The 1,142,712-nt window shown below is 41.8% G+C and overlaps 4 protein-coding genes and 1 pseudogene across 7 annotated transcripts; 3 read left to right on the top strand and 2 right to left on the bottom strand.

The window, feature by feature from the left end:
• The first annotated feature begins 42,392 nt into the window (after positions 1 to 42,392).
• Positions 42,393 to 450,199, top strand: KIF26B (kinesin family member 26B). 2 transcript variants are annotated; one of them, XM_033099718.1, is made up of 15 exons: positions 42,393 to 43,045; positions 43,822 to 44,223; positions 196,257 to 196,793; positions 241,763 to 241,929; positions 336,135 to 336,318; positions 383,175 to 383,381; positions 388,180 to 388,273; positions 389,502 to 389,764; positions 392,673 to 392,856; positions 400,669 to 400,828; positions 432,007 to 432,169; positions 433,165 to 436,579; positions 445,119 to 445,321; positions 445,838 to 445,988; positions 448,640 to 450,199. In XM_033099718.1, exons 1-15 carry the CDS (start codon positions 42,983 to 42,985, stop codon positions 448,786 to 448,788), a joined length of 6,342 nt encoding a protein of 2,113 aa, XP_032955609.1. In that variant the 5' UTR covers positions 42,393 to 42,982; the 3' UTR covers positions 448,789 to 450,199. The 2 variants fall into 2 exon arrangements, with proteins under 2 accessions (XP_032955609.1, XP_032955608.1); XM_033099717.1 differs by having other exon boundaries at positions 445,838 to 446,048.
• LOC117018418 (heterogeneous nuclear ribonucleoprotein A3-like) lies at positions 207,606 to 210,702 on the top strand (annotated as a pseudogene).
• A 25,773-nt stretch (positions 450,200 to 475,972) lies between the features above and the next one.
• Positions 475,973 to 1,024,971, bottom strand: SMYD3 (SET and MYND domain containing 3). Its single transcript, XM_033099342.1, has 12 exons — positions 1,024,708 to 1,024,971; positions 916,932 to 916,995; positions 904,640 to 904,747; positions 902,991 to 903,048; positions 900,364 to 900,500; positions 602,690 to 602,757; positions 601,053 to 601,155; positions 592,795 to 592,905; positions 562,572 to 562,659; positions 557,022 to 557,196; positions 490,564 to 490,672; positions 475,973 to 476,277 (listed from the first exon to the last, which is right to left on the bottom strand). The coding sequence occupies exons 1-12, from the start codon at positions 1,024,869 to 1,024,871 to the stop codon at positions 476,176 to 476,178; spliced, it is 1,287 nt and encodes a 428-aa protein (XP_032955233.1). The 5' UTR covers positions 1,024,872 to 1,024,971; the 3' UTR covers positions 475,973 to 476,175.
• A 4,426-nt stretch (positions 1,024,972 to 1,029,397) lies between these two features.
• On the bottom strand, positions 1,029,398 to 1,046,247 carry TFB2M (transcription factor B2, mitochondrial). Its single transcript, XM_033099883.1, has 8 exons — positions 1,045,805 to 1,046,247; positions 1,044,964 to 1,045,052; positions 1,042,480 to 1,042,633; positions 1,041,994 to 1,042,142; positions 1,039,049 to 1,039,138; positions 1,036,187 to 1,036,249; positions 1,033,592 to 1,033,752; positions 1,029,398 to 1,032,149 (listed from the first exon to the last, which is right to left on the bottom strand). Exons 1-8 carry the CDS (start codon positions 1,046,112 to 1,046,114, stop codon positions 1,031,972 to 1,031,974), a joined length of 1,194 nt encoding a protein of 397 aa, XP_032955774.1. The 5' UTR covers positions 1,046,115 to 1,046,247; the 3' UTR covers positions 1,029,398 to 1,031,971.
• Positions 1,046,248 to 1,046,436: 189 nt separating this feature from the next.
• CNST (consortin, connexin sorting protein) lies at positions 1,046,437 to 1,122,190 on the top strand. 3 transcript variants are annotated; one of them, XM_033099881.1, is made up of 12 exons: positions 1,046,437 to 1,046,605; positions 1,062,265 to 1,062,313; positions 1,073,885 to 1,074,313; positions 1,087,170 to 1,087,375; positions 1,093,683 to 1,093,713; positions 1,095,870 to 1,095,956; positions 1,096,417 to 1,096,531; positions 1,098,666 to 1,098,687; positions 1,098,865 to 1,098,961; positions 1,105,047 to 1,105,942; positions 1,115,729 to 1,115,864; positions 1,118,729 to 1,122,190. In XM_033099881.1, exons 3-12 carry the CDS (start codon positions 1,073,935 to 1,073,937, stop codon positions 1,118,932 to 1,118,934), a joined length of 2,175 nt encoding a protein of 724 aa, XP_032955772.1. In that variant the 5' UTR covers positions 1,046,437 to 1,046,605; positions 1,062,265 to 1,062,313; positions 1,073,885 to 1,073,934; the 3' UTR covers positions 1,118,935 to 1,122,190. The 3 variants fall into 3 exon arrangements, with proteins under 3 accessions (XP_032955772.1, XP_032955771.1, XP_032955773.1); XM_033099880.1 differs by lacking the exon at positions 1,062,265 to 1,062,313 and having other exon boundaries at positions 1,046,438 to 1,046,605; positions 1,118,729 to 1,122,189; XM_033099882.1 differs by lacking the exons at positions 1,046,437 to 1,046,605; positions 1,062,265 to 1,062,313 and adding an exon at positions 1,046,709 to 1,046,730.
• Positions 1,122,191 to 1,142,712: the final 20,522 nt, after the last annotated feature.

Raw genomic sequence — 1,142,712 nt, 5'->3', positions numbered from 1 at the left:
TGTAGCGTTGTTAACGTGTGTGCCGGTGCCTAATGCATAAGCCCAGGCACGGACTTGTTTGAAGCGCAGGACAGCCCTGAGCTATTTTCTGTAAGCCCGTTACCCTGCATCACCCTGGTTCTGCCAAAGAGATACAGTCTGGTGAATTAGCCCCAACCCCTTCCAATGGTGACCTCAGATCAAGGTCTCTTTCATAGGAGAGGCTCCATGAGAGAAGGGTGCCTCAGGGCTGGGAACCCCCAAGGCCTGCTGCCTTCTAGAATTCTTCCAGAAGTTCTGATTGATGTCCAGTTTCACACCCTGTCTCAAGGAAATTCTATCTCTTCATGAAGAATTTTAGCTTCATGGCACATGATTAAAATTTTATCTTGAGCACAAATTTGTTGGGTTTTTAAGGCCACCAAAAAGTGCAATACAGGCTTCCCCCAGAAATCTCATTTTATCTCCCAGTTGCAGAATAAATGTAGCCTGTTTACAAAGGGAACATTTTTCTTTACTCTCAAAATATTTCAGGTCATATTTTACCCCTCTCACTTACCTCCGTAGCCCTCACCATCCAGTTTAAATCATAATGGCACTTTCCTGGCAGGAAGAATGCTTGGTCTCTCGTGTAGAAAGTTCGCTTATCCTTAGGACTCCGCCTTCTGCAGAGTCTGCCGTGCCCCGCAGCTCTACCGGCCTGTGGGAAGAGGGCTCTGTTCTCACAGCTGGGGCTGGTGACGCTGGGACTTGGCCTGGAGCAGCGGCCTGGCAGTCTGGAGATCCTGGAGCTGTCCTTGCTTTGCCTGTCACTCACTCTGGGTCAGGCACTGCTCTGCTGCGCACCTCTGTCCTCCCACCTTCCAGAAGCTGTGCAGATGCAGGCTCCATTGTTGGCACCAGATGTCCACGTGCCAAATGCTAACAGACAGAAAGAATGTCCAAGACGGCAGGCTGGTCGGGATTTTCACTGGCAGAATTATATTCTGTGGAATGGAATGTGCTTAAATCTTTCTCTCCTTCCTTCCTGCTTTTCTTCCTTCTCTTTTAATAACTGCTGCCAGATAAGAAAGTGCCTTGTTTATACAGCCAATTCCTATAGATCAATGTCACTACATTGCCCTTTCTGTACGGCTTAAATCAGCAGAGAGCTTCAAGGTCACATATACCCCGTCTCGTGCCAGGCATGGCGGCTGGCTTCTAGGCTTGTGTGTTTCTGAAGTGTGCTTACCAGTCACCTGCTTCAGAAGCACCTGGCAGGGCGGGGTGGGGGTGGGGGGCGGGCATGTTAAAATTCCAGATTTCAAACCCCTAAAACAGAATCTCCAGAGGTGGGGTCCAGGAACCCACATTTTTAACAGACATTCTCAGAGGAGTGTTATGCACATTACAGAAGAAGAGCCACTGTCTGGGGCAGTATTCTATTGTGAAATGTGGGATTTGGAGCTGGACTTGGCCACTCTGATTAGGTGATGGGCGGATTAGACTTGAAATATTGCTGAGTCTCTGTGTCTTAATTTGTAAAGTGGAAAGAACACCTACCTTGCAAGGCTGGTGTGAAAACTAAAGGAGGTAGTAAAAGTGAAAATCCTTTAAAGGTTATAAGGTATGACACAAATTATTATTTATAGGAAACCAGCTAGGGAAGAGGGAAGGAAGAATGGGTGAGGGAGGTGAAGGGAAAGGAGGAGGGGGAGAGAGACCCAGGTATGGACAATCAGAGAGTGTGGGGAGGTGGGGAGGTAATAATTTAATCTATGGAATGTAGGCAGTGAGCCACCCAAGGTACTGGTGGAGAGAGATCAGGAGATTTGCTGTCATGGTGCTATTGATTATAAACTGTTAAGTCTATTTCTAGAATGTGAAATTAGGAGGTGTTTGTCTTTTATAAAAAAAATGTGGTAAAAGAGATAGCATAAAATTTACCACCTCACCCATTTTTAAGTGTACAGTTCAATAATGTTAAGTATACTTACATTGTTGTGAAATAGATCTCCAGAACTTTTTCATCTAGCCAATCTAAAATGCTATACCCACTGAACAACTCCCGTTTCCCCTGCCCTAGCCCGGCACCCACCAGTCTCCCTTCTGCTTCTGTGAGTTTGACCACTCTAGGTCCCTCAGGTAAGTGGAATTATACAGTATTTGTCTTTTTGTGACTGGTTTATTTCACTTAGTATGTCCTCGAGGTTCATCCATGCTGTAGCGTGTGAAGGATTTCCTTCCTTTTAAAGGCCAAATAACATTCCATTGTATATACACACACCACATTTTGTTTATTCATTCATCCGCTGGTGGACATTTGAGTTGCTTTCACCTCTTGGCTGAAATAATTGTGAATAATGCTGCTGTTAGCATGGGTGTACAAATACCTTTTTGAAACCCTGGTTTCCATTCTTTTGGATATGTACCCAACAGTGAGATTGATGGATTGCTCTCCTTTTTGAAAAATTTGCTATCAGACATAGTGCTTTTAGCGCAGCATGGATTATTCACCTTGCCTACTGGAGAAAACTTTTATTTATTTGAGGAAACGGTGTTTTATTTTTCTAAAAAAATTCACAAAGTTGAAAATTTGGGCCAACTCTAGTTGTCTGGAGAAGGAGGTAAAGATAAAATAGCACATTCTGAGATTCAGGTCATAGTTTTGTATGAGTCACTGTACAAAGTGCCAGCTAGCTTTTGGTGCTTCCCTAGTAAGTCTTCAGCTCCTCAGTAAGAAATGTAGAAAGAGGCTTTGTAACCGTTTATCACTAAGTTTATGAAATTTATTAAAGTATGGATTGAGTATCACCTGACTTTAAGTATAGCTAAAAAAATGTCAAGGTGTGGTTTTGTTTTCTGAATGCTTAGTTTTTAAATGTCGTGCTAGCTGTGTTGGCTCCAGGCTAAGCCTGGTTACCAGCTCAAGGCATGGTATTCACTCAGGCAAAGTTCATCGTTCGTGATGGTAACGGTAAACCTGTTTTCCAACTAGTCTTCTTGATAACTTACAATATTTTTCAGTTACTGCTCACCAAATCCTATCAGACTATTATTATTTTCACATGGCTGACACAGAGCTCCTACTAGAGGTAGAGTTGTTCGCTCCACCATGTTCTTGAAGCTCACTTCTGCTGACAGTATTATATAATCTTCAAGGTTACTTTGTAGGAAGCTTTTTAAGCTTCTTATCTGTTTCTGAGGGCTCGTTTCATTAAAACCAGATAACATCTGTGAAATGCCCTGCTTAATTGGGCTCCCATCAATTTAGCAATGACCCTGCACTAAGCAAGGTGAAAGTGTGTATGGGACGGAGGGCACCTGCATGCCACCCTTACACACCTGCCTGCCTTCCTGACACGTGTCTGACACATGGATCCAGGGAAGATGTTAGTGTCCATCCATATTATATATTTGTAAGATCTAATTCTCATGATTCTAAGTTACAATAGAAATTCTAATTTTCTTACTGCATCCTAACGACTTACCTCACTTTCAAGATGACTATTGTAGAGAATGTCCAGAGGAAATGGTCTTGTGGAAAAACAATGTAAAATGCTCTAAAAATTATCACAGTATTTTAAAAGCAATGCATAGCTATGAAAGAGAAATTGGAAAATACCAGTAGGCAAAAAAGAAGAGAAAACCCAAGAATATGTTGTATCTCTACATGACTTCTTCACAATACCACAATGGGATTGATTGGTCGGGGTTCTCACCTGTAAAGACAGAAACAAACCTGCTTAACAAAAGCAAAAGGGGATTCACTGGAAGGTACCTTGACTGAGGAAGGGGTGCTCACGGAGTCCAGGGGGGGTGGGGGAGACTCAAGGAGACAAGAACCAACAGGGCTTCTTGGGGCAAAGAAACGAGGAGCAAGACGTAGCGACCAGCTCATACCTGGCACAGCCTGTCAAGGGCCACTGCTTTGGGAGATGGCCTTGTACCTACTCAAGTCAGAGTCTGGGGAGAGATGGCAGGGAGCAGGAGGACCCACTTCTAGGCATCTGCTGTGGGAAGGAGGGATTATCCCAGCAATAATCCAACCACCAGCCACACCCAGCTGGGGCGAGAAAACACTCCAGTAAGAAGTCAGGGTGCTACTGGGATGACGAAATAAACACAACAAGTATTTATTATAGGTTCATATTACACATCTACTAAGCTGCAACCTGCAATTTAAGTTAATACACCATGAACAATCCATATTAATGTATATGCACCAAAAATATAAATTTTTTCTTTTTTTAAAGATTTTATTGGGGAAGGGGAACAGGACTTTATTGGGGAACAGTGTGTACTTCCAGGACTTTTTTTTTTCCCCAAGTCAAGTTGTTGTCCTTTCAGTCTTAGTTGTGGAGGGTGCAGCTCAGCTCTAGGTCCAGTTGCTGTTGTTAGTTGCAGGGGGCGGAGCCCACCATCCCTTGCGGGACTCGACGAGTTGAATCGGTACCTTGTGGCCCTTGTGGGAATCGAACCGGCAGCCTTTGGAGTTAGGAGCATGGAGCTCCAGCCTCCTGAGCCACCGGGCTGGCCCTCTAAAATATAAATTTTAATATCCGATTAGTATCTAATTGTTGGGCTGTACCTTCATTTGTACCTAGTTCTTTATTCCTGGTCACTTAAATAATTTTCCATTTTTCTCTATTATAGTAAGTTGTTATGTATGAACATCCAGGTAGTTAAATTTTAATTTAATTATTTGGTTAGAATACATTCCTAGAAGTGGAATTTTTGGGTCAGCTTTGAAAAGCTGGGGTCCCATTTTTAAAAAAAATTTTATTAAGTTTATTGGGGTGACATTGGTTAGTAAAATCATATAGGTTTCAAGTGTACAATTCTATAGTACTTCATCTGTATATTGCATTTTGTGTTCACCACCCAGAGTGAGTGAGTGAGTTCTCCTTCCATCACCATATATTTGACGCCCTTTATCCTGTTCTACCACCCCGCTCCCTCCTTTCCCTCTGGTAACCACTAAATTATTGTCGGTTTATTACAATAGTTTTTGTTTGTTTGTCTTGTTCATTTGTTGTTTTCTGTTTTATATCCCAAATATGAGTGAAGTCATATCGTTCTTGACATTTTTTGTCTGACTTATTTCACTTAGCATGATAATCTCAAGATCCATCCATGTTGCCACAAATGGCATTATTTCATCTTTTCTTATAGCTGAGTAGTATTCCATTGTATATATATACCACATCTTCTTTATCCAAACATCTATTGAAGGACACTTTGGTTCTTTCCATGTCTTGGCCACCATGAAGAGTAACCTTGCAGGGGCCTTATTTTAAAGCCTATTGTTAATAATGTGTTTTCAGGCTATGTTGGAGAAAGATTGTTCCCATATCCCAAACCCTCATCAGCATTTTTTGGTTTGTTTTTAATTTTGCCAATTTGATAGGCAAACAATAGTATCTCATTGATTTTTTAAAATTTGCATCCCGTTGATTAGTTGAGGTTTCTAAAGGCCTGTGACAATGTATACTAGAGGATTCATTTGGATTAGCTAAAGGAGGTTACCAATTTGAGCCTCACAGATTGTTTCTTGTCAGACAGAAATAAGAACACCTCTGGCTGCTGTGAAATGGAGCCCACAAAGCATATGACAGAATCTAAATTCAAGAGGTACCTTGTCACACAAGAATCTGGGTGGTTACATGGTACCTCTAAAACCTAACAATACTTACCAAGAACATGACAGGTGTTGACATCAAAACTGGCTTCAGTCATTTTCATCACCACCTGAGAAGTCACCTTCTCAGGTCACTGTGTGGAAAACCAGAATGACCCTTGTGAAAGGAACCAATGGGAACCTAAAAAGGGGGCGCTTTCAACAGATTCTTAAAGACAATATATTGACATGATGGTTGTTAAGACTAGAGTGAAATTGTAGAAAGCTGTTAGAAAGAGAAAGCCAGGTGAAAGCCAAATGCTCCCCCTTGCCCACCAGCCAATAGCAGAGCCCCCAGTCCCCCCCATGTGAGTACCAGGGTTCCTTGATGAGTCATAGGTCTATCTCTCCTGAAGGCCCACCGCCCACTTCCAAGACCCCACTTGCTGTCTCTAAACAATTCAGCTGTTTGGTTGTTTGTTTGTATAAAGGCTTTTGAAAACAAAGGCCTTTTGATTCAGCCCTGTTATCACAGGAAGCCCCAGTTCGCCCCCTTGAAGAGGTGGTTGGTGAGGAGGAGAGGAGGAATTACTTTTAATGGTTTTTCTTTTGTAACAGCAGTAAGAATAATACTAACAATAAAATAGGAACTCTATAAATGATCCTGTGAAGCAGAGAGGAGCCTCTCATTTTCAAGCTGCAATATACATGTTTTTGTGAAATGTTTTAATATGGAGAGTTAGTAGGCAAAGGGATCCTGAGTCCCATGTAGCGTTTCCTTCCTCAGCTGCCATCCTCTCAGTCCCATCTCCGTCTCCAGGTATCGCTCCCCTCCATTATTCTGAAACAAATCCAAGACATCATTTCATCCATAATTTCTTCGGCATAATTGTTCATTTTTCCATTCATAATGTTTACATAAAATTTCCATGTATATTTAAAAGAAAAGGATTCATTTTTTGAAGCATAACCACAATATTAGTATCACCCCTAAAAAAAAATAGTAATTGCTTAATGTCATCAAATATCCAACCAGTGTTCAAATGATCCATTTTCCCATAAATGTAATGAGTGACTTAAGAGAAAAATACTGTTTGATTGAACTGGAAGTCAACCAAGATTGATTGTATTGTTATTGGTTATGTTTTCTAAGTTTCTGTTAGTGTATCATTTTTCGCCTCTAACCTTTTCTTCCCCCTCTTGACACTTGAGTAGTGAAAAAATCAAGTTGTTTGTCCTGTAGAGTTTCCCACAGCCTGGGTTTTCCTGGTCGCAGTTCTATGGTGTATGTAGTTGAACGTGTTCCTTTGTCCTCTCTAGTCAGTAAATTGGCAGTTGAATCCAGTCTTGATCAAATTCAGGTTTGATATGGGGGAGCAAGATTACTTTATAGGTGTGTGTCCTCCTGTCAGGAAGTACATGGTATCTGGTTGTCTGTCTGACGTCAGTTCCGTTATTGATGAACGCTAGGTTTCTTAATACACTAGGGGCTGCAAAGTGCTGATAATCTAATTCTATCATTCCTTCTTCATTTATTAGTTGAAATTCTTTTTTAAAAAAAACTATTCCTCATCTACTAGTATTTGGTTACCCAGTGGTACAATCATGTCAGGAAGGCAGGATAAGTGTGAGTATTTTCCAGTTTTCAAAATAAGGATTTGGTTTCCTCGCATTCTCTACCAGGGACCAGTTAGTTTTTGTTTGTTTTTTGGTATCATTATAGACTTATAAATGATGTTTCAGGTCACTGTAGTTATTCTGATGGGTGCGCACAGGGTCCCACCTTTGGTTAGTGGAATCTTCTTCAGGTTAACTTCTGACAGCTTCTTGGGCACATGGTATAAGATATTTTAGGTTCATCTTGTACAATTCTTAGTTTTTAAAGCCGTGTTGTCAGTCTTTAGTGACCTGAAGTCAAGGTGACATGAGCTGTTTCTAATGATGTGTTTACTAGGCAATAAGCAGAGGAAGAAAAGTTCAGTTTGTGTTAGATTTGCAGGTGCTGTTACCTGCTTTCCACCACAGTTCCACACAATAGTGCACAGACACAAAACTCACTGGTGAAATGGAGATCAGAGAAACTTCTAGGACTGTATGAACAGCCTCATATCTCCTGACTTTAGAATCTAGATGGGAGAATGCAGCTGGAACCTGAGGCCAAATTGTGGGTCTTCTGTGTCTCGAATCCAGACAGGATTCATCTGTGGGGAGAGCAGTATATATAGAACCTCTAAATCCATTGTTAGAATCAGTGTAATAAGTGACTTTTAAATCCCAGTTCCAGAAGGATTTATGGGTTGCCTTAATTTCCCATTTGTTGGTGGAACAACAACAAAAAATTCCTCGTAAAAAAGTGGTAAATGAAAAGTTCACCGCATCTCCTTGTCTGTGACCAATCAGCTTGGTCTACCTCATATGGGAAGGACCAAGTAAACGGTTGGAGAGGGCTGGAATTGTTTACTCTACCCCTCTGTTGTAAAGGAGGCTCTTGCGTGTTTTTCTCTACAGTTAGGGGTGAGACCACAGTAAGGAGGTCTTGGCTTGGAACTCCCTGGTACCAGGTGCTGGATCCATCGAAGAAAAGGTGGGGAGAGGAAGAGTGGCTGCATATTGAGTGGGCTGCAAAAGGGTGTCGGGTGATTGCAAAAGAAGTCACATTCTTGGTCTAAAATCTGTAAACGTGGAGGGAGGGTGCGTTTGGGGAGAGGACAGTAAAAAGAGACAGTAGACGGAATATCCGGAGCCAGAGACAATGACCAACTGGCTCAGTGTCTTTTGGTGGACACTGGAAATAAGAAGGGGTGCTTGCTTTGATGGAGAGGGTGGGGACATGAGAAAAACCTATGGATGCAGCACTACCAAGCTTAAGTTAGTTTGGAACTACCTTGGCAAGGCACTAATCACCAGTTTAGGCAGTTAAAAAGGGACTTTCTTTTTCTTTTTTTTTTTTTTTGATTTTTTGGGGTGACAATTATTAGCAAAGTTACATAGATTTCAGGTGTACAATTCTGCATTATGTCATCTATAAATCCCATTGTGTGTTCACCACCCGGAGTCAGTTCTCCTTCCATCACCATATATTTGATCCCTCTTACCCTCATCTCCCACCCCCCACCCTCCTTACCCTCTGGTAACCACTAAACTATTATCTGTGTCTATGAGTTTTTGTTTTTCTTGTTCTTTTGTTGTTTTTGGTTTATATACCACATATCAGTGAAATCATATGGTTCTCTACTTTTTCTGTAAAAAGGGACTTTCTATTAAGAAATTTCAACACAAAAAGAATAGGAACCCCACGAATCCATTACTCATTAACATATGGCCAATCTTTCTTATCTGTTCCCTGTCCACAGTTCCCCCTACCTCCACCCTCACCCCTGCTGGATTATTTCAAAGCAAATTACAGGGTAAGGGTTTTGATATCTTTTTAACAGGTAAGGACCCCCTTCCCTTTTTTCCCCACACAATCATGAAACCATGATCATAACTTTAAAAAAAATTAACAATGATTCTTTACTATTACGTGGTACACAATCATTGTTCAAATGTCCACAATTGTCTCATAAATGTCTTTTTACTATTTATTCCAATCAGGATTCAAGCAAGGTCCATATACTGCATTTCGTTATGTGTCTTTTAATCGATAACACTCCCCTCCCCTTTTGTTCTTCCCATTTATTCGATGAAAGGCTTGGTCATTGTTTGTATAGAGTTTTCCACATTTTGGATTTGTCTGATTTCATTTCTGTGGTGGTGTTTGACATATTCCTCTATTCTCTGTGTTTCCTGTAGTCCAGTTGTCAAAACGAGAGGCTTGATCAGATTCAAAGTCAATTCAGGTTTTGATTTTGCTTTTTTGCAAATCACCTTCTTCGAGGGTGGTGTATTTGTATTGCTTTCCTTGCGGGGGTACATTTGTATTCCCTTCCTTACGGGTGTCTGAACTGTCTGTATTCATCAGTTGCTCAGATTCGATTGCTGTCAGCCTGCTCCAGCCAGAATAAAGTTCCCCATCAGCCTTTCCCTCAGACTTGCCTATGAACATTATTTTATTAGGAGTTGCAAAATCGCGATGTAAAAAATTCTATCATTTCTTGTGCATTTATGTGCTGGAGTCCTTCTATTAAGGATAACTTCCCTTCACGGACTGTTGGATTTCTTTGAATTGCAGTTCGTACAGCAAGGCAGTTTGCTTGGTGCTTTTCTTTAATTTTTCAAAAGAAATGTTTCTTGATTTCTTTTAAAAACACTCCTTTTATTTTTAGAATAATGTGTGTTACAGGTGGGGCTTGAAATTGCCCATGCCCTTTTCAGAAGTCTCAGCCCCCATTTGGCATGTGTGCTAGCCAAAGCTGCACTGGGCGACATTTTCTTGCCTTGTTATTTGCCTGTGATTCACAGGGCTTGCATTAGCAGTTAGCACTGCTATTTTTGTCATGGTGAGTCTATCTTTTATTCATGTGGTTGAAAGTGGCATGTTTGGACTTGACTTAATTTAATAAAGGTGTTGCAGATTGATAAAACAGGTTTAAAGCATCATAGGGTTATAAGGAAAAAGAATATTTAGAATAACTACCTATGTAAATAGTAAGAATTCATAATAATTCTGAATATAGTTCTCTAACTAAACATTAAATAACCCACTAATTCACACATTTTGGTATACTTTGATATTAATATATTTAAATTATGCACTTAAAATAACAAATATTTTAAATAAGAAAACCACTCACGACTCATACTTGCAACTTGTAATTTCTATGTTACTTTCATTTTAAATTGGGTCGTTCAACAACACACATCAGTTACCATTGAGTTTGGAGTTGTAACCCAGGTAGAAGTTTAGTTAATTTGTGCAATAATCAGGAATAACCAGATAATTTCAAAATTCTCTTAATCTGTGAATTAGAAACTCGTATGATATAGGAAATACAACTATTTCCAAACAGTTGTAACTTAACTCCAAAGAAAGGTTGCATTTCTAAATCCCTGATGGACGTTATCCAAATACACGGAAGGGCTGGGAGGCCTAAGAGCAATGAAGCAATAGAGAGGCGGAGTGGGCAGGCACCAGCACTAACTACCCAGACAAGTGGAAACCATGGACCTGGCACAATCACTAATGGTCGGAAACCACGTGGAGAAGAAGGTGATGGGGGAAGTTATCCCATCAACTGGATATGGAAGCCCTGAAACCTAGAGGGTGCCATACCGAGGAAGGCCAGCAGAGGGCGTTGTATTGGCTCTAGGTCTGTGCTTGCTTGTTGCAAAAGGAGGTGGAGCCAAGAGTCAAGATGTGGAGAAAGATGTGTGTGCTTTCAGGTAGCAGAGTTTACGGTGCCGGGGGCTCAAGCTGTTCACTGGCCTAGGCACCGTGAGACTGCACACTGCACCTCATCACTGACCTCCTTTCACACAAAAAATTAACGGCCGCAGCTGTTCTTCAAGTTCCTGCCCCACCCCAGGGCCTTCTGTTCCTATTGGAGGAGCTGGTCTCTTACTTGACAGAGAACGTAAACACCTTTGGGCTCGCACAGTCTCATATCTCTGTTGCCAATGACCAAAGGACATCTTTAAGATCCAGGGCCAGGAGATGCAGCTGCGGGGCGCAGCCAGAGCAGGGGTTGTCTCCCGGAGTGTCTGCTTCTTGGGGTTGGCATCAGCTCCTGCCTCCACACTGCCCTCTCCTGGTGCTCAGTCTCCCTGTGTTCCCAGGCCTGGCGAGTTGCCTCTGTACCAGCTCCGGCTCCCTCTCAGTGCAGCCGTTTTCAGAGCTACACTCTAAGTCAGGACACGCTGCGTTACCAACCTCACGCCACCCCAGATTCCGTCGGTGTGTAAATGTGCAGCGTGCAGAAGTCTTAATATCTAAACTTGCTTATGTTTTTCACCATCCTTACCTCCTGACCTCGAGTCCTGGAAGTCCCGGACTATGCCCTCTCCAAAGTAACCTCCTCCTAAGCTGCACTTCCTACTCCCAGCCGCCTCACTGCTGACGTTCCTCTCAAATATTCCCTTTGTCCTTTGACCTTTACCTTATCCGTGTGTTTATTTCTCCCAGGTCATAATTTTACTCTGGTCTACCCCATCTTTTACAAAGCGTCTTCCCTTTCCTTAGATGTATCCCCCTTTATCAGTGGTCTCTCCCTGTGTCCTTCCACTACCCCGCGTTTTGAAAGAGGTCACTACTGCCTGAGCTCACATCGGCTCTTCCCCTCCATCCCTCAGGCTCCTGCATCGGCCTTTCGCCGACACTACTCTGCTGATGCTGCGGATGGGGTTGCCACTCACATGCCAGCTGCCAGCGCCAGCAGCCTCGTCCCAGCCCTTAACCTGCCTGAATTCACTGCAGCCTTTGACGCTTGTTGGATTTCAAGGTACGCTCTTCCTGGATTCTCTCCTTTCTTGCCTCTGACTGGTGCCTCTTTCTATTCCCATTCTTAAGCATTAGCTTCCGCCAGATTCTACCCTGAGCTCTTCCTTTAATCCTCTCTTCACGTGGCCTCTTTCATCCCCATGATTTCATCTATCACAAGCCCAGCACTTCCAGATCTAAACCTTGGGATCCAAACTTCTGCTGAGACATTTGCCTGCTGAATGTTCTGTAGGTCCCTGTTCTTTCTCCTCCAAACCTACTCCTCTCCCTCCACTGTCTTGTTTGCCCAACTGCGACCGCCTGTACCCATCACTGAGAACCTGCCTCAGTGTCTCGGGATCCGTCCCTTCCACTTCTCTAATACAACATGGCTCAGTGCTCGTCATCTCCCTCCTTGACAGTTGTGGGGTCTCTGGACTCTCAGCCTCCAGGCTGTGGTTAGTCCAATTCATTCTTTATCTGCTTCCAGAAGTATCTTTCTAAATAGATATGGTCATGACTCATGTCTTTGTATGGGTTTTGCCAGAAATGAACCCTAAGCGAAGGGTTCTGGTGTAGTTGATTTATTTGGGAGGTCATCCTGAGAGACAATCCTGTGGTAGTAGGGAAGTGAGATGAGGAAGGAAAGCCAGCCAGTGAAGGTGTGTTATCAAGTCAATGACCAATGTGGGTAACTGGAGCGGAATCCTTGTGCCGGGGAGCTGGTGGAATCATTGTGGGACATATGCCTCAGATTCATCCTGCCTGAGGGGCCAGGGAGCTGGGGGATTTGTACTCCAACTCTCGTCAGGCATTGGTTGGGATCGTGTGTGTGTGTGTGTGTGTGTGTGTGTGTGTGTGTGTGTGTGTGAGTTCTGTAGTGGTTCATGGCCCTCTTGCAGTGCTTGGAAGCAGGGAGCCAGTGGAGCCCTCAGGTGATAGAAGTCAGGCTAGCTATTAAATTGTTAAGGACCAGGGGACTATAGGAGGGGCACAGATAATGTCATCGTCCTGCTGCTTAGAAACCTCCACAGGTCCCCTCTACCCCAGCCTGTGTTTCCAGCCCCCTCCCCTGCACCCCTCCCTGCAAACCTTTCCTCCACGCACACAGAGCTCTCTGCCTTTTCCTGGAGAAGACAAGCGCTCTCATACCTTGGCTCGTGTGGTTCTTGCCTCCACACCGCCCTTCTCTTTTACATTCACTGGCAGTACTGGTTACTGGTACCCGGCCCCTGCTACCAGGGTCATTGACCTATGTTAGTTTATGTAATGTAACCCTTACAATAACCCCAGAAGTTGACTTTTAAAACAATTATTCTCTCCATTCTACAAGTAAGGGCATTGAGGCTCAGAGAGGTTAACTAAGACACCTCGGGCACAAAGCTAGCAAGTGCTAGGGCCATGTTTTGACTGCAGGTGGCTTGGCTGCAGGCCTGTGTTGTGGGTTGACCACTAAAGTGAAGTGCCTCCTGCTTCCAGACTCAGCTCAGCGTCCTCACTCCTTCTCACCCAACGAGATGTCCTCTCCTCGTCTTCCCGCAGCATGCTGTGCCTTTTTAGATATGTGTCTTTTTACAGCATGTGTCATTTTGTAGCACAATTATTTATTCATCTGACTTTCCTTTTAACCTTTGAGCCCCTTGTGTTTCATCTGGAGTGCCTGGCCTAAGGCCTTCAGTAACTTTTGAAATTAAAATTAAGTTGAATTAATATTAAAAGTAGACTTTTGTTTTAATATCAGTCATGCAAACACTGATGAATGAAACCTCTTAAATAAGACAGGAGCCAGTTTTGACTTTTCCAGATATATTTTGCTGGGCAGGAAAGCAATAAGCATATTTTCTCTAATGGTGCATGATTTGGGTCCTCTTGAAAGCCCACCCGAAATAGATCTAGAGACAGAAGGGACAGATGCAAGACCCTGACTCAAATCAAGGTAGAGTCTATCCATTGTTTCTTCTCAGTTTATACACAGAAAACCAAAACATTAAAAACAAAAATTCCTCACAGGCTCTTAAGGCTCCGATTTGTGGCCTATTTTAAAAATTATGGTTAAAAACATATAATTTGTTGTCTTAACTATTTTTAAATGTACAGTTCAGTAGTGTTAAGTATATTTATATTGTTGTGAAACAGAACTCTGGAACTTCTTTATCTTGCAAAATTGAAATTCTATACCCTTTACGATACCTTCCCTTTCCACCGCCCCTAGACCTTGGTAACCATCATTCTACTTTCTGTTGCTATAAATTTGGCCATTCTACCTAACTCATATAAGTGGAATCATACAGTATTTGTCTTTTCATAACTGGCTTATTTCACTTAGCATGTCTTTGAGGTTCATCCATGTTATAGCATGTGACTTTTTTAAGGCTGAATAATAGTCCACTCTACGTACACACCACATCATTTATCCATTCACCAGTCAATGGACAGTTGGTTGCTTCCACCTTTTGGCTATTGTGAATCATGCTGCTATGAACATGGGTGTGCAAATGTTTCTTTGAGATTGTGCTTTCAGTTCTTTTGAGTATATACCCAGAAGTGGGACTACTACTGGATCATATGGTAGTTCTTTTTTTTTTTTAAGAGTTTTATTAAAATATAGCTAACGTACAATTTTATATTAGTATCAGGTATACACCATAGTTATTCAACATTCATATACCTAAAGAAGTGATCATCATGATAAGTCCAGCAACCATCTGACACTGTACCATGCTATCACAATATCATTGACTATATTCCCTATGCTGTACATTATATCCTCATGACTTATTTGTTTTATACCTGGATCTTTGAACATCTTATTCCCTTTTACCTTCCCCACCTTTTTTAAAGTTTTTCAATTACAATTGACACTCAATATTATTTTATATTAATTTTAGGTGTACAGCATAGTGGTTAGACATTTATATAATTTAAGAAGTGATCCACCTGACTAGTCTAGTACCCAGCTGTCACTATACATAGTTATTACCATATTGTTGACTATATTCCCTATGCTCTACTTTACATCCCCAAAACTATTTTGTAACTACCATTTTGTACTTCTTAATCCCTTTCCGCTTTTCACCCCCCAATCCCCTCCCATCTAGCAACCATCAAAATGTTCTCTGTATCTATGAGTTTGTTTATTTTGTTCTTTAGATTCCACATATAGGTGAAATCACATTGCATCTGTCTTTCTCTGACACACTTAACTTAGTACAATATCCTCCAGGTCCATCCATGCCCTGCAGATGGCAATAACCATTCCATTCCATAGTCGAGCAATATTCCATATATATATATATAAAATCTTTTTTTTATCCATTCATCCATTGATAAAGACCCAGGCTCCCTCTACATCTTGGCCATTGTAAACAATGCTACAATGAACATATAGAGGCACACATCCACTAGAAGCAGTGTTTTGGTTTTCTTTGGATAAATAACCAGAAAGGGGATTAATGGGCCTTTCTTGGTCTCTTGTTATAGCCTTTGTTCTGAAGTCTATTTTGTCTGGTATAAGTATTGCTACCTCAGCTTTTTTTTTGTTTGTGCTTTCATTTCCATGTTGTCCCAGAGGTCTCTTAAACTATCCTCATTTTTTTGGGATTTTTTTTTCTTTTTGCTGTTCTGACTGGGTGTTTTTTGAAACCTTGTCTTCCAAATTGCTGATTCAATCCTCTGCTTCATCTGGTTTGCTGGTGATTCCTTCTAGTGCATTTTTCATTTCAATTATTGTATTCTTCACTTCTGACTGGTTCTTTTTAATGGTTTCTATGTCCTTTTTTATGGTCACTATCTCTTTGTTGAAGTTCTCACGAAGTTCCTTGTGCATTCTTATAAACAGGGTTTTGAACTCTGTCTCTGGTAGGTTGCTTGCCTCCATTTTGTTTAATTCTTTTTCTGGAGTTTTCTCCTATTCTTTCATTTGCGACGTATTTCTTTGTTTCCTCATTATGGCTGGGTGGCCTTATGTAGTAGGTGCTCTGAGGGGTCCTGGCACAGTCTCCCTGGTTAACTGCTCCAGGTGCTCCAGGAGTGTCCCTTGTGTGGGTTGTGTGTGACTTCCTGTTATAACTGAGCCTTGATTGCTATTGTCACATCAGCGGGTGGAATTGACCCTCAGGCTGATTGGCTGTGGGGTTTGGCCATGTCCACAGCTTATAGAGTGCTGTGTGGGGGCTTACCTCACTGAGGGGGATTCGCCCCAGTGGGCTCTGGTACCCGTTGAGACCACCCTTTGGGTGTGCCACTTGTGGGGCTAATTTGGTGGTGCTCTGCTGTGGTCTGAAGCCAACCTCCAAGTTTGTTGGTTCTGGGACCTCTTGGGAGGGTCTCCAGTGCAGGTCCAGGTCATCCACTGCCTGTGACTGGCCAGCGGCTGCCTGGTAGAAGCTACAAAGCAATCTGTGGGTTGTTCACTGCCTGTGCTAAACCTGGAGGTGCGTGGGAGAGGCCACACTGTGAACTGAGGACGTCTGCCAACAGTACTGGGCCTGGGGTAGCTCTGCAAAAAGCCAGGACACCTCGAGGCCTACTGCTACCCACTGGATTTCTTAAGGTTCAGCCACTGATAAAGCCTTGTGTGGTATGAAAATTGGGTGAGGCAGAGTCAGGGAATCACTAGAGTGGGAAGAGTTGTGGTTACCAGGTTAATGTAGATTCTTGTTTCGTGAAAGTGCTAAGCCTGGAGCTACTCAGCAGAAGTCTCAAAGCACACTGAGGTCAGTCGCCATCTACCTAAGGCCTGTGGACTCTGCTAGTTTTCCAAGAAAGAGTGCAATATGTGTTAGGATGGCTGCTCTCAGAGAAAGTGCCTCCATTGTTCGGGGAATTGGGTAGGGTGGGTTCCCAGTGAGTCAGCAGGGTGGAGCAGTGGAGCTCACCAGACCAATCAGATTTAGATTTGGCTGTGTGGGGGAGGGATCAACACAGGAAAGATGGCACCTGCCTGCTGGTTGCACAGGAGGAGAAGAACCTCACACAGGGAAAAGGCCTACTGTCTTCTAGTCCACGCCTCGAAGCCACACACCTCAGTCTGCCCCCTGAATTCCTCTAATACTGCCCTAGTCACTGTCGCTCTGCTGGAGCCCAGAGTGAGTGCCTGCAAATAAGTGAATCTGTGCCTGGGCCCTTTAAGAGGATGGGTTTGTTCCCTTCAGCCTTTCATCCCACCCGGATGGTTGACATTGCCACTGTTTTTCACAGCCAGATTTTCTGATGTGGTCGTGAGAGAAGGCAAGCACAGTGTTTGCCGCTCCACCATCTTGACTGGAATTCTGGTAGTTCTATTTGTAATTTTTTGAGGAACCACCATACTGTTTTCTATAGTGGTCAAACCATTTTACAATCCCACCAACAATGCACAAGGGTTTCAATATTTCACATCCTTGCCAACAATTGTTATTTTCTGGTTTTCTTTTTTTTTGATAGTAGCCATCTAATGGGTGTTTTGATTTGCATTTCTGTGATGATTAGTGATGTTGACCATCTTTTCATATGCTTCTCGGCCATTTGTATATTATTTTTTGGAGAAATGTCTATTTAAGCCTTTGCCCATTTTAAAATTGGGGTATTAGATTTTTGTTGTTGTTGAGTTGTAGGAGCTCTTTATATAGTCTGGATATGAATCCGTTGTCAGATATAAGATTTGCAAATGTTTTATCCCATTTCTTAGGTTGCCTTTTCACTCTGTTGATTTTGATGCACAAAAGTTTTTAAGTTTTATGTAGTCCCAGTTGTATTTTTGCTTTTGTTACCTGTGTGGGCATGCTTATAGGGCATGTTTGAGTCACGCTAATCAGTGGCTTGAGGGCCAATAAGAGGAAGTGTTAGTGGACAGCTCACCCTCTGGAGCGCCGCCATCTTTGTTCCTTAAGAAGCTATTGACAGAGCCAAAGGGGCTTGCTAGGTTTTAGTGTGGATTTATCAATCCTAAAACGGGAGAGAAAAAGCTTCTTACTGAGAAGAAACTTCCATCCAGGTTTGCTATAATAGATCAGCATATAGCGTGTTGAGAAAAGGATACTTTTCCTCCTTAGTAAAAACAACAGAAATACCTGAGTGTACAAACTTATAAAAACCTGGTTACACAATTAGAGTATTGACCCTACTAATAAATATATCCTAGGAAAGCAAAAGCCAAAACATGCATATTTTGCTGCTAAAAATTAACTTTATCCTTTGCTTTTTGGCACCAAAGACACAAAAAAGGCAGCGGGGAGACGGCCTTCCCCTTCTTCCTTCACCCTAGTCCTGGGTGTTTGTCTAGTGCTCATGTGCATGGAGTTGAGACCACCAAGTGCATGTGGGCATGTGACCGACAGAGGACAGGGGCACCCAAGCTTCTGCCCATATGCTGACTACAGGACAAAGTGTTTTATTGTAAAACACCAGTATGGCTCCCTCACTCCTCAATCTCCCACAAGCCATTTACAGTAAAGATGGCGCTAAGAACAATTTCTTTACAGTGCACTTGGGCTTTTCTAGGGCTGCAAAAATTACTGAACTTTTTTGCAGTAGTTTTTGCTGCAAAAACGACTGCAGCAAAAACAGTAGTTACATGAATATCTTGTAGTTTGATGATATCTATTTGCTTTCTTTCTTTTTTTTAATCTCTTGAAAAACATTTCCGCTGTCTAATGTCTTTGTCTCTCTTCTCTTCACTTCCATAAAAGACGGACATTTCCTTCTGACTTTGAAATTTCCTGTATAAACAACATAACACCTTTTATACCTGAGCCCATCTAAGGAACACTGCACGAGGACTGGGGACTTCTTGCAAGCCCTCTGATAACATCAGCTTTGCTGAAAGATGCTACTACTATTGTTTTATCTGCGTGATCCTTATTTAATTATATCATGTAAGGTCATCTTTACGATTATTGGAGTTTAAAAGAGCTATCTATAGCTGAGTGAGAGAAGGTTACTGAAAATGTTACTATATATCTATGTTTATGTTTAGAGAACTGTGTGTAAGCATGTGATTTTTTTTCACTTCTTTATACTTTTTTTTTCCTGTGATAAAATATACATAGCACAGCATGTACCATTTTCACCAGTTTATACAGACAGTTCAGTGGCATTAAGTACATTCACATTGTTGTGCAACTATCACCACCATCCATCTCCAGAAGTTTATCAACCCAAACTGAAGCTCTGTACTCACTAGACAGTAACTCCTAATTCCCTCTTTATACTTCCTTCACTGTGATTTTTATAATAAAATTTGTATTTTGAAAAAGAGGATATATCTAGCTTGATCCTTAAATAATGTTGACTCATTCTGCTGTGCTTTCAAGATTGTTTTTTCTGTGAAGTCTTTCCCCACAAAAGCTCAGTATCTTACAAGTGAGTCAGCCAAATGAGACACAATTGAAATGCTAATTTTATGAGGTTTCCAGGTACTCCTCCTTGAAGATTCTGAGAAAGCTATTAAGAATTTATCTAGAGTTACTTCCAGTGATCTTATTAAAGTAGACGTTGTTGACCACAGGTTATGTCCAGTGTCTGGACTATTTCCTTGCATGATGCTGCTGTCTTTTCATTTTCTTATATTTGATTTTTACCATTTTGTAAGGCCCACTGTTTGCTCCGCGCTGTACCAGGCACTGTGGGAAAGATACAAACGTGAGCATGTGATAATCACTTGGAATAATAATACCATTCCTGGGAAAAAATGCAATAGAAGGAGGGTATTCCTTCATTTTAGAGCTGGCTACAGAAAACATGGTGATTTCCAGTCTAAAATTGATCTGCCACTTATGAACATACAATATGAACATCAATATATTCAAATATGAAAACAGAACCGAACTCTAGAAATATATCAGAATAATAATATGATGATGATGTTAATACCTAACAGTCATTAAGCATTTACCGTGGGCCAAACACCACACTAGGCACTTTACTCACATTATCTCATTTAATCCTTACAAACACCCTGCAGTTAGTTACTGTTGTTATCCCTATTTTTCAGTGAAAAAAGCTGGCACACAAGGAGATTAAGGCACACATGGTACTAGGAGGTGAGGAAATGGGGTTCCCAGCCCAGATCTATCTGATCATTACATTATTCAAAATGTCTAGTCAGGAGATAAGAGAGAGTTGATTTTGCAGTTACATTTAATTTTTCATTGAAGTGAAACTGAAAAGCGTGCGATTTATTAAAAGACCATTTAAAGGTTTTAAAATGCTTGGTCTCTCCTACCAAGTCCCTCATTGGTATGCATGCCAGGTTCTTTTTTTAAAATTTGTCTTCCTAGGCCATCTCTAGATCCTTTCATGTATGCCTTCCCTGTGGAAACCACCATGCAAAGCTCAGTGGCTGGCCGGAGGCCCGTTTCTGCCATTCTTCATGTTAGGTCGAGCATTCATTCAAGAGGAAGTTCAGTGATGCTTGAAGAGCCTGCCTGAGTGTTTGGTAAAATATGTATGGTCCAGTTTTTTATTTGTTAAAAATGTCTTAAAAGGAGATGCTATCAATCAACTGATTTAAATGATGAGTTTTTTAAAAAATGATTGCTCACTCTTGAGCGATGAGGAAGGAAGAGAGTTATTTCATGGATCCTCAAGTGTGGCTATTACACCTGGGAAGAGTTGTCCCCAGAGAGACCAGGGGCATGCTCTTAAGGCAAGAAAACAGTAGGCAGGACCTGGTGACAACTGATTCATCTTTCCCTAGTCAGCCGTCCGCCGACTCTGACCTGTCTGTCTCATCTCATTCTTTTACTCACTCACTCATTCATTACTTGTTCATCAGTAAGTTCCTTCCCTGAGCGAGGCACACCAAACTATGCAGCAGGGCTCAAAGATTAATCCACAGAGCCTGCCCTCACAGGGCTTGCAGTCTGGCGAGGAAGAGAGACACGTGCACGGGTAAATCTCAATACCAATGAAGACAGAGCCCAGCCCTGGCATGGGGAGTCTAGAAATTAGGAGGTGACATCTGAGCTGTGTCTTAAAGGATGAACAGGATATTTCCAGACACGTGGTGGGGGAAGGAGTTTGTGTTGGGTGGAGACAGCATCTGCGAGGGCACAAAGCCTGCTGCGCCAGCTGGCTTAGGCCTCCTCCAAAATGCAGGTGTCAAAACAAGAAATCCTCCGGGGAGCAAGAGGAAGTGCATGCGTTTCTTGTTTTTATTTTGTACCATATAAATAAAATCTTTATATGTTTTTAAAGCTTGCAGCCACCTTGAATATCTGGCTAAAACCTTTCTTTGTCTTAAACGATAGACACAAAGATTAATGTTGTCAAAGTGGTGTAAAAGCTGGTCTTGTAGAAATATTTTATCAACTAAACACACGGACGAATTGTGTACAAAAATCCTGGCTCCTTAGCTCTCGATTGCATGCTATGTGGTACGAAGTGTTGTTTTTTTTTTTTTTTTAATCTCTCTTCTTGTGGCTAATGCATATGAAGGTAGCAGTGATTTTATCTGACATTCAGAAATAGTGTAAAAACTGCTAAGTCCTGTAAAGAAGATTGCTGTTTTTCTTCATTCTTCTCACCAATATTGAGATGCTCCCAGAGATACCCAGTGTTAAGCAATTTGCATTCAGCTTGTTCCCGAATCTGGCTTCCTTCTATAGGAAAGTAACAGCAAAATGAAAGCACGTCCACTTAGTTTTAAATACGCTTCCGGTAGGAAATAGTGACTAGCAGGCAAGCCGATGGTCACCTAGCCGCAGTCATGGTACGGGAGGATTATCAAAATTTGAGTAATTGGGAAACTATGGGATGGGCCTGCTTGCTCCATATGTATGTTATATTGGCAACTGAAAGATCTTAGAGTCAAAAATATTCAAGATCTGCTTGTGAAAAACAGATAAGAAGGGAATTAGAATGAACTATAGTGCCTATAATGTGCCATAGATTTTGAGGTTAAAACTGCAGACTAGTCTCTTCCAGGAAGCCACTGGTAAATCTTGAAGGAAAGAAAAGGGGCCAAAAATAATGTGTGGGCAGGTGGGGCTGGGTTGTGCTGGTGAGGAAGCCAGGTGAGTGTCCTTGAATGTCCTTGAGGTTCACCCTACAGCTTCCTCCAGAGGACTGGAAGAACCCTTCTTATCACCCTGCAGGGCATTTTCGGAGCATATGAGAAACTCTTGGCTTTATAGATGCTACATGCTATAAAATAATGATAATAATAGTTGGTGGAGTGCTTTAATTTCTAGCAGACATTATATAAAGAGAAAATTGTGCCTGCATGGGGAGAGCTAATGAGCTCCTTAGCTAGAGAGAGGGGCATGGCTGACTCATTGGATGAGGAACTGGGTGGTGGAGAACTGGGTGTTCTCTGGTTACTGATGGCTAAGAGATGTTGGCAGAGTACAACACATACCTCTGGCTATTTATTATGTAGGTCGGGGGGTGGGAATTCTAGTTTGCTGGAACCATGAATATTCTAGTGACCTATTGGTAATCAGAATAGAAAGTATGGGTAGGTTTACAGTTTATTATAGTAAGTACTTCTAATTAGCAAATAGGAAAAAAATGAATGAATGAATGAATAAATAATGTGAATTCTTGATGAAGACATAGTCATGATTTTCAGGTAAAAGAATTTCTGATGACTTTAATAATGATAACGAACCACAAATTTAAATGTACCATTAAGGACTTATTAACCAAAATTTCTTCCATTAGAAAGCAACGCACAAGAAATTGAAGAGTTGATTTCTTTTCCGTAAAAAATGCCCATTATGAGTAAGGAGCTGATCCCAGGGTGTATGCTGAGGACTCGGGGAAAGTCTGATGGCCATTTAGTTAAAGAAATATGCATGACCATAACCTAGTGAATGTAAAAATAATAAATTATTTATTTTTTGAATGAATAAAAATGCACTTGGTACAAAACCCAAGAGGTGTAAAGGCTGATAGAATACAAATGAATTCTTCCTTGTGAACTTGTCCCTTAGCCGCTCAGTTTCCTCTCCCCTGAGTTCACCAATTCTGTGGAGTTCTGTGTAAGCGTGTGCGTGGATAGCATACTTTATACATCACACTCTTTTCACTTAGCAACAGATCTTGTATGTTCAGTTCATAAAAATCATAAATATTCACGTAATTCATTTCAATACCTGCATAGCATTCTACTGCATTTATATACCATATTTTATTTAACCAGCCCCCTTTTAAAGAATGTTGAGGTTGTTTTCAATCTTTTAGTAATTCTGAATTAAATTGTGGTGGATATTCTGGTCCATATATAAGTAGACCCTAGCCTTTTCCTTATTTTCATTTGCCTGTTAGGTTTTTGCTCATCTCATTATTTTTTTTAACATTTTCCAAGCATTTTGTTTTGGGTCTGTCTCTTGTAGACTCAAGGAGTGATTGTAACATTTCCAGCAATTGCTATAATTTCCATTTTAGATACAAAGACACCTGTCACTTCGTATATTACATGAAAAGCTTCTGAGCTAATTTCTGAGATGGGAAGGCACCTAGTGGTTGATACATGAATAGTGTGGAATAATGCAATTTGATTGGATCAGAGGTGAGGGCAAGGCTTGGCTTGGCCCCCTTAGGCTTGCAGTCTACTGAGCTCCAAAATAATATGGCACCTGGCCTTCTACAAAAACCAAATGGTGGATGTGTTGATAGGTATGGTGTTAATCCAGCTCTAATCTGGGTTCATCAACCAAAGAGATCGATTTCCAAAACATTTAGGGCAAATATAAATCAAAATGAATTTTGTCAACTGTATTTTTCTTTAGTTTTGAAACATTTATTGATCTTTATTAATTATCATGAAACCCATGCAAATATATTTTTTAATCTCTTAAATTGTTTAATTTCTTAATTTTTTTTAATGTATTGGGGTGACAATTGTAGTAAAATTACATAGTGCAAATATTTTATAAGTAGAATTTTCAGGAAGTTTCATGCCCTTTTTACAAACCTTTAATAAACAAACAAACAAATAAATAGGGAAATAATGAGGTGTACTTTGTACAGTGTATATAGACTCTCAGGCATTTTCACCTCACTCCAGAAGTGATTTTTTTGTTGTTGTTGTTCCAAGAGACAGAAAGCTCAACCCATAAAAAGGAATTAATTGTGGCTCATATCACAGAACAGCCCAAGAGTAGGCATAGCTTTAGATGCAGGTTGATCTAGGACTCATACGCGTTTGTCGTAATTAGTAGCTAAGTCTTGGTTCTCTTTCTTTAGGTTGGCTCCATTTTCAGACAACCCCTTCCCGCATTTTCTCAAAATGGCTGAGAGAAGGCAGTTCCTGGAGTTTCCCTTGCAGAGATCGATCACCAGGAAGCAGTGTTTCTATCCCTAGCCCTGCGACAATAGTTGTGGATTTTTTTCTGACGTGACTAACTTATGTAAGTCCATCTTGGAACCATCACTGATTAGCTTAGGCCTGAGGCAATGCCCCACCCCTATAACCAAAGCAGAGCCCACTTTCCATGAAATGTGTAAGCTGGGGTGTCGGGGAGAGTGTATATCTGAACAAAACTTGGGACTGAAGGCAGGGAAGAAGTTAGAAAACATCTCTACAGCCCGCATGCCCCTAACAGTAGGAAAACCAGCATGTCCCGCCTTCCAGTACCCCCTACCACAAATATCCCTAGGAGCCTCGCAGGTCTTAGACTTCTCCTAGTTATTTCTTGATCTAATTCTGCTTCCTTAATTCTTGATCTCCTCTCTGCATCTTACCTTGCGTGGCTGTTCACTTCTCTCCATTTTCATTCAAACAGAGAACATCACCCTTTTCCCTCAATTTGCTCCAAAGTACTCTAACACGGGGCAGTATATGTGGCAGTTTTTAACTGAAGGTTGGCATAAGAGTGAGATACTTAGTAGCAAATTACAGCACACAATTTAAATGTAATATTAGCCCATTTAATAGAACAGCTTTATAGATGCAGTTTGCATGCCATAAATTTCACCCTTATAAAATGTACAATTCAGTGGCTTTTAGTATATTCACAGAGTTGTTCGACCATCACTACTGTCTAATTACATACCATTTTCATCATCCCAGAAAGAAACCCTGTACCCATTAGTGCTCCTCTCCATTTCCCCCTCTCCCATCCCCTGGCAACCAATAATTTGCTTTCTGTCTCTATGGATTTGCCTATTCTGGACATTTGATATAAATGGAATCATACAATACATGGCCTTTCATGTCTGGCTTCTTCTACTTAGTATAATGTTTTCAAGGTTCATCCATGTTGTAGCAAGTGTTAATTTTGTCCTTTTTATGGCTGAATATTATTTCATTGTATGGATAGACCACATTTTGTTTACGCATTTATCAGTTGATGGACATTTGTATAGTTTCCACTTCTGGGCTACGATGAATGATGCTGCTATGAACATTGGTGATATTAGACTGTTTTAAAAAGCGTCTCATCGCACCTGCTGTGGGGACTTTCTCGCTGACCCTGTCTGCTCTCTGCACCCCAGCCTCCTGCAGGTTTTTCACCTGTGCCACTGTAATGATAGCAGAGATGACGTCATCAGCAGAGATGACGTCATCAGCAGAGATGACAAAGCCTGCAGAGGAGCAGCTTCGGGACAATCAGCTGGAGTTTGGTGTGGGATGTGTTCAGTTTGGGGTGTCTGTTAGGCATCGAAGTCAAGAAGAGAGTTGGACATGTAGGGCTGGGAAGAGGTCAGGGCTGGGGCTTTGAATCTGGGAGTCATCAGGAAATGGACACTGTTTGGAGCCATGAGCCTGGATGAGACCACCAACTGGGCAGAGAGTAGATGGAAAAGAGGAGAGGACCCAGGATTGAGCCCTGGGTGTGCCATCCCTAGGAGGCCTGGAGAAGGGGAGGAAGCAGTAAAGGTGACTGAAAGGGAGTGACTGGTGAGGTGAGGAGCCAGAGGGGATGGCGGGTTGGGATCCTGGGTGCTAAGTGAGGGACACTCTGAGTCACAGAGGAAAGGGTGACCAGCCATGCCCAAATGTAACAGTGCCTGGCACCTAGGGAGAGCCCCATAAATATTAGCCTGCTCTTGTTGGGAGGAGGGAGAGAGCAGAGAGTGTGGTGAATAAGAGCTAAAACTTCATGCATCACAACGTAAACAGCCCACGTCTGAAATGGATAAATCAAGAATGGCAGAAATAGTGTGTAAGCACATTTAGAAAAATGGAGGTAAATACCTTGAAAAGTTCGAAATGATTGCCCCAGATGAGAAGGGCACAGGTGGGGAGGAGAAGAGTGGGACAGAGGATTTTGAAAAATAAGACTTCTGGTATTATTTGATTTTTAAGCTATTGTATGTGTATTTCTTTGATAAAGAAAATTTAAAGGACACAAAAAGAGGACTTTTGTGCACACACACACACACACACACACACTCACCCCCACCTAAGGTGATTTCTGATGTGTTTTGTGGGGTGATTGCAGAGCCCAGCTGTGGCTGTGGGGCCTGCGGGGGTGTAATCTGCCTCCCGCCAGAGGACCCCTTGTTTAATGACATCCTACCTGCCCTTCTAGGACATTTTACTCTTTATTCACTCAGCTCTTTTCTGGCTCAGTGAGAAAACTCATAGCCTGGGGAGGGTGGGAATAACACAGCCCACAGGGGAAGAGGAGCGCCTGGGAAGGAAGTAATTAGAAATCTCTTCTGTGTCCCAGGGTCTATTTCCTCTGCTTGCTCCCTTCTGCCAGGGTCAGTAGAAAATGGGGTGACACCTTCCCACCCCCATCCGTGTCACACTGTAATCTCCGCAGTATATCACTCCCTGCACCTCCCAGGCTCGTGACAGATGGTGTGGCCTTTCTACTTTGGAAAATGCGACTTCTCAGAAATGTACGTAGAAAAGGATGGAAATTATTGGGTATCAGGAGAGATGATGACCTAAATGAGAAGATGGGGGAGGAATCGCTAGGGGGGAAGTGGGCTAAGATTCTTATAATGACATGATATGTAGCTATTTGCTTATTTTCTGTGGCTTCTGCTCCAAATAAGAGGTTTCTGCTTTCACGTGGTGAAGTGTGCAGTATAAATCCAGCGTTCATTATGGGGACTTCCAGGGGGGTGGTCCAGAGGTCCCACTGGCATGATGGAGGGAGCTTGGGAATAGTGGTATGCAAACCAGAAGGAAGCAGAAAGAAAACAAAAATGGGACTGTTATGGACTGAATGTTTGTCTCCCCCGCAATCCGTATGTTGAAATCTAATCCCCAATGTGATGCTCTTAAGAGGGGGGGCCTTTGGGAGGTGATTAGGTCATGAGGGTGGGGCCCATATGAATGGGGTTAGTGCCCTTATAAGAAGAGGCCAGAGAGCTCCCTTCCACCATGCGAGGACGCAAGGAGAAGGCAGCCGTCTGCAACCCGGAAGAGAGACCTTATCAGCACCTGACCTTGTTGGCACCTTGTTGGCACCCTGATTTTTTTACCTCCAGCCTCCAGAACTGTTGTTTAACTTCACTAAATGTCTCTTCCCCTTGGGGCTGGGGAAGCTATAGCTGTCCCCCATCTCTTCCTGACTCTTGCTCCTTGGTAAAAGGATCTTAAACCAAAAAAAAAAAAAAAAAAAAAAAAAGAAAGAAAAGAAAATAGGTAAGTTCCAGGAGGGCAGGCCTTCTTCTGTTTGCTTTGCTGCTGTATTCCTAACACCCTGCTAGTCTCTGGCACTCAATTAATAATTATTGAATGAATGAGTATGTTGAAACATCTCACTTCTTAGGCAATGAATCAATCAGGAAAACAGAAGCTATGGTAAATATTTCAAACAAGAAGAGATTTAGTATGAAGAATTAGAGGCTTGTACAAGCCACTGGAAAGCTGGAGGTGCAGAGGTAAGAAAAAGCCATCACTCGTTCTCAGGCTTACAACAAGTGTACAGAAAAACAGGAAATTTCAGAACCTGCAGGTCCCATTGCCAGTGTCACATTTGCCTGCTCCTGAAGGGGAGCAACAGGATGGCTTGTGTCTTTTCCATTTTCAAATGGCACCTGCGTGCCTCTCGTCGGCACAATCTAACCTGGAATTCTCCTGATTGGGATCCTGGGAAACGTGGTTCTCAGGCTTCTGACCCCTGTAATTACAGGGGAGTATTCAAGAGAAGAAAATGGGGTTGACAGAGGTTTAGTACTCATGGCAGCAGTTCACAAATTGTAGCACAATTAAGAATCCACTTGGAAGGCTTATTACAACCCTGATGTCTGATTTGTTGGTGTCGGGTAGAGCCCAGGAATTTGCTTTTCTAACAAGTCCCTAGAGGATGCTAAAGGGGCTGGTTGTGGGTCATGCTTCAAGGACTACCAGCCTGGGAACTGGGGTGTTGACATTTTCTCAAACTAATGTGGGCTCCTGAAGCTGTTCCTATTTGTTGTTCTAGATATGTATCACTTAATTCTAAATTTGTGTGGGGCTCATTACCTACGTCAGGCTAAAATACTTTAATTATATTATCAGTGGGGTCCTCTATACAATATAATTTATTGTCTGCAGTTGCTGTCATAAAATGATTAGACTCAAGATTGGAAGGAATCGTTCATAAACTGATCTAACACCCTAATTCCAACGGTGAAGAAATCAAAGTCCAGTGTTAGATTGAACACATCTACACAATTGTGATTTCCAAATTGGGTTTACTGTCAACAGCCCTTGAAGAATGGTCTATGAACTAAACAATTACAATAGCATATGTTCATACAATAATCATTACTATTCTTTTGTTTGTCATATAATTATTTTTTTTTTTCTTAAACTATAAAGAAAAGAAATGAGGAGAGTACGGCATAGGGAGACAAATGAAATCCTGGGTCAAATCATGAAAGATCTTGACCTCCGTACCAAGGAGTTTGTGACTCCTTTTGGGGGCAATAATAAACCATCGAATCATTTGAGCAAGAGAAGGACATGGCAAGACATGTGATTTGAAATCATTATTTGGGAGCAAAATCCTGAATAGATTAAAACAAACACTGGTTCTTGGACACAGATTCGTTAGGATGATACAGTAATAGTCTGGAATTGGTTTTGCAAACTGGACTCTAGGGATGTATTTCGGAGCCCACGTGTTCTACACAAGTGCTTTAATTTTGTTTCCTTATTTGGAAGATACCCTAAGAATATATTTTATCAGTTATGAAGGCAAAACTCTTTTGTGAAGACAGTACTCAATGGAGAGATTTTTCACAAAACTGAACTTAAGCTTCTTAAGTCAGTATTTCTTAGTCAGTAGACATACTGTTTAAGAATTCAAGATTAACTTTTTCTTTTTTCCTGTGCAGAGTCAGTATATTACATGCCTCTGAGATACAGTGATCTAAACATGGTAATGAAATTGGGGCAGCCTAAGAGACATATGAGTCAGAATCACTAGGTCCTCCCAACAGCATTTTAGGAGGAAGAGGAAATGAAAAATTAAAAAGATATTGGGGTCTTTGAGCTAGTACTTCAGAGGATGATAAAATGATGGAATAAAATCAAAAACCTAGGCAAGGCGACAGTTGTATGTGAGGCAGGGGTAGGGAGACAAAGCATTCGTGGCGAAAGAAAGCCTACCCATTGGTCATAACCACGAGAACCAACACCACTACCCACCCTGGGTCGGGAATTTTAGGAATTAATTATGTTCACAGTTTAGCCATGTTGCAGACAAAACCCAAAAAAAGGTCACAATAGTATTTTTGAGTTATTAAGGCTTAAGGTAGAATAAAAATGTTTTCTTTTAAAAATAAAAAGCCATTATCTGTTAGTAATTTTAAAAGGTGATCTGTTAGCAGAGTAATTTATAAGATAAGAGGGAGATACAGACATAGGGAATAATTCATTGAAAATTAAAGCTTCTGAATTATAACACACACACACACACACGCACACGCACACACACACACACAGAAAGAAAGTGGGACTGAAATTCCATCAAAGGCAGTAAATGTCCACTCTCTTTTCTCTTGCTTTTTATACACTTTTGCCAGTTATACCTTTTTGGTGGAAGAATTTCTCCAAGAAAGACATCAGTGAAGCAGACTGAGTGATTTCAAGGATGGGGGTCTGTCAGATTTTGTTGTCCCAAATAGTAGGAATATCCTGCCTCAAATTATCAAAAGGTAATAATTATAAACTCAAACTGATGGAGCTGGGTCACTGTATTTGGTTGGTGCAAAAGTAATTGCAGTTTAGAAGGTTAAAAACAATTGCAAAAACCGCAATTACTTTTGCACCAACCTAATACTGAGCCTCTTATGTAAATCACCGAATTCAGCCCATGAGGTAAGTGTTATTATCCATCCTCTTTTTATAGACGAGGAAAGAGGAAATGGAGGTTAAGTAACTTGCCCAAGGTTGCATAGCTAGAAAGCTGTGGGGCCAAATTGGAACCCAGGTCATCTGACTTTGGAGACTGAGTTATTATTACCTATGCGATTACACTGCCACCCCCACCCCACAAGGTGTTGAAACACCAGTGCCAGGTATCTCAGCTATATGACGGTGCACAAAAAGGGAAGGGTTTTGTGAGTCTGGGTAAACTTGTCAATAACATAAAAATAAAGGTACCCGAATATCATGCTTGGGAGTTGAAACATAAGTTGGGAGTAGATCTCAGGAAGCTTATCCCTCTGGGTCAGGGAATCCTGGAAGAGCAGAAATATCACCTGCTCACGGGTAGCCAAGAGATAATTAGAGACGCGTGGTTTGTGATTTGGAATTGTAATCTTTCCCTTGCCATTTTAACTTCATTTGTGACCTTAGGCATATTGTTTAGCCTTCTTTTGTTTGGGGGCTCCTCATATGCCCCCTTATCTGAGGGGCATATGTTCCAAGACCCCCAGTGGATGCCTGAAACTGCCGAGAGTACTGAACCCTGTACATAATGGTGTTTTTCCTATACATGCACACCTATGATAAAGTTTAATTTATAAATTAGACATAGTAAGAGAGGAGCAATGACTAGTAATAAAATAGAACAACTTTAACAACATACGGTAAGTTATGTTCAGAGAGAGAGTTATACCTCTCTCTCAAAGTATCTTATTGTACCGCATTCACTCTTGTGACGATGGGAGATGATACAATGCCTCGCTGATGAAATGAAGTGAGGTGGCCACACGGGAACAAGGGATGATTCATGTCTCATGCAGGACAGAGTGGGGATGGCATGAGATTTCACTATGCTACTCAGAACGGTGCTCAATTTAAAACTTACAAATTGTTTATTTCTGAAGTTTTCCATTTAATAGTTTCAGAGCATGGTTGATCGCCTGTAACTGAAACTGCAGAAAGCTGACCGCAGGTAAGACGGGGCCGCTGTCACTATGCTAACCGTACCCATAGAAGAATTGGGGGAGGAGATTTTAATCAGTATAAATAATTCTGAAAACCCAACTGCTAAAGACTAATGTTCTATGCTGGCATGGGATTGAATATTGAACTAGAGGATCACCCAGGTATCATTTAAAATTCCACAGTGATGGACTTGCCTTCAGTAGCTAAGGAAGATGATTACTTAGTCTGCTAGATTTCGCAGTCATGATTTTTACCTTGAAAGCTTACCTACACTTTAGTTTTAATTTAAATCCATCACTCCTAACACATTTAGAACTAGATGTATTCCTGTCTTTGTTCTCACCCCTAGAAATGGACTTACTGAAAACAGTCTTGTTTTATCATAGATATTTTTGCACTTTATACGTATTCCAGTTGCTTTGATCTTCCCTGTGAAGCAATCTCTCCTAGGTCCTTTAATTACCTGTGATCATTCACTACATTTGTCTTTTGAGCTATAGACATTCAGAACAGAATGCAGTGTTTGAGATTAAGTTTCAAGGGAGCCATTTTACACGAAAAGCCAAACATCGAAATAATGATGTACATTCATTTCCACCAAAAACTTGTAATAAGAGCCACATTCAACGCTGTGCTGGGTATTAGGGACATAAAGATTAAGAATGTGGCCACTGGCCTCAAGGAGCTCAGTCTAATGGGCATCTTGCACATAATTTTGAACCATTAAATGGGTGTCCCAAATCATCAGTTGGGCAATCAACAATCACTTCACACCTTAGCATTGCACAGTGACTTTCAAACTTTTTAGCAGTAATCAATTCACAGGGAAAAGAGAGCAAATGAAGACAGATACATGGACAGCTCAGGCATAGCTATTTTGTTATACAGCTCGGTATAGGGGTGTTGGGAAGATAAGAGCGCAGTTCCAGAGAAGGCTCTGGGAAAAGCTTCCTGAAGGAAGTGAGTCTGCTCTACTGCAGCAAAAGCTTATATTAATTTGGAACCTCTTGTCTTTTGCCTGTCTTTTAGGGAAAACTCCTGTCTACCATTCAGAGTTGGGGGTTCAAAATCCATCTCCTTGAGGTAGGAAGTTTGATTTTTTTTTTTTGGCTCACTTTTTAGAGACTTTGCATTTTTACACACACTATTTCACTTCCTTCTGGAGGTTTGGCAACATCTCTCAGTTTAACTCCTCTCTGCCTTTCATGTGTTGCTGCTCACTCCTTAATGAGCTTCCATCGAGATGACGATGAAGGCCAGAGCTCATGCTGGTCTCTGGAATCCCCACCTCGGGACCGTGGGCCACACCACATATTTTGGGGCTAAGGGCCTCAGGTCATGCTGTCAATTCACGAGCCCATGTTCATCTGAGAGATGAGATGTGCTAAGATTTGCTTCAGCTTTACTGACACAAATAGCTGTCACCTCTGGTGGGCCTCTTCCTCTGTCAAATAAGTGAAACTATTGGAAGGTAATCTTGCATGCTGGGCACGGCTTCTGTTCTGGAAGACCTGGGTGTTTATTGCTTCTCATTATTTGGAGTCTCCTTCTCACTGGAGGAATTTTTTTCTTTCTCTTATACATGTTTGTGGTTCTGGGCAGGGAGGGAAGTTGGTCATAGAGAGACCCGTTGAACTGAGGCCACACAGTATTTCCTCGTGTCCTCTCTTCACGTGTTCTTTGTCACGTGGAACACGGAAGGCTCCAGTTTCCATGAATGCTTCCTTTGGTGTCTGTGACTCAGTACTCATCGGCGGGGGTTTGAAAAAACTAGTGCACAGTAGGCACGTAACAATGATTCATTGTCTTCGTGTACTCCGCCCAACCCTGCGAGTGACATTTCGCCCTGCTGCCGGCTGTGCCCTGGAGTTAGATTAGCCGGCTAGCCACCCGGCTGGGGTTCTCTGAACACATCCTGGGGCTTGATATCCTCTTCCTTCATGTGGGAGTGAGAAGGCTGCCTCCCTCACAGGTGGCTGCAAGGAATTATAAACCAATGGTGTGATGGCTTAGCATATGGCTGAATGTCAAGGGCAACACAAGTGCTTAATTGCATTTATTTAATAGTAGTTGGGTGGCCATATGAATGTTGCTGTGGAAACCATAACTCCTGAAATTCCCTGACACTTACCTATATTGTTGTTTTTAAATGAGGCTTTAAATGGAAATCCTGTGATTTTTATTTTTTTATGTTACAAAACTAACCGAAAGGATCACAGCTTGATCTCAATCACAGCCTTTTTGTAAGAAACAGTGTGAGCTGCCATCATTCCTCCACCCAGGAGCATCTATTGTCCTGTTAATCTCACTTAATCCCTCTTTTTTATTTTTAAGGTCATGTCTCCATCCATCCATCCATCACCCATCCACCCAGAAACCCTGCATTTCCAACTTAGGAGGTACATGGGCCAAATGTGAGTAGATCAGAACCATTGATTTTCCAGTGAGTGTGTAGAACGGCGAGGGCGTTCTTTGGTGATGAAGGTGTGTGACGGCAGATCCGGTGTAGCTGGTGAGATCAAGGGGAAGGAAACGAAGGGAATGGTTGCTGCAGTGAGTGTGGAGGCCTTTAACAATTCAGAGGAGGCTTTCCATGCTGGTACCCAGGGCTCAGGTACCACACAGCCGGGGGATCCCATCACAGGTGTGGGCAACACCAGCACTGGCTAGAAAAATTGGTCTTGATTCTAAGCCCTCATTGGAGGAACCCCTGGAAACCCACACTTCCTGCAAGTTCCTCTCAAGCAGGGTCCTCGTATGGTTACCTGTCCTCCACTGTGGCCTTCGAAGCTCTTCTCTGGGCTGCATGTGTGTCTCTGCCCATCAACCTCGGTGGCCGACAGGTGGCTCTCACTCCCAGCATCTGTTCCCAGTCCTTGCTGTCTCTGGAAGCTCATGTCACTTAGGTGGTGACAGCCATTCCCTCCTCTGAGCCTCTGGCAGTTCCTCGCAGAGATCTTCACATCACAATTTTGTTTCTTAAGCACACCTTCTCAGTTTTTTGTTTTTTAAAATGACCCTCGCCACAAGCAATCAGCCAGTGTTTGTTGACACTCCTCCCAGTGTTGGGGTTCACTCTGATTGACATGAAGATAGACCCGATGGGATTCCAGCTGGACATGCCAGAATTCCAGAAGTGGGCATGCAGGTCAGCCTTCTCTCTGGGCATTTTGTTTCAGTGGGAAAAGGCAATTAGATTATTGTGGTTGGATCTTTTCAAAATCAGACATATCATCTTCCTTTTTCCTTATTGAAAAAGCTATTTCCATTTTTCTTTTTCTTGTTCGGCTCACATGCCTGAAAAATCATCCTTGACTCCTCCAGTGTCCTCCTCACATTTGTTTAGTCTCCAAGCCTAGCTGATTTGAGTGCTGAGAGTTCTGAAACGGATCGCTCCTTTCTTCTAGTGCCTCACTTTTAAACAATAGCTGTATTTAGACATATTTTGCATATAAAAGAATTCACCTTCCTCCCGTGCAGTTATTATTTTTTTCTTTTTGTAAACTTATTGAGTGGTGCAGCCACCACCAGAAATCAGTTTCTGAACTGCAATGAGCTAGCTCCCGTACGTCCTTGGTTAATCCCCGCTCCTAGGCCTAGCCCCAGGCAACTGCTACCACTTCCTGTACTTATAGATTTGCCTTTTCTGAATATTTCAGGTAAATGCAATCATATAATGTGTGGTCTCTCACGTTTGGTTTCTTCCCCTTAGCCTAATGTTCCTGAGTCCATCCACACAGTACCAGCACTTCCTGCCTTTTTATTGCTGAATAACATTCCGTTGCATAACTAGGCCACATTTTGTCTATTCCTCCACCGGTTGCTGGGCTTTTAAGTTGTTTCCACTTTCTGGCTCTTATGAGTAACGCTGCCATGAACTTTTGTGTGCAAGTCTTGGTGTGGACATCTGTTTTTATTTTTTCTTGAGTAGGTACTTCAGAGTGGAATGGATGGGCGGTATAGTAATTTTATATTTGACTTTTTGAGAAATTGCCAGACTGTTTTCCAAAGTGATCACGTCATTGTACATTCCCACCAGCCATATTTGAGGAATCCTATGTCTCCATATCCTCACCAATAGCTATTGTCTGTCCTTTTCATTATAGTTGTTCCAGTGGGTATGAAATGGTATCTCACTGTGGTTTTTAATTTTCATTTCCATGACTAATGATGTGGAGCATTGTATCATGTGCTTGTTAGCTTGTCTGATGAAATATCTGGTCACATCTTTTGCTTTTGGATTAGGTTGTTTGTTTTCTAATTATTGGATTGTAAGACCTCCTATCACTTTTTATCTCCTAAATGGTGTGCCTACTTCCGTGTATTGCTGCTTCAACTTTTTTTTTTTTCCAATAAAGTGCTACCAGATTAATGTCACTTCATGGCCTTGGCACTGTCCCTCAATGATGCAAAACTCCTCAGTGTCTTCATTGCCTAAAGTTCAAACTCCTAAACGTGACATTCAAATTATTACATGATGTGGTTCCATCCCTCCATACTCTCATAAGCACTCTGCGTTCTGGAAAAATGGCTCAGTTGTGACCTCTTGTCCTTTTCTTCTACGTTTCTGTCTCTTGTCTGATGTCTTTCCGTCCTTCCCTAATCTCTGATCAACCCTGCAAGGTGAAGTCACTTTCCCCAATGGTCTCTCGCTGACTCCTTCTGGGGGAATAGCTCTCCTTTCTCTGACCTCCTCTAACTCTTTACCTGTTTCCATTGTCCTGTCGGCCTATTTATTTGACCTGCCTGTACATTTTATTTTTTAAATACATATAAATGTTTTCTGGCACCCCCCACACGGTGACACTCTGCTCTAGTTCTGTTCTAAGTTCATTGGAGCAGTCATCAACTAAACATGTAGTGGTTTGTTTTATTTTATGTCTTGGACTTTTACAGTCTTCTTATGTCTCACCTGTCGCCAAGAGATGCTGCACCTCAGATCTGGAGACCATGTGTGTGGCTCATGGTTGGGGATCAAAGACAGGTCTGTCTGTGTCCCCCCGGCCCCCACCCCCCGCCCCGTATTCTCCCTGGATGGATCTGTGTCTTGGACAAGCCGCCTCACCTCTAAAGAACTCAGAGTCCCTCTCTTACATCCCTAACTCCAAATTTAGGAAGTTGTAAAGATAAATGAAGTATGATTAGGGGTTTTTGGCGGGGAGGAGAGTAAAGTGCTTTAAAATCCTATTTTATTGTGAAATATTTATTTTTATTCACCAATGCTCTCTACCCATTTCCTCCTCCAGCTTTATTTTTTTTTGTATGATCGCCCTGACTGGGCATGCAGGTGTGTGTGTGTGTGTGTGTGTGTGTGTGTGTGTGTCTGGGTATGATGACCATGGACACTCGTGGGGCACCCATATCTTTATCCTCTGGCTCCTAGTGATCCCTTTCCTCAAATTTGAAACTTGCTTTAATTTCCCTTTTTATTTTAGTAACCTTTTAATAATAATAAATGATAATAATGATGATGTTAAATTTGTCTAAGAAAACAAAGACTTAGAAACTCCCAGAGTGCTGTTATACTCTTAATATTTTGATGTTAAATTCTAGCCCTTTTCTCCTGATGCATATGTAATTTTCTTTTGGTTTCACTGAATTATCATCATACTGTACATACTTAAATTTTTTAATACTTAACACTCATATATCATCAACGTCTTTCCATGATTTCCATAAAGTTATTGTGTTATGAAAACATTTTTAGTGGCTGCATGGTATTTCACGATCTGACTATACAGTAAGTTATTAAACCCAGCCTCTATGACACACATGTAGGTTGTTTCTCTTCCTTCTCTATTATAAATAGTGATACACAGGACACCATGATCCCTTCAAAGGAGGCTACTTCCTGTGACATGTGGCAGCACAGTCCACTGTGGCCACATCTGGTACCCAGTGTCAGTGGGCTGAGAACTCAAGGTCTGACCTTTCTCTGTTTTTCATAACTGATCTTTTCTCCCCCAACCTCAAAGCAAAATAAAAACACCCCATCCCCCAAAAAGTATGACTCTAGCCACACAAATTTGGTTCACACCCTGTCTCTTTCTATAACTTTATCTTCTGAACTGTCAACTTTGGACAAAATCAAGACTTGGAATTTAGCATGAAAGGAATTTATGGGGATAAAATGATTAAGGCTTTAAGTGAGAGTTCTAGAGTGGAAAGTCTTCCTCGGCTTGCAGTATAACAATCCTCCTCTTAAACTACAATAGTGACTAAGTCCACAAATTAAAGTTACCAGCTTGCTGATGACTCTGGCAGTGCACATATGATCATCTGGTCCCCAGAGCACCAGTAGATCATATGCAAATATTATTTGCATATTCATCAAGATACGACGTGGACAGTGTAAGCTGGTTTAATTATCTTTTAAGGAGAAACACAGCCGCCTGTGGCACACTGGCTCTGTTGGCAACCAATATAGAAACTATTTCAAAAGAAAAATATTAAAGAGGAGTGGAATCTGTTATAGTCTGCCCTCTGCTTAGCAATTAGAAGTTGCCAGCTTGATTTTTGTATTTCTGATTTATACTTTTAGACTTAAAAAACACAGTGACACAATATATTTTAACTATAAAATTTATGAGCTATTCACTCCTGAGGTATAATGAGATAGCTAAATTGCATTTTATGAAAATATCAAAGTCTCACGAAGCATTCCCAAAGAAGTTATGCTTGTTTAATAATTAAGCAACAAGGAATATGGAATAAGAATTCTTAGTTCGGTAATGGACCTTAACTTTTTTGCATTTTGTATTTACAGATATAACAGGGAGATACTGTTTTGCACTCAGGGATATTAGTGGGATCGTTCATTGGAGTTTATAGAAGCCAGTATGTAATTTTTTTATTCATAAAATGAGTGGGTTTTTTTTACCTAAATCTTGAAGTAATACTGTTAATATCCTCAAATGTGAAGACATGAGAAATCTATTATCTATCTATCTATCTATCTATCTATCTATCTATCTATCATCTCTCATATATCATCTATCTATCTATCAGTGAAGAGTTTGGTTGCATCATTGGAATCCTTCAGTGTAATAGAAGATAAAATTATAGCTAGTCTCTTTAAAGAGTAATTCTTTAGGTTGCTAACTCACAGAATAAAAATTCTTAAAACTACACGAATTCAAAACCTAACATGGGCTTTGAAAAAGCCACAATTAAAACTTTATATACAATTGAATTTCCCAAAGAAAATAATTAAAAACTGGATAACAACAACAAAAAAACCAATTTAGAGGCACTGGAGAATGTCCAAAAGCAGGCAGAGACTGGAGGGAATTCAAGGATTCAGTCCTTGAAAGAAGGATTAAATGGGTTTTTCCAGTCTGCTGGGCATGGTGGCTGTAACTCAAGGAGAAGGCTGGTCTTATTGGTTTGAGGTAGTACATGGTGGAGTTCAGGGCTATAGCTGGAAAGGGAGGATGGAAATCCTGGAAAAGAGACAGCCAAAGTGAGGCAGCCCAAAAATCAGTATTAAATTTCCCTCAAATCCTTGGGTATCATTTTTGAATTTTGCACACATGGAAGAGTCCAGAGGAAAGCAACATCTAGAAGCTGAAAGAGTTAAGCAGAAATTTCAGCCACTATCTCTGCAGGGGAGCAGAGCTTAGAGTTTAAGTCCCAAGTTATAGGGGCTTGGCGAACACTTCAGGCTTTCCATTGAAACCCCAGAGTGTCATACTTTAGGGGTAAAGAACAAGTCCCTGAACTAAGGGGTTTTTCTTAAACCTAAGGGCAAAAACTAAATAGAACTGATCTAACAAAGCATAAAGCCAAGCCCCTACAAGTTTAAGGTGATCCACCACTAACTTAACTGCCTGCTAAAACAAAATCAATCCTCTTCAAAGGAAGAGAATAGAATCTAGCTTCTCTATGCTGTAACATTCACAGTATTCAGCATATGGTTAAAATTGACTGGATCTGAAAGAAACAGGAAGATGTGATTCAGAGTCAAGAGAAAAATCACTTAATAGAAAGTGACCCCCAAATGAGCCAGATCTTGGAATTAGCAGAGAAGAAATTTCAAGCTGCGATTTTAACTATATTCAAAGATTTAAAGGAAAACAAAGCAGAGAAATAGAAACTATATGTATGTATGCATATACTGAAAAAAGTACAATATCTGAAATGATATCTGGATAGGCTTAACAGAGATTGGAGATAGCAGAAACAAGGATGGTGTACTTAATAAAGCATCAACAGACATTATCCAATCTGAAGAATAGAGGAATAAAGACTGAAATAATGAACAGGTCCTCAGTAACTTATGAAACAATATCATGTGGTATAATAATATACATGTAATTGGTGTCCCAGAAGGAGAGGAAAGAGAGAATGGATCAGAAAAAAATTGGAATAAATAATGGCTGATATTTCTCCAAATTTGGTGAAAAACTTACAGATTAACTTATAGGTCCTAAAAATTCAGCAAACCATAAGCAGAATAAATATATCTAGGAACATCACAGTCAAATTGCTGAAAACCAATGGTAAAGAAAAAATCTTCAAAGAATCCAGAGAAAAAGGACACATTACATAGAGGAGAATTCTTGTAAGAATTATGGCTGATGTTCAAGGAAGGCAATGAATGGCATCTTTAAAGGGCTGAAAGAAAAATAACTGTCAACGAAGAATTCTACATCCAGTCAAACTATTCTTCAAACCCAAAAGTGAAACAAAGGCGTTTTCAGATAAGCAGAAGCTGAAAGAATGTGTTGCCTTAGAACAAGAAATGCTAAAGGAAGTTCTTCAGTCTGAAGGGAAATGACCCAGTTGGAAAGTTGGAAAGTCTATAGGGCAAAAAAGAGAAGAGTTCCAAAAATGGTAAAACTGTGTAAATATAAAAACAATATAGTTAAAAATTTCTAGAGTTACTAAAAGACAACGTTGTTTAAAGTAAACTTGATAGGATTGTACTATGGGTTTTATAATGTATGTATATATAAAATACAAAAAAAAATAGCTCAAAGGAGGGAGGTAAAATGCAATTATACTTTTGAAAGTTTCTTACACTTTGGGTGAAGTGACACAATGTTAAGTATAGCCCACGATAAGTTAAATATGCATATAATAATCATTAGAGCTAAAAGGCCAATAGAGGAATGAAAGTAGAATACTAAAAGAACATTACAAAGAAGGCAGGAGAGATAGGAATGAACAACAGTACAAATAAAAAACAGGGATACCAGCAACAACGTGAAGCTCAAAAACCTTATATTAAGTGAAAAAAGTCAAACACTAAAGAATACATACTGCATGGATTTTATGAATGAAGACTAGGAGATCAGGCAACACTAATCTATGGTGATAGAAATCAGAACAGTGGTTGTGAATAAGGGATGGGGATAGCTTAGGAAGAGGCAGGAGAGAACTTTTTGGCGAGATGGAAATTTACATTTTGATTGAGGTGGTGGATTACCTGAGAGTATAAGTTTATCAAAATTCATAAAACTGTACGCTTAAAATTTGTGCATTTCACTGCATATAAATTTTACATCCATTTTATAAAAGCCTCAAATCAAACTCTTTTGCTGGGCCACCGACTGTAAGTTTTGATCAACAGAGGGCGCTCCGAGCTCATCAAACAAGCTTTGGGAACCCAGGTACTTGGGGATGCAAATCAGACAAGCTCTAGTCTCCTCTGTCTCCAAGGTGTATCCCCCAGTAGCGCTCCCTGGACATCCCACCTTCCCCACCCGCGGTACGTCCATTTCACCTGGTCATACGCTGCTTTTCAGCTGATAAACAGCGCGTAACTAATGGCGATGCTGTTTGCCGCCGCACCTCCCCGGAATACAGATGCTGTTGGGAGCTGGCGTGGCCTTCCTGGAGGCGTACCTGCCCCCCCTAAGGTCTTCTCTTGATATGATCCCTTTTAAATTGGAAGTATGAACGTAATGGAAACTTCCACACTGTTCTCGACATTTTCACTTTGACCTTGTTACCTCCCTTTGGTGGATGTGAAATATTCCCACGCAAGGGCTGTGGTGGGAGGGAGGGTATCTGGATGGTAGCACGAGTGAGGCACACAAGAAATTTTCCCTGAGGAAGGCGGAGGTGGGGTCATGGGGCGTCGACCCAGGGTTCCAGATTATTGTTTTCCTGCCCCCTCCATATCTCAGAAGGAAGCTAGCGACTAGAAAGCCCCAGATGTCCTTTGCGCCCTCGCCTATCCCCAGGCCAGGTCTCTCCTGGGCGCGGAGATGCCATTACACCTCACGTGATCCCCGCTCTGGGCCGGTCCTTCCAGAGGCGTCTCGCGGGGTGTTAATTAAAGGTCACAACAAAACAGACCTGCCGGCTCACCAGAAGAAATGTCCTCCCGGGAAATGAAAAATGACACCCCGGAGCAGCCACGTGTGGAGCCCGGCATACGCCGGCTTCCTGCGCTCCTGGGCGCTGCGCGGGGGGTGGTAGGGGGGTCCGCCAGGGGGCGATGACTGGTGCTCCTGGGACTCCGTGGGCCCAAGGCACGGGAAGAGTAGGAAGGATGGGTGCCGAGAGGACCGGCCCGGGCACGGCGAAGCCAGGGCCAGCTCGTATACACCCCCTCTCCAAGCCCGCGCCGTCCATGCTGTGCGTGTGCAGCGCGGCGAATCCCTCAGTTTCCCCTGCCCCACGGCAGCCCTCTTGATCCCGGGCTCACCTGTCCCAGCGCTGGGCGGCTGGGCACCTCGCTACCTGGGGCTGGGCGGGTCGGGGAGGGGGCGGTCATCGGGCTTTGGTTGGGAGGGTGGCTCTCCAGACGCCGGGGGGTCGGTAGGGCCATTCCAGAAAAGGTTTGCAGGGCAGGTCTAGGAGAACAAAGGGCGGGGGGAGGACCCGGCATGTTTGCAGACTTGTTTGTGACTCAATCCCTTTTACCCGGCGTTTCAAAGGCAGAACTGCAAGCCTCGCCAGGAAGAGAAAGAACTTGGGGGCGGGGGAGGCGCGGGCTCATTTCTGTCCAGCCCCGCGGGCTCGGCGCGGCCCCTCGGCTCCAGGCGCGCGCAGCGGTTTCATTAGAGCACTGGACGCGGGCCACTCACCAGGAACTTCCCCGCAAGGAGCGAGATTTACGATCCTCCACCCCCTATCAGGCTCTTGGCCTCGCAATGTCAGGCAGGAGCGCCGCAACCTAAAATGGAGCCCTGCCAGCGCGGCGGCGGCAGCCAGGCGGCGGGCTCCCGGGCGGCGGGGCCGCGGGTCCCCAAGCTCCGCGCTGCGCCCCGGCGCACACGCGCGCCCTGACCGCGGACTGCGCCGGCCCGCCGAGCCGCCCCTCTCTCAGCCCTCGCACAACTGTCAGGCAGAACCGGCCGGCGGATATTGGCTCGGCGACACGCCGAGGCTCCTCCCAGAGTCTGGATCTTTATATTTTGGGAGAATTTCTTTGAACTCAGTTACAAAGCTGCGTGAAGGAGACAAGTTCCCACAGCCGGCTCGCCGGCGGGGGCGAGGCGAGGGCTCGCCCACTTTCTCTGCAGCGGCCGCGTGCCCTGATTGTACTCCTCGTTTCCCTGGTGGAGGAACACGGACTTACTTGGCTGAGGAAAATGCTAATTATCTGGATGTGACCGTGAAAAGAGAACTTGTGACTAGAGGCAGCAGAAGAGGATGAGGAAAAGCAGTATTTGAAGAAAGAATAAACCACCCACTCCGACCCTTTCTGCAAATTGGTGCTATTACTTCTGGGGTCCATTTGCTTTTATCTCCTCCCCCCATTAAGAAACCTTGACTTGAGGGCCAAGAGACAGCCCCTTACAACTGGGGGACCCTTCTGGTTTGGAAGACCTTTTGGATGCAGTGCTGGTGGAACATTTAGACACTCTGTTCTGGAAAAGCCACCATGAATTCGGTAGCTGGGAATAAAGAGAGGCTTGCAGTCTCCACCAGGGGCAAGAAATACGGGGTAAGTTGTGACGGGTACAATGCATCCCCAGACCCACGTCTGCCCGGGTCCCTCCTTTCCAGGTACCGTGCGGCGCGGCAGGGCGGTTCCGAGATCTCCTCCGGCTGCAGAGTCGCGGCGGCCGGGTGTGCGTGCGTGGAGGCGGGTCTGCCCGCGGGGACTCCCGCACACTCGCCTTGCTCTGGGAATTTTTTCAGTCCTCTCGTGCTGTCCCTTCCCCACACCCCTAACTTTTGCAGCATTCCTGCACTTCGAGGCAGAGTTATGCGGGACGAGAGGTTTTTCCATGAATAATCTGCCGTTCCTTAGGATCATTTCCCTGGAGCCGGGATAGCCTTTCCTGTACCTTCAGAATCCAGAGGGCTGTACCCCGAATGAATAAAAATCCAGAGGTCACAGCCACCCCCCCCCATAGCGTCTATCAGAATCTTGAACCTGGGGTCTTGCTGGGATGGGTGCCGGGTTCAAAAGCGCGGGGCGCTGAATCTATGGGTCCCTCCTGCAGAAACCATTGAGGCCTCCTGAGCAAGCCTTTTCCTCTTCCCGCAGCGCTTGGGAACCAGCGCAGGGGGCACCCAGGCGGTGGGGACTCACTTAAGGACCATTAACGAGACAGATGGAGGCAGATTTGGCCGCAGGGCTCTGAGAAGTCAGTCCCTAACGCCCGCTATTGGTGCTCGCCTGGGCCCGGGCAGATTCCCGGGAAGGCGGGAGGGCGCCCCCAGCCCAGCCCGGCTCCGGGGGCGCCCCTGCCACCGCTGTGTCTCTTCCCGCAGGTGAACGAAGTCTGCTCGCCCACCAAGCCCGCGGCGCCCTTCTCCCCTGAGAGCTGGTACCGGAAAGCGTACGAGGAGTCGCGTGCAGGCAGCCGGCCGACCCCCGAGGGCGCGGGCTCCGCGCTCGGCTCCTCCGGGACCCCATCCCCTGGCTCGGGCACCTCATCCCCGAGCTCCTTTACGGGCTCTCCGGGCCCCGCCTCCCCGGGCATTGGCACCAGCTCGCCGGGCTCCCTGGGCGGCTCGCCGGGCTTCGGCACCGGCTCCCCGGGCTCCGGCAGCGGCGGCGGCTCCTCCCCCGGGTCGGATCGCGGCGTCTGGTGCGAGAACTGCAACGCCCGCCTGGTGGAGCTGAAGAGGCAGGCGCTGAAGCTGCTGCTCCCGGGGCCTTTTCCGGGCAAGGTGAGCATCGTGCGGGGGGGCAGCCCGCGGCGGGGAGGAGCGGTCGGGCCCAGGGTTTAGGCAGCCCCGCAGCTCTTGGCAGCTGTCCGGCCCGCAGCCGCCGCGCGCCTCACCGCGGCCGGTGGGACCCTGGCGGCACAGAGGGCTGCTAAGCGCCCCAGGGGGCGCTGGCTCGGCGGGGGCAGCCCCAGGCCGGGGAGGGGGGCGGACCCCGCGCGTCTCCCTCGCCAGGCCGCGGTGGGGCGCAAGCTTGGATAAGGCGCCGGCGGTATCAGTCCTCACCACCCACGGGGATGCCCCCGGTTTTTTGTCCCGCGGTCCTCCAATCCTCAGAGCCCCTTTCCGTGCTCCTGGTACCCGCCGGGTCATTCTGTTGGACCTGCGCGGTGCTGCCTTGCCCCGAAACCCTCTCCCTGCACTTTCGCAGACCTTTGCCGTGTGGCAGGCTGGGGATACAGTGACACCAGCTCCTGAGGTCCTTTCCTTTCTGCCAAGCGCCGGGACTGCTGGCCCACTCATTAGATTTTCCTCACCAACCCCACCCGTGATCCTTTACAAAATGTCGGTGGGAGAAGTAGAAGCAAGCTGACATTCAGGAGTTGGCTGTTTGTTGTCCTTTCCCTGGATTACAAAAACAGAAACACGTATTGGGAGCCAGCATTTCCCCCTACCATTCTGAGTGTCTGCCTGAGGAAGCTGAAGGGGCGGGCAGCTCCTTGGAACAGGGCTACCTCGGGCCTGCTCCCCAAGCACGCTGGGTCCTCCATGGCAACCCTGCCGGCGGGGTGTGTGCCAGGAGTCCCCGGAGCGGAGCACAATGCAATTGTGTTTGCACTGTTGGGTCCAAGTGCTATCAAACGATAATATTTACTCTTGCACTTCAAAGAGTTTTTATCAGTGGTTAGAGAGAAATCAAGAAAACAGAGTGGATTGCTGTGGAGATTTCTGATCGGGTTTATTCAATGGCATTTTCTGATTTATATTTCTGTGACTTTTGAAATGACATATTGTGATTTTTCAGTAGTGGACTTTAGGAAAAACTACATCTGCTTGCCTCATCTATTTATACAAATGCACACATTGATGTTTTCATAGGCAGGGGTTAAATTAAACTAATACCCACAGAAGATATAAAATTTTAAATGTAGAAAATTACCACTGAGAGAATTGGTTTTATGAATCCCGAATTCATCTCAAGAATAATTAACTTGTGGATTGTTGTCAGTATGCCATTTTTGTAGTTCGATAATGGAACCATCAGGACACCCCAAGAATGAATATCTCAGGGATTCTAAAAGCTTCTTTCACTCCTTCAATTTTACACTATTTCTTCACTCACAGATTTATTTGCTCTTTTGATCATTTGTCAATATTCTTCCATTTCCTTTGGCATTCAAGGTGTTAGGCACAGCAATGAAATAGCAGATACCTACGGTCCTTGTCCACATGGAGCTTATTTTTTAATGGATGATATAGCCATTAACCACACAATGCACAATTCATAATTTGTTCTCATTTGTGGTGAGTGCTACCAACAAAGAGTGTGTGGTGCTGTGAGGTGGTGTAACCAGACTAGACATGTGATAAATTTTGAAGAATCTTAAAGATATAACATCTGGGGCGGCCGGATGGCTCCGTTGGTTAGAGCGCGAGCTCTGAACAACAGGGTTGCTGGTTCGATTCCTGCATGGGATGGTGGGCTGCGCCCCCTGCAACTAAAGATTGAAAACAGCGACTGGACTTGGAGCTGAGATGCACCCTCCACAACTAGATTGAAGGACAATGACTTAGAGCTGAAGGGCCCTGGAGGAACACACTGTTTCTCAATATTCCCCAATAAAAGTTTTTAAAAAAAGACACAACACCTGATATTTGAAAATCTTAGTAAGTTGTAGCTTACCAGATCATTCTAGAATGTTCTTGAGGAGCTGTTCTTACAATGGCTTCTTAGTGTTGTCGTTTGAATGCTTTGTGTTGTCGGTTGAGTGTTGCTTGAATGTGCAGAGATAAATCAAAATACACCCTTTTCACGAAAATGGAGAAAGGGAAGAAAATCTATAGGAAGAAGAAACAAATGTTGAAAATTAAATCCATCCATCATGTTTTGGGGAGTCATGTGACAAAGGAGATTTTGGTCTTGTTGAAGCAGCCTGGAAAATCTACTCACGGTGTTATAGGAGGCAGCTCAATATATTTGCCAATTGTATTTCTGTGATGAAATAAAAGTGATGCTGGGAGCTGATCATATTGTCAGAGAGATGGTTCTAGGAAGAGATTGGATCTGCTGCACCTCAGCGCTCTACATCATCTTCCAATGTTCCAGGCACGTGGAGAGAAGAGCTACCAGTCATGGGGACAGTCACACAGGATCACGTTAAGTGCAGAAGGAATATCACACAGTGCCACAGTTGCCTGGAGTTTTATAGGTGACGTCGCACAGTGCAACATGACATTTGGCACAAGGGAGTGCACACAACTTAGTGAGAAACAATGGTGATTTGGATTATCTCATTGTTAGTAACGAGGTATGGGGGGGGGCTCAATTTTAATTAAGAATATTATGCATGTCTCTGGGAATAATAATTTTAGGTTTTTCTTCTTCTTTTTTTTTTTTTTTTAAAGCATTGGTACCCTTAGATTAGGTACAATTTCCATTGCATCTTTGAAATTTGCAACATTTTAAGCAAACAAATACTCTGTTCTCTGGAGCACCATGGATGGAGCCCATGTAACTCGGAGACAAGGCCTTTTTTCTTCCCAGAGCCGGATTTATGAGCAAACTGTGGACTTCTGTAGCCCTCAGGCACAGAAGGAGTTAAGTTTCATTAGAACAAGAGATGTCATTGTGACTCCAGCATGTAGTTAGTTCGCCCTGGAGAGTAGGAGTCTGGGAGATAAAGACATGTTTTTGAGGGGTAATTTGCAAAAATCATCTTTGTAATTTGCTTAAGATGCTGAACCGTATTTGGGGAATATTTTCTTAAATAAAGTATTAAATTCTGCTAGGTGATATTAAACGTCTCCTAGGGTAGGCATTTAAAAGTCAAACGCAGAATTGCACATCCAGGAACCTTATTATTTTAGGATGAATTTGGTTTAGTTCCTTCTACACGACGGATTTATTTTGTGATATAGAGTAAATCAGTTTTCCTTTGTATATTTCACTTTCCCATTAATATATTAAGGAAGAGAATGATTCAAACTGTTGGAATGTCATAAAAATGATATCAGGAACAGTTTGAAAGGTGCTTCATTCTTTAGAGATGGGCGTGAGGGTCGATGATTATTAATTAGACGAGATTCTGTTCAATTTATGTTTTACAGAATTTAGGGTTTTTCTTACAAAGCATTATCCACTTCCAGTTTCTAATTTTGTCATTACGTTTCCCACGTATTATGCTGCCATATGAGTTCTCATGCTACGGCCATTGGTAGGTGGCAAGCGCGGTTGAATTCCCCCCATTTGTCTCTGGGACAGTTGTTTAAACAGGGGAGGTGAAGTGCTAGAGAGCCCATGCAGGGGTGCCTGGCTGGTCCCAGGAGTTAGACAGCGACTCTGGTGGCCTGAGGAGTGACCGCCCTGTTGTGAGCACTCTCAATAGCCTTGTGGCCTCTGGAGAAGGAGGGTTCATGGCAGAGGTGACATGACTTGGAAGTTTCTAGCTTATGTAACTGGGTGGATGGGGCTTGTATTAACTGACGCAGAAAACGAGTGGAGACACAGAGTTGGGTGGCGGTCAGAGAGAAGGATGCTATTTGGCTTAGTTTTCCATGCATTGAGTTTGAGGTTTCTGAAAAGAGGTAGAAAGGAGAGACAGATTTAGGAATAAAACAGACTCTGGAATGTAGAAGTGGCACTGTGAGCTCACATCACCCTTAATAAGCCCCGGATTCGTCCTTTCAAATAGCAATTTACCTGGGTGAGTCAAGATTTGTGCCTGGTGGCAGGTTATAAAACATTCGGATTGATTTTTATTACCTCAGTCAGTAAAAAAGTACTTACTGGGTTTATATCATTTCTTTTCTAGGGCTGGTAAGTGGAAATGGTCAGATAAAACAAAAGAATGTGGATTTGTAAAGTGTTGGGATTTTAAGTAAAGCAGTCCTTTTACCCATGGTAGTGTTCCAATGTGTAAATATAAGGCCATTTTATATCCACTGGCAAGAGTATCTTTCCTGTTTTATACACACTCGAGGCACCAAGCCAGAAATAGGGGCCAAGGAATGAATCTCCTGTTTTGGGGCTATCCTAGATCATTCTGAGATCTGTGACAGAACTTTTGAATTGACAGTGTGAGCTCCATGAAACAGCAGCCCAAAGGAATTCCCTGGAGTAAGCAGAAATGTTCCAGCTTGGCAAAAGGTTATCAGACATCTGTTCATTTCCATATCAATAAAAGAAAATCTTCTTTTATGTAAAAAAAGGTCCAGAACAACATTCCTATCTGATTTTTTTCTTAGTCACATATTCTGGGTCCATTTATGCCCCAGAAATATCAGGAAGATTAGCCAGACATGCTGAGAAGGGTGGCCGGGAATCACAGAGATGAAAGAAAGGAATGTGTCACAGGGTTTAAAAACAGCAAACGTAGACTCCAAATAGCCAGAGCCCAAGTAAGTCTAGACTTGGAGATTTTATATATATGTTTGTATTTTCCCAGCTCCAAAACAGGGGTATGAAAAAATAACTCTATTTAAAAGGCCTCTACTAGAAGCCATTGTAAGACACTTTATAAATAGAGAAAGTGCATTTTAAATATTTATTAATTATGAGAAAATTCTATCTGAAGTCTTCTAAGAACACATGGCTATCTTCAGAAAGCTTCATTTGAGTCTTTTCCATTTTAGAAGTATTTCAGATTAAGGATCAGTAAGGAAAAAGTCCTAGAGCATTTGTCAATAAAAAATTTCTGAAACCTTTTTGGGGAACACTACAAAAACCTTCCCAGGAGAGACACGTAAGCAGTAATAATCTCTTCTTTAAGGCTTAGCGAGCTATGGAATGATGGCATTGCTTTCTACCGGACTTTTAATTGTGAACCAACATGGTCAGTTTTTATAGCGTCTTAATTCACTTTGTTAGAATCCGTGGCCTAGGAGTATTGCATTAGAAATGTGATTTTTAAATGGCTGAGGCTAGTAATTTGTCAGCATTTGGAAGGATTCAGCCAATAAAATCTAGGCAACATCAGTTGCTCTTTGGCCTTGTGTCATAGATCTCACCATTCATCAGCTAATAATAATGGTGATGGTAATAATAATGATGATTATAAATGGCTGACAATTATCGCCATTAGTAGGTGCTGGGCGATGTACCAAGACACACACACACACACACACACACACACACACACACACGCACATGCACACGTGCATACATAAACTCTCATACAGCACAGTGAAGATGAACCTGATTCCTTTTCTGTAGCCTGGAATTCCTGATAATTGACATGGCGCAGGTCAGAAAAGGAAGCATGACTAAAGGTGCAAGGAACAGAGAAATCCAAGGACGCTTTCACCCCCAAAGCCATGGAGGGTCACTATTAGTATCACTGCCTGAGTGAGAGTCCGCTGCTCCAGGGAGAATGTTATGATTATATTTCCTGGGCTCTCAGATGATAACTTTCCATTCAGGGTGGGGGAAAATATGTGAGGTTGTCAAGATTCTGCGCTGAGTAATTTTCTTGGCTGGAATGTAATAGAGGGAAGACAGGAAGCTTCTCACATTTATATTCACTCAGTTGAGACTCTGTTATCAGCCCTGCGTGACAATCGTGCCGGAGGGCCCTCTGCTGACCTACTGAGAGGAAGGGACCTGGATGTTTCTGTGCCCTGCCAGCAGGGCTGCCAGACTCCCACTCTGTTCTGTCCTGGCACAGATTGCAAGTCGGCTGGTATCTGAGGGTTCACGGTCTCTTTTCAGGAATACAAAACAGATTTCCTTTTTACCACTGTCGTGAGCCACAGGCTGATCATTGCGTCTTTACTTTCTTTTTTTTAACCTCCTATGTGGTCTTACTGTGGCCAAGAAACACCAGAATGGGCTCCCACTGACCGCTCACACGTACGTGCACCATCAGAAATGTCTTAAAGTACATTTGCATAAGTGCAAAGGGACTGGGCCTACACCAGTGTTTCTAAATTACTTTTGACGTTTTTATCAAAATAGTAAATCAGTATCCGTCTTGCTTATTGCCTTTGGGATGCTCCCGAACCCACCTCCATCTAAGAAAATTGGATTTTGAGTCATGCTTAGAAAGGTGTTTGTCTACCATTTCCAGGTTTTAAAGGAATTCACCTATGTTTCCTTAGAGTATGTGTATAGTTTCCTTTTTAATATTTAGATCTCTGATCCATTTGGAGATTCTTTTGGTGTATAATGAAAGGTATAGATCAATTTTATCTTTTTCTAAATGTCTATCCAGTTGTCCTCTAACCCTTTATTAAAACATTCATCTTTTCTCACTGATTTGAGATACTACCATTATCGTTAATCAGATTTTCAGTTGTACTTGGGTCTGTTTCTGGACCTTCTGTTGTGTTCTATTTATCTGTCACTTCATGTACCAGTTCCACACTATTTTAATTACAGAATCTTTGTGGTATGTTTTAATATTTGGTAGGGCTAGTCCTCTTTCTCTGAAACAATGCTTTTCTTTTCTAGATGTCTCCGGGCTATTTTTCCTGACTATTTTTCCATACGAACTTGAGAATCACCTTGCCTAACTTTAAAGATATTTTTAAAATTTGTGACCATGTTAAATTTATATATTAGCCTGGGGGTTATTTGGCATCTTTATGATGTTGAATCTTTCCCGAGAACATGGAATGTCTTTCCATTTGAACAAGTCTACTTTTCAACAATTTTAAGGGTTCTTCTCTTACAGGCTTTGCATATATCTTGTTCAATTTGTTCTTAGGTATTGTATCTTTTGTTGCTGTTATAAATGTTATAAACTTCCATTATCTCTTCTAATTGATAATTGTTTATATATAAGAAGGATATTGATTTCATTTATTAATATTATATCCTGTTACCTTATTACATTTTATTAATGTATTCATTAGTTTTTAAAAATGGTACTCGGATTTTCAAAAGAATTTATCTCCCACAAACAGAGATATCATTACTCTTTTTCTTTGCTATTTTTATTCCTCTAATGGTTTTCTCTCGCTTGTTACATTGATTAATGCCTCCATTACAATATTAGTGATGTAGTGGTCATGTGTATAGTTTTTCCTGTTTATTAAGATGTTGGCTTTTGGACTGAGGCCTACCTATGCTTTTAAAAGTTAAGGAAGTAACCATCAATCCCTATTTTATTTGGTGTTTTTAATCAGGAATGGGTGTGATATTTTGCCAAATGGCTTTTCAGTATTTAAGGAAATGATCATATGATTTTCCCCCTTAGATCTCCTAATGTTGTCAATTATTACCATTAATTTCCTAATAATGAACCATCCTTGTATTCCTATAAAAAACCCCACTTGGTCCCAATGTATTTTTTAAATATGCTGCTGGATTCAGTTTGCTAATATTTTGCTTATTGCTTTTGCTTTCCTATTCATATGCCAGTGAGTATTGTTAATTCCCACTCATGTACCAACTACAGTACTCTGCCACAGACATAAAAAAGACTAAAATTCTTGCCCTGGAGTAACTCCCAGTCCAGTACTAGAGACAGGGAACCAGAGAGCTGGAGTGTAGTGTGCTAAGTGCTGGACCACAGGCTGTGCAGTCCGCTGGGGAGCACAGACAGGTGAGGCTCGAGTGGCTTTGGACGGGTGAGCAGGGATTCAGCGTTTGAACAGGACGACGCACCGACTTTCCAGGTGGAGGGAATAGTGGGCACAAGGCACAAAGAGGTTACATGTGCTCAGTAAACCTGGGGAACTGCACTGGTATCTGGTCACCATCGCACGGTGTGTGCATGCGTGAGTGAAAGGCTGGGAAGGTGGCAGGGAGAGGATGAAGGGCCTTGCAGCCCAAAGAGTCTGAATATGATCCTGTAGGCCATGGGCAGCCAGTCAAGGGCTTTCAGAAAGGGAATGAAGTGATAAGATACTCAGTTGAGAGAGATGGCTCTGATAGCGACAGAGAAGATGGAGTGGAAGAATGGTGTCACGACATCCAGGTAAGAGGCCTCCCTGGCCTGAGTGGTGATCCAGACGTGAGCTAAGGCAGTAGCAGTGGGAATGAAGAGGCTGCTTGGACCTGACAGATCTCGTACATAGAAAACCCATGACGGGGGAGTAGCTGAGATACGGGGTGGGAGGGAGAGGAGGAAGATGAGGAATTGTCCCAGATTTCTGGGTAGGGCAAGTGTGGGACAGTGCTGCCAATTTTTGAGATGGAAAATACAGACAGAGGGAGGGGTTTTGTTATTGTGGATCTGATTTTTGAGGATGGTCGTGGATAAGAAAATTGGTTTGAGCTCTGCAGAGCTTGAGGTGGAATGTTCCAGAGGGGTTCAGTTGGGACTCTAGAGTGGATTCAGCGCTGAGAAGTGGATCTGGGAGGTGTCGGTGTGAAGGAGGAGGTGGAATTCACAGATGGGGTGAGCTCTCCGTGGAGCATGTGTAGAGTGAGACAATAGACAACTGAGCATGGAGTTGGAGACCCATTGACATTGAAGGTGCAGGTAGCTCAACAAGCCAGGAAGACAGATCAAGAAGGAGAGGCCAGAAAGGGGGAAGGAACATAGGAGGAAGTGGTGTCGTGGAGACTGAGGGAGGAGCGAGCTGCAGAGGGTAGAGGTGATAAAATATCAGATACCTTGGAGAGATCAAGGCGGTGAGGACTGAGCTTTCCAGTGAATTGACAAATAGGTCATTGGGGATCTTGGTTAGAAGAGACTCTGGCCCCTTGGAGAAAGACAAGCCATGACAGTGTGGCTAGGAGTGAATGGAGAGGTGAGGACATCTGAGACAGCATTTTGAATTGTCAAGGACTGTGGGAGATTAAGAGAGATCCATTTTTCAGGCTCTTGTGACATTAAAAATGAAGATCTGGAGTCAACACACTTGGGTGCCAAACCAGACTACATCACTAAGTGTGTGTGACCTTGGGCAAGTCACTTAGCCTTTCTGAACCTGGTTATTCTCATCTGTACCATGGGGGCAATGATAGGACCCCACTGGGGTTGTGGAGAGCATCAAGTGAAATTGTGAGCTATTTCAACCATCATTTTCTGTGTTTATTCCAATGAAGATGAATTTTATGGAAGGCTCCTTCTTCACTCCTTTCCTTCCTCCTTTCCTTTTTTCCTCTCTTTCTTCCTTCCTTCCACCCTCCATCCCTTCTTCCCTTCCACCTTCCCTCCTTTTCTCCCTTTCTCCCTTTCTCTCTTTCTCTCTCTTCTCCTCCTCCTTTCTTTGCTTGCCCGGCCTTTTTTTTTGCCACTGGTCTGACACCAAAAGGGAAAAGCAGCTGTCAGAGAAAATGGAGCCATCCAGCTCATCATCTCTTGTTCCCTTTCTTCACCTGCAAGTGAATAAAGCATCTCATACTTATTTTACTCATTTGTAGGGTGGCTCCACAGAAAATTTAGGAGAGCTCAGTGGACGAAAACAGCTACTCCTTTTAGCTGAGATGCCACGAGTATGGATTGAGATTCTCCGTCACAGATGGAACCCCCCTCTTTAAGCCCTGCCGCTCTCAGGCCCTGCAGGCAGCATTGCAGACGGCCTTCGGCATTTCGGCTCTGGTGCAGGAAGGAGAACAGATTTCCCAGTGGCTGCGCATGTGAGCTGCCGATCTGAGCACCGCCAGGGACTTGGGCTTATCTGCCTTCCAATCCAGGCTAATCGTTCTCAGACAGTTTTCTTTGCAGTTATACTTTGCTGATCCTATCACATCGATTCTGACCAGACCCTGTGCAGAAGTCTGGAAATAAAGCCACCCTCCCCCACCGAGAAATATTTCCTGCACAAATCTCAGCTGCCAGAGCTGGGCAGAGAGGGTTCTTGTAAACTCAGATTTAGGAAGAATTGATATTCTCATGCTGCTACCGAGGTGAACATATCAGAAGACTCGGGTAGAGAGGTCATGTGGTAAGCAGAACTATATCTAAATATATCTTCAATGTTATAGACTCAAATTATAGCTGAGGGTCTGTTTTTATTAATCTTTTCTACTTGATGGAGTTTAAGCTCAGTATTATTGCCAACTACAAAAAGTTGTTGGAAAAAAGTTTTAGCTCTCCATTCAGCACGGTTTTAAAATCCTTGATAGTTCTTACACACAAAATGGCTTTATTTTTAAAGCACGAACTGCAAATAATAAGTTAAAGTCCGCTCTGCCACCACAGGGATGACAAATGTAAACTTTTAATCATTCTTTATCTAATCGGAGTGATGTCTGAGATTTGTAATTGCTAATTCGGGATTGTTTTCTAAGATAACATAGGAACTCATACAGTGGTGTAATTCTGTCTTTTAATTAGCAGTGACAAGTGGCTATGTTTTCCCAGGAAATGCTATCATCTTATTGATAGCGGTTGCTTTCCTTCGACTGGTAATCACTCCTTCCCGACATCCTGCTCCATCTAACTGCTGGTTTCCTGCAGCCATCAGAGACTTACTTCTTAACTGATCAGAAACCAGCACCACCACCATCAACCCAAAGCTGCCGACCTACCTAACCAAATGAAGACACAGAAAATAAACAGTTGAATTCAGGCAAACAACCAGCAACCACTATTGTTTAAGAAAGCGAATCAGATGCCTGGTTCAGTTGTGTGTCTTTCTGTAGAGGGGTGGGTCCTGAGCATGGCAGCTTGAATGTCTTCTCTGTGGTCCCACAGCAGTGAACTGGAGCGTCGCTGGTTCTCCACCATGCCAAGCGATGGGAGCTGAGGAATAGATGAGAGAAGGATAGAAAGGAGAGGGATTAGAGGGGAGGAGAAGGAGGAAGGACGAGAGAGGAGAAAGAAACAGAAAATAAAGGGTTGGGTGGTTGGTAGGCATTGGGGGTTGTCTGTCGTTTAGGTAAAAAAGAACTATCCTTAGATGAGGACACGGGCAGTCATGCCCCCAGCACTAATAAGCATTGCGATCTTGGGCAAGTCACCTCTTCAGCTTGTGCGTTATTTCTCTTTTGTAAACCGAGAGAGTGGGAGTCAGTGGTGTCTAGACTCCTTCCAAGCCTGCATGTCTCTGAAGGTAGAGAGGCCCCAAGACTTTATGGAGCCCGGTCCTTACCCCCCAGGCCCAGAGCGATATGCTTGCCAAAGCCCGTGATGAATTTCTGGCTGATCCAAGAGCCCAAAGCTGTTCCATGTGCTGCCACGTTTGTGGGCCTACCACGCTCAGCCAGCCAAGGTGTGTCCCTTTGTTTGCCACATCTAAACGAAGGTACTGGTGGCACCATCACTGCCAATGATTCTGCTTTTGGAATTTGGATCATAAATTAACTGACAAAATCCTTCCTGTTTCTTAATATAGCTGTTTACTTTACTGTCCTCTGTGTTTGTAAGCAGAAATAAACTTGGGCAAACAAAAGGACAATTGATTTTAGAAGAGCAATTTGGTAAGGAATGTTTGAGAAAAAGTATTGCCTTACTTATAAGACTGCTTATACCTAGTTAGGTTTACATTTTCAAAAGTCTGCCATACTGATTAGGATTTGGAAATAATTTGTGGGGAGTTCATCCTGGGTACCAAAATAGGAACACTAGAACTCCAAACATTTTGTTCCTCATTCTTAAAATAAATCCTCCATCTAATTTTTTTCCAAAACCTTTTTAGCCCCCTTTGATTTCTCCTTTGCTCAGCTCTCCTTCAAATATCTAGATGGGGACATAATTGTTTTGACGGATATTTACATATCCCATGACTTGGGTGTAATCGCCCTGTAGGTTTTGAGACTGTGGTCTGTCTGCAAAGCAGATAGCAGGTAGCTGACCACTGAGTCGGCAAGGTCCATTCGGTTATTACAGCTTTTATTTTTCTTCTTTAACACTAGCCCAGGTGGCGTCTTTCCTGTGAAAAGATTTCCCTAACTCTTATTTCAACTGTTAAGAATTTATATTTGCATCTTAGTCTAAGCACAACTCGGAGACCACAGATATTAAAAGCATAACTTCATTTAGCCTTTACCAGCCCAGAGCTCATGAGGACACTTGAGAACAGGCACAGAGCAGCAGGAATGCCACATGTCACTCATTCTTGTACTCAGATCTCTGCACTTACTCTGAGGGGGTGTGGAAAGAGCGTTCTGCAGCCATGCACCCCCAAATCAGCATTTTGCCTTCAGCGCAACAAACCTTCCACATATTTTCGTTAATTATGTTCTCAGATACTATCCCTTATCTTCTCTTGTTCTTCTCCCCTAAGTTTGCTCATTTATGAAATTTCTAAGGAGAAGTCTTTCTAATGGGCTGTGCATGTGTGTATGTGTGAGTGTGCGTGTGTGTACGTGTGTGTGCACGTGTGTATATGCGTGCACTTTGCAGGAACCCTGAAGGGAGCACACAAGTAGGTGACATGGGAGACATCCTGTCTCAGGTTTCAGACATTGTGAGGCTGAAGCTTTTATTGGAGGTCAAGGCAGCTAATAAAGTGGGATGTGCAATTAAAGGGCATTCAGCGAGAAGGATGGCTAACTGTCTCAGCAGGCTGAGAGTAGAGGAAGGGTTGACAGCTGCAAGTCTGCTAATGATGGCTTTACGAGCGTTTTTTGCAGCCGGGGTGGTAAATGTAATACAAAGGGGGCATGGTTTTAATATGCCTAATCCGGCTCTCTGCTTCCTGTGTGAGGCAGCCACTTGGGGAAGGAAGTGGCTGGTTGTGGCCTTTTGTGGTGGTCGTTTGTACTAATTGACATTTTTTTAAGGGAGTGCTGGTTGTCGTTATTAGTAATTCTCCAGAATGCTCCTTTATGGTGGTCAGGAAGGAGAGAACGGAATGATGGAAAGGTGGAGGAGGCTGGCCCAGGGTCACCCAGAACCCCTCTGGTTCCTGACTCTCCCTCAGAGTCTCACCGGATTTCTTTATGCAGTTGTTTTGCCCATGTGGGTCTCCTGGACTCTGAATCCTGGCAGCATAGTCACCATAGCTTATTCATTTTATGTTTTGTTTGGTGGCTGTGCACCAGTAGAGAGTAGTTATGTTTTGAATACATGAATTCTCCAAGGGTTTCTGGCCTTTTGAAAGGAAAAAGTCTCCTTTCCACAGCTGGGTAATGAAACCGTCACTGGGGATGAGAGAAGAGGCTGAGGAGGGGACGCTGGCGGTGTGTGGATGGGTAGGGGGGTGATGTCTGGGCCAGTCCTGGGAAGTGGCACGACGACATCCCACTGACATGGCCTCCTGTTCCCTGAAAGAGTGAAATCCACAGGGATCAAAGGGTGAGAGTGGCTCCTTCACCTGGATGGATCTCAGTTTAGGTATTTGTGGGTTGGCTCGTTTGGAGGTCCTTGCCTTTGTTGTTAGTTGATATGTCCCTGTTCTTGCTCAGTGTAATGCAGTTTTATTTTATTTATTTATTTTTTTAGAGATTTAATTTTTTTTTAATTGGGGGAGGGGAACAGGACTTTATTGGGGAACAGTGTGTACTTCCAGGACTTGTTTTCCAAGTGAAGTTGTGAAGTTGTTGTCCTTTCAGTCTTAGTTGTGGAGGGCGCAGCTCAGCTCCAGGTCCAGTTGCCGTTTAATCTAGTTGCAGGGGGCGCTGCCCACCATCCCTTGCGGGACTCGAGGAATTGCACTGGCAACCTTGTGGTTGAGAGCTCACTGGCCCATGTGGGAATCGAACCGGAAACCTTCGGAGTTAGGAGCATGGAGCTCTAACCGCCTGAGCCACCCGGCCAGCCCCTGTAATGCAGTTTTATTCACTTCTCATCTTGCAGAATAACGGGCTGGGGGAATGCTCACTGGATGCTTAGAATGGGGTCCTAGATATCCCAAGGAGGAAATTTATCATCACTGGTTGGAACTAAACTGAGAGGGCACGTGTGAGGCCACTTAACCCAGACACTGGCCCCTCAGATTTCATGTCTCCCGACATCTGGGAGGTGATACTGCACAGTGGATACTGCACTGCCTCTGTTATTTGGTGAGATGGTGACATGTGATCACATCCAGCATGAAGGAGGGTCTGGAGTCATAAAGACATCCCTCTCCCTGTGAAGGCCCCAGAGTCTAACATCGGAGGAGAAGTGCCTTAGGCTGGTTTCGCGCCATTCAGTTCAGAGTAAGCAGGAAGCAGGATGGTTTTTCCATCGACATTACTAGGGTTGTGCTAGTTCTGCAAAGAAATGGAGTAGAGCTCATGGTTCTGTCTAAGAGCTCCCTTTGGTATCCTTTTTAGTAGGATCAGGGACTTTCCAGACCCGCTGTATAATTCTTCCATAGGACAAAATTCAATTTCATATGTCAATTTAAATGGACGTCATTAATTTTTCACATTGTCCATCACCTTTATTCCCGGAGCCCTCAGAATATCCTTTTCAGTCATCAGCATTTGATAATTGTAGAACAAAAGCACAGAAGGAACCTTTGAGGTTATGCATTGTTGCATTACTTTTGAGATTAAAAGCATGGTTCCTGGAGCAAAGCCATCTGGGTTTGAATCTTTCCTCTGTCATTTACCAGCTCTGTGAACTTAGAGAAGGACTTACTGTTTTCTGCCTCAGTTTCCTCACGTGGATAATGGTGTTAATAATAACTGCTTCTTTGGCATGTTTTGTCTGGCATATAGTAGGCATTCATTAAATGTTAGCCTCCAAACTGCTGTCTTTGAGAAAAGGAAAACTTACATGTCTAGATGGTGACCTCCTGGCTCTAGGATTCGTTCGACACAATTAATGTTCAGTTTTATTCACTTTTCATTCTCTCATTATCCATTTTTCTATCCATCTACTTGTTCATCTGGCTGTCCAACATTTCTTGGTCTTTACTATCTATGGATGTGGTCGCTGGCTTTGGTGCTGGGGAGAGAAAGAAGATGGAGACACAGCCCCACGGCCTGCTGGGTGGGGTGGAAACTGTACTGAATGTAGTTAGGGGCACACACACAGGAGCGGCCTCCACTGCTCAGGCCACTGTCCCGGGCCGTTGCCACTTCTTTGTCACAGCACCCCTTTAAGGAATTCATGGCTGGATAGGGAGCAGGATGAAATGGTTTCGTAGAAGAGGTGACAACTGAGTTGAGACTAATAAGATGAGCAGGAGTCGGTGAGTGAAGGGGGAAGAAGGTGAGCCATTCCAGAGGAATCTCATGAACAGAGAATAGGAACGGCCTTGGGGGTCTGCACGACCCCTCAGAAGTGCAGTCTTGCCAGAAAGCAAGTGTCCAAAGAGGGTAGCCCCCCACGTTGCCTTCACAAGAAGTTAAAGGATAATGTAAGATTTATACACTAGTTTTAACAAATGATGAGACCATTAATACATCAAGATAGCAGTACCGCACCCGCATTTGTGACAGCATTATTCACAGTAGCCAAACGGTAGAAACAACACAAGTGTCCATCAAAGGATAAATGGGTAAACTAAATGTGGTATACACACACGGTGGAATGTCTATACCACTCAGCCTTAGAAAGGAAGGAAATTCTGACACCTGCTACAACATGGATAAACCTTGACATTATGCGAAGTGAAATAAGCCAGACGCAAAAGGACAAATCCTATGTGATTCCACCTATATGAGGTACCTAGAGCTGTCACATTCACAGAGACAGAATGGTGGTTGCTGGGGGCTGGGGGAAGAGGGAATGGAGAGTTGTTGCTTAATGAGTAAAGAGTTCACACACACACACACACACGCACACACACACAGCACAAGCTGTGTCACAGGTGTTCTAAGGGAAGAGAGATCTCTATGGGCTGCCTGATCAGGGAAGATACCATCCATTAATGGTAATGAATGGCTCATAAAGGGAAATGGTGGTAACAACTGTTGATCTAAGCATATGATGTGCAACGTCACATTGAATCCTCGTAACTTGGGCACATTACTGTCCCCACTACGCAGGTGAGGAAACTCAGCCAGCTTGGGTCCCTGGACCAGCGTCCTCAGGGAGGGATGAGGATTTGGCCCTCACTTACTGGGGTTCAGTCCTCCTCACCCCCGCAGCTGTGCTGCCTCCCTGCCTGCCTCAGTACGGTCCCTCAAGAAGGAAAGGGGAAGATATTCCAGAAATGGGTTGGGTGAGGGATGCAGGAATTCCCCTACCCTTTCTCTCCTTTCTCTTATTTCCACTTACCTTCTGAGAAGACTGGCCGTGCCGGCCAGGAGCCCGTCAGCTTCTCCCTCTGCATTTGCTGTGGGATAGCATGTGTCGTGGGCAGGGTGGCGTGTGTCACGGGCAGGACCTGTGTGACTCGGTTCTGCAGGAACCAGTGCAAGGCAACTGTTTTCTTTGTGACTGTACTGGTTCGAAAAGTTTTCATCACTGAGTAAACACGTTAAGCTGACAAATCTTGGGGAGGGCAGCACATTAAATGGTTCTCTGCATAACAGTTATTAATATGCTACTGTGATTACATTGTACATTTTGCAGTAAACTAAAAAAAATAGACTTATTAGCTCTTGGGTACTTGACAGCGGTAGGGTCGATGGCGGTATAACTTTTCTAAATTCGTTAGCCCATTTTGTGTGTGTGGCTCTTTTGGAGTTAGACCAAATGGACTCTTTTTAAACAGCAAAGTTGATACAACCTTATATTTATATAGCTGCTTTCTTCAGGTTACTGTATTTGGCCGTTGCCACTTTTCCCCTGCTTTCTCACAGCAGCCCTTTAAGGAATGTCATGGCTGGATACAGGCTAGTCTGCCTTAACTTTATTTAAGAGGCAAAAGAAAGAAAGAAGGATAGAGAGTCCAAGAGACTTATTTTTCCTTCCATTCAACAGCTATTTCTACAGCATCTGTTCTGTGCTGGTCACTGTACTAGGCCCTGGACTCTCGATGAAAGTCACCGGCAGGCTCAGGTCAGAACCTAAGACCCTGCCTGCCCTTTCTGGAGCTGTGCTACTCTGAGCTTGTAAGATTTCAGGGGTTATTGAAATACCTGCCTTTTTATGGGTGTCTTGACACTTTGTAGGGTGAGGAAAGGGACTTTTAACGGAGTGTCACATATTCTAGGACTCTGCCCACAGAGGAGGTGCCACAGCCATCAGACCATAAAGCTCCCAAGCTTTTCTTGCACAGCCTCCTTCAAACCATTCTTATGGACTCGGGCTAATTGGGGTTTCTTTCGGGCCCATTGTTCATTCCTTGCTGCCTTTCCTGGTTGAGACTCCCCACAAGGGTGAAAAGCTAGAACAGTGGCTTTTGTCTTAAGCAAGACCATAGATGCTACAGTAACTGCTTTCAGATGCTGTCGCTGCGGCCCATATTCAGTATCGTGACCCCGAGGTGAAAGGCTACATATTCCATTACAGCTCGGAGCCAATCAGCCTCCAGACTCCAGTGCATTTCAGCGGAGAAAGGGAGATGGATAGGGTGACATACACACTAGATCGCAGCTAGAAAATCTAAGAAAGGAGCTTCAATTGCTAGAGATGTTTTTGTAAAAGGCAGTACCTATGTTCATACAAAAATAGCAATGATATCCTATATTCCTGGAATATAGGTAGCATATGACTAAAATCAACAGTATGTGCTTATTGTATGTGAACACATGTAGTGGAGGTATCTATCTATCTGTCATCTCTAGATCATCTATATCTATTTCCAAATTACAAAGTGCTAGGTTAAGATCCAATTTTTTTTTCTTTCTCTGCTATAGTTTTGAGAAAGGATGAAATCTTAGTTACATCATTTAGCTTCACCAAAAATGAGTGCAAGTCTGCAACATGAATCTTAGAAGGTTGAAACTCACTTCCTTTCCAGGTCTCAGGGCCCAGTGTCAATCGCATTCACTTTGGGTGGCTAGTAGGTCATATCTGTGCTGTGAGCACGATTATGACTCAGCTGAGGTGGTGACAGGAACAGAATGGGGAACTTGGAGGAGAGAAAGTAAATAGGAGACAGGGCTGCCTTTTTATTTGGAGGTACCATACCAATGCCAGCCAAGGGCAAGTTTCCATTGTCTGAGATCCTTCTAGAGTCTATCAAATAAGATTTGAAAAACAAACAAACGTACAAAAAAATTAGAAGATAAAATTTTGTGCAAGGTGTAGAAAGCCACTGAGTCCAGCTTTGATTTAAAAATCACAAAGAGGCCATAATCTGAGTTCTAAGATCTCTTTTATTGTATTAATGTTTCCTCAACAGCCTCTTTTTTTTTTTTGTTCCATTTCTAATTGTTTCCTCTTCCTGTCTACAGTTAAAAGGGAAGAGACACAAACATGGAAGCGTGCTTTATTCAGTGGTGACATTTTTTTTTCTGAGGACTTAGTCCCTGTGAGACATTGGCATTATGTTTCAAAAAAAAATTTTATTTAGGAAGAAATAGTTTCAGATCTATGATGATCATAATGGAATTCATGAGGTAGAAAATCACATTTCATTGAAGGGGACCAGAGAAATTCAGGAAAGATGCGTCCTTTGGGTCTGTCATGGGATTTTATGTCTTTCTCTTTCTGCATCCCACGTGCCAGCTGAGATGCCTTCCCAAACTCCATCTCCCTGTGTGTTTGATACAGCTGGGCCTGCCCCCTGGAACCAAAAGACCCTGGACTTGGCACAGTCTGGACCCACCACTGTCGATTTCCTTTGATTAAGCTGCACACCCTTGATTGTGAGGCTGGCAGTTGAAGGCATAGACAGTGTAGAAGGTGCTGAAGGTTCTGATGGGTGTTGTGGAATATACCATGTGTTAGCTACTCCCCACAAGACCCAGGGAGGCATGGAATCTAGTTCAGCTCTTCCATGCTCAGTGTAAGGGCTCAGGGACACCTGTTGGGTCAACTCCTCCTGTGAGCTGTGCCTTTGGCTGCAGAGGAAGGAATATGGCTGACAGGATGGGCCAACAGGTGATGGGTCCTCTGAATTTCAGAAGATTCATTCTGTGACTTTTGTAGGTAATGTTTACTTCTGAATAGAACCTGGTAGGAAGCATTTAACTCCCTCTGGTACTTCTGAGGGTCGGTGGTTTGTGGAGAGCTCTGCAGGCCATTTGCCACAACTTCTGCACCACACGTAGGGGTGTGGCCATTCTCCCTAGTTTTTCAATAAAGACAACTGTGTCTTTATCGATCCCTAATTCTCTCTAAGACCACACTATCTCTTAATAAAAGAATAGTGCTAAGTAACCCTATTTAGATCTTTTTTGGGGGAATGGACTGTGGAGTGTCAAACTTATGAAGAACTTGGGCTATTGTGGGTGCATTTTAGCATGACAATGCAAATGGTGACACTGATGAATGGCTCATCTGAGCAGCCTGGAAGCATATGGCGAGAACCAGACGACTTCCCGGCCTCTTCCACCCTTGTCTGAATGCAGTCTCTGTGGAGCCCTTATTTCCCTCACTGTGAAATGGAGGGGTAGGATTCATTGCTTTTTGCTTTTACTTTTACTTGTCTTGTGTTTCCCCCTTGCCTTGTGGTGATGGATGGTGGTGGTGGCAGTTTGGGCCTGTTTTTGATTAGTACAATGACCCTTCCAATGAAGCTAAGAGAAAAATGCTCTCCTGAACCTCCGGAACCCTGGTTTTTCCTTTCGTAGGTTTAATGGCCTCAGGTCCTGGGTTTCAGCTGTGAAAATGAAGTACCTGGAGTGGGGGGGGTTACAGCTTTGTGCAGAGAGAAGGCAGAGGAGTTACATTAAGAGTTGGCACAGGGATGAACGAGGATCGGCTTCCACTCAGGGAGGAGAAACCTGAAGGTAGAGGGCTGGGGGTGCAGCAGGGGGTGCTGTCTGTGGCGGTCACATGAAGGAGTAGACGCCATCTGGTGTTTCTGGGCAGAGGATATTGTGTCCCTCAGGAGAGTACCACACCGAGGTCCAATCTCACCACCACTGCTCACTGGCACAGGAGAAAGGCCTGTACCTCAGAGCCAGTCTTAAGCCTTGAGCAGCTTATTCAAGCGATTCTAGAACACTCAGGATATATTTAGAGCACCTACTATGTTCCGGGCACTGCATTAGGAGCTCAGAACCTTCCGGCACGACCAAATCACTGGGTGTGACCTTGGTATTATCATCACGGGTTTGGGGCTGCAGTTTAACCTAAGAGGGGTGCTGTCCTGAGCCTTTGGTTTCTGTCCAAGTGCTTTTTTCTTAGTCCTTTCAGAGATCAGATGCCTGGGCTGTCCCTTTAGTCAGTTGTCTCTTGGTGGTCTATAATCTAAGTTTCTCCTTTTTGAGTGGTGGTAAAATGTATGTAACATAAAAGTTACCATCTTAACTATTTTTAAGTGCACAGCTCAGTGGCATAAATACATTCCTACGGTTATGCAACTCTCACCACCATCATCTCTAGAACTTTCTCATGATCCCAAACTGAAACTCTGCATCCATTCATGAACTCTCCATTCTCCCCTCCTCTGTCTAAAAAGTTATTTTGAAATAAAGTAGTATTTGAAACACTCCAAAGACTGCTTTAAGGAGAAAGGCCCACGTGACTTCATTAAATCACTCATTCACTTGTGAATTCCTCAAGCATGTGCTAAGCTCCTAATGTGTGCCACTCTCTACAGATTCAAAAAAAAAAAAAAAAATGAGGCCCAGACTTTGGTCTCCAGAGCTTTGCCCACTCATAAGAGAGACAAGCGTATTAACAAACAAGTCCCCAACCCAGTTAGGAGGCCACAGGGCAAGTGTGCAGGGTGGTGTGGGGGCAGACCCTTCCCTAGCGCCTTGATGGACAAGCAGGTGTTTGGACAAGCCATGGCTACATGGACAAGCCATGACTACAGGGGGCGGGGAGGGCAGATGGAGAGCTGCAGCTGTGGGAGCAAAGGCCAGGCAGCACCTGGAACCAGCGAGGGGGCCTTGGTGGGAGGGCCAGGAACAGGGGAGCATAAGGTGCAGGGCCCGTGGGCCTCGCCAAGGACTCACGTCATCCTGACAAAGAATTGTGACTGGGGGACCAGATCTGTGGTCTAGGAGCGTCGTTGGCGGCAGCAAGAAGAATCGGAGACAGACAAGACCCCAGGAGACAGGCAAGAGACTCTTGTGATGCTTTTAAAGCAATGTCTTGCCTTTGAAACACTTGGTTTCACAGGAACTTTTGTTTCCCTAGGAAATATGTCGAGGAGCTCAGATTCTCCCCATTTCCAAGTGTGGGAGGGACTCATGTCTCTCCTTGGTTTGAACATTCAACTTGAGATGCGGAGGTCGGGGAGAGGCGTGGCTAAGAAAGGGAATTTGTAGTCCCTTTAAAAAAATGTGCAGATCTGTTCATGCCGCCCTGAGGCCTGTGTTAATTTTTCTGTTTCTATCTGAGATAGGTGTGCAGTTCCTGCGCCTGTGGGGGTGGGAGGGGGGGGACTGTGGGAATGGTGAGAGGGCGGAAACAGGAAAAACCAACCTCAGAAACTGCCGCACATTTGTTCATGACCAGAGCGGCATTTGGGGTCCTTCTAGAGTCGTTGAGCAGATTCCCGGTCTCTGTTGTGGGGTAAGATAGGGTGGGGGGGCCGCCTGCCTCCCCTCCCCCACCCCAGCTGGTCAGACACTGAGAGGCTGCCAGTTGCCACGATTTTTTTGTGCCGGAGTTCTCAGGATCTTTCCACAGTAAACTTTCCTCTCTTTATCTCTTTCACACACAAATTCAAGCCCTTTCTCCCCTTTAAATCACTTTTGTGCTGTTTAACCTCTGGACCCTGATTCCTCTCCCTCTTTTCTTGCTCCTTTTGTAATAGTTTTCCCGCTAATGGATCACCTGGATAAAATTGCCCCCTGGCTTTGTGAGAGTTGCAATTAGCGCTCACCCGGAGAAGAAGGCGGCAGGCTCTGTTGGAGGATGGAGTGGGTCTGACTCTTTTCATTTGAAAGTAGGTTATCGATTAGCACGGATGCCAATTTACTGCACAGGCTCTTGCCAACCCCTCTTGATCTCGTTATGGTGTAAATTTTCAAGATTGTATCACATGAGCTCAGGAGAATTCAGGAGAGAAAAATGTTGTAGTAAAGGGAAGAAAAGAAAAAGCCACAGGGGAAAAGAAAGGAATATTTCTTTTATTATAACTCTGGGAAGAATAAACATAGCTCCACCTGGCTCTTTTGGGAAACTGTGGTGGTGTGTGTGTGTGTGTGTGTGTGTGTGTGTGTGTGTGTGGAGGTGGGCTGGTTAAAAGCAATGTAACACCCAGCGACAGGTTTTAAAGTGCTTTCCGGTTTGAGCTGCTTCTTTGGATTCCTTTGAGGATTGATTTTCTTGGGAAATGATGATTTCAGAGAAAAGATGAGACTGTTGGCAGTATTGCTGTGGCAAATCCTGCCAGTCTCAGCCTTGTGACATAGACGAAGGAGGCCGCGACACCAAGATGGCCAAGGAGGATATGATGGACGCTACAAGCTGGCTGATGCCGATTTTGTAGACCAGATAGATTGCGTAGGCCAAATTGTTGGACAAATAAGAATGTGACATTGTTCTTTTTAGATAGCTTTATTGAGACACAGTTGCCATGACATAAAATTCACCTGTCTTAAATGTACAATTCAGTAGGTTTTAGTACATTTCCAGAATGTTGCAGCCATTATTATTATCTAATTTTAGAATATTCCTGTCACTCCAAAAAGAAATGTGCCCGTGAGCAGTCACTCGTCCCCCCGCTTCCCCCACACACACAGTCAGAGGGGACCACTGATCCACTTTCTGTTTCTGTAGATTTGACTGTTATGGACATTTCATATACATGGAATCAGAGAATATGTGGCCTTTTATAACTGGCCTCTCTCTGTTTGCACAGAGTTTTCAAGGTTCATCCATGATGTAACATGGACCAGAACTTCATTTCTTTTTATTGACAGATAGTATTCCATGGTGGGGATATACATATGTCACATATCCATTCATCAATTGATGGATACGTGGGTTAGTTCCAGTTTCTCGCTATTGTGAAAAATGCTGTGATGAACGTTTATTGTATCAATCTTTGTGTGGACATATGTTTTCACTTCTCCCGGGTAAATACCTGGCAGGGGAATTGCTGGTTCACATGGTAACTTTATGTTGGATATATTGAGAAAGTTCCAAACTGTTGTCCAAAGTGGCTGCCCCATTTATATGGCCACCAGCAACAGACAAGGATTCGTCTCTCCACATCCTCACCAGTAGTTGTGATTATCTCGTTGATTCAAGCATTTGTGAAGTGGTGTCACACTGTGGATTCAGTTTCCATTTCACTAATGACTAATGAGGTTGAGCATCTTTTCTTTTGCTTACGGAATTCATGTGTTTTCTTTGGAGAAATGTCTAATCAAATCTTTCGTCCATTTTTAAATTGGGCTTTCTGGTTATTGTTTTGTTTCTGAGCTTGTCTGAGTCCTATATACTCTGAATTTAAGTATTTAAGTTCCTTATCAGACATATGATTGGCCAGGAATGTCTCCTGATCTGTGAGTTGGCTTTTCACTTTGTTGATGATGTCATTTGAAGCACAAAAGTTTTATTTTTGATGAAGTCCAAATTACTAATTTTTCTTTTATTGTTGTGCTGTTGGGATCATATCTAAGAAAGCGTTGCCTAATCCAAGGTCATAAAGATTTATTCCTATATGTTCTTCTAAGAGTTTTATAGTTTTACCTCCAAGTTAGGTCTGAGATCCATTTTGAGTTAAGGTCATTCACTTTTCCTGCAGTAAAAAATTTTCCCAGACTCGTGTAGGTTTCAATAAGATAGGTTTAGAATTCCATTGTGGATTTTCTTTTCTGATCTTTATTTTTTAACAAAACATACATAGTTACCATCACATGTTGGGTAGAGTCAAGATTACAGAGATTGACGTGAGAGTTGGCACGTGAATAGGCAGGGGTTGGAGATCCTGCCAAAATCTCTACCAGGTCTTCGGAGGGGTAGGGAACCTGCACACAAGCTACTTGGAGGCAGAAGGTGGACTCCAGGACTTTGGCATTAAGCAGAAGAAAGCTTGACCTCTTGACCAGCGTCAGAGGTGACAAAGCAAACGAGCCATCAGAGAGAGGCCTGGTGGTGTGGCACAATTAAGTCATTGTGGCAGCAGGGCAGTCTGCCAAGCAAGCTGTCAGATGGGCCGATGGTGGTCAAGTTTTTTGCTGGGGTGCTATCATGTAGTTGTTTGATAAAGCTGTCTCTCCATTCTTGCTTTCAGTGGGGATTTTTAACACCCTGCCCCTCACTCTCCTGCAAAAGGCTCAAGAGCTTTCTTAAACACACCTCTGGTTTTCCTCCCAAGGCCCCCAAGGATCAGATATGATTTTAGGGGAAAGTGGGGGAAGGTCAGATGCTGGGCTTATTTTTTTACCAAAACCATGACTAGTGACACAAGATAGAAGTTGCTAGATGTAATGGCTTCCCTGGATGTTCCCTCTTGAGGCACAATTGCAAAACCAAATTGAGTGGTAACCTGTCAAGATGAACTTTAATACTTTGTAACTCGAGCTCCAGGCCAGGTCTCAAAACACTTTGGGCTCGTTGCCAGAAATAGCTCAGCTGTACAGCAAATTGAGTGATAATGGAGAGGGATTGTGGGTTGGTCTTAGGTGCTGATCTTGTACATTTGTACACACACATGCGACCCATCATGTGTACACACAAGTACACGCTGTGTGCACATACTCTCTGGGGAAGCTCGTTCATGTCTAATGTTCTTCCATCCACCATTTGATTTTTAAAATCTTGGGGGAAAGTAGTGAAAATCAAATGTATTTATCTCTCCTGCATAAAAACAAGAAAAGAGCCAAGGGGCTGGCCCCGTGGCTCAGGCAGTTGGAGCTTCGTGCTCCTAACTCTGAAGGCTGCCGGTTTGATTCCCACATGGGCCAGTGGGCTCTCAACCACAAGGTTGCCGGTTCGACTCCCGCAAGGGATGGTGGGCTGCGCCCCCTGCAACTAGCAATGGCAACTGGACCTGGAGCTGAGCTGCGCCCTCCACAACTAAGACTGAAAGGACAACAACTTGAAGCTGAACGGCACCCTCCACAACTAAGATCGAAAGGACAACAACTTGACTTGGAAAAAAGTCCTGGAAGTACACACTGTTCCCCGATAAAGTCCTGTTCCCCTTCCCCAGTAAAAAATCTTAAAAAAAAAAAAAAAGCCAATATGTACAACTCTGAGTTTATACAACATATTGACTATGGACCATCAGTTCTCATTACACAATGATTTATCCATGGTTTACCTTTAGACAGCAGTTTCTCCTTGGTGCAGTTGAAATGCACTTTGCAGGAATTCTTTTATGACACATGAGAGCCTCCACCTTCTATCTCCCAGGGAGCAGAGGCTGTGTAATGAGTGAGTGGTGGATTACTTTGAGCAAATGTGGCTGTTTGGTTTCTTCCTCCTAAGCCTGAGAGCACTGATGTAAATTTATTACTGTGGCAGCAGATAGAGATGTATTATTGACTGTGTCTGTGGTTTGCACTGAGAAAGTCTGTCCGGAGCACTTACTGAAACCTCTCTTTGGGTATTTACATCCCAGTACAATGGGAAACCATATGATTCTAGATTGAAATCTAAGATTCTCAAATCCATAGTTAATTTCCAGAGCCAAATTTTTTGTTTTGCTTCTCTGGGATTATGCTAATCATCCAATTCAAATTCAGTTCAACTCACAGTTTTGAGAGCCTGCTGTGTGCTAAGAAGATGTGGTTCCAGCCTTCAAGAATAGCGTCATAAGGGGAGAGTCTGGACAATCTCCAGAGGTACAAGTTGTGTGTCTAAACTAAGCGGCGCCCAACGTCCTTTCTTTGGTTGTCTTGTTTCTCTGAAAGTTAGCTTTGTTGTCTGTCAACCAACACTGTGGTCTCTCTTTTCTCTCCTGGAGTCGGGGGGGGGGGGGGGGGGGGGGGGGGGCAGGGGGCGGGGCACATTGCAAGTCTTATGTCACACGAATGGGCAGTCATCGGGTGACTCAATGGCCGATGTCAAGAATTCCATTTGCTACCAGTTTGCTTGTACTACTTGTGTTTACGTTTTTCTCAGAATGGCTTCCCCTTCCAGACATGCTAGTTTTCTAAGGAACAGCAACAAGGACAAAGTTCCTTGTCAATAAGTCACAGACTGAGTGGGATTCTGGAGCTGCTGGCAGCATCCCCTGAGAGTTGTGCTCAAGCGGCTCTAACAAAGACTGGCGCTCGCTTCCTCAACCTCTGATTAAAGGTCATCCCACCAACACCTTACTGTGTTCCTTCATTTTCTGCTTTATTCGGGTGCACCTAAAACCAGCTAGACGGCCTTAATAAGTTACCCCTTGGGGTAAAGCAGCCTCACTGTCTGTGAGGTAAGAGGAATTCCAGTAAGTATATTGCTGACGGTTATTTTTTGAGAGTGATCCTGAAAGGTAGTAGGAGTTGAGAGCGGGAGGTCACGAGGGCGGGAGTCAGGACGTGTGGGTTCTGGTCCCACTTTCTGCTCTGGGAGCCATGTGGTTAAGCAGCTTACCCCCAGTTTGGTCTTCTGTAAAAGTGAGGGTCTTCATACCTGTCCTGCTTACCTTTTAGACCAAAATCAAATGCAATAGTGGAAGTGGGTACGAAATTAAGGTGGCATCATTATCACCATTGTCATCACCAAAAGAGCTATGATAGTATTAAACACAAGGTCCAGTGCTTTTCTAACAATTTAATTCTCACACATAAAAGAGAATAAGGCCTTTGGATAACTGGTGCATTGGCTAATGACGTGGACTGTTTCTATGGTCACTTGCTTTTGACCAGCCTGAGAGACAGTCCAAGAGACGATCACATTCCTGTCTTGACCGACGGCTCAATACACCCCCTTGTGCTTTGGGAGAACGTGGATTGGAAGGCTCTTGGCTTTTCCCATTTGTGAGCGGGGATGTATTATGTTGGGAGGTGATGAGATGGCAACTCTGTTTTCATGGCTTACAAGGTAATATTAAACAGTTATTAAAACAGTTGTTAGTCACATGATAGGGCAAGGTGATTAATGGCCTCAAAAACTAGGCTCAGGCTGTGGAAGTAATTCATGTCCTTGAGCACAAGACTGAGATAATGATTGTGATTGAGGATTACGTTTCCGATTTTGGCACAATTTGAGTCTGAATGATGAGAACCTGACTGAGGACGGCAAACACTGCAATAGGAACCAAGGGGCAGACTGAAGAGCCTGTAGAACATCGGTGCGGTGGGGGAGGGGGTAGGGAGTGAGGCCCTTGCAGGGACAAGCAGAACCCATGTCTCTCTCTGCCAGCCTCTGTTTGTTCCAGGATCATCTTTTCATACTGTTGTCTTTGGGTTTGATTGAATGGCTCAATTTAGGAGAAACATTTTAACTCTCCCTTGATGCTCTGCAAACTAATGACAAGACAAGTTTTGAGAAAGTAGCGCCCAAGTCAATTCCACTCACAAAAATATTTAAATTTTGAAATTGTGAACTGTGGTGCATTGCTGGTGGGAAATGTCAAATGGTGCAGCCACCATGGAAGATGGTATGGCAGTTCTTCAAAAATTAAACACGGAATTACCATACGATCCAGCAGTCCCACTCCTGAGTGGGACCCAAGAAAATTGAAAGCAGGGACTCAAACATATGCTTGCACACCCATGATTGTAGCAGCAGTGTTCACAGTGGCCAAAAAAATGGAAGCAACCCAAGTGTCCGCTGATGGACAAATAGACAGACAAAACGTGATACATATCTTATTCAACTGTAAGAAAGGAAGAAAATTCTGAAATGCTACGATATGGATGAACCTTGTGGACGTTTTGCTAAGTGAAATAAACCAGTTGCAAAAGGACCGACAGATAGTGTATGATTTCACTTACATGGTGAGATACCTCGACTAGTCAAACTCAGAGACAGACAGTAGAATGGTGGTTGCCAGTGTCTGCGGGGAGGGCATTGGGGAAGTAGGGTTTAATGGGTTTAACAGAGTTTCAGTTTGGGACGACGAAAACGTTCTGGAGATGGATGGTGTTGGTGGTGGCACAGCAAGGTGAATATACTGAGTGCCAGTGAACTGTACACTTAAAATTGGTTCGTTGTATATATATTTTACCACAGTAAAAAACGATGTGAACTGTTATCTTGCATTGGTGATTTTTTTCTGTCAAAGCCTGGAAAATCTAGATTATAAAATTCTCTTCTTATGGTCTGCTGGTTCTGGAAAATTAACTATGGTTCTCCTCTTCTTTTCAACGTCGTTTGTTCTAAGAAAACAAAAGATAATCACGTTTCCTAGGCCAAACACTCCTGGTTAAATGTTTTCATAACAAAACAGCAAAGTGAAATTTAAAGCTTATCTCTCCCTGTTACCTTGTTAAGTCACAAAGGAGCAATGTTCACATCAGGTTTTATTCTAACAACTGGGGTGTCTTTAATTGTGTGTTTGGGGTGCACTAGGGGCTTTGTGGACCTAAGGCTATGGAAGTGTTCGGATTCTAGATGTCTGCTGAGAGCTGTCTTTTTGAAGGACCCCTAAATTAAAGGCCAACCTCATCCCTTATGTGTGATGCTCAAGAAGTTAGAACTTCAGAGTCTCTCCACCACTGTGCCAAGTTTCTTGACAATGTACATGTACTTGATGAAGGAATTAACTCACGTGTGGCTAGGCCATGGATGGAATCTGATGAAGCACCTGGCACCTCCATGTCAGAGAGAGATTTGGAGAAGAGACAGGCCGTGTACTCTTACCATTCGAGAAACTGAGCTTTGGGAAGCTGGAGAGTTACATCTGCACTTGAAAGTTTCTTCTTGCTTTTGAATGAGCATTTATGAGTTTTCCATGGACTTTAGAGAAGAGTACACAAATAATACTAATATGATTGTTAAAGCATTCCATGCAGGATGCTGGGTAATTTAATTTTTGTAGTAAGAGAAATATGGTAATTCCTTCTGGATAAAGTTTTGATCTCCTCTTCTACCTTCGTTTCTATCCCAGTTTAGATTTGGAGAAGGCCTAATTCCTCGACATCATGGCAAATGCATTTTCAAGCTCACCGTCTTGTTGAGCAGTTGATTTGGAGTTTCATTTTGCACAGATTGCTTGATGCAGGCGACAGTTATGGAAAGGGAGGCCATCTCTGAGCATGTTGCATGGGGTTAGAATTGCATCGATTTTGGTGAAACAGTGACACTGTGAACTCAGGATATGGAAACAACAGAATGTTTTGTTTTTCACTTTTGAAACTGGACTTTTTAGCCTGTTAACCCAGCTTAACTGGCTCAGGAGAAAAACATTGGCCTGGGTGCCTGTATAGCCAGAAAAATAAAGATGCTTGTAATTAAGTATTGGTGTTTTCTCAAAGAGCCAAAATCTACGCATAAGAGAAATATCAGTCATCTCCTCACTCTGTGGTGTGTGTTGGGAGAGAGCTGTAGATTTTAACAATTGTTTGATCATGGTTATTATATAGTCTGAACATAATATATAAGGCTCCAAGACATTTAGCATGTGGGGGAAAATGAAAAAGGGACTAGTTATTAAAGGCAACTGCTGGGGAGGCCTCAATAACTGTTGCTTTTTATGGGCTCCGCTAGGATTTCATGTAGGAACCAGTGTGATCTGGGGAGATTTCTTTACATGCAACCTTTATAAAGCTGCTGTTGCACTCCTGTAGTTGCATTTGACGTATATCCACCATAGGTTTCCTTCCCTCACCTGCAGTCTAGGCAGATAATCCACTGTTTTTGCATGTTACGTTTACTCAAGTGAGCAAAAACTTAACACTGGCATTATCTTCAAATGATGTCTCTGTTTTCCTACTGCTTATTTGGAGCCAGTTTGGGGAGTCTTCCTCTTTCTAGGGGAATAACATTGTCCTTCTGCCCTGCCTCCTTTGTACCATCATTTAAATAGGGGATGTGCAGAGGTGGGGAGTAACTTTGTCTCCACCCATGTTGTGAGATGTGCTCAGGGGGTTACAGTCTTTCAGCTGCACATTGCTGGAATTCCTTAGAAGAAATGGGTCATATAAACATGAACCTGTGATTTTTTTTTTTTTTTTAAGGATCTAGTGCCTGCATTTTCACTTCTTAAATCCTTGCCTTTGATCTTCTCAGGCAGACCTTCTTTGCCCCTTGGGCTATCCTTTAATGCAGAGAGAAGGAGGCAGCCTGTGTAGGTTGCCCTGGGGAAGAATCATTGGCTTGTCAGGCTCCTTTGTGGGAAACGGAGCCCTTGTCTGGGACCTGAAGGTATCTTTTAGGTCCTTTCAGGGTGTCTTTCTGTGGAAGGAGGATCCTGGGATTATTTCCGTCTAGTGTTCTTTTTGCCAGGTTTTAGGACCTTGTGTATTATGGTTACAGAAAGCACACGATGATGACATGCTGCTTTTATGGCAAGTCCCCTTTTAACAGAACCACTGTTCTCCTAGTCTGGCTGAATCTGAAACCTGTCAACTCCCACTGTGCTATGATCAGGATGTTAGTAACTGCCTCTTTGCCTGGACCCTCAGCCCCCTACCTGGCCTCCCTAAGTCCATTTTCTTTCCATTCCTAATGGCTCTACACACAAGTTTCATTGTGTTTTCCAGGTATATTTTCAAGTATAGCTCTTATGTTATCACCAATCAGCTCAAAGACCTCCACTGACTCACCATTGAATGGTGACCTTGGTGTCAAGGTCTCCTCCCCACCTTTCTGAGGTTTATCCCCTGCATGTGGACTGGGCACTAGTCAGGTTGTTTTTAACCTTCAGCTTGTTCCAGAGTCAGTTGGAAGACTTGTTCAAACATAGATTGCTGGGCCCCACTCCCCGGAGTGGGTCTAGGACGGACCTGAGAACTTGCGTTTCTAACAGGTTCCTTTGAGAACCACGGTTCTAGCCAAGTTAGACATTTGTCGTGTAAGAGACCTCCAATTCGCCCTTAAATTTCTTTTTAGTGCTTCTTCTTTCACTTTGAATACTCTCCTTGGCTCATTCTACCCATCAAAATCCTGAACGTGCATCAGCACTTTCCCCAACGCACCACCCTTTTTAAGGAAGTGATTGCCCACCCCTCCCAGCAGCTCTGAGCACACCCTCCTTTGGCCACAATCCTATTACCGCTTTCACGGAAACCTACCATGTGCTATAGTTACTGATAGTCCGTTTTAATTTCCACTTCTGCATGGTAACCTCTGGGAGGAACACAATATAACTCCAGTGTTTGGTGGAAAAACAATTTTTTAGATAAGAAACCCTACTTCTAGTTGATTCTGTTCTGCAGTTACCGATTCTGGCAAGTGCTCTGAGACTTAAAGGGCGGGATTATATCTTTCTTATTCACATTTGAAGCCTCTGCAGCGCCTGACTAATTCCTTGCCCACAGTAGGCACATAATAAATATTTGTTGAATGAATAACAAGCTTCAATACTCAAGATGTTGCAGGCCTGAGACATAAGGAGCCACCCTACTTCTGGGCCTGTCATCCTCTTATAAACCGTGGGTCTTCTAGGAGAGCATTTATTATTTTTAATGGACTGGTGTGTGGCATAGTTTAAACCTATTTATTATCTCTCAACACTTAGCCGTGAATAGTGCCCATCAGCCAGGCAGATCAGAGGCGGGGTGGGGCATGCTGCATCCCCAGGTTATTACTTTTCCAGAGCAGAAGACTTTGAAGAGGGCGGTGAAGACGGATCTTTTATTTTACCTCAATATAATTAGAGTAACCTTGTTCTTTAAAACACACGCACTTCAGAAGTTGCTTGTGGCCAGTGACGGTGGCTGTGCATCTACCTCTCGGGAAGGTTCGAGAAGCAGGGACAAGCAAGGGAGAAGAGGTGTATATTTTTAAGGATTTATTTTTAGTACCTGACTTTTAAAATATATAAATGTTAATTCATGCTCATTGTAAGCAATGAAACAGCACAGAAACAGATAGAGCCCAATGTTCAAATTCCCCTGGGGAAGCATATTTTTATAATTTAAAGTGAATATGTAGAGAGATTTTGATGTTTTAAAGCCTTGAAAGGGAAGTAAATGACATTCACAACGTAGACAACAATTAGCTGCAGTTTTGTTTTTCAGGGTGATCACCGTATGTTTTTTTTTGACATCCTCACAATTGTCAGCACTCCCATATATACCTGAAGTTCACAGGTGTGTTTCAGCTTCACAGTGGAGTATTTCCCAGTGTTTTCTGGACTCAGCCAGCACTCTCTTGAGCAGATACCCTTAATCGGGCTATAGGCAAGAAAAAGCGAAGGAATGAAATCTTTTTTGGTGATTCCCCCCGCCCCCTTCTTTCCTTCCTTCTCCCAGCGGGTACCAGTGAGAGCTTCCAGAGTGCAGCCTCACGTAGGGGCTGGCTAGGCATCAGGAATACAGCGGTGGGCAAAGCAGACCCAGGGCCCGCCGTTCGGGGGGCTTACATCAGGATAGTGGTCAGGGCAGTCTCTGGAGCCAGATGGCCTGAGTTCAAATTCCAGATTAGGCACTTACTGGCTGTGTGACCTTAGACAAGTTACTTGTGGTTCTGGGCCTCAATTCCCTCATCTGTAAAATGGGAATGATAAAAATACCTACCTCAAAGGTTATGGTAGGGATTAAAAATAGTAATGCATATAAAATGATTAGAATAGAGCCTAATATTTGGTAAGTGCTCAATAAATGGTCGTTATTGTTTACAATTGGGGTAGGGACAGACATTAAAGAATAATGAATGCATATGAAGTTATAAGCAGATAAATTCTATAAAGGAAAGATGAAGGATGCTATGAGAGAGTATAACGGGATCCTAATTTTGAGTGGGAGTCAGGAAGCATATGAGCGGCTGGTGGTGAGAAGGAGGCTTGTGTGGCAGGGGACAGAGTGTGAGCTGAGGCTAGATTCCCAAGCAAGGACAGACCATGCGTGGTCCAAGGTCACCGGTTCACTTCATTCATGTTAGAGATGAGGAAATGAAGGCCCGGAAAGATTATTGCTTTTTCCAGGTCACAAGACTGGTGACAGAGCTAAACCAAAACGCAGGTCTCCTTCCTCCTAGAAAATCCTTTCCCCTCAAACTTTTATCATTTTCAGTTCTTATCATATGCAAATCTAAATGTCCTTAGATTTGTGACTGGTAGAGTGGCAGGTCCTCATACCAACAGAGGGCAAAGTGTTAAGTGAATATAGTATACTACCCCCGACCCTCATGCATGTACATATGTACTTTCCTCTCTCCTTCTTTCCTTTCTTCCTTGAGGTGGTGGAGCCCAGAGCTGTATGTTGGATCGTAGTGGATAGCTGAATTAGGGATGACTCAGGCCGTTCCTTTGTTTTAAGATTTAAACGATCTGATCCGTGTGTCTCTTTATGCATGTCCCATCCATCCATCCATCCATCCATCCATCCATCCATCCATCCACTTGTTCATTCATGCAATCCACAAGTACTTATTGAAGGGCAGCTATAAATCAAGCATTTATGCAAAATATTTTTTTTTTTTTAAAGATTTTATTGGACTTTATTGGGGAAGTGTGTACTTCCAGGACTTTTTTCCAAGTCAAGTTGTTGTCCTTTCAGTCTTAGTTGTGGAGGGCGCAGCTCAGCTCCAGGTCCAGTTGCCGTTGCTAGTTGCAGGGGGCACAGCCCACCATCCCTTGCGGGAGTCGAACCGGCAACCTTGTGGTTGGGAGCCCACTGGCCCATGTGGGAATCGAACCGGCAGCCTTCGGAGTTAGGAGCATGGAGCTCCAACCACCTGAGCCACCGGGCCGGCCCTATGCAAAATATTTTTGATAGTCAACCAACTGAGCCTGGTCTCTGCCCTTGTACAGTTTACAATCTATCAGTAATAAACCGACAGCCACTTATCATGTGTCTATATGATATGTGCTCTCAATGTGCTATGGGATTCCAAAAAGTGTGAGAGGTGGTCCAGCTCCCACGAGGAGTGTACAGTCTTGTCGATCCCACCAGGCTGTTTCTTTACTGGCTTATTTACTTTTAATTACCAAGATAAGGGCAGTGACAATCCCACATCTCATCTCCTAAATCCCATGGTCACAGATGCTCGGTGAAGGATTGGGACACTATTACAGCAGCACATGGCATCCAGTGAGGAACAGAATTTCAGGAACCATTTTTTTTTTTTTTAATTTCCCTTTTGGTCTCTTGAGTCTGGTTGATCTTGTCTAGAGCCCTGATAATCTCCTAGACAAAATATTTAAATCTTCTCCACCTCCAGGGACTTTGAGCAAGGAATATTGTGGCTGAAATCCTAAATATTTTGGAGTATAATTAATGCAAATGTTACACAGCAGATGCTGTTTACCACAATCTTTATCCCAAGAGAATGTGTCAGTATCTTTGTATATGGAAATGTACATGTGGACTCATACGTTTCTCCAGTTTCCTAATTCTGTATTCCTTTCCCCTTTGAGGCTATCCCTTACTTTCCTCCTTCAGTCCTTGGTTTCCTGAAGATATATTTTTGTCTTTGATTTCAGGAAAGGGTGAAAAATTGTCACTGCCTGACTGATACAGACTCCAATTTTAATTGTTATTTCTTCCAGTGGAACATGCCTTTTTATAGATATCAAAACTTTAATCCAAAGGAACGACTATCTAATTGTTGAATTTCAGATGTGTGCAGGGCTGATTTTGGGGCCATAGGTAGGATATCCCATGCATTTTTGATGTCACAGTGTATAGGTATCAGCATAACACTGGCTGCATTGGTGAGACTGTAATGGCTGGACATTTTTTCAAATAGGGTGAAGGCCATTGTGCTACCTCAGTTGATGCCTCTTTATTCTTATTTTGTGGGAAAGGAAACCAAGTTTAAAAATATGTGTATTCATCCCACACCATGTGCCCAGTACCCTCCCTACAAGAACCCCCGAGAAGGAGTCATTGCTATTCCATTTTACATGTGAAGCAGCTGAAGATCCCAGCAGTTAAGGTACTTGCTAAAGGCCACATGGCTAAGAGCTGGTGTTGGGCTTGAGACCTGGGCTGTTTTGTCAGTATCACCACTGCCTCACCTTGAATTTCAAGTTATTACAAGTGAAACATACAAATAGGCCAGGTCGGTTCCATCTTGAAATAACACAGTGGTTAGGATATAGATAATATTATGGTAGAAATAAAACAATGCTGACAAGAGAGCAAGCACAGTTACCTGCTGTAGTATTTGTTGGTAGAGAGGAAATGCAGAGACCTTTTCAAGTGCCTGGACAGCGTTGGTCCTGGGTTTTGCATCCTTGGTGTTTTCAGATTTGTCCCATTTGCTGTCTAACCGTCAGCCCTGCCCAGGGTTTCCTCTGTGACCACTGGAATTCTGAATTCAGCAAAGGTTATTAGCCACCTGGATAATTGCACCTTTCCAACTTTTAAGACAAGCAGCTAGAGGCAAACTACCATAAATGACTTGTAATTCTAGGTCTTAGATCTTTGCTTGAACATAAAACCAGCTTTCCACTTCCTTAGATTCACAACCTGAAGAAATCAAAGCTAAACATTACCAGAAGTCATTATCTGCTATTTAAAGCGTGTTGTAAAATGGAAACATGCTGTCTCCTTTTTAAGGGTGAGTGGGGTAAGGGCACCCATCCCTCATTTTGCCAGGCTTCCGTAGGGACTTTTATAAATAGGGATCCATGCTTATCCCTAGCTCTTTCTCACCACAGGGCTGGGATTGTCTCAGAGGAGACAGCTTGACTTTGTGCTGCAGGGAGAAGAAGCCTTGTATTTCCTGTTGGGGTTTTAAAGTTGCTCTTGTGTAGGTTGCTGCTATTTTATAAACCTGTCTGAATATTGAAAGGCAGGAGGCCTGTTGGTCTCTGTTATGTTGGCCGTGGGGCATTAGAATGACAGAGCAGCTTTATTTAGGATTGCTAGGCAGGCCATATGTACTCAATTATCCCATTTTGAATGCCTTGGTCCTTTGTACTCCATCACCCCTGCAAGCCCTTCTGTGCAGGCTGCCACTCACTGTTATTGCTAAGACCTGAGAACGGTTGTCGGCGGGGAATGGTCGCTTTGTATCACGGGTCCCTCCAGCACTACCCACCATCCTTCCTGCAGAACTTAACTTCATGTGCACTTCTGTTGTCACTCAATTTGCTCCAAGAAAGTAACTAAGAAGTTCATTTACACTGACGTACACAGACTAATACGGTTGAGTGGAAGGAACTTGGGCTTTGAAGTCTGGCCGACCTCGGTCCAAACCCCAATCTAGCTGTTTGAGCTTGGAAAAGTTACCTCACTTTTCCGAACCTCAGTTTCTCCATTTGAAAGTGGGTTGAAGTTCCAAGGAAGCTGATTTTGGTGTCTTAAGGAAAATGGTCAGGGTGACCGTCGCTTCGTGTGTGGGTTGCCGTGAGCCTGGCTTCCGACACAGTAGATGTTTAATACATATCCATTGTTTTCCCCTCTGCCTATTTTCTCATAGATTTTCACTCAACAAACATTGATTGATCATCCTTTGGTGTTTCAAGATGCGTACATTTGAGTTTTATCTGGGAAAATGTCCTAAGAGTAAGGATTTCAAGCTGTCACCACATACCATGGGGTAGATATTTACTGTTGCATATGGGATGCATTACTGGGACCCCCAAGTACCACACGGCAGCCATCTGCACCCCTTTAAAGGTTTCCTTACCTGTATTTTATATTAAGTCAGGAAGTGGACTTTTTATATCCTCTCATAGTTTCCGTGATGCACGTTTTCCTTCTTCGTTCTGGAAGAACAGCGTGAAAACCCCTTCCCGGGGGCCTAGCCTGACTCTCCACACCCCAACTTTTGGCCTCCCCTGCTCGTGTCATTTATTCCTGCGACTCTGAAAACATTCTGAAGGTTTGGTGGCCATGTTCATATTCCGGCAACCAGAGCCAAAAAGAAGCAGAGGAGGGTTGCTGCGTCCATGTGACCTCAGGTAGTAAAAGAGCTTCTGGGTGAAGCTTTCATGGGACCTGATGTCAATCAGAGCTTTTTGAATGTAGTTAGGGAGAAGGTGCAATTCCCCAGGGGAGTGTAATCCCCAAGCTGTTCATGACCGTATATGGGTCGCTCACAGGGAGTCAGCAATTAGCTTACATCTTCACACAGAGAGATTCCAGGTTTATTTCACATATCCTTCTGCAGTCGTTGTCACACCTCGGGTGCCAGTGACACAGGGAAATAATGTGTGGAGACTTGGACAGTGGTCTCAGGAGGGACTGGAAGATACCTCAGGCCTGGGAAGGAGGGATAAACAAAAACCACACTAGAGCCTTATGGATGATAATCGTTCGCATATGAAATATTCCATCTAGAGTATAAATACTATTTGGAACATCACCCTAGAAACTGTACTAATTTGAAATCGTAATGAAATGCATCTTTTATGTTGTAAAGATCTCTTAAATTCCTCTTATGGCTCTGTTTCAACCTCCAAGCAAATAATTCCCCTTAAAATTTCAAATTTTTATCTTTTTCTTATAGAGGACTTTATTTGCTGAGGTATTTCTTAATTGTTCATTAACAGCCCTGATTGGGGCTATAAAAGGGAGTCAACATATTTAGCATCCTCTGTAAATTCAGGCCTCTTGAGTACCTTCTAGCACACAATCTCCCTAATATACTGGATTTTTGTGCACACCCGGGTATCAGATTCTATTAAAAGGACCATTACTGTAGCTTATTGTTTTTGTAAATGCAGTTTATTTTAAGCAGAGTATGCCAGGATTATTTCTATAATTCATAGTTGTTATTATCATGAAGGTGTGTGCAAAGTATACTAATTCCTGTTCCTATAAGGATAAAACATCTAAGGCACAGAAATAAGCTGCTTTCTTGAATCTTCTAAGAATCTAGGGGAAATAGTGCTTGAAGTGCATAATAATAATGTAACAACAACAACTATAATACATGTATGTTCAACTAGCAGCTCTAATCACCAGAAGAATGACGTAGTCACAAACTACATTTTCACAGTAGTTACAACACAACTGGTACGTTTGCTTGGGAAAGCAACACAGCCGTATGATATTGCTGGGGTACCAGCCACCCAAGCTTCCTGTGTCACTACTTCCAAGATGGCTGCCACCGTAGCTTGTTCTGGGCTAATGGAACAGAGCAGCCTTCCTGAGGAAACCATTCCGATTGCCGGCCTTTGCTGTGCTCAAAGAATCAAGGGAGGCCTCCAGAGTTGTTGACTCCTACTGTGAGCTCTTGCATTTACTCAAGCTCAGTGTCCTGGGGTACCCGCGCCCTTTCTTCTTCTCCAGCTCCCTGTAAAGGCTGAAGGCATAACTCTGGGAAAATCTTTTGCTCAGGTGCAGAGAAGTGGGGTCACTGGGTATAGAAATAGGATGTAAAGCCTGGAACCTTCGTTATACCTGCACCAGATGATCCCCACTTCTTCCCCTGTTTGCGTCTGTCCTGGGCACCCCCATCCCCACTATCTTTGTACAAAGGATGATGAATTTCATGTGATATGTCTTAAGTTGATTTTTTTTAGTGAGTGGGGAAGAAGAGTGGGACTAAAAGACAATTGTCAAATCAAATACTGTTTTTCCTATATGCAGTAATGTGTTCTCGACATTAAAAGGACAACTTCAGGCTGTGGAGTAGCCTAAGGCACAGCTGCACATAGCGATGTAGGCAGTTATTGGTCTCTGGAATTAACCTCAATGGCTGCTTTGAGGAATAAGATGCATCCTTATTGAAGGAAGCGAGGAGAATCCTGGAGAGTATATCTGGACACCAAAGCTCTCACCCTGGGGTGCGAGGCTGCCCTTGGCTGCAGCTGTGCCGATTTGGTGTGCCTCGGGTCCAACCATCGCCAGGTAGGACCCTCTGACCGCAGGCCACTTCCTGCTCCCTCTTGGTTTGCTTTTTTTTTTTAATGATTTTATTGGGGAAGGGGAACAGGACTTTATTGGGGAACAGTGTGTACTTCCAGGACTTTTTTCCAAGTCAAGTTGTTGTCCTTTCAATCTTAGTTGTGGAGGGTGCCGTTCAGCTTCAAGTTGTTGTCCTTTCAGTCTTAGTTGTGGAGGGCGCAGCTCAGCTCCAGGTCCAGTTGTTGTTGCTAGTTGCAGGGGGTGCAGCCCACCATCCCTTGCGGGAGTTGAGGAATCGAACTGGCAACCTTGTGGTTGAGAGGACGCCCTCCAACCAACTGAGCCATCCGGGAGCTCAGCGGCAGCTCAGCTCAAGGTGCTGTGTTCAATCTTAGTTGCAGCGGGCGGAGCCCACCATCCCTTGCGGGACTTGAGGAATTGAACTGGCAACCTTGTGGTTGAGAGCCCACTGGCCCATGTGGGAATTGAACTGGCAGCCTTCGGAGTTAGGAGCACGGAGCTCCAACCACCTGAGCCACCGGGCTGGCCCTTGGTTTGCTTTTTAAAAATTAAATATCTTATATTAGTTTATAAAAAGTTATATTTTAAGTGGTAAATTAAGTGTGTTTATAAAAGTATATATGTGTGTGTGATATATATATATATGTATATCTATCTATCTATCTATCTATCTATCTATCTATCTATCTATATGTATATCAGGGGTGCCAAAAAATGTATACAAGTGGACACTTTGGTCAATGTTGCTCAAGCAGTTGTTTGTCGTAATCAGAAGTGTCTGGACGCTGATGGTAACCACTTTGAGCACCTCTTGTGCAGGAGTCAAACGTGACTTGTATTCATCTTTTGTTATTGGTGTATATTGAGTATTACAATTTTAATACAGTTTTGTTTCTTAAAAATGTGTATACATTGTTTTGGCACCCTCTGTATGTATATGAGATGTGATTAAACAATATGGAGAATGTTTAAATAAAAATATGTATTACAGTAAAAGACACATTGCCATTAATCCCCCTCAAAATACTCAGCCTCGCTTGGAATACAGTTATCTCATCGTTCTTGTCACTTTCTGAAGCAGTTCTGGAAGTCCTCTTTTGTGAGTGTCTTTAGTTGTGCTGTCATGGCTGCCTTCATGTCCTGAATCATTTTGACTTTTTGGGGAGAGCCAGAAGTTGCACGGTGCCAGATCTGGTGAATAAGGTGGGTGAGGACACACTGTAATGTTTTTATTCGAAAGTTGCCATATACGAGAAGCGATATGTGACATGGAGCGTTGTCATGATCGAGGATGATTTACAGCACACTTTAAAACACACGTTCTCTAACCGTAGCTCACAGCCGACTGCATTGAACAGTTGAAACTTGTCACACACTGTTACTAAGGTTTGACACACCACTTCTCATATTGAAGATCCCTGCCTTTCTGTTGGGTGGCACTAGGCCTCAGCATTCACCGTATGTTTTGATCACAATGGAAAGCCTCCGTGTCACACATTGCTTTTGGTTCGGCAATTTCTGTCAAATAAAAATGTTACAGTGTGTCCTTATCAACCTTTTTCACCGCATCTGGCACCGTGTGACTTTTGGCTCTCCCCCAATGTCAAAATGACCATGAAAGGAAAATGTTTTGAATCGATTCAGGACATCAAGGCAGCCATGCCAGGACAACTAAAGACACTCATGAAAGAGGACTTCCAGAACTGCTTCAGAAAGTGGCAAGAACAATGGGATAAGTGTGTCAAAGTGAGGGAGATTAATAGCAATGTGTCTTTTTCTGTAATAAGTTTTTTTAATTTAAAACATTCACCATATTTTTCAATCAAACCTAGCATATATATTCAATATAGAGCATATGGAAAAGTATAGAAAGAAACCAAGAATATACAATCATCTATAATCCTGCTGATGCAGAGACCACAGAATTAAGAGTCCAGGTGATTTTGACCGGTGGACCAGTCATGTCTGAATCAGCACGATGATGTTTAAGGTAGGTGTGTGTTTTGCTTTGAGGGTCTGAGCCCTGCTCATCAGAGGGAGAAGCCTGTGGCTCTGAGGCCGAGCACAGTGCTGGCCCAGAAAAGGAAGAGCAGAATGTTGCCGAGGGAATGAATGAAGCAAATAGAATAGAATGCACGGAGTTAAGGCGCGACTTGCCATAGGAAACATGGTAGAATTTCTGGGGTGTTCGTGTTGAATGAAACCATAGGATGATTGTATTCTAAAGAGTGGGGGAGCTTTTCTGTCCTCTGTGCTAAGTTAATAGTTTCCAGTTTCCATTCCCCACCTTCCCACAATTCCTCCAAACACACATCCACATCCATGTCGCCCACCATCACCCTTTGGTAAAGAAAAGTGTACATTTCCACCATGCAGTCGTCATTTCCACACCAGGTGCAGACACCATCAGGTCTGCTGACAAATGTAAAGCCAAAAGGAGCGGCAGCAGGATGCTGCCGTGGGGAGACATTTGAGGGCTCCCTTTTGAGCAGGTTTCTTTCCTCAACAGATAATTCTCTGTTAGCTAATGAAGGGCTCCTCACATCAGACCTCCCTCTTCTCTTCTCACCTCTGTGCCAGGGACATTTTCTTGGCAATTGAAACCAAAATGATAGATTGGCAGTGGGACTCGACGTGGCTTGGGGTAAAATAAGCAATGATTGCACAAAATTGCAGAAAACAGTTTTGAATTTTATTAGCGAGGTGCTCTCAACAACATCCTTTAGCCCGGAGTCCCGCTTCACAGCGAGTTCACGGGAGTTCATGTGCTGTTGTTCACATTTATCTTCCCACACGGACAGCATCAGGTGCTGTATTCCATAACTGACATACGTTGGTCATTTTCACGGGTGACTCTCTCTCTAAGGATATAAAATAAACAGATTTGTTGGAGAGCTGCACTCATTGAGCCTCATCCAGGGGGCCAATTGGTTGCTTCTGCTGAAGCTTTTCTTTCCTGAGGACCCGTGACACCTGTACAGAAAGTCCTTAGGCGCGGGAAAGTGAAGAGGAGGCTGGAGGAGGAGGCAAGGGAATATCTTTATTTACAAAACGATATGTCTTCTCCTTTCATTTGCTTTCTCCCACCCAGGGTCCAACGTTTCCATGTTGAGCTGATTTTAGGGTACACAGCAAGGTTTCTAGGGTAGGTCAGAAGGAATGTGGGGGGAGGGTTTACTGGTGTGGCTACAGGGCTGTTTCCCTCAGTGTCACATCTCAAAGTTAGACGTTTGTGTCACCAGCACAGATCCCTGGGAGCCTGGCTGGCCCAACTCCGACCTTCCTGATAGGTTAACCACAGAAACCTGTGACTGTTTTCATGTGTTTATTTAACATCTTGTGGCCATCTGCTCCCTGTTGGACACACAGGGAGTATGAAGATGCAACCAGTCGTGGCCCTTGGGGTATTTATTAGATGCTGCTCCTTTTATTTATTTCCCAGCCAGATTATAAGCCCCTCCAGGCCAAGAACTTGTCTTCCCTGTTCTATCTCTGGATCTTCTATAGAACCCAGCACATAGCAGATACCTAGAGAACATTAACAAATGGATAACTCTTTACACAGGAGAGAAGACAAGTACAGGTGTACATGTAGAACTGGAAAAAGAAAAAGCACATAATGAGACATCTAGAAGGTACAGAAAGGGCAGTGGGACTTAGACAACAAAGGGGCCCCTTTTGTCTGGGGGGAGCCAGGAAGGCTTTCTGGAGAAGCTGGGCTGGAGGGTGGGTGAGAGTCTGAGACGGGGAGAGCGGAAGTTGGCATTTCAGAGGTGCATTCAGAGAACAAGTGCACATGGGAGAAAGAATGTAAGGTGCCCTTGGCTCTGACTTGAGAATTAAATATATGTGTGAGGAAGTAGTTGGAGATCAAAGGGGAAATGCAGTTTGGCGGTAGGTCATGGGGGTCTCGAACAGCAGGGTAAGGATGGGACTTGATTCATGAGCCATGAGCGTTTTTAAAGATTTTGAATGTCAGGTCATGTGAATAGTCACACAGCGAGGCAGAGCCAGTGGCTTGTGGAGGATGGAAGGAGAGATGTGGCTGCTCCATCTGGCCATTGGACCTTGTTCGGAATATGCGAGAACACAAGAAGGAAGACAGTCCTTAGGCAAGGCAGGGCAAAGGAACCCTTAGAGTCGTATCTTCAGTGAAGGTCCAATATTCTCTCATTCGAGGCATTTTATTTTCTTCCTCAGTGGAGTTCAGCATGATCTCATTTCCATTCTGAGGGCCCGGAGTCTGCATTGTTACTGGTCAGGCCAGTACGAAAGCGGGCCTCCTCCACTTTCCAGAGGAGGTGGTCATCCAGGCTGCACTCACAGAGCCAGAGAGTTGGGAGCCCTCGGGCGTGCATCTCAGGTCTTTGGTCACTTCATCCTTGCGTGGGAAACTCAGCAAACTGCACTGTGGGCACTGAGGGTAATTCCCAACTTGTTCTCAGATGCTTCTGTTTGATGCAGAAACCAGGCTGTTCCTGAACAGCTGTTTGGAGCAGCCAGGTCTGTAGCTTTCTTCTTCTGCAGAGAACCCTCCTTAAGATCCCTTAAGACACAGAAGCCTGCCCACAGCTCCACCCTCTCTTCTTCCCCACCTGTGACGTTTGGTTGTCCTTGGGTTATCACAGCCTGATTTGTTTCTTGAGACCAAAAATATATCTTGAGGAAATACGGCATTTCTAAAACTCTCACTGAGGGAATGTTCGTCTGGCTTTGTGTTTTCTTGGAGTGATGTCTCCCAGTGATGGGCCTGAAGAAAAAGACTAGCCATGTGTTGCTAAGCTCATATTCCCTTGTGAAGAAAAAGGCCCAGCTTCCAGCCAAACGGGGTCTGTCTTGGCTGGGCATGGGATGGCAGCAGCCACCGCAGTGTCCCCAGAGATCTGGCCGAGGCCCTGTGTGGCCTTAGTCATGCAGTAGGAAGTCTCTCCTTCCTGGAGACCAGCAGATCCCCCATGCACAAGGGTGGCGTTGTCTCCAGCCCCACCACAGCCATCTAGCTTTCTGCCTCTTGATGGGACCAAAAATGATCTAGCTTTGGAGTTCTGCTATGAAAACCCAAGGCAACTGGCAAGCGTCGTACTCGTGGGAGGAGGGGGTGGGCATTTTCTTGTCCTGTGGAATCCTGTGGTAGGTCTGAACTTGGGCTCTTCTTGATGTACCTGCGTCGGGGGCCTGCCCAGGACCTGCCCTCCACCCAAAGCCTTCCTATATGACGGTCATGTTTTATTTGTTAGTCCAGATTGTGGATACACGTTGTTCATGATAATCTTCTTTATGCCCCTTTGTGTTTCTGAACAAGTTCATGGTAATTTTTTATAAAGAAAAGAATCCTCTTTTTTCTTCTCTTTTTCCCTTCCTTTACCCACTAACAATGAAAGAACTTTCTGTCAGGAGCCATTTAGTTCCCTCTTGGGCGCAATTTTTTCTTCTCTGTTTCTTAGAAAATGCAGCCTGACCTGTTGGTGCCACATCATATCAAACACTTTTATTTTCTGTTCGGCACAAACTCCTGCAAGTGGGCCACTCAGGTTGTTCCTCGTAGCGGGGGGACCTGGGAGAGAGCTCGAGGCCGGGGGTCAGTGAGAGGCGCTGCCCCATGGACACCGCTCCTCCTTGGCCCTCCCGGGCCCTCCAGACAAGACGGTCTGTCTCTGGGTAGAAATGGGAGATGGGAGTGGACTCCAGTTCAGTGCTCGGCAGATGACATTTGAAGCCTTCCATCATAGAAGCACCTTCTCAACATCTTATTTGGAAATGAGAGAAGTGTACTATTCACCTCCATTTTGAAGGTTGGGAATTGGAGCCTAGAAGGATTAAATGGCTCTCTCATAATAAAATAGGAAGGGGTGGAGCTGGGGCTTGAAATTCCTGCCCTGGCAGGTCACCGTGCTGCCTGTCCAGCCCTGCTCCTCTCCTGTGAGGGGTACAAACCCTTGAGGTTCCTGTTTATCTTCTGCTTCTTTCTCAGTGATTTGATTGCCCTCTCCTATTCACCCCCTCCCCCATTGACCGATAGGTTGTGATGCCGAGGATTAGAGTGCAAAACTAGTGCAGGCTTTCCCTCCCCGCCCCAGCTGGGACAGAGCATGGCCCCGAATCCTACTGGGTGCTCTGGGCTTGCCTTTCTCTATAATACCACTGAAGAGCAGCAGCCCGGGGGGCTGTCGTCAGCTGTGCTGCCGTGTGACTTCAGTGTATCCCTGGCATTGCAGCCAAAGTCTGTGCACTTGGTGTAACTGCCTGAAGTCACATGAGCGGTGCCACCGTGGCGGGACTGGCTGCCCTTGCATGCATCGTCCTACTTTTTACCCCGTTGCTCTTCCTCATGGCCGCTCTTTAGTGGAGTACCGGCACTTAATGAGTACTTAATACCCGTGAATTGAATAACATTATTCTACAGCTGGCGTTTTCCATCACTATAATTGCAAAAAGATTCCAGTCATCATTTCTGGGTGTTCTCCCTGAAGCTAACACCGAGTGAGAACTTAACCCAGTTAGTTTAAAGCTCAAGTTAATCAACAACATAAATGCATTTTTAGGCCTATTGACTGATATCCTTTAAACTCAGTGTGGTTTTCCAAGGGAGGGAGGACCCCTAATGTAGCCAGAGCATTGTTTTTTTCAATTAGCCTACTTCAATTTTGATTTCCTTTTGGTTCAATTTAGGTCAATCTCAGATTTTTAAGAATGAACCTCTGGAGGGAAAGCAAATTAACTAGGCCCTAAGGGGGCCCGGTTACCACAATTAACCCCAAAGACAGACTCTCAGGCTGATGGGGGCCTGGAGAGGGGCCATATGACCCCTTCCGGCCGTCACCTCACATGGAGACACTGGGGGGAGCGTCCTCTTTTCTTACTTGCTGCCTGGTTAAGTAAGCATTGCATGCTGCAGCGCCTACTGAGGATTTTCCAATTTCTCATGCTCTTTCTGTGTTTTAGAGTGGTCTGTGTTCTCTCTTCTCCTGAGTCGAGGGGTCAGCAAGCTTTCCTCCCAGGGCTCCCTGGTGGGGTTCAGGCATGGGAGAAACGGCCTCAGGCAGACCTAATACAGGGCTGAGGAGAAGGGAGGGGAGGACTGGGGAAGAGGGAAGTGGCTGGGGTGGCAAGACAGAGCCAGGCTGCCTTTTAGGTGGGGAGCAGGGCTGTCACTCCCTGGACCCGGGGCTGTAAATCACCTGCAAAAAGTCGTCGTTGCCTCTCGTCATCATTAGAAAGCATTTACGCCGTGTGCATGCACATGTGGCCCTGTGCTGGACCTTTTGATCCTCCCATTCCTCACTCCTGATTTAGATAATGAAGGATGCAGTGTCCCGACTTAAAGTTCCACTCCGACTGCAGAATTTCCTGATTGAGGGTGGAGCCTGGGGCTACCTTGCGGGAACCATGGGATAGTCATTATACTTGGAATGCAAATTTTTCTAAAATTTGAAATCTAAAACGCAGTTTCCTCCTTTCCATGTAGTGAGACTCCCAACTCCTTCTGTGTCCCTCCACATGACATTGTTTTTTTTCATCAAAGGAACCAGAAGTTGAAATTCTGTTACCAGGGAAATCTATTTCACAGGAAGAAAGGACACATAGATGGGACCTGAACTTCTGAGTTTATAATTTGGTGGAAACCTGATAAATGAGAGGCCTCTTTGAGACAGGTATTCCGTGGTGGATGGTCACTGGTAGACCTGGGTTTAACACGGCCCAGTGCACCTTCAGGGTCTCCGAGACTTAGCTAAAGCTGCTGTTCTCATGTATGTAGTCCAGACAACAGGTGCCCCAGCAGTGCCCACACCCAGAAAACTGCTCCCTGGGCAATTGATTTGTAGTCTCCAAAAGGTCTGGGCATTTTTCTTTCTGGAGCTTGGTACATCTGCCGATATTCCTGACACATTTCCAAAACCCAGACCTAAGTTAGAGGCCAGACACTGTATTTCACAGGAGCAGTTTTCATTTCATTGTCTCAGTTTCCAGGGGTTAGAATACGGCGGATATTCTGTATGAAGGAAGGAGAATGCCCATCAGAGGCCAACCTTTTTATCTTCTCCGTAAAGTAAAGGAGCTCAAAGAATATATAAACACAAGAGATCGCAAAACCTTTTTGCATTCACAGCAATGCAAAACTTACCCATCATTTAATTCTAACCCAAGCATAACATGTTTTTGCCGCCTAGTAGAACTCCCAAAACAAGTTATATTTGAGCAGAATTGACCAACAACTAAAAAGACATTTTAAGAGAAAAGCCTTTTCCCAGCTATGATGTATAGTGCTCGTATGTTACCAAAATAACCCGTTTTACTGAATTGACAAATGCTGCTCTTCTTCCTATTGTCAGATGATATTTCAAATTTCTCTTCTCTGGTCTCTGGGGCCATGTGGAATAGAAATCTTTGATATTGGTTCATATGGGCTTATTTTGATATTCTGACATGAAAATGAACAGTTCAATTTCCTCCACTTTCTGGTTTGATTTTTGTTTTATCCTTTTCTTCTTCATTGGGTGTATCTTGCCTTGATGTTTTGTTTTCATTCTTCCATATTCCTTTAATTCTTTTCTGAAATTATTGACATATAGCTTGAGTCTTATTTTCCTAGAATTTTCTAGACTCTCTTGGAGTTTGTAATTTGCACCTGTCCTTCTTTCACCCTCAATTTTAACTTAAATCAAAGAAGTATATTCTCGGTGCCAATCATGTTCCCACACTAGCCCAGAAGCTCTAACAAAATATGAAGATGAGTAAGATGACGTCCTGTTCCTAGGAAGCTTATGGTCTAATAGGAGTGCGGGAGAAGAAAGCAAATACATAAATAGCTATAATATAAGACAGAATGTGGTTAAAAGAGAAATGCCGACCAACAAGATGCGAGTACTTGGGAGTTCAGAAGAGGGAGGTACCATCTTTGATGGGCTGAATAAGGAAAGGCTTCATGAAGGAGGTGACATTTAAGTTGGACCACTTTGGAAACTAATGGGATCCCCTATTCTTTCCTACTTAAATCTTTTTTCTTATCCCTTCCCTTAAGTTTCTCTTCCTGTTCTCAGACTAAAACTCTTTACCTGCTATTTATACTTGTCTCAGGCTGAAATGCAAGACATCCTCAGGTTTGGTTTATGCTCGGTGCTAGATGGCAGCATCCATGGAAGGAATGGTGGCCGAGTAAGAGCCCGGCTCCTCTATGACCAGCCCCGTGCCACAACGTGACATGGTCCGAGGAACCTCACTTCACTGGAATGTTATGAGGATTTGTGGAAGAATTCCTGTGGCGTGGATTCAGTTCCTCAGAAGGACAGAGCCCCCTGATTTTGAGCGTGCCTCTCTGAGCCTAGGGATGGTGCTTTGTCACAAAGGACATACCCCTCGTCAGGGAATGCAGGGACAGAACTGTGTTCCCTCCATTCCTGAAAGCCAGTGGAGGCTTTTCCTCCTGTGAGGAACCATTTCATTTGTTAGTTCATTCGTTAGTTCGTCCGTTCATTCATTCATTCAACACATATTCATTCAATGCGTGCTCCGTGCCAGGCATCGTGCTGGGGCAGGACCACAGGGGAACTCAACCTAGTTTCTGCTCTGGAGAGTCTCACAGTCCTTGAAGGATGTATTTGGGCCCCAGGAACCTGGGATAATAGAAATTGCACTTGTGTGTATCATCTCCATATTTTTGCATTTCTGTAGAGACTTACGTAATCAGTGTCTTTTTGGACTCATTCTGTTAATTCCTTGGATAATTTGAAAATGTACCCTTCATTTCATCATTTAGAATGGTGTCACTTTGGCATGACCTAGTCTTCCTTTCAGGATTTCGTATTTCGTGGTTGTATTATCTGTGATTTCTTTTAAGAGACTTTCCTTCTCCTTGAGTTCCATTTTTATTGGTATGACTTGCTTAAAAAGAAAACTAGAACTCCAAACTACCAAGCATTGCATTGATAACCTAGGACGATGAACCACCATTTTTTTTCTTCTTCAGTGAAGCTCCTTGCAAGAGCAGAGTATCTGTAACAAAGAGAAAAAAGCAGGAAAGGGATCTTGCACTTACACTCACCGGCAGGGTGAATTCAGAAGAGGCAGACACCCCCTCTACCCCACCCTAACCCCATTCAGTCCTTTAGAGCGCCCAGAAGAACAAAAGGCAATTCACATCGTAGAATATTTCTTCTGTCACCACGACACCAAACTATTAAAAATAAAACTGTCCCTCAAGGCAAAACATTTCATTTATTTTCCTTTGAATCAGTAACTTGTTTATTAAGATGAACTAAGTGGCTAAATCTAGATTGTACGCAGGCAAGAAAAATTGATTTATTGCAGCCTTTTGGAAAGTGTGCTTTATGTTCTCTGGAGTCATCGTTGGATTTTAAATGAAGGAGAATGCATTTAGTCAGACGGGGAACCGTTCATTCTGGAAATCGGCATAAGCTGGCTCTGCAATGTGTGATGTAGTAGTTTGACCTTTGTTCTTTTGCAGATTGGTTTTTTTGGACTAAGCCAGGATGCTGAAAGGTTTAGCTAGGTTTAGTGATCTTTAGGGAAGACTATATTTCTGCCTCGACTGGAACGATAGTTTTTTGTTTTCTGTTCTTTTTTAAAACTGTTTAATGGGAAAATGTTTCACGTTTGCCTTTGTTCATATTTGAGACCACATATCACGGCATCCATCACGGTGCTGAGAGAGCTGGGGCTTCCTTGTGTCCTGACCCAACCCAGAGGCATTCCCGCCCCTGGGGAAGGACGTTTGTCTCAGTAGGGAGGTCCCCCATTGCTGTCCTCTCGGCTGGGGACAGAGATGTGACTGAGGTCTAATTCCCCTCTGATTGAGGCTCCATTTGCTCTAAACCGATGGAATTTGAATGGGAAAAAAAGAGGTGTAAATGGTTAAAAAAAAAACCCAAAAAACCCAAAACCTATACCCAATGCGGCAGCAAAACATGGGAACCCTTGTGTTGAGAACTAAAAAAAATTTTAGTTCTGAAATTTTTTCCCTTTAAAATTTGGACAATGAATAATAATTCTTACCCTCTTTTTCAGTTATAATTGTTTTAATGTTGCAACACATATTATTTCTGACAGGTAATCTTGGGACGCCCCTTGGATCCCCAAGAATCGGAGTGGTAGCCTGGTAAAAATTATTAACTGAATTTTTCGGATGAGAAAACTGAACTTCAGAGTGGCTTTGTGACTGGCCCCGGGGATGCATAGTAATAGCGATCAGTAATTGCACTTCTTCATATCTCACCTGGTCCTCACCACCCTGCCAATTAGGTTTGAATAGCACCCAGGTTTTACAGATGAGGACAGACCAGAAGCACAGGGAGAATAAATGAGCTGCTCAAGTTTAACCAGCTGGTGGCAGAACTGGGACTCGGTCCGGCATCCTTTCCAAAATCCCACGTTGGTGTCACAATATTTGGCCATTTTGATTGGTCCCTTTTGCAAGGTGCCTCTGAAAGAGAGCCCACTTGCAGTTCAGTACACGTATATCCTATGCAGTGGTCAGAGGGCAAAGGCCATGGCTGGGACGCCGGAATTCAGGTTGTGAGTCCCAGGCGGTCCAGATTTCTGTCTGTGTTCTAGTGTCACCTGAGTAGGGAAATCAGGCCCTGGGGGAAGACCATACCCGTGGCTTCCTGGTGGGGTGCATTATGGTCACCTCAGCTGGTGGGGTGGCATCCGCTTGGTCTGGTTTGCAGGAGGTGAGCAGATGCAGGATCAACAGCTATCACCCCAGGAGCTCACGTGAAAACAGAAGGGACTCCATGGCTCCTTCTGCTCCCTGCTTACCTTTCTGCACATCTGAGATAGGAGAACAGAGGAGGGTGAGTGAGAAAGAGCAGGAGGGTATGGCATATGGGGCCTGATAGATTTCATGCAGTCCGCCGGGAGATCTGAATATTGACTATTGATGGACGAATAAGATCGGGGCTCCCTTTCAGCCCCGTTTCCAGCCTGGGGTGACCCCGGAATTCCCACAGATGGGGACGCCTGGGAATGGACAGTTTCATCTGATTTCACATGTGCATCTAGCTCGGAATTTTAATAAATATCATTGTGCCTTGCTCTGGTGGGGTGGGGTTATATTTCCAAACCTGTGAATTAACAAATAGGATGAACCTTTTTAAAGGGGAGTCTGGGGCAGAAGGAACCACTAAAACCTTATTGGCTTATAACTGAGGCTGTTTGTACATCTTGACAAGCTCCTCTCTGCCAGACCTGAAATCCTTTTCCTGGTTCCTGCTGGTGTTTCTGACGTTGCCGTCGCTGTTTGGTTTACAGGGGTCCTTCCGAGACCACGTGGAGCGAGCACTCTGCACCCACAGTGTTTTCTGGGCAGGTCGTCTTTCCTGAGAGTCACGAGCGTCCTATTTGGGCCTTGGGTTTCTTCTCTATGTCCGTCTGAGAGGTGAAGGCTTTGTTCCTACAGGAGGCACCGAACACCTACTTACATTAGAAACTGAAGCACTCGCTCCCTTTTCCCAGAGCTGGTGGCGGGAAAGAAAGCAGTGACTCCCCAGCTAGGCGACTGGGCCTGCCTCTCTAGGTCTCTGAAGGCTTTTTGGGGTTTGGTGCAGACTCCACCTCCTTTTACTCCTCAGAACAGCTCTGAACAGCCTGAACTCTGGTGTGCTCCATCATTAGTCTTTGTGGGAGACTTCATGGGGGATGAGAAAGCAATAGGACCGCTGGCCCTCAGAAAGGCCCTTGCCAGGGGCTTCCTGGAGAACTTCTGGCATCTGTCTCAGCACCATGTTGTCCAGCTCACCTGAAGACTGGTGGGGAGGTCGGGGTGTGGGAACCGAAGGTGAGAGTCCAGGGCGGTGTTTTCCTCCTTGACACTGACTTGTCTTCCCCTTGACAGTGTAGGTGAGCAGTAATAATAACCACCAATATTAAGTCGCCCTGACCTCTTTCATGGATGTTCACATTGAATTCTCATGGTAACCCTGTGGGGTTTTCAGGTGAGAATGATTATTACTGGCTCCATTTTTCACCGACACAGGAACTGAGTCTCAGAGAGGTTAAGGGACCAAAGGATCAGAGTGTAGCATCCACTGTCTTCACATCATCCGCTCCTTCCATTTCTCCTCTAGCTTTCGGTTCAGGAAGCCTCATCCCCCAGCTTGACTGGTAATTCCATTGTTTTGGCGTGAGAGTGGTGGGTGGTAAGGCACCAAGTGGAAAATCTCAGAGCAGTTGGTTATCTGCAATGGTAGCAGGAGGGTGAGGATTCCCAAATGAGCAGCAGGCCGAGATGGAGAGCATCCCTCACTAGTCATTATCCCGAAGGCTTACGATTGTGACTGTGTCATGTTCCAATAGTGTGTGTGTGTGTGTGTGTGTGTGTGTGTGGTGTGGGCTGTGGGCGAGGTTGAGATATATTCTCAAAAAATACTGTCTCTTGCAAAAAAAGGTTGAGATTTTGCAGCTGGTTTTCTTTAACTACCAGCAACACCAGCATTGTTTCAGAAAGCCACAGAATTTCCAAAAACAATGGAAATTCCAAGAGTATAGGGTGTGGGTTTTGGGGACTCGGGTGGGTGTGGACGGGCTTGGGAGGGGGGAGCGGACCACAGTCTGAGCCGTTTTGTCCTTCCTGCTTAACGAATTTCACATGGCTTCAGTGTCCTCAATTTTGTCTTCAGGACACTCAAGTTTAAGCCTGGGAAAGAAGGGGATCAGGAAGGAGCAGGCCCCAGGGACTAGCAGTGGCCATAAAAACCAAACATCAGCCCAGGACAGCCCCGTTTGGCGTGACTTTTAATGATTGCCTTCCCATCAGCTGGTGTCTGGGGAGGCACATGGTATCAGTTAAGCTGCAAAGTGACATTTGTATAAATAAGTTTGTTAATGGGAAATTAATTTTTTTCTCTCCCATCTTAAAAAATGTGCAGTCTGTTCCCAAATATTTTCAAAATAGCAGCAACAGTAACGGCACACAGGGAGCCAATGCCGCCACCAAGATGTGTGGGGTCAAACCAAAGCAAGGAAAGGAAGAAAGCAAAGCCAACAACAGCCTCCTTGGAAATAGTTTCCATGTCCCCGAAAGCACCCAGGGGTCAGAGGTGGCCGACTTTCTCTGAAGTTTGAAGGGAAGCAAAACAATTTTGTCTTGCTCTTCTTTTCTTACTGCTCCTACTTTCCACTTTACATTTGAATTCAACTTTTCATTGGAGAAACTCAGTCAACCTTACCAAACAGCTCAGTAGTTGTGAGAGTCAATTCTGGGGTTTGAAGTAACATCTTAAAAATGCCCTTTTCATGCTTTGAAGCACACGGAGGTCAGGAGCCCTGGGTTCTAGATCTGGCTGTTCTATGAGCTAACTGGAATGTCTGTCGGTCTGGTCAGATGTGTGTTGTGTACAGGAAGAGCTTTGGTGCAAGGTAGAATGTTGTGAAGGCTGTGGGAGCTGAAAGAAGGTGAATAGTAACTCTTCCAAGTTGTGAAGAGTATAATTCTGGAGAAAACACTTAGTTCTTTCATCTGTGTAGGACATGCATGTTGTGATGGTTAAGAAATATTACATGCCAACTTAGCGAGGGGAGAAAGAATCTCTGAAGTGAACAACGCTAGATACCAACATATACTCTGGAGGGATTAGATGATTAATTGTAGAAAATGAACCTCTGAAAGGACTAGAAGAAAATACAGGTGAATTTTTATTTGATCTCAGAGTGGGGAAGCCTTATCTAAATATGACAGCAAGGGAAGCAAAATCAGTGAGCAAGACTGATAGATTGAGTTACAAATTACATATACAGGCATATTCATAGCATCATAACAGCAGAACCTTAAAACAACCCAAATGTCTATTGAGAGGAGAATGGATAACTATGGAATTTTTCACACAGTGGAATTTTTGTAAACAACAGCCCAAATTAATAACTACGATGACATGCAATAATATGTATAAATCTTAACAGTGTAATATTAAGTGCAAAAAAGATTACTTGCAACACACCATTTTAAAATTATTTACTTATTTTTAAATGGAGGTATCATTGATATATGTATGATGTTACATCATACATGGGTAAAAGTCCCACTCCAAATGTAAACAGACCACTGGATGTCCATGTAACAGAGTATGAAAGTTTATTGATATAGTTTTAGGTTCCATATTGCAACTAAGCTTTAAGAAACTACCACCTGTGGGGTTTTGGTTTGTATCAAAGATGAATAGCCATTATTATCTGAAAAGACTATAAAATACTCCTCCATTTTCACATGCATATCTGTGTGAGGCTAAATTTTCTTTATATATATAAACCACAAAAAATTATCACAATAGATTGAATGAAGAAGATAGGCGATCCAACCTATATTCTATTAAGCCAAACATTAAAGAGATTTACAAAACTTAAAAAAAAAATAAAACCTTTTTTAATTTTTTTTTGCTTGAGAAAATATAATTCTTTTTCTTGGAAATATGTTGTTAATTTGTAATAGCTTTATTTTATTGTATTTAAATGAATTAATACATTTTTGGAATTTCCTTATTTTAATTTCTATTACTATAAAATGTAACCCACACAAAAGCTTTTGAATGTCCTCAATACTTTAGAGTATAAAGGGGTCCTGAGACCATGAACTGTATCATTGAGTTCTGATATGCACTTACGATATACCATTTTACTGTATCAGTACTTTATTCCTTTTTATTGTGAGTTTTACTTCAGTGTATGGATACACCACAGCTTGCTTACTCTCCTATTGATAGACATCTGGCTCTTTCCAGATTTGGGTTATTATGAATAAAGCTGGCATGTTCATTCTTGTACAAATCTTTCCTATGAACATGTTTTTATTTCTCTGGGGTAAATACCTAGACATTGAGTTGGACTCATCATAGTGTAGGTGTATATATTTATTGTGCAAGAAACTTCCAGAGGGTTTTCCAAAGTAGTTTCCCATGTTACCTCCTCACCACAATGTATGAGAGTATAACAGCCTTTTTGTAAGGTTCAAACAGCAGATCACACACACACACACACACACACACACACACACATAAGTTCAGAATTCATCTAGATGAGATAGCACTATATAAAAAGGAGAGCAAGGGAGGGACGAGCACACAAGAGTCAAGATGACAGTGATCTTGGAAGGAAAGCAAGTTAGATGGGATGGGGAGGACGGCATAGCTAGATGGAAGACACTGGAAAGCTCAGTTAAAGCACTGTTTTATAAAACAAGGAATACCAGCCAGGGGACTCTTTCCAATAGAAAAACCACTTCCCAGAATATCAGTACCTGTGGCAACATGGCCACGGGCTATATTTTACTGTCCAGTCTCTGTGTCCAGTCTTCTGAGGCTTCCGATTTCTACAAGGAGCAGGGAATGACCTTTTGCAGGAGGGCTAATGGAGAAAACATGCTTTTGCTGCTTATGTGGCTGGTCAAAGAAGCCGGAGGCTGTTGCTCCCGCCGTCTAATAATTCCTATTGGAGTTGACAACCCCTTTTCTGTTGGCTTCCCTCACCCACTTGAATCCTGGCTTTCCTTACTGGGAGTCTCCCGGTAGCTTCTAAGGCCTGTGCAAGTGGCTTGAGGCCAGAGAGAGGCCTCACTTAGTTCTGATCAGAGACCACCCCCCATCCCCCATCCTTAAGGGAGAGAAGGATTTAAGCCGGAGTTTATTCACCCTTAGCAAAACACAACTAGCTTTTATTATTATTATTATTATTTTAGGACTTGGGATAAAAAGGCCCATTAAAATGAGAGCATAAAACAGCTCTTACTGAACAAACATTATGCTGATTTATTTGTGAGTGAAATCTGAACCATATGGTCTAGTTTCCCTTAAAACGTGCGAGGGGTTCAGGATTAAGGAAATAGGCACTTGGCGAATTTGTTTTGTGTTTCATTGAACACGTTGTGTTAAAAAGATAGAACAAGGGTGCTCGGTGACCCCACAAACTGAGCGCGTCCTGTGTGCGGGGAATTGTGCGCAGTGATTTGTATCTATTACCTCACTTAAGTCTCACCACAGCCTTAACCCGCCGCACATTCCCCACAAGGTAACACCAGCACGGAGCTCGGGCCCTTTGGACCCGTAGGAAATGGGGGCAAGACAGGGAAGATCTGGAATCCGGGCTTTGTCCAACAGTGGCAACGTTTCCTTCTGAAATGCCCTGACTGTGAAAGAGATGGAATTGAAAACCGCGACTTGAACTTGGGGCCTGCAGATGAGCTGATCTCAGATTCTGGAGAGCCAGCCGCACCGTCTCTTTCACACGCTCCGAGAGCACGGTCTTCCTGACCATCAGGGGGCGCGTTTTCTCTCTTGGCCACGCATGCCTGGGAAGCTCAGCCCCCTGTAGTCATGTATTCATGGGGTGTGTGCATCTGTCTGAGTTTTGGAAAGAACGGGGTATTGCTGAGTCACGTGCTGCCCGTAAGGATCATGGTGATGTCATTCTCATTCACGGGTTGAAGCTTCCAATTTGCTGTAAGAAACCTCAGAGGACCTGGCCTTTGCCCATGAAGGTGGCGGAGGTAAAACCAGTCTGTTTGTTTCTGCTGTCTTCTAAGAACCCTCACAGACATCCAGTTCTGTGTCACTGGTTTGCCAGGTGGCATTTTTCAGATTCTTGAAATACAGGCAGTTTGTTCTGAATGAACTGTAGAGAATGGCAGGCTATGAACTCAATCAACCCCTAGAGTGGGCCAGGCCTGTGCCATTTTCTGACATATTCCAGGGAAATTGCCCTTTTAGTATTAGGTGACGTTATTATCGAGATCCAGTTGCAGAGGGGCATGCATTTTTGGTTGAGCTGAACCATGGACAGGTCAGAAAGGCAGGAAGGATATCTCAGTGCTGGGATAAGTCACCATTTGCTTGCCTGTTTGGGAGAGGAAAAAAAAAAGAAAAGAAAAGAAACAACCCTTTTATTCCACAGCCAGAGGACTTCAAGTCCTCTGAAAACTCTCTAACGTTGCTAAAATACAGCAGAACCAAACCTTCCACGTAACAATGGCACCCGGCAACAGGGTATGTCATGTGATAGGGAAACCCAGCTGCATCTTTGCATCCTGGCTTAAGGCTGTGGCCCCCACTCTGCCCTCCCTCAATGGCCTCTCCTCTTTCCTTCTTATCACTTTCACACAGCCTGAGGATGACGGTTCTGTGTGGCTTGGATTTCTCATGTGCAAAGCTGCTGCCCTCTCACCTGGCTCCTCTCTTCGCTCCAGTGTGTGGAATTTAAAATCAATAATGACAGGAGAATGGGATGAACACAGTTAAAATTTTAGACTCATTTCCCGAGCCACTAAATGTAGCTGACTTTGTTATGTTTGGGTTATTTTTCAAAAATCCTTTTGTAGTTTTTTTTTTTTTAATATTGATGTATTTAGCCATGGAAACAATGACATAAAATTCTTAGACCTACCTTCGAAAGCCATCTGTACTAGTAGGGTCATGTAAAGTGCACCTACCACTTACAACAAGTGAGGACACGAGGAATACGTCCCCCTCTTGACTTTCCCTTGCTCCTTCTACCATCCTGGCAGCTCCTTAGTGGACCCTCATTCAGAGTCTTGTCAATTCTCTTCACCTGTACTTTTTAATGACTGAAATCACCTTTGTATCTTGATGTTGTAAGTAAGAGCTACCTCTTAAGTCCACATCTGATGTGTTCTGAAGTAAGAAACAAAGGTCAGTTTCCCCTTTTGAATTATAAAGTTTCCTCTAGTTATAATTAGGACTAGAGGGAAGAAGAAGAATAGTAACGCTAGCAACAAAACTGCCCCAGTTGTTGAGTGTTACTGTGTGTAGGAATTAATACTTCGTAATTCACGTCTATTATTTCACTTAATTCTCACATTCATGCTTGTAGATAATAGTATCAGCCTCGTTTTACAGCTGGGACTTAGCAAGGTTGCTTTACCCCTGGAGGTCCCACACCTACGTACATAGTAGAGGTGGACCAGGGACTGAAGCCCAGGTTTGTCTGACTCCAGAACTTCTTCTCCGACCACCACAGGATACTGTTTCATAGTAGCTGGAAAGCTTTAACAACAGTAAATAAGGTTGCATTCCAGCTATAGGGATTTAGTTTACTCATGTCTCTGGATATATTGTCAAATTCCAAAACTGTATTTTTAGGGAAGTCACAAATTCTCTTTCCAAATGATCTTTGAAGAGCAAGATACTCTCTGCCTAGAGTACAATCCCTAAAGTGGCTACCATTATGGTTCATAACTCCCTCTGATAAGGAGCTCACTGCTTAGTAACTTTCAACTTGTGAACTTCAGCAGGTTAGAGCAGAGCTATACATTAGGAGAAGATCCAGTCTGCTCACTGATGGTGCACAGTAACTTAGGTCTTGCCATCCTGTTGTTCATTAATCTGATGTATACTTACTGTGTTTGTGTATATTTTACTAACTTATTAGCCTCACCATGGTCTATAAGTGATGAGCCTGTGACTATTGAAAGTGATAGTTAAAGAAAGTGTTCGATTATTCTGTATCACAGTGTTACTTTAGACTTTAAACAAAGGGACTGCCACCTAAATCTAAAGTTCTGTGATTGTCCAGATTCTCTATTCATTCTCCTGTTGGTCTGTATAAAGAGCAACAAAGAGAGCAAATAAAACCATTCATAACTCTCAGCTAAAGTGTAACTAGGACACAGAGAACACTTTAAAACTTCAGTTACATGTAAGTGGGGAAATAAACATCCCAAATCAGCAAATCCAACTCCCCAGCCCCCACCAAAAAAGAGTACCATTTGTTGAGATACTGTACTTTACTGTGCCAACAAAAGAGGGCACTCTTGAGTTAAGTAACTTAGCCATCCAAAAGATTTTTAGAAACACCTTATTTAAGAATGATTCAAAAATTTCAAGTAACATCCTTAAAAATTTAGTATAAAAAGAAAACAGAAAATGAGAATAAAACTTTTCAGTGGAAGGAAGAGAATACTCCCTCTGAAACAGCAACAAAGCAAATGAAAACCATCAATAGCACCTCCACCGAGAACTGAGTATCACTGAACAAGCATGTGAAGAAATGAAACAAAGCCTCAAATAGAAATGTGAAAATCCCAGAATAGAAATAAACAAAAAACTGGAAGATGTAAAATGAGGGATTATGATAGCAAGAGAGAAATTGAAGAAAAAGACAAATCATCTCAGAAATGAAGACAAAATTACAAGGTGTCCGTTTTGATACTACTGAAAATATAATAAAGGATATTGAGAAGAGGAGCAAGACCGGTCAAGACAACAAAAATGAGATCAGGAGCTGAAAAGGATCAGAGAGAACATGATATATAGAAGACAGGCAAAGAAGATCCAACACACAAACAACTGAAAAACAAAAAGCAGATCAATGGAGTAAAACTAATTTAAAATTACAACCCAAGAATGCTTTTCTGGAAACAAAAACAGATGAGAATCTACATATTTAAAATGTATATATGTGTCCGGGAAATTGACCCAGAATTCTTAAATTCTAGACATATCCTAATAAACTTAGAGGTTAAAAATGATAAAAAAGGAGGGAAAGAAATGGAGAAGGAAGGAGAAGGAGGATGAAGACATCCCTCTGGCCTCCAGGCAAAAATACCAACTCACTTAAAAAAGGAAGGAAATTAGGTTGGTATCAGACTTGTCAACTGCTACGTGCAAAGCATGACAACAATGTGACAGTATTTTTAAAAAGCTTGAAGAAAATGTGGGTCAAGGACTTTATATCCAGCTAATCTGCCCTTTAAGTATCAAGGTTATAGAAAAAAAAGTTTAACCGTACAAGAACTCAGGGAATACTGTACTTAGCCACATCTTCCTGAAGAATACACTAGAGGACTGGCGTCACCCAACTAAAACTAACGGGAGACATTTGGCAAAATAACTGGTGATTTGAACAAAACAAATCTCAAGCTACTTGAAAGAGGACCTCAGGTTTCTGAGATTAATTGGATGTATTCATTCATAAGATCCTTGTGAAGCACATTTGAATAATAAAATAATGAGCCAGGTTGGAATGTTTTCACCAAATCCAGAATCTCTGCAGAGAGATTAGGAGATGGCTTTTGAGGTTCTGGGTGCCAAACGTGAAGCAAAAGAGGGAGGAAGTGGACGTAATTAATGAAGCTTCTGAAAGACTTGAAGCAGTCACTACAGGTGGGATTCATGGAAGAGTTTTCTAGAAAGAGAAAAAAGTTTTGGATTTGGTAAAATTTTAGTGAGAGAAGGCACCCAAATGCATCTGAGTTTGCAGTTCTTTCAAATATCACATATTTTATGGTATTCAGGAGATAATAGTCCTTAATTATAACTTAATTGTGTATATTATGGAGAAAATCTATGCATACTGTTACCCCCTTTTGTTATCTAGACTTGGGAAGATCCTAACCTAGAAATGGCAGCAGATTCATGGCCCACATGCTGCTTCTCTTTTCCTCCCGAGTCATGTTGCACATTAATGATTGATCTTGGCGAGGGCTTTCTATTTCTTGGAGCCCAATGAAGGCTCAGAATTCTGCTCCACCGAGCACACCAGGTAGCCCTCACCATTCTCTGCATTTGTTATAAGTTGAGATATATTTGCTATCCCTGCCCTAATTGCAGGTCTGTGGTTTGATTACTTAGCATCTTCATCTCACTTGTGGCCGCTACTGGGATAACGGAACACCGTCTCTGCAAGCATTTATTAGCCGCTTAGTAAATGTGAAGCACTATTTTATACACTGGACATAACAAAATGGTTAGGACGCATGTTCCCATCCTCCAGGAGGTTCCCAGAGCCTAGGAGGAAATGAATGATTCTGTAGGATTTGCCTTACAACTGTGTTACACTTAAGTTACATTCAGCATTTGCAGTGGTCATGAAATTTTCTACTTTGTAGAAAAATCGTGGACTCATATTGACCTCTAGTTTTAGGCACGGCCGAAGTGTGGTGCCCACCTCCTCAGGTGAAGTGAATTTCCTTGCCCTCTTTCTATAATACCTTGTTACTCAAAGTGTGGTTCGAGGATCAGTGGCATGGCTTCCATCACCTGGGGGCTGAACAATGCGGAGGGCAGATGCCCAGGCCCTACACCACACCTCGTGAAACAGAATTGGCATTTTATTGACATACCCAGGGGATTCATATGTCCATGAAAGTTTGAGAAACACGGGTATGTATTCAGCGAGAGCAAAGGTCATTATTTCTATCTGCCACTTTCGTTCTCCTCAACCACACTTCGTTTTAATCTCCTCCTAACGAAACCACGGACACATACTCCAAGTGTCAGTTTCTCTCTGTGCCATAGTTTTGTTATGTGTACGATGGCAGTACTGTTATAAAATCTCAGTCCTGTCAGTATCCGTCTCGTAGGACGGCCGTGAGGATTTGCTGAGGTTGTGCACGTGTGCTGTCTGGAGAGTGCTGGCTTAATAAATACACATTACTTTGTGAATGACAGAAGTCATACTAGTTTAATGGAAAATTGGGGAATTAAAAATAGCCCTTCAAGACCCTAACTTGTTTCCTCAGTGGAGGAGCTTGGGAACCTTCCAGTTGTTGGTTCTTGCTTGATGCTTTTAGGTAAGCACCCAATAATATGGTACCTGAAGCACCTCTGCAGGGCTGGGGGGAATCCACACTTGCACTCGCATTCACACGCCCACACACACATGCACACACACACGTCACGTGTGTACAGGGTCACAGCCCCGGATGAGCTGGGGGAGGAGCTGTGCCTTATAAATGCTCCATGGAGTACTCCCAGGTCCCAGGGCTACTTCGCTGCGCCTGCTTGTTTCTGGGGGCTAGTGCACCTGGCAGGAGAGCCTTCCCAGCACGTCGGGGCTGGGGGGGGGTTGGGGGTGGTGGTGAGTGGTGAGCCAGCAGTGTTTCCTGGGCACGTGTGGGCAGGGGACAGCCTGGCACTCTGGTGCTCCAGTCGCAGGTTGAAGGTCCTCTTTTGGTGGGCTCGCGATGCAAATAGGGAAGTGGGGAGAGGGCTCTGATTTATTCTGCTGGGACTTTCCCCGGTTTGACAGAAAGCTTCTGACTCACACGAGCTCAGCAGGGGGGCTCCTTTCCCAGGCCTTGAGACACCAGCCTGCTATTAAGTGTTCCTAAGAGAATAAAAGCCTGTTGTGTTAAACGCAGGGCCCCCCACCAACCGGGTGGCCCCTTGGCCAATCTGTCAGACACCCTGTGGCACTCAGGCTGGCTCCGCAGGAGGTCGCGTGGCCCCCCCTGTCTTCAGAAGTTAGGGTCTTCCTGAAGAGAGAGATCTATTTCCCCGCACTCTTGTCTGTGAAATAGCAGCTCTCTTTGGTCTCCCTACTGTGCTCCCCGACACTGCCTGTGGCGGGGAGAAGACCCCCTCTCTACCTTTCTTTGCAGGGTTGGTGTGTTCAGAGCAGTTGAGTGGCTTTCTGTTGTGCTATTTGAATAAAGACAACTGGAGTACAGTAGAAAGCTCCTCCAGTAATCTCTGTGCGAAATGGGAACCATGTATACAGTTTAGAGGCATGTAAGTGAAACACAGGGTTTGTCACTTGGGTAGGTTTTTGAGCGGTTAAATACGAAAATGCTTATCTCCTTCCCCAAAACCCACCACTACAAGCTGCTTGTACACACGGTATAATTTGTTTTGCTGGACAAGGTGTGAAGAGTAAGGAAGTTAACCATATAAGTGCTGACTTCATAGCTTGGGTCCATTATGTACCAGCTGTGGGTCTTGGGCAAATTAGTGTTAAACCCCATTCAGCCTCAACCCTTCTGACTGTAAAATGGGAAGGAAATGTTACCCTACATCATAGGCTTGTAGTGAAATGAAAGGATATTGAATATGAAGTAGCTTAGCCACAATGCCTAGGATATAACTAACACTCGATAAATATTATAATTGTTAATATGTGAGCTATAGGATTGTCATTGGAAAGAACCTTGAAACAAATTTCTTTATAAATCTACTGGAGGTGCCAAAAAATGTACACAAGTGGACACTTCGGTCAACGTTGTTCAAGCAGTAGTTTGCAGTAATCAGAAGTGTCTGGACACTGATGGGAACCACTTTGAGCACCTCTTGGAATTGCAGAAGTGAAACATGACTTGTATTCATCTTTTGTTATCAGTATATATTGAGTTATACAATTTTAATACAGTTTTCCTTCTTAAAACGTATATTCATTTTTGAAAGGCACCCTCTGTATATGCTAACAATCAGCTCTGAATTAAATTGTTTTTATAAATTAGGGGTTTGGTATAGTGAGTTATCTTAAAGGGTCTTGCTTTGTATAACGTGTGATACTTGGCGTTTTCTTTTGCTTTCTATTTTTGGTTAAAACAAACTAAACCTAAAAACACTGGAGGATAGAAGTGGAAGTACACGATATGGAACCCCAGAATGGAAAATTTGGGGGCGGGAACACCGAGTCTACTTGGCGTGAGCCCACGAGGGCAGGGGGTGTGTCTGTATGGCTCATAGCACGTGGTAGTTGCCTGTGATAACTATGTGTTCCTAGAATAAACACATGAGATCACATAGCTCAACACTCCCATTTCACAGATGGGAAAAACAGGGTATAGAGAAGTGAAGTGGCTTGCCCAATATTCCTTATGGCAGAGGGAGCGCCGGGGCCTCTGGTCTGTTCTGATGATCACAGATGCTTCTATGGCTCACACAGCAGCAGAATTCCTCTGAAACGAAGACTGTGGCAGCTCAAGTAACACGCTGGCTGAAGGCTTATCTATTTCCCTCCTTCCATCTCTTCACCCCCTTCTTTCTTCTTCCCAAGCCATTGCCCCGGCTGTGTGCTTTGCCAGTACCAGGTCTCGGACAAAGACAGATGTGACCCACAGGTCCCTCTGATACCATGCAGCCTTCTGCAGTCCGTCTTTGGGCCAGCTGGTAGCAGATGTGGGTGTTTCACCTCCCTTCTTTATGGACGGGATGGTACATTCCTACTTCTGTCAGCAAGCCTGCTCTACTGCTGCTGATTTCAAGGTGCTGTTGACTCCCGCAGGCCACTTGGGTGGAGTTTTCATCACGGGAGGATGCTCCTCCAGCATCCAGGAAGCCTTGGGTACCAGTGACCCCTCGGCCGTAGTGAGGCTTGGGGAATCCGTGCCCTAGTGAATGGCGCTGCTGGAACTGGGGCCCGAGGGCCCAGAAACATCACAGCAGAAACACCTCATGGGACCTCTCAGGTCACTCAGTTGTTTGGAAGCTGAGACATTTTCCCCCAGTTTTTGCTAGCAAATCTGTCTTTTGAACACAGTGCTTTGCTTTGGATTGTTCTAGGGAATCTGCAAATATCTGTGCAAACAAGAAAATCATTATTTGAAAGCCATAAAACACTTGTCTTTTTAAATACACAAGTCATAGTGAGCAATTCTCAAACTGTGATGAAGGACTAATTTTTAAAATTTCCAATATGTTGCATATTGACACAATATAAAGTAGACTGAAAATGAATTACTGGAAAAATTAAATATAATAACCTAAAGACATATAAAATATAAGCCCCGATTTTTTAAAATTATTGGAAACAACAGGTATGTTTTATATTCAAATTGCTGCAAAAGATTCTAAATGCTTACTCATAAGCATTTATACTTATTTCTGGGCCTTAGTATACTGTCTGCAGACTTGACTTGAGTAGCCCATAATATGGAGATATGGCTTCTTATCTCAAAGTTTGTTTTCTGCCATATACTAGAAAGCTTTTACTTTCTGCCCCACTTCTCTTCCCCCTCCCAATCCATTAGATTACTCCCTAATCTTAGAATGACCTGTGTAACCCGGAAGCCCTTAGTGAAGATGGAGCGTGTGGGGGAGGCCGAAATGCTGCTGCTTCTGGCTGCAGTCGTGTTGTCCCCACTGAGAATGAGTCCCTGTTTCTTCAACGATGCAGATTTTTAGCTCAAATCCTACAGAAAATGATGCTCTTATTGCACACAGCAGAAAAGCAGCTACCGACATGAGGCCAATAAAAAGAGCATGAGCTCATAAAAACGATCCTCTGATTCACTCCTAGAAGTGCTACATTTTGGTGATTTACTAGAAAATGAATTCTTTCTTTGCATTGACTTCTCTCAAAAACTTAAAGGAAATGCTGTAATAGGTGTCTAGAACTTATTTTTGATCCCTTGTTTAGGATTCTGGTTAGTACAATGATCTTCTGAATGTTTTTGTTTTTTTTCACCCAAAAGTTGTGTTTCCTGACAGTGTATTTTTCCTTGCCACATAAAGAGTCCCTTCCTGTGAAAGTCACATCCTTCTCCAAGATACCTAGGAATTATTCTGATGTCTAGTGACTTCCTGAGTCTACTTTTGCAGCTTCCATTACCACGTTTTCTTGTATTTTTCCCCCTGGGGAGGGAGGAAAGCATGGTGTCATCATCGTAAACTTATAGAGTTGGGTTGCAACATCGCACCTTATTAGTAGGTCCCCCTTCAAGGCTCACTCCTGACCTGCCGGCCTCACCTCCAGCCACTTATACCTGCAGGCGGTCAATTGCTCTTGAATTTGTCTTGCAAAGTATTCTAGAACCTCTGTGCAGAGAGAGAGAGGAGAGAGAGAGATTCTCAAATCATAGATTGCACATATTTTCAGCTTTACTTATTATTGCCAAGTTGATCTCTACGTTGATTGTTCCAATGGACACTCCCATCCTGTTTCTCCCTTGCCAACACTTTTTTAAAAATCAAAGTTTAAATTTTTGCCGGTCAGTCATTTAATTAGCATTTCCTTGACTCCTAGTGAGATTGGTCCTCTCTGCATATGCTTATTAACCACGTGAGGTCCCTTCTATAAACTTCCTGTTCATGTCCTTTGCCCACTTTCTCTAATAGCTGGTGGTTTTGTCCTTATGGATTTAGAGGTTCTTTGTATAATCTGCATCGTAATCTTTTCTTGGTTATGGTTATGCATGTGGCTTGTTTCTTCTCCCAGTCTGTTGTTTGTCTTTTCACTGTGTTTGAAGAGTCCTTTGTTGTACAGAAGATTTAAACTGCAATATAGTCCAATTTACCCATGTTCTTCTGTATTGTTTATGCTTTTTTGGAATGTTTTATCTGAGAACTGTTTCTAAATATCATCCTATATTTTCTTCTAGAAGCCTTTTTATTTCATTATTCTGAGAAAGACAATTCAAGGTACTTCAGAGTCTCTTCTTGAGAGATATGGAATGGCATCGTGAATACCGTGTTTTCCCGAAAATAAGACCTAACCGGACCATCAGCTCTAATGCATTCCTTTGGAGCAAAATGAATATAAAACCCAGTATTATATTATATTATATTATATTACATTATATTACATTTATTATTATATTATATTTATTATATTATATTATATTATATTATATTAAAGACCGGGTCTTATATATAGTAAAATAAGACCGGGTCTTATATTAATTTTTGCTCCAAAAGACGCATGAGAGCTGATGGTCCGGCTAGGTCTTATTTTCGGGGAAAAATTGTGTTATCATCATATCTAGTCGACTATAGAATCAGTAAAATCCATGAAAGCTTGAGCATTTTGCTTTTTTAAGTTCTGTGACTATGGATGCAGCTCCACAGCGTCAGTCACAGTTGGGAAAGACTTTGGTTGTAGGCCGCCGGCCGAGTCTGGACCCCTCCTATTGTGTTGGCCGAGTCACAGAGGGAGGCAGACACAGAGAGTGAGGGGACATTTATGGAAGATCAAGGGCATGGAGAGGCCCGCCGCTCCTCTGACTTCCCGTACAACTCCCGTCCTGTCTGACTTCTCTTCTCACACTGCTGTGCTAAGTGTTCCTTAGAAGCAGACTCCAAACTGCATAAAAGTGTTTGTGAGGGACACGCGCACACACATGTACCCCACTGTGATTTGCTTTAGGCTTGGGCCCTCCTCATCCTTCTGTTATTACCAGTCGTGGTCCCTGTGTTCTCTCTGCCCCTTCCACAACTTGGTCCAGAGAAGGGCTTACAGTGAGGGTTCCCTCATTCACTACAGAGTAAAATCAGGATGAAACGTTAGCTCTCGAGAGTTTGCAGTCACCTCAGGACTGAGCTCCGTGGTTCCTTTTCACATGTTTGGTGCAGAATTCCACACGGAGCACAGACCCTCAGCATGATCAGAAGGCAGGAGTAGTGGGTCGATGGAAGACAGGAAAGGAAGTGGACTTGTGGAGAGAGTTGACTGTTTAGTATGTAGGGTCCGAATGTACGACTGGAAGTCTGCAGAAGCCAGAGCTGTCCATAGCTGCATCTAGGGCCTGCCCGAGCTCTCTGGCCTTTGTTCCTAACTGCCATCTGTCTGTCCATCATGGTCTGTGTTCCTGAGGCACCACGTAGCCTGCCTGCTGCAGATCAAAGCCCGTGACCATGTGCACTGCCGTCACCCTGGGGGACGTCACCCGATGGGGACTGATGGGGACACTGGGCCTTGCTGTGCTTTCCTGATGAGGCGATGCTGGGCCCGAGTCCTATTTCCTGGCACACGTGTCACTGGTGCTCAGGAGAGGGGATGGCTTTGGGAACTCGTAATTTACACACCTCAGTCCATACCGCAGACCGTTGAAAGGCTTGTAGAGTAACTTTGTGTAGTTTTCTGGATCAGTCCTGGGTGGGTTAAGATTTACAGAAGCATAAAGGACTGGAAGGTGCAGCCTTGGACTTTTTGTTCTTCAGGTGTCACTTTTGAGAAGACACCCCTCCCCCCCAGTGAAGTTCGGCCTTTGAACATTAGCCCAGGCCACTCAGATGCCACCTGACTCAAAACTCTGCTCTTGTGTCAGGTGGCACCTGAGTGGCCTGAGAATCATCAGAGCTTCCAGGGATGGGCGATGCCATACTCTTCATCATCCTCATCTTCTATTGCATCAGCACAGGCTGCTGTTTACTGGTGGGCATACGGATGGCCACACTGGTTGTCACAATAAATAATGGGAACACCTACACACGCGGTGATTAAAGCTGCTGTCCTGAGTCCACATCCCACCACCACCCAAGCCACTCTGCTAGGATTTCTGGGACCTCCCCACAGGAAAGGGTTAACACCAGATACAGCAGGGGGTCTCCACGACCCTGCTGAGGACTCTGGCTGGTTTACAGTCCAGTAGAGAGACAGGCAGGAAGACAGACGCTCCTCCACACCCCCACACACGGTCACGGACGAATCCATTTTGATGCATAGGTATCCATGCCACAGAAGTTGTTAAATATCGCAACTATCAAAACACCATAAACAAAATTGGGGCCCTTTGCTATGGTTAGTAAAGAATTTCCTTGTATGCAGAGCTGTGTGCAGGGTTTTTGGGAGACATTATAAATAGATGGTGCGTGAAAAACTTGCTTGTCAGGGCAGAGCACACACGCACACGCACACACAACTTAGAAAAGCGATGTGTCACCATGTTGACTCTGATGCTGCAGACGGTGCTGAGGGTTGGAGAGTAAAGACACGGCCAGACTGCTCCCGAGTGTGAATGATTTTCCTTCTGTGTTCCTTGCCTGCCACTGGCGCTGCACAGGATTTTGGTAAATATTTTAAAACGTAATTGATGGGGGGAATATCCAGTAAGTGAATTTTTAGGCAGGATGGGTCGATGGAGAGAGGCGGATATTGTGGATGAGGAGAGGGCATGGCGGGGGGTGCAGCTATTGGCCGGCATGATGGTGAGCTGGGCTGGGAGGTGGGTTGTGCATGGGCCCGAGGGGTCGACAGGGGCGCTGGCAGGTCCCTGAAGACTGGACATTGGGTTTTGGATTGAATGTGAAAATTGGTAAGAATGCCACAGTGGACAACCATCAGCCATTCCGTGTTATACCGTGTTTCCCGAAAATAAGACCTCACCGGAAAATAAGCCCTAGCATGATTTTTCAGGATGACATCCCTTGAACATAAGCCCTGATGCATCTTTTGGAGCAAAAATTAATATAAGACCCGGTCTTATTTTCGGGGAAACACAGTAGGGCAGGCGCCTTGGCCCAGAGCAGTTAAGACTTACCTTTTTGGAGGGCAGAGCAGGGTAGAGGGAGGAGCCCCTTCCTTGTCCAGTGTTTTATTACCATATCCTGCAGAAAGCTTTGCCCTTTTTCCTTTCGCTCTGGGTGCCTTTCGGAACTTCTCTGCACAGAGATGTCACAGCAGATGGCCACAGCGCGCATCAGAGCCCACATGAGCCCTGGTTCCAATGCTCAGTGTCACTGAGGGGTGGGAGAGAAGGGGAAACCACTTCTATCAGTCACGCCACTGACAGTGCCAATACCGCTGTACACATTCAAATGGCTTCATTATTCTTTTTACACCCTGGGTGACTCTGAGGCTTAGAGCAAAGATGCATTGCTTGCCCCCCCTGGGATACCAATGCTGGTCGTATACTTTTCTACCCCAAATAACTGAGCATATTGATGGAGGTGCTGTGACCTACTTGGGAACTCCACTGCTGGCTTGGCAGTGGACGGACCCTCTGCAGGGGCTGCCTTCAGCGGGCTGAGAGCCAGCGGTCATCACTGACTCACCGCAGGCAGTGGCACTCTCTCGCCTGCCTACCAGAGGGCAGACTTCTCTGCGTGGTTGCTCAGATTCCTCCAGATTCTCCAGGCGTTTCCATGACTGCTTTAGAACAGCTTTTCACATATGAAGATACATACGTTTGGCCAAAGATTGAACTCAGGATGTTTCCTGAACTTGAGAACAATATTTAGCAAATTCACTCAGTTTTAATGATTATCAAAGAAACATGCCTGCTTTTCTACGCGTGGGAACGTTGTTAGCTCCAAGAACGAAATCACAGTCAGCGTGAAAGGTTCATGTGAGCTTCACAGCAGGATCGGCTTAGATAATACCTTGTCCTGTTTTTGGTTCAACCCTCTGGTAAAAAAAAATCTCTCTTTAAGCTGATTATCCCCCACAGTAGTTCAAACTGAGCTTGATTTGTGAATTTGCTTATTTTCTCTGTTTGGAGTGAGCTATTTGTCAATATCTCTGACATATCTTCTCCTATAGAAATAAAAACTATGTGACCCTTCAAGGAGATAAAGTGTAAATCAGTTGGGACCCCCAGTGGAAACCAGTTGTTGGGATGTGAATTAATTTCATATGTTCTATTTTCCTTTTTTAATTGAAGAAGGCTTTGTGGAGATTTTATAACTTTGGAGAAATTCCTGGTGGTTACTATGGAGAGATGTGTTTGAAATTAGAACATGGAAGGTGATGTTGCTTCAGCTTAGTAAGGTAAGAGGGCCAGGGGAGTGGAAAAAGCAGCTAAGGGCTGTCCAACACGGATGCAGCAAGATGAGATTTAATGGCCAAACAGAATGTCTGTCTTGCAGCAATGACATCTGTCAGCTCTCTGCTTTGTGGATAGAGGTTCATAATATTTAATTTAGATTCAACATGATCGGGAAAGGAGCACTTTGTTTTGGAGTTTATACAGGACAGGTTGAGAATAATACTAACATTTGGTCTGAAGGCAGGCAACCTTAACTGGTGTATCTATAAAATGATACCCTGAGACATTGAAGAAATCCTATGTTCCTACCTAATAGAAGGTCCCATAACTGTTAGTGTTGAACATTATCCTCTGAATGTCTACCATTTTTAAAAATTTTGAAGTATTTCAAAATATTTAAATCTGCAGGAAATAAAATAACATGACCAGTAACCTTCATCCATATTTAGCATGTTGCCGTATCTGCTTTCAGATGCATTATTTAATGTAATAAAACATTATTATCGAAGACCTCTCACTTCCCCTTTTTTCTTCTTCCACTGCCCGTTGTCCTACCCTAGCGATAATGGAAATAAGCCTCATCTGTGTTTTCATGGACACTTACATAGCTTTGTATGTAGGAGTATTAAACAATACTGTATATTTAAAGTTATTCACAATAGTAGCACACTCTACGTATTCTTTGAGAACTTGCTTATTTCAGTTAACAGTTTCAGGATTTATCTGCGGATTTCGTTTCTTTTCACCGCCGTGAACTTCTAATGAATGACTATTGCATGATTTATTTAGCCATTCCTCTTCTGATGGACACTGACGAAAAGTTGTTTTGAAACTTTTCACTGTTACCATTCTTGTACAGGACTTGTGCATGTAACACTTCACACTTTCCTTACGACTTACAGGCTACACAGGACTTCAGCTTTGCTAGATGTAGCCGATTATTCTACAAGGTGGTTTCTCCATAATTGCACCATCACTCTATATTTTCAGACTCTGAAATTTTGTTGGTTAAATGAGGATAAAAGGGTGTTTATTGTTTTCATTTGCATTTCCCTGATTACTGGTGAGATTGAGCATTTTTTTCATAGTTTTATTAATCATGGGATTTTTCTCTTCTAAAATAGTCTGTTTCCTTTGCCCATTTTCCTCATTACATTGTTTATCTTTTTAATATGCATTGTTGTAATTGAATTTTAGGAGGTTTGAGCATGTCTTTGTTGGTTATTGCATCAGGGGTCCCTAAGACTCCCAGGTTCGGTGATTGCCTAGGGAGCTCACAGGACGCAGCACATAGTCATACAGCAAAGATTCATTATAGCGAAAGGATACAAAGCAAAATTAGGAAAGGGAAAGGTGCACGGGGTGAAGCCCAGAGGAAACCAGGTGCAAGCTCCTAAAAGGCCCTGTTTAGTGGAATCACACAAGGTGATGTGCTTAATTCCTCCCGTACCAAATTATGACAAGTGTGAAATGTTATCTACCAAAGAAGCTTCTTAGAGACTCTGTTCCCAAAGTTTTTATTGGGGGCTCATCATGAAGGCACCCTCTACATAGCACATACCAGAATTCTGGACTCCCAGAGGGAAAGCAGATATGGGGCATAAGCCACAGGGTTTGTGCGAACAGATTACGTGCAGGGAGAGACTCTTACCAGTTCTGGGGATGGTGGGAACTCACCTGAAATCCAAGTGCTCAGATGCCAGCCAAGGGCCAATCTTGCAAGCAGGCCTTTCTGAGGACGGACGTCTGAAGTCTGCAATGTTAACTCTTCTACACAGTTATAGTCATTTCAAATATCTTCTCCTAATCTGTTTTTATATTGTCTTTTGTCATAAAGGAGTAATGTCTATTTTTAATTCAATCCTTTATAGTTTTAATGTCACGCCAATAAAACAAAAACAAATCCTTGCCCACCCCGTTCATAAACGGAGCTCCTTTTTCTCTAATAGATTTGTATATATTAATGAGATAGGCAGCAAACAGGCTGAACTCTTTGATTAAGTGTAATACTTTGTGGAGTCGCTTGAATTTTCTGTGAAGATTATATTATCTGCAACGATGGCCACCCTTTTCTTTTCAATCCTACTTATTGGTTTTTCTTGTCATACTCTTTTAGTTAGGTTCTCTAAATAAGGGAATGTGTTTATCATTTGATGATTAAATATGATGTTTGCTGTGTGATGTGGGTAGATTTTCCTTTATTAAAGTAGGAAGTTTTTGTCCCCATTTGCTAATATTTTTATAATTTTATGAATGGGAGTTAAAATTTATGAAGTCCTTTTTTTAACATCTATTGAGGTGATCATAATTTTTGTCTTTAATATGTTAATGGGGAGCTACATTAAGATATTTTCTAATGGTAAACTATTCTTACATTGTTTGCATTAAGGATGCTTTGGTTGTTATTGTTGTTATTATTATTATTATTATTATTATTATTATTAAATGCACTATGGGGTTTAACTTACTAACATTTTGTTTAGGAGTTTCACACCTCTGTTCATGAGTGAACACAGCCTATAATTTTCTGTTCTTGTACTGTCCTTATCTGGTTTGGTTTCAGACTTTCAGCAGCTTTGTGAAATGAAATGGGGATATTTCTTCTTTTTCTGTTCCCTGGAAGAGTTTTCATAAGGCTGGATTGATAAAATTTGGTAGAATTTGCAAAACTATTTTGACATGCGGATTGTTGTTTTGTTAAATTTTTAACCACTAATGTAATTTTTTAAAAAGACGATAGGACAGTTCAGTCTTTCTGTTCATTCTTAAATCATACACAGATTGAAAAATTTTTGATTATACTGTATATGGAATTTTCAGCCCTGCTTTTCCCCTTTGACATTATGGGCATTTCCTACATCACTAATTGTTCACGGAGAATATGACTTCATTACTTGAACAATGGTTTTATTTGTGTTTAACTTTATTTCTAGACGTTCATAGGGTTGCATGTGTACCACACATAAGGCAGCATAACTAGCCGTGTTGGGCACGCAACAGGCCCACAATAATTCCTGATGGACATTGCACCCAGAACTAACCAGGTCCTGTAACTTTCCAGAGCAAAATGTTAGCATTTCCTCATGTTTTACAGCGTGAGGGTAAAGGCAATTCTATGAAAATTAACAAGAGGTGAGGGGGTAGGGCTTTCCTTTTTGCTAAAGGAAAAATAACACATTCCTTTTGAATGATGACTCAGTTTTGAAACGCATCCTGCCTAAGCTGAGGAGCTCATATTTCTAGGCTTGAGCAATTCTTGTTGAAAGACATTTGTAGTGATTTCTACAAAGTGCAGATAAAGATGGCAGGTTCTTAGTACTGGGGGAAGAGGAACCTGGAGAGGAAATATTTTTTCCCTTTTGTTGATCTCAGTTCATATGGCCTAGCATGTGATTTTTCTTGGAGCTGTTTTTGTACCCCACATGGGGCCAGTGCCCTTGGCTGCAAATGCATTCTGAGAGATGCCACACGCTGGGGGCTACCAATGCAGCCGCCCTTGGTGGATGTAGGCCATGCCTGTTTCAGGTTTGCAACTGTTGGACCCTTTGGACACTTGGCTTGTGACATAGCAATTACGTGTCTTAACAAAAACAAAACACTCTTCTCAGGTTTAAAGGTCTAAAAGCTTTCCCTCCACCTCTCCTGCCATGCGCCAAAATCAGGGAAGGGTCCAGCATCACTGAAGCCAGTATCCTTTGGAGGAGAAGCCTCTGAAAACTCATGTTGAGTTTCCTGATTGGAGCTGTGGGAAACCCATTTAGATTGAAATCAGAAACATGGTCAGGCTTGTAAGTTCTCCCTTTAAAGAGCCCTGGCAGATCTTCACATACTCTTTCTCAAAAGCACTTTATACACCCATGTCATGTGTATGTTTCCTGCTTGGTGCAATTACACAGCCTTTTACAACCCACTGCCCACATGGGAGTGGACCGGGTGGCTCCATGCTATGCAAGCGTGCAGAAGACAGTGCTGCCAAGCTCGCTTATAAAAAGCAATTTATTTTCTTTTGAGACATTCTTGTTCTGGTTAGTTTAAAAAATTTAATTCTTTAAAGCACCTGCAGATTATATATGTAAAAATCTCATGGAGCAAACCATTAAAAAAAAAAATCTGGGAACACGGAAAAATTCCTGTTTCCTTTTTAACAAGAGGGCATGTCTGAGGCTTTCTTCTCAGTTTTTGCCCACAGAGGAGCAATTTCTATATGGTTAGACATGGTGCTTCTTTGGTTTCGCATAACCCGTTTTTTCATGGTCCTCAAAGTTAGTGAATGGTTGAAATATTTCCTTGAGAAGTAGAGAAGTAGACATGGGGAAACATAAAGAGAGTCAATGAACCACTTAAAGTCATTCTATGACAAATTTGGGCCCCAGGTCACCATTGCTGTAGGCCAGGAAAATTACCAACGTTTTGGGATCTGCTGTAAAATCCTGATTGGACTTCGTGTGTCCTGTCCTGGGTCCATGAGTGCACTGCATGACATGTGTTAACTGCAAACATGTAAGTGACATACTCATTCTCATGACACTTCAAGGCAGGTGTCAGTGTTAAATTTGGAAGAGACCTTTGCTTTCACCCAGCCCAAGGGCCTCATCTTCCTGAGGGAGAGTCGAGTCCCACGCTTAGTCTCTGAGGGCTGCAGTGCTAAGGTGAGTCATCGCAATTCCTTGCCTGGGCTTCTCAGCTTCCCCCACTTTCTAAGTCTTTGGGGAGGTTGCTTGACTTTGCACAGGTCACGTGTGGAGTCAGAGAGTGTATCTCCCACATCCAGTGAGTCCAGGGGTGAGTGTCTGAAATATTGTTTTAGCTCACCTCTCAACCAGTGGGAAGAGACGAACTTTCTTTTCTTTGTCCTTCCCCAGCTGCTCTTTAGGGGACCGTTGTCTGAATGGCATTAAGACATCACTGCGGCTGTGTCCCCGATGGCGCAGGACAGGACTAGCTGTTTGTTATCGAGGCTGTTGGTCAGAGGGTTCTGTTGTTCACTCGTTCTCTGGAGGCAAGTTGAGACCTGGGGTCCCAGGGACCGGGGCGGCTGCCCTAGACTCTGCTGAGTTTTCCTCTCCTTGTTTTCATTGTCATTTCCTCACGTTATCGTCACAAGTGCTCACTGAATAGCCACGCACGAAGCTGTACGACAGAACCCCGTCTTCTGGGAGGCTGGCGTCCATCCAACTGACAGGCAGGACTAACAGGTAAAAGATAAACAGCTGCACTAGGCTGCCTGGGCCAAGTGAACCATGAGATTCAGGTGACAAAGGGCACGGGAGAGGAGTCTCGGGGCCCCTGGGTTGTTGAATGGGGCTCACTCCTGCCTTGCGAAGCTCGCCCGGGCTTCCTTCGCTCAACACCGCCGTGGGCAAATAGTGGTGTTGGTGCTGGAGCGGGATCAAAGCTCATTCCCCACTAACCTGCAGACGTGAGCAGGTAAACAAATGGGAACCATAAAACCCGGAGAGACTGAAATGAAAGTTTGTCTCCCTGTGATTGGCGACTGGCTCCTGTCCAAATTCCACCTGCTCTCTGTGTGGAGCTGCCGCGTCGCGTTCCAAGTATCTCCTCCCAGCGTCTGACCCCGGGCCGCGGGTAACAATACAGCGCTGTTTGCCAAGGATAACAGTGGCAGAGCAGCTAGAGCAGCGAGGCTTCGGGGCAGCAAGAGATCCGAACAAGCAGGGTGGGCAGAGGCTGCAGGGAGGACCGCTGACTCACTCTGAGACTGGAAGGTTACTTAACCTGTCTGTGCGCCAGCTTCCCCGTGTGGGAACCAGCTTTGGCGTTGGCATATTATTGATGGGCCCCCCTGGCATAAAAGGAAAAAGCAAGGCTGCATTGAAATCACAGGTGGCCCTCATTCTATGCCACAGCTACGTGTCAATCATATTACTGCAGCCGTCCTCCAGTTGCCAAACCTATGCAGCCTCGAGGGCAGGGCAGGTTGGGGGACAGAAACAGTAATAATAGATGAGGAGATAGTAGATCCTAAGCTCCGCCACTAGCCGATGAGTTTGAGGAAGCTGCACAGCGATCCAGGGCCTCACTGTGCTTATCATGAAAAGAAAAAGTGCTGGTTTGGGTGGTTTTTTTTAAGGGCTTTCTCAGCTCAGGACTTCTGGTCTGTGTGTCCAACCTTGTTGGTGTGTAAACCCAATCAGTGCCTGCCCAGCTGATGGGACCTGAGGAGTAGAAAAGGCGACACATGCCCTCAAATGTCCTCTTTCCCTGGCCTCACTGGGCTGCCACCTGTTGGACAAGGGTTGGGTCTGTCACCAGAATGCACAAGTGTTACCAGGCAGGGGAGCAGTTAGGGTCAGTTCTCATGAACATAAACTCTCTCATCAGATTAGCTGTCTGGAGTCTAGAGAATAAGGCCTCGGCAGCAAGCACATTGAGACTGAAGAGTGGGTAGAAAGCCCCTGGGCTTTCATTGAACCTGGTTACGACGTGCACATGCCACCTCCTGAGACCCTGGTAATAAATCTCTCATAATGTTAAGAAACATTGTACCATGTTGTTAAGAACTGGAAAAGGATCTGTTTAAAAGGGATGCGGTTTCTCTCCTGCGTTTTCTTCAAGTGCAGCACGCTGGGGTTCAGTGTGACCCCAGGATAGGATGCTGTTTGTTTGCTGTCTGATGGGTGAAGGGACATACCTCCTGCTGCTTTTTTGGTGGGGTGGGGGTGGGGGTGGGGAAGAGCATGATGGACTGGTGAGAAGATGAAATAAAAGTGTTGATGGAGTTGACTTTCAGGGTTGGCCTCTCCCAGCGGGTTCTTTGCCTGCCCCAGGGAGTTCACTAGAAGCTCAGCCTGCAGAATCAGGGTACCATGCAAGGTGATGTCTAAGTATGAGGCATTCTTGGTGGTTACCGTCACTGAAGAACATAATGTGATCCAGGCCACGGCAGGGGTGGGGTGTAGAGTGTAGCTAGGGGCCATGGCAGGTGCTTGGAGGTTTATCTTAGCTTTTATGTCAGCTTACTGTGTGGCCCAAGGCAGGTCACTCAGCTTCTGTGGGACTCAGAGGTCACTCAGGTCACTCAGATTCTCTGGAAGAAAGGAAATGAGAATGTTGGACTCTCCCTAGGGAACCGGAAGGAACAACCAATAAGAACATTTTGATGTTTTATGAGGTTTTTAGCATAAGCCTTTCCATGAGGCCAGTAGGATTAACAACTTCTAAGGCTTGTGTGCTAGTTAACTGTCACACGACCTGGTGGAATTTCCTTCCTTTGAATGGCAAAGAAGAGGGAAGTTCTTCTTACATATCTGTTACCTTCTGCCAAGTAAAAGTGTTAGGCTGGCACCTGCATCTTAATCATGTCTGTGTCCCCATGTTCTGGGCCTGGGTGGGGTCGGTGCTCAACCTAAATAAACACGGACCCAAGCTAAGACTGTGGAGATATACACAGATATATACATATGCATGCACACACACACACACACGTATGTACGTATGTATACTGGGGCTGCAAAAAAAATGTGTACAAGTGGATACTTTGGTCAACGTTGCTCAAGCAGTAGTTTGCTGTCATCAGAAGTGTCTGGACGTGGATGGGAACCACTTTGAGCACCTCTTGTCGTTGCAGAAGTCAAATGTGACTTGTATTCATCTTTTGTTATGGGTATATATTGAGTCCTACAATTTTAATAGTTTTTTCTTTTCTTAAAATGTGTACACATTTTTTGGGCACTCTGTAATTTGGTTGATGGATTTCAGATGCAACATTTTTGTGATTAGATTATTAGCTCAACAGCTAACTTGTCTCCTACTCACCCTACTCTCCTTTCTTATATTCTCCATGGCTCTCCATAGATACTTACTAATGACTGATGGATAGAGCCTGAGCTCTTAACCCTTGAATTTCATGATGGTTCTTTACGTGCAAAGTCTGAAATCTGGCCACCACCAATCATCTCTGGATCTCACATTAAAATCATCTTTCTTCACAGCCGCTTGCCTTATGCTCCTTTGGTCACTGATAAGTGTGGTCACCATATTTTTCAAATGTCTGAACTGGGGTGAAAAATACTCCAGGTGGGGTACCTTATTCCCACTGCTTCCCATGTTGACACTTTGGTTATGAGTTTATATTTGTCTTTGGAGAGCCTTAGTTTCCCCCTATATAATGTACATACCTAGATGCACAGGAGTCAAGACTGAAAACTCTTGAGACAGCCAGCTACCTATCAAAGTAACTGATCGAAGCAAAGACCCGGCGCTGCTACATTTGATGACTTGCTGTAATTTTGCTTTGCGTACAATTTTATCTCCTGGGTGAGAGCTACTTCATTACTTCCTTGTTGACTCTTCAGAGAAAAAGGGAGACACAGGGAAAATCTTTTAAACATCTGTCAGCGCTTCACTTTTTAATTTCTTTTCCGGGTACAGTCTCTAGTGAGGGGGTAACTAATGGGACCCTCTCAGGAGTCCCACTCTGGAAGTACAGTGGAATTCTTAGAAGGCTGGAAGACAGATGCTCACTTCATAGACATATATACCATCAACCACAGTGACATTTCGAGGCATGTTTAGAGTTTAGTCAGGAAGAGAACCTCATCCCATTAACTCATGTATGTGTATGTTAAAGCCCTTAGAGCCATACCTGGCACAAAAGAGAAACTCTGAGTACCTTTGTTTTTGTTATTATTAGTATCCTCCTTTACTTTTAGTCAGTGTCAGTGTTCGTGGCAGGCTGCAGACAGCAGTGTCATGTCAAGGGAACCTCCAGAGCCATCAGCCCCCTGCTTCTGCAGCCCCCGTAGGCAGGAGAATCGTTCATGGGCAAGTGGAGCCCTTATTAATTGTGCTGAGTAGATTGCCCGTGCCCTGCGTCAGGTACCACTGCTTCTGACCCGTTCATTCCTCTGAATTACCCGTGGGCTTCCTCCAATCTGGAGAGAAGGTGGAGGGGCCGGTGTCTGATGTTCTGCCTCTGTCATATACGCTCTGTCAAGCTCTAGGTTTGTGCTCTTGGCATGTTAGTGTTCCCTCCCCGCTCTACAGGCATAATGTTAACATGTTTGATGAACTGACGTGCTCTCAGGAGCAGTTCTCCGAGTATAAATCTTTGCAAAGACAAAAGCAGATACAGCTCCTACACTGATGAATCTTTAGCACGTGCTAGGCCTGAGGTCGGCGCTGGGGCCAGAAAGCCGAGAGGCCGCTCTGATGTTGATTTTATCTGCATCCTGCCCTCCTGAGCTTGGGTTCACGGGTCCAGGAGCTGACAGACTATTAGGCTTCCTGGACCCCTTGGGAGACACGTGACTTGTAAATCCTAAAGTGACTTGTAAATCCATTTCCTAAAAATACGTAATAATTGTGGAGGATTCTCTTCCTAGGATCAAGTGTCAGTCCATGAACCAGTCTGGGTGATCCCAAAAAGTTCCTTTGGAAAAAAGGAACGCACAGTGAGTTAACAGATGTCGTAATGCTCACTAACAGGTTTGGCCAACTTGACTGACTGATTAGGTTGCTCGTCGTCTTGCAGCCTCAGTCTGCGTGTGTCTGCTTAGCCTTCTTCTGCTGAGCTTTTCCCTTAGGATCAGCATCAGATTTTTCCCAGTACTTAGATGATTCAACTCACAGATGGTGGTTTCTGAGTTATTATGCCACTGATTAAAGAATTGTGAAGGCAGATTTATTTCTCTAAACACAAACAAATACAACCCTGAGATGTTGGCCGAAACTTTGCTAGACACAATAGTGCATTGTTTCTCTCTTCAAGATGTGTTTCATTATGTCCTTGTGTTATACAAAGAGCAGTGCCTGGCGTCTATATTTTGATGTCCATCTCCAAAGAACTCTAAGCTCTTGACCTCAGTTTTAAAAAGACACTCAGTCTTTCCAGTTCTTTTTCTTTCTTTCATTGTCACCCATACTTGGATGTGACAGTGCACGTAAAGCCCTGCACCGCAAACAGTGGGTGTTCCCTGAGTCTGATGGTCACCTTATCCGGAATCCAACAAAAGTAGTGGTGAACATGCACGGCGCTTGCCCCACAGTACTGCATCTTTTCTTATTTTGGGGGCCAGTAGAGACCTGGGGTTCACTGTGATCTCTTCCCTTTGTCCTATTAATGTTTTATGCAAAGAAAATGGAAACCACTGGTCTTGGTCTCATGCCAGCTGGTTTCAGATTATATTGTTCTTAAAAAAGTAAGAGCCCTATTATTATTCGCTGATCTGATTTCGTATGCCAAACCCTCCCCTCCAATATATAAATAAGTTATTAACTTAATAAAAGAGTTTTTATCAAGGTTTCTAGATACAAAGGCAATATACCGAATTAAGTTCTATTTATTTATTTCACCAATAGTTTGATAATGACGAGGTACCCAGGAATAAATCTAACAAATGGTGAAAAAACCTCTATGTAGAAAATTATAAAACTTTTTCAAAAGACATTAAGAATTCTAAGTAAATGGAGAGCTCATACCATGTTCACGATAGGATGAGGCGATGTTGTAACAACATGTCAGTTCTCCACAAAATGATCTCAAGATTCAGTGCAATTCCAAGCAGAATTGCAGCAGGCTTTTTGGGAGAAGAGGATGTGATACACTGCTTCTCAAAATTATGAAACAGTTGAGAAATTGTGAAAGAGTTGAGAGAGCTGATGACAAAGCTATAAATACTTAAGACAGTGTGGATGCAGCACAGGGAGAAGCAGATGGACCAATGGGACAGAACAGAATCCTAGACACAGACCTGTACCTGAGGAAGCTTGGTTTACGACACGTAGCATTGCACACAAGTGGGAGAAAGCAGGCTTAGTCAATAAATAGTGAGGCGACAACTTAAAAATATCACACAGGACAGTAGTGATGGAGTCAGGCTCCTACTGTCACCATGTACCAAAAAATTAATCCCAAGTGGATTCATGTCTGAAATGTGAAAAGCAAACTCTAAACTCTAAACAACAGGAACAACTATAGGAAGGTATTTTTATGAACTTGGGGGGTAGGGATTGACTTTTTGAAGAAGACACTAAAAGCATAAACCAGGAACTTAGAGACTGATTAATTTGATGAACTTCAGTTCATAAAGTAAAAAAATTGAAAAATTCACAAACTCAAAGAAGTTACTTGCTATCTATCTGTCTATCTATCTAATCTACATATCTACATAGCTGAAAAAAATGTTAGTGCTCAGAATATATATAGAAACACACTACAGATACATTTTTAAAAGACAGATAATTCAGTAGAAAATGGACAAAGGACTTGAACAGGCATTTCAGAGAAAAGAAAACAGGAATAGCGAGTAAATATACGCAAAGGTGCCGAACCATCAGAACTTAGGAACTCCAAATTAAAGCCATAGTGAGACACTATTTTATACCAGCCAGCTTGGCAAAAATGTAAGAGCCTGATGTTATCAAGTGTGGGTGAGGATTGTGGGCCTGTGGCAATTCTCAGACACCGCTGGTAGGACTGTCACTTGGCCTAACAATTTTGGAAAGGAACTTGTTTTTACCCTGTTATCCGAGTAACTGTTACTGCCCACAGTGCAGATAGTAGGTGGGCAATAAAGGTGGGTTTGATTTGGATTGCAGGGTCTCCACTACCTGCCCGACTTATATGATATGCATTTAATTCTACACAAACCTCCTTACCCGCTGCCACCTCCACACCACGACACAAAATGTTCTTCACAAGTGAAATTCCCCATGCCCTGTTCTCATCCCGCTGTGGGCATCTCCTCTGCTGGAGTCGGCTATAGCACTGACCTTCAGCCAGGAGTGGGCACCTTCAGAACACAAAGGGTTATTACACTGGGACGATGTGTTGTTTCTTTAGCCAGGAGTGGGCACCTTCAGAACACAAAGGGTTATTACACTGGGACGATGTGTTGTTTCTTTATTCCTGGCTGCCTGGAAGGCTTCTTGAGAGTTACAAAGCCGATGCTGCAGAGAACGGTAGAGAGCACAGGGCTGATGGATGGAGTCAGGGGACACCCCCGTGACCCCCTCTCGGTGCAGCAGTTTCGGAGATAAATTTACTCTCTTCTGAAATCTCATTTCTTTTATTGGTGTGTGCAGAAAAGCTCAACTATAGTTACCTGCAAATGCGGGCATATGCCATTTCTGTGCTCAGCCATATATCAGAGCCAGCTAAGAACAGACGCTACTGGTGACATCTAAGTACTGTACATCAAAAAAGGAGGAAAATGATAAAGAGGCAGTAATTCCAAGTGGGTTTCCGATTCCAAGGGCTTGGCAAATTCTGAGGAATTCTTAAATCGACCCTTTCAGATGAGAATAAATATTTTGACCGCTAAAATGTTTTGGAGTGAGGTATTGTTAAGAGACATTTTTAGGGAGTTTAAAGAATGAATTCAGGAGATCGGGCCTGATGCTAGTTGACTAGTTTTGAGACCTTTCTGATTTCCAAGCTTTTTATTGCCCAACAAAGATTTCAAAGCTCATCCTCATGACTGTGAAGATCCTTAAAGAGTGACAATCAAAGCAGAAACTTTAGACCAGTGAGAGGGAGATAAGAGCGTAGCCCTTTGACCATCCTTCCTACCTCACAAGCTGGGCCGTCCCATCTCTGGCCACTGTGACGCCGTTTCCAGGTGCACTGTTAAGACAGCTGTTTAAGTCCAAAGGTGCCAGTCAGCACTCAGAAATCAGAGCCCAAGAGGGTTAGAGCCAACATTTGATCTGGTCTGGGCATTCTATCCAGGTATCTCCTTCAGTCCTCCAGCCTCTTCTGACTTGACATTTTAATTTCTCCTTTGCAAACGCCATATTATAAACCCAAGTCTTTCTGAGCCAACACTAGCGTGTCCAAGCATTCATTTTGCCTGTGATAGAGGGCCTTCCAGGAACACAGGACTTTCAGTGCAAAAACTGAGCTAGACCTGAGCAAACTGGAGCCATTGGTCACCCCAACTTTGTACATCTGCTGCAGGAGAGCCAAGGCTGTGTGTCCAGGTGTAGTGGCCCACCAAAAATGATGTGTCCACCAGGAGCCTCAGGATGTGACTTTATTTGGAATCAGATGTAATTAGATAAGGATCTTGAGATGAGAACATCCTGGATGGGGAGAGGGGTCCTAACTCCAGTCATTGGTGAGTGTCCTTTGGAAGAGACAGAAAAGGAGATGACAGAGAGACACAGGAGGCCATGTGAAGATGGAGGCAGAGACTGGAGTGATGTGTCTGTAAGAGTAAGGAACACCAAGGATTGCCAGCAGCCGCCAGAAGCAAGGAGAGAGGCATGGCCAGAGTCTCAGAGACTTCAGAAGGGACCAACCCCACCGACACCGCGATCTCAGACTTCCGGCCTCCCGAACTGTGAGAGAATGAATTTCTGTTGTGATAAGCCTTGAGCAAGTTTGTGGTCATTTGTTGTGGCAGCCCTAAGAAAGGAATGCAACACAAAAAGTGAGTCGGGGTCTTGCACTGCAAAACCTGGGAGAAGAATTTTAGACGTTTTTGCTGTCGGCAGCCCAGCCTACCGCTTGGCTCGAAGTGAGCCAGCTCCGTGGGTGGCTGTGGTCCGCATGGCTGGTTTGGTGGGAAGCTTCTGTTCAATTATACCCACCTGTTTCCCTTCGCGCCCCCAGGATCCCTGGAGGTTCCCTGGGGCCTGCGTTGTGGGGAGTGTGCCAGGCTGAGGCTGTGGGCTGCAGATCTCTGACCTGCCTCAGCCAAAACCACTCTGTCTTAGCTGAGTTATTTTTAGGGGATTTAACATAGGAGTTTGTTGTGAGAGGGAATAAAAAAAAAAACCACTCTGCCGCTTAAAACAGAAAATAAAAGCAAAAGAAAGTTCATGAAATCTCGTATTCTCTCTCCTTTCTCTTCTAATGCCATTCTTAGCCCTGCCATTCTCGGCCCCTTTCCAGGCAATGCCCTTTATGGGTGCAGCAGCTTTTGCAATCACGGGGACAGCATGCGGCTGTAATTTGGAAATGGAGGGGCTTGGAGCGGAGTCTCTGGGAAGATGGGAGTTTGAAGAACCCCCAGTTCTTCAGATAAAATCCCAAGGAGTGGCTGCCTCACCCCTGCCCGTGAATCTCTGTTATAGATTCTCACCCCCTCTCGTGACCTCCTGCAAATATTCCCATCCTAGGCCGGTGCATGAAGGGAAAAAGCGTGGGGAGGGGGGTGAAATTATTAAATCCTGAGGGTGGGGGAAGGTGGGCAGGCAGGAAAATTATTTTAAAAGGGTTAGGGGAAAAGGGAGGTAGGGTAATAACAAAAGAAAAATCTGCACCTACATTAGAGTGCTGTAATTTTCTCCAAGTATTGCCATAGAAATCACACTTCAGACTCTACGCCAGGCGTACATTTGAGGAGAACAATTTACCTGTATTGTTCACTCCGTGTCATCAGCTTCCTCTTTCTGGAGTATCAGTCAGCAAGACTCATTTCATACATTATCATCTGGTTCTGTTGAGTATTCATTTCTTTTCACTGATTTGGCTGCCAAATGTCTTCTTTTCAAGTCATGGACATCATTAAGTGTACTTTTTATTTTACACCGCTTATCATTTTCAGAGCTCCTTTATTTCATTACTTTGCATTCAGAATTCCAAGCCTAAATCGATCACCTTGACACAAAGGCGGGTCCCTGCTTTCTCTGCTTGGCATTAGTGAGTGCTTTCCTGAATCAGAGATGTCTTTTTCTCTCCAGAAGTCCAGGGTCCCCACCCTGGACTTAATAGCATGCTTAATAAAAATCTTAATTTGTCTGAAGGAATGACAAAGGTAAAAATTGGTCTTATCCTAGCCTCCTAGCCACTCCTCGCCTCAGCCTTCTGTGCTGTTTTCAGGGTCTTCCTTGCATTTTCTTCCTTTCTTGCAAGGAGGGGAAGCTGGTACTCGGGATTGGTGGGCTGGGTGGTGAGAAACAGCCCCAACTCGGTCACAGGCTCACCGCTCAGCTCTTAGAAAGTTAGCCTGTCCTTCTGTTTTCTCTCCTGTAAAATGGAGACTCACTGGATCTTTGGAGAGTATTTTGACGGACGAAGGACCAAGGAACCATCATGAGACGCACCCCGTCCTGGGCCAATGAGTGAGCCTCAGAACAGGTGCATGTGAAGCCCGCAGGTGGCTCAGGCTCTCCTCCTATCACTTCTGTTCGGAACCCATCTTCTTCTCCACATGTCTGATGGCCGGCTCCACAGGAGGCCTCTGCCATGCTCACAAAGGAGATGGGAGAACGCTACCACTGATCCCATTAATGGACCACGTTGGCAAATAAGATGCCCCAGGTAATTTCTGAGCTAGAAAGAACTCCTCATTAGCTAAAGCCAAGAGAAGGGGTTTTCTTTCCTCTTCTCCTTTGTCTCAGGTACTCATGGTCATCAGAGGACAGAATGTGTCCGCTTTCTAGATGACACATTGAGCCGAAGGCAGTTAGAGGTCAGTGCCCTATGCTTTCATTCATCTGAATGGAAGTGGCCGCATGGACCTTTGCCAAAAGCTGGCTGTTCTCATTTCACCCCAGGGAATCAGTTCTCAACATCCCAGATGCTTTCTTGTTAGCGAACCATTGATGGCAAGTCCTTAGACCATCTGCTTTTTACCCCCTTGGAAAAGAGGAAGGCCACCTGAGAGCCCACTGTGACACTTGGTGGCCGTGGTGAGTTAGTTTCAGCTGGGAGAGTGCCCAGACGTGGCCTGTCGGCACTCTGGGGCCTGTGTAGTCTCTCTCTCTCTCTCTCTCTCTCTCTCTCTCTATTGGAAAATATGGGTGCAAAAAGTGTATCTAGTGGAAATATAAAGTTTAAAGAATAGTAGTAAAAAGAACACCGGTGTATCCTTCACCAAGCTTAAAAAATAGAGTATGATGTAGGACTTTGGAGGCTCCATATACAATGCTCTTTCCTTTTTATATTCCCTCAGTAGTAACCTCTATCCTGAATTTAGTGCCAATCAATCCCTTGATATAACTATACTTTTTTTTACCACATATTATGTATTTAAATAATAATCATATTGTTTAGTTTTATGTCCTTCTGAACTTTATATAAATGGAATCATGCAGTATGTATTTTTATGCAACTTGCTCCTTTTATAGACATTTTGAAAAAGATTTGTGTTGACTTAGCTATAGTAATTTTTTATTGAGATTCATGATTCTTATCATTTTATCTTTGGGGAATCTTTGAGTCATGGCTTTCAATACCTTCTTCCAGAAAGTATTTGTGTTTAATTTTTCTAGGTACCTGGGGAATGGTAGGAAGGCTAGGGCCACTTACAATTAGATTTTTAGGGGGATTTTTTTTTTTTGCACAGGTGGTGTAAATTATGACTCCATCCCTAAATTTAGGTGAAGCTTTCTTCATTTCTTCATTCCACCTGGAGCCAAGTCTGAGAGAGGTGTGCATGTCCACAGTTTTCTTCTGTGGGGCAAAATTTCCTTCTAGTTCACTCACTGAGGGTGTCTACCTTTGGAGAATCCTGTTTTCTGTGGACTTCTCTCATTTAGTTTTCTACACTTCTAAAAATATTAGGTGAAGACCTGACATATGGCAATAAAACAGCAAAGCAGATGTTGGTTACCGTGTTGTCACAGTAGTGTCTCATGACAAGCCACCACAAAACTCAGTTCCTTCAAATAACAGTCATTTACTCTTGTTCCTGTGTCTAGGAGTCAGCTAGGGTCTGCTGATCCTGGCTGGCCTCAGCATAGCTTGGTGCCCTGCTGTGGGATGGGGTCGGTCCATGACACATGTCTGTCATCTGCCTTGGGACATTTTCTTCTCATGGAAGAAGGGCAAGAGCCCTGAGTGGAAACATGCCTCTTATGTCTGAGGCCTTGCACACTTCATTTCTGCTAGAAATTCCAATAGCCAGAGCAGCCCACGTGGCTCCCAGTAGGGTAGCAACTATATTCTGTCTCTCGGTGGAAGGAACTGCAAAGTCACATGGTAGATAAAGGTAAAGAATTTGGAAACAGAATTCAGTTCCTCAGAGACATAGCTCTTCTTTGTCTACGTGTATGTTTGTCAGTCTGTGTGGATCTGTGCTCACTGGGTTTCATTCTCAGAAGTTTAAGTCTCTTGAGGATTAGGCTTATTAATCAGGTATGTTCATGTTTTACCCCTGAGGTTTCCCAGATGGGACATTCCATATGGGATGTTTCCTAAAATTGAAAAAAAAAGAAGAGAACATCAGAGGAAAGCTCACTCAAATGGACCACTGCTTTCTCCTGCGTTATTGCTCACTAGGGTTAGGGCTCCTGAGAACAGGGAATCGTGTGCCAGCTTCATCCCTTGCAACTTGCTCATGACAGATCAAGGTTGTCACCTGGTCTGTGGAGTACCTGTGGATTACCTGTGGCTTCTTAGGTGGGAATGGGGAGGAAAAGGTAAAACAAAATTCAGACCCACATGTTTTAGATATTGCTTCTTAAGCCACTGGTGAACAATATCATAATTCTGCAGACAATGACTACAATACAATTTATCTCATTTTCAAGATATCTAGATACCTGGCATACTTACAAAAAAGATAAATTAGCTTGTGGCTATTCATAAATTAGATTCATTACTTTATAATTGGAGTTGGTGCAAGGTAAACTTAACTAGCAAAAGTCCAAAACCATGGGAAATTTCAATTAAAATTTTTGGTTTTCTTACAAATTATCAGAAGTTTTTGTTTTGTTTTGTTTTGTTTTACATACACCAGGGAAATCTTTGCAGATTTGGAACTATTTTCTTTCTCTGTGGTGATCACTGTATATTTTCAACTATTTCCTTTAATTTCTATTTGAAAAAATGTTTAGGGATTCATATATGGTTCATTTTATACACTTGTTAATTTTCATTACTTTAAATCACCAAATTGTCACATTAGCAGAATTTATATGTCTTAAAATTGGCCTGTGTTTACGTGGTACTTGAATTATCTCCAGTTTTTCATAATCTCTATAAATGTGTTTTTTTCTTTCTCTTATTGGAATTTGGCTCTATTTTCAAGGCTGATTAAGAGATTATTGTAACCTGCTTTTTGATGGACTGATACTTTAATGAATTACAAAGATCACATTATTTTTAAGAGTCTCTGATCTGAGGATCTCTGAATGCCTTGTCTTTTACTGATACATGCCCACAGAAGAGGAAGGAATTCCTAACTTTAATGAAATGAAGGAATGTCATTGAAAAGTAGCTGCTGCTTTTTATCGCCCCATCTGTACTTTTTCCACCGGCTTCTGCGTTTTGAGAATTATCTCTTGAGGATCCCAATCATACTATTAGAGGTTTTACAAAAAATAAAAGGAATGATAAGAGAAGGAAACAGCTAGACATTCCACCGATAAAGTCAATTTATAGGTCCCAAATTATTTTCTTTCACCGCACTATCCCTTCCTCCCAGTCTATTGTCGTACTGAGCATTCTTCCTGGGAAGAACTTTTGTATTTTCTAGGAGTCCATCTGCCCTTACAATTTCTCTCCCACCTGGAGCCATAAGGTTCCATTCTGAGCCTCATAATTATTTTCACAGCAACTAAATGGGACTTCACACACAGCCGACTATGACTTCTGTGGAGAGTGAGCCAGTGTAAAATTATTAACTCCTTAGGCCTGGGGCCCCATTTCACACCCATCTCCTTAGCAACCAATCTAAGACAGGACAGTGAGCAGCGTACATGGATGGAGGCTAATATAGCATCCATTTTAATAATCTGCTCTACCTGTCTCCAGAACATAATCTCAACCAGAAATTAGAGCTGACACCAAAGAGTGTTGAGCAAAGTTTTCTGGCAACCATGGCACTCACGTGGAGAAAGGACATAAGGAGGTGTACCATAAAGACGGAGGAGGATTGGGTCCACCAAGGATGAAGTCTTACCCTGCAGTGATGGACCACGGCCAGTAGGACGCGTAGAGAGACAGCATCAGAGGGTGGACAATGGAGTACTGAATAGATTAGGTCTCAGTGAGTCAGTGCGAATTTATTGGGTTGCAAGGAGGAACCTAGGCGTAAATTAGCAACACGTAGAGGTAGATCTGTGAATTAATGCTATAACCTCCCTATGATTAACAGCAACAAGAATAACCCAAAGGTCTTGATTTCTCACCCAAATGCCTGTAACTTCCATGACACTTGATGCCCTCTTTTCAGTTAACCGTTGCTCTTTCAAGGAAGGGAGTTTTTATGGACAAGAGAGTCACTCCAAATACTTCAAATATTTTTTCGTACCTGCCGTATATATGACACAAGCAACTGATGTACTGGACACCCTTGTATTTGATGACCTCTGAGATGTGTGCTGCTTTTTAATACATGACTCGCATATAAAGGAAAGCTGTTAGAATTGGCGATGAAACATTGCTCAGAAGAAAAGTGTTTCCTTCTGAATCACCAGTAATTTTTGAATCCTCACCACGACTGATTGATCGAGTCAGGCAACCTTCTTCATCAAGTGCCATGAAATTGAATTTTGGTTTAATCACAGATGCGGTTATAGGGTGGGATTTGAAAGCCACTTCTGTCCCTTGAATGGAAGACTATCATCGAAGAAATTACTGACACGTCGTAGGAATCCAGACATTGTAGAGCCCTTCTATTACACCCTTCAATTATTATTTTTGTGATTTTCTACTCAGCAAGTGTATTGACTTGAAAAAACCATCTCATAAACATTTATTAGTAGCTGCTTTATGTCTGAGAGCAGAAAATTAGAAGGAACCAGATGCATCCACTTTAATTAATTGGTGTAATCAGGAATGGTATGCAACATCAAGGGTGAAAATCGCTAACTTAAATTGTGGCTTTGTGGCTCGAATGAGTATTTGTAGTCTCAAAGTCTTTTTCTTTTTTTGCCCCTTGAATAACTATTTAGTTAGAGCTTCTGTGTTTTCCTTCGCCATGTATCTGATTTTTCTTTCCTTTTCTTTGGAGGGTGGAAGGGTGTTCAACTAAAAACTCTTTATGGAATGATAAGCTCCAAATTGCCAATTATTCTGCAGGAGAGTTGGGAGTTTATTCCCTAAGTTTTCTCAGTTCATTCAAAAGACCAACAAAGAGAGGACCAATGTCAGGAGATGTGCCGTAAACAATACGATATATGTTATTCTCCTTTTGACAACAAGTAATCTAGATTGGAAATACAAGTAGTAACCCTCTGCCTAGAATAATCTTTTCTGTTTTTCCTGGTTAAAATTACTCATCCTATAGGTCTCTGCTTAGACATCATTTTCTCTAGGAACCCTCCCCAAACTGCCCCTACTTCACCTTCAGTCCTACTTCCAACTCTATTCAGCTTCCTTATCCCTGTCGTAGTACTTATACACTCTGTGTTGACTGTATTTTCTTTTATTTGAGTTATGGGATTGTCTCTTGTTACCTGTATATCTCTAGCATCTAATGCAGTGCCTGGCATTCAGTAGGTGCTCAATAAAACCTGTGTTGAATGAATGAATCAAAGAAAGTAGGGTCTGTCTCACCAATGTGGTGGGCTTTTCCATAATTCATTCATTTCTGCCTCCCCAATGCCTACTTGGTGTATCGGTTATCTATTGCTATGCGACAAACCATTCAAAAACTGAAGGACTGAAAATAGCAGTCATTTATTCAGCCATGAGTCCGTAGGCGGGCACGGTAAGCTGGGCTCTGCTGGGCAGTTCTTCTGGTGTCACCTGGGCTCCCTCTTGTGTCTGTGGTCAGCTTCCAGGTCAGTTGGGGACTTGTGGTCTTTTATCTTCCAAAAGGCTAGCCGGGGCTTGTTCAAGAGGCAGCTGAGCAGAGTTCCAAGAAAGTGAGTAGCAATGTATCTGCTCTTGAGGCATCAGCTTAGCACTGGCACGGCACCACGTCTGCTGTATTTCATGGCTAAAGCAATCATGGTGGCTTTAAGGCCAGTCTCGATTTAAAGGGAGGGGAAAGAGATTTCACCTTTTAAAGGGAAGAGCTGCAAAGTCACACTGCAGAGGGGCAGGAATACTGGGAAGAGAATACTTGAGGACATTTTTGCAAACAATCTACCATGCTTGGCAGAGAGCAAGTGGAAAAAAAAAATGCTTGAATTGAATTGAATCTGAGAAGTATTAGATTTAGCCAAAATCTGGGAAAGTCTTCCAAAGAAGATAAAGTTGCTCTTTGGTTCCACTTTACATTCCTTTTATCATCCTTCTCCCACTTCCTCCTTTACTGTTACCCAAGTACTCAGGCCTTTGTGTTGCCTTGGTAGGTAGGGCCCAAGTCTTAGTCGGTTGATGAGTGTCTATTGGGTACCTGCTATACGACTGAGCACATAGGAGAAGCCAGACTCTATGCTAGGAATAGAGCATTGGGCAGGTAAAACCTAGTTCTTGTCCTGTAGTGGTAAAGATGGGTAGTTTGAGTAGGAATTACAAGTGTGATTAGTTACGAAGACCAGTAGGATTGAGGAGAACAGATAACATCTGACCTGCTGAGGATACCTGTTTCAGCTGAGACTAAATGGAGATGGCTAACCCAGGAGAATTTATGAGACAGAGAAGGCGGTGTGCAGCGCTTTCCGGGGAGGGAGAACATGGGTGAAGGGAGTGGGAGGAAGACAGCGTGCTGTTTGACGAACTGGGAGAAGGACAGAAGGACTGGAGCCCAGGGGGCGAGGGAGGGAGGGAATATGTGCAAATCAGGTCTCCCAGGGCTGGGCAGGCCGTGAAGGCCGTGAAACGTTGTTGACGTGTTTTAAACAGGGGCGAGATAGGACCCAACTCACTTTTAAAACTCTTCCCGGGCTGTGTAGAGAGTAGATGCGAGGTGTGCAAGACTGGAGCTAAAATCCTTCCCATTCCCAGTCATCAAAACACCGCTGCCCAGCAAGGTGTTAGGAAGAAGGCAATTCGCCTAAACTGAATTTACACTAAAGTTACAGATACCCTTGTCAGTAATATTTGTTCGATTAAATCTTTAATGTGCACTTTACCGTCCCTCTGAACCCAAGAGGGGACAGAGGAGGGAGCGGTCACTACCCATGCAAAGATCCACCCCATTTATTCTGCAGGGGAGGCGCCGCGTGGCTCCAGGAGCTGCATAAATCCTCCAACAGGTCTGGGTGTGGCTGATCTCTGTGTGGGGACAGGGTTCGGGTGGGGGATGGTGCCTGGTGCCAGCTCTCCTTGGGGCCACTTCTCCCTCATGCCTGAAGGTTGTCCACTGTTTTTTGTACCCTTTCGTAGGGTGTCATTTACAAAAGTTCTCAACTTCTCAAGGCCTTTTACTACCTTAGGGTACCTCGTTTTAGGGACGAGCCGAGGTCTTCCTTCTGGCCTGGCCTAGTTGGAGCATCTTTAAGCCCCGCTTCACAAGCCTCACGGTGTTGTGGGAATAACTGACAGACCTTTGCCGATGGATGGAGTCAACCAAGTGTGTGTCTGCAAGCAGATGACCCCTTTTCGCTCCCCTCGGTGGTCAGTGGGTCCCAGAAGCAATGTGGAAACTGCCCAGCTTCTTCCTAATGAAAATGCCCCTGTCCTGCCAGCAGTTCATTTACCGGGTGGCCCGAACACCTTACCCTGAATTGAGACTTTTCTTTAAAGCTCAGGTCCTGCTTATCAATCATGTTCAATATTGGGTTACTCGCAGAATGGAGTCATTATCTTTAATGTTTAATAACCGTGCCACAAAGATAATATAATAAAATCTGAGAAATGTAATTTAGCGAGGCTTTTGACTCAAGCCTTATGGGGGTGTGTGTGTTTTTAATCTTTCATAATCCTTTCCCCAGGGCTAAGAAAAACCTTGTTTTCTCTCTGTCTTCTGCTTGGGTTGTGCCTTTTATTTTGTTCTTGTTTCTGTTTGGCAATGTCCTTCCTGATTGCTCTGTGTCTGTGGTGCCTCTGTGTGGGGAGCTGGAAGCAGAGGTGACGCTGGAGGCTGATGGTGTCCTGAGCTGGGTCTGTGCTGCAGAAGTCTGGGGACGATGGCTGGCTTGGTGTGTTGCAGGGCTGGACTGGACTCTTGATCCAAATGAACAATGCGCCGAGGTCTTCTGGGTGATTTTCCTGATTCCCCCAAGCTGGGCAGCTTTAGGGCCATTCCAGGTAGAACCTAGCCTCACAGCACATGGGTGGGTCTTAGCAGTGAAGAGATTCTTGGGGTAAAAGCCTGGCACTAAAGAAGGGAGATTCGTTCTTTTTTATGGTTCTGTTTAGGAGCGTGCGTAAAATTGAATGAGTCATTCTGATCTGTCTTCTTGGAAGAAGCCTCACTTAGGATTTGCAAGTTAAAACTCTGATTTCCCCTGGGCAGCCTCCCCTTGACAAGTAAGGCAGTTAGACTGTTTTGAGTTCTTCCTTTAAGGAATATAGACCATAATGGTGGCCCTGTTTTGTGTCCTGAGGGGCTCTGGACAGGAAGTCTATGGCAAGGTTCATAAAACACTTAGAGCTTTTTTCAGAGAAAGGAGCCATAGAAATGTAAGGCCACAGAGTCTGTTGGAAACCTCCCACAGAGCTCCAGGCTCTCATTTCACTCCAAGTCATAAAGGGATAGGATCTATAACAAGCTTCCCCTCCCCCCTTCCCTTCCCTTTCCCTTCTCCCCTCCCTTCCCCGCCCTTCCTCTTCCCTCCTACTTTGTTGTCAAGGAAAGAACCAGAGAGGATCAGAGTCCAACTAAACATGAGAATCCCTTCACTAATTAAGCCTCATAGTCTCCGTTTTACACCTTTGAAGGGGTAAGGTAACTCTTCTCTCAAAATTTTATAACTTTTCTTTTCCTTTTAATGAGTTGCTTTATAGTGAGCTGACTTGTCTTCTTAAGGAGTCACAGTTAACAAGACTACCCTTGAACAGCATAAAACTGAATCAGGTACATAGCAGGCATCTGCTTTTTCATGTAAAGCACGGGGTTTCTCTTTCAGGTCTACTTATGCTGGGAAACAGGAGGGGAGATTTGCTTTCAGAGGAGGTGAGGAAAAGGGTTGAGACCTGTTCTTAAAGGAAGTGTTGTTCACAAGCCCAGGTTTGAGTTCCACGGATATTCTGGTTTTTGATTGCTCTGATGTCTTCTTAACTATTTCCTAGTCTCCTCCCACTCATGGGGGAAGTTCGCAGAGAGTTAGAGTCCAAAGCAGTACATCATACCAATCAAGACATAAATAATGAAGCACAGGCATGTTAAAGACCTTTATTTGAAGGGCAGAGAAATGATCCCTCTTCAAACATTAGATACCACTCCATATATTCTAGGGGAATGTTTATACACATCATTGGTTTAACATTGTCACTGAATTAATTAGACACTTCAGTTCCACACATGGTCAATTCAGTCAGTTTCTTAATTGATTTTTAACAAAACTGAACCAGTCCACTGCTTGAATCAACTGGTCATTAGTGGGATAGAGGCACAGGCCTAGAGTGATGAGGGCAAATTGACCTGAGATAAATGGCTATGGTCAGACTTAAGGAAGATACAGAGAATGCTAACCAGGGTGCCACAGGCGTATCTCCTGAAGTAATAAAATGAAATCATAATCCCCACCCCTCGACATCTCACCTGATTTCACAGTAAGTGGTGTTTTCGATCCATGTTGAAAAGCACAGGAAAAGATGTTGACAGATTGGAGCGCATGAAGGGCCACGAAGGAGGTAATGAGAGGGAACTTTCCAGATGCAGTCTGCACAGTAGAGAGGAGGACTCTACTTAGTGTTTTTGCAAGTCCGTTTTGGAAACTTGACATTTCAGGGACTTGAACTCATGGAAGGAAAGATATCCGTGAAGTATGTGTAGAAAAAAAAATTCCATCTAGTTTTGAGTATACCGGATTGGCCTGAGAGACTTTTTGAACTTCACTCTGAAAATGGCTTTGCTCTGACTTGGTAATGGCTTTGGGGTGTAAGGAGACCTGAATGAGTGTGAAGCTGTTTGGGAAATGTAGGTTTGTCTAGAACAGCTCTGGTTCAGACTTGAACTTGTGGAGATTTTTCTGCCTCTCTGTTACTCATCTTTATGCACCCCGGCATTTAGCCTCATTGTTGATCACAAGGTAGGTTGTTTCGTTTGCCTATAATAAATCTGAATTTGGTGTTTGCCAGCCTAAGACACTTGAGTTTATTCATTGAATTGGGGCGCCATTTACTACTAGGACCTCTGGCTTTCAGGGAGGAAGCTTTAGGGTCCTGAAAGTTTTGATGCATTGTCATTTGTTTTGTTTTTTTCCTAATGGGCCGGGAAATTTACTCTAAGATCAAAGAACAAGGAGGGCAGGTGTTGGACATGGCGTTCCCCACTTAGGGACAAGTGACTAGAATCTATGTTACTGACTGAAGCCTCTCCCATCAGGCTCTGTGCTGCAGAACCATCCCAGAGCTGTCGTCTCCTATTAAAAACTTCCGAATCTCCATGATTACAGGGTAGCACCATTTCATAGCCGAGGCAAGCAGAACAGTTAGAGGTGTGGGTAGCCATCTGAGTGGGGATAATAAGCGTCCAGAGAAAGGGACAGCCAGGAAATCGGTCGGATCTGTGCATGTGCACCAAGGTTAGTCCTGGGGACTGTTGCCTAACGGACCTTCCCCAAAGCCTTTAGACGAGATCCTCTGCTGGCCCCACACGTCATGGGACAGTCAGGAAAAATACCCTTGCTTAGCAGCCAACCTTACTTGGCCCTGTCCAGCTGCTGGCTCTCGCTTCTTCATCTTTATCAACTTTCTGTCACTTGCGCAGAATTCCATTCCCTCTCCTCCCTGTGAATTCATGCCCATCTCTCTCCTAAAGGGCCCAGTCAAAGCTCAGCTCTTCCAAAACCTTTTTATGGCCTCGCCGTAGTACTATATAATTTTGTTATTTTTCCGCAGAGAACTTGTAAGTGCTCTTTAGTGATTTCACTTATATTTTGAATTCTTAGATAGCACACTGTGCAGTATCTGTTTGCTGAAGCAAGTGGAACTGACCTATACAAACCAAATTGTGTGAACCATACTATAGTAATGTTCAGTTTTGGGGTTTTATTGGGTTCTCAAAGTAACTCTGTGAGAGCAATTATTATCATCTCCATTTTACAAATGATGAAGTTCAGAGAGCTCCTCTGATTTAACCAAGGTTACACAAGCTAGGTGAGGGGCAGAGTAGGATTTGAACCTGTAAATTCTGACTCTACCTCCAGTACGCTTTCCATGACCACACACTGCCTCTTAGCTTGGCTTTTCAAATAAATTCGGTCTTCAGAAAATTAGACTCACCCTAAAGAGAATGGAAAGCTTCCTGAGCAGGAAATATGCTTCTGAACAGTATGTTTTTTCTAGAAAATGACTCAGAGTAAAAGAGTAGGCTCAGCCTACAGAAGTGGTATTCTCAAGATTTACTTAGTCCTTTATGAAGAAGTTATCAAGTGCTTATCCCGTGCCAGGCACCGTGCTGCTTGATGGGAATGAGAAGTGTCCAGGGAGCACGTGTTTCCTGTTCCCCCCCCCCCCAGCACACGGCCTAGTGGCTGGTTTCCTGTGGTCTGTGAATCTGGAAGACGAATGCCTAATGTTCCAACTGATAGGCCAATGTGACCTTCGTTCACTACGAGTGAGCTATACTATATAAAAAACTCATTCCACAGAGCTCTAATTGGTGGATGGGTGAACAAGTACATACAATGGAATATTCATCGGTGATAAAAAAAAAAAGAATGAAATTCTGAGCATGCTACAGCATGTAGCATGAACCTTGAAGACGTGCTAAGTGAAATAAGCAGACACATAAAGACAAATATTGTGTGAGTTCGCTTATATGATAGGCAAATTCATAGAGACGGAAAAGTAGAATGGAGAGATAAATGTAAAAAAAGTAGACTGGAGCTTCCCAGGGGCTGGGAGGAAAGGGGACGGGGAGTTATTGTTTGATGGGTGTAGGGTTTCAGTTTGGGATGATGAGAATACTCCGGAGATGGATGGCAGTGATGGTTGCAAAACAATGTGGATATACTTAAATGCCATTGACTTGTCCACCTAAAAATGGTTAATTTGGTAAATTTCATGTTATGTATATTTTATCACACACAGAACATTATCCAGAACACTGTCAGCTATACATATAAACACATTTAAAGCACGAGAAAGGTGGAAATGGTCATAGCAGTCTTGGGTAAAAAGTAGAGACCCCACAGGCTACCGGCTGGGTTTCAGAGTGGAGAAAGCATCCGGGGAGAACAGGCATCTCATGTCTCGCTGGTGTTCAGAGCCATCCTGGCACCGGCGGAAGAACTGGACCAGGACCTGGTAGCGCTTTTACAGTTGATTGGCTAATGAGAAGAGCTGTTCTCAGAGAAACGAGAACATGTGTATTGGAAGGAAGCCTTTGCTTAACGTTCCACACGATCCAGGAGGCCAGATGGCATTTTGTGTGGTTTTCACAACTGTGATTTTGGATTGATTACTCAACCTGTTTGTGTTCCTAGCCCAGCTCCCTGCCTCCTGCCTGGCTTTTAGCTTAAGCCTCCTTCCCAGAGCTGGGTTTGAACAGTCCCAGTACTTTTTTCTTTTTATTATTATTATTATTATTATTATTATTATTATTATTATGACGTCAGTGCCAGCCTCTACTATCTTCAGACCTATTTGCCTGCTCCAGAGTCTAGCATAGAAAATAAAATCCTTTTTCCGACAGGTCTGATCAAATGAATAGCTTTCACTTTGCATTAATATTCAATTCTGGATTAATGTTTTTCAAGTTTGGATCACCAACTTGATGGGTTATGAGAGGACAGGTTTTGATCCCATGTTGGCTTTTCCTTACCCAGCTGATCTTTCACCATCAGATGACGTTATTATAGGAAAGGCAAATTAATTTTACATATAATGTAAGAAAACAACATCAAATAATAAAAAAGAAATTTGCAAAACATTTTAGAATTTTCAAAATACTTCCACATAAATAATCTCTTTCGATTTTTACAACTATCTTGAAAAGGCATTGAGCAGGTATCCCCACGTCATATGAGGAAAGTGAGGTACAGAGAAGTTAAGTGGTATGCCCAAGGTTGCCCAGCTAACATTGGTTAGACCGGATATGGAGATCATATCTTCTGGGTCCACATCCAGAATTCTTTCCACCATCCCACTGTACCTACTGGAAAAGAAAACCCAATTTAGTGTAAGTAAATAATTTCAGCACTTAGCTACTTATCATTGTTGTCCTTTATTAAGTCAGTCATTGTGACCATTTGAACTTGGCAAGATCCTTTTTCATCCTCTTTGTCCTTTAGTAAACCTTGTGACAAGGGTCTATACTCGATCCATTTTAAAAGACTGGCAAAACAAGTCGGAGATTCAGCAGCACGTGAGGAGAAACCCTGAGACAGAGGACTAGCTTGGGGATAGAAAACATGCTTTGGCCTCTGGAACTGGGATCCCGCTGTCCCATCAGGGAACTGGAGGCTATCAGACATTGCAAAGTCTACTTCCATGAAGGCTTCTGGAGACTTTTAGTAGCTTTGGTGAAAGTACGACATCCTGTTGCCCTGCATAGATTCTGTTTTGGCTCCAGAGTGAGCGTATCTTCTTTATCTTTCTGTTTCTGGTACGTATGCCGAGTACTTGATGTCACAGGAACTCAGTAACTGTTTAGCGGAACCTCTGAAGATATCAGTTTCTTCTTGTGAGCAATCACCGTCTATTAATTGGCTCCATGAAAATGTATTTTATTTTGATTTCAGACATAGCCCGTTCATTACTTCTTCTTCCCCGACTTTAAAAAAGGTTCTTTGTGTCTTTTAGTTCAAGTTCCTCTTAAAACACAACCTGTCATAGTTGAGGCACAAATGAATTAAAATCTCATTGAAATGGCATTGAACTCTGATGGCTCTAATGTGACTTCTCCACTGTGGCTGCTCTGTGCCTCACCCTTCTCCCCCTTCCTGCAGGTGCAGAGGTGAGGCTGGGGCTCCCCGGCCCAGCTGCTCACGGTTATTACAGTGATATATCTTGGAACTGAGCTTGAGCAGGGATCATCCTGTTTCCTGTTGGAATTGATTTTCTGTCCAACTTTCATTTCCTATCGTACATTCCTTTGGGGTGAGAGCGGCTTTGTCTGACAGAAGCAGGGCTTTCTCCTTTGGACATAGGCCTGGATTCTCTTCAGCTGTGTGTTTCTGTAAATGGACAGCCAGGCAGTGCAGTAAAGTGGCTGCCCGGCCACACTCTGGTTGTTCTGCCTGCTTATACTCCAGGGGTTGGACTCATGCTTCTAAGACTCCTGGGCTGGAGTCCCAGGTCACCCGGTCACTTGCCCTGTATCTTAACTTGTAGGCACTTCTTCATGTGTTAGTTGGGCTGACTTCTCTGAAGTCTGCATTGGAGAGCTCTCCAGAAGAGAGGAAATGTTACATTGCTCTTATCATTTCAACTGTTGGCTGCGCAAATGAGTCTGGTTCAAAGCTTAACAGTCCGTTGGTGAACCACGAAGCTGAATCAGACCTCAAAGAAATCCCTAATCAAGCTGGCTGCCTTCCGGTGCCTGATTATTTACCAACAAACATTAAGATTACAGCCTCCAGATTATTTCACCAATGTCTGCATATGGGAAAACATAATCCTTAACACCTCGAGATGCTAAGTAGAACCAACCCAGTTGTCACTGCACTTTCTAGGTCCTCAGTGTCCACTTCTGTTTTCATTGTTCCATGTCTTTCCCACGGTCACTGAAAGGGCTCTGGGATGCTTTAACCAAGTGGAATAGCAGTGTCAGTAAGATGCCATTTTATCAAGGTCACCAAGGATAAGGAATTTTGTTTGATCTGTTGTTATTGTGACTTACGCCAGTACATCTTCAAGGCATTATTCTCCAACCCATTCCTTGGGTCTATGCTTAGTACCCTACATCAGTCCATTTGCTACTTCACAAACAAGGCCCTGTTGGTTGGTGTGTAACCATAGCAACCGGATTATATCTGTCAGCATGTTATTATCAGTAGTAGTCAGAAAAATCTAATATAAATTTGCTGTAATAACATAAAGGGTGCCAGCCTTTGGGGCCTAAGTAATCTCTTATTGGGAGAGAAAGCTGGTGACGTGGTAATGGCATTGAGGGACGTGTTTTGGAATTATCTCTAACACATGATGGTTGACAGTGCACAAACATATCCCAGCGAACTGGGTCGTGTGAAAGCATCCAGTTTTATTTAACCCCAGATTTGGATAGCGTATTATCTGTACGTAGGATTGAAGGAAGGTGGTTTTGTAAGTTCAGCAACAAGGAAGGCAAAGGCTCGTTTATCACTCTACTCCACTCCTTTTTATGTCCTGGAAGCAGGAAGAAACATTGAGGATTTTCTTGGTCTATCAGGGAACTGTGGTTATTTCTTCCAGAATGTGAAGAAGTATGTGGTGGCAGAGATAAACCAAGAGATTTGAGTTCTGTTCTCAGTTCTGCTCCTAACACGTCCCCTGAGCTCGAGCAAGTTTCTTTACCTCGCTGGACCTAAATGTCCTTATCTATAGAAAGAAATTGTCAGGCTAAATGTTCTTGAAGTACCTTTCCAGTTCCAACGTTGAACTCAGTACATCAGCTTACTTGCGTCTTTATGCAATCTTAGCAGAATTAATGTGGATTTGTGACTTGTTTGCATCTGGATAGTTATTGCTAGCACACCTGAAGACTATCTAGCAGTAGTGGTTTCTTAAGGTGTAGTGAAGGAAACGTGCAATCCCCAAAAAAACAAAACTAGAAGCAACTTCTCTTTTAGAGCAATTGCTGTTACAATGTACCTAAAGGCACTCTCCCCACGCTGGGCCCTTCTGCCCACTTTATGAAGTCCTGAGGTTTCAGGGTTACTACTGGCTCTTGTACCATGAAATGACATGCTGTTCAGCTGTGTGACAACATGCAAAGAGGGGACGACGGGTGAGGCTGTGAAGATAGTCACATGAGGTGCTGGCTTCCCCACAGAGTAAGAGTGGTGCTCCTCAAGTTGATGACTTCATTGGAAAGTTGTCCAATTCCACAATCTTTCCTACTCCAGTGAGGATCCCTGGAGAAGCTACAGAGCAGCAGACCCCCCCCGCACTAAGGGAAAATAAAACAGCATTCCGGTTCGAGGAGTTAAACCAGCCACATTATCTCGGGGCGGGGGCAGTTTTTGCTCTGTAGTTTGGAGAAAGGAAAAATACTGACAACAAACAAGTTTGATGGGCTTTCAGATGGAGTTTAGTGTCAGTCTTTTGTGGTACCCGAGAGCTGAGTTTTGATGTACTCCCTTGGGGCTGGTTCCAAACTGGAGGCCCATAGCTATGGCGGCATCTTACCCTCGTCTTTGATGAACCCGGGTACTAAACAAGACCAGGAAAAGGCCCGATAGTTGATGGCAAAAATGATGGAGAGTCAGGAGGATGTTTTTCTTCAGGAAGGTGTATCTGATTAACGATACGAAATGGAGTTGGTATCATTTTAGGTTCTGCTCTTGAATCCTCAGAAATATTTGCTTTCACTGGCCATGAGGAAGAAGTATTCCTTCTTTTCTTCGCTCTTCCCTTTCTTGCTCTGGATATCCTTTTCTCTCCTTCTTTCTCTGAGAATCTGCTCTATCTGATTCTTCATCAGTTTGCAGACAGGCCCAAGTTGAAATAAAAATCAAGCATCACCTAATCTCACAAGCCTCTCTTATTGTCCTAACTCCCTATCCACTGCTCAGCTTTTTGAAAGAAAATCTATACTTGCCACATTCGTTACCTCACAGCGAACTCACTTCTTAATCTTTTGCAATTGGTCGCAAATTCTTTACACTATCCTGAAACTGCTCTATGAACTGTGGCCATCCACTTTCTGGTCGCCAAATCTAATCACCAATTCCTAAGCTATTTTGTGACCCCTCCTTGTTTTTGATTTTTTTCTTTAGAGCATCTGATAGGATTGATTATAGTTGCATTCTGGAATTTTTTTTTTTCCTTCTTAGGCTTTCCCTCAGGGTGTTGTGATGAGTCTTGAATCAAGTGATGCATGTGAAGCGCTTAGAAACTGTTCATATGGACTTAACACATATTAACTGCTACCGTTGTTCTTCCTCGTTTTCATGCTACTTGCCTCTTTTTCTTTCCTGTTGGCTTTATTTCTTCTCTGTGCTCCTTAAATACAGAATCTCCTTGTGCCTCTGTCCTTAGCTCTCTCTTCTCTTTTAAAATGTGCCCAGAGAGGATTTCCTGTTAAACTGATGAAGTTTACGCTTCAGAACGTCTCACTTGCACCAACTGCTTCCTAGGTGTGCAGGACCCTTGCTATGTGTTCCCAGGGCTGTATGTTTTTCTCAGATTTTCAGAGGTGAGCGATGGAACCGCCGTTGGTTAATACCACCCCTCTTTATACCTTGCTTTGCCCTCCCTCAGAGTTCTGTCAGATGGTACTGGCGTAGCTGTGGGCATTTTTGATGTTCTGTCCTGCAGAAGTTGAGCAGGAGACCCATTTAGTTTCCATTTTGTGGGTTATATTTATGTGGTTTTCAGTCATTTCTATGTTTAAATGATTGCAGGGGGTCCCTGTGTAGACATGGCCCTGTCCTGTCCAAGGTGCCAGCTTGCCCAGGTGCAGAAGTTGCATCATGATATGAATATATTGTCTGGCACGAGAAGTTTGAGCAGAGTGGAGGAGAAAGGCACAAAGGCAAAAGCTAGGCTGTGGAAACTTTTCTAAACTATCAATTTAAAAAATCATCATCAATTCCAGAAAAAGGACTGAATCATATTTCTATTCTCGCTATAAACACTGATATTACCAAATTGTTGTCACATGAAGAGAAAATAAAAAATGTACTGACAAAATATATAGGAAAACCAAATGCACAAATGAGGAAAGACAGATAAATTGGCTATATGAAAATGAAAAAAATTTGCCCCAAATAATACCATCGAGAAAGTGAAAACTCAACCTACAGGATGGGAGGAAATTTTGTAAATCATTTATCTTATACGAGACTTGTATCCAGGATATGTAAATAACTCTTACAGCTCAATAGTAAAAAGACAACCCAATTAAAAAAAAAAAAAGAATAAGGATTTGGATAGATATTTCTCCAAGCATGATATACAAATGGCCAATAAATACATGATAAGATGCTTAACATCATTAACCATCTGGGAAATGCAAATCAAAACTACAAGGAGATACCATTTATATCCACTAGGATGGCTTGAATAAAAAAGATGGACAATATGAAGTGTTGGCGAGGATATGGAGAAATCGATTCCTCATGCACTGCGGGTAGGAATGTAAAATGGTGCAGCCACTGTGAGAAACAGCCTGACAGATCCTCAGAAAGTTAAACGTGGAGTTATCGTATGACCCCAAAATTCCACACCTTGGTATATACCCAAGAGAAATTAAAAACTATGTCCACACAAAAACTTGTACACAAATGTCTTTGGCAGCATTATTTATAATAGCCAAGAAGTGGAAACAACCCAAATGTCCATCCACTGATGAGTGGTTATGCAAAATGTGGTGTATCCACACAATGGAATATTGTTTGGCAATAAAAAAGGAATGATGTAGAGAGTGATACATGCAACAACATGGATGAACCTTGAAAACATTCTGTGAAGTAAAAGAAGCTAGAAACAGAAGACCACATATTGTATGATACCATTCTTATGAAATGGCCAGAATAGGAAAATCTGTAGAGAAAGTAAGTAGATTGGTGGTTAGGAGGGGCTGAGGTGGGGAGTGACAACTGATCAGTATGGGGGGGACGAAAGTGTCCTAAAATTGGCGACAGATGCACAACCCTGTAACTACGGAAAAACATAGACATGTGCACTTTAAATGGGTGAATTATACAGTATATGAGTTATAGCTCAATAAAGTTGTTTTTAAAATATTTAAAGTCGTTTGAAGTTGTTTTTAGAAGTAAAGTATTACATATGTGTATTTGTACTGTAAAATTTATCCGTTGCCTTCTAAATAAACTCCAAACTCCACAGCTTGGCTTTCAAGGCCTGTTATTTATATGGAGCATTTTTCTTCCTTCATCTATACATTTGTAAACCTTACACATTATTCAAATGCCATAATTCATTGAATAGGATGTGTCTTCCCTATCCACATAGACACTCCCTTCGTCCCTCTCTGGCAGCCCCTAGCATAAGGGCCTTGTGTAGTATATCGTTCTGTAGTTGTTGAATTACCTACATCTGATTGAGGGCCATTTCAGGCCAGGGTGCATGCTTACCCATATAGCATCTCTCAGAGCAGCTGGCCCCTGTCTTCTCTGGCTGGTACGTGATACATTTTTATCACTTGATAGAATGAATGGATTGTGACATTATTAGAAGTGATCCTGGATGTGGCACGGTCTTTACCTACCTCTTTCCCAAGGGGTCTTTCAAGAACAATGCAAGCTCAAACGCATAAAGACATTTTTGCAAACTCTTAAAACTCTTAACTGTGCAGGGTATTATTATTATCTGTCACCCTGGTAACTATTCAAATTAGTGCCAATTAACTTTTGGCGGCACGCTGAAGATTCCTTATCATCTACGTTAGTTTGTCAGATGAGGTAATGCACTTTTTTGGGTACAGTTGTCACTGAAGAGATTGGCAGCGTTTCATAGTTGTAAACAAAACTGTCTCGTGTGGGGGACCATGACAAAGAGGGAATGGGATGCCAGAAGCTCTGTGAAAACACTTAAATCCATTTTCGCAGGAAGGAATTGTGATCTGGTGAGTAAATTAGTGCTCTGCTCTGTTCCTCGGCTCCTCTGCTAATGAGTGAACCCCAGAGGCTCTTGGTCCTGGGTGATAAACCCGATAGCTGGTCAGATTCAGCCAAAAGCTCCTTGTCTCTAGGGATCTTTGTTTAAAAACAGAATTCTTTCATTAAATGTATTTATCAAAGGAAAAAGATTTCAAATCTACAAAAATGCACAGAGAATGATATAAGAGACGCAACACCCATGTTTAAAAACGCTAGCTTTTTGCCTTACCTGCTCTGGATGTTTTCTTTTTAATGAAAAACATTTCAAAGACAGTTAGTTGCATCTTTCTTTCCCCTCCGAAGCCCCTTTTCCTTCCCCCTCCTCAGACATAACTATTCTCCCACGAATCTTGAACTTGACTAATCTTTCAGTCCAGCTTTGATATCATTGTTAGCCTTTGAGGCCAGTTGCTACTTCAAAACTGTGCGTCTCCCTTGTTTCTAGGATTAAAAATCCACGTTCGAGCCCATTAAATGGGAGTGTTCCCTGTGTCATTTTAAATCAACCTCCGGATAAGGGGAGGACGTCACTTCTGGGCCTTTTGGCTGAGATCACGGGCAGGAATGGGAGGATGGTTCCAGACCAACACCCCTCACCGTGTTCCTGGAATTCTGGGAAGAGGAGGCAGGAGGTGGGGCGGTCTTGTCTTTGAAATATGAAAGTTTGGTGACACCTAGGACATTTTGGACATGGCAGGTATGGTGCATATTAAGAGACTATCAAAATGCAGATTAATCCAATTCAATAATAGTTTTTGGGAAATGACAGTGTGATGGGTATGGAAGAAAGGAAACTGGAATAACCTATGGGGGCCTGTGTGTGTATACACCGATGTCTTATTTGCATATATACCTGCGTCATCCAAAAATAAACTTGAAATGTCTTTTTAAAAGACATGCAGTGGAACATCGAAAGAAGGACGAGGTGAGGAAATGAAGATGAGGATTAGAATAATAAATTCAAATCTAAGGGAAGATTAGCATATCAAATACAGGCTGTTAAGTGTGAAGTTCTCTCTAGAAGTGGCCTACACATGTGGTCACGAGCTTCTAGACGGTGAAAGAAGGTAAAGGATCAGTGACACGATTTATGGCCTCTACGATAAAGCACACTGTGGCCCACGGGAAAATAGCTATTTTGAGCACAGATGCTTGAGAGCCGTTTTCCTGAGAACGTGGTCCTCACCTTTGATGGGATGGGGAGGGGAACTGACCAGGACATTCTAGCAAAGTGTACGATGTTCTGGAGTGGTTGGGCCATGTGCAGGGAGGACAGCTGAGGGACAGAGTGCTTCTGTGCATCAGGAATGCCTGGTAACCAAGGGTTATTAGTGCCAATGATGCTGCCAATGACGTTGTGATGGTGAATTTTATATGTGAACTTGATGGGCAACCGGTGCCCAGGCATTTGGTCAAACATTCTTTAGGTGTGTCTAAGAGGGTGTTTTGGGATGAGATTTGCATTTGAAATAAGTAGACTGAGTAAAGCAGATTGCTCTCCTCAGAGTGGGTGGGCCTCATCCAATCAGTTCAAGGCCTCAATAGAACAAAATGCTGACACTCCCATGAGTAAGAAAGAAATCCCCCAGCTCGACTGTCTTTGATCTGGGACTTGTTTTTTTGTTGTTTTTTTTTTCTGCCGTCGGACTAAAAATGAAACATTGGCATTTTCTGGGTCTTGTGCTTATGGGCCTTCAGACTGGAGCTACACTGTTGGCTTTCCTGCATCTTCAGCTTGCCAACTCACCCTACAGACCTTGAGACTTGTCAACCTCTATAATCACATGAACTAATTCCTTATAATGTGTCTCTTTTATAAGAGAGTATGAATCGTAAGTATATGTGAGTCTATGTGTGAGCCCTGTTGGTTCCTTTTCTCTGTAGAACCCTAATACAGACATTCTCTATGCAAAGAGAGATAGCATGGACCTCAAGCACTAGTTGTAAAGTTTCTTTGGGATCATAGGTTTTCTAACTGATATCACTGGATAGTGGGAGGATTTCGTACTCTCTTACCTATTCACCTTAAGTATTCTTATAATAGTAACAATATCAGCAGTAATGTTTATGGCATACTTCTATGCACTGTACATCGATATTAGCTCACTTAAGCCTCAGAACAATATTCTAAGGGAATTGAGGCACTCAGAGGTCAGGGAACTTGTCCAAGGTGACACAACTAGGAAATGAATGTAGCATTTCCAGGGCCCTCATCCGAATAAAGCCAATCTTCCATTGACTCTTCGTGGTGAAAATAGGCGAAGGTCCTGTAATGGAAGCAGCTAGTGCCTCTTCTGCACCGTAAGGCTTCTCTGTGTCTGGGCAGGAAGATACAGATGTGTGTGGCAGAGGCTGTTTGTGTATGTGGCGTGTGCAGGTGGCCGCAGCACGCCAGGGTGGCGGTGAGAGAAAGCTGTCGGGCTGGGCGGGAAGGCGCCCTGGGGAGCTGCTGTGACATGGGGGAAGGACTACAGCAGAGCAAACGCGAAGAGGTGACAGGAACCACTCATTTTCCCATGGCCGCTTGCAATTTAGAAAGCACTTCCTGGGGTCATGTGTAGGCCGCGAGGGTCAGAACAGGGCCTACAATTCCAGTGGTTTGACACTAAATTTTGTGCTTTCCTCGCTACGCCTCGCTCCTGCCCCAGTCCCGCCTGTACCTCGGGAATTCCTGTTGAGAGCTCTGTCTTCAATCCCAGCTCGAAGCTGAGGCGGGAGGGAGGAGATGGGGTAGGAGAGCACACTCACAGCTTCTTGGAAAGCAGAAGTGCGAGAGGGACAGTCTTCTCCTTGTTTGGGAGTCATTCTCACTGCCTGATATTTTCTTTTCGATTATCCGCTTGCCTTGATCCTGACCTCAGCTCAGAAATCGCACGTGTGACTGTAAGGCCAGAGTATCTTGTCACTGTGACAGGATGACCCACGCTGGGCCTGGAGGGTAGTTCTCACAGCCTTTCATGTGTCGGTCTGTGGTTAATAAAGCTGTGGCTGAAGCTTAGGCTGGTCACCCTTGTTTTCGTCTCCTCCTTTCCACAATTTTCCATCAGCCCCTTGGGGGCAGTTAGCCTTGTTTGCTCTTGCTGGAAATCACCCTCCTAAGTCAGAATCAGCCAAGCTGGATGGGGGTGAGGTGATAAGTATATTAGATTGGGGGCCTCCTGGGGTGGTGGGCTGGGTGGGTGCTGGGAGACACCTCTTGTTCAAGGCAGAGAGAGCCCAGTCTCTGCCTGCACAGGTAGGTCTACCTCCCGAGTGGAGACGGCCGTCGGCCGACAGCGGGCAGTGGGATGGGAGGATCCTCATGAACCTTCCGGGCCTGTCGCTTCTGCCGCCTCCCTTCCCACAAGGTAAATATTACTTAGACACCCAGCTTCTGATTAAAGCAACAAGATGGAACTTGTATCAAGGATGTAACTGATGGCCCGTGTCAGGTTGTTGGAGTCAAAAAATATATTTTAATTCGTTTAGCTCTCTGGGGAAATTATCTGAGCCTACATGTGATAATCAACTTTCACATGAGCTTTCAAAAAATCCTGAAATGATTCGAGCCACAAAATGAGATTTTTAATCTACATAAATACAGAAGTCCTTTGCTCCGCCCCTCCCTTTTTTTTATTTTTTAGAGGAGAGAAGATGAAAAGAACTCTAATTCATTTCTTCTCCCCCACCACCGACACGGTCGTTAGCAGTGATCATCCTACTAGCATCTTGTAGAACATTTTTCACATACATTTCCCCTTTTTATTTAAGCTTTACACCAACTCTTAAGGTTGGGGGTGGTGGTAAGTATCGCTCCCCCTTTTTATAGAAGAAAGTGGGCCTCTGAGAGGTTATATTTGCCCAAGCTCATGTGGCGGATGGGTTGCAGAGTCAGGATGAGAACCCGGTTCTTCTGGCAACAGGTGTTCTTTTTACCCGGCTTGGCTTATCGCATAGTAATGATAGCAATGTAGTATTTATAAGGGAATGGAGTTCAGGCTGAGGAAGCTTCATATTGACCCCACCTGCAACAGTCAGGATAAGCTAGGTTGAGTGGAGGTAACACCAAAACTCCAACGGCTTAACTTGGGTCCAGGTGGCTTTCCAGGGTAGTTCCCCTCCACGTCTCCGAGCTGCTTTCATCTCCTGATCCCTCCATTCCCATGTCAGCATGAGGCTTCAGGGTTGACATGGGCAGGGACAGGGGGACTAAAGAGTTGCAAGTCTGCTTTTAAAGGATTCAGCCGGAAAATGACAAAACTCAGTGTAAGTTGCACGGCTTTGTCCAGTTGCACAGGGAACTGGGAGACCTTGTCTTCTGTGTGTCCTGGAAGTGGAGGAAAACCAGCAATATGGGTGACCAGTAGCAGTGACTGGTGTACCGTCCACAGTCTAAAGGTCTGGACTATAGAGCAGGCCCCCCCGCCTTGAACAAACACTCTTGTCACAGAGCCCGAGGAAAGTCTTTGTGCTTCTAGAAATCACTTTGGAGGAACATCTAAGTATTTGACAGGAATGGAACAGATATAAACCATGAAACATCTCCTAAATGTCTGTGCGTTATGATTCCAGGATGGTGATGCCAGTTTCACAGGTACCATTTTCCTGATTAACCTTCAGTGGGTCCCCCTTGTCCTGAGGGAACAGTCAGAACTCTTTAAATTGACTGTGGCCCATCCTGAGTTACCCCTGACACCATCCCCAGTCTCATCTCCCCCGATTCCTCATGCTCTAATCCAGGATGGACCGCTTTTCAGTTTTCCCAGGCGAGCTCACTGTCTTTTGCCTCCTGGCCTCTGCACAAGCTGTTCCCTCTGCCTCACAGTATTTTCCTTCCCACTCACTTCCTCCTGGCTGACTCTGACTCTTTATCCAGGTGTCAGCTCAAGTATCATTTCTCAGGGCAGGCCTCTCCTGACTGGGTTAAACCTCTTCTCTTGTGCTCTGTCAGCCCCTCTAGGTAGCTGTATGAGCTATTGGATTTTTGTAACGTAGTATCCTGTTCACTTAGCTGAATCCCCATGGAGATGCCAGCCTCCTGGGGGTGAGAGACAGGGATTGAGGGCAGGCTTTCCTTTAAGAGCTTATACTCAGCTCAGGGCTTAGCCTGCACACAGGAGCAATTAAATACATATTTGTTAAATAAACATGAATGGACGCCCGAATGGATGCTCAAGGCCTGATTAAGCACGGTGAGGTGATGCATCTCCTGGGTCTCACACTCTTCTCCATTGGCTGTGAGGTAAGCCATCGTCAGGATGGTTATTTTGAGCTTTGACCACTATTACTCTTGCTTTTGGGGTCAATTCCCATTTGTATGGTACCCTTGATTCGTCAGTTGCCTTATGCCCTACCACCCTTCCTTAAAAGTGGTAGAAATCGCTTACATTTTTATTAAATAATTTTCTAGTTCTCTAGCAAGGTTTACATTCAGGTGATAATACGTAAGTAATGGCAAAGTGTCATTGGATACCTGTGTTATCTGACTATCATTCTTATTAGCTGTTGTTGAATGGGTATGGAGTTTCGTTTTGGGAAGATGAAAAGTTCTGCAGACGGATGGTGGTGATGGTTGTACAACAATGTGAATATTCTTGGCCCCCTGAACTGGACACTTAAAAAGGGTTGAAATAGTAAATTCTGTATTTTACCACAAGAAAAATAAGATTCTCATTATAATGTCGATCATTAATTCCACAGATTCCACCAGAATACCAGTCAAAATAAGTACTCCAAGTATGACTGTGGACTGCACAGTCTAGTGGCACCTACCTAGACCGTAGCCTGTTTCATGTCACGCTAATGTGTAATTGTACTGCAAGGAAGATTGCTGAGACTGAGTACATCTTGTCTCCCTGGCTGCTGCTTATTTAGGAAAATTATTCCCCTAATCAGACTCACTTTGGATCAATAGAGAAATTATCCCACTTCCCCCCGCCCCAAGATGTAAGCCCAGCTCGATGATTTCCAATTCTTTTTTTTTTAAAACTATTATCATCACCCTCTGTTATTTCTTTTCTGATAGAATTTGCTTTAAAAAAAAAAAGTTTTAAACTATTTCCTACTCCTGCACTTATTAAGTCACAACTTATTTGTCTCCTGCACACCCCTTAAAAATATCTAGACTCAGAGAACCACCACCCAGCAGTGTTCCTGTTGGTTTAGACGGCCAGTTTCTCCCCATTGATTTGATATAATTGCTGCATTTGATATAATGCTGAAGTACGAATCGAAGAGTGATTTCCATGGGGCTTTTGACTTAGCTCAAGGACCCCTGTTACCACCTTCAGGGAAACAAGGTGGTCTGCATTGCATTTGTTCCTGGCATGTTTCCTTTAAGAATTCCGGCGCCCGGCTGTCCAGCGTGGTGGAAGGGCTCCTCAGGCCTGGTGATGGATGCCCTAGTCAGGAGTGAGCATTGGCTCTGCTACCTGGCGGTGATGTACGATTTCAGCATTTCAGGGGCGATCGGGATTTTCCGTGCTCCCTGACTGGAATTTTGCGGCCATGTTGTTTTATGCTTTACTGTTCAACAAGAGGAAAATAAATCTAGAAACCTGCTTAAAAATGAACATACTGTATCCAATTCTATGTTATTAAAAGCTCTTAAAGGCTAAGCCTTAATTTTCTTACCTGTAGAAGGAAGAATGTCCTTTCCAGCTCTAGAAATTCTAAAATTCTAGCTAACTGTAGCAACATTAAGGGGGCCTAATAGCCCTTACATTTTTCTCTTCCAGCAAGCCCAGAGGGCTCATTGTCTGCTGGTTTTCAGGGGTTGTTACTATCCCTCAGGGTTGATCGATCTGTTTATTCTGAGCTTGAGGCCGGAGCTGGAGAGGAGGCTGTTTGTTTTGGGCACTGCTGAGAAAAACAGCCTAATCACCTAAATACCACCTTGGGGAATGAAGTGACTCTGGGAGAAACTGAATGGGCTTGTGCTTTGGTTTGGAATGAGGAAGATGAAGGAATGGGGGAGGCTGAGGAAAACCTGGAAAGTGTAGCTTGAGGAGGAAAAGCAGGAAGCAGCCAAAAGGATGTGATTTCCTTACCTGTCCAGGAGCGGGACCACTATGCCTGAGGCGGGCTCCTGGCTGCTTACTTCTGGTCCCTTTCCCGAGCTCCTCCAGGCCCTGGTGCTGGCTAGAGGCTGCTCTGGGGCAGGTGACTGGGCAGAGACCTCAGGGTGTCCCCTTTCTTGCCAGCAATCGGAAGGTTTTAGATCCATAGAATTAAGACCTAAAATAAGAATACTTTGCTAAAGTAGAATGGCCACCAGATTTTATCTGTCTATCTTCAAGGGCCCTGAAATACAGGACAAGCATGGAAGTTTAACACTTGTAAGCAAGCTAATGTCTTTAAATTTACAGATTACCCTCCACCTGATTTCCAGCTTAGAACAGCGCCTGACCTCTCTCCAGAGGCAGACTAATTTAGAAGTAGAGGTGAGACAAATTGCTTGTTCCTCTTTTTGGTTCATATTGCCTCCGTCATGAGGGCTAAGAACTCTGAGAAGAAATCTAGGAGATCCGTAAGCATATTAGGGTTTGACTCTGAGTCAAATCAGCAAATATTGATTAAGTACACACAAGAGACAGGGCACTTAATAAGACAAAACAAATCAATTAATCAATATCAATACTTGTCACTGGTTGGGAGGAAAGACAATACAACGAATGGCTGACAAATACAGGTGTGAGTTCCACGTAGTCTCAGCAAGATGAAGGAAGAGGAAGCTTCTGGAAAGGGAGAGTTCTGCCAATACCACTCTGAGTACCTCTCAGGCACCCCAGTTGCTCCTCCAAGGGGCTCTTTTTACCCTGGGAGCTGTACCACCTGGTAAACCGACTTGACCACTGGGACCTGCTTGGCTCCTGAGCTGTTGATCGTGGGCCGTGCTGGAATCATCTTGGAGCTCAGTATTGCTATTTCTGGATGCTGACCTTTCACAGAGGGGATGTTGCTCAGACTCCTTAAGGTCACAGGGCTAAGTCCGAAAGCAACGAGCATGAGTTTGGGAGACGCTGGCATATGCATTGGGGTTCCAGGGTGAAAGGTCCTGAAAACTCTGTAAACTGTGCATAACTTAATTCCTCTGCCTGGTGATGTGTCTGTCATTCTTGAGATTTAACATGGCCAGAGTAGGTCAACGTGGGCTAATGAGACCACAGCCAACCAAACAAGGTAAAGAGAAAAGGATTTCTCAATAACAAAGGCAACTTGTACTACCTGCGATCAGCCCAAACTAAGACTGACCAGGAAAGAAAAATGGTATTTTATTCCTAGAAAAAAAAAAAGGATACTTTTGTAAATAGAATACCGGGATATTTGGATTGTGGTTCTTTGGAAGATTTATATTAACTCCTATCGTTCTCCTCCTGTTAAGAAGCATCTTCAGCTTAGAGGGAAAAAATCTATATTCATGAAGAATCATGCACAGGAAGAAAGAGCTTGGGGATTTTGGCAGGAGTGGGGAGAGACAATACAAAATGGAGTCTACAGTAATTCTTTTATAGGAGGATGCATTCTGAGGTGCTGGGAGACTCAAGGAGAGGATGACGCTTTCCTTTAGAAGTTAGAAGTTCTGGCAGAACCATACTCTTCCTGCAAGAGCTAAGAACTATGTAAAGGTCTACAGATAGGCCAGTACGAGAGATGGGGGTCGGAAAGTCAGGAGCCAGGAGGAACTAAAGATGGTGGTTATTTCTGGAGACTGTAGGCCCTAGCGAAGGTAGGGCACTGACAAGATTTTTTGATACCTACGATTTTGAGTGTCCTGCTACTAAAGAAGTCGACCCAAGGAGATGCATTCAGTATAACCTTGAGTATTCTTTTCCTTTAAGTTATCACTTTCAGGGTGTAAGCAACAGAGAGCGAATCACAAGCTGTGTAATAACACGTCCAGACCCAGTTCACTTAGGTACTTGGTCTTCGAGGACCTCTGCCCTCATGCACTCGTCTGCTGGGTTTCTGACTTTGAGACTTTTCACAGCTGTCATCATTGAGTATAAACGACAGCCTGCTGAGAGTGGGTGACAATGTGGCATTTTGCTGGGCCACTTCTTGCTCAGCATTCCTCATGTAGTCTCCTGCCACGGGCCACGTGCCAGGCCTGACAAACAGCCGTGAAAACAACTTGGCGTAAAGTGATTTTTAAAAATGATTGTTGAGCTAACTGCATGATTACATCTTTCGTGCTTGGCAAAATAATTGCTGTGCTTTTATTAAATCAAAGGAAAACATTGATAAAATGTTTTTCTATACGTGGATTACAGGCTATTCAGTGATTTCTGTGCTTTGTCGTGTGTGTGTGTGCATCTCATGCAATCTCTGGCCTTACTACAAAAAAGTGTATCCATAAATTACTGGGGATGAAGCCTGATGAGAGTTGCAAGTCGTTCTCCAAAATTTCTGTGAATAACTTTAATACTCTGACTCATTCCTTCCGGGGTCAGTGGTCTAGTTCTGAAGTCCAGTTAGAGAAGAAAAGACTGTACATGACCACGCAGCCTTGTGGCTCTGAGAGTATGTGAGTGGAAGTATTTGGAGGGGCGGAGTTATGAGTCCATAATATTTTTCTGTGGCAGCTTAGGTGTGGGTTTGATTGAGGAGCATGTGCGAATGATTTAGGAGCATGAAAAAAGACAGGCTCAGTGTTATCATTTGTCTACTACTACCACTTTGGTAAATCTACAAGAACTTTTCCTAAGAATGAAATGATACTGCACTTTTAGAAATAAAACCATAGCTTAAATTTATTCAGGATGTTAGTGTTCACAAAGTACTTTTACGTATCTTATTTTATTTGATGCTTATGACGGTCAGCCCTGGGGGGTAAATCAGCTATTGTGACTCTGATTTGTTCCAGGTAAGAGACTGGAGGCTCAGGACAGGAATGGGACCTGCACACTGCCTGTCCCTAGTGCTGAGGGCCAGAGGTAGACAGGCTGGAACCCACAGCTACGTCTTCAATAATGTCTCTACCATCTTTTAATTAGAAAAAAAAAATTGATACTTTTGTAAAAGCAGTTTTGGATTTACAGAAAAAAGTGAGCAAAAAGCACAGCGAGTTCCCATATGCCTCCTCACGCCATCCCCAGCTTCCCCTTGCATTACTGGGGTGCATTTGTTATAATCAATGGGTCAATATTGGTATGCTATTATTAAATGAAGTCCATAGTGTACGTTAGAGGTCATTCTTGGTGTTGACCGTTCTGTGAATTTGGATAAATGTGTAACGACATGTGCTCACCATTACAGTATCATACAGAATATGTAATGGTTTTACTGCCCTAAACATCCCCTGTGCTCCACCTGGTTGGACGTGAGTCTGACTTGTTTTATTTAGTCATTCCTCTGTCCTCCCTAATGCCCAGCAACCACTGAACTTTTTACTATCTCCCTAGTTTTGTCTTTTCCAGAATGTCACATAGTTGGAATCAGATAGGATCCTTCTACCACCTTTTAAACTCTAATATTTTCCCTTTTTTGTTTATATCAACAATAACAAAAATTTGCTATGATTCTTTCTGAGTTAAAATCTTTTTCATGAAGACATGTGCATAAAGAAGCCTCTTTTTTTTTTTTTTTTTTTGACCGTCCTGTCCTATGCCTGATCTGCCATTGGTTGGAATATGGTCAATAGATTTATCTCTTGGTTAAGATGTCCTTGCTTCATACCTAGCTTTCGGCATATGTCAAGAATTTTACTCCTCTGAGGAAAATCAGCAAAATCTTCTAGTGTAGCCTAACCATGGTGTACTTCCTTGTAAACCTATTTTATACGAGAATCTTACCTATTGTGATTGAGGAAATTGAGGCATTGAAAGAGGAAAAGGCTCGCCCACATAAAGGCATTAGGAGAACAGAAAATAAAAGCCAGTTAAAAAGCCAGGGCTTTCTTCTACCCATTTGCGATGCTGCTGAGTTTAGCCATGATTGGCCAGTCCCCCAAAAGAGAGACCTCGAAAGGAGAGACCATGCCAGTGAGTCCCGCCATTCAACACCGAAGCTCTGACGGTTGTGGCTGAGGCCGTGGGCTTGGTCTTCATGGATGTTAGTGAGCTACCTTAGAACTCACCTTTACCTCCTGGAAGCTGAGGGTGCCTGTGTGGTACCACTGGACTGTAAGGGGAACCAACACAGTAAATTTAGATCTCACCTCCCTCTCATCCCAAGCCCAGGAATAAAACGAGTCAAACACATGTCCTATTCGACACAGATCAAACAACGTGATTTTTTTTTTTTCTCAACAAAATTGAGTACTAGCATTGGTTGATGGAAGAGACCACATTCCACAGTCATTTTGTGGTGGATAGAGGAAAAAAGAATGCATCTAGTTACTTAAGCATTTGCTTTGCATACTCGGTTGTAGGTGTTCTCTTGCCTGTGTAGTAATTGCTTACAAATATTTGAGGTATCCAGAGTGACAAAAAGATGAAGGATCATAAACATTTAAAAGATCTTCTTGCTTTTTAACAAGGTCAGAGGACCTTATTAAAAAGATAATCAAGGATCAGAGAACCAAGTGTTCATTGATGGCGAGTGCTTGCTCTTCTAGTGCTGGTATAATAAATATGGGTGTTTATAACCTTGTCAGTTAGGTGGCAGCATCGTCTAGTGGAAAACAGCTCCAGCTTGTGGGTTAAAATTTCTCCAATTTGCTCTAAAGTCATCTGTTGATATCATATTTGGGTGACCTTGGGCAAGACACTTGATTTCTTTTGATGTCCCTTACCATGTCTGTAAAATGGGAAAATCATGGTAATACTTGGCCTTGACTTAAATGGGACAATACATACGGAGAGTTAGTGCTGTCAGTATACAACTTTAAGCTATTATGCAGGTGTCCATATTAAAAGTGTCTTACCATTAATATTTATTTTATATGGCTTATACATAAATGAATTACTCTTTATATATCTTATTAATGTTAATTACATATGTCTTTATGTTCGCATATGTGGATGTGTATATCCATGTGTAGGTGTAGTACATCTATATCCACATCTATATCTTGCGTGTTTTGTGCTTACAGTTTTACAGAGTTCTTTTGCAGGAATTGCTTCATTTGATCCTCCCAGCACTCCCAAAAGGGGGATGTTCTTGCATCCAATTTATATATGTGACTGAGAGAGGTTATGGTTTCTGAAACATGGTACGTTACCATGATTTAGAAATGGGGGAAAAAAGAACTTTACTGTCGACAAAGGTCATAAGTGCTTTTGTAACCAAATGGCAAACAAGTTTGCAAAAGTTGCAAAAAACCTTATTAACTGAAATCAGGAAGGTCTCTGTTGATGGGAAGAGTAAACAGTATTTTCCACTGACTCACAGATTTGCGTGTTGGATGAGATTTCCAGGGAAGGTTCTGTTCAGGACAGTGTCCCTCAATCAACCTGAAAATGCTGCTTAAATTTGTTACTTAAGAAACGCTCCGAAAGACCCCATGTTCTAAGGTCCCACCTGTTCATGTAGTTGTTAATTTGTTAATCAATCCGTCTATCCACTCCTTCGCTCAAAAGCATTTACTAAGCTCTTGAGAAGTACCCAGCTAAGCAAACAGTGTAGCTGGAGTTGGTCTGGATGGGCTGAGCAGGAAGTACATTTTCAGAGCTGGGATAGGCCCCATATGGTGGGCAGAGTTGCTGGGAGAAACATAAAATCAGAATATTGTTTAGGACATCTGATCTTCAAGACATAGACTCCTCTTCTTAGAGAACGTTGGGGTGTGCTAGCTGGGCAGAAAAAGAATTCTTTCAGTGGGAGCTGTAAACAGTGATAGTGTTTCTTACAAAACTCCTAGTGGTCATAGAAAAATCCCTCTGTGAGGGGCTGGGGAACTCTGCTGAGAGAGAAGTTCTCAGAACTTCAAGATTACAGAGGCAGTGGGTGACAGAATGAAGCTGACTGCTTTGGGTTGAGATATGGTCTTTTCTCTCTTTTATCATTTCTCCTTAGCTTGTTTGATATACAGGTCATTTGAGTATCTCCCTGGACTCGAGATATCTCCTACTTCGGTGCCGTGCATACTCTCTGGCGTGTGGTATCCTGAGATTCCTACCATAGGGCCAGGCCTGACACTCGGCCAGCCAGCCTTTAGCACATCTCTGCCGTGCTCTTGCTGGCTTGTTAACACAAGAGCCAGATCCAAGATACCATTTTCCTAAAGAAAATTGATATCTATTGCCCATGTCGTCATACACGTAGCCAAGGCAGAAGTAATCATTTCCTCATCGGTGTACCCATAGCAATTTTTACATATATCAAGTTGACCCATATGAAATTGCCATCATTCACCATATTGACCTACAAAATGGCAGTTTCATACAGTTCTATATTATTTAGGTTGTTTGTGTACGTTTCTGTGTACAATGGGATAGGACCATTTCATCATTTAGCTTTTGAATCCATGTCCCTTAACAGAGTACCTGACATGTAGTAGATGTTTCGTAAAATTATATTAAAAGCTGAAGAGAAGCCAAAAATTCTCCTGTGTATTCTGTTGACTAAATGCCAAAATGTTCGGTTGCGCTGATTCTCTACCTGTAGAAAAGGGCATTGAAAAAAATCAGCGTTACATAAGGTAATCGCATTTATTACAAATGTATACATGTCTGCACTTCATAGATAGAGCTGTGATATGTATAGATTACTGAGGTATTTATGTTTTTTAAATACTTGGTAGAGTTCCTTACTTATGACAACACGGCGAGTCTTATTGGAAGTCATTCCCATGTGGGGGGAAGCGTCTGAAAGCCGGTGGAGGGAAACTATCATTTTCACCACAAGCAGGCTCATTTGCTGACGCGCGTTTAACACCAAGGCTACCCCACTGATCGCCATTTGCCCTCAGCTCAGGAAATCATAAAGACAAGCTTACGACTCCATTTCATCCAATCTTTGGATTGTGGGAATATGAGCTTCAACTCAACCCAGTGAGTATGGTAGCAGTTTTCCATGTGTGAGGTACAGGGCCAGCTATACGATGTAGGTTGTGATGGAGATTTTCCAACCAGAACTGCTGTTGCCGGCTCAACTGTGACCTCCTCTTCCTTTGAGGGCTCCTTGGAAACCACTGTCTCTGTTGCTGCTCCCTGGTTATTGTTGAATGGAGAGAAAAGTGAGGGAGCCGATCATGAAAATGAAAGCAAAGTGTGTGGTAAACTGCATTTGATGCAGGGCGGGGCAGGAACACAGACCACCTCTCACTGCACTCAGAAGAGTGGTTGTGTCACCATAAAGATGAGAGCTGCCTGACAAGGTAAGAATGAGTACGAATTCCTGCAAGGTAAGGTGTGTTCTTGGCAGCCTGCACATTTAGAACTGGTGTAAACAGAAGTCATCAGACAGCAACCGTTTATCTCTTGACTTCATTTTTGTTGCTGCAAAGGTGGTCTGTTTAGAAAGAAAACAAGCTGTGAGAATATTCCCACAGAAGCACCAGTAGCATGGTTTATAGGTGGATTATTTAGGGTGACTTAGCAAAGCAATAGCATTTCTGGATGGTGGTAAAATTGTTCAGCTCTCCCAAAGTCAGGGAAGTGGCCTTTTTTTCTTCCCACCCAGGTAGTTATCCTGTTTTCAGCCTAGAGAATCAACAGCTGTTGGAGTTATTCCAGGGCAGCTGGGTACAGGTTCTGGGCCATTTTCTGTTTTAAGTCCTGTGGCCTCATAAAGCTTAGAAATGATGACTTTTACCAAGAGGCCAAGAAAAGTCCACCCGTGTGCCAGGGCACGGAGCGAGGAGGGACAGCTGGTGAGGACGCAGAGCAGCCAGCCATCCGTGGTACACGACCCTCGCAGAAACTAATTCGGGACACTCTCTTGGTTGACATAGATTTAGCAGGCATTTCTCTATCCTAAACATTAGATTCATGTTTTGAAAAATCTGTGCACCGATCAGTAATTGGGAAATATCCTAGAACTGGCAAGTGACTTGAAAATCATCTTTCGGCCAGATTCGAGTCTACTTCGTCCTTTTGCAGGTCAAGGATCAGGTCCCAAGAGGCCACCTGACTAGTGGGAACGCTTCTCCCTGCCTTCGCATTCGTCTTTCAGTCTTCATTCCTTCTCTCTTACAGCTTTCTTCATTCCCCTCCTGTCAGTTTGCAGAAGTAAAAAAAAAAAAAAAAAAAAAAAAAAAAGGGAAAAAAAAATTTGGAACCAAGGACAGAACCAAACCTTAGACAATTGGGAGACCTCCTTTCAGACCCAGAATGCAGTGGTGCCTAACCCTATTGTGGTAAACATATTGCAGTATACGTGCGTATCAGTTACTTCATACACCTTCAACTTACACAATGTGCTGTGTCAATTGTATCTCAGTAAAGCTTGAAAGATATAAAAAGAAAAGAATGCAGGTGACCCTGTGCTGTGGAAGGGACCCTTGCAACCGAGGCCCCTGAAGCTGAAGCTGAAGCTTCCATTTCTGGTTAGGACCACTAAGTTTCTTCCTTTATTTTCTATTTCATGCCCTATGTCAAATGGAACAGCGTTGAGGGTTTGAATAAAAAAGCCTTTCTTTATATAGTGGTATCACTTTAGATGACGAGAACACGCAGCATAAATGTAAACAAGCCTACATTATTCTGATTGGGTATCACACAGGTTGTTTTTGTTGCTTTTCCTTTCTTCCTTGCTTTCCTCCCTTGCGTTCTGGTCTCTCCCCTCCTCCCAAGTCTTAGCTATGAGATAATTCCGGAAGTCCACATTTGTGGGAAGGTGCAGCAGGGACGGTTGCCCTGGGATCCGTGAGGCCTGACTCCCCGATGTCAGAGGGACCCTGGGATGGTCGAGAGCCACTGTTTCATAGCAATTACTACGAAAGAGTCTCGTCTCTGACATCTTTTCTTCGAAGATGACTGCAAAACGTCGACATGTTTTTAGCTATTTTTTTCTATTGAACTTTTCACTGCCTTAGGGCACTAGACCAATGGGGGTGGGGGAATGAGAATTTTACATTGTTATGAAGGAGATATTTTCAGCGGTAAAGCGGACTTTGTCAGACCTCAAGAACTTGTGACTTCCAAAAAACAGCAATGGTCTACCCTGAAGTTGGATGGATGTCTTTATCCTAGCCACGACAATAAACCCTCAGCCAGGTTGAAGCGCAGAGTGGCAGTGAGCAGGACTATCTGGTCCTGTCACAGCTGTCAGGAGAGTGACAGGTGAGGAGAGGCAGGGAGGCCAAGTGAGTGACTCTGCTGACAGGGCCGATGAGGGCGCTCCGAGGGGGTGCCCCAAACTGGGGCAGGGGACCTGGACTTACTCCTGCACCACTTACAGCGTGTCATATTTTGGGGGGGGGGGTTCATTTATTCTTTGTTGGGTCTCGGGACTCATATTTGTAAAACTAAGGGATTGTACTAGGACTAAAGGTCCCTTGTAGCCCGGGTTTGTTTCTTTCAATTGATTCAGTCTCATTCATCAACATATCTCTAACGCGGGCCAAGATAATGAAGGGGTGTAATTTTATTTTGTAAGACTTTCTTTTTTGGGTATCTTATGTGTGTTAATTACCTGTATATGGTAAGCATCCCTGTGAGTGCAATGCCTGTGTATCAGTTACAAGCATCTGGCCTTAATTCATGCTGTGTCTGTGATATAGTCCATCCCGTTCCTAGAGTGGTCAGCTGCCCTGTGACCGCCACCTGACCCGATCCTCCTTCCAGCAAAGACCAGGGGATGTGGCAATGCCCGTAGCTGGTTTATAAAAGCCCGGATGCCACAAGAGTGAAAGGACTGGGCACTGGTTGTGGCACGGTGCCCACCCTCCACCCGGTCCTCATACTGGCAGCTCCTTTGTCATTACAAGGATGGACACCAGGGTTGCAGACAAGTCTAGGTGTCTTCCATGGGAACACAGGAAGGAGAGCACCGACCAGAGGTTAACCAAGTTATTTCATCCATCCTTACAGTGGGAGCTGTATCTCTATTGCTGCTCTTTATGTCTAGTCACCTTCTGGGATGCGTTGTGTGTTATTACTAATATATTAGAGGGTAATTTTATCTAATTTTCTGTCATTTTGCAGTTCTGTGCAAAAGGCATTAAACTGTGGATTCAAATGCTGACATCTGGATATCACTGGGAAAAAAAACCAGCCGAATTCACAGGCTCTCAAAGCCGCCGTATGTTTGAAAAGCTTTCGCCATTTCGGCGATTTTCCCTTTTTTGGAGGACGGGGCAGGGGAAGAGGTGGCCACTTGTCCCTAGAGAATATTTCCAACAGCGTGTTTCACTGACTTCGTCCCGGGATTGGGCTCTATTCAACTTCAGTATGGCCAAGTCTCAGCCGCGCTGAGTTTCAGGGCTGTCAGCCCAGCACCTGCCACTGACACAGTCAGAGATGGAATGAAGTAGAAGGGCAGCGGTGATTTGCCTACACACGCTGCTGTCCTTGACTGTGGCTGTGAAGCTCCACACTCACCCCACTGGCGCCCCTGAGGTTTGAGCTAGGGACACGTGAAGTGCTTCGAATGAGCTGCGGGCTACGGGGAGCAGCCGCTGGGGAGAGTCTGGAAGGCCAGACCATTCACATAAGGTATGACTGTTCGGTCCCCTCCCCTCCTTCTTTCTGGTGGCTGAGTGGCTGGAGGCCATGATGACATTGGTTGTCCACATTCATTCACTCACCATTCATTTCACTTCTCCTTCACCACCCCTTCCTGGTCTCCAACTCTTTCCGGTATGAACTAGAGAGGTTCGTTAGATGATATCATAGTACAGTGTACATGTTTGGTAAATAAGCAATAGGGTTACTATTAGGAGCCTGAGCTTTCTGACACTCTGGCCCCCAGGCTCCCTGTGGTGAGCTGTTCCCTCATAGCGCATAGACCCCAGCTGGGCTGGCCTGACGAGGGAGTCAGGCGTGAGGGGTGCTGTCTTCTCCCAGCAGAAAGTTGCGGGCTGAGACCTCTCAGGTAGACTGGGCGAGGGTCAAGAGCATAGCTCCCCCTGAAATTGCCCACGAAGAACCTCAGACAGTGGCTTTGGACAGACAAGCTGGCAGGAGGCCGGCGGCAGGCTGCCACACGCATAGCACATGTGAAGGTGAGCAACAGGGACAGCCAGCATTGGGGGAAGGGGAGCGAGGGTGTCAGATAAGGTCTGACTTGTTCATTCCTTAATGATTTCAAATTAAGTGATAAAAGGACCTGCTCATAAGTGAGGTGGGGGAACCCCAACAAAGACAGAAAACCTGAGTTAGGAACTGGAGGGCTTAGAGCTTCTGGAGGAGCAGGCTGGCCAAACGCACCTGAGGTGACTTGAAACCACAGTCCTGAAAGGCTGATATCCAGGGGGAACAAGCATCCGAGCAGGAATGTGGACGTAGCTTAGGGGTGGTGGGCATTTGCCCTGTGGTGCACGGCGGAAAGGGCCGGGACACTTTGGGCTGACAGAAACATAGCTTCTCCTTCTGCTGTGAGTGACAAAGAGCCTGGATTTCCGTTCTTGCTGGAGAAGTGCAGGCCCTGGGCTGATGGGCACATGCCAGAGCTTTCTGAGCAGCACTGTGCCACAGCGTTGGGGTCCTAAAAGATGGAAGAAGCTTACAACCGAAGTTTGAGGAGAAGCAGGGTCCCTGTGGAGGAAAAGATAGCATTTGACACTCTTTCTGTATGAAATGAAAGAACACGTAATTCAAGGTGCTCTTAAGGAAAGCCCTCTATTATCCAAGACTTTAACTGAAAAATACAGATTTGAAATTTGATGAAGGAAGTTTGAGGTAACCAAGTTTGCCAACATATCGCATCCATCCCGAAATAAAGTGCTGTCCATGGCAGACACCTAATGACACGCTGTCTGTGAGGCAGGGTTTCTGGGAGCCTAAGTTGGGCTTGGGAACTGTCACTTGATTGGTGGCTGCAGAGGAAGCATTTCATTTTTCATGGTGGCCTCGTTAGCTGTGAGATTTTAGATCAATAACTGGCTACAGATGATAGATGGATAGAAATCCACGATATAATATTCACCATATCCTATTATAGATGTGTAGTAATAAAAATAATGCATAGAATGTGATAGTATATGCTTTTTACGTATGCAGAAAATGCAATGATTTTTTTAACTGAGATTTTGTGTTTAGACTGAAGGGCCCCTCAGGAAATGCAGTAAGTGTATGATTATGAGCTGCATTAAGCTGCTGCAAAATTGTCTTCTGAGTGTACTTGTGCATAGGTGGTTGGAAGAGTGTGTATGTAAACCTCTCTTTGAACTGCTGTAAATCTATTCAGGCAGATGACTAAAATGACAGAAGCCCTCCTGGTGTCCCAAGGGTCAAGTGAGAGGTGGGTATAACATTTCAGGACAGAACGGGGCTTCTCACTATTAGTGACTATTCACTCTCCCAGTCTGGATTTTCAGTTTGGAATATGTTCTTCCTTTAGCCTCTGAATATCACAAGTGAGCCCTTCCTTTTAATTTTTCTTTTTCCCTAGGGATTTCTCCTCGATGGAGCTTGTGCCTGGTCTAATCTTTCTTCCCAGTTTGTTTCAGTCCAGCCACCTTTGTCCTGCCTTTCCCCCCCGCACACCCACGCCCACCCGCACTGCTAAGATGACATCAGTGGTCTCCTGGAAGCTGCAACCCCTTCAGGTTTCACCAAGGGTTATGGGTCCTCTCAGCAGTCAGTTATGCTTGTGCATGCTTTGCACAAGACACGAGGAGTCTGGCTGGGTTGCTGCCTCCCAGCACTCTAATTGGCCTCTGTGCACGGCTTATCATTGGCTGCTCTTTGGGAAGGTGTCTGTGGCTTCTGTTTCACCTCTGCCTCACGTCTGCATGGGGCTGGCTGTGTTGGTCAATGGCAGGGGTGAGAGGTAAGCTCAGAAGTGGGAGTGGATTGCCAGGGAGAGAGAGAGAGACTGTGTATTTTCCATGTGGGTCTATGCAAATGAAATCCACAGAATGAAGACAAAATATAGGCCAGGAGTGCCAACAGGAAGCTATCGTGGTCGTACAAACGGGTATGTTGGGCAACAGTAATCAGAGGATTGGTGGAAAATAAGAAAGCAGAGTCAGCACACAGGAGAAAAGCAGGACAGAGACACTATGGATGAGTTGCTCTAAGATGGGAACTGTCAACAGATATTTGTACACCCCTGTTCAGAGCAGCATTATTCACGATAGCCAAAAGGCATAAACAGCCCAAATGTCCTTTGATGGATGAATGGATAAACAAAATGTGGTATCGCCACACAATGGAATATAACTCCGCTTTCAAAAGGAAGGAAATTCTGACACATGCAACAACATGGATGAATCTTGACGGTTTTATGCGAAGTGAAAGAAGCCAGGCACAAAAGGACAAATGTTGGATTTCTTTGGATAAATACCCACAATATCAATGTCAGATTTTCCCCCTGAAATGCATCATCTATATATTATTGTACTCTGAAATATGAATGTGGCATTTCTGGGGAAAATAAAGGAAACATATTGTATGATTCTACTTATATGACGTACTTAGAGTAGTCCGATTCATAGAGACAGAAAGCAGAATGGTGGTTGCCAGGGGCTGGGAGGCGGGGGCTGGGGAGTTGTTTAATGGGTGCAGAGTTTCAGTTTGGGATGATGAGAAAGTTCTGGAGATCAATGGCGGTGATGGTTGCACAGCAGTGTGAATACACTTAATGCCTCTGAAGTGTACATTTAAAAACGGTTAAAATGGTGAACGTTATGTCTATTTTACCACAATTTAAAAAAAGAGTGGAACTCTCCATTTTCTATTCCTCGATCCTTAACTTTTAACCTCTGCAGATCTTTAACTGAAATATCTCTCCTATGAGTGCGTCTGGAAGGCAGGTGGGAAATTTATTTGCGACTCAGAAGGAAGCAAGGAGGGAAAGTTTGGTGGTCTCCTGTTACCCATCCACTAAGGTACAGGAAACAATGTGTGTGGGAGCCCGTGATGGCCTCTCTTGTTTTTATTTTGCAGAGGAAGTGGTAGTAGCACCCTTTAAATTCACCTTGAGTTCTACAAGGCGGCTTTAAAATAACTCTACATTGACATATTTCAAGCAATCCCACAGCTGTCTACTAGCTTAATTGATGTTTTGCTCATTCCTCATACCCAGGAATGTCATTAAATGCTCTTTCCTGGCTTTAACTAACACTGTTCCGTCCTTGTAGCCTGGTTGAGTAATGGCAGGGTAATTGCCCTTTGTTTCTTTGCCTTCAAAACAGTGCCACCTGGGTCTTTACTGCCCTCAAAGCAGATGTCTTCTGCAAAGAGCGAAATTTCTACCAGTTCAGCCCCTCCTCCTCCCACACGTAGGTGAGAAGTCACTGGGGGGCACAGGAAGGACGCCAAAGCAAGCCACCCTGCCAGCCCTGCACGAGCCTTCAGAAGAGTGACCAGGCCTTTCCCAGATTAATTAGCGCCAACGGGGCTGGGGCTAGCGCCCCCTGCAGGATCAGACGATCATCTTCTGGAAAGGCAGAGGAGGCCTGGCCAGTGAAGGAATCGAGACAACCCCAAGGATGAGGAAGGAGTTGGCAATACAGTTCGTACGTAGTGAGTCTGTCGGTCTGTTCTCTACGGATGGGGACATTTTTGAGCATTCACTGCCACTGCCAAGCTCTTTGCATAACCATCCTCATGTCCGCCTCGCAGTAACTCTGGGAGGTGCGTATTCCCATCGTTCCGTTTTTGTAGATGAGCAAACCAAAGTGCAAAGAGGGGAAGTAACTGGACCGAGGCTGCACATGGATTCAGTGTCAGAGCTCGGATTTGGACCCAGAGCTTTTTGATTCCAAAGCTCCTGCCCCTGAGCAGGGTAAGAACTGGAGTGAATCTGGAGTCCTGGCATGTTCCAGTAAGCCTGATGAAAGTAGGTGACAGATGAAAGCATTTGGGCCCAGTGTCACGGGAGCCGCTCGCTCTGCCCTGCTCCTGACCTCCTGACCTGCAATGCTCACCTGCAGCCACTTCTGGCCATCTGATCTCTGGCCCTAAACGTGAAGACATAATTGGGCTATGTCAGCCCACAAGACGAGCATTGCTACCCAGGGGAGGGCACGGTTTGGGCGACCTCCTTGGAGCTCCTCTCAGCCCAGTCCCGGTCCTGGTTTGCCCTCCCTCTGTGGCCTTGCTTTGGCCTCCCCACCTGGCATCCCAGACTCGTGCATCTGGTTTACCTGTGACCCAGGGTGCTGAGTGCAGACACACACACACACACACACACACACACACACACACACTCACACATTCTAGTAGCAAACATGATGACAAACCAGGAGGTTAGGTTTCCTAACCTGAGTAGTTAGCACGTTTGGATTAGATGTGGCAGAAGGATCTAGAAGGGGGCTGAACAGTGAGTGAGGAGGCTTGGGAAGTGAGTCAGAGCTGGAATTCCCTGCTCAGCAGTTCCTGGAGAGGAAGAAGAAGCCTCCACAGTGATTACTGCCCCACTCTGTGTAGCTCCTGCTTTTATGCGAAAGGATGCCCTTTAGAGAAGCACCATCCACTGCTTCCAGGAAGGAGACATGGTGGACCTTAGAGAGAGGGACGACTGCACGGGGGACCAGGTAGCTAGCTCAGTGTGTAGTACTGAGGGCACATTGTGAGACAGTGAGTCACAGAGTTCACGTGCGTTTTGTCCTGGCTGATGAACAACTTGGTGATGGCTGTAATGACCTTGATCTGTTCCAGGAAGAGATGTGGTTTTCCGATTCTCCACGAATGTGGAATCATACCAGACAGACTGGCAGGGAGATGTTCTCTCTGGAATAATGGTTGGCTTCCCTGTAGGTTTGGGCGGTGGCAGCTCTGTGAGCATGGACCCTGGGGAGAGGTCCTGGAAGGTCCTTGAGGTTTAGTCGTTTCCTAGTTTTTCCTGTTCATCGCCAGTGTGCATTTGGCCTTACTCATCTGAATGCTGCTGGCACCCTGTGCGTTCTTACCCTTTCTTTTCCCAAAGTGCTTGGGGACCACAAAGCCAGTTTCATTAAACTGTAAAGACTGGTACTTTGTTAAGTAGTCAATTTCAAATGAAACTGAAACCCAGGCTAGGATTTTTGGTTCACCTCCCAGATCACAGGAATTTATTGCCTCAGTAACAGCCAAATAAGCAGTTTTCAATGATCCAAGAGCAGGCTGACCACTTGGAATCCCAGGTAGTCTGCTCAGCCTCCTGTCTTTTAGCTGGTTAGAGACTTACTTTTGCTTCTAAGGGGCCGGACCATGGGGACGAAGAAGGCAGGAAATGAGATTCAAACAGAAAATGTGGGTGTGTGGGCATTTTTGCTTATCATGTAGAAGTAACTTTAACTGTCTCTCTGTGTGTGGGGGGCATTTAGAAGTTTTGTAACTAAAGATTGTTAGTCACTTAACCTGGTGACCTAGCAGTACTTAGGAAGTGTGTGTACGTGTGTGTGTGTCTGTGTGTGTGTGTGTGTGTGTGTGTGTGTGTGAAGAGCCATGTGACCTTACCGATTTAGGTCCATTTCTACTTTAGGGCCAAGATCATTTGTAGATTTCTTTAATGTTCTGTCTCCCAGTGCTGTAATGTAAGCTCCATGATGGCTGGTTTTGTTCGTTATGTGTGTTTGTTTCAGTTCTCTGATCTCTTGTTCACGAACGTATTTCAAGAACGTAGAACAGTGACTGACACCTAGGAACACAATAAGTATGTATTGAATGAATAAAAAAATGACTTTGGATGTGTGTTTGTGTGTGTGTAGCTTGGTGCACACACACACACACACAGACAAAAGGAACGTCTCACCCTCAAGTTATTTACCGAACAACCTGAGTATTTAAAATAGTGAAGAATTAGAACATAGTCCAAAGGACCATGGAGTAGAGATGACAAAGTTCAAGCTCATGTTTCTTTACTCATAAGAGAGACTTACTGTCCTTTACAGCCAGGCCTGCTTTAGATACTGTTCTTAGCCTGGAACAGATCAGAAATGGCAAATTAAAGATAGAGATAATCACAAAAACAAGACCAACAAAGTGACAGCTTATAGTTTGACAGGAAGAGAGAAGACAGAAAGCAGATTCAAGTGCTCTAAAGACAGCCTTCTGGAACCAGCATTTTGTACTTTACTATCCCTTTGGACATTACATCATATGGCACGGTATGAAATTAATTAATGTTCTTAGTAGACACTGAATCATCAAAAGCTTAAATTGTGTCTCATTACTTTATAAGAAGGCAAGGTCGCCTCTAATTCTTTAGAAGACCCCTTTAGAGTGGTTTAAATAACTGTCTTAAAAGGTATATGCTTTCACTATCTATTTGTATACCAGGAGGTAGAAAATTATGGCCTGTAAGCCACAGCTTGCCACTTGTCTTTATAAATAAAGTTTTATTGGAAATAGCCGTGGTCAATGATTTGGATATTGTCTATGGCAACTTTTGTGCTATAGTAGCAGAGATGAGTAGTTCCAACAAAGACCGTATGTCCTATAAAGACAAATATTTATTGTCTGGTCCTTTATAGAAAAAGTTGGCTGATCCCTGATCTAAATGTTGGGTTCTTCCTGGATGTCAGTTTCTGCTTATGTGTACGTCTGATTCATGTGCGTGTATTACCAAGTGATCCATATATGGGAGTGTGTGTACTACACATTTCTGTGTGATAGCACAATAAATGCTAAGGCTTGTATTTCCTTTACTTCTCAAACGTAGGTCTTAAAAGAGTTTGGATTAGCCATTAGTCTTCCTGCTTCTTCCAACTGATGGTGCATTCTGACCACTGACTCAAAGAGCAAAGACGTTCTGGAGAACCACAGGCCCCTTAGAAACCTCACTGCACATTCGCTGTCCTCCCAATAGCTCCTCGAGGGTAGGCACATTGATCACACTCAGAGCTTATATAAGATAGAAGGATTCAATGATTGCGTATTCCAGAATACATAGGGTGGTATGGGATATGTAAATGGTACTGGAAGTGAAGTGCAATGATAAGAAATATGATATGCTTATAGAACGCAGAATGTATTCTAGGTAGAATTTTGCTGTTGGATTATTCTTGTGGACTTTGGCAGTAACTTAATGGAGAAGCTTCTCCAGCTAAGGCCGGCATGAGGATTGATTATTTTGGGCTGGGTAGGTCTACCACATTAGTGTTTGGTTTTACTAGCTCTGACTTTGACATACTGCTCAGCCTCGCTAATATACTTCACTTTATTCTGTTAATTTTCAAGTACCAAGTGCCCAAAAATTCAGTGCGGAAGGTAGGCTTCTGAAATTGCAGATCCCTATGGGGGAAAATATGTGTATGTAAATAAACATATTTACATGTTTATTACATGTCTTTAAAATAAGCACTAAATCACAGTTTGGATTTGGGCTGGGAAAGGGAGTGCCTTTTTTATTGAGATATAATTTACTTGCCGTAAAATTGACCCTGGTACAATGTAAATTCAGTAGTTTTTAGTATACTTACAATGTCATACAATCATCTCTTTTTTTAAAATATGCAAGCAGTTTGTTTCATTTTTGAGGAACTCTGTAATTAATCCCTACAAAAATGGCTGTTAGAGTTGAACTGAAATCCACACATTTGTGCTCTGTTGAGATTTTACAAATGGCCCGTGTGCCATGGGATTTGCTGAGCGTGGATTCTGACAGTCCTAGGTCCCCTGAGTTTATTTTATTCATCAAATTGTTCATTTCAGTTGGGCAGTGTCAGGGAATACCCGGCCCCAATGTCCCAGGCCTTTATCCTAACCTCAAGCCCCAGGGATTTGACCAAATCTCCCTATTCCTGGAATTCCTTCTCTTTCATTACAGTGAAACAGGGAGAGAGCATACCAAAAATGACACCCTACCCTAGCTGAGTTCTCAGTGGAGTCTATATTGACATTAAATGGGACCTGGGGAGCTTCAGAGCTGTGTCTATCGTGTCAGTGACCCCTAACTTATAAAAGGGAGATCATCTCCTGAGATTGTTCCCAGCAGCTTTCACTGGAAAAGCTAAGGGCATTGGAGAAGGCAAACTCTCCGGAGATCTAGAGAAAAGCACAAGGAGGCAAAGCCTTGTTCATAAACTTGCTTCAATACAACAGACTGCGTTCTCCACATTGAGTTCCTCCATCTTTTTAAAGCATTCAAATGATATGTCTCCCTTCTCAGCTGTCTGACCAGCCAGGGTCTGGTTGGGGGCAGGTGGGGGTGGCAGGGGTATCAGAGTGGGCAGCACAGCGATGGTGGGGGAGCTCCTGGGCCTTCTGTAAGCCCACGTGGCAGCACCATCTCCCTTCCTGCAGCGTTAGCACAACATTTTACTACCTGGATGTTGATTTTTTTTTCGCTTCTCTTCTGAATTTTCAAATTCTCAAACTACAAAACGAGTTGTAAAGTAATCCTTTGTTTCTTCTTGCGTGATGAGTAAGAATCTGTGCTTGGGAGACCACACCAGATGACTAACTAGAAAACACCCCCAAACCAGGTTGCACTTTGGCTGTAGCATTTCATCGCCTCTGAGCCCTTGGTGGAAGGCGGATAGATTCTGTTTGAATTAGTAGTATAATACAGTCCTGGCTGTTTAAGATTTTTCACACATTTAACTCCTTGCCTTCAATGGGGTTGTATTTCAAGACCAGCAACCATTGCAAGATGAAGAAATTCAAAAGAGTAAAAGGCATTAGAGTACTCTGGATGGTTTTCTGTATCCAGGGGCCCAGAAAAGTGCAGACACGGTCATCTTCGGTGTTTTTATATAAAATTGCTTTTCAAAAAATACATTATCATTTACTTGACAGTATTGATAATATGGATTTGAGTAGGACAGGGCAGTATAGAGGGGGAGAGGGTGGTTCTGTCACCCGACGGTGGCTGCTCAATCTATAATCTATAGTCATTTTGCTTCTGACCTTTCTTCTGAAGTTGATACCGGGGTGTGTTTTTTTTGTTTGTTTTTTCTTTTTCAATTTTGTAAAGATTTGGGGCCTGATAGGCGAATGGGATTATTCCACAATTTCTCAGCTATCCAGGGCAGTTTGTGAGGGTCAGAACTCAGCACTCGAAAGCTCTGGGAGGCAGTGATCCAGCTGAAGGAAGCTTTTGTATGAGAAGTGGGGGAGAGAAAAAGGAGAGGGAAAGAGAGGAGGCACCAACGTAAAGCAGGGTTTGGAGAAGAGTCAGAGATTAAGAATTTAGATTTAAGTTTATTTTGGAAAGAAACAATCATGAATATACAATCTAGGTATCTGCCATCCCTATTAGTTTGCTTATGGCTGAAGTTGAAAAATAAATTCCTTTGGTATTTTTAGTATATTAGTTGCTTGGGTCTGATGTATTGGAAGAAGATAGTTAATACATTTCATATGGAGATCATCTGAGATTTAAGATTGGAGGGAGCTAATGACTTTCATATATAAAAATTTAAAAATATTTAGAAAGTTCCATAAAATCTAATTCTGTTCCTACCATGATATATGTATTCATGAGAAATCATCTCCGTTTTGCCTCTGTTCTGCCGGGGTAATTATTATCCGGGGTACACATTAAGGTCTGCGTCCAAATCAGCACAATGAAAGACTATATGAAAATGAACAAAAAGTTTTCACAAAGTTCTTGCTAAATTCTTAAACTTTAGATTTTTCACTCTTAGTAGTAGGTTGTAGGTAGGAGAGAAGTCATCTTTGTAATTGACATTTAAACACAAATTCTTTTCTCTAAATCGATAAGGATCTCATTCATACCAGCCTCAAAGTCCGGTTTATTATATTTGTCAGTGCTTGACGTTTTGGACAGGCCACAAAATCTCAAGTAAAACAGATGTATTTGGGCATGAGATGTTGACTTCTAATTCATGAAATTGCAACCTTCCACCTGTAAAGGAGAGGAATCGGCAGAGGTGTGGTTTTGATTTATGTGGTGAAAGCCAGAAAACAAACCAGCAAATCTTTATTTTGCTGTCACCGCGGCTGAAGTTCGGTGGTAAAAAGAATCCAGAATGCTTTCTGCACAGCCAGTCCTCTGTAGCCACGTTACAGGGAAGGTCCAGTGTTTCCTTGGTGGAATCGCCAGGCTTTCTTGAGGGTGAGCCTGCCCTGCTTTAACCAGAACTACTGTGCCTGCCTTCTTTCTTTTGTGCCCTCTCTTCCTCCTCCCTCCCTTTTCTTCCTTCCCTCCCTTCCTCCTTCCTTCTGCTTCTGTGTAAGATTTTGTTTGAAAAATAGAGTCCCACTGCCTTTAAAAGCAGTTCACACCCATTTATCGTGCCCAAGGATACTGATTCTGAGCTCTCCTGAGCTGCAACCGGGCCATCTCTTTGGCAGCTGGGATGATCCGGGAGTCCTTTTCTACTGCAGCAGTTCTGGAGTGAATCACCACACCTCTGGGTTCCAACATGTCTCTCCATTTCCCAGTCATTCTGTGGGCACACAGCCTCTCTCCCAGGCAGCCTGGCTTCTACTTAGATGCACAGGCCAACCCTGCTGGGGTGTGAGAAACTTCAGGACAAAGGCAGACTGCACACCACGGCTGTGTGTTTGTATTGGTGGCATCTCTCGTGCTGGGCATGTCCCTTTACAACTTGAAGTTTTAGCTCAGAATTCTATTTTTCAGATCTATCCACGTTGACACATGTAAAAAACAGGTGACTCTGCTCCTCTCGTTCTTCCCCTCAGCCTCGGCTGACTGTCCAGCTTCTTCCACCCCCTCCGCCACCCCATGCCTCCACGCACACCATTGAGCTACTTCTGGAGGAGGTGGATCATTCCATTGTATCTTCATACATGGAGATGACACTAAATATATATTTGGAGCCATTCCATCAGCAATGGCGGGTTTTGCTGTCTTGGGCTCCCTTGCTCTGACAGCCTTATGACCACTGGTTGACATTTGAATGTCATCTGTGGCCATTATAGACTCAAGTGAAAAGAGGTTCATGATAATTACCTTGGCTTTTGAATTTTCATAATAAAGAGGGGGCCTCAGAACCCCGTCAGCCTCCATCCTCCCATCAGCTGGAGTGAAGGTGGAGCCCTGGCTTGCTCCTGGCAGGAACCCCATTCTTCCTCTACAGCCTCATTGTTTCACCCCGCAGGCTGGATGGGAAACGTCAGAACTAAGCACAAGAAGTGCTTCCTCCCTGTTTATGCCTAGTTTATGCCTATGCCTTTAGGAAGCCTGGGACTTCATAAATCTTTCTCTTCCTTCGCACACCTCCCCTACTCTTAGCACTTTCTCATAGGAACTCGAAGTCCATGAGCAGTAAAATTCCCTATATACCCTCAGGCTCTTTTCCGAAAGGTCCCTTTTCCTTCTTTCTCTAACTGCTCTCTGCGGTCTTTCCAGGTCACACTTGCTCTATGGTCTTCCATGCCCTGGAACCACTAAATTTGGTGGTAGCTGCTCATTGCTGCTTCCAGACCCTCATCCTTGCCTCCTCTTTCAAATGCCCAGCTTTCGCGCCTCATGCCATCAGCTCACAGTTGCGGCCATCTGCCCATCTCCAGTTCATGCCACCTGGTTCCATGAGGGTTTCAGCTCCCCGAGTACTGCCACCAACCCTCCTAATGCTCGGTGATGTCATTGTTCTTGAGGGTGATCCTTCCAGTACTCTGGCCTCTTGGGCCCTTGGTCTCCCCTCTCTCAATGACCTTGTACTCCACTTACCTCAGCCACTGTGGTTGCCATAACTATACCCTAGAACTCATTGCTGATCATGGCTGACCGTACGATACAGTCATTATCAGCAACTGCCCCAGCTCCATAAGCTCGTTTTAGTCATCCCATACTTTGGCCACTTACCTCTTTCTAGCTCACTCCTTCTAAAACCTTGACTTCAAATATTTTTCCACCTCACTGAGGCCTAAAATTTATCCATCTTACCATCCATCCCCCTCTTTCTCACCTACCTCACATGTTCCCCTCCCTCCTTATCTAGTTTAGAGTCCTTGATCATCCATTATAACTATCCCCTCGCTTTAACACCTTGTAACACGAACTCCTTTACCCGTCTCTTTATCCCACTCTCCTGACAAAACCCAGCCTTGGTAGAAGCCAGTTTTCCGCTCGTTTTTTCCTGATATACGCCCAGCTCAGGCTGGGCAGAGTAAAACATAAAACAATGGTGGCTGTTTTCAGTTTCTGACCGTTAACCTCCAGTGGGTTCTTAGTGCTTGCTGGCCGGCAATCGAGTATACTCTGTTCTCCTGGCCAGCTATTTTACATCTTCCCCTTTCTTCCCAACCTCTGACACCTCCTTCTCCATTTTCACTCTCAGCTGAACTTCCACATGCTCCCACCATCTGCCCGTCTTCTCTACCTTCTCACCTGATATTGTGAGCTGTGTGTCACTCTCTAAGGCCAGTCATTCCACTGGTACTTTAGATGCTGTCCCCTCTGACCTATTCAGTGATACCCTCCAGCAGTGTCTTCTTCTTTCTATATCATTTCTTTCTTCTCTATTGGATCATTGTTTTTTGTTGTTGTTGTTTTTTAAACTACAAAAGTGCTGTTATAGCTCCCAACTTAAAAAATAGTAAGAGCTCTCTTGACCGCATATACCCTACTCATTACTGTCCCGTTTCTTTGATTGTCTTTGCAGCAAATTTATTCACTCTGTCTCTAATTTCTCATCATCACTCTTTCTTGAGCTCACACCATACATCCTTTCGTTGCTATCACTCAAAAGCTCTTCTGAAGGTCATCATAGCTAATGATAGGTAGATAACATTTGTGATATGATTCACTTTTGTGGTAGACAATAATTGTGAATAGTTATCCTACATTCATTCATTCGACAAGTATTTGTTGACCAGCGACTATGTGCCAAGCACTGTTCTAAGTATTTTACAAGTATAACTCACACAAACTCATAAGGTGGGTACCATTATTATCCCCATTATCTGTTCCTTCTCAGTATCTTTTGCTAGTTCCTCGTCATCTCCCCTAAATAAATCCTGGAGAGATCAGGCCGCATACCTTTCTTTCTATCTACACGCAGTCCTCATGTGATCTCACCCAGTCCCAAGACTTGAAACACTATTCAAATACTGTTGGCCTCTGGTATTAAATCTCTAGCCTGGGCCTCACCCCTGAACTCTAGACGTGATAGTATTCTCCCTGACCTCATTTTCAACCATTTCCCCTCTTCACTTATCCCATTCCAGCCTTCCTGGTCTCCTTGCTGTTCCTAGTTATGCTAACTGTGCTCCCACTTACGGGGCCTTTGTGTGTGTGTGTGGGGGGGGAGCTTTGCATGCACGCACGTGCGCGCGCGTGTGTGTGTGTGTGTGTGTCTATGTGTCTGTGTATACACCTGTCCCCTGCGTGAGATGCTTTCCTGAGATGATTTCTCGAGACTCCTGCTTGGGCTCACGACCTTGCTGTCTTCAGGTCTCTGTTCAGATGTCCTCTGATGGAGAGGGCATCTCTAACCATGCTGTGAAAAAGAGCTGTCTCTCACTCCAACTCCAAAAGTCCCCTTTTACCTGCCCTGCTTTCTTCTCCATGTGTCACCACAGGACATACCATGGTTGCTCTTTTAGTCTTTTTTCTCCAAAAGAGAGCCCCAGGTGGCAGGGAGTTTGTTTTGTTTTCTGCTCTATCGCCCAGAAAAGTATGTATGTAATAGTTGCTTAATAAATATGTATTGAGTGAATGAAGTCACTGCAGAAAATGCAGAGACAGATGCTTTTTAGAACTCCATGTCTTTAATTTTTAAAAAGTAAATTGATTCATATTTACAAAGCGAATAAAAATCATAAATGTATAAGTGAGTCTTCTTTCCTCTTCCCTTAAGTTCTAAAACATTTATAAAGGCGCCTGGAATTGTAATAACAGATTCCAGAAGGTTTTACAGCATGTTTTCAGTTGATGGTACTAGCTAGAAATAATTTAAATGACAACATTAGCAGATTGTGGTTTTGCTAAAGGACCACAGTATTTTTAAGAGGGAAGCTTCAATAATCCCGTTTTACTGCTTTCCTAAACCTTTGAAATACACGGCACTCATTAATGTTGAATTATTTACTAGAAATCCCTACCTCCCCCTGCCAAAAAAAAAAAAAAAAAAAAACCCACCCTGATATTAACTGCCTAGGTTTTAAAGGTTTTTAATAATACCTCAATAATATTGGCTTAATGAATTAGGTTCTAAGAAAGGTGGCCAGGCTTAGCTAACAATAAATCAGGTTATACCATTTGTGGTAAAAGCAACTGAAACTCTGCTTGTAAGTAATAATGTGGAAAGATCTGGTATTAATCAAACCACTGTCTATATTGGGCTCTCTTTGCAGTTCCCAAACATAGTGGAGTTAATATTGAACATATCTGTTTTTGAAGCTTAAAAAACTCAGTTATGCAGTCCTTTGAGAACAAGCGTTTGCAAAAAAATCAGGGGGAAATTGCACCTGAAACATATTTATAAAATTATATTCTCAAAGACTTTGTCTTAGAACAATTTTTTTTTAAATCAAATGAATAGCCTCTTGATCATGTAGTTGGTAGTAGAAAAAAGTGTTGGGAGTATTTTTTTGCATAAATAATTGCCCTTCACAGTTCACCTAATCTGATTCAACCAGTGGCTTTGAAGACAGCTGGCCTGGTACTGCCCAGGTGGTGGACCCACTGAGTCTGGGTCAGGTGCCAGCCTGAGATGTGCACAGTTTATCCAGGCCATCCTGGGTATAGCAGAAAGTCATTCATCCACTAGATGAAGTCATGGCTAGATGGGGACTCAGATCTCGCCACATCAGAATCTCCTGTTTTCTGAAGGAGGTTACTTGAGAGTTTTCTACTAGTTGAGGTGCAGCCACTTCTGAAGAGCCAGGGGCTCACTGAGAAATAGGTCCTTAGAGAAGCGTCATGGACCACTATGAAACCCTTGACCTTCTCTGAAGCCTGCCTTGTGTCTTGAGCCACAGATATATCTGCCAATTCTTCAGAACATGGTTGATTAAAATCTCATCCCAGTTCAAAATGTCCCGCCAGTCCCTGGGCTGCCCCACTGTTGACTTTTTGCTCCCGGGTAGACTCAGGCATGTGATGTGTGACCATCAGAGCCCAGGTGAGGCTGCATCCTGAGTGTTCTTCTAGCCGTACATGCTCTGGTGGTGTTCTTTCCATTCTGCTGGCCACACAGCGCTCAGGCCCTGCCCCGGATCCCAGGTCTGGTCGCTGAGGATGACCACAGACTGGGCAGAGAGGCCCACCAGGCCTGCCTGATGGGGGACATCTCTCATTCTGGTTCTCTGCCTTGAGGCGATTCCAAGATCCCAGGGGACATGTGTGGAAGGTTCTTCACAGGCCCAGAGCCTCTTGGTAACTGCCTTCACAGCATTTAATGAGCCCCTTCACCTGGCTTGTAAGTGGGCTTATAACAGAAGTTCAGATGGCCTGGGATTCTGTTGGTTTGTCCTTCTGGAAAATTCCACCATAGTGAGGAGAGGAGGCCAGGGAAGTGATTGCTCCCAACTGTTCTAATGAGCCTGGGCAGAGCATACATGAAGGTAATCCTGCTACACAATGGGAAGAAACTGAGCCCCTTTTGGCTTTACCTTCTCTGACCTACCCATTGTGTTAAATTTAGCTGAGATCATTTCCCTGTCTGTGTGGAGGGTCTGGACAAGTCTCTGAACGAGCCTGGCTTGGCACTTTGACCTTGGCCTTTCTCTGGAGCCAAAGGCTTACCTGGGCGGGCCCTCTTTGGTCCTGTTATGCCGTTATTCCTTTTGATACTTGGACCTTGAGCTCTCTAGCTGTGAACAGGCTTATGCCCTGGCTATTCTTCTGCACGTGGTAAGCATAGGAAAGACACATCATTTGTAGTAATAACATGTTACATTTGTAGAGCTCTTGACCGAGTGCTCTTATGTCTATGATTCTACTTAATCCTTACATCAGTACCAAGGGATAAGTAGTATCCTATCTTACTGATGAAGGACCTGAGACTCAAGAAGGAGTAATTTGGCCAAGGCTGTGAGACGAGAAAATGGCAAGGCTTGGACTAAAAGTCAGATACTCAAAATTCAAGTTCAGAGCTCTGTTCATTCTGTTAACTCCTTCATCAGCTCCCCAGATGAAGAGGAAGTACTATTTTCTGTTTTGAATCTTTGATTACAGTATATTTTGTAGTATTCCATACAGGTTGGGACCATGTTTTCCAACACCTATCAAAGAATCTGACACAATTAGGTACTTGTTAAGTGTTTGACAGATGAATGGAATTAGTGAGATGAGTGAATATATTGAATGAGTCGATATACCAGGCAAAAATCTGTCTGTCTGCATTTGTATTGGAAAGTACTACGTGTGAAAGAGTTTTAAAATGTAGCCATATATGTGGGGGGCATATGCCCTACATCTTTCTTTTCTTCTGACTCCCTATCGATATGGAAGGTCCAAATCCAGTTCATACCACATTTCTTAAAAAGTTCTCAAATTTTATTGGAATCTGTAACCATCATCAAAGTTAAAATCTAATTTTAAATGTGTTCTATGCACAATTGAGGGGACCTAGGAAGTACTTGGGGCCCAGTTTTACAGTCTGATCCCTTATTGTACCACACACATCACTGAACGAACACATCTCCAGCGAACTTTGTCAGAATTCATCCTGAGAAGGACTGGGAGAGGCTGGTGGGAGGAGGAGGAGGAGGAATTTTCTTTCCACCCTTGGAAATAAATACCAACTCCTGAGCCTGTCTTATCTGTACTGTTTCCCCAAACCCCATCACCAGAGTCATCTTACTTGGTTCCTCTAAGAGGTGTGTGTGTGTGTGAGTGTGTGTGTGTGTATGTGTGTGTGTGTGTGTGTGTGTGGAGTGGGGGAAATAGGAAGCGTGGCCCCTTTGCTCATCTGAATGCATTCATAAAATCTTTGCTTTCCACTCTTTCCCTTTGAAGCTGTTCATGTTCTTCATAAGATTAAGATATCCAAGGCTTGGGTGGTGTAGTTGCTATTGTTTTAAGTTTCTTAAACAGTTAGTTTACATGTGTAGACAATGTGCATGCATTCGCTGATTCAAATCTGTCTCTTGTCGGGCCTGTTCAAGATAATCAAAAAGCTTTCTTTAAAAACATGAAAACAAATGAATAGTTTAACGGTTTCGCAGATAAGTACCACTGTTCTGTCAAATTCTAGGCTTCCATGGGCTAGAATGGCTAGCGGCGGGGAGGACAGTCCTGTTCTGCTCACCCTCTCTTTCAAATGCTAACTTGGGCTTGTGGTTGAGCCTTTGTAGAAGCATCTAGAAGGGATGATTTAAAACAGCTGCTGCTTTTGCTTAGACCCTCAAGATGTTCTTTGGCTCTCTCTGCAATGAGGGTCCTCTGAGAAGTCAGTGAAGGTAATAGCCCTTGAAGAGGTTCAACTTCTGGTAGTGGGGAGTCAGTGGGGTGCACGCACAAAGGAAGATGCCACATCATGGTAGAGGCACACGGTCGTGTCTGCAAGTCCTGACTGCCCTGCAATAACCCCCGGTCAGGATTAATAACATGGGAATCTGAATTGAGGATGGCTGCCCGATTCCCTGACCTTCTGGGCATGTACATGCGAACTGAAGCAGACAGAGAGCGCGGTCAAATCCCTGGATAAAGGCTTCTGGTCCCTGCTGAGCCCCCAGCCCCGCCATCCTGCCATACGCAGAGCTCTTTCATTGATGCTTTGCTCATCTCAGTGACTTTTCAGTTCAGACTTTTTCACTAAAGATCATTATGGAAGAAAGAAGTGTAAGAAATACAGCTGACTGTTCCATGATTGAACCATCTCACCCCCAGATAAACAAATGGCTGATAATAGATGGTTAAGTCTGGGCCTCCAAATACCTCACACCTAGCTCTTAGAGTAGTTAGTCTGTCAGGTGTTACTGGGACTTCCTCTGCCCAAGGATGTGTTACGTCATCTCTAATGTATTATGAGTGGAAATAAACTAATATACCACTCAGGTCCTCGTTCTCTAAGAGTCTACTCCAGCAGGCGACACTTATGGCCGAAGCCATTGTGACTTTTCTCACCAATTCTAATGGGCACAGAGCTTGGCACGTACCAGGGCTACATAAATGTGGTTTTGCAAGAACAAAGAAATCTCTGGTCGTCTCTGTAATTGCCTCAAATTATATCTTAGAGTTGACTTTTTCTTATCGTGGCATTGGTTTTCCTTCTCCAAGAGGGACTCTGCAAAGTTACCACGCTGTGAAATCTGGCTAGAGGCTTCAAGTGACTTCATTGTAATAGCAACCTCAGCTGTGCCCTCTGAAACCCAGGCCAAGCGGCAGAGATGCAAATGACAGGCTCCGCAAGCAGCCGCCTAAAGCCACAAACCAGATTAACGGTTTCATGTGGACAGGACGTTGGGTCCCACATCAGCCTTTTCCACCACACTCTTGTAAACAGCTAGTGGCACTGTCAGCAGTGCCTGTGTCACCAACAAGAGCAATGGCATGTGTCTCCTGATAGCAGGGAGGCCGGGGTCTGGGGAACCAGTCCAGGATCTTACGCCACCGATGTGTGGGGTTTAATGGACGAGGGGTCTGTGTACCCCCACAGCATGCTCAGACACAGCCACAATGCCCAGCTCTGTGCCATAACTGTAGAGTCACAATAGTAAGAGATTACACTTTTTAGAGTTTAGAATCTCCACGCTTAAGTGAAACCGAGGTAGATAAGAGCCTGAATTAGCTTCTGGACTTAGAATACCCCCGCTTTGTCCTGTATAGAGATTCCCATGGGTGAGAAGGAATCGGGAGAGGGCTCAGGCCAGGGTTTCAGCCTCGGCACAACTTACATTTGGGCCTGGATCATTCTTTTTTGGGGCATGGGGGAGTTTTCCCTGTGCTCTGTCAGACATTTAGCAGCATCCTAGGCCTCTATCCACTAGATGTCAGTAGCCCCCTCCCAGTTGTCACAGCCAAAAATGTCTCCAGGTATTTCCAAATGTCCCCTAGGGGTTCAAAATCACCAGGACTTGAGAACCATGGGAGTAGGGAGAGAATCTGGTACCTCTTACCTGTAGTCTCTGGGCTGTGTCCCAAGAGCCATTTATCACCGTCTTGAGCCATTGTCTAGAAAAAGCAGCAGGCCCCAGCCCTGAGGTTGTCAGTGGGGTTGCAATTTGTTGGGTGGGGTGGAGGGCTCAGCTCCCCTCTCAAGTCCATGGCGAGGGATAGGCCCTCGGAAGGGAAAGGCAGGTGTCCTGTTCCATCTCTTCCTTCTTTTCCCGTCCACATCTCAGTCTCCCTTCCTCTGTGACAGTGTAACACAGAATCACTTGGAATGCTTGCTAGAATGCAGATTCCAGAACTCCACTGCCAAGATTCTGATACGGAGGATCTGAGAGGGGGCCTGGATCTGCCTTGTTATGAGCTTCCCAGGGGATTCTGCGGCAGAGAGTTGTCTGCAGGCAAAGCCTTGAGAACCAAGGCCCTGGACGGGATGTCAGAACAAACTAGCTCTCCTAGTCCTCCAAAGACACTAAAATCTAGCAGAGAGAGAGAGAGAGAGAGAGAGAGAGAGAGAGAGAGAGAGAGAGAGAGAGAGAGAGAGAGAGAGAGAGAGGAGAGAGAGAGAGAACTTTAGTACAAAACAGAAAGTGGTGAAAATCCGTAAGAAAGATAAAGCTAATAGATGTGGGAATCCCTTACACTGAAAACAGATTTACTCCATTCATTTGTTCATTCATTTGTTCCTTCATTCAACAAATACTTTCTGAGTGCCTATTATATACTTCAGGCATTGTTCTAGACAAAAGGGGGTCAGCAGTGAACAGAACAGGTAACATCCCTGCTCTCATCCAGTGTGTATTTTGCAGGAGGAGGCAGAGCATGAATTGACTCCATAACTGCATAATATGTCAGAAGGTAGATACAAAGCAGAGATGGGGGTCGGGGGTGCTGAGGGAAGTTTGCAATTATAATTAGGTGGTCATGGAAGGTTTCATTTATGGGTGATATTTGAATACCTTGAAGGTGGTAAGAGATGATCAGGCAGGTAGCTCATAGGGACAAGTCTTCCATGAAGAAGGAAGGGCATGTGCAAAATCGCTGAGGTGGGAGCGAACGTTCCTGGTGTGATCGAGGAACAGCAAGAGGCTCTGTGGCTGGAGCAGAGGGAGTCAGGGAGCAAGCAGTAGGTGCGAGGTCAGAGGGAGCAGAAGGCCTAGGTCAGGGTCAGGCACAAGCCTTTGATTGACTCCGAGGGAAGCTGGGGGTTGGGGACAAATGCCAGGATCAGATTTAAGACTGAAAAGGATCCCTTGGCTGCTGTCTCGAGTAGACTCCAGGGGGCAAGAGTAGAAATTATCATTACTATTATCATTACTATTAAAATTACAGCATGGTTCCTGCCCCATAGGAATTTACCACGATTATAGAGATAAAGCACGCACAGCTCTAACTAACAAGGAAGTGTTTGCTACGCGATAGGAATAATCAGACCACTGACATGCGATGGAAGTCTGGCGGAGGAAGACATCCCATTTAAGAGTTCACAGACCAGTTGGTCCTTATGAGGGATGAGCAAGATTTTTTTTCCCTAGCTTAATGGTTATATAATTGACACTCAGTAAATTGTACACAAGTGTACGATTTGATACCTTTGGTCATATGTCTACACCCATAAAAGCATCGCCACAATAGTGAAGATAACCCCCATCACCCCCACAAGTTTCCTTGTGCTTTACGAGGCTGGGTGGGAATTATCATCAGGGCAGGAGTGTAAGCAAAGGCCCAGAGGCAGGGAAATGCAGGAACTTCAGTGGGACAGAGGGAAGCCCACCCTGACTGTACTGGAGGGTCACTTGAGGATGTCTCACAAGCCAACTTGAAGCAAATTACATGGGGACTGAAACACTACGTCACAAGGATAACGTCGTAGGGGAACCGGCAGAAGTATTTACGTTTGCTGTGAGATATATCAAAACAGAGCTCATCTGCTAAAATTTAATCTTTTAAAAACAATAGCAAAACAGCAAATTTTAGGTACTTTTATCTTTTTGTAGTAAGTCCAAGAAAACATAGCCACGTACATTTCTGCAGTATTTCCTGCATACAAAATCAATTAAAGGAAAAAGAAACATTAGGCAATTTCATAATTGGATAATTAACAGGCTCTGTAACAGCCTTATACTAATACCGCTACTTACAGATTGAAAATAAATCCATTTGCCACCTGATGGTGCATTAGAGCCCACACATAAAAAATACATCTAACCTCGATAGACTTGAATAATTTAAAGGTACAATTTTAGTGTGTTATACTAGGATCTTGTTTAGTACTTTATGTTTATAAAGTCCTGCACTTTTTTGTGTGTCATGTTGAACATACACTTTAATAAGGGAAACATTTTAAGTAGGTATTACAAGTCCACTTTCCCATCCTAAGCTCTTAATCTATTTGTGACGGGATCCTGTTTCCCCAGGGCCAAGGGATAGGCTGGAGAGCAAGATTTTCAGGTTTGAATATAGTTATGCTAGTATGAAATCATCTTTCTCTTTCTCCATCTGGTGGGGAGAGGTTGGCAGCTCCTAGAAGACCCTGGCCAGCTGATGGCTTTGTGATTCTAACTGAACATCCGGTAAAGGCCCTTGGGAGCATTACCTACTCCTGGGGGGAAATAAGGAATACTTTTTAGTTGAGAAGCATCATGTTCTCAGTTCCATGGAAATGAGCGACTCAGTTTATTTCACCTCTTAACGCAGAGAAGAAGGCTAGGAGCCCCTGTGTCCAAGCTCAGGAATCCCAGGGACCCATTCTTAGTTTGGTTTCTTTCGAAAAGACCTTGACTTATCCTAATGGAAGAGGTGGTTAACTGAAGATCAGTTCTAAATCGCTCTTAACTCTAAAAGTGTTCGTTAAATCCGCCTGGATAAAGGTAGCCCTGAGATTGTACTTGCCATCATTATCACCATCTGCACAAGGCACTGTATTAGGTACTGAGAAGAATAACGTTGATAATAATTGCTACCATTTACGTAGCACTTTCCAAGGACCAGGACTGTGCTGAACACGTTACACATATTATCACATTTAATCCCTCCTTAACTCAATAACATAGGGGTATTATCAATTCCCAGTTTTACACTTAAGGAGAAAAAAGCTTGGAGAGGGTTTTTTTTTTTTTTTTTTTTAATGGCTCCCGGTCACACGGCTACTAAATGACCAAACCGGGACTCCAACCTCCCATATTCTTAATCAAAAGTGTTCAAAGAAGTGAGAGTCACTGTCCAAATTGCCTAGTTGGAAAAGATGAGACATAGACATAATTTTTTTTTTTTACTCCTGTGGTCATGATAAGAGATACCTCATCTAAGAGTAAAGGGGATCAAATGTATGGTGATGGAAGGAGAACTGACTCTGGGTGGTGAGCACACAATGGGATTTATAGATGATGTGTTATAGAATTGTACACCTGAAACCTATGTAACTTTACCAACCAATGTCACCCCAATAAACTTTAATTAAAAAAAAGACACACCTCATCTATTCTTTTGAGTAATGCATGAACCGTTCTTAACCTTATTAAGTTCCAATTAAAAATCTCCCTTTTCTTTTGAAGCAGACAAGTCTTATCACCTGCAACACTTTTCACACGTGGCAGCGAGGAGCCCTGTTAATGGTGTCCCGCCCACCTTGGGCGCTCCCCGCAGCCTCCCGCGTGGAATACAATCACTCAAACTGAAGCCACACGTGCCATTTTTAATAGGACGCTGCCTCTCTGCTGTAATGCAGTGCAGAATTGCGTAGGCTGGCCACAGCCACTACACGCCAGGTTAATTTGGTTTCTCATGTAGGACAACTTTGGTGTGACATTTAACATCTCTTCCTTCGGCGTCTTTTTGGATTCTCTGAAGTCATTACCCAGAATGCCTTGACACTCATTCTTCCTCATGTGTTGGGATCCCTGTTTGTGTGTGATCGTCGTTCCTGGGTGAAGGGCTTTTGGCTCACGACACAGACGAGTAATAATGCTGACAAGCCTTGGGTGCAGATGTGACCTGTTAGTCCAGGAGGAAGTTTCCACGGAAAGTGGAATAGGTTAATGAAATAGGTCTGTCGGCTGCTTGTGATTTCAGGGCCTGGCTGAGCTGCTGTCATGGCAATGGGTGTCACTTTAGCTGTCTCAGGCCTCACCTGGAGCAAACTGTAATTATAACATGCCCTGTGTCCTCTTTCATGCCTTTCTTTCTCCCTGTCGCAACCACCTAACTTTGCGGAATGAGCCACGCTTGTGTCCTCTTTGCCAAAACAGTGAAACGCTCAGGAACTCGCTTCAGTTTGAAGAGTGTATGAGAATGGCGAAACCTGTGAGAGTGGTCACTCTTCCCCACAAAGAGCAGTGTGATGTTATTACTTTGTCAGTCTGAGTTATTCCCTGGCTTCCCTCCAAGGTAGTCATTTGCCTTGTTTGTGGGTCTGGAAACTCCATGAATAACAGGAGTAAAGGATACTGATGTTTAACCATCAGTCAACTATCTGGGTAGATTCAACATGACAACTGGGTGAGTAGAGTCTCATGTGAGAAAGGATCGGGGTTATGACCCTTTGTGTTCCCTTGACTTTCCACATCCAGCCAAGTACAGGTGGAAATGAGATGCGAAGGTCAGGTGACTGATGAGTATCGAGGAATTAAGGCTTCCTGAGGAAGAAGTTACGTGCACTAGTTGGCATTTGGGGTTCATCCTTAAATTTCAGATGTTTAAGTTCTCCTCTCTGCCAATGGCTAAGATTTGGCCAAATTATCTAGCTCTTTCTTCTGAAATTACCGAGGTGAGAAAAGTACCACTCCTTTGAGAGACATATTTGAATGTCTGTTGTATGAATGAGAGTATTTGTATTCTGGGTTCAGATTCTCCTGAGGTTTGCTGCCTGTTTTTTGTGTGCAAACTTTCACTTTCTCTCTGTTTCCATTCAAAAAAGAGAATCATTAATATCGGCACCTACCTTTGAGGCTAGAACTGCTGTGAAGCACATTGAGATTCTTGAGAAAGAAAGGACACCGATGAGGAATGTGGCAGGAGGTGGGGAAGGGCGGGGATGCAAACCCAGAGGAGGAAGGATTATAAGGCGTGTGAAGGTACATTCCATTGATCTTCTGAGAAGCTGCCGCTTTGGGCAACAAAACACTGGATTCTCAGAGTACTATCCTCCATTCCTGGCCTCATGGGACAGCATTTATGGGGGAAGAAAGTGTAAGAACAAAGTAGAAAGAAACCTTCTTTGAAGAACAGCTTATATCTTATAGAGCTTGTCACCGGAGGCCTCTAGAATAATAAACCAGAAGCAAACATCAACAGGAATTTGTACAACACATGCTGGACACTGACTCCAGCTATTGCCTTCCCCACAGACCCAGAGGCTTTGGAGGGATGCACTCAAAGTACCCTTTTGGCTAAAATAACATGGAAAATCACCCTGTCTTCGAAAGTTTCATTAGCATTTACTGTTGAGCAACGTGTCCCTTGGAGGGTGGAAAGCATTGAAGAACATTAGTAAATGGTTTGGTTTGCTTGAGCAGTGGTTTTTGTTTTCTTGCTTGAGTTCCACAGACTTTTCGCCCTCGTTTGCAGCCCCACCTTACACATTGAAAGCTGGCTGTAGCTCTAGGAAAATAAGCATGCTACCTGCTTGCTGGGGTCTAACCTGGCTGGATAAAGTGTGTAGTACCAGTGTAGAGTTTTCCTGTAGGTAGGTTTCTCTTGTTTTCTTGCTGATGAGCTAACTTAATGGTAAAAGAAAACAAAACAAAACAAACAAACAAAAAACACAAAACCAAAACCTTTGCATATAAACATGACTTTCTTGGCAGCTTAGGGAAAAGAGTAATAGATTGTGTGTTGAGGCAAGAGAATAGAGAATCTATTCTAGTAGTTCAAGGAAGAGTCAGGTAAAAGAACGCTACCTGGATTATGGTGGACCCACATTAGGCTCGTTAGCCAAAATAAATATAGTTGGAAAACTGTATTACCCTTAGATTTGAAAGAGTTTGTTTCGTGACAATTGTGTACTGGGTGGCTAGCTCATTTAGATAAAATAAACGGAAGATGGACCTAGACCAGCTTTGTTACTTGACTGTTTTAGCCTTGGTTGAATTATTTTCATTCATTTATTTATTTCACAAATTATTATTGAGCCCTTACTATGTATTATAATAAGCACTATGCTAGACGTGGGGGAATTAAAGATGGAAAGAAAGAATATTTCCCCTTTAGGTGCTGAGTCTAACAGAAATCGTTCTACAGTTGAAACCTGTAAAGAATAACATAGCTCTTAGGATGGAGGAACAGGAAAGCCGGATAATGACATAATCAGATTTGCATTTCAGTAAAATCATTTTTTTGAGGGGTGGAGGGGTTACAAGGTCAAGGCTACAATCAGGGAGATAGTGGTGATCTGAGAAATGCTAAACGCACTAACATGGCCGTGAGCATGAAGAGCAGGGTTGGTTCAAGGGCTTTTGGGAAGAATCATCTTCCACATTTGGTGATTGGATTGCAGGGAAAGGTGTAGACATGGAAGGTTTTAGATTTTCAGCCTAGGTGCCTGAGTGGATAATGATACTATTCATTTCAATACTGACTATTGGAATAAGGATAGGTTTAGGGGCAAAAAACATTAATTTTGAACTGTCCTTTGGAAGAGTATGTCTCCCAGGCGATGTGTTCTAGGGGCGTTGGGATGAAAGGCTCAGAGTTCAGGAGAAAGGTCAGGCAAGGATGGAGACGGAGAATTTCCAGTTACTAGGACATAGATGGCCCATGGGCGTGGATGCCCTTGCTTAAGGGAAGAGAGATGTCCTCATAATCTCTTCAATCAGTCTTCCAGAAGACATGGAACCTAAGAGTTATTAGACTACAAGAGACCCTTAAGAACCTAGGCAGGACGCCCATTTTCCTGAAATGCCCCTGAAAGAAGAAGAAGAGCTCTAAAGCGACTGGAAAATCATTTTATGACATTTTCTTTGCCCTTTTGTAGCAGTCACTTATCGGGCAGACTGAGGTGTCTGGACATGAACTTCATTTACTCCTAACCTTCCTTCTGAGGAAGGAAGTTTTCTTGAATTCTTCTTCATGGTAGTTGTGGGGTAAAAATAATTTTGTGCTATTTTTGAAAAATGAGCATGTTTTGAGCACAGAACCCTTAACCCTAAATGTTTAAGATGAAAATGTTGCCCTAGTACCCCGATGGCCCGTTTTCATATGTGCTGAAATAAAAATAGGGACTTTAAAAATAGAGGTTCAACTTGTGTGTGGGTCCCCCCTGTTCCCATCTGAATGTTTCCTGAAGTCCCAGAATGAATCAGGATGAGACAATACAAATGTCTTTGCGGCCCATGAGCTAGGTAGCATGCCAGACTGTATGCGTCATTCTGTCTGTGGGTCCAGGTGACTGGGTGCCAGCCGAACCAGTGGTGCTCCCTCATCCACGTGCTGGGGCCCCTGCCATCCTTTTGGGTGTCCAAGCTTAGTACGTGTGAGTCATCCATGGTTCAAGCCTCCTTTTTTCTTTGCTTCCTATTTATTACCTCTCTGTCTTGAAGTAGTATTCTCTTTATTCTAACCCTGGCAGAAAGCTCTGTCTGTAGACTATTCCTCTGTGAAATTTTGAGTGGCACTCAAATATTTATAATGGGTGGACAAGCACTTGGAAGGGGTTTTAGTTTCCCTAAGGTGTAGCTTTTGACTCACTGGGGCCTTTTGATGCTGCTAAAGTTTCAGATCAGGGTTGCTTAATTCAGGGAACACCTTTTCGACGTCAGCCAGCAATTGCAGACTCATTAAAGACTCAGTGTCTGCTTCCCCCTGATGAGGCAGCTGTGGGCTTTGTGCTGCTCCCGGGCTGTCTGTGGCCATGTTGGTGACACTGGTGGTGGGCTCAGCGGCAGCACTCACGGATGGTTTCGTGGATGATGCAGGAACCAGGAGAGGAGCCCCGAGCTCCATGCATTTGCGTGTGTGTTGATTGGTTGTGGACTAGAGGTGGCAGCAAAGGGACGTGGCATTAGGTAGCCCAGGACTCAGAGAGGACAGAAATAGTCCTCATGCCTCCTCCCATCCTGAGCCTGGTGCAGGGCCTGGCATGTCGGAGACCGACATATGCTATTTGTTAAATGTTAGAAGGTGAGCAGCGAACAGCAATAAGCTGAGTAAAGAAGGTGTTGCTTCAAGGGAGAGTAGTAAAAACAGAAGAGAAAAGGAGTCCTCAGAACCAGGCGTGTGTCGTTTCTGTACAGTGGACGTGATGTCCATCTGCAGAGGTCAGAGTCAAATCCAGACTCTACCAGCATCTAAAAGAAACTGTGATGTGTAGATGGGACTGGTCATATATCTGCCTCCCTACTGTGACACTTCTTCCAGATGACTGAGTCGACGAAAAATATCCTAAATAAGCAGTTAACTTGAGGCTTCTTGAAACCCAATAGTTGGGGGCCTTGAAAGCATACGCTGTGGGTTGTGGATTGGTTTTGAATGCCAGCCTCTGATTTCTCCCACTGTCTCCAGTTATGTAGTAGAATGCAGGAATAAACAAATGCATTATGAAACAACTAAAGGGTGAAGTACCATGTGGTCATTAAAGATCACGTCTTCAAATGACATTTATTGATAAGGGAGAATTCTCATTATGTCATGTTAAGTGAAAAAGCAAGAAATTGTATCCTGGCGCAATAGGGGCCCAAATAAATTCCTTTGGAATAAAGGACCATTTTGTAGGTGAAAGTGGTGAAAACCTTCTATGTTTGTGCAAAAAAATGTGAGTCCATTGATGAATACAGCATTTTGGCTATTGAACTGAAAAATCATGGACGAATGGTCAAGAAGTCTGGGAGTAGTCCAGTTCTTAATGCTTTTGGAGCTCATTTTCCTCCTCTGAAAGCTGACTTGACAGTCTGCTCCAGAACAGTCCCCGAGGGACCTTTTTGGGTCCCACAGGTTCTGAGTTGTAATTAGAGACTCTGGACAAAGCAGAGTCCCTGAGAAGGACACCACATGGCAGGTCTCATATGGTCCGTGTCACTTGGTCAGCCAGATTTCACCAACCTTGACCTCGTATCAGTTCCCATCATTTTACGTGACTGTCTTGAGTTTCTACCTCCAGAGCGAGCCGCTTTTTGCTGCTGCTGTGTAAAGAGTCTTCTTGATTTATTAATCAATTAATCAGTGCCTGCTGAGGGGCTGTTCAGGGTAGTTAAACAAGGAAAACAAAATGCTGGAGACCATAATCAAGATGGATCGTAATTAAGAACAACCCCCCGCACCGATCTTCCTGCCGCCCTGGTGCCCCACCCCAACTCCCTCACCCACAGCTCATCCAACCCCATTCAGCCCTGATGGGGCTTCCGCCCCATATAAGCTGACAGCAAATTCCTGAAAGGCAGATTTTCTTTTAATATCCTAGAGGAAAATAAGCCTTGAGGTAAGCCTCATCAATTATTTGCAACAATTGTTGACTCTGAAAAGTTCAACCAGGCCCAAAATATGGCCGAGTAGCTCTGTTCATACACACCGACGCTGGATTCTTCTGACCCGGTTTCCCCACAAACAGAGTCATGGAGCTGGAAGGACCTGGCAACAAAGATAGGCGATGGCCTCGTGTGACAGATGAGAGGTTCAGAGAGGCTGAATTGTGCAAGGTCACCCAGCTAATGTGTAGCAGAGCTGGAATGAGAACCCAAATATTTTGATATCCAGTTAACACTCCTAGTGCGTATTTCTCCGTGCAATCCTGCTTTCCTGGAAAAGTGAAAGCAAAGTAAAATGAAAGAAATCATCTTTAGTAAATTAATTTTCTGATTTCTTTTAGATATGGGCTTCTGAGCTAGAGGTTTTTTTTTTTTTTTAATTTATTGGGGTGAGCTAGAGTTTTTGACAGTAGTTTTAGAGGACGTCTAGGGGGAAAAGGAAATTGGACTGTTTGTCAAGGAGACATTTTTCTTCTAATTGACCAGGGTATCAGCTATGTGGACGCAGGCACGGCCAGCTTGCCGTGGGGAAGTTGTCAGTACAGCGAATCTGCAGAGGTTTGCTGGGCTGCAGGAGCTGGCTGGATCTCTGGTCCAGAATCTGTTGAGTTTGGTTTTCATCACATAGTGCTAATGAGGTGAAGATTTTCTTAGAATAGAACCTCTGCTCTGGGCCCCAAGGAACACCTCCATTTGTTACCAACTTCCCATGGTTCACAGGGGACTGGGGGACCACAGTGCATTCGTCCAGAATGACTGCAGGCCCTCCCTGTCATGCCTGAACAAACATTTGTATCTACTTAATGAACACCTTCGGAGGATCCAGGTGTGGTTAATTCTTCAGTGGGCACACATGGAAGAACCTGGACTGTTCTTATTTGATTGGCCTGGTAAGGAGGATGCTTAGAAATTGTTTCTTTTTTTAAATTTCTTAAGGTCTCCATTATAAAAATCTTACATTTGTCAAATATGTTTGTCAACTGGACGCTCGTCTGATAGTCTGCTGCTCATTACTGTTGGACGTCAATCAAACTCTTTGAATACATGTAGGGCTTCACTTATAAACCAGCCATCAGAATAGCACTTAACGAGGCTTGAATTATAGGCTCTCTCTCTCTCTCTTTTTTTCTGCTTGTGTGTTCTCCAGGATCCTGCTTTCTCAGCTGTGATTCACGACAAGCTCCAGGTCCCCAACACCATCCGGAAGGCATGGAATGACAGGGACAACCGCTGTGACATTTGTGCCACACACCTGAACCAGCTGAAGCAGGAGGCCATCCAGATGGTGCTGACCTTGGAACAGGCCGCCGGCAGTGAGCACTATGATGGCTCCCCTGGCTCCCCGCCAGCCCTCTCCAGCATCCCCACCCTGGTGGGGGCCCGGCACGTGGGTGCGCTCCAGCAGCCCAGGGATTGGGCCTTTGTGCCCGCCCCCTGTGCCTCCTCCAACTACACAGCCTTCGTCACCAACAAGCATAGCAGCAAACCCAACAGCCTCGGGGTCAGCAATGGGGCCGAGAAGAAGGGTGGGTCCCCAACCCACCAGGCCAAGGTCAGCCTCCAGATGACCACCAGTCCCAGCAATGGGAACATCTTCAACTCAGTGGCCATCCAGGCCCACCAATACCTGGATGGCACCTGGTCCCTGTCGAGAACCAACGGGGTCACCCTCTACCCCTACCAGGTAAGCAGCCACTGAACAAGCGAGAGCAGGGTTGGCTAGAGTCAAAGCAGAGGTGTGGGCAGCACTTCCTTTTTCCACGCTTGTCCTTCGGGGAACTCCCCAACTCAGAGCCTAGTGGCCCTGCTGGATGTTGCTAAATAAAGATGAAATATACGAGAGAGCAATGATTCATGATAAGGGTCTACATCCATTGTCTACACGGTCTCAAAAGAGGTGTAGACTCCTTTCCTGATCTCTTCTACCTTGATGGACCGTAATCCTTTTCTATTTGCAACTCACCTTAAATACTGTTGTGATTAGTTTACCAGATGTGTTTTCCCCTTTTCTTATTTTCTTTTTTTAGTTATTTAAATTAGCACACACTCTCGCATTTCCTTATTGAAATAAGAGAGCAGGTCTTAAATCTGCCAAGGAATCTAAAAAAAAATTCTCTTAATGTTTCGTGGCTGAGTTTCCTGTTGGATGAGGTTTGGGTTTACCCTATGTGTTTTCTATTTCTCCTGCATCAGTCATGTGGGAAGCAGCCAAAAGCGTTGACTGTTCCGGTGGATAGAGAGGTGGCCGTGGTCTTGGAGTGTATTCGTCAGGGAAGATGAATGTGTAATAAATGATCTCAGGTTATTTCTTACTTGTATCTCTGTTGTATCCCCTGTGTTTGGTGGGTGGCCTTCCTCTGTGATAGAGGGACTCAGGCTCCTCTAGCTAGCATGTCATCATTTTCCAGGGGCTCAGAGCCTTCCACTAGACCTGGTACAACCAGCCAGGAAATGAGGGAAGAGAGAGAATACGGAGGATCTCACAGAGGGAGTTGGGGGCCCAGCCTGGAAGGAGCATACCTAATTTCCATCTACATTCCAGTGGCAAGAATCCAGTCTTCTGGCCCCACCTTCCCTCCGGGAGGCTAGGAAAGCCAATTGTCTTGTGCCCAAGAGAAAAAAGAAACGAGTTGAGTGCACACAGAGCACAGTTTGTGTTATATGGGGCAGAGGTACAGGGAAACATGAAATGAGTTAAATGTGGCTGATAAAATTCCTGCTAACTTTTCTAGAGTGTGAGAGGGAATATAGATTGTGTCTCTTAATATCCTACAAGAAAGTGGGGAGCATGGACCATTATCTTGACAAGTTATTATTCTTGGACTACCAAACTTTGCGTTTACTGGGTGCTTGGTAGCTTACAAAACAGAGTGCACACATCATTTTATTTAACCCCACAATAGGCCTGTGAGGGTAACAGGGCAGATGCTAGATCTTCCTTTCGATTTGGAAATTGAATGACCTGTGGCCACACAGTTAGTGACAGAACCAGCACCGGCTCTACAGCTGCTTGCAACTTTCCTAGTGTACCCCAGAACAGTCTTCTGTCCACATTTTTTCCAGATAATGGCTCTTTTCAGACATGGCACACCAAAGAAAAGGACTCTTATTTTGACCTGCAGGGGCCTTAGCTGCCACTCTATTTTGGGGAGAAGTTTCTGCGTTGTGGACATAAATATATATAATGAGGAACTGGTGGCAGACACCCTGGGTGAGGCTTCAGAGTCTAATGCTTTGTCATAACCATCTAGGGTCCAGGTCAGGAACAGAATAGCTTCTTTCCATTGGTGAATAATATACTTTTTTTGTTTGCCATTTTAAAGTATATTATTTTGAAAATTACAAAAAGTAATACATGTTTGTTGTAAAATCAATAACATGAAAAAGTTTAAATAAGACTTTAAAAATCAACATCACCCAGAACTCTGTAGCATTTGGGTCTATTTCCTCTATGTACTTTATACACACATAATTCATAAAATTGTGATTATGTTCTGTGATCTGCTTTTTGCTTAATATACTAGGTGCATTTTCCCATGCCGGTATATATTTTTCTAAAATATGATCTTTGATGGTGGCATAATATTCCATTATATAAATAGTGTGCATTATATGCATATGCCCTAATTTATATATCGAGCATCAATTAGTAGAGGTTAGGGTTTTGCTACTTTAAGTAAAACGCTCTCATGCACATCCTTCTTACGCAGGTCACATTTTCAACACATCTGTGGTTGTGCTAGCCACACACTCCTGTTACACAGACAACTCATATTTCACCATGTAGGGCCCCAACACACGTAACACATACTGGGTGCTGGTTAGAAGACACAGCTGCTGCACGGCCCTGGTGAGCAAGAGCAGAACTTGGAACTGGTGCTTTATGTAAAATATTCAGTGTTGGGAACGTTTGTGTGTGGTGGGGTGGCGGCAAGCTGAAGATACTGCTTAAAAAAGGAAGGTGAGGGGTTAGTGGTGCATTTCTTTTATCTGTGCAGTAATTCTTTCTGTTCTTTCTCTTCTTCCCCCACCTCAGATGAAAAAGAATTATTAAGTGATTAAGCTCTAAGCAAGTGCCAGATGGTGCGAGGTGTTAGGTGGGGCTCCTGCTCGGGCTGGAAACCCAGATTTTTGTCCTGCTGTCCTTAGGGGAGGAGGCAGGTGACCTAACCATTATAAGCCAGGGAAGTGAGTGCAAAGGTAGAGAGATGCCCAGACTGCTTTCAGGACACACAGAAGGGCCCACCATCCAGCCCGTGGGGCAAGGGTGGGTTGATGTGGCCAAAAGCCAGATACAAAAATGATTCACTCAAGGCACCAACTTGAGATTGTCCTGGGTATATTTGATTGCTTCTTTCCAATTCCAGAACAGACTAATTCATACATTTCCCCTGAGTAATAGTTAAAGGGATCAGAAGAAATCTCTCTGGGATAAAGGGATTTGGTGCCTGGCTGTGAATCAATGTCCCCGTGTCGTGACTGTGTCATCTTGGCGCCCTGCAGTGGGGGCTCGGGGTCTGGCCAGACTCAGTGTCTCCTGTTATGGACCTGTCCCTGCAGTAAGTATTCTGCAGTTCACAGTCGAGCGAGCTCGGCAGAGATGGTTGACTGCCCTGAAAGCTGACCTCACTTTTCCTGCTCGCCTGTACTCCCACTTCCCTCCCTGCAGAGCAGATGGTCCTCTGGACTAGTGCCAGAGCTGATCCCTGGGCAGAGAAGCATCTAGACTTTGTCACTACTGATAGTTCTGCTCCACGCTCACGGTCCTCAGCCATTAGAAGTGAAGAAGAAGAGGACACTGTCGTTTTGCCATTTAAGTGCAGGGAGAATGACAACGACGAGGACAGGCTTTCCCAGAGTGAGCAGCGTGAAACCTCACGGGTGAGAGAAAGGTCCCTCAGATCCCTCAGCTCCCTTTCTCCATTACCCACATCACTGTGTAACAATCGTCAACAGTCTCCCAAAGAAAGACTTTCTTCCATTCACTTGCAGACATTTAACACAGTCTATACACATACGTGGAAAGCAGAGAATGCTCTAGAACCTTCACTTGACCACATGACTTTTGACTTTGGAAAGACACGTCTGCACTACAGTTCTTTGTGATCAACCATAGGTTAATTACCTTTGTTGAACAGCAGCTGTGTTTGCCTGATTTACATTCATGATAGTGAATAAACTGTAGGAAAACTGTACACAAGACACTCAGAATCATAGAACGTTACTCTTCCAACCAGAGTCACGAATCCAGCTCTGTAGGATGGTAACCATCTTTTTCATGATGGTGGGAGATTTGGAGTCCGTCCTACCTCGGTCAAGTCCATGGCTCCACCAGTTGTTGAACCTCAGTTTAGTAGTTTAACATCTTAGTCTATTTCCTTACCTAAAAATTCCTACCTCATAAAATTATTGTGGAGAACAGTTAAGAAAAAAATGAAACTATTTTATAAACTATAAGGCAGGGATACCAATATCAATTCTCTCTTTTGACCCCCTTGTTTGCCAGAGAACTTCGAAGCTGAGATATAGGAAGTTTCTTTTGTGCACAGTTTCTTGAGTCGTAGTTGGAGCTCCCAGCTAGATTACAGACTCATTGAGAACATGAGTCCATTGCGTTCTCATGTCCCTCACAGCACCTAACATGTGCAAAAGTGGCGGCTCATTAGATACAGAAAGCTACAAGCTCAGGGGAACCCTAAAGTTGTTTCTCCTGACTGGCTCTAGATTTAGGGAAAAAATTCCAGGCTAAAAGACCCATTCAGACCCCAAGACTTTTAGTGGAAACCACCAGTTAATTGGCTTCAAGCTAATCTTTAACCTGAAGTATTTTAATGATACTCAGTAAATCCTTGGATTCAATGAATAGAATCCTGATGGCGTTTTGATGTCACACTCAATACAAGGGCACTTGAAAGGGTAGATGAACTGTATTTCATAGGATTTTGATACTTGTCAGGACAACTCAAGTAGGGGTTAGATTGATACGTAATAAATCCACAATGGGCTGTTAATGTGTTAAAGTATTAATGTGCCTTCCTTGAGTTAAAGGAAAATATCTTTGGGAAAAATGATCCTGCTTTCTCCAAAAGCATCTGTTGGAATCCATGTCAGAGAGAATGAATCCTAGACTGAACTCTGGCTGAACTCAGGTGGGCTTGTCTCCAGTATGGCTTTGGAAATTAATTGTGCCTAGAAAGCACAGGCATTATGGGAGTTTCCATTTTAAGACATGGCAAGAGGGACGCAGTGGCGGCACCAACCTGGAAACAAGCGAGGGGTGGCTAAGCTGTCGTGCTTAGACCTGTCTTCAGAGGTCAGAGGCCTTGGGAGGATGCGGTGCGCCCTGGTTATGGACGGCGTCCTAGTACCCCATAAGAGGAAGGCGACACTCTGGGAGGCTGGCTCATGCTCCAGGACTCGGAGTTTATGATTGACTCATGGAACCCAGAAGCCCGTGTTCTAGTAGAGCTTGTGTCCAGGGACAAGGTCTATCTGTGCTCCTTCTTCCCTGGGCCATTTTTCAAGAAGGAGCAGGGGCAGGTGTTTGCAGTGGCTCAAGATGGGAGAATTCCCATTCAGGTTCATTGCCCAGCCATGTGTCCCCAGAAATATGCTAAGTGCCCTCCCTGGGCCAGACCTGGTGTCAGTTTGCTGCCCACTTGCTACTGCTTCTGCTCAGCCAGAACAATAGCACAAAATGTCACAAATTATGACATAGGAAAGATTTTTTTTTTTTTTACCATCATAGGGTTTTGTTTTCTCCTGTTTATAGATTGTCAAGGGAGTATTATTTATCTTTATGCTTTTGACAAGCCATGAACACAAAAAAAGGAATCAGTTTGTATATTCAGTCAGGCACAGAGCATTCCTCAAGGAAGTGGTGCTTGGGGTGACATTCCAAAGGGGTTGTCACATCGTATGGATATAGGCAAGGCCATGGTCTGAAGGGAACACCCAAACCTCATCAGGAAATTTCAAAAATATTTTGTATCTGGTCATTTACTTGGTGTGGTAGGTTGAATAAGAGCCCCCGTCCCCTTTCCCCCAAATATGTTCATGTCTGGATCTCTGGAACCTGTGGATATATTACCTTACATAGTAAAAGGGGTTTGGCAGATGTGACTAAGTTATGGATTTTGAGATGGGGAGACCATCCTGGATTATCCGATGGGTCCAGTGTAACCATGGGGTCCTTATGAGAGACAGGCAGGAAGATCAGAGTCAGAGAGAGGCGATACAAGGATGGAAACAGAGATCAGAGAAGAGAGAAGATGATCTACTGCTGGCTTTGGAGATGGAGGAAGGGGCCACCAGCCAAGGAGTGCAGGCAGCCTCTAGAAGCTGGAAAAGTCAAGGAATCAGATTCTCTCCTAGAGCCTCCAGAAAACCAGCCCTGCAGACCCACTGTACACTTCTGACCTCTAGAACTTTACAGAATAGAAAATAAATAGAGAATACATTTGCTGAATGTGTGGTTATCTGCTTCAGCAGCAACAGGAAACTAGTATACCTGGTAAGCCTTTGGTAGCTGAAAAGCTTGGTAGGGGAAGCTGGATAAGGTTTATAGACGGAGGGGTAGCTGTAGAAACCTGCAGTATGGCCAGGAACTTGGGTTTTTCATCCCACATGACAAACTGCATTAGCCTGTGGATCAGGCAGCACATTAGCAAGTCAGATTATTTCATTTGGGTGCCTCCGCAGAATGAGAGGTTAGTCATACTGCACGGCTGGTTTTCAATTGTCTCAGATTTCCCTATTGTTATAGCATCATAATAACAAGCACACCGCAGCCCCTCTCCGTTGGTAGCTAGTAATTAGCATTATGTAAGTTGCTCATACTGTTGAAACTGCAGAAAACCTTCCAGGCAGGGGGTGTGGAGATGGAGATTCTTGACTGGAACATGTGCAAAAGGAAGCTCATCTTCTCTGTTGGATCTTCTGACCTATAAAATGGGCTTTCGCAGGACTGCTCCCGCAATCACTCTTACAGTCATGAGGGTCGCGTGAATTTGGAAGCACTTGGAAAATTGTAGAGCAGAATGTGTTAGTCGGCATCATTTTTTAATTTGGTAGGCAGAAGACAGCCAGTGGAGGTTTTGGAGCCGGGCATAGAAAAATTTCCTTGCTTGATAGCAGGGATTCTTGATCTTGGCTGCACCCTAGAGTCACTTGGGAGCTTTCAAAAAATAGCAGTGCGTAAGCCACACCCCAGACTAATTCAATGAGAATAGTATCTGGGGGTGAGACCCAGGCCTTAGTTTGAATGGCGAGGGCCAAGAACTAGAGCTTTAAAGAAGAGTGTATCTGGCAGTGGTGTAATTACGGGGAAGAGAGCAGTGAAGATAGATAGTTTGATAGATAAATAGATCTGTAAATAATAGACAGACAGAGGGTATACACGTTATTAGTTTCCTAGAGCTGCTATAACAAATTATTGCAAACTAGGCAGCCTCAAACAGTACAAATTTATTTATTCTCTCACAGCCTGGAGGCTAGAAGTCCAAAGTCAAGGTGTTGGCAGGGCCGTGCTCCCTCTGAGACTCTAGGGAAGAATCCTTCTTTGCCTCTTCCAGCTTCTGGTGGTCCGAGGTGTTCTTTGGCTTGTGCCTGCATCACTCCAATCTTTGCCTCTGTCGTCACGTGGCCTCTGTGTGTGTCACTCTGTGCTCTCTCTTGTTATAAGGATACCAGTCATTGGGTTTAGGGTCTATCCTAATGCAGGATGATCTCATCTGAATCCTGAACTAATTACATGTATCAAGACCCTATTTCCAAATAAGGTCACAGGTCCTGAGGTTTTCAGTGGACCTGCGTTTTGGGGGGAGGGCAGATTCAACCCACTACAGATAGATGATAGATAGATGGATAGATAGATAGATAGATAGATACATAGATAGATAGATAGATAGATAGATAGATAGATAGATAGATAGATAGATGATAGATAGGTTAGGATAGGTGGATGGAAGGTGAAGATGGCATTGAGGAGGTGAAGCATCCATGCTCCTTTCTTGCTGAACCACTTCTGAATAAAGAACAGGTACAAATGCTTACAGCTGGCCAGCTGTGGAGGATTCCCGTTCACGTTCTTTAGTGGGAAAGAAATACAGGGAAGGGGAGAAGACTAAAAAGGGTAAAGCAAAGAGACTGAAGAAAATGTCATACCCACAGACACACTTATACAGATGGAGAACACCTCAATGGCCGACGAAACGAAAAAACTATTTAAGGTTAAAGTCAATTTGTGCTTTTACAGCCATAGGAATAAATGTAAGCAGTACTTCTTGGAATGCTACCTGGGGATAGGTCAATTTAAGGTGAGGATCTAATCTGACTAGGGCTGAGTGGTTCCAGTCCTTTCTACCAAGCTGATAGTTTGGGTGAAATTGGTGGAATGGTTTGTATCTTTGTTTTTTTTTTTCCTTTAGAAATATTTCTAGGCCCCAGAAAGAGGTTAGAAATAGTGGGGAAGGTGCTGTGCCCGTTCTAACGGTATTTTGTAGTTTCCTCTCCCTTTATTGTGTGGGTGGGTGGGTGGGTGGTAAGAGGGGGTGGGATTGTGGCTGTTATCTCCCAAGCATAAGGGCCTGACAGACCTCCCCCTCTAGTTCTCCAAGGCTGGGCTGGAGGGCGGAGCTGAGAATTATTGCCTGAGGGAGGGAGGTGAAGTCAGAGAGAAAATTCTCTAGATGTAGACTCTTCTCACACTTATCTTTTGTTTTAGACTGCTTCCCACATCCTCTCTCCTTTGAGTCATCCTCCCCAGTCCTGGTTTCCCCGGGCAAAATATTTGCTTTCTTTATAGAGCCGAGGAAAAGAAGTTAGGAATACCCACTGTCCACAGTGAGCTGGCTAAGGGATAACGACAGCTACTGTTTGTTTGTTTTTTTTAATGATAAAGTACACACAGATTGTTTTAGAAAGTCTGAGGCTGATAGTTATCAATGATTTTATCGAAAGTCTCCCACAATGAGAGACTAGATGTTGGGTGACACTAGATTGGCTGCTCCTGCACCAGAAATAGAAGTCCAGCTTCCTGCTTACTGTGTGACCTCTAGCTGCCTTCTTAACTGTCACGCGTCTGTATTTTCTCCTCGGCACAGTGGAAAGTTGCAGAGCTGTTACAGGGATTATACCAGATACTGTATGGTGAATACTGAGCACTGTGTCTGACACATGGTAACACCTCAGTTAAGTGACATGAATCTTGAGTGTCATGTTATTTGAGTCAACTCTGGTTCAAGACTGAACACTGAATGGAATCAGGACCCCTTTTGCAATATAAGAACCAGTGGTAGAGGAAAAAGCAAGACAAAAGCAATAAAATGAAGATCAAGCACATGAAACAAATGTTAGCCAGCAAGTCAGAAAACATTAGGCACCTCTACATACAAACAGAAACCACCTTTCCATATGTACACCACATCTTAACATGAGAAGGTCAGATTCTAAGTAGAATGACCTCATTTCACCAGTAGTGAATACATTGATAAAATACTGGAAGGTCCATCGACCAATTTTCCTGCATATTTGCAGACCTTGATAAGGGAGGAAGGGAGGCAAAATGGAGACTTGAATTATTTAAAATTCTACAGGATGGTAGAGAGGTGGCATTTAAAACAATCCAAAATAGTAAAATCTCATTATTTTAGAGTTAATTTGAAATATCAAGCAATTTCGACCTTGATCATGATTCTTATTGACCAAACACTTTGAAACAGAGTGCTCAGGTCTTCCATTCTTGTTTTCCTTATTTATGGGAAAAAATATATATTTTTATATTTTACATGCCTATGGTAAAATGTAATTGTAATACATTTGCTTTATTACTCACTTACAGCTTTATAAAATACAGCTACTTCTTTTACAATTATTATATAATTTTCAGCCTTCCGTACATTGGAAAATTAGTCTCCTTCTTACCTACCCACCCCAGGCATACACCTAATTAATTTCAGTTTGAGATTTTACTGTGTTAACTGTCTTTAGCGTCACAAAGCAGCACACCTCATCGTATAGAGGTGTTTGTAAGCATTACTTAACGAGTCATATATTTCATATGCCTAAATCATCCCCAGGGAGTCGTTTAGGTGTTTAGGAAGGAAGGGTATTAGTCACCCTTTAGAGGACTCTGGAGACATGCATCACTGTGGCACCAGTGGCCTCAAAGAGTTAAAATGACCTTTCAGCAGCTGATCTGAGTGTCCAGGAATGACGGAGACATGGGGAGAAAGAAGGGGCCGTATGAAAAGCAAACACAGTAGAAGTCACATCTCCAATCAAGTCAATGACCAGGAGTTTTGCGATTACATAAGGAATCAGAGCCAATCTGACCGTTTTCTGTCGCCTTTAGCCAGGCTGCTTCCCGCGGTCCCTGTCGGTGAGGCTGGGAGGAGTGGCACCAGTGGGAAGATGGACCCATTAGCCTGTTTGTGACATGCTCCCTTTTTGATAAAAGCAAACAGACCTCAGGGACACCAATAGAAGCAAGATGGGAAGGCCGCCCCTGTGAATTCCACATGACAAGCCGGGGCCCCCAAATGTCAAGTGACCTGGCCAAAGTCACTCAGCAAGGACACGCCACCGCTGGCATTCCAACACAGTGTCCTGCGTCCTTGCCATGCCCCCCACCATCTTGTGGAGGCAAAGGGGCCATTTTCTGGGGAGGACCACCCACAGCACTCTCTAATAGTTCCTTACCTGATTCTGTCCCTAGGATTTCCAAGTCAGCTTTCACGTTGTATTGGTCTACGCAATAGGTGGAAATAACTGTCCTGTGTCACATCGTCTAACTGGGCAGTGGGGAGGCTGGTGGGGCAAAGCTGGAGACAAAGATGAGCCAAAAAAATACAAAAAACTAAAAGGGCTTTGTTAGCAATGCTGCCATCTAGTGAGACATACTTTAGCTTACTTAAGAGGCCGACTTATAACAGGCCTAATATGCAGAATTTCATCATAAGTTATATACATTTCTCAAGATTGATGAAAGGAAACAGGACCATTTCCTTATTAATACTGTGATCTTTTTAAACATTAAATCGATCAGGGTAACATTGGTTCGTACCACGGTATACATTTCAGGTGTACGACACTGTAATATGACATCTGTACACTGTTGTGTGCTCACCACCCAATGTGGTCTTAATTTAATAGAGTAATATGTGTTTAAATTCAGTGCCTTAACACATATCCTTTAAAAAGGGCCTTGTGGCCTGAACAGATCTTCAGTGAAAATGGAACTCGGTTTTGGCATAGTGGAAAGAACACCCAGGTCTGCATGTGAAACCTGGCTCACCGCTGTGGTGGCTGAGTAACATTTCAACCACACAAATCCTCAGTATTCTCTTCTACGGTGCCTAAGCATCCCAAGTATATATAGTATCCTACGATTGCTGTGACGATTAAGTTCATTCATTCTAAAAAAAAATTTTGAGTTCTAAGCACTGGATTTAAATGAAATATAATACACACGCACACAAACACACACACTTGCAGAATGAGATCCCAAACTGAGGAATTCTACGAAATCTACACAGGTGGAGTCCTGGTAGAGCCTGGCTCTCTGCCCTTTTTGCAGCCTAACAACACAGTTACAGGTGAGGTCTGCCTACCTGGAACAGTGCACAGACCCCTGCAAAACAGTGGTGGGACTGGTGGCTTCAGACCCCTGAGGCAGCCCTTACACGTGAGCGCGCTATAGCTAGGGTTCCAGCACTCATGTCACAATGCACACCAGAAACAGAGTCATTTGGTGGGACGCACTCTGTTGCCTTGAGATTCGTTTATAGCCCATTTCAGCTAAGATTATGGATTGGAATTTTTTGTTGAAGACAACGGTGTTTTTTTTCCTCTGAGGACAGATTGTACATTCTCATCTAAATGGCCTTTTTGATCGAATGCAGATGGTTGGGGGAGTAACTGTCATGCTTAGGCTTGGTGGCTCCCTCCCTCCAAACACGTTGTTCGAATAGCCAGTGCTCAGAGTTTCGGAAACTGGCCACTTTGAAGCAGCAACCACTTTGCTGAGTCCATTAGGAGGTAAGAGAGGGACAGATAGTGGAGACATGAAAATTCTTGCCCACAAATAATGAGTAGAAAAGACGAATGGTGGTCGCTGATGCTTCCTGGAAAAAATGAGAACCAGAAGGTGCTGTTCTGTCGTAAGTGTAGTGTAGATGCTTTACTATTCTAGAAAAGGTCTGCAAATCCACTTGCTCCTGCGGAGGTGACACACCAACTCATTCCTGGATTGCAAAAACTTGCAGGGAATGTTTCTGCCATTGAAGTGGCATCTACCACTTATGTCATGGCCTTGGGCAGTCTCACCATCTGCAAAGAGAAAAAACTGAAGTCCCCTTCTGCTCTCAGCTTTGTCAGCCTGTGAGCAGACAGCTTTGAGCTTTTGACATTTCACATTCCCCTATCAGCGTGCTCATCCTTAACTGGTTTTGTTTTTTCTCCAAAGTTACCAAGTTCACTGTCTCTTAATTCTGGGAGCCATACGTGAATATCATCAATTTAGTGTCATGATAATAAAAATAATCATTATAGCTGACACTTAGTACTCAGTAGATGACAGGTGCTGTGCTCCGTGCTCTCTGTGTACTAATTCAGTTAAGTTTCACAACAGTCCAATGAAGTAAGCTGATCATTATTCTCTTTCCAAAGATGAGGAAACTGAGGTACGAGTTCATGTAAATAGACAGCACTTGCACAGAGGAATTGCACCTTTTTGGACTCTGAAAAATTTAGTCAACAAGTGTTTTATTGAGCATTTACTTAGTTATTTGTTAGACTCAAGCTCAGTAGCTAACATTTCTACAAGTTTACAACATAAGTTTGATGTTAATAGTTAATGATATGGACGTTCTGGTTTTATCTGACTTTACATATTAAGCAAGTTCTAGCCTTTTGATTGTTCATATTTAGTTATATCGTCCCCAGTCTTCATTCTCCTCACCTCTCACACACACACTTTTTCTTTTTCTTCCTTTTTTTAATTTTAAATTATGCAATCACCTCTTGAGATTTCCAAGGCCTAATTATTTAACTTGTAAATCATTCATACTTTCCCCCTCATTCAGCCCTTATATTCTGAATTTATCACAGTTTATTTTCATCTCTGAGAATGGGTGAGCAAAGGAAGTAAAAGTATTTACAATAAAAATTAGTTGATTCTCTCATTAGTTTATACAAAAGGTTTAGCAGAAAAGGCAATGAGAACTAAAACTGAGTAAATAAAAAGAAAGTCACTTATTTAAACATTGCAAACTTTTCGACCTCTTCTAAGTAGCTGCTAGCTTCTAACTATATAATAGGCTAAGCTGAAAAAGAACTAAGGGCCTCTTCCTCTCGGTCCCATATTGAACTCGAGTTGGAAGAGCCGAGTCCAGTCTCAAAACGGAGGTAAAACCGCCGCCGGGTCGCCCCGGACTCCAGCCATCGCCGCTGCCGCGGGGGGTGGGGGGGGAGGCATGATTCAAAGGAACCAGAGCAGTTGAGAAAACTGTTTATTGGTGATGTGAGCTTTGAAACTACAGATGATAGTTTAAGAGAACATTTTGAGAAATGGGGCACCGTCATGGATTGTGTGGTGATGAGAGATTCCCCAAACAAAACCTTCCAGGGGCTTTGATTTTGTTACTTACTCTTGTGTTGAAGAGGTGGATGCAGCAATGTGTGCTCCACCGCACAAGGTTGATGGGCGTGTAGTGGAAGCAAAGAGAGCAGTTTCTAGAGAGGATTGAAACTGCCCATCTAACAGTGAAGAAAATTTTTGTTGGTGGTATTAAGGAAGATACAGAAGAATATAATTTGAGAGACCGCTTTGAAAAGTATGGCAAGATTGAAACCATGGAAGTTATGGAAGACAGGCAGAGTGGGGAAAAAAGAGGATTTGCTTTTGTAACTTTTGATGATCATAATACAGTTGATAAAATTGTTATTCAGAAATACCACACTGTTAATGGGCATAACTGTGAAGTGAAAAAGGCCCTTTCTAAACAAGAAATGCAGTCCGCTGGATCGCAAAGGTGGATCTGGCAACTTTGTGGGTCACAGAGGAAACTTTGGAGGTAACTTTGGTCTCGGTAGAAAGAAACTTTGGTGGAAGAGGCTATGGTGGTGGAGGTGGCAGCAGAGGTAGTTATGCGGGAGGTGATGGTGGATATAATGGATTTGGTGATGATGGTGGCAACTATGGCGGTGGTCCTGGCTGTGGCAGTAGAGGAGGCTATGGTGATGGTGGAGGGCCAGGATATGGAAACCAAGGAGGTGGTGGATATGGCCATGGTGGTGGAGGAAGATATGATGGTTACAATGAAGGGGGGAATTTTGGCGGTAACTATGGTGGTGGTGGGAACTACAATGATTTTGGAAATTATAGCAGATAACAACAATCAAATTATGGACCCATGAAGGGGGGTGGTTTTGGTGGAAGAAGCTCGGGCAGTCCCTGTGGTGGTGGTTATGGATCTGGAGGTGGAAATGGTGGACATGATAGCAGAAGGTTCAGAAAACTCAGCAGAAAAGGGCTATGGTTCTTAGCAGGAGAGAGAGCAAGGAGTTGTCAGGAAAGCTGCAGGTTACTTTGAGACAGTCGTCCCAAATGCATTCAAGGGACTAAAAATCTGCCACAGAAGGAACGATGATCCACAGTCAGAAAAGTTACTGCAGCTTAAACAGGAAACCCTTCTGGTTCAGGACTGGCATAGCCACAGTTTGCAAAAAGTGCAGCTATTGATTAATGCAATGTAGTGTCAATTAGATGTACATTCCTGAGGTCTTTTATCTGTTGTAGCTTTGTCTTTCTCTTTTTCTTTTCATTACATCAGGTATATTGCCCTGTAAATTGTGGTAGTGGTACCAGGAATAAAAAATTAAGGAATTTTTAACTTTTCAAAAAAAGAAAAAGAAAAAGAACCAAGTCCTTGGGGTTCATTGGTGTAAATGTATAAATTTCAGTAAGTATTCGTTACACGTTTTATAAAGTACGTGCCACTAGCATAATATCTATATAAACATCATCCACCGGATACACATATACTGTAATATAATGCCTATTATGACGCCTGTTAGAACCAAGCATTTAAACTTTCTAGAGCGCTGCTGCACCATAACAGGGTTGTTACCATTAGGAGGGCCATCTGGGGAAAGGATTACAAGCGGAAAGAAGAGCAGACATGTAAAGGCACAGAGATGTCATGAGGATGGTGTGTTGGGAACTGGAGAAGCAGCAGGGGATGAAGGCAGCCATTGAAAACAGGCAAAGCATGGGCTTTATCCTGAGCTGTGTACGAGGCCCCTGGAATTAGGGAGGAGGAACCCCGTGGAGATCTGACTCAGCTGGGTAGTGGGGAGCGTGCTGCTGCCCATGGGGCGAGAGAGAGAGCCGCAGGCAGATAGATCACTGGTTTGGGAGGTGGAGAGGCCTGGCGGAAGGCACCTGCAGGGGCCAAGGGGATGGGGGAATGACAGACTTCACCGATATTCAGAATCAAGCCCAAAGGCCTTGAGGATCTGTGGGCTGTGGGACAAAGAAAAGGACAGTTGAGGATGATACCCTGGCTTCTGTGTTGGGTTCCACGTGGGTGGGGGGCTGTCAGCTAGTTCAGGGAGGATGTGAAGGGGAGGCTGAGGGAAGAGGGAAGGAAAGAGTTCCGTATGGAACACGTGGGCTCCCGGATGTCTGCGGGGCCCTGCGGCCCAGAGGCAGATGCGCTGAGAGTCGGGAGGGTGAGGGGCGAGGCTGCCCTGAGGGTGGGAGGTGGGCACCGATGAGGCGAAGGGAGTAAGAGAAGCGGGAGTTGCTTATGCAGGTGATTCTCCCAGAACCAGGTCTCCTGGCTCTAGTCCAGGGTCTTCTCCACCGTGTCCTTCTGTCTTGTCAACACCTAGAGATGAAAACCAGTATCGCTGTGTTATAACCACTCTGTACAAAGTCATCCGTTCAGTAAAGAGGTTTTGATGAGGCACCGGGCTAGCTCCTGGTTACAGGAAGCACAGCGCTTTGGGACCTTGAGGAGGGCTTTGCCTGTTACCACTGTGTAGGAAGTCAGTGGGGGATGGTGGGCCGTTCGAATCCCCTCTCCTTCACTCTGGGGACCGTGTGTATGGGGGTGGGGGAGGGCATCCCATGGCACAGTGGCTCCTGTGCCCTTGAGGGGCAGGAGCTATGACCCAGGCTACTGGGCGGTGGGCTCAGGGGGCTTCTGCTGCCCAGCTGGCTGATCGCTATGGGAGAGAACTCTGACCCCCCCACAAGCAGCAGGATCGTGCCCTACCCTTCCCCCTGCGCTTGGTGTCACAAACACTGCCAGGGTCATAAGGACCCCACTAACCTGGCTCCTAACCTGTATGAGCACCATTTCCACCTTTAAACACCCTCCTTTTTAAAGCTACCTATTGATAAGATGAGTGATGAGTAAATGCATCAGCTTAACCTATGACAAAGGTCACTACTCATTTTGTCACCCTCTGTTCCTGGGACGAGAAAAACAGTTCAGGTGAGGAATATATTCAAGTCAGCGTGTCCGTTCGTTCAGTGTTTTGAGACCCTCACAGTACGCCAGGTGTGAGGTAGTGGGAAGTAAATATGAGAAAGGCTTCGTCCCTCTCTTCAGGGCTCTCCCTGAGCACAGCTGTCTGGTGTGGGTCAAACTGGGGTCAGTGCTGGGGCAGAAGCACAGACGCCATGCTGGGGGAAAACAGGGTGGGAGCCGGCTAGGAATTCCATCCAGGTATCAGGGAAAATGCATCTTAATATTGGTGATTTACGTAGCTATGAATTAGATGAACCATTTATCTGAGCAGTAATCCAGAGATAAATAATAAATATTGTATTAGTGGGTGAAGTAGAGGCTGTATTAGCCAGCCTAGCTCTTGATTCCACCTTTAAAAAAAAAATCTTTGTGCCTCCCTTGTAAGGTATGCATGGTATATCAGGAGCAGGCAGGGCTGCCCTGACACCTCCCCAAAGGATAACTCCATTGCTGTGGACCGTGCAGGTTGGGCAGGAGGGGACGCAACGGAGACTCAGGTCATCCCACTTTTCTCCCTCATCCGCTTCACTCAACTGATGGTCATTCACCCAGGAAATGTTCAGAGTCCTGGGATGCATTGCCAGCTTTGGTCTAATAGGTACATACGGTTTTGAGGCCAGAGTAGGCCATTTGGAAACCGTGATTCAAAGGCCCTTTGGGTCCCCGTCTTCCCCTTCAGAAACTGCACAGTGACCTGTTACGTCTCTCCTGGTGACTCTTCTCTATGAGACTGGAGGTGTTTCCGGTAGTGATATGGAAACTATTGTTCTGGCAATAACGGTCACATTTAGTATTTGGTGAGAATTCACCTTCCAGGAGAAAGGCCCACGATACGGACATTTTAGTGGTTTTGTTGTACTATAAGGAAACCACTTTCTAAGATTAACATAATAACCTTCTGTCTGAATTGATTTTTTTTTGAAGTAGCAGAAAAGTATATAAAGTAGCTCAGACTGAAAATATTTCTCCTTGAAAAATGAGTCTAAAACTACTATTAGAACTACTCACTCTTAATTACTGATGAAAAAACGGCTACTTTGAATGCCTAGTCACGTAAATGTCAGAGTCCCGATTTGCTCTTTTTCCCTCCTGCCTGGCACATATGATGCTGGTAGCATTTCACTCCGTGTTTGAAAACTGCCAAGATAATGACTGTTAATTAATCTGGTCCAATGTATTTCCACCATAAACAGGAGCATGACTGAGTAGGTTCGTCGTTCCTCCCACATCTGTCTCCCACCTTCCCTAAAGAGAAGTAGTGAAGCTAAATCATCGTGGAAGCTGGTACCTAGATGTACTTCCTGGGAGAAAGGGATAGCAGTCCTCTTCTCATATCCCTTTCTTCACTGTGATAAATCTGACCTTTAAATTTGGTTTGTCTAGGATTGCATTTCTATTAGGAATGCCGCTCTAATTCTGTGTATATCCTTAAAGGGAAGATACTCAATCCATGGGTTGGTTCTGAACCTTGGACCTGCCCATTAGAAAACCCACTGTGGGGTTCCAAGTGAGCTCATGTCACCTATATGCCTATCTCCTATAAGGTGACTCTGAAACAGTAGCATTGCAGATGACAGGCAGTGGCCCTGGGGCTGATAGAGCCACCCCTAAGTCAGCAAGAAAGCTTATTCCAAGGGATGTCATGCCCTCTTGGATAGGGGTGAGGGGGTCAGTTTTTGTTACATCTAGTGCTTAATAATTCACTATGTCCACTCTCAGAAAAGCTCTTCTTCATGCACACACATTCACATGTGCGAACAGACACGCAACTCCTGGCGCAACTGGAAAAAGTTATAATTTATCTACCGTTATGACTACAGTTGGCTGACAAAGAGCTGTAACATATACATTAAATCAACATTAAAAATGAGATTACATTTCAGGCTCACTGTACATAATCATGTTTATCTTTTGAAGGGTTATTCTAATCCCTTGAATATTTGAGGCAGTAAATTAGGTCTTAGAAGTATGCTTAAGTTACGATGTTTTAATTTTTTAAAAATTGTTTTTTTATTTTATTTTATTAGTTTTGAAAATCAAACTTACACATGCACGTAAGTTAAAGACTTCCGTCATTTGCCAAGACTTGATATGAAAGACACCAGTCCACCGCTGGAAATATGGTGGATGTTTCCTGCCTTCCAGAGTCTCATTAATATTTATTACCGTATCATACAATTCTTACGTTGCTACTATTTGATTTATTTCATTTTAGATTACCTATTACAGCTGTTCTCAAAGTGTACTCTGTGGACCACTGGCATCCCCCAGACCCTGTCATTGGGTCCATGAGATCAAAACTATTTTTATGTAATACTCAGACTTCCTTCCTTCCTTCCTTCCTTCCTCCCTTCCTTTATCCTCCCCTCCCCTTTTCCCCTCCGTCCCTCCCTTCCTTCCTTTCTTTTTACTGTGTTGATATTTGCTCTGATGGTGCAAAGGCAACAGTGGATGAAACTGCTGACATGTTTGTACAAATCAAGGTGGTTCCAGCAAACTATGCTAGTTGTTGCATGCTTCATCACCACCCACTTAGAGTTTTTTTAAAAGTACATTTCCACTTAAGAATGTCCTTGATGAAGCAATAAAAAAGATTAATTGTATTAAATCTAGAAATGTGTGTTGAAACGTGAGGTACTTAAGTGGCGTATGATGGTTGTCTCAGGGAAAAGCACCGTGAGGTTGTCCGTGATGCAGGTTGCTGGCCTTTTTTTTTTTTAATCCCCATGAAATACATTTTTACGTGAAAGAATAACTGACAGACAAACCATGGTTATTCAGGCTTGAGTATTTTGCAGACATTTTCTCAAAAATGAGTGTAAGAGCTTGCCACTTGGAGGAAACCAGCTGACAGGGTAGGTTCACCAATGATAAAATTTGAGCTTTCAGTTGAAGCCTCAAATTTTGGAAAACTTGATTCTGCCACAATGAGCCTGAAAGCTTCCCAACACTTAAAGACTTTTCTGATCAGATTAGTGTTGGTATTAACAAATGTGATTTTTTTTGATATTGTATAATGGAATATATCAACATCTGGAAGTGATGTAAACTCAGTAAACCAATAATTTCCAAATGACCTATGCTTTATGTTACAGACTCTTGTCGCATAATAGCTATTCAAAGAGCAAGGTAGCCTAATGGATTTTAGTACAACAGAATACTAAATGTTTATTAATGTAGTTTCAGATTGCTAATTTCAATGAAACATTAAGAAATCACCACTTGTCAATTTTTAGTATAGTATCAAAGAAGAATGTCCACAATTATCTGAAAAAGCTATTAAAACACTCCTCCATTTAGTAAACATCTGTATGAGGCCCCATTTTCTCCATATATTCAGCTGACATAACGTATCCAGACACACACAAGCCACATAACTGAAACAGCATAAGCCAGGCATTAAAGAGATTTATGAAAATGTAAAATAAAGCCAATCTTCTGATTAAATTTTTTATTTGGGAAAATAAATATATTTCATAAAATATGTTGTGTATGCCAAACTATAATGAGCTTATTGTTATTTTAAAAGAAAAGAAATAAAATTCACTTTAAAATACATACATATATATGTTTTAAGTTTTAGTTTCGTGTCTAAAATGATGAATGTGGGTAGATTTAAGACAGTGCAATCAGTCCAGGCTAAAGCAGATCATGGGGATCCGGGAAAAAAATTCTTAAAGAAGATGTAATGATCATTAAAATTAATATGTTTGACCATTTTGAGGGCAGAGTTACGGACCAGGGAGGAAAAGTCTGAGGTTGAATTGGTGATCAATACACAGAAAACTAAGCAAATTGAAAAACAAAAATATTGTACAAGAAAGGAAAGGCTCTTTGAGGTCCTCAATAGTTTTACCATTGTAAAATGTTCCTGAAACTGACAAGTTGGAGAATCACTGACCTATTGCCTAACTCTTCAGAACGTGAAGATTTAATTCTTTTACCGCCACCAACCCCCACCCCACACCACACACTATATACTCACTTCTTGTCTTCCTATTGCTCCAATAATTTGTCGTAGTTTTGGTTTGATCAATATCCAGTATTATTATGACTATGTAAAGGCTATATACCGTGTTTCCCTGAAAATTAGACTGGGTCTTCTACTGTACTTCCCCAAAAACAAGACCGGGTCTTATATTAAGTTTTACTCCAAAAGTTGCATTAGGGCTTATTTTCAGGGGATGTCTTATTTATTCATGTGCACAATCTGCATTTATTCAAATACAATCATGTCATCTTCTTCTGGAACATCGTCATAACGTACCAAATGCGTCCATCTGGCTGACGATTTTAACTGGGGCTTATTTTTGGGGTAGGTCTTATTTTCGGGGAAACATGGTATAGAGGTACTGCTATGACTTTATAAAAGCTGTTTCCAGCTGAACCATCTAACTGTGGTGACTTTTCCTTAACTTGAAGTGTGCAAGAGAGGTAAACTTTTTGATATCTTGCATTTGAAATATCTCTATTCTTTCTTGACATGTGATTAATAATTTTTGGCTGGGGAAAGTAGAGGTCTAGGTTGGAAGTCATTTTCCCTTAGCATTTTAAAGGCATTTCTTTAATGGCCTTTTAGCTTCCAGTGTTAAAGTTGAAAAGTCTGAATCTTGATCATTTATGTAAAACATTTCTCGTCTATGTCTCTCTCTCTCTCTCTCAGAAGCCCTTTGTCTCTAGTGTTATGAAATTTCACAGGGATGTATTTCGGTGTGGATCTAATGTTACCCACTGTTCTGGCCCTTTGTGGGCTTTCAATCTCCAACCTCATGTCAACCTATTCTAGGAAATTTTCTTCAATTATTTCTTTGATAGCTTTCTCCACCTCTATTTTCTTTATTTATTCTTTCTGGAACTCCTATTATTTGGTTTTATGGTCTGGTTTTGAAAAAATTTTAACCTTTGCTTTTTTATTTGCCAAACTCTTTTTCATTTTCCTGGAAGATTTCTTCAACTTTATCTTTTACCTTTTTAACTTTTTATTAAGGTTTTAATTTTTGCTGTTATATTTTCAATTCCAAGAGCTTCCTTTGTTGTTATTGTTCTTTTCTGAATCTTCCTTTTTAAAATGGCATTCTGTTCTTATCTGATGGATGAAACATTTGCATTCGTCTCTCTGAGAATGTTATTGATAGTGGCTTTTATTTTGTTCTGTTTTAGTTTTATTTTTCCTGCATAGTCTCTCTCTCCTAAGATGGCCTTTTTTTGTTGTTGTTGTTTGTGTTTGTTTTCTCTATTGTATTAGATGCTTTTCTTGAATATTTGGTGATCCTTGGCTGACTAATCATATTTATAAGGCACAAAATAGCCGAATGGAGGAGCAGGGGAGGGTCTTGCCTGGAGGAGCCATTTAAAAAACTTCTGTAGTTCTTTTCTTTAGCGTTGTTTAGACCCCCCAGAAAAGATTCTTCTAGCCTGGTGGGTGTAAATTTTAGCTGCTAGTTGTGTGGGAGTTGAGGGGAAGAAAGCAAGGGAGATCTCAAATTCAGTATGTAAACTTCGACTGATTTGTTCCTTTATCGGTTCCCTTCTCCTAACTCCCTGGTGGCTTCTAGTCTAGAGACCCTGGGTTTTGTCCTCTCAGAGAATAAACCTTTAGATTCTACAAGAGTGGGGAGGTGTAATCACCTATTTTCTTTGGCCTTGTGAGTTCATACCCTCTTAAATATCCTTTACTGTCATTTTATTAAGATTTCAGGAAAGAGCAGTACTAAATGCATGTATTTAACCCACCATCTTTAACCTGAAGTTTTTTTAAAAAAACGTTTAGAAAGCATGAAAAATACCTTTAAGGTATTTTCTTCATAGGTGAAATTGCTAATAGGAAGAAGCATTTGCTACTTCTTGAACAAGTTTTTCTTTTTTTTCTTAATTTACCCATATCTTCAATGTTATAGACCAAATAGAAAAGTAAGCAGTTTGATTTTGGTTCCAACCTTGAGCAATCAAATGTAATATCAGGTTCCAACTCCAGTAGACCTGGGCATGTGTATATGTTGAAGATAAAGTCACTATTGGGGTGTTTTAAGGACGCTCTGGGTTTCCAGGGTGGAATTTTCTATGATCTTGATACACTTGACTTGGTCCATATATAGTCCATTCTCTTTGCTCCTTTTGCATTTCCAGAAATGGCTCAAGTTATGAATTAAATTTAAAAGATAAGTTAAGTGATGGTAGAGGGGATACAATGTAAGGAAAATATGGAACTTCTCTGTTCACTGAGGAGCAAACCAGGTGCAAGTAGACTTTCTTGGAGACTACCACCTGGGAACAAGCCCTGTGATCCAGCAGTTGCTGGCATCCATGCCGATGCCTTCCACTGTGGGGATATTTACACCTGAGAAATTTTTCTGGAAAGCTGGTTTTTAAATCTTTACCAGCCTACCCTGCCTAGACCTGACATTACTCTCAGGGCAGCCTGATCACCCCCAAAACTTCATAATTATGTCATTATATGAGGTCGGACAATTAAGTACATGAATTCATTCTAGAAAAAGTGCTACATACCTCATTGCTGAATATCACTACAGTCACCCTCAAAGTACTTCCCTTGGGAAGCTATGCACTGATGCCAGCAGCTATTCCACCCTTCGAAGCAATTTTGGAACTCTTTTTCTAGAATGGCCATCAGAGCTGTCAACATATTACCCTTGATGTCCTGAATGTCATCAAAATGTTTTCCTTTCAATATTTCCTTTATCTTCGGGTAAAGAAAGAAGTCATTGGGGGCCAGATCAGGTGAGTAGGGAGGGTGTTCCAATACAGTTATTTATTTACTGGCTAAAAACTCCCTCACAGACAGTGCAGTGTGAGCTGGTGCATTGTCGTGATGCAAGAGCCATGAATTGTTGGTGAAAAGTTCAGGTCGTCTAACTTTTCCACACAGCCTTTTCAGCACTTCCAAATAGTAAAACTTAGTTAACTGTTTGTCCAGTTGGTATAAATTCATAGTGAATAATCCCTCTGATATCAAAAAAGGTTAGCAACATCCGTCCAACAAGTTTGCGAATGTAATTGTCTGACTTCATATTTACATGACATGACATTGTATTTACTCACCACACTGTGGCCCAGGGAGGCTAAGGGATACAGTGGGCAAAGTACCAAATTTGGAAGCAGGCAGCTTGACATTTAGATCTTTCCGTGGCTACTTCCAGCTCCGTGACCTTGGCAAACTTCTCTGAGCGTCAGCCTCAGTTTCTGAATCTGTAGAACAGGAGACATAATTTCCATCTAGAGGGATTGTTGTAAAAATGAACAACTGTGACAATGTGCTCTCCCAAAAATATGTCCTACAGAAGGCCCTGGCTTTATGGGTAGAGACCTCTGTGGCCTGTTTCTGTATTTCAGCAGGGTTGTGACATCTTTGGTTAGGATCCTTATTTTTATAACAAAATACAAACTTTACCTTTTGTTTATGTGGTCGGTCCCCAAAACTTATGAAGCCACTTAATCAAGGATAGAGGATCAGAGTTCTTCAGACTCACTCAAGAGAGTGTAATTTCAAACTTCCTTCTCTGCTCCAAACCCCAGAGGCAGAGAAGTTTGGTTAAGGGTCAGTAATTTAGAGTACGGCTAACAAATTATCTAGCTATTCTAAGTTACATCCTGGAGTAAGGTTAAAATACTGAAGAAGATATTTACATATTTGGACCAAACCTCCCACTCTGGATTGTGTCTTGACCTTTTACCTTCAAGCTTCAATCAGAAATTACTATAAGAAATAAATGTTTTAATTTCGCTTCAGCATTTGCTGTGAATTATTTTTTAATTAAATTTATTGGGGTGATAATGGTTAGTAAAATTACATAGGTTTCAAGTGTACAATTCTACAATACATCATCTATATATCACATTGTGTGTTCACCACCCAGAGCCAGTTCTCCTTCCATCACCATATATTTGATTGTGAATTTTGAGTAGAGACACTGACTATCCATTACACGGCTCAATTTCTCCAGTTTCCCTACTCAAGATATCTGTCCTTGACACAGGGAATAACCTTGTCTTTTCTGAGTAACTGGTCTATTTCATCCTCTTATGACAAAGCTGTAAAATTCATAATGCCTCCCTAATCTCTTTGCACCAGGAAATTTAAGATTAAGCTTTAAAATCAGTCCTAAGAACTGTGTAGACTTTGTTTGGCATGTTAGGGCTCTCCTCTAGACCTTGTTTTCCTCATGATCATATCTATTTTATTCCATTGTATTTGCCCTATTTAAAAATGATAAGTCCTTTTGGAAATAAGTCGTGAATGAGTGAAGGAAGGTCTGTGACAGTAACTAGGCATGTTTTATGAATTGCATCATATGAGGCTTGGTTATCGAAATTGGGAGATTTTAGGCTGCACAATAGAAGACAGAGGGGAACATGAAAGTGTCTTCAAATGCTTGAGATGCTGCATTTTGGAAGAGGCGGTGGATGTGGTTTTTGTTCCTCTTGAGGATAGAATAAGAGACAGTGCAGATTATCCATTAATTGACTGATTTATTTCCAAACTAACCCTCGTGTGCCTGCTGTCAGGCACTGTGGAGGGGGTCCCAGTGAGAAAACAAGGTTCATGCTCTCACATTCTTCCATTTTGGGAAAGTAGTTTTTGGTTGACTGCAAAGGAGAACTTTCTAACCGTCAAGAGCTAGCCGTCCAATAATGGTGTATTGCCTTGCAAAGTGGGGAGCCTCCTCTGTTTGGAGGATCCTCCCAAAAGGCTGAAAGACCCAGTACCCTGAAAAGTACCCCTGCATCAGGAGAGAGGGTGGATTTGTTGACCTCTAAGATTTGGCCATGCTCTGCTTCCATGATTCTCTTTTACTTGGAAGTTTTGGTGTTAAACTGAAGGATTAGGTCATTTCAAAGTTAAGTGGGTGTTCCCTGTGGGAAGGGAGAAGGCAGCAAAGATGCCTTCCCAAACCAGTTCCTTTATTCCGTTCCCACAGGAACCTCAGCCCTCCATAATCATGGCTGCTGGTGGCAGCAGGATTGCCATCCAGGATTCCGAGTAGCCTGTTATCTCCTATGGGGAGTCTTATCAGCTTTCAGAGTCACTGAGAGTGAGGGTTGTTTTAACCATTGACGGAGACTCTTGTATCTCTCTGCTTGGAGATGAGAGAGGAGACAGACCCTTGCTTAATACTGAGACCCAGCGACTGCAGCCCTGCTTCTTTCTCTGGAGAGGTCGGGAAGAAGGTCAGGAAGAGCCAGAGGTGGGTTGAGGAGAGGTGAGCTCCTTTCCAGATGTGAGCCAGGTCATCACTTCACATCTCGCTTTGGAAATAAGCAGGAACAAGGGGTTGCCCAGTGCAAATGCCTAAAAGAAAAATTCGACTCAGAAGAATTCCCCCCCACACACCGTATTTATTTACTCTTAAAGGAATTAGAATTTTTTTTGAAATAACTTGTAACTTACAGAAAAGTTGCAAGAATAAAAACAATACAAAGGACATCCCTATTCGCAGTACTCAGGTTAACTATTGTTCACTATTTTTTTTCTTCCGAACCATTTGAGAGTAAGATGCATATACCATGAAACTTTATGCCTAAGTACTTCCCAGGAGATGGGGTATTTTGCATAGCCAGAGTACAGTTACCAACTTCAGTAAAATTAACATTGATGAATGACTTTAATCTGCTATCCACTGTATGTTCCAATTTTTCTTCAATTGACCCAATAATGTCCTTTATAGCATTGTTTCCCCTCCAGTACAAGGTTCTGTCTAGGATTAGGTTGCAATTAGTTGTCATGTTGGCTTTTTCTAAACCTTCAGATAAAAATGCTTCTATTTATCTAAAGTGAGCATATATTTCACTTAGTACTATCCTTTCATTCACTTGAAAACCAAGGCTAGATTCTCTGGACTCCAGAAGCACTCCCACTTTATAGAAAATGTGTCTTCACGTGTGGGGTGGTGGAGATAGGAGGTAAAGAACTTTGGGTGTGCATTTTATACATGGTTGGGTTTTCTTTATTTGCTTTAAAACACATAAAAGCAGATGAGAGACTTTGAGATATTTCTCAAATTCCTCTGTTGTCAATCCGACTTACTGCCAAGAGGTCTTTCCTTCGCCTGTGAGGAGACAAAAAAAAATTATTTTAAGATTCTTTGTTTTATCTTGAAACAAGACAGTCTTGTGAATCTCGAAACAGAAAAAAAAATACCTTCGCATTTACTGGAAGCCCTTATCTCAGCACTTTCATGCATTGTACGAATTGACAGCAGCAACACACGTGATAATTAAGCATTTCTATGCAGGCAGTGCTTTGGTTAGCATAGCAAAGGGTTTATTCAGCAATTCTGGTCTCTGCCCCTGCGAACAACTTGCTTAACCTGCATCAATATGCATTATTATAATAAATATAATCACACAGCAAGTAAGAAACATGCCTAACCATCCTAAGACATAACATAGCCTGAGAATTATTGGGGTGATTTTCCAGAGGGCAACATTTAATCCCAGAGAAACTACAGAATTTGCCAAAACTTATTTTGAAAAAATCAGAGCTATGATAATGATGTTTTGGTTTCATCCTTTGCTTTCAAAATGCCCTATATGAATGTCTTCTTTTGTATTTTCTCTAAGAAACAGAGGGATGGTTAAAAAAAATAATAATGATGATAGAAGATACTGTTTGTTTGTTTGTTTTATAAAAGGTTACAAAAATCTGTATATAGCTTCTTTGGGGGAAAAAAAGTTCAGTAGAAAATTCAGCTTCTCATTTTCCAAGAGTGCAGTTTTATATAGAAGAGACTTTACTGTGGTCTTTTTGTAAGAGGTTGCAGAGTCTCTGAGGGCTGAGATGGTCAGATTGGCTGCACTTTCTAAGTTACCTCTGATAACTCCTGACAGGGACTTTTTTTTTTTTTTTTTTTTTTGGCTGCCCTAGTGTGTCTCCTTTTCACCTAGTTTACTTTACCATTGCCTATTTTACTTCGAATTATAGACAGAAAAAAAGAATTGGACTTTAAAAATGACATATAATTTTAATATTTTCTGAGTTACAGTATCTCCTGAGTTTATAGTAGTATCTGACTCATAGTATCTCGTAACTGGCATCTACTTTATAGTATCTAGTTTATAGCACCTAGTTTATAGTGTGTAGTTTATAACCTGGGGGAGGTATGCCCACAGGGTACAAAGCAGTCACAGAAATAATGAAATTACTCTGAAGTTACCTTCTCCTTGGCTCGTTGAGGATTCTCTTGACTCTTGCCATCCAACCGTGACAGCCATTGGCCATATGTGGCTCTGAAACATTGCAGCTGTGGCTAGACTGAATGGAATTATGCTGTAAGTAAAATATACATTAGATTTCTAAGACTTAGTCCATGAAAAAAGAATGCAAAATATTTCATTATAATTTTTTTAAAGATTGATTACATGTTGAAATGATAATATTTTGGATACATTGGTCTAAACAAAATATATTTTAAAAATTAATTTTACCTGTTTCATTTTACATTTTTAATGTGGCTACTAGAAAATTTAAATGACATATGTGGCTTACATTTGTGGCTCCCATTATATTTCAATTAGACGGTGCAGCTGTAGAAGGAAAGAAAATATAAAGCAAAACCCTCCAACTCATTTAGTGTATTTGAGAGTGCATTTCTGAAGGGAAAGCTGAATATCCAATCATCCCAATTTTATATTTTTTTTTTGGGGGGGTGGTTAGGTTTGGATTTCATTAAAGCTTCTTTAATTAAATCTATTGTAAATCTGCTCCAAGGTCCCAGCTGGGCAGAGAATTGGATCTTTTTGTTTGCGTGAAAGAATTCTAAGAAAATACTGAACTCATTTCAAAAGTGATTTATTTTTAAAAGCTCTGTAAAATGCTTTCCATTTACTAAGATTGGAGGTATGATTAATACCGAGTTCCTAAGAGGCTGAAGGACTGTGAACATTATCCAGAAATGTTTGAAAGGACCTTTCTGGTCTCACGGAGAGGCACCCAGGGTGGCTTAAGGTCAAGCCACAGATCAGCCATATGCTCCTGTATTCACACCTTCCCTCCAATAAATGAAAACATTGGGAAAGATAAAATATTTATTCCTAAGTGTCTATAACTGAATTTATGGATAGAACTTGCTGGGTATTATTGCCTGTGTAAACCCACATAACTGTGCACGTAAAGCATGTTTTTATTAGTTCCTGCATAAAATTTTTATGATAATGGCAAACAAAGGACCAATTTAGTTTAGCTGAGTTTGTTCTTATTATTCTAGCTTCCAATAGATAAGGAACAGTGCGAATAACAGCAGGCAACGGGGAGGAGGGTGGGCTCTCTTAGGTCTGGGGCGCCTGGTCCCAGAGGCTGGAAAGGTTGAAACGTGGCTGCCGGTTGGAAAGCCCCCAGAAGGCCTGGTCAGAACGTAGTCGGGTGGGGGCTGTCATTAGCTTTTCAAGTCTGTTGTGGAGCAGTTACACTCCCAGTTGGTGACTGCGGAGTATTCAAATTTAGTTTCTGAAAAGGCCTGCATAACTACTATTGAAAGAACTCCCACATACTGTATTTCAACTGGAGACTTACAGAGAAAAAAGGTTCAAGCGGCTTATTGTGGGTCGTCTCCCACTCTGGGATTTAAACAAAGCACACACAGAACAAAGTTCCTTTAACCAGGGTGCCTTCATCTGACTCCCTCCTGTCTGTGGTTTGGCAGGCTTGCTGCAGAGAGAGCAAGCCCACGCCTCTCGTCCCCACTACTGCCTTTTTATGTTTGACACTTGAATGTGGCCAGTGAGCCCCATGGTGACCTGGATTGCAGGGAAGTTTTCCCAGAATTTGAAGAGAAAGCATCTTTCATAAATACGGCCCTTTCCTTCCCAATGACTGGTTAAAATTTGGTAGGAAATCTGGCATCTAGAGCAAGTATGATTCCTGAACCAAAATCCAGACAATAGGATTTGACACCTATAAGTCTACCTAGGGGGACAGCAAGAAATATTTTACAATAAATGAAGCTGGACAGTGAAAGACGTACGTGTATGATTATCATAGATATGTAACACTGAAGACTACCTTAGAAATCACCTGAGACGGTGGGCAAGCCTGGTACATATGGGGTTCACTCTTGGGTAAGTAAGGTCTGTCTGGGGCATTAGTGAATTTACAACTTAGTGTTTAGAGGGCTGCAGTGGTCTATATTCAAGACATTGGAAATATTTACACAGCAAACAACTCCTGCTTGAGAAGAAGTTTCGTCCAGGTGTCTGGTACCTCACTCAGTGGATCGACGCTGAAGTCATTCTAGACAGCTGGCCCCTTTGATTGTTCTTAAAGGTCTCTGCAGAAGGAATGAGCCTCCATAACTTTCCGCACCGCACTTCGGGGATGTGTTCCTTTTAGGACCAACCTAATTCTTTAGTCTACGTGTTTCCTCGGTAGACATGTTCACTGATTCTCGGCTGTGTCTTTGAATGTTTGATAAGTTGTTCCTTAACATTTTTCCCCCAGAACAGCAGTAGTCATTCTTTCTGAAAGACTGCTTGAACAGAATTGCTCTTGTTGGAAAAGTAATTCTGCGGTGTGTGTGTGTGTGTGTGTGTGTACACCCGTGTGCACACATGTGTGTTTAGTTTGGCCTCATCTCAAGCTCTGGGGAAAAACAATCTACTAACTCTTAAGCTAACTATGAAATGTGTAGATGTTGGTTTGTTCTGGCTGACAGTTTGTGAACATGTTGGTGTAAGCCCTGTAGGAATCAAATAGCAGAGTTTTCAATACTTACTCCACAAGGGTGACTCAGAGAAGAGAAGGTGTTCCAAGGCAGCATTTATTTCTGCTTTCACAGAACTGACCTTCCCAAATAGTTACGCTAACAAGGGGTCACTACGAGTTCTGTGTATTCTTAATTGGTCTTGAAAATTGTAGTTTTTTGGCCACCAGCACCTTTCTGAGATGGCATGTTGGAATCCACACTCTGGATCTGAGCACCGGGGTCTGTGTGGACGACTGCCTTCTGTGGCAGCCCTGGAGACTTCAGCGTGACTTTGTAGATTCGTAGTTTGGGGGAGTTGAGGAAGATGACAAACAATTTTAGCTGAGATGTTGACATTGTTGCTTTCTCTCAAGAGGTTGTTAAGAGAATAATTCCATTTGGAGGGAGTTGCAACGAGACTGATTTGTTAATACAGTTTAGAGTCTTTTAACTCAGCACTGGATGAATAGCTTTTCAAGTGTGTATGAAAGACAAGAATCCCAAAAGATCCGTTCTATTTTCAAGAGAAGACTCCAGGGACTCAAGGTTTGTAACAAAAGGGCAGATATGGAAGAGATGAACTCCCAGGTCCAACTCTGAGAATAAAGCCCCCTGGCTGGGATCCCTGAGGTGTCAGGGTCTGCCAATCTTGCTGGCTCTGGTTTGTTCGGTGGTGGAATCTAGTTAGATTGCTCACAATAAGTTAGTTGGTATTGACTTTGCTGGGCCTGACCCATATTATAACATTCTAACAAGTGGAAAGTATAGCCGAGCTTTGGGAAAAGCCATAGCATGTACAATAGAAGAGAAAACCGACGTCTTAAATGAACAGAGGAGAAATGTGAGCAGAGCCACCAAGTGAAGAAATTAGGACACTGGATGGAATGTTACAGCCACAACAACAACAACAACAACAACAAAACTAGAATATTTATTTAGTAAAGGCATAATGAGATTATACAATTCTCTGGTGTCAACTCACACAGAACATCTTTGTCTTTGCAAATTATGTTAAAAGCTAGGGGGTGCTGAGAAAATTATACGGACCTGAAGAAATCTGACGGCAGCACAATTAATTTAGGAATTTCGTTTTATAACTCACAAAGCCCAGGATTTTTAAAATATTCCCTACATTTGAGAAGTCAGGCTTAAAGAAGGGTTTAAGGAGCATCCAAACATGATTAAACTTCTAAACATTCTCAGTGTTATTTTTATTAGTGAAATACACAGTAAAAACACATACGTCAATGAGTGTATTGTATTAATAATCTGAACCAGTTGGGTGAACCAGTTTAGAAAACCATCAAATGCGAAGCCGGACACGGGTCTAGTGACAGGATTAGGACCAGTTCCTATTAGGATAATGATGCAGAATTGCCCATTAAGAAGCCCTACTGAGTTGGTCTCTCCAATTCTGGACATGTAGGAACGATGTGCAAGTTTAAATTCCCAGCTTTACCGAGTGAGAGAGCCTGAACGTGGAGGGGAATGGCAGAGGAACAAACCCCTTCACGAGATTATTTGAGGTCAGCCCACAAATGTTTGCTTACCCCTGTGCAGGATTTCAATGAGAGGCTTTAAAACATTTGTTTTGAGTCTTAAAGCCATTGCTATTTGAAGAGAAGGATGCTTATGAGTGTTTTTGTTTAATATTCTTCATGGCGGGTCTCTGATTTTGGCAGCTAAGTTGCAGAGAGGTTAATTGACTTTATTAAAATGGTTCCACAGCTCGCCATTTGGCTAGAACTAAGCTCCTGGCTTATGGCTACACTATAGAGTCTCTCTCTCTCTTTTGGGGATTTTCAATCATTTTAGGGGTCTGCTGTCCTGTTGTTAGTTTTTTAATATGCAGAAGTAAATGCTGAAGTTAACTGCCTGTGGCACAAATTAGATGTGTGCTTTTGGACAAGTCACCTCACCAATCCGCACCATTGTCTCTTTACACTGACACGTGAAAGTTGACTTAGCATATACCTAAGGACTTCTCCAGCATCACTTAAAAAAAAAAAAAAATGTTCTTTAACTTGCTTTTTGGATGGTGTAGGATTTGGCATTTCGCATTTCAGCCAAATCCTACAGATGTGAGGTCACTTTGAAGCTGGGGTCATGAAAGCCTATGCTTTGCTTTGGAACCAGCTGACCCTTAACCCAAGTCAGTTCCTTGCTCACCATTGGTGGTTTGGGACAATGCTGGGGAATTTTTGTTGCTGTTGTCACCGTCATTGATGTGTTTGTATGTTTTTGCACAAAGGCCACACAAATGTTACGTAGAGACATGCTTTAAAGATGAACAGGAATATTTCCAAACGTCCCTGCTTTATATTTGATTATGAGTGTAGGACCCACAGAGCACAGTCAGCTGCGTGATCTCATTTCAGCGCAGACACAGTCTCACAACTTCCCCCAGCTGGGAAATTAGGTCTAAGAGAGTCCCTTGTGTGGTCATCAACCAAGCCCGGCCCACAACTGGCTCTTACCACTCAATGCACCGTGTCCCGAGGACCTGAAGCACGGCACACACTTGGGTAGGCACTGGGATTACACTGGCACTTCCCTTTGCTCCACATTGTTTCCGGACGGATGGTCTCTCCTTTGTGGCTGTGGTTTGGAGCTGGCCACGGCAGAGCAGGATAAATCCTGCCATCAAGGGTCAGCCTCAATGCTGTCAGCTTCCTTCAAGGACTCCAAACAAGGCAAAGCCCATCTTTGGTGGATAGGAGCCGTGCAGACCTGTGTCCCTATGGCTCCTGGTGTTGGGGCTTCAGTAGCTGCAGACCTCACCCCTCTGCCTATGTGGGCTCTCCCTGCGACCATCCCCGACACCCTGAGCGGTGCATGCATGGGTATGCATGTGTGTGTGTGTGTGTGTGCACATGCATGCCTTTGTTTCCTCAGTTTACAAGGTTGCTTTTGCATCTAGCAAACTGTCCCTTCTATAGACCAAGGTGGGTCACTTACAGCCAAGTGTTGTCTACAGGTCCCTCTTGACTTTTTCTCCTAAGAGCTGAAGTAAAATACGAGGAAGTAAGATGCCTACAAGGAACGCACATTTTAAATTCCAGGCCATAATGCACTGCTGGTTTTCTTGAAAGTTTTCCAAGCATTAGGCAAGACTTAGGTGAACAGTGACACATACTCTGGGAAGGGCCTGCTTCTTAAAGATGCATGGGGATGTCCTCTAAGACAAAACATGGCAAGTTGAACACGGATGGAAAAGGCCACGATCTGTATGAGGATTAAATGCTACACCAGTTCCAGATAATCTAATGTTCAGTCTCTTAATCTTATTGGGTTTCCCGTTGGAAACATAGCTAATAAACAGTGCCGTTCTGCAAGTTACATAAAGCAAATATTCAGATATTTAGAAATTCCCAACCCTTTTCTTCAAAGGGTAGAACTACTTTTTTTTTTTTTTTTTTAATGGAAAAACGAAAGCGAGTTGCTCAATATCGTGACATGGATCTTTAAATTTCTCAGTTCATGCATTTTATCTTCTAGGCCTCAGGGTTCTGAGTATAGCTGAAACTCTTGTCTGGTACTGGGAAATCCGGGCAGGCAGAAAGGGGCGTCAGCCTCTGGGCTTGATTTCTACTCGCCCGGAAACCATATTCCTAGGAGCCCTTGCTCGATATGCCAGAGAATTCCAGCTCCTTAGCTGTGACGTGCTCACACTCGAGCTAGTTGAGAGGGACCATTACTTGTCTCCGCTCCCCCTTTTTCATCTTTTTATATAAACTTCTTTTTGTTTTCCTCTTTCTCTTTCTTCCCCTTTCTCTTATTTCTCTCTTTTTCCTTCGCTTCTCTTTCCCTTTGTCCCTGTTCTGTGTTTGCCTTTTCATTCCCCCGCTCACCATTTATCTCAGCAGTATATTGAATTAAGTAATGCTGAAATACATGATTTTTATTGACTAAAGCTTTATATAACCTATTCCTAATTTTTAAAATCAGGTGAAAATAACTTTATCCTTAAAAACAAACAAGCTCCAACAATCCCAATTCAACTAAATTAAGTTCATTTTATTTCCATGTATTTGTTAATTAATGTATTAATTAATGGATTTATTAGACATATTCCATATTCAGACTGTGTGCTACGCTGGTGATATTGAAGTGAGCAAGATCCAGTCTCAATTGTCACAGGGCTTGCCATCTGGTTGGGGAGAGACCGGTGACAAGAGTTACAAGATAAACAAATGCTCTGATAGCAGAAGGATAGGGTGGAGACCCATGGAGGGGGGTGACCCTGGGCATCAGTGTGCTTCTTGGGTCTCTGGCTGTCATTTGAGTGTTTGGGGGTGAGAAGCAATGGTAACTTCCCCCAATAGAAGAGCAGCCCCCAGTGACTCAGTACAGGGAGAAATGGGTTAGTCCTCCCGAGTCCCAAGAGCTGACATAGGAGTAGCCTCTGGCCCGACCCTGAGGTCAGGTTGGGTTGATGAGGGTTGTAATGTCCTCTTGTCTACTCAGTCTACATGTGCTTAGTTGCAAATTGAACATGAAATCAATTATTAATACATCGGGAGTCAGACCATTTGATTTTATTTTCACTGGATCATAAAAATCACAAAACACTGGATAGAGCGAGCTTTTTGTGCATACTGAGAAATTATTCAAAGGATCCTTTTCTCTGCTGTGTATCAAATCTTTTGTGGTTACCGTATTTTCTGAATTGGGAAGTGGTACTTGCTCTGGATGATGTGACCAGAGCAAGACAAACTCAAGGCTAGAACCCAAGTACAGCGACATTTGGAAAAACTCTGTTCCTGGGGTTTTCCACGTGGCAGAGTTTAAGCTATTATTTGATAATCATTGTGCTTGCTTCATGGGGATGTGGTCAAGATTAAATATGGCAACACGTATATAAACTCTTACAACAGAACCTGGCTCATGGTAAATGCCCGAAAATGCCACCAAGTGTGACCATGATCTGTGAGGATGCCTGATGTTGGTCCTCCTAGTTCTCTCAGACAGAAGCTAATCTCATCCTATCAGCTGGATTCCTTGTATCATTAGATGTCATTGGATATGTCACCCAACCCCCCCCTACAAAACATAATTCAGGATTCGGTATTAAAATTATTGTGATTCAGCATATCTACAAGGTGAAGGAAAATGCCTACGTAGAAATACTATATGCTTGATGGTAAGACATTAACATTTGTTGTAAGATGTTCTTGAAAAGAATATTTGAGCTTTCTGCCTTGAGCTGCACATGTTGGAACTAAGAAATCTAAGGGAAGAGATCAAAACAGGAATGCCACTGGCCTTTTGCTTCATCCTACACCCCCCTTGTTTCTACAGCATGTAGGCGGCCCTGCCCCTGCCTTCTAGTAACACAAAGAATAAAAGAAAACAGTCACCAGGTGCCGAGGGGCCAGATTTTAGCCCTGATAACGGGTATCATGGACTGTGCAGCATCTTTTATTTGCTGAGTCTCATCGCACAGGGCAGATGATGAAGGTGAGGCTATAAATCCAGGGTGAAGAAAAGGCAGCTCTCTGGGGCCGTGTGCAGCGCTGGGGTGTGGAATTCTCTTTTGCAAGAGGTCACTGAGTCAAATGCTGTGGATGGATAATTTTATGGCCACTAATAAAATTTATAGCCAAAGCAAGCTAAGATAATAAGGGTAATCAAACTTCCAGCCCTGGGATGTAAAAATCCCATCTTTGCCCCTTCATGCTGGCCAGGGGGCTGGACAGCACAGGGAGGGGGTTATCTGTCTGACTCAAGGCCAGTGGCAGAGTCTCAGAGGTGATTTGTGCCCCTGTAAGCTGCGAGGACTGGGCCAGTCCTGGGGCAAGCTTCAAGTTAGGTGGTAACTGCCTGTATGTGGGGACAGCATCTCAAGATCTGTAGGAAAATTAACTATCAGATTTAAATGTCTAGAAGTAAACAGCGTGAGCATATGAAAGGATCTGAACCAACCCAGTTTTAGAACACCACACTATGGAAAGAATGTTAACCGACTGTTCCCGTGTGACTTGGCAGGCATGAGGGAAGATAAGGAAGGACGGTGTTTCAGTCAGGCAGGTGTAAAGAAATTCACCGATGTTTAATCAGAGAGCTGAGTTCTGGAGGGCGCTTTCCTCAGCCCCAGCTCCCTGCCGGCCTCGCCGCTCTCCCTGTTTGCTTCTCCTTCTCACTTTCCCTCAGTGGAGGGCTTAGGTTGACCCCATTTCCTGCAGGCCAGACATCGGCTGGTGGGGTCTTGTCACTGGGACCACCTTGCAAAGCACACCTGCAGAACTCCTGGCGGACAGCACCCCCATTCTTGGCTCCATTCCTTGACTCATCTTGACATTTGGAGTCCTTATGACCTCTCTCAAATGACAAAGCAGACGCATGGCCACCTGGGACAAGCTAAAGGGAATTGACGCTTCGGTACTATGGGGGGTTTTGTTTTGTTCCTTTTTTTTTTTTTCCAATTGTGGTAAAATATGCATAACCTAAAATTTACCATCTGATGTTTCTGGGCAGAGGATATGCCCCTCAGGAGAGTACCACACTGATGTCCGATTTCACCACCACTGCTCTGTGACAGGAGAAAGGCCTGTACCTCAGAGCCAGTCCTAAGCTTTGAGCTGCTTATTCAAGTGATTCTAGAACATTCAGGAAATATTTAGAGCACCCACTATGTGCTGGGCACTGCATTAGGAGCTCAGCACCTTCCGGCACGACCAAATAACTGGGTCTGACTTTGGTATTGTCGTCACGGGTTTGGGGCTGCAGTTTAACTTAAGAGGGTTGCTGTCCTTAAGGCTTTGGTTTCTGTCCAAGTGCTTTTTTCTTAGTCCTTTCAGTGATCAGACACTTGGGCTGTCCCTTTAGTCAGCAGTCTCTTGGTAGTCTAAGTTTCTCCTTTTTGAATTGTGGTACAATTATTTTTAAGTGCACAGCTCAGTGGCATTAAGTATGTACTGTTGTGCAACTATCACCACCATCATCTCCAGAACTTTCTCATCATCCCAAACTGAACCTCTGAACCCACTGAACAACTCCCCATTCTCCCCTCCCCCAGCCCCTGGCACCCACCATTCTACTTTGTCTCTATGAGTTTGACCACTCCAGATACTTCTTATAAGTGAAATCATACAATATTTGGCCTTCTGTTTATTTATTTAAATAAAAACTCTTGATAAGAGAAAATTTATTTTATTGCCCCAGTTTTCAGGGGCAATAGATCTTATTCAAGCAAGAAGAGCCCAGCAATAGTTAAGTTGCTGCAACGTCTGCTGAGGCTTCCAAACAAAGATGTGCCTTTCCGATGCCAGTTTTCCCTTCGTTGCTGCTCAGGAAAGGTGCACCGCACTGCCCACGGAACGCAGGCTCGCCCGTCTTTGAAAGGCACCGCTTGTCTGCAGAGCTCTGGTTTCTGGTGGAGAAAAGACAAGCAGGGTGAGATTAAAGTCGAAGTGAGATCAAGTTTGCCCGATCCCTGGGGGCAGAAGTCATCACAAGCAAGAAAAGAGCAGGTGGGACAACTTAGTGAGTGAGGGCTGAGGGCTGCAGGGCCCAGACCACACCGACATGCGCAGACACTGCAGACCAGCAGATGGTTCTGGCTTCGAGACATCCCAGTGCTTCCCTCTTGAGTGGGGCATTTCATTTATTTCTCTGCCTGCAGGGATAAAATAAACACAACTCCTAAGCATTTCAGCCCCAGGGATGTGCGCCTATGATTATTAAAGCGGGAGTCCTTCGATCGGTGCTGCCTGGGAGGGCGGGGGGCTGTTCTGGGGTCCCCTCTGCCAGACGCCGTTGTCGTCTGCCCAAAAGAGACTCCAAGTGGGGACTGACACATATTCCTGCAGCCAAAGCTGAGACTCATATAGAAAGGACGGAAACTTTTCTTTCCCTCCTTCTCGATGATATGAGTGAGAACTCCCTAAGTTAATGTGAGCCTACCACGCTGCGTGGCGATTTCTTGTGCGTCACTGTGATCTGTGCAAATGAAATGGAGCGTCTGCATAATCAGCTATACTTGGCTAGCTTTAGTTTGGACATGCTTTTTTTGATTTTTTTTTTTTTTTTTTTGCGATTTGCTTTCCTAATTTATATTTTACGTAGGCTTTTTAAAAAGTGTATCCTGGTATCCCGATTTCCTAAATGTACAACAAGTGATAGTGTAGAAGCATGCTATGACAGTACCAAAGGTTATCTTTTTCAAGATAATTGAGAGTTGGTTTGGGCCAGCACGGATCAAAAATATTTCTTGAGCACCCACTGTTTGCAAAACCGTAAAAATATTAAGTAACACTGTAAGTAATAAATAACAATAAAAGAGATGTCCCCAACCAGTGAGATATTAATTGCCTAAGAGAAAACGCTATTAAATGTTATTTTCTGGGATTCGGGGGTCATAATGTCATTAAATATAGTTAAAGACTAAGCAGGGTGCGTTTGCTGTCAGGAGATGTCTCTAAACAGGAAATGGATACTGTTGGTGTTCCCTGCAGCCCTGGCAGAGTCAGAGGGAAGTGGCTTTCTGGGTCAATAATGCCATTTAAGATGAACCCCCATGCTGACACACTCTGGAATCTCTGAGTCATTCCCGTTAGCAGGGAAGTTAAAGGTCAATGGCTTACAGATTTCAATTCGAGATGTGGAAGCAACCTTGGTTTATAAGAGCCAAACATCTTTTGTCTTGATTTCACTGTGGCCAAGATCAGAACCAAATTTAAGATTTTCTGTTTCTTTGGGGACAGACCTACAGCTTCTTCTACTGAAGTATCAGAGCAAAATTTATATATAATTGAAAGCCACGAATCTTGCCTAAGATTAAAATACCGAGCAGCTTTATCTGTGAAGTCTGTGCACGCAAACGATAGCTGAGATTCTCACACACACTGAGGACCCCATGTGTACAAGCACACACGTGTGCAAACACACGTGTGCATCCTCTCCCTGTGGCCTGGATCTTTGTGCTGACACCCCCTAGTGAATTGACCACCATGGGTGGGAAGGGATGTGGTGTTTTGAAAGTAACAGATACTGTTGCTTTAATGAACTGATCCCATGTAACCGAGATGGAGAGCTAAAAGCAGGTTTTAGTCAGAACGAAACGAAACAAAATTCTGTGGTGAAAATTTAGTCCCACCCCCACCCCATCCCAATGTTTGTGATTAGGACCGCCCAGCAAGTTTTCACCTACTGTTTTTAGACTAGGACAGCGATGCCTACACACAATCAAGGCAACGAACCCTTTCCACCAAAACTTCAGGTTTTTCAAATGTGATAGATGGCTAGATTGAGGTTTGTAAATCTGAATTTTCTCAGGAAGAATCGTGTACCTTTCACAGTATCGTGAGAGAAAAGATTAATTCAGAATAGTCCGAAAAGCAGAGGCAAACCATGGTTCTCTAAAAATAAGGCTCTTGACTCTGAGTTATGCACTGAAGCTAAAGCTTCCTTGAACTCCTGCCATGTTGGGCATTTTCTCTTATAGCGGATTATAGGGAGGGGACCAGAGAGCAGCCCTGAGACAGGAAGTGGTCCTGAAGGGGGCAGTTAAAGGAGGACAATTGAACTGAGGGGTGGAGTGCAGAATGAAGATTGTCTCAAGAGTCAGACAAATTGGGGTTCCAATCTTGGCTCCTCTTCTCACTGGCTGCTTTCCCTGGATAAATAGCCCAATCTCTCTCACCATCAGTTTCCTCAGGGGAAAAATGGTTAAATTATCTTCGAACCACAGTTGCCATAGGTGACAATCTTCAGGACTGTGGTGAGGGTTCTGTGGGAACCCATGACAGCCCGTCCATGCGCCCCATCTCGTGTGCCCCCTACTTGGCCTGGGAACCAGAGGTGGGGGCGGCTGAGTGGCTGGAGAAGGGCCAGGAGTCCTCAGGATCTCATCTCCTCACCCACTGGAGTAGCCCAGGCTTTCAGGCAGACTTTTACATACAGAACAGAGCCTTTATTATAGCTAAGAGCAAATAGCGGGCCTCTCTTAGACTTGCTTTTGAAGTGTGTGTGGGGTTGGGCCACCCACTGGTTGGAAAGGCCACAGCCCTGAAATAAAATTTGGAACCCAAGAAAACAATGAGAGCTCCTGAGTAGGTAGTATGCCGTCAAGCGTGGGGGACAGCGAGAGAACCTGGGGTGAGAACGATCATGGAAGGAACATTGTTCAGATCGCTTAAGGACTGTCATGTCTGCCCCATGTTGCTCCAGAGAGCCAGCTCCGGCGTGGAGAGGCTGAGGAATGAGGGCATTCACAGTGAGGCCCGCGGCGTGTAGGGTAGTGCTTTCATTCACTCGTGCTGTATGACCAGGGCTACAGCTGGTGGGCCCAGCGTCTCCTTCCTTCAGAAGCATGTTGGAAGTGACCGGGTTCAGCACCTTCTACTCCTCCGGCCTCCAAATCCACGGCTGGCACTGTGCTGCTCACCCCATGGAAAATACAGGTGAATGCAACTCCTTCCTTCCTTCTAGTCCCCTGAGGGACTCTCTGACCTGAAGATTTGGTCAGAGAGGCCCTGAACGCCTCTGTGACTAAAAGCACAGTTTGGAAGGTCACCATTACCAAATCACAGATGGTATTTCTACACACACACACACACACACACCCCTTTATTTTTGAGAGGGACAGAGAACACGTGTCATTGGCTGACTACAGGTTTTTCTGTCTATCATTCTCTCGAGGTCAGTTACTAAGCAAAGTTTACTTGCTGTAATCCCCCAGGTCTATCTGGAGCTCAGGTTACTCAGTAAACCTCAGTAACTGAGGCGAGATCATATAATAAAAACAAAAAGAATGAAGAATGGACTCAAAGGCCTGCATTTCTTACTGGCTGAGTGACTTGCCTTGGACAAATCAGCTAACTTCCCTGAGCTGCTGTTTTGTCACCTGTGAAATGGGAATACTCGCCCACCTGTCTACCTAACTGAATATCGATTGTTTCAACCACGGCTTGTATGAGGAAGCAGAGGTGTATGGACAGCAAAGACGCAGACAGATATAAGGGAGTCCTTTATTCTGTTAATGGTGATATAATTATTATAGACACTTTGCTTAATGGATAGCCAATTTAGTGACCAGCTACCACCGTGACAAAGAGCCACAGGAAGAATTTGCATAGGAGCAGTTCTTTCAAAGCCAAATTTCATCCAGTAGGCAATTCTTTTTTTTTTTTTTTCATAGTGGAACAATTCAGTGACAACCTATGGTATTGTCTGATGGGTAGTTTGCAGGCTTGAGGAAGAGTGAATTCTTGGTAAGAAACATGGCAATACCATGGTAAGAAGAGTTCCACCCACACCCAGCATTCAGAAGCCTATACACTCCAGTGTATGTATGAAAAATGATAGCTTATCTGACAAGGGGGCTCCTTGTCACTCAAAATGATCTAGAATTGATATGATTTTAATTGTTCAATTAAAACAGTGATAGCTGCTTCTATTGGCAGCAAACCTAGTTTCTCTATTTTTCAGAATTCTAAAGACGTGACTAAACAGGCAGAACAGATAGAAGTTGCTTCAGGCCAGCTAGCTTGTGGATTATCTTTGTATGAGATATTGACTGTCGGTGAGTTGTGCACAACTTGTAAGGAAAAAACATAAATGTTGAAGATACCGGAGACTGCAAGGAATATTTGCACGTATTCCTACTCCCGTGCCTGGCAAATACTGAGTACCCAATTCATGGTTGTTCACATGAATAAATGAGCAAATGAATGGACTAAAGAAAAGGCAGCTTTTGATCCCTAAACTAGCCCCCAGTGGAGCCAAAACATGACACTTTGGTGGTGGTGGGGAGGGGAAAATACTGTTGTGTCCCAATAGTCAAACAAAATAGAAATGCTGTATAATTTTTAAAAGAACGAAATCTTATTTAAAGGACTTAAGAAAAGAAGATTTAATTAGATAAATATGAGCAGTATAAAGTAAGACTAGCTCAGATTTATTCCGCACATGTTTTGAACATCTCTGTGTGCCAGGCATTGTGTTGCTCTCCAGGGAGAGCCCTAGAACTACTGTGCTGGGGCTTTTGTGTAGTGAGAGACAATGACGTATTATTAAATGCATAATATGAACCAAGGTAAGATACCGAAGGAAAAGCCTGCAATTTTATAAAAGCGTCCAACAGAGGCTGAAAGGAGGCTGAAAGAAAACAGCTCTGAGAAAGTGATGCTTGAGTTTGGATCTGAAAGAAAAGTAGAAGCCTTCCAGTATTGGAGAATGAAGGCAGGTGCAAAGGCCCTGGGGCTGGAGGAGCAGGGGATGTGTCTAGGAACTTAGGGGTGGCCGGAACCCTGGAGTGCCGAGAGTGAGGGGAGGTAAATTAGCAGTTGTCACTTGCCACACATATGTATTTTTTCTGGAAGACTTGTATCCCTGAACAGGATGCAGGGTATAAATACAAATGTAAGCATGAACTTTCAGGTGCTGAGTGCCCACAGGGGTAGGCAGTTGGGGGGATGCCCTCTTCCCATTGTGAAATAAGCAGAACAAAACCTAGAGAAGGCTCAAAAGAAACCACAAAGCCAGCTCAGCCAGGCTTCTAGGATGGAAGAACCACAAAGACGGGTCCCCAGCAAATCATGACACTGAGTATGTCTGGAAAGCTGGGACATGGGAGATGGACACTGTGATCCAGGCCACGGGAGATTTCAATGTTATACAAGATTTGGTATCTTTTGAAAACCTCTTTTAAGGGAAATAAAATGTTAACCTTTGCATATTATGGTAGTGTGTACAGCCAAACGTGTTTTGTTATTATTTGATTTTTTCCCCTTATATGTTTAAATATTTTTTTTTTTTTAATTAGAAGGAAGGGAGGGAAGACGGTGGGGGGTGGAGAGGAAAGAAAGAGGGGCCAGCATAGGCCTAAGAGCCAGGGTCCTATTCGCAGTTACACATTAGCTTGGACAAGTCACTTCTCTGCTTCTCAGTTTTCTTCTTTAAGAAAAAGATTTTTTGAAGAGGATGATCTTGACAGTCACTTCTAGCTGTAAAACATTCTGTGATTCTAATTTCTAAAAAACAGTTGTCAGGTGAAGGGGGGATTTGGGGACTGGGTGAAAAAGGGGAAGGGATTAAGAAGTACAAATTGGCCGTTACTAAATAGCCATGGGGAAATAAAGTACAGCTTAGGGAATACAGTCAATAATATGGTAATAACTATGTATGGTGCCAGGTGGGTACTAGACTAGTCAGGGGGAATCGCTTCTTATAAATATCTAACCACTATGTGGTATGCCTGAAATTAATGTAATATTGAATGTCAGTTGCAATTGACAAAAAAACCTCCTTAAATTTAAATAAATAAACAAATAACATAAAAACAATTGATTATTGAATAATTCTACTTACAGGCTTGGGGACTGAGTGCCCACTGATCCCCAATTCTTTGAAAGTAAAAGATCCAATCTTTCTTGGCTCAAGATAGCCAATAGCTCTCTTTTAAGGAGGCTATGTCTTGAAATTCACTTGCTAAGGGACATTTTTGAAAGCCATGAGACTACACGATGCTTGCGTTCATCCTGGGCCAGATTTGGGACTCTGGAACCACCCAGAAACCCGTGCCTCTGCGTTAGGCATTTTGCCACGCGCCACACACATCCTTAGTGGCTTCTCTGTGGGTTGGCAGCGCACCTGCAAGGACAGTGCACACACAGTGAGGGAGAAGAACGCCATTCCCTTCGCTCCAAACTTCAGGTTAGAAATACCGCAGTGGAGAGAGGAGACACCCAAAGCAGAACATCAGGTGATAGTGATGTTAGTGAATCCACATCTGTAAACTGGAACGAACTGCGCACACGCTTACTTGTTCACTGCATTTCTTCAGATGCCTTTGTGTGTTCCAATAAGGATATGTGTCTTAGATTGTAGCTACTTAATGAAAAAAATGATGCTATGAACTTGGGAGTTTTGTTTCTGGACATTGCCGAGGATGGCATCATGGGCCATGGGGCTTCATAGATGGTGTTTGGTGGTGACAACAGTGTGATGGCCCTGTCCTCAGCCGCCTCCCCCCAGTTGTTTCAGCTGCCCCTCTAGTCTGCCTCATTCTTCCAGGAGAGTGGCAGCTGGTGGAGGGGAGCCCACTGCAAAGGGCGGCAGAGGCGGCTCAAGGAGAGGGGACTGGTCCCGCTTGCCGAGCACCATGGCTGGGAATATGTTCCAGACCATGGCTGCCTTTGCTGCCTCCAGTTCCGCTGTTTCATATGTGGGTCGGGTTTCCTTACAATGCGTTGAATGAATGAGAATAAGAAAGTATGTGTTGGCAGAATTTCAGCTGAATAATGCCAAGGCTTTCCAAGTAAGAGCATGCATTTAGGCAGAGCAAAGTTTGAGTCAATGGCGTTCCGGGTAATGGCTATCCTGCTAATAATGAAAAGTACAAATGTTTTTATGTTCAAAGGTTAACAAATGGGACTCTTTCACTGGCCTACTGGCCTGCTCAGTTACAAAGTGGAAACTGTTCCTGATCTGTGCTTCATTGCACTTGCATTTTCTAGGCAATTAGAGACATTTTCCACTCAGCGTTTAAGAGCTTTGAGCTGGCTGCAGACTCTTTTTTTTTTAAAAAAACAAAACAAAAGTTTCCTTTTTTTTTTTCAACAGTTTTTCCTTTTTGCAAGTAGACTGAAGTTTTAAAGTAACAGGTTTTTGAAATAGCACATTTAGACTTGCCTGTATAATTATTACATTTGTCATGGGATTAGCACTTTCCAAAAGTGTATTTCTACACAAGCTTCTCATTTTGCCCAGAAGTATGGTTCTTCATAGCATATTATGTGGATTTAGACAAAAAGGACCCAGCCTTATCCACTAGAACTTCCGTTATAAAAGCAATTATTGCAAATAAAGTGGAAGCCATTTATCTTAATGAACCAGTCGGAAAATTGAGTCTGTTGAAATGATCTAAATCCTCCCCTCAAAACCCCATTGGTAATTCCTGGTGGCTATATTTATTTTTATGAGCTCCCTCTAAGTCATCTGCGTGCTGACTGCCTACAGCAAACAACAAATACTGTTTGGTTTAATTCCTTGTGTTTTGAATAGCAGGTTCACTTCTCCCTTAATATAACAACATGATGTCTGTGCCCCACTCATCCATTTGAGGACATTTGGGGCCGTTTCTGGTCAGACACCAACACTGGTTGACGTTACCAGTCTGGTCTTGGGCTGCAAACCGTGTGGATAACGGCTCATGCTTTGCCCCCCGAATGGAGGAGAGACACAGACATAACTGAAACTTTCAATGTCAGGGGTAATTTTATTCCATTATTTTTAATGAAAATGAGGGGGATATCCTAGCTAAAAAGCTGGAAGTAGCCTCAGAGAAGCCCTATGCAGCACAGGTGCTATGTATACGGAATGTGGGGGACAGGTTCCCCATAGGGTGAGCTGTCAGTGGCAGTCATGACATGCAGTGAGCCACAGGTGATGAGCTCAGTATCCATTTTCCTCCTCAGATCTCCCAGCTGATGACAGAGACGGGCCGTGAGGGCCTGACAGAAGCGGTGCTGAATCGCTACAACGCAGACAAGCCTGCTGCCTGCAGCGTGCCAGCTTCGCAGGGCTCCTGCGTGGCCAGTGACACTTCCACGGGCACCTCAGTGGCCGCTTCCTTCTTTGCAAGGTAAGAGAGGTGCCCCGGCCCTCCGTTCTTTCCCAACAGCCCATCTGGTGAACCTCCCATGTGGGCCAGTTTTGCTAAAACACCAGGAAGAGTTTGGGACCATCCTTTGACTTCACTCTTTAAGACAGGGGTTCTCAACTTCAGCACTGCTGACATTTGGTCCAGATCATTCTTTGCTGCGGGGGCCTGTCCTGTGCATGATAGGACATTTACCAGCATCCCTGGGCTCTACTCACCAGGTTCCTACAGCACCTTCCCCAGCGGTGACAACCAAAAATGTCCCCAGGTTTGTTGAGAACCACAGCGACAACCAAAAATGTCCCCAGGGTTGTTGAGAACCACGGCTCTCAGAATGGGTGGCTGTAAAGATGGTCTTCCACGGGATGAGCACTTTTGTGGGTACAGCCCTATGGCTGGTGTTTCCAGATTTATCTTCTCGTAACAGCAAATGAACTGCTTCAAAATCAGCCATTAAGTAGATGGCAGTTTTCTTCCTTCTTCACAGACTAGCTGGATAGTTACCGAGATGATCCAGCTAATCTTAGAAACTTTAAAAACATGAGGAACAAAAAAGAAAAATATTTCAACAATGTTTTCTGCCTAATTTTAGCAACGTGGCAGAGACAGGGCAGCAGACAAAGGACAGCTGGGCAGGAGAACACTTCAGGGTTGTCTGGATTCAGGCTTCTTATTTTATGAATGAGGAAACTGGGGACCAGGAAGGTTAACCTGTGAGTTAACTTACAGCAAAGCCAGAAATAGAAACGAAATTCCTCTGCTTTTTTTTTTTTTCTTTTTTCTGTGACTCATTCTTTATTCGATACTTTGGAACTTAACCTTGGAAAACTCTTTCTACCTCAGATTTGCAAACTCCTGACTAGGCAGGATGCCGACGAACTAGCACCAGATATGAACTCAGGAGACCCCTTGGGTTCCAGGTTCAGGTCTGCCTCAGTTTCCTTATCTATAAAGTGAGGGTAACACCCACTCCTCCTGATTGCTCTGAAGAGTAATATAAGATGATTATAAATTATGAAGTGCTGTAGACATGTTAATTTAATATATGGACTTAACCAGTATGTCCAGAGGAAGAAATACGGTGTGGCTTTTTGTTTGGGGAGAACAGTGTTTCCTGCTTCAGGAACACCAGCAGTATCATTAGAGTCAGGGAATGGATGTTGAAATCAGATTGACTGGGAATGTCTGAGTTCTGGACAAATGGTGGGCTTGAGGCTAGCTTTCACATTAATCAGAGGAGAATTTACAAACAAGCAGAAAAACATCAGGGAAGGAATGGCAAATGACTAGCAACGACGGTCTTCTCTGAGACTTGCTTGTACAGCCAAGGGGTGACTGGAAGCTCTGAGGCGAACCCCAAATGGATGGGCCAGTGATGGCTGGGGGAGGCCATGTAGGTGATGTTAGCCATAAACAAAGATGGGACTTGTGATTTCAGAATTACAACGGCGTGTGGTATGAGCTTTCAAAGAGCTGGATCCACAGGGCTGCCTACATTGTTATTATTTCTTTGTTTGTGGTGCATGGCAATAGCACTTGGAGCTTAATGGTGCAAGGCATTAAAAGTATACACTTGGTGTTTAAAGGGTTTATAATGTACAGTGGGGAAAAAGTGCCATGTGAAAAAGAATAACATACATGTGTTATTATAACATGTCTAGGAAGCATTTAGAAACTTCTGGAGCAAGTTGACAGAGTTATTTTATGTCTGTTGAATCTAAGAATAAGAAAGTGGGACACATGCATATATACATACACACACACATACACACACACATACACACACACATACAAACATACACACACACGGTATGATCAAAAATATAGTGAATGTTTAAATTAAAGAAAATTATTACAATAAAAGACACATTGCCATTAATCCCCCTCAAAATACTCCCCTCACTTCGAGCACACTTATACCCATCCTTCTTGCCACTTTCTGAAGCAGTTCTGGAAGTCCTCTTTCATGAGTGTCTTTAGTTGCACTTTTGTAGCTGCCTCAATGTCCTGAATCGATTCAAAACATTTACCTTTCATGGTCATTTTGACTTTGGGGAAGAGCCAGAAGTTGCACAGTGCCAGGTCTGGTGAATAAGGTGGATGAAGACATACCATAATGTTTTTATTTGACAGAAATTGCCATACCAGAAGTGATGTGTGACGTGAAGCCTTTCCGTTGTCATTACAAAATACAGTGAATGCTGCTGCCAAGTGCCATCCAGCAGAAAGGCAAGATCTTCAATACAGGAAGCGGCATGTCGAACCTTAGTAACAATGTGTGACAAGTTTCAGCTTGTTCAGTACAGTCAGTCGGGTATGAGCTACAGTTAAGAGAAGGTGTGTTTTCAAGTGTGCCGTAAATCATCTCCATCATGACAATGCTCCATGTCACACCCATTGCTTCTGGTATATGGCAATTTCTGTCAAATAAAAACATTATGGTGTGTCCTCATCCACTGTAGTCACTGGATCTGGCACCGTGTGACTTCTAGCTCTTCCCCAAAGTCAAAATGATTCAGGACATCGAGGCAGCCATGACAGCGTGACTAAAGACACTCACGAAAGAGGACTTCCAGAACTGCTTCAGAAAGTGGCAAGAAGGATGGATAAGTGTGTTCAAAGTGAGGGGGAGTATTTTGGGGGGGGAATAATGGCAATTTGTCTTTTACTATAATGCATTTTTAAAATTTAAACATTCACCGTATTGTTCGATTATGGATATATATATCATAAAACGGGATAATATATATCCATTCCCCCACATACCCACTGCCCTGGTGGCCCTGCTTTCACTCCTACCAAAGAGGGAGGCAGCATTCTAACCACTCCCTGTCACTGATGGGAATCTGAAGCTTAAGGCCCACGTTGTTAAGAGACCAGGGATGTAGGTCATCTCTTTGGATCCCCCACTGTCCACGTGATAAGTCAAAATCAGCCCTGCTTATGTTGTCAGACAGTAAACTGAGTTGCGTGTCAAGAGGTTTTCTGTTTGGGCCAATGCACATCTGTGCAAGGCGGTGGTACAGCAGCTTTTGTTAGGGGTGAAGTCTGGGTCTGTTGCTGTGCCCAAACCGGAAACACTTTCATGCTTATCGCTCATATTGAAAAACAGGAGTGTTTTTCTGTTCTGTATAGGGATTTGGGGATACAGTAGGCTCCTAAGCCTCAAATTTGTGCTCACCCCTTTTAAACTCTTTCTGCTTGACCGTGTGATGGAAACACAATGCTCTGAGTCTGCAGGACCTTGGATTCCCCTGCAGCTCCAAGTGAGGACGCAGGGTGGCCTGCTCTCAGGCAGCTGTGCGGGGCATCATTTCACTTCATTTGGGAGTGGTGCCATTTCCTAAGTTTGTGGCCAATATGGCTAACGTCCACTGAACGATCAGTACCATGTTTCCCCGAAAATAAGACCTAGCCGGACCATCAGCTCTAATGCATCTTTTGGAGCAAAAACTAACATAAGACCCGGTCTTATTTTACTATAATATTATTTACTATAATTTACTATTATATTATGTTATATTATATTAAGATATAATATACTGGGTATTATATTATACTATATTATATTATATTATACCAGGTCTTATTTTACTTATTTTACTATAAGACCGGGTATAATATAATATAATATAGTATAATATAATACCCGGTATATTATATTTTAATGTAATATAACATAATATAATTTAATATATAACATAAGACCCGGTTTTATATTAATTTTTGCTCCAAAAGACGCATTAGAGCTGACGGTCTGACTAGGTCTTAGTTTCGGGGAAACATGGTATGTATGTATCACTCACCGTACTAAACTCTTAATAGGCAAGATATCGCTTAATCCTATGAGGCAGATCCGGTCATTTCCCCTGTTTTATGGATAACGAAAGAAGTGTCCTGAGGTGAAATCGCTGACCCAAAGCCGCACAGCCAGGAAGTGGCAGAGTGGGGAGTCGCTTCTCATGTCCTCTCACTTGTGAACCCTTGTTGCTATTCTCTGTGCTAAATGGGCACAGTAAGACACTTTAGGTTTCTTTCACCATAATTAGGAACTGATGATAACTGCTTCTAAAATAGCATTGGAAATAAGCGAGCCCTGTAATTTGTTTGGGAAGATAAAACTCAAGTGTTGAGAGTGGTAGCTGTCCACTTTTCTTTGTGAGATGAACCTTTCTTCTTCAATATTTACTTTTTAGAGCTGTGGGTAGAGGTGTGGCGGGACCTTGTTGCATTTCAGAGATTCAATGTCTGTAAAATAAGAATTCCAATCCTGAATAAGGAACGAGACTTTTGGTCCAGGCTACTCCAAGTGTAGACAGAGGCTAGGCTGACTGTTACTGGCCTGTCATAAGTGTAGAAATTGAGAGGAAGCGTTTAGAAACTTCTGGAGCAAGTTGACAGAGTACCTTGATGTCTGTTGAATCTAAGAATAAAAAACAAGGGCTTATATTTTGAAGGTAACTAGAAGTAAAAGAAGACATGATTCCCTACCACAGACAGTTTGAGAAGCACTGCTTTAGAAAATGATGGAGCCCAAAACACCTGTCCTTTTATGCCTGTCTTGCCAGAATTTCTTTATTTCTTTAAATATCGGCATCTTGGTAGACTGCCTTCACTTCAGCATTTCAGTATCCAGTTTTTGGAAAAACACTTTTTCGGGGTGGGGGGGAATATAGTAACAGTGGCATAGTAACAGTAATACGAAAGGTATTAATAGTAATCCAAAAAAGAGATTGGCACAGTTGATCATCAAGTTGCTTCACTATCATGTGTTGGCTTTGAACTTTTCAAATGAGGGGATCTCCTTTGCATGGTACCCACGTGAATGTGAGGTGTGATTCAATTTTCCTATTTGTTGACTGTTCACTTTGGATAAAGATTTCCTTCATTATGTACTTAGCCTTATAACCTATAAAGTGCATGAAACCCAGTCAAAACTCTTGGGTGAATCCTCAGTATTGTGAGTTGAGGTAGAGCAATCCACATTTTCATTTGAAGAGCAGTGAAATTCTGGATTACGCATAGAATTGCCTTGAACCCTGGTAGATAAAATGAACCTTTCAGGTGACCTCCTATCTTCACATTGCTATTTTTTCCCAAATAACCTGAAGAGCCATTTAAAATCATGGGGTGGTTGTTTTAATTCATGGAGAAAACCAACCTCTGGAGGATCTTAACCTACATTCAGAGCAAGTGTTTGAAAAACAGTGAAAATTGCTAGCTATCACATAGGCTTTTCAAAGACAAGTTCAAGTTTGACAGAACTGGTGTGGCCGTCACTGAGGCATCAGTGAGCACATGTGCTTTCGATTGTTTTCAGACCTCACTTCTTATTGTAATATTTATTGTTTTACAGCTTTTCTGTTTAGGTCACAACCTTTGTAAGACCATTACTTTTTATGAAATTCAAATCAAATTTTCAAGTAAGATTATATAAAGTTTTGATTATAGCAGTGACTTTTGTTTTAAGTTTTTCTGTTTTCTTTGTGTAAACAAATGCCTTTAAAATCTTGTTTTCCCAGGTTTTGGTTACTTCAGATTACTCAGTGCCTTGAAATCTGTATTCTCTATTCTTTTTCACCAAAAGGACAGGTAGTGGGTCCATTACATGAGAGTGTCTCCCTCTCTTTCTCTCTGTGCCTCTGTTTTCCAGCAACAGGATTATTTTATACTTGTTGACTCCCTTCTTAAAGATTCTTTTACACAACATTTAGACTTTTACACAACATTTTACTATTGATTAAAAAGACACCTGTCCTGGATTTACTGCATAAATTTGGCGTTCACCTGAATACTGGGCTGCCCTCAAATTCATATTGTGGGACCCATTTGCTCTGCTTTTTCTTTCTCACTTGCCGAGCTGTCCCTCATTTCCTTCCACCAATTCCTCCAGCTCCTTGACTTTGCCCAGACTCATTCTTTTCTTAGGGATGTTATTATATTTCTGTCCATCTCAACCTCTCGTGTAATTTCTTCCATTTTTGTTTTTAGACCGCTCCTCTTGTTACCTAGCCTTCTCCCAGACCCCTGAGCACATCAAGGACTGTTTATGACTGATTTTATGGGTGTCCCCTGGAGGCCAGAGGTTGTGGTGACATTAAAACCAAGACCAGCTCAGGTCCTGGGGTCAGGAGCTAAGCTGAGCTGAGAGGGCTGACTCCTGGCTCTGAGGTCCTGCCTTCTGGTCCAGGTTGCTGCGCTCACCACCCCCCTTGAGGAACTTCCTGTCAGTGCTGTGTGCCCACGTGTTGCTGTGTACACAGCTATGACAGGGCAGGTCCTGCCCCAGAGCCTTTCCACATTCTTGTTGACAGCCAGCGCAAAGGGTGCCTGGTTACACTGGTCACAGCAAGTGCTTTTCATATATAACCTTGTATAGTGAAGGCTTTCTTTAGTCCCTGGGCACGTTAAACCGTAACAGTAGTACTTGGTTACATGCTAGGAGCTTATTAAGTCAAAGAAGGATGAGGAGGAATGTGAAACGGCTCAGAGTTCTTTGGTTCTTCCATCAGGTAGAGTTCCCTCTAGGGAAGCTCACATCTTCCCATTATAAAGACATCAACAATTAGGACCCGAGAAAAACTACCCTAAACACACCACAATCGGTCTCGGGTGATCTAGGAGGTGAAAAATAGCGCTGGGGCACAAAATCTTACTTGTCAATTCACTGTGGAGAGACAGGACCACGTTTCTGCCTCCAGTTTGACAGATTGGAAGTTAATTTCAGCACCATGTCCATTACGATAAAATGATACCTCTAAAAGGAACCTAAGAGCTCTTAGAAGCTCATAGTGTGGAACTTCTCTGTACGATTAATGTTTTTCCTGTTTCTTGTCTTGTTTTCATCGGAGCAGGTTGTACCTACCCTGCCTCCTTACTCTTGCCAGCGTGTCATTCTGACCTGGTATCTAATCACTTCCCCCCCCCATTACTCTCTATCCCTCCCCCCTCCAGCTCCCTGTTGGCCTATTCCAGGGCTTCTCATGGAATTGGGGCTTCCACTGGGCTCCTATGGGACTCTTGTGGTCAGGGCTGACATGTATAATTATGCCATTTGTTCATGGGACAAGGACAACAATTGAAGGGGCAAGTGGGGCTTACAACTGGCCACCACTCTGCTGGTCAAGCTGAGTGCTTGGGCTCCATCCATCCATCCATCCAAAGGAGCATCTTTTTCTCATTTGTGCAGAAGTCCAGTCTAGGCTGGTGTTATACCAGCTGTTCCTGTCCCCTTTCCTGGAGGCTAAGCAGAGTCAGGGCACCAATCTTTGAAGGTCTGAACTGGAAGCCAAACCCCTACCCACCCTCTAGGTTTCTTGTTTACTTATTCCTGGCAGGTCATAGCTTTGCTTTTCTTAGAAAAGACGCCATGGACTTCTCAGAAAAGCAAGGACTCTTGCTCATGTCTATTGACAAAGTGAAGTTTTCGGAATCATAGTTATAGGAATATAGCTTTGCTTGAACCCACATCAGTTGCAGTATGAAAGGAAAGCATGAAAAAGGAGCCCCATGTGTATTTGGTGCCATCAGATTTCAAGGGTCTCCTGAAACAGTTTCAGGTGTTTGCCACATGAAGAAGTAAATCCTTGATTGCTTACGAGAGAGCAAAAGTGGAGAAAAAGTGGCCATAATTCAATATCTACACTCTTATCCTTTATGTTAAAAAAAAAATCCTAAAACACTTTTCAAATACCCCATAACATTGCCATAACATGCAATACCCCAGCCCAGCGGCCTCCAGGATTGCTGTTTCGGGGCATGCAGACCATAACAGAGGGGCTTCATGGCCACCCATGCCATTCTGGTCGGTGATTTGTACTAAAGAAAATTCAGTGTCTGCAGCCTCCTTTCCATCTCCTGCTGCAGGGAATGTGTAAAATGGGGCATTTTCCGATTAAACAAGTCCTTTGTCTGACTGATGGCCGGTTGGGGTGTTGGCAGTCAGCTCCCAACATCTGGGAATCATTTGCACAGCTTTGCCTGGGTTGAAAAGCCAATTCCTGCCTTGGTGTGGATGTTTGAAGGCAAAGTCATTTCAGTGAGCCTGAAGGATGTACTGACTCTTGTTAGTTGTCTCAGGGCTAGGCATTCTAGTTCTCATTGTCCATTTTTGAATGTCTTTTTGACTGATGTGGTTGGGTGGGCGGGGAGTATTAGAAAAAGGAATGAGACAGGTGGAGTGGCCTGTGGTTGAATCCACAGCCTGCCACGGACAATATGACGTCAGGCAAGTAACTTCACCTCTCTAAGCCTGTTTGTTCTATGTAATGGAGATAATCATACCTACTTCACAGGATTGTGGTGAGGATTACAGGAAAACGTGATAGTACTTTGCAAATTTCATCTAAATCCTAGAGATGATGTGAAGATGGTACTTGCTATGAAAAGGATGGAATTTTACCTTCAATGGGAAATTCAGTGAACTCTCAATGTTCTCTTTTGAGTAGATGACTTTCTTCCTGCCTACCTTTACAGTGTGTTTACATGGCACTTTGTGATCCAGCTTAATGACGACCTAGGACCTCTGTGGCAATTGTACAGATCAGGAATCATGCCTCAGAGGGCAAAAAAGCCTGCACAGGGGACCGTGGCTAGCCCTTAAAGCCTCAGCTGGAAAGAAGCAGGCACCGTTGATGATGGAAAACATCACTGACCCACACAGAAAGAAACGCTCCCCTTCCTCGTGGGCTTCAGGCACTGACGACACACTTCTAAATCTTTTGAAGGGTTTCATTTTGTAGTTTTATAGCCCTAGAGCAACTGTCAAACAAAAAGAAAGATGACAAAGGGAAGAAAGAAAGATGCAATGAAGAATTCTGTTATCATGTAGCTTGGTGGTGACTCAGGGAGGGGAGCTGGAATTCTGCGGTGGCACTGACAGTGAAAATTAACCAAAACAGGAAGTAAAATACAAGTCAAAGGGGGACCTGTTCCTTCTTTGTTAATAGTCTCATGATTCGTATTGGGGGCTACAGAAGGAGGATGAGGTGGCAGAGTCACTTCCCACAGAGCAAAGGTGTGACCTGTGTACTAAAGGAGAGAATGGATGGGGACAGGATACAATTTTATCTACTAGATATTTTTACAGTTTGTTTCCTAGTCTACACCTCTACCACCACCCTCTGTAACGTGTTTTCTTTCTTCAGTGCTTCCTCATGTAACAATAATAGCCTGCGTTTATGGAGGGTTTCCTATATGTCACACACTATTCCGAGTTCTTTGCACAAATTTAAACTTCAGAAGCACCCATGAATTGGCCCTCTTACTATCCCACTGTTTCGAAGGGGAAACTGAAGCACAGATAGGTGGAGTCGCTCGATCGAGGTCAGACAGCTAGGATGTGATGAGTGGGTACTTGAGTTAGGCTATCCAGTTCCGGAGCCCATGAACCAGAATGTAAGCTCCGTCAGGGTAGGGCCATTTTGTCTCTTTGTTCTTGGCTAAAGCCCTAGTGCCTAAAAGAGCACTTAAGAGATGTTTGTTGAATGAATAAACAAATGCTCTCTGCCACTATGCAATCCTGCCTCCCAACTCAGGATGGGTTGTGATGGCCAGGCACTCGTGAAGTCTCAACACCAGGATGGTAAATGAGACCAAGGCAGAGAATGGAGGCACAGAAGCCATAGAGAGACCAGCTACTATTGATCAAGTACTGTTCATTCTAATTTTGCTAGTTACGAATATATTGCTTCCTGTGTCACTCAGAGTAAAAGCTAAGAGTGTTCAGTGACTTATATAAGGTTCTCTCTACAATTTGCCCTCCCTCCATCCTCAACCACTCTCCTTCTTGCTTACTCTGCTGTAGGCACTCTGGCCTCCTTGCTTTTCCTCAAAAAGTGCCAAAACCATTCTCTCCTTCTAGACTTTGCTCTTTCTGTTCCTTCTGCTCGTTCTCCAGATACCTGCTCAGCTCAGCCCTCCGTTTCTTCACATCTTTGCTCAAATGCTACTTGCTGGCAAGTCCTCTGCCCTCCCTATTTAATAACACAATTATTCTGTCTCTACATCTCTCTTCCCATGTAATACCTACTGTCTGATGAATATTTGTTGAATGTATGAATCTCAGACTAAACGGGAGAGGGGCAGCTAAGTTTCCAGAGTGTTTTCCATGGCAGTTCTTTGAGAAGTTCACATCTTTCCCCTCTCAGTTCAACCTGCATGCTCAGGGATCAAATTATTCTTTTAGCTTTAGGATGTTTGGGGATGGTAGCATCATAGCCAAGCATGGAAAAAGGCATCACTGGGAAACTGAGTTTCTTATTAAAGTGTAAGTGCCTAGTTGTCTTTTTAAGAGGAGGAACTGTAAGAGATGGGTCTAGTGGTACTGCCTGCGACAAGAAACCAAAGAAAGAGTTAAAACAGAGAGAAGAGTTCTGAGTTATAGGACTAGCTCAAATGAAGTAGGGCTCTCCATCTTTTTTCCTGTCTCGGTGAGAACCTGTCTTTTCCTTCCTTGAATAAACCTCGCTGCTTTCTGCCCCCTACTTTGATTTATTATTTTAATTCTATAGCTGTCTTAGTGAAGTATGTAAAGCATTTGGGGATAAAATCATGTGGAAGACATTATGGAAACTAAAGATGTATTATATTATGTGGTGTCGGGTAGAGAGGTTCAGTATGCTGATGAAAAATATTGCTGATGAAAACGCAGCTCTGTCCATGGCATGCATTGTCTATCGACTGAATAAGAAACTGGGTCCTCATTCAGGGCATAGGGAGGAGGGATTTCAGGAATGTTGTTATAATGGTTTTGTTAGAAATAGGTAGAACTGAAGCGTAAACAGACATAGTCAAACTCCCTGCTTTTCATGCTGAGAGTTGTCCTCGAAGGTGGGAGTTTTTATTTTCTTGCCTCTAAAATGGAAATAATGAATTTTTCGTTTTCCTCTCTCTGATTACTAAGGTGTCGATTTCACGAGCCCAGGATCTGTGTCTAATCCTCCCACTGCACTGAATGTCATGCCTGGTATATAGGAGGAGCTCAGTAAATGAATTTTGAAAGAATGAATCAACCATGCTTGAAAACTTAGGTCAGCCTTGCTTCTCAATAGGATAAAATGCTTAAAGGAACTAAAATGTAAAAGAAACTATGGGATTGTGCCTGAAAATAGCTAAGTTTATTGTGTAGCCTCAGAATTACCGTCATTGCAAGTAACTAGCATTAGTGATGAACGTAATTCTGATGGATAAAACACAAGTGGAATATTTTTCATTATCGATTTCAACACAGATTCAGCACTACACTATTTCTGATAATCATCTTTTTATTTAGCTTATGCAAAAATGATGTTAGCTTCACACTGTAATTACACGATTTTTTTTTTTTTTTAGCACCTAGTATGCTTGTTCATGAAGTACACTGAAATTCGGGAAATACAATTTCACGAGCCTAGAAATAATGGCCTGTGTCATTTTCTTGGCATCCTCCAAATCTAAAGCCTTGAGTCCATAGTTTATCTTTTTAAACCCTAGCAAAGGAGTAAAAGGGCTTTGGCAGTGACAAACAAAGAGAAAGTCTCTCGAGTGCCTGTAGTGAAAAGGATATAATCAGCACCAGGCAAGCCACTTTGGAAAAAAAAAAATGAGCAAATATAAACCATCACTCAAAATTTACTTCTCGTCGTTTTGGTGCTTCAAAAAATAAATGTGGTTCATTTTTCTCAAATAAATTTTCATTTATTATCATCATCTCTGTCTCTTTGGTGCTCAGTCTAAAGTGGCAAGGTGGCATTTGTGAGGAAAGCAGAATATTTCTGAATCTGACTATCCAGAATTGTAGAGGCACTTTCTACAGATTAAAAACAAAACAAAACAAAACAAAAAAATAGTAAACAGTCTTAAGTCCCTGTATGTACTCTCACCACTTACAAGTGTTTACTTATCAAAATAAGACCTTGTTTCTGCCCTTGAGGAGCTCCAAGCATCAGGCTGAAATTGAGAGAGGTAGTGAAGAGAGCCAAGGATTGTGTGTCATAAAGTCTGTCCTGGAGGACGTCCAGCCTGCCGCAAGAAACTGCCTCCACAGCCCCCTGATGCACAGTTTCCAGGTCCTTAGGAATTCTCCAGAAGACTGTGGTTGGCTGGAGCAGGTACAGTTGGCCCCCATGCTCCCATGACCTTCTGAACAAAACCTCTAGCTCCCCAGGTTCACCACTGTGACTCTGCCCGAGGGTTTTCTCTGTCTTCTGGAGTGCACTGCACTCAAGTGTGGGACAGGCCAGACTGCCAGGGAGGTGATCCTCTTGGGAGCAGCAATCACATCAGGCTGACAGGAATTGGGGGATAAATACCCCAGCTCTCATGCCCCTTGGTTGGGTAAATGCTGAGACAAGGTCCACCATGTCTCCCAGATTTCCTAAGTCGGACTGAGCCCAGTTGCCCGCATCAGCAACAAGCAACGAGATGCTACACCCTCTCCTGCTTCCTTCTCTCCCTGTCTTACTTTCCTACTCTCTTCTCACTACTTCCTGGAATCACCTCCTGATTAAACCTGCTAGCAATCTCATCCTCGTCCAGAGATGCTGCTAAGGAAACCCAGCATAAGATATTGGCAATATATCCCCATTCGTTCATCCATCCCTCCCTCCTTCCCTCCCTCCACCCACTCATCCATTCATCTATCATTTCTTTCTTTCATTAATTAATTAATTAATTAATTAAGCATTTGGTAAGCCCATACTACATGCTAGGCATTATGTTCAACACTGAGGGTAGCAAAAAGGCAGCCACTGCCATCAGAGAGCTCCCAGTCCCAAGGGGTAGCCAGTCCCATGACTGGACAGTTATAACCAGCATTGAAGTTCAGGACAGAGAAGTCCGTGAGAACTCCCACCATCACTGTCCCTGACCCTTCAGGTTGTTTGGAACCTAAAGATGACTTCACAGCACCTATTATATCAGGAATGATCTTATTGATTCATCTGCTTACCGGTGTATTGCTCATCTCCGCTTCTAGAATGTAAGGCCCATGGAAAGAGGCGCCGGCCTGTCTTGTTCTGTCTGTACATCCTCAACTCTTAGAACAGGCCTGACGCTCCGGAAATATTTGGTGAGCGAGTACACCTCAGCGGCATCCGGGTCTGCCGTGGCGGGTTTCTGGGAGCCCCGGAGGCGTTCACCTGTGCGGCGGTAGGTGTCAGTTCCACTCCGCAGGTAGTGTCTCCATCCCACCACGAACGCCTCTGCTCCCCACGCTGTCTGTCCATGGCACCCCGCCCACAGCACCCCACCCTGAGGGCAGGGGCTTCCTTCCAGTCACCGCTCCTTGAGAACTAAGTACTTTGCCCAACCTTGCGAGGTGAGCGCCTTCCTTTAATGGCATGGAGGGTGACCTGCTGTACCCTGTCCATTGATTTAAATGTTAGTCACGCATAAAACAAATGCCTTCACAGCAACACATAGACTGGTGTTTGACCAAACAACCCGGCACCACGGCGCAGCCAGGTTCACCAGCGCACCTAGAATCAGTACTAAGTTTAACTTGGGAATACTGTTCCAACTGGTCCGTTCTGTTCATCAAGCGTCTGCTGAGAGCAGCGGAGGTTGCTCCCCATGCTTGTTTCTGAGCGTTCAGGCTGCGGAGGGGATGCACCAGCTCGTTGTGTGTGTGTGTGTGGGAGGGAGGGATGCGTGCCTCCCTTCCCCCTAACCCCCTCTTCAGTCTTCATCCTTTGTTCTTCAATCTTCATCCTTTGTTCCTCCACGTCCCCAGCTGCTGACATGTTTAACTTAATCCTCATGTTCCTTGGATAAATTGGAGAATCCCTTATCATTTATGACTTAATATGTGAGCACTTTGTTTTAGCTTTCACATTAAAGATCGAGAAAGTAAAACTAGACATCATTCATCTTTAAGCTTCTCTGTGGTCCTGATTGCCAACCATAGCCTCAAAGATCCGTGGTGGGTTTATCACTTTGCATGTTCTTTATTTCCTTTAAAGCTGGATCCGTGAGGAAAAGTAATATATGAGCTTAGATCCTGCTTAGGTGCAGGGGCTTAAGCAAAGTGTTGTTCAAGCTGCAGTAAATTCAAACATCACTAGTATTTTTTTCTTTTTTTACGTATCCAGGAAAAAAATCCTAACTTATGTTGCTATTGCTACAGGAGTTCATAAATTAAAAATAATAAGTCTATAGCCTATATATATACCTGCAACTTCAAAATTACAATCCATGTATTCTGTAGTTGCCCCTTTCACAAAAGCAGCATGGAGGGTCAGGGCTCAAACAGGGTCTCCCATCGTAGCTTTAAAATCCAAGCAATGATTCATCCATGTTTTTTGACTGTTGCTTTAAAAAATTTTTTTTTCATGATAAGGAAGTTATTTACCTGAAGCATAGACTCTAAGAACTTGGTCCTATTATCTTTTCCCTCTAACCTTCCTCTCTTATTATCCTCTTCTCTCTCTTCCTCTCTGTCTTTGGTTTGGCTTTTTTATTTGACACAAATTTCAAAACAAGTCTAATAGCATCAGAAAGAAAACACCGAAAAAAACTTCTTTATTTTTCACTCTGTTCTGAGCCATAAATTCCTCCATGTACTCAAATAATACACCCCCGGAGGGCTGGTGGGATGAATTTGATTAGCTTCCTAAATGTTTTGGCACCTGAACACCACAGAGCTTCCAAGAGTAGGGAAATTTTTTTTCCTCTTATCCTTCATGGATTGCTTGTCACCTGGGCCGTGTAGCTGCTCTATGCTCCTTTTCGGAGGTTGGGATTGAGCAGCTCTGATAGACAAAGTCCTACAGAAGTACCGGCCCAACTTCGAGGTCCCATATGCTTTTACTTCTTCATTTTGTTCTTTGAGGGTTATGTTTACTTTATTGAGAAAATGTGTAAATTAAGGAAATGGAGAGGAGGCACTTTATTTAGATTTTCAGAAAGGCTTTCACATATGTCATACTGGAAGCAGTAGAAATGAATTTCCATTACCATACCAGCCAGCCCTCTACTCTTCGGTATTTACTGAAGAGAAATTAAGACACACAAACACTTGTACATGAATCCTCATAGAAGTCCTGGTCATTATAATCAGACACTGGAAACAACTCCAGTGTCCACCAGCTGATAAATGGATAAACAAAAGGTGGTCTTAAAGCATCCATACAGTGGAGTACTACTCAGAATACTCAAACTGTTGGTATATAAAACAACATGGATGGACCTCAAATAATTATAGTGAGTGAAAGAATTCAGACTCCGCCACCATATGGTATTCATTTATATAAAATTACAGGCAACATAGGCCAATCTGTAATGACATAAAACATGGCAGTGGTTGACTAGGAATGGGATGGGAGGGAGGGACAGGTAACGTATAGGTGTGAGAGGTAATGGATGTGTCCATTATCTTGTGAAGGTTTCCCATACACAGGACAAATCTCACCAAATTATCTACTTGGAGTATGCACAGTTTATTGTATATCAGTCATACCTCACTAAATCTAAACAAATGAGTTTTCTTGGGATTAGAGAAAATGTTTTGACATTGGAGAGAGAATTGACTTAGAGAGTAAAAATAAAAAGGTGGGATAAATAATCATTTTCTCTGGAGGCAAAAGTGTTAGTAATAGGAACCCGGAGGGAAGCATATGGAGCTGGCCTTATTTAATATTTTTTAAGGGATCAAGATAAAAAAGCACCATGGGAAATCTCTAGATTTGTGCACAAACCTAAGTTCTTCCAGGTAATAAAATATCATCAAGGTAGAATGAACAAGAGAAGCAGTGAGCAGAGGAGCTTTAATGAAAGCAAGGAGAAACATTTCAGGTAAAAGAATTCAAACTATTCTGCGAGATGGTAGACTCTGAGAAACTGATTATACTCGAGGAAGAGAACCTAAGGATTTAGTTGCCTGAAGGTTTGGTCTAAGATTATGACCAGTGAAACCAACAATAACAAAATGTACTGGACATTATCACAAAGATTACTGGAAATAAAGTGAAAGGTATTATCTTGCCTTGGACAAAATAAAAATTCATTTGAACCTAGAAGTTCTTATGAAGTTTTAATAAGTATACCTTAAAGAGGGAAACAAAAACCATCCAGGGGTGGAGGAACTTTCATTTGAGAACAGATGGCTGGAAGATCTCCTCAGTCTGGTAGACAAGATGTCTGAGTAGCCCCTTTGACATGTGTATAGTTACTCATTAAATCTTGGAGTTATCTCTTAAGATTGAGCAGAAGCAGCATTAGGGAAAAACAAAGCAAGCTGTCGTCCACATCCTAAGACCCAGTACCAACTGGGAATGTCAATCTGTAGGTCCAGATTCATCCACAGATGGTAGGCTGATTGGAATTATTAGACAGAGCTAGGGGTGTTGGGGAGCAAATCTCCAACTTCTGAGGCCATAGAGCATGCAAGCCTGCCTGCCTTTCTTGCACAGGAAGAGATGGAGGTCTCAGTTCAGTGCATCAGAACTCCAGTCCACTATAATGGCTGTTCTATTCTGTTTCTGAAATAGTCTTTTCTACGGCATTTTAAAAATAGCTACATTGCCCTGAGCGTTTTTATCAAGGAACAAATCAGCTGCTATATAAGCTTGAAGTAGGCTGAAAGAGGGGCCAGGACTTGGAAGCCCCTTCAGCAAGGCCAGGCTGGACAGAAGTCCTTCGGGAGGCAGACTCCTGGGCAGACTGTTGTCAGTGACCTGTAGTATCCGAAGTTTGGGGTCTGCATGTCAGCAGAGCACATGCTAGGCACTTCCCCCAGCACCTGGATTGTGTCATGATCAAAAGGAGGCAAGACACGAAGGAAGAAAACTCCAAATCAGCACAGTCACTCAGAAAGAGGACGGGTGACGGTCTGACGTTCTCTCTTTGGCTTCGTGAGGAATTGCCAAGTGCCGCTTTGGGACTGTGAACTCTAGCCATCTGCTTGTTTGGAACCTTGAGAGCCATCTAGCTGTTCTCTCCCGCCGTAATTAAGAGGAGTGCGGGCACGTAGCATTGCTGTCCATGGTTAATCACCAGGAAGGAGCTGAGCCTGGGAAGTGAAGGGACTCACATTTGAAAGGGAAGCTGCAGAGAAGCCCGATGATTCCCAGAGGACACAGCTACCAGGTTTCCCCTGTAAAAGGAATGGAAGGGTACAGTTTCAAAAAACATTGACTTTTCCCCCAAATGTCTCTACCTTGGCCTGAATAGCAGAGTCTTTCTCTGATGCCAGCTTCTTGTTTGCTGCAGTCACATAATTTTGTGATGCTCCATGGGCATCAGTGCTTCCTCGTACTGCCTCCCGCCACCCCCACCCCCATTTCATCTGTTGGCTCCTGGGAGTGGAGGATCCAGTCCGTTCGGCTAACGAGTCTGTGATTCTGACAGTAACGAGCAACCCAGAGAGAGCCCAGGAGAGGAACGAGAATGAGATGTTCCTATATTTTTATGTGGAGATTGATAATCAAGACTAACAATCTCGGCAGAAGGTGAACAGCACATTAAACAGAGGGGAAAAGATAATAAAATATCGCCTGCTGCTTAACAATCGTTGGGTGGAAACGTTCCCTGGAACTACCCAGCTGTTGCACTTCATGGCTCATAAAGACTCAGTAACGTCCGTCAAGGGCCTTTTTCTTGGTGAGGGACCATTTTTTTCATGCAGTTATGATAGCATCTGGTTCCCGTCCTTGGAAGTGCAAAGAATCCACAGGCGCAGGTGGACGGCTGCCGGGGAAGAGCCTGACTGCAAAGGCCTCTGGCTCCATTGATGGGTTTTGTCACTTTTGACCAAAAGGGCATCATCGCAATGCAGATTCAGGGTCAGCAAGCAGTCATTGAGCACCTGCTGTATGCCAGGCACTGGCTTAGGTTATCGCATTTGACGGCATTGTCAACGTTTGAAAAAAGAATGAGCGAGCCCTGGACTAGTTGAGGAACACAGGTCACACTGCTGCAGGTGACAGGCTGAGATGCCCAAGACTGGTGGCCTTTGGTCTGTGCCACATTGCTGCAAAGTGGGAAGAAGAGGTGAGACGTGCTTCCTGTCTGTGCTCTGGGTATGTGTGAAATATCTCTGCCTGTGCTTGTCCTAGCTGGGTGGCCATGTGCTGAGAAGAGATGGTACTTTCCAGAATATTCAAACAATGGGAGTACTGGGTGACCTGCTTTTTTAGGTTGGGTTCCCTAGAAGCAGATCCCTCGAAGTGAGGATTCCTGTGCCAGCCACTTATTAAGGATATGATTCCCGAGAACTGGTGAGGGAGGAGTGAGGGAGGCAGGAAAGGGTGGAAAGGGGAAGCCAAAGAGGACGGCTTTCAGCATCAGCCCGTCAGCCCGGTGTGGCTGGTGTGAGTTACGCTTCAGAGTTGTCCCCAGCTGGGGCTGTCATATTCCCTGACCACCGTTAGGGTTGCAGGAGCGCAGTAAACCCCAGAGACATTTAGCCTGCTATCCGGAGTCACGTGTAGGCAAAGCAGGCTCCAGCAGATTCGAAAGGACAGGTCTTTGAAAAAGAGCAGCAGGTGCTGACTGTTAGAAACACAAGCAGAGGAGCCCACAAAACGCAGAAAGAGCACTGAGGCTCAGCCCCTGTGTTATCGCAGAGGAGGAGGCAGATGAGATGGGAAAGCAGCAGTGAGCAGCCGCGGACCAGGTACCGCTGATATTTTCAAGCGACACCGTCAGCTATATCTTCACGAGAAAGGGTGTGGTTTTCCTGAATTCTGGGGGTGGTGTTTTTCATCCCTAAGTTCAGCTGTCTTTGTTTGGTGAGTCACACCAAGTCAGTGTGAAATAGAACGTGGGGTTATTTCATGTTGGGTGACGTAAGGGGACAAGGCACACTAACGTCTCTTGAGCGTGAAGGGAAGTTGTTCCCACATAACCATCCATGCTGTCTTTCAAGGTGGGAAAGTGGAAAGTGGGGGGTTGGCTGAGACAGGGAGCCTCCCCATCTGATACCATGCTGTGACTTGAAGTGCCACAGACTCCAAATCTATGTGTGTCTTTGTTCAAACCCAATAGCTGCATGTAAAAAATAGTAATTATATAGTAAGCGAACCCATAGCAACATTTTAAGTGAAAACAGATTTCTCCCATTTTAAAGAAATGTCAACTCTTTGTTTTGGGGTTGGGGGGTCCCTCACGTGTGTCCCAGCTGAACACGAACACCAAATTCCTATGTAATTTATAGCAGAATCTGTCTATCCTGAGCTCACTCTGTATCTGTCACAGCCATCAACACTGAGGATTCTGGACGCCAAGTACATTATGGTTTTAATGTGACTGAGTAGAAATGAGAACAAATATTCCCCCTCCGTGGGCTGTTGGAGGCCATGTAGAGTGAAATGCAAACTGGGGGAATCAGGAATTGCGATGGAGCCATACTTGCCTTCTGTAACGCTCGTCTTCCAGGCAACCCCAGCCTGGGAACACCATCAAAGGGGCATGGGTCACAATTTAAAAAGGTAACGAATTCAAATGGTTTGATGATGATGGTGGAATTATAGTTTTTTAAGTGTACTTACCTTTTAGCGATACATACTGAAATATTCACAGATGAATAGTTTTTGGTTATGACATTTTCTTCACAGTAATATAGAAGAAGAGAAAAGTGGGGTACGTGGAATAAGATTGACTATGAATTGGCTGTGATTTATTGAAGCTGGGTGATAGGTTCATAGATGATTCTGTCTACTTTTATGTAACATATGTTTGAAATTTTCCAAAGTAAAAAGGAATAAAGATCATGAAACTAGTTTATACTTAAAGATCCCTCCAGAAGACTCTGAAAGCCCAGCCCTGCTGTCACCGTACTGTCCCTTATGTTTTTCTGGTGACTACAAAGCCTCTGTTCCAAGACTGGTGAGGACACCTGCCATTGCTGCCATCACTCTGCTATTCCCCCGCCCCGAATCCCTTTCTTTCAGTCACAGGGCCCCCGGCATTACAATTTTAGTGCTCCTCCCTCATTTCTTGCAAAATTACTCCTGATCTGAGTTCCGACGACTGAGCTCATTGGAGCTGCACTATTACTATTTTATTTACTCTCACCACGCTGCCTTTTCTCAGAGAAAGACATTAAGGTACACACGGGGTTTGGTTGCTTCCATAGAAGGCGCTTTGCTGAATTTTATAGTGTTAGTTAATAAAAGCATAAGAAAAGTGTAAGGAGCTGTGCTTTCATCCCAGACGTCTGCGACCTTGGAGGCAGAGTGGCCATGTAGGCGATGAGGCTTCGAGCGGGCTCAGAAGAGAATCAGGTCTGGGATCCCAGCCTGCTGACGCCCAGGTGGGTTTTCAGCCCCCAAGGCCACTTCCTTTGGTACGTGTGGAGGTCCTAGAGTTTAATTAAGAGGGTAGCCTCTATGTTTAAATGGAACCTACAATAACCAAAAACCTATTATAAAGCAGTTAGCTCTTATGTGAACTGTTTATCTCATGGAGGAGGAGTCTGGTACAATCGCACATCCTGCTGTCTCCCAATGCACAAAGCCTCAAAACAGAACTCTAGCCCCTCCCACTGGATACAAAGACAACTCATCACTGCTATCACCAGGGAGATGCTCCAGACATGGGCTCTGGAGGAGAAAAGGAGCTTCCATCATTTGGGAAGTAAATTTCTTTTTTCATATTTGGAGGTACAGTTTCTGACTATAGCCAGTGGTCTTTTCCAGAAAGATAAGTGTACCACGAACACTCTAGACTCTCAGGATATAGTGTTTGATTGATTGATTGATTGATTGATGAGTCATCTGCCCAACTGAGAGTTGCCTTTTCACAGCACGTGGGTGGGTCAGGCCGGCTCTTCTGGAGCTGTTGCCTGGCTGCTTGGTTCTTGCACATTCATTTGATTTAACAGCTCACGAGGTGCTGTGGTCTTCTCTGTGCAAAGTCACTTGATGCTGATAGCACAAAGTAGCTCCTGGGTCCTGTTCTCGCCTTGATGTTTTAATTCAGATCTGTCCAACTTGTCTTTTGTTTTGAGTATCTACTAAGTGAATAAGAAGGTGCTTACTACTGGGAGGATAAATCATAACTCTTCGTAAGGACTCATCTTAAAAAGAAAGAATTCATATAGGTATGGCTGATGCTCAAAAGCCTGGAGGAGATCCCGGGGTTTTCTCAGTGGGGAGCTATGGAACGTTGTAGAAACATCCCAGGGCTCTTCTCAGTTTGGTCTGCAGTTTAATAGCTGGTGTTTAGATTCAGACTTGACATCACAACCTATAAAGTGTTGAGTCCTCTCTTGCATACACAGAGCTACCTTGAATTTTAATAACTTCATGCTACCCATTCATTGAAAAATATATTTATTGAACATCTATGGGGTCCAGATGGTGGGGTCTGCTAGGCCTTGTATTTTTAAAATCAGAAGCACCCAGCAGCTATTAAATCCTTAAAGCAATATAAAATATTCACAGCCGTAGCATTCTCGGAGTAAAGAATGCTTGTGTTCAATTTAGCACATCTGTATATGAGGGTTGATCCGATGTTGCTGATTTTTGGCCCGTAAGTTCAGAATAACGTCATGTGGATTTTGAACCAAAGTGAATACAGCACCAGACAGTCCATCACGATAATAGAAAGAGGCCGGAGCCTGCAGCTGCATCCACATCAAGGATTTTTGCTTTCATTGAGCTCTGTATCCCGGTGGATTGTTGTCATATGGAAGTGATTGGGGTGAAAAGAACCAAGATGTTTCTAAAAATCAGTGAGAACAATTTGCAAGCCTGAGTCAAGAAACAAGCTGGACACACCACAAAGGAAATGCATTTTCCCAATAACATTTTTTGGAGGAGGCTTTAGATGACTTGCCTTTGAATTGCATTTGTTTATGAAGTGTCTAGTAATCACTTCCATTGTAGCTGGACCAGGAGGGGCCATGTTTTCTCGCTCAGACCTAATTCTCCTGAGTCAATGTGCCGTAAGGGCTCCATTTTTATCGTCTCCTCTATGGCTGACATACATTTCCACTTTGTACTGTTAATCACGTAAGCTGGGAAGTAAATTCACTAAACACCTGGCTAGCCTCAAGCTCTTTACACGGGAGACAGACATTGTAATGACTTTTCCATTTTAGACCGGATTATGGAATTCTGTAACCAAGATTACTTTAAAACCCTTGGTTGACTAATGAGGTAAAATATCCTTGGTACTTTACGGCTGGGAGGAAATTTATCCAACGAAAGACCAAAACATAAATTTCAAATGGCATTGCGTCCCAAGGATATTCACCTACCAGAAGATGATTTTCAAAGTCTACTTGATACCGGATGTCGTTATTGCCAGTGCTTTCCGCCAATGGATTTGTTGCAAGTGGGTTTTCTGTACTTCGAATCTATCTTTTCTTGTGAGCATTTTTTTCATTCTTATACACGTGAGGTATGTCCATACCTGGTGGATGTGCTATTATTGATGAGGAGAGAAAAGTGTGTCAATATGGTGTGTGCATGTGTTTTTCCTTGAGCAGCATTGTATTTTCCTTGACCAACATTATAATAGACAATGCAGTTGGTGTCTGTCTAGGCAGGATGTGGTGAGTTTTCCTGCTCTCATTCCACTGAGACCCCTTGTGCCAATCACCATCCTCCCGTTGGTATTTTTGGTGGCCATTCTCTCTCTCTTCTCTGTTGACTTTGTGGTTCTAGCTGCAAGCTGCTTTCTCCGTCAACCTTGGAAGCAACAGAGTGGTTCCTTCCAAATCTCTGATGGAGTTTGCTCGCCGCCCACATTAGTTGACTGGGATTAGAATTTGAGCATGAAGATTGGAAGGAGGAGGACGCATGGGCACCATGCTTCTCTGAAAAGATTTTCAGTCTTGCTTCAGGTGTTCTGAAAGGGGAAATGTGATATCTTCTCTCAGTTTTCATGCTACAGGGAGAAAGGAGTCATGTTAATTATAGGAGAGAATAATCTAATCCTTTTCTGTGAGATCTTTCCATAAAGTTTAGAGCACTGTCCAGTGGGCCCAGTAGCTCTGTGAGAACAGTGATGGATGGTAAATCATTGTTCTGCCTCTGCTACCATTGGTTTTGGTGCCTTTGATAAAAGAAAAAAATTCACTTCGTTGTGACTTAATCTTTTTGCTGGGAAAATGAGGAGGCCAGTCATACTGCTTGGGTAGATGTATTCTGTGGTAGGATTTAGAATGAAAGTGTTAATACTAAAGGAATCTTCTCAGACTGGGGTACCTGAGTCCGCGGTGATATAGAGTAATGCACCAGGGCCTCCAAGAAGTTTTTGGCTATGTGAGTATCTTCCTGGGGCATTAGTTTTTCTCAGAGACTTGGGGCTGGGAAAGACCAACTTTTGAACAGTTAAGATAAAAGGATATATTATGGAATACAAAGTGAAATTTGGATGAATTTTTAAGAAGGGGAGTGAGCTTCTCAATAATTTCTTGCTAGATCTGTTTTACATTACGCCTCCTATGTGGGAACTAATTCACCCTGTCCTTTGTCATTAGATTTACTACAGGGAAAAGTTTGATTTTTGTTTTCAAAGACCCGGCATTTTGATTTATTTTGAATTGGTTCTGTTGTTTTTCTATTTGCTACTTCATTAATGCTTTTTATTTTATTATTTCCTTCCTTCTCCTTTCTTTTGGTTTACTTTGTTGTTGTTTTTTTGTTTGGGAATTGGGAATTTAATGAATTTATTTTTATTGATGTAAGAATTTAAGCTATTAATTTTCCAATGATCACCATTGTAATTATACTTTCTAGATTTTGATATGTAATGTTTTTATTAACATTTTGTCTTTGGAATTCTGTAATTTTGTTTTATAGTTATCCTTTCATCGGAGAATTATTTAATACAGAATTTTAAGATTTCCATGGAAAGAGCCTTTTATTATTTATTTCTGGTCATATTCCATTATGATCAGATAATGCTATTATTATTTCCACTTTATGAAACTGATTGAGTTTTTCCATATGACTTAATGTACGGTCAAGTTTTATGAATTGCACTTGAGAAGAAGGTATATATTCTATCATCTCGGTGCAAAGTATGGTATGTATTCAGAAGATCTCTATATTTTTTCAAAAGTTATTGTGGTAAAATAAAACCTGCCATTTTAACCATTTCAAGTATATAATTTAGTAGTGTTAATTACATTCAGGGTGTTGTACAGCTATCACCACTGTCTCTTTCCAAAATTCTTTCATTACCCCAAACAGAAACTCTGTACTCCTTAGGCAATAACTCTCCAGACACCCTTATTCCCCTTAAATTGCACATGTGAGCAAAGTGCCTCACTCACCTCACCCTAGTCTCGGATTAAAGGCTCCTGTTATTATTGTTTCTATTTAGCCTTGCCGCTCATGTGGTTTTGTTTTTAGAAAGTAGTTGCTATGTGTTTGATGCAAAGATATTCACAAATGCTATACTGTTGCTATGAGTTGTGGCTTTGGCTATTACAATGTCATTAGTTTAATGTTTTTTGACTTGGATTCTACCTTGTTGGATATCAGAATCACACACTCTAAGGGACAACTTGAGATTTTAACAAGGCTTCAGTTTACAGACAATGAAACTGAAGCCCAAGGACTTTGGAAGAAGTTGAAATAATTATATTCATTAAGGTAAAAATGTTGATTGCTTTACTTCTAAGTACTGATGTGGTAGTAGCTTCAGTATATTTCAATGTGGAAATGGTATCATTCTGAAGTTGTGTAAGTAAAAATTACAGTGAATAGCTTCATCATTGCATGGGCCATATAGCCAGCCAAGGGCTTAGAATGGGCCGGCTCGAGTAAGCTCTGGGCTGAATGAGGTCCCCTGTCAGGGAACTGAAATGCGTCTGAAGGCTGTGAGCTGAAAGAAGGCCAATCAGTTGACGTAGGACGATTCAACCTACTCAAATAATTTGGAATTTTGGTTTTAACAACAAGATCCTGGGCCTAGAAATTTTATGAATGAAGAAGGGAGTTATTTTGCTGCACTTCACAGAATAGAGTCTCCTTATCTTTCCCTTTTGTACTTCTGGCCACAGCCTTCTAGTCTTTACATTAATTAGCCTGCTTCATTCGAGCCATTCAGCAGCATTCGAGCCGGCCTTCTTACTTTTCTTCTAAGTAGTGCTTGTGTCTGTCTTGGAGCATCTAGGGAGGTCAATCTGAAGGAGGGTGGAAATAAAATATGGCTCCGTTTTGGCCTTTTCTAGCCCCTTCCCACTGCATTCATGCTTCTCTATGCACATCGTGTTATGTGCATGGCAAGAACAAAAATTACATTTTAGTCTAGCAGGTTTTCTTCCCTTTGTCTCCTTGTGAGGGGTTCAATCGCATCAACAACAGAGCAGGAAAGCCCTGGCGGAACAAAACTTAGTATTTTCTTTTGAAACCTTCCATTGGGAGCCTTCATACAATGCACTTTGTCCACAAGCTCCTGCTTCAGGCAAACATTGAGAAAACTATTGAGGCCTCAATGGAAAGGATCTGATCTGCCCTAGAAACTGCCCCAGTTCTCTATCAGGAGAGCCACCCGCAGCAGAAGAGAAGGTTGCCCCCACCCACAACAGCCTTTTTTACTTTCTCCTTTTTTCTCTCCTTTCTATTGTAAGAATTGTGGGAACTCTCTCTAAATGAAAATAACTCTCAAGCTGGGCTTTGTTTTCCTACATGGATAAATGCCTGGATATCTCATATCCACTCGGTAAAACTAGAGTCTCAACTTTAGATTATAACAGACTTATTGGGGACAAGCATTTGAGTTCAAGGAGAAATAAGTGCTGGGTATTGTGTGTATGGTTTTTAAAAGCGCCTACACGTTAAACACTTGTTCGTCAACCTACTGCCAGGGAGGCGTCTGCCCTCTCCTCGCGGGTCTGTGGTTTGCACGTCTGCTTGCGGCTGGCTCTGTATTATATTTGCATTGGTATCCAGTCTCTCACCACCAGCCCCTGCTTGATTTTAATTGAATTTAAGTATTTCTGAACCTCTGAACATCTATCACTTTCTAAAAACTATACTACCTTACTTTCTACTGACAGTTGCAACTTACATGATAAGCAAATACTGAAGGTGGTGATGCCAAGAGAAATAAACTCTGTTTAGCTGCCTCATTGAGATGAGCCTGGCTGGGTACAGTGGAATAGTCAAGAAGGAAAAGAGTGCGAACATTGCCTGGAGCGATTGTTTGGGGAGCCCTGCAGTTCTCTGTTCTGCGAGGACCACTGGGCCGTGCAGAGACCTTGCTGCTCGTCCCTCAGGACATGCCTGCCCAAGCCAGGAAGGGGATGCACCCACTCAGGAGTGGTGCCACCTTAATATAGTGCTTCCCCTTCTATAAAAACGAGGGGTCCTTCCTAGATCTCAATTTCTGCAATTATCTGATATTGTAGGTTTTATTCTAATGATAAAATAGGCCCATTGAAAAATATATCAGTGTATAAAGAAAGGGCACACCGATGAGCTCAGGAGTCTGAGATAATCACCAGTGGCTTTTTAGTGTGTTTCCTTCCACTCTCTTTCCAATGCCTATATAGTTAATCGTGAGAATTGAATTCCTACGTATATGCCCTCGTGTTGCCACTTCTGGTATACATGTTGTATCCTGTTTTCACCACTAACATTATCTCTTGAACATTTGTACGTGTCATTTAACATAAATTGAAAAATGAGTGTATGTGAAGACTGCAGATTATTACATTGTGTAGGTAATATTTTATTTAATGAATACTCTTGTTATATATTTAGGTGTTTTGCTGATAAATGATGCTATAGTGAATATCTTTGCACATAAATCTTTGTGCACATCTTGGGTTATTTCTGTAATATAATCCTAGCAGGAGAATCTTTGGGTCAGAGTGTATTGATATTTTTAAGGCACTTGATACATAATGCGAAATTACCCCCCAGCAGTGTGTGAGAGCCCAATTTCCTGAACCTATGCCAATACCGAATAGTATTATCTTTGCCAATTTGATAGCTTACAATATCTCTTCTTAAAATTTGTCCATTTTATTGGTCATTTGGTTGAATGCTCCTTTTTGTAATTCTTGCCATAAGAAGTACCTCTGCTAAAATTTTTCTGTGTCTTTCATTCATCCTTCCAATTAAGGTATTTGGATTTTTCTTAATGGTTTTTAAGAACTCTAAAATTCTATTATTGTAAAGTATGAATCAAGTTAGCAAAATATTTTAAATTTTAATGAAGCTGTAATAGCCAGTCTTCCTTTAAATCTAGCGCTGTTACATTTCCCAACCCTTATGCCTGGAACAGAGCTATGCATACTCAAGGGGCTACATAAATGCTTTTTAATGAGAGAATGATCCATTATCTAAACATGTCACTGATGTACAATGTTGGTTAGTAAAGATAAATGAGAATTTTTAGTCCATTCAGAGTTACAATAAGGAAAGCTTTTTATAATGAATCATCCCAGAAAAGGAAGATAGAAAAGATGAAAAACAAAAAACAAAAACTATGTTCCTATGTGACAGAGCATCACAAAAGACAAATATTAAAAATCAAAACAAAAGTATAACTCAGAATTTTTTTCAAATTGAGCAATACTTCATGCATGCAAAATGTAAATAGTGATATAAGACTTTTCTTAAATCTTGGTTTTGTCACTTTTTTCTGACCATTTTTTAAAGAAATAAAACATTCACAGACTAGTTGAAACCCCCTGCATTCTTCCGTCTCGTTACCGCTCCCTCTCCAGAGTTAGCTATTATTATCAATATGGCACTTATTACTTGAGTGCATGTTTTTATGTTTTTATGACATAAACATGAATTTGTAAGTAATATGGAATCTTGTTTTACATTTTAAAAAAACTTTTATAATGATATCATATTATAAGTTTCTTATTGCAACATTTCTTTTCACATTCAATATTACATTTGGGGGGGGTTTGATACGTTTTAGTAGTATTTCATCGTGGAAATTTCACAGCTTATTTATTCCAGTATTTTGCTCTTGCAAACAATGTTGCAATGAACATTATTGATTGTGTGCTCTTGCTCACATACAATGTGTGATAAAAAAAATTACAGTGAATGTTTAAATAAAAGAAACAGTTACAGTAAAATGTACATTGCTATTAATTCCCCTCAAAATACTCCCCCTTGCTTTGAACACACTTATCCCATTGTTCTTGCCAGTTTCTGAAGCAGTTCTAGAAGTCCTCTTTCGTGAGTGTCTTTAGTTGTGCTGTCGTGGCTGCCTCAATGTTCTGAATCATTTTGACTTTGGAGAAGAGCCAGAGCCACACAGTGCAGATCCAGTGAATAAGGTGGATGAGGACACACTGTAATGTTTTTATTTGACAGAAATTACTGTATACCAGAAGCGATGTTTGACATGGAGTTTTGTCATCACGGAGGATGAAGCAAAGAGACTCATGAAAGAGGACTTCCAGGAATGCTTCAGAAAGTGGCAAGAATGATGGGATAGTGTGTTTGAAGCGAGGGGGAGTATTTTGAGGGGGATTAATGGCAATGTGTCTTCTACTGTAACAAGTTTTTTTTATTTAAACATTCACCGTATATTTCGATCACACTTCATATGTGTGTTTCTCTACAGTAATGAGGAATTGCTAAGTCATAGGTATGTGCATCTCTTCCTTTTCTAGAAAGTGCCAAATTCTCTTTCGTGTTTTTGAGGTCTTATATAGATACCTGAGTTCTCCCCTTGGATATTTACATAAATAATGCCAGTTAGTGCTTACTATGGACCAGGAACTATTCTAAGGGTTTTTAAATGATTCAACACATTTAACCCTTACCCATTCATTTTATAAATGAGGAAATTGAGACACACAGAACTTGCAAAGCTTGCCTAAGGTCATAGAGTGAGTGATAAGACCCCATTCAAACCCAAGCAGAATAGTCCCCAATCCCTACCTGTTAGCACTAGTCTCTGCTCCAAGTTACAAAAAGGTGCCAGCCATGCCACATTTATAGTGATACGAAGACACCAGTTATTTAGCTGGCAGGAAACCCCTGAAGAAGGAAGCAGCCTTCCTAGAGTATTACTGTCCTACAGATTAGGAAGAAGAACCAGAATGGCTGCTTAATTTGCCCAAGGTCCATGGAGCACTGACGGATCCAAGTCGGAATCCCAGACTTGCTCCATGCAGCAGTGTGCTGGTCAAGTTGTTGCTTTTTATAGTCTCTTTCGCCACTGGCGTGAAGCTACACAAGAAGGCATGTAGCTACATCTTCATGTGCTTTCAACTTCTTTCAGACAGCTCGCAATAGAAAGGTCAAATAAATTTTTTAGGAGTAGTAATGGATGTAATCTTCTACATGTAAATTTTAATTGCAGTGCTTTAATCCCCATTCTAAGTGCCAAACTTTCAGGATTAATTTGTTGTATCTGTTGGTAACATGGTACTCAGTCTTCTGACCAGATTCTTTGCCCAGGGGCCCTCATTTACTAATGAGTAATAGCTGCAATTTTCAGAGAAAATGCTACCGGTGCAATCATGTTTGAACATTCATCAAATATGACGCGAGCCCAGTTAGAAGATAGCCTAGTGTCTTTAGCCTGCACATAAGAGCAAAGAATTAAAGCTCCCTACACTATAATTTTTCTAGGGTTAGTGCTTCCATCGGTGTTTGGAATGGTCGGTGATCACACTATTTGTGGTCTTACAGCTCAGGTGACAGGACCAAGTCAGGAGTCAGACTTACAAAATGGCTAGCTGAAGCCTGACTTCCATTTGCCTTTTGTTATTCAAGCTCATTGTGAAAAAGAGAAGGCAGAGATGGAAGAGGAAGCTCCTTCAGCAGGAACGCACTTCTCTTTGTGCATGCATCATAGATGCACAGCATTGACAAACTAATTATAGCTTTAGGTTGAGCATTTCCTCTTTCTGCACTTTGTTTGCAAACAGCCAATTATTTCCACGCTGTATGCTGGAAAAACACTAAAGCAAGAGGGCTAATCAGTTATGCTTCTGGTTAAGTCGAGCTGTCCACTTATCTCCTCTATTTATTTATTTATTTATTTATTTATTTATTTATTTATTTATTTATTTATTTTCTGGTTGGGTTTCTAACTCCTCTTCCTTCCCCACCCAGTTATTTTTTTTGAGTCTTCCCAACCTGCCTTCAGACCAGTGGTCGGGGTTGCAGGTTTATGTTATCTTACCTGTGTTCAGCCTTATCTGCTTTGGAATGGACTGAGAGAGTCAACAAAGCGTAATATCTTATCCTCTCCCTAAGACACAAGGACACCTGTTCATTCCACTGTATACATAGTGCATCTTCTATATGCAAGGGGCTGTCAGTCACCAGGACGGTAGGGTGGCATGTAGAGGTGAATATGGCCTTGTCGTAAAGGACCTTAGGACAGACTGTGTCAATAAGAGAATGAATGGATACTGTGGGGTCACTGGAACTGGAAAAAGACCTAAGTTCCAAAGAAAACAGCAAAACCAGAAAGAGGTGCAAGAGTGGGGCAAAAACCTGATCCTGCAGATATGGGACTAGATTCCTGTTCTGTTAGGGGCATAAGAGATGAAACCTCTGAGATGTGGATTCGTGCTTCAGGTTGCAGCCTAATGTAAAATCTATGATTCAAGATTCATAAGTCTCTCCCTTGCCCCCCCCCCCGCCCCAAATCCCTTCAATAGACTTTTCATGAAAACTTTGGCACTCAAAACTGGAGATACAAAGATGGGGAAGCCAGAAGCAGACCACTGCTTCTGAGAAGTGGGGAAGGCAGACATGCAAACAAATCTTGCAAACAAACGTTACCAAAATCGAATAACCCAGTAAGAGCCCTTCCGGAGAGAGGAGCAAGGTGAATGGGAACCTCCGGGAGGGAAAGGAGCTCACTGTGCCTGGGAGAGGTGGGGAAGACCCAACACTACAGCTCTGGGGCACAGTTCCTCTCGTTCTCATGAGAGAATCTGAATGGAAACCAAAGCCTGTCCGTTCACTGAGGACCTGAAGCCTCCAATAACTGTCTTCCCTGTCACAGCTGAGCAGACATTCAGGAAAAAGTATTCTTAGGAGGAAGGGCAGGGGCCCACAAATCGTGAATCAATTCTCAGACAATGTTCTGGGGCCCCGTTTGGAAGGCTGGGTTGCCTAGGGATGAAGTGCTCAAGTCTGTACTGACTCTTTGGTTCTGCTTTCTCATAAATTCAGTTCATTTTCCCCAATCTTGTAAGCCATCAGATCAGCTAATAATGTGTTCAGTGAGCCTGCAAGGACAAGCCAGAGTGCTTGGACGATGCTCCACAATGGCCAGTGGTAATTTTTTGAGAGAAACCCACTGAGGAGGAAAGACATTAATATTCATCTTTCTTTCCAATTACCTCGAGCTCCTTAAGCCTTGACTAGGACTGATCAGAGCTGCCCTGGGGACACTGCCCTGTGGTTTTCAGGGAAGCTGAGAGCTCCGTGCTTCATCTTCAATTGCCTCTGTGGTCTCGGAAGTGTGGGCTGTGAGAATGGTGTGCCAAATGGTGCACTGTCTCGAAACAAGGACAATGTATTAATGGAAATGGGATGTAGATATTCATATGACTTCACCGTCACCTCAGGAACTTAATTTTAGGTGTCTTGAAGACAAGAGGTTTTGACGGAATGGTGGCCGAATTTTGCAAACCTCCAGAAATCTCCCGTCTTCCTCAGGAAGACCAGTGAGAATGGAGTTATATCAAACTCTAATGAAATGGAATGGCTTCAAGACGTACCAAAAGAATGCTGTTACATGGACACACTCACTCTTTTCCTCAGATAATATTTTTTTATAAGTTAATCTCCAAAATGTTTCTGAGTCAAGTTTTGCAGTAACTTCTTAAAAACATGTAGATGAGGCATATTTTACCTTATGGAATAATTCAGCCAGTGAAATCAAAGCCAGAAATAAAAGTGCTGCTTTGAAGGAGTAGGAGGAAGGGATGGCCGCAGCAGTGGACTCCTTCAGTGGCATCTTCACGGTGTGTTCATTATGTACCGAGTGTTAGTAATAATAGCATTTATTGGGTGGGAAACTAGATAACGTCTAGTTTCATTCTCACAGTACCCTTATGAGGAAGCCGAGGCCCAGAAAGTGAAGTTAGTCACCAACAGTCCCTTAGGGCTGGGACTGGAACTCCAGGTGGACTGACTAGAGGCTGGCTCTGAATTTTGCACTGTGTGGGCTGTCTCCTGTGGAGGAATCAATGCATCATATCTGCTGAGGCAAGGTGGCTCTGGGGGACATAGAGAGACGGCTCCTGCCCAAAGTTAGGACCAGGTTGGAAGCATGGAATGCAAGTAATAGGATATGTATCCGATGACTGCTGAGGAAATTCCCTCTGGCCTCCAGCCGTGCCTTCCCCTTGGGGCCCTTCTCAGAAGGACTCACTGCATGTGTGCACCAGCCAGCGCAGGTCCACACGTGTGATACCAGCTCCTGTTGATTCCTTGTACTCAGCCTGTTACATACATCATGATGTCCAGTCCTCAGTCCCATGAGCTGGGAAGTATTATTCCCATTTGATGGAAGCAACAACTGAGGCTCAGAGAGGTTAAGCAACTTGCCCCTGTGTCTCAGCGTGACGCTGAGATGCAGGGGAGTCGGGATTCATGCCGTGGTGTGGCAGACCGTAAAAGCCTGCAGAGTCCCATGATAGCTTGCATGTCCCTGGATGTGCACCAGTGCTGTGGTGGGTTTTATTTCTTCCTGGCTGGAAAGGGCAGCTGGCGGCTAGAGCACTCACAGGGGTGAGGGAGTGAAGTCATGGAGCTGGAGGTATTTGGACCATCAGGAAGTTCACGGGTGGGTTCCTTGGGGACTTCTGGGGACTATGCAGTCAGTGGTTACAGAAGTTACTCCAGGTCGGCCGGTTCTGAGACCTGGGAGTCCAGCACCATGCCCACCCCCGTGGTGCACCTCTGGGGACCAACAGCCTGTCTGGATTGTGACTGAGGGGGGAAGAGGAAGTGGGAACAGGGCTGCTTTGTGTTCTGTGAGTGTAGTATGACTGTTGCAGGAAACTGAAGGTGAGGAGATGTAGGAATTCACTGTGTACCAACCCCTCTGAGACAAATCCATCTACACGTTTTCTACTTGGAGACATTGTGCTGTGAGGTTTGTTGTCTCAGGCTTCCCCATAATGATTTTTTTAAATGATTCATTCCTCAATTAGTGATGTTTTATTGCTGCATTACCACAGGGCTCTCATTGCCTCCCCGTGCTCTGGAAAACATTTACAGACTCTGCCCACGTTGAATCATGCCGTCCCCACCCTTTCTAGTCTTCCCTCAAACTTCTGCCAGTTCCTGTATCTTTAAGATGAGAGGAGCACAGGTCAATAGCAGGACAAACACACCAAGAACTGAAATGCATATTCAAACCAATACGCCGGTCTCTGATTCCAAAGATGCTGCTGCTGGTTCATCAAAAACAGTTCTGGGTTGTTTTAAAAGCAGTGGAAAGTGGGGTCAATGCACCAGGAGAAGGTGGGCCAGACAGGTAGGGCGGGTCCAGCTCCCCTGACCTGGTGAGTGTGTGTGTACACACAGGTGTGCACGTTAGTGTGTGTGTGTGTGTGACAGAGACAGAGAGAGAGAGAGAGAGGGAGGTCACCGTTGTCAAATCAAGCCCATCAAATCCAAAGCACTCACTGACCCAGGGGGCTAGGTGAGGAGAGGGCTGCCTCTGTGGCTCAGAGCACAGGGACGGACTGGCTGATGACAGGAAGCTGCATGGGCCCTCCCTCCCTCCAGGAGCCTATGAGGTGGGGACTGTCCTTGTCTCAGTGTCTCAGGTAAGAGAGACATGAGCAAAGTGCCAGTGAGTGGCTGTTTCTCCTTAGCCTAAGCTGGTGACCAGCTGCGAGGGGGCAGTGACATGGGTACACAGGCAGGGCGGCCCGTGCCTGGTGTTCTGGGCTCACTGGGGGCAGACGTTGTGTCCACCAAAGGGTGGCAAGGAAGCACAGCAATCACATCTTTTGGGTTTTCTGCCCATTTACCTGGAGACCCACTTTCTAGTTTTCTCTGTATTCAATTTCCTTCGAATTTATATAGATTCTTTTTGCATGTAAATCTTCGTAATCCTTTAGGGTCATCGGCTTCTTAGACATTCTCGTGGTCCTGGCCAAAATCAGATGGCACTGTCTGTATAATAAATAGTTTTAAAGGGGCTGTTGACAAAGCTGTGGCAGGTGGAGAGAAGCCACGATGGGGGCTCCTTGAACCAGGAATGGCCGTGCCCCTGCTGCCTGTGGGTCTGAGGGGCAGGGACAGGAAGCTGTTACCACAACCCAGAGACGGAGGAAGCTGACAAAAGCGGAGACCATCAGCTGAGAGACACGGCCAGCCTTCAGCGGCCCAGGGGCAGGAGCCCGGGCACAATCGCCCAGTCCTGTCTCACCTCCTCCTGAGCTCTCCATCAGCTGACACCATCCCGAAACCAGAAGGGAATCTGTATGTCCTTGCAGCTTGCATCAGTCTGCCTCCTGGCACAGACCAGGGTGGAGAGGGTGGGCAGTGGACCTAGAGGGGCAAATGGAGCATCTCCCCAACAAGCATCTAATAAAACCAGTAGGCCTGCTCCCCTGAACAAAATGTTGCGTATATTTTCAGGGAGTTGTTGCCCCGTTCAGCTCATCCCTGGACCTCAGGGTAAGAGGCTTTTTTTCTACATAGAAAGCCTTGGTGTGTGCCCTCCTCGAAGGCTGTAACAGCTGAGTGAACAAATGGTCTGCACACCAGTGCACAAGTCAAAGGTACAGTAAGCAGACGTTTCTTTTCTTGTTTCTACGTAACCAAAGAGTGGATAAGCCCCGAGGAAGAGAGAATCCGGCAAAGGAGAATGCAACTCTAAGTTATTTTAAGCGACTGTTTTAAATGATGGCTATTTCAAGGAACATTTGTGGCTGGGATTACAAGGTAAATACAATCAAACATGAGAAGGAAAGGAGAGATTTTAAACCAAGAATGTTTTCTTCCATTTGGTTTACTGAATGTGTGGGCAAACTATTTACTTGATGGCCTTTCCTCTTAAATGCTTTAAAAATTCTCTGGCTCCTTCAAGTTATTGGCATTCATTTCAAGAAGAAGGCCTACCTAACTCTCAGCTGTAATTTTGCATTTATCTAGAGAATAAAGTCACATTGCCCGGAATATACCATTCTACTTAAAAGGCTAAAAAAGGCTGGTTTTGCTCAAAAGGTATAAGACTGGAAGTTATGAAGCTTTGAGCCTTAGACAGTTATAGTTACTCGAGAATTCACTTAGACACTAACTTTTTGAGCATTCCATAATAAAGTAAATTCTGTTAAATATGAAGTTTTATACCACCTGGTGGGAAGGTAGAAAGAATGAAGGAAAAGATGGTGTTCAAGATATTCAAGCTATTTAGTTATTAGGATGGTGCTTTAAGGAGTATTTTGTGTAGGAGGTAATGCCCTTTATGCTTCATTTCTTTAACATCCTGGTGTTGGTTGCCATGAGAGTTTGAGATGAAAACGTGTTTCCTTGAGGAAAGGGTTTTCCTCTATTGCTGGAGCACCTGAGTGTTTGGTACTTGAATGTTTGCATAAAAAAGAGGTCTCTCTCCCAGTTCTTTCATCGTCTGATGGCTCCAAGATGGAAACCACTGGATCTGAGTAACCTAAGAGGTCCCACCAGGCTGGTATTTAATTCGTGTGGCCTAAAATTGGTTGGCAACGGTTCTCACACCAGTGACCTCTGCCTTTAAGGACGGCTTAAATCATGTATTTGTGAAATGTAGGGGAGAACCAGGTTGAATATGCCTGAAGCACGTCTTCTTTGACCTAGAGAGTCACCTATACCTTTGAGCTTACCCAGGAAGAGGGGTGGGATGGGGGTTGGGGTGGATAGCACCAACCTAGAATTCTTTATATTCCTTACTAGTGATTTGGAATGATCAGAAACTTCCAGACCAACTTCATTTAGGCCTGTCACCCTTCCCCATCCCACCATTACGAGGGTGATTTTGTTTTCCACAAAGATGCCTTCTCTACTGACTCTTGGAGAGAAAACAGCACTGACTGAGGCGTGAACATAAACCACCTTTCCTTGGTTCCTGACAGTGAACCAAGCAGAGGAGGTCACTGGTCTGGAGAAGGAGAGGGAGGGGCATATCTGTGTCCCCTCTATTCCCTTACCAGACATCTCATTCTTCTGAGGCCCCCCTTCCCAGCACTCTCGCCACAAAAGAGGTAATTACCTTATCTCAGTCATCCTTTATAGAGAGCAGGGGCCAGCCTATCAGCTAGCAGGGTTTCATTCCTTCCTGAGAATGGCTCCTCATTGCAAAGTGTCCCCAGACTCATAGGCCATTTTCATGAAAACCTGAAGAGGTTACCAAAAAGAATGAGAAACTAAGGAGGCTTTTGCTGAAAAGCAGGGAGCTGTTTGCCAAAAGAGGGAATTTGGACTCGGAAAGTTACTGTTTGAAATACTTCTATCTTAAAGAGAAGAGAGAAAGCGAGAAGAGAGGCCCTTGTTACTGCGTTGAGTGACATTTTTCTTTATTAAAAAGTTATAGTCTGGCAGGAGAACTGCTGTTGATAAAAGCTCAGTGATACACTGTGGTGTGGTTTTGTTTCATTTTTTGCTGGCTATGGTCTCCTTGCAGTTTGCGTGTGGACTGTTAAATTAAGGATTCTGGCAGGGGAAATCCTTACTGCTTTAGCAAGTGAAAACACTAGCTAAAGTAGTTAGTTTAAAATATGTGTATATGCTTTAAAATATATATATTATACATACACAGGCCATATATACACACACACATACCTTAAGTATATGTGTGTATATGTGTGTGTTGTTTTGTCTTGTCACCTCAGCTGGGGGAGAAGGAGAAGGGTATCTATGCTGTAAGAGTCTTTCCCCAACTGGGCTGTAAAGAAGAGACGGTGGCTGCACCTTACGTGACCTGCCTTCTCCTCCCACCTGCCTGGCCTCAGTTTAGCACCAACACCGGATTCTAATGTAGAAATATCACTTTAGACTTTCTGCAGCATGCTCGTGTTGTGGCACACAGAGAAACAACACTCCGCAGGGGACCATGTCAGGCAGGGATGATCTATCAGCCCTGACCTGAAACTGCCTTGCTTCTCGTCTCAATTAAAACCAGGCCGTTCACTTGGCTTTAGTGTGGAGATTTTGTGGTTCCGTTTTCTTTGGTGGTGTCCCTTAAAGGGGGGGGGGGGGCTGAATTGATTGGCATAGTCCCCAGGCATTTAATATGTATTATTAATATTTGGTACGTATTTTAACATTCCCTGCCTGTAGCGAAAGCTATCATGGCTTAATTGGGGTTATCCTTTACTCCAGAATGAAACCATTTGTGTGTGTGTGTGTGTGTGTGTGTGTGTGTGTGTGTGTGTGTGTATGTGTGTGTGTTTGGTTACCCCGATTCCAGGTGGGGCTACGTATAGCTAAGAGTAACTGGTAGCATTTACAAGTGACTTTTGCATTAGCCAAATCTTTTTAAAGCTGCCACACAGACTTGTAAAAACCTATACTTCTGTTTATCTTTGACTGGTTGGCATGGGCACCACGCATGTTTAATGAAATGGACAACCAAGAGCCCTATTGCAATGCATCCCAAACCTGGCTGACTTAAACAATTAATTAAAACTTTTTTACTGTCTGCCTACAATGTGTGTAGCTCTATTCTATACTTTGTGAGGGGGATACGCTTTAGTCCCTCTTTTTTAGGAAGTCAAGATCTCCTTGGAAAGCATGAAACGTGCACAACTAAATACATGCAAAAGGTAGTCTATAGATGTGCACTGAATGAATACTACCAGAAGGGAAGGTTGTGGGATGGTAAAGGAACTGCAGGTCACAATGGATTAGAGTTGGGGAGAGTCTTTAAGGAAGAAATGGGCTTTGACTTAGGCCTTTAAGGAACAGGATTTGGATGAACGAGGGGGTCTTCCGTGCCACACCTTCTGGTTATTCAGAGTTTGGGATGCTCGGCCCAGGGGACAGTGTTGGGAAGGTGGGTCTGACTGGAAGGGACCTTGACACTAGGTTTACATGTTGTGAGTGGGAGGAATTCCCTGAAGGATTGTAAGTACCGAGAGCCTGATAGTGCTGATGGATGAGGCAGAAGGGAATTGAACTAGGCTGTTGGAAGAGTCAAGATTGGAGTCACTGAGAATCTGTATCAGGTGGACATGAAAAGAAAGCAATGGATTCAAGTTATGGAGAAAGAATTGGCAAGGGGTGGAAAAATAGTTAAGGCTTGGAAACACCACTGTGGTCTGAGGCAAAGTGCCACTTTGTCACCGCAGTCTTTGTTCCCGATTTCCTGAATGACAAGATGTCCTCCTGCTATGTTTGAAATTTCTTGCCTATTGGTGCATAATTTGAAATCATCTCTGTGTAACTGTCAGATATTCATTTTCTTCCAGCTTCCCCAGCACAATTTCAATTTCATATGGCTCTCTCTCTCTCTCTCTCTGTCATAGATATCTAATATATGTTTGATTTGTTAACTGGCTCAAGAATTTCAAGTTAGGTTCTGTTCCTCTTTAGCTGCAAGTATTTTCAAGAGAGCCGAAGCCCATTCTTGTATTGGCTACTGAATTTATTGTTTATATGCTCAAATAGGACAATGTAAAAATGATTACTAGAGTTGAGCCTCTTATTCAGCTTTGGATAGTTTTTAATTCTTGATGGCCAAAAGGCATCTATGAAAATATAGAAGTTAAGGCAAAAGTCACTATTATGTTGACAAACACTACTACAGTGTTTTCAATATCTATTTACATAACAGAATAGTTTTATTTTACTGCATTAACATATGTTATCTCTATTCATAAAGCTGCATACTCATTGGTGACTTGTCATACAAAGCTATATATCTCTTAAAGCTGTGTGTAGGCATTTTCTATCTGGATAGATAATATGCATATTCAATTGTTCATTTGTTAACTTAGCAAACACTTATTGAGCCTGTGCCTCTGTGCTTGGCATGGTCCGAGGTGCTTGAGTACAATGGGCTATAAAGACAAGCTTCTTTCTCTCATCGATCTTGCATTCTGATCAGGAGACACAGACAATAAATAAACCAGAAAATAACTGGTCGTCAAAAGCTATGATGGAATTAACCAGGCAAAAAGCTAGGGGAAGAGCATTCTAGACACAGCTCTCCTCGTGTCAGATGTACATAAGCCTGGCACATGGGAGGTACTCACGGTGCTTCTATTGGGTGAATAAATGAATGAACAGATGCATTTATTTGCCTGCTCATAAAACCTTCACCAGTAGACGGGTGGCTCTTAGAACTTTATTGTGCCAATAAAAGTGATCTTATTATGTAGTATTTTCCCTACAAAATGACTTGATAGAGAAGCAAGTGGCTGCCTTGGTTGGCCCTTTTTCTCTGGGCTCACTTCACCCTGTTGCCCTCAGATAAGTCAAACAAGCATGTCCTCCTTTCCCTTCAAGACCATGGTCCCTTTAGGGAACTTTCTAGAGCCCCTTCGACTGGGTCAGCAGGGTTCTCGTGGTCCTGTATAGACTTACCATGGGCAGCTGAAGTGATAGTTCATGTGCCTGTCTCATTCTCTAAACTAGGCTTCTCCAGTGTGGGCACAGAAAGTTATTTTCCTAGTGCAGCCGAGAAGGAGGTGCTGAAGACCATTTCCTGTTGAGATGAGAATCTCTAGGCCTGCCGATTTCCTTCTGTGTATATACAGTGTCTTGTTTTTCCCTCAGGCCTCTGCTTCCTTCTTTCATGCAACTTACCCTTTATTTAGGGAGAATGAACAAACAGTAAACAGTAAGAGAACATTTGCAAAACAATATGGTAAAGATCCACCTACAGAGAAATGCAGAGGGGAGGAGAGTTTGAGAATCAGCTGAACGAATGGGCGTGGGACTCCTGGACTTGCTCATTACGGACTGCTTGACCAAAGTGGACAGGGATCTGGTCTTTATCCTCTAGTCTTTATGGTTCGATGCAAAGCTGTTGTGTTTGGAGGGCTGGGATGCAATGGTTTTATGACGTGTCTTTTATATGATAGTTCTTATTGTTTTCAGTTTTTTAATTGATGTGCTTGATTTTCCTGGAAGCTTGAAATACTTCACAATCTTGGAATGGGCATCAGGCTTTATCATTGAGGCCTGTCATTGCGATTTGAATGTGTTGGTGACATTCCTGGGCTGATGGTGATTGGGTGCCTGCGACCTTGTCAATGGAGGAGGCTGCAGAGCCCCGGAAGGACTGTCTTTCTCTCTCACTCACTTTTTCAATTTCATCATCAGTCCACTCTTAATTGGAGGGGATGGGAAGAAAAGGGAAAGGAAACTAAAGCAAAAAGGAAAAAGTTAAAACCTCCATCTCAGCAGTTACTATAGGTTAGTGCAAAAGTAATTGCGGTTAAAAGGTTAAAAATAATTGCAAAAAACTGTGCTAGTTTGTATTAGTATTAGTTTTAGTATTAGTATTAGTTTGCACCCAGCTAATACTAATATCTTGGTGTATAGCTCTAAATGCTTGGCAACCTTATTTCTTTTTTAAACATTATAAGAAATTAGATTACACTGCCAATTGTCTCACTAACAGAGAATTTCCAGATCAACAAATGGTTTTCAGACTGTGTTCCAAGGAGTGGCAGGGGTTGCCCAGCTCAAGAGAATAAGGACCCTGCCTGCAAAGGGCAAGGGGAACACTTGGTTGACCCTCCTCAGCGCAGCTCCATTCCTATTGGATTATATTTTGTAAAAAAAAAAAAAATTGGTAAAATGTATTCTGTGCTGATATAAATAATAACTTGTAAACGTATGTTCTCAGTCGTGTTTCCATTAACTAGAGTCCTACATGCCCGTTGAAAATTAAAAACTCTGATACAAACCCCTGTATCCACATATCCTCCCTCCCTTCATGATCGGTCTTTTGATTGGCACTGGAGCAGCCCTCTGCTGTGTCCTGCCGAGGCTGTGGCCTTCTCTGCGTCTTGGACTGCACTGTGCAGACAGTTGACCCAATACTGATGGCTCTGTTCCCACTGAATGAAAACCAGATCATACTTGTGCATGTTTATTGGGGGATCATTGCTGACCCCGGTTTTCTGAGGAAACCTTGGTTGACTAACAACTTAGGAGGAAACTGCAGGGTGCCCCTGTTTACCTTTGTTGCAGTTGCTGAGTGGGGACAGCTAGTGGCACCACTAGACATTCCGAGGTGGGTCCTGGTTGCGAGTCAGAAGGTCATTAGGTGGGAGGGAGAAGAATCATTGAGAAGAATGAGAGAAAATATTTACAAATCACGTAGCTGTTTAGGGCCTAGAATAGAAAAAGAAGCCTTACAACTCAACAACAAGAACACAAAGAAACCAATTTAAAAATGGGCAGAGAATTTGAAGAGCTATTTCTCCAAAGATACACAAATGGCCAATAAGTGCTTGAAAAGATGTTCCTTAGTCTTGAGGGAAATGCAGGTCACAACCACATGGAGATACCACTTCACAAACAGAGGATGGCTATAATAATAATAGTAATAATAATAATAATAATAATAAAGGTAGAGTTTTTGAGGCATTTTGAGTGTTGGCATAGATGTGGAGAAACTGGAGTCCTCACACATTGCTGGTGGGAAAGTAAAACAATGCAGCTGCTGTGGAAAACAGTCTGTGAGTTCCTCAAAAGGTTAACTGGAGAGTTCTTATTTGATCGAGCCATTCCACTCCTAGGTATGGGCCCAGGAGAAATGAAGACACGTCCATACAAAAACTTGCGCACAAGTGTTTATAGCAGCATTATTCGTAAGAGCCCAAAGGCGGAATCAACCCAAATGCCTATCAGCTGATGAGGGGATAAACAAAATGTGATGTATCCACATGATAGGCTATTATTCAGCCATAAATAGGAGTGACGTGCCGATACCTGCTACCAGTGGATGGACCTTGAAAGCATGGTAAGTGAACGAAGCCAGGCACAAAAGGCTGCATGTTGTATGATTCCATTAACAATGTCCATAATAGGCAAATCTGTAGAAACAGAAAGTAGATTAGTGGTTTTAGTGGTTGCCTAGAACTGGGGGTATTGGGGGACATTGGGGAGTGACTACGAAAGGGTATGGCTTTCTTTTGGGGTTGATGAAATGTTCGATAATTGACTATGGTAATGAGTGTACAACGCTGGGACTGTACTGAAAACCACTAGCTTATATATTTTAAAATGGTGGACTCTATGTTATGTGAATTTTATCTCAATAATAGTATGGAAAATCAGTGAAGGCAAGGTTGCATTGTTTTTGGCTCCTAAGACACTGCCTTAGAAGGCCTTGTTACACTTTGTTAACGGAAAAGTAAATAAACAGCTAGAGTGTAAACAATATATGCACCCCCAAAGGTCAAAGGGACAATGGAGTGTATGTGTGGCTGTGTCTAGGAAAAACAGACAAAAATACTCTTCTCCCGGAAAAACTGGAAGAATGATTGCCCCTTGATAGGACAGGTACAGAGAGTAGAAGTCTCAGTGGGTGTGGGAGATGATATTTCTAAAAGTGAGCCAGTACAATTGATGGGGACAAAAATAATTTAGCAAGCTACTAGTTTGTGAAAATTAAACGGCAACACTGGAGCTACTTTTCAGCGTTGTTTTTCAGTTATGAAGGATTAGTACCTTGCCTTTGGTCCTCTCTTAGTTCAGTCCCATTTCTCTTTTCTAAATAAAAAATGCCTCATTTTAAATCCTGACTTTGAGGGCTCATGTTTGAAGCTCAAGCTACAGAATTCATTCATTCAACAAATACCTTTCAAGCACCTACTATGTATGAGACACTGTTCCAGGCCCCTGGGACACACCGGTGAATACAAAGAGTCCTACCCTCATCCTCATCATGGAGCTTAGATTCTAGTGTGCGTGTGTGGAGACAGACCATACACCACACACATAAGTAAGTCAATCAGGCAGTAGGGGAGGAGCTGATAAATGCTATGCAGAAAAAGGAGAGCAGGTATTAGAAGTGGGATGGCGCAAGTCGTGGTATTAAATCAAGTGGCCGGGACGCACTGAAAAAGGAGAGTTGAGCAAAGACATGAAGGCAGTGAGGAGGTTCCCCGAGCAGGTATCCGGATATCTCTGAGGGAAAAGCATTTCTAGAATCGGGAACAATGAGACCAAAGTTCTATGATGAGAACAGGCCTGTCTTGTTCAAGGAACAACAAGGAGTCCAGGGTGGCTGGGAAAGAGACTTGGGGGAGAATGGGAGAGGAAGTCAGAGAGGTCTCAGGAGGGTAAGACCATGTAGAGCCTGCTAGGAGGCCATTGTGATGACCTCGCCTTTTTTAAAAATTGAAATATAATTCACATGCAATAATACTCACCCCTTTAAAGCATACAGTTCAGTGGTTTGTAGTATATTCACAGAGATATGCAATTATCACCCTATCTAATTTCAGAATATTTTCATCATCCCCCCAAAGAAACCCCATACCCTTTAATAGTCATTCTCCTCCCCTCCCAGCCCCTGGCAACCACTCATCTACATCCTGGCTTGTGGATTTGCCATTTTCTGAATATTTAATATTGATGGAATCATACGACATGTGAGATTCTATGTCTGGCTTCTTTCATTTACCATCATGTTTTCAAGGTTCATCCACTCGTAGCATGTACCAGCACTTCATTCCTCTTTATGGCCAAATAACATTCCATTGTAGACATGTCCCATTTTGTTTATTCATTCATCAGTTGATGGACATTGGGGTTGTTTTCACTTTTGAGCTCGAATGAATAATGATGCTATGAACATTTGTGTACAAATTTTGGTGTGGGTGTATGTTTTTCTTTCTTGACTATTTGCCTCCAAGTGGTAGGACATTGGTGTGTTTTTGTTGTTTGTTTGTTTTCTGTGTGCAGTTGGGAACCATAGCAGGGTTTATGCATGTTCCAGCTTGCATTTTAGAAGAATCACTGGGGCTGCCTGTTGAGAACTGACTGTAGGATGAACACAGGAGAAGTAGGATGGCACTCGTCAGAAGACTATTACACTGTCTTAGGCGAGAGGTGACGGCTCAGGCCAGGGTGGGAGTAGTGAAGGTGTTGAGAGAAGCAGTCAGGTTCTGGATATATTTCAAAGATAGACAATAGAATTTCTGCTTAGTGGGAGAGAAAAGAGAGACTATAAAGATAAATCCAAAGATTTTTAGCTTGACCCACTGGTAGGATGGAGCGGCCATTAGTGAGATGGAAAAGGCATGAGAAGAAGATCAGGAGTTCAGTTTGCATATGCTGAGCTGAGCTGCCACTAGACATCCAAGAAGCGCTGTCAAGTAAGCAGTTAGATAAATGAGTCTGGAGTTCAGGAAATTGTCTGGTGTGGAGATATAAATTTGGGAGTCATTGGCATATAGATGGTATTTAGAACCATAAAACTGAACAAGATCACCAAGGTTCCCATTTATTTTAAAGGCAAAATAACATAAATGTGGGCAGAGTCTGGTAATATTTTCTATTTATTGAGTTATAACAATGAGCTCATGTTATAACTGAGAACACATCACAGATAAGCTTCTCTAGAAATGCATATTTAACATGGTTGAACTACAGGCACCCAGGGCATATATAGAGGGAAGTCATCCACTAACACCTGAGGGGCATATGCATCAATATTGGGTAAAGTCTCTTGTTTTAAGTATGCTTTCCCTGTTTTGGTTATTTTCCTGTTCTCCCATATAATTTGTGATTGGTATGTAACAGCGTAGGAATGGTTGTTTGGTTGAGACATTTGCAAAAAGTGTGTGGGAGCCTTATGTAACTTGACTCATTTGCACTGTTTCCACATAGACGAAGTTGTTTGACAATAAGGGGCAGAGGATGGTAAAAAACAACCCTTGATAGTGTTAGATCACTTACCACATGTCGAGCGCGTACGCATAAGAGGCAAGTGAGATGCTGACTGGTCCAGAGACCATGTCTGGGAGGAATAATGGTGGACCTGAGGGGTTGAGCCTGGAGAAGATGGAGAGGAGGAGTCATATTTAAATATTTCAAAGGGCACGGACTGTTTTATGCTGCTCTAGGTAGAACTAGGATTGGTGGCTAAGAATTGCAAATAGACAGGTCTCCTATTTAAATAGAACTTTTAAATAATCTGCAAAACCAGGGACAGTTTTGGGCACATTGCACCGGCCACCCTGTTGGTTCACATGCATCAGCTGCGTGATCACCAGTCCCGGGCCCAACCAGAGGGACTTCCCTGTGAGCTGGGCCTTCTGAGTGCTCTGCCATCTTGTGAATGCCGTGGTTCTCAGTTCGCATGTCTTAAAAACAGATGGGATGGATTTGCGGAGGGCGTCGGAGAGCTATATTTCTACGATGCAAGCAGTTCCTCGTTCTTCAGAAGGTTGTAGTCCAGCTTGATATCGTTTCACCAGCAAGTCTCACGTTGAAGGGAATGGTTGGGTTGCAACAATGCATTCTAAGCATTCACAGCTGGTGAGCAATCGGGTGTGCAGGCTGAGTTTGGGCTGGTTCTTTACAAATATACCCTGTACTTCGGTACCTGAATTGTCCTTCATTCTGTAGAGATCTTGGGATTCTTTATTTATCTTCCATGTTCTAAGTGCTAATGAAGTTTAATCCTAGATTTTTAGAGGGTTGAAAATGGAAAAAGGAAATGTTTAAAAGTTTGGATACAAACCCTTGGAATCATTAAATACTGTCAATAAAAGAGGCCACAAAGATCATCTGGTCCAACCTCCTCATTTTGTAGCAAAAAAGAATACGAGATCCAGACGACAGTTTTCCCAAGCGCCGTTAGTTGCTTCTGACCTTCTCTTCTTATTCCCTGTACAGTGCTTTATCCACAATTATGTTGTTTTTAAGATGTGGTAAGAAGTGCCTCATGTAATGTGAAGTACTTGTAATGTGCCAAGCATTTCGCTGGCCCTTCACTGCACCTACATTTTCTTATTGAAAACATCATCTATAAGCTCTGTCTGGAATATGTATGCTTTATAAAGAAGTATCTGCTGCAACCAATGGTGGACCACATGGCTTTGCTCTTATCTTTCCTACTGTGTGGGTTTCTCCATAAATGATAACTGGCAAGACAGTCTTACCAGCTCTGTGGCCCTCCCAGGGCATAAAGAACGCCCACAGCCACCAGCTTGGCTGGCACACAAACTGTTTCAGGTCCTGTTCCCATATTTCTGTCAATCTGTCTAGAGAACAGTGGAACTCCTAAAACATTCTAATGCTCAAATATAAAGTAAAAAGAGCGATATAAAATTTCAGGCTTTTGAGTTTGAACTACTGCCCCGGGAAAACTAAGTGTGGTGGTTGGGAACTCATCTTGAAACAAGGAACCTTGATGTGGACTCCAGCATCATTTAACGCTCTGGTCCACATACTGCAGAGAGATGGCACGCTTATTCCTGTTCCCAGAGCTTTGATCTTTTCACTCGAAGCCAATATTTGAGAATTCTCTCTTTGCCTGGAGTGTGAGACTGCCTGTCAACTCACCATAGAGAAAAGGAAGAGATTTCTTTTTTCAAAAAGTGAGGACAGATGTAGCCAAGTGTTTGTTATTACTGTAAGCGATGAATACAAATGTTATCATTCCTGAGCACTAAGCTTTGTTTATTTCTTCAGACTTTCCCTGCGGTACCTCGCTAGCTGGGAATTTCACCCACAGACCTTGGTAAAGGTCCTCTGCCACTATTTGATGTGACAGCACGTCACGGCTTTCTCTCTTAGCAGTGGCACAGCGCCGTCTAACCACGCTGCACCCTTCTTGGAAACTAGTGCGTTTTCACGTCCTCGCTAATGAGGCCCTCGCCTAAGAAGAGAAAAAGAACAAATGGGGCAGCCATGTTTGAATCTGGGAGTCAGTGCGAACCAAGGGTGGGGAGATCAAGGATGCGATTCCATGGGGCAAGGCATTTATCTTTAAGTAAGAGCTTCCAGTGAGTGATCCTTTATAACCAACATTAGAACTGGATGCGTCACAGGTGTATTCAGAGATGCACATTGCTTTAGACGAAAATCCAGAGGGCTGAATATACACATCATTAAGCAGGCTTTTCTGAGAGCTCAGGAAGAAACTGCCTGAGGGCACTGAGCTTTCCATGCACATGATATGTGCCATCTGCCTGAAGTCTTTCTTAGGAATGAGAAGAGAGGACACCATTGGGTGGGCTTAGGTTGGGAAGGGGGCCAGTGAAGAATGCACTTCATTGGTGGGCTATGGAGCCTTAATTAATACATTTCATTTCTCACGTGCTCCCTCCCTGGGGTGGCTGTGATTTCTACCACTGTTCCCACCAATGAATGGTTTACCCAGAGGCGTGTGTGGATTCAGGAAGGGGTGTGCCGTGAGTGCCCAATTTTAAGGAACTAATGAGCTCACACGTATCTTTAATGCTGGAGCCTTGGAGTCTGGGAGTGTGCTGTGTGAATCGCTATGAGACATGCATGTTTTCTGGGAACGTGACATTTCATCATTTCAAGAGTGCACGTCATTGGAGAACGCTTTCCCTTTGGGTGCGAGGAGGCAGGCGCACGCGGTGTATGCAGGATTACATTCCCAGGCATAGGCTCGTCTGGAAGGTGGGGAAGTAGGTGCTAGTCAAGGCTCTCGATCATCTCCTCTGCTTTCCCCTCCAGGTCTCAGGGGGTTGCATGAGTGCCCAGGGACTGAGGTTTCGTGTGGAATCCAAGAGCCTGGTGAAGCAAAGCTGTCTCAGATCCAGTCATAGTAAAAATAATAATGAATAGTGAACATGCGTAGCACATTGACGTTGTCTTAGGCAGCGTGCTGAGTGCATCATTTCTTTTAGTCCTCACAGGTTCTATTAGTGACCCCATTTATAGGTGAGCAACATGAAGCTCAGAGACGCTAAGAGAGTGGGCCAAGGTCACCCAGCTGGGATTGAAATCCAGGTCCGCTTGACCCCAGAGCCCAAGCCCTGGCCCCCTCCACCCCCCACCTCAACTTAAGTGCCTGTGAATGTCACAGTCCCGCCCACACTCATTTTATCACCGGTACTTACACCTGGTTTCAGGGAAGCAGGGGAGGTACAGGAATAAGGTTTAAATCATTAAAAAGAAATTGCACTAATTACTTTTGGGAGGATGTGTGGAGCAAGTCTGCCCCGGTGCATGTTGCCACATGCACCATTGCAGCTGGTGCACAACTTGCATGAGGAAAGGCACGTGCAGCGGTTGCAAAGTGGGGTGACCAGAAGGTTCAAAAGGGGAAGGGAAATCTGGAGCACTCATTTTGTTAATTTTATAAGGTTTGATGCCGAAATCGCAGTACTCAGAGCAGCTACCTGGGATCCAGTCAGCCAGAATATTCCTTTTTATCTTAGTATTTCAAATGTTTTCCTCTTTCTTTTCAACTCCCAGGAGTCTATTAGTAACAGGTTGATATAACAAAAATCTGTAAGCCAGCTTCCCCATTCCACTTGTATATTTTTCCTTATGTTTTTCTCCATTCGATACCTTTTCTTGGACTGGAGCGTTTCACCTTCCTGGTGCTTGGACGAGAGTGACCTTATACCAAGATGCTTTTTTATTTCTCCCGGTTTATTTCTACTTCTGTTCAAAAGATTTTCACCTTCACAGCCTTTCTCTCTTTCTCTTTACCTCTGACCTTTCTGCCTTTCCTCCCTTACGACGTGCCAATCATTCTGGGTTATCTTTTTACTCATTCTGGGCAATATTCGGAATCTCACCTCACTAAAGAAAGTCCTAATGAGATGTTCCACATCATGCATCTCTTACAAATGCAGATGAGCTCCACACACCCAAGCAGCCACCTACCTGCCTTTCACATAGAGCCCATAATCAGTGAGTGAAGGGACATACCTGTCACGAATCACTTTTGTCTGCGGTCAGATGTACGTCATAACCCCTTAACTAGACACGTGGGACTTCTCTGATACACTGTAAGTGACCAGTCTCTCTGCTGTTCCATGTACTTTCTGGGCTGGATTCCTCTCTGGAATATTGCTCATAAATTAGGAAAAGAAATTTTGTAGCACAACAAAACAGATTTTGGTGCATTGATCAGAGATTTGGACTTTGTTCCAAATCTCAACAATTTGGAGATTGATTGTTCTAGCAATTTGTAGCTTGCTTTTTTTGTTTGTTTGTTTTTACTGTGGACCGTTAACCAATCTCCCTTCCTCCCTTCCTCCCTCCCTCCCTCCCTTCTTCCTCCCTCCCTCCCTCCCTCCCTCCCTCCCTCCCTCCCTCCCTCCCTTCCTTCCTTCCTGTCTTTTTTAACACAGTATATGAGATCTGACAATTAAGTTTGCGAACTTGTTGCCATGATGTTGCTAACCTTTTTTTTGTTCATTATGAATTTGTACCAACTGGACAAGTAGTTAACCACGTTTACTTTTTGGAAGTGTTGAAAGGGCTGTGTGAAAAAGTTAGATGACCTGAACTTTTCCCCCAAAATTCATGGCTCTTGCATCATGACAATGCACCAGCTCATACTGCACTGTCCGTGAGGGAGTTTTTAGCCAGTAAACAAATAACTGTATTGGAAAATCCTCCCTACTCACCTGGTCTGGCCCCCAGTGATTTCTTTCTTTACCCAGAGATAAAGGAAATATTGAAAGGAAGACATTTTGATGACATTCAGGACATCAAGTATAATACAATGACAGCTCTGATGTCCATTCCAGAAAAAGAGTTCCAAAATTGCTTTGAGGGGTGGACTAGGCCCTGGCGTCAGTGCATAGCTTCCCAAGGGGAGTACTTCAAAGGTGACCGTAGTGATATTCAGCAGTGAGGTATGTAGCACATTTTCTAGGATGAGTTTGCAAACTTAATTGTCAGACCTCGTATTTGTGTGAGAGGACCTGGTGACTGAGGGCCCTGAGAGTTGTTTTTCCTCTCTGGATTAAATGGGATGGCAAAAGACAGACACCTTCATATTTTAAGAATGGAAATTGAGAAATAAAAATAACACTGACCAAGTATCCATCAACAGATGAATGGATAAACAAAATGTAGCATATCTATACAGTGGAATATTAGTTGTCCATAAAAGGAAGGAAATTCTGACACATGCCCCAACATGGACGAGCCTTAAAGACATTATACTAAGTGAAAACGTGCCAGTCACAGAAGAACAAATATTGTATGATTCCACTTACATGAGGTAGCTCGAGTAGGCAAATTCATGAAGGCAGAATGTAGAATGGTGGTTATCAGACTGGGGGAGGGCAGATGGGTAGCTATATGTAATGAGTTTAGAGTTTCACTTTGGGAAGAAGAAAAAATTTTGGAAGTGGATAGTAATGATGATTGTACAAAGCGTGAACATACTTAATGCCACTGATATATACATTTAAAAATGGTTAAATGGCAAATTTTATGATATATAGATATATGATATATATATCTATCAATGAAAATGTGTTTTTAAAAAATGCTGCACGTGAAGATAGCCTTAGGAGAAAACTGCAGTTTCTTATAAATGGATGACCTTGTGTAACCATTTTCTGTGATCACAGATCCTTTGGGGCAAGATTTCAAGATGGCACATTGCAACCCTTTCACATGAGTGATGCTAACATTTTCTCCCTCGCTATGATAAATAAATAAATGAAAGAAGGAGTTAAAATTTCACACTGCTTTGCATCTCGATCAATAGTCATTCTATCTTCTGGTAAATATGAACTTTTTTTTTTGGTTGTCATTCTTAAATATACTGGCATTTACTTAAGCTTGGCCTTTCCAAAAGGATCTTTCAAGAAATCCATATACCGTGATTAAAAAATAGAAGACTGTATGATTTCTCAAGGGTTAATGTATGCAAAGCAAAGAAATGTTGGTTCTAATTTGACTACAATTTTTTCAAAACTCCTTTTGTAATACATTCATCTCCATCCATGTGGCTAACCCTGCTTCACTAAGCATTTTACAAAATCACTGAGAAATGCCAGAAAAAGATTCCTCTCCCTCCTTTTTTAAAATGAGGGTCTTATTTGGAGCAAGAGAAGGAAGAAAGGCATCTGTCTATTTGAGAAATCATTTCCAAGAAAGGAGTTTTAGCAAAGTATAAGATTGAGTAAGCAATTCAAGAAAAAAAAAAGAGGAAAGGAGAACATCATATAGAGTACTTAAAAATGGTTTTTATGTAGAAATTTTAAATACATAAAGTAATTTCATTCATACTATCTCATTGAATGCTCACAATAGTTCAGCAACGTAGTTATCGTTATCGTACAGGTGAAACAGTGAACGTTCAGCTTTCATAAGGGGCTCGCCCAGGGTCACACAGGCCACAGGAAGAAAACCAAACTGTAGGCAGAACTGCATTCCTGTCAGCACTGTGTTGTCTTCAAGTCTAAGGTCCCAGGCCTGAGGGCTGGGTTTGTGTCATGGAGCTGGCTCCCGTTAGTCAACTTTTGTGGCTCTGTGAATATGTGAAATGAATGTCTAGCCGTGGAAAATTGAGAATGGGGTGTTCAGAGTCCCTTCAAGTATCTCACCAGTGCCGCCCATATTGCGTCACGTCTGTGTGTGTGTGTGCTTGTAAATAGGCTCACACGTGTATTTCTGAAATGGTCTCGAACACCTGAATCTGAGCTGTTAAAGTGAATAGATTTAAACAGATTGGTGGTTTGTACCTATCTAAAAGAGAAAAGGGCCACTGCTAGGGCTCTGTAATTTGCGGGCCCAGCGCAAAATGAAATGTGGAGCCCCTTGCTAAAGAATGATTTAAAATGTCAGGATAGTGACAGGAGAGTATGACACCGAGCGTGAGGCCTGGAAAAGCTAGCAAGCCACTTCTGCAAGTCACCCTAAGTGACCTTAGGGTCTGGCTGTGGCCTCTCCTCACACTTTTTAAATTTTTTCGGGGTGGGGTGTTCCCAATTTTTTATTCTTTTTTCCCCAGCTTTATTGAAGTATAATTGACAAATAAAATCATAAGATATTTGAAGTATACACTCATGATGATTTGATACATATATACACTCTGAAAGGATTCCCCAATTATCACATCCATCTCTTCACATGTTTGTCTTTTCTGTGTGCATGTGAGGATTTTTAAGTTCTACTCTCTTAGCAAATTTCAATTATACTGTAGTGTGTTATCATCTCTGGTCATCTGGGGAGCATTCAATCCTCAGACCTGATTCATCTTACAGCTGAAAGCTTGTCCCCTTCCCCACACTCCTTTGTGGGTAGCCTGGTGACATATCTCTCTCCTTGACAGTAAGAAAAGGTGAAGATTTAAAGGAAAGGTAAAAAGTAGTCCTGAGGCCCGAACTCTCTTCTCTAACCCGTATTCTTTCATTGGAAGTTTGTTTTGTCTCCTCAAAGCATGAAAATGTTCCATTGGTTCAGTGCTTTCTCCATTGATCTGTTGGCAACTTTTAGGCTCAATTAGCTTTTTTTAAAAAAAATCCTCTAACTATATGAAAAAAAATGAGCAAAAGGCTTTGCATCCACCTGACGTTTGGCTGCAGTTTTGCCTGCAAATCCCAGTAATGGATACACTCCCTGCAAACACTAACCAGGTAAACACTGCTCCTCACAACGTAGGATTGTACCACAGGGTAAGAGAGAAAGGGACCCGACTGTGGGGTCTGTCACATCCAGGTCTGAGCAGGACCACACAGCCCAGTTCCTGAAGGAACAGCCTAGAGGCTCTCCCTGAGCCTGGGAGAGCGCGGAGCCTCCTGGTCTGTCCATTCCTGGGGTTGGATCTGAACCGCAGCAGCTCGCCTCTCTCTGCTGTGGCCCCATCCACTTCCCTCTGGCTTTTGATGAACTGAAGACGGGCCTGGGCTGTAATGGAGACTTAGAGTAGAGCAAAGGGTTTTAGCTTTAAGAAGATTATTGTAATTATCCTGAGGCACTGAAGTGGTGCTCCATTTGCATTTCAGACACTAAAATCAGAGGGCGGATCTCTAAGAGGTTAATTTTGTGAGTCAGTCCCTAATAACACAGGCACCAAGTCTAGATTCTTTATGCCTTAGGCTGGGTTTGCATTCGGAAGATGCAAAATATGCTGATAAGATTAAAGCTCCTCTAGTGCCTCCTAAGCAAGCCTCATGCTCTTTTATGCACAAATGACCTCTACTCTCCATCTCAGAGTCCTTCCTGGGCTCTGGCTCCCCAGAATCCCTGTGGATTTGTAGGGTCAGGAAAGCAGAGTATCTCTGCAAGACATGGAACAGCTAATCCAGTTCCCTTATCCTGGCAGCTAGACCTCTTCCCTGATAATCCAGGTAAAGGCCACATATTGATCATTGTAAATACATCCATCATAAAGCAGTCCTCCTGAATTTTAGGCATTTTCTTGGATGAACTTATAAAGGCACAGCCTAAGGAGGACGAATGAATCCTATTCAACCCTCAAGACAGATAAGACAAAGAAGCGTCATTTGTTAAATTGCAGTTGCATTCAGTTATGAATAAACATGGATTGGACTCATGATGCAAATATAGGAAAGATGTTTATACCTCATGGAAGTAAATCTGATGGCTCCTTTTCTCTTAAAATTATATGACCTCTGATCAAGTCCTAGGGTAGAAACTAAGAGATGTCAAGCCACACGATGTGCTGAAAGGACTTTGGGATGGCTCGCAAGTATTATCTCAGCCTGTGATTTTTCTAAGACACTCAGATTCAGTGCATTTTCAACACAGCACTGCATCTGTCTTCAAAGATTTAATTTTAGTGTTTGCTAAGTTTGCAAATTTTTAAAGCAAGAAAATTGATCTATGTTGCACTTCTGATTCCTCTTGGGGTTGTGTGTAGGTCCTATCTGGGGTTATGGGAAGGAAGAGGAAAACTTACTGCTCAGAAGGTGTCATGCTCACAGTGGGGCTTAGTTTAATATAGACCAGAACTCTCTCTGCAGACACTGCTAATAATATTCAGATTATTTTATTACTACTAATAATAGCTAACATTCATTGCGAGTTGACAATGTGCCTGGCACTTTGCTAAGAACTTTATATTAATTACCTTATTTAATTTTTACAGAAACATTTTGATGTAGATTCTGTTAATAGCCCAGTTTTACAGAAGGAAGAGACATAGGGTCAGGGAGGTTGAGTAACCTGCCCAAGAACAGCTCACTAATAAGTGACTGAGCTGTGTGTAAATCTAGTTCTTTCTGTGTCCAAAGCTCATACTTGTAACCGTTGTACTGCTGTATGTAGAGTTGTTCAACTACCTGGGGCAGTAAATCAGTTTCGGCTAACTTGCTTACGATCGTCAAATGTTGGACTCCAAATTGAGTATTGAACTTGGCAGGAAATGGTGCTGTGATTGATTTGTGGTATCTGCAATGGGTAGATCCAGTACAAAGGAAAGATGGAATCAAGTTGCCATTCCCGTGATAGATTATTCTCATGGTGGACTACATGCCACCCAGGCTTCTGTAGAACACATTTTTATTACATAGTCCTTATTTTATTCCTATCCTGTCACTGGGCTACATAATAAAAAGTAGGCAGTTTCATATTAGTGTCTTATTAAAAGCAATTTTCCATTAATTCCACTTTTAGATTTCTTTTCTGCCTCAATATTGAATCCCTGAAAAATAAGGTATATGATGAAAAATATTTGAGAATAGCTGAGGGTGATTTTCTGTTGCCTTTATTGCTGTATGTAAACCTTTCTATCAAGAATCCTAAGTACTTTGTGATTTCCCTATTTGTGAAATGCGCTGTTAACTTCACTTGTAGCTGGAGAAATGAAAACAGAGCAAGTGGTGTTTTGAAATATATTTAATACTGGCAAGCAAATCAGATCCTCGTATTTTTCATTTTTCACAGAAAATTTGAACGCATATCCACCTCTTCAGTAATGAAGAGTTCTTCCTCTTTCATTTTGTTGCTTAGATTGGCATTTGTCCCATGAGAAATCACTGAACAGATTTAATTTTGTTTATTCTTCCTTTTGAGACAGCATATTTCTTCTCTGCCAAAATTATCCAAAGAATGAAATGAATTTCAACCAGAAATGGAAGGATCTAAACAATTTAGGTCAAAGCTAAGAAGGAAGTGGCTTTTTCTTGCTGACATCAGTATTTTCATATTTCTCCTCGAAAGAAAATAACTATATATTGATATTTCAGAATTACAAGTAGTCCCCATTACTGACTGCTGTTGTTTCCTGTTAGTCTGATATAAAAACTTTGGTTTTCTCTGTCGAGGGTACTCTGCTCATGTCCAAGACAGCTGGATGGACACATTTAACCTAAAAGTCCTGTGCCAGATTCAATGTCATGGCGACCTAACTTGAACTAGGTCATAAAAGCAAGCTTGAGGGAATGTAACTAAGCCTGAGCAGGAGCCACTGGCCTCTAAGAGCCTTTTATGGAGGACAGTAAACAGGAAACCCTAAAATAGGACAATGGATTAAAAATCTACTGAACTGAAGTCTGGGTCAGGCCTTACCTTCTGTGTAAACTAGGCTAAGTTACCATTTTTCCCTGACAATAAAATGGAGATAATGGACCAGAAAATCTCTTAAGTTCCTGCTAAGTTTAAGAGTTTGAGGATTTCATGATACTCTGTGCCCAGGACCTTCCTGATGTTTGCTTTCACAGGACAGCAAACAGTAATGTGAAACAGTGAAATGCTGTTTCCCTCTGGTGAAACATCTGGTGGGCCATTCCCACTGAGCCCCCTGCAAACAAGGGCTGACCCCTGTCAGCTCTTGTCCAGAAAGCAGTTTAAACCCTTCACAGTTGTCAGAAATGCCACTGTGGTGGCCTCTCTGAGTTCTTGATGTGTTTCCCAGAAGCAGGATGCAGGTTCTCTAATATTGTCTCTGCTTAGGATGATCTCTACAAGCTTTGTAAGCTTTCTTCTGATGGAGAGGGGACGGTTCTTTTGAATACAGCGTTCAGCCGTCAGCTTTAGGAAGACCTTTCAGGAACCTCAATTTCCCTTTGTGTGCAACTAGAATTAATTAGAGAGCATGGCTAAATTGGGCAAGAAAAATCCAAGATTGTAATAGTTCCCATGGAATTTTTAAAGAAAAGCAAAGGTGGAAAGCCAGAGCAAGTAAGACCATCAGGATCACTAAAGTTTTGTGCTGGCTTGTGATGCAAAGGATATGTTCAAACTGACCTAGACCAATTTGGTTATCTGTAGTTGTTTTGGGTAGATATTGTTAGCCTCCCATAAGTAAGTGGGGCCATAGGTTTCCTTCCACAAAATGTTTCCAGGTGGTGTTATAAAGAAAATAAATCAAACCAAATTCTGCCATAGTCACAAACATGTATTAGCAGGCTGGAAGGAAAAGTTATATACTGTGTTTTATGCACTTGGTGAAGAGCCACCTTCCTGTCCTTCTAGAAACACACACCTGTAGCACCTTGCATAAAGGATACACTAGAAGCAGGTTATGGTTATGTGCTAATGGCATGCTTCAGGTAATCATGTAGTTAAAGTCAGGTAAAAAAAAAAATCCTTCTCTAAGGGTCTGAACAATGGACCCATCAGAGTCCTATCCATAGGCTAATTGGGCTTGCTGGATTTTTATATACTGTTTGGACAAGAGCGAGAGTGTCTATGCAATATTTCTAGCCAATCTACGTATCTTGAACACAACCATTTTCATCAAAGACACTCATTTCTAACTTGCATGATTCTAATTAGCAATGCCTCAGCTGTTGACCAGTAATAAAGGTAGCCAACGCAATTGTGGTAACTACCTCTGGAGTGTTACCTTTTCAACTAGAGTCTTTAAAATAATAACTTGGACTGTCATACGCACTGACCAATCACAACAGATTCTGGCCTCAGCTAATGCTAGCTTGTGGAAGGCCCCTTCTGAGCCACAGTTGTCTTAGAGAGCTGCCAAGGCAATAGGGCTTGAACAGCTACGATCTGAGAGAAAAGGGAAGTAGAGAATTAGGAAGATGCTTTTGTCTCTCAGGTCATCTTCTGAGAATGCAGCAGATCTAATGGCAATATCGTGGGGCTAAAGAAGCAAACGTTTGCGTTCAGGGCTGCCAAGGTAGGCAGGACTTGAGAGGTCAAGATCTTGGAGAGAAGGAAGGCACAGGAAAGTGGGCTGGATACTCCAGTATTTTTCCCTTTGATGCATTTGCCAAATATTACTGTATAGCACAAGAGACTGAGGAGCTAAGTAAAAAAACACGGAAAAGTAGAGTTTTTAGCATCAGAGTGCCAACTAAAAAATAGTGGTATTCAAAGCCCACCAAGGAGAAAGGCAGTAATAAACACCCCACTGGAATCCTCAGGGAGCTATACCCTAGGAGCAGTGGTAAACCCACCGTAGACTGAGCCATACAAAAACTCAGTTAAGCTTGATTGTGTTAACCCCATTCAGGCTGCCTTCCAGAGTAGAAGCTGAACCTTTACTAAAGGAAGAGAGTATTTTCAAGAGTCTCTAAAAATTTTTTTCAATCAAAAATTACCAGGCACACCAGGAAATAGGTCCAAGAGAAAAAACTAGGCAATGGTAAAAAACCCATAAGTGGCCCATTTATTGGTGTTATCAAACATAGACTTTAAAATAACTGTGATTAATGTGTTCAGGAAAATAGACGACATGATGAAGAATCTTACTAGAAAACTGGAATCCATGAAAAACAAACTGGAAATCCTGGGACTTAAAAAATGAAACAATGGAATTAAGAACTCAATAGATATATTTAATTGCAGAATAGGTGCGCTACAAGAAAGAATTTGTGAAAATGGAAGGCAGATCAATAGAAAAATATCCAAGTGGATGCATGGAGAGCAAAAATGATGAAAATACAGAGAAGAATAAAAGAGACTTATGTAATGTGTTACTCTATATAACATCACGTGATTGGAGTCCCAGAAGAGGAGAAGAAGGAATGAGGCAGGAGCAATATTTTCTGAAAATGATCAAAGACATCAAAACATGGATTCAAGAAGCCTTGTATCCCCTTACCAGGATACATACAGAGGAAACAACAACTAGGTACAATGTAGTAAAACTGATGAAAACAAAACCTAAGAAAAATTGTGAATGAAGGCAGAAAAAAAATTATTATTTTCAAAGAGGCAACAATAAGACTAAGGGATCTACTTCTAATCAGAAAGTATCCAAAAGACAACGGAATTTCATATTAACATGTTGGGAGAATGTAACTGTCAGCCTAAAATTTTATAAATTCAGCAAAACTATTTATCAAGAGTTGAAGTGAAATGAAGACATTTTAAGACAAACAAAAATTGGAAGAATTTATCACGAGTGGGCTAACATTAAAAGAAATACTAAAAGTATTTATACAGGTAGTAAGAAAGTGATTCCAGAAATGCAAGAAGGAATAGAGAGTAACAGAAAGGATAAATATGGGGTGAAGTTGAAATATATTAAAAAATATAGACTGGACTGATGGCTGGATAGAGAGATGGATAGATAGGTGATAAAGCTAATATAGAAAACTGTTAATTATAGAATCTGGGTGAGGATTATATGGGTAGTCACTGTGCAATTCTTCTAATTTTACTTTTGAAAATTTCACTTCAGAATAAAATGTTGAGAAAAATATATGGACAAATATAAATGTATATTGATCCTATAAATCAACAAAAATGAGGTCTTGTGGGGTCTAAAATATATGTAGAATTAATTAATGTATGATCAAATAACACAAAAAGTGAAAGACAGGTAAATGGAGTTAAAGTGTTATAAGGTCATAGCAACATCTGGGAGTGTTAAAGGTTGTAATTTTAATGTACTATAATTAGTCAAGGATACATGTAGTCTATAGACTAACTAGTAATATAATACATAGAAGGGGAAATAGAATGAAAAATGCTTGATTACTCTAAAAGGAAGCAAGAAAGGAAATAAAAGGTAATGTGAATACAGGGGGGCCAGCAGAAAAGAATTCTAAGATGTTAGCTATAAACCCAAACAATCAGTAATTGCATTAAATGGTAATTGACTAACTATTCTAATTAAAAGATAATTATTGTCATACTACACTAAAAAATAACTAAAACATTAACTATATACTGCTTAGCAGAGACACTCCTTTAATATAAGGATACCAGGAAGTTGAAAATAAGGTAAATGAAAATGTGGTAAAGATACACTTTGTCAATACGAACCAAAATAAGTTGGTGTAGTTTTATTAATATCCGAGAAGGGAGACTTTAAGGGAGAGTCATCATTAAAAATAAATAGGCACACTTTGTAATAATAAAAAGGTCAATACACAAGGAAATTACAACAATTCTAAATCTGAGCATATCTAATAACATAGCTCCCCATGTAAAAAGCAAGAATTTGACAGAGTTAGAAGGATAAATAATCCAATGTATAATCATGCTGGGGAGTCTTGACTCCCGTCTCTCAAGACCTGATAGAACAGCAGACAAATAAATAAGTAAGGATATAGATGATCTGAACACCACCACTAATTAATTTTACCTGCTTGATGTGCATAGACCACTGTGCTCAACTTTGACACAGTACAGTTTCCCCAGATGGACCATTCGCCTGCTCTCAACACAAATCTGGACACATTTCAAAGGCTAATCTCATCCAGACTATGTTTTGTGACCAAATTCATGACAAAGAAAACTGAAAATATCCAAATGTTTAGAAATTAAGTGATCCACTTATAAATAACCCATGAGTTGAGGAAATTTCAGTGGCAATTAGGCAATATTTTGAAATTAGATGATAATGAAAGTGCGACATATCAAGTGCTAACTAACCAGTCACTCTGGAGTGTGCGTTCCTGATTAAGGCATTTTAGATGTTAACTCTCCATCTCCATAGTGTAAGTTAATACTAACCCACATAACACATCACACTACCCTGCTGAAGGGCTGTACTTTAAATTGCTGACAGCGTAATAAGGATGGAGATAATTATAACAACGCCAATGCTTTAGGTAAGAGTACCAATTATTAAATAAAAAAACAATGCTTAGGTGAAGCTGTTTAGAGATACACTTATGTATTATATTCATCCATTGCCCACCCCCCCAAAAAAAAACACTCATTCTATCATATTATATTCATCCATCTAAAAAAATAATGCAACGGCGCTTATAATTTCCCGGTGATTTCTCAACATTCAAACATCACTTATTATCCATCAAATTACCATCTTCTTCCATTTTCCTGTGTGTCTCTCTCCCATGTGGACGTCTCCCTGGCAGGAGAGGGAGGAAGGAGAAATGAGGGCCTGGTCTGCCACACTTCATATTCTAATATTTTCAACCCGATGGCTTTAGCATGATCAGAGAAGCTGGAAATTGAATCAGAGACCTCAGGGGTAGCCCAAATGATGAGTCAGCCTGGCTGTGAAGTTTATCACTGTTGGCTCCATGTACTTAATTAGGAGCGAGTGGAATATTATCATTTACTCTACCCGCAAAAATCTTCACTTGAGAGGCAACTGGGTTACGGGAGAACATGCAGAAAACAGCGTTTGTGAACCATAGCTGAAAACTGTTTATCAGCAGCCACCGCAAGAAAAAGTGAGGGGTGGGAGAAGGTGTCACGGTCGGCATCTTCTCACAGAGCCTGCATGGAGGCAAGGGGATCGTCCCTGTGACGCTGTGACCAATAGCACTCTGTCATGTCTGCTGCTGGGCTTTCTTCCTGAAAAGGTGGATTGTCAAGTTTCCTTCCTCTCGATAATAGAGTCATGAATATTTGACTTTCTTTTAGCCTGGAATTTTCAATAATTGAACAGCTGCCCTCATAGGCCGCCCATGAGGAAGGCTGGTCTTGTCCACTGTCCCTTGGCTCTGTCCTTCTACGATGCCCAATAGGAGAGTACCAGGCAGGGCAGAGGCGGCCGGACCAAGGTTAGTCTCCCCTCACTCCTCTCGCCGTGTCTACCTGTGTCTCCTTTGCTGGGTCACATGTTCCTGCCCCTCATCAGACGGTAAATGAGTTTGAAGAGAATGTGAAGTTTGAGTCTTTGTGTGTGAGCAGGGAAGAGGAAAATTAGCAGGTCCTTTTTAAGAGAAGCAGACCCAGTCCTATTCAGGAGGCAGCTGGTTGCCAAACTAGTATGACGACTGCCAAGAGAGCCTTGCATTTATTTTTGTACCAGTTTTTATCTATAGCAAATATCGTTTTATCAATGCTCGCGAGTGGCTCGTGTTACCTTTGGTCAAAGAGAAAGGTGTTGTAGCTCCAAACTCGGAACAATTCTCAGCCGGTGTCCTCAGCAGTGACCCATATTAAAAATGTGAGAGAGCACTATTTAATGGCACTGTGTGTGTGTGTGTGTGTGTGTGTGTGTATGTGTGCGCACGCACACGCGCGTTTCCTTTGCTGGAGAGGGTCACAACATTTTACAAATATAATCTAGATTAATCCAACATCATCAGAGTGTGACAAAATTAAATCTGCCAGATAGACTAAGCGATGTAGCCGAGGCTACGTGGTGAATTTTGAAACTCTGTTTCTAAACCCCCTACTTCTTACTGACTTTTTCCGGGCGTATACCATGGGAAGTAAGGTAGAGATTATTATCTGATTTTATTTTTCCAGGACAGGTAAACCTGACTAAATCACTGGAGGCACATAGCTGACCCACAGATAAATAGGTAACTGTTTATGTAGTATAATTTTAGTGACCTGAAAAGTTTCCACCTACAGGTTTTCTATATCCCCATTTACAAGCAAAGGAAGGGGGCCCAGGAAAGCAAAGACCACAGAATTGCTTCAGAAATCGCATGTTTCTTGGAAATAGTGTATCAGTACACTGGCTTTCAGGTTACTCAATTGATAGCCTGGGCCTGAAGGGACGGAAAACTGGACGGAAGCCTGTTTTGTTGGGCTTTTGCTTGTGGTATTCAGGCTGGTAGGTCTGCTGCCCAGGAAAGTGCCCAAGCAATGATGGACATAAGGTGAACACTGTGGAATGTGGGAAGAGGTCATTTGGCTAAAGGGGGAAATCCTCCCTCCTTCAAGAATCTGCGGAGCCTCTTCCCTTCCTGTTCTCTGACTTCCCAATGCACACGTTGTTTCAGGCTGGGTAATTCTCTGTCATCAGTTAGAATGTAGACTCTTGCTAAGAACACTGGGAGCTTTTCGGACTTGTGTTGTAGACATCCAGTCTCTCGACTCAGAGCAGGGCATTCAAGAGGCATACCTTCCCTGTCTGAAATTCCTTAGGATGGCGTTGTTGACTTACCTCAGAGAACCAAAAAAGCAGTGCATTTTACCAGGGCACTGACCTCACACCTGCAAGCTTGACTAGCTGAGTCCTGGGAGCAATATTGGTCCCAATCTTCGGTGTTAGAAAGTGGTTATTTGACTTGAAAAAATAGTATTGCTCATTTAGCTCACCTCCTGATTCCTAAATAAGACTCACTTGCAATAAATATATCTCTCATTTGAGGACTGAGTTCTTCAACACACATTTTACATTTTTCTGAGTTAGAAAAAATAGATTACTTTGTAAAGTACAAAACCTGTAACACTACATAACCCAAACAATAGGTTGAAAACTGGGTTTGTTGTAAGTAACATATTAATAACACCTGGTGTAATACCTGTTAACAAGCTCGGTGCCTGGAGCAAATTGGCAGGAGCTTCTTCTACTTTTGCCAATAACTTGTCAAAAACTGACTTAGAGTTCCTTCCAAACTCTCAGAATAACATCCATGACAAGGCAGCTTATGTAGCCCTCGGACTTCACCAGGGCAAAGGCTGGCTCCTGGCCAACTTGGGAAGTCACACCGAATTAGAGAAGGAATTCTGCAGAGTTGGGAAGGGGCCTCCGGATGGCAAGATGCTGAATAAGAACGTGATGAATTAATTGACTGGTATCTTACACAAGAGTCAGGGTGAGGAGAACGGTGAAATTCATTTCCTTCAACAGCTCTGCTCCTTTCTTTCTGGAGCTAAAATGCCACCTCTGTCCCATGACAACCAAAGAGGAATCTTTATAGTGAGCATAGGACTTAATGATGTCACATCCCCAGAGACCAGAAAGGAAGGTAGGAAGAATGAACTACTTAGCCCCATGGAGGCAAAGTATTGGGGAGGAACTGGGCACGGCCTAATTATTAAAACAGAGATTCAGCACATGTGATGTGGCTGGCAAACATGTTAAGATGCTTTGTCTTAGACATCCCGGCCATCCTTGCAGTCAGTATCACTATCCCCATTTCACAGAAAAAAACAGTAGCTGAGAGAATGTCAGTCATTGACACAAAGCAGCCTCATGTCATGTTGGACAGAGGGGACTCCAAACCAGACCTAAGGGCTCTAAATCTTGGCTTTGCCTCTTAGGTAGCTATGTGACCTCAAGTAAAGCTTTTAATTTCTTTTTGTTGTAATTTCCATGTCTGTAGAACAAGGATAATGATGTTATGTACTTCACAGAGTTGCGATGATTAAATAAGTTGATGTTTGGGCCTTAGAACTAGGCGTGGCGTCCAGTAAGTACTGTTCAGGTGTTGGTTGTCATGGTGGTTTGTTTTCAGCTGTGCTGAGAGATCTAAACCTACATTTGTTTGATAACTGGGGTTCTTTGTCCCCTGTTGTTATATAACTATAAAAGCAAGTGGAGTAAGTTTCTTCTTTCTCTTACATCTAAAAAGAGCTGACAATCCTGCTTCAGCATACAAAGGTATTATGGAGGGTCATTTTTTTTTTTTTTTTTTTTTTTTTTACAGAGCACTTTTTCAATGGAAAATGATTGCTGGGCTAGGAGTTAGAATTCAGGTCAAAATTAGACTTCGTGGTGTAAAGCATAAATAATTGCATGTTTCCTAAGACTAGCCACATACATAGAGGCATACAGCAGTCCAAAATAATTCTATTCTTTTATCAATACACAGACGGAGGTTGTTGAGCCTTTTGCTAAATTTGGCTATGCTACACTTCTGTCTTTAGAACAAGGCGACGGCTTCATCATGCATGCATTGTGCTTCCCTGATATTTTGGGAACTACGGCACATCTGTAGGATACCAGCTGTACATCTCTGTAATGCTCTGAGAACTTGGCTATGGACTGCCCAAACTCAACATATACACCAACTAAGGTAGCATGCAATTCAGATAAGACAAGCCCCAGACCCAGGAAAGATAATGAGATTCTGCTTTTCTGATAAAAAGCTCATTTTATCTAGTATTTTATAACTACCTCATATGAAAGGTCATTATAGCATGATTTCTTCCTACTAGAGATTTAGCGTTTAATGAAAAACCAGATAAAACATATATAGTTTCTTCCATCTTTTCAAGAACAAGGTGGAGTTGGGGAATGTTATGTTTATGAAGAAGCAACAGTTATTCTGGAAAACGATGACTTGTTTACATTAGACTGCAAGCTCAATGAAGATGAAAACTAGGTTGGTCTTATTCCAGCAACCAGTTATTGATGGAATGAATGAATGAAGGAATGAAGGAATGGAAATAATAGTTACGATTACAGACATTATATGCATATGAAGAAAATGCTTTTAGTTAAGGAAAGAGAAAGTAAAATGGCTAAAGAACCCAGGACATCAGAGCGTACCAAATCCTTTCTTGTCATGAGTGGGGTCTCCCTGAAAACGTCTTTTATATTAATTAGAACGGAAGCTTACAGTGAACTATTTTTTAAACCTCACATACATTTTCCTAATTTGTCTTTGAAAACTCACATCTAGAATTTCATGTATCGTTTTTTTCTCACGAGTATACCTCATTCACACATAGATTTCGTGTCTCTTTGGTTGTATAGGATATGAAATAAGGTCCTAATTTATATGAAATGCCAAGATTTTCGTACTCCTTTTGGGTAGTGCTGGCCACCCTGTATAGACCACATATCGAGTGAGTTTTTAAGATAATTGGCTTTCCCCAAATTCGGCATTTACATTCTTGAAAGTGCTTCCTTTTTCCCACACAGATCTAACTAAATATTAGAGATATTTGACCTTTTATTTAAAAAAAATGTTTGATGTTCTGACTATTTTCAACAAAAGGTGTCTGTTCTCAAATGCATTCTAGGGAGAGAATTCCTCAGTTCCTTTGAGAGGGATAAAAACCGTCTCTTAAGTCCACTAGACTGAAGATCAAGGGCGTCGCAGCACCACATATCTGAGGGGTGATTATCGTCCATGAAAGAAAGCTTGATGGTGGTGGGATGTTTCAACCCCTGGATAGACCAATGGATTTGGAGCTAGAACTTAGGAGTTTTACTTGGCTTTGCCTCAGGTGACTGTCTTGCCTGGGGAAGATTTGAATATCAGTCTTTTCTCCTATAAGGGCCTAATAGTTTTCCAAGGCCAACCCAGCCACACTGTGGGATTTGATGTCACGTGGCTCCATGTGGGCCCATCCTGGGTGTTAGCCAGAGGCATTTTGCAGAGGCTCGTCTATTGGTGAGTGTGATATGTCCAGTGCAGGGGCTTCCCAAAGAAAAGAGCCTGGTCCTGCTTTGGTCATTTTCTTATACCCTTAGGGGCTACTTAATAATAGACCAATTCCCAAGCTTTCAGAGCTGTCATGTCTTTCTCTGAGCACTGTTTGAGCAGGGCAGGTGAGGGCACGGCCAGGAAGCCAGGGCTTCAGCTATGGAAAGAGAGGTGGCCCTGGGCCCAGTTTTGTTCAAGTGGCTTACTCCCCTCCTCTGCACACAGACCTCCATTCTAAGACTTCTTCTTAACCCCTTTGACCTGCCTTCTGTACATCGTCCTCCTTTCTTGCTCTCTGCTCTTTTCCTTCTTCCTCCATTACTATTGGAGCTTTGGTCAGGGTTATCCCCAACCCATGAGGAGGCTAGAAAAACAGGGACGACAAAAAACTATAGAACTATAGTTTTAGAACTATAGTTCTGTTATAGAACTATAACAGAAACGGGACATTTCAATATCTTAAATGAACAAACTCTTAACTTTCCACAGAAAGACAAACTGCATAATGATTTAACCTCGGAACAATATTTCCTTATAAGAGGGAATAAGGAATCTAGACTTTCTTGGACCGACTGCAGTGGAACTTAATTTCTCATCTCCCCCAAGATAGTCACACACACTACTTACTGTGTTCGGCGCTAGGAAGGAGGAGACCACCTCTTTCCAACTGCAAACCACAGCGAAGGAATTTGGTTCATTTAACTGAAAGCTCTTTCCTCCACTTTACTGTCTTAAATCCTTCTGATAGCGCCATAAGCTAATAAATTGTCCAAGTCCTCCAGGAAACTATTCTTAATTCCCTCATCATTTATACGGTTCCCTATCTGTCCAATAAACCAGAATGTAGCCTGGAAGGCATCTGTCACTCAATCTATATTATGATTTTGTCTTTATATGTGAGTTGATTTGTTTTTCCAAATCAGTGGATGGCCTAAGGTACCATGTTATTATTCTATATTTTATGTATGTCCTCTGAGGACAGGGCATCATAGAATGTTACAGATGGGGGTGTCCATGGGATCATCCGAACCCGTGTTTTTCAAAAAATATTTAATTGTCAAGCCCTCCTGTCAAGTGCGATCTTATGAAATCCTCCGCACAGGATAAAACCGATCAAAGCAGAGTTACTCTGGTTGAAGGGGGGATTCTGATATCCTTTTACCACCCAGGAGGCCCCAGGGCTCCACAGCCTCGCGCTTCCTCTAGACGAGAGAACTGAGGCCTGGCGATAAGTTGCCCAACATTTTGGGGAGGGAGGAAGAATCAGCGTGTGTTGTCTTGAAGCTCTGATGTCACTAGGGGTCCGTGTGTGGAGACTGCTGGTCGTAAAGGCCAAACAGAGCACGAGGACCCCACTGCTTCACTCTGGGAGGGTTGCTGGTGGGTCCTCTGGAGGCAGCACTGTGATCGAGTTGGTCACACAGGATGTTTATTAGAGATTAACCCCTGTAGAAATGAGAAGGAGGACACAGGATTGAGCAGAGGACAATGTAAACCTGCCAAAGAGGCCCGACAAAGCCTTGGCCAATGACACAGGGAAATGCTGGAGCCTAAATGACCCATCATAGTGACCTGCGCTGGACTGAATGGCTGGGGCTTTGAACCCCCATGTCAGTCACGGGATGTGGGCCACCCTGGGGAGGACATGCCCTTGGGTAAAGCGACTTTCTGCAGCTGACGCAAATCCTGAAAGAGCTCACAGCTGGAGGCTGACTTCTCACAGCTGGGACAATAAGACCTCCCTTGGAGAAAGATCTAGAAGGCACATCTCCATGTCAACCACACATGGCTGCTAGGAGTTCTGGTGAGTGCAAGGGATAGTGGAGAGGAGGGTAGTGGTGGCAGTTTTCTCAGCCATCTGCCAGGCCACCCCAAATTTCCAGTTAGGGATACCCGACTGTATAGTATTGAGCATGATGCTTGCTAAGCCAATGTTAGGTCAGCCCTTCAGATAGCTTCTCCTTTGTGTTTCAAGATGGAATCCTGTGAGTTTTTTCATTTCCGTCTCTTTCACCAAGTTTAAAGACCATTTTCGCCTGTTGGGGTTTAATTTGGTACAGTGGCAAACACAGCAGACTGTATGTGGAAGGATTTGGATTCTAGATCTCATTCTGGAAGTTATTAGCTGTGTAACCAAGAGCAAACCATTTCCCTTTTCTGAGGTATGATTTCTCAATTGTACTTTGGGGACTTGATACCAAGTAGAACACTTTAAAAACTATAAAACAGTATTTTGAATGCCCTTTAGGTAGTGGTACACCCAGAGTTGTACTGGGTCCTCTTCCTTTAGCTCTCCATCCCTCCATCTGTCCATCCATCCATCCATTAATTATTCATGTGAGTGATTCCTAACTTTTAATTTATAATTCATCCAAATTTTTTAAGCCAAATAATGGGAGATTTGGTTTTCTGCTAATTTTGGTGGTCCTTCTCCAGGAGAGTTAGTGCAAGTTCTGCTCCCACTTTATGCAGCCCATCTCTGTTTAGGATATCTCTTTGTCCCCATTGATTGCAAATGTGACAATTTTCCGAGTCCCAAACACATCAGTTTATTGAAAACCACCCCCACAATATTGCACATCCCACTGGGTTCACCTCACTCTGGTGCCTTTTTGCTTTTTGTCCCCTTTACCTTCTTGTAAGTTAGCTTTTTGAGATTTTTTTTCTCTTCATTCTCTACTAAGTCCTAACTTTCTAGTGCAAACCTCAGATATTATGACTTATTTAAATTTTTTATTGTTAAGTGTATTATGCATGTAAACTAGTGTATGAAATGTTGAAAGATGCTCAGTTTAAAGATTAATAACAGAGCAAACATCTATGTACCAACCACCCAGGTTAAGAATTACTCTTATGATACATTTAGCCATTCGATTAATGCATATTTATTGAGTGCTTACTTTGTGTCCAGAATTTGGGGATGTATAATGATGATTGAGATATCATCTAGTTTACATAAAACAGCTCACTACCATCTAATAGGGAAGAAAGAGACTGGCTAATAAATACTTGCAGTGTATAAAGGTACTTGCAAGAAGAAATACAAACAAAATGTGATTGGGACCATTACCTACATCTGGGAGAGTTAGAATGGCTTCCAAGAGGATGGGACTTTGGACTGGGCTTTAAGAAAGGGTTTGCGTAGGGAAGAAGAAAACTCTAGGCAAAAGCAACAGCATGTGTAGTCGCAGAGCTGTGAAAAAAGCGTGGCATGTTTGGAAAGTGGCAAGTCATCTCTTCTCCTAACTCTTATTTGGTTTCCACAATTCTCTCTCTCCTGATTCACCTCTCACCACTCATTTCCAGGTTGGTTTTGTTCCCCATTCCTTCCATAGATGTTGGGTTCTCACAGGTGTTCTCTTAGGATCTCTTCTCATTTCATTCAATTTTTCATTCATTCGTCCTCTCACGCACCACTGAGGAAGAAACAAGTCTTCACCGATGTCAGAGTCGTCTGTGGGGCTTGTGAAAATGCAGGTGCTGGTCTTGACCCGCGTAATTAGAATCTTCGGGGTATCTGAGGATCTGCATTTTTAACATGTTGTCACCAGGTGTTTCTAGTGCAGAAGCCTGGGACACACCTGGAGAATCTCAGTGGGAGCATTCCTTGTGTAGAGAGGGGAGGGCCATAGAGGACATTCAGGAATGGGGCAGAGACGGTCTTACGCCATCTGTCGTCATGGCTGCCCCTTCCAGCACATGCCTGGTCTCTGCCTTTCTCACATCTACCTGCCTGCTCCTCTTTGGCTGTTACTGCTTCCTCCTACGTCGTATGTGTCCACCTGTTCCTGTGCCATCTGCAGAGCCCCTTTTGTGTGTCTCATGTCCCTGCGCCATGCCACTTCCTCTCTCAGCCATAGTCTGTGCCTTGGCTCTGTCTGTTGGAACGTTCTGGGCTGCAGTACCACACACAATGACGTGTGGCGTGCAAAGTTGACAGTCACCCTGAAAGCCCCTGCCTTGCGTCTCATCCCTGATCTTTTTGGGAGTTTCTTTCCAGAAGCAGGGTAGAAGAAACAGGTACCCCCCAAAAAGCTGGAGAAGGCATGATCAAGGATGGAATCAGAGGCAAAGTATGCTGTTTGGCTGATTTGCACTTCCATTACTGAGAGCATTTGAATAGTTTTAAGACATGTCAACTGTGAGACTAGACATTTTCTCTGGAATATATGCGTGTAGATATTATTATTGTGGGGACAGATGCTTGCATGTTTGTCTACAAGTGTTGACTTGCATTATCACACATATCCAGAACCCTGGTTCTGTCAGCTTTGTCTGCACTAAATGTGTATATGGATGTATAATTAAAGATTTTAAACTCTTGATTTTGATAGTGTATGTTGCAGCTTCTGTGCTCAGCAAATTCCTAAGCTACTGTGGTTAATTGGAGTTCCAGCAAGTGTTTCTGACTCTGCTGGTCCCTGTTCGTAAAGCTCCTCTCCATTCTCCCTCTCTCTGTCTCTCTCTCCCCCTCCCGCCTTGCCCGCCTCTGCTCTTCCCTCCCTCCCTCTCTCTGAGATAGCAGACAAGAGAGAGAACTGGCACGGCTTCCTCTGAGAAGCGTGCTTGCATGCGCCGATTGGCAGAATCCCGTGAGTTCCCTTTCCATCCATGCGGTGTTCTTGGAGGGAAATGCAATGTTGGAGCCGGGGCTGAGCTGTACTGAGAAGGTGGCTGGGAGCTCAGGGAGGCCAGGATCCTCTTTTAGCCACAAACTGGAATCACAGGAATGTTTCACCAGGGTCTGCTCTGAAAATTCCCAGACCCCCATGGATTTTCGAATTTCCCAGCCTTTTCTCCTTCACCTTTCCACTTTCTTACTTCCTCCTGAGATGGCCCCAGATCTGCAAGAGACATTTGAGAGAAGCTATTTATTAACAGATGGGAAGAAATGGATTCTGCACTTGATTATTTAGCCATGGTGTGTCAATGATGGATTGGAAAGCGGTGTAAGTAACAGTTATATATGTTCCTGTAGTTAGATAGTCTGTCTTAGTTGCTTTTTTTTTTTTACTTTAACTTTTTCAGTGAATTTCCTTTTGAGAAAAGTGAAAATAAAATGTATAAAGTACTCCAAAGAAGTTAGGAGGGTTCAGTATTTATGAGCTTTTTTTCTTGTTCAATTGACTTGCAGAATACACACAGCTATATCAGATGAGACACCCAGTCTTCTGACATAGAATCTACAAACATCCCCCAGAGGATGAGACTAAAACAGGAAATAAATGAACTGACAATCTTTGCTATAATCAGACTTATTCACAGTTGCTAAAAAATTTGACATTGGCTCATTTTAGCTTGAAAGACGGAATTCAAATGTGTTCTCTGCACACGATCATAAAAATGAAGGTAGCCTATGGCTTTCCGAAAGGGTTCTTTTTGGCTACATACATGAAATTAATTTTCTAGTGTTAAATGCCAATTATAGTTCTCTTCCATTTCAGTTTTTCTTGAGACAGAATACTTCCCATTCTAGAATCTAACGTCTGGTCACCCTAGGCTTGCAGGAGGCTGGCAATTTGAAAGCCTAGTCATTGCTCGGCTGTGCCAGTCAGAGGGGTTTCCATCTTTCTGTGTTAGGGCTTGGTTTAAGTACTTAAATTCCCCAGTATTCAGGGAAAGAAAAAAACAAGTATCACAGGAGAAAGAAACAGCTACCGAAAAGATTCAAAATTGAAATTAAAGAACATGATTTGTATTTTCTTTGAAATTTGAAATGAGGTTCATTTTTGTATAGAAAGAGTAACTTAAGCTTTCTTGACTGAAAACAGTATTGTAAAGGAGATTTTTAAGATCATAAATCACTTAGGTAAGGACATCAAAATAGCTGACTTTTTTAATGATGAGTTGCAACTTTTTCTCTTAAAGTCTGCACTATAGTGTTAATACAAATATGTCTGGCTTCTTATAACTTGCTTCAATTTGGAAGTGGGCTTTCTAACAAGAGCACTTATGTAATGAGCTTTTCAGAGTGATCATGGCTTTTCTTCCTCACATCCAGACCCCAGGCTGGGCTATTGCCCCTCCCCCAATCCCCCCTCCCCCGCCTGTCTCCCAGCCCCCATCCTTCCCTCTCAGTCTTGGAACATCATGAAAGAGCCTTCTGAAGATTCCCTTTAGCATGCGCTGCCCGGCTCTGGACAGAGGGAGCTCTGTAATGCAACACACAAGGTTGCCAAATTTGGAATCCAATGAACTCATTTGATTCCTGAACATTAAATCAGTTCTGTGAGCAACTGAATGAGATCATATCTGACAAACCTGAACCAAAGTGTTCCTAACTTTATTGATTGGCGTCTAACATCAAGGGCTGTAGCACTGAGCACCTGAGGGGACCAGCCTCAAACCAAACTAAATCCCCAAACTCTGCGGGATTCCTGCTGGCCAAATATACCTAGGGCCACGCCTTTTAAAATATGTCCTTTGTTATCAGGGAAATCTGAGACAGAAAACACATGTTGGCAGTGTCACGTGAGTGCTTCTCTGTACAAGAAGTCGTTGTATCACAAGGGGAAATGCTTTCAGTCTTGCACTGTTTTGTTTTGGTTTCTTGTTTATATGGATTCTGTCAGATTCGCGCATCTGGAAGAGCTTTGGGGGGTGGGGGGTGGAGTGAAAAACCTAGAGCAGTACATGCAAGACAAGGGAAAATATCATTGAAAAAACAAAGTCAGACTGGAAACAGAATGATGCTCGGACTCAAATCCCAGCTTCCATCCTAGGTTTTGGTCCCTGTGGAAGCAGATGCCACTTGCAACCTTCCTGGGTTCGTGGAGAGAGAGATTCTGTCACACTGATTTGAGTAAAGGAGGGCGATGTCTGCGGAAATATATATATATATATATTTAAAAAGACAATAAGAAATTATCTTTGGAGTTCAGTTCCTTCTCACTTAACAAAGCAAGCAACCCCCTTCCTGGTTCCCATCCCCCTCCTGCTTTTCCTCCTGGGCCCAGCCCATGCCCTCTGTGCCTCTGAAGTGTCCCCTGGTGAACAGCTCCAAATCCCCCAGGATTCTCATGTGTGTCCTGTGAAGGCAAAAGGATGAGCTGCCAAGGGCAGGGTTTTCCTGGAGGGGGAGAGTGCTTTTTAATGGTGAATGAGCAAAGGGGCCAGATATGCTGATACCTGCAAACAGCCTTTGAGAGAGGCAGCTGATTGGCATCAGTAAAACTGCTGAGCAATTAAAAAAAAATACTGGAGTCAAGGTGAGAGAGAGAAGAGAGTGAAAGAAAAGGAGGCAAGTTGTCTCTGAGGAGTTCCCAACAAAGTTCCGTTCAGCACCCCGAAGATCTAAATCGATAATGCCAGATGGTTAAGATAGCCTTAGACTGATCAATACCTTAGAGATGGGATGGCGCTTTCATTTTGACCTGATGTTCTGCGGAAAAGCTTGGCTCAAGATAAACGGCCTGTTCTCTCACTTCGCTCACCGACCCCTTCTGTGACAGCAGTGTTCTCTCTCTGGATGTCCGTTTTCCTTAGCGACCGGGTCTGGCCTAAAAGTTGGGAGCTAAAGAAAGGTTCTCCAATCAGCTGTCGTCTTCAGAGCTTTCACTCCGAAGAAAGTGCTTCCATTAGGGTCATCCTCTCTTTTCTTAGTTTTTGCCTTTTGTTGGAACAAATCGGCCTCAGTGTTACATCTGTGCAGACTCTCCTCACTGTGAACTCCGGGACCGCCCAAGTTTCCAGTGAGTTCCACTGCAGAGCCGTGCTATTGACACAGCGCATCCATCCTTAACCTGCCCTTCCCACCAGTTCCCTTGGAGAGACAGCAGGGGAGGAGAAACAGGTCTCACTACATTTGGAAAAGAAAGCTGACCTGTGAAAGATGCCTCGGCCCGTGTTCCTGATGAGGAAAGACTTGCCATCTGTCCCCGACTCTTCTCTCATTGTGTTCCTCCAGGAGTCCTTGGAAGAACTAGTAGGTAACATCGAAATACAGCAGAACCAGTAGTTCCTATGCACACTTGAGTGACTGACCAGTAAACCCCGTATGAGGTTGGTGCAAAAGTGATCGCGGCTTTTGCAATTATTTTCAACCTTTTCAACCGCAATTACCTTTGCACCAACCTAATCGCTTCTCTCAGCTTCTAGTCTTCGCATCAACAGAACCCATGCAAAGCTTACCTCATCAGATTTTGCGACAATTAAATGATCGTACCCAGTGCTTACCACAGAGCCTGGTCACGGCCTTGTCACGGAGGCTCTCCTCATGCTCTCCTGTCAGCGGGGAGACACACACTTTCAACAGAGGACGCGGGTCCTAAACGATGGGGCTATTGGAGAAGAATGGAAAGAGTAGGAGTCCAGATCTGGGTGTTTCGGTCCTCGGTCTGTTAGTAACCACTTGGATGACCTGGAGAAAATTGCCACCCCGTCCTCAAATACTTCCGTTTCTCTGACTGGGTTACTCCGTTAAGATTCGTGCCGGTCGCTCCACCCAGTGTGTTGTCCTGCCCTCCTGCTCTTGGCTAACTCCTTTCTTCTCTTCTTCCATGAACCTTCCCTGATGCCCTGTGCCTGGCTCAGGGCTTCTCCTCTGCCCTTCTGTGGCACATGCATCTCTCCATTTAAGGGTCCCCCACACAGACACCAGTGTGTGCCCGTCGGCCTTTCGCACTACGCTGCATCATCTGGAGAGTGAGAGAGTGACCCCTCTGTCTCAAAACTCTGCATTTGGTATCAAGACCCTGCTCGACCACTATGAGCTGAATGGATGCTTGAAAGAAAGACAGAATGAATGAAGAATCTCTGGCCTGCCTCCATCATAGGTCTTGAGTAAAGATAAAGGGAAACAATGTGTATGAAAGGCTTGGATGAGTAGAGAATGCTATGGACTGACCTTTTGTTTTAAGTTTGTGTGAGACAGAGTGTACTTTTCGTACCACTATATTCGTTGGTTTTTTAGATACTAAGACTCATAAATTTTGGTGAAGCAAAACAATATTCTTTTATGTGTGTGTGTGCTGTCCTTGCAACATGAGTCCATTCTTTGTCACAGAAGCAGGACAGGCTTTGTTTGGGCCAGAGGCTCTGATGTTTGAAACCCTGTGAGCAACAAAACTTTTCATTCCAAAATGAGAGATAAGACTGAAAGCCAGTGCCTCTGGGAGGATCGCCCTGTAACTTAACTTTGCCACGGGTGTGAAGCGGTGATGGCAGACCTCTGCCTAAAAGGATGGAGAAGGGAAAGGGGTTTCTAGAAGCAGAGGTGGGGAGAGAGAAAGAGAAGGGGTCCTGGGACACAGAAAATAACACGCTGCCTCCTTCCTCGGCTTCGTCGTGGAGGTAGCACTGTCAAGGACAGAGCAGGGACTTCTGAGTCTGACAGACCTGGGGTTGGGTTCCAGCATCCGATTTGGGTCTTGCTGCATTTCACCAGCCCTGTCACTGGAGGTGGCAGCTCTCCATAGCAATGCTTGGACTCTGATTTACGATGAACCAGGCTCTCCCTTGGACATAGGTCTGTCTTTCCTTCAGAAAATGTTCTTTGTTGGGGGTGGGGAGGAGCATGTTTAACAGAAGTTGTCATTCCCAAAGGCCAGTCCTGATGCAGCGTCGCAAGATGACCCAGAGGGTGACATGTGGTCGTGTTCGTGAGTGTGCTTTGTAACTAGACCGCTCTGCAGGGATGTATATATTAACCCTACACATATAAGGAGAAGACCCACTGCAGCTGACTGCATTAGAGTGGATACACTGTGGGTCTATTAGTCACCTCTTCAGGTCCAGCTCGCGAGTTGTGTAGGCTCACTTTTCACCTCCCTTCGACCCTCGGGTGTCTCCACAAATGAGCCACCTGCTGCACCTTGGTGTGGGGGGTGCAGTTGGGGGGTGAAGTAATGAACCCGCAAGGCCTTTCTATGCCTATTGGCTGCTCTAAAGGGAAATTGAGGAATACTGCAAAGCCACAAATCTGAGTTGTCAGCTCATAAATATGTAAGCTCCTCACTTAGGTAATAGGCTCCTTGACAGCCAAAACTGTCATTTGCACATTCGTGTCAGCTGAACACAAAGTTCCAGTTGCCAGACTGTCCCTGGATACTGGGGACTAAAAGCTGGCGAGTGGGGAGGAGGAGAGAGAGAGGTGGCTGATTGCTCCTTAAAGATCTCTGGCTGTTCTCCATGGCTGCTGCTTTCGCCCCCACCCCACCATCGGGGGGCTTTCTCTCTTGGTATGTTGATTACTAAGTGTAGGCAAAAATTTTGCAGTGTGGACTTGGGTTGAATATGAACGTATAAATGGAGACGGGAAAAACAGTCAGTCGCCAGCATTGAGCTTTTGGCCACCGTGACTAAATCTGTACAGATTTCTATCTCTGTGGTATTATGTTTACAACTGGTGGCTTAATGAAAATCAAATAGACAGTTTATTATATATCTAATTCTCAAATATAGGCCTGCAGATCCAATTAAGGCAGGAAGCAGGTATTTGGGACACAAACATTTGTTGAGTATCTAATATGTTAGAGGCACTTTGTAAGGTTTTTTTAGGATTCACATTGAAAGAAGGAAAGGAATGGTTATGACACAAATTAATCCTACTGTAATACTCTGATAAGCCCCAGAGTAGCTCTTTTAGCAAAATACTATCAGAACATATGGTAGAAAAGAATAAATTCTCCTTTGGTTGGTGGGGAAGGCGTTAAATGCAGTAGACCCGGGTCTAGAAGGATGAGTAAGCCTACCAGCACCATTGAGCTGACCCAGTCACAAAGATGTGCACCCAGACTTTTTTCTTCAGTGTCAGTGACTTGGGACCAATTGTCCATCCAACCATCCATGCTCTCTCTGGACAGGCGATGCTGGGAACATAATTGTAGGAAAGGTAGACATGGCCCCTGACGTTATGGGCTCTCTGTCCTGTGAGGAAGACACAAATAATCACAGCGCGTTGTAAGAGGCAGTACCAAGTTAACACTTTTGGCCCACTCCCTTCTTGACCGGGGACCACACTGCCAGGTGCCTGGCTGGTGTGAGACACATGGCAATCAGGTTCTGTCAGCCTTTGTGCATCACGCACAACGTATTTCCAATGCATTAAGGAAAGTGATACTGTCTACACCCAATTTAAAGTGTGGGCTAGTTGAAGTTGAAGCTAAACTGTGTTAGTTTGCTTACCACAGCGTTTTGGTTTCGCGTAGGGAAGGGAGCTGGGAAGGGAGAACATTTTAGACAGAGGAGTTGCCGTGAGTCTCTATTTATGCATAGAAGCATGACCGTGCATGGCGTCATGTAATTATATTCAGATTGCATGAGGATTACTACTAAATATTTTTCAGATTCTCAAAATAGGCAGTGATTAGTAATAGATCACACTAAATAGGATGGTGTGATGGTGAAGAATAATCAATTATGTCAGATAAGATTCAACATCACGTCACATTTTCACAGCCTCTTAGAAACAGTAGACCATGGGTCAAGAACAAGGTAGAGGATGTAGGAAAGGAACCACACCTGGGTTTAGGACATTGGTTCTATGGCTGAATGAGTGGGTCATCTTAGACTACTTGTTAACACATTTTTCTCTGCATGTACATCTCTGAAAAATCATTGCTTGGAGAGGAAGAGCTTATTCAGGACAGAGACCAGGAGACTGAGTCTAAAGAACTTGATTTCACTTGAAAATTCAGAAGAAATCCCTGGAAAATGATCTGTAGTAAAAGCACAGAATTTTATAGCAACTTGCAGGTAATTCGGTCTCTTTACACTGGTAGTAAACACTCTTTGGGCCAAGATTCTGTTAACCAGTTGCAGGTGCTCACCCAAAATTCATGATAATGGGAAAGGATACTAAAGGAGCCTTCTAGAATACCAAAGAAGGGTGGAATAATATTTTTGGATGCTTTTAATAGTAAGTCAAAACTTACAGAAGTAATTGCATTTTAGACCTGGGACAGTGTTTAGGGATCATATATTTTGACTTTCAAATCTTGGAAAAATGGCATTCTGGGTACGGAAAATGTGCCAAAGTCTGGAAGGAGAGTTGATGGGAGCTGCCACACTCTTAGATCCATTTATGCATCCATTTTTGTTTTCATTCAACAACTGTTCATAAAGACCTTGCAACATGTAGGATAAATATTTAAATGCGATACTGGCTGTACCCTCCAGGAGCTTACAGTTTTATAAGGAGGTAAGACATGTAGTAAAGAATATAAATGGAAAGTTATTTTTAAAATACAATGAAAGAGATCTGTTAAAGTTCAGAAATGGAAAATTATTTCCAAGTGAAATGGATGACTATGCCTGAACTAGAGAATTTGCTGTATTAACTCAGACTTAACACAGTCACATTTGTTTTAGTTAAGATGTTTTGAGCATCCAGCAAGAGAAAAATGTTAGGTAAAATTAAGTGTTTGGTTTAACCCATGTTTTAAAGCTGGGGGAAAGCAGAGCAAGATAAAAATGAATTGTTGAATTGTCATTTGTTGATAGCCTAATAACAACATATTGTTCAAGTACAGAAACATTATCGACCTTGAAAATGTAATTTTGATAATTATATATATATTTTTTAAATCAAAGATTTTTAATGAACTCCGTTTATTCATTCACTCATGCATTCTACAAGTGTTTGTTCAGGACCTACTGTGTAGCAGGCACTATTCTTGGCAATAAATGTGAGCAGTATCTAAAAGCATCGTTCTCATCCTAAGAACTACCCCAGGGGTAAGCTGAGGAAATACAGACTTTGAACCCCTTCTGGAGGAAAGAAAATGAGCCCTTCCCTTCTCGTCTGGCAGCAAGTGGTTTCTTTTCTAAATGTCGCAAATGGAAAAAAGAATCATCTAATCAAATTGACTTTTGGAATTAACCTTATAAAGCAGAAGTCTACAGCCTGTTGCCTCATGGAGAACTCAGTGAGAATATTTGCTTCAGCAGGCAACTTCAAAACATCCCTCCTCTAAAGGCTTGGTAAAACAAATGTTGGGTACAGGCTAATAATGATGTGGAAAATAATTATAATGAACACAACAATTATATTTGTTTTATGAACATAGCCCACAAAACCCCATATCACAAAATATTTTATGGATTATCATCATTTAAGAAGCCAGCAAACCTTAAAAACAAACCAAAAAAATCTGTTTATTCATTCACTCGCATTCTACAAGTGTTTATGGAGGACCTACTGTGTATCAGGCACTACTCTTGGCAATGAATAAAACAAACAGAATCCCATGCCCTCATCGCAAGGCTTAGATCTGAGCAGGAGATACTAAGAACCAGCTGTGACTACGTGCCTTCCCTTGGGAACAGTGTAGAATGAGTGAGGAGGCAGGGAAGCAAAGGTACATGGATCTGGGGAACTCTCAGGCTAGACGGTGCTGTCTCAGGCTAGACGGTGTATTGTCCTTTAAAAAGCAATACAAAGCATCTTATTTTAGCCCCCCTACAAACTAAAAAATAATCACCTACCCCGTAGACGATGAAAAACCTATTACTATAACTTGACAGACTTGTTTTGGAAACTATTTAGAAACTTCAATATATCCAATATGCCCCAAAGCGTAGCCTTGCAGAACCTCCGGGCTGGAGGAATCCCGAAATAAAAATCACCTCCACCTGGACCAATGTTTGCAAACTCTTTTATTGATGAGAAGCCTACGAGCACCATTGAGCTGACCCAGTCACGAAGATGTGCACCCAGACTCTTCTTCAGTGTCAGTGACTTGGGGCCAATTGTCCATCCAACCATCCATCCTCTCTCTGGACAGGCGATGCTTGGAACATAATTGTAGGAAAGGTAGACATGGCCCCTGACATTATGGGCTCTCTGTCCTGTGAGGAAGACACAAATAATCACAGCGCATTGTAAGAGGCAGTACCAAGTTAACACGTTTGGCCCACTCCCTTCTTGACCTGGGACCACTCTGCCAGGTGCCTGGCTGGTGTGAGACACATGGCAATCAGGTTCTGTCAGCCTTTGTGCATCACGCACAACGTATTTCCAATGCATTAAGGAAAGTGATACTGTCTACACCCAATTTAAAGTGTGGGCCAGTTGAAACTAAACTGTGTTAGTTTGCTTACCACAGCGTTTTGGTTTCACGTATTTATTTATTTTGCACACATGCTCTGTGAGCGCCCCAGGACATGGCATAAAGTGCCTTAGTAAAGATGATAATCAATTACCCTGCCCCTGGTCATTCTGGCACGAGGACACACTGTCAGAGGAGCATCAACCAACGGAGTAATTGCCTCCAGCACCCAAAGGCCGCAGACACACAGTTGACGTAAGAATCTAGTTTCAGCTGGTGGTTTTCAGGCCAAAGCAACTGCACTGATGGAAATTTCCCTGCCATCTGATTTAAAGCTGCAGAAGACCCCAATTTATCAACTCAAACTGAGAACGTCCTCTTTTCTGACCTTTCTTGGCTATTAATAAGGCCCCCCCAGCCAATGGTACAACCAAAACTCATATTCAAGATGCCCGGGACCTGAAAGACATCAGAGTCAATATCACACGTCAATTGCAATATTGATAAGCCCTGGTGGGCAGTGTTTAGAGTTGCCTCAGAAGGTGACAGCAGGGCTGAAAGCAAAGACATCTCTCTGTCCTTGCTTTCTGTGATTCATCGTTTTAGAAGCTTATGGGAAAGAATCTCTGAAAAGAAACATTTAGGATACAGCTTTCATTATGAATATTTAATTAGAACAAATAATTGTCAAAAAAAGAAAAATGTACTGGGTATTTACTGTGGGGCCAGGAACTCCAGGAGGTAGCTGCTCTTATATCCTGTTTTACAGCTGAGGAATCTGTGACACAGAAAAGTTAAGGAGCTTGACCAGAGTCACAGAGCTATGAGTGGCAGAAAGATTGGAGCCTAGATCATTTGACTCCACAGACTACCCTCTTGAGTATTTTTCTTTTCTGCCTCTTGAAGGAACTCTGAAATACTAAAGTACTATAACACTAAATAAATGTTTGCTGAAGCATGTATTGAATCACAGGCCTTCCTTTACATAACTCTTTCCTCCACCCACATTGTGTTGTAGACTCCTTGAGGCCAGTCGAAATCATAGGCCTGAAAGCACCCAAGGAATTTTCTAGTCTAGGCTGAGTTAGAGTATTCATCATCTAATCCTCTAGAATCACAGCAACACCTAACTAATTTTGATCCACCTTACTGAACTAACTTTAAAAGAACTATTAGAATTGACTAATACAATATTATTATATAGTATGACATTGGGTGTGAGCTCCTCTTAGCAACTTTGATAAAAGTATGAGAAAAAAATCACCTAGAAGACCAATAAATAGCAGAATAGTTACATATAACATTTAAAGGGATTGATACCTTATCAGTTTCCCCAAAATGATATTTGAATGACTTACAAAATTAAATATTTATAAAATAAATTAGATTTTAAAATATGTACTGGAAACCAGTTAGAAGAAAAAAGAGAGAGAAAGATACCAGTTCCTGGGTCAAGTTGGTTGTTGCATTTAGACATTAATTAGGTTCTGCATTTTATTGAAACTAAGGCAAACGGATCAGAAAGGAGTGAAAAGAAAGAAGCAAAAAGGCATGTGTTAGCTCTTAATGTGTGCAGATCATTCTCATGGTCACTTTTCCATACGTTATGCCCTTTATCTTCAGAACAGATTCTTGCAGTGGGTGTCATAATTTTCATACACATTCAAGGAAATGGCAAAGCCAGGATTTGAACCAAGTTGCTCTGATTCCAAAGCCTGTGTATTTTTATATCGGGTTATATTATCCTCACCCTATAAACTGACACATGGGATTTGTCTGGAGACTCCTAGTCTTTCTGCCTTTTTTTTTTTTTAATGGATTCTTATTTAGGGAACATTGGATAATAGCATAGTAATCTATAAATAGTAGGTGCTCGGTCAGTATCTGTTGAATAATGTAAATAAATAAATGCCTGGATAAAAAGATGAACTACATCTTCTTTAATCTTTATTAGCTACAGAAATGTTTTTTTATGGATGCATTCATATCCACCTCTATAAAAACAAAGGCATACAATAGCATCATAACTCAGTACAAGGCATTTAGCTACAGGCTTACAAATAGAATGTTTTATCTTTTTTCTTGTCTTTTATAGTTTAAGTTTTTGAAACAGTAGTGTAGACCTCCTTATTTTTACCTCATTGGCCCTTTGAAATGTACTCCACCTGCCCTCTGATTCTGTTCAAGGTCAATGATGACCTTACTCATTCTAATCCAACAGATCCTTCGTTCTTTGTCTTTTTTGGTTTCTTCATCACACTTAACATTGTTGACCACTCGTTCCGTCTTTCCCCTCACTCTCTGACTGCTCCTTTTCAGTCTCCTTTGCTGTCTCCTCTTTTTCCATCACTCATGAAATGCTGTGGTTCTCATGGTTCTATCACGGGCCACTTTCTGCTCTCATTCTACTCTGTGCCTCCCGGGGCCATCTCATCTGTTCTTATAACTCCAGTTGCCATCTTCATGCTGAAGACTCTCCAGTCTGAAAACCTAAACCAAATATTTTTCGTATCCAACTACAAAGATCTAAACCAAGACTGTCTATTTTTAGAATCAGTGGTTTCTGTCTATGGAGGCTTTTTTCAAAAAGAAAAATCTTATATATTTCTGACCCATTTCTTGGTAAAAATGCACTCCTGTGCATTTTTAAATACAGCATTGAACGACTCTTCGCATCAGTTGGTATTAGTGATTTGTTTGACAGAGTAGAAGGGAAGCACAGAGATTTAAAGATAAAGTGTTTGTAGCCACTCTCAATTGAATATCATTCATGAAGGTAAAATGTGTCTGAAATTTTAATAGAAATCAATGTGGAATAAGATTCAATTTATAACAACCCAAATTACAAGCAATTTGTAGACGTGTATCTGTTGTGAAAACGTGGGAATCCACACGAGCCGAAGATGATTGATTGTGCTTGATTGATTATATAACATGAATTACCTTCTGTCCAACTTCATGTGACTATATTCACAACCACAGGTGGATGACACCCTCATCTGGGCAGCAGACTCTTTCTTCTTTTCACACGATCCGTTCCTAGGAACTGTATCAGCACAGAGCTATTATTTTCCTTATAATAATATCAGACCTGGGAAGTTTATTCTTAGCCACCGATTCAGAGTTAGAAAACTATAGTTGTAATTAACAATCTGTTAGTAAAGTTGAGGTAGTACTTTAAACCTATTGACTACTTAAAATAATGTAATCATTCTCCAAATTCTGCAAAAATGGGAATAATTTAACTTAGGATTCTAATAGCTAAGAGTAGCCACAGCATAAAACAAAATTAATTTTACCTATTGTAGATTTCACCTACCTAAAAATAAAATGCCCTCTAAAGTAAACGTTAGTTAAATGTTCAGTTTAACATAGCTCAAGATTTTATTTTTATGACGTTAACCAGGAAATTTGAACTAACCCTTCACCTTAGTTTGATAAATGTCCCTATTGCCTGCGGTTTTTTCCAAAGTAATTTCTTTTCTTTATATCAGTGTTTAATCATTTGATAATTCTTTTCAAAAATACTTATTAACTACAAGACAAAAAAGAAACTACGAAGAATGCAATAAAGCCTTTAGTTGAGAAAGATGAATTACTTGAGAGAAATCCACTGAGTTATCGTCTTATTTTTATTTTCTTTATTATTCTTCCTGCATTCGCCCTCCCTCCACGTACTACACACACACACACACACACCCCAAAAACTTCTGGCACAGCATTAGAATAATCTTAACGGGGGAATGGCAGGTGTGGAGGGGGTCCATTCTTGGTGGTCAAGTTCATGCCCTGTCAATGGAAACCTATCTCTAGGCAGGTCTAGGGCACCCCAGACCTACCTCTACCTCCTGCCCCCTTCCCATGCTACTTCATAGCATAACTGCCCCCCACCTACAGAAATAAATAAGCAAGTATGTGCAACAAAAAGTAAGTTATAGGTCTTTGTAGCAGCTCTGATGCAGTCACAAAAGGAATTGCCTGTTTAGTCTCAATAGGCCGGGATTCCTATAGAGTCTTTCTCCTTTCACAAGTTATTTTGCTCTGGAGTAATCTCTCATCTGTACTGTCTGCTCCGTGGAGATCGCTTCTCTACTTTATTGAAAACAGAAGCTGCCTTCTTTCCTCTGCTTCGGAGCTTTTGAACATGACTGTGACGAGTGCACTTTATTGCAGTGTGCATTTGCCATGGTTTTCAGCGATCTGCAGACTCCATCCCAAGTGACTTGGCAGTCGAGTAGATAGGAAAGGAGATGTGAGTTTCTGCCTCTCCCTCTAGTGGGGCTGCTGAGGTACCGTAGACTTCCTGGATCCGGGGAAGTCCTTCCTTGCAGCCGAGTCAGGGGCAGGTATTCTGGGCCACTGCTGTGTCCGGTTCATATCGTGCAAAGCAGAGACGCCATGCAAATTGTTGTTCTTTGAAATAACTAAGTATTTCTTCAGATTTCAACTATTAGTAAATAATTTGTTAAACAAAAAGAAATCCTGGCGTTAAAGGGGGGAAAAGAAATGACTTCCTTTAGCAAATGAAACCAACGGTTATATTCAAATTTAATTAACCAAGAAGCCCCCAAACGACAGAGCGTGTCACCTCACATTGACAATTAATTAGCTTTGCTCTGAAAGAGCTATAGGTATTGAGTAAAGAGGTAGGGATTAAAGGCTTTATTTTGTCTGCAAACGCTGCCCATTTCTAGCTATCACACCTTGATAGCAATTTGCTGCTTCAAGCAACAACTTATATCTGAAGTGTGTAATTTCACGTCAGTTTTTAATTTCACATGATCAAAACATGGGGAAAGTGAGAATATTGCACCGTTTCTTATAATATAAAGACGTTAAAAGTGAACAACGCAATTGCTTTTCAGTTTCTTATGCTTTTCAAGATAATTATCTACTAAAAGGCTAAGATAAATATTATGGAAAACTCCAAGGGAAATAGTGGTTACCTTTGGCTTTTAAATGGACTCTGTGTTCATGGTACATCATGCAGTTTCTTCCTTTTAACATTACATTAGCATATATATAAATGATTTAACTAGAAACTACTAGAGTTGGCATCTAAAAGGCAGCATGATGTAATGAAAAGAACATTAGATTCATTAGATTCTTGAAATCAAATTATCTGGAATATGCTTATTCCTTGAAAGAATCTTAACTTCAGTTGGATAGTCCTTGAACTGTGGAAGGTTTATATGTACATGTATTATGGACAATCGTTTCTTAGCAGAAAAACCAGGCACGGGTGGTCCATAAGAAATGAGCTTTAATTAGTCTATAGTTATCTTTTTCTCTGTCTATATTTATAGGCAATTGAAATAGCTGGCTTGTAGTAGCATGGTTTCGTCAATTCCATTCAATAAGGGTAGCCAGTTCTCAATAATTGATGTTTATGAAAGATACCAGGAATGACAATGAACTAAAATCATATATATCTAGTTTAGGATGGATTTTTAAACTTGCATTCGCCTTGACGTGGGTCTGGTGTCATAGGTGTTCACAATTCTTTTCACTTGTGAATTGAGCCCAGTTTACCAACGTATGACTCTGGAGCAGGCCCAGCTGCCTTGCTTTCCTGGTACTAAGCAGGCGTGGTCTGGGCAGATCCAGCCAGGGACATAACAATCTGCAGACCAGGAGTGTTTGGTCAGAGGGACTGATGACTAGAAGGTCAGTTAGAACAGGAAAACATGCGTGGGGACCTAAGGGCAAATAAGGAAGGAAGTCAGCGAGATCCATCAAGGCTGGAGTGAAGGCCTATACGCGGCAGCCTAGATGCAAGCGATCCGGAAGCCAGGTTAGGAGGCTGGGAAGACCCAGCCCCAGGCCTTGGCACAGCCTTCATAACAGGAACAAAAGCAGGGAGAATGGGGGCACAGCTGTGGCTCCGTCGTCAAACCCAGGTGCATGGCCACTGGCACCAGGTCAGACAGCAGGCAAGACTGTCCCACAGGTACAGGCAGTGTGCCGCCCTGAGCTTTCTCCTCACCTGGCACTATCCAGGGCATCTCCTCAACGCACTTCATGCAAAATGCCCTACAGGCGCACCTCCAGACTTCTGTGTTTATTATGCATTTTGTCTCCCTGATAATCCAGTTGTCACGAGTGTGATGGGCAGGTGGGAGCCCACCCCTCCAGGACAGCAGGGAGTAAGGAAGTAGGTCTGTGTGGAGAGAAATAACGAGGCAGTCGTAATAAGAAGCTAATGGTTATGGAGTCACGAGCTAACGCGTATATCACATGCCATCAAAAGCAGTTTCTACAGCGGCACTGTGTTCCTTTAGACTTTTCTATTACGCGTGAATTGAAAGTAAATTGGGCTTTATTCCATTTTCCAATGTTTTTGAAAAAGTGGAGGCGCTCTCTCTTACAACGGGAAAGATTGCTGAGGCTGGAAGCAAGTTCAGGTCGTTGCTGAAGTCATTGAGTCTCAGAAACAGAACGTTCCCTCTTTCTAGGAGTTTTCCGGCCGGGTCTTCACCTGGAATGTGTTGACTCACTGGGTTGGCTGGATGTACAGAAATAGAAAAGTGTAATAAGGCAGTCCACCTGTCCCCAGGCTGCCGATAGAGTGTGGCACCAACCTGTCAGGTTCTAGACAAAATGAAGTTCATTAGAGCAGAGGTCCCCAACCTTTGCTTGGGCCCTGGGCCCAGCCCCCTTGATGAGGGTGCTCCATCAGAGTCCCTGTCACACAGAATAGTGAAGGAAGCCAGGAAGAGCAGTCGCAGTGTCATGTCCTACTGCCAGGTGGCCAGAGGTGAGCAGGACTCAGGGACAGCAGAGGACTGAGCAGCTGCTGTATAATGAGCTGACAGGGCTGTACTCCTGGCAAGACAAGTAGAAGAGACTTTCTGAAAATGTTCCAAATCCCAGAGCAGCTTACCTGAGCCTAGAGAAACCACAGCACTGGAAAGACAACAGCACGTACACCCATCAGAACCGGCGGCGGAGGCCGCTTGCTGCCCTCGAAGCTCTGGAGACACAGGGACCCTGCAAGGGATCGACTCTGCCACTGATAGAGTGTATATCTGGTGCTCCTAAAATCCGAAAGTCCACGTCTAGGAAATACCACATCCACGCTTTGTAGTCCTGCTTAGCTTTCCACGCCGATGGCTAGTTCTTTTATGAATCATCAGCTTTATTTGGGCAGATAGAAGCATTTCTATTTTCACACAAGGAGCTTGGCTCAGCAAACACTTTCCTAGGTACCTGGCCTTAAGCAAAGAAGCTTTCGCTTTGAATAGCTGCTGTAAAGGAATTAGTTTGTTTATGCATGGGTTCCTTTTTCTCCCACAATTTTTGCCTTGAGTCACTGTTTCATTTACCCTTACTATTCTCACTCTGGCCATGAAAAAAATCCAGACCTAAGTGGATTAGTAACACCCACCAACAGTACGGTTTTCAAATACTGCTTTTTACCACTTTTTGTGCCTCCAGGCCTGAGTGAAAGGAGTGCTCCCCAGATAGCACAGTTCAGGAAAAGCTTTTAGCTCCAGCCTGATGGTGAAGCTCTTTAGCTGGGTAGCGGGTTTCCGTTCTGTGCGTCAACAGGCTTCTCCCAGCTTTCCATCTCTGCTGCTGGGGAGCCAGTATGACGTTATCAGTAACGTTGGGAGGTGTGGATTCTTCTCACTGTGCAATATGGGAGGGAGTAGACTCTTGAACACATAGCAATTACTGGGTGATGCAAAGGTGACATTAGTGATGTGTTTAGCCTCTGGATCGCATAGTTCTTTTGTGTATAGTTGTCATTCAGTAAACATTGATTGATTGATTGATTGATTGATTGAGTTTCTAGAGCACCGAAATGCATTCTAAGCAGCCTCCAGAATTCTTCTTGAGTCTGTGCGGGAGAGGCATGAGCTGGGATGTAACGATGTTGTGTGGTGGTGATAGTTGTTGGATTATTGTTATCATCATGCACGGACTCACCCTGGGTCGGGATTGTAGGAATAGAGAAGCCATTTTCATATAATTTGCCTTTCACGTCCTAATTCTGGGCATGACCTAACTCACTCAGCGGAGACATTTTTCCCCTATGATATGCAGGTAGGTTGCTAAGCAACTAGATCAGTAATTGGTAAATGTTTATATATGATTTGATTTGAGTTACATACAAAAATATGTAACTGCTTTTTTTGTCTTCGTTATTAGACAAGTGATTATCATTTGGTTTTATTTGCCCCAATGAAATAAAATAACTGCTTTTATTTAGCAAATTGCATAATAGCATGATGTACTGGAAAGACCCTGGGTCTAGAAAACAGAAAACTTGAATCCTAATCTCAACTATGAAAATCACCAGTCGTGTGACTTTGGATAAAATCAGGTAACTTCTGAGCCTTCATTTTATTTAAATCTGTAATTTGCAGCACAAATACCTTCTCTGTTTGCCTCACAGGGCTGAGTAAGGATGGATGTGGTGTGGAAAGTACTTTAGAAAGAGGAAAACATCCCGACCTCTAAGCATTATCTAGAACCGCAGTCTACTTAACCTGGGGAGGTGGCGTTTGTTGGTGTAGATCCAAAGGCCAGATCGGTTAGGAGATTCACCAGCCTGTCAATGAGACACAAAGCCCTGGGACTGGTCTGGGAGCGACAGAAGAAAGGAAACACGTGGTATTGACCTTCAATGAGTTAATAGTGCTGTGATGGAGGCAACACTAATAACCTCCGGAAGGGAAAGACCACATGGCAAAGCAGCATCTCATTAAGTGTTAAAACCTAAGATAGATATTCCCAAGATGAATTGCTGTATGTCTTCAGGGGAAAGGATGATGGTCCCTGAACTAGCTGGTGAGGGCAACTTGTACAAGCCCTTGAAGAGTGGGTACATTTTTAAGAGAAGAATAAGGGGAAATTCGTAGCAATTACCATTATGGGGTCATGTGGTACATTAAGTTGCAAAAAATCAATCCATTTTCAAATTCTAACTGCCTGGCTGTAGTGTTTTAACACAACATTGTTTGAGGTTGATGGTCAGCCATGTTTTGCCTCCTAGCAGTAAACATTTTATTTGAAGTTGTGTCATGAATTATTTTCCTGCACTAATGAAATGGATCATTTACATAAAAATCAGAAAAACCCCAAGACCCATATGCTTCCAGTCTCTGGGGACATGGAAATGACCTCGGTGACAGCCAATTAGAAAATGGAAAGGTGAAGGAGGATACTCTTATTCCCTGTTTGGAGAGTCTCTGAAATAACTAATATGCTTCATGGCAGTGCCAGAGTAACTTCTAAGTAGGTGTTAATTCAAGATGAAGCATAACTGGTGTTTTTTCACATGTCGATGGATATCTTAACTCTTTCCAGAAGCTTTGCCTCAGACCACTGGTTCTTGTCACATATCCTCCTTATGTATAATCTGCTTTATTTTCTTCTACCCCTGCGTCATGGACCCCATGGATTTCCTAGGAGCTACTGTGATCTGTCATGTCATTGCTTATTATCAGAGAGTCTTAATCCTCAGAGCATTGAAATGTTTTATAATGGCACATAAGCCATTGGAGCCGAATGCAGCCCCAGCCATTGTCACATTAAATTGCAGCTTGGCTTGTCTTTTACATGCTGACAGCGGAGATTCTACCACTCCCGCCTCCCTCCTGGGTCAAGACCCTTTCTGTGCAGCAGATGTGGTCTCCTGAGTTCTGAAGGCCTCACCCTGCCCTCCTCTTGAGCAGTTTTTCAGTTGCTATCTCACCAATCAATTGCCTGGGTCCAATTTGTTGAGCTTGAATGACCTCTTAATTTTTATAAACCTTTTATCCACCTATCTGAGCATCCCCCATTTGAACACCTCCCCCCTCAGACAAGAAGAAATGCTCTCAGGATGTGGTTAGCAACACATGGTGCATAGAATTTTTAAAAGGATAGAGAATCCTTTAAAAAAGAAAAGAAAAAGACTGTACTGCCTGATATTTCTGCCTGTTCCCTAAGGGAAGTTCTATTCTTCATGCAACTAATAACTCTTACAAGACTGTTAGGTTGATATTTTGGTAATCCCTAGACACTAAGGTTGGTAGACCCCAATTTAATTCTCATGAGATGCCCTCAGACTGAGGGGCTGTCCATTTAAACACCCCCACAGTTCTGAAAATCAAAGGTCAAATAGTCGATCACACAAATGCAAAAAAATAAAAAAATAAATAAGTCAGAAAATCTCCGTAAGTTTCCCTCCAATCTATATAACTGAGATCTAAGACTGTCTCCCACCAAAAACAATACAATTCACCAGATAATTATTTACCTCATTTTGTTGTTGTTGTTGTTGTTTTTAGATCTGGCTAACGAAAAAAAGTCACCATCCTATGTGAAGGTCATCTCAATTCTAAACAGATTCTTGAATTCATATATCATCATATTGATGTGTTAGGATGCTTGTCTCCTGGGCAAGATGAGCAAGGATATGGAGAGAGGGGTAGAAGCCAGAGGGAAGAATTGAGCTCAAGGTTTAAATTTTTGCCAAGTTCACACCATCGCTCTTCTCACAGCCTGATAATGCTTAGCATGGTGCCACTTTCTTTATAGGTGTTCAGTAAATATTAATTCCATCCTGCTAGAGAGACTATTTTTTCTTGAAAGAAGGCACAGAGAATTAAATGAAGCTCATGGATATTTAAAGATGTACGCTGGGATGAATAGCTTTAGGAAATATGTGATGCAATCTTTGGTAAGAAGGAGACAAGTAAATATTGCTTATAGCATTTTAGATTAATTTCTTATTGTTTGAAATCTTACAAAAATAATGCACTCATTTGTTTTTCTCCCTATGAAGAAAGAACGTAAAGCATTAATTACACAAAATACACTTCCAGCCCAAAAGCCTTTACCTTTTTAATTATTTCTTTATGTCACTGAATAATACAATTATACATGAATGATTTCTGGACCTTAACCTTCTCCTATCTGCATGTCATTAAAGTACTATATAAAAAGAGCAGAAGCTGCTGACTTCCACAAAATTGGAACATATAAAAAAAGAGATCAAACAGCTGATTATGCTGCTGTGGAAATTAAAATAAAATCTTATGGAATATATGGCTATAAAATGTGATTTCCATTAATTTCTAAATTCTGGAATTCTCTTGGTATGTTTATTTTCTAGACGTGCTTTAAGAAGAAAATCATTTTTAAATGGATTTTCAAAATTACCCTCTCCATCAGTGTTTTACTGCATTGAGGCCAACAGAGGCTTCCCTAAATGGCATAGAGATTCCAGGATCCTTCCAGAATCTCTGCCTGGAATGAGATATTGGAAGTTATCTGATTTTTCCAAATGCATGCATACTTACCCCTGATATGCCCGGACTATTTCATGAAGCAGACCCATCACTAGTGGTTTATCCGGTGTGTAGAAAGATGTCCCTTACACTTATAAACCCCTTACATTTCACCTGCTTGTTTCGCTACCTGTTCAAAGATATGGCACAATACTGGCACATAGACTAGACTGACTCTGGGCTCCGCTACTTACCACTGTATTCCTTCGAAGTACCATGCATTAAGTTCTTCCTGTGTGGTAACCCCTTTACATGTACTCTTATTTAATTTTCATTAAAAGTCTATGAAGTCTAATAGTAGGTACTATTTTTGCTGTATCTTACTATGCAGAAATTGAGGCTTGACAATAATAGGATGGAATTGCCATTTTCTGAAAGAAGGAAGGCTGAGGGCATTTCGCTTTTCAGGAAATGATTAGGAATTTGATTTTAGAGATGAAAGTTTGAGATTGCTATTAGACACCCAAGTGGAATTGTTGAAGAGGTAGTTGGAAAAATAAATATAGAGTTTCAGAAAGAGGTCTAAGCTGGAAATAAAAAGTTAGGAGTCAAGGCATAACTGTGCTATTGAAATTGTGATCCTGGAAGAAAATAGCAAGAGATTGAGTGTAGAAGTAAGGGGGGGGCAAGGACTGAGGCGTAAGGGAACCCCACTCCTGGGACGTTGGGGAGAAGAGAAGCAACCAGCAAAGGAAACTAGAAAGGAATGTCCAGGAAAGTCCTGGAAACGTAAAGCAGAAAGTATGACAAGGAGGAAGGATGGACGCCGTGCTCTAACAGGTCAAGTAAGACAGGGCTGAGGACATCACATTTAGCTGCCATGGGGCATCGGTGGCCTTGACAAGAGCAGTTTCAGAGGAACAGTGGGTCGGTCACTTCATGGGAATGAGCTTTATAGGGAATGAAAGGACAGGAATTGGAGACACCACGTTTCCCTGAAAATAAGACCTAGCCGGACTATGAGCTCTAATGCATCTTTTGGAGCAAAAATTAATATAAGACCCGGTCTTATTTTAATATGATATTAGACTGGATCTTTAATATGATATAATGTGATGTGATGTGATGTGATGTAATATAATATAATATAATATAATATAATATAATATAATATAATATAATATAATACCAGGTCTTACATTAATGTTTGCTCCAAAAGATGCCTTGCGTTGATTGCCTGGCTAGGTCTTATTTTCGCGAAAACACGGTGGCAAGTATACACAACATTTTCATTAAGTTTCCTGCAAGGATGAACAAGGAAACAGGACAGTGGCTGGCTGGGGAAGAAAAATCAAGAGAAGGATTTGTGTTTTAGTTTTTAAGATGGCAGAAATACCAGCCTGTTTGTATGACATTGGGAATGACCTACTACAGAGTGAAAATTGGTACTGTAGGAGAGAGGGAGAGAGAGAGAGAGAGAGAGAGAGAAAGAGAGAGAGAGAGAGAGAGAGAGAGAGAGAGAGAGAGAGAGAGAGAAGTGATGTCCTTGGGTATGTCCTTCACATGCTTTAATTTCAAGGACCCTTCCTGTCTTCTTCTGCAGGGTCCATGTGTGGGGTGTATGTGGACAGGGGTCATAGAGATAAAACAAAGAAAAAAGCCAACAGGCCACTACCTCTTCTAAGGTGCCTTTTAGTAGCACTCCCTTCTCCTCCTCCACTCTCTTCTTTGTCTCCCCATTTGGACTGGGAACCCCAACTGGTGGGGAGTGGGAACCCCCCACCCCCATCCTTTAGCCACTGGACAGTAGAACCCTAACGTAAATAGAGAAATACCACCTTTCAGTTACTAGCAGGTCACCATCTTCCCCCTCCTTCCTAACTCTCCAAGACATAAGCAGCCTGGCTTGACATCAGTGCGGGATCGCTGAGCAAAGGGGAGGGTGTCGGAAGAATCCAGTGCTGATGCACCCACCTGGATGAGTCGCTGTTCATTCAGGGAAAGCGTCTCAAAGAGAAATGGAAACTGCCAAGGGAAGCGCCAGACTCATCGTTGACCAATAATGCTTCACCTTTAATTTTAGATAGAAAGTATCAGGCAATGAGATCATGAAAAAAAGAACCATTCCTACTATTTTTCTTTTCCCTGATTGACGAAAGAAGCATTATGGAAGTCTCCTTCCGGCGTTTTTCCTTTTCCTCGGTCTTCGATTGAGTGACTGCAGAGTTCCCTGAATCGGGCACATGGGACTGAGACTGGGGACGGGGCGGGGGGGTATCATTCCATCAAAATCTGTTATTCCTCATGTATCTCCTTTCTCTGTATTTCACGCTTGTGAAATCAATTTTCAGTTTCGTGGCTGAGAAAAATTAAGCTTTGAAATGGTATTTCCATTTGCTGTATTTGTGCGCGGCAATTTTGCAGCTCAGGGGATTTGTCAAAAGCGTGATAATTACTGATACAAAATTAAGACTAACTTTTCCAGATCATTATGATGTGGGGCGGGGGGCAAGAAGGTGCAAATGGTGCTGATTTTGTCTTTTCCACCTGCCTCTCCTGTGACCTATTATGTAATTGGTGAGCTCACTGGATGGAGTGTGAGGTTTTGATCTGGAGAATCAAGTCACGGTTGTCCAGTTGTTTTAAGCAGCCGCTCGAGTGTTTAGTGGCCTTTGGCAAGGAAACTGGAAACCTTCGAATAAGTATAGTGTGAAAGCACTGAGAATTAATCCAGAACTGAGTATATGATGGTCTGTGAGATGCTTTTGTCTCATATTGTTCTTGCCTTGTTTTTCCGCTCTTCTCCATAGTAAGATTATCGTATTTTGAATGTTACAGAACATTTGAATGAGAGGAGATGTGATTCAAACAACCAATGTATTAGTGATGAGGCAACCTCCCCCACTCCTGCCTGTCCTGTTTGTACCCTCAGTGTCACCTTTGTTGGCTGTGACCTTCTCACCTCCCCACACTTGAACGTGAATTGCATTTTTTTAAAATTAGTTTCAGGTGTACAAAATGGGAAAATATATTTGTCAATGATACATCTGATAAGGGGTTAATATCCAAAATTTATAAAAAGCTCAACTCAACACCAAAAATACAAACAACCCAAGTAAAAAATGAATTGCGTTTTGTAGTGAAAGACCGCTCCGGAAAATAAGCCTGTTTTCCACATGAGCAGCGTGAAGTCTGAGCCCTCGACATAACACCCTGGCTGGAGTTTCTCCTGATTTGGTGTGATGTTTGATTTATTTTTCCCCATTGCACGGGGGCGTGTGTTTTTCTTCCACGAGCGTGTACAGAACTCACCTTGACTGCTCACCACGTGGCTCTTCATCAGACTGGTTTGGGTTTTACAAGGTGTTAGAATTTCTAAGTAACTCATAAGGTCTCTCCCAGTTGAGTTTATACTAGAGAAGTTATGGAGTGATTAACCTAATAGGGACTGTTTATCCCCAAAGATGACCAGCTTCATTCATGCTTAAGGTGAGTGTTTGTGCATGACAAACAATTCTTTGTAAACCTCGATTGCAGAACCAGGCAGTTTTATGGCTTTTTTTCTGCTGTAGAAATGATTGGGTAGCTCCTTTAGTTCATTGTGTTGTAGCACGGGGCTGCTACAGGGCACACGGAGGATGGAGAGATTAAGCCTCAAGAAGAACTAGGAGGTTCTTTAAATGAAAGAAAACAAAGTAACCCTAGCACGTCTGACTATACCACATTTTTCCCCTTATTGTTCCTTTTCTGCATTTTTCCCTCCAGAGCTGCCCAGAAGTTAAATCTGTCTTCTAAAAAGAAGAAACATCGACCTTCTACTTCTTCGGTTGCCGAGACACCTCTCTTTGCCACCAGCTTCAGTGGCATTCTGCAGACCTCCCCTCCCCCAGCCCCACCCTGTCTGCTGAGGGCTGTCAGCAAGGTGAAGGACACCCCCGGCCTGGGCAAGGTAGGCACCCCTGGCTCAGTGTGTGGGGTTGTGCATCAAGGGCAAGAAGAAAAGGAGGGCTCCGGTTTGCTGGTTAAAACAAGAAGGTGACAGGGGAAAAAGGGAGACAAAAGGAAATTCCTACGGGAGTCCTGTAAAATTGTCTTTGGCTACATATACTAAATAGCAAATTAAGACTTGCCAGTTACGGGACATCTGATTTTGGCAGAAAGGAAAACCATTTCTGCCTGGTTCACAGAACTGGAACCTTTTAAAGAAAAGACACAAAGCCACAAAAGAGGGAAGGCAGAGGCAAGAGACAAAGAGCAGTCACCGTTCAGGAATAAGACATAAAGATGCTTCGTAAATTCCTGGTGACACTTCCATTTTTTTTTTCCTCACCTTCAGAGAAATCACTGTTTCTGCTTTTGTACCAGACCACTGATGGGATTTCTGGGGAGCATTTTCAGTTGTGCTGTTCTAGCCAAGAAATGCAATTTTGAATTGTTACAGATACTTAGTAAGAGATGTAAGAGCACTATTGCGAGATGTCGTTCAGCTGTGTGAGGGATAACTTAGTTTTCAATATCATCTTTAAACTCTGTCTTCTGAGATCAATACCTGGGGGGAAGCACCTTATGGTTTCCTCTTCTTCAGTTGCTAAATAAGCTGAGACGTATGAAGCCATTTAGCTAGAGAAAGAGATGGCTGTGTTATTTCTTTTATTTTCATCAGAAGTAGGATGGTCCATACAACCTTTCCAGTCTCTTGCCAACTTACCATGAGTCACCCAGACTTCGTTTTGGAAAGTTGCAGGGCATGCGGAAGGCTGCTAAACTCTGCAGCCTGAGCTTTGATTTATTTAAATCCCTAGTTCACTTTCCCCTTGACCCTCAAATATAGTCATTCCCGGGTTCCTGGTCTTCAGTGGCCTCAGCCTAACTCGGAACTCCTTCTGGAGTTCACCCTGGCTCCCCCTGCCCTTCTCCCTTGGTGCTTTTCTCCTTTCTTCATGTTTCCTGTCTCCTTCCACGCTCTGCCATCCCCAGACTTCACCACCCCATTGGGAAGGTATCGACTTGCTATGTTATGCTGTCCAACAGTGTCTCAATTTTAAGACTCTGTTGAGTAGAGCAATCCTTACTCTAATGGAAAGCATCCAGCCCTGGAATTTTCTGTGACATCAGATGAGGCAGGTAGTTTTCAGCTGATGGCTTTTTCAGTCCCAGAGGTAAAGCAGGGAACTAGACAGCAGGGTAGTGAACTGGGCTCAGTCTGTGAGAACAGCAGTAGGTTCGACAACCAGGGAAGGAGGTGCAGACCATTGTATGGACCAGGTCTCCTCTCCGGAAGAGGACTCACCTGGGTGGGAGCTGCTGAGAAAAGGCAGTGGCACCTGTCCAGGGGCACATAGCAGTAACAATGGCTTGTGGACATGCTGCTTTCTAAGGATGGTGTGTATCAGTAACTGCAGGAATTCTTAAACTAAAAAAAAAAAAGATCTTTAAATATGGTAAGATACACATAGCATAAAATTTATATCCAAACCATATTAAGTGTATGTGGGCTTTTGCTTTGCTTCAGAGAAGTTTGGAACTTTAGCATCAGAGCTGAACTGCCCGGGACAAGGTGAAATCGAGCTGTCACTGCAGTCTCCGCATCTCATGCTCAGAACAACACTCAGCTTCTCTTCTGAATAAATGTGAACAGACGTTTCAGTGCTATCCCTTTGAAGGGGTACCAGATTGTTAGCCAAACAGCGGCTCATATACCCCAGTGTGGCCCTGTCCAGGACCCTCACCATGAAACACTTAAGAAACTGTCTTTCTGCCTCTTTAGCAGTGGCCCTGTCTGTGGTTCCTAAGAGGGTCAGTGTAGATACATCTTCAGGATGGCCCGGGCCCCAATCCTGGGGCCTTTGTCCCCTCCTTACTCCATCCTTATCTACCTCACTATAACTCTGAGACAAGGGGAGCAGGATGCCAAGCCAGGGCCTGAACCAGCAGAAAGAGTGTTACCAGCCAGGGCGAGGACTCAGCACTTACACCAGAATAGTTTGGAGGGCACTGATTCGATCTTCATTTCATAATGTACTGTGAGTAGTGACCACATATAATTATAAATACGATAAGCAGGGATGAGACCAGGGGCAACTACAATTAATATTATAATTGTTAGTAAACTAAAGCTTGCAAATCATGCACTTAATTTTTTTTATGGAAGACATTACCCCTCTCACTCATTTGCAATCCAATGGTTTTTTTCTCAATGGGAGAGAAAGAGGTGACGTTAACCAGCCAGGAATGGCAGAAAGCCCTGAGTTTGTCCCTGGACGTGTGTCATGGATGGGGTCGTCAGGCTGGGTGTCACAGAAGGTGATGGAAGGGGTGACTTCTGTCTGACCAGTGGCCCCATGGCAGCCGTTCTGCTGAGCGTGGGGGATGGGCCTTGGTGGGGAGGAAATGGCCATGGGAGGGAGGGAGTGTGCTCTCTAGAAGACCATACTCATCCCATCCTTGTTACTGGAAAACATGTGTGTGATTGAAATAAGAGGTTGGGAAGCACCCCTCCCATCCCATCCCACCTGCTACACACGGAGTGTCTGCTTCTCATAACGCTAGAGGGCCTTTGCTCTGCTCCAGGGCACCCATTTCCCAGGCTCATGCTTTCCCCACCCCCACCCCCCCAATATCTCACTATAACTAGGAACTGCCCTTCTGTTCACTCACATGGAAAGAATTTCCATCACTTTATCTCTGTTGCATAATTTACGTATTAACATCTCAAAGAAATACAAAGGAGTTTAATATAGAACATAAATTATTGACACGATTTATAAATCGGTATGTTTGAAGCAGATAAGCTTGACGAAATTGCCAAAAGCAACCTAATTATTTATACTGGAGCTGGGGCCTCCTGTGGGGGGGGCGGGGTGCAAGCCCAGCCTAACCCCCACCTCTCATGCCCCAACCACCGAAGGACTTCCTCAGGAAACCTGGGAGGTTTTCACAGGCAGGGGAGGGCTTTTATGGGTTTACTTAGGGCAGCCCCTCTCATGTAGTAGACAAGAAAACTGAGATCCAGAAAAGGTAAGAGAGTTCCCGGTGCCTTCTGAATCAAATGAAGAAGTCAGGATCTTTAAGCCATGTTATGTTCTACTGTCTCACTGGGCTGCCACTAGGTAGATAGACATGCCTTTCAAATTTGGGGATGGAGACAAGCGTGTCATGGAGCCATGATGGTAGCAAAGTAGCATTGGGAACCAGTTGCCTTCATGCACTGGAGAAGGACAGGCTTCCCTTCAAAGTCATGATTGGGAGAGAAAGGGTGGTGACGGTCAAGAGCAGACAGACATCCAGCTCAGGATACTCCATTCCACCCCTCCCCTCCGTCCCAGGATTCCAGCAGCAACTCCTTCCCCACCACCCCTACTTTCCACACACACCCCAAGTCATTGCTGGCCACTCCCCCCACCCTCTACCCAGAATCATTGCTGCCACTGAGCCCTTCTTGAGGCAAAGGTTTTTCTGGAGGCCATGATGCTAGAAGAACGTGAGGTCACTTCGGGATACTTGGAGGTGAAACAGCACACATGCAACACAAAAAAACACCTCAAGATACTTAGCACCAAAAGCTGTTCTTGGCACACAGCAAATATTTATTGAGGACCTACTGTGTGTCAGGCACTATACTGGGCCGTGGGCTTGCAATCATGAACAGACAAGGCGGAATCCCACTCTCACAGCACTTGTAATTTAATGCATTATTCCCTTCAGTCTTAGACAGCTCACCCGCCTATACCCATGTGAAGGACAGCCTGATTGAAGGAAAAGTTGAAATTACAGACTTAAAATAATTCTGTCCAACTTTGAAGTTACGTAAAGAAACTATACTACTAAGTGGCCTTGTGAAGACATCCTTAATGAATGGATAAAGATGATTAGTAGGATCAGAGCAGCTTAGTCCCTGTTTATATTCCATTGATTTGGCTTATATGTACATTATACTTCTAATCTGTTTGAAAATGGTTCCTTCTCCTAAGTCAGTAAATGCTCTCAGTGAAATTTGTTTGCACAATTAATTAACATCCATGTTTCAGGTTCATTTGTTCGTGTGTCACAGCTTAATGTCAGAGCGCTTTGTCATGGGTTATCAGCTTCTAGAGCAAAGCACGTTATCTGTTTAACTCACTAAGTATATGACTCTACAGCCATGCCACGGGGGCATAACTGCTTTTACTTATTTTTTAAAAATTTATTTTTCAATGATAGTTGACATACAGTATTATGTTATTTTCAGGTGTACAACATAGTGATCAGACATTTATATACTTTATGAATTGAATATCACTCAGCCATAAAAAAAGTGAAATCTTACCATTTATGTGGGCAACATGGATGGACCTACAGCGTATGATGCTAAGTGAAATTAGTCAGAGAAAGACAAATACCCTATGATCTCACTTATCTGAATTCTAAAATACAAAGCAAATGTACAAACAGCACAGAAACAAACTCATAAGTGCTTGTAAAGGTGAGAATGGTAACAGCAACAATCATATTGATGATGGCAATCCCCCGTTTGTGGTTAGTTCTCTTCCCAGAAGAATACCTGAAGGGAAACACATGAAGCATGAAGGGAAGGAGAGCTATTTTTTTTTTCTTTATAATCTCCAGGAATGCCTCAAAAGGATGGAATGATTAGTCTTCCCCCCCGCCCAAACATGTTTTGAGAATATAAGAAAATGCTTGTAGGTGAATGTTAGCAGCAAGGGAACAGACTATAGAATTTGGAAAGATTATACAATTTGGATGGAGGAAACATAGAGGAATTATGGGAAATTAAGCTGGGAGAGGTTGAGGAGGGCTTGTCATGCTTGATTCACTCCTCCAATAGCTATCTATACACATGCTGTGTTCCAGGCACTGCAGTAGGCGCCACTGCAGAGGATAGCTAGCCCACAGGAGCTGGTTGGCTGCTCTGGGCCATATCTCTGCAAAAGAAGAAGAGGGAATATCCTGATCCCCATAAACTCTAGGCTCCCATGAAAAGGTTTCGGCCTCGACCACCACTCCTGTGCTACAAATGCTTTTCCTTCTGCTCGGGCTCCCAGCTTACTCTAGTCTGGGTAGAAGAAGGGTGTGTGGTGTCCGTTTTGGGGGATGCCCATCCCCACCCAGGCCCATTCCATTGTGCATTTCTGAACGCTTCATGGAGATTTCTCCTCTGTGGGCAGTACTGCCCGAGTGCAGGGGATTTGGTGACATCCTCAGACTTGCAGTTTAGAAGTAGACTTGCTTGTCTAGCCAGATTATCTCTCTTATGCAATAAAGGCTGGAGTCGTAGTTCTTCTCAGTCCTTGATTTGAAGCCATCTGTCTCTTATTCAGCACTATTTTTCAAACCCAGTAGCAGTATATTTTGGCCTCTATTAAAATATGTAAGCATATGTTCTCTCTCTCTCTCTCTCCCTTTCTCTCCCTTTCTCTCTCTCTCTCTCTCTCTCTCTCTCTCTCTCTTACACACACACACACACACACACACACACACACTCACATACTACTTGGCTCATGTCACCAGGTCCTATTGTCTACATTTCTAAACGTTCTCTTCTTTGGTGTGTAAACTAATAAAAGCACACTATGTGTGCTTTTTAGTAGACTATACAGATTTATCAACATTTTTAGGGTAGAAGTCATTCAGTTACTAAGCCCTTGCTAAACACTGTATGGAAGAAGAAGCTAAGATTCTTGTTCAATTGACGTTTTGATTACAAGAAGGGGAAAACAGCAAGATAGAAAAATTCAATTAAAATAAGATTTTTTAAAAGGTCGGTACCTTTGTAGTACCAAATGTAGCTCTTGCTCATTTATTCAACAAGTACAAATGGCTGGTACAGGTATCCCTTGTTCAAGAAGAGATGCCAGCTTATATTGAGGAGAAAGTTCCATGCCTTCCAGCCCACCAAGGTCCAGGTTATTTGCACAATATGCAAATTATCGACTCTCTCATTATCATCTCTGCCATTCCTCATCCTAAAGCTTTATCAGAGTGAAGAGGGCAGATTTGCGCCAGCCTTTAAATTCATTTCAAGTAGATGTGAAATAATGAGTTCAATTGTGATGGAAAATTCTGGATTGCATTTCTCACTCACCAGTGACTATGCCATCCTTAAAAGCTGTAGATGGGAAAAGTGAATTGTGCGTTTTCTATTTTGGTGGGGGGGTGGGGGTAGGGGCTAGCACTGTCAAGAACGCATACGTTCTCCGTGAAGCCCGTCGTCAGCCTATAGCTCTGCAAATTAAATTGTCAGCTGGGAAATAAACTTGTGTGACCTGCCACTTCCTAATTACAGTTGTTCTTTTATGCACTCGGTTGGTTTTGGTTGAGTCTGCCCAGGTCACGTAGCTCGAGTTTGCTTTTTCCTCCTCCTTTTCTTTTTTATTCTGACCTCTCCTCCAACCCATATCTCGAGAGAAAGGAGACTTGGGGAAAATGTTCCGACTCATTAATCTTCGAGGTTTCTTTGTCCCCCGACGGAGACAGATGTGTCCGCGCCAGTCCCAGAGCCCGCCCTCCGCGGGGCCGCACATGCGCAGTAGGCAGCTGCGCCATCCCAGAAACCCAGGCCTCAGAAATAAATGCACGTGCTGCTCCAAGGCCGGTGCTGCTTCTGCACCGGAGCAAACCGCAGGGATCTAAGTCACAGGGACGTTTTCCTACACACCCAGCTCTACCACTCTCGAATTCAGCAGTCTCCATTCTTGAAAACGAAAGGGAAGAATTAGGAGGATGCTCTCCATTTAAGGCCACTGGACAGAAAAGGCATGGTACCGGTAAAACATGTCTACAGCCTGTGCTGTGCCATTCTCGTTTTTCATGACTGCCTTTAATACTGCAGATCAAGTTGTATGGATGTCATTTTCTGTTGACTTCATTATTACGTGGGGAACTAGGAGGGTAAGCAGCATAGTTCAGCTTAATGAGACCCGATTTCTGATAGGATGGCACATTACCATATATAAAATACTCGTTTTCTGGCTTTCTTTGCCTGAGAGAGTTACACAGAGCAAACTGAATAAAAGGACTCCCGGGTAAGTAGGGAGGAATAGTTTCGTCTTGCAGCCTAGAGAGTTATCTGTCTTATATCCCAGGTCCATTATTGTAGTTTTCAGAGCACAGGAGGAGGAAGAGAGTTTTATGTCCACTTACTCTATGAGGACTTCAGATCTCCCAGTTCTCTGAACTTCCCCTGCCTGCTTTAGGTGAGGAGCTGGGAGACTTTTGAAAACCTTCTGGTTTAAGTTTCAGGGACGTGAAGCCCTCCAGACACTGAGACCTGTAGCTGTACTGCACAGGAAATATCTGTGGGTAAGCTAGCATTGAGTGCCTCACATTTCTAGTGAAAAGTCCCTTTCAGTTTCTCTCACTAGGTTGTAAACTTCTGGGGAGAAGGAATCGTGTACTTTCATCTTTGTACCCCGTCGGTACCAGCTTCCATAAAGGACACTCAAAAAATGGTGAATATTCTTACATAATTCTGTTTAGTTCTTGTGAAGTACTGCTCAGGCCTTCAACACTGAATGGAATCCATCTTGCATGATGAAGCGGTGGTAACAAAGCAGAAACCTCAAGAACGTCTAACTGACAAGACCCTACCGTCCCTTGGCCCCACTTAAACCTCAGCATGTGAGTTGGGAGAGTGACCTCCCGGAGAAGCTGCTGCCTCATGCTGGCACACTGGCAAAGAGCAAATACAGTTGACACCCTTACGGAGGGACCTTCTTCAAAGGTCATCTGGTCCAGTCTTCTCATTTTGAATGTGAGGAAACTGAGGCCCAACAAGGTGAAGTAACTCGTGAACCCTTTTACGTGGGAGAATGTAAACTTTTGAATGTAAAAGATGATCGGTCATGACAACTTTAGGAAAGAAGTTGAATAAGAGATTCTTCATCTTTTTCCATTTTGTGACTTTCAGCCTTAATTCTGTTTTTTTCAGGTAGTAAGTGGAGATGGTAGGTGTGTGTGCGCATGTGTGTGCACGCACACTCATAGAGGAAAAGGAAGGAGATTTTTCTCAGGGGATTTTTTAAAGACTCCAAACCTTTACCATAATTAGAGGATAGGTTTGGAGCCTCCTGGAACACCTGTAATCCCTAATTAGCCTCCTGACTTATGGAATGAAAACATGAGATAAGATGAGGGAATTCTCTCTGGAATAAATGCCACTTTCTCAATTAACCAAAGGGCGATAAGATGGATTATAACGCCAGAACAGGGCTCTTGATCGTTCTTTGTCCAAAAACCACATTTTCGTCAGGCTCAGCACAATTAGACAATTACTGATACGGAGAGAAGGGGGATAGTAGGTGTATTTTAAGCTGACATTTCTAGCATCTTATCTTTCTATGTCTTTCTCTTGCTAATGGCTGAAAGGAAAGTTAATCAAGATTTGCTCTCATTATCCCATTAAAATGAGATTGATAGTAATGTTTTATGAAAAATGGTGAGTCCAAACTGCTGAGTTAATTAGAAAGTTTTCCTTTGTGCCTCAGAGTAGAAAACGCTCTTCTTGTCTACTGAATGACTTGCATAGCCAAACATTTGAATTCCTTTCTAATGCTTCAATGAACTAAAATGTGTCATTGTGGAGGGCAAAGATCCTGCTGGTACATTCTTAAAAGCAAAATATAATTTTCTTTAGATTGTTAAATAGTTTCTGATTTAAAAATCCTCTGGCTGCTCAGAGCCCCAACATAAGACCCTCTATGTTCTCTCGTATTGCTTTGCAAGTCCTTCTTAGCTCTGTTCTGTAATACTGTCTTAATCCATTCCAGCTGCTATAACAAAAATACTATAGACGGGGCGGGGGAGGGGGGTGGTGCTGAAACAACCCAAACTGATTTCTCACAGTTCTGGATACTGAGACGTTCAAGGTCAAGGTCCTGGCAGATCTGGTGTCTGGTGAGAGCTCTGTTCCTGGGTTGTAGACAGTCATTTTGTTGTACCTCACATGGTAGAGAGAAGAGATGGGGAGGGGGAGAGGGAGAGAGAGAGAGAGAGAGAGAAAGAGAGAGAGAGAAAGCCAGCTCTGCAGTCTTCTTCTTCTAAGGCACCAATCGCATTATGAGGCCTTCACCCTCCTGACCTAATCACCTCCCAAAGTCCCCGCCTCCTAATACCATCACCTGGGGCTTACAATTTCAACATATAAATTTGGGAGACATACACGCAGTCGACAACACTGACCTTTAAATCCCAGCACTGAATTAGAGTATTTGACTTTCCAGAAGAACCAGAAATAGTACCATTCTAGTAGCATTGAGCGCCAGAGACAAAATTCCTTTCAAGTTGTTGTTGTTGTTTTTTTTATTCCTGTTCCTTTGCTCTGCTCTGTGTTCCATGCCACAGCCAACTACTCAGATAGAAATTGTGTCCGCTTGTAGTTCAGTTGAGATCTCTTTACCACCAACAGTGAATATTTGGGGGATGCTAACGGGGCACTGTACCAGCTATAACTAATCAGAGATTTTTCTTGCTGAAACCACGGGTGGTAGAATCGATCGGTTTCCCAAAGCTAGCTTCTTAGCTTTGAAAGTTCAGTTTCCTTCTTTGGGAGTGAGCTCACAATGGTATGCCATGATGCTGGGGGAAGGGTTGCCTGCTCCATCCTGAGTGCTTGCTGGTGACCCAGGTTACCACCTGCAATCCATGCTCAGCCACGCCCACCCTCGGGGCAGCACCAACTGCACAGTATTTAAAACCCATTTGTATCTGAAAACCCACAGGCGCACTGTTAGGCTGGAGCAGTTCAGGCCAGCTTGGGGAGAAAGAAAGGCAGAGGGTGGAGACCATGTAGTGAGTTTGATTCAGCTGATACTGATGGAGGAACTGCTGGGGGCCAGGCTGGAAAAGCCTTGTGTGTGTCGTGGAGTGAGGTGAGAATGGGAGCAGGAAGTGTGCATACAGTCTGTCAACTCCTGACACACCTACAGCCATCATCATTAAACAAGTTGCTACTGGCTTTTTCTCTTTGAGACTCAAAATGGAGGTCAAGGTTCCATTACCTTTATGGAATTTTTTGATTTCTTTGCAGGAGAAAGGGGACACTTCTTCCCCAAAGGTTATTTCCCTCAGCAGCTTGACCACATCCCCCCACCCCCACCCCGACACACACACACACACACACACACACACACACATTGAGTTTGAGAAAGAGGATACAAGGCCTTTGGGAACGCCTTATCTCATGGATGACTAAGGGACAGAGTCCATTTATCCTGCCCTTGTGAACTTGGTCTGTTCCTTGTTTTAAATATTTGGAGAAAATATTTTACCACGTTTGTACCAGAAAGTTTTCAGTGATGGGCAAAGTGTTAAAAACCCACTCCATGAAATATTCCCTCGGTCATGTTTTCATGGAAAGCAGTGGAAAGTTACTCACCAGAAACAGGAAGAACTGAGAGCAGAGATTGTTGGTCTGCCTTCCCCACTCCATCTCCATTTTATAAAAAATGTGAAAAAGTTAGCCCCTTCAAGTGCCTCAAAGGATTCCAGAACTAGCAAAGCACCATTCAGACTGCGGCCAGCTACCCAGCCTGCAATCAGGCTGTCTGCTCCCATTACATGAGTAAGTGTGAAGCATGGACAGAAATGGATGCAGGACACCCGTGGCTTTGTCCGCACCTCATCCAGAGAGATTGCTCTTGTCTAGGGGTCCGGTATTTCTCCTCAACCTTCAATTGGCTGGTTCCTGCCCTTCCCGTGGGTATCCATGGCAGTGCCACTTCATCGGGCAAGATTGCCCTGGTTAGATGCTCCATGACATGCTTCCGTAGCACCCTGTTTCTCTTCATTGCATTCCTCACCCTTTAGATGACTGATCTCCATAATTCCATGTTTAATGGATCCTTTTATTGGCTTTAAGCTTCGTGAGGGCAGTGCTACATCTCTCTTATCCCCTTTGAGTCCAGAGTATTACGTAGGTGTGTGAGTCAGAAAAGCAGAACCATCAGGACTGTGTGTGTGTGTGTGTGTAGGCCAGCAGACTGGAGACCCAGGGGAGAGGTGCAATGCAAGTTTCAAGGCTGTATGCTGGTAGAATTCACTCTTCTTCCAAAGAGGTCAGTCTTTTTCTATTAAGGCTTCAGCTGCTTAGATGAGGCTCGCCCACATTATGGAGGGTAATCTGCTTTACTCAGGCACTACTGATGTAAATGTTACTCTCATCGAAAACACCTTCACAAAAATATCTAGAATAATGTTTGACCAAATCTCTGGGTACTCCAGCCAAATTGACATATAGACTTAACCATCGCACTAGGTGAATGGATGGAATCATGATCTCGGTCTCCATTCTGCTCTGATGATCCTTCACATTTGTATAAGGCCTGACGGTTCATACCCCTTTTCACCTATATCACCCTTAGTCTTTAATGCAGGACTGAGAGGTGGGCAGTAGGGGGCAGGGGGAGTGTTAGATCTTGCTGACAGATGAGGACCCTGAGATTCACAGAGGACAAGAGGATTCTCAGAGGTGACCCAGCTTTTCAGAGTGGGTGGGGAGACCCTACATCTTAAGGTCCAGTGTTCTGTTCCTGCTCATACAACATACCTTGGCGACTTCCCTTGGCCAGGCACTCTTCTGACTGTTTCACTTGTTAAATCCTCTTTACAACTCTGTGGAAAGGATCTGTTACAGTCACCCCCATTTTACATGTGAGGAAGGTGAAACAGACTTAAGGAATCTGCCTGAGGTCACACACCTGCTCCGCAGTAGAGCTGGGACATGGACCCCACTTCTGGAGCTTGTCCTCCGCACTGCACACGAGACAATGGGAATGTCTGAATTTCAACTTTCGTTTAAAGACATACGTTGTGAGTATTTATTGTGCTGGGCTCTGTGGAGACAACGCCGGGAGAGGCAGCCGTCCCTGAACCCGTCGTGCCGCCCTCCCTAGCCAACCTCTGCTCTCAGGCTTCTCTCATCATGGACCATCTATCCCTTTGCATCCACACCCACATACTCTCCAGTTCTGGCTAAGTCCCACTTTCGTCAACATCCCATATTTATCCCCAAACCGGCTCCCTCTCGTCTCTGATGTTTGGTACCATGTACTTCCCCAAGAATAGAGCTTCTCACTAACCATTTACTACTTTATATGGTATTGCTCTTTTATTTATGGGTATAGTTTATCTCCTGCACCGAGTCTTGAGGGTGGGGACCTTGGTTTATATGCCTTCATATTCCCCCAAGTGCTTAGCCATATGCCAAGCAGATAGAACTCCGAGTTGAAAGACATGTAAACACAGGGTATAACAGAGTCATTTATGATCATTCCCCCGGCCTTCACCAGCTATCCCTCTTTCATTTATCCATCATCCATCCATCCACGTCTGTCCCTTGATTCATTCATAAGGTATATTCTATCTAATCTGCTCTCAGCTGGCTACATTGGGATACATATGCGAGTTCAAAATGGTCTCTGGCATTAAGAATCCCAGAAATTGCTGCTCGAAAGAGTTTAAAAGTCATGCTGTAGGTAGACAACTCAAACTAAAAATACCTGTTATTATTATCATTACTCTGGCTGATCATGGCAGATCAGGCTGAAATTTGTGCAGGATAATTGGCTTCCTGGTGAGTTTTCTCCTTTTGACTGAGTGCACCATAATATTCCTACAGTATTCATCTTGCATTGTGATGACAACTGACAGTGTAGCAGGTAGGACGGGATGTACTTTTGTTTAATTTTTAACATTTTGGTGTTCTACCTGCAATTCCCTGGCAATTAGTTCGTTTGAATGAATCACGGTGGCGTGAAAAGCATTTGTCTTCATATAGACTCTCAAGAGAAATCACACATCTAATGCTTATGGATAGAATTCCCCTGAACGTACCTGATATGGAAGTTGTACTTTTCCTCCCTTGAGGTGGGGTGAAGTCAGGGGCTTGTTCAAGGTCACATAGAAAGCCCTCTACCATCCCGGGCTATACTGTCCCACCAGCTGTGCATTCTGCATTCTGCTTTCACCACTGAGGGGGAAACTTCCTGCCTTTCAAAATCCCAGTATTGCCTCGTTTCCTTTGAGATATGAGATTGGCTTCAATGAAAGGTGAGATTCTGAAGTTATCTTGAAAAATAGGGAACAGTCTGCAAGGGGGATGGGAGACAGGGAATAAAGGAGGATGAAAGGCGTTTTGTGTTAATAAGAAGGCTTTTTAGTTTCAAACAACAGAAACTCAAACTGTCAGGAACTGGAAATAACTGGAGGGATATTGATGTTTGCGGGACCTGATCCAGACAAGTCAGGGAGCCCTGGAACTAGGAACTCCTGAGTGCTCCAGGTCTCTCTCTCTCTCTCTCTCTCTCTCTCTCTCTCTCTCTCTCTCTCTCTCTCCCCCCCTCTCTTTCCTCTTCTCCCTCTCCCTCTCCTTCTCCCTCTTATTTGTGCTTCCTCCCACATTTTGCTTCATTCGTCTTCAGTTTACACCAGCTTTTCCCCTTACCTAGCTGCTGACAGCTCTAGTGTCATATCTTATAACTTCCACCAACAGACTGGACAGACTCCTGCCCTTTCTGGCCCCAAGCTCAAACTTCCAGGGAAGGGCTGGGTTGGCTGAGATGAAGTATGGGGTATGAGAAAGTAGCTACTCCCATTGGCTCAACAGGGTTGGAGTGAGGGCCAGCATGTCCAATGAGAAGAAGGTGCTGCCCTTGACAACGCTGGGTGGACAAATGAAAGTCATCCCTGCATTTTCAGGTGATTTGCAGGAAGCGTCACTGAGCATTTAGGAAGAAAGACGAATGGAGAGGATAATGTGCCTCAGATACAGACATAACCCATGTCAAACCGGTCAGTATTCACTGAGCATTTACTGTGAGCTTTTGAAATAAGGATATGTTTGGCAGTCCCTTTGCTGGACCATTTATTTCACAATCATTTAGCAGTTTCTGGGGGAGAAGAGTGACGTGCATGTTCAAGGTTGCTTAGAGAAAAGAGACCATGCAGAGCCCAGGACGTGAAGTGGGGAGATGTGCTTTGGGGAGAAAATCTGAGACCTCGAAGACCTTGCAGGAGGCCCTCGGGGTCCCTGCATCAGGTAAGTACCATCAGCCCTGCGGTTCTCTACGGACAGACAGATGCAGCCGTGAGTCAGACTCTGGCATTGATTCCAGATGGACAGTCTTGCATCCACTAGTTAACGCTGGCCATGACCTGCTTAGTCTATAGAACAAAAATGCCCACATTGGAACACATTAATCTTTAGGAAAATGTTCTGTTTCTCCCATTACCGCACTCCCACTATGGCTCACCACAGCCATCCCATTTCCCTGACACCATGGAACTCACGGCCAGCATGGCCCTGTCTCCCAAATTAACCCCACCTAGGAGTTACGTTATGAAATACACACTTGAACAAGATGTCAAGGTGGTGAGTGACATCTGTTTCCATCGAAGCCGTAGTCTAGCTCCCTATAGGACCCGAGAAACACTCATGTGCCCAATACTTTAAGTGCGTACTCAAAAGTGCCAGACATCGTGTGGGAGATGCCCACTACGCAGTAAAAGCAAACCAAATCCCGTTCTTTTAGATTTCTAGAATTTTCCAAATAACTTGGGTAATAGCACTAGTTGGTGTCCATGTATATTAATCTACAGCTGGCAGAACGTCTGACAAGTTCATAAATTTTCAGTGGACTTGAATCGGAAGCCTGAGACGTAATCCAGATCTTGCGGAGGTGGCCAGAAGGAGGCTGTCACCATCTTTACTCTCTCCACTGTCATCACCACCAGCATGGTGATGAGTTTAGGAAGTTCACTGCAGTGTCTTCTAATTCTCTGTTCTTTCCTCTACACGCCTTATCTGCAAAATGGGGAAACTGATTATATTTTCTCACAGGGTAATTGCAAGGCTCCAATGACCGTGCTGGAAAAAGCAGGCAAGAGGCCAGTTTGGGTTGTGGAAATGCCTCGTCTGTGGGGCCTGGGGAGCTTAGGCCGTGGGGGGATGTTCCAGACCAGAAAAGGGCAGACTGAGCTTCCCTGTGATCCTTGGGTGCAGAAGCTTTTTTAGGTGGCTGTTCAAGCCATGAGTACAGGGCAATATGAGTCCATAGTTAGGTCCCAAACTGGGATTTGAACGTAGCAGGAGTAGGTTTCTGTTCGATGAGCACAGGTGAGATGCAGGTATTTTGGGCTATGGGTCCAAATCAAGGCCAATGTCAGAGAACGTCTATCCAACCAGAGGTGAGGCATTTAGTCAACAGCCCTCCAGGGTCAAGGGGGCAAATGGTGACATTGAGGGGAGTGGTCGCAGCTATTTCTAGGACACTGGTCGCTGACAAACTTGGGTTTCCGGGATAAGAAATCCACCTGGGACACGCAGAAGGCCATTGATTCATAGCGTATTAGGGTCCTAGGATCAGAGCTAGAGCAGCTCGGAAAAGATGACCACCTGATGCAGGACCAGCCGTGACCTCCTGCAGCTTCTTAGGCTCCTCTTGGGAAGGACAGGAGTGGTTCCTACACCCCGCAGGGGACTGAGCCTGGATTATGCAAGTGGCTGCTTTGCCTCTGTTCCAACCCCAATTCTTCCCTCGCTTCTGTCCAGCTAACCACATGGCTTCCACCTCAAGCTCTTCCTGGCTGCCCTTTGCCCTCAGTAGAAATTCCAGATTCCTCAGCCCCGGGCTGCCAAGGCGGCTCCCTGGCCTCCAGCCCTGCCTTTGTCCCCTGCCCCCTTGGACTCCAGTGAATGAACGGTTTTCGGTGCTGCGAGGACATGCTTCCTCTCACTTCCAGGCCATTGGCCTTGCTCCCCAATCTTCCTCCTTTATTCTTTATCTATCTTACTTCTTCAGGCTTGAATTTGGGTGTTATTCCCCCAGGAAGTTTCCCTAGGGCCTCCTGCTATCCCCTCTGTCCCCTGTGTGGGGCCCCAACGCAGCATTTACTTTGCTGCATTGAGGTCGGCCTGTCCCCCTCTTCTAAGAGCCCTCCGAGGGCAGGGATTGCTTCTGACCAGGCCGTAACCCCAGTCCCTCTCAGCACGTGGCAGGTGCTGGGTAAATGTTTGTTCACTCAGGATCCGAGATCAGAAAGTTGTAGAGACAGGACGTCCCCCATGTTATTGTCCTGCCTGCCCCCCTCAGAACATTCAGCTTGAGTAATTTCAGTCACTATTTCCTTGAATAGCAGCATAATGCTCGGGAAAGACACATTTATTTGCAAGGCAGAATGCGTGAAGGTGTCACTCAGAAGACCTCTGTCTCTGTGTCTCACTTACCCTCAGGCTTGGGAAGTGGTGATAAGGGGAGAGGGTTAGTTCACGCATTTTCTGTCGAGGCGATTTAATATTACCGAAGATGCTCTCAAATCTTTGACAGGAGTTGAGGCAGAATTCTTGTCAGATTATATAAGAAAAACAACTCATCATTATACTACACACGCTGGAAGCTATTATGTGTTTTCCCAAAGCCTTTGTGGATGCATGCTCATAGCATTTAAATTAAAATTTAAGGAATTCTGTTTTCACTACCAAATGGACAGTAAGGGTTTTTGATTTGTTCTTGGGTTGGTCTATATATTTTTCTTTTTCCAATCAATAGTTTCACATTTTGGCTCCAGACAGAAGGTTTTAATACCATGGCATATGCTGCTGACATACCAGGTCCTTTCTTGCCTCCTCCTCTGTCTGTCTGTCCCCATCTCTGCCAAGGGTGCTCATCTCTCCATCATTTGTTGGCCTGGGAAGATGCTGCTCTTCCCTCCAGGCCCAGCTCCTCTGTCACCTGCCACCTACAGTCCCTCTGCCTGTCCTAGCTCCATGCACGGTGCATGCGCCCCCATACTGTATCTTATTCACCTTTTTTGGTGTTTATTCATTTGAATACACCGATGCCCATTCACTGAGCATCTGCTGTTTGCCATCTCTGCTCCTGGGAGGAGACCCACACGTCCCACAAAGTGCAGATCTTGCCTTTAGAGAGCTTCCCTTCTCTTAGCAGAGGAGGCAGGCTCCTTGCGCTATGCATGCAAAGCTGCACCCAGCGACTGGCTACTTCAGTCTTTCCTATGAAATAAAAATGCAGCTTATGGTATTGCTTTATGTTAATTCCACCATGATATTTGTTTTAAAATTCAGAGATCACTGGATGTTAATCCTCTTACTATATTCTGTTCTTCATTATATTAGAAGAACAACTGAAAGGGGACTTGGGTTTTGTGTAGCTTTCACAGGGTACAGAGGTTTAAAACATCTCGCTCATGTCACGGAGGTTCTCGGGACTTCATATGTTTCTGGGAAATGGGAAAATGCAAACCTGTCAACCTGTCAGTCTCTCCCCTCCCGAGGAAATCCGACATGTGAATCTCACGTTGTTAAACGTGCTGTCAGGTGAGCTGTCTCCCCTGAAGACACTTTCCCCCAGCTGCCAGCTCCCTCAACGCCACCCCTCGCTCCTGTCCTGTTTCCACCAGGTAGCCTTCCCCACACTCCCCTGTGCTCTGGAGAGAGTAGATTCTGGACTTTGGGGTCTCACCTTCCGCATCACAACCCCCAAGGGAGCCGTGCTCAGGTACAATGCAAGCTATACCCATCTAGTCCCACGGGAGGCCTGGTTGACTTCAGCCTGCACAGGTGTGACAGGGTGGCCCAGCCCCTATAGGACAAACCAAAGCACCTTAGGGAAGGGGCAAGTGCTGGCACCGGAGGCTAGTCTACAGGTACCCTGGGGAGCTGGCATCTTCAGCTCCTGGGTGGCTGTTTATTGTGAGTGGCATTGGGGAGACAGGAGGCAGTGCTGAAACCCAGCCGCCCGAAGCTGTATCCAACTTAAGCTTGGCGTAATTAATAATGAAACGGCAATGGTGCAGGCACACACTGTCGGTACGTAGGTGGTGGAAGGGGAGAGCTGGACATTTGGGGAACAGCCTGGGCAGCTGCAGATACAGAGGGAAGCCATTTGGTGTGTGTAGTGCTCTGCTTCCTGGGAGAAGAGCAAACCTGAAATGAGAAAGGCAGCGTCATCTGCGCGTGCAAAGCCGGTTAGTGAACGGATTTTAATATAACTAGGGGGTCACGGAGGGTCACTCTGTGAAAGGAACCACTTGGACTAGTCTCTGTATTCTGGTTCAGCATTGATATTTGAATCCCAGCTGAAAAAGGAATAGCATTCATTCCTATTTCTGATGTAAAAATAATAGCAGCTAATAAGAGTAGTTGGCACATTTGGTGTGTGCTGAGTGCTGTATAGACATTAACTCCTTTACATACGTGATACATTTATACAGTCAACTCACATACACGGCACATTTACAGACATTATCTCATTTACAGATGTAACCCATACAGTACATTTACATACACTGGCTCATTTACATACATTTGCATGCTGTCTTAGTCCATGCAGGCTGCTGTAACAGAATATCATAGACTGGGGGCTTAAATAACAAACATTGATTTCCCAAAGTTCTGGAACCTGGAAGTCCACGATGAAGGTGCCAGCAGAACCCATGTCTGGTGAGAGCCCACTGCCTGGTCCCAGCTTTCGTCTCCCTGTGTCCTCCCGTGGTGGGAGGGGTGAGGGAGCTCTCTGGGGTCCCTTTTATAAGGGCGCTAATCCCATTCATGAGGCTCCACCCATTCATGACCTGACCACCTCCTCATACCATCACACTGGGGGTGAGGTTTCAACTGTGAATTTGGGGGGACACATTTAGTCCATAACACATACATGTACTCATCTCCATACATGGTATCTCTACATTCATTAACTCATTTAAAATATGTTTGCTCAGGAAATGCGTGTGAGGTCATCAGGGGATGATTCTGAAAGGATAAAGTTGGTTAAAAGTGGACATCAGCAAAATGCACACGACTTGCGTGAAATGCCACTCGGCGTATCTTTCTGAAGACACCCCCTGAGTCCCACAGTGTCCGTCATGGGGGCGTCACCACAGCTTCCTGTTTTCTCCTTCTGTCAGTGCTCATCCTCCTGTTTCTGTTCCTTCTTTAAAGTGTCCTCCCCGCAGCCAGAATCAGATTCCTAAATTCCAAATGTGATCATTACACGTAACAGCTGGATTATGTTGACTAGTTAAGAGGGTCATTTTCGGCTCTGCATAATTCAAACATGGGTCAGGCTCCCCACAGCCCTCTTACCCCCACGTGCCATCTCCCTCGCATTGCAGCCATATGGAAGCCTCAGTGTCCTCTAAACAGGCCAGACCCTCTTGTGTCTCTGAGTCCTTGCATCTGCTCCTGTGCTAGAATGCGCTGCCAGCATTCTCTGCCTGCCACACCAACTGCTCGTCCTCAGGGATCAATTCTTTCGTCCTGCCTCTGCCAGGAACGTCTGCTTTCTGGCTTCTGTCTCTCTCTCTCCACTACACCCAGACCTCCTCCAGGGCAGAAGCTGTGCCCTTGTCACCATCCCATTTCCAGCTCCCTGCTTGAAGCAGGAGTTACTTCCCCTTCCCTTTTAAATGTTACCTGCTGTGCGGAGGGGACAGCATCTGTTATTGGAAAGCTTTGAGTTAAGTACTGCCTGCAGGAATTCGGAAAGATAGGACAAGGGCTACCTCAGGTGTGCATGTTTAGATGAGGCATAAAGACTTTTCCACTGAAACCCGGACCTCAAGACACACACACACATCCCCTCCCATGGCCGCAGATGTCACAGTTTCCAGGAAAAGTCTCCTTTCCAGAATAACATTATAAAGAACAAAATTTGAATTCCCACAGTTTTTTTGGAGTTCACTGTTGCGAAATAGTATGCTCATTCAGGGGTGACGGTCAGGAATGCTGTCGCTATGGGTGAGCCCCTACAGCACATTCAAGTCTAGGGTTCTGACGGATTCTTGCTAGTAGTCACTTGTACAGCGTGCCTTGTACGTGTGTTCTTGTTCAGGTAAGAAATTAGGGCCATGACATCAGTACTGCCAGCCATTGTTCAGCCTCTGAAACATATGTACGTGGAACAAAGGGGATGACTTCATTTGCCACTGGGGCCTTCCTTTGAAGATACTGAAAGTTAGTTCACGGAGATACCATTTACATTGCCCACAGGAGGTCAGTGAGCCCTTTCCACAATCATGGCTGGCCCCAGGCCAATCGTGAAACAGTTTAGTTGTAGTGCCACCCTTGTTCCCAATTCAGCCTTTACCCCCTTTCCCTCACCTCCAGGTGCCACCTCCTACCCAAACAGCCACAGGTTCCACCATCAATTTTCCTGCAAATTAAGGGCAAATTAAATGATTATTGTGCTTACTGCACACAATCTTTTCTGGAACAAGGGGAAATACGAAGGAAGGAGTGAATGCACGGATAAATACCCAGTGAATAAATACATACAATTGCTTATGCTGAAATTTAAGAAAAAAGGGGGAACAAAGAGAAATTAAGGGCCAAAGTATTGACGTCTCATCCTTCTCTTTCTCCAAAGTAAAAGCTTTCAAGTGCAAAACACTGATTTCTAAACTTCCTTCTCCAAGCAAGAGCACAGGGTCAAACAGAAAATGGCAATGTGTGCTCGCCCAAATCCTGGGTTCCCAGAGTGGCTAGCCCGGCCACTCCCCCCTCCACCGCCCCCCACAGGGCAAAGGGTCAAAAATAGCAACGGGTGATTAATCAGGTGGCTCCTGTCTTAAGACACAGTGAACATTTATTGTGTCTGCAGCCCAGACCCCTGACGGCCAGCAATTACTATTTCCCCAGAGATATTCCAGATGCTCCTGGGTAACATGGCAGCTCTCTTCCTGCTCCTGATTTATTCCTGCGTGGAAGAGCTCTCCTTACAAGGACTTTCCACAGAAGTCACCCCTTGTGGTTTTTCAGGAGCTGTTTCAAGGCTTTTTATTGGGCCACCCTTTCTTTCAGTGTCTGGTGCCCCAGGACTCCACCTTCCCAATAGGTGAAGTGGCCAGCTGGCCTTCTCCAGCCAGAATTCCTGCTCGGGGCACCCGTCCCTCCTCCCATTCCCAGGAGGGGCTGACTAGGTCCATGGGAGAGAGACAGTGGCTTGAAGTGACCCATCCCACCCCCACCCAAGGCTGACATTTTAGTGTGGCCTCCAGTGGCCTATAGGGATGGCCAGCAGCAGGCAAACAGGCTGTACTTACAGAGAGGTTTCGGTTGGGAGGGCTTTCTCGCATCTTTTAAACTAAACTATAATAATGCAGTGGTCCCCCATGAAAAACTCTGAAAAAGCAGCTTATTTGTTGAATGGCTCCCATTAACTGACCTCTGCCACATTTAGGGGTGTTGTGCAGCTGAATCTCAGGACAAAATTCCTCATCCTTTAAATACTAAGAGTTCAAGTAGGCTAGGATTGTGGGGAAATGTGTCACTGTGTCCGTTCTTTGTCATCATTCCCTCTTCCAAAGTTTTCACCTAAATTCAGGGTCTTGGGTTATAATTCCAAGGGGAAAGAGGCTCTCAGAGCCCTGTTTAAAAGGCTTCAAAGGCACAGGAAACATCATATAGTTCAAGGCTTTGTGCTTGCTGAGCGCAAAGGCAGAAGAAGGAACAGAAAGCTACGGGGAGTGTTTATTGACTGGCTGTTGGTCCAGACCAGCCATGTCACGCTGGCCCTTGAGGGGCACAGGGTTTCAAGGGGTTTCCTTGAGGGAATTCTTAAAAGAAATTGAGGTCATGGAAAATTAGTTTATTTTGTGCCGTGTCTTGCATGTTCTGACTCATCACTCAGTGTCATGGCAAGGGTCAAGGATATGGGAAACCATAAACAATCCCAGGAGTTTCATGAACACTGGGGGTTCTAAAGCCATTCATCCAAGCTGTGCCTTTGCACTGAGCTGAACCAGAGTGGCTACAAAGTACAAAGGGTTTTTAAAACAGGAGATAAAGTTCCGTGATTTCCCTCTTCTGTGCATGAGGAGGTTACCAATATCGCCAAGTTGAAGATGATGCAGACACTTGGTTCTGCTCCCCGTTCCCTGGACTAAGATGAGAAGTTGGTACATCAAGAGGGTTCTGTGGGGTGTGAAGAAGAATATTCCTTGTGATCAATGAATAAATGTTGTGAGAGGCCACCAGGGGAGGGACAGAGCCTCAGTGCTGGGAATTGTTTGGACTTTGGAGCTAGAGGATTAGGCAGATAACCACCTGGGCTCTCTTTCTTTCTCGCTGTACAATTTACCCCGCTGCGTATTGACTGGCTTCCCAAAGTATCCCACTAGGCCTTAAGGAAAATGTCCCCTTACAGAGAACAGAAGTGAAGCATCCAGCTGGAATAGTCAAGAGTTCTTTCTGTCTTTTTATGAGGCCTTTCATATGATCGTGTATCTTTCCCCTGAGGTGAGCCTATGAGTTAGATAGGACAGATGTTTTCAATTTCTACTTTATACCTGAGAAAACTGAAACAAGGATGTCAAGTGATCATGCCACCCAGGTTTGAGACTTCAGCGTCATTTTTGTGTTTCTGCGACTCATTCCGCATTCTCCCCGTCACCAAATTCTGTTAATGTTTTCCCTTTTAAAGGGAAACTGCCCCCAGTTGGGGCTTTCATCACCTTATGCCTGGCCTGTAATATTGGTTTTCTACGTTACCTTCCAGATGCCAGTCTTGCCTCCTCCTTGACACCTTCCCTGCGTTTCTGGACCTTGGGAATATGAATCCACATCTGCCCAAGCATTTGGCCACTTCCGTGGCTTCTGGGTACAGAGCGGAGGTGGCATTGGGATGCTTGTGACAGGAAAGGCTTTCCAGAGATTTCTTAACATACTTGTGCCCCTTTACCCCTCGATTCTAACTCACAACGTCTCTCTATGTTTGCTTTTGGAATGAGGACCTCTGTTTAGGGTAGACATATGGTCGTATGCATCTATATGTCACCTTCAGTGTTACATGATCACTAAAGGTCACTTTACAAAGGTCAGTGAAAGCTCAAAAATGGTTTTAGTTTTGTTTTCCCAGAATGAGGATTCACTGGCCCAGTTGTACACTGGGTATTGGGGCAACATATTCCTACTTGTAATATCACATTCACGTGGCTTTCCAGGTATCACCGACTCTTATGACAAGTAATCTATAGCCTGTCCTAGTTATAGCTAATATTTTAAAATCTATCAGGATCAGTTAAAATATAGCAGTCAGAATGATAATTCTGCCTGCCTTATCATCCACACATTTTCAGAGTATGAAATGACAAAATTGCATTCTATCCGATTTTGTTTCTGTCGTGCAGCCTTCTCCGTTTAGACTGCAAATCCCTCGATGACGAAGAACCACATTTGTTCCTATTGACTGTTCAACGTGAACGTCTTTGTTCGTGTATTCAGTTAGTCACTAAGATACCAAGTCACTCCCCGTTATGTGGAAAGCCCGGTACTGAACCCCTGGGTCCTATAGGAGTCGTGTCCCTTGAGCTGAGTGATGTGTCCTGGGGTGGGAGGTAACGGTGCTGGGACTGAAGGCGGCTCCTGCTCCCACGTCCTACCTGTGTTTACACCACGACACCACACTGCTTCCGAACGTTCCTGGCTATGAGCCATCTCCCCAGTTGTGCAAAGTTCGTTGATCCCTCAATCGAGCGGCAGATAAGTCAGACTTTCACATAGAGTGTCTGTCACCCCAGCCCTGCTGTTCCTTCACAGATGAGAAAGTGGTCAGAGATGACACAGTGCAAACTATGCCAAAACTCCACACTGACTGGCTTCTCTTGAGAGGTGCTTGTCCGTTAGCTTTTGCCTTCCTTTTGTTTAGCTCTCTAAACACTTTAAGTAAAGCAATTCATTAAGCCTTTCTTTTGATTTTAAAAAAGTCACCAGAAGCTCAGGACAGGGATCCTTCTGACACATTCTCTGTGTATACAATGGATTCTAAACTGTGGCCTCTTCTGTCTTTCAAAGGCTTGGGTTCTGTGCTTGGTCGCATGTAACCAGGGTATCTTTATTGTATTTATACAGGTTCCTTTGTGAGTCCCTGGATCACACCCTGTAAGGACATTCGTCCTTCTCTGCCCTTGATAGACATGAGAAAATTATTTCCTGGTGAGAAATCAGGCGTTTGTAAGAGGCAGCCTTTCAAAGACTATGTACCACCAAAGGGGCTAATCGTCCAAATGACAGATCCGCATGGCTGGCTTCCCTCTTTACACCTCTGCCTTGATTGAGGCAAGATGAGCAAGCTGCTGGCCTTCGCAAAGGAGAATTCTGTTAGAACAACATCCCCAGGGGATAGCCTTTATCTGCTAAGTATGACAAGTGTGGCCCAGATCTCTTTGAAAAGGCTACAAGACCAAGGGCCTGTGTATCTGCTCCAACAGACAGGGCTGGCTCTTACTCCATTCCCACAGGCGGGGTTTGCCCCTGGGCAGGCAAGATTTATTTACCTTTTGTCATTTGGCCCAGAATACTCCATATTGCCTTTTCACACTTGGCTGTGGCTCCCTGTGCAGTAATCACTTTTGGAGACAGAAGGAGGCAGATGCCTTTTTTTTTTTCCTTCCGTATTTCAGACATGAGGGTGTTGAGAGTCTGGGGACTCATCCCTTAGCTGTGAGCTTTTCATGGGAACAGAGGTGCTGCCTGATCAGGTGTGGCTGGTTTGAGGGCGTGGCCCTGGAAAGGGGGCTAGGGACACTTCTGTTGTTTCCCACTGTGTTCAGGCGTGAACTCCTATATGCTGGCACTGCAGCTGTCACTAACTGCACAGAGGACCTGCCCACTGGCCCAAACCCTCAAGAAGTCTGCCATCCTGGCTCCCCGTGCCCATCACTGTTCCCAAGACAAATGGGGATGTCGCTGTGGCAGTCACTGAAATGCCCTCTCAACATGCATTCTCAGGCATCACCATAGAGACAGAAAGTGGATTAGTGGTTGCCAAGGGGTGAGGGAGGGTGGGATTTGAGAGTCACAACTGACAGGTATGGGGTTTCTTTTGGTGGGATGGAAATATTCTGGAAGTAGATAGTAGATATGAGTCTGAGATAGTGGTGATGGTTGTATAATACTGCAAATATACCTTTTAAAAACCCACTGATTTGTACTTGTTGTAATGGTTAAAATGGGAAATTTTATGTTATAGGAATTTTATCTCAGAAAACTAAAACTAAAATTTTAAAGATGAAATAGTCCACCTCACCTCCTGGAAGGAACGATCGCAACAATACTATTCCGTAATTCCCACATCCATCCCACTCTAATGCCCAAGTTATTTCAAGGTATGTCACGTGTGTCTATTACACGTTTGTTTTTCTTTAGTGTGAAATTCCCATCTGACCTAGAGGGAATCAAGTTAGAAGGCCCTTTTGTGGCGCAGACATGCTGGCTGTGAGGAAATGGCTCCCTCCAGCTCCTCTGTTGGAAAGGGCGTCTGCCTGACACAGAAATGGAGAAACGCGTCCTTACCTCTTCCTGCTACTCCTCTGAACACTTTGCTTCTGTAGTGTAAAATTCTTTATCAGACCAGGAGAGTTCTTGACCTTTTTCCCAATACCTGAGGAAGAATAAAACCTTTCTATCCCAACTCAAATGCACATTGAATAAAATGCAAAAACAAAAAAAACGAAGTCCCAAGACCACAGGTGAGAAACAAGGACTAGGCTCTACCATTGTCCCTGAGATGATTACAAGTGGGACCCTTAGATGAAAATTTTATCTAAATTAAAATACTTATTTTTCACATGAAAGTCCCGAAGTTTGCCTAGGCCACAATGCTTTTAAAAGTAATGAATGAAGATTCTTTGCCCCCTGCAGTCAGTTCCTTCCGTATCATCTTGTTGCTGATTTTTTTCTTTTAACTTACTTGATACCTCACTGACTCCTCCCCATTCAGAGGTTTTCTCTTCTTTATTGAAAATTGGCTAAGGGAAAATACAAAAAGATCAATTTTTTTCTGTAAGTGCTTTCTTATGAAAAATGAAGGTTGACATGCGTTGGTTTGGGGCCAGTTTAGATCAAACCTCAATAGTTCTTAGAGACCATTTGATGTGAATACCAGCTGCAGCCAGGGAGATACTTCTAGAGCAGTTGGAGAGCAGTTAGAGCCTGTGTGGCTGAAGGACAGTGCCAAGGAACCCAAGCAGGCTCACTGCAGCCTTCCTACCTCAGGGCATGTATCACCCCACTGAGATGCTGGAGGTCAGGCTGCCTTGAAGCCCACCTTTTGCCCTCTTGTTTCGTGGCGGGGTAGTGACTTCTCTTGCCTTAGTTTCGGTGGTGGCAAAAGCCAGGTGAGGTTCTAGCTACACCAGCATCGTGGGTGTGAGGGAAGCCCGGGGCTTTGCTATTGTCCCAGACAAGCCTTTCCCTCATCCTTGCACACTGTCACCCTCCTTTTCAAAGAATGCTGAAACTACAATGCTGATGTTTGGGGAAGGTGCTCTCTCTGATATCTTTTCCAAAGTATAAAGTAAAGATAAAAACAACAGCCTCTTCACGGCTAGGTGGAAGTTAGATTTTGCTCAGTGACACGTTTCTAGACCCTTGCTACACTCCAGCTCCCCAGTGGGTCAGGTTCCAGGAGGTGGTGACTACACTAGCGTCTGCATTCTCTAACTATCCCCTCAGAGAATGACTTTGTTCAAATCACGGGGACTTTGTCATGTGGGTGAGGATGATAGGGAAATGAAGATTTAAAATCCATAACATTATTAGTGCTGTCAATATAATAATTGATAAATGTTTCTAGGAGGAAATCCGTCATTGACAGAGGCTACCTTTTTGCATCAGTTTTCTTTTGGGGTGACATTTTCCCTGAATGACTTTTGTTGAATTATGAAAATGAGGTAGTTGTCAGCAGACAGTCTGGGATGTGAACTCTCTCATGCCACTTACTGTGCCATTTCCTTATGTGTGCCCGGGGCCTTTCATGTTTGGGTCTGAGTACCCTTTGCAGAATTACGTCCTCCCCCACTTACAGGTCCTTGGCAGGCCGACACGCAGGTCAGCAAACTTCAGAGAGCATCATCCTGCACTGGCTGCCACCTGACACATCAGGGAGTCAACATGGCCGTCACCTTCTAAGAGCCACTCTCTTCAGACCCTGATGTTTGAAAAGGCCTGCTGACTATCGTTTGCCCCATTTCCTCCCAATCTGAAAAGCAGACAATGAAATATAAAAATTAAGCCTCAGAGACGCATAAGCACAGGATATCATTGAGGGAGCCTGACTGGTGTTTCCAGGTGATCTAGACCTGCCTTGAACACAGCCCAGCAAGTTACCAGGGCACCTCTCTTCTGTTCCAGGGGGCACCCATCTACACGTGGAGTGTCATTGCTGGGTTTTTGTCTCTCTCATAACACTTTTTTTGCCCTTAGTTCCCCCATGCTCCCTGTAATCATATTTGCTGTCAGTTGTCTTTGTGGAAATTGAATGACTTTTTAAGGGACAAATACCAATGCTGAGACCCTCCAAAGAGACCTGTGATATCAGCCTCTGTCTGTGTGACAGCCCCATGGGAGAAGAGCACTGAGCTAACGGCGTGAGCTGATTGTCACGTGTCATGGCCAGAAGGCCGCCCGGCCACCTCTGAACCTGTACTCCGAGTGTCTGGGCATCAAGCACGTTTCCCTGGAGCCTTCCTAGGCCTTTTCTGCCTTGTTACATTGATTATATAGCAAGCATTTATTTCTTTAGGGCTTGGGAAAGGGGGTACTTTATTGCAGCTCCTCTAAAAACCCATTTCCACATGAATCACCTCTGGCCTTTTTCTGTTTGGCACATTATTTAGACAAAGAGGAGTTTGTATGTATCACTTCCCACCAGACTCTCCTACATGGAAGCCGGGGATTTGGAACTTGGGTTTTTTTTCTGTCCTCTAAATGAATGCCTTGTTGGGTCGGTTGTTGACACAGTGCAGTTTCTCACATTTTTATAGCATAAGGGGACTGCTTTAGCCGCAAGGACACATTTCCTTGTTCTTATTGATATGAGCAAACTTATTTACACTGTCATACTTTGCGGGACTAATTTTTGCTTCTCGGCGTCATTTATGATGTGATTCATATCTAAATTTAATATAAAATTATATTATACTTCATGAACAGTTCAGAATTTTGTCTTTTTCAATGATCTGATCCAAACCTCTTATACAGAGGAGAAAACAGACCCTTAGAGCAGGGTTTCTCAACAGTGACTCTGTTGACATTTTGGGCCAGTTAATTCTGTGCTGTGGGTGGGACAGGGTGGTGGGGGGATGGAGTGTCCAGTGCTTGTAGGGTGTTTAGCAGCATCCCCGGCTTCTACCCGTTAGATGCCAGTAGCATCCCCCAAATTGTCACAAACAACTGTCTCCAGACATCGCCAAATGTTCCCTGGTTGAGAACCACTCGTCTAGAGGTATACACACAGCAAGGCTGTGACGCAGTCAGGAGTAGGACCCAGGCGTCCCGAATCCCAGAGCTGCCTTCTCTACGTTGGGCCACAGAACTAAGCTGTCGACCTGCGCAGAGCTCACAGTCATGACCCTGAGCGCTTCCGCAGCTCTCGGGGGAGGTAAGAGGGCTGAGAAGGCTAAGGATCCAAGGTCGAGGAAGAGCCGTGTGGAACTCTGTACAGACGTGTTTCCTCTACCCCGTCTCCCATCTCCTCCTAGAACCTGCCCGGTGATTCATTGCTTCAACGAATATGAGTGAACGTCTACCAGACAGTATTTCTTGGAAGTTCGTAAGATGTGTATCCAGAGTGAGCAGATTCGGGTGGGGGCGGGGGAGAATACAAGAGACAGAAGAATGTTCCTTCATGTGCGTTGACCATCCACACAGAACCTGGGACTAGCCCTGTGGCAGCCGCTGCACCAGCCTGACGGTGGCCATGACTGGTTCTCAGCTGGGTGCCCATTCGTTTGGCCCTCGTCTCCTTCCTGCTGTGGAAGTCCTGATGCAGTTGCTTCGGCACTCTTTCTTAAGCTGTAACACACACCCAATTAATGCAGGGCGCCCTTCTGTCTTTCCCTTTAAACCTGTGTCACTTTTCTCTCCTGGCCACAGGCTTAGAGGACACCTATAGCACGAATGTACGGAGTGTGGCAGGTAATGACTGCCTCAGGGTTTTCCCGGTTCTGATGGAGAAGGACAAGTGTAATTACCAGGGATTTCATAGGTGAGAGATCAGACGTTTTCATGCTGGGCCTGATTCTGGGGCCTGCTTGAACCTGGGTTTCCCCTGTTTGAAGGTAACAATGGAGACCGTTCTAACATTCGTTTACTGAGCAGTGTCTTTGGCTGAAAGGCTCCATGGAGCTGGCCTGAGGTGCCGTTCCTCTAACCACAGGATTTCGTTAGGTGGCTACGCCTACCTGCAAAGCAAAAATTTCACTCCACTCCCTGAGTCTATTGTTGAAATGATGCTGGAAATACAAAATAGAAATAGAACTTTTCATGAAATTACTTTCGGGTAGTTAAATAGGCTCTGAGAACAGTTAATGAACTGGGGAATAATAGGTTCTGGTTATGCTACTCGAAATTGTGGTTTTAGTCTAATAAATCAGTGCTGTAGAGAAAAGCCCTGTCGAAACATTTCCTGTCCTATTTCTTTTTCTATTTTTTGAATGAACAGTAGGGTATTCTCTGTTTCTGAGTTATTTCCTTCCCAGCCACCTGGTCATCATCCAAAGGGGAAAAACAAATTAGATTGATTCTGTGAGCTGTATTTCATTGCCGTTCACATGTGAACCACAATACTCCATTTTCCACCAAATAAAGGAAGAACGTTCTGGAAATTTTGAACAAAGAAAAAAATTCATATATATGCCTACAATTGAAATTTCCTAGGGGGTAAAAATAGCAGCAAAGCCAGGAGAAAGGGGTCTCAATTTTCACTAATACCCGTCTGTATTTCTGAGGAAGAATTGTGGCATCTCGTTCCGCTCAGTGAGCAGACTGTATGATTGAAGAACGTGACTGTGCCACGTTTTTCCAGCTGTAAAGTGGGGATAAGAGCTGTGTCAGCCGTCCTGACAGGGATACTCTGAGCACAACTGCTGTGATAGTTGGAAAAGAACTCTGATTTTTACGGGAGAGCGTCGTATCGTAACAGGCCAAAGTTCCAACATGCCCACCCAGCATGTATTATGAAGTGGCTTCTTCTCATCCCACCACTGATGTTCTTCCCTTAGCCGATGAAACATCGAAACTAGTGTTGCCTTTCCCTTTCCTCTCCCCCAAGAGCAGCATTGCCTGCAAACTGAAGGAAACATGCGAGAAAAAGGTACTACCTGGGTAAGCAGGTCTATCAGCCAGGGTCCTTACAAGGAAAATAAGTATCACCCTCAAATTGAGTATTTTGAGAAGAGTGTAATGAAAGGATTGTTTATAAAAGTATGGCAGGGGTATAGAAAAGTAGACGGGTTAATACAGTAGCCCAGGGCTAGTAATACAGAGTGCCAGTATCCCCTAGGTCTGAAGGGTCAGAGGGAGGGAGCAGTTTCTGAGCCAGAGAAAGGGAAGTATGGAGTGGCCTCCTGACTTGCCTTCCTTCCTCCCTCCAGAGGATGAGCGAGTGTGTTGATGGCCCACCTCCCTGGCGCTGAGAAGGATGGAGAAGGGTCGAGAGTGTGTCTGGAGGGCATGGAAGGAAATTGGCCCAGCATGGATCAGACCAATTCTTTCAAAATAGCCCTCTTCACTCTCTGAGACTAAAAAGGCATCCATGCATTCACTCCTGCCATCCCATTCCTCTTTGTCCTTGATGGCTTACCTCCCACGCCCTGCATCACCTGTCATTTTCTATCCTGTTTGCTGCCTTCATTCCTTCTTCTGTACTGTAATAATGGATGGAAAAACTAGAGCCTATTTCAGATCATTTCTTTTGCTGCTAACAGCATGAGGTTTGTTCTGCCCTTACAATGGCACAGACCTAGGGCAAGGGTTTTACTTTGAGCTCATTGCATCTGTTTTCCTTAGGACAGACCATCTCTCTCAGCAGCCACTGCAGGACCAAGTTCCGCCTGTGTGGAACACAGTGTCACAGTCATGGCTTTTGAACCACTCACCAGCCAGGTTGCTAAAATGTACAGACTCCACACGTCAGGACGTGTCAGACTGCACCCCCTTTGGATGTCAACCCTTTTGGTCCTTTTGAGTAACATTTAGAAAATTGTTTCTTCAGATAGATTGTTGATACACAGGAGACCTAAGAGAATTGTTGATACCTAGATGGATATTCACCAAGCTCTCTATCCCCAGTTTTTTTCCAAGTTCAAACCAAGAGCTATGGATGAGACTTTGCCCTTAATCAGAATAGTGTTGCATTCTGTTACAAATATATTCTTGAACATTATAATGATAAAGATAGATAGATAGATAGATAGATAGATAGATAGATAGATAGATGTGTGTGTGTGTGTGTGTGTGTGTGTGTGTGTGTGTCTTTTAAAGATTAGGGGTCAGTTTACTTAGAGCTATCCATTCTCTTGCCTTGACCTACGTTTGGTGAAGCTTCTGTTGGCAAGATGACTGACTGGGGTTTCTGTCCTGGGGTCTTCAGTTGCTATAAGAGTCCATGACCAGACTTGTTACACCTTGCTACCTGGGGGGAAGCCATTGAATGGGGAGGCAGGAGGCATGGATTCTACACTGGCTTCACCTCCTGTAACTGTTGAACTTGAGTACATCACATTACCTCTTTGGGTCTCAGGCATCTTATCTGTAAATACTATAGTAAGCATGAGGTGGCCATTACTCTGCAAGTGAGCAATGTGGAATGACTTAACCATTTCACTAGAGTTAATGGTGAGCTAACCATTAGTTAGTCTGTCTTACCATGTTACACATGGTAAAATTCATTATAGTCTCATTGACTTCATTTTTAGAGAGATATGCTTCTTATCATGCACGAGAGTTTATTAAATCAGAGCTGTCTTACTTCGGGCACACAATGAGAAAGTAGGGTTCTTTGGAAAAGACAATAATGCCAGGAAAAATAGAAGGCAGCAGGAAAAGAGGAAGACCAAACAGGAGATGGGTTGACTCCATAAAAGAAGCCATAGGCATGGGGGCGGCTGGTTAGCTCAGTTGGTTAGAGCGCGGTGCTCCTAACAACAAGGTTGCTGGTTCGATCCCCCCCTGGGCCGCTGTGAGCTGTGCCCTCCACAACTAGATTGAAACAACTCCTTGACTTGGAGCTGATGGGTCCTGGGGGGGGGATAAAAAAAAAAAGAAGCCATAGACGTGAGTCCACAGGAGCTGGGCAGGGCTGTTGAGGACAGGACATTGTGGACGTCCCTCATCCTTGGGGTCACCAAGAGTCAGAGCCACTCAATGGCATGTAACACAGGTGTAACTCTTGTGTCCAGGCAACTACTGAGACTTGAGCGAAGACCTTTATGGTCTTTGGAAGTGAGATCTGTTGGACGTACAAAGAAGAAGTGTGCTAAGCTTCATGCGACCATGGTGTCATCCCTAGTCCTGCGTGATGCGTCCGCTGAGTGACTAGCAGGTCCTCTATAGGGAGGACCCACACAAGCTGTGAATTTACTGTGCACACACCAGTCGGGTCATTGTATTTGGCAAGCTGTCAATAAACTACACGGTAAAGATTCGAATAATAGAGCAGAACAGTTTCAAAAGACTTGTTACAGTCTATTGAGTCAATAACTTACAATTTTCGAAAATCCCCGAATACAAATTTACACAATTTTGAGTTGTTTTACAACTTATCAGGCCATTAATTTAAGTTTTAAAAGTCCCTTAATATACTTAATCATAGCCTATGCTTTTTGAAAGTACTGAAATGTGTTTGAGCATGCTGGAGCACAGCAGCACCAGGAAAAATGACTTTCGGGAGCTCCATAAAACTTGCCAAAGCAACCATAAATATATGCAGTGTGGGGTCTGCTTTGTGTACCATGTACATGCATTAGGTTGGGCTTGATCTCAAGTGTTCCTATCTGTCCTCTTGCCTTGTCTCCCCAGGTAGGCAATTGTGGTAGACAGGAAAATGTACATGACCTTCAGCCAGAGGTGGGTGTAAATCCCATATGCGCTACTTCCATGACACCGTAGGGAAGCCATTTTGCTCCTTGGAACCTATGTCTTACGTTACAGTGACAGGCTTACCTTCTAGGGTAGCCGGGAGGATTGGCACAGAGCAAGGTAAAGGTGAAGTCCTTAAGGAGTCGTGTTGAATTGGGACCACTGAGCATGAGAGTCGACAGCACTCCCTAACCTCTCCCCCGAAAGAAACCTCTCTATACCGCTCCCCCGCCCCGCCCTGTCAGAGAAGCCAGCAGTCAGAATACACTTACCTCTATATCTTTTCTAAATTCAGTCACACTCACTACCCCACAAGTCAGCATAACTACCACCCCCTACCCACTCCGTAAAAATATAAGAAGAGTTTAGAATCTGGGCAGGTCGCTTTTAAAACATTTCCAACCCCTGATCTTCTAATATGTACTATGATTTATAGAGCCTTCTTTTTCTTCCTTCATATCTCCTTTCATTTCCCTTTGTACCCTCATCTAGAACCTTCCCAGAAGATCCTATTTCTGAATGCTTCCATCTTGACTTTCTAACTGTCAGATTGGAGACATGAGCTCCAGCTGGGTGAAAGGCACAATCAGTGATAGTAAAGATGTAAGGATAAACAAGATACAGACTGTTCTTCAAGGCACTCACTCACAGGCTTACGAATCTGAATAGGAGGTGTTTGCCTGGAGCATAACCGCCATGTGTAACTGCCAAATCTGTGTCCCAACACTGGCTAAGAGGGTCCCTCTCAGCTGTCACCCAGATAACCTCCAACCTAAATTCAACCTTCTGGAGAAAATTCATTATAGTCTCATTGACTTCATTTTTAGAGAGATATGCTTCTTATCATGCACGAGAGTTTATTAAATCAGTTCATTCGGAGTGGAGTTCACTAGAGCCCTCTCTAATGCTGCCCGAGGGCCCTTTGCCGTCTGGACTATGTTATAGGTAGATAGTATCATAATAAGATCGTCTGGTACCTAAATGCGCTTCAAGATGGATCTGGGTTACATCATCCTCCTCACTCTCAGTGTGTCAAAGCTGGAAAAACTGGCTGGAAGGTTGCCAGTTTTCACCTACCCAACAAAGCAAAACCCTCTGCCCCACCCAGGGTGGGTCATATGTCATTAGTGACTGGTTGATTCTGAAATGCTTCCATCAAATTCAAACACCGTGCTGAATGAATCATGACCTTCCTCTGAAATGAACCTAAGTCTTCTGATTTGCATAACTGTTTTCCACATGAAATAAGTATTGACCACACTACCCAACCATACCTGCTATTGATTCTAGAAATTGTTAAATGAAAGTGTTAAACATTACTCTCACAGACACTCACACATACACACACTCAAGCACACACACACAAACACACACACACATACACACACTCACACACACATCGCAGAGTCAGCATTTGTTCTCTGGGAGCAAACATGGTCTTGGAACGCTTGTTGATGTCCTTTTATGTTGATTTCCCAATACGTATAATTTTAATAAGCTCCCAAATAATTGTTTATTTCAGGAAAGAGGAAAAGAAAAGAACCTGTAGGAAGAGTTGGTTTGGGTTTTATTGTGGGAAGTTTATGCTTTCAACGATAGTAATAAAAGCAATGGAGGGGGAAAGCTACAGAACCAAACAAGTATAGATGCAGGATTTGGGTTACTCTAGAATAAAAGTTCTTTAAACGATTGATCCTACCTAAGGTTGACACATGCTATTTCACTTTAGAGCTCAAGAGTTTTCCTCAGGTAGAACTACGGAACAGAGTCAGATGCCACTTCTATTTTGACAGCAAAAAAAAGTTCTTTCTCTAGCTACCAGAATCTTTAAAATGAATAAGACCATCATTTCCCCAGGATATAACATTCACATCAGTTGTGTTTTTGGTCACAGTGGAGTTTGAGGGAAAGTGTCCATGAGGAAGAAGCCAACGCACCTCCTGAACAGCGGTTCTCCAAGTGTGAGGTCCAGACCATCAGCATGAACTGGAACTTAGTAGAAATGCAGATTCTCAGGCCCCACCCAGACCTCCTGAATCCGAAACTCGGGGGAGGGGGCACCCCAGCAATCTGGGTTTCAACAAGTAGTTTAAGTTTGAGTAGTTTGCTGTTCTTGAGTAAGAAAACATGAGCTTTCCTTGTGTGCTTCTGGGAAAGCAATTCCTGAGAACCTGTAGTCACTTAAACAAAAATGTGCTTCGGGAAACCATATTAGATGCCTAACTGCCTGGGAAAAGTTTGCAAAGGTACGGATCTGTGCTACTCCTCCTGTGTGACGGACACCCTGTCACTCACTGGGAATATGAGTCAGATGGAGGAAAGAGAAATATCCAATGGGGGAGCTAATACACGATCCTGAGAAACACTGCTGTGTCTCCTCCACTAGGGAGGAAAGAGACGTCTCTCTATCAGGCAACTCTCTGACCACCACCGATGGGCTGTGGTTAGGACAGGCCAGTCTACATCCTGTGGATTTGTGTACGCTGCTATAGAACAAGCCTTCTCTTCTTGAGCGTTCTGAAGCAGGTCTGTCTTTGGCTCTTTCCTTGAACGCAAATAGTTTGGCATGCTTGTTTCCCTAGGTAAGGAGAGTGCCTTGCTCGTTGGCATGTTAATAAACATGTATTTGTTGGGTGACTGATTCATTATTCTCCTTGTCAAGTCACGTGGCTGCTACTCACACCAAGGGCACACACATACAGTTGTGTCTACACAATCCCCACATTGAGCAAGGGGTCAGCACGTTTAAAAATGTTGTGCTATAAAAGCGCAAGTTGCACAAACATGTTTTTCCTTAACTTCGTAACAGCCCAATTTGGAAGAATGCTGGCGGTGTTGTTAGCACTGTTTAACAGATGGAGACATCGCGACCCCTGGAGTTGTGTTCTAGGGCAGAGCAATGGGAAGCTCTAGTTCCTTTCACTCTCTGTCCTTTAGCGGCTCTCCACTGTCCTGGTGAAGCATAGACCTTTTAGTTTGGAAGAGAAGTCTCTCTGCAATCTAACATCCACCTCTTTTTCCAGCTGAATTTCTTACACCTCTTCCACCCTGCTCACCCTAAACTACAGCAGAGTAAAATCATAAAACAACACTCACCTAGCGCTTACCATGTGCGGGGCTCGTTGCCAAAAGCTTCATTTGCATCATCTCATGCAATCTTCATCACAACTTCCATAAGGTACAGGCACTATTACCATCTCCACTTTACAGATGGGGAAACCGAGGCACAGAGACACTAAGACACTACCCAAGGTCCCGTAGCAACGTGCAGTTTCCAGCACAGCAGCCGGCCTCATGCCCCCATGTCCTTGCCCACCTTCACGCTGCCCTGTGTGCCCGCGCCCTGCATTGGGTGCTTTGCTGACACCGCCTCCTCTTCCCGGTCTCATGGGATATTATGAAACCTTTCCTGCCCCTGCTCCCCTAGTAAAAAGTCCCCCCCCCCAAACAATTTGGGCCTGCCTTGTTCCCTAGTACAGAGCTCTTTTGTATCACTCTATTAACCTTTGTTGTTTCACCTGGTACTGTAAGCCCCTTGATGACAGCAACTGGTTTTTAAGCTCTTGATAACCCCAGAGCTTCGCAAGGTACCTGGCCCAGATTAAGAGGTACTCAACAGGTGCTGAATGAATGCAGGAATGGATGGATGGAGGCTACCTGATTCTTGACCTAGTTTGGGGGTGGGGGTAGCCAGGAGTCTGGGAGAGCCACTGGCCATTGCTCTGACCAGTCTGTGTCCCTTGGGAAAGTCTCTTCTAGCCTGAGGTTTCTAGGTCCAAACAAGATGAATGGTGCACCATGTTCTGATAGGGGACAGCAGCTCGGGCTCTGAGGAAATACAAACATGGCAGTTTGCGGGCTCACCTGGAAGGCAAGTTCAAACAGCCCTATGTAAGCTGGAAGCCAGGAACTAAGCTCCATGATGGGGACACCATTCTATGGAGCCATAATTAAAGCCTCCTCCTGCATTTGTATCTTTGAGGGAAGCTGACTCCATACGATACAACAGGGCCTTTTGAGGGTATTTGTGGGACCTGAACAAAGTTCGCTTTTAGAGTTTAGCAGCGGCACACCATCCATCCCAGCGCATAATAAATGCTTCTGGCATTTTCTTCAGACACAGCCTGCTAGGGAGGCTTTTCAATTCTAAAATGCAGGAGTCTACCATATTGATCAGGTGCCTTTCATCAAAGGTTGCCAAAGCCCCTGAGCGCAGAGGGAATGCTCCCCTCCCAGGCCCCTCCAGAGTCCCAGGCTTCCAGGCAAAGAGGATTATCATTGTTGGAATGTGATATATATCTTCATTTGTTAGGTTCTTTTTTGTTGTTTGATTTAATCCTTACCATATGCGCACTGCAGAATACTGCAGGTAGGTAAATATTCCATTTACTTGGTACTTCCTTCCCCAACCTCCATCCAATTCTCCATTTTAAGAAGAAAATAAAGAGAAAATATGTTCTCCAAATAATCCTCCATCTTAGAATTTACCATTCTGCTTTGAACTTGTGCCCTGCTGCCATCAAGGGCTCCTCTGCCAAGGTACAGCAGAGGTTAAGGTAATTAGAGGCGGCCAGTGGTTTGCCTCTGGCCAGAGGTGGCAGGAGTGTCCCATTAGCATTTGCTCCTTTATTCCTAACTGGGCTCCTTATCAGCATGTCTTGTACTTACCTGAGCTACCAGGTTTATCAGATCCCATTCAGGCCTTCCGACAAGCTTGGGGGTTCAATGACACTAAGTCTAGAATTAAAGTTGCTTTGGTTCTAAGCCTAAAACTTGAAAATAAAGTAATCTGACATAGAAATGCCACCACCTCCCTTTTATTTTACACATAATCCCGCCTGTTTCTCCATCCTCCCACCTAAGGACAAGGAGGAGTGTCCCTTGCTTCCTCACATAATATGGATTTCATATTTATTTCGTGAAAATGGACAGATGCACTCCTGAGGATGGAGGCCTTTTGAAGGAACTGACAGAAAGAATTGGGGTAATTGTGGCTGATGCTGCGGTTACTGAATTTTCTTCGTTATCTTATTGAATGAGAATGAAAATCTCTAAGATTTACCAAGGGTTCCAGGGATTTGGGATGGAGATACTGCATACCGTCTTCCTTCCTCCTGCTTCCTCTCTCTTTTCACCTCTTCTAGTGTGAAGAGGTCATGAGGACGTGGTGTTCAGCATGATGGTCCGTTGAGCCCACGTCGATTTCCATGAAAGTTCTGCTCACCTAACTTCCTAACTTTTAGCTAAGACTGTTCCAGCGTTCAGCCACTTGGCCCCAGATCCCTCAGATGCTTTTCTCCCTAGCACAAGCCCCTCGTTCTCTTTCCTGCAGCCAAGGCTGCAGACTTCCAGGCTAGAGAAACAGCCCAGTCTTAGAGTGTATATGCCCCTGGCTTTTCTAAGAGTTGACTCACCAACCCTGCATTGCACCAACCTCCCCAGGGGACCCTGAGGAGGATGCCTTCTCTCCCACCACGAAGCATCAATCCTGTAGGCCTGGAAAGGCCTCCGTGCTGAACTGAGGGAACTCTGTACTGGCTTACCTGACATCTGTTCCCAGAAGTCACTGAGAACCCAGGCTCGTGCTGGCACCCCTCGGTTCTGTGCAGGTCTCCTCCAGGGACAAAATTATCATCCCAGGAAACATGCACATCATGAATAGAACTCATGGGCCAGCGTGCACTGTGTTCCTAAATGACAGTTTTACAAAGAAAATGGACATACGTGATGAATGCCAGAAAAAGGAATACCTAGTTATTAGATGATCACGGCCATTGCCTTTTTGATTTAGATAACTAGGTTGTGTATTATGGTGCTTTACAAAATCCCACGATGGACCTAGTATTTCCAGACGGTCACCCGACTGGGTTACTAGATTACTTTCAGAATTCCGGGTGTTATTTCTCTAGATCAAAGGCCAGAAGCAGTGGGGTATTGAAATCCCTGGGACCAAGGAGAACCCAGCAGTGAGGTACAGAAGACACTAAATCAAGTGTCAGTTTATTAGCAAGCTGAACATGTCATATTTATAATAAAAAGAGCCGCCAAAGGGAATGACGACTTTCCCTTGGTCCTTCTGTCTTTCAAGCCAAATAGCATCTCTTTGGTGACAGACAAGTCGGCATCAGCAGAGGCAGCATTTCTTGAGTGTTTGCTATTTAATGACAGATCTATTAGTTAGCATTTCAGCTGTAACACATGAGTGAGTTTTAGTGGTAAATGGGCTTTTTAGTAACAATAAGTACCCAGATCCAAACTGAGTACCTTTGAAAGATTATTTACTTAATAATCACGTAAATCCTCCCAGATAAGGGTTATTATCCCCATTTTGGTGATGAGGAAACTATGCTCAGATAATATGTTCATAGTCACCCAGCTAGTAAGAGACAGGATCTGTCTCACTTCAAATTTCATGGTTTTTCCAGGAGGCTCATACCCTCAATAATTAGAATAATTTAAAAAAAATACTATAAAATTTAAACATACTAAGCATTTATATTATAAAACATAGTAATGATAGTTATTACCATTATTATAAAGTAATAAAGCTGCTGTTTATTGAGCACCTACTATGGATAGGCACTGGTGTAAGGGGTGTCACTGGCACCCACTCTTTGAATGAGCACAGCCCTGCTAGGCAGTTTCTGTCGTTATGACCGGTTTGTAGAGGTGGCGTGCAGATTAAATCACTGTCCACAGGCACACATCAATAAAAGGTACAGCCAGAACTCAAGCCCAGCCAGCCTGCCTCCAGAGTGTCTGCTCCCGAGCTCCAGGCTTTACTGCACACGGTTGTAGGGGGACCCATTGACAGCGAGCGTCTGTAATATTGGAGGGGGTCATCCAGGGGTCTCAGAATCCCATAGCCCACTTCCCTTCAGACCCGAGAATGCCTGTGTCTTAGGACGTACATGTAAAGGTTATCCTTTTGAGGGATGGTGTCTCTTCTAATAGGCCACTGTCAGAACTGAGCCATTACTGACAGACCAGGCCCTGAAATGTGCCTGTCTCCATCCTCACAGCCTGGCCAGCTTTTCCCCAGCCTGCTAATTGGTGTGAGGGATCCTGCTCCCAAAGGCTGCCCAGCCATGAGCAGTGCCCCTCGGGAAGGACTTTCCCCTGGCTTTATACATCTGTCCTCTCTCCCGGCTGCAATCCCCTGCGAAGCTCGCCTGGTGACAGTTGCATGGTGATGAAGCGCTTTAAGGAATTTCCCTTCTCCCCACTCCCCCAAGCACTTCTTCACTGAGTGCGTCTCATTACCGGGGCTCCGTTCACTGGTCTTGCATATGTTTGCTCACACTTAGCTTTATTGTGCCACCACTTGTCACCTTTCCCAGCCTGGCTTTTAATAATGTAAATCTTCCCTCTCTGATGGCTTTGCGGCTCATTATTTGCTGTGTGGCACTCCATGAGTTCACCCACTGGCACCTCTGAGAAGCCGGCCTCCCCCAGTGCAGGGACAGCCCCCACCCACGTCCTCAGTGGTGGTTCAGCTCTGGCCCAGCGCCCAGACCCAGGGCACAGGTCTAGGCCCTGCGGGGTTGGACGGGAGGGCAGCGCTCCTCTGGCTCTGACCTAGGACACTCACTGTAAAGAGGGCATGGAGAGTGGCCACCGCCCTTTCACCTTTACCAGGCAACTGGCTTTGGGCAGGTCACTGACGTACCCCGACCTTAATCTCCTGAGCCTAAAATAGGGATAGTGGTAACAACAATCGTAATCCTATTTCCTTAAGAGCTGTTGTGGGGAACCAAATGGAAATACGCTCACCCTTTGTAAATGTAAAATTTGTCAAACGTGTGAAGAAGAGGTTGTGCCGAAGTCTGGCTGGCTCACAGCGTGATCGATTGTGTCAGCACAGAGCTGACACAGCCCCAAGACAGGCCCAGATGCACCTCATCCTCTGTGGTCTGCCCTCCTGCCCCCACACTCAGCCCTGGGTCTGACTCCCCAGACTTCCTCAGGTGAATGTAGCCCCATGATCTTTGATAGGCCATGCAGGTTATTCCTGTGGTTTTATTGTAAAGACATTCAATCCAATTTGGTTTTGTCCTGCAACTCACAACTAACCTGTGCCTCGAACCTCTGGAGTCCCAGCAGGTGTGGCTCTGCGATTCTGTAATGGGAACTGTGTTTGGATGGAACACTGGCTTTGTAAGATATGGTGCAAAGCTCCCTGTGTAGATCTGGGAACACAGTCTGCTTGGTTCTCCCTGTTGTTCCTGGTGTCGGAGTTATGTGAGGACGCCGACCGAGATCGGTACTATTGGGCAGGTGACTCCTGGGGTCTTCTAAAAAATGTCTGGAACCTTTCAGTTCCGTGAAATAATCAAGATCTTCCTTCAGAAAAAGTAATTGCAGATATTTTCTAGAAATGCTACCAGAAAAACCATCTCTTTTTATAACACCCAATTTTCATGTGCTTCTTCATGGACCATCTTCGCCAGTCTGTGCTGTCAGGTTAAGCAAGCACACTGGGTAAGTTCAAAGGGGAGAGCAAAGTCATATTGATGGGGTCCAGGGTGCCTGTGGTGGGTTAGCAATAGAATCTTACATTATATTATAAAGTGGAAAGTGCTCTTTAAATAATGGCTGGAAAATGGTACCCTGGATCCCTTGCAGTGTGTTTTAGAAATTGGCACTTCCTCAGCATCTTGTGCGATGGTTTTGTCAGAATGTCTGAAGCACAGACGGATGTGGAGGATGGCCACGTTTCTTGGTGGATCACAAAAGCGAGTGTGTTGAGAAGAATACGTATTGAGAAGTATGCACTGTTGCAAGTTCCTGTCTCGCCAATCATCTTATTTAGAATGGTTGGGGAATTTTCCTGAAGTGAGTCATGTACCCATAAGTAGACATGGTGAGCACATCCATCACATCGGGTCAGGACAGAAAAGAAAGGAAGATAATAAGGGAAATACCATATTTAACTTTTAGAGGCGCAGATCAAATTTTACAGGGATACTTACTTACCTTTACGAAAGGCATGAGCAGACCGTATAGTCTCTAATTTAATTGGGGTTGGGGAAGAATAATTTCTTCTCTGTCTCTCGTGCTGCTATATATGTGTATGTTCATTAAGAAACTTTTTTGCTTCAATTTTAAAAATTAAGCCTAGGAGAAAGGCTTCTGATGTCATTAATTTGATATAGAAAAGAAATTGAATTCTTTCTTTTCCTTCCTTCTTTCCTTGAACAGTATTTAATGTTTGTACGCTGCTTTCCAGTCTGTCTTTATTTCTTTGTTTCTTCACAACTGCCCTTCAGAAGGGAGGTACAACAGGCCCCCTGTAGGGATAAGGAAACTGAGGCCCACATCTCAGATCACGCAGCCTCTCCATGGTGGTAACGTCTGCACTAGAACCTCGTCTCCCAGCTCCTAGTAGTTCACTGCAGTGCCCGTTATACCTGGAACCTGTACGAAAGGAGATACGCTCACCAGATACAATGGACCCTTGTATTATCCTTCCACATTTTCCTCTCAAGAGTTAAATCCCATCCAAAAATAGGTAGACGCCAGGAAAGGTGTCCTGGTCTGTACTGAGGACGGCAGGTGTTACTTCCACGTTCACCCTCTGCTCCCATCAGGCAGGGCCTGGGACAGCCTCTCAGTCTTTCCCCCACAGCTTTGCTCTCTTCTCTGAGGCAGGATGATCGGCCTTTCCATGGCTCAGTGTCACCATGAGAACGCCAGCATCTCCATCGCGGCCCCTTGCCTCAGTAGAAGGGAACGCAGTCCAGGCTGGAGCTGTTAATTGCTAATGGCTCTGCAGTTCAGCTGTTCTGTGTCAGCAGGTGACTGCTTTGGTTTTAGAATCCCTCCTCCAGTCTTCCTTTTTCTACTTTTCCCACCATTCTTCCTGTTGGCAGGCTTTGATGAACCTTGTTATGTGCCCTTGGCTCATTTCCAGACACAACCAAGGAACTTAAGAATAGATGTAGAAGGCTTAAATATATTTCTAATAACTGCCGGAATCGAGACAAAAGTGATGCCAAGTGGTATTTCTGGTTAGGTGCTCTGCCCTCGCCCTGACCAGTGTCTACTGAGCTGATTGTTAAAAATCTGTGAACTTAGACATCAGTGTAAAGAGAGTCAAAATATAGAAAGGTAAAAGAATTGAAAGGCGTAAGTAGTTCATTTACTCTGCAGCCTCTAACCTTGCAGGGAAAAAAACTATTTATTCTGCCGACACAGCATCATTGAGCATTTATTGTGGCCAAGATGCAGGCCAGGGAACAGTCATCGTTTTGTGTGTCTGTTGAGGGACTTCACTGTGAGATCCAGAAAGGAGTTTAAACAAAGTTCAGGCACGAGAAGGACTGTTGGGTTCTCTCTTTTGCCAACACCTTACCATCCTCTGTAGTCTTTCCCCGGCTGGTGAGGGATCCTCTGAGTGGTCAGATTTGCCCCAAGCCCTCCCGAGCCTTGTGGTCTGCAGAGAGCCTGCAGCTGCACAGGTTCTGGGTAGGGAGGCAGGTCGTGAAGAGCCTCCCTCGGTCTGCCCCACGTGCCTGTCCTCGACTAGGGACCGGCAGGGAAGTCTGTGTGATCATGTGTGGTGGCGGTGGTGAGTGTTTGTGGGGCCCACTCCTCGTTAGCCCCCGGTAAAGCCGTGTGGCAGTCGCCCATTGCCTTTACGTTGATGGAGTGTCTGTACAGTTCAGGAACGAGATGCTGCCTCTCTCTCTCAGTGAGGGTCTCACACAGTCTTTGTCCCTCAGTCCCGTCATGCCATCCAGGAGGAGGCACTGAAATGATGAATGAGCAGGACATGAAGACCACTGCTGCCCTGAGACACAGCTGTCTCGCCCCATCCACTGAATAATTAGATGAATGAGGCAACGTGGGGTCTCACCCAGTGAGAACTTTGGTAGAGGAAGTGCTAATCCACTCTAGGTAGAATCAGGGTGTCGGGCCCTCCTTCCCCCACTCAGACTGTGCCTTTAGTTTTCTAGATCCTGCTCCCCCCGTTCTGCTGTTGGGAGTGAAATAGTGACTGTCCCCTTTACCCTGAGAGCAGGAGAGCGACTCTGCTTGGTAACAGCTGCAGGGACCCTCCAGCCAGAGCAGCAGGGAGAGGAAAGGTTGAAGTAGGTTTATCCAGAACCTGCCAGTGTTTGCAACAAAAGCAAGATCTTCTGGCAAAAAGTCTGGGGGTCTTTCTTGATCACGAGTGGTATCTCCTAAGGACTTTAATTACCAAGGATTAAGGAGGAAGTGGATGCCGGACTAAAGGAATACAAAGGAAGTGAAGCAGAAAAACCCAATTTCCTTTCTTGAAGAGGAAAAATATCGATTTATTTAAATGAAAAGAAAAGAATGGAATGCAGCATTTTCCCCGGCCCAGAGTTCCATGGGTTTTTAAAGACTGTGTATCTCCTTGGCCAGACCAATGGCTGGAATCCTCCGCCTGCTTGCAGAAATTGAACCGCAGGCCTGGAACTTCATTAAGATGCCGGAGCATTCCTCCCTGACAAATGACTCACTAATCCAGCCCCTTCTCTCCTGCTTCTCCTTGTAGGCCCTCGCCTGGCTTAGCTCATGTTTTACAGTCAGCACGTCGGGTCACCCAGAAACCGCATGCAAAATTGTGAAATAGAAAAGCAGTGGGCCATGTGACTCCATCACTTCTGCCTGACGTTGCATCAGCCTTGACTTGTACCGATCAGAGGCCAGGCCAGGGGATCTGCTTACTGGAAGCCCCAAGGCCCCAGGCATCTCCCAAAAGTTGTCGTTTGAATACATGCTCTTAGCACACCTGCTGGGTAACTGGGGCAAATCTGTAGAAATGAATGGAACTGAAATAAGACTGGAGACATTCACAGTGAATATAAGAATTGCTAGAATGGAATGTAGATGGACGTGGCGGCTATTGTCATCCATGCAGCGAGTGTGGGACTCATGGATGTTCCACTAGCAGGATAAGGCCCAGCGCTAATAGCTAGCTCTGCCTGCAGTAATCCCATCCTGTCGTGAAGCACGGTACCTGAGGCCAGGGCAAGGGGTTCTAAAACCTTCTCATTAGCACTGTGGTTGGAAAATGCTAGGATATCGTGATTCAGAGGGCGGGAAGTACAGGGAGGAGAAGGAAGTGGAGGAAGATACCTTGTCCCCTCTGGGATGAGCTCAGTACCTCACAGGTCAGTTTCTTTCATTCTTACAAGAGTCCCATGAGATAGGCATTGTTATTCCTATTATACAGGTGAGAAAACTGAGACTCTGAGAAGGTCAACTCTGTGTGGGAGGCAGCAGTTGGCTCAATGGAAAAGTATGGGCTTTGGAGTCAGACAGAAGTAGGATCAGAGCCTAGTACCACCACAGGTTCAGTGACTTGGGGCAAGTTCTGTAACATGTGTTTTCTCATCTATAAAATCTGGACCAGTATGCCTACGCCCTGGCTTAGGGAGCATTAAATAAGATGCTGTGGATAACAGCACAGCCCCAGCACACAGGAGACCCCCAGGAAATGGCAGGTATCATTATATGACCTCACAGTGGGAGAACCAAGATTTGAATCCTGAGAGGTGGGTTCCCAGCCTGTGCTGCTTGCACCAAGACCCCCGGCCCCCCCATCCATATTCAGTACTATTCTTATGTGATGGGCACATGCATAGCTGGGCGCAGTGCCGGCCACCTGAGGAGCCCAGTGCCCTAGGAATTCTTTGCATTTCAGCTTTGCACACTGCAGACTAGTTCCCATGCCTCGGTAGACAGGGCTGAGATAGACAGGAGGATGCACTCACTCCATTATGTGCAATATGTATAGATTATTCTCTGAGCATTTCTGTATGTTTGAAATATTTAATCTAAAAATTTACAACCCCCTCCCCAAAATTGGTGAGATTTCTTTAGATCTGACTGTTGATTAGATGAAACGGGCAAGACACTGAGAGGAGTTTAAAAATAATCCTATACAGACCTTCAGAATTTGCCATAATATTACAAAACTGATGTGTCTGTGTCTTTCTGTATCACACATCTTTGCATCCCCAAAGCTTAGCCCAGTGCTTGGCACATAGTAGGTACTCAACACACTTGGACTGAACTAGCAACATAATACCAAAGAGCTGGTAAGGGAGCAAATCCTGGCCCTCTCCCCTGGATCTGAGTCTCCAGAGCTGTGTGTGTGTGTGGCTTCAGCTCAGCTTGACTCTTTGTCACCCAAGGATCCTAGGGCAGGCAGTCCATTTCTGTAAGCACCAATCTCAGTGATGGAGGTGGAGCTGGGTTGGTCATGAGTACTAGAAATATTCGTGTTCAGTTACTCAGGAGGTGGGTCAAAGGGGCACTGCCTCCTATGTCCCACTGAGATGTGCTTTCATCCCCTGAAATGTCATCCTCCATGCCCTCCCTTCATGGGATCCCAAATATCATGGTTCAAACAAATCTTTTACCACTACTGCCCCTTGGAAGACACATCAAATGCCGGCCATTAAAAACAGACCAGTTCACAGGCCTTTAATGATGACACTAATAACTGTGGATTTTTGTCTCCAAGAGTCCTGATGAGCAGAGGCGAGAAGTAAATTATGGTGCTAACTTTTATGTCTGTGGTTTATTGATCTGGGAGCTTCAAGGGAACTCCACCAGCCACAAAAGCTTGGCTGTTCACATTACCTTTTCATCTTTGTAATTGGGCCACCAGGGTACCGTTAGGTTCCAACGTATATTAATAGGAAGACAAAGAACATGATGTGACATTTCTGTAATAAAGTAACGGACGTATCAAAATATTCTACCTGGTAATTATAAATAAATCAGTTTTCCCACAACCCATTGAGGATTGTTTTGTCAACTCATTGTGCACCTCACCGTAATTTACCATGCGAAGGTTCCATGCTGCCATGTATACTGTATCTCCAGAGTATCTAAGGACATCCGTCATACAGTATCCACTTTCATCCATGTCATTCCTGTTTCCTGTTTCTTAACAGGTGAAAGTCATGCTTCGCATTTGTTCCACATTGGCTCGTGATACCTCAGAATCCAGCTCTTTCTTAAAGGTGGACCCACGGAAGAAGCAGATCACCTTGTATGACCCCCTGACGTGTGGAGGTCAAAACGCCTTCCAAAAGAGAGGCAATCAGGTTCCGCCTAAGATGTTTGCCTTTGATGCGGTTTTTCCACAAGATGCTTCTCAGGTGGGTATAAACCCCACTCGGGGCCAGGCGATGTTAATTCATTTCAAGGAGCTTTTACTCATTCACCAGGACCTATGAGCTAGGAGGGTGTCCTCCAGGGAGCTCTGGTGAACCAGTTCCTCCATCACACAACTCTGAGAAGCCAATTTGAGCACCACTGAATAGTTCGTTTCTTCTGAATTACTGGTGTCATACCATGGGCAAGACCATTGTGCTGGGATTTCAACAAAACATATCCTTGGGGAGAAGGAGGAGCGAGCCCATCGGTGGATGGCATGCGGAAGCAGGAGGGTAGCAGGAAGTGTCAAGACAACTGCACTCAGGTGCTGGCAACTGGTCCCTGAGGACCCCACTCCTGACCCTACTTCTGGGTGTGGGTGTGGAAGAGGGAAAGAATGTTTCAGGGAGCTGGATTAGAGTTAGGCAGGCTCCTAGCACCCTATAGAGGACAAGTCTGGAGTCCTAGTGAGGAACTAGGGAGGGAAACTGAGGCTGACTTGCAGTCCTGTGGCCTGGATGCACGGAGTGGCAGGGAAGACGAGAGGCTGGGGACAGCTGTTGTACCAGTCAGCTACCGCTGCATTACAAACCACTCTGAAATGCAGCGGCTTAAAACAATAAGCATTGACTATTGCTCATGAGTCTGTGGGGCAGCTGAGATTCTTCTGCTCCCAGCTCGGCTCACTTATGTCTGTGATCAGCTCTGGGTTGGGTAGGCAGCTCTGCTGATCTTGGCTGGATGCTCTCACATGTTTGGGGGTTGGCCGGCTTTAGGGTGGTCTAGGATGGCCTTGGCCAGATCCCCTGCTCTCTCTCTGCACACTGTCTCTCATCAACCAGCAGGCTCTTTGGGCTTGCTCTCATGGCAATGGCAGGATCCAAGCATGTAGGCCTCTGGAGGCCTAGGCTCCGAATCGAAACACCACCTCTTCTGCTGCATTCTGTTGGCTCAGATTCGAGGGGTGGGGAAGAGACGCCACCTCTTGATTGGAAGGGCTGCAAAGTCACATTGCAAGGGACCTGCACACCAAGAGAGGTGGGAAATCGTGGCCGTTGTTGTTAATTTGCTATGAATATAATCTTAGGGGCTCAAGGTGCCAAGATTCCTGGACCAAAGCTCCTGGAGCCAATCCCAGCAGGAACAGATGTCTACTGAAAGAGTCAGTTGCACCATCTGGTGCAATTCGTGTGCAGCGAATTGGTGCCGCTGATTCTTCTAGTAGGCATTTGTAACCCAGGTTACAGGTATGTGGTGGCCCGCTGTGCCTGCATTTTGGCATCAGACACCTGCACCTTCCTGATAAATTTCCAGCACTTCCTAAGATTTATACAAAACAGTGTGCTCTAGGATGACTACAAGCCTGTTGCAGAACCAGGGACAAGGGTGCTAGCAGCTACCATTTGCAGCTCCTGTTAATTTCCGCACTGTTGCGTCTCAGTGTAGGAAGACTTGATGTTCACGCAGGCTCCTAGGTATAGCGCACTGTCAGCATAGAGCACACGCTATAGGCTCCATTCATTCACAAGCTGAGCATTTGTTTTCCCCAAAGAGTTGGCCATGAGAAGGCAAAGGACTTCATGAATAAGCTCTATGTTTTCTCTCTTCACTGTGTGCGTGCGTGCATGCGTGCGCGTGTGTGTATTGTACCACCTGTGGACTCACTAGTCTAAACCTGACATTGGGTCTAATAAATGGCCTACAAATAATTTAATGAACGCAGTTCAAACTTTTCAAAAGCAAATCTCCCAAAGTTTTAGGAATTCCGATGTGAACCCTAAATTAAGCACGGACTATTAATGTGTTTTAAATTTAGCCCAGAAAACAGAGCCATTTTTACTGCTAGTCTTTATTTACATTTCATACGTGGCTGCAGAGCTTGTATGCTCTATATTACAGATGGATTCACTTTCGAGTGCTTTACTTTTGCTAAAATTTCCAGTGTTATAATAAGCTACACTTCAAAAAACGATTTGCAGCTTTCAAGAAGTTTCATATGCATTAGCCCATTTATTCTTCGTAGAATTCTACAGTGTAGGAAAGGGAGCGGGCATTGCTATTTTCACACTACAGACAAGGAATTTGAGATTCAAAGACAAAGTCGCTTGTCATCGTCCATTTCGAATTCCTCCCCTTGACCTCTCTGTGTCCTGCTCCACACAGGGTTGTATCATTGACCTCCTGCCATTTTATCCACTATTTCCTAGTGGTGTGTCCTGGGGCAAGTCACTGTACCGCTCTGGGCCTCGGTGTCCTCATTGCCCTCTCGGTAGAATGAAGACAGAACCAAAAATTACACCCTTAAGGCCATTGTGAGTCATTGAATTGATACACGAGGTAGTTAGAACAAAGCCAAAACACAGTCAGTGCTCAGTCAATGCGAGCTGTTTTTGCTATTATATCATCAATGTTAATAGTAATATCCTGCTTGCTGGCCGGGACCAGCCTCAGCCCCCGTGGGGCGAGCACCCTTTGAGCTTCCAAAGCAGGGAAGCACGACAGGGTGCAGGGCGCCTGTGCTCTGATGTCCTTGCTGTTGGCCTGTAAAAGAGCGGCCACCCCAGTGGCCCCAGGCAGTGACGCATCGTGCTTTGTCTCAGTCTCTAAGGACACACGCTTCCTGAAGCTAAAGCATTAGTACAGCGATCCTTGCACCTTGTCACCCTTCTGAGCCATCCTTAACACCCTAACCCAGCCTTGCCTGTCATCAGCTCCCCACTGCTGGGGCAGACCTCTGCTGGGTCTGGCTTTGGGGACGTGACTGAGTCTGTGTGGGCCACCATAATAAAGCAGCACAGACTGGGTGGCTTATAGGCAACAGAAGTTTATTTCTTGCAGTTCTGGAGGCTGCAAGTCCGAGAGCAGGGCACTGGCAGATTGGGTGTGTGGTGAGAACCCCTTCCTGGTTCATGAATGGCATCTTCACGCTGTGTCCTCAAGTGGTAGCAGGGAGAGGTTTCTGCGGCCTTTTTCATAGTCCCGTCCAGGAAGGCTCCAGCCTCATACCTAATCCCCTCCCAAAGGCCCCTCCTTCTAACACCATCACATTAGGTTTCAATATATGAATTTTGGAGAGGACAAATTCAGTCATTAGCAGGAGGAATGGTGGGGAAGATACAGACCTGTGGGAGAGCAGAGGCTTCCTGCTGACCCGGCCTGGCACGGGGTCTGTGCTCAGAAAGGCTGCCTGCTTCTCTAGGTCCAAGAAAGGCAGCAAGCAGCCTTTAGAGGCCACTGGCAGCTCCTGACAAACCCTGGATGGACAGGTCGCTGACCACTCAGTGGATACCGGGCAGGAGCTCTGCAAGGGGAGGCCTGGCCGCCCTGTGCCGGGTGACACGTCTCCTGTGTCTCCTCTGTCCTCGGGCCTTAGCCCAGGTGATGCTTCGCTGGCACTTTGGTGCACATACAAGCGACATTGTCCCTGCTGACCTTGAATCTAACACAGTTTATTTGATGGGTGACTCAGGGTGGGCTCTCGGCCCTGAAAGAAAGCAGGGTGCGTTTGGCAGTAACTCCTTCCTGCTCTACAGAGGTGCTGCCTGCAAATACCATCAAGATTCTGCAACCTCAGTCTCAGGGTTTAGTGCCAGGCTCTTGTTGCCTAGGTCCTAGGTGGCGGGTGAGGGGTGCTAGAAACTGTCGTCCCCACATAGCCCTGTCCTGGGCAGCCCTCTGCTGCCGTCCCCTTTGCCTAGGAGGTGCCCCCAGCAGAGTTGCCGAGGCAACCACCGGAACAGTGCACAACTGTTGGGAATAGGGTTTTTCAATTTCGGTTTGGGAGAGAAAATTGATTTCTGAATACTTGGGTTCGTTGTGCAACCTGGAGCTGGATAAATGCATTCATTGCCGAGGCTGCAGTTTTCGGATTCCCACTGGGAGGCCCGTTGCTCTGATGACTGCAGAGTCCCCCGTGTTCAGAATGCTTGCAAGAGATCTGACACCGGTATTGAGACAGAAATGAAGGCAACAGCACACAGCAAATAATTCTGTCCTCCCGCGGCTGTGAAAGCCTCGGATGCTAACCTAAGAGTATTTCCCAGAGCTCCCAGTCGGTCCACAAACCTGACTGAGTCCTTATGGTTGGCAGAGCGCTGTTGGATTGGGTGTTAATGGGGAAATACAAAAAGTCAGCAAGAGTCTGGTCCCTGTCTCAGGAGTTAATCCGTTTTATTTGTAAAGGATTCAAATACGTTGAATGTATCTGTAGAGAAAGAAAGAGAAGCCTAGTGCTGAAAAGAGAAGATGTGGACTGAGAAAGAGGAGGGAGCTTGGGAGAGAAAGGAGACATACCTCACAAACCTCCTGCTTATATTAGAACCACAAGGTGTCTCAAGGTCACTTTCCTGAAATGGCACTTCGCCTTTTCCCCTCCTACAAGTCTGGCCCATTTTACGCATATAGGCTATGAGTGTGTGTGTGTGTGTGTGTGTGTGTGTACACATAGGAAGGATCCAGTTAGCAGAGGGCGAATGGAAAGTTTCAATGCCTTGTCCGAGAGGCCAGAATGCATATCAGAGAAGGCTATGAGGTCCACGAAAGCAGCCTGTGTTCCCATTCCAGCCAGTTTCTGCCTGATCTGCAGACATAGCAGCTGAAAAGTACCAGAAATCAGCAGAAGAGTGGTTTGCAATTAATATGTGTAACGTCAGGCTGGCATGGGGGCGGGAGGTAGGTACCCGAGGGGGCTGGCACCTCCAGAATTCTGAGAGAGGCTGACCCATCTGGGAATGTGATGACTCGGGCACTTTTATTATTAATGGTCCACTTACCGCTGGTGTCTCCTCTTGTGTCTGCCAGGCCGAAGTGTGTGCTGGAACGGTGGCAGAGGTGATCCAGTCTGTGGTGAACGGGGCAGACGGCTGCGTGTTCTGTTTCGGCCACGCCAAGCTGGGTCAGTGAGAGCCGTACTTACCCTGCTGCTTCTTGGATTCCCGGTCACCTATTCATGCCTCTGTATTGTCCCAGAGTCCTCAGCGTCTCCCTTAGGTGCTGAATTAAATAACCATGAACAACCATTTCTGCTTTTGAAGTGTACATGTCCTTCCTAATCCTCTAGGAAAGCCTTCGTATCCAAGAGATGGACAAAGGAATAGTGTGGCTCTTTACGCTCAGTCCAGGTCAGGGTCATGCCCAGAAAGCCAGCTGGAAAAATGTACGTTTTCTGAACAGGGGTTGTTGGGAAGCAGAGAGGGCCCCCTGCCCCACTGACCAGGAGGATTTGGGTTGGTGATGGAGCCGACATAGAAGCCAAGAAACAGCTCCAAGCAAAGCCTAGAACCGTGTTAGGACCGTCTGGCAGCTATCTTTGCTTCCCAGCATCCAGCTATTGGGAAACTCCTGTGCTGGGCTCCTGGGGAAGGAGGCAGCACACGCCCCACTACCACCACCAGGATTTTGATGACTGAATCGCCTGCAAGGGCCTTCTTAATCCTGATCTGTGGCCATCTGCTCACCAGGTCTTACTTTACATGCTTGATGTTAGCAATTTGGGGGGGGGGGGGCTCCAAAAAGTGTCCCTTGGCTGAGATTCCAACAGAGGCCTTGCCTTGCAAACGATGGAGGCCAGTTTCAAGACGTGACAGAGAGCCCTTGTCATCCCACTGCCACTTGTCTTCCTGTCCCTTCCTTCTCTTCATCTCTGATCAAAGCAGTGATCCAGATTTTAATGGAATTTGCTCATGCTGTAAAAATATACATAGCATTTAACGCGAGGAAGGTTATCAAGTGTAAATATGTGGATCAAATCTGTGGGGTGCTGACGAAAAGAACCATAATAGTTAGGAAAGGTCCCTGCCTTTCCACTCTGTACCAAACAATGCTGAAAGGGGAGAGCTTGTGATATGGGGGATCCTCCTGGAGGTACACTTTCATTTAATCTTGTCATTTGCCTGGGCTCTCGTAGTCTTTATTGTAGCCATTTAATCAGTAGTACTAGGAAATGTCTTTTTGTTACCGTTGCCAAAGGCTGGATATTTCCCTCATCTTTTCATTTCCTCTCTTCCCTTCCCCCACGCCTCATGCTTTTCTTCTGCATCCTTGGCACCTGTTCTTGAGACTCTTCTAGAATGATGCCTGGACACTCAAACTGCCACTCTTTCTTCCCTGGCCCCACCCCCCAGGAAAATCCTATACCATGATCGGAAAGGATGACTCTATGCAGAATCTCGGCATCATCCCCTGTGCCATCTCCTGGCTCTTCAAGCTGATAAACGAACGGAAGGAAAAGACCGGAGCCCGCTTCTCAGTCCGGATCTCAGCCGTGGAAGTGTGGGGCAAAGAGGAGAACCTTCGGGACCTGCTGTCCGAGGTGGCCACGGGCAGCCTGCAGGACGGCCAGTCCCCGGGCGTGTACCTGTGTGAGGACCCCATCTGTGGCACGCAGGTGATTGCTTCCGGAGCTTGGTGGGCTCCCAGGTGGCTCATACCTACCCCTGAGGCTGGGGCAGCTCCAGCCAGGACTCACTCCCCTGCAAAGCGGGACGCTCACGAGTGTTTACTTTAAAGTGGATGGGAACTTTATGGCCTCCAGATGCGGGGCCATCTGCTCACCCAACCTAAATATTTGTACCTTGAATCTAATTGACAATGAGCAGGAGCCACAATTGTTGTAGCATTTGGAGGAAATTGAATTTACTTTCTTTACATCCCTTGTAGGGGGGAAAAAAAGTGCAATCTTTCTTTTGTTTAACAACAAACCGAGATATTTACTGCTCTACACAAATAGCTACGGCCATTACTGGGGCTGTTTATGGCTCTATAAACTGTGTTTCTGGCACTGGTTTGCCGCTGGATTAGTAGTGCTGAAGGAAAAACGAATAACCGCTTTTTAATTAGAACCATGATATAATTGCTAGAACTATGGAAGCCAAGAGAAGCTCCAGTTTGCCTTTTCAGGATGTCACTCCTTTTATGAGAGTTTCTGTCTTGCTGTTTGACTACAGATGTAGGCATGGCTTGAGAGCTCCCTGGTTCATACCCAAAATAATCAGTTCTTGCAGTCTCCCGCAATACGCTTTATTTTCTAGTTTTGTCAGATGCCTCCTTGTTCTAGATAGGTGTTCAATTTGATAAGTACCTGCCCCATCCCAAGTAAGATAGTTTCCACAGGTGAGGATCCCCCGTTTGTGGCACCCCTCTTCTCATACCTGACCATGTTCTTCCCCCAGCCAGACCCTTCCGTTTCCTTTATGAATCTTCCATTCCCAAACTCCACATGACTTACAAAGCCCAACACGTACCTTTCAAGAATCATCTCTTACCATTCCCCTCCGTGCCACTCCTCTTACATTGCATGGAAGTCCCCTAAAAAAGCAATGCCCTTCAAACTGCAGTGTGCACATCAATCGCTGGAGATCTTATTAAAATGCAGGCTCTGGTTCAGTAGGTTTGGGACAGGGCCTGTGATTATGCATTTTTAACACACTTCCCAACGACTGACCACACTTTCAGTAGCGAAGCTCTAAGGCACCAACCATGTTCCCTCTTACCTCTGGCTCTTTGCACGTTCCATTCCCTGTGCGTGGAACACTCCTCCCCTGTCACTCTTCATCTGGATAACTCCTTATCCTTTCGGTCTCGACTACATGTCACTTCTTCCAGGAAGCTCTCTTAGATATTTTTCCTAAGGTCACCAGAACACTCAGAGCATTTATACTGTGATTGCCTGGTTAGTTCTTGGCAACTCCCAAAGAGTGGGCATGTGTGACTAAAATTGGCTATTCATAGTTTTAACAATGTATCAGACCCCATTTGGATCTGGAATGTAATTAGAATGCTAACTAGTTGGTTGTGCAAACCTTAATCCAGTGGTTCTCAAACTTTAGTCTTAATCAGAGTTACCTAAATGACTTGTAAAATGCAGATTGCTGGGCTCCACCTCTAGAATTTCTGATTCAGTAGGCCCGGGCGAGAGCCCCAAAATGGGCCTGTCTAGCAAGTTTCCACGTGAGGGTGCTGCTGCTGGTCCAAGGACCACACGATGAAAACCACTGATTTGGAGCATAAGACATGTTCAGAGGATATCTACAAAACACCTGTGGTGGAAGTGAGAATCCCCCTCCCCACTACTGCTGCTCCAAGCATTACGTAGACACTCAAATAGACTATGACCTCCATTCACTTTCGTAACTCCATTAATGAAGTTCCACGTAGGTGAAAGATCCGGTTAACTGAAGGCTAGGAATAAGAAGACGAAGAGGCCAACATCCTCTGTATGGTAACTCTTCGTGTTGAAACATCTTTAAAATTCTTTGGTTTATTTTTCTGCCCTAGTAAATGAAAAAAAAAAAATGAACGCAACAGAATCTCTCTCTCTGACATTTGAAGATTTTCATGGTCTCAGGTTCCAAATAATGGCTCTCACAGTTCAGAAGTATAGGTCCAGTTAGATTCAGAGTCGAAAATTATCAGAATTTGTACCGACTCCAAGGCCTAGACTGCAAATCGTTTCTTTGAATGTATCAGAAATATGAGTTTCCTTTTCTCCTGAAAAAGGAAGTGCTGGTCAAACTCTGATACGGTAGTATTTTCCTACTTAAGCTTTACTCTGATTGCCAAGGGATCTCATAGGATGTAGACACATTGTCCACAATGCTTTCTTTAATCAATTAATGAGTATGCGAAGCGCAGGAATTTAGGAACTGAAGACAAAAATAGGGATTCCTTAAATGATATAGATGAGAGATTCAAGGATCTTAGGGGTTTTCATACTTACTTAGGGGTTTGACACTTACTTCTAGTTTATGACTATGCCAGTAAATGTGAGCTGAAATGGGCTTTAAGTAATAACTGGGGAAACTGAGAGTTGAGTTAAAGCTAGCCAAGTTTTTTCACTTCTTTGGGACACCAATGCTGTCGACTAAAATCATATTTTGCAACCTACCTGCCTCCAACCATCTAATCTTTGAAATCCAGACACAGTCACATCTCTCGTGTTTCCCTTGGTGAGCGGATGGCCCAGGAAGTTGGTTCGCTGTCTTCGGCAGGCATCAGCGTGGGCCATTCGCTCCCACTGGTCTCAGAGGTACTACCACTTGCTTTTCACACCTGCCCTTTTACAGATTCGACTTAAATTGTACAGTGGGTAAAACATATGTGTCATCTAATACGGGTGTTCAGTATTCATCTTCAGAAATGAATGAATGAAGCTGACAGTTGCACGTGGGTAAAGGGACCTTGTTCCAGAAGGACTTCTGGCCTTCGAGAGGCGCGGAAGGGACCGCCGGGCCTGCGGGGCCGGCAAGCCCTCCCTCCTCCACCTGCCGCTTCAGCTCTCACCTTGTGTTTTCCAGCTGCAGAACCAGAGCGAGCTGCGGGCGCCCACCGCGGAGAAGGCCGCCTTCTTCCTGGACGCCGCCATTGCCTCGCGCCGGGGCCACCAGCAGGACTGCGACGAGGACGACCACCGCAACTCCCACATGCTGTTCACCCTGCACATCTACCAGTACCGGATGGAGAAGAGCGGGAAAGGGGGAAGTAAGTGCGCCACCTCTACCCTCATGCCTGCTGGTCAGGCCTTGGCCTGGTGAGAAGCCCCTCACTGGGGGCAGCCGTGGCCCGTGGTTACTGGGGGACAGTGTCACCAGTCTGGAGTTCGCTGAGTGGTGATAGGAGATCGTTGTTGAGTCTGGGCCGAAGTTTACTTTTGAACTGTCTAAGGGAAAAGGGTTTGCTTTGGTAAAGAGAATGTATGGATGTAATTGCCATGGCAATGTGAGAGGAAAAAGGTAGAAAAGAAAAACAGCAGCATAAGGGTACCTTTCTGTTCACAAACCTTTAAAGGTGCTCATCATGAAAGACCAACTTTTATCCACCAAAGCACCCTGGCAAAATGTCACAAAGCAGTAGCACATTATATGGTCCCAAAAGCACATTATATGGTCCCCAAAGAAACAAAGTCCTGCTTTTTATATAATCTATAAATCAGACGTTTGAATAACTAACCAGACTCTGGCTGCCTCCCTCCCTCAGTGAAACATCCGTGATGTTTCTCTGTAGAATCGCAGACCCGGTCCCCATGACAGCTGCACCGGCAGGAACCCATCTTGGTGGTTATACAATCCTCTCTTGGCTGTCTTCAGAGCCGCACTGACCTTGGGGCAGTGACCTTGTCTGCCAAGGAGTGTATACTTTATGCTCTGGTTGAATACCAGCCCCCAGCTGAGTATCTCAGATGGGATCTTGGACCACGGGAGGAGTGGCCTGTTGACCTCACGGGGCTTTCTAAGGCAAGTCGTGGGTCACAGGGCTGGGGTGGCTTCCACAGTCTGTCAATGTCCACCTTTGTAGGGCTTTCTAAACACAGGCAACTGGCCACCAGTGCATTCCGAAAGATTGTCTCAAGGATGCTGGATGCCAAAACAAACAAACGACAAACAAACAGACAAACAAATGAAAACAGAAAGCCCTGAGTGGGGAGACTAACCCTGGTGGACGGAAATTGTGAAGCTAATTGACTGATGCACAGGCAATCAACTAACTGGATTTGAAGTGGAGCCTGGAATGAAGACATCCAGCTTGGGCTCTCCTTCTCCCCAAGTCTCCTCGTTGCCCAAAGTCTTAAAAACCAGTATCCTGGAGAGAGCTCTTGGGGCTTCTGTTGCCCCCAAGTGGAAATTCGCCCCTTCCCCCAACTCAACACCTCTGTTGTCCCAGGCTTCTGCCATTGTTCGTCCTCCTTAGTTGTTGTTTTAACAGGTTTAATGAAGTATAATTTACATTCAGTAATACCTACCCTTTTCATGTGTCGTTAGATGAGTTTTGGCAAATCTATACAGTTGTATAGTAACTACCACCACTACCAAGAGATAGAGAAAAGTCATCACCACATAAAGTTCCCTCTTGTCCCTTGTAGTCAGTCCCCTCCCCGGCCCCTGACAACCACTGATCTGATTTTTGTCCTTGTCATTTTGCCTTTATCCAGAATATCCTGTAAATGGACTCATGTGCTCCAAACATGGACTCGTGTCTCTGGCTCCCCTTCGAGTAGTGTCTGAGATTCATGCATGTCATGGCATGTACCCGTCATTCACTTATTTTTCTTGCCACCTGTTCCCTTGATTTTGACTGGGCCTAAGGAGTTGCACTGCACCCCCCGCCCCCAGGCTGAAATCTCACCGTGTACCCTGGCCCGGGCTGAAGGCCCGCCACCTGAGGGTAGCATTCATGGATCTGACCTTGGCTGTCGGCACTGGCTGCTGCCCGGGACTCTAGACACCCTTGTCCTCACTTCTAGTGTCATGGGTGCCCAGGGACCTGGACCATCAGCACCTGAGAAAGGCCTGACTGGGGATGAGTAAAGTGTTCTGAATGGGAATTCTTCATGGGAGATGGATCGAGTCTCAAGGAAGGGCTCACCACGTACAGCCCTTCCGTTTAGAACCACTTTCTTATAGAAGGAAACAGTGGATTAGGAGAGGGAGGAGGGGATACAGACCTTTAAAATCCATGACAGAATTTTATATAACATTTCTCCTAATAGCCTGAGAGCTCACTTTAAATCCTGCCCTCCACTGTCACCCCCCCACCCCAAGGTCCCAGGCTGTATCTTACCAGTGTGAATGTGGGAGTCTGAAAAATGTTTATTTTATTTTTTTAAGCTGTCAATAATAATAATAATCAGCAGCAGCAGCAGAGCTCGCAGTGGATTCTTATACTTTTGGCAAAGGGTGACTCACAAAAGATCTGACTCTGGAGCCAAATGGCTTCCAAATGGCACCAAGTGGGAAAAAATCAGGAGGTGGGCTCATCTCCTCCTCCTTCTAGGTTGCCAACCAAGCTGAAAACAACTCTGTTTTTGATTTTTCACTTTTTATTTCATAGTCCTGCTCTCCATGTGGAATCTAGAAGCAGGAAGGAATCTTGAAAACAAAGAAGCCGTGAATGAATTTACTTCCCCTGTAAGAACTTGAAAACTCGGCTTCCACAAAAGTGTGGGCTGGGACATTCCCTAAACCCAACCTTCCACCTCGAGTCAGTACGTAACACACCCTAGGCACTTATTAAATATTTAACATCAAACTCATCTTTCCCTATTTGTAAATTGTGGAAGCAAATTGCTTTTAAATAATAGATTCAGGTGGAAGAAAAAAGCAGGTACCATTAACGGCTTCCAAAACCTCTTTGGACGCTTCCTAATGATTCTGTAGATGAGAACAAAGAAGGGGCAGGAGGCCAGGCTGGTGAGGGGTAAGCCCCAAAGTCTCTGGGGATGTCACCTGCCTGCCAAAGCACCTGGCTTCTTGTGGGGCAGGGAATCAGGCCAGAATGTACGTGGACTCCCAGCCCAGAGCTTGCCTGACTTCAGAATTTATATCTGTTTAAAATGTAATGAGGAGATTTGGAGTGTTGTTTAAAATGGAAATTTTGTTTACTTATATATATAAGGAATAACCCCTGTGGACCTGGCAGCCAGAACTCAATTAAGGGAAAGTTTATTAATTAGCCGCCCGGCGGGAAGCAGACAATGGAGCGGGCTGCTGTGAACTGGCCGTGAGAAGCTTAGATGACGGCTGCAAAGAGGTTTCTGCCACAAAAATTACACATGCCGTCTGTATATACACCTGAATCTTACCCACATACGTGCATTTTACACACACACATTTATATACACACAGATCCACATTTAAGTAGACAGACAAAAATGGTTTAAACATGTCCAGCCAAAATAGAAAAGAAAATTCTGTGTTGGTGTGTCACTGTTTTGCGGATAGCATTAGGTTAAGGTTAAAATATTTGTTACGGTTTAAAAGTTATTGGAGCGTTAGTGGGGCTGATTCTCCACCCGTCGTGGAGACTCCCCTGCTGTGCATCAAGGCTGAGAACCGCCTTGGGAATTCCCGCATTGGGGAAGGGACCCGGAAGTCCTCATGACCAGGAGATGCTCCTCGTAAAGATGGGTGTGTTAGGCGTCGAAAGCAAGATGGAACGAGTGATGCTTCAAGGTAACACATTTCACGGTACAGAAGGCTTACAAGTCCGGTTGATAAAGATGGCTTTTAAAAGCATCACTTTATGAGTAATGTAAGCTTGCAAGCAGCGATTGCCCAGGGTCAAGAATGACATCTCCGATCTGTTCATTCCGTTGATTGCCTGTCGGGGAAGCCCGGAGGCCACGTGTGAGCTGGGCTGGGCTGGGCTGTCTGTGTGTGCTGACGGGCGAGTGGACATGCAAGGGGCACTCCTCTGTTTACAAATCTGATCAGACTGTTTCCTTAATCTCAGTTTTGTTTTTTGACAAACAACCCCTCTCTCTTTATATCCTGGAATGGCTTCAATCAGCTCATGCTCTATCCAGGGCTGTGTGGTCCATAGGACTCTAGAAATCCATCATTTAGGTGGCAGATGTGGTAAAAGAGTTGTAGGAAAGAACATGACTTCTCAAGGAGGCAGGACCAGCCGGGCATCTGCTGTGCCTTAGAGCAAAGCCCGGTGCAGGGAGGATTGCCACACATGGGGCGGGGGGGGGCGGCTGCAGGGCCCTCATTTCCCCCTAGGCCAATAATGAAATCACAGTTTTATATTTGTTAGATTTTTGTAATATACTTTTAAAAATCTTTGGCCAGGAGAATATTCCAAACAGTGCAGTCTGGAATTCCCAGAGTAAACTCTCATAGCCTTACCTTCACCTCCATCACAGCAGCAGTTGCAAAGCTTCTGAAGCCGCATGCCCCCGCTCTACCGGTCTCAGCAGATAACCAACTTCCTATTTCAGGAGAAGAAACTATTAGTCTGGTGAACTACCTTAGCTTCTCCCCTCTCACCTTCCAAATCTCCTTGTCCCTGTACCTCGGTTCCCCCTACTCCTTGCCCAAAGGTTGGCTTCCTCTCATCTCCTTGCCTCTTTCTCCTACCCTCTTCAGCCTCTTCTGGAACCTTGCCCATTGGGACCCCATCCGTCATCTTTCATGCTTTTATTTCCAATCTCTCCTACCACCAAAATCAGGGCTGCCACCTCCTGGAAAGAAGGGAAGGGACGATGACATCAGTAAGAAAGCCTGGTCTGTACCTCACTTTCCCTTTGAGCTGCCTGCTCCATGAAAGCCTTTCAGATTCTCCCTTCTGTGTATGAAGATTATCTTTCTACTTTAAGTCCCAAACCAGTTTGGTGGATGGCAAGCCATTATCTTTCTCCACCTCATGTTTCAGCCATTCATGGGCTTGAGCAATTTCAACCATTCATTAGACTGCAAGTTACCTGTTATCCATCTGCATGAGCTAGTACTGTGCCTGGCACATCAGTGCTTAGTCCTTATGTTAAATCAAATGTATGCTGTATTTTAAACCAGGAGTGAATTTCTCTATCATCTAGTTTGGCTATGTTTCATCCAGTTACCTTTCATGTAAGCAGATGGTGTGAGTTCAGAGACGCCCTTTTCTGCAACACAGCCAGGAATTGGTCAGTTCATTGAGAAAGTTAGTTAAAAAGGAAAAATCATATAAAATGATCCACTCCTGTCATAGACATGTCATTTCACCTGAAAACATACAAATGAGTATTTATTCATTGATCTTCTGATACCGGGCTAAGGTTTTGTCTTTGAGATGAGTTTTCATCTTAAGGTTCTGACTTTCATAAACCACATTTATATTCATAGTCCAGGTTTCACTTGAGATTTCTTCTAAATGATTCAGAAACATAAAAGACATGTGTAAAGCCAACCTTGTATAGACATTTTCTAGAGTCTTAAAATGTTTCCCACTCCATAATTTTTTATCTACTCCTAGTTCAGCATCTCTAAGGTAAAAAAAAAAAAAAAAAAAAAAAAAGACTTATTTTTATCACGCCTTTCCAAAGCATTGAGTTTGATTTTTATAGAATCATTAGCTGCCTTTACACAATCATATGTTATTGGTTTATATAATATTTGATTATATCCTTATCTATAATATCAGGTGCAAGTGGTGTAACTAGATTTAGGGGAAAACCCAGCTGACCTATGTAGCTCATTGTTTGGGAGCAAAAGTGCATAGACTAACTAGAGGACAGCCAGCAGTGACCATGAGCATTTAGCACTTGTTGTTCACCAGTCAGCCTTGCACAGGTGGTGGAGGCGTTAGTTAAGCTGGGCAGGTAGAAAGGCACTGGTTCCCAAACACTGCTGCACGTGAGAATCACCTGAAGAGCTTTTCAGTGACTCCCAATGCCGTTTCACACTCCAGATCAATTACATTAGAAAGCCTGGGAGTGGGAGCCAGGCATCCATGTTATTTTTAAAGATTCCAAGGTGATTTCGATATTCAGCAAATCTTGGATACCACTTAGTTACGGGGAGGTGAGTTAAAAGAGCTTCTACTTGCTTTATTGATAGCTCTGGACTTTCATCTTATATTGAGCATTAATTTTCTATGAGATCTTAGGCGATCTCTTTCACATCTGTGACCCTCGTTTTCCTCATCTGTGAAATGGAGCTGGTACTTGCATTGTAGGATTGTTGTAGGAATTCAGTGATATTAGGATAATTTAGCATTTCCTGGCACCTACCAAGTGCTCCGTAAACTTGAGCTGGGTGAGTGGCTCAGGAGTGGGGTAAAATTAGTATGTTGCTTCCTATGGGGAGAGTAAGGCATGTGAGTAATTTAGTTTGGCCAGAGTCTAGACTTAAAATATACATATTAGAATATAAATACAGTGTCGTGCGGGGTGGCATGCGGGGTCTTTGCTCCCGCTCCCCACATAAGAACAGGATGTGGTGAGGCCAAAAAGGAACACCCACGGAGCCATAGGTAGGGGAGTCACACCACTATACTCTTGCTGGCGGCTGGGTTGGAGACACAGGAAGCAGGAGCCACACTGTTCGCAACCCTCACGGTGCCGCTTGCAGGCTCAGCCACCATCTTCTTGCTAGCCCCCATTTGCTGCTAGCGTAGCCACGGCAGTTATATTAGTGGCCAATGGCTCACTGGTTACAGCTGACGGCCAACTAGCCACAGCTGATGGCCATCCAATCACGGTTGACGGCCATTTACTACCTGAGCCAGCACCTTTCCACGTGAGGCCGAGAGCCTGGAAACTGCACTCCTGGCTCTGTCCCCACATACAGGATTACACACGGCAGACTGACTTATGTTCCTTTAACCCTGCAACTGTGACCTCAGAAATCTGAAAAGTCAATAAGGAGCATGCTCTTTAACTGCTAATAATTACCACTTATTTTCTTCATTGATTACAGAACAACTTTCTCTCCAGCCACCTGTAGTAACGTAAATTCTTGGTAATAGCAGCCAGCCTGTGATCACTCAGGGCACTTTATACCCTTCTAGATTAAACACCATGTGTGAAATTCAGAATTCTTTGACAACTGAAACTCCAGTGGGTATAGAGCAGAGAGTTGATTTTCCATTGTCTAAATGTGACTCTCATTTTGAGTCATGCAGGTATAATTATAGGTATTTTATAATATTCTTCTCCAGCACAGTCTAAACTGTGCCTTTGTTCTCTGTGTTCTATTTTACTATGTGTACATTATGCATTTTATTCCATTACATCAAATGGACTATTAGAGTCTGAAAGTCCAAACTGGTCCCTGTCTATGCCCTTTAATCTGTGGTGCACATGGAAATTCTGAGCTTCTCCTGTCTATGTAATTAGGTTGCAAAACAGATGATATTTTGCTTTAAAAATAACTATTTCCCTTGCACGCTGCCATGACCTGATCTCATCTGATACAAAATGGGATAAAAGAGAAGTAACGTATTATATCTTTCCTTTTAAGTGTTTTTACGGGGGATAGTGGAGGGTGAACAAAGTATCACATCCTTTAATGTAAAGCTTGTTTTGCCATAGGTGTGCCATCGGCTTTCTCAGCGAACCCCTTTTCCACCTTGCCCCAGATGACCTGGTACCTGGCTGAACTTTAGGTCAGGGTCTCTGTGATGATCAACAGATAACCACTTATGGGCCATGCAGTTATCTGTTGATCATTTCTGATCGGTTTCAGAATCTGCTGTCCAAAGGATATGTAGGTACACACCTTATTCTCCTTTTATTAGACATTTACCTTCTCTGGAATAGCATCCTGCTCAACCCACAGGGATTACTCATTTATTTATAGGGTGAATCAGTCAGTTTTAGGAGGTAGGTGATGTGTGCTGGACAGAATTTAAGAGAACTATGATATTTGTAACCCCAGCATGATTTTGTTGGGGTTTCCTACTGGGTCATGAACCTCATCCTTTTACTGGCTCTTTTTTTACCCTTCAGATTTCCCAAGGAGCTACGTGAAGACCAGATGAGTGTTCGCCAGAACATAACCCCTTCTCTCTTCTCTTGTTTCTCTCCTGTGGCAGTGTCTGGAGGCCGCAGTCGCCTACACCTCATCGACCTCGGCAGTTGTGTGAAAGCCCTTAGCAAAAATCGGGAAGGAGGCTCAGGGCTGTGCCTCTCGCTGTCTGCTCTGGGCAACGTCATCTTGGCTCTGGTCAATGGCAGCAAACACATCCCATACAAGTAAGTGTCCCTTCGACTGGAAGAAGGAGCCGAGGTAAGCGGTCCAGTGACACGTGGGGCGAGGTGTGTTACAGAGGGACAGCCTGGACTACATTGTTAGTTTATTGCCAGCGCTAAGCCTTCACTAACAATTGTGTAATGCATGATCTTAGTCAGAAGCTATGGGAATACTTAAATCCACCCCAGTCCTCACTTTAGGCTGCTCAAGTCCTAAGACATAGGAAACTATCTTCGTTGGGGTCTCCAGTGACAATGTGCGTTGGTAGATTATTGTCCCCGTGGTGTAGCTGTATCTGTTTCATAGTGATGAGAGCGAGGGGGCAGAAGATTGGCTGACCCTGCCCTTAGGAGCAGCGCTGCCAGATGTAACCAATAAAAGTACAGATACTCTGTTCAGTTGGAATGTCAATAAACAACAGGTAATATTTTAGTATAAGTATGCTCCCCAAGATTGCATGAGATATATGGGAATCCTGTAGTTTATCTGGACATCCTACTTAGGATAGCTTACGAAGCTTAGGGAATTACCACCATCCCATGCAAATATTTATTCCACTTTCAAGATCCTTTTCCTCCTTCTGTTACCGCTTCAGGAAGATGAAATTAGAGCTAATCCTGTGTCTGGAATTCCCAAAGACTTGCCATATTGTCTGTGCACATGAGTGACCCAGCCTGCAGCCACCCTCCACCACCATCACCCCAATTCAGCTTTGCCGTTGGTCACTGTGGTGATGGGATGGTGGGTGCTTCCCTGCTTGCTCAGGTGCCTCCCAGGGCCCAGCTACACACCTTCCCCGCTACACGAAACTGAGGGTAGCAGCTATATAGATATCTTACCTACATCACAGGGATATACGACTGAGAGGGTAAAATTTAGAACACTCTAGGCAATGACCAATACCGATAATCTGCTTGAGCCTCTCCTCATATATTTAAATGGAAACAATACCTGCCTTTCAGAGTTGCCATGAGGATGGAATCATTTTTTTTTTTTTAATCTGTAAAATATAAGTTACGGTTGTGTGGGAGTGAAAAGATACGTCAGACAGTTTGTTTTACAATAACTGAGGTTCAAGACACGTCCTCGAGTTCTCTTTCTCCTCGGCCTTGAGTTGACACCAACACTGTGGCTTTATTCTCCACCAGGCAGACTATTGCTGGACCGACGTCAGGAGCTTAAAGGGCGATTATAATCCTATCTGTCTCAATTGTGGAGATTTGGAATCCTAGTTGGATAAGCCTAGAAATGGTTTTTCCAGCCCTGTGAGAACCCTTTTCTATGAGAAAAAAATTCAAGGTGAAGGTTTATAAAGTTTCATTCGATATTATTTAAGCTCAATTTGTGATTACAAGAGAAAGAAGGAAGGGAGGGAGGCGGGGAGAGAGAAAGAGAGAGTGGGGAAAGAGAGAGGAGACAAGGAAAAGTCCAAAGTGGTACTGTTAGGGCTGGAGATTTTAGAAAGAAAGTAAAGAGTTTTGGGCCCTAGTTGGTTTCCCTGTCCATAAAAAAGGGAAACGTGTTTATTAATATTGTAACTTAATAGATCATGGTGTCGATAAAATTCAAAATGCCACCTTTTGAGGTCACTGATTATATGTTTTACTTATATATCTCTCACATTGTTTCTGTAGAGTGACATGTTTTTACGATTTCCATAAATATTTGTTACATTTAGGCTAGGAGCGATGGATGAATGTAAGCATATGAAATTACTTTTACTTTAGATAAAGTAACTTCCTGTTGGTTAGAGCTGGATTCTATTATACACGTATAGGGAAACATTAAGAATGGTTTTTATTGATAGCTCAAGGTCTCTTGTTAAATTAAACATATTTAACATCAGCTAGCCACAACGACCAGCCAGCCACCTGCCTCTTGGGAGGGCTGACAAAGTGAAATCTCCACTCACCGTTTTCTGCAGACATCTGTCTGCTTCCGTTCTGGCAGTTCCCTTCCTTGCCTTCTGGCTCTGGGGGAGTGAAGACGAAAGTGTTTCCATGTCCGAAGTGGGCACAGACTTAACATAAATGTGGTTTCTGCTTAAGACACAGCCATGGAGTTGTCCCCTACCATCAGGACCCTCCTGGAGAAGATCTCGCAGGAACACCATTGCGTGGTGGCCTGGCCATCCAGCCAGCTCTGTCCTCCCCGGAGCACTCATTTGCCAGTGCACTTGTACAGCCCCCTTCTGTCACCCCTTGGGCCTGATGCCCATCGTTGTGTGTGAGCTTTAACAGGACCTTGCTGGAATAGTGGCTGCGATCCTCAGCCACAACATATATTCAATATTTGGTATCAGCAAATCCCATTTGCAAAGTGAGGAATCAACTAGAAACGCTCCTCTTTCGAGGTACAGGACGATAAGGCAAAGATTTGCTCAAATCACCCAGCCAGTTGGTGGCAGAATCAAACTGCATCACTTTCCACAGCCTCTGAGACCTTGGCAGTCGGGAGCCCACTGCCAGCCCACTCCCCCCTGCTCATCAAGCTCTGTAATAGATTAGCTGTCTTTGGTCCGCACAGCAGGGGGTCTTCAGCACAGCGGGGTGGCCCAGATTGCTTTTATCAATTCAGTCAGGCTCTGAAGCCACATTATGCAGCATTTTGTTAGCATACTAAACACCTTTCACTGTGGCAAACCTTGTCTTTGCAATAAGTTCCTTAGAGGGGAGTTGTCTGACCTTGCTCACTCACAGGGAAAACCAGCAAACCAAACTCCACATTTGTTACCCTCCCCCACCCTTCCAAAACACACACACAAAAAGCCCGCTACCTCTTCATTTGTCACCCTAGACAACTCTATGCTCGGAACCTGCATTCCTTGTGTTTGCTTCTGGGAAATTAACTGGAATGTCCACAGAGGGGATATAGGCTGTCTTCATTTCTCTTCATCACTGTACCAGACGATTTGTCATGTGAGCAAGCCAGAAAGTGAGTTTGGATTCATTAGCCATCCCAGGCGCTCCCATGGGCACCCTCGGTGTGCCCTGAATGGTTTTGACTTTGCAAATGATATTGCCTTTGTAGATGACAGACTCAGGCGCAGTAGGGGTTCCCAACCTCAGTCATTACACCCCCCCCCGGCCCCCCCCAGGCTTGCTGGCCAATCCAAGTGCAATAAATCAATCCTAAACGGTGACACCTTTCAGAAAAGCATGCAGAAAGGCAGGGAGACCACCAAGGGCTCTGACCCCCTAGTCAGTCCAGCACTGACAGGCTGCACAAATGACTCTTGAACTTTGGGGGACTTCTTGTCTAGGGAAATCTGCCGTAGCCATGAGCGTTTTGACAGTACATTTGCAAGTGTCCCTCCATCCCTCATTACAGCCATTTGCTATTCCTCACCATTTCTTGGGGGCCAATGTAATAGGAATCTTCCCGTTTGATAGATAAGAAAAAATAGTCAGGTATTGAAATGAATTCCTGTGACAAAAACCAGTGTTGCAGGCACACACCACTGAAATTGGTCCCCAGAAATGGCATCACAAAGCTCTGTCAGTGCGAACTTAGCTTTGACTAAAGTGCTATTATGTCTCCCAGCGGATCTGCAGGACTACAGTCTTTTCCAGAGACTTCGAAATTCTAACCACCACCCCGTTATCGCAAAACAGAATTTTGGGTCCCTTTGAGATGTTCTCTTGGAAAGGGGGACAAACTCTTGGGAAACGTTCCATTCCCACAATGGTACTTGAAGCCCTCGAAGCATGTGTCTTCATTTGTAACTTTTACTCCATTTGGACAAATAATTCCTTTAATAGGTCAAATGATCTATTGGCCTATTTACCAATGAGATGTTTCAGACTGCAAGCAAACACTGCTGCAGGGGCGACTTGGAGAAGCCAGAGTTCCACAGGTGGTCAGGACGCTGCCAGCAGGGTGGACAGCAGGAGCACTTTTCCTCCTGGGCCCTGGGGAGGAGTCAGCCACCAAGGTCATTGTTAAGAAGGCAGCAGCATCAGAGCGCAGCAATTCACTCATACCAGCAAGCAGCCCAGGACACTCAAATCCACACCAGTGACTTGCGGAGGAAGGACGTTTTCTTCCATAGAGGTAGCTTTTTAAAAGTGTCAACTCTCTCCCACTTTCAAAGTGCTTTTTAAAAGTGTTAACTCGCTCACTTTAAAAGTGCTTCTCTCCCGTGAGGGGCTGCAGCGCTGGACCCCGCGGACAGCTCCCGTGGCGACAGGCCGAAAATCCAGAAGGATCTAGAGCAGAACGCAGACACTCCTCTTCCTTGCTTGGAGAAATACTTGCTCCTAGTAGCCATTTAGGAGATGGGATTGTCTCTGCTTTCTCAGCACTGAAAACCCACTCTGCGTCTGGGAAGCTAGAGAAAAGAGCGAATGGTTGATACTAGCTGCAATACTCCATTCCCCTGGCTCACACAGAAATGAAAGGTTTGTTCCTCTGGACCCGGATGTATATTAGTTACGCTAAATGGAATGAAATAGACATTTTCCAGGAAAAATACAAAGGAATAGCAATTCTCCAGATTTTCTTAAGATAACATGCAATGGAGAGAAGCTCTGTGTAAGAATGTGTGTGTGAGAAAGGAAGAGAGAGAGAGAGAGAGAGAGAGAGAGAGAGAGAGAGAGAGAGAGAGAGAGAGAGAGAGAGATTTAGCAACCTTTAAATGTACATTAAGGCTGTGTTATCGCCCGCTGATTTATAGGGAGAACATCAATTCAGAACTATTTGCACAAAGTCCAGATACCAGTTTATAGCATTCCCTGTTTAGAAATAAAATAACCAAAGTCTCAGGTTGCCAAGCAACCGCAGCAATGATAATTCTTAGTATTGCTGCTTCAAAAATACTCATCTTTATACATTTTAATGACTGTAAGGATGCAGAGAAAGTGAGTTCAGAAAATCACCGGGACATAGACGTCCCTGTTGTAGGAGATTTCAGCTTTCTTGCTATCTTTTATTTTGCCCTCCTTTCTCCATTTGCTTCGCTGGCCGGTGGAACCTTCATACTTAAGATGATTTCAGAGACTGATATTGTTTTCTTGAGAGTTGAGGCAGCAACCACCAGTAAATGCAGTCTGCCTGGCTTCTCGCAGAAGCATGCAAGTCACTCGGAGGAATGAGGCTGCCTGGGCCTCATTCAGTTGGGGCCACAAACACTGGTTTTTGCACCCCTGGTTTGACCCGTAAACGCCACGCTGTCCTTTTTGTTCTCAGGGACCACTTCCTGCGCCCTCCAAGAGCCTCAGTGAACTGGGAGCAGGTTGTTGGGCCCCCAGCTCAATCATTTCTTGGCAGTAACACCATGGTGTCTACTTTTTGTCTACAGCGCTAGCCCCACTTGGCTAATGGGCCATCCGGTTTGAAGACTGGGTAGAAATCAGGAGCCTTCTTCACTTCCCTTTGGCTTTTCAAGGGGTTTTCTTCCTTTAGGTTCAATTTCTGAGATTACTTTCAAACTCTCTTCTCTCCAGATTCTGAACCATTTGGCAAAAAGCTACAAGAGTCTGATTGCAAATTAAAACTGTCCATCTGCTTAATCGTAACAGAGTAGACAGAGGTCTCCTTCTGTCCCCGCACACATGTGGACCCCAGGACTCAGGACTGGGCAGAATCAGGTCAGCAGGGCAGTCACCCAGACAGCCACGTGGCTCAAGTGGAGAAATCTGTGTGAGCTGGAGGGAGTGAGACAGACAGACAGACAGCGTGGGGCTGTACATGCCCAAGGTCACCTTACCAGCCTCATCAGCCAAACCCTTTTCCTCCCGTGGCAAGAAGTGAATAAAAGTGCAGAAAGACGAGTGGGAACTTTCTTCTCGTTCTTTTCAAAGAGCTGGCGATTCCTGATTTATGGACTTGCTGGGTGCGAGGTAAAAAGAGGACCTCATTTCCAATTCTTATTTTCTGGATTTTCAGCTACATTTCAGGTAGTTCACCTGGCGTGTGAATGAGCTGTGAATAAGGGCTATTTCATGATGTGAGCGTGATGGTAACAGCTCACCGTCAGCGTTCTTCCTGGGCATTAGGGACTGTTCTAAATGCTGGATAGGTATTTAATTTAATTAATGGCACAAGTACTGTTATGCTCATACCCATGTTACAGATAGGGAAAGTGAGGCACGAGCAGTCAGTAGCTTGTGTACGTGGGCACAGTGGTGGGTGACAGAGCCTTCACTGCCTCCCAGGGTGTCACCACTTCCCAACACAGTGGCTAGACTGCTATGGTGCTCAGCCAATGGTCGTTGAAATAACAAATGAGGTAAGACCATGAATTGACTGTCTCTGCAGAAATGAACTGTGTAGTTGGTCGTCAGTGAAAGCACAGACCCCAGGGCTGGGACCAGCTGTAGCCAGCTGCACGTTCAGGCTCCATCTCCTGGTTTCACCTTTACTGTGATGGCTAAGCTGCGAATGACTGCTGGATACTGGTGGCGGGGAGGAAAGTGAAATTGGGAAGATGATGAAAATGGAAGAGAAATCTCCCTTTCAGAACTACCAAATAAGAATGTTAAAATGAATGAGAACCTGTGGGCAGGGCCCAACGTAGCAGGTTGGACTCAATGGGTCACCCTCATTCAGTGGCTCCCGGTGGAGCCCAACAGGCTGAATCCTACACTCTGGGCACCACCAGTGGCTGATGGCAGCAAATCTCAGCCTAGTTCATCAGTCTTTCTTTTCTTTCTTAATTGCTGTAATCTTTCTCATGTAAAAGTCAGAAAGCTGGGGAACCATTTCACACCCCCCATCAGTAGAAAAAAGTGCCGGATGCTGTATGGTGCTCTCCCAGGCTGCGGGACCCCAGCTGGCCCTCCTGCCTCGCTGGGTGGGCTCCAGCATGAGAAGTGTGACCATTTCCCACTTCCCACACTGGAGAGCTGCACACTGGGCACAGCCTCCTGATAAGACGGCGTTTATAGCTCTCTCCTCCCTCAGCGATAGTTTCTAGGAGGTGTGTAGAGGCATTCCTGAGTGAATAGGTGTCTGTCAGAAGAGGAGAGGTTATCGCCTAGTTTGTGTCTTGAAGTTTTGCTGAATACGAGCAGGTTAAGGGAGGAATAGGCAAGAGGTGAGAATGATGGCAGGGCTGTCAGAGGGTAAGATAATGAGCTTTCTCAAACATCTGGCTAATAATGAGAGCTTTGGGGGTTTCCACAAGTGGCAGATAAGATAGTCAGTCTATCAACTGGAATTTGTGAAGTTTCTTCAGGCTGGGCTCCCAAAGAAATATGCGTAGTCAAGTATCAGTCGTTTTCTAAAAGAGATGGATGGCAAATGGGTGGGTGGCGCGGGGGAGCCAAGGCTGAGCTGAGACCTGGGAGACGCTGGTCCCACTGCTATCTCTGTACACTCACTCTTCCTGAGCTATTCCTCCACCAGCCAAATCAGGATAACCATTCTTACTTCTTCTCTCCCTCAGGAACATAGTCGGTGTCATTGAGATAACGTCTGTGATAGCCCCTTTGAAGAAACGTGCCTCAAAGGCAAAAAGATAATTGGTTTACTATATTTCAAAAAGTTATTACCCAGATTGATCTGGCACTACCATATCTTTATCTGTTTCTTGATTTTCAAAGCATGCATCTCTTTTTGGCCAAATGGATTATAATTACTTTTCGTGAAAAAGGAAGTCTCGGGCATTTTTCAACAAGAGTGTGTGTGCCTAGGGTTACTGTCAGATACAGGCATTTAATTTAAGAGAATCCAACCTGCCGTACTGTGTATAAAGAGAAAAGGAACAGATTCCTGAGGAAGTCAATGAGTTCACCCGCAACTTCCCTCACTGAGTCCTTCAGGCCTGAGAATGAGTGATGGTGGAAATCAGATGCTGCTGCACCCTCACTTGTGTCTGTGTACCCCATAGATCAGGGTATGATTTAAGTATTTCAAGATACAAATTTTCCATATAATGTGGCCTTTCAATGCAAGCCAGGTACTGCCGGTGATCAGCCAGAGACGGTGATGTGTCCCAACACTGAAATAAAACTTGACTCTGTGGGATTGGTGCGAAGGGTTTTCTTCCAGAGAGATGTTCAAGGCTGACCTTGATGATATAAACGTCACCTTACACTTCAGATTCCAAGTGATCTATAAAGTTTAGCTCCATTATTCATGGAGCTCAATTCTGTTCTGATCAACAAGGTGGATTCCAGCCCAATGGATATGGCTGAGGAGTTTAAGCGACTCATTTTGTTACCAAGTCGGGTGGAGGCTACCAAACGTATACAGGATATCATTTGAGAAATCAATAACAGAATGTCCATACATTCTTTGACCAATTTAGTCATTCATCCACTCATTCGTTCAAAAATGTTGATTGGACCGCTACAAAATGCAAGACACGGGGAGTATAACACAGAGCAGCACAGACGGTCTCCACTCTTGGACAATTTACAGTCTCGTGGAGATACAGACATAAACAACCAAGCCTCATAGCTGATAACACCTGAACACCAGGGTTTAACTAACCCCAGTGTTAAGAAGGGCTTAAGTAAGGTTGATGGAATCCGAAACACTGTAGTGAAGGTTGTCTGGGCAGAGGTGGCGACTCTGCAGTCCGTCCATCTACTCCTATTCTTTCTCCGTTCTCACTCATCTATGTCTTCCAGTTTCCCACAATCCAACCTTTACCCACCGGAGCCATTCACACTTGTTCTGTCATTTGCTCGAATGATGGAGATACAGCCTGACACAAATCATAAACTACTGAGCCAAATGCAAGACTCCAAGTCCACAGCTAATCGTTGTCTTTAATGATAACTACTCATCATATCCCAAGACATGTGGCTATGCAAAGGAGACAACCAAGGGGGGTGGGCTTTGGGTGAGTTGGGGGCCAGTGCACAGAGAGCCCAAGATGCCCTTAGGCACCCACAGGTGTCTGGGATTACTCAAGGATAGCTTGACTTGGGCACAATTGAGCTTCCGAAGGGATGGAGTTTACTAATGAGTTGGGACTTAATTCATCAAAAAAAAAAAAAAAAAAAACTGCCTTGAACATGACTAGAGCTTCAATCGGAGTATCCAGCCATAAATTCTCACCTGTTTCACAACGGGTTCGGGCTCAATTGAGCATTAATAGATTTTTTTTTTGGTCCATGCAAATGAGGTGATAATTCATTTCATGTGTAATTGAGCAATTTTCAAATACTTATATTCATGGAGCGGGTAAGTTGTACCAAATTGTCTAATGTACCTAGTAATTCTTTAACTAAAGCAGAGCTGAATTTTATTTTGATATAATGAAGAGAGAACTGAAGAAATCGAGATAGTTGTAGTAAATGTGTTACTTGTTTGAAGAATAGTGGACGTGAAGAGACTTTATGATAGTCATTCCTTTAGGGCAAAAACCCCAACAACAGCTATTTATGTTTGTTTGTCCTTACCATGCTTTCTTATCCTGCCAGAGAAATCAGTCAAAATTTTAGGGGTTTCTAGGTTCAGAAGAAGGGAGGTGTTGGCGCCTTTGGTTTATAAGCATATAGGTATTTCCTAGTTTTGTGCCCTGGTATGCCAAGTTTTCCGAGGGTTAAATATGTGTGTCCTTAAGGTACCGTGTCAGTTCTTCTCTTCAAACTCCTTATCGAGGCTCATTTCTCCCACGAACCTTGCCAATCCTGAGCAGGAAACCCCACGCGGAGGACTAATTGCAAGTGTCATTTGTATTGAGAGTATTTTTATGTGGTTTCCTGAACAAAGTTCACTATACTACTCCCTTCCCTGGGGGAAAATGCCATAGCCACTGTTTCCTTGGGAGGTTCCTTTCCGATGAAGCAGAGACTTTAGTTCCATACCCTCCACAGAGCTGCCAGAATGCCCTTTTAAAATGCAGATCTGATGTCACCCCCTCTTTAAATCCTTCAGTGGCTTCTTGTTGGCTGTAGGATAGAGTTCAAACCCTTTTAGGGCCTATGAAACTTCAGAATTTGGGCCACACCCACCTTTCTGATCACAGAAACTCTGTCCAGTCTCCTGACTGACACCCCCCAAGCCTTCTCACACCCCCATGCTTTGCAAATGGCGGCTTCTGCTTACAGGGGTCTTGTTCATTCAGTCTGTCATTCACTGAATGGTTGGTTATCAAGAACAAGCTCTTCCAGCACTGTGAAGGACCGCCTCCATTTAATGACATTCTCCCTGTTACTCTTACATGTTTTAATGGTGAAATGTGTCCTACGTACAGATGTAGAAACACATCTGCCCCGTCTAATGTATAACAAGTTGAATATGGCGTACCCCCCACCCAGGTTAGGAAGTAAGACATTTCAATGCCTTAGACGGCCCCTGCGCTCCCCTGGGATTGCACCGCTCTTCCGCCTTTGCCAGAGGTGACTGCCATGTTGAAAGTTGTTTACAATTCCCTTGCTTGCCTTCTAGTTTTACCACTGAAATTTGTGTCCTAAAATATATCTTGTTTAGTTTTGTCTGGTTTTGAACTTGACGTAAATGGAATTCTAGACTCTTCCCAGCCCTACTCTACCTTGCTTTTTTCAATCGCAATTTCATTTTTGACGTCCATATTGACGTGTGTAGCTGTAGCTTATTAATTTTCATTGATGTACGATTTTCCATTGTAGGAGGACATCACGGAGCATTGGTATGTCTGTTGATGGATTTCGAAGAGATTTCTAAAAATTGATTGGTGAATTTTGTCTACCCCATTTCTGTATCTAATGAGATGACCACATGGTTTTCTTCCTTTATTCTTTTTATATGGCAAAGTACATTAATCAGTTCTCTAATATTAAAAATTCTTACATTCCTTTCTGCCTATTCTTCAAAGCTTATTTTAAATATCATCTCCTCTTTGAAGTCTTCTCTGACATTCTTTCCTCCCTCCCGAAGCTTTGCTCCAGAAAAGTTTTCCCCCTCTAACCCCCTATGTCGTTCTGTAGGTATTTTATTATAGGCACTGATGTTGTATTTTAATTATTTGTTTACATACTGTCTCTCCTCTAATAAGAGCTCATCAAGATAATGATAGCATTTTCTTCAGGTGCCTTATTATTTGTGCACTAATTTGAATTAAATGAACCTGCTCTAAACCTCACTTCTTCAGTATCTGATATGAGTCAGACATCTGCCTTCGACTTTTTGGTGGCCTGCCTCATGCCTGGAGGGCACCTTTGGGCCACTAGATTTGCTTTGTGACCCTCAGACCCCTATTCTCAACTAGCACAAAGTGGGTCTTTTTATGGTAATGTCAGCTGTTTAGGATATAGAGAGGCCCTGAGGCTCACTATAGCCCTACTTCCTAAATCAAATATATAACAAAAATATATTCACTCTGCCAGGTTTTGACAATTTATCAAGCATCTACAAAGTATTATTCTAAGCCTTAGGACTGATGTATGGAGGTTAGAGACCAATGGGACAGAAGAAACCATTATACAAATTAGAGTGCAAGGCATAAAGCAGTTAAAAGTCACGTTATAAAGTACACTCAAGCGAGAGGTAAGAAGTTCCAGTAAGTCATCTGTGAATATGTTTTCTATGGCAATAATGAATAGCAGTAACAAAAATAGATGCAAGATACAATATAGATTCTTACTACTACAATTCTCCAAATGTCTAGGATTTAGTAGAAGCAACAATGTTTTCGAGTTCATCCAAGAGGTTTAGTTACTCAAACTACCTCTTTATTATAGTCATTTATTGCATGGCTTTGGAGTTGGTTCCCTAAGGATCTAAGTATGAGGGATTCTAGGAATGCCTTAGAACTCTAAGGAAAGGCTGCCATTATCACTACTTAATGTCCCCAGATTTGGGAATGGCAGTCCACCTTTTGACAATACTATAAGTTTTGGGCTACATCTTAGCGGACCGTGTACCTGATACCAGATCTCAAGTGATTTTTGCAGTAAGTGAGATGGTAGTGTCTCTCTGTAAAGCCCTGGAAAATGCCTGCAGACCCTTCTGGTTAATTCAGCCTCCACCCACGCTAGGGACGTGGACAAATCCACAGCCCAAAGCCCTCCCTACCGTGGTCTCCTTGACAATCAAATTCTGAAAAAGGAAATCTCTTGGCTCCATTTCTTGCTGGAATAATGAAAACCACCTGTGCCCCTGCTTGACAATTTCCTTTGGAAAAGGAGACCAGCCACCTTTAAAAATCATACAATGTGAACTTTCCAAAACCCAAAGTCTTTCCCTCACCAAAATCATTCATTTGAGCCTATAATTTATGAATGAAAAAGAACCAGTGATTATTCCTTTACAAACCTTTTGGATGGAATTAGAATCACCCTTTTGGCTTTAAGTTCCCTGTTCAAGGACCCATTTCACATGGTCTTGGAACTGTATGTGTTGTGCAAAAGCAGTAAGAGTAACAAAGCTACCACTTTTTGAGTACAGATTGTCCCGGCTTAACGATGGTGCGACTTACAATTTTTCCAACTTTATGGTAGTGTGAAAGCAATATGTATTCACTGGAAACTGTGCTTCAGAGTTTGAATTCTGGTCTTTTCCTGGGCTAGCAATATGTGGTACAATACTTCCTCATTATGCTGGGCAGTGGGGCCAAAGGAGGTTTACTCCAAATTTCCTTTGTCACAGCAGCCTGGAGCACGCAGATGCGGGTAACAGAAATCTCTAGCCACCCTTGACTTACCACAGTTAGTGCAGCTGCTAAGGGACAAAATTCCTGCCAACAAAGTTTGACTCCTGTGCCTCAGTGTCACCTTTCCACTCAATGGGGTGCCCCTTGGTCCCAAAGAGTGACCCCTCACCCCCTCCGCAGGTGCCAGTACTTTAGCAATTCCCCGGAATGCCCAGTGCCTGCCACTCTCCATCCCCACCCTCCTGGCTGTACCATTGAGAGCCCCCCAATGTGCCAGGCTTCATTTAATTCTGCCTCCATCACAATTAACCTTTCCTGTGGGTTATCCCTTCACATCCTGCTCTGTGGGAAGGTAATCTGCTCCCTTGGTTCAAATTAGAATGGTAATACTAACAATGGTCAAACGATATGTGAGAATTCCCAACTTTATCCATACTGGTATTGTCTGATTTTAAAAATTGGGGGCCATCAGGGGGGTATTTAATGGCACATCATTGTAATTTTAATTTGCATCTCCCTGATTACTAACAAGCTTGAGTGTCTTCTCACGTTTGTTAGTTCTTACCTCTTGTTCTTATCCTTTGCCTATTTTTCTGTAGCACTGCTTATCTTTTTGTTAATCGATTCATAGGAATTCTTTATAAACTCTGGATTCTACTATTCTGAAATATTTTCTCCTAGCACCATTTATTGAACCCCCACTGATCCGCGTTTTTCCCGTGGTCATATAACTAATGTCCAACTATGTATGAATCTGTCTCTGCGCTCTCCATCCCTATGCCGATACCAGACTGTCTTAATTACTTTGCACTTTGTTAATTTTCTTTTTACTGTGTTTTGTTGTCCCAGATATTAATTTCTGCTCTTTACTGTTACTGTCCTTCTACTCTCTTTGGTTTGCTTTGCTGTTCTTTGTCTCCCATCTTAAGATGGCTACTTAGTTTAACAATTTTCACCCTTTCTTGTTCTATAACATAAGCACTTAATTCTATATGTTACCCCCTAATTACTGCGGTGTGTGTACCCTCAAGTTTTGATAATGATTATTTTCACTATCACTAGTTCAAAATATTTTCTGTTTTCCATTTTAATCACTTTTTGAACCATGGGTTATTTACAGGTATTTACTAATTTCCAGTTATTTGGAATCAGTGTGCTCCTTTTGAGGTCTGATGTTAAGCTTTGCTATGGAGGTATAGAGCATCTAGGGCTAATTTGACCCCCCTATGAGAGGGAGGAGTCTAACATTATTCGTAGTCACCCCTTCTGAGGACTCTGTCCCATGTAGTAGCAGGTCTTTTCACTCTGTCTCCTTGAACAGAAATTATTTCCATTCCACGAGACTGCCTTTCTCTCTTTCTCTCCCTCCCTCCCTCCCTCCCTCCCTCTCTCCAGCTCTCTTCTTTCTTTCCCTGTAAATTTTAGCTGCCTTGGCCTCTCCAAATTCAGATCTGTATCTCCTCATCTCAGCCAGGTGACTGCCTGGTTCTATCTGGACCTCCCTCTCTGCTCTGTGGTCTGGAAACCCCCTCTAGGCAGTGAGCTGGGCACTGGAACGGCTCACCTCATTTGCTAGTTACCCACGTCTCAAAGATTACTTTTCTCTGTTACTGTTGCCCGGTATCCAAACCCCATTTTTTCTCATATTTTGTTTGGTTTTCTAGCTATTTAAGGCTGGAAAGTAAGTCTAGTTCTTGTGTTTCCAACATGGCCAGAAGCAGAAACTGGTCATTCCTGATAATTTTTTTTAAAAAAATTATTTCTTTAAACATTTAAATTTCCTTAAACACGTTAATCAACTTTTTGTTATTTATTTGTAATCCATGTTTCAACATCTCTTTCTGCCATCTGTTGTTTCTGCTGGGTCTGTCTCTCGGTGCCTTGTTTCTGTGTGTGTTTATTTTTGCCCTGGGGTACTCAATTTCATTGGCTTTTTATTTGTGAGAATTCTTTAAGACCTTGGATTAAGATAGTTTATTTTAGCATTTGTATTTACTTCTTGGTGCCTGCGATCACTACCAGTTGAGGACAATCTGCGTTATATTCTCAGCCTGAAATATTTTGGACCACCCAGTTATTAAGAATTCAAGCTGCAAACCTGCATTAATCCAGCCTGTGGTTCCAAATTCTCATGACAATGTCTCGTCTCTGCTCAGTGCTGGATTTCCACAGTCGTGTCTTGTAGTTGTGAGGGGGAAAGTTGTTGAGGGGGATTTTCCTGTTCAAATCCTCGTGTTGGGCAGGCTTTGGGCTTGGTCTTCTGCTTCCCATGCCCTTTGAGGCCACATAAAAAACTAAACTGAATGTTACCTGGTTTGGCCAATATCTTCAGGGAAAAAGCAAACTTCAGTGTTCTGCTTACTTCTCTTGAGTTGCACATTCATTTGTTTTTTTGGCTGGAAAATGTCTTATTCTTTTACGAGCCCGGCAATGCATTTAATAAGATTTGTGAGAATATTTATCCACCATGTTGAATTGTATTTAATAAGGAAACCTTTTGAGGTAACTAGATAATATTTCTTTTTGCTGCTATTCTGTATTTTTCTGTTACACATCTCTCCCGTTCTAAATTATAACTAAGGGAACTATGTAATTTACTATCCAAACCTACACACTTCTGAGAGTGAAAAGGGGTACTTAATATTATTAATTTTCTGAAATTTTTTCTGATAAATCCATTTGTATTAGTGGACCTATAAATTAGTTCTATTCAAAAATTACCTTCAAAAATAAAAAGAATTTTCTTACCAAAAAAAAATCCATTGCGCCAAAGTAAAAAAAGTTTTAAATTTCTTTATATTGTTTATCGGAACATTAAAATTAAATCAGTAGAATAATTATTCTTGAGACACCTTTATGTGTTGCAATCATCTTGACCATATTTATACCTCACATCATGTTAACGGTATTTTTCTTAAGACTTTTTCTTTCTAGTATTACCTTAGAGCCTCAGCATTTTTCTTCTTTAGTTATCTAACTGCCTACCTATTTATGTAGATGTATGTGCATATGGGTTAACATATAAAACTATTTATACATTTCAATTTCTCTTTGTAGAATATCACAGTCTGGTTGAAAATAATTAAGAATTTATCTACACCATAGCCAACTACAAGTTCATTTCAGTGGAATAAGGTTTCCAATTCAGTAAGAATATTATGGGTTAAAGTTTTAAAAGGTTTTCCCCCAAGTCAATTTCCAAAGCACAATTACAGAATTTCAAAATTTAATCTTTTATACTGTGTGTTTCTTGCGGTCTAATATACATTTAGTTACATCTTTGCTTTTGTAGAGAAATATGTCAGGGTCCTCCTTATTTGCAAGTTTTGTTTTATTTAATAATTACAATTCCTTACAAGCTTCAGAAGCTGAGATTTTTGTTTTATACGTTGAACCCTTGATATGGATTTACAGCTTATTTTCAACAAAGTACAATCAAAATTTAGAAAACCTGTTTCCAAAACTCCAATACTTTCAAGTATGTTTTGAAGTTAAAAACTGTCTCATGTCAGCAATTTCATATCATTTAAGCTAGTTCTTTAAAGTCTCAAACATTTCTCAAATCCAGTTGATGACAGGCAGCACAGAGAGAGCTGTTCATTTCCCTGATGAAATAGTTTTTTATTTGACATAACCTTCATCACGAAATTTTTGTACCTCATGTGCTCTATCTAACTCTGTATGTGTAAATTTTGCAAAATTTTGACCACAGCTTGTATTCCTCTGCGTAGAAATAGAACTGTGTTTGAGCACAGTTATGAATTATGTGTGTGCAGTAACTAATTGCAAGTGCATCTCAGCACAAGTTTCTGCATTTAGTAGGAACAGTATGTCTTAAAGTGGAAACTCTATTTACTGCATGTAACACACATGTTAGCAGGTGAGGCCATGGAAGTAGAAAGTGAAGGTCTGCCCGACTCTCTCCATCTTATTGTTTTAAAGTCTTACCACTTTGTTGTGAAAAATGGAAAACCTAGGACAAAATAAATTAGTTGGGGTACAGGATAATAGGCATAAACTGAGACTTTTCTGGGTGAAGTAGGACCTATTATTAGCCGACTGAGCAGGGGTCATATCTCATTTGTGTTTGCAATTCCCGGGCTAGCAGAGAGCCTACCTGTATCCTAGGTTCTTAATACCTGCTTGTTGGGTGAACTACCCCAAAATACTATGTTTGTTTGAATATGTATTATTCAAATGTATGTGTATTTTTTTGAATATAGATTTCTGTGTATTAGTGCAAAGGAATGAAAGCAGGGTACTTTCAGGCTTTGTCACAAGACTCTCCAAAATCCCACCACATAGGGAGCTGCTTCCTCTGCTTAGACTTAACTGCAAGCAGGGATGATCCCTTGTTGCCCTTTTGGAATATCTTTTCTACATGCCAAATGTATTGAACTTGACTCTACACACTGGCTTTATCAGCCGACCCTTTTAACCCAAACACCCTGCTGGGACGGAACGTTTTTGCTTGTAAGACCTTGGGACTTCAGCAAGATCCATCTAAGGGGAGCCCTGGAGTCATCACACAGACACAATTTACAGATGGACCCGACTTGACTCGGCCAGAGTCTTGACTCAAATTGAGGGCATGTTGGTGCTTCTGACTGTTCCCCTTTGGGGAAAGTTGTTGTACGCATTCCCCAAGAGGGACCTGATAGTAACTTTGGTGAAAATGTCTGTCCTGTGATCTATCCTTGAAGACTGTGAGCGGTGCACACCTGAGTAGGCCATAGCTTGCCCTGCAGAACGTTTTGGAAGGCTGGGAGAGTCTGTCTGGACAGGCTGTGAGTTTGGTACGCCACACGCGCTGTAGCCCAAAGCAGTGGCATTGGCCTTGGTTTTATTCTGACAGTGGCTTCTATGAGGAAAAATAAAAGCTAGTATTTTGGAAGTTAGGGAGGTAGGAAGCCGGGAAAGACTACTTTTGATGGAGAGGTCCCCATGGGATGTTTATGTAAATGCTTGTAGACTGCCATCTCTATGCTGGACACTGTGAAGTCATTGATGTATAGAAAGAAAGGAAACGATCTGTATTTATATATGCAGTTCTCTGAGAAGAAGGCATCATTAGTGGTCTTTGGATCATCCATCTAATTTATTGAGAGCCTTTCATAGCCCTTTGGAAAAGCACTGAGATGTTTCAAAATTTAGAAAAGGTGGGAGGGGGGTACCTAAGAAGTGTCATAAGGGAGATATGATTAATTCCTAATTTGCAAGCCTTTTGTCACTGGCAGGATTTTGGGAAACAAAAGCCCAGTAAGGATCTTGCAGGGGTTAACAGTAATGAGATTCTGAACTTGAACCATATTTACTCTGCATAAGAAATAAATAACTATTTGTGATTGAACTTATCTACTTAAAAGACATAACAATTGTGCCACAATAGCCTATCTTTTTATCAAACAAAGCAAACCTCACTGGAAAACTTGAATCTTTCTTCATTCTTTTTCAAGAAAGGCATAATCCCTTCATGTCAATCCCCATTAAAATTTCGTGGACTCTCTCTTATCGAATGAATGAAAGGTAGCCTCTGTGGAACATCTTTCCTTAGACTTATACCAGTAATGGAAACCATTCTTAAACTTAATTTCCTTTTCATTCCTTCCAATTCCTAAAACACTGGTCCTTGTGTCATGAACCAATCCAATTGGTACATTTTCTGAAGACTGTGAAATCATGTTTCTTCAGACCACACATGACACCCAGAAGGCATTCTAACACCCTCCTTAAAGTTGGTTATACTTGATTTCAAAAGAAGTTTACCCCTGGGAAGTCCATGTGCTTAGCAATACTAGTCTTTCAAGTTTTTCCCAGCTGGTGACTGGTTAGTGGTCTGCAAGCAACAAGGACCATATTGGACAAGCATCTTCAACACAAAGTAGCATAGGCAATCTTTGGTCATTGTTATTGGCAGGAAAACCAAATATTAGGAGGCTTTTGAACTACAGATGCCAAAAATGTGAGTTAAAATCTAAGCCGGTTAAAGTGTTACCAAAAAATGAAATGGCACATTTGTACATCAAAGGACACTCTCAAGAGACTGACAAACAACCTACAGAATAGGAGAAAATGCTTGCAAATCATATATCTAATGTAGGATTGATATCCAGAATATGTAAAGGATTCCTGCAATTCAACAACAACAAAATTCAATTCAATTGAAAAATGGGCAAAGGACTCGAATAGACATTTCTCCAAAGACGATATACAAAGTGGCCCAACAACCACATGAAAGGATGAAAAACATCATTAGTTATTAGAGAAGCATCAATATGACCCCAATGAAATACCACTTCCCATTCATTAGGAAGGCTGTCAAAACCAGAATATAAGTCTTGGCAAGGATGTGGAGAAATTGGAATCCTTGTGCATTGCTTGCTGGTGAGAATGTAAAATGGGATAGCTGCTTTGTCAGTTTGGCAGCTCCTCAAAAAATTCAACATAGAATTGCCATATTATCCGGCAGTTCCACTCCCAGGTATATACTCAAAAGAACTGAATGCAGCAATGTGAACAGACATTTGTACGTCCATGTTCATAGCCGCATTCTGCACAGTAGTCAACACTTGGAAGCATGCGTGTCTATCAATAGATGAATGGAAAACAAAATGTGGTGTATCCATATAGTGAATATTATTCAGCTGAATCATACATGGAAAGTGATTAAAATAGTAAAATTTGGGGTTATATATGTTTTACCGCAAAAAAAAAAGAAGAAGAGGAAAAGCAGGTGATTTCCAAGGACATGAATCCCAGGGAATGTCTAGTGCTGTTACACTTTTCCGTTTTTGTCCTGAATAATTAGTGGGCTAGTGGAGCGAGCTGGACATGGAAGAATTTCCACAGACAAACATTAAAGTAAAGGGTATTCCATGCTGAAAACCTGGCATGAACACAGATGCATGAGAGGCACAAAGGCCGCTGTGGTTCAAGGAGTTGTGAACAGAGTGGTACAGTCCAAATCCACAGTGCAGGGAGGGATCTCAGGATATTCTGCTCAGCTCCAGGTCCAAAGCCACCAAATCATCTTTACTGTCACCCTTCGTATGATGAGGAGGCCTCCCCCACTGTCATTCAGCGAAATAACAAATGGATCAGAGCCATAGTCGTACTGGTCTGCAGCCCTTTGGGTGAGCACCCAAGGGTCCTCATGTCAGGGAATAATGGACTTGGTGGCAATGGTGCCCCTCCTCCTAGAACCACTTTAAGTATCTCCAACTGAGTCTTGGAAAGGCCGTTGGTTAGAAGCAGGGGGCAAGGGCAGAAGGAGAGGGCACAAATGGTTCATCCTGACCCTGACAATGACAATCCTGTTTTAAGCTCCACGCTGCTGACTTCAAAGAGAAGCCATGGTGCAGGGAGAGAGATGAGCTTGAGATCATGGGAAGGAACAAGTTGAATCAACTAATCCATCCTCCCAAGAATTGGTCTGAATCCTTCCCGACAGGGTGATATTCTATACCGCTGGCCTTGCCTAATAAACCAGCTCGTGTCTTCTTTCTTGGAAGATTCTCCTACAACACGGGGGGTGCCCACTGATAGGCAGTCTGATTGAGCAGAGAGAGATTAGATCTCTCTGCCTTTTCTGTGTATGAGATCAGAACACAGTCAAGTGAATGCAAATGAAAGGACTGCTCAGGGCTCATATTTGCATTTCTTCTGTTTATTTTATTTCAATAGAGAGAAAGCCTGGAATTGGCTAAATTGAACTCTGGAGACTGGAAATAGTCATGTTTGTAATCCAGTGTAATCATCAAGCCTGCACCCTTTGTCTAAAGCTATTTAACCTCTTTTTAGCCTTACTGAGGAATGTGCTATAAGAGGGACTCACCTGGGTTTCCAGAGCTGTAAAATAAAGGCCCCATAACTTACCCTGTCCCTATGTTGCTCTCTCATCCTAGGGTTTTGCTTAGAGAGTAGGTGAGAAAAGGAAATGAGACCTTCCAGATGTTTCCCTGGTTTTGTTGTTTTGTTGTTTTGTTTGTCTGTTTTTTTTTTGTTTTTGTTTTTTAAGCACATTTCTTTTGAAAGCACTTAAAATACTGGAAATAGGCTTGCAGATTTTCAAAGCCCAGCATCTACAAGGTTCTATCTAATGTCAACCCTGAAGGGTGATCACAGACTGAGCTGTAGAAAGGCGCCATCAAAATGCCATAAACATAAGCTTTTTTCAACTGAAACAAGCATGCGAACTCATGAAAAAGCAGAGGAATGTCCTAAAAATGTAAGTTGCTCCCTCAGGTGCCACAGGAGGGTCAGGGATGGGGTAGAGGCAAGGCAGTGGGAAAGGTTTGAGAGCAGGCACTAGGCAAGAATAGGATTTCATTATATCAAGAGTCCCATTGGTAATCTTCAGGTTGTTTTTTTTTCTTTTTTATCATCTGGAGAATTCTTTAAAAGTCCGTGGAGAAGGACAAGATTGAGCAGAAATTAGGGGAGAGGCTCTGGGTTACCATGACAACAGGACTCTTGACTCCATCTCTGTCATTCATCACTGCCTAACTCCCTCTTGAGTTACTTCAGAGATCTCTGACATTGGAATGAACACATGCTCCTAAACTTGAGGGTGATTTGAAGTTGGAGAATAGCTAAGTTTCTAAATAGCACAATGAGCTCATCTTGACTCAAAAGATGTGTAATGGTGATAATGCGACAGAACTGAGATGTTTCCTTATCTCTCTTCCAGCAAAGCTGTCATACACCACTGCAAAGGCCCTATAAAAAGTGACAGCGCTAGAGAAATGTCTATGGCAAAGCATCGATAATTAATGATAATGGCTGGGGCCAAATACATTTTAAAAAGGAAGTGAAATTTTAGATAATGTGAAAAATGTCAGAGTAGCATTTGTAGTCTAAATTACAGTCATGTTATAAACATTATTACTCCTAATCTGGTCCTGCAGGTGGATTAAATAACGAGCCCGCATCTATTACAGACCAGTCTGCATGTTTAGTAAATGTAGAGGGTCTTGTTATTAAATCATTAAGCACCCTTTACAGCATCTTAAACTTCATTAGCATATGCAGTGTTTTGTCAGTCTATCAATTCAGGGGAAACCTATGGACCTATAATTTTCTATTTGTCTATAAGGTCTACTAATTTGCCCTCTAAGTTGTTTTGTTTTATTTTTCATCATAGTGATGACACTCCTAGCTCCTGGATATGCTAAACTAAGCAAAAATAAATATGAGTTCTTTTCCCTTCTGTCCTTGAACTAGCAAATCATAAATTTTGTCAGAGTTACCATCAAAAAGGTCAAAATAGAGGCGCAGCTCCTGCCTCCAAGTTTCTTAGGATCTTGTTGAAAAGAGCTACCTGGAATTAGCCAAATTGTAAGGTTTGGGGCACATTGCCCAGACTGCCACGTCTGCCCAAGATTTCTGACCCCAACTGCAAGGAGTTAGGGTCCAACTACAAAGTTAGAGGGAAGACTCCACATGAGACCACTCTCACTTCTGATACCAACTGAAGTTTGAAGGGTTCCCAAAACCCACCTCAGATTTGTCAATTCACTAGAAGGACTCATGGACTTGGTGAGAGGACTCACAGCAACAATTTATTACAGAGAAAGGGCACAAATTAAAATCCAGCCACGGGAAGAGATGCATAGGGCAGAGTTTGGCAGGGTTCTACACATGAAGCTTCCATTGTCTGCTCCTGTGGAGTCAGAATGTGTTACCCTCCCACTGGTGATGTGTGACAATATGCATTGAGTATCCAACCAGGAAACTCACCTGAGCTTCAGTGTGCAGAGTTTTTGCTGGAGCTTCATTAAGTATGGATTAATTGATTTCCCAAATGGTTGAACCTGGTCTCTAGGTTGACTGATACTGCATGACCCAAAGCAATACCTAAATCACATGGGTGATCTTTCTGGCATGGCCAGCCCCGACCCCAAGACTATCAGGTGTGGCCTTCAGATCTGGTGTGGCCAATCCCTACTCTAAGCAAAGACACTCCTAACAGGTCCATAGATTACCTCTCAGAAGCTGAGATCAAAGGCTAGACCTCTCTTTGGACAAGGGCCTATTCTTTACTACACGAGATCTGAGACTAGTCTGAGTGGAAAGGAAGAACTAAATTGTGTAGTAGGAGGAGGGGGGCTTAGTGTGAGCTTGGAGGAACAAACAAATATTTGAAGAGCAATGGAAGGAACATGGAATATTCCCCAGAGAGAGAACCTTTAAGGAGGAGATGGTAAATGTCTTCTGAAATGTGAACGGCCAGTGTGTGCAAAAGGATTATTCTTACCCTGTGTGCCCCTAGAAAACAGAGCCAGTTCCCATGGGTTAGAAGTACAAGGAAGATTTAAGTTCAATATAAGAAAGAGCTTTCTAATAATCGAGGCTACTCAAAAATATTACACAGGCAGCCCTGGGAGATGGTAAATGTTCAGTCGTGAAAAAATTCTGGCAGAAAACAGATTACCTGTTACAGTGGCTGTCCTTTTATTCAAAAAATGCAATGACCCTTAAGAATCCTTTCAACTCTAATACTCTATGGCTCTAAAAATATTTTTCAACCTTGACTCAGAATTGTATCCTGGAACCAGTGGACTTTCTATATTGTGGTTCTTATTATGTAAATTACCTTTAAAACATCTCATGTCATACCTGGGTGCTTTGGCCTTGAATTAGATGTACATTTTTCTGAGCAGAACTTAGATTTTATAATATTGAGAGTAATTCAGATTCTACTAATTCTGAGTGATCCACAGCTTCGTCTGGGGTCATGTTTTCCCTTGCTCTACATCAGAGGGAAAGAGTGGTTAAGCAAGTAAATAATGTAAAAAAATTTTTTTCATGGAACACATTTAATTTACATAAACGAACCTATGTTTTACAACCACTTTAGTCACTCCCAGTGTGTCTTGTTAAATGAGTTGGAAGCAGATTAGTTAGGATTTTAACTTGAAATCTCCTCTTAGCTATAAATTCAAGTTGTGTACTTTTCTTCATGCTTCTCGTGAAGTAGGCTGAGTTAGGTGAATTTTATCTTACTTGGATGAACGGAACACTGATATCCAGGATTAAATGGGTTCACGTGGTCCACATTTCCCTAGATTTCATCTTCTTATGTGAACAGTGGTAAACTATTAAAGTCATAGTTCAGATTTCCCTGGCCGCCACCCACACCTGCGATGTAGAAACCTCTTGTGTAGACTGTCCTTCCATTCACATGATTTCCCATGTCCCTCAGGAAGCTCACAGAGATGCTCGTCATGTGCCTGGTCCTCCAGAAAGTAACTGCTGCTCCACCTGGGTCCCTGTGGGCACCATGGCTCCTCGCCTGCCTCTGCTGGAGCTTCATTAAGTATGGATTAATTGATTTCCCCCCAACTGCCCCCAACGTTCTAGAGCCACCATGGCACCAGGCCTCAATCACCAGGATGGCATGTGTTACCTACATCAAACACATCCCCAAATGGCGCCATTTGCACCTCAGGGCTATACAGTGTTTAACAAAAGAGTTCTATGGGAGAACATTAGATGAACCTCGACTACTCTAAGTGGTTAGAGTTTCAGGACCTCCGCTAACAGGTGTTCTGAGGTTAAGCAAGGCATGAACGCACACCAGGTGACATATTGGTTGGATCACAAAGGTTGATCCTTCAGCTAGGAGTGGGTGGCTCTCTGCAGGGTCCTCTACTAAGCTCTCCTCTGAGGAGAGAAATCATCTCGCACACTACTGAATGCCAGTGTTGCAGAGGCACCTCTGACACACGTGCCGGACACAGGAAGCTTTATTATACAAGCCAGAGCCGCTCTCCCTGGGGACCTGAGAGCTGTGCATCTCTACCTCAGCTGCCAGCACGAGGTGCTCTCCTTCCCAGCATCCCACAGAAGAGACCTGCCTGTGCTGTGTGCAGGACAAATGGGGTAGAGATTGAAATGGAGCAGCACTGTACCTTCACGTGACACCTTTTAAAAGTGCCATTAGGATAGCTGGGCCTGTGCAAGTTTTGGTACTTCTCTAGTACCAGAAACCGGATAATCCGTGCCCTCAAATGTTGGCATCTTTGAGGGGAACATTGCTGAGAAAAGTCACTGCTGCCTCTCAGATGCTTCTCCCAGAGGGAAGGCGTATAGTCTCCTCAAAGGTGTGCACCCATGAAGCCATCATGGAAGGGGGTCTTTGAGTCCCGTATGAAGAAATAAACTCAAGGGAGGGAATTTTCCTCTGTGAAAGTATGTATTTATCGGTCTGTCACAACGTGACAGTGTCACAAATAAAGGCACTTGCTTGGGATCTAGAAGACAGACAGGCACAAGAATTGTCCTCACCCAGGGGGACTGGTGCCTCCGTCTGTCACCCGCACAACTCTCTCTCTAATGAAGGGTAAAGGCCTGCACAGATGTCACCCACCTTGGCCAGGAACATGAAGCCTTGGATGCTAATGTCCCGGAGACCTGGTCTCACTGGTGACCCTTCAGGCTACAGTAGAAAGGGATGTTCACAGACCACTAGGATGTGAATAGAAAGGCAGCAGGATCAGTGAGAGAAAGCTTGGCCATTTGAGTAGCCGAAAACTACATCAAGTTGTGGTTTTACCTGACTTGTCTTTTTCTTTTCCTTTCCATTCTTTCCCCCTTTTCCCTCTGCCCTCTCCTCCTGGTGGTCAGTGGATGGATACGGGGGTCTGGGATTTGGGGGCTAGCGCTGGGAGATCATATTTCTTGGAGCTGACTTGATACCTGGCGGCTCGTGCCCAGTATTTCCAGCTCTCTTTGGGGGCTAGAGAAGACATTCTGGCAATTTACAGGTAAAGTGGGTAGGAAATGGCATAGTTACTGGAAAGTAATGTAGTTCCAGGGTCATATCCTTAAATATCCTTTAAGGGTATTACTGTGTTCTTGACATTGGAATATTAGTTGTTATCTTGTTTCAACATCTGACCATTCTCTGCATGTGATTTCCATTTTTGAATACTGATGGCGTATCACTTTAAACAAACAAACAAACCAACCACTGCCTACCTTTTCAAAAAAGAGCCTGACTGTGTGTACACCTGGATGGGCATATGTGTGTGCATGTTTGTGACTTATATGTCTGCTTCAGTTCTTGTTGCCCAAGAAATCTTTTCTTGCAAATTGTTCTGGAGCTTAATTAGTTTTCTCGATTAACTAAGCTCCTTTCTTTCAATGTGTTATTAAGAATTGACAAAGTAAGGAGGCTCAGCCTCATCTTCTTTTATTCTGTGCGCTCATTGTGTTTGTACTGAAGGAGACCATGTCTGTCGTAAGTGGAATCTATAATCCTCTCTCATAAGAAGCAGGACTTGAAAGAAGGGCCATCCATTTCTGTGGTGCTGGCGTTCGGTGGCCCGACTCGGTGAGTCACAGCTCATCACTTCTTTCTCTTTTCAAAAGGCATGGTCAACACATGCCCTACTTTCTCCCTCCAGGGTTCTTCACCTCCTTTCTGGAGAAGTATACTTACCACTGCTCGGGAAAGGAATGACTTTTTGCTTGTGAAATTACCTGGTAATGTGGTAGTGTGACTTCAGACCTCTTGTTTCTTGGGCAGCCTGTATCATCTCAGCAGCTGGGACAATTTCCCTTCCTGGGGGTCAGCAAATAAGGAGCTACAGATTCCAGACCATCCTTTCAGAAGGGAATTTAGAGTTTTGTTAGGTGTTTTGGGGACCACATGCAAATAAAGTGTTCTTTGTCGGTCCTTGGATCTTGCCACGTAGGAGACCCCCAGCCAAGGAGACAGAACTGTGCTATCAAGGTGAAGGTCTAGGAGTTCTCTCACAGGGAGTTTCAGTGACCCTGGGGACATCCTCTAGCCTCAAGGGGTCTTTCCTTATCATGTGCTATTTTATATTCTGTCATTGGCTGTAACGAATGCTATCATAACGGGGATTAGCATGTCTGCCCCTCTCACTGGATGGCCAGTCCCTCTTCCCTGCACTTTCTAAGCCCCTGCACGGTGCCTTATGTAGGCTCAGTGCTCACTAAGTGTTTCTTCAATGAACTGCCTGCCACAAACACTAATGAGTTCATGGGTTGAGTGAGTGTGAGCATCTCACAGCCCCTTTGGAAGGATGGGATCTGCTTCTGCATGAAGTAGGAAGTGATTTGGGCAGTCGCCATAGCTACAGCCTGGTGCTTGAGTGATTTCTAAAGGCCGGCATTTGTTCCTCTGCCTGTATCCAGGGGACAGACTTTAGCTCTGCCTCCATGAAACCTCTGAACCAAGAGAGAACTACGCAGACAACAGCTAACACAATCACATCAGAAAGAGATTATTGTATAGTAAGGACATTCAGACAGACCTTCATGCTCTGGTGGTGACTCTCTGGCACTGTGCCTGGGGTGATACCACAACAGCACTCTAAAGGTCAACAAACTTTTCCTGTGAAGGACCAGATAGTAAATATTTGTGGCTTTACAGGCCTTATGGACTGTGTCACATGTACTCAACTCGGCTGTTGTAGTGTGAAAGCAGCCAAAGGCAGCACGTTAACAAGTAGGTGTGGCTGTGTACCAATAAAACTTTATTTATAAAAACAGGCAGTGGGCCAAATTTGGCCAGAAGGTCCTAGTTTGTCAGCTCCTGTCCTAATTGCTCTTTCATGTTCTTTTAAAATTATTATTCATTAAAATTTATTCATTAGCCTCTTCTTTTTGTGGTCTCTTTCTATGTCTAGTAAAAGGTTGACTTATTTTAAAAAACAAGACATTTTTCCAAAAATCACTATAAAAGGTGTGTGCAGTTGGGGTGGGAGGGAGGTAGAATATGTGTGGATAAAAAACATGGCTATTTGACAAAGTAGCACGGTCGTTCCCCAGACTGCAGTCGGCGCTGCTCTGTCACCAGGCCCCTCCTGCCCCTGACCAACCTGCCCTGGACAGCCAGGACCCCTCCCACATGGCCCCTGAGTCTCTAAATCCCTCCCTCAGCCTGGGCGTGGGGCTCAGGGGGCCAGCAGCTCTGCACCTGCATGAGAATTCCTCTCGCCCAGTCTTGATGCAAAGGTGCAGTCTGAGTTTGTGCTGACCGTTGCCCTAGAAACTATTTAAACCTTTTTATTCTCCTACCAAAGACGCTGCGTTAAACCAACAGTTTGCAGCCTCTAGTACCCTGCCCCTTCTTTCACCTTCCGTACCCAACTTCATTGTCTTTGTTCCAAGTTAAAGGATCATTATGAGGAGGAAAAAACCAAAGCTTTATAGCCCCCATTTTTCACTCCCATAAGGATGTGCTTTTTAGAGTATAGAGAGGCCCAGGTGAAAGAATCTTGCTAGCAGTTTCACTGGCTTTCCATCAGGAGAGCTAAAATTCTGGTTGCCAAGCAACATACATGCCCTGACCTCTTCCCACAATGTGAACTTAAAAAAAAAAAAAAAAAAAAAAAAAACCTATGATTGAGTCATGAATGGAGAACTGTGGAAATACACAGGGCAAAAACAGTTTGCTATAACAATATTACATCCGTTTTTCTGTCTTTGGTATTTTTTCCAGAGAACGTACCTAGGGTCACACTGAGAAACAAGTGGGTTGTGCCTTCAGCAGAGTGCAGTTGATTAATAAGACAGCGTTAGGAACTTCAGAGTATCCTCATTGTTTACAGACCCCATATTTGTAAATTTTCCTAGTCACTAAAATTCATTTGTGAACCCCAAATCAATCCTCGCAGTGAAAACACTGGCGTTTGCAGACGGGTGCCCCAGTGGAAGTCTGAGTTGTCCAGTGGGCACATTCCCTGCCTTCCTGTTTCACGTGTCTTTCTGTAAACGAGTGTTCTTTTTAGTGTATTTAGTGCCCGATTTTTTGCATTTGTGCACTTTTTGTTGGCGATTCTACGGTTTAAATGGCCCCTGAAGTACAGTGGTACCTCGGTTTTCGAACATCTCCGTTGCCGAACATTTTGGTTTACGAACGCCGTAAACCTGCAAATAAATGCTTCGGTTTTCGAACACACCTCGGAAGTCGAACATGCCACGTGGCTTCGGCTGAGTGCAAGATCCTGAGGCCTAGCTGTCGGCTGTTTTCAAACGTTTCAGAACTCGAACGGTCTTCCGGCACGATTACGTTCGAAAACCTGGGTACCACCGTACACTGTTGAAGTACTGTCTAGTGTTCCTTAGTGCGAGAAAGCAGTGGTGTGCCTCACGGAGCAAACACGTGTGTTAGGTACGCTTCGTCCGGGCATGTTAATTGTGCTGTTGGCATAAGTTCAACGTTAATGAATCAACCGTATGGTGCATCCAGAAAAAGGAAGACGAGGTTCACTGATCTCTATCTACCTCGGCTGCTCTGGAAAGTGCTGAGGTAGCACCTAACGTGCATGATGACGCTATGGAAAAGTGGTTATATCTGTGGATTCACAAGAGGATGGCTGATTAAATTAAAAGAATATAGTGAACAGTGTTGTTGTGAGGCTGAAAGACACAGAAATCCATGGTCATGATACCCAGGATCAGGAAAATGGTAAACCCTTCTTGCTGGTATTTTATTATAAAGAAATGGTGCGTATAATTCATTATTTGTAAGAAATATGAATTAAAGAAGGTATTGTGACACAGAAACATATATGCACAGGAAACAAGGTTATGTGTTGACCACCTGACAAAATGTTGTGACCAGAGGTGCTTGGGAACCTCAACCATGAGTGTCCCCAAGGAGCAATGGCTCCTAACTCACTAATACAGTCTTCACCGAGACTTAATAGGGGGCAAATACCATGAGTAATAAGAATCGTCTGTACGTGATCATGTATGTATGTATGGAATCTGTCCTCTATTTCACACAGTGAAGACAAAGCCCAAGGCTCATCCCGGGCAGTGTCTCTGCCAAAAATGTCTGCCAGGGATGTCTGGCCATCAGCTCTGCTGGTGTCTGTGACATCCTGCTGCATATATTTTGAAAGGAGGCCCGGATCTAATGTTTAGATCCGGGCCTCCGTCCTCCTCCGTGTCTGCATTTCTTTTCTCTCTTAGTTTGGGCTGCTATAACACAATACCACAGACTGGGTGGCTTAAATGACAGAAATTTATTTCTCCCAATTCTGGAATCTAGAAAGTCCCAAGTCAAGGCCCTGGCAGATGCAGCGTCTGGTGGGGACCCACCTCATGGTTCATAGATGTCCATCTTGTTGTCATAACTTCACAGGGTAGAAAGGGTGTGGGAGTTCTCTGGGGTCCCTTTTATAAGGGCACTAATCCAGTTCATAAAGGTTTCACCCTCATGACCTAATCACATCCCAAAGGTCCTACCTCCCAATACCATCACATTGGGGCTTAGGATTTCAGGATATGAATTTGGGGAAGACATAAGCATTCAGCCATAATACCCTCTGTCCACCACTTTTATCACTAATTATTTTGCTTGAAGGGAAATGCTGCTATATTTTTTAATTGCCCTGGAACTGAGCCAGAGTGAGCCCAGCAGCCCCAAACTGACACTTTAATTGGTCCCAGATGAAAAGGAGAAACAATTGCCCTAACACTGGTCTTATCTCCCTGAAGGCCTGTGCAGGTCACGTGTGAAATGATTTCCCCATTTCCAAGGTCTAATCCCTGCTGACAGCGGCCTGCGTCTCACACCGAGTCTGCAGACTGCAGAGTTGGATGGTCCCTCTCTAGGGAACTCTGCAGGGGTGGTTGACTAGCAGCCTGACAGGGACACGCATGAGAGGACAAACTCCTCGCACCTGGCATTACAAACACAGCACAGGAATGTGAACACAGGGCACGGGAAACAATGGGGCTGCCTCCGCCTAGGACCATGGAAGGCTCCAGAAATGAAATGACGTTGGGCAGAAGTTGAGAGGATGCATATTAGGGATGACATAAGCTGAGCCTTTTAAAAGCAAGGCAGGAAAAATGTTGGGACAGTATCAGAATGGAAAAACACACGCTATTCCTTCAGGTCATTTTTTAAAGAGCATAGAAATGCAGTCTGTAAACTCCTGGGTTTCATTACCACCACTCAGGGCCCTAGCTCCCTACAGTACCTGCAAAGCCCCATCGGAGGCCTTTCTAGAAAGTTCTGTGCTCTGTTTGCTGATGGAGTCAGTGCTTAGGCCTATGTCTGTGTTTTGTCACGTATCATCAGGGACAAGAATCCCTTCATTATTACTCTGTGCAAATATGAGAGTTCAGAGACAATAGCAATAAAATGACTGCAGTTCCTTGGCAGAAGGAACTTGGCCTGTCTTACAAACACATAGATCTTCAGTGCAAGTTCATGGCTTGGGAACTACTTCTTGTGGCAGGGATTGCCTGTGTGCAGACACTCACAGTAAAGGACCGTGTGTACAGACAGCGTGCCGAATCACCAGTGACAAAGCCATCTCTCTCTTCGTCCCTTCCTCTGGTTTCTATCCCCAGGTCTCATTATGTGCAATGTCATATGCATGCACACAGACGCACAGGAATACCCATCACAGCCAGGACAGAAGTGCCAAGGGAGGTGTTTTGCATGCATTCCGTACTTGGGGTTAGATGCACTTGCTCAGCTGCCAACTACAAATAGCATGCTAGAAAATGATGTTAATTAGTATATGATTTAAAAAAAAAATGAAAAGGAAAAAACACTGCCCACAACAAAAAAAGCCATGTAGAGGCCTGAAGTCCTGCCCTGACAGCCAAAGAGAAGCATGGCCCGCTAATGCAGCCTTAATCCACTTTGTTTGGCAGAGAAAGCAAGCTCACCATGCTGCTCCGGGAATCCCTGGGGAACATGAACTGTCGCACCACCATGATTGCTCACATCTCGGCAGCAGCCGGGAACTACGCGGAAACCCTGTCCACCATCCAGATCGCCTCGAGAGTCTTGAGAATGAAGAAAAAGAAAACGAAGGTAAGGAGCTTGTAGGGGGTGCGGTAATGAAGGAGCTTTGGGAGCCCTGCCCTGGAGCTGAGTCAGAAAGAGCCGAGTCAGTGTTTCTCATCCCCAAGCACCAGAGGCATGGGTGCTCAGGGTCTCCCTGGGGGCTGGAAAACCCTGAGGCTGATATAGAAGAAAGTCACTTCCTGTCCCTACAGTTGGTGCTTTCCCGGTCATCCACCTGGACCCCTGACAGGGAGTGCTTGTGCACTTTACGTAGTTCAAATAGATGGCTACTTTGAGGTGGAACATTTGGGAGGGTGGGAAGGAGTCACAGTGTACCTCTCACCTGCCTTGGCCCTCTGTAGGTCCAGACTGCGTCCTTCAACTGGCTGACACCAAAGAGGATTGTTAACTTGCTGCTCACGTGGCCTCACGCTCCCTGTGTTTCCAGGAGGCATTTTCAGGCTGCCGGGTTTTGCTGGGTGGGCCTGGTTGTTGGTTGATGGTAAGAGTCTGCTAGCAACCAGCAGGCTTATTTTCCAGGCAGAGGCCACGCCAGGACAGACAGTAGTGGCGTGATAAGAATGTTTGAGAAGATAATCACGATGGTCGTCACTCTGCGCTAGGGCCAGCTAGTGATGTGTGGGGCTTTTCCCCTTCTTTTTGTAGCTTTGCTTTGTAGAAAACGAGTCTTGCCAACTGGTGTTCTGTGATACAAGGTGCCACTGATGGCTTGGGTGTGCCCTGTTGGTGACCCCGCAGCCCTTCGGAGGTCAAACCTAGGTTGGTCACCTCCTTTCATGAGCAGCCTCTGTTTCCCCATGTGTCATGTAAGGGTTACCCTTGGCATCTAAGGCCATGATGTGGAACACGGGACCCGGGCCTGGCACGTCCCAGGTAACAGCCCACATGCAGGAAAGCCGACCAGGGGGCCTGGAGAGCCTCCATCCAGTCAGCAGGGCCGGCTCCCTGGGAGGGCTGTCTTGGAAGGCTCCCCAAGCTAAGTGTTCTCCTCTCACTCACAGTACACATCAAGCTCCTCCGGGGGAGAGAGCTCCTGTGAAGAAGGCAGAATGCGCAGGCCCACCCAGCTGAGACCCTTCCACGCCAGGGCCACGGTGGATTCAGACTTCGCTATCCCTCACCTGTCCAGTGACCCCGACTACTCTTCCAGCAGCGAGCAGTCCTGTGACACGGTCATCTACATTGGGCCAAATGGCACAGCCCTCTCTGACAAGGAGCTCACCGACAACGAGGGTCCCCCAGACTTTGTCCCCATTGTGCCGGCCCTGCAGAAGACCAGGGGTGACAACCGGCCCGTGGAGGCTGGAGAGGCCACGGCCAGCAAACCTGAAAGGGATTGCCTGAAGTGCAACACGTTTGCCGAGCTGCAGGAGAGGCTGGATTGCATTGATGGCAGTGAAGAGCCCAGTAAGTTTCTTTTCGAAGAGCTGCCTGCCCAGTTTGGGGCAGAGCAGGCAAGCAAGTGTCCCCCGTTAAGCCAAGCGGCTGGGGCAAACCCGTTCAGTGAGTCTGATAAGGAAGATAATGCATCAGATGGCCAGCTGAGTGACAGAGAAGGCACTGACGCCCTGGCTTCCAGGAGGCAGAGGAATCACTCGCCTGCCCCTGCAGCCGTGCTCACCAACAGCCCCCCTCCTGCCTCGCCCAGGAGTATCCCCGGCAGCAGCAGCCAGCACAGTTCTTCCCAGCTCGTGCAGAGCCCCAGCCTCCAGAGCAGCCGAGAAAGCCTGAACTCCTGTGGCTTTGTGGAAGGCAAGCCCCGGCCCATGGGCTCCCCGCGGCTGGGCATTGCCAGCCTGTCCAAGACCTCCGAGTACAAGCCGGCTAGCTCTCCTTCCCAGAGATGCAAAGTCTACACGCAGAAGGGCATCCTGCCTTCCCCTGCCCCCCTGCCTCCCTTGAGCAAGGACTCCTGCACGGTACCCAGCGAGTCCCTGCTGCAGCCTGAGGTGCGTACACCCCCGGTTGGAATGAGTCCCCAGGTGTTGAAGAAATCCCTGTCTGCTGGGAGCGAAGGGTTCCCCGAAGCCCCTGCTGATGACGAGCATGAGGCAGCAACGTCTCCAGATTCCAAGAAGGAGATCGTGAGCACCACCATGGTGACGGTGCAGCAGCCGCTGGAGCTGAACGGCGAGGACGAGCTGGTGTTCACGCTGGTGGAGGAGCTGACCATCAGCGGGGTCCTGGACGGCGGCCGCCCCACCAGCATCATCAGCTTCAACAGCGACTGTTCTGTGCAGGCCTTGGCCTCGGGCTCACGGCCTGTCAGCATCATTGGCAGCATCAGCGAGGACCTGGAGTGCTACTCCAGCATGGCTCCGGTCTCCGAGGTCAGCATCACGCAGTTCCTGCCCCTCCCGAAGCTGAACCTGGACGAGAAGGGCCGGGAGGCAGGGAGCAGGCGTTCCTCCATCAGCTCCTGGCTGAGTGAAATGAGCACAGGCAGTGATGGCGAGCAGTCGTGCCACAGCTTCATAGCCCAGACGTGTTTCGGGCATGGGGAAGCAATGGCAGACCCTCCGGCCTCCGAGTTTGTCGGCGGCCTCCAGAACACTGCCGTGGTGTGCCGGGAGAAGCCAAAGGCAGGCCCCGATAATGTGCTCATCTTGTCCGAAATGGGGGAAGACTCTTTCAACAAAGCCACCCCCATCAAAGGCTGTAAGATCTCCACCCTGGGCAAAGCCATGGTCACCATCTCCAATACGGCAAATCTGAGCAGCTGCGAAGGGTACATCCCCATGAAGACCAACATTACGGTGTACCCCTGCATTGCCATGAGCCCCCGGCATGTCCAAGAAACTGAGGCATCCATGGCCACTGCCGGCTCAGCCTCCAAAGCAGCCCTGTCCCAGGAGAGCAAGGAAACCAATGCAAAGAAAGAGATGACATTTGAGGACCCCTGGCTAAAACGAGAAGAGGAGGTGAAGAGAGAGAATGCTTATCCCAGTGAAGGAGAGATGAAGTATGAGAGTGCGGCCGGCCCCGCAAAGCCTGAGGCCAGAGCAGAGCGGGAACAGGACAGGAAGGCCAGCCCCAGTGACAGGCTGATCAGCAGCAGCGGTGAGGCGTCTGCCTCCTCTGGCACCGACAACTTCAGGAGGGTAGTGGATGGCTGTGAGATGGCCCTGCCCAGTGTGCCTGCACAGAGCCCTGCATATCCCAACAAAAGCCTGAAGTCCAGCAGCCTTCCCAGGGCTTCTCAGAAAGCCAGCCGACAGGAGGAGCTGGACGGCATCTTCTATCCCTGCGCCCCCGAGACCAATGGCATCGGTTCGGCTCCGGGCATCCAGCCCTCCAAGGCAACCCTGGAGAGGAAGGTGGCGTCACCCAAGCACTGTGTCCTGGCTCGCCCCAAAGGGACTCCCCCTCTGCCCCCCATCCGAAAGTCCAGCTTGGACCAGAAGAACCGGGCCAGCCCCCAGCACGGTGCCGGCAGCGGTACCAGCAGCCCCTTGAGCCAGCCCACGGCCTTCTTGGCCAGCTTCCCGGATGAGCCTAGCGGCAGGGTGAGGGATGCCAGCAGCAGCAGCAAGCTTTTCAGCGCCAAGCTGGAGCAGCTGGCCAGCAGGACCAACTCCCTGGGCAGGACCACCGTCAGCCACTACGAATGCCTGTCGCTGGAGCGCGCCGAGAGCCTGTCCTCCATGAGCTCCCGGCTGCACGCGGGCAAGGACAGCACCATGCCCCGCGCGGGGCGGAGCCTGGGCCGCAGCGCCGGGGCGTCGCCCACGACCCCCGGGCCGCCACAGCCGCAGTCCGCCGGGGCCTCCCCGAAGGCCAGCCAGTCGAAGATGTCTGCGGTGAGCAAGCTGCTCCTGGCCAGTCCCAAAGCGCGCAGCCTCTCCACCTCCACCACCAAGACGCTCAGCTTCTCCACCAAGTCGCTGCCGCAGTCGGTGGGCCAGAGCCCCAACCCGGCCCCGAGCGCGAAGCACATGTCGTGGTCCACGCAGTCGCTGAGCAGGAGCCGCGGCGCCGGGCTGGCGGCCAAGCTGCCGCTGCGCGCGGTGAACGGGCGCATCTCGGAGCTGCTGCAGGGCACCGCGGGGCCCCGGGCCTTGCAGCCGCGGGCCGGGCCCGACGACGAGCGCGCCGGGGGCCCCGACGACAAGCCGGCGGCCGTGCCCCTGCTGCCGTCGCCCTACAGCAAGGTCACGCCACCGCGGAAGCCCCACCGCTGCAGCAGCGGCCACGGCAGCGACAACAGCAGCGTGCTGAGCGGGGAGCTCCCTCCGGCCATGGGCAAGACCGCGCTGTTCTACCACAGCGGTGGCAGCAGTGGCTACGAGAGCATGATACGCGACAGCGAGGCCACCGGCAGCGCGTCCTCCGCCCAGGACTCCATGAGCGAGAACAGTAGCTCCGTGGGCGGGAGGTGCCGTAGCCTCAAGACCCCAAAGAAACGCTCCAATTCAGGTAGGCACCCGGGCACAAGGGCGTGGGTGGGTGGGGGGCAAAGGGCAGGACATGTGGCCCGAACCCCCGCTGCCCTGTCCTGCGGGTGGTGTCCAGGCCCGTGGGGTTGACACTTGGTCTCTCCTTTCCTCACAGCCTGCCACCCTGTAAGCCACAGCTGGGGACAGAGCTATGCAGGGTTTCACTGTAAAAACCAGACCTACTATTTGGGTGTCAATAGACCACAAGGCTGTGACTGCCCCTCTGTCATCAGCCTGGTGAATGTGTGGGATGCTGGTGGCAACCAGGGTGCCCACGCCACACTTACCAGCGGTGGGAGGAAAGCTACCTGTTCCTTCATGGGTTCCCTCACCCTATGCCCAGGTTTGTCTGCTCAAGGACCGAGGTTATAGCTGTTTAGAGCTTCCTGAGGGATCAGGTCAGATTTCCCTCATGACCTAGTGGTTGCAGAAGCTGAAATGGGGGGCTGGTGGCCCCCAGAACCTTGGCAGCCTCTCTCTGGAAATGGGATGAATCATGCTATGTGTCATTGACAGTGCAAAGGGGGAGGCCCTTCCTCCACTAACCCCCCACCCCAGCCTGAAACACACAGACACACTCATGGACCATTATGTATGCACACCCACCACAGGGCCTGAAATGCACACACACACACACGCACACACTCACACTCACACACAAACATACACACAAACACACACACACACTCACACTCACACACACACACTCACACACACTCACACAGCAGCACCAGCACCAGTTTTGGTCATCAAAGTCCAGGTTACTATGCGACTTTGCCATGTGGCCACGTGTGTTTGCGTGTCACCGAGAGCTTTCATATACTCCAATGTAATGGCTTGGATCTACCAATCCATTTTGTTCTTTCAATATCTTTTATTCTGTTTTTCAAGACTTGCCTTTTTTGGTTTGGCTGTTGCCCAGGAGTCAAGAGGAAGAAAAACTGTGTAAAATACCTGCCTGGAGAGGGGACAGCACATGTCCTTGCTCTGGCACTCCTGCCTGTGACAGGTGCTGTCCTCTGAGGGTCTCCTGTTAGGTTAGGCTGTTAAAGGAAAATGGTGTAAAATAAATCGCCAGCCTAGGTGCCAGGAGTGGGATTTACTATAGAGTATGGAGGCTATGGGACCTCGGTGAGCCCTGTAGATCCAGGGCTCCGGAATGGATATGGCAGTGGAGATATGCTCCTTTCAGGTTAGATGACCTTGTCTCACTTATTTATTATTATTGTTAAGAGAAATGCTGGCTGTCAGACATGATCAGCATAAATCAAAAGCAACTTCTTTAAGAGTAAAAGCCATAAAACTCCTCACAGGAAATTCCTGGCCAGATGGCTGGATTTGACGATTACTTAGAGATGTTTGGAACTGCAAAGGAGATACGCAATTACCTTTTATCAGAGATTGCTTTTGGATTTGGAAAGTTTGAATGCTTTGGTTACTTCCTTCGTAAATATGAACCGGAACTACGTTACTAGGAAGATGGCCTTGAACTCTCTGAGTGCTTCGTAGTATCTGTAACAGTAGAAACAACCAAGGTCACATAGTTCACCTTTCCTGGAGATCCATGTTGGTGGAGAGAGGGTGCAGGTGGGCTCGTTCTCCTGGCTATAACATGGAGCAGTAAGAAGACTGAGGTAGAAAGCAGGAAACTTGGGGTCTTGGGCTGTGTGACCTTCAAGCAATGACTGTCCTCTCTGGGCTGCAGTTTTCTCACCTAAAAGTAAAGTGAGGGCGTTGGTAGAGAACCACGATGGTCTCTCTGATGCCCACATTGTAGGAAACGATTCAAATATATAAACAATATTGGTGGTGACTCAACTTCCTTCCCATAAAACGATCCATAGTCAGTGAGGTTTCTTTTCAGTTGTTAAATATTGATCAGGCCCCTTCTTTGCTTTTAGAGCTTGGTGGTAAGGAAGTGGTGGGGGAGGGGCAGGCAGCGGGGAAGACAGGCCCCTGTAAAAAGTCAGTGATCTGATTGGAGAGAAAGGACAAAAAGTGGGGGACAGACAACCATGAGTCGAGGTGCATTGCCAAATCCCGAGCGGTGGAGTGAGACGTAAGTGGAGGAAGCATTTAGACCAAGGGAGGGCCCAGAGCACCAGAAGAAGGCTTTGGGGAAACACTGAGCGTGGCCCTGAGGGTGCTTAGGCAGGGGGTATGGAGGGCACTGTAGGCCCAGGCAGTGATGGTGGCACAAGCTCGGAGCAGCAAGAGCGTGGCCTTAGGCAACAGGATGAGATTATATCATCGGAGGCGATATTCTTAGTGGATATAATGACAGCAAGAAAATTTAGGCCCAGCTGAGGTTCTACCTCGAACATCTGGCAACTATAATAAGAATGATCGTACAGTCGCGCACCCCTGAACGACGGGGATATGTCCTGTGTCACTGGGCCATTTCATCGTCCTGTGTCATTGGGCCATTTCATCGTCGTGCAGACATCATAGAGTGTGCCCTTACATAAACCTAGATGTACAGCCTACTACACATCTAGGCTACATGGTGTAGCCTCCTGAGTCTAGGCTACGAGCCTGTACGCTGTGTGACTGCAAAACAAAACGAGATTAAATCAAGCACAAGAGAAAATGATGCCATCAGGAGATGTAATAAACACGAGACGTACGAGGCTGCTGCTGGCATAAACCGTGTATTGTTTTATAGCAAAGTCTTTTTTTATAAGTAGAAAAAGTACACTCTAAAATAACAGTAAAAGGTATAGTAAATACATAAACCAGTAACATAGTTGTTCGTTATTACCGAGTATTGTGTACTGTACATAATTGTGCTATACTTCTAGACGGCTGGCAGCGCAGCAGGTTGGTTTACACAAGCACATGAGTAATGCATTTCACTAAGACATTTCACTAGGTGACAGGAATTTCTCAGATTCATTGTGACCTTATGGGTCTGCCCAGAGGAGAAGCCTATGGCCCCGGGCACTGGCTCCGTCTTATCTCCAGCTTGGGAAGAGTTTACTCTCCAGTTAAAGCTCTAAGCGAACAGTACAGCCAGCACAGCCGTTCATGGGCCAGGGGCGTGCGGAGCTGGCTCTTGTTGGTCAGTAAAACCACAGACCAATCCTCTCTCTCTCCCTCTCATCTCTGATGTCTTTGGTTCCTTTCAACGTCAGTGCACTATGCTTTCTGATTCTCTGTCTTCCTAGTGCCCGTACCTTGAATCAGAATGAAGACAGTGGGTGGTGGAGGGAAAGCGGATGGTGATGGCTTCTCGGGGGTGGGAGTTTGGGGGTGGACAGAAGCACATCCCCTGAGGAGTGCTGTGAGGTGTCAGCACTCACGTGCCCTGTTTCCTGAGATTTGACCTAAGAGGCAGCATCTTTGAACTCAGTGTGGGCACTTCTGTCTGGACTCAGTGGTGTCTCCAATGGAAAGCCCAATGTCAGGCTTGTCCCCTGAGCCACCAGTGCTGCAGAGGACAGAGTGAGAATGGCTGTGACTGGTCAGTGGCCCCTTTTAATGCATGCAGCTGGCCGCCATGTATTAAAAAGGTGAGGGTGGTTTCAGCCTCTGTTTAGGGAGAGGGGACCTGGTTGAAAGTTTCATTAAAATATCAGCATTGATTTTCTGAAGTCGAATCGGGGCCATTTCATACAGCAAAACTATATTGGCAGTTATCAGCTTAAGTGTATTTTTATACACTCAACTTCTGCCCGTCTGGATTGAGTGCTGGGCTGATGAGCAGGGATTGATCGAGAAGAAGAAGGAATCCTGACCCACGGGCATCAGGAGGAGGCTGTTTCAGGATGTGTGATCCCCAGTCAGACAGGCCGTGACCAGTGAGGCCTCATGCCACCATTGCCCAGCTGACGTGCTTTCCGCACAACTTCCAACCACGGATGCCCCCTGATCTTCCAGCAACTGGAAGGAAGTGGTCACTGGCAGAGACTGGGCTCAGGCAGAAAGCTGGACGCGTCTGCTTGAGAGGTGGAGCTGGTGGAGCATGCAGAAAACCAAAGAAATCACATCTATGTGAGGACCCAGACAAGGTCCGGTGACCAGGCTTCTCCCAGTGATAAGTGGGCACCTTTGCTTTCTGTGCCTTTCCGAGCAGAGCAAGGGCACCGTCTCTCCCTCTGAAACTTCCTTCACAGCCTTAAACGCCATTTCCTCTAGTCCGACCGTGTGCCCCTGCCCCAGTGCTCAGCTTTCCCCATCGTACTCTAAGCACGGCTTGCAGTGCACCTGGGGGAGACATGAGGGAGGGTGGAAGGGCTCCTCAGTGGGCGGCGCAAGACGTGGCCGATATCCGTTCATTCACGGAATGGATGTACAGGTAACCAAATTCAAAACTCTGAGAAGAGCCATGATCCCCGCACACGGACGCCTCGCTCCTGCACTCCAGTTCCTTTGACCTTAGGTACTCACGTCTCCCTTTGGCAGGGAGTGATGTGGTGAAGAAGTTGGAGAGGTGCAAGGTAGCGTGGACAGAAGGCGACGGGAGTTAGATAGCCTTTAGGGTATTTCTGTTACGCGATCGTAGCCCGTGGAATGTCATTGTCTATTCAGGCTGGTTACCTTCCTCTCTCCACCATCAGGGTGATCTCCACTCCCATCCCGATGCCCTGGAGTGGGAATCGGAGGGAGCGAGAGGGTGGCCCTTGTTCCAGCTATTTTCCCATCTGGGGCAGCCAGACTCCAACGCGGACCCCAAGGGTCCCTGCCTCCTGGGACCCACACCCTGTATAGTCCCCTCCTACACTGTACCAGGGCTGCTCTCTGTGTCCAGTAGAGTGAGATGGAAGTGATGGGATGTCAGTTTCAAGATTAGGTTATAAAAGACACTGCTGCTTCCGTCTCGGGGGCCCTTTCTTGCTCTGGAGACAACCATAAACAGTCACGTGGAGAGGCTCCTGGGTCATGAACTGAAGTTTGCCCAGCAGCCACATGAGTGAGCTTAGAAGTGGATGCTCCAGCCCATCGAGGCCTCCGATGACGGCCGCCCCGTCTGATAGCTTGACTGCCGCTCACGAGGGACCGTGAACCAGCACCACCCAGCTGAGCTGCTTCCAGATTCCTGACCCACAGGAATGTGTGAGAGAATCAATGTTTGTTGTTTTCTAGCTGCTAGGTTTGGGGTAATTTATTCCACAGCGATAGATCACTAATACACCACCCATCCCATGACACTGCTCAGTTCCTCCCTCATGTCTCATGCCAGCGGGTCCTTGGAAGTGTCATCCACAAATGCCTGACATGTTTCCCCAGCTGGGGCCCAAACACTGAGACCCATTACATTAGGACCCCTTTCAGAGAGGTGCTTCCTGACGTGTCCTCGGCATCGGGGGAGGTGAGGAGCAGGACCAGTCACCCTCACTAGGGTCTGAGGACACATTATCAAACCCAGAGAAGAGAGCATCACAGGAGGCCCTTCACCAGTGCTGGCAGCCCAGAGGAATGAGGGCTGCCGGGAGTCTAGGGCCCCGTCTGCACCTGCAGGATGCCCAGACTCTCTGCTCCCCACACCCCTTTGTCAGCCAGAGAACTGAACACCCTCCGCTGATGCTGGCCGTGCCTTAGTGTCCCCAGAGGTTCTGCAGCAGTGCCACCTGACAGAGGCCGGAGCTGAGGCCCACAAGGCAAAGCGGTTGGCTCAAAGCCCACTAGCTTGCTCAGACTGACTTAGAACAAAACAAAACTGTTCGCTGGCTCATTTTAATTGTAAATGTCTTGGACGCTAAGGAGACAGACATTTACTTTACTCTAGTGGATGATGTTTCCTGGTTTCATAAATCTGTGTGTGTGTGTGTGTGTGTGTGTGTGTGTACAAGATAATGATCTGGACTCTACAGGGTGAGATCAGTCGTGAAACCCAGATGCCTAGACGACACAGTATACTTCATAGAGCAAATTAACTGCACTCAGTGTCCCTCACTGTCCCCCTCATGCCCTGACCAGCCAGGTCCTGCCGGGACTGCCACCACCATGGGGAGCTTTGCTTGGTCCTGATTCCCTGAAAGAGACAGTGAGAATACAGCCCGGGGTCTCGGCCGTCTTATTCTACCTCAGAGAATTCTGGCTCTTTTTCTCCATCTGAGGTTGTGGTACTTGATGCTTTCCTTAGCCTCAGCAGATTTCTCAAAGTTGGAGAAAAGTACAATGTCTCTTTCTGGAAGGGTCATCAGGCCATGCTGGCTCAGCACTGGACAGGCAGAAGCTGCTAGAATTAGGGGGCGCAGAGGGGAGGAGGATGGAGAGAGAGTGGAGGAGAGAGGGCACTGACTGCTCTGACCACCGTGGTGAGCGGTGCTGTAAGGACCCCGCTTCCAGGATCAGCCCCCTGACGCCTGCTGCCCATCTGCCAGGCACTCCAGCAAAACCAGGACTGTGTGACCTTGCTGTTCTCAGGGCTGCCTAACCACGGGGTGCAAAGCTCTGGCTCACTCCCCTTCATTCTCACTCAGATCTGACTTCGAATGGTGCCTTTATCCATTTCATTGGAAAGCAGAATTAGATAAAGCCCAAACTCAGCTAGCCAAGGCTTCAGGCAAGCCCACCTTCTTTCCTCAAACTCAGGAGGGGACCACATATCAACTGGGAATAAATTAGATCAAGCTCCCTTCAGCTTCAGGATACACCTGTTGGGATGGCATCAGCTTTCCCAACCGCCCTCCTTCCCAGGAGAAAGCAAGCCTCCTAAATGCTCCTTGCCCTCAGAAGGTGCTGCCAGGTAGGTGTGTCTCAGGAGGTGGCTGTTCTTTGAGGTGAGGCAGCAGCATGACCTGGCCTCTGAGGCCCAGGCTTCCCTTCCAAGGGGCCAGGTCTGGAGCGGCCCCACCACCTCCTGCTGGGAGAGGAGCTAGAACCAGTGGAGCAAACAAGATAGTCGCCCAAAGAAAGGGATAGTTCCTTTCCAGACCTGGATGAAAAGGTTAGGCCCTGTGCTTAGAGGGCAGCTCACGGCTTCACTCACTCGCGCCACCAGTCGAAAAAAAGGTGGTGCTTGGTGCAGTGGGTCCCCTGCCCTGCCAGTCCTGTGGTGTCCTAATCCTCTTTAGACCTGCTCCTAAAGGCACAAATCAGCATGTCATCGCTCTTTATACTTCCCAAGTTACTTCCTGTGTGTTTTTCATCTCCCCAAATCGATTATTGAGGCTCAAGGAGCACCTACTCTGTGCCGAGTTCTGTGCTGTTTAGTCGCAATACATCCTTTGGGGAATCATTTATTATTTGGTATTTTTGTTATGTTGGTGGAGAATGTGGGCAGTGGATTTCTTTTTAACAAGGAAACACTGAGACCTTGTGCAAGTGACTTAAGTACTTTACACCTTAGTTTCCTCTTCTGTGAGAATTCAATGAGATTCTAGATTTGCCTGTGATAGAAAACCCCCCAGTAACAATATAGAGATTTATTTCTCATGTAAAAGTTTTTGTAGGGCATATTTAGGGCAGTGGAAATACTCTGTATGATAATATAATGAAGGATACGTGTCATCCTACATTTGCCCAAACCCATAGAATGTGTCATAATGTAAACTATGGACTTTGGTGATCTGATGTGTGGATGTAGGCTTATCACTTACAACAAACGTACCTCTCTGCTGGGAATGTTTACGGTGGGGAAGGTTGTGCCTGTGTGAGGGCCGAGGGTATATGGGACATCTGTGTAACCCCCTCTCAATTTTGCTGTGAACCTGACAATGCGCTAAAAAATTGTCTTTGAGAAAAGAAAGAAAAAGTCTGTTAGGTGATCATGGAAAAGTCTCCAGAGTGGCAGGAATCCAGGCTCCCTCTGTCCTTTTTTCGGTTGTTCACAATCTTCATCTCATGGACCAGCAGCCATCAGGCCCGCATTTCATCCAGGACAAAGGAGAAGGGCAGACCCCCACCCTTTACAAACACTTTCTACCAGGGGCACGTAACACTTCCGCCGGTATTGTGATGGTGGGTGAGTCAGTTGCACATACCACACAAGGGCAAGCCCTCCATTCCAGGGGGCCGTGGGCTCTGCCACAACTCAGGGTCCCTCTTGCCCAGGAAGAAGGAGAGCAGGCATGAGGGGGCAGCTGGCTGATTTGTTCCCATGTGGAAAGCATGGTGAGTAGGGCCGGGCACATAATCAGTGTTTCCTATAGTATTCTGGTTATCAGTAAATAAATAGTGTTTCCTGGAACTCCTGGTACTACAATGCCAACCCTAGGACCCTTTTTCCCCAACACAAACATCTCTTTAATCTCATCCAAGCCCATATCCATGCTGAGGGCGTGGCCAGTATTGCTCGCAGTTCCAGACGATGTGTTTTGGTGCGTGTGCACGTGTGTGCGTGTGTGTATTTCACAGGTGGAGATTGGGGGTGGCTCTAAAGGTGACGCAGGGGTTTCCTGAGCCTCTGGAGGTAAAGCCTAAATGCGTTTAACGGGTGGAAAGCTTGAGGTGCGCGGCAGGAGGTGGGTGTGTTTCAATGTCCTCTGCGCTGCGGACCCCCCTGGGGTGCCTGTTTGCATCAAGAGAACATATGTTTTAAAAAATGAAATTCAAAAAGAGTTACCCCCTCGTAGGTTCTCAGAGACGGAGGCTCATCCCAGCGCTGTCCCTTGACACCCCCTCCCCCGTGAGGAAACCCGCCAACAGCACGGGGGTGCGCTGGGTGGACGGCCCCTTGCGCAGCGCCCAGAGGGGCCTCGGGGAACCTTTTGAGATTAAAGTCTATGAAATCGATGACGTGGAGCGGCTGCAGCGGCGACGAGGGGGCAATAGCAAGGTGAGCCACCTCCGCCCCACACGGTGGCGGTCCCGCCGGCAGGTCCTCGGGGCAGGGATGGGGGCAGTGCCCGGGAGAAGGGCCTGAGCCCCGGGGAGACTCCGCAGCTGGCTTCTGGTGTGGGTGGGAGGCGGTGGCTGAGTGCCAGCACAGGACTTCAGGGAGCTCCCTGTTTCCCTGCCTGAAGCATCGTCAAGGCTCAGAGGCTCGGGAGCTGGCCGTCTTGAAGGCTTTTGTGGCTCCAGCCACAAAACACCAGCTGCCTTCTCCATCTGAGCAATGCCCTCCATAGTCTTACCCTGTGGTTGGGTTGTCTGAGCCGTCACGATTGAAATTCGGCTGGGGTGGCCCAGGTCCCTCCCGAACTTCCCAGTGACAAGCTCCTTTCCACTGCCGATGCATAAGCAGCCCTTTCTAGCAGAGCACCCTCTTGGAGCGGGTTGGGAGCGGGCTGGGAGCTGAAGGTCCTTTTCCCTTCTCGCCACCACCCGTTTCTCCTTCTGGTCTACCTGCCAGGAGGTCACGTGCTTCAACGCAAAGCTGAAGATTCTGGAGCACCGCCAGCAGAGAATTGCCGAGGTCCGAGCCAAGTACGAGTGGCTAATGAAGGAGCTGGAGATGACGAAACAGTACCTGATGCTGGATCCCAACAAATGGCTCAGCGAATGTAAGGCCCGCGGTTCATCTGCATCCTTGCGGCTGCGGGGTTCACCAGCTAAACAGTCTGGTACGCGAGCCAGGGTGATCCGGACACAGATGGTGCCTGTGTCTGAATCCCAGGGCCTCCGCTGCCCATCAAATGGAGACACTCGCCCTGAGCGTGCCACCCCACTCTCGGGTGGGGGGAGGGCAGATGGGATTGGTGGGGGCAGCACGGGGGTGGTGAGGATTGCTCTTGTAAGATTCTTTGTGTCTCAGTCCAAGGAACCTGCAAATGAGATGTTCCCCCTGCCTGTGGCAGAAGATCACCCAGACAGACATGAAGGCTATATTACAAACTGCTCCAAGTCCACAAAATCATATTGCATATCTAGCCCGAAATAGATAAGAATTTATGGAGGTCTTAGCAGGGTAGATGGCACAATCCTAGAAAAGCCTCGCTGAGGATCCAGAAAGCAAGAAAAACATTTCTGAGTGAAAAAAAAATAACGTCCACAGGGTTATTTCCATTTAATAGAAAGCCTCAGATGACAGTAGCCATCTAATAACAAGTCAGAACAATTTTGCTGTCTTTGAAAGACGGATTCAACTGCCTCATATTTATTTGTTCCTAACCCATCCACTTACCACAAAATAAAGCTCCAATCTGGTCCCAACTATTACACTGACATGAGACCCAGTGTGGGAAGACTTACTATGTGGAGTAAGATGCATTCTTGCCTTTAAAATTCCTTTACCTCCTTTTCCTGTCCAGCTCTCTCCGGCTCTACTCTCCAGCCCTCCCGCCTTCCCTGTGCTTCCCTCTTTTCACAACTGCCCCCCAAAACATCACATCACCCTTTAGCGCCAGTGTTCTCTGGCCAGTGGAGGGTGCACGGCAGGCAGGGTCTGAGGCTTTAGGAAATATTGGGTGAAATGATACTGGGTGAACAAGAAAGCTACAGGCTCTGTCAGCCTCCTAGCTGGGCCCTACCACTTATAAAAATCTGTCTTCCAGCGGTTTTTTTTACATAAGAATGAGGTCGTAACGCCCCCCTGAGTACCTCATTGGGCTCATTGGGTGAGCACTGTGACCAATCTATGATGCAGACTGTCATGTTAAGCTATGCCATTGGCGGCCATGACCAGAGTCATGCATTTGGGATGCTGGCTAGCTGGGGGGCCTTGGGTAAGACACTTAACCTCTCTGAGCCTTGATTTCCTTCACTGTGAAATAGGATGCATAATGGTACCTACTGGATAGGGTTGTTGTGAGGAGTGAGCCAGGTACTGTCGGTCAAGTGTGCATTCCACCGCGTGGCCCGGGATGAGAGCGCAGCACCTGGTAGTTGTTGGTGTTATCACCATCATCCCAGAGTTCAGCTGAACAGATGTTCTCAACCGGAGACGTTTCCTGAGGGCCTTCTTGCACGACTCACTGACTTAGGTCCTCTGTTAGAAATCTGTACAAAGACATGGACTCCTGCTCTCGAGGGCATTTCCCTCCGAGGCACTGAGGAGGCAGAAAAGACGCGGAGGGCAAGAACCAGTGTCCGACCGTGGCACACACAGGGAGCTGAGGCCATTTCTCTCCCACCTGTGGATGCCCTTCTTCTCCTTCTCTCATGAATCCCCAGGCGCTGTAAGATCCCAGGGCAGCCAGTCGGGCGGTGCCCCTTCATTTTTACCGTTATCATTAAAATTTTACTTTTTGAGAGCTGTTTATGCCTAAGGCAGGCTTGAAAATTGTCTTCATCTAACAAAGTCACATTTTTGCCCAGGAGAAACTCGTCTCCTTCTTGCCTTTGTACATGTCAGGAATCAGTGGGTTTTGATGCTGAGAAAAGGGACGCCCAGAAGGCCGCGCGGAGGAGAAAGATGGATTGGTTCCTTAAGATGAATGGAATCAAGAATGACCCAATAAATATCAATGCGGCTGCATGCAGACCACTGCCTGGATATGGGTGGTAGCCCGGGTATTGGCATAGAAAATGTGTGCTGGCATCCTGTGTATTTTTATTTTTTAATTCTGATGCCCCTTTTGAGGTGGTCCGGTCATATAGCCTGAGGTAATTGTGGCAGGGTGGATTTTTGTTTTGTTGTTTTTTTAATGTTAGGCTGATATTCAGAAGCCCTCAGCCTCTTTCCCAGCCCTAGTCCTTATGACCTGTGTAACCCTGAGCAGGGCACCTCGCTCCTCTGGATGTCAGTGAACTCTCCTGTAAAAAGAAGTCACATCGGGGACCAACCCTTACGTCTACAGCATGTTGTCAAACCACGTTCCCGTTCGTTTTCTTGTTTTCATTTTATTCTTCTTGGCAACTCCACTTAGGGAGGGCAGGCAGAGAGGCAGTTAGGACTTTCATTTTACGTTTCAGGAAGCCATGCCAGCAGGTTAGGTATCGTCCACCTGGGAGTCAAATGGCCATGGATTCTGGGGCGTTCCCTGTCGTCCTGGCTGCCATCTACGTCTTGCTCCCCATGCTGGGCCCCCTGTCTAATGGCAGGTAGTTAACAGTATTCTACTCTGAACCTGCGAGAGGCAGAGTGACAGGCAGGAGGGGACACCAAGCCCTTCCCAGAGAGGGGCAGGTGTGGGCGTGGCAGGTGGGGCCATGGCCGCAGTCAGATCCCCTTTCCCCCTCGCTCACTTCTTCATCAGCTTGTCCTTCTTTGCAGTTGACCTGGAACAGGTTTGGGAGCTGGATTCTCTGGAGTACCTGGAAGCGCTCGAGTGCGTGACAGAGCGCCTGGAGAGCCGCGTCAACTTCTGCAAGGCCCATCTCATGATGATCACCTGCTTTGACATCACCTCCAGGCGCCGATGAAGAGAGCCGGCCCCCCCCTCCCCCCCCCGCCCTGTGCCGGGCCCCTCGTTCCCGCAACCCCAGAGCCAGTCACACGCACCACCGGGCTCGGTGCTGGCGGCGCTCAGAGACCACAGAATGAGGATGAAGGTTGGTGGCAAGTGTGGAGTGACGTTGAGCGGAAGGCGGTTTTTCTTTTGTTTTCTGTAGGAAAGGTGCAAACACCAAACACGCATGGGAGGAGAAAACGATGGGAAGCCCAAGGGATGTGGAAGCCCCGTGAGACTGAAAAAGCACTTTGAGGAACTTTCAAGAATTTGTTTGTACATAAGAACTGCTGGCAAAAGAGACCTCACTCTTCTCCTGGTTTTGTGAGAAAGGGCTAAGGTGGACGTGGGATTGCTGTTGCAAGCTGACGCAAAACAATGAGAATTACCCAGAATGACTGATTAAGTGCCTTGCAAATCTTTATTATTATCCAAACATTTATGTTCATACTTTCTTGTGTACAGATGGTGCTAGTCGCGATGCAAGCAACAAAACAAACAAAAAAGAAAATCAAACACATTGTTGAAATGTTATTTACAGCTCGTGTCTTCTTGGTGTCTTCTCCTATTTCTGACTGGCTCTTCCTAAGTTGTGTTTATAGCGCTATTTCCTGATCAGTATTGCATATGAATAAATGTTAACTGTCTTTTAAGGTTCTTCTGGTAAGGCCACTCACACAGAACATGGAGACTTCACTGGCACAAGCCAGTAGGTCCAAAGGAGGCTGGAGCAGCAGGTGGCGTTCGCTTTCACCTCTCCCTGGGCCGCGTCAGCAGGTTGAGCCTGGAGCAGGTGTACATGAGCTTGAGAGAACGGAAGAGGAGACAGGGGCTGCATCTTTAAGGGGTTAGGAGCCTTTCTGAGCTGGGCCCCGTGTGTCCTTTGTTCTGTATTCAGTTTCCCCTCCAAGTCCTGACACATACACGGGTTCCTTTCCCCACACATCCAGGGCTTTCAGGACCCTCAAAACTTATTTTTTGTATTCATTTTTATTCCAAAGACTCTGGATTGACAGCTTGAACCAATTCACCAGAGCCATGATTTTGTTCTCTAGTTTTGCGAATTTATTAGAACGGGGGATTGCTCCCAGTTTGGAGACATCCTCGGGCTTGTATGCACTCAAAGATGAGTGTTGGTTTAGAACAAGAACAGATGTTGGGCTTGCACAGGTTTTCTGACGTCCAGAGTCCTGCTGAGATGGGAGAAGTTGCAGTTCTCCCAAGTTCCAAAGCCTCTATCCCAAGAAAGGACCGTCTTGCCCCGCAGCCCTGGCACCTAACGGCAGAGGGAGGTTTCCCGTCACATACCATGCACCCCTGCAGAAGCAGAGCACGTGTTTTATGCTTGTGGGTGTTCAGGTCTTGGCTCCCAGGTACTTTGGAGCTCATCCACTTAACATTAACATGTTCATGCTTGCCTCGATTCCCTTAGGGCTCATTATACCTGTTTTAGGGATGGAAACCCAAGGCACAGAGTGGTCGAGGGATTGTCTGATGCCAGCTGTGGGGCAGCAGGGGTGTGTCCTACCCTCCAGGTTAGGGCCCTGTGGCCAACCCACTGATGAGGCGCTCAGGGTTTTACAGAGCACTGTTCGTTTCTGCCCTCAAACACAGCATATCTCACGCGCCTATTTCCCGGCTTGGCAGTCCCTGCTAACCAACCCCTCAGCCCCAGGGCTCTCCAAGGAAGAAGAAACTTTTCATTTTTTTGTCAGTGAACCTCTGGACACAGGTGGCCCCACACAGCTGGCTAAACAGCCAGCACAACTCAGCCGAAGTCTGTAGGAACCAAAGTCAAAGTGTCATGGTACCCTACCCTTTCCTGGTCAGCTCAGGGCACAGAGGGCCCCATGCGCTCTGTTTGGGAACTCAGCCCCATAGACAAGAGGCCCTGTGAGTGACAAGTCCAGCTTTGCAGCCTGTAAGAGCCTGCTCCTATACAGAGGAGCACACGGAGGAAATACATCCAAGAGCCGAACGGGCTAAAATGTGGTGAGAGGTTACTCCATAATGAACTGTTTGCCACTCTATTTGCCACTTTAGTTATCTAGGTGCGTCTGTCTCCTTGGGGAGCAGGGCTTCCCCTTCTCTTCAACCTGAACCCCCTTCTGCAGGGCCAGCCAAGGCTCTTGTACACATCTGGTCTCAGCACTTGGGTGAAGACAGCAACATTATGGAAGCTTCTGGACCCCAAGGAGTCCCAGTCTTTTGAGTTTGAGTTTTCCATTTGGCAACCCTTTGTTGGTCTGAAATCCACTTTAATTTTACTTCTTGAAAAGCCTTTAATTTGGGGGTTGTCAAAGGTGAGTATTCTAGTCTTTGTTAGAAACCAATTCACTTGATTAGCAATCAGTAGACTTAGTTTTTGCCCCTGGCACATCTTCCCTAGCCCGAGGCCACCATGCAGAACTGACTTCCGTAGCAGGGGAGCCATGGGGCCCTGGAGCCTTCCCTGGAGTGGTAGCATCTGCAGAGATTTAAAATCTCATCAGTAGAATCTTTCCTAGGGGAGTGGCCTCAGCTGGCCTCCTTCCTAAACCTGCTTTCATCCATTTGTAGCAACTTTATGAGGCAGTAAAAGGGTTGAATGAAGCCAGGAACTATCTTGCCAAGTCAGCTCGGCTTCCCCAAGACGCCAAGCCACGAGCTGTCGGCCGTGGTGCAGGACAACGTGCGTGCAGGTGGTCCATTCTGGCACTTTCTTTTTTTCTCAAACCTAAGTAAACTGCAAACATATTAACGTACCAATTGCTGATTAAGCATGTGAAACAATCATGAATTTTATTCTATGATATGCTTGTTCCTGGTTCTCCCTATGAGTTAGGCACTGAGAGAAGCAGGTCCGGCCGACCTTTCGGAAGCCATCCCCATAACTGAAGAATTCAGCCTCCTTTTGTGATCAGTGTGAGGTAGGCCCACACTTTTGGTTTTGGTGACAGACAACCCAAGAAGGCAAAGAGAATGTCAAAGAACTCATTTCCGTTTGATTATCCACAAAGGAAGGGACAAGAGAAAGGTTGATTTGAAATTAACATATAGACACAGAAGCCTTAATTCCTTGTCTGAAATCTGCCCCCTTCTCCACATTGTTTAGCATGAGGGGGAAGCCTTAGCAGCAGAACAAAACTCATCCAAAAATGGGACACGGTGATGTTATTTGCTGGAGTAAATCCATATTGCATTTCATGACGGCGTTTCATGCTGCAACCGGCAATAGTTTGTGTTCTCCTGGGCTTCCGGTCCCCACCTGAGAGCTGCACCCTGTGATCTTCTTGTCCTTGAATTCCCCGCCACGTCACGGGGAAGCTGTGGCTAGCTTTCATCTCTTTCAGGTTTGAAATTGGAACCCCACCTGCCGTTTTATCTCTAATTGCTATTCTGAACATGAGGAACTTGAGGTGTAAATACAGAGGTCGGTCCCACACAGGTGGGGATCATACAAGGGACCCCAAGCTGGGGAGGGTACAGAAGCGGGGGTTAAAAAGCCACGCAGCCCCAAGTGGGAGACACGGCAGCCATTTTGTCATAAATTAGCTTTAACCTTGAAGTCTGTGTTCACGGAAGGTCATAGTAGCTTCACCTTAGCCACAAATACCAAATATCTGACACACACACACACACACACACACACACACACCTTTTGCTGGTTCTCAGATTTCCCTTCTTGGGTTTCGATTCTAATGCTAATCATGAATTTGGCTTCACCCATCAGCATTCATCAGGTGTTAGTATTTGAAAGCAGACATCCGACCTGGGTTCCTTGGGTTAGAAGGAAAGGCTTGCAAGAGCTCACACAGTTAACCTGGTTCTACACACAGCTGCTTACGTCGTCGGCCACGACTGACCTGTAATCAAGGCTTTCAAAATGACGATGCAGCCAATCCTTTTAAGTTCCTTATTCTAAAAAGGATTTGAGACTCTAAGAGAAATGACTAAAAAGAAGAGTTGATTTCAAAATCGAAACCAGAAGAATTCATGAGTTTACTCTTTGCTCTTTGGTGCTGGGATATTGCTAGGCCCACTCTTGAAACATATACTGACAGACTTCCTCACTTTTAAAGGCAGTGTGTTTTACATCCTGAAACTATGCCAGTAAGAAACAGGTTAAAGTACTATTGGCAACTCGCTGATGCTGAGTGCACCAGCCGTCCCTCTGTCTCTGGAGCCCGTGCAGTGCGGCCCAGGACAGAGGGCCGCTCTTCAAAGCTGCCATATGTGAGCCAACAAAGGCCAGTGCAGCCCACTTCTCTCAGGGCCAAAAGAAGCAAAACCAGACAGTCAGCTTCAATGACACTGCCAATCAATGGTCTAAAATTTGGGGGGGGAGATGGTCAGGGCACAGGTGGTAGAAATACAGTGTTCCTCTGGGTTATAATATCTTTTTCTCCTCCTCCAGCAAATACCAACATCGATGGGTAAAAACTCGTAAACTGTGTCACTTAGCAATCTTCCCGACAAACTATGTATTTCTGTCCTCTTATAAACTGTTTATCATTTCCAGATAAAAGCATACTTCCAATCCAGGAAAAATTCTCATAACTCAAGCTCATCTTCTCAAAAAAAGTTTTCTTGAAAATTCTTGGAAGCTAGACTGTCCATCCCTAAACAAACACATTCTGCTTTTGGGTGGCCCTACTCAGAACCAGAAGTGATGTCACAACAGTGGACATAGAGTAGTGCTTGGGACAGTGTCAAGCCTTCATTACATACAATGGACATTCTCGAAACAGAGCCGTGCCCTGTATCCATGAGCGTTGGGGTGAGTGCCGAAACACCCATGTCTTCTATGTAGACACAGAACTTACCTTCAGAACTAAAAAGGGTCATTTTTTCATCTGCCATACTACTATCCAACATCTCATATGGTCACACTCAATTTAGGAAGAAGTTATAACTTATTTGTAAACTCAGGATGTTGTTTTATACCATCGCTTGTGGTTTATAATTTATTTGTACATCATGGTTGGAAGGCTAGCCAAGTGCCACGCAGCGACGTGTAAGTGTGGTGGGTCTGTCTGTGGCGGTTCTTTTCTCTCACTCTAGCGAAGTCTGTCAGTGCAGACATGGGCTGGGGGGAGAAAACATAAATAAATCAGGAGACTAGGGTTTAGGGTCCAGTCCTCAAAGTGTAGGGCTGAGTTCAAAATCTAAGCTGTCTCTATGGTAAGTAGCTAAAGGGGAAAAGGTCCCTTCATTTTGAATTTCACGACAATGGGCTTGGACATCAGCCTCCATGGCCTCTGCCTGCTGGTTCAAGGCTAAAATCAGAAAAAATGCGACCACTATTACGTTCCTACATTTCCCTAAGATCCCCCTCCCACCCCCTGGAGCTCCTGAAGGGGGTTTAGAAAAGCAACTAGGGTTCCTTACGGTGGATAGCTATAGTACCTGTGTGTGTGTTTTCTGGAGAAACCAAAGCACTTTAGTGAGTCTTACAACCCATAATACTTAAGGCATCTGTCCCCTCACTGCATCTCCAGGGGCAGGGAGGGGCTGGGGTCAGTAGTCTCATTTGAGAGGCAGCTAAACCTAGGAGAAAAAGCCTTGAGCTGGGAGTGAGGAAATGGGTTTCAGGCCTGGCTTCCTCACTCGCTATGCAAACTTGGGCAAGTTGCTTCGCGTTGCTGCACCTCAGGCTCCCTGTGGGAGATTGCGGGTCGTAATAGCTGCCCTTCTGGGATGGTGTAAAGAGAAAACGGTATGACTGATGGGAAGTGCTTTGAAGAATTTAGAGCTCATATAGGAAGGAGCTGGGGGTAATCGTTTGTAGGTGGCGAAACTGAAATCAGCAGTCACAGTGGCCCAAGTTCACAGAGTAGTTTCAGAGCCGAATTGGGACTCGAGTCCAGCATCTCGGACTCCTCCCACGAGATGCTATTGCACCAGGTGTGTGCACAGGTGAGCACACATCACACCTATGTACTGATGTGTGTGTGTGTGTGTGTGTGTGTGTGCGCACAGGGCGGATGCATGTGCACTGAAGGTCTGTGACGTGGTGGGCGGGCATAGGACAGAAAACCTGAGTTCTAGTTCCAGTTTGACAATAGTCCTACCTACTGTCTCTAGAACTCCGTTTTCTAATCTGTAAAATGAGGACGTCGTGCTCAGTGATGTTTGTGGTTCCTTCAGCTCTCGTCATGTACGTATGTATATATAAATATGCTTATCTGTAGAAACGGGCCCATTGGAAAATTGGAGACGAGGCCTGCCCAAGTGCATTTATGGTGTCAGACACAGAAAATTCACAAACAAATTCATGAAATCCTGTTTTAAATTTCAATGGTAGTATTTAACGTCATTGTTAGAAATTCACTGGTGAACTGGCTAAAACGTTGCTGCCATTTTGAAAATTAAGTTCTTATCTTACAAGTGTTTGCTGTTAAGAAGTTTTAATAAAGTTCATTTGTTAAAGTCAGAAATTCAACTCTTCTGTACCTGGGCAGTTCCCGACCGCCTGTTTGCAAACAGGCTGGATTTTGTGTAACAGGCTGGGCCTTTATATAAAAGTTAGCCGTTGGCTTGCTCATGATACATATGAGCAGGTTACCTGGAGAACAGTCTGCAGAGGAAAGCGATAGTTCTCACAAACTGGTGACATGCCTCCATTAAGCTGTGTGCCATTTCCAGTGTGAAGACATTGTTTGTGGGCAGATGAGGTGTAATATGTTGTCAAAAAAGAATCTGGTGTTTAAAAAGAATCAAACTATGGTGGCATTAAATGTTCACTTTTATTCTACTCAGAGTCATGCATTCCTCTTTATCCGACTTACCTTTCTGTGTGGAAGCGGAACATTCAAGACCTGGGGGTACTTCTCACCCGAGCAGCGCCTTGCTGAGGGGTTCCTCCCAGGCCCCTAGGAATTTCCTAGATGAGGCCTGGCTGGCCTCCAACAAGTTCAGAGGCTCAGCCGGGGGTGGGTGGCAGTCGGGGTGGAGTCACAGAGCCCCCGGCTTCGTTCTGTGTCCCTGAGAGTCAGGCACGAGGGTGGTGGTCACACGTGAGAGGTGTGGAGAAGCCTGTGTTGATGTGGTGATATTTCTGTTGGCCTAGTGAGTCTCCCTCAGTCCACTGTCTCGGGCCCCCACAGGTTACAGGCATTCTCAGTCACTGCAGGTCGCTGGGGCCTGGACACACGGACCCTGTTACCACGGCGCTTGTCTCCGCTATAAGTGGATATACTCAGGTTAAGAAAGCAGAAACAGATCAGAAAGTGGCAAAAGGTCTCTTACCCTCAAGGATACTCTCTTCCCCTCCACCGCAGACAGTTCCCTCTGAGCAGCAATAAGGCACTTTCCAAGATGTTGGTACCACGTCCTTCCAATCAACTGAGCGCCTCACACTCCCCAGAGAGAGCAGCAGACGGCTCAGAGCAAACCCACTGGCGTGGCCCTGCCCTGAATCCATCTCCTATGCTGCTGAGCTGGTGTGGACATTCACGCCGCCCGGGCCTCCCACTTGTCTGCTCCCCAGGTCCTAGGCCAGACCTCCTTGGGCCACTCTAGCAGAAGCTACAAGTTCTTAAGAAGCCATATGCCATAAGGCCTTTCTAGAAATACTGCCATCAACAGAAGAACAAGTGGAGGTGCTCCCTAAATAGCCATTCACCTGGGAGAAGAGAGAACATAAAGGCAGCATTTAGAATTGGTTCTAATCCCCTCACTCCTCCTGGAGGGAAAAACAGTCCAAATATACGATCGTGGTTATATTTGTCCCTTAAACCATTAAACTCTCAAATTGTTATGAATATTACTTTTATTCTTTCTATCCTTTCAATCCTGTATTTTTGCCTCTAGGAGGGTATCCACCATGGCGCCATCACATACTCCCAGACACCGCTGGGCACTGGAAGGACATGAAAAACAAAGCAAGGTGATATGGTATCGGTGACAGGAGATTCACTCTCCACACCTCCGTGGAGAAATGCCTCCGTGTTTCATTTAGGGCCTACAGTGTCTGACGTTTCCACTTGCTCTTTGGGTGGAAGCCATTGTTTCTAGAAAACCCTTATAAACAAACATACAGAGAACTTGCAGTGTAAACACACTGGCCTGTCAGTGGCTGCTGTGCTCCTAGCACCCGGGGGTGTCTTGTTCTTCTATAGCCCCGGCCTGGAACATAGTGGTTACTTAAACAATGTTAGTTGAATGAATGAATGAATGAATCACCTTTGAGAGAAAAAGAGGGGATAGATAAAACCTGCACAGGAATCTGATGAAAATTCAGGTTCCCTTACCAAAAGGACCCAAGGTCTGCACTTAACCAAATGCCCACTTGGGATTAAGTCCCTAATTCACAGTGGAGTAGGGGCACCAGGCCCACACTGGGTCAAACCCTTGCCCTTGGTTTATTATACGCCTGGCCTTGACCTCCCAACCACTGACCACCACCCGTGGCCTTCAAGCCCCCTAAAGCATTTTTGTCTCCAAGAGATGGAAAAAAGTCGTGGTGAAGCCCTCGGATCCCTAGTCAACGTTTAGAAAGCAATCACTGAACAAACCTTTACCGAGCGATTGCTTTGTCCCGGAGACCACTGGCTGCGCTAAATAAAACAGACTCCAGACTTCAAGAACTCGGTACAGTTGGCAAGACTGCCTGGCAAACAGAAACTGCATTACACACAGGCAAACACACGCCCCCTCGATGGAGGGTGACGGCTTCCCCCACCAACCCCCAGCCTATGCCCCCTTTCCTCTGATTGGGGCCAGTGGCCAGGCCTCACCTCCAGAAGCATCTTCTTAGGCCAGAGGCTGGGAGGGCAAAGAGACAGGGAGGGAGGGAGGCAGGGAGGGAGAGAGGACAAGCATAGGTCACCCTGCAAGTCACTTTATTTCTGTTTCCGTGGAGCCCCAGGCAGGCCTAGCCCTACATCCCATCTGTTGGGAAGAGGGGAGGTCCCAGGATATGCCACCCCCAGCACCATCCCAGTGCCACTCACCCGGGGCCTTCTAGCCCTTGCTCAGCAGTCTCTTCCCTGCATTTGCCAAGAGCTCGAGAAGAGGGGCTGGCTCAGTGGCTCAGGTGGTTGGAGCACCGTGCTCCTAACGCCAAGGCCACTGGTTCGACTCCCACATGGGCCAGTGGGCTGTGTCGCCTAGAGCCAAGTGTGTGAACAATGGCTCTCCCTGGAGCTGAGCTGCAGTGAGCAGCTGGAGGTCGGCGTGAGCTGCCGTGGGCTACCATGTGCTGCCAGTAGTGGCCAGTGGCCAGCGTGAGTGGCCGGCAGCAGCTGGCAAGAGCGCCGTGAGCTGCTGTGAGCAGCCAACCGACGACTGGCGACCGACCGCCTCAGCCGGGGGGAGCGCATGGGCCAGGGAGCTGGGTCTGCACAACTAGACTGAGAAACAACAGCTTTAACTGGAGTGGGGGTGCGGTGGAGAAGCAGAAGAAGGCGGGGGGAAAGAAGTAGAAGAAAAAAAAAGAGTTCAAGAAGAATCCAGGTGGCTTAGGGAGCGAGGATTGGACTGTCTGCCTCACATCACCCAAATTCCCCAGAAGGGGAGGTGACCCGGAGGCCACGCAAGGAAGGTACTAGTGCTTGGGGTCCACCTGCACTCTGGGTAAACAGTGTGCGGTTTGTTGGGTTTTCATTTTTAAATTGTTAAATTGCCCTTGCTCAGCCCACATGGCCTTTCCCCTCTCCTCCCCAGTGTTCCCGGGTCCAGACGTGTGCGTTACATCACGTTGCATGTGCTCTGAAGAAAACTCGACATCAAAGCCTCCTGCCAGGCCACGGAGATCCACAAACTCCCCAAGGTCTCTCAAGACCTGGCAAGAAAAAGGCCTTTTTGTGTGTGTGTTAACCGGACTTTTGAAAAGCTGGAAATAGAAAATAAAAATGACCTTTAATCTTACTCGAGAGAGAACCACAGTTGTCATTTTACAGACACGTATTTTCCTACAGTGCGGATCATCCTGTACATAAACCTTTTGGAGTCGGCTTTCTCCCCCTTAATCCCACCGTGCACATCTATGTCCCCACTCAGTACATGTGCTCCCACCACTGATTTTAATGGCTGCAGAATATTCCGCCAGGTAGATGGACCGTCATTTAGGCACTATTTATTCCCTGCTCTTGGGCCTTACAGTTGTTTCCACTTGTTTTGCTATGATAAATTACACCACGACAAACATACTGAACATAAATCTCTTTTTGACTTCTCTGATAAGTCCCTTTGGCTAAATTCCTAGAAGTAAAACAGCTGTGACAAGGGGAAAAGAAAACCATTGTAGGGCATTTTGTGCACACTGAGAATGGCCATGTTTTAAATCGTCCACCCTGAATAATGAAGCCTTCCCTGGCCGCAGGTAGAGTCATGTCTTCCTCTCTAAACTTCTGTTTCATTGATTCACTTATTTGTGTATTCCAAAAATACGTATTAAGGAGTTCCAATGTGGGACGACTCTCCTTCTGTAAGATGCTCCAAGGTCCTAGTAGTATATGAGCTTCGTATCATAAAGTGGGACTTGTGTATTTGTCCCTAAATACTAGGCTTCTGGAGGTGTAGGGGAGGCAAACGTCACCTCTGCCCTGGTAGGGTCTTCGGCTGCGTTGAGAATTTAATTGACGTAAGACAGATTTACAGGAGAAAAGTAAATAAATCTGTTTAATGTAAATTTTACATGCCATGGGAGCCTTCACAAGGAAATAAAGACCCAAAGAAGTGGCAAAAACTAAGTATTTTTATACTAGGTCGAACGAAGAGAGGCAATTGTGGGAAAGTAACTAAAATCTAGGGGAGGCTAAAGGAAGACGAGTTATTTTAACAAGGTCTGTTTGTACACATTTCTCTCAGCCTCAACTCCCTGTCCTTGGTGATAAGAATGGTTCTTTCCTCCTGGAACAGGGAGGGGGTCTTTCCCATGGGAGTTTTATCTCCTATTTTCAGGAAGAAAAGGGGAGGTCAGAGCATTCTCCTTGACTCTGCTGTTTTACAAGTGCCTTTAGCTCAAAATAATCCTTAGGATGAAGTGGCTTATTTTGGCGTAGCAGATACGGCCACTCTTCCAAGGGTAGATTTTTCTATGGCCCCCAGTGTCTAGCCCAGAATAAGTGTTATGATCCAGAGGGTTTGGGCAATCACTCTCAGAAAGGAAGTTTTATATTCATTTGGAGAAAGTTTCCCTGTGGATTCTGACATGCAGCTTAACTGCTGGCCACGGATCCTGGGTGCTGCTGGGAGGACTGCACCTTGGAGTTCACTTTGAAGGAGTCGCCAAGCATCTCTGGGCTCAGAGTCCTCATCCGCAGCAGTGAAGCCTCATCTGTCTGCCTGGTCCCCAGGCTTGTTCTGAGGATGAAAGAAGACTGTACGCGGAAGAATGTCAGAATCTGCCAAGTGCTCACCAGATGGAAGGCAGGAGAGTGACAGACGTGGGTTTTAATAATTAGAACAAAGACGGTTCCAGCGGGCCTGCACCCCTCCCCGAGGCTGCTCCTGGACAACTTCCCTCATCCAGCACTTGTCCATTCGTTTGTACATGGCAGTGGCCTCCATGCATTAAAAGTAGATGGGGCTGCATGTCCCCCCACTCCCTAAGCCTGGCTCCCAGTCGTGTGATTAATGAGAAGACGTCTCAGGTGGCTTCTGCCACACGGGCAACATGGTTAGTCAACAAGCTCACAGGGGTCAAGCACACTGTTCCCGAGAGTTCCAGGAAGTCCTGCTCTGTCCTCAGGACTCTGAGGAGATCCTCACAGGAAGGGCTCACAGGGCGCTGGCTCTGATGGCAGGAGCAGCCAGAAAGCATAGGGGCACATGGCCAAACGGAGCTCGAGACCCAGGGCCCAGCTCCGAAAGGGACAGGGTCCTGGACTGAGGGACTCCGGTACCTGCCTCAGGCAACGGGGCTGGAGCTCAGAATATTTTTCAAGTCTTCAAATCTTCATCGAGAAAAAAAAATCATTCCTAAATGCCTTAGATGTTAATTCATGAGCCTCCTGGTTCGAGTTACTTAATGCGATTTAAAGTGTTTATTGGAGGGGCCGGCCCGGTGGCTCAGGTGGTTGGCGCTCCGTGCTCCTAACTCTGAAGGCTGCCGGTTCGATTCCCACATGGGCCAGTGGGCTCTCAACCACAAGGTTGCCAGTTCAACTCCTCGAGTCCCGCAAGGAATGGTGGACTGTGCCTCCTATAACTAACTGGACTTGGAGCTGAGCTGCAACCTCCACAATTAAGATTGAAAGGACAACAACTTGACTTGGAAAAAGCCAAAGTCCTGTTCCCCTTCCCCAATAAAATCTTTAAAAAAATAAATAAAAATAAAGTGTTTATTGGAGGGACTTCTGGAGTGTGGATTCCTGATCAGAGTCTTTCACATGCTACGAACCGGTTACTCCTGAACGGTGGGTTCCAGACTATTCCTGCAGGAGCTACATTAGAAGCTCACACACATTCCACTGTTTATATTGAACACTTTAAAGCAAATCACCACCCAAATAATGTAACAGTCTTTATTCTACAGCTGCTCCGGGACCTCCTCAGCACACACCCTGGTGGTGGGGGACAAAGCCGTGAGGCCACGGCTCATAGCCTCGCCTGCAGCCACCATTTTCCATGAGAAAATGAAACAGAGGATAATAGTCTTGGTTAATACTATTTCTCTGTGAAATGGTGAATTATGGATTTCGACCACATCTGTACTCACACATGCCTGTCAGAAGGAAAGGCAATTCCTACCCTCAAGGAAGGTGCAGGCTACCGGAGGGACAAGGCCCATATTTACAGAAGACATAGGTACACAGTCCAGTCCCCATCTCAGCCCCACGGAGGAAGCCGAGGTTGGTGTTTCACAGAACTTACCTCACGTGACCCCTGAGGTGTGCAAAAGAAAGGAAGGTGCGAGAGGTGATGGATGGTGAGTGACCTCACGCTCAGCTAGGGGCCATTGCTCTGTATCCAAAGGGTGTAAGGGCAGTGTGGGGACAGAGCCCCCAAAAAGCAGTTTCCAGGCTCTCGGCCTCACATGGAAAGGTGCTGGCTCAGGTAGTAAATGGCCATCGACTGCGATCAAATGGCCATCAGCTGTGGCTAGTTGGCCGTCAGCTGTAACCAGTGAGCCATTGGCCACTAATATAACTGCCGTGGCTACGCTAGCAGCACATGGGGGCTAGCAAGGAGATGGTGGCTGAGCCTGCCAGCGGCACAGTGAGGGTTGCGAACAGTGTGGCTCCTGCTTCCTGTGTCTCCAACCCAGCCGCCAGCGAGACTATAGTGGTGTGACTCCCCTACCTATGGCTCCGTGGGTGTTCCTTTTTGGCCTCACCATGTCCTGCGTTCTTATGTGGGGAGCGGGACCAGAGACCCTACAGGCCGCCCCGCATGACAGGCAGCATAGGCAGCCGGGACGTAACTGTACCAGGAAAGGTCTCCCTACAGCCCACGGGGCCCTCTAAAACGCCCAGCCCCTCACACACAGGATGAACACCTCCTCAGAAGTGCAAAATCGCCCGGGGAGAAGGAGGTCTCAGTCGGCTGCACTTGGCAGGATCACTGGCTTCGCAGAGGACACCGCCTAGGGCCACTGACTTCTCTGAGAATGTTTTAACTCTAGAGGAGAAAGACAACATTGAGTTCTAGAAGACAGACCGGCCTTGAGGGGGTGGCCGACCCGTTGAGGGTCCCGGATTTCTAAATAGAGAGGAGGCAGGAGGTGAGAAAGGGTCAGAGGCTGAGAGGAGACACAGTTCACCCGCTTCAGTCGCTCAGCCCCTGCATTTTTCCAAAAACCTGAACTGACTTCACCAACACCTCCATTTCTTAACTGGTTCCTTTTTCTCCTTGTTTGGGGATCCCAGGGTAGAGAATATTTTCATTTATCCACCTCCCCTTTTCCTTCTTTCATTTTACTCAGCAACACATGATTTTATGCGTCTAGTATACTAGGAAGGCAGAGGGTGTGTTGCAAAAAGCCTGAATAAACGCGTTAGACAATTATTGGTGCTGCACCAGCTCAGAAAAGGGAGCCCCCGGGGTTCTCACACCACCTCATGAGGTCAGCTGGTCTCGCCTGTGTCCGGGTAGCTGTGCTCCTACATGGTGACAAGTGACAGAACTTTTCGTCTTAGAGGAATCTTGAAGGGAAGGGACTGTCTCCCTTTCCCTGAAGGCACATTGTGAGTCACTCGAGCACAGGCCAGATGAGGGACTTGCCCCAGGATGTACCTCTTTGCAGCCTCTGGAGCCATGTCAGGCTCCATGTCAGTGACAGTCCTCCTCCCCCCAGTATTGAAGCATTTTTCAGTGCCCCCCCCCATACTCCTACATGACCCAGTTCACCTGCAGCAAATCAGCCTCCTTTCCATATGTACATACATCCTACCACTTCGTTTCTCTGCAGCATCCTGACTAATACAGGCTACCTCCCACCATAAATGTGGGCTTCCTTTTCCTCTAATAAGAGCTCCCCCTGGGACAGCCCAACAAGAAAAAAAAGAAAAACTCTCAGGAGCACGGACTGTGGGAACCCTAATTACTGCACCTGAGTTTTCTAGTTGCAAAGGAAAGAATCTCTACGGTCCTTATTAAAACCTGCCCACCGTCTAAAGAATAATAAATTGGGAATGCGTGAGTCTTTTTTTGCATTGAAAAAACCATAAATAGGGCCTGAGGGCACCTGAACCCCAACCAGGTCAGCCCAGCCCAGCTTCACCCAACATCCCCCCTCGGAGGGAAGAAGCAGTAAGTAGTAACTCAGGTTTATAGAGTGCTTTATACTCTACTAAATGCTTTCATATTTATTATTGTCTTTGATCTTCAGCACCACCCCACTGAGGTAAGTATTAGCTCACGCCTTTGGACACGGACGAGTCAGAAAGAGAGAGGGAAGGTGAGGATGGCATTTGAACAAAACAGGAAGGATTTGGCTGTCAGTTCATTCATGCTTCATTGCACAAATATTTATTGGTTACCACAATGTGTCAGATATGCTAGAAGCTGGGGAGACGTCAGGGAATGAGGCAGACATAGTCCAAACCCGTACGGAGCGTGTCGTCTAGCAAACACATCGTGTAAATCAACCCCAGCTGAACGGAAGTCTTTCCAATTCTGAAAGGTGCCCATCTCAAGCTTATCTCTCCCACAGTAATGATCACTCTCCCTTACACTGTGATTGCCTATTTGGCTGTTATCTTTCTCCCCCTATTGTACTGTCTAGCCCCAGTTCTTAAGGCACATTTATCCAGTGATGACTTACCAGGAGCCAAGCACCGTGTCGGTACCTGAGGCTACAGAGAGGGAAAGAAATCCAGTCCCTTTCCTCCACAGACTTGGAGTCTTGTGGGAGAAAGACAAAGAAGCAATTATCTTGATGTGATGAATTTTCAGGGGAGTGAATATGTGCTCAAGCAGCACAGAGGAGAAAATGTTTGGAAAGATGGAAAAGAAGGAGCCAAAAGTTTCCAGGGATGTCTGCAGGGGAAAGAGAGAAGAGCATTTGAAACAGAAGAAATAGGTGAGCACAGGGACCTGAGAGCACAGGACTGCCAGGAGCTTGGCTTGGCTGGAGGGTAGGAGGCCGATGGGGGGTGGGGGGTGGTGGTGTGAGGCCAGACGTCCTGTTAAAGAGCTGGGGTTGGCAAGCCTGGGGGTGCAAATGGTAGGCAAGGGCACTCAGCACTGGTAGACAGGACTGCACAGTTTTCGCCCTTGGACCTCATGGTAGAGAAAAATGTCTCTCAGACAGAAAACCACAACATGCTTGCGTTGGCAGCCAACTCAGAGGCTACTGATTTATTTAGTCCAGTTGTCACTGGGTGCAGAGGTGATTCCTCCAAGATCACAAAGCTTGTGGTGAGATGAGACACAAGAACTCTCCCGTCATTTTCACTACATCACACATCACACATCCCCCAGGCGACCACGCTTGCATTTTCATCTTCTCAGGAGGAGCTTTCAGTAATCCCTTCTTTTTCTAAGATGCTAATCTCTCCAGCTCATTTAGAAAATTTGCCTCATTTATAGAAAACTCTGAAGAACTTTCTGGCATGTCAGCAACTTATTCTCAAATAGTTCAAGGAATGAAAAATTTTTTTATCTTGTACTTGCAACTTTTCTGGAATTTTGAGATTGTTCTTTTAAAAATCCTACCAGAAATAATAGTTAATATATTCAGATGCAATAATAAAATGACATAGCCTGGGTGGTTTAAACAACAGAAATGTATTTTCTCACAGTTTTGGAGGCTGGAAGCCCAAGGTCAAGGTGTCCACAGGATTAGTTTCCTTTGAGGCCTCTCTCCCTGGCTTGCAGACAGCCACCTTCTCACTGCCTTTTCACATAGTCTTTTCTGCGCATGCACATCCCTGGTGTGTCTTTGTGTGTCTCAATTTCCTCTTATAAACACACTAGTTGGATTGAATGAGGGCCCACCCACATAACCTCATTTTACCTTAATTACTACTCTAAAGGCCCTGTTCCTAAATACAGTCACATTCTGAGGTACCGGGTGTGGCGGTTAGAACTTCAACATATGAATTTCTTTTTTTTGGGGGGGGGGACACAATTCAGTCCATAACAATTAATTTCTTCATTTCCCCACCTCCTGTCTCTTGCAAGTCAAATACTCTCTATCTTCTGGGATTAGCAACAGAAAGTCTCTAGAAGGCCCATCCTTTGTCTTGAGCACCCAGGAGATGGGTGCTTGGTGACGGAGCACACATTATTATTTTGCACTCACCAATGTTAGATAGTAAGTGCTCGACTGTGCACAATGGTGAATGGGTTTCAATAGTCACATAACAGGGAATCTGAAGTCTTTAAAAGAAAACCAAAACAAAAAAGAAGTGAATAATAGTTAGTCTTTTATATTAGTTACAAATGCATACTCTACATACAGAAAGTACAAACCCAGAGCGGGACGTCCCGGAGCATGGTTTTTACATACTGAAAATGTGATGAGTCAATGTTCCCCCAAATCTCGCAGGAATCCAGTAATAGTCCAATATTTAATGTATGAAAACACGACCTCACTCCCAAGGTAATGTTGCTTGACAGGACGCAATCAACTTTCTATCCAATTCTTGTTTTTATTTCACATTCAAGATTGCAAATGCATGTTCAGCCACATGCACGTCAATATCTAGTTTCTATAGTAGATTCTCAAAAGGTAGGAAACCTACCACCTGTCTCACTAGCATCTTACCAAAGTCAGCACATTGCTTCACGCAGGTGCATCCAAACCCTGAAATCTCTCAGAATGCGAAGTATTCTGTGGGTGATGCTTGTTATTTTTACACGTTTTGCTTAGTAATTACCCAGTTGGGCTTCCTCAGACCCTGCTATACTAGAGGCACTGTTTTCTCACAGCTGAGAAGTAAAATGTCTACAGAAGAAATAAAACAATCAGAGTGGCTGATCCTTTTTTTTAGAAAGGGAAGGAAAAAAATAATTCCAAATCACTCATAGTGAGTCATGCTCCTTAACCCAGCTACAGGGAAATTCTAGTTCATGCAAAAATAATTCTGTCTTCATTATCCCGTAATCTGGGTTGTTTATGGTAATTTGAGCGCTCCTCTTCAGAAAGGAGAAGATCAGACCATGTGTCTTAATAACGCATTGCTCTCGGTTTTACTGAAGTGGTACATTAGTAACTGTATTTGATTGCAATGTAACCGGGCTCAGGCCCCCTGCTGCGCTCTTACAGGCCATTCTTAACGGACGCCTTCAGGGGCTGTAATTTGGGACTCAATTTGCCATAAAATTGTCTTAAGTGTCACCTTAGTAATCGGAGATCATGTGACCCATGAAACACATTGAACTAAACGATGGCACCTCTTGGAAATTAATGTCAAATTGTCTTCAATAGTAAAAAGGTACCAGCCATTGTATCTGAAGCGAATTCTATTGTGCCTCAGAGATCGTGAGGGGTCAAGGTGAAGGTGCCCCCTCCCACATCCCCTGAGCTGGGCCTGCAGGGCCTCAAAACAGAGCCTCCCCAAGAGATATCCCCAGTCTCAGCTCACGCTGCTCAACCCAGCCCAACTCCTGAGGTTGAATTTGATGGTACTTACTTTCTTTTTAACTCCAAATCCCTACGTGGTCCAGCAAAGTTTTTTTATTCTGATTCCAGATATAAAAGGCAGTTTAGATGTCGTCTGGTCAAACAAAAGGTAGTGTGGCTAATTGTTAGGGAAATACAAATCCAGACCACAAAGAGACACCACCTCACTCCAGTCAGAATGGCCATTATCAAACAAATCAACAAATAATAAGTGTTGGTGAGGATGTGGAGAATACGGAACCCTTGTGCACTGTTGATAGGGGTGTAAATTGGTGCAGCCACTATGGGAAACAGTATGGAGGTTCCTCAAAAAACTAGAAATAGAGCAGCCATACAACCCAGAAATTCAGCTTCTCAGTATCTATCTGAAGAAAATGAAACACTAATTTGAAAAGATGTCTGCACAGCCATGTTCATTGCAGCATTATTTACAATAGTCAAGATATGGAAGCAACCTAGGTGTCCATTGATAGACGAATGGATAAAGAAGAGTTGAGATATATATATATATATATATATATATATATATATTCCGTAATCTGGGGTGTGTATAGTATATATAGGTGTCTATAGGTGATATACATATATATATATATATATATATAAACCTCTCCTTTATCCATATACATATATATGCATATATATGTATATATATACACACACATATATATAACTCAGCAATATATATATATTACTCAGATATATATGTGTATATATACATTTCTCAGCAATAAAAAGAAATGAAATTGTGCCATTTAAAACAAAATGGACGAACCTCAAGTGTATTAAATAAGTCAGACAGAGAAAGAGAAATACCATAGGGTTTCACCTATATGTGGAATTTAAAAAAAACAAATGAACAAACAAAACAAAACAAAGACTCATAGAAACAGACATCTAACTAATGGTTGCCAGAGGGGTAAGGTGTGGGGGGATGGGCAAAAAAGGTGACAGAGACTATAGTCAATAAGATTGTGGTAAGTCTGCACTGTGACAGATGATGACTAGACTTAGGGTGGTGATCACATTGTAAGGTATACAAATGTCGAAAGGTATACACCTGAAACATAATATTATATAACAACTATACTTAAATAATAAAAAATTGATCTAATCACTTAGCAAGTTTGATGATTATAACACAATGTTGTTGTCTATATTCACTATACTGTGCTTTAGATCTCCAGGACTTACCAAGTGGTAAACTTTCAATGTTTTTTATTAAATACGAAGCTTGCTGTAGGGTTTTGTAGATATGCTTCACCTTTTAAGAAGTTTCCTACGTTTTCTCTTCGGCAGCACATATACTAAAAAAGAAGTTTCCTTCTCCTCTTATTTTGCTAAACTTTTATTTAATCATGAAAAGATGTTAATGTTTTTCAAATGTTTTTACTGCACATACTAAGATGTTCACAATGTCTGTTTAATGTGCTAATGTTGTGGGTTACCAGATGTATTATCCCCTATAATACGTTGCCAATTTTGGCTTAGTAATATATGATGTATTGTGAACTTTGGTTTGCTAATGTTTGTTTAGGATGCTTACCCCTATGTTCTTGAGTGAAATGGGTCTACACTTTCCTGTGCTGTACTGTCAGGTTGGGGTATTTAGGTGAAACAAGTAAAAGAGTAAGGGAGGAAGAAAGTATTCCTCACTATTCTCTTTCTTAGAAAAAATTGGGAAGGGTTAAATTTTATCTTCCTTAAATGTTTTGATGGAATGCACTAGGTAAAACCAACTCAGCATGTCATTTTCTTTGTGGACAGAATATTAAAGAGTACACACAAACTGTTGTTTTTCATTGTTGGTTATATGATTTTTAAAAATTTTCTTCTTAAGTCAACATTGGTAAGTTATATTTTTCTAGAAATTTGTTCATTCCACCTATCTTTTCAAAAATTCTGGCATAAAAGTTGTTCATACTCTCCTATCAATTCTTTAATATTGACATATCTGGAGTCATGTTCCCTTTTTATTCCTGATATTTATATCTTCTTTTATTCTTCATTAATTTTGCTAGGGATTTGTCAGTTTTATTAGTCTTTTCAAAACATTGACTTGTTGTTGTTGTTGATCTGCTCTATTTTGTGCTTGCTTTGTGTTTTGAGTTCTGCAGTTTTCATGTCAATTATTGCAGGTTTCATCTCTAGACTCTGTATGATTCTTTTTCAAATGTATTATTTCACTTTTTATAATTCCTTAACTAGCTTTAAAAACTATCATTTACTAATTTAAATAGTAATCTTAACTGTTTTAAAATATATATATATATATATAATATTTTCAGTATTAGACTTCGAGTAAGTTTGTTGCTGCTGTTAGTATATTTTCCTACTACACGCTCATGTTGCTTTTGTTCTTGAGTTCTTGGTGGCCATTCATTGACCTAGAAGAATGACTTCTTCTCCATTGAGGTATTTCATTTATTTCTGCCAGAGATTTGGGGGTATTACCAGCTGAGAAACACCTAAAGTCAGTTCACAACTTTACGACTCCTTGGTCAACACGCACTTTGCCTGCTTGGATTGAAAATTCACATAAGGTCTGCTCTTTAGTCACTCGTCTTATAGGGTCTTCTTTTTGCCTTCTTTCCTTTCATTTTTCATCTGTTGCTCTTTTCAGCACCAAGACATCCCTGAGCCTATTTCCCCTTACAATAAATGTTTAGCCTTTTGTCCCAGTTCAATGGGACAGAATCTCTTTTAAGTCTTACCACCTTAGGGATTTTATGAACCTTGACTTCTGTCCCTTTTTCCCCATAAAGACTCTGAAGTTCAAGTATGTGGCACTGACAAATGCCTTTGGTGAACAAGCAGCTTTGGTTCTGATATCTAGTTGTTCAATAACCTCTCTGTTAGAGGTTTTCATCCAAAAATTAGCCTGGAGTTCCCTGGTGTCTTTTAATCCCTTCAGTGTTTTAAAAGTTATTTTTTCGTCCCAGTATTTCCATTTTTTTTTAATGGGAGAGTTGAATTACAAAACTCAGCATTCCATAATCAGAAGCCATAAAGTCTCCAGTTTTTATAATCCTACTCTAAATTATGAGCAGTTAGCCAATAGTCACCAGATACATGAGGGAAAATACAGTATAAAAGAGACAAATGCAAACCAAAACGGGTAATTTGGTAGAGACAAATTATGCACAGAAGAAAAAAAGTAAACCTTCTCACCACTATGGTTAGCACCCTTAGAGAGACAGGATACTGAATCCACAAAACAAAGATAGGATGCAATTTAGGAAGAACATTGAAAGATAAATCAAGAGCTCTTGAATATTGAAAATGATGCTAGTGGAAGTGAAAAAGTTCTATTAAATTTTGAGAGGTAGAATGGAGGAAATCTTTCATAAAGTAAAGCAAAAATATAAAAGATAGAAAATAGGAGAAAGAAGATAAAATTAGAGAAGTAACATCATCCAGTAGCTTTCTAAGGAAGTATTCATGTGACGCACAATTTAGAAGACTTATAGTCTTTATTATACATTTCCAGTAAATAATGAATTTGCCCCAATTTTTGTTTACTATCCCTGTGATCTTCAGATCTGCTGGTTTAAATGATTTTGTTTGTAGGGAGGAATGATTCCTGCAGAGAATCCAACAATGGCTCCATTATTATGGGAAGCTCATGCCTTGGGCTCTTCATGCCTCAGACACAACCTGAGAAGAAACAGATTACTGAGGTGGATGGACTGATTGATCCCAATATTGAATTGCTGCCATCCAACGGGGAGAAGAAGGACCATATCTGAACCCAGGGGATTCTCTGAAATGCATCTTAGTAGTTGTATATCTAGTTTAATGGAAGATTGAAGCAATACAACTGTCCCAGACAGTTCAAGAATAAATTAATCGCACCTGACCAGACGAGGTGCTGGCTAAAGACGAGAGGACCACAGAATGGTTGTATAAGAATGAATTTTTAAATGTCAACTCAACTCATAAACTGTTAAGAATCAAGAACCATATGAGGAAGGTTGGCAGTGCTTAACTTTACAACCAGGCCCTGGTTTCTCATGGAATAGAGTTCTTAGAAAATGTTTTTGAAAACGCTATCCTAGGGTACTTAGGACAACAAATTAAAGCAAAGTAAAAAAACAAAAGGCAAACTGAGAACACTAAATATTACAAAGGGAAAATCTCCCTAATATAGAGAAAACTAAAGATAAAGGAAAAAAAGACCTGAAAAAAAAAAACCTGATAGAAAAATGACAAGTAAGTTAGCACACAATAAGACAGACAAACGGTTTTTAGGTATTTAAAGACATCCAACTTCCCTAGTAAGAAAAATGAAAATTTAAACTACATTGAGATACTGTTTCTCGTCTATTAACTTAGCAAAAAATTCAGAAGCTGAACAACCCACTCTGTGTGCAAGGCGGCAGGGAAATAGGCATAAACAATCCTTCTCAAGGTAACTCTGACAATACCTAATAAAATTACATATGCATTTATGTAATTGCATTGACGCAGCAATACCACTTCCACAGAAATACCTTGGACATACATCTCCATCAACATACAAAAAATGTACACAAGATTCTTCATTATGACATTATTTGTAATAGCAAAATTTATATTGATATTTGTATACTAGCATAAATCAATAATGGGGCAAATAAACCTAGATTTGAATAAAAATAGAAACAAATAGACCTCATTGGATGTCAAATTGTTTACATAATCGCACAGAAAATAATTCAAATAACTTTTAAACATAGTATTCTGACAATACAACCTTTTTTGTTGTTGTTGTGCCTAAGAACAAAAACCTCTAGAAAAGAATCTTAAATTTTACTTAGGTTTGCTGTTGGTAGTGGTTGTAGTAGTAATTCGGAAACTATTTTGTGTGGATGAGGGACATACAAATATGGAGGGAGGGAGATGAAAAACAGTAGGAATGCGGCATTTTAATTGCTGGTATCAGTATGAACTCATGATTTTCAAAAGACCTAGAAAGCAGTGACATCCTAGTAGCAAGAAGCACACATTAGGACAAGATTGGGGTTTCTAAATACCATTCCTGACTAAGAGAAACCAGGGTTCCATGGAGAATACCTAGTTCCAGGTCTAGAGTGGGAAAGTATAAGGCGCCCCAAAGGAAAAAAAAAAAAAATTTCCAAAATGGTAAGAACACACAAGACGTAGGATCCAACTTGAAAAAGATCCCAACAGCCAAAGCCGATACAACTGGAACATCAAAAAGAATAATCATGGTTATAGACTATAACATATTTGGGGTTTTTTTAAAGAAAGGAAAAAGAAGAAAGAGCCTTGAGCTAGACCTTTGAGAATGGGTAAGATTTAGCTAGGTGGAGCAGAAAGGGAATTTAGTCAGTATGAACAAAACAAGGAACTGATGGCTGCCTGGTCCTCTGGCATGGCAGGCTGCTGCGGGGGTTGGTTAAGTGCAAGATTCAGTGGTTTGAGAGCAGCAGTGCTGGTCTGAAGATTGAACTTCGAGTGGCAATGGAGGGGGTGGGAGGGGGGTGGGGCGGCGCTGTAAATTTTTGAGCGAGGAGTTAAAAGAGGAAATGAGGAAATAGGTATTTGGGGGAGATGACTGGCATCTGTGACAGAGGACGGGGAAGGGAGGGACAGCAGGCAAGGGCAGTGAGGAGGTCTTTGCCGTGGCTGCGGAATGGATGAGGAATACAAATGGCTGAAATTTTAAAAAGCACTTCAGAGGAGGAATAGACAGAGCTCATTCCTTTGATAAAGGGAAAAAGGCGAGGCGGTGACAGTTTCTGCGCTGAGAAGTGGAAGGATGATGGCGGCGCTGAGCTAAATACGACAGGCAGAGAACGGGATTTTGATGTTGGTTTTGAATATTGGTCTCGAATCTGTTGGGTGTGCATGAACAGCATCCAGGTGCTTATACACTTGACAAAGGTTTAGGGAGCAACCCAGTTTGGGGTGGTGTTGCTGGTCCTTCTCAACCTGTTTGATCTCTGACAGACCTCAGGCAGAGGAGGGCTCCAGTGTTTTCCAGAAGCTTCTGCCAGTGATTGCCTGTCATAGGATGTTCGGACACTCCAGAGATAATGCCCAGACTCTCCTTGAGGAATCCCAGTGGGCTACTCTGAGTGAGTATAACGTCACTTCCTGACCGGGCCAGAAAAGAATTTTCAGGACATAACTCAGGGGAGGCCTCCCATGTATGGAATTTCTCTTTCATCCCTGCAGTGAGCTGGACGGAGGGACCGCTGTGGTTTGTGGCCGTCTGGCTGGCTTCAGCAGGGTATGGCCACCCTCTCTGTCAGCCCAGCACTCTGGCTGGGCTGGAGGAAACCTGTCCTAAGCTCCCGTAGTGAGCACGCTTCCCCAGCAGCCTCTCTCCCCTGCACTCTTAGCATTCATATGGCATGGCTATAAATTATGCCCAGCGTGTTCATTTTCAGTTTAAATGTGTTCTCATCCCAGAGGAGCAACTAATGGCGTCAAGTTACTGATGTGAAAAAAGCCTGCCGCTACAACGACTGTGGATTAATGAAATAGCAGTCATGGAGGCTGGGGTAGCCATAAATCGTCAGCCACTGGTGACATGAATTTTAAATTATGTTCTCCATCCCCTTCACTCTTCTCCAAAATTATTCTGCTGTAAAGTTGTTCAGTAAATATTTACCATTGCTTAAATGTTTGCTTTCTATTAAAAGTTGATGCATGCAGGGCCCTTTTCCTCCTACGGGCCCTTTCCTCAGAAAACGGGAACCTGGCTGAGAGGGATTTAAAAGCCCATCATGCTTTCTCTAGGAGGCATGACAGCAAATTTCTTAATCCAGGAGCATCAGTGACTGATAAATTTCATTCAGAAAATTGGCGAACCCAGGGTTCTACAAGTGAACTCTGTTCATTTGGCATGTAAGACTTCCTCCACCTTCTGTTATGACTTCTCTTTTCCTAATGAATTTAAAATGAGGAGCCAATACAATTCTTACCAGTATTTCTGAAAGGTAGCAAGTCTAGTTTTCATTAGATGAAGGACCCCGGGGAGTCCACTGGTGGGACATAGGGAGTTCAAGAATCCCTGATTCTAAAAGCAAATTGTTCATATGTATACGTGCTTCTAAAAAAGGTCTATGGCTTTCACCAAATTCACTCAATGTTCCCTAACACCAAAAAGCACTTACGGGCTGCTACGGGGAATTGCAGAGATGGCCATAGTATCTTTCTCTGCACGTATCCATGCCCTCGCAATGGGACTCTGTAGCCCCTCCAACTGGGAGGAGGCTTTATCCACCCTTCTTCTGGGCTGGCCTTGCGATTGGCTTTGGCCCACGGGATATTGGCTAATGTGACACAAACAGCTTTGAGAAAGGCTTGCACACAGAGGCTTGTCTACTCCCTGTTTCTGGAGCCCTGCTGCCATGGGAACAAGGCTGGCCTACCCAATGAGCCCCATGGCCCAGTCACTGTTGTTTGCCCAGCTGACCCTCCAGCAGATCATGAGTGAGCCCAGCTGTGAGCAGCCAAGCCAAGGTCTATGCGTTTCATCAAATTCACTCAATGTTCCCTAACAACACGATAGCTTAAGAGTTGCTAAGGTAATTGCATAGATGGCCACATTTTCTTCCTCTGCACATTTCCATGCCCTCGCAATGGGATTTGCAAGGGCAGGGATAGATATGTGGAGCCTGGGCCGAACCAGAAGAACTCTCCAGCCCAAATTGCTGACATAGCAAATCACGAACGGAATTCATTCATGTTAGTTTGGGGTTGTTTTTGCTATGCAGTAAAACCTCACTGATACAAATACCATACTAGATAGTGTGTATTTTGAGGATGAGGAGCATGTCTTATTCAGTCTTTGATTCCCTTTTTCCTAAAAACACAGTTACCACTCAATATATATTTGCTGAAGTGGGTAGAACTGGTCTCTCAGAAAGACTGAGGTCAAGCCACTTTCTTAAAGTCACTTAGTAAATGAGGAGGACTCCCAGAGCACCTCACTCCAGACCTCCGTTTCCTTACTTATAAAATGGGCTCTAGAACACCTACCTTGCTGTGCTACTGCGGTTATCTGAAATACTGTGAGCCTTGGAGGTTTACTTGATGCTTGAGAGACGATGGCGGGAGCAGAAGTAAGCTCGTGACTTTTCATGAAAAACTCACCAGCCTGCGGGATGTCATGTCTGTTTCAGTGATCAGAGTGGCCACCACGTGTTACTACACAAGTGGACCCCCATTTCCAGTCGTCAGCTTTCTCGGCTGCACAAAGAGGCTGGTTCCTTCTGCTCCACCAGATGTCCATGTGTCATTTTGACAATGCCGGCTGCTGCAGGGCACCCACGTGGCCGGGGGTCCTGCCACCCTCTGTGAGGGCGGGGGGCTCCTGAACAGGACAGAGGGAACATGAGTTGCAGGTGACAAGAGGCGCTCTAAGAACCTGTCAGCTGCAGGAATCAAAGGGCTTCAGTGACGACCAGTGTCATTGGAGCAGGAGGTATGAAACTGCTCATGGGATCACTGACCCAGAAAACAATTTACCTTTTTTTTTGGCAGAGGAAATGGAAAGGTTTTCAGTATTTGTAAAGCAGAAAGATGGAAAAGCAGGCCATAGAGTTAGGAATAATAGAGAGGAAAAAGGAAAGAAAGCAAGCCTGATTTGAGCTGGAATGCTAGAACCCTGCTTTCTGCAGGGTAATAGAGCTTTGTGCTATGCATGTCACACGGTCAAACCACAAGACGTAGGGAATTAGAAAAAAAGTCAAGGCAAAAAAGCACGACATACACAAAGGATTATAAAATGCTCAGAATGAGAGAGTTACACGAAAATCCATGAGACATTTGCAAAAACATTTTTTTCTTTTCTATTTAGATTGCCTCTCCTTTTCTAATAACCCCTAAAATGACTTCTTCCTAGGATTCAGGATAAACTTTCTCATGTTGGAGACGTATTTGGGAGTGAATAACGGACACAGATAATCATTTAACACAAATAATAAAGACGGCATCTGAAAATTCTGCTTCTTGTCACAATAGACATCTAGTTTTTGCTTGGAAACAAATGTGAAAACATTGATTTTATCCATTTATCCTACATATATCCAATGAGAACATTAATACTTACTTTGCAGTGCTTTTAATAGAATTTTCCACCTGTAATGTGGAGATCTTAAACATTAAGATTACCAATGAGTAAGCAAAGAAAACAATGACTGGATGGCATTTGCAACCAAACTTTTTAATATTTGTTATAATCGTGCTTCTCTACAACTAATGATTCTTGTAGTTGGCAAACCTACATAAACACAGAACAACATTTCTAACAGGGGAGGGTTGCACAGCAAACCAAGTATTGAGTGTGTGATCTCGGTAAGGCATTCAATCGAGGCATAAGCCGTCTTTCCACCCGACTGGGCTCAGTTAGGCTGCTCTTATGTTGGCGTCGCATTCTTCTAAGAGTAGGATCAAATCCTCAATGAGGCTGTGCTCTCTGCCGTGTGTCACTCTCATAATATCAAAAGCCTAAAGGGAAAAGAAAGAAGACAGATGAGAGCCCAGCATAGGCCCTACCCACTCTTTACCTTTCCCCTGTGACAGCAGGACCTGGAAAACCCCAAAGGTCTATAGTGAGGGAGCCCTGTGGTTCTCCAAGCCAGAATGTGAAGTGACAAGGGGATGTTTTTTAATGTGGGGCTTGGAAAGCAGACTCGAGACGCGAGTCGTGCTGGGCCTGCTGTCCAACAACTGTCTTCAGGGATTGTTAGTGCATAGGTTTGGTGGGCGGTTACAGAGGTTTAAGAAGCGTTACTAAAATAATCAAGTGATATTAAGGATGAAATACCATGCTCCTGCCACCTTAAATTTTCACGTTTGCATGCTGCATTCAATTCTCATCTACTGTGATTATGATGTACATATACTTTTTTATATCCTTTCTATGTCATATGAGGGTATAGCACTGGTATTTTGATTGCCTGCCTTCATTCTCCATGTGCAGTCCATCACTAAATCTTGTCAATTCTACCTGCAAAGTGTTTCTGAAATGTGGGTGGGCTTCTGACCACTTCGATCACGGTGTACAAAGGACTCATGCTATTGACTACCAAGGTCAGGTCCAACAGGCCAGCAGCCTCTGCCTGGTTCACGAGCCTCCATGCTGCGAGGAGCCCAGACCACGCGGACAGGCCACGTGTAAGTTCTGTGGCGGGCAGTCCTAGCTGAGCCCATCTTTGAAGTTAGCCTAGCCTAGACACCAGAAATGTGCGTAAAGAAGCCTTCAGACGCTTCCAGCCACCAGCCAGATTCCAGTCGGCCCAACTGCAGCCGCAGATAGCATGGGAACGATGAAAGCCATTCCTACTGTGACCTGTTAGAATTCCTGACCCCAAAAATCTGTGAGCATGATAAAATGGTGGGGGTTATACTCTGCTAGGTAAGTTTTGGGATGGTGTGTTATACAGTAATAAATAACCAGGATACTCTCAAAAATGCTTGCAATTAATAGAGACAAACAGTATCATCCTGCAGTGCTCCTGGGGGGCTGGGAGAAGGGAGGGGGACCAGACCCCCTGTATTCGATGCAGATGTGCCTTCAGGAGATGTGTAAAGACACCACTCTGGTGGCTAGTGAGCCCCTGAAAAGTACCTGGAGTGCAGCTCTGCGGTTGTATCAACCAGGGAGCTTCGAGAGGGACACCAGTGTCCAGACTCCACACCTGATCCCCCGACACCTGCTCTCTGCGGTGAGGCTTGAGCTCAGCAGATTCTAACGCGCCCTCAGGGCAGAGAACAGCTGATACGGTGAGCTCTCGACAAATCCCAACAGCTAGTTAGTAGTCAACGGTAACTTATAGCCCACGATTACCATGTGGATGGTGTGTACAATTAATTCCAGCGTCTACAGACCATGGTTCACTAAGCTACTCTCGGAAATTCAGGTTCCCTTCCAATGTTTTGTTGATGTGATGTGATCTTCCAGCAGAGGGCTTTGTTTGCGTTTGCGGAACATTTGCAGAAGACAAATTCCTAGAGGTGGGGTTGCTGGGTCTGCACACCTCTCGAGTCACAGAGACTTTTGAGCCGAGAAGCGCCTTGGTGGTCGTGACCCCTTCTTTCTCCACAGGAGAAACCTGGGGCCCCGAGAAGCAAGGTGTTCAGGTCTATCTAGAGGTGCTTTCAGCCTGGGTTCCTGGCTTCATTTTTGCCTGTTTGAAAATGTTCCCTTTAGGCTAGAATACAGGGAAACAGGCAGGCAGGTGGGGGTCTAGATTTAGCTCTGAGAGAGAAAGAAAAAAGAGAAAGGGAAAGAAAGAGCCACCATGTCAGGCCCTGGACCCTAACACGGAAAAGACCCCTGTTCACGGCCTCTGGCTGGAATCCTACACTGAGTCAGGCCCATCACCCCGACATCCCAGGGGGAAAACCCAGAGGGGGGCTGGGTCTGCGATTCTGGGTGGTGGGGACGTGCTCATTCTGGAGTGGGCCTGCCCTGTGGGTACACGGTATCTGCAAGCAAACTCCGGGGTGGGGGTGTCGGGAGTGGGGAGGAGTTAGGGGCGGCCCACACCTTGCAGGCAGCCAAGCTCTGTGAGACCCCTCTGCGCTGAAGATGAAAACCACATGTCTGAGCCGTTTGGGGAACAAATGTCCCATGTTTTATTCTCCCCTGCACCATCCCCTGGGGCACTGCCCCGGATCCTCCATGGATCTGGACATCTGATGTCTGGGGGCAGAGACCTGCCTGCACGGGAGCACGACTATAAAGAGAGGTCAGAGAGATACTTCTGGTCCGTCAGGGAATTCTCTTACTTGAAAGCTGTCTTAAATGTTCTTTGCCTTTCTACTCAACAGAGGGCCAGATGTGCTTGTGACGTGGCCAAGGAAGGTGACAGGCCGGAAGCACTGCCTGAGAGGCTCTTTGCAGAAAGAGCAGTGGCTTCCCATGCTGCCCCCTGCCCAGGTCGCCAGGCCTGCCCTGCCCCTCACAGATGCTCTGTGTTGGATGAGGGTCTGGCCTCGTTTCTCAGGAGAACTCCCCAGCTCGCTTCTTTCTGCCCTCCTGTTATATTTCTCCAGGTTCCTCACCTGGGGAATGATCTGTGCTTCTCAGTGATTTGACTCAGAGACTACGTGACAAAGAGATCTTTGCCTGGTCTGCATGTTTTCAAACATATTCTAGGTTCCCATCTTCCTTCCTGTCCTGTTTCACTCTCTCCCCACTTCCCATCTTACTCGAGTCAAAGTTAATTGTGCCTGATGCACAGTCTTCCTTGCATTAAAGGGACAGGGCTGCCTGTTCTACAACAGGACAGGTACCCGAGCGTCAGCAGGAGGCTTCCTGTCCTGCAGAGCCACTGCCGGGAAGGGGGCTGCCTGGCCTCCCGGCCTCGCTTCCACGCCTGCCAGCCTGCTTCCTATGGAAGGGCCATGGTGAGACCCTCTGGTCCAATGGCCTCATGTTTGGCCTGAGACCGGCTGGCCCAGGTGAGCACCCAGGTCTCAGCACTCAACCCAGTGTCCACTCATTCTGAGTTGGGCCTGTGTAGCCTCCACCTGCGAACAGCCTGCAGCGGCCCAGGGCAGAGACGGGAAGGCCTCCTGAGATACCCTGAGGGGCCACGGGGTCTTCCTCGGTAAGAAGGGGCTGGTGGCACTCTGTACTGTCTTGTCTGTGTGTGTGTGTGTGTGTGTGTGTGTGTGTGTGTGTGTGTGTGTGTGTATGTGTGATCTGAGATACTAAGATCTTATCCACAGGGCTGGCCAGAAGCAGGGAGGAAGTGAGCACAGCTGGAGGCAGAGGACCTATTTGAAGAGAGTGAAAAAAGAAATCCACATCATTTATCTGGAAGGTAAAACTAAATGCAGATATGACTGACAAGTAAACATTGTCATTTGCTTGGAGTGATGGCCAGGGTCAAAGTGAAAAGGAGAGAAAGAAGGGAAAAAGATGTAGGATTCAGTAATGTGCAAAATACATCCGTGATTGTCTTCTGGGTATGAGTGATAGGTCACAGTGACGAGACAGTAAGCTGACCCTCAGAGCGGGTGATGGAGGACGTTTGGTCCTGGACACGGCCTGGACGTCACTGGGGCCACTGTTCTCAGTGATGTAAGAAGAGAGCCATGTGTGATCCCGGGCCCAGGCTGTCTTTCCATGACGGCCACAGCTCTTCACTCCAGCGGGAAGATGAGGAAGGCTCCCCCACCCACCCCGCCGCAATAAAGAGATTTACAATAAATTTCTGACAAACCAGAGCAACTGTTCCCGAGCTCTGACTCCCTTCTCTCAGCCCCTCCCAACGGGCGCATGTGCACACGTCAGAGAGGACAATTTTGGTTTAGTTTCCTGCAGCAGTATATAAAACAGATTAAGGAAATATAAAATCGAAGCCGGCGTGTGCTGGGAAAAGCTTATCGCTTTCCATTAAATTTTATTTTTTTAATGGTAGCATTTAGAAAGAGCCTGCACATAATCTTCCACAGAGGACTCATTTGACGCCTCTGAGGGGGTGGCTGCACCGTGCACTGACGCTAAATGTCACACGAGAAATGGCAATACAGATTGTCTGCCGCATGAAAGGCATGGTTCACTCAGGAATCAAGACAGGGTCCCAGAACTGATTTCAATCTCATCACATCTTTTTTTTTTTTTTTTAAATTTTAGAATTGTGGTTGTATATTAACTAAAATGAATTAAATCAAATCGTGATTTAAAGTTGTGAACAATATAGCTTTCTTATTAATTTTTAATACAAATATATTAAGCTTATCAACGATCTCATATACTTTACCATGAGCCTGAGGCGATTCAATAAATGACTTCCCCAAGCATGATTTAAATATGGATATAAAGTCAGAAGGAAAAGAAATGTGTGCCTGATGACACCCTCTGGAATCAGATCGCAGGAGGGAAAAAGCAAACAAGCTCCCTCATTCTGCCTATGTCAGGATGAAAGTGGAGTGGAGGAGGGGTTAGGGAGGGGGGCGGGGACGTCCAAAAAAGGAAATGTAAGAAGCCTACACGTTAAGCAGCCCCGGAGCCGAGTGCAACAAGCCCTTCCCAGTGGGTAGCAGAAGATTCCACAGCCTTTGATGGCAACCTCTGAATGCAGCACCCCTGCTGACCCCGCTCTGCTCTACACCTTGAATAAATAATTCTCAGAGTAGGATCTGCTGGAAGAACCTGTCGTCCTGAAAGGCAAAATGTCCTTCAAGAAAACTCTCCACTCATTCACGAAATATTGTCTAAGCAGCTATAACGCGTAAGACTCGGCCTTAATCGGGGAAGAGCTCTGGCACCGCCAGGGAAGTGTGTGACAAAGGGAGATGTAAGGTGCTGGGGTGTCCAGAGGTGGGAGGGCCCCGAGCAGCCCAGGGGACTTCTGAAGGGGTTACAGATGCAGTGAGCTCAGGTATGTGTCTTCTTCCATCGGTAGCAGCTACTCTCGTGAAAGAGTGGCTGTTGTGTTGCTATGTTTAACTAATCAATCCAATGAATATTTCCTGAGCACCGAAGAGGCCCTGAGGAAGGTATGTCTCCTCCCTGAGCCGCAGCTTCCTCAACTGAATAATGAGATTGGACTCCATAAATTCTAGGGCCAAACCAAGTCCCAGACACAGAGCTGGGAGGTGTCCATTTGGTTTTGTTTTTGTTTCAAAATATTGTTATTGATTTGTAATTTAATTCCACTGTGGTCAGAAAATTTACCTTGCATGACCTGAATCCTTTAACATTTATTGAGTCTTGCTTTATGGCCCAGAATGTGGCTTATTTTGGTGTATGTTCTGTGGGTACTTGCATATGTATTCTGCTATTGTTGGGTGGAGTGTTTTATAAATGTCAGTTAGATTCTGTTGGTTGATGCGGTTGTTACATTTCTCTGTATCCTTGTTGATTTTCTGTCTAGTCGTTCTGTCAGTTGGTGACAGAGGGGTGGTGATGTCCCCAGCTACAGTGTCCGCAGCTACAAGTCTACTGTCTAGTTCTCCTTTCAGTTCTATCAGTTGTGGTTTCCCAAATTTTGCAACTGGGCTGTTCGGTGCATACATATTTAAGATTGCTATGTCTTCCTGGTAGATTGACCTTTTCTTCATTACAAAATGTCCCTTTCTGTCTCTCGCAAAATGTTCTTTGCTCTTAGGTCTACTTTACCTGATATTAGTATAGCCACTCCAGCTTTCAATTGTGTTTTCAGAATACACCTTTTTTCATCCTTTTACTTTCAACCTGCCTACATCATTCTGTTTTAAGTGGCTTTCTTATAGTTGGCATACAGTTGGGTCATTTAAAAAATCTATTCTGTTAATCTTTCATTTAATTGATTAGACAATTTACTTTTGTATATACACCACTTACATAATTAATGTAGTTATTAATATATTAGGGTTTAAGTTTGCTATTGTATTTTTGTTCTTTGTTTATTTTTTTGTTGTTGTTTTTATTTTCTTGCATTTCCTGTGGGTTAAATTTTTTTTTTTTTTAAGAATTTCATCCTATAGTGTTTTTGAGTGCAGCCCTTTGTAGAACTTTTTTAGTGGTTGCTCTAGGTGTTACATTATATATACATAACTTATCACACTCTAGTGGTGTTGTCATTTTACCAGTTCAAGAAACCTTACTTCCCTTTATGTCTTTTACTTTCCCCTATTTGGAATATAATTGTCCTAAATATTTCCACTCTATATGTTTAGAGCAACGTCAGAGAGTGTTATAATTTTTGCTTCAATTGTCAAACATAATCTAGAAAACTCAAGAGGAGAAGAAAGTATTTTACTTGCCCATATTTTCGTTTACCATGTTCTTTCTTCCTTCCTGATGTTCCAAGATTCCTTTTTTTTTTTTTCCAAATCATTTCCTTTCTGTTTAGAGAATTCTTTTAGCCATCCTCTTAGAAGAGGTCTGCTGTGACAAGTTCGCTTAGTTTACTTTCATTTGAGATGTCCTGACTTCCCCTTCAGTACTGAAGTATATTTTTGCTGAATATAGGTTTTTGGGTTAACAGTTTTTTTCTTGTAGTCCTTGAAAAATGTGTCATTTTTTTGTCTGGCCTTCATGGTTTCTAATGAGAAAAATCATTGTAATTTAATTCTGTTTTTCCCTATAGGCAAGGAAACTTCCCCCCACCCCCACTTTTAAGGTATTCTCCTTGTCTTTAGTTTTCAGAAGTTTGACTGATGCATCTCAGTGTGGATTCGTTGGATTTTTCCTGTTTAGGCTTCACTCAATGTATTTGAATCTGCAGTTTATGTCTTTTGACGAATTCTGGAAGTTTTCTACTATTATTTCTTTTATAAAAATGTTTTATTGTAACAAAATATACCTAAGATCATGAAATTTACCATTTTAATCATTTTTAAGTGTACAGTTCAGTCACATTAAGTCCGTTCGTGTTGTTGTGTAGCCATCACCACCATCCATTTCCAGAACTTTTGCATCATCTCACACTGAAACTGTATCTACTAAACAATAACTTCTCTGACCCCTCTCCCTCCAGACCTGACAACCACCATTCTACTTTCCGTCTCCACGTTTTCAACTTCTCTAGATACCTCATGTAAGTGGAATCATACAATATTTGTCCTTCTGTGTCTGGCTTATTTCACTTCGCATATGTTCATCCATGTTGCAGCATGTATAAATAAGCATTTTTCTTTTTAAGGCTGAATAATATTAATATATATATTATATATAGATTATATATAATAGATACATAGAGATAGAGAGATATAAATATAGACATACAGATATATCTCCCACATTTTGTTTATCTATTCATCCATCCATGGACATTTGAATTGTTTCTACCTTTTGGCAATTGTAAATAACACTGCTGTGAACACTGGTGTACAAATACCTGCTCAAGTCCATGCTTTCAATACTTTTGTGTATTGAAAGCAGGGATTTGAGCAGAAATGGAACTGCAGCATCAAATGGCAATTCTGTTTTTTTCTTTTCTTTTTTTGAGGAACTACCATACTATTTTCCACAGTAGCTGCACAATTTTGCATTTCTACTGATAGCGTACAGGTTTCCAGTTTGTCCACATCCACACTAACACTTGCTGTTTCCTGTTTTTCGTCTCCGTCTCTGCCTCCAACCCTTTTTTTGGATAATAGCCATTCTAATAGATGAGAAGTGCCATCTTATTGTTGTTTTGATTTGCATTTCCTCAATGATTAGTGCTGTTAAGCATCTTTTCATGTGCTTTTTGGACATTTGTATATCTTTTTCGGAGAAATGTCTATTCAAGTCCTTTGCCCACTTTTGAATTTGGTTGTTTTGTTGTTGAGTTTTAGGAGTTCTCTATATATTCTGGATATTAATCCCTTATCAGATACATGATCTGCAAATATTTTGTCCCATTCTGTGGGTTGGCTTTTTATTGTTGATAGGTCCATTGATGCACAAAAGTTTTTATTTTAATGAAGTCCACCTTGTCTATTTTTCATTCTTGTTGCCTGTGCCTTGGTGGCATAGCCAAGAAATTGCCAAATCCAATGTCATGAAGCTTTTGCTCTAAGTTTTCTTCTTCGAATTTTATAGTTTTAGCTCATACTTAGGTCTTTGATCTATCTTGAGTTACGTTTTAAATATGATGTTAGGTAAAGGTCCAACTTCATTCTTTTGCATTTGGATATCCAGTTTTCCCAATGCCATTTATTGAAGAGACTGTCATTTCCCCACTGAATGGCCTTGGTACCCTTGTCAAAGAGCATTTCATCATCTGTGTGAGATTTATTTCTGGGCTCTCTATTTGATTCCATTGGTGTATCTGGCCTTCTTTATGCTACTACCATACTGTTTGGATTACTGTAACTGTGTAGTAAATTTTGAAATCAAGAATTGTGAGCCTTCCAAATTTTTCCTTCTTTTTCAAGATTATTTTGGCTATTGGAGTCCTGGAGGTTTCATACAAATTTTAGGATGGATTTTTCTATTTCTGAAAAAAATCCTTGGGATTTTGATAGAGATTGTACTCCATCTGTAGACTACTTTGGGTAGTATTAACAGCTTAACAATATTAAGCCTTCTAATCATGAACCTGGATGTTATTCTATTTATGTCTTCTTTAATTTTTCATCAACGTTTTATAGTTTTCAGTGTATAAGTCTTTCATCTCCTTGGTTAATTCCTAAGTATTTTATTTGTTAGATGCTATTATAAATGGAACTGTTTCCTTAATTTGCTTTTTGGATTGTTCACTGTCAGTATATAGAAATGGATCGGACTTTCACGTGTTGATTTTATATCCTGCTACTTTGCTGGATTTATTAGTCTTAACAGGTTTTTTGTTTGTTTGTTTTGTGTGGAATCTTTAGGGGTTTCAACATACAAAATTATATTATCTGTGAACAGAAATCATTTTACTTCCAATCCTTTCCAATTTGGATGCCTCCACCATTATTCTTCCCATTCTATCCTCTTTCTTCTCCTTCTGGGACTCCAATGTTACATCTTTTGTTATCGGTCTCATAGGCCCCTGAGCTCTGTTTAATTTTGCCTTTTTTTTAAAAGTCATTTTCTCTGTTTTTCAGATTAGGTAGCTTCTATTGTTCTGTCTTCATGTTCATTAATCATTCCTCTGTCTTCTCCATTCTGTTGTTAAGCCCCAATCTGTTTATGTTGGTAATTGTATTTATCAGTTCTTAAATTTCTATTTGCTTCTCCTTTGTATCTTCCATTTCTTTGCTAAGACTTTTGATTTTTTTCATTTGTTTTGAGGGTGTTTGTAATTGGTCATTGAAGTATTTTCACGATGGCTGCTTTAAAATCTTTTCCTAACATCTCTGTTATCTTGGAGTTGGCATGTATCGTCTTTTTTTATTTTCATGAAAATTGAGATCTTCCTGGTTCATGGTACGATCAGGGATTTTCAGTTGAAACCTGAACATTCTGAGTATCCTGTTGAGATTCTGAGTTTTATTTAAACCTCCCTCTGACATTGCTCCAGCAGGAGAATGGGGGGATGACCCCTTGTTACTTCCAGGTAGAGGGTAAGTCCAGGTTCCCACTTGTCTCCTTCTTACTGCTGGGCTTACACTTACTGGTGGGTAAATTTCTGCTTATTTCTTTTAATGTGACTTAATCACCTCATTTTCATTTTACTGACCATTCCCTTAATTCTCTTCTCCTGTTTTCACTTCAGAAACATACTCTTGGAACTAATATTCTCTATTTGGGGGTCAGTGGGGAACATTGCTAAGTATCAGAGCCAGGGACGGCCAAACAACTCTTTGAAGGCATTATGGACGATTACGGCACTTCACTTCAGCGTGCCCTCTTGCCCGCCTCCTTCTCTCCCTCCTACCTGCCCCATACTAAGGTGTGATGTTACACACCAAGTGGAGAGCTTTTTAACCCAGAGGCAGTGGGCACTTGAGAGTCCTTGGAGAAGCTTCAGGTGGTCCCCAAAGTCCCCTTCCCCACCGAAAATACAAAATGTTGAGTGCTCGAGCATTTTCATTTGGTGAGTCAGTGGTTCTCATCAGATTCCTAAACAAGAACATGACCAAAGAGGTTAAGAATCACTGTAACAGATTAAGAAATGTGAAAAACAAAATGGCATGCTCCACACAAGCCACTTGGGGAGGGGGCTGGAAATCGGGGTGCAGGCTGGAGTAGATAGAGGCTTGAATCCTGAGTCAAGCTATTTCATCCCATTATTTCCAGAGTGTGGTTGTGCTTTGAGCTTTCCCTGGATGTGCTGGATTAGCTAATAACTGCAGGAATGAGAGGAGCACTGTCCGGGATGTGTGGCCTGCATTTTCTGTTCAGGCCCAGAAAAGATAAAAAGGTCCTCAACGTATAAAATGCTTCAACAAAAGCAATGAGAAGGGAAATAACATTACAGTGTAATGTAAGAAATTTACATCTTAATAAAAAATGGTTATTGAAGGGAAAGAAGTCTGACGTTTTCCAACCTGACTTCAGCTAATAAAGCACTGCTAACAAAGCTGCTAGTTGGGCCCAGGGTGAGGGAGTTCACAGAACAGAAACCCGCTCACTGACAAGATAGCGCTGATAAGGACAGTTCCCCTTGAGGTCCAAGAAGTCAAATTAGTGGCTAATAAAATTCTTCCAAGAAATAAATGGAAAGAAATGAAAGTCGATTAAAGACAGGACAAAGCAGGTGGGAAGTGCTGTGAACAAACCTCAGGACAATTCTGTGGAAGCAATCACGAGAATTTCAGCTGAGCCCAGTGGCGATGGAAGCCTAAACCAAATCAGAGTGGAGCTAAGTGGATTCCTTTCCTGGAGGAGGCTGGGGCCTAATTGAATCTGCAACAAATTTCTGATTCTGAAGTTTTTCGGATTTCTGTTCCACACTCAGCCTTTGAGATCCTGATTCAAGCTATTTCATCCCATTATTTCCAGAGTTTCTAAGACAAGAAAGCTATCTAGGGGGTGCCAGTCTAAAGAGAATATTAATTTCAAAAGGCAAAGAGTATATTTTCCCTCTCCCCTCTCTGGGTTACCAGAGTTCTGAGAAAGCTCAGGAAGAAAGGCTTTCTGCAGAATCAAACTGATCTGCTTCTAGACTTATAAGTCATATGAATTTATGAAGAGATGAATGTGTGCTGGCATCCCTGGGGGATGGTCAAACAAAGGTCCTGAGACGATCTGGCTCATTAACCAAATACAGCTGAAAAAACAGGGGCAGGGTGGGACTTTTAAAGTCCTCTATTCATTAAAAAATCCATTCATACAAGTGGGATTTGACAGAATTTGCTGCATTTGGCACATGTGTGTCTATGCTAGATGGCACCAGGAGCTACACAAGGTACATAAGTTCCCTTGAGGAATTCCCACTCACCTTGGGGAAACAGAATATACCCATGTGAACTGCCAGGAAGCGGTTACATAACATAATCGTTCAAAAGGGGAACTACCATATAAACCCAAACTATAAACACAGTGTTAAAAGGACCGGTTAGTTGGGGAATTGTCAGAACATGAGTTCCTATAAAATAATAACCCTTTCGAGTCTCAAAATGCTTAGGACTTGGCAAAACATACTCTCACATTTGACCTCGTTTACTTCTCAAAACAACTCTATTGGGTAGGTATCATCCTCATTTTAAAAATAAGGAAATTATATTCAACTTGCCTCAAATCACAAAACTAGTAAGTGGCGGGAATGGAACCTGAATCTACTGCTTCTAAATCCAAGTGCTTTTTCTACAACGCAACCTTGCCAGGGAGGCACATTTGCATTTTGGCTGATCGTCCGAACCCAGCAAGAGACTCAGTGACTCTTCCAGAGCCAAACAGGAAGTTTGGGGTAAGGCCATGTCTTAACGTCAGTCCTCATGGAAGACTTTCTGATGCTGCTCCAAGATTTCTCATTTGGCAACTATCAGTGTCCATGTTCAGGCTTATCTTTGGTACCAAAAGCAAAAGATGCTAAGATGATTGCCAAGGGAAGCTTCTGGCGGAGGCGAGACAACGTGACAAGAAGGACGCGAGGAAGTCAGAATGGAACTGAGCAGCAGGCGTGTAAAAGGGCACTAAGAGCGTCATGAGAAGGGCTGGTGATGGCTAGCACCATCTGCCCCACCCATGTTGTTCCATAAGGCATATCTAGATGTCTGTCTGGGTTCTTTCGGTCTTGTCTTTGCAGCTGAGGGTATTAGATGCCTCCTTCAAGGGTTCTGTGTGCAATGGCAATAATAAAGGCTCACATGAAGAATGAAGAGAGCCACATCTCTTCTGATTTTGCTCCCACATTCTCCTCTGAGTTGGCATCAAGAGCTCGGGAGATCTGAAGGGATTTCTGCACACTGAGTCTTACGAGAGAGCCTCATATATTTAACTGGGCCAGTCTGGAGGAAAAGAACAGAGCCTTGGATTCCAGCCTGGGTTTAATGACTTGTGCATATCTGTCTCCCCCACTAAATTATAAGGATAACACTGGGTCTTATTCAGATTAATAAAAGCATTTTATCGAGACGTGTTGAATGAAAAGGAACAAAATAAACCTGGCTCGGCCTTGGTTTAACTTTAGACAAACTCTTGAATGTTTCCAAGCCCTTAGCTTGTTTAATTTTCAAATAGAAATGAAAATGCCTGGCCTATGACCTCATATGACTCTCATCTGCCATGAGGACCGGATCAGGGCACATATGGATGAGTAGTAATACACTTTCCAGTCCCATATAATCACAAAGGATTAATCTGATCACTTCTGAAACACCTACTGGCAGATGGCCCTGGGTTGGATACATCATGTACTTGGGAGATTTCCTCCATATTATTTTTCCGTCAAGACTTTCAACAGGGGACCCTCAGTAAGTATTTTCTGCCTATCTTATTTGACTTGCTGACAACTATTTGCCCAACGAGAAAGGAAAGTTTTCTTTGAGACTGGAAGAGAAGGCTAGGTGTTCTCCCATCAGTCTGGGTAAAGATGTCAGACAAGGTGAAAAGAACAACCGAGTCGTCTGCCTTCTGGGATCCTAGCGTTCTTCCTGTTGCCTGTAGCTGATTTCAGTTAGAGATCAGGAAAAGGCAACATGGCTAGCAGTCAACAAAAACTAGCATTAGGGAAATCTCATTTTTAAGAATCCCTTAGGCATTTGTCATTTTTCTCATCTAAATACGGGTAGGTACACATGTTACGGGACCAGCTGGCCTCTGGACACCCCTTGAAAGATTCTGATACAGGACCCAGATCACTCCACTGTAGGTTTTTTGCAGACAAGGGCATCATAGCCCAGAAGACCCCATTAAAGCGTCAGGTGCACCCTATGAAACCCTATCCACCAGGTCTCTGCACAGAAAGCCAGAGTCTGGACCAGAGGAGCACGTGAGCTCTCCTTTTGGAAGCCATAGTTTGGGTGAGAGGGAACTCTGCCGGGGTGGAAAGAGAACCCTGGGCCCCCAGGGGCAGAGGAGACTCAAGGAGAGGGCAACAAGTAAATGGCACTCTTGAACGATGTGTTCAACACTGACCCAGTTCTCCCATCCAGTTTCTCTGCACTTACTGCTAGCACGGTGTTGACCCCCCTCCCTTCCTCCTGCCTCCTTCCTCCAACAATGAATACTTGCTAAGTTCTAGGCACCTTGCATGGTGCTGCTGAGCGGGTTACAGAGATAATTGCAAAGACCTCCCAGTATGCTGGGGATGGTGGGGGCTTCGGGTATTCCCCTTACTGTGTGATAAGTGCGCTAGTGGCAAAGTGAACAAAGAGTGGTAGGCGAATAAGGAGAAAACAATATTTGAGCTGGGCCTTAAAGGACCAGTGGAGTTCTGCCAGGCCCAGGGGGTAGGGATGAGGGTGGGGTCATCTAAGGCAGTGAAAAGAGCTTTGCAAAAACCGTAGTGTGAGCAGTCAGGAAGCCCGGGGCCGTGAGGAGGGGCCCAGTGCACACAGGCGGCTGTGTGAGGGCCGGAGGGCTGCAGTGGGGTGGAGGCTGCAAAGGCACCAGGGGCTGGCCTGACAAGCGGGAATACGGACTGTGCCCTGTGGGCAGTGGGCGGGAGGCACGGGGAAGCGGGACCTGTCCACTGTTAGTGAGAGCTGATGATGACACTGGCAGGAGTGCGGGGAGCTGGGTGATTTTACATCGGCACTTGAAAATCAACCATGGCAGGCGTATTTACACCACAGACATGGGCAAACATCACAAATCAGTTCTTTTTTCCCAGAGATGCTGTAAACATTTATGGGCAGGTGTGTGTGCATACATGTGTGTGTGTGCAGCGCACATGCAGACACATGTGTGTACAGTTGCTACAAATCACAAGGGGCCTGATAACAGCCAGAGACAGGTGTCCCAGGCAAGGTGACATGCGATGCGGCACTCACCAGTCTCAAGTTCTCCATTGCCTGGGGGAACATGCCTTGATGTAACTGCAATTTGCCAACCTTCATGACCTGCACACCTCTGACGGGGTGGCTTCCGGGGAAGAAGATCCTGGAAGAAACCAAACACAGGCAGTGTCAGGAGCTCTCACGTGCAGTCGGCACTTCATCAGGAGACCATGAAAGTGGGAGCAAACACTGGCTGTGACCGTGAGTGAGCTCCTGAGAGGAAATGAGCTCCGCTATCCGGGAGAGTGCAGTCCTGAAGGGAGCAGACGCATTATCACCTCCTGGCCCCAGAAGGCCTTTGCATTAGGGAAAAGAAGAAAAATAGACTGGACTGGAACGTCTCTAATGAGCACTAAAGAAGAGAGCCAAGTTCGGACCTCTGCATTTATATTTGGGGGGCGGACAACGGGGAAAAGACCAGGTGTTCCTCTTACACTCCAAGCTCTCCTCCGAAGCTCCAGCACCTCGGGCAGCCTAGGAACAGAAGGTGGCCTCTCCATATCTATGTGTTCAGTAAATGAGTGGAAGCTTTCGTGGCTGCCCGTCTAGACAGCACCACACCCTCCTTGTAACTGCAAAGCCGTTTGAATCTCAGCCGTGGAGTTTCTCACAGTTTACCTTTCTTACAGGCCCTTGTGTATTTATTTTATCACCTCACTGAATTATAGAGCTTTTTATTCAGACAGCTCGTCTGTGTCTGCCGTGATGTCCTGCCTGTGGGAAGAACTGGATACATATGTGACCTTTCCCACATAGAACAGAACAGAGCAGGGTGGCGTAGTGGACCAAAGAATGAAAACTTAGGGCTATGTTTCAGACCTCGCACTACTTCAATGTGATGGAACAAGAATTTATTATATTAGATTCAACAAAAGGTGTACAGTTTGGCCTCTTTTACCCTCCCACACCCGCTATTCTTAGAGCCTAACGAGCTCCTGCTGTATGTATGGGATCGTTCCTGGAGCTTGGGGACACACGACACTGTATATATATGAACATTTCCTCCCAGTCCCAATCCTTTCATTAGACACACGACAAACATTCATACAGCAGTTTAAAAATATTACAACGTACAGCATGATTTAGAGCCCCAATGTGGCCTACCTCCGTACGTGGTAATGCTTAATTCGAATGTGTTGCACTCAATTAAGAAAATACAACAGCAGTTATAGAGAGAGAGGTGACTAATGGTTGGTTGGACCAGTGAAGGTTTCCTGGAGGACAGAAATAGGACTTCAACTGGCTCCCAAGGATGGGGAAGGCTTGGCTGAGTGGGGAGAAGGAAGGGCATCCACTAGCAGAAGTAAGGGCTCGCTCCAGAGAGCAGAGGCGTCTGCCCGTGGGTTTCAGTCAGATGGCCCGAAGAGTCAGGACGTAGGCAGGGCTGGCCGGGGACCAAGCACTCTTCCGACTGGTTTTCATTTCTGAACTCGTGGAACCCACTTTACATTCTGCTGTATGATAGAGAGGAGGCAGCTCTCCCAGGAGAGACTCCTACGTTCTCTGCTGAGTGTGCACGTACCTACAAACCGTTCTCTCTCCTTGAACCTCAGCTCTTCCCCCCCCTGTGAAATGTGATATGGAAACTTTTCATTCATGCTCTTAAAAAAGTGGAAAGCAGTATTTGAGAAGGAGGTATTTAAATCAACAGAGGGTTGGCCATTCTTTTTAAAGAACTGAAAAGGGAGGGGAGGGGGAACAAAGGAGACACCTGGGTCCTGGGTTTCTCTCCATCGCCTCAGTATGCCAAGAGATCAATCAGTTCACCTCACCCTTAGAGAATGAGCGTCATTATCTACTTGTGTGGAAAAGATTTTAAGATCTCTAGACAAAAGGCTTAAGTACAGGACACCATTATCAGCAGGTAATTGCCCTGGACACTTTCTATGAAAAGCACACCTGGATTTGAGATTTTATTTTATTGCTATAAATGTGGCATACTTAAATTCAAAGGCCAAAAAGTAATTTTATACTAGTAATCACTCCACTAAGTGGAGGTCTGTCATGTCAGCAGAAGGAAAGAAGATCTTCGGTTCTATGATGGCAGAGAAGGTGGTGCATAATTGTGCCATGGCAGGTCCCTGCGCTGGTGGCTTTAAGCTATTACAAAAGGAAGCAGAGTGTAATAAGGAGAGGTGAGGAGGACTTGCGTGAGGGGGACTTCCACACAAACATTTCCGGAGCACTCTCACAGCCGGCAGGGGAGCTGGAGGGTGCCTGGCCTGTCCCCGGAGACCTCCAGCCGACATATGGAATATGCGTCATGATTACTTGCTGGAATAGCACCCCAAGGAAAACTGGAGATGCTCACTCCTGCTGGGAGAAGCTCCCCACTGAGGGCAGGGGCTTCATCCACGTGAGCATGTGTGACAGTCATGAGGAGAGACGAGGGCCTGCATGTCATCTTCAGCTACATGGCTGACAAAACTCAAGTCCAGTCTGCGAAGCTGAACCAGAGACGGCATCAGGGAGGGGGTCCCTGAGGACCACGACGACTGAAACAGGAGTGTGAGGAAGAAGGGGAGGGGCAGGTGCACCTGCGAGATGCCAGGTTCTGCGCCCAGGGCTGGAGCGGACTCAGCGAAGTGCCAGGTGTGTCCCTGCCCTTGGCTACATACAGTCTAGTTGCAGATGTGAGGCACATGAACTCACAAGACAGACAGGAGTGTGCGAGCTTCCAGACCACGACAGATGGGTGCTCCGGAAGTAGCCAAGAGCACAGTGATAAGCGAGGTTTCTTGGAGTGGCACAGCTTGGGGTGGCTCAGAAGGGAAGAGGTAAGGGACAAACATTGGGACATAGGAAGGGCCGGCACCTCTGCCGATGGCACAGGAAGCTGGATACAAAGAGCCAGGGAGTGCACGTCTGGCCGGCAGAGGAGGAGAGTGGAGAAGGGATGCGTTTGAGGCCAGGCTGAGCAGAGACATAAGCGCAAAGCTAGGAAGTTGAGACTTCTGCTCGTAGGCAGCCGGTAACTGCTGAAGAGAGCCGCAAGTATTTCATCAGGATAGGAAACAAAGAAAACTGGAAAAGAGACCCTAGGGCGGAGAGACCTAGGCAGGATGGCGGTAATGAGAACAGAAAAGAACTGGAAAAAAAAAAAAGTCCTACAGTTCACAGAACATGGAGACCTCCTGTGGTCCAGCAGCGTCAGAGTTGACTCCAAGATTCAGAAATAGAAACGCTGCTGCCATAAAAAGTGCAAGAAAACTATATAATAACAAAGGCATTTGACAAGGCGTTCAACTTGTTTGGGTGTGACAAATTTTCCTTTCGTAGGAACAAATGCTAACAACCACATGCTCCAGAGTGCTAGGGTGCAAAAATTGCCTTTGTTGTTTCTGGGGTAAATAAATGCATAGGAAAGAATGTGTTTAAACAAGCAAAGAAATGCAGCAGCACACATACGAGCTTTCACTCAGACCTGTAAGCACCACGATCTTGCTGCCACATTTTACAAAGAGGCCTAGAGTCAGGGAACTGGACAGTTCCAAGTTAGAAGGATATTGAGAAGAAAATACCCAGTGGCAGGACCTGTGCTGTTGGTCTCGCTGAGGTTTTCCTGCACGATGCAATGATTAATCCCATTGCTTCATTATGCGGAGCAGTTTTGGCACTTATAGCTTAGGAAAATCATTTATTGTTCAGGACTGTTTTTTTTAGAACTGATGTAAAATACATTACTGAATTTAAAAGGGGAGCTTAAGTTGCCTGTATAAACTGTAACCAAATAGTCACCAAATAGCTCCAGTGTATGAATTTTAACTGATAAATGAGAAATGGGGATAGAATTAGAAAATCATCATTTCGTAACTCCTGAAGAAGTAATTGATCCAGGAAAAAAGTATCACTAGATGAAACCAGTACATCAAAGCATGATGGAGAATTTTACAATGGATGAATTACATTGTTACCATCTGAACACAATGATCAATCTTAACATCACTAAAGTGGGACAATCAGACATTACGTGCTACCTGATTTGACGCAATAGGAATTATTTTGCATGACCTAGAAAGCATCCTTGGGGGAGGTGGGGGAAGGGGAAGAGGGGAGCAGGGGTAGGGGAAATGGAATTTAATTAAACCCATAAAGTTAAATTCCATTTTACAGAAAAAAAAAAAGCGATAAATAAAAGCAACCAGTTAAATCCAAGATATGGGAAGTTTTATAGGACTTTGATGCAGGAGCTTCAGTAGGTCAATGGCATGAAAAGAAAATGATTGCGGGGAAGAACACTCTAGGTTGAAAGAGACTTAAGAGATACAACAACTAAATGTAACCTGTAGACCTTGTTCATCTTAACTCAAACAAAACAACTATAAAAAGATATTTCTGAGACAACCCAGGAAATCTGAATATGAAATGCATTGGGGGTATGTACGTAAAAAAGTGTCCACATTTTTTCAGAGATACAGACTGAAGGATGCATGGATATAATGATGGAATGTTTTGAGATTTGATTGACATTTCTTCAGCAGAATTTCTCCTTCCAGCAATGGTGAATTAGCTTGTTTCAGACCAAACTCCTTGCTAGGAATGAGAAGAGTTAGACAAAATATTTTTAAAAATCTGTTTGACGGTATCAAAGCACCACTGAGGCCAAGAGATCTTGAAGAGTCAGGATCACAGAAAGAACAGATGCTCAAGAAGGTGATCTTTACATTTGTTGCTACTTTTCTCTTTGCTGATTTGAAAGTAAAGGCTGACAGGCTAAACACCTGAGCAGAGGTTTTGGCAGTCTCAAAGATATGGAGACAATCGTAGAGATTGGAGTTCAGGGCTCAAAAAGGAGAAGGAGCCCTAGTAAACACCCTGTCTTTCATTTTGGACCCCCAGAGGGCTACAGTCTAGGAAAAGTAAGCCAGAAACAGGGCAGCCCTCATAGAGACTGAATCAGCCCAAACTCTGGTTGGATTAAGGGGAGCTGTTTCTACCTTGACTACCAAAAGCAAAAGTACATTCTCTCTAAAAGAACATATCATCCTGAACCTCAAATTATCTCTCCAACTTTTCTATCCGATGCCCTGCATTCAGTAAAATTGTAAGTAGGCACACAAAAAGATAAGGAGTGTCTGAAAACCAAGAGAAAAACACAACGACATATACCTACAGGTGCTCGAATAGTAAGGTTCTCATACATAGACTTTGAAATAACTGTAATAAGTATGTTTGAGTCTTAAATAAAAGAATTTTAGCAGAAAATTAAAAATTATATAAAAAATAACTAATTATATAAAAAAGAAAATTCTAGAACTGAAAAATAGAACACTGAAATGAAGAACTCAATAGTTTAACATCAGATTGGCCCCAGCCAAAGAAAGAATTCGTGAACCGGAAGGCATAGCAAAAGAATTATCAATTGTAAAACATGGAGAGACAATGAAATGGAAAATAAAGAGGCACATGGAGCTCACAGATGTTAACTAGAATTTCAAATGAGAGACGGGAGAGAATGGGCAGAAGCAATATATGAGCCATACAAGCTAAGAACTTTCAAAATTAATGAAAAGATAGCAAGTAACAGATTCAGAAATGTGAAAAACTGCAAAAAAGAATAAGATTTCAACAAAGGAAAAAGGAGGGGGACGCTAAGATACAAAAAAAAAAAAAATGTTGTAACATCTTGATAATTATTGAATCTAGATGTGAAAGTTCCTTATAATATTCTCTCTATTTTGGGGTATGTTTGAGAGTTTTCAAAATTAAAAAAGTAGGACACTGGGTTTTACATTTTCACCTTCAGAAATTATGGACTCTGATAGACAACTGCTTTAAGTTTCAGAAGATTTTAACATTTTACTGAATTCTAAGCCTTATATAGAAATAAAATGATACACACAATGAACTGCGGTATGCAATGGTCTTCCACCCTATTTCAAGATGTCAGACAGTCACTCACTTGATAGTTACAATAATAGTAGATGTAGCAGAGGCTAACATTCAACACTAAGAAGCTTTGTTTTAGGTCTTAAATCAAGTGGAGAAAATCAGTGTTATACACCGGGGTAACTGGGACAAAGAAGCAAGAAAAGGCAGATAGAGTCAGCGATGTTCCTTAGGGTCTGTTTAAGTTAAACCGGTTTTTTTTTAATTAGTTTATTGGGGTGACAATGGTTAGTAAAGTTACATAGGTTTCAAGTGTACAATTCTGTAATACGCCGTTTGTATATCACATTGTGTGTTTACCACCCAGAGTCAATTCTCCTTCCATCACCATGTATCTGACACCTTTACCCTCTTCTACCACCTTCCCCTCTGGTAACCACCAAACTATTGTCTATGTCTATGAGTTTTTGTTTCTTTGTTTCTCTTGTTCCTTTGTTGTTTTCAGTTTTATATCCCATGTATCAGTGAAATCATATGGTTCTCGACTTTTTCTGTCAGACTTATTTCACTTATTTCGCTTAGCATAATAAACTCAAGATCCATCCACGCTGTCACAAATGGCACTAATTTCATCTTTTCTCATGGCTGAATAGTAGTATTCCATTGTGTATATATACCAGATATTCTTTACTTTTTAAATTAATTAATTATTTTTTTTTAAAGGAGGGCACAGCTCACAGTGGCCCATGTGAGGATCGAACAGGCAACCTTGGTGTTATCAGCACTACACTCTAACCAACTGAGCTAACTGGCCACCCCAATGCCAGATCTTCTTTAAATATGATCCATTTTTGTTGTTCTCAGTTTTTTTTTTAAAAAAAGAGATGCTGACTCTGGGAAACAAAACCAATGAAAGAAAAGACCATACTGCTTAAGAAACCACTTCAGATCAAGGAGAACTACTTCTTACCATGACCTTACTTAATTCACACAGTTAGTCTGGAGAAGTGCTGTTCCCCAAGTAGGCTGAACATCTTCATCGCCTCTACTACTAGGCTCTCTTGGTGACTGGAAGATCAGAGTGATGAATTCGCACTTATTTCCAAAAGGAAAAGATCCTGGGCTCCAGCCTAGGCTGAACCTCAACTCCTGCTTCGTCTGTGTATGTGTTATTGGTCCCACCTCACTGAGAGATCTGCCATCCCCCACACCATCTCCTGCCACGTGAGTGTAAGAAAATAACATTCATAGTGCCTCTATAGCGCCCCCACATGTTACAACAGGGTTTTACAATGTTACAGTGAGATTTTATCTTATTGCAATGCAATGAGATTTTTCTTGGTTTTATTTTATCCCATAAAGTGAATAAGCAAGAGCATTTCATTATACACAGAATACATTTCTACTTCTTTTAATTTCCACCAATACGTCTTTCGTGCCAAAGGCAGGACTTTCTCACTCTCAGAAGTCTGAGAATTTTTAGTTTATTTGTGTAGGATCCATTGTTAGAAAGAATCTCTAAATTGGATAATAAGAACAGAGCTTTGCGTTTATTTTAAAGTTCACATGATTCAGGCTCAGAAGCAGAGTTTTTACAGTAGATACATTAGAATGGAGAAGTCAGGTGACGTGGGTTCAAGACCTGGTTCTTCCAGGTCTTAGTTGCATGACTACTTCATATCACAGTTAATCTGATGGTAAGAAAAGAGATGGGGGAGCATTTGGAAATGTACACAACTACATGTAAACACAAACGAGTATTGTGAAGTTTCCAGGGCTACTAAATGTATGGTAATTAGTTGCAATGCATCATTATATCCATATTAAGATAAACAACGGCAAAAAAAAGACACCTGATTTTGTTGCAAAGTTAACAAAAAAATAGCCTAATAGCATCGAAATAGTTATTTTCTAACAGCCAAAAGACCCAATGCAAGTTGAATGTACAGCAACACAAAGAAAACCCTGGCAGAAACAGAAGACACGGGATGAATGGCCAGGATTTGCCTTGTTAAGAAAAGACTTATGTTGCAGATAGGATTAAGGGTTCCATTTTGAACCTAAAAGTTTGGGTTTTTATCTTTCTGTTTAAAAACTGAACTGAGAAGACATTGCCCATATCATATGTGTAACTTTCAAATTAAGTGTTTAATTACTTTCATTGAATGCTGGACTTGTGCGTGAATTTCCTCACTCCCTTGCCAGAGCTGCTCATGCCCTGCTTGGCCTACTGGCAGTTTGGCTGGCAGCAGGGGGACCTCGTGGGCCTGTCCATGCAGCGAGCCCTGCCTATACCACGGTGGTAAGAACTGGTCAGAATCTCCTAGGCAGGCAGGACAATACGCCATTGTCTGCACATAACTCCCTTTTCACTACTCCTACGGTGACAGTGCCATCCTTTGTCTGCTTTTGCCAGTCTCACATCTTGCAGCACTCTTTTGTCAGGGTGTGAAATATTTAATAATATTTTGAAAGATTTCCAAAAGGCCAGCCAGCATGACTGAATTATACTATAACTGTAACTCAGTTATTATGTCTTTGACAAAAAAATGGCAATGAGATTTCCATTACAAAAGTTGCAATTGTCCGGCATAAGGTCTACTTATCCACTTACATGGGTAATAAAAGACACTTCTGAAGTTCTGGATGTATACTAAAAAGCCCCTAAGTATCTGATACACATATAGTCATATCATTCGGCAATCATGTTCCAGGACGAAACATGTGAGCAGAAATTATAAAATTGATTTGGATAAATTGTTTTATTTATTTGAGCCTGTTAGTTCAAATTCATGAAAATTGATTTGTATGCTGTTTCTGGTAATATGGCAGGCTTGGTAGCCATACAGATCCTCTTACTGAAAACAACGTAGAATGCTAGATAAAATATTTTAAAAAGTAATAAACCGCTGGCAAGGCAGTAAAGAATTGTCAGGCCAAAATCTAAGTGAAGAGGAGCCCCTGAGAAATAAGTAGAACGGTAAAATTGCTTTATGCCAGTATTCTATAGACTCTGGCTTTCCCTGCTTTTTGGAGCTGGGGGTCGGGGGAGGGCAGAAAAGCACACCCGGTGTCGACCCAACATTATGGGGTCTAAAAGGGAATCCTCCCTTCTTGCCATTTATAGGAGACAGATTACATTCCAAAGGGTCACAGTAAGGCTGCTGGTCACAGTGGAAGCCAGAAGCCAGCCAGTAGAACGATATCTTCAATACGCCTAGGAAAAATAATTCTTAGTCTAATATCCCATATCCTCCAAATTAACTTTCACGGATCAGGATGGGGCGGCCAGTTGGCCCAGTTGGGTAGAGTGCAGTGCTCGTAACACCCAGGTTGCCGGTTCAATTCCCACATGGGCCAGTGAGCTGCGTCCTCCACAACTAGATTGAAAAAAAAACAACGACTTGACTTGGAGCTGGTGGGTCCTGGGAAAACACACTGTTCCCCAATATTCCCCAATAAATAAAAAAAATTAAAAATTAAAATAAAAAGAATCAGGATGGATAACTGAAGGGTTCAGGGTTACTTTTAGAGGTGATGAAAATATGCGAAAATTAACTGTGGTCAATATATCTTCAAATATACAAAACACCGCTGAATTGTGCACTTTATTTATTTATTTATTTATTTATTTATTTATTTTCTTTTAACCCTAACCCTATGAATTGTACACTTTAAATGGGTAAATTGTATGGCATGTGAATTACATCTCAATCAAGCTGTTAAAAAATGAGATATTATCCCCCCCTCCAAAAAAATACTGAGGTATAAATCTAACAAGATATATATAAGATCTTTATAAGAAAAACTATAAAACTCTGATAAATGAACTCAAAGAAGAACTAAATAAATAGAGACATATCTATGTTCGTGGATAAGAATACTCAATATTGACAAGATGTCAGTTCTTCCCAAACTGATCTATAGATTCAAGGCAAAACCAATCAAACGCCTAACAAGTTATTCTGTGGATGTCAACAAATTGATCCTAAAGTTTATGTGGAGTGTCAAAAGACCTCAAAGAGCCAACATAATACTGAAGGAGAATAACAAAGTTGGAAGACGGACACTACCTGACTTCAAGATTTACTATAAAGTTATAGTAATCAAGACAGTGTGGTACTGGTGAAAGAACAGACAAATAGATCAATGGAACAGAATAGAGAGTTCTGAAAGACCCATATAAATATAGTCAACTGTTCTTTGACAAAGAAGCAAAAACAATACAATGGAGTAAAGGCAGTGTTTTCAACAAGTGGTTCTAGAACAACTGGACATCCTCATGCAAAAAAATGAAACTAGACACAGATCTCATACCCTTCAAAACAATGAAAAAGAGAAGGGATTCTTGATGGAGGAATAAAAACTATAAAAAAGAACCAAATGTGAGTTCTAGAGTTGAAATAAAAATTCACTAGAAGGATTCAGCAACAGATTAATTATGACAGGAGAAATCATCAGTAAAGTGGGAGACAGATCAATAGAAATATCAAATCTTTAGAACAGGTAGAAAAACTATTGAAGATAAATGAACAGAACCCTCAAGTACTTATGGACAAAGTCAGATGTTTCAATGTATATGTAATGGTTATCCCAGAATGAGAGTGGAAAGAGAAAGAGACAGGAAAAATAGTTGAAGAAATAATGTCCAAAACTTTCATACATTTATTTAAGATCAAAACAAGACATTAGCCTGTAGATCCAAATGCTCAAGTATCTCTAAGTAGGATAAATGCCAAGAAAATCTCACCTAGATGCATCACGGTCAATCTGCTCAAAGTCCAAAAGAAAATCTTGAAAACAGCAAGAAACAAATAACTCGTCACATGCAGGGAAACAGCTAGTTTCTTACCACAAACAATGGAGACAGAAGACAGAAGAATAACAATGCTGAAAGAAACAAACAGTCAACCAAAAAAAAATCTATATTTAGAGAAACTATCCTTCAAAAGTGAAGGTGAATGTAGTAAAGATGTCAGTTCTCCTTGGATTGATCTAAAGTGCAATAAAAATCCCAACATGGTATTTGCAGACAGATAAGCTGGTTTTAAAATGTATATGGAAATTCAAAGACACTAGAATAGTCTAAACAATTCTGAAAAAGAATAAAATTGGAGAACTCAACCCAATTTTAAGATTTACTATGAACTACTGTAATTGAGATGGTGTTGTATTAACAAAGAGATAGACATATAGATAAATGGAACACAATAGACATTCCAAAAATAGAACTACATAAATATGGCCAATTTGTTTTGGACAAAGACACAAAAAAAATTAAATGGAATAAGGGTAGTTTTTTCAACCATTCATAGAAAGAAAAAATGAACCTCGACTTGAACTTCACACCTTATATAAAGACATACTGAGTCCATTAACTCAAAATGGATTATCAATCTAAATATAAAAGGTAAAAGAATAAAACTTTTTGAAAAAGACATAGGAGAAAATCTTCATGATTTTGTGTTAGACAAAGATTTCTTATATATGATACCAAAAGCATGATCCATAAAAGTAAAAATTGACAAACTGGATTTCACAAAAAATTAAAAGCATTTGCTAATAGTATAAGAGATACTATCAGGATAATGAAAAACAAGCTACAGACTGGGTGAAATTATTTATAAAATATACATTTAAGAATTCTGAAAAGTTACCTCTGATACAACACTCCCAATTTATTTTTACAATGCCTACCAATAAACAAATATAGATTTAAAAAATCACCATACATCTTAAAACTACGACTAATAGCCAACCCGATGCTCCGGTCTAGAAAGTCTTCTTAACCACCACTTTGCTGAGTGTGATGCATACTGAAACACTATCTGGATAAGCCCCTCTGCTTGAAAGCGATGGGAAGATCCCTGCCCACTGTTGGCACCATGGGCCAGAGATGCAAGTCTGGACGGAGCAGAAATGTGTGCAAGCTGTCCATGTACTGTGAGGGGCTGGTTTCTGCAGTAGCGACAGGCCGTCATCCTGGATCCCTCTCTCTCTCCTTAACTAATTCAGACCTTTATCCATGTTCAGACTGTAGCTCCTAGTATGTGTGGGGGGAATAGGGAACAAAGTGGGGTCAAGAGGCAAGAGCAGAAGATGAGGTGTGTCACAGTGATACTGACCGGAGCAGGTGCCCTAATGATAAGTGGAGGTACGATAGGAGGAGCCTTGACAGGAGTACATTGTGGGGTGTTTAGTTTTCAATGAACTTTACCTGTTTCGTGTTTTAGACAGCTAGGATAAGAGACGGTTTAGGTCTACCAGTACTCATGTGATGAAAATGCACTAGATTATGAGAACTGGCTATAAGCTGAGCACATCGGCCTGCTATTCAATTATAGATCTATCTGATGAGAAGACTCAAAAAGCAATGGGTCAAAGGCAATTTATATACTATGTCCATTGACAAACACTAAGACTAAAATTTTTCTCACTAAATGGGTTAAAAGGCAAGGATGTTCGCTGTCACTATTCTTCTTCAATATAGTAGTGGAAGTACTAGTCAGTGCAATAAGGCAAGAAAAGAAGAGATTAAAAAGGAAGAAATAAACTGTCCCTATTTGCAGATGACATAGCTGCCTGTGTGGAAAAATCCCAAAGAATTTACAAAAGCATTTCTGGAACTAATAAATAAATTCAGTAAAGTGACAGGATACAAATTCAACACACAGAAATAAATCATATATCTAGATACTAGCAATGAACACATGAAAACCATAATTAAAGATATAGTACCACTTACAATCACTATAAAAATTAAATACTTAGGTATAAGTCTAAAAATACCAGTAGCTACACGCTGAAAATTACAAAACACTGATGAAAGAAATCAAAGATCTAAATAGAGAGAGGTACTGTGTTTGTGAATTCGAAGACCCAACATAGTAAAGTTGTCAATTCTCAAATTGATTTGTAAGTTAAACACAATTCCTACAAGAATCCTAGCAAAAGTTTTTGTAGATATAGACAAGATTACTATAAAACTTATATGGAAAGGCAAAGGATCTGGAATAGATAACACAAGTTTGAAAAAGAAGAAGAAAATTGGAAGATTCATATTATGTGATTTCAAGCATTTCTATAGAAGTACAATAATCAAGACAGTAGTCAAGGCCAGAAGTAGTAAACCCTAGTTCTCTTCCTAGCTCTTGGCATGTTCACTTACACAATTCCCCCGTTCCCAGGTTTCTACTGTACGCTGGCAAAGCAAGTGTGGAAGTAATATAGGAAGGGTATCTATGTGTCTGTGATGGCAAATGGTCATTCCAGTTATCTATGGCTATGTAATAAACCATTTCAAAATGCAATGGTATAAAACAACAGCCGTTTTCTTCTGCTCGCGTATTTTGTGCATCAGACATTAAGAAAGGGTGCAGTGGGGAGATCTCTGCTTTCTAATATGTGGGGCTTCAGCTGGATGACTTGAATGGCTAGAAGCATCTCAAAATAGCTGGAGGCTAGAACAACTGGGGCTGGAGAACCTACTAGATTATACCAAGATACTAAGATGCTTTCTTCATTCTCTTTCTGGCACCTGAGCTGGGGTGGCTGAAGAATAAGCTCAAGCAAGGACTGTTGACCAGAATACTTATGTGGTTTTTCCATGTAGCTTCTCAAAACGTGGCAGCTGGCTTCTGAGACTGAGTGTCCCAAGAATGAGCACCTAGAGAGCAAGTGTTCCAAGGGACCCAGGGAGAGGTTGCAAGGGCTCATCTTATTACAGAGAACGAAGCTCTGTAAGAATAAGCATTGAGTTAAGACTGGTGGTGCCGGTGGGGCCAATGGTGGTGATTGAGAATGTCAAGAAGGTTATAAAAAGATGGGCGGGGTACCAACGCAATAAAGATCATAATAAAAACTCCTTACGTACAACAAAGCAATTGCATCGCCACTATTTCACTGCTAACTAATTAAAATTGTGTGGTTTATTATCCTGATTACACATAAGTATGAATGTATACCCCAAGCTTCTAAGAGGCTGTGTAATTTGCCCAAAGTGGTACAGCCAGAAATGAAGGCGCTGAATTCACAAGCCAGAAACTGCTTCCTGAATCTATTCTTTCCAGTCTACCTCATTGCCTCACTGACCCTTACTATTCTGAATAGTTTTGCCTTAGATTAGCTCTGTGCACTTTGTTAACTTCTTGTAGTGCAAATAAAACATTTCTAGTAGCCCCTAATAATACACAACTCTGACTCCCTGAGTGCAAACATGCCAGCTCTCACCAGAAGCCTACAGGTGAAACCAAATTCATCACTTCACTGAAAAAAAAAAGTGTTAGAAAAATATGAAACCAATGAATCTGCCAGTATAGTCATTTCATATAGGAAACCTGGAATCCAGCATCCAAATAAATAGCAGAATACTGTTGTTACCAGCTGTGTTTCCATTTGAGATGCCATTTGTGGGAAATATTTATCACAGTCTTCCATTTTCTCTGTGCAAAATCAAAGGAAATTGAGAAGTGCCAAATTATATTGTCTTCAAAAATCCTGTCATAGAGTAACTCAGCTCTCACAAGCTATTCTCTGAAGACATTATTGATGTTCCACCAAGTTGATAAAGTAATACAATTTGCTAGCAGGAAAAAAAGGCCGGCAAACAGAATTGTGTTCATTAGAGCAATATCTTTACAATGCCTTATTCCATTTTCATTACTTTTCAAGATCACACATCATATCATAGGGAAGAGTGGTTGCCCTGCTATGTGCTGGATATTTCAGTATTTTTACAGTTGGATGTGGATTTTTAACACTTCTGCAAATTACAGCTAATTTTGCTAGAAAGGGAAAAGGTCTCTGGCTGCGGGGCCTTTGTGGACGTGTGGCTACCATTACTTTAGACTCCTGAGTTCCTGCGGGGGCCATGTCTTCCACAATCAATTAATCAAGCCAAGTTCTAGGGCTGGACCAGCACACATCAAAGTTTTGAAACAAGCACCATTTGTCTTCACTCTCTTTTCATCTCTCCTCTTTCCTTAAAAACTTTTCTCTTTCATCCAGGCTGAAGGACCTGCCAATGGTCTTCTCGGGGTGCTTCACAAATGCTGCCTCTCCACTGCACCCCCCCCCCCCACACACACAAAAAGATCCAACTTTGCCCAATCAAAACGCCCAAACTTCCTTTAGAAGAGACTGAGCTCATCAAGGTGTTAAAAGAAAGCACTCTTATTGGATTAAATTATACTTGTTAATGATCGATAATTTTATAGAGGCACTTCCATTTTGAAGGAGAAATTCTTATTAATTCAGAATTTCTAATGGATAAAATTCAAAACAATGTAACAAAGTGATGAATTTTCATCAGTGGGCTGGAAAAGTATTTTTTGGCACAAGTATCTCCTAGGATTTTAAAAACCGTGGTGTGTTGAGGTGCACATGTGTGGGAGCTGACAACCAGACACCGAACAGTCAGAGGTGAGCAATGGGCTGGTCACACCTTCAACCTCGCTACTGAAATGGCCATTGCTTAGTCCTGGGAAGCAAATGCAAGATGCCTGGAAGGGCTTGAAACCACCCACCACCCGACCAGACTCCCCCATAGTGAATAGGAAGAGGGGAAGGGGTCCAGAGCACCCTTTAGGTGTTTCTTCTACTTTCTCAGCTATTGGTATTGGGAAAGATTTAATACTTTGAGCTCTGTCCTCTGCACTCCTCTCCTTCTGCCAATCTTTCACGTAACTGAGATGGCCAGATGACATTCTTGGCAGATGCCTATTAGACTGAAGGGGCGGGGCAACTGTGCTTTCCCTACAGTTGTTAAAATGATTAATAGCCTGTTTAGAGCAGAAGGCATCAGAGATCACCTACTTCAAGACTTTCAATTTAAAGACGATGTAATAGCCTAGAAAAGTTGCTCTGGGTCCACTGGCTTATTCGGTGTCAGGCAGCATGGTCATGTGCCATCTTTTGGGAACTGAATACCTATTAGGACATAACTCCTGTTAGAGATATCTTCACAGGCAGCTACCTAATGGGGCAAATGTCCCCATCACCACTCACCTATACATGGAAAGCTGTTGCAGAGGTGATGAGGGCCTTTCAAACCAACCTGGCAGGGCAGGTATGGGGATTTAGCACAGACCTGGAATTATTAGTGGTTGGCAACATTGCAAGATATGGGCATGCGAGAATCCAATAAAAATAAAGTTTAGACCAATGAAAAAGCTGTAGTCAATATTTGGTTATTGAATTCAATGGAGAGAGAACAAATGACTGGGGTAATACAAACAGGGAGTGATCCCAAAGCCTTTGTGTTGGCTGCTATAGAATACTATTTCTATTTGAGTAGAACTGTATGGTCTGTGTTCTGGAAATTTCCTTCAAACTAAATACTGGTACCAGACAAGTGGGGTCTAAAATAAAGAGAATTTCACAAGCTCTCCATTTTATCTACTTCCAACATTTTCTAACTCCATTCAACGCTGGTAGCTAACTTCTCTTAGTTGCTCTCAAAACATTGCTGGCACGGCACAATGGTTATCTGTGGGTTAATGGATTTCTCTGTTCAGGAGTTTGAACTTTCTAGCTAGAAAGCAAAGCTCCTTATATTCTAATTAAAGGAAAATCTCCATCTTTAATGTGGCATTCACCCTTGGGGAAGACACACAGGAGAATCCATTTACATGTATGTTCGTTCGTTCGTTCGTTCGTTCGTTCATTCATTCATTCATTCATTCACATATACATTCAGCATTTACTGAGAACCCACTATGGGCCAGGTACTATAAAGTGGGAAGTAAGGCAAACAATGGTTCCTGTCCTCACGAAACATACGTCACTGTGGAGGCTGCTTGAAAACAGAGAAGTATTAACCAGTCTGGTGAATATGGGTAGGCTTCTAGAAGGGTCTATAGGGATCTATAACAGGAGGACTTACTTTAAACTGGAGGGTCAGGAAAAAGATCCCAGAAGAGGAGACATTTTAGGGGCTACATCTAGGAGACATCTAGGGGCTGCTACATGAGTCAAGATGAGACTGATGAAGAATATTCTAGGCAGAAGAAACGGTAGATGCAAAGGTCCTTGGGCACAAAACAACACTAACTATTGAAGGAACTGATCAAAAGTCCAGAATGTCCTGGGTATGGATGAGGGTTACACAGATAATACTGATAATACTGATTTGCAGTGAGGAAGGAAGAGCACCACCCAACCCACCGGCTCAGCTGAAGCAACCCTGGTGACAAATGGGGCAACACAGGACAGGCCCCCTTATCCACGCATGTGTCAGGTCCAAGCAAGGGACAGTTGCCAACGTCAGGGTCAGCAAAATCTTCAGGGCAGGGACTTCCGGGTGATTGCACCTTTCACACCTAGTTCCAACCAGGCCAGAACCTAATAGATGGAAATGCTTTCAAAAAAGAGAGCGACAGCCACCCACAAGCACATAATTAAAGAAAGTCGCTTTAGGCAGGGCGGCAGCCAAATGTTTGAAGCCGGAATTGCCACAGATGAGCCACAATGAAAGATGAGTGTCCTTCGTGATTCTCTGGCACCATCCCTGGAATTGTTTGCACTGACATGGCTAATTTGGGGAAAGACAGCTGAGCATCTTTATGGATCAACCAAAATTTGAAACTTAGCGACAGGGCTGAATTCGAATCCAAGACTCTGGTGGCTCTCTGTTCTATTTAACCATCAGGCCCATTCGATTCCACCATGAAATAATGATTTTTTTGTTTAATTCACTCTTTATTCCTGAGTAAACTTTTTTTTCAGTTGAAAAAGTATTACATTAAAAACCCAGGGAAAATAAAGACGGGTGACACAAATGAACGCTTGCTGTAATTACAGATGTGAATTTGGTCATTGCCATAAGAAAGGAAGCATGGGAGCTGGGACAGATGGAGGCGGCTGCAGTGGAGCTGCTCAGCCAGGCTCTGTGTCTTTAGTAAGCGGTGCCATTAAAAAAGCCATGTCCCAAATTGGTCACCACAAGATTGCCACGGGGATATGAAAGACAGTTTGGGGAATATAATCAATAATGTTGTAAAGATTTTGTAGGGTGTCCAATGGACACTTACTAGGGAGTCCACTTCATGGACGGTGTAGATGCCTGATCACTGCACTGTACACCTGAAGCTGAAGCTGAATAATATAGAATGTCAGTGATAATTTAATATGTATATAGTCACGGGATGTGGAGTACAACATAAGGAATAGAGTCGGTGGAACTGTAACAGCTATATGCGATGTCAGAGGGGTAGTAGATTGGGGGAGAGGGTTATCATTTTGTGGGGGGTGTAAATGTCTATTATCATATTGTGTTGTACACCTGAAACTAAACTAAAAAGCCATGTCCCTATCGGACCAGCAATTCCTCCCCACCCAGCATCTAAGCGCTCAGCCATTTTCCTCCAACTGGCCACTTTCTTCTTTATCCATAAGCCTGTCTTTATTAAACCGCTTTGAGCATTTTGCTTGCGGGGAATGAAATCGGTTGGGAATAAGAGAACCGGTTATTTCACCCAGTCAAAGAGGGCTGCGAGCACAGCGAGAGTCGTCCCCACTCCCTTTCAGGCACCAAAGTACTACTTGCAGCACTTCTTAATGCAATGGATCGGCTGGGAATAGCATATGGAAACAGCAGGAGTCCCAAACTCTGGGGCACTGTGACACTGAGTCTCTGCGGTAACCAAGGTTTAGTGCTGACTCCGGCCTGGGTTTTTCTTGAGTAGGGCTGTGGAGCCGGGCTCTGCCAGATGGGTTATCATTTTCTGTAGTTAATGAGTGTATCGGTCTTTTAGGAAAGAAAGGGAGAGGGAGCGGGAGGGAGGAAAGGAGGAAGAGAAACGGAAACCCCTGCTCCCATGAGCGTCCGTGGACATTTGCTCTGGAGAAAGTAAATTTAATAAATAGAAATTCTGGTCTTTTCTTAATCTCCAGCCAGATTGCTTGATACCCAGAGGTCACATGTGCCTGAAAACCATTGAAGAAGCGACGCTGAGCAGCTTGTGTTGGACAGCCAGCTTCCTTCCCTTCGCTTGGTCAGTCTCCCTCCCCTTCCAGTCTCCCTCCCCTCCCCTCCCCTCCCTTCCCCACCCCTCCCTCCTTATTTCTCTCCAGAATACTGTATGCCTCCCTTTTTTCCTGAGCCACTCCATCTCCCACCATCAGCTCTCCTCTCATTCTGCCTGATTAGTTCTCATTGTGAGGCCCAATGACACAGAACCACCCGATTAGATGTTTTTTAAACATTCTAATCGTAAACACCTATACACGTGTGTTTCAGTGGTATATGTAAATGTCTTCCCTTTTGGGCTGCTCTATGGAATTCTGCTTATGTCATCGTTCTTCGCTTGCTCTCAAATATGGGTAAAGGAGTGCTCTGTGCCTAGAGGCTTCACAACTGGTCCCTTCCTTTCCCTCCCTTCCAGCAATACTTACTGATTACCGACAATTAGCCAAGCACTGTTCTAGGAGTCCGGTGCTGTTCTGGATAAGTGTTACCTCAGTTAATCCTTATAACAATGTGAGATAAACATTATTATCCCATTTTACACATGAGAAAACTATAGTTCACAGAGGTTAAACAACTGTCCCAAGTCACACAACTAGTACAGTACAAAACGGGTCTGCCTCTAACGCGTAATCTTTTTATGTTGCTATATGCTGTTAGCAGGCAGGGATTCTCTTCGTAGTCAGATTTAGTAAATTAACACGCCGAATTCTTCCTGCCACATACACTGCCAAAATTGACTTGTTAATCATGACAACAAATGGGCAGTATGCTGAGCACTTTGGGAGAGAATGAATTCATCCCTCTTCACTTCTCCGTAAGCACAGATTTTTGACATTGCGTTTGTTTTTCCTTTTTGGGGTTACCAGGCTAATGGGGAGCAGAACGAGTCTATTGAAATTATCTGTAGGCAGACTTCAGTAATTTGGTCTTTGTCATAAGCAATGAAGCATGGGAGATAATCTCTATCTTTTAATATTTAAATTTAATCTTAATCCATTTATATTTATGGAGATACATGCGGATTTATAACCTCCTTCTTATCATTGTTATCTAGAATTTTAGTTTCACTTTTTAATCTAAACATGGGAAAAACAATTACTTTTGCAGTCATTATTAATTATATTTACTGACATTTCAATTATTTCTATATTCACCATTGTTCCATGCATTCTCCAACCTCCCTCTGGGATTACTCTTCCTCTTGTAATAAGCCTTGTTTAACAATTCTGTTAGCAAACAATTCTTCAGCTGTGTCCCTGCTTTGCATTTCACTTCTTTTCTCTGATCCACAGAGATGTTTATCTGGCTTTGAGCCTGGCTTTATCTTTTAAATTTCTCCTTGTTATATTTTGCCTCCTGGAGCTGAAAGCATGATCTTCCAATGCCATCTTACCAAGCAATTCCTCAGCCACCTGCATAACCTCATCACATGTCACCGGCCCATCGCTCCAGTCACCTAGCGTGGCATCTCCTCAGTTACCTGGTCAACCAAGACTTCTCCCATCTCAGGACAAGGCACATGCCTGGGGAGGAAGAGCCAAGCACTGAAACCTCCATGTTCCTCCTCTCCCAAAATGCCATTCTCAGCCTTCACCTTTCAGCTTGACTACATCTCAGAGAGTCCTTTTCTGACCACCCTACCTTAGCAGCCCCCACCCCCAAGGATTGATTAGGACATCCAGTTCATTTTTTCTTCAGAGCGAAGTTGCAAATGGCCACGAGGTCACCAAAACAGCAGCCACAGGCCACACTTCCATCTTTCTGGCAAGACTTACCCACAGCACACACTGCCAGTTGTGCTGTCTACAATATAAATGTCAAGAGTATATATAGGAACGCTTTGATGGGACGCAAGCATACTTCTTGGGTTGGAAAGTCTGATTTTCTTTTCAGGACTTAGATGAGGGAATTATCTGGAAGTTGGAATTATGGCCAATAAGCAAAGATGCTCTCGTTTCAACATTTTACCAAAAAGAAAATATAGTAAAACCTTTTAGTCAGGACTAATTGGGATGGTGAAACATTGTATTTAATGGAAATCCTGGATTCCTTTAGTAAAACAGAGATTGATTTTTTTATAAGCCTGTACAATAACACAGAGCAATGGCTTACAGAAAACTGCCAAACGGAGATTCTGCCAAAACCTTTAACAAACAGTGAGGAATTGTCTATGATTAACAATGTTTATTTGGACTAGCATGAGGTAAAGGCAGCATGAATAAGTTAGTATTTCCCCTTAAAATTTCCTATGTATTCATCATTTGCTTAGGAAACATTTTTTTCCCTTCTATAGATACTGGAAATGTGAGTATCTGTCCAAGCCTTCTCTAAATTACCATAAATTCAAAACCAGTGAGGCCAGATCAATGGGATTTGATGGGGACAAAACTCCTGCATCTGAATTGGAAGGGAGCACAGCGTAGTGACAATCACCCCCACAACAGTCTCCGCGTGGGCAGAGGGCTCTCTTACTCCAGTGAGATCACTGCTCCATTCTGTCGGTTTCAAACACGCAGCAAGTATCTGGGGAAGTAAGGAGTCTCAATGTTTCTTTCCTTCTTTCTCTCTTACTCTCTCTACACAAGGCATTGCTATTCTGATTTGTCTGTCAAAAATGAAAGGTCATAATTTAAGGTGCAAAGCCTCTAAGAAATAATGATGAATTTGGAAGGACAGGGGACATAGCTGTACCAGGTAGTGCACTCAGGACTCGGACGATGGAGGAAATTGCTTCTTTGGTAGTATGAGTGAAACGTTTTCAAAACAGTCACTACAAGGAACTTTCTATTCAAGTACCAAATTGCAGGATACAGAATATGAAGGAATTTGGCACATGTTTTTCCTTTGAACAGGGCTTTCCTTCAAATGGCTGCTAGTGTCAGCGTAGGAAATGACCAACTCTAAAGAGATTTCTGGTCCACTGCAAATGCCCCCCACTGGCAGGTTTTCAAAACTGTGCCAACATGTGTGCCCTCAGTTGCTTCTGGTTTCCAAAAGAGAGCTGGACCAAGCGCTTGTCAAGGCTCATTACCAGTGATCTGTGTATCCTATGTGTTATAGGGAATTCTATTTTCAAAAGCTGTAAAGTTTTTCATAATATAGGTTCAAAGATGCTCAGTATCTGAAATTAGTAGCTTGGGGCACAGAAACCAGACACAGATTAGGCATCAATGTCCAGTGTTTCCCAGTATAAGCGAACCATAGTCTAGAAAGTAGAAACACCACACCTACTTTTTAAAAAATGTACAACTCTCAGCTGTTACTGCCTATTTGGAATTCCAAGAAACCATAGACGATCTCACATCAAGCCGTTACAGGTGAGCATGGCAGCCCCCAGATCCCCCGTCCCTGCCCCAACACTCAGCAGCCCGCCTGCTACATCACTGAGTAGAGCCCATGTTGTGCTTGGTGGCTGTCCCTCAGTCCCACTGCCTTCTCCACAGCAGAGACAGTTTCCAGTGTTAGCCAGAGAGGCCCCAGCCAGCAGTGAAGAGCCTTAACTATTCAGCACGCACCCCAAAATACACCCACACCCCCCTTCTCCAGGCATAAGTCACCCAGCTTCTCAGTCTGCCCGCTCCAGAGCAATGAAGAGAGAGGGTAGTCGCAGGGTCTTGGGCTGAGCTCTTCCTGATCCCCAGATGTGTTCTCCGGGCTGGCTTGTCCCGTCTGAGGCCGAATAAGACAGGTGTCCTTATCCGACCAGGCTGTATTTCCCGTATCTTCTGTTTTCCTTCGTTAGATGGCCACTCAAAGCTTCAGTCCTCACTCACTTTGTTTGAATCTCGTCGGATCATCATTCCTGCCTTAGTCCCTATTTTCTTCCTCCTCCGATTTCTCTTCCATCCCTTCCTCGAGAATACAGTCCTGTTGTTCTCTCACTCCCCTCAGACTGTGTCCTGATGTCCCCATCATGTCCTGATACAGATCTGATCTTTTCTCCAAGTTTCTTTCTTTTTTTTTTAAAGATTCCCCCTATAAGTGAAATCCTATAATATTTGTCTTTCTCTGACATATTTCACTTAATATAATGCTCTCAAGGTCCATCCATGTTGTCACAAATGGCAGGGTTTCCTTTTTTATGGCTGACTAGTATTCCATCGCATAGATATACCACATTTTGTTTATCTGTCCATGGCCATTTAGGTTGTTTCCGTGTCTCAACTACTGTTACTTTTTCACAGCCTACGTCATCCGTCTGACACACAGTCTTCCCCTCCTTCGTCCCTCCTCATACCGTCCACACTCTTCACAGAGCAGCCCCTTCCACAATCAGAGGACCTGCTCCTGCTCTGAGAATCAGCAAGTTTCCCAGAGGTGGGAGAGGGGCAGAGAGCTCTACGAGAAAGCTTCTCAGTTAGGTCAGGTGCAGAGAGCGTGACAGGAGGGGACTGAGCGTGCAACAGGCTGTGCTCCTCTGCCACGGGTGTGCAAGGCGCGCAGCAGGGAGGGGACCACAGACAGGGAGGAGAAGCAGGGGGGCCCACCATGCCAACTGTGTCTGAAGACTCGAGCCTCTCAGCCCTGATTCCTACGCCCAGACCCACCCTCCACTCTTCGGGACCCCCGAACTAGTTCCTCGAAGGGTCTGCAAACAGCTCATTCCCCAGAATCGCCAGTGAGTGTCATCAGAGGAGGGAAGGACTATCTGCTAGTCTAGAAGTCCCTCTCCTGTCCTTTCTAATCAAATGAAAACTTTACGGGTTTGGATGCATGGAGTTGGGGATATTTACAACAAGAAGTCGATTTAGTTTCCCAGAAACAGACTCAGTGATGAGTGAGTTTATGAAGTGAACACGCTTATGTTTGGCTGTAAAGCGTAGAAGACGTGAATGGTGGGAGTGAACCGCGTGGCACATTGTTGTCCTGACATTTTGGCTGCAGCGCTGGCAGAGGAGGCATCCATCCGGCCTGGATTATTAAGTTCTCTGTGATGTCTGCTAATGAACCAGTGAGCCGCAGAGGCTTCCTGTGGCATCTCTAGCCCTGGGAGGCACCTGGCCATCTGCCCACCTTGTGCTGCAGCACAAGAATTCACACCAACTCTGTGAGCAGGTGGCATCACCTCCCAGACACCCCAAGGCGGCACCTGCACTTAATAACAAAAACCCCGAGAAGCCCACCAGGCGGCAGGTGGCCTAAGGCATGTGCCCACTTTACCAGCCTCATGCGGGGCCACTGTCCCATGGCTCCTCACCCCCCGCCCCTGACTGCACCGGCCTGCGTGCGAGCTCGTCCCTGAGGCTGGCCCAGGCCCTCGGCCCATTCACACCATTCTCTCAGAACAGTGTTCCCTTCCCGAACACCACTCCTCTCCACCTCAGGCTGTGTCAAGTCCTTCCATCTTAAGTGCTCAGAATAGTGCATCTTTCCTTCACAACTCGTAATACAGTTCATATCTGTATGCTCCATTTTTATCATTATGGCTTTAAGGTATGCCTGTCATGCTAGGGTGGAAGCTACCGGGGGCAGGACTCATCGATGCTTTTTTAATAAAACAATACTACGTCTAATCATGCTGGGCACATGGAGACACTCGAGAAATGTGTAAAGATTGGAGAAGTTAATGAGTGGATGGTGGTAGTAAGAGCGCAGGCTCAGAGGCCTCAGGTGAGATGGAGCGTACTGCCCTCTCGTGCAGACGTGCCCACGTAAACACGCAATGGACTTGAGTAGAGCATGCTAGCTGAGAAAATGAAATCTATGGAGAACAACTGGTGAAATCTGCGTTCTAAAGACTATGTTTGTACAAAGGCATAAGAAAAGACTAGGACGTTTTGGTAATTAGTGATAAGGACCCTAAGACAAGTAGTGGACCAGCCGGTACCACCCCCGGGGAAAAGGAGAGACACCCAGGGAGGTGCCCAGGACCTGAGGAAGGGTTCGGGCTGGCTGATGACAGAGACGCTTTTCTTGGACACTGTGGCTGAGGGTTAGCGCTACCTGCCCGATGGGGAAGAAACAGAAACTGACATAATGAATAGAGCAGGACATATTTGTGGTTAGTTGTACATATTGTGTAGAATGAATTTTACACAGTTCTCATTACAGAACATGGGGTTTAGTGATTCTCAGCAAATTCTTTGTTCATCGCATCAAATCATGAGTTGAAAAAAGCCCTCTCATGGAGGGGTGCCAGAACTCACTGGGTCCAATCTGGCTTTTAAAGTCAAGTTTCTGGTGGACAAACCAAATAAACGGCCCCACTTAGAGAATTCGATCTTACAGAAGTTTATTTTTGTCTGGGTGTGCTACATATTATACCAGAACCAATTACAATTGTTTAAAATAGCTAAACTTTAAAAAATGTGTTTGATGCTCTGACATGTAAAAGCATTTTCAAAAACAATAATAATGTCAATAAACAGGGTATCAGATTTGACAAGGTGGATTACCAGGAGATTGAAAACTATTCCCAGAGGAAGTTGATTAACGTTTCTCTCCTGCCTGGAGGGCACTGGAAACAGGCCATCCTTGGCCTGGACTCATTCAACATCTTTAGCCATGATCTGGATGAAGATATTTTAGACATGTTTATCAAACCTGCAGCTGCTACGAAGCCCAGAGGAAGGGCTAAGAGCTCTATAATTGTGCCCATGTTACTTAATCCACTGGACTCTGCATTTCCTCATCTATAAAATGGGGGTAATGATTCCTATCTTATACGGTTGTGGTGAAGATTTAACGAACTACAAGCATGGAAAGTGAACAGTGCAGTTAGTTATCCTCCTTCTGATTCCACGGAGTGATGGAATCAGAATTTTAAAAAAGTCTCAAGTTGGAAAAAAAGACTAAAAGATGCTAGAAAAGAATCCACACAAACACAATGACACAGGAAGAAAACCAATGAGTGGCAAAAAACCAAAACTAAAATAAAACGTAAGGAAAAAAAAAACAACAAAACCTTGGAATAATGTCACCAAATCATGGTCCAAAATACAACAACACCATTTGCAGAATCTTAAGGCTTTGCCATGCCAGTCAGTTAATCCTACTGGTTAAAGGAAGGTTGCATGTTTTACAACTTTAGTACAATGATTCCTAACTTCAGGAATGTATAAACATTGCTGCAAATGTATTCCATTATGTTATATCTTATAATCATTTGATTTATTTAAAATAATTTGATTTACTTTCAGAGTAAACCTGCATATGAGCAAAAAATTACTGAAAACTCACAGAATGGGACTCTTGACAGTGTTCCTGAGATAGGATTCTAGAAGTTTCCATTGGCCACAAGCTTAGCAGGACCCAGCCACCACAAGGCCACTGCAGTCCTTAGCAGAAGTCCCAGAGCCTGGGACCGGAACCCTAACCTCCTTTTCTCCCCAAATCACACAGTGACGCTGCTCCTTCTTTTCCTATAAATTATGAAATAGCTACTTGCTATTAAGATCAAAACTGATTTCATTTTATATAACCAATCTCTAGAAAAATGATTAGTTGTTGTTTTTAAGATTTTTTTCCCTCCCTTCCTCCCTCCGTTCCTTTCTTCCTCCCTTTCTCCTTCCCTCCCTCCCTTCTTTCCCTTCTTCTGCATCCCCAAAGCAGAAGGAGGCTACCCTAGAGATGGAATTCAGTCAAGCTTCAGCTATCTCAGGTCAGTGACTTTAGGTGTAGTCTGACTTCTAAAGTGGTTTCAGTTTCCAACATTCCCTCATGGGTCTGTCTGTGACCTAAAATTCTGTGATTTCCTTTAAAATGACAAAAGTCAAGCTCTGAAGAGGGTGGGGACTGAGCCAGGAGAGCACTGCTCTCTGAAATGATGGAATGAGGACCAAGACAGGACCAGGGCATGGGGGCCGTGATCCCTGTCCTAGCTGTGACTCTGGGCAAACTTTGTCACTCACTGAGACTTGACATCCTCATCTGGAAAGCGAGGGGCTGCAGCTAGATCATCTTTAAGATCCTCTCTAGCCTTGAAATTCTATGATCTGTGACTGCCTAGGCACACAGGAAGATTGGCCTTCTTGGGATTTATGGACCCTCCACCGTTCCCACCCCCAATCGTGGCAGAAACGAGTTAAAAAACATGAATGTTCAAGACTCCCAGGCCTGGCAGAAAAGCTCCATAGCTTATACAAATGTCTCCTCGCTTTGCTCATTATCTGATCTGCAGAACCTAATTTAATGGTACAATTCCAGAACGGCATGTCAGAATCTCCAACTGTGACATGAAAGATGGTCACTCATCTTGGGCACGGGACTGAGTTATGAAGGACTTGTCAAACGCTCACGCGCTCTGTCATTTGCCTCCAGCTGTTTATACATCACGCTGAGGCGCAGCAGAGATGCTGGTAACAAACCATCAAACAGCAAAACAACACCAATTTATGCAAAGGTTTTCAAGACACAATTGCTGGGGCCGCTGCAAAATACCACGTCAAACCTGACATCTAGGTTGGATGATGTCAACTTGCCAATTTCGTGGATCAAAAATGGCTGACGCTCAATCAGTCGTGTCATGAGTTTCAATCTGCACAAAGCTCCCTAATGGCTAGGAAGAGTTGACTTCTGCAGGTCTTGCAGGTAGCCAAGAACTACCACTGGATGAAAATGATCAAATTGTTATCATATTAAAATTATTAGAATATTCCCATATTATATTAATAATAAAAACATTAGAAGAGTACTCAATACTCAATGCTCCAAATCAGTTTTGTCTCTTTTCTGAGCTGGTTAAACATCTGCTGACATACAAGGCATAAAGTAATTAATAGCCATCTGCTCATCGGTGTCCTAAGTTTTCCTGCTTACATTCTGCTCTTATGATATATCTGTTTTGGGCAAACAAAGATTGATTTTCATTTACTGCCAAAATTTGTGGCATGGGCAAAGGATAAGTTAGAACTGGAAAATATGTCGCCTTTTACCATCTATTAGTCACTGTCTGAAAATCAATATTCAGTGTTCACCCCCGTTGGTGGCTCCAGGCAACCAGAGGAAAATTGTGTACTGTTCCCATTCGGAGTGACGATGCACCGTGTCATTATCCTGTGAGCTAGTATGAGATTCAGGAGCTGCCGTCTTCCCTGACAAATATGCCTTCAGAACCCAGGCTCGGGCATATTACTTGAAGAATCTGCAACGAGGACTTGAACACAATTTATACTCCCAAATCCCTCACTTCCACTTCTGTGTATGCAGCACAGGACTTGAGGTAGGAAGATAAAGAAACGAGAATGGTTCTCTTCTTTTCTATCCCCTCGTCCAACTGGTTTTGGACATGCCCACCTTCCCTGTAGCCATCTATTAGATACTGACTGCCTACTACGTTCCCCAGAACAGGTTAGCTGCTGGGAAGATGGTGATGAATAAGACAGAGTCTTTCAAGTTGTTCAACTTCTTTGCTATTCATAAAAAAGATCAAAGGAAGGGAAAGAGAAGAGGAAGAATTCTAGTCCACAGCATTATTAGGAAATATTGTAAAATTACTCCAAGTGGGGAGGTAGAGTTATAAACTACCAAAAGAAAGCATGTTGATGCTCCATCCCACAGATTAGTAATATAAACAGTGGCAGCTCATAAGTGTCAAGTGCTTATTTTGTGCCCTGCATTTTGCTAAGACTTATCCCCTTTAATCCTTATTACAACCCTATGAGGCAGGTAAGGTTAACAAACCCACTTTAGAGATGGGAAAACTGAGGTTCAAAGAAGTTAAAAATACCACATCTACAACAAGAGACCTGAAAACAATGGAGCTGTAGCACAGCCCTATGTGACTCCCATAAGTAAATTCTTAATTGCTATGCTATATGGCACTAATGCAGTCCTAAATGTGAGGTCTTATAATTAAGTTTGCGAACTCATTCTAGAAAAAGTGCTACATACCTCATTGCTGAATATCATTACGGTCACCTTCAAAGTACGCCCCTTGGGAAGCTATGCACTGACACCAGCGCCTAGTCCACCCTTCAAAGCAATTTTGGAACTCTTTCTGGAATGGCCATCAGAGCTGTTGTCGTATTACCCTTGATGTCCCGAATGCCATCAAAATATCTTCCTTTCAATATTTCCTTTATCTTTAGGTAAAGAAAGAAGTCATTGGGAGCCAGATCAGGTGAGTAGGGAGGGTGTTCCAACACAGTTATTTGTTTACTGGCTAAAAACTCCCTCACAGACAGTGCCGTGACTTGTTGGTGAAAAGTTCAGGTTGTCTAACTTTTTCACGCAGCCTTTTCAGCACTTCCAAATAGTAAATTTAGTTAACTGTTTGTCCAGTTGGTACAAATTCATAATGAATAATCCCTCTGATATTAAAAAATGTTAGCAACATCGGTGCAGCAAGTTCACGAACTTAATTGTCAGTCTGTTATATACCCTGACAATTTGGGACATGTGGTTTTACTCTAGATGATTTTTCAAAATGGGTTAAAACAAACAAACAAACAAACAAACAACTAAGGCACAACTTCCCAAAAGTTAGAAACAGGTCTGATTAAGGTCAGGGCCTCTGCTGCCAATCAAGAGTTAGGTGTGGTCATGTTGCCGTCGCCCACGTCAGGTCCCGGGTCCTCCCTGGAGCCCTGTGGAGCAGGCTTCAGGACGGCTGGGAAGTTGGCAACTCTCTGCTCCGGGTACACTGCCGTGGGCAGCTGTCACCTGCGCTCTGGCCAGGGTCATCTCCTCAGCACAGAGACCTAGGAGCTGACCAGGTCTCTGTGGGGCCACTGGCCTCCGATCAAAAAGTCAAGAAATTACTTATTAGCACAGCTCTGCAATGCAAAGACATCTTAGCAACAAAGAAAAATAAAAAGGTAGAAGAGCATGAAGAGAGGAGGAGAGAGAGAAAACATTTGACAAAGGCCAGAAAGGTCCAACCAATTAAGCCTCCCAACGTCTAGCCAAATGCTGATACCATGTTCACTGGTGACAACTCAGGAACGGCCCCTAAATTGCCCGAGGCTACGTGAGGGAAGCAAGCCTGGCAGCAGAGGTACAATTACCGGCACACGGTAGTGAGAGCAGTAACAGCCACTCGGAAATGGCCTTTCGTTCATGGACTGGCAGTTATGCTCTGGTCTCTAAGAAACCAAATAAAATTAAAATGTACCATTAATAACAAAAGAGTACTTTGCAATCCACCCTCTCCTCTCAGAGACCCATCGGTGACTGCCTCTGATCAAAGCTGAATTATTAAATGTCTATAGATTAATCCCGTAACTCTCAAGGGCCTGGAGTTTGTAATTTCCCTGAAAAACACAGACACAATCTAGACTGTGAAAAATTTAATTGCACTTTAATTACCAGTTAGGCAGACTAGTATGAGATACGGGTGCCTTCCATTTTTAACAGTCGTTATGATTCCAAGAGAAGTTTGAAGGGAAATAATTGAATCCCTTGGGAGTCTTCTCTTCTTCCGCCACTGCTACATTCAAGATGAGAACAGAAAAAAAGGAAAGGGTGATTCAGATTCTTCCAGATCATAACCCAGGACGGCCCCCAGTAATAATACACTGGCCATTCCCCGGCAGCTGCACTGCACATTTTCCTGCTATGCTAATTCAGAAACGAGTTTCCTGCAGTTGAGTTCTGGTACATTAAACAGATAAAGGCTCTTGGCTGGGGTGGTTCTTTTCTTTTTACAAATCAGATCCCAAGGGTGCTTACTTGTTTCTTTGTTTCTCAAAGCTGGGCACCAGGATGGGCGTGCGTCCCCCACCCCACCACACACATGCGCACACACACACACAGCCCTCACCTGTTCCACAGGAAAAGGGGAACAAGGTAACACCGTCATACGAGTGTCCAGCAAAGATGGAACCTAGAAGGTCTTGGTGAGAATTCGAAAGGGTGCAAGGTTAGCCTTGGAGCACTTTCACGTCATCAGAGAACCACGTGACTCAGGGACGAGCAGACTGCCGAGAGTCGGTGCCGAAGGGGTGGGCGTGAAGCTGGGGAGGAAGGTGAAGAGACCACTCCTCTCCCTTCCTCAAGCACATGCTGGCCTTTGGACAACCCAAGGTTCTTGAAGCGTCGTGTGTGTGTGTGTGTGTGTGTGTGTGTGTGTGTGTGTGTGTGTGTCCACCAAGACGGCAGCATGCCTCAGCCTCTAATGGGGATGCTGTCCCACCCCAGGACGGAGGTTTTCATAGGGAAAGAAATCAGGCTGTGCTTTAAAAAAGTCAGGCTCGGGTCAAATAAGACTTTCCATGAGGTCTCCAAACAACTGAGGACTCCGTACTGCCACTGGCTGTGGCTGTTCATTACTAGATTCATCACAAGGGTGCAGCTCGGTGTTGGTGACTATTTGGTAACTGGATTATGATGTCGTCTGCCAGGCAAACAAGAGAAGGAAAAAACAAACTGTGCAGAACCATCTGCCACTTTTCCCTTTGCTATTCTTTTCCTTCTCCAACCTTCTCATCAAACCTGCCCCGACACACAGCGCCGCATGGGGCTTTTGAGGGATTTGCATGCGTCCCTCAGGGACCCAGTAGCTGGGCTGAGCTGCTCCCATCCCAGCTCTGTGAGTCCCAACCTACAAAGGAGGCAGCACAGGCCCTTCCTTCCTGAGCCCCGTGGGTTCCAAAGGAGGAGGGAGAAGAGTTCTCCTAAATTTGTGCACCAAGACTTACAGGTCCCCCTTCTCTGCGCACCTGCTGTTGACATCCTTGGGGTGGCAGCTAGTCCCACAGACACTAAATACTCCTGTTAGGGAGAAAGGGGGTGGGGCTAACATCAGGACGCCGTTCTTCGGATTCCCAAGGAAAGACTACAAATTCACGCCGTGGTGAGGAAGCGAGACACAGCAGACATGTCAGCTCAGGAAAAGCTGACTGACAGGACAACGGCACACGGAGGAGAGGACCCCCCAGGCCAGCAGAGGCTGCTCGCAGAGCCACAGCGCTCAGGGATAAGCCCTCAGTGCGAAGGAACTGAGGACCGTATATTCTTGACTGTACATCCTCTATACACTTGACCATTTATCATTTATGAGCATTTGGAGTAAGCTGTAGCGAGTCTTCATTATAGATGGTGAAGTCTCTCTCACTGTCATCTTCATAAGGCCCCAAGATAAAGAGACTCTCTAGGCAGCTGTTATGGGGGTGCCCAACTTACAAGTGGAGCCAAGATTCTGGTCTCAGAGGGGAGCAACTATCTCTGGGCGCTATCCATTTCAGCAGCAGAAACCGATTTCACCAGTTTAACTGTTGTTCCTCCTGCCTGGGCAGAAGGTGGCTTTGCATCTCTTGAGTCGTGCCCTGTGGGTTTATGCCAGGACAGCACAGCCCCAGCGTTAGAGCAGCTCTTCTGAACCAACACCTCTCCCTGCTGGGTACCAAGTAGAGCCCCTCATCCAACAGGCTGGGAGAGGCTTGTCACGAACTTGTGTTGCGAGAGCTCAGAACCATCTAGAACCCCTTCTGGAGCTCAAGTGAGAGGGGTGCTGACTGCACAGCGGCCTGTACCAATGACCCCACCCCTGGGGAGCACCCTCCCACCCCCCCAACTGTGGTGCTCTAAGGTGGGGGCAGCCATTCAGCAAATCCCCCCAACCCTCCTTACTCCATTTCCGGAGCTGTAAAGGGTCTGTACAGATAGGCCCGGAGCTGACGAGACTGCGATGTGAGAGTGGCCAGGACGCCCAAGTCCGCAGCACGCCTCCCTGTGATTCACCAGACGTGTGTCCCCACTCCTGCCAGGCGGGGGTTGGGGGGGAGATGGCCTGACTCCAGACCTGCTCAGACCTGTGAACTGTGCGCTGATGGCCTGCTGTGTGTGGGAGAACGGCGGTGGTGCGTGCTGATGGACCCAAGAGCAGTTTTAGGTGTGAGGAGGTCGGAGAAGGGACAGACATTTTTACAGCTGATGCATCGAGCCGGCATAAGCTCTGGGAGCCGTGTCGCAGGGCTGCAATTTGAATGACTGAACTGAACTGGGACCTGGAGGAAGGACCAGTTTCCAAAGAACTCCTCAGTGGATAACTGAAATTATGATGGCAGCATGATGCTGTAGAGGGAGCTTGTGAAAACGCAGCTGCCACATCGAGGCAGACTGAAAAAAACAAAGAAACGAAAAAACCAACAAGGGAAGCTATTTTAACAGTGATCGGGGTTATCACATATTCTGGCCCATGTCCCTAGTGATCTTATTTTACCCCTCTGATCTTATTTTCTTACCTCCCGTCGGGCTCACTGGTGCATCTTCCAATGGAACGGGGCCTCCTGTCTCTGAAAAGAGAACTGGTCCCTCTCAGAATTGAGAAGTCAGGAGGTTGCATGTCAGCTGCCACATTCAGGCACATCACTGATGCATACTCCTAGGCCCTTCCAGTTTCCTGGTGGGATGCAAACGAACACTGTGCGACAGGTAAACAGAACGCTAAGGTGCAAAGCACAACTCTTATTTATAGATCAAACACCTGCCATCAATTTAAACAGTAGTTATCTAACTTGAAAGTTGAGCAAGAGACTGAATGCCCCCTTGAAGCAAGTAATTTTGAAGCAGCAGTTCGTGTAGGCAGATGTGTTTAAAGCCTACTTCAGAATGCTGTAATTATCATCAAAAAGACAGATTCCATTAAATATGTGTTATGCTTTTAGTATCTGTACTCCCAGACAGATTTGAAATGTTGAAAGTCTTGGGTTTCTTAACACTATACTTTTAACATTATTTCTTTAAAGGACCGGGGCTTAGGATCTTCAGAATTTGGAAAACCGTCTGATCAGAGGTTTTCGGAACAATTTGGCTATTCCTATCATTTTGCCTTTTCAGCCACAGTTGTATTTCCAGCCTGTCTCTCCACGAGATACACAGCAAACAATGTTTGGAGAAAACTCTCTTCCGAAACACAAATCGGTGAGGAGTAAACACCTCTCGAATCACAAATGACTAATTGCTATCATTTCTTGAATGTTACAAGTTAGGTGACGTGTGGCACAGGTGCTCTATGGATATTATTGCATTAATACTTCTGATGAACTCCTGAAGGTCAGTGTTACTATCTTCATTTTAAAAATGATGAAAGTTGAGGTTCTGAGAGGTTAAGAACACTGCCGGAGATCACGCAGCTAGTGAATGGAAGAATCTGAATGTGGGTTGGCCCGACCCCAAAGCCCTTGTTCTTTCCACGACATTATACGGCCTTAGAAAATGCCCCTCTTCTTTGCATAGGTAGCTCAACATTGATTTTCCATTTCCAGGGAAATGGAATGTCTTCTGGAAGTAGGTGATGGCTGTTTTCAGTGGCTTGAGATTGGCTTGCCCTTTGGGACGAGTCAGCCCACGGACAGGATTTGGCTGCAGACCACATCAGTCAGACATATGTGTGGGCAAGTCATTTTCCCCAGTGGATCTTTCTTCTCCTCCAGAAAATCCTAAGAATGGATTAGGGGACTTTTACAGTTCCTTTGAATTCTAAAATTCTCTATATTTCTGAGTTCGTGATGGCTTCGGCCTTTGCAGTGAAGAGGGTAGGCTTGCGCTCGGAGGGGCCTGTACTATTTCCGTTCTCTGAATGTGCTGGAGCTGTTCCCCGGTTTGTAAAACCCTCTCCTCCCCACTCCAGGTACCTGGGTTGCTGTTTGATGAATGGATGAGGCAGTGCGTAAACACACTCCTACATACATTTTCACTTTGCTCTGTGAGTATGTGTGTGTGTGTGTGGGGGGGTGTTGAACCATCACCATCTTTTATAACCAACTGTGGACACTGTGGAGAAAAAAGATCTCTACGGAAAGTAACATCACAGGGTAATCTGACCACAAATTCCTACTGGGCAGGTCATGATGGGTAGTCCTACCTTAGGCATGTAATTTCGTTAGTAAAAGGTTTATCTTTGCCTCAAGCAAGCCCTGTCCACTGTTTCTGTGCATCTAGGTGAACACACCTTTGAAATGCCTCTTTTCAGACCCCTCCTTCGAAAGCATGACCACCCTCAAAGGAGCACATGATCTTCACTATCCATTCCCACCTTGCTTTCTCTCACCGTCATGTACTCTTCATTCCTTGCTTAATTCCAAAGGCATAACAGAAGCTGTAAACTGTCCTATCTTTGAAGCGTTTTTCTCAGTCTGTTGAGATCTTGCTTCCAGGCATATCCCCTGTTTGGCTCAAACAAATTATTATAAAAATTCTCTACAGGTTTGGATGTTCTTAGGTCAACACCACCTACAGCCCAATTCAATCATGAGTGAGGGAGCTGTGCTTTCTGGGAAAACATGCTTGGAGTCAGGTCTGGAAACTTCCCCTGGGTGGAGTAACCCGACCGACCGAAAACATTCCCAGAAGCCATCTAACATGAATGAGAAACTCACCCCGTAGTAGAAATAACAAAGAAAGAGGTGCTCACCCAAAGGGACGGCGAAAGAGACGCACTATGTCATTTACCAGGATGTAACAATGAGCATCTCTTTTTCTTTTTGGTGAAAACCACTGTGAGTGAATCCCATTCAGTGGGCAAGCCAGAGCGTCTGCTGTGGGGGAGGGGTGGAGAGACGGCTGGGGAAGGAGGAAGAGGAAGGTGACTGCGTCTCATGGGGACAGGTTCCCTTAGATAAGGGTCAACACAGCCTGAGTGGCAAGCCTCCCTCCTCCAAGTGCAAGCTCAGCACCCGGCCTTCAGGTAAAAGTTAAAGGAATCCAACCTTTGAAAGAGGGAGGTTGCCCGGGCAGAAGAATCACACCGTATAGAAAGGGAGCTAGTCCCTAGCCGAAAGGCCCTTGGGAGAAGTACACGAATAATAATTATCTGAAAAGAGATAATCGACTGCGAGTTAGAGGGCAAGCCCAAGTCTAACTAATCTACTCGACCTTTACAGGAAGGCTGAAGACTCAGAGCCCGATGGCCCCGCTTGTCAAGGAGTGTAGTGTGATTTCCAGTGGCTTCCTCCTGCGGAAGGCTCTAGAAACCACGAAGAAGTAGGACCAGTGGAGGGGCTGTCCTCATGATGAAGGCCGCATTCAGAGTCTAGATGTCACCAGGACGTTAAGCAGCGGGATTTCTCCTTCGTTTGGGTTTCTTCCTGGAGCCTGCGTATGCGAGGATGTATCACTGGTGTGGAATGAGCTACAATATTAGCTGTGGTTGCTCTTAGGTGATCGGGTTGTGGTTTTCTCATTGGTTCACCTTGTACATTAAAAAGAGCAGTCTGACAACAAAACGTTTTATAATCAGAAAAAAAGGAAGATAAACAGAAGGCCAACGGCTGCCCTTCATACCGGAGGAGCTACAAAACAGGAACACAAGTCAACGTCTGCACTCACCGTCTAACAAAGGAGGAAAACACGACTATTAAGTGAACTGTTAAATGCAGCTTGAACTGCGGCGCTGAGGGAAAGCACTCACATTTCTGGTATTTCCCTGCTTTGAGTGGAAGCAATTTCATAATATCATTTATAGCCGCGTCCAATTATCCAAGCCACTGTCTTCATAGAAATAATAGAAAATGAAGGTGGAAAATTGGTGCGGCAGCTCCAAGTGTAATGACGGATACAGCTCAGTTTTTTGAAAGAAAATTCCTTCTTTCTTGATCCTCTCATTTAATTGGCGGCAAAAAGAGACAAGTCTGTTGTTACCCCACATACTTGTTTTAAAGCCTTGTCCTTTTGAACACGGGCTACCTCGTGGATCCGTGAAAGGGATGCGGCCGCAGGACTTTATTTAAACGACAGGTTTGAGCCCCTGTGCTGTGTGCCTGGCAGTGCTGAGGAGCTGCTCTTTTTAAAGGATTGGAGGTCTCTTGGCTTGTGCCAGCCCTGCTAGGAGCTCCAAGGAGGAAGACTTCGAACCTTCCTGCAGACAGAATTCTGGAATTCCTAGCAGGCATGCTTCGCTCAGCTTCCAGATCCTCAGGGAAGACCTTCCACCATGGATTCCATCACACGCGCACACACTTCTCACCAAGGCTCCTGAGACATCTTCCTCACAAAAGGGTCTTCGGGTAGAGCTTGAAAGGAATGCAGTGTAAGCTAAATTCACGAGGTCCCCAGGTTGGAGGGGCCAGAACAGGACAGCGGTCTGGATCCCTGCTCCCCATCTTCGGGTACAACCCCCAAGGAAAATGACTTCAAGGCAAGCCAGGCAACTGCTGCTACCAAATAGCGGGCTCTTCAGTGGAAGACACAGAAGACACTTCACGTCCGTGACCCCTGCCGTACCCCCACGGCCCCTCTCCAAGGTGCGCAGCGACCCCCATTCTGTGTGCACGGCTACGAAGCCCCACGGACTCGTCAGGGGTGAAAGCTCTGCTTTGGGGTGTGCTCCAGCCTTCCCTCTAAGGTTACAAAGAGATTCAAAAGTTGGCAACAGAAACCTGAGGGCCCAGCATTGCTTCTTCCCCACAACTCCAAGAAGCCAACGTCCCCACCAGAAACAAAGCAGGGACACACGCAGGACGCTCTGGTTTACGATGCGACACCATGGTAGCAAAGACAGAAGAGGTGCCGGTTAACTCGTCAGGCAGCGCCCGTCTCCCACCCACGGGTGCGCGTGGACATCCCGCGACCGCGTTGTCCTCCCACCCCACGCACCCAGGCTCCACGGTCACCCATTCTCAGCAGCGCATTCTAATTTTTCTCGCAGTGTAGTTTAGGGATAACCTGCATCAGAATCGCTGGGATTCTGATTACTGATTCTGATTAATTACACGTGGATCCCGGACCGACCGAGGAGACTGCAGAGGTGGAGGCTTAGGGGGCCTGATGCATATTCGACTTTGCGCATCGCACCCAAGGAAGTACTCAGAGGCCAGCGTCACTCGTGCGGGCACAAGCTACTCCGTGCCTGCAGCTGCTCCTGTGCGGCTGCTGTCCTGCTCGACGGCAGGAGAACGCGCTCCAGCGATAAGGACCATGATAAAAGGTCACTGCTTCAGCATGTGACCGTCTACAGAGTTCTCCCACAGCCACCGTCCCATCGCATCAACCCCTATGACGTAGGAACTAGAAGCCCTATTGTCACACACTCAGACATTTCGTGCCCCAACAAGGCCGCACAACCTTCCAGCAAAGAGCAGAGTGGAGGCCTTGGACGTACCTGGCCTTGGGGATTCCCGTCCTGTGACCATCCCATTCACTTGAGCTGCCCTCCACATGTCTACACTGGCTGCCCCCCAGCGTTTACCTTCTCTGGGTGAGTGGTAAGTTGTGGGCCACCCTTCCTTTAAAAGAGCAGCGCGGCTTTGTGGGAGAAGGTGGGCCAGGGCTCCTCACACGTATTCCAGTCAAAACCCTGGGCTGTGGGGAGAGTCGGTGAGCCCAGTGAAGCTGCAAGGGGCAGAACAGTAGTTCTGGGAGCTCCTCTCTGTAGTCAGCCTCTCCTAAATACATCTGTCCCAAGAAATCAAGAATTTTCTGCAAATGGATGACATCTGCGCATCCACTCAGAAGAGAAAAGTGTGGGTTTCAGTGCCGAGAGCCGTGGCAAACTCCCCACAGACGGCGCTTCTGGGGCACAGCTCCGGGTCTCTCTCAGGACACACCAATGGGAGTGGGCTCGCACGCGGTTGGCTGTCACGGAGCCAGACACCCTCCCCAGGGCAAGATTGACGCGATGCAACACTCAGCTGTGCCACACTCACTGCGAGGCCAGCACAACCCAATCCAAGGCAACCTCTACTACGAGAGGTGCCCTTCATCTGTAGAAAAAGCCACAGCAGATGCTGCCAGCTGCAGCTCCAGTCCCAGGGGCTCAGCCGGTTGGCTGCTAACACCATATTGCTGTGACATCCTCTGCATGACGCTCACTTCCCCAGCTGAGGACAAGGCCTCACCGATCGTTTTCTAGGGTGCCCTGCTGACCGCTCGTGCCCTGCCACCCAGGGCCCTAACAGCGTGGCTCCCCCACCACCCACTTGCCCTTGACTCTTTTCCTCTTCAACAGAAAGACATTTTTACACATGTGGCATCAAACCCATTAACAAAAACAATCCTCCAGTGAAAGACTGTCTTCCAATCGCTACCAGAACAGAGCTGAGTCCCAGTGAGTGCTTGCGAAACAGAACGGGACACTGAGGAAGGACACTGAAGTCCCTGTCCCGGACGCTGTCCGTCCAGGGTGGGTGATGCAAAGTGCACAGACACTGAGGGCCAGGGGTTTCCTTCTCAGCCTCTAATCACGTTCTCTGTCTGCCCTCCCACAGGCACTGACGAAGGAGAGCTCAGTTCTTAGGTGTGAAACACAGAGTGACAGAGGCCATTGGCTTTAGAAGAATGGGGCTGGATAAGTAAGTGCAGGAGGGAACATGTGAGATAAAGGCGTGGCATTTAGAGGACCTGACTCATTTCTTTGTTTTTTTCCATCTACTTTAGAATAATTTTAAAATCCATTGTTTTCTTTCTCCCTCCCTCTCTGCCCCTTCTCTAAGATTTTATGTGCTAGCACTCCCCCTCCCTTGCTCACAAGGGCTCTCTCTCTCTCTCTCTCTCTCTCTCACACACACACACACACACACACACTCTCACACACACATACATACATACATGTACATACACATGCTCTCTCACACATGCATACACACACACACGCATGCACGCACACCCCTTTTTCTCAGGCTGTAGGCATATGTCTGGAGAAGCACACCTTAGAAAGGCAATGAAGTAAGGGGAACAGGAGCAGGATCCCTTTAAAACTCAGACATCTAAACTTAGTGCGGCACACGACTGCAATTTCCTGGGCCACCTGCTTTGTCCAGGCAAAACTCCCACTCATGTCAACAGTCTCAGCGGGATTTATCAAATTCCACCATATGGACAGTTTTCATAGATGTTCATTCAAGAAGCTCTCACTGTCTCTACTTCTACTTTGTTGACTCTGTTTTTTCTCCAAGTCATTCACTTCAGTTGTTGGGTGACCTTTCAGAGCAGCCTATGAGACAGAAACTTCTGTTCTCTCATCCCACTAAAGAGGGGACAGGCAAAGTGGCAAGATGCCAAATGAGGAAGGAAAATTGGAGGAACTTCCTGGATCCAGTACCAGTCTTGCTCCAGGATAAAAACGACGGTACCAAAACCTGTGGCGGGGCACCAAGCCCTGTGGGGGAAGCCAGGTGCCCAGATTCAGCTCCTCCCAGCTGAAGGCATGAGGCAGAGTAGTGCGCTGCCAGAAAAGCATGGTGCCAGGCGGCGGCATGGCCAAAATGACAGCAAGCCATCAGCTCTTCGCACTTAGGGACCCAAAGGCCCAGGGTGACATTTTTGTTACATGTCAACTTCTTCTCCCACTCGTGATTACAGGCACTTGTGGGCTCTTCCCCTGTAATCATAGCCAACTATGAGCGGGGTCTGAAAGCACCAGGGCCCAGGCCATTTAGCCACGCTCCCCGAAGGAGGTGAAGACAGACAGCACGGCCTGGCACAGGCTTGGCACTGAGGCGCTTCCTCACTTACCTCACGCTGCACGCAGTTGGCAGCCGATCAACATATGAGTCACCATTTAGGCAAATGGCATGAAAGAAGAGACGCTTCACGGCAGAGCATCTCTTCCACACTGGGCACCCACTAAAGGTCTGCTGTATAAACGAACGGGTAGATGAGCGGATGAAAGGGCAAACAAAAGGAAGGATCACCCTGTGAAGCGAGGCGAGGATTAACTGAGCAATTTTTGAAAATGAAGACTCACCAAGTGATCAGCAGGGACCTGGACAGGTCGGTCTTAGGGAAGATCCCATCAAAACCTCCCCAGATGTGTGAGAATACAGCTTTGCCTTAAGACACACATTAAAGTAAGACATTCCCCCGTCTCCCAGTAATCTGTGCCAGTGCTGTTAGCCGTCACGCGTGGGAGCGTTGTCCATTTCCCTACTTTCTCCTACACTTGGGAACCCACAGCAGCTCCCAGCAACCTCTTCCAGAAGGCGTCAGCCCTTCTGCTTGGGCTTTAAGTCCTTCTTCAGCAGGCCCTGCCTCTCCCGGTCCCGTATCTAGAAGGAGCTGTACCACGGGTAGGTCACTGGGATGAGATTTATAAGGGGCTGCGTTAGTCTGCTTGGGCTGCTGTAACAGAATACTATAAACTGGGCGGCTTAAACGCCAGCTGTCTCTCACGGTTCTGCAGGCTGGGAAGTCCAAGAGGAAGGTGCCCGCTGGTTCAGTTCCTGGTGAGAACCCTCTGCCGGCCTTGCAGACAGCGCTTCTCTTACTATGTCCTCACCAGGCAGAAAGCGAGCGCGTTTTCTGGTCTCGTCTTACAATCCCAACGTGAGGACCTGGCCCTGGTGACCTCATCTAAACCTAATCACCTCCCACGGCTCCACCTCCAAACTCCATCACAGTGGGGGTTAGGGATTCCACATATGAAATTTGGGGGGACACACACATTCAGTCCGTAACACTGGCCCCTTCACGTGACCTGCTCCCCTAATTTCCAGACTAGGAAGGGCTAATAGGCGCGGCGGGGCCGTACTTGGCCCTCTGTCCACTTTTCTTAACGCCTTCGTGGCTTCCACGATGGATATGTCTCTCTCACCTCTCCCACGAGACTGGAAGCCCCTCTGAGAGAGGAGCCGACGAGAAGAGCAAGAATGACAGGAGCACGGATGGAACACGCTGGACGTGTGTCTGTTGCTTGAAATACATTTTCATTGAATTCCTCTGACAACCTGTGAGATAGACACGAACCACTGCTATTCTACATCTATAGAAATTTAAAGTTTGGAAGAAGTAAGTTGCCCAAGGTCACTGCCCCAGCAATGACGTATCTGGGACTAGCACTGAGGTCTCTACAACACTCCCTGCTATTTTTCTTTTCATATCTTTTACTGAAACTGCTCTCCCCTGAAAGCGGGAACCTCCTCCTTTGTCTTAGACGTCTTTCCATCTCTGCTCCTACCTCCAGCACCTAGCACTGTGTTTATATATTGTAGTTATTATACTTATTTGTTAAATAAAAATGAAAGAAGCTGCATCCTGTATTTGCTCCTGCAGACAGCTCAGTCACGTTAAGTATATGCCCACTGCTGTGCAAAAGATTTCCAGAACTTTTTCATTTCACAACACTGATACTCGGTACCGTACACTGAGCAACTCCCCACGTCCCCGCCCCCAGTCCCCAGCAACTAGCACTCCACTTTTTGTTTCTAAGAGTCTGACTACCTTAGATACCTCATCTGAGTGGAATCATACAGCATTTGTCTTTTTGTGGGTGTCTTATTTCACTCAGCATAATATCCTCAAGGTCCTTCCAAGTTGTAGCGTGTGACAGGATTTCCTTCTTTTTTAAGGCTGAATAATATTGCATTGTCTGTTCCACTAGGTTTTTAAATGCCCTATTTCATCCAGTTACTTCCTTAAAACCTCTTCTATTAATTCAGCTTCACTCACTCAAAGAAGAGCTTTAATAAAATGACCACCACCACTGTCGTCTGCTGAGCTCACACACTTGTACAAATCGATCCTCTCACGATGTCCTCACAGGGACCTTTGAAGATTATTATTGGGACCTGCAGATGAGAACACTGAGGCCAGGGAATTCAGTAACACATTCAGGGGCACGCAGCTTCACAGGGCAGCGCTCTGGCCCGCTGATGCTCTCCCAGGCCTCTCAGGTTCTGTAGCCTGCTGCCTGTCAGTCATCTTGACTTCCTCCCAGTGGGCGACATAAGGGAGAGGGACACTGGGGATCAGACACATGAGGGGACACGTGAGGACACACTGAACTCACGATTCCTAGCCCAGGGCTCTCTGCCCTGCTTGCTTGCCTTCTGCCTTACCAGGCCATTCCCAACCTGAGGGGCGTGTGTTTTGACTTCTCACTCAACCCAAACCCCATGCTTTCCTCAAGGACCAGATCAAGACTCACTTCTTCCCGATCCGTCAAACCCTCCCACTGGCATTCCCTGTACCTTGCTTTGCACGGTGAATCCAGGTGTATATACTCTCTCACAAGTAGCATGATACACTTGGACAGTCTCCTCCCAGGAGGGAGGCCCGCTGCACTCCCCACCACACCACCTAAGAGCGTCCGGGGGACGTGGCTGGCATTTGGTAAGTGCCTTCTGAATGGGCGCACCATGGAACTGTGCAACGTGAGAGCTGCACGGGCCCTCAGGGGGCACCTGGCTTAACACTATCATTTACCAGGTGAGAAACTGGGACCCAGAGACGTGAAGTGACTTGTCCGGATACGGAGCTAATTACTGAAGACTCAGGTCGGGAACCCAGGCTTCTGTCTCGTGGTTGGTCCTCTCCTGCTTCTGTGGCTGCTGGGTCCCATCTAACCAGGAGGCGTGAGGGTGGCTCTGCATCAGAACAGTGCCCTAAGACTCTCAGTGGGCAGCCACAAGGAACAAGAGGTTAAATCCTACATTCAGTCATTTTCAGGGATATGAAAGGACCACTTTATTTCTACAGGGAAAAAAAAGATGAAAAGGAATATGGAACAGAAAGAAATGAATAAAGAGTACTGCAAATTCCCAGTTCTCTCCAGATATTAAAGAGCTGAAAGACAAGACAGTCTCTCTCTGTCCTTCTTCCTCTGCCCCCTCCCACCCCAATATTTCTTGCTCTTAAGGACGGCCGGGAGGGATGCGATTCTCTCCAGGGTAAAGTGTGACAATCTAGAGGTGTGCGATAACACTTTATGACCTCAGAATTCTTTTATAAATTAACTTTATTAAAGGATCACTGGTTCTTTAGTACCTCGAAAATGAAATTACACCTTCCAGAAAATATAATATATATTCAAGTCACTGCAGGTTTGCTGCATTGTTACAGCTACCCCCATGTCTCTTTCCACTAAAAAGAAAGGAAATCATACACTTCTGTAGCCTTTTATAGCTTATAAAATACTTGAACACATTTAAAAAAAATGCCTATCCTTACCATAATCCTGGGAGATTATATAATGGAGGTGTTAGTTACTCAATCAACAAATGCTTATTGAGAGCCTACTGTGTGCTGGGCACTGATCTAGGCCCTTGGGATACAAGATTAAATGAATTAGAGGAAGTTCCTACTCTCCTGAGTTTATATCCCAATGAGCTCCCCTTTCAAGGATGGGACAACTGAGCCTTAGATAGGGGTCAAGTGATTTGGTCACGGTCGCCTGTTAGCAAGAGGGCTGAGGCTCGGAGCAGGGCCTAAGGTACCAGCAACAGCTCCTTCCACTCCATCAGACTCCTGCTTATGTGAGCGGGTGTTTTAGTTCTCTGAAGTCAAGAGTCTCTATGTCCTCTGACACCTGTCCCTTAGCTGTGGGACATCGTTGTTCAAAGAAGTTGGTCCCTAACACAACCCAGAGTGACTGTCCAGAAAAGGCGTCTGTTTTTCCCTCTCTTCAAAGATGATATACAACAACTGGGTATCCACACGAGGTAAGGCTGGACCCCGAACACCAACTCAAAATGCATTGGAGACCTAAGTGTAAGAGCTAACACTATAAAAATCTTAGAAGAAAACATAGGCATACATCTTCATGGCTTTGTATTAGGCAATGGTTTCTTAGACATGACACAAAAAGCAAAAGCAACAAAAGAAAACATAAATAAGTTGGACATCATTACAATGAAAGACTTTTGTGCTTCAAAAAAAAAGTGAAAAGACAATGCACAGAATGGAAGAAAATACTCACAAATCATAGATGTGGTAAGGGACCTGTCTCTAGAATAGAGTATCAAGAACGATTACGACTCAATAATGTATAATAAAGACAAACAACCCAATTAAAATACAGGCAAAGGATCTGAATAGACATTACTCTAGAGAAGAAATACAAATGGCCAATAAAGCAAATCAGAACCACAGTGAGATACCACTGCACCCTCACTGGAATGACGAGAATCAAATAACAAATAGTGGCAAGGATATGGAGAAATAGGAATCCTCACACACTACTGGTGAGAATGGAACATTACACACCTACTTTGGAAAACAGATTAGCAGCTCTTCAAAATGTGAAACACAGAGTTCCCATGTGATCTAGCAATTCCACTCCTAGGTATACACGTGAGAGAAATGAAAACATATGTCTATATAAAAATGTGTGTGCACTGCTCATAGCTGTCTTAGTCTTATTCAAAAATTGGAAAGAGCACAAATGCCCATCAACTGCTGAGCGGATGAAGAAAATCTGGTATATCCACAGAATGGAATATTGTTCTTCAACTGAAAGAAATGAAGTACTAGCATACGCTACAACATGGGTGAACCTTGAAAATAGGCTGCGTGAAAGCAGTCAGTCACAAAAGGCCATGGAGTGTAGATTCCATGTATATAAAATGTCCAGAATAGGCAAAGCCTGAGAGGCAAAAAGCAGATTACTAGTTGCCTAGGGACGGGACGGTGTGATTGCCAGTGGGTACGGGGATTCTTTTAGGGTGATGGCAATGTTCTAAAACTGACTGTATAAAAAAAGATGGTTGCATAATTTTGTATATATACTTGAAAGCCGTTGAGTTGTACACTTGAAGTGGGTGAATTGTGTAGTATATGAGTTACATCTCACTAAAACTTTTTAAAAAAGAAAAGGAGGATGCATAACCTAGCATGATGATAAACTGAGAGCTAGTGAACAACGACCCCGATAGCTGTGTGTGTGAGTGAGCTCTGCCCATTTGACCTTGGTACCAACTTGTCTTTTATCTTCTGCAAACCTCTAGTGAATGCTCCTCTGGGGAACTTTCTGGGCCAAAAAATTGGTGAGAGAGACATCAGCAAATATTGCTCGGACTACCATAGAAAGTAGAAAGACACTAGAAAGATTAGAGATGACTGATTTGCTGGCAACATCCAGCCACTGATCAGATTCACAGTTTACTACAGTGATTCATTCGTCTCTCGTTTGAGAGGGACAGGCAATACCTGTCTGTAAACGAGAAGACACAGGTTTCCTTCTTCTTCCTCTCCCAGTGCCCCTCCCCCACTCCTCCGATGCCGGACTGAGTGAGTTTCAGACTTGGCACTTCGAGTTAAGCCCAGGTGCTCGGTGGGTGGCCCCCCCGCACAGCTCCTGTCCCACTTTGCATCATAGGCTTTGGCCTGGTTTCTCTCACCACAAACAGCAGCGTCAACAACCCCATCCGAATTCCACACTCTTCTTAACCAAACTTGAGCTAATCCCAAGTAAACAGTACTTGAACTTCAGAAGCCTGGGTCCATATGTTTGTGTGAATGACACACTTCTCAACATTTAGCCTGAGCCCACCCTCGGTTATTGTTTTCCTATAATGACAGTTCTTGTGTGGAGCTAATAAATGACTGGCCTTCCCCAGAGAGCTACACATAGGACCTCAAATGATGAATTGGCTAAAATGCAGCTGCTTTGTACACAGGGATGGAACCCGTGCCGTGACATACACTGAACAAGAAACTGTCCCTCATCTTCTCCAGGGGGGGGTTATGTTAACATTGTGAAGGCACCTATCTTACACGGGCTCTGGGTCCCCTCAGACCCTCCATCCATGGTTATTTTGGGGCAAAGCACGTGCCTCAGTGGCTTTCTCTCATTTGTTATTCTGCCACAGCCGGGGCCAACTCGGCCCTTACAGCCTTCTCCCAGGAGAGCCATTAACAACCTGAAGCTTCCATCAACTGGAAACACACCTGTCACACAGCTCCACGTTACTGTATCATTCACACAGAGGCTGCCAACGTTTGGACCCAGTCTCGCAGAGTATTTTTCATTGGGTTGAAGTTGTTTTTAATGTTTTCTTGTTTTCCAGTGATGGAAGGTCAAGTCTGGGGCAGGGGGATTGTATTATTAATAATAAAGTCGTTGTGAGGGGACCGGCTGAAATGAAACTTTAACCCCTCCCTGATCAGAGAAAATACTGCCAAGCAAGGCTTTGTGGGCAAGAACCTGCAACAAAATGGTGCTGCTCTGGATAAGGTCAGGTTTACAAATGTGTGTGTCTGCAGGAGGACGACCTTGGCTCCCAATTACGGAGCTCTGACGTGGAAACCTTGCAAGACACAGCCCAAGCCAGTGTTAAAGGAATAGTGTGTCCTTCTTTCAGTGACCATGTGAGTTTCCTAGGGCTCACTGCTTTCCTTGCAGGAGGGAGAAAGGCTTTTGCCAACTACAGCGATGGCCATGCTTTTCAGGCTTACTCTCTATTGAATGGGCAGGTCTGAGGCACCCATACCCCACTGAAAGACTCTGAAAAAGATCTATATGTCACCTAACCCAATGCCTGGTCCAATAATCGGCCAAGAGGGTGGGTCTCACTCTTCAGGGTTCGTTGATATGGGAAGAACTTGTTGGTTCAGAAACTCTCAGTAAAATATATGTGTGTGTAGCACACGCATCCCCAGATTTAATAGCTACAACCCTGACAGCCTTCAGGCTGAGAATTTGTCCTGTACTGAATGGATAGGCGGTAAACAGGGTCCAGCGCTATTATCCAAGTGTGCCCCATGGAACCCCAGGATTCCAGGGCAGTTAAGTTTCCACCCTGCCGTACTCTGGGATGATTCTAAGATATCACCAATTGCAAGCTCCACATTGATTTAAAAGCCGTTTGGGGACGGGATGGGGAGAAACACCTGATGACAGGTATACAGTTTTGCTTATATTATGAAAGAGCCCATATCTACCGATATAGGTACTTAAGACTTTCTTCTTCAGTATCTCAGCTACAGGGGGATTATTTTAGATTTTCAGAAAAGCTGCAAAGATAGTACAGAGGGTTCCCATAAAACTTGGACCAGTTTGCCCTGTTGTTAAGCTCTTACGTTACCAAGGAACATTTGTCAAAACTAAGAAACCAATGCTGGCATATTACTATTAATTCAGCTCTAGACTATGTGGATTTTCCCAGTGTGTTCCCTAGAATCCAGTTCAGGGACAACACTGCATTCAGCTGTCATGCCTTCTCCTCTGGTGTGGCAATTTCTCCATCCTTCCTTGGCAGCCTTGGAGAGCACTGGTCAAGCACTCTGTCCAGCACCCCGACCTGGGTTTTCCTCATGCCTTTTTCATGACTCAATAGGGGTTATAGGTTTCCGTAAAAAATGTCAGAGGGGACATGATAGGCCCATGACATTACTGACGATGCTAAGTTGACTATTTGTTCAAAGTGGCATTCATCAGGTTTCCCCACGGCAACTAATAATCTTTTTCTCTTCTCTTCTCTTCCTTCCTTCCTTCCTTCCTTCCTTCCTTCCTTCCTTTTTTCTTTCTCTCTCTCTTTCTCTCTCTCTCTCTCTTTCTTTCTTTTGTCTTTCAAAAGGCGTTTTAAGAGGCAATGAAAGGATCTAAATTAAACTTTAATCTTCGTGGGCTCTTTATTCTAAGCTCTCACCCGAGGGGACCTGAGATGAACAGGTGGCTACGGAGATGATGGGAGTCCCTGCACCTTATGCAGGAGGGTACACCTCAGCTGTACACCCGGCCGGGTGCCAGGCAGGGAGAAGCAAGGGAGGCACCGGGCACACATTTCCAGGGACCCACCTGTGTGACCCTTAAGGTGAGCGCTCCTTGTACCTGACGTACCTCACTTGCCTCTCCGTAGTCCCAGCCCTGCTTCTGACACCGGTTCTAAGAGTTATCCCAATTTTAGAAACACTAAAATGTAAAGGATGTGCTCGTTATCTTACAGTGAAGTGTACTGTAAAGGCTCCGGGAGGTCCTGCGGGAGCTTATTTAACCCACTATTGCTCTGTGAATTCGATCGCAGAGCCCTTCTTTCACAGAAGAGCCCTTTCTTCACCGAAACTTATTAATACTCTTTAGGGAAATGAGAATAGAAGGAAAGGCAGTAGATGGGGTCCAGTCACTGGGGTCTGGTCCTGAATCTGCCTTTAGTCCCCGCTGCCTGACTCAGGCTAAGTTTCCTCATCAAGGAATGCTCTGCGGAGCCTCTCACATCCTCAGCCACATTTCTGATGCATTTAAATGGATTTTTTTTGACCTCTCGCACACCCCACGGAAAGCTGTGCTTGCACTTCTGTGAGCTGTGGATGGACGTGCTGACAGCCCTCTGGGAGAGGCTGACCTGTGTCACCACATTGAGGAGTGCAAACTGTCTAGCCCGGCAGCGAAGCACTCAAACACTGCCCCCTGTTGGAATTGTGGCAGAACTGCTCACTGCATCACAGGGAAGAAGGACCACTGCAGCCGAACTCTGCTTCTGAGCCCTGGCCTTCCACTAGCTTTTCTGTCCAGGATTCATATGTGGCCTTCATAGAATGGACTTCCGTTAAAGATATAGGATCTTTTACGTCCTCTGAGGAACACCGTACTGGCAGGCTGGGAAGCTGCAAATTTAGGAAGCAAATTACCATCGACATCCTAGCCAACCTCATTTCAGTTTTGAGTGGCCCCGAAGGAGCAATCTTCCAGCTCAGGAGATCTAAGCACAGGCTGACTCATCACCATTTCAGCCCATGAGGAGGAGACCAAAGGGGGACAGCCAGGTTCTGTCTTGGCTACTGACAAGGTCTTTTAGGACACGGGGTTATATTTTTTCCTACTACATGACAGTAGCATTTGTTGGGTAGCAGGCATACACAGGTGTAGAGGGGCCAGCCAGCACACGAACATCAATGAACATCCATCCATCACACGGGGAGTCTCTGGGGGAGAATCTCACATTATAAGAACGGGGCCTTTTCAACCATATGACAAGGTGAACTCAGAGGTCAATGAGGACAGCTATTCATTTTATCAAAAGAAGAGTGGCATGGTAGAAAATGAAGGAGACTTGGAGTTGGTTTGTTTAGGGTTCAAATCCAGGCTCCTGGGGCAAGTTTCTTAACTTCTCTGAGCTTCAGTATTCTCATCAGTAAAACAGGGATAATAATACCAATTTTTAAAAATTTAGTTTTCAATGACAGCTGACATACAATATCATAGTAGTTTCAGGTGTACAACATAGTGATTAGACATTTATATACGTTACGAAATGATCACTCCTTCTCTGATTGACAAGGATATTGTAAGGATCAAATGAGATACGTCTAAAGCCTTTTAGTCAGTGCCTGGCACAGAGAAGATGACTAATAAATATGGAATTCCTTTTCCTGACAAGCTTCCTTTTCACTGCAGCTTTTTTCATGGTTACTGTCATATGGCATGGCCTTAATTCTACACAAGCTTGGTACTCTAACACCCAAGCCTTGGGATGGCCTCAAGAGCCATACGGAGAGGTAGGAAGCCTTTCAAAGCAGGCTCTGGACTCTATGGCATCGTCAGAAAAAATACAGATGTCCGTGCCCTGAAGCGAGACCATCTGAGCAACCCACCGTCACTCAGGAGGCTCAGGTGTCTCCTCTCTCAACATTATCAGGATGGTCTTTCTTCCTCCTCCCGTTCCCTTTTTGCCCACTCGGCTTGTCGGCATTTTATATTGCTTTTGGGTGGGAATCAAGAGGACAAATAATACTTGCTTTTCCATTAGAGTCTTGTCCAGCCTTCTCTGAAAGTTTGGGAGGGAAAAAAGTCAGAACCCAGGTGGGTTTTAAACACAAGCGGGTAGATTAACATGCACAGATTTCAAGGTCCGAGACGGTCCATGGATCACGGCTCTGGTTGGGGCCTGGGGACTATGTGGTGATCATCAGAGCGTCACCATTTTGGCTTAAGGCTTTGATCGCTGTTGAAATACAGATGCCCCTGCGAAAGCCAGCTTGCCAGTCAAGAGCCTCAGTGGGACAGAAGGATCGAAGAGTGGGTTTGGAAAGGGCTGTAGGGAGACCACAGTGAGCTGCTGAACCCCTGAGAGGCTGGAGGAGCTGCCACAGGTGGGAGCTGGGGAAGGGTGCGAGAGGAATGGGACCAAATAGGAGGGAGGAACCAAGTAATTCTGTTCCACAGACTTGCCCAGCGCTAGGATCAGTGAAACCAATTCCTACGTTTACCTTTGGGGGAAGTGGCAGACCACAATGTTTCATCCTGTTCCTTTCTTTCCCGTCCCTCACCATAGCTGTAGGTGGATTCTCGTTAGCACAGACAGCTTCCTGTTTGAGGTGGTTTGGGTCCTCCACACGTCATCTAGGAGGTGCCTTGGTAGCACAGCACCCGAGCCTCTGTGGTCAGGCCCCTTCCTGCCAGAACCAGCAGCTCCCAGCTCCTGCCACCAGAAACCGCCCTGCAGGGTGTGACCCTCGCAGGAGTCTCTAAAGCCACTGGGAAACTACCTTTTGGCAAAAACCAAATTCTGGCCAGCTTGGTTAGTTTTCAATACTGCTGTGGCCAAGGGCCTGGGTTAGATACAAACAGGAGCAGGACCTCAAAGGGGATGAGGCGGGATGAAGCCAAAGCTATGATAGCCCGGCTTAAGCCGAGCTGAGGAGAAAGCGAGGCTGAGCCTGTATTCCTGGGGCTCCCTGCTCGCGGCCACCGGGCTGGCCACGCTCGGCCGGCCCCCGATTGGCCACGCACACACTCGTGCTCAGGGATGGCGAGGGGGCACGGGCTTTACATGCAGAGTAGCCTCTTGAGAAAGGAGTCTGTGTTTACGAAGGTTAATTCCAGGCTCAAGCAGAGGCCACCTAAGGCGCAAACGCACTGAGTCAGTGGGTTTTACATGTTCCATCTGTTGCTGAGCACCTCGCCCTGGTGTGGATTTCCAGTCAGTGGACTGTCCTAAACATTGTAAGCTGCTGACAGATGAGAGCCGGCCTCGCTCTGGCGTACATTCCTTGCTTTGTGCACATGTTCTTATAAGGAAGTGGTGCTCAGAGAGCATTTCCTCACTCACAGCCGGGGCTCTGGTGCGGTGCTCGCAGGCTGTCCCAGTGTGGACTCAGGGCTTCATTTTCATGTCTTTACTGTCACCATGTTGACAAAACTTGACAAAGCAAAGCCAAAGACAAGTGTGCCCTGAAAGGATGCTGGTGAAGCCCACCTTGAAATGGACAACTTTGCTTTTGATTTGCCAAGGAACTGGGGTGTCACACAGGAGCCTGTCATCCATTCCAACTCCCCCAAGTGATCAGACTCTGTTAGGAGCAGGCGTGACTTTTCAGATTATTTAATAACCTGCAATATGGCCAGTCACTGACCCAGCAGAAGAGATACCAGCCACAGCAATAGAGCAGGATCCCAGACGTCTCCTGTGGTGCACCCACCCCTTTCGGCTCCTAGATGGTGGGAGAGTCGTAGGAGCGGAACCTCAGTGGCTGAGAGAGGTTTGGGGCAGTGGCTGTGTACCAGCTGGGAAGCAAGTATTCTAACCCGGTAATCAGCTGTAGTCAGCAGCCAGGCGAGGCGATTCTCAGTCCTGTGGTGGGTGCGCGAGGGCATGGTCATGGAAAGAAGAAGTACAGGAGAAAGGATGCCTCTGTAACCTTCGCTTTTTGTGATCATGCCATCGTAATACCCAAGAGAATTTGGTCCTCTTAAATTGCTACTGGATCGATATTTTCAGAATAAAGAAGCTGCGGGAAGAATAAAACTGCCGGAGCCCAGTTCCACATGAGCCTAGGGGCTGGCAGGCCTTCAGATGCTCAGACTTGAGATGTCAGGAGATTTCTGGTCTATCTCTCGTAAACTCAGTGCAATCCTCCTGATTGAGGATAGACTCATAAAAAAATAGACTGAGACCGTCTCCTCAGGCACCGCCAGCGCAGATCCCTACTCAAAACACATAGACTTGTGTCTGGGGAAAGGCAAGCATGAAATATACTTCACTGAAAAGCATGGAGGGTGAGTTGATTTTCCAAGCAGGCAGGCAGCAGCGCAGCACAGCGGAGCCCTCGATTCACCTGTGCAGGGCAGTCGCTGATTCGCCCACCTGGGAGAGTCTCCCACCTGGGAGAGTCACCAAATTAGTTGGCAGTTGAAAATACGATCTCCGATGTTTTCATTCCCCTTAGATCTTCCATTTTATTTTAGGACCATGAAACAACACGAGATTCAAAGTCTCATTCAGAAACAGGAGTGGAAAAGAGGATTCAGTGTTTCTCTTTCTTCAGACAAAATACTTCCGAAGGTATTTCATAACTAAAACGTCAATGTGTAGGTGGGGGAGGTGGGGTGTATGTCTTTCCTTGCTTGGTTTGTGGTGGACAGAGAGGCAGCCTGTGCGTTTACTGGGGGACAGAAACCTCCCACCGACAGTCATCACCAGAAGTCATACTGTCCTTCTGTATGGGAGGGGGTGTGCGGGTTAAGTAGGAAAAGTAGTGGGAGAAATCATTTCATTCAGGTACGAAATGTTCTGCCACTCAGATGTGTGACTCAATTCTCCAAGCCACAGCTTTGATAGTTCCTAACTGAGGCTAATAACGTCTGCTGCTATCTAGAAAGGTAGAGCTACTCGTAAATTCAGGTTTTCTGATGCCTGCCTGACACAACAAAACATAATTTTGTAGGCCTTCTGTGGGGACAGAGCCCCAAAAAGCAGTTTCCAGGCTCTCGGCCTCACATAGAAAGGTGCTGGCTCAGGTAGTAAATGGCCATCGACTGTGATCAAATGGCCATCAGCTGTGGCTAGTTGGCCGTCAGCTGTAACCAGTGAGCCATTGGCCACTGATATAACTGCCGTGGCTGGGCTAGCAAAAAATGGGGGCTAGCAAGAAGATGGGGGCTGAGCCTGCAAGCGGCGCAGTGAGGGTTGAGAATTGTGTTGCTCCTGGTTCCTGTGTCTCCAACCCAGCTGCCAGCGAGAGTACAGTGGTGTGACTTCCCTACCTATGGCTCTGTGAGTGTTCCTTTTTGGCCTCACCATGTCCTGCGTTCTTGTGTGAGGAGCGAGACCAGAGACCCCGCAGGCCGCCCTGCGTGATGGATGGCGCTGTGAGCAGGGTCTCCCACACGACACCTTCTTTAAGGAAAAAAGTGCAGAGTTGACAAATACAGAATTGCGAGCAGGGTTTTGGAAGGGGCTCACGCAGTGGAGGGCCCTACAGTTTATAAGCCTCATTGGCTCCATAATGAATCCACTTTTGCACACCCGCCTATCTCAAATGAGATAAAAGTATATACAAGAGCTTTGTGAATTGTAAGGCATTATATAAATGCATGACACCGAATTATTCTACAAACCGATAGTACCTACTGTGGGTCAAACAGCATCTAGGTGCAGCCGAGAACAAGACATACATGACATGTTCCCCTCCTTATGAAACCTGAAGTCTAGTGGCACTGCGTCACCCTCTAGGGTGGAATGGCCTCCGAACGCTGAATACAGAAGTGAAGCTGATCAGCAGGGATGAGCCTGACTGCCCACCTGCGACATCAGCCCCTCGCAGGGCTCTCCAGGTCTGGACTTCCACACCTGGCTTTTCCGGACTGGGTTCTACTCAGTCTCAGCCTCTGCCTTTTCCTCCTTCCCAACCATTGTCTTCTTACCGACTTACATTTGGAAACCCCCAGAGCAAAGAGCCAGCTTTTCTAATCCCTCATTTTCAAATGGATAGTGGTTGCCCGGGGCAGGAGGACAGTGGGGATGGATGAAAAGATTATGGGATGACAGCTAAGGGGCTGTTCCCTTAGGGGCTCTCTTAGGCGGAGATAAAAATGTTCTAAAATTGACTGTGCTGATAGATGCACAACTCTGGGAATACAGTGAAAGCCACTGAATTGTAAACGTTAAATGGGTAAATGATGTGATCTGTGAATTATATCTCCATAAAGTTGTTTAAAAAAATAAATGGACAACCAAAAGTCATCTAAAATTCAAGAAAAGTTTACAGCAAGATAAAGACCAGAATAAATAAACAGGAAAAAAAAAAAGAACTTGAAAGAAATAGAGATCATTCAGAAAATGGAAGAGAATTTTTAAAAAGACCAATTATCCTTAGAGAAATTGGAGAAGATGTTGTATCCAAAAAAAAGAAAAAAAAAAAAAAGACTCCAAGACTCAGGAGCTATGAGAAAGTGACCAAAAACAAAAAAGAGTTCTTATAAATGTAAAAACCAGAAATTTGCTGAGATATAAAAATTCTATTAAAAGTTTGGTAGATAGAGTCAAGAATAAGTCTCAGAACATAGAGCAAAAGGCCCAAGACACTGGACACATACAAGTTTAGCATCTGATGACCAGGATTTTCAGAACTAAAGAACAGAGAAAATAGGGGATGTGGAATTAAAAAAGGAAAAGTAAAGAAAAATTTTCCCAGAGATAAAGGAAGAGTCTTTATAGTGAAAGGGTCTGACATGAATAAAACAATACTTCTGTCTAGACACATCAACGTGAATTTTCAAAATATCAAAGAGCAGAGCAGAAACTAAAAACTTAAAGGAAGATAAAATGGGTGATCAACAAAGGAATCCAAACCCAACTGGCATCAGAAAGAATAGATCTTAGAAGACAGTTTAACAGGCTTTTAAAATTGTCATTGAAAATGATTTTGAATTGAGAATTTTATGTTCTACTTTTCCATCAAGGAGGAGAGTAATAAATTCCATCTAATATAGTGGAAAATGTAGGGATACTGTCTAAAGTTGATGGAACAAGATACAAAAATTTCAGTATGTTGTTTGAAGTTTCACAAGTAGCCATTAAAAGAATTAAATGATCATAACTATTTTTTTAATGGAAAGGGAGATGAGGGAGACAGAAAAGAGGATATACAAGCTAAATCTTTATTTTTTTATAGTTAGGAGTGGATGATTTCGCTAGTTGATATATGAGAAACATAAATCTAAAAATATTATTTAGAAGTATAAAAATAATTATTGGAAGTACTGAAAACAGAATTTTTTTTAAATTTAAAAACAGTTTTTAAAACGTTGCTGCTAAGCAGCAGGCCTGAAAGTTGGGGAGGGTGCTTTTTATTTTAAAAATGATATACAGGTTTTAAAAAAGCTTTTAAATCTAATTAATGGGACTTTTAAATATAGAGCCCAGAAGCATATGGATGGCCTGGCCAGTGACACCTGAGTAGCTGCCCCCCAAAGGGAAACTAACTCCTTCATGGTTTGTGGCTTTTAAAGTTACTTGAGTTTGGGAAATGTCATCTTATTCTAAATGCCTCTTTTGGAGATTCAAAATGTACATGAGTTTGCTAAAAATTCTGAGAAATCCTGCATGAAAGAAACCAGCTTAACTTCATTTGAAAGCAAGTCAATTCATTGAAAGACCAATTTGATAAATTATTTGATTTTAATAAATTTACCATCATCTTTTGCTGTTGTTGTCGTTGAAGATTTATTATTTGTAATGGAAATGTTTCCAAAACTCTAAGAGGAATGTACAAGTGGCAAAAAAAAAAAAAAAAAAAAGATTAAATGTGAAAAAAGCTAGTAAAACATAAATTAATATAACTGGATAATTTTCCACATATGAGATTGTTTAGGCTGCCTCTGGTTTCTTGTGGATGTTTCTGAACGTGCTGTTTTTAACTTTGTTTAAAATGCCAAGCGTTTTAGGTTTTCTTTTCCACAATTCCTCCAGCGGCCTGTCAGCCTTAATTTAGTATTTCCAGCAATTAAACATTTAAATTAAAGTTTAAAAATATCCCAAAGATATCAAACTTTTAAATTAATTTAAATGTAATTTAAATTCTAACTGGATAGATTTATGTTGCAGGAAGGAAGGTTATAACCCCTTTCTTTGCCCTTTAGCGTAGTAACTGTCGAGACCTTTTTAACCAAGGAAATCTGGGCTCAGGCTGACTCAAATGCTTTCTTTCTGGTAAATGATAACAACAATAAAAAAGGACACCTGAGGTCTGAGTGTGAACCCCAGCTCTTCCGTGGATGGGCAAGTTAGGTGTCTCGTTCTCAGCCTCCTCACACAGAGACAGGACAGGTTCCCTTCTCATTACCGCTGTGAAGACTGGACCCGTGAGCGAGCTGCTTGGTCCGCAGGAGGCTCTTCATAAATAACAGCAAGTTGAAAGGTGGAGGGGAGTTCTTCAAGCCCTTCCATCTATTCCTCTACAAAGGCCGTGCTAACAAGTAGCTGGAGGATGCTTTTACGATTGTTGAACCTGATTTATCTCACTCTGGGAGGGTATTACGGCGACACTTGCCATTACAAGTGAGAGCATATTTGTTCCTCTTTAATTCTGAAGGGCAGTGTGATAGTATGGTTGGCGTCCTTTGTGCGGTAAGAGTGATTTCTACCTTCCGTTCACTCTGCAAAATGGGCACTGCCTCTGCCCCCTCCCTGCTCTCTGAGTTCCTACCCTCTGCCGTGCTCTAGGGCTGCAGCCACTACTCGCTGGCTCCAGGATCCGAGCACCAGTGGGCCACTTCCCTTGGACACATCTAACAATAAGGATATTACGGTTTTTTTTTTCCAGCCAGTATGCTTTCATGAGCTTTGTACTCTCTAGCCCAAAGGATATTTTTTTGTGTGCTCACAATAACTTAGCTATCTCAAAAACGGAACTATCATTTTGGGGGTCATTGATGCCCCATCTTTCATTTCTCTGAAGGACCTCTTACTGTTCTTTACAAATCCTACCATTCTTCTCCCTAAGTGATCAAATTGACGAGGTTTGACAAATCAATTTTACCTATGCAATTTAATTGAAGGCCCTTTCATCTATCCTTGGAGAACTTCTGAAACTCAGTATGGACTTTACTCAAAATACACAGATAAATAGCATGTGAGAGGGTTGGTCAAAAATTTTTTTTTAATCACAAAACATCTAAGAAATTAAAATTGATTTTAATCAGTCCTTTTAGAGCCTTCCAAACTTCCTTCCATCGTTTCTCATTTCCCAGGCCTGCCTGATTTTCTGGTGGCTCCCTACAGGGGAAAATGTAGCTGCAGGGCCAACCAAGCAAGAGATGGCCTCAACGGGAGGAAGTCACCGCATCCCAAAGCATTCCCTAGGATTTCATATCCAGCTGCTTAGGGTACAATTTGTTGTAATAAGAAACTGAAGGTTGCCTATCGGGAAAGTCAGTGTTCAAGAGATGGCTTGTGAAAGTTTAAAAGAAAAAAAAGTGAGCTACAACGGGCATGTTTTTGTTTTGGAAATGCTTTCACAAACAGGGAGATGGACGACCATCTCTCAGAGCACGTGTGTTACTCATACATGCACTGGTGAACACAGAAGACTAAGGGGTATCCTGGGCAGGTGACCTCGTCCCAGGGAGGCGTGTGGCTTTCATCTTGTTCACAGGGAGGTTGTTTAATGAGAACCAGGCAGATGCGGCGGAGGAACGGTCGTTTCTGGTGGCCTGGCATCTCAAGAGTTAAGGTGGGTGTGGGTGTAGGAACCGATGGGCTTGGTCCAATGGCTGTGGGATTTGGGGGCAAAGGATATTGGTATTCTTGTCCCAGGTAAAGACGGGAAGCAACAGAGGGTTTGCAATGGGCAGAGAGAAAGTCTAGGAGCCAGGATGAAAGCTTTCCTAGGCCCAGACCGGAAACAGATGGGTTTTGAAGGCAGCTCCTCCCATCAGCACCAGAAGCATCAGAGCTGAGGAAAAGGAAGAGTTGATGGAGCGTGAGCATCTGTGAAGTGGGCGAAAGCTATAGGTGGGAACTTTCGGTTTCCTGGGACACTGCCACCGAGAGAGGCACAGGGATCAGATCCCTTCAGGTTTTCTTGGAGGAAAAGCTTAACTAGGGAGTTATCCAAAGGTGGAAGGCAGATGCTAGTGGCCTTTCTCCTGGTCTAAACCTTTTCCAGCGGACTGAGTGTGGCCACGGCAGTCTGGCACCTCTCAGAGAAATGGTCCTTCACTGAAAGCTTGAGTGTTAAAGGAGGGGCTTGGAGGGTGTGAGGGAGCAGGATTTGGTCAAAGACAAATGGAGAAAAGTGGTGTCACATAGATATTTTACACATGCTTTAAAATAAAGATTTGAGGACTCCTGATTAGTTTGAAGGGGCTCAAGGGGTGGGTCCTCCGACTTCCAGCAGAGGTCAGTAGTGTGTACAGACCAGGTGAGTCAGATGGCCTGGCCACGGGCAATAGTGCTCCGGGTACCAGACCTTGGACCTCTGCGCAGGTTCTTCCTAGTAGATATGTGAATATGAACCTGGATGGGCCTTTAACAATGCTTTTCAATACAACGACAATATAACCGAGTAAGTAGCCCAAGCTGGTAGCTGGGTGGCGAGGCAGTCCATGGAGACAGACCCATTCTTTTGGTCTGAAGAGCTTTATGCCAGAGGTGTGTACATGGGGTTCTGTTCAGAGATGTTCTTTCCACCCTAAAGATAGTGGAAATTATGTGCAAGGGTAACTACATCCCATGAATGTGCCATGGGCCAAAGGGGGATGCCTCCAGGTGTGTGGACTCTGTTCTAGTTCTTAGTCTGCGTTCAAGTTCCCTGGAAGGTGGCAGTCATGCAGGATTATTAGTCCTGATTTGAAGTTAGACGCTCTGATATTCACTGTCCGATGATGACAGAGAAAAGGTGTGTACTTACTGGGTGCTGGCCTTGGCTGGGGGCTCAAGAGGCAAGGAAGATTGTGGGAATGGACACAGTGACCCATGGCTATGGGGTTTGGGGAAAAGAGAAACTGGCATCCTTGCCCCAAGAGAGGATGGGAGGTCTGGGTAGATCTGAACCGTGAAACGGAAGTGGTGTCACATGTCACAGGTCACTCTAGCCAGAATGTCCAGCTGTAGGCTTTGTCAGCACCACCCCCATGGTCCTGGGGCACTCAGAAATGTCACTGCATATATTTGTACAATTTTTGTTGATGCTTAACCACCTGGTCAGTTATAGACGGGGATGAAGGACCTGAAAGTGTCCAGATTATCTCTCAGGGCTGACCCTCTATTCTAGGTATTATTTTATAATTAAGATAGCTAAGTGTTTAAGGACACTGGTGATCGAGGTTTCTACAGCTCTCTGATTTCCTAAAGACTCATACCCACTGGGGTTCACGTAGAAGCACCCACAGACCGGGGGTAAGGGGATAGCTGCACAACAGGTGTCCCCATCACGGGTCAGGAGAAGGAACAAGCAGCTTAATTTTCTTGTCTGAGGAGAAAGTGGCTATATGTTTATCTCGTACTCCTGTCACAGAGGGGCTTGGTGAAAGACAGTTCAGGAGATTTCAACAATGTGAGCCAGAGTGAAGCCGAAGGTGGTGTCCTCTGAAACATGGTCGGGTAGGAACCCTCCAGTAGCCAGGGGAGACCACACCATGGTGTTGTGTGACCAGGCCATGACAGAAAGCACAGGCTTCATGCGTGTCCTGCCACGTGCAGCGTGTTGGAGGTGAGGCGAGGCATGGGTCCCCCTCTTCTTCCAGTAGAAGCACCCAATCTTCTTGTGTCCCATGGGAAACGGCCAAGTTGAACTGAAGGTGGGCCTGTGAAGCCTGCTGGCAGCCAAAGCTCTGTGGGAACCTGAATCAAGTGCCAGAGGCCTGAGCTGGCAGAAGTGGGCAGGAGAGCTCCTGTACTCGGAAGGACGGGGAGGCCATGGCCGCCCGCCTCCTCTCTCAGAGCCTTTGGCGAGTTCCATGCACAATGGCCTTGGTTTCTCTTCCGGAACTGAGACCACAGGCTGGGTCATTTTCGTGCAACTAGTGAGCTCAGGGCTGGAACCCCCCAGCATAGCTGGCCAGTAAATATGTCTTTCCCCAAACAGACAGGTGAGGTAGCATTTCCAGGAAGGTGGTGGGGGCGAAAGGAAAGTCAGGGTACTTTTGGAGGAGCAGATCACAGAAGCAGGGGCTGTTTCATTTCTCTGCTTCCCAGCAAAGTGCAGTCAGAGAAATGGTTCCTATACTCCCATTACCCTCCGAGCAAAAGCCTCGTATGAGCTCTGGGCGACCCTGCCTGTGAGACAGGATTAGGTGTGAGCTCAGGTCAGTGTTTCATAAACAGGCAGCACCTGATCTGTGGTCGCTGTCACTGGGGTCATCTCCTCCCTCTCTTTCTTCCTCTTCCTCCGTTTCCCCTTTCTCTCCTTCGTCGTCTTCTTCATATGTCATTCTGTGATATTTCTAGATTCAGAATGAAGAGGGCCCTTTGGAATTGAATTAAATTAAATGGCCCGGTAATAGAAAGGTTAAATGAAAAGTGTCTGGGCCTTCATGGGCCCCTCCCCCCACTGCCGGGCAGGTGGTCGCTGCCCCAGTGTCAACATGCGGGGCTGCGGGTAAGAAATCAATCGCACAGAAGAGGCAGCAAGGCAAAAGGGGCCTTGATTCGATATACCAGGTAATTTTCCACAGACATACACAGAGCTCAACATCTTGTACAGGGGTTCAGCCACCAGCTCCTTTAATTGAAAATTTACAATGTGGAAAAAAATGATTATGTGTCCAAGGGATTATTGTACACATCAGTAAGCAGAGATGGAAACATTTGTTCATCCACGGGGTGAAATGATTCCGTAAAGCTCACCACGGAAGGTGGAAGAACAACAGGGAAGGTAAGCAGAACACTGAATGAAAAAGTGCACGTACTCAGTTCCCCTCCTGGGGGGAGGAGTGGCTCTGATTTATTCTCTAGGTCCTATTCTGTGAGGGTGACCGAGGAAAGTTCTACACTCCATACAACAGCCCAGGAGCCTTACCTCCAGGGATGAGCTTCACTGACAGGGAAACTGCCCCCAGCAACCTAACACCTGTGTGACACAGACAGATGAGGGACCGGGCAGAGGCAAGCCCAGGTAGGTGTTGGGTGAGTGACTGCGCCCCACATTCTCCCAGGCACCCCCACTGGAAGCTCTGCTGGCTCCTGCACTGCGTAGTCACATGGATGGATGACAAAGGAGCAACTGCACGTCTTCAGAGGAAAAACGAGCTTGAACACAGCAGCGGAAGGTACTGCTGCGATGAAACCTTACATTTTATCAACGCATCTGCCAAAGCTTCTGAGGGAAAAGCTGAAAAATTACTGACAAAATGAAAACTGATATGGCTGCTAGGTAATTACTGGCAATCTCTGAGTTACAAACACCTGAGCTGTAAACATGTCATGTACACAAACGACCAGCTGCGTTTTACTTCCACCCTTTCTACCATTTTTTTTTTTTTTCTCTAACAACAAAGCACAGAAAACTCTCCTCTCGTTCGGATCATGTGCGTGACACACACTCATACTAGTTTAGGTCCCTTCCTCGTTCTTGTTCTTCTGCCTCTTTCCCAGGGAAGTCACAAAAATGTCATCCCCGTCACCACAGATACGCTATTTGTAGACCACAAAATCAATACCAGCAAATCTCACCCTGTAAGAGCAGGCTTTGATCAAAGACAAGGAGAAGGCCCTTGTATATTGTGAAAGTATTGAGATCAGATATGGTAAACATCATGCCATCCATTCCCAATTCTCTTGAGAAAACCGACATTTTGGTGGACGGGGCGGGCACACAATTTGGTGATAGTTATCTACATTTAAAATGAACATAACTTTTGATGCGGCAAGTTAGCAATTAGAAATTTACCATATGGATTTGCCCTCTGGATTCAGTCACATCAGTACAAAGAGACACCAGCGGGTGCGTGTTAACTATAACATTGTATTAAAGGTAAATGGAAACAACGAGGGCTGATCTTCACATGACAGTGTATTCATGAGAGGACATATCATGCATCTGTCACAAAGAATGAGGCAGATATTCAGGAGCTGATCTGGACAGAGGTCCACGCTGTGTTGTAAAGTGAGAAAAGCAAGTTACAGAACGCGGGCTAAGAGCGATCCTGTTTTTCTCTTGTCTCTGAAGTCTTGGCTTCTCCTTCCCTTTTATCAATCTCATCTCCTGCTTCCGCTCCCACCACCTGACCAGGCATATTTAACAGATGAAGGTTGGAAATGAGTCTGTCCTCAAGACAAACCAAATAGAAGGAGAAACAGAAAGAAAGAAAAGGAGGAAAAAGGGGAGAGCCCTTGTGAACCGTTTGGAGGGTCAAAGAGAGTCTTCGACAGTGTGAGGATAGCTGGGAAAACAGAGAATAAAAAAAATGGGGGCTTTAAAGGATTATGGAAGTGTATTCTGAATGGAATTGTATGGACGTACACTGAAAATTTCAGCAAAGAAACCTACCACCAAGGTTAGTTTTAGGGAGTGGGACAAGAGTTGGAGCAATGAGGGTGGTTTTCATCTTTGTGTCCTTTTGAAGATGTCTTTTCCTAGAAGTACTATTCTTACAACAAAAACTAAGTTAACAGAACATGTGTGAATATACTGCAAGTCCCCTTCAAGGCTTAAAAAGACTGTTTCTCCATATCAGTCTCTGGTTCCTAGGGAAGATCGAGTTTAATTTGTATTCAACATAATTTAAAGCAATTTTAAAACTATGTTCAATTTTGTTTACGTATTTCTTTCTCTTTACTTTTTCTTTTTCAAATTTATAGCATACATTGATGATACTATGGCTAGCTGGCAACCTCCCCATAATCTGTAACACATTCTTCAATAGGAAGATGCTTTCCAAATTCTAAACTACCACTGGCAAGACTAACTTTTGGGGGACAGCTTAGTTGGTTACAGCATGAGCTCTGAACAACAGGGTCGCCGGTTCAATCCCCACATGGGCCAGTGAGCTGCACTCTCACAACTAGATTGAAGGACAATGACTTGGAGCAGATGGGCCCTGGAGAAACATGCTGTTCCCCAATACTCCCCAATAAAATTTATAAAAACCAAAACCAACTTTTGGAACCCAGTTCATCTTACGGTTAACATTTGACTGAATTACATATTTAAAGAAAATTTATGAAATACTTTCAAATTATTCTCATTCTGTTTAATGTTTATAACGCTAAGGGAGAGTGACTATGTATATAATCACAGAAATATACACAGACACTCTCAGAAGAAATATTATGAGCTAAAATAAATTTGTTGTATGAGAATTAATTCCAAATCACTTTATGAAACGTAAGGAACTTAATTTTGTGTTGCATCATAAAAAGAACTTCTACTAAATAAAAATGAATGACAGAGTAACAAGAGGGGAGCTGAGGGCAATGCAGCGATTTGGATAAAAATGGAACGTAGACACTTGCTCCTCCAAGGTCAGCGGTTCAAACTTAGCCAAGGTCAGGAGGGACAAAATCACCACTGGAGACTTGACCTCAATCTGACTATTGCAAACAGTATATTAACATTGTGAAACTGTTACAGCAGATGGCTATCCAGTCAACTCTTGGTAATTAGGCCTAGTTAACTGCCAAAGGTCCTTGGCTAACAATGAGCAAGAAGCCCACCCAGAACATTTTGCAGGGAGACCGTGTAGACGGCTAAGGGGCCACTGTGAGAATTCCTTCACGCATACTTGGGGGGCAAAAAACACTGCCAACTTCCAGATTCCTGCCTCACATTCTAGATTACTAAAGGGCTTGCAGGGCATCTGACCCATTTGTTCCTTATTTTTACTTTTGTCTAAGATACAGGGGCAAAAAAGCAAAGTATGACAGCATCCGCCCCTTTCATTTCTCTTTGTTGGTTCTGGATTATGGATAGCCCTTTCTTCTACTGCACCTTTGAAAGTGAACGGTTCAGATCTCACTCAACTGAAGTGGATCAATGCAGACTGGATTTCCTGAACTATAGAACACTGCAGAGCAATCCCTTAACAAGCTCCAGGGAAGAGCAACGAGGGAGGCTTGCAAATTTGTCACCAAGTGTCAGAACAGAGTGTTCATTTATAGAGAGATTGTGACCTGCCAAACGCCGGGAAAATGTATTCCAAGCAACGTGGAGGATATTCTGGTGGACATGGCCACGCTCCTCTTTGTTCGACTGACGTTTAAGTCAGTAAAACGTCCATTTAATTAAGAGGTAGGTAAGTTAGGGCTTCGAAGAAGCTGTGCTTGGTACCGTGTTTCCCCGAAAATAAGACCCAGCGGGACCATCAGCTCTAATGTGACTTTGGGAGCAAAAATTAATATAAGACCTGGTCTTATATTATATAATACCCAGTATTATATTATATTATATTATATTATATTATATTATATATTATATATTATATAAGACCCAGTCTTATATTACATTATATTATATACGACAGGGTCTTATATTAAAATAAGACTGGGTCTTATATTAATTTTTGCTCCAAAAGACGCATTAGAGCTGACGGCCTGGCTAGATCTTATTTTCAGGGAAACACAGTAGGTGTGGGGAAAAGAGGATTCAAACATCTGTGCAGAAGCAGCAGCCTCGAAGGCGTGTGGCCCAACATAAAGCTTCTGTGCTCAGAAGGCAGCCTGGATGTTAACGGAAGGGGAGGACGGGGCAGAGAGGGTCGCCAGTGCCCAGCACTAGCCAGTGGTTGGGCTGAGGGCGCTGGGGAGGCCTGGGGACAGGAGACCTTCCTCGGGCTGCATCTCCTGGCTGGAGTCCGTCATCATCCAGCAGCCTGTGCTTTGGCTTCCTGAGACCCAGCCATGCCTCTCATTGCAACACTGAGGCTCAGAGAACGAAGCCTTATCTCTTTGTGTTCCGTTCATATTTTCTGAGAAGCCACAGATTCATCATACTGAAAACACGTTTCACGCTCATGGGAAAGTCTGCAGTCTCAGCCCTCAAGGCAATCTCTTACAAGTTTGATGAAAGCTGACTCACAGTCTGGGTTCCAAAGCTGTTCAACCACAAGGCAGTGGAAGAAACCACCTCTGGAAGTTCTGAAAACACCCTTGGGGTCATCCTGGTGCCATGCTGGCCTACAAACCTGTGTCGTCCGCCCGGCTGGTGGGGTCTCTGCGAGCTTGTGCCTCCTCTCGGCCTGCTCTACGCTCCTGGCACACGCCTGGCTTCCTGGCCAAGTATCTCACTTCCAGCTTCCTACCTTTGCCTGAACTGATATCCTGGACTCTAGATGTGCTTTTGTTCTTAAGATGTTGATCCTGGTAACCCCCCACCATGCCCCCGCCACTCTCAGTTGTCTCCTGAGGCTCTTCCTCAACAGGGAACAGGCAGTACCCTGGGCTCTGCCTCCCTCCCCTCCTTCACGTAGAACCACCCCCTGCCTACTGTCCCACAATGCATAGGTTTAGACCTGGATTTTCCCTCTGCTTAGTACCTTAGGGCTGACATCATGTCTGTATGGTCTTCAGAGCTACCCACAATGCCCCTGTGCTCCAGGGACCTCCTCTACCTTCCCCGGGTCCCAGATGCTTTCGGGAACCTTCCCAGCAGTGAGTGACCTTGTTCTGTGCTGGAAATGGTTATTCCAACCTCAGATGATGGGACATATGTCTCTGTGCCCTTTTCCTTGGACTGATCTGTCTTGACCACCAAACTTAGGTTGTTAGCCCCCTGCAAACCAGGGCCCCACACGCACCAGCATCAAACCCTCAGCACCAGACTTCACCTAAGCTCTGCTTAGTTACAAGAAGATATAGGGACAAAACAGCCACTGGTCTAGAGGTTCTGAGGCCATATAAGAAAGAATTAATTACCAATAGTTCCTTCACCTGTGCCTCAATGACATGTTTGAGCAGGGCTGTCTCTCCGCTCTCCTGCTTGGGTCAGAAGGTGGCATGAGGTCAAATGATTCGAGTGTTTTACCCATAAAACCCCGATAAATGGCAGAGACCATCACTCCTGTCAGCCAGATTGGGGCGCCACACCAGCCGCCTTCACCTGGACCAGCAGAAGCTAATGACATAGTCTCCCCAAGCTATGTCTGACTTGTGTGCCTCTCTCCGTCTCCCCCAGAACTCTGTGCTTGTTTCTGTCACTGCCCGTGGCAGCCCGTCTTGCAACCATCGTCTCCCCATAAAGACAGCCTCTCATTAGTTTATCCATACCTACCTGCAGTGCCTGGCACACGGAAGGAGCTTTGCAAACAGCGAATGAATGCATCCATGAATGTGCAAAGGAGTGAACACAGCAAGGTTTGGCTTCACACGCTGCTTGAGGAGCAGGTGGGAACACTCGCTAAAAAGTCCTAATCAGAAGGACTTCACGAGGGCCGGCCGTCGCCGTCGCCTTAGCTCGGCCCTCTCCTTACCTGTATGGCTCCATGGTCCGAATACCGTAGAACAGCGCCTCCTCCAACAGACCCAGGTTGATGCAGGCGTCCATGGCGCAGTCCAGCACCCTCAGCTGATAGATGTTGGTATCAGGAAGCCGTGCAGAATTGTGGTTTATGATCTTCTGGCACATGGCCAGGACCTGTTCCCACTCTGTTATTAACCCTAGTTAAGGATTCATTGTCTTCACCAAGAAGAACACAAATGGAAAATGGGATTCTCTAAGAGGCTGGAGAGCTCCCAGGCACAGGACGGAAGGAAGAACCTGTTGTTTTGCACACAAGAGCTGCCTGAAAACACACTTGAGAGACAAAAACGCGTAAGTGGCACCTCGGAGAAGTAAATTCTATTTACATCAACAAACCATCTTCTAACCCAGCCTGCGCTTTAGGGGATTAAGATGCCAAAGAAGTATTCTTTCTTCCCACTCCTGTTTTCTCCGCACCCAGTCATGAAATGAATGCTGCTCTTTACTAAACCAGAACTAAAGATGAAGTTAGTTCAGTCTCCAATTGTTTACCTTGTTAGCTTCTGTTGCAAAACTGATCTGAAAGAAGATTCCTTTTTAAGAAGGAAGAGCTCATTGTTGCTTCTGTGCCATTTGAATCTTGGGCATACGTGAAAGCAAACACACAACCGACGGGCACATGCTAAGGGAAGCGATCTGAAATTCATTCCCACTGGATCTCACCTTTAAGGTTTCTGATTATGCAATACAAGTAACCCAAGCCTATATTTAACTGAAAAAAAGTATGCTTATTTCAAACCCCCCAAAATAGAAAATATTTTAAGCACATGGCTTATGCACATAACTCGTGGGCAGGGGTAATGATGCTTTCGAAAGGATGGTGAGAAGACCCAATATCCACTCTGAGAACCTGTGACTTTCTCATTAATCATTCGTCCATAACTGACACGCGAGGTGCCTTGGTGTGAGCTCACTTTTATTACCTGCCCTCTTCTAGAGGCAGCTAGAAGACGGAGGACACGGGGTATGGAGTGAACCTTGAATCCCTTTGAGGTGAACGCCCTCGGGAGCACAGTTGAAGCGGGAGTGCGGGGGACATCACACGGTTTCTTTCCTGTGCTGCTGTGTTAGGTGAGGTGCCAAGGAGGGTGCTGGAGGGGCCGGCCCTTCTCCCACCCCTCCCCCACCTTTGACCTGCACAGCTTCAAATTCACCTGCTTTCATATGTTGGAATTCCTCTAGGGAGAAAGATTGGCAGATTTCAGATGTAGCAGAAATGGCATCGCCTTTGCAGATAAAGCTGGACTTAAATCTAAGCTAGTCCTGCCATTTGTCTGATTTGAGGTTCTAAGCAATTAAGTCACCTAAGCGCTTTGAGGTAGGCCAGAAATAAAGACGCCCAATGTCACTGTAATAATTAAATAAGATACCCTATGTAAAACATTATTTTCGTGCTCTCTCGTGAGCCAGGCGGAGTTCCGGGTGCCAGGGACACAGGGAGAAAACTTTAGTGTCACACACAAAATACACACAACACAAACACTAGTGCCTTTCTCCTTCCTTTACTGTGTCATGACCCCTGAGCGTGACTGGGCTTAAGGAAGATGGTTCAGTGGACCAAGTTTGATCAAATCTCTCCCATGCCCCCACACCCCTCCCCACTCCCACACAATCCAGTCTCTTCACTACCCAGTGCTTTCCTGCCCCCACAACCTCCCAACTCAAAGCCCTCTTCATCTGGGTGCTCAGGTGCAAGCCCCGCCCTGAACAGAGAGTACTCTTCAAGGCTCCTAATCCCTTCCTCCAGCAAAATCTACCCCCTCTAGCATCCATCCTTTCGGGGCACTGCTTTCCAAAACATTAACAAACGCTTGATAAACCAATCCAGCCCCTTATGTGAGTGGGGGCTAGTATCTTTATTAACCCTCCCAGGAAATGTATTTTCCTTTCAGTGGGGGCCTCCTGGAGGCACAACACCTTACGCCAAAGCTCCTGACTTCCCTGGTTAGAATTTCAAGCACCACCCCGTGTGTCTGAGGGCCTGTGCATCACACTCCCCTTACGTTACACTCTCTAATTTTAGGATGAGTCCTGTGTCAGAGAAGCCGACTCTGGTGTCAGAAGAGGTACAATTATGGAAGAAAAGGGAGTTGGCGACTTTCTTTTGTATTCGTCTGACATGTATGTTTAAAGTCTGCTGAATGCATCCCCCAGAAGTTGGGGGAGGTGGTACCTTAGGCAACACGCTGATTTTGTAACAGTCTGCGGGGCTAACCTATGTGGCTTTTCATTCCAGGATTAGATATTTGACACACTGTCAGGAAGAATGACTGTCTCTTGCACAACACTAGACATTTCTGTGGGAAGACTTTGCACCTTATTCTAACATCGTGTTGTTTGACCTCCATTATGATTTGCCTATTCAGTTAGATACGCTCCAACTCATTTTAAAGAGGTTTGAAGTGACAAGCCTTAGAAGCAAAAGGCAGATGAGATATGCTCCGGCCCTGATAGGAATACACCTGCTTTATCCACCCCAGCAAGCTGGAAGGGACTGCATGCCAATTTCCCTTTGCAATGTTGGCAACTGTCTCCTGGCAAACAAGGCAAACCTTTCCTGTAAAACACCCCAGTGAGCAAAAAAATGGAATAATTTTAACTAAGAGGCTTTTCCCCAAGCCGATGCCGACGTGTATTTGCTCACAAATTCAGTCACTGGCATTGGCCTGGTGTTCATTACGAGGCATTCTGCTCCAGTGAGGAGGTGAGCGCCGGGCCTAAGCAGAGCCCACCTGAAGAGAAGAGATTGTCAACAGACAGAACAGATACCCTTCTCCTGAAAACTTTCAAATGACCACGAGAGGATTAGGGGAAAAGAGAAAGGGGAACAAAGTGAATTCACTTGGGAAATAATCAGCTCCTTGAGACTCAAAGACTGTCAGACCGAGGGGCTTTTCCTCACCTAATTATATTACTCTCCTGCTTAAAATCCGTCCACGGTCTCCTCTGGCCTATACAATTTATCTCCTGTGCGTGGGATTTAAGGCCTTTCCATGTTCCCTCCCCCTCATGCTGAACAACAGGGAATTTCTTAGCAGCACGCTGTGTCACACCACGTGCGTCTCAACTGGTCCCTCCGTCTGATGGCCTTCTTCCCCTCCTTCACTGGGTTTGCCTGGTGACCTCCTGCTAATCCTCCCAGTGAGAACTCAGTTGTCACCTCCTCTGTGACACCTTCTTTAACCTCTCAAAGCTGACCTCCGTGCCCTCGATGCCCCTCAGATACATACTGGCAGGTCTCGGGGGTACTGCGGCTTCGGTGCCAGACCACCGTAACGAAGCGTATCGGAATCTCTGTGCTGGTGCAGGGTTCTGCCTTCAACTTGTACAAAATGCAACATCTGTGCAATAAAGCGAAGCGCAGTAAGACAGGCTATGCCTGTATTTTAACAAAATACATATTAATTTGTGTGTTTATGACATATGTGTGAGAGGTGTGAGGGCAAGGCTCTGTCTTCTTAATCCTGCCTTCTTAATCCTGCCTTAATCCTACCTAAAGTGGGTTACAACCAGTGAGACACATGACAGAGCCCGTTTTCAGTAAAGCCTTGTCCAAAGGAGACTGAATGTAGCCAGGTCCTCCACGGGCCCGAATTCCACTGCTGGGACTACACAGAACAAATCTACTCGTCTGCAGTGTAAGCTCTTTGGGCCCGAGAATGGCTCTCTTGCTCCCACATTTGACTATTTTCCTGATACCCCCATCCTGTCTCTAGACACGTGTCACATTCCATTTTGATCCTGGTTCCACTTCTCAAAACTTATTTTGGTTTTTCTATATACCTCTTAATACGTCCTACCCCAAACTGGATAGAAAATTCCAGATATGATCAGACTAATACTACCACCTTTCTCATCTTCTATTCTCTATTTCTACTATTTTGCAAGATCATAGTGGTCTTCTGAGGAGGAGGGGTACAGCATACTCTTAAATTTCATTCAATTGTTCTGTTTACTAAAACCCTTAAATTCTTTCACGTGTTCTGCTGCTAACCTTTATGCATATTTATACACTTAAACTTTTGAACCCAAATAGAAGATGTTTCTATACACTCTTGTTGAATTTGCTCTTTTTAGACTCAGGAACCTTTCAAGCCTTCAGGGATCTTTGAACTCTTGATCCTATCATCCGCCGTCTGCCTTCTCCCCCTCTGCACACCTTCAGGCATCTGATGAGCCTGTGCTCCATATCGTCACTTAAGATACAGAATCAAAGGTAAAGAGGAATGAGACAGGAACAGAGCACTGGGAGAGGCGGTGATCCAATTACCATCATTTTTTCAGGGTAGGTAGTCAACGTTTGAATAAGATATCTGGTCGTGGGAGTACCATGCAGCGTATATTTTTTGACTACTTTTTATCCAATCTCTCTGAAACCTACAAACCTCCCCAAAGAAAGCCATAGCTCCACAGAGTCGCTTGTTCTCAGTGAATTCAGGTAGCACCCTTGTGGCCACACCTTCCTCTTCCGTTCCTTTAGCAACCAATTCTAGATTCTTTACCCAAACCACTAAAAACAACACAAAACAAACAAACAAAACCTCACCGGGCTATCCATTTCAGAAATTATTTCACCTTTAAAAATAGGAACACTTGTCTGACTACCTCTCCTATCCTTTATAATTCTTTCAGGAATATTGTAGATTTGATAAGGAATATTGGCAGATTTTCTCCATGCCCGGGATATCATTTACTCAAGCCATCTGAAAGACCTTTGGCAATCTTTTTTATCAGTCTTGGTCTCTTTTTTCTTACCTGTGGTCTCCCTCTGTCACACTTTTGCTCATGTAAACTCCTTTACTGGATGTGACCCCCCTGTCGGCCTCTGCCTGTGCAAATCCTGTCCGGGACTGGGGACCCCTCTCCCACATACATCAGCTGGGCCTTCCCAGATGACCTCCATCACAGTGATCTCCCCTTACGCTGAACTTTGACCCACTCGGGGTCCTTACCAGTATTTTTCCATCCATGGCTGGGAATCCATGTATGCAGAGGGCCGACCTAAACTACATGTGGATTTCTGACCATGTGGTAGGCCCGCGCCTCTAACACCCATGTTGGTCAAGGGTCAAGTGAATTTATGCCAAGAAAATGGACTACGCAGCAACTCCCGTAGCCACTGTAGTCAGAGCTGGTTTAATATGAAGTTTTTAGATCTGAGTCAATGACATTAACTTGCAAGGATTCTAAGCTATTCTTTGCTAGAGATGTAGGTTGTGGGAAGAACCAGAAATGTGTCACCCTTTACATATGAAGAGACTACTACTCACTGTCCTACTACCACTGTCCATGTACTTGATTTGCACACGGAGGTGGCAAGGTATTCACGGGGACCTTGCCTCAGTCTTCCCTAGCCAGTACCCAAGTGGTTAGCTGGGATCAGGAATACAACCTGTGACTATGAACCTCACCGGGGAGGTCAAACCTTGGTTGTGGCTTCATTAACACCAGGCTCTGACCAATGTCCCAAAAGAACTCACTCCACAGGTAAACAGGATACTCCAATGTGCCTTCAGTTCTTCAATTTGTTTCAAGGATTCTTGAACTTCCTTCCATACTTGCTCATCACCGGTTAGCATATCGGCATCCTGACCAGGCCAGATTAAAAGAACAGAAAGGAAAACAAATTACCCGATTAAAAAATGGGCATAGGATCTGAGTAGACATTCCTGCAAAGAAGATATACAAATGTCCAACAAGCGCATGGAGGGGTCCCAACACCATTATCCATTAGGGGAATGCAAATCAAAACCACAATGAGATATCACTTCACGCCCACTAGGATGGCTAGAATCAAAAAGATAGATAATAACAAGTGTTGGTGAGGATGTAGAAAAATTGGAACGCTCACACACTACTGACAGGAATGTAAAATGGTGCAGCCATTTTGAAAAACAGTCTGGAAGTTTCTCAAAAGGTTAGACATAGATTTCCCACATCATTTAACAATGCTGTTCTTTAGATATATAACCAAGAGAAATGAAAATATATGTTCACACACAAACTTGTGCATGAATGTTCATAGCAGCTTTATTTATAATAGCAAAAAAGTGGATACAAGCCAGATGTCCATCAACTGATGAATGACTAGAACGTGGCATATCCATACAATAGAATAGTAGTTGGCAATAAAAAGAAACGAAGTGCTGATGCCTGCTGAAAACATGGCTGCACTTTGAAAACATCCCACTGATATGAAATGCTCACAACAGGCAAATCCAGAGACAGAAAGTAGATTAGTAACTGGCTAAGGCTGGCGGCATGGGGAGGTTGGAGAGAATAGGGGAACGACTGCTAAAGAGTATGTGGTTTCTTTTTGGGGTGCTGAAAATGTTCTCAAGTTGACTGTGCTGATGGTTCCACAACTCTGTGAATACACTACAAACTATTAAATTGTACACTTTAACTGACTGAATTGTATGGTAAATGAATTATGTTTTAATAAAGCTTATATATAAATATAGATATATCTCTGTATCTAAAAGACAGGAAGGGGAAGGGGGCAAGAGTAAGAACCACTTGTTAGCAGACCTACAGATGACACTTTCATCAATATGGAGTTATCAGTCAAAACGAGGGCAGGTAAAAGGAAGATGAGTAGTTATCCCCATACATGCGAACCAAGTTTGATTCCTGCAAAAACAAAAAGTCAATCAATCAACAGAAGTTCCCAATAATTTAAACAGCAATTCAAAACAAAATGAAGAACAAGTTACCATTTATTAAATGTCTGTCCTCCTGTTTAGTAAACAGGTCCTCTATTTTTCCTATATGCCCACACTACAAAAGTCAATGGCCATATGTGGCTGTGGCTACCATACTGGATAGCATTCGATATAGTTCTGTAACCACAGAAAGTTCCACTGGACAGCTGCATAAAGTGGCGAATCAAAGGGTAAGAATCTCTCATCAGACACTACGCAAAACCAGGTGTTGAATATCCATGAGCTTCTCAATGGGGGTCAGAGAGAAAAACCACGCTAGGAAGTTACATCAAATCACGGCCAATGAGGGGGTGATGGGTGCCGGGTGAAAATAAAGGTGAGGAGGGCAGGCTTTTGCAAACTGTATACATCTCCCTGGAGATTCTTCCATGCCTACGAGGGCAGGTTTGGAGAACGAGCCTGTGAGAACCACTGCCAGAGAAAAGCTTATGTTATTGGTGGGACAACACATATCACTCAGGTGTGTCAGGGCAGAAAAAAATATGGCGACATGCACAGAGATGCACAGAAAAGAGACCCCGAGAACAGGGTGACTCAGAGGGTATGTGTATGAGGTAATGTGTGCGCTGGTGTGAGTGTGTCTGTGTAACAGGGCTTTCTGGGTCTCTGTGTAAATGTGTTGTGTGTATGTGTAATATAACAGGGTGGTTTTTAAAAAGACAGCATAAGTGCACCCTACTTCTCTTAGGAAATTTGAAGTAAGCACATAGCTGTCTGTACGTACAAGAGGGAAATAAAAATCAAGTGCTTTGAACAGGTGACTATCAATTCCCTCCAAATCCCAGCTCTAAGCCCACGTGCATGTCCTATATCCTCAGTTCTATCTCCACACTCCAAAGCCTTTAGCAACTTCCCAGGGCCTCCCAGACAAGTCCACATCTTAAATCTTGACAACCATCGCCATTCATGATTACATTTTTCCGTTCTATAGTTCTCTACTGGCAGCTCAAGCCTTAGGCTCTAGGCAAGTGTCTCACATATTGTTAGACTCTATGGTGGGTAGAACAATGGACGCCCCCAAAGATGTCCACATCCCAATCCTGCGACTCCTAGAACCAGTGACTACGTGAGGTTCCGTGGCAAAGTGGAATTAAAGTTGCAAGTGGGATTAAGGAGATTGTCCTGGACTACGCAGGTGGCCCCAATGGAATCACAAGGGTCCTTCAAGGTGGAATAGAGAAGCAGAAGAAGTCAGAGTGACGTGACACAAGAAGGACCTAACCTGCCATTGTTCGCTCTGAAGAGAGAGGAGACCCATGGACCACCGGATACAGGCAGCCTCCAAAAGCTGGAAAGGGCAAGGAAATGGATTCTTCCTGGAGCCTCCAGAGAGGAACACGGCCCTGCCAAGACCTGGATGTTAGCCTAGTGAGATGTGTGTCAGATTCCTGATCCACAGAACTGTACGATAATAAATTTGTGTTGTTTGAAGCCACCAAGTTTGTGATAACGTGTTACAGCAGCCACAGGAAACTAACATACTGCCTAGCACACCTTCGGTTCTTCTGGCCATTGGAACTTGGCATGTGCCCCTCCCGTGCTTAAAAGTAATTCATCTGACCACTCATCTGTTCAATTAGCACTCACTGAGGGCCCACTAGGCACTGTTCTAGGCACTGAGAATAGAGCAGTAAGAAACTTGACAATCAGTGTTTACAGTGAAGCAGTCAGAGGAGTATGGGATGGCAGAGAACACATGGCTGTAAAATACGTATTTGTCAGAGGGCAAAACAAATACACAGCTCAGGGGATGGGGAGCACTGGCCTTGGGGAGTTCCATTTTAAACAGGTAATCAGGGAAGGTCTCCCTGAGAAGGTGATCTAGGTGTAAAGATCGGAAGCAGGTGAGAGAGATAAGAGTTCTGGGATAGGGGACAGCAAGTGTCACAGTGCTGAGGCAGGAGTGCGCCTGAACGTTCCAGAAATAATAGCAAGGAGACCAGTGTGGACAGAGTTCCGGGGATGTAGCTGGCGTGCATGTCCTATCTTCCCCATTGCAGAGGTAAATATAGGTCATCTTCTCATTCTGTGATCCTGCCTCCCACACACCAAGCCCAGGAACAAATCCTCGGTGACACATCCATAGGACGGATCTGAAGAAGATTCCTAACACTTACTTGGTAACGTTCTACATGTCTCCAGTATGCATTTCAATGATCCCGCACAATGATCCTCGTAGGCGTCAATACCTACAATTTACAAATGAAGCACGAGACTGGCCTAAAGCGTAAGTAACTGCTGCGAATGTCCTTGTGCCCCTACCTGTTGGAGGTAAGGTTCCAAGTTGGTCTGGCTCCAGAGCCCAGGCTCTTTCCACTCTCTTCAAGTTTAATCTAAATTTGTTTTTCTCCTAGGCTTGCTTTGAGGTGAAACTCATGCCTGTGAGATAGTAAGTTCAAAATACTTTCAACCCACGGCTCCTACCATCTTCCTAGCACCAGCTCTTGGAAAAGGGCAGCAAAATCCTCCAACGTGGAATCCACAGCGGATCTCAGACTCTTCCATCAAGCAGGGTGAGACCATGGCCCCAGACAGAACCATTTCAAATGGGAATTATATTCACAACTAAATCCCCACCATAATCTGATTAGCTATTCTTTAGGTTGAGCCAAAGACTTTACTTACCAGAAGAGCAGGCAGGCTTTGAAATTGCTTCCAAACATTCAGAAACAATAGCTCTTGAGAGCACTTTATGTTGGAGCCAGATGAAGCCACGTTCCCTAACAGCTAACTATCAACTCCCTGGGGGGTTCCGCCATGGTGGCAGTTTCCTCTCTCATGTTCCCAATTCACCTGCTTCTACTCCTATCTCCTCACCCTCCCTGTTTCATTCCGTGGCTTCTGATAGCGGTCCCTACAATAAGGTCTGTCTCCTTTCTCCCCACACCAGGAAGACCATTCAGATGATTCAGGTGTAGGTGTAGGGGTGTGGGTGTGTGTGGGTGTGTATCTGGAAGAAGAAAACTAACATTTTATATACACATATATATACATATATATATATATATATGTATATATATATATGTATAGAATATATGCACATAAACAGAAACTACTTGGGGAAACATAATTTAAATCAATTTTTTCAGTTTGCAAATGTAAATTAGTGTGTCCTTTTGCATAGTCTCTGAGGCATGAAATTCATCTTCTATGTCCTTATTTCATTATTTCTTAATCAAACATATCAAAGACACTTGCTATCATTTAAGACAAAGTTACTTAGGGAAAATTTTTTCCTTTTTGAATTTCAGCTTTATTATGTAAAAGGGGCTTGAGAAGGTGATTCTTGAAATTTATTCTCAGTAGGTGGAAAACATTCATATATATACCGAGGGTACCAAAAAAATGTATACAAGTGGACACTTTGGTCAGTGTTGCTCAAGCAGTAGTTTGCCACAATCAGAAGTGTCTGGACGCTGATGGGAACCACTTTGAACACCTCTTGTCATTGCAGAAGTCAAACGTGACTTGTATTCCTCTTTTGTGTTCGGTATATATTGAGTACTACAGTTTTAACACATTTAATACATTAATACACATTTCTTAAAATGTGTATACATTGTTTTGGCACCCTCTGTATTTTAAAATTTGAATGTACTATTGCTGAGTGTTCTACAAGTGGTCAAAAGAATCCAGACTATGAGCAGAAAGATTCCAGAGAAAGCTCACTCTGCTGAGAGGTGAGGAAGAGAATAAAGAACACGCTGGATCCCATACCAATAGCGCCTCTGGCCTGACTTGCTTAATGTCCCTGGGCCTTAGCTCCCTCACCTGTAAAATGAGACGTGGGTCTGGATGACCATAACGTTCCCTGCACGTGACCCCTCTAGAGGCTGAAGAAGCACAGGGCCCGTTTAGCTCTAACTCTGGTGACCACACGTGTGCACAGCTCCAGAAAAGTCCTTCAAAAGCTTATCTTCACTTTAAATATACAAACATGGAAATAGTTAATTTAAGGAAGAACTGTGCTGGTTGTTCTCAGGATTGGAGTGAGAATGAGTCTCCTAGTTTTTTCCTCTCTTTGACACTCAAGTCCCCCTGCCCCCCTCCCCCACCCGTGGCCAGGTGCAAACCCATCGCTCTCAATAGTGGTTTCCCTCCCATACTCCCCCGTCCCTCTCACTGACCCATCCTGGCTCATTCTTGCTGCCACGGCACCTACTCTTCCCACCGGAATCCTTTCCCCTTGGATTCTGCCAGGACCTGCAGTTTCCTGCTCTTTCCTGGGAAACCACCTTCCATTCACTTCTTTGCCTTTCTTCCCATTTGTCTCTTTTGGACCCAGCTTCCAATGTACTCCACCAGGAAATCTTCCCTGATTCTGCCCTCTGAGGTAGGCTGACCCTCCTCGGCCGCCATAACCACTCCACCTACCTCCCTCTTAGCACCAAGCTGTCATCAGTGAGTTGTTTTACTGTCTCCCCAACTGGCCTCAGAACTCCTTGAGGGACCAAGACCTGACCTGTGCCAGTGTGGCAAGTTATTCAGTAAATGTTTGGTGACAGAATAAATGAATAGAGAGGAGTGATCTTCTATAATCCATGCGTAACAGTATAAGAAGAATAAAATATTGTAATTCCACAAGGAGGAGAATGTCAACCAAGAAAATAGAAGATTACTCTTTTCACAGCATATCTGCCTTCACTTGCATCCAATATCATACATGATGATTATGTTGAAAAAGGATATGTTCTCACTGTAGTGTCAGTAAGCCAAATGCCCAGATATTGGTCTAGACCCTAAATGTGATGTCCCCCAGCACAAGAGCCCCGCCTTAGCTCAGGACCCGTGCTCTTTGACCACAGCGGCCGGCTGTCTGGGAGTGCATTCTGTTCACTCTGCCAGCTTCTACCTCCAGCATCACACCGAGCCTCCTGCTGCTCGCTTGGCCCACAGTTCCCTGCCCTCATCTAAGCCGGAACGAATCAGTGAGGCCATCTAAGTTCCCTCATACGCTGCTGATAAATCAATCAATACTCTAGCATCATTCCCGTAACTGTAAAAAATCGGTACCAGATGATATGAGATAATCTCACCACCACATAAAAGGGTGCCACTCAACACAATTACATTCAATTGGCCCAAAATGCTTCCTTTGGGTTTCAGGGTAGGAAGTATAGGTTCCAGGGGCCAGTGGTTATAGAGAAATAGAAATCCGAGTTTCTTCAATAGGGTAAGGTTGGAATCCAGCAGGAATGGTGAGCATGTCCTTGGAGGAGTGACCAGTCTCTCTACCAGGTTCGGATATCAGATGCAGCTGTCCAGATGTACTTTGCATCTGGAACACTGAAACAGATGTGTTCCCTTGGCTCACAAGTGTTTGATGTTGAAACTCTTGCACTGGCTAATTTCAGATGGTTCGCATTAAAACGAAAAGGAGAATTGCAATCTGCTTTCCAGTACTTCCTGTTATCTAATCCTTATGCACACTCTAATTAGATTGGGTTGCAGAGAGATGAGTATGGGATGGGAAATAAAATTACTGAACACTTAGAAACTTTTCCAATCATTCAATAATTCTAGTGTTTTAGAAGAAGGAGAGGTGTTTCTTTTTCTTTTTTTTTTCCAGTTTTGTTTTGTTAATAAAGCAGAATGAGGTTCAAATTCAGTGTGTGCACTTTAGGAGAGAGATTGGGAAGTTCTGAAATTCAAAATCAGGAGGGAAACAAAGTTTAATTTGCAGTGCCCTTGAATGAGGTACTCTGGTGCATGGGAAAATATACTGGGACGGCTAGATTACTATACAACATCATTCAAAATCTTTATGATTCACAGGAAACATCTCTTCTGGAACCAATTTCCACCTCCTTTGGCAAAAACAACTGAAAGCAGTTCAGATATAACCTGAGGGGAAAAGAGGCTCTTTCATAACATGAAAAAATAGTGGTTAAAAATAGTGCATTCACCATTATCATATCAACCATGAACCAGTCGACGGGCATTATGGACTGGGGAGAGAAGAAAAAAGAAGGAATGGTGTCAATTTAAAGCACACTCAACTTGCAGAATGTTCTAATTAGTAATTAACAAGCAACTGTGCACAATACGTAGACCTTAGTGAAAAGACCACTGGATTCAGAACCAGAAAATGTGGATTTAAATCCCTGCTCCAATAGCTGTGTGACCCCCCCAAGATATTCAACTTCCCTTAAGCCAAGTTTCTTCAGCGATAATAGTTCTCTGAGTAGATGCATCTTCTCTTTTCTTTGCAGCTTCTAAAAGCACTGATGTCAGGAATGGCATGGTGGCCTGAGTTTTTAGTGCCCACCCTAGGAAATGGAGCCACCAGGGGCCTGACTGTGGTTTGCTTGGGTTGGTGGAAGGGAGGAAAACGATGTTATCCTAATGGATTAGGGAGCGAATCACAAGCTAATCAAGGACCGACTATGCCAAGCCCTCCATCTATGCCTGGAAGGCATAGACACACTTAGCCATCCAGACAAACTCCTCTCCATCCACCAAGACCCAGACCAAATGCCCGACTTCCACAGGCGCAGTCCTTCTTCGTGCACTTTCCAGTGGGTTCCCTGGTGAGCGCAGCAGTGGGTATAACTGTGATGCGGGTGAAAAGGATGTCACCCAGGTGCTGTTCCCAGTCCACCCAAAACCCTAACCTTTGCGAGGTGATTTGTTTAATCGCCTTCATAACATGTTGAGCTCTCAGTGACCACACGTGACCTGCACAAGTAAGATGCAGCAGGGCTCCGAACCATGTGCCCTCTCAGGAACCGGAAGCGCCGGCCTCTTCCCCTCCCCCACCCTGAGCGGCTGACCCCACAATAGATGTCCTCTTCTCAGGTTGGCAAGCCTTCTCCAACCAGTCAGCCATGTGGCCACCTTGAATCCAGCTGAGGAACAGCTGGGCAACGGAGAGCACCAAGCCCAGCCCAAGGCAACGCCAACGTTGAACGAAGTCCCCGTGAAGCCCCCAGGGCCCCTAGCAGCATGCCCCACTGACCTGCCACTTACCCTGATATTCCCACTGCCGCTGGCAGCACTCGCCAAGGCCCACGGAGCTTCGTTTCTCAGGCAGAAACAGGGCTCTATTGCAACCACAAATTTCCACAAGGCCACACACTGCAACCAAGTGCAAGCTCAAGGTTGAACGTCCATGTACACGGAACGGCCAGAAGGAAGGGAAATGTCCTCTTCACGGCTTCCAGGAACCTGAGGACAGTCTCAAGTGTGTGACGTCAGAACATCTAGAACCACCAAAGGCCTCTTCCAGCTCCAACCTCAACCCCTGCCCTTCCTCTTGCTGGGTATTCCTATCCCTACACTCCTTCTTGGAGAAATAAGCTCATTTGCTTATATAAAATCAGGTCGGTGTAAAGGAAATAAAAAATGGCTGGCAGCCACACACGTGGGGCAGTTGAGAGCCTACCACGCCCGTGGTACATACTGAAAATTTGCTTTCGGTGCGGCATTTTGTGAGAAACCAGCACGACTGGCTGTTACAGAAAGGAAGCTGAACATGACATGAAGACGTTTAAGAAGACGCTTCCTTGCGGCCTCCTCCCGCACTGGAAAGGTATGTTCCTGAGAATCCATAACGGGGACTATGTGGAGCAGAAGGCTCCTGGCTCAGCTTGCAAAACCACATTCAAGCAAATTCTTTTCACATTTGTACACAGACTATCAAATGGATGGTTTATGTGGCTGTAAACTCATATTCCGAACTCCTAGCAGAGTCCTGCCAATCTCGTTGCGTAAACACCACAAGGTGGGAGGTTTAAGACGGGGCAAAATGCAAAGGTTTCACAGGAGAAATTTTTCTAATGGCAACAGTCATTAAGATAAAGCATTCCCCCCAAGTTTCAGGGCAGGTTTTTGTTTTCATGGAGACCCAAACCGCAGCCCTTCTCTCCAACCTGCCACACCTCCATTATCTCATATTTCCTTCTTTAGGAACAGCTGCTTTCACTCTCCTCTGCAAACAGAGGAAAATGCTTGAAAACAGATCGAATGAGGTCTAAGGGACAACGTTCTGACACAGAAGGTATTAGGGTAACCTGGATGTGCTTTCCCCAGGGACACTTACATATGGGGTGAACAACAGGATGATGGGGGTGCCGTGCTCCTGGCACACGAAAGGTGTGTGACAGGCAGCACCGCAGACACGGCAATCGGGCTGGAGCCCAGTTCCAGCTCTGCCACTGGCCGGCTGCGACACCTGGAGGCCTCCTGTGTCTTCTGGTTCAGCTTCTCCAGGTGGGAACTTGATTAAGGTTACCATGGAGATGGAAACTAATCATTCCAACCCATTAGTCACCTACGTATATGGTATCTGCTGTGCATGAAGAGAGACCTGAAATTCCCATAAGAGAGACTTTGTAATTGGAGGCTATGCAACAAATTGCAAATACTTTCATTCCATGTCAAGCCGAGTTTTCTCACGTATAAAATACACCAGTCAGAGTACACAGAGTATGCAGAGGACGGAACAAAGACTACATTCAACCCAGGACTGCGCTCTGACAACCCAAGAATCTGACGATGATTATTTAATTCACACATTCCCTCTAACATTTGTATGTATAATGACTGTGGTGGGCAACATTCCAAACTCAGCGAACGTGCTATTTGCTTATCTACTTAAGCAAGCACATCCGATTATTTCATCTGTGGTCCCAAACCAGGGGAATAGTTTAGTTGGGGTCCACACTAAGAATTTCCCATAATGTGTCCCAGGACAGAAGTGTAGACGTGCTTTTTTAGGAGGTAATCATAAGCATAACCAAAAGAAGTCATTTAATGTGACAACAGAATCTGTCCCTTAACATTAGTTAATGCAATTTCTAATAGCTTCCCCTAACTTTTCAGAGCTGGCTTGCACACATTCACCAGTTCTTATTCACACCGTGCAAAGCAGCACGGAGATGCTCTGACCATGTGCCAAGCAAGCAAGAAGTTCAAAAGGAGTATGCCCCAGTTTGAGAAGAATGATCTTTAATAGCTCAGTCAGATTTTCAAAAAGAAAGCCCAGAATTGCATTTGTCTCCAATTATTCTGAAATAGTTCTGCAGTCGGTAAATCGGTCCATGCAGACAGAGCTCCGTTCTGGGGGGTGGGTCTTTCCAGGGAGGAATCACTCATGGGCTGAGGGCCTGGCAGAGAGACCACTCCTGCTAAGGTCTGGGAAGGGGATTGGGAGAAGAGGTGACCAAATTCCCTGGTTCTGCTCTTTTTGGCCCCTCCTCATGCTCAGGTCTTGGATGCTCTTCCTGGCAATTCTGCATCCGTGGAAGTGAAGTGCTGGCTGAATGCATGCTGAGCTTACCCCTGGCGCCCCACCAACAGAAAGCACACGTCTGCATTTTATATTCCAGTAAGCTCCAATCTGGCCCTCAGCCAGGGGACCTCTTTATAATGTCAGAGATAAAAGCACTGGCCGTGCTTGGCACCCTGCCCCCACCTCCATTCGCTTGTAACCATCTCATAAACCAAGTATGCATTACTGTTAACAGAGCCTTCCAGACGAAGGTCTGCTGGAGCTTCGTAAACATTCCCAGATGACGATCAGAGGTGTCCCCACTTCACAGGAAGAGAAGGATGGACAGGGAGGTGCAAGTGATTTCACGGAAGGCATGCTGGAAAAAGTGGGGAGCACTGGAAATATAGACTCAAGTCTACCCAGAGAATACCACTCGTGCAGAGCTGCTCACTAAGTCGCCTGAGTCATGGGCACCCTACGTTGGGATATGGCATGGTGGTGACATCAAATCCCAAATCTGCTCCAAATAGCATACGTATTGATATGATCTCTGTATTGATGTATAAGGAGGTCCTTATGAAATTTTAGGGTATACAAGATGGCATAATTCTCTCTTCTCATACTTCTTGCCCCAGGAAATGCTATGATGCCAGCCGCATCATTTATGACATCATTTCCTCTTGATCGGATTTCATTTTCTTTGAGTCACACTCAGTGGCTCAAAAGTGTATAGCCGCGGCTGTGGTCCTTTACCATTTCTGTTTTACTATCTAACTTTCTAGGTTACTTGGGAGTAAGATTCCAATATTAGTTAACGTCTATTATCAATTAGAATATGCAAGGATTTCTTTTCTGGAAGTAGACAAATATGAAAATCCCTCTTAGTCTGTGCAGGAGTGGACAGACTTCAGATTGCTTAACTTCAGAGAAAACCTGTTTTTATCCCCAGTGGGAGCAGAACTATTATGGATATGCCTACTTTTTATACATCAGAGGCTTTAATTCACTCTAGGAGGCTACAGTGCTGATTCCCTCCCCAACCCGACCAAAAATGCACAGACACACAGATACCCCACACAGATCCACATCCACACCCACTCCACCCACATCCACCCGGGAATGTGCTTTAAGGGATACTGAGGTCTCTGACTGTCCTTCGAACTCAGACCTGTTGTTCCTCTCGGCTGGTTCTCCTCTGTGCTAGCAGAGTCTGAGGCCGTGGGTATGTGTTTAGAATTACCTGGAGTGCTTTTAAAAATACCAAGGCCCAGGTCCCATGTAGGCAGATGAGAGCAGGATCTCTGACAGGTGGGTAGGTGTCCGTAAGCAGCCAGGTTATTCTAATGCACAGTCAGGACCGCGGACACCTGCCTGGTCTTTGCTGCTTTCGTCGTCGTCGCTAATCTCTGTGATCACACTGTCATTTCTTGTGCCAGAACCGTTAAGATCTGCTGCAAGTGCTCAGTGGTTTAGGCTTTTCTTCCTGTCTCCTCAATCTACAATGGCATCTCCCGTGTTCTCTGCTTTTTCCTTATAATAGACATAAAGTGACCAAGTTCACGGCACGGTAAGTAACAGTGTGCCCTTCAGACTGTTTTTACTTCAATCCATGCCAACATTTCCCAAAGGTACACTAGGGCTGAGCATTGGAACTGCAAAGACACAGATAAGACGTGCCCTTAGCCTTGAGGGGCTACAGTGCAATGGCTGAAAGAACCACAGAAACATTTCATTTCTAAATATTGTGTGTGATAAGAGGGAGATAAGCCCTGGGGTTATGGGAGCACAGAGGCAGGGCCCTTGGCCCAACCAGGGTTTAGGCAAAGTGTCCTGGAGGGGATGACGCCTGAGCTTGAAGGCTACGGAAGTATCAGCCAAGAGCAGATAAGCAGGAGGGGAACTGCAGGAGGTGACAGAGGGGCAAACGAGGGCACAGGACGGGAGGCGGCAGAGCGTTGGGTCGTATTCCTAGGTCACTCATGCATGGCAGGATGGCAACGGCAACCTCATTTTCCTCATTTTACAGGTGAGGCGGAGTTTCAGAGAGCTGGCCAGCTGTAGGTCGGAGACCAACAACATTCATCCAGGGTTTATTGTACTAATTACGTTAAGTGTTTTATCTCATGTAATCATTTCAACAAAGGATAAGGTAAAAACTACTTCAGTCCCTACTTTATAGATGACGGGAGTGCAGCTGAGAAAGGTAAAGTAACATCCGCAAGTTGAAGTGGCTGGAAAGTGGAGGTGAATTTGAGGTCCCAGTTGTAGAATTCGAAAGTCTGAGTGCTGTTTGCTACACCCCGCTGCCCCAAATGTTCAAGCCTTTGAGGACTGGTAAGTGGCATGAAAAACCGATTTACTCTCTGTCGCTCCTTGGGACAGAACTCTGACTTGGATATAAGTTAAAAGAGACAGTTTTTAGTTCATGAGATTAATGAACTTCACAATCACGATTGCCCACGAGTGGAATGGTCTGCTCCATCCAAGGGGGTGTGCTGAGATCTCCACTGAAAATGTTCCCGTGGAGTTGGGAGACCCACCCAGCAGGGACGCTGTAGAGGAGGTTGCCCTGGCAGTGGGTCTCAACGGTCTCTGCCAATCCTGGGCTCTGGCCCCTATGAAATGACCTTCTTACACTTTATTAACTATAAAAACACACAGCTACTCAACAAGATAATGTGAATAATAATTATGCTCCTGATCAGATTAGAAAACTCACATACTTAGATATATACTAGCCCCATGTTAGTGAAGTCTGGATGTGTGCACTTTCTTGGAAGAGGAAAGAATGCCAGGCGCATGAGCTTCACATGGGAGGGACCCTGCCAAGGTGATCAGTGGGACTGTATTTCCTGTCTTTCCACTGGGTGGTTTACATGTGGGTTTGTAAGTCTGGGTGTAGGGAGCTGGGTCATGTTCAAAGCAAAAAACTTGTGGAAAACAGAAGGGCAAGGTTAATCCCTCCTGATAGCCCACTGTTTAGACTATTATGAAACTGTTTTATGAGGAAAAGTTATTTCGAAGCTTCAAGTAATTCAGTTACTTGGCAGATCCTGTAGAAGTTAACTCAACGCTGGACAAATAACTATGTATTGACTTATTCATTCATGCAACACAAATGTGTTACGTGTAATAATTATCTAAGTATTGTGTTGGGCACTGAAGACAACAGAAAACAGAACTGATAAGGTCCTTCTTACCTGCTTAACAAGTAAGCAAGCAGGCAAATACAAACAATAACAGGTAATAATCGCTTTGCTATAATGGCGATAAAGACAGAGCAGAAAGTAACAAGGAGAGGAGGCACTGATTTTATAGGGCAGTCAAGGATGTCTGAGGAGGTGACGCTGAAGCCGAGAGCTGGAGAAGGATGGAGGGCCAGGCCGGCACAGAGCTACAGGAGGACGGTTCTGCCAGAGGGAAGCCAAGAGAAAGGCCCCAGGGCAGGAAAGAGCGTGGGGTGTTCCAGCCGACAGGCTGAGCTCAGACTGCAAAGCTGAGCGGGAGCCAGGCCACACAGGAGCTGATGGTCTTGTCAGTGACACTGGGTCTCCCCTCACGGGGAAGATGCTAAAGGTGTCCCTTCTGAAGACATCCTTCTGGCTTCTGTGTGAAAACTCAACTCCAGAGTAGAAACTGCCAGACCACCTAGGACACTCTTGCAGCAGTCTAGGCAAGAGAGAATGGTGCTGAAGAAATACCTTAGAGAATTATGGTTTGACTGGAAGGGAATAAAAAGACTGACAAGAGTCTGGTGTCAGCCATGGGATCTTCACTTAAGCCCATTCTGGCGTGCTGGACGGCAAGCACTGGTTTGGTTTATTATTAACCCAGCCCCTGCCGCCCCGAACAGCTGCTCTAAACCTTCACCGGGTTTTCAACAGCAAAAATCCCTCCATATCTTACGTATTCTCAGCTCTCTTAGTCATCAAACCTTTCTCTCGTCTGAAAGAGAGCCCATCCACACCTTGCAGTGACTACAAGACGCCAGAAAGGAATTTATAATTTTGGGAGATGGTTCTAAACATATTTTCAACCAGAGGTAGGAGAGGGGGAAACCTAGGAATGAAAAAGAGAAAGTAAGTTGGGGAAATGTGCAGCGAGGCCTCTGAGTCAACAGTTTAATGACTTTAAATAAATAAATAAATAAATAAATAAATAAATAAATAAATAAATAAATAAAATGCACGTGCGTCCCATCCAGTCCCAGTTCTTACTTAGTCAGACATCTGTTTGGCAATAGAATGAGGAAGTTAATTACTTTTCTATGACATGTATGTATTTTGTGAGACACCACATCGCACCAGTTAATAATGATCTACCTTCTGTTGACACAGAATGTTTAAATTAATGAAAATCTAAATGTTCCATCTCATAGCAAAGCCTCCTTAATTGAAAGGCTGGATGGCAGGAGTAGTAATTTTCCTGGGTAAAAATTATTGAGATGAGCTGATGGTAGCATGAAAAGCTCAATCAATAAAGGGACAAACTGTTTTCAAGAGTGCGCACTGTATAGAAAGGGTAGGCTGTGCTTCTCTAATTGCGACGGCACAGCACTCTCATTGTTAGAAGAAAGAAACCGAGACATATCCAGTAATTGCCCTTAATTAATGATATTAGTGATTTTACATTTCAACCTGCCTATTCCATCTTTAGGTCTGAAATGACAAATGCGAAAAGGGTATAAACGATCCCTTGAAGCTCCGCTATTCATATTAAAAAATCCTTCTGCTCTTCCCTGAGTGTACCCTTGGTAACTAGATACTAAACCAAGAGCGTTATGGAAACAGTTTATTTTTTCCAAACTATATAGTGGTATTAGATTACCTTGGAAAAGTCCAGATAACATCTACAGTAGGCTCCTAGCAGTAAGAGGTTGGGGCATACTAAATAAACGTGATAGGAGTATCTTGTTCAAGCCTTGAAACCACCCAAGAAAAGTCTGAAACCCAAGACACCCTGTAATAATTTTGCTATTTTCCACTTATTTGGGGGTGAAGAACACAACAGCCTGCCACGTTTCTTTCATTTTTACGCCCCTCCTCACTTCTCGCTTTGCCACTTGCTGTTGCTTAAAACACAGAACAGAATACAAAACAAACAAATATTAGGACTGCAGTCAAGAAGTAAATTTTATTTCCTGTATAATAACATGTTTCTTTTGGGGGTATCATGCTAAAGGACCCGGGGAGAAGCCTTACTTCTTTCTGACCATTCACCATCTCTGTACTGCCCTGTCCTTCAGGGGAAAGCAGACTTTATCTCCATGGAGACTAACAGAATATCATGCCATGTAGATGGGCCCAATATTGTTAAGAATTTAGGCACAAACCTCGTAGGCTAAACCCTTTTCTCACATTTCCCTGTTTTGGGCTTGCTTTTCTGGGAGCTTCTGTAAACAGGGTCTTCTTTCAGTCCTTTGCGTACATAGCAGGTACTCAGCAAATGCTTGAGGAATCAACAGATAAAGGTAAAAATGGCCCAAACCCAGAGTGGGGAATTCAAAAAAAAAAATCTAACCTTAAAGGGTAAAAAATTTTTTTAATGGTAGAATGTGTGATTTTCTTTTCATCCCAAAGTATCTAACTTAATCCAGGGATTTATCCAAGTTGAAGGATTCCAGGACCTGAGGACAAAGGAAGAGGAAGCTTCTTGGGAATTCAGACAGATGGGAAAGACTCTCACAGAGGAAATGCCACCAAGTCCTTAAAAAAAAACGTTCTGAAGGTCAGTACAGCTAATCCACAAACCTGCAGCTTAAGTCTATTTACCGCACTTCAGTGAAGACTGAAAGGTGCAGGGCACCGGCCTGGATTACAGCACCCGTCTTCTCTTGCAAGCTGACGTCCCTATTCCCTTCATCTTTCCTTATGAGTCTTATTTTTCTCTGGTGCTTCTCCGAGCACTTAAGAGGTTTTTCCGGACCCTTTTTAAATCATGGGGCCGCCGGGCACAGTGAACTGCACCTTCAGAAAAAAACTGATGAAGCACACACCTCTGGGTTTTTGCTGAGTGGAAAGACGATGGTAGGAAACTGCGGAGGTTAGTATTCAACATTTTTACAGTTATTTTAATTGACCTTATTCATAACAGGAAGCAGTTGTGAAAAGTAGATATTCACTGACATATCAGACTTGGGTAATCCTTCTCATCTGTGGAGGGTGTTTGTGATCTCCATGGAGGAAGGAACTCCCCCATGTTGAATGCTGCCTAATTGTTTAGAAGTAATTAACATGTTTTTATTCCAGCTGTAGAAAACATAATTTATTAATTGGCTGCTGCTTTATGTGTTCCATTTTAAGAGACACAATAAATAAAGAAATTAGCATAAGAAGGTACTGAAAAAACGCCAAGATTGACTAAATTCTGAAACTAGCAAGATGATTCTAAATTAAGGATAAGTAAATTTATTGCATAGAGGGGGTTTAATGACAAATGCAGAGACAGCTGTTTTTATGGGCTTTTCGCTGCAGCTTTCAAATTTAACTTTATAGACAGGAAAGCATTATCAATGCTTTAATAATTCCAGGATTCAATTTACATATCAAAACAAGAGACAGAGAAAGCCCACGTCTCTCTCTCTTTACTTTTTAGAGGTCCCAGGGTCTGAAAATGACTTCGCAATAAAGGTTGACAGGAAAGAAAACAGAATATTTGCTGGTGACTGCAACAGAAGCAACAACTTATCCTAATTACTGAGAAGTATCGTTAGTTCAGAGAACCAGCACACCCTCTCCTCAGCAATTAATACTCAGTACGAATGGTAAACATTCTAATCTTTAATTGAAGCACCCAGAAACAGTCTGTAAACAGATGAGTATTTGAAACAAGCCATTTGCCATGTCCCCAGGTATTAATTGGACCCAATAACATCTCATTCTTTGTGGGGGAGAGAGAAAGTTTGCCATCACAGAGACAAAAGCAGCTCCCATCAAACCCTTCTTCTGGATGTAATGGTGTGAAAACCATGCCAATTTCCTGTCTTGTTTTAGAATTTTTGACTCTCCTTCCTTGTGGAATAGTTTCTGACTTTTGTTTCTACACATGCCATTTTATTCTTCAAGCTGCTGTTGTTCAAAAGCCAACCCTCCCTTTCTTCCCTGGCTTCTCATCCCTCCAGGATGAAAATCCAAACTCTTTGCCTGGCACACCTCACCCCTTGCCCCCATCACTAACCCTACCAGCCTCTATCCTCCAGGAACACTGAAACATATGCAGTTCCCTGGTACACAATACTCTCCAACCCCCTGGAATATTTCACAGGGTGTGTTCCCCACTTGGAAACACAACCTCTGAACCTGTCTCACTCAGAATGCCTGTCCATACTCGTATGTAGCCTTTATATCTCAGGCTTAAGGTCTCCTCTGTGAGCTCTTCCCTGACTGACTAGGGGGATAATTTTCTTCCTCTGTTCCCACTGCATTTCAAACATGAAGGGAACCGTCACACAGAACTGAACTGTGTAGCTGGTGGCTGTCTCCACACTAGAATCTAAACCATGTGGAGGAAGGATTCCCATAGTTAAATACTTGAGGAAGGAAGGAAGAAATGTGAAAAAAGAGAAAGGGAAGGAAACATTCAAGCAGGTTTGCTGAAAAACTGGAGGCAAGTGGGAATTGTGGATGAGTAATAAGCCAAAAAGGGAGACTTGGGGTCCACATACGTCCTGGGTGCCAGCAGGAGCCTGGCATCCTGAGGGTGAATGCTCAGGCCAGAAACTAGAAACACTTGCTTCAATCACAGTGCTTGTTGGGCGGTGTGAGTCAGGGCTCTTGGACGCCCCCAGTAGTTTACAATTTAGTCTCTTCTTACTAGATGGACTAGTCTCATCCTCCCAGGTGGAAGCATTAGCGAAGATCGGTCCAGGGGCTTGGACAAACATTATCATTGAAATGTGCTAAATGACCCAGTTGTAAAACCAATGTAAAATGTATACACAGCCTCTGGTTTTATTGCTATAGTCCTATTATCCAAAGGGCTAGAGAAATTGGATAAAGATAATATATTAAGCACTTGAAAATGAGGAATAAACAAATGGAAGTGCTTTTTTGGGAAAAACAGTCAAAGGGGAACTTCCAGATCAATTTCCTCTTTTATCTTTACCTTTTTACCTTTGCCTCCACAGCCAGGTACAGTACTCATGGTACCTCATCAAAAGAGCATTGCCCCGGAATTAGGAGACCCAGATTTTCTGGGCCTGACATTCCAATGTCACTCAATTAGCGAGTGGTCCAAGCATTTCTCTTCTCTGTATTGAACTAGACGCCTACTGTTTTCAATGCCTCATGTTTCTTCCAGCTATTCAAATTTAACTGGCTCTTTCTGAAAAAAACACTTAGCCTCTGTGGTATCTGTTCATGGATCTAAGTAAAAAGTATGCTCTCTCAGGTCCACCTTTTAGGCTCTGCAGGTATGCAATCAACAGCACACAGGTAGGGCCCAATCCCACCAGCATTCAACAGGTTTTGGGGAGAGAGTGTGAACAAAGGCATCGCTCATCTGCCGTATTTACCTGGAGCCCCACAGCTACTTTTCAGCGCAGAGACTATGAAATGTGGAAACACACGTTATAGAAACCATACCCCATTCAAGGAGCTGCACGATAGATTCTATGGGCTCTCTCCAATGGCACAAGTTCCCTAGCTTCATTCCTCCAAGGAGATAATGCCCCTGCAGGGGGCTGCCTATGACCGGGCGACTAGTGACCCCCAAAGAGTTACCATGAAATTCACTATCAAGATGGCTGCTTCCCATATTCCAACAGTGAGGTATTAGTGGAAGTTTGTGGGGCAGAGAGCTGTAGGAATCCAAAGTCTGTGAAATCAAGCATGCCATATTTTAAGGGTTTGGAGCAGGTATTGTGGCCCGAAAATGGCAGCCTTCAAGTTCACTGTTGAGCCCAGCAAATAGATAAGGGGGACATGTGTTTTGTAAGTAAAATAAACAAAAGTTATTTATGAATGGCACCGTGTATCCTTATTTTTTACACCAAGTAAGATAATTAAGGGGATTAGAATACCCCATCTTCCTAGTCCTGACTTCTGGACATCCTTCCTCTTGTCACCGAAGGCTTTCGGCAGAGCGCTCCGCTGCCCACTCTCACTGCAGGGTGAGCTGGTCTCCAGCCAGCTTGCAGCCCTGAAATTGTCATGACCATGGAAGAAGCATTTGTTAGGCTTCAGGCTGAGGCCGTATGGGTGGCACTCCCCGCAGTGTAACGAACAAGGAATAAATGGCAAGGGAAGCCTTGGTGTTTCACTGTCTGTGTTTTGTTGTGAGCAAAAGATTCCAAGTGTGGTCTTGGGCAAAAAAGGAAAATAGTTCCAAAGTGGCAAACCCTAAAAGAGGCATCACCTCATTTGGGAGAGAACTTGAGGAAAGAGCGAGTCCGGGATGACATGTATTTTGTCCAGGGATCTGGGGAGAAGAGGAAAAATGACCTGGCATGTTGGTGCAATGCCACTCATGTTGTCTTCTTACTGAGCCTGAAAGCCCCTTCCCTAGTATGCCCTCCCCCACTACATACACCCCTCGGCGTGAGCAACGTCAGAACGATGGGTGCGAACAGGACAACACGAGCAGTGATGAAGGGTAGTGACAGAACCCCCAATATGGACAAAGGATAGCTCACTTCTCAGGAGGGAGGGTCCAGGCCAGGGAGGGGGTTGTGCCAAGGAGAACACAAGAGTGAAAAGCACCAACCACCCCAACACAATGACTACTGGAACCACATCGTGGGCACCAAGAACACAAAAGAGGAGGAAAGCAGAGATGACCAAAAGTTGGAGCAGGAAAACTTAAAAAGCTACAAAGAAGATTATGTGAACAATTCAGGGCCCCTGGTCAGCACATGATGGGAACCGAGGAGACTAAAATTCCTGGAACTTTCCATATAGATCATTTCCTCAAGTCATTCAATAACAATAATGGCTGCCATTACTGAGTGTCTACCATCTCCGAAGCTATACTTACATCATCTAATTGAACCTCAGAGCAGCAGTGCCAGCTATAGATTATTCTCATTTTACAGAAGAGAAAACTAGACTAAGATGGGGGAAACTGGCCAGTGTGAAATGGGTAGTAAGCAGTAGAACCCAGGGATGTCTGACGCCGAAGCACGTGCTCTCTCCCCTGTACCAGCTGCTCTGTTACCCATCCCTCAGACTGCATCTCTCTGGCTGGGTCACCGCTGTTACAAGCAGATGCTCCAGGACTGGAATCCAACTTTTGTATCTAATTCTGTACTCTTTCTACTATATCCTCCTGCCTTAAATAAGATGTAGATTCAACAAGTGGTACTAGCATAATGGGACACCCACATGCAAAAGAAAAATGAACTTTGTACCATACAAAAAAATTAACTCAAAATGGATCAAAGACCTAAATGTAAAACCTAAAACTATAAAACTTCTAACAGAAAACATAGAAGAAAAATCTTTATTCTCTTGGATTAGGCAAAGATTTCTTAGATAGGGCATCAAAAGTCTGCTCCATAAAAGAAAAATATTAAAAAGTGTACTACACCAAAATTGAAAACTTATGCTCTTCAAAAGACTCTGTCAAGAGAATGAAAAGACAAGTTGCAGACTGAGAAAAAAATTTATGAAATACATACCTGATAAAAGACTTGTGCATATATAGAATAAAGAACTCTCAAAACTCTACACGAAGAAAATAGCTCATTTTCAAAATAGGCAAAATATTTGAGTAAATACATCACTAAATAAGATACAGATAGCAAATAAGCACATGAAAAAAATACTTCATTAGCCGTTAAGGGAATGCAAATTAAAACACCAATGTGATATCACTACACATCTACTGGAATGATTAAAAATGAAAACAAAAGCAAAACTGACAAAATCAAGTGGTGGCAAGGATGCGAGTAAGCTGGAACTCTTATTCATTGTTGGTGGGGACTGAAAATGGTACAGCTCCCTGGGAAAGAGTCTGGCTTATAAAGTTAAACATACATTTACCATACAACCCAGCAATCCTACTCCTAGGTATTTACCCAAATGAAAATTTATATTCACACAAAAACCTGTATGGGAATGTTTACAGTGGCTTTATTGATAACCACCCCAAACTGGAAAAGAATCCAGATGTCTTTCAGTTGATGAATGGCTAAACAAACTATGGGACAGCCACATAATAGAATACTGTTTGGCAACAAAAGGGAACCAAATACTGAGATTATGTATTTGTACACGCATGTAAAAATAACATGGCTGAATGTCAAGTGCATTATGCTAAGCAAAAGAAGACAGAATCAAATGGCTGTTCAAATCAATTTATATGACTTTCTGGAAAAGGTAAAGCTATAGTTGAGAGAAAGCAGATCAGGGCTTAGTGGGGCCTAGAAGTGGGGGTTAGGGGTCGACGACAAAGCATTATGAGGGAATGGGGGGTGACGGGTCTGTTCTATATCTCGGGAGTGGTGGTGGCTGCAGACTGCACACTAAAAATATCAAATTTTACTGAATGCAAATTACACTTCAACATTTAAAAGCTAGGGAAAGTATATCTGTTACTTGTAAACACAGAGACAGCACAGTGGAGTGGTTAAAAATACAGCCTCTGAAGTTGAAAACTCCAGCTACCTCATCTGCAAAATGGGGATAAGAGCAAGGCCCCCGCTCTCATACGGGGGAGATGAGAGGAGGTGAGGTGTACATACACCGAGCAGAGCACCACGCCACAGTGAGGGCACCGTCATCTCTAATGTTCCCTGAGGAAGAGCGCCTACGTCCACAACGCTTCTCGAACACTGTGCCACATATTGGGCCTGTGCCTGGTCCAAAGGAAGACATACTTCTACGTCACGGTAGCTGCCACCACGGAAGCGGGTCCCTGAGCTAGAGCTTCTCATAGACCAAAAGCCAGAAGAAAAGAATTATAGTGCAAGAACGGGAAAGGTTGTGAGATGGAATTCATGTCACCACAAACGAAAGGTCCGCTTTATACCCCTGGGGTGGACTTTTGGACAAAACCAGAGCGCCATGAGGAGGCTTGGGGAGCACAGCTGGCTGTTCTCTGGGGGCAGGAGTGTGGAAGCACCGCAGATTCACTGTTTATTTCACAGCCGACTCTGTGGCCCAGAGCACTGTGCCCGGAAGACTCTCCGGCATTTCATGGTTACTCTGCCGACGGGATTATGTGCTTATGAAGTCAACAAATTCCTCCCCTCACTTTAACATTAATGACAGCCAGCTCTGCATTCATTCCAGGGAAACCATCCTCTGGCTGTTTGGAGAAGACATAGGTAGCACGCAGTGATGTTCCATTTGGACAGCTTAGAAACTATCACGCACACACAGACACACACCCCCCACACACCACATATGCACACACACCACATACGCACACAGACACACCCAACACACACCACATATGCACACACACCATATATGCACACACACAACCCCACACATACGCGCACACACCACACACGCACACACCACACACACAACACACACACACCACATATGCACATACGCACACACCTCACACACACACCATATATGCACATATGCACACACACCACATACGCACACACACCACACCCACACACCACATATGCACACACACCACACACACACACCACATACGCACACACACACCCCACACACACCACATACGCACACACACCCCATACACACAAACCCCACACAAACACCAGATATGCACATACGTGCACACACCACACACACACCACATATGCACACACACACACCACACACACACCACATACACACACACACACACACACCCCACACCACCCACACATACACCATACACACCACACACCACACACTACAGTTCTTCAATCCTTTGCCAAATCTCCCTAATCTTCCTGAAGATAAGGTAATTCGGTTATGACAAAAATTTCTTGAAACAGGAAAAACCTTCTCCTTCTATAGAGCGGGTTGGGCTTATCATCCCACCACCAGGCATTTCTGCTTACAATTAATTTAGCAAAATGGGAAGGCAGCAGAAAAACTCTTGGTTCACTAACGACCTTTAAGTAATTGCTCACATTTCAAACAGACTCGGGTTACCATAAAAACTTTTTCTTGGGCAGAGAACTCATTTCCTTTGCATACTACATCCAGCTCTAACTCGGGCGTGCCTTTCTTCCCTAGGCTCAGCCCTGCCTCCTTCCCCCACAGTGCATAGGTCTCGGAAGAGTCTAGCTGAGGAGCAGCACACGTGGGAACCCAGGCAGCTGTCACCCAGACCCAGCCCGAGCCCTTTCCTCAGGACGCGGGGCTGCCTCCGGGCTCCCTGGCTCACAGAGGGCCTCCAAAGGGCCCAAAGCCAGGGAATTCCATGTTCCAAAAGAGGGTCTCTGAAAAGAAATGGGAATGATCACCAAAGAAGTAACATTGCTCTGTTTCCACAGAAGAAAAGGAGAGGAAGTGGTCTTACAGTTGTAGCCTCAGGGAATGAGAAGCTTATTAGGGATCTCCATCCGCCCCCAACACACACCTACGGAGCCACTTCTTAAACTGTTTTCAGAATGAGTCTACTCAACGCTCTCTCCGCAGAAAGCCCGATGACAAAAGACATGGATTCCCTGCGCCACAGGCAGGCAGGGGCTGGGTAGAAGGTGTGCACATGCCTGGAAGCGCTCAGGAGAATTAGATCATTGTTTGTCCTCACATTTTCCTTTGCCTCCAAAGATGTGAATTCCTACCTGTGGAGTTGGCAAACGAACGACAGGCTTCCAACCAAGATGTTGGAAGTTCAGACTTTGAACTGCTCCCCTCCACTCCAAATCCACAGTAATGACAAGTAAGATAGAAAAAGAAACCAAAAATAGCTTTACTAAGTCAAGAACAAGATAAACATCTCCCTGGACCAAAAATAGAACAGAAATGCAAGGCAATAAGTGAAGCGGAAGCTAGGGCCTCAGGTCTGGAAGCAGGAATAAGTTCAGTTCCAATGGTTACGAGGGACTAAAAACGTTTCACATAAGAAAGGTGAGTAGAGTCAACTTTAAAGCTGAAAGCCAGAGGATGAGTGAGGCTCTCTCGTTTATAAAAAGAGGCTAAAAATACAGGGTTCAGGACCTGTTCCCGTGAGCGAACTATTTCGGGGGCGGTGGACCAGGTACAGAGCCAACGTGTCCATCACCTAAGTCACCGGACGTGCAGTAGCCTCTCCATATTGTGGCACAACAGCTCCAAAGGCCATTGAGTTCTGGTTCTGAACTGGGGCCTGACGGGTCTGGGAGAGGCAAGTGCAAAGCTACCAGGCAGAGGGGAGGAGCACATGAGGAGAGAAAAGCCCAACACCAAAATGACTGAAAACATAAGCCTGCCATACAAAATTCCAAAACACTGAGTGAGCTGTAACACTAAGAAAGATAACTAACAAAAATCAACAACTGGCACATGATTTCACTCCAGTAAAATAACCTATGGCACTGACTCACCCAGACTTCAAACAAGTATGATTAAGGTGCTCAAAAACAGGTAACTAACAGAGTGGCATGTACCAGAAGTGAATACGAAGGTATGAAACAGGAATAGTTAGAAATAAAACAGAAACCAGGTGATACGGGGAAAAAAGCGAATTTGAGATCCTGGAAATAAAAAATAGTTACTAAACCAACCAGATAGCAAGAAACATCCTTGGGACATGACTTAAGGGAGCTTTAGTTTTTGGAAACACGGAATAAATGCCGAGAGCTGTAAGGGTTTGGCTTTTGAGGAGTGGGCCTTGGGCTGGAGCAGAAGGAAAGTATGCTAATGTTTTCAATTGGGTCCCAGTACTTTGACTTTTCAAAGTGTATCACTTTAATAAGAATTAAAAGATTGAAATAACAAAAGATTGCCTGAAGGATATGCGGCCCTGGCTTTCTTCTATATAGTCCACATGTTATTCTTGGAATGAAGTAAGCCATCAGGTAGACAAGAACCTCAATTACATAATTTTTCACCCTTCTTTTTACTTCTTTCGTTAAGTTATAACTTGAAATTATGTCAAGCAGCCACGTTGAGGAATATTATAAAAATCAGGTATTTAAATTGTGGAGTTCTGATAAGAATGCTGACCATTCATTCTCAATGGGACCCTCGTGAGTGCCTCAGGCGTCAGTGCCAGGAAAAACTATATTTCAGCTCAGGAACATGTGCGTAAAAAATCAGTCTGTTAGCTTTGGCTGCTGGGAAATTCAGAGTAAATTTGTGCTTTATTTCTTGTCACTCTATAGGATCATATGGTATGCATTCTGGGTACTAACCTGCTTTCATCTTATTTCTTGTCACTCTTAATTCACAAATCAATATGAAATTGATTGCTGTTGTACAATATACATGTGAATATGTGTGCAGGTGCACCTGTAAGCCACTTCAGAATCGTTTGGGTGGGAGATAACACAAGTTGAAAAAGTAGAGAAGAGCAAAGAGAAAAAAAAAGAAAAGAAAAGAAAAACAGAGAAAAGAAAGGTAGTTGGATTGTGGGTTCATGATTTTGGAGGACACTGAATGCTAAGAGTTTGAAATTTACCCTGAAGACTAAAGATAATGCTAAATACTTCAGACTCTGTGTTTTAAAAGAAGGATCAAAGGTAACAGGCTTTAGGAAAGAAAAAGTGTCATGGCAAGTAAATACAGCTTTGTTTTGTTTTTTTGTAACAAAACATGTGAAATCTAAAGAAACACGCTATGTACTATACACAAATTTATGGCAACAACCAATTCCACTTGGTCTGTTCTGCTTCTATTTCCTTGGCTTTTGACTTGGGAAAGCCACAGGAGAAGCCAAATCTCACAAAACCTCCTTTAAAACGTAAATTTTATTTCTTCCCCAAATTAAGCTGCTGTTGATTACAAATGACAACTAACTCCATGCATGCAAATTACACCCACTATTAAAAGGCCTCTTGCCTTCCTGAAACATGACAGCATGGGAGTCCAGTAACGTGCAGATGTAGGCCGGTAATAAACATTGCTTGATGCTGAAACCGGTTAAGATGATTTTTCTAGGTTCCAAGAAAAGCAGAAAAATAAGCCTGAAAACTTGAAATCTAAGAATTGAAGTAAATTCAATTTTGACTGAACTAATTTTGAATTTATGATCTTTGGGGAATGCGCTAAATTGAATTCATCTCTATTATATTTTCAGAGCAAATCAACAGCATAGAGATTTCAGAAGAGATGTTTATATTACCACACAGAATAAAATTTTCATATAACTAGAAACTTGAAAATCTAACTGGTGAACTAATTGAAACCAAGTCTACATTCTCATCGAAATAAATACCTTACTCACTTCCCCTAGGAAACATTTCGGAGAAACCTGAGAGTAGAGCTTTTCAGTGGCCTTCAGACCATCTCACCTAAGTCCTTTGTATCACATACGTATTTCTCTTTCCTGTGTGGCTCAACAATCATAATGCACTCAAGGTCCATCCACGTTATTGCAAATGGCAAGATTTCCTTTTTTTAATGGCTGAATAATATCACACACACACACACTCTGCTGACCATTGAACAACATGGGTTTGATCTGTGCGGGTCCACTTATACGTAGATTGTTTTCAATAAATACTGTAAAGGTATTGTCTTTTCCTTATGATTTTCTTAACATTTTCTTTTCTCTAGCTTACTTTATTGTAAGAATATCATATATGTTACATATAACATACAAAATATGTGTTAATCAACTGTTTATCAGCAAGGCTGCAGGTCAACAGGAGGTTAGTAGGTAAGTTTTGGGGGAGTCAAAAGTTACACAGGGATTTTTGACTGCACAGGGGGTTGGCAGCCCTAACGCCCCATGTTGTTCGAGGGTCAACTGTATGTCACATCTTCTTTATCCATTTATTCATCGATGAGCATTTATGTTGCTTCCATGTCTTCACTATTGTAAATAATGCTGCAATGAACACGGGAATGCAGATATCTTTTCAAGTTAGTGTTGTCATTTTCTTCCAATAAATAGCCACAAGTAGAATCGATGGATCATATGTTAGTTCTATTGTTCATTTTTTGAGGAGCCTCCATACATTTTCCATAGTGGCTGCACCAATTTGCAATCCCACCAACAGTGTACGAGGGTTCTCTTTTATCCACATTCTCACCAACACTTGTTACTTCTTATCTTTTTGATAATAGCCCTGCTAACAGGTGTGAGGTGATACCTCATGGTAGTTTTGGTTTGCATTTCTGTGATAATTAGTGATGTTGAGCATCTTTTCATGTACCTGTTGGCCATCTGTACGTCTTCTTTGGTAAAATATCTACTCAGAATCAGATTTTTTTTTTTTTTTTTGCTACTGAGTTGTATGAGTCCCTTGTATTACAGATGACGTAACAAATCAAAAAGGCTGAATGACTTGCCCAAGACCACTCAGTTTGTTAGGTACTGAATGACTAGAATCTATCAGAGTACTCAAGTACTTTTTGATTATACCATTTGGCCTATCTCTAACACGGTATTTGTGATTAATGTTATGTGTCAATTTGACTGGGACACAGGGAGCCCAAATACTTGCTTCCACATTATTCTGGGTATGTGTGTGAAGGTGCTTCTGGACGAGATTAACATTCAAATCAGTAGACGGAGTAAAGCTGATTACCCTCCCCAGTGGTGGGCCTCACCCAGTCAGTGAAAGGCCTGAATAGAACAACAGGCTGACACTCCCACAAGTGACAGGGAACTCCTCCTGCCTAACTGCCTTCCAGCTGGGACATCGCTGTTTTCCCGCCTTCAGACTCAGATTGAAACACTGGCTTTTCCCGGGTCAGACTGGAACCGCACCATTAACTCTCCCGGGTCCCCCGTTTATTGACCGCAGATTTGGGACTTCTTGGCCCCCACAATCACATGAAACAAATCCTTATAATAAATCAATTTCTCTCTCTCTCTCTCTCCATATACATATATATATATATATATGTATGTATGTATATATGTATATATATGTGTACATATATATATGGTAATAAGGCTGTATACACACACACATCACACATCCTGTTGGTTCTCTTTCTCTGAAGAATCCTAATAAAATATTAAACAAACTTTTAGCTCAAAGGAGGAAAATAATGGCTTCAATGGATAGGGTGGACACCAGATCACCTAACCAAAAGCCATTTACAACCTTCTTCTCCCTCGTCTTCCTCCAATACAAAGGCTGAAAAGCTGAACGGCAGTTTCCTCACCTCTTTCACAGCCAAAGGGGGTCATGTGACAGTGTGGAACAACAAGATGTAGGTACACATCCCTAGGAGGGTTTCCCTCTGCTCTGCTTTTTATTACCTTTTCTTGTCATGTCTAGAGCTTGGACACACCGAGTGGGGGTGGGCAGCCATCATCCTGGGACCATGAGGACAAAAGCACATGCCAGGGATGGGTCAGAGAGAAGACAGAAGGATTCTGGCTGTGTTATGAGATCTATGAGAAATAGTTCCCGTCTTGGACTGCTTCTCCAGGATTCATGAGAAACACACTGCACCTACTAGAGTCAGTTTTAGTAGGGTTATCTGTTATTTGCTAATAGATATGCTAGCCAGATTTCAGCTATAACAATAAAGCAAAAGTGAACATGACCCCAATTTTAATAAAATATAAGCACTTATTCACAAAATTTTTGAGGGTCTGCCATAATGATGTCATGTAAGAGGCACTACATCCTAAAGCCTTCCAAGTCCCAAACAAGGATGTGGGTGGAAAGCTAGCTTGCTGCCTGCCATTCCAGATTAGAGTCTGCGGAAAAACCCCAGGGGATCCCCTTTCATTCCTGTTATGCTTGTGAGTGGCAAAAGGCTGACACTAAAGTAGACTGGTTGAATCTTGCAAAGCTGTTAGCAGTGGATCTAACTTTTCCCATTTAATTCACCTATTTCTAAAAGTTACTTTAATGCAAAACTAATGTTCACTGATTCCTACACCATTGGAACTAGCTCATGGTCCTTCTTCATGCAGTGAAACTAATAACCTCTCTCTACAATGTTGGCACCAGAGGTCACAGGTAGCTGTGATATAGTGGAAGAAGCACTAGATTTAGTCAAAAGGTCTGGGTGTGGGACTTGGTTCTGCCACTTTTTCCTTCTTCCTATCCCAGAAGTGTCTCTCTGAACCTAAGTTGTTTCCTCATTGATAATTATTGAGTTCAAATGAGATAATGATCACAAAAGAATTCCAACAAATGTAAAACACTCTACAAAAGTAAGACTCCATCAGATAACCTGATTGTGTGCGCACTAAAAGTAAACAGGTTCGGTGTGAGGAAAGCATGAGTAATATGAGAAAAGCTCATTCATTATCTTTATGACATTTACTTTGGCTCTTCTTTCTTTCTCAGAGAATAAAAGTTGCTAGAGAAGTGATTGCTATCTGATAAAAGTGTTGAAGCCAAAAGGCTTACAGAAAAAATTTTAAGGAAATGAAAAAACTAGATACAACTTGGTATGTTTATCACTGAGCAATAGCTGTCAACCAATGACAATGTCACTTAACCCCCTTATTACGTGCTCTAACAGCACTCTGGCCTTCCACGTCCTTTGAATTACATGTTTAATGCCTACAGCCCCTCTAGACTCCAAGCTCCATGAAACCTCACCTGAGACTAAACCTTTTAGTGCTTGGTTGGTGACAGAAGTTCCAGCCAAAAAAATACCTGCAGCACTATGCATTATTGAATTACTTCTGCTTCCTGCTGTGCACTGAGAGTCACCTACTTTTGGATGGATGAAATAAAAACAGAGTTCTATGAAAGATCATTGGGATAGTACCTGGGAGGCGGTTCAAGCTGGTTCCACACAACGTACCTTGTCCTGGGTTTGGCATCGGAAACAGTCACATTCAAAGCAGTACTGGTCCCGCAGCTGCTTCTGGCGCTCGTCACTGGTCATCAGCATGTCCAGGTAGCAGATGGTGAGCTGTGGGGCCAGAGAGAAGCAGGACCACGTGTAACAAATGGCTATTACTATTGCTAATGATTAAAGTGAAACATGTTTTATACACACCAAAACTCATGACAGAGAAGACACTGCTCACGGGGTCTTCACCCAAATAATCACACGTAAAATTTTTAATCCATGACCTTCCAGTCTTTGTTGCTTGGTGAGCACATATGTATAATATATTTAGAGAACTGGGCTCACTAGCTCTAGACACTTACACCTTACCTTTTATTCACTAGACGGTAAAGTATCGAGAGCTGTTACAGGTTCGATGTTACTAAGGTTTGGTAATAAAATCTATAACCATTGGTAATCAGAGAAGCCAAAATAATCCTGGCAACCAAATGGGTGGCAGATGATATGGCCAGATTGCTCTTAAATCCTAATCGATTTTATAGATGCCTCGTGGAATTTAGGGTCAACCAGATTCGGTATCTTTATAATTAGGAGACTGTTCTCTTACTTGCAACTCGATTACAACAGAAAAACAAAAAATAATTATTTCAAATTATTTGAAATAATTTCCAAAGATGGAGAATTTAATGTCAGAATGCAATCACGAATGGAGGCTCTTAAATTGACTTCCTTGGACCCTTTCAAATACAGTAACTACAGCCTGCCTTGGATGGTGAAAGGTCATAGGTCAGAGGGCACACTTCAGGGACCCTTCAGGTTTCTCTCCAGCCCTAAGATTCCACTTCAAGATACATGTCTTTGGGTAACATCATGAGGTTTACACATTTCTCACTTGACTAGGTCTCCTAGTACTGAAAGTCTAATTGAAAATGCACAAAATCAAATTCCTGATTTCCTCCCAGCCTACTCCACCTCAGTTGGAGCCTTCCCAATCTCAGTTGGTAGTGATTCATCTCCTGTTATCCTACCTGAAACCTCAGAGTGGTCCTTGACTTCTCTCTCTTTCACATCCCCCATCCAATCCACCAGGAAATTCTGTGCACTCAACCTTAAAAACACATCCCGAACCAAGTGCTTTCTACCTTTTCTGATGCTACCATCCTGCTCTCAGCCATTATCATCTGTTGCCTGTAAAATGCAAGTGTCACAACGGGTCTCCCTGCTTCTCCCTGAGCCCTTGCTCTCCATCCTCTGGAGGATGCTCAGAAAATGGAAGCTGGAGCAGATCTTCCCACTGTTTGGGATGCTCCCACAGCTCCCCATTGCTTAGAGTGAAGTTCACGTCCTAACCACGGATTCCCACGACTCAAAGTGGGGTTCCCGGGCAGCTGCCAGCCCCTCAGGCTACTAGTCTACTAGGAAATAAGTAAAGAAATGAAAATCTGACATTTAGAAACTTTATAGTGACTTGATATGACAAACTTTCTCGGACTGTAATAATAAAACAGTGGGATTTCACTTTCGTCGTTTTTTTAAATGTCATTTCTAGTAATCCATTCATTAAATTTCACAAAAATATTAGTCTGCAGTGGATTAGGAAAAGAAATTGTGCTTCATAACGGGTAGTAAGAGCAGCAGTGGCTTCACGTCGCCCAGCCCAGCTCCCTCTCTGAGCTCATCCCCTCTCTGCCCAGCCAGCCTGGCCTCCTCCTGTGTTCGCCCACACCCCACCTCAAGGCCTGTGCCCTGGATGCTTCCTCGGTCCTTCCCCCAGATCTGCCAAGGTGGCCTCCCTTATTTCCTCGGAGTTTCCATCAAATCTCACTTTCTTACTGAGGTCTAATCTGACGACCTTATTTAAAATAACATTTTTCCACCCCAGCCCTAACTCCCTTTCCCTTCTCTAGTTTTCCTCATTCTGTAACATATATCGGTTGTGATGTACTGTATAAATGACTTCTTTATTTGCTTTTACATGTAGGAAGTAATTATGGGGGTATAGGCAGTAGGAGAAGAAGGGGATATTATAGGAGAGGAAGAAAGCAGGATTTTACCCACTGAGGGAGATGACAAAATCTCCCTAGAGCGAAAAACTCCATGTGTTTTTTCTTAGGCTTAAAAAAAAGCATCTCAGGGCCACATAGCATGACTTTACTTGTTTGAAGGCATGGCCAGGCAGAGGAAGCCATCTTCTTTGACAGAAAATGCAGCTTCGGGAGAGCTTCATGAAAGCAGTCAGTGGGGAAGAAGGCTTGGTCTGGCCAGAGTTGTCAAATCCAGCACCGCCATCACCAGGGCAACGGAAGGCACCGCCTCATCTAGCTAGGGGGCTCTCCAGATCCTTCACGTGTAGGCAACCATAACATGCTGCTCCACACACAGACACAAGAGGACTCACCCTTAAGAAATGCTGACAATGACATTACTATGTGCTGGGCACCCACCTAGAGAGGAGGCACGAGACGGTGAAAACCAGCCGAAGCCTTGGATCTATCTCTGGTTTGCACCCACACCTCTGATTAAGGCTGAGACTCTTCTTATAATAACACAGCTCTTCTCATACTTCTGGGGGGCTGTAGGGGAGACTAGTTTCTAAACGAGCTGCTGCAGCACCACTAAACCTGAGATACTCAAGCCCGTGCTAAGCAACGTGCTGTGACAAATGGGCTCCTTCAGCTGAGACCACAGCTACTTTTTACCACCCTAAGTCTTTCTTTTGCTTCAGGATCTGCAGCCAGGGCCGCGTCTGAGGTGCAGAGGGCCACCATATCAGGCAAGTTCCTCTTGTGTATAAAGAACACTACATTCCAAATCGCAAACAACCAATATCTAAGTACACTTTTTATAACAGCCTACTAGTAAGCTTGGGGCAGCATATACACTGATTTTCTATTATCAGGCTCTCGGGACCTTCGTGGTAAAATGAGCTGATCTATGTTCCCTCTTGGGTTAAATCTAGGACCCTAATTCTCAACCCAGCCCAATGGCTCTTAGTCACCAGCCCCAGCGAGCAGATCAGATCCATTGGCAGTAATTATTGGGTGATTACTGCCCATGTAATGTGAAGCCAGTGAATCTGGGGCTGCCACACTAGAGAAACACGCTTGCCTAACCCAAGACTTAACTCATGAGTGATCATGCCAGGCGTGAATGGGAAACAGGAGACTAGTGATTTCATTTAACCCCAATAAACAGACTCTTGCAGCCTCCCTCGCCGTGCTGTAACTGCTTGTCACCATTACCTGAACTAAGCAATGGCTTTCTAACGGGCCTCCCTGCTGCCTGCAGTCTACCTTTCATCTTCTAAACTGCTTTGAGAGAGCTCTTGCTACAGCTCACATATCATTGTGTCATTTCTCCACATGAAGATTCTGATGGTTTCTCACTGCCTATGGGATAAAGGCAAAAGGATCTCCATTTGCTTTGCTGCCTCGCTGCCTCCCTTTTTGGTCTCAACACCCCTCTGTCCACCCTATACTCTGCCACAATTATTCACATTGCTTCACCCTCAAAACAAAATGCACACGATGCCATGTGTACCATGCATCTCTGCCTTAACTAGCCAGTGCCCTGCCTCCACTCTTGGCTTATTCAGAACTCTCTCTTTGAAGCCTGGCTCGGCTACACCTCTTCCAATGAAGACTGCCCCATCCTCCTTTTTGTTTCATGACATTGAAGTTCCCAAAATACAATGTATCAAAAGCTGAAGCTCTCAGTAGCAAAAACATCTTTGTTCATATTTCTTGGGGGAAAAAAAGGCATAGCCAGATTACTAACTGGTAATGACAGCTGAATCATTTTATCATCGAAAGATGAAAACCTTTATTAAAGACTCACTGATTCACCAACTTTAATAGAGAATCTGCTCACAAAATGTAGGGCTCATTTAGCGGGAACGTATATATGAAACTCTGCCATTGATCAGTGGATGCTTTAATGGAATAGAACAAAATCGCATTAAAATATTAATGCCACTGACCACTGCTTTGCCATTTCAGTACAGCTCTTATGGAAAATGCAATAAATCATTCCCAACATAGGAGTAATATCATGAAAGATATTTGCTGGATATTGAATATACTGCTTACTTGAAAATCTCAAGGCAAAATGAACCCTTTCTCCATGAAGCCCATCTTTTAATTATGTACAACTGAGTGGCTAATAAGACCAAATTAAAGATAGATTTTGTTTTCATTTCTGGAATTACTTGTCACAATTATGAATTTTTTATACTAATACTGGCTCTGAACTGAAAAAAGACTGAAAAAAATCTCCTTTCTTTTAAAAGTCAAATCCGAGTGTTATTCTTGTTTCTTTTCTCTGTTACATGCTCATAGCCAGTCAATTATCAAATCCTGCTAATTTTAGCTTCTAAATTCTAGACCCTTCAGATGCCCCATCACAAGCCACTACCTGAATTCCCCGCTGAATTCCGCCATCATCGCTTCGGGCCTGGATTACTGCATCAGCCTGACTCTCCTCCCGACCTTGCCTACACACAGAAACCCTGATCACGCAGTTTCTCCGATTAAACCCTTCACTCACATTCCCAAGGCCTGACCCCGTCCCTTCCACACGTCTTTACCGAGTGCCCCTGTGCAGCAGGCACTGTTACGGAAACTTCAGAGGAACCGAGTTCTGGGTCAGGTCTCTGCACATTCCCTCATCTGCTGGTCACATCTGAATTCCTCTACTGCTGTGAACCACTTCCTGCTCCTTGCAGCCACCATTCCATCTCTGGCCTCGGTGTCTTTGTCTGGCATGCCTTCCCCACCCTCGCCAACATTACCTCTATGGGTGCTTTAAGAGTCTGGGAGTCACTTCTCTGGAACCTTCTTTGAGCACTCCCAGCCCACCTCACCTTTACCCCTTCCCACTGCCTGGCTGTCCCTGCTCTGAGCTTCCAAAAGCCCGTGCACATTCATATATTGTACTTCTCATATTCTGTTACTGTTTTCTGTTCTGTGTCAGTTTCCTCAGTGATACCTTGAACTCCGAAGGCAAGGCTGAGTCTTTCTCACCTTTGTATTCCCAATGTCCACCTCAGTACAGGACTGCAGTGAGGGTGCAGTGAGTTTGTTAAATGACTTAGCAAATCAGTGAAGATGGCTGAGAAGAGAAACAGACTCCCTAATCCCCAAACACTAGATTAAAGCTGACATTAGGGCTACAGATAAGCTCAATTTATGCAAATCACATTTCTCCCAACTGATATGGCTCCAAAGAACGCTGGCAGCCAGTGGCATTGTTTGTAACTGCTATGACCTCTTCCTCCCAGGAATTCTCATGAGGGTGGCCTGGACTGTCCAGCTTTCTTCCTTGATTTATGTTTTTGGAGACTGTGAGATGACAATATACATTTTGTAGCTTAGCAAAACTCTGAAGAGGCAGCTATCAGCAACCCAGCATGTGAGCCATGACTTAAAACATAATATAAACATCTCTCTGTAGGAGCAGACAAGAAACCCAAAACCAAAAAAAGGAAGAAAAAAAACACCCAAAAAACCACCATCAACAACAAAGCAAAACAAACTCACAACATATGCAACAATTCAGTATTACAATGAAAATCCGTAAATAGCAAAGTATTATAAATGGTACTGGTTTAAAGGGAAATGGTCCAAAAGTGGTCCAAAGGGTGCTCGTGAAGAGAAACAAAGGGTAGGAAATTTCCATGGTGACTTCTGTTATCGTGGAACCCCATGCAATTTTTCCAGCTCTCGTTGTCTAAGGTTTGAAATGTCCCCATCTTACCCTGGCGATGGGCTGGCTTTCATGTGACTTTCTTTCCAGGGCCCACAGGACACACCTGAGGATCGTTGGTAGTTTCAAATTGGAGGCAGAGTCTATTCCACCTCTGGTTTGTCCTGAGCAAGACTCATTCACCCAACAAATACAGATCTACGATATTATAAGCACGGTGGAGTCTTCCCTCACGGAGGCTGCGTTCTGGTACTTCCATCCCAAATAGCACATATTAAAACTGGAGGTGCCCTCATGAGCAATAAAGCTAAAATGCAAAGTTGATGCTGTGAAATAGCCCAAATTTCTAAACTTACTTCCTTACCCAATTGAACTAAAGCAAATGTGTACATGATACGAAGGAATTACACCCTTATTCAACCTCAAAAGCCTTTGGTCACGGCTCCCCCTCTCCAGTCCCTCTGCCCCGAGGGGCTGGTTTGAACTGTGCAGGATCATTTTAGGTGTTGGGGGTGGCTGCACGCATTGAATGAGCAGGGACTAGGATCACCAGTGAAGTGAGTCCTACACAAGGAACAGCTGTTCCATCCAGAATGCCAGCAGCGCCCCCAAGGTGAATCACTGCTGGCCAGTACACTCAATTTAAGAGGAAGTCAGTTCAGCAAGTGGTTATGGAACGCCTCCTGGGTGCACGTACAGTGCTTGGTGTTAAAGGAGACTCAGAAGTCAGACACACCTGCCTGTCCTCAGGCAACTCGTAGCTGAACAGAGAAGTCAGCAAAAGAGCCCGGATAAATGCCATCGGAATATGAACTATCAAGATCAGGGAGCGCTCAGAGAGAAAGAGATTCCTTAACTCTAGAAAACCAGGAAAAGCTGTACAGAAGAGATGGTGTTTGAGAGGCCCTGAGGGGTGGATAACATTAAGACAGGTAAAAACGGGGGGCAGAGGGAGAGGGGACAACGGAGCAGAGAAAGTGCCACTCACCATCACACATGCAATATGTGGGGGAAAAACTATTTTCTGAACAAGCTTGTAGGAGAAGGACTGAGAGGGAGAATCCTCTCTTTGCCGAGAAGTTGCTTTGACAAGTACCGTCGGGGAAAACGCCAGCATCTGTAGGGCCTGTTGCCGGGCGGAACTATTTCGTGTCAGGAGAGAGGAAGGGTTTGTTTGTTGCTCCAGAGATGGAAAGAGAAGGATGTGAAAAAGTGAAATAAGCACCAAAAGACAAGGTGTATTTTCAACTAAATGAAAATCACCAAGGAGAATCGCATCGAGCCAAGCCTAGAACATAAGACTTAAGACAATTTCTTTGTTGTTTCTGAAAACTCCAGTTGTTTCTAATAGTTTTCCTGTTGGCTTATCACGTTACTTGTTTTTTTTTTAATTTAATAAAATATTGTCATCAGCATCACCCTCATCATGATCATTCACGACAGCAGCAGCCAACCCTCAGCTCCCAAACGAATGCTACTGACGGTGGATAGTGGTTCCCTTTGAAGTCACCTACGGCCTTGAAGTCACATATGCCCCCAGAAAAAAAAAAAATTGAAGTTCCCCAATATTAGTGACAGATATCCCGTGTACCTAGTCCTGAAAACTGGAAATTCAGTAAGTGGCTGTACAAGTGATAGCTTATTCAGTTGAAAATCAGTTTGGAGAGAGTCTTATCCATGCCAAATCCTTCTCTACATAAAAATATGGTAGCTCTGAGTTTAGGTTTTATTGGCTGAGTGCTGCATAAATGCAATAAAAGCTTATGATACTCTGTTTCATTGCAAAAAATATCCACTTTAGCAAAGTGGAAGGTAGAAGGCAACTAGGTTCTAAGAAGTGTAAAATCTGTCACCCAGAATTCAGGGTAGTCATTGTGCAAACGCTGTGCAGGCTCGGGGTCAGCAGCTTTGGAGCAGCCCACCTGCAGCTGCCCTGTGAGACCTTTGACTTCTGAGAAGGTTCCTCATCAAATGAGGCTGGCTTGGCAGTATGCAAACCTGGAAAGGTCAAGGCCACGTCACTGCTGGAGGTCATGCTCTCTGCCCTCTATTCCCTTTACACGTCTGCTTGAAGAATCACCCAGAAATGCTGACAGGTTTGTAAAGGTGCACTGACAACCCAAAAAAATAAAGCTTGTTTGCTTTCTTAATAAAAAGGTAAATACGAGTCACCTTCAAAATGTGATCAGTAGCCTTGGGATCTCATTCACAAGCTGGCCTGCCCTCCCTGCCCATAGAAGCGTGACCACTTGCAGAAATGTTAGAGGTCACTGAACTGTCATGTACACAAAACACATACATTCTGTCACACACACACACACCTCTCTCATACACATACAATAGGAACTGTCATCATCCAGAAAAATGGTGATTAAAAGAAAAAGCCCATTGATAACCTGGGAGAAGTAATGATGGGTCAATCAGTCGCTGTGTAGAGGTATTATGTATAATCTCCTTGGCAGAAGGACAACGAAAAGCTGTCCCTGGGGAACAACTAATTTTAGGGAAGGGCCGTGCTGAGAGGGTCTTTGATGGAAAAGGAGTGGGAAACATGGGTCCCTTACCTCCTCCCCGGCCTCGATATCTCGGACTGCACGCAGTAAGAGGTGGGGCCCGTTGAACACAATCGAACAGTTGGGGTCACAGCTGTGATTGAGCAAAGACATGCTGGAGGAAAGAACAAGAAGAGAGAGAGCATCATGGCTCAGCAGGCATAGTCAAACATCTAAATTTAATGAATACAATGGGCAAAAGACACTCAGCTTGGGGGGAGCGGCACCGCTCAGGCTTACAGCGCACCAGGGATTGAATCCGCTGGGGGTATTCACACAAATGTCACTAGCCCACTTCAGATGAACTGAAATGTTCCCCAAGATGGAGGCTAATTGGGGACGTTGTTCATAAAAAATTTCCTGAGTCCATTTTGGGGGTCGGTGTGGGAAGGTAGTTATCTTATTAGATGCCAGGCAGTAAGGCAACCCAACATGAAGCTGGGGGAAAAAAAATCTCACTCACTTGTGAAGAAATCATCGCTGAGCAATCGCTGTGGCCGAGACACCACTGACCTTTCGCACACAGGATCTCATTTGCTCAGCTCCTTCGGGGGAGCTGCCACCTCTGCTCGAACATCCACGGCTACATTGCAGAATAATTAGGAGTACTTCCTCTTAAATAGAAAGCTCAGGTGGTCTTGCTAACTAGATCCTGATAAATTCTGGGCTGTGGCCCAGTCCTGTTATTACCATGGGATAAAAGGCAATGGATTTAAGCTGCCACCATATTTGATAAGTTAGAATCACTGTAACTGAGCAATGACTACGTAGGAAGTGCTTTCTTAGCACCTGAACGTGTTTGTCAAATTTAATCATCATGATAATCTTATGAGGATCATTTATAGATGAAGAAACTGACACACGGAAGTTAAGTGACTTGCCCAAGGACACACGACTGGTTGAGTGGTGACTGAATTTGAACCAAGTGATCTGAAATCAGAGCTCATGTGCTGAGCCATTCATCCAATGTTACTGCTTTTTGGGGATAAATACCAATAGACCTGCAGTTTATGATACTTGTGAGGAGTAAGAAAAGAAACTGAATTCTCAGATTCACAATTAATTATAAGAAAGACGATAGTTGTATTTGGACTTTAATGGCATGAAAACAAAATGAAACTAGGAGTGACTGTGGAGTCACTCGATGGTAAAGGTCACTTGTGTGGCAGCCAGAGAGGCCACTTCAGAAGGCCAAACCCTGACAGTTTTCTTGTCTCCCGGAGCAGTGGGGCTCAGAGAACGCTAAGCCAAAGGACAAAATGTACCCCTCGCTGGATGGTACAGTCCAGCGAGTTTGGTGCAATAATCATGTGCTTCACTCAGCTCAGGGCAAGGGTGGGGGAATAACCAAATCTCATCCTGACTTTATGAGCACCCAAAATCCCCAACTTCTACCCTAAAGTTCCTGAGAACAAGAATTTAGGTCTGAGGTCTGCCGCTTTGTGGATACCACAGCCTATAATGTGGGGTTACACAATTGTTTTCTTTACACTTAACATTTTCCAGTTTTCTTGTAATTCATCATTAGGTTTCAAGCCTGGCTCTTGAAACAACTGCTGCAATAGCCTTTCTAACCACCTCCAAAAGGCTGGGGAGCTGGGTGAGAATTAAGGTTGTTTCTTCGGTAAACGAAACACCATCCGCCATACCTAGGATACAGGCCAACGCCGACTTCCTGCATCTCAGCATTACAGATGGTGAACGAATTGCAGATCACCTGTGAAAACAAGAGGACAATCAGGATTACCAGAGTCACCTAAGGAACTTCACAGGGAAGAGAACAAAACTTTTCAGAATAAAATGTAGTATTTGCTTTGGAAAGACCCAAGCCAACTATGGATGCTCTGTCATTTGCAAAACGCCATACCTGGGACCCACTTTCCTTAAGCATGTTGGGTGGTTAAGTATAGAAATACCAACATCCTGTAAAACATGTCAGGCTTACACAGGGCCTGTGAGTTTCAGTCCTAATCCTCTCCCCCAAAGTTACATGGTTACATAAAGTGTTCAAAATTCTGGACACAAATAATCTGTTCATTGAGAACCAGACTCCTGCCATGGCATTTCACTCAGACTGTCTGCAATTTCCAAATGCCACGGTGTATCTGATGAGTAACAGCAACGTGTCTTTTCGTCCTACAAAGAGTGAAATGTACCCTGAGTGTGTTTGTGACGCAAGTGCTGACAGACCACCACGAGCACAGGAAGTCATTCAGTCAGGCCAGAGCATTTACTCGGAGCCTGGAACCCCTCACTGAAGAGATGGCATGGTCATGCATCCTACGGGGGATGGGGCAAAAGAAATAAAAAAGGCAGTTACTGTGCTCAGGAACCTAAAACCTAGGAAAGAAGGCCACACGGAATCCTGGAAGGAGCACTGGACTTCCAATCAGAACAGGTGTTGGATATAGAGCGGTGAAGAAAAAGACAAAATTCCTCCCTTAATGGAGCGTACATTCTTGTGGGAGAGGCAGATAAAACTCAGTGATAGAAAATGTCACATGTGGATAAATGCTAAGCAAGAAATAAGGTAAAGAGACAGAGGCCAAAGCGCTCAGGAAAGCTCCTTAGAAGAAGGTGACATTTCAGGGGACACCTGAAGGAACAGTGTGAATGAACACGTGCACAGCTAGGTGACGAAGATTCAGGTCAGGAGAAAAAGCAAGTCAAGGCCCTGAGGTAGGGACGTCCTTGGGTACCGAGTAACAGCAGGAAGGAAGGCAAGTGTGGCCAAAGCAGAGTCGGTAAGAAGAAGGGTGAGATGTAAGATCAGAGAGGTAGCTGGATCATATAGGAACTTGTAGCCACGTTCGCGTTTTATTCTGAATGAGATGGAAAGCCATTGGGTTGATTCTGAGCCAAGGAGTGAATGGATCTGATTTCTATTTTGAAAGGGTCACTCTGGCTGTTGTGTAGAGAACAGGTTGTAGACAGACAAGGGGGGAAGGAGAGGAGACAGTCAGGAGGCCAGTGCAACAGCCCAGGCAAGCGACGATGGTGGCTCAGCTTCTGGGAGCAGCAGCGGGAGAAGGGAAGGCAGTGCCAGCAGATTTACTGATGGGCTCCCAGCTTGCTCGAAGGGCTGCTTCTGGGGAATGAAAAGAGTCAAGGAAAATGCTGGAGTGAAGGCCTGAACAAGAAAATCACTGCCATTCGCTAAGCTGATGAGGCTGCTGCACCATGCGGTTTTGCACAATTCGCAGAGAAAGAGAAATCACACCACCCTGGTCTGTGGCCAAGGAGACAAACTCCTTGGGGCCCGAGTCACAACGCAGGACAGAGGCAGCAGGAGGCTGGATGGCCTCTGCCCACTGCAGCCAGTTCAACAGGTCCAGAGAGGAGCTCAAGAGGGCACAGCCGGGCACGACACAGCATGACGGTTCTCGGGGGTCACAACCAGAAGCTGATGCCCTGAGCCAAGGCCGGACAGAGGCCCCGATGGCAGCTTCAGGTGCTCACGGCACAGACACCAATCCCTGACCAGAAAACATCCCATGGGCACCCCTCTATCGTCCGTGCATACATCAAAGGAAACTGTTTATTCAGCTGGTGTACACATTTTTTCAAAAGAACACCTTGATGGGAACGGGTTTGTTGCATGTAATCGGGAGGAAGTCCAATGGTTCAGCTTTCGTTACGTTAAATCTGAAATAGCCTGTTAGACATACCCAAGCCAAGATGGAACGAGCAGCTGGAGTTTGGGGAGCAGTTAGGCTGGGCATGGAAACTTAGGACAAAACAGAACAAAATCCATCAAGAAGAAAGCAGAAGAGGCCGCTACAGACTTGAGATGAATCAGGGACTACAAATGGATGCTGCCTTGTTTGTTGTTATAAAGTTTCTCCAAAGGAAAAAGCAGCAATAACAAACTTCTCTAAATCTGGTTTATGTGAAAGAACACAAAGTACAAAACAGCGCTCAGTCCTCCGAGACTATTCCGCTGCTCCAAAGAGCTTTTACATGAAATCTACTACAACTGATCATGATTTGGCATTTTTCCTCTAAAAGTCTGATAAAACTGCACTTTCAAATCAGGAAATAAATTGGTGTATATACACATATTTTAAACACATACTAGTTAAATTGCTTTAAGGGCATCTGTTTTATATTAAGTTGAAACAGTGTACTGCCTATACATATTTATGTATAAAATGGATGGTTAAAAACGCAGGACAAAAAATCCTGTGTTTTCTTTTGGAAACTTTAAAAAATGGGTATGAATTTCGGAGGTGGGGGTGGGGTGGAGATGAACTTTAACATGTGTTTTTAAAGTGTAGTCAGGACTCTACCTGAAGCAATCCACCAGTGAAAAACCAGGCCCAACAGATCTAACTAACTTGTGAACTTTTGAATCAAATGCAAATTGAAAAAATTTTCTGAACTGTGAAACAAATTAAAGGTTTTTCTACAATAGGTTTATTCTGGTGGAATTTTTCAAAAGGAAGAGTGAACAAGGGAAATGTCAACGTGGCCATCTCTTTCCTCAGGACACTTGACCTAATCCTCAGACTTCGCTGACTTTTTACTTGTCTTTTTTAGCAGCATTTATCACACTGGCTCCTTATTTACCCATTTACTTGATGCCACACACCACTAGATTGTAAAATACTCAAAAGGCAACGGTAGTTTTCATTTACCACTGCGTTGCCTGGCACATGGAACACGAATGAGCATGTTTTCTGAGAGATGGATGGTTGCATGGTGTGGCCCTCAGCATGCCAAGAAGGTCATTATCCAGAACAGGATCAGAGAAGATGCCAGAAACAAATCATAGGTGCTCTGTAGGTGTGGAAGAGGAGAGATGGATGTAGTTCTGTGCCATGAACAGGAGTGAGGAGAAGTAAAGACTCCACCTCTCTTGTCCTTAGGCGTCTAATCTTTATATGTCCCTGCTAATATCTGTCCATTCATTCTCTCCATGCTAGTTCATTTTGTTCCATCCTCTTTTCCATTAGTCCAGTGGATGGGATGACAGGCTTATCTAACAGAAGAGCACAAGGATTTGTGTGATTCTCTGCTTAAAATCCCTGGGGCCTGACACATTGGGTACAAAATAAATATTTGTAAAATGAATGAATGAATGAATGAATGGTAGCAGTCTCCATGTTTCTCTCTTTCCCTTTCACTTCTCTTGCATCTTTTCCTTTTATTCTTCACTTTCTTTCCTTGTTTTCCTTTTCCTGTTTTCACTATTATCCGTCTGTCACCCTCATCTCTCAATCTGCCCCACTCTACAACATGAGTAGGATGTTTTAAAGTTTTATTTAACAAATTCTAGACAAGTCCCTCACTTGTATTACTCTGAGAAGAGTTATGTGTTAGTGTTCCCAAGCTAGTGAATTAAAAATTTAACTTTTGGTCTACTCCCACTTTTATTTAAAATACTGGTTCCATTCAGCACTATCGGAATTAAGAAAACTGTTCTAGGAAATATTTTGACATATATAACTGATAGAGACGGTGAATAGGAGGTAGCTCTTGGGTTTTTTCCTTTTTTAAATGAAAGAATAGGTAGTAATATATCCATATGTACTCAAGTGAAAATGTGAAAGGCATTTCTCTTTATGCCAATTAATGAAAGAAAGGAAATACAGCCCAGAATTAAACGTTTAAACATTTTTCAAAGTATTGTCTTTGTATAAACAGTTTTCTTAGAACATTTCACAGGTTCAACAATCAATGAATGAATACTTCACATAAAAACATATTAAGGAAAGTATCTTAATGAGATTATAGTAGTCTCCCTTATCCGAGGTTTCACTTTCCATGTTTTCAGTTATCCGTGGTCAACTGCAGCCCAACAATATTAAATGGAAAATTCCAGAAATAAACATTTCACGTTTTAAAATTTCATACTGTTCTGGGTGGTGTGACGAAGTCCTGCTCAGTCCCACCCAGGACGTGAATCATTCCTTGCCCAGCATCTCCACGCTGCGCACGCTACCCACCGTTAGTCACTTCGGAGCCATCCTGGCGAGCAGATTGATTGCCGAGGTACCGCAGTGAGGGGTGTTCTAGTCACCCTTATTTACTTACTAATGGCCCCGAAGGGCAAGAGTAGCGATGCCGGCAATTTGGATATGCTCAAGAGAAGCCATGATGTGCTTCCTTTAAATGAAAATGTTCTTAATAAAGAAAGAAAAAAAAATCGTATGCTGAGATGGCTAAGATCTATGGTAAGAACGAATCTTCTATCCCTGAAATTGTGAAGAAGGAAAAAGAAATCTGTGCTAGTTTTGCTGTCACCCCTCAAAGTGCAACAGTTACAGCCACAGTGAGCGGTAAGTGCACAGGATGGGAAAGGCATTAAATTTTATCACAGGTGTGTGTGTACAGGGAAAAACAGTCTGTACAGGGTTAGCCACTCTCTGCAGTTTCAGGCATCCCCTGGGGGTCTTGGAACGTACCCACTTCAGATAAGGAGGGACGACTGTATTTCAATAAAAAAACAATTTGGTTAAAAAATTCATTCTAGAAACTCAGCTTGAGTATTACTTTAAAAATATTTCCCACGACATGAAATTAAAACATACATTTAAATTATTTTACAATTATTGAATGCAAAGTGAGGTTTACTCTTTGTAATTTTTTTTCTTTTGAAATAATCAAAAGCCTTCATAATATTGTAGCCTTTCTAGATGATAAAAACCTAGTGAGCTAGTTAGTACAAGTAAACCTCTCTGTTTTATAAACACAACTAAAGTGAAATTAAAAATATTCTATGAGCTACATTCCTATGTCATCTTGTTCAGGTTCTAGGTCTGGAACCTAACACATGTGTTCTGAGATTCAAAATTCTCCTGTAGGAATCAAAACACAAAGGGAATACCTCAGAGACTTATATATGTGTTTAGACTTCACAATTTTGCCCTCAAATTTTCTGAACTAGAAGTCTTTTACTGTAGCACTAGATAAATTATTTGAGACACAAGGGAAAATTACTAACATACCATTACCTTTGAATAGTAAAGGTGAATGGCCATGAGAAAACTTACAACCCATTCAGGAGAGTAATTCTATACCATCACAGAAGAAGCCACCCACTTCCCACCTCCTCCCCTAATTACTGATTTTTTTTTTACAAAGAACTTGGTCTCTGTGTAAGTAGCTTTAGCAGGTTTCTAGCCTATTTCAAAGAATGCTTCCAATTTCAAAAAATATATAAATTTAAAAACACATTTAAACAAAAAGGAACTCAGTTTCTTAACAGAAATACAAAGTTTCCTCAAAAACCACCTGCCTATCCTTTCCTAACTTCTCTATTTAAAGAGTAAGTAGAATGCTCAGGACACAGAACTTTTGACATAGAGTTTGTTAAGTAGAGGGATTGAAAGTAAATTTCCAAAAGGAGCTTACTGCATGTAGTTTTATTAATCTCTATGGATAGAAGAAAAGGAAGCAGGAAGAGTGGACAGGCATGAAAACCCAAATCAGAGGTTTTCATACAAAATAATTGCTCCCCACCATACTCCAAGAACGAATAATTATCTAACATTAAAAGCACAGTAAGTATTTCAGTCAGGGTATATTACCTCCCATGGGATATGACATTTTATTAAATACAGAATTATTTTTTCAGAATCTTCCCATAAACCTTAAAAGATTCGAAATTTTACCTCCTGGTCTCTCCTATCTGCGTGGCAAACTTTCATCCATCTTTTATGACTCAAATCAGGCCTCTCCAAATATCTCACTCCCTCCTCTGCTCACACATTTATAATCCTTTCCTAGCCCTGAAGACAAAGGGGGTGCAGTCTCCAAACCCCAACGAAAATGGGAGAAAGGTCAGCTCAGGAGCGAAGAGGCAGCATTCTCCAATGACAAAATTACAAGACCCAGGATTCGCAAAAGTGTTTCTAGAAGGTTTACAACAGCAAGGATGGTTATGGCATCTATTTCAATTTCTATTAAACAAACAAACAAACAAACAATTACTGCAATATATTTTCCCTTTATTAGGAAGTAGCTGGAGAGCCTCCACGATGTACCAGTGAATAGGCTTAAAAGTGGTGGACCAAATGAAAACACTCATGTCACTGAGACACCTCTGCCCCCTGCCAGCCTCCCAGCAGTGTGATATTACAGTTTTCCAAAGCTGCTCAGTCATATGATCTTTCTTTGCAAACCTAATGGACCACTGGTTGAAGACAGCACGCAAGGATGTTGGAAAACAAGTTATAGAGGAGCATAAAAGAATGATAATTCTATAAATCTGACTCAAGATGCTCCATCCACATAACGACTTTCATCTGGTTGAAACTCTTACATAGCACCTCAAAATGTCTCTAGTGTTTAGAAAATGTTAGAAAGAGATCATCTAATGAGCATGTAATCTTATTTTTAGCAGATGGCATGAAAACTATTAAAGTCTCCATTGTGTTATTTGAAACATACTTGCACCTAGCCACCTAAAATCTCTGCTTAGAAGCAGAACGTGAAAATTATAAAATTTAACCTAGCCTGTTTTTTAGAGAGTAAGTTATAAGAATGGTCAATATCAGATCGTGAAGGCGTAATGCCCGAACCAAAGGTCTAAGGCCCAAACCAAAAGTATTCATTTCTAAATTTGGGTTGCTAAATAATGCCTTTTAACACAAAACTAATTTAAAGCCAATTAAACCATGTACATCGTTTGTTGAATAGGAAAATTATAATGTCTCCTTTCTATTATATGAATATTATTAAAGATTTTGCAAATATACTTTAAAATACAAGCCAAGTAAAAAATGAAATTATCTTACTTAAGAAAATTTTATCACATCCCGTATCACAACATCCTTGGAAATGTATACATCCCAGGACTGTCTGTTTTCAGAACTGCAATAGTCTCTGTCATATTTCAAGCTGTGGTCACAAACAGTACACACCAGACATGCAAAATACTCAACAGTTTGCCAAGGCTAAAATCAACATCAAGACCGATATCATAAGCGAGAGGATAGCGATCATAAAATCGGGTGTATTTTACATCTTTCCAAGGTCAAACAACCAAATGTTAGTAAATGAGGATTCACAGGATGAAACCCTTTTAGAGAACATGTTTGATTTCTAAAATCCACCCACATTTTCATTTTTCTAAGGGCTTTACTCACAGCTGAGCTTATTATATCTTAAACAATTGTCCTTGATAATAGAAAGCAAAACAGGAACGATAGTCACAAATCTGTCCATTGTTCTTTCCCTGAGGATATTACCAGGCATTTCACCTCCTTATAAGTCATCTAATGAAAAAAGCACTTACTATAGATGTCTGTCAAATATGTATAAAAGTGTAGAGCTCTGTAACATGATTTCCATTGTTTATTTTTCCTCCCCCATCCTCAGGCTCGGAACAGCTATGATATTCTTAAATAATTTATTACAGGATATTGTTGTAGATTTCCATAGCTCTGCTGTAAGAGTCCTTTCTGTTAAAAATTTCATTTAGTCGCACTCCTATCCAAGAAGTTATTATCACAATGAACTTAACTTTCTCCCATAGATCATACTTAAAGCTTCTTTTGCTCAGCTTGAATCTCCAAAAACATTCTCTTACAGGATAATCTACTTTCATTATTCTCCTTCCGCATAATTGGAGCAAATATCCACCCCCGGGCAGTGCCAGTCATCTTTGCTGTATTTTCTCTTAGTTTCATACTAAATTCCTACAAAACGTACGCTAGGTAGCGTGCATGACCTGGCTGAGGCCGGGTAGGATATAGCAGAATGTGGTTCCAATCATCTGTGTTTTTCCATCAAGTTAATGGAGAAAAGAAAACTACAGGAAAACGTTCCAGGTGAAAGATAAAAATGAACACTAACCGACTGCTTAATGGAATCCCCAAATGAAAGAGAAATTCAAGTGTGAGCTGAGGTTACTCTCACTGTGTAAAAATTAAGGTGAATATAGTCTTTCCAGGAGGAGTTTTGGCAGGCAAGGGTTTGTCATACTGATCGTACTTGACATCTCAGGGAGTGAAACCCCAGAAGCCCATATTTCACATTATAGCATGTGAAGTGTGCCTGACTCACACGCAAGCTGCACGGGCCTGCGTGGGGGTGTTTCTGGGCCAGACCCAGGCTGTGTCTGGCAGGCGGCGGTGGTAGGCGAGGGAGTCGTCTGTGGGAGATCCTTCTGTGGTTGGCCATGCCTACCCAACCCCTGGACACTGCCCGATGACCCTGTGGGCAGGGAAGAAAGAACACCAGTCAGACCAGAGACAGTCCCAATGTTGGCCATACAGTCCAGACGTCAAAAAGCTGGGCTCCGAGCTCCTGTGATCTCTCAAGGTGTGCTCCTTTACTTGCAGAAACACAGAAGGAAGTAAAAGAGAAGACAAACATGGCTTCATTCTCACACCCAGCCCACCCCTTTCTCTGGAGCTAGCTCACAAGAGGCCCTTCCCAGCTTCATCCTGCCGCTCTCACAGGGAGCCAGGTACTCAAACCAGGCGAGTGGGATGTCCGTGAAAGGACACAATTGGATCATTTGTCCTTTCTTCTGCTACTGTTTTCCATGAGTCACTATAATAGATCCAGAAATGGTTACTATTCCCAGCCTCTCTCCTGACCAGACTCCAGAGCTGGCGACAGGATCCACACAAGAACAGGGATCCTGCACCATGGTGACCCACAGAGATTCCTAAGGGCGGTCCCCTCGCCCCGCTCAGAGCTCACCAGATGTGCAGAGAGGAGGAAACTTGGGAAAGCAGATTAAACGTATCTTTTCTTGTCTAATGTGCGTTGCTGAAAGTCAAGTCTGACCAACTCTTCTTGGTCGGCTAGAGGGAACCCTGAGTAAGAAGGCAATGGAGGACCATGGATTTAAAAAGATAGACAAGCCCTAGGAGAGCGGCTGCCTGCTGAGTTTGGCTCTGGTCCTGACCTCATCTTCCAGTCTCTTCCCTGTCAGGCTGTCCTCCGAATTCCCACTGTTCACACCTTCACGTCTCTGCAGGGTGGGCAGGCCCGTCTCTCAGCCTAGAATATCCCCCCTCCCTTTTCCAACGACCGAACGCCCACTGATGCTTTCAGGTCCAGCTCAAAAGCCTTGTACTGTGCCAGGCCTTCCACCTGCCCAGTCCGGGGAGGGAGACCCTTTGGCGTGTGCTCCTAAGTGAAGTTCCTGCCCACACAGCCACTCCCACGTCTGGCACAGGATATTTATTACAAGTGCGTCGTTACATTTCAGTTCCGAGGGCATAGAAATTCCATTTTATTCTTTATTTCCCCTCCTGACTCCAGCTAGTCTGACACACTGCTCAAAAAATAATTCCTGAATGAATGAATATGGACTGAGTACATTTAATATCAGTGACTTTGCTAGCCTTTGTGACTTCTGTACAGAATTGTTAATAGACCAAGGCAGTGGTCATTATGCAGCCTCCCAATCCACCCCAAAAGAAAACCTCAATGTCCTTTTCTATTTCCCTTCTTTCTCTCTCTCCCCCCGCTACCCCGTCCTACCACAAAGACTCATAGACCAGGTTCTGGAGCTGGAAGAAGGTATAAGAACCCTGCCCTCACTGGCCCTGAGACCAGCGAGGGAAGCAGCCATATGAGCCAGTAAACCCCATGCAGATGACTAGTGGCTGGCAAAGGGGTCATTAGCTCAGTCGGGGCAGGTCAGGGAAGGACCCCTCTGGAGGGAATGCCGAAGGAGTCGCAAGTTTAACTCCAACTTCTTATTTCTTATGTGACATAGTGGGAAAATGTCAACTTAATTACAAATATTAAAAACTTTTTTTCCTTAGGTTGAAGAAAACTGGCATAAACTTAATACCTACACAGGCTACTCTAACTTTCAAAAGTTGAAGGTGGTGACATCTAATAGTAGCAGACATTATAAAGCTAAACACTGAGAAGAAAAAGGAACAGGGACACAGGGATTTTCCACAGCACGTGGAACAAAATACCCACCACATTTCTCCCTTGGTTTAAAAATGCCTTAGAAAGCCCACAAATGTGCCCTGTTCTCACTCCATGTTGTTGGAAGTAGAGAGGAGAAAAAACACATAGTGAAGTTAAAGACAGAAGTGACTACAATCCCACAATTTAATTTGTTTCTCTGAAGACCTAGAAAGGAGAGATACAAGAAGGGCCATATGCACGCGATGGGGAACCTGAAGAGGAGAGCTGCCTTGTGGGGATGATCTCAAGACTCCATAAGCCCCCCGTTCCCCAAGTTTGCCTCCACCACTTGCTGAGGCCACCTGAACAAACCCCACCACGAAACCCACTGTTTTCCCACAAAGCAAATCCCTTGCTACAACCCACATGTATTGCCTGAGAGAGGAGCACCTGACATTTCTACCGTGCTACGTCGGGAAGCATTCTCATTCATTTTCTCTTCTAGTCCTCCAGCCCCCTCCCAAGGGAGCTATTAGGACCGTATCTCCATTTTAAGTATGGAAGGAAAGCTAAGAGAAATCAATACATGATCCCAAGGCCACATGTTCACTTACTCTCCCACATCAACAACATTTAGTTTGTCAGAATAGCCTTCTGAGCAGAGAACTTGGTCCTGAATGAAGGACACACAGGACACATTGGGGGAGGGGTTAAGTGAATGGAAAGGTCTGGAACACACTGGTGTGCTCCGTGGCCTGTAGAAATGGAGATTCACTCATTCATTTATAAGGGCCCATTATATACCAGGCACCCGGGAGGAAGGAGAAAACACTGCCTCTTTCACCATGTTTCCTAGTGATCTACCTGAAATAAGAACACAAAAAATGTCACGTTTCTCCCTAATTCTGACAAATTTTAGCCTTCCTCAGCCAAAGATTATTTTCCCATCAGCCATATTTCTTTGTAAGTCACTCTGTCAGAATACAAGCTGCAGTAATGCCGGGCAGCACTCTCATCTGCCAAAGCAGTTTAGGGACACGTGAGGCCACGGCTCTTCCACGGCCTGGGGGGCCGCTGGCCTCCCCAGGCTCTCTCATCATCCACGAGAAGGGCTGCTGGGGATTCCTGGAGACCAGCTGGGACACGAGAAGTACAATAGATGGCCTTTGAATTTACCACTCTCTCATTGTCTAACTGCAGCCAGCCACCATTACCAAATCGGTGCCACAAAGAGAGGGATATTCTCTCCCCAGTGCAGGCTGGAAAGATCAATCAGCTGCAAAAGAGCAAGTGGCTAAAGGAAGAAAGAGAAAATGAAGCCCTGACACGTGTCCTGTGAATGTCACAGTATTTGTAGGCACTCATACATGGAACAATCAGAGATGGAATTAAACAAAACTCTCCCCCAGCACCCCGACCCTCCCCACATCGCCACACAAAATAAACGTGTGTTTTCTCTCGTTTCATGAATGCCTTCTGTGTTCCCACCTGACTGCATTTAAAAATATCAGGGAATTCGTACTTTTATGTGAGGTGAATTGTATTAGCTGGTATATACTTGTGTATGTTCCTGAATTTCTACACTATTAGCCAATTCATTTTGATTAGGCAGAGACCAGAAATAGAGGACCAGAATTTATCAGAAAGCTATAAACCAGGGATTGTAAGGATTAAATAATACATGTAGACCTTGGAATGGATCCTGGCACATGGGAAGCTTAGGAAATAATAGTAAAATCATTATTATTACTGTAGTCCATCAAGTATAAGACACATTCAGTATATAATAAGACACACTGTTATGTTACATACCATTAAGAAAATTCATTAACAAACTATACCAGGCTATCAGTTGTAAAACAGATTCCAATTTCAGAGATGTAAAATTGGGGAAAAAATATGCACCTTGAAATGAATGAAATACAACAACACTATGGATACCTCCAGGTTCCCGGAAGAACATAAAGTCACGATCTACATAACTGGCATCGGAGTCCATGACATTTGTGTCACCATAGCAACATGAGGCCCTGACTTTCTGACCACACTTCTGTCTTGTAGAATCCGTCAGCTAAACAGAGTGGGTGGTTGTCCTTGACTCTTAGCATTCACCACCACACTCCATTCTTCATTTTCCCCACGCTCTGAATCAATCATCATAAGAACAGACTATCATAAGTCACTCAAAAGCCCAAAGACAATCCAGATTGAATGAGAAATACACAGCTTGTGCCAAGTCGATGGTCTTGCCAACTCTGGCAATTCCTGGAGGTGACTTAATACACATATATGTTCCCAACATCTTCTTTCAATACTAAGTCAAGCAGTGCAATTTCCATTGGAACTGAATTTAAATCAGTTATTTGAAAATCTAAGTTCACATCCTCTCCCCGCCCCGCACACCCCCCACCTACCAAACGGCTCGCTCTAAATAGCCAAGTGAAAGCACTTATGCGAATAGTTCGGGTAGAGAAGCTGCAAATGGATTTCAAAGTCATTCATCATTAGCTTGACAAATCATACAGTCAGGTACTGAATGCTCTGGAATCTTAGTTGGATATTTTTCATTGAGAGCACTGCCCTTCAAGACTACTTACATACAGGAACTAAAGAAAGATATTAAAAACATATACAGAAACTAGACAGGAATTGAAGAAACACAGAGGGTCACATTGTTTCTGCATCACACTTCTAACCTGCAATGACAAGGACGGGGTGACCTTCCAGAACATCAGCCAGGGTCCTTGGTGGCCACAAGCTCATTACATTCCTCGGTTATACAAATACCTGACAGTGAATTATCCACTCAACGGTCATTTTATCATGATGCACATATATTCTTCAGATACCTTTTTAAAAATAGTTTTCATGACTAAAGACAAACCCTAACTATTAAAAGTCAGATTATGTTGCCTGTGGTTTGGCTATTAAAAGTCCCTACTTCCTTTGCACTGTCTCTAATGATCCCTCTTAGTGCCTTTGTGAAGAAGAAACATCTGAACTCCCTAATTTGTGCAATTCAACAGCCACCCTACTGCTCAGTATCACAAATAAAAGAGTCAGGTTCTCCTCCTCTTGGTTTACACACAGATTTAATTAGTTACTTTTACTAAAAAAATAAAATGATTCTCTTTCCCTCCAGCCTTACTTTGCTCATACTCTCATTTCCCCCAACATCTAAATGCAAAACGGAACATACTTGCTAAAGGAATCAGAGTTTGATAATTACAGCAAGCATAATTGAATTTGCATATGTGAGGTTTCCAGCTTTCAATTGAGAGGCAAGGAAAAGTACCATAGTCCAAATAAGAATTAATCCGTTACTTAAAAAAAAAAAAATTGTAAGTTATTAATGGCAGCAAAAGAAATGTTGGCTTCAAGAAAAATACCCCTAAGTAAAGATTATTATTGTAAAGCCTATCTGAACGGGAAAAATAAACCAAAACGTTGTCAATAAAAGAGATGTCTAAAAAAACCAAAATGCAAGGATCACTTTGGGAAATGGAGCAAAAATGAAACAGAAGAATATAAGGCATAAAAAGAAGAGGATTAAGGGAAAACAACAAAAATGTTACAAAGACCCACAGGAAACAGAAGTATGAGAATTATTGACTGACTGTACGTATCTTAATTTCTCTGAAGAAAGAGATTGACAAGAATGAAAAAAAGATACGATGTCTACGTGGCTGCCTGATGACAGTCCAATAAATCAGAAAGATGATCTTCAGAAGCAAATGAACCAAGAGGCAGCTGATGGGTAAATGGGGAGTACTGGGTACCATTCTTCTAATCAAACTAACTTCAGTAAGTTGTGACACCAGCTCCCCAGAGGCTCCTGTTAAGGATCAATGAAAGGTACCCCCTTGCACCCACTGGATGTCAACATGCACTAACATGTCTACAATATAGTGTAGACATGCCAGGTTTTTGCTAAGCTAAAGGCAGATAAAGCACTGGCCATGCACTGCAGCAGAGAGCTGTAAAAACGCTTTCCAAAATGACGAGGCTGAACTTCCCAAATGTCCTCAACCACAGACAGTGCTGTGTCCGCAAAAAAGCCTCTGAATATATCCATCTACCTTTACTGATGCAAGGATCGGTGCGTACCTACATCGTGTATCAAAGTGAAGACTAGAGGTCTTCAGTTTTAGGAAGGCACTAGATTCCGAACAGAAAGGTAGTTATCAGGTAGAGGAGGTAGCAATTAGAGGCCAAGCAGGAGGCTGTACGTCCCAAAACAAAGGAGCTTGGTAGGCATGTAATCATGAAATCCCCAAACACCCCAGAAAGTGATTTAAAAACAAAGCCCTTTGGGTAAAGTGTTATTTCATCAAGGAAGAACTCAAGATAGCTAGACATCTTCAGTCATGATATAAACTATTATCAATGTATCAGGAGAAAGAAAAAAAAGCAAGATGAGATTCTCTTTTTTCTCTTCTTCCATACTTAAATTTACCACCTTCAAAAACATGTCTGCACATTGATATACTGGACTCCAACTAGATGAAAATTTTAATTAACTAAAAATATTTTCTAGGATGTAACTCGGAAGAGAAAATGTGGGGAAAGCAAATCTCAAAACAAAACAAAAAACTAGCTTACAAGCAGGGTTCAATTTAAAAAAAAGAACAGCAGCAAATAAAAAACAAACAAACAAAAAAAAACACTGCTTATACTTTCCAAAGTGTGTTCTGTGATTCAAGGATGACACGCAAATTCGTGAAGTGGTCCATATTTTTCAAAAACTCATAGACACAGACAATAGTTTAGTGGTTACCAGAGGGTAAGGGGGTGGTAGATGAGGGTAAAAGGGATCAAATATATGGTAATGGAAAGAGAACTGACTCTGGGTGTTGAACACACAATGTGATATATAGATGATGTGTTACAGAATTGTACACCTGAAATCTAGGTAACTCTACTAACAATTGTTACTCCAATAAACTTTAATTTAAAAAAAGAAAGAAAGAAAAAAAACGAAAAAGAAAGTGGTAAATCATTCCAAATTCAATTTTCAATCAGGTCACATATCTGTGTCGCCTCTCACATTCATCCCTTTCATTTCCACTGGTGTTACCTGTCTTGCTTGTAACTTTCCAAGGTAGGTTCTCTGCCCCTCGCCTGCCCCTTTCCCCATCTTTTTCCAATTCATTCTTTATATTGCCACCAGATAAAGAGAAATGTGAGATCTACCCAGTGGTTGCAGAATAAGGACAAAATTCTTTAGCATGACATTAAAGATGTTCCTGTAACCTGTCTTCATCCCACCTTCCACTGTACCCAGCATCCTTTGTACATTCCAGTTCCACCGGCCTCTTTGTCATTCGTCAGTCATGCCCTATACTCATGTGGCTTTATATCTTTGTTCATAGCGCTTCCTCTTAAAAAAAATACTTTGGCCACTATCTATGTGGCTCATAATTTTATTAATCCTTCAAGATCCAGCTAAAATGACACCAGCTTCTAGGAGCTTTCCTATATCCTATTCATGTTATTTTTATATGCTCTTAGAGCATTTTATTTATATATTAACTATAGCATTTACCACTTTCTATTTTGAATTGAAGCTAATTATGTAAAACTCAATCTCTATCTCTAGACTGTGAGCAACTGAACCATACTGGGTCACATCTCTTGCTTATATGTCTCTTCTTTTTTTAAAAAAAAACCCATAAATTCCTTGAGGTCATGATCCATATCTCCCTTCAATAATATTTTAAGTGGAAAATTAAATATAATTTATAACAGAAATATAATACTTAATATAAATATATTACATATGATAATATTTATAACGTATGTCAAGGTTCCATTTACCTACCTACCACCCACTGAATAAAGAGAAATTACCCTTACCTTTCAGTATGGGTAGAACAGTACAATATACTTTGTTACCCTCTCCCTTCTCATTCCCTCCTCATCTTTCAGAGGTGATTACTATCCTAATTTTATTTTTCTTACTCCCTTGTTTTTCTTATCCCATATGCACGTAGCCCTAAACAACATATTGTTTAGTTTTAGTTTCTAAAACTTGGTTTTAGTTTCTTATACATGGAATTGAACTGCATTTACTATTTCGCAAATTGTTCATGTTTGTTTGTTTTTTGTTTTTGGCGCAACATTACATTCTTAAGATTCACATATGTGGATGCATGTGGCTATAGTTCATTCATTTTCACTCCCTAAGACACCCTCTTGCAAATGAGCTGCAGGAGGCACGTAAGAGAAGAATGTCCATACTAACACTGTAAATGCAAAAAACTGCAAATGAGCCAACTGTTCATTATCAGAAGGTCACATAAATAAATCATGGTATTTCCTACACTTGCATCTACTAATGTATCTGACACATAGTAGGCTCTCCATAAATATTTTTTGAACAGATAAATGGACTTGAAGAAAAAATATAACTGCTTCATCACTGCCTCCTTGTCTGGGCCCAGCACATACTCAGATGCTCAGTAAACACACCCAGACATTCATCGGTAAAAACAAGAGTAGCCCCTAAGGCCAGCAATGGACAGATCCTCAGATAAACTGACAATTCAGCTGATCTGAGTTGAGGCAAGTGAGAGAACAAAATGGAAGCTGTGATGTGGGAGTGCCTACCACAAGCAAGGTAGACAGTGTTATTTCTGATGGTATTCGTTCCACTTGCTTACTTCCAAGTTGGTACAAATCCTGTGGTTCACAAGTATCCCTCTCTCTCTCTCTGCACCGCTCTCCCTCACTCCCCCTTTTCTTCTTTGCTACTCCCCCTCTTCTGGACATGAGTCTGCTCTGGTATGACTTGGAAGACCATGGATGGTGGTAAGAACTGAACTTTTGATTTCCCTTCTCTGCCTACCCATCTCAAGCTTAGTCCAATGATAATTCCATTCTGTTGAGCAATGCTTTGTGTCCCACTTTGTCACCATTTGAACACTGCATACCCATTTTAAGGCAATGCAGCTACCCTCCTTATTGCCTTTCTAACATATTTGATGTCACCTTTTCAGCAGAACCAACTCCCTAGAAAAAATGATTGCCATCCTGGCATACATGATATCAGTTTACTTCTCACCTTAATGAAATAGGAACTAATGCTCAAGGTTAATGCTGTGGATGAAGACGCAGGGGAAGACGCAGTACCCCAAACCAAATGAGTATGTGTTGAGCTGCAGCACTAGCCAATTACTTTCAAAAGAATTGGTATCGAAAATAATGAAAAGGAATTAAATTGAAAGATAAAGGAAAGACTGTCAATTACAACAAGTTCTTTCATGACATTGAGTATTATTCACAGAAGTTCATCTCACTGTGACTCGACCTCATCGTTTTACCATAGTCATAATTTAGACCACATTATTTAGCACTCCTCCCTCGCCCACCCTCCAAAAACAAAAGAAGGAAAGAATAAAGGATGCCATTATTCTGACACAATGGACATCACACACACACATACAAATAAAGCCTACATATCACCCTTTCCTTCATTTGTTTCCGCAATTAAATCTTCCTCCTTTCCCATCGCTTCACCAGACTCACTTCCTCTTCTGCATTTCTCCTGCGGCTCTTGGTAAAGATCCTTGGAAGGGATCCAGGAGTGATCAGTCCTCGCTCTCCCTGGACATACCTATTCTGATCAAATGTGAGCTACTATTTCACTGCAAATAATTCAACTCTTTCTTTTGCACTCTGGATCTTTCTTAGGGCTGCCATATTTCTCGTATGTGCTTTAGCTAATGCACGCCCTCTGCTCCAGATACATTGCTACTAATCTGAGGTGGCTCAAAACTCTTCTTCAAATAAAATACATGCGACATATTGATACTGTCTCCTCCACATATGTCAATCAAATCCACAAGCTCCCCCGACCTTGGGGAAAGGCCTATGTCTTTCTCTTCCAGAGGTCCTCACCTTCTAACTCTCTGCGTTAGCCAGCCAAGAGCAGGATATCTGGAAAAATCATAGTGAAGTAATGACTCAAGCCTTAGGAAGTAATGGGGAAAGTCTTTACTTGGGACTTAATTTCACTCCAAAAGGTAGACTTGTGGGGTTAAATAAAAATAACAGGATCCTTGCGAGAAAAGAAGGGAAGCCAACATCTTTTAATAGCTACAGTGAGCCAGGAACTATATGAGGTGCTTTCACACATTCTTTCATCTCCACAAAAGTTGGGAGAAGTTACTATCATCCTTATTTTACAGATGAGGACATAGGACTCAGAGAGACCTAAGAATGGTGTTAGAACTTGAATCCAGATTTTTCTGATCCTTGGGCTCCAAAGCAGGACAAACAAAATTTGAAGGCATCTGTAAAGGTATGAAGGCCCTAAAATACAACCGTGATGACACAACCACACATGATGCAGACTGCTCATCAAGTAAGGCCCTTCACAGTCTGGCTCCCGCCTTCTTTCCTCCCCCTCTCCTGTCGTGCTACAATCTCCCTCACTTCAGCCATACCTCGTACTGTTCTCTCAAGTGCCATGTTGACGAATGACTCTGTGCCTTTCCATAGGCTCTTTCCTTTGTCTGAAAAGCCCTCTCCCTTTGCTTCATCGTCTCCTATGCCAACATTCAGCTCCTCCAGGAAGTCTGTCCTCACCTTGCAGTCTAATGTAGATTCTCTTCCATAGCAAGTACACACCCTCCATAGTACTTGTCCTACTGGACCATAATCACTCACTTGCTTCTCGGTTTCCCCTACTAAGCTATAAAGTGACTCCCAGTGGGGAGGAAGCCCATTTTATTTCACTTTGTATCTCTACCATATAGTACAGTGACTAATACACCAAGGATGAACACTGGGAGAAATGGACAGAAATCACAGGGTAGTGTATCTGGGATTCCCACACAGAAAGTCTTTAGAAACTGGTCTCTCGCATGAACCAATGTGTCAGAAGGAGCCAGGTAATATCCTACCTGGAGTGGCAAAGAGCTACTGAGTGAGCTGTGATGCTAGATGACCTAAAACATCCATTCTACCTCTGATATTCTATGCTTCCAGGCTGCTCCTGCCCAGAGTTTTCTGATGAAGATGAGCCGGCATCTCAGAAACTAGTGTGACATAGTAGGCAGAACGCCGAAATAGGAATCCGAAAACCTGGGTTCTAGTCCTAACTCCATTGTGTGACTTTAGGGAGATAAGGCATTTCATCTCAGTTTCTCCATTTATAAAATGAAAGGTCAAAGAGAGCTGGGTAGAGGTGACCAACTAGATGGCCTCTAAAAATGCCTTGCTGTTCTACATCTAAGAAAGGTTTCCTGTTTGATTTCTCATCATTTACTACACTCTTATACGAAACACCAACGTCTAAAGTCTTCTGCCTGTCCATCTTGTACCAAGATGTACCACTTTCTTCTCTGTCTGATGGCTCCTTTCTCGGAACAATAAAGTATAACATGCGCAGGAAAAAAATGAGTAAAATCTACACGTTTATTGGAGTGTACTGGAAATAACTTTTGGAAAAAATTTAAAACAAATGAATGCAGGTAAAATCTGAGTCCAAAGGGAAATCAGTACTGACTTAGAAAACTGAATGAGCCACAAAGCACTCATGGATTTAACACTTGTATATTTGACTATGCTTGATGCCAAAGGTAGATGATGTGCAATCATCTGTAATTTTATTGAGAACGATATTTGAATCCTCCTTGTTGCAAGGTTCGTGTCCACAGGAAAAGGTCCATTAACTAATGACCGTGATTCATAGGCTTTGTTATTCTTGGCTCTTGGCAATGAAAGCAGAAACTTGGGTAAAGTGGCAAGCTTTTTTTTTTTTCCTGCCTGAAAATGAACCCGACATGAAAACCACCTGATAGTGCTGGTGATAGAATTGAATGAATCAGTCTAAAGAAAAGCCAGAAATTAGCTTGATAAATTACTTTAAGCCTGAATTTATAGAATCACTACATACCGGGTGACTTAACTTTTTCAACTACACTTTACATTTTTTTCAGGGAGACAGAAAGGGAGAACGATATGTGATATGACATTTTTATATTTGGAAATTGGTGACTGTCTTGGGACATACTCCGCACGGTGCCAAAGATCCCATGTGGTAGTTAGCCCTTTAAAATGGCAACATTCAAAAAATGAAATCTAACCCTCTTTCACCCCCAAATCAACTCAGTTTGTTGAAATTCTATCAGATGTCTTTGAAAATTACTAAGGGAAGGCAGAGTTAGATAAGGTTTAAATGTTTGTGGTATCTGAAAAGAATCGAAGATAATCAGAAAACAGGGTTTCTTGTCTACTCTTAATTCTCTCTCGGGCACCATAACAAAGAAGTTTCTTTTGTAGCCCTCTCAGCAGAGCTGTGCATGCTCATTCCTCTGATATAAATTGAGTCAACCTTGATCTAGGAATAAAATTTTCAACCAATTTTCTTAAGTTTTCCACATTCCCCACATCCATGGGCTATGAGAAGACATCTAAGTTAAAACTTCATTTCTTAATGGAAGTGCGTCTTTCGACAATGCATTTTATCTTGTCAGCATTTAGGATCTAAATTTCCTTCTCACCCTTTCACTTCAAAGTATCTGCTTGCATAGGACACAAAGTAAGACACACAGTTGCAAGCATTCAAGATGGCGAAGGAAGGAAAAGCAGACAAGTCTCTCATTAGCTCTCCAAACTGGACCCTGAACCATAGGAGTCATCCTTCTCTCCTACCTGATATTTCTGGAAGAGTTTATGTCAGTAATGGAAAATTTCAATGCTGTCATATAATTCCCACTTTTTCCACTCCAGCTCTGAACAGTGGTCTGGAAGCGTGGCGTGCTGCAGTGGTTTTCACACTGTGCTCTCTGGCATCCTTGGAGCCCAGTAGAGCGAGTAGGTATCCGTAGGAGAGGTCCCTTGTCTCCTACACCCATTTTCCTATAATTAATATTTATTATGAGAATGTAAGCTCCGTGAAAGCAAGGATTTCTGTTTTGTTCACTGACATAACTGCATGCTAAAAACAGGGCCTAACATGTGGTAAAGGATTCTACGAAATTTGTAGAATTTTTGAATGACCAAACGAAAGAAAGGATGCATCTTACGTTTGCTACAGCTGGGCATGGTTCTAGTTGATCTTCAGAGTAGCCCTTTGAGGTAGTTCCAGTGGTTACCCTCCCTGTATAGACAACCCCCTCCCCCGGAAGCCTGGTTTCAGTCTCACCCCTAAATACTACATCACACCACACAGCCTCCCACAGGGGCCAGCATTCTTTCATCTGCTTCGCATATGAGATTTCCCAGCACTCAAGTAAAGAAAGGGTTGGTGATACAGAAAAACATATGTTTAAAAAACAATTGACTTCATGGTGAGATCCAAAGGCTGCAGGTAACAAATCTGACTCTTGCTCTATTTGTACCACTGCCCTTGGGACTTTAAGCAAATGGCTTAATTTTTTTGCTGCTTTGGGTTCTTCATCTCACTTTCCCACTCATCTTGCAAGATTCCTATACATGAGACGATTAGAGAATCCTGACGTTGTCAGAGACACAATTTTGCTAACATTGATTCCAGAACTGTGAAACGAGGGGAAGGGCTAGGTGATCACTACACTTTTTCTAAAGTTCAATGCCTCTATGATTGAAGACCTTGTGTAGGGCTGTCCACATGGTTATTTTATTCCTGAATATCCTTTCTGATTGAATAAGCCATATGGCTTTCAGTTCAGTTGCCAGGCAGCCTGGACAAGCTCCTATCAACATGTCAAGCAGATGAGGTGGAGGGGAGGAGAAACAGACCCCTGCACACTGCTTGTGCTGAACAGTAAAGAGAAAACAAGGACACGGAATCTTGACCTCAACAGCTGCAAAACCAATCATCTCTGTGTTTCTAGAAACAACCATAGAGGAAAAATCACAGTAGCCCTTAATACATGATAATACTTCTCATGAGCTTACTTCTGGTACAATATTTTAAATATGTGACAAAACCCCAAAAGCTACAGTTTCAGACATTGTTGGAATTGGGATTTTACTTGAACTATGCAAAGTCAAGGGGAGTTTATCAGGTAAAACGTGAGGTCCCTCTTTATAAATTCTTATGAAACTAGAAACCACTGGACTGCCATGCAGTGTCTGCTGCTGGCATTATGTTCAGAAAACTAAACATGTCCAAAGCCCTGTTTTTAAAACGGGATGAGATGTCCAGTTTCTAGTCCAGCATGTAAGGAATTTAGAAGATGCAGCTCCAACCTAACAATAAGTAAGAAGCTGAACAAAGTGAAAAACCAACAATTCTTCTTAGAACCATCAGAGAAGTGACATCACAGGGCTGACTGCTGCTCCCAGCTAGAGAGAGAAATACTGAGAATCACAACTTACAGGAACAGGGAGGAAAACCTGAACTGTAATTTAAGACTTGCTGGAGACTCAGTGTGGACAAATCTGAGAGTTAAAAACTCCAGGGGACCGGGTCAATCCCCTCTCCCCCTCTGTGAGCTTTACCTCTAAGAGCTCTACCAGACCCTCAAAATAAATACTAGAGAAAAATCCTCTCATGCTTTCAGTAAAGGGAGAGCAAAAGGAACCATTTCAAAAAAATGTCAGAGAATTTATTCTTCCTAGCAAGGCCTGGTCCCAGAAGAAACTATTTTACCAGAACCTATCCTGCTGGGGTTTTACCAGAGCCTAAGTGACCTGGGGGACGGGAAATACTTAACTCCAGCCCACTTCAGCCATCTTGTCCCCTCTAAGAGGGGGAAAATACTGAAAAGCACGGGTGAAGTCCACAGTCCAGGCACATGCTCACCAAAAGACCGAGGCCTAATCGTAGGAATACTGAACGCTTCTCAGTCCTCACACCTTACCAGTGTGTTATTAAAGGCCTATTTACAGCAGTTCCTTTTACCTACTACATCATGTCCACTTTTCAACAAAAAAAGTACAAGGCATACTAAAAGGCAAAAAAGATTGAACAAGCATCAGAATGAGAGTCAGATATAGCAGCAACGTTAGAATTACCAGACCAGGAACTTAAAAATACTGATTAATATGGTAAGGGCTTTAATGTAAGAAAAGTAGACAACATGCAAGAACAGACATATAATGTAAGCAGAGAGATGAAAATTCTAAGAAAGAATCAAACAGAAATGCTAATGATGGAAAACCAATGTAGCAGAAATGAAGAATGACTTTGATGGACTCATTAATAGACTGTACACAGCTGAGGAAAAACATGTCTAACCTTGAGAATATGATAGTTGGTATTTCCAAAATGGAAAAGCAAAGAGAAAAAAGACTGGAAAAAAACAGAATATCCAAAAACTGTGGACAACTATAAAAGATACAGCACATGTGTAATTGGAATATCAGAAGGAAAAGAAAGAAACAGATTCAATATTTGAAGCAATCATGATTGAGAATTTCCCCCAAATTAATGCCAGACACTAAACCACAGCTCCAGGAAACACAGAGAACATTCAACAGGATAAATGCAAAAGAAAACAAAACCCCACAAAAAAAACTACAAAAAAACCCAAAACTACACCTAGACATATCATTTTTAAACTTAAAAAAATCAAAGATAAATAAAAATCTTAAGCAAAGCCGGGGGGTGGGGGGTAGAAGCTATCTTATCTATAAAGGAGCAAGGATAAAAATTACATCCAACTTCTGAAACCATGTAAGGTGGAAGAGCACAGAGTGAAATATTTAAAATGTTGTGAGAAAAAATATCACCAATGTGAAATTCTGTACCCTGTGAAACTGTCCTTCAAAAGTGAAGGAGAAATAAAGACTTTCTCAGACAAAACTTGGGGAAATTTATTGCCCGTTAGATCTGTCTTGCAAGAAATGCTAAAAGAAGGTCTTCAGAGAAAAGGAAAATGATATGGGTCAAAAACTTGGATCAACATAAAGAAAGGAAGAGTATCAGAGAAGGAACAAGTCAAAGTAAAATAAAAACTTTCACTTTTCTTATTTTTATTTGATCTAACAGACAAAAGATTGTTCAAAATAAAAATAGCAACAATGTATTCAATAATGTATGCTTATATATAAGTGAAATGAAAGACAGCAATTATAAAAGGGACAAGACAAAGAAATTAAGATTATTTTGTTATTATAAGGTACTTGCACTACCCATGAAGTGGTATAGAGTTATTTGAAAATTATTAGTTGCAAATGTATATTGCAAACTCTAGGGCACCCATCCAAAAAAAGTTTAAAAAGAAGTATAATTGATATGCTACAAAAAGAGAGAAAATGGAATCATAAAATGCAGCTTTATTCATAACTGCTCAAACCTGGAAACAACCAAGATGCCACTCTGTAGGTGAATGGATAAATAAGCTGTGGTTCATCAGACAATAAAATATTAATCAGCGTTAAAAAGAAATGAGCTATCAAGCTATGAAAAGATATGGAGGAAGCTTAAATGCATATTATTTACAAAGTGAAGAGGCCAATTCGAAAAGGCTACATACTTTATGATTTCAACTGCATGAGAAAACTATGGAGACAGCAAAAACATCAGTGATTAGCTAGGGTTAGCGGGGAGGGAAGGATGAGTAGGCAGAGCGCAGAGGATTTTTAGGGTAGCGAACCTACTCTGAATGATGCCATCATGATGGATACGCGTCATTATACATCTGTCCAAACCCATAGAATGTACACCACCAAGAGTGAACCCTGAGGGTGTGTCAAATGCACGTTCACTGATTGCAGCAAGTGTATGAGTGTGGTGTGGGACGTCAGTCGTGGGGGAGAGGTTGTGTTTGTGTGGGGACGGGGGATACATGGGAACTCTCTGTACTTTCCATGCAATTTTGTTGTGAACCTAAAAGTGCTCCAAAGAAGAAACTTTATTCATTTTAAACAAAAATGATTTTCAGGAGCATATTAACTAAACCTTCATAACCAACCACTTTTCTCCTCTTCTTTTGTCATCACTATGATTATTTTTCTGCATTATTTTGCCATTTTTAGCATCAAAATAATATGCACACATTAAATCAATTGTGAAACAGAGGGGAAAAAAAAGAGAAATAAATCACCAAGAGATCTCCAACTGGGACCAAAATGCTGGGAGTATTTCCTTCCAATCTTTTTTCTAGGCACAGATTTCTTTTTAAATTCTGTTTTAATCAATGAGAGTGTGCATCTGGCTGCTAGAGATTGGGCCCTGGGGGAGACAGACTTTCAGAAAATCTATAGCCTCTTTTTCCTCCTCACCCTCAGCCTCTGCTATGCCTGAGGTCTGGGGCCTTGTTCCAGAAATTAACAGTGAATATGAGGGAGCACCACCCCAGCCTCCGGAAGGAGAAGGGAGGACCTTATGTGGTCTCCACACCAACCCATCCTCCTGGCTTCTTTCCTTTCTGAGCCCTTCCAGAGTTCTGCAGGAAATTTGCTTGCCTCTCCACAGCCACTGCTATCGGCGCAGAGATCTCACCTAGCTCTGCCCTGGTCACATAGCCATCAGACCCCCAGTGGCTGTCTGTCTTCATGGTTGGACCAATGTGGCAGGTGACTCCTGGTCCTATCAAAAGGAGAATTTGTGTTTCTAGTCTTCATTCTCCTAATCATTGTAGGGTGACGGCTGATTTTTTGAGAGAAGAAAGAGGCTGAAAGGTATCTATCCCACCATAATTCTTATTCAGTATTCTACGACTATATTATTTGTATTATTACAGTTTGGTTTTTTTTTTTTTAATGTATTTCACCATCTGGTTGGAATATATCCATCTCAAATATGACTGTTTCTGAAAGTCTTTTTTTTTATTTGTTTGTTTGTCTTTAAAATTATGAACAAGTTACCAGATAAATAAACTAGAAAGAAGTTCCATATTCCAAACACCATTTGCACATGTGGAACGTTCTCCAGCAACTCCTGAGGTAATGCCAGGCACATCGCGGGTGACCAATACCTGCTGAGTGATTAGGAACAAGCTGCCTGGGAAACGTCAATAGCCCAGGCATTTCTGGAAACCCAGAGTTGCCCCTGAGTATCTGTTGTATTGTGGATTTGTTTTCATTCTGAGAAGCAAGGGAGGTTGGTCCGTGACCACATCTGGTATCTCTATACAGAATGCAATGTGTGTTGGGCCATAAAAAAAGGAAGCATCTGTAACACACACTTGGTTCATCTGGAGGGCTCAAGACTGGGCTGCTTACTGTGTGACAGACTTCCTGGGGCCCTCAGAGCAGGGGCAGGCATGACTTAAGGATCTCTTCTTAATTAAAGCAACAGAGATCAAAGGCCTAAACAGAGAGGGGAATGCAAAGTAAATTCATCATTCCTTGAATAATTCCATTTGTGACTAATTGACCCAAATAGCCGTCAGAGAAATCAAGTTTCAGTGGAACGGTTGGTGTAAGACAACAGGCAGGAGAGTGGCATCAATTAATGTTGTCACATTTCCACGGCTTACTCACCACTTTGAGGGAATATTTGATTTTTGAGCATTTATTAATATTTGTGGCTTACAGGTGTTCCTTCACTTCCCCAAAACTTGCTTCCTTGACCGCTCTAGGGCAGTGTTTATTTATAGCTCTGAGTAGTACCTGTGTCAAAGTTAATGGCTTCTGAACCAAATACATGAAAACCCAGATTGGGCTGGCTTCCCTGACAGCTTACATGGATGACGTTCCTACCTCTCCCTCAGTTTATCTCAACATGACTCCAATCTACTGTCAGAACAATCTTAGAACACAGCTCTGAGCACTTTAATTCCCCTCTTCAAAAATGGCCTCCCTCTGCTTACCAGCTCTTCGTCTAGGTTTTCACAGTCTTGTCATGATAAAACCCTCACCTTCTGATACACTCAGGTCTGGTCAAATTGAACTACTCTTCATTCTGTGACTAAACCTGCAACTTTCTCTCCTCTGTGCCTTTGCCCAGCCTGTGTCTTCTGCCTGAAAGGCCCTCTATCAGACAGTTGAAATGGCAATCATCTTTCCAGGCCCAAGCTCCTTCCTTTAAGAAGGAGTGGTTAGAAATTTTCATTTCAACGAAATGATTCAGAATTTGCATTACATTGAAAAAGGACACAAACCAAAGCAGGAAGTTAAAGATGTTTATGGCCCAATAAATTTTGTTACCAATACGTGTTATATAAACCACTGGGAAGCAAAGCAGAGGGCATGGGCTTTGAAGTCGGACACATGTGGGTTTACATCCTGGCTCTGACATCTTTTAATCTTGTAACCTTATTCAAGTTATTCAACCTTTTTGAAACTGGGTTTTCTCCCCTGAAACAGACATGACGATACCTATGTCACAAGTGTAGATGGTGAACACAAAACACACATTTCCTATATGCCAACGAATAATTCTGCACAGCCCATGTCCTTCCTAGGTTGTAAATTCTGGCCTTCTCAGGTCTGTCGCTTTCTCTCACTATTCACAAATGGAGGCTTAGTTCCCAGTGCGGGAGGAAGATGCTTTCAGACTGAGGAGGACATGTTCCCTCTTCCTATCCCTGATCACGCGAGAAGCTGACAATACTCTGTATCGTCAAACTGTGAGACTTCCAGGCTTTAGGGATCACTACTGTGTCTGAGAAAGCAGCTCTAACAAGTGTACGATTCTGACTGTTTTCTCAGTGAATAAGGTATTACCCTGTCAATACTATTGAAACTGATCATTCTATGTTGCCCAAAAGATAAGTACTTGTGAATTCTCTTTGCTAAGTCAGAAGGGGAGGCAAAATAACATAAAAAGAATGCTGGTAGACGTCTTCTTTAAACTGAGAAATCGGTGAATTTCTTGGATGAATTAAAATGAACATAGAGTCACGATGAGAATGAATCACAAATACAATTAATGACTCCCTAGTGGACGGAACATAACAAAAGGTAGCCGGTATTAATACAATCTTCATTAACAATATAAAGACTGCAGCCACTTTTCCCCCACAATAGCAGTGATGATGATAAGTCTGCCAGCGCTGAGGGGACAGTGCTTTGCAGGCCTCAGCCAAGGCCCCTCTGTACTGTGGAGGGAGAAAACACTAAGCAAACGCTCTCTTGTCTGACTCAGCTGAGTCGCTCAGCCAGGGTATTTGTCTGACCCTGTTTTTCATGCTGAATTGGCCCTCTTGTTGTATATCAGTCAGGACGAACCCAGAAACCTACCGGGTTCATTTACCTAATAACACACAACCCTTCAAAGGGCAAAGGGTTTTGAGGAAATCCAAACTAAGTGAGTAGGGGGGAGGCCAGCAGTATGGATTGCTTCCTCTCTTAGAGACAAACGGTGTCTATCAGATGAACACAGAAATCCATGAATACATACCAACAGCATTCCTTTGTGTTTGTTTTGTTTGTTTTTCTAAAATTCAGATTAGTTGAAAGAACAAGGTGACTTACTTTTTGTCACCCCTCTAAGTCCCCACCCCGTCAGAATGCTGTTAGCATTAAGAGGAGATTTTACTACCGTGTTTCCCCGAAAATAAGACCTAACCGGAAAACAAGCCCTAGGGTGATTTTTCAGGATGACGTCCCCTGAACATAAGCCCTACTGCGTCTTTTGGAGCCAAAATTAATACAAGACCCGGTCTTATTTTTGGGGAAACATGGTACCTCGCAAAGGGTGTGTGAAAACCAAGTGTCTCTAAAAAGCATCATTTTGTTGACATTGATCATAAGGACTATTAAAACAACACACGAAAATGCCAATGTTCCATTTGGACGCCTAGCTGCGCCCAGACTGACTCTGGCACAATTTTAGTTTACACAGTCAAGTAACAGGGCACACACTCTGCCCAGTTTGATGAGCCCGCGTTCTTCTTCCAGAGAGACGACAACCTGCCGCTCCGTTGTGCGAGGCCCATTGTTACACAGTCACCACCACTTCAAACAATGCTACGAAGCAGGTTTAAGGAAACCCACTTTACAGGTGAGAAATCTCAAGCTTAGAAAGGTTAAGAAACGTATCCATGGTGCCATAGCCAGTATGTGATTAAAAGCGATTCAAACTCCAAAGGCCAGCTGCAGCAACGTCTGAGGGAACACGCTGCCGTCTCTCTCAGCGTAGTTGCCTGCAGTCACTGACCCCCCTTCTCCTTCACGACTGCGGATCTCCAGACGCCTCAGGGTTGCACTGACCCCTTCACTTCCATTGTACCAAGAGGTCAGGGGCTTCCAGTCGGACCTCGGGCTGTGTCCTCAAAGGTTTTAATCAGTACCAGACACCAGATTGTTTTACTGTCCTCCCCCCTATCTCCGCCAAGCAGTGGTCAAGGAGATCAGATTTTGGTTCATTAGGATGATGCCATATTTTCATTCTGATACCAGGGCACGAAGACACTTGAGCTGGCTAGGGAAGTCTGGTGGTTGCAAAAGAGCTTCTGAAGCCATAAGCAAGTTAACGTCCATGAAGCCCCACCATCAACGCCAAAGGGTTCTACGCCAAGAATGACTTCATCCTTGGCCATATGGTGGTGAAAAGAGCACAGATTTTGGAATCAGATATAACAGAGTTAGAATCTGAGCCCTCTCGCTGACAACCTGGTGATCGTGGGCAAATCCGGTTCATTAACCTCTCAAAGTTCAATTTCCTCACTTGCGAATGTACGGAATACTGCCTCCGCTCACAGATGTGCTGGAGATGGCTGGTTGTTCACCAACATTGGAACTACATATCCAGGCACCTCCCCACCCCTGGATCAGGCTTGGCTACGTGACTGAGTTCTCACCCACGGGCTGTAAGGGAAAGCACGGGAAGCTACTTCTGGGCCTTGAGACTGTGGGCTGAGACCCTGGGCTCTGTTCCCCTTCTCCTTAGATAGAGTCTAAGACGACAAGCCCCTAAGAGGTGATGGAGAAACACTGAGGCAGGAATCTGGCCCTGATAACAGCATGGAGAACCACCTGCCAACCCGAAACACTCACATTGGCCCACTGGTGAGAAAGAAACGTCTATCTCCTTCAAGCTGTTGACTTATGGCTGCGTCCATTTGTTACAAGAGCCTGGCCTTACCTTAACCAATGGAGTGCATTCCCACCTGTCATAATGCCTGGCACACAGTAGGCACTCAATAAATAAATGATGACACCACTGCCACCTCAACCGTCGTCACGCAAAGCACCTCACTGCCCACACAGGTTGGGTGGCTCCACACTAGAATTACTCTAGAATTGTTTTTCAGTGAGCATAAACCTCCCTTTAGGTGACATTTTTCTAATTTAACATGACAAAGTTCTGCCCCCAAACCTAGTCTTCCTTCGCTCATTTCCATCTTATCAACCAAATGCCCAGGCCAGAAACCTGAGCCCTCAAACCTTCCTCTTTCTCTTTCTCACTCGGGACATCCAGTCCATCGGTCTTGATGGTTCTGCCTCCAGAAAGTATCTTGAATCGACTCACTTCCTTCCAGCTTCCTTCGAACCTCCTACTTAGAGCTGCCATCTGTCTCCTGTGCTATTCTACCAACCTTGCACTCAGCTTATTCTCCTGACCACTTGGATCCATTCTCTACACAGGATCAGAGTTGTCTTTTTAAAAACACGAATTAGATTTGGCCATGCTCATATTTCAAACCCCTCAATGGCTTCCCACTGCTTTGGAATACAATCCAAACTTCTACAAAGGGCCCAGGAGGCTCTGCTTGGCCCACCCCATCTGCCACCCAGGGCTCATGGCCACCCCACCCCTTCTGCAGGCTCACTCCCTCACAGCAGCTGAAACAGCTCCTTGTAGGGAGTCCATCCCTAATCCCCAAATCTACAGTAGTTCCCTCTCTAATTTTGTCCCCATTGAATAACATTTTCTTTCATTTGCCTTCCACTTAGAATCATTTGTATTGATTCCTTTATTTCTTTGTTCCCTTGTTATGACCATTTCTGAAGGGAAGCTCAGAGCTCACACTACTTTTATAGTGTGGGCTCGCTCTCACACTTTCTCTCTATAGATGTTCATTTAATCCTCACCAAAACGCTTTGAGGCACATACTAATATTATCCCCATTGTACAGATGAGGAAATCTGAGGCAGAGATGTCAAGCACCTCCCTCATGTCACACAGCTAGTAAGAAGCAGAGCAAGTCCTGCCCCAGCATCGGCACTCTTTACCACCAAACCATTTAGACCCATCGGACGGCACAGGGACTGGCTCACGGCTGGAGCTCAAACACAGTTCAGTGAACAATGAAGTGAACTCTTGTAAGTCCGAACATCCGGAGAAATTCGGTACCTTTATATGTTCCCTTACCCATTTCCAGTTTCATTATTTATGTCGGCATGCATTTTCTCTCCCGTACTAATTATCCATCTTCGTGTCTCTCATGATAGCCGACGTAATGGTAGGTGCTCAAAAAAGTTGGCCTAATGTGTGCTGGCATTTAAAAGTTAGTAGAAATTAAGCAGAATTGCAATAAACTAAAAGTTGACTAAATGGTTCTATAACACATTCGTACAACGGTTACCATTTACCAAGTCAGTTGCTTATAGAGTTGATTTAATCCTACAGGTTTTCTATGAATTTCCAAAATTAAAGAGACATTTTATGGAGTGGTGCTTTCTACCCTCTGAGTAACTAGGAATCATCTTTGTTAGACAACATTAAGTGGTGGGGAGGGAAGGGGGAACTAGTTCAGAAACCTTTTTTCTGTCTATCGTAAATCCTCTGGGCAGGAGTGAGTCGTCCAGCATCTCAGCACGTGGCCGGCCCACCGCAAGCTTTTGGGAGCCGTCAGAGCCTCGGCTCAGCCCCTTCCCCGCCCACGCTGCCTCCTTTCCTCTGCCACTTCCTCCTGTTACCCCCAACCTTTGCTAAACCAAAGGAAAGTGCACAGGGCGGAAAAGCCCTTTCGCCCACATTCATAAAGAACTCCTTTCCTGGGAAACACCTGGAAAAGGGACTCAAAATTCAGGGCAGTGCAGCTTAGTCTGAAGTCGCCATCCTCTCACAAAGGGTTTGCATTTCTTAAAGTATGTGACTGTTGTAATAAACCAGAGCGGCCTCTTTGGAATGTGGCTTTCTGCTCCCGTGGGTGGGTAGAGATTGTCTTTAGTGGAAACAATCAGCTCAGCTTCACACTGAAGGAACTCTAGATGACTGGCGATTTGTCATTCAATCCCTCTCGCTCTGCTGCCCCACCCGGCTGCTGGCATGAGCCGGACCAACTACAGCCCTGGTACATCAGCCACCTGTTTGGTGAACAACATTTTATTGATAACACTCAGCCCTGACCATTCAATCATATATTGTCCCTGGTTGTGTTTGTGCTCTAAGGGCGGAGTAGACTAGTTATAACAGAGACCAGAAGGGCTAGAAAGCCTAAAATGGTTACCGTCTGGTCCTTTACAGAAAAGTCAGGCACCGCCACACCACCAAGCAGGAACATTCGACCCCTGCGGGTCCACGGAGGCCAGCAGCAAACAGAGATTTCTGAGTCTGTTCTAGGTTAAAATAACGGGATTGGGAGAGGGGTGAACAGGGAAGTTCTGTTCTGTCTAAAAGCGTCCGTTAGATGTTGAATGATGTCCCCCTCCAAAAGAACATGTTGTCATTCCAACCCCCCAGTACCTGACCTCAGAATGCGCCCTGACTTGGAAACTGGCTCATCGCAGATGTGACGAGTTACGATGAGGTCATCCTGGAGTAGGGTGGGCCCCTCATGCAACAGGACTGGGGAGCCCATAAGAGCGATGTGTGAAAAGAGACACAAAGAGAACTCCATGCGAAGGCGGATGCAGAGATCAGAGTGAGGCAGCTACAAGCCAACGTACCCCCTGGACTGCCAGCCACGACCAGTAAGTAGCGAGAGAGAGGATGGAGGACTCCTTCAGGCCCCTCAGAAGGAGCGAACCCTGCTGACACCCCGATTCCAGACTTCTTTTCTCCAGAACTCTGAGGCAATACATTTGTTATGTTAAGCCACCCAGTCTGTGATACGTTGCGACAGCAATCCTAGGAAACTAATAGTGTCCTAATTCTGATATCTGAAAAACGTGTGTTGGCCAAACAACACATCTGTGGGCTGCATTCAGCAATGCTCACTATCCAGAGGGTAGTCACATTTTTGTTTGAAAACGAAAATGCTGTTACAAAATTGTTTTCTTTTTTTTTTGGCCGAAAAATGCTATCTCCCGGATGTTATCTATTAGCATACGTACTTACAAAGGGCAGAATGATCTCCCAGAGCCTGGAGGTTAGAAGTCCTTGGGCTGCCTGGGTTCGTAGGCGAGCCCTGTCGCGCTCATCAGCTGTGGGGTGTGGGCTCTCTGTGCCTCAGTTTCCTCATCTGTAAATGGGAATGCTAATATAACTGGCCTCACAGATGAATACACACGGCCCGCTGGAGAGCCTTGTGAATTCCACAGAGGAAGGAGAACTCAGCGGTCCAAGCAGCTGTATCATTTGATTGCTTTTGACTGTGCATTGTTTTTTATCTGCTTTTTTGTGAACTCCTCCAGGACAGGGCCTGGGTCTCGGTCATTCTCACTGTCCCTGCAGACACGTGACAGGTAGGCAGACACAGCTGGGGGAGAAGGCAGGAGTTTACTTCATCTATTTGACCCCTATGATTGTGAACTTGGGCAAGGCCCAAGTCTCGTATCACCCACAGTGTCCAGCATTCACTAAAATGTTACGCACGGAGTAAATTCAAGTCTTTCCACAGGAGGTATATCTATGGCTATGTTGTTCAACTCTACCAAGCTGGAAGGGGAGCAGGAATGAAATGCTTCATTCCAAGTTCAGGATTTAGACCTGGGTTTGTTACTTTCCTTTCTGTTTATCATACAGACATGACATGTTTTAAAGGGTGATATTTCCTCACTGAGGATTCTGGGAAAACCCACTAAACCCAAGGCAGAGAAAACAATTCCAAGAACATGACAAAGGCAGCAGCCAGTAATTTTGCAACAAGCAGCAAATGCTGAGAAATGCACTTCTTCTCTATGGCTGCCAGATGCTGACTGGACAGAAGCCTTACAGTCTGGAAAACAAAATCTCAGTCCAGACTGTGTGACATGCACGCTGCCCTACAGGAATGCTGGCATTACCAGGCCAGACTACAGCCCATGGGACATCAGCCACCTGCTTTGTAAATAAAGTTTTATTAACACTCAGCCCTGCCCCATTCAACTACATATTGTCTATGGCTACTTTTGTGCTCAAGGGTAGAGCAGAATAGTTATAACAACGACCAGAAAGGCCCAGAAAGCCTAAAATATTTACCATCTGGTCCTTTAGCGAAAAGTCTGACAAGCCCTAATCTGAACCATCCCATTGTGATTACACTAAAAATTAAGCTCTAAGAGGGCAAAAATCTTATCTGTCTGGCTCATACCTCCATCTCTGACACCTACACTACCTGGTTTATAGCAGGTGCTCGATAAACCTTTGAGTACAGAATGAATACGTAGCCAAATAAATGTTGAGATTCTACGACAGGTAATACCAACGGCACACACAGTGCTAGAGGATGCCCACTGGGCCAGGCCAGGGTCCAGAGGTGCTGCCTGCTCTGGGAAGCCAAACCACCCATGTCCTGGTGCTGCCACTAGATGTCCGTGGTTACCTACCCATCTAGGAGCCCTCTGGGAGTACCGAGCTGGACAAACAACCAGGATATAATCATCACAAGAATTCAGTCATCTGTCAGGACAGATTAAACCTCAACAAGAAGAACCTTTCAAAATCCTTTTTCTATATATATACATTTACATTAGAAATGTTTTAAGGGAATAAACACTTGCAAGGCAGCTCCAATTTAAGGGTTTTCTTACACAGTTCAACCCCCAACAGCTGTCAGAAGCCAAACATTTATAAACACAAATGCTCAAGGTACTGAGCAAAAAAAAAAAAAAAAAGATTTTCAGATCTGAAAGAAAAAGCCCAATCTATCCTGCCATAACAAAAGCAAAGAAAGAAACGGAAAAGCCAGACATTTCTGAGAAAGATCCTTTAGCATTAATATTAAAAGCATGTGCACACACTGGCTCTAATAAAATTGTTTAGGGTTTGATTGAAAGTAAGAATGGGTCCTTTAACACGGAAAATGATCACATAGAACTTGTTGCATCAAGAAAGAATTCGATATAATTTTTCTCTCTTTATTTGTTCCTCCCACTAAAAAGATCTATTGCTTCCATGCATACATCTTCCAGGCAGGCGGTCCTCCCTCGGGTCTGGCTTTGGACACATCCATGGTCGCTGGGACCCTGAGCACTGAGGTGTCTTCTTTATGGGAGGTTTGCAGAGCTGGGACTCTCCTTCAGAATCCAGGCATATTCTCCCTTAACATTTGCTTGGGGGCAGGGGGGTAATACTGAATTACCATCTTTAAAGGTAGTGGGAGTTTTAGTTACAGTTATGATAAGATCACATTTAGATTTAAATAAAAGCGGCATTTATTGTCTCCGTTTCTGATCAAATATGAAACAAAGTGGCAGTCTGAAGGCTGACATAAATAACACTTTCACTGTCATGTTAGAAGCTAAATACGGTATCACAGAAACCTCAATGTAACAACTTTTTTAAATTAATTCCCTCCAAAGCCCACTGAATTCATATCCCCCATAACAAAAAATCCAGGTACTACAGAAAAATGTGCATGGTCCATATAAACTGCTGTCACGATATTAAGAAAATGTATTTATTCCAAAGGATGAGCAGAAGCTTAGACGAGGATCGACTCAGCGGACTTGCTCTGAGGAGTGTTACAGGATTTAGAAGTAGGATCTCCCTACTGCTGTGAGAGAAGTGGTCAAGCATTGTTCAGAAGGATCTTTAAAGCGCTGGGGCTCTGCTGGATGGCAGACGATGTCCAAGCTCAGCCTCGCTGCCCTGCTACCAGCGGAGAATGGCGATACTGAGGGACTAACAGGCACGACCTGTCCCTCCATTACTTATCATGCCCCCACAGCCCACAGGACACTGTGCCCAGTTGTAACTTTTCAGACTCTTTCACCCTTGGGGGATTGTGTGCCTATATTTAGAATGAATATAAATGCATTTTCATTGAAAGGAAAGAAAACAGGAAAAGAAAATCCATGGCTAATTACAGCAGATGCCTTATTTTTCTATAAGAACCAGACGTGCCACAAAGCTGCTCCTGGATCAGAACCCTTCACGATACTGAAACCATACAATGAAATGACAACCACCTTTTCAGGACCACCTAAGAAACACATCTGAAGAGACCAAAAGTCCAGCAAAAACGGGCCGCTGGGACCCAGGACCAGATGCCTACAGCAGATTTTTAAATTGTTTAATTTTTCTTCTTAAAACATATGTGCCGCCTTTCTTATTGGTTTCAAACCTTTTGTGTGGGAGTGTTAATAAAATCTATCATCTGTAAGTGTCTCATATGGGTATGGTGGATCCTTGCTCTCATTTTCTTCTTTGTTCTGGTTTTGAACGATGTGATTTGAGCAACCTCCCCAAAGTATCCAGTGACTAAGACAATGGCATAAAAACCCCACTGAAATCACAAACCAAAAGCCCAAAACACACACACATGGGATGATGGCACAGTTTGGGTTCGAAGCAATCAGACACCAGTACGTAAAACTGCTTGCTCCTGGTGCGAAAGGGTCAGAAGAAGAAAAGAACGGAATGAGAGAAAGAATAAAGGTATATTTCAGCTTCAAACTCATCATATTTAATTCAACTGGAAAGCAACGTTTCCAAAATCCAAATGTGTATTACATTCGAATGGACTCAAATCTATCCGGCTCTTAGCCCAGGGTCTTTCAGTAGACAAAGCTGCTTCCAATTTCTAAAAGAAAAATTACGCAATCAGGAAGAAACTCCATCAAGTTCACAACCATCCACCATGAATCTATTTGTACTTGGACCCTGCAGAAGTGCCCCCACCACCATGCAAGGTGTGTTCACCCACCTGCGCTCTGGGTCCCACCCTTCCGCCCCTCGAGGACAGAAGTTCTCAAACTTGAGTGTGCACCAGAACCACCTGGAAGGCTTATTAAACCCAGAGTTTCGAATTCCATAGATCTCAGGTAGGACTGATCATTTTCTTTGAAATTGGATTTGGCGGTGGTTAGGAGTCTGTTCGCAGATATTTTGAAGAAATTTTCTCATCATAATAGTTTTTCTCCTCTAGTCATTAAAAGAATGAAGGGAGCTAGGGGAAGCTGGAGCTTGGAAATGTTCCATTTTCTGTAAGTACCTGAGTTTGTTTTCTGGCATTTTAATCAAAGATGGCCACCTCAAAATACATTTCTGCTACATGGAATTGTGCTGTTATTCTTGTAGCTGGGCCAAATTTTATAGACTCCTTACACAGCCCCTTAGTGAGCCCGACTGCTTTTATACTATTATGATACCATAAACAAAATTATATGAAATGTTAAGGCCAGCAGGAAATGCTTCAATTAGCTGCCTGAAACGGCTAGCATTTGGGCATTTTCATGGTCTTCAGTGAAAGCTTTATTGCCCCTGAGAAGCCCACCCTGTACACCATCAAAGGAAAACAGAATCTCTCCGCTCTCGGTTCTTCCAGCATAAAGGTGACCCACCCGCACCCACCAGCGAGGCTGGCAGGAAAGCATCTCCGTCAAACAGAATACTTAAACGCCTTGCAACAGGCTACCTTGTCGAGCTTAAAATAGTCATGGCCTTGCCTGCGGTTATTTTAAAGACAACTGGCTCAGATGGACCCAGCCAATAAACATGTATGTGGGGATCAGGAAACAAAAATAAATAGAAATAAATGAACACGCTTGCCTTTTATGTAAATGTCAGGGCACACGTTGTGGGGCAAGTTGATTCTGCTGGAATGTATGCCTCATTTCAAATCAGTCATCACTCGGAGCTGAACAGGGAGATGCTGACAGATCCAGGCTATGTAATACGGATCGCCGCAGTCTTGGAAACAACCCACTTTTAGGAGGAAACCAACTCTCGTATCCATGCCTCCACACACAGCCTAGGCCTGAAACCAAGTTGAAGAATGTCCAACAAAATCTTGAAGAATCCAGATGTTCCCGGAATCATCCACTGATACATTTCCCAAGAGAAAAGAACTCAAAACAAGGAGGAGAAATTCTAAGATGTTTAATATCCAGAGACACTCTGCACGCAGACCACAGGAGGTGACAGTCCTACTGCTCACTGATGTGGTCGGACATCTAGATTTCCATGCTGACATACGAAGGTCAGACACTTAAGTTCACGAACTTTCCACCATGCACTTATACCGTATACCCTCCCACCCCTCCACCCTGTCAGAAGTGGACGGAATCACACTTGAAAAAAAAATTACGATGCACCAAAAATTAGGGGTAAAAGACAGGAATCCAGAAAACATTATTAAAAAGAGCTGAAGGAACCAGGGAAGTTTAACAATTATTAATAATAAATAGTATCTACTGAATCCTCTGTGTGTGTTACCATCATGTGAAGAACGTCCTGTATGTTTTCTTAACTCATTCCTCACACAGTTTTTTTTAAAACATAGATTGCATTGTTATTCCCACTTTACAAATGGGAAAACTAAGCCTTAGACTTATTAAGAAACTTGCCCAAGGTGTGTGACTTATAAACAATGGAGAGGGAATCTAAACTCAGTTTTTCTGATTCCAAACCCCAGCTCTTAACCATCATACAAAAACCTAAAGGAGAAAATGGCCAAGTGAGATACAACCAGCATCATAAATGTGTGCAGACTTGGAATAGGGAAGAAAGGAGACAGTGGCTATGTTCCAATATGGGGCGCCCAACACGTCTGTGCTAGAGAGTCACCTCTGGAACTTTAAAAATATATATATATATATACACAATTTCCAAGGTGCCCCCACCAGATTCTGACTCAGTCGAGCGGGCCAGGAGGTCAGACTGTATTTTTATAATGGTCCTCCAAACACTCCAGTGCTCAGCTGGGTCTGAGAACCACTGCTCCAAAGCTAGAATAATGCAGAGGGGTTACTAGCAGGTAGGTTTGGCTTTACATTATTAAGTAGACATAATATATTAAACCAAATTACACACACACACCAGCCCTAACAATCACTGCCTCCCAAATACGGTATCATGATATAGAAAAGAGCTCAACCTCTAGAAACAGAGGTTGCTGGTTCCACCCCTGGTTCGGCCATTTTCTAGGCGTGGCGCCTTGGTCTAGTCATTTGCTCCCCGAGTCCCAGTTTTTTCCAACTAGAAATCACGAAAGCTTACTTACCTCAAAAAAACTCTTGTTTATACTTGCAGACAATTAAGTACAATTCCAAAGCACGGTGGTCGGCATGAGGGAGGTGCAATAGGGACCCTCTCGTGAGCAGGTGGCACCTGCCCACTTGAAATGTCACCATCCACCCAGGATTCTGTAAGTGGACGGTGTGGGCTGCCGCTGTAGCATCCATTTTCCCTTACTCCCACCATCACGCCTCCCACGGAAGTGGTCATGTGATATGAAAAATAGGCTTTAAGCCCCAATTTAGCAATGGGCCCTGACGGGCCTAATCCAACCAGCAATACCTGCCCCCCTTGCCACAGACACAGAGACAGGCAATAACCAGACCCTAAACCAGCAGCAAAGGTGTTCCTCTGGCCACAGAGACTACTTGGGAAGGGAGGCTGGGTGTGTGCCCTAAATTGGGCCGATCAGAATGAACCCAGACTTTTATTTGAGAGTTGGGGGGGTAGGAAGTATTTCCTTCTGCAGATTGCTGGGTAATTCAACGTGAGACTGACAACTCAGCAACCACTTTGCTACCAACAGCCTTTATCCAACTATATCTGAAGCCTGAACTAACTCTATATTTTTGAGATTTGTGCACTAATAAATTCCCTTTATTTTACAATTTAAACTGTTTTGAGTTTGTTTTTCTCTTACTGAGGCCTGAAAACATTCTAACTTATGCAGAATAGCCTGGATGGGAGTGGTGAATTACAACCACTTAGATCATTTCTAATTTAGGATTCCATGACTTCTTAGACAATTTATGTAATTAGTACCTGTCTTAAAATTCACAAAACACTTATGATGACTGGTTTCTTCAGCCTGAAATGCCCTGTTCCCCTTCTCCTCTAAAAAAAAAAAAATTCTCACCTTTTAGGACCCAAGTTAAATGCCACCACTGCTGCAAGGCCTTTTAGGAGAACCGGTTAATCAGTCCTTCTCTGCATTTCCGCAAGCACTTTACTGCTCCTCTTTCATCCCTAATTTCACTGTGAATTTTTCTCACGCCTTGAGGACACCATCCTTATCTCAATGCATTATTTGCTTACAGGCAAACTGTAGAGCAAAAAGCACAAATCTAGCTTACTGAGCACATCCAATGGCTAATATGGGGCTGGATGTGCAATAGACATGCAGTGAACTACTACTGACTCCTGAAATTCCAGATGACTGGTTAGCTGGATACATGGGAGGAAAATAACACTGCCTTAGCCTCCTGGATGTCTTGACTCGTGCCTTGAAGAGATCTAAGAAAAACATATTCTCCATCTTGCATGGCTGATTTCCAATTACAAGTGTTTTCTTTTTTTTCCCTCTAGATCCTTACAGGTCAATTTAGGTGTGATAGTTAGAGTTTGCGGTGATGCAGGTGGTTTATAGTCTTCTTTCCCTACCTTAGTAAACTAACTCAGAGCTTAACACGTATAATAAAGGTAGAAAACTCAAGTTCTACAGATACTCTGCCTCAAGGTAGAAAGACTCAATTAAAAAAAATTATACATGCCAAATAAAAGACATCTATTCAGTGATCTCTGAAAAGATGTAAGGAAACCATCACCTCTTCTGTAATACATCACAACTTTAAATTATTACCTGTGTTGGGAGGTGTTTTCCCTATATTTGTTGTATTTTGCCTTTTTTTTTTTTTTTTTTTTTTTTTTTTTTTTTTTTAGTAAGAAAAGTAGTAAGACAGAAGAACTCTTTCCTAGTCCTAATTTGATGTGATCATCTAGCTACCTGGACTTCAAATGAAATTTCTGGATCTGTCATGGTTTCAAATGAAACCTTTCCTCGAAGAAAATGTGCAACACAAGCTGGGAGTAAATTTGTTATTCACATTCCAACACTCCATCACATTCTCAGTAAATAGGATATTTCCTTAAACTCACATTCTTCATTGATATGGAGGAATGGGGCCATAAACCAAGGAATGAGAGCGGCCCTTAGAAGATGGAAAAGGCAAGAAAACAGATTCTTCTCTAAAGTCGTCCCAGAGAAACACTGCCCTGCTAACAAGTTGATTTTCAGCCCACTAGGATTTGTATCGAATTTCTGAGTTCTAGAACCATGAGAAAATAACGTTTGGTTTTTAAAGCCACTGAGTTTGTGGTAACCTGTTACGACAGTAATAGAAAACTAACATACTGACTTTCCTTTACAGGTGACTGCTAACTCTTTGGTATCGACAGCAGCCCCTTTCCAAATTGAATAATGCAATTTAAAAGAAATTATTAGGCTGACTGAACAGGAAGTACAATAAGTCATGATCATAAGTCAAGGTCCAGTTAGGAAAAATCAAATATTATTTAAATATTTATCAAAGAGCCAAACAAGAGAAAAATTCAGATAACGAGTCATATATGAGTACCAAACATTCCTCTCACTCACAAAACCGACCTGAATATGTAGATACTTTAATGAAAATGCCTTCACTCCTCACATAATTTAGAGTCCCTTCCAAGCACGTGCCAGGCATTGTGAAGAGTTCTGAGGATGACCCTACCTTCAAGACTCTTACAATCTAGGTGAGAAAGGGCAAGCACAAAAATGAGTTCTTCACATCTTAGCTCGTCAACAGTAAAAGAGGAACTAGGAGTGGAATCACAGCTAAAAGTTACGTCATGATAGATCTACAGATAGATTAAGAGGTACGTCATGTATATCTGTTATCTACTGTATGTGACACATTAGCTGCTTAAAGCAACCAATGTTATTTCACACAGTTTTGAGGCTCTGGAATCTGCAATTGACTTAGCTGGTTGGTGCTGGCCCAGGGTGCCCCATGAGGTTGCAGTCAAACCCTCAGCAGGGGCCACAGTCAATTCGAGGATGGCGAAGGCTGGAAGATCCTTTCCCAAGCTCACTTGTGTGGTTGTGGGCAAACCTCAGTTTCTCACTGGCTGTTAACCAGAGGTGTCAGTCACACACCATGAGGCCTCGCCAGAGCTCTGCTACAACAGGTAGGTGGCTTCCCTCCAAGTGAGTGACCCAAGAAAGAGAGAGAGCAGCCAACAGAGAAGCCAATGTCTTTTATAACATCATCTCAGAAATGACATACCATCACTTCTGCCATGTCCCATGGTCACACACACCAGCTCTGGTCCCCGGAGGCAGAGGACTGCACAAGCATGTGAGGATCGAAGAGAGAATCCCTGGCGGCCACGCTGGCGACTGGCTGGCTCTAACGCCGTGTTCTTCCAAAACCTTTCAACAAGGGAAGCCACGTAGCGTAATAAGCATGGTTCTAGAACGGTGGTCGTGCGGTCTGCAGTCGTCATGAGCTACTCTCTAGTCTGTATGACCTATCACGGCCTCAGTTCCCGTAACGTCACGATGAATAACGCTGGCTGCTCCTGCTACTTAAACCTCTGAGTGCTTCTCCCAGGCCGGACAGTGTTTGAAACATCACACTCTTATTAACTCACTCACTTCTCACCACAGCCTTATGAGATGGGTACAGTATCCACCCCCATGTGATGGCTGAGGAAACTGAAGCACAGAGAAGTTCAACCACTTCCCCAAAGCTTATCACCCAGAAAGAGGCAGTCAGGATTTGAACCTGGGTGGTGTAGCCCCTGACTCCATGTTCTAAGCTCCCTTAGAACATGGGCTCTGCTGCCTCTCTAACAGACAATATAGAAAGAATGCAAGTAAATACACTAAAAAGCATGAGCAATACTAACATTTAAAAGAAGAAAGCACATTTTAAAAGTTGGTCCAAAAACAGACAGTAAGTTCCATTTATATGAGAGACCTAGAGTACTCAAATTCAGAAAGACAGAAAGAAGAATGGTGGTTGCCAGGGCTGGGACGACGCGGGAAGCAGGGAGTCCCTATTTCATGGGGACAGAGTTTCAGTTCGGGAAATTGAAACAGTCCTGGAGATGGATGGGGGTGATGGCTGCCCGACAGTGTGAACGTCCTTAACGCCACAGGATTTATATGTTTAAAAACTGTTAAAATGGGAAATTCTCGGTTATGTATATTTTACCACAACAAAAAAAGAACAGACATTAGAGTCAGTATCTGATATTCCTGCCAGAGGCTCCCTCAGAATGAAAATAATATCCCACATATTTAAACACTTTAGATACTTAAAAAATAGTTTAGTTTTAAAGCGTGGAAAGGAATCCAAAGGGATTTGTCTCTTCTGGTTGGTCCATCATCTCCCTCTCTCAACTTCTCCTGGCTGCTCTTGTCGTTACAAAAATAAAACTATTAGAATTGTTTTCTTTACACTTCTATCTCTCCAGTCGCATAAGTAGCAATTTGAAAGTGGAAATTGCAGCCCAATCCTAAGCCCGGGGACAATCTGCCCCCACTAAGCCTATACTTGCGGAATTGCTCTGTGATTATCATTATTTACACCCTTCCCCAGATGTCTCCTGGGTATTTCAGGAGTCACAGATGGCCCCACAAACTGCGGAGAGGGAGCTGGGACTCGGGGGTACAGTGCACAGCAGTGGACGGGCACCTGGCAGGTGGCGCTTCTCATTTAGCTTCTGTTGTGGCTGATGAGAGCGGCGTGTGGGAAGGGTACATTCTCTCAAGGTCACCGTGGATGATCGCTCTTTCTCTGTCATCTTGGAGCCAGGGGCTCACAGCCCAGGACTCCAGCTACTTCCTCATTTGGGACAGGAGTTATACTTCCATGAGGTGTTTCTGGCCTCATTTCAGAAACAGGGAAGACCTGAGTTGTGGTCATAAAGTAGGTGTTCTGCCCTCAGGTAAGAACACATGTTGATTAATTCACCAGTCACTTCCCGTTATCCATAAGCAGCTCACACTAGGTGATGAGGAGTGCGATAAAGAAAAGATGCAGACACTTTTTTAAAACAGGAAAAAGATACTGCAAAATGGACACAGGTAAAACCTGTCCTTCACAGAAAATAAATTCTTTTAAAATGCAAATGGATAAATAAAATAAGACACAACATTTACCTGGACATTTCTAATGCCCACTTTCTAAACAAACTGTTACGCTTATTAATACTACATATCAGAGGTGACTTCATAAACCTCAGAACAATCTGGAAAGCACTGTGGTCACTGCAATGGAGTAAAAACAACAAGGTCCAAACTCTGACTCTGCCATTAATTCATGTATTGTCTCTAAGGCTTCCGCTCGTATGACAAGCGTTTAACCTGAACAATGGAGAGAACGGTAACGAAGGCAAGACTGCGATGAGGACTAAATAGGTCATTTATGCCAATAGGCGTGGGGAACATTAACAAACTGTACAAATATGAACTGTGGGGCTAGACGATATTTTGAGACATTAATTTGTACTCTTCTCTTTTCATTGCTTCTTTCTTTCTCTCACATGGATCAGACTCCACTGTGTCTCAGGAGAGGTGGTAGGGAAACCAGGGAGGCCTAGGGGTCTGAAGGAGCAGGGGCCTGGCGCCTGATTCCTGCTAGGACGCCCCCCCTGGCAGACAACTTCCCCAGGCGGAGGAACTGGGTAGACAGAGCCACATGCAACTTCACGTGGGACTCCCGAGTCCACTGAGTGGCAAGGAAGCGCCAGGGAAGAGCCAGGCTCCCAGAGGTGGGTGGCTGAGAGACCCAAGTCCCAGCCAGCTTGGTCCTGGGGATGGCCTCGGAACCCCGAGGGAGAGGTTGAATTTTCCCCCCCCACTGGTGGAAAGAGGAACCAGAGCCAGAAATCGGGCAGATTTATAGAACAAGTTTTAAGTGTTATTTCTTGCACACTGCAGTTTTTGGACTGAGATTTGTACCCATTACAATATCTAATTTTCCAACACCTAATTTCTTTCTGGCAGTTAACAATGCTCAATGCAATGAATGTTTCATCGCTTTTCTTGTTTTACTCTACAAATACATACATACAAGCCATCTTCTCTGACTGAACAGAACACACGCATTGTGGACTCCTAACAAAGAGCACTGGCAGTGCCTAAATCCCAAAGTGATTTTCTATATGCTGCTCTGCAGAGAGAGGATGCTCAGTGAAACCTGTTGGCTGACTGAGGACCAACTCTTCAGAGCAGCTCCCAACTTTCCCAGACCCTCACGATCAATGGCACACACCTGCCAACCAGTTGGCTGGGATTCGAGGTGTAGTGTATTGTGGTGAATGGACCTCTTCCATATGCAATATTAACAAGTTTGCATAGAATAGAATTTCATGATATGGGCATGACTTTCAACATGGTGATCTAACCACTAGAGAATGGAACAAACAGACACACCCATGAGGTCAGGGCCTTGTCTACCTGGTTACCTAATGCATTCCCAGAGCTGAGAACAGTGCTAGGCACATAGTAGGAATTCAGTCCATGTCTGACAAATATTGATAGACAATCAGAAGACACAAGACCTCTCCTCCAAGTATGAAATATAAAGTAGGGGTAGCTTCCACAAATACAGCCAAGCCCAGGATGCAAGAACCCAACCAAATGAAGACAGCACACAGAACTAGGGCTAGCTGGCTCTCCAGTGTCCTCATCCAAGCTGGGGATACTTCAAGAGACACAAAAAGCTCCAAGCCTGTGGGAGGGGGACGGAGCGAAGAGGAAAAAGCTATGGATCAGCCCCAGGTTTAAACTGCCTCCCCCTCCTTCCTTATTGTTTAGCAAGACGCCTCTGTGCTTTGGATGAAGGAGTCTATCCCCGGATTCTGAAGCCCTGACATGACCTACATTCCAGAGAAGTTCTCGTTTATGAATTGGCACTGAGACTACATTGGTGTGTTTCTGGGGGACGTGCACGTGGAGTGCTTTTCATGGATGTGTCACAGTCAGCACACGGTTCTCTGAGGGCTTCTGAACTCAGTTCAGGGCACAGACTTTAATCAAAGAAATGACACATTGACCCTACATAATGAGACACTTAATGCATTTATGTAACAATGCCAAACATGGAGAAGCAAAAGGAACAGAATGGGAAAGACAGACTGATTTGTTAACAGACAGCTCTGGGCAACTGAGTCACGTGAGTGCTAATCAAAGGCAGCAGGGAATGTCGCTGGGGGATGGGTCTCTGGAGAACTAACTTCCTGTGAAATCAGGACTCTGAGCCTCTTTCTTTTGGCTGGAACTTACTGAGCCTCTTCTCTGAGCACACTTTGTGCTGTAAGACACAGAAGACCCCCTCTCTCCTCAAGCAGCTTTGGATAGATATCAACAACTAATATTTTTGGTTGGCAATGCACTTCCCTCTCGTGTGATCGCCTTTAACCTTGGGTGAGAAATCAGCAGTGACCAGATTACTTTCCCTGAGAAAAAATGAGGTGTGGGCTGGCACAGGCCGTGCTGTGTGGCGAGGGACTCCAGCCAGGTTGCCGGGCTCTGCAAATGGCGCTACAGGAACAAGGGCTGTCACCCCCAGTCGTGGGCCCCACCTGTCCCCTGACCTCAGACCATGCAGCAGCACCAGGAAACAAGACCCAACCCAAGGCAGCTGGGAGTATGTGAGGACAGGAGGAAGTACAAGGTAAGGTGGGGGTGGAGGCCTTGGAAGTCAGGGGGTGATCAGAACGGCTGGGAGTGAGACCAGCCACTATCAGGTGCATCTTCCAGCCCCAAGTGCCCTGAAGGGGTGACAGCTTTCTCTGGCAGGCGCTCAGACGACAGGTCATGCGTAGGCACCATTGTGGCAATGCCCAGACAAACCAACCTCTCTCTGATCCTGGCTGAAAGGTTTGACAATAACACAGTGTGTAGACAAGGAAATGCAAAGCGTGGCGTTCCTCCAGGGAAAACGTTGTGCTGGAGCTGGGCCAGGGCTGCCAACACCTGCGAGCAAGTGAATTCCGAAATGTACAGTCACAGGCTCAGCTCCCAGCATTTCATCCAAAAAGACACGAAGACAAGGAGCTATCTTCCTGCTAACAGCCCGCTGGGGTGACCTCCCACCCATCTCTTAGCCGCCATTTGGGAGGGCGTGGAGAGTATTAATCCTTGGTAAAAAAATACAATGAAACTTCATTTTCTAGCTCCCAGGGTTTGGAAACCTGACAGCTCCTATCAAGACATGATTCTTCTTGAATAAATGATTCTAAGTCAGTGACCTAACTAGGGACTCACGTCTGAAATACAGTTTGATGTCTTCCATTTTTATTGTAAATTTGCTTAATTTTATTGAATAGCTAGGTTTCTAAGTAAGGGACTACGTGACAACCATAACGTGATACCACTTCATACCCTTTAGGATGGCTAGCGTCAAAAAAATGAAAAATACCAAGCGTGGGCAAGGGTGGGGAGCAACTGGAACCTTTGTGCAGTGCTGGTGGGAAAGGAAAATGGTGCAGCTGCTGTGGGGACAGCTTAGCAGTTCCTCAAAGAACTAAACGTACAATTACCATCTGATGCAACAACTGCGCTCCCAGGTGTATACCTAAAGGGATTGAAAGCAGGGACTCAAACACATACTTGTACCCCACTGTTCACAGCAGCATTACTCACGACAGCCAAGAGGTCTACTGGGGTCTCTATTGGGGAAACAACCCAAAGGCTACGCCTAAGTAAATGGAAAAACAAAACGTGGTCTAGACATACGATGGACTGTTATTCAGCCATAAAAAGAAATGACGTTCTGATATATGCTACAATATGGATGAACCTTGAAGGCACGTCAAGTGCAAAAGCCAGACACCAAAGAATAAATACTTGGATTCCACTTATCTGAGGTCCTTGGAATAGTTAAATTCAGAGACAGAAAGTAGATTAGAGGTGACCAGGGCTGAGAGGAGAGGGGACTGAAGGATCACTGCCTAATGGGGTAGCTCTCCTGAGGACAGTGAGAAAGTCTGGGAAATAAACAGTGGTGATGGCTACACTACATTATGAATGTAATTAAGGCCACTGAATCGTACACTTAAAAATAGTTAAAATGGTACATTTCATGTAATGTGTATTTTACCACAATAAAAACAAATAAGCAACCAAGCATGAAACCAAAACAAAAGGGAGAAAACAGTACGAAAATTTTTAAAAATAACAATATACAGAGCTTATTCAATCGAGAGAGAGAGAGAGAGAGAGAGAGAGAGAGAGAAAGAGAGAGAGAGAAAGAGAGAGAGACATGATAATGACACACTGTTGTCAGAAAGTTTATTTCTAAAGGTAGGAAAACATGGGTTGAAGGCAACACGCACAGCCGTGCTGTGTTAGCTACACGTACGGAGCACTTCCTCTCCACCAGGAATTGCTTTACGTGTTGCACATACACGCTCATATGATCTTCCTAATGACCCTTTGATGTAGGCTCTCTTTATTATCGCCATTTTTTTCAAGTTAATGATTCTGAGACATCTAGAGGTTAAATAACTTGCCCAAGGTCACACAGCTAATAAGTGGCAGAGCCTAGATTTAAACTCAGGAAATCTGGACCCAGAATCTATATTTTTAGCAACTAAGTCACTTGCCAGATAAGAGACATGAGGGTAAAGATAGGCATTCATAAACAACTACAGGCTAACTAAAGTAAAAAAGACAGATACAGGGTAATGAGACTGACATACTTTTCTTCTTTCATAATCAGACGCTAACTATTAAGTAGCAGAGGATACCCACTGATAGCTCCGGTTCACTGAAGTTCCTTCAAGAAGAACAGGAACAGCAAAGCAGGAAGAGCCCTGGAGTTGAGGTTATACAATCTGGACTTAAATCCTGGCTCTGTCACATATGTCCCTTACTTTTCATTTAGCAAGTATTTGTCCACTATCTGCTACCGTGTTTGCCCGAAAATAAGACCGGGTCTTACACCACATTTCCTGGAAACTAAGACCAGGTCTTATATTAATTTTTGCTCCAAAAGACACATTAGGGCGTATTTTCAGGGGAAGTCTTATTTTTTCATGTACAACAATCTACATTTATTCAAATACAGTCATGTCATCTTCTTCTGGAACATCGTTATAACGTACTAAATGCATCCGTCTGGCTGAAGATCTTAACTGGGGCTTATTTTCGGGTAGGTCTTATTTTCGGGGAAACAAGGTAGGCACTAGGGAAAGTGCACACTAGTTCACTTCATGTTTTGAATCCTAGCTCCTCTGCTCTAAAATGGAAATAATTACACCTACCTCATGATGCTGTTTAGAAAGTTAAATACTCGTAAGATAAGCTGTGACTGTCCTTGACTTCCATTTACACTCAGTAATGGACTGAAGACATTTTCTCTTGCTTAATTCCTCAGAATAAAGATTCTTGATAACGATCAGATACATAAATCTCGGTGCTTGTTTTTCTAATGAAGACATTGTGCCTGCCGGGCTGTAGACACACACACACAAACAGATACCTTGTTTCTTCTGCCCCTCCCTGTTTCCTACCCTCGAGCCAGCCAGATGGTGACACTTGGTGGGGCACTGATAAGTGTCAGTTCTTTTCTATTCTTCCCAGAAGAGGTGGGAAGACGAGAGGAGTGAAAGGAGAAATAAGGGAGTGGAGTAAAAAGAACCTGGAAGAAGTACAGGAACCAGGATGTGAAGCTTGAGATGGGATATTACTTCTTTTCCTTCCCTCCCTGTGGGGCAGGAGAGGCTGAGGTCTGTAGGGGCTCCCATGTTCCATTTCTCTCTAGAATGTCCCATAGCATCAACCAAGCTCCCAAGCTGAAAATGACAGAAAACTTCTGTAGACCCTCAAAACCTACTTTGGACCCAGGTTAGGTCCAAAGGACTCCTCCCTGTTTCCCCCTCCCCCGGACACCACCATACACACATTTAAATTACAATCCTTTAGTTTGCGATATGGCTGAAACAGTTATTAAGGAGTTTCATTTCTAGAGTATTCACTAATAAAGATAACAAATCCTACAGGCCTTACATTGATCTTTGGTCATTTACTGACTTCATCCTGTCTAGTAAACTGTAAGATTCTGGAAGGCAGACAACATGCCTGATGGGAGAATATCAGTGAGGATTTGTTAATTTCCTAATTGGTTTATACAGTGTTAGAAAACAAAAGGCTCACATTTCTTTGAAAAACTATTCTATACATATTAAAGGTCTAGAAAATTTTGAGAGTAATTTATTTCACCTGAGTAAGATTTTACTTAGCTTTTGAAGTCGTGTGGTAAGAAGGAAAAGCCCACCAAGAAACACAATATTTACACTGCTTCTTCACCCATGTCTTACGGAACGAGGCCACGGTCCTGTACCTTTGTCAGAGGAGAGAAAGGTTGATGCGAATGATCCTCCTGAAGTCATAACACAGAACCACATGTAGGATCATCCTTGGCCAGTTCCAAACATTGCCTTCCAATCTAGTCACCTGACTTCAACTTAAAGTGTTAGTGTGAATTAAATGACATCTTGGAAAGTGTTGCTTCTGACTGGTGAGGAAGTTTTATTACAATAGAAGATGAATTACACCACAGAGAAAAATATGCCAGGCAAATCCAAACATGTCTGCCCACCTACAAATTTGATTCCCATAAGCACCTCCTCCTGTTGCCAACCCATCTTCAACCTTATCAGGTGGAGATGTTTTGAAAGTTTCTACTTGCTCTAGGTACTATGAAGGGACAGTGTCTAACTTCACTCTAGAAACCAAAGGATATGAGGAAGTCATGTTTTGAAGATGTGGAGTTTTTACATTAACCACTCTTGTCAAGAATCCAGGAAACACGCCTGGTTTGAAACATGTGGCTTGAAGACGGAAACAATACTTAATAATCCCACATAGCAATGACAAATACTTTATGGGAAAGATTGAAAATATTTTAAATGTTTTAAATGTTTTTCGTGATCCTCTTTTGAACTACAAATGATAGTCAAACAGAGGTCACTTCTCAGAACTGGTAATCTTCAGAATTGCAGACCCTACAATAAATAATATCCACAGATGGTTCCTTTCTTTGTATCAAGGCTCTCCCTCTTTGGAGCTGGCAGCTATTCAGAACAGAGGACTAACTCGGCCAGGAGGAGACCTGGATTCTCTGGATCTCTCTTGCCTCACTTCCAAATGAGCGATTTAGACAGAGGCTCTGGCAGTCCCCTTTAGCCCTGGTTCTGGATGACGCCCAAGAAGATCAGATATTTTGTACACCTCCCCAATGCTACACCCCATGCCAGCGTCCCTATTCTCCTGATTGTATTTACTAGAACCAAACTCATCGTTTTTGAGAAAGCACCACATTAATCTGAGGGAAATAGCAAGGTGAGCCCACTGAGACCATGCCCGGTGGAGGAAAGACTCCGTCCAGTCTGAAGACCAAGACGGTCATCTTCTTGCAAAGTAAGCCCCCTGTAGTTGCTCCCATTGCATGGCTCACACAGAAACACCTCAGTTTACCATTACACACCATAAGGGTGTTGTACACTCGCCAAAGAGAGAAGATGTGTGAAGAGTAAGGGAGAAAAGAGTGGAGTTACAGTGAGAAGGGTTGGTGGACAAGCCTTAGGAAGAGATATGCTGGAAGAGACAGAGGGAAAGATGATGAAGGGGCAGACACACAGAAGAACTGGTGCCAGAACCAGAAATATGAACAAACTCTATTATATTCTGGGGCTCTAATTCACACTACATTAGGCATTGGGGTATCCAACGGAACACCAAGTTCTTACGTGCTTCTCAAACCCATGGTGGGGGCATCAAGCATATCCATGCTACAACAGCGCCATCTAGTGGGGTGGTGGAACCTGCAATGACCTCGCCAGAATTGTCTAGGACTAAGACCATATTGAAAATATTCCAGGCAATAAATACAGGTGACAGAATGTATTACTAAGAAATATGTACAACGTAAGTTCACAAATTTTTATTTCCTATGTGTTACCTCCTCTCAGAACAAGTGGAGCGTAACTTTACATTCCACTCTGAAAGATCCATGACCCCTGCCATTTTTTAAATCAGCTCAGCTATCAACAAAATTTTTAATGAAAAAACCATTGCCCTTAAAGAAATGTACCTTTTCTAGCAATACAACACCAACTTTCCTGTTTTTCTGATGATATCTATTTTAAACACCTTCTAACATTAGACAGAGATATGAAACATTTATATGTTTATTATATAATATAAATATCACATATATAGTCACTAAATACTAACATACATTTTTGCTGTTTTTCGTTCTCCACAGTTTTCCCATGAAATTCCCTTAAGAACAGTGACAACAGTGTAAATCTCAGTGACTTATTGTGCAATGGATTATCCCAGGGCTACTAGGACCCAGGCCAAGTGGTTCCCACAGGATTCCTGAGTTTTCCGTAGCATTAGGTATCAGTTCTGGAGGCAACACAAGGTGGGGACAGAAGCACATGCCTTGGCTCAGATCTGGGATGGAATTCAGGTACTACCACCTACCTGAAGTGATCTTGGACTTACTTGAATTTCTCTAGCCCGTCTCATTCCTACCTGTAAAATGGGAATGCTGATATTAACTACACAGGACTGCTGTGAGGCTTCCATGAATACGGACGGGTAAGCCTGATGCCAGCAAAGTGCTGGCATCTGGGAAGTGCGAGGTACCTAGTCATTCTTGTTCTGCTGCCCTTTCCTGATGAGATCCCGCAGAGAAAGAACGATTCTCGTTTTCAGTTGAGCCACCATAATGTCTCCTTATCCCTGATCTGTTTTGCAAAAATGCAAAGATGAGAGAAAAGAAAAAACCTTCTAAGATTATCATACCCACCCTCCCCAGACTAGTTTTCAGTTGAAAGTCAACCAATGAACGAGCACGAGGGTGAAGGTGGAATTCTGCCAGCCACGTTACCTGGGAGAGTTCGCAATACACTTGCCTTTAATTCATGTGTACTATAATCCTGCGGGTTAAGGGGCCATAAAAGTTGTTCTGGTTTTTCTTATACTTCAAAGAAAGCAATTTAACGGCCATGAATTACAATCTCCCGATTACACTGTAACTATGAAACACAACTGTTCTAGTATGATTTCCAGCCTGGCTCTTTCACCAAAGGAACTTCAAGGAAAGAATTTAAACAAAATAACTTTTCCAGGCTTTCATCCAGCTTTCTCATGCAGGCGACTCTATCCTTGGGAGCGCAAGAACATGCACATAAAGGGTTCTGAGGGGCTTGGGGCCTGGACCAGGGTGGACCACAGAGTTGAGTTGAGGTGGGGACAACCGATAAAATAAGGGGCAAGTAAACACTATTCCCTGAGGAGACTCAGATGGTGACAGATGTTAACAGAAATAAAAGAAGGGGAGACTAATTAAAACATTCAAAGGGAGGAGAGAAGTATTAAGAATGTGAGCAAAGAAAGGAAAAAAAGGCTTCATACATGTAAGCTCTTCCTATCTTTTTACCATTTCTTAATTAGCCCGAGAGAGCAGGCCCAGAATAGTCCCACTGCCCTGAGACTTGATAAAGTATAAATCGTTCTTTCAGCAGTGAAGCAAATGCTTATAGCTGGGAAGCAATCATATATGGTAGAGAGAATGCTACCTTTGGAACTGGATGTGAATCCAGGTTTCTCAACCAACTAGCTGTCTGACCTTGGGCAACTTTGGTTTACTCATATAAAATAGGGGTCGTCACCCATCTCTCTGAGGCGCTGCCCTGAAGATGAAGGTTAGAAGCCGTGAGAACACGGACAGGTGGGCTCTGCTCCTCATCTCAATGGAATAAAGTGGGGCTTGAGCAACAGGCCCAGTTTTCTGCAAATAGTTAATATGGCCACGGTTTAAAGATGTAAAGAGGTACGTTTAAAATGATATTGCAGAAGTATAACATAAGGATCTGCTTACAACAGAATTCTTACACAAACAGAGAATCCTATGAAAACTCCAAAGAAAGGGGAGGTGGGGGAAGCCAAGTCCTTCAAAACTCCAATCAGGGGTCATTCCTGACCGTTCCTGATGTTGGCATTGAATTTGGGGTTTCTGTCAGAAACAGCACAAGGACACAGCCCTGGTTAGAGAGCAGAGCACACGTCCCTTGGTGTTTAAAGATGTTTCTCTCAGTTCGCCACCATGCTGAGCTGGCCTCCATGCTGGATGTGGCATTTGAGAACCTAACTATTCCCAAGCTCTCTGAGTAGGGTGTGTGTGCTCTGAAGACAGCTAGCTATTTCGAGGGTGAGGGAAAAAGAGAAAAGGGGGATATTGAATGTACATTTGGGAATCGATTCTACAAGTGTTTAAAGACTGCCTTAAAAAATAAAGATTGTGTTTTGGATGTTTGTATTAAAAGCACAAACATGTTCTGGTTGGGAAAAATAAATCTCAGTACAGGCAGTGGTTTCCTGAGGTAAATGTTAAAGTTGTTGGAGTGAAAATATACCTTGTAAGACAAGCAAGCCTTGCCGGTCTACCTTCTAAGTGACTAGAAAGGGAGGAGGCGGGGAGGAGGATGGAGGGGGTGTTGCTGGGGGGTGGGGCTGGGCAGGAGAGGGGCCGCTCAGGGATGTGCCGCCAGACCCAACTTTGTGCCTCTTCCTGCCAAGGGGAGTGAAGGCTGCTCCCCGACTCCCAGATAGAAATCCTGGCAGATAGTGTAAAAAGTCCTTCCCTCACATCTGCCTTTCCCCACATTTTTATGAACTTTGTGGGAAAACTGGAACATGATAAGCAACTCACTCATACTTCTGATTTACTCTTAAAGAATTTCCGGTGAGTAAAAGAGTTAGAAAACCAGGGAAAATTAACTAGTTTCTGTCGTTCTTGGGGGTTGTTAAAGTTTGATCATTGCCAAAAGACAACAGGTTGTCACTGAGATCTGTTTTCAAAGTATCTTAAAAAAAATATATCAAAAATAAACTGAATTCAGCTACAGCCTTCCCGATGTGACTCAGGAGACACTAAAATAGGCAACCGGTGCCAAACACTGACCTGTCTCACGTAACAAAACACCCGTCTTTCCTGCCCCCTGAGAACACGGATGGAGCACAGAGAATACAGATGCGAGTTATCTAGGAAGGAGCCCTCCATGCAGACCCCACATGAGCAAAACAAACACATGGCAGGGCTACTGATGGCTTGACAATGAGCAAGACAAAGGACATCCAGAACCTCTAGGACACAGAAGCCGTGAACATCATGAAATTCCAGAACAGAAACATCCAAACGCTTGTGGAAAAAAGGGCTGAGGGAGAACGGAATCACTCTTTCCAGATCCAGAGCAGAACCACGGAGGCCTTTCCTTTGTCCCATCCCTTCTTCCTACACAGCTGCGTGCTGAGGCGCCACTGAGAGGAGCTTTCCCTACGGGTCCAGAACTGAGGTTAAGGCCCGTAGCTGAGGACAGAGCGTGAAATTCTCCAGAGTCTGAAAAGACTGTTGGAGAAGCTGCCAACAATAATAAGAGAATCGGGGCGCAGATAAGGATGCAGTGGCATAGCCTATGTGCCATCATCGGTTCTGTCATAAATACATGTGATCTCATGGGATGGTAGACACCACAGAAGGTGGTTCAGCTTCCGCCGTCTTGCCACTGCAGAGGTGGCAAAGGGAGCTAGGGCCAAAGCTGCCACATCCAGCACCTCCACAATGGTGGGGGGAAGAAGGGGAACAGGCCCCTCCAAACTGCCCACACGTGCGTGTTGTAAGAGTCAGCGTTTGGATACCTGCCACAAAGACCTTGGTAGAAGCAACATAGAAAAGTAGCATCTTACCCATGAAAGAAAAAGTCATTTGTCCTGAACCATCCATCCTACTGGTCCACCATCACACAGGTGCCAGAGCCTATAATTAGACGGAGCACGAAGTGTGGAACAGACACACCGCATCCCCTCCCTCTAATCCTTCAGTTTTAAGTCTTATCTGTGAGGGGAGAAAGAGATTTGCATCATACATAAAATTGAAGTTTTAAACTGGACTAGACTAATTTTAATAACCAAATTATGATGAGAAAACCGGATAGTTGTCCAAAATCTCATTAAGGTTCACAAAAGAGGGATTAAACACAGAACAACTGGCAGCAATAAACACCTAAATAAATAAAGAAATACCTTAAGGAACTGAAGCTCCTTTATACATGTATCTAGCACTTTGGGATTTCCATGGGGGAAGAAGTGGAAGAGTTAGGGGACGAAAAAGAGATAAGAAGAGAATGGAAGATTCCACTTCCGGGTATTTATCCCAAAGAACTGAAATCTAGATCCTGAGGAGATAATAGCTCGCCTTCCATGTTCACTGTGGCATTACTGACAGGAGCCAAGATTTGGAAACCACCTAAATGTCCATGGAAGGGTGACTGGATTGCAAAGATATGGTACGTACATACAATGGAATATTATTTGGCCTTTAAAAGGAAGGAAATCATGCAATACGCAACAACTAGAAGACCTGGGAGGACACTATGCTAAGCAGAATAAGACTGCACTTACATGAGGTGTCTAAAGCAGTCAAACTCATCAAAGCAAAGAATAGCAAGGTGGCTGTCAGAGACTGGGGAAAGGGGAAAAGGGGGCTTGCTGATCAATGGATATAAAATTCCAGTTATGAAAAAGAAGGTTCTAGAAATCTGCTGTACAACACTGTGCCTGTAGATAACAGTACTATATTGTGGCTTAAAATTCTGTTAGGAGGGTAGATAAATCTCATGTTAAATATTCTCCGCACAATACATTTTTAAAGAAAGAATGGAAGAAGGATAAGAAATAAACTCCAGGGCAATTTGTACTCAGAAGTGAGAACTAGGATTAAATTCATTAGAAAAGAAATATACTAAGTTTTTGAAAAATGAGTAATCAGTCAATTAACAAGTTATTCCTCATGTACAAGGGGGTGATTTTATAGCAAAACAAAAAAAAAAAGTGCAAGCCATGGTCGCTGCCATGAGTTACAACAAAGTGATGGCAGAGCTTCTTACAACATTATGATAAAAGGAGCTTCCAGCCAAGTGACGCCCCTGAATGACTGCTGTTCTGGGGTGACGGGAACCCAGAGCGGGTACCAATGGTACTGTAGCTGTGACAGTAATTGAGTCCCCGCATGTCTCTCAGTCTTTCCTTATGTATAAATAGGGCAAGAGAGGAAGGTGGAAATATTCGGAGCTTCTCAATGCTGCCGGTAGAGAAGAACCCCAGGGTCTGCTTAGCAGCTTGTCCAAGTGAGTGTCAGAGGAAGAGCGGAAATCACCCGTCACCCACATAGGCTGGGAGCCTGTGCTGGGGAACCATCAGTTCACTTGCCTGTGTGATATCTAAGGGCTCTTCATGCATTCTAGAACGCCACACAAATAAGCAGTGAGGATGGGCCTCAGTGACCCGACCCCGCACTCCTCTGAGCTGAGGCCTGGGCTGGCCTGAGTTTCCGGGAAGGAGCTGGCCCCCAGCCTCCCCCTTCCTCTCCCATTAACATTTCTGTGCTAGGAAATCTACCGGGATCCCGGAGGGTGTAAGGGCTGTATGAATGCCACCACTATTTTTCAAATTTTGAAAAGTAAATACTAGCAGCTCTGGCAATGATGGAGCTTGGGGAGTGGCTGTACCTCTGAAGTTTTCCTTTCCTTTCTCCAGCACCACAGGGAGGGAGCTGTTTAATGAGGAGCCGCAACGCAGGGAAACAAAGCAGCAGTGTTTGCACACAAAGCCAGGTGCTGCCAATTTTCTAGGTTTCTTTTCTTATGAATGCCAAAGTCATTTGTTTTGAAAATAAGAGACTCTCCTTTGCCCTCAGCATCCCTGTTAAGAAATTAAACCACAGGACTGATTCTGTTTGGACCTGCAGAGCGTGGGCAAGTCCGCTGAGACACCCTAGCACTTTTACCAGTTGAGCTGGTGGAGCAAGGGCAAGCGATTAGACTCTGAAGTTAGAGACCCAAGTTCAAGGACCAGTGCAGGCACTTGATGACACTGCCACTTTGGGCAAGTCATTTAGTTCCTGCTTCTTAGCTGAAATGAAAACTAAGGCAAGTAGGGTTGCTGTGAAATGCCTGAGCTTTCATAGTCTAGTGAACACTGAATAAATATTAACTATATAAAACAGTGGCAAAACTAACAAAATGTACAGGGAAATGTGACTTTGGGCTGCAATGTGACGTCACACTTAAACAGAGCACTGTCATAACGATCCCAACGCTCCAGACTGTAGAAGTTGGAGGATTTAATTAACCTACTCTTAAGTGTCCTTTCCATTTCTGGGGAAATTCTACAATTCGAACTTTGACGCATTTTCACCTAAACTCAAGAGTTTTCGTACTTTTTGAAGTCATAAAAATATTTTTGAATACATATTTTTAATTGGAACCTTGATTACTCGGTAACATGTATAGGGGTTACGGAGTAACAAACACACACATATATGAAAGGGTAACGAAGCAGAAAATAATACTGCTTTGTATATAATAATATAGTGGATAAAAAAATATTAGATTCCAAGTGAGATCACTACTGCCAATTCTGAAGACGGCAGGAGTCTCAACCACTCTGATCAGGTCTTAGTATTTTTGTTATCTAAAAAAGGAAAGAAACATTAAGAATACCTTCAGAATATTGCTGTGACCCCAAGAAAAATAACTAGAACGAAGGGGAAGAAGCTATTGGGAGGTGGTGGTATCTCATATGAGACCATGCATATTATAAAGCTCCTTTGGTATCATCTCCAGTAAAAATAAGAGCGTGAACTAATAAGAAGAATTTTTAAAATAACAACGGAAGTGGTATCTGTGGGTATGATAAGATGCTTCTCTCTTTTTTCTGGATTTCTGATGGGACACAAAATACAGAATCCTATTTTCCGTTTGGAGCAACAACGTAGTTGTAGTAAAAATGCGTAAAATGTATAAAAATGGACTTTTAGAAATTGAGCCCTGCTCTTGTTTCCTCCTCCCCTTCACCAGTTTACTACCATAACTCACACCAATGATGAAGTTTTTCCATACAGAGAAATGAGGACCTAAAACTCCAGCATGAGGTTCTCACTAAGAAGAGTTGTGCTTAGCTCTTGCCCCTGGATAGAAATGTCCACTGAAGTCAGAGAGAGCGCCCAGTCACATCAGGAAGAGAGCCTACACATAACTAATAAACTCCCTCTCTGTTTTCTTCATTTCCTAATATTTTGATTTGCTTAAAAATTAGTTCTTGTAGAACTCTGAGTGCGTTTTTGGCAATCATTTAACTGAATTATCTCTGCCGATCCATAGAAGGAGTAGTTATGACGCAGAAAATCCAAACAGGGAAGAGAACGGGAGATAGAGGAAAGCTAATATCCCCCTCTTTAAATACCCATCATAAAATTTTCTTAGATTAAAAACAAAATTTATCCATGCTGAAGGTTTGGAGGTCTAAAAATAATTGTTCCAAAACGTAGCCATTAGACGGCACCCAATATTAACTATGATATGTTTGTTCTTTGTGGATATGAAATTTGTGTCATCTATTTAGATATTATGTATTGACGATCAAAAATACGAGGCTGGAGAGAGTTCCGGAAAGATGGCGCTTCCCCAAGGAAAGATATGTTTATCCTAGTTTATCTGTGAGTCTTCTAGGAAAACTTTGAAGAATTTCTGTCATGGAAAGAACATGTAACTTTCTCCCAGAATCATGAGGCTAGAAGAGGACTGGAGAAGTCATCTCGTCATCACATTTGATCCAGAGGAAAGAAAGTCTAATATTGCATTTGGACTAGAAATCGGCATTTAAGTAGGATTATAAATTTAGATATCGAAGGGCATATTAGCAAGACAAATTCCAAATACATACACATATTTAGAGGAAGAAGAAACCTCAAACCTTCTGATCTGATCTGACCTGAATTTCCCATTTTATAGAGAGCGGAAAAGACCTTAAGAGCTTGCCCATGGCTGAGAAGCAGCCCTCATATGTCCTCTGGCCCCCATCTATTACTTCACACCATTTCTGCATGTACTACTCTGCCTGAACTTTGGCTTTCTTGAACTTGACAATGCCAGTAAAAAAACCACGGGTTGGTGTCAATCCTCAATGTAACAACTGAAAGCTTACCCGTAGTTGGTTTAGCGGGGTCAGAAAGTGAGAGCCACAGGCTTGGCCCAGGTGTATGCTGAACGTCTGAAAGCCAGGGAAATGTTAAAAAGGAATGTAAGGAAGGGGGAGGGTTGAGAAAGCCACCTAGGCCACTGTTTGTGCTGTGGGTGCGAGGCCCTAGTGCAAGCTCCCTAGAACTGAGGCTGTTGAGAAATGGTCTAAAAAACAGCAACAGCTCCCAAGACTGGAACCCACTAAAGCTATGCCCTTCACATGGCGCCATGCTGCCTTCTAAGTGCAGATTTAACTGTGAAAACCCTGGAATGAAGCTGTGGGAATTCCTTCAGGGGCATTGGTCTCTAGCAATTAAAGTGGTTTGGCAACTCCCAAGACTCACTGCAACCTACATGATCACATATCACCTGTGAGACTCTCCTCCTGCCAAGTTCACGTGTGCTCCACTACATAAACTTAACACCAGCTCTTCATGCCCTCTCCCTGCAGAAGGACTGACCAGCCAGTAACAGAGCAACTCATCTGATCCCCAAACGAGTCCATGTAGGGACAGCAATAAAAACAACTGGTGTTGGCTGTCGCCAACAGTGGATGAATTGCCTACTGGATAACAGAACGTGACGATGACACTAGTTTCAAGCATTTGCCTACTTTTTCATATAGCATTAACAGCTATAAGGAAAACAAATCCCTCTTTTGTTCTTGTTTCGTTTTGTTGAAAGGGAAAGCACACAAATGGAGGGCCCTAAGCTCCACAGTGTGTAAGAAAGGATTGAAAATCACACACAATGTAAACAAGGACCCACTGTGTGTTTTCAGTGTAAATTATCTTCGTCTACACTGCAGAAACCCACATGGGATGGCCCACTTAATAACAAGTGTATGAGATTATAAATAAGGAGCTGGAGTTCGCCTGTGAGGAGAGAAGAAGACAAAAGCTCACAGGTACTTACTCCTCAGGTTTGTCCCACAGAACCTGAGGCGATTCTCTGGTTTAAACAATAGGTGGCACCGCCATTTCCACATTTTCCCTGGCAAGAAATCTTTGCAGTTTGTCATTTCACCTTCCAGGAGGCATTACCAGCTTTAGGAATCACCTCTGTCTCTATCCATAACACGCACATATGTTCCGACGTGGTAAATGCAAACTCCAGTCGGGAAACGTCGGAATCTGTGGAAAGGCAGTTTTACCAATTGCCACCCTCCCTATACCCCTGCCTCTCCCCACACAATCATCTAAGCACGGGAGTTATTTCCTGCCAGAAAACGCCACAGCAGGGAAGACGCAGAAGAAAAACAGATTCTGTCACATTTGTTCTCATCCTTGATCACAATACACATGGATGTCCCCCACCCACCCAGGACATGTGTGACAGAAGGGCAACACCACAAGGTCCTGGGCCCATTTCAGGTCCATGACTGAGAGATCCAGGATGTGAGCCGTCTCCTATGTGTTTTCATTCACATCAAGAACAAACACTCTGCCGCCCATTTCTCATAAGCACTGTCTTCACTCTTCTGCACCAAAAGAGCATGCTTAATATCTGGAAGGAACACATAAGTCCCGGAATTACATTTCCACAAGGAAACCATAGAATTCAGGACTATTTTCAAATGTGCCAAGAAGACTGATTACATTTCAGACATCCAGTGTGTGCTTTAAATACAAGAAAACTGCCATGTCAAGAATCTCTCAATCAACACCTAGAGCTCAACTTTTGATTCAAATATGTAATTTTATTAGGTAGCAGCAGTTACTATAAGATTTCTAACTACAATATAGCAGTTATTGGTTTGATATATTAACCTTATTTCACTTTGAATTTGTGGGTTTTTTGTCTTATTTTGTTTTGTTTTTCCACTAGGACAATTTAACAGTGAAAAGCTCAGCAATGCACCAAGGCTGAGATCAAAATGAACGAGGGGCAAGTCACAAAGCTAGAGGGACGTGCCAGGCATGAGACTGCTGGGTGTTGCGTATATTTAGTTGCAGAAGTCCTCAAAAAAATATTTGTGTAAAAGTGGATGAGTGGGTATGAGGAAAATCACACCGAAAATCATAGGTTGTACTACAAAGAGATGAGGTGCTTTTCTTACACTGTCCGTGTTTGTTGTATAGCATGAAATGACCACATACTTGCTTTCTGAGATGGAAAATTCTACCCAAGAGGCCTTCTGGTGTACAGTTTATACTATCTGATTAATATCATAAATAGAAAAACAAAAGAGAGAAATACAGAAAAAAAATCAATACAATACCTAGAATAGAAAGACATCGGAGAAATTTGGCTTTCATTAGCCTTTTTATAATTAAGAGAAAGTATGTGTCCTAAGCAAAAAAATAGGGAGTGGAGCCAGGATGACTTCCTGGCAATCAGAAAACATTGCTTTTGTGCTTCCTAGAGGAGCTGGGGTTTCATGAAACAGCATGAGCTTTAAATCAAGAGCGGTGGGCTTACCGCTGACTCTATCACTTACTCACTGGTTAATGATAGCGTAACAAATCCTTCGGAAGGCTACTGTGAATATTTTAAGAGGATTATTTACTTATAGTGGATGTTCAATAAAAGCTGCTTTCAGGCCTTGTGGCCTTCAGCATTCAGCAGATAGCTTCTAATTTCCCATCAAATAAAGAATCTAGCCACATTAGTAGAAACTACAGAGAAGATCCCACACGGGACAATCTGAGGAGAGTTTCCTGTAGGTGCAGCACTGATGACGGAGTGTTGTAGCTTCTAACGAGTGGCTAGCTCTCTGAAATGCAGGATCCAGAAGCCCCAACCATCCTGCTTCGTGGGCATCCTGAGCAGCTCACGCCAGGCTGCCCCGTCTGTCCGCTGGCAGACACAGATTAGAGACAGAAAGGCATTACGACGGTGCCTATACAGCATAAGGGAGAGAGAACATAATGCTAAAGTCACAACAGAAGCACACGTTTGAAAACAGTTCGACACCAGAAACAGAAGAAATCCCGTCTTCAACGAGATGCGAGAAGGCGGAGCCTTTGTGGACGTGGGGCGGGGACCCACTGAGATGGAGGGTCGAGCAAGGCTGTACAGTGAGCCAGGAAGGCAAAAGAACAAACAATGCAGGGAACTGAAAGTACGTTAACAGAAATAAACTATATCCTGAAAAGAAATCTCGGGAAAACAGTGTAGCCAGTGGCCGTTTGGGGCCATCCTACCTTGACAGGCTGACACGAGGAATGGTGGGGGAGGAAGATGTCCAATCTTTTCATGGTGTTTTTGTAAATAGTCAGGAACCAACTGTATGCTCATTTTATTAATAGGACTTTTGCAATTAATGCTATAATACAAGTGTTTTTCCAAAGTTTTTTTCTTTGTTTACAGAGACTATCAGGTGTCAGTCAGAATATGAACATTTTTAAAGTTTTTGATGCTTATCTTTCATTTGCTATCCAAAGGTCTTATCAACAAGGTATAAGACTACCAGCACGTCCGTTATTAATTACTTATTTTTTTTAATTTGGAAAGAATCTCAAACTTAGAGAAAAGTTGCAAGAACAGTAAAATTTATTTTTTTGGAACCATTCGGAACCATCTTCTCCAAATTGTGTATTTCCCATACACAATGACATTGTCCTACAAGACAACCAAGAAAGTTCGGATATTAACACTGACACATTACTGCCATCTAATCCTCAGACTCTATTTAAGGTTTGCCAATCATTTCATTATCACTTTCACAGCCAATGGATCCAGTTCAAAGCTTATGTTTCCTTAACTTTCATGACTGTGACACTTTTGAAGATTAGAGGCCAGTTATTTTGTGTAATGTCCCTCAATTTGGGTTTCCTTGATGTTTCCTTATAATTAGATTGAGGTTATGCATCTTTGGCAGGAATATCATACTGGTGATGCTGTGTTCTTCTCATTACATCCTATCAGGTGGTATATGATTTCAATCGGTCATATTATTGATGCTCTTTACTTTGATCACCTGGCTAAGGTGGTGTGTGCCAGGCTTCTCCACAGGGAAGAGACTCATTTTTCCTTTGTAATTAATAAGTACGTGCACGTGGGGGGAGTTACTTTGAGACCATGCAAATACGCCATTCTTCATCAAATTTAGACTTCCAGCAGTGATTTATTTGGATCAGTAGGGACTCGGGAATTTCTGTTAGTCAGTGAGTTATAATCTTTATTATTATTTTGATGCTCAAATTGCCCCAGATTTGGCTAGTGGGAGCCCCGTTCATGTTGGCTCCTATATCCTTTTGCTGTATCCCCCATCTTTCTTAGAGCACTCCTTTACTTTATGAAACAACAAGAGATACTCCAGGTTCATCTGCTTTCTCTGTGCCAGCCGTAGAATCAGCCATTTCTCCAAGGAGTGTGTTTAAGTGGAGGTAATACTGTATCTACAAACCAAAGTGTAGGACTAGATGTGCACAGGTATCACTGCTCCCAGGCTCTCAGTGGACGAAGTTAGGAGGTGTATGTAGGTATAACACAAAGCTTTACATCTATGTTTAATTCTACACCTCTCTCTCTCTCTCTCTCTCTCTCTCTCTCTCTCTCTCTCTCTCTCTCTCTCTCAACTATCAAGAGCTCACACCAATATCTCCAATGAAAAGAATGTATTCTAGCTTCCTCCCTTTCCAAAACAACAAGCCACGTCTCTGCTGCTCTCCCTCTGCTCTGCTCCAACATGAAATTAGGAATTTTCTATTCGCTGCCCCTGAGTTCTGACACTCTTCTCTGGGTCACTGGGGCTCTCCTCTCTCCCAGATCCCCTTCCCAACCAAGATACCTAATCTGCTCTGCCTCATCTAATGACTTTTGGACTGAATTGTAGAGAAAAATAAGAACAAGAGACATTATCAATTTTATATACGAGTTTGAACATTTTATGCTTGCCATTATATTGCTGTGTGAAAATTACTTCATGTGCTTTGCGTATTTAGCTCTATGGATCTTTGTCAATTTCTTATTGATTAGTTAATGATCTTTGTACAATCAAGGTATTAATACTTTGGCTTAAGTGTTGAAAATAGTTTCCCAATGTCTTCTTTGGTTCTTAATTTCTTGTATTTTTTAATAGAAACTTTTATTTTGTTGATTTAGAACATCTGAACCCTTGTTGCTTTTCTACTGCCTCTGAGCTCCACTTTTTTCTGAGCTTTTGGTATTTTTCTGTTATTCCCTACTCCAGTGGTTCTCAGTCAGGAGTAATTTTGCCCCAGCAGACATTTGGAAATGTCTGGAGACGTTTTTGATTGTGTATACGTGTGGGGAGGTGGGCGGAATGCGAATGGCATCCAGTGGGTAGAAGCCAGGGCTGCTGCTAAACATCCTACAATGCACAGCACGGACCCCACAAAAAAAGAATTTTGTCAGCACTGCCAAGGCTGATAAACCCTGCTCTATGCTCTGTCACGGCCTTATAGGTTGTCTTTTGATTTCACCAAAATAAGATATTGGAGCAGAAAGGCTAAACAGGAAAATATCCTTAATGGAAATGATGGCTTTCTCCAAATGCTAGGTTTGATGTACAAATATTGGTCACAGAATCTTCTATAATCCAGTTATTGGCAACAAAAAAAAAAAAAAAAAAAAAGAAAGAGAGAGAAAGAAAGAAAAAAAAAAGAAAAAAAAGCTGCCATTGTTATCTCCACAAAGGATTCTCTTAGCTGCGGTCTTGACATAAAGATACTCACCTGTTTCAAAAAGTCTTTGTTTAATTGTGTTGTCAAGAATTCATATCTAGATTACCTGGGTATATTTGCTATATCGTAAAGGCCAATAAAAAAGGAAGGCAATGAGTGGTTTAATTTTTTTCAAGTCCTATAATGTTAGTACCAAGGTACTGACTAAAAAAAATAGTAATAAATAAATATATATATTTAAGTATATAGATTTCAAATATATACTAGCACTAAAAATATTAACAAACGTATTTTAATACTAAACTACTAATAAATATGTATTTTAAAAAATAAAGGACAGTATTAAAAATCAAATCTTGGTTTTTCTTGGCATTCAGATCTTTCAAAGAAAATATTTATATATTTATATTTATATATTTATATTTATATATTTATATAAATATATAAATATTATATATTTATATAAATATATAATATTTATATATTTATATAGCAGAATAACATGAAGAAATGTAACAAGAGTCAATTATACCTCAGGAAAGCTGGGGGAGAAAAAGAGGTTTAACAAGACATATCAGAAACAAAAGAGATTTTAGAACATTGTTCTCTTCACACACACCGCCTGCATCTTCTTGCTCATAGAATCGTCACTGGCCTGCCAGAATAGCTTACTATCATTTTCACAAGTGTTCAGTTCTTAGAACCAAGGGATTTCAGAGGCTTCTCCACCAATCAGAGCGATGTGCCTGCCCCAGACCCATGTGAACATAATCCTATACTAGAGACAGCTTTGACATCTACTTCTCGTCACCACTGCACAGGAATAGAGCAGAGTGCTCAATCCAGTGAGATTTATCTAGAGGCTAATGGCCAGACAAAAACTCCATGCTGGCTCCCGTCTTCAGCACAGCACCTGTTAAAAAGCACTGTAGATAAAAAGTATTCTCAGAACTGTGATTTTTTTCCGTGAGAAACTACTAAACTCATTAGGGAGACTGTCTGGGGTCTCGAGTCCCTAATGAGCTACGGGAACTTACAGAATGAAGAGAACTGCTCCTGCACTACTTAGGTTTCCAAAGCCGACACGTTCTGCCAATTTTGCTTCCCCTCCTGTAAGCACTAAACCTAGCTTTGCGTTCAAATTTTTAACTACTCTATTTTAAATGCTTTTGTATCTTTCCTGACTCATTACAAGAAAGTAGCCTGACAAAATAATTATTAAATAATAGGAACATTAATAATAACAATAATCATGACTGTAGTGAGCATTTATTGAACTTAGGGCTTACTATTTGCTACATACTATTCTAAATGCTTTACATGTGTTAACTCAATCCTATGACAACCTACAAAACAGATACTACTGTTATAATTTGATTATAAATATCGGGTTATATAATAAATATTGTAATTAATCACAATTGTAGTACTATTGTAATTAGGCCCATTTTATAGATTAAAAAAAAAAAAAAGAAACCCAGGGGTTTAAGTAACTTTTTCTAGGTCAGAATCTGGATTGAAATCAGAAAGCCTGATTATAAAACACATGTTTCCAACACATCCTCTCCCATTTCCACCTTCCTCGAAGTATAATAGTTTCTCTTTCATGTTAAGTTATATACTAACAGAAAGGTTACTTTTTAAGGGGGGAAAAAACTTTCTTCAACTTTCATATCTGATTGAATCAAATGTCAACATTCATTACAGTATGAAATCCCTATAGCCCCGTTTCTACAAAGCCTAATTGCACAAGGCCTAACCTGACTCACGTTTATACAGTAGTCAGTACAAATCCTTGTAGGTCTGTCTCGGTCAGTAGCAAATTTGATTGCAAAAAGAGACCATCAGAGACTACATCCTTTGCTGTGTTAAAGGTGATGGGTAACCGTTAATGCCATGGCGATCACGTGTGACTATCACAAGGTCGTCACCAGATTATCTGAGGGAAAAGAAAAACTGGAGGGTGTCTCTCCAACCTCAGATAAAAGCTCCTCTCTGTCACCTCGTCTCTTCACCTCCGGTGAAGGTTGGGAGGACACTTTGGCTGTCCTTGCTGCCACCAGCAGAGTTTAGGGGACACAGAGGAGCTTTCAAGCCTCATAACATGAGTGCAGAACTCCCGTCTTTCTGTGATGAGAGATGCTCAGAGTTAATCTCCTGTGTTGGAAATGGTATATTCGGATTCCTCCTCCACCCGCAATGCCCCACAAGAGCAGTCTGTGGTCAGACGATGGGGGGAGGGGGAGTGTGAGCTGGCTCCATACCCAGGAGAGTGGAGGGCCATGGATTTGGGTTCCTCCTACCACAGAGATACCTGTCTGGACAACCAGCCACCCAACCTAGTATAAGGATCTGTCATGTAGGTATGAGGAAGGAAAGCGGGACAGGAGACGCTTCTTGGAAGGCAGATAATTCACTCATCAATCATATTATTGATTAGCCTCCACATGCTCTGATGTAGTAATTAATCACTTTATTGATGAAAAGCCATCTCAGCTTTCCAGTTCTGTTGCTTCCTCAGCAATACAGGTAAAAATTTCACAGACTGAGGTTTTTGTTTGTCGATGTTTTATTCATTTTTAGCAAACCTAAACTCACTCGAATGGAACAATGAAACTGCACATTTCAGTGTGATACTGAGCGTAAGATAACAGCCCCTCAATTTGTAAGTGCCAGATTACTTCGATATTGTTTGTGACCTCTTGGAAGGTTGGACTCCTGGAGAGCATCCCAAATTGTTACCTAATTAGGGTGTCCTCTCCTGGGCCTTGAACGACACTGACAGTTGAAAACATGGACTCCAGCAACTGAGAGCAAGTCACTGCTGAACGTAGCCAAAGACAAAGAGGTCTTGTGTTAAATAAATAAAAGTCCAATAAAATGACAAAAGATTTGAAATTCATAGTCATTATCAAGATGATACATTGCTATGCTTAAGACATCAGCCCCTCTTATAGGAAGGCTGTAACCTCTTTGCATGCGTCAATACAAAGTAAAATCATTTAAAAAAATAGTTCGGCTCTCAAATATTAAAAGGCACATATCGAAGAGAATTATTTTCACAACATCTGTGTACAGAGATGTTCATTATGGACATATTTGTTATGGTGAAAAATGAGAGGCCAGTGTCCTTTAGCAGGGGATCGGCTACATGACTTACAGTGCACACGTGGGCTCTGGTGTCGCATGGCCCTAGTTTAAATTCTGGTTCTGCTACATACTGGCTGTGTGACCTTGGGCAAGTTACTTAACCTCTCTGACCCTTGGTTCCTCATCTGTAGAAAGGGGTTTAGTACAATGCCTGACACAGAATAAGAGCTCAATAAATGTTAGCAATTATTATTATCTACAGTACTTTTATGCTACGTATACAACCATTAAAAAAAGATAAGATGGATCTGTACCTGTTAGTGTAGAAAGATGACCTTGAATCATTGTTGAAGAAAAAAATGTAAGCTGCAAGCTGTAGATGAGTGTAAATAACAACTCTGCATGTGTGCACACGACTGTGTGTGTGTGTGCATGTGCACACGACTGTGTGTGTGTGTGCACGTGCACACATGTGCATACACACACGTAGAAGGTTTGCAGGCATACATACTGGATTGTTACAGTGGATCCCCTTGGAAAACGAGGAGTGAGTCCCTGAAGGACCAGAGGCATTCACTTTTACACTTTCCACGGTGCCAGGGCAACCCCACACCCCAACAGTAAATAATAAGAACAACTTTAAATGGTCTCATCTAACTTTTAATTCTGTGAATAACTTTCTGTTCACTTTTGTCACATCAGCATGGCAGGATGTAATTTAGGAAGAGGGGAGTCACGTGTTAGCCTGTGAATTTTCAGAGTAGCAATAACATGTGCCACTGCACTTCACCACCTGTCTAACCTTCCCAACCACGTGTGCTTCTCCATTTAGGACCCAGGCGGGATTTTGTTCCTCTCAGACTCACTGGGAAATTGTCCTGGCTTGAGTGTCATCGGTGACTGAAAGCAGCTAAGAGGCTCAAGCGCTGGGAATTAAAGAAGCAGCTGCTTAAAAAGCAAAGTCTTACTAATCAGTGAGAAGAGTCTCTCTCAAGAAATGATATGCTGACAGCACTGATGGAAAGTTTTGTTGGAATGTTTGTCTATGGGTAACTGTGGTCCTTTAACACGAGAAATTAGAAAACAGAAGATCAGGTGCTACAGCAAGCTCTAGCTGATGAATCAGACGTGTCTTGTTACTCGATTATGGAATTCAAAGGTATGATGATACAGACAACTGAAGATCTGAAAAGGACCAAGGGAAACTGCCTGAATCATTTTCCCCCAGTTTTCACTAGAAAGAAGTCATTCTTTGTCATTTTCCGAAGTCATTACTATTTTAGAATTGTCAAGAAAAAAAGGATACTTGTTTTTTTCTTTTCAGTGTTAAGGACAATGCTCAGAACGAACTGCTTCACTTTCGGTCCTGGTCTTTTTAGAAAATGAAGCTACAGCTTTCGGCTTTGACAAAGAGAGGCAGATAATATAGGAGGAAAGAGAGAGTGTGCTCGGGAGCTAAACTCATAAGTTCAAATCCTGGCCCTCCACTTTTTAGCTATATATGAGTATGTTGGGCAAGTTATTTCATCGTGTAAAGGAGGACACACCTAGAATTCCCCTTCATAGGACGGTGCTAAAGATCATGTGATTTAATATATACAAAATGCTTAAAAACAGTGCCTGGTTCTTAGTACACACCTAGTAACTGTTAGCTATTTCTTCAGACAGACTTGTGTGGATGGTAAATACTGACCACTTAGTAAAAATAAACAGAGGATAATGACAGATGAACTCTTTCAAATGATTACATAACTATCACTATTAGGCGGAAGGATAAAATAGGCAACTACAGAGATCATCAAATCTATAGTCAAATGTCTGGGCCAGGTCATCTAGGAGCAAAGGGATAAAAATCAGGTCTCATATCACCGTCCAGTAATTTTTTCAACCATCCTACATCAGATCCTGCTTTCTGCAACAGGATATGGAGGAGACACAAGAGGAATTCTAGGATACAGTCACAGATATGCAATATAGTTCACATTTTATCTTTTTCCAGAAAAAGGAGAACTTCAATATAATCTCTGAATAACAAAATGTTAAAGACTATATTGGTGGACAGCATCTAGAAAGGAAATTATGATATATCTGATTCAGAAGGAAAACGAAAATAGAAATAAAGAAACATCACCCTGATTATAACAGTGACCACCATAAAGAATCTGTCCCCTCCGTACAAATATTGCCAAACACAGAGACACCGAATGTCCCTCTAAATACAAAAAAAAAAAGAGGTACCAGTGATTGCGAAAGTCAGGTGTCTGGAATTAACTGATTGAATCATGAAGAGAATAAGTTAGGTCAAGGTGCTCATGGCTCAAGCGGGCTGGGTAGCCTGTACACCCGAAGCCGAACCCGAACCCGAACCCGAACCCTAGCCCTACCCCTGCTGGCCTAAACCACACAGAGGACACAGACTTTCTAAGACTCAGTGAATTCGGAGAGAGAGGGACTTGGGCCTTAAGCTTAGCAACAAACCATCCTGATAAAGACAGTGAGTAGATTTTGCCTTGAGTAGATTTATAATTAAATTATAGGTAGGTATTTAGGGGGAGAGAGAGAAGGAGAGAGAAGGAGGGTGAAAGACTTGGTATTATATTACATTACATTACATTATGTAAGACCCAGTTTTATATTATAGCAAAATAAGACCGAGTCTTGTATTAATTTTTGCTGCAAAAGACACATTAGAGCTGATTGCCCGGATAGGTCTTATTTTCAGGGAAACACGGTAAATACAAACCCACACACAAATTATTTATCATTTACTATGCATCATTGATGACAGAGCTCTAAGAAGCCGTACTAAGCACCTTGACTTAGTTTTCAAACTTTTTTTGCAGTGAAATCATTAGCTCAAACAATATGTTATATAAACCCCAAAATATAGAATCCCTAAGTAAAAGTGACCTGATGTGACAGAAGCAAGACATGTGTCTATGTTTTAAGGGGGTACATGAGCAGGTCTGGGATTGTGGGGAGAGGATGGGGCTGTTCCCCAGATGTTGTTTGAAAATCACTGGTGCAGAATAAGTGCCTCAGTCCCAGAAAACAACTAAACAGGGTATCAGGTAAGGAAGTTCCTTATATATAAAATATGGGGTTTGGACTGACCTTTTTTTTCCCTATATGCTTCTAGCAATAGTATTTTATGATTCCATTATTTAGGTCCTCATATATGGAATTATTATATATATATGGTCACATAAACAAGGAAAAGATCATTGGGATGATAATCATTGCAATAGATCATACTAAACAATCCTGATCGTAAATTACCTAACTGCCAAGAAAAGAGGGAGTGAAAACTTCATCAGACCAAGCTCTGGAATCTTTTTCGTTATGTGTTTATTATACATTAAATATTGAGATCAGAAACTGAGTGATATGTTAACGGGAAAAATCCGTTACTATGATAGAAATCATACTGACCTCTGGAAACACATTATTTCAGGCTGAAAAGATGTTAAGTTATGGAAGAAGCTGATTTCAAAAGGCTTGACTGCTATGAGCATCAAATTAGGTCATTTTCATTCTAGCCTTATCACAGTCTGCTGGGACTAAACTAATATCAGTCATTTTAATTCAGAAACAATATTTAGGCTGTAGAAAGCCGCGATAACCACTCTGCCTTGAAATTCTCTGAAATTTCTCTGAAACAGAAGGGATATTTCCTGTAATGGCATAAATTACACAGGCTCTAAAGTTATGTGGAAAAGAACCTTTTGCTCTTGCAGCAATGTGCAATTTTGTGGCCACAATTTTCTCAAACAGCTTATAAAACCTCCTCCTTTTAATTGGGAAAAGAAAAGCAAAAAACCAATAGCTCCATCATAGATGTCCAAGTAACATCACTCTCCTTATCTGGGCATGAAGTATTAATAATTAAGTGTTGGTCAGGCACACTGAGTGAGCGTTCTTGTCCCAAAGGACAGCTTCCTGTCAAGATGTCACCCAGAAATAACCCTTCAGCTTACAGGAAGGGGCTACAATCCCCCGTAGTGCATCTAATAATCATGAACACCAGCAGAGTTGCCGTACCTGCCATGATCCAACACCTGGGACTCCCCCTCCCCACCATCTTTTGCAGAAACACAGCAATAATTGATGGTGTCTGCTCTAAGGATTGTCAGTCACCAGCTGCCTGCCCCACCACTGAAGGCTGCCCAAGCTGAAGGGTAAATGGCATCCAGATGGAAGGGGGTGGAGCGTTCTAAGCACGTCGTCCTGGCTCTGCCCTTGACTCACGGGGCAAACAGTCCTAGGTCCTTCAATATCTCAGCAAAGAGGGATCCTACAACTTGCTGCCTGTGTATTAAAATGCCAGGAGTCCTCTTTTGATCATGTCTATCATGAATGCTGGTGCCTTCTGTACTGATATTTGCTTTCTGCTCTGAGACAAAAACACATACAGTAGATGACCACGAAATCACCACCGCATTTTCAGTGATCCAAGGTCAGGTGGAAACAGGGACCTCAGTTTTCCATTCCAAACACCGTTACACGAATGGGCTATGTGCTGTATCAGAGTCCTTGACTAGAAAACCTATGGCTGTGGGGAGTCAGACAGACCTGAGCCCAAGTAGTAAGTAGCTCTGCTACATACAAGCTATGTAACCATGAGCAAGTCAACTCACTACTCTGAGCGTCAGTTTCCTCATCTATAAATAGTGCTACTATTAATAATACAGACTTCAGAGGATCACTGCAAGTTGCGTGTTAAATGTGCAACTACCACACAACCCAGCACTTGCACATCCCAGAGAAATGAACACATATGTTCCCGGCCCTTTTCAGCCTCTTGAGCTTGCCTTTGCTTGGGGCCCGCTCCAAACCCTTTGGAGTGTACTTTCTCTTCTAATAATGGCCCTTGAGCCACTCTCTGTTGCTTGGGTCTGCTCCTATTTCTTTGGAGTGTACTATCTCTTCTAATAAACTACTCTTTCACCACTTTAAAACAAAAACATATGTTCCCATAAAACACCTGTACATGAATGTTCGTAGCAACTTTATTTGGAATAGCCCAAAACTGGAAGCAACCCAGATGTCCTTCAATGGTTAACCTGTGGTATATCCCACGGACCACTGAACAGCACTTAGTAATAAACAAGGAAAAAACTATTGATACATGCAGCAACCTGAATGAGCATCCAGAGAATTACGCTAAGTGAAAAAAGCCAATGCAAAAGGTTACATACTGTATGCTTCTATTTACACAATATTCTTGAAATACTAAAATTAAAGAAACGGAGGACAGATTAGTGGTTGTATGGGGTAAGGAGGAGGTGGGGTGGAAAGAAAGTGGAATGTAGCCATAAAAGGGCAACCTGAGGGTTTGTTGTGATGGAAATGCTTGGTTTCTCGACTGTGTCAATGTAAGTTCTGGATGTGACACTGTACTCTGTTTTTGCAAGATGTCATTATCGGAGGAAACTGGGTAAAGGGCACAGAGATCTCTGTGATTTATTCCAAATGCATGAGAATCTATAATTATCTCAAAATAAAAGCTTTAATTAAAATAAAGAAGAAATAATGCATATTTCAGAGGATCACTAGAAGGGTTAGTTAATCTATGGACCTGAGCAATAATTAAATGATTATTAAATAGTATGTGGAAATCACCTAGCAGTCAGTTCTTGGCAATCACAATGGCTCACCAGATGTTCATTTGTTTCCTCTAGGAAGTCATACACAGATAGAATGTGTTCTGCTGGATTTTTGTTTGTGGATCAAATGGAAATGTATTTCCATGAGAAAGGTCTGATGATAATACAAACACGTCTTGGTCCAGGTAGCCTTTTTCTCCCCCCAATAAAGATCTGAACTTTTGGGGAGATTTGTATTATTTCATACTAAACAGCATCAGTCCAATTCCTATGGCAAAACTGTGCGATTCAGATGCCACCCCATTTCTTCAGCAAAAATGTGAATAGGTGGCAGGCGATAGTGAGTCGTGATTCAGGTGGCCAAGAGCCATAGTCCAAAGAGAAAAGCATGGCCACAAAATGAGTTAGTATGTTCTGTGATAGACACTGAAGAAAGAAAATGAAAAGGGTAAAACCTGGTGTCACGTGCTCGAAAGTTCACACCTAGTTAAGAAAGGAGAAAAGTCTCATATGAAGTCAGAGAACAAATAAGTGAGAGCAGACGGTCAGTGCCACAAACCTGCAGAGAAGGGAGAGGTGAACGTGGGCTGTGGATCTGGGCATGAGATGGGGTGGGGGCAGGGGAGCATGTCTAAGCAGGTGCTGACTTCACGTAGTGCCGCGCCTGGTTGGTACCTGTTGGCTGGTACCTGACCTTGACCTGAAGGACTATAGCAATCCTTAGTACTCTGCCGATCTTGCAAACTAATCCCATAGTTCCCAGGGGTCTCTATCCTCTGCTGCCAGATCCTTGCTGCACAAATTAGCTTGTGTGAAGTTCCTGGATACAACACAAGCAAATGAAAATACACATACACACACAGACACACACACATGCACGTGCACGAGCGCACACACACACACAGAGGATGAAGCATCACAGTGTTCTGGCCTCAAAAATAAAATTAGGAGCAAAGTCATTAGCAGTGCAAACTCTACCATCCTTCTCCTCCAGGTCACGGCCTCAGGGCACAGAACTAATTACCAGGTGGCCCCGTGGAAACTCTTCAGTTATAAATTAGGGCCTGAAATGGTCCACACACTAGCCAAATCGTTTTCATGCCAAAATTAAGAGAGCAAATATATCTTTACTTCAGTCATCAGAACCTGGCAATTTGCTACATGAAACCCTCACTTCACAGCCACGGATCTGAGCGAATACGTGCTTTCGGAAGGCAGTTACACGCCGTCTTATGACAAGCCTCCCACCTCGGAGAGTTCCCTGGAAGCTGCGTTCCTGAGTTGAAGTAAATGGAAGGAAATGAAGGTCAGGGCCTCACAGCGAAGGGCACAGGATGACTCCTGAGCCACTCACTCACTCAGCCTTTTGACTGACTCCCACATCAGGACAGTATTGTCATTTCATGAGGTGACCTATTGGCAGACAGATGCATTCGAATCACATTAATTGGAACCTCTTGTCACATGATAGCAGCATTTCAATTTCTCTGTGGATGCATGTGTGCTACACACGGTATCTGGCAGGTGTAAGAATCTCATCTCTGATTGCCTATATTCCCAGTCTACTTTCGCTGCTTATTTCCGTCCTGCAAAGCAATTACGGTTGAAAAATCAGTTTGCAACATGCGCTCATCCATATTCAGTTCTTTCCACTTCAGGCCAATATTGCCCAGAAAAAAATTAAAGGAGACAGACTTGAGAAATCCAGATTTGTTCCTATATTTTGATCCTCTGATTATCCAATTGTTTACTTGTTGATAATCCATAATTTGCTCCATATCAAAATAAATATTCAAAAGACACAGCTCCAAATAACTGAAGCATATATCTACCTGAAGTGAAAAGGAGAATGACTCATGTATAGATAAGTTTCAATAGATCAGACCAATAGATGGGGCAGGCTGAATTAGTTGAAAACCCAAATGATAGAGAACATATAGAAAAGGTGTTACTGATTTCAAGTATGGTGAGGAAAACAGAGATTTAAGAGGGACCGATACCTGGGACCAACACCACTGGCCAAGGTGAAACCGGGTTAAGAAGACAGAACTACCTCACTGAAGCCATCAGAGCCACACATCACACTCGACCTGCCAATCAGCCTGTCACATCTTGTCTGTAAAATTATTGGAAGTCGGAAGGCAGGGACTAGAATTTTGAGATTCTTCTAATTAAGTTTTCAGATGAAAGCTGTCTGTTTAAGACTACGACTAACTGGTCCACAAAATTATTCCTACTTTATTTTTAAATGAGTAAACCACCTACATGAATTAAAATGTAAAAGATTCAAAAAGATAAAAAATTCTCCCTGCCCCAACCCCCATCTCCAAAGATGTCCAATTTTATCATATCATGGGTTTTCTATTTTAGGCATATACAAGAAAATATGTGTATATATTCTTTTCCCTATGTTTTTACACAAATGGTTGTATACTATACACTTATTTTTATTTTCTCTGTGCTTGAACAATATAACTTAAGAGTTCATTTCCTATGAGGACATAAAGAGCTTCCCCTCTTTTTTATGTCTCATAGTATTCCACTGAATGGATGGAACATAATTTACATAATTAGTCCCCTATTGATGGATATTTAGATTATTTCTGTTCTTTTCATATTACAAATAAGGCTGCAGTGACTAGCCATACTCATATGTAACTTCGCATATTTACTAAAATATCTGTAGGATAAATGCCTATAAGTGTAATTGCTAAGTCACAGGGTACATGCATTATGATTTTTGCCATCACATATACACACACACACACACACACACACATACACACACACACACACACTCACATTGCTTCCCTATACTCTTGCTAATACAAGGTGTTATCAAACACGTTGTTCTTTTTCAATATGATTGGTAAAAATGACACTTTGGTATAGTTTTCATTTGCACTGCTTTTCTCATCAATGAGGTTGATGGTCTTTCCATCTGTGTCCTAGGAGGCTGACTACCGAGGACAATATCCTCTGGTCTCCTTGCCTGGGAGCCTCTGGTGAGGGGCAGTCACGGGGAGGCACCAGCAGGAGATTGGCAGGTGCCAGGAGAGAGACGTCAGGGTATTTCTTTCCTATTTCCGCCTTGTTCCAAGGCCACGTTTCTCACAGAGGTTCCATCCCTCCATGTTGATGGCTCCCTTTGGACACTGCATCCTCCCCGGCTCCAGCTCTCACTCAGCTCCAGTAACACTGTTTTGTCTCTTTACGCCTTCAGTCCCACGGGTGGTAATGGCTTCCTGCTCTTGCTGGTTTCTGAGTGTATCCGCATCCTTTGTTGGTCTCCTTCATTGTCCCCATCCCTTCATTTATGTCTCTTCATCTGAACCACTTGGGAGCAATCTGTTTGCTGTTTTGTTTTGCTGAGACACGAGCATACATACCTCTTGCTCCTTTTCTGTTGGGTTGTTGGTCTTTTTCATATTGATCTGTAGCTATAGAAGCTCATTATTCATCAGAGCAAACTTTTTCTGTAGAGGGCCAGACAGGGAATCTTTTCAGCTTTGCGAGTCCTAGGGTCTTTGTTGCACCTACTGGATTCTGTCACCGTAAGGTGAAGGCAGCCACCAACAACATGCAAACAAATGAGGCTGGTTGTGTTCTAATAGAACCTGATTTACAAAAACAGAGCAGTGGGCCAGAAGTGGCTCTAGGGCTGTCGCTGCTGACCCAGTGTTAGGGGAATGAGCCCTTCTCTGGGATAGGAGCTGCAACTCTCTTTCTCCCAGTTTGGTTTTTCACTTTTCTTATGGGGTTTTGCCATTCAGAATTTTTTTAAATCTTATTTTAATATAGTGGAATTTATCTACTGTTTATGGCTTCAGGTGTTTGTGTGACACTTACACAACAAAAAGTTAGTAAAACCACAAGAAACGCAAGGCAGAAAGACTGTACCCTAAGCTGAATTGGGTGGCCTCCGCTGCCATCAAGAAGAGTCTCACTAATGAGACCAGCACCCAGCCTTCTGAGACCAGTGGTGTTTCCAACATATCTAAAGTAGTGGGACCTACTTCTCACATAAAATCGCCATGGCAGACTGAAACATATTACAGAGGGAGCATTCTGGTGGGGGCAACGGTACCTCCCCCAAGTGCCTGAGGTACTTCCCAGGCCACTGGATTTTAGACCTTCCAAATCACTTCTCCACATGAATACTAAAAACTCTAGAAATCAGAAAAGACTTTTCTACATCTTATCTATGTCAAAATTCCAAGAATTTTCCATTTCATCAGGCAGAGAGCCAGACAGACTTGCCCTCCCCAACACCCTTCCATCAGCAGGGACACGGTGACATCTGTACGGGTCTCATCATTACGGGATCTGTGTTTCCATTTCAGACCCACACTTTTGTTCCTAGATGATTTTGCTCTAGGTACAAAGGCTCTTAGCCTTAAGTTGCAGTGAATTTAGTTTTTGTGTTCTACAAATTAAAAAACAAGTATCTTTAGGGAAATTTTGTAAGTAGAAACAGAGGGAAAGTAAAACATTGACAATTTAAGTGCTTGTTATTTACATAAACGAAGCTAGGTTTTTCTCTTAGGAAAAAATATTGGACATTTACTCTCCACTGGGGTTTATTAATATTTTAAAGCCACAATTAGCTTTGCTTACTTTCTCTTACCATGAAGAAACAAGCACAGTTATAGGTGAAAGAACAAAATACAGCCCGTGGAAATTTGGAAGTTTCAACATGGATTTGCATCCTAGATAATAACACTGGCCACACAAAATAACAATTTAAAATTTCTGAGTTGACTTATAAAAATAATCCTTGAAATTGTAATCGGTTGCTCTGTCTGTGGCAGAACAACTTTCTTCATATTTAGGTGCTCTTCTCTACATATATGCATGTATGCAGAGGCACGTTTTATGTGTATGCTCATCCTGATGTAAACATAGATACATACAGCCATATACCCACCACCTCTCATTATATTGCCTACAAAACATATATTAGAAAATGTCTATTTACAAAGGCCAACATATAAAAACCAAAGCGGCCAAAGTAAATACAGGCTTTGGGGAGCAGGAAAGATAGGACTCAATTAGAAGGGCGATACCCAGGATGAGCTGAGGCAGCCTTTGAAATGTGACCATAAAATCATCATATTCCTCAGCGGAATAACTGACGCCTAGCAACTGGTTAGAAACCTCACGTTTCCATTTACTGATTGACTCAATACATTGTACTAAGCGCCCGAGGTGCAGCAGTGCCATGTGGGATTACAACGGAGAGAGTAATTGGCGGCAGTTTAGTTGAGTCAAAGATGACCAACACCAGTTATAGAGCAACAAAGGGAGGAGAAATGCTCAAAAGAAAGGCTGTGGACAGGAGCGTTCTCCATTGATTCGGTCGTGCTGCAACGGAGGCAAGGTCACGGGGTTTATCCTCTTTGCCAATTACCTTTATTGTATTTCAAAGACACAGACCAGGCCTGAGAGTTCTCAATGTCTTAACACAAGATGAGAAAGAGATTTGAGAAGAAAAGGGAGTGGTCGAGCCCCAGTTCACTCCCAGTACTAGGAAACTGAACTTCATTCATTCGGAGCGGGTCAGGAAATGGAAGCAGTCTAGTATTTTTGGTTTACAGTTACTTTGGGGCTGCTTTGGACTCGCTGCATCACACACACAATCTAAATATTATGAACATGCGAAGATTAAAACGGAAGAGGATTTATTTAGGTCCGGTTGAGAGGCTAAATAGCAAAACCGCCAGCACTGAAACTTCTCGGCACTGACAGCCCACCATCCCAGCTTATTCAATACGCCAACTACGCGTGCTTCGTGATCGCAGATCTAAGAAATGTCGCTGCTTATCTGGTCTCTTCCACAAACACGAACTTTGGCCTGGAAAGCTCTGACACAATGTTTTGCTTCTTTCAGATAAAACACCCCAATAAAGCCGCTACTGCCCTCTGAACATTGCTTTCTTATGAGAATTTGCCACATAAATTCCAAATGCAGCTCCCCAAAGACAGAAACAATCTGAGTTTAGCAGTATTGGGCTGTGTCCTCCCGGGTCTCAAAGCTCTCAGCTGGGTTGTTTTAGACCAGTAGTTCCCAAGTCTGTTTAAGATAAGAAATTAAAACAAGAAAATGTTGGAGGAGGATACATGGGAAATTTATTGAAAAATAATCATAATTCAAGAACGATATATTCAGACTGTCTATAAACTCCTAATTGCAAAATTAAGCAACGAGGAGCATGGCAGCTTCCAGCGACACACACTCCAAACCACAGAACATCCAATGGCAACAGTTTGCTTTTTATGGGTATTGTTTGATTATTTATCCATGTGAAAGGGTTTAACATGATTAATGAACCAACCCTAAAACAGGCACCTGGTGTGCCGTCTGAAGTTCAGAAAAGTCTCTCCCTCACCTCTCAAGAAAAATTAAAGCTGTATTCTTCATTCCCGTGTGTTTCGTTTCAATAGAGCATCCCTCCCTTTTTTCTCTGGCAAGTTACCTCCTTCTTAATCTTCAAGGTTAAGCTCAAGACTTACTTCTCGAAAGCGATCTAGAACTCCATTTTAGTAGGGATGCCCTATTTTGTCCCCCTACCCAGAAACCCTATATTTACCTTTATCAAGCCTTGACTACATAGTTCCCCATTATCTCGTCTATTGGACTAAATTCTTTCAGGCCATCTCGGGGCTCTGTATAGTACCTGCTCTTAGTAGATGCTGAATAAAAAAATGTATCCTGAGGGACAAATACAAAATCAAATGGCCCGAATGGCCTAAAACAATTTCCAGAACATAGTGGAAATTTTTTCAGTCAATCTTTTCAGCCATTCTCACTATCTCTTTATTCTCACTCTTACTATATACAAATAAATGTGTGCCAACATATACACACAGGTCCACAGACACTGGCAAAAATACTCATCATCATCATCACCGTCACCCCTTCTATCTTCTCCACGGACCAACCGCCTCACCCACGGCCATTAATATCAAAAATAGGCCAAGAAGAATCAAGAAATCTAAGAATTTCCGATAATCGACACAAAATTGCATGATGAACCAGTCTCACCAAGCTTTGCTGCATTCAACTCAACAAATATTCGCTGAGCACACACGACTATGTAAAGTACTAAATGCAAATCAGTCAAGACACTCACATATTCTGAACACAAAAGGCTTGAATAACGTCCAGAAAAGCAAAAGTAACTACTGTGTATAATTAAAATATAACTTAGGACAAAACCAACACTACCAAACCAAGGGGAATATTTTAATATGTAGGATGGTCTGAAACACAAGGCCTACCTCCATAGGTCGTGGTAATGGGACAAAAATAAACACACATGTTCACCTGCAGGGTGTAGGTTTGTGGTGAAGAATCAGTGCTGTCTTGGAGCGGGTTACCGGATGATAATTTGATAAACACTGTTTACCTTTAAAATGTGATTAAATAGCATTTATAATGAACATGCTTAGAAAATGATGACTAATGTATCACATGCACAGCAAAGGATAACATAAAATAATTGTCTGAGAGGGTCGTTTTTCCCTGGCAGCTTCCCAAAGCTATTGCAGTGTGGTTCTCCCTTTTTCAGAAACGCTGGGATTAGAGCTCTGCCAAAGGCAAAAATCCCGAACACAGAGAGTGGGCTGAGTGATGATTCTCACCAACGATTTCTGGGATCTCCAGGGAAAGGAAAACCTGTTGGAACACTCCATTCCGGAACATTCAGGGCTAACTAACTGCTGCAGTGTCCTTGGGTGGTTCCTGGGGAGAAAGGGCAGACTCTCTTGTGTTTGTTCGTTTTGTTTTTCCCTCACAGATCTCAATGAAGTCCTCCTGCAGCCTTTCCCATCCATGCCTTGTATTTAAAAAACAGAAATAAATCATTCCACAAAACAATACGTATTCTAATGTTCTTTTAATTCAATGGTTTTGTAAATAATTAAACACAGATCTAACTTGAATTGATTCACAGTATATTTTTTTCTAATTTAGGGGGAGTTCATTGTGCAATAAAAATTCATTGCTTGGGTTCAGTTCTTAGTACAAATTATAATGATTCATGGCTCAATTTATAGGAAATAGCTTAAATAAGTCCATGTCCACACACACTAAAACAACATGTTCTGAATGAATACTTAAGTATTCATTTCACAGTAAAAATTAGAACTCTGTATAAAACGGAGGTATTACATGATGTCCATTTTGCCTTTAGAGAAATGTGCATACACCTGTTCATGATTATGTCAGGATAAAGAATCTCATATAAATGAATTATTTGCGGTAGACATTACATCGGTACATAAAAATAGAACTAATGTAGAGATGATGCAGGCTCTGTCTCATGTTTGGCAGACAGGCAAGACATCATAGGTCGCTGAAAAAATACATCAAGTAAACTGATTTCCAGCCCTCTTCACCAGGCATACAATTTTATGATGAAAAATTCTCTATTCTAATCGAGGCTTCAGAACAAGTACTCAGACCTGTTATGGAGTATACATACAGTATACATACAGCAAATTAGGTCAACAAATAAATAAGCATGTTCAAAATACTTTGGCAGGAAAGATGAAAATTACTTAAACATGATAAAGACAATTGAGCAAAATTCAATAGCAAGCTTAATGCTAAATGGTGAAATGTTAGAGCCAGTTTTATTAAAATGAGAAATCTGACAAGGATGGTTGTCATTAACTCTTCAAATATTGCTTTGAAGGTTCTGGCTGATGATGAAGCAAATAGTCTTTTTACTTACAGACGATAAGATTACATACTTTAAAAATCCAACTCTAATAAAAAATACTTAAACTCATAAAAGAATGCAAGATAAATAAACCCCCCAAAAAATCATTCATTTTTCACTACACTAGAAATAAGTAGCTAGAAATTTAATGAAAAATACAAAAAGTAGCAATACACATCATGTGATAATACAAGGATTCATTTAACAACAAAAATAAGACCTATATGAAGACATATCAATAAGGACTACAAATTCATATTAGAGAAGAAATAATGAGTGTATTAATACAACAATCGGCATCCTCACACAAAATGCATGGAGATTAGGGCCAGAAACTACAAGCCAATGTTCTTTTCGCTTCAAAATGAAAGATTAGAGGTTTGCTGTAGGCTGCCATTAGACCATTGTTAAGTATGTCCAGAATTTTTATATCTTTCTCCAATTTAGAGGATCATCAAAAAGTCCTAGCCCCAGGCTGGTCTCTGGCCAGGTAGGCCCAATCCAACACACACACAACATTTCATAGATATAATCTTAGCCAACGATGAATTCCAAGAGCCTCAATGGACACATTTGTTAAGCGGCAGCTTCCAGATAAACTAAGAGGAGGCCAGCGAACACAGAGGCTAAGCAAACCACGAGGGTCTCAAGACCGAGCCAGACTGGGGATGATGTTTGCCTGGAATAGCCGAAGGGAGTCTGCCTGGAGGAACCATCTGTTGTGGAAGGAAGCCAAAGCACACACATGAAGAGGCGGTTCTGAGGGTCAAGTCCCATGTGTGTGGTGATGCCGGAAAAAGCAAAAGGAATTCCCGGGCCAGGCGTGAGGAAGATCAGGGGTTACAGGGCACGGAGAAAGGAAGTTGGGTCTTTGTAAGCCATTCAGAACTGAAACTGTGAAGACTGAGAGGCTGCTGGAGGATTTCTGTTATACTGTCCCAGCTGCGTGGAGCGCCTGTGTGATCATGCAGGGCCACACGCGTGTACAACCACGCTGGGAGACAGCGAGAGACGTGCAGGTTTCATGGCTTAACGATGTTGGGAAAGGTCAATGTTCCGACGGAATATTAAACATCAAATTATACTTTAATATTGTCCCTGACTGAATAACAATTCAGGATTGCGTGGGAGCGCCCACAGTTAAACTGATAAATTATCCAGGTGGGGAAAGGCTATGAATGATATTAGGGTCATGCGATTAGAGCTAAAAGGATAGGCAAGCTCAAGGCCACAAACACACCTAGGCTCAGAACACATCAAGTTATGAAGGTGAAGACATCCCAAGTACAATTCTTTGGAAAGATGAGATTTTTGTAAAAGCACAGTTGAATATTAATTCCTTTTTTAATAAGACAGATTAGGTGGTCACACAGAAGTTGAGCATCATAATCTAAAACAAACTGAGAGGAAAAATACTCTCAAATCTTTATGTAAAAATTATGTAACTAAGACAAACATGAGTCACTTTCCCTTTTCAAATCACTTTCTAGCTTACATACTTCTCCCTGACACTGGAAAAATTTAGCAATTAAATTGAAGACCATAAAACTAATTTCTTCTCCAGTACAAAAAAAACAGAGCAAGCAAAATGTAATTTCATCTCTCTTTGACCTAGATTATGCCAATTACTTTAGATGTTTTATTTCCCACATGTACCAGGATGTTCAAATGATACATAGGATTCTAAGAAGACTATGCATCATTCCCAAATGGTACGCTCCCTGAAACAACAAACTTCACTTATTAATCATTCTGAAAACTGTATGCTCACTAAAAAGAGAGCTAAATTAGAAGCAAGAACTTTCCAAAAATAAATGACCAAGTAAATCAGAGAGGCAGATTTGAATTTTTTTTTCATCAGGCACTGCCGGCATGATCACAAAATTTAAAAGACCCAGATAAATCTGCATAAATCTAACTCATCATCTTTTTAAGAAGTCCAGCTCTAATGAAGTCCATAATGATCTGGATAAAATACATTTAATTAGATTATAACCTGCAACATAAAACAGCTGTACCATGCCTTTCAACATTTGTCTCTCCTCAAGATCAGAGGATGGAAAAGGAGCTATAAAACAGCCCAATCATTTTTCTTGTCTTTTTAAAGAGGGAAGAAAGAACCATTAGGCACAACTAAAGTTCCAGACAACTTTTAACAAGTGAAATCCAAATCTGCCATATTCTGAGACCTCACACGCAGGGTATGATAATGGTGTCAGGCGACTAACACAGCCCTGGGATAGACAACTTCGGGGACTTTTGAGGATTTCCTATGTGATTCTGATAGTGCAAGGCTGACTTTATGCTTGATGGTGTCTAGATGAGATAGTCAAGAGATAAAAAAAATCCAGGCTAACTAATATGCATTTCAGAAATAATCCTGACATGACTTGCTAATGATAACCAAGGCTACTCTCAGTTTGAGATGGTGGACTAAAGATCTATCGATCCTTCCATGGATACATCTATCCTCTCATTTGGTTTGTGTATTTATTTCTGGTTGGGGAAGACAGGAGGTGGGAAACAGGCACGCAACAATTGCTAAGAATTTCTTTAAACAAATATCTATAGTTCCTAAACAGGTTATCTTGACTACTAACATCGAAGAGCATGGCCCCGGGAGTCAGCAGACCTCTTTTAAATCCCAGTTTCAACACTTTTTAGCCCCGTGACTCTGGGCAAGTGACTTAACCTTTCTCAGTTGCAGTTACCCACTGAACATGATGAGAACGATACATGCAGATAACTATGGCGGATTAAGCATAAACCACTTTGTATTGTGCCTGGCCCAGAGTAGCTGTTCACTAAATTAAATCACAACCAAAAGAGAAAACCACATTTGAGAGACATTAAAGAAGACCACTAAATGAATGAAGAGATATGCCACGTTCATACATTGGAAAATTCAGTATTAAAATGTCAAATCTCCCCCACATGATCTGTATTTAATACCATTTTAATTAAAATAGCAGCAGGCTTAAAAAAATCTTTACAAACTGATTCTAAAGTTTATATGGCAAGGTAAACAACCTAGAAGAGCCAAATCAATTTAAAAAAAAAAGTTAGACACCATACTCTACCTGATTTCAAGACTTACTAAAAAGCTACACTAATCAAGATGGTGGGGTACTACAGAAAGGACAGACAGAACAGAGAATCTAGAAATAGAGCCATACAAATATGATCAAGTGCTTTCCAACAAAGATGACAAAGAAATTCAATGGGAAAAGGAGAGTCTCTTCAACAAATTATGTTAGAACAACTGGCTATCTGTATGAAAATGGACAAATTTTATTTCACGCCTTGTGCAAAAACTGATTTAAAAATGGATTACAAATCTAAATGTCAAGGCTAAATTATAAAACTTCTAGAAGAAAATCTTTGTGACTTTCCATAGACAAAGATTTCTTAAATAAGACACATGAAAAACATGAACCATAAAAGAAAAAAATTGATAAATTGAATTTTATCAAAATTAAAATATTTTGGTCTTCCAAAGACACCCAAACAAAAAGGCAAATCACAGGAAGAAAATGTTTGCAATGTACATCTGACAAAGACGTGTATGTATGCTATATAAAGAACTTTTATAATTCAATAATATGAAGACAAATAACAGTATAAAATAGGCAAAAGATATGAGCAAATATTTCTCAAAAGAAAATATACAAATCACAAGAGAAAAAAACTCATGAAAAGATAATTAACATCATTAGCTAGTGAGAGAAATGCACATTAAAACCACAATGAGATACCACCACACCCATTACAATGATTAAAATTGAGAAGATTGGCAATACCAAGTGTTGACAAAGAAGTAGAGCAACTGGAACTCTCATAGACTGTTAGTAAGAACAGAAAATGATATAAATACTTCTGACAGGGGTTTGGCAGTTTTTTGTCAAGTTAAACATAAGCACTTACCATATAACCTTCCCACTATGCTCCTAGGTACTTACCTCAGAGAAATGAAAACATATGTCCATACAAAGACTTGTTCATGAATGTTCATAGTAGATTTATTCAAACTAAATGTCTATCAATAGGTGAATGGATTAACAAAAGGTGGTATATCTACCCAATGGAATGCTATTTAGCAATAAAAAGTAGTAAATTACTGATAAGCCCAACAATGGGTGTATCTCAAGACTATTATGCTAAGTGAAAGAAGACAGATTTAAGGGTACATACCAATAATGAATGATTTCACATATACAAAATGCAAATTCGTGTATAGTAACAAAAAGGAGATTGGTGGTTGCCTCGAGGTGGGAAAGAAGAAAAGGAGGGATGGACTAAAAAAGCCTACAGGTATAAAGAAGATACATAGATGGCCACTATTATGCACATAAAAAGACACTCACTGTCACTAATTATTCCATAGAAATGCAAATCAAAACCACAGCAAGATAGCACTTCACATCCATTAGGATAACTATTATAAAACAAATAATAACAAGTTGGTAGGATGTGGAGAAATTGGAATACTTGTGTATTGTTAGTGAAAGTGTAAAATGGTAGAGCTGCTACGGAAAATAGCAGGGTGGTTCCTCAAAAAATTAAATCCAGAATTACTATATGGTCCAGGAATTCCATTTCTAGGTATATAACCAAAAGAACTGAAAGCAGAGACTCAAAGATATATTTGTACACCACAGTTCATAGCAGCATTATTCACAATAGCCAAAAAGTGGAAATAACCCAAATATTCATCAACAAATAAATGAATAAATAAACTGTGATACATACATACAATGAAATATTATTTGGCCATAAAAAGGAGTGAAGCTCTGATAGATGCTACAATATGGAAGGCCTTTGAAAACATTATGCGAAGTGAAATGTCAGACACAAAAGGATGGATATTGTAGGGTTCAATTTATATGAAATATCTAGAGTGGGCAAATTCAGAGAGAGAAAATAGATGAGAGGTTACGAGGGGCTGGAGAAAAGGAGAGGAGGAGAAGTTATTGCTTTGTGGGTATCCAGTTTCTGCTGGTGGTAATGAAAACTGTTGGAAACAGAGAGTGATGATGGTTGCACAACATTATGAATATAATTACTTCCATTGAATTGTGTATTTAAAAATGGATAAAATAGCGAATTTCATGTTATGTAGATTTTACCGCAATGAAAAAATAGTACAGTTGGCCCTTGAACAACATGGGGATTAGAGGCACCGACCCCTCCTGCAACTGAAAATCAACGAATAAGTTTTGACTCCCCCAAAATTTGAGTTATCCCTCGGGATGGACAGAGGATTGCTTCCAGGCCCCCTGCGGATACCAAAATCCACGGATGCTCAAGCCCCGAACATAAAATGGTAACAAATCAATTCATACAGTCAGCCCTTCACATCCAGGGACTTCCAACCACAGATAAAACAGGACAGGTATTTACTGAAAAAAATCCACGTGTAAATGAACCTGCACATTGCAAACTCTTGTTCAAGAGTCAACTGTGCTTTTGAGCTACCAGTTAGAGAAACAATCTGTATAGAATTTAAGTCTCTTGTCCAAATGATGTTTTGATAAGCAATGAAGTATGCTGATCCAGACAACCCATTTTCAGTTCCCCAGAAAATAGTTGTTGTTGTTTTTTAATATAAAAGGGAGTAAACAGGAAAAAATTCATTTATTCAACAAATATTTTGGGAGCATCTATTTCATCTGTTACTGCAGTAACAATGAGTATTGCACATTTATGGGTGAGGAAACTAACGTTTGGCATGGTAATTTATCTAGGTCACACGGAAAGTAAACGGTAGAGCTCAATTTGCAACCACTGTCAAAGTCTTCACAGATGTGTGCTGCAAAAACATTCTCCTTATCTGTGATCTCACCAGGGCTACATACATGAGGGGCAATGATACATGAGCAAGATCCTACATACAGGTGGGGAAAGGATAAGATGCAAAGCCATGACAACCGTGTATTATCGATCAAAACAAAATGTGTGAATAACAGGTACTCCCGTTCACACTCAAGGACCTCTTGTAAAGAGTTCAACACTCCCATCTTTGGCAATTTCTCCTTACTTAACAGTTGTACATGGAGGTTAAGAACACATGCCTTGATTTTCTCAACTACAAAGTGGAGATTATAATAATATCTACCTCACAGGGCTTTTGTGATGATTAAATGAAACACTGGATGTAATGCACTTAATATAATGTTGGAAACATAATAAATCCTCAATAAATATTAGCTGCCTTCTTCTTCCATGAACCCCACCGGTAAGAGCTAGGCACAAAAAGTATAGAGTTGCACACAAAAATGAAAAAGAACAAGGTAGCTTCTCGGGTGGTGGTTTGCATTCACTGTCTTCCTGCCTCTTTCCCTTCTTCCCTCCATTCTTTCTTTCCTTCTTTCCTTCCTACCTTCCTTCTTTCCTTGTTTCTTTCCTTCCTTCTTTCCTTCCTTCCTCCTTCCCTCCCTCTTTTCTTCCCTCCATCCTGTCTAATGCACAACTGCTCTTCAAATAGAATTTCTACATTAAAAATGTATGATGGAAACAAGGAATGATAAAAGCAAACCTCAGTCAATAACCTAAAGTAACACATTATTTTATGAAAAAATAAATGATTCATTTCTCACTGGCAGAATTGGGTCTTTTCCCTGCCTTTCTCTTTCTAGGGAAATAAAAATTTTACTCTTTCTCAAAAACTTGGAAGATTACTTTTGAAAAGCCAGTATGAGGAAGCTTGAGAAAGCTTTTTATAGTATAACAGCTGGTTGTCGGAAGGGCCTTTTAAAAAATTTTGCTGTTCTACAGAACTTCAATTGTAGCAACTCACAAAAGCAAAACCATCTTTATTGAGGAAACAATAAAAAATTGTTGGACATTTTCAAAATCATATGGTATAGAAAAGGACTTTTAGTGTAATAAAATTAATCTATAGATGTTTCTTATAGTTAACAAAGTTGGCCATTGCCTACTCAAATCCACATCTCTAATGGACTCCAAATTTATTAGTGGTAAAAGAGCGAGGAAAGGGATAGCTCTTTTGGGTCTGATGTCCTATCCAAACCTAGTATACTGTTGCTAGGTTACCACACTAGCAGAGTCAGAGATAATAAAAGACAGTCACTATAAAATATTATAAATATTATAAAATATTGTAAATATTTTATAATATTATAGAACTTTTAAATTAGAAGTGATTAAATTCATTGTTCTTAAAAGTAAAGAGATATTTGACTAACTGGAGGTGTTTCATCTCCTGCTACTTCACTACCATCAGGACTCTTTTATTCCTATTTGATTAGCAGGTATGTTGAGCTGACCTTTGTCACATCAGACTATTGCACAGTCTTGAGAACCAAAACTAAAAGCAATATCTTCCACAAGTTTTTAAGAATTTTAGACTTGAAGCCATGGGATAGACAGATTTAAGAAAAACAAAATTATTCCTCTCCTTTTAAAAGGTCTTAAACTTTTATAACAAGCTTGCAGAAAAAGGCACATCAGACAATTATTCTGTGGCATAATATTTCATTTGCTATAACTCAATTAGGAGAACTAATGGAGAAGAAATGTGTCCCTTGCTTGCAAAAGCCGCTTAAACTGGCAAGAGCCTAATTACTAGCAATGTTTGTTAAGCAAAACCCATTTATTTGAAACAGGAGGCATTTAAGCATTAATATGAAAGTTAAAATAGAGAAGACAGTAGAGAATACTGAAGTTATCATTTCAAATTTGGTAGTGTTAACAAATAGCGCTACTCCAGAGGCCACTAAATATATTGCATTTTCAAAAAAGTTTTTGAACACCATATACCTGGCGTGACCTGCCAAATGAAAATATTTCATGTGAAAGCATGCTTTATATTTATGTGAGAGAAAAGATCATAAAGTTGTACCCCGTCCTAATCCTATCTTGAGCCCTAACACTTTTTTTTTATAATGACAATGGCATGACATTCCCAAAGGAGCAGAACAGCTTTCTTGGTTTCTGGAAATAACAACGTAAGAACTAAGAGAAAGCAGAAAAAAAACAAACTGACTCTTGCCTCAGTTTTAATAAATTTTTATGGTCCCTCACTGATTCCTAGGTTGGAGCACATGACAATTTCTCTTTTAGGCATCATTTCTATTGGCGAATGGTTAGTTGTTTTGTTGTCGTTTCCATGTGGAGAATGAGTCCTAGATCTAAGCTCTGACATAATCCCTCAGCTCCCACCAGAAAAGACATCTGAGACCCACTTTATCTTCTTGTTACTTTGCTACGCTGGACAATCAGAGGCCTGCGACAGCAGTCACACATCCACACCACTGCTGGGAATACCCACTGACTACGGGTCTCCTACTCAGCATCCATTCCTTCTTTTTCACTCCTAACATAGACCTAATTTTATTCCGATATCTACCCTCATTAGAAATAGACGTTTTAAACTCTTTTAAATGCTTAATGATAAAATAACAGGGAAAGACAGTTGCTACAAGATATGTAAGGGGGAAGTTGGGTGCCCTATGAGTGTTTAAGCAATTACGTATCAATTGGGAAAAAAACACGTTGATTCATTGTCTTTTAGGATCAAATTTGTGGTATGATAGCCCACAACAAGGTCAAGAAGGTAGTAAGAAAAAGTCAAATGTAATGAAATATACAAAATCAACGAGACTAATAAAAACCCAACATAGGGCCAGCCCGGTGGCTCGGGCGGTTAGAGCTCCATGCTCCTAACTCCGAAGGCTGCCAGTTCGATTCCCACATGGGCCAGTGGGATATCAACCACAAGGTTGCCAGTTCAATTCCTCGAGTCCCGCAAGGGATGGTGGGCAGCGCCCCCTGCAACTAAGATTGAACACGGCACCTTGAGCTGAGCTGCCGCTGAGCTCCCGGATGGCTCAGTTGGTTGGAGTGCATCCTCTCAACCACAAGGTTGCCGGTTCGACTCCCACAAAGGATGGTGGGCTGCGCCCCCTGCAACTAGCAACGGCAACTGGACCTGGAGCTGAGCTGCGCCCTCCACAACTAAGACGGAAAAGGACAACAACTTGAAGCTGAACAGCACCCTCCACAACTAAGACTGAAAGGACAACAACTTGACTTGGAAAAAAAGTCCTGGAAGTACACGCTGTTCCCCAATAAAGTCCTATTTCCCTTCCCCAAGAAAAAAATCTTAGGAAAAAAAACAAAAACCCAACATAGTGGTTTGAATATTACCATTTGATCCCTATGTAACGACCTGACTGACATAATGGCTGTCAGAAAGATGGGTCCTGCCTGAATGAGGGGTCGTGCTGCCCACAGTTTTTAAACCAAGGACTGAATTATTTTTCTTTATAGATGGAAAAAAAAAGGTCATAATATTAGAATCTAAAAATCTGAATGAGGAAAGTGAGTTGATTTTTCTCCTATTTGGGAAATTGGCTTATTTGGGTGGTATTTCTTTAGGATCTCAATCAACAACTACAAGCCAAAACGCCTCCTAGTTTTCTCAATGCAGCAAAGATGAATCCTGCCGGTGAAATCAGGAAGTGCTCATTAGGGCTGAGAATCAGGAAAGACTCTGAGTTTACATACGCATGTTTCACATCATTGATTTAGTGATAACAAGACTAACAGGACCCGCAAATCATCATTCACCAGTCAACAGTGGCAAAACGCATCTGAAGAATATTCCCCTAGACAATAAAGACGTTGGTCACTGATTCAGGGGTCCTTTTAGTCCACCATGTTAGGGTGACTTGACTGATGAAGAAAAAATATTCATCAGGAGAAGCTTGGAAACATGGTGCTGAATGTTGGCCAGCTCTCCAAAGTGATGACCACTACATAACTCCTAGACCAGTGAAACCTCTGAGTCTCAGTTTTAAATACACTGTGACATCAGAAGAGGAGAAAAGCCTGCCCAAGCGATGGTGAACCCGACAGGTGGCGTGTCCATTTTGAATTAAGTACAATTTTTCCAGTTTCATACACTAGCCCTCCTGCCCGTGAGCTAACACAGAAACACTTAGGGTCGTGTTTTTTCTCAATGACAAAAATATATACATATTGAAATACTTCATTTCTGAAATGATTGCTATTTTATTTTTTAAAGGAGAGTATCTTATTTCCCCAGTGAAATGATAACCTCTTTGAACACTGACCCATAATCCTAAGCATTATTTTTGCCTGTAACGGGTTTAACCAGTTCCAAACATTCAGCAAGGTTTTCAACAAGTGTTTGATGAGTTAATTAATGAAGGTATGTTAAAAAAAATTAGGTTTTCCTGATAAATTAATTTTGAAATAGGCAACATACAGTCAGTAACTAAATGCTAGCTCAAAATAACTCTAATGAAGCAATACAAGAACTAAATTGGAACACTTATGGTGTTTCCCGCCCCCACTGCTTCCACCCCCACACCTGCTGCTCCTGCGTTCTTTACCTCTGCGAGGTACCACGACACCAAGAGATGACTGTGTCAGCAGGATCCCAAGATCACCCCCACCTCTGATGAGCCACAGGAAGGATTTGCAGGCCTCAGTGTACAGTCGTACTCATGGCCACCGATGATGGATTACAGTGAAAAGATACCAAGCAAAATCAACCAAGGGAAAAGACGAAGGGATATAGTCTGGGGAAAACCAACCAAGATCAAGTCTGCAAGGTGCAGAAGGTGCTTCATTCCTCCAGCAAGGAGTTACGATAACATGTGTGAACTGTTACCAACCAGGGAAGCTTATAGAGATCCAGGGCCCACGGTTTTCACTGGGCGCTGGTCACACGGGCTGCCTGTCTAATTTCAGACTCCCAGGAAGACAGCAGGTGTTCAGCGCAAACCACAGTGTTTGTACAAACAGCTTGGGCACAGTGAGCCATGATTATTAGATACGGTGGGGAACCTCCCAAAATCTAAGTTCCCGGATGTTGTCAGCCAAGGACCAACCTTGCCCGCAGGCCCTTTTCAGGAGAGCAGTTAGACCCACTTGTCAACTGTTCTGCGAGTGGCCATGCCAAAACCAGAGCGTAATCTCAGTTCCTACTTCTTCCTCACTGTCCTCCATCTATTCAAGGCCAAACCTGTCATTTTGCTCCTTATCACTCGCATCGACCCTCTCCTCTCCATCCCACGACTACCTTAGTCCAGGCCTCTGCCATCTCTGACTTGCATCACTGCAGCAACGCCCGTCTAGTCGCCCGGCGTGTGCCCCATCCCATTCTCCACAGGTTCTTCCTCGATGAAGAGGGTAACGCCTTCATCCTGCGGCCCTCAATCTGAGCACAACATCAGGGAGCCTTTTCTCGTGGGCCCAAGTCCTCTCTCTGTCTCATTTCTCCACATGTTCTCCTCCTGTACTCTGTATTCCAGCCATGTGGAACGATTACGTACAATTCTCAGGAGGCATCATACTTTCTTGCTTTTGTCACTTTCTACAGGCTACGTGCCCTCTCTATCTGGAGAGCCAGACAATCAGCTCTAATGCATCTTTTGGAGCAAAAATTAATATAAGACCTGGCGTATTTCACTATAATATAAGACCAGGTCTTATATAATAGAAGACTGGGTCTTATTTTACTATAATATAAGACCTGGTCTTATATTAATTTTTGCTCCAAAAGATGCATTAAAGTTGATTGTCCGGCTGGGTCTTATTTTCAAGGAAACACGGTATGTGTAAAATGAATTGGGTAAAAAGAACCAAAACTTACATTTACTTGAGATGCTCACTCATTTAAAAGAATGCTATGGCAAATAAATGAAGTAATTTGGGGAAGAAGTAATTTGCGGGGACTAATCACCCCCAAATTTATCTACTTTGTAATCCCAGATTTATATACTGAGGCTATTTAAAAGGGTCCTGTTAGAAAACCCTTCTCAGATTCTACTGTGTATAAACACACATTCCTCTTCATTTGTTTCATCACCTCAGAATGGAACTCAAGTTCAAAATCAGCCAAGAAAATCAAATTAATGTTAAATACTGAAACACTGTTATCACTAAATTCACACCAGAAGTTATTAGCACCTCAGATGTGAGAATATTCTCAAAGCCTGTCCCCCACTTCTGACAAACTTTCCTTGACAACATCATAAGTAAAACACTGTGCTAGGTGTCAAACGGGATTCAATGTACTTAATTAAAACAGTTCTTGACCTCAAGGAATTGACTGCTTCTTTCGTGAGCAACTTCCTTCTGTTGCTTTTCCCTTTTTCCAAGAATATATTCCTATTACTTTTTTTCCTTCTTTAATCCAAGTTTTTGTATTATTTGTTTCTCCTTTCTATCTGCTTTTGTTTTATAAACTCCTGGACAGGAGATAATTTTCATTAATTTGCTTAATAAAATTCCTAATAACAACAAAGAAAAGGGAATAAAGAGGGAAGACAGTATATGCAGAGATAGAAAAAACCCTGAAGAAGATAAAGTTCATTATCACATAAATATCTAAATTTAATGATAAATATTATTAATTTGAATTACTGGATTGAAACTGGATTTGTATTTTTAAAGCAATTCAGTTTACCTCAAATACAAAGACGGTAAGGCAAACTGGGCTAATCAAAGGTGGTTTTGTGGACATCCTAGGAGATTTATTTTTAATGAATTAATTGATTTGTAATTTGATTTTCAACAACTTGGATATAAACAGAACCTTTTGGAAAGCATCTGAAAACTTCTCTCTCATGCAGGTTAAGAAATAGTCATGCAGTCTGTTTTACGTTACTATTTTTTTCTTTAAATCGTTTTTTCACAAACAGTGAAAAGGTCAATTTTAGCCAATTTATGTCCAAAATTATCACAACTTGTAAATAAGTATGATCAGACTGAAACTGCTTTATCAATGATTTTGACAACACACCATTGACATAAAGGAAAAATACGGTTTTGCTAAAGCCGCTCAATAAAATGTGAGCTGAACTCCAAATTCACAAGCAAAAATTTTCTAGAACATCTGACAGATCCAAGTTTTAAAATTCTTGTTAATTGTTTAAAGTTTCCCTTGCTTTGTTATCTGTCACACTGTGTGTATTTAACCTCCTTACAGGTATTTATGCTAATTCATTAGCTCCCACAGTGTGAGAAGGGCAGATTGTATCATCTTAAAGCACTGATGCATGGCTTCCTGGGTCAGAGACAAATAAATCTTTTAGTATAATTATATGTTGCTTTCTGTGCTGTTGTCTCCCTGCTGGGAAAAAATGTTAAAATATTTAAGGTTTACTATCTGGTGTGATAGTGGTTTGATAATTAAAGTCTGAGATGAGAGGGGAGAATGGCAGCATTTCGTACTTTCGTTGGAGTAATCTTTCTTTGAATTAGTAAACATTTGGAGAGAGAGAGAGAGTCAGTAAGAGTAAAAGTTCTGGTGAATAAGAATTGGCAGAGTCCTTCTGAGGTCACTGAAACAGCCACTCAAAGACCGTATCGTTCAATTAAGCTAAAGCTAGAAGAATGCGGGAAACTGTGTAGTCACGAAGGTCACGATTATCATCACTGATAAAATGAACGAAACCCTATCATCCCTGCGAAAATACACTAAGCTCCAACCCAGCAATTGTATTTATATACCTCCGTATCTGTGTATGTACCAGCCAGCCAGTGGGGTGGACAGTTTTGTTCTTAATTAGCACACGACTTTGAGCTGGAATTATCTGATTGGCACATAAGCAAAGCATTCCCTCACCCCACTCCTCCTACCATGCTTCTCTTCCCCTATATCCTGCACTAAAAGTAAAAAGTTTAGTCGGAGGCTAGGGAGGGAAGGGTATGGGCAGAGGAGAACATGTGGGTCTTATCACCTGGCTTATCAGGATTTGCAAAGTTTCTTCACATTCTAAATCTTAATGTTGCTCTGCAGACTTGTGCTTCCTGGTACAAAGAGTAGATACTCGTCACTTACTAATGCCCTCCCGTGGCCCCCAGCCTTGGGGGTCTCTAAAGAAAGCAGAGCTCAGTACCATAATTAAGGCCAAATTGCTCCAGGGCATGAAGCTAGCAAGAGGCATTATTTGCATTAGACACATCATTGTATAAATAATTTGATTTCAATCTGTTCTATTATTTTGTCTGAATGAAAAGCATATGCATAAGACAGCCTGGAAGAGAAACTGGAGCTTTGAGATGCATGCTATTCTATGTGCACTGTGCCCAAGAGAGATCAAGCTTAGTCAGCATCGCGTGTCAGAAAACCACAAAAATTCTAACGGCCACACACTCCAGTGGCGACTGAGCTGGTGCTGCTGGAAGAGGAGCAAATGGTCCTTAACAAGACCCTATTTGTGGGGAACGAGAGATGGTGTGGAGGGTCTCTGAGAAGGAATTTGTGGTTTGCAACTGGCTAGTCAATTTTCAACATAAGTGAATCCAATATGGGTGACTGTTTAGAAAGCCAATTAAGGACAGTCAAAGCTTTCTTGGTTAATTAAGTGATTTTCGTCTGGAGGTATGGTTGGAGGAAGGAGCCTCCTGGAAACCAGAATCGCAGTGTTTAGTGTGAAAAAATCAGTTCCAGATGATTCTGTTTATATGTCTTGTGCTTAAATCCAGACTATTAAGTCTAGACACTGGAACTGAAACTACAGGTCAGCAGAAAAAGAACACCCAAGTGGTAAAAACTCGTGTCACCCCGCCTTTATTAGAGGGATACAATTTGCTTCCTTCACATTTGTTTTATGATTATTTTTTTCATAATAAAATCTATTCTGACTATACAAACAATTGAAAAAGAAACGTCAAACGTAATAATAACACAGCGCGAAATGCTTGCTGATCATTGCAATGCTCCGGAGGAGGATATGACTGGGAAGGGAGCTGAAATGTGATGGAAGAGACAAGCCCAGTGTGTCAGCTACTTGCTCCCTGAGTCCCCTTCAGTCAAGCAAATCCCAAGCCACAGTTTCCTATCTCTACCCAAAGTGTAATAATGTGCGTAAGTACATCACCAGTAGTCATGAACTACACAAGCATTTGTTACTGGTACACTGATAAAAACCACAATAATAAATGCCACTCTCAATAACAACAGGTCAAAGAAATTCTTATATGGAACCAGTGTAAATGGCTCTTGGTGGGGAGCAGGTGTTGCTGGCATAAAGCCATACATTTGCAAAGTCATCCATCCAGAATTGCCACACATCACGCCAGCAGGGACGGGGCCAATGCCTGACTTCTCTGGTTGCTCCCACTGTATCTACCTAAAAAGCCAATGGAAAGGTGATCAAAAACAAAACCAACAAGGGAAGAAGAAGAATCACTGACTCCGGTATTTTTGAACAGGAAACAAGGTACCTCCTGAAAATAAAAAGGCGGCAATCAACTACGCAGAACACATTTGGATTCCTATCCCCATGTTTTCAGATACTGCAGCTGAGGCACAGAGATGGTCAGTAACTTGCCCAAAGTCACACAACAAGCCAGTCTGGCTCTGGACCTGTGTTCTTACTCTCCTTCTGCCATGAAAGGAAAAGTTATGAAACAGAAAAGTCAAAATCAAAATGTTTTAATTTGTAACAAAAGAAAACAACCTACGAGAATTTGCCAGAGTTGTGAAAATTTTCTTCTGTTTAAGGCAAGTGTCATGCCAGATAGATACCTTCCACTCAACATTAATGTCTCCCACCTTTCACATAAAACAAAAGCACACTGTCACAGTAATTATGTTCCTAAAATTAGATAAAAACCTTGAAAGCAGGTGTATCTGCAGATGTTAATCTGCTAAACTATAATGATGCACAGTATTTGTTTTTGCAAATAAACCATGCAAAGCATTTAAGAACAAAAATGTTGCCAGAAATTCAACATAAGGCAAGTTCCTAAATGCATGTATTATTTTCATAATTATTTCATTGTTACTAAACCAAACAAATACAATCCCAAATCAAGAAAAAAGTCAATTTGTTTGAGAGAAAGTCAATTTGTTGAGAAAGATGCCAATTTTAATCCCCAAAGGCAACACCTCAGCTCTTCTTCAGGCTGCTTTCAAACTCATATCTACCCAACCCCAAAGGATATGCGTGATTGCTTCTTCTGAACAAGAATTAACCTTCTCCAGAAGCTCATTCCCAGTCAGAGGCGGCAATACTCTCTCTACTCCTGCCACCTGTGAAGGCTGAAAGCCACTTGGAGTCAGCGCTGGGCAGGAACCAGCATAATTCTTCCCAGGGACGTGCAGGAGGGCAGTGGGCTGTGGTCCCGCCGTAGGCACCGTCCATCCTCAGCACACAGCCTCAGTTGTGAGGACACGGGAATCCCAACACCCCTGCCGGCCTCTGTCAGTGAAGCTTGCCCATGGATATGCGACCTGTGTCTGTGCTCAGAGGGACATCCTTTGAGAGATACTCAGCCTTCATTCCTAACCTATTTCTAAGCCTGCGAGGCAAGAGGGACTTAGAGTCATAAAGATACCCAAAGAGGCACAGAAAACTAGCGAAGTGGGAGCTGGCAATTCCTAAGGCCATGGTAACAGGGAATCTCTCAGGGCCTCGTCCTTTCCTTCCCCTTCTGACCTGAGGGCTGAATTGATCACGTTTAGCTTACCCATTTGTGTAAGATAACGAAAGATGCCATAAGTGAGTTCAATTGTCAAAGAAGAAAGAGAAAGCAGTATTTAATATTTATCAGGTCCCATTATACTTTCTTGGTGTTTAACGGGAAATACATCTGGGCATTGCTGTACCAGTCTGTAACAGACTTTACAAATGTATCCATCTCGAAATAATGGGTTTTAAGTTGTAGGTTCTCTGACATACCCCTTATCCATTCCCATTTTATCTTTTGCAAACGACATCTAAAATGACAAAAAGCTTCAGGCACCAGAAGAGCAAGTCTCTGTATTCCCTTTGCCTAACTGCCCATGGATGGGCTCCAAGGGGATAACTTCTCAGCAAGAGGCAAAGTCCTTCCCAGGGATCTGTCAGAACTCTAATCAGAAAGTAACAGAACCAAGCGAAGGGACAGGATGAAATGGGACGGGATGAAACGGATGGGATGAAATGATTATGTTTAAATTTACGAAGGGAGAGTCCTAGTTAGTGACAAAGCTGACTGTGAAATTATTTTCATGGCATGTACCTTTTATTGCCTTCAAAAGCATACAGTGGGCAGAAGAAGCGACTGCTTTGTTAGATAATGAAAAATAGATAAAAATTTATGTGTAATTGGTACATTTTAAACTAGTGTTTAAAAGCTATTTATCTTTTAGTTAGAAAAAATAGTCTTTTAAGTCATTAATTGGCAACCATAAATTTTAATTTTATTCTTGGTCTAATTATCACAGATTTCAAGTAAGTACACTTCAAAACAATGAGGCTTTATTGCTTAAATGAAGAATATTAGTTGAAGGGTTTCCTAGGAGATTACAATCGGACAAATTAACTCTATCTGCAAAAACACTGGAATAGAGAATATCAAATGTAGTAGATCTAAAAGAAGTAAACATGGAAAGATGTTTCCATGGAAAGATACCTAAGGCATATTAGTAAATAAAAATAAGAATCTTATAGATACACATACAATAGGATGCTACTGACAATATACTGCCACTTATCAAAGCAGCACAAAACGATTATTTTTCTTACGTTGTTTGTGTGTGGGTCTATATGTGTGTGTGTGTAATCTTTAATTATGTTATGAAAAATGTTAGCAATGGTTACCAATGGGAAAGTGGGCAGGGCAGTTCGGGGAGAGGAAATGGGGACTGAGGACCATGGTGAAGAGAAATTTTAGCTTCATATGGAATGTTTTCCTTTAAAAAGTGATTGTGTCAATACATCATTTTTCAAATTAAAAAATTACATTTAAAATTTCTGATTATCTATAACCCACTGTAACCAATCACAAGTAGTTAGTACTTAGCATTGAAGAAGCCTGGTACCTAAAGGTTCTAGGAAAGCACTGTGATAGATGATGTAGAAATTCCTAAAGCATAAGACTCCATTAGTGTTCAACCTTACAGATCCATGTCTCAGGCACAATTTACCAAGAAGAAATCAAGTGTAATATTGGCACATTGATCGTGGCCTAGGTCATTAATAACAGAGGGATTTCTAGACAGGATCACACTAAATTTAGAAGTGGTCTGAAGCTCCAAAAAATTTACTTTGATACTTCTGAGAGTCAGGCTAATTTTGAGTAAAATACTTTTTACAAACAAAAACAGAAAGAAAACATTGTCTTTTTTTTTTTTATTGGCTGTATACGTATACTAGAAGCAAACGTTATTAAAGATTGTAATAAGGCTTCTGGTAATGATGAAGTAGCACCTACCGTACCAACACACCCACATATAACAAGTATAAAGTCTGGATAAAACATAAAACACAGCTATCTGAAGGCACAGGAGAGTAGTGAAAAGTAGGCAGAAATTGGAGGGAAATCACACTTGAAATAACTGAACAACATTAGATGAGTTTCTTGTTTTCAAGGCTTTTTGGCTGAAGAATGTTCTGTGCCAATTGGGGCACACGTATGAGGCAGATGCCAAGCAGCCCAGCTAAGGCTAAAGAAACTAAAAGGCTGCCCTTCCCAGGTTTAACAAAGTTTGGAGCATGAGTTCAGCCAAGCTGATAGCTTCCTAAAACAAAACAAACAAAATTCAATATTCTTCAGAGGAATATAACAGAATCCAGAATCCTATAACATACTTAAAATGTTTTACATAAAATCCAATTACTAGACATATGAAGAAAGAAAAAGGTGATCTATTCTCAAGAAAAAATGCAATCAATAGAGACCAACCCACAATGCTCCAGATGTTACAATAACTACATAAGGTGTTTTTAGTCAGGTTTCATAACTACGCCCCTAAGAAAGGGAAATCTATTATAATATGCTTGTAATAAAAAAACAAATAGGAAATATCACCAAAAAATTACTTTAAAAAAAACCACAAGGAGAATCAAATGGAAATTCAAAAATTGCAATATCTGCAATAAAATATTCACTGGATGGTTTAACAGCAGATTGAAAATAACAGAAAAAAGTCAGTGAAATCATCCAATCTAAAGAACACAGACATTAATATTTTAAAAAGTTTAGTCTCAGAGCCTTATAAGAAAATATCAAAAGGTCCAACATATGTGTAGTTGGGGGTGGGGAAGAGCAAAAAGAAAGAAAATATGACAGAAAATAATTACTTGAAAATGTAATGACCAACACTTTTCTAAATTTGGCAAAAGACATAAACATACACATTCAAGAAGTTCAACAAACCACAAATAGGGTAAATCCAAAGAAAACCACATTTAGGGATCACAAGGCGATAAAAAACAAATACAACGAGAAAATCTTAAAAGCAGCCAGAGAATACTATCATATTACCTACGCACAAGGAAACATTGACAAAAATTATTTTTGAGTTCTCAGAAACTGTGGAGGCTAGACACTGGAACAATAAAGTGCTGTAGTAGGTGGAATAATGGTCCCCCAAAGATGTCGAGTCTTAATCTCCAAAACCACTATGTTATCTGGCAAAAGGGAATTAAGATAGCAGATAAAATTAAGGGTGCTAATCAGCTGACTTTGAGTGAGGGAGACTGTCATGGTTTAGCCAGCTGGTCCCAATATCATCACAAGGGTCTTTACACGTGGAAAAAGAAGGCAGAAGAGAAATGTCATGATAAAGACTCAGCCTCACACTGCTGGCTTTGATGATGAAGCCATGAGTCAAGAAATGCATGTGGCCTCTAGAAGCTGGAGAAGCAAGAAAGCAGATTCTCCCCTAGAAACTCCAGAAGAAACACAGCCCTGCTGGCACCTTGATTTTAGCCTGCTGAGATCAATTTTGAACTGTGACTTCCATAACTGGAAATAAAAAATCTTTAGTTTTATGCCATTAAGTTTGTGTTTGTGCCATTAAATTTGGTACAGCAACAATAGAAAATTAAAACGTGCTGAAAAGAGGGGAAAATAAAACCTGTCAACCCATACATAAGTATATCTAGCAAGAATATTCATCATGAATGAAAGCAAAATAGACATTTTCATACTTAAAATTACTAAAAGAGAACTAAGAGAATTCAGTGCCAGCAGACCTGCACACTCCAAAAAGTGCTGAAGAAAGTTCCTCAGGCTGAAGGAGAATGATACCAGATGGAAACCTGGAATTTCATGAAAGAATGAAGAGCACTGGAAATGGAAATGGTAACTGTGTGGGTAAATATAAGACTTATTTCTCCTCCGCATTTCTTCAAAAATACATATGACTATTTAAACAAAAAAGTAAAACATTGCATTGTGAGTTTTTTGAAGTATGCAAATGACTACATATGATACTGTGTATTTTATATAAAATGGTAAAATATTAACTCTTAAGTAAACTGTAACTCTTTAAGTATGTGTATTGTAATCCCCAAAGAAAACACTGAAAATGAATACAAAGAGGTATAGCCAGAGAGCCAAAAGATAACACCCAATAAGAAATATTTTCACTTAACCCAAAAAAGGCAAGAAAGGAGGAACAGGGGAACAAAAAATAAGACAGGACAAACAGAAAATAAATAGTAAAATGTTAGACCTAAAAATTAGAATAAAGCAGCATTTCCTAAAGTCAGTTTCCATGGAGTAAATGTCTGTGACTCTGGAAAATCCGTCAAAGACCTAATTCCCAAGGTGTTAGGAGGTAGGGCTTTGGGGCGGTGATTAGGTCATGAGGGTGAAGCCTTCATGAGTGAGTCTAGTGCCCTTATAAGACACAGGACAAAGACGATCTCCTTCTCCACCTTGTGAGCACACAGCAAGAAGGCAGCCATCTGCAACCCAGGAAGGGGGCCTTCACCTGACACTGAATCTACCAGCACCTAGAGTTTGGACCTTTCAGTCTCCAGAACTATGAGAAATTAATATTTGCTGTTTAAGCCACCTAGGCTTGGTAATTCATTATAGTAGCCCAAGCTGACTAAGTGAAAAAAGTATTCTCCAATTATGTAAGTTTAAGAAACATTGGGATGAAAGAAGTTAAACAAGTTCTGTAGAGCAGAACTTCTCATCCTTTAATACACAAATGTGCACTGGGACACTCCAGAGGGTATACCACACAGCATTTCCCAAACCCTTTACTTCCATACCATCACACGCAGCATTAGTTTTTCATGGAAACTACTTTTAGAAATGCTGTTATAAATAGAGTCTCAGCCAGCAATCATCCCATCTATTCTTGGCCAATATGATCATTTGCAGAAGAAGTGGTAGGAGAGACACTGACAGATTTAAACATGTACAAAAACACACACGTCGATTATAATGTTTTCGTTTTCTACTTTTCATTCAATGAAAGAAGAATGCCACCACAGAAAAAAGACGCCCAAAAGCAAACTAACAAATGTATCTCTGGTTCTGCTGTCTGCTCCATTCACAATTCCCACTGAGGAAAGAAAAAGCCAGAGAAAAGAAACAACAGAGGTGGGACTTCATTTCCGACAGATTCAGCCAAGCGATGACTCTCAGTGTTACCCACCCGTTCACCCACATGGCAACGTGCGGCCAGTGGAAACACCCAGGGCAGAGAAATGGTCCGTTAGGTTTCAGTGTCTTTCTAATATACTCTATTTTATTCAGGGCAGAATCAAATTTCATTCAGTGTAACTCTTCTGGGTTTAAAAAAAAAATCAAAATGGGGCCATTATACTTTATTGTAAGGTTGATTGATATAAAAGCCAATAATTTAAGAACATTAATGATATTGGTCAAAACCATTAAAAATAAGTTGAAGTTATGTCAGTCACTTGCCCTTTTTGGCTCATTTATTTGCACTGCTTCCACTAGTATCCTATAATTTTGCCATGGTCAAGCTAGATAATTATTCGATTGTCTTCCCTTTGGATAAGGTAAAAAAAAAAAAAAGCTTGGCTGCATAAGTCTGCATTTATTGAAACACACTATTTACTGAAAGACTAATTTAGCAGATATAAATGAATATAAAGATGAATAAGATAGTCCTTACCCTTTAAGACTTAAGTAAAACATATAAGCTACATACACAAACAGAAAACAAGGCTGACTGTCATACTGGAAGCAGAAAGGAGGAAACGCTTTTTTAGTTGGAGAAATCAGGAGGAGTTGGTCTTTGAAGGGTGAGTATTTCAGAGGTGAGGAGAGTGGGGACCAAAAATAGACCTAGGAGACCAGGGAAGTGTAGAACATTTGGGGGAAAGGTGGGTGGGTAGCACAGTATGGGTGGAGCACACAGGTGACGTAGGTGAGAGAAAATGCTAAATATCTAATTTTGGGTCTTAATGCCCAGCTAAAGAGCTTGGATCTTATTTAATAGGCAGCAGTGTTCACTGAAGATTTTTTTTAAAAAACTCTGAATCAACATGCTTTATTATTTACCAACAATATTCTTTGAGAATCTATTATGTACCAAAAACTGTGCTAACAGGTAGAGATACAAAAGTCAATCCCACAGAATCCCACCTCAAGAAGCCTGGAATCCAGTATGGAAAATACATGTGTAGAGATAAATTTCCAAAGCAGCAGTGTGGACAGCAGATTATACTGTGGTGTTTAGCAAAGACATCCAAACTACACTGTCTTACAAAATCCTTGCCCTGGAAGAATAAATATTTTAAAATAATAAAAGAGAGAGAATGGAGAAATCAGTTCTTGCTGTAATCAGAATACCCATCATCTAGAAAGATCATAAAGCAATACAAAATAACACCATGGTCTGAGGAAACAAAGAGATTTGTGTGGGGGGGGCGCGCAAAAATTAATGCAGAACCTCTTTTGCAAGTGCTGTTGCGTCCCTTTCCTGATCTGGTGATAGTCTCATTTTTTAAAAATAAAATAATGATTTGTCAAATGAAAACAAAATTTAATATCTTCCTTTAAATTTTTAAAATTACCTCAAATAAACCTCTATTACAGCCAATCTTCAATAAAAGTACACCTCAGCAAGCTTCTTTTCAAGTGTCCTCCATAAAACAAGCAGGAGATACACACACAAACATACACATACATTTTTTTTTAAGCTTTGAAATAATGTACACTTTCTTACTGTAAAACAACTAGGTGACATTTATCTGAGCCATTCAAACATCCTTCCCCCAAACTACTCCTTATTGGACTGTTGTTATCCCCATTTCACTCTTAGAAGACATAAGAAAAGAAGGAATACAGTGACTCAACTGACTCCTTTACCACGTAAGTCCTAGATGCCCACAGTTGCCATTGTTCCCTAAGACAGTCATTAGAGGTCGGACAATTAAGCTCGTGAATTTGTTGCAATGATGTTGCTAACCATTTTTGATATCGGAGGGATTACTTATTATGTATTTGTACTAACAAACAGTTAACCAAGTTTACTATTTGGAAGGGCTGAAAAGGCTGCGTGAAAAAGTTAGATGACCTGAACTCTTAGCCAACAATTCATGGCTCTTGCATCACGACAATGCACCAGCTCACATGTCACTGTCTGTGAGGGAGTTTTTAGCCAGGAAATAAATAACTGTATTGGAACACCCTCCCTGCTCACCTGATCTGATCTGGCCCCCAATGACTTCTTTCTTTACCCGAAGACAAAGGGAAGACATTTTGATGACATCAAGGGTAGTACGACGACAGCTCTGATGGCCATTCCAGAAAAAGAGTTCCAAAATTGCTTTGAAGGGTGGACTAGGTGCTGGAGTCAGTGCATAGCTTTCCAAGGGGAGTGCTTCGAAGGTGACCATAGTGATATTCAGCAATGAGGTATGTAGCACTTTTTCTAGGATGAGTTCCCGAATTTAACTGTCCGACCACCGTAGTTCATTTCTAACAACAACAAAATGAACTCTTTCTTACCTGGTTCCCCTCTACCCTGCAAACAGGATGCTCTCTTGCATTTAATAATATTCAGTTCACTTTAGTCTTGAGAGCATGTGAAGTCCATCTATCTTTCAAGGTCACATTCAGGTCCCACTGAATTAGTCCCTCACTCATTCATTCAATATTAACTGCACACGTATCCTATATGTCAGACCTACGTCAGTTAGTTAGTTTCTAGAGTTACAAAAAATTTATGCGAGTTCCTGTCCTCAAAAAGATAACAGAACACCAGAGACGGCAGATAAGTAAAAAAGCAATTTGAACACCATGAAATAAGGAACCTAATTAAGGGGATGGAGAATCAGGAGCATAAAGGTGTGGCACCTTATCTAGATTAGGGAGTCCACAGAAAGCTTCGCCAAAAAGGAGGAGGCTGGAGAATGAAAGGAAGACCATTCAGGCATGGTGCATGACTTACAAGATTTACAGTAGTCCCCCTCATCCATGGTTTTGCTTTCAGCAATTATTCGCAGTCAACTCTGGTTCAAAAATATTAAATGGAAAATTCCAGAAACAAACAATGCATAAGTTTCTTAAATTGCACATCATTCTGAGTAGCATGATGAAATCTCGCACTGTCCCATCAGGGATGTGAATCATCCTTTTGTCCAGCATATCTACAATGTAAATGCTACCAGCCCACTAGTTACTTAGTAGCTGTCTCGGTTGTAAGATCAACTATCAACACTGCAGGGCTTATGTGCAAGTAACTCATAACTTTTACTACACTATATTGTTACAATTCTTCTATTTTATTATTAGTTAGTGTTGTTATTCTCTTACTGTGATTAATATATAAACTAAACTTTAGCATAGGTGTGTATGTACAGGGAAAACTGTATACAGGGTACGGTACTATCCATGGTTTCAGGCTTCCACTGGGGGTCTTGGAACATATTCCCCACATATAAGCAGGGACTACTGTACCTTGAGGACAGAAAACATGGCAGGATTGGAGAACTTCAGTATGGCAGGAGCACAGAATGCAAAGTGAAGAGATATAGTCAAAAAGACTGGAGAGGTAAGCGGGGGACAGATTATGAAGGGTTTTTTGTTTATGCCAAGTTAAGGAGTTTGGCTTTAGAAGCCAATGGGGAGTCATCAAAGGTTAAAAGAAGGGCAGTTTTTTAATCCACTTGCTGTAGAAGGAACCTTAGCTGAAGGAGGGAAGGCAAAACTGGAAGCATGGGAACCAGTTAGGAGGCTGATTTCGTGACCCATATAATGGTGGCCTGAACTAAGGTGTTGGCAGTAGGAATGGAGAGAAGCACATAGATTCAAAGAGAATAAGTAGGTAGAAACAACACGACGTGATGGCTGACTGGATATGAAGATAAGCAAGAGGGAAGAACCAGTGACAACTTTCAGGTTTCCCCTATTCAGTCACTCAATTGTTTTCTAAGCATGTAACATGGTTCTAGGTACCAGAGATACACCCCTGGACGAACGGTATTATGGGATCATGGAGTTTATAATCTAGCAAGAGAAGACAGACAATAAAGAAATAAAGCCCTCCACAAAACCATCTTGATCGTTCTGGACAATAATGGTTTCTGTCTTCTTAGGCGTGCGCGAGGACACCCCACCCAGGACTCACATACACACTGAGCTCGGCTGGGAATCCAACGACACTTACGTTAAAAGTGACGATGGTGCTGAGCAAGTCGGAAAGCGGCCGTTTGTGTGGAAAAAGTGTCTGAATGATTTTAAGAATTTTTCTGGCTTCTGGCCAAGAAGTAAAATACTGTTTGTACTTTTTGGACAATTTAAGGAGTTATCAAGAGAATTTTGATGGCACTTTTTTTTTCTTCCCATTATGTGATAAATTTAAAACCTCATTTATTTCCCATCCCCACTTCCCAAGTAGACTACACTGTATTCTTTGTTACGTTTCTCTATTTGTTTCATAAGGCTAAGTCTGCAAAACCACTACGGAAGTTTCCAAGTAGTTTTGGACTCATGGAAGACAAAAGCTGTGCCTTGCGTGTCTTCACCATCACCATGGCCACTGGCAGAGTTCCAGGCACACAGGAACAGCTGAGTGGAAACCGATGAGGCTCAGTGTATAACCTTACTGCAAATTCTGTTCTCTGGTGCCAAATAAACAAAAACCCACAACCAAAAACAAACTAGGAGCTGTTAGCAATAGAGCAGTCAGATTAAGTCTATCTCATAAAAGACCAGAATTTAACAAACACTCACACAAAACCACAGACCATGTAATTAATTGTAAATGACCTTTGTCAGCCATAGAGTGAATATAATGACTCACTGAGGGGCCCAAACGATTATGAAAGAATGGGAGAGGTAGAACGAGGAGAGGGAAGGTCAAGTAGGGAAATACGCGGTCTGTAGCGGGGAAAGGCCTTCATTTCAGACCCTTTGGGGCAATTTGAAATTAGTGTTGCACATGAAAACTCAACTGCCATGATCCCTAAGTTGATCTTTTACTTTTTTCACCAACTCTTAAAGTCAATGCCCTAGGGAAACTTTGTTCGTTGTTTATCTCCCCAACTAGAATGTGAATTCTAGAAGAGCAGGACTTTTTTTTTTTTCTGTGTTGCTCACTGCGATCTCCCCAAGATCTAGAATAATGCCAGACAAATAATAGATGGTCAATAGTAGCTGCTGAATGGACGAAAGAATCAAAGCTTGGAGGGCTAAACAGCCCGTTAGTGTCCTGCATGTCTATCTTCAGAAAGCTAATTAGTGTGTGTCAATCAGAAACAAAACCTCTCTGAAAGAAGTCCATCACCAATGCAAATAAGTGAACAATTTGTTTGATTAGTGCAACTATAAAACAATGGAATTCGCTGAAAGGAAAATGTGAGACATTTAACTCCTATGCCCCTAGCTCTGATGAAGAAAAAAATGCTAAGTATTGTAAATTGGTTTCCACCTGGGAAGAGTGTGATTATCCTTAGAATCTGAAGTCAAAATCTAAAACCTAAGATCTTAGGGACCTTTCTGCATTTAAGCAGGCTTCTCCCCACCCCCACTCTGTGGGTATCCACTTGAGCTACAAAATAAGATCACATTACTCATAAGCTATAAGCACAGCTAAATATAGGACAATTTTCTTTTTTTCCTACCTTCTATCTTTTAATTACTACTGTGCCAAGTCAGAATTGACATATCTTTCCCTTTGCCAGAAAAACTTTAAAATAGATATCCTTTTCTCAAGTTGGCCTAAGGGCCAAATTGGACTCCTGGGTTTTTGAAGAGCTCCCTTCTCACACAGAATAAGAGCTCCAAACACATAACACAGCTAGACTTACTTACATTTCATGTACGGTATAACTATTAGCCTCTTCCCTTGTTGGGTCCTCAGCACTACTCCTTGATCCAAACACACACACACACACACACACACACACACACACACACACAAACAAACAAAACCCACACAAAATACCATGATTCCCCAAAAATAAGACCGGGTCTTACATTAATTTTCGCTCCAAAAGACACATTAGGGCTTATGTTCAGGGGAATCATCCTGAAAAATCATTCTAGGGTTTATTTTCCGGCTAGGTCTTATTTTCAGGGAAACAGTATATACAGGTCACAATTTGGTATCTGCTTAAGAATGATATAATTCAATATAAGCCAAAGCCAAACTAACTAAAACCTATGTTGGGAAAAATTATGAAAAACTTGGAAATAAATCAAAAGGATAACTTCACATCCTTTCAATGTCAGACTGGATCACCGTCTAACAGACCCAGCCAAGGCCTGTTTAATAGTTTAGGATAATGTACCGTTGTTTAGCTTACTATTTATTATCTATCAGGGTCTAGACTGTTAAATTACTTGTCAACTTGTAGATTTCTGCCATACAGATGCAAATGATTTTTCTGTGGTAGAAAGATAACCTCATGGATTGCAGGGTTTTAGGATAATAACCCATTTACTAATCTTACATCCTTATTCCAGCATTCTGTAAGCGCCTATGTGCACTTGATCTCTGGAATTTGGGGGGAATCAGCTTTGCCATCCTGTGGATTCCGACAGTCACCAGGCAAAAGAATTTATGACAAGTTCTCACCTTGCATTTGTATATTTTTATATATACTTTTTTGAAAAAAATGTTGTTTGGTACCTTAAAGTTTTGATATATTTTCTTCTTAGGTGCTTACAGAATACAGGAAAGGTACATTGTCATTGCTCTCTCAGTGGCAACAAAAGAATGTTAATCGACTCCATTATTTATTCAGCAGGCTGATTATTGATTCTATACTGCAACTGTTGAATTATTTAAATCCCTAAAAAATCTAGTAATTAATTACAAATTATCAATGACTACATGTATTCTTTAGAGCATATTATTTTACCTGTAACAATGTACATTAACATTTTATGATTAGAGTACCCAGCAGAATACATAAAAGAGTACAAATTGTTGCTAAATGCTGCATCTACCTGTGTTCTCCTCTTAATGTTGCTTTAAATCTGTGCATACTGAAGAGTACTCCATTTTCTCTTTAAAAAAAAAAAAAAAACATTGGATTTTATCCTCTAGCAAAGGTTACTGTTATACTCTCTGGAGTAACTTTGAAGCACTTCAGTATAAAAGTACTACAGGGTAACCTATGTGTTTTAGTGAATTTCAGCGCACATCCCAATGGCATTGGTTAACATCTCAAGTATTAATTCCTCCTAACGAGGAATTATTCCAGGAGTGGTTAGTTATTATCTGAAATGCTCTAATCACATGCCACTAAGCCAGAAGTAGCTACAAAAATGCTTCCAATATCTTTGTCTCTAGTCAAATTTAAATCACAATTTGCATTACAGATAATAGAAATGGTTTTTTTCCTTGGTGAAACAATGAGTGTTTAAGATACGGGATAAAGAGAGTACATGGATATCTTTGGTTTGCACGAACTGGGTATGAAAATCTACCATGCCCAGTGCTAGGATCACCATAGGTCACGGTTTATCTACTATAGTTCCAGTTTACACCACTTGTCCCAACATACTTAATAATATAATAGCTACCTCTTTGGTTCTCAAAAGAATTCTTTGGACAATAAATTATATGGACACCCTACAATAATATATCCTTCTTAAAGGCCCCCTATATTTATTAGTATGATGGAACCTGTATAGATTTTTGTCAACCAACTGCAACTAAGTTATAGCTGAATCCTGCAGCTAAAATACCATTGCATCTGCTTCAAGGGAATGAGTCCCTGTGAGATGCTTGTTAGAGGACCTAAAAGGACAAAGAGCTGGGGGCTTCAAAAGTTTACAGAACGGGTTGTGTGACAGCTTTGTGCCTGCTTGATAACAAATGTCTGTATTTGTCCATGAGCCAGTCTGAGACTTGTTTTCATTGTAACACTCTGTCTGGAACTGAACTTGCTGGTGACAAGATCTTCCATTCTCATTTACCTTTAACTATTAGAGGCTACAGACATATTTCCAAATAATCAATAACAAATTGGCTTACGTCACTTCATGACAGGATACACTTTAAGGACATCATGGCGTTTGTCACTATGCACATACATCTGAAAGCCATGGAAACAGCACTGAATGTCAGAAATAGTGACATAAGAAGACTGTACATTTACAACAAAGCACAGTGAGGAAGACAGTAAAATGCTTCTGTCTGAGACAGCTATACGACAGGAACAACCAAAACGAATGAAATATCTTAAAGAACTCCAGCTCTGGGAAGCAAATCAACCTCTGAGTTGGAAATCTTGAGCTGGATAATAACAAACTCAAATATAGCATAAATGAAATGGAGCAGAAGTGGGAAGAATGTTTATAAAAGCTCTTCAGAGGAAATGTGGTTTTCGTCCATAAAGATGCTGAGGTTTTCCGCCCCTCCCAGCCCCCACCCCCCACCCCCGTACGGCTGAGGAACGTGACGGTGGCAGTGCCAACAGCACGCTGGCTCACCTCTTTTCCCCTCTTCTTTATTGTTATGACCTACATACATCAAGCAGTTTGTATGGATGTGTTTGAAAGGCAAAGGTAATTCAGTACTGTGATGCCTTTGCAACAATATGTGGAAAATAAAAATGCATCCAAACATTCCTCAGTGTCATCAACTTTTTAAAATCATATTTCATTATGGCAGGTATATTAATCTGTGTGTTGATACAAGGTTTAATTTTACATAAATACATATGCATGTGTGTGTATAAAATCGGTATGGCTATCGGAGAATACAAAAAGAGGAGTGATATAAATGTAACTTACTTTTTAAAAATATAAAAACATTATCATAGATACGGTCTAAGAGGCATTATCGCTGATTTTTCTTGTAAGTAGATTTCAACCTATGGGAACAACGAAACACAACTTAAAATTCCTTTTGACATACCGATGTCTACAGGTGAATTTTGCATTCATTTATGAGGGGCTTAGGCAATAATGACAAGTTCCGACAAGCGTTGACAACCTTTTTCTAGTCAGAACCCCAAGCATAGCATACCAGAGCAGCGTGCCAACTCCCCCCCTGAGCCTGGGATCAGCCCCCTAGGGACGGAGGGTCTGTGCGTACCCAGACAAAACTAATAAATCATATGGAACTAAAACTAAAGGGGAATGGGGTTAGGTCATGTATAAGGTCCTCAGGGGCAAAATACTTCCTATACATTCTCCTGTTTGAAAAGAAAAAGGAACATTTTCAAGCTCTCTCTTAGGAATACCTGCTCAGTATAAAATAGCACCGCTTAATCTAACACACTTTATATTAAATAGCTCATATGTGAGACGGAAAGAGAGATCAAGAAAAGCAAAGGAAGAGAAGAAAGAAAAAGTTATTGAGCATGTACACGTATCTTTAAAATGTATTTTTTCATTTAATCTCATTTTAAATTATCTACTTGTGTAACTTCTTTCTCAAACAAGCAAATACCATTGTCTCCAGCTCCCAAAGAAGGGATAATTATCCAATATTCCTAAGAAAGGTGTCTTTTTCTTAACAGTTAGTACTTTCTATACTACACATAATGTCAATTTGAACCATTTTTGCCAACTTACTTGATCATATAGGCCCTTAAAATTTCTTGTGACTCAAAAATCTTTAACAAAGGACTACATCCTCTGCATATTTGTCAGAATAAATAGTAACTGAACTGAAAATGGAGAGATACTCCATATCAATACCCTCATATGATTGAAGAGCAAGAATTTCTCAGAATATGTGTCATCTCTGCCTACAATCAGCCTGCTGAGCGATGCTAGGGGAAACGTGACTGAGAAGCCCACACCATACCTTCCTGGACGCCACTCTCAACCAGCCCTAAACACTGTCTTGCCGTTCTAGCCTCCTCATTCTCTAATGACTATTCAGGCATCCTCGACTCTCCTCATATCCAAATTCCCCATTTACCCTACAGTTCCCAGCAGGTGAACGCTCTTCCTGAATCTTAGAGCAAGTAGAGCTTTGAGCTGGAAGTGCCCTCAGATTCTTGCCGTCAAACCTACAAGTCCATGTGCCTATTTCCAAACCCCTCCTGTCACTCTTGTTAGAAGGGAAAAAATATCTCTTGCTACTTTTTATTACTCGTCCAGTATCTTTCTTCCAACACTATAAGCTCCATGATGTCGGGAACGCTGTCTTTCTTAATTTTCTCTATATTCCTGGTGTCTCGTACATCTGGCACATACTAGTTGGCCAATCAGCACTTGCTGAATGAGTAAAGAAAAGCAAGATTTCCTGGTTTCTCCTCTGGATTTCAACAGCTGCTTTTCTCCTCTTGAAACAATGGGGAAAAATGGCAAGAAAAAAAATTTCAGAAGTAAAGGCTTTCATAAAAGCTGCAGGGGGAAAAGTTTAGGTATCTGTTTTCTGTGGCATCCATGACACTTCTCTCTAAACGAACAATGCGTTTCACATGAAATACATTTACTCAGTGACATAGCAACTCTACCTACCAATTATGACATGGCTGCATCTGTTTGGGCGTTTGGGTTTTAATTTTTAACACATGAAAAATGTTAACACCTCAATTTGGCAAAGCAGGGCTCCAACCTTGCTGCAATTACAAGATTAGAAGAAGTGCCAGCGATAAGGTCCACATGAAGATTTAAACTGAAGCCTATTCCTCAGCACTCTGCAAGTGTCCATCAAAACAGTCTCCCAATTCTAACTAGACTTAGAGCAAGTAAATGTTTAAAATTTAAACTTAGAAAGTAAAGTATCATTTCTAATCTGTTTTGTACACCAACTTTCTAACCAAGCTTTTAATGAAAAAAATTTAAAAAGTCAGGACAACTAATGGTTTAAAACAACAAATTCCATGCTCTTGTTCCTTTATGGGTCCCTTTGACACATGAGTTGACTTAATTTCCGAAAACATCAATATAGATTGTCCCTATCTAAGGGAGGGGACGTGCAAATTCTCAGCAGGAAATACATAGCTGACAGAGTCCAGAATTGCCACAGAAATATGATGTTTGTATAAAGCACATATGCGCACACACACTCTTCAGGAGTTATCCACTTCTTGTACCTTCTTGCTTAAAGATTGAGAGGAATGAGAGAGGTTCCACAAAGTTGTCTAATTAAAATTATATTTTACCCAAGAAGTAAGTCTGAGGAGATGGAAAATTGCTCATTTTTGTTTTCAGTGCATCACAAAATGTTTTGAAAAATTAGCTTTGTTTAGGCCATAATACACTTCCTACGTTGAGTTTCCCTTTAATAATTTCAGAAAACCTTGTAACTTCTACATGAAGTCACATGTTTGCTTATTTTACGTGTGTGTGCACACATATATACTCTATCCGGAAGAGTTTTAACCACATTGTTAGTTGCTTTAAATCCTTTGAAGACTGTGTGCTTATACTTGACCTTATTTGAAATTTCATTGCACAAAGGTTACATTTCCCTTGCATATTGTTTCTCCTACAGCTAAAACAATAGGCATCGGAACTCAGTTACATTCTCCATGTCCATAAATAATAGCTTATGATCCTATATTTCCTAATATCTATTTTAATTATAAATTTTAGATGCAGAGAATTATTATTTTAGAAAGGATGTGCATCCAACTTATCCGTAATTCTAGCCAGAATCACTTAAACTGCCCCAAGGCACATACAGTTCCTTTAAGACTTCCAGAAAGGAACATTTCCAATCTTCATAAAACCTTCACAGAAGCTCGTTGAAGTTATCAGCTTGCTAAAATATTTCCATTTCACCTGATCACGATTTGTATCTTACATATCTTTTATACACTCACTAAAACAGGTTTCTGACTATTGAACCAGGGCCTGGGGGAGAAAATTACCCCTTCATCTTACACTGTTATGAGTAATTAAGGAGATGAGCAGACACAATGCCAGACCTTTACCACCTGTTCCCACTCCACATGCCAGCCACACAGGCAGACAGCATTGTCTCACCCTCCAAATTGCTCACTTTCCATGATCCTATTGTGGAACTAGCACGTTTGAGGGTGGGGTGGGCAGAGGGTGTTTGTACAAGGGAGATGAGTGGAGATGTGAATGGGGAGAGAATTTCTGTCCAATTCCCAGGGGCCGAGACTTTAAAAACCTAATCAGTTTTTTCCCTGCTCTTTTTCTCCCTCAATCCTGTAGGAGTTGCCTTCATAGAGTCCATTTTTCAATCTACTATCATTGAATAAGAAATTATTTTCCCATCAAATAAAAAGTGAAACTGTTTCAAATCCAAGCATAAACTGCAGACTAATAAAATATTTCAGTAAAGAAAAAAAACCCGTAGAAAATTCTACACAGATGTATATGAATGGCAAAACTGACCAACATACAAGCTTTTGCATGAGCACTCGCTGTGTTCTAAAAGGGAGAGAAACTAGGTCTAGGGGAAAAAAAAGTGAATATAATCACATACAAGAGTTCTCTTCTAGTCCCTCAGTGACAGCTAAAAGTTGGTCATTAAGTGGACATTGGGGAAACAGAGAGAATGGTGTGCTCTTTCTGAACAAAACCCGGACATCAGCCAAGAACTAAAATCAGTTCTGGGCTCACACTGGGAAAATGTGCTTTAAATTTTGGCTGCGGTTGTTTTCCCCAATGGTCAGGGGAATATAGTGCTGATTGGTGCTTTGGCATCTCCAGTGCACAGTGACAGGCAGCTCCTTTTAAACACATACTTGAGTGGTTTCAACAAAGTTCTATAATGACTGTAGCTTCACTAGAAACCCTCCTAGTTCTGGGAAAAGCATGTGCTCACTGCGTAAGATATAGCGCCCACAGGCATGAATAATTAGCTTAGTGGTAACTCTGCAACGGCATCAGGAATATTAATTTGGTGCTGCAAATGTTACTTTCATCTTTAATCTCAAAAGATATTTATATAAACATTAATCTTCATAATTCCTGTAACTGTCCTATTGGGCGTGGAAGATAAAACAGAGAAGAACACAGGTGTCTTAACCAAGCTATCACTGTTCATCACCTGCAAAGCTGGTAAAAAAATCACAGAACTCTAATTTATTAAAAATTAAAGAACTCTTAATAAAAAAAATTGCTTTAAAGCCTACATAGCTTTTACTCATCTCTTATAGAAAATTCTGTCCTAATTATGTATGTTATTCGATCAAGTATTACTTTAAGCATAAAAAGTCAATTTAGATTACAGGCCATGCGTGGTTCTCCACTTATGATACAATGTGATTAATTAAAATGTGCAGCTGTGGGATTAATCTTACTTTTGGGGGGAAGGGGGTTGAGGTCATTTTAAATACTTATTTTGCCCCCAAAGAGAAATGCTGAAATAGCTTCAAAATGCTTATATGGAAGAATGTAAACTTAAACTTAATGCCAAAAATGTTTAGAAAGAATATAGAACAGCTTGCTGCTGAGTGTATGCGTATATATAAAGGGTGCCCAAAAAATGCATACGCACTTTAAGAAAGGAAAAAAGTGTATTAAAATGATACTGATGGGAACCACTTTGAGCACCTCTTGTAATTGCAGAAATCAAACACGACTTGTATGCATCTTTCGTTATCGGTATATATTGAGTATTACAGCTTTAATCCAGTTTTTTCCTTTCTTAAAATGTGTACACGTTTTTTTGTCACCCTCTGTATATGCATTCTCACTTATTTCTCTTAGCTCAAGTGTCCAGAGCTTGCTTTCTTCAATCAGCAAACTCTGAGCAAGCACAATGGACAATCTGAAACAAGACCCTTCACTGCCCTGACCGGAGGCACCTGAAGGCTTAGCAGAAGCCCTGTGTAGACAGTCTCTTATTATCCCCTTGACCAGGCCATTTTGCTGGCAAAAAGTGTAACTGAATAAACTGAGAGACAAGATCTGCAATGCCTCAGCACTTAGAAAATGACGACAGTGAGACGAATGGTGATCTGAGGTCTATATCCTTCAGACAGCAATAACCTTTGCTCCACATGAGAAATCTGGCAGCCTCAGTCCACTATTTTTATGAGTATGCTTTTTAGCTGCTTTGATTAATTCAAGTACTCTGGAGCAGGACCAGAAAGACCCAACTAGAATACACTGCAATCATGAACCTCCATCTCCAAATGACTTAATAAGAGTCGACGGGCCTAAGAAAACAACATACATGAAAAAGATACGAGAACCAGCTTTTGTTGAACAAAATGATTCACGGCTCTTGCAAGTGTTTATCATTTTAATTCTACTTCCAATGATATGACAAGTAGTTTACGAGAAGGGACACTTACAATAACTGCCAAATGATCCGTCCATCTTATCAAAGGCAAGGAAACAATGGGCTCCGTGCTGGTGCGTGAACACTGTCTGTCTGAGTCTTTCATTTGTGTGTGTTCAATCCATTTTCTCATACGTGATCCAGGAAATCTAAGGAGTTTCATAAGTACTAGGCAGATTTATGTAATTTAAAGTTGTCCCAAGGGCCAGTTAAATGTTCTTCCATCACAAAGTATTCGTTGCTGGAGTTCTTAAATATTTGGGAAGTATATAAACCATACGCAAAAGACAGTTTTTCAAACAAAGAAACATCGCTTAAATCTCCTTATATTTTCTCCCCAGGAAAAGAATTCACTTCAGCCCGTTCCCTTTAGATGTGCCATTTTCCTAATTTGCGCAAAGCACTGAGCACAAGTAGGGGAGGGGTTATAAATGAGGTGGATTCCCTAGTGCAGCCTCACTGGGTGAGGCCAGCGCCTAGAGGGCTGGTAAAGGCAGAACGTGCACATGGCAAGCAGCAGGCCATCTCTCCACCTTCCTCAGGCCACGTAGCAAAGGCTTCTCTCCACGTAATACAGGGTCCCCATGGCTGCCAATGTGCAGATGCAAACTACACTAGCCTGACCAGAGTTAACTGGAAGAGCAACAGGTCTTTTGTGTTCTCAGACAGACATGTCCCAGAACCCCCATTCCTTTGTTCCAACCTTCAATTCTAACACCACACCTCTACTCCACTTCCCAACCAGCACTTCCCGCTGGGAGGGCTGTACCACATTCTCGTGGCAGTCACACATCCCTCCTACTTCCACGTCAGACGTGACCATCTACCTCCTGACCTATCATATCAATGTGACGTAGACAAATATGTGGCGTCCGAGACCTAGATCACTTGTCAGCCACCTGCATTGAGCTTCCTTAGTGACAAGGCTAAGTCTAGTTTGTTTTCTTCAAGAATTGATTCCTTTTTCAAGTATGCTTCTGTGATTGAAATTAGGTGAAGCTGAGAAACAATGGCTTAAAAAACCGGGGTCATGGGGGGGGAAAAAAAGAAATTAGGTGAAGTCAGACATTCAGTTTCTATTGTGTTTTACAGATACCAGTTGGCAATGAATTGTACCTATTTGCTTTTCCATCATCCTTATAGTTTTGTTGTAGCATTTTTCTTTTTCATTGTAATCTTTTTTTCCTTCCTGTGTCTACTTATTTCTAAATTACCATTAGACTTGTTTTTATATTTCATTTCCACCAAAAATATGAATAAGATACAAATACATGCCCTCAAAAATAATAAGCAACTGGGAGAAAACTATATCTACACATGCACTCAAGCAGACACTGTAACTCACTGTGAAGGTGTAAGTCAAGAACAAGAAGAGGATGGAATTAGTTCTCAAATTACTGATCTGCACATTCATCTGCCAAGCCAAAAGAATATCTCAAATATTTGGTCAACGTCACCCTAAGAAAGTCCTAAGTTAAAAGTCCTGTATGAATGACTTTAGTTTTCCAGGCATCCTGCATATTCAAGAACCCAACACATTATGAGAGTTCACGAAGGTCCAAAAGCACCAACCATAGACAGTCAGGTCCCCTTGTCCTTTTAATGGTTTTTATCTTGTAAAAATCTCATTATGTTCAACCTTTCAGAAATATTATTATATAAAGATAGGTGTGTTTATACGGCTGTACACACACACTTTAATCCTTTGATTAAAACATATACACACACATAACCCTCACACATAAACACATGTTAAAATATTTAAAAGAAGTTCCCAAAATAATTAAAACTATTTTCAATCTGTCTCTGAACAAAGAAAAGTGGAATTTCAGCCAACCTCTTCCAATCGTTCTCAATCTTTAAATACTACAAGAACTCTACAACAATTTTCGCCTAATAGATTTAATCTATTTGGTTTTGTGGGATCGGTCGAAAACAAAAGCCAAACAGTGCACATGATGTAATGCTATTGGAGACTGTTGTCAAACCTTCATTGGCCAACAATCCTTGAATTAAACATGGTGGCACCAAGTCTGTGCTTACCGAAATGTCTGATCAACTACTTTTCAAACTCTTCTTTGATTTGAAAGAGAATCCATATTTACCATGCTTGGTAAAGAGTCTTGGGAAAGTGTTGACAGAGCCTTAAATTGTGAATCTAGGTCCAAAACAAATACTTAAGACTTCAACAAAAAGTAGTTCTTATAATTAATATCCTTGGACTTAATAGGCAAGCTATTTCCTCAAAATAATATTCAATTTGATATTTTGACACAAACACATATTCTGTCCCACGGCTAGTTGTGAAATACAGCTTTCTCTAAGTTATTAGTCAAGAGACAGCAAAATTCAACCACGTCATCATCTACCCATCTGCTTTTCTGTGGCAACAAACTGATTTATGGGCAACCATGCCTTCAAGAGGCAACAGACCAATTACTGAAACTGAGCACTGAAAACCATCACCAATATCCAGAATAATAACGTTTTAAACTCAAAAAGATGTAAACAAAATCTAAAACTGATTCTGGTTTGGTCCCAGTGGGGCTAAGAAAAACTACTGTCTATTAAACACTGAATCACTGACAATTGGAGGGAAAAGAACAAATTCCAACAATTATGATGTTAATAATAATTTCATCTGCAGGAACATTCAGGAAGTTGATTAGATGATCCTAATGGGTGATTTAAAGTGAAAGGAAAAAACACCCTTAGCATAATTTAATAAGATCTTCAGACTGAAGCATGTTCAAGAGTTTCAGGAAAGACCTTTTCATGGCCTTTTAATAGCTCTTTCCAATTCCAATTAACTTGTTCGATGCCAATTCTCATTACCTCATCAGCAATCTATAGCCAGCCTTTTCTGATTAAATCATTAACTAACCATTAACAGCACAATGCCTAGGAAGTATTTATGGACAGCCCAGCACCGGTAAGCAGCTCGCTATTCTCCATGCCAATAGAAAAGAAAAACTGCAGTGGGTAATTAAAAATAATAATAATAAATTCTATTCATCTGGGGGGGATGCATTAGGTTATATTTACCCAACACACCACCCTTCCTAATTGTTTAACCGGGGTTAATATTTAGATTAGCATAACCTTTTTGTAGACCCTCAATAGATACTGTAGAAATGTTGATTAAGAGAGATTTCATTTACATGAAAAAGCCACGTTGCTGCTGAAGAAATCAGGAAGCATCAACCGTGAGCTGCCACTGCCTGCCAGTGTGACGAGTTAAATCAGGCCACTCACAAGACACTCAAATAAACGTATGCCGACTTCTCCGTGCAGCATGTACCACACGGACTGGCGCCCACCGCCCATGTCAGTCCCATACTAACAGTTTCACAGGTCGGCCTGCAACCTTCGCTCTCCCACCTCCCAGGCTGCTGCTTGCTGTCCTCAGGGACTGGACAAGCCTGTCTCCAGAGGCCGATAAGCATATCCAGGGGTCTGGTTCAAAGTTTGGGGTTGTCCCCACCCTGCCAAGACAGAGGACACCCACCCACTGAGCTGGGAACAGTTCAGCTCTGCCACATCCTTTCTCTGGATTTTTATTCCCTGCATTCGTGAGTATCCTCAGACCGACCCTCTGAGGAAGTGAACAGGAACCCTCCGAGGAAGATCCACAATGCCATGTCACACCTTCTCTGCTGACAGGGACTTCCATGAAAATGAATAGTCTCCATGCACCTTTTTCTTTTCATGCAGTCGTATAGGTATTATCAAGGGGGGAAACAGGCTTGGAGCATAGAAACAAAATAAAATAAAACCAGATCAATACAAGCTACCATTTCACTTATACTATACATCATTATGCTGAACCAAAAGAATGATTACATTTCAATCTCTTCCAGAAACCAGATAAACTGTTAAAACGTATTTCAATGAATAACTTACTAGTAAATTTTGATGTTTTTTATGGATTAAGAAGCTTGTCTTATGTATTATGTATCACATATTATGTAATATTATTATATAATAATATGTGAAGTACTGTCAACTATATCTTGAGATGTTAGGGTTAGTTCTGATTAGAATTATCCCTCTAGTCAGAGGTAGCCAAATGAAATATTTGTGAAACAAAAATACTTCCAATGTTAGTATAACTCTATCTTCCCCTTAAAGGCTAAGTATCACATTCACATCAACAAGTTAGTGAAGACAGGGTATTATCCTTTATAAACTTAAAAATGTTACCAGACTCTCTTTCTCTACCTCTTCCAGCACAAATGGAACAAAATGGCGCTCCTTACATCTCGGCCAATCCCCACCCACACATCATTCAAACCCGCAGGGAATTCCTTGATTAAATGCTACATGCAGGATTTTCACCTTTCTCTAAATTATCACAGTACTTAAAAGTTTAGTTTATAACCCGTACGTTTTCATACTTTAAAAAAATATGGCTTATATAAATTTTTTAAAAATTATTTAATTGTACAATTAAAATGGTATTTTATGTGTAAATGATGTTAACATATTGTTCCTGAGCTTAAATTATTTCATGTTCACAGTTTGAAAAAAATTTCTTCAACTAAACTGTTTAAGGAAACAAAAGGTTTCCCCCTTTTCTCCTTTAGTATCTTTTTACTCTTCCTAGAAGAGAAGCAAAAGATAAACACCAACCAACCACTGACACTTAAATTGGCTTCCTTTGTCTTTTGAGGTCAATTCCCTAAAGTCAGTCCTACTTCCTACATTTTATGGTTGCTAGTAAATTTTAAGTACAGAACGAAACAGGAATGAAGTTGTTTGAAATTCTCTTAGCTCAGGCTGTGAAAACTTCTCAATTATCAGTTTAAACTACCTATTCCTACATGATGATGACTTCCAAAAGTCCTCTCTGGCTTCAACTTCTCCATGGTCCTTTGCACACGAATACTGAACTACCAAAAAAAAAACAAATACACACACACACACACACACACACAATAACCTGTTAGATACCTCCAGGTGCCTCGTATGGTGTCTAAAGCTGAATTTATCATCTTTCTCCCCAACATGGTTGCCCCAAGCAACCATGGTGGTGGTCCCACCATTTAAGCAGCTCAAGTTCCAACCTGTGTCATCTCATACTCCTTCCCTCTCTCTCACTTTCTGACCTGAATCCATCTCCATGTCCTGTCCATGTTCTTTCTAATTATGTGTAGCGTTAACTCCTCAGTATATCCTCAATATTAAGTATCTAGTTCAGATCCCAATCAATTCTGACTTGAACCACTCAAGTGGCTCCCAGCTGGTCTCCCTAACGCTGCCCTTTCAGGGTAGAACTTATACCCATTCTCCACATGGTGGCCAGGGCCATCGACCTAAATCTAATTTAATTGGTTTAACTTCTTCACTCAAACTTCTCAAAAGTCCTTCCTCAGCCAATCATAAATTTTCACATGTAACATTGCGACTTCAAGAATCTAGCCCCAGCCTACTTCTCCCTCTAACCTCTACACTCCCTCCTTCTTGGAAGGTCGCTCTTACTTCTTCTCACTTACCATGTACTCATCTCTTAAGGCTACTCTCATAACTTGTCTCCTCCAATACCTTTCACGGCTCCACAGTCGAGCCAGTTCCCCTGTGAGCCCACCTACCCATGACCAGACAGTTGCTGTGTCAAATTGTCTGTCCTCCGTATTTATTCTGTGAGCTCCCTGAGAGCAAGACTTCTTTTACATTTCTATCCCAGTTCATAATCCAATGCTTCTCATGTGGTAAGCCTTCAATAAACACAGAAGAAAGAATGACTATGTGGGGTTCAAAAGTGAGAGCTAAAGATCTATATCAGAAAATGGTAAGTCAAAGATCCTAGCTGCTCTAACAAAGAAAGCCTACTGCACTCACCAAGGCAAATTTATTTTTTATTGTCCTCAATATCAGTTTTAACACTGAATGTATTTCTCACATTCCTGAAATAACTTTGATGATTTTGAGAATATCAAGACCATTGAAACGATCCTTCTATCCTCTCTCCTCCTTGATATAAAAATTATTTGTGTCTTCATCCACAGGAAAACGTGTCCCTTTGTGATTCAGCTCATCCATGTTGACGAGCTCCTGACCCTCATGTACCCTGTCTTTCTTCCTGCATTGCTCTCCTTCACTCACCTCAGTAATGGTCGTTAGAGTTATTCCCTCCTCTAAATTCCCAGAGCCAGGTCTATATCATCTCTCACTCAGACTATTTTAACAGCCTACTTACTAGTCTGCCCTCCTCCAGCCTCTCTCCTTAATAATCCACTCTTTACACTACCTGAGTCCTAACCACAAATCTGATCGTGCCTTAAAATCTTCTCATGTGAACAAGAAAAACTTCAAGCTTCCTAGCCTGAAATTCAAGGCCCTATAATATGTTGCCCCATCCTATCTTTCTAACCTCACCTTCTTTCCTGCTTTCAAGAATCACACCAATCAATGCTGTCACTGATCACGTCTTATCAAGCTATAGTCTGCCAAATCTCTCCAGTTCTGCTCATGCTGTTCCTTTGACTTTATCCCTTTGTCAATCTGAAAAACCCCTTCATCCTTCAAGAAGACCCAGTTCAAATAAGCTTCTCCTCTATAAAACCTTTGAACCTGACCTATCACAAATCATGCCTATTTTCAAGGGTTTCCATAGCATTTAGTTTATACACCTGGTCTGGCACACAAAATATTGGCTCTATCTCCTCTATGAAATAGAAATTCCTTGAAAGAAGTCTGTAAATTACACATCTTTGAATATTCACTCTCTAAGATAAAGCCTAAGGCAAAACCAGTGCTCAAAAAAAAGAAAAAGAAAGTTTCCTGGCTTGAGCTGTCTTCATCATGTAACAAACTCTCAAAGGCAGAAACAATACCTTATTCACGGCTGTGTTTTTTTGGAGTACGTAGCACAGCACTAAGATCCAGACGTATCAATGGCATAAAAGAATGACCTACTTCGAGAATAAAAACGCTGAATGGGTAAATGAGCTAATGTGAAACAGTCTAAAAATATAAATATTTCCAAAATGATTTAAACCCTTTCATTATTCCTGGCATACAAAGACTAAAGCAAGATTCCTCACAGTATATCATTGCCCAGGAATTCTGTTATGGGTCCATGGTCAGATAAGAACTCAAAGAATTTAGGAACTTTTAAAGCAACTTGACAAGCCTTAGAATTCCAAATGCACCATCGATGGGCTGGTCTAACTGAAGAACATACTGGCTGGTTTGGGTCTCACTGAACATATGTGGTAAGCGACACATGGGGCCAGAGCTGCAAACCAGTTGTGGCTCAATAGGACCACATATCAGTCTGTGATGGATTGGAAATGAAAGGAAAAAAGTGTCTTTCACCAGAGACAGTCTGAAAAACACTAGCAAAGAGAATAATGTAACAAACTCCCCCATACACAACCAATTACTCCATATTTACCTTCCATATTTGCTTGAGACGTTTTACCCCATGACATGAAACATTACAGACAGAGGTGAAGCCACCTCTATGTCTTTCCCCAATCGCTGGGTCCTCCTCCCCTCTGCAAAGACAGCCTCCAGTATGTCTTTTTAAATAGGCGACTAAATCCTGTTCAGTAGTGTGAACTTTTCCTGCTGAGGTTGAGGGCAATGTCTCCTATCACCAAAAGGTAGTAAAATTGAACAGTGATAAATTTGATGCTATTTAGAAAACTCCTGTCTATTTAATATGATGTGAAAACCTATGTTGTGGCCCCTATCTGTGACCTTTCTGTCAGGACTGACAGACCTGAGCTACAAGTAAAGGGACATCTGCTACCTCAACTTTAAAACGCCCACAACTTGAAAAGAAAAATTAAACAGTGTGTTGTAAAGGTGTAGACAAAGATTTCCACTGACCTCTGTTAATACAATAAGTTTTCTAAGAACCCTGGGCTGATGGGACTTAAACTATAAAAAATGATTATTTCCATGTTAGAGGTTAACTTGGAGAACACACACAGAAAGAGACAGAAAGAGATGAAATGTCCGAAATGACAGGTGGAAAATATGGGCTTTCCTGATTAATCAAATGGGCACTGCAATGCCAACAGGCCCCCTGAAATTCAAACCTATTCTTGCATTAATGCCAACTCACTTCCAAAACACCCACCGCTAATCAAACATGTTTGGCTGCCTCCCTATTGAAACTTTACAAAACTTTAATTTCAGCCTCATGAGCCCTGCAGCTGTAAATTAATTGAATAAAATTTGCAAACATTATGCAGTAAGATAAAGCACTTTCAAAATCTTTTCCCTGTGCAGCTGACTAAGCTGCCTAGCGCACCAGTTTTGCCTGACGTGAGTTCAGAACCCCTGGAAACCTTCCTAATCCTACTCTCTCGGCCCTGTGCCTATTCATGGCACCACGTTCACCCATATCTGGAAAATTAATAAACCGCAGGTGGGTTTCAGCACTCAGAAATATCCCTGCTAATTCGTGCCATTCATTATACTTAGGCATTCTCTGCAATGGGAGAAGCCTCCACAAAAGAACACAACAGCAGCAGATACAATCCCTGAGGTTACTCGCATGCAACAAAATACCTCATTTAAGATTTCTGTGGTCTAAAGCCAGAGCCAGAAATTAAATTTACTGAAGGTGAAATTGCTTATGCTTTGGTTTAATACAGATATTCCCAAAACAGTTTTCTGAACTCATCCATTTCACAATGAGAGAGCAAAAATAAGCATGATTTCTGAACCAGCAAGGGGAGTCAAACTGATTGCTCCCACATCTGTCAACTGTACCAAGTGAGTCAGCTAATCGGATATGGTCCTATGACCCAACATGACACTGAGAGAAAACAAGACTACGGTAATAATCTTTCAAAGCGAGAAGTCCTAATATATTCAGATGTCATGATTCATTGATGAGATCCATGGCCACCAGGAAGAACTCAAATGTCCCCTCTCTGGTTGGTTTTCACAGCACAACTGTCCCCCTTTTCAAATGAGGTGAAGTCTATGCGTTTTAGCAGCATGTGGACGCCCTCTAGCCTGTCTGGAGATGTGAGGGCGGAGGCTTGTCTCAGAAGACCTGGGTTTGAAACCACCTCTCTTACTCACTGCTGAGGGAGCTTGTTAGATTTCTTAAACTCTCTGAAACATTGTTCTCGGCAGTAGAGTAAGGATAACAATAGCGCTCAAGTCGGATGGGTGTGAATGGGAAACAGGAGAAAGTAAGGCAAGAGCTGCGCACCTCCGTGAAACAACTTTGGAAATGTGAAGATAGCTATCTTTCCCTTGTTTAGAAAACAAACCGTAAAATAGAGTCAACATATCCCACGCTGCTTGCTCGTTAAATATATGGCCTCTTACCAGAACCAAGCAAGTTCACCAAGAGATTCTTTTTATAACTTAATCACAGCAATGATCAGAATATCAGGTGTTGGCTGGTCACAAACATGATCCCCCGGCCGCTGCCCCACCAAGCAAGAAATGGATAGCGTAAGTCCTTACAATACAAACTCATCTCTTCCCTCAGTAATTTTGGACAGGACAGTGGGAAAATTAGCTCATTCACACAAAGTCCATTAAATAAATAAAATCCCAACACTTGTTAGACAAAAAGCAGATGGAAACAATACAAAAGATTGCTAATGCTTTGGCAAACAAACCATTCTTCCAAATGCCATTCACAAAAGCCCACCAGACCTCCAGCTGTGACCAGGCCCAGGGAAAACCCTATGGCAATTTTCAGTGTATTTAACTCAAGACTAGAAACCCAAAAGTATTTTTAAAAATCTCCCAAATGAATACATGTACAAAGGAATTACTATTTACATCACAGAGCCATAGATTCAAAGAACCACATTTAAAGAAAAAAAAATGTATATATCCACTTCATCGTGTAAGAACAATAAGAACTTGAAAGAGCTGTCACCAAGGAAACAGTCACATCAAAACCTGGGTAGTTTCTGGAAAAATGAAAGTCCAGAGAAACTTGCCCATCCAACGAAAATTGTAATTGACTTTTAGAACTAGCTAGTCTTGTTTCTGACAAGAAACAAAAATCTTCTTGGGCAAAAAAAAGATTCAATAAAGAAAATCTTTGTGTATGTATTCATCCAAACATCCAAGTATTTATTATACCAGGTACTGTGTTTCCCCGAAAATAAGACCTAGCTGGATCATCAGCTCTTTATGCACCTTTTGGAGCAAAAATTAATATAAGATCTAGTCTTACTTTACCATAAGATTGGGACATAATATATGATATATGATATATGATATGGTATGATATAATGATATGATATGATATAATACTGGGTTTTATATTAATTTTTGCTCCAAAAGACGCATTAGAGCTGATGGCCCGGTTAGGTCTTATTTTCAGGGAAACGCGGTAGTACCTACTACAAACACTGTGCCAGGTGCTAGAATAACAACAACAAAATAAATTAGTCCCTGACCTCAAGTAGCTTATAGTTCAGAAAAGCAACGACAATTACAATAAAAAAGCATAAGAGCTATGCTAGAGAGGACACAGGTTGGCTATGAACGCAGGTATCCAGGAAAATAACCCTAGTCAACAATCTGGAGGAGAGACTGTGCCCTCCCATAACCAATGCTAACAACACTCACCACGTCTCTAACGTTCACCCTCTTGTAGAATCCTGCTTTACTGAGTTCTCGACCAACCTCTAAAATTTCACCCCAATTGGCTCTGACACCACAGTCACTGCCTGCTTCTTCTCTTTTTTTTTTTTAACACTAGGAATTTTATTTTACTTTTTGTTGACATACTATGGGGCAAGACAAAATTGACACGATACAAAAGAACTTTATAAAATATCATTCACATCATATTTTATCAGATTTACAGCATTCTGTGCATGTTAAAGGGGTTATGTAAGGAGGTGAAAAAACATTATGCCAAACTTTCAGTATTAATTTATATATACATAGTAAGAAACAAAACAAATAACTGTTAGGTTTTCTATGAATTTATTGCAAAAACAGTGCAAACGACTATATTTGGTAAGCTGTAAAACAAACTCAAAAGGACCCCGCTAAGCTTAAACACAACAACTGATGCTCAGTCTAGCCTTTAGCTTTCCTCACCAGTTAATCTTTTGTCAGTCAAGACCACCCCATCTGTTCAGTTCAGGGCGAGTGATGGGAATAGAGACGTGTGAAGACTGGCTCTTCAGAGACCAAACTGATGCGACTGCCTGATGCCAGCAACACCTTTAGGGTCATGCCACTTACTCAGGGGCAACTGTGTGAGGTCTGTGTTGAAAACAACAAGATGCCACCATGTTGAAGTTGGACCTTAGAAATAAGTTACCCAACCTCTTGATGACGTGGAGAAAAGCATCAAGAGAGCAGCATGAACAGAAAGGACTGGAAACATCCTTGTCTGCTGACAGACACGGTATCCGTTTTCGCTCTCCCCCCCTCTTCGAAGGCCCTTTCCTCTAGGCCTAGCCCAGGCAGTTCTTTCTCCTTCTAATGTACTGTCTTCTGTGCAGTCTTCTTTGCCTCCAGGAAGATTTACATGTTGGTCTTGTGTGGCTATAACACTCTGCACATGTCATAAAACTGTTCATTGTATTGATGTAATTTCAGTTGTCTATCTCTTCCTAGAAAAGGACCATTTCTTAATCATCTCCCAGAACCTAGTATACAGTGCATGACACAAAAGAATATATTCAATAAAAATCTGATGAATGAACTAGGAGAATTACCAATCTATCCTAAATACAAGTCTAATAAAGGAAAGTATTGCCTATTAGGCTGGGATTGTACATTACTACAAAGATAGAATTATTCTGAGCCTGATAAAGAAATACTGTTACAGTCCTGGAAACAGCCTGAAGGGAAAGCTTTTTATAAATGGATTATTTTCCATTCAACTGTACTGGCCTTGTAAGGGGTGGACACCCAATAGTCACTCTACGGTGTACAATTTATTTGAGGTTCAAAGTTAGCTTACAGGAAAATAAGACTGGTACCTCATAAACTTATTTTTAACATTAAGGTCAGACTTTATTAGAAAAAAAGAAATACAATGTGTCCTAAGAATCAGAAGAATTTTTTTTTTTTTTAAATCTCTCTGCTGCTGAAATCTCTGTATGGTCAAGAAAACCTTACTTGCTGGTTTGCTTCAGGAAAGTTATCAACCTACATTTAAAAATTCAGGTTTCACCAACAGCCTCTTACATTCAGCTCATCAGCAAATACACAGAAGCCTCTAACTGAGCTCTCACTACCAAAGTCCTGATTGTAGATCTGGTCTACAAGTTTGTTGGTTTCACTAAAATAAATGCTTCCTGAGGCTGTAGGTGCACAGCCGGGGGCTGTTCAGGTGGAAAGCAGAGGCTTGGCCTTACTGAGGATGTCAATTTGCCATCTGGGAGCATGGAGAAAGAAGCAGAGGCTCGAGCAAGGGCTCAGGAGTGCCTGCTTTTTTGCCCCGGACTCCCGATCACATGCTTCAGGAAAGCAGAATTCTTAGCATTGGAGAAGGAGCTGGTTGATACAGTTGGAGCTCTAGCTGCAGCCACGACAGGCCACACATCCAAGCTATTTCTCATTCAGCAACGTTCACCAACTCCAAGGTAGACGAACTCTCAGAAGTGGCAGACCTTGGCAACAAGTGAATGGAAACTACAAATTACATGGCAGGAGTAAGGGCCGCAGGTCTAGAAATCACAAGGCCAGGTTCTGTCCTGGCTTAGTCTCTAGCTAGATGTGTGGCCTCGGACCAGTCAGTTAACTATTTGGGGACTCAGTCTCTTCATCTGTAAGGTAAGATGCAATCAGATCATATCTTAGGTCCCTTCTAGTTCTACTATAATTCCATATAAGGGTTTAAATTATGAAAATCAAGTTGTTAGGGTTTTAGATGTTTTTCAAATACAAATGTAAGAAGAACCCTTCATTAGATTGTTTCCTCTTTCACTTCCCATGAAATAAATCACTAATCCTCTCACAAAGAGAAACATACAGAAAATATAAGAGAAACGACATTGAAGCCTTAGCAAGGACCCTGACCCACGCACAGCATGGTATTCATATGATGGCAATATGCCTGAGGCTTTCTGATTCTCCCCTTAATACCTCATGCTCTAAAGACAACTCATGTACTTATGTTTTCCTTAGTGAAGGGAATCTAGGTGTTTGACCACGGATGCCCTGTAAGGGACTCCAGTTCTACCAGTCTTACACCTATAGCAAGGTCTACTAAATTGAATCCCTCTTGGTTTGACTCAGGATCCAATGATCTTAGAGGCAACCCACATGGGCCAGAGTGGCTAAAAAAGCCACCCTGGGCAGGCAGGGATCCTTTCTAAGCTACACAACTAAGAAATGCCTATGGTAACAGAATTCAGTGCAGCCTCAAGAATCTTTTGCTTTGCCAAGCACTCTTCTTCTGGATAGCTTTGCTCAAAAAGAAGTTTCCTCAAGGTGCATATCTATCGTTCCTCGATAGAAGCTCCTCTCCACCGAGAGGATTTGTTTCACTCATGTGGTAATGTCTCTACAGAGCTCATGACCAAATTGTCTGACCCTTCCTTCTGGGCTCTTCTTGACAAGGAGTGCCCAATGTTCACCCAAACAGTGGGCATCCTCTTTGCAGCCCACAGCTTTCTGCTCCTTATGCAAAACCACAGTCACTGCCATCTATCTGGAGTGGATCAACGACAGCACTTTTTCCCACATTACTTTACCAGGTGGGGTGAACAGTAGAGTTAGATTAGCAATAGGTCGGCTCAGTGTATGGTTATACAAGACCCTGCTTATGAAAGACCTTCAGGAGCTGCTTATTAACCAGTGTATAAATCGGTTCATTTATACAAACTGCACACAAATTAGTCTGGGGGGAATATTACCTGTATTACACTATACTTAAACTTGCAAAGGATTCTGTTCTCAACAAGGGCTGTTTACCCTGGATTGAGGGGTCTGCACACTTAAAATTGCTCACCGCTAAGTCATTGTAGAATCGAGACTGCACCCCCAAATTTACACTTAGGAGTTAATTCTTCAAAAGATAAGACAAATTACCAGGAAAAAAGAGGAGCCAACTCTCAGTTTCTTGTTGAGCCAAAATTTGAGCTCTTTTCTCTAAGATTTCTATTGACTATTATAAAAAAAGATCAATATTTGTCAATTTTGGAAGAAATCAGAAGTGGCCAAATGTTCTAACAAATCTATGTTAAATTTTGGTGCTATTATGATTGTATTTGGATTACTCTGATTTCCCTCAAACCAATTCTTTACTACAGTCTCCTAAGTTAGGTTAATAATTAGGTTTCTTTAAAAGAAGGCAAAAATAATACACATAGATTGCTACCAAAACAGGGATGAGAGCTAGATGGGTCAAGTTTTTCTTCCTTCACATGCTACAGAAGAGAGAGCTACTGAAAATTTTATACTGTGAATTATGTGTGATTTGAACACTCAAGCACTGAGAATATTTTGCTTTGATACTAAAAGACAAAACACAGAAAATTAAAAACCAGGTATACTAATGTACTTTTTCAAATATACTTGTAAAAGAAACTATTTCATTTAATGCTATCTTGGAGAAGCATTACTGAAGCGATGCCTCAATAATAAATTTTTACAGAAACAATTCTGCTTTTTAAAGCATAGGTAAAAGTGCTACTGAAGACCAAACATTTTCAGTTTTTTTTTTTTAATAATAGAAGAAATTTAATAAAAAGAGACAATCCTATTTTCCATTAGAATTGCTGCTAAAGGGAATATGTATCTTAAAATTCAAGGCTTGGAATTGCTCCCATGTTAAACAAAATAAAGGCCATCACGAATCTGAAAAATTATATGAACAAACAGCAAATTCTATTTAGGTGGCTATAAACTAGATAAATTAATAACAAGTGTCACTAGGGAGATAGAGTCAGTCTCGGTAAAAAGAAATGTTTAAAGTTTTTTTTGTGCTTTTTTTTCTCTTTGATGGTTTGTTGATAGATGATACAATCCATAACTTTGCTTTCCCCAAACAATTCAAAGTACAAAAAAGTACCAGAATGATATTGTTCTGCTTCTGTTAAAATGGTACAAGGAGTGAAAGAGAATGTCTCTGGTGCCTAAAAGTTTTTAAATAGGAAAGCCATAGCTTATCACGTAGCATTATAATTTCCTATCGCACGTTTGTTAGCCCCATGGGTGGGGAGCTTCCTATGGACAGGGAACCACTGCTTCTGACTTGTCTTGTATGGACATGACTGGCACACAGAGACTTTTCCTACTTGAACCTTTTTTAAAAGGAGGATGTGGGGAACAATAAACTTATTTGCTTAGACATGAGCCCCTCCTTCTCTTTTTAGACTGCCCACTCTGCTGAGTGACCATCAACAGGCATTGACGTGGACGTCCTCTTAGCACTCCCTGTAAACTGTTCAGGAATCCACAAAAGGGAGAAGTCCACTTGGCAGTACGGTGATGGTTTTTCTTACGGATGCTGGGTGGTTTCTCATGGTGGGACCTACAGCTTAAACTCACACCATTAGAGCAGAACTCCAACATGGAGAGGAGGGAAAGCACTAGGTTTAGGTGGGCTCTGACAAGGCCAGCTTTAAGAGCTCAGACAGAGACACTTCAGTTACCACCCAAGGTGGAGTAATGGCATTAGATTTACCCTTCCACATGAAACAATCAAAAACCTGGACAAAATATATTAAAAATCTGTTTTCATGCCACTGAATATCAGGAAACAAAGACCAGTGATTACTGCAAGATGGAAAATGGACAAAAAGACTGCCCCAGTGACTGACTCAGGAGAGTTTCCAAATCACGACACAGGGAGGAGGAAACCAAGTAAAACCTGATGGAGTTAAGGAAATGAAGTTGAGAGTACAGGAAGACCAAGAAGGTTCATGGGTGTGAATGCCAGAGAGGAAAGAACTGCACAGAGAACTCTAAAAAATCTGCCAATGGTCATCCTTAAGTATTCAACAAAGTACCTGATCAGCACACATAAGAGGACACTACCATAGCCTGAGGACAGAACCAACGGGAAGGATTTGAGGTAAGAGTACCAGATGCTCAAACAAGGACAGGAATCGTGCCTGTTCCCCATCAGCCAGAGTAGAAAACCTCAAGATTCACAGGGCAGTGGATGGAGGACTCAGAGAGTCTTGCCTCAGTAACTTACTCTAGACTAAATACTGCTCTGGTCCCACCTAGCAATTCTGAAAAGCAAGAGTCCCTACAATCAAATTGTTTCCAAATAATTATGTTTCAGGAAACTAAAAGAATAATTTTATGCAATACGAAAATATCCAGCACCCAAAACGATAAAATAACAATGTCTAGAATTCAATCAAATATTATTAGGCATAAACAAAAAGCAGAAAAATACAATACATGATGAAGAAAAAAATCAATCAACTGAAACTGACCTAGAACTGACATATAGATGCTAAAATGAACCGACAAGGACATTAAAAGTTATTATAATAGTATTCCTTATGTTTAAAAGTTAGAGGCATGGAAGATATTAAAAAGACACAAATCAAACTTCCAGACATGAAAACCACAATATCTGAGATGAAAAATGCACTGGATGGGATTCATGGCAAATAAGATAGTGTAGAAGAAGATTAGTGAACTTGAAGACATAGCAATGGAAAATGTCCAAAATAAAACAGAAAAGCAATTATAAAAAAGAGAAAGAACCTCAGTGATCTGTGGCACAACTTCTAGAGGCAAGATCCACCTGAGGGGAAAGAGCAGTATAGTTTTAGCACACTTTCAATGGATAGTTGTCCCATCACGTGGACAGGGATGTGGTCTGGAGTCACGGATGACATCAAACCCATTGCTTCCGCACAATTAGTGCTTATCAAACAACACCTACCAGACAGGGAGAGGAGGAAAAGCACTAGGAGAAAGAAGCAGTGGGCGAGATGAGGCACGATGTGCTTTAAGTAAGAACGACTGTAATCCTGTGTGTAAAGCACCTTGACCTTAACACACACACACACACACACACACACACACACACACACACACACTCTTTCTGCTACCATTATCCCTACCATCAGAGTACAACTAACACTTCACATCTCACTCTGAGTCACACTGAGGTCATCATTCATTTCCCAGCATATCTTATAAAATAGGGCTATAACAAAGAAACCAATAGGTTAAATTTACCACATATAAAAATAACACACCTAACGGGTTTAGAACAGAACTGCAGCTTAGCTTTAGCTTCGTGGGTTCCCTTGCAGAGAAAGACACCTTGTAACTTTATGATTCCTTTTCTTCCCTTGTAAACCAGTGAAAAGAAGTACTAGTTACCTGTTAAGCACTAACATTGTCCTTTATCTTAAACACCAGACTGGTTTTCAGAGAGACGCCCTTACCTATGTTATTTTACTATCCTTAATCATAGAGAAATATAGAATACTAATAAGAAACAGAATAGCCTTAGTAAATAAAACTAGTTAGCCAGTCCCATCAACATGATTTTAGAAATCCTTTACAGCAAAATAATACTGCTTCAATTAATTAGGTAATACTTTTTCAAAGGTCAAAAGCATTAAACCAATCAGCCTGCTCCGACCTCATTCTTTTCAACAAATAAAGAAAAAAAAATTACATACGCAATATTTAAAAAATTAAACAACAAAAAAAATTAGGCCACTAATTGATTCCAAACCCAAAATTCAGTCAAAAGGCATTAAGATCCCTTTGTTTTAACAGGAAAGGAAATGGTTTTCCTTAGAAACTCTAACTCCAATGGATAAACATTAAAATAAGCTGCAAAAACCAATTGGAGCATCTGCTTTTCCATAAACACACAAGACATCTTGGGGAGAACTACCCCATTGAACTATATTAAATAATCCACTGTACATTTGCTTGTCAGATCTTAGAAAAACAAAACCCACAAATATTATAATTGAACATCTTTGCAACATCTGCAAAATTAATCTAAAACTGACAAGTTATTTTACTTTACCAAATCATGTTATTTTATTTTTTCTAACAATTTTAGGTTTAAATAAAAGACATTATTTTCGATTTTCATTTCCTTTTACTGTGTTTATATTGCACCACTGCTTCTATCGGAAGGAAATAAACCAGGATGCTGGCTTTCCAACTGATTTCTCTGCTGCCCCCTTCTGCTTAAACAGGACATAGAAGGCAGGTTCTCCAGATGTCAAAAAATATTTCAAAACCAGGTTAACAGAATGCAAAATCCAGACTGGCATCAAGACTTGATTATCTCTCTTTTTTTTTTTAAAGGACTTTTTCATTTTGCAACAGAAATCATTTCATGTGCATCCTGAAATCTGATCCATGTGTCAGGCTACGCAAACCCCGTGATGACAAGGGGAGGCTCCCCCACCCTCATATTTATGCAGCTAAGTGGGAAGCAACTTAGGAATCCATTTTGTCATGTATGCAGCTGCATTCACATTTATAGGCAAAACGTTACTACTTTAAATATTGAGTTCCTTTATTCCTTTAAAAAAAAAAAAAGGAATAATAATATTTCTCACTGCTGGTCAAATAAATGTGCATGTTCTCTCCCTGACAAGATTACTTTCTGCTAAGAATTTATAAGCTAATATGGTAGTTATAATGGTATGGTTGTTGACATATATATCTCACTATCATCACAATGTATTACAAACAATATAAATTCCTAGGAGGTAAATAACTGTGTCATTCTAATAATGAACTTTTGAAGAAAAGGGAGTACAAGAACAGTAAGTGATTCTGAAAATGCTTATATATGATCAGTAACCAAGTATATAAATCCAAAGCACTATAAAAGTTTACAAATAATTATTTTAGGTATTCAATAGAGGAGAAATTTAAGCGGGGGGGAGTAGCTGAACAGAGCTCTTCCTTCTAGTTTGTTTTTCCAAAATTCAAATGTTAGAACAAAAAATAAAAAGCAGCAGACATCATAAGTGCTACCTTGAAGGCCATTCAAAGGGCAAAAATTATCTTAAAAGTAAATGATGAGATTTTTTTCCAAGTAGAGGGTCTTCCAAAAAATGAAATCACAGGAGATACTATTCAACTCCATCCTTCATCTCAAATGCCCTGAAGACTCAGAGACACCCTCAAACCCACATTAGATCCCATGGGGGAGTTATACGAGCAGGTATCGTGGGGAATAAAGGCCTGCTTCAAATGCTGATCAAAGGAATCAGGCAAGAACCATCACCGATGCCTATCCAATGATGTCAGTGACAGAAAACATCAAACAAACAAAATGTGGAGTACCCGTTTCTGTTAATTTCAGGCTGGTTTCACACCCCCTCCAACAAATCTTCCATCTTCTGCCAAAGAAATCCTTATAAATCCAAATCTAATGACCCTCCTCCAGGGACAGAGAACGCCAGTTACTCTCCACACCCATTCTCCCTTTTTCTTTTAATGAGACTTTTTTTTTTAATGTGTGTAAACGAGAAATGCGTGTGAAACTTTAGGGGATCTTACTTAAAAGTCATGAGGCATATGCCCTCTTTTGCTTTTCTACCTCCTCCCTCCTTCTTCAATGTCGAAATAATGGCTGATGTTCCAACAGCCACCTTGAACCATAAGGACCTTAAAGATGAAAGCCACATGCAGCACAGCCAAAAACCAAGCTGAGCCAGGACCCGTAAGGACTTTTTGAAACTGCTAATCCAGCCTCGAATCACTTACCTCCAGGCTTCTTTTATATGAGAGTATAAACTCCTGTATCGTACACCAATGTAGTTGGTCTCTGTTTCTTGCAGCTAAATAATAATTCTAACCAAGACACTCACGCTTGATGACTCTCCATCACCCATTGGATGTTCCAAACATGGCTGCCTTTCCAGCTGCATCTCCTGTCACATACGACACCACTTTTTCCTGAATGTTAGTCCTAGCATGCCCTAAATTTTTACAGATCATGTTCCACCTGAAACCAGACCCCAAACCACCCACCACTGGCTTACTAAATTCCTAGTCCCGCATCCTAAACTCAAAGGTCTATCTTGCGTGGTCTTTGCTAGCCCTCTCTTCCCCAGCCCAAGGGAAGGTCTTCTCTTCTGACTCTCTCTTCCTCCACCAGTATCCCCTTTCAGCTCTACTTGTTGGATTTTAAATGTCTGTATATGAGACTGTCTTGAGAGCAGGGAGTATGTCATGTTCATCTCTATTTCCTTAGCATTTGGCATAGTGCCTGGCTCATGACCTTGACAAGATGGCCAATATTTTGATTTATAAATAATGGGTCACGGGCCAGCCAAGCTTGAATGTGACTTCTGTGAAATCATTATCCTCAACCCAGCCTCTCGCTCTGTATGCCTGCAGAACTCTGTACATTCCACTGAATGTACAGAGCACTGGGGGAGCTGTTTACACATTTGTCTCTCCTGTGACGTCCACATGGCAGATTACCATGAATTCTGAACCCCCTCCACTTTGCCAAGGACAATTGCTTGCCAAAGTATTGTTCATATTAATTGCAATCTTTTCAAAAACGAAAGAGCATAGAATTCATCAAGATATGTCTGTTAAAATAAATAGACATTGACTTGAGATACAATGTACTTTTGGGTCTCAAAGTTTAATTTTCAGTTTATTCCCAAACAAGTGACACAGTTGATTATTTTTGTCTTAAAATTAACAGCAGCGAATCCCAGACTCTTTTAATAAAGAATAAAATCTTGCCTTTGGGGCAGTAACTACAAAATGAGTGCTATAGGAAGTAGGAAGAACGTACTCTGGCTCTAAAATGAGTAACCAATGATGTCATTCTGGGATAAAGAAAACAGTGTTAATGACGGTATCTGGGAATATCACCCGGAGCAAGAGCTCAAAGATTTCTAAAGAGACAAAATATCATAAGCTAATTAAAATTTTCCATGTTCGAAATAAAACTCCAAATCCTCTTTAATAGGAACGTGTAACACCTCCAAAGAGCTACGGAGATATTCAAAAATATTTCCAATTTCAAGGGGAAAAATCCCCTTTTATTTTCTCAAATTTCAAAAAATAAACCTACTTTGTGGAATGTTTAGGAAGGAAAGATTGAAAGGAAGAAAAGAAAAAGAATTTCCAATATTTTATTGAACTAAGCAGACACAATATGAAGACTACAGACAGGTACATCTCAACCCCACGTATCTACACATCCTGATGGAGGTATATTCATACACGATGGTACTAAGAATTTTGAAAACTACTCCTTGCTGCCTGCCAAATGATAAATTGCTAAGGCTCCAAACATCTGTCACCTATTTCAAAAAATGATTCACTAAATATTAATCCTATTACATGTTAATGAAATATCCCCAGTTGCCAAGTAATTTTCAAAAATGCACCAACTCATTAAAAAAAAAAAATCACATACTTGGCTAGAGGGCATGTTTCATTTAACTCTCAGCTGAAACTTTTCATAGAATTTGAGATTGCAAGTCTTATAAGTTCAACTTGATAACACAGCTGGAGCTCAGTAATCAAATGCAAGATAGCAGTATTTGTGGTGATGAGGCCAAACTCAGCTGAAACCCCAACGAAGGAAATCAAGCAGACATGTCCCTTGCTATACAGGACCATTTTTATATCTGTACCAAAAAAACACAATGTGGAGGATAGCAATTATTAATTTCAGGCAAATCCTATGGTTCTGTAAGGAGGCTTAATTTAACATCTATACACCGTTGAATTTATTCACAGGAAGTTTCTGGTAAGGGAAAACATATTTTGCGTTTTGGGACTTTTGATTTCCAGGGAATATCATCTCTATAAAACTCAGTAAAGTGCAGTTAAAGAGAAAGATGAAAGGGGAGCTAAGAGGCTGTCCTTTACAATGAATTTTCCTTTCTTGCCCTGTTCTCTCACCAAAAACTGAATGAGTAACTTTAGTCAACGATGGAGATCAAAACCAGAGAAATCTAAAATTTTGAAGTACCAGAACACCTGCCAGATGATAATTGGAGCTGAATATGTTCAAAGCAATCCCAAATTAAAGAGAATTTCATGATGCAGGCATTTGAGGGCCCGAACAGAGGAAGAACCATCTGATGCAGTAGCCCAAGTCCTTCTGTGTTATAAAATTATACTTTTCCTTATGGTGGCAATGCTTGGTTTGCATCTTTATATTTTTGTTCCTAATTAAACTGAAGCTACATAATTTTACACAAGAAAAATAAAGTGAATTAAGCCTGTTTAAAAAAAAACTGAAGCTATTACAATTTTATTACGTTTTTATTGTTTTATATAGGTAGTATACTAAGTCCAAAAGACCTAATGAAACCATCATACCGAAACGCATGCTGTCAAGTTTTCCCTAGTTTTTTTCTGAGAAATGTTTAATTTTATATAGGAACTACCAAGTATCAAAGGAACTATCCAAGTAATAGCGACCTCAGCACGAAAGCTTGTAAGCAGTTTTCCACGCTGCAGTCAGCCTTTCTTCCCATCAAGGCTTCCTTCAGGTCAGCTCGGCCACCCATCACTATCCTCTGTCCCTCTGTATATCTACAAATATGTTACCTTTGCTTTACTCTTTAAATTCTTTCCAGTTAAGATCCTTTTCAGAATAAAAGTTTTATTTGCCTTTGTATATACATGACTGCTAAGCCTTGATATTACCCTACTTTCTGCATAACAAATAGTCAATAAACATGTGTTGAATTAATGACCAATTCTCCTACTATTATCATTGTGAAAGCAGTTTTCATAAACAAAAAATAATCTTTCTCTAAGGTACTTTCACCTGTATTCTTGTCTTAGTACTGTTACTGACTAGCTGTTGATTTGGGGCAAGTCACTAACATCCCTCGGTTTATGCTTCCCCATCTGTTAAATGTGAGATTGGCAAAGGTGACTTTAAAAAAACATTCTTTCCAGCTTCTATCTGTAATTCTATGATTTTTTTCCTTGCCTTTTTTATTTTTCTAAAGTTTTTAAATATTTCTTTTTTCTCTGAGTGTTTTAAAAAGGCTATTATGTCAACTGAATCAGTGTCTAAATGTTTTTGAAGGTAATTAAAGACATGGCATAAAATTCAAAAATGCTGTGCACAAACAAGAATGTCAAGTTTGAGTAGAGCCAAGTTCCTAACATGTATTGATTCCCTATTAAGTGTATTATACTCTGCATGGCCATGTAAGTGCACAAAAATGCGTAAGACGATCCCTAAGGCTTTCAATCTAATGGGGCAGATGGATGAGTAAAAGACTACCTATAATATAAGGCAGATGACATAAGTGCTAGAGAGAGATGGAGACAGCATACTTTTAAAAAGAAAACAATTGGATGTGATGTCTCAGGCTAGAATATACCTTACGGTCATGCACAGAGACCTAGAGAGGCCTCTCCGCAGGCCACCATGGTATTGCAATGGAATGTCATCTACTTACAACAAAATCTGATCATATTCCCCTTAGTGGTTTGCTGATGTGTCAATAATTATGGAACTATATTCTAGTTGGTAAATATATTGATGACAAAATATTTAAAATCTTTTGATAATTTTCCTTAGTACTCCATATATTTAAGTAGAATCCGCATCGAACTCCTCTCAAAAAAAAAAAAATCCTTGTATAATAAATACAATTTAAGCCATCAAATTACAACTTTAATCATTTATTCATTCTTACCTTAATATGTACTGACTCTTCATATCAAATTAGGGACAAAGTCCCAATGCTCCTATGTGGTAAATGTGCTAACCACACTATATATGATAGGTTTGTGTGACAAAGAAACTAGGGCTCTCCAGAACCTTTCAGATATCTTTTGCTTCGGTACAGATAGACCAAAGAAGGAGTAAACAAAAAACAAAACAGTTTTATTTAAAAACTAATATTAAGGAAGCAATCACTGAGTACACAACAGTTTTAAAAGTACAGCTGAAGACGATGATTGACTGATGAGTTAGAAGGACACATGTTCTGATGGAGTGGTGATCTACCATAAAAAGATACTTTGGTAAAGGTCAGAGGAATAAAAGAAAGAGAAAAGCAACAGCAATGACGATCATGATCAGAAGTGGGGAGTTACAGGGACCCTGAAGAACAGAGACATGTCCTATCTGGCCACGAAACTTAGATGATAAAAGAAAGGAAAACAGCCAATCAATCAATAAATTGCCAACAACAAAAAAACAGTTCTGTCATCACAAAAGATGTAAAAAAGGAGGGATAACTACCTATCCATGAGACCCCTTTTACACACAATAACCTTTGAAGAATGTAAGATGTATCTGAAGAAAGGGACTGGGAATTCGGAGAATTAGAAGCCACCAGGAAACACTGCAGTATCCCCAGAAGCTCTCAGCCAGCCATCTGGGAAGTGCTTGAAGCAGAACAATCCAGAGCACAAAGGGGCACTCACAAGTGGGGCAGTGAGGTGCCAAGCGAAGCCACTGAGCAACAGAGCCCTACAGCTTGGGCAGGACCCCCGTGGGCATGAGCAGCACAGGAGCTGCGGACCAGAAGTTCTCAGCCAGGAATGGCACTCCTGCCAGGGGCCACGTGGCGTGTTTTACATCATCTCAATGGCCCTCGGTAGTGTGGGGCCAGGCATGCCAGACAGGAAAATCATGGATAACAAAGAATTATTCTGCATCCTGCAAGACTTTCGAATGTACCATCGTACTTTCTTATAGGTGAAAATTTTCTAATTATCTAAATTTAGGGCCCAACTCCACTTAAAGACACAAAATAGTTCTTGCACATTTTAATATATACTGGATTTTCAAAGTTTGCAACTTCCTTGAATGTAAATTGAGGAAGAATCCTCCTTAGCTTCGTTTGGAAGTGTACCAAGAATGGTTTCCCATTTTGGAAATCATGTCACCGACTCATGGTGTTTAAGTTACTGATACAACATAAATCAAGCAACATTTGTAGATGTCATATTTATGGTGATTCTGTGTTTGTGTGTACTTATTTAGTCTTCTTTTAAAAGTTTCAAACGTAAAGAAGAATTTTGGCCAATACTCAGTGGAATGTTGTTCTACTTTTCTTCAATCCATACTTACTCATTACAAGAAAGTTCAAATAACTCACTACTTCATTACGTCTCCCAGAACAGTCACAAGCAGGGACTCACATAATAAAATGCATTAAACGTTATCTTTCTTTTTTATTTATAGTACAACGATAGTGTTCTTATTGATTGATTGATTGATTGATTGATTGATTTAGGAGGGCACAGCTCACAGTGGCCCATGTGGGGATTGAACCGGCAACCTTGGTGTTATTAGCACCACACTCTAACCAACTGAGCTAAACAGCCACCCCTAGTGTTATTTTCATTTTAAAATTACATGTACACGTGGTTATAACATCGATACATTTAATTTCAGAAACAAAGGGGGACATCCCAAAATACGTCATGAAGATGGGGGTCCTAAATCCGACAGGGCTGGTAGCTGCTACTTCACTGCCTCTGAGAGAGCTGCAGAGCGGGTTTTCATATTCCTATGGAGAAAGGCAAGGGGCAAAAGCACCAAAAATTGATGCTGTCACTGAAAAAGAAAACATCACCTGATCGCGACTAGCACAGGGAGATCCTAACAGGTGAGGGCGTTACCAGGATCTGAACGGGCAGCTTTCCTGTCCTCTCAGGTACAGACGGAACCCTCTGTCCGAATGAAGAGCTGACTGCTTCTCATTCATTCACAGAAAAGGCGTGAGATTTGCCACCGACAACTGCAAGTGAGATGAGCCCAAGTATTTTCAGAAATACCACCGTTTCAGTGCCATCTGACTTTACCGGAAAGCATTTGACAAAAGACATCAGGGAAATCCTGAATCTACAGAACAATTCCCTATTTACTGCTTTATTTTGTTTCTACAGAAGTAATTTCTAAACTAGTCTAATCGGTAACTTGACTGCAGTGGGTCAGAGACATGAAGAGGGGCAACACGCAACGGGGGAGAAGAGGTAGATAAAGTGGGTGAATATATAGTTTATTATAATTTATATTATTAAGGTTAAATTTTATTTTAAGTATTAATTTGTTAGTATTATCAAGTTGTACTACATGTGGTAAGGGCAGAAATGTAGACACAAAGCAAAATCCTTTTTGGTAGAATTAATTTTAGCAATTAAATACCTTTCAGTCTTTGTTTAGATATCATCTTCTCAGTGAGGCCTACAGTGATGCCCTATTTGACACTGATTTACTCCAGAATCCTGCCCTCACAATCCTTATAATGATGCTCACTTTTGTCTCATAACTCTGGTCAACTTCTAGCATGCTACATAATTTGTTTATTTATTATTGTTATTGGTGCCCCTTGTCACTTGAATATAAGTCCCATGAGGGGCTTTGTTCACTTTCTATCCCAGCATCTAGAACACAGCAGGTGGGCAACCCAGATCTGTGGACAGTATGAATACTAGCACCTACCATTTATTAATACTCAATGTTTTCTATGTGCCAGACACATTGTTAACTGCTTTACATCGAAGATCTTATTTGCTCTATCCTTAAAAAAAAGGGCTGTGAGGCAAATATTATTAATCTCCATTTTACAGATGAGCAAACCGGAATTTAGAGAAATTAAGGAAGTCGTTCAATGTGGTCCAGTGAGCAGTGGAGCCAGCTCTGAAGTCCAGTCCAGGTCTGACTTGAAAGCCTATCCTATCCCATAATCATCACAGGGAAGCTTAATAGAGCTCAGACACGATCCTTCTCCCCTCAGGCGATGAAAGAGATGTCTAGATTAGTCAGCCCCCAAGTTGATCACATATTTGCTCACTGGGACCTTCCGCACAATATGCAAGGCGAAAATTAATGTCTTAATGCACCTGTGCTTCTATATACCTCAATTAAGCGGCCATGAAAGCGTTAGTAGGAAACTGCTGACTTAACATCATTAAAACAAAGGAAGACTGGCACATAAACATTCTTTGAGACAAAAGGAAATGTATGCATCAGTCAATGCAGTAAAATTGGAAATTAAGAAGAAAGTAGAGCACGGCTGATGTCAACTTCCAAAAGTGACGTTTAATATCTTCTCGTAACTATCTTTGAGCGACTAACCTTTGGACATGCAGTGCTATTACCTTTCAACCCACAGCGTCTTCTGCTGCTTGTTCACTATTCAAACTAGACCAAAGGGAACAATGACAGTCTGCAGCTATGATTTTGCTGTTTAATCAAACCTGAATGGAGGGTCTGTGCACGTACAGAAAGGGAAACGTGTCAAGGGACTCACTGGAGGTGACGAGAAGAGGCTGCCAGGAAAGGACTCATCTGTTCACATGAGTAATTTCTCCACCAGAGTTGAGCAAGTTCTGAACACATTTCTTTCTTTTTTTAAGACTGAAAATGGAGATAATTTCACAGCACATGTTAGCTGGGAAGGCAAAGAAGGTACTAATTAAATTCTTGACATATAAATAATCATGATCCCATAGCAGAAAATACTTCTTTGGCATGCCCTTCACTGAGTTATCGCAAGTATTTTTAAAACTTAAAGTTCTGGTAAGTCAACTGTACAATTGTAGCTCTGTCTACTTCCTATTTAAAGGCACAGAGACCAGAAAACTAAGAACATGAAGCGATGCCATAATTCTGGTACAAGTTAAAGTGCAAACAACGAAGAGTGTCCCCAGGAAAATAGGTTCTGCAGGAACAGGCGAGCACAGCAAGTCACCAGCAGAGTGAGTTGTGTGTCCTTTGGTTTCTCTGGCACCGTGGCATTCCTCATACTTATGAATGGATGGAGCTCATCACCTTGGGAGGCCACGATGTAGGATTGCGGCTTTGCTGCTTGATACATAAATTATCACCGAAAGTACTTAGGCTTCTCTGCCCTTTCATGTACTTAGTGCCCAGACCTCCACATCTTCAGGGTTATGAACAGAGGCAGAATTTTCTCAAACTGAGCTCCCCTTCACAAGGACTGTGCTCATTCGATACCCCCCAAATCTGAAAATTTTAAATTACAAAACAGGTCATTCAGAATGACCGCCTCCTGTAGATAGACCCATTTATGCTAAATTGTACTGACTCTTACAGAGTGACTACCCTTTTAAAATTCAAAAGTGCATCACTCAAAGATAATTCCAACCTACATTTATTATTTAAAAAGAGGCTAGGAAACTTAAGTGCAAACAGTGCATTTTTGTTTTTAAAAATCCAATTGTTACTCTCCTATATAACTGAGACTTTTAACCTCGTCCTAATCACAGAAATAAAATGCTCTTTGGATTAAAAGTCACAGTTACCTGCTACTCACTGCACTTCAGATGGTTCTGAACTTTCTAAAGAGACTGATTTTGCATTTCCAGAGCTCCCGCCTAACTTACTGCAATGGCCTGAGAGCTAGACTCCTTCCCTTGAGTCCCATGACTTTCTACTCTATGTTTGACACTATTAGCAGATTTCTCTCCCCAAATCATCATAGTCACAGTTTTCTCCTGCTTAGAAATTTCAAATAGCTCCCTATTTACTACAGAATAAAGGCCAAACTTCCTACCAGAGCATTCAAGACGCCCCGCAAGCAGAGCTCATCTCACCTTTCCAGTCCCCTCACCAAGCCCTGGGCTCCGAGCACAGGGAGCTCCCCGAGTTCCTTCCCTGCGTTTGGAACTTTACTCGTAGGACGTCCTCAGTCCCTCCGCTCGTCAGCCACTGAAAGTTAACATCAACCTTACTCCCCACGTATCCTACTGTTTCCATGAAGATGTTCCTGATCCTCATAGTCCTAATTCCTCGTTCCTTCCTTTGCATTCCCGCACATACAGGTTTTATCTCGAGAATGATGCTGATTTCATCACGAGGGGTAGTACAGGAGGTTGCCTGTACTACTTACTTGCCTGCTGCCGTACGAGATCAAAGATCCTGTCTTCTTTAGCTCCAGGTTACCAGAAATATCTAACAGACAACTATGGACAGTGAACGTTTGCTGGATAACAGAATAAATGAATCATGCCATCACCCAATCTCTCAGTCAGTAAGAAGGGAAAAAGACGAAGCTCTGAGTCGAAGCTGGGGCTCTGAGCATCTGCACTTACACATCCCATTATCGAAAGGTTTTTCAGGACACAAGACAAGCATGCCAAACTCAAGTAAGTGTGTGCGTGTGCGTGTGTGTGCAAGAACACATGACACACCGAATTTTAAATTTAATATTACTTACAATTGCTCAAAAATGAAACACTTAGTTACAAATCTAACAAAACATGGATGGGACTTGTGTAATACAAACTACAAAATGCTGATGACGGAAATCATAGAAGATCTAAAGAAATGAAAAGACATATCATGTTCATGGATTGGAAGACTCAACATAGTGAAAATGTAAATTCTCCCCAAATTCATATACAAGTTTAATGTTATTACCATCAAATTCCCAGCAAGAATTTTTGTAGATATACACAAGATTATTCGAAAATTTATTTGGAAAGGCAAAGGAACTAGAATAGCTAAAGCGATTATGAAAAAGAATAAAAGAATTATCAGTCTCCCTGATTTTAAGCTACAGTGCTCAAGACTTTGTGATATTAGTAAAGGGACATAGATCAATGAAATAGACTAGACAGTCCAGAAATAATGATGAAATCTTTGGGATCTGGGATGAGGTAAAGAGCTCTTCGACTCACAACTGAAAGCACTATCCAACAAAAGAAAATACTGATAAACTGGACCTCATCAAAATTAAACACTTTTGCTCTGCAAAAACTTGTTAAGAGGATGTAAAGACAAATTACAGACTAGGAAAAACTATTTGCAAACCATCCGTATATCTGATAAAGGACTAGAATCTAGAACGTATAAAGAACTCTCAAAACTCAACAGTATGAACAACTGAACACTGATTTAACGCACAAAAGGTGACTTTCCGAAAGCATGTCATTTAAAGCAACTCATGTGTCATGACTGAGGGAAAAGCAGAACATCACGACCTTTCTAATCCTAGACACTTGGAGTTGTTGAAAATGTTAATTGGTCCAATTCCCACCAAGTCAGGAAGCGTGAGAATGTTTTCCACGGCAAATCTCCATACAGTTCTCCTTTACCCACGGGAGACACAGTCCAAGACCCCTAGTAGATGCCTAAAATCTCAGAAGGTACTGCACCTCTATATACTATGTCTTTTCCTGTACATGCCTTTTCACATAGCACTTTCCAGCTTCTCTTTGGTTTATCTGAATTGCCAGCATCTCTACTCTTGCACTTTGGGGCCATTATAAAGTAAAATAAGGGTGACCTGAACACCAGCACCATGGTACTATGACAGTGGATTGCTACACAGAGCTTGGAGACACTGGACAAAGGCCTGATTCTTGTCCCTGGCGTGACGAAGGAGGGCACGGCATGGCATTTCATCACACTACTCAGAACAACACACAATTTAAAATTTATGAATTATTTATTTCCTGAATTTTCCATTTAATATTTTTGGACCGCGGGTAACTGAAACTATGGAAACTAAAACCGTGGCGGGGGGGGGGGAGGGCTACTGTACTTTTATAAATAAAGAAGACAGAAAGGGTATTTTTTTAAAAAAGCAAAATAAATAGCTTCTAGTGGACTGGACGTTATTAAACTTGCTATCTAATGAGACTATCTCATTGGCGCTTCCGTAGTTTTAGTTTTGTTTTGCTTAGTTGAGAATTCATATGAAAAGAAGGGCCTCTTAAAGCCCATCGCCTACAATTGTTTACTTCATCTAAAAGCCATGATTCTTGATTCACGTCATCACTATCAGCAACTACGAATGGGGAGAGGAGTGCGCCCGCTACTGAAAGCAGCAGGAGAAAACACCTCTTAAGGGAATTCAAACTCTCTTTCAAACATTTTCAAAAAAACGCAACTACTATCAAAATAATGCTTGAAAATATTTCACTATCGTAACAACAGCCACAGCTAAGTTAGCACTTGACACTGATGTGGTTATTACTATAATTAAAATTATGCCCTAACTTAAGTTTTCCTTTGAAATTCCATAATTAAACCAGTGCCATGCATCCACTGAAAGTACTTCAAAAGGAAGGTATTATTGTTATGATAAACTATTGAAATGCATGATATTTGGACTGGAAGAACCCATTTCCATACACAGGCAAAGACAGCCTGGGGAAATGACTAAAATTTTCAGATAAAATGACATTTTAATCTTCCTTTACAAACTCCATCTCCTGTCTAGTTTCTTAAGTATGTCAGTTCATTTTGTCACTTGCCGTGTTACATTAAGGAAATGTTTTTATTTTCTCACCTTTCCCTCTAGAAGTGGCTATGACTGGCATTTCAAGAGGAATAGCCTTCACTTGGAAATATTTTCTTTTAGAAATAGTACTCCAAAAATAAATTCCAACCTAAACTCTATTAACACATAATTTAAATTGGGGCTTTTCATATAAAGCTTTTAATAAACATATATGTGGTCAGCTTAACTGCATCATTCATAGAATTTATAAGTAACCTAGCTAATTTACAAATTTTACAGGCAACATTTAAATTATTTTTCTATATAATTTTCATAAGATAAATTAACACATACTATTTATAAAAATGGTGGATCCTAGCAGGTCTACGTACTAAGGTGCTTCAGGATCCGTGAACCCTTTAAAATTATATGCAAATTCTGTATGTATATGTATATGTGCTTAGCTTTTAACACTTACTCAGAAGAATCTGTGAACCAAAAAAGTTAAGAACCTGGTTTATTCCCAAATGGTCATTTTATTTACCGATAAGTAGCATCTCAGAACAGGAAATCCTCTGATTTTTAGAGGGTTTAAGTAACCACCAGGTTGCTTTCCACTTACTTCTACACATATATGCAATCAAAATAGGTTTCTCAAATCTTTTTTCCCACTCTCAATGACACATTTCTAATTCCCCCTCAAAGACTAAATAATAGTTACTTGCAAAGGAAGTTTGTTTGCACGTTACGCCAATTAAAAACCATGTCCCCTAGAAAATGTTCATAGTCAAACCACAGAGAAAATTGGGCACACATGCTGGAAGGGCTGCTGTACGATGCCTTGGTTACTATTACAGTAGGCAGTAAAAGCTAGAAACTGAAAAGAGCTTTTCTGACTTAAAACTACACCAATATTTTAGTGCAGGAAAATTACTATCATTTAAAACTTTATTGCGTTCATAGAAACTCAGAACGGAAATCTTTCTTCTGCCTTATGATTTGAAGAACAACAATGGGTCGGTCATCTGTCTGAAAGCTTTTCAATTCAAACCTTTTAAATAGGTGTCTACACAACTCCTCTGTCTGCTGCTTCCAGCAGGAACCTTTGTCCCATTCGTCCTTCCATATCTAGTGTCAGACACAGTACCTGTGAACACGTGGCCATTCAAATAGTTTTTGATTAATTAATACTGCATGACCTGACTAAATCCTAATTTGAACTATTGGAAGTTCATATTATAGGACAGCTATTCCAGTTTGGACAGCTTCTGTATGCTCTAAAACAATAGAGAGTCATAAATAAAATAAGCCACCTTAGGGGACATGTGTCAAATACTCCCAGAGAACTTCCAGTAACATTCCTTGTGTCATTCCATGGACGATGCTAATCAACATAGAAGCAACTGGGCAAAGAGTATAAACTTGCCTAAAATACAGACAATAAGTGATCCCGACATCAATCACCCTAAAGCTTCTTGATTAAAGTGAATGTGGCGATTGTCATATATTATGTGGAAACAGTAGAAATACACAGTTGAAATTCTTTTCATGTTCAAACCAAAATAACATTTTAAATAAAAGAGAAGCATATGAGATCATACAAGTAGAAGCAATTGCTAGGAGTCATCCAGTCCCAATTCCAATGCGGCCATTTATCATTCAAAGGAAGGTTTTTTGTCATGTTTTTAAAGGCCTCTAGAATTGCATTATTACACATAAAGCTTTCCCAAATCACCCTGTGTTCACTTATGCTAACAGGAAGGAGACCTGGATGAGAGGAAAGAAAACAGTTCTCAAATCCAGCAGTGACCACGGAAAACAGCACTTGGGATTGTCAGGTAAGAGTCACCGGGACGGTTTCTCTGTCATTCATGCCGTGAACTCCTCTCAGATGTGTGAGGAGTTGCACACGTCCCCAAATTACCACTTCAACACAGTCCCAACAGACTGGAGTTAACAACCATACACAGCACGCGCCATAGAGTTTAAGCTCAGGCCAACTCTAATATGTCAATCTTCCTTGATCTGTAGTTACTTTCCTGCAATAGCATAAAATCTAGCTAGCCACGTGAGGAGTTGCTCTTCATTTTTCAGTTTGCTATCCATTATCAGTTCCAAAAGCATAGGTCCCTCGTGCTCAGATCTGAAAGTTGAAAAAATGGCAGACCTTTGAGACACCTCATGGAGGAGCCCAGAGATAGTCACAAAAAATGAATCTCTCCTGATGCTCTCAGTAAATTCCTCTCGTGTTTGTTGGGCACGCAGAGAGGAAATGCTGGTTCCGTAAAGGCAAAGAGAAGTCGCCCGGAAGAGGGGGGATGTTTCAAGAGGGCTTGAGAACATCTAAGAGTTAGACAAAGAAGATGGGAAGAAGAGCACAGGCTTTGCAGATTGGGGCATACTGAAGAGAGCAACCAGTGCGCAATTTCAAGATAAGGAATGTGATTTAGTGAGTGAATGTGTGAGTGAGTGGTGAGTGAATGAGTGAGTGCATGAACCGACAAAAGAACAAATAAACAAATAAAATACTAAAGTATGTGCATGAATAAGCCTGTAAATGAAAGGTTGAGTAATGGCAGGCTGGAGCTCAGACGCAGACAGTCCTAAAAGCCAAACAATGAGTTTGGATCCACCCCTGAACAGCACGAGGAGGAAAGCATTCCTTAGAGCTGTGCAGTGCACAGTCTGGCCAACCGTATGCACAGACTTGCCTCAAAGCAATGAGTGTTCATTGAAAGGTTTTATCGTTATGAAGTAAGTGATTGAGGCAGAGTAGTAGCTAAAATATTAGGTCAGTGCAAAAGTAATTGCGGTTTTTGCAATTATTTTTTAACCTTTTAAACTGCAATTACTTTTGCACCAATCTAATATAAGAATTTATATTTTTGAAGCCTTACAACAGGTGTTACAAGATAAGCCACTGTTTTTTAGTACAGAACACCAAGAGAGATATGCACAATAACTAAAATTTGGGAATTAATGACCTTTTTAAAAATTGAGATATAATAATTCACATACCATAACATCCAGGCTTTTAAAGTGTATGATTCAGTGGTTTTTAGTAATAGTCACAAAGTTGTATGACGATCACTACTATTTAATTACAGAATATTTTCATCACCCCAAAAGAAACCCGTGTGCCATATTAGCCGTCAGTCCTCATTCTCCCTCCCTCCCATGCATGAAATTAACACGCTTTAATCTTAATATGAATTCCTGGGTTTTTTTATGTTTCCTCAAAGCGCATATATGGAGATTTGCACACAGCAGAGTCCCAGTAGAAGATAAATGATTATTTACTACAGAAATACTGCCAAACTCAGGAAGTATCAAAGAAGACAATTTTTCTACCCTGATGTAGTGTTTTTACTTTCATTAGGTAAGTAGCAATTTTCAAGGTTCATTAAGTTTTTTAAAGTATCACTTGGTTTCCCAATTGCAAAAATTTAAGCCCCACCCTTGGATATCATAACAACCTAAATATAGTGGCCAGATCAAAAGATGGTTAAAGTACACGGGGCATAATTATTCACTTACTTCAGCAACCACAGCCTTAGATCATAATTGATTTTTCCTCCAAGCCACAGAATGAAACTGAAGTTCTGTCCAAGAAAGCACATTTATTTACAGAATTTCTCTGTAAGTCTTGAGATGAAAGCAGCGGTTGTAAGTTTAGTTGATTTTTTTTTTTTACAATTTTAAATTTTAAGGTCAACTAAGAATGCACCTCCATTAAATTTTGTATATAATTCTACTGTTGGGTTTGAGGATTGTTTTTTGGTATCTGGCAGCACATTTTAAAATAAGTGACTCTCCAAATTTCTCTCATAAATGATTATTAACATAAATTTTAGGGAAAAAATCACATTTGGTTTTATATGCCTCTTCCTAACCCCACCCCCACACGTATTCATTCTTTTTCTCTCTGTATTCTTTAAAAAATGCAAAAATACCTTTGTTTTAAAAAGATATTCATCAAATTAACGAAATCAGGTGGAACAAAAACGACATGGGAGTCTTTCTTACTTTCCCCATTCTATGAATATGGCCCAAGAGACTGAATTTACAATTAGGACACATGTTGTACACAGTTCTCGTCTGTCCCATCCCCATTCCGCCCCCAACAGCTGCTCTCTGAAGACCAACACATATTCACACACCACTTACAGAAGACATTAGTATTAAAACAATTGTTTTAATGATATTCAGCTTCTTGGATTAAAAAAATGAAGCCCAAACTAAAAAAAATATAAAAAATATGTTTTGAGCAGTTTCCCTTATGCCAACAACTATTAAAAATCTATTTTCCTTTGTAAGAGCTCAAATACCTCCTATAGTGCCTCCATTTCTTTGAAGGGCTCTCTACAGACATCTTTTCTCATGTGTTCAGGTCCATCCAGTTTGCTGGGCACACACTCATCCCTTTGTTATCTCCTCTCAGCAAGCCAGGGCTTTGCAGGGCTGCGGGGGGGTGGAGACAAGAGGGATCCAGGGGACGTGGCTTTCCGGGGCTCAGCAGCTAGGAGCCCCCAGCCTGCCCCTTCAGAGGAAGAGGGTTTTTCTTCTCCCCTCACAATGCCTGAACACCCTGAGGGGATCTGCCATCAACATTTCCGGAGCACCAAAAAGCACATGCTCTAATCAATAAGGAAGGAGTACTGTCAAAACTCACAGTGGGTTCCAGAGGACTGACTGGGTGCCACATTCATATCTGATTAAACTTCCTGGGACAATTTACTTTTTCACAGATCACAGACCTAAAATTAACCCTTTAACCTAATGTCTATGAAGGACCTTTTCCAAGAGAACAAAAAATGTCTGAAAAACATTTTTAATGAAAGCAGGAGATTTAAAGGACTATTTCAACACCTAGGAGATTGGCTCAAGATCAGAAAAACAGAATTAGAACTCAGTTTACCTCACACTTACCTAAAACATTCTTAATTAGATTATTTCTCACACCTTTAATGATTATTTTCAAGACTGTGTTAGAGGGCCTTTGAAATGTATTCTTATTTTTCAACTGCCAATTCTCTATATTCAAGAAAATTAATTGGGAGTACTCTGCACCGTTTTTCTCCTTTTTTAGTAATTCCCTTGTTCATTAATAGCAGAACAATCAAGCTGCATGCCGTAAGAACGTGAAACATATTTGCCAAACAAAAATAATAAATTCTGATTTTATGATCACCTATCTATGACTTCAAATTCAAAATTCTTGCCATGTACCAATGGCAGCATAGAAAATCTGAAATGGTTGACAATGGTGGATTACAGAAGACCGTAAAGATAGGTTTATTTCCCCAATTTCGTTTTGTTCAAGCTTATGGTCAAACAAATTGGAATTATCCAAATTCCTGAGGGGAGAAGCAGGCAGGAATCTCGCTGGAAAGTGAAGATGAGCTGATCAAGCCTTTTAAAACTGCCATGGGGAAAAATTCTCACAAAAATATGGAAGAATTACCTGTATTCATTACTCACTGAAGCAGCTCTCCCTTTCATTAAGCCCTGACAACTTTTTCATTATTTATTGTTTGGTCAGAAAACAAATAAAATATAAGAATAGATAAATCATTCTTTAATCACAGAAGAATAATATCTAAAGCCAAGACCTAAAGCCTCTCTTTTCAAGAGGCTGAATGAAGAATGCACATAGGTACCAAATAAGACGATATGCCAACAAGGAACCATGAGATACAAGGAACAGATTCTTCCTGAAATGCTCAGTAAAACAGGTAAGGGGTGGGTTCTGGGGACCAGGCTCTTAGTCCCCAGAACCCACCCCTTACCTGTTTAAAATCCCAGCTCCACCGCTTTTGATATGTATCATCTTGGGCAAGAAATTTTTCTCTAAGCTTCGGTTACCTCATCTGGAAAAGTATTTATTGGACTCGTCTTATACAATTGTTCCGTGAGACTAAGAACGAGTATAACCTGTGAAAAAGACGTACCACTTTTTCTAGCAAACAGTATAAGTTCAACAAATGTTAGCTGCTGTTATTAGTGCTGTACCCACCCACAGTAGTTGTACCACGAGCAGCTCCTGCAACAGAGAACTAAGAAGTGGGAAGAGAACCGCCTCAGGGATCCATGACCTTCAATGAACACGTGTTCCCCAGTGGATTCTTTTCCTAAGAGGAGCTTAGTGATCTTCTAATTTTGGTGGCTCCTTCCCAGAGATAAACACGAGGACAGGAAGTTCTGTGCAACTTACACAGGCTGTGTTAACTAAAGTTTATGTTTGTATGCATCAATTTTTAAAAATCCCAACCACTTGGAAGAAAATGCTTTTTAAATGTGCATCAAGGCTGGATGTCAACGAGTGGAGAGTACCTTCCGTGGCAATTCATGACCACCTTTAAGATCAACAGCGCCGTCATGTGTGTGACATGTGACACTAGGCAGGTACTGCTAGGGACTACCCAAGCGAGAAGGCTTCAGGTGGCCTATCCCTACAACTGCGAGGCTTTTTGTGTGTGAAGGAAATCTCAGTCTCAGAAAGGTTCAGAGGAAGCTCAATCTCCCAGGTCACACGTAGCTAATACATAAAGGAACAGTGACTAGAACCCGGGAGAGTTTGGCCTGGGACCCAGTGCTCGGTCATGTGCTCCACTCTGCATGCAGGTTGTTGCTGTGTTCAGACTACAGCACTGGAAACTCTGCAGAAGAGCTACTGGGATTTGAATTCCATTTGACTGAATGTGTGACAAGGTCACAGGCCACAGCTATAAAAAAGCCCAATATTAAAATGAAGACAAATAATTATTTGTCCAATCTTGTTCGTACTTGATATTCAGAGGAATTTGAATTTCTTAAGCACACCTTGACAGAGCGGCATCCTGGAAGCTTGCTGTACATCAGAAAGAAGCCTACCTACCAGCTGGGCTACTTCTGTAATCACTTGCTGTCATTTTACTGTCCTCAGTTCTCTTTCATACTTGTGGGAGCTAACAGCAAGGGTGGCTTATATTTATTAAGCACATACAGTTTGCTAGAAACTGTGGAAAGTCCTTTACACGATTATACCTCTCCTGAATGTACTGAGAATTTACGAAGTGAATGATTAACATGCCAACATCAATATACGGTTTTTTAAAAGTCTTTGTTTAAATTTATTAAACGATTCAGAATTTGTGAACCAATTTTAAAACATTCAAAATTTTCATTTACGTTTAGTAAATATATCTCCTGGGTTCAGAGGCAAAGAATACAGTACTGGTTTCTGTTTAAATCCTGCTTATTGAATCCTACATTCAGTGGACGCATTTTAGATGGAAGCCATGGAGAACTTATTCTGGAACAAAGTTAAAGTTAAGTTTCTTATAAGAATAAAAATTATGCTTATGTCTATTCTTTCTCTTTTTCAAAGTTTTCCTTCCTCCTTACTCTATCATTAAAGAATTTACTTTTAAGCAAAGAAAGAAATGCTTGGAAGGTAGTAGGTGGGAGTGCCCAGGTATTGCCACCCTCAAACCTAAGTGCAGCCATATACTTTTTCCTTCTTTCTTTTGGTACCAGAAGGATAGCCCTCACTATTCTCAATACTCAGACCAAATCTGCTCTCTCTTCTGTCAAGGCCTGCATGCCTCGGATTCAGTGAGCAATCAGCAGAAACCTACCCTCAGTAGAGATTCCTTGTAAATATTTTCTTCTTTTCTGAACATCTACAAACACACATTGGCCAGAACATCAGGAAGACAGTTGAAAGTGAAGACAAGTACGAGGAGTTTAGTGATCTTAGTTCTAATCTTTGGTGGCTCCTTCATGGAGATAAACAGGAGGACAGGAAGTTCTGAGCAACTCACACAGGCTGTGCAACTAGCTTCTCTTAATCATATAAGACCCGCATGGAATCGTCATATAAGGAATAATTACCACTGCAAAGTATAAAAATATCTCACTAATGTGTGTTAACAGGCAAAAAGTAAGCCTGGGCTATAGTATACTTTTTAAAGAAAATATAGTGGTAGTAGGTTTAATACACACACATATACACATGCATGCATACGCGTGCACGCGTGTACACACACACATCCTTAAATTAGACCAATAGTGCAGAGTGACTTGGGACCTGCTTAAAGGGCAGGGACTATTTGTAAGTAACTGCATGAACTACATCCTCCCCAAAGGCTTAAAAATAGTTGCCTTTCTTAGTATGTTTAAACAGTCTCCTTGCAGTCTTGGTTATATGATGGCATTCCAACAAGCAAGATCCCTTTATAATACATTTTCAAAGAGAAAAAGTCACAGCAGCCCTACGTGCATTGTCATAAATGTCAAATGAGTCAGGTCTAAATTCTCAAGATTTTGCTTGTTTATAGTTGGGACCCATAAGAAACCTTGGCCACTATAGTTCTCAAAGTTGCCTGGACCCCATCCCCCCAAATCTGGTGAGTGAGTCAACATCATTTATCTACGTGTCTGGAGGAATGTCTGACTACACAACCCCACAGAAGGGCATGGATCAAGGTACTGCAATGTTGATTTAATGCAGCAAAGGTAACTTTGCCAAAGGTTTTTTTGCACTTTCCAGTCAGGCATTTTCTTGCTCACTGAGCAGGAGTATGGCTCTAGAAGCTCCTGAACGATTTATAACTTCAACTGGAAGAAACACTGGCGCTTTTCTTTTCCATTCCGATTGTCCTTCTGAGCTTCTTACTAGAGCCCAGCAGGGCTCTCTTCCTCGCCCGGCTCCACAGCCTCCCCGCAGAGCTGACGGGGTGATGGATACACGTACCAGAGCACTACTGAAGGTTTGAGAGGCTGCAGCTCCCACATCCTGGCCATTCCTCAGTGCAAGCCCTGATCTGCAAGTGTCCCCTCAGATGCAGCAAAACCCTGAGATGGAACCAGTCGTAAAATTCTGGCCTAACCCTTTCTCAATTCAATTTCTTCTCTGGGCAACATTAAAGAAGCCATGTGTTCTTAGTATGTGAAGCTCATTTTTAGATTTGCAACAGCGTCAGCTTGATTGACCCATTATTATTAAACTACAGGTTTTAATGAAACTATTTCACCATAACATCTAAAATACTGTGTCTGAAATTGATTAATTATACCCTAGAAGAAAGGAAAAACAGACTTCCCTCTTTCAAATACATAATGGGAAGCTGCTGTTTTATTCTTCTGATTATATAAGAATGGACCAACCTTAGGGCTTGCCGAGCAAATTTCAAGAATCTCCTTTTATCTTTTTCTTTTCTCCAGAGTTGCTGTTAATGACAGGAGCAGATCACAATTTACTTAGGTGACACCAACTGGCAATCTATCCACTTCTTTTTAATTGGAACCATTTCATAGAACGACCCAGAAAGGCAGACTTTGCATAACTAATAACCTTCCTTAATAAGACCCTTGGAAAACTTCTAGAAAGATGTAAAATGTTAGACAAAGTCACTAAGTTCCCATTCCACTGAAGACTGGGACACAGAATGTCCCCTGCAGTATACATATGTGGCTCACTCTGAAAGCATGAAACAGGTGCCCTACGCAGCACAACACTGCCAAAAAGTCAACTCGGCCACCACCTCACATAAGCATCGCTCAGTGGTACACAGTGACTCAGAGGTGGGGCTGTGTGTGTGAATGACAGGAGGAGTACAGTGGTACCTCGGTTTTCGAACGTCTCTGTGGACGGACATTTTGGTTTACAGATGCCATAAACCTGGAAGTAAATGCTTTGGTTTTCAAACACGCCTCGGAAGTCGAACATGTCATGTGACTTCCGCTGAGTGCAAGATCCTGAGACATAGCTGTTGGCTGTTTTCAAAACTTTCAGAACTCGAACGGTCTTCCGGAACAATTATGTTCGAAAACCGAGGTACCACTGTATTTGCAGGGACTGAAACTTCAGCAACACATCAAATCTATTTAAAGAGGGAACAAGTGCTTCTTAAAAACATGATGGGAAGTGTGGTTATAGCCAAATATTATTTTCACGGCCTTAAGATAAAATAAATACTTAATCTGCCTGAAAATAGTCTGGAGTCAGTCTCTAGAACACAATTATTCTGGTAAATGGAGATAGGAAACTGTGTGTGTGGTATGTATGTGGATGTGTGATGCTTGAAAATTGCACAAGTACGTATTCTCTTTTAGGAAACAAAGCCCATGGAACTGAAAAAAATGACAAAATAATATTTAGGTAGGCTCACTCCTTTTATAGAAGTTCAGGCTCCTTGGAAGTCAAGTTTTTAAATAGAAATCACAATAAATTAATTGTTTGAAATGTGATTTCATTCTCAAGTCACAACATTTTCATCCATGCACAATTTTTAGGAACTGGATGCAGTTAAAATGCACTTACTCTGAGTGGCAGGTTTGTTTTGCTTCATAGGATACCAACATCATGGAGGTTTCACAGAGAAAGCATCAAACACAGCCAAACAGCCTGGGTTCTCTGAACATGGGCTTGGGAATCGGATCTGAGTTTCAATCTGAGCTCTGCCACTGTTCCGACAAGCTGACCTTCACCAAATTCATTAAGTTCTCAGAGCTTCAGGTTCTTATTGGTAAAATGAAGGCAGGATATTAATACCTAACTCGCAAGGCTGTCGTGGAAATTAGTTATAAAGTATGTAAAGTGCTCGGCAGTGAGTAACTGCTCAATAAATAGCAACTTTTATTTTTCACAATTATTACACTTTAATTTGGGCTAACACTCACTGAGTTGTTGGGATCGGTTAAAGCAATTTGACCAAGAGCTAACACAGTTAAAAGACAGTGTAGTCCACTGGATTAAAGACAATTTTCAAAGTGCAGTTCCTGCCCTTCGTTTGTTCTGATTATCAAAGTGTGGTCACTAAATAACTGCTATGCTGCCGCCAAATGTTCCCACCTTCAGGGAACCCACAGCTAAAAAAAGCACAGGTTCTTGAGTCAGACGACTGAGTGTTAACTCCTAGCTCAGCCATTTCCCAGCTGTAACCTTGAGTAAGCAGTTTAAACTTTTTAAAGGCTGGATTTTTATCTGAAAAAAGCAGGTAATAATAATAGTACTCACCTCAAAGAAATCGTGAGGGTTAAATGAAATAATTCATGTAGACTTCTTAGCACAATGGCTGGCACATAGTAAGTACTCAGTATATGTTAACTGTTATTATCTGGTTAGGGACGCTACAGGCTCGTATCTGTCACACATGAGAAACTGAGGCTCAGAAATGTTGAAGTCTTACTGCTCTTCAGGAATAGAGGTGGTGGGAATTTTATCCCAGGTCTGTCTGACTTCGAAGTTCATGAAGTACTCATAAACGAGGCTCAATCATGATTTGTTAACTACAGTCACTGAGTATTTACAACGTGTTAAGCAAAGTGCTAGGTATTGAGGATATAATAATATACAAGATAGAGGGGGGCCCTAACCTCTGGGAGCTTCTATAGCTGGGAGAAACAGACGAGCGGCAGGACATTACAAGGTAGGATACCGTGGGATCTGACCAGAAAACACTTAGGGCAAGGAAGCCTCACGCAGGAGGACCAGGGAAGGGAAGAAACATGGGACTTTTTAGAACACAGGTAATAAAACTGCTTACATTAGCTCACACTTGATCTTTTCCTAAAATTAAAGTTTCCATAAATGTCCAGTAAGCAGCTCAGGACCTTTGAGTATCAAGGATTCAAGTGATAGGAGTATAAATACACCAAAAAGGAAGAAAATGCTTATGGATTGAACTCAGTAGAGCAAGTCTATGCAGTGTCATATCAAGAGTTTGGGGGAAAGGCCCCTGTCCGAACAAACGCTTATCTTCCCCACCACGTGCCGACCTTTTCAAACAAGGCTCAAAACTTTTTCTTCTGCAAGCACATGGACTGAGCCACGTGAAGGCGTGAATGACTGACAGACTTTCCTGAGGGGAACAGAATAACAGGGGCATGGAGAACTGGACTAGGAAGCAGGGTGAATAGAAAGAAGGTAAACTAGCTGAGGAATCTAGATAACGGGGCCTATACACCCCGACTGTCCAGAGCCACATATACCGGGGGTGCCAAAAACATGTACACAAGTGGACACTTTGGTCAGCGTTGCTCAAGCAGTAGTTCGCCATTATCAGAAGTGTCTGGACGCTGATGGGAACCACTGTGAGCACCTCTTGTCATTGCAGAAGTCAAACATGACTTGCATGCATCTTTTGCGATCGGTATATATTTTTACAGTTTTAATAGCTTTCCTTTCTTAAAATGTGTATACATTTCTTGGCACCCTCTATCTATATGTAATTAACCTGTAATTAGCAAGACAGAAAACCTCATTCTGAGAGGAGGAGGGAGAAGGACTGGGGGTGGGAGAGGAAAAAGAAAGCAGCACCTTAAAATTCCAAGCACCCTCCAAACTGCTCCTGATCTACTGAAGGCTCACAGCTGTCCATCTACTCGCTGAAGGAAACTGACAAAGAGCCCACCGATGGCTCCGGGTGGTTTCTGGAGTTAGACTCAGGCCGTTTCCTTGTTAAGCTGCAAACAGGGATGACGGTGCTTGGCAGAGGACAATCCATTCAATAATTAGATTCTCCCTCACTTCTTCCTTGGTGGCAGAAGTGCCCAATGTATTTGCAATATTCCATTTGACTTCCATCCGAATCCATATGCTTGCTGATCAGGTTAAAGCTCGAGCTGCACGGCACATTTTTCACAGTAAACAAACTCTGCTTGGCAAACCCTAAGGGAATGGGGGGAGGCGGGTCCTGCTCTCTTAATTTCCCAGGCCGAGGAAAGGCTCGCTTTCAGATATAGCAGCAGCTCCGATGATTTATTGCTGGAGAAAGGCCATGCCTCAGAGGATTCATGTCATGAGCTGCAGGTACAGCCAGGGGAGCAGCCCCCACTGAGTGAGAAAGGAGAGAGAAGCTGGGAAACAGCCTCCGCAAAGAATATGCCTTTATTACATGTTGAAAACAATGTGAATCAGGACGTGCTCTGTGGTTCTAATTCCGTGCTAAGATTTTAGAGGCCAAGACGAAGGGTGGAGGAAAGATGGAAGGAGGCAGAAAAGATGGAGAAAAATCTTACAGGTACGGAGTGCGTGCCACTTAACAAGCACGCACTGGGCGTGTTATTCAGGTTCCTGAAAAAACGGATTACTTAGTGACATCTGAAATTAAAAGCACAATTCCCATTCCTAGGGCTCCAAACCCACCCCAACAACCTCCAGGGATCAGCCCTTTACTTGTGTAATAAGTAAGGGGAGAACGCAGCTGTCACCGCAGTGCCAGCAGGATGAAGCTATGGTATAGTCCCTGCACCACCTCTCCAGCCAAGGACACAGGACAGCCTAGTCTAGTGCTCTCAGGTGGGTCGCGAAGAAACTCTGTGCCCCATGGCAGCTCCTGGGGAAAATGCATGGGTTTAGCAATGTGGTTACCTTGACAGCGAGTCTGAGTAGAGTGGTGGGGACTAAAGGGTCATGGAATGAGTTTAAGAAAAAATGGGAAGACAAGAAGTAGAGTCAAGGAGGGGAGACACCTCCGTTGAGAAGTGTTTCTGTAAAAGAAAGTAGAGAAATGGGGCAGTAGCTGGACGAGGAGATGGGGTCGGAAAGAAGTATGAAAAATAAGCAATATCTGATTGAAAAATTACTTCCTGCTGCATTTTGATTAAATGATAAAAACAATCAGCACTAAAAAGAACCCTGGAGATCTAAATCGGAACCCGCTATATGAATCGGAGAGCCGCTATATGAAGAAACTGAGACTTGGAGAGGTTAGGAGACTTCTTGTCCAAAACACAGAGTTAATGAAGAGAAGGGCTGGATTTCGGATTCAGGAGTCATGGCAACACCACTGAGCCCCCATTCCATCTGCCACCACACCAGGCCACGCCCCTCGCTCCCTGTGACTAACTGGCAATTTCAGATTCACTACTGTTTTCACTAAGATGTGACTTAAAGATGAAAGTATCAGATTAACTAGAAGGAGGGAATTCTTTTTTTTTTTAATTTCAGAGGGAAATTTTAACTACTTTCACCAACAAAGGGATTAAGGCTGTTTTATGACAGAACTGCATTAAAAATAATGAGGCAGATAAAGAAAAGCTTTTATTATTTTAATGAATTCCAAAGCTGGAAGCATTATTGAGATGAGCAATGTGTTCCCTGCCTTAATCCAATGTAATCATGTTTTAAAAATTATCCTGTTTAGGAATTTTTCTGCTACATCAGACAAAATCCAAAATGTGCCAAGTAGATAGAATATTAAAATTAACTTCAAATCCTGAGTGCTTTCAAAATAGAGATCAATATTCTAAGGACCACCTTTGACAGCAGCATTTCTAACACAGGAAGCTTCCTGACGTGCAAAGTTGATCATCTTTCTGGCTATAATTTAACCCAAAGATTTCTCTGGCCTAAGAAATTTATGATTCTCTGCATTTTTTAACCTGAATCAACCATTTACTTCTGTGTATAAGGAAGCCCATTTAACCTGTCTATTGTTTTGTACCCACGGCTACAGAAAAAGAAATTCCGTTTCTGACTCACTTCACTGGGATTGATTCTAAAGAAGAAAACACCAGAGTAACTTTTAGCATAAACATAAGTTTGCTACACAAATGTTAAATCTTTTAAGTCACAGAAGAAAACATCAAAATCTTTTCTTTCCAAAAAAAAAAAAAAATTATTTCCCAAACATGAATGCTACCCAAAGAAAAGTATAACACATAAGACACCTATAACAACACTCCCTTCTTTCTCAAAATATATCACATTTCTTGGCAATTAGGTTCTCATCACCATTTTGCTATAATCTTGACACATCAAGCTTAAATATTAGTAGTAATGACTTTGATAAAGTGAAGTTAATTGCATTTCATTTATTTTGAGGTTTTATGTATATATATATATATATGTAGATATCTTTAGATATATATCTATCTATACACACACACGTTATTATAGCTCACTCATGCTGAACACATCATTTCAACAAAAAAAGTAAGTCACCAATCTCAGGTTCAGCTTTAATTTCAGCGAGAGAACAGCACTAGTTACAATTAAACTTGGAAGAGTTCAATTCATCTTCCCACAGATTTGTGATTAAGACCACTCGTTCCAAATTATTCTAAACTCTTGCTCCAACTATCATAAAATGATTATGCCAAGCTTAACAACCCCCAAAATTGCACTAAAAATCCAGTCTAGAATACAGAATGTCAGTTAGTCAAAATCTTTTACACCCTAAACCTGTAACAGAATACAGCATAAATTTCAAAATTAATATGACTATGAAATGAATGAGTGAATGGGCAATGAAGCCTTTTGTAATTAAGCATCGACTACCTGGTGTGTCCTCTCCTAGATCCTCCCATTAGCAGCTTACTGTCTACAGTCAAGTTGCCACTGGAATACAGGAAACACATCACCCTCATGCCGTAAGTGGCTCTAGTAAGAAGGTATGATGAAACCTGCTTTGCATCTATGGATGAAAATGATTTATTATTATACTGCTAATTCTGGACATACTATTGTTTCTGTCATCATAAAGTACAGGAATAACCCATGTGGAAAAACCAGGACCCAAACCAAAGGTTTCTTCTCTGCAGCCATGGAAGGGGCAGACTTAGTCGCTTTGTCCAAGAAGGTAAAGACCTCACCCAACCATGAAAGATAGCAGAGGTGGAGACATAGGAAGAGGCCACAGAAAGACAGAACCAGAACAACCTATGCACGTTACCATGGTAATACCCCAATGTCTTATTTCCCCACCTAGAGCCCTGCCAAGTAAACAAAGACTTTTCAAAAATCATGCCCCCGTTTACCACCCTGAGACATATTGGAGGGAGAAGTCTTATGTAAAAGCGTGGCTCCAGGTTGAAATGATATTCCACAGAAGTTAACATTCATAAAATATGGGTTGAGGAGAAAAAACAGCCCCATGACCCCCGCATTCCCAACGTCCTCCTACACGCAGGATAGGGTTTCTACTGCGCAGTGAGTCTTTCTGACACCGCAGAAGTGTGGGGTTGTGGCCAAGCAGTTTAAAATCCTGGCTCTGCTACTTATTAAACATAGTGCAATGGACAAGTAACTTTAACTTTTGACGTTCGGTTTTCCCATCTGTGAAACGGAGATTAAAAAACCCACCTTGAATAACTATCGGAAGAATGAAAACATAAGACTTAAAAAGAACCTAGACTAAGTCCTAGCATTCAGTAGACACTCAACAAATAATTTGCTCATCTTTTTCCTACAATCCCCCCTATTCCACCAGTAGATGGGTTCAAACATCACTTGATTAGGTCAGCAAACACTTGGTTACTTAAGAACAATTATCTTGAAGGTTCATTTCAACCCCGGGAGTATTTTCAGTACCACACAGAGGCATGGGAAGACAGTAGGTCGTGTACACCCAGGGCCTGAGACACATCTAAGCATGTCTGGTATTCTAGGGGATGTGCCCAGTAACAATCCTGCTGTGGGAGGAACCAAGAGTCATCCAGAGAAAGCAGTGATCCTAAGGGCAGGAGTACGTGCTTGCAAAGTTGGTCACGGGACAATGGAGGAGTAAAGAGGTGCGATTCAAGTAGGTCGCCCTGACTCCCAGGTCTGAGGTCAGCATCCATGGGTGCAGGGGTAAAATGACAATAACTGAAGAACTGCTTTTCTACAATTGCTGCTTCTGGAAGCACAAGACAGCACTACTTCCTCTGGCGTTTAGGAAGCAAAATACACTCACCTGAGGTGAAGGATCAGCCGAATGCCTACTGGATCAGAAAAGAAAAGAAGAGAGATAACCAGGGTGATGGAATGGGAGGGACTCCCGGCATGCACGTCACATCTGGAATAGAGAAAAGGCAGCTGTGGATGCCTTGCCCCTGGACAGCAGGACGATGATGCTAGAGAAGGGGAGGGAAGGGTGTCTGTGGGCAGTGGTGCACGTGACAGGACAGCCACAGGAGTCAGAGCTGACCTGGAGGAACTTACAACTGGGTATGTGGACACAGCATGGGGAGTACCATTTCGTTACTATTTTCACACTAAACTAGTGTAACCCGGTAAAGCAAGAGTGACGTGCCTTCAGACTAACGTCACCCCTGACTGGATGAACATTAAGAGGAAAGGAGAGAGATGAGGAAGAGAACCAATATGTTATGCGCATGTACTATGTTTTAGGCAACGAGTGTGGCTTTTTCTGGTTGGATTCCACGTAATTTCATTCTAAAGAACAGATTAAGAATTTTATGTGATTAGATGTACTTCCTCAATAAAGGGTTTTGAATGAAGGCAGATTTAATTTTGATGATCAGGCTATATTCTTAGAGTGTGTCACCAAAGAGATAAATTACCCGCACCTCAAGTATTGATTTACAGCAAGTATTTTCATTGATTTATTTGGAAAAGATTACTGTGTACACCAGTGGTTCTCAAAGACCCATTCAGAGGAACTGAGAAGTCAAACCTATTCTCCTAATAACATAGATGTATTTTTTGTCGTTTTCACTCTCATCTTCTCATGAATGGACAGAGGATTTGTCCAGAGGCTACATGTTATGTGGTATCACAAGAGACCGAATGCACCAGTACATAACAGAACTCCGTTGACGAATAAGCCAGACTTTAAAGAGACTTGCCAAACTATAAAACAATGCCACTTTTCTCACTCATTTTTATTGTTTTTGAAAAGTTTTCTCATAATCATATTTATATTAAATTATAGTGGATTTATTATTTTAAATAAATACTTTACGTTTCTCAGTTTTAATGGTAACATGGTAAAGAACTGATAGAATCTATATAAAAATGTATTTTTGGGTATCGCCAATAATTTTGAAGAGTATAAAGAGATCTGGAAACAAAAAAGCGGGAGAACCATTAGTATAAACCATAGTTTTATCTTTCTTCCCCCAGTCTTGACTACAGAAAGGACACCAAGAAATGGTACGGCTCAAGTTCAAGTCATGGAGACCCGCCTGGGATGATTTGAAATCCAATTTTCTACAAAAATCAAGGAACTCAAGTCTCTTCTTTTGCTCTTCCCAACCAAGTTGTGTTTCTTTTGGAGTTATATAGAAAGCATTCTCAAAATTAACAAATATTTAGATGCGGGGAGGAGCTATCATTTTGCTATTCACTTCTGGGTTTTTGCACTGGAATTATTGAGATTTTCATTTGGCCTGGTTCCATATCCACTCTAATTCCATACCCACCAACAATTTCGAAGTTACTCAGTAAACAAGTTCTTTGGCAAAATGAGATGACAAGGAACTAAGGTTCTACCTGATGCCACTCCATTCAGCTCCAGGTGTTGCTCCAGTGGGGAATCTGTTTATATTGGTAAAGTGATTCAGGGCTTACTCAACCCCAGCTCACAGCAGGATGTCCAGTACACACGGCAAGGCTGGACAGCTTCATCGGTGGTGTTACAATGGTCTTCAAAGCTAAAGCCAACAGCCCTCCTCCTTAATCTTTCTATTAATACAGTCTAGGACCCAAAGTTTTCTCCTCTCCTTTCTTTTAACAATAGAAACGTATGGAACATTTTATAATAATCAAAGTGGTTATGCAGGAAGATTTCCTGAACCTGAAAGCTCCACAAATTTTGCAACAAGAAGCACAACACAGAAAGACCTCTTGCTTTATTGTTGCTACACATAACTGATTTATGACGATGATGAATTAATGAATTAGTTTTCTGCACGCCCAAACTCCTTTACTCTAACAAGCCATGCACCTGACGAAGAGATTGAAAAGAACTGAGAAATTCAATAGTAATTCTGGCAATTAGTCTGGTATTATTTTAAAAAGGAAAAGATTATTGTTTGATCTTTAGCTTTCCCTCCACTGCAAATTCCAATTCATTTAGGACATAAAAAGATGAAGATAATTTTCATTCCTCTCATTCCATAGTTGTCTTGTTTCACAACAGCAACCCAGTAGAAATAGTCCACTGATTGTTTCTATATACTTGGATTAAATAAAAATATAAAGCTCAAAACCATCAACAAGCTCTTTTTATACAGTAATTAAAAACTACCTTCACGATAAAGAAAAAAGTTATCCAACCAAAAATTTGACGAAATAATTTCACATCAAAGATAAGAAACATAGTCATTCATTCACTGATCCATCTCTCACCAAACAATTACTGTGCCAGATTCTACAGTAGTAAATAAGATCTACTTCCTGCTATCGAGATTTTCAGAGTCAGCAGGAGAGGCAGAACTCAAATTACATTATAACAAAAACTTAACTATCCTCAGCTTTGGCTGTTCTAAGGGCAGAATTTTTTAAATTACTGTTAAGGTCTGGGAGGGCTGCCATGGCTCTTAACTTCAAATACCAAATTTGATTATTATATGTTTACTACATGCAAAAAGACTTTCTTAGGCCTGCTCGTCATTTCAAGTAAACTTAGCTAATACCCTTTCATCAGACAGCCTCTTGTCGCAGAAATCTGAGAAACAGGCAATAAAACAGTGAAAGGAAATAAAATAACGACATGAAAAGGACTTAGAAAATCTGGCCACTGGGGCGTTGTTGAGGACAGAGGAAAAGCAATTTACCACGACATGGAATTCAATTGTTTAAAAAGTTTAGGCTCTAAACTTAACAAAGGAAGTTTTGGAATGACAAGTTTTGGATATCTTATAACTGTAAGTTATTTGGAAGTTGAGAACATATTTTCCCATGAAAATAGGGTCCATATCATGGTGAAGACCCAAGGTTAACTCATAAAGACCTATATCTTTGATCCCTTCAATAAACAGTACACACCCGTGAGGCACTGTGCAAAGAGTTAAGGATGTATAAGACCCAATTTCTGCCGTAAGTAGCTTAGAGTCTAGTGGAGAAAATAATTTACAAGATAGTGCTTTAAGTGTTTTCTAGAATATTCATGAGGTGTTTGGGGGAGCAAAGGGGCACCTGAATCAGACAGATAAAGGGGGAGGTACAGGACACCTCCACATATGAGTAGGGGGTCATTGTGAACTGAATTTGGAGGTCCAGTAAGAAGTGGCTACGCTAAAAAGGTAACAAGGTAGAACAAACCAGATTTGATGGCTGCTGGGATGATGGAAGTGTGTGACACAAAAGAGCTAGAACCACTCAGGCATCTATCTGGTTTGGGTAACTGATTCAATGTGGGCACCATTCACAGAGAAAGGAATCAGAGGTAACATGAGGGCAAAGATGCAATGTGCACACGTAGACCATGCAAAGTTTAAACCTTAGCCCTACATCTGTTTGGAATGGCCGGGGATTTGTACTCAGGGCTGATGTCAGCAAACCTGAGGAGTCACACGGTGTGAGACAGGACAAATGCCGCCGTGCCAGGCACCCCTGCAGTAACACTGCACAGGTGTGGTACCTGTAGTGCTCATCCACCCCCCACCCTACAGAATCCCTGTCTCCTCATTTTTGCCTCTGTTTGCAGCTTGTGCTTCAGCCTCATCAGTGAAGTATACCTCAGGAAGCTCTGGTTAGCCACGGTTCACAGATGAGAAAACTGAGGCAGAGGCAGTAAATACCTTGCCCAACAACGGACAACCGGCAAACGGCCATCTTGCCCCAGGGCCCACGCTCTTTCCCACAGCACAATACAGCCTGGTTTCAGAAACAGCAGCAATTCCTTTTCTCAGGAACCCGAGCATTCTGAAGGCAGGTTCTCAGTCATTAAGATGTCGTGTGCAAATCATCCAGGAAACAGACGCTAAGAGACATACCATCTCAAGTTGTGCCTTTTAATCACATTCTTTGTTACATGCAAAAGGCTGCAATATTTATACTGAGATTTACTATCCTGGGATTCCTCTGTAGCCGTCATAGGGTCACCTGGCTAGCTCATCCTAAAGGGATGGAGTCTCCCCTTGCCACAGCAGTAAGCTTTGCCTTCTTTTCACAGGTCTTGTTTCCTTTTCGTGTATTGCGCTACAATCTGTCCTTGTGGTTAATGACACAGGAGGTGAGAGTGACTATATCAATCCCAGTGAAACTGCTTGGAGAACCTGTAAACCAGGCCATATATTATGGGGCTTCTAAATTCTCAAGTGTCACAGAGCCACATGCTTTGATCACTGCATTAAGGACCTGGGCCCATGATTCAGATGAAGATGAACCTTACAAACAAATGCATTGCCAGTGAGATCCCGAAAGATTGAAGAGTGCAGAAAACCGAGAAGCTTAAGTGATTCTAGTTAAACGGCTCACTCTCCAATGGCTGTGCTGAACGGTCAGCTGCAGGTGCAAACCGAGAGGTAGACAGACCTCTAAATAAGTAAAGAGCCAGGGAGGACTGCCCAGGCAGGCACAGCTTCCGGAGTAAATTATTAAAGCCTGCACGGGTCCACAGTTGCGGGTAGGACTGGTTTGTAAGCTAAGACATCTTATCATGAATGCTGCCACTTTAAAGGTAAAAATACACTCGGTATTCCCCCGACTTTCTTTCTCCATCATTGGTAGAAAATGAAAGAGCTCTGTTGGTTTGTAACTGATGCATCTGACACTAAAATTTCATCCTACTGTATGTACTGCCGTCTTTTGAAATGCACAGTACAGGAAGAAGAGTCTTAACATGCAAAGTAGCACATTCTGACACACAGCTATTGAGATAGGTGTGAAAGAGCATTTTCCACTGAAACAGAAAGGCAGTTCTGTTTGAAAGTTTACCACACATTTCAAATTTCACATTGAGCAAACCTTTATGATAAACAAATATACAATGGTTAAAAGAGGAAATTGGCTTTACCTTTGTTCTTTTACAAATACCCAGTAAAGGCAGGGTAAGGTATACATTTATATATATGTATATATATACATATATATATTTTTTTCTTTTTTTATACAAACTTAGTGAAAAATATGAAAAACTAGAAGGCACTTAGAATTCCTAGCACACAGGCACTCCATTTACTGATCTGAATTATATACATATATATACAAGCACAGACTATGTAAATACATAGACATAAAATCAGTCCAATACCATTAATTCCACTTTATTTTTCCTCTCCCCGACAAACGACTGACTAAATCAAAAAAGTTGCTCTTTAATCCAGATAATACATTTCATAATTCATTGAGGAACTATTTACTGAGCAGCTACCTACTTTGTGTCAGACACAGTTCTCCGTGAACACAGAACAGTGAATAAAACACACTAGGCGCTTATTCTAACGGAGCTTAATTCTGTAGAAAGTGAGACGGACAGTACCAAGAAGTAAATAAATGAACAAGGTAATTTCAGGTAATGGTCCTGATGTGACCATGGCAGTGAAACAGTGATGTCCCGGGAACGTCAAACGAAGCGCTACTTTAGATGGGACAGCCAGGGAAGACCTCTTTGTGGAGGACATTTTCAACTGAATCCCAAATGATGAGAAGGAGCCAACCATACAATGTTTTTGTTTTCATCTTAAGGGTGGGGAAGAACACATATAACAGTCAGAGAAAATTCAACTGCTTACAACAGAATACCAAATAAAATGGTTTACCCAAAGGGGGGCGGTTTCTCATAGGGGCTCCATGATGCCATTGGAAGCACAAGCTCCTTAGAATGTTCCATTTGCCACCCCTGGTGTGCAGCTTTCTTCATTCTGCTCCCCCGAAGGGCGATTCTACCGCTGAGCAGCAAATGAGAATCCTGGTAAAATATGGAGGACGGCAAGGAAGATGGCAAAGGCCCTGCCGGCCTCGCTGGTCCCTTCATATCTGATCAAATCATATCAGCGCTTTCCCAAACCTCCTGCTCATAAACCTCAAGTGACACCTGCTCTGAGCACTGTCCCACAGCTACTGTGAAACAGCTTGGGAAGCTGCATACGTTTAACTGGCCTGGGCCTTTTGTGGCCCCCAAACCCAGAACTCCGTAAGTGAGAAGAAAGGGTGAACGCCTGTTGGCCTCTGACAAGCATTCCAGGCAGGACAATGGCAAGTGTGAAGTCCCTGACATACCACAGGCGTGGCTTCTGAAAGAGAAAGACGTGGGATATGGGGACACAGAGGGCACAGTCCAGAAACACAGTTCATGGAAGGAGAGCCACCAGCAGTGGGGGCGGGGGCAGGTCCAGAGCTGTTCAGCTGGAGAAGCGTTTCTCCTACATCACGTATTTAAATCTCCCCACAACTCCATGAGGTGGGAATTACCTTTATTTTACAAATAAGGGAGCAAACTTAGATTAAGCAACTCACCTCAGCTCGCCAAGGCAGGAAGGAGAGGAAAGCCAGTTACAGCCACGGCTGATGTGACTCCTGGATCTACGCTTCTAACCTCTGTCCTCTCTGCAGCTTCCTCCCCTGCTTTAACTATATGTCTCTGAATATTGAACTGACAGAGCGCATTCTTCCACATCCATTCTGGTTATTACCTACCATCCTATTCCCTCACATTTATGAGAAGTCCTTCTTTATTTGTTCTAATTTTTTCATTTATTTGGAATTCCAGAGAGAGAGAGAGAGATTTCCACATGATTTTTTACCTATCTGATATGTATGGAAAGAAAAATAATTCTTACAATCAAAACTGATGTATCTCTTTCTGCCGTTGAAATTTCGGGCTGTGAAACTCATATTAGTGGGAAAATAAATCTCTGTACTGCTCTGAGCTACCTGGGGAGGGAGAAAAGAGAAGACTGAAATTTCAAAGCTCCTGCCAGCTCTGGGGTACTGTAAAACATTCATGAGCTCCTGGATTTGCAAGGTGGGCCCAGAGCCGAAGGATGTTTGCGAGTTCAATTGCTCTGCATAATGAAGTAAAGGTAATTGAGTTTGCAGAGGAGGCAGAGAATAGAGGGGTCTAGGAAAATGGAGAGAGCAGGGAGCTTGGAAGGCGGCTGTTGACGACGCTCAAATCCCATCTCGCCTGTGCCCCAGCAGGTCACACGTCCCCACCTGAGGGATTCTGCAGGTGACTCCTATGGGCAGGCCCTGGGGAAGTACTTCAGATCACGCCCAGGACAAGGCAGTATTTAGAAATCCAGGAAGATTAAAGGGAGAGGGTGAGTCTAAAAGGACCCAGGAGGCGGGCAAAGCCCCCCTGGTATTCTCCAGGGCAAAGACAGATGAAAGGTGGGGCTGTTTGCTTATTCCTCTCACCCTGAAAGGTACTGCCAGGCGTGCTGAGACCCAAGACGGTAACATCAGACAAGCCCAGTGTTCCAGCAGTTGCTTTAGGGGAACCCCGTTCCCTGCCCTCACTCCCCAGCACCTCAACGCAGACTCAGCTGCGCGGATGCAAATGCAGCTGGCAGGGCACACCTGGCACAGTTCACCGCAGGCTGCCAAGCGTGACAGACGGCTTTCACTGTGGTTAAAACAGCCTCTTCTTCTCTGGGGCCCGGTGGCTTCCAGTGTAAACTTCAAGTTCATCGAATCACGTAGTGCAGTGCTTCTGACTGGCCCCTGCCTATGCTCCAGTCTCACCTTGTGCCCTCTGTGCTCCAGTAAGACTGAGCTGGTTTCCTCCAGGTGCCATGCTGTCAGATCGTCCCCGCCTGCACACGTGCTGTTCCGGCCATTTTATGTTGCACCTGTTTTCATAAAACTATCTTCTCTGAGGACTTCAAACAGCAATTCAGGCAGCACTGCCTCCAGCGAGCCTTCCCTAGCCTCCTTCATGACCCCCTGCCACCCTGACGTACCCCGTCCCCGCACCCATCCTCTGCTGGAACCATTCACTTATTTCTATGGCATCCCAGTACCATGACGCGTCCAAAGAGCCGAGCACTGAGCCTGTAACACAGTAATTGTTCAACAAACTCTTGACAGTAAGTGCATGACCTGAAAGCTTTTATTCCAAAGCCTGAGAAGATAATCAAATACAGATCTGCCCAAGAAGAATGTATTTCAAATGACTGTCAGGGAGGAATCTGTCGTCCCAAACCCTGATTTTCCCTTCAACACATAGCTATGGTCCTCTGGCCTCTATCCAGACCTTCACATTGCTCTTCCCCAGTTAGGCCAACAGCAGCCTTCAGACCAAAAATATGAACGCTGATTGTGAAATGCTAATATTCTTTCATTCACCAAAGAAGCACCATGGGTTTCAGACATGAAGCATGTGCTAAGCTGTGGGGATACACTAAAGGAACTAACGTGACATTACTGCTACTCTAGTGGAATTAAACCAAAGAACAAATATCTACGTTATTATGTTATCATTGTGGGAAGTGCTTATGATGAAAAATGGCTGAGTATTATGGAGAGTGTAATAGTTAATGGGGGATCTACGGTAGTCTGGGTCAGGAATGGGAGGTTTGCCAGGATGAGAGCATACAGATCAGGGTGCTTCCTTTTGGAAGCAGGAGTTTGACAGCGAACGAGCGAGTGAGAGAGAGAGTCTGTGTTGGTTAGGGGAGTGTGACAAGATGAGTAGTACAGAGACAAAAGCCTATGTGCAGCCTGACGGAGCTTGGAGCAGGTTACAGGACAGTGTGGCCAGCGCTGTGAGTTCCCAGCACCAATGAGTGAGGTTGAACCAAGCTGCATTGTATCCGGCTAGCTACGCTAAATTAGTTTTCCTTGGTGAATCTGTTAGAGAAGGACGAACTAACTGTACAGGCCACATCTGCTGGAACAATGTTTCTAAAGTGAAGAAAGAAGCAATATAGAAGATAACATTAGACAGAAATTATCTTCAATTGAAGAGGCAACATCTCCAAGTTGGCTAAATGAAGAGAGATTCTTACTGCAAGAGAACATTCCAGAACTAGGTTAAGCTAATAAGAATAAGCATATGGGGTGGGGGGGCCTAGTAAAAGAAGTCGGTCAGAGCCTGGCACAAGTGACAGCTGGAATTTGCGTGAGGAAGAGCCTGGGCTGAAGGCACATAGAGAAGTATTTCTGGAGATCGTACCCAACTGATCTGAACGCTGCTGCCACACAAGGCACATTAACTCTTTTTTAAACTAACAGAATGGGCATGAATGCTGTTGGGTCATTTTAAATTCTTATCTCCTGTTTATAAGGACATGGAATTTCAGGGTGCGTTACCTCTGAATCCAAATTTATGCAATGCCAAGGAGTCCCTGGTTTTCAGGCAGCATTAAAAAATAACTAGCACTTCCTAACAGCTGGTGGCAGCAAAAATCTGAATCTTGAGATCAGATTTCTTAGTTACGACGCCTGGCTAAGAATCTCCTCCAACGCTCAGCACAGTAAAATATGAGGGTTATTCCAGATGTACAGAGATTATTGGCATGTCAGGATTCCCATAAGAGGGTCTGAACTACACCATATACTTACATAATGAACAACCTGGACGAGCTCGTTAAGTGTATAATTACAATACTGAAGACGTTATGTTACTAGTATTTGTTTTATGCAAGGAAAAAACAGTTTTAGCTGAAATGGTAGGGTGCAAGCAGCTTACTTAAGATATATCCTAAGAGGCTTACGGGCTAAGTGCATAATCCCTTCAGCTGGATGCCCCAATTACATTTATCTTATTGTAGCTACCTATTGCACAGGTAACCACCTTCATCTGTATTGTTAACCCGACGCTTTAAATATTCATCCGCCCACAACGCATTAATTATTTTTTTGCCATTCTTTCATTTGGAAAGATCCTTGGAACATTAATGGTTAGAGAGATTATGGGTGCCATGTTCCTGATATTATAAATTAATGTGACTTTTACATTCAATGACTGGTTGTAACTTAGAAACTCAAAACCACAACCCGATGTGACCATAAATGACAATGAAAATAGGATTTCATTCTATATTTGCAGGCTGCTTGACATTTTCCAGCTTGCCCTGATTTTATAAAAAGAAATGACCTTGATAATACTTAAGCATATCAAGTGGTAAGGCTGCAGCTCACTGAAATATGGCAATATGTTTATGGCTTTACAACACTGCTAAGCATTCATGAAAGAGAAAAATTTTATTGCTCTTTAACCAATTTGTATTTTACAGGCTTATTCACTATGAATATAGCATATTCACTACAAGGCCATTCTAATCTTTGTTTACCTCTATCCCTCTGAACATGGAATTAAAGGCATCAAGTCTCAGCCTACCAGACAGAGAAAAAGATCAGATTTTGCAAGAGGCATAAGGGTCCAGTTGACTTTTTTTTTCAACCTGTGTTTAATTCGAGTGCTCTGAGTAAAAACACAAATGTAGATTAGCTGTCTTTGCTCAATGTTTTTTAATTTAGATGCTCTTTAAAAGGGAACGTGTAAGCATCTTGGTAAATAAATTCACTGTTGTCATTTTATAAACAGAGCAATGGCAACTAAAAACAAAAAAACAGACAATGAGATGGAAAGAAAATACTTATTAAACCTGGATGCTCTCCGGCCCATGGGGTACACCTGAGTGTGGTCCCCGCGTGTTGGCAAGGGCTCAGGGAAGTCACTTCAGATAACCCTTAGGACCTCAGGGCAGAATACGATCAAAGGGCCTCCAAAAATCAGAATCTCCAAGAATGGAAGAGCAAATATTCAGTGATCTAAAGAAGAGATTCCCCACTAATAAAAGAATACTTAGGGAAGAAGGCACTAATCAGACTTTAGTTCAAGTTCTCTGCTGAGTCTCCTACTCCCACCCAAGCAGAGTCCATTCATATCACCAAGTTTACATGGGCACCAAGTATTGAGCTGGTTTCTCTCAACAGGTCCCTTTGCAAAGGGCTTGAAGGAGGTTGGTATAAAAACAAGGCTGCTCTCATGAGGCGAAGGAACGCTCTAGAGATCTGAAGTCTCCAAGGTCCACCCAGCCCAGCCTCAGTGAGCGGAATCCTTTATGCTTAATCCTTTCTTCTTTCTATGCCTAAAGAGAAGGGGAGGGGAGGGGAGGAGAGAAAAAAGGAGAGGAGAAGCGTGGAGCATTTCTTCCTAAATATTCTAACTTGCTACTTAACATAGGCAGCAGCAGCATTCATGGGACTGGGATGAAAAAAAGAGTTCAAAAACCATGGTTCTCAGTGATTCCAAGAGGAGCACACATGAGTGGGGAGACAGTTAGTAACTGAGGAAGCCGGGCTCACAGAGGAGTTGTTCCCAGCACGAAAATCTTCCTGGGGGACCCACTCATGCAGCTGTTCATACGGAATGAGTGCCCACCCGGCACCAGGCGTTGTGTCCTCGCAGGGACCAAGACTGACCACGTCTCTGCTCACACAGAGTTTACAGTAATGAGTCACTAATGACAATAATAATATTAACAATGATTTTTAAAGATCCTTGGGGGAGGGACGAGTGCTATCAGGACATCTGCCCATCAGGCCCTTCATTCAGTCAACAGAGACTGAGCGCACACCATGCCAGGCTCGACGCGAGCTGCCGGGAGGACACGCTGGTAATGAAGACACAGGCGGACCCCACGTAGACTGTAAGTGAATCTACAGGAATGAACGAGGTCGCCCAGAGAGTGTGTAGAGAACAACGAAAGAGGCGAAAGGAGCCCATAAATGTGGTGACGTAGGAAGGAGCCCAGGAGGGGGTGGTGTCACTGAAGCCAAGGAAAGTGTTTGGAGAAGGGGGTCACCTAGAGGACACATGCAGCTATACAGTCAAGTACAGAGAGGGCCCAGTACTCACTGGATTTAGAAACCAGAGCAGTTGCCATCGAGTATGGACCTGAACACCAGACTACATTGGGCAGGTGAGCCAACGAGAAGCAAAGAAGTGCAGACTAAGAATGCAGACAATTTCACAGTTTGGACTGTGAGAGAAGAAATCGGTTCAAGATAAGCAGAGGAAGAGGAAGGGGGGTGGGGGACAGAGGCGTTTTTTACATTTTTTCCCTCCCTTCCTTCCTTCCTTCCTTCCTCCCTTCCTAAAATAGAAGAGACTTAACCACATTTAAAGACTGAAAAAGAAAATAATGGAGACTAGATAAGTGGTGGAGTGAGGTCCCTGAAAGAAGAAACAAGCATGGGATCTAGAAAGCAGGAGGAGACATCCTCTCGGCTGGAGGAAAGATGCTGATGAGGGCAGCGGGGGGGTGAGAAGTGGAGGGGTGTGAAAGCTCTCAGGCAAGCTTCAGTGTAAACGGAAGCGGGCCCTGGCATTTTAGGTATTTTAGGTGACAGTTGGTAAAAGTAAAAGAGGGGCTTTGGGAGGGGAGAAGTGGGTTATGTTTGGTTATTAAATTTACTTCACAGAGAAATACAGAAAATGTGTCAAACTACACAATAAAGAAATACTTGGGTAACACGATAATTCCCACATTTTTAAGTAATCGTTTCCATGCCTGACTCTGAGTCTGGGGGGGAAAATCTGGAATGTAGGTACTACCCAGTCAACGACAAATTCAGTAACCTCAGGGGCCTGCAGAGAAGCACACCTATCTCCACCTGTACGTCTGAGGTCAAGAGGTCCGGGCAGCTCAGCTCAGCCTCTGCGACCCACGCCAGCTACCTAACCTCAGGCAAACCGCTTCACCTCACACCGTGCCAAGCCTTCCTTTATTTATTTGTTTTAAAGAAAAGAACTATTTTCTTTCAACTCCTCGGGGATACTGTGGAGATGAACGCAATGTGTATTTAAAGTGTCTGGCCAACTCAGAAAAGAGCCTGAAAACATCAAAGGGCCATACTGAACTGGAAGAAGCTTCTAGAAACCAGTTGCACAGGGCCACACGCTGGTATGGTCCCTTCACATTCATGAAGAAAGAAAGGCACGGATTTGTGTAGGGTGCCTCCACCAGCACGTCTCTCCCCTGAATCACGTTCCAGTATGCATGACTGAAACCCATCCAAATCAGAAGAAAGACAACACCACGCTGCCCGAACATGCGTGGAAGTCGGGGAACTCCCTTCTCACTGTTCACTGTGTGAAAAGGCGTATTATCCCTGTGCTTACCCCAAATGCAAGCCCTTTATTTACTGAGAATCTGCTTGGTCAACAAAGAGCCTTCAGATGTTGTCTGTCCCTTTGTTAGTTCCCGGGGGCAGTGGGTTGCTCGAGTCTGGGAACCGCGTCAGTCGTTGCGCCCTGCACATGTGACGTACTCAGCTAGGCTGTGACAGCGCTCGCCTGGCTTGCTCTCTGCCACGTGACACGTGACTCTGTTATGCAGCCACTGAGGCAATAACTATAGCCTAGGTGACATAGGATCTCTTGGTTATTTTATTTTTTAATGAGGGGAAATCCACACTACAAACAAATTCACCATGTTAAAATGAACAATTCATTTTAAATTGTCTTCACAACCTCGTACAACCACCACCTCTATCTGGTTCTAAAACATTTCCATCACCCCAGAAGGAAACCCTGTAGCCATTAAGCATTTGCTCCCCATTCCCCCTTTCCACACCCCTGGCAACCTCCAATCTGAGTCCTGTCTTCGTGGATTTATCTATTTTGAATATTTCATATAAATGGAAGCATCCAAGTTGTAACAGCTTCTGTGTCTGGCTTCTTTCACTCAGCATAATGATTCTGAGGTTCCGCCATGTTGTGGCTTTTATCAGTCCTTCATTCCTTTTTGGGGCTGGATGAGACTCCATTGTATGGGCATAACACAGTTAGCTTATGCATTTATCCATTAATGAACATTTGCGCTGTTTCTACCCTTTGACGACTGTGAATAGGGCTGCTATGAACATACGTGTATGTGTATTTGTTATGTACAGGTTTTCAATTCTTTTGGGTCTATACCTAAGACTCAAATTACTGAGTCATACGGTAATTCTATGTTTAATTTTTGAAGGAACTGGTTTCCAGTGGCTGCACCATTTTCCATTCCCACCAGCACTGTACAAGGATTCTAATTGCTCCACATTCTTGCCAACACTTGTTATTTTTCTTTTTTTCTTTTTTATTATAACCATCCTGGTGAACGTTAAGTGCTACCTCGCTGTGGTTTCCATTTTCATTTCCTTGATGACTAATGATATTGAACATCTTTTCATGTGTTTGTGGGCCATTTGTATATCTTCTCTGGAAAAAGTCAAGCCCTTTGCCCATCTTTTAAGTTGGACTGTTTGCCTTCTAGTCACTTTTGAGCACGGCATTCCAATACCCCTCTCTAAACACACCACTTCAATGAGACAAGCTGCAAAGCAAAGGGTAACAGCAGTAGGTGCTTAAGACGTTATGCTGACACCACACAGACGGCTTGGGTTCATTCTGTAACTTAATAGCAATGTGACCTTGACAAAGCTTCCTCTGCACCAAGATCCTCATCTGTAATGGTGAACTTCATGAATGTGGGGTAGTAAACAACTTAATCAACCTACTACGCTTACAATAGTGTCTGACACAAAGTGAGAGGTACAACATGTTTCACAAATCAGTCAACTGTGTAGAGACAGCACCTCCATGTAATTTCATAAGTACCCCCATAGAGATGGGGGAATGTATGGACCTCTGCCAGATTCAGCCACGTAAGAGGAAGAAGAACTTCAGGGGAACAAGTCCCAGTATCTTGCCTCCGTGTGAAGACCAAGATGGTCTCAAAATAATGAAAAGCACTACACAAAATACTGTTCTTTATATCTTTTTAACAACATAGGAAAAGCAATCTTACACTGTAGCACAGAAGGCCGAGCCCACGTTTAGGAAGAAAGTTTGGTGATACAAACGCTAACAGGGACCAAACCTACTGCCCCATCACATATTCCTGGCCACGAAAAAGGATGGAGAACGGTTGCAGGCTGTTGTATTTTATAATTGTGATGTCTTTGAAAAGCCTATCTATTACAGTAAGGACAATAAACCACAGTCTATGGTCTCCTTTCTATACACAGAAAAATTTCATTGCACCTGCAAGAAAAATGTCAAGCAATTCCCCTGCTCAGATCCAAAAGTCACACGCATCGTCCTGCCAAGTCTACGTTGCTGCCATTACACTTCACAGAGTCTTTAAAAAGGAGCATGCGGTACAACATGACACCAATCCAGCGTCAACGTACAAAGTCCTCTGTGCTCCAATTCTGTCCTCTAGTTGATAAAGGCTCGTGGGGGGGGGGTAGGGGAGGGAGGAGGGTCAATGTCACCTACTGCATACTCTGGTCCAATTGGTAATACATAATTTCATACCTGTAATTCAATTGGCAATATACAATTTAATACCTGTAATTTATCCTGTCATCATGCACTGCTTTAATAAGGAATGAAGTCCTCTCTTCACTCAAATTCCTTAGGGAGCTTGGGTTTTCTAAAAGCTACGTGTCCTTCTCCACACCCCCTCCACCCAGCAAGTTTAAACCTTGACATACTAATTGACGTGGAGAGCAGTCCATGAGCTCCACGGAGGACAGCTGCCAAGGAACTGGAGTCATGGATAAGTTCATGCTTATTCTCAATACTGGAACAAATGGACAGGATGAAAGAGGTGGTCAGAAATGAACAAATCTAAAGGGAAAATGCCACAGTTAATTTACCAAGCAGAGAGAAGGAAAATTAGTGAAATGTCTGTACGGAGCAAAACCACCTTTTTGCTCTGAAAAACCTCCAGTAATATTATATATGAAATGGGCAAGCTTAACAGATGAACTTGCTCTAAAAACAATCACGTTCCTGGAAAAGCAAATACATAGAAATAAGTCTCGGATTTGTCATCAAAATGCTCTTGCTTGTTCCAGATCACAGTTAAAGAGAACATTTAAGAGAAAGAATACTATAATACACAGCACGTTCAGCTCTAAAGAAAATGTTAGGTTTAAAATGTACCTACAAATTCATTTTTCACAGCTTATGGAAATGATTTTGATTTTCAACTTTGGTGACAACGAGAATTTGTTGCAGTTTGTTTCTGAAGTACTGCACCTTTTTTTTGTTTTCTGATCATTATAGAAAATACAGAAATTGGAGGATTATACAAAGGACAAAAAAAGGGACTTGAGAAAAGAAATATTTTTGGTATATATTTCCTGATTATCAATGGCAAGAATTAAATATTTTGCATTACCCTAAAATTAAGAATTTAACATACTGTGATTTCCTCCCTCACAGAAATATGTGCGATTAAGTAATATCAGAATTATGTTGCACATGTATCGTTCAACTAATATTTCACAATAGTTATTTCCCATATTATTAAATATGCTTAATGGTTCTTTGTAACTTCACTTTTATTCGTATTTAACCACTTCCATATTTCTGGACTTTTTCTTTCTTTTTTTTTTTTTTGCTATTAAACAAAAGTACATTTACTAGTTTCACCAAACAAGGATCATTATGAATTAGTAATTTTACTTGATAAATATTTCTAAATTTTCTCTGTCCCCAAAATATCAGTCCCTTTACACAACAACCATTGTAGTATGAGAGTGCCTGCCTTACTAAATTCTTGTTAACACTGAGTATTAACATTTCTTGTTAATTTCTGCCAATTCGCCTTTCTTTGACTATTAATTTTTTCATATATGTATAGGCGAACTGTAATTTTTTTTGGCTCCTCTGAGTTATTGTGTGGTACAATATCTTGTTTATCCATTGTTCCAAATAAACACTAAAGAATTATCTGGAAAAATGCCTCAAAAACATTTAGTTTGGAAAGACTACCATCTTTTTAATGCTTAGTCTTATCATCTGGAAACATAGTATATCTCACCAAATGATCTTCTATATTTCTTAAAGTTTGTAGATTTCTTGTGGTATTGGTGGCTTCCACTCTATAAGATGGCTCAGAATTTTTTATATGCAAAATACATGGTATTTTCCAAATCAACTTCCAATCCTTTTTTTTTAACCAGAAAATTTTTTAAGGTCATGGCATAGGACTCACTGTTTTAAAATTATAAATTTTTAAGTGCAATTGTGCTTGCTTTCTATAAGTTTTGTAGTTCTCTATTCCTATTTTCTAAAAAGTTTTGATTTCCACATTGGTCCAGTATTTACAGCTTCTTAGTTCCCAAGCCACGGGTGGAGCTGAATCAACATTCCTTGTGTCCAATCAAGAATCAGTCTTGGTAAATGTTTCAAAAATAATTGAAACAAAGGTATATTCCCTTTATGAAAGATACAAAGTTTATTCCATTTAATGCTTTTATCTTGAATTCTATTTATCGGACACTGATACTGCAATCCCTTTTTTTGAGTTTTAATTTGCCTGATTCACTTTTGCCTGTCATTTTACTTTAATCACAATCTTTGAATTGCTTTCTTTTTTGGTGAAGGGAGGGTGTTGGAACTTGTAAGTAGCTTATTTGAGAGTATTTGTTTATTAATAGAGTTAAAGGGCTAAAATAGTACATGGAACGGAACATATTATCAACAATTATCAAATTGGTAATTATATCTGCCTTTCTCCATATTTTCATTTTGTAAGCACCTGATAAACCGAAATGAGGTTTTCTCTGATCACTATTCCATGTATCTCTGCTACTTTTAAAATTAAAAATTTTAAATACTGTAGTACTTTCTAAGGTCATGGAACTATTTTATGTACTGTGGGGCTGTGTGTTACATGAATATCTACCAATATTCAAATCTTGTCAAATTATACCTAAATCTACTCATATACATTTTATTGCGTATAAATTATAACTCAATAAAAAAGAAGAGTGTTACAGGGAAAAACATAAGTATGGCTCAAAGAATAGCTTTACCTATGGCCCATGTAGAAGGGATACTAGTGATACAGATATAAATGTTAATTTTATTTATAAAAGCATACTTGTTATAGTATGTTATACTATGTTATAGTATTTTGTGACATGGTAACTACCCCTTTATTGAACCAAAAATTGAAGTTACGTTTCAAGATGATGCTTACATAAATTATGATAATAAACTTAGTATTTTCCTACTGATTTATGAGATAAAACGAAACAAAACATATACCTGAGAGAAGTTTACCATTCAAGTAAAATAACTGCTTTAGTCTTTGAGATTTAGAATAATAATTACCCACGTAGTAAACAAACAAAAAATGACTATGTTTTTACGTAAGTAATCTTTGCAGAATATAGATAGGTACCCTAAACACAAAAATTTTTTCACTACCTGAGGGTTAAAACTCTTCAAAAATTCATATCTAACTACTTAAGATGAACCACACTTTCCATCATAAACCATCCAGGAAGACAAGGGCATTCTAATGTGAGCATTTACTCAATTTGGGGAAATAAAGTATCCTTCAGTCCCTGACAATTTTGCTGAACAACATTTGTAGGGAAAGTTTCAAATATTTATTGGAGACACTCTTGGAAAATAGAAGGCAATTTATTGGTGTGTGTAATTGTGAAGTGGGAGAATATATCAATCACCTAATTACCAACTACTCATTGAGGAGGGCTTTTAAATACATTGTAAATGAAACGTGTAAATTAGCCATGAATTACAAATGTAATGTACTTTATAAAACACAGAATAAACCCTTTTTCAAAACAATGTAATTTATTCAAAGAGCTTCCTATCTTAAATCCATTCTCCATGAAAAGCAATTTGTATTGACCCAAGTTCCTACACATTGCCCAGCCCTTTCAGAATAGATATTTATGCCAAAGCAGCAAGTGACAGGAAACAAGTCTTCTAGTCTAAGCTAATGTTACACAAAATCGCTAAGGGTGTGTAATCTTTTATTCCATTCCAGTTTCTTCCTTTCCTTGCATTGCCTCCTCCAGACCCCAACACAAGCCTGTCACCAGTGACCACAACGTAATTCTACTGTTTACATGATACTAAGTCTCAGATACAAAGTGTGGAGTTGCAAAATGGGAGATAGTAAACAAAATTAGCCTCCCTCAATGATAGTGGTGAATACCAGCGTATAAAGGCCATTCCTACTTCTCCCCATTGCTCTCCAGATCTCAAAAGGGGACCAAATTTGGGGGCCAACTTTGGCTCTTTAGAGCCCTTGGCAGAAAAGGTAAAAAAAAAAAAAAAAAAAAGCACTATTTAAAATTAACCTGATACTGTGACTATAATGAAATATTTTATTCTTTAATACAAGTGATATGCACATCCAGCAAGGAGAACAACGCTTATATTGGCCTTTTGTCATCGACGCTGTAAATGCTGGCTCCTCCCCTTAGAGAGTAACGTTAGCCACTCTTGAGCTAAAAGAACATAAACATATCGGACAAACGTAATTTATGAATCTCTCAAATTTAACCAAATTGGTAGCCATACGTTTCTATTTAAATGGAAAGTAAAAAGAAGAGAATTTTTTTTTTAGGATTGTGATTTGAATATTATAGGAACCATTGCCACTTATATTTGGCCTGAGGGTACAAAGGTCTATGCTTATTTTCATGATTTGGTCAAATCTTTTCATAACACCAGAGCCACTTACATACGACATAAGAAGAAAGGTGACTGAAACCTTATACACTTTGCTAATGTGCTGTTCTCTTCAACAGAAAAGTGTGAGGGCATATTAAGGGGAGCTTCCAGGTTATAAGCACATTTACAACTTCACTACTTTCTTAAATTAGATCCCATCACTTACAATACTTACAACACTTAAGAGTTTGTAAATTTCAAAGAAGAACAAGAACAAAAATCATAGCTCATTACTATCAAAGGCAGAGTTGTATCCAGAGTAACCACGTCAACTGTCTAAATAAATTCTAGACATAGTAGTAGGCGACTAAATACATAAAACAATTCATAATCCCAACTACCAATGAAAGACTAAAATGATCTTCCCAAACCTTGCCGAGTTTTAACTGCCCACACACTACTCACCAAATGAGGATAAAAGTAGCTACCTACCATGGTTTATTAGTTCTGTATGTCATTACTGTATATTTTTAAGGTCTTTCTACTATACTCTTTGTGTTTATCACTTCAGTACTGCCACTAAAAATTACTAAATACCATATGTGCTAGTGCTAGGCTAGAAGCTATAGGGAGCAAGAAAAGCGTGTTCACTCTATAAAGGATCTCAAAGGCACAGCATGAAATCAAGAGACACATGGGCAAAGAAGAAACATTTTCATGGCAGAAGAGCATTGAATGGGCAAGGAATGAGGAAGCAATTCTTGAAAAATGGGATCTGAAAAGACTGTGAGCTGCTTTCCAAGTCTAGTCCACAAAATGTCTTGTGCCCAGATAGGTGTCCATACCTACTTATAATAGGGAGGAAAGGTAAGAAAATCATGTAAGGCCATGAAGAGAAATTAGATGATGATAAATGCACAGGAAAGTAGCTTTCTATAGATTTAGATTAAAATGAGGCAATGTAAAAATCAATCTCTCCAATGACATCAATCTCACCCAGACGGATTTTCAAAACACTCAGACCATCCTTATATATCAGGCTTCAGGAAGAGAACACCCTCTTGCTTCCTTCCTGCTTTCAAAAGGATGCTGCCTCTACTTAGTGATGTTTATAAAAATGGCAGCAGTTTCCTATTTGAATGTTAATTACTGTTATGACACACAAGATAATTTAAGTTGCTTCAGTAATTTATTCTTCCTTGTAATTAGATGTCGTAATTGGAAAATCTTCCAGAGTGTAACAACAGTTCTGAAGGTGAAATGGTGATGGTTGGGGGCGGGGGGCCGGGTGGAAGCTTTCCCATAGGCTCTCAACTATAACTCTGGGGCTGGCTGTGGAGCTGGTGGTCACTTGGATGAACCACGCCAGGGATCAGAGCTAGTCCTTCTGAAACCAGATAGGTGACACCCATGACCGTTTAGAGTTGGATGATTCAAAAGGAAGGTAGAGCCCCAGTAGATGATTAAAGCTACTCTGAGAAGAATATTAAAGACTAAACTTGAATGGGTCCAGGGATGATACCACAAGGTGACATTTTAAGTCCCCACCCCCACCCCAGTCTGGGAGCTACTCACACACAGTTCAGAGACTCTACAGGAAGAGTAAGGCCAAAAATATCACTGGGTGTGATGGGCTCTATTTGTGTCGGTTGATTTATGGAAGTATTTCGGTCACCTCATACGTGCCCAATAAACATTTACTAAAATGAGTGAACGAATAAATGACTGGGTATATGCATGGCTTGCCAATAAATACAGCCAATAAGTAATCAATATATAGAACACATTAGCTATGGTACTAACTACTTTATATCCCTTTCCTCCTCTCCCAATTCCATTTCATTGTATCCAAAACCTTATTACCTATCTTTACCTAAAATTCTCTTGCAAACATTCTGTGACAGATTATTTCAAACATTATGCAAGTAGAGAGAACAGCCCCAGGTCTTCATCTTCCAACTTCAGTAATGATGTGGCCAATCTTTCTTCACTCGCACTCTGTGTTATTAGCCTTCCTGTATTATCTTGGAGCAAATCCCAGATGCCACATCATTGTATCTGTCAATACTTACAGGGCTCATTTTTTAAAACCTCACTCAGGGCTCATTTTTAAAACCTTAAGCATATGAACAAGAATTCCTTAATATCATCAAATATTCCAGTAATAAATCTTTTCCCTAATCGCATTCTAATTTTTTACACTTTGTGTAAATTAGTATCCAAAAAAGGTCTAGATATTAGGATTAATTGACATATCTCTTAAATCCGTTTAGTCTGTAGATTTCTCACTCCATCTTTTTTCTTCAGTTGCATTTTTTGTTGTTGTTGTTCATGTAACAAAGTCATTTGCTCCAGAGAGTTGCCCAGTCTAGATTTTTCAGTTGTATCTCGACGATGTTTCATTCATGCTGTTCCCATCTCTGTACTTCCTGTTAACTGGTCATCAGAGAAAGAGGCCAGAACAGATTATAGTTTGACATTTTGGCAAGAATACATCATAGGTTGCGCACATCGTCAGGAGACACCGCTCGGGGCTTATCTGTGTGACGTCGGCGGCCAGTGAGCTCACCGCTTGGATCCATTAACTCCTCAGGGCTCGTGAAGTAATGAATCCTGACTTTCTGAATCCTAGACTATTTCTCTAAAGAGAGACGCCCTCATCAACTATTTGGTTAATCTGAGGTATAATTTATAAAGGAAAGCAAGTTAAATACTTGATTCTTTCCCTCTGTGTACCAGTTTTCAAAATAATGAGCTGATATCCTCATATCATCTTAAAAAATGACTGATGAGGGTTTTATTTTTAACCCTGAAATTTCCTTGAGGGAAACATTGCCACATCTGTGTCAGAAATTCAAAACTGTCCATTGTCCAAACATGTTTGGGGTCGGAAGTAAGTAGATATAATGTACTTTAGAACCACTCCTTCTCTCTCACTAGGGACAGTTTAATAAACAAAAAATGTTGTGTCTTTATTTAAGAATATTACTAAATGTCTAGCACCTTCCTCTCAAAGACACACTACAGATGAATGTCAACTGACTTTAGAACCCCAGGGAGCAGAAGAGAACGGGCAGCAACCACCATAACTCACGTCCAACACTAGACGCTTCCCTTTGCATTCCCAGACGTGACATGAACAGAGCAGGGGACGGAAGGAGCCATAAAGAGACATGACAGGCTTTCAAAGCAACTGCACACTATGCAAGGAACATGTCTACCGTGGTGTGTACATCACGTGGGTTCTATTTTTTCCTAGAGATAAAATGATCACCTACGCTATGAAAATTACTATCATCCATCTCTCCACATGCTTTCCCATCCTTCAAAAGCGGTAGGAACTGTGGGCCTACATGGTGTGCAAACAAATGAACTTATGAACAAAGGCACTATAGTGTTCCTAGAGGTTTTATTCCACTGAGAGGAACGATATGCAAAACAACACCTCAAGAGAGCAAGGCGAGTGAATGCCTCGCCACGGTGTACTATACAAAATTATAATACAAGGCAGTGGAGGAAGAAGTTTTTCCTGTACTCTCCCGACATGCCACCTGCAAACAGATACTGTAGTCTCCACTTCAATGAAAAGAGAGGTATCCCTGAAACTACATGCAGCAGCGATGTAAGAAATCTGTCTACTTCCAAAAGTAATAAAAAGCATTTTGGACTATCAATTGACATGCTCTCCACACCCCAAAGCTAAGACTGCTCAGTAACAGCAATCAATGCATCTGACTCCCTGTTTGTCACATACAGGACCCAGGAAATTCAAAGAAAATATTATGAATTATGTCATTGCCTGAATGGCACTTTGGGCCACCAAAGACCCTCTCTACACACAAACATAGGACATCTCAGAATTTCTGTTCCCTAGAGGTATGGCTATTTTCCTAATTTCTATCATTTTATTTATAGGAGACAGAATTCAAGTTACTGAATTCTGCAACAGGTGCACAGACTAGGATAGTCTGGGTTAGGATCCATTCGCCTACCTGAGTTCAAGAGGCTAGAAGACACCTGCCTCTGAGATATATGACTGCTTCTGCTACCTGTGTGCCACGCTCCAGTGGTCTAAATAATATACCCACCAGATACCCACACATACCTGAAAGCAGAGAAACCTAATAGAAAGACTTGAAAAACTAGATTCTAACACCAGCATACTGATTTCCTGAATAAACTGTTTAACTACCTTGAATCTTCATTTCTTCACTTTACAAGGTAGAGATAATTACCTCTGCTTATTTTGCAGGGTCTTTTTTAAATAACAAAAAGAATTCTCTGCAATCTTCCAAGAAAAGAGCGCAATTTTAACCTAATTAGAAAGAAACCAGAAAGAGAAACTTGAGCAAACTGTCGCAAATCCTGGCCAAGAATTCAATTTTAAAAGAGAGGAGGAGATGAACTTTTCTGGAAGACTGGGGATCATCCACTATGGATGGCACAAAAACGTCTTTCTCATGGGTTCCCCACTGAAATTAAACCCTCCTCACCTCTCCCTGGCGTTTCCTCCCTCCCCCTTTCTCCCATCACCACAGCCTTCTCCCACATACACCTCCGATCTCCCGGCTCTTGGATCATTTTTACCTCCTTATTGTAGTCTCTCTCCCCTGTACCATTATAACCTCCCTCCCACTGTCACCAGTATGACTGATCTGAAGCGGGACCTTAGAATTCTTTAATCAAGCTGCTGCATAGTAAAAAGGGAACGCTGAGACCTGAGGTGATGAAGTAACAGGCTAGGGGTCACGTAGCCAAGGACAGTATTTGCAAACCTGGGTCCCCATCCAGACATCTGACTCCCAGTACAGTGCTCGTCCCACTGCACCACACTGCCTTCCCCCTTGGCCTCTTCACCAATCTGACCCCAGACCTGGGGTTGGGGGGCGAGTGGACGTACGTCATTGTTCTCGGGCCACATGAAGCGCTTCCAAGTCACAATTAGACAAGTAAGATAAACACAGCAATCAAATTAGGATCCAGCACCTGGAAGATGCCCCCAAGTTCAACTCCCTTCACCCTTAATCCACATCATTCAGGGAGGAAGATTCAAGAGGCCAATTCCACAATGATCCTCTCCCAGGCGTTCACTCCAGCATTCAACATCACTGGAGAAAAATCTAAATGGGTCAAACCTAAATCCTTCCTAACGTAAGAAACAGCCCTGGATTCCTAATTGTGATTGAAGCACAAACACAATGCAAGGTTTCTGAGCTCTGGTTGGTGGCCCCTGAATGCGTCAGAGGGCATGACTCACATAGAGTGTGCAAGGTGCTTTTATAGAAGCACATGGCTCATTTCGTCCACAGCCTGACCTTTAGCTGGTTAAATAATCTTAGCCCCTTTATTCTTATTAATCTTCCAATTATATTTTGGGCTTTTGTATAAATCTCAACCCCTTTAAATTGTCCATGTTGCTTTTTGAAAGCTGGAGTCTAGAACCAAGGACAGATAGATGAAGCCCCTAAAATAAAAGAAACACCATCAACCAAAGTATTAGAAAGTCAATATAAGTCCAAGGCAATCAATGAAATCTCTGTGCAAAAGAGGCCACATTCAATACAACAATACTTTTCAGACAGACGAACTTGGAAACTTGAGGAATAACCAGAAACTATGGAGAAAACATCAAAAAGGTCTTTAAAAAGTTTGAAGCACAAACTGAAGTAGAGTTCAGTAGACATCATTTAATTTGGCAGCTCTAGACCCTAACTATGTAGGTAAACAAGAAAAGACTGGCCTAAAGTATACATAAGAGATAAAAGCCAGAAATAGCCAGGCTAAATCCCTTAAATACTGACAGAACAAACTTCAGAAGCAAGGTGCATGAATAAGGAAAAATGCAAATAGGAATTCCATTTCCTACAAGATAAAAAAAAAAAAAATTAAAATCCTGACTGAGCTAGGGGAGTATGTTCAGGAAAAAAAAACAATAGTAGTTGGATGTGTACTCTTGGTACAAAGTCCTGAAAATAATAAGGCTGCTAAATTTCAAGCATCAGGGAAGTGAAGTATTAGCTCAAAAGATTATGAAAAATGAGCTTTCCAAACTGACTTTGAAAAGGAAACAGGTAAAAAGAGGTCAGCTCATCACAGGCAAGGAGGAAGCTTGTATTATTTCGCTGGCTGTTTTAAATTAATAACCTGGAACATTAGCAGGTTAAAGAGCCCTACAAAAATGAAAGAGAGAGAGAGAGAGAGAGAGAGAGAGAGAGAGAGAGAGAGAGAGAGAGAGAGAGGGAGAGAGAGAGAATAGGGTAGAAACATTGTTTACACCTTAGTAATTGAAAGGTATCACTAGAAGGATTTACAAGGTGCTAACATGACATATATCAAAGTCAAAAAGGCTAGCTTTAAAAAATGATGAGAAAAGGTATTAGGTGTAGAAGTAAAGCCAGAGGACTTGAAATAACTCCATCTATGCACATACTAGATTATTTTAAACCACGTAAGCCACTCCAAGATCCATGAAAGATCATGTTTTATTATTCCCTAACATGGAGAATCTCCATCTCCACTGCGTCAAACCAGTAAAGGCAGTGAGGCAGAAAAACTAAAAGTGAGATCATGGGGTCAACCTCACTTTTATTTTAAATGAGGAAAGCATAGCTCAGTAATACGAGTGCCTTACTTGAGGTACAATAAATAAGATCTCTTAATTCCCAGAATTGTGTTTTTCTACTGTAATGTTAAGGAATAACTTTTAAAGGTAAAATAAATCTCAAAGTACTGCATTAACTGTTATTAAAATACATATTCATACAACAAGAGGAGACACAAGGAAAAAACAGGAAAGGAAAATTTTACAGACACAGGCGAGGCTAAGGAAGTGATTTTAAATGGATATGCTTTGGGAGGTATTCTCAATTACCTCTCTACAAACGGGTCACCTCGGTCACTTCAGGTGGCTGCCTTTTTCTGAAAGCTGCCAGTGTATCTCAAGAGCAAAACGAAGAGAAGGAACCTGACGTACACCGGCAGGTTATGGGTGTTTGTACCATGGCAGCACTTTGTGGTTTTGAGACAAATGAAACTCCATCACATGCTGCTTTTAAAGACCAAATGGCTAGGATCGAAACTCCCAGGCACGGCAAAGGCAAGAGACTGACAATTGTGTGAGCTCGGGAGCAGCACATATCTCTGAAAACAGTAGAATTCTTTCCTTCTTCTCTTTACAATAATTTTAACAGAACTGACAAGGTGACAGACAACGGAAATGTGGAGCCAAGTTTAAAGTTAGAATCTGGTTTTCCGCGGAGCCTCATTTATTTCAAGAAAGCTACATGAAATACAACTCCCATCTGAGCAAATGGCCTCAGAAAAGAGGTAATACAGACTAGTTCTTAAATGCATGCGTTTTGGAGTCCAAAAGACTTTGAATTCAAGTCCCATTGCCACCCCGTACTAAATGTGAGGTCTTGACCAACTTACGTAACTTCTCTGAATTGGTTTCCTCAAAATAATGCGTCAGAAGGCTGATGTGAGGACTAAATTAAATAGTGCATGTAAAGCACCACACAGAGCCTAGCACAGTTATTAAAAGCTTAATATAAACTTGTAAAAGGGTGGGAAGAGGGGAGGAGTAGTTGAAGCACAGAATTGTTTCAAGTGTGAAAACACACCGATTTAAATTAATACTCAGCAAGGCTAATTAAAACCTTCAAGGCTTTTTGTCCCACCCCCTTACGCACCCCCCCCCCAAAAAAAGACAACAAAAATAAATAAATAATAGTAGAACATAGTCAAGGTCATAATTTTCAATTTGTTCTGCAGCCAATATTTGTCTCTACTATTTTTTGAGATTAAGGTATTTCAAAGGTCAAAGTAGAAGTGAAGGAGGAAGGCGAGAGAAAACAGAAGGTGGAAGCTAGGGAAAACAATCTCAGAGAAGGGCAACATTTTCCTCAGAATGTTAGCAAAGATCGTATGCAATAGTCAAAAAAGGTAAGCTCTGAGTACTGGGTGACGCTAGGTTTGAGATACCCCCACACACCTGACGCATTGTGTAATACCCTGAACGGGTGGGAGAAATTGTGGAGAAGGGGGAGAAAGCACATGTCATCGTTCATTCTGGATGACACTGTTTTGCACACAAGAGTTTCAGTGGCTTGGTACCAACTAAAGAGAGACAAACCATCCATCCCCCTTGGAAGCTGCAACAGATAATATCCTTGAAATCAGGGCAGGGCCTCTGCATGGTCTGCTGTTGTGGTTTTCAGATTCCTTGGTCTGGATCATTCACGATCCATCCTCATTTGCTGAACCCACAAATAATGGTTCTGCCTAAAACCATCACAAGTTAGTGTGAAAAAATGCCAGGGCACTAGGCTAGTGGGGGAAAAAAAGAAAAAAATCAACATCTTTCCTCATGATTAACCTTGGGTGGTCTTAACAAGTTGTGCAAGCTTTTTGGTTTCTACAGAAGGATTTTTAGAACATCATGCGGCACAAAAATCAGTTATATCTTTAAAAGGGAAGAAAATTTTAAACACATGTTTATTAAACGTGAATAATGGAGGAGGGTGTATCTAAATACAAAAATGGTTATGCAAAGAATGAGACAAAAATATCAATCATTTGAAATCAAGAGAGACCTTTTTTGGGAAATGAACTCTTGCCCTGTGCAGGAAAAAACCTCAAAGATCTTTCATGGATTCTAGACTCTGTTCAAACATTAATTCATTATGTGCCGCTGGGAAAATCATGAATTTCTTCAAGCCTCGGTTTCCTCACTTCTATCTGCTCAAGGCCATACTGGGTTCTTGTGAGGATCTAATATAATAACACAGTCATTCCTGAAGTTTGGTCCCCATACCAGCAGCGTCAGCAACCTGGGAACTTGGAAATGCGAAGTCTCCAGCCCCACCCCTTGAGCTACTAAATCAAAACCTCCAACAATCCATAATTCTGATGCACCCTAAAGTTTGAGAATAACTGCAAAAACATATATTTTTTTAAATCTTAAAATGTTAAATATAAAGTTGTTATTATGAAAAAATTAAGAACGTTACAATTTTTGAAGATTTTAAGAATTTTCATTCACACACAATTGAATATATCTAAGTCTGTATGTGTGTTTAATGACTAGGTTCACATTCCATCAGTTTCTTTAGTAAATGTTACGATACAATAAAATGAAATCTGAAATTTTATCACCTATCAATGTTAAGGTGTACAATTATTTATTCATAATTTCAAAAGGACTGGGGGAAAATAAATCAGATTAATAATCATGACACGTTCTTTAAAAGAGTAAATATTAGATTAAACTGATTTAAATCCAGTTATTAATACATTAAAGAATGAATTTGAGATGAGATCTCTCGGGGGAAAGGAGGAAAATAAATCTTATTGGAATCTTTACATTTTCTTGGCAAGAGTAATGCATTCATTGCTTTTAAAAAAGTGAAATGTGAAGTCAAAAAGAACGTGGTTACAAAGGATACATTTCAACTGACAGTGGAGACTTTTAATGTAATAATTATAGGGAGTCTTTGAGGAGTTCGAATAAGAAAAAGTAAGTTAAGAACAAAATATGCTAAGAAAACTAAGAGGTGGTATTAAGATTATCTTTTCATTCTACATTCTAGTTAAGCCCAATAAAAGATGTTAAACAAAAGTGTCCTTTATTAGGAATATTCTTAGCTTATATTGATCTTCATATATTATTTATCACCTCTTGTTAAGGGAATCCACCACTGCCGCCCCTAACAAATGGAAGACGACTTGGAAGTCACTTTGCTCACAATATGGAACAGAAAGGTGAGGAAGGCTAGACATGAAGAATAAATAAACATTTAAAACAATAAGATCACATAGGAACAGGAGTATCTAATGAGAAGATTTGTCCTAAAAAGTTAAATTACCGACTATTTGGAGCTTAAAATGGGACCATACTGATTTACATAACTTCAGAACATAAGATAATTTTAATGCTCCTTCAGGTAAAAATCTGGGCTATGCAATGTACTGGATCACGTGCCTGGAAAGGAGGGCATGACCTTGTGATCTGACCGGATGTTTAGAGACAGCAAAGCCGCCCCACGCACCAGCCCATCACTGTCACATTTGTCCTCTCCACATTTCTCTTCAGGCTTCCTTCCCAAAGTACAAACCAGATCCAAGACTGGTTTGGATCCAAGACTGCTAATCACGGTCAACAAAAAAAAGCAGGGAGGACCTACACTAACATTGGACACATCCCTGGTCGCCGTCTCTTAACTGTTTCAGAAAGAGCCTCCAGCAGCAGGGCTGCAAATATCCTGCCAGGTCCACAACCAGTTCTTCCCAACTTGGCCCTATGGGCTTCCCTTTATGCTTCTCCTTCCTTAACACGAGGACTTCTTTTCTTTCCCGTGCACCCTTTCAAACTTACCCTTATATTCAAGGAGGGAAATATATACCAAAATGGCAAAAGGAGCAGAGCATTATAAATCAGGCTCACCAAATTCTGTGCTGGAGAACAAAATGGGTACAAATTTATCATCTCTGTTTCTTCTCATTTTGGGGCACACACGATTAAGAGAGGTGTATTGTTTCCATACTTCTTAGAGTTCTAAGGGTTCCTGATTCCATCTGGAAATTTAAGAGATATGTGTGCAATGGTGCTAGAATGCGAGAGTTAAAACAAAAGATTTATTCTCCTCTAGACTGGTATTTCAACAAAGTATCATGTGGGTCTACACATTTCCTGAAGGGAAAAATAAATTCTTTGAGCATCTACTATGCCACAGTTTTTCAGCCATTACTTCATGAATAGATGTGGCAAACACAAATGTCTACAGCTGTTCTATTTAAATGTAAAATTAAATGAAAAAGGTAGTTCATGAATCACATTCATTCCAATTTCAAGGGCTCAATAGATGCATGTAGCTGGTGACAACCACATCTTCATCACCACACAAAGTTCTGTTGGACAACACTGTTGTCCTTTCTCCTTATTGAAGACTTTCCACAAAAATATCTGTAGAATTACACTTGGTCCCTCTGGCACAATGAAGATGAATTCTTGTACTAAAGCTGAAACTAGAACCCTGCAGCCTTTTGCATGAGCTCTCTAGCAGCTATCTCATTTTCACCACTGCAATTTTCTACACTATATCCCGCGTGCAGGGGGCTCAAATCTTTCACCTCTGACTATATCCTAATCTCTCCCGAATGTCTGGCAAAGGTTTGGATCAAAACAGACACCAAACAGTTGCACATATGAACTAATACTGTAGTTTCCTGTAAATTTGTTGGCCTGTATGAAGTGTGATTCCCAGGGCAGTGGCAGAAGTAAAGTTTATGCTACTGAAACTTTGCTTCAGCCCAGGAGATAGGAAGGACTCGTGGGACTGTGAAGTAAGAAACAGTAAATAATTTAATGGTTTAAAAATGAATGTACAAAAAATTTTAATGAGTATATCATTATGAAACAAAAAAAAAGCGATATCAGAAATAGAGTTCAATTTTAGTTAGATTTCCTTTCAAGTCCAATAGCAGTGCTATAGCACTGGCCCACAAGGGGTTCTGTGACAATAGGTAAATTTTCATGAACGTTTAAGCACATCTGGACTCTATTCCAGTGACTTACAAGGTAATACATCATTCTGTCAGTTGCACAGGCATACTTACATCCTACTCTCCAAATCCCAACATGGCCCTGAAAGTCCTAGATTCCATGACACATAACTCAAGAAAACACACACACAGAAATCAAAACTATAACAATACTATAATAATTCTCCTTTCTTCTAAATTTTACCTTCTGTGCTTCAGACTCTTCCTATTCTGACAAAGAATGCCTCTCACTAAATTATTACCCTGCAGGTCACAGGGCTACATCATCACATGCCTGGATTATTATAATGGGTGAATGGTTCTCCATATAGCTCAACAGCAGGTTGGGAAGCTCTAGAAAAACTTAACCCAAGCACTCAGAACCTTTGTTGATATCAGCTGTTGCAGGGGTTGGCTGCCTGCGATAATCAGCTGCTTTTTACCTTGAAAGAATGGAGAAGGTTTTCTCAAAATAATAAACTACCATACATAGGACAACACAGTCTTAAAAACTAGCAAAAATAAATTTTATGGTCATTTCTGTATTAAAAAAATAATAAACTTCCCTGAAATATCACTTTATCACAAAAAAGATATTTACTTCCTATTATTTATAAGCTCCAAGGTCGCAGGTCTCCGCAGTTCCTTAGGCCTGGGCAGGGGTGAGGCGTGGCCTGCATGCTGACAAGATCTGGCTACCTGCTCCGTTGATAAACCTTGAGCAGCGCCAGCTCCGTAGTAACTATTCTCAAAATTACTCCTGGGCACCCATACTGAATTTGTCTATTTTTTTTTCCATTGGGTAAGGAAGAGAGTAGATGTCCAGCATCCAAGGGGTCAATTCTATTACTATCCTGTTTGCATTTCTAATTCTAATCCAAGTTAAGTAAATGGAAAGTCCACTGTAAAAGAAAAACACAACGGCGCTCTTTAGAGTTACTACCCTGGGACCCGTTGCTTTATGCAAGATCATTAGAAGTTATCTCGAAAAATTATAAAGGCAAATTTACAAAGACAATAAAGCAATTCTAAGACAAGGCTGCAAGTGCTTATAAAGTATGTGCTGTTTTTAAATTTTATTTTTGGCCATTCCTAACTATAGCTACAGTTGACTATTCTTTCTCCAAGGAAAAACAAATTAAAAACTATTTATTTAACACTCTGGTGACCAACCTTTAAAAGAAATGGTACTGCTCAGTATAAAAGCTCAGGCAGCTTGAAAAATTAGAGTTAAAACTTTTATACAAGGCTGAACAGTAAAGACACCCAACTAGCCGCAAGCACAACCAGCACCCAGCTCTTGGTTCCTGTATCACTGTCTAATGAAAGAAACCAGGGCTCAGTGCAGAAATGGCTGATTCTCAGGCTAGAGCAGGAAATACCCAAGATAAGTCTGGAGCATTTTGTAGTGCCAGAAGGTATACCTTGTTTCCCTGGAAATAAGACCTAGCCAGACAATCATCTCTAACGCGTCTTTTGAGCAAAAATTAATATAAGACCCAGTATATTGTATATATATATATAATATTATATTTATTATATATTATATTATATTACATTAAATTATATTATATTACCCGGTCTTATTTTAGTAAAATAAGACCAGGTCTTATATTAATTTTTGCTCCAAAAGACGCATTAGAGCTGATTGTCCGGCTAGGTCTTATTTTCGGGGAAACATGGCAAGGATGTGCTAAAAACAAACAAAAAAAACCCACAAAGATGGGGATATGTCAAAGGGACACAAAAGCCCACCGAAGGAGCTCCCAATGGCCAAAGCTAGAGCACTTTGAGCAACATAAAGGATCATTAGATTATAACCCAAAGTGTACAATCAATAGCCAAGAGTCATACTGATATAAATAAATGACCAAATTAAATAATTATTCATGTTAGGGAGAGGAGACAACTCCTCTATGCAGAAGAATCCCCAACAGTTTACAGAAATACTCCTACTTCAAGGAGATGGACCCGAACTCCCCACTGTAAGTGCAGGCTGCACACAGCAACCCCCTTTCGAAGGGGGCAGTGTGCAGGAAGGGAAAAGAATAACGACGCAGCAGAGAAACTTCACAAACACTGCTTCAGCCAGGTGATCAAGGTCCACATCAACAATGTCCTGTTGATAGCACGCATCCTTCATATGATGTGATGAAAATGCCACTTCACTTCTGTGGTCTTCTTCTCCAGAGCCCAAAACTTCACATTAATCATGAGAAAACTTCACACAGATCTTTTTTCCTCCCACATAAGGGACATTCTATAAGACACCTGATCAGTACTCCTAAAAACTATCAAGATCATCAAAAACAAAGCTTGAGAAACTGTCACAGAGGAGCCTAAGGCAACATGAGGAGCAAGGGAATGTGGTTCCCTGGGTGGGATTCTGGTACAGAGAAAGCACAATAGATACAAAGTACGGAGATCTGAATAAAGTATGGGTCTTAGTTAACAACAGTGCGTCAGTACTGGTTCACTGATTGCAACAAGGGTACCATACTGATGAAAACTGTGACTAGGGGAAACTCTGTGCCAGATATATGGGGTGATTCTGTACTATCTTCACAATTTTGTTGTAAACCTGAACTGTTCTAAAATTAAAAGTTTATTTTAAAAATGTATACAATCTTTCTAACACTAAATCCTATTACATGCCATTTTTCATTTGTTTTTAAAATATTTGTTTGACATTGAAGCGTGTGGACTGGGATCAAACTGCTTGGAGATGAATCCAGCTCAACTATCTACATTGATTTTACCAGCTATGTGCTTGCCCTACACGCAGAATTCAGCTGACGGGCGCCCAACATGCCTTCAGTTATGTCCAGCACAACCACTGCTTGTCCCACAAGAGAAAAGAAGACAAATAAGGCCCAATCAGCAATGGCCTTCTTCCCACAGGGTAGCCATGTCTAGCAATGAGCTGCCCAACGTGTTGCTATGAATAAAACTGAGAATAAGCATTTGGCAACCTGGTCCCCATTCACAGTCGAGGAGGGTTCTCTGGCCCCAGAACAGATGTAACCAGCAATGTGATTAATGCCTCTGAGTGAAGTGCAGGACCAATTTTAAGAGCTGTCAGCAGTTTCACATGATGTGAACACTACCTGTTTACCTCTAATATTCAGATGAGACTAACGAAGTCCTATTTTCTTTCCACAAGCAAAGCGTATTGTAAGAAAAAGGAACAAAAGGATGAAAATATCTGAAGCTACTTTAATAAAAAAAATGGCCAGAGAGTTTAGTGTTATTTTTTTTAAGCTTACATGTAAAGTCTATAAGATTTACAACTTCTTTCCTGCCAATGAATGCATCACAAATGAATATTCATGCAGCAATTGCCGTGGCTTTTGCCATCTGAGATAGTCATTAAAGGCTTGTCATCTTGGTCCCACAATACCTCTGGCACTTCTAAATTATTAGATCTTACTCTATAGCTTTGAACGCTGTAATAGCAACATAAAGTAGAGAAATAAATTACCAGTATGAATAATCAAAGGTCACAGTTTTCAGCAAAAGCTCAAAATTTTCTAGAGTCACCTACTTTTTAATATAAAACTATTAAGACTTTTTTCCTTGACCAGACTGAATAAATAAAAAGATGATATTAAGTGAAACAAATGAAACAAAATGAAAAGGCTCTGAGTAATAGCTACTCTTTTAAAAGACTCTAATTACCTGGTGGGCAGAGGAGGTTTCTTTGTAACTTAAAACATCTTAACGTTTTTAGAGTTAGATTAACCATCACGACGCCTGACACCAAATTTAATTTGGGATTATGCCTCAGGCTGTGCTTCTTGTGCTGGGACCACATACCCACTGTGACGCTGAGAGCACAGCATGGAGGGGGCAGGAAACCCTTCCATCTCCTCTCTGAATGCACTCCAGCACCTGGCACTGGATGTACAAAGAGGAAGGTTATCAGTAAACAAATAAATGTATCTGCTTGTGAAATTATTCCCCATCAAGTGTCTGAGTCAGGGGACTTGGGGTGTAAGCAATATAATCCAGCCAGCTAATTCAAGTTTTGTTTTGTTTTAATGTATTCTAAGGGACCACAGCAGTTGCAGGGCTCTAGTTGCAGGAGACTAGTCTACATGTTAGCAGTATGTCACAAAGCTAGAGATTCAGAAAAGCATATCTGATGGGCTAGCCAGGTTATATGCTCACCAGGGGCTCCTGATTGACAAGCCTTTATCCAAAGGTCGGGGAGAAGGTTATTCAAAGAAAACATGGACATGCTCCTCCAGTAGAGGGAGTATGGCTGCTGGGAGTGCAGCCGTCCCTGGTGACGGAAGAGGAGCCGGGTGGGGGATGGGAATAACCGACCAGTCTCCAGGAAGTGCAGTAGGCATTATGCTATTCACATACCTGATTCACTTCTCCAAACAACCTTGTGAGGTGGGTATTATCAACCCCACTTCACTTGGGTTGAAACTGAAGTTCGCAGAGTTTAAGTTATTTAGCTAAAGCCACATGGCTTCAAACTAAGGTATTTCCATTCTCTTCTACCTCCCAAAGGAAATGGAAGTTTCTTATCAAGATGTCAAGATGTGAAGCATTACATTTATTTACAGTCTCAGAAATGCAAGTCTTTCTTGGAAACAACAGTTCCTGAGGATAAGGACTTCTTGCCCTCTTATTATTCAGGTTTTTTGTGGGGGTTTTTCCCACATAAATATATACAGAATTCTCTTCATTCAAAAAAATATGTTACTTGCTTATATATATATAAACAAGCAGTTTCCATGGTTAATGACAGAATATGGCGAAACCAAGGTAACAAATACAATTCTTAGAAACAAGTTAATGAATTTGCTCACCTCTACAAGCTCAGAATGTCCTTCTAACTAATTCTATCAGGTCTTATATATGCTGCTGGCAGAGAGGAATACCAGGTGAGAACATACAGGCATAAACAAACATCACTAATCCCGAGAGGCACACAACCAGCCCTATTAACAGTGGGTCAGAAGCAGGAGCACTTTTTAAACCAGTGCAAGCCCGGAGTTTTTCCACGATTGGAAAATGTGGGTTCCTCTCTAGATCATCTTCAGTCCACACATGCAATCCAGTTTATTATCTGGGTCACTATATCTGTAACCTAAGCAGACGGTATACCCGATTTACGTGAAATATTTAATTAGGCCACCAGGAATGTGGCGGTACCAGCTGTTGTGGCCTGCTGACCTTGGGAAAGGAGGAGGTATCAGCGAAATGGTAACGACAGTGTTCAGACGAAACCCAGAAATGGATCCTGTTCAGGGAAATAGCGGCAGCTGTAACTGCCACACTGCGAGCTAAGAAACGTCAGCCTAAGCATAGCGAGCTGGCTCGTGTCACTCACCTTCGAGCACTCTGGGTTTATTAAAAACGATTTTTAAACAATTTATATTGATACGTACAAAGGAAAACCTCTGAAAATATATACTTCAACACATTCATTAATTGTTACTTCTAGATGGTGAGCTTAAGAGTAATTTTTATTTTCTTACCAGTATTTTCTACAATGTATTTCTGATTTGAAGAATTTTAATTAAAAAAAAAAACAAAACAATGACTTAGGCACATATAAGTCTTTTTGTATAGTATCTGAGTTCCTGAAATGCTGCCTTTTAAATGCATTTTTTCTTATAAATTAAAAAATTCCATCCTTTTACAAATGTAAGCAATTTTTCATTTTTCGTATCTGACCTCCCTGATTGGCCTGTGAAGCCTTCTAGTATCTCAGTGCTAAGCTCTTCTTCCAGCCCAGTCAGAGGACACCTATTATTGCAAATCCCAGGCTGGCCTCGGCCCTGCCTGCAAGGGTTCTGCTGGAACCAACTCAACTCCTCCCCCTTTTCCTCTGAGGCTTTTCTGAAGACGCCCTCCTTTCCTCAATTCCTCTAACCCATCATCTCTCTTCAATCAAATTATCAAGATGGGAGGCATTAAACCCATGTACAGTCTCAGAAATGCAAGTCCCTCTGGAAAACAACCTTGATAACAAGAACTTCTTGCCCTCAGACATCTAACAAAATATAGTCCAAAGCCTTTTCCATCCAATAAATGTATGATACTTACTTATATATAAACCTAAAGCCTCCATGGCCAACGACACGACATGATATGTTGATACCAGGTAACAAATCCAATCCACTTGTTTCTCAATCACTTTGCCAAGAAAATAAAGAGTGGAAACTGAGAACTCCCTCAATTTTCCTTCCCTTTTCCAGAGAGAATCCTCTGAGCCTGGGGCTATTTCCCTGTTACTTATACTTCAGCTAAATTAATTCAATAAACCTTTATTGAGCTTTGAGCCAGATATGTACAAAGTACTGGGGAGTTTTCTAGACAACAATCAGAGGTGCCTACCTGCCCAGACCCAACCGTTTCTGCTAACTCAGTTATCCTGTCCTCCCGCTTGGGACCCCCTGTATGAATCAGCTCAGGCTGCCATAACAAAGTACCACGGATGGGGTGGGTTCAACAACAGAAATTTGTTTTCTCTCAGTGCTAGACGCTGGAAGCCTGAGATCAAGGTGTGTGCAGGGTTGGTTTCCCCTGAGGCCACTCTCTTCTTGGCTAATAGATGCTGTCTTCTCGCGGTGGCCTCCCATGGCCGTCCCTGCGCATGGGCCCATCCTGGTGCCCTCTGTCGTTTATAAGGACACCAGTCATACTGGACTCATTTTAACTCAATCATCTCTTTAAAGACCTTATCTCCAAATAAGTTTTCATTCTGAGGTAACTGGGGGTCGAGACTTCAGCATAGGAATTTTGGAGAAACACAGTCTAGCGCATACAGGACCCGTCCATCCCACCCCCTCCAGGCTCTCATGTAGTCTTGGTTCTTCCCCCTCAGTCAATTACATTCTCAAATCGACTTTTCACAGTTAAACACCGACAAGCTGCCTCCTCGCCCACATCTTCCCCCTGTTGCATCTAGCTGCTTTCCTGAACTCTCAAGGTGTGAAAATACCCTGAATGAGGAGTCTGCGACCCAAATTGGATGGCACATCATTGGTGGGCCAGGTAGAAAATCACAGAGCACCAATCCCATCTCAACGTGGACAGCAGGGCCTGCCACCAGCTCATGTCAGTCATGTTGAAAACAGAGCCCAGGGTATCTGCTCTTCTGACTTTCAACAGAACCTGGAAATATATTTATGTAAAATGTCCCAAGTTTTATATGCCAGTGACAAAAACAAACAAAAAACTCTAAGTGGGTCAAATAAAATAGGCCTATCATCTCTTTTTTTCCCCGAATTTTTTCTATTTCTTTTCCTACAATCTCTCAGTTTGCCCATTTCCTACATGTGATTCATTTCTTATGCTTTTGAAATTGGGTTTCGTTGCACCACTTCCTTTCCCCACACCCCAATGAATCAGCTATGGCTAAAGTCCCCAAGGCTTACCTGTCACCCTCCCCATCTCAAATACAAACTGCTTGAGGACAGAGAGCGTGTGTTATATCTGGATATAACACACTGTGTCCAGCACTGAGCCTGGACTCAATGAATGAGTGCCGAATAAATAACGGGCTTCTCTCTTTAGAAGGACCCAAAGGCATGGGAGGAGCTGTACATCCAAGAATGTACATCCTACATTCAGTAATTCTGTAAAGGCTCACCGCTTCTCTAATTTCCTTATCTGCTTCTCTGTTTCAGCAAGATTCCTGACTATCATGTCATGGATATACTCTTCCATGGCCCCAGAGCTTAAACCCCCACTTTTCTTCCAAATGGCAACATTTAGCTTCTTAAAAGGGAAGTTATGATATAATTCTATCTCATTTATTCAAAAGGTTTATCTACTACATGCTTAACTTTTCAGGACACAGTCAAGCATCAGGAGTTAAAAAAATTTAATGAGTTTCAAAATAGGTGGTTAACATTCACTAATTTCACTCGGAAACGAATGCTTCAGGCCTTCATCAGAATCTACTGGCTTTTAATTTTCAAACATAATTTTATTTGGAGGAGAACTATATCTGGCCAGAACTATCTTCTACTGGATTGGCCTGAAAGCCAGACTTAATTCCTCCGGTATCAGCTTGTTGTTCTGGGGGGTATCTTTTGAGCCCCCTCTGAATTAGACTGAACTTACCCCCCTCTCATCTGCCTCTTTGCTTGTGAATTGTCTACGTACTCCAGGGACCTATAAAGATTATAATAAGGAGGGTTCTGTACTTCAAAGGAGGCGATGACATTAACGGACATTGCTCACTATTGTCCAGCCTGTAGGAAAAGAAGAATGTGAATGATACTATATATTCGCATACCGCTCTGCTTTTGATCATTTCGGGCATAACAGAAATCCAACAAAAATGGAATAAAATACCCCCAGCTCCACTATTGTGCTGAGCTAAATTACTTAAGGTTTCCGTCTCAGTTTCCTCAACTATAAAATGGGGATCATAACGTGAAATTAAGACCTATAAAGGTTGGGAAAATATTCAATTGAAGTGATACAATAAATCACCTAACTTCTTATCCTCACGTGAATGTCAGAAGAATAACCAAGGCTCTGACATATTAGAAGCACTGTCTCAGCTCCGGTTTTCATGTCAGACTCGGAAAATTGTCCCCATTAATCCCTGGTGTGACATTCATGGTAAGAATCAGATTAGCTATTGAAAATTCTGCATGAAATAATATTCTTTAACTCTTCTTAAAGCAATTTCAATGAGCAATTCTTAGGATAATTCCAACTACGTGTGGAAATAATAGGGGGAAAAATAGAACACTTTGAAAATATATTTTATAAAAAAGTGGGAACAATTTAAACCTAAAACTATGTTGTCTTCTAATGTTTACATACACTAAAAAAATTCAGAAAACTATTGTTGACCAAAACTATTATAAAACCACTATCATAAATTAAAAAACAAAAAATTAGTCCAGATGATACATAGCTAAACATAAAAATGGGTGGGGGAAACTATATTGAAGTCAATATTCCATCATAAACCAACATGAAATTTTCTTGTAAAAAGAAAATAAGAATTCTGAATTATCTCTTAAATAAAAGCACATGAATTCTGTGGATAAATGAAGTAGCTGAATAAATTAAATAGGTATTTGGGCATGCTGAATGTCACATACAAGAAATAAATTGAGTTAGCATCATATGGAAAGTTCCAGTGGTACAAAAAGCCACACAAAATCAACAGAGAAAAACTCTGCACAGAACTTGCACGCTTAAAAGAAAGATTGCAAGTATTATTTTTCTCTTGCTACAAATGCAAAACAAACAAAATCAATAACCAATTTTATTTCTAGATTTTTATCCACTGTAGTGCAAAAAGGTAATTTCGGCACCACCTGAACAGAACTCCTAACTCAGCATCTTCACGGACAAGTAAATTTGTCATTCTGATCAATACATAACTATTCATTCAGCAGCTAAGGGAGCACTTTCTATTTAATGCTTTACTGAAACTCAGAAAAAGTTGGGAAAATCTTAAAACATTAATTGCTTTAAAAAAAGCATGTTAAGTTTTAATGTAGTTTTAGAAACTGTATCGTTCAGCTGACTTTAACAACTACAAAAAGCCAAAATCATAGTAATATAATCCATATAAATTTTTCAATTCAATTTTCAGAAACCGTGATTTGCCAAAAGTGCTGGCAGACACAGAAGCTTTCTAAAGAAATCAGATTGAGTTTCCCAAACATTTCATTCTGGTCATCATCAGGAAATGCTATTCGATGCCACAGCCCGTAAGGCAGGAATTAAGACTTCAGACTACCTAAAATGAAAAATACCTAAAATGAACGAGAAGTCACTTCTATACAGATAATGGACACTGAACATAAAAATTAGATCGAAATTATTTGCCATTCCTAGGCTATATGAATAAATGTTTTATGTGAAACATCACAAAATCTGAATTCCTAGGTATAAGCCATTTGTATATTTATTCCTCTCTTTTAAATTATTCTTCACCACCATCCACTTCTCATTACCTATCATCTGGATGCATGTTTCTCTTTCTAATTTACATTGTACCTTCTTTCATGCTTTCATGTTTCTTTTTGTCCCCTGTTGGTATGTTAACCTCATTTTGTAAACCTTAAGATCGCCTAGAACTCGAAGACGGAAAACCTAAGCGTGTGTCCTCTCGTTTCCATCCGAGATACAGAATGAGGAATGGAAAAGGATAATGGATTGGGCGCTGGTATATAAAGCTGATGGCAAAACAAACCCCATCATAGCACTGTGACCCACGTATGGTCATCTTTATCAAGGACACTTGTTTGAAGAGTAAAAGTTGAGAGAATATCCAAAGAAAGGTTGCAGACTATAAAAAAATTAAAAAGAAAGGAAAAAAAGAAGAAACTCTGAAGTCTACAAATTGAAAACTATGGGATATGAAACATACTTTTCATTTCTAAGTGAAAGAAAGAAAAATACATCACGTGGTTCCGGTGGGGAGGACGTGCTTAAGAAAGCTTCTCATTTAAGATTTGTTCTGTGGGGTTGGCAGGCACTTTTTGACTATATCTATTGTTCGATCTTGAGGTCTCATAGGCATCACACGAAGAAGACAGAAACAAGGATTGGACAGCAAATTGCCTAGGAAGTAGTATACTTGGGCGGTGACTGTTTTGTACCGACTGTTCGAGTTAAAGAGGACAAACAACCTCTGATGATAAAGAAGTACATTTGCTTTCTCAAAATTGTGAAAATGAAGAGTGACAGGAAAGCATATGCCTCATTCTCACAAAGTCATACTAAGCGAAAGAGCTGGGAAAATGAGTGAGAAGCTGGGTGCAACAACACTCCTGGCTTAAAATACGAGAAGGATATGTCAACAGTGAGGGGATAAATGGCAAGCCACATTATCTGTTTGTTTAAATTTTGAGAGAGACGGTGTTTCAATCTGTCCTTATGTAAAGATGAAGATAAAGCAGAAAGCATCCCATGACCTATGAAAAGCTTTAGAGGAAGATGCACATTCCTCTGGAGGTACATAGGAAATGATCTGAAAACGACTTATAGTGACTATTTTAAGAAGGCTTCTGCTTTGTATTCTCAATGAAACATTAAAAACATGGCTCTGAAAAGCGCACCAAACAGGGATGAATACAATATAAGAAAGTCAAGAGGTTGAGATATAAAGGAAGAGGGCTAAGATTTTAAAAAGAATGAATGTAAATTTAAAATCACATCCAAGGCAAAAAAAAGCAAAATAGCGAGTACAGAAAATCAATTCTGAAAAACAGAAGACTAATCTGAGAAATTCTCTAAGATATTAGAACAGAGGTCAGCAAATTACAGGCTATTGTCTATAAGAAAGCCAGATTTGGCCTGCTCCCTGTTGTTTGGGGTGTGTTTGTTTGTTTTGTTTTGTTTTTATGTCCTGCAAGGTAAGAATGGTTTTTACAGAGGAACTTTGCGATTAATTAATAATAAGGAACTCTGGACCAAATTAAGCAAAAAGTTATCTCTCCCAAAAAGACTTGTAATGTTCCCATTAATAAATCTATATTATAAAAAAAAAAACTTCTACTCAATTAGTAGTATTATATTTTGAATTTCATTAATAAAATATTTGTAGGAATTTGTTTTCCCTCTTGTATATAAGGAGCTAACTACTAGCCTCCATTTTGCCTCTTGGTTCACAAAGCATAAAAGCTTTACTATCTGGCTCCTTACAGAAAGTTTTACGACTTCTGCTTTAGAGGAGAGAAAGATCTACAGGCTAGGAAAAAGATAACAGCTATGGGTCTGGGAGAAGATCTCCAATTAATGAATGATGGGTATTTCCAAAAAAGAAACAAAGCGAATGGAAGTCATAAAAGCAAAGACATAATTCAAGAACCTTGTCCGATCTAAAGGAATATCTAAATGTGACATCACAGGGGATTTCAGAATTTTAGGCAAAAGTAATTCAAAGTGACTCACACCTGGACAAACCTTAGCAAAATTTTTAAAATTTAAGGTGAAAAAACAAAAATTCTAAACCTACAGGCAGGGTTGGGGTGGGGAGGAGAGCACAGGATACCTATGAAGAAACAAAAGTCAGGCTGGCCTAGACGTTCCCTCCACAACACTAAAATAATGGCACAATGGAGACAGTCTTACTTTTCTCTTAAAGAAAAAAAGTTGTGACTCAAGAATTTCATATGGAACTAACTTGACATTTTATGTCTAGAAGCCATAAAGATACTCTCTCAGACGTGCAAAGGTTCAGAAAATTTACCACCCACCCCAGTTTCTTAAGTATGTGCGAGGGTGTATATTTTCCAGGCAACAAAGGTGACGAGTAGGAGTGTGATGTTTCACAGTATGGACTCTGGAGAGACATGAATTTACCCGGAGTCCTGACCTCAGAAGATGTGTGACCATGGACAAACTATTACAGCTCTTGGTGCCTCTATTTCTTCATCTGGACAGTGGAGATATTAATGGAATCTACCGCAGGACAACATGAAGAAGATTGAATGTGAGTTAGCCCATATGAAAGGCTGAGCACAGCGCTTACGGTACTTAGTAAATACTTGAAAAATGTTGGTGGCTGTTGTTGCTCTTACTATCCTGCTGACTGCTAGATGAAAAGAAATTAAGAAACAAAAAAACTGGGAATTTTAAGTAGTATAGCACTGACGATCAACAATGACAGTTAAACACTGAAATCTACAGAATGATCATAAATGTGGTAAAGTAAAAACCGATTTCTGAAGGAAAAAATACATAACAAAAAATTAAAATTCACTAATGATATAGTTTTAGATGACTAGAGTTTAGAAACTGGGGGCAGAAAAGTCAAAATACATTGTTTTTAAATATAAATTGAACATATAAATTTAGATCTTAGATTTCAAAATTAGATTTCACTTCCAATCACAGAAGAACATAAAAGCAAACAAAGTTCATGTTGCAAAATAGCAAGAAACATTGAATACAGAAAACAAAGAACACCTATCAGTTGCTAAAATAAATTATTTTATTTATTTATTTTTTTAACTCTCCTTAACCAGGACAAAAAACTTAAAATGGGGTCAAGAAAACAAAATGAAACAGAAAGCTTAAAAATTAAACAGCAGGCCAAGGCATGCAAACATAATCAGAAAAAAAGCAGGGTTAACAAATTAAAATTAAACATAAAATCTAGGACATTAAACATAAAACATTAAAATCTAAAAACATTAATATCTACCAGAAAATTTGCAAAAACCAAGACCATAGGTCAATTTATATTGATACCAACCCTATAATGTAACAATAGTGAATTGTTCATCATTCAGTAATATAACAACAAAACATGAAAAGCAAAAGCTTTTAGAAATGAGTAAGACTAAACAGAAAATTGTAGGGGAAGACTGAAACATGACAATCAATCTTCCACAAACATGGCTATGGAAGATTTCACCTCCAAGGTTGGATTATTATAACTACACCAATTTGTGTCCGCCAAACAATATTGCATTTTTTGAAAAAATGTCCATGAAAGAGTCTGAAATGATCATCTATAAAACAAAAAGCAGAAATACATTGAACATACTCTGAACACTAGAAATTACTGAATGTAAACATAAAATTCCAACCATCTGAAAACTCAAAAAGGAGATCTACAATAACATATTTCCTAGAAAACAAACAAAAAAAAAGAACTCATAGTATAGTTTGCAGTCAACACTGTGCTTATATCTAAATTCATACTCTTAGAGACTTTCATTATTTAAAAAAAAAGAAAATATCCTAAACATTCAAGTTATCAAGAGGAGGGGGCCATAAGGAAATCATGAGTAAGGAAAAAAAATGTTCATTAAAAAATGAAACTGGAGGCAAAAAAAAAATTACTATTGCAATGGTAATCATATTAGCAAAAATGCAGATATAACCTAAACCACAGAGAGAACTATATTAATTTTAGCATATATTTTCAATAAGATTTCTTTTGCTATTAAAAACTACATTTATAAAAAATTTTAATTACATGTGACAATGTCTTTAAGACAATGATAAATGAAAAGGCAGCATATAAAATTTTTACAAATGATGTGATACCAACTATGTAATAAGAAAAAGAAAAATGCATAAACATAGAAAACAACTGCAATTATTTCTAGAGGTTAAAACATTGATAACATTTTTAAACATTTTTCTAGACTTTTACCCATTTTCTAAAATGGGTACGCATTACTTTTATAATCAAGGAGAAAAATCACAATATTTTTAAACTGATTCAGTGCCCAGTACTAGCATGCAGCTGTCACATTTCATATTAACTGCATCCAAGTTCAAATTTCTGTTTTGAGTACTATTAATTATGCTTGTATATTTATGAGAAAATTGAGGCATGTTTTTAAATTACACAAGCACAGTATTAAAAACAGAAAATTGAAATTGAATAATTTACCGAACAAGAAACGTGTCACTTTCAAGTTTCCTGAGATGAGTGATTGATAACTGTCCTGCACCTATTTGTGAAGTCAATGCTACATTTCAAGCCACTGTCTCACTTAAGCCCAGTTAAGCCTGTACATCCCTCCGTGACACAGGCTCTCAGAAAGAGATATGCAATCAAGACTTCCTAGGTGAGTCTCCAATGCAGCTCATTGAGTCGTTTTTCCCTTCAGGATGCCAAGTGTAAAAATAAGCCCAGCTATTTGGGAGCTGTTGCATTTTATTAGAAAAATTACTATTTCCCTATAAATCTGTGACTTCTAAAGTCTTAAGAGACTTAAAACATTCTGAAATGTAATAATACCAATATCTTGGTATAATGGTTTTTTATCTAGAAGAACATCTCTCCAGCAAGAAAATATAAAGGAAAATCAATTCAGTACACAAAAATTCAAGTGACAAGGAACTTTTTACAAGCATCTACTCTATAAAGTAAGATTACACATTTTTGCTTTGTATCTCTATGACATAAATTCTAGAATGATAGTTATCGTTACCTCATCGGCTAATCAAAAGAAAACACAGCTATCTCCCTGCGTGCACTTTTTGTTTCTGCAACAGAGCTGCTGCAAGAGCCATTATAGTACCAGGAACTGAGACAAGGGGCGTTGGAGAGGACCAGGCACTGGGAATGAGGCAGAGACGATTCCTCGGACTTCAGGAGATAAGTGCATTACCAAGGAGCTGACAGAACTATAGAATGTACAGACACTATCAAGCTGAAATGAACCTAAACTCATGCACAGTTCCCTGTTTACTAACACTTCATCGATGATAGAGTGAAATATTCTGACTAGTTCATTTCCCAGGGATTACTACACACTTTCCTAGTACTCAGAGTTGTTTATGTCTCTCATTTGAAAGGTTTAGTAATAACTCCTCAAATATTCGTTGCTTGTCATCTTCGAAATACTGAATCCCTGGATGCAAATACGCAGCCCTATTAGTGCTAATGGAAGTTGTGGATTTGCACCAGTAAAGAGCACACATCTAGAAACCTGTTCTCTGCTGCTTATAGGCAATCATACTGCATGTTTCTCTGGTGGACAAAATAAAAATGCACTGCTATTTATGTGAAACCATTCAGGTGGTACAGTCACTTCTGTAACATCCAAGAATGCATTAGCCTAAACCAACTAAAGTCATTTTTTTTTGACTCATCATCATTCAAGCTGAATTAATAATATTAAACAGCATGTGGGATGAGGGAAAACACAGTGCACAGCAACATTAAAATACCTTTCCACTCAAGCATAATTCATTTTCATCTTTACTACTTGATTCAGCTAAAGGTCAAACCATATATGATGGTTTAGATTTGGAAAATATATTCTTTCATTGCGGAGGATGGTCTGGAAATGAGGGCAACTAATTTAAAAATGGAAGCAATTTGGAAAATATGAATGCAATGAAAAATGTCTCCATTATAAAGTGTATAAATTAAGTTCTACTATTGATTATTGCCAACATTTTAAACCTCCCTGCTCATACTGGTAATGGCAATTACCAATTACTGATAAAGGCAATACCAGTTGCCTTTACTGCAACTAAATTTCCTTCCTATTGTGTCACATACATTCAATGAGAATCGTTCTGCTGAGGGACCGAGAACAAGGTCAGAAGTGTTAGCGATGATCAATTACAGACCTTAACAACTTTTGAACAGTTTTAAATGGACAAGTCATCTACAAGTCATTTAGCTTGACAGATGGACAGGTAACGAACGACGTCAACTAATAAGAACTACGTGTTAGTTTGTACTACTACATGGCACGAGGGCAAGATTTCAAACATGGTCTAAGTAAGACCGAAACTAGGATTTGGAGCCTATATAACTGGAGGAAGAAAAATAATTATCTTATTAAAAGGCCGCATAAGCAATAATTACTCATTAATTTATGCAAACAAGTTATAAGCACAACAGGTTTTATAAAGGATTGGCCAGGTTCACGACTGACAGAACACTGACAGGTGGCCCGCTTCCAGTGGGCTCAGGAAAGTGCTTGTTCAATTGTTTATGGTTTCAAGGGCAGGCGGCTTAAAAATGTAGTGTTTGGGGTCTGTCCTGCAGAGTATTGGGGTCAGTGCTTGTGTGCTTTATGTATGTACACCCATTTCTTGCTCTTGGGTGAGGCACAAGCAATGATGGGGGACTGCCCCTCAAAATCCTCCTGAAGGATATCCATAAAACAAATTCTGGAAGGAACCCAAACCAGTCTAACTGCACTGAATCAAAAGCCATTCTAATGTGGAGAAAGTTAAGGATCAAGCTCGAAGAGGCACAGACTGAACAAACAAAACCACAACGAGCGGCTTCCCTTTCACTGAATGAAAACCGGCAAGTGACCCCTTGCCCGGTAATGGGGATGAAATCTTCACTTATCCGTCTACTTCAGTATTTCCCAAGAGTGGCCCTCCTACCACCGGTCTCAGAATCACCCGGGAGCTTGTGTATAATGCATTTTCCTAAATTACCATCCAGATCTCTGGAAGGGGATCATCAGCAGTGAGGCCAAGAAGTCTTTCAACAAGCTGCCCAGGACATTCTCAGGGGCCCTAAAGCCGGAGCGCACCCGTCCTGGGAGGAAGGCCCAACAGGCTCTTCATGACACCACCCCTGCCCTGCAGAGATGGCACCTCTACCTTCCTACACTCGCACCTACAGCGCACAGGTCAGCAACAACGGGAGGCCGCAGACGCTAAGAGCAGCGCGATGCATTGAGTATTGGCTACATAAATGTGTGACCACATGCATGAATGGGAAATGGACAGTATTTCTGAAATAAAATAGGAATTCTGATGCCTTTAGAGTTGGCTCTACAAAGCCATGCACGGCTCTGAAAATCCCCAAAGTACTCCCAATTTTTCAGTCGATATAGGTGACGAGGTGATCTTAACTTCTCGACTACTGATCGCAGGAAACTGGGAGGATAGAGGACCATGCAGGGCTCTGATTCTGATTTCTTGGAAACACCAGTCTGCACGGCTCCCTACCCTGCAGTGTGCTGGCAAACGCCACCACTGCCCCGTGCACATCTGCTGTGAAAGCCGTTGCTTAGCAACAGCAATCAATGCTGTATTTCCTCTTCCCCATTTTCCTGAAGATTGAGACACTGCTCCGACATATTATTTTAAAATACCTTCTGTTTCCCTGATCACATTTGTCTGTTAATTTTTCTATGATGAAGAAAAACATAAATGCCATGAACCAAATCAACATAAGAATCCAAGAAAGAAGAGTGAGAGAAGGTCAGTATAACAGGGTGCTTGGGGACTTATTTGATGAAGAAAAATTTTTTTGACAGTTCATTGACTTTATTTGCTATACCCTTTCATTCTGCCATTTTAGAACTGATTTCTGCTATCTCATGGGAGGTGAAAGCCATTAGCATGAATTATCATTCTAAATGCAAATCCACAAGGTACTGCCGCAAAACATGAAAAGCAAACGATCTTCAGAAACTGGTTTGACACATCTCACATCTCTGCTAAAGCTCATGTCTTGGTTACGTTCTTACTAACCACTAGCAACATTTGCCAGCATCTCTCCACTAATAGCACAAGGTAGGATTCTTCCAGATGGGCAAGGCTTACAAACTAAATTAGTTAGTGATGCTGATGTATTTCACAAGGTAAAGTACATACACACAATGATAACATTTGGGGGGAGGGGATAAAAATTCTTGTTTTAAATACAGCACCATGTCCTACCAGTGCACAGAATCTTCATACAAAAACAAGAATGAGACCCGGGAACTTTATGCGACGCTTTCCAATAAAGAGAGTTGATATTTGCTTAAATGATACACACAGATTATTTGAGTAAGTGGTGGAATCCAACTGGGTGGGTACTATGTGATGATTATTTTCCACATTTATTAAGCACCTACTATGTAAAAATCTCTGTGAACAGCATAAAGGTGAGTAAAATGTGATCCCTGTACAACTTTGTGGTAGAAACAGTCACACCAATAAGTAATATAGAAGAATACAGATACTACCTTAGGTATTTGTTTAGTTACAACAAATGTCCCAGTTAATATGGATTATATCTGCAACACAGACTAGATGAGTAAGTCCCAGTCCAAAGCCTTTATTTTTCATGACAACACTCAGTGAGGGGAAGGAACGGTAATGAGGTAAAAATACCATCATGTGTTGCCCTACCGCTGCCGGTTCAACCGTCTGTTCCCCGCGCCTTTCCCATGACATCACAAGGAAGTGTCTTGGCAAACTGAGAGCCAATGGGATGATATCAGTCACTCCCCCTTAATGGATGGTTTCAGAACAATGACGCCATCCCCTGGGGCTGCGTGTGTGTGTGTGTGTGTGTGTGTGTGAAGGCACAGTGTGTGCTGGAGCACAATGGGGGCTTTCAAGAAAACAGCCAGCAGGAACAAAACTCACAGACCTTGGGAAAAACAAGCTTTACTTCCTCATATGTTTACTAATAAAAGCTATGAGTTGGCCCGATTCTGCACTCAGTCCTTGAGGTTTGAGTCCCTTGGCCCCGCTTGCATTTTACTCTTGGCTACAGTCTTTCTCAACCCTGTGCCGCCCTTCTTGCTTCCCACAGCTCTTGTGCAGGACGTAACAATCATGCACTACAAAAGTCAGAGAGCTGGTAAATTGAATCAACCTTTCTGAAAAACACTGGCAATACGCAACAGAAATTTTTAAGATACACATATTTGAAATTCTCATATAGTAATTTATATCTAAAAACTATTTTAAGGAAATAATCGAAGATTTAGTTCAGCTATATTAAAATAATAAATGCTTAAATACCCAATATTAGAAAAATGATGAAATGAATAATGATAGCACTATATGATGAGTAATGCTTAAGTATTTTTCAAGAATATTTTATAGGTCTTACAATGCTAAGAGGAAAAACAATGAAACAAAATAACCAATAATAAATGTATAGAAAACATCAAAATATTAGTAATTAGGGTGATTTTTATTTCCTTTCTTTACTTTTTCTACACCTTCCTAGTTTTTTCACATTGACTATTACATATTTTGTAATCAGAAAAATAAATGTCCTAACAAATAAAGTGTATCAGAATCTTATTTGAACCTCTATAAACAGATTTTTACATTTCAACTCAGAATTTCGGCCCTCACTGGTTACCTAAGTACTAACAAGTTGAAAGATAAAGCAGTTAAGTTTCACAAGTCTTTTAAGATCAACAGTTTTGCATTTCCATAAATAACTGATAAATTTAGTCAATATTTTCACAAAGGACAGTTATAATAAAGCCATATAATTTAATGTAATCTAAAGAAAATTATTCTTTATGTAACAACTCAACAAATATGCATCAATCACAGGGCATACAAATATGGATAGGAGACTCTTGGAATGTTAGGGATAGATTTCAGTAACTTGCTCTCCTTTGATAATCTTCCAGAATTTACAGGGCCTCCAGGTATAGTGTTTCTCTTGTATTGGAATGTACTGTCCACAAAAGGCGTTTCCAGTACCATCTGGGCAGGTAATCATGCTACCTACAACTGCTTACCCTCTCCCACTGGAGACGCTGAAGGGTCGAGGATAAAGAGAATAAATAAAATTAAGAGATCCTTATCAATGGAAATTAGTATTTCTTTAAATCTTCCTCTACATTTCTATTATATGTATATCCAGATACACAAGATTTCATAAATCCTTTTTCTCAGTGACTGAGGGAGCTGACCAAAGCCGTTTTCTAAGCCCCAGTACAGAAGGGCAGACTCTTCAGCTCTTACACCAACAGAGAACATATTATCAAAGGACGAAAGTGGAGTTTGAGTGATGGAGAAACTTGCTAGGGTCCCCAGCTAATCAGCAAAAAGATAAAACTCAAGCTTCAATAAGTTTACCTCCTAAGTCCGCGCTCCTTCCATTACAGCACATGTGACATTTGGGTAAATGGACAGGAGGAAGATATCCAGGAAGGTAATCGATTCAAAGGAACGACATGGGCAATACTGGGAACGTGGTCTTCGTAATTCCACGTTGTGAATAACGGCATTGAGAAAAATGAGGAAGGGGTCCTGAAACCCAGTCAGAGATTACATGTCGCATCCTAGGTCACTACTTAGTACAGAGGTGATGTATTTTTAAAAGATTTCATCCGCACAAGCATGCAAGATGGACTGAAGAAGAAACAGACACCTGTCAAATGTCATAGCAATCTAGCTAGAAAATATCCACTCTGTGCTAGATAGAACATTAAACCAAGCATGGCAAGATATCTCAGAGGGAAAACAGGCAGAGCTCTCAATTCATTGTGTATGGGGGAAAACAAAGGGAAAAGACAAAAAGATGAGGTTTGAAACCACTATGGTAAAGTTCATAATGGCCACTTATTTATTATAAAATGGTTGAAATACATTAAGGAGTTGTTGAAGATAAAAGTGAAGAAATTTTAAAAATTAGCATGCTGAAATAAATAAATAAACATACAAAAACATGCCCCAGTACGTGGGCTAAGATAGAAACTGTTTTAGATCATTGGGTCTTGACACGCAAAGAGAAGGTCCCATTCTAGCCAACATTTTCCATAATGGTCATTGAAAATGTTTCTAAAACCCCCCAAAGACAGCTACTGGGAGATTTTGGTAAAAAAACAATCAAGAAATAGAACCTTCTGATGACTGAGAAATGAAATTAAAAAAACAAAGAGAGATGGAGAAAAGTCATTTTGCAGCTAAACTAGCTAAACCCCCAAAATTATATGCCTATGTTTGTGTTAGCAGTACTATAAAAGCACGTATATATACTATCATCGAGTAAGTTAAAATTCATAGATATAACTTATTTTCTTTCTCTTGTTTTGAGACTTTACCTCTCTAAAGAATGCTCCTGCTGAGCTTTCTATTTTTCACTCATTCAAATTAAAATGCAATGTTTCATCAGTTAGTACAATAGCCAGACACATGTTGAAGAGAAGCTCTGATTACAGTCTGCACAATTACTGACTGCTAGATAGCTGCCTAAACAGTGTTTGAGAAAGCAGCTTCATTTCCGCTGGAGATCAGGACAGCAATAAAATAGTTTCACAATCTCTTTACAACATTCATCTTTGTTTGCATGGTCTATGTATACTGTCATGGGGCAGGTGCAGGAAAATATAACATATAAATATTTAAAAGCCTACTGAGCTGCTGTGAGGTCCATGACAAAAAAAAACTACAAACATGGGGGCTTCCCGTGTGTAGTTAAATAGATAAATAACTATGAAATCATCGAAAAGCAGCAGCAGGTCCATATTTCTTCCTTGGTGCTTACTATTCGTCAACACCAATGCATTTTTGTAATCCGGAGCCATTTTAAAAATACATCCAACAACACTAACTTTATCAAGTCCTAATCCCTAAAGAAAGTTACGGGCAATGAGCAGCAACGTTAGGTGTGCTGTGCATTGAAGAAGAAATCCTTATCCATTTGTCTTCTCCCCATAAAGCAACTGGGATCCCTTTTAGTCTTTCTTCCTCATCCTCTTTAGCTCCTTGCAGTCGGGTTGACCAATAGCAGGACACAGCAGGGGTACACAGAATTCAGCAACCCCAAGTAGTGTCCAAGGATGAACTGGTTTTGTTCTGTAAAGCCAAACTTTAAAAAAAAATAAAAAATACCCAGGGGTGGAAGCCTGGGGGAGGTCAGTCCACTCACCTGACAAAACTTAAAATGTATAACTGTCTGGATAAAACTCAATGAGCTAACCACCTTTGGATCTTCCACTTGAGAGGTACAATTATTTAAAAAGAACATAAAATATTTTTTCAACTAAATTACAGTCAGTCCTCACTTAACGCAGCCGACAGGTTCTGTGACTTGAAGAGAAACCACATCTAATGAAATAAATTTTCCCATAGGCTCATGGAGATAAACAAGAGTTAAGTTCCTAAGGCATCTTATCAACATTATAACAAAACAATGTTATTGGAGGACCTGTTGTATCGTCTTTTAATTGCAGACCAAAATAATCGGCAACTCACAAGGAAAGTGAATTGAGAGCAAAAGGCGAAAGTATGGTGAACCTAATAAGCCAAACAGCCCTCCTGACAAATATCTTTTAAAATGCATCACTACATAGTTTGTATTCTCATTTGGGGGAGGACATATTAAAGATATTTAGGGACAACTAGCAAATTTGAATATTGACCAGGTAATAGCTAAAATATTAGAGAAGTCTTATTCATTGTCCAAGGTGTGATATGGTATTGTTATAAAGGAGAATGTCCTTATTTTTAGAAGATGAACAACAAAACCTCCATGGTCAAGTGTCATGATATCAGCAAGTGACTTCCAAATGGTTCAAGAAATACACAGATACACACACACACACACAGAGCAAATATTGCAAAGTACTAACAATTAAGGAATCTAGGTGATACACTTCCTATCCTATCCCTTCATCTTTTCTGCATGATTTGGAAATTTTTATAATAAAAAGATGCTAAGAAAAATTAAGGCATAGAAGAAGTTCTATTCAAAAAGAGAAAAAATGAAAAATAAAATAAAATTTATCATTTAGATGACAAGAAAAATATCCTTAGATGATTACACTGAAGCAAAAGCAGCAAACCAAAGAGGTGAGTAAACTCTCAAGCTAGCTTACCTGGGGACCCTGAACTTGCATTTTCACAGCTACCTGGGCCTGAGCTATGCCCAGAGTGGGAAATCTAAAACCAAACCAAACTCCTGAATATACAGGAATTCCAAAGGCTTATATCCTTAGAGTGAATTGGAATAAGCCTATTCCACAGGAGGGACAGCAAAGAAAAGTTGCCAATCTAGACCTCAGCACTGATAGAGCGGGATCCTTTTTTTCCAGAGAACTCATAAGCAAAACTTGGCAATTAACCAAGCTTGCTATCTAAATTCACACTATCTTTCTGGTCCAAGAAGCCTCAAGCACAGAAATTAACCCTAGAGGCACCCGGGGCTGTTAATGCAGCACTAGTTAGTCACCAGAACAAAAAGCAAATTCACTCTGGATAAAAATACCTTCAATTCAGACCTCAAAAAATGTCAAAAGAGCAGGAGCTTACACTTTTTTAAAAATATCATAAATAAAACTCGGAAACAGAGACAACTGAGCAATACTTGGCAGAAATATCATAGAGCTGAATCAAACTCACATAGATCTCAAAATCAGGATTGTCAGAATTTAAAGTAAATGTTTAATAGGTTTAAAGTAATAAGAGATTGTAAATATGAGAAAAAATACAGAAAAATTTTTTAATGTCTAAGCCAAAAAAATTTCTGGAACTGTAGAATATAATTATAATTAAAAATGCTAATTTAAAAATTGGCAACAATCCTTAAATCCTGCAGTGTCAAATGTTGGCCAAGGTTTGAAACAATGCAAACTGTGACACACAAATGGTTCAGTATGAATATACAGTCCCCTTGGAAAACAATTTGACATTATCTAGTGAAGCTGAGATAAGCATAGTCACGGCCCAACAATTCCATTACAAGTTATATACCCTAGGAAAACTCCTGTGCATGTTCAACAGGAGATAATTTCAAAAATGTTCATGTTAATGAAGTGTGTCATAGTTAAAAACGGAAAGCAAATAAACTATGATTCTTTCACATAATAGAAACCTATACAGCAGTGAAACTGAATGAGCTAACAGCTACACGAATTATTATGGCTAAATCTCAGGATGCTGGGCCAAAAAAGGAAGTAGAAAAAGAATAAGCATAATCTGACTTCATTTAAATAAAATTAAAAACATAGAAAAACTAAACCAAATCTTGATTGCAACATGGATGTGAAAAAGTATAAGCAAAAGCTAGTGAATGATGACACAAGATTCAAGACGGTATGGATTTCACGGGGTAGAGAGGGAGGTAAGATAAAGGGGGTCCTCAAAGGTCGTAGCAATGCATTATTCTCTTCCTTAGGCTGACAGACTGCTATACAAGTTTTTGTTTACTGTTATTTGTGCCTTGTACTTACATTATAAACGATTTTCCTATGTGTTCAACGATAAAAATTATTCAGCAAAACGGAAAAGCAGTAATATGCATGGGTATCCCAGCCCAAAGCACAAAGGGGATACTAGTTCTGCAAGCAAGAAACATGCCTTAGGAAAGAAGGAAACTAGTAACATTCAGGATGATCACAGCAAAGCATTCATGACAAATCTTCTCAAGTAGACCTCCACCCCACGGAGCGCCAACAGCCTTCCCTGAGTGCCGATGAGTTGCCAAGCCTGTCTGCAAAACAGGCGGGGCTTCAGCTAACTAATCAGTGATTTTCTTTTCCTCCCATTTCTGTTCATTCGATTCCAGTTCTAGTATGTTAAGTGCAATTTGGGGCATTTCTTATATTCTTCTAAACCCAGCCTTAACTTTATATAATGACAAATCTTAGGTTTTCCCAGACTCATACTACCTCTTCCCACATCTGTTACAAGGACCTAACTTATATTCTGTTACACTGTCTCATCATGATTCATGTTACAGCAGAATCTGCTGTTTTCACTCTGATGTTTTGGCTACCAGCTGAACAGATGGATAGTTTTTCTCCAGTATGAATATTTGCCAACAATTGGAAGGGTGTAAAACTCATTCTCAAAGAAACCCAAACATAACCACGAGGAGCCTAACAAATAACTAAAATATCCACTGTTGCAGATAGAAGTCTTCACAGAAGCACAACATAGACTCAGAAATCTTGGTGTAAAATGACAGTTAATGTAATGTTAAGTTAATGCTACTAATAATCACATTAGAGCTTGGAATTGGTATCCGTATTGTGTACGAGACAGACATTGCATATTATTACTCTGACTTTATAAGACAAGGAATACAGCACAGGGAGACACCCATGTGATCACAGAAAATGGACTGATCTCAGAAATCACACCAGGGGTTTGCGCTCCTCTGGGCCTCATCAACTGCAAAACTTTGAGGAAGTAACTTAATTTCTCAGAGCCTCCATCTCCTCGTTTGTAAACAGGCACAATGACGCCTGACTCACCAAGTTCCTATGAGAATTACACGCAATTTATAAAAGTTCCTGGCAAGAGTACCTGTCAGAGGGTAGGTTCCCAGTAAATGTTATCTTTCCATAATGAATGAAGTCTCAGATGACAATACTGCTATTTGACATCTAATGCACGCATATCTTTTCTATGCAGTTAGACAGCCCTTGACATTCGTTCCCAGGTCCCCTATTTCTGATGTTGGTGATTTGTAGATTCCTCCATGGACGACCAGTAGTCCTTGCTTCTCATTATGCTACAACGATTGAAAGCACTTGGAGATCTGACCAACACGTAGTGTCACTTTGGTCACTTTGGGAGGACCGTCCCTTCTATGCTCTCCTTCTCCATACAGCATATAGCTTCCTCTTACCTGAGAAGCACAGTTGGTTGGAATCGTGCATTTTGAATGGCACTGTAGGATATAGAAAACTTCAGTAATTATTACACACTGGAATTGCTAACTTCTATAATTTCATTCCCATGAATTTAATCACATCAAAACATTCAGTTTGACTCGGTTCCAAAAATCAGTTTTGATTCTAACCTGAATAGAACTGAAATTTTCTTTGGGCTGTAAAGGCCTCTCGTTTATAAGAGGATTTAATCCTTTTATTTCCAGAGCATTCATTCAAGCATCTTTCATTTAACACAGGAGGGTTTGTTTTTTTTGTTTTGTTTTGTTTTTATACTGCTACTGTAGTGAACAACAGTGGCAAGGATTGTCCTCATGCAGTAAAGAGACAATAACAAGTAAACAGATATGTGAACAACAAAATTTCAGACAATGCTAAATGCTCCAAAGAGAATATACTACAGCGGATTTAAAGGGAAGCCCCTTTAACATGCAGGCTCAAGGAAGGCCTTTCTGAGGGGGTGACATCTGTACTGAAACTCACAAGCCTCAATACAGCAGAGAAACCAGCGCAAGAGGGTAGATATGTTAGTACTGCAACACCGTAAGGAATTCACGTTTCATTCTATGTGTAATGGGAATCGGTGAAAGGCTGGTTGGGGGTGGGGGAGGACTAATTTACATTTTTAAAAGATCACTCTGGCTGCTGTGTGGAGAGTTTACTGCGGAGCAGGAAAGGAAGGAGGAAGACTGGTGGGGAAGGTACCATAATTGTTCAGGCAAGATACAGTGCCACTTTGGGCTACAGTGGTAGCAGAGAAAGGGAGGAAAACAGATTAGACATATCTGGAGGAAGTGCTAACAGGCCTTACTGATAGATTGGGAGTGGAGCGTAGCGGTAGAAATAATTAATCAAAAGTGATAACTAGGTAATGCTAAGTACTGAGGTGAGAAAGACAGAGGCAAGGACAGGTAGGTGGGAGACAAGGTTGGGAACCATCTCTGGCTATGTTGAGTCTGAGATGCTTTCCAGATAGCCAGTAGGAAACTGGACACCCAAATCTGGAGTTCAGCGGGGAGCTCAGGACTGGAGGTAAAAATTTTGGAGTAAATAGGCATAAAAGATGGTATTTAAAGCCATGGAACTAAATAAAAATCGTTTAAGGCGACAGTTTAATTACAAGAAAAGAGAAGAATGCCTATGACTGAGCCTTTGGCAATTCCGATATTTAAAGGTTAATAAAAGAAGCAAAAGCCATCAAAAGATGGACAGAAATGGCTGTCCAGTAACAGAAAATCAACGTGAGTGTCGGGTGCTGGGAGCCAAGACATGAGAGTCTATTAAGGGCACAGATAAGACACTGGATTTGGCAAGATCAAAGATCTTTGGTGATCTTATTAGTGCAGTTTCAATGAAATATGGGGGAAGAAAGTCCATTAGGATGGGCAGATAAGAGAATGGAAGTCGAGGAAGAAGAGGTGAGAAGGAAGAACAGTAATGATATACAAGCCTTTTGAAAAGTTTCACTATATTGGCCCCAAATATTGTTCACTTCAGACCAAGTTTACAGCAGCTCTCTCTCTCTCTCTCTCTCTCTCTCTCTCTCTCTCTCTCTCTCTCTCTCTCTCTACGTTGTTGAGATATTTGAATTTATTCATCCTAAATTTCTCCAAAAGAGTGATCTGAAAACAAAAGAGCGAGCTTTAGGGCTCCATGACTCTTCACTTCATGCTTTTGACAGAAGAAGGCAGAGAAGAAAAAGAGACCTAGCTACTCTGAAAAGCGGGCAAGAAACAGATGACGAAATAAAGGCATTTGTGGCTCTTTTCAAAGGCAAGGTCTATTGCAGCAAAGTATATCTTTCTTTGCACCGACATCAGTGCGATGGGAGGCTGTTCTCACCATCCTTACACACACATTTCGTTGTTACGTTGTTAGGAGCAATAAAGGATTAACGCGCGATTTCAGAGCTGGGACATTCTCCACTGAAAACAGTGGCCAAAGCAGGGTCCATGAAGGGAATTCCACCTAGACACAATGGCACTTTTAGTCCCTTTTTAAAAATCAAATATTGTTCGAATTATTTATTTTTCAAAGTGACTGAACTAATGAATACTAGCTTTTGTGTTCCGGAAACATGTTTTCTCACTGCACCTAAAGCTGCACCTGCCTAAAGATGTGCTTGGAGAAAACAGAACCAGTGGCAGGTGCTAGAAAAAGGGGCTAGTGCAAACCATTCGGTGAACTCTAACCACATCAGAAAGCCAATTTTTTTTTCCCACTGTACATAAAAACACAGCAGTAACTCCAAAGAACGTAAGTCAAAAGGTGTGTGTGTGTGTGTGTGTGTGTGTGCGCGCGCGCGCTCAAAACAGGTAACAATAAAAGTTACTGGAAGAAATGAAACATATTTAATCCTCTTCCTTTGTTTTCCTATTCAAATAACCTGCTGAACTGGAATTCTAAAATAAATCTTTCATGCATAAACTATGTGGACCCAGAACACATACACCCGTCGGGCCCAATATCTCTTTTATACAACCTCTCTATCCATAATATATTCCTTCCAAATCTATTCTATTTTCCAATTTTTTTTTCTTCCAACTCTAATCAGGAGCTTTGAGGATGGATTAGGATCAACTACAATCTTCATTTTCATAAACATGTGCAAATTAGCAGCATTTTGTATTAAAAGATCGTAAGGATGCAGGATAAACATATCTCATAGGATACAATAAAAAAGTTTTAAGATTCTCTTTTACCTGGAAATGGTAGAAATTTCATTATCAATCAGATTTTCTATTTCCAAAAATGAAAGCCAATCTATGTTCCAGCTACCTTTCACAACAAGATAAGTATCCATAATATATTTACTCTTTTTTACACTCTCTGGATCCCACTTTGTTCTAGAAAAGTTACCTGAAATGAGCTTTCATACATCTGCCCTATTAAACTGAACTGGAAGTGTTGCATTTGTACATCCATAATCGGGTCCTCACAGAGAAAGTAGAGAAACTAAATGACTGTGAAAGCCCCTGTTATTTGTCTCATACTGACTCCTAAATGTATTATAAAGGCAATTTCATAGCCTTTCTGTTAATTTGCTGGAGGACCTTCTTTTCTACCAAGCATACTTTGCATAAATTTTTTTAAAAAATTTAAACTTACATAAAGACCAGTTAATGATGGCTCCATGTGCTACAGGTTTATTTAGTCTACAAGGGACTTCGGGTATATTTTCATCAATGATTGTTGCAAGGAATATTATAAACTATATGAAAATAAAACATTCAGTGGGTAGCATAGATTGTTTCGATTCCATCTTTTGATGCTGATTGTACATCTCACTCACCTGCTAGAAGTTTTTTACTGCAGTCATGGGCTGCAGCACCTACAGTCACCATTCGTATCACATTGACACCTTTGATGTGTCCAATTTCTTTCAACTATGAGTTATGTAGAGCGGAGTTGGGAAGCAGAGTGATTTCTAGTCCTACAACACCACCGTTCTGAATTTTTAATCCACATTTGGAATAAAAAATAGAAACACTGTTATAAGAATGTCAAACTAAACTTTTTAAACTGGACACATGTAAATATTACAAAGGCAGCAAAATTAATACACTTCATATGAAAGATAGCAAAACAAAAATGTCTAGTAACCATCATCGCTGAATTTTATAGCTCAAGAAGACCTTATAAACCATATAATTCACTCTTTCTTGGTTTCAAAATGCATTCTTGAATTTGTTTAGCAAATGATTAGGTGAAGTTATGTGTTGTCTCTAATTTTCTTTAAAATGAATCATTAATACTTAATAACTGCTCATGATGACGATTGACATATTAAATTCTATACCTCAACAATTCAATTAATCCTAGTTTGTGGGGAATATTAACCAAGTCCAATTTCCCATACACCTCTTGTTAAATTGTAGCCCCTCAGGAGAAATGGGGTAACACTTTCATTGGAACACATCACAATGCACGACTAAATGCACTTTTCACTTTTTCTATTACTGAAGACAAAGTTTCCCTTTTAGGAAATGTTAATTTTACCCTTTTCTGCTTCCTTTTCAGCTCATGTACTCCAGAGCCCTTGGAAAGACTAAATAAAGCAACTTTGGTGGTAGAGAAAACTCTGCACTAAGATGCCAGGCTGAAGAACTGGTACCCTCTGGCACTTTATTAAAAGTTTGAACTGGGGTGGTTGGTTAGCTCAGTTGATTAGAGCCTGGTGCTGGTAGCACCAAGGTTGCCGGTTCAATCCCTGGGGGGAAAAAAAGTTTGAACTTAAGCAGATAACATCCCGAGCCAATTTACTGCTATGCATAAAATGAAAATAATACTAATTTACACATAATCATTCAAATAATTTTCTAAGGTCCTATCTACCTCTAAAACTCAATGATAAACATATTGATAAACTAGATTTGGCATCACATGCTGTGATTTATATAATATGTTTCCTATTTCAAAGTTTATTTCAGAAGATCCTAAAGCAGGGCAATTCAACTGGTTTCCATGTTTAACTACCATTAAATAATTTATCTTATAGAACTCTCAGGTTTATACCATTTTGAACGGAAGACAAAGCTCATAGAATACTGGACTGGGGGGGTGCTCTTTCCACCGTAACTTCCACCATGGTGAGGCATATGAAAATCAGCTCTCTGGTTCCAAGACTGCACATCTTTTCTTGCATATTTAGTATTAGCTGGTGATATCTGACCTGCGCTCATCCGTAGGGCCTCCCTGCAGCTCCAGCTGAATGACAGCAAAAAATCCCAAATGGCAATAAATCTTATCATCTAGATTTAAAATAAAACATCTAGATTTAAAATAAAACATCTAGGTCACATTTTTAAATAGTAGCTGACGTGGCCATTTAGGATCCAGTGGTTACAGTGTCCACAAGCCTCTATTCTACTGAGGACAGTCCTGTATGTAATACGTTCTCAGAGAGAGAGAAACAAGATGTGTGTTTTCCAGCAGCACAGTCACTTACCTTTTTTTATGAAACAAATTAAAACTCTATCATCTAGATTCAATGTTCCTTCTAAAAGAAATAAGGCCTCTTTTTAACCATGTATATTATTTTGGATACTTTCCTTGAAAATATCCATAACAAAACCTAAAATGGATGAATTAATGAAGTGGGATTTCTGAGCCAGATTTTTAAATTTTTTCAGATAACTTTAGAAAGGATGTTAATATCATTTAGACCAAGAATAGCAATTTAGTGGCCTGAAATAACTTCCACAACTAAAGCTCCATATTCTCTTTACATATATTAATAATGACTATTATTCTAGATCTTCAATTAGTGGTTCACTAATTTAAAAGGCATCAAATGATGTTAGACCATCGTCTAACAAATTATATACAAAAATTCTTCACTATCTTTCTCCTGAGAAACTCTACATTTGGTTTTTGTTCTTCATCTTATCATCCTGCTAAAATTCTTTGACATCAATTTGTCTTGCTAATTAAAAATAAAAGGGATTAATGTCAATTTAAATAAAATAATTAGCAATGACCTGTTGAATAAGGCATTTAGTGTTAATAATGGGTGTTACATCGCTTCAGTCTACCTGCCACAGAACAAAAAAATACCAGTAATTTACTTAATCCTAAGAAAATTTTTTAAAATTTTAACTCTCTTTATAGAAGGGAAATTATTATAATTGCCCCTTATCCCTTTCGTTGAAATGTTGCAAGTTAAATAACACAGCTTTCAAGTTTCAGCTTTTCAGAAAATGACATATTATTGCAATTTTTTTCAACATCTATGACTATCTAACAAGAAATATATATAATTGGAATATGTTACATATGTTATTACATATGTGTGTGTGTGTGTATATATATATTATATATAGATATAGATATAATATATATATTTCTTCAGTCTTAAAAATATGGGCCTTGTAGGTTTTTCCAGGTGTTCAAACAGATAAATGCCAAAAATGAGGCATTAAATTCAATCATTGTCCAAACACATTTTTTTAAATTTAATATAATAGTATTCAAATACTAATTTAAAGAATCCTTAGGATTTGATAATTCACCAAGCCTTTCAGAACCACTGCTTTTCCTACATGGTCTTACCCACATATTATGCCACTCTGTATATAATGTTTTACATTTTTCCAATTGTTCCAAAGATCATTAATTCTCACACTGCCTATGATCTGTGGGTTCGTAATAGCAATCTTTTTTTTTCTTTTTACAAATAGGAAAACCAAGGTTTCTAATACACACACACACACACAAACACACACACACACACACACCCTCCCAGAAAGGTTTAAAGTAGTGTGCATAAACACACTCAACACAATAAGTGAACAATTTTTACAAAGGTACATAAAGAAATCATAACCTAAGGAACATCAGAACGGGAGCAGGGAACCAGGAGGAAGGCTGGTTTATAAAACATGTTTGGAGAGATCCGACCACAGGTCCAAGACGGCACAGGGAAGGTTTAGAGCAAAGCTGGGGATTGCGTCAGCGTTTATGGCTCTCAGGTTACCATGATGTCTCCACACAAAGCAAGCTGCACAATCTGCCTTCACTATTACACTGTTCGGTTTATTTTTATCATTAAATTATAGTATCAAAATCGTTGGACCACTCGATTAAGAAGGAATTCTTCCAGAGCAGCACTGTCCTATATAACTTCCTGCAATGACAGAAATGTTTTCTATCTGCACCATTAAATACAGCAGCCATGGCCACACGTGGCTACTGAACACTTGAAACGCAACTAGTGCAACTGGAAAACTAGCTTTGGATTTGATTTAATTACATTTCGTAGTTCTGATGCATAGGTATGTACATACAAATTTCTCACGGCGGTATCTTTCTCAGTTACTCAGCTTCCTAACTCAGCCAGAACTATTTTTCATGAGATACAGTTTCACTTAAATAATTTAATTTAGTTAAGTTTCTAACTTACGTGTTTTATTCAAAGTAATTTTTCAAGTTATGGATTCTCTCGCCCCGTGAGTTCCCTGGGCTATTACTAAGCGCGATACTTGATGTACTCGGAGTCTGGTTTTCATTCATTCCTCAAAGTGGTCTTTCATTCTCTGAAGCTAGCAGTCATTCTTACCCTTTGCTCACTCCAGCTGACATTCCACTTCCAAGGAGGTATGTTTTCTCTCCTGCTTTTTTGATATGGGCTTGTAAACACATGCAGAGTGAAATAAAGATGCTTCTGAAGTCATTGGGCAGGTGACATCAACGTCATCAACAATACAAAGATTTAATTAGTAAATACATAGCTCTATTACAGGAAACAGTGCAACACACAAAATGTAGCTGTAATATTTTTACAGTGCTCAGACAAGCATCAATATAATATTCTAAGTTCTACATTAAAAACTAGATTTTGGGGGTGGCTGGTTAGCTCAGTTGGTTAGAGCGTGGTACTGATAACACCAAGGTTGCCAGTTCAATCCCCGCATGGGCCACTGTGAGCTGTGCTCATCTTATAAAAAAAAAAAAAAATCACTGGATTTTGGTGTTCTAAAATGCACAGGCGTGCACACACACACACACTTACATTGACATACAGTACTGCTTTAAGAGAGCATAGCTTTAAATTTCAAGGGAAGGACATCAAAATAAGATCATAAGACATTTCAGAATATCCTAGAGATAATATCCCTTACATTTCAAAACCGCCTTAGTCATCTGAGGTGCAAGTTATTCATCAGATATAGCACTTGACACACAAAAGCATGGCATGAATGACAATTACTGTTTTGGGTACAAATCTGTACAGATCACACACAAAATTCAATACCAGTCAACTTGCCATAGCAAATCAATTTTTCAAAATGAAGGGTACACTCAATGTTTAGTTTGTGTTAAGGATGGAAAATCAAATGAAAGGGGAACAAGTGACATTAAAATTCTTATGCCCTCGTTTAGTTTTTCCTTGGAAGCAATGAGCAGATTTTATTAAATTTAACCCCATTTTGCTATGGCAACAGTTGTATCACTTGAGATCATACGCTAGGAGAAACACAGTATTTACTCTATTTCCAGCACTTTGATCTCGCAGTCTGACTTAAGAGCCATAGTTTCAATGCCAATGAGAATACACACATTGAGATTTAGGAATGATTCGGACGATTGCATTTATAATAAACCCAACCCATGCCTTCTCCTTTGGAAGCTCTTTTGTGACATAAAGCTTACACAGTGGTTATAGGGTTAATGAATGAAATGGATCACTGGACTGAAAATAAAAATCACTATTTAAAAAATGCAGCACCAAGAGAATGAGGCACTACCTAGCACTGTAACCACTCTGAATTCTCAACAGTAAAATAAAGCCGTGTAGTCCCAGTATTTTCATTAGTTCTCCAGTCGCGCTGGATGCAGTGGGAATTACAATGAGGCAGAGAGCCATGGCTGCTCCTTTTAAAGAGCACACACTACACAGAGGGGACGCCCTCCCTCAAATGACACGGGGACGCTTACTGGTCTCCACACCACTGTGTGTTTTAAATGTTACTGCCTTAAAAAGAGCTCACCTAACAGCATATTGCATTGAACTTGCAAGCTGATAAATGCTAAGTAGCTGCCACAGTGAACCATGTTGCACTGCAAATGTCCATTTAAAATGACAGAATTCGGTACATCAGTTAAAATTTGGGCAAGAAACCTTTGTAAGGACACAGTGTGGAGTTAGAATTCTGTTGAAGTTATGTGTCTATTTAAACAGATGCAAAAGTAACATAAAGAATGACTAAAACCCACACAATGGAAAGAAAAACAGGTTACATTCCCTATGAGACTATTTCGGTTCCAAAAGAGAAAAGTAGGGTGCTGCAGAGACACAGAGTACTACAAAGTGAAATGTGACATAAAACGTGATCTTACAACACAGACATACTTCACTTTGCATTAGGTTCCTATTCTCCTAGTTCCAGAAATAGTGGGTCTTCTGAACTGCGAACTTGGAAATACATTAAGTCACACATCTCCTTAACAGACCAGCTCTTCAGTATAAGGCTGAGGCCGAAAATACACACTCCCAGAAGAAAAAACAGGACTTAACACTGTTTTCTTCATTATAACTGGAAAGTGTCATAAGCCCTTCACTAGTTTCTGTCCTAATCAACCCATATGTAAGTCCTTTTCAGCTCACTGAAATTGAAGAACATACTCAATTGCTACTGGAATATGCATAATACATTGTCTTCCAGCTAGATAATGATGCCATTCCAATACATGTTACTAAGAAGTGTTATTCACGGAGGAGGATACAGAATGAAAAACTACAATCCCTGCTCTCTAGTTACTTATGATCTGGTGAGGGATACAAAACCATACATAACTCTACAGGCCAATTCAATACAGTTGTGGCCCCCAGCTGGGCAACAGCCAGGCTCTGGGGGAAACAGACAGGGAGAGGGAGCCACCTCCAGCCCAGGGACAACATCCGGCTCATGGCGGCGCCATGCCCATCAGAGCTTCCCTTCCCCAGGGTTCCATATTCCTCACACTATTATCATAGAACCTCTACTTGAATTTCTCTCCTAGAGCAAATCCCTAACCTCTAGGCAGGGAAATGCTAAGGGAAGAGTGTTTGGAGTCAAATACTCCAAAGGGGTTCGAATATTCTTAGGTGCTCCAAACTCTCTCCATATAATACAGCTACACTGGCCATCATGGGAGCTGGAAGCCGCTGAGTGGCTGCTGAGCGTTTGAAGTATGGCTGGTACCACAGATGAACTGAACTTTGTATCTAATTTAATGAAATTCAAATTAAATAGCCACATGTGGCTAGTGACTACAATATTACAAGCAAGATATAAAACATTTCCATCATCACAGAAAGTTTTATTGGACAGCCCTGCTCTATAAGCTAAACTAGAGGTTTATGGTACGTGGATAGATGCAGTCCTGAGAAATCTCAAGGTGTGTAAAATCTTGCACTATGAGGAAACATCAGGCAGAACACTCAAAGCCTATACAATATTGTAACTGGGCTCTAAAAACACCGAAGAAAACATGCCAGCACCATTAAAACAAGACATGAAATTCTGAATAGAGAAATAGGACAGTAAATACACAAACAGAAACTTTTAAAACAAAGGTGAAGGTGGCTTGCAAGTAGCTTGTGAGACGGAGATAGTAATGGAAATGCACAAAGAGTAGACAGAACTGTGACCAAAACCAGGGCAGGAAGCCAGGAGGTGACCAGTTCGAGGCCTGCGGTCACGACTGAGTTCCTCCTCCATGCAGGCTGGGCTGTGTTCAGAGGTTACTTTTTGGCTACTAATTGGTGACAAAAACCACTAACAGGCCAAGAAAAATCACTTATAAACCAGAGACTGTCCCATCCATTCAGTATCATTTCCCTATTTATCAAGTGTGTATGAATTAATTCTTGTGGTAGAAATACGAATAGTAACAGAAGAGACTGCATTTGTCATCCAAGTTCCTTCTTGGTGCCCCTGCACTGCCTGGGGTATGTGGCCATAGTGCCATCACACAGTGGTTTGGCAAAAACCATGCTCCCTGTTCAAGGCCTGGCTGGATCACCATCTTCTTTGTCAAAGCCTTTCTTGATCATCTTCGCCCCCGACAGAGACGGCAGCCACACAGGCTCTTCTGCCACCCCAAAGACCTTTTTATTCACACTTTACATAAAATTTGACACATATGTTTGCCGTTATTATCTTTGTTGTTACTATTATTATTAGGGGTGTTACTATTATTATTAGGGGTGGCTTAGGAGGGCTGACAGAAATGTGGAGGGGGGGCTAACCCCCCCCCCCCCCCGAGCCGTGGCCACACCGTGACTGCCTGGACTCCAGTCCTGACACTGACGCTGCCATGTGCTTCCCGGCTGACCTTGGGAAAGCGGTCCCCTCCTCTGGGCTTCCAACAATCTCATTCTTCGAAATATCTTTACTGAGTGTTACAACTGCAAAAGCAATTTTTATTTTTTTATTTTTATTTTTATTTTTTTTAACAGTGGCCGAAGCAAGATAGAAGTTTATTTACTTTGGAAAGAAGTAAGTCTGGAGAGAGGCACTTCGGGGTTGGTCCTAATGTCATCAGCGACCCAGACCCTCCTTTCTGTTTTGCCATCCTCAGTATGTGGCTTACATTCCCAAGGATGCCTCATTGTTGTAGTAGGGCTGCCAGTGGTCCAGCCAGGTAGGAAGAAAGTGGGGGAGGAAAAAAGGCCTTGCTAGCTGAGTCAGCAGCAAAAGCGAATTTTAAAAGCCCCTGTAAACTTTGAAACCTTTAAGACGTAGTAGTTATGTAACCTTCTAGACATTTTCTCACATGAATAAAGGTATATACCTAAACATAACGGCATTTTAACCTAAATTACATGATGCCATCAATCCCATAGTGCGACTTAGTTTTATTCACTGCAAAGCTTGATTTCAATACAGATATAATTCATTAGTTTCTTCTGTTGCATTATGAGAAAAAAACTGCAATTTAACAACCGTCTATTGATGAAAATTTTCCTTTTTCCAATAACTCTCTCTGAAAGAAAACACATCTAGAGTATGGTTTTTTGTTGTTGTTGTTGTTCTGATGGATACCACTAGTTTTAAATAACGTATTCTTAGATTTCTTGATTTTTGTTATAGTATAACTTTACTTTGTCAGTTTATTTGTAAACCATTAAATTCTTTATCATTATTAGGTCTCAGTCCTCTGCTCTTTCTCAGTAGTTGATTTTAGGAGACTAAAAACCAACAGCATTTACAATATTATAATTATATAAATATTATTAACCATAGAACTAAGTATTGTGGATAGACCCACCAAAGAGGACATGCAATCCTGTGTCATTAAGCTCTTCCTGTTTGAAGGAAAATGTCCCAAGAACCAAGGTCAAATGGATTCAATTTCTTCTTGTTGTTGCCGTGTTGCTTCATTTTACCTGCAACTATCTTACATCAGAGGTTATCTTTTTTATTGGATTCCTTTATCATTTCACTGAAGTAACTTCCCAAATATTTCTTTTTCATATAAGAAGCTTGGATAATAAATACGTTATATCCATGCATATCTGAATTTATTTTTATTGTTGCCTTCTTACTTAACAAATAATTTTGACTGCATGAGATTTTTATTCAAAGTTATTTTCTCTCCAAACTTTGAAAGTATTGCTCAATTATCTATTAGAATCCAATGCAGTTTATGAGAAATATGATTTCAGTCTAGTTCTTGTACCTTTTGTAACTTATTTTTTCTCTCTGCAGTATGTAGGTATAAATGTATTTTTAATTCATGAAGTTCTGAGACCAAGGAAAGCTAAGTATTAGATTTCTTTTTATCTGCCTCAGCACATAGTGAGTCTTTTCAATCTGAAGCTGATAATGGCTTTTTCAGCTTTTTGAAGAATTATTCTATGGTTTCACTGAATATTTCCTCCCCTCTGTTTTGACAATTATTTGCTTATGAAAATCCTAAAGATGTTGATCTTCTTAGATATTAACCTTTTATTCCCCAAATTGTCTATTACTTCGTCTTTTTTTTTTTTTCCCTACATATTCTGGGCGTTCTCCTGAAGTTTACTTTCAAAATCAGTCTTTGGCTACATTTATGGCATTCGTTGATCTATGCATTAATTTTTTATTTTTGAAATCATACTGCAATTCTTGGAACAATTTTTTTAAACTATTTCAATATTATCTGGATTCCTACTTTAAAAGTTTGGTGAAGAAAAAAAGTCTTAGTTCTTGGAAAAAGAACACAACAGATTGAGAGCTGTATCAGAAAGAAATAACATTTTAGAGGTTTTTGAATACTTTTCTTCCTCTTATTTGGAGGTAAACGACTATTTTTTTAAAGTATGAAGCCAACCCATCTCCTCATCTAATGTGAAATACAACCTAAAGTGTAGCCTATCATCAGTAAAAACTCCATACTCCGTACATGCATACTTTTGAATAGACAAATTTAAATGCGCGTCCGAGCAACCACATATCCAACCAACCACTGTGACAAATTTTGCCTAGCCCTGTGGTTTAGGAGAAGGATAATTAGAGAAAAAAATAAAACAGAAAAATACACATTAAAAGAGTCCTTGCTAATTTAATTTCCATGTTAAAAAAAATCTTATTTCAATGTCATCTCTTACACATGAGAAACACTAACACAAAACACTTTCCTCTTTTTATTTATTGGACTCTAAAACATACTATGAAGGCTACAGTTCATGAACCAGCTACTTATCACTCATGTCCAATATCTGAAAGGGTCGAAGGACACTTGTATGCAAATTTGTTGCACTTTTCACTTTCTTGAGTGACCTCATTTTAAAATACATCTTGGGACTGTCTATCTACATGTTAGAATTTTTAATTTTGAGGTGCTGACTCACTTCATGGGAGAGAATGAAGCTGGTACTTGTGAATGTGAAAGAAGTCCTGACTTTCTGGATCATTCTCCCATTCATTTTGGATAATGCCACCTTATAACTAGGATTTAATTCATGCAAAACAGCAAACTGAAAGCACCAGTGGTGTATGTACGATAATCATCTATTTTCATATTTTTGAATGCCTCATTATTAACGACAAAATAGCTTTAAAGACATCCATGATATGTACCACAGCTAACTCAATTTGACAGTGAGAGATGCTATCTTGGGCTATGGTGGCAGATATAAAATATACACCGTAAGAGCAGAACTTCTGCATGTATCATCAAAATTCTTCATGCGGCACATTTTTTAGTACTAGGAAAAGGGGCAGAAAGCACCTGTAATACTGCTTTTCCTGGAGTTTTCCACAGTATTTTCTGTTGCCTACTATCAACACTTAAATGTGTCTTCTTTTTCTGTCTAGTGACAACGGTTTTCTGTCCAGAAAACAATATTTCAGTTTTAATACGAAGTGAGTTTGTATGGACTCCATCTAAACATAATTCATGAAATATTCTGAACACACACAAAAATGATATCTCAGTGATCTTCAAAATGCTGAGGTTTCAAGTTTCTATAATTTTGCCATTAGGACAGGCAATGCGTTCTCTGTGTGACAGGCTGCCTGTCAGGCATCACTAAATGTTTCCGATTTTCATAAATTCTGTGATGGCCAAACAGACCAAGAACCTGGACTCTGTAGAGGTCCTGATGGTATGAAGCAGTGACTAGATTTTTCCTTTTCCTTTCATCTCCCAACCAAGTGAAGTTTAAAGAAGAAAAAGTGGGAAGAAAAATATTTTGGAATGTGCTGGAATATATAGTTTCTACTATATTAAGAAAGAAGCGGACATTATACAAATAAAAATGAAAGTTAAAATACCTCATCCAAATAATGTAGACTTTTATATAAAAAGTTAAAACTTCAGATTTAAAGTGGAAAGTGTTTGGAAATGTTGATTCTGAAGAAGGCTATGATATTGCTGCATCACTCTGGGCTTATTTACCTAAATTAACATTCATTCCACACCACTGACCCTCAGGACTGCAAAGGTGAGTCTTTCATGCTCATTCTTTGCTATGAATATTCCAAACTGTATGAAAAGTTACAGCTATATTTTTTTTTCAGCTTTGTAAGCACAAATATAATAAGAATGCAACCATATATAACCGAGAAGGCCAAGTTCTCAGTCAACTGCTAACTTAGCCATGTTTTCCAGGACATGCATTTACTTGGGGTGATGGTAATAATGAAATTGTTTTTTACTTATTCATTTATTTGTTTTTCATTTGCTTACGTAATCATATTTGTGCTCTAGTTAGTTCCATCAAGGATTTTAGAAAGCTTACATATATAAAATCACATGTGATGCATTAAAAATATCCAGGACAAGAAAATTAGAATTTACATAGGAAACCAAGACCAGAAGAAATCCCAAATCTCAAAGATTTCGGATCTTAAGCTCATCAAGTGTTTTGTTCTTCTGATAAACCGCGATGTTGACAGGTACCAGACAATGATTCCACATCCTTTCTGGCTATTAGGAAAATCAAGGCTAAGGCTTACACATTCAATTATTATGACTTTCCTTAGTCAAAAAATAATAATAATAATGTTTCACCAAGCTTTTCTCTTCCCTTCTCCTTTACTACCTGACTTTTGTCTTTATGGTCCGATCCTCAACCTTACCGTACCTGCAGTTTTACTGTAGGTTAGAAAGGAGGGTCTGAACCCAGCACTCCCGATTCCAGGGTCGCACCGTAGCTCTGAGGTGCTGCACGTCTCTGGTGCACAGTCTGGCGGGAGATGCTTAGTATCTGACAGAGGCCGGCAGCGGTTGAGACAAGTGAAAAGGTCCTAAACCCAGGTGCCAATCAATGCCTTCACCCCTAATCCCCCTCCAGGGCCCCGCCTCTCGATAGCTCCCTTTTCCTGAAACAAGTAACGCAAACGCGCCCACACTGGTATTACTCTTTTCACTTTTACAGCTCTCGCAGTTTTAAAGTCATCTGAGAGTTGTCTTACAGCGAGCATGTGGGCAGCCACGTATAGCCCTGGAGAATGCTAGGGCACAACCAAATCAGTAACTGGTCATTGACAGAATAATTCAATTCTTAGTTCAACCCCCCATTTACTGTCACCTCTTCCGAGCAGCGCATTATATAGGTCGGATGGGGTAGGTAGGCTGGAGTGAAGAGAAGACACGGATGGATGAAGCTCAGTATAGAAGGCAGAATAGAGAATGCTGAATGAAAGGAGTGATACGCTGTGGGAAAGCAGCAGAACGCTGCACGTCTGACTAGATGGTCACGAAAGGCACCAGGAGGAGGCTAGGAGCTGATTCCAGAAGAGTCTGGCTGGCAAATGGGCCACAGCAGAAGGAAAATGACAAGTACAGGGGTGCAGGCTGGGCCGCGCGTGGCCCACGGAGCAGCCGGGACATGAGATAACTGCCGTAGCTTCACTACTTCCCCGTTTCTGGAAATGTTTAGCAGGGCTGGTTTCTGAGCTCCATGGGCCTGGTGACAGATGCCTAACCCAAACTGGTCCACACGCATCCCACTCTAGGGGACGAAGAGTGAAGCAGAGACACTCGGAGACAGGAAACGGTGGCGCAGCCACATCCAAGGCAGCGAGCGTTCTAGAGAATGCGTGGCGCCACCAGTCCTGGCTTGGCTACCAAGGAATTTCTTTGACCTTATAAAACACTCAGGGTCCAGCCAACTCTTCCCCGTCTACTTAAGCTATGCTGAGTTGGTTTCTATCACTTTCAACACAAAGTGTCTTCACTAACACACTACGTTGGAGAAGCGTTGGTGGCGGGATTGGAAGGCGAGTGAAGCCAGGTAGAACTGCCTCAGGCCGTGAATGTGGGGTCAAGATGAGCCATCACAGCCCAACGGGCAGAACAAAGCTCGGGCTGTATGAGCTGAGTGTTCATGTACGATGGACCCACAGACGCAGGGCATTTGGTTTCGCGAAGCCTCGAGCATCTGTCTTGCATCTGTTTAAGTGAAATTCAAGTGTGTGAGAGTAGAGCATCGCAGCCCTGGGATGGTCCAGGTCAGAGCGCGGTGGGCTCGATCTGTTCAGGGCTTGAAACATCTCCAAAGTTTCAGTAGGTTTTCTGATTTAAAGGAATACTATGCTGCAGCCTCCTCTATCACAAATAGTCACTTCTTTAATTTATGTTCTAAGCCAAGGATTTTTGTAAATGAGACTCTTCTCTAGCCAGACATACATATGGAAATTTATAGACACCAAGGTCCTACCTAATGAACTCAGTATTGGGGGACCGTGCTGTAAAGAGAGAGGAATAATGGCCCTCTCTCCCTCTAATTATGTTTGGTGATCATAAAATCTATAATTTGTAACAAAAGTTTACTCCAGGGATGTCTGTGGCCAGGAAGCCTGGCTGACCCAGGTCACGTGGGAACCAACCACGGCTAAGGCATGTAAAAAGAACAAGCAATTCAAAAACTGAAATCGGGGAGTGGGAGGTGACAGCCACGTTACTATGCTTCACTCACTAATTTAGTACCCAAATGAGAAAAGAGCAAAGGGACAGCTTCATTCATGACAAGGTAACAGGGTGATGAGCTTTTGATCAAATGTTAGGGACCAGATCGAATTGAAGAACAATCTTTTCACTGCACACGTAACAAGTGGCTAAACAGTTAGAGAATGGGAGGGTTTAGGTTTAATAACCTAAGGGGTTCAGGGCCTTCACCGTCCTAAGACGATGGCATCACCTATGCCCAGCACGAATTACACACTAGCCCAGCAATCTCATGCGAGTGGAGCAGTAATATTGGTGAGATGTTCTGACCCAAGAGAGAAATGCAACGTGACATCAAAGTGACTAACATATTTCCCAATAGCATAAAAATATTAATTTTTTTTTTTTAAAGACAACAGATCAGGGTGCGATACCTGAGATGGAGTTTGGGCGGGGACGAGATTGGGTAACTAGACACTTTTAATTCTTTCTAATAAAATTACCTTCTTGATGTTGGCACCCAGGGTGATCAGGCTCAGAGTAGTATAACCAAAAGGAACATGCCAACGGCCAGGTAGCCACCGCAAGGAGGAGAGGCGGCGAAGTCCAAGACTACCATTAGCTAGGGGGGTGGAACTTGAAGGAGCCCAACTGATTAAGGAAAAGCTGATTCCTTGATCACATGGCACTTAGTCCAAAAAGGTGCATCTCCAGTTCACATTCCCCAGCCTACAATTATGATTAGCAACGCTTTCTGTACGAAAAAATACTTAACATCATAAAGATATGCAGATAGACAGGTGACCCTTGCACGATGTAGGGGTTACACATACGGACCCCCATGCAGTGGGAAATCTGTGCATAACTGACGTCGGCCCTCTGCAAACACGGATTTCCAACCAGGGATCAAAAATACTGTTTTCCATACGCAGTTGGTTGAATCTAAGGAAGCAGAGCCCAGAGATATGGAGAGCTGACTACACATTTACTGAAAAACAAATCCGTGTATAAGTGGACCCACACAGTTGAAACTCATGTTGTTCTAGGGTCAATTGCACGTATCATATACAATATACAAGTAAAAGGAAACAGAGAATCTAAAGTATGCTCTATAGAATTTCTTGTTCAGTGGTATTCCTTACATTGAACACAGCTTATTAATATACACTGTAGCCATGGAAACGAGCTTATGATATTCAACTGGACATTGCTCTAGTTATTCAAATGAGATTCTACCTCATTTTTCTACTGGACAGTCCAATTGAATCTATTTGAGTAGCTTGGGTTCCTGTCACAGCAGAAAGGGCTCCGATCCCAAGGACCGAGGTTTCTAAAGGGGAGTCATGATTCTAAGTGAAGTTTCATATTCTTTCAGAGCAACTATAACTTATGAAGGGTGAATTGCTCATGTATGTGTTAGGCATGCATTTGCTTTGACCAAGGAAGCTGGAAGCTTCATATTCATAATTGAATTATATGAAATACAGTACCAATCAGGCACTTTATAATGTGCCTTCATAGAATATTATTTTATTTAATCCCCATACCATCCCTATGAAGTTTCTATTTTTAGCATCCTCATTTCACAGATGTAGAAACTGAGGCACAGAGAAAATGCCCAAATGACACAGTGTGTCTGCCAAAATTCAAACCGTACTTCCCCGATTCCAACATTTACACTGCTGAATATGTTTCCATTATCTCAAACAGGAGTAAAGACATCTAAATTCCAATTCTTCAGAGAATTAAAATGTTTCTAAAGGAAAAATAATATTCAGCATACGTATTGGTTGGTTACAGATGGTAAAATACTCAGATTAAATAATTAATAGACCAAATGCTATTTTGTAGACAACTTCCTTATTAGGCCTGAAGGTTACAGAGCTGTAAACTCACTTGGCCTCTGATCTGAATTCAGGCTGCTACTCCGTTGTCAGTTGTGTTGTATGACTTTGCACTGAGCCCCAGAGGAATCTCACTGAAAAATTGGCTGCTCAGTGTAACAAATTGCCAGATACTGGATGCGAGCAGCTAAAGGCATTTCAAGGTACAAGTGCAACTTGGGAGGAAATATCGCCAGCCCCAGATCACAAACTTCACATGTTACAAGCACAATGCTAGAAACTCCAGGTTCATTTCTTTTGATTAAACACAGCTTTTGTTTAACAAAATGTTCTTAAAGCCAACAAAAAACTACAGTACCACTTTTTATTTTCTAGCTGTCACCAATTTTCTTCACAAAAATAAATTCTCCTACTGGTTTAACAATGTTTGCTTTGAAAATTTTGGGTAGTCTTTTCCTCCTAAAAGAATCTAGGCAGTACTAGAATCTAGATAATTATTGCCAGGATTGTGTAGCTACCTCAGAACTACACTGTTTTCATGAGGAATGGGAATATACCCTTTCCTGCTTTACCTGTCCCTCATCCCCAAAATACTTCCTACTAACTTGCTGAAACCCGAAGTTGCAGGAAGAACATTCTGTTGACATAAGGTTTAGGTCTCAATTGAAATAGTTAATGGGGAGCAGGGATATTTCTTCTGAGAATAGATAATGAAGTAAAAGATTGAGATACTGGGTCATTGATGAGGTGTTCGGCGGTAAGCTGTTTCACAGAACTGAAAAACAACCACAAGAAAATGAGGCGGGGCCCAAGAAGACAAAAATTGATGATTTAACACTTTTACCCAGATTGTTTCTGACCACGTAATCAAATCATGCCCTCTAACCAATGCAATATATACAGGAAAAGTCTGGTCACAAAACAGATGCTGGGCTCTGAAACACTGATCTTTGGATTTTGAAAAGATTTCAAAATCTTCCTGTCTCATCCCAAAATTGCTCTTCTTTCCAACAAGAAACTTTTTCAAACACAGACATGATGTTGTATTGGAAAGTAACTATGGCCAAATCAGTATACATAAACGAATTTATCTAAGTCTGGACACTTCAATTCAGATCTAAATGCATGCTTTCTCTAGTTCACAAAGACTGCACAGTTTTCCTGATAAGGCTTAGCCTGAACCATCTGTCCCACCATCCATTACTGCTTAGTATTTAAATACTTCTTTTCCTGAACCTAAGACACTCCCGAGTTTCTTTGTGCTTCTGTTCTCCTACGTACGAGACTGCTTTGCAGTCAGGCTCTGAAAGCCCGGATTGTAGACCCACATCGACTGCTTCCTCTGGGCATGTCATGTAACCAACCCGACCTCAATTTCCTCATCAAAAGAATGGGGGAACCACCCACCTGATTCACAGTGCTGTGCTGAGGATCCACTGAGATCACGAACAACATGTGAAAATTATAAAGTGCAATAAAAACATAGGATGATAATGGTATTCTTGTTATTCAATATTCCACACAAAATGTAGAGAAGACACAAAATTAACATGAACTTTTTCTAGGTTTTAATTTATGAAAACGTGCCCAGCACGAACCTTATATAATTACTGTTTTATTTTTTAATCTCCTCAATGCACTGGGGAAAATATTTCTGAAAAAATAAGTTCTATAAAAGTCTTCATTTAAAGTCACATTTGAACATCACGGTGCTGCCTGATAAAACAGTTTTACCTAAAGCAACTTCAAAAATACAGCTTCTCTTTCCCCTTTAAAAAAAATTTATGATGTGTATTTATGTATTTCCAAAACTAGTTTTTCATATCAGTTAATAAGATAAGGTCACATTAAGTCTATTACCCTTACCTTTCACTGTAATATCTGCTTTGGCAACTGTTTCTTAGATTCGATGTTCTATGAACTCTCAAGTTATTTCCCCTCGGATAACTGATCTTGTCCTTTATATATGAAGCTTTGCCTCTTTTCTGCTGAGAGCATTCCCTCAGGTCGTCAAGTCTGTTCTATGCGAGCCTGCTTTAAACTGAGTCATCTTTGGCATGATACCATTACTGAGTCCACTAGTAAGTTCAAGAGCTTCTAGAGTAAATTCAAATGTAATCCTTTCCCTCCTCTTTTTCTTCATCGTCCCCCCAATTCCACTTTCCCATTTCTCTCTCTTCATACACACCTGCAAAATTATCTCAAAAGTCATTTTTTGAAAACAAAAACATAAAAATTTAAAAAATGACTTCTCTGTATTCAGATGTTCCTCCTTATTGTTTCTCCAGTCTACACGTAACACTCTCTTCTCTACATTTTGGCAAAATTATCTAATCTATTCTCACCCTGTGTCTCCTGCAACTCTTTTGAAATCTCATTTTCATAGTGCAATACTCACATCTTGAACTGTTTCTTGACGAATTTGGTTGTCATGGTATATCTATTTAAAGAAAAACAACCAAGCTCAAAACACTATTTTTAGTGACTACAAAACTACAGCACACAACGCAGACAGTTTTTCACACAAGCTAGGTACAAAGACAGATAATATTCACACTTCATAAGAGAATATTTTATTTCAAAACGGAAATCTTCACCAGACCAAACACGTAAGTTCACACAAAACTAGACATCATTATATTATATAGCACCTTGAATAATCTAAAAGTAGCCCACTGAAAACTTCAGAAATAGTCCATCGGCTTATAACACTGCCAAAATGACAGCAAAGTCTGATGTGTCCATTGATACATGGAAATTAAATTATAATTCAAGTTCCATTTCTTAAAGCTATTTTCATGTGTTTAGAATTCTACTAAACAAAACAAGAAAAAAACTAAGTTTAATGTACATTTTTAAAGATGACTATAAAACTTTGGACTGTAAATACAATTCTCCTAAATCAAACTTTAAAAAGGCAGCCATCTGATACCAAAAGCAAAGGTAACAGAAGCAAAAATAAGTAAGTGGAACAACATCAAACTTAAGAACTTCTGCACAGTAAACTATCAAGAAAATGAAAAGACCACCTAGTGAATGGGAAAATATATGCAAATCATGTATCTGTAAGGGGTTAACATCCAAAATATATAAAGAATGCATACAACTCAACACCAAAAAAACAAACAATCTGATTTTAAAAATGGGCAGAGGACCTGAATAGACACTCTACCAAAGAAGACACAGAGATGGCCAACATGTACATAAAAAGGTTCTCACATCACCCACCATCAGGGAAATGCAAATCAGAACCACAAGGAGACAGCACTTCACACCTGTTAAAATGGCTATTATCAAAATAACAAGACATAAGTGTTGGCGAGGATGTAGAGAAACGGGAACCTTTGTGCACTGTCGTTGGGAACGTAAACTGGTGCTGCCGTTATGGAAAACAGTATAAAGGTTCCTAAAAAATTAAAAATAAAATTACCACACGATCAGCAATTCCACGTCTAGGCATTTATCTGAAGACAACAAAAACACTCATTTGAAAAGTTATCTGGACCTGCATGTGCACTGCAGCAGTAGTCACCACAGCCAAGAGGTAGAAGCAATCCCATTGTCCTCTGACGGATGAATGGGTAACAAAAATGTGGTAGAGACATTAACTAATGTTCCCAGTTTAAACAGACCACAATTTCAACTCTGGCCTTCCCTCCCGTTAAGAAATGTTTCTAAAGTACATTCTGTATGCACCAGACCCTATGTTCACATACAATGGAATATTATTCAGCCATAAAAAAAAGAAGGAACTCTTGTCATGTGTAACAACATGGGTGGACTCTGAGGGCATTACACTAAGTGAAATAACTCGGAGAAAGGAAAGTACTGTATGATCTCACTTATATGTGGAATTAAAAAAAAAAAAAGCTCATAGATAAAAAGAGAAGAGATTGGTGGCTGCCAGAGGAGGGGGATGGAGGAGGGCAAATGGATAAAGGAGGGGTCAAAACGTACAAATTTCCAGTTATAAGATAAGCCAAAAGGACGTAATGTACAGCATAGTGACTCTAGTTAATAATACGGTATTGCATATTTGAAAGTTGCTAAGAGAGTAAATCTTAAAAGTTCTCATCACAAGAAAAAAAAATTTTAACTATGTGTGGTGATGGATGTTACCTAGACTTACTGTGGTGCTCATTTCACAATATATAGAAATATCAAATCATTATGTTGTACACCTGAAACTAATACAATGTTATGTGTCAGTTATACCTCCATTTTTTAAAAAGCAGTGGTTTTTCAAGTTAATACCTTTAAGAGATCACTAAACTAAAATGAAAACTGAAAGCCAACTACCTTTAGCTCTTCTAAAACTACACCCTACGTAGAGATTTGGAAATTGGTTTCAGATCTGATTTCTGTTGTAGAACCAACAGAAACTGGAGTGGGAGTTGGGCCAGTAGCCTATTTGAGCTGGAGGTGGGAACTGTGTTGCTAGATTTAGGTTTTAGGGGTAGGGTAGGGGGCTTCCCATGCTAACAATTTTCTCTCATAATGGAAAGGAACTGAGCTGACGTCAAATGGTAGCGTCTTCCTTGGGATATTTAAAAGTAAGTTGTAGGTATAAAACACTTCCACAGAATGTTATCATTTTGTGACTGGGGTTCATCTCAAGTGTAACAACATCCAGTCTGCATCCTATGGACCTAGCAGGTCCCTCAAACAATGTGCTATTTCAGTTGATCCAGAATGGTTCATCCTTCTGTTTCTGTGTCTCTGAACTACTGTGGTATTGCTCACACATATCATATACTCATAAAATGGTAACAAAAAATAACACGCATATAGTGTTTGCAAAGCACCAGGCCCAATTCCAGGTATACTATGATATCAGGTAGGAACTACCATTATACCCATTTGAAATTTCAGATAAAGAAACTGAAGCAAAGAGATTAGTAACTTGCCCAAGGTCACACAACTAGTGACATGATCAAATCATACATATAACTGCATCTAAAATATAATGAAGTAAATGTACTCTCTATGAGAGATTTCTCTTTCATTCTGCTCCAAGCAGTACATTCTATTGTTTTAGATTCATTCCCTTTACTTAGAGCAGCTTTATGTTGAGAGCAAGATTTTACTACATATATTAAACGTATCACTAGGTGCAAAGCACCTGAATCTAACGAGGCCTGCCTTGCTTACGGTAAGGAATGCAGTGTAAGAGATATAGGAAACTTTTCATAAATATTTCCTTCACAGCGGAAACAAAGACATATTTCCCAAAAGTTACCGAATTTGTGGATTTCAGTTATACACTGTGTCTCAAACAGGTATATTCAGACACAACATAAATCATATTTAAGTATGCACTAGCAGAACAAAGCCTATTAATCTATAGTAAATAAACACACACAGTTCTGTTACAATACATAGAAGTCATCAAGCAGACAATGTTTTTTTCATTAAACACTGAATCATTGTAACCTGCCAGCAGCACGAAATACATTAATGTTTAATATTTAATACTGTGTGATGGCAATACTAAATCTAATGTGTATTTTAAATTTTATGTTATTTGACATTTCAATTTTAACACAAAAGGGTTCAAAATGCGTGTCTGAAAGTAGTAGTTTAAATTTAACAAATGTTCTGGCTTTTTAAGACCACCTTATAGTCATAGCATTCAACCCTTTAATGATGATACAATTTCAGAAAATATGGGAGGTTTTCGCATTAAAGATATGATAACCTTCAAACAAAGACATTCAAAAATATAGAAAAGTCATCACTATGACCTATGGGATTTAGACAATTATATACGAAACAATCGGTTTAGAGCTCAAATTTTTTAAAATGGCTAACTGTAGACAAAGCACAAACCACATTATTAAAATGTGAATTAACCCTAACAAGCAAAAACCCAGCTTTGTATCTAAGATATTTCACACTTGCAATTTTTCACAAAAAGAGCAACGGGGACTGTAACAAATCAGTTCACCTCTGTCTGGCAGGAAAAACAGATCATTTTGTCTTCCTGTTTGGAAAGAGAAGAAAACGCTCTTTAACATGAGTGGCATTCTGTACAGATGGGCAAAAGCAGCAGCCTGTGTCACATGTACATCACATCCCTGTGGTGTCGCTCATCTCTATTTCTGAAGCTCAGTCGATTTTCAATTAGGAGGAAAAAAATGCAATAAATCTGTTTATAAGAACCATACTGTGTGTAGAAAAAGTGACTGAAGAAATAAGCTGTTGAAATTTCAAAACCTACACATCCCTGTGTCCAAAGTTTTACCCAGTAAGATCGTTCTCCTGCTTCTGCTCATTTCCCAGGATCTCTTGTTATTACAGAGGACGGCGACATGTAAAAATATTTGCTGGTATTAAGCAGTAACTTTGTGAAGATTGTCTTCTCATAGAACAAGAAGAGAAGAATTAAATATGAGTGCAGGAGCAGGGGAGCGTGTGCATATGTTTGTGTATGTGTGTTTTCTTCTTAGACTTAAAAGCCCTTTGGATTATTAGTGAAGCCCAGACAGAATTTTAAAGCAAATACGGAGATTTGACAATAAAAGTCCAACTTCACAGGGCATGAGAATCCCCGGTTCTGAACGTTGACACTCCTAGATAATAGGGATCATGTGTTCTTTATTTTTCACTATTTGACTAACAATTATTCACCATCTAACATGTGCCAGGCACGATCCTGGGCTTTTTCTCATATTTTAACTCATCTAATCTTGACAACAATCCCTCTGATGTGGATTTTATTACCCTTTATTTCAGATGAAGAAACAAATTTAGAGACATTAACTAATTTGCCCAGCTCAGACAGACCACAACTTCAACTTTGGCCTCTGCCTTTCATCAGCACATGTTTCTGAAGTCCTTTCTGTACGGCCCAGGCCATGTGCTCACCACAGCACCTACGAGTCCATTTGTCTTACTGCCCACAGAGCCGGTCCCCGACACCCAGCGCCCGGGCCCTGTATTAGGTTGTCGATCAACGTTCCTTGAATTATTAGGTTAAGTTACTCGTCTCTACAAAATAAACATTTAAATAGATATCTGTTCCCAGGTTTATATTATCTTAAAGCATCTTACAATTCAACAGTAAAATATGTATTTAAAAATGGAAATTATTGCACTGAGCCTCCAGAAAGCTATGCCAAGTGGCAAATACCTGCATCTCAAATTAACACAATCATAGAGAAGAAGTATAGTGCACATTCCCTCAACCCAGTGTGTAGATAAACCACGACACATTATCTAGTTATTTCAGGAGTCTGTGATTTGACTACCAAATTCAATGACAAACATCGCATGGGCATGGTCTTCTAATGCATTTTCATAGACTCAAGGCACAAGGCATAGCGTTGGCCAAAACAGCAACCTAAGAAAGCCATGCAATGTAAAGATCAGTGCCTGGACTACTTTGCCATCACATGCGGATGAGTTTGGATGTGCTGCATGCCATTTACAAGCTACCTCCTCTTGAGCAAGTGGCTTCACTTCTCTGAGCCTCAGTTTCTATGTTGTAAAATGCAGATGATTATAATTACACCTGGCCTCCACTCCAGAGATTATTGGGAGAACATGACATACGTAAAACATTTAGCACCTGCCCAAGGCTCATACACGTTGGCTTTCTATTGGCATAGAAATCAAGGAGGCTGAGAAATAAATTCTCTGGTCGGCTCTGGGGCTGAGCATACTAGACACTGGTCACCTTCCTTCTACTCTCTAACCTTTAAGCCTGCTTAGTATACAGAAAATGTCTGCTTCTGAACCAGCGGATCTTCATAATGTAAGATCCCAGAAAAATCACCTTATTTGTTTTTCTTGATTTAATAACATCCTACTTAAAACACACACACTTTTCCATACTACCATTCAAAATAACTGCTTATGACATAACTTAATAGTAAAAATGGGAAAATTACTGATTTCCTTCTGTATGAGTCATCCACTCTCAATAAATTATGCTTTTTCATTCTTTAAAAAAAAAAAAAGCCATTCTTTCCAAAGGCATGATCTAACCCAAAGAATAGTGATAAATCTCAACACTTAAAAGAATGTATCTCAGAACAAAAGAAATTATATTAACCACTTATTTATATCTTAAATGAAAAGTGTATAAGACTGTAACTGACTTAAATAATTATATTCCTATTCATTAGGTGGTATACAATTAATCTTTTATCCCCAAATTTCTTTAAGCCAACTTAATTACTTAGATGTAAGATGCCTATACAAATCAACAGATCTATCAAGCTTTTAATTTCTGATTCTTAGCCAAAAGACCATATTACCACAGTAGAAAACAAATAAATGTTTTGTTTTGTTTTATAAATTTACAGCCTACCTATAGGTACAAGGAAACTGAGGTATAGAAAACAGGCTTCTGAGGGAAGCCAAAGCAATAAAAACATTGCCTTTTAGAAGCAAAACCAATTATATCTTAATCAATAGTTCTTGTTGTATTCTATTGCTTGGGTATTCATTTCGTATTTATCAGTTGTTCTGGGTATAATAATTCAATACAACCACGTTCCCAAGGGCCTATTTTAAGTATCTTTTTGAATCATCAGTAGACTGTAACAAAGTATAACTTACAGCAGGCTGAAAACTAATATTGTTGCCCACAAAAACTGTTCAACAGGATAATCCTGAAGACTGGCCATTGGCCCGAGGTGGTACAGAAAGAACAAGAAGCAGTTAAACAAGAAATCAAACACTCCCCTTCTCCCACTGACCTCTCCCATTGCTACCAGATGAGAAGCACAACCCCCGGCATGCTATTCTCCTGAACAAGAAGGTCACACCTAGTCTGTAATACGCTGGTTTTTGAGCCTTGCTTCATGCAACCCCAATTATTCTGCTGAGGTGCCAAGATGACACTAATAGGGGGAGAGCGAGCATCCAGGAAGACTGGGAATCTAACGTCTTTATCACCCACAGCAACTCCATGTTTCTCTTTCTTACACATGGGGGTTTTGGTGTGAAAACATGAGAAGAAAATTCTGCGGGTAAATAATTGAAAATGGCTGTCCTGATACAATGGGTCCCAATTTCTCTGGCTGGTGACAGGGATTTCCATAATCAGATACTACTCTACCATTTAACACTTACTTCTGAAAGCTTTCCCAAATACTCTGGCCATGCCGGTCAATATAGCTGGGCTGTACACATTCCCTGTGCATTACCTTTTCAGCCATTAACCCCACTGTCAAGAAGGCCATTTTGCTTGCCCTCACGTACCATGTTCAAGTCAACTTGTTCTATACAACTTCTGGGGACAAAGTGCTTTGTTAAATTAGACATGTCCCTACCTGTAAGTCACTTTCAGTCAGGTGCATAAGAAAACAGACAAAACAATTAACACAATATAAATCAGAATACAAATTTTTGTAGTGAAATCAGAACCGGCGAGGATACCAGAACCAGATCTTCGTGAACGTGAATATAAAATACAGTGAAGAGGAAACTCCCTGTAGCATAAACATATAAAAGCAAACAAATGTCAAAGTACCTGACATATTCTGGGGACATAGAGGCAGGTATATGGCTGCAGTACAGTGAAGAATTGTAAGATACTTTGGAATCAGTTCATTAAAGGCCTATGATACTTCAATAAAAATAAGCTCTAATTGTACAGAGCACTTCAGAGTTTACTCAGTAGTAATGTAAAGCATAAAAATATAATCATTTTAAATCATAATAAGTAATTTATGCTTTCACATAAATTATTTCCATTGATCATCAGAGTAACACTACCAAGCTAGTAGGGTAATAATTATCAACCCCATTTTACAGATGAGAAAATTGAGGTAGGCAGGAACATTAATATTTATCAAACATCCACTATGTGCCTAGCCCTTTGCAAGGTGACTGGCAAACATTATAACCTTCCGAGGTGAAGAATTATTATCATCTCAGTCTCATAATAGGTTGAGAACCTTTTCCAGCCTTGTGACTAGTAGGTGGTAGATTCAGGACTGGGACCAGATCATGCTCCCAAATCATTCTGTGCCATGACAAAACAGTGTCCATTTTATTGCAGGGAGGTAAAAATAGAAAGGGGCAGCAATTTTTAGAAGTTTTTAAGGAGAGCACTAACAAGATATGAGCTATTTTTAAAAGGGACTCTTAGAGCATTTCAAAGGATGGGTGAGAGAAGAAAGACAGCAGGTTACCAAAGTAATCCAGATATGAAGTCTGGACCTGAAATAAAGCAGAAGCAGAGGTGAATGTGAACATGAGCCACGTGGTAGAAATGACACCAGAGGGCTTGAGCCGACTCAATAGACAAATTTTATGCAACTCTCATGACTTCCTCAGAAGTCTTGTCCTGACCCTTCTTTGTCTAGACTCTCACTACCCTTCCTGTGAGCGCCACATGGTTAAGCATTTACCAGCCTTCATCAAATCTAAAATGCCGTTGATTTTGAGATGCGTTCTTACTGACGTACCAGTAGGAAAGAAAACACACTGTCAATTAACTTATAAAATGCCCCTGACTCTAAAACGCATATTGATTTCAGACATAAAAAAAATGAGGAAAAAAATCTGCATCTTAGAATTGATGAAGTACGTACGGTGACTTTTCTATATTTTTCCAATATGATTTTATTCTCACACCTCAACAAGGTTCTTAGACCACGTCTTTCAAGGAGTGGTTTATTAATGCCAAGACCTCTGATACAATGCAGTGGTTCACACATGACCATTCTGTGAGGCCTGCATGCACCATCTTCACAGACGGAGAGCAGACAGTCTGGACCAAAGCCGTCCCTGTCTGAAACTTGAAGGAATCCTGCAATTCCTGAGATCTGAGACCTGACTATTCTTCTACCTGACCTGTTAGTGACTCTGCTGTAAAAGCATAAGTGAAAGTAAGCATTTAGCAAACAATGAATGATAACTAGTATTTACTGAGTGTTTACTGTGTTCTCAACACCTTACATGGAGTTTGTTGCTTAATTCTCACAATTCTGTGATGGGAGAATAAAGTACCAGCAATCTTACTACTAGATGGAGGAAGTCAGTTTCCGGCTGACAATTTTGAAGAAGTAAAATCCTAGAGGAGAGTGACTTGCAAATCAAAGGTGCCTGTGATGGGAAATACGGCTAGGAAATAATCCTGCTGGCTTTTGTTTTTCTGGATTTTGTGAAACATTAACGCAACATCAGCTAATTTCTTTCACATAGTTCTTCTTTATTGACAATGGATCACACTGAGCCTTCTGGTCAGCATATAGTACTGACATATTTTTCTTTTTTTAGAATGAATTCGTTTCATGAATGTGAGCCAGCAGAAAGAAACACCAGAGAGACCCCAGAGAGCCTGCATTTCTCAGTAAAAGAACACATCTTTCAGAGATGATAGGTCTTAGGATATTTGCATGTCAGCTAGTCTCAACATAAACATGAACCAACGATGAAAAGCCAGCAAATCAGCAGGAGGACTAAATATGTCAGAAACATGGTAGCATTCAGTGACCATCACATATCTTAATAAATAAATGAGCTCACTGTCCAGCACGTATAAGCCGCCTCCTGTGGGGGCATCTTGATGAAGCAAAGGATCAACGGAAAATACTCCCCCAGTGCTTGCTTTTTAAAGTAGGATTATGTGAAAGGAAGTGAGAATTACTTCCATCCCCTGACATGGACAATCTTCAAGTTAATGAAATAATGGATTTTTTCCCCCCAAGGTACTGGGTTTGAGAATCTTCTGTTCTTCATTAACTAATCTTTCACAAATGTTTTCAACACTTAAGGTCCACATATTTCCTCTTTATTAAAAAGAAAAAAAAAAAAGCAGATGCAACTGACTCACCTCCTTAGAATTTTCAGCTTGTTCAAGAGACCACTAACTTTTTCAGTTCGTCTGTGTGGTGAAAATCTGATTTCCAAAGAGAATCACACAAATCCTCTTTCACAACCGTTCTATTTTAGTCCATCCTTAATAGTCATCTAATAAACCTTTTTGCTCACCATATAGCAACGCTTATGATCCTTAAAAAGCTCAGCACTCTTTCAAAGGGCAAGAGAACTACCAGAAATGCCATGGTTTCCCCTTCCTACCCGGACTTCTTTTTTCCATTGGGCAACTTTATCTTCATTCTGCAAGGACCAGTCCAAATGTCATTTCCAGACAGCCCTAAAAGAATCAACAGTTTCTCTAAATTCCCACACTGTTTGGTTCATACTATTAGAGTGCTAGTACATTTATTACAGTAAGTTGTTCATATGCCATATAATAAAGTCTATGAAGACAGAGATCACTTATTCATCTTTATATGTCCAAAAAGAACCTGACACAGAGTAGAAAGTCGTTAAGTTTTTGTTCAATAATTTTATTAACGCAACTCAAAATCTTTAGTAATAATTTTACTTTATTTAGGGAAAATACTATATTGTTAGTCTTTAAAAGGTAATGAGAAAAAGAAATTCTCTTTTTAAGTAAAAACTCAAAAGGCAATATAATCCCAAGTAAAAAATATAAATCGCCAAAAATATTTTTCTTTTCTCATTCATTTTCCATGGTTTCTTAATTCTCTTCCATTAACGTCACTTGGGGCAGTTTTATTTATGAATAGTAATACCTAGTTTTATGAACCTTACAAATGTCTTGCCCCAAAGTTACAGATTACTAAATAATATAAAATTCACTTTGCAAGTTTTTATCAGAATACTTGCCTGCCTTTTAAAGGCAGACTAGAGCAATAGTCAAATAAATCTGCATAGCCTAAATACAAACCAGCCTAGATGATCTATGAAGCTAATAATCATATGTTAACATATGAATTGAAGTTGAAGAACTGAAGTTTTATAAGCTGATAAAACACCTGTAAATCTATATTCTGGGTTCACTTTTAAAAAACTGAAAACATATGGTTTATGTTATTTGATTATTCCCGGTCCACAGGCAAATCCCAAAAATTTCATATGAATTATGCTTTGGGGAAACACTTTCAAATTGTCATTGGAACATACTACTTATACTTCCCAAATGCCAGCAAACTGTGCCTGGTGTGTGTATAGCAGCAGAGAGACCTTATCAGACAACTCACTGTTTACATGAGAATGTCATCTCCTCCTCCCCAGTCTGTTGAAATCTCACTTATTTTGAAGAACCAACTCCAATGTCACAGGCTTTGAAGCCATCCATAATTCTCCTCACTATCTGGCTAGACATGCTGGTTTACCCTCAGACCACTTTTTCTGTATTTCTCTCACGACCCTTGACATATTCTTCCTGGAATGTAACCCAAAGGCAGAGACTGCATCTTAGGGATCTGGGCAGAATTGCAAGCTCAACAATACTTGCTGAATTGAAAGACGGCTTTTAGTCAACTTCACTTCCAGCTCCTCATTTCAGCAGACTTCTGTTCTCAGACCACGCCTAAGGGCCTTCATCTTTATTCTGTTGGTCGCTAAGGCAGCAAGGCCCTTTGTCTTGTTCTATGAGTATTAGTGGGCGGGCCTCACACATGTCACCATTCCCAGGTGTGGGGCTGGGTGGCATGGTACACGCTCAGATTTCTCTCCAGGTAACTTCTGGGTTTTGGAAGCTTCTGTTTCTCTATCATTTCTCACATAGTTTATCAAGTATCAGTTGGGAATCATATCACTGCTAATAAAATGGTCCAAACTCGAATTAACATCACCGTTAACCTGGTAACTTGGTTAATCTGAAGTGGCTGAAGAATAAAAACGTACAAGTTTTCTTTACTAAATTAGGATCAGTGAAGACCAACAAGCATCTGTGTCTGAACCGAATTAATAAAGACAATTTTCCTTTAGTCCAGCACACTAAACGCCAGTCATTCCACTGTAGCCCACGAAACACTAACTCAGTAGGTACACTTCATAATATAACAGCCTATACTAACAATAATTCAATAATTCAATAAACACTAAATTGAATGACTTCTATGTTATCGCCGTAAGAATTTAATCCACTTAACATTGTGATGTTGATGTTCTCATTTTCTAGATCAGGAAACAAGCTCAGAAGTTAAATATTTGGTAATAAGTGATGGAGCCAGAATTAGAATCCAGATCTGGCTAATTTAAAATTCATATCTTTTTCCCATACTCCAGTATGTCTCTTGAATTTATTCTGACAAGTATTCTTGAGTAACCTTAATAGTGCTGGCGTAACATTTCGAGTACATTACTTGTAACACTGAATTCTGATATAGCGGACAGCAGGGGAGCAAGGCTGGGACGGTAGTTCCTGGCTCTTTGTACTCTGAGAGAGAGATGCTGTATGTTGTGTTCCCATGGATCTGATTGGCTCTCTGACGGCCTATATCTGCGGTGACACACTTTATTTCACAGGGTTTATGGGTTAGTCAGTAAAACTTGGATGGATTTGGATTGTTTCAAAGGACTCTCAGCCTGAATCAGTGAAACCCTGAGTTCAAGAATGTTTTAAAAGTCACTATAATGCTTTCAATGATGTATAGCAACTTAACTGTTTTAAACATGTACCTTTGAAGAATGGAGTCCAGAGCAAGCAGCAACAGTGGCTTGAAGCAAGAGCCCCAGATGAAACATGGGGCTGAATGTCGATGGGTTCACATCAGTGTTTTTTTATTATATGACTACGTTCTTTCTAGAAGTCGGGCATTGTAAGAAGCCCAGATGTGAAACTTAGAATAATAAAACCGAAGGAAGAATATATCAGAGGATTGTAAAATTTAGATGATACAGAAGTAACTATTGGAATCAGAGAAACTATAAAATAAAATATATATTGTTTTAAGCCACAAAGTTTATAGCAAATTTGTCACTCACAACAGAAAACTGATATAGACAGAGAAGGAGTTAAATGGTTAAAAAGAAAAAAATGTACCCAATAAAGCGGGCTTTTTCAGAACACATGTGCTAGCTGAGCTGCCTATCTGCTGTGCAGACCATGTAGTCACTTAGTTCAGTAAGCAATGTCGCCGTGTTCCTTCCTGATACCACGTTAGTCCATCATCTGCAGGCCCTAACGTGTTACTACACATGGATCGCACTCCTCACAAGCGCCCCTAAGTGCGCTGCAGGAAGCATGTTGTACTGTGTCTTTTCTGGCCCGCGCCCTGTTCCCTTCTGGGGAGACACACTCCTTGGCTCCAAGTGGCCCCCGTGGACAAGGCTCACAACAACCCCAAAGAGCCCCTAAGGCGGGGACACTGCTGTACCCAATCCTCAGGTGCCTGGGGGTCTAGTCTACAACTAAAGAAATGGGTGCAAAACAAAGGCGGGGTTGCAGCTTCTGTAACACATTTAGCATTAAAGTCGAATATGCGGAATAGGGAACAGTATAGAAAGAATAAAAGAATGTGGTATCACGGGAAAAGAACGATAAAGAAATCTAAAGTGCTCTGCCACCCGTGACCCATCGCACCGCCTCCTACACAACAAGGGACGTATGACCCTTAGGGTATCTTCCAGGTCTAAGAGTCTATCGTCCTCCAGTCTTAACGTAAGAACCTTTAGCTCAGTAACTATAGTAAGTAACAAGGAGCTACTATCTTGGAAAAAAAGGTAAACTAAGGCATTAAGAAAACAATTATTCTATCTGCTAACAGTACGTACTTATTTTCAGTTGCTAAGATTAGCATGCAGGAACCAAGTTTTAGCACACATTGTATTCTTAGCATTTGGGAGCTGGTCTTATAAATGTCAACCCCACACATCTAGGTTGCAAAGAAAAGGCCATTCAAATCCTCTAAGATAACATCCAGCTAACACAGAGGGTGCCAAAAACATGTACACACATTTTAAGAGATGTTATCTATGGAGCAGTAGTTCGCCGTAATCAGAAGTGTCTGGACGCTGATGGGAACCACTTTGAGCACCTCTTGTCATTGCAGAAGTCAAACGTGACTTGTGTTCATCTTTTGTTATCAGTATATATCGAGTATTACAATTTTAATGGTTTTTTTCCCTTTCTTAAAATATGCATACTTTTTTTGGTACCCTGTATGTATTTGTGTGTATGTGTATATGTGTATTTATGTAGATAGAATAATTGTTTTCTTAATGCTTTAGTTTACTTTTTATATGCTTTACATATATTATATAATATATATGTTTATATATAAAACGTAAAATAACATATATAAAGTATAAAAATATATATTAGGTTGGTGCAAAAGTAATTGCAGTTGAAAAGGTTAAAAACAATTGCAAAAACCACAATTACTTTTGTATCAGACTAATAAATATGTATGTTATTTTACTTGAAGTTTAGTGCTCAGAAGTATATCATTTCAAGTCCAGTTTCTTATTATAACTCTGAAATATTGACATGTCATATGTAAGCTATGACAAACCCTAGTTTATCGGTATAGCCAGCTAACAGAAATATAGGCATAAATTAAAGTATTATGTTATAAAGCTTATCAAGCAAATCAGATCAAAGAAATGCACATCAATCATATTTCCAGGCCCCTCTTAGCATACGTCAATGCAAAGTAGTCAGTGAGGAAAGGAAGTTCGGCTGAAATTCCTCTGCTTCCATGTCAGAAAACAGAAAGCTAAATCACCTACTGTCACAATTTATCTTCTGTCACTGATAGTCTTTATCAGCCTTTAAAGAGGGTTCAAGATTTCTACCTAAATTTTTGGCAATTCCCTGCTATTGCTTGAAATTGAAAAGCTTATATTTGGGCTATCTTTCAGTTTCTATTCTCACTCCATTCTACAGAGAAGTGAAAACTACCACCCTTGGAACCTAAGCTGGTATCCAGGTGACCCCTGCTGGTCTCCTCCTTTCTGTTTCTGCGTTTATCAGATTGCTACAATACCTAACTGCATCCAACAGTTGGAACTTGCATCTGATCAGTCTGCCATATCAAAAACATGACGCAGGAAAAAGATGGTTGGCCCCACCACTGCAAGTGGAAAGAGGCATTCCAGCCTCAGAACTTTGGCTATTAATACTTGCGAAGACCTAGCAATTACATTCTGAATTCCACTGAAGTATTTCCTGGAACCTAGCCTTTTATTCTACAAGTTAATTCATTCAACAAACATTTACAGATTTCTAAAAGACCATAGAGAAGCAAAGATGCTCAGAATTATAGCACCTGCCCTCCAGTGACAAGTCACTGAAAAAGACACATTGGAGAATTAAAATAGCATATGATTGGCTATTGCAAAGATGGGAAGGAAGCAAGGCTACCATAAAGTTAGTGGGCTATCCTGCCTCGTGGACCTCGGTTCACCTAAGATTCTTCACTGAACCAACCCAGGAAACACTGATCTCTCCCTTCTTTATGAAACCACGGTACTTCATGAACAATAATGGCTGCCATTTACTGAGGATCTATTATGTGTCAGGGACTGCAGTTTGGTGATTTCCAGATACTGTCATATTTACCTGACTTGTAACTTTGTGAGATATGTATTTTTATGCTTATTTTATGGATGAGGCAATATCTGTTCTAATACTGATCATACCACACTACAAGAGTGGGCATCTTAAACATAGGAGATGATGTCATTGTCGTCTTTGTAGCCCCAGAACCTAGTACATCCCCAATACCTGGCACATAGTAGGAGGCACTCAAAAACTGTCTGCAGAATATAGAAATGAATATGTTATTGAACAAATGTGCCTTACGAAGTGTATGCTATATGCATGACCTGTGCCTAAGTACTGAGAAAGTAATGGAGGAAACAAGAGGAGAAGTTTGATTCCTGAACACACATATCCATACTTAACTATGGCAAGAAAAGGAGTCCCAGAACATGAGAAAGCAGAACGCTACAGCGAAACACTAGTCGGCTCCTACATCAGAAGATGGACTTTATTGGAACCAGGACGCTATTAAGGGAGGGCAAAAAAAAAAGAAAAAGAAATTTATGAAAAGGAAGAAGGACTCATGGAAAGAAGAAAATAGTGAAAACACCTACAACGTAGAGATCCATAATTTCTGTTACATTCCGAAAAAGCTAATGTATTTTTCTTTTTCCTGACTTCCCCTTATTTTTCAACATCTCTTTTCTTGACACTTCAGACCGATGAAGATAAATGAAGTACAGTAGTTAAACTTCTTTGTTTGGATACAAATGATCTGTGGTGTCAACATTATTGTTATGTAAGCATTTTTAATATCGCTTCTAGCAGATGAGACTTCTGCTTCAACATATGTTATGGAAAAAATGATTAAAATGTATTCATGACTAAAATAACTAAACAGTCAACAAAAACTGCCTAGCGAAGAGTATAAATGAAACTGGTTTGCTGTGGTCGTTAACTACCTACGGTAACACTGAGATCCGCCCTCTCTCGCCAAACAGGAATGAATAAGCCCAGTACTTCCCATGTGCTCCCACGCTATGCCACACCACAGCTACAAAACCATGCCTTCAGAGGGACTGGACTTGACCCTCCTTCCCGCACCTTCCCTGGTAGAGTAAAGGTAGGAGGCGGGGGAAGTAGGGTTCTGCTGCTCAGCAATGGCCACCTTAAAACTCTCAAGTTCACTGAGGACATGTGGAGTCCCACAGAGAACAAAGCAGTGGTCAGGCTTCTGGTCTCTGGGTTCAGAATGAAGTTGAGCACCTGTAATCTTGGGCAAGTCACCTTCTAAATCAAATAGAGTAAGATCACCTCGATTATAAAAGCGAGCTATCGAATGCAACGAGCTTAGTGTACTACGGGGTCATAAGTACCCAATATACATGAGCGACTGCTGTTGTTATAACCCCTCCACAACGGCTCCCCGAAGTCTTGCCCTGGACTCTCAATCGGAGCAGAGACACGACCTCAGAATCCTTACCCGGCTAAACCGGGTTGTACATGTGCTACATGAGTCCATCCCGCCTGCCTTCCGCCCTTTCCCTTTCCTGTCAGTATTTGGCCCCGCAGGAAAGCTTCTTTTGCTCATATATAAATGAAACTCCCATTTATATACACTTGTGTCCTTGTGTCTGTCTTATTTTTGTAACTAGAGGTCTCAAGTCAATCAATATGGCCCAAATTTCACACTTTCTGCTCCATGAATCCCTCACTGGCACTTGCTTCTGTGAGACCAGAAAAAATATAATTGCCACAACTATAACATTGAAAGCACAGGACCATTTGTGCACAGAACTTATAGCACTCACAGAAATCTACCCGGATCCCTGCTTACTGTGTCTTTAGAATTTACATCTCTCACGCATCACTCTATTCAGTCATAATCAAAGACGGTAGCACAGTCCAGATTTCAGACCCCATGTCAACTGTGACCTTCACACAACCTTCACATACACCATTCAGCTCAGTCCAGCTTCCAATAATTGATAAAGAAATCATAAGAGATGTTTGCATCAGATTATTCTTAAGTGTTTACATTTTACACATCAATATGTAAGTAAAATATCATACCAGCCAGGAGAAAAATGAAAGTAAATTGCTCTCGAAGAAAAGACTACAAATATTTCTTAGAAATGAAATCTTGCACGAGAGGTGCATTCCAGGCCACCTGCAGTCTTAAGCCAATATCCAGAGTGTTATCTGACATACAGGCTGTCAGAGGCTGCGTATCAGGCGACATGAGCTGTTAGATTAAGATTTCCCCGCAGACATGGCTGCAGCACTTCTGCCTCCAGCATCTGGAATCGTGTGGCATGCACATAACAAAGGACGCCTGTCAGCTGTCCTTTCACTCTCTGCAGGACTCCCACACTCAGCTTCCCAGGGTCACCTGGGCAAACATGAGCCAAACTTCCATCCTCTGAGGTTCCTGACTCTGAAGCAAAGCCTTCATTCACCCCACAAAAAGCGTCATGAAGGATAATTAGCAAAACCTTGCCTTCTGGTCCCAGCACTTGTTCCTTAATCTGGGAATCAAAAGCCTGCCCCCATCGTTGCCTCTTATACGCAAACATTTCCCACAGCCTTGGCTGTGGACTTCCACATTTATCTGAAATTTGCCATACAAATTATTTCCCCAACTTTTCACTCAATGTACATTTTTGGGAATGACACAAGACGGACACAGGTTTTGTACTCAGATCCTGAGATAATGAGTGCTTGTTTTCTACCAACTCCCTGAATATCTCAAAAAAAATCTTGATCTTAGAGATTGGTATGTAGTAATAATTTACCAATATAACTATGTATACAAAAGACATTGTTTTTGCTCATCTTTGTATATTCAGCGCCTGGCACAAGGCCTGGAACATACCCGACACTCAAGAGGTGTTGACTAAAGAATAGGTCTGTTGCCTCACAAATGTTTGACTATCAGATTTTTTGAATTCCAAATTCAAATGGAAAACTTTTCTCCCATTGATTTTCATTATAAAAGTGGAGTTGTGTATCTTTGGAAAATATTTGACCCCAAGATATAATAAAATCACATTTTAAAAACCAACAATCACTTGAGAACTTCCTGAATATTAATTGATAAGAAAACATTAATAAAGAAAAGCCCCAAAGGTCTGATGTTTCAAGTCCAAAGCTGTTCTGAACTTAGGAGAATATATTTTCTCCTATAAATGGTGTTTTGAATAATGATTAGGTCAGATGAGCCAAAGATGTTAACTTACAGTTTCATTACACGTTTAAAAGCTTTTGTAGTAGAAGCTCATGAATCTAGTCACTACGTAATAGCTAATCTTTTCTAAAAATGTATTTGGCAAACTTTATCTGTTAAGTTAGGACACCGGAAGAACTTACCTCCAAGTTCACAGAGGGCTGACGTGAAACAGATTTGGTTTAAAGTCCAGTTTCATCATTTGCTAAGTGATCTTGGGCAAGTGTTACTGAACCTTTCTTTGCCGCCGTTTTCACACCTCTAAGATGGAGAGAACACTAACTTATGGGAGTATTATTTGTGTTTCCTTCTTTTTGTGTTTCCTTCTCCCTGACCCTGCCTGTGATTTCGCCAGAGGCATCCATTAGCCTAAGGGATATTTAAGTTTCTTGAAACAAGACTACAAAGAGAAAGGCTCAATGTTCAGTTCTGACACCTAGAAATCATTATTTTAAGTCAACAGCGAGAAAACATTTTGAAACCCATGTCTTGTCAGGAGAAAACATGTTTTCTAAACCCGTAAACATCAGTTTTAACAATTAGGGATGAGGAAGACTTGAGAACCTCACTGGTGGTGGCCTGCTTGCCAGAGCACAGTGGCACATTAGAATCACCTGGAAGCCTCTGGAACAACATTCTAGTGCCTGACTGAACCCCCAGATATTTTCACTGGTCTGGGTGAGGTAGTCAGGCATTGGTCATTTTCTAAAGTGCTGATTCTAATATGTAGCATGGATTTAGAACAACAGCTTTTAAGAGAAGCCTCCATTTGATTCAAAAACTGTAACCAACACAGAATAGGAAGCACAACCCAGCCATGGCCTCCGGGACCCCACAGCCGGGTGTGTATGGTGTGCAGGGGGTCCTGAACTTCCCTGTAAGCCAGCAGGGTGATAGGGAGACACCGACAGGATGGGTAAGGAGAAGACAGGCCAGGGCGGACAGATCACAAGAGCAGAAGTCAAGGCCAGTCCAGGGAGCAGACTAGATAAACCACCTGGGGCAGAGATGAGAAAGAACCTGGGGCCAGCCTTGCTCCCACTGCCACAGAAACCAAATGAAGGAGAAAATGCAAAGGGTTGGGCATTGACCTGAAAGAAGCTGAGCTGCCCAAGAAAATCTGCTTCAACTAGAAGAAGCAGAGGCACATAAAACGGCAAGTGTGTCCTAGTGACAGCGTTCCTCACCTTACCCTGGGGGTGGAGGCTTGTGAGAAAAAGTAGCTAGAGAATATAAAGTTATAGAATATAAAGAAATTATTAAAATGATCCAAAACATGAACAAAGGAAAAGGTGAGAGAACCACAGCCCCTGTCAGTGTCCAACTGGGGTCCCATTTAGCAGGCCTGCCCAGGGCTTATTGAATTCTCGAGGAGAATGCCCCTCGTTTGACTTTATCACGCCGTTAGCGTGCAGACACTGTGGAATCACATGTTAACTTGCAGATGTCTGTCTAATAGAAAGGATGATCCTGAAAGTAGTGGTGTTCCCGCAGAACGTCATCACTTTTGTCTCCCACCAAGCCATCGCGTTCTAACTTGTTTGTTTTTAATGCCTAAACCCTCTTGGAACCAGCACTAACTCTCAATGGTTCCCTCATTCGTAAGTGAATAAAATCACTAACACATTTCATTCTGTATTTCTATGAGAGTCAGGTTCTCACGGTTTGAAAAGTATCCTTTGATACCATATTTTCTTTGCAGATCTAATAGTGCATGTAAATCTACTACCAAGAGTGGCTGTTTTACAAGATAATTCAAATAAAGTGCTCAGCACAGTGCATATACACAGCAAATGCTCAGTAAGCTTGTTATTATTCATCGCTGTTAGCACTAGAGGGGGTTTTACCTGGCCCCCCAGCAGTGGTCATGGACTTACCAACAGGGCACCACAGACGTGATGGAGGTCAACCCAGGTCAGGAGTAACATGGAGGCTCCCTCGGTAGGAGCCATTTGCAAATGCTTTGAATATAGGGAGCTACCCTGCTTAAAATAATTTCCAAACTATCAGTGCAGATGGTGAAAATCCCTTGCATATTTTTCACAGTACCTCTGTGGGCCTATGGAGAGAAAACAACCAGAACCGAGCCAAAGCAAGTACACTGATCTAAAAGAAGCCATCCCCCTGGTGACCGAGTGGGCGCCTCCATACTTCCAAGGGATGTTTGGGTGATATTCCAAACTATGTTATTGCTCTGGCTAAAGGAGAAAAAGTGATAGAGTAAACTTACCTATATTAGCGTGTGAACAGAGAGGAAACTGGTCAAGGAACGGAGCAAAAGCTATCAAGAAAGAGCCTCTACAGCTAATTTCTGAAATTATAAATTCCGTAGGTGTCATGTCTCTAGAGGAAGTTTTTTCACCAGTGAAGTGCACCTGCAAAAACAATAACTTGTCTAAACTTAAAATCGGGCTTTGAAGAAACTTCAAGGCTTGACTTGGTCTTCAACTCACAGGGGGAGAGTTTTGGCCACATCAACACACTGTCAAGGCCGCAGCCATTTGGTGATCCTTCATTTCGCTGCTTTCCTTTCAAGTACCTAGAGTTTAGTTTTCCTAATATCAATAAGCAATACTGGCAAGACAGAAGAACAAAAGCACGTAAGCCTCACAAAATGAGGAGAAGAAACTCCATATTCTTTGTTCTCACTTTCTCTCTTTTTCCCTTGCCCAGGCGAGGAAAGCAAATCTAGCTTGATTCTGAAGCAAACACACAAAATGAGACACACAATTTTCATCGTTTACCATACTAATATCATCATCATCAATGACTCTGTCACCAAATACAAAGCAGTTGAAAGAAAAGTAATCATTAATAAACACATTTCTGAGGACATTCCTCCGGCAATTTAAAAGGGGCAATTTTCCACATGTTAAAGTAATACATAATTTCCCCTGTTTAAAAACTAAGACTATTTGTTACACATGGTAATTCAACAAGCTTTTACTTTAAGCACAACAGAAAATACAAAGGTTAATAAGGTTAAAAAAGAAAGATTCAAGTGCCATACAAGTTGGCACTTCCATGTCAACCCCGACGATGAGATGGTCAAGATGACCGTCAGCTACAAATTATGTGTACAGCTTGCTAACAATTAGGGAAATGTTCCCCTTTGGTTTCTTTTCTGACTACTTGTAAAATAATATTCACACACAAATTTGAAATTCAAATTTGGTGTCTTATGAGTACATCTTGCAGATCACGCTCTGAGAAGGCAGAGAGCTAACAGTTGCATGGAAAGTATAATTCATGGCTGGCTTTCAGCCAGAAACACTAGACCAAATGTTTAGAGACCACAAGGCGTCTGAGCAAGCCCAGTGCATCTGGACTTCTCAGTTCTGGCTGTTGCTGTTTCATGGGGACCACCAAATAAAGGGCCAAATAAATTTGAAATCCATGCATTTAAAACCACATTTCTTTTTATCCAGGGGACAGACAAGGAAGCAATTTGAAAGCCCTTTGAGGACATTTGTAACAGTGGTGACAAGAAGTCCCAGTGATTTAAACAACACTAATAACCATATGTCTGGACCTATGTTCAGCTGTAATTTACACATTAAGTATCGGCTTTTATTTTCATACTTGAGAAAACATGCCAAACATGCAGTATTTATTATCATAGTTCACTTGCAGAATGAGAAACCTAATTACAATAGAAAGAAGAAGATACTGGTCTTGGGGAAAATGAATTTGATCATTATACAGCTAGGTAGGCCGTAAAGGTGTCAATACTACCTCCCACGACCAATCCAGTATGTCTGTATCTTCACCTTACTGTAACTGTCACGTCTTAAAGCAGACACGATCACTGAATGGGCAAATACACTGCTAATAAAAATCCAGTCTCACACGCTAGTCACGCCAGCATAGCACTGCATAATCAGAGGAATATGCTGTAGTAAACCATGTGACACAGTAAGGGGCATGACGGACTACAAGTTTTCCATAAACAAAGGACTGTGAGCAGGTATTGTCAACTATGACTTGACAGTATTCCGGGGTAAAAAGGTCATGCTGCAACAGAAGTCTTTGTAACACAAAGCAACATAAGCTGCTGAGCAAATGGCAGAGGGAAATCAGGCCGGGAGTACCACAGCTGTTGGCAAAACCTAAGGAACAAGGTCAACAGATGACCATTATATCGTATCACCCTTTCAAGATGTCACGGGTCCATGATGGGTCCATGATGTCACGGTCCTCATCAGAAGGGCCCAGCGCTGGCAGGCCACTTCTGAGCTGGGTTGGTTGTGCAGCTTTCACAACAAATCACTCACTTCTTCTGCTTCATCTATGTGTACTTATGTACCCACCCTGAAGCCCCTGGAACTTATAGAAAGCTGCCTTAATATAAGTGTGGCCAATGTATACTTTTCACTAGACTGTGATTTATTTTAAGCAATTAACAGAAGGTAAGTTTAAAAATCAGGGGACTGTGATCTCAAAGTAGCACAACACACACACTGGCATAGACTCATGTGCTTCCATTCTTGAGGGTATGGGGCTCGTTGAAGCCCTCCTATTGGTGATACCTCTCCAGGGAAACTTCTAACAACCCACAATGGTGTCAGAGGGGAGTGCCTACTCCAGGACTCAAGGTTCATTCCTTTGCTCTCATCTTCTCAGAAATCTCACTTCATTATTAATAACACTCTCCCCCCACTTAGCTTTAAATTTGAATCTTTACTAGCCCCAAGCTGAAATCTCTTTAACACAATCAACCAACCAAAAAAGTACACTCCCCTTCTAACGGCCATGCTTATCTTCTCCTCCTATTCGTGGCCAAATTTCTTGAAAGATCCAGCACTCATCCCTCTAACCAAGGTGCTTTAGGAAAGCTCACTCAAGAATTCTTTATTACTGAAATCAATGAACAGTGTTCAGTCCACATCTTAATTGACCCCTTTATAGGTTAAAACTGTTGACTTCCTTCTTGAAATGTGTTTTTCTCCCTTGGTTTCTATGACATCTTCCATTTCCTCTGACTCCTCTTGCTCTCAATCACCTTTGCTGGCTTCTCTTTTTCCCGGCTAGCCTCTTAAATATATCTGTTCCACAAGGTTCCATCTGCTGTCTTCTTCATTTCCACCCTCTCCCTAAATTATTTCTACCTCTACAGAATCAGCTATCATCTACATACTTTTGAATTCTCAAGTCTCCATTTCCTATCCAAATCTAACGTGAGATTCAGTCCTATGTACCCAGCTCCCTTCTAAATACATTCCCTTGGATGTCCCACAAGTATCGCAACAAAAGAGAATCCATGATGTAGGCATGCAACTCTCTCTTTCCTCTCTTCCCCCTACTGTCAACCCTCCTGTATCCTCTTCACTGTCTTTCTGAAAGGTACTACCAATCACTTGCCAAGTTTGCCAAGTCAGAAACACAGGCGTCCTCTTAGAACTCCTTTCTTTCTACCACCCCCACCTACGGTAGGCAGGCTCCAAGCCTAGCAAGTGCACCTTAGAATTTTCTCATTCCCTCCTTCCTCCCTTCCCACTGTCCACTTACACCACTGCCACAGTACAGGACCACGACATCTCCTGAGTTGATTGCTGCAGTAGTAACCTGGTCTAGGTTTTACTCTCCTCCCAACCAACCACCTTTTAGAAAGAGGTTTCTAAAGCACACATCTCACTCACCAAACCCGGTGTCTCTTTGTACAATTAAAAATCTGTCTCCTTCAAGATACGGTCCAATTCCTTGGCTCTTGCTTAGCTGGAGTCTTATTTCTGACTAATTTCCTGCCCCCAGCAATGGTCTGGCCATGCCGAATTGCTGCGCAATTTCCCCGAAGCAGCACCTTCTCTGTCTGTGCCTTGGCACATGCTGCCTCATCCACTTGACGACCCTTCTCCCAACTCTGTCCAGATGCAAACGCTTGAGACTTGACTGAGAGGTCGGTCCTGCAGGAGCCTTCCCAGACACCCCCAGTTTGGGTGTGACGTCTTCCTCATGTGCTCTACGGGCAGGGGCCCCTCCCCCCATGACTAATGTACCATGACTGCCTGCCACATTTGAGGAAATGAACCAATAGTTAATAATCTTTCTATGAAGATTATAACCAAATACAAGTGCAATCAAAGAATATAAGATGAACAGATAATAATTTGGCTTGAAGTTTGCATCTGGCATAATGCCTGTAGCACTGAAAGTGTCTATGTTGAACTGTACTTATTCAGAACTTCAGGGTAATATATTTCTTGCTGGTTTTAAATACTAATAAAGGGTCAAAGAATGGAATATTCTCTAGGCCTTAATAACAAAGTTGTCTTAAGGAAGTAAATGTTTAATAAAATATTATATACACTTGAAGGAATTCCTGTGGCTTCCAAAGGACCTGACTACCCAATTTGTCCACTAGCCATTGGCTGCAGAGACTGTCTCTCATTTGCATATCCAAGACCAGGGCTGATACTTCCACTTACAATTTTTGACACCAGCCGAGGGGAACCTAAGCAATTTTCCTAAGACCACTCATGCAGTTGGTAGATGGCAAACTTCTTTGGTGTCAGATACAATGGTGATTCTCTCAGTGTCTGTCACAAATCTCACTGGCACCTCACTGTAAAAGACCCTACACCAAAGAGAGGGACTACAGTTGAGAAAGCATGAGTCATCGTAACATAGTAGCTGAGGGGTTGATGAGCAAAGTATTCACATTAATTGTTTTCTTACCAAAGAATAACAGTTTTGTCATTGGGCACAGGGTGACGCCAACTGTAAGAGACAGCATAAAGTTTTCACAGTCAGGGAAAGATCCCCAGTGTCATAAGTTTTGCTTGAACAAGAAATTTCTAATATTAAAAAAAACTGTTGGGTTGCCACGGTAACAATCTATTTGTGATCATGATACTGGTGGTGTTCTATTTCTCTCAAGGAAAAGTAAACTAGATGTAGCCAAGGAATTTAATAAAAGTATCTGCTGGACCAAAACCCAAGATATGACCACTTTTAGAAAATATGACAGGATTTAAATATACAGCAGGAGACCCTCCGGTTACGATACCAGTTCCATCAATAAAATTAAAACATTCTGACCTTGACACCAATACAAGGTATAGCCATATGATCTGGAAAACTCAATTCTCTGAGCAAGAAAAATAAATTGTTAAACAACTAGGATGACAGCCATGGAACAAGAAAGTCAGAATTCATCAAAAGGAGAACAAAATCAATCCTCAAAGGAAGAATGAATTATAAAGACTAAATTTCCCACAGAAAGCTCAAAGGTTTTGTTTCAGTGTTTTGTTCTGTGTGTATGTGTGGGGGTGGGGGCTTGAACTCTAGGACATCCTTGGACGACTTGACCTTCTGCTTTTATGTAGAAAATGTCAGAAGTACATATTTAATATAAACTGATTCTAAATTTAAAAAAGGAAGTTATTGTTATTAATTAGACCATTCTGGAAACTGGACACGCAGACTGCTCATGTTGACAGATACAATTTCCACGCAACCAACAAAGCCTCAGTCATGACGATGAAAATCATGCAGAATTTTTCTCCTGGACTTGTTAACATTTTCCCCATAATTTTAGCTGTGAACAAATCAATTCTATTTGTAATGATTTTACATAACATCATATGCATGCTCCAAGTCCTCAGGCAACCAGAATAAAAGTTGCACTCCCTCTATTTCAACAATAAATTGCCTTTGTAACAAAATAGCAACATTTATGAGAGAAGAAACGTTTTTCCTCACTGGCCAGCTCTTTCTTTAACTTACACAGTCAGTGCAGATTTATGTGCAAAAACTTTGTTTTGATAATATATATTTATATTGTATGTAATGTAATATACACATATGTCATTATATTATAATATATATATTTTTACAAATTTATATATATATAGTTTATTTTCTGAAATACATTCCTGAAAACTATATGTAACCAAATTTTCTATATAACAATAAAGCTTTCCTTCTATTTTCAATATAAAATTACAGAAATGTCCCCCAACCCCTGAAAAGGATTGGCTGAAGACTTTTTTTTTTTTAATCACAGTTAAGATTATAGCAAATGTCATAAAATCAAACATTTTACATTTAACTTACATAAAAACCCTTCTTATGTGAAAGAAACAATAGGAGCATTTGTTCTTAAAGTCAGAGCTTGAAATTACTGATTTGTCCTGGGAAGCAGCGAGACATCTTTTTCTTTTTTTTTTTACTAGCAGCATAAATAACTTTCTTGGCAAAAATATTTTCTCATGCATTAAATGTGAAAAAGTCATTAATTTTTTTCTGATGTGTAAATACCATAGATCCACTGCATCGATCAGAGGATGCTATGAATCTATAGTGAATCAGAAATGCTTTTTAATTAAATTAAAAGATTTTTCCTTCCAAGGCTTCCATTTCAGTCCTAACTACGTCTTGTCTCCATTCATCCTTGTCTCACAGGACAATGATCTCCATATTTTAGAGGTACACAGCTTTACTTTTTGGTTCCTGTTAACAGGACATCTTGAATTTAATTGCCAGTATTATTTATGAATTACAACTGTAGGCATGTTTTTCAGTATGATGAATACTCCATCATCTTTCATTTTTAACAGATGTTTAATATGAAGAGGGATGGGACAGCATAGTAGCTCTTTTTCTCTCTTGCTATTCCCTCTCCTGCAAAGACAATAAACAACATAGGCTTTTTCCTTTGTCCATTTAAACTTGCAGGTTCGGAGACAGTTTAGTCAACAGCCAAAAAGGGACAGAAAGGCACTGCTGGGAGGAGAAGTATTCATAAAAAGCCAGAACATGCTTACTGAGGTAAAAATATAATTAGCAGCTATTACAATAGGCAAAAAAAAAAAGTGGGATGGAGAATAAAATATAACTGCATAGTAATATCAAGCACTACACAAAGGTAGTAAGTTGAAACAAATCTAACTACTGAATATTAATATTTTTTCTATAACCAAAAGAGCATAGTAAAGCTTACAAACTCAACTAATGCCTAATGGGCTAACAAATTCCAAGTATTTGAATGTGAAAAAGAAACAGTTTACAGTATAGGGGCCTATCCTGAGTTTGCAATACAATTTCAGATTTACAGGAGCTGCCACCTATGGTTCCAGGTATTCCTTCATGGCTTTGCTCTAAAAGTAAAAAATACACATCTCCACAAGGTTAAAACTTTCTAGACCTAATGGCTTTAAAAATACGGCTGTACAAAAAGTTATCATTATGTAGTTATGATGACTAGACCATCAAGAGTATACAATATTCCCTATATGTTATACTCAATCATAGAAAAAAGGCAGAAACATCTCTACTTTTAAAAGACCAGAGAAAATGTCTAGGCCTGCTTAGAATTGTCATAGCCTCCAAAATTTCACATGGAAAAAGAGTCAAAGTCTCAAGGTTTGATCAGGCAAAATTTCAAGATTTAAAACTCAGAAAAATGACAACTTTTAAAACCAGAAAATCACGTGTACATGTGTTATTTAAAACCAGAAAATAACAACTGAAGAAATTAAAATTACCAAGAGATATTACTAATAGCACTTACAAGATTGACGAGAACTAAAAAGAATAACATCTCATGCTAACAAGGCTGTAAGATAACTGCACTCAGACAGTGGTGGTGGACTGTAAATTTATATTACAGCACAATTTGGCAACATATATAAAAATTCAAAACCTGCCTCAGCAATTTCACTTCTATTAATTTATCCAATGTAAACAAATACTTATTATGTAAAGATACATGTATATTGATGTTCCCAACAGTGGGAAAAAACTGGGAATAATCCAATAGGGCACTGGTTAATTAAATGTTAACATGTTTCATCCAATGGAATAGTATACAACCATTAAAAGGAAATTATACTTTTAATATATGTGATGTGTATGTGGGAGCATGTATATTAAATATAGATATGGGTGGAGACCCACCCGTGAATAGTGGTGGTCTCTTCGTAAGAGGTGAAGTATCTGCGGTACTTGAATTTCTGCTAAGTTCATTTTTTTAATGTCTTATAATGCACATAAATTTTTAAACACCTGAATACATGTTTAAAATAAGTGATGGAATGTATTAGCACAGTTTAAAAATAGAGATTTGCATATATTATAAACAATAGTTTTTGTCTGTATTAAGGAATTGAAGATTAATTAGACATATGAAAGGTAACAGTCTGGCTATCTACATATAGTCTATTGTTATTACAGAAGAGATGAAAACAATAAACAAAAGTGCCTTCTTGGGAATATGGGTGAGGAAATGAGTCCAGCAAATGTTAAGAAATTACCAGAATGATGACACTGTTTGGAGGAGAGCGCTGAGGTGGGCTGTGGCTGGGAAGGTATGAATTTAGGACTTTCTAACATCTCTGTGCTTCTAGGTGTTAAGACCATGGGCTCTGGAGGCATAGATACCTGGGTTAGGGGCCCATTTCTGCTACTGACTAGTTATGTGACCTTGGGCAGATTCCTTCACCTTCCAACGCCTCAGTTTTATCTCCTGCAATACAGGGAAAATAGTAGTATGTACCCCATAGAATTGTTGGGAAGATTTAAAAGATAATACACGCAAAGCACAGTGTGTGGCACATGGCCAGTATTTGATGCTGGCTCTCGTCCTTCTCAAAGCACACCGAGTTTTTTCATTAGTGATTACAAAGACCTCAGGAAATCAAAGCCTGAATTTTATTGCAAACAAATAGAAACAAGGGATATTAACTTCAGATTGGATAATAGAAAACACCCGCTTGTCAGTGGAGTTCATTTTCTTTCTATAACAATGCTATTCATTCTAAGGATAGTTTTAGCTTTCCAGAGACATAAGTCCTCTCTGATTATCAACCAATCCTGACTTTGCGACAGATATTAAAATAATACCAGTTCCAAAATGTACGCATGGAAAACTTAATGAAGAACAAAACCTAAACCTGCCTACTGAACATAAATGAGAGCCTGGAAAATCTAAACAGAGTCTTATGAACAAATGAACTACAAAGAGATAGTGAAAAAAGAACTGAAACTGCTCCCCTTGATCAAAGCACATACAATTTCCACCATTCAACAGATTCAAGTCAACAAATATGTATTAAGCAATTCATTGCCCTCCAGAATATCCAATTCTACTACAGGTGCCAAGGTAAACCAACAGGTAACTGTGAGAGAACTGCCAAGCACCGCAGGAGCCTGACAAAAAGATAGTCAACTTCCTGCTTTTCAGGTATAAATACAAACAAGACAGTCACAAACTGACATTCATTCATCTAGCAAGTTTAAAGTAACGAAAATCTATGTTTTAATAAGCTGCGTGTACAAACTTTATACTACATATCCAGACCCTATCTTGTGGAAAATATTGTTATGTGCTATAAGGGAACACAATAATATCTCTGACATCTCCTAAGCTGTACAATCCAGTTGGGGGAGCAAATCATACATATTGTATTGTGAATTCCCTGAGGGCAACTGATGTGTCATTTTTATCTCTGAGTTCCTGTCCCCGTTCTCACAATGCTGCAAGATCACTGGCACTAAAACAAGGTCTGGCAAAGAAGGGAATAAACAAATGACTATAATACGAAGTAGAAGATTAGATATGCCCCCTGATAATCAGTACTAGAGGAGTTTAGCAGAAGAACACAGCATTTCCAATAGGATAAGAAAGGAAGATGAAAGTGTATGCTATTTTGGTCATCCAGCCTATAACCATCTCTTCCCCATTATCCGTCTTCCGGCTCCCATGGAGGGTGGACATGTGACCGAGGCTGAGCAAATAGAAATACTGTATCCCTCTGGTTACAGCAAATGGTTCAAATGTGCATACCCAACCCAAGACATGCTACTTAGATACCATCACAGCTACTCTTGAGAATTTTGCATAAGCAACCAAAAAGACAAGTTCTTTCTTATTGTTATTTTTTTTATTTTTTTTTTCATGCTCAATTTGGAACTGAAAGGATGAAAACAGAGATTCTGACCACTGTCTCGCATCTTGCCACCATATGGGGAGAGCTTGTCTAGGAATGAAAGCACCTCATTGAAAGAGTCTAGCACTGGAGGAAGATCGGATCCTAATGACATTGTCTGACCCACTGGATCTAGCAATGCTAAAAGGAGTCGTTTCTCAGTTCACAGCAATAAATCTCTTATTTGCTCATTCAGTATCATGCTGGATTTTCTGGCATGTGAAATTCTACAAGTTTTCATGCAAAGATGGAACTAGAAGTAATCACTAAAGAATGTGGTAGGTTTTCAATAGGGAGGAGATTCCAGGTAAAAAGAATTGCATAACAATAAGGTGGAGTAAAGAAACAGAAGCTACTTCAGTTATGATTAAAAAAAAAAAATCTATAGCTCAAGTTTAAGTTTAGATTGAGTCTGAAAGTATGGGTTAGGGTTAGCTAAATGGACTGGGTATAGCAAACTGGACTGCTCACACCTACTTCACTAAAAGGAGTAGCCACTGCTCAAGTAAATCGTTGCCATGTGGGAACAAACCCAGTGGAGCCACATCTCCCAATTTTTCAACAAAAAGCTCAATCTAGACTTTAAAAGTGTTGGCAAGAATATCAAAAAATGAATTGATAGCAATTTAGAGACCAAATAAACCAATCTGTGGAAAGGATCCAGCAATCTGTGGAAAGCCACTAAGTTTATAGTAATTTGTTATGCAGCAATAGAATACTAATACACTCAGAACACAGCCAGACACAGAAGAAGTCCTCAATAAATATTAGCTCTTATTATTAGCTCTTAAATATTAGCTCTTATTATTGTGTTTGTGATTCAGAGGTTACTCAAATGGCCAAGAAAGTACATTCAAATCTATATCAGAGGCACTGGACCCAGGTAAAGGTTTTCTAAACAACACAAGTATGTGTGTCTTCTAAGGACCGCTGTACGAAAAAGAATGGAAGAGAGAATTGTGGATACGCAGAAATGACAGAATGAATTGCTAAGATGCTGAGCTCCTAGCACAGAAATAGTTGTTGAGTAGATAAAAATAATAAAGTGTCTATGCTGTCATGTCAGGGACCCAAGTTGCTATCCAGGGTCGCCTACATTCTTCCTCTGTGACTCTGGACCAAGTATCTCCTCATCTATAAGATACCAGTAATAGCAGCGCCTACTTTGTAGGGTTGTTGTGAGGAGTGAATGAGTGGATACTTATTATGACTGGCAGAATTCTAAGATTCCTGCCCACTGGGATACACACTTCTGTTTAATAAAGGGTTGCTGTTTTAAGCCACTAAGTTTATAGTAATTTGTTATGCAGCAATAGGAAATTAATACACTCAAAACACAGCCAGATACAGAGGAAGTCCTCAATAAATATTAGCTCTTATTATTACAGGATTTTATGAAACTATATGTTCTGGCGTATTTAAAAAAGGACATTTTGATTGTAACAATTCAGTTGCCTGTACCACATTTGCTTGTACAGAAGATACACAGGTATATAAGATGCATCCAGGAACAGTTAATTTTATATGTAAACTTGGCTGGGCTAAGGGATGCCCAGATAGCCAATCAAACATTATATCTGGGTGTATCTGTGAAGGTGTCTGCAGAAGGAATTCTCATTTGAATCAGTAGGTTGAGTAAAGATCACCTTCATGGAGACGGGTGGGCATCATCCAAAGGGTCGAGGGCCTGGATAGGAAAAGGGAGGTAGAGGAAGGGCGAATTTGCTCTCTGCTGGAGTTGAGTCATCCACTTCTCCTACCCTCAGATGTCTGTGCTCCTAGTTCCTGGGTCTCGGACTCAGACCAGGACTTATATAATTGGCCTCCCATTTTCAGGCCTCTGAGCTTGGACTTATACCATCAGCTACCCTGTTTCTCAGGCCTTCAGACTCAGACTGAATTACAACACTGGCTTTCCTGGTTCTCCAGCTTACACATGGCAGGAATTCTCGGCTTCTATAACTGCATAAGCCAAATCTTGTAATAAATCTGTTCCTATGTATCTGTATGTATATATCCCATCGGTTCTCTTTTTTCTGGAGAACCCTGACTAATACACATCGCAATGATATAAGGAACTAAGGGCAATTTATAAAAATAGCTTTTTTTTATAATACAGCTATTAAGAGTGATTTTTAAGTGTCTTTGTACAAGGAAACTAAGTATTATGTTCATGTACTATAGACTGGAATCCAGTTGGAAATAACTAGTTCAGGACATGCAATGGCAGTCTACTTATCTAAATATGTCACACCACAAATATTTTATAGCATATTGGATCAACAAATACCTAGCATGGAACAAAGCATAATAATTTTACTGGTAAATGAAATCCCATATCACACACATAGTATTAAATAATGGTACTGCTATATTTCAGATGATATTATTAGTAACTAAGAAAACAAGCCATAAGATAAAATACGTTTGAATAAATTCCTAGAGTATAAAAAAAACACTATAGTAAAAAATCTGTACAAAGCAGACAACAAAATAAATTTGAAAATATTCCTATGGAGGTAGCCATAATACGTGTAGAAATATATTTCAGTCTTAAAAAAAAAAATAGCTCAAAGCATACAGAAAAATAATGAATTTGAAAAAAATTCCACTGTAATATGTATGCATGCCATAAAAGCACACATTTTTCTGAATATTAGCATTGACAAGTACCTGAAAACATGATAAAAACAAATTTCAATGAACACATAAGCAGAAAAAAAGTGAGAAAAAAGTACCATAAAGATTTTTTATCATCACCCTCAAAACCAAATAAATCACGGCCCAACACCTGAAAACCCACTCACCTACACTGCTGGTATTGATAGTATTCTCTTCATCCCCAGCAACAGTCACCATTACCTGGAAAATACAGGTTTTCCCCACTATCTGAAATTAGAGCATTCTCATGAAACCTTTCATAAGCCGAAATGGCATAAAGCGAAGATGCAATTACCATGAATTTATATGGAAAATGTTTTGAGTGTTCTCAGACCCAAATTCAATGCATGCACAATGTCTTTATTTTATTCACCACGCTCGAAACCCTTCATTGTGTCCAGTGTTATCCTAAGCATAGAACCCTTAGCTCTCTCAGGCTTATCTGATACCTGAGGATGCATCCTACTAACGGATGCACAAAATAAAATGAGAAGAAGCACAGACGCTCACAGACACAATTCAGATTTATGGCAGCTTGATGCTGAGATGCAGAGCATAATTCTCAGGGAAGGAGCTCGGCAGGGCCACTGTCACTGCTGCCACTGTCCCTGCTCAGGGTGGCTGCTGCAGGAATAACCAATGGCTCACTGCAAAACAAATGCTGAGTGCTATTTTTCTTTTCACCTTTTTGTCCCCGTAAAAGCAAAAATCTTTGGATTTCTTTCAGGAAGCGAAAACAAGTACTAATGTACGAGCAGGTCTTTTGTAAAAGCAAAGTGGTGTAACGCAAACTTTTGAAAAGTGGGGGACGCCTATACTACTTTACAGCATGGTTACTGTAGAAAAATCTGTGACATTAAGCTCGACCTCAATGTTCAGCGCATGCCTCTGTTGCTTTTAAGCCACAGGCTACAAATTAATAAGTTTATATCTGAAATAACAGATGAATAGCCCTGTGAGTTGAGGCTTGTTTGTTTCAAAACTACCAATGAGATATGAAACTTTCGTCTTTGTTGAAAATGATTATATTCCTGGGCTCTATCACTTGCAGCAAGCAGCCCTGTTTCTACTCCCCCCAGAACCGCTAGCATAGATCTACTTGGTCTGGAATCCCTACAACAGGCATATAAGATGCAGGATGGATTTTGATACAATTATTTGGGATAAAAAACATGCGTAACTTTACAGAAACAGCTATTGCCCGACATAGTAACTCTCTTTTCCTGAGGTTGCCTCCAGCTTATAAGAGAAGGTATCTGAAATCTCTCCCAATAATTGCTGAGTCTTAAAAGGGTTCCAAATTCACATTTTGAGGAGTGCAGACTTCATTTAGTGAAACAATGATTAAGGATTCTGTCTCCCATTTGATTCCAAAATCTTACAAGATACAAAACTGCCTCAAGAAAAACGTTAAACTCAAACAACAATTTAACAGAATTATAGAAAATTTCATTTCAGCACCCATCTCAGCATAGGAGCTTGTTATCTTCAATATGACACAAATTGTATTTTTAACATAAAATATTATGGGTCACGGCAATCTCACAGCTTTATTACATTAGAAAAAAATTTAATGGTCATGTCAGACTGCTCCCATTTTATAATATGCAGATAAAGACTACTTTCTCATAAATATGTTAGGAAATGAATATTAAAGAGGAAGATAAAGGAAATAAAGCCATTTGAAGAAGATAACTTGAAAACAACAGATAAGCTATTAAGAAGAAAAATTCTAACTGAAGTTTGACCTTTTATTAATTACCACAGAATTTCTGATTAGAAAATCTTACATGAAGGATCACCACTATTTTAAGGTCTCTTTCTTTAGAAAGTATATGAAGTTAGCTTGTCCTACCATTTTTCAAGTACAGATGGTCCCCAGCTTACGAGGGTCAGTTTACAATTTTTGACTTCACAGTGGTGTGAAATCAGTATGCATTCAGTAGAAACCGTACTTTGAATTTTGATCTTTTCCCAAGCTAGCAATACGTGGTTCTATATTCCCTTGTGATGCTGAGCAGCGACAATGAGATGATTTTGCCCAAATGTAGGCTAATGTAAGTGTTCTAAACACACTTACCGTACACTAGGCTAAAGTATGATGTTCGGTCGATTAGGTGTGTTGACCACATTTTCAACTTATGATATTTTCAACTTATGATGCGTTAATCAGGATGTATCCCCATCGTAAGCCAAGGAATATCTGCATGACCTTGTCTTCGTAAATGAGTAGGATATTCAACAGCCCAGCTCTTCTCCTTAGTGTGCTCCTGACATCTAATGGCATCGTTCCATTAGATGGTTGTCATGACAAACCAAATTACTGAAGTTCTCTTTCAGTAAGAGAGCCAGGTACTCAAACCACTAACTTGGGGAACCCTCCTAGTGGCATCACAAAACGTATTTCTGCTCCTGCCTTCATTACAGATCAAAATTGAAGGTCCATACACATTTCTGAGTTAAAAACATTCAACAGAATATATCTTCCAGCTTTACTTTACCTGTGCCATTATTTTCCTTTAAAACTTTTTTTTAGAAAAAACTTCAACTGAGACAGACACATTTTACTGTTTTAATGCTCATAAATATAACTATATTCCCTATATACAAATATGAACATTTCTGATCATTCAAGCAGCTGTCTATTCAAAATAGCACAATTTCATTTCCATCCCCTACACATCACCTGCTGATGAGTGAATGTTTTAACAGCATGATGGAACCACTAACAGATAGGTCTTCTCATTGGATACTCACTTGATTATCCAACACTTAAGTACAATACTTAAAAGATCACACAACAATACCTGAAAATAAACGTACATTTCCAATTTATTAAGGCATAAGTAATCCCCAAGTTAAATTAGTACAGCACTTTTAAGGTCAATATTGTAAAACTGGGCTTTACAAAGGATTGCCTGAAGCAAATGATTGCTAAGATAAGACCATTTTGACTATGTGTCTACATCATTCTGAATATTTTCATTATAGAACACAACAGTCACCAAGTTTGCCAAATCCTAAATCACCATAACTTTGTAGCTTCTCACAAAATACTTCACATTGTACTGGCTGATTTGCATACCAGTGGACTAACATACCAATTCAGACAGAAGTAATTTCGAGTTCAAATACAGGGGCAGGGGATGTATCCATCTTAGGGGATGGATCCTAAGAATGAAACAGAATAACTGAGCTTTCCATTAGAAGGAATACATTCTGAGAAACAACTTATCATTTTGGTAAAAACACCAAAAGCCTAACAACTCAACTTCTATTCTGAAGGCAAAAAAAGAGCTCACACTTTTAGTCTACATGAAACATGAAAATAGCACCAATGAATACCTAACTGCTAAAATTCTGAGCTAAATTTGCTTTCCCTTAACATTTCTGAACTTTTATGATGTTGGCCATCTCCTTTTTGAAACTCTCTTCTTTCATGGATCCCAAACCACTGGAGACCACAGCTCCTACTTTTTTTCTTCATGTCTTTTTATAGACCCTTCTCAGTTTTATTTTGAAAAACAGAATTCAAAAAGTAAAATAAAGAAACAAAAGCCTAGAGTCCAGTTTCCCTCTTGAAAACCTTACTCTCATGAGTTAGGAGATTCCCATCAGGATCAGGAAAAAGCGGCACATGGAGGCCCCACAGAGGGAAGGGAGACTCGCCGGAACAGCCTCAAGCATAGGTTTCACGGAAAATCTTTAATCAACTGCTCCTAAGCGGAAACAGTCACATTCATTAAGCATAAACCAGGACCAAAAAAAGGAAGATTGCTTCTTCCTTTGGCATCCAGTCATAACGACCTGATTCTTAGTTCTAGGGTCCCCGGTGGCCTATTTGGAACAGCGGCTGCTAAATTCTAGAAGTGAGCACTAACTCTTCTTTCCACCTAGAATGCTTTTCATTAAAGGCCCAAATCAAATGAGGTCCCCACCAAAAATCTCCATCACAAGACTATTATCACAGTTGTCATATTTTGCTGGAGAATGTCCTGGGCACCTATGATGTATTGAGTGTGGCACGCAAAATTAAAAGAAAAAGAAGCACAGGCTGCTTTCAAGGAACTGTCGCTGTAACTATATTTAAGTGAATTATGTATTTCTGTTATGTCTCCTACCAGACAGGGTAGAAGCCACCCTTCTTTTTCCACGTAGTGCTGTGGCTAGCGTCAGTACAAATTTGTTGAGCTGCAATTTATTTAGCTGGTTCTTTCTGACCTAAAATATCCAAGTAAGAATCCCACTGCTTTGTTTTGACCCAATTTCCTCACGTCTCTAACATGGTCTAGGAATAAAGGGAGCTTAGGAATGACAACTCAGATCCAATTTCCCCTCATTTCTTTATTGCCAATACATAATACCAAATATCATAGTGACATACAGAGCTGGAGAAAGAATGCCCTCCTAGCCAAATACAAGAGCAACTTCTAGAAAACCTGCCCACCGAACTGACAAATTCAAAACAACAGCATATGACACTGAAAAGGCAGAATGGTTCACATTTAAAATTTATGATAGCAGAAAGGCACTCTAGAATTTTATGTTCAATGTACTGAACAGAAAGCAGCTGTTAGGCAAACAACAATTAAATGACTTCAGTGTGAGAGAATTAATCACATTTTCTTATACTTGGAATTCTGTCACTTGAAAAATAAAATAAAAATGGAAAGGACTATAATAATGCTATAATAATGTCAACATTCTAAAAAGCAAGATCAAAATAAGCACCCGAACTAGTAGTCCTCTAGAAAACTTAAATTACTTACTTGAGTACGATTTTCAAAGCTTAATTCCACTACAAAGTTTTTAAAGCATTCATTCTTATTCATATAATTAAAAGAAAATCAAAGCTGTTTCTGAAATCAGTAAATATTTTTAAATTGTTCAAAAATATTTAATGTTAACAAGTATATTGGCCTAAACTCTTCATCTGGGCTTCCCATTTCACAGAATAAGCTCACGTTCTAGTAAAAGAATGTATTCATCAAAACATGTTATCACATCATGACATGAATAAAAAAGTCAAAGTACAAAATATATGCAGATAAAAGCACAAGAACTGGTGCTTGGATTATTATACTGCTACAGTGAGGCATCAGTGCAGTGAACTGGCCAGTTTATCACAAAAGGAAATAAAAGAGCCCAAAGCTCTAGTAGGTCAAATACAGCAGAAGTGAACGGAATGGCTGCCTGGAGATAAAGGGCAGTGTGAATAACATCTGTACTTCCTCAACCTACCAGGGAGAAATTTTCAGGATGCTACTTTGTTTCTCATGCTCTGTGTCTACTGTGGACAATTTAAAAATCTGTTGACGTCATTGGGCTTTTAAATTCCACTTAGAAAAGAGCAAGCTGGACTGTGGAATAGGTATTTCCCATAGAAATGGACACTAATTAGGTTTTGGAAAAGAGGGAGCCATTTGCTGAGTGGCTTCATGGCCAAGAGGCTTTAAAGCAACCACGGAGCGCTCTTGCCATGAATTACAATTTAGCGAGGCAGAGCCCACCCAATTCTAGAAGTGAAGGTGCCAGTGGGCCCCAAGAACTGGTGAAGTCAATTAAAGAAATGATTGGCTCCGCAAAAGAGGAAAAAAAAAAAAAGGCAGATTTAACTCACCTTAACTCATCACAAATACGAGTATACTCTGCTTTGGGGGAAAACTAGACATGATAGGTGGAAATTCAGGTTTTTAAAACAAAGCAATGAGCTTACAAAATAAATCCTCGTCCAGAAAAAGATTCATAATAGGACCCTGCTAATCTCCAAATTTTCCTAGCTCATACAACCTGACATATTATTTATACCAGTTCAATTCACAAGCAAGACTTTTAGGAAAAACTATATAGAGTAGAATACACCATTTAATCCCTACGTCTATTATTTTGCTATACAGATAATTAGAAGTAATTAGTAACTTGGCAGCTTTTTCAGGACGGCTTTTTCAAAAACCGTGAATCCTTTGATTCTTTACAGAGGACTATAATGATGGGAGACAAAAGTACTGAACAACAGAGAATGACATGAATGGACTGCAAGGAAAGATTTCCAAAATATCTAGATGCAAGATGCTGCCATTCACCCCCGGCAGCTGCTCAATTCTGATGGGTTGGAGCTCTTAGATATTCCCTTTTGTCATAACTGGCCAGCTCATGATACCAGCACCTGGCTGGAGGGATAAACTAATAGAAGTGCCTGCTCTCGTGTTTTTTTTTTTAACTGCCTATATTTTATACTACTGCTTTCCCATTGCTGTCATAATGGGACACATCTAAGGGAGTTGACAAAGGCTTCTTAGAAAAGGGGACACTTGAAGTGAATCTTGAAGAATGAAAAAGAATTTGCCATACAAAACAGTCATGGGGATGCAAAGTACAGCACAGGGAATATAGTCAGCAATATTGTAATAACTATGTATGGTGTCAGGTGGGTACTAGACTCATCGGGGGGATCACTTTCTAAATTTATAAATGTCTAACCACTACATTGTACACCTAATATAATATTGAATGTCAAGTGTAGCTGAAAAATTAAAAAAGAACAATAATAAAATCTTTTAAAAGATGATGAAAAAAAAATTTTGCCAGGAAGAATGGAAGAACTGTTTATACAAAAGTCGGACTCAGGAAAGAAATTTTGACCACTACGGGAAATGACAAATGGCAAGTCTGTAGCGAGAGTACTTTGAATCCTACTCAAACTAATGCTGATAACTACCAGTAAATACATGAAAGATCACACTCACTGAGACATTATTTTGTAACTGAAAACATGAAGTTGTTTTAAAAGAATTTTTAAACACCAAAATCATCCAAGTCTAAACATTCCTTGTCATGTGGAAAATACCCTTCTACTCCAATAAACTAAATGATCATTTTTAACTATAAAGCATAAGGCCTTACTTCCACAAAATGCAAAGAACTTTGCAAGCTTCTCTTTGCTGCCTTTGAGGAGGTAAGAAGTGACAAAGATCATCCAAACCTCACTGACATGAGAAAAATATTGTCAGCACAAAAAACATTATCTTGGTAGCAATCGTCATTGCTCTAAAGAAAGGCTAGACGCCTGCTTGACAATCCTGAGCAAACACACATGGATGTCTTCCAGGAATGGATTTCCAAAATCTGATCACATCCTTGTAACTGTTTGCTTATCAAACCCAGCCGTGTTGACAAAGCAGAAGCCCACTCAATCACTGCTGATGATTACTATTTGAAGCTAAACTTCTGTCAAATCAGAATGACACACAGAAGCTCGCTATCTTAGGAGACAAAGGAACACAATGATTTCCACCTCCTTGCTTACACACACACCCTTGGAGCAGTAGCAGCAGCCATAACCAGGCCTTGCTGACTTCTCACTCTTCTCGTGTGTTCCATATACGTGGTCAATTTTACAAATTGGCTAAAAAAAATACCTCATCCTGTCAAAAATAATTCCCCATCCAGCAAATGTACTTGGCGGCCTACGTTTATGACTACTGCCATAGCAACAGCGCTTCAGGTACCATGAAGCTTTGGTAGTTGGCAGAAAAACACATTGACAATGCAATAATGTGAAGCAGTAAAAACATAACACAAGCGACAATGCAACAATGTGAAACAGTAAAAGCACACATTGATTGAGTCCCTGCAACTTACTGGTCACTATGCCAGGTGCTGGGAAAACTGTCACACCCCTCAAGTTACTTACAGTCTATCCAGGAAATCATCCAGCTCCAGGAAAGTGGCATGGGACGAGGCTTGCAGAGTCCTCAAATGCCATATTTTAAAATCTTGATTTTATCCAACAGGCAGTGAGAGTCAACAGACATTTTTAGTCAGGGGATTCACATGATCAGATAAGTTTTTAAATGTAGATATCGCTAGTGGTGATATATGAAAAATGGGTTGTGATCCAGGGAAAGAATGAGAGGCAAAGAGATTAGTTAAAGCCACTTCGGCAAGATAAAAAGGGCCTGCATTAGGTCAGTGGCAAAAAAATATAAAAAGAAAAGAACAGAGTTAAGAGATGTTGCAAAAGCAGCAGAAACAGGGCAGAGAAGGAAAGAGAGAGGGAGCGTCAGAGGCAGCCTGAGGTTTCTGGTATGGCTGATGCAGGAGACTGCAATGCCAAGAGAAGGGAGAGAAAACGTGGAGAAGCGACACGTCTGATTGAGGAAAACGTAGTCTTTAAGTATTGTTCATGATGAATCTGAAGTTAAAATAGATCATGCCAGTGACGATTTTTATTAGTAAGCAGAAGTATGGGATTGGTGATGAGAAGAAAGGGCAAGGCTGGAGATGAAGCTCTGAGTACTCTCAGCACACAGGCCGGCAAGTCCAGCCACGGCAGTGGCAGGTAAAAGAAAAGAGCCAGCAAAGGATCATTTTTAAACAAAATGGTAATAAAGGTAGAAGGAGAATCAGGGACACGTCATGCCACCAAAACCAATTAAAAGATTTCTAAAAGTTGGGCAATATCACCCCTTGAAATCTGTATACTTGAGGTGTAAGTGGGTACTGCTCTATGGAAACTTGGACAAATGGAAAACAAGAAAACCCTCAGTCACCCACTATCATGAGGGACTTCTGAGGCACCAAGACAATGAACCAGTTTCTGCTCTAAACCTGAAACACCAAGAGCCCCTGAAAGGCTGTGAAGGATACGACAGGTGCCAGGACATCAACCAGCAAGTCACATGGGCCTGCAAAGATGCTGAGTTGGCTCAGCTCTTTCAACAAAATGCTGCCTGCCACCCATGGGGATAAGAGGGTAGGAAACAAAGAGCAATAATGGGTATTTTTAATCCTGATCCTAGTTCAGCTGATCCTAATGCAACAGTTCTGCATTAACAGTGTCTCGATAATTTTTTTTCTTGTAAGCATCAAAAGTAAAACCAAATATTCACTAAAACTTGAAATACGCCCCACAATTGCCAAGTTCGGTCACATGAAGTTCAAATACTCTTTTCTGTTACTTGACAAGTATTTGTTCGAAAATAACTTTTCTGAACTATTTGCCTAAGCTATTAATATCGGGTATAAATCTTAAGGTCAAATAAATACCCCTAAAAGAAAAAAAGGTATAAGGCCAAAGAGGATTTTCTTCTATATTGCATATATATTCTCTTACATTATAAAACGTCTTAATCTGTAAATACAATATTTATAGAATCATAGGGGAAAAAACATGTCCAATAATGGCTTAAAAATAACACAGAGCCAAGCTGAAGTCTCCAGAATAATTACTGTTTCAATACTCCGTACTTCAAGGTTGTGGAATCCAGATTTCAAAAAATAGCTGACTCCATGCAAATTCCATTTCAATCATTTTGATTTTCATGTAGAATTGTTGCAGCATCAGTTCAGAATCATTTGATCTGAAAAACCTCCTCCCAACCACCCTAGCAGCACATATTTAGATTTGAATATATGAGGGAGCGAGGTGTGTAAGACGCGGCGCACCACCTATTTGAAAAATAACAGGAATCCTAATTAAGTAAGTTAAAGCTTGCCTCTAGCAATACTTTAGTATTAGTGATAGAAATCTTAGCAAATATTCTCGTTACTCTCACTCTGGATTTTGCTCCTAAGGCTTATAATCGTTCATAATTAGAGCTCCAATGCAGAACTGACAGAATGCAGTAGAATGGGACGAGGGACATCTGAAATCAAGACAGCCAAGTTAAAGCTCTGGTGCCTTTATTTACAAAGAGTGTGATTTCCTCAACCGCAGAAGGAATAATAACTCAGAGGGCTATTGGAGGAGATAAATGCAGTTATGTTTGTTAAAGTATTTTGTAGAGTGAAAAAAATTAAAGTAAAAAATAAAATTGGGGTCGTGCCGCACCAGGAAACTTGTGATAAATCACTCAATTGTCCCTTGATCTCTTGCTAGAAGACAAATGCCAGTGTCTAACACCCATTGGCTTCCTGGATGAGTATGGGACCAAAAAAATGAGGAAAACAAAACAAATCTACTTACTGTCAAATATACACTACAGCAGTTCTGTTTATGACTGAGTTATCTGAAGGGACAGTACACAGCCGGTTTGGAAAGCCACAATGATTTAAACACAACCAGACAGAATCTTTGAGATTTAAACTCATCATTATAGGGACAATCTAATCTATAGCTTGAAATGCTGATAAGAATAATCCTACGGTGTAACCCATTCTTAATTTTCTGGCTTTATACTGATAACCTTCAATATAAGAAACGGAGGGGGCTTGAGACAGGAGGAGGTATTGGTTAAAGGAGACATACTTCCAGCTATAATGTGAGTAAGTTCTGGGAATCTATTGGACAGCACGGTGATTACAACTAATAATACTGTATTATATATACTTAAAAGTTGCTAAGTAAGTAGATCTAAATGCTCTCACCACAAAAAAAAGAAACGGTAATTATATGACTTGTTGGAGGTGTTAGCTAACCCTACAATCAGAATCATTTTGCAATATATATTAAATCAACCACTGTATATCTTTAACGTACACAATATTATATGTCAATTATGTCTCCATAAAGCTGAAAAAGATATAAGGAATAGATATTGCTGAAAGTCATCTATAATGTTAAGTTCTGTTTGCTGTATCACATTTTTACTTCAACTTAGAAGATAGGTCTTGAACAACTGGGCATGAATTGGAAGACAGAGCATAAGAATGAGCTCTAAAGACCTAAATTTTAGCGTCTGTCGTGTCACTAGGTGACTACATAACTTAGTTGTGGCTTCTCTGAGCCACAACTGATGCATCATGGGAAGAGGAAGAGGAGCGGGAGTGGGCAGGCTATGGAAGTGGATAGTTTCTGTGATCTTTTCAGCCCAAAAATTGTATGGTTCTTCAATGCATAAGGAAGGAATTGGACAACAGGACTCCTCACAAAGTTTACAATCTAAGTGGGCGCATAGGAAATGAAGACATAACTACCATGTTTCCCCGAAAATAAGACCTACACCAAAAATAAGCCCCAATTAAAATCATCAGCCAGACGGACACATTTAGTACATTATGACGATATTCCAGAAGATGACATGACTGTATTTGAATAAATTGTAGATTGTTGTACATGACAAAATAAGACATCCCCTGAAAATATGCCCAAATGCATCTTTTGGAGCAAAAATCAATATAAGACCCCGTCTTGTTTTCAGGGAAATATGGTATAAGACCCGGTATTATTTTCAGGGAAACACAGTAATAAAAACAGAGAATGTTCACAATTGCCAAATGATTGGCATGAAAAATACCAGTCACTACTGATTTTACAACAGGGAAAGATCAATCCTCGTTAGGAGGATTTCACCAAAGATTTATGCTAAAACTTTAAGAATAAGCAGGACGTGGATAGACAGGATGGGGGAGAATATACTACAGACTTCCATGATGTACAGTGAACACCACAAACTCAAAGTACACTTTACATATCATCTAGCCCTACCTCACACTCATGGAGCTAACTCCTCCTGGCATGGGATTCTAATTCTGAATGAAACTCTCGCAGGAACAGGTAGCTCCAAACTGTTCCAGGGCAGCCTAATCCATCATTGAAACACTGTAATGATAAAGTTCTTCCAAATACTGAGCCATAATCAATTTGCCTAATATGACAAAGCTTTCTGTCCTTCCTTCATCACGCTTTATAAATGAACAATTATCAGAATATGCCTTTTAAAACCTGTAACACTGAGTACTGAAAATTGAAAAATGAAAATTGACCCTTGCTGACAGTAGTGAGACTATTTTCTCTCTTGATCAGGACACTTTTTTATCTGGCCTAGGGAAGCCATCTTCAAACTCACCTGCTTACCTTTATATTATACCAAGTCACCCTATTTTCCACATCAAGTAGCAATGTTCAATTTCTACCATCAAAAATATCACTGTTTCTGCCTGCTACAAAATTTAACAGAGCAGATCACAATTTTTTAGTACTATTAATATTATACCCCTCAAATACTTTTTTCTCTCATGAGAGGTTCTTTTCATTCATAATAGAAATAGTCAAACTACAATATAAAGTTTGAGGGCAATATCCATAATCTAAGAAAAAGATTTGAAGAATCAAACAAAAACTTTCTGAACCTGAGTTATATAGTCAAAATAATTCTACTAAAACATTTTATCTTTACATTTTATTTCATGGCAAAATAAAAATAAATAACATCTGTAGTTAAAACAAAACCAAAAAACTAAGAATGAGAATTTCTGTAAGCCATTAATAAAGTACACATTTTCTTCCATTTAACTATTTTATTTCTTCCTAAGCCTTAATGAAATACTATAACATATGTCTTCTACTATATTACTGAATAAAAACATTTTTTATAGTTATTGAATTAAATTTTCTTGGGGGAAAAAAGAATACTCAAAAAACAATTACTGTACCCATAGTGTGCTTACAAATGTGCTTGGCAAAGTAAAACTGTAGAACTAATGGTTAGAAGATAACAGATAAATATTTCCTATCCTTTTTTTTAATTAGAGAATTTTCTGCTACCATATTCTATTTCCTACCGAGCATAAGAAAGCTTCTGGCTTACGGCCTATCGACCACCTGTTTTTGCCTGCAAGCTAAGAATGTCCTCTTACATTTTTAAACAGGGAAAAATGAAAGGAAGAATATTTAAGGATTAGTGAAAATTATATGAACATCAATGTTCAGTGTCCATAAACACAGTTTTATTGGAACACAGCCATCCCGGCTCACTTATATATTCTCCATGGAAGCTTTCGGCTACAATGGCAGAATTAAGGAGATGGCACACACAGTCTGACTTGCTCTCTCACTGTGCACTACAAATCACCATGATGCAGTAATAATTCACTTTTGCCTCTTGACTCCCAAAGCCTAAAATATTGACTATGCGGGCTTTTACAGAAAAGGTTGGCTGAACTCTGGAATGATGAATGGAATGATTCATCGCTTCCTAAGAATTTAGGATAATGGCAGCGCCTGTGAGTCTATCAACCAACTTACTGAAGTTCTTGAATTTTACCGTGATAAAGATTTCTTTTTATTTACGGTAATGTATAGTTACAGTAATGTATTGATTTTTAAATGTATTTAACAAAGCATACTCCATAAAACTGAAAAGAGAGAGTTTTCATTCATTCTTTCATGCAGGTAACAATTAAACACCTACTGCGTACCGTGAAGATTGCTTGGGATTCAAAATAAATAAAATGTAATTCCTGACTCTAAGAAAGCCACAGTCTAGTACGGAGAACCAGTACTCTAGTAGGTAAGGGTTTTTGTCACTAAAGGGGAGGCCAAAGCAATGAAAGGAATCTCTACCATTTCACAATGACATACTGTTATTTTAAAACTATCACCTCTATCTGAATTAAAGACAAGTTATACACTCAAATAGATAAGGCAACAAGGCTTGGCCAAACTATGATGTTTATCCATCAATAGTTTTAATCAAAGCATTAGCCTTATGTAAGTGATTAACCTTGACCAACACAGGTATAAATAAAAATGCTGATGAAGAATTTACTAATTATCCTTCTCTACTTCAGAAGTTAGCTGGCATCTGGTCTTTAACTACGATGAACATATACTACACCCCAACATAGGTTATTTACACACAAATGAAGAGAAATACTAACTGAATGACTAAAAATGAAGAACATGATAAATAAATATCATCATTAAAAACACATGACTTGTTTTGTTTAGAAAGCCCAAGTGCCCTACAAATGTCACTTTACTTAGAAGAGTATCTGTGAGAATAATTGTCTCTTGAATCTACTCGGAGATTCAATCTATTGTAATAAAGAAAAAACATAAATCATAAACGCATCAGCATTTCATAATTAGAATGCCAGGGTCTGCGTGCAGTTAGTTAAGCATCTTTGCTATTTGCCTGTTTTACTAACACCAGATCCCAATAACTAAGTCTTCCAGCAGCTACTCTGAGCAGACAAGAGAAATGCTCATCTAGCAAGGACCTCAAAATATATAGCTATATGCACCCCGGTGATGGGAGGTTAGCAATCCTGGTGTGTCCGCTCGCTTTTAGCTCTAAATATTTAATGGCATATTTTTCCTTAATGGAACCCAGGCACATCTGATCAGTTGCTGGGATCATTTAGTAATGCAGAGAAAGTCATCATACTGCCATTTCACATCAAATTTGTAATTAGATAATTCATCATTTTATTAATTCAAAAGATTGCTTCCTTTACTACTTTATAGCATGCTACGGTGCTGAAACCCAACTGAGCTGATCAACAAAAAGAGCTCTAAAATTCGGTCCTATATGAACTTCAAAACCCCAAGTGGCAAAGACACATACAACCCTGACCTTTCGAAACAATGGAGGTAATATCCTTCCTGCAAATTAGCCTACCAGTAACACTGAAGTAATAAAGCACCAGCATATGCAGAAAGAGAGGGCCAACAGAACTGCAAATTTACAATTAAAAACTGAATATAGCATGAACAACTTAGTTCTTGCTTTTTACTGAGGTATGCCATTCTTCAGCAAATAAAAAGGACAAAAAACAATTATTTAGTAATTTTTTTCTCCATGCTGATTTATACACTCAACTAAAATTATGAGGTTATGGCCGAATATGAAACAGATTATTTGTTAACACTCTAAGTCTAATGGCATATACCAGCCAAATGCAAGTATGTAATCTTGAATATACTATCATTATTGTTTTTATTTGTCTTATTGCTAACATATCTCAATCAAAACTATTAAAGTACTATTTCTTTTCATATTATGAATTAGGAAGAGTCTTAACACATTCTCTGTTGTTTTTCTAATAAAAAATGAATTCTTCAATAAAAAAGAATTTACTAAGAATGAAACTGAATGTAAAATTGATTATAGTTCAAAAAAAATGCCTTCAAAAATCCTCACGTTCAAATCTATAGAATCATAGTGTATACTGCAAAACCAGCTGCCACTAATAGCATTAAAAATTAGAGTCTGGAAAGGCAAGTTCTGGAGGTCACACATGTGCCCTAAAGAATAAAAATGACATGCTACCAGAAGAGTTATTATTTTGTTTGAAAGGAAAAGGGAGGGAACATCTCAAACAGATGTGGAATTTCTAATCAAAAAATTCTGTAGCAGCTGTACAATTTTATGAAGTTAAAAAATACTTTGCAGAGCTCTGGAAACACGAACAGTAACATATGTTTTGTGGTCAGCAAGGTCACTTTTTCTTGCTGCTTCCAATTTACTGTCTGTTTTTTGAAACATTTTATGCAACTACTCCATTTTTTACTTCATTGTTCTAATCAGTCCAGTCTACCAAAGGCATAAACGGAAGATATAAGTTCAGGAAAAAAAAGAATATATTTTTTCTAGAACCTTCTATAATAATCTCTTCAAAATCGATTGTGTGCATAGAAAATAAGCTCAAAACCATGTCTATGGACATTAAGTTTAGAGTATTAATAACCATTACCAATAATTATCAGTGTATGTTTGGAGGAATGGATTAGAGAAATACTATACATTCCATCCCATTTCAGTGAATTATAACAATTGAAGAACTCTTATAATTTCATCCTTTCAAGATGCATCCTTTCAAGATGCATTTCAGTCATCACAGGAAGCTTACCTTTACATTTCCTACGTGATATACCAAGGAAGTATTCAAATCATGCAGTTCTTATGAATACAGGAAATAGTATCTTATTTCTGTCCACAATCATTATTGGCTGAAATCAAGTCACTTAAGTTATGAGTTGAAACCAAATCAGTTACTAGGGGAAAGGTACTATTTCCTATTTGCAAAATTTCTTCTCAACATGACAGATAATTCTCAGCATCTCAAGAGACACCAGCACAGGGCACCACTGAGAGCAAGCATGGGAGACTCTGATTTACAATCAGTGGTCGACTGCACTTTTGGCTACATGACAGCACAAGGTGACATCAAACACTGAAGCCTTATATTCGGATAGGAATAAAGCTGGGAGGTGAGGCCAGCAGTGATAGAAACAATATGTGTCAGACCCTCTAAGTACTTTAGAGGTAATCCTCACGTTTATCTGCAAAGTTAATAATATTATTATTATTCCTATTCCTCCAGATGAGGAAATTGAGGTTGAGAGAACTTCATTGACTTGTCTGAGAAAGTCATTTAACCATCATACTACCGTGTTTCCCCGAAAATAAGCCTAGCTGGACAATCTGCCCTAATGCGTCTTTTGGAGCAAAATTAATATAAGATCTGATCTTATTTTACTATAAGACCGGGTCTTTATAACATAATATAATTAATATAATATAATATAATAATATAATACCAGGTCTTATATTAAATTTTGATACAAAAGACTCATTAGAGCTGATTGTCCAGCTAGGTCTTATTTTCAGGGAAACGGGGTATTTAAATATAGTGCCCCATTTAAATTTTTCCCAATTGTAATTTTCTCAGCTTTTAAAACTTATTATTTTTCATATATACACCTTCTATATGTGTAGTAAGTGTTTAGAAACCAATCAAACTACTGCAGTTGACATGACAAGATAAATCCATTTCAAAACCTATCTGGAAATTTTGTTTGACGATAGAAGTAGAAGGAAAAAAGTGGAGGATGGGAAGGAGAAGGGGATTGTAGGAGATGGAGACATATCTCTTCTCTAAACAATCTGACAAAGAGCCAGCAGAGATGAATTTGGCCTCTGTTTTTCATGAACATATAAATAATTGCATGTCTCCTGTGTTCTCACTAATACACCCAATGCACCGCCCGCCCTTTGGCCACCTTCACTGCTGTCAGTGGCAGCCATCATTTTCCTCATAACTCATACTTTTATTTCCATACAGCCACATACTTCCAAGCAACACACTACAATCTAAGTGTTACAACACCAAACAAACTGCTATGCAAATACACCTTCAAGCAAATCCCTCCAACCTCTCCGTCCAACCACATCATGACTCGGCAGCCCTCCTCTATAGAAAACTGGGAGGTGCTATTACCCTCAAATTTTCTATGACCCAAATGCACAACAAACATTTTAAACATCAAGCTTTTATTCAAACTCGTATCGTAATCACTAAATGTAACTAAGATAATGTAGTCCACAGGTAAAAGCTACCTTTTCACACCTTCAGAGGAGGTCAATACATTTTCCTCAGCTCAGGGGGTTAGAGGTGTCAGCACCCCTGATTCCCCAGCCACAGGTCTAGACCACTGTCTATAACTTTGCCTCAGCGCCATTCTCTCTTCTTAAAAAGCACGACATTCATTTCTGCTTCCTATGTGAAGTCTCCTTCGATACCCTCCTCTAGAAAAAATGTCTCTTTCTCATATCTCATGCTACTTAATTTTACAGCCAGGCAACAAATTCATAAGTGGATAGGATATATTTATACAGCAAACTCCTACAATCTAATCCCCAATTGCCAATAGCTATTCGTGTGGGAGTGGGGGGAGAAGGAAGACTTATACCGATGATAAGGAAGTGGGGGGGAAAGAGGAACACTTGGAAACATGACCCCAAAACATGACTACACACTAACGTCTTTGGAGGAATGGGAGAAAAGTTTTCCAAGTAAAACCAAGTCTTAAGCTGCAGAAGCATGGTTGGTGCTGAAGACCTACTTCAACAGGAGATACACACTGTTTTTCAATAGAAAATCCCAGAGTGTTCAAAATATAAACTGCCATTTTTGAGGAATTAACCATCGCCTTCTATTGAAAAACAAGAAGCCATCGGCCCAGCAGGGAATGAAATATGCTCTCAGGATTAAGAACCTTCTCATGTTCCACTGACCCCTTTCCTTTCCAGGCAGGTGCAAGTTTGATAAATACACGAATATCCTCAAGTAAGAACTTTTGACTCACTGAGGTTTTCTCCTTTGGCAGATAATTTTCAGATTTAGAATAAGCCACATATTTCTATAACACTATATCATGAGTGCTTTGCACACAGTAAGCCTGAAAAAAAAAATAGGTCTGCTTAATTCAAAAAGGGAATTCAGTAACAAACACCTCTCAGACGGCCAAAAGAGACACTTGATAGTAAAAGACTAATTGTAAGGAAGATTTTGAAATCCAAATAAAGAATATCTGTGTGAAATCTAAGTATTAAAAATAGCAGATATAAAACAAGTTTGAAAATCACTGAAACCAGGTGATGGTGACATGATGGTTCATTATACTAGTCTCTCTATTTCTGTGTATGTTTGAAAAGTCCATAATCAAAAAATCAAAAAAAATTAAGATATAAGTAAATTTACTAAAGCTCTTAGAATTCCTTATGCCTTAAACGACAATGAGATAAGCTAAACCACAAGCTTAGCATGTCGAACACCTGCACAGAACCTGAATGAATATAACTGAGTAGGACCACAATCAAAACATAAAACAGGATTTTCTTTATCGAGACCAGGTAAAGCCAACCTTCTTCAAACCATAAATTCAAAAGTTAGTTCATTAGGTTGAGAAAGGCAGGTCAGCATGGAACTCCTCCTGACAATTTGTACTTAAAAAAGGTAGGCCGTCCACTCTTCGATGCCCACTTCTCCTCTCTGATTAATCAATCCTATGCCAGGAAGACGGGGAGAGAGAAGGGAACCATTTTCTGCCCAGTGTTCTCCACCCAGTTCCAGTGGTCATGATCTGCATCATCACACACCTGCGATGTTATGAGTTCAGTGACTCTTCCCTGAGGTTTGCAGGACATCAATTAGCTTAATTTAAGACTATTCTATTCTAAAAGAAAGAAAAAGAGGAGGGAAGGAGGGAGGAAAAAAGAGAAAAAAGAAAGAGAAAGAGGAGAAGGAGGAAGAGGAGGGGGTAGGGGCAAGAAGGAGGAGAAGGAAGTGAGTGATCTCTTTTAAAGACAAATTTATAAGCAGAAAAGTAACTACAATTTACATAAGAGCTTAACGAAATGTTTACAAGGAAGTACAGGAGCCATAGGTTAATGTTGCTTTCCTCTGATGATTAACCTATACTTTAAGGCAGAAATCACAAACATGAGTCTAATACCCCCAAACATCCCAAAGATGTGTATGTTCTCCTTTTGCAGCAATAACAAATACAAGTATGTGTGGAGAAGGATAGCATATTACTAAAAATGTGTCTACTTAATCATACTGAGGAATGTTCCCCCTACACAACATGGAGAGAATTTCAGGGTAAGATACATGAAAGTCAAATTATTAAAAAGAAACGAGAAATAAGAGAGTAATTCACATTTGACACTGAGCAATAGAAAGCATTTTTAAATATTTTTCATGAATACGAATAACAGCAGTAATTAGCACTTGAAAATTTTCCAACAATACAAACAGCTATCACAGAAGAGCCACAGACTTAACACTACGAATGAAATTACAGTTATCATACAGTATATTTTTAACTTTCCGTAGGTGTTACTTTGTACAGTATTTAACATCAAAAGAGTCTGTGTACACTGTACACATGGTACCACTACAGGTTATAATTTCCAGAAGAATATGAAATAAACATGAGAAATTTCTCAGATGCATTATAAGTAACGATTATATTTTAAAGTCAGTTTTAAACTGTACTCAAATCAGAATTTAATGCTAAGATGATATTATCAGAAAATCATAAAAACATACCTTACAGAATAAAAATATATTTGGAAAAAAACAAAAATAAATTTCCAGCAACCACACAAATCACACTGTAATTCTTAGAAAATAGGTAGATTACAAAACATACCTTAAAAATATTCCTGGGATAGATACGTCATTAAATGTGCACTTACAAATTCTAACATAAGGGGCAAAATCAACCTCAAATGTACAATTTTCCTTCTTATTAAAATGTGATCGATATTTAAATCCAAACACACAATCCGTAAGAAAGCAAGGACAGCAAACAGCAAACAGTAGTCATGCGGGCATATCAGAGCCCTTGTCCCTATCCCAGGGACATCAATCAATTAGTGCATTCTTTCTCCCTGATCCCCAAAAAACCCTCAGAATCATTTCCAAAATGAGCACTTCCAGTAATCACTATCAAGAGACCACAAATCAAATATTAAAGTAAACCTATGTTCCACCCCTAATCTAGGATTTCAGTGACCTGGCACATTTACACAGATTTTTAGGTAGTTATTTTTAAATCAGAAATGGTTACATTTTCATATTATTTAGAATTCACTTAATCAAGAAATGCATTCCAGTAAATTTTTCACTTCAAAAAGACAGGCTCTATGGTGGAAACACCACCACAAAACTAAATGAATCAAAGGCAAATTTAACTCCATTAGTAAGAAATAATGGAATGTGCTTTTTTTTCTTTGCAGAAAATAAAACATACTCTTTCTGAGTATGCTTTAAGAACTGACAATGAATATACTTGGTCCATTAATAAGAATACTGCTATTGCAAATGGTAGTATTTCATCTATTCTTATGGCTGAGTAAGACTGCCATTTGCGACAATATGGATGGATCTTGAGAATATCGTGCTAAGTGAAATAAGTTAGACGGAAAAAGTCGGGAACCATATGATTTCTCTCATATATGGGATATAAAATTGAAAGTAACAAATGAACAGGACAAACAAATACTCATAGACAGACAACAGTTACCAGAGGGAAAGGGTGGGGGGTGGGGATTAAAAAGGGTAAAGGAGGTCAAATATATGGAGATGGAAGGAGATTTGACTTTGGGTAGTGAACACGTAATGCAATATACAGAAGATATATTATAGAATTGTACACTTGAAAACTATGTAATTGTATTAACCAATGTCACCCCAATGAATACTGATAAAACAGAAAAAGTAAAACCTTTTCCAGTATGAGCAATATATTCTCTCATTCTCATTAAGGCAGAGGAATGACAGAAGACATGAAGCGTCCTGGATTTTCATGGATTGACAACAAAATAAAAGGATTGATTTACGGCATTAGTAAAGATACCAAACTTAACACTTACTTTTGCAAAGGCTTCAAAAATGTCAAAGGAAGGTGGCAGCTGAGAAGCATCCTGTATTTCTTCTCTCATGAAATGTTGAAATGTCATTGCCAGTTGCCTGAGGCCCTCTTTCTTATCTTCAGTCAGCTTGTTAATATCTTTTTTAAAGAGAAAATAAATAGCACAATCACACAGTGAATTTTTAATGGATAATTTTCAGGTGTTCAATGATAGGTGTTAAACTAGATATTTCCTGCCCTGGATTTCATTCTGACAGAGAGTAAATACATACCTTTTTATTTTTTGACAGCTACAAAGCATACGTACATTATCAATTAAATTCTGCAAAAGTTTATCTACAATGTAAGATCAAACACCTGCCAACAAAATACACATACAGATGAAAAAACATTAAAAATAAAATCAGTAAAGACATGTGTTACCAGACATTCTACATCATCCTGTACACATGTTCAAACCATAATAAATGCTTATTATTATTAAATCAACGAATTTAAGCAGACTTTTTCATGAAACAATTTACAATCAGGTCATGATTAACTGATAAACAGAATCATCTCAAAAGCAAAAAAAAAAAAAAAAGTGGTAACTAAAAAGCTTTGCTAACATTCAAATGGGTGAAATTTGTCATTTAGAAAGTACATCAGGGATAAAACATGGATCAACCAAAGAAATCTCAACTTCAAGTTGTTTCCTGGTTGAATAAACAAGCTATGGTGCTGCTTCAACCCAAACAAAAGGAGAAAAGTTCCAAAGACAGTATCACCTTCTGAAAAACTCAGTTTAAAATGTTCACCATAAAGGGGTGTTAAAGCTAAGAGTACACAATTCAATTAATAACGTTTGCGAGCACTTAAGGCAGAGTGTATGACAGACACCACTGCTGAGCAGGGCTAACAGTAATAGTGACTCTCACTGCAAGAGATGCTAATTACTGAGCAGGAATAGAACAAGAAAACATAATTAGTTCTCTATTAAATCTTGAAATAATACCTCAAGTTGAACTACAGCATAACTCTGTTGCTCAGGTCATGTCTACACATTTTCTTTAAATTACTTGTTCAACAGAACAATTAACCCAATGATTTCGTTTTTGTCTGTTTGTTTTTTAAACTGTAGTACAATACACATAACACAAAATTTACCGTCTTAACCATTTTTAATTGTACAGTTCAGTGGTATTAAATACACTCACACTGTTGTGCAACCATCACCATCATCCATCTCCACAGCTCTTTTCATCTTGTAGAACTGAAACTGTATGCCCATTAAACAATAACTTCCCATTCATGCCTCACCCAACCACCATTTTCCTTTCTGTCTCTACACTTTTCAACACTCTAGGTACCTCATATAAGTGGAATTATACGGTATTTGTCTTTGTGACTGGCTTATTTCACTTGGCATAATGGCCTCAAGGTTCATCCATGTTGTAGCATATGTCAGAATTTCCTTCCATTTTAAAGCTGAATAATATTCCAGTGTGTGTATATATACATATATATGTATGTGTGTGTGTACATGTATATGTATATGTACATATATACACACCACATTTTGCTTATCCATTCGTCCATGGATGAACTCTTGGGTTGCTTCCATGTTTTAGCTATTGTAAGTAATACTGCTATGAATATGGATGAATAAATATCTCTTTAAGATCCTGCTTTCAATTCTTTTGAGTATGTAACCAGAATCCAGGGTCACATCACAAATCTATTTTTAATATTTTGAGGCAGCCCCATACTATTTTCCATAGCAGCCGCCCCATTTTACATTCCCACCAACAGTGCACAAGGGTTCCAATTTCTCCACATCCCCACCAACACCTGGTGTGTTTTGGTTTTTTCTGATGGTTGCCCTCCTAATGGGTGTGAGGTGGTATCTCACTGTAGCTGCAATTTGCATTTCTCTAATGACTGGTGACTCTTAAATAATAACTTACCAATGGCACTCAGGAGTCCACAACCAGAAACCCTGCACTAGATCTTCTTCTTCGTCTCCATCCAGAAATATTAAACTGTGTAGCAAATTTACTCTGAGCTCTGGCTACTTTGGTGCAGAAGTCATTCATGCCTCAGTGAAGAGGATCGCAGCCAAATGCAAGGAAAATAAACCCTTCATTGACTTGACACTCAGATTGGAAAGCCCTTCATGATTCCCAAGTAGTTTGGCCACTGCCATGGTGGTTCAGGAGAAGAACAATGCTCTCTGCTGTCCTCTCGAGAGCCTAAGTCATCGGTACCTTTTACTTTCCTGACCATCCTAAGGACCCGTGAACCCAAATGTTCCCTGGAACACGCCCACCACTCCTATTCATATCAGTGTTTCCTGACGTCAAAAAGAAACCAAGAGTGGGAAGAAGAGAATGAGGGAGGGAGAAACAAAAGAAAAATTATTTTGTCAACTGGACTAAGGGTTACCTGGCTGCCTAACCTGGCACTTCACAAATTCCTGTATGGCCAGAGCTATCCTAGAATAAATTAAATAAGTAATGTTACATTTCCTCATATAACAGAGAGAACAAAAAAAACAAAACAACAAAGTTAAAAAATGAAGCCATTCACCAGCTCAGCATGTAAATAACAGGAATTTATTTTTGTAGATGCTGATAGGCAATCACTTACTTGACTCCAGATCATAAAATGAGTAAAGTTTCTCCGATTCAGAGGGGGTTTCTTCCATCTATGAAGGAAAGGGGGAAAAACACCAAAAACAAGTTCAAGCGCTCCAATATATAAATGAATGTGGTTGAGTATCTTTAGATATTTACATGAAAGTCTTTATTACAAAGGCAATTTTCTATACAGTATATTCCTTCTCTTCATCACTTTCTTAGACTTGTGTTGTTCAATCAATAACAATGTTAAAATAAAAGTTGTGACTTAACCACCCATTTAATATCCAAATGCAAATCTCTTTTACAAGTTTTTATACGTTTATTTTTTTCCCCCAGCTCTAACCACACACTTGTAATATTGTAAGGATTTTAGTACTAATTATCATTAAAAAAGCAAAGATGGATGAATAAAAATAATAGTTTATTACAAACTGTACAACCTTAGGTAAGTTACTTGACACTGAGCTAAGAGGAATCAATTTCCTGATTCGAAATAGGAGTAATATTAGCATCTGATTCACTGGGTGTTGTGGGGACGAAATTAGTTAGATCACGTAAAGCAATTACCACTGGGCCTGGAAATAGTAAGTGTTCAATATAACATAACTACTGCTAGAATTGCTTTCTATTAGATTTTGATTCGGTAGATCAGGGGTGGAGACTGAGACCTGGTGCCATGGGTGATTCTGCTCTAACAGTGGTTCTCTGTCTTTTCAATATTAAGAAAGTACAAAGAAAGTTCAGACTCACATATAATAGTGATTATACTTTGAATATCCACTGATTACAGAAATGCATAATGACAAAGTTGCTCTGAATTTATTAATGCTTTGAAATGAATGTGTACTTTTTAGTTCAACACAACGCACACATTTGAAAACAGTGTACCTTGTTGTATATTCAGTCCAAAGACAATACCCATTTGGTATTCCAAATCCATTGTTTAAAATTTAGATGGAATTAAAATATAGCAATGTATTAGTTTTAGATGTTTTACATTCTTAAATGTAAAAGTATGGATAAAATTTTATAGCCAAAAAAGTCAATAAACGACGGGATAGAACACAGCTGGACCCTGCAATAATTTGAGAGATATGCAGGCTAAATAAAGCCTGACACAAAAGACTCTGGAAGGTGTCACCAGAGGGGAGTTTCATAGAATCTATAGCTGTTTTGGCAGGGTAAGAAAAAGAACTGGAGAAATAATTTCACCGAATCGTGGCTGTAAATAAATTTTAAAAAAAGATAAGCACTCTTCAATATAAGATTAATAATCATCTAATTAAAATCTCACTTGGAGAAGCAACCAAAAAAAGGATATACTTGCCCTGTGCATTCGTTCACAGTAGAAAAGTAATAAAGGTAAGGTATCAACATCACTAACATCTCATGCCCCAAACACAGGACCTTATGTCTCTATTCCCAGGAAGTCACATACAGGGCCTTCAAAAAGGGGCCACCTGCTTCGTCGCTGCCTGTGACGCCATGATTAGCAGGAAAATGGCACGTTTTTGTCTTAAGATACTCCCTGGAATATTCCACCTTCTGCCTTAACGCGAATTTAATTTCAACCTTAAAGAAGAATACTACATGCAACAAAAGCAAGTGCTTTTGTTAAATTAAAACCCAAGCATATGTCACGAGTTTTATACTCACAAGTTTGACAACAACTCTGCCAAGAAGTCGGACAGAATCCGGAGGATATCTGGGTTTGCAGCTTTTCAGGCATTTGCATTCCCGCTTGTGGTCCGGCCAACCTTTTTTCTGTGAAGACAAGAGTGGGCAGGGCATGCAAGACAAAAAAACTTTAACTTTCATTTACACTGGCTGTGAATGTTGAGAGCTATCAACACTAACTTAATTCAACAGCCGAAATATAACTGAAAACCAGAAAACGAAAGCAATATTCTAATACCATTAAAGATCCAGGATTCAGGCTTTGCCAAGGATGCAATTACCAGGTGTGGACATTAAGAGCTTCGCTTCACCTCAGTCCTTTAATTTGCCCCCTAGTTATTAGCTGGTGGGTGGAGTCCACAGAAAGAATCATGATGCTTATGTAATATCTTGTAAGATAGTCTTTTAGCTGATTAAATAGGATTCAATAATAGACAATGATTTTGAATATCAAAAAGAAAATATACTCCAAATTAGAAAATAAAACACATGGTTTAGGAAAATGAAAACAAGGCAGGTAGACTCCTTGAACGTCTCTGCTGCTGTAGTGAACACAGAAATATCAGAAGAGCTAACATAACAAAATATATAAATTGTTTTCTTTTTGAAGATAACACAGAAAGGGTTAATGAGCTAAAAGGACCAAATATCCAGTTTGCCCAGGACTGTCTTATTATTTATATTGTCCTGGCCTAATTACCAATAGTGCTCCTTTCCATTCAGAAAGTGTAGTTTGGATGATAAAATGAATGGTCACTTAACCCACGATCCCAGCCATGTGCGGGTGTGGCTGAAGAGACCAGTGAGCCAGTCACCAATTTTACAACACGAGGGATGAGACGACTAAAGGGAAAGACATTCTCTCCCTGAGTATTGGGTCAGAAACACTATGGCTCCCTTCATATGGGATTACATCTATATAAAGATAAAACCCAGAGTATCTAATATTTAGCCCTGGTGAGTGGGAGACCACTAGAGCAAATGTCTAATATGTTCTAGTCCAACTGAGAGGTGGAAGTTGCACCACTTCTTATTCCAGAAATTGTAAATCTGCTCTCCACCTTCTGGGCCTATAGGAAGAACTTTGTCGTGGAAAAATACAAACATGCAGCACAAACAAAAATTTCAAAAGAGCTACAGCGACTTTTGAAACCATGACTGAAGATTTAAGTTCAAGCCAGCATTTTGTTCAGAAAGACTTGCCTGTATGGAGCTGTTGGGAGAAGGTGTGGTTCATTTGCTGATAATTTCTAATAACCCAAATCCTGGAGACATTGTTTACAAGGGGTAACAACATCACTTCTTTTGTCAACTCTACTCACGGTTACCACACTTCATAACTTCCTATCCACTATGGCGATGTTCTTAATATGATGTTTGCAATTGTTTTTGTTTTTTAGTACTTCTACTTCACTCATTTCTAAACAAGCCTGAGCTGCTTCAAAATCAAAGTGTGCATGAAATAAGGTTGTAAGATTAGAAACATGACAAAATGCTAAAATTACGAAAAACAAAGTCCTCTAGCATTTACTTAACATGCTATTCTACAGTGTGTCAGATGGACTAAGCAATTTAAAAAGGATATTTCATTTGATTTTCATAATAATCCAAAAGGTAGACATTGTCCTTAAAGATTAAGAAAGTAAGGTTCAAGAGCTGAGATCTAACTACTAAGCTACATAAATATAAAAGGGAGAGTGAAAATATTTAGTATGCTAAATATGAGAGCTAAATAATTACTGTGTTCTGCGCAACATTTATTTGAGTTGCCTTACAGGCAAGGAAAAAAAAAAGGCATAATGGCTTATATAATTCTCATCTGACAGAAAAGAAAAACACATAGCTTTACCAAGTATTAAATCACTGGAGGAAATTCTGAGAATGTTAATCAACATCCTGGACAACGTCTTCGACAACAGTTTACAACTACGACTGCCTTTCATACAGCCACTTCAGTACTCACTAAAAGGCATAATATTAAAAATAACACAGTGGGGAAAAATGTTTCTGTTGTTCAGGGGGCCAGTCTTGGAATAGCAATTAGCAATTAACAACATGTGTAACATCCCTAAAAAAATATGGTTCCATTGTCAAATAAGTTTGAAAAACACTATCTAATATGGACCCTGCTTAGCAATTCGAAATATATTTAGCTTAACTGGAAGTTTTAAGAATCTCTGCATTAAAGAAACATGTATAGATTATTTAACACAGAGCTTCCCATGATGGTACTTGCCATCCTTTGGGAAGTTAGGTTGGTATATGCTGACTCAGATATGCCAGTACACTCTCTTTCCTTCCTCTGGTCTGAATGAGAATGGGTTAAGCAGACAAATTCGTGGTCATTCATACTGACAGGAAACTAGAGTGCTGATACTTTTGATTACTGATTGAAGGGAGAACGCTAAGTGTGGTAAAAGAGTGTTCACTGTTTTAGAAGTTGAGAAGCCCCATAGGTCCTCTCAATGGACGGGCGGTGTGAGCGGGAAAGACACTCCCAGTGCCAGCAGGTCTCTGAGAAAGCTCCTGAGGCTCTTTTCAAAGCCTGAGTAAGTGTCCAGCTGGAAAACAGTTGCACCTCGTAAAATAAGGCTGAGATCTTTTGGGCCAAAAGGTACTAAGAGCAGATTTTAATACTTACCTCAACTATAAAAGAACATCTATTATTCCTTTGTTCAAACCTCCATATTGAGAAGCTCAGCCTCCTGGTAGCTTACCAGGGTGAAGTAACCACCAAAGGTACCCTTAGGTAATGAACCAATTGATCCGTTAGATGATATTATTTAAACAACTGACTTTTGGAGAATTCGTGCCAAAAACGATTTTAGGACTTGAACATAATAATGAGTTCTCACTTCTCAACAGTGATTAGAAACCAGACAATATGTTTCTTAAGGCTATTCCTAGATCACTGCATCAGTAACTGCATTTGACTTGAAAGTGAAACCCCACAATCACACAAAAACATCATGCATTATCTTCACTCTACAAACTTGAACCTTGGTCTAGACCTCAACGGCACATTGTACCGGGGGTGCCAAAAAAATGTGTACCCATTTTAAGAGATGTTATCTATGCTGAAGCAGTGTTCACCGTAATCAAAAGTGTCGAGACACTGATGGTAACCACTTTGAGCACCTCTTGTCATTGCAGAAGTCAAACGTGACTTGTATTCATCTTTTGTTATCGGTATATATTGAGTATTACAATTAATACAGTTTTTTCTTTCTTAAAATGTGCATACATTTTTTTTGGCACCCTCTGTGTATCTGCCAATTTCTCAAACACAAACCTTCTTGATTTACTTCTTCCTATTTTCTTCCATTACTGCAAATACAGGATGTAATTAAGATTTTGTTCATAATACTGGCTGTAATGTTTTCTGTTCTCATAGTTGAAAATTAACAATGATGTACAATAAGCACAAATTAGCAAGAAAGACAGAGGAGATTAAAATATTGTGTTAAGAAACAAAGACAATGGAAGACAAGAGTTTAGATGGAAAAAAATAAAATGAAGATATCGACGACTCAATTCCATTTTCAGTACATGCATGACTCAAAAAACAACTTGAGAACCTATACGTTTTCCTATGTTTTACAGTATTAGTATTGATTCAGAGCATAAACTAATTAACTAAACCAAGGCTTTCCAATCTGGAGTGTTTTTTAGTACATTGATGATGGCATTTTTGCTTGTCAAATATTTGGAGAGCACTATGAGTACTCTGACCGCACATCTTGTTCCATGCAATGAAGGTTTGTCCCAAATCCATCATGACTTTTAAATGTCCAATCGGACATTCTACAAACGTGACCTGGGCTCAGAAGACATTTATTCAGTAAGAGAAATGGATTCAGTGATCTCTAAGGCAGCCTCTCTCAATGACAAAATCTATGATTTTGTAATATCCATTCCCAACAAATATTTGAATTATGTCAAAATAGGTTTGAAACCTGCCCATGTTAGGCTTTCACAGAACTGAAAATTTGGAACAGTATTTTCCTCAGATTTTGGGTGACTAAGGATGAAGAAATTGGCTTGAAATGTTAAAAAAAGAAAGAAAAAAGAATTCTGTTAAGCCAGCTTATTCAACAATTGCATTTGTGATTAATAATTGCCATTAACTGAACATCTTCTATGCAAAATACTGTCATGATTTTTTTTTTTTTTTTTACCACATAGGCATGACTCACTCTAATCACAGTCAATCATCTATAGAGGTTTCCTATGGGCAAAAGTTAAGAGAGTTGAGGTGCCATGCAACTTGCAGGAAAGAAAACAGACCCCACAGGTTCCCATCCACTTACAGGCTACTGAATAGCAAATACATATCTCTTTCTTTATGCTTCAACTGTAACCCAGTATTGAATTACAGGTTGACAGATGAAGATCTGAAAAGTTGGAATCTGAGAAAAGAAAACTGGAAAGCTAAGCAGGTTGTCTAACAAGCTGCAGGTGACTGACAGGTATTGATTAAAATCTTGCATAAACTCTCCTTCGAGCATGCTAGAGACCTAGCGATACACGGTAGACGTATCACTTTAAAAGCTTCCTGAATGCTGTGTCACATGGAGAACAAGAGCGCCTTCCCACTCGCCTAATCAAATTAGACAGACAGAGCCAAATATAAAGATGGAGGGAAGCAGGAGGACGGTCACAAAATGAAGTTAACAGAAGGAACAAGACTAAAGGATTGCTTCTTAGGAAAACGGGAATTAGAGTCTCCTGTTCATTGAGGAACCATATAAGAAATAACGTTAGTGCCCCAAAGTCAGTCAATCCTCACCCAGTGTAGGGAGCAGGTCAAACCCATTCTGCCACTTGTTTTTGTCAAGTTTTATCCAAACATAGCCACACTCACAGTGTGCACTCACTCATTTCATTCTCTGACAACAGAGTTGAGAAGTTATGACAATGAATCCTATGGTCCACAAAGCCTAACATATTTATTATCCAGCCCCTACAGAAAGTTTGCCAATCTCTCCGATCTAGTGAAAGATCATATCAAGAGGAAATGATGTAATTGATATATTTTAGCTGGAAGGGCAAAATAAATCCTTCACCTCTACAGACTTCCAATCTTCTTTGAAAGCAATTTCCATGCTAGATTAGTCAAAGTGCCAACTTTGAACATGGCCAGTGAGACACATGGCAGGTGAGACACATAATCTGCCCAACACAAGTAATTATCAAGGTTTTAACTTCTAAAGTAAACTAGAAGGGCCATCAATGGAGGAGAAGTTTAACCTCATTTCTGTAAGTCAGGAAGTTTGGGCGAGAGGGCGGACTATGGACACAGAACAGAGTGGCCACCTCTAAGGCCAGTCCTTTCAAAGTCTTTCCTGAGAAGGGAACCAACTTGCCGAGCAGAACTCCAACAAGGATCTAGAATCGAAGACTACATGTCAGACAGAGGGACTGAGAAATGGCTGAAAGAGAGAATTAACCAATAGTCTGTAGCGCAGAGAGTCTCAAAACACCTCCTTACTTTGGCATAATTTGGAGTAAGCAGTGGAGCGTTAAAATGGACAATCTCATTTAATTTGATGCTAAGAATAGCTCCGATTTAGACCACTGCTTTAGCCTTCGATTTGGTCTTCCTGCCCCAGTTCTTACCCTCCTATGGTTTCTGCAATCATCTCTCTCTTTCTTTCAGTGGCTTAACTACTGTGAGAGAAAGAAATGCAAGCTACGCACACTCAATGGCTCCACAGTGAGATTTTTACACAATTTATCGAGATATAATTTACACTGTGATAAAATGGACCCATTTAAGAGCATAGTTTGATGAGTTTTAACAAATGTATACACACACTTGTAACCAACACCAAAATTAAGATACAGAACGTCATTCCTCCCAAAAGTTCCTTTATGCTCTGTTACAGTGAAGCCCTCCATCCCTCCATTTTCTCTTGCCCCCTTTATTTTAGGCATAAAAATAAGATGGTATCATATATTCTTTTTGCTTGTTTGTTTGTTTTTTGTCTATTATCTGCCTCACCTAGAAAATGTAAGCTCCCTGAGGGCAAGGGCTTTCTATGTCTTGTTCACTAATACTGTGCGAGAACTTAGGCAAGTCCTGGAATTGGAACTAATATTATATCTGCAGAGTAAGTTAATGGATGGATGAATCTGAAATCAAGTCCTTCAGGTCTTAACTCAATGGCCTCACCCAACTCCTTTTACTTCTTATATTTATTTTTTTAAGATTTTAATTTTTTAGGTCAGTTTTAAGTTCACAGAGAATTGAGAGGAAGGAACACAGATATAGGGGAAATACACCTCCGGCCCCCACAAAGACACAGCCTCTTCTATTATCAACATTCCCCCCCAGAGTGGGACATTTGTAACAACTGATGACCCTACATGGACACATCACCATCGCCCGAAGTCTGTAGTTACCATCAGGGTTCACTCTTGGTGTTGAATAGTCTATGGGTTTGGACAAATGTATAATGAATGACATGTATCCACGATTCACCAACTCCGTTTTATTCCTCTAACATGACACACTTGTTCCTAATTCAGTGCCTTTACATTTGCTGTTCCATTTATGTAAAAAATGTGTTCTCAGATCTTTCCATGGCTGTCTACTTTTGTCACTTAGATCCCAGGTCAAATGTCACCTTGATGGGAAGGCTTTCTGTCGCCTCCTATTCAAAGGCGAACTTGTACTCATGCAAATCACATTCATTCATATAATCATAGGCATTTCTCATTGTCTATCTCCCCACTCTATAAGTTTTATGAAAGTCAGGATCTTGTTTCCTGTTTACTGCTAACTACCCACCATCCCAATCCACAGAATAACTTAGAATAGTGACTAGCTAGAAGGTACTCAATATCTGATGGATGAACTTGGGATAAACAGAGGATTCAGGTATAAGTATGTTAAGAAGAGGGAAAGGTAGTAGATGCTGATGTAAGTGAGCTTAAATACCTTATCTATCAGAGCAGGAAGTCAGTAGATAATGCCTGTACTGACGTATCAAGAAATATTATTATGTCTCACTTATATGTGAAACCTGAAAAAAAAAAAAAAACCAAACTCATAGATACAGAGAACAGATTAGTTGCTGCCAGAGGCAGGGGATAAGGGGTGGGGCAAACTGTGCGATGGTCAAAAGGTACAAACTTCCAGTTATAAGACAAATAAGTCCTGGTAATGTAATGTACAGGATAATGATTATAGTTGACAATACTGTATTTACATTTGTAAGTTGCTAAAAGAGTAGCTTTTATAAGTTCTCATCACAAAAAAAAAATGTAATTATTTGTGGGGATGGATGTTAACTTATTGTGGCAATGATGTCGTAATATAGTATACGTATATGAAATTATTATGTTGTACTCCTAAAACTAATACAATGTTGCATGTCAATTATATTTCAATTAAAAAAATAAAAATGACTATTACTATGGACAGATTACTTAGAGACGGTGTAATTTTTTACAATCTAATTCAAACCAGCAAGTATCACTAATGAATACATTCATTCATGCAACAAATTATGCTCTGCCTGCAGCAGTGAACAATGCACAGAGCACACCCTCAAGGAGCTTGACCATCAAACTGCAGAAACAGGCAATTAACCAATAGTTAAAATAGTTACTTACATTTCTGTATGATAAAGGAGGAACACAAACTAGTCTCAGGGGCTTAGGAAAAAAGGGAGTGACACTTAATCTGAGTTCTGAAGGATACAGAGGAGTTCAGAAATTAAGGGGAGAAGTCTGGGTCCAGGCCCAAGGATTTACACAGCCAATGGCCCAGAAGTAAAACCCTGGCAAAGACCATGGAGTTGAATTTCATCCTGACGGAAAAGTGGGCCAGAGTGTTCACCTGGTGAGTGACAGATCATGCTTACATCCTAAAATAAAATCATCACTCTGGCTCCTGTGTAGAAAACTGAACAGAAGCTGGCCAGCGTGCAAAGACTGCAGTTAATCTAGGACAGAAATCACGGTAACATGCACAAGAGTAGTGATGGAGGAAGCTAGAAAGCAGTGACCCCGTTCAGATCTTTAGGTGGTAAAATCAGTAGGACACAGTGATCAACTGCATGTGGAGCCAAAAAAGGATGTAAATCAGAAATAATGACATCCTGGCAACTCAGAGTGCTGAGTGGTTGGTGAAATTATTCAATGAGGTTGAAAAAACATGAAGGAAAACAGGTGGGGGGGTCGGGGGGGAGGCGATAATGCACTCAGGTTTAGACATTTGAGATTCCTGTGCACCACCCAGGTGGAGGTGCCCTGCAAGATATGAGTCTGGTGCTCAGGAAGGAGGAGGCTGGAGATGAAGTCTCCGGAAAGAGAAATATACAGGTGCCAAGTGAAGACATGGGACTAGACGGGATCACTCACCAGGCAAATGGAAAGTGAGAAAACAAAATCTCAGGTCCCCAGACATGTTTAGAAGTCAAAAATTTAAAGAATATGGTGATGGAAGGAGAACTGACTCTGGGTGGTGAACACACAATGGGATTTATAGATGATGTAATACAGAATTGTACACCTGAAATCTATGTAATTTTACTAACAACTGTCACCCCAATAAATTTAAAAAAAAAAATTTTAAAGATGATCAAATAATTTTAACCTTTATACAGTATTCCCTTTTTGTTTACAATGATTAGGTTGGCACACAAGTACTTGTGGGTTTTGCAGTTATTTTTAACCTTTTAAACCACAATTACTTGTGCACCAACATAGTAGATAGGAAGCCATCTTTGCTACAGAACACTCTGCATGCCCTCAGTCTGAAGCCTGGCACAAAGCTGTTTATAAAATAAACAAAGGACTTGGCTTTCTTCAGGGTCACCACTTTGGGTCTGATATTCTAGAAACCATCTTATTAAATCACCATGATAAGTGCTTACTAGTGTGGGATTCATCAAAAGTAAATCAAATCAACTAAGCGTAATATACAAACCCAAAAATATGATTCACATTTTTAAACAGGCCTATAATTATCAACATGAAAGAGCCTCTCTCTGATAATACAGTACTTTTTAAAAGTATATAAACTGCAATTTGATGCAGTATCCAGCTGCTGATTTTGCTCAGCAATTAATTCAATTAGAAATGTGCACATTATGAATCAAATTAAATCCAGCAGAGGTGAAGTAACAACTGGTGAATTTACTTGAAATTGATTTCCTTATTATCAATACTAGAAACTTTAAGAATGCTTTTCTTTTAATAAAGAAACTTAGCCTGTTCCTCCCCTTTGATCTCATAATTATCTGTGGCGTGCTGATTATGCCATTATACAAATAAGACTGGTCCCCATATATAACCCCCTCTATTACAGTATATGACACCTCATAATAAGATATACACAGAGGACTACAAAGCCACCGATGAGAAAATATTTTGGCCAATATCAGAAACAATAGTGTACATAGCAAGAAATGCATCCACATAAGTATATAGGAAGCACAGACTGACAGTTTGGTGTGTATCCTCCACTCACAAAACCAACACACAGAGATTACCTACGAAAAACAACAGCAGGAATGGAGGAAGGGAGCTGGAGGAAGACTTTTACTTTTTTCTCTGTATTAGTGTATGTTGTGTTGATATTTATAATGAAAATGGATCCTTGTATTGCTTATGTTTAAAACGAAATGTGAAAACCGATGGAACTGATGCCATCCTTCGGGGCAAAAGCGACATTACTCCCTGTAACACCTCAGTAGCCTCTCATAAACAACTCGTTGATGGCAGGGCACCGCACGTCAAACGGTAAGCTGGTGAACCAAAGTTAGGACCCCCGAGGGTAAACACATTATAGATTTTGTGCTACAAATTCACATCCTCTATATCAATTTCCATTCCAAGTGCTTTTGCCTCCTGTTCATTACTGTTCATAGTTCAGTCTGTCAGTTTCATTTTGTGCTGCTTTGTAGGTATCCACAATAATTACAATATTTAATGCTATAACTTAAGGTCGAGTTAAACAGAGCAGTTTAAATGCATATGTTCTGGCCAGTCTGTGACGCCCAGCCCACCTCTACACACAGTCCCCAACCCCTACACACACATAAGCAAATGCACTAGCTGGTGTATTTCATTGTACCAGGTATTTTCCCATTACCTTCTACAGAATATCTGACGGTGACATTATTATTGATGCAACAATAAACAGCTAATGTAAGTGGTAAAAACACATGCACTATAATGAATCAAAATGACATGTCCACTCACGACACTCCCTCTGCTCCTTCTAATCAGATAATGGAGGGGTTTTTTCCCCTTGTACTGCCAAAGGAGGAAGTAACAGGGGGGGAAAAATCCTACAAACAGGGGAAAATCAAAGTATATGTTCAGGTCACTGAGAATAGAAATGACGTTCATCTAAAAGCTTTGTGTCAAGTAACATGCTAATTTGTTGACTCTATATGTAATCTTCTTAACTTGACATTCCCTGGAACACATAGCTCTGTTTCGTATAAATAAAATAGCTAAAACATCACCATAAAACAGTCTTTCTATAATGTATCTTGTAGCAAAAGTATAGGTTTGTTTTCATTGTTTTCTTTTTGTTATTATTGCTAACGATCTTACATAAATCTGGTATCTTTCTAACTTTGACCGAATTTTTGTTTCACAAAATGAGGTAAAAAAGTAATTAAATTATTTTTCATATTCCCTATTTTATTAGGAAAGTGTTATTTCTAACCTTCTATTTTTGTTTTTTGTTTTGTGTTCTTTGGGAATAGAGTGCATCCTTATTAAAAAAAAAAAAAAAATCCAGATGGGAAAAAAGGAGAATGCAACACAAAAAGGAAAACTACACCTAATCAGAATGTTGGAGCAAGAATAAAATCTAGAGTTAGAAAAGAAATTAAAAGTCTTAATTCTGACTACCTGGGTTCATTTCCCAAACTGCAGAGCCTAGTAACTATAGGATGTTTGGCAAGTTGCTTGTCATTCTATACTTCAGTTCTCTCGTTAGCAAAATGAGCATAACAGTACCTAACCCTCTAAAGATTTCTGTAAGAGTGAATAGAATAAAACAGTGCCTGGTACACAGTAGATGTCTAATAAATATTAGCTCTTATTAGTAGTACAGATTAGAAAACTGAAGCCCAGAGAGTTTAAGGGTTTTCTCTGGGACAATTTAACTAGCTAATGGCAGAAATGTCATTAAAACTTGGGTCCTCTGTTTTGTATGTTTTGGTTTCTTTTCTATTAAGATCACTTTATTTGTAGCCTGGAGAAATTACTTTTGCGAGAGAAAGTGAGACAGCACAAAATCCCTCAGATAAGCATGGTCTAGATCGAAAAGAAGGAAAACGACTTTGGGTGGACACACACACACACACACACACCAGCATAAGAAACAGAAAGGAAGGAGGGTGGTGGCAAGTGACAGAGACAGAAAACCTCCAATTAAACTTTTTATTATGACACAATTCATTAGAGCATAATTACATTTATTAGATGATTAATCAGAAGGTTAGAAGAAAAGGTCATGTTGAATGTTAATTATACATCTTTTAAAGAATTTCAAGCATGTTAACAGCAGTACTCTCACAGACTATCAGTTGTAAATTAACTCAACTCTGGAAGGCAACTTGGCATTATCTTTTAAAATTCAAAATGTGTATATCCTTTTAGTAATCAATACAACAGGAAAGAAATTATCATACAATTAATTTGCAAAAGTATGCAAAAACATGCACAAAAGGATGCGTAGTGCATTAATGGCAATACAAAACATGAGAAAATATTGAAGCATTCAGTAATGGGGAAAGTATGTTTGTGGTGCAGTCATACAATGGAATAAGTGAGATGATACAAAGAAGTTCCTCTCAATAGATTAGTACGTGAAAAACAAAATCAAGTATACAAGAATTTGTGCCAGAATAACTTTTATCTGTTTTCTTAAAATAGAGAATATAGATGTATGAATACGTTTGCACAAGAAAAGAGAAAATGCTGTGAAGATGGCTCAAGACATCTAACAGTGGTTATCTCTGGGAAATAGGATTGAGGTCAGTAGGACAGGAAGTTGGAGAGGAGTAAACATTTACTTTTCTTTTGTGATATATATATATATTATACATATAATTTTTCACATGTATTATATATAAATTTTACCATGTACATATATTATTTTAAAACTGAAGGAAAGTAACAAGTTAAAATAAATCAAAGATTGCGAAGAAACAGAAACAGGCCAACAGGCATGAAGGAAGACAAGCTGAAGAGTTGGAGAACTGGAAGGTCTCACTTACAGATCGCTGCACAATCTTACCTGACACTTAGCGCTACAGTATTTGGCAACCCGGCACTGAGAGCATCGCATCAGCTTTTCCTTCCTATTAAAAAATAAATAAATTCCGCATTAGGAAATGAGAACCATATATGGTTGAAGAAAGAAAACATAAATCAACATATTGACACCATCATGGGCTGCCCGCTGTATCTGCAGGGTCCCTGGAGATTTTGATTTTCACGTTGATGAATATCTTCTTTCACCTTCAATGTGAGACATGGACACAATAACTAATGCTCTTTTTTAAATTGTAATAAAGTATACAAAACGTAAAATTTACCACTTTAACCATTTTTAAGTGTATAGTTCAGGGTGTTAAAAACACAATTCCAGGGCTAAAATGCAATCGTTTATACTAAGCCCCACGCCATCAAACGAAGACTTAATTACAGTCGCGGCTCTCCCAGAAATGGCTTCTTAAACCAGTCAATCAGAAATTACCTGATCGGCACTTGTTAGGTACTCTGCCTGCCATCGCCAAAAGGAAAGTGATCCTGAAATAACCAACCCGCTTTTCCGCCAAGGACAGCTTCCTGTTCCTGCCTATAAAAGCCTTTGATTTTACAATTCCTTGTAACTCCTTTCTATCTACTAGATGGGATGCTGCCCAGTTCATGATTTGCTAAATAAAGCCAGTAAGATCTTTATATTTTATTCAGTTGAATTTTGTTTTTAAGTGAATTAAGTAACATTCAGATTATCATGCAACTGTTACTACCACTAAAGTTCTTTTTCATGTAAATTTAATTAAAATACAGAAATTCCCATTTAGACAAAAGCTTTCACTTCACTGGGATTTAAATCTCTCCACATGAAATTCAGAATCCCGTCCATCAACTAGTTGAAAGTATCCTATAGCTTTCAAATATAAAAATTGTCATATAAAAAACTTGTAATTTAATTATGAATACACTTCTGGGAAATGATTTTTAAATTCCAGTACATTCAAATACTACTTCAGACATGCTAAACTGAGATGCTCCATAGTTATGTTTCCCCAAATCACCCAAGTAAGAAAAATGCAGAAATAAAGAAAAACTTGAGTTATAAAAGTACATCTGATGACAAAATGAATCGTGACCACAAACAGGATTGTGGATACTTTTAGGATGGTGAAGACCATTAAAAGTCAAACTATAACATTAACATCAATGACAAAACAAGAACGAATCTTTCGAAGCACCTCTGATGTCCCAGTTACTGTTCAAAGTTCTTTACATGTACTGACTCACGTTTAACTTCAAACAGTCCTATAAGTAAGCAGTTTTATTATACCGACTTTGGAGATACTTCAATACAGTTTCAAGAGACAAAAAGTAGATAGAGCAAACTGACCAAGGAAACACACCAGAAAGTACACATGGCAGGTGACACTGAAAGGGTACGAACAGAATCCTATAGAGGGAGAATCAAAACTTAAATATACCAGGTACCTCACCCCTGGGAGAGGAGGGGTAAGAGACGAGGCATAAAACAGAGGGAGAGGTTAAACGTATAAAGAAACCAAAGTTACCAACCACAGGCTTTAATGAATTCTAACACTGAATTCTGGCAAAGTAAATAGAGAAATAATTCTAAGTGCTTGAGTAATTTAGTTACTATTAAATGAGTGAACGAAATCCCTTAACATGAGTTATTTAAATGTTTGGGGTTATTTTTACATATTAAATAACTGGGCAAATAAACTGAAGCTCTCAAGTTTCAAATATACACACACACACACACACACACACACACACAGTGAACCGAATCCAGGAGAAAAGTTGTGTGTATTTGATGAGACCAACCACTGGGTATTCGGAACTTGACTGCTTTTCTCTTTGGGGTAATCGCATCTTGGTAAGATTTCCTTGAAGTGAAAAAAAACTTGGGCAGCAGGGAGAGAAGAAAGGAAGTAGCAGAAACAGAGCCACCAGACACTGAAAACATTCTTCCTTTTTTCTCTTAAAAAAAAAAAAGAAAAAGAAAAATCAGCACAACATTTCCAATTGAAAGACAACCCCACATTTTTCTTTAAAAAAAAAAAAAAAAGCCATCAGAAATGTACCTGTCAAATAAAAAGCAGACTTACTCAGCGGTCTTACAGAAAAAGGACCATGTATTTTAGGTAGCTCCAGAGGCTAAAACAACAAATGTTGAATGGAAGTTAGAGAGGGGCGGATTGTGTCTAACAGTAAAGATCTTTCTGGTAACAGCCACAGTTCAAAAATCGAGTGACAAGCTCTAAGAAGCATCGCACTCCCAGTCAGTCATCTGCCATGTTCGAGGAAAATCTGTCTACCATGTTTCCCCGAAAATAAGACCTAGCCGGACCATCAGCTCTGATGCATCTTTTGGAGCAAAAATTAATATAAGACTGAGTGTAAGTGGTGCAGGCTCTACCTGATGTAGTCTGGTCTTTTTCTCAGCTCAGGTTTCTTTCCAAAACGTCACTGTGATCAGCCAGAAACTAAATTTCAGTCCTGGAGAAAAGGACAGAGTGTGCAAGTAGAGATCTTCAGTTTGAAGGAGGTCGCTGCAAAGACACATGTGGGGCGCCGGGGTTCCTTCTGTTGTACAGGAGGGTCCCACTCTATTCGGAGAAATGGGCTTCAGAGGGTGGGAGGGCTGCTGGGTTTCCCTGTGGTGTCTGAGCGTTGGCCTGGGCCTAACTGGTGAACAGTGAGTGTGTGGATGGCTGTCAAAGGCAAGACTCCACTGCAAGGCACACGGGGAGACTTCTAGTGGGGTCAGGACACAGGACTAGGAAGAGCCCTGTGTAATAAAGTGTACTATATATGAATGTGTTGTAGATGCATTTTTTTCTCTATAGAAAATTTAAAATGGATTCTGCAGGTGCCAGAGCTGGGGGAAATTTGAGTCACTGGGATTTGTTCGTTTTCTGTATCCTCTCTAGGGAACTCCTTTTCCTCTGCCTGTCAACTGGCCATATTATTTTAGGGCAGAGTTGGAAACAGTGGGCTACTACCCCCACACCACAAGAAGGACAGAGAGGGATTCCCTTAAATAGTACACCAATTGCTGGGATTTGAGGCAGCCAGTTAATCTTTTTCCCTCTTTCATTTCTTAGAGACAGTGGTTCCCCCTATAGCCATCTATAATCTCTAAAATTACATACTGGAAGAACGAGTAATTTTGCTCTGGTTTTATTTTCTTTCCACATTTCAGTTGCCAAGGCTGTTGACGAAGCTGTTTAAGACTACCAGTAAGAGAACTACCAGTAAGAGAACCACAGTGTAATCCTGACTCCTTCCTTTATTGCTCTGCAACTACAGAGAGAAAATATACTTCGCTGTCCCTAAAATTATTCTAATCAGAAATAATAATAAAAGCTACGTTGAATGTTGAAGGAGTTTTTCATCTTACACATACTTTTCAAAATTAAGCTTTCTGAATGTGTGAAGAAAAGACTGAAAAGAAATAGACCAAAATGTTGAAATTTTTCTTTGAGTGATATGAATTGGGATGATTTCCCCCTTTTTTTCTCTTTTCCAATTTTATATAATAAGCTTATTTTACTTCCATAATCAAATAAACATAAACTTTAACGAAAAGGCAATACATATATATTGTAATAGCCTAAATTGGTTTTGGTCTAAGGTAGGGCACAGCGTAAGAGACTCAGACAGAAAAATAAAGGTTAATTCCAATTGATTCCAATGTTTGGAACAGCACACACAAATATGTGCTTTGTTTAAACAAACTTTAAATGAAATTATTCTTTATTAATTGAAATTTTTTTAACTGGCATTTGCTACAAATGGTGGTACTATGAAATATTTCTCACTTTTTGATATCATATGAGAACATGACAACTTAAAATAATGAAATCACTATCATATCACACACAAAAAAATTCTAGAGTTAATTATCTTCCAAAATACATAAATCAATCACTTCAGAAAAGGAACTGATATTAAAAGAAAATCTTGTGCCACATGGAACTTGGGTTACTCAACCTCTTTCTGAATACAGGTGTCAACTTCATCTGTGGCTTCCTTTTTTATCATTTTGACTTACTTAAGTTCACCCAGATAAAGTTAAATTTCTTTATTCTTTTACATTAACTTTTACTTGGATTTGGAGTTAGCCAGTCAAAACATTACTTTAAAAATTCAGGTGGAGATAGAAACATCTTTAAGTGAGATATGAGAAAAATCAAAGGCTGGTTCAATAAATGACCCTGTCATTCCTTCACTGATTCAGTCTTTCAACACGCATGTATTGGTCACCTTCCAAATGCTGAACGTCTGGGCATATGGCAGACACTGTCCATTACTCACCCAACAGCCACTTCCCTCCTCCCTGCGAGGAGACCTAGGACTTGGTGAGATAGCAGAGAGCCCTTGGTTTCAGGAAGGATAGTCTGCCGATTCCAGAAGCACAAATCATGACTAATCTAAACTGGTCTAAATCTCATGCCCCATGGCCACTGGTTGCTCTAAGAACAAGCCATGGAAGCCAGTTCTGGCTAAGGACTTACAAAGGGATACAGTTCATCCTCATTATTCATGGATTCCTTACTTGCAAATTTGTCTACTCACTAAAATTTATTTGTAACCCCAAGTAAATACCCTGAGCATTTTTGCAGTCATTCATGGATACGTGTGGAGAGGCAAAAATTGGTCATCCAAAGCACATGTTGCTAGCTGAAGTCAAAGAAAGTGACACTTGCTTTCTTGTCTCAGCTCTCATACTGTAAACAAGTGTCCCTTTCATGATTCATTTAGTGCTGTGTTTTTCTCCTTTTTGTGCTTTTTCACTGGTGATTATGCTCTTTGAAATGTCCCACAAGTGGAATGCTGCAGTGCTGTCGAGGGTTCCTGAGCACAAAAGGTTGTGCTATGCTTTAAGGAGGAAGCAAGTGTGTTAGATAAACTTCGTTCAGGCGTGAGATACAGCGCTGCTGGCCTTGAGTTCAGTGTCCATGAATCAATAATGCGTATTAAACTAGGTGGCTTGAAACAGAAACACACATAGACCAGGTTATGTATTGATTGGGTGACAAAAATGTTGTGACTGGAGGCTCCCAGGAACATAACCCTGCATGCCCCATGTCCCCAAGAGCAATGGTTCACCATTGGCTAATGCAGCATTCATGACACCTTTATAAACATAACTACGGTGAATAACAAAAATCAACTGTATTTCTAATAAGAGGCTTTTTTCCTGTTTCAACTTTCTCGTCACAAGAGGCAACATGAGAATAAATGCCACCATATTGAAAGACCCTGCGAACATCCAATAGCCAGTAGCTACCAACGTCCAGTTCAGGAATGAGAAAAATAAGTTCCTATTTGTTTGAGCCAGGACAGTGGAAGTGTATATACAAAGATATAACAGAATGGTGTTTCCTCCTTCTCAACAGATACACAGGAGAGTTCTCAATGAAACAAAACACTGAAGGTGCTCTGCATTCTAGCATACCAAGTCCTATGACTGCTGCTAAGTAGGCATTCTGGCCGAAAAGAGTAGCTTCTGTTGTCACCGGTTTTCTTTCTGCCTTCTAAGGGTAAGGTCAACAGATCTGCAATAATATGAACTAACATCTAATTCTTAATAAAGTTCACACTTAATTTTATTATGTACTTATGAACAGGAATATACATTCTCCAAAAAGTCATTTTATTTGATATACAAGTAGGAGGTAAGGAACATCTGACACATATATACTGTCTGATTCACACATAATTATGTATCGATGTGTATATAAAGAGATCACTACTTTATCATTCCATATTGATAGAACTGACATTATGTCCATATCGATGAGCATTTGGGTTGATTACAATGTTTTACTATATGTTATAAACACTGCTACAGCGAATGCTTGCATTGTATGGTGATTTGCAAAACTATTTGGTTTCAGTCAGAACTTAAAAATCACCGAAGGACCCCAAAGGGGTTTTTATTTATGTGGGTTATATCTATCAATATTTACTGTATTAGAGATTAAAACTAATAAATTTTTTGACCATCTATTCATTTATTTAAAATCATAATTCATTACATGTTGACATAAATAATATGTTTTTATAAACAATAACTATATTTTCTGAAACAAAAATAAGTTAGTGAGGAGAATGGCACTGTTTTACATTCTTTCAAATCTCTTTAATGTCTGGCTTAATAGAAGGCAGCTAGATTCTCATTTATGTTTCCGATTTTAATCTGTTTAATAATCAGATATCATGTAGCTTCTGGAAACTCCACTGCATACTAGTGAGGGAATTAGAGTCTAAAAACAATGTCTTAATATTATTTAAAAAGCTTTCACTTTATAAATCACCTGAAAGAACCCCACTTTTACTTCCGCTGCTATAGAGCACAAATTCCTACAAGTGAAATGGCTGAGTTATAAGAATGTGCATCGTGAATTATTTTGCGTATTAACAAATGGCTCTCCAAAGTGGGTGGAAAAGTGGAAATTTACACTCCCACAGCAGTATAATGAGAATTCCCTTAAATCCATTCTTGTAACCCTTGACATTGTCAGTCATTTTACTTTCTGCCCATCTGATGTGTGTGAAATGCTATCTTACTGTGCTTTTATTGGGCATTCTTCTAATAGAGTTTAAGCATCTTTTCAAGTTCATTGACTATTCATGGTTTCTCTTATATGAATTACCTGTTCATATCATTTGTCCCTTTTCTACCGGGTTGTCTTTTTAAGAGATTGCACTTATCATTTAATCTCTTGTTGGAAGTGTGCTTTGTAAATTTAATTCTCACAGACTGTGTCTATATGTGTTCCTCAACTAGGCGCTATAAGAGCATATAATACAGTAGTTAAACCATTAACACTGGAGCCATATGGCCTGGAACTGAATTCTAGTTTATCACTTAGAAGCTATATAATACTAAGCAATTTAATCTCTCCAAGTCACTGAACTAAAGTGAAAATAATAATAGTACTAACATTACTTGGCTGTAATGAGAATTAAATAAAACATGTAAACCACTTAACATCGTGCTTAGTTCATAAGAAGTGCTCAGTAAATATTACTCTTATTACCATCAGTTGATTGTCATTCCTTTATGAGATTTTTTTAATGGTAAACTCTGAAAAAAAGTTTCTAGATACCATTTGAAATACTTCAGTGCTGGGTAGAAATACTCTAGAAATTCAGAATTTTATAAATTTTTCCCAGTTATTTTCAAGTTCTTCATATATATAACTATGACAAATTATTGGATCAAAAGTACAGTAACAGTACAAGTTATTTACTGAAATATTCATGGATATAATTAAATGGTAATTGCTTCTTAGCTTAAAAATAAGCAAACATGAATACAGTAACAATGAAACTAGTACTTTGGAAAACGCTATTGGTTGGTCAACATGAGTTTTAAATGTTCTTAGAAAGTTACCACTCCCACCCAACTAAATAGGGAACTTTCCTATGTTTTCTCTTATCTCAAAAGAAGAAAAGAATCAGGGATAATACAGTCGCATTGAATAGTTTATTTTTCTATGTAGATCCGAGGAAAGGCTGAGAAAATCTTAACGCATCAACTTCCCACTCCCCTCTAATCATCAGGCTGGTAGTGAAGTTTTTCGACACAGGAAAGAAAAGATAATTAACTCTTTCCAGGTAAGCTAAGCCATTTTACTAAAATGCAATCTTCCTGTTTATAGCTCATTTACAATAATCTTTAGAAGATGAAAATTTGTAACTGATCAACCTTGACTAAACTAAAAGAATCCCCGTGGCAATAAATTATAACATCTATTTTCCTCCAGAGAAAATGAGAAAGGAAACATTTTTGAAATGTCAATTACTCAAATGGTTTTTTTTAAATTACATGATATTTTAAACAGTAAATTTTAATTATCTTTCTTCTAATATAAAGATCTTTTGAATGCCACATCCTCCCTATTGCTGCTCTTTATTTTACTTGGGCCCACAAAATCACTAAAGACCTTTTTGTACCATGAACTGTAATAGGTTCTGGAGAAATAGGGATCAATAAGACAGTTTGTGCTTTCCAGGATTGTTGATGCTACAACAGAAGCAAGAATGCTTACTAAGCACCTATTATGTGTTGTCAGGTACTGTGTTCCATACCCATAAGATTATAGCAGGTGGAGAGTGGAAACCCTAACACTGAGATATCAGAAGTATTAGTTACTGCTCATTACAGGTTCAAGGATATGGCCATGGGAAGAGACAGCTAAATTGGGGTAAAAATACAGGTAATTAGAAGCTGGACTGAAGAGGCCAGGTGTTGGGCAGAAGGATGTTCCTTCACCAAGAATGACATCAGGAGTAATGATGAAGAAAGAAAAAGTGAGCCATGAATATAAAAGAATAACTGGAAAGTAAGGTAATGGGAGGTGTAATGACAAATGCTTCAAAGGAGCTGGCAATTTTGAGAGGAGAAATGGTCTAAAGGAGCAAGAAGAGCAAGAAAAAAAGATACACTCTGTTTCTCCAGACCCTAAGATACTTAGGATACGAGAAAAACCAGCCACTCCTTGGGAGAACAGGAAGCACTGTCCTCAGGAGGCAGTCAGATATGCGTTAGAGCAAGAAGATGAAGGAAACATTCAGAGATCTTCAGGACATAGAGGTTCTGAACAAGACAGAGCATGTTCCGGTGATAGAGGAGAAAGGATGGGAGGGCAGCGTTGAGAAAGGGTAAGGAAATGAGTCAGGTTAGGGTAGACACAGAGCCACATGGAGTTACGAGTCTCGTATTGATGGATAACTTAGGATATTTTCAGACTTCAGAAGCCATGCTCATTCCACCCAGTGCTGCTCCTAAAACATCCCTAATGCAAAATGACAAACATTATAGTCAAAATATGTAATGAAGAACCAGAAAAACTCAAGAGCAGAACCAGCTGCCAGAAGTCCATAAACTATACTTTAAATGGATAAATGGTATGGTACGTGAATTACATCTCAAGAAAGCTGTTACCAAAAAAGAAAACAAATGACAATAAAGAGATGACATAATTAGCTAGATTCCTCTACTTAGTTCAATTTTATTCTATGTCTGAGAAGGAAAGAGAGTTTGGGGGCAAAGAAAACTCTGCTTCTAAGGTGAATGTAGCCCTTTGCTTCCTTTACAAAGGGAGAGCAGTAGAACTTCACACAATGGCTAAATCGAGCCTGGACAGATTCTAACCTTCCCATACCCCAGGCATACCTTGTTTTAGAAATGGAGGTAAAGCCTGTTCTACCCTTCACATTCTCTGAGCCATTTCTCTCACCTTCTCCCTCCACAGCTACTGTGGACTTTATCTGACATAACGGATACTCATAAAATAGATACCAGTTTAGAGAGTCCCGGGAAAGGCTCTCAAAATAAAGGGTTTAAAAGCAAACTGAATTAGTCGATTTCTTAAATTTGTTAGGGATGAAAATATTGGAAGAGTTAGTGAACCCAGGATATTCTTACATGCAAAAGAGAAGATACTAAAAATTCATTTAAATTATTCTAACAACCTAACAAATACAAATAAAATAAACCAAGTACCTTAGAGGCATGAAAAATGCCAAAGGAATCACCAACCTGGCCTCTGACTTCACACCAAGACCTACCAGCTGGGAGGGCATTTGAGACAGGAAATCTCTTCAGTTACTGAAAGGAGAGTTCCTGAGAATATCCTCCCCCAAAATGACAGAAGGCAACAACTACTGCTACCAGCAGCCTGGTTTCATTTAGGAGTCTGACAACACACCAGACCTACTGAACCCAGAATATACATCTGAATAAGATCTCTAGCTAATTCACATTGCATTAAAGGTAGAAAACGATTGGTCCAGCCTGTCTATAAATAAAATTATAGACAATTATTTTGTAGATGAAGTCTCTGGTTTAAATATATATTATCCTGGAAACAGTAGGCAGCAAAATCTAACAAACCACATGAAGCAGAAGCTGCTTTTTAGAAGATGATCAAAATATCAAGATGATTTAGCCCTGATCTATAAAATGTGGGACAGAATACCACACACACACAAATACACACACATATACATACAATATTATGTTACATCAAACTGAATCACAAAGAAGCTAATCACAAGAAATACGCAACTGTAATCAATCCAATTGCTCACCAATTGAAAAATTTTAATTCATAGTCATTTTTTAAATTAAAGTTATTGGGGTGACAATGGTTACCCCAATAAATTACCACAATGGTTAGTAAAATTACATAGGTTTCAAGTGTGCATTTCTATAATACATCATCTATATATCACATTGTGTGCTCACCACCCAGAGTCAGTTTTTCTTCCATCATTTTACATAAATTTGTTTGAAAAAAACTGGTGGTAAAAAAAAAAGATCTAATTAATTTCACCAAGATTAAGCTTCAAATTTAAAATATCTAAGGTTTTCGTGAAGCATGCAATATGGGAAGATAATCGCTAGTAAAAGGTGATAGTGAAGTCAGCCCAGAAATAGTAGCTATTAAAAGTACCCAGACTTAAAAAAGAGTGGTAGAAAGATGCTATCAAGTATAAAAGAAAGATTCATGACCAGGGAAAAAACAAGCAAGTATAAAAGCGAAAATGAGTTATAAAGTTTTAAAAATAGTACAACAATGCTCCCAAGACTACAGACAGCATGCAAAATGATTATGATTTTCTTAATACCTTAATACCTAAAAACTTTAAAATGGTTTTTAAGGTGACATTTTTCCTTCAATGGAGCAGTTTTGAAATGAAAGTGACAAGTACAAATATAAAATGCTTTTAAACTGTGTTTTACAATGAACTTTCCAAAGTACATCTGTCTTTCCCAAGACACGGCTGCCATAAAGTCTGGCATCCCTGAATATTTAAACTTATATGCTAAACTAAAGTAAGTCATTATGAAATCCTCCACTCTCATGCCCCTCCGTGTGTTTATTTCATCAACACAGGGCCAAACACATAACAAGTGCACGATGAATATTTAGTAAATGGACGAATGATTCATACAGCTTATTCTAATGATAACATTTATGGAAAAAAAAATTGTACAGAGAAAAAATTGCCAGCCCACAGCCAACCTTCATTCAGCACTGAGTATCTTGCAAACATGTATCACTAGACACAGAAGAGAGTCACTATAAGAAACAGTCGCCAAACTTGAGGCGTATTATCTTAATATGTAAAATGACACTATCCCAGTGCATTTTTGCCTCCTCACAGGACAAATCATTCAAGTTCAGGGGTACCTGAGAGATCACTATTCCGTTCAATCCAAGAAAAGGCCCTTAGACATGCACACCAGTTGCCGGTCCACACCCATTACGGATAAGCATCTCATTCCCCTCATCTTTCTTCCTGCCCCCCTGCCCATGTATCCCTGCTTGTTTAATACACCCAAATTGACAACTAACTCCTTTCAGCAAAACCCTGCTCTTCTTCTTAGGCCACAGCAAATCCCAACACCTTTGCTTCTACTGCCCTGTCCTGCCCTACACATTACAAATATGTTACCTTTTATTCCACTCTAGATATTCACAGTACACAAAGAGACATGTGAAAGTTATGGCAGGGGAAAAAAAACTAGGTTAAGGACACGATGAAGGCATTAAACAAAAAAAATTATCTGGAAAAGTGGGTGTGATTACTGTCTGAAAGTAAACACCTGGAAGTGTCTTCAGGCATTTAATAGGCGAATCTGATGAAGAAGGTGGGGTCAAAAGTTGATGATGGAGAATGGAAAAAGTATGGCTTGCTCTCACTATACATATATCTCATGTAACATATATTCTTCTGGGTAAAATGGAAAATAAAATATATCTACTTTACTTTAGAGCAATATTATAATATGGAAATATTCAGGAAAAATATCCTGAGAGATAATTATCTTTCAGATTTTTTTCCTCCCAGGCTATATGTACTGTCTTGTTTTGATTTTTATTTTACTTTTATAATCTTTGTTTAGAGCAGTTGTAGGTTCACAGCAAAGTTGAGAGAAAGGTACAGAGACTGCCCATATACGCCCTGTCCCTACACATACATAGTCTCCCCCATTATCAACATGCCCCCACCATCAGAGTGATATATTTGTTACAATCGATGAACCAACATTTAAACATCATAATCACCCAAAGTCCATCATTTACATTAGAGTTCACTCTTGGTGGTACACATTCTATGGATTTGGACAAATGTATAATGGTATCAACAATCATTATAGTCTCGAACAAAGAATTTTAGGGCAGCTTTCTCCCAAATAGAAGTGCTGGCAGAAGCCATTGTCCTTTGTTGAGCCCTCCCCCAACCCATCCTGCACATGCAGGTGGGTGCCATATCTGAGTCTCCATCAACCTGGCTAACACTAGCCAACCCACCCCGGTGATTCCTTGGCACCCCACCCAACCCAACTTGAGGCCCCACTTCCAGTGGCTTTTGCATACAAATGGCCTGTCTGAGCTCATGCTGTGGACTTTCCTAAAAGCTCTCAAAGGTTCGCAAGCACCAAACAAGCAGCATCTGACCTTGGCATGCCCATACCTCTTGCTAAGCAGCCCCAAGCCTGGCACTAGTGGCAGCCAGCCCCACTTAGCAGCTTAGCCTCTACATGCACAAGAAGCAACCATCAGCAGATCACTTTGTAACTCATATCAAGTGGCCATGGGCAGGGCACAGGAAGCAGCTGGCCTTGGCCTGCAGCAGAGCCTGATGGCCAGCTTCAGATCACACTGGAGCACCACTCAACCACCTTTACAAATGACATACCTAAAAGGCAGACTGGGAAGGCACCACAAACCCGCTAAAGCAAATCCTGCTATGTATGGTCAGGCCCTGCACAACAGTTCCTCCACTATAGTCATGGCCAGTCCTCACAACCTATCAGCCCAAGGTTCAATCCCTCCCACTGATGTGAAAACAGCAATCAGGCTCAACTACAACAGGAAGGCACACACAACCCACACAAGGGACACACCAGAGTACCTGGCTCAGGTGACCAGGAAGACTGTGTCACTGGGCCCCACAGGAAACCTACTGCATAAGGACACTCTACTAAGACCAGGAGACATAGCAGCCCTACTTAACACATAGAAACAAAAACAGAGAGGCAGCCAAAATGGGGTGACAAAGAAACTTATCCCAAATAAGAGAACAAAGATCCAGAAAAAGAACTAAATAAAATGGAGACAAGCAATCTAACAGATGCAAAGTTCAAAACACTGCTTATAAGGTTGCTCAATGATCTCAGTGAGAACTTCAACAGAGAGATAGGAAACATAAATATGGAAATAGAAAACATACAAAACAACCAGTCAGAAATGAAGACTACAATAATGAAATAAATAATATATTAGAGGGAATCAAGAGATGAAGCAGAAGATCAAATCAGCAATTTGGAAAATAGGTAGCAGAAAATACCCAATCAGAACAGCAAAAAGAACAATAAATCCAGAAAATGAGGATAGTTTAAGGGGTCTCTGGGACATCATTCACATCACAGGGGTACCAAAACAAGAGAGAGAGCAAGGAATTTAGAACCTATTTGAAGAAATAATGATGGAAAATTTCCCTAACCTGATGAAGAAATAAGACATACAAGTCCAGAAAGTACGGAGCCCCAAACAAGATGAACCCAAACGGGCCCACACCAAGACACATCATAATTAAAATGCCAAAGGTTCAAGACAAAGAGAGAATCTTAAAAGCAGTAAGAGAAAAGCAGTTAGTTACCTACAAGGAAGCTCCCATAAGACTATCAGCTGATTTCTCAACAGAAACTTCACAGGCCAGAATGGACTGGCATGAAATAGTCAAAGCAATAAAAAGCAAGGACCGACAACCAAGAATACCCAGCAAAGCTATCATTTAGAATCAAACTACAGATAATGAATTTCCCAAAGAAGAAAAAGCTAAAGGGGTTTTCATCACCACCAAACCAGTATTACAAGAAAGGTTAAAGGGGCTTATTTAAGAAGAAAATTATTTTAAAAGATCAAAAATATGAACAATAAAATGGCAATAACTACATATCTATATACAATTACTTTAAATGTAAATGGAGTAAATGCTCCAAACTAAAGACACAGGGTGGCTGAACGGATAATAAAACAAGACCCTTACATATGCTGTCTACAAGGGACTCACTTCACATCAAAACACATAAACAAACTGAAAGTAAAGAAAAAGATATTTCATGAAAATGGAAACAAACAACAACATAAAATGGGGTACCAATACTTACACCAGACAAAATACACTTTAAATCTAACAAGAGAGAAAGAAGGGACCAGTAATCCCACTTCTGGATATTTATCCTAAGAAACCCAAAACACTTGGTACTTCTAATGGACACGTGCATCCATGTGCTCATTGCAGCATTATTTACAACAACCAAAATATGGAAGCAACTTGGGTGTCCATCAGTGGATGAATGGATAAAGAAGAGGTGGTTCATATATACAATGAAATATTACTCAGCCATAAAAAAGAATGAAATCTTGCCATCTGCACCAACATGGAGGGACCTAGAGCGTGTTGGGCTGAGTTGAGTACATCAGAGAAAGACAAATGCAGTATGATTTCACATATATGTAGAATCTAAAGAACAAAATAAATGAACAAACAAAACAGAAACACACTCATAGATACAGAGAACATTCTGATGGTTGCCAGATGGGATGGGTGTTTGGGGAAATGGTGAAAAAGGGGAAGGGATTAAGAAGTACAAATTGTTAGTTATAAAATAGTCATGGGGATGTAATTACAGCATATGGAATACAGTCAATAATATTGTAATAACTTTGTATGGTGTCAAAAGGGTACTAGTTTATCGGGATGATCACCTTATAAGCTATATAAATATCTAATCACTATGTTGAACACCTGAAACTAATCTAATATTGTATGTCAACTCTAATTAAAAATTAAAAAAATATTTTTTTAAAAAAGAATTCTTTGTATATTTTGGATAACAGTCCTTTATATAAAAGATGCTTTATCACAAGCATCTTTTGCAAATATTTTCTCCCAATCTGTGGTTTACCTTCTCATTCTCTTGACATCATCTTTTGCAAAGTAGAAGTTTTTAATTTTTAATAAAGTCCAGGTTATCAAGTCTATCTTTCATGGATTGTACTTTTAGTGTTGTAGGTTTACTCCTATTCTGTTTTCTAGGAGTTTTATATTGTTTTGCATTTTATATTTAAGTCTATTGTCCATTTTGAGTTAATTTTTATGGAAGATGTAAGGTCTGTATCTAGACCTTTTTTTTCACTTTGCCTGTTGCAATACCATGTTGAAACCTATGGTTTTGCTCCATTGTATTGCCTTTGCTCCTTTGTCAAAGATCAGTTAACTATATTTATCTGAGTCTATTTCTGGGCTCTCTACTCTGTTCATGTGATCCATTTCTCTGTTATTTTGCCAACAGTACACTGACTCAATTACTATAGCTTTATAGTAAGTTTTGAAGATGGATAATGTCAGTCCTCTAGCTTTGGTTTTCTTCCATAATGCATTGACTATGCATTATGGGTCTTTTGCCTCTCTATATAAACTTCAGAATCAGTTTGTCAATATCCACAAAATAACTTGCTGGGATTTTGGCTGGGATTACATTGAATCCATAGGTCATGTTGGGTAGAACTGACATCTTCACAATATTGAGTCTTCCTATTCATGGACATAGACTCTCTCTCCATTTAGTATGAAGGTTATGTCCCTTCTCCCATATGGGAAGCTAGAGCTGATTAGAGTTAGGTATTTCCCTTCCCTCAGCTCAGTTAGGCTCCAGTAATACCCCATCAGGTGGGATATGTTGAGCGAGTTGCTCCTAAGGGCAGGCCTTGTTAAGAAGTACAGAGTGTTCTGGCATATTAAAAAATGGTTCATTTTCCCCTTCCCCTGCCAGAAGCATAAGGGGATTTTCCCCAATATTTACTGTGTGAACCTGGTCAAGTTTCTGGAGGTAAAACTCACAAAAGTGGGGGACCCCCTATAATTGGGTCCTCCCAGAGTTTTTAACACTCAGATTTGTCCACACTGCCTCCAGCATTCATCACTCACAGTTCAGGTTTTCCTGCTCCGACACTGGATGCCACTCATGAGTACCCGCTCTAGTAAGCCGTGACTCCCTATATTCACTTGTCTGTCTTTTCAATTTTAGGGTCACTAGTTTGCCCTGTATCCTCACTGCTCTTACGGATTTGAGGAGAGTTATTGATTTTTTTCAGTCTATTTAGCTTTTTACTTTCTGTTAGGATGGAGTGAGGATTTCCAAGCTCCGTACATGCAGAACTAGAAACCGAAAGTATAATGTGTTTTTTCATCTTTCTCTAAGGTCAGGTCTCCTAAACCTTTCAACTTCCCATTCTATTTATAGTTGAGACTAAGTGGAGAATAATTCATTCCCATAATGTTCTAAGCAGAGTTGATATAAAAGGAAGAAAATATAACCGATGAACAAGATAAGGACATACTGAAAGATAGAAAGTATACGTATAACATATGTACATTAACAGAAGTATCACCAGTCACTGTCCTTAAAAAGCCTTGGTTTGGAAAATAAATTATAATGAAAAGCACACTTGGACAGCTCAGTAATAGAAAACTAAGGTTGGTAATTGATCTTCCTATTTATTGTCTGCCAAAAGACATTATGTGTAGTAACTGAATTTGGCTGATTTTTTTCTACCTTAGAAATATTTCACCCATGGGACATTACATAATATTGCCCAAGACTTACAAGGTGATAAAAACCTAACCAAATTTCTAATAAAGAAACCTTTCATTCACTCATTTTAAAAAAAAGAAAGGTGTTTGTTAAGATCCTGGAGGGCAAAGCTTAATTATTTTCTGTGTGGGCATTTTATTGAACAAAATCTTACAAGACTAATTTTTCTTATGTGCTCAAATATTGAAAATTTATCTTTAGTCTCCAAAATTCTTTCAAACTGAACTTAAATAGCTAAATTATTTAAACTCTATGTGCATAATAGAAGAGCTAAGAACTGCAAATTCTGAGTAAATGATAAGCATAAAACATTTGAGACAAAGAAACAAAATATGCGTATTTCCTAAATATGTCCATTTATCCTCAGTACTTAAAACCCACATGGTTTTATAAGCTTTAAAGTATCTTATATATATTAAGAGCAAACACCTTATTACGTTTCTGCTTCCACCTCAAATCCTGACATAATGAATTAAGTCGTGTTCCTAAAAAAAGAAAGGAGCCAGGCTTTTTATCCATGCTAGAAGAGAATATTCAATAATTAATCTAAAAAAAGTACAAAAATGATCGAAGCAGAAATGCTTTAGAATGTGTGCCACAAAGTGAATACTTCCTGGTCAGCAGGGAAGGTAAAAAGACTTTCTCAGTGAAAACAAGCAAGAGAAAGATCTGACTTAAAAAAGAAAGACAGACAACTGTTCAAGAATATGTTTAAGTCACTTAAACACTAGAAATGTTGCCCGCAAAAGAAACCAAAGAAAAAGAATAACCTGAGTGGAAAACATCGATGAAAAGCCCTGTACAAACAGCACTCCCCTTCCAAACTCTGTACAATATTGTCCATACACAAGTAATGAAATAGACATGGACCAGTAGAAATGGGAATCCAGCAGAGCAGTGCGTTTCAAACAAACCACCTGGGAACCGCATGAGAAATGCAGGTTCTAATTTAGTTAGGTCTAGATTAGTTAGGGGCTTGTCCGTATTTCTCACAAGGTAATAAGCGATGCTGGTGTCTCCTATCTGTGGACCACACTTTGAGCAGCGGAGGAGAATATCCACATCTCATTCTGGGGTGCGAAATCACACGCAAAGACCCCCCAGTTCGTTGCCTGGCTTGCTGCCACAAGGGAGAGTGCACACCATGGGAGCCTGGGCACCTCTACAAGTGAGAATGACAATGTACTAGCTGTGGGATTTAGGCTTGTGCTGGGTGATTGGGAGAGGGTTAAGAAAATGGAAGTCTGTTCTGGATGTTGTCAAGGATCAAAACTAATTTGTTGGCTGAACATCTTCATAATTTTTATCTGGGAAGCAGAAGAAACAAAGGGGCTAGAGTTGAAAAAGAAGTGACAGTCACTAGTGAGGATGTAACACCAGGCTCAATGAGAGAAACGGTTGGAAGAATTGGCCGTATTATTACCTAATTCCCCTTCCCTGGGTGTAGGATGTGAGTCCTATGTACTGGAACGGTCTGCTATCAGAAAGATCAACCTTTTGTGGGCAGGACATGGATAGCAGTACCAACCCTGAACAAGAGTATTTGAGGTGCTGGCTAGCAAATTAATATCCTTTAGGAGGAGAGGGGACCCCTATGCACATAACTCTCCTGAAGGCGCCACAAGAAAAGCAGGTGCACATCATAGCAAGCAAGCTGGCTGTCATATGACTACAGAACAGGGCTCAGAAACAGCCTGATCAAGAAATACCATCAACATTTAGAGGCTGTCTTTAAATGCAAAGAACTCTGGAAAAGTATCTCTTGTAAGCACTGTGTCTGGCAATGAACTGTCATATACAGTACATAGCAAGGGCTTTGGACTCATGATTAAAATTCTGATCCACACTTAATATCAATACGATTCAGGACAAAGGAGTTAACTTTTCAGGCTTCAGACTCCTTCCCTGTAACACAGAGGCAGTACTGCTAACATTATGTGAAGGAGCCAATTAAATAATAGAGGCAAACCCTTAAAGGAGTAAGTAGCCCCAGAGCTGGCCCTCCATATAGGGTAGTTCTTAGTATCTTCCAAGTTACTTTTAATAGCATTTAAAGTTAACATATTATCAAAACATTCAAAATGCCAGTTTTACATACATCCATTCAACAAATATTTGTCACTATGTGCCAGGCACTGTGTTTACAAAAGAAATACCTGCCTTCCTGGAGTTTACAGTCTAGAATAAAGCCAAACAATGAATCTGACCATAAAAAGAAGTCGTGGACGTTACCAGACCACAGACGCATAGAGACCCAAAGCAGAGAAGAGCTACAGGATAGGGCAGGCACCTTGGAGAATAAAAACCTGAAGGAAAAGTATCATTTCTGGAGAAACTTCTAGTAACGGCTACATGAAGAAGTCAGTAATTCACCGCTGCATAAAACAAGTATAAAATTGGACAAAATTATATTAACAATATCAACAGCAACATTTTACAGGACTAGAATTAGACCAAAAGCAGAAAATACACTGAAAAGCATTTCTTCTTAAAACTCTTAAGGAAGAAAAGCAGAAGTCTGGCCTTCTTGCCTTCAGCAACTGCCACCCTCACCACCTCAGCTGGAATGATGAGAACCATATCTGACGAGCGTGGAGCTGCCTGCAGAAACCAGCTATGCTATCAGAAAGGGCAGACTTGATATGGGAAGGAGGTTGGAACTCGAGGTCTTTGCAGGCTGAAGCAGCAAACATGGTTTGAGGGAAAATCTACACGTTTGCTAGCCTACGGCTGTGGTCCCATCTGGGTCAAGTGGATACCAGCAAGAAATTTAATGAAGAGATCCTAGATATCAGAGACTCACAAAAGGGCTGAGATAGCTCATCACACATCCCTGGCTGACTAGGAAATTGAGTCTGTGTAATGGGAAAACCCAAGAGAGCCCCACATAAAATAAAACCCCAGGGAGACTTGAGAACTGGCTGTAAGTTTCAATGTGCCCCCTAACCCACACAGAGATCCATTAGCAGAGGGTAGAAGCCGCAGAGGCTCAAAATACCGCGTTTCTCCGAAAATAAGACCTAACTGGAAAATAAGCCATAGCATGATTTTTCAGGATGCTCGTAAAATAAGCCCTAATGTGTCTTTTGAAGCAAAAGTGAATACAAGACCCGGTCTTATTTTCGGGACAATATGGTAGGGCTTATTTTATATTACGAGCATCCTGAAAAATCATGCTATGCCTTATTTTCCAGTTAGGTCTTATTTTCGGGGAAACACAGCACCTCTATCCACATCCCTGGTTGATCACTAAGCTATGCAGACATAGGGTTGACCCCTAAGAAGCCAGTCTAAAAACTAAAAATGAAAACAAAAGGACTGACAAACATTGGCAGCAAAAGACCACAGAGGAGATAAATTTGACAGTTTCAATTCAGACAAGTTATCAAAAAGAAATCCATACATGTAGGCGAAGTACGAGTAGAGAAATATGTCATTTTGCCCCATCCCTGAAATGTTCAACGTCGGCCCAATAGCTACCTCAATACCAACAGTACATAGCTACCTCAATACCAACAGTACACGTGCAGTCCTTTGGGGAAATATTCTTTTCTATTTCCCGTTACCCTGAGACAGAGAGTCTTTCGAAAGAGTCATTTGATTTGCCCTAAGGAGTTCTCTAAAAGTAGACAGGGCCAAACACGGGCTGTCAGTGTGCCTCTGAAAAATTCCCCCATTTTCACAAATGGACGATGGGGACCCCAGTCACTGGCTCTACGTTCTGCCACCACCTGAAGAATATGAGCAAGGACGGCAAACGTCAAGGGCCTACAGATGTCAAGACACGGATGTCAAGTACATGATAGGGGAGAGGTAGCTTTTAAAACCTGATTGTAAAACTAAAAGTAAAAGGTATGAGGTAGTCTACCAGGAAAAAGGAAGACGTTAGGATCAAGGAAGAACTTGGTGAAGAGTCTGTGTGGGAGGATTACTGTATCTCACCATGTAGGGGGCCTGAGGAATACCCCCAAAATATAAGAGAATCTTTGGGAAAATACTATTTAGGATTGGGATGAAAGTATACCTAATTGATAGATATACTGGCTTCTGCAAATCAGGATTTATAGGCATCTTTACATCTATGCATCACTGCAACAACATGCCTCCATTTTTCTCGATCCTATACTTCTCAGGAATTTTAGTTTTACCTTCTCAGCTAGCTAAATATTTATTGTTCAAAGGTCATTGTTCCCACCGGCTCACTTACATCTCGAATTACATCTGAACACAAAGCTCTCTGAGCTTCTGCTTCTCCTTATCACCCCGTCTGATGGATAAATCTCATTAACGCGTACGAGCACCCCATTTTCTGCATATTGGACTAGTTCAGGATAAGTTTCATTAAAAAAGAAAAAACTATTATGCAATCTTAGTTTACTCTGATACTTATAAGATAACCAGAGCTTTCCATATATTCAGCAAGTAGTCTAAAAACTATGCTGAGCCAAGTGGGTAGATATAGCAAAAACACTGCTTTATAAAGCGTGGCTGAAGACAAGGTGAGCAGTGTGTCACTGTGATCCCAATCTTCCAGACATTCATCAGGAATCCTTAGAATTTCTGCTGTCTTTGGAAAACTGTTTGATCTCTATGGACACAGTCCACAGCATATACTAGCTTTGTGGTCTTAGTAACTACTGGAGACGGTGGTATTTTTTGTGATCTGTGGTGGAAAACGGTCTCAGATGATAGCAGCTATTCTAAGACAAGCCTTAATTCCTTCACTGATGCATTATCAAAAATAATGTTTATTATTGCCAGGTCCTCAAGGAGTTCATGATCTAGTAAGAAAAACATACCTCTATACAAACCACCATAATAAGGTATGGTAAAGCTATAACAGGTACATACAAGATGCAGTGGTGATGAACTAATTCTAGTTAAGCTTCACAGATGAAATACTTGGGGTGGTTCTTAAACAGTATGTGTGAGTTCTCCACCAGGTTGAAGGGAAAAGAAGTTTATTCCAGGCAGAAGGAAAAGCATGTGCAAAGGTGCAGAGGCATACAAGAGCACAGTCCATTCAGGGAACTGTACGCAGTCTAGAGTGACTGAAACAGAGCATGAACAGGGAAACAGAGGGTGCTTAGGGCGGTTAGATAGGCAGAAGCCAAAAGGGGGAAAACAGACAAGAACAATCGAGAATGAGACAGGCACAGGAAGAAGAAGAACAGGGACGATCACTCACAGAGGCCAAGGAAACAGGAAACGCAGTCTGGACACAGCTGTATAAAATAGACGGAATCAAACTAGATCTAATACCCAGCCTGCTTCCCACTATTAGTGAAAAAAACTGATTCATCCATGGCCAACTGTCTCATATAACCAGTCACACCATAAAGGGTAATCTTGAGTTAGCTGTAGATTTTCTCTTGGATTTCCATTATACATACATTTTTAATATATTTTCAAAAACTACTATAAAAATGGTACTGCAAAAGAGAAACTAAGATGAGAAAGACACATACCTACCCCTAAGGACCTATATATACCCTACCCGGTTATAGTCATTTATGGATTTATAGTAATATGTCATCCTATAAACGTTATTACAGGGGCTATACATGAGACATTCAATGTCCATAAATAAGATGCATTAACATCAAATTTACAATTACTTGTGTAAACAAACATAAAAATCAAATATAGAAATGATTCTGATCTACACATCAGTACACTGTATTTATGAATGTATGGCATCCATCCGAGAATTCAAAACTCTGACATTAAGCCACTGAACAGACCACTAAGATTACAATCATATTTTTATGCTAAATTTTTATCTTTCCCGTATTTTTCCTTTGACTGCTTTACAAAAAGAAAATAAAAGGAAAAAATACCCCTCTAAGATCAAAAGCTATATATTTAAGATACATAATCCTAAAAAAATGTTCAGTTGCTAGGTGGCTAATTTTAAGATACCATTACAGTTTAAGAAGTCATTCGTTCATTTATTCATCTAACAATTATTTATTAAGCCAGGTCCCACAACAGGCAGTAGGGAATAAACAGAACAATAGTACCTGCCTTCACAAAGCTTAGTCGAGCAGGAAAATAATTTAACAAGAAACTACAACACAGTATGTTAAGAGCTTTCTACAAACAATCCTTGTAGCTACACCAGCAACCACTTGTATTTCAACATTTTAGTTCAGATATGTGAGGTATTCAGACAACTTTAAGAAACAATAACATGGTTGGCATCAGTCATTAATTGTGCTATTTCATGACTTCTAATCGTTGGATACAGTATAGTTTCCTAGCCATTTTCAAAAAATTAATTCTTGCCCCTCTAAGGCGACTGCAGTTGAGATTGAAAATTTAAGATAGTTTTAAAACAAAGAAAAAACAGCCACAGAAAACAGTATTAGTTAGCCATGTGATAAGAGACCCAATGCACTTTATTTAATTATCCTAGGACTCCCCCAGAAAACAAAGACTGTGAATACATGGCATCTGAGCATGTATTCTTTGGAAAACACTGAAAACAAAAATCATTCACATCGGAAGAAATTAATTTCTTCCACTGTCTTTTTTCAAAACCACTTGAAATTCATAAATTTCACAAAATCTGAAATTGATAAATCAAAAGAAATTGGTGAGTGGATACAATATTAACATTTTAAAAAGTGGGGCAGCTAAACATCATCACAGCATCTTAAGACTCCCACTTCCTTACGGTAATTTAATCATTTTCCAAGTGAAGCTTTCTTTGAAAGCTAAAAGAATTATTTTGAAGTAACCAAGAAGAGTGATTAAAATTAGGAAAACACTGCAAACATTAAACTCTAAAAAAACGTATGTGATAATCAAATAAAGTTTTAAAACATCACAGTAATGATGTTTTTCAAGCCCAGTAATTCAAATGCTATTTTAAGATTACTCTTATAACATATTCTAGCCTAAGAATAATCCCCTCTAAATAGTACATACTACCTTCATCATTTCTTTTTCCAACAGAATGTCAAAAACCAGAATTGTAATATTTTTATTATAATCATAGGAACATTAATTTTACATAGATATATAGAGATATATACATATATCAAAATACAGATATTTATTTATCCTAATGAGTAAATTCAAGATTTAATTTGCTGATTATTTATTTTACAGATTTACCAAATACTATAATAAAACTAAAGGCAAAAATGTTCAAAACCAGTTAAACTGAGTCTTGATTTGCTAAAATGATTAAGAACACCGTCTTAAAGCTGATCCCACACCTGAGCACGTGATACCTCTGTGATTTCAGGACGCAAGCCCCTCTATCCATCAAACTAAATGGAAAGGTTAGGGAGGTTAATAGAGACAGAGTATCTGTAATAGACTTCTGCATTTCATTCTCTACTCAATATACTCCAATGATCGCTGGGCTGTTTGTAATGTTCGTATGAATCAATGCTGCCTTCACATTCGAGAGAGAGGGGAGAAGCCACTGTGGGAAGCAATAAAGCTTACCTCTGCGAATCCTCATCAAGCCGATCTGATGAGTAAGTCTACGTGAGGCTTCAGAAACAATTAAAGTGCAGGCACAACTTTACTTAGAAACTCAAACGGTACTGCTACACACCTAAATAAAACATGAACAAGTGCAATAACCACCCGCAAAGAGCAATTCCAATTTCCAGCCTCTGTTTACCAAAAGAGATTTTTTTTTTTTAATTAAAGTTTATTGGGGTAACAATTGTTAGTAAAGTTACATAGATTTCCGGTGTACAATTCTGTATTACATCATCTATAAATCCCATTGTGTGTTCACCACCCAGAGTCAGTTCTCCTTCCATCACCATATATTTGATCCCCCTTACCCTCATCTACCACTCCCCTCCCCCCTTACCCTCTGGTAACCACTAAACTATTGCTGTGTCTATGAGTTTTTGTTTCTCATTTGTTTGTCTTGTTCTTTTGTTGTTTTTGGTTTATATACAACATTTCAGTGAAATCATATGGTTCTCTGCTTTTTCTGTCTGACTTACTTCACTTAGCATGATAATCCCAAGATCCATCCATGTTGTCACAAATGGTCCTATTTCATCTTTTCTAACCGCCGAATAGTATTCCATTGTGTATATATACCACAACTTCTTTATCCATTCATCTATCAAAGGACATTTTGGTTGTTTCCATGTCTTGGCCACCATAAATAAAGATGAAATGAACATTGGCGTGTCTTTATGGGTAAATGTTTTCAGATTTTTTGGGTAGATACCCAGGAGAGGGATTGCTGGGTCATACAGTAATTCTATTTGCAATTTTTTGAGGAACCTCCACACTGCCTTCCATAGCAACTGCACCAGTCTGCATTCCCACCAACAGTGTATGAGGGTTCCTTTTTCTCCACAGCCTCTCCAACACTTGTTACTATTTGTCTTGTTGATGATAGCCATTCTGACTTGGATGAGGTGATATCTCATTGTGGTTTTTATTTGCAATTCTCTGATGATTAGTGATGTTGAGCATTTTTTCATATGTCTGTTTGCCATTTGTATGTCCTCTTTGGAGAAATGTCTCTTCAGGTCCTCTGCCCATCTTGCAATTGGGTTGTTTGTTTTGTTGTTGTTGAGTTGCATGAGTGCCTTGTATATTTTGGATATTAGCCCTTATTGGAGGCACTGTTTACAAAAATCTTCTCCCATTCAGTTGGTTGCCTCTTTATTTTGTCGATGGTTTCTTTTGCTGTGCAGAAGCTTTTAAGTTTGATATAGTCCCATTCATTTATTTTAGCTTTTACTTCACTTTCCTTTGGAGTCAAATTCATAAAACACTCTTTGAACCCAAGGTCCATAAGTTTAGTACCTATGCAAAAGAGATTTTTTTTTGTCTATTCGGCTGCACGATTACTCAGGCTTTATGAGCTCTGGGCTAGCGGTAGCAGTCAATTTAAAATCATGGAAATATATTTTGAATATATGCTTACAGACTATTATGGAGTATAGCAGTCAAAAGTGCTATAGACTGAAAAAAACAACAATGAAGTTCTCTCATTTGCTAGGCTGGCACCCCATTCTATCCTAATTCTCCATAAAGATTCACCATTATTAAAAAAAAAAAATCACAAATTGCTGATAAATCAGGGTCAACTTATTGTATTTATGGTTTTTAATGTATCCCTGACAGAAGGAAAATGACTAGAAGAATAAGGAGTACAGAGCGAGTTGGATAAGTCACAGCCCAAGTCGGAACGTGTGGCCAGAAGGAATTGTGTCGGAGAACCAATACGCCGAGGCCTTGAACGTGCAGTGCCTTTTGTTGCATTTCCTGCACTGGTTTATCTTGAACTCAAGTTATCCTGGTGCTATGTTTACCGTGTGGTTTTAAGTGACAGAGCCCAACTGTAACCGCTTTCCATGTATGCTTTGTCTCCCCTGATGGTCACATAACCCTGACTGTCCTGGTCAGCCCTATGTAGAGCGAGCACCAACGACCTGGGTCAGAAACACTCAAGTTGAACAGTTAGCTCCATCTCTCGCTAGGTGCATGATCTTAAAAAGGTACCTTTCCTCTCGATGGGTCCATTTCTTCACTAGTAAATGGGGATCATAAAAGTTCTCACATGACTGTTCTGAGAACTGCATGAGATGGCACATGTGACAGTTCCACGTACCCAGAAAACAATTTGTCAGTTCCCTTCTCTTCTCCCTATTTTAAATGTATCCTATTTTCCTGATCCCTCTCCCTACTGGTCCCTCCTTCTGAGATGTGGATAATCTATGCCCTATTCTCACTACCTCCAAACAATCATGCAACAGGAAGTATAATCAACTGAAAAAAAAAAAAAAAACATTTAAATTTAACTAGGAAACAACCCAAAAGCCCACCAACAGGAGAATGAATAAATGAGGTATGGTGTGTTCTATTCCACTGTATAGAATACAGCCGTGAATGTGAAGGAACTATCGCTATGTGCAATAACACATCTTCAAAATGTGATGTTGAGTTAAAAAAAATCCCACAAGACCATATTCAGCAATGATACCATTTTATAAAGCTCAAAACGTACGAAATATCTGTTTAAGCATATATACATTTGAGATAAAACTAAGCACGGACACATCTCAGATGCCCTGATGCAATGTCAACATTTGCACAGAAATTCATTCATGTTTGGATACACACCTGACCTAGAATGTATACTGCTATATACATGGACACACACCAAACACAATCTCCTTTTGCCCTAATGCTGTTGATTTTTTTTTAAATAAATAAAGCCAGAAACATATGCTACCCTCATTTCCCTACCTTAAATTCAAATCACGATGATGGCTACAAATGGAAATTTTTTGCTTTTTATGATAAAAGTTTTCCACACACCGTGGTAACCACAGCTGTTGAGGGCAGCAGCAGCATGGCAGCTGCGAAGAGGTAGCAATTTAGTTCTTTCGTGTTGCGGCCTCAGCTCCAGCTCCCATCTGTGCTGACTTCAGGCGGGAGGGACTAAGTTTGCCTCCAGCCTGAAACCTGAAACATATGCTGCAATAATGAAAGGTTCCCTGAGCCAGTTCAGCAGTGCCAGGACTGCTGCAGCCGGTGACCTGTGAGCACACCAGAGGACTTCACAAGGGGTACCGCCTGCTAAACCGAGAATGCTTCTGAAGAAACAGCGCTGAGGTCTCCACCTCCAAAGAGGCAGAGCTAAGTCCCACTACCTACGTGTATTACTTCTATACCTTAGAGTGGACTCTGGCTCCTGTTCAAATGCACAGTGGCATTTAGAATGCCCCTGCAAGCATTTTCTTTTTGCATCCCCTTTTCTTATTTAGACCTGTGCTGCCCAATAGCCACATGTGGCTATTTAGATTTAAACTAATTAAATGTCAATAAAATTTTTTAAATTAACTTCCTCAGTCACATGTCAAATGCTCCACAGCGACATATGGCTAGCGGGTGCGTACAGCATGGGACAGGGCAAAAATGTAAGAGTTCCATCATTACAGGAAGTACTGTTTGACTGTCCTGATCTAGACACCAACCCACTTTTAACACAAAAACCAAACCCTCCACCAGCGTGCCCAACATAAAAATCCTAGGGTCAACAAAAAAATGCCAAGGATAAGGGACCAGCACAGTTAATCTGAGATTCATCATAAGATGGTTGAGTCTTCTCATAAGTGGTGTCTTTACTTGCCCATTTCATTGTTTAGTGTTGCCCAGTGATGAAAAGAATGGATTAGATGATTCAGGTGATTTGAGTCTGACTCTAACCTGTGAAACTCGAGTTAATTGTTCAACCTGGCTCATTTTTCTATGTGTAAAAATGGGGAGAATAATAGTAACAACTTCAAAGGTTTGTTTAAATTAAATGATCCAACGCTGGTAAACCTGTTAGTACCGAGCTTGGCACCTGTGAAGAGGTCTATAATTGTTAGCTATTAACTATTTTTATCCCTGTTAAGAGCGAGGTAAAGGAAACGATGATGATGAATTGCATCCATTAAAATCTATTTAGAGCCCTGGTGAAGATCTGCTAGTGAGAGGAAATCAAAATACATGATCTTTTTAATTTTCTTCACTGTATATTTACAATTTAGTAATTTCCTTCTTCGGCTTTGAAAAGCCTGTTCTCTCCTGTTCACTGTTCTCCCAAGTCCCTTCCGCATAGTGGTGTGTGCCAAGAATCCTCACCATCCCACTTGGGAGGTAGTAACTCAACGTGCCCCAGCCATTCTCGACGAGACAACGGACACTGAGAGGGTTCAGTCACGCGTGCAGCGTGTGTGGAAGGGCGCGCAGGAAGTGGCAATGACTGCACTGCAATGCAGGCAGTCTGGATCCAGAGTTCCTGCTCACAGCCAGTACACCATGCTGACGTCTCCCTTTCAAAACAAACAAAACATCCCCAAGCTATCTGTTCATTAATAGTATCAGAAACAGACAGTTTATTGAATGGGCTTGGGAAGGGGGACTGTCTTCTAAATCCCCTGGCAAATGTGGACGATACCAAGCTGTGTTTCTCAGAAGGGTTGGTGTTGACTCCCGGGAGGTGTGGAAGCAAGTTGTGAGGGTGCTTTGGGTTTCCAGGGCTTCAGGGAGGGGGTTACCACAGGCATTCACTCTGAAGGAGACCAGGAGGCTCACATCCTACAATACATGTCACAATCCCACCCAGCTTTCCAGTCCAACTAGGGCATGGAGGTCTGGAACCAGATCCCTTTGTACATATAAGCAGAACTAACGCTTGTGTTGTTTTAGTATATTTAACACAGGCTGAATTTTCCAGGATTGCAAGTAAATCGATGGAAATGGTACTATTTTCATCAAAAGTTGACCGGAGTTGTTCATCATTTCAGATGATAACGTCATACTATTTGAATCACCAACACCACACACGTCCATCAGTCTCCATTAGAGCTGCACATTTATAATAACTCTTCACCATGAATTGTATTAGCACCTAAACATTTATATATGGCAACATGCACTCTTTTATAATAGCTTTCCATTTATTTCTTCTTTATATTACCACTAAGGGATTATATTGGTATTTTGAAACTGCGTGCATAAATAGCTGTATCAGCTAAGATTTTTCCTTCAGAATGTGTGTGTGTGTGTGTGTGTGTGTGTGTGTGTGTGTTGCAAACTACATGTTTATAAAAAAGGGACACTGTGCCTTACAGTGATGATGGTCTGTGAAAAAAACAAAACTGGTGGTCCACAGCATGGACTCACGTGATACCACCTTGCTGTTTCGTATCAATGTTTTGCTATACCTGGAAATCAGAGCTCAATATTCCAGCACCCGCTTTCTGAGAGCCCAGAATTGATACACACAGGGGAAAATGAACCTTGTGAGTTCTTCGCAGAGTCCCAGGCTTTCCCAATCCTAATCCCCACCTTTAAGGAACAGAAGCCACTCTCCTTCTTATTTCTTTTATTACTGTCCCTTCCCCACCCCCCACCCCGCAGCCCCTGCTGAGTCACCTGATTTGTGTTAACTACCATTCCCAAGAGGCTACAGAAAAAGCCCATGATCTCAGGTCATCTCCAACCTCTCAGCATCTTTACTCACCAGTAAATAAGAATGACTTTCACAATCCCTTGGGTAGTTCCTACAGCTCTTCCAGTTTGAATAGTTTTCTAATGTTGCTGATATTTTCATCATCAAATCTCCCTGACCTCGGTGGCATAGCTCTAGTTTCTTACCCTTATAGCTTCAATGAAAACAAAATTGCATTGCCAATTCTTTCACTTTCTAATTATTCTTTAGATATAAAACTTTAAAGCTCTTTAATACTTAATCTCTTTTTAATGCCTTCTATTTCAGCCAGAAAATCGGGCAGATTAAAAAATCAGATTCCAATAAAACTAAACAAAACATTCTGAATAATAGCTACTTACCATGCGTTATAGAAAGAATATTAGCTGATTTTTTTTGGGGGGGGAGCTAATAGGTTTTCTGAATTTGCAGCATTCCTAAACTAATCTAAGAACTAGAAAGAAAGGGAGAAGAGACTAATACAGTGGCAGTTTTAAATTTTCACTTTGTACCATATCTTCCCAATTACCTGATAAGGAAGGTTACCCACAATTCATAGTTGAAGAAATCGATACAAAGAGGTTAGACAGTTTGTTCAAGATCATGTATAAATACACCTTCATCCCCACCCCCACCCCAGCGCTAGGATTATAAACCATGTCTAATTCCATCATACCATGTTGCCTCTCGACAATAATTATTGTATTATTATAATTATTACAGCAAATGCTAACATACCAAAAACTGTGCCAATTATCTCATTTAATCTTCATAACAACACTCTGAGGTAGGGAACAAATTTAGCCTCATCTTACAAATAAGAAAACGGAGGCTAGAGAAAATAAGTTAGGTTGCCCAAAGTTACATAGTAAATACTGTAGTTTATATTCAAACCCAGGCAGTCAGACTCCAGAACCCACGCTCGTAATCATTAGGCTACCCTCTCTGCCAGGACTACTATGCATTGGGCAGAAACTGAGTAAAGAGCTAATTTTCATCAGTAAAGATTACTGATGAAATTACAACAGTTCTGTTCCCAACAGAGCTACTTTCATAAAGATGCATTACAAATCAAAGTGGGATTTTTTTAGTCCACAAATTATGAAAACTCATAAAATACATAACCATTAACCTTAAGAATTAAATATCCTCTTTTGATGTGTCAATGTAAACACTGAACATTGAATAATTAAAGAATCATTCTCTATAATTGCTACTTATAGGTGGAAAAGGAGGAGGGATATTTAATGGCGCAACAAAAAAATTTCTCCCTATATCTGCCCAGTTGGAAATCCATTTTTCTCCTTGGACTTCCAGGCCGCACCAACCTCTAGAATACTCAGTGAGAAGTGGCTACCAAATGAAAAACAGAGTAGACAGTCTTTTGAGAGAGAACACCAAGGCCGAGGTATCACACACTTATTTACAAATAAATCCAGCAATGAGATACATGAAGGATATATCAATATATTAGAGGAAAGCAAAAGTTCTAAATAAGTCAGGTTTTCTAATGACATTTAAAGATCACTCTTGGAGAATATATAAATGAAAACTGAAAACATTATCTGATAAGTTACCAAAGCTATGAAGCAAGGAGCAGATATCTCAACTCCGCCAGGTAGGACAGAGAAGAATCCAGAGAATAACACAGCCATGTCAACTATAATTTAAAAATAAATTTAAAAAACAAAAAATATTGGTAATTGTTGTTAAAAAGAAGAAGAGAACCATTCTCTTCTCCACTGAGGTTAAGGTTTTAGCACAAGTTTGCTAAGAGAAGACCCAAGAGATTCATGTGTGATATCATGTAAATCCCATATATGAGTGAAATCATATGGTTCTCAACTTTTTCCTTCTGACTTATTTTGTAGATGATAACCTCAAGATATATCCATGTTGTTGCAAACGGCACTATTTCATCTTTTCTTATGGCCAAGTAATATTCCATTGCATATATATACCACAGCTTCTGTATCCAATCACCTATCGAAGGACACTTTAGTTGTTTCCATGTCTTGGGCACCGTGAATGGTGCTACAATGAACATAGGGGTACATATATCTTTACAAATGACTGTTTTCAAATTTTCAGGTAGATACACAGAAGAGAGATTGCTGGATCATATGGTAATTCTATTCTTAATTTTCTGAGGAACCTCCATACTATTTTCCATAGTGGCTGTACCAATTTATATTCCCACCAGCAGTGTATGAGGGTTCCTTTTTCCCCACAACCTCTCCAACACTTGTTATTACTTGTCTTGTTGATAATAGCTATTCTAACAGGTGTGAGGTGACATCTCACTGTGGTTTTGATTTGCAGTTCCCTAATAGCTAGTGAAGTTGAGGATCTTTTCATATATCTGCTGGCTGTCTGTGTCTTCTTGGGAGAAGTGTCTGTTCAGGTCTTCTGCCCATTTTTTAATTGAACTGTTTTTTATTGTTGAGTTGTATGAGTTCTTTATCTTTTTTGGTTATTAACCCCTTATTGGAGTTGTTTGCAAATACCTTCTCTCATTCAGTTGGTTGCCTTTTTCTTGTTCATGGTTTCTTTTGCTATGCAGAAGTTCTTTAGTTTGATATGGTCCCATTCATTTATTTGTGCTTTTACTTCCCTGTCTTTGGGGTCAAATCCGTAAGATCCTCTCTAAGACCAAAGTCCGTAAGTTTAGTACGTATCTTTTCTTCTATGTATTTTATTGTTTCAAGTCTTATATTTAGGTCTTTGATCCATTTTGAGTTAATTTTTGTGTATGATTTAGTTTCACTCTTTTGCATGTGGCTTTCCAATTCTCCCAGCGCCATTTATTGAAGAGGCTTTCTTTTTTCCATTGTATGGTTTTGGCTCCTTTGTTGAAAATTGTTTGTCCACATATATGTGGGTTTATTTCTGGGTTCTCAATTCTGTTCCATTGGTATCTGTTCTCTGATAATAACATATTGTTTTGATTATTATTGCTTTGTAGTATAATTTGAAGTCAGGGAGTGTGATACCTCTGGTTTTATTCTTTTTCTCGGGATTGCTTTGGCTATTCAGGTTTTGTGTGTGTGTGTGTGTTCCCATCCAAACCTGATGATTTTTTGTTCTATTTCTTTTAAAAATATCATTGGGATTTTGACGGGATTGCATTAAATCTATATGTTGCTTTGGGTAATATGGCCATTTTAACTATGTTGATTCTTCCAATCCATGAACACAGAATATCTATTTCTTTGTGTGTCTTCTTCAATTTCTTTTAATAATGTAATTTTCAGTGTATAGGTCCTTCACATCCTTTGTTAAGTTTATTCCTAGGCATTATATTTCGTTGCAATTGCAAAAACAATTGTTTGTTTTTCATTTCTTCTGAAATGTCATTGTTAGTATAAAGGAACGCAATGGATTTTTTGTACATTGATTTTTGAATTTTGTAACTTTACTGTATTTGTTTATTTTTTCTAATAGTATTTTGTGGAGTCTTGGGATTTTCTATATAAAGAATCATGTCATCTGCAAAAAGTGACAATTTTATTTCTTCATTCCTAATATGGATGCCTTTTCTTTCCCTTGCCTGACTGCTCTGGTGAGGACGTCCAATACTATGTTCAGTAACAGTGGTGAGAGGGGGCATCCTTCTTTTGTTCCTGATCTTAGAAGGAAAGCTTTCAGTTTTTCACCACTGAGTGTGACATTAGCTGAGGGTATGTCATATATGGACTTTATTAAATTGATTTATTAGATTTCCTTCAATACCCATTTTATTAAGTGTTTTAATCATAAATAGATGTTGTACCTTGTCAAATGCTTTTTCTGTACCTATTTATATAACTGTATAATTTTTACCCTTTATTTTGTTAATGTGGTATATCACATTGATTGATTTGCTTACACTAAACCATCTTTGTGCCCCTGGAATGAACCCCACTTGATTTATCATGATGTATAATCTTTTTAATGTATTATTGTATTCAATTTGCTAGTATTTTATTGAGGGTTTTTTGAATTTGTGTTCATCAAAGATACTGGTCTATAGCTTTCATTTTTTGTGTGTTATCCTTGCCAGGTTTTGGTATCAGGGTAATGTTGGCCTCATAAAATGCGTTAGGAAGTATTGCTTCTTCTTCAGTTTTTTGGAAGAGCTTGAGAAGGATAGGTATTAAATAATCTCCTTTGAATGTCTGGTAAAATTCACTAGTGAAGCCATCTGGTCCTGGACTTTTACTTTTGGGAGGTTTTTGATGATTGTTTCAGTTTCTTTACTGTTGATCACAGTCTGTTTAAATTTTCCAGTTCTTCGTGATTCAGTCTATGAAAGCTATGTACTTCTAAGAACTTGTCCATTTATTATGTTATTGAATTAGGTGGCAGACAGTCTTTCATAGTATTCTTGCATGACCCTTTGTATTTCTGTGGTGTCCATCATAACTTTTCTTACATTTCTGATTTTGTATTTGCGTCTTTTCTTTCTTTTCCTTAGCAAGTCTTGCCGAGGTTTGTCAATTTCATTAATCTTTTCAAAGAACCAGCTCTTTGTTTCATTAATTATGACTTGTATATTCCAATTGTTTTTTTGACTTAGCATTCAAATCTGCATTCTTACTTGATTAACATTCACTACCACTATTTTTATGCAGATCACATGAAAATTAACCTCACGTTCCAGTAGAACTTAAAAGAAATTACTATTCATCAGCATGAATCAACAAGCCTACATTATAACAATATCCACTGGGAAAAGTGGAAAAAAAAAAAACGCTGTTACTGAGGTCATATAATACGAAAGAAAAAGGAGGAAACTATAAAGAATTCAGAATTCATCTGTGCATTGAAAATCAACAAATGTTTCAAGAAAAAATTACTATCCAAGATCAAACACCAATAGATGAAGTTCTGATTATATCACAACATGGATGAACCTTGAAAACTTTAGGCTAAGTAAAATAAGAGAGACACAAAAGGACAACATGGTATGACTCCCCTTACCTGAAGTATCTAGAATAGGCATATTCAGACACAGAAAGTCCATTAGAGGTTACTAGGGTCTGAAGGGAGGAGACAATGGGAACTTATTGCTTACTGGTAATAGAATTTTTGTTTGGGGTGATGAAAAAATTTTAAAAATAGACAGTAGTGATGCAATATTGCACAACATTGTGACTGTAATTAAAAACATTGATTTGTGCTTAAAAATGGTTGAAATGGCAAATTTTTACATTATATATATCTTACCTCAATTTAGTAAAACGTAAATTGGGATGAAAATTTAAACTTTTTTTCAGTGTTTTTGAATTAAGAAAGTACTGATTTCACAGACAGTGGAAAGGTCACGTCACTAGTCCAGGGCATGCTCTTTGTCCACGAGTAAACCTTGCAGGAACACCTCAGGGTATGCCTGATATTGGAGACTTGTGAGGTGGATCAACTGGGCAAGTTGATCAACTGGCCCAGGTGGATCAACTGGGCAACTGGGCAAGGAATCTAAAAGTGAAGAGCTTCTCAGACACCGCGTGTCAGGAAAGGATAAAGGTGACCCCCAGTAGGAGATTTGAGATAAAAATTTGAAAATTTAAAGTATTAAAAGGATGAAAAGAGGGAAAAAAAAGAAAATGAGACAAGCAATGCTAAAAAAAAATAAATAAATAGAGTAGGTGTGCAATGGAAGAAGACAACTTGCCTTGGAAAGCTTGACCTGTTGCTTTCTCCTCTGTGCTCTGAAAGCACCTACAGCTGTGGATTCCTTTTTGTCATTGTAAAACTTTTTTTCTGCTAGACCTAGAAACCCTTAAAAGACAAACACTGGGTCCTATCCTTCTCTGTATTCTCAGAGGTTGGAACATAAAAGAGACCCAGTATATGAGTAAATAAGGGTTAATTGTCCGGGACTGAGCAAGGAAAGGTTTATCAGGGAATTTTGGTTGATACCACAGAGTTCTGGCTGGCACAGACTCAGCCATCCCAATGACCACCAAGAGACATTTGAAACTGCAGTGAAAAGGATTTACAATTTAAAATGGTCAAGTAAACACATGTATCTACTTCAGCTCTCTCTCAAAAAATTCCTCTAAAATAACAAAGAATATATTTTTTAAAAGGAAAGGGGAGAATGTGCATAAACAGACAGCAACTTAAAAAATAAGAAAGAAGATGACAGAATTGTAGAAGTCGGCTTACAAAGCCAAAACTCTGAGGGAAAAAAAAAAAGGTGAAACCTAAACTGAGACTACAGAAACAAAAATGTACAGTTAGCAGCATCCTGAACCTATGAACGTGAGAGAAAAGGAATGTTAAAAGAACCTTGAAAGAATGCTAACCATCTGTTGAAAGAATAACAAAGACTCAATTGGACTGCCAGAGCAATCCTTGAAGCTCCATAGCCTGAGAACAGAGCAGATATGGGAACGGGGTGAGGGGGTGGTCATCAGCCATTGCTTAGGATAAGGACCCAGGGTGAGGGGATGGGCATCAGCCATTGCTGAGGATAAGGCCCAGTGTGAGGGGGTGGTCATCAGCCATTGCTGAGGATAAGGCCCAGTGTGAGGGGGTGGTCATCAGCCATTGCTGAGGATAAGGGCCAGGGTGAGCGGGTGAGCATCAGCCATTGCTGAGGATAAGGGCCAGGGTGAGCGGGTGAGCATCAGCCATTGCTGAGGATAAGGGCCAGGGTGAGCGGTTGGTCATCAGCCATTGCTGAGGATAAGGGCCAGGGTGAGGGGGTGGTCATCAGCCATTGCTGAGGATAAGGGCCAGGGTGAGCGGGTGGTCATCAGCCATTGCTGAGGATAAGGGCCAGGGTGAGCGGGTGGTCATCAGCCATTGCTGAGGATAAGGGCCAGGGTGAGCGGGTGAGCATCAGCCATTGCTGAGGATAAGGGCCAGGGTGAGCGGGTGGTCATCAGCCATTGCTGAGGATAAGGGCCAGGGTGAGCGGGTGGTCATCAGCCATTGCTGAGGATAAGGGCCCAGGGTGAGCGGGTGAGCATCAGCCATTGCTGAGGATAAGGACCCAGGGTGAGGGGGTGGTCATCAGCCATTGCTGAGGATAAGGCCCAGTGTGAGGGGGTGGTCATCAGCCATTGCTGAGGATAAGGCCCAGTGTGAGGGGGTGGTCATCAGCCATTGCTGAGGATAAGGCCCAGTGTGAGGGGGTGGTCATCAGCCATTGCTGAGGATAAGGGCAACATGCTGAAAACAGGGAGAGTAAAGGAGAATCTATCCTGGGCCCTACCCCTCCCCACACTTGAATCCGGAACAAAGGCAGACAGGTTTACACTCCCACAGCGTAAGATGAGAAGGTACTTCTCTGCCCCAAACCAACAGTAAGGCTTTCCCCACATCACTCGAGGCTTGCGTTGTCCAATATGGTAGCCCCTTAGCATCATGTGGCTACTCAGTATTGAAATATAGAGAGTCTGAATTGAGTATAAAATTCAGTAAGTATAAAATTCACTCTATATTGTTAAAACTTAGTAAGAAAAAAATATAAAACATCTCAATAATTGTTATACGGAATATGTGCTGAAATAACATTTTCATATATTAGGTTAAATAAACTCTTATTAAAATCCATGTAACCATCTCTTTTTAGTGTTGCTACCAGAAAACTTAATATTACTCTTGGACACTGCTGCCCAAAGTGAAGACTTCCATTCATCAGTCTCTGTTGCAAGAGGAAGAAAACTGAAAACATAACAACAAAGAACTATCCTGTTATCCTTAGGGAGACATTACTGCAACCTTGTTCTTAAACCACTGAGAATACAAACATTCTTGGAAATTAAAGCACAAGAGCAGAAATGAACAGTAATAGGCCGAATAACACCCCTTCCCGATGCCCAGGTCCTAATCCTACAACCTGTGAATATGTTAACCTTATGTGGCAAAAGGCAATGAAGAATGCAGAGGAAATTAAGGTTGATGATCATCTGATCTTAAAATAAGGAGATTATTCCTGTGTGCCCAGTGTAATCAGAAGGGTCCTTTAAAGATAGAAGAGGGAGGCAGATGATCAAAGTCAGAGATTTGAAGATGCTGTACCATTAGCTTTGAAGATGAGGGAAGGGGCTACAAGCCAAGGAATGCAGGCAGCCTGTAAAAGCTAAAAAAAAAAAAAAAAAAAAAAAAAGGGGGGAGAAGCAGATTCTCCCTTGGAGCCTCCAGAATGAAGGCACCTGCTCAGTGAGAGCCAAATAATAAATGTGTGGTACTTAAAATTAATAAGCTTGTGGTAATTTGTGATAACAGCACTAAGAAACCAACATATGAACAACTCAATAAAAAGGTTAGAATATTAAGTTGAAAAAGTTTCTCAGAAAGTCCAACAAAAGAACCTCTGACTCCAGAATGCAAGAGGCTGCTCCTGTAGAGCTTGGGACCGAAAGGAAACCGACCCATATGGCACAGGGACCTCACAGCCAATCAATAAGCATGTATTAAGCACCTACTGCCTACACTGCACTGTGGTCTGTGATGATTCAGACTATAGTCAATTTGGAGTCACCATCATCTAAGGTTCATTCCTAAATAATGTATTTTAACAAGTTGGAAGGATAGTTTTATTTCCAGGAATCCATGACCCTATCCAGAGCTGGCCTTTATTAACAGGCAGAGAAGGTCCTCACATACTTGGCATGATTTCCCAGGGAGCTAAAAGATTCAGCTGCCCAAAAATACCTGATCCATTGGCTTGCTCTAATATATCAAATTCCCACTAACAGAAAGCTTTCAAGACAATAAGTCTTCAGAAAGTGTATTAAAACGGAAATGCCGTGTTTCGCCGAAAATAAGCCGGACAATCAGCTCTAACGAGTCTTTTGGAGCAAAAATTAATAAGACCCAGTCTTATATTATATTTTATATTATTATATTATATTATACGACCCAGTCTTATATTATAGTAAAATAAGACCGGGTCTTATATTAATTTTTGCTCCAAAAGACATGTTAGAGCTGATGGTCCAGCTGGGTCTTATTTTCGGGGAAACACAGTGCTAACGGGAAGGGTAGTGCCCATTAAAATTTTAGCATAGGTTAGGGAAGAGAAGCTGTCATGGAAAACACCAAAAATGGTTAACTTTGGAAAAACAACCAGCTGTATTTGGTGGGAATGAATTAATTGATGAATTTTACCATTTTCTTTGCCTAGGTTCTAAAATATGCCCATTTTTTTTACATGGTAGATATTTTTAGACAGTCCAGTTACTACTTATAAACACATAGTCTTGTAAAAGTATGATACCATATGTTGAAATAAACTCTCTAAACTCCTCAATGTTACATGGTTATATCTTGTAGGTAAGGGTCACCTCTGCTTGCATCATTAACTGACAAGGAGTAGTCTAAATTACTAACTATAGGAAGAAGCGTCTTTAATTTATATCAAGATTATATTCAATATTTCACTGTATTGAAAAAATAAACCTAATAAGGCCAATCTAGATGTACATTTTCATTTACCTTACAATAAAGAATAGTAAATGGCTTGATAAATTCCTTTTCTATTTTAAAGATTCCTTTACTGATATCTGAAAACCAGTAAAAGATATCAAAGACCTCGAATAAAAGGATATCAAGAGAGGTCCTTTGTATAAAAACACTAAAGGCAATAAAGTGTAATAAAATGATAAAAATCAAAAAGGCAACCTTCAAATCCAGGAGAGAAATGGGGGAAAAAAAGTTAGATAACCTTAAACTAAAGTTCTAATGTTTATTTACTTTACTGAAAGTCATAGAGCTCTAGGGTCTGTGTTATGGGCAATCTTATAGGACTTAAAATACTAAGTAAAAAATACTAAAAACAACTATAAAAAAAATTTAGAGTTACCTGAAAATAACAGAGAATGATTAAAACCAATAATATAGAAAAAGGATTTTTAAGTCTAGAAAGGAGTCAGAAAAGGCCTACAGCTGAGGCTACCACTTAAGGAGAGGAAAGCTAGAGTGAAAAGCCCCAACAACCATCAAGTCCAGTGAGAAACAGAACACAACACTGGGGGAGAAGTCAAGGCTCCTCCAAAGTAAATGGGGGTGGGAGGGTGGAGCTTAAAAAATAAACTTCACAGGCGTCACATTTTTTCCTAGTGTCAGTGTGATTGCACTATACCAGTATACTCACTTATGTCAAGAACAAGGAGATTATTTAACGTTTTAAATTCAGTAAGAAGGTTTTTCAAGTCCTGTTATCTTTTAGGCACATTCCAATGTAGTATTTCATTTCAACCAAGTATAAAAGAAGTTCAGATTAAGTAACAATCACATTTAATTCTAAGTACTGGGAAAGCTATCATGAAGACGATAGCATTTTATACTAGACATGAAAGACAATACAAAATATTGACAAAAAGGAATGGGAGGCAGGAATTCCTAGTGGAAATAACAAAAGAAACAACTAAAAGAAAATGTAGAATATGTATGGGATCTAGAGTAGGAAATATAGTAAGGGGTGGTGATACAGACTAGTAGAGATAAGACAGAATGACACTGCGAAGGCCATTTCATCATGGACCAAAGATCAGAGAATTCTACCATGATGGAAAACCAACTAAGGTTTTCTGCACAGGAAAATGACATCATCTCCCTTCTGTGTATTTAACCTAATTGCAATAGACTTTTGCAGAGAAGACTAAGAAGGAGAATTCATTAGGAACTTGTTTAGAATAAAATAATTTAAAAATTCAAAAAATTATATATATAGTCACTGGAAGACTTTAGACATCGCCTGACCTTATTCCTTCATTTATCAGGTTCAGATTATATCAGAGTATAATCTGCTCATGGTCTGCTGGAGACTTAGTAACAGAGGCTCCAAGGTTTCCACACGATGAACTCATAGCACCTTATATTTAATATGATTTTCAGAATAAAGACAGCTTTTTTAAATCCCCAAATTTATACCGTCACTTACTTAATGAACTGAAGTCTTTCATTTATTTATTAATTCATTCATTCATTCATTCACTCTGTCTATAAATTTTTACTGAATCCCTACTATGTGTCAGGAACTGTTTTAGAAGATAAAAACAAAATTAATAACCTCCCTGGTTTTATCTAAAATTCAATAGAAAAAACAAGACAATAAATCAACACGTAGTATGTCACACACTGCTAAACATGGGGTAAAATAAAGAAGGGTCAGAGGAAAAACAAGTCCAGGCCGGAAGGTATTACTACCATGTTTCCCCGAAAATAAGGACTAGCCGGACCATCAGCTGTAAGGCGTCTTTTGTAGCAAAAATTAATGTAACACCCGGTCTTATATTATGTTACATTATATTATATTATGTAAGACCCAGTCTAATATTATATTAAAATAAGACAGGGTCTTATATTAATTTTTGCACCAAAAGATGCATTACAGCTGATGGTCCATTATTTTCGGGGAAACACAGTAGCATGTATAAACACAGAATGCCCTTTTCATAAGATGACCTGCATGAGGTGAGAGCCTGAATTATAAGAATATCTGAGAGAAGAGTGGTCCCCAGAGATAAAACAATAAATGCAAACACCTGGACCAAGTAAGCACTTAGCCTGTTTGAATGAGGGAGGGAAAAAGAAGGAGGAAATGAGGTCAAAAAGTCACCAAATTTCAGATCATGTAGACCTGACAAGCCAATGTAAAGGCTTTGCCACTGAAATTGCCCCAGAAACAATGCAAACCAGAAGACAATGGAACATCTTTAAAGTGCTGAAAGGGCAAAAAAATGTCAAGCCCAAATTCCCTAACTAGAAAATATATCATTAAAAATGAAGGCAAAATAAACATGTCAGACAAATGCAAAGAGATTTTGGTACCAGTACACCTGACACTAAAAATTTTCAAGGAAGCTGAAGGAAAAGAATACCAGATAAAATTTCAGATAAACACCCAGATATGAAGAGCACTAAAAATGTCACATACGTGGGCAAATGTAAAAAACTTTGTTTCACATTTAAAATTTTTACTCGAAAGATAATTTACTGTTTAAAGGAAAAATGACAATATACTGTGGTGTTTATAATACGTACAAGTAAAATTTATTGAATAGCACCAAAAATGGAGGAGGAAAGTGGAAGTATACTACGATAAGGTCCTTACATTATATGTTAAGTGTATAATATTATTTTAACAGTAGATTATGATATGTTAGAGATAAATATTTTAAATCCTACAGCAAAAACAACAAAAAATAAAGTAGAGCTAATAGGCCAATAGAAGAGATAAAAGGAAATATTAAAAAATACTCAATTCAAAGATAGGTAGAAAAAGAGAGACGACAACAAACAGAAAATTAGCATACATAATAAAATTTGGCAAGCACATGCCTACCAAGCAACATATTTAGGCTCATGTAACTTGGTGTATGTGTTGGGAATAAAGCTGAAAACCAACATCTTTACTGATGGGTATAAACATCTGCCTGTAGGTTTCACAGATAACTTACAATAATATAGGCATTTTGCACTGCTTCCCTTTCAATCAGTCACAAAATACCTGTGCGTGGTAAGAATATTTCAAATTAGCCAACTGAGATCTTTTCATTCAAATGAGCTTTTTGAAATACTAAGCATCAACAAATAAAAATCGCAGTTGAGGATTTGTAAGAAAAAAATCAAGTAAATTACAGAATTGAGATAGTTATTTGTAAAATCCTGACTCTGATTCATCGAACCATTATGTTAACTTATACACTAGTTTCTTGATCAACATTCGAAAAGTTGCCACCTCAACATCTGTTTGCAAAGAAAGCAATTATGCTTTTGTTATTTCATACTGTGATAATAGGGATCAAGTACCAAATATATTAGAATTCATATTGGCAGAGTTTAATGGAGCAAAAAAAATTCGTTTGCTTTTCAAAAATAAATAATTGCCTTATTAATGTTACAATTTATTCTATTTGATTAAATTTAATCGGCAGAAAACCTGTTTTCGATGTAAAATTGGATATAGCAGGAGTAGCTCAGCGTCCCTTCCAAGAGCCAGTCCAGACTTCTGAGCAGGCGTGGACAGAGCACACGAAAGGTCAGACAATCAAGTTCGCAAATTTTCCACAGTGTAAGCACATGGAAGAAAGTTCAGAGCCCACTAATTCATTTCAACACAAAAAAATGCAAAACTGCGCCCCGACGCCTGAATGATCTCCTTCAGAGATCAGAGCCCTCCAGGTACTAGAGACATGATGCCAAATAGACAACGAAGACCGAGAGTACATCCCTCTCCTCAGTTTGGTTTGAAGCTGGTACATCTCAGCCGCACAGACACGGAACACCGCTGTAGCATAAGCTGCTGATCTACTCAGCACTTACATGCTTATATGGCTTTCTACTGCAGGCCACAATATCAGGGAGAAACCAGCCACCAACGCTGGACAGGACTTGGTGAATAAATACTTCCGCTTTTTTGCCCTCAGGTGAGATAACTCTTGGGTGGGTTCTAAACAGCTTCACAAAAGTCCCCAGCAGGGTGGAGCTTCGGCTGCCAAAGGTGGTAGCCAGTTCATCAACACACCCTGTACTGCTTTCATTCCATCCCGTATTACTTCCCCACTCCCATTCCCTCACAGGTGCTTCCTGGGATGGGCTCCCAAATAAACCACGTGCACTCAAATCCTTGATTACAACTTTGACAGTGCCGTCATCCTATCCTGGAACATGGCATCGCTTTAATTAGATTCGGTTCTACTTGAAGCCTTTCAGGAGCATTTTAAAGTTTTCTTCATACAAGTTTTGCACGCTTTTAAAGTATGATTCCTGAGTATTTTATATTTTTTGCTGCTATTGTAAATGGAGTTTTCTTCTTCCATTATATCTTCTAATCGGTTATTGCTTATGTAAATGAAGGCTTTTGATTGTTTACTTTTTATTCAATTTATTGGAAACTACGATTTTCCAAGTAAAATGCCATCAACTGCAAATAGAAACAGTTTTCCAATTATGATGCCTCTAATTATTTTCTCTCAACTAATACGTTAATAACTCCAGCAAAATGGCAGGAATACCTCTAGTATTTTCCTATTAAAGTAAAATGCTGATTATTTGATAGTTTAACTCTACGAGTACATATTTCTATGGATGTCACACGCACACTTGTGTTAACTACAAGCCACTGTTTCTTCACCTACAACAGGGTAAGATAACATCTGCCCATCTATGCCTCAGAGATCCTAAAAATAAAATTCATATGAAATGCTTTGCAAACAATAAAACTTTCTACCCTGTTTCCTGAAAATAAGACCGAGCCAGACCATCAGCTCTAATGCGACTTTTGGAGCAAAAATTAATATAAGACCTGGTATTATATTATATTATATTATATTATATTATATTATATTATATAAGACCTTGCAAAATAAGACCGGGTTTTATATAAGTCAAGCTTTCTCATGACATGGCGATTGATTTATTTTTCTCCCTGGGTTTTATTGAGATATAATTGACAAATATTGTATTAGTTTTAGGTATACAACATGATTGACTTACTTTTGAATATATATACTATATATATGAATTCAACCTCTTTATGGCCTAGGTATTAAAGCCAGTATCATTATTAACTTATTTGTTCAAGTGAGGAAGAGAAAGAACTACTTCAGTTAGCTCTCCTAAAAGCCCTAAGACTGATTTTTCAGTCCTAGACAAAATTAGTCTATAAAGTAAGAATTCTCACATTTTTATTGTTCCTTTACCCTATTATGTACAGTACTTACTGAGTGGTAAAGAAGTCAAACTACTTACTAAACATTGACATTTAAGCTAAATTCAAATTACTCTCAGAATTCTGAGCTTCACCACTGTACACCAGTTAGGGTATCTGTCAGTTGCAAATAACAAAAAGCCCCAATCAAACCTAAATGAACAATAAATGAAAGGCCGGAGAGAGGGTAGGTTTCTGAGCTGGTTAGTAACAATAACGGTAGCGATAGCAAACACACGTGCCTGGTACTGCTCTCTCCGTTTTTCATGTAGTAACCCATCTAATCCTTGCCACAGCTCTCTGAGAGTTGTTGTGTCCATTGAACAGACAAAGAAACTGAGGTATAGAGAGGCCGTGATACAACAGATCCTATACGTGCCTGGAGTACCACAGTCAGTGAGTGGCAGAGGTGGCATTCAAGCCTATTTAGAATAGTCTCAAGTGACCCCTGAACCACTGGGGCACTGCTGCCTCTTCACAGCATCTCAGGCTGCAGCTCTTTCTCTCCCACTCTCTTGGCTCTGCCCTCTTCCACAGTTGGCTTGAAGCTCAGACTGGCTCCCCTCAGTGGTATGATGGCTGCCAATAGCTACCTGTTCTTGTGTAAAAGGAGAAAGCCCTGAGTATCACTTTAATTGCACATGTCTCGGTGTTGCTCCCACCACAGAACTAAGCACTGCAGATACAGGACGAGGTTGCCCTGAGTTATCTACACCAGTCAGAACGCACCACTGGCAGCGGGAGTCCACCCTGCCTACCTGCACAACTGCTAAGTAATGTGGCTCAGCTGTAAAGAATATTGAGTACAAACTACAACATCTACTGCAACCCATAACACCCCTGGGTGATACAACCTCACACTGTGATTTACTAAAATTCATCAACTCTAAGATGCCTTGGATTGTATGACATCCCAGTATCTTTAATAATACTAACTACAGTGTAACATTGCCAATTTTCATTGTCAGAGGCCATCAACTGTAAAATGTACCCTAATTTCATAGATGTTTAAATGGGGGTGGGGTGGGGTGGAGTTCATCTAAGAGTCAAATAAGATGCCACCAGCCAGGGTGCTGAAATCCACAACTGCTGTCCCACGTATGTCTAGCATGAGTCCAGTCTGACTCTCCACACAGGCTGAGAAACAGAACAGAAATCAATCCTGCTGTGTGCCCAATACTTAACATGAATAATAACTAAAGGAGCTGTCAGAAATATCACTCTTCAACTCCTCAATCAAATACCACATCAAGCCAGGACAAGCTCACCGTATTCCAGGCCCAATGTTTGGGTCCTATAAGGGAAAATGTCTTAACTCCAGCTTCAAGGAGATGACAGACTAGTTGGAGGGAAAAGGCAAGTATGTACTAAATAATTATATACCTGGCTGAATAAGGTAATGTCATTAAATGGATGTCAACAAATTATAGGAGTTCACAAAAAGGAAAGACTAACATAAGAGTAACTGGATCAGGGAAAGTTTCTGCATTAAGCTCGCATCAGACTGTCTGAGAATCTGTAAGAAATGAGAATCCATTTAAGAGAGGGAGACATGAAACGAGAACAAAACGGGGATATGGGCAGGTTTGAAGCATAACAGTAAAAGCCGAGTGTTTTATTAATAATTTCACTAAAGCAAATGTTATTTGTGCCACAATGGAAAATGAAGCTAGACATATAGTTTGGGGTCAGAGCATTTGGTAAGCAAGAAGAGGCACTGAACATTTTCAAGCAGGAAAAATGACATCACCAGAAAGAGGTGGGGGAGAGGGGGCAGGGGGCTGGCAATCCCTAAGGAGCTGTTTGGAGACACCGGGTCTAACTGGGGCTTATGAGACATCTTACGTGATTTTTCTCACTTATTGGAACTACCCAGAAGCCAGCTAGTCAGGAATCCTGAAGAAAGATCTAGCTTGGGAATTTTTATTTGCGAGTCATCAGAACCACATGATAGCTGAAGCTATGAAATAAAAGACATTTCGGTGAGAGGATCTGACACATAGGTAAGAAACCCAGAGAAATAACCCAAGGAATATCATCACTAGTGGAATGGGTAGAAGAGGGACTCAAAAAGAGTAAGCAGCAGCAACCATATAAGTGGAAAGAAAATCAGGAGATAGAAAAAGTGTTTAAGAAAAGGAGAAAACTCAGTTCTGACAAATTTCGCAGCAAGATGGAATCAGAACCAAAACATGTCCCCTGGGATTTAGGTAGTTGCTGGCAAGGCTGAGAGCTGCGTCAGTGGAGTGGCAGGAATACAGCACAAGGAGTACACACAGGAAGGTCAGAAGAGACTGCCCTTGAGCTGAGCTGAAGTTACCCAGATGGACAGGGAACGTCATCAGGTGGAAGGAAAGGAAATACTACCTGCAAAGGATGGGCTGGATCCAATTCCAAGATGTTTATCCTAAACAAAAAAGCTATAAGGCACACGTAAAAAGGATTTTCAAGTTTAACAAGCATAACTAACTGATTATTTTGAGCAAACTAATCTTTTAATTACAATGCTAACTTTTTGAGAAAAAGAAACCAATCAAAAATGTGGCAAATACACGCTCAGCAAAATTAGATGTGAAGTATGTAAATGAGGCCACACCTTTTGTATGACTGCTTTCTAAAAGAAGCAAATTTATGTATATCTGCTACATAAATTACTCCCAGTTTTGCCACAATCTGTGCCAGCTGACTCTAGACAACCAAACTTCAATCTTAAACATAATTTTTACTCAATTCCTCTTATCTTAACAAAAGGACTTCATATTTTATAACAGAATAAGCCATTTAAAAATGTCCTTTACTTAATGGAACTGAAAGCAAGTCAGTCAGTTCCTAAAGATGCACATTTTGGGCTATACTATGGGAGAAGAAAACACAGTACAATAGAAGTGTATGTTTTTTTCCCTTACTGCATAATTGCAGATGCAGCACAAGAATAAGTCAAAAGTTATGTCAAACTCATACTGAACTGTAAGTGTGAAAGTACTACCTCCTGGAGCACTTTCTCCAAGGAAACTGTCAGAACCATTTATTATCGGTTGCATGTATACAGCAGAACTATCAGTTATGTGACACCCTATAAAAGACAGATACAATTTCTAATTATATCTATCCATTCGTTTGAATTACTCTGGAGAGGGATTACATATTTAACTTGGCTATCTTTAAAAAATTAAGTTGCTTTAATGGAAGTATTTTAGACAGCTATGCCACCATACATCAATTAGAAAGTTAATCATTCTCCTTGTTCTCACAAAAAGATTTTAAAGGTGGGGAGGCGGTAGTGTTTGGTGCTTTCTAAAACAGTTAATTAGAGGGCACTCAGTAAGACAGATCATCCAGGAAATAAAGTTTATCAAAAACTCAAAATATGTCATCTGCATAGAGTCAAGAAACAGCAAGAGATTCTCTTTAATGAGTTTATTCATGTTCACTTGAGAAGAAAAACTTCCCTTCACTGTCAGGGTGAGCCTTCCCAATGCTGTGAGACTTCACTTACACGATAAAATGACTACTCCAGAATTCTTCTTAGACTATTTCTAAGAGACGAAAGGTAAATAAAATCAAAATCTATGACTAACAAAGCTCAAAATTAGCACAAGTACGTTACAAATTAAGCTGTAAATAAGAAAGTTTCATATAATAGAATCCATGATATTACCAATCAGCAAGTAAATCATGTGTACAGCCGTAGTATACATTTCCCTCCTCCTAAATGCATTAATAATAAAGCAATTTATTTCTGTGAATGAGTACTCCATCTTAAAATGTAAACTCCTTATAGTTTTATGTAGGCAAATGCATTATCACTAGCATTTAGTATTAGAGGTGACTTTCAAAACACACACACACACAATCTTACCTTCCACAGTCTTACCGGCCTGACTCTATGTTACTTTATACAAATGTGCCATTCTTCCACTACCTTCCATAATCCCATTAGTAACTCTTAAAATACCAATTTAGGGTTTCCCACATATTTCTCTCAAGACAATGCAGCCCACACAATAAAATGGTATTATGCCTCAGCTATATTTCAAAGCCTCATTTAATTAAATCAAATGAAGGAGGATTTATGAAAGTGGATTTTGCACAGTCTGCCACCTAGTAGACATTTGATACACACTTGGAATCTGAATTCAGCACAACCGCTCTGACAACAAAACACTAAGAACTAGAAGCTTCGTATTTAAAATCGAATTAGACCAATGTCATAGCAACAGCATAAGGGCAAATGGAACACGTCAAGAATGCAGAGAAGGAAGCAGCAAAAGAATTGAACCTCAATGCACAACTGCAGGTGAGACACAAGAGTAATGAAAGATTCCCAGTTCTATATTCCTTGCTCGTTCCACTGGAGGAAAACGAGAAGGGTACTCACTTGCGTGGTCTTGGCTGCTTAAATGATGGCAGACTATTTTCTAAATCATGTCCCTACTCTGAAGGCAGCCTGCTATTTTACATGATCTTGCTGTATGCCTCACAGTCTTCATTACAAAACATTCCAGTCTTTTTTTTTTGGGGGGGGGATTAATTTTTCACTGTTTGAGTTATCATAATCACCCCCCCAAAAAATGACTAATGTGTAAGAACCAAATGAGTATCAAAATAAATTGATAGCTCATTTTTGCCCCAAAACATGGTTCTTCACATAGGGTCACATGGATAAGCTTTGGTGAAATCTGATTATCTGAAATTATTGCAAAATGTGTACATAGCTTTTTCTACAATAGAGGCCACACATTTAATATTTTCTTACCCCATAACTAGACCATGGAATAAATAAAGGATTTTAAAGGAAGGTGCTTTATTTATATTCCAAAGTTTCTTTGAGTAATGAGTTAAGCAAAGAGGTATTCTGAGTAACTGCAATGCTAGATAAGGTACAGCCAGGACAAGAATTGTCACTCTTCTTCTCTAACTTGGGAAAACCATCAGGAATTGGTGAGAATTCCACAATGGCTTTAATGGGGGCTGAGGGAAGAGGGAGAGTAATAATGCTGAGACCCTCCAAATGACAGAAGCTTTCCAAGCAGACGCTACAAGGAAAGCAGAGAAAACGTGCTCAACAAAAGCACATCTATTAGGAGGGCCCAGGCGACACCGAATGTGCCTTTTACTGTCATTTTTTTCCTACATTCTGCAAATAACTGCAAGTTCATAAATGGGTCCTACCTTTGTGCCATGGATCCCAGCTCAGCACCTGCCACAGAGCTGTTACTCAACATTTCATGAATCAATTAAAAGTTGGAAGTAGGTGCCAAGTTTTTAAAAAGTTTAAGCCTGAAGCTTTTAGCAATAGCTACATGTTCAAATTTCCTTCACACCCGCTGGAGAGAGAAAACATAAAGGCCCTAAAATATTTCAGGAGAAAATGTATTTATGAAACCTCCTCCCTTGTTTTAATAAAACTACGTAACAATAGTAGAGACTGAAAAATAACTCATCTTCCTAAAATAAACTAAAATTCACAGATTTAAATCTCCAGTAATTGGGGGCTGGGACTTTGTTTTTACAGAGTATCTCAGGCATCAGGGAGCAGCGGTTAAAAAAAAAAAAAAAAAAAAAGCCTACCATCATTTCCCTTTAACTTTTTGTTTTAAATAAAATTGTTAAGAATTTCCTTAGTTCTGGCACCACAATGTGTTCCAGGCACATCTTATGTTTTCTCTAACTCAGTCCTGGAATCAACCACTTCTCCAAGGAATCCTGGCTCCTTTTACTGGAGAACGGTATTTAGAAAACAAGACATGGAAACCAGGTGTGCTCATTGACACTAGGGTATCTCTGCTTCCAGACCCTCTGTGCGGACAGAAATAGGAAATATGTGTACGTATACTAACCAGGAATACATATACATCTGTATTTATTTCTGTATTTCTGTATTTACATACATAGCTAAAATACTCAGTAGGAATTCATACTGATATTTCTCATTGCTATCCAACATCCCAGGGTTCATTCTAACCTGACATCTTTCCTTATTTGTAATTTGTCTCACAGTCAGAAACCTGGCTCTCGTTATCTACTGTACCTATTTTTTCCACCGTAGTAAACATATAGTTTCAGAAGAATCCATACTTCTGTGAAAAACAAAAATACTAACTAGAGTACAGTACTTATGTGCAGCTCTTTTTTGTCTTTAGCCTTACAGTATGTAGTCAAAATACTATTTTCTAACATTAATTAGGCTAGTTCTATTTGTCCCCACTCCCTTTGGTGAAGCTATGTTATTCATTTGTAATACAGTTAGGTTCACTAATAATAGTTTGTATTCCATTTTGGTCTCCCCTCACATCCTGGTTTTGTTTTGTTTTTGTTTTTTAATTTACATGGAGTGAATTTCACTCTTTGAGATATATAGTTCTATGGGTTTTGATAAATGCAGAGTCATGCATTCACCATCACATTCATGATACAGAATAAATAGCTTCCTTACCCCTCAGATTCCCTCAGGTTGCCCCTTGGAATCAATCCCTTCTCCATCCCCAACCCCTGGCAACCCTGGCAACCCCCAACCTGTTTTCCTTCTCTATAATTTTGCCTTTTCCATGTTAATATTTTAGTGGTTTACAGTATTCCAACTGTGCTTATGTTAGATCTGTTGATATTGTTCCACAGCATGCTCTGTTCTGTTTCTTCCCCTACTCTTTTTTCTCTTTTGCAATTTTTTTCTCTGTCAGTAATTTCTGCTGACCTATTCTCAAGGTCACTGATTCTTTCCTTGGCTGTGTCAGAACTACCGATAAGCCCACCAAAGGTATTCTTCATTTTGGCCTCTTTTTCTCACTTCTAGTATTTCTATTTAACTCTTTCTTGTAGCTTCTATCCTTCCACTAAAACTACCCATCTAATTTATCATATGTTAACCTTTTTCATTAGAGCTTTCAATAGTGTAATCAGAGTTACTTTAAATTCTCTATCAGATAGTTCCAATGTCTGTATCACTTCTGAATCTGCTGTTGATTGCTTTGTCTCTTAGCAATGAGTGGGGTTTTTTGTTCCCTTTTTGTATGCCTAATTTTTTGCTGAAAGTTGAACATTGTGTGAAGAAGAGCAGAAACAGGTAAGATTTTATGTCTAGAAATGAGCATGGCTTTTTTCTTTTGTTATGCCTTTAGAGCAGGGGTTTAAATTCATCTAGTCAGAAGTCAGGTTGGGCTTGATGTTTACTATGGATATGGTGACCCTCAGCACATCAGTCTTCAAATTCTTCTACTGTAACTTGTTTTTAGAGTGGGACTGGTTTACCAAGGTTTTTTCTCAATGTCTGCTATACTCTCAGCTTTAGGTCTTCCCATTGTGCTGCGCCTCAGAGAAGGTCTGTCGGCATGGTCTGGCCGCTCTCCCAGCAGTATTCCACAGTTACTTGTTTTTTGATGCCTACCATACTGGGGATACAAGACAAGAATTGGGATTTTCTGTTGTTGTGATTAAGCATTCATCTTAGACAGTCACTGTATCCCTGGGTCTCAGGGATGTGACCTTCTCAGTGCTCCTGCCCCTCATCCAACTGTGGTTCTGGACCCAACATGCCACCCAAGGCAGGCTGCATTCCTGTTCCCTAGCCCCAGGGGTGATGGGTTTTTACCAGCGCCCTAAAGGCAACAGTGATTTTTCTGCCCTTCCCTCTGCTTGCAATCCGGAGAGGAGAAAATAAAGACGGGTCCTGGAGGAATTTCTTGCTCCATCTTTAGCAGTTGCTCTTCTCCCAAATCTTGCACCACCAAAGGACACTTTCTCAGGAATCTCATCTGCCTTTTTGGGGAACACCTTGTAGAGTTTGTAGAGGAAAAAGCTGCAAGTAGATATAAACTCCCCTTATATATGTGGCCTCCAGGGATTTTATATTCTCCTGCCAGCCACGTTCCACATCCTTCAATTTCTGTAACTAGTCTATTCTAGCTCCAGTCTTACCTGTACCCAGCAGCGTCTGCCCCAGGTAAGCAAGTGCTCATGTCTCTCTCTGCAGGCACCTGTTTCTCCTTACTCCTCAAACTAGTTGGCTGTCCTGTAACCTAAGCTCTCTGATGAGTTCAAAACAGTCATAAATTTGCAGTTTTCCATTGAGTTTAGTTTGTTTGTTTTGCCATGTTTTAAGGGTAGGAGCAATGGTGTCTCTGTACCATGATTTTGTTGTTATCAACGCCTGAAATAGTTCACTAAAAGGTAAGACTATGAAAACAAATTTAAAACTTTTTGAAAAGTCAACTTAAAAGCAACATTCCAAATTCCAAATTAAAAGACTCTAATGTAATTTTCAGTCTTAAAACCTAATTAGAGAGTTTTGGCTGTTCGTTGACGTGATATTTTGCAGCTGTTGATATATCAAGAAAAGTCTCATTATTTCCTAACAATAAAATGAATTCAAAACTAAATTGCAATAATGCATTTAGACGTAAACTACATTGAGAATTCAGCCTAATAAAAACACATAACAGCTGATAATGATTTCTTAAAAGCATTTACATTTGACAGAATGCTTTGAGAACATCAATTACGTGTTCATAGTCCCCATAATTTTGTTTTACAAAATATTTCCTCAAATCTCTTGGGCGATTACCATAGAGTTAAAAGCTGTCTTAAGATCAAAGATCAAGCAGAGAAAAAAATCCTGTAATTCTCTATAGCAGCTCATTGATCTTTCCCATCTGCTATGCAAAAAGGAGGTGTATGTTAAGTTTGAAAAAAGAAAACCTTTTTAACTAAAAATGACAGTACACTGATTCTGGCAAACATCCAGAGGGACTTTTTCATATGAGACCCAACTCCCTTTTGCCAAAATATAAACAATGTCAACAACAGGAAAATAAAATTGAGTCAGTAAAATGCTGTCTTTTATTTATATCTTTCTTCCCGTAAGTGTATCACATGATCAGATTTCTATTCTAAAACCACAAATGGTAAATGAATTTTCAACCATCAAGAGAACTTTATAAGCACATGCTTATGGGTGAATGATGAGAGACAGCTGGAGCAAGACACGGAAAAATGTAGTGCACTCAGGCCCAGAGAAATTCCCTTCCCGGTACAGGCCAACAATTAGCAAGTTACCCCACACTTTCCTTTATGTAAAAACCTAGAAGCCCTGTCCTATATCTTCACCTTGGAAACAATCAAGAAGTTCCCAGAAGACAAATGATAGGACACATTTTTTAGAACAGAAGCACTCTTTATCTCCTGAAACAAATGCTCACAGGCACATGATCATGGCCTTTAATACCCACCAAAGCGTTCTAGCCTGGGGTCGGACTCTTTCCTTAGTTTGCCTTTATCGCTCTCTCCTCTCCCAAGCCTTAAACTGTACACCTAACATGGGTGGATGTTGTGATATTTAAATGATACTTGAATAAAGATGTTTAAGAAAAAAGAAAAGAAATATTACTGGATCCTATGTTGAATCAATAAGTAATCTACAAATAAGTAATCAATAAGTAACCTACAAGTAATGCCTATTCTCCTTCCTATATACAAAGGCATAGATACGCCTCAAAAAATATGGAGAAAAGGGGAGAATAGTCTTTTAAACAAATGGTACTGGGAAACTGGATATCCACATGCAAAACAATCAGTTTGAACCACTACCTCACCCCATATATGAAAATTAACTCAAAATGGATCAAAGAACTAAATGGAAGAGCTAAAACTCTTAGAAGAAATGTAGATATAAATCTTAGCAACACTGCATTAGACAACAGTTTCTTAACTATGACACCAAACACACAAATAACAAAAAAAAAAAAATAAGCTAGACTTCATCAAAATTGAAAACTTTTATGCATCAAGAAAGTGAAAAGACAACCCATAAAATGGGAAAGATTATTTGAGCTAGAATTGTCAAACTGGAACTGACAAGAAGGCCATGCAGGTCTCCAATTGGATGGATGGTGGTGGTATCGAGATAGGGAACGCCAGGGGAATCAGTTCTGGGGGAAAGATTTGTTTGGGGCAAGTTGAGTTCAAGATTCTCTGAGATATTCAGGAGGAGATGTCCAGTAGGCAGTTGACTATGCAAGACTAGAGTTGAGAAAATCCATTTGAATCTCACACCCATTAAGATGGCTAATACCGAAACACTAGAAGTTAACACATATGTTGGGGAGGATGTGGAGAAATTGGGTCCCTTGTGCACCATTGGTGGGAATGTAAAGTGGTGCAGCCATTATAGAAAACAGTATGGCAGTTCCTCAAAAAATTAAAAATAGGACTATCATGCAATCCAGCAATCCCACTTCTGGGTATATATCCCAAAGAATTGAAAGCAGGGTCTTGAGGAGATGACTTACCTGCCCATGTACATAGCAGCCTTATTCACAACAGCCAAGGGGTGGAAGCAACACAACCGTCCTTGACAGATGGGTGAAAAAACACAGTGTGGTCTATACACACAGTGAAATATAATTCCACCTTAAGAAGGAAGGAAATTCTGACACATGGTACATCATAGATGTATTAGATTGGTGCAAAAGTAATTGCAGTTTTTGCAATTATTTTTAACTTTTTCAACCGCAATTACTTTTGCACCAACCTACTAACTTGAGGACATTATGCTAAGTGAAATAAGTCAGTCACAAAAGGACAAATTCCATGATTCCACTTACATGAGGTACCTAAAATAGTCAAATTCAGAGACAGAGAGGTGGGGGTGGGAGAGTTATGGTTAATGGATACAGTCTCAGATTTCCAATAGGAAAATAATTCTAGAAATAGATGGTAGTAATTGTTGCACAACAATGTGAATGTACTTAATGTCACCGAACCATATGCTGAAAATGGTTAAGATAATAAATTTGATGGTATATGTGTTTTACCACAATTGTAAAAGACAGTACAGCTGAGATCAGTAGCAGAGGCAGCCTAGGGCTTCCTGACGGCCTGGCCTTTGTCCTCACACCACACCCTGCCACGAAGGAGAGACAGCCAGGTCCAGGTCTGAATAGAAAGTCACAGGTCCAGCACATATCCTAGGTCTAAGATTTCATGTTCTCCAGTTCTGCTCATGTACAATTTATAATAACGCAAGGAAAAACTTCAGTCTGTCCAAATTATCTAACTATGAAGAAAGTGTTTACTCAGAACACAGAGAATACGTCACCTACTTAAAAAAATCAAACATCTTAAGTACTTCCAGCACATTATTTATGCTTGTCTCAGAGTCTACACTACCATTTGTTGCATTATATTACGGAAGTAAAAAGAATAGGTTGACCTTTATCTTAAATTTAATGTCTCCACACACTTTTTAAGTTATTCCAGCAATAAGGCATAGTTTCCCACTGTTACTATTGAATCCAATTTGCATTTTATTGAAGATACACTAACAAATGCTGAAAATGAAGCAGGTATGTATATATTTTAATATGTTTAATATCTTTACATGAAGATGGTGTTACTACTTTCTGCTTTTTGTATTAAACTCTGATAGAAATTTTATCACCATCGGATCATAGTCAGGGTTTTATCTTCCTTTAACCCAAATGTAATAACATAAGAAATCAAAATTTGATTGGCATATCATCTAATATTACCTCAGATAGGTAAAAATCTAATTTAAAAAATTCTCAAAAACTCAAAATAGATTTTCGGAGAGATTTATGATGATCAGCCATCTTATAATTTTGCTTTTTTTCCCCACCAAAACCATCAGTGCCCCACACACCAAATGTCCCCCATATATCCTACAAAAGATCCTATCCCAAAAGGAAGGCGGATGAGTTTCACTATTCTCTGGCTGAAAAAAGTTAAAACATTTTTTCTCCAGCCAGTTATGACAGTTTTCAACAACATTCTTAAAAAAAAAAAAAAAAAATGTTTCACTCAGATAAACCATCCTGTTGTGAGGGTTTTTTAAATTGTAAAATAATGAGGAAAACAGAAGAAAATGATGCCATCACAAAAAAAGATAACCACTGAAAAATCAATACACACACAAAATATAGATACAATTTCATTTTTCAAGACCTGGGATACCATTTCGCAATATACTTTTATCTCTCAATAGGATTGTTTGCCCCATGTCACCAAATGTCATTAAAAATGAACAATAATAAGATACCTACTGCATACTGAGTACTTCCCTTTACCAAACACTAGACTTAATATTTACCGTAAGTTCTTTCATGCTCACAAAACACCTGTGAGGAAAGTATCCTCATGCTCATTGTACCAGTGAACAAACTAGTGTTACTATTTAATGATATTTAGAGTCACAGCCAATTACAAAATCAAATTTATAGAAGTCTTTTCAGGCAGAACCTAGTGATGTGGGAACTTCCTCCTCAAATCAACAAGTACATGTCTATGAAAAAAAAGAGTTTGGGGGTACAAAAATCTAAATTAGTGTACAAACATATTTAACGTGAAGTCAAAACTCTTGACTTAGATGCGACTGAAATGGAAAGCCTCGTGACTAACTACTGTGTAGGACAAGGGTAGTTCAAACAAGCCACAGCTGCAGCATGAGCTGTCAGAGGAAGAGTTCACAAAATCCCTTTCATCATTACAGGGTTGGAGCTTTCTCAGGTGTGACCGTCTTTCGGACTGTCCTGGTAGCCCCCTTCCTTTGTATTTTCCCGAGAGAGGAAGAAATCCCTCTGGGAATGGAACAATACTTGGTGCCATGTGTTGTAAGGCTATCTACGGCTGTTGCCTAGTTTAAGGCCTTTGGGAATTACGCACACCTGTTAGTGGGGAGAAACCTGGTCCGCCAATCTGGTCATATTATGCAGAAGCAAATTACAGGTAACAATCAGTTTTGTGCCTCTCTCCTTGGCCTGCCATTCATAACCACGTACATATTCCACATCCATGAGGAGAAACTTTTCCCCAAGACTTTGCAAGAGCTGGCTAAGAAGCTCACAGGAAGATCCCTACAGTGGTTCATTCTAAGATGGTTCTTTCTTACTTGGTACTTCTTAAAGTACCAAAATACCTTTGTTTCAAGGTCACTTCACCTACAGGGCAAAGTCGTGGTTGTAACGATGCAACAGAATGTGTGATTATGGTGGCTCCAACTCATGTCATTTCACCCTCCAAAGAATCCTGTGAGCAAAGTACCACCGGTCCACAACACCGATGAGCAACAGAAGCTAATTTAAACTCAGTAAGCTGATACTGCTTCCTACTAATGACCTTTATTTAAGAGTTGACCCAGTCACTCACTCCTTTTCCAGTATCATTAGAACTTTAAAATCTTCAAGAAACTGGAAAGCATTTTAATGGCTCAGTAGAAGCACTGAGATGAGGACAAACAATGGCTTCTCATTTTCCCTAAATTCACAACACTGACATCTTAGGGTCTGAGTAATTTTTAAATCGTACAGAGAATATACTCCCCTAAAACTTTCTCGTCTGAAAAAGCAAATGAAGAAGATAGCCTCAAGTCTGCCACTCAAGACATCTAATTGTGTTAAGTGTTAATATAGTCATTTAGGAACTAATATTACTTAGTGTGCAGTGGTTTACTTTCACTAGGCACGCCCTAAGCATGTTGCATAGCTAATTTATTAAGTGCCCACAAAAATCATACAAGGTACATTTTATTGTTATCCCCTTTTTGCAGATGAGCAAATTAAGGCACATTTGCCCAACAACTTGCACAGCTAATGCAAGTCAGAGCCAGCATTTGAATCCAGGTAGTCTGATTCTAGAGTCCAATCTTAACCACTATGCTGTAATGTCACCTAGAGTGGGTCAAATAGACTACAAAAGCTTACTTCACATTTTCACTGACGAATGAATTAAAGCTGAGGTTCCAAGCCATTGTCACTTGATTTTAACCCACGAAATAAAAATGAAAAATAATTAATCGAGTGGTTGTGAGGATTCCATGAGTTAGCACACACAAAGCACTTATTGTGGCACATAATAAACACACTATAAATGTTGGCTAATACTACTAGTCTTTTTTCACTTCTTTTAATGTCTTTCATGTTCATATATCCATTCATTCAGTCAACAAGCCCACCATGTGACAGGCTCTAGGGAAAACACTGAAAAAGCCCAGGTAACACAAGTTCTCACAGCTTAGCTGAGGAATCCAATTTATACACCACCATGTACTATGTTATAAGGGCTATAATATATAAGTGCTATGGGAGCACAGTGGAGGTGGTATTTGAGTCATAGCATGACTTTCAGGCACGGAAGGAGTAATCCATTAGAGCTAGAGCAAAGGGAACAAAAATAATGCACCCTCAAGGAAAATTTCTCATTAAAAGACTGAAAAGGTTTAGTGAGAAGATATAAAAAGAGTAAAAGTAGTCAAACAGAAAATGAAAAAAGGAAATCTTATGATAAAGAAATGTACCGATGTGGAACTGGAGACCAGCCGGAGGTTAAGTTAAAAAAAAAAAAAAGTGTGTGGTGTTTTTTTTTTGGCCTGGGTATTGACCTAAGCCAAAGATTTATAGCTTCCAAATGAATACACATTATAGCTCACTGGTGAAGTAGAACCATTAAGGCAAACACTGGTTCTACTCCTTCAAAGCTCTTGTGAGATGAAGCACGGCTAAAAGGGAATGGATAGATGACCATGAGAGGTAAACTCAGTTCGGAATCCGGCCCCTAGGGAAGTTTCCCCACGCTCTGCACCTGACCACTGTGTACCCCTCACCTCAGGCTGCCTTCTCTACCTTCCAGTATTCTTGCCTACCCCCTTCCCATACAAAGTACTCCAAGTACCCGACTTCAGACTTGAAGCTCTAATGCATTTACAATGTTCTTATTTAAATGAAAAATGTGTGGTAGCTCTGTCTGCGTTGGGTTTTGTGTTTTCCTTGTAGTTGTTTCTGCTTTTTACTCTCTTACTCCTTGCATTAACATTTTGGTTCACCTACACATAGTTTGGCATAAATTCTTCTTGCCAATTTGCTCAACTTCCTCTTACCAGTCAGTTCTAGTGGTTTCATCAAGGAATAAGATGATAATAAATGCTAAGCTCTTTTTAATACCTTTGAGTTTGATCCTCAAATTGGACATTTCTCCATCTACTACAAGTACAGTATAATACTCACCAGCTTCTCTAACAGAACACACAGTTGGACATTGATACATGTTATTGAATCAGAGTCTATTCAAAAAGCTCCAGAACGTAACTCCTCAAACTGCAATAGTCTCCTACAGAATCAGCACACATGTAACATTAAGAGCTAGTCTCTAAGGAAAGAGACTCGGCAACTAAGATTAATGGAATTACAGTGCTTCAAGCAGATAATCTAATTTTAAAACATTTCGGAGAAATAAGTCCTGACGCCTTTCTCAAACAGGGGTTCTAGCCAGCCTTGGGTAAGGGGAGGTTAGGCTGGTGGGGGGAATTTAACACTGCTTTTGCACCTCCTGAAAGAATCCTGTACTCCTCTGACACTTTTAGGTTGACATTTTAAAGTTTTATCATAAATTTAATGGAGGCAGAGGATATAATTTCAGCATAGTATATATGTATTTTTTCAGCTTTATTGAGGTATAATTGACAAATAAAAATTATATATGCAGGAGATACAACAGGACTTAATAGATGTATACACTGTGAAATGATTACCAATCAAGCTAATTAAAATGGCACCTCACACAGTTATCTTTTTTTTCCTTAGCAAATACCAAGTATACAATACAATATTATTAACCAAAGTCACTATACTGTCCATTAGATACCCAGAACTTACTCATCTTATAACTGGTAGCCTTTGAGCAACATCTCCCTATTTCCCCTATCCCTCAACCCTTGGAAACCACCATTTTACTCCCTTGTTCTATCAATTCAACTGTTTTAGATTTCCTATATGAATAACATCATACAGTATTTGTCTTTCTGTGTCTGGCTTATTTCACTTAGCATAATGTCCTCCAGGTTTATCAACGTTGTCCCAAAAGGTAGGCTTTCCTTACTTTTTTATGGTTGAATAATATTTTAGTGTACACACATACACACACACGTATAAATACCACATTATATATGTATTTTAAGTAATATTATTATTGCAACCTGTAGATTTCACTCAATTACTTAATGAAATATATCCACCAAACAATCTAATTGCTAAGCCTGTCCTCATCATCAAATCAATAAACCAAATCAAACTTAGTTTCTGTCAAAAAAGCCTGATTTCATTTTTCAATTCAAATCAATGTGCTAATCTGCCTTCCCTATAACTCCCACTACACACACAACAATCAAGTCCAATTCTAAAAGAAATAAGGCATAGAATCTTTCCATGCATTTGTTACCGAGATTAAAAAAGGCTCTGCCCCATCTATGATTCTGACCAAAGCTCTCTTTGCTTTGCTATTTACAAATTCTCACTCAGGAGCTAAGAATTCTTCAATGGCGAACCAGAGGTTTCTACTCCCTGAAGCAATCAACTATTGCAAGATTCATGCTATTGAACCTTTCTATTCAATCAACTATTCAAAGAACCATGACTGACTGTCTTTGTCAAGGGGGAGAAAAGCAATCTGTGAATGGAAAGGTAGGAAAGGAGAATCAGCCAGCCACAAGTGCTCTCAGACAACCAATTTCTGGCAAGTAAATACGACACTAACCATCTAAATACCATTAAAACTATTTTTGCATGCAAAATCCGTGGAAAGTTTCCATGAAACCCCAGTCATACATATACTCCAGTATGAAGACTACTAATCTAAGAAACACCTCTAGAGCTGAACTCAAAATTGAAAGCCAGGCACACAAAATGCAAAACCTGTTCATCGTAACGTCCTAAGCATAGATAGAAGTAGAATCAACATACAGGGCAACGTGGTGAAAGCTCTAGGATATGGAAGTTCAACATGGGGGTGCAGAGCTCGAACTCTGGAATCATGAAGCCCAGGGTTTGGATTCGGGCTCTACCACTTATGAGCCATGTGACTTTGAAAAAAAGTCCTTTATCTCCTTTTTGTCAGCTTTATTGAGATACAATTGACATACTCATATAACATTTTATAAGTTTCAGGTGTGCAACATAATGATTTAATATGTGTATATATTGTGAAATCATCACCACAATAAGTCTCACATAGTTATAATTTTGGGTGTGTGGTAAGAACTTTTAAGATCTACCCTCTGAGCAACTTTCAAATATACACTAGAGCATTATTAACTATAGTCACCCTGCTGCACAATAGATTAGATTTTGTGTCCTGCAACTCTACTGAATTTGTTTATTCTAACAGTTTTTTAGTGGAGTCTTTAAGATTTTCTATATATAAGATCATCAGCAAACAGAGACAACTGTACTTCCTCCTTTCTGGTTCATACACTTTTTCTTTCTTTTCTTGCCTGATTGCTAGGACTTGCAATACGATGTTGTAAGCAGTGGTGAGAAGGGACACCCTTGTCTTGTTCCTGATCTAAGAGGAAAAGCTTTCAACATTTCATCATTGAGCATGATAGTCAACCATACACATATCAATAAATGTGATGCATCACATTAACAGAATAAAAGATCAAAATCATATGATCACCTCAATAGATACAGAAAAAGCATTTGACAAGATTCAACATCAAGACTCCAGATAAAAACTCTCAACAATTGGGTAAAGAAGGAAGGTTCCTCAAGATAAAAAAAAAAAAAAAAGCGGGGGTGGGGGTGGAGTGCGCATATGTGACAAGTCCTTTATCTCCGTAAGGCTCCGTGTTCTCATCTATAAAACAGGAGTGATGGCGACGATGTCATGATGACGACGGTGGTGGTGTTGATAACGATGTTTTAAGTAAAATGTTGACTGAATTGTTGTGCGGATGATATGACACCACATCCGGCACTTCGCCCAAAACCTCGCCTGCAGTTAGCACTGAATACATGCTCACAGCTAGCAGTGCAGGCTGTGGGTAAGAGGGCTGTTGACGGCATCAAGTCAACTCAGACAAAATGGAGACATTATTTCCAATTACAGGGCTGTCCTGTGTGTCTGAAACTACCTTCCACGAATCTCACCTCAGTCAGAGAACAGTTTAGGAAGAACAAAAGAAATTTCCCTTCTTACTATTGACCTAAGGGATAAACAGCACTAATATGATTCTGCTGTTTTTTAAGCCACTCTCAAATTTTTATCTGAATTTCAAATTGTGTTTAAGGTGCCCCGAGTCTCAGAGCGTATGACACAGTTAACAACAAAGAAAATGAACTGAAGAGAGCTTAGTTAGAAAACCCCTACAGGTGTTAAGACATAGTCTTTTGCAAACCAAGAGATTAGGAATTTAATTTGTGCAAGTATGGCGGGGACTTCCAGTCATTTGTCGGGAAGAGCTTAGTGCAGATAAGAACTTAATATGCCTGAATGACCTAGACTTAATTCCACAAACATTCTCACTTTTGAAATGGGCCTGGAGCTTTGCCTTTGAGTGGACACCCAAAAAAAAAAAACCTTGGAGATGAAGGAATTAACTTAGTGAAGCATAAAAAGTAAGGCATTACTCGCCATCTGTTAAGATGGAACAACATATGAACATATAGCCAATGAATTGTCCCACAGATCAAGTTCATTCAAGGTCATAAGCAGTTCATTCCATTTCATACTTTTAAAACTTGGCTAGAACCAGTTTACTTATTTATCTTTACCTATCTACTAAGATAAATCAGAAGACCCAGGATATAATTGTATCAATTGCCTCTAAAAGCAAAGGACAAATACTGAAATAGTGAAGAGGATACTGCATAGTCTCCCAATGCTTTTGTGGAAGCAGTGCCCAAAATCACGGCTTTGAACGAACTACGACACAGAGTTGATCACTACAAATAGGAAGGAAGCAGAGACTTAAGGCCTCGCAACGCCGCTACACCCGTAAGATGTGTTATCTCGTTTGTCCAAAAGAAAACTCTAGAATTAATTCCATTTATCAAATAAAAAAAACTGTGACAATTTATTATATATAAACAACATAATCCTTCAAAGAATGTCAAAAATAAAAAGGCTATATTATCCAATAAATTCTGTGAACTGGGAGATAACACGTTCTAATCTTTAGTAAATGGAACTTTCGCATGAGAGATTCTATCTGTGAGGTGCTGATCTCAACCCAATCAAGCTAGCTCTTTGAGCTTGTAACAGGATCTCTGGCTGGGAGAGGCTTCATTTCTAAAAACTCAATTAAAACTTATCTATGATTTATATTGGTACCATATGGGGATAAATTTTATGAACCTCAGTAAGTTGAGGCATCTGATGACACTGCATTATTAAAAGGAATTTTCTATTTCTGCAGTAACACGGTAATTTAGAAATAGCATCCTCGCTAATGTGATTACACCATAACTTAAAACAAGTTCTATATTTTAAGCTATATAGCTTTCAAGACGCAATTCCAAATCCTATAAATGAAAATTAAAGTATTAAATGCATTATTATCATTATAACGTTTCCCTTGGAAACTAGATTTAATTGTAAGGTAACCTGTGATGTTTTGCCTTTTTCTGAGAAATTGAGTGCATGATTAAATAAGTAAATTAGAGTGTGCACTATGCTTTTTTGGTCCCATCAACCTTCTCAATGTCCAGTAACAAAATGCAGTATGAAAAAAAAATACTTATAAAATCAATACCGTAACACAAACATTGACTGCTTCAAGACAGAAAAATTGATTATTGGCTATAAAAGCCAGAGGAAAATTTCAGTCTTATGACAAGAGGAAAATGCAAAAAATATTTGCTATTTCAAAACAAAACTAACCCTCTGTAGTTTCTCTCAAAAATAGCGGAGGAAGATAGAGAGAGAGAGAGAGATTGAAAGAAAAAGAGAGAGAGAGAGAGAGAGAGAGAGAGAGAGAGAGATTGAAAGAAAAAGAAAAAGAGAGAGAGAGAGAGAGAGACTGACCGACTCCCAGGCCACATACCTAAAGTTATTTCACCTGTCCTTTAAGATTGATTCTCTCAATACAAAGATGATTCTTCCCAATATTTCTTTTGCAACCTCACAGTCTACAGAAATACCCACCGAAGGAGGACTAGAAGGACGTGCATACATCATACATCACAGTGGGCAGGTTAACTTCATGCTTAGTCGATTCTTCATTCAACATCCTTACCCAGTTCAAGGCAGCCCCATCTCCTCTAGGGAATTAACTGACGTGTAATCATCACTTGATTATTGAGCTCTACTCTTTCACATCCAACTTTTTAAGAGAACTGTTTTCCTTGTTTTCCTCCCATTTTTTCCCAATAAAAATACCGTTTTCAAATACCTTTTCCCCCAGATTCAATATTTGTTAACAATCTGCCATGTCTGCTTTCTCTCTCTAGATATGAATAAATGTGTTTGCTTGCTTGCTCACCCTTTTGAAAGTTGCAGAAATCATAACTCATCCCTAAAATCTTCAGCATGTGATTCCTAAGAGTAACATCTCTTATATGATCACATACTATTATCCCACCCAAGAAAATAAACAGTAATTACATACTATTATCTACTATGCAGTCTGTGTTCAAATTTCTCCAACTGGTGAAAGAATGTTTGTTATAACTTCTCCCTTCAACCTGGATCATACATCATACATATGAGGTTACACAATTAAGTTCATGAACTTGTTGCAGTGATGTTGGTAACCTTTTTCGATATCAGAGGGATTATTCATTATGAATTTGTACCAACAGGCCAGTTAACCAAGTTTACTACTTAAAAGTGCTGAAAAGGCTGCCTGAAAAAGTTAGACGAAAACGACCTGAACTTTTCACCAACAATTCATGGCTCTTGCATCACGACAATGCACCAGCTCACACGTCACTGTCTGTGAGAGAGTTTTTAGCCAGTAAACAAATAACTGTATTGGAACACCCTTCCTACTCACCTGATCTGGCTCCCAGTGACTTCTTTCTTTAACTGAAGATAAAGTAAATATTGAAAGGAAGACATTTTGATGACATTCAGGACATCAAGGGTAATACTACTATAGCTCTGATTGCCATTCTAGAAAAAGAGTTCCAAAATTGCTTTGAAGGGTGGACTAGGCGCTGGCGTGCATAGCTTCCCAAGGGGAGTACTTCGAAGGTGACCACAGTGATATTCAGCAATGACGTATGTAGCACTTTTTCTAGGACGAATTCACAAACTTAACTGTCAGAACTTAATTGTTGTATATTATAGAGTTAATCCTTTAGAAAGAAATACTCATCCCCAACACAACTACTATGAGAAAATAAACAGAAATAGACAATAGCCAGGCCATATATAAACATATAACTCTGACCCACAACCTGCAACAATAAGCCTAGAAAGTCAACCCATCATCCACAATGACCAGTCCAGGAAGTCCAACTGCAATCTCTAACAACCAATCCAGGAAATTAAATAATAACTTCTGTAACAATTGGCCCCAAATGGCCAGGATTTGATTAATAACAGACAGCTTTCCTTATTTTGCCTCTACTTCAACTTAGAACCAACAGAGAAAACCAATGCACTCCTAACCAATCAGATAGCATGTCCTGCTTTTGAGCAACCTGCCTACAGCTTCCCCACACAAACAGCCACCGAACAGGCACACCTGAACCTTCCCTGTTTGCTACCATAAAGCTTTCCCACTCTACTGCCTGCCTTTCATTCTCTGCCAAATGCAAGTGATGATGGCTGACTCCCTTACTATACAGGTAAGCTCTGAATAAATAGCCATTGGCTAGTCTTATTTGGATGGTCTTCATTTACTTCCACATCTAGGATACAGTAAGTTAAAATCCTCACTTTATTTTTGTTGTGTTTTTGCTATGGAACTTAAAAATTCCTTCTTCTAAAACAGCTTGATATTGGGGGGTAGGGAGACTGCTTTGGAACCAGAGAGACCTGGGTTTCAAGATCATTCCTTGAGCTGCTATCTTGTGCACATCCTATAATCTCTTTGTTGTTCTCTCCGAGGGAACCACCACCACCTACTGCTCAGGGCTGCCCTAAAAACATGATAAACACACAGGCACACAGGGCCTGGCACAGAGAAGGTGCTTATTGAAGTTAGCTACTTTGATCTGGCCTTGAAATATTTAATCCTGCAATCAATAACCTATTGCTGTTAGGTCTGGGAGTTATTTTTTTGTCTTGCTTGTTTTTAAGATACGTTATTAGGAATATAGAGCCAAGTCCCTCATCTGAGGATGGGCATTCTAGCATAGATGTACAAGTGACAGAAAACCACCAAAACCAGTCCAGGTAAAATCTCAGGAACAGAACCAAAATGCATCCAGGACTCACAAGGTCTAAATCTGAACTGATAAATACAGCTCAAGATACCAGATTATTCTCTCAGGAAACGCTTGGTTTGATCATCTGCCTTTTTCTCTCAACTGGCTTCCTCTGCTTACTCAGCCTGCACATGACCCCTATAAACAGCCATCCAAGAGGGCAATGATCTATAATTTGATGGGGATTTGGGTTACAGAGGTGTATACATTTTTCAAAACTCATCCAATGATACACTTAAGTCTTAAGACATATACATTTCACTGTATGTTTCGGATCTCTTATCACGTCTGTCTCCCTAATTAAATTGTGATATATTAAAGATAAAAAAAGGAATCATATTCAACTCTGAATCCCCAATGCTAGCACAATGCCTAGCATGTAGCCTAATCTCAATAAATGTTTCATTACCGTGTTTCCCCGAAAATAAGACCTAACTGAAAAATAAGCCCTAGTATGATTTCTCAGGATGACATCCCCTGAACATAAGCCCTAATGCGTCTTTTGGAGCCAACCTTAATACAAGACCTGGTCTTATTTTCAGGGAAACACGGTATTAAACAAAGGAAGACAAACTTAAGAATTTGGGAAATTTTACTTAAGATTCACTCTGAAGATGTGTTAAAAGTTCTCATTTTAGTTAGTGATTACATTCTAGAATTAATATAAACATTTAAATTTTACTTATAAAGAGAACTATATAAGCAAAGAATTGTCTTAATTATGGTGCAAACTGTTCTGGGTACGTGACTCTACCACCACCTAGTGGAAATAAATGCATATTACCATGTTCGGAAACTCCTTTAAGACAAAGAATCTCCGAACGGACCGTGAGCAAACCCAATTCAAACACATTCACTAGGCACCTATTAGGTTCTAGAAATCATTCCAGGTGCCATGAAGACAGGCATAGTTCATGTCTGTTTTGATCACTGCTGTATCACCAGAGTGACAAAGCACTTTGTTGGTCTTCAGTAAATAGGTGTTAGCTGATTCATGAATGCTAGATTCTGGGGTTAAAAGAGACTGAGATGTGACCTTCAGGAAAGACATTCAGCCATCCAAAACCAATAGAATTTCATTCAGACAATGGAATACTATTCGGCACTAAAAAAAAAAATGAGCTATCAAGACATAAAAAGACATGGAGGAACCTTAAATGCGTATTACTAAGCGAAAGAAGCCAATCTGTAAAGGTACATGCTATATAATTCCAACTCTAAGACATTATGGAAAAGGCAAAACTATGGAGACTGTAAAAAGAGAGACTGTAAAAAGATCAGTGGTTGCCAGGGGTTGGGGGAAGGAACAGACGAACAGGCAGAGCACAGAATTTTTAGGGCACTAAAACTGTTCTCTATGATACTATATTGGGAGATACTTGTCATTATACATTTGTCAAAACCTATAGAATGTACAATACCATGAATGAATCCTAATGGAAATTATAGACTCTGGTTGAGAGTGAGGTGTCGAGGTAGGTTCACCAATTGGGAACACAAGTACCCCTGTGGTGGGGGATGGCGACAGTGGGTGAACCAGTTCACGTGCAGGGGGCATATGGGAATTCTGTACTCTCCACTCAATTTTGCTATGAATCTGAAACTGTTCTTTAAAGCCTGTTTTTTAAAAACCAATAGAATATTTTATTCTGACTTTAGGTATTTAAATAGCAAACCCACACCAAATGAGTACATCAGAAGTCTGATACTGTTGTTAAAAAACATCTACCATATGTAAATGCTCAATGAACGTTTTTTCCTCACTTCCACGGCACAACCCCAATCCGAGTAGCTACCATTAAACAGCTATAAACAAGCCACTCTTTCTTCATCTGTAAAATTAAGACAGCTAGACTAAACCTCTCAATTCCCTTCCTAATTTAAGATTCTTTTAATTTTAACAGAAGAAATAATACAATTTAAACTTTTCTAGGGTATCAAGAAAGAAGGAAAACTGTCAGATATTTGCAGCATCACACTGCCACCAAAACCTGACAAAGAACACACTAAAAATTATTGTCAGATCTCATTAACGAATATTAATGCAAAAACTTTAAAAGTTATACCAAAAAGAACTCAGGCGTGCTCTAAATGCTTTCATAAGCTGTGAGCAAAGTGTTCATTCCAGTGGTGCAAGGGTAAATATTAGGAAATGTGTTCATATAAATAACCATATAAATAGGTCAAAAAAGAAAGGTTTGACCATCTGAGTATATGCCAAAAAGGATATAACAAAATTTTTAAACCATGCCGAATCTTTAACCCTTAGCCAAATAGCAACAGATAACTATTTCCTTAATTGAAAAAAATGCAAAATTTTATGTCAGTCCATAACTTCTAATGTTCTGTTAGAAACATTAGTGAAACACTAAAACAATGAAACACTAGAAGCATTTCTGTTAAAATCTAGAAGGCATAATAAAGAAAGCGCACCATTATTTTTTAGGATTAATCTGGAAGTACTAGCCGATACAAGGAAAACAAGTTATGTGTTTTACTTATCAAACATTTATTTGGTGCTTACTATGTGTCAGACACTGGTCTAAGGACTTTATAAATATTAAATTATTTAATTCATACAATCTTCATAACAATCCAATGAAGTAGCACTGTTATTATTCCACTTTATAAATGGAGAGATTGAGGCACAGAGAACATAAGTAACTTGCCCAAACTCACACAGCTAGCAAGTTAGTGGAGATGGGATTAAACCCAAGCAGTAGTGTTTCCAGAGCCTATGCCCTTCACCACTGTGCTATATAAAACTCCGTTTTGGGGGCCGGCCCGGTGGCTCAGGCGGTTGGAGCTCCATGCACTCTGAAGGCTGCCGGTTCGATTCCCACATGGGCCAGTGGGCTCTCAAACACAAGGTTGCCAGTTCAATTCCTCGAGTCCCGCAAGGGATGGTGGGCAGCGCCCCCTGCAACTAGCAACGGCAGCTGGACCTGGAGCTGAGCTGCGCCCTCCACAACTAAGACTGAAAGGACAACTTGAAGCTGAACGGCATCCTCCAAAACTAAGATTGAAAGGATAACAACTTGACTTGGAAAAAAGTCCTAGAAGTACACACTGTTCCCCCAATAAAGTCCTGTTCCCCTTTCCCAATAAAATCTTTAAAAAAAAAAAAAAAAAACACTCCACATTGGAAAGAAGGCAAAAGTATCCATATATATATGACTGTAGCTAGAAAACCCAAGGGTTTTGAAAAAGCTGAAATGCTATTAGAAATGAGAATTTAGTGGAGTGGTTGATTATAAAACCAGTGGTTGATTATAAAAAAATCAGTAGTATTTCTACATGTTAATGATAAAAACGTAGAAAATATATTTTTCAACCAAGATGCCATTTATATTAGTGACCCAAAAAAAGCTAAGTGGAAATAAAAAGAGTAAACCCGAATAAAAATCTACAACTCTGTTACTTATCAGTGAATAGAATACAATTCCTACTTGAATAAAAATTGACAACTCTGCTAGTTTATCAGTGAATAAGAACTCCAAATTTATAGGAAGTGAGGTATTCGAAGAACCAGCTCAAAGGGCTCTTCAAGCACCTAAGTCAAGTTGTCAGAGTAGGAAGAAAACAAACTCTGAGAAAGGCCCAGGCCTCCCCTACCTACCTGGATCAGGTGGGAAAGTGAGCTTTGTCCAGTAACCTACTGATGCCCAAACTCTTAGGCCAATTCTCAACAAATGTGATCCCGTGTTACCTTCCCAAGAGCATAAACAGGTTACAGAGTAGCTTTTCAGCAAAGTATTAGAAAACCTCAACTGTGCTCGTACAACACTCCACGACTTTATGATCTAAATAAGCACCAACTTTCGGAACTAGAAGGAGAAGGGAATCTGATGGAATAAGTGGCTCTTATCATTGGCCCCTATTCCAGTTAAAAGCCTTGACTGACTGACAGTGAGCATATAACTAAAGCTTTAGACCCTTTTTTTCTCCCACTTGAAGATCAATGTTAAATTTGGTGTCACACCAACACAATGGAGGGAAGCAAGTAGGCAAAACATGTAGGCTTAACAAGAATTTGTTTTGACTGTGTCAATCAGGAACATGGACAACACAGAACCAGTACCTTGCTATCCCAGAACCACAAGAAGCAATGTAGGTGGTGGGGACCTGTGTGCTGTCAGGGCTATTAGGTCATGTGTGAGTGTCCACGAACTCCAAAAGAGTCTGGAGGCTTTTGCTGGAAATGAATGATACAGATTTCTTCAAGGGTCCTAGAGCTTGCAAACTGGAAACACAACTAGGCAATACCGAGAGTGTTCCGAAGAAGAAAGAAAAGCTAAGACTTCCTATAGTAAAATGCACATGCTTGCGAAGAATCCATCCTGCACTTTGATTCGCCTCTGGATTGCCCTGAGACGGTAATCCTCTAGATGACCAGCGGTCTGGATAATGGAAGGCAGGGGGTCTGCATACATGATGAACATTCTTTCCGTAGTCCTTCGTGAGTCATCAGAGGCTTATCTGGAGGTTTGATGTACATCCAGGCATCAACGCAGGACTGGAAAGTTCAAAAGTTGAAGTTCCCAGGCTAGTTAAAACAAGAATACAATCGTTTTCTCATGTCCCAACCTACTTGTGTTTAGTAATTTAGAGCTTAACTAGAGCAATTCCATTTTATTTCTTCATTCTATTCCTCATGAGGAAATTGCTCACACTGCAAAAAGAGAAATCCTGGACATACAGAGATATGCCTCCTGAAAAGTAAGGATCATTCAAGTATGAAATAAGGAAAGGAGGGAAACTGGAATTCTCTCTAGGAAATATTTTTATGGGACAGATATGCATCCATAAAGCACTGTTATGCATTGAAAGGGGAAAATGCTTTCATGGTCAATGTTAGAGCCACAGCTAATCAGTCAGCCAAGCAACCAGTCAACAATTTATAAAGTTCCTACTATGTGCACAACTCTGCAGCAGTTATAATAAAATGTAAGACAGGATTCCATTGAGAGAAATATTATATGGTTGAGGAAATAGAACAAGCACATGAGAACACAAAGCAATACATTAAATAAGGCAAATTAATAATGGAAGAATTTCTTTCTCTGCTTTACCATATGTACGTTAGGGATAAGAACAAGAAACAGTCAATCAGAACAGAATTCTATTTCCTCCAACTTTTAGAAGCTGAAAGGATTTGAAGCTTTTTCAGGAGACACAGGTAAATAATCTAGAGCAATGGTAATCACCGATCAGAGATTACTGAAAACACACTAAAACCTCAAAGAAATCTCAGGCATGTTTATTCTCCTACTTCACTACAGCACATTCACTAATTAAGTTAACTGACCACTGCTATACATGGTGCTAGGCAGGCATCTACTGGGTGAGCCAAAATGAAACATAAAAATACTCAAAAAATGCTCCATAAAACAGGACTGGAAACAACTTCTAGGACAGCGCTTCAACAATGAAAGACCTGGGACTGAAATTCTTGTTTATAACTTAAAACAAGCACATATAGCTGTGTAGTCACCTCTATGATGCTAAAGGCCACACATGGGGTAAAGTCGAGGTCCTCCCACCCCTAAGACAACCCACTTTACAATCCCACAAACTTGTAACTGAGGGAGTGCAGGTGGTAGTTCATATTAATTCAACAAATATTTACTGAGTTATAATACTATGCTCAGTGCCAGAAATGTGAAGTTGAGTAAGTCATGGACCCTGTTTGTTGTGGCTGCTGTTTTCAAATATAGATAGAATCAGGTCCAAGTGCTTGATCTGAAAGAGCTGATGTTACCGAGTTCTTCACTTAGTTGGAGGGGAAAGAGGTATACCTTTAAAAAGTAAGGTTCCTGGAAATAGTCCTGTTTTCCCCATCATTAACTACCCAACCAAGAAGCTAGGGAGCTGGAAAACCACTATACTTTACTTGTGAGAAGAGAATGGAATCTGAATTGAAAATAAAAATTAAATATCTCTAAAATCATATGTAGAACTGGTTCAATGTAAACCTATGACATCCTACATCAAGAAATGTTATTTATACAAAATCTGTTACACAAAGCAAGATATAACCAGCTAATATTTCATTGAGCTATTATTAAATGTAAAAACGGTTCCAAGAAATGTGCTCTATTAAAAGCTTTAGGGACACTGAGCCTCCAAATCCTGTAGAAAAGGCAGATTCTTAGTCCTAAAACATACATGGTAAAGCATGTATGTAGAAAGGCAGATACAGCCTTGAGGCAAAAATGCTAGGAACTGACAGAATGCCTTCTTTACAATTTGCAGCTAGGTTATTACCCATGATAAATTGATAACCATTCATTAACTTTGAGAGCAATAGACAACTGGCAGGCTATTTCATGCCTCAAAGAATTTATGGCAATAATGACAGGTGACTTTGAATTCAGAAAATAAAATGGATTCTTGGAAACTGTTACTTTCATACATTCTTTTAAATAAACTTCAAGGCAGATATAGGTTTTTGCTGCTGATAAGAATTAAAAGGCCATGACTTTCCACATCAGTGATAAAAGGATTAATGTTTATCCACTGCATCTGTCAATCAACAATATATATGCGAATCAGGCATTTAAGGTATATCCTGATATACAATCCACTCTAGGTCATAGGAGGGAAGAATTATGCAAAATATACATTAAAAACCTAAATTAAAACAGGGTGCAATGAAGACTCAGTGGTTGTGTTTGCAGGGTCTCCTTGGCTGACACCTTCCTGCCCTCTACCACAAAGTTGTTCCCTCACTAGGGTTTTTGTCTGGCAATAGTTTCCTCTAATTCTCCCTGTTCCCCAATTGATCTGTACCTAAGGCTTCAGCTGTCACCTATACTCCACTGTCTCTCAGAAAACGTCTCTCTTGAACTAGTGATTGTCAACCATTGCTGTATATCAACGTCACCTCAGCCGCTTTAAAACATGCCAACCTCTCCCCGATTAATTTCATCAGAATCTCTACAAGGAGCCCCAGGGCATGATCTTGCTGTTGTTTAGGTTTCCTGACAAGCAGTCAAGGTCCAGCCTGCTGCTCTTCTAGGCCCATCTCCCCGACTCTCTCCCGCTCATCTCCACCGGAGCATTCCCCAGGCACCTCTCCTACCTGACAGACTCACCTCCCAGCATCTTCTCGCCTCTTCCTTACCTGACCCAGCCCCGTTAGGAGTCCTTCCTCCCAGCTCCCACAGTATTCTGTCTATGGCTCCATGAAAGTATTTGTCACCCTTTATTGTAACTGTATATGTCTATCTCCCCCATAAGACGGGGTTTGTTTGTTTTTTCATTTAGTATCCAAAGCATCCACAAGTGGGTGGCTCCACAGCATGAGTGACAGCCAACAGCCAAGGAGACTAAGCACATTTTCACAGGCGGGTCTAAGACGACAGGAAAGCTGGAGACAGGGCTCAGGGAGGATGACACAGGCTCAGTCATGAAGGAGGACACGGGGAGAGGATTGTGTACCGGAGGCTCAGCCCTAGTAGGCTCCACCCTGTACACTGAATAAAGCTCACTGACTAAATCTGACCTTGCATTGGAGCAAACAGTCCAGAAAAGTCTATCGCCCCCAAGTATATCAAACGTAAGTTCTTTCTAACCTCATTGCTAAGGCTTTGGAGTGCAGCCTTCACCATCCTTTGCCTACACTTGTAAAACAGCCTCTCAATTCATGTCCCTACTGCCCATTTCTTGCCACTCCAGGCTAGGACAGACGATAGGGTTACCTTGGAAAGAACAAATCTCTTCCCTTTACCCCTTCATTGGAAATTCTCACGTAGTTCTTAGAAAAGGAAGTCTAAATTCTCTACCATAGCCAACGAGGCCTCAACCTCACCCTAACCAATTCCATCTGCTATTCACCCAGTACCACATTCACACTCAACTTCTCCATCAGTCCACAGCTTAGGTGCTATACACAAGCTGGTCTTACAGTAAAAACGTCCAATCCATTACCCGCCCATTATGCAAATGTTACAGATCCTATAAAAATCAGCCAGGATGTTACCTCTTCAGTGAGGCAAGAGCAGATGGACACCCCCCCGCCAATTCATTTACTGTTCTTTCCAAAAGCTTTTTTGGAAGCCCTACTATGTGACAGCAATTGGCATAATCACTCCTATAGTACTTTGTTCAAACTTGAATTGTGACAGTTATAATGTATTTAAAACCAGTTTGTGAATGTATCTTCTTCATCTGTCTATGCATTTCTTGAACCACATTTTCTGGTCCAGCTCTCTAATTTTTCTGATTTGGGTCCAAGAGGGGCACAGGATGCCAACCTATGCCTGGTAGAGATGCCCTTGAGGGCAGGTCAAGCTGTGGGAGCCCCTCGATCAGGCTACAAGGACTGATACTGGAATAAAGGCCTGAGCCCACATGTAGAGTACAACTAGCGAACCGAAAAATGAAAAAGGGTCAAAACAAGTCTTCACTCCAATTGAGGAGGACAGAGGCAAAAGTAACAACCAGGGAAGGCAGAGATGTGGAAAAACTGAAGACTAATTTTGAACGAATATCACGAACACAGCTCATCTGCGTGTGACTTGATACCCTTTGCTGCAACAGGGCCATAATCTTCAAGGGGCAAAACCATTCTAAATGCATTACATTTGTCTTCACAACAATCCTATGGCCTAACCTAGTACTGAGAATGAATGCTGTGAAAGTGTGCTGAATTGGTTAATGTTTTTTCAAGCAATGATACATACATGCACGTGTACAATGTGTGTTCATATGACCCAGAAAGTAAAACAAAGCCATTAGAAACCCTAAATTTTAGAGAAGGATATTAGAGGAGATCTCATCTAAAACTAGTGAGTTGGAATAACACCCAGCATACAGTACATATCAAAAGACTCATTTATTCTACCATGTACAAGTCACGAGCAATACTAAAGGCTGGACTGAAATTTGGACATAAATTGTCTGTCATGTGGACTGAGCAACAAAGGAAACCATTCTGCAGGAGAAGGAGGGAAAGCAGTCAAGCAGAGAGAAGCAGAGATGAAAACAAATGCAGGATAACATGCCTGGGCTCTTGAAGGCTTTCCAGTCCCTGGTTTCAATCCCTTCTCAAGTTGTAAGATGCAGCCCTGCCCTTCAGTTCTGTGAGACACTCTGAATCCTCTTAATATATTCTTCTTGGCTTAAGCAAGCTCAAGCTGGTTTCTGTTACCCGAAAACAAAACTCTTGTACCAAACATAAATACTAGGACTGCTTGGCCTCTGCTGCCTCGGTGACATCCAAGGACCTCATTACCAAAAGCGTCTACCCCTGATAACCATTTCATGTCTCAATCCTCTTTCCAATCACCAATTCATTCAGTAACATCTGAGCACCTACTATGTGCCAGGCACTGCTAGCACCTGGCAACAGAAAGACGATGAAGCCGTGGTCTCTATACTCAAGTTCAAAATCTAGTTTTTCCAAACATTAACCTTCATCAATTTGTAAAATCAATGCAGTTCGTCCCAAGAAGTACTTTTTAAAATCTGAAATAGAAGAGATAAGGTTAAATATTGTTTCCTATAACTTTTGTTTCAGTTACATGTGTGTTCGTATTATATAGCTATAAAGTATGTATTTCTTACTGTGAGACATGAACAGAGTTTGAAAAATACCAGTGAGTCCCTAGTTCCTAAAAATCTCAACAAATGTCAAGGAAGAGGATGGTCAAAAGTTATGCCTAGAGAACTCATTAGTCCTTTAATTAATAAAAAATAATTTTAATTGGCATATCCTCAGTTTGTGTTGATTTTACAAGCCCTTGAAAACAGTTACTGGTTTCTCTAGTATATTAAACATTCTTTTCTTGTTTAGTTTTAATTAGCTAAGCAAATCCTTTTTTCTTTGCCTTAAACAGTATAAAGAAAGTCTAAATCAGCATGTCAGACTTATTATAAACTCTTAATTAGCCAAGTATAAATTCAGTAAGTTTCTGCCATACTTAAAATGAATGCTGACCAGGCGAAACCCCACTCATCACCAGGGTAGCTATCAAGCTACAAGAGATTACAAGTTAGCCTAGAGAAAAGAAGATCATGAGGCAGAAAACAGCTGTGTTCAAATCTATCAAAGGATACAATGACTCTAAATTGTTTAAGGTAACTTCTGAAAAACATTAACTGAAGAGAATATAAGCCATGGGCATTTTCTGGTTTTTCTCATGGCTAAGAATCTGATTTCATTTCAAGGAAAATGAATTCAAACATATTTATTCTCTAATTTAAAGACTGCCAATCTTCATCAGATAGCAGAAGTTACAATACTCTTGCTTAGTGAACAAAAATGTTTACAGAACACCCAGTAGTACACGCCGCTCCCAGGATTATACAGAACACCATAAATAATGCAGCATGTCGTGAAAGGCTGATGTGTGAAAATCACAAAAACTTAGGACAATTTTAGTGGCAAAAAAATGATCATGTTACAAGCATGTTTCTGTAGAAAAACAAAAATTTACCGAACAAAGCATGGCAGTCTATGTCCATGTTTTTTCAAAAACACACTTGTTCATCTGCTATAGCTAGATTTGTTTTGTTAGGGAGATGTTTGTAACTAAAGGTTAAAAACAACATTGTAAAAAATACTAAAATTGAGAAAATGTATTTATAAACATATTTTTTATGACACATGGTAAGTACTGCCTTTATTTGAGTTTCAGAGTGGCGTGGCACATACTCCTAGCTCACAGAACACCCGTGTTCATTCACTCATTCTCATCTATTCTAAATTAACTGTGTGTCTCCCTAATTCTAGGCATATAAAGATGAAAGTGCGCACAATTCAGAAAAAGGAGCAAACATATAAACCTAACTGCAATTTAATTTGGAAATTGTGACAGAGCAGGGGACCTGATACAGTATGGTAAAGCAGAGAGAGCAAGGAGGCTTCCATGAAAGAAGCGAATCTAACACAGAGGGTAGGAGGTATCCAGGTAAAGGTGCGTATGGAGATGTCGGAAGCCTGGCATTCTGAGTACAGCCATGGAGAGAAAAATCAGCCTGCTGGCATGGAGGAGGACAGGGGAATCACCTTCAGACAAGCCGGTGTAGCTGACACAAGTTCAGGGCAGAGATCCGCCCGGAGTTGAGGGAAAGTCAGAACTGCAGGGCTATACAAACACTAAGGAGTTGGGGTTTGATGTTGTAAGAAATCGGGATCCATAGAAATTTCTGATAGCTCGTTCCGGCAGCTGATGGAGGCTGGGCTGGTGAATGAGACATCAGAAGGCAGCAACACCACTTTTAAGAGGCTGGGGTAGGGGTGACATCCAGGAAGCCTGAACTGTGACAGTGTTGGTAGGCATGGAAAGAAGGAGACTTCAAGAAAAATTCAGTAATGTAAAAAGTCAAGTTAGCTAGACTTGTTGACTGATCGGAATGAGGAGAGAAAAGAAAACGGTCAAAAGAAGTGGTTCACGATCAGGCAGGGAGGGACACGTAGATAAAAATGTTAAGCCCTAAACTAAGAGCAGCAGCTGGGAGGGGAATGCGACTGGGTACCAGACGACGAGGTACACGGTTCCAGAAACTGAGGCAAGAGGTTACGGCACGATGGTATGATGGTTTGACTAAGCTTATGACGGTGGAGACACTGAGCTATGCATTTACTCGAGAAACATTTCATTGCTAACATCAATAGGATGTGCTGATTCTCAGGCTGATCGGGTAGAGAGAGAGAAAGAGAGAAGACGTCAAGGATGCCTGCGCCATTTCTCACAAAGGCAAAATGGTGGTACCAATCACTGAAATAAAGAAAGTGGGAGAAGCAGATTTAAGAAGATTGAGAATACACTGTTTTAAACATGTATTTCAAGCACTTCTCAGAGGTGCTTGAAAAAAGAAAGGCCTGTTTACACTGAAAATATAATTTGGGGAATCACTAGTATATAGTTCATTGCAACTATGTATGAGCTCACCAGAGGAAGAGAAACAAACAATATGGACTGAGGAGATGGCCTAGGAACAGGCACTGAAAATCTACACTTTGTTTAAGGGAGGATGAGCCTAAGGAAACTGAAGGGGAGTCTTCAATTGTAAACAAAGCTTTTGAGAAATTTGGTGGTGAAGCAGAGGGGATAATACAGTAAGTAGCCTTAAGAGGAAATGTGAGGCTAAGGTGCTGTTTTATTTATTTTTGATGGAAGACAATATGACATGTTTAAATGCCGATAGGAATGAGTCGGTATAGAGAGAAAGGTTAAAGGTATGAGAGAGAGAGATGATACTCTATAGTATGAAATCCAAGAAGGCTGAAAACTCTGGGGTCCAGCATCCACATGGTGGGATGAGCCCCTCCTCTCCAAGACGGCATCTGGTTAAATAACAGTTGTGTGACTTCAGGCAGTGGGTGAGGAAGCAGCTTAGAGTCACACAGTGTCCTCCAGATTCTCAGTTTCTCCACCCCATTGTATTGAGGCCAATCTGGACTTATCACTAAATTGTGATATAAATGGTCACAATGTGATATAAATGGTCCTGTGTGAACTTTTTTTTTTTAAGGGAACTGTAAATGTTTATTATGAGTAATGTCTTACTTAGTCCTGTATGTTAAAGCAAAAAAAAAAGAAAGACAATAGTCTTGTTATATAATCTTTTTTTAGCTTGATTTGAGGGATTTGAGACTGTCATTTGGTGTATCTTGCTTTAGAAAATAAATTCCTCGACACTGAGGAACACAAAATACAGGGACAAAATATAAACAAAAGCCTCTCTGCTAAACCTCTTATTTTGTTGTCCAGATTCTACTATCTTCCAAGACAGTAATAAGGAGAAGATGGAAATATACCCTCAACAACAACCAAAAAAATGGTAATTATAGGAAGTGAATGACACGTTAACTAACTGTATTGTGGTAAACATTTTACAACACTAAATACATGATTAAGTCACAATATGTCAATTATATATCAATAAACCTGGGGGGGGCGGAATGCCCAAACACCAACTGACGGTTTCTTGTCAAAATCTGTTTCATCAAATCAATGGATAGGACAGGATAATATTCTACCAAATAATTTGGATTCTCTATCTAACTACTTGGATTGTTTCAGGAAAAATGGACTACATCACAAATCCAGTAGTAATGCCCTTGTAGGAGGAACTATAAACTGCCATCACTCTGTAGACTACCAAATCATGACAGTATCTACTTTAGGAACTGTGACACATACACTGCTAATAACTCCTCCTATGGCATAGGGAATCAATAATAATAAAACATAAATTAATGAAGGAATTTCAAAAGTTTGGAAGAAGTACTGAAATAACATCTGTCACTAAAACAATGGGAAATTGGTATCATTCCATTATTTAGGACAAGAGTGACACAACCCTTGGTAAGATTGAGTTTTCATACACTAGAGGATGGCTCTTCTTCGCCCTGTCAAAAACAACACAATATGCCTCATTTTAAAATTTACTTACAGTTAAATTCACATTTTCGATACACAATTCTATCATTTTTCATAAATGCGCAGATACAGCACTGTGCCATCATCCCCCCAATTCCCTGGTGGTACTGCTTTGTAGTCAGTCTCTCTCTCCACCCCCATCCCTGCCACATGGCCTTTTGGGACACTGTGCTAGCACACATTACTGGGTTCCCAACCACAGTCATTTGCCTTTGGTCATCAAGTCTCTTACACAGTAGCCTTTTCATCCTAAACCTAGGCTCCGGCCTCCCCACTGTCCGTCACCACAACAGAAGGGGACTTCGGGAATCCCAGCATGACAAGAACATGCTATGAAGGACCAGGAGTGTGTCATACATACGTGCCGATTTCCTTGGCCATTCACTGGAGTGGCCTCTGCTGCTGGCCCTCTGCTCTCCACCATCACCACCACCCCCGAGGTATCTAACACACCCCCCGAACATGTGACATCTCACCAACTACTCCTTTAATCTAGGTCTTTTTCCTCTTCCCACAGTTTCCCTTGGTTGGAAAAAGCCCTAAATTATTGTAAATTTCACTATCTTGTAGTCCAAGCTTGGGTGCCAGTCTATCAACAGATGCTAAAGGAATTTAGAAAAATGGCTGATTCCACAGCTGGGGAGGGAGGATACAAGATACAGTGTTTCCCCCAAAATAAGACCTAGCCGGACCAGCAGCTCTAATGCATCTTTTGGAGCAAAAATTAATATAAGATCCAGTATTATATTATATTATATTAGACCTGGTCTTATAATAAATTAAAATAAGATCGGGTCTTATATTAATTTTTGCTCCAAAAGACGCATTAGAGCTGATGGTTCGGCTAGGTCTTATTTTCGTAGAAACACAGTAAATCTGGAACATTTTATTGCACCAGAGAGTAAGAAAGTGTTCCAAAAAACTATGGAGGCAGATCAAAAATTATAGGAGCCAGCTTGAAGGGGCTCCAATGAGTCAAATCTGTGACAATTTCAGCATCAAAATAAATCGAACAATAATGGATTGTAACCCAATGAATAAACTAGGTTTTTATTCTTTAAACCTATCAGTATGAGTCCATACTGATAAAAATAGACAAACAATTGAAAAGGGGGTAAACTCTTCCTTTGAAGAGAATCAACATTTATAAATGTGGAGGAGTGAGAAAAGCATTATTTTACAACTATCACAGTAAATATGAATTCAGGCACAAACCAATCATGAATAGATGCTCACTACAGAGAAAAAATGATGAGGTATAGATACTGGCACGGTCTCCAAATGTCTCTCCACAGACTCGCTTATTAGTTACAAGGGAAAACAGATTAATTCCTCAGCCCAGGCGGCACCTTGACCAAGTGAACACAATTTCACCAGCGAGCAGCTGACGGACATCGCGTGCCTCCTGACGTGACGCCCTGTGGAGGACACAGCATCACTTATGTTCTAGCAAGAATGAGTAATCCAAGTCTCATTATAAGGAAACATCAGAGAAACCCTCATTGGGAACATCCTCTAAAGTAACCGGCTTGCATTCTTCCAAAATACTATCATAAAAGTATCAATGTCATAAAAGACTAAGACAGGCGGAGGAACTATTCCAGATTAAAGGAGACTGAGTCATGGCAACTACATGTAACATGTGATCCTACACTGGATGTTGGACTGGAAATTTAAAAAGGCAACAAAGGACATTATTGGAACAATTGACAAAACTGGAAATATGGATGATAGATGTATTATGTGAAAATTTGATTTCCTGGATTTGAGTTGGTGTACAATGGTTATGCGGAGAATATCCTTGTTCTTAGCAAACACCCACAATGGTAACAAGTAAAGGGACATTACTCGTATGCACACAGTCTACTCTCAAATGGTTTAGAAAAAATAAAGTGTGTGTGTGTAAGAAGAAAAAATAAATATGATAAAGCTAATATGGCAGACTGTTAAAGTTTGCTGAATTTGGGTAAAAGGCATATGTGAGTTCTCCGTACTAGTCCTTCAACTTTTCTATAATTTGAAATTATTCCAAAATAAAGCATTTTAAGCTTTATTGACCAATTTTAAAACATATTTAAAAATAAGAATGCATTTACAGTTAATCTTTAATTTTAACAATTAGCAAGCCAACAAAATATACTTTCAATGGAAAAGATCTGAAAACGTGATATGAAGCACAGATAAATATTTCATGAGAAGATTAAAACATTAGCTAGCACAGCAATTACAGACTGGTGCTTAGCTTATTGTTCCACTTGGATTCCATTTTGGGCTCATCAGGGATCCCCTGAGTAAGATTAAAACACTTTATCTCTTATCTATAAATAGATTATTACATTTGAATTTAAAAAGTTCTATAAAAATGGAGGAAGACTGCTCCTATGGTCAACTTGGTTAAGAACTGCACAGGTACCAAATTTGGCTCCTAATTTCATTAGCCTTTAAAAGCTAATTAGCAGAAAGTACAATTCAAATAAAAGAAATGGAGGGCATTCAGACCAATCTTGGGAAACAAAAACCTAAAGAAAGTGTTAGTTATGATGTCTTAACCCATGAATGATTCTACAAAAAAAATATGGTGAGCATTCAACCAACATACTTGATTTTAGTTTTCCAATGATTCCTGATGTTAATAAAAATATGGGAAGAATACAAACTAAAGTTTAATTACCCAGAATAAGTCACAAAGAGACTCCAAAAACCACATTTCTACAAACCCACTCACCTAGAACCCATACGGAAAGTGCCACATGGAATTCCAATAAGCTTATAAAAAAGAACCCAGAAAAGTGACAGGCAGCTCTTTCTGCAATTTAATAAGTAAATATTCCTCAACAGTACATTGAAGCACATTTTATTTTGTTTTTCAACTTTTAATCAAAGTAATATATAACATACGGTTAAAAAGTCAAAGAGTACAAAAGGGACCCCTTGTCCAGCTCCCCCAAAGGCAATCATATTTAACCATTTCATCTGACAGTTACTCTCCGTTTTCTACAACTTTTTCCACTAGTTTTTCGTTTATCACCTGTAGATATACGAGAGACATTACCTGTTAGGACATGATGGTTGCGCTAACGCACACCTCCCATGAATACCCATCCCTTCCTCTCAATGTTATCACTAACTTTAGTTCTTCTGTTGGTTACTTTTAAGACATACTTCCAATTTAATTTTTTTTCCTATCAACTACAAAATACCTTGATTCCTCCTTCACAAAATAAGGCTATCAGAACCTATACTCATTCTTCTACATCTCCTCCCAATTTCTGTCAGCTGTACTTTTTTTCCACATTGTCAAGACTTAAGATTCACATTCCATTATATAGTCATGATTAAATAAGTCTTCCGTGCATTGTCTGTAGCAGTGGTTCTTGAATTGCAATATGTATCAGAATCACCGGGGAACTTGTTAAAGCACAGACTAGCAGGTCTCCCCCAGCGAGTTTCTGACTCAGTAGTTCCGGGATATGGCCTGAGACTTTGCATTTCTAACAAGTTCTCAAATATAGTGCATGTAGTTTTGTTGGACCATTTCTTCTCTTAAAATACCTGGATGCACGCACGCGCGCACACACACACATACATACACACACGTATGCATGTGGTTATATCGGTGTGTGTGCATATACAGAAATTGCTGGACCAGAAGCAATGCGTGACATGGAGCCTTTTCGTTGTGATCAAAAATATGGTGAATGCTGCTGCCAAGTGCCACCCAACAGAAAGGCAGGGATCTTCATATGGGAAGCGGCGCATTGAACCTTAGTAACAGTGTGTGACAAGTTTCAACTTGCTCAGTGCAGTCAGTCGGATGTGAACTACGGATGAGAGAAGGTGTGTTTTCAAGCGTGCTATAAATCATCCTCCATCATGACAATGCTCCGTGTCACACATCGCTTCTGGTATAAGGCAATTTCTGTCAAATAAAACCATTACAGTGTGTCCTCATCCACCTTATTCACCGGATCTGGCACCATGTGACTTCTGGCTCTTCCCCAAAGTCAAAACGATTCAGGACATTGAGGCAATCACAACAGCGCAACTAAAGACACTCAGTAAAGAGGACTTCCAGAACTGCTTCAGAAAGTGGCAAGAACAATGGGATAAGTGTGTTAGAAGCGAGGGGGAGTATTTTGAAGGGGATTAATGGCAATGTGTCTTTTACTGTAATAATGTTTATTTAAACATTCACCGTATTGTTTGATCACACCTCTTATATGACTATATGCATGTTCATGTGTCTACTTGGATGAGATTAGCTACAGTGAAAATAGAGAGAAATGTATAAATTCAACTTATAGTTAAAGGAAGAGCAGACAAGATTTGATGTTTAATTGAATGTAGAGAGTGAGACAGTTCCCTTTAAAGATTTTCCATGCTTTCAACAGCTTCATTATTTTTAAAGATTTATACAAGGCTGTCTGGTCAATCTGGTCTTCTCTGATGAATCTTTTTCATTCCCTCATTTAGTATGTATCTATTTTTTTAATCTTTTTACACGGCTTAGGTTCTGATAATAAGGAAAACCAGTAAACTAAGTCTAAGTTGTTTTATATCTTGGAGATAAATAGTAATTTAGCAGTTTAGGTCCAGAATATATTTAGAGCAAATCTGATTTATTATGGCATTATTATTTATTTTATATATATATGTAATGTTTTAAACAGGGAAAAGTACCTTGGCTCCTTATTACTTTTGCTGATGGGCATTCTGTTCATCTCAGAGAGAAATGTCTTTTATGACTAGCCCTATAAATTACCGCTCTAGGCTATTTCAGAACCATTTTTCTAGGAACATTGTTTTACCAGTTCAGTTGCTTCTAGCTAGGAATATTACTGACTTTCTAATAGGCCTTATAGGGTTTGAAAAACATTTTTTATGTACTACGATCACCCCTTCCCATCACAGGCAGACACCATGCGTTGGCAATGCACAAGTTATTTATGACGTACATGACTGGTGACTTTGGGAAGCTGGACACACATGGCTCCATCCCTTTCGAGTTCTGTTTGGGGCAACTCCTCCATGTCATCAGTTTGAGAGGTAGGTTCTGCCTCTCAGCAGAAAGTCTGTGATTGTCCAGCGCTGGCTAGAGACTGAGTGAGTGAGTCTGCTTTAGTTACCCAATCCCGTGGAGGCTAATTGTTGTCATCCATCAAAGCCATGTTGGCCAAACGCTCTATCACTAACAAAGCTGAAATTTTGATCTTCAAAATAAAACAAATCCATATGGCCACTCAAACTCACTAAACCTTAAACCTACCGAAAGTTACCAAAGACTTATTTTTAACCTAATCCTATATATATAGTTAATTGTAACTAATACCTACATAAACTAACTGGAATAGAATAAAAAATATCTAGCTGTACATTAAGGGGCTTTCAGCTTTTACCTAAACTATGAAGTCTGTAGTTTTCCCCCACAGATAAGAAAGATACTCGGTTTTATACAGTTCCTATAGAAACTCAGGAGTAATGAGGTTTGATTACTCTTTAAAAACAAACACTAAACATTTATTAACAGCAAAACTTAACTGTATGTATACAATTGTAAAATGCAGGCACTGGGTTTTTTAAAATCTCTAATATGTACACAGAATGCCAACATTTAGAGCAGAGGCCCGGAACTCTGCGAGGTTAATGGAGGGAAAAGGAGAGAGAGGGAGAGGTGACAGGTGGGTGGGGGGTGTTGTCTGCAGGTCATTCTCCCCCTTCCTTTCCACTATCCCTCCCTTCTCCCTTCCCCCATTCCCTTTCCAAGAAGGTGCTGCTGTGTGAGGCAACTCAGTGAAGTGTCAGGAAGGGCAAGGTGCTGAATGAGCATTGGAGCTAGGGCTGGTACGGGAAAAGAAAACTGGTCCTGTCCATGCTATCAGAAGAATTAAGGTGCTGCCTTTGGTATTTGGGGCAGTATCAGATAGTCAAATCCTCAACTATCAACCTTACAGTAATTTATGGTGCACTGAAAGTTTTTACTTTGAAGCAATAGCTTAAATTGATTTCATTCATGCTCAAAAGTTGTAAGTTATCTAGATTTCACTCTGTTATTCTATGACTATACAGAACTGTGATACAGAAATATAATACTACTACATGATCCTCAAGCTGAATGTGGGCATTTTATTCTGTAATTATAGATCCACTGTATACAGTATACCCTACATTTTAAAAATATCTTGCTAATTCTAATGGAGCACTTCCTATGAACTATACTGCTCTAAGCATTCTACATATACCATTATTATCTCTGTTTTACAGATAAGGAAACTGAGACACAGAGGATTAAATTATTTGCCCAATGTCACAAAGTTAGAAGGTGTCAGATTCAGGATTTAAACTCAGGTAGCCTGGCTCCATAGCTCACGTTCAATCGGTGCTTTTCAGACTTTAATATGCACACAAATCACCTGAAGATCTTGTTTTCGTACACTCTGCATTGGCCTAGGGTTGAGCCTGAGGTTTTATATTTCCAAAAAGCACACAGTTACACCAATGCTGCCCAACTAGCACTAAAAGAGGGTGGTATTTAACTAAGGACCTAGTGACCAAAGCAAAAAGGCATTTATATCCCAAATTTAAGTCTAAATTCACGTACTGTAGGACTAAGGTGCTGTTTCCAATCTATGTTTAGAGTTTCAATTGGCAATGAAGTTCAAGACCCACCTAAAATAAACTTGATTTGTGCATCATCCTTTCTTCTACTCTCAGGACGAAAACCTATTTCTCCCTATACTCATGCAAATATACAGAAAAAAAACAACTCCTTTTTCTTGGGGGAACGGGGAGCAGACAGGCTTTTCAACTTGGCATCTGACTGAACATTACATATAAAAACAGACACATCATTAAGACACAAAACTCTTTGACTATTCAATTCTCAAATATGCCACAAAAAGCTACAAAAGAAAGCTTGTCTCTGGATTACTCCAGCTCAGCGAGTTTTTAAAGGAGGGATTACACAAAGAAATTGTTCCAACTAGTTATGCTTCTCTATTAAAAAACAACATGCTTTGAGTCCTTGCATTTAAAGACATCTCTGACGTGAGCTGAAATCCATTTGCTTGTTTGAATCTAGAGCAACATTAAAATATGGTTACTTCCTAATGTACTTAAATCTCATTCTCTTTCTCAAAATCCATCTGTTTGTAAAAGCGATCTTGTAGAGTCTCTTTTAAGGACTAGTCAGTTTTGTTTGTTTATGCATTCTGTTTTTCCTCCTTATGTGATAGCTGAATAAATGCAATCAAGGAATTTATTAGATTTTGAAATTAAAATTTGGTCTTATTGGCCAAATTAATTGTAATAGCTTTATCCAACAGGTACCATACTTTTTAAAAATCCCATCTTCTAAAATCACCCCTTAACATGAATATATTCGAAAAAGAATATCTTCTCTTTTCGAAATCTGTACAAACTACTTGAAAAAAGGGTAGATGGGAACTATTTATTTATGGCATACCTACCGAAAAGTAAGCACAAGCGTGGCAATAAGGCAGACGTGGGTTTACATTCTGGGTTTACAGTCATCCTTAGTGACTGTAACCAACAGGCAAGTTTCTCTGAACTTACCATGTCACGATTCTTCGTTGTGCATATAGCGAACACTCAACTGCATAGTTAATATTGCAATGGCTATTACAGCACTCTTTATATAAAAGAGAAAATTAAAGCCCCTGGAATGTATGTAGCTTGTTGAAGGACGCATAATAACTGAAAAAGCTACAATATGTCCGGTTCTGTTTGACTCCAAAGCCCAGGATTTCTCCTCTGACCCATAGAGTATTGCATTTCTAATGCGGAGTTATTGATTGCTTAACCGAGATAAGTATTTCTCACACACTAAGAATGGATCTTTAATTTTAAAAAGCCTATACCTGCACTGTAGCACAAAAGCCACCTACATCTACACTACTGGTACTAAGACAACCCAATTATTAAATATCAAGTAGCTGCAGAAAAAAATGTACGGGTCAATCTCAAGTATCTTAATACATATACATTACCTAAGGACAAAGACAATTGAGAATATTAGCTACTGAAGCCTCCCAGTTTTTCACTCCGTTGTTCATTCTAACAAACATCTATTGAAGACCGACTATGACAAAAACATAGCTAAATACAAAGAATACTGTGTATACAAGTGTCAGTGTACATGTTCATGCACATGCAAGTACACACCTGTCCCCTACCCTGAAGGCGGTCCAGGGTCATGGTTCCTACCTTGGGCTTGAGACCACAAAAACCTAAATGCAAATGTCCAGCTCTGTCACTTACAGCTGTGTGACTTTGGTCAAGAAACCTCTTCAAGCCTCTGTCACCTCAACTGTCAAATGGAGATAAAAACAGCACCTACTTCATAAGGCTATTATTCATTTAACACACTTTTATTGAAGGTGCACCTTTCCGTCTGACACTGTGGTAGGCACAGCGCGTTAGGTATAAAAATGCATGGCACGTGCTTGGAATGTGTCAAGAACAACGCAAGGATTTTGCGTTTTGTTTCCTGCTATGTCCTCAGTACCTGGCATGCAGAAGGTCTGCAATAAACATTGAATAAATTGTTTAGTGTCAGGGGGTCAGAAACTATCCCCTCCCCACAACCCTTGTTTGGATTCGGCCTTCTTCACCATATACATTTGTAAGCATGGCTGAAAGTTCAAGTCTCTTATTTTTAACAAGAAAAGTCTAGCTCCTGGGACTCCATGTTAGATTTTCTGTCACATGTGTTTAAAGTACTTTTAGTTGAACATTCTGTACAATAAAATATTACAACATACAAAGAAGTATAATGCACCTTCATGTACACATCACCCAGCTTCAACAATTATCAACACATCTTTTACTGTATTAAAATGTTTCAAAAACCTTAGCAAGTTAAAACTAATCACACATACCTATTAGTTCCTAGTCTAAGAGAAAAAAGGCAGCCGGGGATGCAGGTATTTATGTTCTCTGATGTGGTTCTATGATGTGGTTCTCACATCAGCTCTTACAAGATGGCACTGCACAGCAAAATTCAATTTTACTAGCATGAGCATTCACAGAAAACATACGTAGTAATCTTCCACTGTCCCCTTCCACTCTGCTATCTTAGGCCTTTCTGATAAAATGAAAGCAAATCCTAATGCAATCCATGTAATCTTTTTTTTAAGATCTCTTTAGATCTCAATTTTTTAAATAACCAACAGAAAAATAGTGCTACACATAGATTATGAATGTAATAAATCTCTTCCAAATGCCTGCAGGTCAATATGCTATCCTCTTTCTGAGGAGCTCAAAAACTTCCAAAACTTCTATCGTCACAGTGATTATCAGTTTGCCATGAGACGTGATATGACATTCTGGGTCAGGCCAGGGCATTTACTCTTTACACTGATGGGCCCACTCGAGGTTGTTGTGTGTTAAGCCATGGCAGTCCTCACTGATCCAATCCTTAAGGTTACAGATGCATATTAGGTGCTTCTTATCACAATTTATAAATGGATTCATCCTGCATCTACGAGGTCTGACACTTAAGTTCATGAACTCATCCTAGAAAAAGTGCTACATACCTCCTTGCTGAATATTACTACAGTCACCTTCCAAGTACGCCCCTTGGGAAGCTGTGCACCGACGCCAGCGCGTAGTCCACCCTTCAAAGCAATTTTGGAACTCTTTCTGGAATGGCCATCAGAGCTGCCGTCGTACTACCCTTGATGTCCTGAATGTCATCAAAATGTCTTCCTTTCAATATTTCCTTTATCTTTGGGTAAAGAAAGAAGTCATTGGGGGCTAGATCAGGTGAGTAGGGAGGGTATTCCAATACAGTTATTTGTTTACTGGCTAAAAACTCCCTCACAGACAGTGCCGTGTGAGCTGGTGCATTACCGTGATGCAAGAGCCATGAATTGTTGGTGAAAAGTTCAGGTTGTCTGTTTCATGCAGCCTTTTCAGCACTTCCAAACAGTAAACTTGGTTAACTATTTGTCCAGTTGAAACAAATTCACAATGAATAATCCCTCAGATATCAAAAAAGGTTACCAACATCATTGCAACAAGTTTGCAAACTAAATTGTCTGACCTCCTATATCCATCACATACATAAGCATCCAAGTGGTACAAGCTGGTATTTTATCCCTCAGATTTTTTTTTACAGCTACAATGGCCGATGGAAGCCACCCCATCCCCTTATCTGGCCCAGAGCAGGCCAGGTACAAGCCCTCTCCCCAACCTCAGATTAGCAGCCAAAATAGGCTCTGCACAACTCTCAGAGGCACAAGAGCCCATCCTCTCGCAAATCAGGGGATAAACAGCTAGTCAGTCTAAGTACAGCACTTTTCTCCAAAGAAGTGGCCAACCCTGCACTAATGGACACATAACGTTAGCCAATAAAATTAAAGTAACACGTCCCATATGTTTTATAAACACAATAACTTATGACACAGCGAGAAACAAGTATGAATCCAAATTCAAGTGTAGGGAAGTCAAAGCTGTCCACCTCCCAGTAGGGGAAATAGCCAGGAACAGGGACAAAGAGAAGAACACATCGCACCACAAGCAAGGCTGGACCAGGGAACTTCTAAGATTCCCAAGAGTTTATGGTTATACGTAAGTAGATTTCCCCAAGGGATGAACCAGTCATCCCAAATTTCAGGATTCTTCTGACTTAGGCCACATGTTGTTCAATTAATACTACCAGGTTGCTCTCATTGCCCCTCTCCTGAACCTAAACACAATCCAGTTGCACACTTAGAAAGGATTTACTGTCTAAAGCAACAGAACTGATTTTCTACTGCATCCAAATGCCTTTTTTTTTTAATGTTCCTTTTTAAGTTACCAAAGTTAAGGCAATTAAGGGTGGATTTCCCTCTTGATGATATGTGTACCTCAGTTGATGTGCTTTAACATTAAACTAAGAATTAAGCTGCAGATAAGTCCTTGAAATCTGGTATTCTCATAAAACATTCACATTCATTCAAGCAAAACATTACAGAGCATTACCTAATGACTCATAGTAAAATGGCAATGAAAGAACAGCCATTAAGACACCCAGAGAACCCGTGTATCCCAAGTTATCATTCACAGCATGAAAATACGTTTTCAGACTAACATCAAAATACTTACAAGGCCCCCAAAGGTACCCTATTCTTCTTCTTAAATACACATTGACCAAAGCACCGTTGTATGCAAATACAAAGAATTCTTTCTCTAAAAATGAAACCAGAGAATTTCTTTGGAAGAGCAGTCACTACGTTACCTCTACTGCTGACCCAAAGGCTTAAGGGACCATTTATGAGAAAGGAGGTTGCATGATTCTGTAATTGTGTTCTCTCACACAACTGTGACTCTCACATCAGCTTCTTACAAGGGCATGGAGCGATTAAGATGGCACCACGTAGGGAAAAAAAAAAGGCAATGAGCATTCACAGAAAAATAGTAATCAGTACCTCTCGCTCTGTCTCTCTCCGCCTTTCTTCCTCTCTGCTGTTTTGGGCCTTTCTCCTTAAAGGAAAGAAAATCTCAACGCAGTCCAAGTAGTTTTATGGTTAATTCCAAATGTTTCATATCTTAGTAAGTCTACCATTGATTTTTCACAATTTTAACAGATGCCCGTTCACAAAAATGTTTTAAAGATACTGAAGAACAAAAATATATATAACTTTAACCTAAATCTCTCAATTATTGGACTAGCTACATATTACCAGAGGGTTATATATATATTTAATCTTGTCTCAACATATTTTCTAATCTGAAAGAGATGTCATTTTATTATCAACTTTACTGTAGCACAATGTGTATAATTATTGTTAACATCTGATAAGTTTCCAACAGGAATGAAAAATTAATTAGTAATGAAGAGTTAATTAGTAATAAAGACAGTGGGCTCTGAATTCAGGTAGCATTAACTGTAAAGCTTGGGCAAGTTATAACTCATCTGAACTTCAGTTTCATTAACTATAAAATGGGAAGAATAAGAATACCTGTAGAGACGTCACGAGATTTTGGAAGATGATAGAAACACTGCACATTCAATCCCTTTCCATTGTTCCTGACACATAGTGAGTATTCCGTTAGTGTGAACTCTCGTCTTCTGTACTGACCACTATTATCATTACTGCTTACTTATAGCAACAAACACTACTCCGGGCATTGCACTGGCTGCTGGAGACTGTGTCATACATGTTCTCATTTATTCCTTTCAGAACCCAGGAAGGTAGGTGTATTATTATTAATTATTATTATTATCCACATCTTATCAATGAGGAAACTAGGTTCAGCTAGTAATTTTCTAGGTTCATACAATTAGTAAATGGCATAACCAGACAACAAAGCTCCTTAACAGATATGACAGAAGTTTTAACGGGTTCAAATTCCTCTAGAATAGGGAATAGCAGATTCATTACCCAGAAGACATTATAGGTAATATTCATCTACAGGTAACTACACTAACTTCTGAATATTTCAGCCAAAAAGAGAAAAATCAAAACCCAACTCCAACTCTCATTAATTGGTCTTTCATTTCTAAATATTTTACTTCAGGGATGAGGTTGATGATTATGATAATACATCCCACGCATATAAGGCTTCAGCATATTGACTAATTTGTTCTTCACTACAATCGCATGGTAATATATATATAACCCTCTGGTAATATGTAGCAATTGTCATCTCCATTTTGTAGATGAGGAAAATGAAAGGTCACAGATCTGGCAAATAATGCAACAAGGACACAAACCTAACTCTTCTTGTCCAAGGACAGAGCTGTTTTTCACTACACCATGTAGACAAACAGATGACTAGATATATACTAAGTAAAACTAATCTTTAAAAAGTAATCTCCCACCACAAAAAAATGTAATGCACACACAATCCTCATTCTCATCAGTGATCAAAGCCTTAGAGACAAAGTAACGTTGCAGTTCCCCAAACTATAACATTTAAAGAAAGGAGACTAGACTTAGAGGAGTGTAATACTATTTTCAAAGACGGGCTACTAGACGGGTAGGAAGGCAGAGAATCGGTCTCCAAGATAACAAAATAAATTAAATCATCTACCTGTACCAAGAGAAAAATGAAGAAAATATGGCTAAGAACTATAGTGAGGGATTTAAATTACATAAGGAAGAAAACTCAAAATGGGTGTATATTGGTTTATACCCTACAAGACACCATTCCTGCACTCAGAGCCTCCAGTGGAGATGGAAAATTATTTAATATTGGTTCAAATAAGTAGTTAAAATACAATGTAGTACAAGGGATAAATGATATATGTTATGAGTGCACGGAAGAGAGGGCACCACTCTAAACAGAGATAATAGAATAATTTGTTCATCTACAGACAGAAAAAGGGAAAAAACAGGAGATGGATCCAAATACAAAAAAGCAGTTACAGGAGATATCAGGCTGCTGTTAGAAAATCATGCTCAGTTTCTAACTTAGGCTCCAATTACTCATTTTTTACCATTTCCTATGCACAGTAGCTACAAGAATTATTTGACCTCTCAATAAATCAATCTTCCACAAGTGCACTGCTCATTAAATCCTGCTCATGAAGGGTTGGGCTCCAAATTATAATTAAATCAATTTATTTGACCTGTGACTTATAATTAATGATTAAAGACAGTTATTACATGAACAACTTCATTCAAAATAAGTCTGGGCATTTTAAGATAGACTTTGAGAATCATCTGCCAGCTTGAGCTGTATATCTTAACTAAACCCAACAAAGGAAAGATTTTATTATAGATCTTTGATATAAAAAGGTCAACTTCAGGAAAATCAGTCAAAAAGCAAAGTCAAGACAGAAGTGAAGGTGGCTAAGAAAAAGAATGAGTTAAGTTCAGAAAAAAATAGTAAAGCCTTTAATTAGCCTGCTACTGAGAACTGCTATACTATTCACATTCAAGTTGTAATTATTTGGCCCTAGTGGTCTCAAACTGTAGTGCCAATAACACCAAAAAGTAGGCAAAGGCTAGATTCCAAATGGAATATGTCTCTGTCCTATGGGTAAGCAGGTGTCAAAATTTGGTAGGTGCCAGCACCACCCAGTTTGGTAAGAATGTAGATTCCTGTGCTTAAAATAGTAGATATTCTGAGAGGCACAGGCAAACAGATGTGTAAGCCCCACCCCCAGCTAATTTTAACAGGGTGGTCATGCTTTGAGAAACAATGCAGTATTTCAGGCACTAGACTAGCCACTCTCATGTGTGTTCTTTCATTGAATCCTCACGAGATCGCGTGAGGTACCCAGGACCCTTGTTTTATAAATAAGGAAACAAGCCCAGGAGTTGACCATTGTAAATACAATATTCTGCGTTAGCAAAATCTTCAAGAGGAGACTCAGTCCTCAGAGGCTGCCTTCATAACAACTACATCTACTGCTACAAGTAGATGTAATGGTGTACAGCCTGTTGTAATTGAGTACAAATAGAGGTGGATCCCTTCGTCACTTTCCTACCTGGTGTTCCCACACTGCCATCTAGTGGATCACGATGGCAAGGAGCCGATTTGAACTGGAAGTGATTTCTAGGTGGGTGTGAAGTCATTTGGTTACACAGCAGGTGATAAAGAGCCTAAATTCAAGGGTTTAATCCTAAGGTTTTCTTCTAGTTAGAGTAGAAGATAGGCTTAAGGTACAGGGGTTTTCTGAGGGATGATGAAAATGTTCTAAAATTGGTTGTGGTACTATTTGCATAACATTTTCAGTGTATTTAATGCCACTGAATTAGACACTTCAAAATGGATAAAATGGTAGATGTTGTTACTTTCTATCACTTTAAATAGATGAATGGTACAGTACAGTCATGTGCCACTTAATGATACAGATACAGACTGAGAAATGCATCAGTAGGCGATTTCATTGTTGTGCAAACATCACAGAGTGCACATACACAAGCCTAGGGGGTACAGCCACCCACACCTAGTCTATTGATTCTAGGCGACAAGCCTGTACAGCATGTTACTGAAAAACAACACGAGATTAAACCAAGCACAAGAGAAAATGATGCCATCAGGAGACACAGTAAACACGAGGTATATGAGGCTGCTGTCAGCATCACACGGCGGCTGTTTACAGCAAATTTTTTTTTTTTATAAGCAGAAAGAGTATATTCTAAAACAACAACAAAAAGTATGGTAAATACATAAACCAGTTACGTAGCCATTTAGTATCATTATCAAGTATATGGACTGTACAAAATCATATGTGGTGTCCATTTATACGACTGGCAGCTCAGTGGGTCTGTTTACACTAGCATCACCACAGACACATGACTAATGTGTTACATTGTGACGGCTACGAGGACATGAGGCAGTAAGAATCTTTCCGCTCTATTATAACCTTATGGGACCACCGCTGTGTATGTGGCCCATCGCTGACCAAAACTCCAAACTGGCGTTATGCGGCACGTGACTATATACGAATTCTATGTCAATAAAACCATTACAAGAAAAGAGTGGCAGAAAATACAAAAATGAGTTCAAGATTTGTAGAAAGTTTCAAAAGGATATCAGAAATCATTCCATCTCTTCATTTCAAAAAAGGTAAAACTGAGGCTCAGAGTCTGAATTACTTACCTATTCACCTTGACAGTGAAACGTAGGCCAAAAAAAGGGGGAATCATTAAGTTATTTAAAAGCCCTCTCTTGTCTCCCAATCCTGAGAAGCAGTTTTTCTTAAGCTCGGTCCTTAGCTGCACTGTCTTTTGCTGAATAAGTTATTAGCTGGTGTCATGCGGGGCGGCCTGCGGGGTCTCCTGTCCGGCTCCCCACATGAGAATGCAGGACATGGTGAGGCCAAAAAGGAACACCCACGGACCCATAGGTGGGGGAGTCATACCACTATAGTCTCACTGGCGGCTGGGTTGGAGACACAGGAAGCAGGAGCCACAGAATCCGCAATCCACACTCCGCCGCTTGCAGGCTCAGCCACCATCTTCTCGCTAGCCCCCATTTATTGCTAGCTCAGCCATGGCAGTTATATTAGTGGCCAGTGGCTCACTGGTTACAGCTGACGGCCAACAAGCCACAGCTGATGGCCATCCAATCACAGTTGATGGCCATTTACTACCCGAGTGAGCACCTTTCCACATGAGGCCGAGAGCCTGGAAACTGCACACCTGGCTCTGTCCCCACAGCTGGTGATCTCACCCACATGAACTTCAACGTGCAGTCGTGTTACCATTATTCCAGCAAATTGCACTCACCCTTTACTCCTTCCTCACCGTATGTATAATCAAGTCAACAAATGACAAGGTCAAGTCTCCTCTCAAAAGGACTTGTTTTACATCTCCCGTCTCAGGCCTTCATTACTTCACACTCAGAGTAAAGCAAATTTTCTCTTAAGTGGAATCCTCTTCTCGTTTTCCCACATCTCTCCCCAATGACAAAATTCACCTAAATTGGTATTCTTGTGTGTCAGAAAATGTTTGCATTTCATACTGGTACTCAAAATTATTTATGGGCTCCTCAATACCCACAAAGTCAAGTTCAAATTCTTGAGCCTGACCGCCAAGGCCTTCTGTATTCCAGAATCTATCCCAACCTTATCCCCCGTAACCTCCTACACAGACTACACTCTGATGCAGTCAAAATGGTCTACATGCATTTCCCTGTTAGTTATTCCTCCATAGTTATTATCTATGCCACTTCTTTTTACTCGTATCCAGTTTGTCTTTCCCCCCCTAACAGGTTCTCAACTCAGGCTATGTATCAGCATTAACCGTGGAGCTTTAAAAGGATCTTTAAGGATGTGACCCAGACATCAGAATATTTTCAAAATTCTACAGGCAAATTTATACGAGGAGTAAAAACCAATGATTCACAGACTTTAAGAAAACCTTTCATAAGATGCTTAAGTTTTCAGCACTTAAACTGAGTATCTAATATTATATAGTCAAAAAATAAAAAATTAAACTGCCTGGAGAAACTGTTACCTAAATATCCAAGCACTTTTTCCCTGATCACCCGTACAACATAAATCTTTCTAATTAACATCTTCCTAACAAGAAGTAAACACAGTAGCGGAAAAATGCTAACAATTACATTTTAATATACTCATCAAATTCATTGTGCGAAACATCACAACGTTCAAATTAATAATTCAGTTTAATACATGCTTGTCCTATGTATGACAATAATTTAAATGTGAACAGAACATGCTAATATAAATGTCCAGTTTGAAATTCAACTTGCAGAATTATTTATGGCTATCATAAGTAGCCTGACTGAACCCAGCTGTGGCAATTTCACCTTAGTTCTTGAATATAAATATGCAGAGAGGGGAGTCACTTACAATGAAAGAGAGAGACAGTAGTTGTAATCCCAGACTGCACGTTACAATAACCTGGGGAGCTTTTAAAATTGCCGTGCTCAAGCCACACTCTAAACCAATTAAATAAGAATCTCTGGGGTGGGACCCATGAGTATTTTTTTAAAGCTGCCCAGATGCTTCCAATGTGTAGCCAATCTGAGAACCAACGAATCAAAAGAGAATCTCTCACAGAGAAATCTAAAGATCAGGAATGTTTGGAAGCAGAGACCAAGAGAAAAAAACGCCCCAGGAAACAGGTAAGTTGCTTTCTCTTATTAATTTATGAATGATTTGTGTATAGGAAAGATATGTGCTTTATGTTGCAAATATTTTCCTCAGTTTCATGGCTTTTCTATTATAACACAGTTCTCTGACATACAGATGTTTTTAACTTTTATGAAGTTAAAACTGTCAATGTATCAATCTATCTTTTCCTCCTTATGTGGTTTCTCTTTTTATTTTTGCCTCAAAGTCTAACAACAACAGAGGACTTCCTGACATTGATTCTCAAGCAAAGTAATGAATTAAAAAAATTAGTATCAACTTAGAATTGTAAATCTCTTAAATGCTTAAAATTAAACATGAATAGGCCATGTTAAAACAGTACTCTGGCAACAAGTTTAAAAAGGAAACTTTCTTGACTTTACTATATTTAAACAAGTAAAATAATGGTTTTAGTTGTTGATTTTTACTTTCAAAATAAAACCACTAAGGTGTTTATCACATGGGTTATGAGCCTTTTCAGGAACTGTTCAGAAATATAATGGTGTTGCTGGAGAGCAACCATATGAGTTCTATGATTAGAATTAGATAAAAAAAAAAATAGGATTACTCCACACGGTCACATTTATCATTTTCATCCTACCAAGTAATTATTATAGCAAAAATGAGGGGAGAAAAAGGAGAATCATTTCCACAATAATAAATACCATGATAAGTAGATGAACAGGTACAATTTCTCCCCCAGATCGTCAAAAATTCCAATGTGACAACCAGTTTCAGACATGATTTTTGATTCTTAATATGAATAACACGGTCATTAATAAGGCACTGTTACCATATCAATGTAACCAGTACTCTTTCATTACGGTGAGTTTTATATAGATGTTTATGAAAAAATTTGGCTAGTTTGTCTTGGTTGGTGGCATTCAAAGCAAAAGTTGTGATAAATGTTTGGGAAGGAGGTTCACCAAAGGGTATTAAGTTTTAATAGCTAAAAACCAAGTGACTATTCTGAAAAGTGCTTTTCACCCCATTGTCCACCAGAGGGAGCATCATATCTACCATATTAATAATTAAGACTTCATGGGGAACTCCCACACCGCAAACGGGAAATCATGTAAAATCTGATCAGCAAAAATTATAGATGTCGCATATATAGAATTAAATGTAAAGTAAAATCATAGGGTCCCCCAGAAGAATCTCAAAGGAAAGATTTATCAAATAACTGGGCTACTGAGAACTTGAAGTTTAAAAGTGCTTACAGAAATTGGTTTAACGTAAACACAAGTTATGCAACTATCTTGAAATCATATACAGAAAACGTACATTCTGATTCAGTAGGTCTGGGCTGCAACAGAAAACTCTGCATTGCTAACAAGCTCCCAGTTGAAAGTGACGCTGCTGATCCACAGACCACACTACGAGTAGCAAGAACTGAATGACATTAGCCAAATTCCCAAACTCACATGTGGAACTCATACATCAAGTTAGGAAACTGGTAAGGAGAAGCATCCTAAATGAGGGATGCCAACATTTAGGCAGATGTTCATGAAATGGGGTACCTTGAACTCCTCAATTCTGTTGAACTGCCTTTCCCAGTAAAAGCGCTGAAAAGGTTGGTCTCCCTGTGCCTGAAGAAGCTGCAGTGGGCTCCCCTATTAGTGCCTCGTGGAGGACTACTGACCCTTCTTGGGAACTACCCTCACCCCCTCTCAGTGTTTCTAGATCTATGATCAGACTCAAGTCCTGGGCGGCCCCAAAGGATAAAGCTAAAAAGTACGACCCAGGAGGAGGTGCATTACACACCAAAATTACTGCCGTTCCCCGAACTGAGAGAAGTACATTCACGAGAGGGCCCTGGCCCTCTTGAGTGCTCTGTGGCAGCTGTTCTCCACAGACCAGAAAGGAAAGTGGTGACTTTCCTTTAGTGGGGAATGAATTTAGTGAAGGGGTGAAGGATTCCTATGGTGCAGGGACCGGGTGGTAGCACTTAATCACCAAAGACGAGGTGGAAGCAGACCCTAATGGCAGCCCAAATAGTACCCAGGTGTGAATAGCAGAGATCTCTGACAGTGGCTAATGAACCACAGTGCCCCTAGAACTGAAATGGGGGAGCGTCTACTAAAGTCTTACCTGATGAGTATTGGTGGGAAAGCTCTCAGTGTGGCAAACAGAAATATGATTTAAATAACCAAAAAATAGAGTTGTGGCCCTTCTACCAATTCCCACATTGAGGCCACTTCACAGACCCAGAGCCTACTGAATGAAGAGAAAGTCAGGTCCTCTGGAAGAAAAACTCCCCCACAGAGCCAAATGTGACTATAAACCTTCCTCCTAGGCTTCCCAAAAGAGACCTACAGCCATTTACCAGGACTTTGCACTGGGGTAAATAGAGGACATAACCAAACTTTGGGGGGCAATTTCTGGGTATCGGTGCTGAACCGAAGTTAATTCCTAAAGACCCAAAATAGCATTGTCTTCCAAACTCTCAGGAACAGGAGCTTATGGAAGTCAGGAGATCGAGGGGGTCTGGGCTCAGATTCATCTCATCGTGGGTCCAGTAGGTCCCCAAACCCACCCCAAATCCTGCTCAGCAGCTGTCAGAATCCCCTCTCTTATTCCCTTATCCACAGAGTAATGGCTATTATGGTATAAAAGTCCAAGTGAAAGCCACTGGAACTGCCTTTACCCGCCTAAACAGTAAACCAAAACTAATGCTACACTTCGGAAGGCCTTAATGCCACAATCAATTATTTGATGCAGAGGTAGTGATCCCTCCTATATCCCCTTTTAACTTGCCTATTTGGCCAACGTAGAAGACAGATGGCTCTTGGACAATGACAGTAGATTATATCAAAGGTACACAACATCAAAGGGAGCATGTGATTCAGCTGTTAGGATAAAATCACCCAAAGATGGACAAAGAGATTTTGTATACACTTTCGGAAAAGGGTCAGTGTATTTTTGGTTGTAAGGCTCGGTGGGAGAATGAGTTTGCTATTGTTGTTATGTATAGTTACCTATGGTTGAATGTGTTGCATGTAGTTGACAAGGGACGAACTGTGGTGGCTTGTGTAGTAGAGCAACAGATCAGGCTGGAACTACATTTCCCAGAATTCCCTCTCCATATGATGCTAGGTTAAGGTTGGCCACAAATGATACCTGTGAGATTTGGAAGGCAGAGGTGAGGCAACCACAATTATGTTCTGAAGGTCTGTGGACACCGTCACGGTTGGTCTGCAGCAGCAGCCAGGCTCTGCTCCTCCAGCTCCTGCTGTATCTTCCTGAAGTTCCTCCAAATTGTGGAGCACAGTACATGAACAGTTCTGTGGCAAAGGGGCCACGAGTGCCATCGAGACGGGAGGCAGTGACAGACAGACGCAGGTTCCAAATTGTCCTTATTGATTCCAGCTGGATTCCAGCTTGTTCGCGCTTGCCCCACTTGACAGTCAGCTCATCGTTCCGGCAGCTCTGCTGACGTGCAGGGTCTTCAGGCCCCCACACGATGCAGATTCAACAGCATCTTCACCAAATCCCACAATTAAGCAAGGTCTAATCTCTGGAGTCCTTATCCTTTGTCACTCAGTGATTCTGCTTCTCTGAGCAAACCCTAACTCATCCAATCGCACGGATGAACATTTCACAACATGGAAACACATTTCTTGTAACGATTTTCTTTACCTAAGCAAGCAAGCCTGAAATAGAAGATGTATAAACTTGGTTCTATAGTCTCTCGTAAACTTATGATGGGATATTAAAAAGCCTAGTGGGAAAACAATCCTATGACTCTCCAAAGATGATAAAAATGCTTTCTGCAGAATCCAACACCTATTCTTAATTTAAAACTCTTGAGAACGTAGGAATGGAGGGGTACTTCCTTAACGTGATAGAATATATGTACCTCAGTCCTAAAACTAGCATCTTAAAAAGGAAATCCTAGAGACCAGGAACAAGACAAGAATATCTACTATCTCCACTACTATTTAGCGTTGCTCTGGAGGCATTCCTCCAAGCCATCAGCCTAGAAAAAAACACTTAGAAGCATAAAAATGGAAAAAGAAAAACCAAAACTACATATTTGAAGATGACGTAAGAGTATTCCTAGTAATTAAATTCTCTATTCCTCTATCATTAAAACAGTGTGGTACTGGAGCTTGAATAGACAGGCCAATGGAATAGAATAGCAAGTCCAGAGTTAGACCCAACTAGTATGTGATCTAGAATACGATCACTGGAGCAAAGCAGTAAGACAGAAATAATCCTTTTAACAAATGGTGATGGGACAATAGATAAAATTAGAACCATTCCTCATGCCATACATTAGAATACACTCTAAATGAATCAGAGTGCCAAACATACAGATTTAAAGAATTCAAATTCTCAAACAAAACATGGAGAAATTACTCCATCATATGCAAAGTTAAAAGACTCAGTCGGTGAGCGCGTGGGTGCTGACACCACCAAGGCTGCCGGTTCGAGTCCCACACGGGCCAGTGTGAGCTGCGCCCACCAAAAAAAAAAAAAAAAATGACAACCTGAGAGAAAATATTTGCAATATTTATCAAAGGCAAATGGCTAATATCGCTAATAAACAACAAAATGTTTAAAATTTAGGGGGGATGGCCAAAATCTTTTAGGAAAAAAATGGACAAAAATAGACACAGACAGTTCACAAAAAGAAATGAATATGGCCTTTAAACATATGAAAAAATGTTTAACTTTATTCATCATGCAACTGAAATACAAATGAAAACTAAGCTGACATACCACTCATCATCATATTGGCAAATATTCAAAAGCCTGGCGATACAGTCAGTGTCCAAAGCTGAGGGAAACAAGCACGCTGACACACTGCCAGCCCCACAGAGGTAGTCACTGTGACCCAGCCTCCCGTCCTAGGAGTTCCAGGCGCCAGCCTCCATCCCTGTCCCTTGCGTGCTCTGTTCTTGAGCTCTTTGAACAAGCACCAGGTTTCTGAAGAACGACTCATGCAATCCATACAAAGCAGGCCATCCTCTCGAACAACAGCCTCTGCTGTGGTGTTGACATGGACCGAATGTTTTCAATATCAGTTCTCTTTCTATACAACCCTTTCCCAAACCTCTTTGCAGAAGAAAAAGGAGAAGCCAAAGAAACAGGAATTATCACTCCAGCTTAAAAAAGAAAAATGGAAGTCATATCCATAGAGAGTCCTGTCTCCAGTTGGCTCTTTCTACTCAGTCCTTAAACCTTGGGTTGGGAAGCCAACGTGAGAATTCTGCCTTTGTTGAAACCATCTGTTCAATGCCTAACATTCTTCTTGGTCACGTCACTTATCCAGAAAATCCATCTAGCACCTCAGCCCCTCAGTTTCCTGAGCACTTCAACAATCTTTCTTATTCCCTACCTCAGCCACTTTCTGCCATACCCTAAACCTTGTTGTACCAACACATACACTTCTTCTAAAGCATATATATGTCAAGCCATCCCATTCTCGATCTGCCACCATTTCTTTGACCACCTCAGGTCCTCTAATCCATTGATTCTACCCCATTTCCCTGTCCATCATCCTCTTCATAATCTCAGTCCTAGCCTAGAAATCACGGTCCATGATTACACCCTCCCTTGCCTACAACTTCAACTTCCTTCTCCCTTTCTCCAGCCATCATTCTAACTTGGCAGTCCCGGGTAAACCCAGAGAAAAAGGCATCACCCTGCTCATAGCTCCCACTTTACATAAATGAACACGAGTTTTAAGGGGACCCTCAGTCCTTCCCGGCAATCCTACTACATTTCCCTAGGCAATTCACTCTTCTCTCCTAGAAGACTCTTCCAAACCTTCTCTTCTCTAAGACGGAGTCACTCAGCAGCCTTTCCCTAGCTGTCCTCAAACCTTTCCATCACTGTTGCTGCCTTCTGTGACACCCCTTCTTCTTACCCCAACACATGAAGGTATTCCCTCCTGCCCCGACCCAGATTCTGTCCTTGGCCAAGACAGATTCCTTCACCTCACTAAACACAGTCTTCTTTTTTGCCCTTATTGCCTGGTCACATTTACCCACACTGTAACTCAAGAGTAGCTGCTTTATTTTCTATAATGGATCTCATCCGTCTCATGAACAGGGGTCTGTTTTTCTATAATTAATCTAATCTTCATCATGAAGAGTCACCCTAGTAGACAGCCAAAACTTAAAATTTGCCAAATAATATCTCAGTCACTCCCAGTTAATACTCAGACATTTAACTCCTTACCAGAGCTGGTTTAAACACTTAGTTACTTGCAGGTACATTTTTGACCACATGGGGCTTATAGGACATCCTTAGGGTGGCAAGAAGACCTTGGATCTTGGAGTGTCCATGGATCCTCACTGGTCTTTGCTGCAAGGAGATGATGAGTTCCCATGGCTGGACTAGTGCCATCCCACCTTTGGGGATGGCATGCTGCCTCCTCTCTCTAGTATCCATGACCCTGACCTTTAGTCTGGAGTCACACGATCTGTTGCCCTGATGCCTGCTGTCCCACCATGCCGCTGAGCACCTCCACATCCCTCACAGCAGTGTGACAGCATTTCGGAATCCCCTGCTACCAGAGGCTCATCTATCCCTCTACCATTTCCTTCTACTACTGCTGTGCTATGGCCCCCAACGTTGGTCCAGCACTAACCACCCAAGATTCCAAATAAGGAGCAGAACCGAAGGCCTTCTACTTTTGCTGTCCCCTCAACCCATTTAACACACTCACCCCAATCCCAGAAGTTTGGCCCAGACAAGGTAGGTCAGATCATGTATTTCCCAGTCTGTTTTCCCTACTTCTGCCCCCCTTCTTCCCACAACCCACCGGGGCTGAAAAAGGTGGACTTTCACTTCCAAATCCTCTCCCTTCCTCCCAGGAGGCACTAAGCCTCAATCTCAGCTTTAAGGATGGAAGATATGTCCTCTTTACCCTACAGAAGAAGCTATCATTTGAGTTTGCCAGGGGAAGTTCTTGATATGGGAACTGCAGGCAATTTAGAAATTTAGAAAACCAAGAACAAACATAATATACAGCGACTTAAAATTCCCCAAAATATTATCCTTTTACAACTTCAACAGTTAGTGTCTCCCATCTGCTCGGCCCCAGACAGGGATGGAAAAGAATAAGACTTAGGTCATTACCTTGGGGAGTAGGGACACCCACCGAAAAGCAGAACCATTTCAATGGAATAGTATGTGCTACACTTACCAACGCAACTAGATAACATGACCCCTCGGTCAATCTTTTCAGCTCCTTCAAACTAAAAATGTGTGCAAGAGCAGAAAAAGGATAATATAAATTATTTCAGGTAACAATTTAACAGTCATGTAATCTTTCTCCAACTTACATATTTCATTTTCTTCTCCACTTACAACATGAAAAACAAGAAGCTAATCCTTAACGACAGGAAACAAGCAAGAAAAGCCACGAAGCAGGTTCAAGTTTCTCCTTAATAAAAATAAATATGCAAGAACTAAAGCAGAAATCAAACCAGCCCAAAGCCAAAGGAGATCAGGTAGAATCTTATAACAATAAATCACTTGGCGACTGATAAAGTAATTATAATAAATACCTGTTCTTCAATAGTATGTATTTGGTTCCCCCCTTCCCCGCTATGTTTGCTACAAACTAATATTTTCATTCCATTTCTTAATTCAAATAGAAAGCAGCAGAAGGCAAGGACAGCTAAAGGGCAATTCTGCCACGTTGACACTACAGACTACTCGCTTACTAGGTGCCAGGGATAGGGGCTACAAAAATTGAAAGATGTAGTATCTCCTCTCAAGGATTTCACAATTGATGATGGATTTAAAAAAAAAAAAAATTCCTTACAAGGTGATAAGGAATACAGAAACTGTATCGCATAATGACAGACTTCAATAGCAGTAGAAAAAAACTGCATAAAACAATGCACCAAACCTTGATTTCTCTAACACGATTTTCAGACTGCAGTGATTCCCAACAGGGCATTTCAGACACACTACAACCAATGGAGTGGACGTATTCAACAGAACATCTATGACTGCAGCGCAAGGGAGCCATAGCCTAGCAACACAAAAGAAGTGCAAATATATTTTTTGTGTAAAGTACTAATAAACAAGTGTTAATCAGTATGAAAAATGCATTTAGTAGTTTGAGTTTGTTTTGTTTGGATGTTTGGCATTTACTTCTATCCTTTTCCCTCTGTTTACGTTTGCTGATTTCCCCACTATGTGAATATCGGTGAGAATTAGAGCCTGCCTTCTCTCTTATAAGCCAGAAAGGCCAAATACTCACTCCCCTTGCAGCTAGGGTGCAGGCAGTGACCTAAACTCAACCAATCCAGGGCACACTGAGGGCTTTGAATCACCAGCTAATGTTACAAAGACGCACAGGTAAGACAGCAACTTTCCAGCAATAACTAGTTTCCCAAGTGGTGGCAGTGGAAGCAATTGTAGCAGCAGCAGGGTCCAGTGTCACGTGCTGGTGATACACGCTGTACCCAGAATTACAGGGCAGCATCAGAAATGACGTCCTCCCCAGGTCCCAACCTCAGCGAAAGTGCAGTGCCGGCCGTGGAACTGTCCTTGGTTCCTACCCATTTTCAGAGTTGGGTTTCCTCCATACTTTAAAGCAATGCTGACAACACCGCTATATTCTTTCATGAGATACTTTTTTTTCTCCTTAAATCACTGTAGTTCTTCATACTAAGAAAAATGAGTGATTAAAAAGCAGTCATGAAATAACATGGTAAATCAAGAAGCATCCCATCCACAAAGGGCTGGGTTTGCGTAGTCAGTTTTAGAAACTGGGCAATTCCATGCGTCATATGACTCAAGTCCAGTTCTGATAATTCAATGAATAATTTGTCATTATGTAGTCATTCCAAAACTTTTCTATTCCAACTGCTAAATCACTTGGCAGTCAGATTTTATCTGCAAGATGACCCACATCTTCTCCATCAATTAACATTACAGGACTTAAGAAACAGCAAGATCTCTACTTTGGACTACATTCAAACTCTAGATACACCCCCAAAGGATTTAACAGGATGAAGAGCCCAGCTTTCTCTAATTTACTTGAATGAGAATCAAAGGTCTATGGCTTTCAATGTGGGGCCTTCAGCAAAAAGTCAAGTCTTGAATGGTTTTCAACCACACAGTTTACAAAAACTTCAAGGCGTTCTCAACAGATTTTTTGCTGCCATTCTTGCTGTTAGGGTTGCTTCAGTAAGCAACAGGTACAATTATTATTTGGTAACTTTAAAATACAAAATTAAATAAATTCCTCAATTATGAATCTAATAAGGATGTATTAAGATTAACGGTCAAGCTACTGGTTTGAGCTTTGAACTTACCACCTCAGCTCCACTCGCCCAAATCCCGGGCTAATAGGTCTGGAAGAGCAGTCACGGGAAAAAAAATCATCCCAGACATTGCAAACGGCGCTCTTTTCCTAGGCATATAACAGGAGCTCAATAACATTTGTTGCTTGAATACAAATCCTATGACTGTGCATATATATATTACATTTTTCCATAAATTGCTTTTGCATAGCACTTTGCGTTAGCCCAGTGCTTTCAGACTTATAACACATTCACCCGAGATAGGTGGTTAAGAGTCAGACTTACCTGCACATACACTAAATGCAGAGCACGCCATGGAACCCCAGTAACTTAAGCTTCCACACAGAGTTGCATGTCTATTTCAGCACTATCTATACATTGCAATTAATTACTCGTCTCTTTCTCACTTACTGCTCCTTAGGAAATCCCACGGATGTCCCGTTCAGCTTCGTATCCCCAGGTCAAACGGAACCTGGACACAGAAAGTGTCACCCGGACACAGAAAGTGTCACCTGGACACAGAAAGTGTCACCTGGAGCACAGAAAGTTTATCCTCCACACCCAGATCCCTCCGCCTCCTGCAAGCTCAGTCCTTGCCTCGCGGAGCAGAAGCTGTGAGCCTGATTTATACCATCCCTGCTCCCACCTGCCCCCACCTCCGCCAGCTGTGATTTCCGCGCCCGCACCGGTGAAGCTAATCATCGCACGGGGCACGGACTTTTTGCTCCCCAGCGAGATTACCCCCGGCCCAACGCTTCCCCTTCTGCCTTCCCCACCGGCTCCTCCCAGTTCCTACCGGAGCCCAAGGGGGGCAGGAGTTAGCAGGTCCAGCAGCGCCCTACACAGCTGCAGGGCTGAGCCTGGGACACCCCCGACGCCCGGCACGGCAGCCCCGGGGCGGCCGCGCGGAGTCTGCCAGCCGCCACGAGCCCCCGGGAGCCGCACGTGAGGAGAGTGCGGGGCTGGGCACCTGGGCAGCCCCGGCCAGATGGAGTCCCGGGGCGGGCGCCCCCCCCCACACACACACCCCCAGGACCTCGGACCCCGCGCTGACAGACTCCGGTGGGCGAGCGCGCTCCGTACGTACCCGAGAAGGCAGCGGTCGCAGACAACGCCACGACTCCCCTTGCACACCGTGTACGCCAAGGGATCGGAGCGGAAGAGCAGCTCTCCAGGGCGCAGGGGCGCCAAGGCGCGCAGCCCGTGTCCCCGATCGGCGGTGCTGAACTTTTCCACCTTCAGCGGCTCCATCCTTTTCACAGTCTCCGCACGTCAGACGCCAGCCGCGTCCCGCAGCTGGCTGGCTTCTCGCGGGCAGCCGGGGCCGCGCGCCTGCGCCCTGCGCGCGCACATCGGCCGAGGGGCGGGGCGGACGCGGTGGGGCCTCTGCGCATGCCCAGGCCCGGTCCGGAGGCGAGCGGGGCGGGAGTGGAGCGTGTGGCACCGGACCTACACCTCCTGGATCGCTGGGCCGCTGACGTTCAGAGGGACTCCGCAGGGAGAGGCGGTAATTTTCCCCTCCAATATTTTCTTATGATTTAATGCAAATGGCAAGTTGAGAAAACAACGCAGTGAACACCTGTATATCCTAAACCTAGATAAAACAATTCTTAACATTTGCCATTTCTGCTCATTCTCTCCGTACGTGTGCATGTACGAGTACACGCTGGTCTAGAGGCTTGATTTTTTTTTTTTTTTGGCAAAAATACTACAAATTATGTTGTTCACCATTTCACATTGCATCACATCACATTTGAATGTGCATAATGTCAGGTGATCCCACTATTAATAAAATTAAATTTCATTGGTTGGTTAAACTGGTGGCTGCTAGAGCTCATTATAAAGGTACATTTTTATCTTTGCAATTAGTAAGTAATCGATGGGGGCATACTCTAGTAGTATAATGGCATGACTCCCACAACCTGGAGAGGCAGACTTTCCACACTTCCTGAAGTAGTCTAGAAGTGGCTGTGGTGTAGTGAAAAGAGCAGTGGATGAGAATTTCAAAGATGGATTTGAGGCCCAGTTCTGCCATGTGACCTTAGGTAATTTTTCCAAGCCTAAGGCCAAACTTTACAATGAAGGTAGTACCTTACAGAGTGATTAGAATAAGTCCTATTGAAAAATCTTTAAAGCACCATAGAAATGTAAGAAATCGATAGTTTTTAAACTTTTAAGTCTGTTAAGTATAGGATAACGCCTTCAGACAGCATTCTATCAGCACTATTAGTATAATCATCTCATACTAGTGCTTAGCATTAAGCATATTACATACAAGGCGCTCAAAAATTGTTTACTGAACAAAATAGCATGTCAAAAAGACCTCCAGAGAACCAGGGGCTAATTCTACAATAGAATACATATTCCCAATTACTAAAGAGGGTGAGAAGAGTTCGCAGAGTATATGCTGCACTCCATACTGAGATAGGATGATCCAGTCTTTCCTATTCTAGGATGTGGTTCCAGCTACCCAGACGCGATCCAGTTCCCTAATGCATGTCTTGTACCTTCTCCCCGGCCCAGAAAGCCAACTGCCCCAAATTTTGGAGGATGTGCCATTCTTTGAGTCTAACTTTCTCTTAGCCTATATATACATGCTTTTCATCTTCCACCAGTTGTAACTTGGAGGGCTGGTGTGCTATCTCCCATAATAAAGAAAAAAGCAATATTCCAGAAAATTAGAAAGGAAGAGCCCTACACCTCTGATTTTTCATCTGGTTGGATATTTCCATGGGAGACATCTTGTTTAAATCACCCTATTTTAGTCTGTGTTAGAGACAGAACCAATGTCGTCCTTTTCCAGCCTCTTTTGCAGTTAGGGTACAAGACCTGGGCTCTCCCCATCAGACCCACCCACTGCAGAGTTGTGGAGGCCTTGAGCTCTGGCAGTTCTGGTTGGTGGCAGCTACTTTGAAATGTACCAAAAAAAGACGTTTCTATGTGGATTTTTAGAAATAAATATAGTTAGCTCTTTGTATCTGCAGGTTTTGTGTTCATGGATTCAACCAACCACAGATAAAAATATTTTCAGACTCCAAACTGCAGATCAGAAATACTGTTTTCAATCTGCAGTTAGTTGAACCCACGGATGCAAAGGGCCAACTGTAGAGTCAAAAGAGTTATATTCAGATTTTTACTGAAGGGTGGGGAGGTGTCGGCACCCCTAGTCCCCGCATTCTTCAAAGGTCAACTGTGTAAGTGTGTGTGTGTGTGTGTGTGGGTTTCCACAGTTTTAAAAGGGGGTTCCCTAAAGTTGTATTAGCCTTAGGCCCACAAACATGGATCTGCTCCTACCAATGGAATAAACAATTGCATAATAATACAATATTCGTAATACCCTATCGTGAGAATCAGAAGGGTTAAGTTTTTTGCTTAATAAAAGAGATTCCTTTAACTATTGTAAAATGGGTGGTTTTGCTTTCCAGAATTCTTAAATGATAAATCACAAGCATCAGGTTCCAGATTTCCTATACAAAGACCACTCAGAAACTGTAAAAATGGCTTACTCTTATTATTTTTTGAAGTTACCTAGGAAGGACCACGTTATGGTTTAGATGTTTTACAGAAACAGAAGCCCAGAATCCCTAGGTTCTCAGTCCTGTCGTGTACTTAACAAAATTTCGTGAAAGCTTCTTTTGTATGCAAACAGTAAAAAAAAGTTTATTTTAAAGAGAACTGGAGGATGTTAAGATAGTTCATGATGTACTGAGTAGAGGGTTTCTGTACCATAAATAATAAGAAAATCCTGGGAAAGATCCTGAAACTGACCATCTTTCTCCAAGTCTTGGAGATTTGATGTTTCCAATGAAAATCCTTACTAACTGGCTTTACAATTAATTTTCACCAAAATCTAAATTGAATTTTAAAAACATACAAATTAGTGCTTTCTCATCCTAGTTGTTCAATCATTTTTACATTCTTGCTTTTAATGAGCAGATAAAAACCAAGAGCACAGAATGTTGTACCTTAATTCCCCATAAACTCTAATTGTAAGTTTAACACACTATTTTATTAGCAAGAGGTAAATTACTAGCTATAAATGTTTTAATACAGAATTACCCAGCAGTTTTAGTAATAAACCAAATGAACATTTAACCAAGAATTAATGGATTATTTTAAAAGTCTATTATTACAAGTTTTCTCAGGTAACTAGAATTCCTATTTCCAGCCTTAGAATGATACAAATAATATACCGTCAGGTTATGGAACTAAAACAATGCTTCCTTCTTTCTTCATGCAGAGGTCCAGGCTTGTGGCTTGGAGGTCACTTACCATAGTCATCCTTCAGGAATGTGCTAATTTTTAAGTTAAGACTCAAGAGGAGTCCCCGTAATAAAGTAGGAATGGGATGCTACTGATAAGTGCCATTAAGATAGTATTTATATTAGGACTCTTGGTTGAAAGTGATAGAATTCCATCCCAAACTAGTTTAAACAAAAAAGGAAATTGACTGATTTCAGGCATTTGTTTGGCTTTGGACATGTATACGGCTGCAGGTATGGCTGGAGCCAGGAGCTCAAAAGTTATCAGAATGATGTCTCCCTCATTCCAGATGTTAATTCTGCTTTCTCTATATTGCCTTCATTCTCCAGAAGATTTTCCTTATGTGACGGCAAAGGAGAAAACTGACCCCCTACAGGAGATACACTTTTGATAATATATTTTCAGATAATTATAGAATATCACAGATAAGGCCCCCGTTAAACCCTTTTCATTTTGCACTTGCAACACCAAGACCCAGATAAATAACCCGCTAAATGGCCTTTCACAGTATAGTGATGAGAGAACAAATGGTAATATTCCACAAAAACACCGAACTTTTTCTTTTACCCTTCTAATATAGAACATGACTGTGTAGTTCCAATCACCTCCTGAATTTACACTGACTACATTCTTATAAATTCTAGAGAAAAACATCTACAGTATTTTCTTATTGGAAAATTATCAATAGTCCAAACACACACACACACACACACACACACAACCCTTAAATACCATTGAGTCTCCTACTGCAAGAACTCAAGCTCTTAGTTGTCCTGGCCATCTTTAGTCACTGTGATCTTATCTAGAGCTAATTTTATGGGCAGCGACTTCACTCTTCTAGTGAAAACTTTTCTCCAGAGACACCTAGTCATGTCCTCCCATTTGAACATTCTGCTAAACTCATCAGCTTTGGGGGATTCCAACAGACTAAACGACCATCGTTGATCATCAGCCACTAGCAACAATAAAAGGTCCTTTGGCAAAATGTCTTTGTAAGTGCTTAATCCTGATTTGCTTGTACCTGACCTGATAGTATTTATATTAGGACTCTTGGTTGAAAGTGATAGAATTCCACCCCAAACTAGTTTAAACAAAAAAGGAAATTGCCTGGCTTCAGGCATTTGTTTGGCTTTGGACATGTATATGGCTGCAGGTATGGTTGGAGCCAGGGGCTCAAATGTTATCAGAATGATGTCTCCCTCATTCTAGATGTTAACTCTGCTTTCTCTATGATGACCGGACCTGTCATCACCAGGAATCAACGCCATCTCTGGTATCTTAATATCAGAATTTAAATGACAGAACTGGCTTTCTAACACATGCCTCATTATTTCAGCCATTTTCTTCCTGTCACTTTCATATCCCTTGACTCCTGTGTTAGTTTGGGTCTGCAGAGAAGCAGATGGTAAGACAAGATTAGACATGTAAAAGGTTTCTAGAGAAGGGAGCAGAAGGCGTCACATGCTTCAGGCTGTGACTGCAGGGCGACTGTGGAACGAGACAGAGAAGGAAGAGTGGGTCCCCACTCCTGGACCGCAGCAGAATTCCAAGAACAGTTCAGCCAGGCCACCAAGGAGTCTTTGAGCCACACCTACCCGCTCGAGTTGTGTCACCAGAGGGGCCTGCCTTCGTACTTCCACCCTGCTCAGGCACTGCCTGGGAACAGCGTGCAGGAAGTGCAGCCTTGGCATAAACAGTGATGGATTCAGGGGGGAAGAAGCTCGGGATATCAGTCAACTATGTTCTCCCCAAAAAGAGATGTGGCCATGCCCACCCTGCCTTTCAGAAGCATCATCCACCACAAAGATACTGAATATCAGACTAATTTATCACTCTACAAGTAATGGAAATCACTCACAAGCAAAGACCTAAAGGCTAATCTTAATACACGACTTTCATTCATCTAATCGCCCATATTCTCCATTGCTCCAGTCCTAAAATGGCACACCACTATAAATTTGGTTTCCATCCTTAGCTAGACCCTCTGTATTAGTTAATGTCCCTCTTTACCTCCCTTTCTGATCGCCCACAGCATTAATAATCTTTGTGTTTCTCAAGTCCCTGCTTCCATTTTGTCTGAAGTGACACTGCCTGCTATTTCTCAGAGCATATCCACTTGTAAGACATTCATTCATCTTTTGACCCCTACATGTATTTATATTAGAATCCATACTCCTTTTATCTGAGCTAAGAGCAAAATGTTCTTCTCTGCTGTTTCAACCCCATTCCCTTCCCTAAAAATCATCAGTTAATCTCTCTGAGCTATATTTAAAATGTTTCTCAGCTGACATTCTTGTAACCTAGTAACATGCTTAAATGTCTTATCTGTAAGAAGTTAAACTAAGAAACACAGGAACCCACCTCAAACCCTGCAGTCTCCTTATGCTTTCTTGCACAGCCAAGATTATCTATCACGAAAGAAATCGCACACAGCCATCGGGGTTCTGTCTCCACCACGTCTCTGAAACTGGCCTGATCTCCTAATTGCTACTACCTCTAAGGGACTGTCAGTTTTTAGTGAACTTGGCTGATCTCTCTTTTAGTGAGGCTTTGGACACTACTGACTCCTCTGGGTTTTTCCTGGTAACAACAAGGCTAATCTTAATTCCAAATTCTTGGGACCTTAATGCTACTGTGAGCAGCCACCTCCGCATATTAAGCTTCATTAATTATTTACATCTTTTACTGAATAGACAATTCTTTTTTAATTCTAGTTTTTTGAATGCAGAATGAAGAGGGCACAGAGGCCTCCGCTACCTGCATAGGAGGGAATGGGGGAAGATAATACATCATACTAACTTTTATAGCCAACATTCTGTCAGCTTCTCTGCTGAGCCCTTTCTTAACTCATTTATTCCTGACAATAACCCTTAGAGGTAGATGTCACCATTACCCATTCAGAAACCAAGGCCTTAGAATAGTTTATGGTGAAGTAGAGATTTTAGAAAGGTTAAGATACAATAATAAACACGATGGACTCCAGGTAAAAGAGAGTTGTTTCAGAAGCTCCAGAAACTCGGGCTGAAAGCCTAGGACTGGGAAAGAAACAGGAGGAGGAAAACTGAACGGCGTTATTATTAGGTGGATTGTGTCCCAGCAGGATAGGAATTACAAGAGAAACATGAGGATTCAGAGTTTCTAGCCAGACTGACGTACAAACCAATGTAGGGAAGTGGCGAAGAACTGGTTGGACTAAGCGTTATTAAGAACACGCCCTACAAAGTTACTGATAATATGCCTTAGGTATTAAGAAGTTTAACAGCAAACAAATCTATCGAGGAGATGAGATACGTCTCAGCTAAAATCCAGTAGCTTCTTCAATAATCTAAGAAAATATCCTTATTTTTAGGTTCATGTAAAGGTCTAATTTCAGAAAACTTTCTTGATGGAACAAAAATGGAAGAGACTTGAATAACAGACTGAATTATTCACTGAAAGTATATTGACCATAAATGACAGAATTTAAAGTAAGCAAGTGACGGTCAATTTTTTGTTTCATTAGATGGAGACCACCCCAAAAAAACCCACAAAATTTTATTATTTAAAATATTTTAATTTCTAAAACGGTTTAAACCATATTAAAATTTGAATAATTTCATTGCACAGAATACATTTCAACAAACTGACAAGTGAAACAAACCACTTATATCAGTTTACTTTCTAAACTTAAAAATGTACAAACGTTTGCCCCCTAGGAGGCTGCAAAAATGAACAGTGGAAGTGGAATATTTAAATTAATACACTGTATTTGGCCAAAAGGATTTTTAAAACTGAATTTCATCTGGTAATACCCTACAACAACCAGTATGTTGACAGTAGATAGGGATTTAAAACAAAACAAATCCAATCCGATAAAATCCACAATTAAATGAAGTTTTCATTTTCTTCAGTTGTGAATAAAATAGCGGCTGTTTTATCCAATGTACTCATGGTACAAACTTCAGAAGAAAAGGTCTAGTTCGTGCAAAATAAGAACATTACCTTTTGTTGGATGGATGTGAGCTTTTCAAGCTTCATTCTTTTTCATTTGTGTCATAATTTCCACATAAAATAAACGGCGCCAGCTACTGTCTTGGCAGTCCAGTTCCCTATATGACTATGTCTTCCATGAAGTCGTCATATAGCCATTTACAGGTGTAACCTTTGGAACACTCTATAGTTTCAAAAAGGCGTTTAAAGTCTCGAGGATACATATTTGTTATTTTTGTTTTTTCCTTTTTTCTTGTTTGCTTCAATATATCCATTGCATCAACTGGACTCAATGAACTGCAAAAGAAATACAAAGCAAATTTGTTTAATTCTTTTTCGTAACAGCTGTCAGTTAATACTGATAGAGATGGCTTCTAAGCCCAATTGAAAATGTCTAACTTATTATATATAATTATCTTATTTAGTTTAAGAGCTTGCATATAATATACAGCTTTAACTATAATTACTTCTACAGTTTTGTGGCTTACCTATAATGAAAAGAGCAGACTTAGACTTTAATATGTTCTAATCAATGTCTACACAAAATTTTAGTTTAACATTGCTCTTTAAAAATATTCTTCTGCCTACTTCTTTCTTCTTCTAACTCGCTTTGCAAAAATATTCTTAACTCCATTTAGGTTCATGCAAAAGTTTAATAAGTTCAAAATGCAGAAACTGCTGTCTGGCAGTTTTCAAAGAGGGAAAAATCTTGCACTTTATTTGTAACAATTACTGGTGAATAAATTATAAAACAGAAAACTGCCTTATATATTAGCCTAGCAAGAAACCATCAGCAAGTCTCTGACAATAACAAGTGAACAAGTGCAACAAAATATTTTGGTAGAAAATACTTCCAACACTGATTTTGAATGGAATCCTGGCCACAGGTGTAAACATGCTTTCAATTCACAGAGATTTCAAAGGGAATTTTTAACATTTTGTACCACAGTTTACCATATTTATCTCTTAATTTCCTATATTCTTGATATTTTCATTCCAAATAGCCACTACCACAATGGGACGAAATAAAAAATAGTGGATTTCTTTTATTAGTCTATTGTTACTTTTAACATTTATTTTTACATAAACATTGTCCAACCAACAGCTCATTCAGTTAATATATTTAATGATGATCAAATTAATTACAATCATTACTTTAATATTTTGCCCTTGTCTGACAACACTATGAATCACTGTGGACTGCTGAATACAAGGTGCGATGCAGAATTCACAGTACGAAGTAGGTAGTAACAGCTCTAAATCTTATAAAGCTTTACGTAAAAACAAAAAGTCTGGTCCAGGGCAGGAAAACTAGGGTGGTGTAATGATCCATCCCTACTTTGTTCAGGAAGAGAATGAACCAGTGAGGACAGGCAATGACAAGAGGTAGACAGTGGGTATGACACTACTTATGCTGACTTTTTCCAGTCTGGCCAATGGTAAGCAGCTCGTTCTTCAGGAAGGTTAATCATGGGCATGTACTCTGACAAAGATAAAACAACTGGTTTTATCAAAGGAAACAAAAAATTAAGCTCAGGATATTATGTGGAAAATATAATTATATTTGTGTCAGTGTGCAACAGCGAGAAGGAAGTATTTTGAAGAAATTGATGAGTGAAAACATGGTACCTCACTGTTAATTAAGATAGACAAGATAGAAAAAACTGACCTTTAACATGAAACTATAATTCTTATATTGAATTGCTACTTTTACACTTGCTTTTACTCTTCTTACTTACTGTAAGTGGTCTATTAGCTTGGCATTGCGCTTCATAAAACACTGCTTTAACATGTGAAAAAATACATCATAGTTAACAGGTGTTAAGTTTTCTGTAAATAAATTTCTACGGGGAGTCAGTCGAGTAAAACACAGTTTCTGTTGTATTTCTCCCAATGACTCCTGTGAAGAAGGGAAAATAAATGGTGTTAGTCCTAAGATATTTTCAGCTCACTTGCTCATTCAAGCTCCATGTTGGAAGCGGCATCACCACAGAGCCTGCACGTCCCTGTCTGTCCTGGGCAGCTGTGCCAAGAAGGCAGGCCCCTAACCGCTCTTTACCTGGGCCCTCTCAGGGGTATTTGCTGTGAGCCACCTGGAGGGAGGAGGTAATGTCTCTCTCTAGGACAAAAAGAAGGCTTGCTCAATGTCTGCTATCAAAGGAGTGGACCCTCCAGCTCTGTCTGTTCCTCAGCAGCACTGCAAACCCACTTCATGGGCTCCATCCACCTGAGCCACGTCATGTCACTCCCTGGGACGTGGAGACAAACGAGATCCTTTGTCTGATCCAGGAGGCAGTGTCTCTGACCACCACCCGTGAAAGAGTAACAGCTTATTAACTTGAAATCAGGGCAAAATGAAATCCCAAACACGACAGAGGCACAACAGCAGATCCCAAGGATGATAAAACAGACTTAAAATTTTTAACTGGATAATTTTTAAAAATATGGGGTTAGAAAGCTATGGTCCATTGCTTGCCTGTTTTTGTAGTGTGGAACTAAGAATGTTTTTCACATTTGTAAAGGACTGTTTAAAAAGGGAGAGAGCAAAAAACAAAGACTACATGATAGAGTGTATGCAGCCTGCAAAACATAAAATATTTACTATCTGGCCCTTTACAGAAAAAATTTGCCAACCTGCTCCAATATATAATGCTATACAGATTAAAACAGAAACTGTATATCACTTGATGTAAGGTTAAGATGTTATTTTTCCCCTAAAATTATTCCTCATAAAAGAGGGAGCCTTATGTTTCCTTAGGAAATCTCACATATTAGGTGGTAGTGATCCCTTGTTTACTTTATTTTTAAACATACATAAATAAAAATACTATTTGTGAAAGACATATTAGCCTGAAAAAAAATTATAATCAATTCTAGTTTCTAGTTTTGGATGGCTATAGCTTATGGAATTGGTAAAAAGGAAGACAATTAAATTAAAAAATAGTAATTATTCATTACAGAGAGGGATAACTCACAATTCAAAATATTATATGTTTGTTGTTAACAAGTCTTTTGAAGGTAACTTTGAAAAGCAACCTGGTAAATAGCTTTGGAGTTACAGATGCACATTTACTTGATAAAAGAGAAAGAAAAAAACTTTCCTGATGTTAAATGAGTGGTTATTTGTAACTTAGAAAAAGTTGCAATGACAACATAAAAACATGGCTTCAAAAAAGTGTGAATCTCAAACAACTTGGATGGAAATAAAGATGATATGTTCTAAAAAGCCGTTAAATATCTCAAAGTGTTTCTGTAGCAATTATGAACACACTGATACCATGTGAAAATACATGTGAAATATCTGAATAAAATTTTCTCATGAAACATTATATTTGGTTATTTCATCATCATCCCTAAGAGTTTATATATTTAAGTTGGCCAAAAAATATTTGTAGTGTTTGATCTTGTCATAGAGAAAAGGAGAAAGTGTCTTATATACAGAGTTGTTCATTTTGGGGACACTTGGTTAAGTTCCTAATGGTATCCAGCCAAAACGCGTTACTCCTATTCTAGTTTGTAAGGCTGTAAAATTATGCTTATGAAGAGTGAAAGAGAACTAAAGTCAAAATGATCACAATGATGACTGATTACTCTAAAATCAAGACATTTCTAAATTGATAATTTTCTTCTTTTTCCTTTAGTGGCAAAAGTGACCAAAAAAACAAATCAGTAAGCAAATGGGAACTTCAGATTAAGCTGATATGATGGGACTACGGTATCATGAGCATTTGATTCTAAAGTGGACCTTCTGAGCTCAGTTCAAAAACTAAGTTTTGAAACTTCAACCAGTTTATTACAACCTCTGCGAGTACCTTGATATAAACTAAATGGAAGGTCACTTTATAACATCATCACTTTGGTTCTTTAGAAAGAGAGGGATAAAAACAAAAATAAGAGCCCCACGCCCTGAGTAAGCAACAGATGCACCTGTTGGTGAATGCAACCATAGTAATATTACAAATTTCTGATTTATTAATAAGGTATAAAATTTTGTTTTTAGTTTACCAAATTAGTTGAATTTTCAAAATAATTACATTTTACAAATTTGAGATTTATCTTCATTTCAAAAGAAATAAAAATGGAAGTAAAATTCTATGTTTAAGCCTATTACTATGCTAGCATCTACTGTATAAATAGCTGAAAAACACAATTCTTTCCAAAATAATATGAATTTATTAATAGCAATAAGACATATTTAAAGAACATTTCTCGGTATTTTAAAATTTAAAAATTTAAATAAATAATGAATATCAACCAGATAATCCTAAAGAAAACAAAAGGATGTTCTACTTAGAGGAAAAGGGAAAGGTATAAAGGTATTCATTCATTCTTACCCTACACTTTGGCTTTTCCAGTTGCCCATTTTGCGTGTATAAGTCAAATGACGACCAAGGCTCCTTGAGGGAAGATAAACAGAAACATTTCTTTTAGTTCTCTTTGGTCAAAGTGCCCTGAAATTATTGCTGCCTTGGAACAGAATGAACCCAAGTTAATCCAATGAACTAATTGGATTAAAGAAAAACAAAATGTGATAAATTATACACATCTCTCCTCTCTTCTTGTTTTGTTGTTGTTGTTCTTGTTGTTGTTGTTGGATAAAGGACAGGAGAATCAAAGATCTATCCCAATACTGGTAACTACTACCTACTCAGATAAAACAAAGCTTCCCTTTTTCTAAAATATTTTTTTATTTTTCAATTACAGTTGACATACAATATTATATTAGTTTCAGGTGTATAGCATAGTGGTTAAACATGTATATAACTTACAAACTGATCACCTGGCACCATACATAGTTATTACAATATTACTGACTATATTTCCTAGGCAGTACCTTATATCCCCATGACTACTTTGTAACTACCGATTTGTACTTCTTAATCCCTTCCCCTCTTCCACCTATCCCCTAAACCCCCTCCCATCTGGCAAAATGTAAAAGAAAGTTACCTTTAATACTATTAACACAAACAGAATCTCAAGTTACAATGTTTAACAGCCAACATTTCCATAATAGAATCACAATCAGTTTAGGGGTTATCAGATCAATACTGAGGATATTTTTGCCCTATTTTAGTGGAAAAGACTATTAGTCAAACAGATTTGACTATGTTGGGACATGTAAGGACATACACAAAAAGACACCTGTGTCAATTTGTATCTAACTTTTGCAAGTACAATTTTATGTGAAGCAATTTTAAAAGATGACCCAACTGAAAAATATAAAAAAGTATACACACACACACATACACACACATTAAATTCCAAAATATGAGTGGTCAAAACAGTATCTGACACAGACTTAGAAGACTAAAACCTACAATATTGAACATAGGTTTGAATGGTCAAAAATTGTAATTTATTACTATAGTAGCAATTAAAGTGGCATGAGAAATGCAACTGTTGCCCATCTGTGAAATTCCTAGCAGTCCCAGGAAGTCACTAAGTGGGGGAAGGCAAAGCAGGCGGCGGCAGCAGCCTGCGGTGGGCCCTGCAGCTCCCCGCACGCGGGTCTGTTCAGAGCAGTGAGGGCACAGCAGTGAGGACAGAGGAGACCTCACTCCCGTCTACCCAAGTCACAGAAGAGGAGAGGCTAGAAGATCCTGGGAACTGAGTTCCACACTGACCTTCCAGAGGAAGATACAGAACAGACAAACGTTAAAAGTGTTGGATCCACAGAGACCTCTCCTTTCTGTAGGTTAAAAATGGCAAAACTCAACACAGGGCCTTTGAAAACAAATACTGTAGAACAAGAAAACAATCCTGAAAGCTGAAGTCCTCGGGGGGCCTCTATGAAACTAGCTGAAAGCCACGAGGACAGAAGAGGCTGAGATGAAAAGCCTACAGAATGAAAGGAGATCTGTAGAGTAAGAAAGGATTTTAGGAACACCGAGAACTATATACCAAGATGACAACATGCAGTGCAGGCAGAAAGCAGGGTCAGGGATGTGACGGTTGCGTGTGAAAAGATTTCTGAGAACACAGGACAACGATGAGAGCATGACAGATATGAAAGACAAGCATGAGACCCAACCTAAGAACCTCGTATGTGCTGGAGGAAAAAAAACATAATTGGAACCAAAGCTAAAATCAGATGAGATGATATTCTAACAATTAAATATACACATTACAGGGCTTAATGTGTTCCTGGACAAAAGCAATAAAAAGACTCCACGAAGACACATCACAAAATTTAAAAATTAAACCAATACATCCTTGGAAGAACAAGGGCTCATAAAATAGATAAATACATTCCCTATAAAAACTAGATACACACTGTAGCTACTAAAATTAAAAAAGAGAATGTGCCAATTATGATCTGAAGAAAATGGTATCTATCATTTTTTTCTTACACTCTGGCCTACTGCTATTAAACACAGCAGCCACTAATCACAAATGGCTATTGACACTTGAAATGTGTCCGGTCTGAATTGATACAGGTTGCAATATACACAGTGGATTTCAAAGGCATAGTACACAAAAACAGAATGTAAATTATGTAATAACTGGTTCTAAAATATTAATTATACACTGAAATGGCCGTATTTTCAATTGAGATAGTTAAATAAAACACTGAAATCAATTTCACCTGTTTCTTTTTTATTTTTTATAACGTGGCTACTAAAAATAATGTAAATTTGCCTATGTGGCTTGCATTGTATTTCTATCAGACAACTCTGATCTTGCCTAAGGAAATAAACTTAAAATGGGAAATGTTCTATAATGAAGTATTAAGTAGCCATTAAAAACTTAAGAAAAATGTTCAGTGACAAGGGAAGGCTTATAATTAACTATTAGCTATCAAGCGAAAAAAATAAGATACAAAAGAATATAGTCTTCACTATGTAAAGAAAAAAAAGCATTGTAAAAATAGGACTAAAAATCCGCCACAAATGTCAATAGTGACCTCTGGGTAGCAGAATTGTAGTGTTGATTTTTTTCATTTTTTTCATTCTTCTTTTCTTTCTTTAATATGTCATACACTTTTACAATGAGCACATGCCATTTTTATAATCAGAGAAAAACATAAATATTTGGGATAAGAACAACAGCACAAAGTTACCTGGCTCTATTATCTTCAACAGTTGGGAAAAACAATAAAATTAATTTTGAATTTTTCTCCATTTACTGGTCACAGAAAGGTAGCCTCTCTGAAAACAATCAAGTTCTCTGTTGAAATTTACAAGGGTTTTACTTACCATATGCAGAAGTTCAATCTCGCAAGCTACTTGCCAGAGCACACTTAATGCTTGGTACAGATGTGGATTCTGAGGATTTGCCATTAGCTTCTAGTAAAATAAAAATAGGTCTATGTTATACAAAACTATAATCAATCAAAATTGAATGATGGATCTTAATAGTAATATCTTAATATTATCTAGAAAGTAAAAAAATAAAATTAAATGAAAAATCTAACTGTAAACATTTCAAAGAAGAGAGGCGTTTTAAACTTTTATATTGAAATATATCATTATGTACATTTAAAATAGAACGTACTTAAGATTGATTTCCTTTAACCATATCTAACCTAAAAATCTCATTAAGAAAAAATGACACAAAAATGTATAATTGCTGTGGAGAATGACAGGTTAGAAATATTTACCAGGTGGGCTGTTAAATTTTGAGTTGAGGATTATTTAGGCTGACACTTGAAAGATAAGAGGTTTACCTCTTTAACTTTGTGAATGAGAGGGCAGTACGGACAGAAGAAACCATATGTGAAAAGATCTGTGGTAAAAGAAGCATTAGAACACTTTCCTAGTAGCAAGATGAAACTTGATAAAGCATTTCCTATTTGTCTTTCACGTATTTACGGTATGTACAGTCTCAGGGTTCTGAGCCCCCAGCTCTCCTCCTTCCCCAGATAGTCACTGTTTATTTACTATCTGGGTCTTAGTGACCAAATCATCCCTTCTTTTCTTGCCCCACTATCTAACCCATCACCCTATCATATACAAATAAGCTTCCTCTGTTGTATTGGAGTAAAAGATTAATACATGGGGCATTCTGGGCAGAAAAGAAACATTACACTCAGGGAAGTATCAGGGAGTTCAGGAGGCCCCTCCATATCAGGGAATTAAAAGTAGAGTCTGAAACTACAAAGGTTCCACACAAAAACTGTTAGAACAAAGGAATTCAGCAAAGTTGCAGAATACAAAAATCAACATACACAGAAATCAGTTCTATTTCTATAGACTATCAATGAAAATCTGCAAAGGAAATTAAGAAAACAATTCCATTTACAACAGCATCAAAAATAATAAAATATTAGGAATCAACTTAACCAAAGAAGTGAAAGACTTGTACACTGAAAACTATGAAACACTCCTGAAAGTAATTAAACACAAATAAATGAAAACATATACTATGTTCATGAATTGAAAGACTTAATATTGTTAAGATGTCAATATTGCCCAAGTGATCAACAAATTCAATGCAATCCCTATCAAAATCCAATTTTCTTTTTTTTTGGCAGAAATAAAAAAATTCACCCTAAAATTTGTTTGGAATCTTAAGAGATACCAAATAGCCTAAATAATCTTTAAAAAGAACAAAACTGGAGGACTCACAATTCCTGTTTTCAAAATTTACTGCAAAGTTACAGTAATCAAAATAGTACTGTGGTACTAGCATAAACACAAAGGTACAAAACAAAACAGAGAGCCCAAAAACAGACCCTCATGTATATGGTCAAGTGATTTTTTTGACAAAGGTGCCAATGGGGAAAGGACAGTCTTTCAACAAAGATATTGGGAAAACTGCATATCCTTACAAAAAAAATTAAGTTGGACCTTTACCTAACACCACATAAAAAAGTAATTCAAGATGGATCAGATGGATCAAGCACTTGAACATAAGAGCTGAAACTATAGAACTCCTAGAAGAAAACATAGGGGAGATATGACACCAGGCACAGGCAATAAAAAGACAAAGTGGACATCATCAAAATTAAAAACTCTGGGAATCAAAGAATACCATCAACAATGTAAAAAGCTGACCCATGAAAGGGGAGAAAATACTTGCAAATCACATACCTGAGAAGGGATTAACATCGAGAACATGTAAGAACTCCTAAAACTCAACAACAAAAGAACCACCAGATTAATTCCTCCAAAGAAGATACACAAATGCATCTTTTTATGTCTATAGCCACATAAAAAGATGCTCAACATCACTAATCATTAGGAAAATGAAATTCAAAACTACAGTGAGATATCACTTCACACCATGAGGATGGACATTATCAAAAAAACACAAAACAAGTGCTGGAGAACATGGAAATCTTACGGTGGTTCCTCAAAAAATTAAAAAATAGGATGACCACATGACCCACTAATTCCACTTTTGGGTATATACCCAACAGAATTGAAAGTAGGGACTCAAAGAGATATTTGCACACCCAAGTTCATAGCATTATTCACAACAGCCGAAAGGTGGAAGCAACTCAAGTGTCCACTGACAGATGAACGGATAAACAAAGGTAGTGTATATATACAATGGAATATTATTCAGCTTTAAAAAGGAATGAAATTCTGACACATGCTGCAACTTAGATGAATCCTAAAGACATTATGCTAAGTGAAATAAGCCAGAAACAAAGTGAAATATTGTATAATTCCATTTATAAGTACCTAGAATAGCCAAATTCATAGAGACAGAAAGTAGAACAATAGTTACCAGCGGCTCATGCGAGAGGAAAGTGGGGAGTCAGTGTTTAATGGGTACAGTTTCAGTATGGAATGATGAACAAGTTCTGAGAAGAGACAGGTGGTGGTAACAGTTGTACCACAAAGTAAAGGTAGTAACAGTTGTACCACAAAGTAAATCAATTCATGTCTGAAAAATAATGAAAGAACGAACAATCTGACCAAGAAAAAGCCCCCAGAAAAAGCCACTGAAGTGTATACTGAAAAATAGTTAAAATGGTAAACGTTATGTAATGGATAATATGCCACAATTAAAAAGAAAAAAAAAACTGAAAAACTTTGAAACGAAAGATTGCTCTACAGAAATTTAAAGACAATCTTAGCACTTTCAAATGTCATGAGCCCAAATTAAAATTGCATAGATTAGGACTACTCAGAGAAAAACTGAAGAACTCTTTCAAAACAAAATATTAATCAAGCACTTGTTAATAACCTACCTTGCATTCCTTTTCATTAATAAACAAATTTAATTCTACTCGTCCATATCTATATATAGAAGTACAGGAATATATGTCATGTAAAAGTTTCCAAAGTGTCTTTCTCTCATTTTTAGTTGGGAAGATTCCAACTACTTTTAAAGGGATACCTGTTAAAAATACAAGCAAAAAATATATTTGAATAAATTCTTGCCACTTTTTCCTGTGACCACATTTTATTGAGTCAAATGAAGTTAACGAACTATATTAATTTTATTTCAATTAAAACTAAGCCTCAGCATGTTTCCTTGATATGGAACTTGGTCTCGGCACAACTGCTCTAATTATTTGTGTTTAGGTGGAAGGAAAGCAATATTCAACTTAAGAGCATCTTCCCATAAATTATATAATATAAATTGTACACAAATCTATTCCACAAACCAGACACACTGCTACAGAAAACTGGCAAATTATAAAGTGTTTGCTTTAGTGAATGACCAAAATTACCTTTTGACCAAGGAAGTGCTTCTATTCCCAAATTCTGGAAAAGTACTTGTGAAGTCAGACTAGGAGGTTTTACTACTCCATGATTTCTAGGATCCAGTTTAAAGAAGTCACAGTGGACCACGTCTAGTTTTCCACCCAGATTTTTTCCTAGCGACTAAAGAGAGGTAAGATAACATGTTAAGAAATTTTAGTGTTATGCAGACTTTGTAGCAATTCAAACATTTACTTCACAAATGACTTCTTACAAAAACTGTTAGCACCTCAGTAAAGATGTAAACAAAACATTACTGATATACCCTAAAATTTAACAGAGTCAATACAAATCAATTAATGTCTGAAAAATAATGAAAAAACGAATAATCTGACCAAGAAAAAGCCCCCAGAACAAAAAAACCTTCAACAAATTTTTACTTATTCTTTTACTTTCTTTGTCATTGACATCCTCAGTTGTTCGAAAAGCTTCTTCACACTAATCTCGAATTCCTTAGCAATGCCTGCCTGGAGCCCTGGGCAAAGATTCTGAGGCCACATCTAGGCTCGGAAAAACCAAGGCTCACACAGGTCAAATAACTTATTTGGCCAAGGGTCTTAAAGGTGGTAAGCGCTAGGGCTGAGATTCAGCCTGATTTGAAAACATTGTTTGTTCCTTGCTGAAATAAGATGCAGTCTACCACAAAAGCTGATGTCTCTTCAACTGAACATATAACATTTAAGTATTTCTGCAACAATAGTTTCACAATTCCAATAGGGTATTTCATGATTTACTACCATAGAACACAATTTGTAAAGTGTGTCTCTCTAGTACATCCAGATGCAAACTGTTCCTGCTTGAAACACTATTCATGTGGAGTCCCAGGAATTGTATCAGGGAAAAGGGGGCAGGGGGGGCTCTAAAGTTAGATGAAAATCCAGAGTCAAGCATCACCCCTGAAAATCCTTGCAGTTTTTAGGAGCAAACTTGAGAGCTTTCAGGAGGCTAGAAGCACTGTCTGCCAAGAGCAACACTTTAAGACCCAAATTCAGGGCTGCAAAGGTTCTATTTAAATGGTTTCTTCTCTTTTATTCTGGCGAATACATGAATTCATACAAAACATAATTTGAATGGCTTTTCACTTCGTCATTAAGACAGTTTAGTAAGTGAATGAACATGTACTAAAGACTAAGCTCAAGTTAGTGCTAAAGGGAGGGGGGAATGGGGAGCTAGAAAAAAACTAAAACCTTAACTGGAACAAAAATTGGTCCTAATCAATGATGTTTAGATTTTGTGCTTACAATTATAGCTTCAGAAGCATTTTATGACTTATATTCCTGTAAGAAACATTGTGTGTCAAGAATTCTCTAGCCCCTAACCCTCCTTTTTTCATTGAATCAATTATTTTAAAATTAAACTGTTACCTTGATAGTATAGAAAAGCAACTATTGTGTTACAGGATAACAAACTGTAAACAGAAAGACATTGTAATGCCATCTTAATTATTTTGTGAACATATAGATTAATTTTCAAAAGTAGGCCTTTTTTAAAAAGATCAAGATAAAAGCTATCTTATTTTTAATTCCAAGTTGAAATTACAGATGGCGATGTTTACTAAATGACATTTCATGACCTTGAATCTCTGAACAATGTGTGCTCTTTTTCTCTTCATGATTCTGGGATTCCAGCAGATTTTTGCATCAATTAAATAACCTGGCTAAAACCTTGAATTCTTTTCAAAGCAGTCAGTTGTAGAAGACAATCTAATGCACATAGTTTTATTAATAAGAAAACAAACAGCTGAATTTCGTAGACTTTTCCACAATTTTCTGTTGCCATCCTGCACTTTTAGATAATACCCTTTTACATGGTTTCAGCAAGTTGGTATTATAGAGACGTGTAAGATTCCTGAACCGAATCTAGAGATTTATAAAGGAGGGGAAGAGGAAGAGGCTGTCAACAATATAAGGATTTTCCACGTCATGGTTATGTGAACGTGTCTGCTACATAGAAGCAGAATTCACTGAAAACTCCATTTGGATAATGCCTTCACTCCATGCCATTGTATCTGATCATACCAAACCTTTCTTGCCCCCAGAACCCTAAGTCCAAAGTTAATATAGGTCAATAACCTGATCTTATACTCCAATTAGCTTCTAAGCTCACAGAAAGCAAGGGCACAACATAGCCTACTAGAGACAAAGAAATAAGCCTAGAGATACCATCTATATACTTTGTTCAAAGTCACCCAACTAGTCTGTAGCAGAGCTAGAAGCAAAAAACAAATCTCAGAACTCCAATCTTTTAGTCATTCATCAAGTATTGATACTTACTATGCTCTAGCTGTTGGGGATGACAGATATTTAAGGCATGGCCCCTAAAAGTAATTCTACAAATTAAATTGTGTGCTTAATTTTACTTCACTAAACCCCTGCAGAGAGCTGACTCAACAATAAGATATTTTTAGAAACTAAAAATATCTAAAATATCTAGGTATATATCTAAAAATATACCTCCAAGTGTGGAATAAAAGTTCTGTCACTTTCAAGGGCAATCACTCTGGCACCTCTTTCAAGTAATGCTTGAGTCAGGATTCCAGGACCTAGTACAGTAACAGAACAAAAAGATTATTCACAAAAGAAACAACATAATTTATTTCAATATCAAAGAAATTAGATGTTTTACCTGTATTACCTAATTTTAATTCTTACAATATACCCAAAGTAGATATTACACTCCTTATTTACATAAAAGGAAACTGGGGGATTAGTTACAGTCACTTGACTCCAACTCCACAAATGGTAAATGGTTCTGCTTGGCATTGAATCCATCGTGTCCAAGACTGCAAAACCTGCACTCTGAATCACAATGCTTCACTACATCTCAAGAAAAAAAGCAAACAAAAAGGTTGCCTCTAGCCTACCATTTACTCGTGGATATCCGGATACTTTTACCACCAAAGATACTGTCTAATCTAAACAGAACTGACTCCTGATAGGAAAGGGTGCTTTAAAAAGTTATTTTTCGAAAAGTCTACAAATCTTGTGTTCTCAGCATCCCGCTAATGGTCTATAGGAGATGCACGGAAGGGTTAAGACAAAAAGTTCTTTTAGGGGTTGTGGGGGGAGAGTTGCAGCTCTCTTGGGGAGACGGTGAACTCTAAGAGCACGTTCTATCAAAATGTTGTGTAAAGTACAAACTACTATAGAAATATTTTGTGGTGTCGTGATTAACACTGACCGTAAAAGCTGCTTAAAGGAAGGGGTCATGTCTTATCCAGCAAACCACGAGTGGTCAGTAAGAGTTTGCAGAAGTGATGAACATCCAAGAAAATGCAGTCCCCGACGGACTCACCTGGATTGCATTCCAGGAATAGTTTGCAAGCGTCTTCTTTTCCCCACAGGATCCGCACCATGGTCTCAGCTAGTCTCGGATCGGTTATGTAATGCCTGGACTCTAGACGGCATTTGGACAGCCAAGAGGGCGATTCTCCGAAACCCTGACTGGGCAACAGCTGCGGGTGGAAGTCAGACAAACCACGGCTGTTCCTCGCTGGGACGTCCTTCCACCGCGCCGCTTGGTACCTTAAAACGCAAAAGCGACCTGCACCGGAAAAGGCTGACAGCGTCAGCCGCCAAGGAACCCCCGCCACTGGAACCCACATCCTCACCCTTGGGGTCTGTCCCAATGTTACTCAGAGTCATTACATCGTCAGCGAACTCCACACTGGGAACCCCACGTGCAACATAACCCCAGCACCCGACTAGGCCGGGCGGAAGTAAACACTACACACTGCGCATGCGAACAACTGCCCTTTGCTTGTCCCTCACTTCCGCTTCCGGCCCGGTGCTGACGCTGGAGGACTGTGAGTGGCTTGATGGGGAGATAGATCATCAAGGCTGTGTACTCTATGGTTGTCCGCCCTCTGCGCTTCCTCTCTAGCCGCTCTCGCTCTATGCTCCGCGGTCTCGGGCTGCCCAGCCAGGAGGGGTGCGCAGAGAGAGGCGGGGCGGGAAGGCAGAGGTGTCTGCTCCACACGAGCCGCGGGAGACCCGAGCAAGCTCCGTGACAGCTCGTCGGCCGCCATGTCAGCGAGTGGGGCTGGAAACAGCCTCGGCGCCCAGCGGTAGCCCTCCTTTCGCCTGCAATTCCCAGGTGAGGAGAGGAAGAGCGGGATGCAGGGGACCTGCCGGCTTGCGGCTGGGGTGCAAAGCGTCTTGGAACCCCTCGCTCCTCCCCCTGCGCTGTCCTCCTCCGGCTGCGCCGCCTCTGCCCTTTGGGTGAGGTGTATCCCGGTTCCCCTCTCCGCTCCCCTGTTTGCCTCTGTGTTTTCTAGCCTCTGTGTGGTCTGTTCCTGCGTATCGCGCCAATTTCTCCCTTCTAAGGGACCGTCGCCAGAAGTCGTTCCTCTCCCAGCTCCCCCAGGAGCCTGCGGCTTCCACTGTGCCTCTATTCCTTTCCATCCTGCTGCCCACAGCCCCGGCTCTCCATCCTGGTGGAGGGTTTCTGTTTTCCTCCTACCTGTTTTATCCCCCCACCACTTAGGTTGTCAAGAACCACCTGGTATCTCTCCTCCGTTCCTCCCTCCGGGCCAATATTGCCTTAATTTTTAATCCGTGTGTTTAAAAGACTTAAAGTTAAGATTTTTTTTTAAAAAATTAAGATTTAAAAGCTTAAAATTCCTTTCTAAGCTTAAAAAGATTAAGACCTTAGGAAGCTTGTTCTGTACCCTGTATAAACTTAGTACTGTGGAATGCAATTTAAAAGGCCAGTTCCAAAGACTAAAAATAGGATGCTCTAATGGAAATTTTGGCAGTCTTTTTACCTCCTGGGCAATGTTAGAAGACTTGATTCTTTGCGAGTGATTTCAGTGTTTAAGGATTATACTCAGAAAGAGCTTTACCCATTATTACCCTCTCCACCAAGGCAGGAAACTGCAGCCAGTCTACTCCCTATTTAAAAATATGTACGATCCTTTCTGCTTACTCTGTTGAGGGTGTAATTGAGCTAGCATGTAAATGCACAAGGAAAAGGTATCTAAGGAATGTATCATCTAGCACATAGAAGTCTGAAGATTATACTTAGCTGATGAATCTCAAATGCATAAAGAATTGACAGTCAAATATGGTCTTTTTTGGACTATAAATTTGTTAGGATACCATGGAAACTATCTAATCAACTGTTGTGGAAGCCCTGGGGACTCATTGGTCTAAATTTCCTTACTTTTTTTTTTTTATACATTATCTCTACTGACAAGCTTCTAGAAGTAACTTCTGCATCCTCTGAACACCTGAGAAAGCTTAAACCCCCGTCTTTTACTGAGCTGTTTCCCCCTCTCCCATTAAAAAAAAACATTTTCATAGATTCAGAAATACGTGCATTTGTTTCCCCCAAAAGCCTTGGAGGCCTAAATATTTTTAAATCACATAAAGCAGAATGATGTCTTATGGTAGAAGAAAAGAGGGTTCACTCATAATGATGTGTTGTTGAATTTCTCACTTTTAAAATATACTTTACAAGCTGGTGGCTTAAAAATACTTATTTTAAAATATGCTTTCTTAGTTCATAATATTTGTGGACCAAAGGTAGCGTACTGAGCCTCAGAGAAGCTGATATAGTTTTTTTGTTTTGCTTTTGAGTGGGTTTGGGTTTTGGAAAAGAGAATTACTTGTGATAATTATTTCCCTTTTTATAATGTTAATGACTTGTTTGTGATTGAGGGTGCTTGAATAATAGAGACAGTATCTTAATATGTTTTGTTTCTAAGGCCCCAGGTGCTAGAAATGAAAGACATGTCCTTTTCACTTTAAAGATGAACCTAATAATTAGCTTTTAGGCCTATTCTATTAGAAAAATTCGGTTTGTGTATTTCCATCTTACTTTCTTTAAGACGTGTGGTTTTTACATCCTCTGCTATTTTTGCCTTTTTGAGGTAATCTTTCTTTAAAATGGTGTCGGGGCAAAGTGATTCTGGTGATTATTTTTACACTCTTCTTAAGTTATTTTTATTAGTATCTTAATCAAATTGGTGCAGAAGGGAAACTACCACTTTTTCTTTTGGCTTTTAAAAGGCAGTTATAATTGGGAAATGCCAAGTGATAATTCTTGTTTGCTGTTAGAATTAAGGCTGTAGGTCTACAGGCATACTGTCTTAATTAATGGAAAGATAATGCATGCAACATAAGCAATTTGAAGTTTTCCAGTTACATTAACGAAGTAAAAAAAGAAACAAGTGAAATTAATTTTTACTAATATATTTTATTTAATCCTATATATCATTTCAACAGATAATCAATTTTAAAATTTAATAATGAGATATTTTACATTCTTTCATACTGATCCGCAAAATCTGTGTATTTTACACTTAGAGTACTTCTGAATTCAGGCTAGCCACATTTCAAATGCTCAGTAGCTCCATGTAGCTAGCTAATGGCTAGGAACTCACTGGATGATGATTGCATGATGACTAGAATTGCCCTGTGATTCCTAAGAAGTCTTCTTACCCTCAGAGTCTGGAGTAAAGTCTATGTTACTGGGTACATTTAAAAAAAAATTCTTTTCCTAAAGTGATACCACATTCAAACTGAGAAGTGTTTATGCAGTAAGAAGGTTCCAAGAAGTCTTCTTCCTGTTGGTGTCCTCTGTGTTAGCACTGAGGAGGGTAAACAGGTACCCAGTGCTTGTTTAGTGAGGGTCATAAGATGATAGATTGCACAGTCATTTCCTGAGGTGCCATTGTTACAGTTATTTACTCTGCATGTCAACAATGTATCAAGGCAGTGAATGAGTCTTAGGCTACCACAGCTCTTGGTATTACTAAGTAGAAGAACTTAGGGACCTACAGAAAGATTGAACCTCACTGTGAACTGGAAGAATAGACTTATTTTCTGAATCAGTTTCAGGTGTAGCTAAGAGTTTTAATGTGCTTCTCTACTCTCTGTGATGGTGTTTCATATCAAAGGAAAGAAAATCTTTTTAGCGCAACTTAGGAAGAGGGTATATTTGGGGCTTTAAAACAAGGGGAGCCTGAGTAGTAGCAAAAGAATAACACGTGTGTGGTGTTTTCAATAAATTTTAAAGGATTTTAAAATTTAAATTTCTTTACAGAAAGCTACTGACATATTGTCAAGGTATGTGCTTTAAGTTGGTTTTGCAACAGAGGTGATTTGCGTGGCACCTTCTCTTGTTCAGAGCTGTTGGAACTGAAAGATAACCTGTTGGAAAGGTAACCGTCATGATGGGGATTAATAAGACCCATAAATCATCGTTCTTACGCGTATCTTGACCTCTTTAATAAACTTCCCTAAATATCGCTTTAGCTACACTACTTTACATCTACATTTAATGTCAAAATTCATCTGTAGGCCTAATAAGTATTCAGTGTAAGTTAATACAAGAAATATGTCCCCTCCCCCACCTTTATGGCATAAAGAAATCTTAAATTACCTGGTCAGTAAACAGACTCCCTCTGTAAAATCTAGTCGTTATACACCTCGCACAGTGTGTGGAGAATCAAGGATCAAAGATAGAATTGGGGAAAGGGGTAGTTACTGGATGTTTCTTGTTCCACGAGAGATACATGCTTGTTATGTAGAAGAATATAGTGTTTTTATTTGTATTTAAATCCAAATGGCTATTCATTGATACCATTCTAGTTGGATACGAAAGCGAGTGCATTGTTTTCTTCCTACAAATTAGTCTTGGCAATTTTTGTTTTGTTATTTGAGGAAGAATAATTGATAGTCAGGCAATTTTCGATTTTTAAAAAGAGCACCAATACGACTTAAATGGCCTCTACAAGGATATTTTTCTTGAGAAATTGTACATTCACTATGCGTATGTCTTGATACTATTATGGAACATTCTCTCCAGTTCAGGGCCTTTAAGATTCACATAAATATAAGCTTTTCATTTAGGAATCATCCCTTGGGGAAATTATATTTCCTTTTATCCAAGGAATACTTTTGTTTTTCATGCATTTGAAATAATTCATTTGTAATATTCTTTTAGAAATACATCATTATCAATTCTCGGCCTTTTGGCTAAGATCAAGTATAGGAATACATCATTAGTCAATTATACTTCAATAAAAAGTGAAAATGAAAAATAAAAATCGTGTCTGACCAATCTAAAAACCAAATACATCATTTAAAAATTCTGAATCCTATAAGAGCTTGAGATTTCTCAAATTGTTTTGTTACGGTTTTGAGATTCCGCTCTTTAACATATTTGGAGATGGAAACTTCTTGCCATTATTCCACTCCTCCTTGCCATTCCTTAGAACTTTCAGTTTTTCCTCAGCATTAGCCAGGTGGAAAGGAAACAGTGTGTGTGTCTGTCAAAATACTGACAAATCATGATTATTTTTCCCTTTTATCTGTAGGAAGAATTCTGAAGCAGTGAATGACAAATGTGACATTTGGGCATTTGACATTTTAATTGATAGTACCTAGAAGATTTTAGGAATTAACAATATTTTGTAATTGTCATATCTATTAAATTCTTTCATGAGAATACTTAGCCTGTTTTTCCTGGAAAACTACTACCTGATTAAATAATTACATTTTTTACTATGTTAGCTGTGTTTTGTTTTGAAAACCCAGTATAGTAAGGTGGCTGTGGTTTTCTAATTTGAATGAAGACAGACTAACATTTTAAAACACTTTTTATATTACAGATTTTGAAATGATTTCTTAAAAATATGTGAGCTTTATGGTAAGATAATGCTGTTGTTTCTGAGTAGCTGAGAGCATATCACTTATATTTTGATTTATGCATGCGTTGTTTTTCTTGTTCACTATTTTCTGTATGTATGGCGCTTTACAACTAAATCTTAAGAATTATTGGATGAACTGAAAAAAAATTACTTAAGATTTTTCAATGAAGACATACTTTTGAAAATGTGTTTAATTTATTGAAGCCTAGAGGAGTTCTTTGTACCTCACAAAGCACCAAAGATTACCTTCGGGTTTCTTTTGTTTGTTTGTTTTTTCCGTTTGTGGAAAATGAAAAAGTTTCACCTCATTCAGCTCTGAAAAGGATTCATACCAAGTAAGTGACATGATTTCCTCCCTCAAGTTCAGTTCCGATGAAAAGAGAAGTGGAAGTTTGTAGAAACTGCTAATTAGAAATTTATGAAATTTAGTTTCCTGGAAAAGATTTTATTTATACCCATTATGATTTCTTAAGCCAAATTCAGTCATCAGGCTTTATTTTCTTCAACAGTTTACAAAATGATCCCTAGGTTCCTTTTGCCCCAGTAGTTTTTAAGAAATTTGTTGTGGAGTTCTTTGCCGTGCTGATCAGTGTTCTATCTCTAGTGTTGGGTAAGTACTGGGAAGAGCCAGAGTTGGAGGCAATGTCATTGGACGTCCTTATTTTAGTCGTATGATAAATGTTTTGTGACTAAAGAGAGAAAATCTGGTTTGTCTTATTAGTCTTACCTTTGGACTTTAGTTTTACAATTGATCTGATAGGTCTTATATCCACCAGAGCTCATACTTTTACCAGCCAGAGAGAAAGAGCTATTTGAATAAACCTAAAGTATTAAAAAATAATAATAATTCATTCAGGAGGTAGTTTTGATTATATTAAGTGGCCTCTTGGTTGATTATAATTTTCTGGACTTTGATGCCTACAGGCTCTTTGTCCTTTCTCAGCCATGTACCTGGGGAAAACCTCGGGGTTTCCCAGTGAACCCCACAGGGCTCTGACCCATGTGTATGTGATTTGCCTTTACTGACAGCCTCAGAGTTTACCTGTGTGTGCAGAAAACTCATGAACAAAAACTCTGCTTCGGGCACATGTATCTAGGCTGAAGAAACAGACAGTCTCATAGTACCTGCCTTGTAACTAAAGCGTCCATGTACTTTTGTATAATACTTTGTATAGAACCGTATGTTTTGTAGAGCCTTTGCTGGAGTGTCCATTTTGCTCTAGTTCGTCATAGTATGTGAAAGGATATCCAGAATGTCCCTATCTCTTCTTCTGCCTTCCACCAACCTTTTCTTTTTTTTCTTTTTTTTTTTTTCCTATTCTGTCTTCTACAGAAAGCTAAAAAGTCAGAACAGCTCATTGTTTATTATAAACTTGAAGGAGCGAGCAGTACGAGTACAACTCTTACTCTTTGCCTCTTTCCTTCCTTTTCTGTTACAAAAGTAAACTGCTCCAAAGAGAAAGAAAGGTAAATAAATTTTGGCTTAAGGAAAATGTGGTTATTCCTGATTAGTGTTTTTTGTATAATGAAAGTTGAACAGAAACTTCAATTTAGCAGTCAGAATTCATGAGCTCTCCCAGCCTACTTAGCTGTCTGATGAATTGGCTGGGAACAAACTTTACACAGAACCTCTGAATGCACAGGTGCTAAACTATATGAGCCCATAGTTAGTAGTGTGTCTTTTTCGCATATATGTTTTCTTTAAGGAATATCCTCCACTGAAATAAAACATCTTTGGGGAAAAGTCATATTCTGCCAGCAATCTTCCAAAGCATGGAAAGTTAGTCTACTCTGGGACAATTTTTTTTCTTTATTGGTTTATCCTTTTGTTAGAATTTCTAACCTAGCATAAACTGCCTTACTCTGGAATTTTTTTTTCCCCAAGCCCCATCAAAATTCATTTCTTGAATGACTCATTACAAGAAAGCATATTCATTTTTACACCTATCTCCTTTCCTGTTTTTCTGTGTGGTAGAGATATACGCATAAATCAGCATGTCACTGTTTTTTCAAATATCAGAAGAAGAATTAATGTCATATATTCATTTAGATAGTTATTGTAGGGGTGGAGAATAGTAGCTACCTATTTGACATGGATAAAATATAATTTCTTGGGAACAATCAGAGTTTTTAACCTGGGGCTCAAGAATACGCTTCAAGGGATCTGAACCCTCCTGAAAAAAATGTATAGCATAGTGGTAGTATATGTGTATTTTTCTGGGGAGGGAATTCTTAGTTCTGATCAGATTCTTCAAAGGGTCCATGACCCCAAAAAGGATAGGAACCACAGAATTAATTTGGATTTAGTTAGTTATAAATCTCTACCTATGATAAGCAGTTGTAGTTTTGTAAAGATTCCTGTATATAAGCTTCATTTTTAGTAATGTTTTACTTAACACCAACATAATTTAATAAATTATTTGGTAAGAAAAGGCATAGTCATTCTTTTAAAAAATAAATCTTCCTCAAATATGTTACTTTATACCATTGATACCTTTAGAAATTACTCTTCATACTTCTCTAGTATCTTGCAGAATGCTTTGTTTTTTTTTTATCATTTGTTTGCCCTTTTTGTGTTTTACAGAAAGACGATTAATTCTTACGGTTGAATTTTCCCTGAAAGTCCAAAGAGTTGTTCACAGTTTGGCATTAGGGTAAAGGAGACCTGCGTTTTATAAGGATTCCGTAGCTAGTGAAAGGGGTGGCTCCATGGTGAGGTTGATAATATCGGATACGTGCTCCCTGATGAAGTAGAAAAGGGTGAGAAAGTGGGTACAGGTAGAAAGATTATCCTTGAACAGCAGATAGAGACATTTGTCTACTGAAATAAGGGGAAACACCGGTTACCAACTAACATCTGGTAATCTCGGTTTACCTGTGGTCCAGGTGAGACTGTCTGCTGAGCTAGGGATGGGGAGAGGACTGGAGGCTGGAGGGAAGGTTTTGTATAGCTGTGGAGGGTGTGTTCCTGGGAGCTCTATGAGGAAAGCTGTCTGGCCAGCAGGGAGGACGGATGGCTACTGCTTTTATAGCGTTACCAATCTGTATAGTTGTGATTTTCTTTAGTAATATAATAGAAAGCCATTTGGGTTTAAGTGCAGAGAAAGTGGTTAGGTTGATCAGCCCTGGGGTTTTATAGGCTGGGTGCAGTAGAAGTGTAAGAGGACTAAGGAGGTAGCTAAAGATGATACATCGATTCAGTGCTAGATAGGAAAGAAAGTAATACCAGGAGGAGGCTGACTAATGGAGGGAAAAAGGGCAGGAGTCTGGAGCTCTTGATGTGGTTGAACTGGGTAATAGCAGCAGAGGAATGACAGTAAGGAACTGAAAGTAAAGAAAGAAAAAAATCAGAATTTAGGTAATGGGATGTTGGTAGTGGGATATTAGAGATACTGATACTCACCTGATATGAATAGATTGTTTTGATGCCCAGTAGTAAAATAAGATTGGGGTGGTACTAGCTAAGTGAACCAGACAGTAAGATGTCACCACAGAGCTTGGAGACATGAAGAAATATTTATTCAACAAGTATATCAAGTCACTGTTATTCTGTAAAACACAAAGGTAGTGTTTTCCGAAGAGTAATCTGCCTCTGCTATTGAAGATGGATTAAAGGGCTATGTGAGATGAGGAGAGCCTTAATTAAAAGTCAACATCAGCCTAAACTCATTTTGAAATTTCATAACTTCTGAAATGATAGAATTAATGAGTTTTTGCTCCTCATTCAAAAGAAGAGTAGAGAGTAATCTAGAGAGAGCTCCTGGCCTCAGTTTTATAATTTAAAAATAAAGTTGGGTTTGATGGCATGTGGATCATTATGTTCTTTCTCCTAGTTGAATTCGTAATTTTAATTTACTGAGAATCCATATAAACCTCCAGATTACAATATATGTGTATCTCTACATATTACTATATCCAGATACATTTTGGTGACACTTTTGAAATAATGGTGGCTTGTGAATGACTTTGAACCTAGCAATAGTTCCTGTCAGCTGAATGGTTGTTTGAGCTCATAGGTGTCAGCGTGGTACTAAGAGCACTGGGAAATGAGCCCTTTCATCAAAACTTTTGATGAAAACTACAAGTTTTGATGAAATTACTACAAGTAATTATATATGGACATAATTACGTCTCAATAAAACTACCATTTAACACTCAATTACAAATGCATGTTTAGCATAAAAGATGTATAAAATACAAAGAAGTGCAAAAAGGAAAAGAAGTAATGAATTAGAATTTTTAAATTTCCTGTTTTCATTTTGATAATAAGTTAAAAGAAAATAATATAATCTTATTCAAGGTCATCATGACCAACACCTTAAAACAGCATTCTAATGTGGGATTTCAATGCCCAGATTTGCATTTCTGTTTATAACCATGGGGGTAAAATTAACCAGTATGCCTTTGGGGCAACGTCATGTCTTGTAAGAACAAAGGTTTCTTGGTAGTTAGCGGAGAAAAGTGGTGGGACCGTTGAGTCCTCAGGTGCCCATGATAAGGAGAGGTGCTGAACTTGAAAGAACCTGTGTCATCAAAATTGATACCATAATTATGAACAGAGATTTAATTTTTATAGAGCAACAGCATGCATCATATTACATTAATATTATTTTAATCCTTATTGGTGTTTTATTGTATTAATTTTTAAATTTATTTCAGTTTAATAGTTGTGTAGGAGTTATAAGCACATTAAAAGTTATGTTTTTATATCCTTAATTGAGATTATAAGTAAAAATAATATGTCACACTTAAGGACCATTGTAATTTTAGTACAGCCATTTAAGTGAAATCGTGGCATAAGTGGTTAGAATTGAAATAAAGATATCAATCCAATCCCATGATTTTATTGGTGAAGGAGTTAAGGCTCAGGGGGTGTCTTGCCCAAGCTTTTCAGACAAGTTGTTAGTAGGGCTTATATTAGAATGCAGATTTCAGTTTTTGCAGCCCAATGTTTTTTTCTCTTATGCTTATCTATTTTTTCATTTCACTAATTCTCAATCATTGCTAATAGCTTTCCTTTTACTTTATTTATTCATTGCACATTTGCTTTGTCTCCTCAAATAGAGTACTCTTGGACACTGATCACACCTCTTAGTTCTTTGTATCCTATTCCGCTTCCCCCTCTTGCCTCCCCATATGCACTGAGTCTGGAGATAGGCGCTTAGTAGGTTCTCCGTAAATGCTAATAAAGGACATTGATTTTTGCCTTTATTTAACCATGGAGACTTGACCTTCAAATATCAGGCAAGCCCCAGAGAGGAAACATTTACAAGGCTTGTTCTAACATGGAACAGGTAACATCTTTACTTTAAAAAGTTTTAAATAGTGATTTATGTTTTTACCTTTTTGGAAACTATCCTGACCTCTGTTTTTTGGTGGGACATGCCAGGCTATAGCATTTCTGAAGATTGCTGAGGTTGACATCTTTCTTTTCGTAAGGAAAAGAGCATGTACTAAGGAAATCATTTGGATGCAAGTGTTTTTGTGGTTAAAACATCTTCAAAATTGGTAATTCTTACAAAATAGAAGTTCAAGTAGAACAATCAAATCCTGTCGTACTCTTACTAGACTTCGTTGTTCAACACAACCCTTATACCCCTCTCCCCGATGTTACTCCCTTTATAAGCTCTTCCCTCTCCTACTTTTACTTCTTTATTCCAATTCTCTTTCTAGACCCTATAACCATCCTCTGGGTCTGTTTTTGAATTGAACTTTGGGCTAAGAGGTTACTTTGAAACTCAGTAATCCGGTGATATCCTGTACTCCAGCCACTATTTTATACCCACGATTCAAATTCTCCAGGTGTATCTCTGCTTTCACTTGGACCCCTGAGTTGGCTCTACTATTATTATGTTTTAGTCTTTTACCCTTCATGTTTCAGGAGATCCTATTTGTAAAATAATTTACAAATTATTTGTAAGATACTTTGCAAAATAAGTATTTTCTTGATTTCAGTAAGAGTGATCATAAGTCTTATTGGAACCGGTTTTATTCCATTTGTTTCATAGGTTTTTATTTTGCCTTTTAAATGGTGATGGAATTATCTTTCATGTTTTTCTATAGTGGAGAAATCCAGCCTAGAGAGTGAGAAGGTGAGCTATTCAAGTGAAATTGTACTTGAAGAAAACAGAAAACGGAATGGCTAGATTAAAATAAATTTGACCTTGGTCTAATTCCTTTTGTCTCATCTCTTTTCCAACAGAACTTAAAACGGTTTTATATTTTCTTTGAATACTTAAATTTTATCCTTTAATTTTCGTAGCATGAGCGATAAGGATTTGTAATTACAGTCTCAAAATTTTCTAGATCAGAAAGTAGAGTGGGCCATGGGCCCATTTCATTTAATTCATTTGCTTTTTTTTTTTTTTTTGCTTTTTTTTACGCATTCATGCTTTTTTTTGGAATTTGCTGACTTGTCCTTATATTTAATCTTTCAATGACAAAAATACTCTCTGCTTTGGAGTTTCCCCTCTATTTCTGTTTCCTACCAGATAATATTTGTGGGGTTTTGTTGTTAAGTAAATTTTAAACATCATCTTAAGTCACGTAACCATTTTTCTAAATCTATTTCCTTAGGTAGTGAAAAACAGGCTTTAGTCGAATTGAACATGGATTTATTAAGCGCTGTTATGTGCTTAGGGCTCTGTTGTGGTAAGAGTTGCAAAAGAAATAACACGTTCTTTTGCTTCAGGCACTTGAATTCTACTTGGCAAATAATTTGCACACATGAAATAACTTGTGAAAAAGACTACAGCAATAAATAAGCAAGCTCGAGGCAGTGTCCACTAGATACCTTAAAAATTACAGTGCTTATTGCATTTTAAAAAACAAGTCTTTGAAATGTTTTAGTGTCACTTCTGTATTAGCCATTGCCTCAAACTTGGATGGGACTTTTCTTCGGCCAAATAATAAAGATTTTGCCAATTTCCTTTCCTCCTCTTCCCAACTTGTCCAGACTCTTCATCTTCATTACTAGCTCAAATTCCACCTTGTGTTTGGCCATCAGAGACAGCACAGCCTCTGGAGCCAGCTGGCCTAGGCTGGAGACCCAATCCAACAGCTGTTTGACTGTGGATGAGTTGCTTCACCTATCAGTGCCGTGGTTTGCTTACCCATAAAATGAAGGTGCTAATAATAGCTACCTAATAGGATTGTTGTGAGGATAAATGAGTTAATGTATGCATGGCACAGAGTAAGCGTTGAACAAATATTTGTTGTTATTCTCATAGCCTGTTATTACAGTTATTCCTAACGACAAACTTTACACATTTTATTAAGTCATCTGTTGCACACATACGCGTGGCCTTTTTTTCTGAACCATTTCAGAGTACATTGCAGATGTGTCTTTTAAATCTATCAGAAGGTGAATTTTCTAAGAATGAGGACGTTCTCTTACATAACCACAGTGCAGTTATAAAAATCAGGAAATTGAATGTTGATATGATACTGTTATCCTGTAGTACATATTCAAATTTTGACAATTGTCTTAATACTATCCTTTATAGGTCTATTTTTCTCAGTCAAGCATCCAGTACAAGATCGCATATTGCATTTAGCTGTCATGTTTTCCTAGCCTTCTTTAACTTAGAACATTCCTCAGCCTTTCTTCTTTATTGATCTTGGTATGTTTGAAGACAAGGGCAGTTATTTTGAAGAATGTCCCCCAAAGGTTAGATTTAGGTTATGCATCTTTGGCAGGAACACCAAAGAAGTGGAATTATGTTCTTGTTAGTGAATTACATCAGGAGACACATGTCAGTCTGTCCTGTTATTGGTGGATCATGACTTTAATCATTTGCTTAAGGTGGAACGCTTGTCAGATTAAAATTGTACCCACTAGTTTTGATACCCATTACGGATTCTTGCCTGAACCAGTTATTTCTGTGATGGTGGCAAACTGGCAATTTTTCTATAACCATTATTCTTTCTACTTTTATTAGTTGACATTCTAGTGAATGAAGAATTTTCCCTTCTCCCTTATTTATTTTTTTTTATTTATATCATAAACTCATGGATTCCTATTTTATCAGTGGGTTAGCATCTGTTACTATCTCTATGCTCAAATTGTTGCATATTTTCCCAGTGGGAGCCCCTTCAGGCTATTTCCTCCGTCCTTTTGACCTTTCCACATCTTTGCACCCTTCTTCACTTTCTGTAAGTGAATCTGGTACTTTGTTTTCTTCCCAGTCATGGAATCAGCCATTTCTCACAGTATCAACAGTCCTTTTCGTGGAGGATTCTCATTAGAAACCAAAATCTAGGTGTTAGATATACCCAATGGTACTATGTCATTGCTTCTAGATGTTCTCAGTGTACAGAGCTAGGAAATATACAGGTGCATATGATAGACACATATATCTATTTCTAAACTTATTTATCTATCTTAAAAACCATGAGTTCACACTGACACCTCGAATTCCAATCTAAGATCACAGGATTTATTCTAGTCTCCACCCTTAATATGGAGGGGTTTTTTTTCCCCTATATTAATTATAGCTATGACTTTATTTAACTCATTGAAGGCTACTTATAAAGATAGCTTTTTAATAATTATTGTTAATAAAATATACTTTAATTTTTTAGAATCTTAATAGTTGAGTGATTTTTTTAATGCAAATTGTAATTGTTATAAAATGAAAATCTATCCATTGAGCTTGTCATATGGGTATTTAATGCGTACAGACGGTATACAGATACAGTTGAAGATTATTACTAACTTTTCACTCTATCCTTAGATAGACATCGGGGCTATCCTTAAATCCTTAAATAGAAATCAGAGCCAAAAAAGCCAACGTAATTCTATCACTTATCAGTGGTAATAGTTAATGAATTCCTTTACTACTTTGCTTAATTTATAAGGTAAAGAATTTTTTATTTAACCAGAACACACAACCCTGTACAATATACTGTCCCTGCACAATTTCTCCTGTTTGGAAGCTGTAGGGTAGAGATTGAATCATGAGCTCTGAAACCTGGGTTTGAATCCTGACTTAGCCACTTGCTAGCTCTGTGGTCTTCATCGAGTTACTTATGTTTGTTTGCCTGTTTCTGCATCTGCAACATGAGAATAATTTTATGTTCTTCATAGAGCAATTCTGAGGATTAAAGGAGCTAAAGATAAAAAGTACAGTGCTAAGCATATAAAATACAGTTCCTGGCACATCTAATTGCCTGGTAAGTATTAGCTGTTAGTATTTAGCTAAGTGGTACAGCTCAGCATGTAAAGATACCAAGTGTGAAATATCTGTAGCATACTTTCCTTTTTGTTGAATGCTCTTTTCACAACAAAATATCTTTCTACTTCACAGTCCATAATAAACACAGATTTGTTTCCCTTAGAGGTTAGTTGTGGACACCATGTCAGTTATAAATAGCATTTCATATTAAGATGGAGGCTTTGGGTCTTAGGTGTAAATTATAGTTTAATATTTTATAATATGTTTTTCTCTAACCTTTTAGAAGTTAGAAAATTCTTAACTTACCAACTAATAGAATAACAAAGATAATAGGGAGAGAAAAGACATAATAGAGGAATAGGATAAAGGATAATAAAAATAATCAAGAATCGTGATGATTTCATTTTGATCGAATTTTGTTATCAAACAAGAGATAGTATAATTGATGTGAATAAATTCATTTTAGATTTTGTTGGGGGCAGATCATGAAGCAAACGTTAACTACTATGTTTGCATTATGGTAAAATTGTAAAATAGTAAGAAACCTATCCAGGAAAAAAAAAAAAAGCACATAAAGTGCAAAAGGGCCTAAAGGCAGAAATATGTGAGGGCTAAATAAAAAATAGCAATGCAAGAAAACTGACCTAACTTGGATTATCCACAGAAAGCCTCATAAAACAGCATTTCACCTTCTACAAATTACTTCAGTTTTCAAGAGCTGTTTTTCTGTGGCCATCCCAAAAGAACATTGTATTTTACAGGTTTACATTTCTTATTAGCCTTCACAAAATAATATTAATAAATTTGGCCTTTAATTCTGTTAGATGATAAGCTGTTCTTTGTGAGTTTGAAGAAACGTTTCTTAGCTATTAGCTGGTTCCTTTCAATAGCAGCCCACTTTATGTTCCTTTCCTTCATGTGCTGAACCAGTTCTTTAGGGATAAAAGAGAAATAGTTTGCAGGTAAAATGTTATGAGATGTCAGTTAATATAAGCAAAAGCATTTTTTCGATGTGTATTATTTCTCATAATTTTTATGGCACCCAGTATAATTTAATACCTTTTGAATTTGTAGAGGTGTTTTTTGGTTAAAATTTAATTGATGATTGTAAATTCTTATACATATCAGTCAAGTATGAAATGGCTAATATAAGCACTCCTTATTTTTAGTGAGATAAAACTTTTAGATACATGTGCTAAGAATTATCGAACTTACTTTCCACAGAGAAAATCAAAAGCTTAAATTAGTACAACTTGTCTGTTGCTGTTTGTCTTTCACCATCTACTACTGCCCAGTTGTGGAAAGGAAGACCTGTATCAAGAGGTGATGGGCTGGGCAGCTAGAGAAGCTGTGACGGGGAGGAAGGTGCCTGCTAAATGGAACCATTCCTCTTCCGCTGTTCTCTCTTTAGTACACTGCTGTCTCCCAGGCTTCTGGGACCAACGTGGGAGAGGAATCCTGGATTCCTGACCGTCTCTTACCTTCAACGTCGAGACAGTAGTCCACACTGTTCATTCTACTTCCAGACTCTGTCTTACTCATATTCCACCTACTGTCATCCCAAATCAGTATCTCATTTCTCATCTCCAACCCAGCGTCTCCTTCTCAGACCCACCATGGTGATCACTGTTAGATCAGTCTCCACAAAGCACAGTCCCGATGCCCTGGCCCCCTTTCTCAGAAGCCTTCAATGGCTTCTCAGTCCCGTCCACAGTCTACACCAGTGCTGCTCAGACGGTGGTCTTTGGTCTGGTGACTGTCCACCAGGTCATGGGTTGCCAGTCTGCCGTGAGATCACTACAGAAATGCAGAGTGTTCAGGCACTTCCAGGGCATTTCAACAGGGTCAGTTTTTTCTGCAATAATAATTTTAAGAATGGGTTTTGTGTTGAATGTCTTTCCCCTCCTCTCCTTTTTTTCTAGTAAATGATTCATGGCCTGCTAGAAGAAAGAAAGTCGGTCTCCACAACAGGTAGTGTGAGAAGCACCGGTTTAAATTCCTTTGTCATCAGGAGATAGCCCCGCCTCAATGTCTCTGTCTCACCACTCCTTTCCTACAGCACTCCTGTTCTAAAGTCCAGCCATCTGCTGCTCTGAAAACACACCCTGTGTGTGCTCACCTTGTTATTTTGCTCATATCTGTTCTCATGAAATTGCTTCTGTAAGCACTTAAGGTAGGGTGCAAGTAGAGTAGAAGGGCCACACCACCTGAGAGCTAGGTGACAACGTTCGTATGTCCTGTCCTCTCTCTGCTCTGTCAGCCCTCCCCCCTGACGGTGTGCATCAGAGCTGAGGATGAGCCAAGCAGGCTGCAGGGGCCTGGAGCTGTTACCGGGTTCTAATGATTTTCCTCAGCTCATCTTCTCAAGGGAAAGAATTCAGGCGAGAGACAGAGGTTTGTGCAAATATAGGATAGTCCGAAGTTTATTTGTAAAGGCAGATACACTCCAAGCTGTGGAGTGGACCAATCCCAAGACGGGAAAGACGTTTTTTTACATTGTGTGGAGACTGTTATGCCTGCCCCTCTCCCTTCTCCTTATCTCTTTCTCTCCTGCTGAGATGCCTGGTCCTCCTTTTTGGTTCTCAGTGTTGTTTCTGTCAATTTTCTCTTTATGATTTGTTTGAGCAGCTCACTAAAGTGTGTGGACTCTGATAAGCAGGATGTCTTCCTTCCTTATCTGGCTGTTAACAACACATCCCTTTGATTTAGGGCCACGTGTGAGCCTGGAATCCTTCTGGGCTAGTAGGGCATTGGTGCCCTGACGGAGGGCTGCTGCCAGAGGTCTTGACCCAAGTCAGAGCTGCAGCAGGGGGCTTTCTAACCAGGGCTAAGTCTCTCCTTCTCCTGCTCGTCTCTATCTACGTTCCCTATCAGAATGAAGAACTCTGTCTCCATTACAATGAGAAAATTCCAGCTTTCCTATCGATGCTTTGTACTCATGTAGAAGGTTAGGGTAAAAGAGTCTCCTTTTAGCTGCTATTGTGCTGGACTTTCTGCACCATGAGAATAATTTGGAACTAGAGGATATAACCAAGTAGAATGGAGACTGGATTTGTAGTGGAACTAATTTCAGTGGGCTCACAGCAGCGGTCCACTGGCTATTTCAAACCTATGCTTCCTAAGCTCCTGGCTCCCATCAACCCTCCACCCGCCGTCAGCAGGTGCCTACTCTCTGTTTCCCTGAGAAAGATACATGAGGAAGTGGCCATACCTCTAACTCAAGTCCAATGTCATGCTCTTCCCCCCAATCCTGTCACAACGCAAACAGGCCCCTTCCCCTGTTTAAGGGTGGTCCCTCTGCCTGTATCCTGAATACCGCCCCACTTCCTCCGTCTTTGTGTCGTTTGTTTAGCACTGTGTCTTTTGTTATCGTGACCTTCTCCCACTCCACTGGCCCTTTCCTTTCCTATCGGCATCCCATCTCTCGTCATGTTATTAGAGATCAACACAAGTGATTTTTCTAATATGTAAACCTGATCGTGTCACTCTGGTTAAGAATCAGAGAATCCCAGCTGGTACATTTAATGATTCCCACTGCTGATTAATGACTTGGAGCTATGCAGTGAAAAATTTTCTCAGATATTTTGAATATCATTCCATGTTATCCATCGCTGTCATCAGATTCAGTGTTAGCTCTGGTTTTTGTCTTCGTAGCTGCAAAATGAAATATGGCAATGAACGATGGCACTTACTAAACATCGAAGAGATTTGAGACAATCAAGATGTAAACAGCTGGTCCTTTTAGTAACATTTTGGTTCTTAAGTTATCCAGAACTGTCGATGGGGGTGCCAAAAAAGTGTATACAAGTGGACAGTTCGGTCATCATTGCTCAAGCTGTTGTTCACCGTCATCAGAAGTGTCTGGACGCTGATGGGAACCACTGTGAGCACCTCTTGTCATTACGGAAGTCAAACGTGACTTGTGTTCATCTTTTGTTGTCGGTCTCTATTGAGTATTACAATTTTAATGCAATTTTCCTTTCTTAAAATGTGTATACATTTTTTTTGGCACGCTCTGTACATTTTTTTTGGCACACCCTCTGTTGGTGTGCTTGTGTAAAAGACAGTATTTTATTATTATCTGACATTCACATTAATTTAGTTATAGCTTAGAAGTTTAGGAATATAGGTTCTCATTCAGTCTAATATTTATTCTAAAACTATCACAGAGAGAAAACATTCAAAAATCAGTGTAAGACAAGTAGGTATTGTAGGTGAAGACTTGTTCATGATAAGAAAGTGTGCTCAGCCAGGCCTATTGCATAGCAGTGATTGGATTTAAAAAGTAGAAAACAGAATTTAGCAAAGTAACTCTTTTTGTCTTTCCCTTAGCAACTCATTTAAATGATGCTTTCTGCAATGGATTAAAGAGTTGGACACCATTATGAATGAATTCAAAGGTTAAGCACTCATTTCTTCGTTCTTCTAAAATCTTTTAGAAATTAACGATGCCACCTTTGGGTTCCATATCTGGAGTACTTTCAGTTATTGTATCTTTTTTAGATCTAAAATATCCATTTGATTTTTTAAAAGTCTAGTGATTTGATTAAAGAGCAAAATAAGCTATTTGCTTTTGCCACTATATTATCAATTCTAGTTGTCTTCTGAAATTTTCTCTCCTATCCATTTAAGTCCTTAAACATTTTAATAATAGTTATTTTAAAGTTCTTCAATATATGACTCTCCTGTGAGCCTATTTCTGCTAACCGCTTTTCCTCCCAGTTCTTTTGTCAGATCTCGATTTCTTGTATGCCTGGTTATTTTGTTTTGCATATTGGGCATTATAGATGAAAACTTGTGGGAATAATTAGCCATATTGGATTTCTTCTTCCAAAGAGAATTTATTTACGTTGCCAGCAGGCAGCCACAGCTGAAATGACTCTGCTGGGCTTTTGTCCCTGGGAGGCCTGGTCTATTCCTTCTAGGGAGTAAGTAGCCCTTTCAGGTCCCACTTGAAAGCCTCAGGCTTCCCTCTTCTTGGCGGGCCCTGAACTCCAGTGTTTCCGCCAGCTCTAAGTCTCCTAAAAGCTCTGCTCTGCTTTTCTGGCCTCCACATTGAAGTTTCCCGCCAGCTTTTCTAGTCGTTATCATCAGGAAGGTCTGCCTGAAATGAGGTAGCCCGTGCTTGCCGGGAGAACTCTTTCAGCCTTTCTTAACGTTTATTTTTTGCATGTTTAAAAATGGACATATACACATATATTAGTAAAGTATAAGTGCCTTTAATTTATGAACACATCCATACAATGGGTATATGTGTGATCGATTTCTTTGCTCATTAGGGGTACACTATCCAAGTTTGCAGACTTGCACTTTGTTTCCCTTTATTTAGCTGTGATGGTTCAGTAAATACCTGGGATCTACTTAGTAGAAATTATTCTGTGTGAATAATGGTGTGCAGTTTTTGATGATGATACATAACAGGTTATATAGATTATATAGATTAATGTGTAAGCCCAAAGAAAGAGTTCACATTTAAGCAGTACAGCTAATAAATGGTCTTACTGGTGGATTTTATTTTATTTTGCCTCAACCTGTTTTCTAGACTCTGTACATCTGAAGACATTTCAGGATGCTAGAAATTGTTTGTGTTGCTATCTCCTGAAAGCTAGCAATTTGGTGTTTGCAAAATATACATTTGAGAATAGTTGAATTTTTTAATTAATATAAAAATTCTTATGGTGGGTAAGGACATATAGGCTCTGAAGTCAGATTCTTTGAGTTTGAATTCTGACTTTGCCACATACTTGCTATGTGACCTTGGTCTATTTATTTAATCTTTCTGTTGGTAATTCCTTCTCTGTAACACGGATGTAATTACAAAACAACTTTATAGGACCTGTGGGAGGATTAAATTTTATATGTGTACACACACACACACACACACACACACACACAAATACAAATGCTGCTGGACACTTAGAAAGTATTCAACAACTATAGATTGCTGTCAATAATTAGTGGTTTATTCAGACAATGCTGACTATTTTGTTAGGCCTCTTAAGGTAAAGTTATAATGAACTGTTTGCTCTTGCCTGTCTTAGCAAGAATTACCATTTTAAAACAAAATATGTAGTTTTATGGGTACTTAATGATTAAGTGTAGATACACAGCTTTATATCACTAGTTGTATAGCAAAGTGCTCAAAGTTTAAAAATTAGTAAGACAGTTTTCAGGAAGATATATAGATATGAAGCAATAAACATAACTTTTGTTTTAAAGGGCGTGGTTATGGTCTAAACCAAAAAGTAGTTTCAAATTCTTAGATTCTGCTGGTTGTGGCTTCAGTGTGTGGGTGCAATATGTTTTACAGCAAAGAAGCATCTAAAAGTAAATAAACACAACTTATGTGTGAAACTCGGGATGGGACTCCTTCCTCTAAACTGTGATTCCTTCTATGTATGTGGTATTAACTCTGTGAAACCAACTAAAGAAAACGCTTGTATTGCTAACTCAATTTCATGTGCTATGATTTGCTGCCCACCCTTTTATCTTCAATGAATATAAAAGTCAGTTTCTAGGAACATTTCGAATCATGAATTGCCTACCCCCGGTAGGCAAAATTTCTAATCAATGGTTGTTAAATGAAACAACAGTCAGAAATTATTGCCCAAAATACTTGATTCTGGATGTCCAAAGATGCCCATGATCTGACTGTTTTGAGAGAGTTGTTTCTATTTTGTTCCTTGTGTATGTCTAGGTATAAGAGACAGGGAAATGACCCTATTTTTTCATTGCTTGGATGTACCCACAATGAAGCTTTTCACCTGTTATTTCCATGTACATAACAGATTTTGAACTCGAGAGCTCTGTAGATGTGTCAGGTATTTGAACTGAGCCGCATTATGAAAGGGAGGACCGAGGGAAATGAAACAAATTATGCTTCCTTTTCACTCAACTTATCTGCCGCAAGGTCGTTTTGGGCTTATGAGTCACATAGTTTCACTTAATTTTTTCATATTTTAAGAATGCCTTCTCTGCATAAATAAAAATTCATGTTTGTTATTTTTTCCCCTTAGATTCATTACCTTCACATTTGACTCGTAGTTTTGTAATAATATATTTTATCACACTTCTGTCCCACTCATCTTATGGCATACCTTTTCTATGACCTTTCTTTTTTCTATATTAAGAACAAATTCCTTATTATAAAATTATGTTTTTCATTCTTGTTAAATATTAAAACAATCTGGTTTATTTTTATACTGTACTGTTATATAGAAATTAAAGTATTTAGAAAGACTAGTCTAAGGCTGTCTTAATACTTATACTTGCTATTCAGTATTTATAAAGTGCCAGGAATGTTTTGAATATGGGGAAGTACCAAAAAATGGGCTGCCATGCTCCTGGAGTCTACATCCTGAAAAGAAGATATAAACAAGTACTTAAAACTAATTGTAAAAGCATGTAGCATTTATTTCCTTCAGTAGGTATTTACCATGTTTAGTTACAAAAATGCTAATGTATATAGCCAGGAAATGCGTACAGTATAACTTGTATTAGCAAGAAAGAATCCAGAATGAAGTGATTCACCATAAGCCATGACTTTAGCTACTGTGGCAATGTCAAGGCAATATCATGGAGAACAGCGTTATCCAATAGAAATATAATGGGAGTCATATATAGAATTTTGTTTTCTAGTAACCACATAAAAGCTTTTTAGAAGGTAGAATTAATTTTAACAAGAGTTTACTTAGCCCAGTAGATCAAACTATTATCATTTCAATATGTAATCAATATATGAAATTATTAATGAACCATTTTACATTCCTGGTGTTCATAGTAAGTATCTGAAATATGATGTGTATTGCACAAACATAGTACATCTCCATTCGGATGCATTTTTCATTGGAAATGCTTGGTCTGTATTTAGATTTCCTAAAATTTACAGGTGAAAAAGACAGGTTCTCGCAGTTTGTTCCAAACATATATATATTTTTCAATAACTGAATCAATACCTGTTTTTAAATTTATTAATTACAATTTAATAAAAGGAACAAGTTAGTTCTCCAGTCTCACTGTTGATATGTCAAGTATTCAGTAGCCACATGTGATTAGTGGCTACCATAATGGACACGTAGGCGTGGAACATGTCAGCGAAGGGACCTTGAATCAAGGTTTATAGTTTAGCTAATTTTTAATATAAGGGTAATGTTGTGAATTAGTAAAAATTATTAAAATTATGGGGACATTTTAAGTGAAGTTTATATCTGAATTTCATATGGTCTGCATCATTTTCACAAAAAATTTGGAGGTAATTGCAGACTCCTCTGGTCCTCAGATGGTGGTCCTCAGGTTGAGATACTATTACCGTGTTTCCCCGAAAATAAGACCTAGCTGGACAGTTGGCTCTAATGCGTCTTTTGGAGAAAAATTAATATAAGACCTAGTCTTATTTTACTACAATATAAGACCAGGGCTTATCTAACATGATATAATCTAAGACCGGGTCATATACTAATTTTTGCACCAAAAGACACATTAGAGCTGATTGTCCATCTAAGTGTTATTTTCAGGGAAACACAGTATTAGGATCTAATATTAGATACTAATACTAGTTACTAGTTCCTCGAAATTGCCTTATAACATATTGTTGTGGTCAGTGTGGGATATGAAATCAACCTAGTGGATCTTGACCAGCATTTTTTTTAAATATGAACTAGTATGAAATAGAATGGAGAATGTATCAGAGTGCTTCACGTGTGTTAGGTTTCAAGGTACCTATTTTGTGTATATAAGATTTCAGTGAAAAAATGAATTGATTGTTGGTCGCAAAATTTTGGAGAATCATTCCTCTGAGGCATACTTTGATTACCAGTATACTGAATATTGCATATTCTCACATATGGTACATATGTCTAAACCAAGTAAAGTATTAATCACAGAAAACTATTTATCAATGAGAGAGAAGTGGAACTGGAACATGCCGAGTGAGTAAAATGGGAAAATGTAAAGTGATGTGTAGTCACCATAATAAATGCAGTATCAATAAATATAAACCCACTTACATATGGGTGTGGTGACTTTCTTCCTCAATTCTGAGTTGACTATGAGGAGCCAATTTTGAATTTGGTGTTAGGTAACTGCCTTCCTCTAAACTTTGGTTTGACTAGAAATCATCAAATTTAAACTCGGGATTGCATCTTAATTCTTAAGAACCTTGGCTTCTTTCAAAAGTAAAAATACAGTATTTAGGTTTAATTTGTTGTGGATTACCAAAAAATGGTACTCGTAATCTCCTTAAAGCATTTAAATAAAATGAGTGTAAAATAAAAAATATTACGTATTTAACTATTCCTATAATTTTTACATTTTAGTGACACCTGATGTTTAAGCTCATCAGATATCCATTAAAACGTATCAAAAGAAGTCAAATCATCCCTGGGATTGAGATTATAATTTTGACAAAATGCAGATTTTTTTTTTTGATTAGTCTGTTATTCTGTATCATTTGTTTATTTAACGCTTCTTCGAAGCTTTGTGGTTTTTCAGGTTTTGTAGAAGCTTCACTTGAATACGTTTGCTTGAAATTCTTCAGCTGTACAGTCAGCATGTCACATAACTTTTACACAATGGACATATTTGGAATGCTATTTGGCCACAAGAGGCTGGAAACTTGAGCAGCACTCACTGTCGTGCTTTTAAAGGCAAAATATGCCAGAGTCAGTGCTGTGTAGTCAATGTAGTTTGTCGCTGGTTCTTTTGTGAGAATTGGTTGTAGACATAGGGACTCTTACAGAACAGACATACTGTTTGGAAACAGCAAATAACCTTGAATGCCACTCAGGAGTACTTCTAACCTCCAGGTCCCATGCAGTGACTGTTAGCACATATTTTAAAATATTGTGTATCATCAGCGGGGTCTCTTTCTCCTGGAGATTTTCCCTTCCCCATGTGCTTTCTCATAGTGAGATACAGGCTTACTGAAACATCAACCTTTTGACTATTTCATAGTTTTCATACTATTTCATTTTTTTTTTTTAATGCTGATCAAAATGTTGGTGGTGTAGCATTGAGGGAAGAGGAAAAAGGAGGAAAATGAGATAAAATGACACATAATCAGTTTTCAAAGCAGTAGGACTCTATTGATGAGAAATCCCATTAACAAGTTATCACATTATTTGAATTAAAATATTCCAATTGTAATGTGTTAGGAATGCAGACAGAAGCCAAATATTGTGTAACAGGTCCCTTTACCTGTCAGTAAGGGCGTGCAACGGATGGGAATCCATGTGCCTGACGTTCTCCTTTCCAGAGAGGGGCTGTAGAAAATTTGTTCCCTCCCTCCTTCGTGTATCTAGTAAGTACAAGGCTAGACGTTGTGAAGAATAAAAATTATCTATGCGTTGGGTATTCAAATGGCTTAACTCTAGTAGGGCACATATGCAAAAATACACAGTGTAGGGCGGTGTTTGGGAAGGTCTCAGTGAGGTGATAGACTGCTATGGAAATCCCATTATATTATTATAGAAATCCCACTATATTATCTTTTTTTATTCATTTCTGGCGTACAAAACAATGTAATAGTTAGACATTTACACCCCTCACAAAGTGATAACCCCCCCCACACAAGATTGCCACAGGGATAAGAAAGACAGTTTGGGGAATAAAATCAATAATGTTTTAAAGATTTTGTAGGGTATCAGATGAGCACTTTTCTTATTAGGGAGGACTATCTTACTGTATGGGTCTTTTGGAATAGAGAAGGCAGGGTAGGCAAATTGGGGTGACTTGAGCCAGGGCTTGAAGAATTGGTAGGTGTCTTATAAGAAATACCATAGGACGTTCACACCTTGGAAAGACCGTAAGAGTTAGTGCTAAAAAGTAGTTTACAAAGTTACCTTCTGAGAATTAAACTAATTATATCATCACAAAATAATAGGAGACAAAATGTCTTGAAGCCCAAAGGAAGGAGTACCTACTTTACTGGTAATAGCTACTTAAATAGTGTGTTAGTGTATCTTTAAAATGAAAAGTTCTCAACAAAAAGTAGTCTAATACAGGAAATGGTGTATTGTGTGGATCCAGCACTTTCCAGGGAAAGAGAAAACTTCCAGGAACTTGAACTTCTTGGTCATTAAAGATGTGTCCTCTGCTGTAGTGTGGAGATTCTTCACTGGGGTCTACCTCAGCTGGAGCGAAAAATTCTTTCAGTCACTTTCTCCCCATTGTCCCCAGAGCATGATTAAGAGTATGGCCTCACGATCATAACTCATCCAAATTGCATTTCTAAACTTGCTAGCTGAGTGACTTTTGACAAGATATGATACTTGGTCTCTTCATTAGTATAATGGGACTAAAATTACCTGTCTGCTATGGTAATCATGAGAATTGAATAAAAGTATTGGTCTGAAGAGTTTTACTCAGGGTCTGGTACATGGCACTCAACAAAGCTGCGAATGTGAGCTGTAATTTTATACTCACCAAGGAGCCTTAATCACTAATATCTAGATATCTGAATCATCTAAAACAGGTGTGCAGAACAGATGCTGAAGCATTGCAGGAACTAGATGAGATATCCCCACCATAAATTAATACTTCCCAGCATTCTCAAGTGACGCTGGCTAACATTAGTCTGTGGAGAACCTAATCATTCCTGGGGGGTTGGAAAAGTGCTGTTTCTGTACCTGCAGTGAGGCTACAGACCTGCAGAGTAAACCTAGCGGCATTTAATGCCAACCTGGGAGATTTCTTGGAATGTAATAATGGCTAACTTTCATTGAGCATTTCCGCGGGCCAAGCATTCTGCTAAGTGCTTTACCGGCCATGTTGTCTAAGCCTCAAAAATGACTTTTCAAGGTAGGTCTTAAAGGTCTCCCATTTTACAGATGAGAAAATTGAAGCTTGGAGATGCTACCGTGTTTCTCTGAAAATAAGACCGGGTCTTATATTAATTTTTGCTCCAAAAGACGCATTAGGGCTTATGTTCAGAAGATGTCATGCTGAAAAATCATGCTGGGGCTTCTTTTCCGGTGAGGTCTTATTGTCGGGGAAACACGGTAGGTCACTTCCCGAGGTCACGCAGGTTGTTGAGTGGCCGAGCCAGAATTTGAACCACGGTCTGCCTCTCCTCTCAGCCATTGTGCTGTGCTGCACAAGACGCAAATCAGAAGACCTGGTTTCAGATGCAGTTCCACTCTTTCCAGGAAAATGAACTTAAACACATTGTTTTGGTCTCTGAGCTTCCGATTCTTCATCTAAAACACACAATGAACACGTCCACGTAGGCTTCTTTGGAAAATGAGAAATAAGGTATGGGAAGCGCCTGGCCCAGTATCTAACGTGTGATAGAGACTCAGCAAGAAATGGTTGTTATTGTTTGGGGCTCTCCAGCCTGCTTTCTGCTCACCATCGCCCTTGGCACGTGTCTCTTTATATTGCATACCTATCAGTGGAGATACGTAGTATATATGTTAAGGAAAATGGTACCAGCCAGATTTAGATTATTTTTGCCAAGCAGTACTTTAATGTCTGAATCAAATAAAATATTCCCGTTACAAAATATATTGAAAACATATGATCAGTGTAGAGTTAATGTTATATTTTATATTTCCTTTTCATGTTTTTAAAGAATTTTACTTTACATGTTTCTAATGAGTAAGCATGTATTTATTAATTAGAATAATTTTTAAAAGTCCTATCATTGAGGTTTTTCCAAAATTATTGGAATATTATATTTGATTCAAGCCCAAAATAATGCTTAGCAAACATAAAAGTAAATCTAAATGTAGCTAGCATCATTTTCCTTAAAATGTAATGTACTTTTAGAAGGGATAAAACATGACTGATAAAGGACTTATAATCCATTTTGGATCTTTAAAATGTTAGCAGGCTCCTTGGAATAGATTTAGATTTTTCCAGGTCTCAACTAGATAGCCTAGAGTTAATCATGTCCTTTTTTTTTTTTAATTGTATAAAAAGAATTTGCTAACAATTCTAAGGTACTTTCCCAGGGTTTATTTTCTGGAAGTAAACGATGTAATGAGAATACGGTGTAAATATCTACTACCTGAATTTCCCTCACATGTCTTTTTCCAGTCTATTTTAAAAATATGTTTAAATGTTTTCATTTGCAAATACTGCTGTTGGCCAGACAAAAACTTAATACAAATAACTTTTACTTGTATGGTTAAGAGTCCAGCGATAAGATGAGTGATTGATTTTAGCAGATAACCTGTTTAACCAGTAATTTCTGTCATTAAGGCAGTGATCCCAACACGATGCACATTAGAATCACCTAGAGAACTTAAAAATACCTATCAGTCCCTGGGCTCATATCCTCAGAGATTCTGATTTAATAGGCCTAGGTCCGAATTTGACAAGCTCCACAGCTAATATACATGCAGCCATTGTAGTCAAGTGAGAACTCGGTGAGGTGAGACGGGGTGGGGTTGTGAGTGGGGAAGAGGTCGCAGGAAGGAGCCTCAGTCCTTTCTTTTCCTTCCCTCGTTCCAGTCGAACAACCCAAGAGAAGCAGAAAATAATCGATCACTGAGAATCCAGAGTTTAGAAAACAAAGTAGCTTTTCTCTTTTTGTCATTGCAGACATGGAAGGACTTGAATGAAACTTACATGGTTCAACAAAAGATGCTCTAATGGATGATGGTGAAACTCCTACATGTAATCCGCAGATAGAACCACAAGATGGGTGTCATCCTGGTGACTGTGTGGAAAGGATGGTAACATGCTTGCCTTCTGCCTCCGACGAAAATGAAAACCAGCTTGAAGGGGATGGGCGTGAGCCTCTGACCAGCAGTGGCCGTGCCATGGGCAAGCCTGAAGTGTCTGAGCAGGACAGTCTCAACAATAATGAAAGCTGCACGCTGAGCTGCGAGGTGGCCGCAGGTGAGAACCTAGAAAACCCTCCTTGTGCAGACCCCGGGGGTGAACAAGACTTCTTGGGAAAGGACAGAAGAATACCTGGAAAAAGAAGTTCTAGATGCAAAAGAGGCACTGCTAAGAAGATACCACAAGGTATTTTTAAAATTTATTTCTGCTGTTCCTCGAAAATAAATCATCTTCCCACTCCATACTGTTTATTCTGTCCTACATCTTGCGTTTCTTCGCTTAATATGTTCCGGAACTAGTTCTACACTCGCATGTACAGATTTAGCTGTGTGGAATACCATGCATGTCACATGTCTCCACAGTGTTCCAGCGTATGGGTGTACCATCATGTACCCACTTCTTTACTTATGCCATCATAAATGCTAAACCTGGTATTCTTTCTACCTGTTTTCACACTAGGTACTTTAAATGTAGCCCTGTCTTTATAAATTAGAACATTTGCTACCGTTTTCAGCCTTCTGTCATCACTGTGGCTTTGATCTCTAACCTATGAGCTTATGTGCTACTACAGTCTTACGCAACCTGTTCATAGAATCTTTCCATTACACTCAGTAGGCAAATAATATACGTGAACATATATTAATATACATCGTTTACCGGTGTTGAATGGGACATCTAGCTTTAATTATCTATAATCACTTTGGTTACAAGGTAATGTAGGGTATTTGTTATTGGGTATGTGGTTTGGCCCTTAAAGTTGGGATTTATGGAATTTTTGCCTGAACCACAGGGCAGCCTTGAAAAAGGCAGCTTCTGGTAATTTTTGATCAGAATCATGGGACTGGAGGGTCCTGGTACGTCCCAGACGAGGACTCTAGTTAGCACCACTTCATCCGGGTTTGTATAAGGCTCCAGTGGATGAAGTGCAGTGTCTCCTCTCATCTGCTCTTTTCTGCTGCTTTGGCTGATTGCAAATATCATCAGTCTATCCATGTCCTGTTTTTTATTTGTATTTTTTACTTGGAGTAAAAGATCAGACTTTCCAGTTCCTACAAATCAATCCTTATTTATTCTGTAAGGTAGTTTGGTAACTTTTAAATGTACCTCATAATTTGGCTTTCCAGTTGATTGAGCCTGTTGTCTTTGCTTTTCCCTAGTGGACTTACATCAAATTAAAATAATTTTGACAAGGGATATGAAAGCATTTTCTTAAAAGAAAGGATAAGCAGATGATATGCGATACTATTTATATATAAATTGATTTATTCTGTATATTATTCAAGGGCAATTTGACTGTGTCTCTCAAATCTGATCTTGTGACACTTAAGAACTGAGACTTGGTTGCATATGTGTAAAGGTCAGTCGTAGCTTCCAAATCCCGGCTCCTTTTACTCCTTCCTTCCATGACTTCATTGCAATTTCCCTAAGTGTAACTGTATAATTTAAAGTTTTTTAGTACTTATTATCCAGTGAGCAGATATATGTAGAATGACTATCCCCTATTGCATTTGAAATAATCTGATTTATAAAACTTAGGGATAGTCTTTATACAGAGTATTTTTAAAATTTATTTTATATTTTATATAAGATGAGTTTAAGAGTATAAGAAAACTGAATTAAGAGTTGTGAAAACTAAGTTCAAATCTTACTTCTGGTTCTAGTTTTACTTCATGGAACTTAACTGTCCTCAGTTTCCTTCTCTGTATAACGATGATTTTCATCTACATATATCTGTCAAATTCCTTCCTGAGGAGGGAGTTTCTTAGATTTCTGAACAGAAATGGTGGAGCCTAAACTCAATTAATTAAAACTTGGTGATTCACCTCTAGTGTACCTCTAGATTTTTTTACACGTTAAGGGATACATTTTTATTGGTACTTTAAGTTTTGGTAAACTAAAAGAAGATAAGTTTGGGTGGGCAAAAGAATTTTCAACGGAATGGAAGGATTTTTTTGAGGATAGAATTATGTCTTTCTAACCTGGAAGGGACCTCGAATGGGAAGCTTTGGGATGGCCTGGGAGCTTTCCTCAGTTTACCCTAAGAAATCACGGAAGCCTGTCCGCTCTCAGTACATATCCAATCACCAAATCCAAGTGATCTATCTCCCTGTGGTCTCTCTAGTTGGTCTGTTACTCTCCATCCGCACTGCCCTGGTTTAGCATCATGATTTTTAGCCCCTAAAGATTTCTCCTGTCCTGTTTCTCCATGATCCATTCTCTATGTCAAAACTAAGACTGCAGGCAGTTTATGCGAGACATGGGTGTATTGATTGTTCTTTTTACTGTGAAATTTTAAGATCCTAAGGAGATAAAGTTTCAAAATTTTGCAAATGAGTATTTTTCTCATAATAAAACAGCTTCTAAAATGGGAAATGATATATAAAATGTAATATTCAATTCCAAACCAGAAATAAGTTTATTGTAGGTAGGTGCTGTCTCAACACTTGTTGTGGAAACAGACATTAAGGTAAATTGATTCACTCTTCTGTTTTCTTACCTAGGTTAACTTATAGTAATTTTTCATGTATCCCAAAACTACTATTGTGAAAAAAAGAGACAGAGCAATAGTATTAGAAGACATGTCAATACTTACACGTTTTCTGAAGGCAGCGTTTCTATAGCCCTGCTAAAATCTTGAACTTGGCCTCACATAAGCCCAGTTGTCATTATATTATGGGCTTATTCTTTCCTTAAGAGAATCGAATCCCCTCAATATAGTCAACTAAGCAGGGTTATAAGTTGCACCGCATCAAGTTTTCACTAGCATAGTTTTAGGCAAATAATAGTCTAAAAATTAGGTAAATCATGTTCTATAAATTTCAACAGCTTTTGAGATAGAATTCACATACCATATAATTCACCCACTGAAACTGCACATTTCAGTGATGTTTAATATAGTCAAAAAGCTTTGCAACCGTAACCACAGTCAATTTTAGAACATCTTCATCACCACACATAGAAACCCCATACCTGTTAGCAGTCACTCTCCATTTCCCCCCTTAGCCATCCCAATTCTAGGCAACCACTAATCTACTTTCCCTATAAATTTGCCTATTCTGGACATTTCGTATAAATGGGATCATACGATAGATGGTCTTTATGACTGGCATCTTTCTACTTAGCATAATGTTTTCAAGATTCACCCAGGTTGTAGCATGTATCAGTACTTGATTCCTTCTAATGATCAAATAGTATTCCATTGTATGGATACATCACATTTCATTTATTTGTCAGCTGCTGGGTGTTTCGGGCTATTTCTACTTTTGGCCATTATGAATAAGGCTCCAGTGAACATTTGCATACAAGTTTTGTGTGGACATATGTTTTCATTTTGGGGGGTTATGTATGCGTAGGAGTAGAATTGCTGGATCATAAAGTAACTCTTTTTAACGTTTTTAAGACCCACCAAACTGTTTTCCAAAGTGGCTGTACCATTTTACATTCCCACCAGCCATATACGAGGATTGTAATTTCCCTACATCTTCTCCAATACTTGGTGATATCTGACTCTTTTGATTATAGCCACAGTTTTTTATTGAGATGTAATTTACATGCCATAAAAAACACTTTTATAAAGTGTACAGCTTAGTGGTTGTATATTCACAAAATTGTACAACCATCTAATTCTAGAATATTTTATCCCCCCCGCCAAAAGAAACCATGTACCCATTAGCAGTCACTTCCCATTCCTCCCCTCCCCCCAACCCCAACTCAGCCCCTGGTGGCATAAATTTTGCATGGTTGTGAGATCCAAATTCAGATTAAGAGCCTGATGGTTGCCATAGCAACATACTTTAGTTATTTACTCTGTCACCATAGTATCTAAACATTTGACAAAACAGTTGAGCAAATGGCAGGAAGCCAGAGATAGTCAGCAGATGGAAATTGAGAAAGGAAGACCCTTCTAGACTGACTTACCACTATGCACTGCCCTGAAGTGTCCCACTGGAGGCCCTCACAAAGTGGCCAGCTGCGAGGTGACAAGGAGGAAGGAAAACAGCCCTTGGAAATGAATCTGTGGCCTGAAGTCAAGCTTGTGTAGTGAGAAGAACAAAGACTTTGGATCTGAATATTGGCTCTGCCTCTTCCTACTTCCATGACCCCAGAAAAGTACTAATTATTTCCTTGAACCTCTTTCCTTGGCTATGGGAGGGCTGATCCTTACATATTGTCCTTACAATGAGCAATCCTGAATGTAAAGCACTCTGTCAAGTACCCAGCATAAAATAGGTGCTTCTAAATGGTAGTTGGTGTCTTTATGTCACAAGATGAATTTTGAGTGGCGTGACTAGGAGCAACATTGAGCCAAATGAAGAAATTGGTTTAATTTAATGCTAAATCCCTCTTATTTTTGTCAGTATCTTTTAGGATCTTTTTAATTCTCTTTTTAGCTTTACCTTTCCCTGCCCTTTTCTCCTCGAATGTGTGTTCCTAAAAACATATTTCCAGGGACATCCTAGTTTAATGTCAGATATAACATGCCTAACATATAACCTGTTAACTGATAACTGAAGTAATAACTTGTGATGCCATAAAGTATGAATCCTCAGGGCATATTTGCATTTTGCTTACCTGCCTTCGACCATAGTAGAACCTTTACACAGTAGCTGGCCTCCAAACTCGAATATCCATCGAGCTCAGTCAGAGAATCTATATGCTGGGAGTTCTGGCCAGGATTGAGATCACTGGGATTGATGTGGACTGTGGTGAACAGGATTGTGCATCCAAATTAAAAGGTTTTAATTGGCTGGATTACTATAAGAAGAGTGATAGATGCTGGGATTGATATTTTGGGATCGTAACCCATTCTGTTCATTAGGTGGGCAAATGGGCAATTTAACTGTTACAGACTATACTCTGAATGTCTATAATTCTGAAGTCATGATTTACCTTATCTCTGCCCCTAGTAGATATTCCAGCTCTTTAAAACTAAAATTTCTTTTAAAAGTGACCTGCAGAAATAGTAGCGTCTGTTTTTACCCTTCCCTCATTAATGGTTTGATCAGTGAAGACAGATCATAACTCTTCTGAAAGGTAGCTGTTCCCTATGTAAGAATAGAAGAGTTCCTGATTTATAAGATTTAAATAATTTTAGGGACTTTAAGCTTACTAGCCAAAATTCCCTTAATTAAAAAAAGCCCCGATATTAAAAGTGTGTTGGTTTCCTATTGCTGCTATAACAAATGACCACAAACTTAGTGGCTTAAAACCAACACAGATTTATTATCTTACAGTTTGTAGGTCAGGAATCGGCCACAGGTCTCGCTGGGTTAAAATCAAGGTGTCACAGGGCTGCGTTCCTTTATGGAAGCTCCAGGGAAGAATCAGGTTCCTTGCCTTTTCTGGCTGCTAGAGGCTTCCTGCGTTCCTCAGCTTGTGGTGCTTTTCCTCCATCTTCAAAGCTAGCAACACATGTGGGATGTCCAGTCTTCCTCGTCCACGTTTAAGGAGCCACGTGATTATATTGGGACCACCGAGAAGACTCAGGATAAGCTCCCTTTTTTCACGTCAACTGATTAGCAACCGTAATCACATCCACTACCTTACGTTCCCTTTGCAATGTAATGTAATATATTTATAGGTTCTGGGGATTGGGACATAGATTTCTTGGGGGCCGTTATTCTGCCTACCACAAAAAGATTTTAGTTAAGATAGACTAGATCAGGACTGTACATAACAGAAGAATTCTTCCCTTTATAAAAATTTTTCTTACATTATTTTGTAGAACCATACAAAGTTACTTAGTCAATTTATACTTCCTGAGCATTATATGCCAGGCATTATAAAATTTGGTGAACATGCCTTTGAGGTTTTATGTTCAAGTGCAGGAGCCAAGTAACTAACAAGTGCAGTCTAACAAGACAGGAAGCGTGATTGGTGCTAAGTAAGCACATGGCTGGGGAAATACGCTGTCCTAGGAGGGTTATGGAAGGCTTCCGGGAGGAATTGGTACCTCAGCTGAGTGAGGACAGATAAGTGCTGGCCAAGTAAAGAAGATGGGGAGAAGGCAGAGAGGAAGGACATCAGACGTAGCAGGGCGCACCAACGCCCAGAAGACAGGAAGACAGCCCCGTGTCTTGGCAGCTTTCAGTGTCAGTTTGGCTGAAGCAGAATAAAAGGGAAGAATGAATCTAGGGGAAATAGATTGAGTTTCAAAAGATTAGCAAGGTGCAGATGATAAAGGATTTTTTTGTGTTATAATAACCAGTTTGGGCCTTCCCATAGGTTTGAACAAGAGAGTGATGTGATATAAGTTGCATGTTTTAGAAAGATGCTCAGTCTGCAGTGTGGAGGATGGGTTAGACCTGTGTAAGATTACAGGGGGTGCAACCAGTGAAGGGGCCTTGGCAATAACTTACGCAAGGGGTGCTGGTGATCTGTACTGCGCTAGTTGCTGTGGGGCTGGAAAGAAGTAAGTGGATTCAAAGTTCCTAAGGGAGTGGAATTGACTGGATCACAGGTTAAGTATGAAAAAAGAGCCCAGGCTAATCCCCTGTTTTCTGGCTTAGACACCAGATGCATGAAAACGCCTCTTCCTGAGGGTGAGAGACAAGGAGCAGCCTGGGGAGAAGAGGGCAAAGGTGATATGGTGATGGGGGTTCTGTAGACCTCTAAGTGGGCAGTTGGTCTAGACCTTAGGGCCATCATCTTGGCCCTGAGGTCTAGACCTGAGATATATAGATTTGGGAGAGCGAGAAAGGATCCTGAAAATGACATACTGTAACCTTTTCATTGTTACAAATGAGAAAGTTAAGGTTTAATCCAGAAAGTACCTTGTCCATCTTTACAGGAGAGAGAGTAAGAATTAGGATGTGAATCCGGGCTCCTAACGAGTGATAAGGTGTTTCACTTCTCTTGCCAAACAGCGATGCCCTCTGGATAGGGTTCCTACTAGTAGTGGTAGTTCCCCACCTTTCATTGATTTTCTTCTGTGTAAATATTTGCCCTGTGCTAACAGTGCCTGCAGTCCTGACAAGACAGATCTTGCCCTTACTCTCTTGGATTCCTCGTGGAGTTAGCAGGAAGGCGGGTGTTAAATAATAAAATTATTACACGAGTGCATCGTGCTCAAAGTCCATTCTGGGAGCTGTGCCTTAGGGCAGCAGGGAGCACTCCTCGCTGAAGGAACAAGTTCAACATGTATTGAATGGAGAGAGCAATTGGAAGGATGGTAGAAGATGACCTTGAAGTATAATCCCCTGTGTTTTCTGACTGCTAATGGAAAATTAAAAAAACCGTCAGCGGAAAGCTCAGTTAGGCGTTACTAGATTGGAGTAAACACATCACATACTTCGGAGGACGTCGCTCCCCTCATAGCTGGAGCGGGAGAGCTATGTGCTCTGCCATCCTCTAGCTTTTTCCAACAGACTGCTCCATTTCTAATGGTGGGACTCATTACAATTTTAATGAATAGTTAGAGCTCTGCTTCTTTAAGAGCTCAGCAAAGCAAACAAGCTGTAAAAAGGGCTGCTCCTTCCACTCAAGACAACTACCTTTTGTGGCATCTACTTGAGAAGAAAATAAGACTATTTTTTGAAGGTTTGTTTATATGTTGCTATCTTGCGGAGTCTGCTGTGATGGCACATTCCTACGAAAACACTTGAAACAAGTGATTTGGCTGGTGAAGGAGTGGTCTTTCAGCCTCGTTTGAGTCCTTTTCCCTTCAAGTATTAAAAGCCAGGATGCCGCCTAAAATAAAATCCAGGGGCTGTTTTTAATTTTTTCCATCCCTGTGTTGACATTGAAGTCACCCAACACTCAGTCGAGAGAACAGTGTTACCACTTTTGAGTGCTGGGTGCCCTTTGTATGTCACTTAATTTAGTTTTTAGCCATTGATTTATGAGGGACCAGATTGAGAGAAGTCAGGTCACAGGGAAGCTTGACTGCAGCCAGCACTCCTGCCCACAGCCCTGTTCTGCCCAAGGGCACAGAAGAACAATGTGCCACGTGGAGCAAATGGTAATTGGGCCATAATTACATCAGACACCTTTGACCCCAGGTCAGTTCAGAAGGCAGTTGGCTCATTTGCAGATTTATCTCACTCATAATACTAGTTGAGGAAAAAGGAGGAATATTTCCTTTTTACCACTTAAATGTGTTTAGCCAAGGATTGAAAATATTTAAATGGTGAGCACTCGCCTCTCTGTTTTCATGGTACTAACTACAACCATAACATGGTGAAATGTGGGAGGAAAGACAGGAGCAAAGCGCAGAGAGTCTAGCAGAGGAACTGCATAACCGTTTATTCAAATTTAGTTCTAGTCCGTCTTCCAAAATTATGGCCAAGATACGCGTCAGCATAAACGAGTAAGACAGTTTAAGGAACTCAGTTGTGTCGTCGCTCAAAGAATCGTAACATGAAATCACGGACATGAAGGCATTTTCTTCTACTTTTTTATTGCAGTAAGATACATACTTATAATGTCAATTTGCCATTTTGAGTGTACAGTTTAGTGATATTAATCACATGTTGTGTAACCATCACCAGACTTTTCAAAATTTTTATCACCCCAGAGACTCGGTAAGCATTAAGCAATAACTCCCCGTCCTTCCTCCCCCAGGCCTTGGGAACCTCTGTTCTACTTTCTGTCTCTCTGCATTTGCCTGTTCTAGGGACTTCATATAAGTGGAATCATATGCGATTTTTCCTTCTGTGACTGGCTTTTTTCACTTAGCTTAGTGTCTTCAAGGTTCATCCGTGTTACGACATGCATTCCATATGTATGTACCACCTCCTGTGTATCCGTTCATCTGTTGATGGACATTTGGGTTGTCTCCACCTTTCAGCTATTGTGAATAATTCTGCTGTGAACATTGGCATACATGTATCTACTTAAGTGTCTGTATACCTAGAAATACACATATTTTGTATATACCCAGAAATGGAATTGCTGGATCACTGTGGTGATTCAGTGTTTAACTTCTTGAGGAACCACCAAACTGTTTTGCATTAGCAGCTGTAACATTCCGATGAGCAATGCACAGGGTTCCAACTTCTCCACATCCTCACTGCCACTTATTTTCTGTTTTTCTGATAATCGCCGTTGTTTGGGGTCAGTTTCAGCCTATGGTGATGCTGTGGGCTAGAAATGACTGGGGTCTCTCACCTGGGCTCGTATTGCTTGAGGCGAGCCCACACGAATGTTTCTCGGACCACAGCCGGCAGGTGTGATGGGCCAGCCCTTGTGGTTCTTATTATGACGGCAAAGCACATCTCAGCAGCAACCATCAGTGATCTTTGAAATAAAAAGGTTTATTACTCACAGGTCCTGGAGGATACATGGCACACCTGGGACCACACAGCAAGGTCTTGAGAAGGGGGGTGGTTCTGCCTTTATTGGGGTCGAGGGTAGAGTGCCTTAGGTTTTACATGTTCACTGTTCATTGGTGAATTTAAAACATTAGAGTGGGAATTAAAGCTTGGTAAGGGAAAGGCAAACAATCAAAGGTTCAGTTATCTAGGGTGTTGGATTTTCTCAAATGTTTTTTATGTATTAACTGAGGTGATGGTGTAGGATTTCTCTTTGTTCTGTTAATGCAGTGTGTTATATTGATTGATTTTCTTATGTTGAACCACCCTTGAGTTCCTGGGATAAATCCAACTTGGTTGTAGTGTATGATCATTTTAATATGCTGCTGAATGTGGTTTGCTAGTATTTTGGTGAACATTTTTGCATTTATATTTATAAGAAATATTGGTCTACAGTTTTTTTCTTTAATATTGTCTTTGGCTCTGCTATCAGGGTGTACTTTATTGTAGCCATACTTATTTTTAATACTTTTGTCTTTTAACTTTTATGCCAGAATTAAAAGTTATTTACACATTACCATTACTGTATTAGAGTTTTTTTAATTTGATTATATCCTTACCTTTGTAGTGCTGTGGGGTTTTTGGGGTTTTCTTGTTTTGTTTTGTTTTTCTTTTTTGGACAATTTTGCTAGGTAAAGTGTTCTTGGTTGGCAGTTTTTTCCTCCTAGCACTTTGAACACATTATCCCACTCTCTCCTGCCTGCAAAATTTCTGCTGAGAAATCCATTGGTAGCCTTATGGGAGTTTTCTTGTATGGGAGGATTTCTTTCTCTCGTGCTACTTTTAAAATTCTCTATTTCTTTAATTTTAAACAGCTTTATTATAATGTATTCTTTTAGGTTGAAGCTTTGGGGAATCTATAAGCTTCATGAACTTGGATGTCAAAATCTCTCCCCAGATCTGGATATTTCTCAGTTTTTATTTTTGTAAGTTTGCTTTCTGCCCCTTTCTCTTTTCTCCTTCTGGGACTCCAGTAATATGTAAGTTGTTTCTCTTAATTGAACCCCATCGTTCCATGAGCTTTCTCTGCACCTTTTCATTCTTTTTTTCTTTTTGGCCTTCTGATTGTATAATTTCAAATGATCTGTCTTTGAGTTCACTAATTCTTTCTTTTGCTTTATTGAGTCTGCTGTTGACTATTGAATTCTTCAGTTCAGTCAATACACTCCTTAAGTCTAGGATTTCTGTTCTTTTTTTTTTTAGCAGTTTAATTTCTTTGTTGAACTTCTCATTTTGTTCACATATTGCTTTCCTAATTTCATTTATTTGTTTTCTTAGTTCACTGAATTTTTTAAAAGGATTATTCTGAAATCTTTTTTAAAGAGTTCATAGAGCTCCATGTCTTTAGGGTCGTTTTTAGAGCTTTATTAGTTTCCTTTAGAGGTGTTATGTTTCCTTGGTCATTTGTGATCCACATGGCCTTGCGTTGGTGTTTGTGTATTTAAGGCAGTGTTTACAGAATGGCGTGGGAAGGGAAAGTTTCACCAGTCTGCCTGTCTGGGTGTTCCATCTGGTGGTGTACGTGGAAAGGGTTGGTGCTAGACTCCTTTGACAGGTAAGTCTAGTGCCTGGGTCAGTAGGTGGTTCAGCCTGGTGCTGTGGTCCACAGGGGGCAGCGTGGTGCCTGGGTCCTTGGGGGCCAGCCAGGTTTTTGGAACCACTGGGGTGGATCTGATGAACCCATGAGCCTGGAGCCTGGGGCAGCAGGGTGGCCTGAACTTCAACTTGGAGTGAACTTAGAGCTTGGGGCTATAAGTGCCAATCTGGAAGCTGGGTCTGCAAGGTTTGGCCTGGCTCTGGGGAAGGCCAGGAGCCTGCATCCATCAGAACTGCCCTGGAGGCTGGGGCCATCCTGTCTACATTTCTTAAATACCAGAATTCCTCTGGAGATTTTGAATGTTTGAGGTGGTCAGATCTAGGAGGGACTTGAGATCTAGCCAATCCCTTCATCTTAAAGGTGAGGAAACTCTAGTACAGAGAATAAAATGTCTAATCCAAAGTCATTTAGAAAATGACAGAACTGAACTCTCTTGCTCCTATTCCAGTGCTCTTTGTTTCATACTACTTGTCCTAGCAAGGAATAATATCTCAAGAGGTAAGCCAGTTTTTTTTTATTTAAGTCATCTCTGAAGTTCAAGATCTTCAAGCCCCAAGAGATAATCCTTTTGTAGTATGAGTCTTGCAAGTTTCCCTGACCTCTTAACCCATCTGGAATGACCCATCTGAGCCTAGTTCATATTTTCCATCCCCTCCCCACCCTTGGTGATTAAAGTACTATATTCTTTCTGATTGTTGCATTAGTCTTCTGTTGCTTTTGGAATCCTTAAACTTCTGTATAGGGTTTTGGGACTTCTGTTGGTTATGTTTTATGATTAATATTCTTCCTATTGAAATTTTTTGTTGGCTACATAATTATATTTGTAATGGTGCTTGTTTATATATTGTGCTTATGCATAACATTAATTATTAAAATAACTTAGAAAATGGATTTAGCAGGAAAATGTAAGGAATCACGATAGGTGATTTTTCTTTTTTTTTTTTTAAAGCACAGGACTTGGAATTTTAATGCTGAAGGCACTGCTGGATATAATTGGGATACATGATAGATAAATTAATCCCTCTGCTTCAGGAGTTATGATCTAATAAAGATGAGACATTACACCAGTTACTATAGTGCAACACAACATAATGTAAGGCCATAATTGGAGGGAAATAAATTTACTTCAGGCCCATGTTACAGGGAAATACATGGATTTCTTTAGGGTAGAACATAAATAGGCATAGATGAGAGGAAGATATTCCAACTGTTAGAGTCTGTAATTGCCCAGAAAGGCACAGAGTGTGTATTAGAGAGCTGAAAAATTGACCGGTGTGGCCAGAGCAGTGTGTTTATTTGGAAGGCGATAGAAGACAGGGTTCTGGACACACTCTAAAGGGCTGGACAGGCAGCCTCAGTCACGGTGCACACACACTACTGAGAAAGAGCCTTGGAGGCAGACCAGCTGAAGGGACGTACGCACGCACGCACGCAGGCAGGCAGTCTGTTCACTTTGGATACGAAAATTAGAACCGATACTGAGGTTTCAGTGAAGGGTGAAGTTATAATATATATAATGATTAAATGTTTTAAATTTTGTGCATCATTTCAGGAGCTGTGGGCCAAGCAGTTATTCATTTAGGATTTTTTTTTTTTTTAGAAGTTTGTGTTACTTTTTATTAGGAAAAAATTTTTCAGTGGCCATTAGCTCTGGCATCTGAATTCCTGCTCGTCTGGGACCCAGAAGTAGTTCTAAAGTTATCAGACCAGAGTTTAAAGAGGAAGGTTTAACTTTTTTAGCCATTTCATATGATAAACACATTTATCTTCCTATTCAGTTCTATGTATTTGGGGCAAGCCAGGACTTCAAATTGTAGCTAATCCTTTTTTCCTTGGGGAGAATCAAGTTTTTGGTCAGGTTTTAACCTGCCTACTTTTCTTTAGATCTTTTTTAATATTCTTAATTCTGCACACACAAAGAATGGTTTATGTGTGTGCTGATAGGAGCATTCAGGTATCATCATACTGTTAAGCAGGATAATAACTTGTGGTTTCTCCTTTCTTTTTGTTTTGTTTTGGTTTTTGTATAACTAGTTTTATTTGAAAATTTTATGATTATCAGGAATAATTGTTTTAAGGTATTCACCGTGATGGAAATTTGTTCTAACATAGACATTTTGTTTACTTCTTAAAGGGCTTTCTTCAGAAGATTCCCCACCTTTAATGCAAGAAACTGTAGTAGGTGCAGCTGCACGTGCTGTTGGTGATGGAGCGTCTGCTGAAGGGAACGCCAACGACCCGCCGGAAGCCCCGAAGCTGGCTCTGCAGTCTCTGTTCTCACTGATCCGAGGTGAAGTGGAGGAGTTGGACTCAACAGCCCTTCCTCTTTGCCTTCATCAGGTAGGACGTGAAACCCTTCACTTCCGGCCTCACTCACATTCTGGGACCAGAGTTGGCAATAACCCGAAATCCAATTCTCTGTCATTGATGCTACCCCATCTGTCATTGGTGAGCCCAGGCGACGATGCCCCTGGATCAGTGGCTGATGGGAAATGTGCGTAGTACTGACTGGTGGCCACACACTGGCCTTGGATGGTACTGTCTCATTCAAACAGTTGCTGACTTCTTTTATTCAGTGAATAAGCTGTGTGCAAATAAGAGTCAGTGTAGCACGTGCTTAGTAAGCACCACCCAGGTGCTGAAAACAATGCTGGACGCTAGGGAAGCAACAATTACGTAGCAGGATCTGTCTTTAAGAGAGCCCCTATGGAATGGGAGAAACAGTTACGTATATCAATGATTGTAGAAGTCTGTATTAAGGGTGACAGTAGACATGTTTAAGGTGCAGTAGAAGCACAAAATGCTTCATCAATTTGGTCCTGTCTGCAGTAGGTCCAAAGAGGCTGACTCTCGAGCTGGGATTCTGCAGGATGTGCAGGCGCTCACTAGATGAACACAGCGAGCTGGCACCGGAAGAGAGAGCAGCCTGTCTAAAGGCATGGCTGGGATATTGTTGGAGATTACGATGGAAAAGATTTTGGAAATGAGATTGGATAGCTGGGGATATTAAGGCCTTCCTTTCAAGGGCTGAGAGTTTTTAATTATGGGAATGCATAGTCAAATATGAAGTTTAGAAAAATAACTCTTCTGATCATTGGGCAGGTAACTTAGAAGATGGAGAGAGTGGAAGGCCCTTAGGACAGTGACGGGGAAGCTTTTTTATACAAGAGCCAACTCAGAAAAAAATGAAGATATTTATGAGCTGTGTTTTGCTTTTCCTGAAAATGAAAATAACTGGCATATGGGAATGGAAAAAAGCTTTACTTTTTATTTCATTTACTTCTGTTTCATTTTAACTTTTGCAATGAGTAGTGAGTAATTTTTAATTTTTAGAAAGTAAAATAACTTTTGTCCCAAGGCAGGAAAATGTATATTCTTACAGATTTATATTTACGTCCTTTGTGGACTTGAAGGGTGCCTTTGAGGAAATAGGTGCTGCGTTTTGACCTCTATCTGACGTGTTCCTAACTTGCCAGAGTTGAGAAGCACCAACACGAAGGCAGCTTTCTAATCTTTCAGCCCTCCTTGTATCTGTTTAGTGGCTTGACTTCGCAAAGTATATTCACACTTATTGTTATTTCAGCCTCCAAACAACCTGGAGAGTATAACAGGGTTTAAAAGTATGGGCTTTGGTTCTACCACTGACAAGCTAAGTGGCTTTCAGTTTCTTCTTCTGTAAAGTTGTAGACGATTAAATGAGATAAATGCAGGTAATAGCATTTAACATAGTGCTGGGTACACAGGAAAAAACAAATAAATGTTACACGTTATCACTATACTCTCACTGTCACAAAGTCAGAGATTGCTTGTTAGACATGAAGACTGGGGGCTCAGCAAAGACATGGTGAAGCGTGCAGTAAACTGAGACATTGCGGCCGCAGAGCCAGCTAATGGCTTTCCCCCTCGGCCCAGGAATACAAAATATTCTCTCACCTCCGAAGGGATATACAAATCAGGGAGAAATGAAATGATGTTTTATTCATTTCAGTAATTCCTAGCACCTCACACTGTGTCTTCCACCTAGATTCTCCAGTTGTTGACGTTTTGCCACAAATTTGCACACACACACCCCCGCCAACACGCATGCACACATATTTTCTCCGGAAACATTTTTAAATGATTTTCAGGCATTGTGTCACTTCATCTCTAAATACTTGCACATGTATTTCCCAAGAACATAGCCAGCAATGCCATTATCAACCCCAAGGAATTTGACATCCATACAGTATTATTTAATATACAGCCTACAGTTACGTTAACCTCAAGTTGTTCCACAAATGTTCGTTGTAACTAGTTTTCCCCCAATCCAGGATCCAGTGAAGGAGCACATACTACCTTTGGTTGTCAAGATTCTTTAGTCTTTCATAATCCAGAGCAATCCTGTAGCTTTTTAAGTTTAAAAAAAAGTTTTTTCTTTTTTTTTCTTTTTTTTTTTTACTTTCATATCATTGACACGAAGAGCCCAGGAATTCTAGTAGAATGTCCTATAATTAGGATTTGTCTGGTTATTTCCCCATGATTTGATTCACGTTAAAACATTTGGGGAAAGAATTCTATTTAAGTAATGTTCCATACCCAGTTCTTTCTTGAACTCGTTGTAGTCTGGCTTTTGTCCCCACTGCTCCACCAAAATTGTACTGTAAAGGCCACGAGAGACCACAGTGTTGTCAAATCCAGTGGTCAGTCCTGAGTTTTCATCTTACCGGAGCCATTAGAAGCTTTGACAAGTTGATCAACTACTCTGTTTTGAAACTTTTTCTTTATTGGCCTTTTGGGACCCCTCATTCTTGGTTTTTACCTCTTAACTCACTGGCCATGCCTTCTCTGGCTTATTTGTTGAGTCCTCCAAATGTTAGTAATTTTTAAACATTAGAGTGCTTCCGAATTCAGTTCTGAATTAAATATCCAGCTTCCTCAAATGTCTAATGGGCATTTGAAATGTAAGATGTTTAAAATTAAACTTTTATTTTTCTCCTAAAACTGCGCTGTCTCAGTCTTCCCTTTGTTAAATGGCAGCTCCATCCGTCCGGTTGCTGGGACCAGATACTTGGAAGTCATCTTTTACTCACTTTCCCCCACATCCAAATCCGATCAGCAAGTCCTGCAGATCCACTTCAAAATATGTCCAGAATCTGCTCTCTTCTTCCCTCCTTCATTGCTACCATCTCAGTACAAGACACCATCGAATCTCACCTGGATTCTTGCAGTAAAGTCCTCACTATGCACACACCCCCCCCCCGGCCTTCACTCTGACTTCCATTGCGTTTTTTCTTCTACACAGCACAGCAGTCACTGGGATCCAAATGAAATTGAAGTCAGATCATGTCACTTCTCTGCTCAAATCCCTCTAGTGGCTTCTCTTCTCATTCAGAATAGAAACCAAAATCCTTACCATGGCCTATGAGACTCTACGTGATCTGGCTGTTACCTCTTAGACCTTAATTCCTACAACTCTCCTTATTCATTCCTTCCTTCCCAGTTATGCTGGCCTCCTGTCACTTCTTCAGATATGCCAAGGACATTCAGGGACCTTGGTATCTCCCTTCTACCCTTTCTCATAAAACTACTAGAGGATACAGTCCATCCAAACAAGGGAGTAAACCAAGAAATAGGAAGATATGCAACACAGGAAACTGGGAATGTTACCCAGGAGAGAGGTGAAGGGAATTCCCAGGTGAAGGGAGATTCTAAGATGACAGCTGTGCACCAAGGAGAGGGTAGCCAGTCCTGTTTAGAGCAGACCAGAGAGTCTGAAGAGAGACTATTGCAATCCTTTCTGTTACTGAATACTTGATGTGTCTGAATATATTGAGAGATTTAGGCTCTTGATGGAGTGTTTGGAGTTATACAAGTGAGAAATGCATGGAAAACTGTGCAAAAAAAAAAAAAGAAAAAGTAACTCCAGGGAACACAGAGTTTTCACGAAAGGAAAAAAAAGTTTGGCTCATAATAAAGTAAACATTAACTATTTATCTACCCATGACTACAATATAACACTGTGGAATGGGTGAGTATCTGAGAGAAAGTGTTTGTGTTTGTAGGATTGGAGTAGGGAAGAATCAAAGGACTCAATCCTCATCGTCTACTAAAACTGAAAAAAATCAAGAAATAGCAAATATAAGCATAATGTTTAGAGATATAGAAGTTTAAAAAAACAGCAACAGGTGAATAAATCTAAGTGCTTGCTTCTGAAGAAAGAGGTATAGGGCAAGACAGGCCCTATACTCACCTTAGAGAACTATTTGACTCCTTAAACCATATATATTCATAATTTTGATAAAAATAAGAACTAAAAGAAGACATTTATAATACAAGCATCAGGTGAGAAAGCATCCAGGTTAAGGTGGTGACAGTGGAAATGGAGAGGGATGAGTTCTAACTTTGCATCTTGCACTTCGGTTCAGACTCAAAAACCATTTCAGGCACCTACTGCTATGTTCTGGGCGCTATGCTGAGTACACATTCTCACTTAATCCTTACAGCAGCTTTGTCTCATGGGGCTGTAGGTATTATTATTCCTGTTTTGAGCCATGAAATGATACATCCAAGATCACACAGCTGGTAATGGCAGAGCTTGGACTAGAACGTGGTTTTGGGTTATTGACCTCCAAACCTACCTTCTTTCTGCTCTACCAGGCTACCTCCCAGATTTAGACACATGGGACATCAAAGAAAATCACATCTTCTCTCGTCCTGCTAGACTTCCCAGGGTTAGGTTTTTATAGGGGAAATGCCCTGTATATTTATTTTTCAAGCTGTCCTTTCACCTGGAAATGCGTTTTGCTTTTGAGGCATTGGGTTTCGTGACCCTGTCTTTTACAGTATTGGAACTGCCAAAGAACTGAATTCTAATTGAAATTTATATTTCTGTAGTGTCAGATAATCTGGTTCCGAATAGGTATGGCTGCCCAAAAATACTACTTAAGTGAGAGCTACTTATTAATAACTTTGTGTCTGTGATGCACAAACACAAAATGGAAAGGACAATGGCTTTGAAGAGCTAGGCAACTATCGTGATGAGCAACCAACCTAAAACTGTATCTCATGTTATGTATGGTAGAGAAATCTAGGCCATGCCATAGATTTCTCCCTGGAAGTTTGGGGGTGAAATGTGATCACTGATTTCTATTAGATGTAACCCAGTGGTGTGCTCTAGCCTGCAAGTACACCAGCACATGAGAACCATTTTCAGTGATGTCCATGTTGTTATTAATAGCTTGAAATCAGCCATGATGGTGGTATTGACACCACAAAAATGAGCAAATGCTACAAATCAAGGCTCTCCCCAACACTCTAGAGCTGATTGTTAAACATTTATCAGCACACTAGTGGTTGCCGTAGTATATGGAATTCTCATTTTGTAGGTTAAAAAAAAAAAGGTTGGATAGTGACAATTTGATTTGGTTCAAACTAGTGCTATGATATTAGAACAAAGAGCTGATAAAAGACAAACAGAGTCTTGAAAAGCAATTTATGCTTTGTAAAGTCCTCACAGTAGAAGACAAGTATGGAATCAAACTTTAAAAATGTACAAAAAAGGTGATTGAGTCCAGTTCTCTATATTGCTCATGGAAGAGTGTTATATCTGTACAATAAATTTAAACTAGGCATATATTTTCTTTTAAACATATGCTGTTTCCACTGTGGGTTTTGGAAAAGCTATTCCTTTTTTATTGCTCGTTTATAGCTTTGACAAAGAACTTGCATTGGCAGCTACCTGGAAAATGGAGACACTAATCTATAAGTGGAACACCAGGGGGTTTTTTTGTTGTGTTTTTTTACTAGAAATTTAGTAGGAGTCAGAGGAAACTGTTTTAAGGGTGTCAAGTACTTATATGAAATATTGTAAATATGGTAAGTCAATTTATGTAGATAGCTCTCAAAAAAAATAATTTCTGTTTTATGGTTCTATTTTTAAATGCTGCATTAAATAAAGATCCAAATAAAAGATCCCAAAGTTTTTAGAACCAAAGAATATTTAAAATTTGAAGGTGCCCTAGAATGAATCTGGTAAGTGATAAGCCGCGACTGGGACCAGATCCCGACTCTGTGCCCCCTCTCCCCCCCCCGCCAGTGCCCTTTAGACTCTGCAGCACTTTGGTATAGTCCAAGCATCATTGCTCAACATTTAGCACTTGACCCAGCCTTTTCTGTAATATCAAAACAGAACCAAAAGTCAGTGTCCCATGAGGTAGTTTGTGAAACAGAAATGAAATGAGTAGCGTTTTAAGGTCTCCTGTCATGTGACATAGTTCAGCTTTTTAATTGACCATAAACAAAGTCATTCTCTTACCTGTGTTATACTTTTATAAGCCTCTGTAGTATTTTCCTCATTCTTTAAAGTTTTTACTTCTAAACTCTAATGCATCCGTGAAGTTTGCTTTGACTTGGAATAGAATAGGCAGAATGAGGTTGTATTAAGACCAAAGAATGTCTCTGTTTGCTTTGCTTAATAAAAGTGACTTCACAAATGTGTCTTGTGCTTATAGTCAGATTTCTTCTGAACTGGTAAATGTAGTTAAATAAAGAGTTTTCTTAGTTTCGTATTAGAGACTTTCAGAGTGTCAAGGTCTTGATTTCTCCCAAATTTGACTTCTTACCCAAATGTTAATTTCCTGGGGTTTTTTTGTTTGTTTGTTTTCAACAGATAGCAGAGTCCTATTTCCAGGAGGAAGACTGTATCCTTTTCTGAATTACAGGAAGAAATTCTTAGACCTCTTAAGAAAAAAACTGCCCATTTCAAAAATTGAGGTTTACATAAAATGTATAGATCTGTCATTTTCAACGGGTTTTAACAGTTGTGTGCACCGATGTAATCACCTCAGAAAGCAAGATGTAGGGCATTTCTATCCAAAAATTCTCTGGAACCACCCCAATTCGACCTTCCGTAAATAAGCCCTAATTTTACCAAAATCTAAATATTTGTGTGTTTGGGGGGGGGGATATCATGTTAGTGAAAATTACAATTAAAAAATCCATTGGAGTTTCTTTTTTTTTTTTTTAAACAGAAGTGCAAGTCAGGTAGTATTCCTATGGTAAGGCCTGTGAAGCATATTGCACATAGCAGATCTAGGACTGTCTTATTACAGTTGTAGATACATCTTCAAAGGAGATTGAATTCTTGTCTCGTAATAAACAAAATAAATGTTGTCCAATGAGACTGTCTGCAAACTCTTGTACAGGAAAGATTTCTTCCCTCAGTTTTTCAGTTTCCCCTTTTAAAAACTTGCTTTTCTTTTTGAGGGATGGCCCACTATAGACTCTCTACAGAGAATTTATCAGAAGCGTCTGTTTTTCCCCATTCGTGTGATTTCTTTTCCTTCTACCTTGTTAACTTTCATCGCACCTCTCCGCAGAGTGAGAGAGAAGCAGTTACCGCCGTGAACCCTACCGAGCACCCTGGTAACAACCTCAGACCATGGCAGTTTATTACTCAGTATGTGGAAAGTCTAATTCTGGTGGAAATGAAGCTAGAACGCCCTTTATTTATTTATTTATTTATTTATTTATTTATTTATTTATTTATTTATTTATTTATATATAAAACAAATTATGAGTATGGTGTAGTACCGTGCAGACCTGCCGTCAACATCCCTGGGCGCTTCTTAGAAATGCAAATTCATGGGCCCTAGAATCAGAGCTTCTGGAGATCAGACCCGTGAACCTGCATGTTAGCAAGTGTTTTAGATAATTTTTATGTTCTGTAAAGTGAGAAACATTGGTATACTTTAAGTAATGGGCAGAGGAAAGCGGAATTGATTGTCCCTGCTTCTCCCTGGACGATTTTATGATTCCTGGTATATCTTTAAGACGACAAATGAGAGAGAGAACTGAATGTCTGGGTGACCTTGGGAAGGACAAAAAGCTAAACAGTGAGTTTTCCTCTTCCTTCTTTCTGGGTCAACATTTAGAACATGGCCCAAAGGAAGGTAGACAGTTGGACAATTTATCCCAACCTCATGTGGTGCTAAGTGTGTGCAACAGATGGAGAACGCAGAAGTTTATAAGAAAATCTACAAAAAGGAAGAATCACATAATTATGAAAATTACTGTGGCAAGTTAATTAAATTTTTTACAAAAGATCCATATAATGTTTTGCTCTGTCCTTGTTTAGGCATGTAATCCTTTGGTTTTGTGGGAGAAAAGCATTCAGTGAGAAATAAGTAAAGGATCAAGGTAAGTTGAAATCAGAAAGTTTGACAAGAGGGTAGCATATTTGCTTCACAGAAAGTAATTTAAGGAAAGAAAAAGTAGGGGAAACACTTAGATTCCAGGATTTTATGTCGGTCCTATTTACAGTTAAATTATGATTAATTGGCTGCCAGAGACATATTACCATGTTTCCCCAAAAGTAAGACCTAGCCGGACCATCAGTTCTAATGCGTCTTTTGGAACAAAAATTAATATAAGACCCGGTCTTATTTTATTTTACCATAATATAAAACCGGGTCTTATATTAAAAATAAGACCCAGCCTAATGTTAATTTTTGTTCCAAAAGACGCATTAGAGCTGATGGTCCGGCTAAGTCTTATTTTCGGGGAAACACAGTATTAGCAAGCAGGCATTCCTTGAGTATTAAAACTTTCTTTTAGTTTCTACTGTTTGCTTATAGAATGGAACCCAGATAGCTACTGCATAATATGCTGTATTAAAATGTACCTACTTCGAAATCAAGAAACCTTACTTAAGATTTGTTTAAACTTAAAAATGTTTAGAGTCCTCTCATTTTTTGGTAAGCTTCATATTTCTCAATTTATATAGGACATTATTCTTCAAATATGGGGCTAAATGTAAATAGCCTGGATTTCTATTTTCCTCAAATTTTCTATTCAGATGAGAAAGCAATGAAGTTCATTCAGCTTGAACGACTGTATCATGAGCAATTGCTCGCAAATCTTTCTTCCATTCAAGAACAATGGGGTGAGTACAGACTAACAGAGAATGTGGAATTATCAGAAATCTAACAGGTTGCTATCTAAACAGTTAACATATTTGCCTGGGTTTTGTAAATCAGAAACTAAATGTTTCTACAGCTAAGTTAATGTTGCAAAGAAAGTAGCATTTCTACCACAAGTCCATGTCATTGTGAGAAAATCTTTCTCTTAGTGTTGTGTTCTTCATATCAATGCCAAGAAGAGAACTCTTGCAACTATTTGCATTTCTTCTGATCCCTTTGCCTGCCCTACTGGCTAATTTAGTCTCTGGGGTAATATTTACTTACATTGAAAAGTCATCACTTAGCTATTTCTAACTGTTAACTTCTGGGTTGTTTGAGAAGGTAATTTTGCATGCTAATCTTAATCAGTGGTGCCAGTTAACTATTTTTCACTCCTAAATATGATTTGTAATATTCATTGAGTAACAAATATTTTAAATTTAGAAACAAAATGGAAAACTGTACAACCACATACAGTTACGTCTGTAAGGAATTCAGAAAAAGGATTTAATGGTGAAGATTTTGAACAGCTTACTAAATTTTGCACAACACATCAAGAGTAAGTATTTCAGTATTTTGTTCGAATGAGTTGCAATAGAATATTGAAGCATTGTGGCATTGAATAAAATACACAATCCATTTCATTTGTTTTGTTAATGTTGTTAATGTTTTGTTAATGTTTAATATCTGAAGAAATTAAATCAGATAAAATAAAATGATTAGGTTCCTTTCTGAGCTTTTATCTGTTTCTTAAACTAAACTCAGTAAAAGGTCAACTTTATATAGGTTCAAAGTACCTTCTAATTAGAAAATTTTAAATATAACTCCTAGTTGTGACTCTTTGTGGTTAAGAAATTAGATGATTCAGATGGGAAAAAATTGTGTGTTAGGATTTTTCGTTGTAGTTGTTTGTTAATGTTTGTATGTTGTAGTAAAAACACATCTTTAAATGTAGCCTAATACTGGAAAGCAAATGCATGCAGCACAGTAATTAACCAACATGAACCTATTTACCAAATAATTTTAAGTTACTTTATGTGTATCAAACAGCTAGGTCTTTAAAACTAAATTACAGTAACAATAAAACACTTAGATGTTTTTTCTTTTAAGTCATTGTTTGAAAACTTAGAATTCTGAAGGTGAGGGGGCACGATAATGATTACACCCACCGGGCAGATCTGAGGTGAACATCCTAAGCCCTTAGGAATGCTGAAAGACGCCATTCTGTTGCTAACCTTGTCTGCTTTTTGCTCAGAATCACAATGACTAAACTAAAACTCTATTTGTTAATCATGGAACAGGCACAAGTAATTGTTGCTTAGCTGATGCAGTAGAGAATTGCCTTTGCATCCGATTGTTTTGGAGAACCAGCCTTTGAATGATTCTAGATTCAGAAGTGATGCTCATTCAACTTTTGTGATGACGGTTTTCTTGTGTTAGCCATTTAGAACCTTTTAAACAGTACTTTTAGGGATTCCATATGATAACCTAATTTCTTAGCCTGTGAAATAGGTTCACTTTCAACTTCATAGAGTTTTAAAATAATGGGATCTTTTAAAATAGGTAAAGGGGATTGTTTTACTTTCAAAATATTCAGTATAGATATTTTTCTCTGCCCTTCCCATGGAACTAATAATTTTTGAATGTGATACAAATGTCTTATTTAAAAACAAATATTTATTGAACATAACCTGAGCTTGGCATTTTTATGCTTTAAATTTGGATAATTACTCCCAAATCATTATCTTAAAATTGTAATATGAAAATGTGTTTGAGTTATACATACAGTAAAGTGCACAAGCTTGATGAATGTTTACATAAACATATATATATGTCTGTGTAACTACCACTCTGACCAACATACAGAACAATCCAGCCCCTCCGAAAGCTCCCTCAATGCATGCGCCACGTCAGTACCCACTCACCCCAAAGTAACCACTATCTGAGTTCTGTAACAGTATGTATTCCTCTGTTCTGTAATTTCATATAAATGTAATCACACAGAATGTAGATTTCTGTATCTAGCTTCTCTTGCCCCTTATTATGTCTGTTAAATGCTGTTGTGTGTAATGGTAATATGCTCTGTTTTATTCCTGTGTGGAGTCCTCATGTGACTGTGTACCAGTTTATTTATTCATTCTATTGTGAATAGACATTTGGATTGTTTCTGGTTTTTGAATATTATAAATAAAATGGCTGTGAACATTTTTGTGCATGCCTTTTGGTGGATGTATGCATTCTGTTAAAAGTGGGTATTTCCTAAAATATAATATTTAAAAATAATTTTTTTTGTTGTCTGTTCCCATGGATAATGCCAATCAAATTGTCTTCTGCCATAATCTATTTTAGATTATAACGACAAACTAAAAGTTTCAATATATATGCGTGTGAAATATTCTTCAAATACATCATTAGCAAAAGGTTAACTTTTTTTTTTCTGGATCGCAGCATTTGTAAGTTTACTTGGGGGTTTTCAATAGTAACTGGCTATCGAAGGAGATTAACACATGATATAGCTGCACTTTGAACTATGTGAACCAGTGGTAATGTTCCAACAGTGGAAATGTGTGCTGATATTAGAGTCCAGGGAAGCTGTAATATTTTCTTAGTCTTTTTTCAGTGACATTTGTTTGGAAGCATATGTCTGCTGTAATTTTTATTTTTAATTCTTTTTTTCTCTTTTTTCCCCACAGTCCCCTATTATCTAAACATAAGGTAAGAGATTGTATCTTTGAAAGTTATTTACAGGAAAAAATGTTAAATGTCATATGTCTGTAGCATGGGATCTTTTAGAAAATAAAGAAACCTTTCTCAAATTATTTTCAATTTTCTACTTGAATGCAATAGTTTCCCCAAAAGTATTTGTGTTTTTTTTGTTTTTTAACTTTTTAGATAGCTGCTGTAGAAAAATCCCTGGGGAGGAAATGTTTTACGCAGTTAATAGCATCTGAAGATCTGAAGGAAAGTGGAGTTACAGACAAAGATCCGGGTATGTTTTGAAGTTAGAGAGGAATGTAAGCGATACCTGCTTCTTGTACTGTTTAAGTGTTACATTGGAATTGCTGCGAAGGAATTTTTTTGTATTTACTTTTTGTTTGGGCATATACCTTTCCTAGACAAATAGCAAAGCAACCTTTTTTTTTATATTGCATAACTATTTTTAGATATCTAATAGTTGACACTATAAAATCTAAATTCTTACAAAAACATAAAATTGTTTCATTGTCTTCAGCAGGTGGTTGTATGTATCTAACACAAAATGACAAGACTGTACAAAAATACTCTGAAATAGGCTTGGTTTCGGTGTATTCAGACATCCTTTCCTGTTTAAGAACCAACAATTATTGTATGAACTTTACCAGAAATATGTTCTATCTAGATATTCAGAAGCTCTATATCTTGATAATTTATGTATAGCAATTTATTTTCTTCCCTTTTCTGTTGACTAACATATGATGTACTTTAATTTGCATGTATACCTTTCTAAAGCATTATGATATATTTTATACCACTTTGTATCATGTCAAAAGTTAAAGATTTTTAGAAACTTTTCTTTATATTAGTAATGTGTGTTCATTATAAAACTTTTAGAAAATAAAGATAAATAAATGCATTTTAAGGTGTTTATTTTTCCTCATGTATTGTTTTAGTGCTAATTTGCATTCCTGGGCTTTATGTTCCTGATACTAAACAGGCAGCATCCCGGGTTTTGACTGAATTGCCCAAAACATAAGATGATGATGAACATGCCTGCGACTTAATTTTATTTTTTCTCTTTATAAAGTCCTTTTTCCCCCCGCTAACTCTCACTTTACCCCCTTTATTCTTATGAGGTAAATTTCAGATGTTGCCGTAGGTCAATCCTACTATATTCTATTCTTCCCATCTCTCCTTTTCTGGTCATTTTTCTATTGGACATCAGAGTAAAATGAGCTTCATAAAAATCTTAAGGGAGGGAAAACGTCACAAAATGGCCACCTAGCTTGGGCATGGGTGCGTGTCCACGTTACGTTCGCACATTGAGAAGAGGGCTGTGGGCTGACTGATTACATTTGGCGCTTAGCATTGGCTGCTGTCTAGCATGAGCTTGGCTCTACTTCGGCCTTGGCCTCTGCTACAAAATATGTGGTACAGGTGGGGAAACTGAGACACCTCATTTACGTCACTTGATTGATCCTTTGATTCACAACTAGAATCTGGGTCTTCTGGTTTCTAACTGAATGCAGCACGCTTCTCCTAAGTAAATTGTATGGATTATCGAAGATTTCCACAGTGCTGACATCTCACTAATAACCGTCTCATGGGGAGGGTGCGGACTAAATCCTGGGGCAAGAAATCTTGCCAAGTCTGATAAAACTGTATCTTTTAAAGACAATGTCAAATCTCCCAGAATTAGTCTCCTCAGAGTGGTTATTCTGTGAATAAATACGTACTTAGAAATGTAAAAATATGAGAAAAAGAAATATGAAAATATTACTTTAAATGATTTGTGTTTAATGCATTGTTCATGTTTTCCCTCATATTCCTCATTTCTAATAATGTATGACATGTAGTACAAGCTAGACTTTCCTTTCCTTTTCTTTCTCTCTCTACATTCCTTGATCCTAAGCTCCTTCTATAATATGTTACTTGCTATTTTTTTTGTGTGATGGTTAAAGACATTGTTTCTGGAGCCAAAATTAATCTGGTTTAAATTCTGTCTGTACCACTTAAAGCTGTGTGACCTGAGGCAAGTTACCTAACTTCTCTGAGCCTCCCTTCCACAGCTCCAAAATTAGTAGCATTCTTGTGGGGATTATATTAGTAATTTCATGTTAAAAGTTTAGAACAGTACCTGGCCCAAGGTAAGAACTCAATATATGTTCACTGCTCTCATTACTTCTCTTCTTCTGCCCATGTTATCGTGACCCCATAATACTAGCGTTCTATCAGTGTTCTCTGCGTATAATTCATTTCCACTTTTCTAACTAAGCTCCCATTATTAAAGTCTTCAAGTAATTTACATAGCATTTTATATTTTCAAAATATTTTTATGTATATTATTTCATATGTTCCTCTGAACAACCAGTGTAAGGTAGTGTGAATCATTTGAAGTAATTCAAGGAAGCTAAGTGACTTATCCAGGAACAGAACTAGTTAGAACTCAAAGCCAAACTTTAGTTTTCTGATCCTGAAGTTCACCCATTTTTATTAATTTGTATTTTTATTTAAGTAATATTTAATATGTAAAAATAATGTTATACATGGTCTATCTTTCCGTTTATTCAGAACTAGTTTAACACCCTTCAATAAAATGTTATAGTTGTATTTTCAAAAAAAAAAGAAATGTTATACACATACATTATAACAAATAATAACAAAATGAAAATGAAGACCTATGAACCTAAGACCCAACTAAGGACTAAATTATTGTCAGTTCTGTCCCTTGCTTTCACTCCACCATGCAGTAACCATTATCCTGAGTTTTATATTTATCACTTCCCATTTTTTATCAACTTTATTGACATACAATTTCCATACAGTAAAATGTACTCATTTTAAGTGTGTAATTAGATGAGTTTTGACAAATGTATACACTCATGTAACCACTATCCCAGTCAAGATAGAGAACATATTCATCACTCCAAAATCTTCCTCCCAATCCCATTTACAGCCAATCCTTCCCACGTCCAGCCCCAGGCCACCCAGTGCTTTTCTGTCATAGATGAGTTTTCCCTGTTTTAGAATTTAATATAAATAGGATTGCTCAGCATATGTTTTTGAGAGGCATCCATATGATTGTGTGTATCATTAGTTCATTCCTTTTCGTTGCTGAGTTGTATTCCATTTTTTTACCGTACCACACTTTGTTTATCCATTCGCCTCTTGATAGACATTTGGATTGGTTCCAGTTTGGGGATATCATGAATAAATCTGCTACTGTGTTTCCCCGAAAATCAGACCTAGCCGGACAATCAGCTCTAAGGCATCTTTTGGAGCAAATATTAATATAAGATCCGATCTCATTTTACTATAAGACTGGGTCTTATATAATATAATAATAATAATATAATATAATATAAATACTGGGTCTTACCATGTTTCCCTGAAAATAAGACCTAGCCCAACCATCAGCTCTAAGGTGTCTTTTGGAGCAAAAATTAATATAGACCAGGTCTTATTTTAATATAGGACCGGGCATAATATAATATATAATACAATACCAGGTCTTATGTTAATTTTTGCTCCAAAAGTCGCATTAGAGCCAATTGGCTAGGTCTTATTTTCAAGGAAACAAAGTAGGAAGGCATTTTGTGGATGTATGTTTTCATTTCTCTTGGGTAAATAATTGAGGGTGGAATTGCTGTGTCATAGGGAATATTCATGTCTAACTTTATAAGAAATTACCAAACAGTTCTTTACTGTGATTGTACCATTTTATGCCCCATCAGCAATATATGAGAATTCCAGTTGCTTCAGATCCTTGCTGACATTTAATGTTGTCAGTCTCTTTTAGTTATTTTAGCACTTATGAAATGGTATGTCCATTGTGGTTTTAACTTGCTTTCTCCTGATGACTGGGTATGTACATTTTTAGTTTTGAATTAACTTCTGTAGAAGATGTACTAATTTATACCATTATCAACATTTCAGGCTTAAAGTTTAAGTATGGTTTTTTAGTCTGCTAAAATAAATATTTATTGCGAAAATTTCCTTTTGAAGCTTGATACTACTCATATGTTTGTACTTAATGTTAATTTATGAGATATTCAGAAATTAATTCATGAATTCTTTAGTCCCATATCATGAATTGTGCAGGGGATTTTCCCCTAAATAGAACATGGGGGGATAGAGAAGAAAAAATAACTCAAAGGCATGTACATTTCTGAAGAGTATGTGTTATAACTAATGTTAAGTCTAATTTCTCATTGTAGAGCTACCTCTTTAATTCAGTGTTTACTAAGTATCTGTTATGCACTTGGCTCTTATTCCATTTTTATTTCATCAGAGGAGTGTTATTTTTAGTATGCGTGAAGTTAATGCAATAGAAAGTAACACACATCACTAGATTTTGGGGTTCAGGAGAGCCAATTAACAGAAATTTTTGTTACTATTAACAGAAGCCTTAACAAGAATAAGTTTCATATTATAATACATAGTTGTAGAAAATTCAGAAAATATTTTTGGTTAAACATAGTAGACCAAACATTTACCTCCACTTTTTCCTGGAACACCATTAAAACATCAGAAAGGGATTCTTAAAAGGCAGAAACCCACAAGGACAGACCTGGCAAGGAAACAGCAACAGATGTGACATCCAGAAAAATTTGGAAGCTGGAAAGCAGATGGATGGGTGGCAACTGGCTTAGGACACCAGAGAAAGCTGAAATCTAAGTGTCTACAGGGAAAATGTTGGCTCTGCACTGGAAAGGTTGGGAATTGGAGGCCCAGAGGGTATGTCTAAAGTCAAGGACATAAGGTTGGACTAGAAAGGAGACTGGAAGAGTATTCGGGACGGCTTTATATTCCCTCTCTACCAAGCAGGAGGCTGAAGGTTTATTTTTTAGAGAACATGAGTTGTTGGAATTGTGGACTAAGGGATCTGGCACAACTGAAGAAAGAAATATTATATAGAAAATGAGGATTGAATGAAAATATTATGGACTGAATGGTGAGACCTGAGCCTGCTCTGCATTTAGCATCTAGAACTGTGGCAGCTACATCTCTTTCTTCCTCTTTGGGAAACCAGCTACCGGTCTCAAACCTCCAGATACCACATTAAAGGCCTTTCAACAAAGGCCCAGCCCCTCTTTGTCCCACACTGAGAATTATTCCTGGAGAAGGCTTGCTTTTCACCACAGAGTTGCTTGTTTCCTCATTTAAGAAAACCTCAGGTAAAAAAGATGCAGACCAAATCAGACACACAAACCAGAAGAAATTCAAAGGAAACAGTGCAGAGGACAGATGAAAACTTTTTAGAAATTAATGAATATTATCACAGAGCTTAGAGAAAATATCATTTGTATGAAAATAAGAGTAAGATGCTGATAAAGGCACATTCAGAGAATTAAAGAAAAAGTTCATAGAAATTAAAAAATGTGATGGCCAAAATAAAAAAATAATTAGAATAATTGAAAGATGAAATAGAGTCAGTCTCTCAATAAGATGGAAAGGTATAGATGGTCAGTCCATGAGCCCCAAGAAAATTCCCCAGAATTGATGGTCCTGAGTTTCCAGATTGAAAGTCCCACCAAGTACCCAACACAAAGAATGAGAAACTTGAAGTTTCAGGACACCAGATGAAAAGAAAAGAATGTAAGTCTTCCAGGAAGAAACTGTAGGTTACAAGGAGTTGGTATTCAGAATGGTAAGAGACTCTACATCCCTAGTGGGAGTTAGACACAATACAGCATTGCCTTCAAAATTGACAGAAAAAGGATTTCTAACCTAGAAAACCAAACTTGATTTTTAGGGGGTGAAGGAATAAAGACTTTCAGATGTGAACAGTCTTAAAAAGTTCAATTTCCATGTACCTTCTCTTTAAAAATATTCCACCAAGAGAGAATAACCAAAGAGGAAACCTGGGGTTCAGAAAACAAGGTTTCCAAACATAGGCAAAGGGAATTACTAGGCTCATCAGAAAGGAACATTCTAGGACAATGTCTGTGTAGCAGGCCTGGAGAGCTCAAGAAGGGTATGTTTTCAAATGGATAAATTATCTGTTGGTGCATATGCCATACTTGTACATCGGTCAGAGTTCAGAGATACATAAGCAGAGATATTTTTTAATGAAATAATAAGTGAACTCTCAGCACCAAGGACAATAAAGTGTAAGTGAGAAAGGAAAATGTCTCAGTAATAGTGTAGGTCAGTGTGAATAATATTTACAAAGCCAGAGTCAGGTAAACATTTGCATATTGAATTGCCCCAGAAGTGTGTTGCATTGTAACTGGCAGCTAGAGGAGGAGAAATAATACATCATTTCAGAGGGTTAGGTTATTGTGTCACACACATTATTCTTGTGTCCTTTCCATTCCCTCCTGTACAAAGTGTTGTTCTGAATCTTAAAACAACTTGTTTTTCTTTGTCTTCAGAGAGCGAAACTTGTCTTGGCCTGGAACCAAGTAAAGAGAGCCAACGTAAAGAGGAGACTCCCGAGAGCAATCCCTGCTGTAATCAGATGGCCGGCCAGGCCGACCCCCCCAGCCTTCTGGTAACTGCAGGGAGGGGCCACACGGCGGAGCCACTCGGCAGCGCTGAAGCCACCAGGGAGCTCCACGCCCAGCCCTCCGAGACAGCGGGGAGCAGCAGGTCTGGGGAGCCACACTCTTCAGAGAATGCTTGTGAGGGTGGCGGCTGCCTGCAGCTGGCTCACACAGGGGTCTGCCAAGGTGTGACCGAATTAGAGGGCGCTGCGCAAGACCCTGAGGTGTTATTTTCCAGCGAGTCAACGACTGAGCCGTTGATTTTACCGGGCCCTGATCATATACCTCCTGCCTTGATTTCTGAGGGTAAATGTTCACAGACTCAAAGAAAGGAACTCCAGTTGCCACTTCAGGATGCTGCTGAGGCGTTGCCCACAGACCAACTTGAGAACAATGAATTAGATGAGCTGCAGCAACCTGATCTCACGGGCACTGATGGAAAATCACCGCAGGGGCAGACTGACCCCAAGGGCTCTGCGAGTGTACTTCGTGAAAATAATAAAGTCTCTGACTTAAGTACAGCGCTTCCAGAGGTGTCTATGGCCCCAGAGGAAAAGGGAGGTAAGGAGGAACGCGTCAATAAAGAAACAGAAGACTATTTGCACAGCCTTTTAGAAGGATGCTTAAAAGATACTGAAGAGTCCGTTTCATGTGAAGAGGAAGACTCAGATCTCCTTCAGGATCTTTCTCCTGATGAAGCATCCTATACTCTCCAGGAGAACCTGCCTTCCGATGACAGCTGTCTCTCTCTCGATGATCTTGCAAAAAGGATAGAGATTGCAGAGGTAAATTTGAGATTTGCTATAAATACTATTAAGAGTAAAAAAAGCACGTGTACAAGTATGTTAAGTATCACCGTGTTTTTATAAATTTTCCCTGGTCTCAAACATGAGGGAAAATTTTAATGTATACTGTTAATCATTAGTAGTTTTATTTAAGTTTTATTTATTTTTATCATTGTGTTTATGCTTCCAGAACTTATATTGTATGCCTTCAGGTACAGTTTGCGTCATGAACACCAGTTTTTATATTCTTGTGACTTTCATTTGGAAGTTCTAGGGGTTACGATCAAGACAAGATTAGTCATATTCTTATTAGGAATCTCATTTTTTCTTCTCATACATCTAAGATAAAATATAATATATACTCTCTGTTTCTTCCTCTTAATATATTTTTAATTCTTTAAAACAGTATAACAGAAAGAAGGAAACATTTTAAAATACAGTAAGACTAGGAGATACTGGGTGGATTTTTAAGCCATTAAATTGTGTATGGGGGGATTCTCTTTCTTACAGTATTTATAAGGTCTAGATTTGAACAAACAATACTTACTACACTAAAACAAACATAAATAATTCAAAGTTTCTGTAATCAGTAATGAGGCTAACAAAAAAAAAAAAAGTGAGGAGGAGAGGATCGAGATGACCATTCTCCTTTGTTTGATAATGCAATTTTTTAAAGTTCCGTAAGAAAAGATGAAAGCCGGACCAAAACGATAGCCCCTGAGGGAGGCAGCCTGATACAGTGGAAGGAGCAGAGTCTGGTAGCCTTAGTTCAAATACGGACCCCACCAGTTGCCCACCTTATGGAGTTACTATTTACCTCTCAGTCTGTTTCCTGTGTTCTCCTCTGAAAATTAGGATACTAACTACCTTTCTTCTTTATCTTCTTTTTTTTCCCAAGTTAGCTTTTAAGTCCTGTTTATACCCAATGTTTTCTGATTCTGTAAAATCACTGAAAAAAACTTCAAGTGGAAAGTGGAAAAGTAACAAAGCCAAAGTAGACAAAAAAATAAACATAAAAATAGAACCCTGTGACAGCTTTCTAAGATAATGGTAACTGTTGGAGTACTAGTTTCCTTTATTGAAGGAATTGACTTATAGTCAACTGTCCATCAACCAGGACTTTTCTTCTTAATTTTTTCTTAAGATTATTTAATAGTGCTTAATAAGTGCAGCATTTCTGTTTGGGGTAATGAACGTTCTAGAAATAGATACGGGTAATGGTAGTTCAGCCCTCTGAATGTAATTAATGCCACTGAATGGTACATTTAAGAATGGTTGAAGTGGCAATTTTATGTTATATATATACTTTACCACAACTTTTAAAAATAGTAAAAATTAAAATAAATAAAGCTAATAGTACAGCGCTGTACCCAGTGTTCCTCCTCTTGTTCATTTCTACCAGACCTCTGGTGCGGGAAGTGACCGAAACCAGGGCCACACTCATATTCAAATGTAGCTGTAATGCTAAAAGGATTACCATTATCTGATTGCTTCTTTTCACACCAGTAATTCAGTTGACCTTATGGGGAAAAAAGCATGGTCTAGTTTTAGCTTTTTAAGTGGAAACTGTGAAGAGGCATCAATCAGAATGCTGCTGTTGAGTCTCCTTGTCTTACAGAACATTTCCTGGTGAGGCATTACTGCTGAACTAACGCTGTCCTACAACTACATGGAATATCCCTTCCTCAAACTCAGAATTTCACTTTTTCATACTAGATAACACCTCGTGGTGGAAACTACGTGTATTTGCATGTTAAAGTTGTCTTTTCTGTGAAGGTACTTTTTATACGTGATAGTCCCCTTTCCAATAATTCTATTAGTCTGTTAAGCTGTGCTGTTTTAAGAACCCCCAAAAGCTACATAAGATTTACAAAATTAATTTACTTTCCTATAGTAATGCTAAACAGACTGTTTCTGAATACTTCCCTCTCCATCCTGAAAAATATATTTATACCTTAAGAATGAGGTGTGGGGCCAAGGAAAATGTCCAGGTTACCATAGGCTTGCTTGTAAGTGTGAACCTTTTTTTTTTTTTTTTTTTTTTAATGCAAACATTGTTTCCTGCCTTCTGGAGCAACCCTTCCTGTGTCAGGTGCTGAGGACACAGGGAGGTATCTGAATAAGTTCCTGGCCTCTGGGGGTGCTCTGCTGCCACACCACTCGTTTTGCTGGAATTGTTTTTGATATCAGAACCCAACCCCCCTTTACTGAGGAACCTGGTAATGCCAATAAATGATTGACTTGCTGGGTTCTAGAACCTGGATGTCTTCTTTTAAACTCTTTTGCTGTTCCTAGCATCAAAACCTGAGAGAAGAAGTATGCTATACAAATTCAAAGTGTCAATCATACAATTCAGAGAGCCCCTTGTGAGCAGATTCTAGCCACATGATATGCCATATGGAGATAAACCATTCATTTTCTTCATTAATGTATACACATGTAATCTATTTGCGGACATTTCATGTTCAGAAAACTATATTATATGCTTCAGGTTCAAGTAATTTTTCCATTTTTAGAAATAATTTATAGTGTAATAGCTGAGGAGGTAGCCGCTTTATTACTGCTTGGGTCTTTAGAAGGCTTTTAATCTAAAAGAGGGCAAACTGTGTTCCCTGCCATCAGTCTAAATTGGCAACATTTCCTTGGACATATCTTCAGGTCTCCCTCCTTCACAGGAAACAAAATAGGGGAGGACATAACCCAGAACTTTCTGATGGGGAAAGATGACAACCCAGAATCGCTGTTCGGTTTGTCTTCAAAGAAGCTGTCTAATTCGAAGTGACTTCTGTGGAGTCTTCGTCTCTATCTCTAGCTAGATCTCTGAGATCGGGGAAGTTAAGTTACGTTAAGACCTGCCACCATGGGATGCCCTTACCAAGATGGGAGGCAAGGACTAAACAGTAGTGTTTTATAGAATCATGTAAGTAGCTGTTCTATGAATGTCAGACAAAGGACGGTCGTAGAAACAGCAGTCATGGCTGTTCTGCCCAGAATGGCTCTTTGGCAGGGAGCCGAAGTCCATTTTCCAATACAGGAAATGCAGTCTTCCAGTAACACAAGAGGGTTCATGGAAAACAGTTGACCTGAGATTTACGTAAGTGTCTAAAAAGTCCCATAGGATAATCCACGGATTAGCTATCTTTTCTTTGTGCCAAATGGTCTCACCTTTGCCTTTCTTTATCCTGCCCTCTCAATTTCCTAATTAATTAAAGTTTCTCTGGACTGTCATGTCTCTTGCACCCAGTTCCTTTTCCATTTTAATTATTCTATTAACGTACACCTTTACTGCCTCTTCCTGGACTTTTGCAACAGCTGCCGAATAAGTTTTCCCATCGTCATATAATCTTCTCCCACTCCAAATGGTCTTCCATTAGCACTGGATAAACTTGGGATCTCAAACTGATAGCCAAAGGGGCCAGTCGGGTAATGAAAGTAAATGAGATGACCTTGCTGTAGAGTGATAAGGGGAAGGTCCCCACTGCCATGTCTAGAGGTACTCAGCGTTTTACAACACTACCGATGAAAGCAAACCCACCTGAGGACCTAGGGCTAACACATAGACTGTTTAAACTTCCGCTATAAAATATTTCTTGCCTTCTCAGTCTCTTCCCCTGAGTCTTTTTGGCTCCGGGGTAAAGGCTGTATTTTGGCTTGGTATTCAGGACCCTTGGTAATCTGGCCCACTCACCGTTCCAACCTCCTCTCCTACGCGTCCTCTGTTCTCAGCCTGTACTGTAGTCAGACTGGCTTCCTCGCTGTCCCCCAAATACACCTTGCATATTATCTCTTCTGTTCTTTAGCATCTCTGTTACTCCGCTCTGGAGTGAGGAACCTCCTTTGCACACATTTATTTCCTCCAATCCTGCAGATCTAGGTCGTGCCTTTTCAGCATGTAGAGTGCCAAATGCAGTGCCTGGCTCATGGTCAATATCTAGTAAATGGTAACTGCTGCCATTATTCTTTGGTCGCTGAAGTCTGTAATGTTTATTCCATTCAGACTGCTCCTCTGAGCTTCAAATGAGGGAGGGGCTTGAGCATCATTCCTCCCAAAGTCCTCTAGATGTAACCTTCCCTTGTTATAGGACGCGCACGAGTACACCCACATGCTTTCTGCACTAAATTGCAAACTCCTTACGCGTAGGGATCCAGTTGAATACCGTTTTGTAGTCTCTATAAAGCCAACACAGACTATACAGCCACCTCTGCACAGTAAAACTTTTTTTCTTTTTACTGAGTTGACTTTGAAAAATAAATTACCTTTAAGGACAGATTTAGTTTTTATTATTTAAGGGGAAAAGCTGTGTTACTCAAATAAGTATAGGTTAGGTGCTGTCTATATGCACATTGCTCATCCGTGTGTTCCTGTACTCTGTGGCATGTTTACTGAGCACCTGCTATAGTCTGAAAACTGGGGGAACACTAGTGAACACAGATCAAGTCTGTTCTCGTGAGGCTCCTGCTCTAGTGAGAGAGACACATAATGAACAAGCTCACATGAAAACAAGCAGAATGGTTCAGAGATTGGTAAAGCTATGAAGACCTCTCAGGGAGGGGGTGTAGAGAGACTGAACGGGTGGGTGGGGTGGAGGAACAGGCTCCTTTCTCCAGGGTGTTGGGGACGGCAGTGGGAGGGCCAGCGGGACGCCCAGCACAGAGGGAACGTTCCACAGTGAAGAAGGGGAAGAACGGGGAGGTCTAGGTGGAAAAGGCAAGCTGGAGCTACTTCCAACAGGGCCTCGTCAGGCCAGGCTAAGGAACTGGAATGATATTCTCACGGTGGTGGAAAGCCATGAGGCTGAGCAGATGAGACGTGATTCGCTTCCTGGCTGCTCTGTGGAGACTGGAATGTAGGGAGGAAGGGGCCAAAGAGAGGAGGCCAATCAGGGTATTGCAGTTATTCGGGTGAGAAGTAGTGAAGGAAAGCATTCAGGTAGTAGTAAATCTTCCTATTTACACACTTTACTGGGGGTTACAAAGTGGAACAGTATCTTCACATTCTTACCATTTCTTTTCCTATTTTATACTTATTAGCTTGTCCTTTTAAGCAAACCAAAACAAATTACAAAACCACGAGGTAGTGCCTAATCTAGAAACTGCAATACATTATAAAAGTCCTATTTTTATGTTTAAAATGTCCTTTTTGCTTTTTAAATGAATCTTATAAAATTTCAGCATTAACGTACTTCATCATCATTTGTTTTGGTGGGTTTTTTTCTTTTTCACTCTCTCCATATCACAGCGTTCTAAGAGGCAGCACGGTGGAGATCCACCATCTTCTTTCTGGAAGATGGCTTTCCTCCATATAGGCCTCCGCCTGCTCCGGCTGTGACTTGTTCTATTAATTTGCTATACTGGTAGCCATGACATTAATCCCCTTCCAGATTAAGTGAATGACACAAAAGATATTTCGTCTAACCTTCTCCTCCCCCGTGACTCTCTAGTGACAGATTTAGCCATTAGTTTAAGTGTCTTTTAGTTGAGGTGATGTGTACGATAAGGATTTGTTCCTAGAGATATATACTACTTTGGAAAGACAAAAGAAACTTAATTAGGTTTAATATATTATAACATGACACTAAGCAAAAATTTTTTATTAGATTTATTGGGCTGACATTGGTTAATAAGATTATGTAAGTTTCAAGTAAACAATATTATAATACATCATCTGAATATCACCTAAAGTTTAGTCTCCTTCCATCTCCATACATTTGACCCCATTTTACCCTCGTGTCCCTCCCCCAACCCCATTCCCCTCTGGTACCCACTATCCTGTTGTCTGTGTCAGTGAGTTTTTTTGTTTGTTTGTTTGTTTGTTTTGCTCTTTCATTTGTTGCTTTCTGTTTTACATCCCACATATGGGTGAAATCATATAATTCTGTCCTTTTCCATCACAGATGAAATACTGCCATTTGCGACCACATTGATGGATCTTGAGAATATCAGGCTGAGCGAAATAAGTCAGACAGAATAAGCAAAATATTAATAGTCGTAGAAAATAAGATCTTTCCACATTAGGGAAATGGCAGGAGGTTTAATCTTGAGTTCATATTCAAGCTCTGCCAGTACTTGTGCTGCAAGTTTAAGCATGTTATTTAAGCTCTCTAAGCTTGCCGCCTTCATCTGTAAAATGGATAATGCCTCTGTAAGAGACTCATCAAGGTTAAATATGACATTATGTAAATGTCTTTACCAAAAGTATATAGATTCACTAAGTTATGGTTTTTATTATGGAACCCAAATCTAAAGGAGCAGGCAGCGAACATCGGCTGGTTTTTCAGTGAAGAATAGTGAATTTCACACGTGCTTTTCCAGAATGAGATTGCTGGCTTTTACATCATGTGTAATATGCTACTATGATTTATGAATGTTCATTCTCAGGTTAGTTGGGAACCAAGCATGTGTTCGTGTTCAAAATCTACCCACCTTGAGGTTCTGGATTGAGTAAAGCCTACATCATTCAAAGAATATTATTTGGTATCTATTTTCTTTAATTTCGTGAGGAGGCAGTCCTAACAATAAGACCTCTGAATGTTTTCCTTGTCACAATAGGATTTACTGTAGAATTGTAAAATAATTTTGTTTTTACAACTGGTTCATTCTTAAATTGCTATTTAAGATGATTGTTGGTGTTTGAGAGAAAGGGCGGAAGAACTGATTATTTGCAAACATACAGGACTAGGCCAGATGGATGCTTTGTTGTTGTTGAATTCTGCCCTTTTCATAGAGGGCCACCAGTAACAATTACATTAATTACAGCTTAGACATTCTTTTATTTAGTTTATGAAACAAGGGCTTGGTATATTTTGTTTGGGTAGCAAAGGAATTCGGTAATTGAAGTGGGAAACTAAATTCAGTTTTTAAATCTATTTTGCTTTTGAGATTTTAACATTCTTAACCATTTAACATCAACATTATGGTTAAAAGCGGGGGGAATAGAAATTTTTTTTGGAGTAGTTTGGAGGAGACACATTTCTATGCGCCCTAAATTAACTCCCCAACCTACTCTGAAACACTCGGCAGTCTTTTGAGTGAAATCCCAAACTAAGACTGTGACCTTGTTTGGGCTTACTTCCCTTCTACTGTAGAATTAAGGAAAACTCTACCAAAATCATTTCTTAAGCTCTTTCTGTTTGACTGCCTTGGTGTGGTAAAGAGGAATTTCTGTCCTGGGAGTAGTTGCTAAGGCCTCTGTCCAAAACTCTTGCCAGAACAAAAAGGCCCCTTTCCACTTGTCTTCTAAGAGCTTCTGCCTTGGTTTACATCTCCTATGTGTAAGCTTGGTCAAAGCATCCCTCTTCTCCATCAATAGACTATAGGACCAGAGGGCAGTTAGAAAAGAAACTGAGAAACTTGGAAAAGATCCCTGAGCAAGGCTGAAAGGAAATAATGGAAAGGAGCATACTTTACTTCAGACACTGGGGCAGGACCTGGTGAAACAAAAGGTTTTGGTGGGAGATAAAGAAGAAAATAGAGGGCATGGTTAGATTATTAGGCAAGCATTAAGGGTTGGTGGGAGAGGATGTCAAAATGTTGGCCCATCCCACCTAACTGTAATTTCTTGTATTCTTTGTCCCTCTTTCAAAAAGTTGCCAAAGTTTATTCCCACCCATAGCAAATAAAGTGGGGTCACTTGGGAAAGCCTGTATCCCTTAACTGCGTAACACTGAGAGCCAAACACCCCAGAGTAGGCCAAGCAGGAGCTAAGGTAGGGGCCTCACAGCTGCTGCGCTAGAACTGGCTTTAGGTCTTGGAAGCACATTCTGTATCTTTCTAGATGATTTCCAAAGTTGTTCTCAGTCTTTCAACATCCATTTATTCATGTTTGCAATGTCTTTTGATTTATGACTTGGGTCTGTCTGTGTAGATTCAAAGTTCATATCGACCAAGATACATAGTTGACCGCAATGCCACGCTGGAGCTTATCCTCGGAGCTATTCTTAATAGGATTATTTATTCTAAGTAGTTAAAGCAATTTGAAAATAGCTGTGGTATGTGAATTCACTGTTGGTAAGTGTACAGCTTTATTTTATGGAGAAAATAGTTTATGAAAACCTCATTTTTTTACATTTGCTAAAAATAAAAACTATCTATAGTAATAGTATATTCAGTAAATTAAGTTTGATTTTCCATCTCTTGCTGTTAAGGAAGTCATTAGGAATTCTTTCCTTCTCAGTTTCAGCAGGATGCTTGTAAAATCATTTTTGTTTGTTGTGTGAAGGGGATTTTTAGTGTTTTTGCTTTCTAAAGCAAGATTTGAAAGGCTGTCCCTTTGCATTCTTGTACTTTCCATTTTAATGTCACTAAAGTACTTTAGTTTTCTCAGAAGGACCTCATCTGAAATACATTTTTCCTATAAAAAGAATAAATTGCTACCATATTGATTTTTTTTTCCCTGAGATAATGGTTTCTATGGTTAAGGAAGACCAGTAGAAGACTCTATGGAGTTATTTGGCCCTAAAAGCCTTGAGTTATAAAAGGAACTAATAGCATCTGTAATATTTATACATAGCACATTATCAGAGATAAGCTAACTGGCTGGAACTGGAAATTATATTAAGTATTTTCTGCCATTGATCAGCTAAATGACCTTACAAGCAGGCCTCAGCACAGTGATCTGATAGCAGCCAGTCACTGATACCTACAGTGTTAGGCCCACAATGCCCACCTGTGTCATCACCTACAGCCTGTCCAGGCCAGCAACACACAGGTTAACTTCTGTGAATCAACTGCGTAGGGGGCCCTTGGACAGGCCTCCTGCTTCCCAGCCTGGCTCTAACAACGGATCCTCTTCACTTTCTCCCTATACTTAGGAATCTTAACTCCGAAATGGCAAGAGCTTTTGGTTTTGTCTTTGTTCCTAAATAAGGGGTGGGGCAGAGGCAAGAGAAAGGGGTCCTAAGTGAGAACCAGAGGGTAGCATAGGAAGGGCAGGAGGTGGGGGGCTGAAGAGATACTAGACAGCAAACTTTTTCTAGGAAGGGCCAAATAGTAAGTATTTTAGACTTTATGGTCTGTTGCAACTATTCAGTTCTGCCATTGTAGCCCAAAAGTAGCCATATACGCAATATGTAGATGAATGGGCTGTGTTCCAATTAAATTTTATTTACAAAAATAGGCAGAGGACCTTCGGTCTATTGACCATGGTCTGCCAACCTCTGCAAACCACCAAGGAATATGACCCTACTAGACTGGCTCTGAGAGAGATTCTAGAGGAGAAGTCCTGAAAATATTCTGAGCAGTAGAACATTCTTTAATAAATGCATAGTTTCTCAGAGAAACTGCGGACAACACCCATTTTGATGTTACAAGTTGCTATCAAATGTATTTTGAGTCTGACATGTTCATTTCTTTAAAATTCTTGGTGAATGAAAAAAGCAGTGGTAGATTATCCGCCTCTGTTGTAAAGCAAAACTCAGCACTAATAATTAAGCCTCTCACAGATTACTTAACAGGGAAGTGGGGCTAAAAGAAGAGTAATTACGGGAGGCCTGATTTCCGGTCCATGGCACGCTGCGTCACGCTGTGTCAATGTGCGTGGCTGTGGGGTCAAGTCAGGGTTTTAGAAACTCAAGAGTTTTAGACGTGTGTTTGGCAGTCACCTGCACAGAAGTGAAAGAATTATTCTGTTAAATTTTGATGACTGTGATTTTTTAACAGGAATTGAACAAACTTCTAATAGAAATTCAATTCCCCGTTGAGTTGAATTCACCTTGTTACTATTATGTGTCAAGTATCATTGATGTTTCCCACCATAATTTAACAAATGGTTCTTATCATCTCTGATAGGTTGCTCCTGCTGAAGGGTTGGTCTCTATATTAAAGAAGAGGAATGATACCGGAGGAGATCACCCTGCCCAGATGCAACAGAAACCATCTAAGCGAAGAGTACGATTCCAAGAAATAGACGATACCTTAGATCAAGGTAAAGAAACTGCTCATGCCTGACTCTCAGTATTTCCTGAATGAATGAATGAATGTATGACAACGCAGGATTTGTAAAAGAACATGTGCATTTACTTGTTTTATCTTCTATAAAGAAACAGAGAATTGAACTATCATCGGTTCTTACATATTTCCTAAGCATTTCGTTTGCTCAGATAAGTGAGCAAGTTGTAAAACACAGCTTATGGCCTCCTATCCCACAGATAAGTCGTCAGTGTTCAAAGCTCATTTCGTTTGGTTTTTAGGGTGTTTTTAGTGAGTCTGCTATTTTTGTCTTTTCAGCGGTAGTTCATACTCCTGTTTTATAAGTGTGGAAAATAATTATGAATTACAAGTGTATCCTCTTCAGTGATTTCTTTTTGACTCTGTAGTAAGAAATGTCTCTTAAGAGCAGCAATTTGACACTCTTGCTGTGGTTTGACTTTTTCCTCCTGGGCCTCTGTTTAATTAAAGTGGTTGTTAGGTTTACCTAAGGCCTAGGTAAATAAGGGTGAGTGGAAATAGAGCCAAGAACCTATCAGTATGCTTCCCATGCTTATAGAACTGCATTGTTCAAATAACAGTGTAGATGTAGATAAACATGTAGATATGCTTTCTAAGTATGACATAAAGTGTAGAGGTTTCCAAATTGTCACAATTACAAAGCTGGTAGGAGCCTTGGAAATAATCTTTTCCCACTCCTCCTTGTACGTCTGCTACTTGCTTGGAACTATCACACTCTTCTCCAGATAAATAGCTTAATTCTTTGTTTGCACTAATAGGCACTGGATTGTGCTTCCCAGGAGGAGCCCTGCATTTAGAACTGACAATCCTATTTTACTTAGTAGCCATCTCATCTTAAACCAATCACTTCACGTGTGCTTAATAGACACACATGCCTCGTGGCTTCCACATCAAACAGCGCAGCTCTAAGCCGTTTCAACACATACAGATGAGACAAACAAACTTGATGTTTTTAAATAAACTGTATTTAAATTTTTGTATATAAATATGTGATTATGAAGAAAAATATGGAAAGCTACATCAACGAGATTGTTAACATAGATAAGGGGGTGGTAGGGAATCAGTGCCAAAAAAAAGATGGTGAAAATACTAAACTGACGTCAAAAGCCCCAAAAGACACAACATGAATATGATCATGTTTATTCATTTGTATAAAAATATATTTGCATATATACATATAAACTATTAAAATCTATTAAACTATGAATTTACAAATCACAGAACAATAGGATTACATAACCATTTTTATATAAAAATCCTGAAACTATATGTGTTTGATAGGGACAGAAACACACCAAATTTAATAGTGTCTCTCTGGGGTGGGAGGGGAATATGATTGGGTAGAAGAAAAAGGGAGAATCTCTTAGATACTTTTGTGTTTGAATTTTCACAGGAAGAATATATTCACACATTACTGTAAAATCTTCCAACTAAAGTCTATTTGGCTTATATTAGGTAATATAAAATTTTTTTTTATCATCAAAGTAACATATGCTAGTCATGAGAAAACTCAAACAGTAATCAAATGAAAAAGTGTAGGTTCTTCAACCCTTCCTTGAGGGTTTCCCCCAGGTACTGATTGAAGGGTCTTTCTTAATATCCTTTCAAGACACATTCTGTATATACGAGTATGTATGTATATGTGTGTGTATACACTCTGACACATACACGTGTCTTTTTTTTTACACAAATGGGTTCATTACATACTGTCAGTGTCACTTCTTTTTCATTTAACCGTCAATCATGGACATTTTCCGATGAGAGGACATACTAAATTTACTTCATTCTGTTAAACAGTTGCATAGTATTCCATTATATGAATGTTCCATCATTATTTAACTATTTCATTGTAACTGCAATAACCGAGTTATTCACCTCTTTTTGTTATAGCAAGCTTTGCTGCCGTGAACATGCTTATAAATATGATATCGTGTGTTGTGTGAATCTGTGGGCTCATTCCTAAAAGTGGATTTGCTGGGCTAAATGATAGGGACCAGTTTGGCCTGAGGCAGTGCTGGTTTACACCTGTTGTCCTAGCATTCTATTTAGTTAACACTTTCACTATCAAAAGTATCCCAGTCTGGAGGATAAATTAATTTAAAATTTTGATAGGTACTGCTAAATTACCTTCCATGAAGGTTTTGATATACCCTCATCATGCTGATGATAAAACTTTTTAGTCTTTTCCAAATATTTCTTATTTAACTGTGAATGATCATTAAGACTTTCTATGTTTTTTTCAATATAGAAAGACCGATGTGGACATTTGTATTGAAAACAAATGTCCAGAGTTATTAAGAGTTATTAAGCAAAATATAAAGAAATTACTGTTCCAGCTACAACTTCACTATTCCACTAAACAAATGAGAATAAAATGGAGAATTATTAAGATACGAGAGTGATCCTACACAGTCATTTTTTTATTTTAATATCAAATTTTAGTTTAATATCAAATTGACTTTGATCTAAGGGGTCCCATGATGTGAACTCCAAAGTTATTATAACAGTGAGGTTATAATTTATATTCTAAAACAATGCTATGAGCACATCAAAGAAGTACTGCCTTTCATCATCTTTTTTTATGAAAGTGGTCATATTTGTTGTCTAAATGAGATTGTTTTCAATTGAGCACTGACAAACTCTCCAAGCGTGTATCTTTGTGACTCTAAAAAGTAGGTCCTTGTAGAACCATTCAGTCGGTGCACTAGCTTTCTGTCAATGACTCCTGTTCCTAGAGGACTAATATAGAAACGCCTAGTTATCTTCATCAGTGGGAAGACTGCGGATTCTAGGATTTCCCTTTTGTGTCAATATAACTTTCCTCTGTTCTCATATTTGCAGATGAAGTTGGAGGTGGTTCCTGTATTTTATTGGTCTTGCTGTGCATAGCTACGGTTTTCCTTAGTGTTGGAGGAACTGCATTATACTGCACTTTTGGTGACATGGAGTCCCCTGTTTGTACGGACTTTGCAGACAACGTGGACTTCTATTACTCTAAGTTACTGCAGGGAATGGCAGAACTTAAACACTGGATCTACCTCTCCTAGCAGCATTCAAGAGGGACAGGCCTGCTGGCAGTGAGAATCAAAGAGTGAAACTCATAAACAGCTTTTATTTTAGGAGTTGTATAATGGTTGTGTCCCGAAGGGGACAGCCCCAGTGAGGAACCATGGACATCGAATACAGCAACTTTAAATGGCAGTCCAGAGGAACTCTTAGAATAATCCATGTCGTGAAGCAGATGTTGATCTGAACATTGTAGAAGGAAGGAATGGCCTTGGGGAGCGGGTCCATATCCTCCTTGCTGCCTCTTACACTGAGCAAAATTAAACAGGGCAGTGTCGGAGCAGCACCATTTTTAGCTTCCTTGGCAAGCTGACGGTTAAAGGACACTTTTGGTTCACACTTGTTTGTCCAAAGACATTGCTTCCAGGCATCACGCAATAAGTTTGTGTGTAAACCAAAAGGAGTTACCTATGGTTTCAGTGTCTCTTTTTAGTTAACCTTGGGAGATACGTGATTCAGACTTTGTACGTTATTTCCAGGTTCCGTTCTCCATTTGTGAAACGGTTGTGTGTGTGTGTGTGTGTGTTTGCGTGTGTGAATGCACATGTGTTTTTAGACAGTTAATCATAAGCAAATACCCAACGCAGAATAACAAAAATTATTTTTATTCTTTTAACTTGACTATAGACGTGCAGGCACAAATCTTCAAAGAAGGCTTAACTGTGGAACAGGTGAATGATAGAAAACTTGGCCCTGAAGTGAGAAACTATATGACAGATCTGTGACAAATAACTTGATTAACTAGCCAGAAATTAATCACAGGCCTGACGAGAGGTAAAATTAAAGAGCTCCCTCTGAGTCTCACGCAACCAGTTTCATCGTGGATTCAGTGCTTCCTGAAGCATGATGAACATTGGACTCAACACAATTCAGCGAACACTCGTTGAGCACCTGTTATGTTCTGAGACTCTAAGAACACACATAAATATCAGTTCCTGCTCTAGATGTTTTAATTTTGGTCTTATGTAAAAAAGAAAAAAAAATGAATACTTTGGCAAATGAAATTAAATCATCATATATGATTCAGTATTAACAGATCATGCATTCAGATGTTTGAAGGTGTGTTCATATCATGGACCGATTTAGACCTATTATGGGTCATTGAGCGAAAATTCATTCATGTCTTAAATAGGCAAATGTCTGTTTTTGTTTAAATCTGTCAGTTAGGGGGCATTTTCTCTTCTAAGGCCTAACATTTAGGAAGCCTTGCTTTCACTTTTTATATCATAGGCAGCATTTAAAAAAAAAAAGAAAAGAAAAAAGAAAAACGTGAATTACAGTTTTTTTAGCAAGTGATCATTATTTCATGTTTTTCTGTTAGGATCATTTTAAAGAAAAAGGGAGAAATTACTTTCTGTTGTTACTGGCTGGTACAGTGCCTCTTTGTGTTGCTGCTTATTTATTTAGATTATATGAATTTTAAAGGGCTTTTATATAAGTTGAAAGGTGTCATTGAGCATGCATTCAGTTATCCCAATGTAGATATTTAATTACCATGTACTTAGTATTCTATTGATTTGTCTATAATTTCAGTTCTTGTGTTTTTAGATTTGTTTATTTTTAAATTGATGTTTTATTTTCACTTACAATACTGTTTGATTTGTCTCTATCATGTCACCATAAACTAATATTTTCAAGGATTATAGATCAAAGATATTTATTTAGAAGTGTACAAATACTGAAATTTAGATTCCTTATACTTAAGGCTGATTTTATTAGAAGATTATTTTAATGTTCTATTATAAATTTTAAGAATTTGTATTCAAATTGTATGTAAAATATGTCAAATGTTGACGGTACTATCTTATGTGGTTCTATAAAAGACATTCACAAACTCTACTGTGAGGGCATCCCCACCACAGGTAACCCTCTTCTGTTTTACCCTCTTGATTTGGTGATGCTGATTTTTGCCAGTTTTATGGTCAAGATAAGTCAAAACTTCCCTCCTGTTCTCTTTTAGGTCACTTTCGAAGCCCTAAATAATCTGTAGTGTCACATTTCTCTAAAGGCCACCAGGGCCATTATTTCTGAAACTGAAGATTTCTTAGGGAACTTCACACTGAGATGAAAGGGGTGAGATAATACCTGGGTCTTCAAAGGCCCAGTTGACTCTCAGGAGAATCATGTATGTTCTCACCACTTCCCAGGGAGGGTGAGGGGAATTCAGGAGCATATTGATGTCTTGACTTAAAATAGGCATGAAAATCTCAACTAGAAAAATTAGGGCAACTTAAAAAAAAAAAATGTAATCGTCGTTTATTGCATGAATTGGAGTAATTACATCTGGTAATGAAAGAATTATTATCTCACTCATAAAAATTCGTCCAGTTTTACTATACTGTAATTCTTTCTGTCATTCGAAAGTACTGACAACTGTTTGTAACTAATCTTCCGTAAGAACTGTATTTGAGGGTAACAGACCAACCTTGTAATTTAAAGTCTACACCAACAAAGTGTCTCAGAGAGTTTATTTGAACCTAGGGCGCTGAGAAAAAAAATTGCTTTACAGTGAAAGTAAAACACCTTCAGAAGCTGGTCTGGCCCCACAAGCAGATGGCTCTCTATTTGGGGAAGTCTAATAGGTACCTTGGTAAAGGCTCCCTCTGTTCCTAAAACACCTCCCCTACCTGCCTGACACAGAAACTGGCGTTTGCTCTAAAAATTCCTTTAGATTTAAAAATCAGAATCCTCTGGGAGGTTTATTGAACTGTGAATTTATGTATTCTGCCTAGAGGATTGGAAATTTGAAGATAGGCCTTATTTTGAAAGGACAGGCATAGATTGGGTATTGCTGGAGTGGTAGGCGGATGGGAGATGGGAGGATGGAGAAGCGGTAGGAACTGAGAAGTGAGAAGGAAAGTGAGAAGAGAACAAAGAAATCCTTTAGCTATTAACCTGTTTTGCCGAAGCTGGCTTTGTGGCATTTACTCCAAATCTAGGGACAGTGAATTTTTTGTGTTCCTACTGACATGACCCATATAACTTCATTTCTGTGGGCTCAATGAATATTAATATTAGTCCGTCCTTGTATACTTCTTTCTGCAGTGTAATAGTGTTTTCACATTTATTTATTTGATGCTTAAATCAGTAAACACACATTCCTTCGAGTCCGGATCTTTTAGCTCCCAAATACGGTAGTATACTTTCCAGTCTAACATGTTGCCTCCGTCCTCAAAAAGAGTAGATGTGATCCAGTGTTCATGGCACAAATTCTAGTACTGTCTGCTATTTTTTTTTTTTTTTTAAGATTTTATTGGGGAAGGGGAACAGGACTTTATTGGGGAACAGTGTGTACTTCCAAGCCTTTTTTCCAAATCAAGTTGTTGTCCTTTCAGTCTTAGTTGTGGAGGGCGCACCGGCAACGTTGTGGTTGAGAGGATGCACTCCAACCAACTGAGCCATCCAGGAGCTTAGCGGCAGCTCAAGGTGCTGTGTTCAATCTTAGTTGCAGGGGCCGGAGCCCACCATCCCTTGCGGAACTCGAGGAGTTGAACTGGCAACCTTGTGGTTGAGAGTCCACTGTCCCAGTGGGAATCGAACCAGCAGCCTTCAGAGTTAGGAGCATGGAGCTCTAACCGCTTAGCCACCGGGCCGGCCCGCTGTCTGCTATTTTAATGACCTCAAAGATACATGTTATTGAGCCTCATGTACTAACCCTGTCAAAGTTACAGTGAGGTAAAACTTTCCTTCAGGACTTCTAGTACAATTTAAGTCTTCCTGAATTTAGGCTGTGAGAGAAAAGGTATGCTAAACAAAGCGCATCTTTTCTCCCTGGTTCTAAGAGTTACTCCAGAATTCAACTTTTTGTCTGCTGCCCTGAGGTCCATTCAAAACAATGATCAGTGTTTGTCTCTCTCAGCACTTTGACAAATGTTTGAATGCCTGCAGCGTGCCTAGCACTGAGCTGGGTTCTGGGGCCCCAGAAACAAGAAACGGTACCGGCTTAAAGAAGTTAGCGTCTGGCGAGGTAAATGTGTCTGTGAAGGGGAAATAAAAGTGAAGAAATCAAGGCTCATGATCCTTGTGGGGGTGGGAGCTTGAGCTCATCCTTTCCTACGAGGTGTCACGCACTATTACAAATGTAAGTAAAATTCTATCTAGGCCACCTGAATAGCAACTTGATAGACAGCAATCTTTTCTCGCAGCTAAAATTCTAGTAATTATTGCTTTTCACGTCTAGTTAGCATTCGTGGCATTAATAGTTTGTGGGCTTTCCAGCAGGGGTGAGCTCAGCAAGAACCTTCTTCAAAATTGAAAGTCTGAATAGCACAATTGAAAACCCATCTCAACTCTCCAGGTCTAGATGCTTCCCCAGTAAATGCTATCAATCATTTAAGTAAGAAATAATTCCCATCCTACAAAACACGCTTTCAGAAAGGAGAGTATACCTGCCAATTTATTTCATGAAACCAATATTACTCATACCAAAACCAGACAAAGACAATAAGAAAAGATAACAAATGACCCATATCACTCAGGAACTTAGCCATAAAAATCCTTAACAAATATTAGTAGGTCCAACCAAACAATGTGCACACAGGATAATAAACCCTTCAGTGAGATTTATTCCCAGGAATACAATGTTACTTTAACATTCAAAAATCATTCACTGTAATTCACCATTTTAACAAACAAACAACAAAAAAACATTATACCAATGAATGCATAAAATTCATACACCATTCATTTTAAAAGCAAAGCAAACTAGGACTAGATGTGAACATCCTCACCTTGATCAAGGGCATTTCTGGAAAACCCACAGCTAATATCAAATACTTAATGGAGAAAGACCCAATACTACTTCCTGAGGTCAGGAAAAAGGCAAGAATGTCCACTCTAATCACTTCTACTCAATACTGTACTGGATGTTATATAAGAAGGAAAAGAAATGGAGACATACAGAATAGAAAGGAAGAAATAAACCTTTCTGCAAATGACAGGATTGTTTATAACGAAAATCCTAGGGAATCTATAAAATGCTATTAGAAGAAGTGAGTTTAGCAAGATCACAAGAAGCAAGGTCAATATACAGAAAAATCAGGCTGGCCCGGTGGCTCAGGCAGTTGGAGCTCCATGCTCCTAACTCCGAAGGCTGCCTGTTCGATTCCCACATGGGCCAGTCGGCTCTCAACCACAAGGTTGCTGGTTCGACTCCTCGACTCCCTCAAGGGATGGTGGGCTGTGCCCCCTGCAACTAACAACAGCAACTGGACCTGGAACTGAGCTGCGCCCTCCACAACTAAGATTGAAAGGACAACTTGACTTGGAAAAAGACCTGGAAGTACACACTGTCCCCCATTAAAGTCCTGCTCCCCTTCCCCAATAAAACTAAAAAAATATATAGAAAAATCTTAAGTTTTCCTGTAAACTAACAATGAACAGTTGAAATATGAAATTAAAAAAATTTCATGAATAAATGAATAAAAATTCATTTCACTTACAATAGCATCAAAAACATAAAATACAAATTTAACAAAATATGTGCAAAACCTGTACAACGAAATCTATAAAACATTGCTAAAAGAAAAAAAGAAGACCTAAATAAATGGAGAGATGTAATCTGTTCAGGGATTGGAAGACTCAGTATTGCTAATATTGTCAGTTCTCCCAGATTGATCCCTGGGAAGCACCCTAGAGCCCCTCACTATTACAATAGAATCCTATTCAGTGATAAAAAAAAAAAACAACTACGGATACACAGTGACATGAATGAATCTGAAAATAAGTATTCTGAGGGAAAGAAGCCAGAAACAAAAGAGTACATAGTGTATATTTCCCTTTCTATAAAATGTTAGAAAATGCAAACTCATTCATAGTGACAGAAACAGATCAGCAGCTCCCCGAGGGGCAAAGGATGGTGAGAGGATGGTATGCAAAAGTCATGGGGCCACTTTTGGGATTAATAAAAGTATTATGTATCTTGATTGTAGTCATAATTTCATGGCTATGTACATCATTCAAAATGCATTGAGTCATACACTTTACATAGATGCAGTTATGTACATAAATTACACCTCAATAAATTGTTCTTTTAAAAATCATAGCTTCATGACATCTCAAGGTATTATCTCATGATATGATACACATTCCTAATGTGTATCAGAATACCTTACTTCACTGTGGTGGTTTAATTGGTCCAGGAAAAAAAGTGTGGTAACCTCCAACTACCACTTCTCCTTTGCACAAGGTCTAAGTACTCAACTAGCTGCTTAATAGAGTGTTGTAATAAGGTCATGCGTTCAAAATGCCTTGATTGCAGTCCTAGTTCTGTTCACAGCTTTTTGATCCCCTCTAGTTCCTTGTGAAAAATTGAGATGGTGATTTAAAACGATGCAGCACTCCAAAATCCAAACCCAATCTAATTATAGATATTCTGTACGGACAACCCGATCTCTCTCTGGCCGGAATACATTGATCAAAAGTGAGGTTTTGTGATTTGATTGCTTTTCTTAATTGCCTTGGATCAAGGGTCAGGAAGGAGATATGCACTCAGGGAGCAGAGAAGGCTCACATCATTCCCTGGAATGACGACAGCCCCTAAATGGTTGCTTCTTATTTTCCAAGGGGGTTGATAATATCTGTGCAAACCAAAGAAGAAAAAAATCTTTGCCTAAGCTTTTGGTCTGGATAGGATTTGGCCCAATAGGGACTGTAAATCTAGCCAGTCTGCTTTTTTCACACACACACACACACACACACACACACACACACACACACATTTTTTGTTGATTGGAAAAACTAAGTTACTGGGACAGAAATAGTATGGTCAACCCTGGAGAGAAGACTCAAGATATAGGTTAGTTTGGGGGTACGTAAGAGCCAAAGACGGGAGGCAGTCCCCGGAGTGGGAATCCCGATGGTGAGTGAGATCACACTAACTAGCTGCCCACCCCCTTCTCGGACTTCAGTATCCTCGTCCATGTAATTTCTAAGATAACTTTAAAATCCTCTGATTCTTTGACTATCCAAAAGTACTCTACTTTCCATCACTGAGAAAAGACGACTTGCATGACTGTGTTTGGTGGGTCCATGTAATAGTTGGATTATGTTGGACGGGGTTTCTTTGAAGCTGTACATGGAAGTAAGAGGTGTGGAATAGACTGGCTGATCCATAGACTTTGACGCGCCCACTGTGCCCAAAGCCCCTTTTTAAGGAAGAGACTGCCACTGTATCCAAGGTGACCTGGGGAAGGTACTATTCCCTGCAAATCAAGAGAGACCAGCCACACAACAGATGTGTGTAAGCATTTCCTGGCTGTTTAAAATCATGTGCTTTTAGCATTACAAGGAGGCAGTGTAGACACTGTCTAGTTGTCTCTGTGGTGGCAGAAATGAAGCTGGTATCCAAGGCGTTTCAGTAGTTTCCTTAAAGTCAAGATGAACAGAGGTAATGAAAGATTTTCCACTACAAACAAGAAGCTGGAAATAGCCGTTTCTCCTGGGGTTGCCGTTGCGTCCTCCTCCTACTGATCTTTTGGTACCTACAGCTTAGTACCCTGGATCACTGTCAGCCACAGGTACGAGGGAAGTTGGTGTGTAGGCACCAGTACTTGTGTGAGGGGTTCTGGGGAATCCCAGTAAGAGGGCAGAGGGATTCCCTGGCAGACCCTATGTACACACTCAGTGTCTCAGATCACGTGCAGCCTGCCCAGTTATTGCCTGAGACATACTAATACTACAAAAGAACTTCTCTACCTGAAATTCAAATGTAATTGGAATTTAATTGGATATCCTCTATTTTCCTTGCTAAACCTGGCAGTCTTGTGGCACAGACGCTGAGGACCAGAGGGAGAGGGTCATCGGGGGGGAGAGAAGCAGAGATTAGAGACGAGGAGCTCTGGGGAGCCGCTTTTGGCTCCCCTTTCTGGATTTCCTAAGCACGTGCACTGTTTTGGGTCTGTGAACAGACAACATGGCATCAGCACGGCTGTGAGAGCCATGCGTCTGTAAAGGGGCAGAATGGGGCCAGAATTTGTTGGCCTTTGTGGTGCTCAAACCTCTGCGTCTCTAGAATTTAAACTTAGTTGTGATCTTTTACAAAAGTGAGACTTGAATCAGAGCTGAGCGTGTCATACAAAAAATTAATTGATTACTTCACCTGTGTGCTGTATGACCTATAGCGCCCATCACACTCAAGATGCAAAGTCACAGACCTGTATTTTGCTGATGGTTTTCAGATCACACCAGCTCATAACCCAAATATGAGATCTGGCCTGTAAGACCCATTTTGCATTAGCTCTGACGTCCTCTTGTTTTTATTCAGGCCTTGTTCCAGATAGTAGATTGCTGGCTGCACCTAGCCGAAACTAAATTATTCATTTCCTCCTCTTGTGATAAAAAGATGGCTTTTTAGTTTGGTGTGTTGCTAGGCTTAGCTCTCGATTGTCACTGCTTTTCACCAACAACTGTTAGCCCCTCCGCCTTTGTGTTTTCAATCCGTGAGACCAGTGTCTCGTGATGAGAGCTTTCGTCTTCTCTGTCTGACCTTCTCTTCAGGACAGCAAACCCCATTTTCTGTTAAAAATGATTCTTCATAAATAGAAGTGCATTAGTGTTAGCTGTGGGCCAAATCCATCTGGTGTCTTCCTGTCTGTGGAGAGTGATAAATTGGCAAAAGGGCGGGAACAGGAGAGTCAGGGAGCAGACGAGGCCGGTCCCTGCAGAGCCACAGCCTGTGTGCACAGATGCCAGACTCCTCGTGGATGTTGAGCATCTGTGTGCTGGGAAGTGCCCTCCCCAGAGCTCCCTTGGCCACTGCACACCCAGATACAGGGCACCGGAAATGCCATGTTTGCCTACACGTCTGCAAAGCGTCCTGAATCTGTCAGAGGAAAATGCAAGTAACAATACAGGAAACAGCAATCCAAGATAATGGAATTTTAGAAATCATGCATGTGGATGAGTGTGCATGTGTACATTTTTTTCCCTCATCTAGCTAGTTGCAACTCAGTCTAGCATGGTAAGGCATAAACACTCAGGGATCAATAATTTAAATAACAGTAAATGCTAACGGAGAACATTGAAATGGTAAAAGAACAAAAATCACAAAATGCAGCCCTGAGAGACAGTATGGTGGGGGCGGGGGTGAGGGGGTGGAATACCTGTCTGCAGAAACTTCATGCAGGTGCTCACCAGCCAGCAGGCCTTTGGCCAGCACCTGTATTTCCTTTCCCTAGAGGCCCAGAGGTGGTGCTCCTGGGGACCCTTCCGTAGCAGTCTTTCTGTGACCTCACTGCGCTGAGCGTCGTCTTAGCTGCAGGAGTTGACTGCAGTCCGCCCCCATGTGAGTTCTGGGGTTGCTATGGAACACAGACCCTCTCCTGTCCTGCCCTCCTTAACTCTTCCAGTCCCACTTCTAATGGTATTGCCGTTCCCTACATTATTTTCAACAGGATTTTTCAGTTCTTCTGTGGAATACTAGGATAAAAAGGAGAAGGTTTCTTATTCCAATTGTGCAAGCCAGGTTCACCTCTGTGCCTCTTGAGTGAGAATTCTCGTTTTCTATTCCTAGCCTCGTCTCTCTGGCCCCCTCTCCCTCCAGCCTGGGGTCCACCTGGGAAGCTGTCTAGGTGGCAGTCCCGCCCCACCCTGCAGGGGCACTGCCAAACACTCACCTGTGGTTTGCACTCCTATCCACCAATCAAGGTTGCAGACAACGAGAAAATGATCTTAGGGTCGAAGCCCATTTAGATTCACTTCGTCTTATTGTTTAAAGAAGAAAAAGAGAGGGCAGGGTGAGGCAAGGTAGGGCAATCTTTAGGATTTAAATTTAGGATGGGGTTGTTTTGTTTTTTAAAGACCCCTATGTCTTGAACTCCAAGTGCAGGGTAGAGGACAGAGGCCGGTGGGACCCCACGGTCTTATTCCTTCTTTGTTCTCATTCCATCCCATTGGCTGATGCTGTTTGGGAGCCTTTGGTTTGGCTCCAATTCGGGGAAACCCTGTTTCCCCGAAAATAAGACCTAGCCAGACCATCAGCTCTAATGCGTCTTTTGGAGCAAAAATTAATGTAAGACCCAGTCTAATTTTACTATAAGACTGGGTCTTACCTAACATAATATAATATAAGTCTGACTCTTATATTAATTTTTGCTCCAAAAGATGCATTAGAGCTGATGGTCCGAATAGGTCTTATTTTCGGGGAAACACGGTACTTCTGCAGGAATGTTGTCTTTCACAGTCCCTTTTGCTCCCATAAAACCAGATTAATGGGGGGCCCTCCAGAGAGCTGACCACTTCACCTGTCAGGAAGGGTTTTGACCATCATCAGAATACATTGAAAACGTGCCCCTTTCACTCAGCTGTTTACAGGGCTCCTGATGTTGCAGGGAAAGAAAATTCTTTCTAATCTCATTCCGCGAGTGGAATTTATTTCAAATAAATAAATTTATTTCAAATACAAATCTCTTATTTAAAAAAAATCAATCCACTGCAGTCCCCCATGCAAAGGCCCCAAGTCATTGCCTAATAATATTCTTGTGCAAATGGACTGTTATGGGGAGCGAGGGCCCTTGGTGAGGACAAAGGGAGAATCATGCACAGGTTACAAAAAAAAAAAAATTTTTATTCTAAGAAAATCAGTCTTGTAGCTGTTTGGCTTCCAGGACCCCTGCTCAGGCACACTATGTGAAGAATAAAGTGGCTTAGTGGATGGTCATCAAAAGCCAGTAGTGATATGTGGCTGCATTAGTAAAAATATACTTTATAAAACCAGGGTTATAAGTGAACACAGAAATGTGCTATCAGAACCTCCTTCAAGGAAAGTCTTGTTGCCTCAACTGCTGGCCGTGCTGACTCCGGGGACATTATTTGGTGACCTAGCTCCAGTTCCAGTTGGGCATAGTGATTCCTGGGGATAGTCACTCAAGATAGCTCTGTGAGTTTGCTTCATAAATAAGCTCCGTGGCAGGCTCGCATTGTTTTTCCTCAAATAAGAGATTCCACACACTAACCTCTGACAGAGAACTTGCTCTTCTGCATACTGGTTATCGGCCTCAGGAGTTGTCTCAGCTTCTGAGAGCTGCCTCTCACCCATACCCAGTGCAGCCCACATCCAGCGATGGATCAAACCCAGGGGATGAAGACCTGGCCATCTCAGCCGAAATCAGGACAACTCTGGAAAGCATTCTAGCTCTAGAGACCCGTGGGGGTTGGCCCAGGCTGTCCTTGAGCCTGGACTGCAGCTCCAAGTCTCCCTCTGCCCACGCCTGTTTTCTACCGGTATTGATCTCAAAGATTCTCCTTTGTAAACATCCTGTATGCCAAACTCCACTTCAGGGTCTGCTGTCCAGGGAACCCAGCCTGCAGAGAAATCATGCCAGTTCTCTGATTCGGCAAGTTATATCACACTCGCAGAGCTGCCTTCAGAATTTGGACAAAGATTTTGTTCAATCTACAAAGCTTTCTATGAGTCAAAGCTGCCTGAAATGAAATAGGTATCCTGTAAAGGGGAGGTGACCTTCAAAGAGGAAATGTTCACGGAAAAACAGACTATTGGAAAGACGAGGGCTGTACACCTACGAATGGATGAAGTCAAGAATCTTAAGGGTGGATGGACTAGATGTCCTCCAGGGTCCCTTCCTCCGTCAATGTCTGTATCAGTTCGCTACAGCTTCCATAACAAAATAGCACACACTGGGTGGCTTAGACAATAGACTTTTTTTTTTTCTCTCACCGTTTTGAAGGCTAGAAGTCCAAGTTCCAGGTGTCATGCAGTTTGGTTTCTTCTAAGGCCTCTCTCCTTGCACATGGCCACACCTCCCTGTCTTTAGATAGCCATCCCTCAGTGTCAGTGTCCTAATCCAGTCATAATAGATGAGGGCTCACCCGCATGACCTCATTTTACCTTAATTACCTCTTAAAGGTCCTCTTTCCAAATACAGTTACATTCTGAGGAAGGGGAGGGTGGTTAGGACATCAGTATATAAATTTGAAGGGAGCCACAATTCAGCCCATAACCATATCAAGGTTTTCATGTATCCCAGAGATCCAGCACCTGTTAGCACACATCCAGCCCACTATAATTATAAAAGATTGAATCCAGTATTTAATGACACAAGACAGTGCTGGCCAGGGTGATGTTTGAAGGAACATTTATACAGTTCGAGAAAGTTAACTGCTAAATAAGAGGTCTGTTAGTAGCATCTTAAAATAATGCTGTCTTCCTAAGTGTATTAGCTACTGTACGACTATCAAATCCACTCTACTTAATTCAGGTCATCATAACACTGGTTAAGATAGCACACACACACACACATTTATACCAATGTGTGTTCGTTCACACACCAACACAGACTCCATACCCAAGAAGGGACAAAGGGAGTTTCTAGAGATAGTAGGAGAACTGGATTTTCTGGGGATAGTATCTGAGTACTGAAAGCAAAAGGCTCCTATGATGGCTTTACCTCTTATATACACTCAGTGTTCCTTTATTCATCCATTCAAACAATTTTCAGGGGGTTCCAATTACATGGAAAGCATTGTGATCATTGATCTGGGAAAAACAACCATGTAAAATCTCAAAATCTCACCCTCAAAAAAGGAACATTTTGGTGAGGTTAATAAGCTGTGCTGCAGTAATGACAACACAAAGCACAGGCTTTGTCACCACAAGGATTGGGCTCCAGCCCAGCTGTATCCTGTGCCAGCTGTGTGATCTGGGGCAAGTCACTCAACCTCTCATAGTATCTGTCCCTCATTCATGCAATGCGGGTAATAACAATACCTGCCTTACCGGTTCCCATCCACACGTGATGAGTTGGAGAAGCTTCTGTTCTTCTGTAACTTCCATCAGCACCCCCCAAAGCTTGGGGTCCCTAGACAGTCCTCCTCCAGGGCCATCTGTAGCTGAGATACATGTAATGAGCCTCTGTAACCATAAGAGAGTGGGGTTAACTTGATACAGATACAACTAATGGATAGCATGATCTATTTATCTTACAAACAAGGACAGGACAGATGTAAACAGGGTTGTCCCAGGAAAAGCGGGACATACGCTCACCCTATGACTGAGTCCAAGAGTTTGGAAGAGAGAAAATGGATGTGTTGGAGGGAGGTGGAAACCTTGTACGTCTGTGATTAGGACAGTTCATTTGCCCAAGAGTTACTTCTGAAGGCTTTGCGAATAGCTCACAATTGCCTGGGGGCCTGAAATAAGAGGAAGGATGTTGTCTGTAAATATTGAATGTGTGCTGTAGCTTTTCTCAGAGGAATTCACAGCTCTTCATGTTTACCATCTCATCTCCTCATGCCGTCCCTGGCTGGGAAGCAGGGGCATTACAGTTAGGGGTTTTCAGGGTGTCAGATTGTGCAGATGGAAACCCTGGAGCTCTTCTGGGGAACGGTACAACCAGGCAAAAGGTGTCCAGTCTCCAGAAGAGGTCCATGTAAACATGTTTGTAGGTATGGTGTGTGCTCATAAGGGTTGGGCCATTGTGGGTGGGTTGGGAGCTCTGCCTGCTGACTTCTCAGAGTGTAGCAACTAGTTCTGCATGTATGTGAGTTCCAGGCTCCTCACTGCATGCACCCAATGGACAGACCCAGGAATGAAATGAACCCTTAGAGGTTCAAAGGGGCACTGCCCATCTGAGTGCCTGACTCAGGCTCAGACAACACTTCTCACCAGCTGGGATCTGGGCTCAGTGTTCACAGCCTGACTTTAAAAAAATCCATGTTTAAACAACTGTGAAGAAAAACATAAGCAAAAATATCTCCTTACCTTGCCACAGAAATGTTTTACATATCTCTGCAGCCTCATTTAGCATTATTTTTTAATATTGATATATAATTCACATATCATAAAATTCACCATTTTCAAGTGTACCATTCAGTGTTTTTAGTATATTTATTTAGTCTTGTGTTTAAAATTTTCCCCCATAGTTCTTATCATGGTACATAAACATTTTTCTGCTCTATTTTCTTCATTTTGCCTAATCTCATCCTCATGTTTCTATTTCCCTATAGTTATCACATTTATCATTTTAAATCAGGGAGGTAATAGTCTATTATGTAAATATGCCTTTGCTTATATAAGCATTTTCTATTCATTGGGCATTTGGACTTTCTACTTTTAAAATTATTATAATTATTAATCATATTAATCTGTAATACATATAACAATTATTAAGATAACATGAGTATAACAATAATTGTAAATGAATTAATTTATGACTATGTTATTAAAATGATTAGTTATTAAATTATTAAACATAATGTATATAAATCATTTATAATCTACTGTAAATTATTAAATTAAAACATCAATGATTAAATATGACATATTTTGTATTACTATTAATTATAATAATTAATACTACCATAAACATTGTATGGATAAATCTTTATTTTGAATAATTTCCTTAGTAGTATATCATATTCAGAGGTATTTGGTTACTGAATAAAGGGATGTGATCATTTGAAGTTTCTTTTATTATTTTCCTCCAGAAAGACTGAATCCCTGTAATAAACTGAAGACGCCAACAATGTTTGCATGTGTCTATATTCAATACCTGAGCAGCACTGAGTTTCATCATTTTATTTATTTTCACCAGCAGGTGTAAAGTGGTACAATGATGTAGTTTTACATTTCATTTCATTCTTTTAATTACTAGGGAGGAAGAAAACTTTCCTGCACAATGATTTTAAGTATCTAAGAATTGTCTTCAGGTGGTAGAACTGCCTTCATCATCTCACACTGCCGCTCAAAGATGGCTTCCAGAGCCTTAATTCCATTTGATTCAAATCTAAACATAGCACATAATAGATGTTAAGTAGCAATTGGTTGCCTTATGGCTTCTAGAACTAAATCTAAGTAAATATTTCTCCAATAGAGAGTCATTATCTTAGCTATTGTGCCCCTAATGGATTTACTTACCCTTCTGTACTACTGTGTGAAAATGGATCTGGGCCTTTGAATATTTTTGCCTATGGAGCTGGCACTGAAGTTTTGCCAATAGAGGGCGTCAGAGGGACATTGCTGAAGGACAAGAGGTTTTTTGCTTCCGGGTTCCAGTGTGCTGGCTCTGAGGTTCCCGCAGCGAGTGGGGATCCTGTTGTGAAGGCTCCTCCAGCGCTCACAGCTTCTCCGGAGCCTGGCACCTGCCATGCATGGCAGCCAGCACCACCCAGCAGAGGGCACCTCTCCTGCCCTGTCCCAGGTATGTTATGTAAAACCCGATGCAGCTTTATAGCAGAGTGCCTCTAGTGACAACTACCCCTGAACAGCTTTCCTCCACACCTCAGAGGGCAGATTTCCAGAAACTTCCACGCATGGGACCACAATGACTTCACTATTCAGTGAGTCACCACTGCGCAGATCTGGAGCTCAGCCCTGTGGGGCTAGGGGCTCTTCCCTGGGTGTCCTCTCTCTTCCTATGGGGCATGGCTGGTATTAATCTGCTGTTTCCATATCCGTTGGAGTTCTCTTTATTTCTTACTAGCCAATCCCTCATTACTGCAATAGCTCTTTATACTACACTTTCCCTGTTCAGATTCAGATTGCTGTGTGTTCTCTCTCTCCTGATTGGACCCAGAAGGATACAAGGATGCTTCTCTAGAAGGAACAGCATATATACCTATCACCTGTATCCCACACCTTAAACAGAATTAGTGGATCTTTACGAGTATAACACCTGGTTGCCTGAGAGCAAATATTGATGAAATTGTTGATGAGCCATGAGCAGGGAGTAGCCCTTTCCCGCTCCACTTGCATAGTTTTGTGGGTCTGCCCCTTTTTCTCATCTCAGGATACAAGTGGTCCCCCTCACATGTTTCCCTCATGGCAATTGACCCAGGAGCAGGTGATCCCCAGCTGAGCCAGCCAAAGCAACTGGGATGTTTACCCAGAAGCAATATCTCTCCCTTGAACTGAAATAGAATGTAGGGATGTGACTTCAGAACTGTTACTAGTCACATCTCTTGCCAAGAAGGAGCCTTAGAGTGTGAAGTCTGTCCACAGATGGTTACCAAGATGAGAGGTGACAAAACAGAGAGACTCCTAGTGCCGTCTTTAAGTCTGTGGATATTTCAGGACAGCTTTAATCCTTTCCCTCTATAAGCTAATGAATGCCCCACTTTTTTTCATAACCGACCTCCACTGGCTTAGATTTCTGTCTCTGACAACGGAAAAGAGCCCAAATGTAACATTTTATAGACCAGAACCAATTCTTGATGGATTATTAGATTCTATGAAGCCAGAGAAGAGAAACAGCAACATTTTCAAACTAGACAAAGGCAAAACTTTGAGGCCTGTTCATCCAAGTTCAAGATAGTTTCTATTTTTAAAAAGCTCACATCAGAGTAACTTTAGGTTCTGTTCTCAAAGCTGGGAGTGCTAGCTTTGAGCACTCCCGGGCTAGTTTCCATGACTACCCTCAGCAGCTATGATAATACCAAAACAAAAGCCAAAGGACGTGGTGATTTACTTTTATTTTGTGGCCAAATTATCACCAATTTTAGAATACAATGTTTAGTCCACTTAATTCCTGTTTCTCTTAGGTCTTCAGTTTTTCCTAATAACGTGGATGGATTAACAAGAGGCAAAGTTTGAGTTTGCATTTGCCCTCCCAGATGCATTCCTTCTGACTGCTAAGATTACTTGGTAACTCAGTTCCACTGACACAAATTGGGCTATAGTGGTTCCTGGGGATAGTCACTCAAAATAGCTCTGTGTATTTGTTTTGTAAATAAACTCCGTGGCAGGCTCACATTCTTTTTTCCCAAAAAACAGATTCCTAAAACCAGCATATGGGTCACGGGCTGTGGGTTTCAGGGTTGGAACACAGGACACAGAGTCATCTGTCTCTCAGGAATACCACGTTTAGCTCCCAAATCCTTGGGTGACCCTTCTGCCTTCTCCTTGCTTTCCTATCTGCTCCCTGGGAAGACCATCTGGGAACGTTGTACCTAGTGATGGCATCATCGCACGAAGCACTGCACACTTAAATGAGAAACTGCAGTGTCCCCCTTCTCGCATCTTGCCTGAAACAAGCCTTCTTCTAGATGCTCAGCTGGAAAATCCCCAAGTACCTGAGGTTTTAGTACAGCACATTAGAACTGTGACTGAGGGCAGGGATAAGGTTTATACCCACCCCATTCACCACAGACCTGTTTCATCCTGGACTCAATGTATACACTTTTTGATTGAAGGAAGAGTGCCAACCTTTATTGAGTACCTATCGTGTGCCAGGCACTCTGGGCATGCTTGCATGCATGTCAAATGACTTGGGAGGCAGGATGGCAGAGTAGCCATGGGCAAGAGCTCCAGACCTGGGCATAAATCCCAGTTTTCCCACTTATTAGCTGTGGGGCTTCCCTGAGCCTCAGTTTCCTTACCTATAGAATGGGAATAATAACAAATCTCCTCCGAAGGTTGTTATGAGGATTAAATAAGGTAATCCACATAAAACCAATTGTCTGGTACTCGGGAGACATTCAGTAAAGGTTAGCTATTTTTATTGTTGTTGTTTTTGTTAGTAGTCATAGCAATAGCAGCTACAGAATTATTCTGTGATCCTGGGAACATCATCTAGGATAGAACGTTGTTAGAGAGAAAGTTTAAGTCCCAAAAAGAAAAATTCCAGAATTTATAAGCCTGAACCTAGGAGCTCCTCGGATATTGGCTGGATTGATGAAAGTACCAACTTGGTAATTGGCCCAGAGACTTGTTTATTCTGTGCTTACTATGTGCTGGGCACAGACGGTGCCAGGCAGCGTGATCCATGAATTATGAAGTTGTTATGGAGATAAGGCCAACCAATATTAATAGAACACTTGTGAGCAGTACAAGACAGGATGCATTGTTAAACTATGTCTGGCAGAAGTGCTGCAAAAGTGTGTTAAGAGGGGGAAAGTAACATTAATTGAGCACCTACTATGTCTAGGCCCAGAGTTAAAAACATCACCTTAGGTTTTCATTCATCCAGTGAGATAGATCTTATATCTCCACATTAGAGATGAAGAAACTCTAACTCAGTGAGATTCGCTGACATCCAAGGATACACAATTAGTAAGTGACTGAGCCAGACTTGAACTCAGGCCTCCTGGCTCCTAAACACTATAGAATACCTCCTCCCAAATAAGAGCAAATATCCTCAACTCCATCATGTAGAAGGGGAAACTGGAGGTCAGAGAAGGTAAGTGAGTTGTCCAAGGTCAGTGGAGTAGCAGCTGACCGAGTGTGGATGTGAATGGGAGTCTGTCCATCTCCTGACCTCAGGCATTCCCTTCACACCTTACAGCCTGTCCTGGGCACCTTCCACACCCCACAGGAGGGCCAGCACCCATGACGCAGCTGAAGAACTGGGCATCTTGGCTGTTGCCCTCAGTTTGGTGAAGGTTGTGGGGTCTACACAGAGGTACCTGCTGGGCCTCTTAGGAGAGCCAGGCCCTCATTTTACAGATGAGGAAAGTGGAGCCCGGAGCAGTTCATTCCAGATCACTCTCCTCACTGTCAGTCCCACGCTTTTGCCTTGGTTTGGCTGCCCCCCACCCACAAGCACCCCTGTATTCCCTCCTGCCTGTAAACCCTCCTCATTCCTCAAGAGCTTCCCAACCTCCCAGCTCCACTTGTGGGCCTGGTGGTTACTGAGAAAGCATTTGTAAGTGGTCAGGCGATATTATTAATTATTATCAGCTTCCATTTCATGGCTCCCGGTAGCACTTGGCAAATGTTTGTTTAGAAGAGATAGGAAAATCGATGAATAAACCAGAGCACTACCAACCAGCTGAGTATGTGCTGGGTACTTAGATGAGGTGGGTCGCCTCTCAGAAGCGCCACCTGGTGGGTTCCAAAGGAACTTCATCAGGCTGGGCTCAGGAGTGCTAGTCCTGGAGTGACAGGGGAGGGCGGGGAAAGAGGAGAGAGCCCCAGAGCCACAGGCTTTGCAAACCTCTCCTCCGGTCTTAGCATCTGGTCTGTTTTCCCATCTGCTTTATGGAGGTGCCCTGCCTCCCAGTGGATGAGCGAATCAAAAGGATTTCCCCCTGCCTACCGGGGCTGTGGAGAATCCTGTGACAAATCACACGGAAGCCATAGAACCAGGAAATCTTACTGCCATTAGAGAAACAGATGAGATCCTTTGGACCCGGTTTCATTAGCTGATCCTATGAAACCGAGACAGAACCCCCACGTTTGTCACCTGAGATGAGAAAAGGTGGATCCAGACCCATCCACAGGGATGTTCCCCTGACCCATGAACCTGCCCACCTCACCTGCTCCACTTGCTTCAGGAATTAGGAGGAGGCAGGCCAGGGCGAGGACTGAGGGCTCAAGTACAGGCAGAGCATGACCCTGGAAATAAGAGGTGAGGACTCGGCTGAACAGAAATAAGCCACCTTGTACCGGGTACACTGAGGAACGTAGACGGTTCACGGCGACGCCTGTTTCTGACCCCTCCCCAGAGTCGTTCCCTCTGTTGAATTCTTCCTTTGGTCACTGTATTCTTCAACTCTAGGATTTTTGGTTTGGGGATTTTTTCCCAATGGTTTCTATTTCTTTGTTGAACATCTCATTTTGTTCATGTCTTGTTTTCCTAAGTTTGTTTAGTTGTCTCTGTGTTCTTGTAGTTTGCTGGCCTTCTTTAAGAGAATTATTTTGATCTCTGTCAGACAGTTCATAGGTCTTTGCTTCTTTAGGGTCAGTTATGGGAGCTTGGCTAGTTTCTTTTGATGCTGTCATGTTTACCTGATTCTTCATGATCCCTGTAGCTTTGCACTGTATCTGTAGGTTTGAGTACATAATCTCCTCTTCCAGATGGAAGACCTTCAGCTTGGTGTACTGGATGGGTCAGCTGGTAGCGTCCACAGGCGGGTGGGGCTTATTATAGGGGTATCTACTTGGGCAAGCCCATTGCCTGTACTCTGAGGCTGGGGGTGCTGCTGGCTGGGCTCAGTGTTCAGGTGGGACCACTAGGTAGGCTCCCTGACTGGGTGGGGTGCTGGCCGGGCTCTGGGGTCATGTGGACCCACTGCCTGGGCTCTGCAATCACCTCTGGTAGGGCAGTGACGTCACAGGCATGGCAGTGGCTCTGGTTGGACTCCACCATAGGGCAGGGCTGTGGGCCATGCTCTGCGATCGCACCTAGATAGGTAGGGTCTCAAACTGCGCTGCCTGACTGGGTGATGCTGCTGGTGCACAGACTGTGCCCCCAAGTCGGGTGGGGCCACAGGCTGGGCTTTGCAATCAGGTTGGCCTGCTCTCCTGCTGGGCAAAGTTTCTGGCTGGACTTTGGAGTCCGGCGGGCCTCTACCTGTACCCCGCAATTGGGTGGGGCTGGAGACTGTACTCAGTGGTCAGATGGGTCACTATCTGGGCATCCTGGTCAGGTGGGACCAGAGGCTACACTCGACATCTGGTTAGGGCTGCTGGCTGGGCATCCTGCAAGGGTGGTGGATGGTTGTGCTCTGTGGCCGTGCTTCCCAGAGGGGCACGAATGGGGGCTATGCTGAGCAGTTGGAGAGGGGCTAGGGATTCGCTTCCCTGTCTGAGTAAGGCCCTGGAACATGCTCCAAAGCTGGTATGGCCTGTTGGTAGGGGACCCAAACGAGGCAGAACTTCCAACCAAACTCCCTGACCAGAGGGGCCACTGGCTCGGCTCTGCAGGTGGGCAGAACTGCTGGCTGGGATCTCTGCTTAGGTGCTTCTGCAGACAGACACTGCAAGCCCTGCGTTCTTTCTCCATCTCTGTCTGATCCCTGGTGGTTGAGCTGCACAGGTTCCCCCAGTGATTCCCCACGAAGTGAGGCCTGAGTGAAAGGAAGTGTCCCACAACACTGGGAGGACTAGATGTCCACCTTGGTCTCTTTTTTTTCCGTTGGGAGAAACCATAGGCCCAGGGGGCCCTCTCCGTGCAGTGTTGTGCTGGCCTGGCGGAGGGGCAAATGTAGCTGCTCCTCTTCCTCTTCTCATGTGGTCCTTCTTGGGCTCTGGGGTCCAGGGGGTGCCTCAGCCTCACCCCCGTGTTCTGGGATTTTCACAATGGTGTCTTGGAAAAATGGGATGGATGTTAGTTGTTCTTGTGAGGGGGACATCTGAACTGGTGAACAAACTATGTCTCGGTCTTGCTGACGTCACTCCTCCTCATGTTTATTCTTATCCTTCATTAGTTCCTATACACAAATAGATGTTTTCAGTCTGATGTGGAGGACTTGGGTCTCAAGATAACTAGTAAATGTGTTTGATGGTGACTCACCTGGATCTTGTCAATAATATCCATTTCTCTGCCTTGATTCTGAGGAGTGTGGCTGGACAGACAATTTGCAGGACACAGGGCTGGTGGGATTGTGTCAGCCAAAGACAATGGCAGTTACTCCTCATTATTAAGCCCGTATGCTCCTGACAAGGCATTCAGAACTCATTCGTACCCACTGATGACCAAGGGCACGCTCAAGGGCTAGATGATGGTGCAAATATTTCTCAACTCTTCCTTTTATATAACCTTCTACCCTGCGCTCAGACCACCATGGTGGGCGCCTTGAAGCCCCCTCTTCCTTTCGTACTCTCTCCTCGCCACCCTTCCAGCTTCACGGCCTGCGGCCTTCTGCATTCCAGACACTTCCCTGCCCTCGGTACTTCAGAAAGGAGCACCAAAAGGACAAACAAAGCTCTTTTGTGTTAGCATTGATGGCTATACATGAATAAGTGTTTTTACAAGGTTTTACAATGCGAGGAGACCCTGTTCCCACTGGAGTGAGGACAGGGCAGGCCACCTATGCTCCTCCTGCCACGTACACACATAAAATGATATGTGGACAAACAAGGGAGAAATAACTGTAACAAAAAATGACAACTGTTGCTCACAGTGTTTTCACTATATTCCTATGTTGTATAAATGTCCTTTACCTGGTAGACACTTAAAGACAAGGGAAAGACGAGAGAGAAGTCTTATATTTGGTAAATGTTTCTGCTGGTCTAAAAATACTTATTTTTATGTTTATGAGAATGCTTTCAGGAAGAGAGTGAAACACACATTGGGTTTATCTCCTGAGTGGCTCCCGTAGGATTCAAACATGGCTTAGGCGAAGGCTGTGGTGTGCTGAAACACTATTTATAGTCTCAGCAGTGGGAAGCGTTATGAGAATGCACGGAGTGCTCTCATCCAGGGAGCATACATGTCAGTCAAAACATGGAGACTTTGGGCAAGAGGAAACAAAGAGCACCACCTAGCGGCTCCCCACAGTTTGTTTTTGAGGAAACTGCACTGTAATGAGGAATCGAGACCCACTTCTCACAGAAGGCAAGAGCCAGAAGGAGGCCCAAAGCCTTGGAAATAAAATACCAAGTGCCAAAGGACAGTAAATGGGGCTTAGACGTGTGTAAAGAGAGGACAAAGTATGCATCCCAGAAGGTTGTTTGATAATTAAATTAAATGAGGTATTTCCTTTTTATAGGAAATGTTTTGTGTTCATAAAACAAGTAGCAACTACATCATTGTCACTAATTTAGGAATCCCATGTTATAGGCATATTATATGCAAATGTATTTATCACTTTGTGTGATAAGTTGTATCATCTTTATTTGTGACTGTAAGCAGAATATTATTTGAAATGTTCCAGTTTACAGTAATAGTAGAGTTTTTTTTCTTACTAGAAAGATCCTGTAGAAAACAGTGTTATTGGGTTCAGAGGAAATGGAAACTATTAGGACAAATTAATATTGGTTGGTGCAAAAGTAATTCCAGGTTTTGCAATAATTTTTAACCTTTTAAACCTCAATTACTTTTGCACCAACCTAATAAAAACTATTTTGGAAGTGAACTTTACATTTGTGCATGCACAACAGTGTGTGTGTGTGTGTGTGTGTGTGTGTGTGTCAGAGAGAGAGAGAGAGATCAAAGATACAAGAAATAGGACAAAGCAAGGCCTAAATATTAGCAAAATCCACCATTACCTGGAATATTCATAAATGTTAGATAGTCTAAAAGTATGTCCCAGGGGACAATGGCAAACCTGGCTCTGGATGGGACCAAACCTGGATTCTTCATATATCTGCTTATATTCTTGGAAAACAGAGTCATCATCAAGCAACCAAAACAAGTCTCCCTGATGACTCTGAGTCACCTCCTGTATGGAAATAGGCAATCCACACGTGCAGAAAACAGATGGCAACACCAGAAAGAGTGTGTCTGGCAGCTAGATGTGGGTGTGTAATTAGTGTGAGTCAATACATGGCTAAATAAGTATGTTATTAGATGTAACATATTGATCCTCCTTACTCAGTTTGGGAATATTTTAATTTCCATAAGCAATTTATCCCAATTCGAAGAAATAACTATTATAGTTGGGGTGCAAAGATGTTTTAACTTTTGATGTCAATATGTGTCCTGGATGATTTTGAAACCATCCCAGACATCATATCACTTTATCTGTAAAAACTTAACTGTGTATCTCTAAAAGATAAGAATTTTAAAAATTTAACCAAATACCATATCACACCTAAGAAAAATAACATTGACACTTTAATAGCACCAAATATTCAGTGTTCAAATATCCACAATTGGCTCGTCAATTTTTTTGAGATGTCACTTTTTAAAATAAATTTTAAAATATATCTATTTCAACAAATGTTGATGGAATCATCGGATATTTTTTAAATGAATTTTTATTAGTTTCAGGTGTACAAAACAACATACTAGTTAGACATTTACCCCCTTCACAAAGTGATAACCCCCCACCTCCCAAAAACGAATCTTGACACCCTGTCTCACACCAAGACAAAACAATTTCAGATGATAGGTCAGAAGCCTGGCAGGGTGTGCCTGGGT

Source organism: Rhinolophus ferrumequinum, chromosome 27 (genome assembly GCF_004115265.2).
Source record: "Rhinolophus ferrumequinum isolate MPI-CBG mRhiFer1 chromosome 27, mRhiFer1_v1.p, whole genome shotgun sequence".
Lineage (NCBI taxonomy): Eukaryota > Metazoa > Chordata > Mammalia > Chiroptera > Rhinolophidae > Rhinolophus > Rhinolophus ferrumequinum.
The sequence above is the reverse complement of the archived record's forward strand: the minus strand, read 5'-3'. Positions and strand labels throughout refer to the sequence as shown.

Bases quoted from the DNA above. Each gene is read 5' to 3' on its own strand.
- TFB2M (XM_033099883.1), bottom strand. From the start codon at position 1,046,114: ATGTGGGTTCCAGTGGCGGGGGTTCCTTGGCGGCTGACGCTGTCAGCC. The intron at 1,036,250-1,039,048 runs GTAAGTAAAACC...TCTTCCCTCAAG, and splicing joins AGATTGAACTTCTGCATATG to GAGCCTTGGTCGTCATTTGA. The intron at 1,032,150-1,033,591 runs GTAAGTAAGAAG...TTTCTTTTGCAG, and splicing joins AAGCTAATAGACCACTTACA to TTCATTGAGTCCAGTTGATG.
- CNST (XM_033099881.1), top strand. From the start codon at position 1,073,935: ATGGATGATGGTGAAACTCCTACATGTAATCCGCAGATAGAACCACAA. The intron at 1,074,314-1,087,169 runs GTATTTTTAAAA...TACTTCTTAAAG, and splicing joins TGCTAAGAAGATACCACAAG to GGCTTTCTTCAGAAGATTCC. The intron at 1,105,943-1,115,728 runs GTAAATTTGAGA...CATCTCTGATAG, and splicing joins AAAGGATAGAGATTGCAGAG to GTTGCTCCTGCTGAAGGGTT.
- SMYD3 (XM_033099342.1), bottom strand. From the start codon at position 1,024,871: ATGGAGCCGCTGAAGGTGGAAAAGTTCAGCACCGCCGATCGGGGACAC. The intron at 601,156-602,689 runs GTATGGCGGATG...TCTTTCCTCCAG, and splicing joins GGCGTTGGCCTGTATCCTAG to CATGTCTTTGCTCAATCACA. The intron at 592,906-601,052 runs GTAAGGGACCCA...CTGGCCCCACAG, and splicing joins ATATCGAGGCCGGGGAGGAG to CTCACCATCTGCTACCTGGA.
- KIF26B (XM_033099717.1), top strand. From the start codon at position 42,983: ATGAATTCGGTAGCTGGGAATAAAGAGAGGCTTGCAGTCTCCACCAGG. The intron at 196,794-241,762 runs GTAAGCAGCCAC...TTTCCTCCTCAG, and splicing joins TCACCCTCTACCCCTACCAG to ATCTCCCAGCTGATGACAGA. The intron at 389,765-392,672 runs GTGATTGCTTCC...TGTGTTTTCCAG, and splicing joins ACCCCATCTGTGGCACGCAG to CTGCAGAACCAGAGCGAGCT.